The 1,039,850-nt window shown below is 45.3% G+C and overlaps 6 protein-coding genes and 5 long non-coding RNA genes across 35 annotated transcripts; 8 read left to right on the top strand and 3 right to left on the bottom strand.

Moving 5' to 3' along the window:
* The first annotated feature begins 32,615 nt into the window (after window positions 1-32,615).
* Window positions 32,616-60,967, top strand: LOC142829207 (uncharacterized). Its single transcript, XR_012903622.1, has 3 exons — window positions 32,616-33,364; window positions 60,131-60,272; window positions 60,363-60,967. It is a non-coding gene; the product is annotated as an uncharacterized LOC142829207 (long non-coding RNA).
* A 38,456-nt stretch (window positions 60,968-99,423) lies between these two features.
* Window positions 99,424-751,072, bottom strand: SBF2 (SET binding factor 2). Of its 10 annotated transcripts, XM_006129312.4 has the most exons (42): window positions 750,868-751,071; window positions 642,951-643,036; window positions 513,659-513,796; window positions 463,860-463,976; window positions 459,742-459,852; window positions 435,824-435,929; window positions 391,062-391,194; window positions 388,960-389,068; window positions 386,640-386,753; window positions 383,081-383,158; window positions 378,807-378,920; window positions 378,027-378,155; window positions 376,989-377,087; window positions 370,060-370,264; window positions 363,664-363,773; window positions 360,983-361,132; window positions 303,148-303,216; window positions 267,874-268,035; window positions 265,256-265,518; window positions 250,978-251,150; window positions 250,609-250,682; window positions 250,046-250,241; window positions 246,990-247,117; window positions 243,895-244,070; window positions 230,743-230,888; window positions 210,338-210,536; window positions 208,488-208,684; window positions 205,656-205,712; window positions 199,639-199,776; window positions 198,029-198,124; window positions 172,896-173,080; window positions 166,388-166,564; window positions 152,992-153,093; window positions 150,575-150,760; window positions 136,991-137,117; window positions 131,776-131,903; window positions 123,073-123,300; window positions 113,649-113,753; window positions 108,995-109,188; window positions 106,141-106,228; window positions 101,699-101,830; window positions 99,424-101,230 (listed from the first exon to the last, which is right to left on the bottom strand). In XM_006129312.4, the coding sequence occupies exons 1-42, from the start codon at window positions 750,920-750,922 to the stop codon at window positions 101,132-101,134; spliced, it is 5,679 nt and encodes a 1,892-aa protein (XP_006129374.1). In that variant the 5' UTR covers window positions 750,923-751,071; the 3' UTR covers window positions 99,424-101,131. The 10 variants fall into 10 exon arrangements, with proteins under 10 accessions (XP_006129374.1, XP_006129377.1, XP_006129376.1 ...); XM_006129315.4 differs by lacking the exon at window positions 463,860-463,976 and having other exon boundaries at window positions 750,868-751,072; XM_006129314.4 differs by lacking the exon at window positions 198,029-198,124.
* LOC142829206 (uncharacterized) lies at window positions 106,677-138,507 on the top strand. Its single transcript, XR_012903621.1, has 4 exons — window positions 106,677-106,805; window positions 109,959-109,991; window positions 124,767-124,927; window positions 138,372-138,507. It is a non-coding gene; the product is annotated as an uncharacterized LOC142829206 (long non-coding RNA).
* Window positions 329,263-346,212, top strand: LOC142829205 (uncharacterized). Its single transcript, XR_012903620.1, has 3 exons — window positions 329,263-329,401; window positions 343,508-343,657; window positions 346,078-346,212. It is a non-coding gene; the product is annotated as an uncharacterized LOC142829205 (long non-coding RNA).
* LOC142829030 (elongation factor 1-gamma-like) lies at window positions 616,416-617,083 on the top strand. The gene is given in 2 exon segments (XM_075926096.1): window positions 616,416-616,596; window positions 616,599-617,083. Coding segments are annotated over 2 exon segments (666 nt in total).
* Window positions 698,618-701,372, top strand: LOC112546857 (uncharacterized). The gene is made up of 3 exons (XR_012903617.1): window positions 698,618-698,739; window positions 699,941-700,023; window positions 701,234-701,372. It is a non-coding gene; the product is annotated as an uncharacterized LOC112546857 (long non-coding RNA).
* Window positions 751,073-758,022: 6,950 nt separating the features above from the next.
* LOC102458218 (pro-adrenomedullin) lies at window positions 758,023-760,615 on the top strand. The gene is made up of 4 exons (XM_075927945.1): window positions 758,023-758,170; window positions 758,689-758,799; window positions 759,031-759,171; window positions 759,541-760,615. The coding sequence occupies exons 2-4, from the start codon at window positions 758,702-758,704 to the stop codon at window positions 759,851-759,853; spliced, it is 552 nt and encodes a 183-aa protein (XP_075784060.1). The 5' UTR covers window positions 758,023-758,170; window positions 758,689-758,701; the 3' UTR covers window positions 759,854-760,615.
* A 109,585-nt stretch (window positions 760,616-870,200) lies between these two features.
* AMPD3 (adenosine monophosphate deaminase 3) lies at window positions 870,201-997,797 on the top strand. Of its 12 annotated transcripts, none has more exons than XM_075927936.1 (16): window positions 870,201-870,405; window positions 895,216-895,438; window positions 896,155-896,203; window positions 901,014-901,209; window positions 902,997-903,162; window positions 910,134-910,353; window positions 914,188-914,317; window positions 943,402-943,596; window positions 943,930-944,061; window positions 945,026-945,189; window positions 946,428-946,554; window positions 947,348-947,511; window positions 984,707-984,827; window positions 987,599-987,772; window positions 988,690-988,800; window positions 996,626-997,797. In XM_075927936.1, exons 2-16 carry the CDS (start codon window positions 895,324-895,326, stop codon window positions 996,836-996,838), a joined length of 2,277 nt encoding a protein of 758 aa, XP_075784051.1. In that variant the 5' UTR covers window positions 870,201-870,405; window positions 895,216-895,323; the 3' UTR covers window positions 996,839-997,797. The 12 variants fall into 12 exon arrangements, with proteins under 12 accessions (XP_075784051.1, XP_075784050.1, XP_075784052.1 ...); XM_075927935.1 differs by having other exon boundaries at window positions 895,213-895,438; XM_075927937.1 differs by having other exon boundaries at window positions 870,201-870,409.
* Window positions 955,917-961,518, bottom strand: LOC142829203 (uncharacterized). The gene is made up of 3 exons (XR_012903616.1): window positions 961,442-961,518; window positions 956,491-956,527; window positions 955,917-956,046 (listed from the first exon to the last, which is right to left on the bottom strand). It is a non-coding gene; the product is annotated as an uncharacterized LOC142829203 (long non-coding RNA).
* A 745-nt stretch (window positions 997,798-998,542) lies between the features above and the next one.
* On the bottom strand, window positions 998,543-1,018,217 carry RNF141 (ring finger protein 141). Of its 5 annotated transcripts, none has more exons than XM_006113850.4 (6): window positions 1,018,079-1,018,217; window positions 1,013,840-1,014,045; window positions 1,012,629-1,012,737; window positions 1,009,611-1,009,792; window positions 1,003,847-1,003,954; window positions 998,543-1,001,397 (listed from the first exon to the last, which is right to left on the bottom strand). In XM_006113850.4, the coding sequence occupies exons 2-6, from the start codon at window positions 1,013,980-1,013,982 to the stop codon at window positions 1,001,247-1,001,249; spliced, it is 693 nt and encodes a 230-aa protein (XP_006113912.1). In that variant the 5' UTR covers window positions 1,013,983-1,014,045; window positions 1,018,079-1,018,217; the 3' UTR covers window positions 998,543-1,001,246. The 5 variants fall into 5 exon arrangements, with proteins under 5 accessions (XP_006113912.1, XP_006113913.1, XP_075784059.1 ...); XM_006113851.4 differs by having other exon boundaries at window positions 1,013,840-1,014,042; window positions 1,018,079-1,018,207; XM_075927944.1 differs by lacking the exon at window positions 1,018,079-1,018,217 and adding an exon at window positions 1,017,904-1,018,015 and having other exon boundaries at window positions 1,013,840-1,014,042.
* Window positions 1,018,172-1,026,484, top strand: LOC142829202 (uncharacterized). The gene is made up of 2 exons (XM_075927941.1): window positions 1,018,172-1,021,420; window positions 1,022,548-1,026,484. The coding sequence occupies exons 1-2, from the start codon at window positions 1,021,187-1,021,189 to the stop codon at window positions 1,023,241-1,023,243; spliced, it is 930 nt and encodes a 309-aa protein (XP_075784056.1). The 5' UTR covers window positions 1,018,172-1,021,186; the 3' UTR covers window positions 1,023,244-1,026,484.
* The last annotated feature ends 13,366 nt before the right edge of the window (window positions 1,026,485-1,039,850 follow it).

The raw sequence follows: 1,039,850 nt of genomic DNA, 5'->3' as shown, positions 1-1,039,850 counted from the left end.
CGCATCCTGTGGGGGGAGGGCGGGGCGGCCCGAGGGGCAGCGAGCTGGGAATGGAGGGCCCTGACCTGGGCGTGGCAGAGCGACCATCATGGAGGGTGCAATGCCAGCAGGACCCCCAAGCTGTCCCAGCACCAGAGTCAGGAGGATCGTCCGGGGAGGCCACACCAGGTAAGTGCCATCACTGTCCCCTACCCGGGGAAGGGGTGGGGAGGGAGACCAGGGACCACGTGCGTGGGCCTTGCCTACCACACATCACGCAGCAACCTGTGCACATGTGAGCCATGCCATGCCACCCTTAGGCAGGTGGCTCCAACTGTGTTACACCCAGGGGCCATGGCCCGATAGGCACACGCATGTGTGAAGAGACCTGACATGCTCCTGACCACGGGGCAGGTCACAGCTGGACACCCTCCCTTCACCTGCCCCCTCTACCCAGAGGCAGGGGACATCTCCCTCACACCTCGGCCGCACTATATACAGCACAGGGGCAGGGGTGCAGTCTTGGGGCACCTCTCACTGCCAGGGACAGCTGGACATTCCAAACATGGCCTCTGGGCAAGCACAACAGCTCTGATGGTGCAGGGCATGGTCATTCTCGCCTCACAGAGGGGGGGCTGAGCTTCACCCACTGTGTCCCCAGGGACAACTGACCACTTCTCTTCTTTCTCCACAGCCGCACCAGCTGCACGTGCAGGGTGCACCATCCCACCGGGGAAATGCTCCCGCACCCAAGGGGTCCGCAGGACCAATGCAGCACTGCAGGGGTACCACTAGCAGCACGTGGGGGCCCTGTGAGCCCAGACCCGCATCATGGAGCAGCAGGCGCAGGAAGAACGGGAGTTCCGGTGGGAGCTGCTTGCCCAGGGTCGTGCCATCTGTGCCCATCTGCAGACCCTGGTGCAGAGCATGCTGCCTTGTGCCACTCCCGCTCCGGCTGCCCCCCCCCAGCTACCGTTCCACCTCCCACTCCTTCTCCCCCTCCCGCCTTTCCCTCCTAAACCTCCAGACCCTCCTCCTCAATCTCCACACCCACCACCTCAATCTCCACACCTTCCTCCCTATCCCCTCAGGGACGCCGAGGCCCCCACACCCGCTGTGCTGGGAGACATGTAGCCCGGCGAAACCCCCACCCCTGAGCTTCCCCTCCCCTTTCTTCCTCCTTCCAGCTCCCTCCTCCCAGTTTTGCCCCTCCCCTCTCCCACGCTCTCTCCTGTCCTCTCCCACCTCCTTTCCCCAGTCTCCCCAGAGGTTCATTCCCCCCCCCCCCCAGTTGTGTTAAATAAAGAGAATTTCTATTTTAAAAAAGACGTGTATTTTATTTGACATTAGGAAGGGGGGCTAGGGAGGGGTAAGTGGAAGGATGTGAGGGAGGAATGAGGCACAAGCCCCCAGTGGGGCAGACCACAGAGACTGTTAGTGCTCCACGGGGCGGAAGCTCTCCTGCAGAGCCCCCTGAATACTGACAGTCCCCGATGGACCTTCTGGATGGCAGCCTGCAGCAAGTGCAGCCAGGCTGATGGCAACGCATCTACAAGACGCACCAGAGTGCCCAGGAGCAGCTTTGTCTCCATGTTGCAGAGTGGTAGGGTGTCCCGAGTGAGGGCAACCAGAGCACTCCGAGACACAAATGATTTGCTGCCCCTCATCAAGGTAGACAAGCAAGCAGAGACACCTGAGAACTGGCTGTCTGGGATGGGGGGTAGGGTCCCTTTAAGCACGGACCTCAGAAAGCCACAGGCAGCAGCCCCACACAAGAGGTCCTGACCTGGTGCCTTGCCGGAACTGGTTCCAGCCAGCCTTAACTCCGAGTCAGAGTCCACTCAGTGTGGATGCGCTATTTCGAAATAGCAAAATACTATTTCGAAATGCATTTTCTGTGTAGATGCATTAATTCGAATTAGCTTAATTCGAATTCACTATTTCAAATTAAGTTAATGCGAATTAACGCTGTAGTGTAGACATACCCTCCGTTCTATGAGTGAACTGCCTGGAAAATCATAGTAGGAATGGGCTGCAGATGGAGTTCTGTGGCTGGGGACGGGGGGCTGGGGATAGAGTTCTGTGGCTGGGGACAGGAGAGAGGGGAGAGGGAAAAGGGTGCCAGTGGGGGGAGAAAGTCCCCTGCCCCCGCCTCCTCCCAGGATTCTGCCCCCCCAAGGGAAGCTGGCACACGCCTCTCCTGGGGTGACTCCCCCACCCCGCAGTGCTGGGGAAGCCGGCGCCTGCCTCCCCTGGGACTGACCTGCTCCTCCGCAGTGTGGGGAATCCCTGCACGTCGCCTCCCACGGGGCCGACCCCCACTTCCATGGCCAGAGAACCTCCACATGTACCTCTCCTGGGGCCAACCCCCTCTCCCATTGCACAGGGGAAGCCGGCGCGTGCCTACCCTGGGGTTGACCCCTCTCCTCCCATGGCACGGGGCAATCCCTGTGTGCCTCCTCCCCCAGGGCTGATCCCCCCTCCTGCAGTGCAGGGAAGCCACCGCACTTCTCCTCCAGGGCCAAAGCCAGGTGTTAGGGGAAGGGGAAGGGAAATGGCAGGGAATTTGGTGCCTCATTTAATTCAGCACCCTAGGCGGAGGCCGAGTTTGCCTATAGGCACGGGCTGCTCCTGCCTCTAGTGCAGGTATCAAACTTGTAAATGAAATTAAGTTCTGTAGCTACTAACATGGCTACAGAAGGCAGTTAGTAGCAATTATGCTTGAAAGGGAAGCTGCAGAAATTAATTTAATGTACAAGTTTGATGCCTGCAATTCAGGTTTAAACAGAGACCTTAACTCGATTACCCACTACGTTCCCCGTCCTAATAACACAAAAAGCCAAGCACTGGGTACTTAAAAGTATTTAGAACCCACTCTATGAGCTTCATCTAGCATGGGCACTCTAATTGACAATTCGCCCCCTCCCCATTCTCACCCCTTCTCTTTCCCTTCCCAAACCCTCTCTTTCTCTGCTATTTATTTAGCAACATGGACCCCTTAACTCCAGTCATCTGAAGAAGTGGGTTGTGCTCACAAAAACTCATAATACCATCTACATGTTTTATTAGTTTCTAAGATGCTGCAGGACTATTCATTGTTTTTTAAGTTACAGACTAACATGGCTACCCCTCTGAAATTTCTGATACGGGTGATGTGTTTCCCCCTTTGTGAGGTACTGTGTTAATTGCTTTTTATGAGCTTCAGCTTTGAGACAATATAAAGACCCATTTATCACTTCATTGCACTTGAATGGCTCATCTCAGCTCTTATGAAAAAGCAAATACTAAAAATGACAGGAAATAAACCGTTTATCTTCTCACATCTGAGGCACTGCATTCCTAAAATCAGGCTATTGTCTGGAAAACATGATTCTAATAAGAAAGCTGTAGGATACAAAATCGCTCTCCAAGCAGATTAAGGACATGGACAGCCTCATGCTTGGAATAATTATCTTTAAATCCATTTGTGGGGTAGCATGGTTGTGAGCTCCTGGCAGAGAGAGGTAAGTGGAATTATGGGCTCCAGGGCTATGCTGCAGGACTATTCATTGTTTTTTAAGTTACAAACTAACATGGCTACCCCTCTGAAATTTCTGATAAGAGTGATGTGTTCATGACACTGTCAGGAAATGTCTTCTACTTCTTGATCCTTGTTATTTTTAAAGAGATACACCCTTTCATCTCCTGCCTGGGATGCTTACTTTGTCAAATAAGGAGAGAGACAGAGAAGTCTCATTTCAGGATATATGTCTCAAATGGAAGAATGTTCTGGTAGTCACTTATGAAAGCTCTTTAATTTACATTGTACAGTATACTCCATTTCTTTGTTTGAAGTCTTGTCAGATTAACTGCATTCTGACCAAGAAATGGTGTGATTTTAGCACAGGATGGATGGCACGTTCACATCAACATCCTAAAGGGTTAGCCAATGTGCTTACTAAGGAGAATGACAACATTTTCACCAAGTTAAAGGATCACTCGGGTCCTAATGGATCACGAGATTAGATGGAAGCTGAAGGATAAGAGAAAAAAAAGAGACAGCAGTAAAAACTCAGGATGAATAAAACAATTTAGATCACTTAGTGGTCTCTGTCTGTTACAGAGTGAATTCACAACTTCTCGGTATTTCATAGCATTCAAACTTGCTATGTGCAGCCAAGTTCCTCCTTTAGTTCATCTGGTTTGTTATTGTGTAAATTCCTTAATTTTTTTAAAAAACTGAGTGGTCATACACACACGTTGGACCTCTCTGGGTTGGCATAATTGGGATTTGATGAGTCTCGAAAAAGAAAATTTATCAAACCTGAGGAGGTCTCCTGCCACCAGCCCCCCAAGCCTGTCACCTGCTGCTGGCAGGCTTTCCCAGCAGGTAACCCTACCTTCTCCCTCCCTCAGCAGGCTATGCTGTTTGCCCAGCTACTGCTGGGCCCCTGGGCAACACAAGCTCTGGCTCCCGCCGTGGGCAGAGGCGTAGCGAAGGAAGTGGGGAGGGACAATTGTCCCCGGGCGCCACGCTAGGGGGGCGCCGGGCCGGGGTGAGAGCGAGCACATGCTGCTCAGGCTCACCTGGCACGGACGGCGAGTTCTATGGCCGGCCCCCCCCCGGCCCCGGGCCATCCCTGCCGTGCGCAGTGTTCAGTCGGCTCCCCCTTGCCTGCGCATACTGCTCGCGGGGGGAGGGACGGTCATAGAACTCGACGCCCATTCCAGCTCTGTCAGCTCTCCCTTGCCTGCGCACGCTGCGTAGCATTTCCAGGTGACCAGGGAGATGCCCGGGTGTGATGTGACGTCATGGCCCAGGACTTTAAAAGTGTTTGGTGCCGCGTGGTAGAGGCTTAGCTTCCGGTTCGGAGTCTGGGGACTTTTGGGGCCCTAGAGCAGACTCTGGCCCGGCAAAGTGGAAGGCAGAAGATAGGGAAGGGCAGGGGGAAAACTAGGGGGAAGGGGTGGGAGAGGAAGGGGCTTGTGTGGAGAGGGAGGGAAGATACAAATGGCAGGGGGCCCAAGTGCAGACAATGAGGAAAAGGGCAGAAGGGGAGGTGTCAGTGGGAGAGGGGACAGGGTGATGCTGGGAGAGGAGAGGGGAAGGGCATTAGGGTCTAGAGGGGGAGGTGGAGGTGCTGGGAGAAGGCTTGAAAGGATGGGTGGGCATGAAAAAGGTGGGGATGGAGCAAGTCATGTGAGAGGGCACAAGAGAATGGGAGCAGAGAGGGGGTGGGCATCAGGGTAAAAGGGGGCAGGGGCAGTGAGGGAAGGGGGAGGCACCAGGAAGGTGCAGGGCTAAGGGAAGGTGCAGGTGCCAGGGGATTCTGGGGGTGAAGCAGAAGGGCAGACACCTCAGGGGAGGGACCAGCACCAGAGGAGAAAGGCAGGACAGGTGTGTAGAGGGAGGTGTTAGAAGAGGAGATGAGGAGGGGTAGCTCACTTGATCAGAGTGGGGCTACTGGAGGAGTGGGCACAGGGAGGAGAGAAGGGCTGGTGGAGGCGGACAGGTCACAGGAGGGCTGAGGGCAGTGAGAAGGCAGGAGTCAGGATAGCAGAGGAGGGTGAGGAGTTGGGGGAGCAGCAGGCACCAGGGGAGATGATGGATCAAGGAGAGGAGACATGGAAGCAGAGAGAAAAGGTAAATGTTTAAAAATATGTATTAATAACTTGGTATGCTGCCCATGGCCAGTTTGTTTGCGCCCCGTGGTACAGTTTGGGTTTATGTGGGGATCAACACGTGGCTGGCGAGTGGGAGCCAAAACAAAAAAGTTGTCAGTGTAATGATCTTCTGTTGATATGTGTTTTAGTAGTTAAATTCTTGGACTGTCATTGCTTGTGAAAAGTGCTGTCACATGGGTAGAAATCGGGTAAATATTGCATTTTATTAATATCAGCAGAGCTGACTTAAATGGGGTCTGTGTGTTGTGTAGTCTTACCTTAATCTTTGTATTCGTGCCTATCAGTGTGAGAGAAGCTATTTGTATATATTTGCTTGCATATGCAACCATGCTTAAGTTGAGGCCCTCAGCATGTTCTGTAAGTATCTAGTGTGGCCCCTGGGGCTTCCAAAGTTGAGTTGCCCTAGCTCATCTCTGACAGATGTCTGTCTAACCTGGGTGTAAATATCTCCCAGTGATGGAGATTCCGCAATCTCCTTAGGCAATTTATTCCAGTGTTTAGGAAAAACTTCCTGACCACCAGGGTGGTTAGTGTCCAACCTAAACCTCCCTTGCTGCAATTTAAGCCCATTGCTTCTCATCCTAACCTAAGAGACCAAGCAGAACAATTTTTCTTCCTCCTCGTTATGATACTCTTTTAGGGTATGTCTACACTAGCCCCCTAGTTCGAACTAGGGTGGCAGTGTAGACATACCCTTAGATACTTGAAAGCTGCTCTCATGTCCCTTTTCAGACTTCTCTTTTCCAAGGTAAACAAGGCCAATTCCTTCAGCCTTGGCTCATATCTCATGTTCTCTAGAACGTTCATCATTTGTGTTGATCTTCTCTGGACTTTCTCCAGTTTCCTGAAATGTGGCACCCAGAACTGAACATGATACTCCAGCTGGGGCCTAATGTAGATGGCTCAGTCCCTGTCTAGGGGACGTGAGACTGGGCGGGTTAATTTCCAATTCTCGGCTACGTCTAGACTGGCATGATTTTCCGGAAATACTTTTAACGGAAAAGGTTTTCCGTTAAAATTATTTCCGCAAAAGAGCATCTAGATTGGTCCTGGAGTTATCGTTAGAACGATGCGCTTTTGTGCAAAAGCAGAAGCCCGGAATCATTTTGAAGAGGGCAAAAGGGCACCAGCCCTTTCCGGGGGCAGGGCTGAAGCTCCATTCAGACACGTGCTTAAAGGGGTCTCGCTAAACAGCCGTTTGTCTCCTGCTCCGTGCGTTAGGACCTCTTGCAGGGACAGCCAGCCATAGCAGGTTTGGTGGTTGCCCTCTGACTTTTGGGGACACCACCCTTTTGCCCCCTAGTGCTTTTTCCTGGCTTTGGTTTCTTGTGCCTTGCTTTGTCTGCCATGGAACCATGTATGTTTTTATTTACAAGGGAGAGGGCGAGAGGGAGGGGGAGAGGGAGGAGACCTTCAACTGGGAGGGGGAGGAGCTACTCCTGGGAGGGGTAGCCCCTGCGAGCGCTCCTGCAGGGGCAGACCTGGACATGCAGGGCAGGCCGCATCTGGGCAGGCTGCACAGGGAGGTGGGCAGAAGGGGCTATTGCAGGGGCAGCAGGAGGGGCTATTGCAGGAGGGGGCATTGTAGGGGCAGGAGGGGGCATGGGCAGTGCTAGGGGAGGGATGGCGGGGGCATGGGGTAAGGCCATGCCATAGTGGATGGCATAGAATATGTGGGGAGTGAGGGTGGTGATGGAGTCAGCCATCCGTGTGCACTAGGCCTGGAAGGTGGCCCAGGCCTCCTGGCACCACTGCAGGTCCCCCTTGACGCGCTGGCAAATCGATGCCTCGATGTGCTTGATGGCCTGCACATGCCGGCGAAGGAGCTGGTCCCGGTGGCGAAGCCTGTGCCTGCGTGGTGGGCAGCTGGGGGTGCCACTGCTGCCGGACTGGAGGGTCCCCGGCTTGTGCTTGGTCCTGCTGCAGGGAAGAGAAGAAAGGATGGGGCAGGCAGGCAGGCCAGCCACTGTCCCCACTCCTAGAATCATAGAATAATAGGACTGGAAGGAACCTCGAGAGGTCATCGAGTCCAGCCCCCCGCCCTCAAGGCAGGACCAAGCTCCGTCTACACCCTCCCTGACAGATGTCTATCTAACCTGTTCTTAAATATCTCCAGAGAGGGAGATTCCACCACCTCCCTTGGCAATTTATTCCAATATTTGACCACCCTGACAGTTAGGAATTTTTTCCTAATGTCCAATCTAAACCTCCCCTGCTGCACTTAAGCCCATTACTCCTTGTCCTGTCCTCAGTAACCAAGAGGAACAAATTTTCTCCTTCCTCCTTGTGACACCCTTTTAGATATTTGAAAACCGCTATCATGTCCCCCCTTAATCTTTTTTCCGAACTAAACAAGCCCAGTTCATGAAGCCTGGCTTCATAGGTCATGTTCTCTAGACCTTTAATCATTCTTGTCGCTCTTCTCTGTACCCTTTCCAATTTCTCCACATCTTTCTTGACCTCCACCCCTGAGCCCAGGTGACACCACAGTTGTGTGGCTTGGGCCCACTCGGTTCCCCTTCTGCCCCCATATTGTATGTTTGCAAGGAGGAGCGCCCCTGGAGTAGGGTCCTCCTCCATGTATTGTAACCACTGGTCTGTGTCCTGGCCCTGTGGAGGGTGCTTGTGTTGCATTAATCTTTGGAACTCCCTGCCAGTGGAGGCTGTGAGGCTTTGGGCTAATCACTGGTGTTTGACAGGGAGCAAGATGCATCCCCACACAGTGCCTGGGAGCACACCTGGCAGAAGTGGCCTGGGCTTTCAGATCCCCATCGTGTGGGATATCTCCTGGATGGAACCAGGAGAGTGACTGGGGGGGGGGGTGTCCCATCCTTGCAGCAAAACTCAGGCGGCCTTAAGGGTGGCCCGAACGCTTCCCTCCCCTTCTCCCTCCCACTATCCCTCACACACGTAGCCCAGGGACATGTGTGGCCGCAGTGGGGACTTACCTCGGGGAGCCAGCCAAGGCACCGGGAGCAGGTGAGGGGCTCAGTGGGGGCCACGTTCACAGGGCTGTGACGCTGCAGTTTACCCAGGAGCAGCTGGCTGTGCCTCACAGCCAGGCATGGGACAGTGTGCCGTTCTGTGTGCTGCACCCTTGCAGAGGTGCGGGCTCTGGGCTGAGTCCCTGGGGCCCTGGCTGGTTCCAGCCGGCATCCACCCTTCCCCCTGGTCCCACCGAATGTGTGTGAGCAGCACGGTCCCAGGCGTGCCCTGGCGCTGCCTGCCGCGGCCACATGCTGCTCGGTCACCAGGCTGCACGTGGTTGCACGTGCTGCTTGCTGCCTAATGCTACACAGCGTGCAGCTCATGTGGCCTGAGTGACATGCTCTATCCCTCCCCCCTCCGGGCGCCTGGGTCCCCTCCCGCCCCTCGCCTTTGTGAGTGCAAAGTGCAAGACTCACTGGTGGATCCTTCCCCGGCCTCGGAGGACGCACGGGAGACATCAGGGCTGCTGGAGGAGACCTGCTGGGTGGCAATGCTGGCCTCATCCTCCAATGCACTGCACTGCTGTCGTCTCCTTCCCCCGCCTCGGTGGCCCTGGTGACGGAGGGCTGGGGGGGCACACGCTGCTGTCCACAGGCACGTCTGGGGCTTGCGGTGCTGGTTGGCCCAGGATGGCATGGAGCCGGTCGTAATAGGGGCAGGTGTCTGCTCCTGCCCCCTGGCCCTTGCTGGCCTGCATATAGCCCAGGCGCAGCTCCTTGACTTTTGCCCGGACTTGTCGAGGGTCTGGGCTGGATGGCCTTGCTGGGCGAGCGCCTGGGTCATGCGGGTGAAGATGTCCACGTTGCGGCGCAGCGAATGGGTCTCGTTGAGGGCCTCCTCCTCCTGCCAGAGGTCGAGCAGGTTGTCCAGCTCCCCCGAGGACCAGGATGGGGCCCATCGTTTGTGGCCCCTGGGGGCCTCCTGCGCTGGGGGTGCAGGTGGCTGAGCGCCCAGAGCTGCCATGCTGGCTGCGATGTGGCTGCTGGGCATGGCAGGGGCACCGTGGCAGACCTCAGGCAAGTGGTCTGAAGCACACTCCTGCCACGTGCGCTCAGCAGCCTGCGTCTGCTTTAAGAGCTCAGGTTACCAGGAAGTCTGGGGCTCCTACGGGGTCTCCCAGTGTCCAAACCGCTTTTTTCCGTTTAGCCTGCTTTTGCGCAAGAGTCTTAGCTAGCTGTCTACACTAGCCCTTTTGCGCAACAGTTTTTTGCAAAAAGGACTTTTGCCTGAACGGGAGCGTCAAAGCTTTTCTGGAAAAACCACTGATTTTGGACAGTAGATAGTCAGTACTTTTGCGGAAAATCAAACGGCCAGTGTAGACAGCTGGCAAGTTTTTGCGCAAAAGCAATGCTTTTGCGGAAAAAGTGGCCAGTCTAGACACAGTCCTCCTGTTTATTCTTTACCAAAGCCAGGAGGGTACAGTTATTCTGATGGGGGCTCTGCAGATGTAAGCCCACACTGCTCCCTGCCTGAAACCTTGTGCAGGCGTTAAACAGCTGTCCAGCCCACTCTAGAGGTGACTGCATTTCAGCGTGCCTGAAGCAACACAGCACCAGCAATGGACAGGAGAATGGCTCCCGGGCATGGCTTGCTCATGACTCCTTCAGTCCCACTGGATGGGCCTCAGCCTCTTTTCTTCTCCTCCCCTGCTTTGCAATGGGGCTGTAGACTCTGTGGGGAGAGGAGTGGAGGCAGGCGGAGGTGTCTCCCTGCAGCAGATGTAGGCATGTCTCTGTATTAATCATTCTCTCATTGAAGTTTTTAGCTTTGTAGTGAGTCCTTTTACATGGAAACTTTGTATTACGTCTTGGTAGAATAGTCCCTAGGACAAGTGAGGCAGAGACTGTCCCTGTGGGGTGAATGAGGTGGGAATGGATAAGGCGGAAGGTGAGCACCTCTAGGCAGTTGCGAAGTTTGGAGAGGGGATGGAAGCCAGATCTAAGATCAATGAGCCCTGGGAAATGGGCCCATTGAAAGGAGACTGGACCTGTGGATGCCTTAGGGGTCTGCAGCAAGGGCCTGCTTTGGGAAGCCCCCTCTTTGGAGGTGAATGTGGCAGCATTGAGACACCACCCAGAAGTTGGTGTAGTAAGTTGAGGGTCAGTAACATGGAGTCAGCAGGCCTAAATAGAGGCCTGTAACATGAAAAGAGCAACAGGCCAGCAATCTAGTGAGCAAGACTTTGGTTCAGTAACACAGGAGCCAAGAAACACAGGAGCCAAGAAAGAGGCCCTATTGATAATTGTGTGATTGTGTAAGTTAGGTCGAGCATGGAAGGACACAGGGAGGCACTGGGTACAGACTGTAAGCCAAAGGGAGTAACGGACCATCTTAATAAGAAATGTCTTGGTACAAAGACTCCCTAAAAACTAATGCACATACCGACCTAGGTTCAGGACCAGGTCAGAATTGCCAGCATGAAGGATAGTAAGTAAGCCCCCCTTCCATAAGGTGAGGGGTGGTAACTAGGCAACAGAGGGTGGTAACCTGGTAAAGAAATGATGTAAGTTGTTTGTACCTGTCTATAAAAGCAAACCGCAGAGGGTGCTTTCCGGCCGACCGGGGGGGGGGAGGAGGAGGGAAGCGCACTAGGCACCTGAACGGCAGGTGTCATTGCCTGAACTTACAGAGTGCACAGTAGCTTAACTTTGACTAAGTGCTGTTAATATCTGTTATATGGCAATAGGCCTGCCCGGTGTTGGTACCTTGTCAACATGGGCCATAGTGCTCAGTGGTGTAACATTGTACTGATCTCTGTTACCAACTGGTAGAGCTTCGCATTTGACAATAAACCTGCTCGATTGATTTCAAACTTTGCCTGCATCTGTTGTTTCTGGGGCCTCTCAGAGATCTCCTGTTTTGACCAAGTGCACGGGCTCTAACACTCTAGATAAAGGGAGTACCGATTGTTATGCATGCAGCTGAAAGTTTATCATCACTGATGGAGTTGAGGTCCTGTCAGGAGCGCGCCAGGACTGCCCTGACCAGATGACGCTGACAGTTCAGACCACCGAAGGTACCGAGGTACGACAGCCGGCGCCACAGACACCAACTGCAGATTCGTGGGACGGCTCTCACAGATCTTGCACATGCATAAGATGATAGATCTACAGGAGGGGGGGCAGTGGCATAGTGAGGGGGCCGGAGGGGTCAGTTGCCCCTGGGCACCATGCTAGGGAGGCTTCCCCCGTTATCCCTTCAGCTCACGTGCTCCTACTCCGCCTGCCACCAGCACCTGGAGTCTCTTCCCTGCCTCTCTGCTCCGAGCCTGACCCTGCTCCAAGCCTGACCCTGCTCCAAGCCTGACTCTCCTCCATCTCCACTGGAGGGTTAGTGCATGTGGGAGCCTGGCCCCAAACTATAGGGAGTGGGGGAAGATGCAGTACAAGTTCCCCTCAGCTGTGCACCAGGTTCAGGGCCGTGTCACATGGCGTCGGGGCTCAAATTTTTCCTTTGCCCCTGGGTGCATAACATCCTTACTACACCTTTGGCCATGGGGCTCCATTCCTGAGCAGCTGTGGGGCTGGGGCTCCAGCTCTGGTCCTGTGCAACCCCAGCCCTAGCCCCATGCAACTGGGGAAAGCTGCAGGGCTCCAACCCTGGCCCCACACAGTGAGGGGAAGGCATGGTGCTTCAGCCCCAAGCTCCTGAGGTGGCAGGAGGGCTCCGGCTCCAGTCCCATGCTGTCCCCAGCCAGGCTGCTGACTCTGATGTCCCACTCAGTTGGCCCTCCTGGCGTTAGGCTCCTGGACTCTCTGCTCCAGGAGCACCCATGGTCTGGCAGGACCACAGATGTTGCCAAACCAGAGAGTCCTGGATTTTGGAGGTACAACCTGTAGCATTATGAGCTTTCATATAAAAGAAGCATGTTCCTTGTTATTCTAAAGTTTACATAAAGCTTTTAAACAGGCAGCTAAATGATGTTCCATGAGAGAAAGGCAAAGCTGAGTCTTGAACCGAAGAGATTTCAGGTGTCTCCAGATGACAGGTTAAGACTTTCTCTGTGCAGTTTCAGCAGCAGAAAGGGGACTTAGAGCTAGGTGAGTTGTTCGCTGAAAACTGCAATTTTGGTCAGCCTGAAACTGAATTTGAATAAAATAGAATCCTAGGGCTGGAGGAGACCTCAGGAGGTCAAGTCCAGCCCCCTGCCCAAAGCAGGACCAATCCCAATACTTAGGGCTCATTTTCCTCCCCTGAGACTTAGCACCTTTGGAGACAGTGTTGCTATCAGACTTATGACTTTTAGCTTAGTGGTTAGGGCTCATTCCTGGCGTGTGGGAGACCCAGGGTCAGTTCTCCCCCTCTGCCTGATGTGGCAAAAGAGGAGGAACTTTGATCTTCCACATTGTAGGAGAGTGCCCCCATCACTGGGCTATGGGATATTATCATCATGTGGGTCTCAGGCCAATTCTCCAGTTGAAGCTGTTCCACTTTGTATAAATACTTGAATAGTGACCGAGCCATAAAGAGAATGATTCTATAGCCTGGTGATTAGGACACTCATGGGAGATGAGATGCTTAGAGTATTATTTATACATATGTTTAATTTGTGTGCCCGGCCCCTCTAGGTATATGAGTTCATAGTCCCAGCCCCTCTAGGCTTGCTGTGTGAGTTATGAAAGTAAGAGAAAATTTCTTGAGCCCCATCACTTCTTTCATTACAAATTAAGTGATGAATTCAACAGAAGATACTTAGAGAGTCTCCCCTGTCTACCCTGCCCCCAAATAGCATTGGTGTTACCAAGGAGAACCCTAAGTTCCAATTCCATTGTCAGATCATGCCTCATTTACACACCCACATACCAAGTGAGTGCCCTAACAACTAGGCTACAAGTTATAGATGGTGGCACCATAACCACCCACCACGTTTTGTGAATCAAGCCCTTTGTTTCCTTTTTGTTCTACAGGTTTTTACAACAAAACTGCCAGTTGTAATTAACTGAAATTGCCTATGGGTTCAGTTATGCAAAACATTAACTCCTCTCAATGAGAAGGGAAGTCATCCAACATCTTGCAAGATCTAACCTTGTGTGAGTTAAATCCAGCAGCAAAAGGGTAGCGGGAATTGTAGGTGTGCAAGGAATACAGGGTTGGGTCATTAAGCCACATTACACTGAGGAAATTCTGCCATAGAGAATTGGTGCCCAGTTCTGACACACTTGCCCACATTGAACCTAATTCTGTATTCCAGGGGAGCCGAGCTCAGCACAGGAATGGAAGGGAAGTGACAAAGTAGCTTTAAGTCACTTCTGAACTTCTTGGATTCAGGGGCAGGTTAGGAATAGTCTTAGTCTCCAGTGTACATTAGAGCAGTCTCAGGACTGCTCTAGAGGCCCTTGCAGCAGAACAGATTAATCAGAGCAGAAGAGGCTATTGCCAAACCACCTTGCTTTCCAAACATACACATCGTTCCAGAAAATACCCTAGTACACCCAGTGCTGCAGGATAGTGCCCAGGCCCCTAGCCCTACTGGTGAATGTTTGTTATGCCGGGGATATCCCGGGGTGATAGTGTCAAGTAGCTGTGCAGTTTCCATATGCCACTATGCTGTTTCAGTGAGCTGACTCCCAGAATCAGGCACTATACATTGTGAGTGAGGAATTAATTGTGCCACCCTTAATGACTATGGATAAGTGGCCAACTCTCCCAAAAAATTCTCTATTTTGCCGTTGTTATAGCTTCATTTGTAATCGGAAAAAAGCGATCATGGTTTCAGAATGAAGTTCATCTTGATTGAATTATACTCCAAGAACAGTAAGGGAATTGCCAAAAAGTAGAATTGTTCAAATAATGTTTTCAAGCTAGGATACACAATCCAAATCCCCTCTTCACTGTCCTCCCTCTGATGAGAATAGTTAAATGCATCCCAGGCCGCTCACTCAAGAAAGAAACTGATTACAAGAGACACAAGGGAGTTGAGAGAATATCTTTTCTTGCACCAACTTTGGATGGTGAAAGAAACAAACTATTGCACTTCACAAAGGTTTTCAAGGCTAGTAAAAGTATTCAGTGTCACAGCCAAGCTTGTCATTGGAAACAGGTACCCCACAGATCAGGACCAGCAACTCAAAGCGGCACCAGATCCTTCCAGAACAGATGCAAAACCTGCAGACATATTTCCACTGTGTGATGATCAGTAACTCTCACAACACGCCTTTCAAGATCTCCTGGAGCTACACATCCCCATCACACCATGTGGCTTTAGGACCCTAAATGCCCCAACAACTATGTGGGTGGACATTGGACAATCACTACACACTTGAAGGAATTCTCAGAGAAATGATAAAAGACCAGAAGCCACTCTCTCCAGTGGTGAAGAGGTAGTAGTAGTGCAGTGGCCCTGGTGTGTAGGGAGGTCCTGAAATACAGTGCTCTTAGGGCTGCAAATGGGAGGAGAGCATAGGTCTGTTGGAAGGCCAAGCAGCATCTTCAGCATGTTTGTTTGCTGCTTGAGAGGGGCTAGCATGTCCTGCTGCACATCTTTCTCCTCTCCAGTCTAGCCCTGTACACAAGGGCTACGTCTAGATTGCATCCCTTTTTCGTAAAAGGGATGCAAATTAGACATATCGCAATTGTTAATGAAGTGGGGATTTAAATCTCCCCTGCTTCATTAGCATAAATATGTCTCCCTCTTTTTTTCGGCACGGAGATTTGCTGGAAAAAAGCGCCAGTCTATACCTGGATCTTTTGGAAAATAAAGCCTTTTCTGATAGATCCCTTATTTTAAGAGGGATAAGGGATCTTTTGGAAAAGGCTTTATTTTCTGAAAGATCCGCATCTAGACTGGTGCTTTTTTCCGGCAAAGCTCCGTGCCGAAAAAAAGCGGCTGCCATTTTTATGCTAATGAAGCGGGGGAGATTTAAATCCCTGTTTCATTAGCAATTGCGATATGTCTAATTTGCATCCCTTTTTTGTAAAAGAGATGCAATCTAGACGTAGCCAAGGATAATCTTTCATTCCCTGTGCATCCAAAACACTAGAGGCTTGCAGGATCTCTTTGAACATATCATCCCGGGTCCTCTTCCTTTTCCTCTTCCTCTTCCTCTGACATGGATAAGACCCTCAAGATCACATTTCCAGCAGCAAAAGATATAATAGTACCTCTGTGAATTGCATCACAAGATAAATGGAGGCTTGGTATATTGAACTCCCCTTTAGCCACACAAGGCACGAGTGTACAGTCTCACTTCTTGGGATTCATGGAGCATGACAGTCCCAGCTCTGGTGACTGCGGCAGGAGTGAGGGAGGGGGCAAGATGTTACAATAAGAAAGAGGGTAGCTCATGGTCATGAGCATGTGACTAGAGCAAACATTGCCTATACTACAGGGATGACATGTTTTCCACATCTTTATAGTAGGAAGAATATTTCCTAAGGTCTGAGGTCACATCCTCGCATGTAATTCAGTAAATATGGGATAAATTCAGCCGTTGTGTTTCTATTCTCCACTGTGGATTTCCATAATGTGAAACTTGAGAATGTGATAGTATCGACAGTGTAACAATCCACTCTACTGACCAGAGAATCAATAACTAACTTTAATAATTAAAGTTTGGAGGCATTTGGGCACAGAAAGAATGTTGGACACTTACATGATTCACTATTTGTTTGAATTCAAATTTTAGTACTCAGTGGAATGTTTGCTCTCTATTACTCATAGAATGCAGGTATGGATGAAAGTAGATGGAACCTGCTCTGCATACACCATGTCTACTTTTTAACTTTAAAATCTGGGGTGTAAAAAACAAACTTTGGAGCTGATAAAAGGATTGGTCTCCTCTTGATTCACAAGCCACTTGCAAAGTTGTGTGTTTAAAGATTAAATTCTCTTGCTGCTCTAAAGCAGCCTAAAACTCCTCCTTAAACCCAAGAATTACACAACCAAAACATATATAAATCATAGCTGTTAAAAACAAATATCTTGCATCTAATTTGTAGGTTTTAATGCCAAATTTCAGCCTTGACATAGATATAAAATAGCCAACTCACTCCTCCAAAATTGGAAATGTCAACAGACCCTTAACTGTAGCAATACTTAGCAGTAAAGTACAGACGTGTGTTATTTAGCTCCATAAAACAGATGTCATGGACTGCCACTATGGAATTATTTACACTACACAAGCCTACAGCAAGTCTAATGGAGAGGTCATTACAACCCCCATAATGCTGTGCACACCTGGCTGCTGTGCTATATTGGAATGCACAGTTGGACTGGATGGTTCAGTAGTGACGCACTGTGCTGCCATGCAGAGGATCTCTCTTTGAGCCTAAGACCTCAGGAAGAGCCTATTTCCCTGACCTCAGGAGCATGCTGGATGCTGTGCATACAGTGCCTGACAGTAGGGAATGCTGCTCACTGCTCTTGAGCAACTGCTTCTGAGCAAGCCAGGAGCTGAATCCAAATCAGCTTGGCTAGAAGAACGGGACGTCCCAACATGGGGCTTTTTTAAAGGGAAGAAGAGAACCCAGAGGACCAGACTCTTTCCAAAGAAAACAATATGAAGCAACAGTGTAAATTCCTTGTGGTAACGTACATGCTCTAAGATTGCAAGGCTCAGCTGTCCCATGCCAGTGTTAGCACTGTTGGGCTCAGCTCCTCCTCAGTGAGGCATTGTCACCCCTTAGTACCTGCATGACAGAGCCCTGGCTCAGACACTCACCTCCCGGATCTGATGGGATTGGATCCTTCTGAGAGAGGCTCATAGGTCTCCACTGCACTTTGCTGGATGCCGTTCCTCTGTCCTGATGCTTGGATCCTCAGGCGCGGGTTAGATCAGGCATGTCAAATTTGAAGCCTACTGAAGGCCACACAAATGAAAACTGAGAGCTCTCAGGGCCACCAAAGAAAATGTACTTCTATTGGAAAGTCGTCATTATTTATTATTATAGATTATGTTTTAGGTATATTTGATGATATTTTTCAGGTTTTGTTTGAATATAATACAATAATTTGATGTCTAAAATTGTTATTTGCTCATATATAATAATTTTTAATTTAAATATGACATTTGTGTTGGCTGCCTTATTCTGCATCCATGCCCCCCTGCTCTAAGTGACTATTTGTCCTCTGTTTTGCTGGGTATATAATGAATTTTTTAATAACTCCTGTATTTTGTTAACAAGTCCGCCAGAGTTGACCTATTTTTTTCCTCAGTGAGTGGCTATCAGTAGCAGAGCAACTACTAGCAAATAAGACTAATTCTTCATTTCCTTGCCTTTTGGCTGACTGATTAGCAATACAGCTGGTCCCCGACCTACGAATGAGTTACGTACCAAACACTTGGTCGTAACTCAAAGTGTTCATAGATCAGACCCCATTCATTTAAATGTGACTGCGCTGTTCATAAGTGTGGATTGCACGTTCGTAAGTCAGGGACCAGCTTACAAATGCTTAATGGGAGGTTTGGTCGTAAGTACAAACGGTTGTAAATTGACCATTCATAACTCGGGGACCGGCTGTATTGGTATGCCCCGGGTACCCTTGACTGGTTAGTACTTCTTAGATATAAAACAGAAGACGTTCCTTTTTCTTTTTTATCTTTAAAACAGATGTAATTTGAGCCAAATGGGTATCCTTCAGAAATTGGAAACCCATCCCAAGTTAAGTCTGTAGAACAGAAAATGAAATAAGGCTAGATAAAATGTAAGATAGATATCAGGTGTGCAAAGTGGGAATTGGTGAGCAAACGGCCAAACCACGACAAACATATTTGTTTCTAAGAAATAGGAAGTCTATGAGGGAAACCGTTGAGTCTACTAGACTACCAGAGAGTAAACAACATTAAAGGCGAATCAACCTAATGCCTCCCCCAGAGCCAGGCATTCCCAACCCTCCCACACCTCCCACTCTAGCCCAATGCCTGGGTCCCGGAGCTGCTGCCGCCATGAGCTTTTCTCTCCAGATGCTGTGACGCTGTGTGCAGAACGGCCGGCCATGAGCAGGCGCTGGGGCATGTGCACAGCATGGCTAGGAGGCTGCACTTATTTGCTCATATAAAATGTTGAGAGCCAATTTCCATGGTTATTTTCACTCTTGCCCTGGTCTCCCTTGAAATGCCTTGTGCAGGGAAAACCAGCTACACAACAGGGGGAGAGACTACACATAGACTTTCAACACCAACACCCCCAATTTCTGTTGCGATTATCTTAGGTTTTGTTCTCTGATGGTAGAGAGCGCACAGTTGGTAGGTGCTAGTGGAGTTCTTCAGCAGCCTCTTGAGTTAGCTGCTGCACAGATGAGCTGGACGGTGCTATGAAATGTGTTTAGGGTTCCAGGTGTCCGGTTTTGAACCAGACAACAAGTATTTGAGCTTTCTGTTCGGGAAACAAATTGCGAAAATATTTTCTAATTAAGTACATTTTATTATTATCATGAGTATCAGTATGTAGTTATGTACTGCCTGCTGTACGCAACTACACAGTAGAGAGGACGGGGGGCGGAGCTGGGGTAGTATGGAATCCCTGGGGCCAGACTTGCCCGTGTGCCCCGCTGAGACTGTGTGCGGGATGGGCAGCACCCTGGGATCTGCGTGCATCCGGGCCAGTCCCGCTCCCCGCTGGCTAGTTCCCCCCCCCTCACCTCAGCCAGCCCAGCTCCCTCCAGACCCCTCCAAGCCAGCCCTGCTCCCTGCTGGCCGGTTCCCCCCCCCCCCTCTGGCCAGCCCTGCTCCCCCCAACCCTCTCCTTGCCAGCCCTGCTTCCCACTGGCTGGTTCCCCCCCACCCGCATCCCTCCTGGCCAGCCCTGTTCCCCGCCAGCAGGTTCCCCCCCCCCGCCATCTGAGATCAAATGTGTCTGGTATTTTTCTGACACCACCCTGGATATGCGGATTGTACAACCCTGGGCTTACTCAAGGCCTTCTCCTTGCTCCCACCCCACACAGCTGGCACCAGGAAGCCATTTCCCTTGTCAGCCGCCTTTCATGTGGCCTCTTCCTCTCTCCCCTTCCCGCCAGCTCCAGTACACCGCCGCTCACAGCTGTGCCTCCGGCGCTTCCCCTCCCCCAAGACACGCTGCATCACACATCACTCGGCAACCTCAGGCTCACAAGGGAGCCAGTCTGGCCCCTTGGAAGCTGCAGCCCAACCCCCAGGAAGCCCCAGGCAGCTCCACCACTGCCCCCCACAGAAACGTGGCGGCGGGGCCATTTGTTTTCCACATGCTGGGAGCGGGGAGCGGAAGGGGGAGCAGTACCTCATGACTGCTCCTGCCCTCAGCACAATCCCATTGGCCGCTTCTGGTCAAGGGCAGCCATCTGTTTCAAGAACAGGCAGTGTGGCAACCACCAATCACCACTCCCCTCAGGTGCTTATAGCCAAGCAGCCTGTGGAGACGGGGCAGGCTCCTGCTGGAGAAATGGGCTGAGCTGCACATCTCAGTGCTCAGTGTCCCACCACAGCCTGTCTGGCACCCAGCCCTGCCCCCAGCCCTCTGCCCCTCCCACTGAATCCAACCCTCTCCCTACCCCAGACACTGCACCACAATCCAAACCCCAGCCAGGCACACAGCACCCTTCCCCCGTGGCCAGATACCCACCAGCCAGACACTTACTCCCTGTTTGCTCCTGCACCCTATCTCCAACCCAGATTCTACACCCTCATCACTATCCCACTCACTGGAAGCCCAGTCCTGCACACAGGGCCCTTCATTTTTGGCCCCACCTCAGAGCCTGGGGGGACACAAAATCCACTAACCCTGGAATCCCGAAAGAGTTAACGTGGCCTGAAACCTTGAACTTCAATCCTCCCTGCCCTTCTCCCTTCCTCCCCATGAGGCTGGAATATCAGGGGAGTGAGGCGTCTCCGTTGGGAGCCACATCAGTGAGAGTTGGGGGAGTTCTGGAGGAGTTGCTTTTTTGCTTCTTTTAGTTCCCCAACTGATTTTTTTTTAATGAGGCAATGACCCCATACCCAAAAGAGCTTCCCCACTCCTGCCATAAATAAAGACAGCGCTGAAACCTTTTGTGTTGGACATAATATTTTATTTTATTTTAAAAATGAAGCCTGGCCAACAAGCCCCGATCTGGCTGTAGCATCATAACACTCCTGTATGCCCCCCTGCCCACACACCAATCCTGAGCCCATCATATCCCTGAGTCCTCTGCCCTGAGCCCCTCTTACCCCCACATCCGCATACTCCTACACCCCCACATCCCCAGTTCCCTACTATAACACTTCTGTACCCCACATACCCCAGCGCTGTGCCCATAGCCCATCATACATCCAACTCCCCCCCCCCCCCCGCTCTGAGCCCCTCATTGTCAATTCCCAGGGCCCAACAGGGTTGTAGATTCACTTTAACACAGAGCCGATTAGGGATAGTATACTTTATTAAGCTTACTACTCCACTGCTACTACACTTCCCAGGGTACACTCTAGCAAGTGAAAGCACTACAGGACAATAGTTAAAGGAATAAAATGATCTTTGGACTGCTTATGTCCCTTCAGGTCTGCAGGGAGTCCCGTTCCGGTTACCTTGCACCCGGCCACAGTGGACGTGGCTCCAGCAGGGGGATCTCGGTCAGACCTTGAGGTTGGGGCCCCGGTTGAGACTTATCTAGGGGCGGGACTCCCAGTGATTTTATACATTAGGGCTATGTTTACACTGGCATGATTTTCCGGAAATGCTTTTAACGGAAAAGTTTTCTGTTAAAAGCATTTTCGGAAAAGCGCATCTAGATTGGCAGGACGCTTTTCTGCAAAAGCACTTTTTGCGGAAAAGCGTCCGTGACCAATCTAGATGCGCTTTTCCACAAAAAAGCCCTGATGGCCATTTTCGCGATCGGGGCTTTTTTTGCGGAAAACAAATCTCTGCTGTCTACACTGGCCCTTTTGTGCAAAAGCTTTTCGGAAAAAGACTTTTGCCAGAATGGGAGCAGCATAGTATTTCTGCAAAAGCACTGACAATCTTACATGAGATGGTCAGTGCTTTTGCGGAAATTCAAGGGGCCAGTGTAGACACCTGGCAAGTTTTTCCGCAAAAGCAGATGATTTTGTGGAAAAACTTGCCAGTCTAGACACAGCCCAGCTGTTTATTGAGTGCGTGCAAGTGGGGCCAATGCCACTTTTAACATTCCCACGGGGCTGAGAGCCGAGGTCATGTTACTTATCCCATAGTCAGCTCTCAGCTAGCAAGCATAGGGGGTTGTGGCCAATGAAGGATGTCTGATAGCAAACACTTGGGCTATGTCTACACTGGCAGCTTCTTGTGCAAGAACAGCCGTTCTTGTGCAAAAACTTGCCTGCTGTCTACACTGCACGAGTGTTCTTGCGCAATTAAATTTCATAGTACAGCGTTGTAAAATGTCTTCTTCCGGAAGAGTTATTTCTCTCCCCATGAAGAATAAGCCCTCTTGCGCAAGAGCTCTTCCACAAGAAGGCAGTGTAGACAGGCAACATGAATTTCTTGCGCAAGAAGCCCCTATGGTTAAAATGGCCATCAGAGCTTTCTTGCACAAGAGAGAGTCCACACTGCCATGGATGCTCTTCCGCAAAAGCACATGACAGTGTGGACGCACTTTTGTGGCAGATTTTTTGCACAAGAACTCTTCCGCAAAAGAGTCCTGGTGTTTGTGCTTGCAGGGTACATGAATATCAGGCTGTGATACAGCTAGGAAACTTCCATCCCTGCTCTATGAGGCCTGCAGGCAGGCCTTCTGGCATGCCTCATGACACTCATGCACCCCAATCCAAACTCCTGCACCTCACATCCCCAGATCCTGCCATAGGATTGACCGAAGACAGCCTGAATATGTTCATGATGCTGGATTTGACTAGTGATGACGTAAACTTCAAAAGAAATGTGCAAAAAGATGCAGCAGCAGAAGTCCCATTAAATAAAGTCTGTGAGGACAATGTTTCATTTAGGCTGGTATTAATCAGCATGTCAGTTATCAGTAGTATTAAGTTATATATTTTCAGTCATGCAAATGGGCATTTTTTTATGGCTCCTTGTTGACCACTTGTTCTGAGTTTTGGTTTTGTTTGGCTCTATGGTTTGAAAAGGTTGCTGACCCTGGTCTACATGATTATTGCCCCAACTCAAACTTTCCCTTTCTCCAAAAGTAAATTTGCATTTCTCCAAACAACTCTCATATGCAATATTATCTTTAATTGTGGGTGCTGACTCCATACGTGCTCTTGGGCTCCAGTGCCAAACAAAACAAGAAGTGAGGGGACGGGAAAGGTGTCACAGAACCTACAGGGTCAAATTAATCTTTTGTGGAACTCATGGTCCCGCCTGCACTTTGCATCACTTGCCCATCACTTGCACAGAGGGGGAGGAGATGGAGAGGAGCACCCACCAGCAAAAATGAAGATCAGCACGTGGGTCTTTAATCATTTTCAGACTTGATTTTATTATGGTCAGAACATGGAAATGGTTCTCCTTCATGGCCCACTTTCACTCCCTTTTTGTTCTACTTAACCTTTTGTCTCCTTCAACTCTGTTGACTACTCAGTCCTCCTGAACCACTGTCCTAGCTAGACAGATTTTCCCAGTTCTATCATGAATGGTCCTACTTCTACTTAACAAAGTGCTTTTAAGTTCCCAGATGGTGACAACTCCTGAAGGGCATTTCAAAAGTTCCTCAGTTTTTAGCCTCTTCTAGTTTGTCACCACATTATTCCATTTAATATTCATAGCTGCCACAGGGATAACTATAGCGGGGACCAAAGGAAGGGGCAACATTTCCATCCCAACTTTCAGCCTGTGGAGCAGGGGAAGCCAGTTCCAGCCCCAGAAATTCTTCTGCATACCACTTTGGTATGTCTCTTCCTTCCTCCATGGACTGTAATAGCAGAAAGGCAAAAGGAAGAGCCCCACCAGCAAGAGAAAAGGTAGCAACTGAGGCCACCAAAGGGAAGAGTGCTGATTCTTTTTGCCAGGTGAACACACTGCAGGCCCATATTCAGGAATTTCTGGGGGGAGGGGTGCTTTTTTTGTAAATGTGGACTGCAACTGTTTTAAATATAAAGGAGTTCAAAATATGCAATGAGTGTGCATAAGAAAGGTTAATGAAAAATTGGAGTGGATCCAGTGAAAGGTAAAATGATTTTGTTATAACATACTGTAAATGTACACAGTAATAAAGGGTTTCCAGACATTATCTTCTGGGATCATGGTGGGCAGCAGGGTCACAATGGCCCCCCACTCCCTTGGTCACCTCTGCCTGCTGCTGCTCTACCAGCTCGATGAGACCAGCGCTGGGTGAGTGCGGGTGGGGTTTCCAGCCAGCAGGGATGGAGATGGGCCTGGGCCTCTCCTCATGGGTGGAAAGAGCCATACCCCCAGCCCTGCCGAGCTGCCACCAGCCCTGCCCACCCATCCCCCCACAATGCAGCAGTTCTCAAACTTTTTGGCCCGGGGCCTTTCTGGCTCAACATAAACCTTTCCATGGACCACCAGTTGCTAATGAAAACTCGCTGTTAATTACATAATTATGCACAAGCCATTTCTCTAGTGCTGCAGTGAGGGGGAATGGTTTAATTTAACCCGTAAGGAAGGAAATATTAATTTAAATTATTAAACAGACTAAGTGCTTTATCTTTCTCATGTTAGTTTATCAAACTTCATTTTAAATAAGTAAATATTAATTGCATTTATGTCCAACACAAAAGGTCCCATTCTTTTCTTTATTTATGGCAGGGGGGGAACTTTTTTTGGGACGGGGCTGCTGACCCACAGAAAAATCAGTTGGGGACCACACAAGTGAGAAGTAAAAAAAAAAAAAACCAAACTCACACCCTCAAATCCCCAAATCCTCACTGATGTGGCCCTCAACTGAGACACCTCACCCCGCTCCCCTCATGCTCCAGCCCCATTTCAAAGGGAAGGTCCTTTTGTGGATTGATAACTGGTTAAAAGATAGGAAACAAAGGGTAGGAATAAATGGTCAGTTTTCCAAGTGGAGAGAGGTAACTAGTAGTGGGGTTCCCCAAGGGTCTGTCCTGGGACCAATCCTATTCAACCAGGATTTATAAATGATCTAGACCAGGGTTCTCCAACCTTTTTAAGCACCCGATCACTTTTTTAATACAAGCAGAGGCGGCCCATGAGCGTAGGCGAGCTAGGCAGTTGCCTAGGGCTCCACTGCCCCGGGCGCCTGATGTTGATGTCACGAGGTGCTGGGGGTGCCCCATGATGACATAATGGCCATTGACGGCCATGCAGGCAGGGGCGGCGATTATGCTGCCCCACCTAGGGCGCCAGCTTCTGCAGCTGGCCTCAGGCCACTCCTGAATACAAGTCAGTCCAGGATCTACCTCAAACCCAAATACTCCTGCCCTGCCCCTTCTCTGAGGCCCAGCCCCTGCACCACCCCTTTGCTGAGGCCCCACCCTCCTCACTCTGTGAAGATGGGGTACAGGAGAAGAGGACAGAGTGACATCAATGGCCCCCTGCCTCTGTCTTTCCCACCCTGCACAACAATCAGGAGGCTCCCAGGGGGCAGCTCTGAGGCTCTGGAAAGGAGCAGCAGGGCAGTGGAGGGAGGGGCAGCAGCTGAAGTGCCAGCACTTATCAGTCTTCCAGCCAAACCAGTCAGGATCACCTGTCAGAGGCTCCCAAGTTCTACTAGTAGAGCCTGATCTACTGGTTGGCGACCACTGATCTAGAGAAAGGAGTAAACAGTGAGATACCAGACTGCTCAAGATAGTTAAGACCAAAGCAGACTGTGATGAGCTTCAAAAAGATCTCACCAAACTAAGTGATTGGGCAACAAAATGGCAAATGAAATTTAATGTTGATAAATATAAAGTAATGCACATTGGGAAAAAATAATCCCAATACATCATGGCTGTGTCTAGACTGCACCCCTTTTGCGGAAAATGGATGCAGATTATACACATCACAATTGCAAATGAAGCGGGGATTTAAATCTTCCCCGCTTCGTTTGCATGAACATGGCTGCCGCTTTTTTCCGGCTCGGGGCTTTGTCAGCAAAAAGCGCCAGTCTAGATGGGGATCTTTTGGAAAATAAAGCCTTTTCCGAAAGATCCCTTATTCCTCTTAAAATCAGGAATAAGAGATCTTTCGGAAAAGGCTTTATTTTCCAAAAGATCCCCGTCTAGACTGGCGCTTTTTGCCGGCAAAGCCCCCAGCCGGAAAAAAGCGGCAGCCATGTTTATGCAAATGAAGCGGGGAAGATTTAAATCCCCGCTTCATTTGCAATTGTGCTGTCTAATCTGCATCCCTTTTCCGCAAAAGGGGTGCAGTCTAGACACAGCCACACAATATGATAGTATGTCTACACTACAAAGTTAATTCGAACTAACAGCCGTTAGTTCGAATTAACTTTAAAAGGAGCTACACAGACAAACCGCTAGTTCAAACTTAATTTGAACTAGCAGAGCGCTTAATTCGAACTAGGTAAACCTCATTCTATGAGGACTAATGCCTAGTTCGAATTAAGTAGTTTGAATTAAGGGCTGTGTAGCCACTTAATTCGAACTAGTGGGAGGCTAGCCCTCCCCAGTTTGCCCTGGTGGCCTCTCTGGGCACCGCCAGGGAAACTTGTCTGTCCCCCTCCCGGCCCCGGAGCCCTTAAACGGGCACGGTCTGGCTACGGTGCCCGTGCCAGGTGCCAGGTGCAAGCCTGCCAGCACCCAGCCAGCAGACCCTGCACCTGGCATGGCACGAGCCAGCCACCCGCTGTCACCCAGCCCTCCGCCTCTTCCCGGGACCAGGCTGGCGGCTCCCAAGAGCCTGCCCGGGGTCACAAGAGGCGGGCGCCCGCCTGGTCTAGTGCGGACATCGTGGACCTCATCCACGACCTCCGCACTAGGCACAGGAAAGTGGCCGTCTAGGGCAGGAGAGCTGCCAGCCTGGCCACCCAGGAGCAGGTGTGTATGAAAATCAAGGTGGTCCAGTGAGACCCCCGACCCTGAGCCCTGAGCTTAGAACATAAGAACGGCCGTACTGGGTCAGACCAAAGGTCCATCTAGCCCAGTAGCTGTCTGCCGACAGTGGCCAACACCAGGTACTCCATAGGGGATGGACCAAAGACAATGACCAAGCCATTTGTCTCGTGCCATCCATCTCCAGTCTGCCACAAACAGAGGCCAGGGACACCATTTCTACCCCCAGGCTAATAGCACTCCATGGACCCAACCTCCATGACTTTATCTAACTTCTCTTTAAACTCTGTTTAAACTCTGTTTGTTATAGTTCTAGCCTTCACAGCCTCCTGCATTAAGGAGTTCCACAGATTGACTATTTGCTTTGTGAAGAAGAACTTTCTGTTATTAGTTTGAAGCCTGCTACCCATTCATTTCATTTGGTGTCCTCTAGTCCTTCTATTATGGGAACTAATGAAGAACTTTTCTTTATGCACCCTCTCTACACCACTCATGATTTTATAGTCCTCTATCATATCCTCCGTCGGTCTACTCTTTTCTAAGCTGAAAAATCCCAGTCTCTTTAGCCTCTCTTCATATGGGACCTGTTCCAAACCCCTGATCATTTTAGTTGCCCTTTTCTGAACCTTTTCCAAGGCCAAAACATCTTTTCTGGGGTAAGGAGACCACATCTGTACACAGTACTGAAGATATGGCCTACCATAGTTTGATACTTTCCCTCCTCCTTCTTCCCCTGGCTTCCCCCTTCCAGCTCCCTCCTCCCAGGTATCCCCTTCCCCTCTCCCACCCTCTCTCTTCCCCTCTCCCATCTCCTTTTCCCAGTCTCCCCAGAGGTTAATCCCCCCCCTCCAGTTTTGTTAAATAAAGAGAGTTTCTATTTTTGAACACACGTGTCCTTTATTTTGTACATCAGAAATGGGGGTTAGGGAGGGGTAAGTGGAAGGAGGTGAGGGAGGAATGGGGTACGAGCCCCCAATGGGGAGGACTGGGGTGGCTCTGGGCTCCTTGGGGTGGAAGCTCTCCTGCAGCCCCCCGATTGATACCCCCTCCCGGATGGCAGCCTGCGGCAAGTGCAGCCAGGCTGATGGCCGAGTGCTGTGATGTGCCGAGTGTGGGCATTCAGGGCACTCCAAGCCAGGACTGCTTTGCTGTCCCTCATCGAGTTAGACAAGCGAGCGGGGAACCCTGAGAACTGTCTGTCCGGGAAGGGGGTCGGGTCCCTTTAAGCACAGCCCTCAGCTAGCCTGAGACAGCAGCTCCATGCTCTAAGTACTAATCTGATGCCCTGCCGACACTGCTTCCGGCCATCCTTAACCTCGGTTCAGGGTCCACTCAATGTGGACATACTAGTTCGCATTAGCAAAATGCTAATTTGAACTAGTTTTTCGGTCTAGATGCACTAGTTCGAATTAGCTTAGTTCGAATTAACTAATTCGAATTAAGTTAGTTCGAATTAGTGCTGTAGTGTAGACATACCCATAGGGACTTAATGTGGCTACAACTACTCAAGAAAGAGCTCTTGGAGTCATTGTGGCTAGTTATCTGAAAACATCCACTCAGTGTGCAGCGGCAGTCAAAAAAGCAAATAGAATGTTAGGAGTCATTAAAAAAGGCATAGAGAATAAGACAGAAAACATCTCATAGCCTCTGTATAAAACCATGGTACATCCACATCTTGAATACTGTGTACAGATGTGGTCACCTCATCTCAAAAAATATATAATTGCACTGGAAAAGATTCAGAAAAGGGCAACAAAAATGATTAGGGGTTTGGAATGAGTCCCATATGAAGAGAAATTAAAAAGACTTGGACTTTTCACCTTAGAAAAGAGGAGACTAAGGGGGATATGATAGAGGTCTATAAAATCAAGACTGGTGTGGAAAAAGTGAATGAGGATAAGTTATTTACTTATTCCCACAATATAAGAACTAGGGGTCACCAAATGAAATTAATAGGCAGCAGGTTTAAAACAAACAAAAGGAAGTTTTTCTTAACTCAGTGCATAGTCAACCTGTAGAACTCTTTGCCTGAGGAGGTTGTGAAGGCTAGGACTATAACAGGGTTTAAAAGAGAACTAGATAGATTCATGGAGGTTAGGTCCATCAATGGCTATTAGCCAGGATGGGTGGGAATGGTGTCCCTAGCCTCTGTTTCTCTGGAGGTGGGTGAAAGAGGAGGGATCACATGGGCTATGTCTAGACTGGCATGATTTTCCGCAAATGCTTTTAACGGAAAAGTTTTCCATTAAAAGCATTTGCGGAAAAGAGCGTCTAGATTGGTACGGACGCTTTTCCGCAAAAGCATTTTCGCGATCGGGGCTTTTTTGCGGAAAACAAATCTGAGCTGTTTACACTGGCCCTTTTGCGCAAAAGTTTTGCGTAAAAGTACTTTTGCCCGAATGGGAGCAACATAGTATTTCCGCAAAAGAACTGACAATCTTACATGAGATCGTCAGTGCTTTTGCGGAAATTCAAGTGGCCAGTGTAGACAGCTAGTCTAGACACAGCCCTGGTGATGAACTGTGGCGAGTGGTGCAATGAGACTTCAGGGGCTGCTCTCAATTTGCATAGACACACCCACCCTGTCTAGTATGTGCTCACAGCAGCCCAAATGGTCACTTTGGCCACTGTGGGATCCCCAGTCTCTCTGTTATTGAGGTAGGGGGGATAAAAGTGTTGTTACCCTGATTAGGCGAATCAAGGACAATGGAATGGTGGAATTGTTTATGACAGAGGGATTCGCCATAAACTAACTAGCACTCGCTACACAAGGGGCATGGGTTCCAAACCCAGTCAAATTGAGAGAGGCTGGGGACAGGTCTTTGTACTTGGTGGTGGGGTCTTGTCTGAGGGGTAGAGACTCTTAGGCTGTGTCTAGACTGGCCAGTTTTTCTGGAACATCAGCTGCTTTTCTGGAACAACTTGACAGCTATCTACACTGGCTGCTTGAATTTCCAGAAAAGCACTGACAATCTCATATAAGATTGTCAGCGTTCTTGCGGAAATGCTATGCTGTTCCCATTCAGGCAAAAGTATTTGTGTAGGCAGCTCAGATTTGTTTTCTGCAAAAAAGCCCCAATTGTGAAAATGGTGATTGGGGCTTTTTTGCAGAAAAGCGTGTCTGGATTGGCATGGACGCTCTTCCGCAAAAAGTACTTTTGTGGAAAAGTGTCCGTGCCAATCTAAACGCTCTGTTTCGCAAATGCTTTTAATGGAAAACTTTTCTGTTAAAAGAATTTACGGAAAATAATGCCAGTCTAGACGTAGCCTTGGGGTGTTGGACTTTTGGGACTTTGGGTGATTCGCGGCGGGGGGGGGGGGGGTCTTTGCTCATGTTTGGTCTATGAATCCGAGTTGTGGTGTTTTCCCAAGTTAATGCTTATGTCTGTTACCTCATGTTATTAAAGGTTTGCTGCTATACTGAGGCTCTGTGCTTGCGAGAGGGGAAGAATTGCCTCTTTGAGGCACCCGGAGGTGTATGTAAGATTTCCCAGGTCACTGGGTGGGGGCTCGAGCCGGTGTTGTATTACCTTGTCAGGAGGAGACCCCTAGTTACTGAACCCGGCCCTTGCTGCTATTAACTCGGCCTGGCAGAAGGGTTACACAGACATACCTACATGGCACAGATATGGGGCACTTTTTGAAGAAAGGAAATGGAGCTCGCCTATGGAACCAGCTGCTTTCACCCTTCTCTCCAATTTTTGGTTCAGAATGTTTCCCTAGTTAGCTACTGATATATGCCAGCAGCGGGAGCACAAATAAAAATTTTAGGGTACACAAAGTGGCCATTAGCTCATTGTTCTTTCTGGGAATGAGGTCACAACAGCTCTCAATTAGAATGACTGCCAATGTGCTACAGCTGGTGCAGAAAGAAGTTTGGATGGTCCTTAGGAAAGGTAGCCACCACCTCAGATTGTTCCTAATGGAAGTGAAGCTAAGCTGTTCTCAGGGAAACTGGTAGGTGTGTGGGGCTGTCTGGGAAAGCCGCTGTGCAGAACAAGTCGAGATGGGCAGGCAAGGAAGGACAGAGTGAAAGCAGGAAATGTGGGGTGGAGGGAAGACAGGCGCTTTGTGGGAGGCAGGAGTCTGCATAAACGGATACATACAAATATAGGGAGTTGGAAGCAGGAGTCTGAGGGGAACCAGAACGTGAGGAAAATGAGATTCAACATGGGGGAAGATGGAAGAGAGGAGAAAGTGGGTAAATATGAAAGTAGTGAGTCAGGCAGAAGTCTGGGTAGGAAAGCCTGAGCTGCTGTGCAACAATGTTTGTTCATTATTACACCTATTACATAATTCAGCATTGAACTTTTTAGTAGTTCTGTCACCTAAACCTGAAGATGGTAAAACAGAGCTGCTATGCATGCGCCCTTCTGTGGAGTCACACTCCAGATCTTCAGCTGCATCCACCCCACCAGCTGAGGGTAAACTTCATGCCTACCTCCTGGTTTCCCTTTCTCTTGGTATAGCTCCAGAAGCCCAGGGTGAGAACAGCCTACGGTACTTTAAACTGGAATTGATTCTCAATTTTGGCAAAGCATTTTTGTTATTGTTCACAACCCGGACAAGTCCATTCCATGCACACAGGAAGGGGGTTCTCAGGAAGAGTCCATACCATTTTCAAAGTCAGGTAAGTTTCGTGATGTAGCAGTTGATAGTTTTGCCCTCTGCTAGGGATGTATGCACATGAGGTTGGAAACATTGTTCTAACTGGCAAAGAACTAATTTTTAACGGAGGAGTTGCTGATTTTGAGACTTCTGCAGAAAACTCTTACCACCAACCCACACCTTTTTGATGGCTTATCTGAGTCTTCCTGCGTGTGCCTGTGACTTGCATGCCCTAGAACCACAAACAAAATACAGGACTATGTAGCACTTTAACAAGATGGTTTATTAGATCTGAGGAAGTGGGTCTGGCCCACGAAAGCTCATCATCTAATAAACCATCTTGTTAGTCTTTAAAGTGCTACATAGTCCTGTATTTTGTTTCAGCTACACCAGACTAACACGGCTACATCTCTATCACTAGAACCAGAGCAATACAAACGGCAAAATATCTCTTCCTGAGACTGAACTTTGTGCTTTGTTTTGAAACCTTGCCCTTTCACTTGCCTAATGTGGATCATGAAGTACAGTAATGCCTTTCTGCAGGGCAAAAGTATAGAAGGGGTCTGTGATATTTTGCCAGGATTTTAACATGGGAATCACTGGAAAATAGCCCAGACTAATGATCCTATTCTTACTTCTCAGAACATGCTTGGAGAGAACACCAGTGCCAGCCAACAGTCTTGCAGGCAGAATGACAATATGCACGTAGCTTGAAAACTTGCCTCTTTCACCAACGGAAATTGGCCCAATACAACATATTACCTGACCCACCTTGCCTCTCTGATATCTGGGAACAACACAGCTAGGTTGTGTCTACACTGGCAAGTTATTCCGGAAAATCAGCCGCTTTTCTGAAAAAACTTGCCAGCTGTCTACACTGGCCGCTTGAATTTCCGGAAAAGCACTGACGATCTAATGTAAAATCATCAGTGCTTTTCCAGAAAAACTATGCTGCTCCCGTTCGGGCAAAAGTCTTTTTCCGGAAAACTGTTCCGGAAAAGGGCCAGTGTAGACAGCACAGTAGTGTTTTCCGCAAAAAAGCCCCGATCGCGAAAATGACGATCGGGGCTTTTTTGCGGAAAAGCGCGTCTAGATTGGCCACAGACGCTTTTCCGGAAAAAGTGCTTTTCCGGAAAAGCATCCTGCCAATCTAGACACACTTTTCCGAAAATGCTTTTAATGGAAAACTTTTCCGTTAAAAGCATTTCCAGAAAATCATGCCAGTGTAGACGTAGCCCTACAGCACTGCCAACAATATCTATATAGCCCATTAGCCCAAGAGAGAAAAGGACACATTACTTGGTTATCCCTGAGTCCCTAATGATCTGCAAATAAGCATTGCTTGGCTCATATCAATACTTACCCGGTCAAGAAGTTAATTGTAGTAAGAAAGACTGACCATCATGTATTGATGTGAAACATTTTCATGCTCCATCTTAGTCTTTGCAAGTGAGGTAACTTGTTTGGTGCTATAAATAATCAAAGTAAAATTTCACTCATTTTTTTTTCTAGATTTGTGAAGATTGCGCCCCATTCAAGAAAATACTTAAGCACACCCTTACATGTTTGGTTATGCATGAGTTCCTGAATCATGAATACTTCCAGCTCTGCAGACAATAGCTTAGCTAACATCTCCCACCCAGACTCTCACCCTCTCCTACATCCCACCTCCTGCCTAGATCCTGCACCCCAGCCCTATCCCACTCACTGACAGTATCCCACACACTGAACCTCACATTTTTGTCCCCACTCCAGAGCATAAAGGGGTCCACAAAATCCACTGGAACCCCAGAAAAGTAAATCTGGCCTCTTGGAAGCCTTGAACTTCAGTCCTCCCCTCACCCCGTGGGGCAGGAATGCCAGAGGAGTGAGGTGTCCCAGTTGGGGGTCACATCAGTGAGGGCTGGGGGTATGTTGGAAGAGGTTTTTTGCTTCTCACATGTTTGGTCCCCAACTGATTTTTTTCTGTGGATCAGTGGCCCCCAGCCCCAAAAAAGGTTCTCCACCCCTCCCATAAATAAAACATTGAAACCTTTTGTGTTAGACATAATATTTTACTTTATTTCAAATAAGAACATTAAGACATTAAATCTGTTTAATAATTTACTTTAAATCATTCTCCCTAGCTACAGCTGGTTCAGAAAATAAGGTGCCCGTACCGAATCTGCCCTTGCCTTTTCTACCTCCTTCTTTCCCCAGCACCCAGTTCCATGAATAAGTTAAATCTCAGTGTGCCACTTCTGAATGGTTGCCGACCCCTGTACTTAAAGGTAAGATCAGCATCTTAATTTATTTATTAATGAAGCTGCTGTAAGTAGGACTATTATTGACTTTTAAAAGTATCATCGGCACTTGGACCCGTACACAGAGGTAAATAAGTCAAATCTTGGCACTCCACTTCTGAAAGGTTGTTGAGCCCTAGACTATATCTTTCAGTTGTTTTCTAAAATTCAAATTGTAGCATTAATATTTTTCATTCTCACAAGCTTTGGGAAAAGGGTTGCTGCTAGTAAATTTTATCTCTTGTCTTTTCTAAATTATTCCATAGACCAGCAGGTGTAAGTCTGGACTAGGGATGTAAAAAAGGTATAAAAATATTAACCATGTAACTGATCGGTTATCTGGGGGGCTGCTGGCTGCCAGTCCATGCAAAGTTTAATTGTTAACGATTATTGATAAACTGTTAACCAGCTACTTACATCCCTAGTCTGTAAAGACTGGGCCAAATTTTTACAGTGCTTCTTAGTCAGTACTCCTATCAGTAGAGTTTTTGCTTGAGTAAGGACTGCTGGTGTTTGTCATGATTTGCTTGGGAAAATCCACAATGTGTGATTGAGTTTGCAAGTGATGAAATTAAGTCAACTTGAAACCAGTCTTATCTGTGGATGTTGCAACAAAATACTTTGTGCATTACACATTTCCAAACTGCTGAAATTAGAGGTCAGAAACAATGAAAATCGAAAACCTCAGTCTGCATCAAATAGCTTCTGTGCCCTGGCAAACAGAAAAGAGGTGCGTGTTGTTACAGGAGTGGAGTGCAGCTCACTGCTAGTTCAATACCAAAGCTGTCCTTGGGAAGGCACTGAAGAAATCCTCACGTAGAGAATAGAAAGCTGACAAAGGAAGGTGAAGAAAATATAGTTGTGTATAGGAGAAAGGGAACAGTAAGGACTCCGTTAAACTCTGGGATTTCACATTACAATAACTCATTGCCAACTGGAGACAGATCTGACATGTTCTTAGCTAGGTGTTACGTATTATGTGTGCAGATTGGAAAGATCAGTGATCTCCCCCAGCTGTTCCAATCAGTCTCAGTCTGGTTAATCTGTCTGCACTTGCCAAGCCTCCAGCCCTCTCCTTTTCAAGATCTGAAAAACAAAAAATAAAACAACTTTTCTTCTTCATATTCCAAGACAAGACTTCAGCATATTGGAATATTCAGTGTGCATTCTTCAGTAAAAACAGACCGGACCATCAGCATCAGTTTGCATTTACACGGCAACTTTCACATAAAGATCTCAAAACACTTTAAAAATAAGCTTAACATTATCCCTATTTGGCAGGAAAGCGCTGGTATTATCTCCATTTCACAGACTGGTAAACAGTCACAGACATGGAGGAATTTCTGCCAAGGCGTCACCATCAGTAGTAGAGCAATGAGAAGAAAACTTCATGCTCCTTCATAGCTTGGATTTTCAGTTTAATACAAAGCTAGAACTCCAAGCTAACCTCAAGGTCTGTGATCCCAGGAGAAGTAAACAAACCAGTATCGTTTTACTAGCTCAGTGAAAAACTACCTAGTTAAGGATGTGTATGTTCCTAGTTCTGTCACAGACATAGTGTGACACCTTGGTAATTCACTTAGGGTGTGTCTACGCAGCAAAGTTATTTCAGAATAACGGCTGTTATTCCGTAATAGCTATGCAAGTGTCTACACAGCAATAGCGTGATTTCGAAATAACGGACAGCTTATTTCGGTGTTGGTAAACCTCATTCTAAGAGAAATAACAGCTCTTCTCAAAAAATGCGGAATATAGGATCTTTCAAAAAAGGGGTTTGTTTTGAAAGAACATTCTAGTCAGCAGTTTCACTCTCAAAAAGCCCTTTTTCAAAAGAATGTGCAGCTGCCATTATGCAAATGAAGCACGGGAAATTCAAATCCTGGCTTCCTTTGCAATTTCAATCTAATTTACATCCCTCTTTCAAAAGAGGGATGTAGTCTAGATGTGCCCTCAATGACCTCTTGAGGTCCCTGCCAGTTCTCATGTTCTATGAGGTGCAGTCAATGGAACATTGAATAAAGGAGCACAGCAAGCTGGAGAGAGGCAAAAGACGGACACTTGGGGTGAAAAAGACAGTTACCTGTCCTGTAATGGGTGTTCTTTGAGATGTGTTGCTCATGTCCATTCAGCACAGGTGTGTGTGCTCACAACTTGCACCAGTGCCAGAAAGTTTTCCCTAAACAGTGCCCACAAGAGCCTGGGTCTCAGCATCCCTGGAGTGGTGCACATATGCCACACTATATATGCTCTGGTGATTGAGTGGGTGATGCGGGACTGAATGGGAAATCCCCAGGGGTTCCAGGGGCATCACTGGGACTGCTAGCATGCCTGGGGCCAAAGCACGCCCTGCAATTGGCAGCTGCCATACCAACTGAGGTGGTTCCACTTGCAGTACTGAGGTCTGTGCCAGAGAAATGTTCCAGGCCCCAGGACAGACAGTGGCCTCACTGACTAAGAGGAATGGCCCGGTAGATGGGAATCAGGATGTGCAGGTGACCTGCTCCTAGTCTGAGGTGACCGGTGGTGGCATAACATCGAGCGGGACTGGTAAGACGTGTCGCAGATCTAGGATTCCTCAGTGCTATTGAGTAACTATGTGGTGAGCTGTGCCATGGTCATAGGGAAGCATCCCTTGAATGGCACAGCGTATAAAGGCATGGACTCTCCCTGCAGCACTGCTGTTGCCAGGGGTTGCATGCCTCCTTATGTCTGCGCTCTGACGCCAGTGATGCTGGAGACCCAGTGTCCCGCCCTGGTCTGTCCTTTACCAACCCTACTGCTCTCATCTCCAGTTGTGGGAGAGGGTGAGAAAGTGCAGTGCTTGGCTACCAAGGGGCAAATGGCATCTCCCCTTTATGCTGAGGTTCGAATGGTGCTGGCTGGGAGCACAGTACCAGCATGGCTAGAATGTTCTGGGCCCCCTGGAAAGTGTCTGGCATGGATGGTACTTAAGCATCTGGTGCTGGGGATGGTGACCAGGCCAGTGAGTCTGGTGTGGCTTTGGGGTGCCTTGGCCTGAGGCGCATATATATATATATATATAAAATGGAAAGTTTGAAATCAAAATAATTTGGAAATGTTTCAACATTCCCAAACCAAGACACTGACAGAAAATTCTCTACCATTCTATTTATAAACATGCAAAAACAAGACCATTTTTAAAAAAGACACATGGGAAGTAAAGCTAAGGGCTTTCAGCCTTACTTCTGGATCTCTTGACTCTTGCATGCTTCATTTCTCAATTGTAATTGTAATTCAAGGGTAGTTTTAAGCATGGAGCAGCTGTAATGTAACTTAAACCCACAAAAAGCCAAATAGCCATAGGTACAAAATAGAGTGAAATTCTCCCCACAGCCTAGGGCCTGCCAAGACTTTCAAGACCACCTATACCCCCACTATATTCTCAATATTGGCCTCAGATCATGGTTCTACTTATTACAATCACATTATGTGCTTCCAGGCTTATTGCATCTTAGTTGTTTCTTCTGCAGTTTGCAAGTAGCATTTTCCCCCCAAAATGCCAGCCCTGCAAAATCAGCCTAGGATTGAGAGTGAAGCTGAGTTCTTTCCTTCTGAGCATCATCTGATTTGGTAGGTCAAATTATGACCTTACTAATATGTTTGTGGCTTCAAATGATTTGCACAGGGAATTCAGTAATCACATCTATTGACAATTCACAGAGAGGAGGAGAATGCAGCTAACTTAGCATTGCAGAGCCAGCCTGGCTAACAGAACTGAGAAAAGCACACACTTATGTTTGTCACTAAATACACACAGGGAGCTCGGTAGGAAAGTGCCATTTTTAACATGGTGCAGTTCTACTCTGATCTCATATGGAATAAATAACGCTGCTCATATAGGGTGTGTTTAGATTGCAGGATTTTTCTGAAAAAACTTCACTTACATCCATACTGTTATTGCATCTTTTTGAAAGAAAATCAAAAGAATGCGGGGGGTTTTCTGACATTGGTAAACCTTATTCTACAAGGAAGAACACCTGTTTCGAAAAAGCTCTTTTGGAAAAAGGCATGTGTGGACGGGGAAGAGGGATTTTTTCTATAGAAGAGGTCTCCAGGAAAAAGCACAGGTGCCCTGGTGGCCACTTCATCCATTGAAATCAAGCTTAAATGCAAGATAGCATCCATTCAGCGTGAACACTATCTCTTGAAAAAGCAGATCACTTTTTCGATGCGCTTTTGCTGTGTAGACACTCTCTTTCGGAATACTTTTTTTGAAAGATCTCTTCCAAAAAAGCTTCTTCTGAAAGAAGCCTGCAGTCTAGACATTCCCCTAGGGTATGTCTACACTACAGAGTTAGTTCGAACTAACGGACGTTAGATCGAACTAACTTTCTTAGGCGCTACACTAGCGGAGCGCTTAGTTCGAACTAGGTAAACCTCATTTTACGAGGATTAAGCCTAGTTCGAACTAGCTAGTTCAAATTAAGGGGTGTGTAGACCCTTAATTTGAACTAGTGGGAGGCTAAGGCTTCCCAGGTTTCCCTGGTGGCCACTCTGGCCAACACCAGGGAAACTCTATGCCCCCCTCCCGGCCCCGGACCCCTGAAAGGGGCACGGGCTGGCTACGGTGCCCGTGACAGGTGCAAGCCTGCCAGCACCCAGCCAGCAGACCCTGCACCTGGCACGGATCGAGCTGCCCCCCAGCCCTCCCCCTCTTCCTGGGACTAGGCTGGCGGCTCCCGGGAGCTTGCCCGGGACCACAAGAGGCGGGCACCCGCCTGGGCTAGTGCGGACATCTTGGACCTCGTCCACGATCTCCGCACTAGGCACAGGAAGGTGGCCATCTAGGGAAGGAGAGCTACCAGCCTGGCCACCCAGGAGCAGGTGTGCATGAAAATCAAGGTGGTCCACTGAGACCCCCGACCCTGATCCCTGAGCTTACAATGGCCGTCCTGGGTCAGACCAAAGGTCCAACTAGCCCAGTAGCCTGTCTGCCGACAGCGGCCAACCCTAGGGACCCTGGAGGGGATGGACCGGAGACAGTGACCAAGCCATTTGTCTCATGCCATCCCTCTCCAGCCTTCCACAAACTTTGGGCAGGGACACCACTCCTACCCCCTGGCTAATACCACTCCATGGACCCAACCTCCATCACTTGATCTCATTTCCCTTTAAACTCTGTACTAGTTCTAGCCTTCACAGCCTCCTACAGCAAGGAGTTCCACAGGTTGACTCTTTGCTTTGTGAAGAACAACTTTCTCTTACTAGTTTGAAGCCTGCTACCCATTCCTTTCCTTTGGTGTCCTCTAGTCCTTCTTTATGGGAACTAATGAAGAACTTTTCTGTATGCACCCTCTCCACCCAACTCCTGCTTTTAGAGACCTCTATCCTGTCCCCCCTCCGTCTCCTCTTTTCTAAGCTGAGAAGTCCCAGTCTCTTTAGCCTCTCTTCATATGGGACCTGTTCCCAACCCCTGATCATTTTAGTTGCCCTCCCCTCTCCCAGCCTCTCTCTTCCCCTCTCCCACCTCCTTTTCCCAGTCTCCCCCAGTTTTGTTCAATAAAGACAGATTCCATTTTTGAACACAATTGTCCTTTATTTTGTACATCAAGAAAAGGGGATAGGGAAGGGTAAGTGGAAGGAGGTGAGGGAGGAATGGGGCACGAGCCCCCGATGGGGAGGACTGGGCTGGCTCTGTGGGCTTCTGGGGGTGGAAGCTCTCCTGCAGCCCCCCAATTGCCCCCTCTCCCCAGATGGCAGCCTGCAGCAAGTGCAGCCGGGCTGATGGCCGAGTGGTGTGATGTGCCCAGTGTGGGCACTCCGGGCACTCCAAGCCAGGACTGGTTTTCAAGCGGGGCACCCCTTAGAACTGTCTGTCCGGGGTGGGGGTCGGGTCCCTTTAAGCACAGCCCTCGGCTAGCCTGAGACAGCAGCTCCATGCTCTAAGTCCGCCTCTGATGCCCTGCCGGCACTGCTTCCGGCCATCCTTAAGCCCTGTTCAGGGTCCACTTAATGTGGACATGCTAGTTCGAATTAACTAATTCGAACTAAGTTAGTTCAAATTAGCGCTGTAGTGTAGACATACCCTATAGAGAGTTGATCCCTTTGGAATAGATTCACATCTGTGTCCCTCTCCAGTCTGATAATACTATTAGTGAAATTGACCCCACACAGGTGGCACTGTGTTTCTTCCCCACCCCCAAAGACAGAAAAACAACACTGCCATCCTGTGGTATGTAGGACAGGGCCTTTTGCATACTTAACCCTCTCTTTGCAACAACCACTCCATGGAATACCTGCTGCATTTGGACATCTCCTTTCCATGAACATTAAACAAAACTAACAGAAGTAAGCAAGAAAACCAAGTCAGCTAACAACAACATTTTTATAGACAGCCAACAGAGTACCTAGCACTGCACATAAATGTGATCTCTCATCAGTTCCTGAAGAACTTTACAAATGATAGTTTCTTACTCTACTGGGGTCCTACTTTCTACATTCTTTTGTACCTGGTGAACATGTACACAGGTTTCAGCTAAAAGCTATCATATAAAGTAGCAAACTCTGACCTTTGAGCTCAAGAGTTCCTCCCTCTCCACTCTGATTGAGACAGTGCGAATATACATAGGGACCAAATACAGGTTTGGTTTTCCTGGTTGCAAAATTTGTCAGAGACTGACCATTCCTTCCCCCCACGGGTCAAAAGGCAAAAGTTTGCCAATGTATGTATTTATACAGTTCTGTTTGCACACATTTTCTGAACTTGTTATTGAACAGTACATGAACTGAGCAACAGAAGAAAGAAAATACCCCAATCAAATCTTTATGGCATTTTACCATTTTAAAGAAAAGTTTAGAATTTTAAATATTTTTGTATAGAAGATTTAAATAGTGTCTTGGCTTTTCCAAGCAGCCTTTAAAAATATATGCACTATATATATATTTCCAGCAAATCTCTATCAGTTTTTAATTTCCATGCCAATTTTCAAGCAAAAGTCCCCCTGCTTAATTTTCCAAGTGTTACAGACTTTTGCTTTGTTTCAGTCTATTTTTATTTAATGAAGATCACATTTATTACCATCAGTAGAAAAAAAACCACTTTTGTCTCAGTTTATAGATTTTCAGAGGCAATATGATTAAATCATTTTGCAAATAACAATACATCATTCAAAAGTAGGTCTTTAGTTCTTCATACTAATTTGCAGTTTTGTTTCTCTATATGCTTGTCCTTATGCTTATCATCAGGTTGCATATCCTCAAAAAAAAAATAGGACATAACTCTAGTGCTTAATACTCATTTACTTAGAAACAGAATTAATTCAGTGCTGCTATTTCTTGTAAATATATGTCCCCACTTCTACATTTGATGCATCTCCCAATTTGGTTTAAAGTTTCAATTTGTATCAATCAGCTTACCATAATTCAAACATTTGCATTACAGGAAATTCCAACAAAGCACGCGGGGTCAGTCATCTGTTAACAAAAATGCAGTTTGCAATGGCACAATTTATAGAGGCATATATTTAGCATAGCTTCAGAGATGCAATACATGTGACTTTGCACTACTTGTAAGTAAAAACAAATACAGGACAATGTAGCACTTTAAAGACTAACAAGATGGTTTATTAGGTGATGCGCTTTTGTGGGCCAGACCCACTTCTCCTTCGAGTGGTCCCCGTGGGTGCTCCACTCTGGGTGCTGGTGCATCCTCGCGCCGGCGACCGGAGACTTTTTCTAGCAGTTTCTGCCACGCCGCACAGGCGCCGTAGCGCCCTCTAGTGCCGTTAGAACTGTTGGGCGCCTGTGCGGTGCGGCTCCTCAGTTCCTTCTCTACTGTCCTCGGTAGCAGATGGAGTCAACGGTTCTCCTATCTTCCTGTTTAAAAATAGATAAAACAACCTCGTTTATCCCATAGTTTCCTCATACTCCAAGTTTTTTAGCCCTCCTCTCCTTCCCTGTCAGTTTAAAAAAAAAAATTTTTTTCCTCGTTGTGCTGCCGCTTTTCTCCGACCCCTCATGCCCGGTTCCCCGGGCTTCAAGAGGTGTGAGTCATGTCAGGATGCCATGCCCACCTCGGACGGGCATTCCAAATGCATTAAGTGCTTAGGAGAGGCACATCAAACTCAAAAATGCCCCCACTGCTCAAAATTAACGGCGTGGGCATGTTGAGACTGAGCAAACAGACTGAAGACCGTGCTCTACGAGAAGTCTCTCCGCCCATCTCTGCAGGACTCTCCTACAACCTCGACATCAGCTCATCAGAGCAAGGGTATGGAGAAAAATCCTCCCTCTACCCATTCTGGACCCGCGTCCTCAAAAACGAGTCTAACCCTGAGCCCAGTACGGCCCTCGGCGCCGTTGACCGCACGGGCTACAACTGAGCCCAGGCCAGGAACCTCAGGAACAGCGCTGCCGAAACCATTGGCACCGTGCAAGAGAACACATTCCGACCTGGCACCGGTATCTGCGGCACCGACGGGTCCGGCACTGGAGACTTCCTCGGTGCCGACCACACCGGCGAGCGGCCTCAAAGATCGGCCAAAGCACTGTGCCAAGTCGGCACCGGGCCCAGTGTCGAAGAAGCACCGCACCAACATGCCACACCGGGCACTTCGGCACTTGACAAGCCCTCGGCACCGTCACCCTCACCATTGTCGGGGGCGACCCCGGCACAGCCTACTCCACACCGTGCGGCACTGACCGCAAAGCACGAACGGCACCGTTCTCTGACCTGGAGCTGCACATCCTCGGCACCGCCTTCTCCTGCTTCTTCTGTCCATTCACGGAGATCCTATCACTCTTCGGTTGTCTCTCGATCCCCCAGCGAGATCGGCACCGATTCAAGGAGCAGATTCTCCTCCCAGCATTCTAGCACAGAGCATAGAACCCCTCTTGGCAGCCTGCGGTGGTTCAGTATGCATACCCTCCCCCTCCACGCCATGGTATGCCCAACAATACACCTACCCACCATTACCATACGCCAACCAATGGCAACCCTGGGAGCAACGTTCAAAAAAGGGCCACCATCGAGCGCCTTCCACCATTTCTAGACCTCCACCTCCCGAGGTGCTTTCAGTAACCGAGCCAAACTCCCCAACCCCTTCGGAAGCACATAATTCGCTCTCTGAGGGAGAAACCAGATCGCCGCTTAACTTCTCGTCCTCATCACCGGATGAAGTGGTCACACCTGAAGCTCCGCCATCGGGGGATGACATTAGAAAATTTCAAGACCTTTTTAAAAGGGTGGCCATAGCTCAACAACGAGATCTCCAGGAAGTGCAGGAGAAACAATATTTCCTTCTTCACACACTACAACCCACAACTACCTCTATATTAGCTCTCCCCATGGATGAGGCTATTATGGATCCGGCTGATAACATCTGCAAACTCCAGCATCCATCACCCCAACAAACAAAAGGGTAGATCGCAAATATTTCATTGCTCCAAAAAATATGGACTTTCTCTTTACGCACCCACCCCCGAATTCCCTGGTGGTAGATTTGGTTCGCCACAAGGGCAAACAACCCAATCTCAGGTCCACTCCACAGGATAAGGACCAGAAAAAGGTGGACATTATGGGGCGTAAAGTCTATTCTTCAGCCACGTTACTCTTGAGAGTTGCGAATTACACAGCCATGCTAGCGGACTACGATCACACCAACTACTCGAAGTTACAGGATCTGCTTCAACACTTACCAGAGCATAAAAGACCAACCTTGCTTAACATCATGCAAGAGGGTCATAACATCGCTCGTACAGCCCTACAGTCCTCCATGGACATGGCGGACACGGCAGCTCGTGTGACAGCTTCTGCAGTGGTCCTCCGCAGAGCATCCTGGCTACAGGCATCGGGCGTACCCAGAGATCTGCAGCAAAAGGTTGAGGATCTACCTTTCGATCGAGCCAACCTTTTCGCTGCAAAGACGGATGAAGTACTCCACTCAATGAAGGACTCTCGCACAACTCTCAGAACACTGGGAATGTATACTCCCCCGTTCAAGAGAACGAGATACCAGCCATACCAGTGCCAGAGAGACACCTTCAGGCAGCAACCCAGAACCGACTTCCACCCGAGACAAAGACCGCAAAGGCGTAGACCCCAAAGGCAACAACAGCAACACATCACAACCTGCCCTCCAACAACCAAACAGCAGGTTTGAAGGTCAGGTCAAGAGCCACATAGCCAATCCACCTTTATCATCAACAGACACGGTTCAGTTCCATCAACCCCTCCGGACATTTTTCCACCAATGGTCTCTCATCACTTCAGACAAGTAGGTTTTGGAACTAATCCAATACGGTTATTCGATCCCATTTATCTCCATCCCTCCTACCCACCCTCCTACCCTGTCCCTTTTCAGGGACCCATCTCACGAAGCAGTTCTCCAACGGGAGGTGTCACGTCTTCTCCAACTCGGCACAGTAGAACAAGTACCTCCTCAATTCTACAGCCGGGGCTTTTATTCAACCTACTTCTTAACCCAGAAGAAGATGGGAGGATGGCGACCCATCTTAGACCTCAGACGCCTCAACAAGCACATGGCATACCACCGCTTCAAGATGGTAACTCTAGCAACGATCATCCCCGCTCTCGATCAAGGAGATTGGCTATCGGCTCTCGACCTCCAGGATGCCTACTTTCACATTATGATTCATCCTGCCCACAGACGTTTCCTACGGTTTACAGTAGGCGACCAACACTACCAATACCGGGTACTTCCGTTCGCCTATTAACTGCCCCCAGAGTTTTTTCAAAGACCTTGGCAGTGGTAATGGCGTCACTGCGCCGACAAGGGACCATAATATTCCCGTACCTGGATGACTGCCTTATAAAAAGCGCGTCTTTCCACGAAACCAAAACCATGACGGACAACACAGTAGCCCTTCAACTCAGTCTCGGGTTTCACATAAGCTATACAAAATCCACCTTACTCCCAACTCAGAGGCTAGAGTTTATAGGCGCTCTCATCAACACAACTATGGCGAGAGCTACCCTTCCTGACCACAGGTTTGCCACCATTCGGGAACTGATCTCATCAGTTCACTCAACTCCAACCGTGACGGTCAGACACTATCTCAAGATCCTCGGGCACATGGCCTCCACGACCTATGTCATCTTCTTGGCCAGGCTCCACATGAGAGCACGCCAGTCGTGGCTCGCTATGGTTTACAAGCCCTCCAGAGACCAACTTTCCAAGCTTGTTGCTATCCCACCACGTATCCTCAGTTCCTTGCTTTGGTGGACAATCCCACACAACATGCTGCAAGGCGTTCCTTTTCAGCGTCCTCCTCCCGCACTCAGAGTTGTAACAGATGCCTCGCTTATGGGTTGGGGGGCCCATTTAGGAAACATCACAGGCCAAGGGAAATGGTCTTTCATGGAGCAAACCTTCCATATCAACCTCCTCGAATTACGTGCGGTCAGATACGCATGCCAACACTTCAAACAGTATATAATGCACAAGTCTGTTACCATCATGACAGACAACACTACGTGCATGTACTATATAAACCGACAAGGGGGGGCCCGATCCCCGTCTCTCTGTTTGGAGGCAGTCAAGTTTTGGAATTGGTGTCTCATACACCAGGTCACTCCGTTGGCTGTTTACCTCCCGGGCATCCTCAACATCACAGCGGACGCTCTAAGTCGCTCATTCCAAGATCAACATGAGTGGGAGCTCGACAGGCATGCCCTGACTCCACTATTCTTCTGGGGGGCCAACAAGACATAGACCTCTTCGCCACGAGGAACAACAGGAAATGTCATCAGTACTGCTCCAGGGGAGCCCAGGGAAAACATTCCCTCGGAGATGCATTTTCCATCACATGGAACACCCCGCTCCTCTATGCGTTTCCTCCCTTCCCGCTCCTGCACAGAGTCCTGAACAAAATCAGGTCAGACCAGGCGCGGGTCATATTAGTGGCTCCTGCATGGCCCAGACAGACATGGTACCCTTACCTTCTCAAGATGATGCTGACAGACCCGTATCCCTTTCCTCTCTGCCATGATCTCCTGTCCCAGAATCACGGCAGGACTCTCCACCCGGACCTTCACAAGCTTCTCCTTCACGCTTGGCTCCTTCATGGCTCCAGAATGCTGAGATTACCTGTTCGGAACAGGTGAAGGACATACTGATTAACAGTAGGAGACACTCTACCAGAAGGGCTTACTCATACAAGTGGAAGCAATTTTCCCACTGGTATAGTCGACTACACGCAACCCCTCAACAGTCGGCCTCTATACCTACCTTGTTGGTCTATCTGTTAACCCTTAAGCAATCTGGCCTCGCATTCAGCAGCGTCAAGGTCCACGCTGCCGCTATAGCGGCGTTCCATCATCCTACGGACGGCAGGTCCTTCCTTGCTAATCCATTGACCAAACGCTTCTTTAAAGGCTTACAGAACACATTCCCGCCGGTCCACCCTCCGGTTCCTGTCTGGGACTTGAATCACGTTCTAAAAAGTCTGACAAAGCCACCATTCGAGCCGATGGCTACCAGTTCCTGGTCTCTCTTATCCATGAAAGTATCCTTCCTTGTCGCAATTACCTCCAGTAGGAGAGTGAGCGAATTGGCAGCCTTGATGGCAGACCCACCATATACCGTATTCACAAAGGACAGAGTAATACTTTGACCCCACCTGAAGTTCCTCCCTGAAGTACCTTCACCTTTACATGTGAATGAACCCATTCACTTAACCACCTTCTTTCCTAAGCCTCATGCTGACCCGACCCAGGCAGCATGGCACACTTTAGATGTTCGACGTGCTCTGGCGTTTTACGTCGATCACACAAAGCCGTGGAGGACCTCACCTAGGCTTTTCATCTCCTATGCCAATAAATCAAAGGGACAAGCGATCTCGTCTCAGAGAATCTCAAACTGGATTACTTCTTGCATCCGCACTTGTTATACCTTGCACAATAAACACTTACCGGACAACATCACGGCTCACTCTACCAGAGCCGTGCCTTCCACAACAGCTTTCCTTCGGAACGTTCCACTCCAAGATATCTGTAACGCCGCCACTTGGTCATCTGACCACACTTTTGCACGATACTATGCATTCTCTTCTTCTATAGTTTCTTCCACGGTGGTGGGACACGCAGTTTTGTCCACAGTGACTACTATACGGCTCCAAACCCTCCTCCACGAGCTGACAACTGCTCTGTAGTCACCCAGAGTGGAGCACCCACGGGGACCCATCTTGAAGAAGCACCGTTACTGCACCAAGGTGAGTAACTCTTCCTTCCTCAGATCAAATAGTGGAAGAAAATTGTCACAACCATATATACCAAAGGATACAATTTAAAAAAATGAACACATATGAAAAGGACAAATCAAATTTCAGAACAGAAGGGGAATGGGGGGGGGGGGGGAAGGTGAATGTCTGTGAGCTATTAGAGGTGGTAATTGGGGAAGCTATCTTTGTAATGGGTAAGGTAATTAGATTCCTTATTCAGACTCAGGCGTAAAGTGTTGAATTTAAGCATGAATAACAGTTCAGAGGATTCTCATTCAAGTGCAGTCTTAAAAGGCTTTTGAAGCAGGATGCAGGTAATTAAGTCGTTGAGACAATGTCCTTTCTGGTTGAAATGGCAAGAAACTGTTTTTTCTTTGTGATCCTGCCTAATATCTGTTTTGTGGGCATTGATCCTTTGGTGAAGTGTCTGAGACATTTTTCCAGTGTACATAGCAGATGGACACTTTCAGCACATGATAGCATAAATTATATTTCTGGATGTGCCGTAAGTGTCTGTCTGCTATGTACATTGGACAAACATTTGTCCTTTTCATATGTGTTCATTTTTTTAAATTGTATCCTTTGGTATATATGGTTGTGACAATTTTCTTTCACTATTTGATCTGAGGAAGTGGGTCTGGCCCACGAAAGCTCATCACCTAATAAACCATCTTGTTAGTCTTTAAAGTGCTACATAGTCCTGCATTTTGTTTCAGCTACACCAGACTAACACGGCTACATTTCTATCACGACTTGTAAGTAGTCTCAGTAAAGTCCCCTTAAGGTAAACCACAGTATTGCAAGCCTCACTTTATAGCAGTGCAGGAGACTAACATTCAGCACAGCAAAACAGCATGGCCAAAGAAAAATGTCATTAGTGCCCTGTCCCTGAAAGGTGTTTCTACAAAAAAGGGGAAAGTTAGGTAAAGTTCTCAAAGAATACTGCAATTCGCTTCCAATGCTTATTTTTAAAAATCGTTAGAGGTTTGAACTTCTGGTTATGAAATGCTTGGAAAGGTACAGAAGACAAACACGATGTAAACAAAGAAACAGCAGCTTCACAAGGGCAGAAAATATGCACTTTGGCATTCTATGTCTAAACAGCTTGAGACAAAAAAACAAGCCAACAACCACACAGTCACGGTCAACGTGATTTATAGCCTACAATAAACCCTTGAATAGATGAAGAACACAAAAACTACAAAAAGAACATTCTCTACGCGTCACCAGTTTTGCAAGCACTTTGAAGGGGGAGAGAAGAAGGACAACTGGCGAGAGAAGGGAAAAATCATGCTTGATTCCCTAGGGATCTGATCCAAAGCTCACTTAAGTTAATAAAAAGATGACCCAATGTGGCTTTTATGGCCTTTGGATCAGGTCCTAGAGGACAACCACAAAGCTTCTACACAAGGTAAATAAAAAATATTCAAAGAAAAATGTTTATCTGGAAGTAAAGTGTCTCCCACAAGGCCTGAAACATTAAATTTAGTGCATCCAGTCACCAGGACTCCACCATGAATTAAAGGAACATTACCTATAGAAAACATCACATTTTTATGCATGTGTTTTCATCTACTGTTACCTGTCACAGCTCAGATGACTGGAAAAGAGAAGTATGCTTTTTCCCCCCCAGATGGTTTATTTTGCAGTCACTGTGTCTAGTTACTTCTACGGTTTCATCTTCCCCCATGTTTGGGCGGGTCTTTCGCACAACAACTAGAGAAAAAAGATTTTTAAAAGAAATATGAAAAATGGCAAACTGACAGGGGGCTTCAGAAGCAGGTGTGATCTGTGAACTGTTCTTATTTTGTCAGTTACAGAAAGTTCGTTTTCAAGTTGCTGACCTTGTAAGCTTGAGTTTTTCTTGTATGAGTCTACATCTGTGAGCAAGTGTTTGCAGGATGGTACCCAGAATACAGTGTGAATGACTCTTATATTAACATTAATATTTGTTTTAGACAAACCATGAACATTTTTTTTCTCCAAATTGGAAGGGCCCAATCCAGTGAGATGTGCTGAACACCTCTAACTATAATTGCAATCAAAATCTTGCACTTGGAAGCATTGTTCTGCTTTCTAACACAAGAAGAGGTAGGAATTTGACCCATTAATTTGGGTGAATTAGTCATTCATTACTCACACATGGTAAGGTTTTTCTGCACAGGCCCTTATAAACACACCTTTTCATTATTGTTTCTTATTGGGTGTTTAACTCTTCAATGCACTTCACTGCCACCTTCTTTAGAAAAACAAAGTGGAGAGAAAGAAGTGAGAGGACACCAAGCACTTATCTTTTTCCTTTCTTCAAAAGACTCAGCATAATTAAACAAAAGAAATGGTATGTGGGACAGGGTGCAGTCACAGAAGTCTCATTGGGTATGTCTACACTACCTCACTAATTCGAACTAGCGGGGTAATGTAGGCATACCGCACTTGCAAATGAAGCCCGGGATTTGAATTTCCCGGGCTTCATTTGCATAAGCGGGGCTCCGCCATTTTTAAATCCCCGCTTGTTCGAACCCTGTGCCGCGCGGCTACACGCGGCACGAACTAGGTAGTTCAAACTAGGCTTCCTAGTTCGAACTACCTTTACTCCTCATGAGGAAGCCTAGTTCGAACTACCTAGTTTGTGCCGCGTGTAGCCGCGCGGCACAGGGTTCGAACGAGCGGGGATTTAAAAATGGCGGAGCCCTGCTTATGCAAATGAAGCCTGGGAAATTCAAATCCCGGGCTTCATTTGCAAGTGCGGTATGCCTACATTACCCTCCTAGTTCGAACTAGGAGGGTAGTGTAGACATACCCATTGGGATTGTTCGTGGGTGTGCTAATCATGCCTGTGACACCTGCTTTCTTACTCTCTAGGGCTATCTACCACCTTGTCCTGCTGATGCAGATCTTCCCATCTCCCTCCAGACAAGGCAGAGTTGGAGTTACCTCCCCTCCTCCCCATTTTGCAGAGTATGCACACTGAACCAGGATGTAGTATCCAGGAAACCAAACATCAAAAGGAATCAACCTCCTTCACTTAAAACAATTCATCTTTGTGTAAAAGCTCATCAGATAAGCTCTCTTTATCAATGAAAGAGAGGGATGCACAGTGGTTTCTCCCCCAGGTAACAATTATTTGCACTGGACCTGATAGTAAACAAAAGTGTTTTTATTAAGAACAAACAATAGGATTTAAGTGGTTGCAAATGAAAACAGAGAAACCAAAGTTAATTACTAAATTAAAATGAAAAGAAAACACATAACTAGTTTTAATTCACTGAGAAACTTCTTCCATGTGGATTCTTACCCTAAACAGCTGTTCTTATTGCAGGTATCAACTTCAAATCAGAGGGTATGTCTAAACTACATCCCTTTTTTGATAAAGGGATATAAATAAGACATGTAGGCTATGTCTACATTGGCATGAATTTCCGAAAATGCTTTTAACGGAAAAGTTTTCCGTTAAAAGCATTTTCGGAAAAGTGCGTCTAGATTGGCAGGATGCTTTTCCACAAAAGCACTTTTTGTGGAAAAGCGTCCATGCCAATCTAGGCACACTTTTCCGCAAAAAAGCCCCGATTGCCTTTTTCGTGATCGGGGCTTTTTTGCGGAAAACAGTACAATGCTGTCTACACTGGCTCTTTTGCGCAAAAGTCTTTCAGAAAAAGACTTTTGCCCGAACGGGAGCAGCATAGTTTTTCCGGAAAAGCACTGATGATTTTACATGAGATCGTCAGAGCTTTTCCGGAAATTCAAGCGGCCAGTGTAGACAGCTGGCAAGTTTTTCCGCAAAAGCAGATGATTTTGCGGAAAAACTTGCCAGTCTAGACACAGCCATTGGGTATATCTAGACTACATGGCTCCATCAATGGAGCCATGTAAACTTGTTTATCCAGTATAGTCAATGAAGCAGGGATTTAAATAATCCCCGCTTCATTAAAATGAACATGGCCACCGGGCTGTGCCAATGATCAGCTGATCCGGCAGAGTGTGGCAGTCTAGAAGCGGATCTGTCAGCTGGGGAAGCCTTTGCCGACTGATCCTTTATGCCTCATGAAACGAGATTTACAGGATCGGTCGGCAAAGGCTTCCCCAGCCAACAGATCCGCATCTAGACTACCGCGCTATACCAGATCAACTGATCATCGGCACAGCGCAGTGGCCATGTTTATTATTTAAATCCCCGCTTCACTGACTATACCGGGTAAACTAGTTTACATGGCTCCATCGACGGAGTCATGTAGTCTAGACATACCCATTGAAATTGTAAACGAAGCCGGGATTTGAATTTCCTGCACTTCATTTGCATAATGGTGGCTGCAGCTTTTTTTGAAAAGCCGCTTTTCGGGAAAAAAAACCATAGTCAAGACGGGGCTCCTTTGAAAGAAATGCCTTGTTTCAAAAGATCCTGTAACCCTCAAAAAATGGCACTCATAATGGGCCTCATTAACACAAACTACAAATAGACTCACACTTCATATAGAAGAATGACCCAGCAGCTTGTGACATTAAAATTGATAGGTTACAAGATGTGTAAAGCATCTTTGAGTAATGCATGTTCATATGCCTGACAAAATGCATCCTAGAATACTCAAGGAGCTGACAGAGGAAGTATCTGAGCCTTCAGCTGTCATCTTTGAAAAATCATAGAAGTTGGGAGAGATTCCCGAAGACTGGAAAAGGGCAAATCTAATGCCCATCTATAAAAAGGGAAATAAGAACAACCCAGAAAACTACAGACCAGTCAGTTTAACTTCTGTGCCAGGGAAGATAATGGAGCAAGTAATTTAGGAGTCCATCTGCAAACATCTGGAAGATAATGAGGTGATAGGATACAGCCAGCGTGGATTTGTAAAGAACAAATCATGTCAAACCAATCTGATAGGGGAAAGGAGTCCAGGAGAGCTGGCAATATTTTAAAGAAGCCTTATTGAAGGCACAGGAAGAAACCTTCCTGATGCGCAGTAAGAAAAACAAATATGGTAGGCAACCAGATTGGCTTACCAGGGACATCCATGGTGAGCTTAAACACAAAAAGGAAGTTTACAAGAAGTGGAAACTTGGACAGATGACTAGGGAGGAGTATAAATATATTGCTTGAGAATGCAGGGGAGTTATCAGGAAGGTGGAAGCACAATTGGAATTGCAGCTAGCAAGGGATGTGAAGAGTAACAAGAAAGGTTTTTATAGGCATGTTAGCAACAAGAGGGACATCAGAGAGGGAGTGGCACCCTTACTGGATGAGGGAGATAACCTAGGCAAAGGGATTAGGGTTGTAGGCAAAGGGAAATGAAGCGGCAATTTAAATAATCATCGCTTCATTTAAATTTAAATGGCTGCCGCGCTGAGCCGACAAACAGCTGATCAGATTTGAAAAGATTTGAGAGGGGGCATGATAACAGTTTTCAGGTATCTAAAAGGATATTAGAAGAGGAGGGAGAAAAATTGTTTTCCTTGGCCTCTGATGATGGGACAAGAAGCAATGGGTTTAAATTGTAGCAAGGCAGGCTTAGGTTGGACATTAGGAAAAACTTAGTGCCTGTCAGGGTGGTGAAACACTGGAATAAATTGCCTAGGGAGGTTGTGGAATCTCTTATCACTGGGTAAGGGCAGGTTAGACAGAAATCTCTCAGGGATGATCTAGATGGTGCTTAGTCCTGCCGTGAGGGCAGAGGACTGGACTTTATGATCTCTCAAGGTCCCTTCCAGTTCTAGTGTTCTATGACTCTATGATATGCTGATTTTCACAAAGCATGGTGGTGGTGGTGCACAACGGGCCAGAGTCTCCCTTTTCTTACATAGCATGATTTACAATGCTGTAGGTGAGGGCTCCATTGAGTCCTTCAATTGCAGTAACACCATGTGTAATTATGGATTTACAAACGTAAAACAGATTAACATCTCTGTCATTAAGCTGCATGCACATTCTTCATCTACTCAATTGCATCCTAGTGCTTCCTCAGTCAAACTTTGATCACATTGTTGTCTGACTTGTGAGTATACCTACAAATAAGCACTCAGCTTTTTCACTTTAGTTGCCCAAATGCAGAGGAATACAACATTCCCCCATACAGCCAATTAATAGAATGCAAGATCCTCGACGGAGCCAGAGATAGTCAATTAAAATAACTTACATTTTTGTTTTGTTGATGTGTTATTTTGCGGAAGAGAAACTTATCCCAAATTGTTTTCATTCTTTTTGGGGCTGGAGCATCCTGCCCCTTCTCTGACCCACCTCACTCTGCTTTTCTTTTCCCCAGATAGAAGTGATTTATTATTCCAATTTTTGCAATATATCTAGGACTTAAATTATCTTCTTCGTCATTTGCAACTCAGGTCATTCGTAGCATCAGAAAAGGTCAGACCACACGAATACTCACAACCTGCTTTTAGAAAGATTAACACTGATGGACAGAGGAACTGTCTATTCTTGAAAGCACTAATGGGGCAATGGCAGCTCCCCAGGTGGACATTCTTCATCTGAAAATTAACCAATCAACCGTCACTCTCCAAGAGGGAGGAGGTGCTAATTCTACACCAGGTGCAAAGGCTTTCTTAGATGATGCAATAGCCCCCTGATTCCAGTAGGGCCATGGTGGCACATTGTCTGTCTAGGGACCTGGAGGCCAAGATGGGGAAATATCACAAGGTGCAGTTATTCCTAGAAATGTTAGCATGAAATTTACAGGAGGCTCTTGATTCTTATCTGATTCAAAGGGTTCATCAGAAGAAAATCTGAAGTGATAGTCTGAGTATCCTTCCAGGTAGTTAGTCACTAGAGGAGAAAGAACACACAGCATGGAGGTCCTGCCTTCGCAAAGGCCCCATGATTCACTGTTATGAGCCATTACTAGTAAGGTAATGGATCCCAGTGTTTATGAAGCTGAAGTAGTTGGTGCTAGGGATGTTAAATTGCGAGTAATTGACTAATTGATTAGTCAATAGGGTGCCTCCACCGTTGAAATGTAGACACAGTCCTAGGGCGCCGGGTGGAGCCTGAAGTCAGCTGGGGACTCCTCCACTGATCCTGGGCTCTGTGCAGTGGTGCCACTTTGAAATGCTGTGTGCAGCCTGGGGACTCCCCAGCTGGCCCCAGGCTCCACATGGCACTGCCACTTTGAAGTACCCCCTCTTCCTCCTCTCTCTGCCTCTTTCTGATAGAAGCAGTAAGGGGGGAACAACTAGTCAACAAGTCTGACGACTATCCAATAAGCATTTGCGTATCAGATAATTGACTAGTCCTTTACATGCCTAGTTGGTGCCACTGCTGAAGTTTTCAGCACCGTGGATAGTAACAGACTCTAGCTCTGTTGTAATACAATGGTCTCCTGGTACAATGTCATATTGCAACACCAAGAAATATAATGTAAGGGGAGACTGTGCTGAGTTGCCAGTGCCAAGTAAACTGCTGAAGACCTACAGCAGCTTCATTAACAAATCAATTAAGATGCAGCTCATACTGTTTAGCGTGGTTCTTGGCCTTGCTTCACCTTGCTGAGGTCTCCGCTCTCAGGCTCGTAGTTTGATACATTAAGCAGCACACGAGCCTCTGAGTGTTCAGTCGTTAACTGGCTCTTGGAGGGACAAAGAACTGTCTTCATATGTGAAAATATCTGTTCACAGCAGTATGTAGATCCAAAGGCTGAGAGCCGTGAAAATTCCACTTTCTTCAAACAGTCAAATGTCACAGGCAGAGCATTGCAAGAGGCCATGATAGACTCAGTGATCTTTCTTGGCAGCCTCAAGTGTGCGCTGCAGATCTCTAAACTTTGAGGCCCATAAGTCTGAGCATTGTAATTCAATGAGCTGCATTTCAAAATCCTCAATGCCCATCCACTGAAACACTGTCAAGTTCATGTCGCTGTCAGCAAAGTTGTCTAGTTTGATTAGAAAGGAAAATATCAGGCCAAAATGTTGGAAATGTTGAAATCTGTCAGAAATATCTGATCTGAGTTTTTGCGTTTTAATCTCAGCAACACTGGGGACGCAATGTTTCAATAGTTCTGTAAGATGTTGGAAATAGTGGTAAGTTGAGGTGTCAACGTCCCAAGAAAAAACAGCAAGTTTCACAACAAATGCCTTCCATCTGTCAAAAAGACCCAGAATAGTTTGGCCTGCACCCTGCAGACAGAGGTTGAGTTCATTTAGATGTGTGGTGATGTCAGTTAGAAACATTAGTTGCGTGATCCATTTGTCATCATCCAGTTTGGGGTAGTTTTGACCTTTCTGACAAAAATATATTGATTGCATCAAGACAGTCCACAAAACATGTCAAAACCTTCTCACGGCTTAGCCAACGAACATTGCTGTAAAGTGGAAAGTCCTTGTATTCACTGTCCATCTCCTCAAGCAGGGCTTGGAACTGCCGATGTGTCAAGGCAGATGGAGCAACAAGAAAATTCACTATCTTCACTGCTGTAGTCATCACATTATGGAGCTCAGAGTTAGAAGTTTTGGCATAAGAGATTTCTTGGAGAATAATACAATGAAAATTTACCATCTTGTGGCCAATTTAATCCTCAATGAACTTTACAAATCCCTTCTGTTTTCCAACCATAGCAGGGGCACTGTCAGTTGTCACAGAAAATATTTTTTTGATGTCAATTCCTCTTTCCTCAAAATGGTTAACAAACATCCTCACAATATCTTCCCCTGTTATGCCATGTGTGTGTTTTAGCCAGCATATCTCTTCTCAAACGTTGTCTGAGGCACAGTATCTCACAAGAACTGCTAACCGTGGGACATCATTTAGGTCCACACACTCACCAAGTACAACACTAAATATCGCTAAATCTTTGAATGCCACTGTCTGTTGTTTATTAATGTTTTCTTCTATTTCACCTCGCCACTGACCTGGCAGACAAAGGCAACTCTTTTATTCTGGAGATGATTGTGTCTCTACTGGGCAAGCCATTGAACATAACATCTGAACAACTGAGAAAAACCTCTTTTATATAATCTCCTGTAAATGGCTTTAAATGTTTTGCAACATAATGTGCCATTTTGTAACTTCCCTCCGTCATTTATTTTTAATAACAGAAGTTATTGATGACACTGCTTTGCTTTTTGCACCTTGCAATGGCCCATTTGATTGACTCAGTCTTGTCTGCCTCATCCTCAAAGTGTTTCTCATGCTTTGTTTGAAAGTGTCATTGGACACTTGACGTGCAGCAAACAACACTCTCATGACATAGAGCATAAACAGCACCGTCTTTATGTTGAACAAATCTGTAGTCGTCTGTCCAAGAAGGCTGAAATGAGCGAATATCTAACTTTGCTTTCTTAGGAACCGCCATTAGTTGCTGAACTAATTTTTCCTGCTGCTAGGATCTCTGTATATTTGTTTAAAAAAAAATTACTATTTGGATGGCTTTTCATCTTCCCTCCCTCTGGCTTCAGATGCCTCAGAATAACACAAGGCTAGTGCTCATGGGAGAAGCTGGAAACTGTCAAAGAGCAATAGTTCTTCCTGTCAGTACTATGCATACGCAAAGAGCAATAGTTTTTTCAGGATACTCAATACCTTTTTGAGTTCCCAACCTTTTTGAGCTTATGGACCTCTTTTCAATCTATTAACATTTCTCAGACCCGTCTCCCTGAGGAAGAAAGGTAAAGAAAAAGAAAATCAAGGATCAGGCCTTTCCAAGCACCCCCTGCAGCACCATCACAGACCACCAGGGGTCCTCAGACCACAGGCTGGGAAACACTGCAATACATATCCAAACCCCAGCTTTAACCCCCAATGGCAGCAAGACATACAGCCACCTCGTGTTCTAGGCCCCAAATGCTGTCCGCAGCTGCCCCACAATGCAACCCCAGCCCCAGCCGTAGCACTGCCCCAACATGGTCTTGGCCACCTGTGGCTTCAACACTCTGGCCCTGCTTCCGAGTCTTCCCTCTTTCGGCTTCAACCACCTCTGCTTCCCAACCAGCCTGCAGCTTCATCACCCCCTGCTCCTCAACCCGCCCATTCTCCAATGCGGTCCTGTCCCCGTCCTTGCCCCTGCCAATGGGGTAGCCACAACACTCACCTTCCATGAGCAGGAGGAAAGTGAATGGTGCTGCGGAGGTGGGTGGGCTTCAAGGAGATTTTTTTTATGTCACTGCGTAGGCGCGCACGTTAAGGGAACACTGGTGCAAGCTCCCGGCTGCTGGGGGAGGAGGGATGGGGCTGAGCTCCTGCCTCATCTGCCAATGAAAATCGGCTTGTGTGCCACTTGTGGCACATGTGCCATAGGTTGCCAACCCCTGCTCTAGTTCCAGCACAATGTAGAATTCTCACACAAAAACCCAACAGCGGGCAGAATCGCTAAAGGTACGTATAGATACAAAAATACTTGCTGTGTTGAGAGGTAGACATTGCTGGTGTTTCATCTACCTGCCATAGCTGGTAAGAAGGACTTGAGGGTGGTTAGGCCACTCTGGTGATTGTACAGAGCACAAGGACACTTGGGGCAGTGCTCGCTGGCCAAAAGATTCTGATCTTGAGCACATGCATCTCATATATAGGCCCCTGAATCAAGTGATTGTCTTTCCAATTGCTGTCACAATGGATCACAGAGTCCGATAATTTGCAGCCTTGGCTTGAAATCCCCTGTACCATATTTTTCACAGGGATATTAATTCTGTGAGCATGCCCCAGTTTTCTTCCCAAGAAAGTCTCATCTGTGTACCTTTATCAAGAGAAATTTTGCTAGACTAGGCTATACTAGATCAGGCAGTATTCCACTGTGCACAGGGGAGAAGGCATCCAGAGAGGTAATTTCCTGCTGGATTCAGGCCTACAATCCTATCCCTTTGCAAAATTCCCTTCCAGAGAAATTCAGAGCTATTTTTACCACTGAGAACAGAAGCCACATTCTGGGCTACCTCAAAACCAACCACATTTCTTTTTTGACCAGGTGTCTGCTTTCTTGTCAAGAGTTTTCTGATGTAAATTCAGACATGAGCAAATTAGCAGATGATAAAGAGGTAGCAAACATAAGAGAATTGAACCAAAATAACCTAGAGAGAGTTTAGCACAGTAGGGGTGTTGCAGGGCGCCCCCATCCCGCACTGCTCAGCCCTGGAGTCAGGCAGTACACTCCCAGGCCCGAGTTCAGCCCAAACGCAGGCCCTGAGGCCTAGTCCAAGTTCAAAGCAGACCCTGAGGCCTAGTCCAGCACAAACGCAGGCCCTGAGGCCTAGTCCAAGGTCAAAGCAGGCTCTGAGACCTAGTTCATGCTCTGGGTGGATGGGGTAGGGAGGTCCGGGTTCTCCCTCTCCACCGGACCCCAACCCAGGGCCCTATTAGTGGTGGGTGGTTCCCACCACTGGCTCGGCGGGGAGTTCTCCCTGAAATGCACCGAGCCTACCAGGGGATTCCCTGCCCCTTGCCCTGGGTTGCTTCCTACCCCAGCCCTATGGCCGACGGAGACCCCACCTGTAGATGCTGGGCTGGCGGCAGCCGTGACGTTGGCAGGTCTGGCGTCTGGGGCAGCAGTGAAGGGGTTGTCCACCGCGGCGGGGCAGGTGGCCCCCCGGGGTCGGCGTTGCGGGCATGCTCAGCCCGGGGACGGTAGTGGCAACGGCGGCAGTCCTGGCGGCTCTTGCTACAGCGGCAGGTCCGGCTGTGGCTCTGGAGGTTGGACAGGAGCTCCTCTCTCCCCGAAGGCCAGCCGTAACTGAGCTGTTTCTCTGGCCTTTATACCTGGCCTGCAGTTGGAGCATGCCCAGCACTGCTGCGGGGGTGAGGCTAGCACAGCCCAGCAGGCCAGCTGGCTCCCCCCTTGGCCAGTACAGGGATGGACCTCTCCGTCACAAGGGGGAACAGGCAACAAGTCAAAATTCCATACTACTAAAATAGTCAGTCCAGCATCCAGAGAGGACACAGATACAAAATGTACTGAGGTAACCAAAGAGCCTGACTACTTGCATTAAAGCACATTTGTTTTCATATACTCTTTAAAATGCCCTTACTATTCCATGGGCACTTTAGTGACTTCAAGGTAAGGAACCTAGAGCCCTCAGAGTTGAGAGCAGAGTTTCCAAGATGCTCTCTCAGGCATTCCACTACCTGAGAATGTTTGAATCTTCAAGAGCTTAGCTGACAGAGAGGGTGACTTTTGCCATAGGCTGTTAGTCGTGACATGACCACCATTGCTGTTCCCTTACTAGGATCCCACACGTAGTAGTTGACCCATTCAATGGTTTTGGATTTAGTCAGCATGCAATTTCCAAATCAGAAACACTATGCAGCTAGAATCAGGCAGTCTCCATGGTCTATTGGAACTTTTGGTTGACTAAATTCCATCTCACTTGCTGATAGAATTCCAGAGAAGAGTAGAAGCTTTATTTTTAAATTGCCCTGGGAATAAATTTCACATCCTGCATGGAAGTGGTCAGTCCATCCACCAAAATTAACTTTTAGTCAGCCAGATCAGATGTGCATTTCCTGTTAAAATATATCTTGCATAATTAAGATTTCAGGCTTTAGGAATGTTCAGTTTTCCTTTTTATCACATGTGGGGCTTTAGGGACAAGCAAAATAAATGCTTAAAAACAAATGACAAACAGACTGCAATTGTTCACTCTGCCTTGAATTACAAAACAGCATTTTTCACATGATTAGAGTCTTAGGTCATTAAAAGTGTCAATTGAGAAAAATGTGTAGAGGAAAAGATGTAAAATGCTAGCGGTATGTCTGATGGAACCTGGCTTTAGGAATGACTGGGAGGAGAAAGGACTTTAATAATAAGCAAATGTATCCGATTTCTGAAAACACAGTGTTCGAGTCCATAGAGAAGCTGGCAGTGAGTTCTGTGACCTGCCTCTGAACCCTTCAAACTCATTTCCTGTCAAGCATCAGACCCAAGAGGACAAGCAATAGTGTTATTTTCTTGAAAAATCTTAGATTGGAATTCCAGTAATGGCTCAAATTCTACTTCAGTTGTATTGAACTGGCCACTTCCAGTTTCTAAGACTGGTGTGCACATGGCAGTACTCTGCTCTTCGGGGGAAAGAAGCAGAGAGCCGAGGTGAAAGGGGGAGATGGTTGCAGTTTCTCAAAACGTGAACAAGAGTGTCATTGACAAGACCATTTAAATACATCACAGAGACTTTCAGTTACAGATTAATTTTCTCCTTAAGGGTGGAGGTAAGCCTAATTGTAAGTGATTGTGTGGATGCCTCTGATCTCCGCCTACATCGGCGTGTTCCAAGATCAAGTGGCTGCTGGTGCATCTGAAAGTGGTGGGCAAAACTGATACACACGCAAACTCCGATACTCATTAACAAACGGGAAAAAACATCTTCTACCTCAACTCAGTGCAGGGCAAGCAAAGCCTTCTCTCACCACAATTTACATGCTTGTGTGAAGCTGATGCACGTCATATGAGAGTTATGAAAGTATAAATCTGGGTTGGAAATCCTGGAGGACCCGACTCATGAAATAAAAGGAAATTCCACTTTGGGTTTTTCCACTTTGGGTTTTTCCAATTTCCAGACAAAACCCCATCTGAATAATTCAGAACCACCTCAAAAAGTTGATTTAAGTTCTATTGTAGAAACTTGTTTTTCCTGTCTTAGTTCACCCACAGGATTCAAGTTCCTGGATGTAGAGTCAGGACCAATCCTCTCTTCTTAAACTTCTTCCCCTTTAATCCTCCCACCCCTTGAACGTTTGAATTTGGGACCAGACTGTGCAGGGCTGGATCATCTTTACAGACAGGTGAGTCATGAAGCCAGAAGTTCCCTTTCTCCTCCAATTTAAGATCCCTTAAGGGAATTTTATTTAAAGATTTCACTTTGTCTTTGTTAGGTTTCCTGTCAGCAACACATAGAAGGCTGCAAAATGGTCACTGAGCTCTATAAGAACAAAGAAGTGCACTGAAATGTGATGCTTCTGCCTTTCAAAGCTACAGAGCACTTGAGATCCAGGGACAAATTCAATAATGGCTATGATATTCTTTGTCAGTAACCTTCTTCTATTTCCTCTATAATTGTTTCTAACACTGGTTTTATCTTCATAAACATAGAACATTAGAACTAGAAACAGCAGTTTGTAAGTCTTCAAAAAAAGGAAAATGTCAGCGCAAACAAAAGGAGAAAATCTGCAGCAAATTAATCACAATACATTTCCTTTCAATGGGGATGAAAAGGTGCATAAATCATTATACACATGTTTGTGATTCTGTCTCTCTTACTTTTTATTATTCTATTATTCAGTGGTTTAAATTAACCCCAGCTCCTGATCCAAAATTCCAATAAAGCAGTCCTACAGCAGGTGTGTCAACTCGCATTCTATCAATAAGACCTTAAAGATGAAGATTCTGCCAAGCATGAAGTCAATTTCCTCTAGACACCCACTTCCCAGCTTCTAGTTATTGTCTGGTGACCCAAAGACTCCCAAGTCCATGCAGAGATCCCAATGGCCACCATTTAATCCTGAGACTGACTGGAGAACGTTTCAGTGGGATTTCCAAGTCAAATTAATGGAAGTTCCTGGTAACAAAAGAATGAATGGACAAACTAATGTTTTATTTTGGTTTAGTGACTCTTTGAACTGCCCATTGCAGCTGCAGGCTGACTCTCAGCCAATCCAAAAATACTGGGCTAAACTATGAACAAGCAAATAGGAAAAATACCACCCATAGAGTCTAAGGTTGGACTCATCTAGACTAACAATAATTTAATGAGAGAATCACCTGCCCAGTCAAAGGACATAGCCAAATTGTACTTCAAAATCACTATGCCCTGGAACTGTCACCTCGCTCTTGTGTGGGAAGACTACTAGACCTATTAGAGTACAAAAGATGGCAAACAACAGATGTGAAACCAGATTGGGTTTTCCAGTTTCCTTTTCTTTAAAGTAAACAGAGGGTCTTATTTCGAAGGACTAAAGAGAAATCTAACGGTATACACACAACAAGTAGAAGAAGGTAAAAATTTACTTCTCTTACATAGTCATTAATATTCAAATCCAAAAAAAGACTTCTACCAGGAAACAGTCCTGCATCATGGTATTTATTATAGCTCCTATGAGATGTGCCTGACCTTTTCAAAAGTTTGGATCTGGATCCGAACTTTGCAGCTGCCTCCTTTTGACAATGGTTCAAACTGAACAGTCCTGAACGTTGAAATAATTTGGGTCTAAATCTGGATCCAAAATTTGCAGCTCGGGTGTATTTTGAACATTCGTTGTAAGTAGCTTAGACACAGATTCAAATGTAATTATTATTTCTGTTGAAAAAGAAAATCTTTATAAAGCAGATGTCTCCCTTTATCATTTACTCCTCTCAGCATTACTGTAAACAATGCATACCAGAGGGTTATAAATCTTTATTTCTGGAAGGTGCCACACCAAGTATGTACTCTCTCAGTAAGAGAGGCATAAAACTTGTAAAAAAATGAAATCTGCCTTCACTTATCTGAGCTTTAACTGCTCAGATATGGGTTTTTAAAAACGTCCATAGTGATAACGGTTCTTGATACTGATACCAATTCAGGAAACATCTGTATTCAGAACAACACAAAGCATTAACTCCAATTGAAGTCACTGAGATTTAAGCAAAACGTTTGACTTCAAGTGCATGTTTAAGCACTGGTTTGAACAGGGAATGACTTATTGTGAAACAGGGTCATTATTAACAGGACTATTGGGAGATAAACAATTCCAAAAGCAGCCATTCAAAAATGGTCAAAACAATGACAGTGGAAAAGCAAAAACCACATTGACCCATGTTGTGATGTTAAGACATTTCTGTTTGATCATCTATAGGATGTTTTCCCAGCTCTTCCTAAGGGATGGAAGTCTCAATAAGTACAAGTTGGACCTCCCTGGTCTGGCACTCACAGGACTTGAGGGGTCCAAACCAGGAATTTGCCAGACCAGGGGAGGGCCATGCTCCCCTCTTGACTGCCCTAGGGCCTCCTATCCCTGGAGCTCCCAAGGCTGGGGCTTTCCCCTGTTGTCCACTTGCTGCCACCAAAGCTCCCCAGAATTCCAGCTAGGACTGCCTGGCCGCTGATGGTCATGCTGGAGGTTCCCCAGGGTTCCCCTGCCGGGCCACCTGGCTGCTGCCAGCTCCACTGCTGCTGGAGATTCACTGGGGCTCTCCAGCCAAGGCTTCACTGCTGCTGCCTGGTCCCACTCCCACCAGTGATTCTCAGGCTGGGGCTGTCTGGCCACCGCAGCCCCATTGCCATTAGGGATACCCCACATTCCCCAGCTGGGGCTCCCCGGAAGCCTGGCCCCACTGCTGCTGGGGGTCTCCAGTGGGCCACCCATCTGCCACTGGCCCCACTGCCGGGGCCAGTCCTGCTCCAGACGGTTCCCTGGCCCAGGACCAGCCAGCAGCTGCCTGTCCTGGACAGAGGCTCCCCGTTTGTTGCCTTACCTCACTGATACTGGGGAGGGGTTCCCCCGCTGGGGCAGGGCTCCCCACCCCTCAAGTCCTGCTGACACTGGGGATTCCTAGCCTGGCTAGGGCTCCACAGCTGCTGCCTGTCCCAGCCAGGACTCACCAGCCTTTCAAGCTCCCACTCCTGGTCTCCTGGGCACAGTGGTCCAGCAACATCTGTGCCCTTGCTGGACCACGGACGTTGGACCAGAGAGCTCTGGATATGGGAGGTACATCTTGTACTGAAAGACAGGTACCTGTGAGAATGGTGGCCTGTAACACAGAAATACTATTTGCAATCTGAAGCAAATATAAGTTCCTGAAAGCTGTTAGGCAAACAATCCAGAAATCCTAAGTGAGTGCTGTAGTCGTTTAATAGAAATATTGCTGACATGCTATTTTGGGGCTATTTTTATATTTGTCAGCAACAAAAATGAGGTTTCCTTATGTAGCAGATTCCCCTGGCCAGGATAACAGTAATTCATTATTATATTGTCAGAACCCCAAGGGGGTGAAACTGACTCATTGCCCCACATACTACTTATTCTGAAATCACAGTGCATCGATACTGAGTATTAATAGTGCTAGAAAGCCACTCTTTCCTTTATTTTATTAACAACAAAAAACACACCACCACAAAACTATATAGCAGTGGGAGACAGTACCTGTTGGTTGGAACAATTTTTAGTGAGATGCATTTGAGAACTATTGTACACACATTAACTGATTATCCTCACAACAGATTTGTGATGTCTGATAAACGTATCATTAACTGCACTTTGCAGACACTTAAACTGTGAGGCTTGAGTCCTCTGGGCCTCATTTTCAAATGATGGGCATCACCAAGTTTTTGGCTATGCAACTTGAAACCTATAGCTCTAATTTGCAGAGAGGCTGAGCATCTGCAGATAATAATGACTTCAAACTGAAGTTGAGGGACTCACCTCTAAAAATGAGGCCTTAACTGTTTCATATTGGGTAATTTAATAGGGAGGTACCCAGAACTAGTGGGCAGGGGCACACATTTTAAATTGTTGCTCCGCTGTTTGTTAAAGTCCCACAGGAAGCACTGGCACTTAAGGAGCAAAGGTCAGGAGTTCATGGCTTCCTACTTGGTACCAACATGCCTACCTTACTCCTTCCGAATTCTTAAAATCAAAAGGGATGATTTTCTATTTATCCCTATCAATTTACCACTCTGAGGCCTGGTCTACACTAGAGATGTAATAGTCTAGTCAATTAACCGATGAGCAAAAACGTATAGCTTAATGCTATAGAGTACGTGCATCTCTCCCCCCCCCCCCCCGCCCACACAGCCCTTGCCAGTACATTTTTTAGCAGGCTGGCCAGCAGCCCAGCTCAGTCCTGGCTTGTACTTGGTCCTGGACCTACCCCTGCTGTTGCTCTGCATTTAAAGTGGATTAGGAGCCAGGAGAGCAGGCAGCCTGGCTCAGTTACGGCTTGTGCTGGGTCTGGGAGCTCTGACCCCTCCAGACAGGGGCTGCCCGGGGACCATAGACTAGCTGACTAACCAATAAGAATTCATGAGGTTAATCAACTATTCAATTAACAGACATTTAACATCCCTAGTCTATATTAGACCAGGCAGGCAGAAGTAGGGTACCTTACCTTAAGTCGAGCCCTGGCAGTGTCCACACAGCTGGAGGCCAATGGGAGCACACAATCCTATCGGCTTCCCTTACTCCTCACAGAAGAAGGGATACCAGACACCAGCAGAGGCTGCCCTTAGCCTTCAACGCAAAGGTCAAAGTACACCTGCTAATTTGAATGCTAGAAGATTGACCTCTGGAGTGTCAATCATCTCTTAGGTGTAGACCTACCCTGAGTGGATGCAGATACCTTCTGATGCAAGAAGTGAGAATGTTGGCTTGGGTGATGCCTTCCTTATCTTTTTTTAAAAAGACAACTGTTTGCCCCAGAGTTCCTCACTAGTTTAAAGTGGCAATACACTTGAGCTGTCAAGGAGATGACAAAGCTAATGAAGATGTAGTGACCACAACACGGTTTTCCAGAGAAGAGGCACCTACTTAGAACAGAGATCCCCAAACTGTGGGACATACCTCATAGACTCATAGACTTTAAGGTCAGAAGGGACCAGTATGATCATCTAGTCTGACCCCCTGCACAATGCAGGCCACAGAATCTCACCCACCCCCTCCTAGAATAATCCTCTCACGTATATCTCAGACATTGAAGCCTTCAAATAGTTTAAAGACCCCAAGATGCAGAGAATCCTCCAGCTGTGATCTGTACCCCATGCTACAGAGAAAGGCGAAAAACCTCCAGGGCCTCTGCCAATCTACCCCGGAGGAAAATTCCTTCCCGACCCCAAATACGGCGATCAGCTAAATCCTGAGCATGTGGGCAAGACTCACCAGCCAGATACCCAGAAAGTTCTCTATAGTAACTCTTATCATCCCTCCATTGACCTATTTACCACTGATGATGGTCAATTAGTTACCAAGATCATGTTATTTCAAACCATCCCCTTCATAAACCCATCTAGTTTAATCTTGAAGCCAGATAGATCTTTTGCTCCCACTACTTCCCTTGGAAGGCTGTTCCAGAACTTCACTCCCCTAATTGTTAGAAACCTTCATCTAATCTCAAGTCTAAACTTCCTACTAGCCATCTTATATCCATTTGTTCTTGTGTCCACATTGGTATTAAGCTTAAATAATTCCTCTCCCTCCCTGGTATTTATCCTTCTAATATATTTAAAGAGTTCAATCATGTCCCCCCTCAGCCTTCTTTTGGTTAAGGTAAACAAGCCAAGCTCCTTGAGTCTCCTTTCATAAGACAGGTTTTCCATTCCTCGGATCATCCTAGTGGCCCTTCTTTGTACCTGTTCCAGTTTGAATTCATCCTTCTTAAACATGGGAAACCAGAACTGCACACAGTATTCCAAATGGGGTCTCACCAATGCCTTGTATAATGGCACTAACACCTCCTTATCCCTACTGGAAATACCTCGCCTAATGCATCCCAAGACCGTATTAGCCTTTTTCACGGCCATGTCACAGTGGCGGCTCATAGTCATCCTATAATCAACCAGGACTCGGAGGCCTTCTCCTCCTCCGTTACTTCCAACTGATGTGTCCCCAGCTTATAACTAAAATTCTTGTTATTAATCCCTAAATGCATAACCTTACACTTCTCACTATTAAATTTCATCCTATTGCTATCACTCCAATTTACAAGATCATCCAGATCTTCCTGTATGATATCCCGATCCTTTTCTGAATTGGCAATACCTTCCAACTTTGTGTCATCCGCAAATTTTATCAGGACACTTCCACTTTTTGTGCTAAGGTCAGCGATAAAAAGATTAAATAAAATTGGCCCCAAAACTGATCCCTGAGGAACTCCGCTAGTAACCTTCCTCCAACCTGACAGTTCACCTTTCAATATGACCCGCTGTAGTTTCCCCTTTAACCAGTTGCTTATTCACCTCTCAACTTTCATATTAATCCCTATCTTTTCCAATTTAACCAATAATTCCCCATGTGGTACTGTATCAAATGCCTTACTAAAGTCGAGGTAGATTGGATCCACTGCATTTCCTTTATCTGTTACTTTCTCAAAGAAGGAGATCAGGTTGGTTTGGCACGATCTACCTTTTGTAAAACCATGTTGTAATTTGTCCCAATTGCCATTAAACTCAATGTCTCTAACTACTTTCTCCTTCAAAATTTTTTCCAAGATCCTGCATACTACAGATGTCAATCTAACAGGCCTATTGTTACCCGGGTCGCTTTTTTTCCCTTTCTTAAAAATAGGAACTATATTAGCAATTCTCCAGTCAAATGGTACAACCCCTGAGTTTAGAGATTTATTAAAAATTTTTGCTAATGGACTTGCAATTTCATGTGCCAGTTCCTTTAATATTCTTGGATGAAGATTATCTGGGCCCCCCTGATTTACTCCCATTAAGCTGTTCAAGTTTGGCTTTTACCTCGGATCTGGTAATATCTACCTCCATATCCTTAGTCCCATTTGTTATGTTACCATTATCCCTAAGCTCTTCATTAGCCTCATTAAAGACTGAAGCAAAGTATTTGTTTAGATATTGGGCCATTCCTAGATCATCCTTAACCTCCACTCCATCCTTAGTAATTAGCGGTCCTACTTCTTCTTTTTGTTTTTTTGTTTTTTTCCTATTTATATGGCTATAAAACCTTTTACTATTGGTTTTAATTCCGTTTGCAAGGTCCAACTCTACCTGGGTTTGTCTACACTACAAAGTTAATTCGAACTAACAGATGTTAGTTCGAATTAACTTTGATAGGCGCTACACAAGCGCTCCGCTAGTTTGAACTTAATTCGAACTAGCGGAGCGCTTAGTTCGAACTAGGTAAACCTCATTCTACGAGGACTAAGCCAAGTTCGAACTTACTAGTTCGAATTAAGGGGTCTGTAGCCCCTTAATTCGAACTAGTGGGAGGCTAGCCCTCCCCAGCTTTCCTCACTCTGGCCAACACCAGGGAAAATCTATTGCCCCCCTCCTGGCCCCGGACCCCTGAAAGGGGCACGGGCTGGCTACGGTGCCCGTGACAGGTGCAAGCCTGCCAGCACCCAGCTAGCAGACCCTGCACCTGGCACGGCTCGATCCAGCCACCCGATGCCCCCCAGCCCTCCCCCTCTTCCCGGGACCAGGCTGGCGGCTCCCGGGAGCTTGCCCGGGACCGCAAGAGGCAGGCACCCACCTGGTCTAGTGCGGACATCGTGGACCTCGTCCACGATCTCCGCACTAGGCACAGGAAAGTGGCCATCTAGGGCAGGAGAGCTGCCAGCCTGGCCACCCAGGAGCAGGTGTGTATGAAAATCAAGGTGGTCCACTGAGACCCCCGACCCTGAGCCCTGAGCTTACAATGGCCATACTGGGTCAGACCAAAGCTCCATCTAGCCCAGTAGCCTGTCTGCCGACAGCGGCCAACCCTAGGGACCCTGGACGGGATGGACCGAAGACAGTGACCAAGCCATTTGTCTCGTGCCATCCCTCTCCAGCCTTCCACAAACTTTGGGCAGGGACACCACTCCTACCCCCTGGCTAATAGCACTCCATGGACCCAACCTCCATGACTTTATCTCACTTCTCTTTAAACTCTGTTCTAGTTGTAGCCTTCACAGCCTCCTGCAGCAAGGAGTTCCACAGGTTGACTCTTTGCTTTGTGAAGAACAACTTTCTGTTACTAGTTTGAAGCCTGCTACCCATTCCTTTCCTTTGGTGTCCTCTACTCCTTCTATTATGGGAACTAATGAAGAACTTTTCTATATGCACCCTCTCCACCCCACTCATGCTTTTATAGACCTCTATCCTATCCCCCCTCCGTCTCCTCTTTTCTAAGCTGAAAAGTCCCAGTCTCTTTAGCCTCTCTTCATATGGGACCTGTTCCAAACCCCTGATCATTTTAGTTGCTCTCCCCTCTCCCACCCTCTCTCTTCCCCTCTCCCACCTCCTTTTCCCAGTCTCCCCCAGTTTTGTTCAATAAAGACAGATTCTATTTTTGAACACACATTTTCTTTATTTTGTACATCCGGAAGGGGGGCTAGGGAAGGGTAAGTGGAAGGAGTTGAGGGAGGAATTGGGGTACGAGCTCCCGATGGGGAGGACTGGGCTGGCTCTGTGGGCTTCTGGGGGTGGAAGCTCTCCTGAAGCCCCCCAATTGCCCCCTCTCCCCAGATGGCAGCCTGCGGCAAGTGCAGCCGGTCTGATGGCCGAGTGGTGTGATGTGCCCAGTGTGGGTACTCCGGACAATCCAAGCCAGGACTGCTTTGCAAACGGGGCCCCCCTGAGAACTGTCTGTCCGGGATGGGGGTCGGGTCCCTTTAAGCACAGCCCTCGGCTAGCCTGGGACATCAGCTCCACGCTCTAAGTCCTCCTCTGATGCCCTGCCGGCACTGCTTCCGGCCATCCTTAATCCCGGCTAAGGGTCCACTTAATGTGGACATTCTAGTTCGAATTAGCAAAACGCTAATTCGAACTAGTTTTTTAGTCTGGATGCGTTAGTTCGAATTAGCTTAGTTCAAATTAACTAATTCGAACTAAGTTAGTTCAAATTAGCGCTGTAGTGTAGACATACCCCCTGACTTTTAGCCTGTCTCACTTTGTCCCTACATGCTCTAACCTCAAAAAGGTAGCTTTCTTTACTGATCCCTCCCATCTTCCACTCCTTATATGCTTTCTACTTTTTCTTAATCACCTCTCTGAGATGCTTGCTCATCCAGCTTGGTCTAACACACCTGCCTATAAATTTTTTCCCTTTTCTTGGGATACAGGCTTCTGACAGCTTCTGCAACTTTAACTTAAAATAATTCCAGGCCTCCTCCACCTCAAGATCCATAATTTCTTTAGTCCAATCAACTTCCCTAACTCTGGGTATGTCTACACTACCCCTCTAGTTCGAACTAGCGGGGGTAATGTAGTCATCCGCAATTGCAAATGAAGCCCGGGATTTGAATTTCCTGGGCTTCATTTGCATGAAGCCGGCCGGCGCCATTTTTAAATGCCGGCTAGTTCGGACCCCGTGCCGCGTGGCTACACGCGGCACGGACTAGCTAGTTTGGATTAGGCTTCTAATCCGAACTAGCTGTACTCCTCCTGATGTACAAATCCCGGGCTTCATTTGCAACTGCGGATGACTACATTACCCCCGCTAGTTCGAACTAGCGGGGTAGTGTAGACATACCCTAATTTCCTTAATTTATTAAAGCTAGCCCTTTTGAAATAAAAAACCCTAGTCTCAGATTTATTTTTGTTTATCCTTCCATTTAGCTTGAACTGAATTAGCTCATGATCACTCGAGCCATGGTTGTCCCCTACAACCATTTCATCTATGAGGTCCTCGCTACTCACCAAAATCAAATCTAAAATAGCATCCACCCCTTGTTGGTTCAGCAACTGCTTGATGAAGGAATTCATCAGCTATCACATCTAGGAAAATCTGAGCCCTATTATTATTACTAGCACTTGTTCTCCAGTCTATATCTGGAAAGTTGAAATCTCCCATGATTACGCAGTTTCCATGAGTATTTACTTCATTGCAAACATTAAAGAGGTCTCTATCCATATCCAAATTGGATCCTGGTGGTCTATAACACACCCCAAGCGGGCGGATCCCAGGGGCGGATCTGATAGTTTTGTTCCCCAATGTGATTTTTGCCCAAACAGACTCTGTCTTCTCCATTCCATCACTCTTTATTTCTTTACAATCTACCTCATCTTTGATATACGGCTCCACCACCTTTACCCTTATTTCTGTCTTTCCTAAATAGCACAGTCATACCTAGTATTCCACCATGTTTCTGTTATTCCTATAATATCTGGTTTCATTTCCTGGACCAATAGCTCTAGTTCCTCCATTTTGTTACCTAGGCTCCTCGCATTGGTGTACAAACATCTTAATTTTTGCTATTTGGCCTCACTCACATTCTTTACCCAATTTGGCACAGATGTTATACCTCCAATATGACCTATTAGACTAGTATCCACCCTACCCTTCCTCATGTACATTCTCCTACCCCCAGCTATATCCTTTCTTACTTCATTTTCCTCCCTTTCAGTGTTAAAATCCGGCGTAGAGATTACCTGGATATCTCCCAACCATCTCCGCCAAATTCCTAGTTTAAAGCCCTCTTAATCAGTTGAGCCAGCCTCCATCCTAGAAGTCCATTTCCCTCCCTACTTAGGTGAAGTCCATCCTGAGAGAACAGTCCTCTGTCCATAAATACCTCCCAGTGACCATACATCCCAAAGCCCTCCTTATAGCACCACTGCCTAAGCCATCTATTGATCATCATAATCCTGTCACATCTTAGTTGCCCTTCTCTGGGAAGAGGCAGAATCCCACTAAAGATCATCTGAGCCTCAATTTCCTTGAGCGTCCTCCCAAGACTAGCATAGTCTCCCTTAATTCGTTCCAGAGAGAATCTAGCTGTATCATTTGTTCCTACATGAAGGCTGATCAATGTAGGATCAATGTAGGATCCTTCCTGCTCCCTTAATAATCCTCTTCAACCTCAGTTCCACATCCCGTATATTAGCACCTGGCAGATAGCATACCCTTCTATTCTCTGGATCAGCTCTGGTTACAGGCCTATCTATTCTTCTCAATAAGAGTCCCCAATCACGTACACCTTCCTTTTCCTAGTGACAGTGCGATTCTCTGGTCTATCTCTTGCTTCCTCTGGCTGCAAGTCCTTGCCATTCCTGTTTTCCCTTGTAATCCTCTTTAACCCATCCTGTATCTTCCTGATGCTCATTATTGGTTTTGTCTCCATTAACTCTTCTCCTTTATCTATGGGACTAGCCACTCTTCTCTTCTTCCTTACCCTTCCATCTTCATTATCTATCTGCCGTATCCCTTCTTCAGGGTATGTCTACACTACAAAGTTAGTTCGAACTAACGGAAGTTAGTTCGAACTAACTTTAATAGGTGCTACACTAGCGCTCCGCTAGTTCGAATTTGAATCGAACTAGCGGAGCGCTTAGTTCGAACTAGGTAAACCTCATTTTATGAGGACTAACGCCTAGTTCGAACTAGCTAGTTCGAACTAAGGGCTGTGTAGCCCTTTAGTTCAAACTAGTGGGAGGCTAGCCCTCCCCAGTTTTCCCTGGTGGCCACTCTGGCCAACACCAGGGAAACTCTATGCCCCCCTCCCGGCCCCGGACTCCTTAAAGGGGCACGGGCTGGCTACGGTGCCCGTGCCAGGTACAAGCCTGCCAGCACCCAGCTAGCAGACCCTGCACCTGGCACGGCACAGAGCCACCCACCCGATGCCCCCCAGCCCACCCCCTCTTGCCGGGACCAGGCTGGCGGCTCCCGGGAGCTTGCCCTGGACCGCAAGAGGCGGGCACCCACCTGGGCTAGTGCGGACATCGTGGACCTCGTCCACGATCTCCGCACTAGGCACAGGAAAGTGGCCATCTAGGGCAGGAGAGCTGCCAGCCTAGCCACCCAGGAGCAGGTGTGCATGAAAATCAAGGGGGTCCACTGAGACCCCCGACACTGAGCCCTGAGCTTACAATGGCCGTCCTGAGTCAGACCAAAGGTCCATCTAGCCCAGTAGCCTGTCTGCCAACAGCGGCCAACCCTAGGGACCCTGGAGGGGATGGACCAAAGACAGTGACCAAGCCATTTGTCTCATGCCATCCCTCTCCAGCCTTCCACAAACTTTGGGCAGGGACACCACTCCTACCCCCTGGCTAATAGCACTCCATGGACCCAACCTCCATGACTTGATCTCACTTCCCTTTAAACTCTGTTCTAGTTGTAGCCTTCACAGCCTCCTGCAGCAAGGAGTTCCGCAGGTTAACTATTTGCTTTGTGAAGAACAACTTTCTGTTACTAGTTTGAAGCCTGCTACCCATTCCTTTCCTTTGGTGTCCTCTAGTCCTTCTTTATGGGAACTCAGGAAGAACTTTTCTGAATGCACCCTCTCCACCCAACCCCTGCTTTTAGAGACCTCTATCCTGTCCCCCCTCCGTCTCCTCTTTTCTAAGCTGAACAGTCCCAGTCTCTGTAGCCTCTCTTCATCTGGGACCTGTTCCCAACCCCTGATCATTTTAGTTGCCCTCCATTCTCCCAGCCTTTCTCTTCCCCTCTCCCACCTCCTTTTCCCAGTCTCCCCCAGTTTTTTTCAATAAAGACAGAGTCAATGTTGGAAGAAACGTTATCTTTATTTTGTACATCAATAAGAAGGGGGGCTAGGGAAGGGTAAGTGGAAGGAGGTGAGGGAGGAATGGGGTACGAGCCCCCGATGGGGAGGACTGGGCTGGCTCTGCGGGCTTCTGGGGGTGGAAGCTCTCCTGCAGCCCCCCCAATTACCCCCTCTCCCCAGATGGCAGCCTGCGGCAAGTGCAGCCGGGCTGATGGCCGAGTGGTGTGATGTGCCCAGTGTGGGTACTCCGGGCACTCCAAGCCAGAACTTCTTTGCAAGCGGGGCACCCCTTAGAACTGTGTGTCCGGGGTGGGGGTCGGGACCCTTTAAGCGCAGCCCTCGGCTAGCCTGAGACAGCATCTCCACGCTCTAAGTCCTCCTCTGATGCCCTGCCGGCACTGCTTCCGGCCATCCTTAAGCCCTGTTCAGAGTCCACTCAATGTGGACTTGCTAGTTCGAATTAGCAAAACGCTAATTCGAACTAGTTTTTAGTTCTAGACGCGTTAGTTCGAATTAGCTTAGTTCGAATTAACTAATTTGAACTAAGTTAGTTCGAACTAGCGCTGTAGTGTAGACATACCCTCATTCTCCAACTCCACATACCTGTTCTTGAGCTCTATTTTTCCTTCACTGACCCATCTTTTCCTCTGCCTGGTTCTCTTAGTCACATGCTTCCACTGTCCATTTTCTTCGCCCAGCAGTCCCTCTTCTGAGGATCTTGATCCTGCTTCCATCTGCATATCTAAACTTTCCCCTTCAGCCACGTCATGCCTTTGATCCATCATCTACTCAAACCCCCTTCTAAACTCGACCAGAGTTTCCACCTGCATCTCCAGTCCTCGGATCTTTTCTTCCATCAGTTCTATCAGCTCTTTGAGCTCCCCATGTCCACTGAGTGGAATCATGGCTCTCCAGGGCACTGAGAGCAACTGTCAGATTCTGAGGCGCTGGAATAGCTCCCCTCTCCAAGTCTGCAAAGACTTGCAGTGACTTTCTAACAGAGAACACTTCAGGCTTCCCTCGCTCACTTGCTGGGTGCACTTGGAGTAAGAATGACAGATGGAACATCACTCAGATAGGTCCTTCTCTCAGACAAAGCTGGCTCTTGTACTCTTAATGGGCATCCAAGTGTCACATTTGGGAAAGAGCTGAGTTAAGGCCCATCCCACTAGGTGTAAAACAAACTGAGCAACTTACACTCAAATCAAACACCTATTACATACAAGTAAAATCAGACAGCATCCAGAGCCAGCAGACTCTGTAGGAGTTGCATCTTGTTGGCACAGACTGTAAGGGAGAATTGAAGAATGGTTGGGTACCACTTAACCCTATATGCCCTCCATGGAGTGGGGTGGGAAGGCCATCCAGGGCCAAACCCTGGCCCCAACAGAGATGGAGTATTCCGGCTATCCAGTCTCATACATGGCATGTGTGTACCAAGAATGGACTCTGTATTACAACCATTCAAAGAGAAAGGAAACTCACTAAGTAGAGAATACTCTAGAGAGCTATAATGTTAATGGAACAAAGTGTACTGAAAGGAGGCAAAAAAAAAAGTGTGGGATTAGACCCTTGTGAAAATGAGGAATTATCTTCATATTTCAATGTTTGAAGAAATAATTCTGGTACAAATTGAAAACAAGAAATGGAATGGCACAAGGATTGTTTGTTCCCAACTAAACTGTGCCGGGAAACTTTCACAAGGCACTGTTACATAAGATACTACGGAGTTCAGATATTTACAGAACAGCCCATTGCATCTTTGGGGGAAAAATGGATGGTTTCATGAAATATGGAACTACCTCCCCAAAACCACAAAACCCATGCAAGTGCCTTTGCATGTGGTTAGAGGGTTAGACCAGCATTGTTTGGTCCAGATGAGAACTAGATTTACTAAATCAGAAAACCAGGAATTAAATCAGATCAGCAACTGAATACAGGAAAGTAAGGCATTTAAAAGAAAATGAGATTAGTGCATAAATCTAAACACTATAGACACTAAAATTATACCAACATTTAACTAGTGTTTCTGTTAATTGAAAAATCCAATATGAGAAGACAGTTATGATCACAAAGAACAGAAATTCTGGGAAATTCAGTTACTTAATTTGAGGAGCCCAAACAGTGTATATCTCAGACTAGGTTTTTGGAAGTTATAAAGTGATAAATCTGGAAATCTTTTAGTACTGGTGTCCAATAAACAGTATGCAGCATTAATTAACTTCCATGCTGTACCATAATTACTATTATTACTGGATATTTCACAATAGTGCATAAATGAAATTGCCTAAATTTGACCTACTTAAAAATATTATAATTGCTGGCAAATATCCTCTTAGTTTCCATGCTATTTAGAGAAGCCCTAAATCCAACCACACCCTTAAAGTTAACAAACAAAAAACCTATGAACATTTGTGAGATATAATACCAACAAAGTTTGAGCTGTAGGAACAAGATTCTACAGAAGTAAAACGAAACAAAAAGGAGAAAATCTTTCACATAAAGACCCTAAAATAGACACAGTTTCTTTAAAATGATTATAATCCAAGCCAAAACAGCATTCTGAACTCATGAAAACTAGGAAATGAAATTGATCAAAGAGGTGAAAGTGATCAGTGTCCAAACTTAAAGACAAACAACAACGAGAAACCCCACCCGCTAGATAAAGTGTTAAATATCTGGGTTGTCAAGTAACAAAGGCAAGGTAGTTTATTACACATAATTCTAAAATAAGTGGCCTTTTAAAGTTTAAGAAATTAAGGGTGTGTCTAGACTACAGGGTTTTGTCAACAAAAGTGGACTTTTGTCGACAAAACTATACCTGCATCTACACTACTGCCGAATTCTGGCAACATAATGTTGACAGAACTCGGCAGTTTTGTCGATGGCGGTAAACCTCATTCTACGAAGAATAACGCTTTTTGTCGACAGAGTTCTGTCGACCGAAGGCGTTATTGCATCTGCACTGTCCTTTGCGTCTACACTCTCATGTCAACAAAACGGCTTGCTTTGTCGACAGAATTAAACGGTCTTTGAGGCTCTGTCGACAAAAGCCTGTAGTCTAGACACACCCTAACAGTTTAAAAATAGTGGAAAAGTATCTGAGTGTACTAGATCCTTTGGGCTTATTCTGCTAGTTTCCATTTCTATTAATAAAATTACAGTATTTTGACCCTTTTGTATAGTAAAATCTCAGCTGAAATAATGAGCTCCCAAACAAAAATGTTTTAAAATGACCTGGTATGTTTTTACACACACAAGAAGCTAAACATGTTCAGTCTAGGAAAAAAATCCCAATACGCAATCATATTAAGAAAAAAAAGGCAAATATAAAGTCTCCTTAATAAAGAGAGCGAAGAGTAAGTCACTGTCTATGGCAGCTGCATTTTCAGCATTTGAAGTTGAAATAGACAAGAAGGACACGATCTTCATTCAGATGCAGTTGTGCACAATGCTCTCCCCTATTTTGATTTTATTATATGGGAGATTAGCAGGCCCATACCCAGCTCTGCCTGAAATATTGATGTAAAGTGAACTCTGAAAGTTATGGAAACATCTGTACATTGTGTGTAATCTGAAAAATCAGAGGGCTACAGGATATGTTTGCACATCAGTTAAATGGAGAACTTTACTGAGAAATGACCATCAAATGGATTACATGATTGTCCCTCAAAAACTGGAACATATAAAAATGGAAGGGGCATAAGATCCCAAATCATGAGGCAGTGATGAAGAATTTTTCTTCCAGAGGGACCATCCTACGTGCAAGATTAGTCATGTCAAAAGCATGGGTATCCACAGGCAACGCCTTCTTCCAGGTAAGTCAGGTCCTGGGATTATAGGGTTTCAGTCAGAGCAGCTGGGGCTTCTCAAACTGTAAGAATTATGTAATGTGGTTTGTTAGCTCAGGTTTCAAGTTATTTTGATTTGTATTTAATAGAAAGCGGAGGCTTTGTATACATCTCCTAACAAGGCATGTATCATCATACAAGCATGTCCTCCTCAGCACCCAATTTCCTACGGAGAACTGTGTGTGACAATGGACTGGAACATGTGTCATGTGTGGCAAATCCCGCTGATTTACAAGCAAGTACTATTGTGGTTTCAAATTCTTGGTATTTTAACTGGAGATACAGCTGTTGTTGGCAACAGTAACTGTGTACACATACTGAGAGAAAAAATTAACTTATGATAAAAGGTTAAGGATGCTTGACTATTTTGCATGCTCTGTTGTTTATGCCTGTTGATTTATAAGGTCTTTTCTTTAAACTGCAATATGGAGTATGTATTGTTTGCAAAACTCTATTTAAGGGTGAGTCAGCAATTCCAAGTTTACTTCCTGTTCAGGGAGTTAAATAAGCACATACTTTACAATTTTTTCCAAGCTGAATCTTGGCAGAGTTGTCCTCAGGCTAGAGCAAATGTTTTATAAAAGCCTGATGCTGTGTTGTGTTCCTGTATTCCTAATAAGTCTGGGCTTGGGGGAGGAGGGTTGTTTCTTTTTTTAACCCTTTAAAATTGACTCATGGTACTTTTGGGTACAAGTATTTGGAGTCAAGCACACAACAGCTGGTTTATTACTTCTAGAAGATTTAATTTTAATTGTGTATTAATTGTCTTTTTCCAAATCTTGTTTCCAGGCCTCCGAAAAGTGCATGGATTTATTCTCCTTTTGGAAAGCAGCTGGAGCTCTCAGATGCTAGCTGAAGGGGACAAGAGTCAGATGAGCAGTTCAGAATCACCAGTGGTTAGCGCACACAGAGGTTTTAGTGAAAATCTGGAAGAAGTACTGTCCTAAGGCTCAAAGATGTAAGATGCCAGAATAGTAATTCACATAACAATCTCCCCTACCCATAGTTGTGCCACAGCTGCTTGGCACTAACCCTCTAGCCCAGTGCTCCTCAAAGCGTTCTATGGCACAAGACACTTTGTTTACCTAAAGGGTCCATAGCCACAGAGCCTCACGGCTCCCATTGGCTCTCATTCACCATTTCCAGTCTGGGGGCACAGCGGGAAGCAGTGTGGCTTGGGCTGCTGCTTCCCATGGCTCCCATTGGCTGTGGTTTGCTGTTTCCAGCCAATGGGAGCTGTGAGGTTCTGTGGCTACTTAAAGGGTCTGTAAACAAAGTGGCACAGGCCCGCTAGCAGCATTCAAAAAATTTGCCTATGGCCCACTTTGAGAATAATTGTTCTAGCACAAAGCTCCCTTTAAGACCAGTCTAACCAGCTCCAGAGGATCACACATGCTACAGTGACACTTCAGAGTCAGAGGTTTCATGCCATCTTCCCTCGTCCCTGCCATCATGAGAGATATGGCCGAGGTACTGGGTCATGGCTGAGACTCTCTATACTTGACTGATCCTGGCTATGGCAGACTCCCCATTGGGGAATGCTAACTGCCTAAGATACTGCTAAGTTATATAAGCTATTTAAAGGCTGTTGTATCTCTAAGAGGTTTGCAAGTTCTTCCAATGTTTAAAAAACACCTGTTTCTCTTATATACAAGAATTTGTAATTTTATGAAAAACATGACTTCACATGCAAAAAATTCTTTCCATTGTGTAAGACCTCAAAACCACCAAGGACAGCTATTTCAACCTCAACCAAGCCTGGGTTAAATGCACTGGATTAAGTCATTCAGGAGGCGGTTTTATCATCTCTACAGAAGGAATATGGCTAGTCAAAAGGAAAAAAAGTGTAAGTTAAATACAAATCAGAAGCATAAAATATTAAAGCCGAGGATAGAGAAGCATTTTTGTGTTGTCTTCATCACCACAGCTTTATTTTGAAAGCAGATTTATGAAGACACTAGATTTTAAGTGGAACTGTAGCACTGACCAACATAAATCTAAAACAGCTACAGAATCGATCCAGAAGCCAGACTATAAGATTCCGTCTGTTTTTTCAGGATGAATTTAAGTTAGATATTGGCAAGTGTGACATGGGAAGTGTTATTTGCTGTTTTATTCCCACGCTAGACATGCCATTGGCAAACCACCTTGTCAAAGTCTGAATCAGGACATATATTGTACAGAATCTATCAAAACTTTGTAAGTACTAATTGGCTCACAATATTATTTTGAATACTTATTTTCTAAGGTAATGTATGTTTTATGGCACAAAAGCTTTCACTAGAATTAGGTCTGAACCAGAATCCCAGAGCTGAACTCCCCTGAATGGAATCCAAATTGCCCAACTGTCCCTTATCTCTAGACCTGTTTGAATCAAAAACATAGAGCTGAGCCCTTTCCCCTTACCAAACATGGTGAAGAATTCAGACCAAGAGCCCTATTCTGTGCCATGGGCCTATCTCTGGTTTTAACTAGTTCACAGATATTTAGATATCTTATTAGAAAATATACTTCCTTTGTGATACCAGTATTTGTAATGAAAATTTCAAGAGAGTAGAGCCCCGAAGGGCTGGAACACTTCCCTTCAGTGAGAGCTTAATCTATTCAGCTTATAAAAAAATAAAAATTCAGAGATGATTTGGCTACATTGTATATTTTACCTTAACTGGAAGAAGAATACCAGGTCTTAAATCTAGTGGACAAAGGCACAACAAGAATGAGATTCCACAACCCCCCTAGGCAATTTAATTCCAGTATTTAACGACACTTATAGGAAGTTTTTCCTAATGTTCAACCTAAACCTCCCTTGCTGAAGTTTAAGCCCATTGCTTCTTGTCCTATCCTCAGAGGCAAAGGAGAACAATTTTTCTCTTTCCTCCTAACACCCTTTTAGGGTATGTCTACACTACCCCGCTAGTTCGAACTAGCGGGGTAATGTATGCATACCGAACGTGCAAATGAAGCCCGGGATTTGAATTTCCCGGGCTTTATTTGCATAAGCCGGCCGGCGCCATTTTTAAATGCCAGCTTGTTCGAACCCCGTGCCGCGTGTAGCCGCACAGCACGGGGTTCGAACAAGCCGGCATTTAAAAATGGCGCAGGCCGGCTTATGCAAATAAAGCCCGGGAAATTCAAATCCCGGGCTTCATTTGCACGTTCGGTATGCATACATTACCCCGCTAGTTCGAACTAGCGGGGTAGTGTAGACATATCCTTAGATACTTGAAAACCGCTATCATGTCCCCTCTTAGTTTTCTCTTTTCTAAACTAAACAAGCCCAGTTCTTTCAGTCTTCCCTCATAGGTCATATTTTAATAATTTTTGTTGCTCTTTTCTGGACCTTCTCTAATTTTTCTACATTTTTCTTGAAATGTGGTGCCCAGAACCGGACACAATACTCCAGTTGAGGTCTAATCAGCACAAAGCAGAGGAGAAGAATGACTTCTCGTGTCTTAGAATCATAGAATCCTAGGGCTGGAAGAGACCTCAGGAGTCATCAAGTCCAGCCACCTGGCCAAAGTAGGACCAATCCCAACTAAATCCAGGTTGTCAAGCTGAGACTTAGAAACCTCTAGGGATGGAGACTCCACCACCTCCTTAGGTTACCCATTCCAGTGCTTCACCACCCTCCTAGGGACATAGTTTTTCCTAATATCCAACCTAGACATCCCCCACTGTAACTTGTTTGCTTTTTTTGCAACAGTGTCACACTGTTGATTCATATTAAGCTTGCACAGAGGTGTAGCAAGGGTGTTATGCGCCTGGGGGCAAAAGCAAAATTTGCGCCCCCACTCCAACCCTCTCGCCACTGCATGACAGGGCCCTGAACCTGGTGCACAGCTGAGCCCGACGGGGGGAGGGGAGCTTATCTTCGACCACCCTCTCCAATTTGGGACGGGCGCTATCCCATTGTTAAAGAAGGAGGAAGGTCAGGCTGGGGGTGCAGAGACAGGGAGGAGGCTTCAGCAGGCGGTGGTGGATGGAGGAGGAGCAGGCGAGCAGAGGTATGATAGGGGGAGGTATAATGGGGGAGCAGAAGGGCAATTACCTCCCCACACCTCCTTTGCTGCGTCAGTGAATGTAAGGGTATGTCTACACTACAGCGCTAGTTCGAACTAACTTAGTTCGAATTAGTTAATTCGAACTAAGCTAATTCGAACTAACGCATCTAGAACTAAAAACTAGTTCGAATTAGCGTTTTGCTAATTCGAACTAGCGCGTCCACACTGATTGGACGCAGGGGCGCATTTAAGGGCAGCTGAAACCAGTTCTGGCAGGGCATCAGGTCAGTAGTTGCTTTGTGTGGCTGCTGTCTGAGGCTATCTGAGGTTCGTGCTTAAAGGGACCCCCCGGACAGCCGGTTCTCAGCTTTTCCTGCTTGCTTGCCAACCTTGCCGAGGGACAGCAAAGCGTTGGTCTCTGTGCCCGTGTGTGTCGGTGCTTCCCTTCGGGGGGGCCGCCGCAGGTGGCAACATGGAGCCAGAGCTCGCCCTGCACCTTCTGGTGCACTTTCTGGACTTGCTGCTGCAAGCCTGCCAGCAATGGCTAGAGGCTGCCTGGCACCACCTGGTGCACGTCAGCCCCCTGCCTCTCCGCCTGGCCGCCCTGGGGGCCATGGAGGAGCGGCGGCGGCGCCCGGATGCCGGCGTGCCCTGCCGCGTCTGGCGTCTGGACACCAGCAGTGACTGGTGGGACCGCATCGTCCTGGAGCGCTGGGAAGACCGACAGTGGACCCAGAATTTCAGGATGAGGAGGGACACCTTCCTGGAGCTCTGCGAGTGGCTCGCCTCTGCCCTGCGCAGAAGGGACACTTGCATGAGGCCCGCCATCCCCCTCCAGAAGCGTGTGGCCATCGCCCTCTGGAATCTCTCCACGCCGGACAGCTACCAATCCGTCGGGAACCAGTTCGGCGTGGGGAGATCCACCATCGGAGCAGTGCTTATGCAGGTATGGCACTCATCGGCCACTGGACCGGGGGGGGAGGCGGGCTGCAAGGAGGGGATGGGCCGCCCCAGGGAAAAAGGGAGGGGGGAGGAGGCGAAAGTGCCCCGCACCGGTCTCTCCCGGCCATACTATATGCCGCCCGTGGGGGTTGCTTCCGGGAGTGGGGTACGGGGCACTGCCAGGGCATGAACACTCCCAGCCACCGGGCACCCCACTGATTCACGCTTTGCTGTGTCTCTCCGCAAGTGGTCAGGGCCATCAACCGGGTGCTGCTCCGCAGAGTGGTCCGCCTCACCAACCCGGACGCCGTCATCTGGGGCTTCGGCGCCCTGGGCTTCCCCAACGGTGGGGGGGCCATCGACGGGACGCACATCCCCATCTGTGCCCCGGAACACCAGGCCTCCCGGTACGTCAACCGCAAGGGGCACTTCTCCGTGATCCTGCAGGCTGTGTGTGACCACCGGGGACAGTTCACGGACATTAATGTGGGTCGGCCCCTGGCTGGCAGGCCCAGGAGTAGGACTGCCGCAAGTCCTTTATTTTGCAGCGGACCTGCTCCCTGCTGCGCTGGTGGCCCCTGGTGGCCAGGCTGGCAACCATGCGGCCGTAGACGGCCGCGTTCCTGTGGCTAGTGCGGAGATCGTGGACATTGGAGGTTTCCCCCCAAACCTGGATGAGGTCCACGATCTCCGCACTAGACCACGTGGGCGCCCTCCTCTTGCGGCCCCAGGCAGGCTCCTGGGAGCCACCAGCCTGGTCCCAGGAAGAGGGGGAGGGCTGGGGGGCATCAGGTGGCTGGTTCATGGGGTGTCAGGTGCAGGGTCTGCTGGCACGGTGCTGGCAGCCTTGCAACTGGCACAAACACTGTAGCCAGCCCGTGGCCCTTTAAGGGCTCCGGGGCCGGGAGGGGGGCAGACGAGTTTGCCTGGTGTTGGCCAGAGTTGCCACCAGGGCAAGCTGGGAAGGGCTAGCCTCCCACTAGTTCGAACTAAAGGGCTACACAGCCCTTAATTCGAACTAGTAAGTTCGAAGTAGGCGTTAGTCCTCGTGAAATGAGGTTTACCTAGTTCGAACTAAGCGCTCCGCTAGTTCGAATTAAGTTTGAACTAGCGGAGCGGTAGTGTAGCGCCTATCAAAGTTAATTTGAACTAACATCCATTAGTTCGAATTAACTTTGTAGTGTAGACATACCCTAAGAGATTAACTTACCTGTTAAAATAACACTCAGAAAAAACTTTTAAATAAAACTAACACACAACACAAGAATCGCCCTCGCTTTCTTGAAGCAATAAGTAGCCTAAGGCTGAAGATACACTGCAGGCGAGGCTTTCAGTCTGCCACAAGGACTTTTTCCTTCAGGCTGCTGTGAGATTATATCCTTAAGTAAAGGAGAGAAGTCTCTCTGAGCTGCTCTTCCAAATTTCACACAAGCCATTCAACTGAAGCCATAGATATCAAGATTCAAGGCCAGCCTTGCCTTTGGCAGACTGCCTCGCCAGATATTCACAATCACAACTTCTGAACATGTATAAGATTTTAGTTGAGAAAGCCATGTTAATCCCAGGTTTCTGCCATGACTGGGAAATGTGGGTGACCTATAGAAAACAACAGCATTTTCTTTGGAAAATCCACAATAAAATGTGGGAGGATTGATCACCTCAATAAGGCCAACTTCTTTAAAATTGAGGCCCAGATTCTCCAGCACCAGCTGAGGTAGAGCAGGCATTGCATGCACGTCTGATATATTTTTACCAAAACTGCTACCTGACCAACTTGTCAAAGGAGAAAGGAAACAGGGAGGCCAAAAGGAATGGCTTACAACAGTGTTTCTCAACATTTTTTTTTATTAAGTATCCCTTTAAAAAAAGGGACCCCCAGTACCTACAGTTTTCAGACACACAAAATTTTTTCTGCAATTGCAACGTTTGTTTAAACTACTTCCCCATCACTCCTTACAAGGTACATTGCCCATGGAGGTCAGTGAGGCTGGGCTATTTTATATGTAAAGGTACTGATAAACGTATATGTCAATACCAAGATGGCAATGTGTATATTAAGTAAATAATACCGAATAATAATTGCCAAATAAGACCACTTCCCAACCTAATACAATTTAATCTAAGATTGAGCCCAAAACAATCTGTTGATATGACCCAAAAAGATCCAGATAGCATTTAGTCACCCTTCAAACATATAAGGGACCAATCAGTAAAAGCCCCACTGCCTGGTAGAGGTGATCTTTGAAGAAAATTGGAGAGACTGAATTTACTTTTTCTGACAGCAGCACTTTCTCTCACTGAATGTGGGGTCTTCAGCACAGGTTACACTTTATGTGTCAGAATAACACAGAAATGCGTTGTCACAGCTAATTCAGGTCAAAGCAACGGGCACCCCAAAGACAGAACAAATCCCTTGAAGCTGGAAGTCAAAACATCTTACCTCTTCACAGAGCTCACAAAGGGTCTTGTTCACCCAGGGTACGTCTACACTACAACGTTAATTCGAACTAACTTAGTTCGAATTAGTTAATTCGAACTAACGGATCCAGACTAAAAAACATTTTGCAAATTCGAACTAGCATGTCCACATTAAGTGGACCCTGAACCAGGCTTAAGGATGGCCGGAAGCAGTGCCGGCAGGGCATCAGAGGAGGACTTAGAGCGTGGAGATGCTGTCTCAGGCTAGCCGAGGGCTGTGCTTAAAGGGACCCGACCCCCACCCCGGACAGACAGTTCTCAGGGGTGTCCCGCTTGCAAAGCAGTCCTGGCTTGGAGTGCCCGGACTACCCACACTGGGCACATCACAGCACTTGGCCATCAGCCCGGCTGCACTTGCCGCAGGCTGCCATCTGGGGAGAGGGGGCAATCGGGGGGCTGCAGGAGAGGTTCCACCCCCAGAAGCCCACAGAGCCAGCCCAGTCCTCCCCATCGGGGGCGCGTGCCCCATTCCTCCCTCACCTCCTTCCACTTACCCTTCCCTAGCCCCTCTTCTTGATGTACAAAATAAAGATAACGTGTCTTCCAAAATGGAATCTGTCTTTATTGAACACAAATGGGGGAGACTGGGAAAAGGAGGTGGGAGAGGGGAAGAGAGAGGTTGGGAGAGGGGAGGGCAACTAAAATGATCAGGGGTTGGGAACAGGTCCCATATGAAGAGAGGCTAAAGAGACTGGGACTTTTCAGCTTAGAAAAGAGGAGACGGAGGGGGGACAGGATAGAGGTCTCTAAAAGCAGGAGTTGGGTGGAGACGGTGCATACAGAAAAGTTCTTCATTAGTTCCCATAAAGAAGGACTAGAGGACACCAAAGGAAAGGAATGGGTAGCAGGCTTCAAAGTAGTAACAGAAAGTTGTTCTTCACAAAGCAAAGAGTCAACCTGTGGAACTCCTTGCTGCAGGAGGCTGTGAAGGCTAGAACTAGAACAGAGTTTAAAGGGAAGTGAGATCAAGTCATGGAGGTTGGGTCCATGGAGTGCTATTAGCCAGGGGGTAGGAGTGGAGTACCTGCCCAAGGTTTGTGGAAGGCTGGAGAGGGATGGCATGAGACAAATGGCTTGGTCACTGTCTTTGGTCCATCCCCTCCAGGGTCCCTAGGGTTGGCCACTGTCGGCAGACAGGCTACTGGGCTAGATGGACCTTTGGTCTGACCCAGTACGGCCATTGTAAGCTCAGGGCTCAGGGTCGGGGGTCTCAGTGGACCACCTGGATTTTCATGCAAACCTGCTCCTGGGTGGCCAGGCTGGCAGCTCTCCTGCCCTAGCCGGCCACTGTCCTGTGCCTAGTGCAGAGATCGTGGTCGAGGTCCACGATGTCTGCACTAGCCCAGGTGGGTGCCCGCCTCTTGCGGTCCCGGGCAAGCTCCTGGGAGCCGCCAGCCTGGTCCCGGGAAGAGGGGGAGGACTGGGGGGCATCGGGTGGGTGGCTCGATCCGTGCCAGGTGCAGGGTCTGCTGGCTGGGTGCTGGCAGGCTTGCACCTGGCACGGGCACCGTAGCCAGCCCGTGCCCCTTACCCCAGAGTGGCCACCAGGGAAACCTGGGGAGGGCTAGCCTCCCACTAGTTCGAATTAAGGGGCTACACACCCCTTAATTCGAACTAGCTAGTTCGAACTAGGCTTAATCCTCGTAAAATGAGGTTTTCCTAGTTCGAACTAAGCGCTCCGCTAGTTTGAATTAAATTCGAACTAGCGGAGCACTAGTGTAGCACCTATTAAAGTTAATTCGAACTAACTTTTTAGTATAGACATACCCCCAGAGACACATGTCATGACAACCCTCTCTGGAGAGACAATATGTCCTGCCTCTCTGTGGGTGCACCAAGTGTTTTCATGTGGCATCTTACCATGCTGTTTAAATCAACTGCTTGGATGAGGAAGACTCACAAAGAGTCTGTCTGTTATCTACACTGGAGTAACATGGTAATTTGCCTCCATGGTAACAGACCTGATCTCTCTATGGGCTCTTGTGGAGCAGCAGGGATCCTGCAGCGGTCTCTTGGGGGGAGAGGCCAGTGGTGCCTCTATTTCAGTGGTTCTCAAGCTTTTTGGTCTGTGGACCATGAGTCTCAATGTAAATGTTTCCGCAGACCTCCAGTTGCTAATGGAAACTCACCTTTAATTACACAATTATGCCCAAGCCATTTTGCTAGTGCTGCAGCTGGGGAGAATGGTTTAATTTCAATTATTAAACAGTTTAAATGTTAACTCTCATGTTAGTTTATTAAACTTAATTTTAAATAAAGTAAAATATTAATTTATGTCCAATACAAAAGGTTTCAATGATTTCTTTACTTATCGCAGGAGTAGGCAACCTTTTTTGGATCAGGGGCCACTAATTCACAGAAAAATCCGATGGGAACCACACAAGTGAGAAACAAAAACACTCCTCCCAAAACCCCAACCCTCACTTAGGTGGCCCCCACTGAGACACCTCACTCCTCTGGCATTCCAGCCCCAAGGGGCGAGGGGAAGGGACAGGAAGGACTGAGATTCAGGGCTTTCCTTAGGCTAGATTTGCTTTTCTGATGAATTTTATGGACCCCTTAGGTTCTAAAGTGGGGACTAATGTAGGTTCAGTGTGTGAGAGAGGGCTGCCCATGAGCGGGATAGGGATGAGGTGCAGGATCTGGGAGGGAGGTGGGGGGCAGAAGGGGGCAAGGTCTGGGTGGTAGGTAGGGTGCAGAAGCAGGCTGGATGTAGGGTGTCTGGCCAGGGGGAGGGAGCCAGGGCAGTTTGGGGGTAGGGTATCTGGCTAGGAGAGAAGATGCAAGGAGGGGACTTGGGTAGAACTTGGATCTCCCTGGTCTGGCACCCTCTGGACCTGACGGTACCAGATGAGGGATTTTTTGGACCAGGGGAGGTCATTTCAGGGCTCCTGGTTTCCCCACTCCTGGCACCTCTCTGCCCCCGCAGCCCAGCCTGGCGCCCCCCCTAGCGTGATGCCTGGGGGCAACTGCCTCCTCTGCTCCCCCCTCACTATGCCTCTAAGCTTGACCCCTAGATCTCTTTCTGCAGGACTCCTTCCTAGACAGTCACTTCCCATTCTGTATGTGTGAAACATACAGCAAATGCTCCTGCAAGAGTGCAGCAAAAGCTACACTCTGAATTTCCCAATAGTCTAGTTCTGTGAAACACCTGAACACCCTGTGCTCTGAGGGTGTGATCTCATTGGCATTGAAAGTGCCCTACTACACAGAGATATCAGATGAGAGGTGTCAAACGGTTGGGGCTCCAACTTTTGAAGTAGAGTTAAAATTAGAAATTAAATCACCTGTGGTAAAATCCTAGCTCTAGTGAAGTCAGTGGGTGTTTTGCTAATGACTTCATCCTGGTTCCTCATTCTGTGAGTTACCAAAAGATTATACTTCTGACCCTTTAGTTAATACCTGTAAAACTTCTGCATTGCTATAATTTTCAACTATGAATTGCTTTTATTTATTCCCTGTAGGCATGTGTGAGGGATAATGTATGCCAAACACAGGGCCTGATTCTCATGTACTCTAAAACCCCTTCCCACTACTCTGGCCATGTAAAGGGGACTTAAGGTGGGCGTTAATTACCTTCACATCAGCAATACAATGGGGTTTTTATGTAAATGAGAATGTGGCCCATTGCTTTGTTAAATGACACAAAGCACATTAATGCACTATTGTTAAAAACAAGCTAGCCAGTTTAATAAGGAAATAAATATGAGAAAATGGACCATGTTGACCACTGGCATAAGCAAGCACAACTTGGGTTCAACAAAATTACCCCCATTTATGCTTTTGGCTAAATATTTTTAAATTAAAACAAGACATATGTACACAATAAGTGGTATTACAACAGGGTTGCTGTTTTGAACGACAGTGCTGATACTTAAACCGGTTATTTTTCCAGAAGTAGTAATATGTAGAAATCTACAAACATAATGCTTATAGCCATCAAGACTCGTCAGTATGAAATGTATGCCCAGGTAACATTTAAGGAAGAATGTAACTGTACTGAAAGTATATTTTATGGTCTTGGAATAAAAGTCACAAGGGGATTTTGAGCATGTCTACATAGCAAAGAAAGCGCATGGCTGGCCCATGCTAATTGACAGGTTCAGGTTGTTGGGCTGTTTCTGCTGTGTACTCTTCTGGATTAGGCTGGAGTCTGAGCTCTGGGACTCTTCCACCCTGCATGGGCCTAGAACAGCATTTCTCAAATGTGGCCACAGGGGGTTTTTCGGCAGCCATGACAGTCTCTTAGGTGGGGGAGGGGAAAGGCCACAGGAGTGGCCCCTCCCTGCAGTGCCCAGAGGTTCCACCAAGGGCAGGTGTGACAGATTATGTCCGGGTGCGAGCTCTCACCCCCCGCCTCAGGGGTGAGGCCCAGTGAGTCCACCGTCTTCATGACCCGGGGTCTGGCGGCTAGACGGGCGTGAGCTCTCAACTCCCCCCCTCTCGGGTTGAGTAGGGCCCAGCAAGACCTCTGCCTGACTGCACCTCCCCATCTTCCTGCCAGGGCCGGAGCTGGCACCCTGCCAGTTTCAGTGCGGACCTCGGCTGGCCTGTCACAGCAGGCTTCAGCCCTCATCCCTGTCTGGCTTCCCCTGATGGGTTCTGGGAATGGACTTCAGTGCCCCTCTGCAACTCAGCTCTGGGGATGGGCTCCAGCCCCAGCCTTGGGGCTCTAGTGGTGGGCTTCGTGCTTCAGCCCCATGAGGTGGGTCCAGGTCCAGGCTTCTGTCTGCTTCTCGGCTCTAGCCAGGGGCCTCCAACAGGGTTATCCTTACTGAGTCAAGTGGCAAGGAGTGGGGTAAGCCTGGGGTAGGGCTCTGCAGAAGGGCAAGGGGGGCAGGGTAAAGCACCGGGGCCTGGAGATCTGTGGGAGGGCAGGAGAGACATCAGGGGCCAGAGGCTCCAAAATACAACTGCCAGAGGAGCCACCAGCAAAAGCTTGTATTGTAACTATTTGTTCCCATCTCTCTCTTTTCTCTTGGAGAATCTTTCTTACGTAAGCCTTCTTTAATTGTAAGTGCACACAATTGCTGTGTGATTTTAGGTACAACTAGTAAAACTGGGGTGCGCTGTTCCTTTAGGGGCAAGGGTATGGGATTTTTCAGGACAGCCAGCATCAGGGCCTGGATATTACAAGGAAATGCTAAAGAGACTCGGAGAGCATGAGTGGCAGCAGGCTGGCAGGGTAAGGGTACATCTATACAGCATGCTTACCTCAAAATAAGCTATTCTGACAAGTCCCTTAACCCTCATAGAATGAGGGTTACAGGGATGCTGGAATAGAGTGCCTGTTATTTTGAGATATATTTCGAAATAATGGGTGCATTTAAAGATGCAGAATTGCTGTTTTGGGATACTTCCGGTATCCCAAAATAGTCCTGCTGTCTAGACGTAATCTTAATGAGCTAGCACTCAGCCACCATGAGCAAGGCTTCTTCTCACTAGATGAGCTACAGTGGTCCCCAACGCGATGCCCACGGGCGCCATGGCACCCACCGTGGCATTTATGTGCACCTGTCGAGTGACTAGGGCCAGCCCAAGCCATTCTTGCATCCCGGACCCCGAGCACGTGGCGCATGTGCGGCCCCCGCCCCCGGCCGCACAGCATACTTGCAGTGCTGCTCCCGGGCGCCTGGCAGCCCCAAAAGGTTGGGGACCACTGGTAACAAGGTGACCACTGGAATGGTCACATCCATCTAGCCCAGTATCCCTGTTCTTGGTGATGGCCCATGCAAGCTAATGTGGAACAAAATTGCAAGAAAGCCCATTGTCAAACTGCGATTGGAGAAAGGCAATATCATTACTGTTAGACTTATTTTTAAACTGTCCATTATTCTGATATATGGGTTCAATTACGTATTACTAGCTGACCTACATTTTGAGAAAATGGAAGGGATATTTCTATAACAGACAAGTGGGTAGCAGCTTGGAAATTGTAGCTCCAAATTTGGAAATTAAAGTAGAAACTTGATTACTGGAAGCTAAAAATAATTTGGCTGGGTCTGATACAAAGAACAGTGATATTCAACTTGAAATACACTCAGAAATATCAGCAATGATATTTTCAGTGATCAGAGTTCAGCCTACTTTATGTATGTTTCATGTTAACCACTTTCCTCTATAGTATTACCTTAATTTCTACTAGGGGAAATATGTCAAACTCGGAGTGTTTGAAATCCAGCCTCAGACCAATTATACAAAAAAGCCTTTTATCCTTACTAATAGGCCAAATCAAAGCACAAACATCCCTGATCTTTGTGTTGTTTATTATTTGCAGCTTGAGCTGACCACTCATTTCACGGAACTTAAAAAACAAAGAAAAATATTTCCTTTTCAGCTTTTATGTCTGAGCATCTGAAAGTGTTTTAGGCACCTTGCAGAAACAAGGCAAGACAGTCCAAGAATTTAGCATCTAACGTCAGACATAAAACAAGTTAAGGTTATAGATAAAACAAGATGAAGACAAGAAAAAAGGGAAAGGATTATAGTAACAGGATAATAGGGTTATAGTAACAAAATAATATGATTACTCTGAGTGAAATATGTACACATGAAATTATCACCACCTACAAACCGGGTAAATTAAGGCTAACTGGGACTTAATTCCTCAAAAACGGCTAACCTCTTCACCCCAATCCACTTGTGCTCCAAGATAGGTGTCAGGGCGGATGGAGAAAAGTTATCTTTCTCCTTCTTGAGTCTTTGATCGTCTTCCCAAGAAATGAGCTAGCTGAAAACACTGGTTTGCTGTTCCGACACCTGCTTCATGCCAGTACTGACTCACTGTTCTGTTTGGGTGCAGATTATCAGGATCCAGACTTAATCTGTCAATGCCTACATGAATCTATCTGCCTTTGATCTCCATCGTTCACTTTCATTATCATTGATGGCAAGAAGAAAAAGAGACACAAAGTGAATTTAAACTCTGTTTCTAATATGGAACAATGAATCACCACTGTATGTGGGAACACAGCAAATTAAAGCACCACTACCCCACCAAATCCACATAGGACTCTGTTTGAAATTAGTAAAAAATCAGGAAGACTGTGTAAAAATCTGATAAATGGAATGATCATTGTTTGTCCTGCAGAAGCCTCAGTAGCTGGAAGAGAAACTGTCTGAGATGGATTATATGTATGTCATTTTTAAAAGTCTTCAAATATTCCTAGCATTGTATAATCAGATAAAGAGATGTTTTTCCTACCTCAAGGATCTTGTAAGTCTAATTGGGTATGTCTACACTAGCTCATTAATTTGAGCTAGGTAGGCAAATGAGGCGACCGGAGTTGCAAATGAAGCCCGGGATTTAAATATCCCAGGCTTTATTTACATGTTCCCGTCCGGTCCCCATTTTGAAATTTCACTAGCCCGAACTCACTGGAACTCGTGGAATGAGGAGTAACAGCTAATTCAAACTAAGGACTCAGTTCGAATTAACGTTTCACTGCTGCGTGTAGTCACGCGGCAGTGAGTTCGGGCTAGTGAAATTTCAAAATGGCGACCTGACGAGAACATTCAAATAAAGCCCGGGATATTTAAATCCCGGGCTTCATTTGCAACTCCGGTCGCCTCATTTGCTTACCTAACTCGAATTAATGAGCTAGTATAGACATACCCATTCAGACAGACAAAGCAATTCAGGCCTGTAGAACACTGGAAGACATTTCACCATGAAGGGCAGGAAGAAGAGGGGGAAGGGGGAAAAAGCAGAATGGCTTTGCAGAAGAATTGTGTTTTCAGGAAGCGTTTGAACAGCACAGGGAGAGCATATGATTGATGCCCTAGGACAGAGGAAGTGCATATTTTCAAACTGACTGCTTTCTGACAACAGTTAATAACGCTTTGTTTGTAGCCTACAGGCAACTTGGTAGAGTATTGACAATGTACATTGTCTTAATTGTTGTAGCAAAAATGGAAAACCCACTTACATGGTAAATCTGAGTACAGGCAGTCCCCGGGTTACGTACAAGATAGGGACTGTAGGTTTGTTCTTAAGTTGAATTTGTATGTAAGTCGGAACTGGTACATATTGTAGGGGAAACTCTGGCCAAACATTTCTCCAGAGCTCAGTTTTATTCTCCCACACCTCACTTCCCTCAGTCCTTTATTCTCAAGCTGAGGTGTCTGCTGAGAAAAGCCGCTCCGCGTCTCCCTAGTCTGCTGGGGGCGGCGCTAGCTTCGCGTCTCCCTGGTCTGCTGGGGGGGAAGTAGCTAGTGCGGGGTTGCCTCACCCCGTTTGTAAGTAGGGATCTGATGTAAGTCGGATCCATGTAACCCGGGGACTGCCTGTACATGTATTCTATGGATTAAAGTACATTAAATATCATAGGAAATAGCTGCAGCTTTTTTTTTTAAATTATGCCAACAGAAACTTATACCAATATGTGATCAGCCACAGACTAACTAACAGTAGAACTAGCCATTTATGTTGTCCAAAATTAAATTTTCCATGACAATCACAGCTTGGGTTTATGAAGAAAAAAATTTAACTAAATATTTCCATCAATGAGAGAGTGAACGGAAGGAAAAGTTATTTGAGGGTTAAATCAAATTTTTCACTACTGTAGCAACTGCGCATTACATTCTGAGATTGTTACATGACCTTTAGGCCATGTTGACATTGTTAATGTACATTACACCCACAGTGGTCAATGACATGACTTTTACATACCACAACTAACTCTTAAGTTTGTTCTTGGCGCTGGTTCATTATCTCTTGATGGGATATTTTCCAGATTTTCAGGCTTTGCTGCATACTCATACCACAAAAGGAGACAGACTGGAGGCTTTAATTTGAGTCAGGAGTCTGAAGTGGAAGATTAAAGTCAAGTTAATTCTGACAGATTTTATTAAACATTTAAGATAGGAAGGGAAGTCGGCTGCTTTCATGGTACTAAAACATAAGAGCTTTCCAACTTCTTTTTATTTTTAAAAATTGCAGTAACACCTGAGCTAAGAAGACACTAAATATGAGGTGGATGTTTTAAACAAAAGAAAAATTGAAGGGAATCTCATAAAGATTAAGATAGTCAAAAGAGCCTAAATGAGTTTGGTGCTCATATTTAATTGTAATTCTATAGGAGTCGGATACCTAACTTATTTAAGGTTCCCTTGAAAATCTTAGTGCTATTGTTTAAAAAATATTTTAAATATGAACTGTTGAATGCTTTCATTATAAAATAATTTAAATCCTGACATCCAATAGAAACAAATGTCAGGTGTGAACAATTGCTTGTGGCTGAAACATCAACCAGTTATTGTCTAGACAGAAGAGAAATAAAATTGGAACGTTTATTATATTTAACTGTGTTCTGGTGTTTGAGCATAAAAACAAAACAATATACAGAAGCCCAGAACCTCTTGTGAATAAACTATGGCCTGCTTCTGTAAATATTCAAATATGTGAATGATTTCACTTTAGTGAATACTCTATTAAATTCAGTTACATTCTATTAAATTCAGCCATGGATTTATGAAATTTCCCCTTGGAACTCATTATGACTACTGATGTAAATAAAGTTATTTAGGGTCTAATTTTTAGCTGGTATAAATTGACATAGCCTTCATTGATGTCAATTGAATTACACTTTTTTACACCAGCTAATGTGTGTGAATGCAGAATCAATATGCACAAACTGTATGTTGCCTATGGGCACTGAAATCTAAAACAATTCAGTCTTGCTATAAAGGTGTGATGCTGTATCTAGGGTAAATTCAGGTGTGGGATTTAATTGTGGTGGTGGTGGGGGATCTCTCAATACAGGGTCTGTAACAGTAAAAATGCTGGGGAATACTGTTGTGGCGATGATTTTAGGAAGGTAATAGCTTAGCAGAACAGGACTTTAAATTAAGGTTTTCCTGTGATAATACTGAGTTGAACAAGAAAGAGATCTGTTCAATAACAAAGCAGAATGCAGTAGAACCTCAGAGTTATGACCTCACTGCCAACCACACACCTTATTTGGAACTGGAAGTATGCAATCAGGAAGCAACAGGGAGAGACAGATGGAAAAAAATTGCAAATACCAGTTCAGTGATGTGTTAAATGTAAACTATTGAAAAAAGGGAAAATAAACTGCTTCTGTGCTTGTTTCATTTAAATTAAGATGATTAACAGCAGAATTTTCTTCTGCATTCTAAAGTTTCAATTGTAAACATTTGAAAGAAAACAATAACGTTTTGTTCCAAGTTATGAACAATCTCTCAGATAAGGTATTCATAACTCTGAGATTCTAGTGTAACAATATACAATCTAGAATCCAGTCTTGTCTTATATAAATCTTACTTTATTTTAGACTGTTCTCTCTGCTCTTTGGCTGGATAGGAAGGGGGAAACCAAGTACAAAGGTATACCATAAAAACTCATCTCTTGCCAAAATGATGCACTGTAGCCTTTTGATCACCATCCGTTTTTATCATGTCACTTCTTATTAAACCGATACAAGGAAAAACTGCAAACGTCTTCTGGAGGACACACAAACAGAAATATCAGCATCAAAGAGCAGACTCTGGAAAATAGCTCAAGGAACTTACCACCAAACATGACTTTAGATTAGAAATGCCCTGCAATTATTATATTAGAACACGGACCAAGCTGCCATCAGAGCAGTATTAAAGCAAAAGAGCATTTGTGAGACTAATGCAGTGGCTAGAAATGTGGCAAACATACAACACGGGGAAGAGGGGGGTAACCGAGTGGGCCCAAGCCACACTACTGTGGTGTCACCTGGGCTCAGGGGTGGAGGGCATGAGGCGTGGGGACAGTGGCCAGGCTGCCTGACTGACCCATCCTTTCTTCTGTTCCCTGCAGCAGGACCAAGCACAAGCTGGGGACCCTCTAGCCCTGCAGCAGTGGCACCCCCAGCTGCCCAACCACCAAGGTGGTGGCTCCACCATCGGGACCAGCTCCTTCGGCGCCACATGCAGGCCATCAAGCGCGTCAAGGCGGCCATCACTCGAAGTGTGGAGACGGACCTGCAGTGGCGCCAGGAAGCCTGGGGCTCGTTCCAGGCCCAGTGCGTCCGCCTGGCAGATTCCATTGCGACCCTCACCGCACACATTGGCCATGTTATCCATTATGGCATGACCTTGCCCATGCACCCGCCATCCCTCCCCTAGCACTGCCTCTGCCCCCTCCTGCAATGGCCCCTCCTGCTCCTGTCCCTCCTGCCCACCTCCCTGTGCAGCCTGCCCCGACATGGCCTGCCCCCCATGTGCAGGACTGCCCCCGCAGGAGTGGTAGCAGGGACCACCCCTCCCAGGAGTAGCTCCTTCCCCTCCCAGTTCAAGGTCTCCTCCCCCTCGCATCCTAGATCTCCCCTCTCCCCATTGTAAATTAAAAAAAGACAAGTTTTTGTGTTCAAGAAAAACTGTGTTTGGTATTTAAGGGGGGAGGGGAGGGAGGGTAGAGGATGGGAGGGAGTTGTAAAGGGAGACCGAGGTGACCCTATTATGGGGCCTGGGAGAACATGTCCGTTAGGGCCTCCCGGATGTGCACCCCATCCTGGTGCGCCTGGCGGATGGCAGCTCTGTGGGGCTGTTCATAGGCCTGGCCCTTGGCTGCCATCCATGTGGGAAGGAAGGCCTCCCTACTCTGCTCTACAACATTGTGGAGCATGCAGCACGCGGCCACTACCTCCATGACATTCTGCTCACCCATCTCGAGACAGGTGAGCAAACACCAGAAGTGGGCTTTCAAGTGGCCGAAGGAGCACTCCACTTGATTGTGGGCCCGGTTGAGGTGGTCGTTGAACCGGGCCTGGTTCTGGTCCGGCCGCCCCGTGTAGAGCCGCATTAGCCAGGGCAGCAGGGGGTAGGCCGCATCCCCAATGACACAGATGGGCATAGGCACATCCCCGACAGTAAACTCCCACCGGGGGAAGTAGGTGCCCACCTCCAGCCTGCAAAACAGGCCGGAGTTGCATAGTATGCGGGAGTCATGTGCCCTGCCGGACCAGCCCGCATAAACGTCCACGAAGTAGCCACAGTGGTCCATGAGGGCCTGGAGAACAATCGAGCAGTACCCCTTCCTGTTCATAAAATGGGCTGCTCGATGCTCCAGGGCCCGGACGGGGATGTGGGTTGCATCCAGGGCTTTCCCACAGTTGGGGAACCCGAGGGAAGCGAAGCCGGCCACCATAGCGTCCACATCGTGCAGGCGGATGACTCTCGGGAGCAGGATGTCATTGATGGCATGGACGACCTGCAGAAGGGTGCAGAGAAACACAGGGGAACACATCACATAAGGCAGTGTGAGTGTGTGCTCCCTTGGGCCCCCCCCATGATGCCCTCTGTGCTTACGCACACACACATACCAGTGCCCCCTCGCCACACGACCCTCCCCCCACCAGCAGGCCTGTGCAAGGGACGGCCCAAACCCCTGGGTGACCCAGCCTGGAGTTTTGGCTGCCCCTGGACATGGTGCGCAGTACCCTCCCCCCACCCCACTCCCCATGGGACTTACCTCGATCACGATGACACTGGATCTGCCCACCCTGAACTGGTGTGCCACTGATTGGTAGCTGTCAGGGGTGGCCAGCTTCCAGACTGCAATGGCAACCCTCTTGTTGACGGGGATGGGTGCCCGCAGCCGGGTGGTGGTTCTCTGGAGCACAGGGACGAGCCAGGCACATATCTCCAGGAACGTCTGCTTTCACATGCGAAAGTTCCGGAGCCATTGCTGGTCGTCCCATTGCCTCAGGACCAGCTGGTCCTACCAGTCCGTACTGGTGTCCAGTTTCCACAGTGGCCTCTCCACGCTGGGGTGGGGATGCCACAGGGACGCCATGGCCTCCCTGGTGAGGGAGTCCAAAGTGATCTGCACTGCCAGGTTCTGGAACAGGAGGGCACCAGCCTGGAGCACCAGCTGCAGTCATTCCAAAATGGCCGGAAGGGGCTAGAGAAGGCACATGGCCACCCCTGGCTCCATGGCAGAAAAAACAAGGGAGATGAAAAAAAAACAGGCAAAGGCACTAAGTGACAAAAGGCAGTGGTGACCAAAAAGGCAGAGGGCAACCACCAAAACTGCTACGGCTGTCAGTCCCTGGAAGAGGTCCTACAGCTCGCAGCAGGAGAGAAACGGCTGTCCATGGAGATCCCTTTAAGCACGTGTCTCAAAGGAGCTCCAGCCCCCGCTCCCGGAAAGGGCTGGTGCCCTTTTGCCCTCTTCAAAATGGTTCCGGGCTTCTGCTTTTGCGCAAAAGTGCATCTACATTGGAAAGACGCTTTTGCGCAAAAGTGCATCGTTATAACGATAATTCCGGGACCAATCTAGACGTGCTTTTGCGGAAATACTTTTAATGGAAAAACTTTTCCATTAAAAGTATTTCCGCAAAATCATGCCAGTCTAGACGCAGCCATAGGGATTAGGAAGAAGACACTGTTATTTTGGATTGTCTTCATTCAGCTGTTGAATTAAGGAAGAAATTCCAGCAAATGAACAGAATGATAATGTCGTGCTGCATGAGCACATGGACACCAAATTAGGTTCTGGCTCACACAGTAGCCAAAATTCTGAAAGTAACCGATATCATATAAGCTATAAGTCAGAAAGCAGGTGCAATAGTAATACTCAACATGAACTTTAGCATTACATGGGGGAAATGCTGCATCCATGTGAGCAGTCTGATTCTTGAAAGCAAGCTCAGGCTGATCATATTCAGCCAAATATTTGGATGATAATGGATGTGAAAAATGAAGGCTATGGCTCAGTTACTGACAAATAGTCCATGGACATTTTGAGAGAACCATATTTGTACAGGTTCACAAGATCTGGGTGTGTTGTAAAAGTATCCAATACAAACAATTCAAATGTAGAATGTGATGTCAGGGTTTGAATATCTGGCCCTGCATCTGATGCAGGTCTGTATTTTTACTGCACAAGAACTGATCCCATAGTTTGGGATTCCAAAATATCTTACTGATCATAATTCTGAAGTAGCAGAACATGGGACTCCTTTTTATTAACAAGGGTTTCTACCAACCTACCATCCAACCCCCATTGTGTTTGGGATGTGAAACAGAGGGGAGAAATACAAGAGACACAATATGGATGTGGTAATATTTTTATTGGAATGAAGTATGGCATTGGTAATATGACATTCACGTGTCAATGTTCACATATTCAATATCTCTTTTTTTTTTTAAAAGCAAGTCATCTTATTTGTTATGTGAGATGGTCTCAGTGGGGAAGTGAGGGCAAACGATCCCCTTTAAATATGACCCTTGATAATATGTCTCACTTCCCCAATGGACAGGGTATTTAGGGTTTGTAGCAGGGGAGTACAGACAGTGCATGGCAGAGGAAGTGTTCTTTCTTCAGTAAGCCCCCCCTGCAGGGTAGATTTCTCTGTGCTGGGAATTTCTTCAGAACAATCAGAGATTCCTTTAGCAAAGGGAAGTTTTGCCTAATTTGGAGAGAGGCTTCCAATAGTCTGTGTCACACTCTGGATCAACACTCCCTATTGCCTACCCATCTCTAGTGCTGCCCTCTACCAGCTCAATGCTTTCCAAACCACTCCTTCTGCACGGCTTCTACTAGCAACTAGAAGGAGTGCCTGCTGGGGCACGGCCTGTTGGACTCTGGCTGCGGCCAGTGGCTGCACTCCACCCCCCCCCCGCCATCTCTGCTTCCCACCCCTATTCCTCCGGGCTCCTCCTCCCGTCCAGCCCCGCCAGCCACCAATCCCCGCTTCCCACCCCCCCTTCCTCCTTGCCAGCCCTGTGGCCCCCAACCCCCCCACCAGCCCTGACCCCTTCCTCCTGGCCAACCCCACGATCCCTGACCCCCGCCAGTCCCACCTCCCGCCCCCTTCCTCTCAGCCAGCCCCGCGACCCCTGACCCCCCCACCAGCCCTGCCTCCCGCTCCCCTTCCTCCTGGCCAACCCCGCCCTCCTCCCGGCCGGTCCTTCCCTTCCCCCCCGATCAAGTGTGTCCGGAATTGTGGGGGGGTCTACCTGGTAACCCTACTAATTGGTCTCTGGGAAAGGTATGTAAACTAAGGCTTACGTCTACACTAGAGGGTTTTGCTGGCAGAGAGTATGCTAATGAAGCACTCGTTAGCATTTGTCACACTGTCATTAGCATATTCTCTATGCTAAAAACCCCCTCTTGCGCAAGATCCTTATGCCTCAAAAAAGGAGGTCTACAGATCTAGCACAAAAGGGAGTTTTTATGCAAAATGGATCTGTCTACACTGCTTGTTTTTGAACAAAAACCTCTTGTGCAAAAAGCCTCGAGAGGAGAATACGCTAATGAGAGCATAACAAATGCTAATGAGCGCTTCATTAGCATACTCTCTGCTGGCAAAACCCTCTAGTATAGATGTAGCCAGAGAATTTTCCCAGGTTATGGCATTTTTGCTGATGTGGATTTATTTTTTATATAAGACAATATACAAATATACACAAAACCCCAGTCATTTTAATATGAGATAATTTGGAAGCTTGAGTTAATTTTGTTTTTTCCGCCATGATCTTTATTCTGTGAGTATTATGCTATACCTGCATAATCTTTCACTGTAAAAGGCTGTTTTTAAAGAAGTGTGTTTATTACAAGATGGTTAGCATACATAAGTCATGTAACATACATAAAACAATTAAAATAACCTAGTTACAAAATAAGATGTTTTGTACATTTTCAAATAACCTTAAAAACAGTGGGATCAGTATTTTACAAAGTACATATAAAAGTACTTCATATACACAGAAAAATACAAATGTGCAAACACCATTTTCACAGGTAAAGACTTATCCATTGAAAATGCTAAAAAAAATCCTTCAGTCCTTTAAAAAAATCAATATGTATTAAAACAGCTGTATTTCCTATCCTGTGTGCAGTGTGAATTTTGAATATTGTTTAGTAAAAAAAAAGTGGTAAAAAAGAGGACAAACTATTTAATAAATTGAAATCCTATAAATGAAGTCAGTTATTAGATTAGTCTGATATTAACAATTACAAACAGAATATCTGGAAAATTAGAAAATACCAAATAATATATACAAACTCTTTGAAATATTAGTTGGATATTTACCATATGAACATTAAAAAAACCCACAATGGTTATTGTCGAAAGACTCCACTGCATGCCATCACAAGTTGTAGCAAATAAAACCTCTAGTAATTTTGGTCTATATATATATTAAAAAAACAACAACATTCCTCAAAGATTTTAAGATGAACAAACACAATGTTAACTAAATGTAAAAATTTAAAACAGTCTTCCAATGTATGTGCAAAAATTTTTTAAAGAATCAAATCACATCAAACCAAATTATGTACATATTTAGTATCTGTAAATGTTATGTAGCTAGCATTGGTCTGCTATAAATAACTTACCTTTGTCCCTCAAAATGTCTGCATCTCAATGATTTCAGTGCAAGTGCTTGCTTTATTATTTAGTGCATTTATCATTGTGTTTGTCATTTACAGTGAGCAGAACAGAACATAAATAAACATATACAACTTTTCAGACTCAGATTTTTCTCCTATGAAAGTTTTAATTTGTGACCAATTTCTTCATCTAGTTTCCAGCCAGTTTTCTTTCCATTATCCTATTATAATGGGCAAAAAGAATCCCCCAAAAGCATATTCTTTAGCTATTCATGAAAACGTGCTATTCATGAAAAGTTGCAGAAGCACTATTTAGAGCGATAGGCTACAAAGCAGCTAGTAGATTTAGAAACCTTTTTTTGAAAATTAAATATTAAGGTTTTTCTTTTTTGGTCTTTAACATATTAAGTGACTATGCATGTCATTGAATTCACAAACATAATTGTTTCTTAGAAATTGTAGAAATGTTCTTCTAGATACACAACTAGCTTGAAAATTTGGACCATTTTGTTTAAATACTAAAACCACATGAAAACAAGTTGAGGAAAAATGTCCACAATTTAAGCTAGACAGTTTTTCTGATGCAACTCTGTGATAAGAAAAACAGTATTAGATGGTAGCATATTTCAGTGTCTACAGGAAGGTCATTTAGCTAGGAATGCTATTGAAAAGTTATATTTCAGGCTCAACAGGTTACTAATTTGAAAAGTCCTCCTAATGGAGAAAAAGAATAGTAATAGTGGTTATGATACTTAAGCAGGGAAGATGCTTCAGCATATAATTAGTGTTTATGACTGAAATGAAAGGAAGGTTGCTTATTCTGTAATAGCAAAATGTATCTTCGTACAACATGAGGGACTGAAAGCATTTCTTGTCTGCAGTTGGAGGTTGTATAGTATTCTCTGTTATGCATCTGAAATACAGCTCTGGATCTTGTCCATCCATTGCTGTGCGCTCTGTGCATCTTGGGCACAGAAATTATATACACGTTTACTTGTCTTTAGCTGCAAAATGAAAATAAAAGTGTATCAGATAAAAAATAAATTTACACAACACAGCTCAGGAACTTGCAAACTTTCTTTTAAGCTATGATATCTGGAAGTGTTTCATTTTCCCTGAATATACTAATGCTCTGAATTTTCACTTTGAATTCAGAGTGAGGATCACTAGTTAATTGTGTAACTGCCCTAGAGAGTGAGTTAACTTGAAATCTCTCACGACTGTCCAGTAGAAATGGCAAACTTGCAAACTTTCTTTTAAGCTATGATATCTGGAAGTGTTTCATTTTCCCTGAATATACTAATGCTCTGAATTTTCACTTTGAATTCAGAGTGAGGATCACTAGTTAATTGTGTAACTGCCCTAGAGAGTGAGTTAACTTGAAATCTCTCACATGACTGTCCAGTAGAAATGGCTGTGATAGCAAGAAGGAAGAAAACTCTCTAGTGGAGGCCAGCAAATGATATACATACATCAAAAAATGCTTTTTCACTAGCATGCTTTGGGGCACCAATTGTTGGAGATGCAGGGATCACTGTTTCAACTTCTGCAAGATCAATGTGTCCCTTACAGCTTGTGTCCTCCCCAGAGTCATAGTATCTCAGCTGGAACACAAAAGAGAAAACAAATCAACCAAATGCAATGTATAAACCAATACACAGACAAATGCACTATTTGGGGCCAGATCCTTGTGCTCATTGTTTCTATGCCTGGCACAGAATTTCAGGTTTTGAGGGTGGGAAAAAGTGCCTTTAAGTCTCCTTTGTGTGCCCTCATTGTGGGGCACTTAACTTTGGGCTGGTTCTGAGGAGACACTTGCAAAAACCTGAGATCTGCAATAAACTGAACAAACTGCTTACAATGGCAAATGGACAGTCTAAGAGCTGGCATCCACAGGCAGTAGGCATGTCCAAGTAACACCTTGTACTGGGAATTTTGGAATTGACAAAGAAGCTCCTACAGTATCAGTATACCACCTTGTGGTCGGCCACACTGGGGAAATCTTCAAGTGGCCAGACTTGCTGCTTTTATAGCAGCTTTGCACTGTGGGACAAGTATGAAGCTACACCAGCATCTGGCCCTTTGAATCAAGGGAATAACTCTGCGTATGTCTACACTACAAAGTTAGTTTGAACTAGCGGAGTGCTTAGTTCGAACTAGATAATCTTCATTCCACGAGGATTAAGCCTAGTTCGAACTTACTAGGGCTGTGTAGCCCCTTAATTCGAACTAGTGGGAGGCTAGCCCTTCCCAGCTTTCCCTGGTGGCCACTCTAGCCAACACCAGGGAAACTCTACTGCCCCCCTCCTGGCCCCGGACCCCTTAAAGGGGCACGGGCTGGCTACGGTGCCCGTGCCAGGTGCAAGCCTGCCAGCACCCAGCCAGCAGACCCTGCACCTGGCACGGATCGAGCCACCCACCCGATGCCCCCCAGCCCTCCCCCTCTTCCCGGGACCAGGCTGGCGGCTCCCGGGAGCTTGCCCGGGACCGCAAGAGGCGGGCACCCGCCTGGGCTAGTGCGGACATCGTGGACCTCGTCCACGACCTCCGCACTAGGCACAGGAAAGTGGCCAGCTTGGGCAGGAGAGCTGCCAGCCTAGCCACCCAGAAGCAGGTGTGCATGAAAATCCAGGTGGTCCACTGAGACCCCCGACCCTGAGCCCTGAGCTTAGAATGGCCGTACTGGGTCAGACCAAAGGTCCATCTAGCCCAGTAGCCTGTCTGCCGACAGCGGCCAACCCTAGGGACCCTGGAGGGGATGGACTGAAGACAGTGACCAAGCCATTTGTCTCGTGCCAACCCTCTCCAGCCTTCCACAAACTTTGGGCAGGGACACCACTCTTACCCCCTGGCTAATAGCACTCCATGGACCCAACCTCCATGACTTGATCTCACTTCCCTTCAAACTCTGGTCTAGTTCTAGCCTTCATAGCCTCCTGCAGCAAGGAGTTCCACAGGTTGACTCTTTGCTTTTTGAAGAACAACTTTCTGTTACTAGTTTGAAGCCTGCTACCCATTCCTTTCCTTTGGTGTCCTCTAGTCCTTCTTTATGGGAACTAATGAAGAACTTTTCTGTATGCACCCTCTCCACCCAACTCCTGTTTTTAGAGACCTCTATCCTGTCCCCCCTCCGTCTCCTCTTTTCTAAGCTGAAAAGTCCCAGTCTCTTTAGCCTCTCTTCATATGGGACCTGTTCTCAACCCCTGATCATTTTAGTTGCCCTCCCCTCTTCCAGCCTCTCTCTTCCCCTCTCCCACCTCCTTTTCCCAGTCTCCCCCAGTTTTGTTCAATAAAGACAGATTCCATTTTTGAACACAATTGTCCTTTATTTTGTACATCAAGAAGAGGGGCTTGGGAAGGGTAAGTGGAAGGAGGTGAGGGAGGAATGGGGTACGCGCCCCTGATGAGGAGGACTGGGCTGGCTCTGCGGTCTTTTGGTGTGGAAGCTCTCCTGCAGCCCCCCAATTGCCCCCTCTCCCCAGATGGCGGCCTGCGGCAAGTGCAGCCGGGCTGATGGCCGAGTGGTGTGATGTGCCCAGTGTGGGTACTCTGGGCACTCCAAGCCAGGACTGCTTTGCAAGCGGGACACCCCTGAGAACTGTCTGTCCGGGGTGGGGGTCAGGACCCTTTAAGCACAGCCCTCGGCTAGCCTGAGACAGCATCTCCACGCTCTAAGTCCTCCTCTGATGCCCTGCCGGCACTGCTTCCGGCCATCCTTAAGCCCGGTTCAGGGTCCACTTAATGTGGACATGCTAGTTCGAATTAGCAAAACGCTAATTCAAACTAGTTTTTTAGTCTGGATCCGTTAGTTCGAATTAGCTTAGTTCGAATTAACTAATTCAAACTAAGTTAGTTCGAATTAACGTTGTAGTGTAGATGTACCCTCTGATGTGAGAATTCAGGCTTTTCTGACAATACTTCACTGGCCATTTTCTGGAAACTAATGAAGGATCATTCAACATGTGTTGAACCCAAGAGTTTGTATTTCCTGAACTTCAAAAAGAATTTGAAAGAGATGAGAAAAATTCAGATATAATGTAGGTAATTATAGACTACTTATAAAGTAGACATTTTCATAGTCTATAATTAGTGGTTTAATGAAGCTTTGCTACAAAGACATTGTGGATTCAATGATAACCACTCCACTAAATTATCCGCAGTATTCAAACTGTTCCACAAAAGAAAATCCAGTATTGATCTATTAAAAACACCAATTCACCCTTACACATTGAATGTAAAAAGTAAAGACAAAACCTTCTGACAAAGGAAAAGGAAAAAGGAGTTTTTCCAGATCAGATTTACTCTGTTGCCTGACCCATAGTACTTCTTCCATATTGACCCATGCCACTTCCCGCAGCTCCCACTGACTGTAAACAGTGAATCGTGGCCAATAGGAGCTGCAAGCTACTCTACCTGTGGCCATACAGGTAAATGCCACGCCAGCGGCCTACCGGGGGCTAACCCTGATTAAACTATGTCTAGCCTGCAGGCTGCCTATTGTCCATCTCTATATTACGGCAATCCTCATGTAGTTTAATTTACAATGTTTACTGGAGTCCAATTTATCTGCACAGGATAGGTTTCATGAAAATGAATATGAAGGGAAATGCTCAAAGAACGAATAAACGAGTCATAAAATGCAAGCTTGGAATGTATAATGACTACTGCAATTTGGAAAAGGGCTGATTGAAATAATTTTGCTCCCAGCTCCAAAATTACCCCTCAGATTTCTATCTGCATGCTGGGCAATGCTTTCTGGATTCTTGGACTCTTCATTTCAGAGAGTTTTTGGTTTCTTTGACTGCTTAAGAGTTAACACGGCTCACACAGAAAGGCATGGGTGTAACCCTAACCCTAACCCTAACCCTAACCCTAACCCTAACCCTAGCCCTTCCCAGACCGCCAGCCATGGCCTCACCCACACTCCACCCCCAGAACGCCTGCTGTAGCCATTCTGGGGGCAGAGTGTTGCTGCTCCCAGTGCCCGCCCTATGCTCCGGGATGGGGGCAGGAGGCTGTAGATGCTTGGCCTCCTCCCTCCCCAGTGCTTTGGAGACTGGGGAGGCAGAGGCTGTGCACTCTCCTCCCTCCTGGTGCTCTGGGGACCGAGGCGGCATGGACTATGCGTGTTTACTCTCTCCCCTTTTGTTCTCCTCCCTCTGGTGGAGGGGGAACGCATGGTTGGTGTTCTGCCTCATCTCCTCCTCTCACTGTGGTGGGGGGCTGGCCTCAGCAGAGGGGGCAGGGCTCTAGGTGGGGCTGGGAGTCCTGCCTCCCCCAGCTACAGCTGCACCGACTGCCCATACAAAAAGGCTAGCATAATGCCTGACACTGACCAATAATATGGCAAGTTTGCTTCTTTGTTGGCCAATATACTGCCATTTTCAACTGCAAACTGCTTGATGTAGGGATTTTTTCTGTAAAGTGTAAACCAGCAAACAGGGTTTGCACTCTGCAAATACTAGACTACTACCAGTTCATGGAGTTTCTTTATAAATATACACTAGATTGCTATCTCTGTTTTAAAACAAAACTGTTACCTTCACAGTGACTATAAAGTGTATCACACATGCTGTTATTGAAATGGTATGTACCGCTGCATTTGCAAATTATCATTACTAATCATTTCTACTAGGACAGGTAAGAACCGGAAAAGGTTACCAAGCGAGGTTATGAAATCCCTGTCACTGAAGGTTTTTAAGAGCAAGGCAGAGAAACACCAGTCCGAGATTATCTAGGTATATTTGTCCTGTATCACAACTGGGATATGGCTTTGATGACTGATTTCTTCCAGCCCTACCTTTCTAGTACAGTATGATTACTTGTACTATTTGTCAATCTATTTCTATATGCTTATTAAGGAAAACTGTTATAAGTTATAATATAAGAATTCAGTTTGCTAAAAACATTTTACCTGGTGTTTTGTCACATCCAGTACAAACCAACGGGGTTTCCAACCTTTTAACAAAGCTCCTCTTTTGTAAAGTGTACCTTCAAAAGACCTTGAACAGAAGATTATGCATATTACCAAAAAGGTTTAGTACTAGCATTTTGATTTCATAGCCTCAGTACTATGGAGAAATAAGGCATAGAATTGTCTGAAACTATACAGGAATCACCTAACTACAGTATTATAAATCAATGTTAAACACTTAAAACGTGTATTGCTCGGAGCTGCAGGCCCACTGATCAGCAGAGTAATTTCCCACTGTGTCCAGGTACTGAAATAGACTTAAAGATACCATGGTTGCCTCACATCAAAGGCTTTGTTTTGCTTTTCTGTATTAACAGTAACATTATTCTGACTCTGCACATTACAGATTATATTTTCTTAGTGGCCAAAAGCTAAACTATTCAATAACTGTCTAGGTATAGTCCAGACATGCCTGGACTTGCATTCTCCAAATACATGGACTAAGAGTATAAAACAAAACACAGAGACCCATCTTGGCTTTTTCTCCTCCCTTACGTGTGTTGCAAACAACAAGGATGCTCAGAAAACCAAAGACTCCAACAGAGGAGACTAGTCCAGATTTCAAGGGTGAAAGCTGTGTACCATAAGCTGCAATATCTAGTGAGGTGAGAAAAAATGCTTAATCTAGTTGTGGCCCAATCTAATAGGGTTGAGAGTTTCGACTGTGTGCTTATATTTTCTTTTCTTCTGACGAGCACTCTGACTTTTGCCTATCCACTTATAGTAACTTAAAATCTACCTTGTGTAGTCAATAAACTTGTTTTATTGTTTATCTTTACCAGTGAGTTTTCCTGAAGTGTTTGGTTAATTTGCTTAGGTTTATAAAGGCTGTTGTGTATCCACTTTCCCTTGATGAATTGGTGAACCAATTAATAACGTGCAAAATGTATACAGGCAGTCTCCGACTTACGTGGATCCGACTTATGTCGGATCCCTACATACGAACGGGGCTTTTCTTGCCCCGGAGGGGGGGGGGGGCGGGACCGCCCAGATGCACTGCGGTCCCGCCACCCGCGTCCTCCGCGGCGAGAAAAGCTGCTCCGTGTCTCCCTGGTCTGCTGGGGGGGGGGGGGGCAGCTAGTGCGGCCTCCCCACCCCCCACAGGAGACCAGGCTTTTCTCACCGCGGAGGACGCGGGCGGTCCTGCTGTCCGCATCCTCCGTGGCAAGAAAAGCCGCTCCTCATCTCCCTAGTCTGCTGGGGGGGGGGGGGCAGCAGACCAGGGAGACACGGAGCAAAGCCGCGGAGGACGCGGGCGGCAGGACCGGCGCGTCTCAGCGGTCCCGCCGCCCGCGTCTCCCTGGTCTGCTGGGGGGAGTGGGCAGAGCTAGTGCGCCCCCCCAGCAGACCAGGCTTTTCTCGCCGCGGAGGACACCGCCGCCCATGTCCTCTGCGGCGAGAAAAGCCGTTCCGCGTCTCCGTGGTCTGTTGAGGGGGCCTCCGCGGCTTTGCTCCCTGGCCCCCACAGCACACCAGGGAGACGCGGAGCGGCTTTTCTCGCCACGGAGGACGCGGGTGGCAGGACCGCCCGTGTCCTTTGCGGCGAGAAAAGCCTGGTCTGCTGGGGGGGGGGCGCAGTAGCTAGCTAGTGCCCCCCCCCCCCAGCAGACCAGGCTTTTCTTGCCGACGCCTGGGGTAGAGCAGCTGGGGCGCTGCCGGGTTGGTCCCGCAACGCCGCTACTGGGCGCTACTGGACTAACCCGGCAGCACCCCAGCTGCTCTACCCCAGGCGTCCCCAAGTCAGCCGCTGCTGAAACTGACCAGCGGCTGACTACAGGAAGCCCGAGGCAGAGCAGCTCTGCCTCGGGCTTCCTGTAGTCAGCCGCTGTTCAATTTCAGCAGGGCTGACTTGGGAACGCTTGGGGTAGAGCAGCTCGGGTGCTGCCGGGTTGGTCCCCGCAGCGCTGAGGTGCGGCGCTGGGGGCGCTGCGGGGACCTACCGGGCAGTGCCCCAGCTGCTCTGTCCCGGGCATCCAGATTCAGCCGCTGTTGAAACTGATCAGCAGCTCTGCCTCGGGCTTCCTGCAGTCAGCCGCTGGTCAGTTTCAACAGCAGCTGAATCTGGACACCAGTTCTGACTAACATACAAATTCAACTTAAGAACAAACCTACAGTCCCTATCTTGTACGCAACCCGGGGACTGCCTGTATTCCTGATGTACAACGCCGGGAGGGTTTTGGCTGATGCCTTTCTCCATGAAGTTGATATATTTATGCAATCTAGCTGGGTGCAGGATGCCACATATGGCTGCACTGAGTGGCAACAGCACCTAGGGGGTTTGCCGCTTATCACTAGCAAAGCATTGAGAAAGACAGCTCAGATTGGAGAGAGTTAAGGGTGCACAGCGGATCCAGAGTTCAAGGCTTCACCCCAACGATCCCATCACAATCTGCACTCAAGAAAAGCCCAGGATCTGAAGGTCAGGACTGAGATAGCAGACCTACAGGGGAAGCTTGTTTGATATCTTTCCCTTCATCCCTGAATCTCAGGAATATTATTAACTCCTCACTTGCATGAACACATAATTGACCCAAAATATTTTTTAATATAGAAGAAAGGGAAAAGCAATTGAGTAGAATAAAGACTTTGGAAGAACAGTAGAAAGGTAGCAGAGAATTCCATGTCTAGGAATATTCTACTTTTTACTATTAGGGCAGATATATTCACAATTCTATGCATTCACCGCTGTTCTATCACTCGTTTGACGCCCTGGATTATGACAAAAAACAGTTTTCTAAATCACTTTCCTACTTAAAACGAGGACTCAGCAATACCCAGAAATTAGTCAGTTTACCTATTCTCATCATTCTTGGATGTGAACTGATTGTACAGTGTGGTTGCTCGTCTGTCCACTCCATTAGAGGCAGAGATGCTGGCATTTTGTTCATCACCCAGACCACTGTCTGGTAGATGCAGCAAAGATCTCTTCTGATAGGAATGTGGATTAGGAGATGATATCCCTGAGGAGCCAGAAGCATGTCTTCGTGGCTAAAAAGGAAGATAAATGAGAACGTTTGAGAGAGAGGCTTAGCCAAGTTCAGAACTTAGAATTTTTCTAAAATGTGACTACCCGCTGAATTAATTAAGAGAACTGCTAAAATTAATACATTATAAATAATATTACAGCAAAAACAAACAAAAAGCCCTAAACCACAAAATTCACAACTATGTTGCTAACCCCCACAGTCCATAATTTGCATTTAATGTTTTAATAGTAGAGAACTGTAGTTTGTTTCAAAAGACTTCTGTATTTTTACTAAATATATTCAAGAACATACAGCATATTGTGAAATATTAAAAAACTATTAATATAAAATAAATTAAATTATATTTTATAATGCCACTGCCTTTTAAAAAATAGTGTTTGATCATAATTTGGCTAATTAGGAAAAATTGGTAATGAGCTTCCCAGTCATTAGTCCAAATTAGTGAGAAAACTATTGTTTATTCCTTCTAATTATTTTCCACAGTGTTAGCTGAAAAGTGCTTTGAACAGTTCAGAAGCTGATGTTTAAATTTTATTTGGGTAGAGCTAATTTTCAGGTTTTAACATGGTAAATTGTGTTGATTATGGCATCATTTTAGAAATATAACTTAGATTTACATAAATCTACATTTAAAGGTCATTGTACTCTGATATAATGGATCCTTAGGTTTTATTGGTGTGTTTTGATTAATTTTTAGATGGCACCGCTACTGCAGGTAGACAGTTGAGTACTTCAAAAATGATTTGTTAAAACATTTGTTTTTATTCCCAGGAATCCTGGTAAGGATAAAAATGACTGTAAAAGGTATGGATTATTTTTGTTTTAGATTTTTTTGAGCTCACATAAAACACAGCATATGTTTTAAAATAAATAATTTGCTCTCAGAGATTTGTCAACTTTCTAAGGGTATGTCTACACTACAGCGCTAATTCAAAATAACTTAGTTCGAATTAGTTAATTCGAACTAAGCTAATTCGAACTAACGCGTCTAGAACTAAAAACCAGTTCGAATTAGCGTTTTGCTAATTCAAACTAGCATGTCCACATTAAGTGGACCCTGAACAGGGCTTAAGGATGGCCGGAAGCAGTGCCGGCAGGGCATCAGAGGAGGACTTAGAACGTGGAGATGCTGTCTCAGGCTAGCCGAGGGCTGCGCTTAAAGGGTCCCATCCCCCACCCCGGACAGACAGTTCTCAGGGGTGCCCCGCTTGCAAAGCAGTCCTGGCTTGGAGTGCCCGGACTACCCACACTGGGCACATCACACCACTCGGCCATCAGCCCGGCTGCACTTGCTGCATGCTGCCATCTGGGGAGAGAGGGAAATTGGGGGGCTGCAGGAGAGCTTCGACCCCCAGAAGCCCACAGAGCCAGCCCAGTCCTCCCCATCGGGGGCTCGTACCCCATTCCTCCCTCACCTCCTTCCACTTACCCTTCCCTAGCCCCTTTTCTTGATGTACAAAATAAAGGACAATTATGTTCAAAAATGGAATCTGTCTTTATTGAACAAAACTGGGGGAGACTGGAAAAAGGAGGTGGGAGAGGGGAAGAGAGAGGCTGGGAGAGGGGAGGGCAACTAAAATGATCAGGGGTTGGGAACAGGTTCCATATGAAGAGAGGCTAAAGAGACTGGGACTTTTCAGCTTAGAAAAGAGGAGACAGAGGGGGGACAGGATAGAGGTCTCTAAAAGCAGGAGTTGGGTGGAGAGGGTGCATACAGAAAAGTTCTTCATTAGTTCCCATAAAGAAGGACTAGAGGACACCAAAGGAAAGGAATGGGTAGCAGGCTTCAAACTAGTAACAGAAAGTTGTTCTTCAAAAAGCAAAGAGTCAACCTGTGGAACTCCTTGCTGCAGGAGGCTGTGAAGACTAGAACTAGAACAGAGTTTAAAGGGAAGTGAGATCAAGTCATGGAGGTTGGGTCCATGGAGTGGTATTAGCCAGGGGGTAGAAGTGGTGTACCTGCCCAAGGTTTGTGGAAGGCTGGAGAGGGATGGCACGAGACAAATGGCTTGGTCACTGTCTTCAGTCCATCCCCTCCAGGGTCCCTAGGGTTGGCCACTGTCGGCAGATACGCTCCTGGGCTAGATGGACCTTTGGTCTGACCCAGGACGGCCATTGTAAGCTCAGGGATCAGGGTCGGGGGTCTCAGTGGACCCCCTTGATTCTCTTGCACACATGCTCCTGGGTGGCCAGGCTGGCAGCTCTCCTGCCCTAGACGGCCACTTTCCTGTGCCTAGTGCGGAGATCGTGGACGAGGTCCACAATGTCTGCACTAGCCCAGGCGGGTGCCCGCCTCTTGCGGTCCCAGGCAAGCTCCCGGGAGCCGCCAGCCTGGTCCCGAGAAGAGGGGTAGGGCTGGGGAGCATCGGGTGGGTGGCTCAATCCGTGCTAGGTGCAGGGTCTGCTGGCTGGGTGCTGGCAGGCTTGCACCTGGCACGGGCACCGTAGCCAGCCCGTGCCCCTTTAAGGGGTCCAGGGCCGGGAGGGGGGCAGACGAGTTTCCCTGGTGTTGGCCAGAGTGGCCACCAGGGAAACCTGGGGAGGGCTAGCCTCCCACTAGTTCGAATTAAGGGGCTACACACCCCTTAATTCGAACTAGCTAGTTCGAACTAAGCTTAATCCTCGTAAAATGAGGTTTACCTAGTTCGAACTAAGAGCTCCGCTATTTCGAATTAAGTTCGAACTAGCGGAACGCTAGTGTAGCGCCTATCAAAGTTAATTCGAACTAACGTCCGTTAGTTCGAATTAACTTTGTAGTGTAGACAGACCCTAAAAGAATTAATTGTTTTTGCTGAATCTCTAAGTAAATACTTCAAGAGACAAGAAAAAATGACTTATCCATAATTCAGCTTCTCGGATCTGACAGAATTTTTACTTTTGTGCCCTAGCTCCTTTGTGCATGACTGGCAGAATGCCAGCATTTCTTAAAAAATTGACTCCCTTGAGGGCAGTGGCAGTAGCAGAGTAGAGCATGAGGTAAGACCTCTACTAGGGTATGTCTACACTACCCCGCTAGTTCGAACTAGGAGGGTAATGTAGGCATACCGCACTTGCAAATGAAGCCCGGGATTTGAATTTCCCGGGCTTCATTTGCATAAGTGGGGCGCCGCCATTTTTAAAACCCCGCTGGTTCGAATCCCGGGCTTCATTTGCAAGTGCGGTATGCCTACATTACCCCGCTAGTTCGAACTAGCGGGGTAGTGTAGACATACCCCTAGATATTTTGTTTGGTCCCCTGAAGGGTATGAATGCTATCCTCCAAATATTACAGTCAGGGTGTAATGTGCTATGTCAAATAGGGGGCTTGGCTTATGCTCTGTTCTGTTCCAGCTACCCACAAGGAGGAAGGGGGAATGTTTTGGAAGCAGTGGGAGATCCCAAAGTCTAGAACCAAAGATCCAAGAATCAAAAACTGAGAACCTGGTGAATGGTACAAAGCTTTTGTAGTGTTATGCTAAAGACTCATTTTCAGAGTCAGTTATTCTCTTGAACAGAAGATACGCAATATTAAACATAAGCAATGATTGAAAGTAAATATAAGCCTATAGTAGATGAAATTGTGTATGGTGGATAAAGTGCTTAACTATGCACATTTTATAGTTATATTCAATACTCCCACCCAACTATTTAACATTTCCACCTAAAATATATTTGCCACTGTTTGACTTGGTTTTAATTAATTGCTAAACCCCAAAAATGTGTTCAGGAATCTATAATATGTAGAAGATCAGTTCCTCACCTGGTGTAATTAACCATCTGTTGTAAAATATATTGAAAGCCTGGATATTGAAAGGCTGATTATAATGTATGGAGTCAAAACCAAATGTATACATGTGAGTAATCCCATTGACATCCATGGAACTACTCCCATAAGCAAGTTACTCATATGTAAATGTTTGCAGGATCAGGCTCCAAGAAGCTTTATAAATATCTAATTGCTTTATAGTTATGTGCTTTCAACATACAGAAGTAGTAAATATGATACGAATACATATTTTCTGCATGCAGCAATACAAAGCCAGCAGCATGGGGAATACCACATTCTGTTTTTAGAAAGCAATATTTCAACAAATACAGTTATTTTGTCACTCCTCCAGATAGTCTTTATAGCTGAAATTGATTTATTATTAGACTCATAGATTTTAATGCCAGACTGGACCATCATGATCATGATTATCCAGTCCGACCTACTGCACATTGCAGGCCACAGAACCTCACTTATCCTCTCCTGTAATACATTAGACCCAGAATTTCTCACTGAGTAACTGAATTATTCAAATCAAGTTACGGAGCATCGACCATTTATACCAGTTTTAAATGCAAGTGACCTGTGCCCTATCCTGTGGAGGAAAATGAAAAACCTGCATGGTCTTTTCCAATCTGATTGGGGGGAAAATTCCTACCCAATATGGTGATAGATTGCACATGAGCACTTCAGCATTGGATGCTTCTACCACTTACATTGTCTTGTCTCGTGTCATCTTTACGATTCACGGTGAGCCTTTCCCACAAGAGCTGCCACCTTTCTGGGCTTTGATTTAATTTATTCTCCAGTCTTTCGATTTCCTGAAATCAACAAACAGTGTTTCCTGAGGATAAACATTTCAGGCTAAAATAAACACACAAATTCCATTTCCACTTGTCAGGACAGAAATACAACAATGCCAAGAACTGTATATAATTTATAAAACTATTTACAAAGTGCAAATCCAATGCTGTGATATTAGCATTGAGCATTGCCAAAATTAATGTAGCATGGTTTATAAGAAGTGATATCAAAATGTATAAAAAGAGAAACTGAAACAAAGACTTATTTGATTTAGATTCCAAACTGTAACAACATGTTCTTGTTGTGAAATTTAGGAATATAACTTTTCTTGGTAGCTTCCAGTTAAGAATATTTCCTGTTAATAAAATAATACATGAAAAATTAAGTAATTGGTTTATAGTTATTTGTGAAGCAGCCTAAATATAGCAGAGATACATATGCTCTCCCTATCATGGCACTTTTTCCTCCTATATTTTCATTGCTTTCAAAAGTAACACCCTCAGAAAACATGATTCCTAGTGAATCGTACTAAAGAAGTATCTCTGCTTGATTAAGAGATCTCAAGGCAACAGAAAATTGCTTTATGACAATGATCTTCAGCTTCTACATAAAAGCCTACTTAAACCCGAAGGCTGTGTCTAGACTAACAAGTTTTTCCGCAAAAGCAGCTGCTTTTGTGGAAAAACTTGCCAGCTGTCTACACTGGCCACTTCAATTTCCGCAAGAACACTGACTTCCTACTGTCTGAAATCAGTGCTTCTTGCGGAAATGCTATGCTGCTCCCGTTCGGGCAAAAGTCCTTTTGCGCAAAGCTTTTGCGCAAAAGGGCCAGTGTAGACAGCTCAGATTTGTTTTGCGCAAAAAAGTCCCGATCGCGAAAATAGCGACTGGGGCTTTTTTGTGCAAAAGCGCATCTAGATTGGCACGGACGCTTTTCCGCAAAAAGTGCTTTTGCGGAAAAGCATCCGTGCCAATCTAGATGCTCTTTTCCGCAAATGCTTTTAATGGAAAACTTTTCCGTTAAAAGCATTTGCAGAAAATCATGCCAGTCTAGATGTAACCCAAATGTTTATTTTCTAAGCAGGCTTTCTTTAAATATATTTCCATATAGTGAATTTCTATTTTACCATATGCTTAATATAGATTTAACCATATTCTCTAATGCTGTGGTGTCCAACCAGTTCTGAAGCAATAGCCACTATAGTAGCAAACTCATCATGGCCTCCATATGTCTCGAAAGATGGTGGGATGCAGCATTAAACTGGTCACTTTTTGCAATGTTTTGTGTGGCTCAATAGACCAATACGAGAAAGGCATGTTCGGCTGCAGTAGGTACAACTTCATGCTGTAGTAGTGTCAGCTGTTATCGTCTGCTCTTTCCTCTTCATTCTTTTCGGCTACGTCTACACTGGCCCCTTTTCTGGAAGGGGCATGTTAATTTCAGAAGCCGTAATAGGGAAATCCGCGGGGGATTTAAATATCCCCCGCGGCATTTAAATAAAAATGTCTGCCGCTTTTTTCCGGCTTTTAAAAAAGCCGGAAAAGAGCGTCTACACTGGCCCCGATCCTCCGGAAAAAAAGCCCTTTTCCGGAGGATCTTATTCTTACTTTGAAGTGGCCAGTGTAGACGTAGCCTTCTTGTTCTAGCAAACTATAGCAGTAGCAAATTAGCCACACTCAACCAGCCAAATAGCCACACTGTTAAAGACAAACAGCCACCCTCAACTGGCCAAATTGCCACTTGTGGCTAGTGGCTAGCATCTTGGACACCACAGCTCTAAGGGATATTGGTACATTAGAATGTTAGTTTTCCAGTAGATCATGAATACTGGAAGGAATCACAAATGACAACATTTTCTAAAGATAGAAAAAGATTTTGACCAGAAAATTAGCTAAACTGAGACAGACATGGCCTTCATAAATCAGCAGCTACCTCTGGTTTGGTAAAATTCATGAAGCAGTTGCTAAACTAAATTGTGAATGCTGAACCAAGAATTAAAAATATGTATTTCAATTAAATGTAAAAACACTGATAATGTCTAATAAGGTACAAACAATTTCTTCTAAATTCTCCTGAGAGAAGGGACACAAAAAAACTTGAAGGTATAGCCAACTCATTAAATGTGACCTACCTCTCTGAACCAAAATAGAAGATTATACACCAGAGTTGCATACACACACTAAAAGACAAATAAATTAATATAGGACTTTCTTCTTGCTGGCTTTTTTACTGGCATGGACTTTCTCATTCAGAGATACCAGAGGCAAGGCCAAACATTCAATGTGAGCCAAGCAGAGGCCTGGTCTGCAGGTAAAAGTTAGACTGACTTAGCTATATCACTCAGCATGGGAAAGATCAACAACCCGTAGCCATGCCAGGGCTGGTGACATCTTCCAGGTGTCTGGGTAAGGCCTGTTAGTTTGACATCTGTAGTATGCAAGGTCTTGGAAAAAATGTTGAAGGAGAAAGTAGTTAGAGACATTGAGGTTAATGGCAATTGGGACAAATTACAACATGGTTTTACAAAAGGCCAGAGCAAAGCCTCAGAAGCGCGGGACCCCGCCATGGCTGCGGGTTTGCTCGCGGTGACCCTGGTCTGCTGGGGACCGTCTCCAGCAGACCAGGGGCACCGCAAGCAAAGCGGGTCTAGCGCCAGAGCAAAGCCTCAGAGGCGAGGCACCCCGCCACTGCGGCTTTGCTCCCCGTGTCCCTGGTCTGCTGGGGAGGGGGGCGCAGCTAGTGTGCCCCCCCCAGCAGACCAGGCTTTTGTTGTGGACCCTGGGGCAGAGCAACTGGGGCGCTGCCGGTTGGTCCCGCAGCGCCGCTCTGGGTACTGCTGGACCAACCCGGCAGCACCCCAGCTGCTCTGCCCCAGGCGTCCTGATTCAGCCGCTGCTGGTCAGTTTCAGCAGCAGCTGAATCAGGACCCTGGGGCAGAGCAGCTGGGGTGCTGCTGGGTTGGTCCAGTAGCGCCAAGGAGCCGCGCTACTGGAGCAACCCAGCAGCACCCCAGCTGCTCTGCCCCAGGCGTCCCCAAGTCAGCCGCTGCTGAAACTGACCAGCGCTGACTACAGGAAGCCCGAGGCACAGTTGCTCTGCCCCGGGCTTCCTGGAATCAGCGGCTGATCAGTTTCAGCAGCAGCTGACTTGGGGTTCTTAAGTTGAATCTGTATGTAAGTCAGAACTGGCGGTCAGTTTCAGCAGCGGCTGAATCTGGACGCCAGTTCCGACTTACATACAGATTCAATTTAAGAACAAAGGGTATGTCTACACTACCCCGCTAGTTCGAACTAGCGGGGTAATGTATGCATACCGCACTTGCTAATGAAGCCCGGGATTTGAATTTCCCGGGCTTCATTAGCATAAGCGGGGAGCCGCCATTTTTAAATCCCCGCTGCTTCGAACCCCGTGTAGCGCGGCTACACGGGGCTCGAACTAGGTAGTTCGGACTAGGGTCCTATTCCGAACTACCGTTACTCCTCGTGAAACGAGGTGTACCGGTAGTTCGGAATAGGACCCTAGTCCGAACTACCTAGTTCGAGCCCCGTGTAGCCGCGCTACACGGGGTTCGAAGCAGCGGGGATTTAAAAATGGCGGCTCCCCGCTTATGCTAATGAAGCCCGGGAAATTCAAATCCCGGGCTTCATTAGCAAGTGCGGTATGCATACATTACCCTCCTAGTTCGAACTAGGAGGGTAGTGTAGACATACCCATACCTACTGTCCCTATCTTGTACGTAACCCGGGGACTGCCTGTACCTCGATTTCAGTAAGGCATTTGATACAGTACCTCATGGGAATTATTGGTTAAATTGGAAAAGATGGGGATCAAAATGAAAATTGAGAGGTGGATAAGGAACTGGTTAAAGGGGAGTTTACAGCAAGTCATACTGAAAGGTGAACTGTCAGGCTGGAGAGAAGTTACTAGCGGAGTTATTCAGGGATCAGTTCTGGGACCATTGTTATTTAATCTTTTTATTACTGACCTCGGCACTAAAAGTGGGAGTGTGATAATAAAGTTTGCGAATGACACAAAGTTGGAAGGTATTGCCAATTCAGAAAAGGATCGGGATATCATACAGGAAGATCTGGATGATCTTCTAAATTGGAGTAATAGTAATAGGATGAAATTTAATAGTGAGAAGTGTAAGGTTATGCATTTAGGGATTAATAACAAGAATATTAGTTATAAGCTGGGGACACATCACTTGGAACTAACAGAAGAGGAGAAGGACCTCGGAGTCCTGGTTGATCACAGGATGACTATGAGCCGCCAATGTGACATGGCCGTGAAAAAGGCTAATACGGTTTTGGGATGCATTAGGTGAGGTATTTACAGTAGACATAAGGGCTAGGTCTAGACTGGCCACAAATTCCGGAAAAGGGATGCAAATCAGGTAAGTCAGCATAGGGAAATCCGCGGGGGATTTAAATATCCCCTGTGGATTTAAATAAACATGTCCGCCGCTTTTTTTCTGGCTTGGGGAAAATCCGGAAAAAAAGCGTCTAGACTGGCGCGATCCTCCGGAATAAATCCTTTTCCGGAGGATCTCTTATTCCTACTTTCAAAAAAAAGCGGCGGACATGTTTATTTAAATCCGCGGGGGATATTTAAATCTCCCGCGGATTTCCCTATGCTGACTTACCTGATTTGCATCCCTTTTCCGGAATTTGTGGCAAGTCTAGACGTAGCCAAGGAGGTGTTAGCGTTGTTATATAAAGCATTGGTGAAACCTCATTTGGAATACTGTGTGCAGTTCTAGTCTCCCATGTTTAAGAAGGATGAATTCAAACTGGAACAGGTACAAAGAAGGGCCACTAGGATGATTTAAGGAATGGAAAACCTGTCTTATGAAAGGAGAATCAAGGAACTTGGCTTGTTTTCATTAACCAAAAGAAGGCTGAGGGGAGACATGATTGCACTCTTTAAATATATTAGAGGGATAAATGCCAGGGAGGGAGAGGAATTATTTAAGCTTAATACCAACGTGGACATAAGTACAAATGGATATAAACTGGCTATTAGGAACTTTAGACTCGAAATTAGGCGAAGGTTTCTAACCATCAGAGGAGTGAAGTTCTGGAACAGCCTTCCAAGGGAAGTAGTGGGGGCAAAAGACCTATCTGGCTTCAAGATTAAGCTAGATGGGATTATGAAGGGGATGGTTTGATGAGATAACATGATCTTGGCAATTAATTGACCTTTCACTATCAGTGGTAAATAGGCCAATGGTGGGAAGATAGGAGTTACTATAGAGAACTTTTTTCTGGGGGTATGTCTACACTACCCCGCTAGTTCGAACTAGGAGGGTAATGTAGGCATACCGCACTTGCAAATGAAGCCCGGGATTTGAATTTCCTGGGCTTCATTTGCATAAGTGGGGAGCCGCCATTTTTAAAACCCTGCTGGTTCGAACCTCGTGCAGCGCGGCTACACGGGGCTACACGGGGCTCGAACTAGGTAGTTCGGACTAGGCTTCCTATTCCGAACTACCGGTATACCTGAGGTGTTCGGAATAGGAAGCCTAGTCCGAACTACCTAGTTCGAGCCCCATGTAGCCGCACTGCACGGCGTTCGAACCAGCGGGGTTTTAAAAATGGCGGCTCCCCGCTTATGCAAATGAAGCCCGGGAAATTCAAATCCCGGGCTTCATTTGCAAGTGCGGTATGCCTACATTACCCCACTAGTTCGAACTAGCGGGGTAGTGTAGACATACACTGGGTGTCTGGGTGGTGAGTATTGCCCACATGCTCAGGGTTTAGCTGATCGCCATATTTAGGGTCGGGAAGGAATTTTCCTCCAGGGTAGATTGGCAGAGGCCCTGGAGGTTTTTTGTCTTCCTCTGTAGCATGGGGGACGGGTCACTTGTGGGAGGATTCTCTGCATCTTGGGGTCTTTAAACCAGCGTTTGAGGACTTCAATATCTGAGATATAGGTGAGTAGTGGGTGGGTGAGATCCTGTGGCCTGCACTGTGCAGGGGGTCAGACTAGATGATCATAATGGTCCCTTCTGACCTTAAAGTCTATGAGTCTATGTGTTAGTGGGGAGGGGGTCGGCATAAGGCCTTGTGGAAGATGCAGGGTCTCAGACTGAATGGAGATAAGGATGGGGACTAGCTTCCCACAATCAGCCTTAAGGGCTGCTTGGACTGTGCCACACAGAACTTCCGCAGTGCTTTAAAGGGCAGCTGCCCTCTTTACCTCCCTGCCCCACTCCCTCCTGGTGGCCCAGTGCTCTGCTAACCCAACTCTTGATGTAGGTGCAGCTAGATCGACGGAAGAATGTTTCTGCCAACCTACAACCACTGCTTGGGAATGTAGTGTTCCAACCCTAGTAGAAAAGCCCCTTCTACTGGTATCGGCCATGTCTAGGCTATGGGGTTATGCCAGCACATATAACACACAGAGCTATGCCAATATAGTATCTATAGTGTAGATGTGGCCGTAGTCTTCATTTGCTTATCCACTTTTACTTCCAGGCTGTTGATCACAAAAGGTACATCTACACAGTATTGAATGTCTACACTGCAAGCCATTATTTCGAAATAATGTTGAGCTGGAGGATTTCTTACTCCTGGGTAAACCTCATTTCATGAGGAGTAAGGGAAGTTGAAGGAAGAGTTTACTATTGACAGTTGAATTCAGCTAGAACACCATAACTTTGTGTAAGATTTTCGACTGACTTTCTGAACCCACATCTCTTGGGGTATGTCTACACTACAAAGTTAATTCGAACTAACAGCCGTTAGTTCGAATTAACTTTCATAGGTGCTACACAGACAAATCGCTAGTTTGAACTTAATTCGAACTAGCGGAGCGCTTAATTCGAACTAGGTAAACCTCATTCTACGAGGACTAACGCCTAGTTCGAATTAAGTAGTTCGAATTAAGGGCTGTGTAGCCACTTAATTTGAACTAGTGGGAAGCTAGCCCATCCCAGCTTGCCCTGGTGGCCACTCTGGGCCAAGCCAGGGAAACTCTTCTGCCCCCCTCCCGGCCCCGGAGCCCTTAAAGGGGCACGGGCTGGCTATGGTGCCTGTGCCAGGTGCAAGCCTGCCAGCACCCAGCCAGCAGACCCTGCACCTGGCACGGCATGAGCCAGCCACCCACTGCCACCCAGCCCTCCCCCTCTTCCCGGGACCAGGCTGGCGGCTCCCAGGAGCCTATCCGGGGCTGCAAGAGGCGGGCGCCCACCTGGTCTAGTGTGGACATCGTGGACCTCATCGAAGTTTGGGGGGAAGCCTCCAACGTCCACGACCTCCACACTAGGCACAGGAAAGTGGCCGTCTAGGGCAGGATAGCTGCCAGCCTGGCCACCCAGGAGCAGGTTTGCATGAAAATCAAGGTGGTCGAGTGAGACCCCGACCCTGAGCCCTGAGATTAGAACATAAAAACATAAGAATTGCCGTACTGGGTCAGACCAAAGGTCCATCTAGCCCAGTAGCCTGTCTGCCGACAGCAGCCAACACTGGGTACCCTGGAGGGGATGGACTGAAGACAATGACCAAGTCATTTGTCTCGTGCCATCCATCTCCAGCCTTCCACAAACAGAGGCCAGGGACACCATTTCTACCCCCTGACTAATAGCACTCCATGGACCCAATCTCTATGAATTTATCTCACTTCTCTTTAAACTCTGTTCTAGTTCTAGCCTTCACAGCCTCCTGCAGCAAGGAGTTCCACAGGTTGACTATTTGCTTTGTGAAGAAAAACTTTCTGTTATTAGTTTGAAGCCTGCTACCCATTCCTTTCCTTTGGTGTCCTCTAGTCCTTCTATTATGGGAACTAATGAAGAACTTTTCTTTATGCACCCTCTCCACACCACTCATGCTTTCATAGACCTCTATCATATCCCCCCTCAGGGTATGTCTACACTACCCCGCTAGTTCGAACTAGCGGGGTAATGTAGGCATACCGCACTTGCAAATGAAGCCCGGGATTTGAATTTCCCAGGCTTCATTTGCATAAACCGGGCGCCGCCATTTTTTAATCCCGGCTAGTTTGAACCCCGTGCCGCGCGGCTACACGCGGCACGGAGTAGCTAGTTTGTATTAGGCTTCCTAATCCGAACTAGCTGTACTCCTCATTCCACGAGGAGTACAACTAGTTCGGATTAGAAGCCTAATCGAACTAGCTACTCTGTGCCGCGTGTAGCTGCGCGGCACGGGGTTCGAACTAGCCGGGATTTAAAAATGGCGGCACCCGGCTTATGCAAATGAAGCCTGGGAAATTCAAATCCCGGGCTTCATTTGCAAGTGCGGTATGCCTACATTACCCCGCTAGTTTGAACTAGCGGGGTAGTGTAGACATACCCTCAGTCTCCTCTTTTCTAAGCTGAAAAGTCCCAGTCTCTTTAGCCTCTCTTCATATGGGACCTGTTCCAAACCCCTGATCATTTTAGTTGCCCTTTTCTGAACCTTTTCCAAGGCCAAAGTATCTTTTCTGGGGTGAGGAGATCACATCTGTACACAGTACTGAAGATATGGCGTACCATAGTTTGATACGTCCCCTCCTCTTTCTTCCCCTGGCTTCCCCCTTCCAGCTCCCTCCTCCCAGGTTTCCTCCTCCCCTCTTCTCTTTTCCCCTCTCCCACCTCCTTTTCCCAGTCTCCCCGAGTTTTGTTCAATAAAAAGAGTTTCTATTTTTGAACACACATGTCCTTTATTTTGTACATCCGGAAGGGGGGCTAGAGAGGGGTAAGTGTAAGGAGGTGAGGGAGGAATGGGGTACGAGGAATGGGGCTCCTCGGGGTGGATGCTCTCCTGCAGCCCCCCGATTGACCCCCCCCGGATAGCAGCCTGGGGCAAGTGCTGATGGCCGAGTGCTGATGGCCGAGTGCTGTGATGTGCCGAGTGTGGGCATTCAGGGCACTCCAAGCCAGGACTGCTTTGCTGTCCCTCATCGAGTTAGACAAGCGAGCGGGGAACCCCTGAGAACTGTCTGTCAGGGGTGGGGGTCGGGTCCCTTTAAGCACAGCCCTCGGCTAGCCTGAGACAACAGCTCCACGCTCTAAGTCCTAATTGGATACCCTGCCGGCACTGCTTCCGGCCATCCTTAACCTCGGTTCAGGGTCCACTCAATGTGGACATTTTGCTAATTTGAACTAGTTTTTAGGTCTAGATGCACTAGTTCGAATTAGCTTAGTTCGAATTAACTAATTCGAACTAAGTTAGTTCGAATTAGTGCTGTCGTGTAGACATACTGGAGACTAAACCAATTATTTTTTTACCCAATACTTGCTTTTACAGCACATCTACAAGGCAATGATTAGCATGGATATGAATTTGATAAGTAATAAACTGCAGCATTCTGTCTTTGTTAGCATCTATACTTACAATCAAGAGGCAGGTGATTGCATCAGGTTGCACTTTGCTAACAACATCGTAGCATGGCCACACTATTTTTCTCTTACTCTGGGGACCATCCTTTTGGTCAGCTTCGTCCGAAGTGTTGCATTTTGCAGTGACTATGGTCCAGTCATAGGAAGGACCTGTGGCCAAGGTCTCTTCCATATAGTAATCCCACTTTTTGAGGCTGGAGATATTTACACTTGGTTTTAATGCCTGTTTGGAATAAAGCCCAATAAACTAGTTTCACACGGAAATTCAGTTTCCAAGTTTTCATCAACACAAATCCAATACTTTGCATTTTACAGACTAATCTCCTGAATGTAACAAGGCATTGCAACTGGTGTGTGCTTGATCTGGATTTGCCATTTTCTGTACATGACTCTGGGATACAACTCAAAAGAAGATGTCAGACCAAGGGGAAAAAATAGTTACCTCACAGTAACTGTGCTTCTTCAAAATACACTGTCCATGTAATAAGCAGCTAGTGGAGTGCATGGACACCATACTCTTGAATTCAGATTCTTTTGGCCAGCAGTATCATTTGCAGGCAGGTCTGCACTGAGTGTCCTAGCACCACTCACCCAAGGGCATAAAGTGGGTGGTGAGCTAAATGCTCCTCAGTGCCTTTGCCAAAATACAATTTAGAACTCATAGGACAATACAGTGGCAGACTGGCTGTGGAATATGTGTGGACAACTCCTATCAACAAACCACAGTTACTGTAAGACATGTAATCATTTCTTCTTGCTTGTCCAAATATATATTCTACTATTGGTGATTAAAAAGCAGTGATCTCATCACAGGAGTCAGGTGTTAGGAATCTGCCTAAACAGTGATTGTTAGACAACCCTACGGAAATGGACATGTAAAGGGCTTTTGACGGTCATTATTTAGGTACCTAAAATAGATGACAGATCTAGATCCCTTAGTAATGCTGCATTAGCTCATTTACTAAACCCAAAGTAGCTGGCTTACATGGTTCTGTAAGAAGCTACTTGAGCTTTTGTGGAGCGAGTATGAGTTAGCTATTTCATGGTACAATTTCATGTATTCAGAAATGGAACTAGAAAGTTTCTGCATTGATATGGCCTGACCCATGGTCATAAATTACAAAGAATCTGGGGGATATCTGAAATGGCTTAGTCCTAGTCATATGCTCTGCATGCAAGGTGGGAAGGTAGCCTGCCCTTTCCATAAATAGGCAGATGTATTACTTGGTTCAGCTAGAAGTTGGGGAAGAATTTTGGGTTAGGTCTCAAGATGACTCCAACTTCATGAAAACTTGCAGATGGAGGTCTGGACATGAAAGCATGTAGCTCCTCTACCCTTTTAGCAAATATCACTGCAACATAAAAAGGAATAGACCTGCATAAGGACATTCATTAATCTAGCTATCATAGGGTATGAAAATGCCAAATGGAAGGTGGACTGCTGAGATGGCTGTGAAGTGGATCCTCCAGCAGATCATAAATAGCTCAGAGCTCTTTATGGGCAGAAGGTCAGATATCTGGGTGTTCAGTGGCAACAACTGGTATGTTGAGCTCAGACAAGTGAAGCTGTTTCCTTGCCTGAGCAGATCAGCCTCACAGAGTCCTTTTTACTTTGGATAAGATTATTTTGTATCTCAGTTGAACAGGTTTGCTCTACTTACGCTAACTGGCCAACATTCATGCCATTAGGTGCAAGAAAGAGGAATCTTAGTGGAGAACCTGTCCTCAGCTTTGGCATAGCACCTCTGGGTGCAGAGGTAACTGACTCAGAAGTTGAATGAGGAGATTCCTTAGGCCTGAGAACTGGAACTGCCTTTGCTATGCTCATATTATGAAGATGATCATGCTGGGTAAGTCTTGCCTGAATTTCCTGAGAACTCATAAGATCAATGAAACTAGAGGATAAACATATATAAGGCCTGAAAACCAGTGGACCAGGAATTCATTGGACAGAAATACTTGTCTTTGCTCTCCTTTGGACAAGAACTTGTGGCATTTTTTCTTTCAGTGGTGGCAAAGCTGTCTATAGTTGAATGACCCCACTTGATAAACATACCATACATAACAGTTTTCTTTACTAACCACTCATGGTCACATGCAACTGTCTCCTGGGGTGATCTGGGGTGCAATTCTGGTAGGTGTACAGCAAGTATTGTACTCCAAATATTGTAATTCCATCGATTTGCTATTTCTTGACATACAGCACATGTAAACCACCACATAAAGGCAGTGAAAAGACACACATCTCCCCTGAGTGACATGATTATCTTGACAGGTGAAGGCTCTTCCATTGGCATACATCTTCACCAGATGAGCTGCAGCAGTGCCAACGTAACACTGTCAAATAGACGTGCCCACAGAGAGATGGATCTTGCTTCCCCCTTGTTTGTTTATGTAATATATTACTATGCTTCAGCTGGGATGAGGTTTACCTGGGTGGTCGACAAATACCTTTGATGTCGCCATCCGCGCATCCAGACTATCAGCTGATCAGCTGTTTGTGGGCGCAGCGCGGCAGCCATGTAAATTTAAATGAAGCGGCGATTATTTAAATCGCCGCTTCATTTTCCTATGTCTGGTAGCCTAATCTACATGCCTCTGGCGACAGAGGCATGTAGTCTAGACGTACCCTATTACTGAAGTCTAGGTATATCACGTCCACTGCTTCTTCCTTATCCACAAGGCTTGTTATCCTATCAAAGAAAACTATCAGATTAGTTTGACATGATTTATTCTTTACATATCCATGGTGGCTGTTACCTATCACCATCTTATCTTCCAGATGTTTGCAGATGGATCCTTAATTACTTGCTCCATTATCTTCCCTGGCACAGAAGTTAAACTGACTGGTCTGTAGTTTCCTGGGTTGTTTTTATTCCCCTTTTTATAGATAGGCACTATATTTGCCCTTTTCCAGTCATCTGGAATCTCTCCCAACTTCCATGAGTTTTCAAAGATGATAGCTAAAGGCTCAGATACTTCCTCTATCAGCCCTTTGCGTATTCTAGGACGCATTCCATCAGGCCCTGGTGACTTGCAGACATCTAACATTTTAAAGTAATTTTTAACTTGTTCTTTTATTTTAACTTCTAAACCTACCCCATTTCCACAAGCATTCACTATGTTAGGCAACCCATCTCCATCCGTCTTCTTGACAAAAACTGAAACAAAGAAGTCATTAAGCACCTCTGCCATTTCCAAGATTTCTGTTACTGTATAGATGTCTTCCATCAGTGGAGGTATATGTCACAAAAGTATTTTATATTAATGATGGAGAGAGATCTATTACAGGAGTCCTGGAAGACCTGTGTCTCATACCCTGGTTATGGTTGTTGGGCTGACATAGGAAGATTGATCATCCTTACCTGCAATAAAGGTATAGTCTGGAATGCTGAATTAAAGATGTGCAGAAAGCCATGCGCCCTAGGAGTCTGAAACAAATTCTTACACAAATCTCATGTTGAGCAAACAAGTGCTTGGCCAGACTGCCTATGGCTTGGAATCTTTCTCAGGGCAGATAGGTCAACTGCCTCTTGAAATACTATTCTTTGAATAAGAACTATATGGATATCCTATTGTTTACTTTTAATCCTAAAGAGGCAAAAAGTTATGGAGTTTATTGTATGGAGTCAGGCACCTTCTCCTGGGACTTCTAAGTATGGATGAACCCAGACTCTTTGTTTCTTGAGATAAGCTGCCATTATCACTAGAATTTTGGCTCAGATTTCTAAATAAAGGTATTTAGGCACCACACTCTCAGTCTGACTTACAAACCTAAGTTTCAATTAAAAAAAAAAAGTTTCATCAGGCACTTAGGACCCTAAGTCTCATTGACAGTCAATGAGATTTAGGCTTATAATTCAGTTAGGGATTAAAATGCTGAGCAGACCAATGCCCAAATACTTTTAAAAATCAGACATATTCACAAGTCTGGCCACAGGCACTGGCTTCCTTATTGCCCTAGGAGTACTCATCCTCCACTTTGCCCAGGCCCTGCCTCTACTCCACCCTTTCACCGAAGACCCACCCCCATTCTACTTCTTCCTACCTCCGACTCTACTCCCTCACCCGAGGGCGCACTCCTTGCCCACCTCCTCTTCTAGCTTTGGAGTAGGTTGTTTCCTTCTTAGAGCTCATTGTCTGGGATAATAATAATGCGTTCTAGACTCCCTCTTTGAAACATATGGATCTGAATATCTAGATCCCAAGGACTGTAATGGTAATGACTCATTGTCATCGAAGCCTGGGAAAGAGCAGAAGCGCTCCTTTTGTGGGGTTCCAGCGGTTCCAGAGGGAATGCTGGGATTATCACTAGGCTGCACTCTGTCTGGTACAGCTGATATGCTCAGTAGCAGAATGAGCCTGGCAGTCGGTAATGGAAGAATAGTGATAGAAATGTAGCCGTGTTAGTCTGGGGTAGTTGAAGCAAAATGCAGGACAATGTAGCACTTTAAAGACTAACAAGATGGTTTATTAGATGATGAGCTTTCGTGGGCCAGACCCACTTCCTCAGATCAAATAGTGGAAGTAATGGAAGAAATACCTTCCCTATTGATAATAATGGGGAATCCAATATGGAAGAGACCAAAAGGTCCTTTGAGGATTGTAAGATTTTGGAGAAAAGTATGCTGTAGGCGTGAATAGGTATATGGTGTTGGTATTGGGGATATTGGTACTGGAGTAAACAGGGACAAGAGTTTGGTAACAGGCAGTTGTTGAAGTACAGAGGAATCTGATCTTGATGAACAGTGAGAGGTGCTTAGGGTACTGAGATACATTTTTCCAAGGCATTCCTGATTTCTCAAGGAAGGATCTGATAAAGAAGACTTGGACCACTTTCCTTTATGGGCTTGGTGCACCTTTCTCAGAGGGGTAGCTGTGTTAGTCTGTAACGTTAAAAAACCAAGTAGTCCTGTAGCACTTTAGAGACTAACAAACAAATATAATGTTTTCATGGGCAAAATCCTCTTCATCAGATGAGAGTGAAGAAAAAGGAGAATTCACCCAATATATAACAGAAAAAAAGGGAGGGGGGAGTAAAAACCCTGTAAATTGCAGTGTTGATGCTAATAAGGCTAATTGAATGGGCTGTAAGTGTCCCATACTTAAGTTTTTTATGTCATTTGGGTATTGAAAATAACGGCCATCCAATTCATGTCTTTGTTCAAGCCATGAGAGATAGTTTTAAATTTGCATATGGCCAGTTCTGCAGTCTCTCTCTGTAGTTGGTTTCTGAAATTCTTGTGTAGAAGAAAGGCTACTTTTAAATCCATTAATGAGTGCCAGGTAGGTTAAAATGTGCTCCTACTGTTTTTTGTGTATTACCATTTCTGATAGCTAACTTATGTCCATTTATTCTTTGTTGTAGAGACTGTCTGGTTTGGCCAGTATAGCAGGTCCCCGAGTTATGAACGGTCGATTTACAACTGTTCGTACTTATGACCAATCCTCCCATTAAGCGTTCATAAGCTAGTCCCCGACTTATGAATGCACGATCCACACTTATGAACAGTGTGGTCACATTTAAATGAATGCAGTCTGACTTACAAACACTTCGAGTTATGACCAAGTGTTTGGTATGTAACTCGTTCATAAGTCGGGGACTGGCTGTATACATAGTAGAGGGTCATTGCTGGAACTTGATGGCACATATTCACACTTGAGAATGTGCAGCTGTTTGAGCTTCTGATGTTGTGGGTTATGTGGGGCAGAAGTTGTTGAAATCCCGGCGGAATTCTTCAAGGGCCTCCTTCTTGTGGGTCCCTATGATGAAGATGTCTTCAATGTAGCGTAAAGGTGATAGGGGGCAAGAGCTGAGGAAACATTGTTCAAGGTCAGCCATAAAGATGTTGGCATATTGTGGGGACATGCGGGTGCCCACGGTTGTACCGCTGACTTGAAGAATTGTCCCTAAATTGGAAATAGTTGTGAGCGAGGACAAAGTCACAGAGCTCTGTAACCAGGTGTGCAGTGGCATCATCGGGGCTAGAGTTCCTGACAGCTAATAATCCATCATCACGTGGAATGAGGGTGTAAAGAGCTTCTACATCCATGGTGGCCAGGACGGTATAGATTGCACAGTGTGTGAGAAGTTTGGATTTAGCAAATTCCAACTTGTAGCCAAAGGTGGTGAGATGCCACAAACACTCAGAGAAGAAGTGGTAACTTACCTTACAATAACTACAGTTCTTCGAGATGTGTCGCCCATATGTATTCCATGATATGCCCTTCTTGATATTATGGAAATCTTTAAACATCTGTATATTTTATTGGTGAAGGATCTGACGGACAGCTAGGATCACCTTGCCATTTATATCTTAGGTGGCAGACATGAGGACATTTGGTATAAACGCCGCTCCAATATTCAAAAGAAGCTGAACTTGAGTGCATAGGACACATGCACACCAACAGTAGACTATACATGGAGAGGAATGAGCTATTCTTTTCTGACCATCTTTTCAGCTAACAAGATAATAAAAAGGAGGCTAATTGTGTGTTTGTGGGTGTGTATGTATGTGTGTGCACATTGTATTTACGTACTTAAGTACCGAAAATTCCTTCATTTCTCATCTGGAACCCTGAAAACCTCTCCCATTTTCCCTATTTTAAAAGCCATCTACAGTTCAGGTTCTGCATCATGACTAGGATTCATTTAGGTGAACAGGGGAAATCTCCCTTTGTCAATACTAACTGATTAGAGGTGCTACTTTTATAACAATAGTTCGAACACATGTAATGAAAATGAAACAAATATGGTTTCCCCAACTTAAATATTTATAAATGTTTTGTATATCAAAAATTAGACTAGTTTATAAATAGCATTTAATATGGAAAACAATGCGTCAATACCATTAATCTATGTGCTGGCATACATATCTTTAATATTTTACTCAATGTTTTAATTTAAAATAGACAAGTATTATTCATGATAGTACTTTATACTTAGAAAATAGTTCTAACTAGAAAGGATATGGGTTTTGGTGCATGACAAATATTGAAACTATAAAATTATTCGAGAAACAGCAAAACGTAATCAATATATTATCCTATCATGCCATAATATGACATGTAGTGCAATGTATGAGGATCCTATGAAACGTGTCTGGCTACCAACGGAATTTATATCTGCTTGTAATATGTTTCCGCATAATTTGTATTTAGATGTACTTTTTTAGGGTCATATGCAACTGTTAAAACTGCTCCTACAGTCATTACTTACCTAAGTAGCCTTCTTTCTGTCAGTGGGATACACATGCATAAGGAAATATTCTAGGACAGGCCTGCACAACATATGGCCCTAGAGCAGCAGGCGGCCCGCAAGGGCTCACTGTGCAGCCCGTGACAACTGCGGGCGGTGCGGCCCCATCCGATTTGCCTGCCGGGTGGGGGAGGGGAGCACCGCCGAGGAGAGGGAAGTGTGGTGATTCTCGCTGCTGGGCTGCCTGCGTGCAGCTCCAGCGCGAGGAGGCAGGACGCGAGCCAGGTGGCGAGAAAGGCAGAAGCCAGGTAGAGGAGGGGAAGGGGCTTTCATGATTATGAGGGTTAGCCAGCAGCCTGGGAATTAAGGGGTTAACTACACCTAGCCAGGTGGAGTGACCAGTAGGAATGTAGGTGGGACTTTCAAACTGGGACAAAGGAATTTGAGATTTTTCCTTTCTTCTTTTGTCTCTCGGGGTGTGTTCTCTGCAGCTACAGAGAGGGACAAGCATGTCTCTCTCTCTTTCTCCAAGACACCATTCTTCATTTTCTGTAAGTAGGGTAAAGTTTAGGTAGTTTCGTTAGGCTTTATTGTTTTAAGGGTTGGGTATGGGATCTGAGATCTGGCACTGTTTAAAAGATGTTTTGGCTTTTCTTTGTAACTAAGTTCTAGGCCCATGGAGTTTCTCCATGAGTATATTTTGTTACCTACCTATCTAGTCATTATGCTTGCAACAGGAATATTGTTGTAATAATAAAAGTTCTTTCTTTTCTTTTTATTAACCTGGCAGTGGTTAATTGTGTGCCTGATTTTTATTTTAGGGTTGGGATTTCCCAAATGATCTTTCCCCTGACTTCTTTATCAACATTTGGGTGGTGGCAGCGGAAGTTTTATTCCCAAGATCTAGGTTTTTAAGATTTTGGGGGAAGTTTTATACCAAGGCCTGGTAGATAAGGCTTTGGGGTACACTTGCTGGCCCCCACTTCTGCATTTATCATGCCAGAGTGGGGAAGGAGCCATGACAGGGGCTTGTGCTGAGGGAAGGGGGGCAGGACAGGAGAAAGGGGAAGACACCAAGGGGCAGGCTGAAGGAGAGACAAATGCCAGGGGGTCAAGCTGAGACGTGGTGGGTCTTTTTTGTTTTGTTTTTGCTCAACAAAAATTTCTAGTCATGTGCTTGGTATTTTTTGGGATAGCATCCCTACTTGCAGCTGTTTTCTTTGGAGTAATATGGCCGTCATTGCTTTCTGAGTTGTGCAAGCCTGTTCTAGGACTTGTCTCTTTATAAGTAACCAGTGTAAGACTTAAATATTTAGGATGACTAGTGATATAAAGTACTGAAACATTGCAATGATCTATTAATATTTCTTAACCTGTCTTCAGCAGTGTTAGTTAGCATAAAATATGTCTGAAAGTGGTCTAGGCCAATTCAACAAGTGACAAATTTTAATTAAAGAATCATTCAGAATAACAAACAACATAAAAGTTTCTGTGTCATACCTCTATTTCAACAGGTGCATATAGGTAATTGAAGAAAATTGGACTCCTTTTGTGCATTTTTTCAATACATTCCCAAATACAGATTCCCTTTTTGGCATGCCTGTCTCCTTTATCTTCAAACAATGTTCCTATCAGAAAAAAGGTAAAAGATGGATTTAGAGTGATATGTAACAAATGGTAAAGCATAATCAGGAGAATTTTGTTTTATGACATTTATTAAGAAATGAAAATATTGCAAAATGACCAGAACTTAAGATTGCAGTTTCACTTTCGAAATAGCATTTTTCAAAAAAAAGTAATGAAGCAATTATGCAAATGAAGCATTGGAAATTCAAATCCCGGCTTCATTTGCAATTTCGATATGTCTAATTTACATCCCTCTTTGGACGTGGAATGTATTGGATTGTGGATGTAACATTTTCCCATGGTTCTGGGAAAGAAGGTCACATTGGCACAGCAGTGGGTAAGATCGAATCTAGGTGGGTGCCTATAAATTCTGTGTCTTGGACTGGATGCAGCATTGATTTCTGTTAGTTGATTAGATTGCCTAGGTGACTGAGGAGGGCTCTGGTTGTGTTTATCATGGAGGTGGTCTCCTCACATGATACCCCTTTTATCAGGTAGTCGTCGAGGTATGGAAAGATGATGATGGGTTGTTGTCCGAGATATGTCGCAACGACTGCTAGTTCCTTTGAAAATACTTGGGGAGCTGATAAAAGGCCGAAAGGTAAGACTTTGTATTGAAAATGGTCTGGTCCAAGAGTGAAGAGTAGGTAACGCCTGTGTGCTGGATGGATGGTGAAATGAAAGTAAGTATCTTGCAGGTTGAGGACTGCGAACCAGTCCCCTTGATCTAATGCTGGAATAATTGTATTTAGCGTCACCATCTTGAATTGGTGTTTCTTCAGAAATTTGTTCAGTTTGCGGAGGTCAAGGATTGGCTTCCAACCCCCCATTTTATTCTCTGTCAAGAAGTAATTTGAGTAGAACCCCCTTCCGCGAAATTTCTTGGGTTCTCTCTCTATAGCCCCAATCATCAGGAGATGATTGATCTCGTGTTTTAGCAGGGCCTCATGAGAGAGGTTCCTGAAGAGGGACTGGGTAGGATGGGGGGGGGGGGGGGGATAGTAAAGGGGATAGTATATCTGATGAGAATTATTCCCAACACCCATTGGTCTGATCTTATAGACTTCCATTGCGTTAAGAAGAGGTGCAAATGATGGATAAAAAGATGGCTGTATTGCATTGGCATTAGATCATGAGGGAGATTTTGCAGACCCTCGACCACACCCTCAAATTTGCTATTTCGTGGTTTAGTTGGAAGGGCGGCCCTGGTTGAAGCATCTTCTTTGTGGCCACTGTCTGGACCTGGTGTCTTTGTAGGGTTTCTGTGGTGGTCGATTATATTGCCCGTATCTGTTGCGGTTTTGGGGGGGGGGAGTGTATCGTTTATGTCTATAGGGTGGAATGTATGTGCCCAGAGTTCAGAGTTTAGTTCTTGACTACTTTACTACTATGCAGGACCTCATCTGTTTTAGCTGTGAATAACTTTAGTTTGTCAAATGATAGGTCCTCGACTTTGGACCAAAGTTCCCAGCCTGTAACCGGGATGCCCTGCACATTACCACCACTGTGGCTGTTGCTCTAGCTGCAGTATCGGCAACATCCAGTGCTATTTGTAGGGCAGTGCAGAAAATCATGTGGCCCTCATGGACTATTGCCTTCAGGACAGGTCTCTGACTCAGGGAGGTGTCCCATGAGATCCCCCAATTTTGAATTATTATCAAAATCATGGTATGCCAAAAGAGCAGAGTAATTTGCAATTCTCAATTGCAATGCAGAAGAATAGACCTTTCTGCGGAAGCGATCTAATTTTTTGTGATCCCTGTCTTGATTGCCTGACCTATACTGCGGTAGTTTGCATCTCTGTTGGGCTGATTCCACCACCAAGGAGTTTGCCTGGGGGTGTGTGAACAGAAATTCCATGTCCTTTGGAAGAACAAGTATTTTCTGTCAGCCCTCTTGCTGGTAGGCTGAATAGATGCAGGCTTTTTCCATAACTCATCTGATGTTTCCATAATTGCCTCATCTACAGGTAAGGCAATCTCCCCGTGTAATGTGGGGTGCAGATTTTTTAACAGATGGTGTTGTTTTTCCTGTCCCTCTTGGAGAGAGACTTGTTGGCTTGTTGCCACTCTTTTAAAAAGCTCTTGAAATTGCTTAATGTCGTCTGTTGGGCACGTATCAGATGGTATTGATGGAGAATTGTCCGTTGGGAATGCATTGAATGTATGAGAGTCTGGGTTTCTGTCAGGCACTTGTCTGTCCTCTTCTGAGTCTTTTCTACGAGGGAGGGACCAGGTTGGAGGCAAGCCTCTTCTTGCTGGTGTGGCATGAATTGAGGACCGGTGTCTGTGTGAGTACCAATATTCCCAAGGCACCCACTGCAGTGGGTAAGGTGCGGGGGAAGAAGCCCTGTGTGGGTACCAGGGGTTTTGATGTGGTCCAAATTTATAATGGTGTGGGCGTGACCCTATCGGTGATGCATGTTGTGAGGAAAATGTGGTCACCTGGTCATCATCAGGTAAAGGACCATGGTGAGACCATTTTGGAGATTGTAGTATTTGAGGAGAGCAATGGGCTGAGGACATTGCAGGTGATAGAACTGCAGAAGGAGGGTACGAGTGCTGGTGCCTACTGGAATTATCAGCCGCTGATTATAGTGCCTCCTCTGCTTCCCACCTCAGTTGTGGGTCAGTGTGCACCGTTGGAACGGGCGTGAGAGCACACAGCACTGTCAGAGATGGTGCCACTTTAGCTGAGCGAGAAATAAATGCGGGAAATTACTAAAAAACTATTGAGTTAACTATTATAAACTTATTAAAAGTAACTATCTAACTGATAACTATGAAGCACTACGTGAGGTAATAGGCTGAGAGGGAGCTGTTGGCGCTCTGAGGGCACGTAGAGAGGAACTGAAAGGGAGGGGTTGAGCCGTGCGAGCTGTACACTCGGGCGGGAGCAGCGTGAGACGCCTCCTGTGTATGCGCAGCTCAAAAAGAGAAACTACTTTGCAAGGCTCCGATCTGAGGCCTCGGGCGACCTGTCACCTACAGTGAAGCATCCACGGGGACATCACGCAAAGAAGAACATACAGATTCATTTTGTTAGATATCGATGCATTTAACCGCATCAAATCTTAGCCCCTGGGATGGGGCAAGAAACCAGAGTGCTCCTGGCTCCACTCCCGGGGGCCACCTTCCACCCTGTGCTGCTGCCTCTGTATCAAAGGCAGCAGTGAGGGATGGCAGGTGGGAGCTGGTCCACCAGGGGAACTGGATTAAAAATCAGCCCCCCATGCAGAATGGCTCTCAACAGCTGCCCCAAATTGCTGCCTCTGAATATAGAAGCAGCAACATGGGGTGGTAGAAGCCCCTGTCTGTAGTGGGCCTGAGCTCCCCACAATCAGAGGTTGCACCGGCAGCACACGGAGCAGCCTCTGTCTGTGGCAAGTTTGGACCCACTGCAGACAGAGGCTGCTCTGTGGCAGCCTCCCCTGTCTCCCAGAGCTCTTGCCTAAAGAGGGGGCAGGTGGCTCCACGGAGCTGGCACATGCACACAGCCAGCTTAAAAGATGGCTCCCCCCCCGTGTATTGGCTCCCGCCTTCCACTCCCCCACCATGCTACTGTCTATGATAGAAAGGGAAGCGGCTCCGTGGAAGTTGATATGCGCGAGGAGCCACTTGAAAGTGGCTTCCAGTGTGTACCAGCTCCCACCTGCCCGTCATCCTCCCCAATGTTGCCTCTCTATCAGAGGCAGCAGTGTGCATATGTGTGTCTAAGGCAGTTCCATAGGATCCCCAAGCACTGGTTCCCACCTCCTCCCTTGCTGCCTCTCATACAGAGGCAGCAAGGGGGGGGGGGGCTGCATGTAGTTGATAGGATTAACCAATAATCCCAAGGTTATCGGTTAAATTACATAGTCGGCTACAGGTTGGCATCCCTAATACAAATCAATATTTTGTGCAGATAAAGAATGGTTGCTTGGTGCCTGCATTATTTTCATAGTTGTTTGGGACTTTAGAGGAAGCATTAAATAGACTGCTTGCCATGAAACATCTGATTTCTCTGTGACAACTTAATTTCAGAGTTTTCACTACCATTTTGCTTCTTGCACATGTTCAGAGGTAAGCCAGGGAAAGGTGGATGTGACTGAGTGAGCAATCTGTCAGAGACAGGGCTGAGAATTCAGAAGGCAGGTAAGGCCTTACATGAAGCCAGTTAGCCTGTTAGAAATAGAGGAATAAAGTAAAAGAAAACACAGGACTTCATGAAAAAGGGAGAAAAGGACTTTGTGGTAATGCCATACAATCTCATGAATCACAGGATCTTTTCTGTACTTAAAATACCAACCAACCAACCAAACCTTCCTCCCCCCAAAAAACAAAAAACAAAACCACAACAAAAACCAAAAGTCTTTTAGAGAACAGGCACACGGAAGGGGAAACTGTATTGAATGAGTGGATTGGAAAGAAAAGCAAGGCTCCGCCAATTATAACTATTCTTTCAATTTTTCTTCCCTTGTAGCATGGCTCAGGAACTACACATTCACAAAACAGAGCTGCCAATGCCTTAGTCCACAGAATTAATTCTAATACAGGCAGTCCCCGGGTTACGTACAAGATAGGGACTGTAGGTTTGTTTTTAAGTTGAATTTGTATGTGAGTCGGAACTGGTTCATATTGTAGGGGAAACTCTAGCCAAACATTTCTTCAGAGCTCAGTTTTATTCTCCCACACCTCACTTCCCTCAGTCCTTTATTCTCAAGCTAAGGTGTCTGCTGAGAAAAGCCGCTCCGCGTCTCCCTGGTCTGCTGGGGGGGGGGGGGGGGAGGGGCGCTAGCTTCGCGTCTCCCTGGTCTGCTGGGGGGAAGCAGCTAGTGCGGGGTTGCCTCACCCTGTTTGTGAGTAGGGATCCGATGTAAGTCGGATCCATGTAACCCGGGGACTGCCTGTATACCCATGGCACTTACGCAGCTTACGCTAAGTTTCTATGTTTCTAGTTTGCTGCAATGTAATCAGTAGTACAATGTTGTTGCAACATCTCACAATGAAAAGGCTCCTGTGAACTTAGTAATAAGGGCAAAAGCGTAAAATAACAGAGAAATGAAAGGAACAAAAAAGAATGAGCATCAACCACATTCAACTACACATACCGTGTTCTAGTCTTTCATAGTCTGAATCCAGAAGAAATGTTTTAAATCGATTTGAAATGTAGTGAAAAGCTAAGAACTTCAGGAAATACTGATTGAATTCAAACTCTGTAGGATACTGATTGTGAATCTACAAAATATATACAGAAGAGAAAAAAGACATTGACTATATTAAAACAAGAATGCTTAAAGGACACAAAGGTAAAACATAACACAAAGTAATAACCCAATGAATGCTAATAAATATGTAATTAAGGGTCACTGTCTTACCTACACTCTTCATGGATTCATGCAGGTATTTCCTGGTATTTTCATTGAAGACATTTTGCAGCTACGTTAAACCATGGAATGACTGCTTCATCAAGATGATGAATATAGATAGCATCATCCTAGTTTTCAATTTAAAAGCACAGCATTTTTTCCTACATACTAGTATAGCTTGCTTTGGCTGCTTTAACAGAGGCCACTTTCACAAAACCTATTTCATATTAGGCTTACAGCTTCCATTTTATAAAACATTTGCAAAGTTTTGCAACATTTTTTCTAACCTTAAATTTGGTTCACCTGCAGTGAGCATCTAGAATCCTATAGCCAGATATACTCATGTGAAGTCAAAGTTGAGCTGGAAGAATACGATGTTGCTTTATATTGGAATAATAAAAGCCATCTACAGTTCAGGTTCTGCATCATGACTAGGATTCATTTAGGTGAACAGGGGAAATCTCCCTTTGTCAATACTAACTGATTAGAGGGGCTACTTTTATAACAATAGTTTGAACACATGTAATGAAAATGAAACAAATATGGTTTCCCCAACTTAAATGTTTTATAAATGTTTTGTATATCAAAAATTAGACTAGTTTATAAATAGCATTTAATATGGAAAACAATGCGTCAATACCATTAATCTATGTGCTGGCATACATATCTTTAATATTTTACTCAATGTTTTAATTTAAAATAGACAAGTATTATTCATGATAGTACTTTATACTTAGAAAATAGTTCTAACTAGAAAGGATATGGGTTTTGGTGCATGACAAATATTGAAACTATAAAATTATTCGAGAAACAGCAAAACGTAATCAATATATTATCCTATCATGCCATAATATGACATGTAGTGCAATGTATGAGGATCCTATGAAACGTGTCTGGCTACCAACGGAATTTATATCTGCTTGTAATATGTTTCCGCATAATTTGTATTTAGATGTACTTTTTTAGGGTCATATGCAACTGTTAAAACTGCTCCTACAGTCATTACTTACCTAAGTAGCCTTCTTTCTGTCAGTGGGATACACATGGATAAGGAAAGATTCTTGCTTTATATTGGAATAATAGTAAGGTAAATAATGTCAGCTCAGCATTTTCACCCCTACAGGAAAATTATCTGGCTATGCTGAGTCTATGCTACCGGCATGATACACCACTGAAGAAACTACAGTGCATAATCAAGCTTCCTGAAAACACCATCCTGGCAACCATGGATGCAGAAACTGGCCGATGGGATTGTGTTGGGGGCGGGGTCAATGACTGAAGCTTTCCCCTGCCCTCCGGGATCACAGTTTTGAAAGAAAAATGGCTCTGCAGCCACTTTTCTGAGTGGTGTGCAGGGCTGTGAGGCAAGCACGGAGCCTGCCTGGGGGCTCCCTGCTGCGTCCGCGGTCTGGATTTGGTGGCTTGGTGGGCTGGATCTAGCCTGTGGGCCGTATTTTGCCCAGCCCCGCATTATGCCATACATAATGCATCTTTATTAAGATCAATATATTTTGTGTCTAGCAAAGTTATGACTTTAACCTACCAGTCTGTTTTTTTGAAGGTTGTATGTAGGCTTCATTTGAGGATAAGGACTGAGTGGTGAGATACATATTGTGAAAAGTGTTCATTCATCAGTGAGACCATATTTGTTTTGTATTGTTTTTCTGAGAGTTGATTTGGGAGCATAGCATCAGATGTGTTAGCTGAACAAATTTCTGAATCTGAATCCATCAAAAAGAAATTAGGTACCAATGTACAGCTGTGATAAATTGGAGTCATATAGGAAAAATCCCTATAGAACTAGATAGGCACATATACATTATTTCAGACAACGAATTCTCATTTGGATATTAACTAGTAGGCAGATATCTAAAATATTAAGTCACTTTAGGAACTTTTCCACTTCGTGCATAGTTGCTTATTGTGTCCTCTCTATTTTCATGATGTGGACTGCTAAACTGTCATAGATTTTTAACAATACAAAAGCATAAAACAATTTTCAGTAATGTAATTTTCTCCATAATAAAATTGTGGAAGACCAGGTTTATAAAGAGAAAAGGTTTTCTGGTTTTTTACAAAAAGGAGAAGAAAAAGACTGGCAGAACTGTAAATGGGATGATAATGTTTTCTTATGCTGCACAGATTTATAAGTGGTCAAATAATACAGTTTATTACATATGGCATTGCTATCCATAATTAATGTATTTAAAAATATGTACTCTATATGTAGTTCAGTACTTTCCCCCCATCTTAAGAACTTTTCAGTGAATTCCATAAGGGATGGATATTTTTATACAACAGATTAGCTGTTAGTCATGAATTTTACAGCATCCTAATTTCTGCCTTTGTGCCAATAAGCAATTTATGAAATTTAAAGGGCAATCAAAATAAACTGTTTTTCAAATCCTGGCAGGGATCTAGATGTTGAGAATGAAATTCTTTCACAACTAGATCCCTTTTCTGATGCTTCTGGAGCTAAAGTTACTGTAGAAATGATTGTAATGCAGTTTATGTTTGTTTTCCTGCAGAAGTAATCTAAAATACTTGTTGCGTGAGAGAACAAAGTTGAATGACATAGTTGCTATTATTGTGTGTGCGTTAACAATTGATTTCTGCATATTTGGAGACAGGGAAAGGTGTCAGAACTGGCTTAAGTGACCATTGTTCACTTTAGTTCTCCAGCTGCAGTACAATCTGCAAAGTTCAAATGAGTGGTAAGCTATTGGAGTCAAAACTCCCTCATAAAATGTAGCCCAGACAATTAGAAATGAGAGAATAGTATGCATTGCAAACCTAATATCATAGAAAGTAGCTGGGATTATTTAGCTGATTACAAATAAGCACAAAAAAGATGTCATTGGTCATTTCAGGTTATTTAACTATGTTTAATTTTTAAAAGAGCAACTAGATTTAGTTAGCATCTATAACCTTTTGAGTTCATTGCAATCAATGAATTTGAAAGGGATCAGATCCTAAGCATGACTAAAAGGTTGAAGTATGGCTTAACAATGATGCAATTTTCACATAAGCAACCCAAAAATGTAAAGTATCAGAGAGGTAGCTGTGTTAGTCTGAATCTGCAAAAGCCAAAATGTAAATCAGGAATTGTGTGTGTAGCAGCATTAGGCTCTTCTGAAAATCCCACCCTAAATACCTAAATTAGCTAAGTAAACATGCAGATATTTCTGCTATTGTAACTAAAATAAAGATTAAAATAAAGACTTGTGAAATTCCTGAATGTACTCTTCTCTTTTATAGATTTCCAATTCTATAATATCTTGTAGCTTTTTAATCCCAATGCAAATGAATATGTATTTGGTTTAAATAAATCAAAGAAATTCTGAAATAGCCTATAAACTAAATAATACTCACTAAAACTGTTATTACAAACACATTAACAGCTGAGTAACTTTACCCATGAGTATCCGCATGGTCCCACAGTACGCTAACATCTTTACGGCTGACTTAGAACAACGTTTCCGTATACTTCTACCCCTCCTTTACTTATGCTGCGTCGAAGACATCTTTATAATCTGGACCCATGGACAAGAAACACTGGACGCTTTCCACAGAGACTTTAACAACCTACATTCCACCATCAATCTCAGCCTGGACCATTCAACACGAGAGATCCATTTCCTGGCACTACAGTACAAATCACTAATGGAAAATTAAATACCACTCTCTACAGAAAACCCACTGACTGCTACACTTACCTACATGCCTCCAGCTTCCATCCAGGACACACCATACGATCCATTGTCTATAGTCAAGCCCTTAGGTATAATCGCATCTGCTCTAATCTCACTGACAGATACAAGAAACTTCAATATCTCTACCAAGCACTTGTAAATCTCAATTACCCACTGGGGGAAATAAAAAATCAAATTGAAAGAGCCAGATGAATACCCAGAAACTATCTACTTATAGACAGGCCCAAGAAAACCAACAATAGAACACCACTTGTCATCACCTACAGCCCTCAACTTAAACCCCACCAACGCATTATCAATAACCTACAACCTATACTGGAACAGGATACTATACTACACTCTGAGAGGCTCTGGGGGACAGAACTATAGTCTATCGACAACCACCTAACCTCAGGAAGATTCTTACCAACAACCACAGGACATACCACATTAATACCAACCCTGGAACTTTCCCTTGCAACAAATCCCATTGCCAGCTTTTCCACATATTTACTCTGGTGACACCATCACTGGACCTAACCATGTCAGTTATATGATCAAGAACACATATTCCTGTTCATCCAGAAATATAATTTATGCCATCATGTGCCAACAGTGTCCTTCTGATATGTGTATTGGACAGACTTCTCAGATACTTTGCCAAAAAATTAATGCCCACAAATCAGACATCTTCACAAGGAAAAACCAGTTGCTTTTCATTTCAGCCTACCTGGACATAGTCTTAACAACCTTACTAAATGCATTTTACTTCAAAGAGACTTTAACACCAGATTACAGAGAGAAATTTCAGAACTTTCTTTCATGCTTAAATTTGACACTTTATGAATGGGCCTAAACAAAGATGCTAATTACCTTAACCATTATAAAGATAGCTTTCCACTTATCACCCCTGATTAGCCATTCATTGACTCATAAATAGCTATTTCCTCCTTCCTTCCCCATCACCCCATCTTCTGTACTAAATCTGATTTGTCAGTTTTATAATGTGTTCACTTTTTTCATTGTATTCCTTTGGTATATATGGTCATATCAATTCTCTTCCAGAATATGATCTGAGGAAGTGAGTCTGGTCCACGAAAGCTCATCACCTATTAAACCATCTTGTTAGTCTTTAAAGTGCTACATAGTTTTTCTTTTTGTTTTCCCCATGGGAGTAGTTATATTGAACTCATGTTAGCATCTATTAGCTTTTGACCTCATTGCAGCCAGTGAATATGAAAAGGATGTAAATAAAGTATTTCACATGTGTAATTGTTTGTAGGACAGAATCCTAAAATTGATGGAGAATTTTATTTAAATTCTGGATCATCATTTGTTCACTATAAAATAGAAGTATATTTATCAAAATACCAAACAGATATAGCTGAAGTTTAAAATAAGGGGAGTTTCTTGTAATGACATCACTTTAATCAACTCCATCTTTTTAGAAGCAACACTATCTGCCAGATGTTGCTATTGAAAAACAATGATTTAGCATTAGTAATTCAGCTGACACCTGGAAATACTGGAATAAACAATGAGTTTTTCAAAGATGATGCAGTTCTAATTTAGGAATCACTGTTTCATATGTTTTTTGAAACTTTGGTTGAACAGCGGACAAATTTATGTATATTGGCTCTACTGTTTTATTGTACTCAAGATGTTAAAATTGAAATGAATGGTTAAAAGAGAGATTTAAAGAGAAACCAAATGTTTCTTCTCTGTGTTTATTTGTGGGACATTTGAATATCAGGTAACATATTACATTTCAGGATCAAATTCTAGCCTGATTATAATATATTATAATATTGTATCTAGTGGAACATAAACTAACATAGGGCAATACTCCCAGAGGGTCCTGCTGGGATGCCTAGGTAAGCATCTCCAGAGTCTGCACCTGATACTCCACACTCCCAAACCCCAACTTCTTGCACCAGGTCACAATCTAAACCCTGTCCACTTCCCTCCTGTACCCCTACCCTAGGTCCTAACCCAAACCCCAGAACCCCCTTCTGCACTCTGCCCATGGTCACAACCCCCTTCCAGACCATGCACCCCCTCCTGCATCCTAATCCCCTACCCCAAGTCACAACCCCTTCCTTCATCCAAACTCCCTTCCACACCCCACACTCCTGTATCCCAATCTCCTGCCCCAAGCTCCTTACTGCACCCAGCCTCTGTCCCAGACCCCACACCTCCTCCATAGAAAAGTGCATCCCTTGACCATTTACCAAAATCTTGGAGTGCCCCCCCATCAAAACAAAATGCAGGACTATGTAGCACTTTGAAGACTAACAAGATGGTTTATTAGATGATGAGCTTTCGTGGGCCAGACCCACTTCCTCAAATCAAATAGTGGAAGAAAATAGTCACAACCATATATACCAAAGGATACAATTAAAAAAATGAACACATATGAAAAGGACAAATCAAATTTCAGAACAGAAGGGAGATGCGGGAGGCGGGGGGAAGGTAAATGTCTGTGAGCTAATGATATTAACTTTCGGCACATGATAGCATTTATAAACCTCAACTACCCACCTGGAGAAATAAAAAAGCAAATTGAAAGAGCCAGACGAATACCTAGAAACCATCTACTTCAAAACAGACCCAAGACTACAATAGAACACCAACAATAGAAAACCAACAATAGAACACCACTTGTCATCACCTACAACCCCCAACTTAAATCTGTCCAACACATTATCAATAAACTACAGCCTATACTGGAACAGGATACTAAACTTCAAGAGGCTCTGGGAGACAGATCCATAGTCTCCTATAGACAACCACCTAACCTCAAGATGATTCTTACCAACAACCACAAGACATACCACACTAATACCAACCCCGGTACCTTCCCTTGCAACAAACCCCGTTGCCAGCTTTGTCCACATATTCACTCTGCTGATACCATTATTGGATCTAACCAAGGGTGTGTCTAGACTACATGCCTCCTTCGACGGAGGCATGTAGATTAGCCAGATCGGAAGAGGGAAATGAAGCCGCGATTAAAATAATCGCGGCTTCATTTAAATTTAAATGGCTGCCCCGATCTGCCGATCAGCTGTTTGTCGGCAGATCGGGGGAGTCTGGACGCGATGCCCCGACAAAGAAGGGCACAGGTAAGCCTCGTGAAACAAACAGCTGATCGGCAGATCGGGGCAGCCATTTAAATTTAAATGAAGCCGCGATTATTTTAATCGCGGCTTCATTTCCCTCTTCCGATCTGGCTAATCTACATGCCTCCGTCGAAGGAGGCATGTAGTCTAGACACACCCCAAGTGAGTTATAAGATCAAGTACACATATTCCTGTGCATCCAGAAATATAATTTATGCTATCATGTGCCAAAAGTGTCCGTCTGCTATGTACATTGGACAAATGTCTCAGACACTTCGCCAAAGGATCAATGCCCACAAAACAGATATTAGACAGGATCACAAAGAAAAAACAGTTTCTTGCCATTTCAAACAGAAAGGACTTAATTACCTGCATCCTGCTTCAAAAGCCTTTTAAAACTGCCCTTGAAAGAGAATCCTCTGAACTGTTATTCATGCTAAAATTTGACACTTTACGCCGGGGTCTTAACAAAGACTCTAGTTATCTTACCCATTACAAAGTTAGCTTCCCCAATTATCACCTCTAATATCATTAGCTCACAAACATTTACCTCCCCCCCCTTGCATCTCGCTTCTGTTCTGAAATTTGATTTGTCCTTTTCATATCTGTTCATTTTTTTAACTGTATCCTTTGGTATATATGGTTGTGACTATTTTCTTCCACTATTTGATCTGAGGAAGTGGGTCTGGCCCACGAAAACTCATCACCTAATAAACCATCTTGTTAGTCTTTAAAGTGCTACATATTCCTGTATTTTGTTTCAGTTACCCTAGACTAACATGGTTACATTTCTATCACTATCCCCCATCAAAAATAATTACTCACCCTTATACTATATCATATACTTAGTTTACAGCCTTTTGCTAAGCAGAGGGTACAAGGTGTAGAACACATAATGCACAGATTAAAAACTAATGTAAAAGACAAGAAACACAAACTACTGTGTAAAGAATATGTGTTCAAAATACTAATAACCTGTATCACTTCCTAAGCAAAAAATAGGGAAGAAAGAAATACACAGTACCATATATGGGAAGCTGCTACTGTATTTTAAAAATTTCTATATATTTCTTAGACATTTTTTTTCTAAATGATACTCACTAGCCAATGTAATAAACAGATAATTTATTTTTATATAAACATGAATTTTGGTAACTCAATGGCTTATCCTAGAAAAAATAATTGATTTTATAGAGAAATGTAGTTTGGAGTGTAATAGAAACACTTAAATTGGCCAAAAAGATGAGAGAAAAGGAGGGTTAGGTAGTATCTTTAATTAGAACAACCTCTATTGGTGAGAGAGACAAGCTTTATAGCTGAAGAAGAGCTCAGTGTGAGCTTGAAAGTTTTTCTCTCTCACCAACAGAAGCTGAAGATATGCCCCCCCCCCCCGTCTTTAATCTCCTTGGATCAACACTGCTACAACAATACTGCATTAAAAAAAATGAATAGGAAATGATCCATGTGTGGTGGCCCCCTTCAGATGCTTTATGAAAACTGGCTTTTGAATATAAGTATACACAGTGCTTTTTTTGTAAGAAAAAAGGTGCCGATACTCCAGGCTCAAAGTTGAGGGGAAAACAAAAAAGCTGTGCCAGGGCCAAATTGCAGCTGTGGCCCCTTTAAGAGCCACGTGTCCGCGGTGCACTTCCGTCAGGAGCCAAGCCACCCCAGGAAACAAGAAATAGATGCCAGTATGCCAGAGGGGAATCCCATTCAATTCAATTAAGATGGGAAAATAGGTGCCGGTACACCGTGCCGGGGTGTACCATGACAAAAAAAGCACTGAATATACATAACTCAGAGGTGCTTTGAATAAAATGCCTCACATAACCTGTCTATTACAATGTTACAATCTGCTGAATAGGTATCTCTTATTTTGGTGCATGCATCATTCTTGTACATGAAGTGGGAGACTGTTTACAGCCTCACACTGTTTACAGCATGCATCATTCTTGTACATATGAAGTATGAGACTGTTTATAATTTTAAATGTGCTAATGAGAGTCATCGCTGGTATCCCCCAAGCCATAACAACTTGGTGATCAACTTAAGAACTTGTAAATAGTCTTGTTTGTCCTTTAAGTCAAGAAGGTGGTTGGGCCTAAGAAAACATGTGACCATACCACCTGGTACTGGGATCCATTTTTGAACCTAGTAGTTTTTCACAGAAGGGGGGGTAGATGTTAAACAAAAGATACCCATCCTGGGCAGGTCATGCAGTGGCCTTTGTCTTTTACTAACCTGGAAACAGCAGGGCACAAAGGACAGAAAGAGGGCTGGGGGCCAAAGTCAAAGTAAAGAAGTTGTTTCTGACTTGAATATTATACCTGATATAAGAACAGCTCTTTAGGGTGAGACATTTCTCAGTGGATTAGAAGTAGCTATGTGTTTTCTATTCATTTAAATGTAGTAACTTACTTTCCCCTCTCTGTTTTTACTTGCAACCGCTATTGTTTGTACTTAATAAATACACTTTTGCTTTCTATCAGGCCTAGTGTAAAAATTGTCACTGGTGGGAACAACCATTGTGCATCTCTCTCTTTCATTGTTAAAGGGAGTTTACCTGATGAGCTTTCCATGTGTAAAACTTTTACACAGGGAAAGACAGATTTTTTTGGGGGGGAGGGGGAGGTTGGTGCCATTTGGAGATTGGTTTCCTGGGTGCTGTGCCCAAAACCGCATCCTCCCAGAACTGAAGTGGTTCAGTGGGGTCGGGAAGGAATTTTCCTCCAGGGTAGATTGGTAGAGACCCTGGAGGTTTTTTGCCTTCCTCTGTAGCATGGGGCACATATCACAGCTGGAGGATTCTCTGCATCTTGGGGCCTTCAATATCTGAGACATAAGTGAGAGGATTATTCTAAGAGGGGTGGGTGAGATTCTGTGGCCTAATCAGTGCAGGGGGTCAGACTAGATGATCATAATGGTCCCTTCTGACCTTAAAGTCTATGAGTCAATGTCTGTGTTGCTCTGCGGGATGGGAGGTGAGGGGGGAGGAGGAATTACCCCAACTCTGTGCCTTGTCTGGGGGACACCAGAGGATCTGCCTCAGCAAGACAGGATGGCAGGGAGCCCCAGAAAGTATGAAGGCAGGTGTCAGTGGCATGAGCAGCACACTGGGGAACAATCCCAAGGGGACGTTTATGAACGCACCCTATCATTCCATGCTTATCTAAAAATTTCCTTTTTGGAGTAATAATGTCCACAGACCTGGTACAATGGATACTTCAATGTTCTTGCAGCAGAACCAGACCTGTCAAGTCACTGGCAGCAGGGGAACATGCGACAACTCCAGGCCCTCCCACTCCTCTGGACCCCAGCCCCGGGCCATGTTAGTGGCTGTAACTCTAGCTCCTGAGTCAGCGGGGAAAAGCTTTGACTGAAAACATGCTGACTCCCTGGTGTCAGCTCACTCACCTTAGAATCATAGGATCTGTGGACTGGAAGAGGCCTCAGGAGGTCATAGAGTCCAGTTCCCTGCCCAAAGCAGGACCAATCCCAAATAAACCAGCCCAGCCAGGGCTTTGTCGTGACACTTAAAAACCTCTAGGAATGGAGATTCCACCACCTCCCTAGGTAACCCATTCCAGTGCTTCCCCACCCTCCTAGGGAAATAGTTTCTCCTAATATCCAACCTAAACCTCTCCCACTGTAACTTGAGACCATTGCTCCTCATTCTTCCATCCATCACTACTGTGAACAGCCTTTCTCCATCTTCTTTGGAACCTCCCTTCGGGAAGTTGAAGGCTGCTATCAAATCCCCCCTCACTCTTCTCTTCTGCAGACTGAACAAACCCAAATCCCTCAGTTTTTCCTGATAGGTTATGCGCTTCAGTCCCCTAATCATTTTGGTTGCCCTCCACTGGACCCTCTCCAATGCGTTCACATCCTTTCAAGAGTGGGGGGGCCTAGAACTGAACACAATACTCCAGATGTGGCCTCACCAGAGCCAAATAAAGGGGAATAATCACTTCTCTGGATCTGCTGGCAATGCTCCTCCTAATGCAACCTAATATGCCATTAGCCTTTTTGGCTACAAGGTCACACTGTTGACCCATATCCAGCTCCTCATCCACTGTAATTTCCAGGTCCTTTTCTGCAGAACTGCTACTTAGCCAGTCGGTCCCCAGCCTGTAACAATGCTTGGGATTCTTCCGTCCCAAGTGCAGGACTCTACACTTGTCTTTGTTGAACCTCATCAGATTTCTTTTGACCCAATCTTTTAATCTGTCCAGGTCGCTCTGGACCCTATCCCTGCCCTACAGCGTATCTACCTCTCTCCCTAGGTTAGTGTCATCTGCAAACTTGCTCAGAGTGCAATCCATCCCCTCATCCAGGTCATTAATAAAGATGTTGAACAAAACTGATCCTAGAACAGATCCTTGGGGCACTCTGCTAGAAACCGACCGCCAACCTGACATCGAGCCGTTAATCACTACCTGTTGGGCCTGACAGTCTAGCCAATTTTCTATCCATCTTACAGTCCATTTATCCAATCCATATTCCCTTAAGGTGTTGGCAAAGAATATTGTGGGAGACCGTATCAAAAGCTTTGCTAAAGTCAAGGTATCCCATATCCACAGGGCCAGTTACCTTATCATAGAAGCTAATCAGGTTGGTCAGGCACGACTTGCCCTTTGTGAATCCATGTTGACTATTCCTGATCACTTTCCCCTCTTCCAAGTGCTTCATGCCTACCACCTCCAGGCTGCAGACCTGCGAGAGGGACTGGGAGGCCCCCAAGGAGGCCACTGCAGAGGGCTGATCTGTGGATGGCCCTCTCTCTGCAGCAGGACCAGGCAAGGCTTTCCCTGGGGGAAGAGACTGCCCCAACATCAGGGAACAAGTCAATGGGGTCGCCAAGGGAGAGCGAACCGAGGGCCAGAGGGGGTATTTATTAACTGATATAGTAGTGCCACTACAGGAGGCTCCCCTGCTAGCCCAATGGGTACTGCTAAAGGAAAAACTTCCAATGACATGTGCATGCAGTGTGCACAGCTACATGGAATAAACATGACGAGCACTTGAAGAAGAACTTTGCTTCTCTTTGTTTTTGTATGTAGATTCACAATTCCAGTGGGAAAAGGCACCACTGTGATAATAAAGTCCAGTTGTTCTCAACAAGAGGTACATATACCCCTGGCGGTATATGTATAGAGATCTTTCAAGAGGTACATCAAATCAATTAGATATTTTCCTAGTTTTACAACAGGCTACATAAAAAGAAGTAGTGAAGTCAGTACCAACTAAAATGTCCTACAATGACTTGTTTAGACTCCTCAACATAGCCTGAAATGCAAGTACAATATTTATATGTCATTTTTATAGTTCTATGGTAAAAATAAGAAAATAAGCAATTTTTCAGTAATAGTGTGCCCTGACACTTTTTAAATGGCTGATTTCCGTAAGCAAATAGTTGTTAAATGAAGCCAGTTATCCACCCACCTTTTAGTAGCCCCATCTAGGTCGTATAGTAGCCCTTCACCATTTCAAAGCCATCTATAAAAGAGGATGCCAGTGCATGCCCCAGTGAACTCTGGTTTGAACCTGCCTTGGGGCACACAGTCTTACTTGGTGATAAGGAAACAGAAACAGAAGCTGTCTTTTTCTTAGAGGACATAGGGAGTAGTTTGCTCCTCTTTTAATGAGGAGTTTATCTTTGTCGTCCTCATGTCTCCGTTTAATGGAGTCCTTGTGTCTGCTAGAGGATTTCCAGCTTGAGAGCGCTGGTGCCAGCAGGATACTATCAGAAGGTTCATGTCAGTGAGTTGGGGATTGGGATAGGACAGGACCACACTGAGGTCTCAAGGACATCTCTATTAAATATTTGCCTAGTACAAGGAGATCCCACTTTTCAAAGGAATGTGGGATTCTGCAAGGCAATACAGGCAGTTCTAGCAAGGGTCCCTAATCAGAAAGAACCAGAGATAGGACAGACAGGGCTTGAAGTATGAAATCTTGGGCATAACAAATGGTGGGAGAACAAGGGGGAAGGAACCTACCAAACCCTAAACTAACTAGACTTAACTAAGCTAATGAAAACTATTGACAAAATGATGTAATTATTATATCACTTTCTGTTTCCAAAACCAATGGAGTGAATTGTCTCCTCAAGATTAACTGCAAAGCGAAGAGCTGGCAGCCGCATGTAGGACAGCTAGCATTTTCTTTATAGACAGTACATTCACTTTCTACATCAGTTAAGTAAACATGAACTCTTTCTTGTGATTTGAGGTCCTTCACGTACTATAGGAGGCTTGCCTCTAACTCACAGAGCTTCTATTTAAATCTCTATATAAATCACCTTACATGATACACAATACCAACTACCACTATTTAGAAAGAATAGTCTATGTTCTATCATTCTATCAATAACATCACTATGTTCCCTCTTTCCCCCCAAAAAGGGCACTCTCTCACAAGAGTGAAAGAGAAAGTCCCTATTTCTTCAGTGATAGCACCCACATTTCCATTTTCTAAACACTGAACAGGCATAGATTTGTTATGCTTACCTGATGCACACAGTCCAAGAACTGTAAGAAAACGGGAGCAAATCCACTGCCCTGACAATTGAGGGTCACACTGTTCCGCTGATTGAACTTGTGACCAAAAGAGAGCCATTCTTTTTCCACTAACATTCGGAAGCCTTCAAGTGTCCTGTAAAATGGGTCACTGAGTAATTGTGCAAGAGACACCACCTAAATCACAAAGCAGAGTGCACTGGCATTAACATTAGTTACATCATATTTAAAACTACAATTTTGTTCAACAAACTGAAATATTCTAAACCTGGGGAGTTACTAGATAATAAAGATGTTAAGTACTGAGTAAATGACTAATTGAGTACTCAATACAATTTGTATCAAGTACATGATTAGTTGATAAGGGGATCCGGCACACCGGGAGTTGGTCCGGGAAATGGCGCACTGGGAGTAGGTCCAGGACTCTGCTCACAGCGGGTCCTGCACTGTGCCTCTGCTTTTTAAACGTAGAGCCAAGTGTCTCTTACTACATTTAAAAGGCAGAGCTGCTTGCACTTGCTCCTGCTCCCCCACCCCGCTGCCTCCAATATACAGGCAGTAAAGGGGAGGGGGAAATGCGTAGTTGACTCGACTACCTGATAAGCCTAGGCTTATTGGGTAGTCAACTATTGGATTACTCTTTTACATCCCTACTAGATAAATGATTTACAATGGCAGAAATAATCCAAATTTGGATAAGAGAAAGTTTCATTTCAGAGCTTCAACTAAACTGAGGTTTTATTGAATAGGGAGTATATGGTGGGAGTGGCGGGTTGAGGAGAGGAGGGGCGCAAATCTGAGTGACTACAGATTTTGGAAGTCATTACAATATTTGCCAAATTTTAATTAATTTTTAATTTAAAACATACATTATCAGACAAGAATGACAAACATTTAGAAAACTGGTGCTGGCCATCTCAGCTGGCAAAGGATTGTAGAAGAGGACCTGGAAGGTGGGGGATTATTCCTTCTGATGCCATGTAGCTGTAGCCCTTCCTTTATCAGATACCAGGTAGTGGGGCTCTGAAAGGCTGCACTGAGCCAAAACGTCCCTCTTCCTGCTCTGTCTATACTTATACCCCCCCCCCCCCCGTTCCTCCTTGGTAATTTAAAACTGGTTACTTGGACATTGTTACATTTCATTTGTAGGGATGTAAAATCCAGTTTAATTAGTTAACCAGTTAAATGTTAAGTTTAAGTGGTTAATGGATTAACTGGGTTGGAGTGGTCCCCCTGCCTGCAGCAAGCCCCGTGGGGTTGGAGCAGCCTCCTGCCCGCCAAGGGCAATGGCTGCTCCAGATCTCACTAGCTTGCCAGTTAACCATTAACATCCCTATTCAGTTGTGCTTTTGTTTGTATGGCGCTATGAGTTAGGTTCTCAAATGATGTGATGGAATTATTGATTTGCTGTACGTACCATTTGGATTATAATGCATTTACGCAGGCACAATCTACTCATGCAACGAGCTCAGCTGCTGCTTTTCATATAATGTATGGTTTGTTTCACAAGATCTATACTTTGGTAATTTGCCCTGGGAGCAGATGTTACAAGGTCAGAACTGTATGGCTGTGTCTACACTGGCAAGTTATTCTGGAAAATCAGCCGCTTTTCCGGAAAAACTTGCCAGCTGTCTACACTGGCCACTTGAATTTCCGGAAAAGCACTGACGATCTAATGTAAAATCATCAGTGCTTTTCCAGAAAAACTATGCTGCTCCCGTTCGGGCAAAAGTCTTTTTCCGGAAAACTGTTCCGGAAAAGGGTCAGTGTAGACAGCAGAGTAGTGTTTTCCTCAAAAAAGCCCTGATCGCGAAAATGACGATCGGGGCTTTTTTGCGGAAAAGCGCGTCTAGATTGGCCACGGGCGCTTTTCCGGAAAAAGTGCTTTTCCGGAAAAGCGTCCTGCCAATCTAGACGCACTTTTCCGGAAATACTTTTAACGGAAAACCTTTTCCGTTAAAAGCATTTCCGGAAAATCATACCAGTGTAGACGTAGGCACTGTGTGTATATGGGAAAGAGTCTCTCAATCACACAGTGGTTGAGATAAGGGCATAATGTCCATCAACTCACCTTCTGTGCCAAAATGTGTTTCAACCACTAAGATAAGCAAAGTTCTCATGATGAATATTTGCTATTCATGTATTAGTCCACTCTTGGTTAGGCCCTTGAACTGTGTAGGGTTATCAGAACCACGAGTGCTTGTTTTGGATATTATTTTGAGTGCTTATTTTAGATTTGACAATCAAAATGGATGAAGAATCGTGACAGACCTAGGTACCTTCGCCTTTTCTTTGCTGCCAAGAGGGAGTTTGTTTAAAGTTATAATAAAATTATATCTACTTGGCCACAATCTAATGTTTGGTGTTTACCAGCTCCCACCATCCACATATTTGTAATAGCAGCTTACCTGTGCAGTAATATCCCAACCATCTTCCAAACAAACCATAACTGAAGAACCATTTTCAAGGAGCTCTGATATGACCACACCTAACTGCATTATCCTGTGAAGCTACATAATATAAAAAATAAGAAATATATTAGAGTGCAGAATTAAGCTGTTAATATTGTCAAATATTTAGTGTATCATTTTATACCATTCACAATATAAACTATGAATATTAAATATATATTATATATATTAATAAATATTGAATTATTTAGGAAATTTTAACAGGTTTACAAATCCTTATCAAGTAAATATCAGACATAAAACAATAATTATTACAATAGTGAAACATACTGCAATATAATAATCTTAATTTTCTATTTAATAAGATGTTACCATTTTATTGAGTAAGCATCCTTTATACTACCCGTGGGTATGTCTACACTAGCCCCCTAGTTCGAACTAGGGTGGCTAATGTAGGCATTTGAACTTGCAAATGAAGCCCAGGATTTAAATATCCCGGGCTTCATTTGCAAGTTCCTAGGCGGGCGCCATTTTTAAATCCCCTTAGTTCGAACTGACTACACGCAGCAGTCAGAAGTTAATCCGAACTAAGTCCTTAGTTTGGATTAACTGTTACTCCTCCTGGGCATGTCTACACTACAGCGTTATTTCGAATTAGCTTAACACAAAATCTAATTCAAAATAGCGTTTTTCTAATTCAAAATAGCACATCCACATTGAGTGGACCCTGAATCAAAGGTAAGGCTCGCCGGAACCAGTACCAGCAGGGCATCAGGGTTGGACTTAGTGTGTGGGGCTGCTACCTCAGGCTAGCAGAGGTCTGTGCTTAAAGGGACCCAACCCCCATCTTGGACATACAGTTCTCAAGTTTCTTTGCTTGCTGGTCTACCTCGCTGAGGGACAGCAAAGCATTTGTGTCTCGGCGTGCTCTGCTTGCCCTCACTAGGGGCACTATGGCACTGTGCAACATGGAACCAGACCTGCCCCTAGGGACTCTGCTGCGTCTCGTGGACACGTTGCTGGCAGCCTGGCTGCACTGTCTGCAGGCTGCCATCCAGGAGGACCATCAAGGGGCTGTCAGGATCCAGGGGGCCCTGCGGGAGAGCTTCCACCCTGAGGAGTGCTAACAGTCTCCCCGGTCTGCCCCACCGAGGTCTTGTGCCCCATTCCTCCCTTTCCTCCTTCCACTTACCCTTCCCTAGCCCCCCCTTCCTGATGTCAAATAAAATACACGTATTTTCAAAAATACTCTCTTTATTGAACACAACTGGGGAGGGGGAATGAAACTGTGGGGAGATGGGGAAAGGAGGTGGGAAAGGGCAGGAGAGAAGGTGGGAGAGGGGAGGGGGAAAACTGGGAGGACGGAGCTGGAAGGGGGAAGCAAGGGGAAAAAGGAGTAGGGGAAGCACAGGGCACCATGCTCTGCAGCAGGGCCAGTAGGTGACAGTTCCTCGCTCAGTCCTCCGCAAGCTGCTTCCAGCGGAGCTCAGGTCCTCCAGCATCCAGGCCTGGACGGTGCGGTGCAGGGCTTGCAGGGCCTCCAGGTGGTGGTCTCAGTACTCCTGCCACGTGGTGGTGGTCCAGAGCAGGCCACGAGTGCGGGCACATGTCCTGGGCGGGGTGGTGCATGAGCAGCTGGTGCAGCTGTAGAGAAAGAAGAGAAGTGGTCAGTTCTCCCTGGGGACACAGTGGATGATGCCTAGCCTCCCCCCCCGCAACATGAGGGCGACCATGCCCTGCACCGTCAAAGCTGCTGTGCTAGCACAGAGGCCATGGTCAGGATGTCTGGCTCTCCCCGGGACTGGGAGCTGCCCCAAGACTGCACCCATGCCCCTGTGCCGTGTATAGTGTGGCCAGGCAGGGGGGAGATGTCCCCTGCCTCTGTGTAGAGGGGGCATGTGAAGGGAGAGCGTCCTGCTGGGTCCTGCCCTGGGGTCAGGAGCATGTCAGGTCTCTTCACAAATGCATGTGTTTATTGGGCCATGGCCCCTGGGTGTCAGGCAGCTGGAGCCACCTGCCCAAGGGTGGCATGGCACGTGCTCGCATGTGCACAGGTGGCTGCGTGATCCGTGGGAGGCATGGCTCACACGTGTGGTCCCTGGTCTCTCTCCCTGCCTCCCCCCTGGGCAGGGGACAGTGCTGTCACTTACCCAGTATGGCCTCCCTGGACGACCCTGCCGACTCTGGTGCCAGAACAGTTGGTGGTGGCCCCCTCCGGTGTGCCCGGATCAGGGCCCTCCAGTCCTGGCTCGCTGCTTCCCAGGCTGGCATAGACCGCCCCGCCTCCCAGGAGTTGGTTGACGACAGAGAAGTAGGGGCAGGTGGCAGCCCCTGCTGCGGCGCTGCCCCTGGTGTACGCCTGCCACAGCTCTTTGACTTTCAGGTGCACCTGCTCCTGGATGCGCCTGTGTCCCTTTCGGGCCATGGTGGCCGCTATGTGGCCGTAGACGGCCATGTTCCTCCGCCTAGTGCGGAGATCATGGACGTTGGTGGCCTGCCCCCAAACCTCAATGAGGTCAATGACCTCCGCACTAATCCAGGAGGGTGCGCGCCATCTATGGCCCCTGGCTGGCCCCTGGGTGCTGGGGGACTGGGCGAGGGACAGCTGGCTGTCACTGGCTGCCTGGCTCATCCTGGCGTCACTAGGTCAGGGCAGAGATTACTGGCAGGCCTGGCTCTGGCAAGTGCCGTCTGGCCAGAGTCTACCCCTTTAAGGGCCCCGGGGCTGGGGGAGAAGAGAGGAGTTTTCCTGGTTTGGCCCAGAGTGGCCACCAGGGGGAACTGGGAAGGGCTGGAGGCCCCCTAATTTGAAGGGGAAACAAAGTGAAATTGAAAATAAAGACATTTTCAAAGGGATGGATGAGTGCCATTAAACAACCTCACAAAGTACATAAAGGCTTTTTGTTTTCTATAATAAGAGGATGCACTAAATGCAGAAAAATGTGCTCCAACCACTGACAGTAAGAAGGAACTGATGGAGATGGCCCATCTACAGCCTTAGCTCTGGGAACAAGGGAAGGAAGGTTTCATGCATGGCCGCCCCATTAAGTACTTCTGGGAAAAACCTCTCGACACAGTGCACATACCTACAGAGCAGGAGTAGGGAACCTTGTTTGGGCCAGGGTTACTGACCCACAGGAAAATCAGTGGGAGGCCATGCACAAGTGAGAAGCAAAACAAAAAAACCCTCAAACCCTCACTGAAGTGGCTCCCTGACTGAGAAGGAGAAAGACACTCAACATATCCCCCTCTCATACCAGAGCCTAAGGGGGCCGAGGCTAATAGAGTTTGTGTGCTCCAGGGCCACAAGGATACAGTGAGGATCAGTGCTGGAGCACTAGCACAGGATCCCCAATGCTGGGGGGAGCCCCAAGCCTCGGGGTCAGATTCTGGCAAGCTGGGGACTACCTCTGGCCCCTGAGCCTGAGTTTCCTGACCCCTGTTATGGAACAGAATAGAATAGAAGTGGAATAGAAGTACAGAATCACTCAAAGAGGTCTAAGAAGTACATTAATCCCCATTATGAATCCCCAACTTCTTTGATCGCTCACATATTCATTTAAGGATTTAGAAAATATTTCCAACTCATTTCCCTGTAACTTTAATAGATACAAATAACAAGCAGTAGGGTAGCACTCTAGAAGCCTACATTATCTTTCAAATACAAGAAGTCACGTGGCAAGCTGAAAACATTTAAATAAAAAGTACACTATTACTTTACATTTCTTAATTTGAATCTTTTTCACTTAATGCTACCATAATAAAATACTGTAGTACATTTCATTTTATCTATGTACTTCCATTTAAGTAAGCATTTAACCTTTTAAAACAATATTAAAATACAAACTATGTAATTCCATAGAATCCTAGGGCTGGAAGAGACCTCAGGAGGTCATGGAATTCAGCCCTCTGCCCAAAGCAAAGCCAACCCCAACTAAATCATTCCAGCCAGGGTTTTATCAAGCTGAGACTTAAAAACTTCCAAGGATGGAGATTCTATCACCTTCCTAGGTAACCCATTCCAGTGTTTCACTACTCTCCTGGGGTAAGTCTACACTGCATTCCTCTTTTGAGAGAGGAATGCAAATGCAGCCAAGCAAAATTGCAAATGAAGCACGGATTTGAATTTCCCACAGTCTAGATGGGGTTATTTTGAATAAAAACCCTTCTTTTGAAATAACCCTCAAACTTTATTTTTTGAGGAGTAAGGGTTATTTCAAAAGAAGGATTTTTTTTCTGAAATAACCCCATTTAGACCCTGTTTTTTTCAAAATAGGATACAGGCAGTCCCCGACTTACGCGGATCCGACTTACGTCGGATCCGCAGTTACGAACACGGACTGCGGGACCGCGCGGTCCCGCCGCCCGTGTACTCCCCGACAAGAAAAGCTGCAGCAGCGGGGCTGTCACCAGGACCCAGCAGCCCGGCTGTGGGCTCCTCCCAGCTCCGCCAGGTGGGGGCGCCTCTCCCGGGGGTGGGTTGGGGGAGGGGGAGCTGAAGCAGCGACCTCAGAGCCGGGCTTCCAGCCCTTTTCCCGGGGGCAGCCCCGCCCAGAGCACTGCAACAAGCGGAGCCGCTGCGGCCGCCTCCGCTCCTGGGTCCGCGCCGCGGGCAGCCCACCGGCCGGCAGCAGTTGCCTGCCTGCTCCCTCTCATGCGAGGCGCGCCGGGAGCAACAGCATGGCCGGCCCCCCGCAGAGTCCCGCCCGGAGCGAGGGGCGCGTCTGCCACGTGTAAGGCCCGGGGACCAGTGCCCCGAGAGCGCGAGGCAGCCTGGACAAGGGCAGCAGCCCCCTGCCCCGCGAGCCAGGTTGCTGGGACCAGCTGCTGCTGCTGGCGAAGAAGCGTTTTTAACACCCCCCCCCGCTTCCTCCCCCGCGCTTTGAGCACAGGGACACCAGCTCTGTCTCTCCGCCCTGCCCGCGTCTCCAGCTCTCGCCGGCGCTTACTGCATCTGAGTCTGCCCGCTCCCCCTCCACCCTTCCGCACAGGTCTGCCTTGCCCCTGTCCATTCTCCTCGCGGCACCATTGACTGGGGAATTTCCCTGCCCCTGTGCATAATGCCAGGAGCAGAGGTCCTTGGTCCTGCAGCAGTGCCTGGATACGAATCCTCGCAATTGAGAGCAAGTTTGACCGTGAGCCCCTACGCTTCCTTAATAGTTGTATGTGTGCAGATGTTTGCTTGCTAGGTAGTAATTACCTAGCACTTACCGCTGCCTTTTCCTCAGTTCCTCTCAAAACAGGTTTAAGGAAGGGTGTGTAGGAATGGTGTCCCTAACTCTGTCAGAGGCTGGGAATGGGTGACAAGGAAGGACTACCTCAGGGTTACCTGTTCTGTTCATTCCCTCTGGGACACGGCACCTGGCATTGGCCACTGTCAGAAGACAGGACACTGGGTTAGATAGACCTTTGGTGTGACCCAGTATGGCTTGTTCTTATATTCTTAATTAGAAATGCATTTGTTTGGGTAGGATTGGGAAGGAGTCATCCAAAGCCTCTCTACAGGATTTGAATAATTATTCAAAATTAGTAGGAACTCAGTACAGGCAGTCCCCGACTTACACGGATCCGACTTATGTCGGATCCGCAGTTACGAACGGGGCTGCCCCGGAGTACACGGACTGCGGGACCTCGCGGTCCTGCCACCCGTGTACTCTGGGGCTTTCTCCGCGTCTCCCTGGTCTGCAGACCAGGAAGACGCGGAGCAAAGCCGCGGAGGGGCTCGGGCAGCGGGGCAGCACAGGCGCTACTGGAGCAACCCAGCAGCACCCCAGCTGCTCTACCTCAGGCGTCCTGATTTAGCCGCTGCTGAAACTGACCAGCGCTGACTACAGGAAGCCCGAGGCAGAGCTGCTCTGCCCCGGGCTTCCTGGAATCAGCTGCTGATCAGTTTCAGCAGCAGCTGACTTGGGGACGCTTGGGGTTCTTAAGTTGATTCTGTATGTAAGTCAGAACTGGCAGTCAGTTTCAGCAGCGGCTGAATCTGGATGCCAGTTCCGACTTACATACAGATTCAACTTAAGAACAAACCTACAGTCCCTATCTTGTACGTAACCCGGGGACTGCCTGTATTTCAAAAAAGTGCCCGGATGCCATTATGCAAATGAAGAATGGGAAATTCAAATCCGCACTTCATTTGCAATTTTGCTTGGCTGCATTTGCATTCCTCTCTCAAAAAAGGAATGCACTGTAGACATACCCCTAATGAAATAGTTTTTCCTAATATCCAACCTAGACCTCCCGCACTGTAACTTGAGACCATTGCTCCTTGTTCTGCCATCTGTCACTACTGTGAACAGCCTTTCTCTATCCTCTTTGGAACCTCCCTTCATGAAGCTGAGGGCTGCTATTAAATCCCCCCTCACTCTTCTCTTCTGCAGACTAAATAAGCCTAAATCCCCCAGCTTCCCGTAGGTCAAATGTTTCAGACCTGTTTTGGTTGCCCTCTGCTGGACTTTCTCCAATTTATTTGTTTCTTCTACAGCAGAGGGAAATCCTGTATACTAAAAACAAATCTACAGGATGAAGATCTACGTTATCTCATAGACATGATAAAAAATGGCAAATTAAATATAAACTCATCTTGTCTTTCCAGTTTGTATTTATAATCATATTGTACAGGATTTGGGATTAGCACCATGAAAATGTCTTTGAATTTCATTAGGGCCAATGCGTGACATTATGATCTAGTTCAAAGAAAGGGAAGCTCATGGTTGCTGTGCTTCTAGAGCATTGTTTCTCAAACTTTTTGAGACCACAGTACACCAAACAATAATGTTTTTTTATGAGGAATATTTTTTAATATTTTCTTAAAAAAAAAACCTGTTGTCAGACAAAGGCATACCTGTGCCGATCAAGAAAGGCTTCTTTGTCGGCGCGTCGCGTCCAGACTGCCCCGATCTGCCGACAAACAGCTGATCGGCAGAGCGGGGCAGCCATTTAAATTTAAATGAAGCCGCGATCATTTCCCTCTGCCGATCTGGCTAATCTACATGCCTCCGTCGACGGAGGCATGTAGTCTAGACGTACCCCAAAAGTGCATTGAAAAAGCAATGTGCTTTTGTGCAAGAGAAAGCGTCCAGACTGCATGGATGCTCTCTCGAAAGAAAGTGCTGATTGCTATCCACAGAATTGCCACCAGGGCACCTATGCTTTTTCCTCTTTCCTGTTTTTGTGCAAAAAACCCCTCTTGCCCATCCACACACCTTTTTTTGCGCAAAAAGGAGTTATTCCTCGTAGAAGGAGAAATACCTACACCGCAAAAACCCCTCTGTTGTCATTTTACTTGTGCAAAAACGTACTTAAAGTGTGGACACTCTACGAGTTTTTGTGCAAAAACTCTGTAGTGTAGACCTAGCCTATGATACTGAGCATGATGGCTAGGTGGAGAAGGCAAAGCTCCATCCTTACCCCCATTCCCACATTCTCAGCCTTCTGAGCAAGGGGATGGACACAGCACATCTATGAAGCCTCCAGTCTTCCAGTGCATGGAAGATAAAGACCAGGCAGTAAGAAGGGAGAAGACATCCCCTGCACTGCAACACAGGACAGGCAAAAACTTGGTCCTTAGTGTGTAATTTCCGGAGTTATTATTTACTCTGTTTATTGCAAGTGTTCTCCTTAAGAGGCTATCATAACAAACAGGATGTTTTATTATATTCCTATGAGTATTTGTTAAACAATAGCTTCTCAACCAAACATCCAGTTGTCCAAAAATGCTCATATTTATTATGATTTACAAAGAGATAAATTGTTTACATTCCCCACTCACTTGAATCCTGCAAAACACATCCCTAATCATATTTTTATTTGGTTAATCTCTGTGTGAATGTGAGAGAGAGGAGGAAGAAAAGAGAAAGATTAGTAAATAACTTTTGAAAATATCAATTGCACTGAAATACATTTATTTGAGAACTTCCCCATGTTTGACTCAACAGCTTACAAAAGGCATGTCTACACTACAGAGCTATTTCAAAATAATGGGCTTGCTATAGTGAAATAGTAACCCCTTAGGGTGTGTCTAGACTACATGCCTCCTTCGACGGAGGCATGTAGATTAGCCAGATCGGAAGAGGGAAATGAAGCCGCGATTAAAATAATCGCGGCTTCATTTAAATTTAAATGGCTGCCCCGATCTGCCGATCAGCTGTTTGTCAGCAGATCGGGGCAGTCTGGACGCGATGCGCCGACAAAGAAGCCTTTCTTCATCGGCACAGGTAAGCCTCGTGAAACCAGGTTTACCTGTGCCGATGAAGAAAGGCTTCTTTGTCGGCGCATCGCGTCCAGACTGCCCCGATCTGCCGACAAACAGCTGATCGGCAGATCGGGGCAGCCATTTAAATTTAAATGAAACCGCGATTATTTTAATCGCGGCTTCATTTCCCTCTTCCGATCTGGCTAATCTACATGCCTCCGTCGAAGGAGGCATGTAGTCTAGACACACCCTTATTCTATAAGGAATAATGCTTATTTCGAAATAGGGTGAATATGGTCGCTCAGCTGTAATTATTTTGAAATAATTGGCCTCCAGGGCTTCTCACAGCTGCCCTGGTGGCCACTTTGTCCACACCCCTCAAAACTCTATAGCTTCCCATATCCTGCAGGGTTTAAAGCTGCAGACAGAAGGAAAAAGGCTTGTGGCATGACACGAGCCCTGCTAGCACCATGCCACCCTGCAGCATCCTGCTGCCATGAGTGAACCCAGCACTCCCTCTGGGCCTCACATGGCTATAAGCACGCCGGCAGCCATCTCTGAAATCCCTGGCCAAGGCAAAGAGCGCACCATCCTGGACTGGTGCAGAGATCCTGAATCTCATAGGTTTGGGGGCGAGGAGTAAAACCTCTAGGATCTCCACACCAGGTGCAGGAACACAGATGTCTACAGCTGGATGGCTGCAAGCCTGACCCAGAAGGGACACACCCGCACACTAGACCAGGTACGCATGAAAATCAAGGAACTGTGGCAAGCCTGCACCAAGGCCAGGGAACAGAATTCCTGCTCTGGAGTGGCACCCCAGACATACTGCAATTATGAGCAGCTGAATGGCATCCTGGGAGGAGGGTCGGTCACCTCCCCACCTTTGTCATGGACTCTAGCCTAGTCATGGCCATTGTCAGCTTCAAGGAGGGCAGGGCTGTGGACCAGGATGATGAGGACAAGGAGGATGACGAGGCCAGAAATGAAACCATGCCCGCCAGCCAGGAGGTAGTTATCACCCTGGAGTCAGCACCCCCATCCCAGGATGTCTCCCAGGGCTCGGACAAGGCCAGAGAAGGCATTTCAAGTGATTTCCATAACTTTCCCTATCTATGGGTGTGTCCAGACTACCTAGTTTTGTCGACAAAAGTGGACTTTTGTCGACAAAACTATACCGGCGTCTACACTACCGCTGAGTTCTGTCGACATAACGTCGACAGAACTCAGCAGTTTTGTCGACGCTGGTATACCTCATTTTACGAGGCATAACACCTTCTGTCGACAGAACTCTGTCGACAGAAGGTGTTATTGCCTGTAACATTGCGTCCAGACTACGGAGTTCTGTCGACAAAGCAGCTTGCTTTGTCGACAGAACTCAATGTGTCTGGACGCTATTTGTCGACGGAACTTTTGTCGACAGTATCTGTCGACAAAACTTCCGTCGACAAAACGCGGTAGTCTAGACGTACCCTACATGCAGGGGAGGCAACGGGCTGTGAAAGACTCCTCACTTGGCCTGGGGCTCGCACAGTAGCTCTGCACGTAGGAGCACATGAAGTGCCAGTCAGGAGTACTCAGCCATATGAGGAGGTCATGCAGGAACTGTTGCTCCTTCTTACAAGGATCCTGGACAAGTTGGCCTTGCTCCAGCCTCCATGGTGGGACACCTTCCCATGACAAGCCACCACTAAGGAGGCTGGGGACATGGAAACACACAACAGTGCCCCACAAAGCACAGGGTCATGCCCACACTCAGGCAGCTTCTGCTTCCAGTCAAGCGCAGCGAGGCAGAGGACAGTGATCCCTTGCATGGGAACCTGCTGGGGGGAGGAAGGGGAGAGGACCCCAGTTCCAGCCTCCCCAGCAAGTGGCCTCTTCTGCTCACACACACCTCCCTGAACACCCTCCTTCCTCTCCTCCAGCAGCCAGGAATAGAAGTTCTCTCTCTGCAGGATGCCACCACTGCTGGACCTGGAGTGTGTGTGGCACAGAGGGAAGGCAAGCCACCCCACTCCTCCCTCCCACCCCCAGGCACCCTTGCTTGCTTGTCCCTGGAACATGGGGGTAGCAAGACTCCCTTAGATTTCCGGGCCCCTGCAGGAAAGTGCCCACTGTATAGGCAACAGATGGCCTTGCTCAAAGCATACTGCCATCGTCTGAACCGAGACCTTCGGTGTCGGCTCAGAGATTAGGGTTAGGCTTCATGCACGCTGTCTCCTAGCAAGACTGCCCTTGTAACTTGTTTTCACAGCTGTTAGCATGGCGCATCCACCACCTCCCGCACCATCCTCCTGACTCCAGAAACCCGCAGGTGAGGGCAATCCCATGTTGACCTAGTGCAGGAACACCTCAAGTGCCTGCATATTCTCCAACACAGTTTTGAGCAGGAACAGAAGGGGCAGGCTGGCAATCTGGAGTAGTGTCGTGCTGACTGGAAGCTGTGGCACGCCATCTGGGACCAGCTGTCCTGGCAGCGCAAGACCATGTGCATGGCTTTTCACCACCACTGTGGAATGCCTGGTCACTGTCATTGAGTGGTCCAGCAGGCACCCACCACCTGTTCCCCCCAAAGTCCATCTAGCACCTGCATTTGCCCCGCCCCCGGACCCCCGAGGGCTGTGCATATGAGGCAGTGGGACCTTTCAGGCAGCCAAGCAATCCCAACACACCCAAGGCAGATGCCACTCCCAGACCCATCTCCCTCCCTGAGTGCTTCATCCCCCCCTTTCTGCCCCTCTTCCTCCCTCTCAGGTTCTTTCACCAGTCTCTCCCATTATATATTCCCCAAATAAAAATTACTGAGTTTATTGTTTCAAATAAAACGTCTGGTTTATTTTATCTGCAGGGGAGGTGGAAGGCGGGAAGGGAGGGCAGAGAGAGGAAAGGCATACGGGGCAATGCAGAAGCCCCTTGTGGGGAAGCCCATGGGAGAGTCTCACAGCTGGCCTTAGCTAAAACTCTCCCTCAGGGCCTCCTGGATGAGCACAGCCCCCGTGCACAGCTGCTCAAAAGCGCTGGTGAGCTGTTAAGCCTCTGCCCCCCACTGTGGCAGGAAAGTCCCCCCCCTTATTTTCAAAGAAGTTGTGGAGCACACAGCAAGGCACTACCACCTAGGGGATATTCCAGTCACCAATGTCTAGGCAGGTGAGGAGGATCCGAAACCTCCCCTTGAGGCAGCTGAAGGCACCCTCCACAATGATGCGGCACCTTTGGAGTCTGTTACTGAAGTGTTCTTTCATGGGGTCCAGGTGTCCCATGTAGGGCTTCATTAGCCAGGGGAGCAAGGCATAGGCTGTGTCATCCACAATGCAGATGGGCATGTCCACCTCCCGAACCCTGATTGGGGAAAAAAGTGCATTCTCTGGAAGAGGCTGGAGTTCCTGAATACATGGATTTTGTGTGCCTTCCGTGACCAACTGACGTAACTGTGAACTGGCCCTGGTGATCCACAAGGGCCTACAGGACCACGGAAAAGTACCCCTTCATATTGATGAAGTCTGAGGCCTAGTGGTCAGGGTCCAGGATGGGGATGTTGGTGCCATCAATGGCCCTCATAGTTGGGGAAGCCCATGCTGGCAAAGCTAGTGATTATAAGCTCCACATTGCCCAGGGTGATGATTCTGCACAGCAGGATGACATTGATGGCCTTCATCACCTGTAGAATCATAAAAACATGGAATCACAGGGTTGCTAGAACCCTCGGGAGTTCCCCGAGTCCAAGCCCCTCTCACAGCAGGATCAAACCCAACTAAACCATCTCCGCCATGGCTTTGTGAAGCTGTGACTGAAAAACTGCCAGGGAGGAAGATTCCCCCCCCTTCCCTCTGGAAACCAATCTAGTAGTTCACCACCCTCCTAGGACAATAGCAAGAGAGTCAAACCTGCATGTGCATGGCCCCAGTGATTGATCTCCTCATGCCGAACTGGTTCCCCTTGGAGCGGTAGCTGTCTGGCATGGCGAGCTTCCAAAGTGCAATGGCAACATGCTTCTGGAGGGGGATGGCACATCGCATATGGGTGTCCTGTCACCAGAGGGCAGGGGTGAGCCACTTGCAGAGCTCCAGGAAGGTGTTCTCCAGAAGTCCTGGAGCCACTACTGGTTGTCCCACTGCTCCGTTACGATCCAATCCCAGCAATCAGAACTGGTCACCTGGTGCCAAAAGCAGCAGTGCATGGTGTGCAGGAGAGGATGGAAGGGACTATGGGGCACAAGGAGCACCTGAGATGGGGTGAGGAGATGCCCCATTCTGAGCTGGTAATCGGGGTACCTGAAGTGCCATGAGGACAGCCTGCATAAATTCACCAGGAGTTGCAGCAGGAGGTCTGAGAGCAGTGACTGCTTTGCAGCATGTCCAGTTCCATAGTGGAAATGCTGTGGCATCCACAAGGGCAATCAGAGCCCACGGTATGAGTTTGCTGTCCCTCAATGAGGTAGGCAATGGAAAAGAGTCTGAGACAGGGCTGTAGAGGGGAGCCCCTTTAAGCATGAGCCACAGGAAGTGACTGCTCTCCTGATGCCCTGCCCAGAGTGCTTCCAGGGGGCCTTAAATGTGATTCAGGCTGCAATCAGTGTGGATGCGCAATTTCATATAAATCTGCGCTATTTCTATAAGGATTTGTAGTGTGGATGTGCTATTTTGAAATAGTTATTTTGGGAGTTATTATTTCAAAATACCTTATAGTGTAGACATAGCCATGTAGAGTAGCTTATTTATTAAATTAAAATATATATGAAAATACAGAGTTGGCACATAGTAGTGAAATGCCAAGAACTGTGTATGTATTTTAAATTAAAATTGTCAATTTATTATTCCCCTTGCATAGTTACTTAATTTTCTACTTTTACATTTTTATCTGCCTTTAATAGGAAACAGAAAAATTCATGTGTGCAAGCAAGGTCATAACAATCAATATAGATAATATTTTATTGCACATTATAAGGGAAAATGAATTACTCCATATGTCCAGTTGCCTAATATATTTCAGATCAGTAAATCCTAATGCTGTATTCAACTAATAGTTAGAGTCTGTATAATGATATAACTGATTTCATACAATGTAATTACATGGAACAAAGAGAAATGTTTGTGGATTAGAACAACACATATTTCTCTGTCAGCAAAAATCAGAATGTATTCTGGGTAAACAGTATTGCAAATATATTTTTAGAAGCAAATATATTTTCATATTAATTACCTGTGGGAACCACTCTGATTCATCCAGTGCCTTAAGGAATGTCATTTCAGAATCTGTAGGAATAGTACTGGGAACACAAGCCCTCATCAGTTTTTTAAAACTAGTTTTCACCTGTCGGATGTCACTGAACTCAACAGCAACAAATTCACAATTCAGAGCAAAATCAAGTTTGAAGCCCTGTGGATGAATAAAACCGACACATTAATCACTAGAGAAGCATACTCTTCATCCAAAGTATCCATTTGAAAAGAGATGCTTTCAAAAACACTTTAATGCTAAGAACTTCCAAATACATTTTATATTTCATTTTTGCATAATAATCTGCTTAGTATAAAATGATACTGACAACATCTTTCCAAATGATCCCCAAACATACTACCCTATCCACCATAAAAATGAATGTTAAATACTTCTATTTTACGTGGATAACAGAATAAAGTTGGCATTTAGTAGACCTTCCTAACTCTTTGGAAATGACACTGGACTTCTATGAACAGTTACAGTATCATTATTATTTGATAAATATGAACTCAAGAGCTTGATGCTTAATTCTTAAGTAATTGATCCAATCTGAGTGGGGAATATTTTTTATTTATTAAGTTCAGGAACTTTGAAGGTATTGACTTAAGTTAACAAAAACAAGGGAATTTAAAGTAGATGGTTGTCTGTTAGAAATGATATGTCTAGATATTCTAATGGATGGCATGTAAGATTATCTACTCTTAGACCTAAACTGTGGACTAATTAAGCATAGGGTTGGGGAGTGAAATATATTGGTAAGAAGTATGTCTTATTATTTATTTCCTCCAACATCAGCTATTTTGAAACAACCTTTTTAAACAAAAGATACAATTTCTCTTGTACTAAATCAAACCTCTTGAATAAAGTACGAAGAACTAAAAATGGATTCCGGGTGGGAGGGAGGGGGGAGGAATTAACAGAAAAGTTACAGGCAGCTAACACATCTAAATAGCCATTGCAAGATGAATCAGCTGCACCTATACAAAGCTTAACTCAACATACAGCAGAACTGAGAAAATATCTGATAGTCAGAATTGATACAAATTCAGAAGATATATGTGGCTTTTACAGAGTGATGTCTGGTATAAATTACACATACCATAGTTAGAAAAAACAATGAGGAATCCTGTGGCACCTTAAAGACTGTAAGCCCATGTCCACATAGCAAGCAGTTATTTCGACATAATGTTGACATGATGTCAAGCTGAAGGACTTTTTACTCCGTCTCCTGTAACCCTCATTGTACGAGGAGTAAGGGAAGTCAGAGGAAGAGTGCCCTTCCTTGGACTTCCTGCTGTGTAGACAGCGCCAAAGCTGAAGAAAGCAATTTCAACTTAAGCTACGCAATTGATGTAGCCCAAGTTGTGTAGCTTATTTCGGCTTTAGCCCTACTGTGTAGACGTGCCCTAACAGATTTATTTGGGCATAAACTTTCACGGGTAAAAAACACTTCAGATGCAAATGACAAAGTGGTTTTTACCCATGAAAGTTTATGCCCAAATAAATGTTAGTCTTCATGGTGCCTGGTTTGTGTAAGCAGGGGATGATGTAAGCAGGGGCTGAACTGCTGCTTGCTATAAGCCAGCTAAAAGGAGGAGTGGGTGTGCCCATTACAATTGTTTAGCTCTGCAAGGTAATTAACTGTTAACTGTTGATATGTAAATACAGCTCAGGAGAGAATACGAGGTGTGGCTATGTAAATCCCATTCAGCCAGGACTGATGGAGGAACAGTGTTGGAATGGAATGTGGAGAATTGTATATAATTTGGGACTGTTGTGGGGATCACTAATCATGCTACCCCTAAATGCGGGAACTGTAAAACATGCCACCAGTGCTTGTAGGAAAGACATCACCATCGTGGTAAGAGGTCTCGAAAGAACAAGCCTCCCCCCTTCCAGAATTGAGTGGACTGAGCTTGGGGAAAGGGTTAAAGGGCTTGAGTCAGCCTACTTCACACCTGGCTATAAGACTGGCCCAGCCTGGACCTTTCCTCCTTTGTTTTAAGGACAGACCTAAATCAGATTTCCTGAGGAGTCTTTTCTGGGGAATCCGTCAAATCCTGGGGGTTTGGGTGGTCCCTGTCCCCCGACTGTCTTGTGACTGATTCTCAGCTTTCCATAAACTAAACTGGGGTTTTCCTCACTTCGGCAACGTGCAGCCCTGTGCTCATTTTGACCACACCGATAGCAGAACGATCCTCTTCTCCTTCGGCTGGGTGGGATGGCAGCTCCAGGCGCTGACTTCTGCATCACCACAGCCTGAGGTTCCTCATCCCTGCAAATCCTTGCTTGGTCAATGGCTCTCTGCAACTCAGCAATCCATTCTGTCAGGACTTTAATTTATTGGGCAAAGTCTCCTCTGGTGTTCACCATCAGCACTGTTTGTTGGGGTGCAGTGCTGGTTGGCTTAGTCATCTGGGCCTCCCAAAGCCCACTGGCAGCCTGCCCTTCTTCCTCCTCTCTGACCTCCTTTATCAGTTGGAAGTATGTAGGGGGGTGTTCCTGTCGTTCTCTTAGCTGGAGGTGTAGTAGAATCAGGCTGTAATATGGAGTTCCTCTTACAATTTGAGCCAATCTGGTTTGGTCCATCTGCTCATCAGTCACTACTCCCCTAATGACAGCTCTCTGTAGCAGCCTCTCCAACCTCTGTATATAGGCTGAGACCTTCTCTCCCCAGTGCTGCTTAGCATTGAGAAAGTTACAGAAACTGTCTTCAGGACCCTCCATGCTCCCAAAGGTGTGAGTGAGGGCCTCTAGGCAGTCCTTTACACTGACCTCAGGGTTAGTGAGCTTCAAGGTGTGAATCACATCTAAAGCTGGGCCCCGGAGACTGTCTACTAAACATCTTCGTTTTTCTCTGTCTGGCACAGCCCACTGCTCTAACATTTCAGTGGTGTGTTCTAGCCAGGGTTCAAACTCCTCTTCCCCAGGGAATAATCTTAACTTACAATAGGAGCTTGCCATAGCATGGGATAGCACACATTTCTCTAAGATTTGCCCCAGGACTTTTGCCCAATCATCTGCTGAGGTGGCTGCCTCTGAGCTACAGGCTTCTGAGCCAGGACCCAACAAACCTGACAGACAAGCCATGATACAAACAGTAATTTCCTCAAATACAAATCACAATTATTTCCCACAACTGCAAGTCACTCAACATGTGCTTGCGAGGGGTACTGACCCAGTGTATCCCGGACGAGCCCCCAAAATGTAACCCTTCTGCCGGGTAGGCCTGGCAGTAACCAGGGCTGGGTTCAATATCTTGGGGTCCATCTCACATAGAACCAGCTCAAGCCCCCACCCAGTAATCTGGGAAATTCACGCACCCCAGGGCGCCTCTGAGAGGCAATGCTTCCCCACTCGCAAGCACTGAGTCTGTGTGTAGGAAAGAAACATTTAATGAAACGGAGAGAGAAGTCATACGGCATTAACTTGGGGAAAACACCACAAACAGAGTTCATAACCCAAACATGAGCCAAGCCCTCCCCCCCAGCCAAGAATTGCCCGAAGTCCAAAGAGTCCGACACCCCAAAAGTCTCTGTTCCTGGTCCATGCCACCCAGAGTCCCAAAGTTGACCCGCAGGGTTTCACCTCCTAACCTGGGTAGAAATGGGGGTGGTGGGATAGATAGGGGGCACCTTATGAGAAACTCCACCACGCTCCACCAGCTGTCCCGTCCCACGCCACTAGATGCTCCATTGGGCATCTGCCGCCGCTCCACGCCACACCACTGGTGGCCGCTCCTCACCTGCCACCACTCCATGCCACACCACACTGCTGGTGGCCGCTCCTCGCCTGCCGCCACTCCATGCCACACCACACCGCTGGTGGCTGCTCCTCGCCTGCCGCCGCTCCACGCCGCTGGTTGCCACCACTTCACTGGCTGCAATAGGTCTGGCTTTCAGCCAAACCAGTGATTTCAGGTCTCAGTGATTTCAACTCTTTAGCCACCAGCTGGACTGGCAAATGAATCCAGCTTTCACTGGACTCGCAAAAGAAAAGACTCCTCAGGGAGTCTGCTTTAAGTCTGTCCTTAAAACAAAGGGGGAAATGTGCAGGCTGGGCCAGTCTTATAGCTCACACCTGGCAGGTGTGAAGCAGGCTGATTCAAGCCCTTTAACCCTTTCCCCCAGCTCAGTCCACTCAACTCTGGAAGGGGGGAGGCTTGTTCTTCCGAGACCTCTTACCATGATGGTGGTGTCTCTGCTGCAAGCACTGGTGGCATGTTTTACAGTTCCCACATTTAGGGGTAGCATGATTAGTGACCCCCACAACAGTCCCAAATTATACACAACTCTCCACATTCCATTCCAGTACTGATCCTCCATCAGCCCTGGCTGAATGGGATTTACATAGCCACACCTCGTATTCTCTCCTGAGCTGTATTTACATATAAACAGTTAACAGTTAATTACCTTGCAGAGCTAAACAATTGTAATGGGCACACCCACCCCTTCTTTTAGCTGGCTTATAGCAAGCAGCAGTTCAGCCCCTGCTTACATTTGTTTTTGCAGATACAGACTAACACAGCTCCCCCTCTGAGACATAGCTAGAAAGTAAATTAGCAAAAAGTAGTACTGAAACTACTGATTTTATGCATAAAATTATCTCACTAAAAACAGATTGGAGAATTATGAAGGGAAGCCTGACAACCTGGAAAATACAACTAAAAGAAATGCCTTTTATCTAACAAGCATTACTTTAGGCCTTGAACAGAAAAGTCTGATTAATTTTCTTTAGACACTACTCTTACATACTTAAAATAGGGCCTGCAACTCTCTATGCTTGATATGTAGAGAGGTCTTACAGAGGTCTGGCTGAAAAAGCTGGGAAAAAACAAAACCCAGATCCATTAAGCTAGCTCCTCAAATTGGTAAATTGGTAAAACTCCACAGTAAAGTCAATGGAGCATAGCTTATTTACACCATCTGAGACTCTGTCTTGTCTTTATGTTTCTAAAATGTAAAATATAATGAAGCTAAAGGGAAACCAGTGAAAATGAGACACACTGGCCAGGTTTTTTTTTTCTAATTTTTCTGCTAATCTAATCAAAATAATGCTGTGTTTAATGGAATAAAGCAGATTATCTAGGGAACAAACATCAGAAATGGCATTAAGTTCTCTGTTAACTTTACTACGGACCTGCCAGCTTCTATAATATTTTGCAAGTGACCAGAAAAAGCCAATAGCTCTCTACTCACAGAATGACAGTTGGCTAAACTCAAAACTCCGGTCATCTGAAGAAGTGGGCTGTGTCCACGAAAGCTCATGATACCATCTACGTGTTTTGTTACTCTATAAAGTGATACCAGACCATTTGTTGTTTTTTCTGTACAGACTAACTCGGCGACCCCCTGAAGCTCATAATCTATTAATCAGTTTTCGACATTTAAAATCAGGACCATTTCTATGAGCTTCAATATTAAAAAAACATGCATGAATGTCTTAAAGATCCAAAATCTGAAGAATAATATGATTCATGTCATAGAATCTTTTAGATTGAGTGATTTTATATACCATAGGATGTACTTTAGTTCTCCTCAGATTTACGTTTATTTTATGCTATATTATATCGATTTATGTATAGTGTGTCATCACTGATTGCTGTGGTCAATAGTCAATGTATAATTTTCAAGATTTTGTATGCTTTAAAATGTATTTTTTTTAAAAGAAAACACAAATATTTAAAATCTCAATATCAGAACAGAAAACATTTTTCCAAAGCTTAACAAAAAGGCCTTCCTCAATAGCACTATTATTTTTAGCTCTGGACTGCATGCTGGTACACAAGTTAGATGAATGGAAACAGGGACAATGTTAAGACAAAGTGAATTGCCATCAAGGCAAAGGAGATGTAGAGTGGCAAACCATACCAGTATGTGTTTAAGCAAGAGTGCCTGAGTTATTTTCATGATGAAATGTGGATGAAAAACCATAGTAGCTATCATAAAGGCACTACCTAGAATCTTCCAAACATTACTATCTGCCTCAGATGTCTGGGGGTGGTAGAGGAATTTTCTGCTTTTTCATACAAAGCTTTCCATTCCTCCAACACTGTGCAAACTCCCAAAGTAGGCTCTATTGAAATAAGAGCAAATTTATCAACTTTTCTCTCTGTCAGTTTTACTTCGTATTTTAAAATCCTGTCAGCATTTATGTCCGACACTTAATGGTTTTAAAATATAAATGAACATGTTACTCTGTGGGTACATTATATCGGTGGCAATAGATGTTGGATTACTGTATTTTATATTGGGTTACATTGTATTTAAATATTAACAGATTGTACACAACAACCTAGTACATAAGAGGATAATAAAATGTGGAGATGTATCTGCATAGCGGATACTCTTAGAATCTCTGAGAAAGTTTACATGTTAAGAAAAGTTACCCATCTGCTGTACCTAGGACATTCTTTTATAATTTATCTATAAAAAATTAAATCTCATCAAACAAAAATTCTTGTAATGAATAAGAAATGAATAATTACCCTTAACTGAGATTTTTCTCCGAATATGTAGAAGGCAGCTTGGCGTTTCAGCAGTTGATTTTGCAAAAATGAACTATTACTGTATGATGCTGTGTTATCTTTCCCTGCTAATCTTGCACCAACATCAATGAATGGTGTTTGAGTGCTGATAAATCGATTGCTAGATCGAAGACTTGCCCATACACCTTCACAAAGATTAAAAATGTTATAAAACAATTTCTTTCACATACAAATGAGTTTTGTAGAATACACACATTGTAGCATGCATACATATGTATATTTTTGAAAGTAAGATATTTACACATGTCATTTAGATCTTTTATATCATACACTGGAAAGAAATAATCCCAAACTGGAATAATTCCACAACTAAAATTCTCCAAATTAAACTACAGTACAGTAATACAATGTGAGACACTGGTCAAAATTAGTTGAACATGTAATAGTTTACAAACTGAGAAACATTGTATGTATTAATAGTGTTTGCTATAAAAGCCACACATGCTTCCGATATGAATAACAATTAGCAAATAAATTAATATGCATTTAGCTATATGGAAATGAAAGTGCTAAGTGAACACATTTTCTATAGCTTTCTTTGCTTCAGGCCTGTTGTTTTGGGAGCTTATCTACTAGGAATAACAGATAAGATTTTTTCCTCATCAAATGAAAGTACCTGTTATTTCACATGACGTAACACATTGCCCCATTATTTCTTACTGTAATTAAAACTGATATCATCTTAAGCAATCCAAATACTAAACTTCATGATGGTACTCCATATTTGAGTTTGAATAATAATTACAATATTTAAACCCACAATCATGGATTATCTTATGAAACTTGTAATTTAAATATTCCTGCCTACATTGATTTTAAGCATATTCCTTATTTTGGGCATATGGCCCACAATTACATTTTTGACAGACGTGCTAATGGTCTAGTTGTTAGAGCAAAGGTGCTGGTAGTGCCTAAAAGATCCTGGGATCATATTTCAGTTCTCTCTCTAGTTCACTATGGAGCCTTCAATCAGCCATATGACCTCCATCTAAGATAAAGCAGCAATAAATACACAGTAGAGATCAGTCTTGCACTGACAGAGAGATGGACTAGATAATAAATATTTTCTCTCACTCTGTGAGTCTGTGCCTCAACCAAACAAGCTAGAAATGCGGCACATGATTAAAAACAAAACAAAACAAAACACATTAGTAATTCTGAATGCCATCCTGAAGCAACTTAAAGGCATTTAATCTTCAGAGGTCAGTAACTCAGCACTTCTGAATATCCAATCTCCTTGAAGTGTCTCAAGTTTAGTGTTTAAGTTACTGGGTGAATAATATGGCCTGTGTTATGCAGTCGTTCAGATTAGATAATGATAATGGCCCCTTCTTGCTCATACATCTATGAAGCATCTAAAAACTGAGGAACCAAAGATATCTAGTTATTTTAGAAAATCATGTCCCTGAGACATAACAAGGAATAAAAAAGTAAAAAAGTGCTCACTAAAACCCAATAGTAAGTAGTAGCTAAGGCTCTTGTATAAATAAATGATAAAATAAGATTCTACTGAGATATCTGAAACTAGTCAGAGTTTGTTTCTTTTTTTAAATAGCACAGTAGTTCTACTCAAACAATAATACCGTAGAGAAATCTCAGACAGGGACTTGCCTGTTTGTACAGCATAGCCTGTCTGCTTGTCTGGTTCATAGCTTTAGATGTGAACAAACAGGTAAGAACAAATGAGAAGGGTTTGTTAGGAACTTAAAAGTTTATAATGATCACCCTTTACATAACACCTCCTGCATAAAAACTAATTGTATGAAACATGTCACTTACATAAAAATTATCTTTAATGTTAGCTTTTGTTCCATATCTGATGTCACTGAAGCTATAATAATGAAGTTTTCATTAATTAAGAAAGAATACAGCAGTCATTTAATAACAGAAATAAACTGTTCAGTTTTTGTATAAAAGGTTGTATATTCCCACAAAGAAGATGGACACAGAGACTATGTACACTACTAGAAAAATCTCTTAGGATATCAGTCCTATTTTGCATGTTATACAGGCTATGATTATAGCGTGTTGCACATCACAAGCCACAGAGCCAATTACAAATACATGCAGACTAGTATGTTTACCAGTGATGGGTAACAGTGATTAAAACAACCAAGTTAATTACCTTCTATTCTATTTAGTGTTTAAGTTTTTGTACGGTTTTTATAATTTGTAGCAGAATCTTAAGATAGGGCTTTCTTTGTTTAACATACATTATGATTGTATGTTTTTCTAGCTCAGCAGAAGCCCATTACCTCTCTGTTCACCAACATTACTGATGATGTTGGCAGGCAAGTTCAGAATGGATAACAGTATTTCTCAAGTTATTCTGCTACTGAGTAGTAAAAGTAGCAAATGATATTTTGGGGGATGATTTTCTGTTTCATTGTTTGGCAAAGACTAATAGATTTTTAAAAGGGATATTTAAAATCTGGAAGTTATTTTGTACTAGCTAGTAAAAATGTTAATGTAAAATTAATGTTGCTTATATTGTGAGAGAATTTTTGGGTCCGCTGTGAAGCCCCTGTTGTCTGGTACGTTCAAAATGTGATATGGAGGACACTGCCCTCTCACTTTCTTCTTGCCCAATTATTTCAACAAAGGTAAGGTGGGAGGGACGTGGAATGGACATGGGCAGCACATCTCAAAGAATAACAGTTATGAAAGGCAGGGAACAGTTTTTTTCTTTGTATAATTCATCACGTATATTCCAATAGATGAATCACCAGCAGTTTCCATGGGGGGGGGGGGGAAGGGGTCAGAGATCACCTGGCTGCTTACTGTAGGAGTGCCCTGCCAAAGTCCACATTCTCTCTTGCCTGCTGGATGATGACATAGTGTGACATGAAGGTGTGAATGGATGACCCACAGATTTCTGGGACAGGGACTTGCAAAAGGAATGCTGCTGAAGGAGCTTGGGTCCTCGTGGAATTAGGCTGTCAGGGGCAGCACCAGGTCCTTGGCCAGATCATAGCAAACCTTGATGCACGACACAATCCATGATGAAAGACACTGGGCCAAGATGGGAAGGTGCTTTATTCTTTCTGCTATCACCATAAAGCATTGTGTTGACTTACAGAATGGTCTCATGTAGTCAATGTAAAATGCCAGGGCACACCTAACATCTAGGGTTAGCCCTTTCCCTAACATTAGTATTGCGTTTTGGGAAGAACACCAGTAAACGGATATCCTGGTTTATATGAAAGTGCAAACCACCTTAGGTAGGAATGCTGGACAAGGGCACTGTTGCACTTTGTCCTTAAAAAAATAAAGTGTGGCCTCAGAGCTCAGAGACTTACCAGCTGAGGTTATGGCCACCAGTAAGGCCGCCATATGAGGTATGACAAAGGATAAGTTGTTAGCGGCTTGAACAGGGATCCATACATTTAGAAAGGACCAGGTTCATGACCCAGGTTCCGAAACTGGCTCTTCCTGGGGGTACAGTCTGTCTGGACCCTTGAGGAACTGCCCCACCATTGGGTTTCTGAAAACTGATTTACCCCTCCCATGGGTGAGACATGGAGATGGCTGCTAGGTGGACCCTGACAGATGAGATGGCCAGGCCCTGATGCTGTAGGTTCTGGAAGTAGTCTAGAATGACAGGGATAGGGACTTGTGGTGGGTTAACCTCCTGTTGAGCTATGCAAGAGAACCTCACAGACTGGGTCCGAGCACTGCTGTTCGGTCAGCCATGGAGCATCCATGCCAGGAGGTGGAGGCACTCCAGGATGGGATGCTGATGGTGGTCATGGTCTTGGGTAATCAGGTCTGGGAGTAGAAGCAATGAGCAGTCTGTCTACTGACAGGTTCAGTAGTGTTGTGAATCAGTACTGTCTGGGGCATGCTGGGGCCACCAGGATGAGGGACACCTGCTGAACCTAGAGGAGGACCCAGTTTATGAGAAGGAACACATACAGGAGGTGGCCTGTCCAGGACAGGTGAAATGCATCTGTTAGGAAGCCCTGGCTGTGATTTTGGGAGAAGCAGAAGCATGCCACTTGGGAATAACCTCCCTGCAGAAGAAAGACAAAGCGACGTCTGTCATGAGTGCTGAATGAATGGCTGAGGCAGTCCCTGAGGCTGGTCTGCAATCCCAGTATGCAGGTGGATGTGATGGCATATGCAGAAGTCCCACAGGAGAAGGGCATCTTGGTACAGGGGAGAGGAGCAAGCATCAACCTATTTATTTATATAAAACATCACTGCAGTAGTGTCTGTGCATCACTGAGACGCACTGGCCCAGCAGCTAGGTGCAGAATGCATGGCTTGTGAGGCATATCACTCAGAGCTTCCTGAAGATGTGTTGTGAATGTTCCAGAGCTTGTGCGAGAGGAATGCTGAGGAATGCCCCCCACCCTGTCTCCGAAGCATCTGTGGTGAGGGCGAGAATGGGCTGGGGCTTGCAGAATGGGCCCTGCTTGCACCACCTTAGGCTGCAACCACCAGGTTGGGAACTAGAGGAAGGGGTTCTGGGGGTTCAGCAGCAGGCACAGGCACAACCTGGAGTGCTGAACCACATAAATGCAAGCTACCATTATGGAGTCTAACACCCATTGTGGCCTCGATAAACTCTGTCCTCTGAGTTGGGACCAGGGTGGACTTGGACTCATTTAAGAGGAAGACTAGGTTGTTGACAATGGTTCTCACTAGTATGACATGAGCCAGAACCAGCTCTCTGGACTTGTTCTTGATGCGCCAGTCATCTAGATACTAGGAGATATGCACCCAAAACTTCCAGAGGAAGGCTTCCATGCATTTTGTGACCAGCTAAGGAGCTATGGAAAGGCTGAAAGAGAGCACTGTAAACTGATAATGGCAGTTGTTGACTACAAACCTGAGAACCCTTCTGTGAGCTGGGATAATAGATATGTGGAAGTACATGTCCTTAAAGCTGAGGATGGGATACCAATCCCCTCGACCCAGAGAGAGTATAACGATGGCTAGGGAATCCATCCAAACCTCTGACAAAGATGTTGAGATTCCACAGGTCCAGAATGGGCTTTAGCCTACCCTTTGGCCTTGGGGAATAAGGAAAAATCAGGAATAAGACCCACTGCCCCAGAACTTGTGGGCACCCAGTGAGAGGAGCACATAAACCTCCCACCTAAGACAATGTTCATGAAAAGGGTTTCTGAAAAGGGGTGGAAGGGAGAGAAACTGGAATTGGATAGCATATCCTGCCCGTGCTGTGCTCAGGACTTAGCAGTCTGAGGTAATCTGGGCCCAGGCATAGTAGAAATGGGATAATCAGTTGCCAGATGGGAGAGGATCTGGTATGGGAACACTCTCAGGCACAGATTCAAAAGTTGGGTTTTGACCCCAGAAATTTCTAAGCGGCCTCTTGATCCTGGCTCTGGCCAGAGGCAGAGTAGAGCAGATGTCTCCTTTGATTTCAGCCTGTGCACCTGGAAGAATTGTGTCTTGGTTGCCCAGAGTAGAAGCAGGCAGGAGTCTGGGGCTTGCAGGGAATAATATGGAAAGCGGGGGTGTAGATCGCCAGGGATTTAAGGTGGCCCTCAAGTTTTTCAGACTATGCAAGCAGGGTCTGTGTTCCCTGCAAACACTCCTGCACAGTCAAAAGCAGATCTATGATGATAGTTCGGACTTCTGAGTGGATGCCAGAGACCTGCAACCATGACTCCCTTCTCACAGTTGTAGCTATGACCATTGTATGGGTCACTGAGTCAGCAGATCCAGGGCCGCCAGCAGGAAAGTTCTGCCCTCATGTATAAGGGCCACAAATTCCTGACAGGAGTCAGCAGGAAGAAGATCCTGGAACTTAGTGAGGGTATCCCAGGAGTTAAAAGAATATTAGCTCAGCACTACCTGCTGGTTGGCCATCAGTAGTTGTAAGAGAATAAACCTTACACCCAAAGAGGTCAAGCTTTTTAACATCCTTAATTGGATGCAGAATCCCTTGCTCTGCCACTTTTGTGGTTCACTGCTTCTACCACCAGGAAGCCTGGCTGTGGGTGTGGCATGAGGTATCTCCTTTTAATGTCCTTGGCCATGGGAGGTATGAACGTGGGGGTTTGCCATAGCACCTCTGTGGTATTCTGGATTGTCTTTATCAGTAGCCATGCCACTCTTGAAGGGATCTTTGGAGCGAGGATGTCAATCCCATAGGATCAGTGCCCTTGATAATCTCTTATGCCTCCAAGTGCAGGTTTCGTGCCTTTTGCTGTAGGAGATAGTGGTGATCGTTTCTGACCATGGCAAGAAGTGTGGTGATGGAGGAGCCAGCTACTGCCTCATCCAGGGATAAGGATGAAGAGGCCTCTGGAAGAAAGACCTCTTGGTCTTCTTGTTCTGGTGGGTGCTGTGCATGCTCCCTTGGGGAATGGCATCGATCATAGAATCATAGAGCTGGAAGAGACCTCAGGAGGTCAAGTGCAGCCCCCTGGCCAAAGCAGGACCAATCCCAACTAAATCAACCCAGTCAGGGTTTTGTAAAGCCCAGATTTAAAAACTTCTAGGGAAGGAACCTGGAACCCCCCTTCAGGAAGTTGAAGGCTGCTATCAAATCCCCCTTCACTTTTGCCAACTAAATCCCTCAGCCTCTCCTCATAGTCATGTGCTCCAGCCCCCTAATCATTTTGGTTGCTCTCTGATGGACCCTCTCCAATGCATCCACATCCTTTCTAGAGTGGGGGCCCCGGAACTGGACACAATACTCCAGATGTGGCCTCACCAGAGCCGAATAAAGGGGAATAATCACTTTTCTAGATCTTCTGGAATTGCTCCTCCTAATGTGCCCAAATACACCATTAGCCTTCTTGGTTACAAGGGCACACTGTTGACTCATACCCAGTTTCTCATCCACTGCAATCCCGTCCTTTTCTGCAGAACTGCTACTTAGCCATTCGGTTCCCAGCCTGTAACTATGCTTGGGATTCTTCCATCCCAAGTGCAGGACTCTTCAGTTGTCCTTGTTGAACCTCATCAGATTTCTTTTGGTCCAATCCTCCAATCTGTCTAGGTAACTCTGGACCCTATCCCTGCCCTCCAGTGTATCTACCTCTCCCCCTAGCTTAGCGATTGGGGTAGCAGCAAGTGACGAAGTGCAGATACCACTAACATGGGTGACTCCTGGGCTTGGTTGTAAGTCCCCAGGGATCCAAAAGGGCCATAGGACTGGTGCTTGCCGATGTTGCTGCTGGGGGGCATGTGTGCTGGTACATCCCAAGGGTTGCGGTTCTGGGAGCAGTGCTAGGAACATGAATGGTACCGGCTTGGCTTAGATGCGAAGGACTCCTCACCCAAGTCCAACTAATATTTGAGTCCAACCATGGCAATACTGAGGCCGATGGTGCCGGGAAGCTAAATTGTGGCATCATATCACGGAGGGCATGCCGTGCTGCTGGTCTACCCATGCTGCAGATTGTGCTGTGGAGGCCACAGGGACGGGGACAACAGAAAAGGTGGTGCAGGGGCACTGCTGTTTGCTGCAGTGGTTCCGGGTCTTGCGTGGATGCTGAAGTTACCTGTACGTGCTGTGTCAGGGACTGCACCATGATGATAAGATGCCTACCAGCTTCAAAGGTGTTGGGAACAGAGGGAAGGTCCAACTCCTTTGCCAATTCCTCCCTGCCAGGGAAGATGACAAGCACTGGACTCCAACCTCTCGGCAGGGCTGTCACGTTACTGGGTTTTAAGGGGAGCAGCCAAGATCACTGCTGGGCCCATAGGGGAGTGTTTGCCCCAAAAGTGTATACAAAGTGGGCCATGTGAGGTGTCAAACAAAAGCTAACCTTCTACTGATTCTGTATATGCTATTCATGTAATTGTATAATGTCTGTATGTGGAGTTATAAACATGTACTCCGTATGGATGCTGGAAACTTCTCTGTCTGTGGTTGAGCAATGGGCAAGGAATATTCAGCCAATGGATATGCTAATGAGCGAGGCTCCAAGGACAATAGATCTCTAAGTGCCAGAGATACACCTGAAGGAATGCCTGGCCACTGACCATGTGACTCTCTCCAGCTTGGAAGAGACCAGGGATGGGTATAAAATGACATGTGGCAGACTCCATTTTGGTCTTCAGCTCAGCTCAGAGGCAGCATTGCAGGGAACCATGAACTGAAAAGAACTGTGGGCCTGTCCTGACATAGGATGTACACGAGAGACTTTTAAGCTAGCAGTTATAATATCTCTGCTAAGAGCCTGCAGACTAGGTGATTCGATGCATGTAATGTGTTATCCTTTAACAACCTTACTCTCATGCTTTTCTTTCTTTTAATAATAAACCTTTAGATTTTAGATTCTAAAGGATTGGCTCAGCATGATCTTGTGGGTGAGATCCAAAGTGTAAATTGACCTGGGAACTGTGGCTGGTTTCTTGGGACTGGAGAACCCATTTGGGTCAGGTGAAATTGGGTCCTATAACCCCTCACCTGTGTGTTAGGCCCGGAGCTGATTAGGGCATAGGAAGAGCTGGTGTGTCTAAGGGTTTTGCTCGTGAGGCTTCTGGCTTGCTTGGTAGGCAGCTGAAGCATTCTGTATGACTGATGTAGCCTATTTGGGAAGGGTCTCCAGTCAGGGGCTGTAAGGAGCCCTGAATTTGAGCAATTCTTCCTGAGTGGATGCCCTCAGCTGTGCCCAGACCCGGCCTGGTCTGTCATAAGGGCCAGGGCCTGCTGCCCCATCTTTGGTTGCTCTGCCTTATGGTGCATTCTACTGGTGTCCTTTTGAGGATGCTTGCCTGGGGACTGGCCTCTATCAGTCCTTTCATTCTTGTGTGGCACTGGGGAGTGGGAATAGAGCTGCATACTTGAACCTGCCTGTGGTGAGGAGTAATCCCAGGGATCCCTTGAGACATATTTACATAGGGTATGTCTACACTACCCCGCTAGTTCGAACTAGTGGGAGTAATGTAGTCATCCACAGTTACAAATGAAGCCCGGGATTTGAATTTCCCGGGCTTCATTTGCAAGAAGCCGGCCGGCGCCATTTTTAAATGGCTAGTTCAAACCCCGTGCCGCGCGGCTACACGCGGCATGGAGTAGCTAGTTCGGATTAGGCTTCATGGAACGAGGAGTACAGCTAGTTCGGATTAGAAGCCTAATCCAAACTAGCTACTCCGTGCCGCGTGTAGCCGCGTGGCACGGGGTTCGAACTAGCCGGCATTTAAAAATGGCGCCGGCCGGCTTCATGCAAATGAAGCCCGGGAAATTCAAATCCCGGGCTTCATTTGCAACTGCGGATGACTACATTACCCCCACTAGTTCAAACTAGCGGGGTAGTGTAGACATACCCATAGTGCTGAGGGGTCCAGTGTGGAGGTTGGTGCTCTGCTCACCACTGCAGCTAGTGCCGACTCTGCTGTAGGATGAGAACGGACAGCTGCCTACATAAGCAGGAACTTCAGGCGATAGTCTCGCTCTTTACTATTTAGTCTGGGTATGTCTACACTAGCTCCCTAGTTCAATCTAGGGAGGCTAACGAGGCTGACCGAAATAGCAAATGAAGCACGGGATTTAAATATTTAAATATCCTGTGCTTCATTAGCATGTTCCCGTCCGGTTACCATTTTAGAAATTGACTAGCCTGAAGTAACTGCCTGTGTCTACACGCGGCAGCGAAATGCGATTCCAAATTAAAGCCCTAAATCGAATTAGCTGGTAAACCTCATTGCAGGAGGAATAACAGCTAATTCAATTTAGGGCTTTAATTCAGAATCCCGTTTCACTGCCACGTGCAGACATGGGCAGTTACTTCGGGCTAGTTAATTTCTAAAATGGCGACCGGACGGGAACATGCTAATGAAGTGTGGGATATTTAAATCCCGCACTTCATTTGCAATTTCAGTTGCCCTCATTAGCCCCCCCAGATCGAACTAGGAGGCTAGTGTAGACATACCCTCTGAGGCCTAAAGCTCTGGCAAATAGGGTACTTAGCTGTTTGATGGTCCTCTCCAAGGCACTTAATGCAGGAAGAGTGTGGACTGTTGTTGGACATCACTTCCCACAGCTCTCACAAGATTTGAATCCCTGAGACAGTGGCATGCCCCAGTCAGGGGAACTGTAAACTGGAAGGGAACCACCTCCCAGGCTAACTAACTACAAACATGAGAAACTGAAAACTAACAGTGAAGAACTAAACAACGATGGATACCAAGAATGAGAGCAGAGCAGCAGGGAATTCCAATGACCAACACTGGTGGTAAGAAAGAACTGAGAGGTTGGGGGAGGGTCAGCAGTGTCCAATATACCACACTTTGAAGACACCACACCAGGAAGCTCCACAGCCAACTTGCTGGGGTACCACAAAGAAAAAATTCTCTGACGATCCTGCACGTGGCGCATGCACACACCTATTGGAATGTGTATGAGCAACTGCTCAAAGAACTTTATTAACATTGTCAACTTGAAAATATATGAAAACATAGCACTAACTCTGGAGATGTAGACTAGAATACACTGCCAGGATAGAGAATACAGTACCTTGATGGACTCTTCCCTTAGCTGTTGATTTGGAATTTGAGTGAGCGAGATATTTATCTCTGTACCCAAGCCCTGGTAGATAACAGTACAGACAGAAGGAGGAGGAATGGAATGCACATTGCAGCGAGACAGTCATAAGCAAATTGAATAGGAGAGAAGAAAAAGGTTACTTGTCAGTTTCCATTGATGTAAGTTTATATTTCAATAATATCCAAAGTATCAGAGAAGAGGTAGTGCATTTCTTAGTCATTACAAAACAACAGCAAACTAAAACGTGGAAAAGCAGTACTCACTCATCTAAATAATTTTCAAAGATATTGCAATAATCCCAAGCATGAAGCACAGTCATGAATGAAATAGAATTTAAGCCATTCACTCAGATTGCTGGACACCTGATTGAACATTACTATTAAAATGTTTTAGCATGTGAGAAGCAAGCTTAGCCATAGAACCACTGAATCGCTGTGCAAAATTGTATTTGTTCCCTTCTGACTGGCATAATGAAATAATTATTCTGTTCTCTGGGACAATCAGGATGCAGGACAGTAGTCCTGCCAATTTATAATTCTAAAGCACGGCATAAGCTATTTAGGAAAGTTAGCAGTTTAAACCATTAATATTCATCATAATTCATCATCTCAAGGGGCAAATTCTTCCTGCAAGTGCACACTCCTGACTTTCAGAGGGGAGTCATACATGTGCATCAAAAAGCAGGATTTGGCCCCAGGTACTTGCATCTACGCATCTACATAAACCATTTGGTTTTACATAAAAATTACAGTAGAAGATAATCACTTAACAACGTCTCCTGCTTGTTCCATGCATGTCTTGGCTTTGACTCCATATATATTTCCTATAACTTTATCATTAATCTGTGACAACGTTCTATCCCTCTGACACCACTTCTTAATGCAGAGGTGGGGAATGTCTGGTCTGTGCACTGGATCTGACATCTTGCTTAATTTGATCTGATCTACGGCAAGTCTCCATGCCGTGAGTTGGAAGCCCCAAGCCTCAGTGCCCTCTCGCAGGGCTAGACTGCAAGCGCTGGCATTTGGAGCCCATTCCCATTACAGGCATGGCTGGATTAAGAAAGGATCTTTACAGGCTGCTTCTCGGGGCCCTGGACTAAGGAGGGGCTCTACAAAAAGATCTCTGGGTTGCCAAAAGCCCAGTTCTTTTTGCAAGGCTCCCATCACCCAAGGCCCTGAGTTGCAGGCACTAAAGCTCCTGCATTCTGGCCCTGTCAGGCCTGTGGGAGGTGGATTTTACTGCTGTCCCTTCTGCTGGGCTGGAGCCACAGCGCCATGAGCACTGGGGAAAACTCTGCTCCCATGCTGCCATCACCTGCAGGCTCCGCCCCTGCAGCTCCCATTGAGTGGGATTCCCAGCCAATGGGAGCTGCAAGAGGCAATGCCTGCTGGCTAGCTCACGGAAGCATGGACCAAGCTGAGCCACCTGCTTGTCCCTCCATGAATGAGGAGCTACACCAGGTAAGCACCCACACCCCAAGGCCCTGCTCCACCGATGAGCCCCTTCCTGGGATCGCCCTGAACTCCCTCCTGCACTTTAACTCCCTAACTCCTTCCTAGACCCCACAGCCCAACCTTGAGCCCCAGCCCTCAGCCTATTCCAGTACCCTAACTCCTTCCCACATCCTGCACTCCCACCCTAAACTCCTGTCCTGAGACCCCTCCTGCACATCACACCTCTTAGTCCCAGTTGGAGCCTCCTGCTGTATTTCGAACTCCTCATTCCCAGCCCTGCCCCAGAGCCTGCACCCCCAGTTGGAGCCCTAACCCTCTCTTGCACCTACCTATCCTCCTGCCTCAACCTGCAGCCCCTTCTGCTCTCTGAACCTCATTTTTGGCCCCACCCCAGAATCTAGGGAACCTACAAAATCTAAAAGTCCAGAAGAGTTAATGTGACTCTGACTACAAATGAGCTGACAGAGGCTATCAAAATAAAAAACTCAATAATATCCTTACGTCACCTCGGGATGGGATGCAGAGATAAAATGCATTGAAACCTTAAATGACTGCTTCTTGGAGCAGCCGGTTCTGGCACCCAAAAAGGCACAGGCAATTCTTTATTTAGTCCTAAGAGGAGCACAGGATATGGTCCAAGGGATAAATATAACTGGACCACTTGGAAACAGTGACTATAATGTACTAAAATTTAACATCCCTGTGGTGGGAAACATACCTCAGCAGCCCAACACTATGGCATTTAATTTCATAAAGGGGAACTACACAAAAATGAGGAAGATAGTTAAACTTAGAAATTAAAAGGTACAGTGACAAAAGTAAAATCCCTGCAACCTGGAAACTTTTCAAAGACACCATAATAGAGGTCCAACTTAAATGCACACCCCAAATTAAAAAACAGTAAGAGAACCAAAAAAGTGCCACTGTGGCTTACCCAGTAAAAGAAGCAGTGAGAGATAAAAAGGCATTGTTTAAAAAGTGTAAGTTAAATCCTAGGCTGTGTCTAGACTACATGCCTCTGTTGTCAGAGGCATGTAGATTAGACACATAGGCAAAGTCAAATGAAGCCGCGATTTAAATGATTGCGGCTTCATTTAAATTTACATGGCTGCCGTGCTGAGCCGACAAACAGCTGATCGGCTGTTTGTCCGCTCAGTGCGCTAGTCTGGACGCTCCCCTGCCGACATCAAAGCCCTTTGTCGGCAGCCCCGTTATTCCTCGTGGGAATAAACTACCTAGTTCGTGCCCCGTGTAGCTGCGCGGCACGGGGTTCGAACCAGCGGGGTTTTAAAAATGGCGGCTCCCTGCTTATGCAAATGAAGCCCGGGAAATTCAAATCCCGGGTTTCATTTGCAAGTGCGGTATGCCTACATTACCCCACTAGCTCGAACTAGCGGGGTAGTGTAGACATACCCTGATTGGGCAACAAAGTGGCAAATGAAATTTAATGTTGATAAATGTAAAGTAATGTACATTGGAAAAAATAATCCCAACTATATATACACAATATGATGGGCACTAATTTAGCTACAACTATTCAAGTGAGAAATCTTGGAGTCACTGTGGATGAAAACATCCCCTCAATGTGCAGCGCAGTCAAAAAAACAAATGGAATGTTAGGAACCATTAAAAAAAGGGGTAGAGAATAAAACAAAGAATATCCTATTGCCTCTATATAAAACCATGGTACGTCCACATCTTGAATACTGTGTACAGATATGGTCGCCTCATCTAAAAAATGACATCTTGGCATTGGAAAAGGTTCAGAGAAGGGCAACAAAAATGATTAGGGGTTTGGAATGGGTCACATATGAAGAGAGATTAAAAAGACTTGGGGTACGTCTGATCAGCTGTTTGTCGGCTCAGCACGGCAGCCACGTAAATTTAAATGAAGCGGCGATTATTTAAATCGCTGCTTCATTTTACTATGTCTGGTAGCCTAATCTACATGCCTCTGGCGACAGAGGCATGTAGTCTAGACGTACCCTTGGACTTTTCAGCTTAGAAAAGAGGAGACTAAGGGGGGGATATAATAGAGGTCTATAAAATCATGACAGGTGTGGAAAAAGTGAATAAGGAAAAGTTATTTACTTGTTCCCACAACATAAGAACTAGGGGTCACCAAATGAAACTAATGGGCAGCAGGTTTAAAACAAACAAAAGGAATTTTTTCTTCATACAGCACATGGTCGGCCTGTGGAACTCCTTGCCAGAGGAGGTTGTGAAGACCAGAACTTTAATAGGGTTCAAGAAAGAACCAGATAAATTCGTGGAGGGTAGGTCCATCAATGGCTCTTAGCCAGGATTGTCAAAGGCTGTTTGTCAGAGGCTGGAAATGGATGACAGGAGAGGGATCACTTGATGATTTCCTGTTCTGTTCATTCCTTCGGGGGCACCTACTATTGGCCATTCTCAGCAGACAGGATACTGGGCTAGATGGACCTTTAGTCTGACTCAGTATGGCTGTTTTTATGTTTTTATGGGGTTTTTTTAAGCTTGTGTTTGGTCCCCAACTGATTCTTCTGTGGGTCAATGGCCCCTGAAAGAAAAAAGATTCCCCACCCTATCTTAACTGTTTAAATGTTTGGGGATAAAACCAGACTCTTCTATTTAACCAATTATGCACCACACCATATTTAAGCCAAAGACAATATGAAACACAAAGCACTGTACTTGGAGTGGTCTTACGTTTGTTCTGAAAGATACATAAAAAAGCCAAGAAAGCCCCAGGACTGAAAAGGTACAGCAAAACTTTACAACAGAAACACTCTGGCTTTTATCTAAACACTTTGCTATGATATTTCTAGAGCAGTGTTTCTCAACCTTTTTTTTTTTTTTTTAAATAAAGTAACCCCTCTTCCAAAATAAAAAAATTAAGTGCTTCCCAGGGGGCATGTAGATTAGGCTACCCGACAGAGTAAAATGAAGCGGCGATTTAAATAATCGCCGCTTCATTTAAATTTACATGGCTGCCGCGTTGAGCCGACAAACAGCTGATCAGCGCGATAGTCTGGACGCTCCCCTGCCGACATCAAAGGGAGTTGTCGACAACCCAGGTATGCCTCCTGGGATGAGGCATACCTGGGTTGTCGACAACTCCCTTTGATGTCGGCAGGGGAGCGTCCAGACTATCGCGCTGAGCCGACAAACAGCTGATCAGCTGTTTGTCGGCTCAACGCGGCAGCCATGTAAATTTAAATGAAGCGGCGATTATTTAAATCGCCGCTTCATTTTACTCTGTCGGGTAGCCTAATCTACATGCCTCTGGCGCCAGAGGCATGTAGTCTAGACGTACCCATACAGACAGGGGATGAGCATAACTCTGACTTGAATATACTCAAGAGGATCAGATATTCATATTCAGAAGTATTCTGTTTTCAAGAACTGTAGAATATTAGGCTATCCCTGGTATATTTATTTACTAGAAGATTTACCCAGTGTTGCTCCCTAACTCAAGCAAATTTTTTTATTTTTCTTCATTTAAATCATTGGCCTGGGGTGGGGCTGGAGATGAGGGAATGCAGGCTGCCCAGGGAGAGAAGACAACCCCAGCCCTCTCTCACTGCAGCGGCTTGGGGCCAGGTGAGAAGCGCCTGCCCATGTCTGCTGCAGTGGGCACAGCCATGGTAGGAGTGTACATCTCTTAGCTGGGGAAAAGACACTCTCTTTCTCTCTGAAATACACAGCAGATAAGCTGTCCTTTTCCCACCCCAGGTTCCTGCGGGTGCAATGGGTCACGCCCCATCTGCCCCCTGTGGTCATGCTGCAGGATAACTGTCCCTCCTGCTAGAACCCCTTTCAATTTTATGAGAAAATTCAATTCTAGGCACATCCCATTGTCCTGGTACAACCAACCCCTTATCTTGCTTTAAATTATGGTGGGCCTAGCTCTTACCGCTTACCAAACCCATAAGAACATAAAAACAGACATACTGAGTCAGACTAAAGGTCCATCTAGCCCAGAATCCTGTCTGCTGAGAATGGCCAATAGAAGGTGCCCCCGAAGGAATGAACAGAACAGGAAATCATCAAGTGATCCCTCTCCTGTCATCCATTTCCAGCCTCTGACAAACAGCCTTTGACAATCCTGGCTAAGAGCCATTGATGGACCTACCCTCCACGAATTTATCTGGTTCTTTCTTGAACCCTATTAAAGTTCTGGTCTTCACAACCTCCTCTGGCAAGGAGTTCCACAGGCCGACCATGTGCTGTATGAAGAAAAAATTCCTTTTGTTTGTTTTAAACCTGCTGCCCATTAGTTTCATTTGGTGACCCCTAGTTCTTATGTTGTGGGAACAAGTAAATAACTTTTCCTTATTCACTTTTTCCACACCTGTCATGATTTTATAGACCTCTATTATATCCCCCCTTAGTCTCCTCTTTTCTAAGCTGAAAAGTCCAAGGGTACACTTAGGAGGAGTTGGAACAAATGGACTCACAGACAGACGGACAGACAGAAGTACATTTCTAAAATATATAGTAAGATTTGTATTTAAATAATACAAAATATGCCAATACACTGTAAAATTACAAAATTAATATACAAAATATACAAAATTAATATCAGTTGGACTTCCCTGGTCTGGCACCAATGGGACCTGAGCAGTCCCAATCCAGGGAGTTTGCCAGGCTAGGGGAGGTCAATGCTGGCCATCAGCCCCACTAGCAGGCTCCGCTCCCGGCTGTCAGCCCTGGACACTGGCCTCCACTCCTGGCCCTGGCTGGGGCTGCCTGCCACTGGTCTGGGGGTTTCAGAGGTCCAAATGGTAAGTGTGCACATACACACAATGCACAGGAAATGTCATTTCCAGTGGGGTCATATCACAGCTAAACTCAACTTTTGGACCCCATTATGTGTGACGTCTAGGAAAAATAAGGAAATGGAAGAGGGGACCACGCACAGCAATGCTGGTAGTAACAGAAGTGCGTCTGCCTACAGTTCTGGATAAGGTGCTACATGATATTATTAGCTGGCTGTTGCATTGCTTGGGGCTGATGGCTGAGTCAGGCTATCTCATTGTTGACCCATTTACTGCCGGGTTACCCAGTGGAACATAAAGGAGAGGCAAAGGGATAGAAACATTTGCTAACATTTGCTTCAGTGGCTCTGGAGAGTCGTATGAATATTATGGCGAATCTTAGTTATATTTATTTTTAATTAAATGTCAGTTATTAGCGTCTCCAAAATAGCACCATTTTCAGGCTGCCTTCCTAAGACAGTCTGCTCTTTTTGTCAGCCAGAAGTCCATTGAATCTTACACTTTCTGCCTCGTGTGCTGCATTATGACATTGCTTTACAAAGGCGCAATGGTAACAAACCATGAAAGAACACAGAAATCTAGCAATAGCAAAATTACATATAAAAATCACTACTGAGATAACTTGGATGTCTGTGTTATCTTGTGGGAGCACAGTAGCCTGCTATCTGGAGTAATGGTGTTTACTCCCTTATTAGGAGATATTTCCTTTCTATCTCCAGAGCTTCCTTCCTTAACTGGGGCTGCCATCATTTTGTCACACTTCCTGTGTTTCAACTGGAATCCTGTGAATCTTCCACAACTGTGAGCAGACTGCAGATACTGGCCTACAGTTACACCTTGAGATCGCCTGGGGCAGCTGTTGTGAAATCAGATGGCCTCTCTGCCTCTTCCCTGGTCTAAAACTCAGCCAGAAAGGAGCAACAGAAAGTGGAGGTGTGACACAATAATGGCCCCCCTAATGGTTTGCATATCCCCATGGGCAGTGCTTCTCAAACTTTTTTTATAAAGTACCCCCCCTTTTTAAAAAAAAAAATTGTAAGTGCCCCCAGTACTTACAGTTTTCAGACACACAATTTTTTTTCTACCATTGCAACACATCTGTTTAAACAACTTAATTGTAGCTGGGAGGGTGATATAATTTTTGGGTGTAAAAAGTACAAAAATAATAAAGTGCTGTAAAACTTAAAAAAAAATCAGTTTTCTCCAAATTTCAGTTGTGTTGACGTACCCCCAGACTTCTCTCAAGTACCACCTAAGGATACTCATACCACTGGTTGAGAAACACTGCCCTAGAGAGCAACCCAGCCATGTGGCCCCTCTTCTACATACATCACCTAATAACTATCCTGTCCTCCTGGTTATATCAGCCACACACTCACCCCTCCCCATGCTTTCCATGCATCCCAGTACCTGCAGATAACTAGCGGACTCCTCTTCAGCTACCCCTGCAGTGCCATTCCCGACAGCTCAGTTTTCACCCCTTAAGAGTTCATGCAACCATCAACTAAGTCCCCCAACTAAACCAGTATCCCTTAATATACTTTGCGAACAGGTGAGCGCTAATAGGGATTTTAGAGAGGGAGTTCTCCAGGTAGAGGAGAAGCAGATACAGGAGTCTTGAGGGAAGTGTGTGTTGTGTTTGGGGCTTTCTTACTGTGTGCTGAGTTGTGTGTTTGTGAACTTCCCCTTTGCCCTCCCCACCCTTGATGGAGTGAGTGCTGTGATTGGCTATGATTGGTAGGTGCTGTGATTGGCAGGTGGAAACTGTTGGCTTCTAATTAAAGTTTGAATTCTAGAAGCCTCTGCTGATTGGCTGAGCCTTGGTAGGGGTAGGAACTTGCAGACACTTCAGAGCTTTATAAGGCAGTGGGCAAGTGACCAAGGAGCTTGTGAACAGGTGAGTGCTAACAGGGAGTTTAGAGAGGGAGTTTGAAAGGGGCGAGGGCGAGGGCGAGGTTCTCTTGCCTTTCTTTTTAAATCCCTTCTCCAGGACAGCAGCGATGGATGGTGAGAGGTTTGCTGTTGTTACCTGCACAGCGTGTGCCATGTTTGTCTTCTTCCCAGAAGAAAGAACAGATTTCATCTGCACGAAGTGCAAGCTGGTCGACATTTTGGAAGAGAAAATTAGAGGACTGGAGGCCCAAATGTCGACCCTACGCTCCATCAGAGAGGATGAAGACTTCCTCGATAGAAGGCAGCATTTAATCCTTCAAGCACGGCAGGCAGAGAAGCCAGTGAGGGCAGTACGTCACCAAGAAGAGAACTGGCAGCATGTAACTTCTAGAAGGGGAAAAAGGCCAGCATGGGAACCCGCCAATGCTATAGAGGTAAGTAATCTCTTTCAGGCTCTCTCCACAGGCTCTGCAGTGTTGAAAGCTTTGGAAGGGACCTCACAAGGAAGAAACCGGAAGGGAACACCATCTACTGGAAGGCATGGGACGCATAGTCCTAGGGATGGGGGTTCCACGGCCACCACCCCCAAAAGAAAAGGACGGGTGGTGGGAGACTCCCTCCTAAGAGGGACTTGAGCCATTCCTCTTCAGTCCGGACCTGGAATCTCGAGAGGTGTGCTGCTTACCGGGAGCTCGAATTCAGGATGTGACTGAGAGGCTTACCAAACTGATCAAACCTTCAGATCGCTACCCCTTCCTGCTTCTCCACGTGGGAATTAATGATATGGCCAAGAATGACCTTGAGCGGGTTACTGCGGATTATGTAGCGCTGGGAAAAAAGATCCAAGAATTCGGAGCGCAAGTGGTGTTCTCGTCCATCCTCCCAGTTGAAGGGAAAGGGCTGGGCAGGGATTGTCGAATTGAGGACATAAATGCGTGGTTGAGCAGGTGGTGTCACAGAGAGGGCTTTGGTTTCTTCGACCACGGGACTCTGTTCTGGGCACAAGGATTGTTAGGAAGAGATGGGATCCACCTAATGAAGAGAGGAAGGAGCATCTTCGTGGGTAGGCTTGCAAACCTGGTAAGGAGGGCTTTAAACTAGGTTCGTTGGGGGATGGTGACCAAAACCCTGAGGGGAGCGGGAAAGTCGGATACCGGGAAGAAATGCAGAGAGAAATGAGCAAGAAAGGAAGACCCCTGTTTCGAATGGAGAAGATAGGGCGCCCAACTGGTTACCTGAGGTGTTTGTACACTAATGCGAGAAGTCTGGGCAACAAACAGGAAGAACTGGAGGCCCTGGCCCAGTCCAAGAAATGTGATTTCACTGGGATAACAGAGACTTGGTGGGATGACTCGCATGACTGGAGCGCTGTCATGGAAGGGTATAGACTGTTCAGGAAGAACAGGCAGGGGAGAAAAGGAGGAGGAGTTGCACTATATGTAAGAGAGCACTGAGATTGCTCTGAACTCCAGTATAAAGAGGGAGAAAAACCTGTTGAGAGTCTATGGGTTAAGTTTAAAGGAGCAAACAACAGCAGTGATGTTGTGGTTGGTGTCTGCTACAGGCCCTGAATCAGGTGGATGAGGTAGATGAGGCTGTCTTCGGACAACTGAGCGAAGCTTCCAGATCGCAGGCCCTGGTTCTCGTGGGGGACTTTAATCACCCTGACATCTGTTGGGAAACCTATGCAGCAGTACACAGGCAATCCAGGAAGTTTTTGGAGAATGTTGGGGATAATTTCTTGACACAAGTGCTGAAGGATCCGACCAGGGGCCATGCACAGTTTGACCTTCTGCTCACAAACAGGGAGGAACTAATAGGGGAAGTATAGGTACGTGACAACCTGGGAAGCAGTGATCATAAGATGGTAGATTTCAGGATCCTGACTAAAAGAAGAAAAGAGAGTAGTAAAATACACACCTTGGACTTCTAAAGCAGATTTTGACTCCCTCAGATATCTGATGGGCAGAATCCCCTGGGATGCTAACATGAAGGGGAAAGGAGTCCAGGACAGCTGGCAGTATTTTAAAGAAGCCTTATTGAAGGTACAGAAAGAAACCATCCCGATGCGTAGCAAGAGAGGCAAACATGGTAGGAGACCGGATTGGCTTACAGGGGAAATCCTTGGTGAACTTAAGCACAAAAAGGAAGCTTACAAAAAGTGGAAACTTGGACAAATGACCAGGGAGGAGTTTAAATGTATAGTTTGAGAATGCTGGGGTGTTATCAGGAAGGCAAAAGCGCAAATGGAATTGCGACTGGCTAAGGATGTGAAGAATAACAAGAAAGGTTTCTACAGGCATTTTAACAAGAAGAAGATGATCAGAGAGGGTGTGGGGCCCCTAATGGATGAAGGAGGTAACCTAGTGACAGATGATGTGCGGAAAGCTCAAGTACTCAATGCTTTCTTTGCCTCTGTATTCACGGACAAGGTCTGCTCCTGGACTTGCGCGCTAAGTGACATAAGATGGGATGAAGATGGACAGCCCTTGGTGGGTAAAGAAGAGGTTAAGAATTATTTAGAAAAGCTAAATGTACACGAATTCATGGGTCCGGACTTAATGCATCCGAGGGTACTGAGGGAGTTGGCAAATGTCATTGAGGAGCCTTTGGCTATTATCTTTGAAAAGTCGTGGAGATAAGGAGAAATCCTGGATGATAGGAAAAAGGCAAATGTAGTGCCCATCTTCTAAAAAGGGAAAAAGGATGATCCAGGGAACTATAGGCCGGTCAGTCTTACTTCAGTTCCTGGAAAAATCATGGAAGGGATCCTTAAGGAATCCATTTTGAGGCACTTGGATGAGAGAAATGTGCTCAGGAATAGTCAGCATGGATTCACAAAGGGCAAGTCGTGTCTGACCAAACTGATTAGCTTCTATGATGAGGTAACTGGCTCTGTGGACATGGGAAAGTCAGTGGATGTTATATACCTTGACTTTAGCAAGGCTTTTGATACGGTCTCCCACAATATTCTTGCCAGCAAGTTAAGGGAATGTGGATTGGGTAAATGGACGGTAAGATGGATAGAAAGATGGCTAGAAGGCCGGGCTCAGGGGGTAGTGATCAACGGCTCGATGTCAGGATGGCGGTCGGTTTCTAGCGGAGTGCCACAAGGTTCAGTTCTAGGACCGGTTTTGTTCAATATCTTTATTAATGATCTGGATGAGGGGATTGATTGCACCCTCAGCAAGTTCGCGGATGACACTAAGCTAGGGGGAGAGGTAGATACGCTTGAGGACAGAGATAGGGTCCAGAGTAACTTAGACAAATTGGAGGATTGGGCCACAAGAAATCTGATGAGGTTCAACAAGGACAAGTGCAGAGTTCTGCACTTGGAACGGAAGAATCCCAAGCATAGTTACAAGCTGGGGACCAACCAGTTAAGTAGTAGTTCTGCAGAAAAGGACCTGGGGCATACAGTGGATATGAGTCAACAGTGTGCCCTTGCATTAAGGACGCATTGCATTAAGGACGCATTGCATTAAGAGGAGCATTGGCTGAGGGATTTGGACCTGGGGCATACAGTGGATGAGAAGCTGGATATGAGTCAACAGTGTGCCCTTGTAGCCAAGAAGGCTAATGGCATATTAGGTGGACCTGGGGCATACAGTGGATGAGAAGCTGGATATGAGTCAACAGTGTGCCCTTGTAGCCAAGAAGGCTAATGGCATATTAGGTTGGACGCATTGCATTAAGAGGAGCATTGGCTGAGGGAGTTGGACCTGGGGCATACAGTGGATGAGAAGCTGGATATGAGTCAACAGTGTGCCCTTGCATTAAGGACGCATTGCATTAAGGACGCATTGCATTAAGAGGAGCATTGCATTAAGAGGAGCATTGCATTAAGAGGAGCATTGGCTGAGGGAGTTGGACCTGGGGCATACAGTGGATGAGAAGCTGGATATGAGTCAACAGTGTGCCCTTGTAGCCAAGAAGGCTAATGGCATATTAGGTGGACGCATTGGAGAGGGCAACTAAAATGATTAGGGGGCTGGAGCATATGACTTATGAGGAGAGGCTGAGGGAGTTGGACCTGGGGCATACAGTGGATGAGAAGCTGGATATGAGTCAACAGTGTGCCCTTGTAGCCAAGAAGGCTAATGGCATATTAGGTTGCATTAAGAGGAGCATTGCATTAAGAGGAGCATTGCATTAAGAGGAGCATTGGCTGAGGGAGTTGGACCTGGGGCATACAGTGGATGAGAAGCTGGATATGTGTCAACAGTGTGCCCTTGTAGCCAAGAAGGCTAATGGCATATTAGGTTGCATTAAGAGGAGCATTGCCAGCAGATCCAGAGATGTCATTATTCCACTTTATTCGGCTCTGGTGAGGCCACATCTGGAGTATTGTGTCCAGTTCTGGGCCCCCCACTACAAAAAGGATGTGGACGCATTGGAGAGGGTCTAGCGGAGGGCAACTAAAATGATTAGGGGGCTGGAGCATATGACTTATGAGGGAGTCTGTTTAGTCTGCAGAAGCGAAGAGTGAGGGGGGATTTGATAGCAGCCTTCAACTTACTGAAGGGAGGTTCCAAAGAGGATGGAGAGAGGCTGTTCTCAGTAATGACAGATGGCAGAACAAGGAGCAATGGTCTGAAGTTGTGGTGGGACAGGTCCAGGTTGGATATTAGGAAAAACTATTTCACTAGGAGGGTAGTCAAGTACTGGAATGGGTTATCTAGTGAAGTTGTGGAGGTGTTTAAGTCTCAGCTTGACAAAGCCCTGGCCGGGTTGATTTAGTTGGGATTGGTCCTGCCTAGAGCAGGGGGCTGGACTTGATGACTTTCTGAGGTCTCTTCCAGCTCTATGGTTCTATGATTCTATTAATTTGAAGCTAGTGGAACTTCACCAGAAGCTGAAGTTTAATTTTATAGGAAAATCATTAGCAAACATGCACATTAGTTACATAAATATTTTGCTATAAATTGTCACATATTGAGCTGCACAAAACTTCCTCTTCCATGACATTTTCCCTAATTTTCCCTAATTTTTGCTCATCCTATAGCCCATGAGGTTTTTTCCCCTCATCTGTCCCTCTGCTTTTCTTTGCTGTGTCCATCATTTCACTTCCTCTTACACAGCTATGTGTTTCTTTTCCCCATGTAGATCTTTTCCATTTACCACACCTCCATGAGACTCCCTCTTCTATTCTCTTTCTCTACTGCTTCTGAGCATCTCTCTTTCACACAAAGTTATTTCCCTGTCCTGCACTCGTGAAGTTCTTTCCTCAACAACAGTCTGGTGCTTCCTCTCTCCTTTTCTCCTGCAAAGAGCGAGTTGGAGGAACTGCTGAGTGGCTGTTTCACAGTTGGGTGACTGGGTGGCTATGGGAACTGGTGGAAGCCATAAGTAAGGGTATGGCTAGTCTGCAGGGTTTTTTTGGGTACAGGAGGTATCCTGAAAAAACTGCCACGTCCCGGGAACGTGTTTGCTCTTCCACTTTTTTTTGCGGAAGAGCAAACGCACTCTTTCGGAGGCCTCTGTATTCCTCGTTCCACAAGGAAGAAGGGGGCTTTCGAATTTTTTTCCCTGAAATTTGGCTCAGTCTGACAAAAAGCCTCTTCTGACAAAAGTATCGGAAAAAAATCCTCACAGTCTAGATGTACCCTAAGAATGATACAAGAAAAACAATCTCTGGCTGCCAAGCAGCAATCTTCAGTGGCTACAGGTGGTGACTGCAACCCAAACACTTTCTCAGTACCAGATACTGGGTACAGAATTGGGATCACTAGCAAAAATCCTTGCTTCCTTACCCAAGTCTAAAAACATAAAATGCATTTCAGTACACAGATTTAGGCAGCCGTTGTTCAAAATAAATTCAGAATGATTAGCTCAAAGGAGAAAAGTCAAAAAACTCTGATTTCATTCCTCACAAATAAAAAACATTGTCTCTGCCTCTTAGCAGCAGCCCAAGGCCAACTCCCAGACATGTAGGCTCTCTAAGTACCAAATTAGTAAAGCTTTTTTATTGTATTAGTATTTTTTTAAACAAAACTTCATGTACACATCTCACAAAGTAAAAATGGCAGCTGGAAGTAACTTCAGACTCAGTAAGCTCATCCTCAATTGAAGCAGCCTATCTGTACAACCCATTCCAATACTGATTGTCCTAATCTGTCCTTAATTTTCCTCATGCAGATGCATCCATTTGTATATTCACAAGGTATCAAAGAATCTTTACCAACCATTATGTTGATCTGTAATGTTAGGGTTCTATAGAATTACTCATTTACAACTCTATGCAAGTCTGAGCTTGTTCAATTACTAACAATATTCTGTTAATTAATGATCATTTACTTAATTAGGCAATACAAGACACATGTTTTAACTCCATGTGTGGCTGATGAATTAAAGAATTCTAATATGTATTTTATTATTTTATAATGCAATTAATTAAAGTATAAACTAATTGTTTTTATTTCACTGCTAACATTTTATTATACGTTTCAGTTTACATTAATGCTTAGTCTTTGAGCTAGTCTTACTAACCTCCTCGAGCAAAGCTACTGGATAGATTTACATCCAAATTGCCTGGCACTACTTGTTTAACCACAGTGGACATTCTTGAAGCCCTCTTTTCAGTGCCTAAAGTTAGTCAAAAAGAATAGAGGATTAAAGAATATATTGTCATTCAGACTAACATTATTCAAATGACAAAAATGTTCTTTTTGTGGTTAACATATCTTAACTGCTGCCATTTTTGTAATTTCAGAGTGTCTTAAACTTGTTTTTAGAAATAATGTGTACATTTGCAACAATATGGAGGGTTAGATATGGCTAATGCAATCAAAGTGTTTAATGATAAATGAAGCAAAGCAGGCACAAATTTGGGACAATGTTACTTTGCAAAAAAAACTACACCATTATTTGGATACACTAAATCAATTCCACCAACTGATCAAAGCCAAGTAGACAAACTTGTTTCTAAGGGTGCATCTACATAGCAGGACTTAACTCAAAATAAGCTACGCAAATTGAGTTATGTCAATTGCATAGCTTATTTCAAAATTGGGAGCATCTACACAGCACTTATTTTGAAATAGAGCACTCTTCCTCCGACTTCCCTTACTCCTTGGACAATGAGGGTTAGAAGAGTCAGAGTAAGAAGTCCTCCAGCTTGACAGTATGTTGACATTATTTCAAAATAACTGCCTGCTGTGTAAAAATGTGGACTACGTTATTTCAAAATAACGCTAGTTATTTCAAAATGATGTTGCTGTGTAGACATACCCTAAGATGCTAATTGAGTTAGCTTTATATAAAACCTATCAGGTTATATCATATAACTGAAATAGAATATTGACAAACTTCATAGTGATTTTACTTGTTATATCTAAACTAGAGCGAACTGCAAGAATTTTCAATTTATTTAACCAAAATTATACCTAGAAAAAATTAAAATTCATTCTGACTGGGTAAAACAATGAAAGAACCATTGCTTGTGCACTTTCCACTACTTTTATAGATACATATAAATATATTCATGTAGGATCAACTTGTAACACATTTGCAAATTTTCATGCTATATAAAATAGAGCAGTGTTTCTCAACCTTTTCAGATTGGTGACCCCTCATTTGAAGCAAAAATTTTTTGCAACCTCCTTACATTTAATATTAAAAGACTAAAATATATTAAGGAGAATAATTATAAACTTATACTATACAATTACTATTACTACACTGGAGCTCACAAAATGTCAAGGTATTGGCTGCCCTGAAGTAATTTTGAAAATCTTATTTTCTTTGCTATAGAGTTATAACAACATTTTTAATACCTTGCAACTCTTTGGATTTCCTTTTGTAATCCCTCTGGTGCAACTCGTGGTTGAGATACAGTGAAATAATGTGCCAAATAATACAAAATTATGATCACCAAATTTAGCTACAAATTTGGCCTGACTGACATTGTTCTGAAGAATAATTTAACTTTCAACATTCTCAACACTATAGAAAACTCAGTTGCAAAAATTAGAGTGAATAAGATTTTCAGAAGCTGTAACATTAAAAAGTCATACTGAAGGAGTAAAAGAGTCTAACACAGAGACTACCACAGTGGTTTTACTTTTCTTCATTTTAGTTACAGAAAAGAACACTTTTACCTGGAGACAAAGCAATTGTTGGTCTGACGGTGAGAGTATTACTGCCGTTTATTTTACAGTGGATGGAAACTGCATTGAGTAAGGCTTGCAGATATTTCTCCTGTTCTATGCTGCTTGAAGATTCTAAATTAGGAGGCCCTAAAAGTACAAAATAGATTAAATTATTGCTGTATTATACATAGATTTAGATTAGCTTTACAGATATATCAGAAAATGAATGGTTATTACATTTACTGAAGGTAATTGAAGCAGATATTTATGAAGTCTTGAGAGGTAAGCTATCTCTAATTCAACAGGTTAATCATTAAGGGTATGTCTAGACAGCAAAGCTATTTTGGGATACCGTCTTTTACACGCATCTGTTATTTCAAAATAGATTTTGAAATAACGGGCGCACTATTCTGGTGTCCCTGTAACCCTCATTCCACACAGATTAAGGGATGTCTCAAAATAGAGCATTATTTTGCATTTGAAATAAGCTCCTCAAGTTGTGCTAATTATGAGATAAGGGTTCTGTCTAGATGCACCCTAACATCTGGATGATTTTCGCACCATCCTGTATTAGGAGAAGAACATCACCAGACAGACACTGAAAACTATTTTATTTAAATAAAACAGCAAAATCATGTACTCTGGATTTTTTCTTCAACAGCAAACATACAATATTTTAACAAAACAAGCATAAGAATTTTTTAATTTAGTTAAACGTTCAAGTTTTTTAAAATCAGGTTTGTTTTTATTACAATTGTTTTTAACTAACATAGTTAAATTAATTTTAAAAAAACCCAAAATTAAATTGACTACATCAGCCACGTCAACATGACAAACTTAAAATATTGTCTTCTGCCAATATTGCATCGCACACAGTCATTTTCACCTTCATTTTCCTGTTTGTTCATTATCTGGAAAAGCTTTCCTGCTTTTTTCAGGTCCCTAATGATTTTTCAAGTTGGAATGATTTAGTCCAAAGGAAGAAAAATATTCTTCCTACATCAGCAGAAAAAGTTACTTCTGTTAAAAGCTAGATTGTCACTTAAAGAGTCTCTGAATCCAAGTGCTTACATGATTTCCACCAGTTCCCTTGTGTGACTTTCTTTTAAACATCATCAGCAAACACATATTTCTTTAATGGTTCACCCTTAGTTTATTATAGTTGGAATTATGGAGGGATGATTGCTGGATACCCCTGACATAACCAACTCCTCTTCTTCAGCTGTTAAGGTTTGACCCTGTACCAAGTATTGAGAATATTTGCTAGAAAATAAGCTGTAGATAGTGCTTGTTCCATTCATTTTTAATGCTTATAATTTAACACTGTCTTTGCATATTTCTCTTTTTAAGATCTCACTCAATTCCTTCAAAGTTTCAATAGCATCACAATAAAACAGCCATATCTCTGCATTTTGTTCAAGCCTACAGAAATAGGCTTCAGGGTACTTTGCAAGTGTTCAACATTTCTCTTAAGCCCAACGTTGAGAATTTTGGCTGTGACAGTGCCATCTATTCTTTTCATGATTTTGTTCATCAACACTCATCAGATTAGGTCAGTTCTTGACATACTGCTCAAAACAGTCCACTACTGAGTTCCATTGCATGTCTTGTGGGAGAGAAAGCTTCATTCCTCTCACTTTTTTCAGAGCAGCTTCTGCCATGCGGTGGTTACGAAAGTATTCTGCAATTTCAACATTAGCCTTTGTTTCTGGAGCACTGACTGAAGTCTTTGGCTAGGAGATGCAGCAAATGAGCACTGCAAACATAAGTTATTAACTTGTGACTCTCTTAACTTTCTTCTAACTTTCTTCTCATATTGGATTCATTTGCAGCATTGTGTCCAAGCTGCATACTAGACATTGAATTTTTTTTCAAGCACTTGTTATACTTTATACTGCTACTTCTTGTGAGTATTCTGCAGTGTGCACATTTCCATTTCCTGGTGTATCAATTGTTTCTATAGGAAGACATTCCCTTCTTCTGTTGTCACACAAACACATGCAACAGGATCATTGTGGACACTGCTCCACTCATCGGGTATGTCTACACTACCCTCCTAGTTCGAACTAGGAGGGTAATGTAGGCATACCGCACTTGCAAATGAAGCCCGGGATTTGAATTTCCCGGGCTTCATTTGCATAAGCGGGGAGCCGCCATTTTTAAAACCCAGCTGGTTCGAACCCCGTGAGGAGTGAAATGAGGAGTAACGGTAGGAAGCCTAGTTCGAACTACCTAGTTCATGCCCCGTGTAGCCGTGCTGCACGGGGTTCGAACCAGCGGGGTTTTAAAAATGGCGGCTCCCCGCTTATGCAAATGAAGCCCGGGAAATTCAAATCCTGGGCTTCATTTGCAAGTGCGGTATGCCTACATTACCCCACTAGTTTGAACTAGCGGGGTAGTGTAGACATACCCATCAAGACTCAGGTTAACAGCTTTACCCCCTAGCAATCCAGCTATTTGCCTGTAACATCTGCTCTGTCGAGTGGACTGTATCTTGAACCATGTTAATGAAGCGTGGGTTCTCAATTATATGGAAAGGAGAGTTTGTTTCATAAACAGCTGGCAATCTTTTAATCAATTACCTCTTTTTGTAATCTGCCGGTTTTTACCACAAACATATCGATGGCTGTTTTTGGATTAAGGACTTTTTTCCCCCTTTTAACTACAGGTAATATACTGTGGTTTTGTAAAAAATGGTTACTTATTTTGTAACTGTTGTTCTTCAAGATGTGTTACTTATGTCCATTCCACCTTACCTTTAGCAGTACCTGTTGGGCCAGTCAGGGAGACCCATGCAGTGGTGCTGCTATACACGCACATATATGCCACTGCTGGCTCGCCACCGCCTCAGTTCCTTCTTGCCAGACTTTCTGATAAAGGGGAGGTGGGCGGGATTTGGAATAGACATGAGCAACACATCTCAAAGAATACGTTACAAGATGAGTAACCTTTTTTCTTCTTTGAGGGCTTGCTTATGTCCATTCCACCGAGGTGATTCCCAAGCTGAATCCCATGGAATTCAGAACCTAGTAGGAAATCAACTGCAACACCACTCAGCCAATGGCTGCATCCTCTCTAGCCTGCTGAGCGATTGCATAGTGGTTAGTAAAGGTATGGACTGATGACCAGGTAGCTACCCTACACATGTCTAATATCGGAACCTGTGCTAGGAACGCCTTAGAGGACTGTGCCCTGGTAGAATGGGCCCTGATAAAGAGGGGCCGGTTTCCCCATTAGGTCATAACATGCCTTAATACATGCCGTGATCCATGAGGACAGGCACAGGGCCGACTCCTGGCTGATGTGATCGCCACAAGGAAGGCCACCTTCCATGAAAGGTGGGACAGCGAACACATGGGCATTGGCTCAAATGGGGGTGGGAGGGCACACATGAGCCCCTTGAGCATGAGATTTAGGTCCCACTGGGGGACCAGCTCTCTAATCTGGGGATAGAGCCTGTCCAGACCCTTCCGGAAACACTTCACTACCATATTGGTGAACCCAGACCCTTTCCCATCCCCAGGGTGAAATGCTGTAATGGCAGCCAAATGTACCTGCACTGAGGAGATGGACAACCCTTGCTGCTTAAGCTCAAGGAGGTGGTCCAGAATCAGAGGGATATGATCCTGAAAGGGTTCTATTCCCTTCTGGGCTGCCCAGCCCGAGGACCTCTTCCATTTGGCCCTATAAGATGCCCTCGTGGAAAGCTTCCTACTTTCCAGCAGTACCCGTCTAACCTGGTCCGAACATAGAAGTTCCCCACTCCTCAACCACGGATCTTCCTGGCTGTGAGGTGGAGGGATTGCAGATTTGGGTGGCACAGGTGACCCTGATCCAGCTCCTGCATCAACAAGTCTGGCAGAAGCGGCAGGGAGATGAGGTCTTCCACTGACAGCGACACCAGAGTGGTATACCAGTGCTGCCTCAGCCACTTTAGGGCCACCAGAATCACCTGGCCTGTATCTCTGCACCCTCAGGAAGACCTCATGCATGAGTGAGAAAGGTGGGAATGCATACAGGGGGCCAGCCCATTAACATGACATCCTGCATTGACCCTGGGGAACTAGAGCAGGTAAGAGCACAATCAGCCACACTTCCTGTTGGTATCTGAGGTGAACAGGTCTAGGTGGGGAGTTCTCCACCTGCAGAAAAGATGGTGGGTCACATCATCCCCGAGGGACCATTTGTGGGCAGAAAATGTCCTGCTGAGACTGTCCGCCAGGGTGTTTAGAGTCCCCGGTAGTAGGAGGCCTGACGGTGGATCCCTTGTGTGATGCAGAGGTCCCAGAGGGACCTGACAGAGAGGAGAGGATTGAGCACCACCTTGTCAATTGAAATAAAACATCGCTGTTGTGTTGTCCATCGGGACTGAGACACAATTGCCCCTCAGCCAAGGCTGGAATGCCTGACATGCCAGATGAACTGTCCTCAGCTCCCAGACATTGATATGCAGTGACCGCTCTGCTTGGCACCACATACCCTGCATCTGTAGGTCAGCCAGGTGGGCTTCCTATCCCATGTCGGAGGTGTCTGTTGTAGTAAGTTGAGGGTCAGGAATATGGAGTCAGCAGGCCTAAATAGAGGCCTGTAACAAGAAAACAGCAACAGGCCTGCAATCTAGTGAGCAAGACTTTGGTTCAGTAACACAGGAGCGAAGAAAGAGGCCCTACTGATAACTGTGTAATTGTGGAAGTTAGGTCGAGCATGGAAGGACACAGGGAGGCACTGGGTACAAACTGTAAGCCAAAGGAGAGTAACAGAAAATCTTAATAAGAAATGTCTTGGTACAAAGACTCCCCAAAAACTAATGCACATACCAACCTAGGTTCAGGACCAGGTCAGAATTGCCAGCATGAAGGATAGTAAGCCCCCCTTCTGTAAGGTGAGGGGTGGTAACTAGGCAACAGAGGGTGGTAACCTGGTACGTAAAGAAGTGATGTAAGTTGTTTATACCTGTCTATAAAAGGATACCGCAAAGGGTGCTCTCTGGCTGACTTTTGGAGGGGGGTGCACTAGGTGCCTGAACGGCAGGTGTTTCTGCCTATACTTACAGAATGCACAGTAGCTTAACTTTGACTAACTGCTCTTAATATCTGTTATATGGCAATAGGCCTGCCCGGTGTTGGTACCTTGTCAACATGGGCCATAGTGCTCAGTGGTGTAACATTGTACTGATCTCTGTTATCAACTGGTAGAGCTTCGCATTTGACAATAAACTTGCTCGATTGATTTCAAACCTTGCCTGCATCTGTTGTTTCCGGGGCCTCTCAGAGATCTCCCGTGTTGACCAAAGTGCGTCCTAGATAAAGGGAGTACCGATTGTTACGCACGCAGCCGAAAGTTTGTCATGAACGACGGAGTAGAGGTCCTGGGCCAGACGACGCTGACACTGACAATTCAGACCACCAAAGGTACCAAGGTACAGAACACCAACTGCACCAAGGGCTGCTGCTGGCCAAAGGGGACTCCTCCACACACGTCCCTTTCCTGCAGCCAACAGTCCAGGGTAGACAGGACCTCTAGTGGGATGGTCACCAACATGTTGATGTGATCACAGGCTGGCCTGAAGTACCTCGCTAACCAGCCCTGAAATGAGCGCAGGTGTAGCCTGGTGTACTGAACTACATACGTGCAGGCTGCCATATGGCACAGAAGTCTCATGCAGTTTTTTGCTGTGGTCAGAGGTGCAGCCACAGAATGATATCCCTCATTGTCACAAACCTGGCACTTGGCAGGGATGCCCAACCTGTCATGGCATCCAGCCTTGCCCCTACAAACTCTATAACTTGCGTGGAGTCGAGGACTGACTTTTTCTCGTTCAGCATGAGTCCTAGGCGGGAAAAAGTTTCTTGGACCAGGGCTATGTGAGGCAACACAGGGCTATGTGAGGCAAAACTTCTGTCGACAGAAGCCTGTAGTCTAGACATACCCCAAATGTTTTCCTCAAAAATGAGAATTCAAGAATAGCCCAGAAGGAAGACAGGCAGTCCTTAACAGAGAAGTATGACATAAAAAAGTTTACCTACCTGAAGATCCTGCATGTTCAGACATGTTCCTTTCACTATTTTCAATGCATCTTCTTCCTGACAAGGAACACTTCTCATGATGTTGTTTCATTTAGGCAACCAGGCCTTGCATTTCTTTGTTGCACTGTTTGCATTTTGCACACATGCTTGTCTTATACACAGGTACAGGAACTTCATTAAAATATTCCCAAACTGGGTCTCTTTTATGGTTTACTGCCATTATAAGTTTTCTCTTCTAGTGAGAGAACGGTATGGTAGCTCTCAAATCAATGAAGGCTACTTAGAAAGACCTCAAGCACTCTGGCATATGCTGTTCAAACAGTTTCACTTTTGTTTCTATTGATTGTCGCTCGTTCTTACTTGACCTCCAAATTTCTCCTTGTCCCGATCTATTCCATTCCCAACAATTTTGTATTCATTGAACTTTTTGAAACTTTGCACTTTAGAGAGAGGTAAGGGTTTGATTCTGTGTACACAAATTTGCAGAAGCACAATAGGCTTGAGGTCCGCTAGGGTATGTCTACACTACAAAGTTAATTCGAACTAACGGACGTTAGTTCGAATTAACTTTGATAGGCACTACACTAGCACTCCGCTAGTTCGAACTTAATTCAAACTAGCGGAGCGCTTAGTTCGAACTAGGTAAACCTCATTCCACGAGGACTAAGCCTAGTTCGAACTTACTAGTTCGAATTAAGGGGTGTGTGGCCCCTTAATTCGAACTAGTGGGAGGCTAGCCCTCCCCAGCTTTCTCTGGTGGCCACTCTGGCCAACACCAGGGAAACTCTATTGCCCCCCTCCCGGCCCCGGAGCCCTTAAAAGGGCATGGGCTGGCTACGATGCCCGTGCCAGGTGCAAGCCTGCCAGCACCCAGCCAGCAGACCCTGCACCTGGCACGGCTTGAGCCAGCCACCTGATGCCCCCCAGCCCTCCCCCTCTTCCCGGGACCAGGCTGGCGGCTCCCAGGAGCTTGCCCAGGACCGCAAGAGGCAGGCACCTGCCTGGTCCAGTGCAGACATCGTGGACTTTGTCCACGACCTCCGCACTAGGCACAGGAAAGCAGCCGTCTAGGGCAGGAGAGTTGCCAGCCTGGCCACCCAGGAGCAGGTTTGCATGAAAATCAAGGTGGTCCACTGAGACCCCCAACCCTGAGCCCTGAGCTTACAATGGCTGTACTGGGTCAGACCAGAGGTCCATCTAGCCCAGTATCCTGTCTGCCGACAGCGGCCAACCCTAGGGACCTTGGAGGGGATGGACCAAAGACAGTGACCAAGCCATTTGTCTCGTGCCATCCCTCTCCAGCCTTCCACAAACTTCGGGCAGGGACACCACTCCTACCCCGTGGCTAATACCACTCCATGGACCCAACCTCCATGAATTGATCTCACTTCTCTTTAAACTCTGTTCTAGTTGTAGCCTTCACAGCCTCCTTCAGCAAGGAGTTCCACAGGTTGACTATTTGCTTTGTGAAGAACAACTTTCTGTTATTAGTTTGAAGCCTGCTACCCATTCCTTTCCTTTGGTGTCCTCTAGTCCTTCTATTATGGGAACTAATGACGAACTTTTCTGTATGCACCCTCTCCACCCCACTCATGCTTTTATAGACCTCTATCATATCCCCCCTCCATCTCCTCTTTTCTAAGCTGAAAAGTCCCAGTCTCTTTAGCCTCTCTTCATATGGGACCTGTTCCAAACCCCTGATCATTTTAGTTGCCCTCCCCTCTCCCACCCTCTCTCTTCCCCTCTCCCACCTCCTTTTCCTAGTCTCCCCCAGTTTTGTTCAATAAAGACAGATTCCATTTTTGAACACAATTGTCCTTTATTTTGTACATCAGGAAGGGGGGCTAGGGAGGGGTAAGTGGAAGGAGGTGAGGGAGGAATGGGGTACGAGCCCCCGATGGGGAGGACTGGGCTGGCTCTGCGCGCTTCTGGGGGTGGAAGCTCTCCTGCAGCCCCCCAATTGCCCCCTCTCCGCAGATGGCAGCCTGCGGCAAGTGCAGCCGGTCTGATGGCCGAGTGCAGTGATGTGCCCAGTGTGGGTACTCCGGGCACTCCAAGCCAGGACTGCTTTGCAAGCAGGGCATCCCTGAGAACTGTCTGTCCGGGGTGGGGGTCGGGTCCCTTTAAGCACAGCCCTCGGCTAGCCTGAGACAGCAGCTCCATGCTCTAAGTCCTCATCTGATGTGCTGCCGGCACTGCTTCCGGCCATCCTTAACCCCGGTTCAGGGTCCACTCTGTGTGGACATGCTAGTTCGAATTAGCAAAACGCTAATTCGAACTAGTTTTTTAGTCTGGATCCGTTAGTTCGAATTAGCGCTGTAGTGTAGACATACCCTTATTTCTCACCTCTCTATATTATTTATTTATTTAAAACATTTTTACTGTTAACAAGCATGTTATCTCTGGAGACATAAACCCACAATTTGAGAAATTCAAACCTAAGCATCTCTGATGTCATCCTGTAGAATGAGCATTGAGTACCATTGTGTAGGCAGAAAGATTAACCTAATCTGTACAGAAGCCTCTGGAACCCCATAAGATGGGGTCCCTAATCCATGAACTATTGGAACTCATTTACAAAATTTGTCTTAAATATTACATGGATATGTTGTCTCATATTATATAATTAGAATTTATAATCCCTATTCTATGATGAGATATCTTTGAGCTTTAATGTATCTTAATTAAAAACTATCCTTAGATAGGTTTATTCCTCAAAAAACATTTTATCAGAAAAAATCCGATTTAAATAAAAAATCTGATTTAAATAAAAAAAATGCTCCTATTAAAAAAATCACTGATTTTTATCCTCCTGCCAGCAATTCGGCTCACCTGCAGTATGTGTATTTTGAGGTTTGAAGAGGCCAACAACTCCCTTTCCATGGAAGCCCCCAGCTCTCAGCAGCAGAGTACTGATTTTTGAGTTTTTCCAGCAGACAACTGGCAGGCGATTATGACGATAACAACGAGCTACCCTGTGCAAACTGCTGTCCTGCACAGCCTGAGGTACTACCAAAAGTCCAGGATAGCTATATTAATCAATGGAGAGAAATTAAGAAGATAATTAGACTTCTTTTCAAAAGATTCTTCCTCTTCCCTGTTTCAAATCTGAAAACAATATCTATCTATCTATCTATCTATCTATCTATCTATCTATCTATCTATCTATCTATCTATCTATCTATCTATCTATCTATCTATCTATCTATCTATTCACATTTAACACTTTTTAAAGAAGAGCTAATTTTTCTAACAGATTGTAGTCCAGATTATTATTTTGGTAGGATGAAACACATTAGAATTTTTTAACAGAAGCTTTCATTGGAGAAAATTTATATGATTACTTCCTCCTTTTTTCATTTCATTTACAGTCTTATTTGTTGATAGTTCTCCTTGTTCCCCACTTATTCCTAAAATTTCTACCTCATCAGTCATTTGAACCATCAGATTTGTGAAAACAACATAAAAACAGATTGGACTCTTCAAAGGAAACAAATAATATTTCAATATTTGACATCAGTGATTGTATACAGATGCTGACATTTTAAAGGCAAGAAAGTTAGATGCTTTGAATTAAAACACTAAAACAAACAAAAGAAAACCTTCCCCATGACTTTGGCATTGGCCATGACAGGCTGATGTCAAAATGCATATAATATTTTAGTAAGAAACTGTCTTTGAATAGCACATTACAAATTGCTTGTTATATAATGTTTAAAAAAACAAAACAAAGACAGTTTGGGAATTTCTGTGACATAATAGTTTTCAAAACAAAATCATGCAACAATATTTTCTCTGGTCATATACATGGATGAAGGATTCAAGGAATTTGAACAATTTCGTCTACCTCCCACAAGAGGATTCAATTAATGTGTCAGTTTTATTTTGAGAGAAAACTGATTAAGGAAAGCACTTGGGAAATTTCACATTTTACTGAAGAACCCCTCTTCTTCTATAACACACAACATAGGAGTGTTTGTGCCACAATGTACGTGAATTAATGTGACATTTACAGAACTTTATCATTGGGGAATAAATAACTAAATCTGCTTTATGGTCCATTTGCTAAAACACAGTACCTGAGCCAAAACCACATGAAATTAATTAACCACTCATATCATAACCAATTGGATTCCTTTTCTCAAAACAGTGACAAAAAATCGAAGAGGTACTTTAGGGTAAGAATAAGGTATGAAACTTATTTTTAGAATATAGTGATTATAAGCAATTTAAAAGCATAACGCAGTGATTTCTTTGATTAAATTTAACTCATATTCACTAACAATAGAATAAAGGTATTGCTATCACATTGCTGTCTTGCATAAAAGACAGTCTGCCATAAAAGCATATGGCAATTTCATTTTTTCTTAATGAAAACAACTTTTAGCCTACCATATCTTTGTAGTATGTGAGTGCTCCAGTGAGGAAACTCCTGCAGATTTGCTTTTGTGTTTTTACAGCATTTTTACAGACACTGATTATAAATCTCAATGAATTTTCACAACAGAAAAAGTTCATGCGTTAATTTCATACTGCCATTCAGAGGTTCATATATAGCAGCCATGGGCATTTCCTCACAATGCTTTGGTCTTAAATTGATGTGTTATATGTAATGTATGTTGTCGACGATGTGTAATATGGCAGAGGCACACTTCTAAACATGAATGAACTAATTAACTCACCTTCTACAAAGTGAATACATCCTGTTCAATGCAGTTATTCGGAAGTATTCTGTTTTTGAGCGAGAAGAGCTACTACTGATAGTACCCAGTCCCAAACGCTGATAGTCTCTAAAACAGGCTCTTTCTATTAACTGTTCCATTGTCGACTTCTCTGAAGCTTTCAAAGTACCACTTGTGTGCAGTTCACTCTCATCTGAAACTGAAGTTAAAAAACTTTTATAGCTTAGTATTTACAAATTCCCTAATTACACAAAGGCGGCGAGGAGTCCTGTGGCACCTTATAGACGAACTGAAGTGTTGGAGCATAAGCTTTCGTAGGCAAAGACCCACTTCGTTGCATCTGATGAAGTGGGTCTTTGCCCACGAAAGCTTATGCTCCAACACTTCAGTTAGTCTATAAGGTGCCACATGACTCCTCGCCGCTTTTGCAGATTCGGACTAACACGGCTACACCTCTGATACTAATTACACAAAGTAGACTGAGATGCTTCATTCTGAGCAAAACATTTACCAAATCTAAATATTTACCAAAGCTAGCAATTGCTGATATCAGGGACTAATGAGAACTGACACCAATTTATGCAAATTAAAGCCATCTGTCTACAAATTTAATTAAAGTAATTTATAAAGGCGACAATCAACAAAGGGAGTGTGTGTGAAGTGGTAATACCCTAAAACTGCTACTAGCATCTTATTGCATGTAATAAGATCCATGATTTAAGTATTTAAAGGTAAATAAGAGCCCATATAATTCCAAACCTAGTAGTTTAGCATAATCTACTGGGGAAAGTTGATGTGGGATCTTCAGTTACTACTGTAGATCTAACTTCCAGGACACAAAGAAGTTGAAATTACGAACATTCTACATCCCACCCACCACAAAAATTCTCTCACTGGATCAGTACCTAGCCTGGTAAACGGTCTCCAAACATGGCCAGCACCAGATGTTGCAAAGAAAGGTATAAGCAGATACCTTATAAGCACCCACTATGCTTTCCAGCATAACAACACTCCATCTCATCTCTATCCCTCCTACCAATGACTGACACCCTGGAATGTCTCACCCCCAGACAGAAAGAATGATGGGGTGGGGGAGGAAAGGGAGGACCAGAGGCATGCACCGAGCTGCTGGCATAGGAAGAAGACAGTAATGGGCACACTGAATGCTTGGCACAGGACAGAAGGTGGAGATTGGGGATCCTAATAAGGAGGAGAGAAGAAGCACACAACCTCTGACATGGAGAGGAAGATGGGAATTAGGGCAGACAGATCTCCCCTGGCAGGAAGGTGCACAGCGGGACTCTCATTTTTGTATAGAAGAGAAAAACTCCAGCCATGGGTAGAATATTGGGGACTCTAGAATGGGTGGAGAGTATAAGGGGACACACACACACATTGCCTGATGAGAGGGAGCTGGGAGCACTGCTTTTGGGAGGAAGAGTGAGAAAGCATGGAACGGGATGCATCAAATCCTTGCCGTGGGGGGAATCAGGGTGCACACAGAGAAATTATATGGGTGGGAACGAGGAACCCTGGTATAGAAGGAGGAGTATGTGATGATTTAGCCACCCCTCCCTCCGTTTCATGTGATGACCCCCTGTCACAAAGTACACAGAGGGACACACAGAAAAGGATGCTTGCTGTCTATTTGAATAATTACTTGAAGAAGTGCTTTGCGAAAGGGGTTTTCAGTTACTGATGCCTTCACAGATGATTGAGGTGTAAATGTATGAAACCAATACCACAGCTGCTCAACAGATCTGAGAATGGTCACAGTATCTGCCTGGATTCTGATGGAGTGGACACTAATTTTAACTGGCAGATCTAAACTAGCTAGTTCAGCAACTGGAAATCCAGTTAGATATTCTAGGGACTGATACTGCCAGGCCCATCATCCTACAGGTGATCCTATAGGGTCATATTTCAAAATGATCAGAACAAACTGCAGAAATGTCCTCAGATAAATAGGATGATGTTCAATAAGAATAAATGCAAAATACTCCACATAGGGAGAAACAATGTTTCATGCATACAAAATGGGAAGTAACTATCGAGGAAGGAGTACTGTGGAAATGGATTGTCATGGGGTGAGCACGCCTGTTCCCTTCAGGAGGGGGTACTGGGCCTTGCTCTGTGGCCCCTCACTTGGATCTCATCCCTGCATGCATCCCACAGTTCAAATATACAGCTCCCTGAACACAGGGCAGTGGGGCCTAGCAGCCAGAGTCAATAATACAGCTCCCTTCACAGAGGACAGCGTGGCCTAGCATCCAGAGCCTCTAGTACTGGGATGGTTAAGAGTCCCTTGTGAGGTTGGTGGGGAAAGGATAGGGGGCCCTGCCCTCTCCACCGGGTCCCAGCCCAGGGCCCTGTCAGCGGTGGTGTGGATCTCCAATAGTTTGGCAAGGATTCCAGCCAAAACACACTGAGCATCTGGGTGGGATTCAACTCCTTCCCCTGGACTACTTCCTAACAGTTTCTCCCTCATAGTCTGCTCCATCTCTTTCCTCCTGTCTTGGACTTCCGCTGTAGTTCCCTGCTGACTGGTGACTGCATCTGGGTGTGCGTGTGCTTCTCCTTCAGGACCTCCAGCAGTACCTTCTTCCTTGTGGGTGGTCAGCCCAGACTGAGCTGCCTTTATAGCTGGCCTTCAGTAGAAGCATGCCCAGCAGAGCTGTGGGGACGGGGCCTTCTCAGCCAGGTAGCTAGGCTTAACCCTACACCCCATCACAGGCATCTAGGGGTCATAGTAGACCACATGCTAACTGTGAGTCAACAGTTTGACACTGTTGCAAAAAAAGCAAACACGATTCTTGGCTGCATTAACAGGAGTGTTGTGAGCAAGACACGAGAAGTCATTCTTCTACTCTGCTTTGCACTGATTAGGTCTCAGTTGGAGTATTGTGTCCAGTTCCATTTCAGGAAAGATGTAGAGAAATTAGAGAAAGTCCAGAGAAGAGCAACAAAAATGATTAAAGGTTTAAAAAACATGAGCTATGAGGGAAGACTGAAAGAATTGGGTTTGTTTAGTTTGGAAAGGAGAAGACTGAGAGGCGACGTGATAGTGGTTTTCAAGTACCTAAAAGGGTGTCACAAGGAGGAGGGAGAAAAATTGTTCTCCTTAACCTCTAATGACAGGACAAGAAGCAATGTGATTAAAATGCAGCAAGGGAGGTTTAGGTTGGACATTAGGAAAAGTTTCCTGCCTGTCAGGATGGTTAAACACTGGAATAAATTGCCTAGGGGGGTTATGGAATCTCCATCCCAGGAGATATTTAAGAGCACGTTAGACAGACACCTGTCAGGGATGATCTAGATCAGGGCTACTCAATACGTGGTGCCTTGAACTGCTTCCTGGGCTGTCTACTTGTCTCATTGCTGGGGCACCAGTGGCAGCGCCGAGCCGCGAGACAAGCCGCCTTTGCAGGAGATGCCGGCTGGTGGGGGGAGAGGCAGCGGCAGAGCATGCCTATCACGCCTGCCACAGTGGCAACACCTCCCTGAGCCAGGCCACATCGGCGCTTGCACAGGAGCTGCCGGAGGCAGCAAAAGGCAGTGGGGGAGCCAGGCAGTGAGGCACGTGGCAAGGCAGTGGCAGAGCTGGGAAGTGAGAGAGCGAGGCAGTGGCAGAGCCAGGCAGCGAGGCTGGGGTGAGAAAGGTCTGCGCTGGGGCTTGGGCAGAGTTACCATACATCCGGATTTTCCCAGACATGTCCTTGGTTTTCACATGTTAAATCACTGTCCGAACAGGTTTTTTAAAATGCAAAAAATGTCTGGGATTTTTTTGCCCTACAAAGGGGATTGGGGAGTGGGCGGCGGCACGTGCCTTCAGTGGAAAACGAAGTTACTCACCTTGATGCAGTAACTGTTGTCCTTCGAGATGGTGCCCGTGGGTGCTCCACTGTAGGTGCTGGGCTTGCCCCAGCACCACAGGGCAGAGATTTTTGCAGCAGTAGTCCTGCTGAACTGCACGTGCACGGGGAGCGTCTCATGGCTTTCGCGCCCTTTCGCGCTGCTTGATCTGGTCTGAGCCAATTCCTTGTACCTGGCTTAGTATTTGTAACACAAAACGGACACAGACTCCGAAGCGGGAAGGTGGGCGGGTAGTGGAGCACCCATGGGGACCATATCGAAGAACGACAGTTACTGCACCAAGGGGTATGTCTACACTACCACCCTAGTTCGAGCTAGGGTGGTAATGTAGGCAACCGGAGTTGCAAATGAAGCCCGGGATTTGAATTTCCCGGGCTTCATTTGCATAAAGCCTGGCGCCGCCATTTTTAAATGTCCTCCAGTGCGGACTCCGTGCCGCGCGGCTACACGCGGCACGGACTAGGTAGTTCGGACTAGGCTTCCTAGTCCGAACTACCTAGTCCGTGCCGCGTGTAGCCGCGCGGCACGGAGTCCGCACTGGAGGACATTTAAAAATGGCGGCGCCAGGCTTTATGCAAATGAAGCCCGGGAAATTCAAATCCCGGGCTTCATTTGCAACTCCGGTTGCCTACATTACCACCCTAGTTCGAACTAGGGTGGTAGTGTAGACATACCCAAGGTGAGTAACTTAGCTTTCTTCTTTGAGGAGTCCCCATGGGTGCTCCACTGTAGGGCTGTGTCTACATTGGCACCCTTTTCCGGAAAAGGGATGCTAATGAGACAAATCGGAATTGCAAATGCCGCAGGGGATTTAAATATCCCCCGCGGCATTTGCATGTATATGGCTGCTGCTTTTTTCCAGCTCGGGGCTTTGCCGGAGAAAAGCGCCAGTCTAGATGGGATCTTGCGGAAAATAAAGCCTTTTCCGGAAGATCCCTTATTCCTGATTTTAAGAGGAATAAGGGATCTTCCAGAAAAGACTTTATTTTCCGAAAGATCCCGTCTAGACTGGCGCTTTTCTCCAGCAAAGCCCTGAGCCGGAAAAAAGCGGCAGCCATGTTCATGCAAATGCCACGGGGGATATTTAAATCCCCCGCGGCATTTGCAATTCCGACTTGTCTCATTAGCATCCCTTTTCCGGAAAAGGGTGCCAATGTAGACACAGCCTAGGTGTCTGCACAGCAGTGTCCCACTCCCCATATATGACAAGGCAGGTGGGATCCGGAGCTTATCGATTGGCTGATGAAAAAACTGCGCTGTAGCAGATTTGTCCGGCAGCCATCTGTGCTGTACAGCATAATGCTCTACAAAGGTGCGGTAGGAGGCCCATGTGGCTGACCTACAGATATCTGCAAGGGGAATGCCTCTAAGAAAGGCAGTGGAAGTTGAAATGGCCCTAGTGGAGTGTGCTTTAGGGCATTTGAGGAGAGGTATCCCCCGAATAGAGTAACATTGAGATATGCATGACACAATTAAGTTAGCAACTCTTTGGGCAGAAATGGGCTCCCCTTTGGAGCATTCAGTTAGGGACAGGAGAAGTCTGTCTGTTTTTCTAAAGAGCCTAGTACGGTCAACGTAAAAGGTTAGTGCTCTATGCACATCTAACGTGTGGAGAGTGGCTTCCTTAGATGAAGCATGCGGCTTAGGGGAGAACACAGGCAATACTATAGGTTCATTGACATGATACTCCGAACAGACCTTAGGTATAAAGGCTGGTTGGTGTCTAAGGATGACACAGTCCCTCTGGAAGATGGTGTATGGGGGTATGGCCATCAACGCTGAGAGCTCACTGACCCTACGTGCTGAGGTGATCGCAAGCAGGAATACCAGTTTCCGGGTCAGGAGCTGTAGAGGTATCGTACTCAGTGATTCGAATGGTGGGGCCGTAAGGGTGCGCAGTACCAAGTATAAGTCTCAAAGCAGAAGTGGCATGCATAAGAGCGGGTGCAAATTTGTTAGGCCCTAGAGGAATCTCTTAGTGAGGGGATGTGCAAATACAGAAAACCCTTCTATCGGATGACGTAAAGCCATTATTGCTGCGAGATGTACTTTTAAAGATGGTATAGCAAGTCCCGCTTGGTGGAGGCCCATTATGTAATCAAGGACAGTATGGATAGGAGTAATTATTGGGTCAATGTGGTAACCTGAGCACCAGATTGCAAAGGAACGCGTCGCCCAGGGACCGGCGACCGAGACCTGCCCTGGACCAATACTGGGGGCACTTCTTGTTGTTGTATGTTGTGAATAGGTCTATAAGTGGCATGCCCCATTTGTGAAAGAGGAAGTGGAGGGGTTTGTGGTAAAGCTCTCATTCATGGTCTGGCGCAAAGTTCCTGCTGAGGGAATCCGCCGCTACGTTGTTTATGCCAGGTAAATATGATGCTGCAAGAGTGATGCCTTTGATGATGCACCAATTCCACAGTCTGATTGCCTCTGTACATAGGGATTGTGAGCGTGCTCTGCCTTGACGATTGATGTAGAACATTGTGGCCACATTGTCTGTCAGATTTTTTACCATGGAATTGCAAATGTGATCGCGAAAATGCTTGCAGGAATTGAAGACAGCCCTGGGCTCCAGCAGATTTATATGAAGCAGCGTCTCTCGGGGTGTCCAGCAGCCCTGCACCAACATGTGTGTGCCCCAGCCCAGGAGGTAAGCGTCTGTAGCAATCTGATGACTTGGTAGTTGCTGTTGCAAAGACACTTCGGATAGCAAATGCCTTTCCGTGGTCCACCAGCGAAGGGACATGATGACGTTGGGGGGAATTGTTACCATTCTGCATACATCTGGAGTGGTGTGATTGTGCACGGTGGCCAGCCAATGCTGAAGGGCGCAAAAGTGTAGTCTTGTGTTCGTGACCACGAAGGTAGTTGTGGCCATATGCCCCATAAGCTTGAGAGCCAAAAGAACCTGAATTCTGTAGTTGGATTGACAGGTATCTATTAGAGACTGTATGGCTTGGAATCTGGCTAGGGGGAGGAATGCCCTTGCCACTGCTGAGTCCAACCTCACCCCAATGAACTCTAGATTTGGAGTGGGGGATAATGTTGATTTGTCTTTGTTTACTAGTAGTCCTAGAGAGTGGAAAGTCCGCTCGATGATGGTCAACATCCTGGTGGACTGCGTAGACGACTGGCCCTTTATGAGGCAGTCGTCGAAGTAGGGGAATATGCTTACTCCGTTGTGCCGGAGATGAGCTGTGACCACAGAGAGCACTTTTGTGAACACAGGTGTCTTTTATATGGTGGAGTATACATCCCAAGAGTCCATAGTGTGGACCTGGTGTCTTTACTGGAATGCAACAAGTTGTCAGTTTTTTCTGCGAACAGATTATCTTTTTCAAAGGGCAAGTCCTCTACCTTTGATTGCAGGTCCTTAGGATCTGCTGCTGCCTGGAGGAATGAGGCTCTTCTCATGACTATTACCGTAGCAGTGGCCCTAGCTGCGGTGTCTGCCACATCCGCCGCTATTTGTAAGCTGGTTCTAGTGGAGGCATATCCTTCCTGCACCAGCACGTTCAGGATGGGCCTCTTTGACTCAGGCAGAGACTTCATAAGACTTGTAAATTTCAAATAGTTGTCAAAATTATGGTTGGATAGGTGAGCTAAATAGTTGGCTATCCGAAGGAGGAGTGTTGCAGATGTATACACTTTCCTTCCAAAGAGATCTAGTCTCTTAGGGTATGTCTACACTACCACCCTAGTTCAAACTAGGGTGGTTAATGTAGTCATACGAACTTGCAAATGAAGCCCAGGATTTGAATTTCCCGGGCTTCATTTGCATGTTGCCGGGCACCGCCATTTTTAAATGTCCGCTAGTTCGGACTCCGTGCCCACGGCTACACGCGGCACGAACTAGGTAGTTCGGACTAGGCTTCCTATTCCGAACTACCTGTACGCTTCATGGAACGAGGTATACAGATAGTTCGGAATAGGAAGCCTAGTCCGAACTATCTAGTTCGTGCCGCGTGTAGCCGAGGGCACGGAGTCCGAACTAGCAGACATTTAAAAATGGCGGCGCCCGGCAACATGCAAATGAAGCCCGGGAAATTCAAATCCTGGGCTTCATTTGCAAGTTCGTATGACTACATTAACCACCCTAGTTCGAAGTAGGGTGATAGTGTAGACATACCCTCAGAGTCCTTATCCGAGGCCTGGCTCCTGTACTGTATAGCACGTGCTCGTTGTCGCACTGCATCAACCACCAAGGAGTTGGGGAGCGGATGCGTAAACAGGAACTCTGACTCCTTGGGTGGCACAAAGTATTTCTTGTCGGCCTTTTTATTTGTAGGTTATGAGCCAATGAGCTGTGGGACCGATGCTGGGGTTGCCCACAGTGCATTGACGACCTCCAAAATGGCCTCACTGAGGGATATAGCCAGTTTAGAAGGTTGGGATGTGTCTAGGTTTCTGAATAGACAGTGGTGTTTACTCTGAAACTCAGTGAGCTGGATCTCCTGAGAGAGAGCGACCCTTTTAAAAGGCTCCTGGAATTGTCTAATATCATCCGGGGGCAAGATGTCTCTTGGTATCACTGCCTCGTCCAGTGAGGATGATGAAGAGTTTACAGGAGACTCCTGAGGTTGATGGGGTTGTTCGAAGCATTGCTCCTCCTCAGCGTGGGAGGGGGGAGGCGGTGGCAAACACGGACTATGTGCAGATGGAGGTGGGTCGATAGCCAGTGAGTAACGTAAAGATGAGTTGTACGACCTGGGCTTGATCGGTGATAGGCATGGTGATATGGTGAATGGGTTTTATAGAAGGTCCGTCTGTCATATGGGTCTCTATAATAGTATGAGGAGTGGTCGTAATGATGAGACCTTCTGTAGGATTTCCTGTAGGAGTAGCTAGGAGATCAAGGAGACAATGGAGGTAAGTAGAACCTTCAGCTCAAGGGAGAGGGAGAGACAGAAAAACGATGGTGCCGGGGGCACTGACCCGATTGGTACCAGTGCTCCCTTGGCAGTGTTAAGAAAGGCGATGGCAGGCACTCCGTGGAGGGGAACCTCCTAGGTGGTGACCTCCTCAGTGACTGGGGTGGAGGAGGTGAGGAGGGTTCTGGAGAAAACACTGGGGATGGACTCCGTTGCTGCTGCATTTTGGCCGTAGCCTTTCTAGGCTGTGCCCATGTTGGTGCCGATATCGGTACCGGATCGTCCGGTCCCTCGGGAGGTGTGGAGACCAGTGCCATCTGCAGTGCCGGCAACATTAGTGCCGCAGTCGGAGCGGGGTCTTCTGAGCACATTCGTGCCGCTTGGGGGTCAGAGGCGGTCAGTGCTGGTCTTGGGGTTGGTGCCGGCAGCATCAGCGCAGGTCGAGCTGAACTCACTGGTGTGGATGGTGCCAGTGTGATGTGCCTAGACATTGCTGGTGCCATGGGCCTCGGTGCCGGTGGATGACTCACTATCGGCACCAAGGGTCCAGATTTTGCTGCTTTAGACGGTGCAAGCCGCAGTTTGGACAGACCAGAAGTGCCAGGTTTGGAGCCAATGCTCAATCTGCCACGCGAAGTGGCAGGCAGAGTGTGGGTTGGAGACGGCTAGGACTATAAGAACTCTGCCAGGGAGCTCAGTGGGGGCCGAGCCTCTGAGGGAGACAGAGGCCTGTCCAGAGCTCCTGGCTGAGGAGGCTGGGACCTGGCCTGGGCCTCCCACAGCTGCCTCCCCTAAGGCCAGCAAAGACTTCCCTGCCAGAGCTGCTGAGGCCTGGCCAAGTCAGCCAGCAGAGCTACCCTCTGACTCAGAGGAACCCGGGGCTCTTCTGGTGCCTGGGGATACAGAGGACTGGCCTGGGCCTGAGGTCCTGCTCGAGCCCCAAGGCCTGCGGAAACTCCTGGAACCTGAGGGCTTGCTGGAGCCGGTGAACCGGCTGGAACCCCGAAGCCTGCCTGAACCCTGGGGCCTGATGAACCCGCTGGACCCTGCAGAGCTCCAACCCACTGAACCCTGGACTGGGCCACCTGGACCCTGCTGGGACGACACCACCCTCAACTCCCTGACTGACCTGCCGGAGACACAGGTACCTGTGAAGGGGGAGTTGAGGACTGGCCCAGGGGGTAGCATGGGCTGAGAGCAGCCCTAGGCCAGCACGTTGAGGGCTGGAGCCCCTGCTGAGCCAGTAGCAGCTGCACTGCTGCATCCAGGGCCCCTGGGTCAGGGCGCAGTAGAGTGGGTGGGCCTGCCCCTCCCCCTGCCACCCACCGACCAGGTGGCAGTCTCCTCCCTCGCCACTGCTGCAGGTGCGCTACCTGCCCTGCTCCTGAACCAGGAGCTCTCTCAAACCTGGGTGTTTGTTGCCCCGCCCTGCCCCAGGGCCAGGGCTTGCTTATTGTGTTTATTGCCCCACCCTAAGCTAGGCCAGGGCCACCATTTTGACTAGCTGCCCCGCCCTGCACCAGGGCCCGGGCTCAGCTACTGTGTTTGCCCTGCTGTGCTCAAGGGCCTGGGCTTGTTTAAACCTGTGTTTGGTACCCCGCCCTTCTCAAGGGCCCGGGCTTACATACTGCGCTTTGGAATCCGGCTGGGATCCGGGCCGGACCTTTTAAAGGGGCAGGTCTAGGACTGTTGCCCTGCCCAGAACTGTGAGCTGAGAGACGTGAGTAGACTTCTTCCCTGTGTCCCAGACCTGAAGCAAGGCTGGGCATGTGAACTATTACCTCTCACCCCAGACCTAAAGCAAGGCCGGGACCATGAACTACTGAACCCTTCTACCCGTCTGGGATAAGGCCTGGCTGTGGGACTAGAGACTTGGGGACAATTGACAAGGGCTGCGCAGTGGGACAGGCGTATCGCCCACTGACCCGGAGGTGGAGGAACCCCTCCAGGAGGCCAACCAGCCTACAACCCACCCCCGGAAGGGGGGAGCTCAGACTGTTGTGGGGCAGGGATCCCGCCACCTGCCATCTGAGCTAATTCCCAGGACCGACGCTGGTGGTGCTGTGGCAGTGAGTGTACCCCGTTACAGCAGTTTTTGTTTGATTTGTTAAAATTGTGGCGCCAAAACAAAAAAGTAGTCAATATAACGGTCTTCTATTGATATGTGTTTTAGTAGTTAAATTGCTGAACTATCACTGCTCATTAAAAGTACTGTCATATGGGTGGAAATCGGGTAATTATTGCATTTTATTAGTATTAGCAGAACTGACTTAAATGGGGCCTGTGTGCTGTGTAGTCTTGCCTTAATCTTTGTATTCATGCCCATCAGTATGAAATAAGCTATTTGCATATATATGCAACCACACTTAATTTGCGGCCCCCAGCATGTGCTCTGAGTATCATTGTGGCCCCCGGGGCTTTCAAAGTTAAGTAGCCATGATCTAGATGGTGCTTGGCCCTGCCATGAGTGCAAGTGACGAAGGAGCTAGCGAAAAGGTGTGTGCTAACAGGGAGTTTAAAGAGGGAGTTCTCCACGTAAAGGAGAAACAGATACAGGACTCTTGAGGGAAGTGTGTTGTGTTTGGGGCTTTCTTGCTGTGTGCTGAGCTTGTGTTTGAGAGTGAGGGTTGGTGTGTGTGGTTTTTTCCCGCCTGTGTTTGTGAGTGAGGCTTTTTTTTTTTCCACTTGCCCTTTCCCCTCCCCTTCATGGAGTGTGTGCTGTGACTGGCAGGTGGAAACTGTTGGCTACTAATTAAAGTTTGAATTCTAGAAGCCTCTGTTGGTTGGCTGAGCCTTGGTAGGGGGAGGGACTTTCAGGCAGTCCACGGTTTTATAAAGCACTGAGCAAGTGACCAAGGCACTTGCAAACAGATGAGTGCTAACAGGGAGTTTAGAGAGGGAGTTGGAAAGGGGAGAGGAAAGGGTGTGAGGTTCTCTTGCCTTTCTTTTAAATCCTTTTTCCAGAACAGCAGGTATAGATGGTGATAGGTCTCCTGTTGTTACCTGCATAGCAAGTGCATGTTAGTCTTGCTCCCAGAAGAAAGAACAGATTTCATCTGCATTAAGTGCAAGCTGGTCACCATTTTCGAAGAAAAAATGAGAGGACTGGAGGCCCAAGTGTCGATCCTACACTTGATCAGAGAGGATGAAGACTTCCTCGAGAGAAGGCAGTGTTTAATCCTGCAAGTACAGCAGACAGAAGAGCCAGAGAGGGCAGTATGGGACCGGGAAGAGAACTGGCAGCATGTAACTTCTAGAAGGGGAAAAAGGCCAGCACAGGAATCCCCCAATGCTATAGAGGTAAGTAATTGCTTTCAGGCTCTCTCCACAGGCTTTACAGTGCTGAATGCTTTGGAAGGGACCTCACAAGGAAGAAACTGTAAGGGAACACCATCTACTGGAAGGCATGGGACGCATAGTCCTAGGGATGGGGGGTCCACGACCCCCCCCAAAAGAAGATGACGGATGGTGGTGGTCAGGGACTCCCTCCTAAGAGGGACTGAGCCATCCATCTGCCGTCCGGATCTGGAATCTGGAGAGGTGTGCTGCTTACTGGGAGCTCGAATTCAGGATGTGACTAAGAGGCTTACAAAACTGATCAAACCTTTGGATCGCTATCCCGTCCTGCTTCTCCATGTGGGAACTAACGATATGGCCAAGAATGACTTTGAGTGGGTTACTGCAGATTATGCAGTGCCGGGAAGAAGGATCAAAGAATTCGGAGTGGAAGTGGTGTTCTCGTCCATCCTCTCTGTTGAAGGGAAAGGACTGGGCAGGGATCGTCGAATTGAGGAAGTCAATGCGTGGTTGTGCAGGTGGTGTCGCAGAGAGGGCTTTGGCTTCTTCAACCATGGGACTCTGTTCTGGGCACAAGGATTGTTAGGAAGAGATGGAATCTACCTAACCAAGAGAGGAAGGAGCATCTTCGCGGGCAGGCTTGCAAACCTAGTGAGGAGGGCTTTAAACTAGGTTCATTGGGGGACGGTGACCAAAACTCTGAAGGGAGTGGGAAAGTCAGATACCAGGAAGAAATGCAAAAAGGAACAAGCAAGAAAGCAGGACCCCTGATTCCAGTGGAGAAGATAGGGCAATCAACTGGTTATCTGAGGTGTTTGTACACTAATGCGAGAAACCTGGGCAAGAAACAGGAAGAACTGGAGGCCCTGGCCCAGTCCAAAAAATATGATTTAATTGGGATAACAAAGACTTGGTAGGATGATTCGCATGAGTGGAGCACTGTCATCGAACAGTATAAACTGTTCAGGAAGAACAGACAGGGGAGGAAAGGAGGAGGAGTTGCACTATATGTAAGAGAGCACTAAGATTGCTCAGAACTCCAGTATATAGAGGGAGAAAAACCCTTTGGGAGTCTATGGGTTAAGTTTAGAGGTGCAAACAACAGCAGTGATGTTGTGGTTGGGGTCTACTACAAGCCCTGAATCAGGTGGATGAGGTAGATGAGGCTTTCTTCGGACAACTGAACGAAGCTTCCAGATCGCAGGCCCTGGTTCTCATGGGGGACTTTAATCACCCTGACATCTGTTGGGAAACCAATACGGCAGTACACAGGCAATCCAGGAAGTTTTTGGAGAATGTTGAGGATAACGTCTTGACACAAGTGCTGAAGGATCCGACCAGGGGCCGTGCACAGCCTGACCTTCTGCTCACAAACAGGGAGGAACTAATAGGGGAAGTGGAGGTGGGTGACAATCTGGGAAGCAGTGATCATGAGATGGTAGATTTCAGGATCCTGACCAAAGGAAGAAAAGAGAGTAGTAAAATACACACCTTGGACTTAAGAAAAGAAGATTTGACTCCCTCAGATATCTGATGGGCAGAATCCCCTGGGATGCTAACATGAAGGGGAAAGGAGTCCAGAACAGCTGGCAGTATTTTAAAGAAGCCTTACTGAAGGCACAGAAAGAAACCATCCCGATGTGTAGCAAGAGAGGCAAACATAGTAGGAGACCGGATTGGCTTACAGGGGAAATCCTTGGTGAACTTAAGCACAAAAAGGAAGCTTACAAAAAGTGGAAACTTGGACAAATGACGAGGGAGGAGTTTAAACGTATAGCTCGAGAATGCTGGGGGGTTATCAGGAAGGCGAAAGCGCAAATGGAATTGCGACTGGCTAAGGATGTGAAGGATAACAAGAAAGGTTTCTACAGGCATTTTAACAAGAAGAAGGTGATCAGAGAGGGTGTGCGGACCCTAATGGATGAAGGAGGTAACATAGTGACAGATGATATGCGGAAAGCTGAAGTACTCAATGCTTTCTTTGCCTCTGTATTCACGGACAAGGTCGGCTCCTGGATTTGTGCACTATGTGATGGAATATGGGATGAAGATGGACAGCCCTTGGTGGGTAAAGAACAGGTTAGGAACTATTAGAAAAGCTAAACGTACACAAATCCATGGGTCTGGACTTAATGCATCTGAGGGTACTGAGGGAGTTGGAAAATATCATTGAGGAGCCTTTGGCTATTATCTTTGAAAAGTCGTGGAGATCAGGAGAAATCCCGGATGACTGGAAAAAGGCAAATGTAGTGTCCATCTTCAAAAAAGGGAGGAAGGACAATCCAGGGAACTATTGGCCAGTCAGTCTTACCTGGGTTCCTGGAAAAATCATGAAAGGGATCCTTAAGGAATCCATTTTGAGGCACTTGAAAGAGAGGAAATTGCTCAGGAATAGTCAGCATGGATTCACAAAGGGCAAGTCGTGCCTGACCAATCTGATTAGCTTCTATGATGAGGTAACTGGCTCTGTGGACATGGGAAAGTCAGTGAATGTGATATACCTTGACTTGAGCAAGGATTTTGATACGGTCTCCCACAACATTCTTGCCAGCAAGTTAAGGGAATGTTGATTGGATAAATAGACAGTAAGATGAATAGTAAGAGGGCTAGAAGGCCGGACCCAGTGGGTAGTGATCAACTGCTCAATGTCAGGATGGCGGTCGGTTTCTAGCGGAGTGCCACAAGGTTCAGTTCTAGGACTGCTTTTGTTCAATATCTTTATTAATGACCTGGATGAGGGGATGGATTGCACCCTCAGGAAGTTTTCAGATGACAGTAAGCTGGGGGGAGAGGTAGATACGCTTGAGGGTAGAGATAGGGTCCAGAGTGACTTAGACAAATTGGAGGATTGGGCCTCAAGAAATCTGATGAGGTTCAACAAGGAAAAGTGCAGAGTCTTGCACTTGGGATGGAAGAATCCCAAGCATTGTTACAGGCTGGGGACCAACCAGCTAAGTAGTAGTTCTGCAGAAATGGACAACAGTGTTCCCTTGTAGCCAAGAAGGCTAATGGCATATTAGGGTGCATTAGGAGGAGCATTGCCAGCAGATCCAGAGAACTGATTATTCCCTTTATTTGGCTCTGGTAAGACCCCATCTGGAGTATTATGTCCAGTTTTTATTTCTCTGGGTGGGTAGTTGAAGTTTATAAAAGCAAATTGAAAGAGCCAAATGAATACCTAGAAACCATCTACTACAAGACAGACCCAAGAAAACCAACAATAGAACACCACTTGTCATCACCTAGAGCTCCCAACTTAAACCTGTCCAACACATTATCAATAAATTACAGCCTATACTGGAACAGGACACTAAACTCCAAGAGGCTCTGGGAGACAGACACCATAGTCTCCTAGGGTATGTCTACATTACAAAGTTAGTTCGAACTAACGGACGTTAGTTCGAACTAACTTTAATAGGTGCTACACTAGCGCTCTGCTAGTTCGAATTTGAATCGAACTAGCGGAGCGCTTAGTTCGAACTAGGAAAACCTCATTTTACGAGGACTAACGCCTAGTTCGAACTAGCTAGTTCGAACTAAGGGCTGTGTAGCCCTTTAGTTCGAACTAGTGGGAGGCTAGCCCTCCCCAGGTTTCCCTGGTGGCCACTCTGGCCAACACCAGGGAAACTCTATGCCCCCCTCCCGGCCCCGGACCCCTTAAAGGGGCACGGGCTGGCTACGGTGCCCGTGCCAGGTGCAAGCCTGCCAGCACCCAGCTAGCAGACCCTGCACCTGGCACGGCACAGAGCCACCCACCCGATGCCCCCCAGCCCACCCCCTCTTGCCGGGACCAGGCTGGCGGCTCCCGGGAGCTTGCCCTGGACCGCAAGAGGCGGGCACCTTCCTGGGCTAGTGCGGACATCGTGGACCTCGTCCACGATCTCCGCACTAGGCACAGGAAAGTGGCCGTCTAGGGCAGGAGAGCTGCCAGCCTGGCCACCCAGGACCAGGTGTGCATGAAAATCAAGGGGGTCCACTGAGACCCCCGACACTGAGCCCTGAGCTTACAATGGCCGTACTGGGTCAGACCAAAGGTCCATCTAGCCCAGTAGCCTGTCTGCCGACAGAGGCCAACCCTAGGGACCCTGGAGGGGATGGACCGAAGACAATGACCAAGCCATTTGTCTCGTGCCATCCCTCTCCAGCCTTCCACAAACTTTGGGCAGGGACACCACTCCTACCCTCTGGCTAATAGGACTCCATGGACCCAACCTCCATCACTTTATCTCACTTCCCTTTAAACTCTGTTCTAGTTGTAGCCTTCACAGCCTCCTGCAGCAAGGAGTTCCACAGGTTAACTATTTGCTTTGTCAACAACAACAACAACTTTCTCTTACTAGTTTGAAGCCTGCTACCCATTCCTTTCCTTTGGTGTCCTCTAGTCCTTCTTTATGGGAACTCATGAAGAACTTTTATGAATGCACCCTCTCCACCCAACCCCTGCTTTTAGAGACCTCTATCCTGTCCCCCCTCCGTCTCCTCTTTTCTAAGCTGAACAGTCCCAGTCTCTGTAGCCTCTCTTCATCTGGGACCTGTTCCCAACCCCTGATCATGTTAGTTGCCCTCCCCTCTCCCAGCCTTTCTCTTCCCCTCTCCCACCTCCTTTTCCCAGTCTCCCCCAGTTTTTTTTCAATAAAGACAGAGTCAATGTTGGAAGAAACGTTATCTTTATTTTGTACATCAATAAGAAGGGGGGCTAAGGAAGGGTAAGTGGAAGGAGGTGAGGGAGGAATGGGGTATGAGCCCCCGATGGGGAGGACTGGGCTGGCTCTGCGGGCTTCTGGGGGTGGAAGCTCTCCTGCAGCCCCCCAATTACTCCCTCTCCCCAGATGGCAGCCTGCAGCAAGTGCAGCTGGGCTGATGGCCGAGTGGTGTGATGTGCCCAGTGTGGGCACTCAGGGCACTCCAAGCCAGAACTTCTTTGCAAGCGGGGCACCCCTTAGAACTGTGTGTCCGGGGTGGGGGTCGGGACCCTTTAAGCGCAGCCCTCGGCTAGCCTGAGACAGCATCTCCATGCTCTAAGTCCTCCTCTGATGCCCTGCCGGCACTGCTTCCGGCCATCCTTAAGCCCTGTTCAGAGTCCACTCAATGTGGACTTGCTAGTTCGAACTAGCAAAACGCTAATTCGAACTAGTTTTTAGTTCTAGACGCGTTAGTTCGAACTAGCTTAGTTCGAATTAACTAATTCGAACTAAGTTAGTTCGAACTAACTTTGTAGTGTAGACATACCCCCATAGACAACCACCTAACCTCAAGATGATTCTTACCAACAACCACAAGACATACCACACTAATACCAACCCTGGTACCTTCCCTTGCAACAAACCCCATTGCCAGCTTTGTCCACATATTCACTCTGCTGACACCATTATTGGGCCTAACCAAGTGAGTTATAAGATCAAGAATAAATATTATTGCGCATCCAGAAATATAATCTATGCTATCATGTGCTGAAAGTGTCCATCTGCTATGTACATTGGACAAACGTCTCAGACACTTCGCCAAAGAATCAAGGCCCACAAAACAGACATTAGACAGGATCACAATGAAAAAACAGTTTCTTGCCATTTCAACCAGAAAGGACACTGTCTCAATGACCTAATCACATGCATCCTACTTCAGAAGACATTCAAATCTGCACTTGAAAGGGAATCCTCTGAACTGGCATTCATGCTAAAATTCGACATTCTCCTCAGGGGGCTGAACAAAGACCCCAACTACCTTACCCATTACAAAGATAGCTTCCCCAATTATCACCTCTAATACCATTAACTCACAGACATCTCCCCTTCCCCACCTCTAATATCATTAACTCACAGGCATTTACCTTCCTCCCCCCCTCCCCCGCATCCCTCCTCTGTTCTGAAATGTGATTTGTCCTTTTCATATGTGTTCATTTTTTTTAATTGTATCCTTTGGTATATATGGTTGTGACTATTTTCTTCCACTATTTGATCTGAGGAAGTGGGTCTGGCCCACGAAAGCTCATCATCTAATAAACCATCTTGTTAGTCTTTAACGTGCTACATAGTCCTGTATTTTGTTTCAGCTACACCAGACTAACACGGCTACATTTCTATCACTAAATAATCTTGGGAAATTCCTGATAGGTACAGATAGTGCCCTAAACACATCCGGTGTCAACTATGTAAGGATAGGAGAGTCTTTACTACTGTGGAATAACAGATTTTGGATCTTTGCAGAGCAATTCTGCTCAATGCTGCCTTCATCTATGCTGTCAAATATAATGGCTCTGTGTCGGGATAGAGGATTTACTCCTCGTTCTGGAGATTGTGTGGAAAAATTAATCAGGTCTGAGAACCAGAACTGTCTTGGCCATGCCAGTACCAGCATGATAATTACAGTTGCAGGCTTCCATTGGAACCTATGCTGAAGAGTCCAAAGGTCTAGGACCTAGAGATGCTCTAGGTGAAATCCCAATTGAGTGTGGAATCCTTTATCACTAGTGTCTTAAATGGCAATGGTGAGGAAAAAGAGAGTCCTACCAACTGAATGAGAATAGGACTTCTAGGTGACTTTTATGGGAAGATATGAAGATTTTTAACCATGCAACTTAGGTGGAGTATGGCATACAATGTTATGTAAATGCAGGAGACTATGGGATCTAGACATCTGAGGTATACTTGTCCTTAGGTTTGAGAACGAGCCTGTAAATAGTTGATGAGAGCTATGATGATGTTTAGGCAAATAAACTTTGCTGCTTTAGACTATAAATTATAGCCTCTGGGTTGGTACTAATACTGACTTTTATATGCTGACTTTGTGACCTGGGGCAGTAAAATGCTAAAGCGTTTGATGAATGGAGCTGGTCACATGCTGTGTGATTTCTCCAGAATAAATCAATTGTTGAGGACTCTCTCAAGGCAATAGAAATGGTCATAGATTTTGTATTTGAGATACCTTCTCTCCACACTGGGCACTCAACTGGAGGGTGAGAATGGTGTGCCATCAGCTGACCTTCAGAGACTATCAAGTTACACTTGTTGCAATTTAAGGCAAGTCTTATTCAGCTTTTGTTTTCTTGAACAAGCTGAAATGTCCATTATTAAGTGGTAACCCCACATCACAAGAAAGGCAATTCTTAAAATCTGGAGACTTCAGTTCAGCCATAAAGGCAGGAACCTAGTACTAAGGAAGCCTCACAAGGTAAGGAATTAAAAAAAAATTAAAGGGCTGAGGAGGGGAGAAACTTGTGATAAACCCATTAACATTAAATGTGCTAAAACTTCCTGCATTTTATGCACTCTGGGAAGCAGGACAATAGGGTCCAAGTGCAACCCCAGTGGCCATTACTAGCCAAAGATTGTGAGCTTGAGCACAGGGAACATACATCACAAATGGAATAGATAGGAACAAGGATTAAAAAAAATCTGGATTTTCACCCAAGGAGTGTTATTTTTGACTAATGTGAGGACATTTTCCCCTCTGATTGCTTTTCCTTCTCCTTCTCCTTCAGATGAATGAAGAGCATCAGGTATTTCTGGACTTCTTTCTAGCAGATTTGGTTCATTCTTTCTGAGAGCAGAGAGATGCTGTGAACAATGAACCTAGCTTAATACTTCATTAGAAATGAGCTTCATATACATCCACGTAATTTGTTCCACTCACTTACCAACCATTTCTATAATGGTATTAATAAGAAGAATTTTACAAATAAAACAAAAGAAAGGGAGAGGAAATAGTAGTCTCCTTTTCCAATTGAAATCTTTCCCATAACTATCCAAAACCAGTGCTGTGATAAATAGGAAAAATTGGTGTTGTACAACGTTTTAAAGAAATAATTTTTGATACACGACATTATCTGAAATAGTAAATAAAATAAGTAAAGAATTGTGAGACAAAACAATACCTATGTAGGTATAGGAGAATCTGGTTCCCTCTAGTGGTATGTTTTATACTAGCATTAATTCAGATTAGGAAAAAATGCATGTGACAGCAGCTGTATGCAGTGATGTAGATATGTTGGGCCCAGGATATTAGAAAGACAAGATGGATGGGAATATATCTTTAACTAAATCAATTTATTTTGGTGAGAGAGACATGTTTTTCAACTGGTCTCCCTTAACAACAGAGGTTGGTTCAAAAAAATACATTACCTCACCCATCTTGTCTCAATAGTGACAGCTATGGATTTTAGAAACTGATATATTTAGAAAAAACAAACACACACTTTTTCCTTCAGCTCCAATATACTTTTCTGTGAAGTCTGGAAGTGTGGTATTTCCATGTGTAATACTTTCTGTACATTGAACAAATCACTTCATTTTATACTTTCACATCTGTTGATACGACCTACTGAATAGATGCATAAGTCCATCTAATAATATGAATATATTTTACCAGAGATATCATCATCTTCATTCCAACCTGGACGATTCCCTCTTTCTTCTACTATAGTGCCTGTCTTCTTTTTTAGTAAGTATTGACGACCAATCGTCATCTTCCCTGCACGCTTGGCTCCTTTCACAATTGTTTTTGAGAAGGTACTACAATTCAGAAATAAACAACAATACCTGATGTCAAAATGTAGGTAAAACACAATAGTTATCTTTAACTCTCACTAATATTCAGTGTCTATGTCAGTATACCAAAATACATTTTTAGGATGTATCTTTTCACCCACAAAAAGCATGTTTTATAATGTTTTCATTTAATTTAAAGAAAGGAAATGGATGTTAGGACCTCAGAAAATGGCTCCTAATATAATTTTAAATGGTTAGTCCTGAGATTTAAGAAAATGTGCTGTGGCAACACTATTCTAACTATATTCAATAGTAAAAAATAAGCAACTATCTCCTGTTTGTAGATGTTGAATTTTGTTGGCAAAACAGCAACAAAATCTTCCTCATTAACGGATTGAAGACAGGAAAAAAGATCTAAAAACCTCTTTATTTCAGAACTATGTTGGGATTCTAGCCCACTTACCAAAAAAGCACTAATTAATAGAGGAAGACATTAATTATTGTAACAGACTAATAATCTATCTTGTCTAGTAAACGGCCTAATAATAGCAAGTAACATTCATAAATTTCAAGGCCAGAAGGAACCATTGTGATAATCTAGTCTGAGCCCCTACATTTAATTTAAATAAAAAATCATCAGTGATGAAGAATCCACCAGGATCCTTGGTAAATTGTTACAGTGAGTAATTACTTACACTGTTAAAACCTTACATTATTTCCCATATGATTTGTTGAGCTTCAGCTTTCAGATGCTGGATTATGCTTTACCTTTCCCTCCTATTTTGAAGAGCCCATTATTAGATATTGCTTCTCCATGTAGCCACTTATAAATTTTGTTCAAGTCAGCTCTTAACCTTCTCTTTGTTAAGCAAAATAAATCCAATTACTTAAGTTTATCACTATTAAAGCATGTTTTCTAAGCCTTTAATCATTCTCTTGACTCTTCTTTGAACTCTTTTCAGTTTTTTCAGTATCCTTCTTGAACTACGGACACCAGAATTGGAACACCAGTGCCAAACAGAGATAAAATAATGTCTCTATTTCTACTTGACATTCCCCTGTTTATGCATCTAAGGATGGATTACATTAGCTCTTTAAGCAGCAGCATAACTGGGAGTTCCTACATGTATATGTTTATACTAGAAAACTCACTGAGCGTTACCCAGGGAGAGAATGTGGTGGTGGTGAATACAGGCCTCCTGGTGGTGCTCCCCGGGCCCGGCCTGAGTACAGGAGAAGGGCCGTGAAGACCTCTCACCAGTGTTCCCTGGGCCTGGCCTGTAGGGATTGGGAAGAAGGTCTGGAAGTGCTGGGGGAGGATTGGTGGGCTGTTGCTGCGCTGCACTGCCTGGCCCTGGCAGTGCCTCAGTGGTGTCAGGTAGAGATTTAGGGGTGGGAGCCACTTACCTGTGCTGGTGACAGGCAAGATGGTGAGCCCTGTGCCCAGTTGTCACTCCGTTGGTAGTGCAATATACTATTAGGTGGTGCAACGTAGGGAGGGGAAGGATAGCTCATTGGTTTGAGCATTAGCCTGCTAATCCCAGGGTTGTGAATTCAATCCTTGCAGAGACCATTTAGGGATTTGGGGCAAAAATTTGTCAGGGATGGTACTTGTTCCTACTGTGAAGGCAGGGGACTGGACTCAATGACCTTTCAAGGTCCCTTCTCTAGGAGATGGGCAATCTCCATTAATTTTTTTTTTGTTAATTTGCAATATAGTGCTCTCCTGTGCTCACTGCCCCCAGTGGTGACTGAATATAGCATCCCTCTACTCAGTCCCCTCCCTTTCCATGTTATGGAAAACAATCAAATTCCAGGCACATCCCAATTTCCTGACACAATCAAACACTGACCATGCTTTAAGTTATGGTAAGAGGAAGCTACATACCAAATATTGTGGTCCTAGCTCTTACCCTTTAGGAGGGGTTGTTGAACAGATGGACTCACAGACAGACCTAGAGACAGAATCACACATCTTTATACACACACACACACACACACACACACACACACACACACACACACACACACACACACACACACACACAAATGTATAGTATATGCTTGCATCCAGCTTGCCAAGTGATTCAGATTGTTCTATAATCAGTGATCTGTCTTCTTTACTTAATGCTCTCCCAATTGTTATGTTGCCTGCAATTTTCACCAGTGATAATTTTGTTTTTTCTAGTCATTAATAAAAATGTTATACAGAACAGGATCAAAACCTGATCCATGCGGAATGCCACTGGAAACATACATACTCAGGGACAATTTCCCATTGTTTGGCCATACCAAATTAAGGTAACAGTGTTTTATGGTTGGGGGAGGGAGTCTGGGAATCATGAAAACTGCTGAAAAAGGGGGGCAGTGGGTCGCTGACTCATCACCTGGAAATGCAGGGCTTGAAAAGAACACAGCTCAGCCTCCATTTTACACACACCAAGGTTGAGGCAGGACCCAAAATTCAGTCTTGATCTTGCATTAAGTTTCTGCAGGAGGGCTTCATCTTACAGCTTAACTCAACTCTTGTTGCAAAGGGCAATGAGCAGGGAGGATGGGGACAAACTCCCTACCACTGGGCTACGTCTACACTGGCCCCTCTTCCGGAAGGGGCATGTAAATTTCAGCAGTCGTCGTAGGGAAATCCGCGGGGGATTTAAATATCCCCCGCGGCATTTAAATAAAAATGTCCGCCGCTTTTTTCCGGCTTTTAAAAAAGCCGGAAAAGAGCGTCTAGACTGGCCCCGATCCTCCGGAAAAAGTGCCCTTTTCCGGAGGCTCTTATTCTTACTTCAAAGTAAGAATAAGAGCCTCCGGAAAAGGGCACTTTTTCCGGAGGATCGGGGCCAGTGTAGACGCTCTTTTCCGGCTTTTTTAAAAGCTGGAAAAAAGCGGCGGACATTTTTATTTAAATGCCGCGGGGGATATTTAAATCCCCCGCGGATTTCCCTACGACGACTGCTGAAATTTACATGCCCCTTCCGGAAGAGGGGCCAGTGTAGACGTAGCCCTGGAGTCTCAGAATATGGGTAGGAGCAGAAAGCTCCAGAGTCCAAGTTTACTGAGCTACATTCCCTGTGGAAGTGGAGAAAGAGCGGTGAGTGGGAAGGAGAAAGGAGAAAGCTCTCCATATACTTAGTCTCAGGCAGCATGACTCCTTAAAGACACATAGCAGGCAGGAGAAAAGATTCTCACAGCAGGGGGAGTTGAGTTTTCCTCTCCCTCCTAGTTACTGTTGCAGGAACAAGAAATTAGGGAGTAAGCAAACCCTGCCCAAGACAAACAGAGTGCTGTAATTTTGTCTGAAGGTAAGCCCAGAGCTGGATCCTTGCTCCAGGGACTGGGGAAGCACCTTTGATTACCAAGGACAGCCTACCAGATTTGGACAATGGGGGAGCTCAGGGTGAAGTACTCACCCAGGCAAGTGAGCCTGCTGTGTTTCCTGGTGGCATAGTCAACCAAGATTTGATACAAGTAATCAGGGTTCTTGTGTTTGAGGTCTACATGCTGCATAAGGTGTGTGTAAGGGGGTTGGATCAAAGACATTCAACTTAGGTCCATGGGCCCAGATTTAATACATCCGAGGGTACTGAGGGAGTTGGCAAATGTCATTGAAGAACCTTTGGCCATTATCTTTGAAAACTCGTGGAGATTGGGAGAGATCCTGGATGATTGGAAAAAGGCAAATGTAGTGCCCATCTTCAAAAAAGGGAAGAAGAGAATCCAAGGAACTAGATACCAGTCAGCCGTACATCAGTCCCCAGAAAAATCATGGAAAGGATCCTCAAGAAATCCATTTTGAAGCACTTGGAAGAGGGGAAAGTGGTCAAGAATAGTCAACATGGATGCACGAAGGGCAAGTCATGCCTGACCAATCTGATTAGCTTCTATGATGAGGTAACTGGCTCTGTGGATATGAGAAAGTCAGTGGATATGATATAGCTTGACTTAAGTAAAGCTTTTGATACGGTCTCCCACAATATTCTTGTCCGCAAGTTAAGGGAGTATGGATTGGATAAATGGACTGAAAGATTAATAGAACGCTGGCTAAACTGTCGGGCCCAACGAGCAGTGATCAATGGCTCGATGTCAGGTTGGCAGTCGGTTTCTAGCAGAGCGTCCCAAAGATCTGTTTTAGGACCGTTTTTGTTCAATATCTTTATTAATGACCTGGACGAGGGGATGGATTGCACCTTCAGCAAGTTCGCAGATGACACTAAGCTAGGGGGAGAGATAGATACACTGGAGGGCAGGGATAGGGTCCAGAGTGACCTCGGCAGATTAGAGGATTGGGCCAAAAGAAATCTCATGAGGTTCAACAAGGACAAGTGTAGAGTGCTGCACTTGGGATGGAAGAATCCCAAGCACTGTTACAAGCTGGGGACCGACAAGCGAAGTAGCAGTTCTGCAGAAAAGGACCTGGGGATTACAGTGGATGAGAAGCTGGATATGAGTTAACAGTGTGCCCTCGTAGCCAAGAAGGCTAATGGCATATTAAGGCGCATTAGGAGGAGCATTGCCAGCAGATCTAGAGAAGTGATTATTCCCTTTATTCGGCTTTGATGAGGCCACTTCTGGAGTATTGTGTCCAGTTCTGGGCCCCCCATTATAGAAAGAATGTGGATGCATTGGAGAGGGTCCAGCAGAGGGAGATCAAAATGATAAGGGGGCTGGAGCGTATGACCTATGAGGAGGGGCTGAGGGATTTAACATAAGAACATAACATAAGAACGGCTGTACTGGGTCAGACCAAAGGTCCATCTAGCCCAGTATCCTGTCTGCTGACAGTGGCCAGCACCAGGTGCCCCGGAGAGGGTGGATCAAAGACAATGATCAAGCGATTTGTCTCCTGCCATCCCTCTCCAGCCTCTGACAAACAGAGGCCAAGGACACCATTTTATCCCCTGGCTAATAGCCTTTTATGGACCTAACCTCCATGAAATTATCTAGCTTCTCTTTAAACTCTATTATAGTCCTAGCCTCCACAGCCTCCTCTGGCAAGGAGTTCCACACGCTGACTACACGCTGTGTGAAGAAGAACTTTCTTTTATTAGTTTTAAACCTGCTACCCATTAATTTCATTTGGTGTCCTCTAGTTCTTCTATTTAGGGAACTAATAAATAACTTTTCTTTATCGGCCCTCTCCACACTACTCATGATTTTATATACCTCTATCATATCCCCCCTCAGTCTCCTCTTTTCTAAACTGAAAAGTCCCAGTCGCTTTAACCTCTCCTCATACAGGACCTGTTCCAAACCCCTAATCATTTTAGTTGCCCTTTTCTGAACCCTTTCCAAGGCCAAAATATCTTTTTTGAGGAGAGGAGACCACATCTATACACAGTATTCAAGATGTGGGCGTACCATAGTTTTATACAGGGGCAGTAAGATATTCTGGGTCTTATTTTCTATCCCTTTCTTAATAATTCCTAGCATCCTATTTGCCTTTTTGACCGCCGCTGCACACTGCGTGGAAGTTTTCAGAGAACTGTCCACGATAACTCCAAGATCTCTTTCCTGATTTGTCGTAGCCAAATTAGCCCCCATCATACTGTACGTATAGTTGGGGTTATTTTTCCCGATGTGCATTACTTTACACTTATCCACATTAAATTTCATTTGCCATTTTGTTGCCCAATCACTCAGTTTGGTGAGATCTTCTTGGAGTCCCTCACAGTCTGCTTCTGTCTTGACTATCCTAAACAGTTTGGTATCATTTGCAAACTTTACTACCTCACTGCTTACCCCTTTCTCCAGATCATTTATGAATAAGTTGAAAAGGATTGGTCCCAGGACTGACCCTTGGGGTACACCACTAGTTACCCCTCTCCATTCTGAAAATTTACCATTTATTCCTACCCTTTGTTTCCTGTCTTTTAACCAGTTCTCAATCCAAGGAAGGACCTTCCCTCTTATCCCATGGCCATGTAATTTACACAAGAGCCTTTGGTGAGGGACCTTGTCAAAGGCTTTCTGAAAATCTAAGTATACTATATTTACTGGATCCCCCTTGTCCGCATGTTTGTTAACTCCTTCAAAGAACTCTAATAGATTAGTAAGACATGATTTCCCTTTACAGAAACCATGTTGACTTTTGTCCAACAAATTATGTTCTTCTACATGCTTCACAATTTTATTCTTTACTATTGTTTCGACTAATTTGCCCGGTACTGAAGTTAGACTTACCGGTCTGTAATTGCCAGGATCGCCTCTACAGCCCTTTTTAAATATTGGGGTCACATTGGCTACCTTCCAGTCATTAGGTACGGAAGCAGATTTAAGGGATAGGTTACAAACCACACATAATAGCTCAGCAATTTCCCATTTGAGTTCTTTTAGAACCCTTGGATGAATGCTATCCGGTCCTGGAGATTTGTTAACATTAAGTTTTTCTATTTGTTCCAAAACCTCCTCTAATGACACTTCAATCCGGGACAGTTCCTCAGATTCGTCACCCACAAAGGACGGTGCAAATTTGGGAATCTCCCCAACGTCCTCCGCCATGAAGACTGAAGCAAAGAAATCATTTAGTTTCTCTGCAATGGCTTTATCGTCCTTCATTGCTCCTTTTATATCTCGATCATCTAGGGGACCCACAGGTTTTTTAGCAGGCTTCCTGCGTTTAATGTACTTAAAAAACATTTTGTTATTTCTTTTTGAGTTTTTGGCTAGCTGTTCCTCAAAATCTTTTTTTGCTTTTCTTATTACATTTTTACACTTGATTTGACAGTGTTTATGTTCCTTTCTATTTATCTCACTAGGATTGGACTTCCACTTCTTAAAAGATACCTTTTTGTCCGTCACTGCTTCTTCTACATGGTGGTTAAGCCATGGTGACTCTTTTTTAGGTCTCTTGCTATGTTTTTTAATTTGGGGTATACATTTAAGTTGGGCCTCTATTATGGTGTCTTTAAAAAGTTTCCATGCAGCTTGCAGGGATTTGGCTCTAGTCACTGTTCCTTGTAATTTCTGTTTAACTAACCTCCTCATTTTTGCATAATTCCCCTTTTTAAAATTAAATGCCAGGGTGCTGGACTGCTGATGTGTACTTCCCACCACAGGAATGTTGAATGTTATTATATTATGGTCACTATTCCCAAGCGGTCCTGAACGGTTATTTCCTGGACCTGATCCTGCGCTCCACTCAGGACTAAATCGAGAATTGCCTCTCCCCTTGTGGGTTCCTGTACCAGCTGCTCCAAGAAGCAGTCATTTAAGCCATTGAGAAATTTTATCTCCGCTTCTCTTCCTGAAGTGACATGTATCCAGTCAATATGGGGGTAATTAAAATTCCCCATTATTATAGAGTTCTTTATTTTGGTAACCTCTCTAATCTCCCTCAGCATTTCAATGTCAGTATTGCTGTCCTGGTCAGGTGGTCGGTAATATATCCCTACTGCTAATTGCTTATTATTGGAGCATGGAATTACTATCCATAGCAATTCTATTGAACATGTTGATTCACTTAATATTTTTATTTAATTTGATTCTACATTATCTTTCACATACAGTGCCACTCCGCCACCCACCCGGCCTGCTCTATCCTTTCGATATATTTTATATCCTGGTATGATTGTGTTCCACAGATTTTCCTCATTCCACCAGGTTTCAGTGATGCCTATTATGTCAATCTCCTCATTTAATACGAGGTACTCTAGTTCACCCATCTTATTAGTCAGACTCCTAGCATTTCTGTACAAGCACTTTAAAAATTTGCCACTGCTTATTTGTCTGCCCTTCCCTGATGCATTGGATTCCTTTGTATGCGGTTGTTCATCTGCTCTGGCCCATGGTTTGCCCTCTTCCCTCCTCTCTTTCTGACTACAGCTTAGAGAATCTCTATCAATGGATTCTCCTCTAAGAGAAGTCTCCCTCCGATTTACGTGCATCTCCGCACCAATCGGCTTTCCCCCATCTCTTAGTTTAAAAACTGCTCTGCGGCCTTTTTAATGTTTCGTGCCAGCACTCTGGTTCCACCCTGGTTTAGGTGAAGCCCATCCTTCCTGTATAGGCTCCCCCTCTCCCAAAAGTGTCCCCAATTCCTAATAAATCCAAACCCCTCTTCCCTACGCCATCGTCTCATCCACACATTGAGACTCTGAAGCTCTGCCTGCCTACCTGGCCCTACGCGTAGAACTGGAAGCATTTCCGAGAATGCCAGCATAGAGGTCCTGGATTTCAGTCTCTTTCCTAGAAGCCTAAATTTGGCCTCCAGGACATCTCTCCTACCCTTTCCTATGTCATTGGTACCTACATGTAGCACGACCACCAGCTCCTCCCCAGCACTACACATAAGTCTATCTAGATGCCTCGAGAGATCCGCAACCTTCGCACCAGGCAGGCAAGTGACCATACGATTCTCCCGGTCTTCACAAACCCAACTATCTATGTTTCTAACGATTGGATCACCCACAACTAAGACCTGCCTCTTCCTAACTGGCTTTCCCTCTCCCTCAGAGGTATCCTCAGTGTGAGAGGATACCGCAACATCCTCTGGGAGGAGGGTCCCAACTACGGGATGGTTTCCCTCTGCTCCCATTGAATGCTCTGTTCCCTTGAGACTTTCATCCTCCTTAAGAGCACTGGGGCTCTTAGACTGAAGTTGGGACAGTACTACAGTGTCCCGGAAAGTCTCATCAACATAGCTCTCTACCTCCCTTAGCTCCTCCAGTTCAGCCACCCTGGGTTTGTTTTGGTTTGGGTTTGTTTAGTCTGCAGAAGAGAAGAGTGAGGGGTGATTTGATAGCAGGGGAGGGGAGGTTCCAAAGAGGATGGAGAAAGGCTGTTCACTGTACTGACAAATGGCAGAACAAGGAGCAATGGTCTCAAGTTACAGCGAGAGAGGTCTAGGTTGGATATTAGGAAAAACTACTTCCCTAGGCGGGTAGTGAAGCACTGGAATAGGTTTCCTAGGGAGGTGGTGGAATCTCCATCCTTAGAGGTTTTTAAGTCTTGGCTTGACAACGCGCTGGCTGGGTTGATTTAGTTGGGATTGATCCTGCCTTGGGGCTGGACTTGATGACCTCCTGAGGTCTCTTCCAGCTCTATGATTCTATGATTCTAGGTGATTGCAGGAGCGGAGGGAGATGCGAGAGGCAGGGGTGAGGTAAATCATCAACCAAGGAAGGCTCACAATTGCAAAGGTGTTTGGATCTGCTGGGGGAAAGGCTGCAAAAGGGAATTCAGGATGGGACAGGGATGGGGATAGGGAAATGCAGGCACTGGCACTAGTGATTCCCCTGAGGCGTTACACACAAACAAAAACGAAACAATAATAAACAACACCCTCAGTGCAGTGTCATGTGGGCTGGCCAGATACTGTCTTCAGTTTGTCAGGGGTACCCATATTGCACAGCTCCTACAGGCGAAATTACAGTTCTTCCAATGGCTATGGACCCTGACAGCAGCCCAGCATGGTTACATATATTAATATAATTGTGCGAACATTCTATACACCTCCGGGTGTACATATGATCAGAGCAGTTGCTTTGCAGCACCTGTACTTTCAGGAATGCATGCGAAAAGTGGCATTGAGTCATATACAGAACATTCCCACCACCATGGGGATGTACAAGAAGCAGGGTATGACAAGTGCTATCTGCAGGTAGGCCCGGCATAAATGGGGTGTGGGTGACAGAATGAAAGGATCACCAATGGGTCCAATTTCGGGACTGGATTTTTTAGCAGGGATTCATACCCCCCTTTTTCATGTGAAATATTAATAATAATTAAATCAAGTGTGCGGTTTGGCCTGTTGTCCTGATGATATTTCCACAAGAATGAATTTGGGGCACAGTCCCAAGGCCATCTAAACAGTGATCTGTGGACAACTGTCTCTGGACAATTTGGTTTTTATTCCTCCTCCCCCAAGGCTAGCATCAAGCAGGAATGGAATAGGCTAGGATCTCCTTGAGACTAACGCAGTCAATCAAATTGGTGGTCTGGGTTTATTGGGGGATTCTTGTCTCCACTATGTAATGCAGTAATTATTTTCAGTTTGGCCATGTGGTTAAGACAATCATTCTACAAGAATGAATTTTGGTGGATCTTGTGGTTTCAATCCCAAGGCTTTGCCCCCCAAAGGCCTCCAGGGAATTACTTTGTTTCATAACCTCTGGGTCTGACAAAAGATTAGCACATGACTTATATCATTTTCAGGTCCACAGAATTTGGGAACTGGCAGCTGGAGCCCGCCAGGAACACAGGCAAATGCTAATGGTGCTATGGAACCTTTGTGTACAATGGTAATCAGTGTGGTTGCTCTACACACATGGCCCAGCTGAGAGACGTTTCAATGTTTTGATGCAATTTCAGGAGCAGGAAGGCCTGTCATCAGTATAATCCATTACAGAGGACATCAGTTATCCCGCAATCTCAAATCGCCTTTCTGCCGTTACATTTGTCAGCAGACTATCCTGTGATCTTGATCCTTGCAGTGGTTTCTTTGTCTGATGGGTTTTGGCTGGGTGGTCACATTCCTGTGCTCCTAAGGTAGATTCCCATTGTTTTATCAAGTTTACATTCTCAGGGGGTATGTCTACACTACAATGTTAGTTCGAACTAACAGACGTTAGTTCGAACTAACATTCATAGCCGCTACACTAGCGCTCTGCTAGTTCGAATTTGAATCGAACTAGTGGAGCGCTTAGTTCGAACTAGGAAAACCTCATTTTACGAGGATTAAGCCTAGTTCGAACTAGCTAGTTCGAATTAAGGGGTGTGTAGCCCCTTAATTTGAACTAGTGGGAGGCTAGCCCTCCCCAGGTTTCCCTGGTGGCCACTCTGGCCAACACCAGGGAAACTCTATGCCCCCTTCCCGGCCCCGGACCCCTTAAAGGGGCAGGGGCTGGCTACGGTGCCCGTGCCAGGTGCAAGCCTGCCAGCACCCAGCCAGCAGACCCTGCACCTGGCACGGCACAGAGCCACCCACCCGATGTCCCCCAGCCCACCCCCTCTTCCCGGGACCAGGCTGGCGGCTCCCGGGAGCTTGCCCTGGACCGCAAGAGGCGGGCACCTTCCTGGGCTAGTGCAGACATCGTGGACCTCATCCACGATCTCCGCACTAGGCACAGGAAAGTGGCCGTCTAGGGCAGGAGAGCTGCCAGCCTGGCCACCCAGGAGCAGGTGTGCATGAAAATCAAGGGGGTCCACTGAGACCCCCAACCCTGAGCCCTGAGCTTACAATGGCCGTCCTGGGTCAGACCAAAGGTCCATCTAGCCCAGTAGCCTGTCTGCCGACAGCGGCCAACCCTAGGGACCCTGGAGGGGATGGACCGAAGACAGTGACCAAGCCATTTGTCTCGTGCCATCCCTCTCCAGCCTTCCACAAACTTTGGGCAGGGACACCACTCCTACCCCCTGGCTAAGACTACTCCATGGACCCAACCTCCATGACTTGATCTCACTTCCCTTTAAACTCTGTTCTAATTGTAGCCTTCACAGCCTCCTGCAGCAAGGAGTTCCACAGGTTAACTATTTGCTTTGGGAAGAACAACTTTCTCTTATAGTTTGAAGCCTGCTACCCATTCCTTTCCTTTGGTGTCCTCTAGTCCTTCTTTATGGGAACTCATGAAGAACTTTTATGAATGCACCCTCTCCACCCAACCCCTGCTTTTAGAGACCTCTATCCTGTCCCCGCTCCATCTCCTCTTTTCTAAGCTGAACAGTCCCAGTCTCTGTAGCCTCTCTTCATCTGGGTGCTCCCTCAAATCCAGGTCCCCCTCAAACACTCTGGCCCCGTCTCCTTCCTGCCCCTTCTCTGAGGCCCCGCCTCTGCTCACTCCATTTTCCCTCCCCCATCCTCATCCACTTTTATCAGGCTAGGGGCAGAGGGCTGGAGTGCAGGGGAGGGGGATGTAGAGACTGATATTGGGCTAAGGGATTCGGAGTGTGGGAGGGGTTCTGAGCTGAGCCTTGGGCAGGGAGTTGAGGTGCAGGAGCAGGTTCAGGGTGCTAGCTCTCAGAGAGAGTTTGGATGCAGGGGGACTCAGGGCTAGGGCAGGGGTTTGGAGTGCAGGAGGGGTTCAGAATGTGGGCTCCAGCTGGGCATTGCTTACCACAGGTGACTTCTGGGTGATGGTGCAAGGAACTAAGGCAGGCTCACCCCTCCCCTGGCCCTGCACCACTCCCAAAAGCAGCCAGCAAACTCTCTCCATCCCTGCCCCCTGCTGCTCTGTGGAGATGGGGCTCAGAGTGGAGGGAGGGGCACCCTGACAACAGCAACCCCTCCTCTTCTTCCTATGCCCTGCACAGCAAGCAGGAGGCTTCTCAGGTTAGTTTGACAAGATCTATCTTCCATAAACCCAAGGCATTAATTAGCCTTCTTTAATTCTTTATTAACTGGGTCACATATCAGGTGCTCCATTATCTTACCTGGGATCAATGTCAGACTGACAGGCTTATGATTATCTGGGTCATCCCTTCTATCTTTTTAAAATATTGGAACAACTTTTGGAAATGAATCGGTGTTCCAAGACTTATTGAAATGTAACATTAATCATCCAGTTTGTTCCTCAATCTCTCAAAACTCTTGAATGCAGGTTATCTGGACCTACTTCAAAGAGTGACTAAAAACCCCAAACTCTACATTATGGAGCACCAGAAAAACTGGACACGACCATCCTATGAGTGTAAATTTCTTTTTACCTTTATTGGTGATCAGCCCACACTCTGAAGTATGAGCATCCTCATTATACATTGCCATAAAATTAGTATAACTGTAGATATTCATATACTTGCCTAATTGTATGCTTTGAATCTTATTACAGTAAATACTTCCATAATTTCCTAAGGCAAGTAGTTCAACAAGTTTATTATACACTTATATTACTAATTCATATATTTTTTTGTTGCTTTTATTTGCCATACCGATGTAACATACTTGATAGAAACCAGACAATTCAGCTTTATTGAGGACTACCTCAATGTACTTGCAGTTTTGGAAAACCATAAAAATGATACATAGAATTTAATGCTAAACCAGAATATCAATAATAAATTTGTATGAAAGAAAAAATAGATTATACCTTACCGAAAAGAAGTGTTCTTTTCTTTTTGCTTTGGTAAAATAATCTGTGATGCAGTTTGACCAGCTGCAAAAGCAAAGGTGCTGAAGATTGACTGGGGATAACGGAACTTCATTAGCTGTTTCCTAAATATTTCTACCACTTCAGGACTTACTTCCTCATCAAATGCTACTTTAATTAACTGCAAATAAAAATACATAGCAGATTAGAGATTTTAAAAAATTTAATATGGCAACTTTTCAGATTAAAAAATGGAAGAGATCCCACAAGGGAAGTAAAATAATATATTGGTAAAATACAGAAATATGTGTATGTTATTGATTGTGGGAATTCATTGTATCTGTTTTTACTTTTTTAAATGTTATATTCTAATGCCAAAATATTTCTACTCTGCGGTGTCTGGAGTTCTCAAATTTAAGACAAAACATCAGAGCAAATCTATGAAGTAGCTTTCGCATTAACATTTATACATTAGTTAAAATGCCAGCTATATTTTCTTGCTACATGGAATGACAAGGCCTGGAAAGATTTTGGTGTCTCAAGCCCTTGAAATAGACAGGTCAAAACTAGTAAAAAGATTGGCACTCTACTTTCAAGACTCTCTCACTATGCCATATATTCACTCCTCACCTTGCAAAGCCTCAAAAACTGTGTTAGTAATAAAGCATGATAACCAAAAACGACCCTTAGAAAAGGAAGTGCTTTGTACTAGCCACCAATGATATCTCTGCTCCGTCAAAATATGGTGTTTATACAGCTTAAAAAGAGTCCTAACCTACAATTCTTAACCAGAGGGATGATGCCCAGCTCTTAAGTTTTGAGGATGAGCAATAAATGAGAGGGAAAATGAGGGTCTGTATAAACTTTACAAAGAATTTTCAAAATAAATATTTCTGAGGTATTTGTTATTTTATAAGGCTCAAGATGAAGTTACTTTTGATGTGTATTTTGTTTGCCAGACACAAGAATCATAGAGCTGGAAGAGACCTCAGGAGGTCATCAAGTCCAGCCTTCTGCCCGAGGCAGAACCAATCCCAACTAAATCAGCCCAGCCAGGGCTTTGTCAAGCCGAGACTTAAAAACCTCTAGAGATGGAGATTCCACCACCTCCCTAGGTAACCTATTCCAGTGCTTCACCACCCTCCTAGAGAAATAGTTTTTCCTAATTTCCAACCTAGACCTTCCCCACTGTAACTTGAAACCATTGCTCCTTGTTCTGCCATCCATCACTACTGTGAATAGCCCCTCTCCATCCTCTTTGGAACCTCCCTTCAGGAAGTTGAAGACTGCTATCAAATCCCCCCTCACTCTTCTCTTCTGCAGACTAAACAAACCCAAATCCCTCAATCTCTCCTCATAGGTCATGCGCTCCAGCCTCCTAATCATTTTGGTCTCCCTCTGCTGAACCCTCTCCAATTTGTCTACATCCTTTCTGTAGTGGGGGCCCCAGAACTGGACACAATACTCCAGATGTGGGTCTCACCAGAGCTGCATACCTTATCCTTTGTTTTCTCTCCAAACAGCTAATAATCCAATTGTTCTGGACTTCCTTGAAATGAAGTCTTGAATATATATGGGCCACCCCCAAAAGAAATTTTAAATACCTTAAAATAAGATAGCTGTAACCATTCTCCCTCAAAAGTCATAATTAATACACAAAGCAGAGGGGGTCTATTTCACGTAATACTGAACTCTGGCTGTAAGAAAAGGAACAGAATGTAAACTATTTGCTGTTTTGTTTTGTTTTTATAATTTCCGACAAAAAAGCAGAGATTATATTTGATTACAGTCCAGAACCAGAAATTGATTTGTATCTGTATTTAACATACAACTGAAGGATGTAAATTTTGTTACGGTTAGTCTCCAAAAAGAGTCTTGGAAAGGAAAAGGCCTCACAGTTACTGTTTTACTTGAAAGGCATAAAGGAGTGACTCCTTAAATTGTTAATTAAATCCATTCATTTGTATAAGATAATGCATATGAGAGAAAAATATATTACCAAGAGTCTATTCAAAACACTAACAAGAAGAAATTGATGACATACTCCTAAAAGACTTTCCCTTTCACCAAACTGTGATTTTTTTGATCCTCAACGAAGTAATGTAGTAGCAGCCAGATCTAGCTAACCATTTCATACTCTGAAACCCCGCATCATATAATTTTAATTGTAAGCAACAGAATTAGTGAAGATTTCTACCTTATATTCTTCTCTTCATTTAGGGTCTCATAAGAACAGCCATACTGGGTCAGACCCAGTATCTTGTCTGCCGACAGTGGCCAATACCAGATGCCCCAGAAGGAGGCATCACAAGAGGAAATCCTCACGTGATCCCTCCCCGACACCTACCTCCAGAGAAAAAGAGGCTAGGGAACCATTTCTACCCATCTTGGGTAATAGCCATTGATGGACCTAACATCCATGAATCTATCTAGCTCTTTTTTGAACCCTGTTAAAGTTCTAGCCTTCACTGCATCCTCTGGCAAGGAGTTCTATGGGTTGGCTGTGCGCTGAGTGAAGGAAAAACTTCCTTTTGTTTGTTTTAAACCTGCTGCCAATTAATTTCATTTGGTGACCCCCTAGTTCTTTTATTGTAGGAACAAGTAAATAACTTTTCCTTATTCACTTTTTCCATACCAATCATGATTTTATAGACCTCTATCATATTCCCCCTTAGTCTCCTCTAGTCTCAGCATAGATTAAATTACCTCAGACTAAATCTAAAGGAGAGGGCTCTGGAAGAAGAAAAATCTCAAGAGGATCCCCATCCCTACAAACTGTACTCTTCCTATTTGAAGAATAGGATGTGAGAGTGGTCCCTAAACTTGTAATCATCAGGAAGCTGTTCAGATCCTGTGGCTCCATCAATGATGAGAGAAACGGGCAGTGAAAACCATTAATGCTCTAGTCAGTATTGATTGTGTAGATGGGAAAGCAATGCAGAAGGGTTCTTTGAGATGCTGAGACCCTGCCAGTACCAGTAACTTCACGAAGAATTGAGAACACTCAGCTTTTTCCCAGGGGCCAAAGTGTTACTTGCAGCAGGTTATTCTGATGAGATAATTTCAGATGTTTAACAAAATATAAAGCACTCCATTCTACCTGAAAGGATGCCGAGGTGATCTGCAGTCCCTCCTGCATATTCTGTTGCAGCTGGTTCTGTAGAGTAATCTTCTTCTCCTTCATAATAGATGCAATGGGAAAGCTCCGTATCACTGTCTGTTCTCCAGCTAAGTACCATAGAATCATTTACAGATATATTAGGTCATGGAATCATATCTGATTTAATCATATTTTGCTTTGAATGGGTGTTAATGAATGGGAGCAAAGTAATAGGAAATAAGGCATAAGATTTTGGCCAGGAGGCCAACAACAATTCAGAATCCACTTTAGGCAAAAAGTTTTAAAGGAGGTGATAAATTCTCAGAATATGACATACATTCATTTTTCCTATTTGAAATTAATTAGGATGATTGGACATATATTTTTCCATTCTCTCTCTCCTAAATGGTGGAAATTACAGAAAAAAACTACTGTGGTATAGGTCCAAAAATCAGCCTTTAACTACTAGTGATTTGCCATATTACATTTTGAAGTTTATATATACTTGATATGCATCCGTTTTGTCATATAAAAACTATGAACTGTATGTTTTTACATTTTTGGTTGATAAAATGAATTAACTAAAGCAGAGAAACTAGAAAATCTGATCTTTAGAACTACCACATTTCCCATGACATAATTAAATACAATGCTTAATTAAGGAGTGATTGTTGAAGGTGAAAAAAAAAGGTAACTCCATCACACAGGATTTTCAATATGTCGAAGATAATTACTTTTACAAATTTCTGTCATTCCGAGTCATTTCTTAGTTTTTTGATTACTGCACTTTTACTATTCTGTGCTATTTTTAAAAATGTTTTAACATATGCGGGTCTTTGAGGTCAGGAATTTATCTCCCTCCCCCTGTTAAAGTTCTCAACTCAAGCCTCCATCCTTACATGGCTCATCAATTGACACATGAATCAATTATATCAGATTTCAATCTTTAGCGCTAATGACATTTTTGTACTTCTGTAGTACACAGTGTACTTCTGCATGTTTCACAAATTCTCCATAAAGTAACATTTTAGACTTGTCCAAACCATACAGCAAGTCTGTGGGAGTGCCAGGAATATACTAGAGAGTCCTGATTGCCAGTTTTCAGCTTTAACCACTACGTAACATTCCTTCACTCAGGTGATAACACTACTGAACTGCTTTCACTTGTGCAAATATGAACAGAAACCTCAAAATATATTTTTATTTTAAGTAAATAAGTGAAAACTCTCAAAGGACTATAATCAGCATGAATTAAATTAGCACTTAATTGAATTCTCAACCATTTTTTGTTGAAACAAAATACAGGACTATGTAGCACTTTAAAGACTAACAAAATGGTTTATTAGATGATGAGCTTTCGTGGGCCAGACCCACTTCCTCAGATCAAATAGTGGAAGAAAATAGTCACAACCACATATACCAAAGGATACAATTAAAAAAATGAACACATATGAAAAGGACAAATCACATTTCAGAACAGAAGGGGGATGCGGAGGGAGCGGGAGGTAAATGTCTGTGAGCTAATGGTATTAGAGGTGATAATTGGGGAAGCTATCTTTGTAATGGGTAAGATAGTTAGCGTCTTTGTTGAGACCGACGCGTAGAGTGTCGAATTTTAGCATAAATGACAGTTCAGAGGATTCCCTTTCAAGTGCAGATTTAAAAGGCTTCTGCAGCAGAATACAGGTAATTAAGTCATTGAGACAGTCATTAAGTCGTTGAGACACATTATCAATAAAATAGTCACAACCATATATACCAAAGGATACAATTAAAAAAATGAACACATATGAAAAGGACAAATCAAATTTCAGAACAGAAGGGAGATGCGGGAGGCGGGGGGAAGGTAAATGTCTGTGAGCTAATGATATTAACTTTCGGCACATGATAGCATTTATAAACCTCAACTACCCACCTGGAGAAATAAAAAAGCAAATTGAAAGAGCCAGACGAATACCTAGAAACCATCTACTTCAAAACAGACCCAAGACTACAATAGAACACCAACAATAGAAAACCAACAATAGAACACCACTTGTCATCACCTACAACCCCCAACTTAAATCTGTCCAACACATTATCAATAAACTACAGCCTATACTGGAACAGGATACTAAACACCAAGAGGCTCTGGGAGATAGACCCATAGTCTCCTATAGACAACCACATAACCTCAAGATGATTCTTACCAACAACCACAAGACATACCACACTAATACCAACCCTGGTACCTTCCCTTGCAACAAACCCCGTTGCCAGCTTTGTCCACATATTCATTCTGCTGATACCATTATTGGACCTCACCAAGTGAGTTATAAGATCAAGAATACATATTCCTGCGCATCCAGAAATATAATTTATGCTATCATGTGCCGAAAGTGTCCGTCTGCTTTGTACATTGGACAAACGTCTCAGACACTTCGCCAAAGGATCAATGCCCATAAAACAGATATTAGACAGGATCACAAAGAAAAAAGTTTCTTGCCATTTCAACCAGAAAGGACACTGTCTCAACGACTTAATTACCTGCATCCTGCTGCAGAAGCCTTTTAAATCTGCACTTGAAAGGGAATCCTCTGAACTGTCATTCATGCTAAAATTCGACACTCTACGTGTCGGTCTCAACAAAGACGCTAACTATCTTACCCATTACAAAGATAGCTTCCCCAATTATCACCTCTAATACCATTAGCTCACAGACATTTACCTTCCCCCCCTGTTCTGAAATGTGATTTGTCCTTTTCATATGTGTTCATTTTTTTAAATTGTATCCTTTGATATATATGGTTGTGACTATTTTCTTCCACTATTTGATCTGAGGAAGTGGGTCTGGCCCACGAAAGCTCATCATGTAATAAACCATCTTGTTAGTCTTTAAAGTGCTACATAGTCCTGTATTTTGTTTCAGCTACACCAGACTAACATGGCTACATTTCTATCACATTTTTTGTTGATTAGATAGGTTTTGATAGTTTTGTTAAACTGCCGGGCCAGTTCAAAGTCTTGTATATCTGCCAGAACATACATTATTTTGATCCTACTAAGAAAGACCATACCGAGTTGATCATGAGGAGTTCCTTTGAATATAATTCTGTATGTGGTAAGGAACAATGCTCCTTCTGCAGGGAGAATATGGGGACCTCCGAGCAATCCTCCTGTTGCTTCCTCTCTCCCGTCAGGATCCAGCAGCACACGGAGACCTTCACATACTAACTCTTCTCCTGGTAGCAAAGCTGGTCGCAGAATCTTAGGCTGAAGGTCAAATATAAGAATTTTATATGTAAATATCATGTACAGTATAAGACTGGAATCTACCAAACTGTTATTTGCCATGAAAACATTTAAATATAAAATTATGAGATTGACTCCGCAAGAGGTTGAGTTTGGATTCAACTCAGTATAATGGGTCTTTTATAAGTTATTGGCATGCAATTACTTCTTTATGCTTAGAGGCTCTGTTACTTTCACAAGTTCATGTTTCATGGGACCAAAGCCAAACAATTTATTTATCACTGGTGGAAAATTTCTTAATTATCCTGTTCAGTGATCAGATGTCTTTTCATAATACTAGAAAAAGGAAGGCTGAAACCACTTCAAATTGTGTATGATTCCAACCTACTTTCTGTATTGGTGGTAATCTTCTACTCTCTCGATGGACAGCCTCCAGAGTTTCAATGTGCATCGCTACAATGCCTGGGAATCAATGACATCATAATTTAAACTTCACACAGTATAAGAAAGAATAAAACAAATTAAATATAGCTCCACTGTTCTTGAAATCCTGAAGGAAATTCCTGTGAAGGAAAAGCAGAGTAGATACCATCAATGACTATTTGGAATTTATCAATTATTACTGTCTAGGAAACAAACCCTTAAACGGTACTGAAAATAACTGAGAGCAAAAATACACTTCTACCTGAAAATATCAGCTCCCAGAAAGAAGTGACAATTTTGTGAATCCACTTTTTTTTTGTATACTAGTTCTTACCTGGTATCATGCAATGAAGGCTCTTGATGTGATCCTGTGTAACTCCACTCTCTGTACACACTTTGTCTATAAACCTGGTGATGAAGCGCACAACTGCATTGGCAATATCATTGTTCTCAGAGTCCTCAAACCCACTTTCTGTGTCAAAGCTCTCTGCAACACTGCCTGCAATACTACAAAAGTAACAAAAAATTGCTAGTGTAAAAAAATCCAGTTAGCTAATCATAAACACAAAGAATAACTATCATATAGTTTTTGTTTCGTAAGTCTGCTATATTCAGTGTGCCTAAACATGTTGTCCACTTTTCCTCTACACTTCAGGCAGTTTCAGATACAACTGGTATAAAACACCAGCGTATGCTGACACGTCTACAATAATATTCCTACTGTTGGAGCTGCAATGATAATAAATAAAGAAGTAGAACATTTTTCTAAAAATTCTAGTGTAGACAGGAATGGTTTCTTAGAAGGGAAAATTCTTAAAGTCTGGTCCAATATCTCTTCTTCATTATATTTAGCAACATTCACACGATCTGTAATCCATGCTCAACAAATAGATTACTCGCCCTGTATAGTAACTGTGGTTCTTCAAGATATGTCTCCATGTGTGTGCTCCACTCTATGGGTGTGTCTAGACTGCATCTCTCTGCCGACAGAGAGATGCAGATTAGGCATATCAAAATTGCTAATGAAGCAGGGATTTAAATATCCCATGCTTCATTAGCATAAAAATGGCCACCGCTTTTTTCGGCACAGAGCTTTGTCAGAGCAAAGCGGCAATCTAGAGGCTGAGCTTTTAAAAAATAAAGCCTTTTTCAAAAGATCAGCCTCTAGACTGCAGCTTTTCTCCGACAAAGCTCCGTGCCAAAAAAAAAGTGGCTGCCATTTTTATGCTAATGAAGTGTGGGATATTTAAATCCTCACTTCCTTAGCAATTTCGATATGTTTAATTTACATCCCTTTTCCAAAAAAGGGATGTAGTCTAGACGTACCCTAGGTATCTACAGTAAATTTTCAGAATGAAGAGGGTTAACTAGAGGTGTTCCCCAAGGGTCAGTCCTAGGACCAATTCTACTTAACTTATTCATAAGTGATCCGGAGAAAGGGGTAAACAGTAAGGTGGCAAAGTTTGCAGACAATACTAAATTGCTCAAGATAGTTGAGACCAAAGCAGACTGTGAAGAACTTCAAAAAGATCTCACAAACTAAGTGATTGGGCAACAAAACGGCAAATTAAATTTAATGTGGAGAAATGTAAAGTAATGCACATTGGGAAAAAACAACCCCAATTATACACACAATATGATGGGGGCTAATTTAGCTACAACTAATGAGGAAAGAGATCTTGGAATCATCGTAGATAGTTCTCTGAAGATGTCCACGCAGTGTGCAGCGGCAATCAAAAAAGCCAACAGGATGTTAGGAGTCATTTAAAAAGGGACAGAGAATAAGTCGGAGAATATCTTATTGCCCTTATATAAATCTATGGTACACCAAGATCGTGAATACTACGTACAGATGTGGTCTCTTCATCTCAAAAAAGATATACTGGCATTAGAAAAGGTTCAGAAAAGGGTAACTAAAATGATTAGGGGTTTGGAACGGGTCCCATCATATGAGGAGAGATTTAAGAGACTAAGACTTTTCAGCTTGGAAAAGAGGAGACTAAGGGGGGATATAATAAGAGATCTGTAAAATCATGAGTGGTGTGGAGAAAGTGAATAAGGAAAAGTTATTTACTTGTTCCCATAATACAAGAACTAGGGGCCACGAAATGAAAATAATGGGCAGCAGGTTTAAAACAAATAAAAGGAAGTTCTTCTTCACACAGAGCACAGTCAACCTGTGGAACTCCTTGCCTGAGGAGGTTGTGAAGGCTAGGACTATAACAGGGTTTAAAAAAGAACTAGATAAATCCATGGGTGTTAAGTCCATGAATGGCTGTTATCCAGGATGGGTAAGGAATGGTGTCCCTAGCCTCTGTTTGTCAGAGGGTGGAGATGGATGGCAGGAGAGAGTTCACTTGATCATTATCTGTTTGGTTCACTCCTTCTGGAGCACCTGGCATTGGCCACTGTTGGTAGACAGGATACTGGGCTGGATGGACCTTTGGTCTGACCCAGTATGGCCATTCTTATGTATGCATCTCATGAACTCAGTTCAGAGATTTTAGGTAGCAGCGTCTGTTCAGCCTGCACATGCATCCATGCTTTGCCATGCTCTGCACCGTAGCCTTACAGGGCTGTGCAGGTGAACTGCTCTGCACTTCCTTCTCTACGGCTGCATTCCATCACAAAGAACTCTGAAGCAGAGGGGATGTGCACAGGCAGTGGAGCACCCATAGGGACAGTCTGACTCCTGAGTTTTTTATTTTGGCTGTGGTGAACAGGTCCTCTCCATGATGCCCCAACATCAAAATATGCAGTGGAACGTAATGGGCGTTATCTCCCAGTTGTGACCCAACAAAAAATATCTATTCAAAGAGTCTGCTGTGATGTTTTGCATGCCAGGAAACAAAGCTGCTGAGATCTTATTTCAAATGCATCAATTCCAAAGTCTCACTGCTCCAGAGTAGAAGGAAAATGACCTTTGTTTCTCTTGATGACTGATACAAAACATGCACAATATGTTATCTGACACGATTTTCATGTATTTACTCTGGAAGAAAATGGAGACAGGCATTTCTGACTGTTCAGAGTTGCAGTATGTTGTTGTGTGGCTTGGACTCAAGAGATGACCATCTGCTTTTAGCAGTGGGTGTTTAGATGGGTTTTGAATTCTAAAAGTTATGTGTCTGATATTGATGATACTAGAGATGAAAGGGGACTGAATGTGCAAAATTGTGAGAGTCCTTCCACTAGATAAGGGATTTTTTCCATGAGTGAGAGCATCAAGAGTAATTTGTTCAAACTCTGTTGGCTTGGCAAACAGTTCTGAGCTGCCCTGAAGATAACACGTGACTCATCACAAAGGTAGCAGCTGCCACGTCCCAAAAACTAGAGACAATCAGCAGATCTCTGGGGACTGATCTGGACTATAGTGACTAAATTGGCGAGGGCTATAAAACTGTGCGAAGGGAGGTATGCTTGGGCCTCTACCACATTAAGGTAAGCTTCTATGAACACTAAACTTTGCACTGGGGTTATTTTTTACTTTTGGATGTGTAATTGTGGTCCCTGTCTCAGAAATAGGTCTATAGGCCTTTCAGGCTACATCTAGACTGCAAGCCTCTTTCGAAAAAGAGCATCTAGACTACAATCAGTACTTTTGAAAAAGCAAACCGCTTTTTCGAAAGAGAGCACCCAGGCAATCTGGATGCTCTATTTTGAAAAATCACAGTTTGCATTACATAGCACCTTTTTTTGAAAGCGCACTTTCAAAAAAAGGTGTTATTCCTCGTCAAGCAAGGTTTTCCGCGGTCGAAAAAACTGCTGTGTTCTTTCGATTTACTTTCGAAAGAACATGGCAACAGTCTAGACACAGGGGAAGTTTTTTACGAAAAAAGGCCACTTTTTTCGAAAAAACCCTGTAGTCTAGACACACCCTCAGTGGCCAGCAAGAGTTTATTGAAGGACCATCCCTTGGGCAACCAATCATCAAAGTATGGGAAAATCAGAATTCCTTGTCTGTGAAGACAAGGAGCCATTACTGAGAGACATTTTGAGATCATTTTAGGTACAGAAAAACAAAGAATAGGAACTTTCTGTGAGAGAAGGTGAATCACTGTATGAAAGTAACTCTCCTATAGAACATAAGCTGTGAACCAATCCCCTTTGTCTAATGATGGAATTATTGCCTAAAGAATTAACATATTGATTTCAGAATCTTTGCAAAACTATTAAGTAATCTTAGACCCACAATAGGTTTTCAGCTGCAATTCTTTTTTGGAATGAGGAAATACTTGTAACAAAACTCCATGACTCATTGTTGCATAGGAACTGGTTCAATAGCACTCAAGTTCCAGAGGACACCTTTCAGTCATAAAAGGTACTTATGAGAGAGGGTCCCTGAAGAGGGTTGGGGAAGCAGGGTGGGATGGTGGGAAGGAAGTAAAGTGGATGGAGTTCTGTTAAAATGATCTCTAAAACACCCATGTCCATAGTTCAGCAGAAGTGAGAAAGATGGTCACCAAAGCGAAAGAGATGCTGATTATTTAAGCAGGTACGAGTGGGGAAGATAATTCAATACCTCAACCACTCTCTCACAACTGGTGTGTTAAAGCTGTGGGTTGTGAGGTCTTGTCTTCTGGAATTGTCATTTCTTATACTGGAGTCTGTAAGATATGTAGGAGGCAGGAAACAAAGCAGGACAAGATTTCTATGCTGTTTGGGATTTACTAAACTTTTTTTTGTATAAAAGGGTACAAATTCCCACAGAATGCAAGGTGCTCTTACTGTCTTTCAAGGTATGCAGGGACTGATCTGGTATTTTTTGCAAACAGCGTCAATCCATCAGAAGGGAGATCCTCAATTGTATTGTGCAGAGAGAATGAGCAGCTTTATCAATGGCATCCGGGGAGGACTGCAGTCATATTCTGGCCATCAGCTGATGCTCTCTAATGATTACTTGAAATGGTTCCCTTTGTTCTTGTAGAAGATGCCCGATTTAAACAATTTAAACTTGAAACAGTATTTCACTTGGTAGATGGTGATCTTAAACTGAAGAGTACCCCAGGAACTTGATTTATGGCCAAATAAATCAAGATGCTTTAGGTCTTTGTCATATAGGCTACGTCTAGACTGCAGCGCTTTTCCGAGATACCAGAGGTTTACCAGAAAAGCAATGCCAGGTCCAAGGAACATGTTTGCTTTTCCGAAAACTTTTTTGAAAAAGTGGATGCGCTCTTTCACCATCCCTGTAAACCTCATTCTATGAGGCATAAGGAATGTGTCAAAAGAGCAGGTTTTTCTGAAATTTCGTGCTGTGTAGATGCATCAAATTTTGGAAAAGCCTTTTTCGAAAGAACATGGGAAAAAGATACACAATTTGCGTACCACAAATTGCGTATCTTTTCCAATTTAACTCTGCAGTCTAGATATAGCCTTAGTGTGGATTGAGTGCAGTGCTGTTTTCCACATTTACAGTGTTGACAAGGTTGTCATGAGAAGGATGCAAAAAAAAAAAAAAAAAATTCAGAGTCCTTATGAAGAACATAATATTTTTTGTCTGCTCTCTTAAAGGTAGGAACTATTGTGGTGCAACGAAGTGGCACCTTCCACGAGGAGTAACGGTAGTTCGAACTAGGGAAGCCTAGTACGAACTACCTACTTCGTGCCGCATGTAGCCGCGCTGCACGGGGTTCGAACCAGCGGGGTTTTAAAAATGGCGGCGCCCCGCTTATGCAAATGAAGCCCGGGAAATTCAAATCCCGGGCTTCATTTGCAAGTGCGGTATGCCTACATTACCCTCCTAGTTCGAACTAGCGGGGTAGTGTAGACATACCCTTAGAGATTATTGTGCAGGGTGGGGACCTTGGGCTGGCGTCAGAAGCAGGTCACAGTGAACTCTCCATCACAAAGAGACATAATTTAGATTTCCACTTCTTTCTTCCTCTTAATTATAATGCCAAGCAAGAATAACATTTTTGGGGAATGTGTGACAGACCAAGGCAACAGACTTGCTGTGAGAGCCTGTCATTCATCAAAATCACCTTCCAGCATGAAAAACAGCACTTCCAACTGGAAGAACTGGGCATGTACTCACAGTGTTTAAGTTCACCCTGATAGGTTTTAAAAAGAAAGTGAAGGACAATGGTCTTTACTCATATAACTAACTCTCACTGCATAATTTCTACAACTAACTAATACAAAGCTAACCAACAAAAATGATTAGGGATTTGGAAAGGGTCACATATGAAGAGATTAAAAAGACTTGAACTTTTCAACTTAGAAAAGAGGAGACTAAGGGGGGATATGATAGAGGTATATAAAATAATGACTGGTGTGGAAAAAATGAATCAGGAAAAGTTATTTACTTTTTCCCCACAATAAAAGAACTAGAGGTCACCAAATGAAATTAATAGACAGCAAGTTTAAAACAAACAAAAGGAGCTCTTCTAAGGAGTTAATTTAGGAAGAAAAGGAAGATTTGGTTCAGGAGGGCGACAGACAAATAATGCCCATACACACAAGCCCAACCTTCCTTCAGGGCGAAGCAGTTAACACAAACAGTCAGTAGTCCCAAGGCCCTGGCTTTAGTTCAGGCAGGGTGGCAAAACAACCACAGCCAGTAAATAGTTCAAAGCACTGGTTCAGGGTGGGGTAAAAAAGAAACAGTTATCAGTCTTAGGGTATGTCTAAACTACATCCCTTTGTTGAAAGGGGGATGTACATTAGGCAAATCAAAAGTGCAAATGAAGCAGGGATTTAAATATTTGCATAATTGCATCTCGGTGGTCTTTTGAAAAAGAGTATTTCGAAAGTGAAACCACCATCCAGACACAGTTCTTTCGGAAAGATATTTTTGAGAGAGATTCTGTACTCCTCAAAAAATGAGTACAGGATCTTTCGAAAAAGGTTTTTTTTCCCAAAACAACCATGTCTAGACTGCGCTTTCACTTTTGAAAAACCCTTTTAAGAAAGACCACCGTGACATGATTATGCAAATGAAGCACAGGATATTTCAATCCCCATTTCATTTGCACTTTCGATTTGCCTAAGTTACATCCTTTTTTTGATAGAGGGATGTAGTTTAGACATATCTCTAGGGGCCCGGGCTTTGGTTCAGGCCGGGTAGACATATCTCTAGGGGCCTGGGCTTTGGTTCAGGCCAGGCAGCAAATACCCACAGTTAAACAGTAGGTAGTAGTTTGTCTCTTTGCTCAGGATGAGTGCAGGTTGCTCGCCTGCAGTGGTGGAGAAGGGGAGACTGCCACTTGGTAGGTGGGTGGCAGGGGGGACATAGGCCCACCCACTCCACTGCGTCCCAACCCAGGGCCCAAGTAGTAGTTGAGCGATTGGCTGCTGGATCAGCAGGGGCTTCGGCCCGAAACGTGCTGACCGGAGGTGCTTAACAGGCCTCACTATCTCCTGGGTCACTTCCGAACTCCCCCTCAACGTGTACCTGGGTGTCAGGTTGGTATCCCAGGGGTTCCAGGGTTGGTGGGCCCAGCTCAGGTGCAGGGGATCCAGGCCAGTCCTCGGCAGCTTGCAAGTCCAGCGGCTCCAGCTGCTTCTCAGGTGCAGGCTGGTGTATATGGGCAGGCCGGTCCTCTGGATCAGGTGCGGCTGGAGGCCCATGCCAGTCCTTGGCCTCTTGCAGGTCCAGTGGTCCTTGCCAGTCTCGGGGTGCAGGCTGGGGCAGGGGTGTAGGCCAGTCTTCTGGGTCAGGCCTGGTAGGAGGACCAGGCCAGGAATCCGTCTCAGCCTCCTAGGCTGGGAGTACTGAGCAGACCTCTGGTTCCTCCAGAGGCTGGGCTCTGACTGAGTCCTCAGGTTGGGCTTTTATAGTTCTGTCCCCCTTTCTCTCCCCCCCCCCCCCGATTTCCTGTTAGGTGGCTGGGCAGGGTCAGGGTCAGTCCAAAATGGCTGCTGGAGGGGTTCTTCCGCCTCTGGGTCAGTGGGCGGCCACTCTGCCCCACTACAGATGTATATTAAAAATGTAACTTTAATTGTGAGTTTCCACTGCAAGCAAAACTCTTCATTTTAGGAATGCTTTTCTGGCTTTGTTGTGGGCAAACTCATTTATAATTGAAGAAAAATCTAATTTACGTGCAACATCACTGTTAACATTAAGCACTGAGAGCCCATTCAAATGTTTTTGTCCTATTGTAGAACGATGATAGTTCTTTACTTCTTTTAACACGTTGAATGTGCAGTCACCTGAAGCCACTGAAGAAAGGAGACTGACAAAAATACAAATACAGTCCAAGATTTCTTGAAGCGGTTCTTTTGGCTTGCAGTGCGACTTAAAGTTGGTGGAATGTATACATTTCAGGAAAACAATCTCGTCACAACGGTCTCTTGAAATGTTGTTGTTATATCTTTGTTGAAACTGTTCAGCTGCCGAATATAGAACTTCATCACTTAGTTCTCTGAACTCCCAAAGGAATCCAAAAAGGGTACAAATTTGTTGTACACAGTGGTCTTTGTTGTACACAATGTAAGACAAATTCGGTCTTACACAGTGACTCAAATCAATGTGTAAGACCAAATTTGATGGCGCCAATGATAACAACAACAAAAAACATTGACTCAATAGTGCCTTTCAGCATCGGATTGAGATGCAAGGCTGCGATTGGTGGAAAACTCAGATGAAATGTCAATACCTTGTGCTACTGATTTGGACTCAAAAGATTTTGTCCCATTGATCACAAATCTTTTGAATATCTTCAAGAAGTCATTCAATATTATCCCTCTCATCATCTAATGTAGCACCGCACGCTTCAATAATATTGGTTTTGTGGATCATTTTTAGCAGCTTCATCCACACAGATGATATTAAAATGGATTCAAATTTGGATATATACTTCTGAATTGACAATCAAGGCTGTCTGTTCTTTATATGAACAGTCTGGAGTTAAATCAATAATAGTTGAAAAGTACTTTGCATGTTGTATCACTTCAAAAATTGTTGTTTGCACAAAAATCCACACAGCTCAATAAACTTGTTTTGTATTCTGGTAGACATTCTTTGTGATTAACATGACCTTATAAAAGTGAGCTAAGAAGCTCAAGTATACCAAGAAAGTTTTCGTTTCTAGGGTCACCGATACATTTACTAGAACCAAACAAATCCAATCCCCATTCAGAAGGAAAAAGAATGACATTCAATATGAGCTCAAGGAGTTTTTTTCCAGTTATTAGTTGCTGTGTTTATTTCACTCAGGAGTAAATTTTCAGTTGAACTGTCAGCTAGTGCTGCTCTACTAGCTGTTTTCCATGTAACATAGTTATCTTTATGTGATACTGAAGTTTCATGTGCAGGTATTTAGTCTTTCAACTTCCTCCAACCGGATGGATCAGACAGTACTGAAGCATTTGAAGTATTACTATTAAACCTACAACAGAGTCTGCTTTTCCATGCTCCAGAAGAGCCAGTCTCTTGTGTATCTCTTTCCATTTGGAAAAGTTTTTGTCAGCAGACGTATGGCAAAAACATGATTTTCAGCATCTTTTGGTATATTACTTGGAATCTGAAAACTACTAAATTTGAGAAACAACTGCATTTGAGCAACACTGTTCTCATCAAGAAGTCCAATATCAGGATCTGATGCCACTGTTGTCACACTGTCATGTGCTAGTCATAAGTTCTTGCTCTTGCTGCACAGCATCTTTGAGGGTCCTCATTTTCTGCCTGCAGAGTCTCTAAATCGAGTGTAGATTCTGCATTTATTGCTATTGCTGGCATTTCTGTGTCTTGATTAATGACTTCCTCATTTTGAGGCAGTGGCAATGAAATGTCATTTGTAGGTGCAGAGTTTTCATCAGAACTGGAAGTGTCACTGTCAGTATGGTCACCGTCTAATGGCTGAGGCGTATTTTCTATGAGAAATGATGTTATTGGCTTTAAACAGCAACAATGGAGGTAGTGCCGGCTTCCTGCGGGGTGGACGGAAGTCCTGCAGCTGCACGCCACTTCCGGTGGTTCCAGAAGTGTGCTAGCTGGTCCCTTCCCCCAGGTCTGTGGTGTGCTGGGAACTTGTGTGTGTGTGTGTGTGGGGGGGGGGGAGTAGTCATCCCCAGAGAAGGTAAGCGCTGGGGCTTCCCTGCTCTGCGGGAGGAGGGAGTCATCCCCGGAAGAGGCACCCGCTGGGGCTTCCGTGCTCTGTGGGAGGGGGGAGTCGGCCCCGGAGGATGCGTGCCTGGGGCTTCCATGTTCTGTGGGAGGGGGGATTCGGCCCTGGAGAAGATGCATGCTGGGACTTTCTTGCTCTGCGGGAGGAATGCTGGGTGGAGGCGGGTGCGTGGAACTCCCTGCCCCCTGCCCCAAGCAGCACCCTGTCTCCTATCCCCACTGGCACCTTGTCTCCTGCTGCAGAACCCTGTCCCCTCTCCCCCACTGGACCCCCACCCCGGCATACTGTCCCCTGCCCCAGCACCCACTAGCACCCTTCCCCAGTACGTCCCCTGCTCCCACCAGCACAGTTGGGGCCACATTAGTGAGGCTTGGGGGGTTTTTGAAGGAGTTATTCTTTTGTATCTCACTTGTGTGGCCCCCAACTGACTTTTCTGTGGGTCAGTGACCCCTGACTCAAAACAGGTTCCCTGCTCTTCTCATAAATAAAGACAATGCAGAAACATTTTGTGTTTGACATAGTATTTTATTTAAAAATGAAGTCTGGCCAACAAACCCCCAATTGGGGCCAAGCCCCCATCTGGCTGCAGCATCATAACACTACTGCACTCTCCACAGGCCCTAGATCTGAGCCTATCATACACTAGACCCCCGCTGCCCTGAGCGCCTTATGTACCCTGACTCAAATTCCTGCACCCTCACAGCCACAAACCTGTAGCTTGCTTAGTACTGCAACCCTCCATCTGACCCCAATACTCCCCAGCCTGGAGCCCCCTCCCTGAGCCAGCGTCCCCTTCTCCACTTCCTCCTGCATCCAAATCTCCTCCTAGAACTTGCACTTCTCACCCCTTCCCACACCCAAATCCCTCATTCCCACCCCAGAGCCTGTCTCAACCCAGTGAGGGTACGGCTAGACTGCAGGAGTTTTTCCAGGATTCCAGAGATATCCCGGAAAACCTCTTTTGCATCCAGGGATGCATTTCTTCTTCTGCTTTTTTTGTGGACGAGCAAACATGCTCTTTTGATAACTTCTGCATTCCTTGTTCTACGAGGGTTTCCTTATGGAAGAGGTGGATGAGGCTTTTTTTAAACAACTAACAAAATCATCCAAGCCCAAGATTTGCTGGTGATGGGGGACTTCAACTATCCAGAATTATGTTGGGAAAATAACACAGCGGGGCACAGACTATCCAATAAGTTCTTGGACTGCATTGGTGACAACTTTTTATTTAAGAAGGTTGAAAAAGCTACCAGGAGGAAGCTGTTCTAGATCTGATCCTAACAAATAGGGAGGAACTGGTTGAGAATTAGAAAGTGGAAGGCAGCTTGGGTGAAAGTGATCATGAAATCCTAGAGTTCACAATTCTAAGAAAGGGTAGAAGGGAGAACAGCAAAATAGAGACAATGAATTTCAGGAAGGTGGATTTTGGTAAGCTCAGAGAGCTGATAGGTTAGGTCCCATGGGAATCAAGACTGAGGAAAAAAACAACTGAGGAGAGTTCGCAGTTCTTCAAAGGGACATTGTTAAGGGCCCAAAAGCAAGCTATTCCACTGCACAGGAAAGATAAAAAGTATGGCAAAAGACCGCCTTGGCTTAACCATTAGATCTTGCATGATCTAAAAATAAAAAGAAGTCCTATAAAAATAAAACTAGGACAAATTACAAAGGATGAATATAGGCAAACAACACAGGAATGCAGGGGCAAGATTAGAAAGGCAAAGGTACAAAATGAGCTCAAACTAGCTATAGGAATAAAGGGAAACAAAAGAAGACTTTTTATAAATACATTAGAAGCAAGAGGAAGACCAAGGACAGGGTAGGCCCACTGCTCAGTGAGGAGGGAGAAACACTAACAGGAAACTTGGAAATGGCAGAGATGCTTAATGACTTCTTTGCTTTAGTCTTCACCAAGAAGTCTGATGAAGGAATGCCTAACATAGTGAATGCTAGTGGGAAGGGAGTAGGTTTAGAAGATAAAATAAAAGAACAAGTTAAAAATCACCTAGAAAAGTTAGATGCCTGCAAGTCAACAGGGCCTGATGAAATGCATCCTAGAATACTCAAGAAGCTGATAGAGGAGGTATCTGAGACTCTATCATCTTTGGAAAATCATGGGATACAGGAGAGATTCCAGAAGACTGGAAAAGGGCAAATATAGTGCCCATCTATAAAAAGGGAAATAAGAACAATCCAGGAAACTATAGACCCGTCAATTTAATTTCTGTGCCAGGAAAGATAATGGAGCAAGTAATTAAGGAAATCATCTGCAACACCTGGAAGATAATAAGGTGATAGGGAACAGCCAGCATGGATTTGTAAAGAACTAATCATGTCAAACCAATCTCATAGCTTTCTTTGATAGGATAACGAGTCTTGTGGATAAGGGAGCAGAGGTGGATGTGGTATACCTAAACTTAATAAGGCATTTGATATGGTCTCACATGATATTCTTATCAATAAACTAGGCAAATACAACTTAGATGGGGCTACTATAAGGTGGGTGCATAACTGTACTCAGAGAGTAGTTATTAATGGTTCTCAATACTGCTGGAAAGGTATAACAAGTGGGGTTCCGCAGGGGTCTGTTTTGGGACCGGCTTTCTTCAATATCTTCATCAACAGTTTAGATATTGGCATAGAAAGAACGCTTATTAAGTTTGCAGATGATACCAAGCTGGGAGGGGTTGCAACTGCTTTGGAGGTTAGGGTCATAATTCAAAATGATCTGGACAAATTGGAGAAATGGTCTGAGGTAAACTAGATGAAGTTTAATAAAGACATGCAAAGTGCTCCACTTAGGAAGGAACAATCAGTTTCACACATACAGAATGGGAAGCAACTCTCTAGGAAGGAGTACGGGAGAAAGGGATCTAGGGGTTATAGTGAACCACAAGCTAAATATGAGTCAACAGTGTGATGCTGTTGCAAAAAAAGCAAACATGATTCTGGGATGCATTAACAGGAGTGTTGTGAGCAAGACACGAGAAGTCTACTCTGAGCTGGTTAGGCCTCAATTGGAGTATTGTGTCCACTTCTGGGCACCGCATTTCAAAAAGACGTGGAGAAATTGGAGAGGGTCAGAGAAGAGTAACAAGAATGATTAAAGGTCTAGAGAACATGACCTATGAAGGAAGGCTAAAAGAATTGGGTTTGTTTAGTTTAGAAATGAGAAGACTGAGGGGGGACATGATAGCCGTTTTCAGGTATCTAAAAGGGTGTCATAAGGAGGAGGGAGAAAACTTGTTCATCTTGGCCTCTGAGGATAGAACACGAAGCAATGGGCTTAAACTGCAGCAAGGGAGGTTTAGGTTGGACATTAGGAAAAAGTTCCTAACTGTCAGGGTAGTCAAACACTGGAATAACTTGCTGAGGGAGGTTGTAGAATCCCCATCTTTAGAGATATTTAGATATTTAGAGTAGGTTAGAGAAATGTCTATCAGGGATGGTCTAGACAGTATTTGGTCCTGCCATGGGGGCAGGGGACTGGACTCTGTATAATAAATGGAAATGACTTGGTAGAACAATGTCAAGATTTGAGGCCACTTTGTCTTCTGAGGCCTGGGCCAAATGGCCCTCCTGCCCTACCCCTCCCATCCCAATAGTTCCTGATCCTGACCCCAAAATATATTATAGCTAAGTTGCTAATTGCTAATTGCTACTTCTCCACAGGATATGATTTCATGTTTCAACAGAAGGGTCTAAAGTGCTCAGGGAAGGAATTTTCTTCCCTATTCCTAAATACACATGAAAAAGTATCATGGTTCACAAGAAGGACCATGCTAAGCTTCTGACTTCCCTAATTTATTACTTTTGAACACGTTATTCCACACAGTGAAATCTCTCTGATGCTTCTGAGATTATTTCAAAACAATGTTTTAGGTACTTAGGAATGGGGCTGAATCTTGTTGAATCACTTTCCCTTTACATCTTGCAGTTTTTATACATTGAATGAACATTTACTATAATATGTTACACAACACGTGTTATTGGAAAGGTCATAAAATGCTTCACAAATATTGACAAGGAAGTTGCTCTGCACCAGGACTTTATGTATGTAGAGCAGTTTGCAGGATAAGAACTTTAATCAAATATACAAAATGCCCACCATGATCATGGTCCACCAGTGAAATGTCTTACAGCTTTAATTACTGCCAAGGAAATAGTGTCTTGGCTTGCATAACTATTTTAACAGCTCAATACTGAGACACAGTTTAGAAAAGAAAGGATTTCTGTGTATTGTGTCCAAGGAGAAAATGGTAATTTTTGGCTGGTATTAAAACACTTTGTTGATATTACTTGTATTATGAATACATAGCACACTGCAAACTGAACATTAGGTTAGAAAGAACACCAGCAGGAATTATAATTCCAAAGTCGCTTATTTTTACATTACTACAGAGGTTGTTAACACAGGACATGAACTATTATTATTGTAAATTGCTTCTGTGTTTACTTTTTATAATTAAAATTGTGTTTTTGCTAAAAAGGATAATGTTATTTGCCACAATTGCTTATTATCAAATCACGTCTTCATTTACGCACCTATTTGTGACAATGCTGTTGCTGCCACTCTCCCAGTCTCCTGTAGCTGATGTTCTCAATAGTTTGTTCTTACTTGTATCCAGAGGCACTAGCAGGTATACCATGAGGTTAGAAAAATGAATTGCCTGACTGAAAACTGTACTTTCCTCATTCTGTATTAGCTCCTGCTGTGTTTCTTTATTGAATGTTGGCCATAAACGCAACTGCTCAGCTGCCAGGTCCATGGCGGTTTTCTCCTGATTTAGACCTACGGAATTTTTCTCCTATAACAAATATTGCCAGATAAAAACAATAGATGACAGAGTTATATTACTAACATTAAGAAAAGAGATGTTAACATTAATTCCGAAGTGTTGAACTCTTCATTTCATTATTTAAAATGTAAAAATAATAAATCTAGCAGTTATAGCCACTGGTAATAGCACTTAAGGATTGCATCCCATAGTGAATGACAGTATTGTACTGAAATAATGCAAATAGCATATTGTAATCAATTTCAATATCATAGCTTGATTAAATTCTAACCCATACCATCATGTATTCTTTTACTGAGTTTGGTTTAACAGTCTATTATATAGCCTTTCTTTTCAGCTTGCAGTCTTAACTTGGGCAGGGATGAAGCTTGAATTGGATAGAGAAACAACATGCAGCTAACTGCCTTACATAGATATAAATAGTTTATATCACAGCTTAAATGTTCATGTTTTCACATGCTGGATTCCAATTTAAGCATTTGCTCTGTGTAAACTCGATAGGTGGCACATAGGCAAATTATATGGTAGCCTGAAGAAATTCAGACAAATGCATCTGGTAGCTGATATAAGGCACTCTCATTTAGCTAGTGATAAAGAATTAAAATAGTAGGGATCTGCTGAAGTGGAAGAAAATTTCCAAGTAATTTTCAGTAATATCAGACATTATTTTGAGTTGTGAATATGGGTGTCTGCCTGTGCCTCCTCTCCTACTGCACTTTCCTTCCCTCTGAAGCTTCTCCTACACCTCAAGAGGACAAGACACTTCATCATTCAACAACATTTCCCATCGCCTTCACAAACCACATGGCTGAGAGTGTCTTCTCTGTATCTCATTCTTCCCAAGCCCATATGGTTATGTGGAGCTATACTTGGCATCTCTCTCTCTCTTCTCATCATATGTCCTTGGCAGTACTTATCTCTCAAATCACATGACTAGGGATGGTGCTCCTGGAGAGTTCACATGACACAAGAGGATAGAGATGGCCCAGTAGATTACACCTGGCATGCCTATACACAATGTAGTGGTAATGTTCTTACTTTAGTATTTTCTGAATGCACATATCAAACATCCATTCTCGCAATCTGGGACAGTGAATTATGCTGTTTAGGAGCTATACATAATCTCAAGCTAAGATAGCCGAAAGCCGATCAGTCAAAAAGGCTAAAAGCTGGTTTCCTACTTAGCAACATATCTCTGGAATATAATATAAAGTTTGCATAAAATAAATTCACAAATAGGACATTTTTGTTTACGATATTAAAGGAAAGTATATTTTAATGGAATGTTAAAAATGAAAAAGCAATGAACTTCAGAACTTCATACTAGGACATAACTCCCTGTGATGGATACATTTGGGAATCAGGTGGTAATTTTTTTTATTTGTCATTAACCTGCATTAATCAAGGGCAATAAAATATGCCCACTGTAAAATATGCCCACAAGTTATCTTCACAACTTTTTTCCCCATAACTTAGTGTGACAAAGCATCTACGGAAACTTGGTGCGTTCTGCACTTCCTGGTGAATCTGCTTGCCTCAGAGGCTCACAGGTGCCCACAGTTTTTAGGCACCATGCCCAGGGCTTTAATTTGCTGTTTGTTGAGATCTTTTCATCATTGGCCAGAGCTTCATAAAATGGAGAATAAACTTCACAGTCCTTTTCCCTGAATGGAAAATAGGAGGTGGGTGTTGGGGGAGGAGGGGAACCCGGGCCCACCCTCTACTTTGGGTTCCAGCCCAGAGCCCTGTGATAATAGCTGCTTGTGTGAATCTCTGACACCTTCTATAAGACAGCGTCAAGACCCCTGGGCTATCTCCTCACACCTTCCCCAGAACCTTCCTTCTCTCAGGTCCATCCTCCTACTTGTTGTCTCCATTCCTTCTATTCCCAGTGGTTCTCTCCTCTTTCCTCCCAGCTTCTTTTATAGCCAGTCTGAACTGGTTTTCTTAATTACCCCCAGGTGTCCTAATTGGCCTAGGCTGGCCTGACTCTGCAGGCCTGGTCAATTAGCCCCAAGTGTTTCACTGCCCCTGATTGCCTCTGCTGGTTCTAAAGTGGCCCCTCCCTGTTACTTTGGGAGCAGAGATCTCCTCAGTCTGAGGCTTAGATCTTGCCCCTCCATTCCTTTTTATAGCCTTCTGATCTGACTCCTTCACATTAGGTACATTTGAGATGAAGATTATGGAACAAAATTAATAATCTCACATTTAATCTATAAATGGTAACAAGAAAACACTACATTGATACAAGTGGTGGGAGCCATAATTTACATCTTCATGACTTTATTTGCATGTAAAATGTCAGCCCTTATGCTGCAGTAACATACTTGTTTTGTACTTCATTTATTTTATATATTCTCTTACCTTTTTCTTCAAATGATAGTCTTCCTTAGCTGTGAGATAGAGAGAACGAACTTGATTTTGCACATCATTATAAAATGTAGTTTCCCAAAACTGTTGGTTAGCCCATATAGAGTGGTCTTGTACACAGGTGTAAGCAAATTGACTAACTCCAGGTGCCAGTCTCTGAAAGTACAGAGATAGGAATATCAGTTAAATCAATGTGTATTTTTACAACAATGGAATATGCAGGTTCAGTTCACTTAATCTATCTTAGGGTATGTCTACACTAGCCCCGTAGTTCGAACTAGGGAGGCTAATGTAGGCATTCGAAGTTGCAAATCAAGCCCAGGATTTAAATATCCCACCCTTGATTTGCATCTTCCCGGCTGGTTGCCATTTTTGAAATTTACAAATCCGGACTACACGCGGCAGGGACCTGATATTTCGAATTAAAGCCCTAAATCGAACTACCTGTTAAACCTCCTTGCAGGTTAAACCTCCTTGCAAAAAAGGCATAGTTTAAAAAGTGGAAATTAAAACCTAGTGAGGAAAGTAGAAAGAAGCATAAACTGTGTAAAAATATAATTTGGAAGGCCCAAAAGGCCAATTTGAAGAATAGCTAGCCAAAAACTCAAAAAGTAATAGCAAAATGTTTTTAAGTACATCGGAAGCAGGAAACCTGCTAAACAACCAGTGAGGGCACTGGACAATCAGGATGCTAAAGGAGCACTCAAGGATGATATGGTCTTTGCGTAGAAACAAAATGCATTCTTTGGATCAGTCCTTCATGGTTCAGGATGTGTGGGAGATTCCCAAAACTGAGCCATTTTTTTAGTTGACAAATCTGAGGAATTGTCCCAGTTTGAGGTGCCGTTAGAGGATATTTTGGAACAAACTGATAAACTAATCAGTAACAAGTCACCAGGACCAGATGGCATCATCCCAGAATTCTGAAAGAACTCAAATGTTGAAATTGCAGAAATATTAACTGTGGTTTGTAACACAACCTTTAAAATATTTTCTGTACCAAATGACTGGAAGATAGCAAATGTGACACCAATATTTAAAAAGGACTCTAGAGGTGATCCTGGCAACTACAAACTGTTAAGTCTAATGTCAGTACTGGGCAAATTAGTAGAAATTATAGTAAAGAATAGAATTGTCAGACACATAGATTAACATAATTTGTTGGGGGAAAGTCAACATGTTTTCTGTAAAGGAAAATCATGTCTTACTAATCTAATAGAGTTCTTTGGGGGGGGTGGGGTCAACAAACACGTGGGCAAGGGGGATGTAGTGGATACAGTGTACTTTAGATTTCCAGAAAGCCTTTGACAAGGTCCCTCACCACAGGCTCTTAATGTAAGTTGTCATGGGATAAGAGGGAAGGTCCTTTTATGGGTTGATAACTGATTAAAAGATAGGAAACAAAGGGTAGGAATAAACGGTCAGTTTTCAGAATGGAGAGAGGTAGCTAGTGGTGTCCTCCAACAGTCTGCCCTGAGACAAATCCTAATCAACATATTCATAAATGATCTGAAAAAGGGGTAATCAGTGAGCTGCAAAATTTTCAGATGTTACTAAATATCTTGAGCAGTTTAAGCCTAAAGCAGGCTATGAAGAGCTTCAAAAGGATCTCAGAAAAGAGGAAGTCACTCACCTTGGTGCAGTAATGACAGTTTTTTGAGATGTGTGTCCCTGTGGGTGCTCCATTGTAGGTGTCGGGTTTGTCCCGATGCCGCAGATCCGAGATTTGTCAGCAGTGGGCTGCCGGACCACATATGTGTGTTAGGCACCTCGTGCCACTCACACCGTTTCCTAGAGCGTGCAGTCCGGCTCCTGCCAGTTCCTCCTAATCGCTGAGTATATGAAAAACATAAAGAAGAAACTCCAAAGCGGGGAACAGATAATTTCCGAGTCTCTGAACCAACTAGGAACCACGCTGTGAGACTAGTGTGAGGGTGCACTAGTGTTCCCTGGTCCTGGGTCAACAGGTCGTGGCGTCTAGGTAGGTGATATGGTGGGCAAGGAAACACGCGAGAAAGATAAGGGAGCCATGTCTGACGCGGCCAAAAGGGGGCTATGAGAATTACTGTTGCATTGTCCCTGGTGATCTTTTCTAAGACTCTTGGTATCAGGAGAGTCGGAGGAAATGAGTAGAGGAGGTGAGCGCTCTAGTCGAGGAGAAAAGCATCTCCCAGGGATCTCGGTCCAATGGCCGCTCTGGAGCATTAGTACAGGCATTTCACATTTTGATATGTGGCAAATAGGTCTATAGTTGGGAAACCCCAGAGGCAGAAGACAACTTGTAGCACCCGATAATGTAGTTTCCATTCGTGGTTTGTGACAAAGTACCTGCTGAGTGCATTGGCAGTGGTGGTGTCTTTGCCAGGTAGGTACGATGCTAGAATCGTTACGTTGTGGTGGATTCACCACTGAGGGAGCACAACTGAGGTCCTCCCTGACGGTTTATGTAGAAAACCGTGGTCATGTTGTTGGTAAGCACCCTGATGGTGTGGCCCCAGATAAGAGTGACAAAGTGTTTGCATAGTAACAGAGAGGTACCTGTGTTAGTCTGATCTTGCTAAAACAAAAGGAAAAACTAAAGGAAGCTTGCTAGTGTTTGCACGCACCAAAAACTGCTCTTAATTCTAGGAGGTTAATATGGTGGGACGTTTCTTGTATGGAGCAGCGGTTTTGAATGCGATGGCCATTGAGATGTGCTCCCCAGCCTACCAAAGACGCGTTGGTCATAACTTGCATCATTGGTTTAGATTGGTGGAAGGGGACGCCTGCTAACGTGTTTGCGGGGGCGGTCCACCAACTCAAAGACCTTACCACTTTTGATGGTATTGCAATTCTCCTGTGAATGTCGTGTTTGCCAGGAACGTAGATCGAGACTATCCAGTGCTGAAGGCACCACAGGTGAAGGCTGGCATGCTCTATGACATATGTGATAGCTGCCATATGCCCCATGAGTTGAAGGCAGGTAAGTAGGGAAATCGTGGGGCCTGTGGAGAGGACCTATACGAGCGCCTGAATAATCTGAAATCTATTTAAAGGCAGGTAAGCTCGGTCAGTAGATGAGTCTAGGCATATGCCAATGAATTCCAAAGACTGTTGTGGTGTCATAGACGATTTTAGGAAATTGATTATAAAGCCAAGGGCTTCAAAGGCTGCCCTTATTGTGGTGGTAGACTGCACCGCATTATCGAAGGATGGGCCCTTGATCAAACAGTCATTGAGATAAGGGAAGATAATGATCCCGGCTTGATGAGACAGGCTGCTACAACCGCAAATGTCTTTGAAAACACTCTGGGTGCTGAAGACAGGCCATCTTTGGAATAGTCTTAGGTGATGATGGAATAACCGAGCCTCTTTGCATTGATGTCTAGACAGTGGAATGGCATGCAGACCCTCGACCATCACATCAAAATAGCTGCCAATTATTCTGCTGGTTGGACATCTTGTTGTTCTGTGAGCTTTGTTTTTGTGGGCGCTGTCTAGGACAGTGCTGGTCGATAGCCCTATATCGAAGTGCCAAGTAAGGGAAAGGTCTGCATCTCTGATATGGAGTGTAGTGTATGCATCTGTACGGTGGCATGTGCATGCCCAATGTTCTTAAAGTAGTTCTCGAGTCCTTATTGGTATGGAGGACCTCATCAGTTTTCTCCGCAAAGAGCTTCTGCCTATCAAAAGGGAGGTTCTCCACTTTCGACTGCAGTTCCTTGGGTACTCCCACAGATTGCAGCCAAGAAGCTCTGCGCATCACAACTGATGTTGCCGTGGATCGTGCAGCTGTGTCTGTGATGTCAAGAGCAATTTAAGAGCTGTGCGTGAAGCAGTGTACCCTTTCTGAACTATGCATTTTAGGATTTGGCATTTGTTGTTCTATCAGTGTGTTCAGTGTCGTGTAATTATCAAAATTATGGTTCACGAGGAGGATAGTTAGCCCTCCTTGGCATTAAGGTAGCTGAGAAATATGCTTTCCTACCAAAAAGATCTAATTTTGTACTCTCTTTGTCACTGGTACTGGTTCTATAATGTGGGTTCTTGGCCCTCAGCAGTGCTGCATCAACCAGAAGAGAGTTGGGTTTAGGATGAGTGAAGAGGAAATCCATTCCCTTGGCAGGCATGAAATATTTCTTATCGGCCTTCTTCTTTGTTGCTGGGACTGAGGCTGGAGTCTGCTGTATGTCGTCCACCATTTCTAAGATAGCCTTGTCAAGGGGCAAGGATACTTTGGCATTTTGGAAGGGCTGCAAATTTTTTAAAGGTGGTGCTGTTTTTGTTGTATTTCGGAGAGCTGGATCTCCTGAGTGTCTGCCACTCATTTAAAAAGGTCCTGGAATTGACGAAGATCATTGGTTGGTGATGAGTCCCCCAGAATTACTGCCTCGTCGGGTGAGGACGAGGATGGATCAGTTAGAGAAAGCTCTTGTAGTTGCTTGTGGTCTGAGAGCTGACCTTTCTCAGGCTCAGAAAGCTGAGGTAGTTCAGGCATGGTTTTGGGCGGAGGGTAGGCAGCCATGTGCCGGCCAGAGGAAGAGATTTGATCTGGCTCCGTCTGGCATCTGATCTGTAGCAGCAAGGTGACCAATGCCTGGAATAGCGCGGGGAAATGGAGTAGCATGATGGGCAGTGGTGTTCGTAGTAGGTGCGACCCTTGTAGCAGTCGTAGTAATGTCTTGCCGGCGAGGAGTATCTTGAGGAATATCTCAACCACTGCGGTCATCCTGACAGCGCGTGTATGCAGAAAGTGTGGGCGATCTGGGTGAATTGGATCTGTGCCCTGGTGATCTCGGAGATGTCGATAAACATTGCTGCCGATAATAGTGATGGGGCGATGGAGGAATGCGTATCGTTGGATTGTGGTGTTCCGACAGAGACTCCGGAGAAAAGGTGATAGACTCCGGACTGGGTGAAGGAGTAATAATCCTGCATGACATGCACTGGGCTTTAGTCGGTGACAACGGTTGTGGTAACTGCAGGCTCAGCTGAAGGCTGAGGAGCAGGATGCCTGCTCGGTGCCTCCCACGGTGCCAGTGTAGATTGTGGTGGGGAGAAAGGTGCCATGGTCACTGGCACCACTGGTGCTGGGTGCAGTGTCGGTGCTGGTTGTGACCATCTATACCGGTTCCGCTGCTGGCACTGTTATTGGTACCATGGATGGTGTAGGCGCCGGTGGAGGCGACCTCCATGCAAGACAGACCTGGTGCCAATACACTGTGGCTCAGTTTTGTTTTGTCTGGACAGCGTAAGGCAGCTGTGCCTGATGTGCCCGGCTTGTCCCCAATGCTGACACGGGTGATTGGTAAGGATCTTGTCGGAGAGGACCTGTTCTTTGCTGAAGCATGGGAGGCTGGCGAGGCCGCTCAGTGCTTATCCCTTCTAGTTGAGTCCAACATGGGCGGGGAAGGCGCTGTTTGAGAAGGCTGCAAAAAGAAGCATTCTGAGCCTCATTGCTCTATCTCTATGCGCTCGTGTCGTCAATTTAGAGCAATGAAGGCACTTCTGGGGAATGTGCCCTTCACCGAGATAGCTTATGCAATGGGAGTACCCATCCAATGCGGGCATGGGCTCCCGGCAGTCATCACATTTTCTGAAACTGGGAGATCCCGGCATGGTTGCCCCTTTTCTATTTATATCTGTATACAATTTTTAAAAAAAACAACTGTATAACTATTGACCTACTGATAAAGCTTAACTAACTAGAACTATTAAGAGAACAATAACTATCTGACGATTAACAACCAATTTAACATCTGACAGGATCTGAGGAGAAAGAGCTCACTCCGCCTGCGACTGAAGGATGGTTAGGAGGAACTGGTGGGAGCTGTGCTCTAAGAAACGGCACGAACAGCATGAGGCGCCTAACAAATCTCTGATCTGCAGCACTGGAACAAGCCCGACACCTACAGTAGAGCACCCATGGGAACACCACTTGAAGAAGAACAAGGTGACTGGGCACCAAAAGGGCAATGAATTTTAAATGTTGATAAATTGAAACCAATGCATATTGGAAAACGTAATCCCAACTATACATATAAAATGATGATGACTAAATTAGTTATTGCCACTCAAGAGAGAGATCAATGTGCAGCAGCAGTCAAAAAAAGCAAATAATGTTAGGAATCATTAAACAGGGGATAAAGACACAGAATATGGAACGAGGTATACAGATAGTTCAGAATAGGAAGCCTAGTCTGAGCTATCTAGTTCGTGCCGCGGCACGGAGTCCGCACTAGCAGACATTTAAAAATGGCGGCGCCCGGCAACATGCAAATGAAGCCCAGGAAATTCAAATCCCGGGCTTCATTTGCAAGTTCGTATGACTACATTAACCACCCTAGTTCGAACTGGGGTGGTAGTGTAGACATACCCTGGGAGACGGGCTTTTCCTTGGTATTAGAATTTCTCTGTTGAGGGTTGGGGAAGTTGTGACTCCAAGAGGATGAGGATATTATATGAAGTGGTTTAGGACACTGGCATCTTGGAAGGCTGCAGCTTGTTGTCTTGTGTCATTAGAGATGGTGTAATGGGACTCTTAGTAACTGGTGGTTCCTTCTGGGGCTGTGAAAGTACTGCCAGTGAAGGAGCTTCTGACGATGTGGTTACTGTTGGTTCTTCAGTTCCTAGTGTTTAGTCTTACTTGGTACCAGAATTGGTGTCAATGGTGAAGTATGGAGCAGTACTGAAGGACCCCTCCTTCTATACGTGCCTTCTGATGAATGCCATGAAACTTAGGAGGACCTAAATATTTGTGTCCTGCATGCAAGAACTTTCTCAATCTGTATGGTATGGAGAGTGATCCTTTTTCTTAGAAGATCTCACATTTTTATATAACTTAGATAAATTTCAGATGTCGATTACAGAACAAAATTAACATTTCTAACAAATCTTTTTATACTGATAAGAGTGCCCCTTACAGTAGTAAGTATGCTCAAAGGGTCCTTCACTCTTGTCATTCCCTCTGCTGATTCAGACACTGAGCTAGATGTACAGTTTCATGGCTGATATGCAAGGGGCTCTTGCTGGCTTGCATTTGATTGGAGCCTCCTGGTGTGTTCCATTAGGTGTTTCTGAAACTGCAATTCTCATGCCAACCACATTCGGTTGGGAAAGTAGCAGCACATGCTGCACTTAGTAGAAATATGAGCTTCTTTGAGGCAGCAGAGCTAGTATTGGCAGTAGTACATAAGAGCTCAAGAGTGAGGGGGAGGGACAGCTCAGTGGTTTGAGCATTGGCCTGCTAAACTGAGGGTTGTGAGTTCAATCCTTGCAGAGGCCATTTAGGGATTTGAGGCAAATATTTGTCAGGGATGGTACTTGGTCCTGCTGTGAAGATGACCTTTCAAGGTCCCTTCCAGTTCTAGGAGATAGGCAATCTCCATTTATAGATGAACATAATTTGTCAGGGGAAAGTCAACATGTTTTCTGTAAAAGAAAATCATGTCATACTAATCTAATAGAGTTCTTTGAAGGGGAGTGGGGGTCAACAAACACATGGGTAAGGGGGATGTAGTGGATACAGTGTACTTAGATTTCCAGAAAGCCTTTGACAAGGTCCCTCACCACAGGCTATTAATGTGTTTATCTATCTATCTCACATATATCTTTACTTGTGTTTATAGTTACAGTCTTCAGTCCTTTGGTGGGCTCTGTATAGATAAACACCTGTGCTCCTGAGGAACCCTGCTGAAGTAAATGTGAGTTCTCCCATCTGGAGTTCACTGTAGGATTGATGCTACAGATCTTTATACACATAAATGTAAATGGATATAGTGCACGAAAAAAGAACAGGCAGTGTTGGCTCACTGTTAGGAAAATTATTTATTTTTGCAGCTACTCTTGGATACAAAATGAAAATATAATATAAAATAAATAAATCTAAAAACTCAATAGTATTTAGATTTTTATTCTCTTTTAAATGGAAGTGGCACATTGAGCCCTTATCTTGATTGTTAACTGTAATTTATTTCACCATGAAAGCCAAAAAGAGATCCAGCATATATTAGTCAGCATTGCCAAATCACAGCTCTTTTCAGAGAGCCAGTAGAGGGCAATAGAAAACTGTAGAACTGGTATGTAATCCTAGGCAGAGATGTATTTATTGTGTACATTTTCTGGCAGAAGAAACTCGAGCATCTAAAGTATGTATTTTCTTTTGTCCCATATGATTGAAAAAAAGTGTACACTCAATTGTACATAATTTTCTGTACTGCAGTCAGGGGCGGATATAGGGCAGGGCGAACGGGGCGGCCGCCCCGGGCCCCGCACTTCAGAAAGCCCCACACATGTGCCGTGGTGCCACTGCCAAATGTCACTTTCCTCCCCGCCAAGAGAAATGTCACATATTAACAGCAATTACTTTCTGGCATGAAATTCAAGAAAGCATGCACAGTGACTGAATACATTTGTATTATCAGTGGTGGTCCGTCAAACCAGGCGACCTAGGTGGTCACCTAGGGCACCAAGAAAAATGGCCGTTGAGGGCTTTGGAGGTGAGGGCGCCAATCGTGTGTCTCGCCTAGGGCACCAATTGCCAGCAGCATGCCTAGGGCTACTCCTGTGTATTATATTATTAAAAATAACACATAGCACCATAAATTTACAGAATAATTTAAATCAGAGAGCAAGATACTACTCTGAGCAAAGAAACTGTCTTAATATTCATTTTTTACTGTACAAAATGATATAACGTATTAAATAATGCATACTAATGACAAATACAATCCATTCCTTCCACAAAGGGCCTGACCCTGCAATGTACTGAACACCTGAAATGAAAGATGAGGAGTCTCAGAATCTCAAATCAGCTGAGAAAGTTAGATAAGACAAATGCAAATCAAAACACAAGATAAGAGTTCAGGCAAGGGAGAGAATAGAGATTAGGGATGATAAAAACAGGGTAAGAAAGATGGTTTGAAGAAGTGGGCCAGAAACACAATGGTGTCTTACCTCTACAGACACAATGGTTTCTTACCTTTGCTTGATTACAAAAGGTAAACATGAACCCCCTCCTGTACCTGAAACTCCTATCCCAACCTGGAGTACCCTCCCACACCCAAACTCCCTCCTGGAGCCTGAACCCTCCCAGACCACCACTCTGGCCTGGAGCCCCATCTTGCACCCAAATCTCTCACCCCTGATCCCATCTTAGAGCCCATATCCCCAGCCAGAGCCTTCACCCACCTACACCCTCAGCCCCTGCCCTAGCCTGGGGCAATCTCTCACACCCTGAACTTCTCATTTCTGGTCCCACCTGTAGCCTTCATCCCAATCCAGAGTCCTCACTCCCCTCATCCCAACCCCGAACCCTCTCCTGCATCTTGAACCCCTCATCCGTGACTCTACCCCTCAGCCTGGACCCTCAGCCAGAGACCTAATCCAGAATGCCTCCTGCCCCAGCCTGGTGAGTGAGGGTAGGGGAGAGTGAGCAACGGAGGAAAGAATGGAGCACGCAGGGGACAGGGCCTTGGAGAAGGGGCGGGGCATGGGATGAAGGGGAGATGTTTAGTTTTGTGCGATTAGAACATTGGCAACCCTAGTCAGTTCCCTAACTCCACCAGCCTTTCACTCTCCTATGAGCTACGGAAGCCCTGACTTCATCTTGCAGGTTAACTATAAGTGCCTGGCACCTAAGAATCCCACCCCTGCCATATCCAGCCTGACAGGGGCTACTCTCAGAAATCCCAGAGTCTCTGACCCCAACAGAGTGGTACGCCTCAGTCTACAAGTCTGACCTTAAATCATTGCTTCTGCAAAATCACTGAGTACTTCTGAGCATTTATAATAAAGTAGGTTTACTTATGAAAGAACAGAGATTCTACTAGAAACAAGAAAGAGTGATGGAAACTAATGATTGTAATACAAAACAAAACTGTAAAATGCAAAGCTGAGTCTACACCAGTGATTCTCAAACTTTTTGGCCTGCGGTCCACCCTGCTCAACACAGATCTTTCTGTGAACCACCAGACAATCACTCATGATGACAAAATGGGTGCAGGATGGGGTAAGGGTGCGGAGTCTGGCTGGGAGGTTGGGTGCAGGAGTGGGCTGGGGGTGAAGGGTCTGGGCGTAAGAGGGATAGATGGGGCTTAGTAGGCTCCATGCCTCCTGTTGCTCCCAGGTACCTTCTCCGCCCCCCCGCCCCCCCGCTTCCATTGGCCTTTATTCCAGACAATGAGAGCAGTGGGGAAAGCCTCCAGAGGAGTGGTTTCCAATGCTGGCATTTCCTCAGCTGGGGGTGGGGTAGCAGCAGCACTTGGAGTTGCATCTTCTGCACAAGATGGATCTAGCCCACGAGGCTCACCTCCCCAGAGCGGGAAGCCAGCGCAGACACTCCAACCAAGCCCTGAGCGCACAGCCTACCTGCAAGACAGTTATGGACAGCACAGACCAAGCTTTGAGAACCACTGGTCTACACTTATTAACACTTAGCTTTCCTATATAACTAAGTAGTTTTTCCCGAGAATTTAGTCTGTTGCAGAGCTGGCTGGATTTCTATGAACACCTTACATGTTACTCTTTTTGAATAAATTTCCTGTAAGACAGGTGATTGGTGTTCTGGAGATCATTTCCATCTGTGTCAAACTCTGCTTGTCTCCACCAACCTCTTGTCTGTTTAGATTGTAAACGCTTCACAGCATGGACCATCTACTATTCTTTATGTTGGAACAATTCCCAGCACAATGGGGATTCACTCTTAGTGGGGCCTCAGACACTACTGTAATACATACAATAAATAATAATAATGATCCCTAATTGTAATTGAAATCATTATAACCTGTGCTGTGTTGTTTATGTTAAATCATGATAATCTCTGCCAAAAGACTTTGGGTTTGTGTAGTCTGCAGAAGAGAAGTGTGATGGGGGATTTGATAGCAGCCTTCAACTTCCTGAAGGAAAGTTCCAAAGAGGATGGAGAGAGGTTGTTCACAGTAGTGACAGATGGCAGAACAAGGAGCAATGGTCTCAAGTTACAGTGGGGGTGGTCTAGGTTGGACATTAGGAAAAACTAGGGGTGGTGAAACACAGATCACCTATGGAGGTGGTGGAATCTCCATCCCCAGAGGTTTTTAAGTCTCAGCTTAACAAAGCCCTGGCTGGGTTGATTTGGTTGGGGTTGGTCCTGCTTTGGGCAGGGGGCTGGACTTGATAACCTTCTGAGGTCTCTTCCAGCCCTAGGATTCTAGGATTACAACATTAGTTTAGATCAGGAAATGAAGAATGCCATACCAATTTACTGGGCATAATAAAGTGTTCCTTTAAAGTATTCATATACACATTTGCAGAAAACTGCATGTTTGGTGAAAATTCTTGGGGGTTGGGAAAGAATAGGAACGTAATAGGAATGCTTTGTCCTAGAATAAAATAATGTAAAGAGAACTTCCTTTCCTGTAATCCAATTCTATGGGAGTTAAAGTGAGATTTTCTATTTATCTAAACAAATAATTAAAATCTTATTTTCACAAACAGTGAAAATCAAAAACAGTGAAAATCTTATTGCCTTCTTATTTTTCAACCAAACATCTCTTCCCATAAACTTCTGAAGGCTGGAACAGCAGAATTCAGGCTTTTCTCAGTGTCTCTCATGATACCATCATTTTGGGAAATTGTACTATTTCAGAGAAAAATTATCACCATAATCCTTCTCCAAAGGTCCTTTTACAGACAGAAGTTAAAACAACCCTTCCTTTTCTCTCTCCTTCTGAACTGTGAAAACACACAGATGGCATCTTTACTGGGCCTTGATTCCTTTCATTTTAAAACACACAGCAATCAAAATGAAAAACTGATATTCTCCTCTAATGGTGTCACCCGTGCATGACCAAACCCCTCTTTTAAGCCCATATTGTTACGGTGATCTATTAGAACAGTGGTTTTTAAACTTTTTTTCCTCATGACCCAGCATAAAATTTGACTAGAGTATGGGTCTGGGGTGAGGCTGAGAACTTTGGGGTGTAGCATGAGGCTCCAGCTTTGGGGGAGGGAGTTCAGGGCTGAGAGGCAGCAGGGGCTTACCTTAAGCAGCTCCCCATTAGTGATTCAGCGGGTGTGCTAAAGCTGTCTTCCTGCCTCTCCTGGTACCCCAGACCATGCTGCACCCCAGAAGCAGCCAGCAGCAGGTTCCCACATAACAAGAGTGTAGAGCAAGTGCTCAGGGCAGGGGCAGTGCACAGAGACCTGTGCATTCCCCTCCCTTACCTAGGAGTCAGGCCTGCTGTGCAGTCTGCAGTGCCAGGACAGGCAGGTAGCTGTCTTAGAGCACCCACTGGTCACCTGATGCCCCTGCAGCAACGAGACCCAGTGCCCGACATTCCATAACTCAGTGCTGGGGCGTGACCCAGTTTGAAAACCACTGTATTAGAACAACCCGTGGCACTCAAGAATTATGTTAAAAGCAGAAGTGAGCTGTAGAGCACCTGCAAATTAAATGGAAACCAAGCTGGCATGCCCTGCACAGTGCATTCAAACACAAACTGGTGTTGGTAAACAGTGTTAAAGGGCAGACTGTCTTTTTGCTACCTGTTTTTCTGCACACTGGGGTCTGAGTGGGGCTTGCAGGTACCACCACAAACAACCAAAAACAGCAAAAGAATCTCACAAAAAACAAAACAACCCCGACTAGTACTATGGAGCAGCTGAGATTGGATTCCTAGTTTCATGCTCCAACCCCTAAACTACATCACCTTTCTATTTTTATGGCCATGGTATAAGCCCTTGAAATGATGCGGGGGAGGCGAGGGGCAACGGAAACACTGACAAAACTTCAACGATCACATATTATCATCTCTCATTCTGCCCCTCACTGTTTGGAGGGGTCTCAATAAATAACTTTAAAGTTACCTCTCATCACCTTCCTTCAAAACCTTCCTTATAGTTCCTTTTGTGATGTCTGCAAAAAAACTTGTGGGTTATAAGGCTGCTACTGAGACCACTGCTTATCATGCTGACCAAGATTGTTTCATTGCTTTCTTGTATTCCCCCATCAGTTGTTATTGTTTTATATTCTTTTTTCCACAGTGCTTATAAAAAAGATTGTTTAGGCCCTCAATATGGTCCGCATGCTAAATTGTGGTTTTAGTAATGCTGTATCACTATTGCCTTATGCTTTTCTGTCTGTACCCATCTGTCATCTCTTTTCTCATACCTAGTAAGTTTTTGGGGGCCTGGCCAGTCTTTTTGTTCCATGTTTGTACAGTGCCTAGCACATGAGGTCCTCCTGCAGGAGAAGGGTACTTAAACCCTGCAGCAATACAAACAAACAATATTTATTGTGACAAAGCTACAATGAAAACTCGGTGGGTCCTGCGCTTCCTGGCGGACTTGCTTGCCTCAGAGGCTCACAAAGGCCCACAGTTTTAGGCATCATGCCCAGAGCTTTAATTTACTTTTTGTCAAGCTCTTTTAATCATTGGCCAGTGTATGGTAAAATGGAGAATAAACTCCACAGTCTTTTTCCCCTAGTGGAAATGAGGAGGTGGGTGTTGGGAGGAACCTGGGCCCACCCTCTATTCTGGGTTCCAGCCCAGGGCCCTGTGATAGTAGCTGCTCATATGAATCCCCGAAACCTGCTATAAGACAGCACCAAGTCCCCTAGGCCGAGATCCCACACCTCCAGCTCCCTTACAGACCCTCTCAGCCAAGACCCCACACCCCCAGCTCCCTTATTCATCATCCTGCAGAGAACCTGCACTGCCAGCCCCCTCACTCATCCTTTCCACCGAGACCCCGCAATCCAGCCCATTCCTCTCCCCTTCCCCCTGGCCAGACACCTACCCCCAGCCCATTCCTCCCTCTTCCCAGATACCTGTCCCCAGCCTGCTCCCCCTTGGCTACACACCCTACTCCCAGCCTGCTTCTGCCAGTTCCCCCTTGGCCACATACCTTACCCTCAGCCCACTTCTACACCTCCCCTTGCTCCTGTGAAAGCTGCCAGAGAGAGAGGGATTGGTGAACGTAGCCCTTTAATACATTATTAATTCTTAAAAATATCTCTGTGGCATGAGACATGTTCAGAACTGAAAGTATGAAGATACAAAATCTTGGAGTAAACAAAGATACCACAAAGATGTCAAACCCATTTTAGCAGACATCTTTCATGATAGGGATGATGCTGATTTATGAATGTGAAAAGGTGTGCCTTAGCACTCTGAGCATAATGGACTTTGGACGTAAGTGATTTAAAGGTTACAGAAGAGGGAGTTGCAGTAATCAAACTTACCCTGGTATCTGCAAGAATAAATAAATCACCTCCATGTCAAATCTGTGGCAAATGTGAACTATAATGGAGAGGCGATCGTAGGTTGTCCTGCAGAGTATAGTTGAAATGAGGTATAAAACTCAGCAGAAAGTTGATGATGGACGCCATGAAAAAAGACATTACATGAGAACGGGGATGATTAGATGGTGACAAACAGAAGAATGGGTTTATTGGTTACAGTCAAGTAAAGAAAGAAAGATAGATGCTGACATGTCTATGGTCAGTAGGGCTCAAAGGAGAGGCTGAACATTAAAGTGGATGCTAAAATTAAATTATGAAATAATATACCAGTTTTGATTTTCCAAAATTACTATACTGGTAATTAATTCTATATAACTTGCCAGTGTCATAAAAATTCTACAAATGAAATACAGAATAGCTTTTAGTCATCTTCATATTAATAGACAATGTGTTGGGTCCAAATCCTTCACTCTTTTCTTGAGACTGATTCAGGCAAAACCCACCGACTCCAGCTGACAGTAACTGAAGTCACTTTGACTACTGCCTGAATAAGTCTTCTATAGGAGTACAAGCAACGAGGAGTCCTGTGGCACCTTATAGACTAACTGAAGTGTAGGAGCATAAGCTTTCGTGGGCAAAGACCCACTTCGTCAGATGCATGTAGTGGAAATTTCCAGAGGCAGGAATAAATATGCAGGCCAGGATCAGGCTGGAGATGACGAGGTGGATCCAATCAAGGAGGATGAGGCCCACTTCTAGCATCTGATCTGGAGGTGTGAATTCCAAGAGAGCAGAAGCTGCTTTTGTAGTTAGCAAGCCATTCACAGTCTTTGTTTAATCCAGAGTTGATTGTGTCAAACTTAAAGATGAACTGTAGCTCAGCAGTTTCTCTTTGAAGTCTGGTCCTGAAGTTTTTTTGCTGCAGGATGGCTACTTTTAGATCTGCAATTGTGTGTCCAGGAAGATTGAAGTGTTCCCCTACAGGTTTTTGTATGTTGCCATTCCTAATATCAGATTTGTGTCCATTGATTCTTTTACGTAGGGACTGTCCTGTTTGGCTGATGTATATAGCAGTGGGGCATTGTTGGCACATGATGGCATATATTACGTTGGTGGATGTGCAGGAGAATGTACCAGTGACAGTATGGCTGATCTGGTTAGGTCCTGTGATGGTGTTGCTGGTGTATATATGTGGGCAGAGTTGGCACCGAGGTTTGTTGCAAGGACTGGTTCCTGAGTTCGAGTTATTATGGTGCGGTGTGTAGTTGCTGGTGAGAATATGCTTCAGGTTGGTGGGTTGTCTGTGGGCAAGGACCGGCCTACCTCCCAAGGCCTGTGAAAGCGAAAGATCATTGTCCAGGATGGGTTGTAGATCACTAATGATGTGTTGGAGAGGTTTTAGCTGGGGACTGTAGGTGATGGCCAGTGGTGTTCTGTTGGTTTCTTTCTTGGGCTTGTCCCATAGCAGGAGGCTTCTGGGTACACGTCTGGCTCTGTCAATCTGTCTCCTCACTTCCTATCGCAGTTTACAGAATGCTTGTTGAAGATCTTGTAGGTGTTGGTCTCTGTCTGAGGGGTTGGAGCATATGCGGTTGTACCTCAGTGCTTGGCTGTAAACAATGGATCGTGTGGTGTGTCCGGGATGGAAACTGGAGGCATGCAGATAAGTATAGCGGTCGGTAGGTTTTCGGTATAGGATGGTATTGATATGACCGTCACTTATTTGTATCGTGGTGTCCAGGAAATGGACCTCCCGTGTAGATTGGTCCATGCTGAGGTTGATGGTGGGGTGGAAGCTGTTGAAATCATGGTGAAATTCTTTCAGAGTCTCCTTCCCATGGGTCCAGATGATGAAGATGTCATCGATGTAGCGTAGGTAGAGAAGGGGTGTAAGTGGACGAGAGCTGAGGAAAATGTTGGCGTATTGTGGGGCCATGCGGGTGCCCATAGCAGTGCCACTGGTCTGGAGGTATATGTTGTCACCAAATCTGAAATAGTTGTGTGTGAGGATATATTCACAGAGTTCAGCCACCAGTTGTGCTGTGGCATCATCAGGAATACTGTTCCTGACAGCTTGTACTCCATCTGCATGTGGGATGTTTGTGTAGAGAGCCTCTACATCCATGGTGGCTAGGATGGTGTTTTCTGGAAGATCACCTATGCACTGTAGTTTTCTCAGGAAATCTGTAGTGTCACGAAGGTAACTGAGAGTGCTGGTGGCGTAGGGTCTGAGTAGAGAGTCCACATAGCCAGACAGTCCTTCAGTAAGAGTACCAATGCCCGAGATAATGGGGCGTCCGGGATTTCCAGGTTTGTGGATCTTGGGTAATAGATAGAACAACCCTGGTCGGGGCTCTAAAAGTGTGTCGATTTGTTCCTGTGTTTGTTTAGGGAGTGTCCTGAGCAGATGGTGCAGTTTCTTAGTGTATTCCTTAGTGGGATCTGAGGAAAGTGGCCTGTAGAATTTGGTATTGGAGAGTTGTCTAGCAGCCTCCTTTAGGTAGTCAGGCCTGTTCATGATGACAATAGCACCTCCTTTGTCAGCCTCTTTGATTATAATGTCAGAGTTGTTCCGGAGGCTGTGGATGGCATTGCGTTCTGCACGACTGAGGTTACCAGGCAAACAATGCCGTTTTTCCACAATTTCTGCCTGTGCACGTCGGCGGAAGCATTCTATGTAGAGGTCCAGACTGCCATTTCGGCCCTCAGGAGGAGTCCATGTGGAGTTCTTCTTCTTGTGCTGTTGGTGGGATGGTATCTGTGTGTTAGTGCATTGTTCAGTGTCGTGTTGAAAGTATTCCTTGAGACGGAGACGGCAAAAGTAGGCTTCCAGATCACCGCAGAACTGTAGCATGTTAGTGGGGGTGGCGGGGCAAAAAGAGAGTCCCCGAGATAGAACAGATTCTTCTGCCGAGCTGAGTGTGTAGTTGGAGAGATTGACGATGTTGCTGGGTGAGTTGTGGCCCCATGTGGCAGGTAGGATTTTAGACAGCTTACAGTCCTTTTTCCTCTGTAGAGAAGTGAAGTGTGTAATGTAGATCTCCTGTCTTATTTTAGTAAAGTCCACTTGTGCAGAAGGTTGGTGTTTTATGAGAGACTCCAGATTGGAGAGCTCTTTTTTGATGTTTTCCTGTTTGCTGTACAGGATGCTGATCAGGTGGTTCCTCAGTTTTTTGGATAGTATATGGCATAATCTCTCACTGTAGTCTGTGCAGTACGTAGATAGCAATGGATTTTTCACCTTCAGTCCATTTGGTATAATGTCCATCCGTTTGCATTTGGAGAGAAAGATGATATCTGTTTGTACTTGTGCAAGTTTCTTCATGAGGTTGATAGATTTCCACTCCATACGGCTAAATGCAGTGCCTTGCATGGTGTCAAGATATAGGAGTACAGGATATGTCTCTTGTTTGTTATCAATTAACCTTCTATTCATCACAAGAATAGTCTAACATTCCATTCCATTCCATTAGAAATTTAGTCTTTCCACAACAGAGCTTTGGGCTTTTCAAACAGCAATTGATACAAATGAGTACTTCATCTTTTATTTAACAGATGTTATAAGAAAGAGATAACATAATATACGATTATATTCTGGTTCCTTGAATGACTTGGAACTGGGTCCCTCTTAGAGAAAGTGTCTAAGATGGCAATTCAGCCGGTCCCCAAGTTGCGAATGGTCAAGTTACAACCGTTTGCATTTACGACCAAAGCTCCCATGGAGCCGTTGTAAAGACGGTCCCCGAGTTATGAACGTGAACCGTGCTTATGAACAGCACAGTTGCTATGTAACTCAATGGGGTCCGAGTTATGAACAGATCGAGTTACGGCCACATATTTGGTCCGTAACTCATTTGTAATTGGGGAGAGGCTATATAGATGTGTATTTGGAATGTGATTGTGACAGGCCCAGCTTGCTGCTACTCACTAATGGAGGGAAGAAATGCTGGGGAGTGAGTGAACGGTTTTCTTTTCTCTGAGAATGCTGAGCCTAGTGCAGCATAATCAGGCAGATTCTGGGGCCAAATGGAGCATGCTGGAAGCTGCAACCTAATCAGACGGCTGCAGTCAATTAAAACCTGCGGGGCTGTTTTAAAAGGTTTCCCCCAGGCAAGGAAGGGGAAAGGAAAAGAATGGAAGACTGGGAGGAGGAAGTGTATTGCTAGAGAACTGTGTGTGAGCGCTGAGGACTGACTTGCCCAGATACAGAGGAGGGATCATTTGGGAAAGTGGCCCAGGGAAAAAGCTGCCAGACCGGGAGTAAAAGTAATCCTGTCTGTTGCTGCTGCCTTTGGGTCCCTGGGCTGGGACCTGGAGTACTGGGTAGGCCCAGGTTCCCCCAACCATCCCCCTGCCACTACAGAGTTTGCCTCTGAGAAGGGAGATCAGGACTATGAATGGGTTTTCACTACAAACTATGGACTAACCTATGATGGGCCTTGTTTCTAGAAAAAGAAGATGTTGTGTGGAGGGTCACAGTAAGTCTCTGAGGCAAATCATGTCCATCCTAGGGCATGATTGGACCTTTGCCACAGTGTTATAGAGCTTTGTCTGTCCTGAATGTTACAAATTTTGATCTTCATTGATATCCTATATTGTTATAACAAAAAGCTCCTCCCCGACATGTGAAAGGCTTCTAAAGTGAACTGGTTATTTATTAAGGTCCATAAAGGAACTAAACTTTGAAAATTGTTTCAAGCTGGAGGGACATTATGCCAAATAAATGCTGCGTATAAGTCCTTAGTGAAAGTTTTTAGTTAGGAAAAGTATGTTACCTCTTCTCTTTTGGTCTAACAGATCCGAAACTATAAAGAATATGGTCTCTATACTTTGAAAAAAATCACATCAATATAAAATGGTTACCTACCCTTTGTAACTGTTTGTTCTCAGAGATGTGTTGCTTATGTTCATTCCAATAGGTGTGCGCACGCACCACATGCAAGATCAATGGAAGGTTTTTCCTCTAGTGGTATCCATTGAGTTGACTGTGGAGCTCTCAGTAGTGGCACCTTCATAGATAGGTAGTATATAGTGCTCTGCTGGCCCCCAGCTGATTCAGTTCCTTCTTTCTGTAATATTCCAACAGAGGAGAGGCCCAGGGCTGGGGGAGGGGATTTTGAATGAAAATGAGCAACACATCTCGAACAACAGTAGTTACTACAGGTAGGTAACCATTTTTCTTTGCATGATTGTTCATGTGCATTCCAATATGTGACTCCCAAACAATTTACCTGAAGGAGGAGTCAAAAATAATGGACTTGCTGCCTGAAGAACTGCTCCACCATAATGCCATGTTTTTCCTTGACTGTTGGGTGACAGCACAGTGTAACGCCTAGCTGTGAACAGGTGACCACTTTGCTGCCCTGCAAATGTCCTGAATGGGAAGTTGCATGAGGAATGCTGCTGTGGATGCCTGTGCTCTCGTGAAGTTATTGGTGAATGTGGGATCTGGGAACCTGGCTAGGTCATAGCAGGTCCTGAAGCAGGAAATGATCCACAAAGAGAGGCAATGAGGCGAGATGGGGAGTCCATTCTTTCAGCTATTACAAAAAAGAGTAGTGATGACTTACAAAAGGGCTTTGTTTGTTCATTATTGTAGGCTAGTACATCTCTGAGCCTGATCTTTATAGTTGGTGTGGCGTTTGGGAAAGAAACTGGTAGGAAGACTTCCTGGTTTACACAGGAGTAGGAGACCACTGTAGGCAGAAACTCTAGGTGCGGGAGGAGTTGCCCTTTGTCTCTGTAAAAGACCATTTATGGGGGCGTGGAGGTAAGGACATGGAATTCAGGAACCCATTCTGTCTGAAATTATAGTGACTAGGAAGGCTGCCTTCCAAGACAGGTAGGACAGGGTATGAAGGGCTCATGAGGTGGACCCAGGAGTCTGGATAGAACCAGGTTAAGATGTCACTGTGGGATGGGGTATCTAACCTAGGGGTACAGCCTTTCTTAAATGCTTGAGAAAGCATCTCACCATGGGGCTGCAGAACAGGAAGCTGTCCCCCACCGCAGGTGGAAGGCAGATATGACCGCTAAGTGGACCTCAAGGGACGATAGAGCTAGTCCCTGGTGTTTCAGCTCCAAATGGTAGACAAGCTCCAATGGGATGACAGTTTCTTGTGGGTGAAATCCCATCTGCAAGGACCAAATCAAGAAATGCTTCCCCTTTGCTAGGTACACCACCCAGGTGCAAGGTTTTTTATTGCTCAACAGGCTCTTCCTAACAAAGTCCTAGCACTGGAGCTCTAATTGGTTTAACCAGGGTGTTTCCATGCCATGAGGTGGAGAGACTCCAGGTTGAGGTGCTGCAACTGTCTATAGTCCTATACGATGAGATCAGGATAGAGAGGGAAGGCTACTGGCCTATCTACCAATAAACTCAGTAGTGTACCAACATTGCCAGAGCCACACGGGTGCTATGAGGAGGAATGCTGCTTGGTCCTGATGGATCTTGAGGTGTACCTTATGTATTTACGGGAAGGGTGGTAACAGATACAGCTAGTGACAGGGCTGTGACTGTGGCTCCAAAAGGAGCAGAATTGGTGGCACTTCCTGTCATGCTCCTTACCATGAACAGGGATGACCCCATCTCTGGAAGATGGAGAGGGTGACATCTGCCCTAAGAGACCATCTGAAGGAGTGGCTGAGATGGTAGAGAATATAGTGGCACTGATGTGACCTGTTGCTCAATCGGTGCTTGCGCTTGGTGAATCTCATACCCCTTTTGGTGATCATAGGCGACTGATGTGGCCAAAGGCAACTGATGGCTAGAGGAGACCACTGATGCAGCTCTTGATGCTGAACCCTAGTCATGATGGTAAGCCAAAGGTGTCCAGAATGGCCATTGAATGGAGCCTGCCATTGTGAGGGCCAGGACATATGCGGTGTCATGGAATTTCACTGTTGATGCTGTGACCAGTGCCTGGATCGGAATCAGGCAATATAGTCTGCTGATGACTCTGCCTCAGATTCTGAAGTGTGGCTGGAGCCTGAGCAACGTGGAACAGTTCCCGATGGTGCATGTTACAGGTGCTGGGGTGATGGTGGGTTGTGTCTCAATGTGGCTGGTTTTCCATAGTGCCAAATGGATGTCGGTGCCTCTGAAGAGGGCTGTGTCATTCATTTCATGTCTCAACAAAGGATGTGCCATGCTGGGGTGGTTGCTGGGGCCTTATTGGTCCGCCTTTTTCCTCTTGTGCGGCACTGGAGATTATAAATGGTGCTGCACCAAAGAGATGATCTTCTGTTTCAGGGAACATTGTTGATGCTCCTTGTGGCCTTCCTTTCTTGGTGCTAAAGCATCCTGCACTGAGGCTCCTGCATTGGGGGGGGGGGGTCAGAGTTCTGACTCCCTAAACAGAAGTTTCAAATGGTGGTCTCTTTCTTTTGATTCTTGGTTTGAAACCTCTGCAGATACTGCACTTACCAAGTAAGTGTCCCTCACCTAAGCACTAGCAGCATGCGTGTCCCCTTTGTGCATAGGTTTGCCATAGGAGTTGCAATGCTTAAATCCCTAGGGCTGTGTCCAGACTCAAAGGTTTTTTCGAAAAAAGTAGCCTTTTTTCGAAAAAACTTCACCTGCGTCTAGACTACAGCCGCGTTCTTTCGAAATTAAATCGAAAGAACGCAGCTTTTCTTTCGACGGCAGAAAACCTCATTTCACGAGGAAGAACGCCTTTTTTTGAAAGTGCTCTTTCGAAAAAAGGCGTTCTTGAATGTAAACAGGGCTTTTTTGAAAGAGAGTATCCAGACTGCCTGGGTGCTTTCTTTCGAAAAAGTGGCTTGCTTTTTTGAAAGTACTGCTTGCAGTCTAGACGCTCTTTTTCGAAAGAGGCTTGCAGTCTAGACGTAGCCTAGGGTAGTCCCAAGGGAAAACTGAAAATAAAGGTAAAAAGGGGGGAACTTCCTATCTGAGGTAAGGACTAACTTGCACTCTAACATGAAAATGAACTCTATATGTATGTTTACACTAACCCGCTAGTTCGAACTAGGAGGGTAATGTAGGCATTCCGCACTTGCAAATGAAGCCCGGGATTTGAATTTCCCGAGCTTCATTTGCATAAGCGGGGAGCCGCCATTTTTAAAACCCCGCTGGTTCGAACCCCGTGCAGTGCGGCTACACGGGGCACGAACTAGGTAGTTCGAACTAGGCTTCCTATTCCGAACTACCAGTACTCCTCGTGAAATGAAACAAAACATGCTTCTTAATATCTTACTAGGGCTCCAAAAGGGAGCCACAATAGTTTGTGTTTTCATTTTCAGATTACTTAGTGTTGTGGGAGCAGGACTTGAAAGTGAAAAGTAATCAGAACTCTGTCAGTTAATTGTGTCCCTTTAAAGAACAGAGTCACTGCGTCTGTGGGCAGAGGAGGGAGAGAACTCAAACTGATCACCCTTCACTGTCCAGACAATTGCCCTATCCCCAGGCCAGTGTTCTCAACAAGTGGTATGTATACCGTTGGGGTACTCGAGAGAAGTCTGGGGGGGTACGTCAACAACTGAAATTTGGAGAAAACTGAATTTTTGTTTTAAGCTTTACAGCGCTTTATTATTTTTGTTCTTTTTACACCAAAACATTTCATTGCCCACCTGGCTACGATTAAATTGTTTAAACAAATGTGTTGCAATGGTAGAAAAAAATGTGTGTCTGAAAACTATAGGTACTGGGGGTACTTTTTTTTTAAAAGGGTACTTTATAAAAAAAAAAAAAGGTTGAGAAACACTGCCCTATGCCACTCCAGAGCCCACCCCCCTCCCTACCTTCAGGACATCCCTCATCCAGTCTTTCTAATACCAGAGCCTGCTCCATCCTTGGGGAAACTGGTGTTGGCTGTCTGCCTGCTCCAGGGGTGGGCAGGACTCCAGCTCACCACCCTGCGTTCCCCTGAGTAACTGATACTTTCTGGTTCGCTTTTGGATCCAAAGTTGTCTGTGTAAATGTAGATTGCCTGGCTAGTAGGGGAGGGCAAGAACTGCCCATAAGTGACAGCACAAAGGAGTAATGGATGGTTAATATACCTGGTCAACTAAGTCGGCTCATATTGTAACCCTCCAGAAGTGAAGGTAGCAGGAGTCAAACCTGAGAATAAGGGGAAGCAGGTTAACCTAAGTAGAGGAAAAAATGTGTTTGCACAGTGCTGAAATCTGAAAATAGGGATAAAGGGGGTCTGCTTATATGCATAATATCACTACCTTTTAAATCACCCAAAGCTCAGGATAAATTGAGGCCTATTTAAAGATTTCAGGAAGGTATTGAACACACTGCTCTCAAAGATAAATTGTCTAATAAAGGACATGGTAACATCCACATGTAAAAGATTTAATGATAATGTTACTGTTTAACCCTGGGATAAATTTAATGTTCATAAGTAATCCTGTAACAATGTATAATGCACGTGGTTTTCTTCTGATTATTTATTTAATTATATGTACAGAAACCAATATTGCATAAGGAGCATCAAATGGGACTTTCACTCACTCTCTGCATCTCCCTGCACCCTACAGGAATGGCACGCCTCTTTTATAGGGTCCCTTTTGGAATAAAGGGAAATGCACTCTAATTAAACCTCTTCCTCTCCTTACCCCTTCACCTCTGGCCAGATTGTTAGTTACACGCTTATCTGCATGGTGGTCCACCTTTATCCAAAGGGCTGTGGTTTTTAATGCATCAGCTTTGCAAATTATCTATGACCCTATTCCTCACTGACTGGTATCTTAATAACACATTTGCTAATTGTTTCCAGTTTGCCAAAGTAGGGGCAAAGATGCTGCTGTGGGCCATTAAGAATTCAGCTGATGGGAATACCCAAAGGTGGTGAGATCTTGCCAGCTATGTGTGGGAAGGATAGAACTCCCTGGAAGAAGCTGATTCCTGTACTTGAATCCCATGGCTGAAAAGTGCTCTGGGGTTACTAGATAGGAGAAGAGGGGGCTGTCACAGGGATCAGACCTTAGCTCCACTGATCATTTATTGGGGGATATCATTTAACCATGGGAAACACCACTGAGTCCCTCATAACTAACCTGGTACCTAGTGTAAAGACCACTCTTTGGGGGTATCTTAAAGTCTCTATACTGTGACCCCACTGAGATAGCTTAGGCAGACAGATGAGATTCACTTACTAACAAGGCCTAAATCCTCATGACTGAGGCATATCTGGGCTCTGAGTGTCAATACCCCAAAACAAGAAGCAACCAATGCTCCAACAAAATAAAGAAAAAAAACAAATAAAACTTAGACAAATCTAAACAATTAACATCTAGTAAGAACCAACTATTCACAGGAAGGTAGAATTAATTCCTTGTAAGTGGAGAAAATTTGCAGAAGCACATTGACATGCTGCAATTACAAACCATGGACAGTAAAAGGAAACTGTGAAGTGCACCAGGCAGGATGGGATGCATATACTACCCCAATGGGTACTGCTGAGGGAAAAAAAACCCTCTGTCTCGAGCACCCGAAGTGAAATAGACATGTGCAATGACTCAAAGAACAGCCATCATAATTATTTATAGGGTGTCCCAGTCTGAATTCTGTTTGCCCCATATTTAATAATCTATCTCTACCCCTTTTCTTCCATCTCTTGTTTTACTTCTCATATTATGATTGATTTGGGATTCTTAGAAATGTTTTCATTGAACTTTAATAGACTATCCTTCTTAATACAATTATGAGCCACCAATAAATCCTTTCCACAAATGCTTTGGAAAAAAGGGTACTTGACAACTAAATACATTTTTGTACATTTTTAAAAGATTGTATCAGTGTAACAGGACATCTGTTTTACCCAGTTTCATTACCAAAATGTTTTCTTTCAACTAAAGTAAGCAATGTCATGAAAAAATGCCTTGCATGTGGACACAATATAAAAATAAGAATGGGTGGATGTGGGTGTACAATGACTCCATCAAAGAATTAACCTGCTAATCCTCGCATCCATCTTTGCAAAATATTTTCCCAATGTTTCACGATGAGATTTACATTAAAAATTGTCATCAGTATCCAATTTAAATTTTATTGGAAACTGGATGGCTCACAAATGGAAAGAAACCCAACAAAACTTAAAGTGATACATTTGGATGAAAATCTTACAAATAAACCTGTAGCTCTGTTGGCCAAACAAACAATTGTTCAGCAGTGACACAATAGCTTGAACCACAAATTAGGTCAATTGCATAATTTAGTCATGCATTGCAATCTATGATGTAATTAGTCACTGAAGTATCTAAATGTATTACCTTAAATGGTATATGTTGATTTGTATGTAACATATCCAAGACATGAGATAGCTTACTACTTATCTCGTTTGCCAAAACAAGATAATCACTGACAAGTGCTTTAAATCATGACATTAAAAACATTAAATGGTTCAGAATTCTAGATGGTACACTTGGGATGCTGAATAGCAAGATGATTCTAGTAATCAACATTTAAAGGAATGCTCATTTCAATGGAAAACTTAAAGTCCTAAATTTTCTATACCAAACAGAAAAATTTGGCTTTCCAAGGGAAATGTTTTTCATTATGCTATTTTCTTTCATCATTCATGGATGAATTAAATATTCCCTTTGCTGAATAATAAAATTTGAACATTAGGTCAATAATCTGTAATGGATTGTCATTTTCCAATCACAGATGTAATTATACAGTTTACTGTATATCATTCAAGATTAAATTATTTGAATTTAGAAATCAAGCTTAAATAAAATTGAAGCTTCTATTCAAAAATTAAAGAAATCTGTTTTGTGGAAATCAGAAAATTCTTACTACCTTAGGATATTTACTGGCAGAATAGAATGTCAAAATGCCCCTTATACCCATTTCAGCAGAGGTCAGGGGTGAAGGGAGTAGGAGAAATGTTTGATTAGGTTGCCAGGATTTTTCTAGACAGAGGAACCCTAAGGTTTCTGAGAGAAAACGGGGGGGCGGGGGGGGGAGGGGAGAGGGAGAGGAAGAGGGGCAGGCTCAGCTGCTCTGGAGCCTTCCTTCCCCAACATCAACTACATGGAGATCGTTCTTGGGTGTGGAGGGGCAAAGGAGGAGAGGTTTTTCTGCCTATTCCTGTTGCCCATTGTCTAGGCTGAGGCAATGAGAAGGGGTTAACTGTCTCTCACTGAACATCCTTTTCTGTACATGAAACCATCAGGACATTCAGTGGCCATTTTGTTGCAAGTGCTGTCTTGCCCTATAAAAGAGATTCCCTTGATGTGTTTCACAGTTACTGTGTGTCTGACCAGTTGTCCTTTTTTGACCAGGATGGGATTTTTTCCCTTTGAGACAAAACAGGGAAGTTGTCTGTTGGATATTCCCCCTTGGATATACTGGAAGCCAAGTACAGATTAATAAAAACTAGAAATAGGCATTTAAAGTATGTACATTTATAAGTGGAATTCAGAAAATAACCAGTGGAGACTATTATTTCATAGGATACAGTGCAAAACAACAAATGTTCATTTTCATCATATGAATCAGATGCCTTTCCTTTTAGTGGTGCAGGCTCTATTGTTTCTGTGATGGGCTAGATCACAGAGGTTCTCTTGAGACTGTAAACCAGTGTGCTGATTGTAGCCAACTGGCACAGCCCCCTGCATTGGAGTGTGGCTAGCTGGACACAAACCCCTGTTCTTCCCCTCTTCTCCTGTATTTCTAGCTCTCTCAGCTACAATTTGACTAGTTCCTATTAAGCAAATGCAGTTTAGGCAGTTCCTGTTAGCTGTGCAAATGTAGTTTAAGTAGCATCATAATAATCATAATGGTCCCTTCTGACCTTAAAGTCTATGAGCATCCTATTATGTCAAAGCGATAATGCCAGACACCACATTGCTTAAATAGAATTAATTATATTCATGCTTATGAATATGTATGTGACCTATGGAATGAGTGAAGAAGTATGAATGAGAAACACCCAGTCATAAAGCAGTCCAACATCTGTAACCTTTTAAGGCAAGAAAGAACACTTTAAAGTGCATACATTAAACTGACAAGCGGCCAGGTGGAACTCTTCCCTCGGAAAGATGTAACAGCATGCTAAGCCTGGAAACAGAGCAGAAGTAGAGCCCTCCCGTGGATCTGACGGGATCTCCAGGGACCCTCATCGCTTTTGTGGCCGAATCTTAGGGGGGCTGTTGCCTGCTGAGGCCACCTACTTGCCCTATGAGATGTCCCACCATCTGTCCGGCTGGGCCAAATGCTCTGGTCTCCCATAGCAAAGGCATAGAGTTGGGGTAACAGCCCCCTGGCACAGCAACACAGATGCTGAAAACAGCTTAACTATGAGAAGGCTCAGCTACATGGACTTGTCAGCATCTAGATGTACAGCCCCAAATAGACAAATCCCTTTTATTGTCTATAAAAGTTCATACGTTCACCCTTGTTCTCAATGAAAAAGGGATATGGACAGCTGTTGTGCCCCCTCACTAAGCCTACGTCTAGACTGCAAGCCTCTTTCAAAAGAGGCTTTTTCGAAAGATACTTTCGAAAAAGCTTCTTTCAAAAAAGAGCATGTAGACTGCAACCTCTTCTTTTGAAAAAGTGAGCCGCTTTTTCGAAAGAGAGCACCCAGGCAGTCTGGATGCTCTCTTTCGAAAAAGCCCTGTTTGCATTCAAGAATGCCTTTTTTCGAAAGAGCACTTTCGAAAAACGGTGTTCTTCCTCGTGAAATGAGGAGTACTGCCGTCGAAAGAAAAGCCGCGTTCTTTCGATTTAATTTCAAAAGAACACAGCTGTAGTCTGGATGCAGGTGAAGTTTTTTCGAAAAAAGGCTACTTTTTTCGGAAAAACCCTGCAGTCTAGACACAGCCTAAGTTACTTACTCTGGATTTGATAATAAACAAAGTGTTTTTAGTAAGTATAAAAAGTAGGAATAAAGTGATTGCACGTGAAAACAGATAGATCAAACTAAATTACTATGCAAAATAAAACAAAACATGCCAGCTAAGCTTAATATTCTAAGAAACCAGTTACATGCAATTTCTTACTCTAAACAAAGTTTTAAACATCTCTCATATATAAACTAGGCAGCCTCCTAGTTTGAGCCTAATGCCCCCCTGTTCAGTCTTAGTTGTTTCCAGCGGTCATCATGTTTATAGGAGGTGTCTTGGGGTCTCCCAACTGCCAACTCCCCTACTGTCTGCTTCCCTGCCTATAAATAGATTTTTTCTCAAGGTGGGAATCATTTATGTACAACTTCAACCCGTTAGCACCCCCATGGAAAAGTACCACATTCAAAATGGGTTCCATACTCAGGTGATTTGGCTATGTGTCTTGGTGGGACCAAACACGGTCCAGGCTAACTGGAAAAACTTAACCATTTACATAATGTTGTCTTGATCTGCAAGTACCAGTAATGACCTTCCCTACCACATCTTGATATATAAACAGATGTGTACTTCATATTTTTAACTTCACATACATGAACAATGAGAACATAAGAATATAAGAACGGCCATACTGGGTCAGACCAAAGGTCCATCTAGCCCAGTATCCTGTCTTCCAACAGTGGCCAATGCCAGATGCCCCAGAGGGAGAGAAGAGAAACAGATAATCATCAAGTGAGCCCTCTCCTGTCATCCATTTCCAACCCCTGACAAACAGAAGCTAGGGACACCACTCCTACCCATTCTGACTAATGATACGCGCAGACAAATAGAATATATATATATTCAGGGTATTACAAACTCTTGAATGATAGGTCACTTGCCCCATTTTGGATAAAGCATATTCAAGTTATGCATATTTATATTCAAAGGCATATTTCCATAAAAATATTGGGACATAGCATGTCCGTTCCTGCACTGATGTGTTGCTCTTTTAAGACTTCTGAAAGCATGATCCATACTTTCTCTTGCTCAGATTTTGGCAGTCACTTCAGATTCTTAAACCTTGGGTTGAGTGCAGTGTTCCCTCTAATTTCCATGAGTGGAATAAACTTTATTATGTGCACAAAGGCACGTGTGGATGTGCACCAGCAATAGAAACACAGGCTGCTGACTGCAGGTGCTCTACTAATCAGCTGGGCGGTATTTGAATTTCTCCTGGGTGGCTTCCCAAACACTCAACTTATAGGGAACTCTGGATGAGTGCTGAAGCTATCTTTAGAAATCTCACATTGGTGCCTTCTGTGTGTTTTGTCAAACCTGCAGTGAAGGTGTGCTTAAAATGAAAAAAAAAAAAATGTGCTGAGTCATCATAGATTATAATAACATTAAATATATGCATGTAAAACAGAGCTGGAGATATTAAATTCTCCAGGGAGCACAGCCACAAATTTAATTAATGCACTTTTTTAAACAAGTTTCATCAGCATAGAAGCATAATCCTTTGGAATTGTGGCAGATGCATGAAGGGACATATGAATGCTTAAAATATATGGCATGTAAATACGAAATGCCAGCTACAAAAGTCCCATGCAAATGCCTATTCTCCCTTTCTGGTGACATTGTAAATAAGAATCGGTCATCATTTATGGGAGATAATGTAAAGAAATTTGTTTGTCTTACTGATTGGCTGAACAAGAAGTAGAACTAAGTGGACTTGAAGGCTGTAAAGCAGGGGTGGGGAACCGAAGGCCTTGGGGCTAAGTGCGCCCCCCATTTGCTTGGTTCCAGCCCCCAAGGCTTGGGGCTCTCCCCAGCATTGGGGAAGCCCACACTAGTGCTTCAGTCCCCCCACCATTTCCCCATGGAGCTGGAGTACATTCATGCTCTCATGTGTGAGTGGTCTGTGGGGAATGTGGGGAGTGTCTTTCTCTTTTTCAGTTGGGGGCCATGTCAATGAGGGGGTGGGCTTTTTGTTTTTTGGTTTTTTTTGCTTCTCACTTGTGTGCAGACCCCCAAATGATTTTTCTGTGGGTCGGCAGCTCCTAATACAAAAACAGATTCCCCACCTTTGCTCTAAAGATTTACATTCTTTTATTTTAGAGTGAAGTTATTTTTTGTACATAATTCTACATTTGTAAATTCAACTTTCATGATAAAAAGATTGTATGACAGTAAAATACTATTTTTTTACAGTGCAAATATTTCTAATAAAATAGTAATATAAAGTGAACACTGTTGTAATTGAAATCAATAATTTTGAAAATGTAGAAAAACATCCAAAATCCACTTTATATTTTAGAGAGTTTGCGTGTGTCTGTCCATCTGTCAGTCCATTTGTTAAAAAACTCCTCCTAAGTGATAGCAGCTAGGACCACCAAATTTGGTGTGCAGCTTCCTCTCGTCCTAACTTAAAGCAAGGTCAGGATCTGGTTGTGCCGGGAATATGGGATATGCATGGAATACGATTGTTTTGCATCAAATGGAAAGAGAGGGGAGGTGAGGTTCAACAAAGAAAAGTGCAGAGACCTGCACTTGGGACAGAAGAATCCCAAGCAGCATTATAGGCTGGAGACTGACTGGCTAAGCAGCAGTTCTGCAGAAAAGGACCTGGGGATTACAGTGGATGAGAAGCTGAATATGAGTCAACAGCGTATTGGGGTGCATTAGGAGGAGCAATCCCAGCAACTTCAGAGAAGTGATTATTCCCCTTTATTCAGCACTGGTGAGGTCACATCTGGAGTATTGTGTCCAGTTCTGGGCATGCCACTACAGAAAAGATGTGGACGCATTGAGTAGGGTCCAGCGGAAGGCAACCAAAATGATTAGGGGGCTGGAGCACATGACCTATGAGAAGAGGCTGAGGGATTTGGGCTTATTTAGCCTGCAGAAGAGAAGAGTGAGGGGGGGTTTGCTAGCAGCCTTCAACTTCCTGAAGGGAGGTTCCAAAGAGGATGGAGAGAGGCTGTTTTCAGTAGTGACAGATGGCAGAACAAGGAGCAATGGTCTCAAATTACAGTGGGGGAAGTATAGGTTGGATATTAGGAGAAACTATTTCACTAGGAGGGTGGTGAAGCACTGGAATGGGTTACCTAGGGAGGTGGTGGAATCTCCATCTCTAGAGGTTTTTAAATCCCGGCTTGAGAAAGCCCTGGCTGATGATTTAGTTGGGGTTGGTCCTGCCTTGGGCAGGGGGCTGGACTTGATGACCTCCTGAGGTTTCTTCCAGCCCATGGATTCTATGACAGTTATTCTCATCAATGACTACAGGGGGCAGCAATCAGAGGGGACAGTTATACTCACAAAGGAGCATGGGCAGAGGGGGTAACAAGAGAGCAATAGCTGCTGGAAGAAAGGGCCCTGCTGCCTCACACTGCCCCCCCGGGAGTAGCTGCTTACCATGCTGCACTTCTATATTTACAATTACTATTTTTCTTTTGTATAGTTTGTATTGTAGCATACAACTGGCTTGTGTTACACATTGAAGAGTATCCTCTTACGGTGGGGAAAGTAAGAGAGTTTCAAGATAGACTGAATCTGAGAAGTTGAGATGAAGTGAGCAAATCCAGAATATTGGCTATTTAGCATAAGGCTACTTAACATTGCAGTGTAGTCAAGTAAATGCATGGTATTTTGGGAGAGGTGAAGCACCTCCTTCATTAAAGTTAAAATCAATACAGTTCAATTCACAATGCATCCCCATAACTGTATTTCAATCCTGATCAGTATTTCTTGTTCACCTAAGTTCTTTTTTTTAGGCTTTAAATGAATAACTTCAGTATATGTGGGTGAAATTCACCCCTGTGCAGTGAAATTCACCGCAAATTACATACACCATTGAAGCACTATTTTGATTACTTACAGTAGATTTAAATGATACATAGAGCTTTTTTTGGTCCTCTACACAGGTGTAAATTTTGCCAACTGATATGATACATTAATTGATAGGAGACCTGAAAGTATACATTAAAACAGAATTTGGCCCCCAGAAATAATGAGCTCCAAATAAAACTCAGTACAAAGACAACCCCAAAACAGGACTCAGGTAACAATGAGACAAATATCGTCTTGAAATTTTAATTTTTTTCAATGCGAATGTTGTAAGATTTTAGAAAAATTAAAAATACTGAAATGTATAAAAGTTTTACTGTTTTGTGGGCTAGTTTACTACAATATCCAATTTATGTTTGTATTAGAGTTAGTTCAGAAAGGATGGTAAAAATTCAGAATATTGTGTGTTGTTACTCAAAGCAGTTTTGGGTTTCTGAGCCTCAGGTTCATTTAGGTCAGGTGAAGCTTTTTACCTTCACAAAAGGAAATTAGATTAATTAATTGTAGTGGCAAAAGTTAGTAGAAAAGCGTAAGAGTTGTCAGATTTGAAGAAAGCTGTTTACTAGCCTTCTTAATCAGAAAAGCTGAACTACAGTTTACATTTAGGAAGTAAAATTATAGGCCTCTGTGGAAAAGATTTTCACCCCATTGAACTTACTGTCACTTTGAAATAACCAAAGACAATATAATATTTGTCATGGAACTTCTTACAGTATTTATATTCCTAATTCATAGGAAGGAAAGCCCATAAAAAGAGGAAAAATATAACATAAATGAATTAATTAAAATAGTAATTAATTGAGGCTTCATTTGTCTTGATTTCTACGGTAGTTGTTTTGAACTTTTATGTTTGTGAAGAACTTTAAAAATTTAAGGTACCAGAAAATGTTAAGAAATGTTATGAAACATTTGTTATGACAAATGTTACGAAAAAGGAAAGGAAAATAACCCACATGCCGTAGCATTCTTCACAGAAGCCAGTTAAACGAAATACTTCATCTATCAACAAACATCTATAATTTTTGTTTTATACCTCCCTATACTAAAAAACAAATAAAGAACAAACAGAGGATGTCTGCTTATTTATCTATTTATATTGTTTAAAATGTAAACAAAATTCCGTAAGTATTACTAATGGTAAGTTAAAGCCCTTTCTGACCCAGAGGCAAAAGATTTTTTTGCTTACATGACATTACAGAACACAATAAAGACGACTGCTCGACTCGTAAGTCACACATTGTTAATAAGGTATGGTTATTACATTAAATGTTTTTCAAAAGTATTGAGATTTTTTCATAGAAAAAATGTAAAGCGTTTTCCAGCCTGAAAGTATGTATACTGTACTGACTTGTCTATGAAATTAATGCTGCCAACTATGAATTAGTATACTTCTGCAATTATATCGTGTACTATCAAGTTTCCCAGTACCCTAATCTCTGGGTACTAACTAGTTAAATTCTGGAATTTTACTGGACATCAGTGGTCCCTATAAGCTGAGCACTTGTGCGGGCACTTAGAAGAGACTTAAATGCTATCTAGCTGATTAGCAGAATGCCTACAGATAGGTTTTTGTGTGTCTACTGGTGGTGCACATTCACACATGCCTCGGTGCACATAAACATTTATTCTGCACATGGTTGGAAAAAAGTAGAGGGAACATTGCTGGACATCCCAAAAGCCAAAGCCATACTATGCTGCAAGCTAAAATTAGCTATCTTGCTATTTTAATTAAATACATATAGTAACCCCATAGAGTAAACTTCTCATGATTGGAGACATCAAGATATTGTAAAGAACTATTAGATCATTCTATTCACACAATGCCCGGGCAAATTTGTTCTCTACAATATATTTTTAATGATTTTTCAGTATACTGTTAAATGTCTCAGGGAATGGAAGTTTTACCACCTTCATTGGAAAACCATCCCATAGTCTAACGAACCACACCCATTAAGTATGTTTTCTTCCTAAGAAGAATTCCCCTATAGTGTTCTCTTGTCAAAGACCCAGGAAAGGCTGAGACCTATTTGTTCTAGTCCAGAATACATTTTGAAAGAGTCTAAAGAAGTTGAAATATGTTTTAAAAGGTCTATTAATTTTTCAACTCCAAATGGAATCCTTGTACGTACACCCTCCAAAAGTTCCCCTGCTGATTTCACATACTACGCATTTTTTTACAACTAAATTAACTCTTAATTTTGTATGAAAAATCTAACCCAAATAAAAACTGCTCTGCATTTTTGTCAAGGAATGTGGGTCTTATGAGGCATACAACAGGGACAGTCACTTAACCTAAGGGTTAGAACTGTGAATAACAAAATTCTTTTTCTATTATGCAGCAACATCTGGTTTGCGCAAGTGACAGTCAGATTTCTTAGTTTTCCAGTTCAGGTCAGAAACGTGGAAAATCATCATCTTTTCAACATCCATCGTCTCATAACACTTCCACTAGATAACTGTAGGCCTGGCCAATACATATGACGCTGACAGTAATAACAAATTTTTGAACAACGCAAAATAGTTTTTTCTGATTTGCTGACACACATTTTTAGAAATGAACTGAATTTTTTTTTGACATTTCAGCCCACTCTCCAAACTGAAAATCAATTATTTGCTCTGTTTTAGCCAGAACCTCCGGGCCAAATATCTCCCCCCTCATTCTGGGCTTGATATTCACTAAAAGACACTCTGAATTTAATTGGCTTCCTACTGTTTAGGTTTATGCCTGTCATTACTTCCATCCTTTTAGTGCCAGTCTTTTTTGGTACATCTACACAGCAGTGTGTACCTCAAAATAAGCTATGCAATTTGAGCTATGCAAATTGTGTAGCTTGTTTTGAAATTTGGCACTGTCTATACAACACTTATTTAGAAATAAATTGCTATTCCACTGATTTCCTTAATCCTCGTACAATGAGATTTAGAGGAAGTCAGAGTAAGAAGCCAGTTATTTTGAATTTATTTCAAAGTAACAGGCTTCTTGTGTAGACAGCACATAACTTTATTTTAGAATAGTCGACGTTATTCCAAAATAACTCTGCTGTGTAGATGTATCCTCAGTGATCTAAATCACTGGTTCTCAATTCTGACAATAAAAATTAATACATGGCCCCCTCAAATGGGACCAAAGCCTGAGCCCACACAAACCCCACTGTAACAGGGCAGGGGGCCAAAGCCAAAAGCCAAGGACTTCAGCCTGGGTGGGGGACCTGCAACCTGAGCCCTGCCGCCCAGTGCTGATGCTGAAACTTAAGCTCTGCCACACAGGGCTGAAATCATTGGGTTTAAGGTCTGACTCCAGGAAGTCATCTCTGGAACACCCATTAACATGGGACTCCAACCCACAGTTTGATCTAAATAAATGTAAACATATATAAGAAAACACTAATCAACATAAATTAACACCAGTAAAAACTTACTCTGTAGAATGCAGTTGTCAGGGGCAGTAATGCTGCAGCAATGTTGTATTCTTCTAAAGTTGAACAGTCCTTCAAGAAAAACATACATAGAAAATAAGCAAATTCACGAAGACTAGGTGAGGGCATGAATCTCATTTATACATAATAGATGGCTCTTTCCCTTTTTACTGGAGGTGGAGCAGGGAATTATCAGACTATTCTTTTACAATTATATAACTTTTGATCAATCTACTGAGCAGTAAGTAATTATTTTCACTTAATTTGAAGCTTTTTTGTTAGATGCCCCTTTCTGCTTTGTTCTAATAGTGAGACCATCACCAGCAGTTACAGGGTGAGCCAATTCTGCTCCATATATCATCAACAAGAATGTGTCCTGAGAGATGCGTAGTCCACACATCCTTTTCTTAGAGACAGAATATCATTCTTGTTACACACCCCAGAGTGATAACAAGGCCATTAACTGATCGGAAGCAAAGTTGCTAGGTTAATGCCAATGCTAAGTCCATAGCATAGTAGCATTAAGTTTCAACCACAACAGAAGTCTGGGGTTAGGGTTAGTATCTGAAAGCACACAGAAAAGCATTTCTATGAACTTTTAGCTTCAACTTAGCTTTATACATTTTACATACTACAAATACAATATACAAATGAATACGTACACGTAACACTATAATCCAGAATTTATCCAAGGAAATAAACAAATTGATTGTTCGTACTCACTTTTATGGAATGAAAGTATGAGTCTCTAGACAGGAGGTTATTAGTAGTCCATTGTAATTTAAGTATTTTTCACATGGCTGATGAAATGTTATTTCAAGAAACTGCTAACTGAGATAGCATTTAGTTAACATGCTGGGACTTACACCTATTATAGTATATACAAAATAATTCCACTAGCTTCAGTGGAGTTATACTTCATATACATCAGCATGAGAGATAAAAATAAGCCCTATCATATTTAAATCTATGACATTCAATTAACTATTATGACATGTCTACTGATAAATAGGTATATTTACAGTTACTTTTTTTTCTGTATAATTTGTTTTTGGTAATTTTTCAAGATGAACTTCTGCATATTCACATTTTTCAATGCCTTAATCTTACAAGTGGTCAAATATAGAGGTTTGTGAAGACAAAAATTTAAATTCTGAATTCTGAATAGATAAAATTAGAAATGAAGCTTCAAGGACACTTTGAGAGAAGCTTAAAACTACGGCAAAAATATCTCGTAGTATAAACAGTTAAAAACATAAGACAAGGGAATGTTGTAAAGGCCAAGACTATGACAGGGTTCTAAAAAAGAGCTAGATAAGTTTATGGAGCATCAATCCATCAATGGCTATTAGCCAGGATGGGCAGGGATGGTATTCCTAGCTTTCTGTTTGCCAGAACCTGGAAATAGACAAAGAGGATGGATTACCTGTTCTTTCTCCAGCCATAATTTTATAGACCTCTACCATATCCTCCATTAGTCTCTTTTCCAAACTGAAAAGTTCTATTCTTATTAATCTCCTTATACGGAATCCGTTTCACGCCTCTAATAATTTTTGTTGCCCTTTTCTGATTTCAAATGCATCTTTTTTGAGAAAGGATGACCACATCTGCAGTTCTGCATGCAGTACTCAAGATGTGGGCATAGCATGGATTTACATAAAGGCAATGTTATATTTTCTGTCTTAGTTGTTTCTGGTGGAGAAGAAATTCAAAACCTTTTGTTTTGTAATGGAGTTTGGATTTATTTCTTTTGTTACTACTAAGTTGTGGCAAAAGATGAAGACAATCCATCTGGATTGCATAGTGTTTTAATGAATGAACTATGTATATGATAAGGGAACATCATCTTTCACATGATAGGATCTTAGAACATGAATGAAACTACTGCAACGGATGGGGTGAAGGTGGGAAAAAGGGTTTTTAGAACTATCAGATCTAACTCTCTTTATTTACACATGGAGTACAAAGTGTAAGAGACTTCTTTATGAGATTAAGGTGATCAGAATTTGTTTCACTTTCCAAAACCTCTTAACTTTCAGTAGAAATTTATTATGGAATAGCAGTATCACCAAAGTTCTGCTCAATAGATTAAAAAAGGCAGTCAATTCTACTATATACTTTTGCACATGAAATGGCCACAAAACACTTAATGAATAGAACCTTCTGGTACAGAATATGATACCAAGTCTTATCCTTCACTATTCTTATGCCTGTGAATTGAAAAGGTCGGTAATCCTATTTTGTATAATATACAAAATACAATTACGTTATATTTAAACTCTTTATGTGAAACCATATAAGGGGATCTATTGAAGTGAATGGCAAAATTCACACTGACTTCATGTGAGCAAGACTCTGGACCAAGGAATTCTCTTTCATAAGCTATGTTTTAAGCTATACAAAAATTAACTTTAACCTATATGAAATTATCACCTCCTTGATCTTTCCAAAAGCTCTGAAATGGCCTATTGTTTGGAAAAACCCCCACTAACTGTATATAGCCTGAGAATGCTTAATTGAACAGTCATTCATGTCAATATGTCATTCATGTCTTTAAGGATAAAGCTAAAGATCTCATGCCAAAATAAATCAACCAATGAGTGGATTGAAGAAAATAATGATCTTGTTACGGAAATAATTAAAAAAAAAAAAAAACCTAGAATTGATAGGAAGTGCAAGGTATTTAAAAAAAAAAACTATTTAAGACTTTAAAAATCATTAAGTGAAAACACAATGTGAAAGCAGTCCAGGACACCCACCCAAGTACAATTTATCTCTGAAAGGCCCCTCTTTCTTTTATTTTAAATGAACTGGATATTTTTCATTAGTCCTTGCTACCAAGGCTGAAGAAACATGATAATGCAATATTTCTACAAGATAATGAATAGCATAAACATAACTTCCATTAGCACTATTTTTCTCAAACTCCTGTTTCATATTGACCTTCACTGTTGAGTACTTTCAATCCAACCCAAAGGCTTCAGATCTACGTATTCTTTATTAATCTCTGAAAAATTGCCTGAATCCAAAATTATTTTAGCTATTCCTCTTACAAAATTTTTATTTATGCCTTCATTCTGATAACACTCCCTACCAATTTTTTTCTCTCAAACTTTTTGCAATTTAATCTATACTACTAAACGTAGAATTTTAACTCTATCTGACCCCACAACAAGAAAAGCGTTTTCATCCCCAACAATCCCATTAACTTCATTGTGACTGCTCATGTGAATTGTTATGCAAAATAAATTGCATAACAAAATATCTGAAACATACACATGCCAAAAGAAGACCACTGGACACTCTTACAGTACATTATCTCACAGTTCTTCACATAAAAAGTGCCACTTAATCCCAATTTACTCAATTAGTGTTAAGAAGCACAGGACAGGGTCCAAAGTGATAAAACCAAAAAACTAATATCAAGCAGTTTTTTCTATTAGTTTAAAAAGTCCATGTAATTGTAATACTTTTTTCAAAGCAAATTCTTCTGTGCTCTGTTCTCAGTTCAGGTAGCCCAGCTCTCCTGAGTAGCATACTATTGCGTGTACTATTGTGCATGACAAAAAAGTGACAAAAGATTTAAGAGAGATTTTAAAGGAGGTGTATAAATGGATTCACACTTTTATGCTTACATTTCTGCTGTTACCCAGTTGTGCTTCTAAATGGACTCTTAGGGTACATCTAGACTGCGGCATTATTTCGGGATACTGGAAGTATTCCGAAATAGCAACACTGCATCTTTAAATGCATCAGGAAATAGCAGATGTGCTATTCCGGCGTCCCTGTAACCCTCATTCCACAAGGTCCAAGGGATTTGTTGGAATAGTGCCTTAGTTTGAAACCTGATGTTGTCTACATAGCACCAAATTAAACTCTTACAACCTAGAATCAGAATAAGCTAGCACAAATTGCCTAGCTTATTCCGACAGAAGGGTGCTGTCTAGACCCTCTCTGAATGTGAATGTTGCAACTGTCCTTGGAAACACATGTGTGTAAATATGTGCATTCTGCATGTGCACCACATACCAATGGAAAAGGTGATCATTAAAGTGCTGAAAAAGTGATGCTGAAAACAATGATGGATACTCTGATGCTTTGCATTATTGTGGTATGTGCCTGAGAACTAGGGTGACCAGGCATCATGTTTTTCAAGGAAGAGTCCTGTATTTAAGCCCTCCTGCTAGTGTTCCAACTTTTTCTTAAAAAGGGCAAATTGTCCCATATTTTCTGCCTCCCCCCATCAACATTAGCCAGTCCCGCTACTAGTGGGAAACCTGCTTACCAGACATCACCCCACCAGTGGTGAGGTTGTGGTCCAATAGCTGATGATGGGGATGGGTGTGCAAAGCTCGTGGCAGGGTAAAGCTGCAGCATGGGGGGGTTGGCCGCTGAGTGCTTGCTCTGGAATGGGAAGGGACAAGCTATTTCCTGCCATGGGGGTGGGGGATTAGGTGGAGGAGTGGGGGGAAAGGATGAGCTCTGCAAAGACATGTGCTTGGTTATCTCGACCTCCACCCCCATGGCTGGAAGCAGCTCCCATCCCTTATCTCTCACACAGTGTCAGAAGGCTGCTTCTGGACATGTTCCAGTGTGAACCCTGGCAGAAATCTGGGGGAGGCGTGTGACCACAGGTGCCTCCTTCGGCATTGTTTTGACACAGTTTATTCCAGGGCCCAGCCAGGCATGGAGGGCAGAGACCAGTGGGCAGGTTGGTCATTCCCATGTGAGAGAGGGGTATGAGTGTGTGTTTGTCACCTCTGCCCATGTGTGTAGGAGGGGAGCGGAGGGGTGTTTGGCATCTTCCCCAAATGAACTCTCAAGCTTTAAAGGTAAATAAAAAGCCTCCAGCTGTGTAGTATTTCTTTTTAAGGGGAGCTCAGTTAAGTTTAGGTTAATTTGAAGGTTTGTACTGCATAGTTCGGATTGACTGCTGTTGCACTCACTTGAATATGAGTAATTTTGCCAAGCAACCCATATTCAGCATAGGGAAACATGGTCACTCTACACAGTGTGCTCAATAGTTTGTAATATTATACTCTAATTCCACTCTTCCAGTATCTAGACATAATGGAGTACAGAAGGGGAAATCTTGCTTGCCTTTCATTCTCAAACTACGTTATTTGATATTCTATCATTGTCCACACATATAACTTTATCAGTAAGTTTTGTGGTTTTATACATATTTACGATATGGTAAGTATGTACAACACTTCGCATTTTTAACTTAAGTTCATGAGTCTACATTTAAAGTGAAATTGTATGTTTAAAATTCTCAATTATTATTGAAGAAATACTTATTTTGATTTTGTATATTTTGCGGATGTGTCTAGATGCAAAATGATCTATGCTGATTATTTTAAATAGTCCATTTAATCTTTCGGTTCAAGTTATTTTGCTGGAGTATTGGCTTTTACCCAAAATATACACAAAAGTATCTGTCTAAAACTGAACAATCTTAGAATCCTATCTACAGAACATTCAGTATTCCAAGAGCTAACATAGGTATGAAATTATATATACAGGCAGTCCCCGGGTTACGTACAAGATAGGGACTGTAGGTTTGTTCTTAAGTTGAATTTGTATGTAAGTCGGAACTGGTACATATTGTAGGGGAAACTCTAGCCAAACATTTCTCCAGAACTCACTTTTATTCTCCCACACCTCACTTCCCTCAGTCCTTTATTCTCAAGTTGAGGTGTCTGCTGAGAAAAGCCGCTCCGCGTCTCCCTGGTCTGCTGGGGGGGTGGGGGGGTGGGATGCTAGCTTCACGTCTCCTTGGTCTGCTGGGGGGAAGCAGCTAGTGCGGGGTTGCCTCACCCCGTTTGTAAGTAGGGATCCGATGTAAGTCAGATCCATGTAACCCGGGGACTGCCTGTATATCCATTCATAGCACAAACAACATATGGTGCTTTATTTTTGAATTTTTACTTGAAAATATGCAATCTCCACATTTGGTATGTCAGCAGTACATTCTCCACATCCAATGTAGTGGTATAGTCAGTATATATTTCCTTGTCCAGCACGTGATAGAAGCATTAGACACTAACAAGTAAAACAATCCCCTTCCAGAACAAATATCTCCCCAAGATGCTTTCCTAACAGTGCAGATACAAGTACAATAAAATCCATTAACTATTCACATGCTTTGAGCTCACTAAACTGCCACAATTAATGGAGATAAGTGGAAATTTTAGACACTCTTAGTTACTGACATTCAGATACTGTATATGCCACATAACTACTAATATTGTATGAAATGAATTCAGACTATCAGCAAAATATCTCCATGTGGTTTACCAGTGATAAAATATATAAAATGTTACCGATAATAGAATATAGCCCGTACACTATATAAGGGGCAAACATTCCAGATGAGATGTTGCAAAGAAATCAAATTTGCTTTCTTAATTACCATAACATGAAGATGAGTGAAACGGGTGAATCAAGAGTTATTCCTAGCACATCGTCTTCTTATAAATAATGGCAATGGATAATAAAATACCAGTTCATATAAAAACCTGGGTTGATTCCATGCCCAGTCCAGTAAGGACCAAAAGTGCACTTTGTGGACCAGAAATTTCTGAAGCTGTATCTTGGCAGGGGGCTAGATTAGACAATATTGGGTCCTTTCTAACCCAATAATTCTACAAAACAAACTGTAAATTCAATGGCAGCATAAAGCAGAGTTGGCCCCTCTGCTGCTGGCCTTAGCGCTCTCCTAGTGGTGGCCCCCCACACCCAGGCTCTCCTCCCTACCACCAGAAACCCTCACGCCCAGGTTTCCCTCTGGGCCGCCAGACCCCTGCTCCCAGCTACCAGTTCCTGCTCCCCTCCCAGCTGCTCACTCCACTCCCAGCCCAGGCTCCATGCCACCGAACTCCTGGCTGCCAGTCCAGCACCACTCCCAGACTCAGTCAGCCTCTCTTGCCACTAGTCTGGTTCCACTCCCGGCCCCAGCTGGGCTACTGGCCACTGGGCCCCTTGACACCAGCCCAGCTATACTCCTCGGCCCCTGCTCAGAGTTGGCCTAGCTCTGCTCCCGGATGCTAGCCCCGCTGCTGCTTGGTCCCATGCTCCCAGCTGCCAGGCCCCCTACCCCTGGCTGCCAGTACTCTCCCTTCCCCCCACTGCTGGTCCCCTGCTCCCGGCTGCTAGCCCTGTTGCTGCTGGCCCCCTGCTACCAGCTGCTATCCTCCCTCACCCACTCTGCTGCTGACTCCCTGCTCCCAGACCCCCTGCTCTCAGCTGCTCTCAGGATCTCAATGTGTAGTAAATATATTTATTAACACTATCTGTTTCATAGACTTTGTAGTGGGAAACTGGAGGTTTTGGCAGCTTGCTGCAGATAACTGGGGTTTCTGAATCTGGAAGAAGGAAGGAGATAGTTTTAGCTATTGGAACACAGTGGACATTTTATATTTTTGGAGATGGGACTTGGAGGCATCTCTTCTTTCCCTCGCCTTATAGCCAGAGTCAGAGTTGACCTGCATTTTTTGGGAAGCTGCAACTGCAACTTCCCCACTTCAACAACCATTGACAACAACCTGTTATGCTAATTCTGTTCCCAGTGGAGAACAGCTAATGAACAACCACATGAAATAAAGAGTTCTTGCTTGTGCTCAGGGGAAATATTCTCTGATTTTAAAAAATCCCACAAGCCTATGAATAATCTTACTGATTTCAACACCATTTCTCATATCCTTAAGTGCTTTCCAGAACTGGAGACATGGTAAGCAACAGTAAAATTTTAGAGATGTCAGTTCCCTTTGTAACAAAATTTAGGAGGGCTATCTTCCACTGATACTATTCCTGTCTTTTTAAAAGTCACTGTTTCTATGAAGTTTGTCATTATCCACCCAGCAATAAAAAGTGTGGTGTTTTTAATAAAATAGGAACATCTAAATCACATCGAGATTTTCTATCACTGAAGGCAACTTGAGTCGTACATAAATGTAAGCTGTACCTACCTCAGGGTATGTCTACACTACCACCCTAGTTTGAACTAGGGTGGTTAATGTAGGCAACCGGAGTTGCAAATGAAGCCCGGGATTTGAATTTCCCGGGCTTCATTTGCATATAGCCGGGCGCCGCCATTTTTAAATGTCCGCTAGTTCGGACTCCGTGCCCGCGGCTACACGCGGCACGAACTAGGTAGTTCGGATTAGGCTTCCTATTCCGCACTACCGGTACACCTCGTTCCACGAGGAGTAACGGTAGTTCAGAATAGGAAGCCTAATCCGAACTACCTAGTTCGTGCCGTGTGTTGCCGCGGGCATAGAGTCCGAACTAGCGGACATTTAAAAATGGCGGCGCCCGGCAATATGCAAATGAAGCCCGGGAAATTCAAATCCCGGGCTTCATTTGCAACTCCGGTTGCCTACATTAACCACCCTAGTTCGAACTAGGGTGGTAGTGTAGACATACCCTCAGATTGTAAGCTCTTTGAACAGGAACTGTATTTTCTACATGCTGTAGAGAGCTGGGACAATTTTGCTTAAAGTTCTGAAGCAGTTTAAATAAATGCATTTAGCTACAATCTATTGTACATTGTTATATAATAAACATAACATTTATAAATATGTCATAATAACAAGTTACATGGCAGTTGTATAGTGTGACAAAGCTCCAACCTACTTTTGAGGGGTTCTGTGCTTCCAAGTGAATTACACTTGCCTTTCGGACTCACTATGACCCTCGCCCCACTGCTCCCCTCTCTAGAAGTAGCAGTCAGTCTACTGAGCCATTTTTATCATAGACCAGCAAGGGGGATGGTGGGAGAATGCCCAAAGTTTCTATTGCCCCTTTGGGCTTAGTAGGAGCAGTTCAGCCTCCTTTTCCCAATGATTGTCTCTGAAATGAATTAGGGGCTGGAGGGAACCTAGGCCCACCCTCTAATCCACTTTCCAGCCCATGGAATCTAATGCAGCTCATTCAATTCGCGGGGCTTGTGCGCCCCATCCCCACCACCACCTCAATCAGTTTTACCATCCCTGTAGCTTATTGTGTTTGTACTTCTCAGTCCACTGGTAATATTTCCTCCCCTCTAGCTCCTCGGTGTTCCCTGACTCAGAAAGGGGGATCTTAAGTAGGTGTCTCAATTAACCTAATAATCTCAATTGATCTCATCCAAATTAATTTGCATATGGTGCCTTAATTAGCTTAATAGCCTGAAAAGAGTCAGTTCAGACCAACTAGCTAATTTCCTATTATTAAGATAATAATATACTTAAAAATAAAGCCTGAAATCTAATTTTTCATAAATTAGAGTGAAATCCTAGCCCCATTGAAATCATCAGCAAAACTCCAACTATGTCAATGATGACATGGTTTTCGTCCATTACATCTGTTAGTGAAAGCTAACTTCATGGTTACTTAATTTGTAACCATCAAATACAGATAGGTTTCACCTTATGAAGTCAGTACCAGACTGTGTTCCTCTATTCCACAATGGAGTAAGGAAGAAGGAATTCTGCCTCTATGTAACAGTAGTGTTCTATATTCATTCCACTGAGGATTCTTGGACAGATTACTTCTATGAGGCATGGGAAGACAATGATTGAAGAATCTACACAGAGGGCCTGTGCCCTCACCTCTCCAACTACAAAGCTGTCAAAGTAGCTGTGAAGCCTCCAAGGAACTGTTTTTTCTCACTGTTGTGGGAGAAATTGCCTTCCGTTTTTAAAACCTTTGAGTGTGGATACGAAACATACCCTTTTATATGGGTACATTATTCGAAATAAGTTTAAAACAATTCAAACAATTCAAAATCAGTTTTCATATAACAAATATATAATTAATTTATAATGTCTGTGTGCAGCACTGTATGTGTGCATTGCAATTTACCTGGGAAATAGAGTGGTTTTTGTTCTAGATTGGGCAGAAAAAAGACGTGATGCATGGATGGAATATATCAAAAGGGAAAAGGCAAAGATACACAAAATAAAGTTTCTTGATTTTGCACAGTAAACACCACAACCCTTGATCATACAAAAATACATCATATATTTTTACTAATGAGCTTCCATATTTGCATATCAGGACTTAAGTGAAATATGCATATTTGACATTTTGCCATTTTTACTTTATGTATGATATTTCTGATATTTCATGCCAGATTTTGGGTAATATGGCAAGGGAGTTTCCCTCCTCCCCCCGCACTATGGAAACTACTGCTTCTGCCTGCAGTCCTCCTTCAGTTTATCTTGAGTAACCATATGAGGCCCATGCTCTGTAAGTGAAAGCTCATCACTCCAAAATGTCTTATACTTTTATGAAAATGTCACGAAGAGAAATTTTACAAAGCGAAGGGGGACAATTCACCATGTCGTGTCCTCCAGAAGCTCCTTGAACATTTTGTAGTTACACCTCCTCAAGTGATCCACACCTTTAGTTAGTGTTCTGGCAGGACAACGCGCCATTTACAAAAAGTGAAGAGGTTATATTGTATTAGAACCTTTTGCAAGGAGGACCACTGCTTGGAAAGGTGCTATGGATTGAAGCTGCAGCTATTAATGTTTAGTACAGGACAAGATGAAGGGCAAAGCCTGTGTAACTTACAGATCTTATGGACAATTCAATGCAAGATGCAAATTAGATCAACTTCAGCTCTGCCCGAGATACACTAGTTGCAACACCCCATAGGGGATATTATACCATCTTGGGATCACTTGAACAAAAACATGCTTCAACCATGCCCCACAATAGGCATTCTGAGTGGGAATAAGCAGAGCTGTCTATCACCCCGGGGAAATCCCCACAGTTTGGTTGGTTGGTTGGCTGGCTGGCTTTCTGGCCCCTTTACATCAAAGCAGTGTAAAGGGGCCATGACTGGAACCAGGAACATTTCACTAGCCAATGAGAGAGTGCGGAAGTTTACCAAACAAATCTTTGGGGTGAGAGACTGCAGAATGCCATCCTGGACTGTAGGAAGTTCTGCCAAGAAAGTTTTAACTTTATAAACTTTATTCACACTTGGCTGTACTAGGTTCTAGTTTGTGTGGACATATTGAAGGAAAGTGCAGTGAAGAAAACGTCATGGATGCATGCAAGTGCCTAATTTTTTATTACGTTTTAAAAAGTTCAATTCAACTATATTCTGGATGATGAGTTAACACTGCAGAACTTTTCCACTTGTGGTCCCACAGCCCTTCTAGTTTATCTGTAAGCCAACACTACCAATAGTACTCTACCAGAAGGAGAGCTGCCAGGTACTTATCTCACAACGCATGCAATTTTCATAACATAAGGTTAAGATTTGTTGTTCTATCCTTTTAAAATAAATAAAATATTTAGGAAACAAGGAGACAACTCATACATGCAGAAGTAATAAATTCTCAGTATTTTGCAGTACTCCATTATAGCTCTTTTGTAATAAGTATAAAAGTTGTTTTTAATTTTTCTGCTTAAGACACTGATAAATTTAAGAATGCCATCCCTTGTGTCTGAGCACATCTGAGTTTCTTTAACAAAAAATGCCATGCATGTTTCTGAAAACTGTCATGAGGCCCATGGCAATAAAGTTCAACATACTCAGGCTGTAATCTTCTCCTAAGGAAATGGTTGGAATGCCAAGATGCCTTTTGACTTTTATTTCACAGCAGGGCTTCATTCGCAATGACTCTATCCAAGCCTTAAACTACACCAGCTGTGAAACAAAGTCCTGCACAATAATTTCTAAAAGTATTTGACAAATATTTTTTAAATTAAACCATGGGACACATTACAATTCATGACAAACTAGTGATCAATAGTCATTAAACACCCAGACAAGAAAGGTTAATTTACAAGATGTTTACATACTGCAGAGCTTGTCTAAAATCTGTGTTGCAGTAAAACATTGGTGAAGTGATTGCAAAACATAAATTCAAAATACTTCTTAAACCATTTTACAACCATTCTAGTTAATTGAATTAAGGAACAATGGAAAAATCCCTAGAATAATGGAAGGGCTATTAAAATAGCTGCAACATTCCAGGCCAATCCAGTTATCATGTATTAGGGAATCAGTTCATAAATACATGTGTATTGTACTATCTGTTGCTGTGCAGTAACATCTCTGTTCCCAACATCCCAAGGAATTTACTATACTTTAAAAGCATAAAAAGTATTTATTACGCAGTGAAGTGGACCTTAATTTCCTAACAATATTTCACACACTTCAATTTTTCTATTAGTATAGCACATCACAGTCACTATTAGAATCTCCTGTGTTCTTAAGAAAACCTGTCTCAGGATCATATTTTTCACAAAATTTAAAATGTCATTGTCTACTGTATCTTTTAGAGAGTTTGTGCATCTATTTGTCTGTGTGTCCACTGTCCATTTATGAGTGAGTTTGTTTGTCCAAAAACTCCTAAAGTCTTAGAACAGGACTATGTAGCACTTTAAAGACTAACAAGAGGGTTTATTAGGTCATGAGCTTTCGTGGGCCAGACCCACTTCCTCAGATCAAATAGTGGAAGAAAATTGTCACAACCATATATACCAAAGGATACAATTAAAAAAAATGAACACATATGAAAAGGACAAATCAAATTTCAGAACAGAAGGAGGATGGGAGGGGGGAGGGGGGGAAGGTAAATGTCTGTGAGCTAATGATATTAGAGGTGATAATTGGGGAAGCTATCTTTGTAATGGGTAAGGTAATTAGAGTCTTTGTTCAAACCTAAGCGTAAAGTGTTGAATTTGAGCATGAATGACAGTTCAGAGGATTCTCTTTCAAGTGTATTCTTAAAAGGCTTTTGAAGCAGGATGCAGGTAATTAAGTTGTTGAGACAATGTCCTTTCTGGTTGAAATGGCAAGAAACTGTTTTTTCTTTGTGATCCTGTCTAATATCTGTTTTGTGGGCATTGATCCTTTGGCGAAGTGTCTGAGACGTTTGTCCAATGTACATAGCAGACGGACACTTTTGGCACATGATAGCATAAATTACATTTCTGGATGTGCAGGAATATGTGCTCTTGGTCAACCTGTGGAACTCCTTGCTGCAGGAGGCTGTGAAGGCTACAACTAGAACAGAGTTTAAAGAGAAGTGAGATCAATTCATGGAGGTTGGGTCCATGGAGTGCTATTAGCCAGGGGGTAGGAGTGGTGTCCCTGCCCAAAGTTTGTGGAAGGCTGGAGAGGGATGGCACGAGACAAATGGCTTGGTCACTGTCTTCGGTCCATCCCCTCCAGGGTCCCTAGGGTTGGCCGCTGTCGGCAGACAGGCTACTGGGCTAGATGGACCTTTGGTCTGACCCAGGACGGCCATTGTAAGCTCAGGGCTCAGGGTTGGGGGTCTCAGTGGACCACCTTGATTTTCATGCACACTTGCTCCTGGGTGGCCAGGCTGGCAGCTCTCCTGCCCTAGACAGCCACTTTCCTGTGCCTAGTGCGGAGGTCGTGGACGAGGTCCACGATGTCCGCACTAGCCCAGGCGGGTGCCCGCCTCTTGCGGTCCCGGGCAAGCTCCCGGGAGCCGCCAGCCTGGTCCTGGGAAGAGAGGGAGGGCTGGGGGGCATCGGGTGGATGGCTCGAGCCGTGCCAGGTGCAGGGTCTGCTGACTGGGTGTTGGACTGGGTGTTGGGGGTGTTAAGGGCTCCGGGGCCGGGAGGGGGGCAGTAGAGTTTCCCTGGTGTTGGCCAGAGTGGCCATCAGGGAAAGCTGGGGAGGGCTAGCCTCCCACTAGTTCGAATTAAGGGGCTACACACCCCTTAATTCGAACTAGTAAGTTCGAACTAGGCTTAGTCCTCGTAGAATGAGGTTTACCTAGTTCGAACTAAGTGCTCCGCTAGTGCTCAACTTTGTAGTGTAGACATACCCATATACTCCAGCCCCCTAATCTTTTCCATTGCCCTCTGCTGGACCCTCTCCAATGTGACCACATCCTTTTTGTAGTGGGGGGCCCAGAACTGGACACAATACTCCAGATGTGGCCTCACCAGTGCTGAATAAAGGGGAATAATCACATCTCTGGATTTGCTGGCAATGCTTCTCTTAATGCAACCTAATATGCCATTAGCCTTCTTGGCTACAAGGGCACACTGTTGACTCATATCCATCTTCTCATCCACTGTAACCCTCAGGTCCTTTTCTGCAGAATTACTACTTAGCTGTTTGGTCCCCAGCCTGAAACAATGCTTGGAATTCTTCCGTCCCAAGTGCAGGACTCTGCACTTGTCCTTGTTGAACCTTATCAGATTTATGTGGCCCAATCCTCCAATTTGTCTAAGTCATTCTGGACCCTATCAGTGCCCTCAAGCGTATCTACCTCTCCCCCTAGTTTACTGTCATCTGCAAACTTGCTGAGGGTGCAATCCATCCACTCATCTAGGTCATATTGAACAAAACCGGTTCTAGAACCGAACCTTGGGGCACTCCGCTAGAAACCGACTGCCATCCTGACATCAAGCTGTTGATCACTACCTGCTGGGCCCGGCCTTCTAGCCAGTGTTCTATCTATCTTACCGTCCATTTATCCAATCCACATTCCCTTAACTTGCTGGCAGGAATATTGTGGGAGACCATATCAAAAGCCATGGGAAAGTCAAGGTATATCACATCCACTGACTTTCCCTTGTCCACAGAGCCAGTTACCTCATCATAGAAGCTAATCAGATTAGTCAGGCATGACTTGCCCTTTGTGAATCCATGCTGACTATTCCTGATCACTTTCCTCTTTTCCAAGTGCCTCAAAATGGATTCCTTAAGGATCCCTTCCATGATTTTTCCAAGAACTGAGGTAAGCCTATAGTTCCCAGGATCATCCTTCTTCCCTTTTTTGAAGATGGGCACTACATTTGCCTTTTTCCAATCATCCGGGACCTCTCCTGATCTTCACGACTTTTCAAAGATAATGGCCAAAGGCTCCTCAATGACATTTGCCAACTCCCTCAGTACCCTCGGATGTATTAAGTCCGGACCCATAGATTTGTGTACGTTTAGCTTTTCTAAATAGTTCCTAACCTGTTCTTTAGTCACCAAGGGCTGTCCATCTTCATCCCATCTTGCGTCACGTAGTGCATTAGTCTAGGAGCTGACCTTGTCCATGAAGACAGAGGCAAAGAAAGCATTAAGTACTTCAGCTTTCAACACATCATCTGTCACGAGGTTACCTCCTTCATCTAGTAGGGGCCCCACAGCCTCTCTGATCACCTTCTTCTTCTTAACATGCCCGTAGAAACCTTTCTTGGTTATCCTTCACATCCTTTGCCAGTCACAATTCCTATTGCGTTTTCGCCTTCCTGATACCCCCGCCAGCATTCTCGAGCTATACATTTATAACCCTCCCTGGTCATTTGTTCAAGTTTCCACTTTTTGTAAGCTTCCTTTTGGTGCTTAAGTTCACCAAGGATTTCCCCTGTAAGCCAATCTGGTCACCTACCATGTTTGCCTCTCTTGCTACGTATCAGGATGGTTTCTTTCTGCGCTTTCAATAAGGCTTCTTTAAAATACTGCCAGCTGTTCTGGACGCCTTTTCCCTTCATGTTAGCATCCCAGCAAATTCTGCCCATCAGGTCTCTGAGGGAGCTGAAGTCTGCTTTTCTAAAGTCCAAGGTGTGCATTTTACAACTCTCTTCTCTTCCTTTGGTCAGGATCCTGAAATCTACCATCTCATGATCACTGCTTCCGAGGTTGTCACCCACTTCTACTTCACATATTAGTTTCTCCCTGTTTGTGAGCAGAAGATCAACCTGCGCACAGCTCCTGGTCAGATCCTTCAGCACTTGTACCAAGAAGTTATCCCCAACATTCTCCAAAAACTTCCTGGATTGGCTGTGAACTGCCGTATTGGTCTCCCAACAGATGTCAGGGTAATTAAAGTCCCCCACGAGAACCAGGGTCTGCAATCTGGAAGCTTCTCTCAGTTCTCTCAGCCTCATCTACCTGATTTGGCAGCCTGTAATAAACACCAACCACAACATCACTGCTGTTGTATGCACCTCTAAACTTAACCCATAGACTTTCAACAGGTTTTTCTCCCTCTATATACTGGAGTTCTGAGCAATCATAGTGCTCTCTGACATATAGTGCAACTCCTCCTCCTTTTCTCTCCTGCCTGTTCTTCCTGAACAGTCTATACCATAGTGCTCCAGTCATGAGAGTCATCCCACCAAGTCTCTGTTATCCCAGTTAAATCATATTGATTGGTCTGGGCCAGGGCCTCCAGTTCTTCCTGTTTGTTGCCCAGGCTTCTCGCATTAGTGTACAAACACCTCAGATAACCAGTTGATTGCCCTATCTTCTCCATTCGAATCAGGGTCCTCTTTTCTTGCTCGTTCCTCTTTGCATTTCTTCCCGGTATCTGACTTTCCCACCCCTCTCAAGGTTTTGGTCACCGTCCCCCAGTGAATCAGACCATCACCTAAAGCTTATCACCTAATAAACCATCTTGTTAGTCTTTCAAGTGCTGCATAGTTGTCTTTTGTTACAGTAAAACCAGACTAACACAGCTACATCTCTATTACTATTCCTCATCTATAGTATGCTGAGTAAGTTTCAGTTGGGTTCTTTCACTCTGGATCATTATTCAAGAATCACCTGAAATGGTGAGCAGGGTTGATTTTAAGTGTGTGTTGATTTAATGTTTATTCCAACCTGACTTTTATTTTAGACGTTTGACAATACAGTCAATGGAATTCACATCTCGGTTCCACTGTGGTTAGTTATACAATCCTTTTATTGCTGAAACTGTTCCTTGTACTGAGAGCGATTATCAATGCTCTTTTCCCCAAAATGAGAGGGTGGATCTTACAACTGATCACAAACATAAAGCATGCCAATGAGCACACCTCATTCTTTAGAGAATCACTACTCTGTATGGTGTTGAGGCTACATGGGTAACATGTCATGATTAGGCAGAAAGTCAAAGTCTGCTTCATTAATAAATGAGAGGATGAAGAGCCTGCGTAACTATTTGCATTTACATAGTAAAGTTTCAGCTTGTGGCTTTTAAACTGAATCCCCTGTTGTCAGGATTTCAGTTGGCTGGCTTCCGAAATGGCACTAATCCTACACAAGTAACCATTAACAACAATATCCTTCTACTGTATATATGTGTTTTATGGAAAACAACTTACTTTTGTAAACACAATGGGCCCAATTCCAATGATGTCAGCAGAGCTACAATTTGTTGGCCTGAGAACTGTAAATTGCCCGATTTTTTAAATTGTGACCACAATTTTAATTTTAAGTCTGACATATATTTCCCCCTTATAATTAAAAAGCATTAATTGTTCTAAGTTCCAACAGCCAAAATGTTTTTGATTAATTATCAAAATGGTAATTTACTATTAACTGATTACTTGTCAGACCACAATGCATTTAAGTTAATTTGTTAATTTAAAATTGCATTAATTGAAATTTAAATCTACAAATGAAGGCATATCTACACTTCAGACAAAGCTAACAGGTTATAAATTAAACCATGGGTACACTTCATAATTAGAATACAGTGACTTCAGCCTGTTCTAAGCTCAAAAGGCTACACACTAGTGTCAAGCTGGCAGACTTTACAAATTAATTTAACTCTTGTCTAGATAATCACCCAATATTTTATCAAAACTCTCGAGGAACTTTTACATTTTGTAAATTAAGTTTTGCAGGCAAGAATCTAGAGGGACTTAATCTAACCTCTTTTAGAGTGGAAAAACTATTTATTCCAGTACTTCATTAAGCATAGGTCACAAAAACGAGACACTAACAATTTTTTCCTGATGACTATCGTGTCCCAGACTTGGACAGCTCATTGAGTGTAAATCTGAGGAATGTAAATTCTGGGATCTCTAGTGCAGTTTGCAAATAAGCAGTGATCAGCAATCAGAATTTACTCTTCTGATTGTATTTTTAAAGAACAAGGATGCTTCTGCCAGTGGGATTTAAAAGAAAAACTACCATTTTCCTCTGTCGCTTGGTCATGGCACTCAACAGAGTATGAAAATGAGTAGACTGAGTTTAACTGTAACTTTATCATAATATAGTAAATGGGGATTTAATATAGACATCCCAGGTTATGGTCTGAATTTAAGAGGACACACTTAAAAGAGACACTGGGAAGGCAGAGGTAAGGGTTCCAGGATGCTGAGGAAGTAGGCAGAAGGTGGTGGGGATCATGAAATGATTTCATAGTCTGTCTGTCTCTCTCTCTACTGATTTCAGACTATTCATCAAAGTAATTGTCCTCAGATTATTCAAGGTAATTATCCTCAGAATCTATATTGGGAGCAGGGAAGACACAGCATCTGCTGTGCAAGGCAATGATCTCTGGAACTAGATCCCTCAGTTGACTGAAAAGAAACAGAATTTACAGGGCATGCTGCATGGCTTATTTATTTACATACATCTTTTGGGAACAGGTAGGCTGAATAAGAATTATTTCTCTTCTTTTTCTTAGAGGATTTTGTTATTATTTTGGTGATTTTTTTTATTTTTGTCATCTTAATGCACCTAAACAAGTGTGATAAACATTATATTACACACTGGAAAAAGTCAGGGAAAAATACTAACAATAGTCTCTCAACTTTTCATAACTTTTTAAAATCTTGAATTTAGGATTTTCCTCTCCCCAACCCGTAGTGATAGTGTTCCAGACTCTGGAACAATGGCTATGATATCACTAAAAGACCATCCAGCTAGTAAGGTTGTGGCTACCCTAACCATATTCTATAATATCGACTTCCCTTCATCCATATATCTGGATACTGTGATAGAAAGGTAGTTGTATGCAACTTATTTTGGTAGGTGAGAGTGGGCCCAGTCTGTTGAGATGATGATGAGTGTGCCATCTACCGCTGAAAACAACAGGGGTGGAGGATGCTCAGCACCTCACAGGAATAAGCTCATAGAGGGAGGTTGCCCCATTACCTGTTCCAACATGGTTGTTCCTGTTCTTAAGGTTAAAGAAGACAAGGGGAAGCTATTTCTGTTTGAAGTTGTGAAGTCAGAAACACCATTCTGTGCTAGAGTCATATCACCCAAGATACTGCTGTTCAGACAAAACTCAATACCTAATAGCTGGGTACAGAAAAATCAGGAACTAGGTTCTTGATTTCTGTGTGATGTTCATTTCCAGCTACAAAGAGAGAATACAGAAGTATTAAATCAAGTTGCTCTTAAATGTAGCTAATGTAAGAAGTATTAAAGAACCTACCATTGTGATAAAGATTGTGAATAAGGTTGACAATACTACCAAATGAATCATTAATTTTGTGTACAAAGTGTTTCCCCCATGCATCCTAACAACCAATTCATATAACTCTGAATCTGAGTTGTAATAGCAAAAACGGATGCCAGAAATTCTATGAAATATTCACAACATATGCAGATTTTCAAGTGGAGGGTTGTTTACAATCTTATTTTCCACAATTTTTAATATAAAAGTTATACATCTTTTTCACTGCATTTTTTCAGTGAAAGCGCTTAATATGGATTTGACATTTTTATCAAGGTTATTCTTGGCTCATTACCTTACCATTTGTCTACCTTTATGTTTTTGTTCAGAGTCACACAAAATATTGACAAAACCCAGAGCCTGGGTGATTTTTATAGTATTTATCCTAAAACCACACTTTATTATCTTCAAAGACTATGTTGCCAAGATTTCAGAGGTTTGAAACAAAGGTTAACCAAATGTTACAGCAACCAACTAAGCAACCATGACTTTGTTTCAAGGCTCTTTACTGTTGTTTTATACATGACAGCAAGTGAAAGATTAATAAAATGCTTTATGTTCTTGTGGCTGTCCTACCACATCTTTCATGGAAACTCCCTGTGAAATAAAACATTCAAAACACGGAGTCAACATAATACATTTTCTATCTAAAGAAACAACAGTCCATGTTGCTATAAGGAGTGATTCCTTTGGCACACTGGCCAGTCATTCAATTATCATAAGACCAAACCCTGCCTTTACCTTCATGGTAGAAAAGTATTCCCAAAGCCAGGGGTGGGCAAAAGGGCCTCTGTGGGCTGAATCTGGACCAACAAGCAGGTTGATCTGGCCTGTGGAGGCCCTGCCACTCCTCCACCCCCAGGCCAATTATGGTCTGGGGGTGGGGGAATGCATGAAGCTTCTTCCTGCCCTGCCAGGAGCATGCGGCACTTTATAGTGCGATGTGCTGCTTGCGGGGTGGGAGGAGACGTCATGCACTCCCCTGCCCCCAGGCCCTGATTGGCCTGGGGAGCTACGTGAAGTTTCCTCGGCCCATCCCCTGCCCTGCGAGGAGCACGTGGCACTTCAAAGTGCCACCGGGGTCAGTTCACCGACATCTATGTCGGGTGGTCGGGGAAGGTGCACGACACCTGTCTTTAGGAACTCTACCATGTTTCAGAAGCTGCATGCTGAAACTTTTTTCCCCGACTGCACCATCAGGCTCAGAGACATTGACATGCCCATCTGCCTGCTGGGGGATGCTGCCTATCCCCTCTTGCCTTGGCTCATGAAGCCATGTACTGGCCACCTCGACCCCTCTCAAGAAGGGTACAATGCCAGGCCTAGCAGGGTCCACATGGTTGTTGAGGGAGCCTTCAGCTGTTTGGAGGCATGTTTCAGATGCCTCTTCTCCTGGCTGGACCTCGGAGAGCACAACATTCCACACGTAGTGGCTGTGTGTTGTGTATTCCACAATGTGTGTGAGTGGAAGAGGGAGGCCTTCCTACCAAGGCGGAGGGCGGAGGCTGACTGCATTGGCAGGGCCTTTGAAGAGTCGTACATGGCTGCCATCTGGCGGGACCATCAGGGGCCATGCACATCTGGGAGCCTCTGAGGTAGAGTTTCTCCCCTGGGGCCCAGAGACACACTCCACTGGGCTGCCCCACCAGGGGCTTCTACTTCACTCCTCACTGCCTTTCCTCCAGTAACCTCTCCCTTCCCCCTTTCCCTGCTAACACATTAGACCACAAATTTGTTTTTGAAAAACTGCAAACACTGAATGTTTTTATTTGGAGTCAAAGTAACTGGGGAGGGCCTGAGGAAAGAACCTGGGAGAAGGGGGGGATGAGGGAGCTGGAAGGGGGAGGAAGGGTGAGGAGAGCTCAGGGCTGGGACTGGGAGTGGCGCCTGGTTCTGCGGATCCCACCGCCACAGGTACAGGGGCTGCAGGATCCATGGGGGAGAGAAGCAGGAGTGGGAGTGGGAGTGGGAGGAGGAGCTCCAGTGACAGCAGGAGTGGGAGCAGAAGCTGGAGCAGGAGCAGGCATCATGCTGACAACGAGGGAGTGCACATCCACGCACATGGAGCAGCCCACTCACTGCAGCTGGATGTCCTCCTGGAGCTTGCGGTCAATGGTCTGCTCCAAGGATTGGAGTGCTGCGAGGTGCTGCCCCTGGAACTCATCCATGGGTCTGTGGTGCCTACGGATCCCCTCGGGTTCAGGAGGCTGTCCCGGGTGTTGTTGATGCCCTCTTTTGCAGCTGGTCCGGCTGCGGAGAATAAAGAAATATGGTCAGTCATCCCGGGGGAACTGTGCCTCAAGTCTAGCCCTCATCTGTGAGCTGAGAGTGACAGTTCTCACCTCAGTCAAAGGTGACATGATTGATCAAGGCCACGTGCGCTCTGGCCAATGGGCCTATCCCTATGGAGGCCCAGATGTCCCCAGCAGTGGGTGCTGCCCCGAGAGTGTGGGCATGCCCGTGTGCCATATGCAGGACTGCTTAGTGTGTGTGTGTCAATGTCCCCAGCCTCCTTCTACAGGTGGCTTATGGAGAGAGGATGTCCAGTCACAAGCATGGCAGGTCTCTTCAGACACCCTATGGTCAACAGCACAAGGATCTTCTGTGGCAGCCTCTTGGGGCTGTTTTGGCCGGGAGCAGCGTGACATGTGATCCCATGTGTACAGGCTGCTGTGTGATCCCCAAGCTGCAAGGGCCAAGAGAGGAGCACCCAGCTACCCTCGCCACCCACCCCCTCCAGCCCCTGTGTGTGTAGGGAAAGTGATAGCACTCACATGATGTTCCTTCCCTGGCCTCGGATGATGCCTGGGACACGTCCACAGTGAGGGGTGCTCCACGGTCAGGAGGGTGCTGATGCTGGCCTTCTCCGGCTCCTCCTGCTCCTCTGCCTCCTCATCTCTCCCCACCTCTGACCCCCATGAGGACAATGACAGGCATCTTGAGCCTGAAGTCCACAACCGTATGCAGGGGGAAGGCACTGCCTCACCCCCTAGAATGCAGTTCAGGTCTTTGAAGTAAGGGCAAGTGTGGGGTTTTGTCCCAGAGAGGGAGCTGCCCTCCTTGGCCCTGGCATATGCCTGGCGGAGCTCTTTGACTTTCATCTGCACCTACTCCTGGGTGCGGATATGTCCTTTTGTGGGCAGGCTCTCGGCCATGAGGCTATAGACATTGGCATTCTTGCGCCTGGTACGGAGATCCTGGAGGTTGGTCCCAAACCTCAATAAGGTCCAGGATCTCCACACTAGACCAGGAAGACGTGTGTCTTTTTCAGCCCCTAGCAGGCTCCTGGGAGCTGACTGCGTCCCTGGGAGCAGTGGCCCACTGGGTGGGAGCAGCAGACGGGTTCATTTTGGGGGAAAAGCAAGGCAGGGGCAGCTGCAGGGTGGCTATGGGCTGTCAGGGCCTCCTGTGTGCTACAAGCCCTTTCAGCTGAGGCTGCAGCTTTAAGGGCTCCAGAGTGGGGGGAGAGGAGGGAGAGGGAGGAGGGGAATAGAGTTTGGCTAAGTGTGGACAGAGCAGCCCAGCAGGGCAGCCTGGGAAAGGCTGGAGGTCCTTTATTTTGAAATAACAGCTGTTCCCTGTCTACACAAGGAACTATTCCGGAATAGGTGTTATTCTTCATAGAACGAGGTTTACAGAAACCGGAATAAGCCATCCTCTATTTCAAAAATAATTTTGAAATAACAGAATTGCTATTTAGACGCTCACATGGTTATTTCAGAATAATGTCTGGTATTCCAAAATAACTCTGCTGTGTGGACGCACCCTTCGTGTGGTTCTGCTGCCCAATAACAAGAGGGCAGGTTTGGCAGTAAATATCCAAGGGTAAAGAGCTTGGAAACATGCAAGGGGGAAGGACTGAGGTGAGAGAAAGGTTAATTCCCAGCTCAGATGGAGCTATGCACAGTTGCTAAAATCAAACAAATGCTCTAAAATTAGCAATCTAGCCCTGACTACACTAGCAACAGTGTGGGCTAGCAACCTGAGCACAACTCTGCCTGACCTCTAGATGTATATGTGGACAGCTCCCACACAGTGATTTTCAGACACTCTAGTGAGCAGAGCTCTATATGATGTCTACTCAATAAGGGAGTTGCACTTCCCAGTGACTGGCAGGCAAACCTTCAAAGGTGGGAAGCTCAGGCAAAAGCCGCATCAGTCACAATGGCTATTTCATTCACTAGATACAGTGTAGTGCAGTGCACCAATACCACAGATACAGTAGAATCACACACACAGTACCAACTGATTTGCCTTAATTAGCTTTTTGGTCCCCCTAAACCACAAAAGATCTTACATTTTGCTTTTCTTTTCCTTTTTATCAGTCATCTCAGTGCTTCCATGAATAAACTAGACAAGAGCAACTGCAGAGCAACATGACATGGCTCCTGAATCCAAGTTATTTTATTTACAGTTGTGACCAGCGTACATGCACATCTGCTTTTCATCAAAATGGCTAAAAACCCATAGTACAGACAGCTAATAGGAATGTTTGGCAACCACCACAATGACACAGTGAATGATAAAGACAGGCTATTCCACAAGTGACCCATGAAGCCCTATAATTTCAATAAGAGCTGTAGATACACACACAAAACACTATAGGCACGTCTAAACTACATCCTCTGTCGAAAGAGGAATGTAAATGTGGCAAATTGAAAGTGCAAACGAAGCGCTGATTTAAATAACCTGTGCTTCATTTGCATATTCGTGTCCAAGCGCTTTTTCAAAAAAGGGTTTTTTGAAAGTGAAAGCACAGTCTAGATGTGGTTCTTTTGGAAAAAGCCTCCTTTTTTGAAAGAACCCGTACTCCTCATTTTTTCAGAAGTAAGGGTTCTTTCGAAAAAGGGGAGGGTTTTTTTTTAAAGAACCATGTCTAGATTGTGCTTTCACTTAAAAAAAAAGACCCTTTTCCAAAAAAGTGCTCAGATGTGAATATGCAAATGAAGTGCAGGATATTTAAATCCGTGTTTCATTTGCACTTTTGATTTTCCTCATTTACATTCCTCTTTAGACAGAGGAATGTAGTCTAGACATAGCCTATGCGAACAACATTATGAAGGCATTATGTTTGTAAAGTTACAGACTAACACAGCTACCCCTCTGAGCTATATGAAGGATTGGACTGATGCAAAAAAGAAGGAAATTCAAAGTTAAGACAGTTCTTGTGCATAGAGGTTAATGTTTTAGTGAATCTAATATGTCTGTGCTAATCACAGTGCTTCCTCTTCTAGGCAATTTAATATACAACATGAATTAGATGTTTTGATGCTTTAATTCAGAGAGAGACAAACTACAGCCCATGGGCCACATCCCAGTCAGTCCGGCCCCAGAATGGGTGCTGGGGGAATATGGTACAGACAGCCTTCCCAGGAGGAATGAGCTCAACTCCTAGGCAGCACAGCAAGCATGGAAAACTAGCCCCCAACCCCTCCCCTTCTGCCCATCCTGCCTGTAAGCTCAGCTCTGCCAGAGTCTGGGCAGTGCAGTTGCTCTGGGCAGTGCAGTCAGGGGGCAGGGAATTCTGGGGACAGGAAGTGGGGAGAAGGCAGGTTGGATAGGAGGTGGGGATTGGGCCATTCATGGCTGTTTGAGGAGTCAACAATAAACAAGGGGAAAAGAAAAAAAAAGTCTCTTGTAGGCAGAGACATTTTTTTGTCACTGAAACTGAGTGTTTTCCCCAACCAAAGTTGCATTGCAGGGTATATGCTCTCAGCTTTTGGTGACAAAACTTGGTAGTGTAGACAAAGCCTTAGAAATTATCTTATTAGTTTGGTCCTGTAAGGTACATACCAACCCACTGAACTCAACTGGCATCCAAGTATGACTAGCCATCACTTACCTTCAAGGTTCCCTCTAAGCTGCGCAGTTGGCACAGCCCTTCAGCTGCTTAATGATCCCTGCTCAGCCAGAGGCTCAGGGCTCTGCACATAGAACTACCTGGTTGGGGGAGGGGCACTTCTCCCTCAGCTATAGCAGAAACTCCCTGAAGACAGAGCAACAAGTCTCTCCTAGCCAGTAGGGACATGTCCCCTCCCAACCGGCTGGGAGAGACTTGCTGCTCTGTCTCCAGCTCTGTGCGTAGAGCTCTGAGTCCCTGGCTGGGTGGGGCCCATTAAGCAGCTATGGGGTCATGCTACCACACAGCTTAGAGGGAACCTTGCCTATAATTCTGGGTGTCTGTATCCAGGGCAGCTGATGGGGCAAGGGAGGGTGCAAAAGGGGCAACTGCCCCATGGCCTAAGGGTCTCAGCTGCTTCGAATGCCATGGCCAGAACCCTAAGCAATTTAAAATAGCTGCCAAAGCCCCAGAGGGCACAAGCTGGGCAGTGCTGAATGGCTGGCTTGGGGAGGCTGTTCCCCAGTCCCACTGCTTCCACCCGAGGTTTCACCCCTTCTGGGCACCTAGAGCCAGCCCAGGGGCCCAGCAATTCTGTCTGCAGTTCTATTTGTGCCCTGTAATGTATTTTATTTTGAAAATACTTAATTTGTGGATATATTCAGGCTAAGATACTAATACAGCTTTAAGTACCTGCTGTGTGAAGACATTTTTGTTAAATTTTCTTACATGTTCCCTCTTAGTTTCAGTTCATTTATGCCTGATAACTGAAATAATTCAGATTTTATTCTATAAAAAATATAGGTGCCTGTGACAGGGTGCCTGCCCTGCACTGGCCCTTTAAGACCAGGACTCAGGTCCTGAGCCAGCGCTAGAAAGAAAGAGGCCAGCTGGAGCGGTTTAGGGCCAGTGAGAGCCCAGCTGGCAACTATCTAGGGCAGCACAATTGGCTTGTGGAAGCCAGCTGAACCCATTAGGGGAGTGAGAGCCCAGCTGGCCGGTATATATAGAGAAGCACAGGTTGCTTAGGGGAAGTCAGTGGAGGGCTGACTGCAGAAGAAGCAGGAGCTCCTTGGAGGGAGACAGCCGAAAGAGAAGGACTGGAGCAGGGAGCTCTCCCTCAGTGGTTGCCAGGGACTCCAGGAGAGGCCGGAGGAAGGCGGAGGCGAGTTGGTGCCAACCGGAGACTGCCTGCCGAGGGGACACCGGCCTGGAGATCGCAGCCAGCTGGGCAAGTCCAGGGGAAGGAAGCCCAGGGATCCAGGTAGGAAGTGGCCCAGGGCAGGAGCGGGAGCCGGCCTGAGAACCTCGGTGTGTTTCGGTTGGGTGGCCCCGCTGAGGGAGTGATCCGGTACATAGTCGCTCACAGGGCCCTGGGCTGGGACCCGGTGGAGTAGGGTGGGCCCGGGTCCCCCTACCTGGGGTACGCCCCGCTACAACAATAATCTGTTTCGTGGACTTGGCCTTGCTTAAAGGGCCAGTTATAAACTACTTTGTGCCTATGATGAGCAACCCAAACAGACTGTAACTTGCCCTGCGAGGGGCTATATGAGGACAGTCAGGGGCACTGAGGCACACTGGGGGCGTGCACCCCCTGACAGTGCCACAAACTATTCAAGGTAAGTCATGTTCCACCTTGACCTCTGCTTTTCTGATTATTACAAATCACATATTTCCAACCTCCATAAAAACTATAATCCCTGCAGATCCTTATCCTGTCATAATATTTACACATATTCCATCCATTCCATTATATTTTCACTATACCCTGTAGCACAATGTACCTTTGTCCACATCCTATATCCTATTATAATAATCTCTGTACAAAGTACATCTTTATCAGACGTCATTTAAACCCTCATAATTTGCTGATCGATATTATCCTGGAAAAATGCTCATAGCAGCATTATATCTGAAGTGATAAACAGAAGCTGAAATCGTGAGTAAAAGTATATTTTCCAGAGAAACCTGGGGACTATACAAAGTGGTTCCTCAGACACAAAGATCAACTGATGCCTTAGGTAGTTAATTAACAAGTCTGATGGACCATTATCTGCTAAGTCCGTGGTCACCAACAGGACGATCGCGATCTACTGGTCGATTGCGAGGCCTCGACCAGTCGCTTGCGAGGCGTCCTGTCTGCCCCGCCCCCATTTCCCTTCCACTCCCGAGAAGCCCCACTACCTACCTCCAGTGAAAATGGAGGTAGTGTCGGCTTCCCGGGGATGGCCAGAAGTCCCGCAGCTTAGCGCCACTTCTGGCGATTCAAGAAGTGCGCTAGCTGCTCTGCCGGTGTACTGCAGGAGGGAGCGTCGGCTCCCTGCACTGCACAGGAGGGGTGAGTCAGCCCCGTGGGAGGTGCACAGGGGGTTTCCCGACACGGAGGGGAGGGGTTGGCGCTGGAACAAGCACGCGCGGGGCTTCCCTGCGCGGGGGGGGGGAGGTTGGCACCGGGGCAAGCGCACGCGGGGTTTCCCTGCGCCGCGGGGTTGGCCCCCTGGGCAGGCACATGCAGGGCTTTCCTGCATGGGGGGTTGCCCCTGGGGCAGGCGCGCACAGCGTTTCCCTGCGTGGGTGGGGGAGTCGGCGCCCTGGGCAGGCACGTGTGCACAGGGCTTCCCTGAGCTGGGGGGGGGGGTCGGCCCTGGGGCAGGCGTGCGTGGGGCTTCCCTGCGCCTCGTGGGGTCAGCCCCGGGGCAGGCACATGCTGGTTTCCCTAGGGGGAGGGGGAGAATCCTGGGAGGAGGGAGATGCAGGGGACTCTCTGCCTCCACTGGCACCCCACTCCTCAACCCCCCACTCCTCAGCCACAGAATGCTGTCCCCACTCCCATCCCCACTCCCCTGTCCCTACCCACAGAACTGTCCCCATTCCTGTCCCCACTCCCCGAACTCCGTCCCCAGTCCCTTGTCCCCAGCTACAGAACTCTGTCCCCTCTCCCGTCCCCACTCCCCGAACTCTGTCCCCAGCCACAGAATTCTGTTCCCACTCCCCTGTTCCTAGCTACAGAACTCTGTCCCTATTCCTGTCCCCACTCGCACCCTGTCCGCAGCTGCAGAATCCTGTCCTCTGCCCTCCCAGCACCCTGTTCCCTCTCCTCTGCCCCCAGCTGCAGAACTCTGTTCCCACAAAATGTATAATTATAAATGCTTCATTTTAGATTTAAATAGCATGAATAAAAAACAGACCATTTATTTCATAACTATAAACATGTGATTTTAATGTTATGAATCGCATAATTTAAAAATAAACTGTTTATCAGAGTGTGTAAGTAAGGGCTGGGGATAGCAAGTGATGGACAGGAGGAGAATAGAGAGGGCAGGGGTTCAAGGAAGGGGCGGGGCGGTAGATCTTCGCCTGTTCTGAGATTTAAAAAGTGATCTTGGGTGTAAAAAGGTTGGAGACCACTGTGCTAAGTGATGTGACACAGAAGGTTAAAGGACTTGAGGGAAGGGGAGAGAGGCTGCTCTAGCAGAGGAAACAGCAGCAATCCTGGCTAAGTAGGGGCAGCTGAGAAGGGCGGCTGAAAATCAATTAAGGGCCAGGTGACGCTAACTGGGGCTGCCCCGGGGCCTCTTTAAAAACCCTCTGAGGGAGGGGGGGGGGGAGAGAGGAGGAGTATGGAGAGGGGCATAACAACCCAGCGTTAAGGAGACTCAGCATGGAGGAGCAGGAGGAACCACCAGCCCTGCTAAAAGCTACAGGGGGAGGTAAGGAGTTGAGCAGGGGGTGTTGGAGGGCTCCCTTACCCCCCACCCTTTCTGGTCAGCTGTGACTGGCCCAGGGCTTCAGCCCAATACAACATCCTTTATGCTAAGGGCCAGGAAGGCCCAGGGACAAAAACTCTGCACATCGCAGCATTCGGCCATCAGCTCGGCTGCACTTGCTGCAGGCTGCCATCCGGGGGGGGGGGGGGGGGGTGTCAATCGGGGGGGCTGTCAGGATCCAGGAGGCCCTGCAGGAGAGCTTCCCACCCTGAGGAGCCCGCAGAGCCACCCCAGTCCTCCCCATTTGGGGCTCGTACCCCATTCCTCCCTCACCTCCTTCCACTTACCCCTCCCTAGCCCCCCTTCCTGATGTAAAAAATAAAGGACACATGTGGTCAAAAATAGAAACTCTATCTAACAAAACTGGGTGGGGGGGGGGGGGGATTAACCTCTGGGGAGACTGGGAAAAGGAGGTGGGAGAGGGGAAGAGAGAAACTTGGGAGAAGGGAGCTGGAAGGGGGAACCCAGGGGAAGGAGGAGGACGGGAAGTATCAAACTATGGTATGCCATATCATCTGTACACAGTTATTTTGGCCTTGGAAAGGGTTCCAAAAAGGGCAACTAAAATGATTAGGGGTTTGGAACAGGTCCCATATGAAGAGAGGCTAAAAAGACTGGGACTTTTCAGCTTAGAAAAGAGACTGAGGGGGGATATGATAGAGGTCTATAAAATCATGAGTGGTGTGGAGAGGGTGCATAAAGAAAAGTTCTTCATTAGTTCCCATAATAGAAGGACTAGAGGACACCAGATGAAATGAATGGGTAGCAGGCTTCAAACTAATAAAAGAAAGTTCTTCTTCACAAAGCAAATAGTCAACCTGTGGAACTCTTTGCCACAGGAGGCTGTGAAGGCTAGAACTAGAACAGAGTTTAAAGAGAAGTTAGATAAAGTCATGGAGGTTGGGTCCATGGAGTGCTATTAGTCAGGAGGTAGGAACGGTGTCCCTGGCCTCTGTTTGTGGAAGGCTGGAGATGGATGGCACGAGACAAATGGCTTGGTCATTGTCTTCGGTCCATCCCCTCCGGGGTAGCTGGTGCTGGCCACTGTCGGCAGACAGGCTACTGGGCTAGGTGGACCTTTGGTGTGACCCAGTACGGCCGTTCTTATGTTCTAACCTCAGGGTTCAGGGTCGGGGGTCTCACTGGACCACCTTGATTTTCATGCAAACCTGCTCCTGGGTTCGCATGTGGCCTTTGGTGGCCAGGCTGGCAGCTATCCTGCCCTAGACGGCCACTTTCCTATGCCTAGTGTGGAGGTCGTGGATGTTGGAGGCCTCCCCCCAAACCTTGATGAGGTCCATGATATCTGCACTAGAGCAGGTGGGCGCCTGCCTCTTGTAGCCCCGGGCAGGCTCCTGGGAGCTGCCAGCCTGGTCCCGGGAAGAGGCGGAGGGCTGGGTGGCAGCGGGTGGCTGGCTCATGCCGTGCCAGGTGCAGGGTCTGCTGGCTGGGTGCTGGCAGGCTTGTACCTGGCACAAGTACCATAGCCAGACCGTGGCCCTTTAAGGGCTCTGGGGCCAGGGGGGGGAGGGGGCAGAAGAGTTTTCCTGGTTTGGCCCAGAGTAACCACCAGGGCAAGCTGGGAAGGGCTAGCCTCCCACTAGTTTGAATTAAGTGACTACACAGCCCTTAATTCGAACTACTTAATTCAAACTAGGCGTTAGTCCTCGTAGAAGGAGGTTTACCTAGTTCGAATTAAGCGCTCCGCTAGTCCGAATTAAGTTCAAACTAGTGGTTTGTATGTGTAGCGCCTATGAAAGTTAATTCAAACTAACGGCTGTTAGTTTGAATTAACTTTGTAGTGTAGACATACCCTAACTGTCATTCACTCAGGTCTTGCCCTGAGCATAGCCTGACTAGACTCATGGATCTAGTCCTCTTAGGGTGTGTCTAGACTACATGCCTCCTTCGACGGAGGCATGTAGATTAGCCAGATCGGAAGAGGGAAATGAAGCCGCGATTAAAATAATCGCGGCTTCATTTAAATTTAAATGGCTGCCCCGATCTGCCGATCAGCTGTTTGTCAGCAGATCGGGGCAGTCTGGACGCGATGCGCCGACAAAGAAGCCTTTCTTCATCGGCACAGGTAAGCCTCGTGAAACCAGGTTTACCTGTGCCGATGAAGAAAGGCTTCTTTGTCGGCGCATCGCGTCCAGACTGCCCCGATCTGCCGACAAACAGCTGATCGGCAGATCGGGGCAGCCATTTAAATTTAAATGAAGCCGCGATTATTTTAATCGCGGCTTCATTTCCCTCTTCCGATCTGGCTAATCTACATGCCTCCGTCGAAGGAGGCATGTAGTCTAGACACACCCTTAGTGAATAGTCCTCTTAGTGTAAGTGTAAGAGGACTGCAAAAGTGGCAGAGGTAGTCATGTTAGTATTTGTTAGTCATTAAGAAACCACTAGACTCCTCCTTGTTAATACTGTGAAATAAACCCAACATATGTACCACCAGTCTACTATCAGAACAGAAGAAAAATGCATCAGAAATAACTAAGCAAGAAATAAACAGACATGGAATAATAAATAGACTTATAGACGTTACAACATACATAGCTGTGAGCTAAACAGTCCAATTTCTAAAGAAAACAAGTTATAAAGAAATTATGGAAATTCAACAAAGTTTAACAAGTTAGCAAGTAAAATAAATAAGGAAAAATGCATTAAGTAACCATAACTTTCAAAACCTAAAATTAAACAAAAAACTAAGGACTTGATTTCACAGCTAGAAGTAAGACGATGTGAAGTGCTTTTCTCTGAAATAAACTCCAGAAAACAGCCAAAAACTAGTAATGGGCATTAAATCAATTTGTGCTGTAATATATAACAAAATGCCCACTCCTACAACCTTTGTATGCCAAAGTCCCACTGACATCAGAACGTGTGAAAGGAGTGCCTTGGAGCAGCAGTGGCGGCCAGGAGCACCGGGCCCCTTTGACTCTCCAGCCTACAGGGCAATTGCCTCTTTGGTTGCCTCCCTACCGCCACTGATGGGCTTGCCACTGTGTTCCTAGCACAGTGCAGAAGAAGAGCACTCCGATGATTTCCTCTCTCTTTGGTCACCAAACACCGCAGCTCATTCAGGATCATTCAGATACTTCCTGGTACTTTAAATGGGGAGGTGTGCACGCCTGCAGAGCAGCAAAGATCAAAACACCAGGCAGAGAGATCAGGGAATACATTGTGGGTATTGGTGGAAGCCTGTTTTGATTACAAAATAATCAGCGTGGTCTATACTGGCTCTTGGTAGACAAAAAAGGGAAGGGGAAAGAAACTGGTTTCTTGCAGGGGTGGAAGTTTTTTTTCACTAAAACTGGGCTCTTTTTCCTGACAAAGGTCGCATTGCGGTGTACACTGTTTTGTTGCCAGAAGGCAGTTTTTGGCAACAAAATGTGGTAGTATAGACATAGCCAAAATAAACCTGACAACACATCTAGCACTAGGTAAATGGAATTGCCCAACATTATAGTTGGTGAATACTGAGAAGGATAGGTGACCTTCCCTCAGGAATGCAGAGTGAGTAAATTGAAGAGTCAGTTTTAAAACTCATATGTTCCTGTCTTCCAAATCTCTGCTTCATCCATTAGACCATACTGCTTTAAGGGTCCTTATTAATGAAGTTGGAGTTGCAGTTTTTCATCACACTTCAAAACAGTTTTTTAGGCAGTGTTTTATTGTATGTATGTATATATAGAGACCCCACCCCAACTTCTGTGATTTGCCTAGCTAACATTTATCTCTCTCATACTGTACATTACATATACTGTATATTACATACAGTATTTTACATATACTGTAATATGTGAGCACCTTTCAATTTGTAATGTATTTATCCTCAAAACACCCCTGAGGTAGAGAGATACTATTATCTCCATTTTCCAAGATGGGGAATTGAGGCAGAAAGGACCAGAGTTACCATGATATTCATGAGTTGCTCTGCTCAATTTTACAAGCTATACAGCCCTGCAGTTTGGATTACAGCAATATGAATTGCAGCACGAAGTGCAGCACTAGAGAACTGCACTATCTGAATGGGAATGATGCATACATGAACTAAAAGTTAAATTGTTTCCATTAACATACTCCTCTGCAGTAAGCTAACATGAACCATGTTCCTTTTTGTGCTGGCAGCATCTAGTTCCCACAGCAATTCCCACTCCTGTTGTCTGACTGTGGGTCCATGCAGAGAAATCCTATGCCCCATTTTCAAAAATGAAAAGTCAATGGGACTTAAGTTCCTAAGGCCATGTCTTCACTAAGTGGAAGATTGACCCTGCTGCATTTGATCTGGAGTTTGGTTTAGTGGGTCTAGTTAAGACCCACTAAATCTAACTCCCAGGGCACCCCTGTTGGCAGCCAGTACTCCTGCTTCTGCAGGGAGTAATGAGAGCTGACGGGTGCATTTGCTGCCATCGGCCTCCCACTGTAGGGATGGTGTATTTTGATTCGACCTTCCTCTTTGACTTAGGCCAGGTCTACACTAATCAGGCACTGTAGTGATGAGCAGAGCAATGCCCAAATATTCTTAAAAATCTAGGCCAAAGAAACTAAATAACTTGACCACAGTTTGTGTAAGAGCAGAACATTGAACCTGGCTCTCTCAAGTCCCAAACACATGCTCTAAGCACTGGAACATACATTCTCTTACTCATATCATACCATGATCATATCTAATAGCATAAGTAATGCTATGAGAAATAATTCAAGACGTTGAAATGAGCATATTGCTCTGTGTAAGTGAGAAAAGTTACTCATCTTGTACAGTAACAATGGTTCTTCAAAATGTGTGTTCCTGTGGGTGCCCCACTGTAGGTGTTGAGTTTTCCTCATACCACAGGTCAGATTTTCTGGGCCACTCATGCATCATAGGCATCTTGAGGTGTTCGCACCTTAATGGATTGCATGTGCAACTCTGCAATCCTCTGTTCCTTCTCTGCTCTCGAAGGAAACATCTATACTGTCAAGTAGATGGGAGTTGGGTAGGTTGTGGAGCACCCATAGGGACACAGATCTTGAAGAACCATCGTTACAAGGTGAGTAACAACTTCTTCGAGTGCTGTCCTTGTCGGTGCTCCACTGTAGGTGATAATGAAGCAGTACCTGTGCTGATAGGCGAGATTCAGAGTCATTTGGTAGCAATGGATGCCTGCTAGGCCTACTCCTGTATCCAGAATGGGTCCCAGAATGACGGTATGTTTCCCAAAGGTGTTGTGATGTCCTTACAGCTGATCAACAGATGTCCTGCAGGGGATGTTGTGTAGGAACGTGGTGGAGGCCGTCATGGCATGGGTCGAGTGAGCCTTGCAACAGGTGGAAACTGGTTTATTGTGGACATTATTGTGGTTTATTGTGGCAAGTGTTTATGCTGGTATAACTCCAGTTGGACAAGCACAGTGAGGAGACTGCCATACCCTTTGAATGTTGCGCTATATGGAGACAAATAGTTGTTGTGATTTGTGAAAGGTCCTGGTTCTAGCTATAAAGAATTCTAAGGCAATGTAGAATATCTAAGGTATGTAGAAGTACCTCTTTTTTTAAATCTTTGTGATAGAACACTGGTAAAATAACAGACTGCTTAATGTGAAAGGCCCTAGCCACTCTTGGCAAGGCAGCAGGATGTGGATGCATGATGACCCCATCTTTGGTGAATATTGTGTATGGAGGGTCAACCATTAGTGCTCCCATCTCACTGACTCTTCTCTCTGAGATGACAGCCACAAGCAGTGCAACTTTCATAGACAAGTATAACAGAGCAGGTAGCTAGAGGTTTGAATGGTGGACGAGTAAGGGTTCTGAGGAAAAAGTTGAGATCCCATGTTGGTGTGGGCTGTAACTGGAGAGTAAAAATTTTGGATACCTTTGAGGAATCATTGAGTAATTGGGTGTAAGAGAGAGAAACTGTCAGGGGTGGGGAACCTTTTTTTGGGTTGGGGCTGCTGACCCAAAGAAAAATGAGTCGGGGCCGTACATAAGTGGAAAAAACAACAACCTTCACTGACATAGCCCCCAAGTGAGGAGAAAAACATTCCTCACATTCCCCTTGCACACTAGAGCCTAAGGGGGCCCAGTCTAATAGATTTTGTGTTCTCTAGCCATGCGAAGGGGAAGAGGAGAAGGAGGATGGAGCACCAATGAGGGCTCCCTAATACTGAGTGGGCCCTGTGCCTCAGGGGCTGGATTCAGGCAAACTGAGGGCTGCATCTGGCCCCTGGGGCCTGAGGTTCCCCAGCCCAGTCTATGTGGTCATGAAATGTTGAGATGGCAGCTAGGTGGACCTCAAGGTGTTGCTAGCCAGCTCCATTAACTACTCCAAGATCAGAGGAAGAGAAGCCTATGAAGTGTTGAGTAGTTTCTGGGCCCATCAAATAGAAAATCTTCTCCATTTCTGGAGATAGGAAGTACAGGTAGTTGGGCATCTGCTGTTTAAGAAGATGTGTTTTACAGATTCAGAACACATTATCAAGGATCTATGCCTGAAGGCAAATTTTCTTGGGATTGGGGTGAAAGATTCTGCCTTTTTTTCTGGAACATCAGGACAATATGGAAGGGAAAGAGGGGGTGCTATGGTGAGTTGAGAGAGAGAAAAAGGAACTATGTCTGCCTGGGCCATGTGGGGCAAAGAGAATCACATGTGCAAGAGCTGTGTAAAGTTTCTGGATGACTTTGAGAATTACTAGCACTGGTGGAAAAGTGTAGAGCAATTGTCTGGTCACAGGACTAGGAATGCATCTCCAAGTGAGTTGGGGGTTGTCTTGCATGAAAGCAAAAGAGGTGCAATTTCAGGTTCTTGTGGGAAGTGAGTAGGTCTAGCAGTGACTACCCCCATTTGCAGGATATGCGTATCATAACCTCTGGGTGTTGCTTCTACTCACGGTCATCTGAAAAATGGTGACTGAAGGCATCTGCTGTGGTGTTGTGTATGCCTGGGAGGTAGGATGCTGTGAAGGCAACATTCTGATGGATGCACTAATTCCAAAGTGAGCTGGCCTCCGTACATAATGAATGAGATTGGGATCTACCATGCCTGTTGACATTAAACATGCAGATCATATTGTCAGTGAGTATTCAAATAGTTTTGTTGCATATGAGGGAGTAAAAATGTTGGCGAGCCCTTCTTGCTGCTCAGACGGCCACCCCACTCCAGAAGTGGTAAAGTCCAGATGGAGGTAGATGCCAAAGAATATTTGCAGGGAAGATATCACGTTGGAAGAAACCATGACCCATTTGTTCAGGGAATATGTAGTAGGGGTATGTACTGTAGAGAAGTATCTCTGAAGGCTGCACATGTGGCGTCTGGTGTGTGTGACCATATAAGTGGTCACTGCCATATGTCTCAAGATTCGCAGGCAGGTCAAAACTGAAGTCTGAGGACTGACTGTAGCAATGATGACAAGATCAGTCCGGGGATGAAGCAGTCTTATGGCAGGAAGGCATGGGCCTGGGTAGAGTCTAGGGGTATGTCTACACTACGACCCTAGTTCGAACTAGGGTGGTTAATGTAGGCAACCGGAGTTGCAAATGAAGCCCGGGATTTGAATTTCCTGGGCTTCATTTGCATATTGCCGGGCGCCGCCATTTTTAAATGTCCGCTAGTTCGGACTCCGTGCCCGCGGCTACATGCGGTACGAACTAGGTAGTTGGGATTAGGCTTCCACGAGGAGTACCGGTAGTTCGGAATAGGAAGCCTAATCCGAACTTCCTAGTTCATGCCACGTGTAGCCGCGGGCACGGAGTCCGAACTAGCGGACATTTAAAAATGGCGGCGCCCGGCAATAGGCAAATGAAGCCCAGGAAATTCAAATCCCGGGCTTCATTTGCAACTCCGGTTGCCTACATTAACCACCCTAGTTCGAACTAGGGTGGTGGTGTAGACATACCCTCAGAGAGGCCCTGGAAGAGTTCTCTAGATTTGTGGACCATCTAAGTTGTCTTCACTTGTGCTGATTCATTTATTAATCCTTATTTGGATGATTGCCTCTTATGTCCCCTGACATTGCAAGTGTGCAGGGACAACTCCGAGAGTTTTGGAGAAGACCCTGGGGGCTGTAGAAAGTTTGAAGGGTGGAACCCTGTATTGGTAGTGTCTGTGAGCCACAGTGAACCTGAGGAATCACCTGTGGGCAGGGTATATGGCAGGGCTGGGCAAAATATGGCCCAGGAGCCAGATCCAGCCCGCAGACCACTCTGCCGGGACTCTCAGGCACACAGCTGCCATGGGTTTAAAGCGCAGTCTGGCAGCTCTCTACTCTGGAGGGAGAGGGAGGCTTTGTGGTATCTCTATCATCAGCTCCTATTGACCAGAAACAACTAGCTAATAGAAGCTGAGAGACTGACCTGGGGAATGGGGGCAGTGCAAGCCTCTTCCCCCACCGAGAGCCGAGAGCCACATGGAGGGAATAGTCTGAAGCTTTAATGTGATCTGGGGCTGCAGCAGGCAGGGAGCCCAGTCTATCTTGGGGGTATTGGCCAGGAGACACTTAAGTGCCTTCCAGCCTGCCTCTGACACTCCTGCCACTCCCATACCCCAACTCCCTCCCCCAGGTCACCATCCGAACCTTTTGCACCCTCTTGCCCCAGGTCACAACTCCCTCCCAGACCTTGTCACCCCTCTTGTACCCCTCCTCCAGGACAGAATCCTCTCCTGAACCCAAACACTCTCCTAGACCCTGCACCCCAATCTCCTGACCCAGGCCATAACCCTTCCTTCACCCAAATTCCTCCTCAGACCTCACACTGTCTCCTGCACCCCAGTCCCTTCAGCCTAGACCCCACATCTTCTCCACAGAAAAGTGCAGCCCTTCACCACTTTCCAAAAACTTGGAGCCCCACCAAAAATTATTGCCCACCCCTGGTGTATGGTCACGTGGAAGTAGGCATCTTGGAGGTCTAGGGCTGCAAACAGTCCCCATGATCTAGCACTGGGATGATAGGAGCTAGAGTCACCATTTCAAATCTTTGTTTCTGGACATATTTGTTCAACCTGCAAAAGTCTAGATAGATCTCCATCCCCTGCACTACTTCTCAGAGGGGAAATACTTGGAATAAAAGTCCTTACCACAGTATGGGCTGGGAATAGGTTCTACAGCATCTATATGTATGAGGTTATTGACTTCTTGCTGTAGAAGAAATTCCCTGAAGAGGGATGGGGGAAAGGGGTAGGGTGAGGGGGATGGAAAGGAAGGGTATGGCATATCCTGTTTGGATGATTAGCAGAACCCATTGATTTGTTGTTATGGCTGCCCATAGGTGGTAGGGTGGGTGCAAATGGTAGACAAAGATAGCCGGTGATTGAGCTAGCAGTCACGCAGACCCTCTACCAAAGACTCAAAACTGTTGCTTGGGTTCTTGAGTAGTAGAAGGCTAGCCCTATGGAGGTCATCTACACTGGGATATGGATTTGGATGCCTGTATTGGGGTTGGTTGAATGCAGTGTTCTGGGTCTCTTGGTTGGTGGTGTATACAAACCGAGTGTGCATAGGGTGGTTTAAGTGTCCTTCATTGAGTGTAAGACCTTGTCTGTTTTGATCGAGAAAAGCCTATTTTTACTGAAGAGCAAATCCTCTACTTTAATTTGGAGTTCCTTAGGGATGCCAGAGGATTTGTACAAAGATGCTTGTCTCATGACTATAGTGGTGGCTATGGCCTGAGCAGCTGAGTCCGCTACGTAAAATGTGGATTGTAAGGAAGCATGTGCAATCAGAACATCCTCCTGTACGACCGATTGCTGAATCAGACTCTTCTGCTTTGGGAGGGTTTCCAAAATTTCTTCTAGTTTGGAATACATAGAAAAATCATAGTTGGTCAATTAGGCAACCCTAAGTTGTAGGGTACCAAAGGAATAGAATCTTCATCCAAAGAAGTCCAATCTTTTGTGGTCCCTGTCATGTAGGACAGTCTTGAATTGAAGCTGTTTGTTGTGATGGTGGAGTATATCAAAGACGAGAGAACTGGGCTGAAGGTGGGAGAATAAAAAGTCCATATCTTTAGCAGGGACAAAATATTTTCTATCGGCCCACTTGTTGGTTGGTGTGATGGTCACTGGCGTCTGCCATATATCATCTGATGTGTCCATAATGGCCTTGTGTATAGGCAACTCAATTTTAGATGTTATGGTAGGCTGTAGAACCTGGAGGAGTTTATGCTGTTTCTCTTGGACAGGAATCCCCTTGATTGAAGCTACTGTCTTGAATAAAGGAAGGTTACACACCTGGTGCAGTAATTGGAGTTGTTTGAGATGGTTGTCCCTGTGGATACTCCACCTTGAGGTGTGCCAATGCTACTGCACCTCTAGTCGGAGACTTCTGACAGCCATGCCCCCCGGTCATCTGTGCACGTGGAATACCAGCGCACGACATTTGAAATGGCTATCCCACACGCATAGCCAACTGCCTCCTCAGTTCCTTCTCTGACCTGGATGGATCCAGAGCAGAGGGGAGGAGTGAGGGTGGTAGAGCACCCACAGGGACAACCATCTCAAAAAACTCCAGTTACTGCACCAAATGAGTAACCTTCCCTTCCTCTTCAAGAAGTGTCCCAGTGGGTGCTCCTCTTTGAGGTGACTACGAAGCAGTATTCCTGCTTGGTGATAGGTGCTTCAGTGAATTTGACTTGGTAATTGCAAGTATTCAGCCAACACATGTATCAGCATCCGCAAACGACTTATGGCATAGTGCTGCATGAATGTGTGTTTTGAACTCCATGTGGCAGTGTTGCAGATTTCTTCTGTTATGCCCTGGAAGAAAGCTGTTGTTGCTCCCATTGCTCTCATGGAGTGAGCCTCTGATGGCCAGAGCTAATTTTGGAATACATTGTAAGCTAGATGTACATAACCTGAGATCCATTTAGACACACTTTTTTAGATATGGGTAACCCTTTTGATTCCTCTGTAGATGACACAAAAAGTTGAGGAGATTTGCGAAAGTGTTCTGTATGTTGTAAGTAGAAGGCGAGTGCCCTACAGACATCGAGGGTATGTAGAGCTCTTTCTCTGGGGTCCATGTGAGGTTTGAGGAAGAAGATGGGTAAGTACATGGGTTTATTACAGTGGAATGAGGTAAGTACTTCTGAGAGAAATTTGGGGTGAGTACCAAGGGCCACTTTGTCCTTATGAAATACTGTGTACGGAGGGTCTGTCATTAGTGCTCCTAGCTTACCTACTCTTCTTGCAGAGGTATTTGCAACTAAAAAGGTAACCTTCATTGATGCAGAAGGGGACAGGTAGCTAATGGCTCAAAGGGCTTGTCTATGAGAGCCCTGAGGATGAGGCTAAGGTCCCATGTTGAAATTGGGTCTCTTTGTGGTAGAAACATATTGTGTAGGTCCTGGAGAAATCTTTTGATGGACGGGTAAGTGAAGACAGAAAAGCCCTGTATTGGCAGATGTACTGCTGCAATAGCAGTGAGATGTACTTTAATTGAACTTAGTGATTGTCATGATTTGTGTAGTTCTAGCAGGTAAGTAAGTACTTTCGACATCCCGGTGTCTACTGGAGTGTAGTTTTGTTTTGAGCACCAGACAGTGAAGCAACGCCATTTTTGTTTTATATGTTTTTCTGGTTGCATGCCTGTGACAGTTCATGAGGATTTGCTGCACTTCCTTAGGGTACTCCACTTCGCCAGGCATCAACCAGTTACCATCCAGGCGTGAATATGGGTGTGTGGACATCTGGGTGTGCATCTGCCTGTCCTGTTGTGTAAGCAGAGATCAGACTGGAGGAGGCAGTATGGTGGACATATACTCATCTGCACCAGGTAAGAATACCAGGTTTGCCTGGGCCAACTCAGGGCTATGAGTATGACTCTGGCTTTGTCCTGCTTGATTTTCAAGACAGCGTGATAGATGAGTGGAAATGGTGGGAATACATATAGGAGGTGTGTATTACATCTTTTGCTGAACATGTCCCCCAAGGATCGGGGAATCCATGCCTGCTCTGGAGCAGTAATACAGGCACCTTTTTGTTTTTGTGGGTGGCAAGGAGGTGCACAATCGGAAATCTCCACTCCTGAAACGGATAGTTCAATACTGTGGGGTTGATCTATCACTCATGCTTGTGTGCAAAGTTTTGCTGATAGTGTCTGCCAGGACGTTGTCCTTGCCTGGGAGGTTGGTTGTGGTCAGTACTATATTTCTTGGGATGCACTATTCCCACAGATTCACTGCTTCCCGACATAGGTGGTAAGATAGAGCTCCCCATTGCTGATTGATATAATATATTGTTGTGACATATCTGGACTGTTTTGTTCTGGATCCGTGGCAGAAAATGAATGTAAATGTCTCACACTACCCTGAGTTTCAGTAGATTTATGTGTTTGTTCACCTTCTTGTCCCATTGGACTAGGACAGTGTGTTTGCCCAAATGGGCTCCCCAGCCTGTTAACGAGGCATCCATCATGATTGTTAGTGTTACAGGTGGTTAGTGTTATAGGTGGCTGCATTAGGATGTAGTGTCCACCATGTGAGTGTGGACTTTATTTTGTTTGGCATGGAGAGGTGTCTGTTTATATGGTAAATGCGTGGCCTACAACTGTCTCATGTGCAGCCGGGTGTATGGCACCACATGGTCGCTGCCATATGTCCCAGTAGTTGTAGGCAATGATGTGCTGTTAGAGATAGTCTGGCTTGTGCCAGGGATAGCAGGTACTTGATCATTGCGAATCTGTGTTCTGGTAGCGATGCAAATGCTTTCTTGTAGTGCAAGTGAGCTCCTATGAATTCTAATGTCTGAGTAGGAATGAGGGCACACTTTGCCAGACTTATCAGTAGGCCCAGAATATTGAACAGTGTTCTGGTGGTTGCTACTGCCAAGAGAGTTCCTACTTGGTCAAGCTCCAGGGACCTGGCTAATTTTCCACTTATAATTTTCCAGCCCCTGAAGGATATGGAATTTCATATCAGTCCTCATTTAAAAGAACTGTTACTTACCTGTAACTCTTGTTCTTTGAGATGTGTTGCTTATGTCCATTTGAATCAAGTGTGCGCACTGTGTGCACCGCGTCTTCCGAAGTGTTTTCCCTAGCGGTACCCGTAGCGCCAGCAGAGCGCCCCCTGGAGTGGCACCGCTATGGCGGAGCATAAGTACCCCTGCTGGCGCTCCCCCTCCTCAATTCCTTCTCGCCGGACACTCTGACGAAAGGAAGATAGGGGAGGAATGGAATGGACATGAGCAACACATCTCAAAGAACAACAGTTACAGGTAAGTAATCATTCTTTTCTTCTTCGAATGGTTGCTCATGTCCATTCGAATCAGGTGACTTCCAAGCCAACCCCACTCCACGGAGGAGGGGTCGGAGCACCCAGAAAGAGAAGTCCAGGAAAGCTGAACAACGCAAAAACATATTTATTTAAGTAACAGAACACAGAGAACTGTTGAATAAAGTGCAATGTGGTACAGAGAAAAAAACCAACATATTTACAATACAGAACTGAGAACCGCAGAGCCCAACCCTGTGTCCTCCCTGGCCTTCTGTGTCAGTGCATAGTGCGCTGTAAAGGTATGCACTGACGACCACGTGGCCGACCTGCAGATTCCCGTAATTGGAACCTGTGCCCCCAAAAGCTACAGAGGATGCCTGTGCCCTGGTGGAATGTGCTGTAACCCAGGGCAGGACCTTCCCAGCCAGGACATAACACTCCCTGATACACTCCACGACCCAACTGGACAACCTCTGGGTCGAGATAGGGAGCCCTTTCATTCTGTCCATGAAAGCAACGAACAGTTGCGTGGACTTACGAAAGGGTTTCGTTCTATCAACATAAAAGGCTAATGCCTGCCTAGTGTCTAGGGAGTGAAGCACTTGCTCCCTAGGAGAGGCATGAGGCTTTGGAAAGAAAACCAGGAGGTAAATTTCCTGTGACAGATGGAACGGTGACACCACCTTGGGGAGAAAAGCCGGGTGAGGGCGGAGTCTCACATTATTGTCCAAGAACACTGGGTAGGGTGGGTTTATAGTTAATGCCCTCAGCTTGGAGACCCTGTGAGCCAACGTAATGGCCACAATGAACGCAACCTTCATAGAGAGGTGCTTCAAAGAACATGTGGCCAGCGGCTCAAAGGGGGGGGGGGGGGGCGACACAAGTCTAGACAACATGAGGTTAAGGTCCCAAGCGGGGAGAGGGGGTCTAACCGAGGGATATAACTTATCCAAACCCTTAAGGAATCTTTTGACTACAGGGTCAGAGAACAGAGAGACTCCCGCCGATACAACATGGAAGGCGGAGAGTGATGCCACATTTGATAGAAGAGGTAGAGAGCCCACCGGACCTGAGCTCAAAAAGGTAGTCCAGAATGGACGGGACAGGTACACAGGACAGGTGCACTCCCCTTCTGGATGCCCAAGACGAGAACCGCTGCCACTTGGCTGCGTAGGACCGCCTGGTGGATGGCTTCCTGCTACCTAGGAGCACCATCTGCACCTCCTGGGAACATTCCCTTTCTGGTTTGTACAGCCATGGATAAACCAGGCCATCAGGTGCAGAGGGCTGAGATTCAGGTGAACCATGAGCCCCCCCCCCCCCCCCCCCGTCCCAAGGTTGGGTGAGGAGATCCCGAACCAGCGGGAGCGTTATAGGCTCTTCAGTGAGCATATCCACCAGGATCGGGAACCAGAACTGCATGGGCCACCGAGGGGCTATCAGGATGACTGTGGACCTGAAGGTCTTGACCCTGGTCAGAACCCTGGGAATTAGGGGAAATGGAGGGAATGCATAGAGAATGCCCGCCGGCCACGGAACAGTCATGGCATCTCCCCTGGAGTGGTCCCCCAGGCCCAACAGGGAGCAGTAATTCTGGCACTTGGTATTGTGTGCTGAGGCAAACAAGTCTAGTAGGGAACAACCCCACCTGTGGAAGACCGGACGGAGGGCCGAATCCTTGAGGGACCATTCGTGGGCTCCAAAGGACCTGCTCAGAGCATCAGCCAGCAAGTTTTTGCATCCCGGCAGGTACTCTGCCTGCAAAGCTATATTGTGCGCTATGCACAAGTCCCACAGCCACAAAGCCTCATGGCAGAGGGGAGACAACCGGGCTCCCCCCTGCCTGTTAAGGTAAAAAATAGCTGCTGTGTTGTCCAGGTGCACCAGGATGGTGCGGCGGGACAGCTTTGACAGGAAGGTCTTGCAGGCTCTCCTAACCGCCCTGAGCTCCCAGACACTTATGTGCAGGGATCGCTCTGCAAGAGACCCCAAGCCCTGGGTCCTGTGACACCCCAGGTGCACTCCCCAACTCGGGTCCAAGGCGTCTGTCACCACAGTGATCGGGGGGGGGGGGAAGCACAGTAAACCGCACGCCCACTGGGAGCACGAAGATGGCGTCTCCAGTAATCCCCACGGGGGACCTGGGACTACGTTCTCCTCTACTGTCTGTAGGGAAGCTGACGTTGCTGAGGAGCCAGCATGTGGATCCCCAATGACTGGAGAGTAGACCTCGTGTCCTTGAGCGTATGGAGCCTCGAGTCCGTATGCGCCAAGAATAATGTCTTGCTGTCAAAAGGCAGATCCTGAAAGTAGTCTGGACATCAGGAGGTATTCCAGATACCATGGCGCATAACTACACCCGACGCCATGGTGTGGGCTGCAGTCTCAACAGCATCCAGGGAAGCCTGAAGAGCTGTACGGGCGATAGTCCTGCCCTCTGTGGTCATAGATGCAAACTCCTGATTCACCTTGGCATGAAACCTATCTTTAAACTTATCCATCACCTGCCATGTATTATAGACGTGTTGGCTCAGCATTGCCTGCTGGTTAGCAATGCGGAGCTGCATCCCACCAGAGGATTACACCTTATGCCCCATCAGGTCGAGGCGTTTGAGCTCTCTAGCCTTCGGGGATGGCCCCGGCTGTCAAGTCTCTCCTTCTGGGCCGTGGGTTGGACTATCAGGGACCCTGGGACAGGCTGGGAATATAGGTGCTCATGCCCTGACTGCGGGACATTATAGTGCCTCTCGACTCCCTTTAAGGTAGGGGTTAAAGAAGCCGGGGTCTGCCACAGGGCGTTAGTGATCTTAGCCACAGTTTTGTTGAGTGGCAAAGCCAAACGGGCCAGCACATCAGACAGGATGTCTATCACGGGATCCATGTCCTCCACTATTGGCTCCACTGGGACACCCAGGTTGGAAGCCAGATGCCGGAGCAGATCCTGATGCGACCAAACATCCATCGTTGGCATCGCCGGTGCGGGATCCGCTAAAGCTTCGTCAGGAGACTAGGATGACAATGACTCCTGGAGCGGCACCGGATCCAGCGTAGGGCCTGAAGGAGGTGGCAGCTGGGCAGGCAGCACCGCATGCGGAAGCGGGTCCAGCACCGAAGCCTGCGGATCTCTAGCGGCATCGATAGTAGCAGCCCTCTGGGGCAAGGGAGGGTCGTAACAGCGCGGACGGAGGTGCCCGGTGCCTGGAGACACATGACACCGCAGAGAGGGGCACGGGCCCTTGCCACTGGTGGTATGCCTACGGTGTCCAAAAACACCAAAGCGGCCAAGTCTGCTGCATATGCGAACGGTCACGCCAGTGTCAGGAACGGGATCTATGATGTGACACAGCTCCCGAGGACTCCGACCTGAAAGAGCCCACGTCAGAATCTGAAGAGTAGTCAGACTTAGGCCAGGGTGGTACTGATGACAAGTGCCCCACCACCAATGGAGGAGTGGCCATAGATTCTGGCTTGCGTGCGTGCAGTGAGGGCGTACCGGTACCAGTGCTGAGAAGACAGGCCCCTGTGCCGCATGCTGCGTCGATGTGGTGCATGTGGACTGTGGTGCCGAAGTTGGTGCCGGTTGCAGGCATGGAACTCCCAAGTCCAGTTGCCCCAAAGACCGCGCCCCCATCGTTGCCCCTGTGGACACCACAGCAGGCAGGATGGAAGGCACTGGAGCTGCAGTAGTTGCCCTCTAAGAGATCAATGTCATTGGCGTTGGTGGTACCGGCATGGCCCACGGGGCCGATGTCGGTACCTGCAGCAGTGCCGAAGAGCCCAGTGCCAAAGACTGAAGTGGCACCCCGGTCAAGAGGGTCGGTGCCAGTGCCGTTGACAGTGCTGTTGACGATGTCACAAGGCCTGAGTAATATGGCACCAGGGCAACCAAGACCAGTTCCGGGAGAGGTCCCAGCACCACGGGGGGTCAAGACCAGCTGGGCACCGTGTGAGGCCTGGCAGCCTGTGTCAAGGCTGGCACCGAGTTAGAGGCAAGGTACTGGTCCCGCTGCATATGTGACTGGTGCTGACTGATCCAATCGGTGCAGAGGAGAAGCTGGTGCCAACATGGCTCCTGGTGTCAAAGAACTCGATGTCTCTGCCTCAACCGACGATGTAGGTGAGGTAGTGAGGCTAATCAGGTCCTGTGCTGCCTCAAAAGTGTCCGGTGTCAAAGGACGATGCGAGGGTAGCTGACCTGGACTTGATGGTCATCCAGCTCTTTTACGCCGCACCACAGCACTCAAAGACGCCTGCACTGGGGATTTGAGGTGACGGTGTAGGCTGGACCTGGACTTCCAGCTCGGAAACCTACCCAGCGAAGACCTTGAAGTCTTCGGCACCGGGGAGTGAGAGCAGTGCCAAGGCCTCCGTACTGAAGTCTGCACACGGGATTGAGCGTCGCGCATCGATGCCGGCGCACTGTGCACCATGGAATGTCCAGTTGGTGCCGACTGTAAAGCCGCCTCCATGAGGAGAAGCTTCAAATGAGAGTCCCGCTCCCTCTTCATGCGCGGCTTAAACGACCTGCAGATCTTACAGGTGTCTGCTAGGTGACCCTCACCCAAACACTTTAAACAGCTATTATGAGGGTCTCCCTTGGGCATGAATTTAGCGCATACAGCGCAAGCCTTAAAGCCTTGCAGCCCAGACATTCCTCACCTCCGAAGGGGGAGAAGGAAAAAAACAAAAAACTGCCAACTATCTACAACACTAAGAGAAACGCGAACCATTAACTACTCTAACAGAGACACGCTCCAACAGCTGTCACAGGCGGTAAGAAGGAAGTGAGGAGGGGAAGCGCCGGTATGGGTACTTATGCTCCGCCATAGCGGCGCCACTCCAGGGGGTGCCCTGCCAGCACTACGGGTACCGCTAGGGAAAACGCTCCGGAAGACATGGTGCACACACCTGATTCTAATGAACATGAGCAACCACTCGAAGAAGCTACTTTCTTTTTCCTTGTAAAAACTATCCATAAATCCTAAATGAAAACTAACGACTAATGAGGACTGAACTAACAAGGACTTAATTTTTTAAATACTTAGTGTAGTGCTTCCCTGCTGAGAGCTCAACAGGCTTACTCAAAGTTTTAATTAGATAGTGTTCAGCTCCTACAACTTTAAAGAGAGCTAGAAATATTGCCCACACTATATATTGGAAGCAGAAAAAAAGCATCTCCTGCAAAACAGGATAAAGCATCATATTAGGAATGCCTATTTATTTTAAGTCAATATTTTATGCACTCAAGTTCGTACGAAATATGTCTCACAAACTAAAATGCTAATTATTCTAAATTATGATTAACCTAGATATTGTACGTGTATATAAGTATTTTTATAACTATTACCAATCTTTACTTTCAAGGCAGAGAAAAATGTTTCTTACAGAAATTAAAAGGCTAGTTAAAGAATGCCACCCAGAATTTTACTTAAGTTGAATGACTGTAAATGCTAATCAAGCAACCACAGCAGTAGAAAATAAACATAATTGAAACAGTGTCTAGATGACACTTGTACATGTAGCAGATTATAACACTGACCATATGGTCATATCATTTATACTAATACACAAAGTGTAATAAACTCTGAAGAATAATCTAAAGAGGAAGTTAGCTAATTAACCTAAGTTAAACAGATCATAATACTTCGATGCTTTGCTATAATAGGTACAAATTATAATACTTTCTCTACTTTATATACTTGGCACAATTTTAAATTCTCTTAAGAGAGACTCTTATTCAGGGAATGGAAAGAATGTTTTCAAGGACTATGGAGGAAAAGCATTCTTAAAGACCATTCCTAAAATGCATGATTATACTGGTAGATAGAGAAGTATTCTGAGGATATAGATGTAATATTACAACATATATGTCCTCCTATCAATATTTCCCACAATGGCCACTGCCTTTTGGATTGCCCGTTCTGAGTGGTGACCACAAATGCTTCTTTCATTTCTTTTTTAACAGATTATGCCATTACTTCTCAGATGTAGGAAAGGAAATCAGTTAAATGTCACAATAATATGTTAAGAAAAAAATTGTTCCAAAACTGTTTGTGGGTGGACAAAGGGAGAGACATTTAAATTATGAATCACTATTATTTTTTATTTGTGTTAGCACCGCACTTACAATTCGTAAGCACAGATCAGGATTCCACTTTGCTAAGTGTTGCAAAAAGATTGTCCCTGCCCCAAAGATGTATTTGGCCTGAAAAAACCTTAAGTTTTTCCCACACATGGAGGCACAAAAGTTATCAATTAAATCTGAGGGTATGTCTACGCTACAGTGTAGCAATTAAGCTAATTTGGATTAATGTGTCTATACACAAAATGCAGTTCGAATTAGAGTTTTGCTAATTCGAACTACCGTGTCCACACAGAGTGGACACTGAATCGGATTTAAGGCCAGCCAGAACCAAGTCAGGCAGGGCATCAGGTCAGGAGTGTCCTGACTGTTGCCTGACGCTTGTGTTTAAAGGGACATTCCCTCCTGCCCCGCCCCCGGGGGCAGCCGGTTCTCAGGTATCCCTGCTTGCTTGCCTGCCTCACTGCGGGACAGCTAAGCATTTCTGTCCTGGCACTCTGGCGCTTCTCTTGGATGTGTAGCAAGTGCAGCCAGGCTCGCAGTTCCAGGCTGCCATCAGGGAGGCCCATCAGGGGGCTGTCAGTATCCAGGAGGCCCTGTGGGAAAGCTTCCACCCTGAGGAGCATGCAGAGCCTCCCTGATCTTCCCCACTGGGGGCTTGAGCCTCATTCCTCCCTCACGTCCTTCCACTTACCCCTCCCTAGCCCTCCTTCCAGATGTAAAAAATAAAGGACACTTTTTTCAAAAATATAAACTGTGTTTATTTAACAAAACTGGGGGAGTATGAAACTCTGGGGAGACTGGAGAAAGGAGGCAGGATAGGGGAGGGGGAAACTGGGAGGAAGGAGCTGGAAGGGGGAGGCAAGGGGAAGGACGAGAAGCTCAAGGGTTGGGGTCTCGTCGGGCCAACTGACTCCCAGCACCATGTATGCGGCGGCCTCAGCATCCCCAGCGGGATGGGGAGAAGGGTATGGAGGTTGAGGTGGGGGGTGTGTAGATTGAGGAGGAGGGTGTGAAGGTTCAGGAGGGAGAGGCGGGATGCGGAGGAGGAGCGCTCACTCGGGAGGCAGCAGGTGCTGGGGCAGCACACTCTGCACCAGGGTCTGCACATGGTCGCAGAGAGCATGACCCTGGGCAAGCAGCTCCTGGCAGAACTCCCGGTCATCCTGCACTCACTGCTGCATGGTGCGGTGTATGGCTCACAGGGCCTCCAGGTGCTGCGGTCTGTACCCCTCGAGTCTGCTGGTGGTCCTGCTCAGCCCTCGGGTGCACAGGATGTCCCGGGCGGGGTGATGCACCCTGCACACACAGCTGGTGCAGGTATGGAGAAAGAAGAGAATTGGTCAGTTTTCCCTAGGGACACAGTGGGTGAAGCCCAGCCTCCCTCTGCGAGGTGAGGAAGACCGTGCCCTGCACCGTCAGACGCTGTGCTTGCACAGAGGCCATGGTCGGAATGTCCAGCTATTCCCAGGAGTGGGAGCTGCCCCGGGACTGCACCCATGCCCCTGTACTGTGTATAGTGCGGCCGAGGTGGGGGGGGGGGATGTCCCCTGCCTCTGTGTAGAGGGCGCTTGTGAAGGGAGGGCGTCCTGCTGTGTCCCCCCCAGGGGTCAGGAGCATGTCAGGTCTCTTCACACATGCGTGTGGCTATCAGGCCAAGGCCCCTGTGTGACAGGCAGCTGGAGTCACCTGCCCAGGGGTGGCACCGCATATGCTCACACGTGCACAGGTTGCTGCGTGATCCATGGTAAGCAAGGCCCACACGCATGATCCCTGGTCTCTCTTCCCCTCCCCCCCAGGAAGGGGACAGTGACGGCACTTACATAGTGTGGCCTCCCTGGATGACCCTGCAGGTGGGACTGCTCGGGGGTCCTGGCGGCGTGGTGGCTTCTGCTCCGCGCCCTGGTCAGGGCCCTCTGGTCCCGACTCGCTGCCCCCCGGGGTGGTACAGACCATCCCACCCCCCCCCCCCGGATCTGGTCCAGTGCCTCGAAGTTGGGGCATGTGTCTGCCCCTGCTGAGGAGCTGCCCCAAGTGGCCCTGGCGTACGCCTGCTGCAGCACCTTTATCTTCAGGCGCACCTGCTCTTGGGTGCGCCTGTGGCCTTTCTTGGCTATGGTGGCAGCTATGCGACCATAGACAGCTGCATTCCTCCATCTAGTGTGGAGATGATGGACATTGGGGGCCTGCCCCCAAACCTCAATGAGGTCCATGATCTCCGCAAGAGTCCACAAGGGTGCCCGCTGTCTACGGCCCCTGGCTGGCTCCTGGGTGCTGGGGGATTGGGTGGGGGACAGCTCGCTGCAACTGGCTGCTTGGCTCATGCTGTGGCCACTGATGAGGGTCTGGGACTGCTGGCAGGCCTGGCTCTGACACAGCAGTGTACCCCTTTAAGGGCTCCGGGCCTGGGGGAGAGGAGGAGTTTTCCTGGTTTGGCCCAGAGTGGCCATCGGGGGAACTGGGAAGGCTAGAGGCCCCCTATTTCGGACCAAGCATCTACATAGCGCTTATTCCGAATTAGCTAATTCGAGTTTGGCGTTACTCCACGTAGAATGAGGTTTACCAAACTTGAATTAAGCGCCCCGCTAGTTTGAATTTAATTCGAACTAGCGGTTTGCCTGTGTAGATGCTAGGAAAGTTAATTCGAAATAACGGCGGTTATTTCGATTTAACGTTGATGTGTAGACATACCCTAACTGTACAATGCCTGGAAAAGAATCAGAAAATCTTGCAAATTGGCAACGCTTGTTACTAAAAAATGTTTTAAGAAATTATGGAGTTACTCAGAAAAGTGAGTACAAGAATAGCACCTTCTTTACTCAATGCATCTTTTCCCATTCCATGTTCTAAGTTAGATGTGCTTACTTCAGTGAAAAGAGTAGTTACTTACATTACAGTAAGTGTGGTTCTTCAAGATGCTGCAGTACGTGTGGATCCCACTGTACATGTGCATGTGCTTCATGTAGTCAGGGTTGGAATTGTTTGCATAACTGTGCCCCTTAGGGCCATGCATGTACCCCTTGCTTCATGCTCCTATGCACAGTGCCAAAGGTGGGGTGTGAGACAGAGACTGGGACTTTGTGAGAGTGTGTTTGAAAGAGAGAGAAGCAGACAGAGATGTGCATTGCGTCTTTAAGTATGCTACCCCAACTTCAAATACACTTACCTCGTCAGGAGACCAGGACTTCCATACTCGAGAATCTGTAACTGGGCTATCCTGCTTTGTGGAGATGGGTTTAGAGTGGAGAAGCAGGGAGGACAACCTAACATCAACATCCCTTCTTTCCTCCCCTTCCCTCCTGGCACAGAAAGCAGGAGGCTCCCAGGTGCAGCTCCAAGGCAGAGGTTAGGAACAGCATAGCAGTGAGTGGAGAGGCAGCTGAACTGCAGCTTCCTACCAATGACAACTTGTGGCTTGACAGATTATTTGCTTAATCAATTTGTTTACTCCCAGAAGGCACAGAGCTTTTGGGGTTACATCATATAGGTGATACTGTTTCCCAACGCTTAAATTTCTCTTGACAGTGGGGAAAGAATGAATGCCAAAAACTAGTCCTGAGCCTGAAGAGATGGAACAATGGAGCAAATGTTAGCTTCCTGAACCTGAGACAGTGTACATATTTCTTCAGTCTCCTCACATATAGGATATGATGAAGGCCCCCTTTTTTTCTTCAGAATAAAGCAACACAAGGAGTATAAACCTCTGCCATCATTGTCCTATGAACCTTTTCTGAAAATCCTAGATGGAAGCCACTTCTTTTTGGAAGAGGCTTTTGTGAGAAATCTCCTTGAAGGGAAGGAGGCATTCAGGGGCCAGGAGAGGCATTGGATGGGATATCGATGGGCAAAAATGCCTTGTATGTATCTGTCAGCTGCACTCTCTGATCACACCCCATGGATAGGGTGCAGCTACTTCAAGATACTGTTTGTGGGTTTGGGTTTCAGTGTAGGTTCCAGTTGTTTTGTCTTTGGGAGGGAGACTGATTGCACAATGGATGAAAAGGATGACAGAGACCTAAAGTAAAGAGGATCACGTACTGGGATACTATTTGGGTGATGGCTGAGAATACAATAATCTTTTCTTCATAGGTGTGCTTTTATTTTGCTGGGGGGTGCTTGCCTCTCTCCGTTCCAGGCCCTGCCTCCACTCCACCTCTTCCTGCAAGCCCCCCACCTTGCCTCTTCCCATCCTTCTGCCACCTCCACCCTACCTCTTCCTCAGCTCCTCCCCTAAGTGCACCTCATCCCCACTCCTCCTGCTCCTTTCTGGAGCCTCGATGCCACTGGGCTCTAGAAGCACTGGAAAGGAGGGGGAGGAGTTAGTGTGCAAGAGGCATGGAGTTGGGGATTTTGGGGGGGACCTTGGTATCAGTGATTGTTCCACACCCACTAATTTTCCTCCATTCGTGCTCAAGCTCTGGAGCATCCCTAGAGTCAGAGTCTATGGTTGTCTGCCTCTGAGGTGACTGAAAGGAGAAAGGTTTATCATATGGGGCCAGAGTATAAATTCCAAGAACCTCAGCATCACTTCAGGATCCTCCAGTGAATCTTCAATAATCAGCTGGACATTTCTGGGAATCCCAAACATCTGCAACTAGGAGGCTCAGCACTCTCTGAGAGCCATGCCCAGAGATTGAAAGGGTAGATTTGTGCATTCACTGCATGTTGTAGATCTGTTTTGATTACCATTTGGCCTTCTTTGACAATGTCTGCAAGGTCCTGCCTTCATTACTGTAAGAATTTAGAAATGAAGGCTGGTTACCCTCTCCAACATCAGGAAGCTATATTCACAAATAAAACTTGCAATTCACAACTGGAGGGAAACCAGAAAGGTGTGCCTGGCTGGCTGGCACTTGTTGAGGATGTAGCTCTCTGGAGTTGGACAAAACCTTAATGAGCTGTTCAATGAGCTTAAACCTTGCACATCTTACTTTCTGTGCATAGGGCAAGAAAAAGCAGAAAAAGGAGTATTTGTTACTGATGGGCACTTCCTGGAAGCAAAACAGGCATCTGCTATGCCCATCTAACTGTGGCATCAGACAATCACAGAGGATTTTGAGTCTCATATTTCCTGTGGTTGGTTTGAAGCATGTTACTCCTTTCTTCTCATGCAACATAACGCTTCTACTACAGCTCTTCATGGAGTCTTTATGAAAAGAGGCAGAGCTGGAATCAGCACTGTGGAGTACTGTTGGGGGTGGCTAGTACAGACAAAAAGCAAAGGAAAGAATAATAGCATTTACACAGGGATTTAATGCTGTTAACTAACCTACTTCAAATGTACCCTTTAGTTAATTCAGATTTTCCCAAATATCCCTGTGTAGATTAAAACACAGAGGGGCAGCCATGTTAGTCTGTAACTTTAAAAACAAGTAGTCCTGTGGCACCATACAGACTAAAAAAATATATTTAGTATCATGAGCTTTCGTGGGCAAAACCCACTTCTTCAGATGAGCTTGAGTCTGTGTAGATTAACATTCACACTTGCTAAACCTTTACAGGGGTGTTATGAAGTTTAGCTAACTAGTTAGACGTTTCAAAAATCTTTAAAACTATTAGATCAAAGACTGTTTATAAGTGCTGTAACTATTATTAAATTATGCTAGTGGAAGAGATAAGTACATGAAGGCTAACTGAGGTTAACATTCACCAAAACTTTGCCTTCTCTTCCAAATTTAAGACAGACTTCCTAAAAGGCTGATCAGATAGCCTCATAGAATTTCTCTCCTTCTCAGCTTTCTGTGAAAAGAGCCTTCAATGACCCATACTCCTATTCCTGTCATCAGCTCAAATTGTTGTGCATTCTCATTTCTGTTCCAAGACAGACTGTATTTTTCTTACTTGATTTTGATCTCAAATGATGGATTTTAATCTACCTTTTGTTTAGAGAGTTTAAGGAGAGGGCATTTACAACAGCTATGTTCCTCTAGTCTCTTCTATTAAGTCCTACTCCAAGGACGCAAGGATCATGCACTTCCCCTTGCTAACAGAATATCAGCACCAAACTAAGAAGTCATGCAAAAACTGTCAAACTTGTCACTATGCTATTCTTAGAAGACTTTTGCAAACATTTTACATTCAAAGGCTGTACCTGAATGCCTAGTGTTTAACATCTATAGAATACATAGGATGAACTCAAAGGTAACAATACTTTGATTCCAATCAGAAAAGGTTTAAGAATGCTACTAAAATGACCAAAGTAGTTTCAAATGCTATTGCTACAGAATGTCAGATAAAAAAATACTAGCACAAATCAGTAGTGCAAAAAATAATTTGATTATTTACATAGCATGCCCATTTTTAAAAAATAGATTATTTAGTGGATGACTCTTGGAGCATTAACCCTTTGTTTCAGTCATTTCTGTACATTTTTACTAGTAGGTTTTGTATTCCTAGAACAGCTCATAGATAAGTGAATCAGGACTATTTCTGAAGGGCCAAACTCAAACAAAAGCTGAGTAAATTAATGTTGCAAGAAGGATGTACAGGGAGATATGGAAGGAAAAGGAAATCCTCATAACAGAGACAGGGCATGAACCAGTTTTGTAGTCTGTGGCAGCTGCTGAAGCCTCTGAGTCATAGTGGAGGTCACTACACACGAAGTTCCTTCTACATAAGCCACTGGCCCAGATCATTTGCATGGTTTGCCAAACCACTGGCTACACCTCTCTCCTTTCCTCAGCCAGGAACTTGTCACATGGATTCTCCTATGCAACATTCTACATCTTGTCCCCTTCATGAAGCAAAACCGCATTGGATTTGCCCCTGAGAACATATTTGCATTAGGTTAGGATGTCTAAAAATCCCTTATTTATATAAACAATGGGCATTCTTACTGCTCATATGCTAGTTTTAATAAAATCAGCATTACAGAAAAACAATTCTGCAAAGTAATCTATATAACATTTTATGTAAAACATGAATAAGCTCAGTCCTACACACATACCTGCCATTTGAAAAGACATCCCCTCACAACTACTTAAACAACGTCAATTTCTCCAAATTTGGAAAAAGTCATATTTCTCAAACACAGCTATTTTCATATAATTACTTCCATATTCCAAGAAAGTGGAACTATATAGACAAGTTTATGAGCTGATCTTGCTTTTGAGTGACAGAGAATTGCACAAGATGAGGGCTGTGTGTTTTGCCAACCACTTTTCATTGTGCAGGCATAAAAACTGATTGATAAAGAAAATAAATAGCCTAAATGTGGTAATCATAGTCTTATGCATATTGGGGAAAAAAAACTTGCCATCTTATGTATAGGAAACAGAACATCTCAAGGTTAGGGAAAACAATACTAATGATTTTTTTATACATTATTGATAAAATCACTATTAATATTTGGTTCATTCTGGCCAGTGGTGCTTTTTGAACTTTTAGTGCTTCAGTAAATATGTTCAGGCTGTTTAATTTAGACACTGAAAAGCACACAGTTGTGTGAAGAAATATAAATACAGGTTGACCCTCTAGTCCGGCACCTCAGGACCTGCCTGGTGCCAAAGCACAGGAGGTCAATTCTGTCTAGCAGCATTACCAACATGTTCATTGCTTATTGGTCTCTTAGAAGACATTTAGAGGTAAATAAGTGCACGGAACACTGAAAAGCAGGAGGTGTGGCTGTAAACAAACTTTATGGGACCACAGAAAACTTGGCCACACCCATGAGAAGTGGATATCTGACTAATTAAATTCATGCTGGACCACGGATATTGTCAGATCAGAGAGTTCTAGACTAGAGAGGTTCAACCTGTGTTAATAAGTCCCATGTTGACCATAAATAAATTTACAACTAGGTTATCATTCTTTGGGCCTATTTGTAACATTCAATATTAGCAGGAGTCTGAAAGAAAGTGAGTTTTTACTATAATAAACATACACATCTATGTCTACTTAATTTTATCATAAATTGAAGGGAGAAGCCATACCATGATTAGTGAAACAAATTGTGTAACATTGCAAAACAGTGTCATACCCTAAATGACGGGGCTTTGTTTTCTTTTGCTAGCATTATCTTTCTGGTTTTCTTCTTATTACATCATACTGTACAATATACACCACATATACACCATAAAAATCTAATATTAAACATTGACAAAATATCTTTAAAACAACTGGCCATATGAATTAAAATTGGCAAATTTGCTTGGTCCTTTGCTTTAAGAACTGAAATCAGTAAAAATGGATATTTCAAGATCTTTCTTTTACATATTGCAATGTAATTCTTAGAACTTTAGGGATATAAAGGAAAAAAGGGCTAGGAGATACAAATTACCCACAGCAAACATTATCATGCTCTAAACATGACAAATATTTTTAATATATTCAGATGTTAGGCTGAAATCCTGCAGACATTTAGATCAGACCTACAATTTCTGACAAGTACTTGCCAGTATATGTATTTAGAGAGACCAAATACAGGGACCTGACCGATGCTGAGCCAGAGAATTTGCCGAACCACAGAGGTCAATATTGTAGTGAGTGGGTCTCTATTTTTATTTCACTGAGGCGCTGCCTAATAATGTATGACTGTACTGATATATCCTATATAAGCTTATGCCTAGCCAAAGCTTATCAGTTCTCTTCATAACAAAGTGTGTTAGTGTTAGACAATTTTACTGTATTGGCACAAGGAAATAAATAGATAAAGTATAAAAAACATGCTTAGCTTAGCAGCATTACCAGCACTTCCGCTGCTTGCTGGTCTCTTAGAATACATTTAGAGGTAATTTAGAGCTAAATAGCAGACCTGGTGGCTGTAAACAAAATTTACAAGACCGTGGGAATCTTAGCCAAACCCATAATAAGCAAACCACCAACTAACGAAAATCATGCCAAACCACAGATGTTGCCAGAACAGTGTGTGCCAGCCTAGAGAGTCTCAACCTGTCATGTAAATGTAGGCCAAAATGACCTACATATTTTATTCTATTTTGGCTACAGAATACTTTTTTAAGAAAAATCATTTAGAATGATCTCAAAAGCAAGCTATCATTAGCTGTAGGGAGCATCTCCGCTACTAAAATCTTACTACTGACAAGCATAAATACCAGTTACCCAATCAATTTTACTAGTTAGATGACACCAAATTAAAGTTGTCATCTTTACAATGAAATCAGAATGTTCTCTTTAGCCAATAAGTAAGTTTTTGCTATGTTACATACAATATCATTAATTAGATAGAATAACCTCTTACTGTTAAAAGGTTCGAGACATGTAACACAAAGCCATTTCTGATGGACTATTGTGAAAGGCGATTCTGATTTTGTACCAATCAACTGGCACAAATTACCAGATAATGGATTATCTGTGCTTTTGTCCATATTGGGGGCACATCCCTGGACCACTGGATTTCACCAAAACATCACTAAAGAACACTCAAGCTAAGTTTCTCAACAGAAATAGCTTAAAATAGACAGATCCTGAGCTTCAAATCAACTGAAAGTTTTAAAAGGCAACTTCTTTAAGGATGGTAATATGCTTAATGGAATAATTACTATTTTTCAAAAAAATCACAAATTGAATGTCATATTAGTGTACGAATGGAAGGAGATTTCAAACTCTGGACTACATTCTAAATACAGAATAGGAATACGTGGCCAGAGCAATATGGATCTTGGCTTGTTATCTTTTCAACTCTAATGATCTCAGAACTCTATGGATGGTCATATTTGCTGAATGTATTATAATGCATTAGCTTGTGATCAAACTCTGTTTTGTTGCACCACCCCCATCATCAATGGTATTTTAAAATAACCAGGGAAGGATGGTAAAGGAAGCCAAAAGAAGCATTAAGTACCTGTAAGGTACAGTTCATCATCCGCACTATATAGTCAAACTGCTGGTGGTCCAGTATTGCTCGATTTTGCTGAACATGCAGGCTTAGCTCCTGTGTCAGGCATTGTCGAGCTGCCTTTCCTTTTAGCGCCCTCAATGCAGCAGGCAGGGTCTGCAGACAAGAAATGCTAACCTCATTACAATTATCTGAAATGCCACTGAAATACCGGCTGTCCTTAGTTCTTTGTCAAGGCACTGTAAATAAGAATAGTAAATTAAAAGTCAAATTAATCCCAAATAATTAATATTTCAAATTCTCATATCACATTCTCGTAACAACTGACTTCAAGCTAAAGCAAGAGTTGACTTTCAAGCTCTGACTGTTCTTTTTATATAAACCATTGTTAAACTGCAGACATTTTCTACTAAATTCCAAAGTGGGGGTGTGATGGGGCGTCTGCCCCGCACAGGCCCTTTAAGGGTTAAAACCCAGCCCTGGGAGAGAGCTGGAGCTGAAGGCCCAGCGGCTATAGAAGGTATTAGCCAATTAGGACTTAGCTATAGGCAGTATAAAGGCTCCTGGAGAGGAGGAGAGACTCTCACTCACTCTTGCTCTGGCTATGGAGCAGGAGAGACCTGGCTGCCAGGGAAGCTAGAGGCTTCCTGACAAAGAGCAGGGCTGGGGAAGCTCTGGCCAGGTAAGCTGCCAGGCTGCAGGGCCTGATACAAGGCCTGAGACTACTAGGGCTGCAAGGAGGCAACCATGGTAGCAGAAGGCAGCAGGTCCACACACCTTACCTATGATGAGTGGCCATTTCAGACTGCAGTTTGCCGTTGAGGCAAGGGCTAGATGAAGACTGGCAGTAGGGTCACTGAGGCAAGGTGGGCATAGGAGTTTGAGGGGTTCCCTGGATGGGAGGATCCCAGAGTGTGGGGGCACTGTGGTAGGGCAGTACCCAGATGGGAAAGCATCATGGTCTGGGAGGGACATGTGTCCTAACACAAAGTGGTGGGGAATAACAGCTAACAGCAGGCATGACACCAGCCAGAAGGGTGCGCTCCAGGGCTGAAGAGCTGACTCCTTGAGAGACTTACAGGAGGTGCTGTGGTGGTGAGTCACACCACATTACACGGGGAAAATAATAAACATAAGTAACAAAATGAATATGAAATCAGTCAGAAGATTATTGTGCACAAGAGACACTCTGTCAGAGACACAGCATATGAAGGGCCAGGTCCTGAGACTCTGTCCTGACATATAGTGAGTTATAAAGTTTTTCAGGAAGCAGTGGAACCATGAGTATACTATGCGGATCATCTCAATTAAGTGCCAATAAAAATCTTTGTACCATGCCATGATGTATTCTGAATAAAACTACACATTTTATGGAAAAACAATTTTAAACATATTGGAAAAATTTTATTGGGATTTCTTCATACCCCTCCATTAGTAAAGCCAAATGGCTTATTTACACAAACTCATATTTACAGGTCTCAAAGGAGAGCAAATTATTATCTACATTTTAGAAATCTACAAATTTCCGAAGGTAACTTTTCTAGACTTAATAGCTAGAAATCACTCCCAACTGATACCATTTTACCGTCTGGATGACTTCTGACATAGTTAACCCACATTCCTATTTCAGGACTTAACACTGTCTAGCATGAGCCACAGATCTGTGAAATCTGAAAGGCAACTTTCACCAGATACAATGAGTAAGGAAGAAAAAACATTTCTGGATCAACTCCATTCTCCCCCTCCATCCCTCTGCTTTAAATTGAGCTATTGGAAGTTGCTCAGAGGTTTGGAGTGTTAGAAATAGTCTAAAAAGAGGTAGATTTGTGTGCACAAAGCAGGTGAGAGACACTTAATTCAAATTATTGCATGGATATCATCACTATATATGTGATACGTGTAAAAAACTGAAAAAATAGTAAAATTAAGGCTCTCTCTCTAATTTGTTTCCTGGCTCAAGGTTACAATCCACTTGGATTTCTATACTGAGTTGTAAATAAAGAAATAAATGCTATGCTGTTGATTTAAAATTTGTGAAATTCCATGGATTGAATCCACAAAAGCTGGCTATATATGAAAGGCAGAAGTAATAAAACTATCAAGGAAAACTGTGATAAGTTACTCGTGAATATTACTAAAACGGAGCCAAACAGTTAAATATTGTCTTGTGTTCTATACATTACTCTAAATTCTGTTATCACTTTTAAAACAGAGAGGAATTAACTTAGTTGAAAAGTTCAATAGAGCACGCATCTGTTGGCAAATGATAAGATTAAATGACGATGCCTAAATTTAGTTTACTTTCCTCACAACTGGAACAATTAGGTCCAAATGCTCAATGATTTTTTTGTAAACCCAAATGGAAAATAATATGTGATGAATAATCTCTTGATGGCTAGCCACCTCCCCGTCCCGAAAAACAACAACAAGCACACCAAACATTAAAAACAGGTCCCCAGAGGGTGCAATTGGTAACTGTCATATAGTACTGTACTTAGATCATTTGGTGGTCATATTGCTTACCATTACCATTCATTTAAATGACCCAACAGATAGTGAATATTAAAAAACACAAGAAGAATTGTGACAGGGTTTGTCAGGTCATTCAGTCACTTACTATGTGCTAGTTTACCTCAGAGATAGTTTGTGTTTATTAGAAGAGTTAACTTCTTAAAAATTATTATTACCTTTTCAGTCTCCAAAATTTTATTCTCAAATATGAACGAGATGCAGTTTCTAACAACTTCCAGTCTTTGTGCACTGTTGAAAACTGTATTGGTCTTTTCCATTATGGAAACTAACAAAGAAAGATAAGTACACACAGATGTGAAACAGTTTCTATGTCAAAGCTACAAATAGTAATTAGACAGTACTAACACGGCTTCAAGTCTAAATTTTATTTTGCTAAATTGATTGTCATTATTAGGCTCATATGAGAAGGAATTTGCAAACTGTTAAGTAGCCTCTAAAAACAAGTTATTGCTCACAATCTTGCTTTTCTTACGTTACCATTATACAGGACAGCCCACGGTTGGTTTGATGGTGGTGCCTCTGAGTTTTAAGTGGAGTATTTATTTGCTTATTTTGTTTCATATAAACACCAGACTCCAATCCATAAAACTAAATTAGTAGTAGTAATATACTAATTGAGTCTGGATTTCAAGATGTGTACAGGTCTCGAAGGAAAGCAGATTTACATCTAAATTTTAGAAATATTTACCAATATGTCATGAAAAAAGTGAATTCATGATGCTATCATTTATTTTCCTTTTACTGTACAAGGATGGATATCACAAAGTTACATGAGGCACAACAGTTTAATTATTTCAAGTTGCACTTCTCTTTTTAAACCTTCTGCCCTTCCTGGCTTCTTGTCTTAATCTCTCTTCCTTGAATTGTCCATATACACAGATTATTTTGGAAGTATTACCAAGCCATTTAATAATGAATTTATGTAGAACTTTTCTTCAGCTCCACCTGAGCCATGTATTTTTTTACACTCACCACACTCAGTTATAAACACTTCAAATTCCTGCTTGTAACTTCCCTTTCCTAAAGTTATAATCTCTCTGACAACCTCACTGTTATGTATACTTTGCATTTTTTGCCTTGCTGCAAAAGAATACAACCATATCTATTATCACTCCTAAATTTTAAATCCAGCAAACTTCAGTAGTTAATTAAAACAGATCTTATTTTTGTGCCTGATGTAGGTTAAGCAACTGCATAATTCCATATTTGCCTGATTTTTAAATAAAAAATCATAAAGCATTTATTAAATACAATGACTGTTCATTATCCACTATTTCAGCCATCCTGTACATTGAAACAAGCGCAAAGCAGACACTCAAATCTTTCATGCAATCTGATGCTCATGTATTTCATCCTACTTAAACAAAGAGATATTCATCATTTTACAAGAGGATTCTTACACTCAAAAACAAGCAAATCAATGAACCCTGACAAATATGTGTTGTACTAAGATCCAACTCTTGATTACATGATTGAATAATATATGATTCCTTAAAGCAGGGGAAACTAAAGCTGTTTCAAAGAATTTATAAAACTGGATCACCCACAACAAAAATCCTAAGAAGAATCAAGAATCAGGTGGTGAAGTACTGGAATAGGTTTCCTAGGGAGGTGGTGGAATCTCCATCCCTAGAGGTTTTTAAGTCCTGGCTTGACAAAGCCCTGGCTGGGTTGGTTTAGTTGGGGTTTGTCCTGCTTTGGGCAGAGGGCTGGTCTCAATGACGCCCTGAGGTCTCTTCCAGCCCTCGGATTCTATGATTTAAAAGATTTTATCACTTGATATGCAAGTTTACAGCTCAGTTCTACCTAGATTACAATTTGTTGAATTCTGAAGATTCTTTAATAGATAATCCAACATTCCCTTGCTCTCCCCTCTTCCTCCATCATCCCCTCATCAAAAGTAAAGAGAATACCATAGACATGAGAGCAGAATGTGCCTCTCTCTCTCTCTTCCTCCAGTACCTATGGGTACATCTACACTACAGCATTATTTCGAAATAAAGTATCTACAAAGCAAATCCGTTATTTTGAAATAATTTTGAAATTATGGGCTTCTTACTCCAGAATAAGAAACTCTTGTTTCATGAGGAGTAATGCCTATTTCGAAATATGGTGTGTGTAGACAATGCAGCTGTGGTTATTTCAAGTAACTGGCCTCCCGGGCTTCTCACAGCTGTCCTGGTGGCTACTCTGTCCACACCCATCAGAACTCTATGATTCCCCTTCCCCTGCGGCCTTTAAAGGTGCAGCCACAGGGGAAAGGGCTTGTGGCACAAAGCAGACCCTGCCAGCCCTGTGCCACACTGGAGCACCCTGCTCTGTCTTCCCTGCTGCCACGGCAGACCCTCGTGCTCCCACTGAGCCCTCCATGGCTTCAAGTGAGCTGGCAGTTAGCTCCAAGCCCCTGCCAGGGGGTAAAAGAGGAGGGCACCATCCTGGTCTTGTGCAGAGATCTTAGACCCATTGAGGTCTGGGGAAAGGAGGCAAACCTCCAGAATCTCCATATCAAGTGCAGGAATGCTGATATTTACAGCCAGATGGCTGACAACCTGGGCCAGAAGGGCCACATGTGCACACAGGAGCAGGTGCACAAGAAAGTGAAAGAGCTCAGGCAGGCCTAAAGCAAAGCCAGAGGGCAAAGATCCCATGCAGGTGTAGCACCCCAATTGTGCCCGTATTATGAGGAGCTCCACTGTATCCTGGGAGGAGGGAGTTGGTCTCTTCCCCCCCTTGTTGTGGAATTTGGACTGGAGATGCCTCTCATCAGCCTTCCGGAGGGCAGGGCTGTGAACGAGGAGAACAAAGAGCAGGAGGAGGAAGATGATGATGCCAGCCAGGAGACGATGCCCACCAGCCAGGAGGTCAGCCTGTCTCTGGAGCCAGTACCTCCTTCCCAGAATGTCACCCAGGGCTTGGATGACACCAGGGAAGGTGAGCTCCATTACTTTCCATCATACATGTTGGGGGAGGTGGTGGACTGCAAGGGACTGCATACTTCTCGCATGGTCTTCTCAGCCTGGGGATCACACAGCAGCCTGTGCACGTGGTGCACCAGTCCAGAGCACACAACCGCATGGTGCTGCCATACAGGACCTTGTACTCCTGCTCACAGCATTTCTGAAGAGCCCTGCCTTACTAATGTCCCATGGTGGGACACCTTCCCACTACTAGCCACCAATAAGGAGGCTGGGGTCAGGGAAACACACAGCAGTGACACACACGGCACAGGCTCATGGCTGCACTCTTGGGCAGCGTCCACTTCTAGGCAAGCACATCAAGACAGTGGACACCGAGCCTCTGCATGGGAATCTGCCAGGGGAGGAAAAGAAGGGGACCCCACAGTAGCACCATTCCTGCCAAGCAGCATCTGCTGCTCACACCCCCAACTTCCTACCCCCCTCTCCTTCAGTGGCCAGGGATAGAAGTCCTCTCCGTGTGGGATGCTGCCACTGCCAGACCCATAATATGTGAGTCATGGAGGGAAGGAGAATTGCCCCATCACCCCCACCTCCCCACCCACAAGCTCCTGGCCTGGCCGGCATCTTCCCATGCCTACTTGTCTCCAGGGTGTGGAGGTAGCAAGATTCCCCTGGGACATATGTGCCCCTGCAGGAAAATGTTCACTGTCTAGGCAACAGATGGCCTTGCTCAAAGCACATTCCCTTCGTCTGAACAAAGACCTTTTGGTGTCAGCTCACACATTAGGGCTAGGATTCATGCACCCTGTCTTCTGGGATGACTGCCATTCTCTTTGTCACAGCTGGACCAGCTGTGAGTGAGATGCTTCCACTATCTCCTGCACCATCCTCATGACTCTGTGAGACCTGCAGTTGCCAGCAACCCCAGGAAGATCTAGAGAGAGAACACATTGACTGCCTGCATGACCTGCAGTGGTCTCTGGAGTGGCAGGACCACAGTTTGGATGCCAACCTGGAGTTGCAACCTGGAGCAGGCAGGAGTTGTTGCAGCAGGTCCAGAACATGTGCATGTGCCATCAACTGCCACATACCAGTGCCATCAACTGCCTGGTGGCTGACATTAAGCGGTCCAGCAGTCCACCCACCTCACTCCTGCTGCTGGTGCTCTGGCTCCTCCCCTGAGGACCTCTCCCATGGCTGCCGAGGGCCCTGTACATGAGGCAGGCACCACTGCCAGCCCCATTCCTGAGCCTCTTCTCCCCTCTCCTCCTCTCACCCAGGTTCTTTCCCCAGTCATATTTACACCAAATTAAAAAAATATATATTCTTTCAAAAAAAAGTGTTGTTTATTGTGTCTGGAGGGGTGGGGAAGGGGAGAATGGTGGGAAAGAAGGAGAGGGGGAGGAAAGTGGAAAGGGAGGGGAGGGTAAAGGCAGGGTGTGGGGGGAAAGGCATGGAGAGGCAATACAGAGGCCCCTTGTGGGTGGCCCAAGGAACAGTCTCACAGGTGTCCTTGTCTGAAACTCTCCCTCGGGGCCTCCCAGATGCCCACAGCCCCCTGATAGACCTGCTAGATGGCAGGGGTGCCTGGCTGCTCAAAGGCCCTTACAAGCTGCTTGGCCTCGGCTCCCCACCCTGGCAGGAACATCTTCCCCTTGTTCTCGCACAGGTTGTGCAGGACACAGCAGGTCAACACCAGTTGGGGGACGTTCTGCTCATTGAGGTCAAGTTGTGTGAGGAGGCAGTGGAATCTACCCTCCACCATGATGCAGACCCTGCTCATCCTGCCATTGAAATTTTCCTTCATGGGGTCCAGGTGTCCTGTGTAGGGGCTTCATCAGCCAGGGGATCAAAGGGCAGGCTGCATCCTCCACAATGCAGATGGGCATGTCCACGTCCCTGACCCTAATGGTGTGGTCAGGGAAAACAGTGCCGGCGTGCATCCTCTGGAGTAGGCTGGAGCTGTGGAATATATGTGGGCATTGTGCACCTTCCCTGACCACTCAATGTTGATGTTGATCAACTGGCCTCAGTGGTCCATGATGACCTTCAGGAGTACCCATAGTGGCAAAGCCAGTGACAATGGAGTCCATGTCCTCCAAGATGATGATCCCCAGCAGCAGGATAGTGCTGATGGCCCTCACTACCAGTAGGATACAAACAGAGAATCACAGGGTTGTCAGAGCTCTTGGGAATTCCATGAGCTCAATCCCCTTCCCACACCAGGCCCAACCCCAACTTAGCCCATCCCCAGCAGGGCTTTGTGAAGGCGGGACTAGAAAAACTTTTAGGGACAGAGATTCTCTCCCTTTCCCTTCCCTAGGGAATCCCATTCCAGTAGTTCACCACCCTCCAAGGGCAATAGCAAGAGAGTCATGTCTGTGTGAGCACATCCCATGAGATGGTTGATCTCCCAATGCCAAACTAGTTCCTGATAGAGCAGCAACTGTCCAGCGTGGCAAGCTTATGAAGTGCAATACTAACATGCTTCTGAAGGGGATGATGGATCTCATGTGGGTGTCTTGTCGCGGGAGGGCAAGAGCAAGCCACTTGCACAGCTTCATGAAGGCATCCTTCTGTATACAGAAGTTCTGGAGCCACTGCTGGTCATCCCACCACTCCATGATGATCTGGTCCCACCAGTCAGAAGTGGTGTTCAGTCACCAGAAGCGGTGGAGCATGGTGATCAGGCGAGAGCAGGAGGGGCTGTGCTGCATGTGCAGCATATGGAGAGAGGTGAGGAGGTGCCCTGCAGTGAGTTGCAGGTCCTGTTCCTGCAGTGCCATGTGGGCAGCATGTAGTAACTGCACCAGGAGGGCGGCATGAGGTCTAAGAGCCAGCCAGTGCTTTGCAGCAGCTTCATGGCTGGAATGCTGTGGTGTCCGCAAGGGCAACCAGAGTATGCAGTGAGATGAGTTTGCTGTCCCTCAAAGATGTAGGAAAAGATGAAGAGTCTGAGACAGGGCTGTAGAGGGGAGTCTGTTTAAGCATGAACCTCAGATAGCTTCAGGAAGTGACTGCTGTCCTGATGCCTTGCCCAGAGTGCTTCTGGAGGGCCTTAAATGTGATTCAACGTCTAATCAGTGTGCATGTCCTATTTTGATATAGATCTGCTCTATTTCGATAAGCATTTTAGTGTGGACGAGCTAGTTTGAAATAGTTATTTTGGGAATTAGTATTACAAAATAGCTTCCTTGAAATAAGCGTGTAGTATAGACGTACCCAATGGGTACTGATGTAGCCAACATGAGAAAGGGGAGTTAATATACAAAGCTGTTCAGTAGAAAATCTATAGTACAATCAGGCAAGTTCCTGATTTCTTTGGGAAACTCTCTCTGTATTTGTTCTAAGAAAGTTTATAGTAATGCCTAGCTCTTATAACACACTGATTGAAAAGACACATGGATTTTACATAAATTCTGAAACCAACCACTACGTAAGTGCTGAACTGGGAATAAGAAATTTGATACATTATTATACAGTATTTTCAATTTGTTGCATTATGAATTCTCTTCTTACCTTCCCCCATCTCTCAGTAAAACATTCAATTAAAACACATTGTAATGAAAATAGATGTTTCCACTGATGCTAATATAGATTCATAAATACATTGCGGATAAAAATACAGCATACCAACAGGAGGACCAGCAGGAACCACACACTTCTTTTCTACTCGAGTTGCAAGTGGTACACTTTGGTTCTTAAACAGGCCTTCTTGAATTAGTTCCTGAACCCGGCTGTCATTAATTTTGGGGAAGGGAAGGATATGAACTCGTAAATGGGATCCTTCAGTGGGCCGCAGAACTTTCTGGAATGCCATATGAGGATTTGGATTCTCCTGTAACCAAAAAAAGTAACATCTTACACTAAAATAGTTATTTTATATTAACTCTTCTTATAGAAGCATCAAAATATCTTACAACACAGACAAAGAGTAATCTCTGAGTAGTCACTCAGTAGGCGAAGTTGGCAGATGTTCCCTGCTACTGCAAAAGGCCCGAATCTTTTTAACAGTAACAGGACATTTTAGCATCACATTAATCTTTGCACAAGTACAAAAAACCTGCTACTTTTTGCAGGTATTGAATACTTGTCTTGTTGAAAAAGCATAAAGCTCAATTTCATTGACATTTTGGATGTCCCTTAAGCTTAAAGAATAAAAACTCTACATACTCCAAATGTCCTTAATACTATCAATTTAGGATTGAATAAGGATCTTAGTAGTTAAGACATTACAAAGCCTATTTTGCGTGTCTTAATATCTATGTTGCCATATCAACTGCTGTGAATGAGCCACTTCCACTCTGACTTGATTAGACTAATTTACACAAGTACTCTCTTTCTTTTTCCTTTCTATATATTTTCATACACACAGTGTAAACTCCACTTCAAATGACCTGATGAAGCAGGTTTTTACCCATGAAAGTTTATGACCTAATAAACCTGTTAGTTTCTAAGGTGCCATAGGACTTCTTGCTGTATTTGCAGATATAGACTAACAAGGCTACCCATCTGACACTATTGTTAAGTTCCAAATTCTCATCAGTCCAATCACCTTAACTGTACATTTTTTACGATTTTAAAGGATTTCATTAACTGTTTAATTCTGGGTCAGCTCACATGATGTTGAAACTCCAGAGAAATGTCACAGAATGCTCGTCAGCCACACAATTTTACAAAATAACTTTTTGTTGGCATTCAAAGCAACTCAGAGGAGAAAAGAAGAAACTGAACATGACAGCTTAAATTAAGCCAGATAAACGTACTTTCATGTTTAACCGACATTTAAATGGTAGGTAACCAAAACAGCCAACCCTTTCACTACTGGAAGGGTTAGAGGAGTGGTGTGATACGCAGCCATTTCACTATGTTGAGTATCCTAAATGACTCCAGGCTCATAAACATGAAATAGAACAGTTTCTTAATCCTAGAGTAAGAGTGCATAAAAACGTGTCCTTTCTATATTAATTACAAGATATATAACTTCTTAAATGAATACAATTAGAATTTCACCCTCAGTATAAGTTTCAGGTTTCCTCTGCCCTCTTGTAGCACAGGAGAACAGACACTGCATATTGAATCTTTTTGCAATTCCAAGAGATTTTCTGTTTTTCCACTCAAGTCTACATCATTATAGCAAGGGTACGTGTTGAGTGGTTACATATATGTGGTAAATAACTGACTTTCCTCCTCTGAGCAAGGTAAGAACAAGTGGAATCCTTGCTCATTCACTGAAATTTGAAGAGTAGTATCTTCTGCAGACAATATTAGAGAGCTAGAAAGAGGAGTGTTTCAGTAACATCAGTATGAGGACTTTGATGAAAGAGTTATTTTGGTCTGTGGTACAAAAATACCTGGTTTCTGCCCATTATGTTGCAGAAACTGGATTTTCCTTGCTGCTTTTATGCCCTTGCCCTGCAAAGTATCTCCATATTGTCAGCAGAAGGAGCATTTCAAGAGTACAATACATAAATATAAAATTAACAATGTGAAAATGCAATTTTGTGTAATATACTTTACCAGGTTTGTGTAACATACTTTACCAGTGAGCATGTCTCTAGCTACTAAACTCTTACCTGCATATAATCCAAGAGATTAGGACTTCCACTACTTCCTTTAGGAAGGCTATTTCACAGTGCAACAGATATTACTACAGGTTCCCAAACCAGAGAATTTGCCAAACCACAGGAGGTCAATGTTGTCTAGCAGATTTGCCAACACTTCCACTGCTTACTGGGCTCTCAGAAGACATTTAGAGGTAAATTAGAGCTAAATAACAGCACAGAACACGGACAGCCAGGACTGGTGGCTGTAAGAGAAGGTTACTCATCTTGTGCAGTAACTTAGGTTCTTCGAGATGGTTGTCCCTGTTGATGTTTGAGTGCTGCTGTGATTCTAGTCAGAGATTTAAGATAGCAGTGCCCTTGGTAGGCTGTGCACACGGAGCCATCGGCATTCGCCATTTGGAGTGGCTATACCACATGCGCATCTAAGCGACCCTTCAGTTCCTTCTCTGACCCCGAATGAGGTGTTCTGAAGCACAGAGGAGGGCGGGTGGTGGAGCACCCACAGGGACAACCATGTTGAAGAACTCCAGTTACTGCACCAGCTGAGTAGCCTTCCCTTCTTCTTTGAGGAGCTTTTCTGTGGGTATTCCATCTTAGGTGATTATTAAGCAGTAGACAAGCTTGGTGGAGGGAACTTTGGCATATCTACTTTAATCAAAGACAGAACAGTGTTTCTGAATTTGTGTAGGGGGCTGAGTAAATCTCTAAAATATAATATTTAGTGTTGGACAGGGAGATGTTCTTAAGGAAGGCTGTAGAAGCCATAGAGTGAGCCTGCACCATTGCTGAGAGATCTCCATTAAAAATGCAGTAAGAGAGGCGAATGCACTTGGAGAGCCACTTGGATAACCTCTGCTTATAAATAGCCAAGCCTGGGGGCCCAATTAAGCTAATTGAATGGCATGGGCATTGGAAGGGGTAACCATTGAGGGGATTGCTATTGAGGTGGCTGCTATGGTGGTCTCAGTGAGGAGTGGTTAGGGGTGTAGACTCAGAGAAGAGTCTTCTTCCTCGTTGCTTGAAAGCAGAGGTGCTGATCCCACTAGCGGGGCTGACAAGCTGACGTGGGAGGTATCTGGAGTGCAGTCGGTGCTGAACAGTGGTGTTCTTGGCACCAAGGTGACTAAGAGGTCCGCACAGGTAGTAAAAGTCTGTGGTACTGGGAGGTTTGGTGCCAGCATCAGTGCCGCAGTGGGTATATCTCCCAGACCCGGTGTGAGCTAGGACTGAGCTGGGCTTGCTCAGTCTCAGCTTCTGCTGGGTTCAGCAGCCCCTGTCAGAGGGGAGTCCCTTCATGGAAGCAGCCCCTGTCGGCAGTGGCCCGGGCTGCCTGAGAACACTGGCTGCTCCAGCAGCAGCCCCTGTCTGTGGGGGCTGCTCTGCGGGATGCGGAGTAGCCTCTGCTCACAGCAAGCCTGGGCCCGCAGCAGACAGAGGCTGCTTTGCGGGAGCCTCTCCAGACCCCACTCCTCTGCAGTGAGGGGAGGGAAGGCAGGTGGCACCACAGAGACGGTGCTGGGGGAAGCAACTTTTAAGCTGGCTCTCCCCAGCACCACCTACTACTTTCCCCACCTTGCTACCTGTGATAAAGAGGTGGGAGGGGGGGATGCAAGTAATCAATTAATCAACTTGACTACCTGATAAGCCTACTCTTAGTGGGTAGTCGACTACTCACTTACATCCCTACTCTGCACCTCACTACCCAAATTACTCTCTGAGCCTGGGTATTTACAAATACCAGTAAATGTCTACCACAGAATCTATAAGGAAAGCTTAAAAAAAATAGGTGCGAGAAAAGTAGAATGGCGGGGGGGGGGGGGGGACAGTTTTCAAATGTTATAAGGACTGTTATAAAGAGGATGACAATCAATTATTCTTCATGTCCACCAGAGGTAGGACAATATGCAGCAAGGGAGATTAGTTTAGAATTAGGAAATACTTTTTAACACAAGAATAGTGATAGAGATGCAGCCATGTTAGTCTGGTCTAGCTGAAACAAAAGACAGGACTATGCAGCATTTTAAAGACTAACAAGATGGCTTATTGGGTGATGAGCTTTCGTGGGCCAGACCCACTTTCACATATTGATCTGAGGAAGTGGGTCTGGCCCACAAAAGTTCATCACCTAATAAACCATCTTGTTAGTCTTTAAAGTGCTGTATAGTCCTGTTTTTAACACAAGAATAGTTAAGCTGTTGGAATAGATTACCAAAGGAAGTTACAGAATCTCATTATTACAGAGTTTTAAGAACAGAGTGCACAAACAATTGTCAAGGATTGACTAGGTTCCTGCCACGTCCTGCCTAAACATACAGGGATGGACTAAATGACCTCTAAAGGTTGCTTCCAGACCTACACTTCTAGGATTATATGTGCGCCTTATGCCTTAGTGGTCACCAAGTCAAGGGCCTAGAAAAGACATCAAATGTCAACTCCTTTTGAAATTGAGCGGATAAAGTGTACCAAGACCATTGAACAGCCCTTTAACCAATCAACTGCGATGAAATTAAATTTATTTTAAAGTATAACCTGTAATCAATTTAATAAAACATGCTTCAAAATAATATTATTCCAAAATTGTATTAGAACACTCTCATGGGGCCTTGCACACCTATCCGCAGTCAAATCTGACTCCCAGCCAGCGGGTAGAACAGAATGTTTATCAGTCGACAGGGACACAGGGAAAATAATAAAATTTAGTGTTTAGCTTTATGAAGACAAATTCTCAATGGAATCGAACAGGACTGGGCAGTCCTGATATCTCAAGACTATAAGGTAATAAGTGTTAACATGGAGCATATATACAGTGTGGATGTATTATAGCCAAATCCTAAAGTCTCAGATATTTCTATGGGAGGTTATTAATACTTACTATGTCAGCAGGAAAATCAGACAAATTATACCCCATACCTTTTTTTTCAGACGATGCCAGTGTATTTTATATTATATTGAAACAACATGTGTGTCATGTTATAACTCTGGTAATGGAATGTTAAAATAACAACATAATGAGGTCAGTCTTTAAAAATAGTAAATTTTCATTTTTCCAGCCAAATGTATCAAATTTGGCTGCATTGAAAGTACTGTTCCAGTGTAGTATGATTAGTCTTTAATTTCCATACCTTTTACTATTACCATAATAGAGGAGGTCCTGTTAAAAGCTGCAGCCAAAAGATAAAAAATCCCAACAACAAATAAATGGAAATGTTTCAGAGGCGTAGCCGTGTTAGTCTGTAACTGAAAATAGTTCTAAAGAGTCTAACAAAAAATGTAGGTGGTAGCATGATGATGGTATCATCTGAAGAAGTGGGTTGTGCCCACAAAAGCTCATGATACCATCTACATTTTTTGTTAGTCTCTAAGGTGCTACAAGACTATTTGCTCTTTTTTTAAGTGGAAGTGGATGGTTCTGAAGTTGGAAAGTGAGATACCTTGCTCGTATTTTTGCCTCTTAATCATTAGCTTTAAATCCATCCCAGATAAGTAGTAATCAAATGCCAACACAAGCTGATATCTGTTTATACTGTGAAGATTAGGACTTTAACAAGGCTCAAAAAAGAGCTATATAGATTAATGGAGGTTAGGTCCAAAGGAGATGGGAGCAGTAGAGGCGCTGGTTGGAAAAACCCCATGCTGGAGCCAGGGAAGACAACAAAAGATGTCATCTGGTGGGTGGTATGGGAGATCACAGAGTTACCTGGGGATGCTGGTGTCTAATGGAGAAGGGGATATTGGTAGTATTTGCCGGGAGGGTATAGGATTTACTAAGCCAGTCAGAAGCTTGGATTGTTAAGGCAGCAGCATGGAGGTGGAGTAAGGATTAGTCACTATCAGGGAGGCAGGAGGCAATGGAGGATGGTGTCCTGAAAAACACAAAATATGCATGGGACAGTTTGGGGTGGAGCTGGGAGTAAGAAATGGAGGAGATGAGACTTGGTTGTTGAACTGATTTGGGAAGCAGGGCTCCCCTGGGGAAGCATGCACAGGAAAGACAGATTGTGCTGAACTGGGGGTCACAGGGTTTGAAAGACAGAGATGCTGTGAGTAAGGATGATAAGGACTAGTTAACTATCCGATAAGCAAATGCTTATCGGATAGTCAGTAGACTAGTCGACTCCCCCTCCTTTCTGCCTCTATCAGAAGAGGGGGTACTTCAAAGAGAGAGAGGGTACTTCAAAGCGGCAGTGCTGTACAGCTGAGCCCGGGATCACGGGAGTCCCCAGCTGACTTTGGGTTCTGGGGAAATGCCGCACGGAGCCCAGGATCAGCTGGGGAGTCCCCTGATGACCCCGGGCTCTGCGTGGCATTTCAAATGGACAGCGCAGCATTGAGTCCTGGATCAGCAGGGGACTCTGAGTCCTCTGCTGACAAAGGGCTCCATGCAGGTGCTTAAGTTTTGAAATGCACAAGAGCCCACCCCCCCCCCTGCCCCCGGGACTCTTGTACATTTCAAAGCTGGCCCCCATGCAACCCAGAGTAAGCAGGACTTCCTCCTGGCCCTGAGCTGCACGCAGAGTTCCCCATTCCTCCTTTGAAATGTACAAGAGCCCCAGCAGGGGCTCTTGTACATTTCAAAGGAGGGATGTGAACGTGCCTATCAACTAGTTGAGTAGTTGCTGGAAATTCCATTGACTTCTCAACTAGAAAATTAACCACTAGTTAACATCCTTAGTTGGGAGGCAGTGAGATGGGGGAGATATGGGGAGGCTATACTGGAGTAACAAAAACATCTTAAAAACATTAAGTGATATATGTTAACTAAGAAGGGTGCTACAGTGCATGGCTGAAGGGAAAGTTAACAATAATATTAAGTTACTTCAGTTTTGCTGGTGGATAATACAATTTAACGTTTCAAAGGCTTTAGCCAAAATACAAAGATGACTGCCACACGGAGACATTTTTTTTCAGTTCTACAGACCATAAAATATGTTACTTTAGTGAAGAATTACTGAAAGATTCTATAGTACAGTATAGCTATGGATATAATACACTTACATTTTTGAACAGCTGTTCTGCAAGCTCTCTGATGTGCTTTATCATTTTTGGTGGATTGCCCTCCTCCGTTTTAATTCTTTCCACTTCAAAAGCCACCAACTTTAAAAAAATTGCAAAATATTTAAAAATCAACTTTGCTAACACACAAAATACATAATATTAATCTTAAACTGAAAGGTGCACAGAAAATTGGAAACAGAAAAATCTCTTATGTTTCTGGGAATCAGTGCTCCATTTCCGAGGTGAATTACAGGGATATTCAGTTTCCTCTGAAGCTTTAGGTATAAGGCAAATCACAGTTCCAGAGACAAGATACCAGACTTGCCGGAGCTAAAGACCAATATGGGGCAATAAACCCATGTTTCTGCAATATTCATTTAACATTTATAATGCAACATGCTGTGTTTCAAAACCTACCACATAAAAACAATACAGAGCCATATCAGTAATATGTAAAACATTTAAGTTTAAAGAGCACAGCTAGTCTGGATAAAAAATTTACTGTGTTTGGTCTTTGTAGTCATGAATTTAAAAACTGCAGCTCTCGCAGTGGCAACATTGACGATTCCACTGTGCCTTTTACAAGAGATGTTTTCCTCAGTTTCCTTTGCCAACTGTGTACTTAATTTATTAACATTTCTCAAAAATATTACTTCTGCAAGATTTTTTCTAAAAATACAATCCAATTATTCAAAATAATTTTGCATTTGCAGGTGGTATCAGTACATAGAGTTCCAGGAGGAACCATAACAACATTTGGTCAGAGCCCTGCAATGACTTACATACATGCTTACCCTGAGGTATGTGATTATCCTAATCACTTAATGTGTGTAAAGTTAAGAATATGTATGGCAGCAGGGCTTAAAAGATCATATGTTTTTAGACAATTTACAAAACATGTTTGTTGTAATTATATTAATTTAATACAATAAGCTTCAGAAGTTTATCAATTATCACTTTTCTTCATTCAGAAGCATTTATCTATGTTTTAGCTGTCTTTTCTAATATAACATATTTCCTAAAGAACAGAATTTTTACCTCATCAAAGAGATCACAGGATCTGTAGGGAGGACCCCTCTCTGACACAAAACCAGCAAATGCCATTCCATTGAGAATTTTGGTGAGAAAGTCATTTTCAATTAAGCCTCGCTGGCCCAAAAAGGCTGCCTGCAGTGAACATAAAGAGGAATTGATCACTATAATTTAAAAGTTATGGAAACAAACAAGACAATTTAATCAACTCCAGGTATATGAATAAGTTAAACCTTCTGCTGCTTACAATAAGTGTGACATGTTATAAGAGACAACTGCTGTAAGCTATCTTTATTCAATAAAAATAAAAGATATTGGGACTGGAACATTATCCCTCTCCACATGCATACTTTTAATAATCATTCAAAAATCTTTTAGCAAAAACCTCTTGGTAGGCAAAATACAAAATAATTTTAGTACATATTAAGTTATTTTTTTTAAAAACTATAGGTAAAAATTCATTACTTCCAAAATTGTTTTTTTACTTTATATATTAACATGCATTCATTGCTATGGATTTTATATTAGACAAATCTGTTTGTATAAATGCAACATTAAATGTGCCTGTTATACTGCACTGTACAGTACGTTCTCAATAATACTGTTAATCATATATATGAAGAAACTTTTATATGTCACACACACAATTAAATTCGTCACACATACAATTAAATTCCAAGATTGTATACTTGAAGCTGGTTCCAAAAACAAGTATATGAGACTGATATGAATTCAAATCATATGTGAAATATTCACTAAATACAGATAACCTTTTTTCTCTTTTACCTTGTGAAAATGTATGACTGGTTCAGCATGAATTCTGATCAGCTGAAGGCATGACCTGTATCCTTGGAAAAGTTGTGCAAACAATCTAAGGAAAATTGCTCGCACTTCTTTATCCTGTAAATGATGATCAGATAGGGTATAAAAAACTTTTCTAATACAACTCTCCACAACCATGAAGTATAAAACTATATCACAAACATTTGTAAAATGTAATAATCAGCTTTCTCAGACAATATCTGAAAGACTACAGCAGTGTAGCAGCCAATTGGAGAATGACTGTGTGTGTGTGTGTGTGTGCGCGTGCGAGTGAGAGAGAGCCATTTAGTTTGAGCATTATGCTCATTACCGCCAATCATTTTTTGTTATTTCAGATTACTATGATTTATCTCAGCTAAAACCAGACTCAGTACAATTACTCTTCTTGTACCTAACCTGCAGGTTGGTCTTGGATTTAATTTTACAATAAATCTCAAATGCACTTTAAAATATGACCTTTGATTAGAAAAATACAAGCACAAATGAATTCCATACCACAGTGAATCAAATTATTAATCTATGACATTACGATTTAATCCTTAAATGGATTGTTTTGAAAGCAGACCTTCATGTTTCACAAAAGATTCTATGAAGAACAACTATTTTTTTAGATGCTAGCTCTGAATTTCATTAAGAATGTGCTCAGTGTTGATCTCTCCACTTACAAATTAATTTAGGATTCAACAGAGGCTGCCTTTATTGGCAGATATACTATTTGTTTCACCACAGTTCACCCCAAGTAGTTTATAGTAACTTGTACAAAATATAAAAGTAATATATACAGGTGCCCAAGACAAAATATTATGTGTTTCTTATATAACATAAAAATTATACAGAATTAGATGCATTGACACTGTAATACGCACTACACTGATTTAAGACTGCACCCCAGCCAGTGAAATGACTTCAGGGTTGAAAAATGTATCTTTTAAGGTGAATCTAGAAAAACAGGAAAAGAGTACACCATTTGAGTGAAATTATGCCATTTTTATCTCTACTAACGATTTTCATTCTATGTCTTAGATTGCATTACATCCTCCTCTTTCCAAGTTTTTGTTCACCAGAGCCAAATGCCACCTTAAGAAGCTAGAATTATCTTTGTGGGATGTAAATATACCATGCATATGTACAAACATAAAATATACTTAGTTTACTGTGTTGTTATGAAATAAAGGGTCCCATCTCCCATTTTTTCAGTAAAAACAGTGCTGTAGCTGTTAGATAGCCTATGGGTATGTCTACATTACAGTGTTATTTCAAAATAGTTATTTTGAAATAATGCGTCTACACACAAAATGCATTTCAAAATAGCATTTTTCTATTTCGAAATAGCGCGTCCACACTGAGTGGACTCTAAATCGCATTTAAGGCTGGCCGGAACCAGTTCCGGCAGGGCACCAGGTCAGGACCTACTGTGTGGGGCTGCTGCCTGAGGCTATCTGAGGTCTATGCTTAAAGATCTATGGACAGCCAGTTCTCAGGTTTCCCTGCTTGCTTGTCTCCTTCTATGAGGGACAGCAAAGCATTTTGTCTCTGCGTGCTCAGGTTGCCTTCACTCAGGACACTACAGCACTCTGCAACATGGAGCCAGAGTTGCCCCTGGGCACTCTGGTGCTTCTCTTGGATGCGTTGCTGTGAACCTGGCTGCACTTTCTGCAGGATGCCATCTGGGAGATCCATAGGGGGGCTGTCAATATCCAGGAGGCCCTGCGGAAGAGCTTCCACCCTGAGGAGCACAAAGAGCCTCCCTGGTCTGCCCCACTGGGGGCTTGTGCCTCATTCCTCCCTCATGTCCTTCCACTTACCCCTCCCTAACCCCCCTTCCTGATGTCAAATAAAATACACATTTTATCATGAACTCAAACTCTCTTTATTTAACAAAACTGGGGGGGGGGGAGGGAATGTAACTCTGGTGAGTCTGGGGAAAGAAGGCAGGAAAGGGGAGAAAAGAAGGTGGGAGAGGGAAGGGGGAAACCTGGGAGGAGGGAGCTGGAAGGGGGAAGCAAGGGGAAGAAGGGGGAGGGGAAGCTCAGGGCTCAGGGTTGGAGGTCTCACCAGACCAACTTGATTGTCATGCAAACCTGCTCCTGGGTTTGCATGTGGCCTTTGGTGGCCAGGCTGGCAGCTATCCTGCCAAAGATGGCCACAGAGATCATGTACGTTGGGGGCATTCCTCTCCAAACCTGAATAAGGTCCATGATCTCCACCCTGGACCAGGAAGGTGCCCGCCTTCTCTGGACCCTGGCAGGCTCCTGGGAGCTAGCAGACTACTCCTGGGGAGCAGTGGAGGACTGGCTGCCAGTGGCTTGCTGGCTCATGTTTTGGGGCCACTGGGTCGGGGCAGTGACTGCTGGCTCTGGGCTGGCTGGCTTGGAGCTGGCACAGGCACTATGGCCAGAGTCTACCCCGTTAAGGGCTCCGGGGAAGGGGGAGGGAGAGGAGTGTTCTTGGTTGGAGCTGGAGTGGCCACCAAGGCACCCTGGGAAGGCTGGAGGCCCCCTATTTCGAAATAAGTGTCTACACAGCACTTATTTCGAAATAGCTATTTTGAATTTGGCATTATTCCTCATGGAATTAGGTTTACCAAATTCGAAATAAGCGCTCCGCTATTTCGAATTCATTTTGAAATAGTGGTTTGGCTGTGTAGACGCTAGGAAAGTTATTTCGAAATAAGGGCTGTTATTTTGAAATAACTTTGCTGTGTAGACATATCCTAGGGCATCACTTTTCCTTTTAGATAGAGAATGGCTTTCCTAAAAGAGATGGACTGACAATATTTTCCAAACGAAATAATCTTTTATTTACTCCTCTAATCCGGTTTTTGTCCTGCAGTAATAAGTTCCTGAATGCAAGTGTGCTGATTTCCAGGTTTACACCACCTTTTTCAGTCCATCACTGGAAGCTTGCATTCTGGAGTACTCTCAAAGCTTACTTCTCATTCACTTCCTACAGCACTGATTCTTCCTCTTCTTTCTTTATTGTTGTTTTTACTGTTAACTGCTGGTTTGGGGAAATCTCAGTGATGCACAGTAACTTCTGGATTGGCTTTCTCTCTCTAGTATTACACCAACTCCAGCTCAAGCTTCCACACCTGTGGTGAGTAGCTTATAGGGTGTGACGGGGTGGGGCCCGCCTACCCCCCCGGAACGGGCCCACCCCGCACTGACCCGGCGATTGCCCTCTCGTTGATGGGGGCCGCCCGACGAGGGCTGCGCGCATGCCGGCTATGTAGTGCGGCCGCGCGTCTGTTGAGCAGCGGGTCAGCAGACGTTGCTAGGCAACGTCAGACGCAGGGCCGCGGGGAAATGGCGGCCGGAAATGACGCCAGCGACGGAGGCGGACATAGGGGGGGCGAGAAGGAATAAACGCCGAGGAACAGGAGAGGCAGGGGAAGGAGGGTGAGGGAGCAGGTGGGAAGACGAGGGAAGAGTAGGAAGTCATAGGTGGGGTGGAAGTAGCCCAGGGCAGGGCGATGAGCCGGCGCACCGGCGGATTTAGGGGGTAGACCCCCCCCGGTGGGACAGATCCTGGCGACACTGTCCTTAGGGCCCTGGGCTGGGTTCTGAGAGTGAGGGTGGGCCCAGACCCCCCACCCCGCATACCCCAGCAGAACAAACTTTGTGTACTGTGGCCAACTGGTCACTTAGGAGCGTGTCAAGGTAGCATAGGGAAGAGGGGGCGGGACTGGATCCCCCACACGGCTATACAATGCCCTCTCACAAACATCTCACCCTCTCCTTGCTTACATTCCCTGGAATTTAAATTTTCATTAAAAAATTCCATCCTACAAAGTAACTATGTAACTGATAATTAGCTACTCTTTGCAGGTTTAACAAATTTCCACTAGAGGCTAAAATACTCGTTATCTCCTAAGCCTATATTTAAAGAGATCTGGTCTAGTTCAATTAATAGTAATAATAATACTTTGCACTTCTATAGTACCCTCTGCCTGGGCAACATGGATTTAGCACAGTAGATCATATCTCCTTTAATATACTGAACTAATGGAAATAATAAATCTCTAGACTACCTTCTAACTTCTACTTTCAGTCAATTCTGTTTAAGAGAAAGAACAGAATACTTAATAGTGTTTCCTAGCTAAAGAACTTGTTCCTCTTCATCTATACTATAGAAGAATAGAAAAAGGTATCTGCAGAAATCTAGTTTCTTAAAATAAGTTTATTCTAAAAGCTTAATATTTTTCTATTTATTACAAAGTCAGAAATAATATGTCTTACCAGCATTTTTGAGTGTGATAAAGCCGTTCGTGGTGGAGGGAATGCATAATCTGCTGTTTCCAAATCAGGGTGTAAAACCTAATTTTTTTTAATTAATGAAAATTATTGTTACAAAGTGAGTACAAATTAAATTGTTAACTTTTCCCCTGATCTTATACACTTTTGTTAATAATCATTGCATTGCAAACACTTTAAAAATGACGTACATACAATTAAATCCTAAATACTACAGAGATTAGAAATTAAAATGCCCTTGTTTGATTTTTGGAATACAGGGAGTGTTTATAATAGATTTTAGTAAGTGTTGAAAGCTAGACTTGCCATCCTAAGTGTCATAATCAGTACTGTTAAAGTTTATGTCATCACCATTATCTCTCTGGTTTGATTTGCAACTACTGTATTGCGGAGGCTTGTAACTACACAATTTAAATATCTTTGGGATGATATTTTTGAAAAAAATTCTAAACCCAGAATGGAATTTTTTGGAATAGTGTTTTAGGTTTTTATTCATTTTGCTTTTTTAAGTGGTAAATCCTAATTTAGCTGTTGTGCACAAAATTATCTTTTATAGAAGTCAATAGGAGTTTTATATAGATATTTGCTGGTAGGACCAGAAGAGAACTTAACTTACATTCATTTAAATTACTTTTGCACTTCTGTATCTAGAAAATGGACTACATTTTCAGTGAGATTTGTCAAATCAATAAATACATATTTTTATTGTTACAATAACAGTTACTTGTACTCCTTGAACATCTTTTGTCCAACCATCTCAAAGCATTTAATAAACATTAAGCAAGAGTCCAAAATCCTTGTGAAGTAGAGAAAAATTATTACCCTGATTTTACATTTGTGTTAGCTGAAGTAAGGAAAGTTATTTTCCTAAGGTCACAGCAGAAATCTGTGGCAATCAAGAACATAATTCATTTATCCTGCATCTCTAACTCAGCATGTCAGTAATAAACACAATAACTTTCTGCTGGAGAGTATGGTCCAGATTTTCAAATGTGACAAGTGATTTTGGGTGTTCAACCTGATACACATTAAAGGGATGGGGTTTTCAGACAATGATGAGCAGCCGTTCTAAGATGTTTTGAGTTAAGAGCCCCATAACCAAAGCAATATTATTAGTCACTTGAAAATCTTGGGCCTTTTGCATACTCTGTTTAAAATTACTGTGATGGGGAGTCAGCACTGCACTGGCAAAACAAGGGTTAAACCTAGACCTGGGAGAGGGCTGAGATTGTGGAGTCCGTGGCTGAGGCAGATAGCAGTCAATTAGGGCCCTGCTAGGATATTTTAAGTAAGGAGCTCCTGGAGTGGAAGAGAGACACTTCTGTTTCAGCTATGGAACAAGAGAGACATGGCTGCCAAGGAAGCTACGGAGGTTTCCTGAGTCAAGAGTAGTGTTGGGGAAAGGCAGGAAAAAACAGGGAGCTCTGGCCAAGCAAACTCCCAGGCTGAGGCATTGCTCTCAAGGACTAAGAGTGCCAGGGCTGCGGGGAGGCAGCTGGAGCAGAAGAAGGCAGCAGGTCCACCACACCCCTTGCCTGTGAGAGTGACCATTTCAGATTGCAGTTTGCTCCTGAGGCAGGAACTAGATGATGACTGGCAGTGGGTCACTGAGGCAAGGTAGACATAGGGTATTTGGGGTTCTCTAGGAGGAGAGGACCCCAGAGTGCAAGGGCACTGCCACAGAGCAGCACTTGGAGGGAAGAACACCATTGGCCAGGAGAAACTTGAGGCCTGAAGTAACTCAGAGGACAGGTAACTGAGGGCGAGACACTCATCGGCAGAGTGTGCTGCGAGGCTGAAGAGCTGATTCCATCAGTAACCAGCAGGAGGTAACAGGGCAGTGGGTCATGACTGGTTACATACTGACAATTAAAGGTATCTCCTCAGTTTAAATGCTGGTGCTAAGCTACTACATCAAAAACAAAATCTAATCTCACAACCACAATCTGTACCCCTACTCAATTTTCTGTCGATTATTTTCTTTTCTTATTAGAGTTAACATTTTTGCCTGAACCACACATCAAAGCATGCACATGAAATGACCATGGATGAGCTCCATTGTGGACAACCCTATAAAAGAGAAGTGGAAGGAAAGATGGAAGGAATGAGGAAAGAAAATAAAATCTCTGTCAGGAAATCAGTCACCATATGAGGTTGGCCCTATTGGTCAGACTGGAAATTTTGACACAGAGATTTCTAGTTTTTGATAATGAAAGCTAAAGGCAATTCCTCTGACAGGAAGCTTCTGGCTTGTGTAATGATAATCAAACATTTAAAAATATTTACTGCAACTGGTCACCTCTTCTTTTGCCAGGCATCATGGCAATTTAAAATTAAAAGGATTCTTGGAATTATCCATTCAATTGAAAGGTACTCAAAGTAAATTGTAATAATAATTACTGAAAATTAAGCTATTTTATTACAAGTTGGACCGCCCTGGTTCAGCACCCTTGCAATCTGACCAGTTCTGAATCAGGGGATTTTCCAGACCACAGGAGGTCCCTTGCCACTGGCCTCCCAGCCTGCCTCCACCCTCCTGACCCGTACCTGGTCAGCTGCCCCCAGGCTTGGATTTGTGCCCCAGCTGCCCCCTGTACCGGCTGGGCTGGGGCTTTCCGGCCATGCTACCCACATCCCCCTGTCATGGGGTTCCTGGCTGAGTCACCAGCCCCTATACTGCGCTCCCAGCCTCACCACAAGACCTCCATGTTCCTGGGCTTTGTGGTCCAGTAACATCAGCGGTCCTGTTGGACCATGGATATTGCCAGACCAGAGAGTGCCTGTTTAGGGAGAGACAACCAGTAGAACAAAATATTTAAACCAAGAGTGATTTCCAAATATACTATTAGGGAGAAAAAGATCATTCTCCCTATCTCAGATGTTAAGAAGTCACATGGTATAAATGAAAGAAATCTTAGGATATTAGTTACAAATCTTAACAAATCTTAGTGGAATTAGTTACAAATTAAGACAGATAACAGGTCTTTTAAAAAGAGTTTTGTTAATATAGCCCTGTGTGCAATTCTAGTCATAGGAAGGTGAAAGGCATTTTTTCTAAAAGGAGCACAGAGAAGGGCACTAAGGTTCATTTAAGGCCCGATCCAGCATCTACTATGTCAAAAACAGAGATCCCTTTGATTTTGCAGCACGGATCAAGTACTCAGGGACAAGTAGTAAAGACTCTTTATGAGAAAAGACTTAATGAAATGAATATACTGGGTTCAAACTTAATCCTGTCATAAGCTTCAATGGCTTCATCATAATTAAGCCCAATTGCACAAAGACAAGTTTCTATGTAAATCTAAATATTTAAGAGGAAAATATTTAAACATTCAATATCATGTCTGGATATATCTACATATAACAAAATTTGTAGTATAAAAAGTATTTACAATATTAACACACAATGCATTTAGGAATTAACTCATCTTGCTTTTAAATCTTCATTGGTCATTTTAAAAATATTTCATATATTCAATATTTTATTTCTTCTGTTTACATCTTTTAAAAGTGCTGAGCAAATGGATCAGGAAATGAGACATACTAGAGAAAGAGCTGTTTGAGTTTGATGTAGCAGTGGCTCTGGGAGCTGAGATAGATTAATACATTCAGGAATTTTAATTGTGCCTCCATCCAGGTCTGCTATGATTACATCCAACTGAAAAAGACAAATAAAAACTTCACATACAGTATGTTCTGTGATGAACACAGTTAAAACACCAACAAGGTTGTATTTCAGATTTTAGACAGGATTTTCCCTAAAATGAGTGAAGGCAATATTACTTCACAACTCATGAAGGAACTTGAGCACCAATAATATTAATGAATCATAGAAAGTGAGCGATTAAGGCCAAACTTTCAAGAGCGACCTCTAGCTCTGGGTACCTCCATTTTTAGATCTCCAACTTGAGATAATTTATGACTGAATTTCAAAAGTGCTGAGCATTAACAACTACAAAAATGGAGAACTGAAAAAAACCCACCTTCTTCAGTGGATTGTGCAATGAAAGCTCATGATACTATCTATATTTTTTGGTTAGTCTCTAAGGGTATGTCTACACTGCATTCCTCCTTTGAGAGAGGAATGCAAATGCAGCTGAGCAAAATTTCAAATGAAGTATGGATTTGAATTTCCTGTGCTTTATTTGAATAATTGCATCCGGAGCTATTTCGAAATACCTTATTTCGAGATAAAAAATGCCGTGTAGATGTGGTTATTTTGAAAGAAATACCTTCTTTCGAAATAACCATTAAACCATAAGTTTTTTTTTATCTCGAAATAGGGTATTTTGAAATAGCGGCCAGACGCAATTATGCAAATGAAGCGTGGGAAATTCAGATCAGCACTTTATTTGCAGTTTCACTCGGCTGCATTTGCATTCCTCTGTCAAAAGAGTATAGACATACCCTAAGTTGTTACAGGACTACTTGCTGTTTTTAAAGTTTTTTTTAGTTACAGACTAACATGCCTACCCCTCTGAGACTGCAAAAATCAAAAGATACTCTAGAAAAATTTTGGTCTAATTGAATTGCCCAATGTCACAACAGAATTCTGATGCAGAGTTAGAAATCTATTCCTGTCTCGACTTCACATCCTGCAACTTAATCTCAAAAACATTCTTCTGAATTTTTCTTTCCCTCACTCCATTTCCCTCTGACAGCTTGTAGATGAACTGACAACAGGTTAAATTAGTTGGTGTGCATGTGTAGGGGTTGTTTTTGTTTCTTTTTGCCCATTACTGATTGTCCTGTTTTATCTACTGGTACTTTGCATGGACACGAACAGCTTAAATTAATAATGCTTGAAGCACAAAAAATTCTCAACACAAGGAAAACATTTGACCAAGGCCATCTCTAGGCATACGCAACATATACAGTTGTATAGGGCACTGGAAAATTTGGGATATCAAATTTTCAGTTACCCCTACACAGATGCATATGCTGTATATGTAAGAGGTTGCTCTGAGGTGGTTGGCTGCATTCTCCCTGCCTCCTCACCACTCAGGCCACCTTTGGGGGCAGCCTCAGACTTTGCAGCTCTGCTGTGATCCCCTTGACACAGTTCCCATCTCCTCTCTGCACTCTTGGGTCCCTGTGAGTCCTGGAGCATGTGCAACTTCCTCCTGTCCTGTGCACTTGCCCCAGCTCCAGCACTATCTGAATGCAGAGGCTAGGGAGTGCGGGGGAGTGGGACCATGCTGGGAAGAAGGCAGTACCAACACCCTGATGGCGGCTGAACTGTGGGTGCTTCTTTTCCCCCTCAGCTCAGGCCCCAGGGAGCAGCTGGAGACCTAGTTCCCTAAATCCCATTCCCCCCATCAGTACTCCTGTGGAAGACTCACTTCTCTCTGCCCTGTTTTTCCCCCACTCCCACCAGCACAAGCACTTCTGGAAGAGCCTCTGTTCCCACTGGCCTGTTCTCCACCACCACCACCAGCACCCTGGGGAAACCTGGTTTCCTCTGCCCTATCTCTCCCCACCGGCACCCCTGGTCTAGGGAAGGATGTGGGTTGGGTCCAGTTCAGAGGGATGAATAATGACATTGTAAATAAACATATTAAAGTTTTTAATAATTTTGTTTTAGAAGTGTTGTAAACAGTTTTGAAATTTGCCCCAATTTCAAACAAAATTTTAATTCAAGCCCCGATAGTTCATATGAGGGGCTCTGTGTGGGGCAGACAAGTGGGTGGGTGGGTGGGTAGCAACCCTGCTTCTGAGTGGGTTCTGTCCAGGGACTATGTACCCTCAACACGCTGAGGTCAGTGGGGCACCAGGTTAATATCCCTGCATAGGGTCCCATAAATCCTAAGGACAGCCCTGAATTTCACATAATGAATGTATATATTCTTGTCAGGCATACTTACAAGCTCATGAATGTCAGCACAAAAGATGGAATGTATACCAATAATAAAAGGCGTTGGTGAACTGAGAACTTCTAGCAGCTGTGCAGGGAGAATTGGAATATATGGATAACTATGAAGAGAATTAATAAAAAGTTAATGCTTTTTGTCTTCCCCATTGCACAAGTCTTTCTTCATCTTCCTGACACTTATAACTACTTTAAAATTTGTGAGTTAAAATTCTGGGGCATTCAGTAAGTACATAAATTATTCAGTACGTGTTCAAAGTTATCAGGACATGAAAATGTAAAGTAGTCCATCGAAACCTCAGCTATTAACACAAGAGGCTTGCAATTCCTTTATAAAAATCTATCACAAATAGATAAACTGTTTTTGAATATGCATATAAACGATGAAGAAACAATGAAAAGAATATTCAAAGTAATCTGTCTATATAGGTTTCTTTATGGAGCCCATTAATGTGATAAATGTGCACAAAGAGATTATGATTGCACTAGAGACAGATCTGTTATGGAGTGTACACTAAGTTTTTAAAACATAATATGTTTGAAGTAAAGCATGCAGAATAATATACAATGCTAATTACTGCTTTTGTATAGTGTCACATATTAACAACATTTTGTAGAGCTGTGTGATGCAGTAGATGATGTAGAACTTTATGATATTTACTTAGGACTAAATTGAGAATGTTACTTGTGATCTGAGTCATATTTACACATGGATCAATATTAAAAAACATTTGTAACACCAGTGACACATATCTCTGAGTTTGATTTTCACATGGGAAATTCCACAATGATTTCAACATTAAGGAACGATATTTTACAATTAACTTTCAAATCTGTTATAAAGGTTTTCTAGTGTTGTATATTAATATTTGCCCCAATTTCAGACAAATATTTAATTCAAGTCCCGATAGTTCATATGAGGGGCTCCATCGGTTGAGTGGTGAGCAGTGTGGGCTGTCTGGAATATTTTGAAGAAATACAAGAACTCTGCATACTCAAAATTAGAAGTCTCTTTTGCAGACATTTAGATTAGAATTAATCTTTCGTTTGTGCAACGAAGGCTATATCTACATTACAACTGGAGGTGGACCTGCAGCTCAGGCAGGCACACACACACATTACTTTTGATCTCTCTAATCTAACTATAAAAATAGCAGTGAAAACACTGTGGCACAGACACCAGCATGGGCTAGCAATGTACATTATTTAAGGTTCCAAGGGAGCTTGTACAGCTTGTGCTGATGCGTCTTTGCTGCTGGGCTTAGCTCTGCTAAGTAGATTAAAGCTAGCACAGGTATGCATACTTCAGCTGTGATGACGCTGCTGACTGTTGCCATAGATTAACTTTTCATCTAAAAATCAGGGTTTGGATGTTACTTTTTTGTAGAAACTAATTTGTTGATTGCAGGGCAGCCCACAGTGGGCATTTGTCCACAAGAGGGCCAACAGCCTTGCTGGACTCCTGGGCAAGGTTGGGCATGGGGGCAGCTCCATGCTTTCAGAAGGGGTGGAGCCCTGGGCAGAATGGGAGGGACTAGGACAGCACATGGACCATGTAATGCTGCACTGCATTGCACCACCTGCACTGCCAGGTAGTCCTGAAAGCTTCCTGGAGTGCACTGCATGGGGCTCCAGTGGTGATTTAAAAGGCCCAGGTCTCCAGTCAGTTGCTGCTTCTATAGAATCTTCAGGCCCCAGGGCAACTGTCCACTTTGCACCTCCCCTGTCAACAGGATTATCTGTCTACATTACAAAACTATAGCATAAAGTAGCACAAGTGTCAGCTTCTGCTAGTGGATCATTAGTGTATTGGAAAAAGGGATTTACAATCAGGTAGCATTGTTGGCAAGATGTCTGCACTGTATTTTCATTAAATTACATACAATTTACGTTGAAATGGATTCAATAAGATTTTGACTGATGAAGTATACAAACTGTAAGACCAAATGTCTCTTCCCAAAAGCCTTTTCTCATGTGGGTAATTCTTATTAATGAAAACAGTTCATTAATTTCAATGGTGCAACTCATATGAGTGAAGGTAACTTCCATACAAACTAGTTTTCAACATCAAGTACAAAGTTGTGTAATAAAACTCACCTATATTTGAGAGGAAACATTAAGGACTCCAGTGCTCTACAGGCATCACTGAGCCGCTGAAAACTTGCAGAATGAAAGAGAACCTTATTTTCTGTAAGGACTGCACAGAACAAGCTCAGCACATTTTGGATTCCTTAAAAAAAAAAGTGTTTTACAAATTATTAACCCATAGCCAAAACAGAAAAATGAAAATGAAAAATTAAGAATTACTGGAGTCAGTGGAGGAAAATTTGTGATAAGTATGCAAATGCCTTAGCCTGTGATTTTTCTGCTTCTTAATTTTGTTTTCTATTTTTCAAGTTGGTATAACACCCACTGAATATTTTCCAGTAGTTAAAAAAGTTTCTATTTTACCACATTTTCTATCCTATTTCCAAGAATTTTCTCTTCTGAAAACAATCCTAACAGTGCCTAACAATGGCCTCAGTGCTTAACAGTACAGGTTGAACCTCTCTAGTCCAGCAACATCCGTGGTCTGGCATGATTTTAAAGTTATCCTGACAGCCACTTATCATGGTTGTAGCCAAGTTTTCTGCAGTTCTACAAAATTTGTTTACAGCTACCAGTCCTGGCTCTCAGTGTTCTATGCTGTTATTTAGCTCTAATTTACCTCTAAATGTCTTCTAAGAGCCCATTAAGCAGTGGAAGTGTTGATCATGCTGCTAGACAATATTGACCTCCAGCAGTTTGGCAAATTCTCTGGTTTGCTACTGGTCAGGTCCTGAAGGTGCCCGACTACAGAGGTTCAACCTGTATACAAAAGTAAACATGTATGTAGAGCCCATTATTAGTGGTTGAAACAGACTCAACTTTTGAATCTGTATGTGGGGTCTCAGTGACTACAGCTTTTTGCTGATTGTAGACAAAGAATTCATGAAGTTTGTCTGGTAAACATACTTTTATCTGTAAAAGAGTTTTCTGTGAGTCATTAGGTTAAACAAAGCGCAGTAAGGGCTGTTCATGTGATTGGACATTGGTAAAGAGGCACTGACAGTTTAACAATTTCTGCAAGATTGAGGACAATGCACATGAATCCGACTTAACTAGTTTTGGCAAAATACTGCTGACCAGTAATGCACTTTTTTGTGGAAGACCAAAAATGCATTTCCTTTATAGCAAAAAGGGTCCTTCCCTTTTAAATAGATGGACCTTTCAGATATGCTAGAAAAAAATTAAATTTCCTGAGAAATGCTGGAATTCATACAATTTCCTGAAGACATAAATGTCTTGTCATTACTGATGCAAGGTTTCTGGTTATCTTTCTAATAAAATTTACTGGCAATTTTCTGTAATTTTCTGTAACAGTATTTTTGCCTAACAATTTTTTATTTAATGCTTCTTTAAATCAATTTATATTTACTGCATCACCAGTAAAATCTGTTTCTTAAAAAAAAAAAAAAAATTTGTAGCCTGTTACATTGGCCACTGTTGTGTTTCTTGAGATGTATTTAGACACCACCCTTCTGTTGGAATAAGATATGGAATTTATACTACACACATTGCATAGCTTATTCTGAGTCTAGGTCTAAAGAGCTTATTTTGAAATTTGGTGCTATGTAGACAGTGCCAAATTTCAAAGGCACTATTCCGACAAATCCCTTAACTCTCGTGGAAGGAAGGTTACAGGGACACTGGATTAGCAGGAACGTTTAAAGACGTGGTGTTACTATTTCAGGATACTTTTGGTCTAGACATACCATTGGAGACAAAGAACGTCATTCTGATTTCTCAGAGGGCTGAGTCAAGAGTAACATGATTCGTGTTTACAAACTCCATCGACATAGTACTAATAAGGTACTGACACAGGAAATTTGGAAAAACTCAAGCAACCTGAAGGGTAGTAAGACTTGTTGTAAATATGAATGCAGAACATTTTATTTGAAAACATGGATGATGGCCTCCAATGTTTGTATCTAATGAGTGTACCAGCAAAGTCACTTTTATATTCTGAAGAGTTAGAGTTACTACTCTTCTTCCACCTACCTCCTGGAATTAATCTATTCTCCAACCTACTGACAGTTGATAGAAAATAAGATTAGAAATATGCCTAGGTTGGCTGGAATTTCATATTTTTCTAGTTGAAGAAGTAAGTTATGAATCTGCAAATCTTATTTATATGGTATATTAACTCTCCAAACGTGTTTTAGTTAGGTCTTCAAAATATTTTAATAATAATACCGCTGTAAAATAATATGAATCTATTCCTTAATGGTGCAGCACCTTTAATAAACCAGGAAATTATTAGCTCAAAAAAGTTCTGAATAAGCTACTTGAACCCATATTTCCTTTCAGGTAGTTTCACTTACATACATACAAGTTTGGACAACATTCTTTAGAAAAAGGAAAGACTAATATTCACACACTTCATAATTATAGGTATTCCATGTAAGAAATAAAGGATTGCAGTTTCTCAATATAAATCATATATATCTTTCCAGCTATTTACTAACAGGATTATTTTGGAAGATTTCCAGTCTGAGGCTAGTTTTATTGTCATTTGCAGGAAATTGCTTGAGTGATTAAAAGAACCAATGTTCAGTCCATCTTCACAACCAGGTAAGCATTTGTATGGATTACTTGTTCATAGCTAACACATGGGCTGTGTCTACACTGGGCCACTTATTCCGGAAAATCAGCCGCTTTTCCGGAATAAGCTGCGAGCTGTCTACACTGTCCCTTGAATTTCCGGAAAAGCAACGACACTTTACTGTACAAAATCAGCCGCTATTCCGGAAAAACTATTCTGCTCCCGCTCGGGCATAAGTCCTTATTCCAGAACACTGTTCTGGAAAAGGGCCAGTGTAGACAGCCCAGTAGTCTTTTCCAGAAAAAAGCCCCGATCGCGAAAATGGCGATCGGGGCTCTTTTCCAGAAAAGCGCGTCTACATTGGCCACAGACGCTTTTCCGGAAAAAGGGCTTTTCCAGAAAAGCAGCCTGCCAATGTAGACGCTCCTTTTCCGGAAAAACTGAAAACGGAATAGTATTCCATTTTAAGCATTTCTGGAAATTCATGCCAGTGTAGACACAGCCATGGGGTATGTTTACACATCAAAGTTAATTTGAAATAACAGCCGTTATTTCGAATTAATGTTCCTAGCGTTTACACAGGGAAACTGCAATTTCAAAATAAATTCAAAATAGCGGAGTACTTATTTTGAATTTGGTAAATCTCATTCTATGAGGAATAACGCCAAATTTGAAATGGCTAAATTGAAATAAGCGCTGTGTAGACACTTATTTCAAAATAGGGGGCCTCCAGCCCTTCCCAGGGTGCCATGGTGGCCACTCTTGGCCAAACCAGGAAAACTCCTCTGCTCCCCCCCAATCCCGGAGCCCTTAAAGGGGTAGACTCAGTTTGGCCACAGGGCCTATGCCAGCTCTAGGCCTGCCAGCCCAGAGCCTGCAGGCACTGCCTCTGACCAAGTTGCTAGCATGAGCCAGCCAGCCAGTGCCAGCCAGCCCTCCACCACTTCCCAGGAGCCTGCCAGGGGTCATAAAAGACAGATGCCTTCCTGGTCCAGTGCGGAGATCATGATCCCCGCACTAGATGGAGGAACGTGGCCGTCTACAGATGGATGGCTGACAGCCTGGTCACTAAAGGCCACATGTTCCACCAGGAGCAGGTGTGCATGAAAATTAAGGAGCTGAGGTAGGCCTATGCCAGGGCCACTGGGGGCAGCTCCCAACCAAGGGCAGACCCAGATCCCTTCCTCTACTTCGAGGCCCTGGACCACATCTTGGGGGGTCGGACGGTCCATGCCTCCCAGGTGGTCATTGTCCCTGCAGCAGAGGGCCCTGACCAGGGCACAGAGCAGTAGGAGGAGGAGGAGGACGATGCCGAGGAGTCGCAGGAGCCTGGAGGGAGCGTGGCACTCACCCTGGACACCCGAGGCATATCAGCAGCAATATCACCACTGTCTTCCGAGGCCGGGGAGGCCTCGACATGTGAGTGCCATCACTGTCCCCTTATGCGGGGCGGGGGGGGGGGGGGGGAGGCAGAGAGGGAGCCCAGGGACCACATGTGTGGGCCTTGCTGAGCACAGATCACGCAACAACTTGTGCATGTGCTGTGCCAGCTGGGGCATGTAGCCCCAGCTGGCTGCCACACAGGAGCCCTGGCCTGTTACCCACACACCTGTATGTATGAAGGCACATGACATGCTCTGTACCCCGGGGAGGCACATTGCACAATACCCTCCATCCACAAGCCTCCTTTACAGAGACAGGGCACATCCCCCCCCTCCCCACACACACACACACAGGGGCATGGGTACAGTCCTGGGCCAGCTCATACTCCTGGGGATAGCAGGACATGATGGTGCGGAGACCTGCTCTCCTCACCTTGCAGAGGGGGGCTGGGCTTCACCCACTGTGTCTCCAGGGATAACTCACCACCTCTCTAGCTTCTCCACAGCTGCACCAGCTGCGAGTGAAGGGCGCATCACCCCACCCAGGCCATCCTCCTGCATCCAGGCCAGCAGGCTCACCCAGAACCAGGAGAGATACCAGCGGCAGTACCTGGGATTGCTGCAAAGGCAGGTCCACAGACAGGAGCACTGGATGCAGGAAGACCTCCAGCTGTGGTGGGAGAGCTTGTAGGAGCTGTGTGACCAGGGCTGTGCCATCCGCGACCACCTGCAGACCATGGTGCAGAGATTGCTGCCTGCTGCCGCTCCAGCCCCTGCGGCCACCCCAGCTTTGGCTCCTCCTCCCACTCCTACTCCCGCTCCCGCTTCTTCCTTCTTCCCCCTTCCCCTCATACCCATTCTTCCCCCCCTCCTCCCAGGGCCACCGGGGCCCCCGCACCCGCAGTGCTGGGAGACAGGTGGGCTGGCAAGACCCCCAACCCTGAGCTTCTCCTCCCCCTTCATCCCCTTGCCTCCTCCTTCCAGCTCCCAGGTTTCCCCCTCCCCTCTCCCAACTTCATCCCCCCCCCCCCACCCCAGTTATGGTCAATAAAGAGAGGTGTTTTTTTGGCAACACGTGTTTTTATTTGACATTAGGGAGGGGAAAGTGGAAGGATGTGAGGGTGGAATAAGGCACAAGGCCCCAGTGGGGCACACCAGGGAGACTTCACTCCTCCTCCATCGGAGGCCCTGTGGGAGAGCTTCCAGGATACCGGTAGCCCCCTGATGGGCCTCCCACCTGTGGGGCTCCGCGTACAGGTCAGCCAAGTGGTCGGCCTATGCCATCCATCCTGGCAGGAAAGCCTCCCCCTTCCACTCACACAAATTGTGCAGCACACAGCATGCTGCCACCACGTGCGGAATATTCTTCTTGGAGAGGTTGAGGCGGGTGAGGAGGCCTCTAAATTGGACCTTAAGCCGGCCAAATGCCCCCTCCACAACAATCGGTCCCTGCTGAGCCTGGCATTAAAGGCCTGCTGGGAGGGGTTGAGGTGTCTTGTGTAGGACATCATGAGCCAGGGTTGTAGTAGGTAGGCAGCATCCCCCACCAGGCAGACAGGCATGTCCATGTCCCCGACCCTGATGTGGCAGTCGGGGAAGAAGGTCCCAGAGTGCAGCCTCTGGCACACGGAGGAATCACGGTAAACTAGTGCGTCATGTGCTTTGCCGGACCAGCCCACATTAACGTCCACGAACTGGCCCCGGTGGTCATACAGAGCTTGCAGGATGACCAAGTAGTATCCCTTCCGGCTGATGTACAGGGAGGCCTGGTGTTCCGGGGCATGGACGGGGATGTGTATCCTGTCGATTGCCCCCCTGCAGTTGGGGAAGCCCAGGGCGCCAAGCCCCTCGATGAGCGCATCCACATCAGTGAGGTAGATGACTATGCAGAGCAGCACTCTATTGATGGCCTTGACCACCTGTAGAGGGACACGCAAAACCACCGAGAGTAACTGGGGTGCCAGGGTGGCTGAGTGCGCTCCTTCCCTGCCACTGCCCCATGCCCCCTCCCCAGGAGCAACCCCCCCGTAATCCTGGGTACCACAGGCAGTCTGTAGTGCGGCTGGGACAGAACAAACCCTCCTGTGGAAGGGACTTGCACCCCCACTCCCTCTTTTCCCTAGGGCAGCCCATCCCCTCCTCGCACCACCCGCCCCCGCCACAGTGGCCGGAGACTGCCATACCTGCATGTGCTCTGCTCTGACGGTAGATTTCCCCACAGATCAGTAGCTATCCGGCTTGGAGAGCTTCCAGAGGGCAATGGCCACATGCTTGTGGAGGGGAATGGCGGGCCTCATGTGCATGTCCCGTCTCCGCAGAGCAGGGGTGAGCCTCACAGAGTTCGAGGAAAGTGTCCTTCTTCATCCTGAAGTTCTGAGTCCACTGTTGGTCTCCCCAGTGCTCCACGATGATGTGGTCCCACCAGTCGGTGCTGGTGTCCAGACGCCAGATGCGGCCACTGCTCCTCCATAGCCCCCAGGGGGATCCGGAAGATGACCTGGAGGTTGGGCTGCCACAGAAGCTGCCAGACAGTCTCCAGCACCTGCTGCCAGGCTTGCAGCAAGACATCCAAAATGAGCACCAGAGTGCCCAGAGGCAGTCTGGGTGCCAAGTGCTGTGGTGTCCCGAGCAACCAAAGCAATTAGAGAAAAAAATGCTTTGCTGTCCCTCAGTGAGGTAGGCAAGTAAGCAGGAAAACCTGAGAAGCAGCTGTCCAGGGGGGTCCCTTTAAGAACAAGCTTCAGATAGCCTCAGACAGCAGCCACACAAAGCAACTACTGACCGGATGCCCTGCTGGAAATGGTTTCAGCTGGCCTTAAATGCGATTCAGCGTCCAATCAGTGTGGATGCACTATTTTGAAATGCATTTTATGTGTAGACGCGTAATTTCAAAATAACATTTCAAATTAACTATTTTGAAATGAGATATTTTGAAATAACGCTGTAGTGTAGACATACTCTTAGGGACATTTATTTCCTCTGAAACATATTCATTTGTTTGTTAAATTATTTCTAAGTCTGGCAGGTCATTTTTATTACAAATTTACTTCATCTTTTCCCCTTCCAACCTTGAATCCTGCTAATCACAACTAGTATGTCTCCCACAACTTTATGAAAAAGATCAAGGTTCCAATTTAAAATGTATATTTTTACATATACACCCCTAACCTCCCACATGCATTTAATATATATACACAAACTACATAAAAGTTTTTTAACTTAATTTGTGCCATATACCATATTTGTAGATGTCTGAATATAAAAGTAGGTGCACAACCAAGCAGTGTATCTGCAGGCAGAACTCCAGATTTTTTGTTATTGGAATGCACTATTCTAAGTAAGCTGATAGAGGCTGTGTCTAGGCTGCATCCCTCTACCAACACAAGGACGCAAATCAAGCACTTCGGAAGTGCAAATGAGCCCAGGAATTAAATATCCTGGGATTAATTTACATACTCACGTTCCGACGCTATGCCGATCACGCTCAGTGTCGAAAGTGAAAGTAAAGTATAGCCGCGGTTCTGCCGCATTTCTGCCGACAGCGGGGGCTTTTTTGGCAGATCCGAGGAGTACAGGATCTGCCGAAAAAGCCCCTACTGTCGGCAGAAATGCGGTAGAACCGCGGCTACACTTTACTTTCACCTTCGACAGTGAGCCTGATCGGCACATCGTCGGAACGTGAGTATGCAAATTAAGCCAGGGATATTTAAATCCCGGGCTCATTTGCACTTTCGAAGTGCTTGATTTGCATCCCTCTGTCAGCAGAGGGATGCAGTCTAGACATAGCCTGAGACAGAAGCAGCTTGAGCATCCAATTTTAGTAACTGCTTACAAAGCAGTCATAAAAATGCTAGAACTCAAGTGTGAGGGAAACAACATAGTAGTGGGAACAAAGTAATTGTACAATATAATATTACACGGTGCCAGGACAAACACTAAGCTAGTATATTATTTTACAGTTGATAATCATAGCTTGCCAACAGCATAGAGCATTCAACCCACTTCTGATAGTTTATGATATCAGCTTAAAAATTACTTTTAATTTTATTCTTTTTGGTATTGGTCCCAGACTGACAAGAGGAAGTTTTGGACTTGGAGTCAGTATATTCTTCATTCCTTAAAGTTTTCAGTTAAACACTCCTAACTGTTAAGAATTCCACTTCATGTACAGTGCATTGGGAGCTAGATGGCCTATAGGGCTATGCTGAAGTTTAGATGAGTGAGCACTTTTCAATTTGTTGAAATTTGATCTTGGATGCAAACAAAAATGTCCCATAAGTTTTTCATTTGCAAAAAATCTCTCTGAAACAAATGGTAGAATAAGTGATTAGGCATTTGAATTCAGCTATGCTGCATCTGGAGGTTAATCAGTTCTGTCTTCATCGCTAAGTATTATCAAGGATGACAAAAATACTTTTAAAAAGGCTATATATAATAGCAGAAGGTGAAAAGATGAACATGTTAAATTCTGCATTTGCAACACTGTAAATTAAAGAATGGTTAAAATCTTTCAAATGCATACAGAAATATACATTTATATCTGATATTGTGGCAAAGCTCTGGCCGTGTCCTGAGGGTCCTGTGTTTCTCGGTGGTTATCGTATGCCTCAGAACTTGCTGTGACCCTCCACACAACCTCTTGTCCTTTACTAGAGGCAGGAGTCACAGCCTACAGAGACATCCTCATCATAAGCAAGGCCAAGGATTGGGGTGAAGTTCCTCCATAGTCTTTGTTTCCCCCATCTGGGGAAGACTCAATAGTGTATGGAGAGAATTGGGGGGAAGAGAGGAGAGAACCTGGGCCTGCCCACTATTCCAGGTTCTGGTCTAGGGCACCTGGCAGTTTTTCAGTCTTGTGGTCTTTCTGTGGACGACTTCACCAAACGCTCCCCCAGTACCTTCTCCCTGCTACCTTAGTAAGTCTCTCCTGCTCTTGCTCCTTCTCTCACTTAATACCTCAGCTCTCCAGTAGCACACCTCTTACTCTTAGCCGTTGGCTTTTCTGCTGCTTTTCCTTAGTGGAAGCCTTTTAAACTAGCCCCAGAAAGCCTTAATGGGCCATTAACCATTCTTTAATTTACAGTGTTGCAAATGCAGAATTTAACATGTTCATCTTTTCATCTTCTGCTATTATATATAGTCTTTTTAAAAGTATTTTTGTCATCCTTGATAATACTTAGAGATGAAGACAGAACTGATTAATCTCCAGATGATTGGCCTTCTACTTCAGGCAAGTTCTTAATTGGTCCCAGGTGCCTGCCTGCCTTGATTACATGGCCAATTCACTCAGGAAACAGAAAACTATTTACACAGTTCCCTGAATATTTGCCCTCCACCAAATTATTGAAGACAGTGGGACAAAGCTCCTATGAAATCTCGGTGGGTTCTGCACTTCCTGATGGATTTTGCTTGTGTCATAGTCTCACGGCAGCCCAAAGATTTTAGGCACCACACCCAGGGCTTTAGTATGCTGTTTGCTGAGCTCCTTTCATTATTGGCCAGCATATGGTAAAACAGAGAATAAACTCCACAGTTCTCTTCCCTGAGTGAAAATGAGGAGGTGGGTGTTGGGGAGGAACCTGGGCCCTGAATTCCAGCCCCAGGCTCTGTGATAGTAGCTGCTTGTGTGAATCCCCGACACCTGCTATAAGATAGGTCCAAGACCCCTGGGCTACTTCCCCACACCTTCCCCAGCATCTTCCTTCTCTCTGGGTTGTTCTCCTAGTGTTCAGTTGTGGTCTCCTTTCCTCCTACTCCCAATGGTGCCCTCTTCTGTTCTCTCAGCTGCATTCACTCTACAAGTACAGGCCAGCTTCTTTTATAGCCAGTCTGAACTGGTTTTCTTAATTACCCCCAGGTGTCCTAATTGGCCTAGGCTGGCCTGACTCTGCAGGCCTGGTCAATAGCCCCAGATGTTCTACTGCCCCTGAATGCCTCTGCTGGTTCTAAACCAGCCCCTCCCTGATACTCTGGGAACAGAGATCTCCTCAGTCTGAGGCTTATAGGTCTCCCCTCCACCGCTTTATAGCTTTCTGCTCTGACTCGGTCACACCAGATGTCATTGGTGTGTTGCTCATACATTTGTGTATTGCACTATGTAATATCTGACAACTGTCTCTTTACACTCATTTATATATTCAACTTTGACCTGGGTTTTTTAATGCTTGATCGATGCCAACTGAATTGTTTAAATTTTTAAAATCATTCAACTATTTTCTTGAGTTTTGAATATCAAATTATCATCGCTACTTCTCTTTTGAAAAAGAAAACCTGACCACATTTTTTGGCCAACCAACAGCACTAATAGATGAATGCAGTTTGAAACTTGTGCATAAACAGAGCTCAGCAATGTGTCTTCCGTGCTTTATTAAAATTGGAAAAAATTACATTAAAAAAGGCCTTAAATTGTACATTGTACCCTCTATGATATACTGGAAGGAGGACATGAGACACTGGATATGGCTTAATTAGGCTACAACTTTATTATTAACTCACTGGGAGTACTGGATATATAAAAGAGGTTTCTCATCTTGTGCAGTAACTGCGGTTCTTTGAGATGGTTATTCCTGTGGGTGCTTCTCCTTAGGTATTTGGGTGCCACTGTGTCTCTAGTCAGAGTATTATGATTAGCAGTGCCCTTGGAAGGCTGCACACGTGGGGCAGCTAGCACATACTAAAACTGCTACTCTGCATGCCCAGCTAACTGTCCCCTCTGTTCCTTCTCTGCCCCAGAAATGGAGGATTCCAAAGCAGATAGGAGGAAGGGTGGGAGGTAGAGCACCCACAGGCTACCTCCAGACTGCATCTCTCTGTCAGCAGAGGGATGCAAATCAAGCACTTCAAAAGTGCAAATGAGCCCAGGATTTAAATATCCCGGGCTTAATTTGCATACTCACATTTGGTCACTGTGCCAATCACGTGCCCTTTTGAAAGTGAAAGTAAAGTCTAGCCACGGCTCTGCCGATAGCAGGAAGCTTTTTCGGCAGATCCTGTACTCCTCAAAAAATGAGGAGACTTTACTTTCACTTTCAAAAGGGCAAGTGATTGGCACAGCCCCCAAACGTGAGTATGCAAATTAAGCCCGGGATATTTAAATCCTGGGCTCATTTGCACTTTTGAAAGTGCCTAATCTACATCCCTCTGTTGGCAGAAGGGTGTAGTTTAGACACACCCACAGAGACAACCATCTTGAAGAACCTCAGTTACTGCACAAGGTGAGTAATTTTCTCTTCTTGTTCAAGTAGCGTCCCTGTGGGTGCTCTAGCTTAGCTGACTACAAAGCAGTACTTGTGCTCGGAGGAGGGGACTTACATTTGTCAGTCTGTATCCTAGAAAGTATGGTGTGTCCAAAGTGTGTGCCAGACGCAAGTAATTCTTGGAGGTGTAATGCTTATAAAGGTGTGTGCAGAAGTCCAGGTTGCAGCTCTGCAAATATGAGATAGAGGCACATTCTTCAGGTAGACCATAGAGGCAGCCATTTCCCTCACAGAGTAAATGTGTACTACTGATGATGGTTCTTGATTAAAAGTGCAATAAAAGCTGATTGCATTCAGAAATCAATTTGAATAATCTTTGCTTAGAAAAAGTTGTGCTTTGGGATCTTTCTGTAGTTGAAACAAAGTCTTGAGGATTTGTGGAATGGCTTAGTTCTTTCTAAATAAAAGGCAATTGCCCTGGGGATGTCCAAGGTGTGCAGAATTGTTTTTCTGTTGTCTGCATGAGGTATTATGAAGAAGACAGGTAAATAGGAGGCTGGACTTGATGACCTCCTGAGGTCTCTTCCAGCCCTAGCATTCTATGAGTCTATATTGACTCATTCCAATGGAAGGAGGTAGTTACTTTCAGGAGAAACTTGGGATGTGGATGGAGAATGACTTTGTCCTAATACAACATCATGTGTGGAGGGGTGTCTGCCAGAAGGGCTCTGAGCTCACCCACCCTTCTTGCCAAAGTAATGGCCACTTAGGAAGGCCACTTTCATGAATAAGTATAATAGTATGCAGGTAGCCAGGAGTTGAAATGATCTGCCTGTTAGTGCCCTTAGTACTAAGTTGAGGTTTTATTAGCAGATGTGTATTCTGGATTCCCTTCATAAATCACTTGATGCTAGTATGACCAAAACCAGATTGGTCCTGTAAAGGGAGATGAAATGCTGTTATTACAGCCAAATGCACTGTTTAGGGAATAAAAAAAAGGGCAATACCCATGTTTTTGAGAGCTAAAAGACACTTGAGTATAGGGGAAAGTGGGACTGATGTGGGCAGAATATGCTGATTGTCACAGTGTCTAGAATATCTGTGCTATTTGTGTAAATATGTTTTTCTGGTAGATGGTCTACAGCAATTCAAGAGGATCTCCTGGACAGGAGCAGAGCAAGATGTTTCAACTGATGGCAGCCAGAAAGGAGCCACTCCCAGAGTTGCAGAGTCTGTATGTCCGAGTGACATGGTTGATCTTTGTTCTGAATGAAAAGACGAGGGACAGGTGGAAAGCACCATGGGATCGATGTTGTCATTTGAAGGAGGTAAGGCTACCAGGTCTATCTGGGCCAACTGGGTGCTACTAGAACTACTGTGGTTCTGTCCTGTTCTATCTTGAGGTGCACATGATGGAGAAATGGCGGAAAAACACATGAAGGGTGCATTCCACTTTGTTGTGAAGGTATTCCCTAAGGATTGAGAGTTGATGCCCACTTGTGAGCAGTACTGTGGGCATTTCGTATTGGTGCTGATTGCAAATAGGTTTATTGTCGGGTATCCCCAGCATCTGAATACCAGGGAAAGCATTTTGGGATTGAGTTCACACTTGTGATTTAAGGCAAAATGCCTGTTGAGTTTGTTCACTATAATATTGTCTTTGCCCAGCAAGCAGGTGGCTCTTGGAAGGATGCTGAGCAGAATGCACCACTTTCAAAGCTGAACCACTTCTGAGAACAATGGGTAAGATCGGGCCCCACCCTGATAGTGTGTATAGTATATTGTTGTTCGATTGTCCGTAAAAAATTGTACCATTCGGTTCAGAATTAAAGGAAGAAATCTCCTGAGTTCCAGGAGATTTATATAAAGCCTGGATTCCTCTGGAGACCAATGTGCTTGGACAGAATGGTGTTTGATATAGATGCCCCAGCATAGGAGAAAAGCATTTGTAATGATTATTACTGATGATGGTTCAGGATGAAAGGGAACACTGTTGCAAATGTTGGTTTGATTTGTCCACCAGGATAATGACTCCTTTATTCTGGCTAGAACAGATAGCTGCTTGTTGATGTGGTGAAAGTGTGGTCTGTATACTGTTCCTAACCTTTTCTGTAGAAGTCTCATGAATAGTCAAGTATGTTGGACCACGAATGTAGCTGTTGTCATGTGGCTTATAAGTTATAGAAGGAGTTTTGCTGTGACCTACAGGCTGTTCTATGCTGTCCGTACCATGTCTGCGAGCACTAGAAACCTCCGACAAGGAAGCAATGGTATGGCAGGCATACAATCTAAGTAAGAACTGATGAATTCCAACTGTTGCTTTGGGATTAATGTGCACTTTTAGAGATTGAGCTGTAGGCTAATCTGGTCAAAGAGGGCTCTGGTGGTGCTGACCTCTCATTCTGTGGTTGACCCTTTCAGAAGGCAATTGTCCAGGTATGGGAAAATATTTCCTAGTTTGTGGATGTGTGCTGTTACCATAGCCAGGACTTTGGAAAAGATGTGAGGAGCAGCTGAAAGGCCAAATGGAAGGACTCTGTACTGGAAAGGCTGTTGTGAACTGCAGGTATTTTCTATTTGACGGGTATATTGTGATATGAAAATATGCATCCTGTAGGTTGAGGGTCGACAGCCAGTCTCTCTTCTCCAAGGAAGGGATTATTGTGGCTATAGTCACCATCTTGAAATGTGGTGTGCAAATGAACCAGTTGAGGTTGTGTACATCAAGAATGGGTCTCTAACCACCCATTTTTTTATTGTAAAAAATAGTGGGAGTAGAACCCCTTTCTCCTGTGCTGTTGAGATACGTGTTCTATTGCTCCAAGCTGCAATAGGTGGCTCGGTTCTTGCATGTGAGCAACCATGTGAGATGGGTCCCTTAAAAGGGATGGATAGGGGTGGATAGGTGGGAGGGTAGATGAAGAGGAGGCAATAACCAGTTCTCACAGTTTCAAGCATCAACCTGTCCATAATGATTGTGCTCCAGGCAGGAGAGAAGGATGCAAGGCAGCTCCCAAATAGTGTAAAGATGTACAGATATTACTTTGGAGAATTTGGGGCTCTCTGGCCTTCAACCATCCCTTGAGAGTTGCAAAGTAGAAGACTGGTCTACAGGTTGCCTGCGTCTAGTTTGGTGTTGATTATGCCTAATGTTATAATGTCTTTGGGGCTGTGTGCAAGGAGGAGTCTTATACCCCTGATTAAAGAATCTCCCCATCTTCTCTTGGTTCCAGGTATGTGTATCCCGAGAATTTTGAGGGTACACTGGGAGTCCTTCAAAGTGTGAAGGGAGGCATTGGCCTCAGTGAAGAGCGTAGAACCTTCAAATGGCAGGTCTTCTACCATAGTCTGGACTTTCCTTGGATACCTTGTGCTTGCCGCACAACTACCATGGGAAAGATGGAACATGCCACAGTATCCTCTAAGTCAGTGGTCTCCAACCTTTTAAAGCATGAGATCACTTTTTGAATTTAAGTGCAATCAAAGATTTACCTCACACCCAAATACCCTTGCCCCGCCTCCTTTGTGCCCCTTCTCCGAGGCCCCACTCCTGCTCACTCCATCCTCCCTCCCTCCCCCACTTTTACCAGGCTGGGGCTGTAGGTTGGGGTGTAGACTCTGGTCTTGGATTAAGGGATCTGGAGTGTGAGAGGGGCTCTGAGCTGAGCTTGGGGCAGGCAGTTGGGGTGTTGGAGGGTATTCTAGGTGCAGGCTCTGAGAAGGTGTTGGGATGCAGGGGTGCTCAGAGCTAAGGCACGGGCTTGGGGTACTGGAAGGGGTTCATGACTGGGGCAGGGTTTCGGAATGTGGGCTCCGGCTGGGCCCTGCTGACCTCAGGTGGCTCCTAGGTGGTGGTACAATGGGGCTAAGGTAGGCTCACCCCTGCCCTGGCCCTGCATCACTCCCAAAAGCAGCCAGCAAACTCCCTCCATCCCAAGCCCTATTGTGTCCCTTCTCTGCTCTGTGGAGATGGGATACATAGTGGGGGGCACCCTGACATCAGCACCCTCCTCTCCCTCCCCCGCCCAGCAAGCAGAATGCTCTTGAGAGGACAGCTCCAAGCAGAAGGCAGGAGCTGCACAGCAGTGCAGGGAGAGGCAGCTAAAGTGCTGGCACTAGATAGCCTCCTGGCCAAACCTGTCAGGATCACCTGTCAGAGGCTCCAAGATCTACCAGTAGATCCCGATCTACTGGTTGGTGACCACTGCATTAAGTCTATGAAGCAGGTGCAGTGCAAGAAGTAAGTGTACCTTCACTAACATTTGCCTGGTTGTACTGTTCTTGTTTTTTGTCCCACAAGTACACAATAAATGATGGCATCTGTTTGAACAGATGTTCTGTGTACACTTGGCTAATAAAGCAGTATAATTTGTGATCCTGGGCTGGAGGGTGGATGATGAAAATGCTTTTCTCCCAAACAAATCTAAGTGTTTCCAATCCCTATCATTGTGAAAAGCTCAGAATTAAAGAAAGAAGGTGTTGGCATGCATTGTGCACTGCTCTGAATTCCAGAAGATTTGTATGAAGCCTGGATTCCTCTGGAGACCAAAGTTCAACTTGTCCCTTTGGTTTACTGCCTCCACAACTAAAGAATTTGGAGTGCTCCCTGAGGCGCCACATAATGTGCCACATAATACTTTTTATCAGACCTTTTAAAGACTGGAGGGATTGTGGCTGCAATCTGCCATGTAGTCTTAGCAGGGTCCATAAAAGCTGAGTTTATCATTAGTGCCATCTTAGCAGTAGGGGAAGCATGTGGGATATCTGTGAGCCTCTGTTAAGTTCACCAGAGAAATCTCTAAGAAATCTGCCACCCTTTGGTAAAATTCTTGAGAGAACCCGAAATCGTCTCCTGTAGTGGATGCTGGGGACATAAGGGTGTCATCAGGTGAAGAGGAGGATGTGTGTTGGTGAGTCAGCTATCAGTTCTTCTTCCATCACCTCAGGCTCCTCTTCCACTACAGACTGATTGAGTGATTGTGCTTAAGTAGTCTCTGGACTGTATGTGGAGCATCCTGAGTCTTTTGGGACCTATACATGGCCCCTGGGTCCCAGTATAGACAATTGGCTGAGATTGGCACCAGTGGAGGTAGCCACTGTGGAGGCTGCCATTGAAGAGGCTGTTCTGTTGGTCCTTGCAAAGAACGGCGAGGAATGGGGAGGCCCAAAGAATATTCTTCCTCCTCCTCACTACAGAGCAGGGGTGCTGATCTCGCTGGCATGGCTGATAAGCTTAAGCGAGATATGGTTGGAGTGCCATCGGAGACAAACAGCAGTGTTCCAGGCACTGAGGTAATCAAGAGGTCTGCATTTGTGGTAAAAGACTGCAGTACCAACAGAGTGGTACTGGTGAAGGCGCTGATATGGTCTGCTGCACCAGCGATGCCAAGTGCTGAGTCTGCTTTGACAGACTGGCAGAGGGCAGCATGGAGGCTCTCAGTGCAGAGGCGGAACGTGGTTTCTCCAGTGCCAAGGAAGTCTATATCAGTGCTGATGGTGCCAACTTAGGCTTTGCATTGGAAGGTGCCTAAGGGTATGTCTAAACTACATTTTTTTTGAAAGAGGATATGCAAATTCCATGCAAATTCTTCCAATCACTTTTTCAAAAGTGGGTCTTTCAAAAGTGAAAGTAGTCTGGACGTTTTTTTTTTAAAAAAAAAAAAAACCCTTTTTCGAAAAAACTGCTCTTCCTAAAAAAAGGAGGCTTACACGGTTTTTCGAAAAAAGGTTCCCCCCCCCAAAAAAAAGTATCAAGACTACTTTCACTTTCGAAAGACCCGCTTTCAAAAAAGTGATCGGAAGAAGATATACAAATTCCTGTGGAATCTGCATATACTCTTTCAAAACGCCCTCGTAGTTTAGACGTACCCTTAGAGCTGACCCATTTCAAGTCTCTAGCTCCTCGGGATGTCTCAGTGTCGGAGGTGCCTGGTACTTCATGGTCCAGTATCTTGGTGCCACTGCCATTTTCTTTGTCAAAGAGTACTTTCTTGCAGGGGAATAACCCTGGGATGAAGAAAGGAAGTGCTTCTTGGAGGACTGTGATGAAGCAGAGTCCTTGGAGCTTGGACCTGAGGGAGCTGGCTTCTCTGGCACTGCCATTGGAAATGTTGTGTTTGTGGTGTGTCATATGCTCTGGGTCAGAAGCTGGCTGCAGTGAATTCTCTAATGGCAGCAGTTTAAGTTGAAGCTCCCTAGCCTTCATTGTCCTTGCTGTGAGCTTTTTACAATGTGGGCACTTACTGGTTGAATGTGCCTGACCCAAGCACTGAACACACTTGGGTGTCCATCCAACACAGGGATTGAAAGTCCCCGTGTACAAAGCCTGCCAAGGGCACTGCTATCATAATTATCTGACTAGAGGTGCAATGGCACCCAAACACCTAAGATGGAGTACCCACAGGGACATTCCTCAAAAAAGCGTACAGTGTAAGTATATTCAGGATCATTTCAATATTTATCTGAGGAGATATTTCCCATCTCCTTTCCATCCTAGTGATTACCACTGTCATGATTATGAGGGTTAGCCAGCAGCCTGGGGATTAAGGGGTTAACTACACCTAGCCAGGTGGAGTGACCAGTAGGAATGTAGGTTTTTAAGATTTTGGGGGAAGTTGGGGCCAGCAAGTGTACCCCAAAGCCTTATCTACCAGGCTTTGGTATAAAACTTCCCCCAAAAACTACCTAAACTTTACCCTACTTACAGAAAATGAAGAATGGTGTCTGGGAGAGAGAAAGAGACATGCTTGTCCCTCTCTGTAGCTGCAGAGAACTCACCCAGAGAGACAAAAGGGACAAAGAAAAACCCAGATTCCTTTGTCCCAGTTTGAAAGTCCCACCTACATTCCTACTGGTCACACCACCTGGCTAGGTGTAGTTAACCCCTTAATCCCCAGGCTGCTGGCTAACCCTCATAATCATGACAACCACTAAGGTAATCAGTTACTGGTGGGACCTTACAACCCCCCTCCACTCTCAAATAAGGGTCACACTGCGATATAAAGTAGAGGGGGATTGGCTCCCTGCTGTGCTAGTCATAGGTGCCTCAGATATCCTGGGTTTCATTCCTTTATCAAATACCTCCTTGAAAAATAGTAAAAAAAGCAAATAATGTTAGGAATCATTAAGAAAAGGACAGAGAATATCTTACTGCCTCTCTATAAATACATGGTATGCTGGCATCTTGAATACTGCGTGAAGATGTGGTCACCTCATCTCAAACAAGATATCTTGGCATTGGAAAAAGTTCAGAAAAAGGCAACACAAATTATTACAGCTGCCATATGAGGAGAAATTAATAAAGCAGACTTTTCAGCATGGAAAAGAGATGATTAAGGGGGGAGATGATAGAGGTCTATGAACTCATGAGTAGTGTGGAAAAAATAAACCAACAAGAGTTATTTACTCCTTTACATAACACAAGAACTAGGGGTCACCAAATGAAATTATTAGGTAGCAGGTTTAAAACAGACAAAAGGAAAAACTTCTTCACACAACACACAATCTGTGGAACTCCTTGCTAGAGGATGTTGTGAAGTCCAAGACTATAGCAGAGTTCCAAACAGAGCTAAATAAATTCATGGAGGATAGGTCCATCAATGGCTATTAGCCAGAAGGGGTAGGCATGGTGTCCGTAGCTTTTGTTTGTCAGAAGCTGGGAATGGGCAACAGGGGATAGATCACATGATGATTTCTGGTTCTGTTTATTCAGGCTGGCATTGGCCACTGTCAGAAGACAAGGTATTGGACTAAATGGACTTTTGGTCTGACCCAGTATGGCCATTCTTATGTTCAAAAATCCTTTCCCAAACCATTTATCTGAGCACTGTATCACTTCCCTATGGAGTACCCATACAGAACATCTGCCCCACACTTACAATGAGTTGTGACATCGTAGCCTAATTCCTATTCTATGCTCATCTCAACTAAGCTCTACCTCTGAATGCTATGGGGAAAGCAACTCACCTTTTCCAGTCTGCCTTGTTCAGTCTGGCAGCAAAGGAAAAATTCCTTCCCTGCTCCCCAGTAAAGGAGTGGCTAGTGTAATGCTTGATGTAGGTCCTGACCAAAGCTGGTATTTTACCACTTTCAAGGATGGGCACTGCTCTGCTTGGTCCATGAGATAAAGGGTTTCTCTCACTCAGCTTGTACTTCCTCTTTCCAGTCACATGAGGGAGAGTGTCAGCATTCCTATGCTGACCTGCTCTGTATGTGCAGCAACATCTGTGTCTCTCTGCCCTTGAATTGGTATTTCTCTACCCCTAGAAGGCCATACAATGGTCCCTTCCTCCCTCGTCCACTTAAAGTGGGGTGCAGACAATCTGTGCATATCTTTTAAAAGCCAGTTAAAAGACAGAATCTCCCTAGCTCTCTCACTTTGCATTTCAGAATGAGACGTTTAGATTTTGAGAAATTTGAAAGCTATGCCTAGGGACAGGTTACTCAAACTTACCCAGGCTGGGAAGTTGGTTCCCAGACATGTCTTAGATCTTCCATTTTTTGATTAACGATAGTCTTGAAGAAATCTCATGGCCCAGTGAAAAACTGGTTCTTGATCTAAACTTGACTTTCTGAAAGAAGGTTGACCTACAACACGGCTACATCTCTATCACTGCTCTAGGTGGTGTGGCTGCCCCCAGTGGTCTCTTTGCAGTATAGCTCTCCCCTGCATGCTTGCTGCCCCCAATAGCCACTCTCAATATTGTGTCCCTTCTCTTTCTGCCCCTCCCCTTCCATGTTACAGAAAACAAGTCCCTTTCCCAGGGCTTCCAGTTCTCCTGGCACAACTAAACCCTGACCTTGCTTTAAGTTAGGACAAGCAGAAGCTGCCTATCAAATTTGATGGTCCTAGCTCTTGCCGTGTAGGAGGAATTCCTGAACAAATGGACTTGCAAACAACACTCAAATCTCTAAGGGTATGTCTACACTACCCTCCTAGTTCGAACTAGCGGGGTAATGTATGCATACCGCACTTGCTAATGAAGCCCGGGATTTGAATTTCCCGGGCTTCATTAGCATAAGCGGGGAGCCGCCATTTTTAAATCCTCGCTGCTTCGAACCCCGTGCAGCGCGGCTACACGGGGCTCGAACTAGGTAGTTCGGACTAGGGTGCCTATTCCGAACTACCGGTACACCTCATTTCACGAGGAGTAACGGTAGTTCGGAATAGGCACCCTAGTCTGAACTACCTAGTTCGAGCCCTGTGTAGCCGCGCTGCACGGGGTTCGAAGCAGCGGGGATTTAAAAATGGCGGCTCCCCGCTTATGCTAATGAAGCCCGGGAAATTCAAATCCCGGGCTTCATTAGCAAGTGCGGTATGCATACATTACCCCGCTAGTTCGAACTAGCGGGGTAGTGTAGACATACCCTAAGACAGATACACATTGCAGCAGATCTTTACAATATACTTTTTTAAGGATATCATAAGGTCAGAATTATGTATCTGAAATCAATCCATGTGATATCACACCACTATCTCTAAAATTTGTTTACTTACTTTTCTTCCTTTCTTAAACCATTTGACCAATTAGACAAACAACTAAAAAGTTATTTCAAGCCTGAGAGATATTACTGCAAACAAACACTATGGAGTTTTCAGTATTCCTCATACTATACAGCATAATCATACATGTTTGTAATCTTGAACTGCTTACAGACTTCAGGGTACATCTGATGTTAAACTGCCAAAGCACAGACAACATGAAAAACAAACAAGTTGATTTTTACAGAGCAATCTTCTAATAATTGTGACAGAGCTCCAGCCTTGCCTTAGGGGTTCTATGCTTCTGGGCAGAAAGTGTTTGCCTCATAGGTGAGCTGTGGCCCCCCCATGTAGCCTCTTGCCTTTCACTAGAGGTCACAATTGGATCCACTAGAGGTGGATCGGATAAATGGACAGTAAGATGGATAGAAGGATGGCTAGAAGGCCGGGCCCAGCGGGTAGTGATCAACGACTCCATGTCAGGATGGCAGTCAGTTTCTAGCGGAGTGCCCCAAGGTTCGGTTCTAGGACCGGTTTTGTTCAATATCTTTATTAATGACCTGGATGAGGGGATGGATTGCACCCTCAGCAAGTTTGCAGATGACACTAAGCTAGGGGGAGAGGTAGATATGGCTGAGGGCAGAGATAGGGTCCAGAGTGACTTAGATAAATTGGAGGATTGGGCCACAAGAAATCTGATGAGGTTCAACAAGGACAAGTGTAGAGTCCTGCACTTGGGACAGAAGAATCCCAAGCATTGTTAAAGGCTGGGACCAACCAGCTAAGTAGTAGTTCTACAGAAAAGGACCTGGGGCTTACAGTGGATGAGAAGCTAGATATGAGTCAATAGTGTGCCCTTGTAGCCAAGAAGGCTAATGGCATATTAGGTTGCATTAAGAGGAGCATTGCCAGCAGATCCAGAGATGTCATTATTCCCCTTTATTCGGCTCTGGTGAGGCCACATCTGGAGTATTGTATTCAGTTCTGGGCCCCCCCACTACAAAAAGGATGTGGATGCATTGGAGAGGGTCCAGCGGAGGGCAACCAAAATGATTAGGGGGCTGGAGCATATGACTTATGAGGAGAGGCTGAGGGAGTTGCGTCTGTTTAGTCTCCAGAAGCGAAGAGTGAGGGGGGATTTGATAGCAGCCTTCAACTTCCTGAAGGGAGGTTCCAAAGAGGATGGAGAAAGGCTGTTCTCAGTAGTGACAGATGGCAGAACAAGGAGCAATGGTCTCAAGTTGTGGTGGGAGAGGTCCAGGTTGGATATTAGGAAAAACTATTTCACTGGGAGGGTAGTGAAGCACTGGAATGGGTTACCTAGGGAAGTAGTGGAGTCTCCATCCCTAGAGGTGTTTTAAGTCTTGGCTTGATAAAGCCCTGGCCGGGTTGATTTAGTTGGGATTGGTCCTGCCTAGAACCGGGGGCTGGAATTCATGACCTTCTGAGGTCTTTTCCAGCTCTATGGTTCTATGATTCTATGACAGTCTACAGAGCCATCCTCATCAGAGACCAGTCAAACAGGTTTTGAGGTGAACCCCCTTTTCATTTCTAAACTCCCCCTTCAGGGGTGGCCTCTGTAGTGGTACAGGGAGTATTGTGGGGGAAACATGGGCCTGTCCTCTGCTCTGGGTTCCAGCCCAGGGACCTTAATGGCATCAGCAGCAGGTAGTAATTCCTCCACCACCAGATCTGCAACTCTTCCCTGAGCAACTTCCCCAACCAACTCCTCCCAGTACCTTTTTCCTGGTATCTGACCACATCCTTTGGCTCTTCCCCAGCACCTCTTTCCTCCCAGTCCTTTGCCTGCCAGCTCTCCTTGAAGGGAAGTCTTTTTAAACTAGCCCCATCAGGTCCTTCATGGGCTGCAGGTGTTCTGATTAGCTTGCTGTTCCTGGCAAGTTCTTAATTGGCCCCAGTTTCTTCCTGGTTATGCTGCAGCAGCTCTGGCCATCGTTACTCAGGGAAGAGAAAACTGTTCACTCAGAGACCAACATATCTACTTTCCATCAGACTATGAGAGCCAACTGGTCTGGGTCTGTCAGGCAATCCACAGTTAAACCTGTTGAACCTTATACATGTGCTGGAAATTTTTGAACAAGGCTTGCTGGCCTTCACTGTTTTCAGGGATATAAAGGATTTGTAATACAGTAATTCCTCATTTAACACGTGCCCGCTTAACATGTTTTTGTGATACTGTGATTTTTTTGGGGGAACGTTTTTTGAATTACACAACCGTCCCCAGAATAACACGATTTCCCCAGCCAGCCTATCACCAGCAGCTGCACAGGGCTTCCCCCGCCTCCCTGCAAAGCGGTGGAGCGTTTGCCACTCGCCACGCCATTTCCCGGCGACTCCCCCTTGCTGGACGCAGTGCAGGTCCAAGCAGACCCGTCACAGGGGCATACTCCCAACCCAATGCACCTCCCTTCTCCTCCCCTTCTCTTCCCCAGAGCCAAACACCTCTCCTCCCTGCTGTAACCCAGTCTCCTTTCTTCCCCACCCCGGTCCCAACAGACACCACCGCTTGAAAAGCAACCGCCACCTTTTCCATTATTTTCAATGGGAAAATGGACCCCGCATAACATGTTTTCACTTAACATGATCATTTTCTGAAACATATCTATAGTGTTAAATGAGAAATTACTGTATATTCTAACATATCCTACCTTAGCACATGAATTCATCTGTCTGCTTCCTGTTGTTCTACAATACCAATTTGAGCACTATGTGCATACATGGAATTTTTCAAATTGTTAAACAGCATTTCATGGCTAATTTTTGTTGAAGTTAAGCTTTAAACATAAGATGTGGAAATTTACTTGGCTCTACAGACTCAAACTGATATGCTACAACAGGTTTCTGGCTCTTAGAATAGTGAGCAACAAGGAAAAAGCTTATCTGAAGAAATAATCCACAATCCAGGAAATAGGTCTGAAGGGACCGAAAAGCTTCTGTAGAGAACACTGAAGGCTGACACTGCCTATTACAAAGGTTTTACAATTTGTACAATACAAAATCTCAAGGTGATGATGAAACAAAAGGAGATGAGAAAGACACAGAAAACCTTTTATTTTTATTTTTATGATTTTATAGAGACTATAACTACAGACACACTTTGCTGAAGGACTACTAATGAGAAGATAGACATGTCTGATTAATACATAAAATACAATTTTATTCAAATCAACTCTCAAAAAAGAAATCTTGCCAAATCTCATTTATTTTCTCTAACTTTAATAATAAAATATGGCTATTATCAATTTCTAGAAAAGTTTATAATAATAAACAATAAAACCGTCACCCAGTCCAGTAACAGTTCACACATGCGAAATTATAGTGCTTGCTTAGAAAGAAAATGAAACTGATCATCCCTAAAGGTTATTATTTGGCCTTTGCCAGACTAAAGGGTAGAGAAGCAAATTCTAAATTTCAGAGACTTCAACAGATGATCCTGACCAGTCCAGTATCTCTCAGGAATCAAGTGTCCCTGAGTATTTCAACTGCTGGGATTGAACACAGAAAAGTGTTGCATCTCAGGAAGAAGAAAAGATGGATCAAAATCAAAACTTTGAATTGGACATAGAAACTAACTTGAAGCCAGTTTAGTCTCTGAGGCATAGGTGCAATGAGTTTCCTGCAAGGAGCACCATGCAGTAAGACATTGCCTTTTGAACTAGATGAAGTTTCTGAGAGTGACCTTCAAGTGATAGTCCAACTAGTGTGGACTTAATTAGGGTTCCAATATAGAGGTGACAAATAGTATGCATCAGAACTTGAGTGTCCAACTGGACATGAGGTGTGAACATGAGACACCATAGAGGGCAAAGAACTCTATTTGAAGGGACAAATATCACCTCTATTTCCTACCGTTGTTTCTTCATAACCTATTAGCATTAACTACATCTATTTTTATCTAACCCACCACCCTGCACTCCTCCAGGTGGTTGCCCTATCCCCTAGGCCACTCCAGAATCCACCCAACCTCGATACCTTGAGGACATCCCTTATCCTGACTTCATAGAGGCTGATCCATCCCGGCAAGTAGTTCTCACCCAACTTCAGGGTTCTCTAGTCACTAAGAAACTGGATCAATCACAGTATATGACACAATCAGAGAGAGAGGGGGAGCAAGAGCTGACTCTAAACTTCACGCTGGTGTACTGCAACCCTAGTGATTTCATAAACCAGTTGAAAAGGAGTGAAAAAAAATGACCTCATCTCTTCTACTACATAAAAGCACCTTTGCAAGCACATCAGCAATTGCCCAGATAAACTATACTACTTTGTAGTCTCCGACAGAGAAGACCAAAGACTCTCAAGTACATCTCTGCCAAAGTCCCCAGGAAACGTCAACACAGCACTTTTCTCAGGCTCAGCAGGTTCAGCTAAAGACAACCAATAATAATCAGATAAATTGGTCTTCATGCATTGCTAGAAAGAGACCACTGATCATTGAGTCCAGTACAATCTCTATGTCATATTCAAATTTAAAACCAAGGTGAAGGTTAACTCGGGGTGTGAAGGAATACATCCAATGTTCACACCCTCCAGACTACTCTAATATATTTTTGTATAAGGTATGCCTTGTAAAATATTTGAAAGCTTGTAACTTTCTTGTCAGTGAAATTTATGTAGCAACATTTTGTGTAAAGTTACAAAATTCTCTTGTATAATATCATATCCCATGTTCAATAATCCCAGAAAGTCGTCATCAAACAAATCTGTTTCGAACAAAAGGAGCATTTGCTTGTCTTAATTTACATGTAAGCATTAAGCACAGTCTGCAAGCAGAAATGGGGAGGAAAGGAAAACAAAGGAAGCCCACACAGATGACCTTCCCCCATCCTTCCACACAGACACTATGTCATGGTTTTCTACTGGAAATGTTTCTCAAAGGTTTTCATGGTAATACAAGTTAACAGACAATGGGAGTAGGGCATTACAGAGAAATAATAGTGCAAGCCACCAAAACTACACTGAGTATTCACATGGAAAAAGTGTCATATGTATATTACCTTTAAGTATGCATATTGACCTTTTACTGGCAATTAAAGTTTTATACTGTAACAATTGTATGTTCTGCCCAACATGATATTTTAATATGCTTAGTACAATTTTAGTGTCAATTATATAAATTGTAAAAATACATGTTTTAAGGATGCTGCTTAAAAAGAACACTAGTTATTGTACTGTAAGAGCATTTTCCAAGACTTAATTTTTGTGAAGATTTTACTTTTAATCTCAGGATTATAAACTTGCTTTCATTTCCTTTGAAAAGACAATTGGACATAAAAGGAATTAGACTACAGTGAAGAATAAATTCCACAGGGACGTGAGGCAGGTAGGGCTGCATGTAAAATGTAAACCTCGAGATTTTGATTTTAGGAGGCAAAGACTTTTATTGTGATTAAGTTAGCATCTAAGACTGTTTCTACACTTGCAACTGACCAACAAAACTTTTGTCATTTACAGGTGCTTAAAAAAATCCCTACCAAACAAAAAGTTTTGCCACTGCAAATGCTGCTCTTCTGCCAACAAAGCCTATTCGCAGGGACTTGAAGTATTTTGTCAGGAAAAAAAAAGTTGACAAACAGCATTCACATGCACTAACTTTTAGAAACAGGGCCGTATCATCACAGTCTCATCATTAAAAGCTGCATACTGCAGACATACGCTAACCTTTCACTCAGCAATGGAGTTCAACCAAAATGTAAAATGGAAAGTAGTAAGTATGTGTCAATTTGTCCCTCTATCAGCACATCTGAATTAAGGTGAAATTACTATTTTTAAAAAAAAATTTAGTTCTAACATTCTGCTAGCCTTACATTTTTAAAATAATTTTTGAGTCAGGAGTTTTATAAAATGGTCGAGGTAATGTCTGTGGACATTAGTTAATGACTTCCGGACCTGTTGATAGACTGGATATACTGTTAAGTACATGGACTTTCTGAGTCTTAAATTATTAGAATGCTGAGATTCTGTTTTAGCATAAAAGTAACCTAACTTGGTCCCTCTGTGTGATCTAGGTGACTTCAGAAGGCGAGTGCTTTAGACATATTTGCCAAGGGAATGCTGAAGGAGAATCCTCAATGGGGTAGGAACAAACAAGGCCTTCCCACCTTCAAAAATTAAAGGAAAAGAAAACAACTTCAATTGTTGGCTTTCTGGCTTGATCTACATTGCCTGTCTGATGCTGTAGCCACTACCTTTCTGCTTCTAGCCATGCAACATTGTCATGCCTGGCCAAGAGGCCTGTACTCTCTCACTCTCCCATTAAGCCAGTGAGGGATAGGAGTTCAGCAACAAGCTAAATTTCAGATCAGACAACTACAAGTATGTAATTTTTAGTCAGCCCAACCAATAAGACCACCAGCTAATCTTTTCAATCCCATGCCAGCTTCCTGCAGCTGAATAAATTCCCAAAAGGCATGAGAATCTTCCTGCAGTGTGCCAGCATTTTTGTTTTGTTTTCTAATTTTTAATCAATAAATGGACATAGCTGTATTTGAACATTCTTCAGCTTTTTTTCCCCCCTTTTTAAGTCCTGAGGATAGCTGGGAGAGAGAGAGAGAGCAAGTGAGCACAGAACTCACAGACTCTGAAAATGATTCTTATGGAATAGCTCCTAAAATATGTTAAACAGCCCTAAATTAAACAATCAGCTATTTAAGAAATCACAGGTGCCTATAATTTTTGGGCTAGTAGTTATATGTTTAACCCTAGGTAATCATGCATTTTCACCTCAATTGTCATTTGAATATTAATAAATATAACAATGCATACCACTTTGAATTGTATTACAATATTTTAAGTAAACTAATATTGGGAGTAAGAGACTGGGAACTACTACCTAACTACTGATTATTTGGTATGCTGCCCTAATTCACATCAGAGCTGTAGTTTCTGCATTAGCTTCAACTGGGAGTGACTTGATCTTTCCTGTATCAGCCATTTGGTTAGAACATAAATATATCCTTTGGCACGGAGTTTGATAATACCCCATTATTTTTTGAGTTGATAGCTAAACAAGTCTACTGCCTTCCCAAATCATTACACAGAGCTTAAGGAATTGTGGGTCTTTCTGATATAGTTTAATCAACTGGTAATTAAACTAACTGTAATATGATTTGTGTGTGTGTACTTTATGATTTTGCTTAGCTCACTAGTTTAGTTAAGCTAATAAAATACTGTGACTTCAGAACACTACCATGTCAGATAGCAAAGGTCTCCTTTGCACATAATAATAAAACTCAGCATGCCTGACCATCTCAAAATACACACTGTTGTTATGACATTGATTCAGGTGTCATGCAATATACCATTCAAAAATAAGTAAAACACAGGTCATTAAAATCAATGTGAAGTGTTTGTAACAAAACTGTACATGAATTTATGGATGTTCTCTGATATTATGATTTGGAGACTCAACAGATACAGGATGCAAAACAGGTGTTTTTTTCCAGATAAAGGAACAAACACGTCTGTGTCACTAGCAAATGAAGCCAGGAATGACCAAAGATATGGAAAATGGACTATTCATTTGCATAGGAGGTTACAGGAAAATCATTTGCATTGTAAAGTCACAGAAGACTCCAAAATCAACATGCTGTCAATTTGTGGGGGAACACAGGTAGCAGAGCCAAGCTGAACTCCCAGGAGGGCTTTCTGACTTTGAAATCAAAGATAAACTTTGGGGATATACGGAAATGCTGAAATACTTTGGGGCATCCATCTTGAATGAGCAAAGAAACCAGCATTTTGATATTGTAAGAGTGGTTTCTGGCTGCAACAGGCAGGTGCACTAGAAAAGATGCAGTAAGTAGGAACAAGAACTATAGCTGATACATTTTACTCTTAGGCCAGCTCTTCACTCAAAAGTTAATTTGATCCAGCTAGATTGCTCATGGGTGTGAACCCATAGATAATCGTGTTGATAATGCTTGGCTGAAGGGAGAATTCTTCCTTTAACAAAGCAACTGCTTCTCAGGGTGGTGGCAGAATCCCTCCTGTTGCTGCAGTGTGTGTTGGGGCCATCTTTCAAGAAATAATGAAAGCTAGTGGACACCACAGTAGAGTTATTGTGCTGTAAGCACACTATTGACATCAGAGATCTTAATCAAGGTTGAACACTATAGATGCATCCAGGGTTGTATGGCAGGCAGTCCAACTCTTTACTGGTCTGGTTGAACCCCAAAGCATCACAAACATATAAAGTGGGAAGTATATGGGGTTTGGATGTGTTTTTCCCCAATGTCATGGTTTCAGACCTGAAGAGTCCTAAAGTACGTATTAGTTGTAACTTGGTGACCTACCTAGTGGTGATCCACAGAACAGAACTTCCTTAGAGCTCTCCTATGCCTGATGAAGAACATTTTTGGAGGGATAGTTGCCTTGTGTGTTGGATATTTCTTTCAATAAGGACTGTGAGATAACCAAAGACTTATCACTTCTCTGTAATAAAAGGAAGAGAATCTGTATTTAAAGATTTCCACATTTGAGGAAATATTGAATGCTTTGAGTTTCTTCTGTCACAAAAATGCCATTTTGAGCAGTGCAAAATTACTGATTTTGGCAAATATTTTGTCTTAGGTCTCAAAACTTCTGGAGAAATAGGCACATATCAAGAAAATGATTTATGATAAGTTTAATCAACCAAAACATTTCTTTATTCATTCTCATAGCAATTCTAAAATACTAACTTGATGTGAAGGAGAAATCTTAAGTGACTCGTGGCCTGTTCATACAATTTAAAAATAGACACTACAGTGTGCCAGCATGTAAAATACTTTCGCTTTAGCATGTTTGGCAGGCTTGAATCAGACAATAATTGATTTCTATCTGCCGAACAACTGATGTTTATAATTTTAGAAATGTCCTTTTACTTGCAATCAATAATATTTTTTACAGAAATAAAGCACTCAAACTCAGCGGATTAAGAATAGCACATGGAACATTAATCTGCCTTGGTCACAGTCTCAAATAAAGACTGGATTATCAAGTAGTGATATGAAGTAACTAGCTTGTGATCTGCTGGATATTAGTTTTGTGGACTCAAGTCTTGCTGCTAACATATAGGTATTCACATCACAAAAATGATCACCAAAGCTACAATCTCGTTGGCACTCTCAGCAGATGGACAAGGAAATGAATGAGCATAGAGATTACACAACCTGCACACTTACTGGTAGCCTTTTCCAGATCATAACTCAGGCAAGTTAACAATGGGATGAAGCTGGTATGGCATTTGCTTGTGTTGAACTTAAAACATGCACAAATACAAACTACAAGTCTGCAGAGGCCAGATTTTCCAAAGTTTTATCTAAAGATGTAGACTGGAGTTAGGCATTTATAGCCAAACCAGAGTGAATACATCCAATCTCACTGATAAATTGGAGTTTAGACAGCACTATGCCTGGTCAATACTTATGAGAAGCAAAGACACTGAAAAGGACTTGTGCATCATGGTGGATACTCAACTTATGGTCTCAGTGAAACATGTTGTCCAAGAAAGCAAACACTGTCTTTGGATGTATAAGCAGGGAATACTGAACAGGAGTAGGGTGGTTATACTACCTTTGTATTTAGGACTGATGGTGCCATTACTGGAATGCTGTGTCCCGTTCTGGTGTCTATAGTTCAAGAAGTATGTTTATAAGGAACAGAGGTTTCAGAGAAGAATCACAAGAATGATTAAAGGATTTCAACAAATGTCTAACAGAGAAAGGCTTAGGGAGCAAAATCTGGCTGGCTTAACAAAGAGAAGGTTAAGGGCTGACTTCATCACAGTCTGTAAGTACCTACAGTGGAAACAGAAATTTGATAATTGAGGCATCTTCAGCTTAACTGACAAAGATATAATGAAGACTCAATGGCTGGAAGTTGATGCTCCCCAAATTTACATTAGAAATAAGTAATTTGTTTAACAGTGAAACTAATTAATCTTTAGAGTAATTTACCAGGGATTGTGAGGTTTTTGTTTCACTGGCAGTTTTTAAATCAATACAAGATGTTTTTCTAAAAGATGGTCTCTAGTTCAAACAAATTAATTCAAGGAAATTGTATAGCCAATTTGTTGACTAGATAATGACCATCTGGCCTTAGAATCCACAAATTTATTAAAATGCTATTTGCATATTTAGGTGCCCAAATACCGTAATAAGCCTGTCTCTAATGTTACAACTCTAGCACTTTTCAATTGCAGAAAAGTCATACAAAAATTACTAGTTACTTTGGTGACTGATGTACTGCAGGTGATGTACAATGCAAAGTGGAGATGGGCAGGTCATGTAGTACACAGGCATGACAACATGTGGACACCCCATATTACTGATCACAAATGACCACTGGGCAGCCTGAAAATGAACTGGGCCAATCTCATGACAAAACCCTTTAGTTAGAAATGGAAAGAATGTGCTCTCAACAAAATGGGATGGGTTGGTGTTATCTTCTGTTCATGTGGGACCAAGGAGGACAAGCAGGCCAAAATCACTTTGGAAATAATGTGCCATATGCTCAGCCCTGTAAATTGTGACAGCTTGAATGACTTCAACAGAACAATACCAGTTACACCAGCTAAGGATATGGCTCAATAAGTGGATGAAATATTATGTGAGAGTACTTTTTCCATAGCTAAGAATTGAGGGTCAAGAGATATTTGGCAAAAAGCTCAGTAAAATATTTCACAACTTGTAAGCTAATGCTGACATGAACACAGAGTATATCAATGCCTGGAAGAGTTCCTGCATACCTTGTATTGTATGATAATTTGTTTGGGATGTCAAAAAGCCAAAAACATCTGATTGGTCCTTTTAGTAATAGAAACAAAGTCTGGAGATGTCCAAATACGAAGCTTCTTTTCTCCCACCATCAAATGCATCTTTGGGAAGTAAACTAGTAAAAGCTGACTGGTTTAGATAGAATTCTTAGACCAGCCTAGGGTTTAACATGAGGTATAGTTTCGCTGTCTTGTCTTTATAGAGGGATATGTAAAATGATCTGGCTGAAAGGTTTTGGGGTTCACTGGGTCTCTATGCTGAAGTAATGGGCATGAGAAAGACCATCTTAATAGTAAAGTATATTGAGCATTCTGATACAGGTTCAAAGAGAGCCCCATAAACCTTAAAAGGACAACTTTGAAGTTCCACATAGGAGTTGAGTCACTGGCTAGGGTCAAATATGAAGGAGTCCCTTGAGGAAATTTGAAACCATAGGGTGTGAAAAAAGGAGTATGAATATACTACTAGAGCACAACACACTAATATTGTGGCAAAGTAAACACTGTTTAAATTTCCTATACAAATTATTTCTAAATCGAATAAAGTGCAGTATTAAGAACAGATAATTCTTTTGATCTGTGTTGAAGACATTTGAATATTTTAGTCAGCAACCTGAAGCTATCTAACATACGACTGTGCAATGAATTTTACATAACGTTTCCCAGTACTACAATTATGCATATATAGATCATGATTTAAGTTGAACATCTTTTACCTTTAATACTGCAATTTAATATAGACTTTTGAATGCTTAGGAATTTGAATATTATAATTACCCTTCCATACTTAATTAAAGCAAAGAAAAAGAGAAATAATATATTACTAAACACATCCCCCAAAGTGTTAAATATTCTCAAGAGCAAATTAATTTAAAATATTTTTGCTTCTTCAGTGTTAACAGCTTGACTCTGCACATAGAGCTCAATGAGTCTACTTAGGCAAGCTCAGTTGTTTTAATTATACAACTCATTACACACAACTTTTGTAGTAACTTATTTTGAAATGTATTTTCCTACATATTTAACTAGTTCAACAAAGCAGGTTTCTTAGCAAATATGTAGGCCCGTACCAATATTTAACACTCAGGTCTCATAGCTGACACTAGTTCTTCAAGTTACACTTGCTCTAAAAGCTCTTAAACTATAGTTGGGGGAAACAGGTCCCTGAGCTTCTATACAAACCCCAAAATTCAAGGAAAGCTAAAGGGATTTTGAGATTTATCAATGAACCTGCCATGATTCACTTTGTATAGTTTCATGAACTAAAGCAATCACATTTGGCACAGCTCTAATGAGAATTTGTGTGTACAAACTGAATAGGTGGTAAAGAAATAGCTAGTCTTGTGATGCATCTTATAATACAATTTTCCCCTGAAATATAAACATGTATAAATTATAGTGCCTTTATTCACTTTCAGAAACTAGTGTTGCCATGCAAAAAAAGTAAATAGAAATGGGATATTTCTGCAGTATAGAAAAAGGAAGGTCTACCATCCTCAGAATCCTGAAAAATGTTTCCTGTGTTAAAGATGTTTAAATAATATTTTTTTGAACAAAGGCCCAGATATTTGGCTGGTCTAAATCAGCACAGTTCCATTGAGTTCCAATATTTTACATAGGCTTTGTATTGTTTCTAATGGCATTTTTTACAACGTCCAGATTTTTTTCAGTTCCGTTTTAGATCTATGTTCCAAAAACTCATCCACCCAGAATATCCTGCCTCCCTTCTCTAAACTTGAGAATACACAAATGCATAGGCAATAACAGCATCATAAAATATAGGACCAAAAGAAGGAGTTTATGGCATTTAAAGATGTATCTTTAGAAGGTCTTGTATATGATTTGTATTTCACAGTTCTAAGTTATTTATTCTATACAATTCTTCTGATGTTTTATAGGAAATAACTGAAAACAGAGTGACTAGAAATGGCAATATAATATAGAGAGCATTCTGTACACAAAGAAAAATGCTTTCAAAGTTTGCCAGGTGTCACACACAGAAGAATGCATGTGAACAATTAAAGAGTGCTAAGTTATTGCTTGTTAGTGAGAGCCCAGTCATTCAAAAAACAAAACAAAACAAACACAGAGAAAGCCCCTTTGTTTCTTCTTCAGTAAGTTACAAAATGTTCAAAATTTGTTCACAGTACACATAGAGAAGAGCAGAAAAGTTCAAAACAAGTTAATAGCTTATCTACACAAAAAGTTGCAACTATACCAGTATCAAGTGATACAACTGCCCTAAAATGGATGCTGTTATAGCAGAATAAACTCACTATATACCAGTATGGTTATGCCCACACAGGAAGGGGAGTTAAGTCATACCAGCATAATGCACTTTTATATCAATATAACGGCATCCCCACAAAGGAAGGTATTGGCACAACTAACTTGGTAAAAAAAAAAATCTGGTAAAAAATCCCCAAAATAGTTACATGGGTACAAAATCTGGGTGTAGACTAGGCCTAAGAATATTTATTGTAAATTTGTGTTAAAGTTAAATTCTTCTGGAAATCTGTATTATCTGCTCACTTTAAGTACACAATGTTATTAGGATATCTCCAGGAATGGAATGGAAAAAATACTTAATTAAAGTAATGTACAGTATCTGCAAATGAGACCTGAAAAGGATACAGATGCCACAAACACCTTGAAAGCCAAAGTAAAGAGGAAAATTAGATTGAATATTTGATTGACGTTAAATTAATAAGCTATAGAGACATAATACATACATTACATACTGCTATAATAAAAATGCTGCTGCTGCTAATAAATAATAACAATAATAAATTTATATGGTTACCAAGTCTTTAAGTGAGACATGTTTGTCAGTTTTTTCTAGATGCCAACAGCGTTTCAACACGACCTTTCATTTTTAGAAATGTCCTTAGAAATGCCAAATTGCTAGATATATCTTGTTTTGATCTTGGTGAAGAAGTGGTCTTTGAGGCCTTTTCTGCACTATAAGATAAGGTTGACTTTATTAAGGTCAATTTCTTATTACCCGATATTGTCCATGTCCCCACTGCATGCAAGAATTCAATGCAGTTCAAAGTAGCACATCCACAATAGGGATACTGCTTTCAACTTTGAGAGTGATGCACTGTGGGTAGTTATCCAATGGTGCATGCACCACCTTGGATTCTAGGTATTCTTCCAATGAATGCTGGGACCAAAACTGTGCAGTGGGTCGCTCTGGGTTCATGTTGCCAGCATCCCATAATGCACTCTTTTACTCCCTAACCCCCTGCCTGAGATCAATGGAAAAGAGTCTTTTCATACCCTATTTGGCCCTGGTTATCCATTCAGATGCCATAGCAGCACAAGCATGTTCCCCCCCTCCTCCTTCTCTCATGAATCCCGTTGTGCATCAAAACATTGTGATATTGATGTCTACCTTGGTGGGCCTAATGGTGGAGTATGTCTAGAGTGCATGCATGGCACTCCAGGAAGAGCACAAGGATGAATCTCAGGATGCCACGGGCATGTCATTAAGGCAAGTCCTTGAGTTGAGCAAATTGAAAATGCAGCCAACAATCAATCCTCTGGAAACAGTGGAACACCAGTTCTGGTGCTGTCAGACAAGCATAGATTTGTGGGACTGCTTCAGTGCTGCAGGTATGGGTTGATCAGCATTGGCTGCAAAACTTCAGAATGCACAAGGCCACTATCATGGAACTTTGTGAATGGCTTTCCCCCACCTACCTGAATGAGACCCACTCTGACAGTGGAGAAGCACATGGCAATTGTCCTGTGGAAGCTTGTAACACTGGACAGCTACTGGTCCATTGGGAATCAATTTAGATGGGGAAATCTACAGTGGGGGCTGCTGATATATAAGTAGCCAAAGCAATCAATACAATTCTGTGGGCAGTGATTCTGGGAAATGTGAATGCCATGGCAGCTATGGGATTCCCTAATTGCAGTGAGGCAACAGACAGAACACAAATCCCCATTTTGGTACCCGACAACCTTGCCAAGGAATACATAAACCACAAGGGGTACTTCTTATGGTACTACAGGTGTTCATGAATTAGAAGAGCTTTCACACCGACATTATTTGTGAAATGGTGAGGAAAATTGTATAATGCATGCATCTTAAGGAACTCCTGCTTCTTCAGAAAAGTGCAAGCTGTAACTTTTTTCCCAGAACAGAAAATTAGAATCAGAGAAGTGGAAATACCAATAGTGATTCTTGGTGACCCAGCCAACCCCTTGCTCCTGTGACTCATGATGCCATACATAGGCAGCCTGGACCACAGAAACGAATAGGCCAAATTCAGCATTACTTCTTATAAAATCAGGAGTACTGAAATCGATTTCATGGCCCTTAAAGTGGACAGAATGGTCTTTGTAGTGTTGATTCATTGTTTAGAAAATTGACCTTATGCAGCTAAATTTGACCTAAACTTCTACTATGCCAGGTCTGAGATAAAAAATCTGGATTTGGATTAAAGAAAAATGATAGATAGGATTCAGAAGCTTTTGAGCCATTGTAAAGCCTGTAGTGTGACTTTAATTTCCTCCTCGCTGATCTCCTAATGGTGGACACTTAAAGAAAGGTGTAAAGTAATCCTATTGGCAACTTGAGTGATAGGGCATCTATGCCTAGTGCTTCAGGTTCTCTGGTCTTTGCAAAATATTGGCAAGTATCACAGTTTGCTTAGGATTGAAAAACAAAAGGATTTGTTGTGAAGACTCCATTCAGCCTGATCGATTTTCCTTCTGCTCAAGTAGTCAAGCTTTGTATTGCTGGTGCCTTTGTCATGCAAGGCTCTGATAGACTGTAGATGGGCCTCTGCCCATAAATTATAGAGAACACCCCCTCATACTTCCAGATGTCCATCTGTTTTCATGACAAATCCTTGTGTTCTCCCATGTCCATCCCTTCCCAGAACCTCTCCGGATTTTTGAACATCTGAAGCACAGATGACAGCCCAAAAAGTAATGCTTTATTTTGCAAATTATCAGGCCTGTGAATAAATTGCAGAAATATCCTTTATGCCTAGAGAATTTGCAGATGAAATTAGACCTCCTTCAAGTGAACTGATATAAAGTAATCCCCTTGGCAGATGACCACTGCTGTGGACTTCAAGGTCTCCATATTGAATAAGGTCCTCCTGATGAACTTGTTCAAGTGTTTTACTTCCAAATATACTTTCTCGTCATTGGATTTCCTGGGTTCCAGAAACAAGAATGAGTAGCGGCTGGAAAACATCACTTTATCATGACAATTCTTAAAGAAGATCTATAGCCTCCTCATTATTTCACATCTTCTGGGGATTTGAGAAGAGTGGAGGAGAGAAAATGATTCTGAATATTTGAAAATTCTATGAAGTACCCTTAAACTGCATTCAGGAACTAACTACTCAATATTGAAAAAAGCCCTTAATCTTTGAAATTTTAGTAGCCTCCTCCCCAAGCTCTTGTCTATCGCATCTTTCTTGATCTCAATCAAGGGCTGTTTCTAGTGCTAGAATTTGCATTGCAGGATGACTGGTCTTTCCCCTTCTTGTGTTTCGATTTCTTCTATCTACTTTTGCTGTAGTCTTAGGGTACGTCTAGACTACATGCCTCTGTCGCCAGAGGCATGTAGATTAGGCTACCAGACATAGTAAAATGAAGCGGCGATTTAAATAATCGCCGCTTCATTTAAATTTACATGGCTGCCGCGCTGAGCCGACAAACAGCTGATCAGCTGTTTGTCGGCTCAGCGCGATAGTCTGGACGCGCGGGTGGCGACATCAAAGGTATTTGTCGACCACCCAGGTAAACCTCATCCCAGAGGCTTACCTGGGTGGTCGACAAATACCTTTGATGTCGCCACCCGTGCGTCCAGACTATCGCGCTGAGCCGACAAACAGCTAGTCAGCTGTTTGTTGGCTCAGCGCGGCAGCCATGTAAATTTAAATGAAGCGGCGATTATTTAAATCGCCGCTTCATTTTACTATGTCTGGTAGCCTAATCTACATGCCTCTGGCGACAGAGGCATGTAGTCTAGACGTACCCTTACATTCTACATTTAGGGTAACCACTGTTATTTTGAAATAACTTAGTCCGTGTCTACACAGCCAGCAGTTATGTTGAAATAACGTTGACATACTGTCAAGCTGGAGGACTTCTTACTCTGACTTCTGGAACCCACAGGCTACGTCTACACTGGCCAGTCTTGCACAAGAACATATGCAAATGAGGCACAGTGATAGACGTAGCCTCACTGTACAAGGAATAAGGGAAGTTGGAGGAAGAGTGCTCTATTTCGAAAAAAGTGCTTTGTAAATGCTCCCAATTTTGAAATAAGCTACACAATTGATGTATCTCAATTTGCATAGCTTATTTTGAGTTAAGCACTGCTGTGTAGACACACCTTTAGGAAGCAACCATTCCGTCCCTCCCTCCTCCCCCCTCCAAAAAAAATATACCTAGGCCTGTAATAAGGGTGGACATTCCTTTTCCCAGATTTGGAATAAGGAAGTCTCTGTAATGATTTTTATTATTTACCTGAGGATTCCACTACCACTTTGTCTAACAGCTCCCTTAATTGTAAGCCTGAATATTCTGAAGCTGATTACATTGGTTTTCTTGTCACTTAATGAGCCAGGTAGTATTATGCAACAGCTACATGAGAACAGTCTTCATGTCTTTGGACACCCTAGTAAGCCAAGCTGAGCAATACCAAGAACATGGCATAGCCTTTGTCTCATTGGAGTAGGTCATAGCTACATAATCACTGTATGGCATATCTACTTTTCAAGAGGCCCCTTTTTAGCGAGTCAGGCCATGCTATAGCTGCATGGCACTGCCCTTATAGTCTCACTGAAACCTAAAGTGGGTAAGGCAGGATTCCCTAAGGACAGACTTATATCTTGTTAAAGTGACCAGAGTACCTTTGTCAGAAATAAGTGGTAAGACAATAGGGTGCTTCCTCTTGCTCATTTCTCCACATCTGGGGGCTCTCTCTCTCTCTCAACCTTGCAGGGGTGGCTATTTGGCACATGGTCGACTCATAAAATATAGGGTTCCATTAGCCCAGCATGTGCGACATGGCTGATGGGCAGCCCAAGCAGGGTTCCATTAGTTCAACAGTTGTGCCAACTGCACTATAAATGGGGTATGATTAGCTGAGGCATTTTGGTCTGCTTTTCTGTCAACTCCTCAATTCCTTTGAGGTGTTCCACTAGTGAAACCTGCAGCCAGTAATCTCAGTACAGGTTGGACCCCCAGTCTGGCACCCTTGGGACCTGCGCTTTCCTGGACCAAAGAGTTTGCTGGACCAGGGGAAGTCAATGCTCCTCTGCTGTCTGCCCTACTCCCAAGCTCCTCTCACTGGGGCTACCTGCCCTGCCACTGGTCCCCCTAATACTGACCCAGCATGGCTCTCCACCCTGCTGCCTGCCCGCTGCCCCAGGGTTCACATTGAGGACTGCTTGATTGCTGCTGTCCTGCTGGGTGTTCTGCAGGTTCCTGGTTGGGGCCACCTAGCCTTCACTGGCCCTCCTGCTGCTTCTGCTGCTGGGGGGCCGCAGCTGGGACTGCCTAGCCACCCCACCCCTTTGTTGGATCTGCCCCGCTGCTGCTGGAGATTCTGGGCCTTCACCAGCCCCACTATAACCAAGGGTTTCCCGGGGTTCCTGGCCAGGCCCATCCCGACACAGGCAGCCAGAGTGCAGGCAGGAGTTCCCTGGCTAGAGCCAGGACTCCCCAGCCACATGGCACCGCTAATGCCAGGGTTCCCTGGCGTGGGGGAGAACTCCCTGGCTACCGCCTGGCCCCATTAATGCAGGGGGTTCTGGGCCAGAGCGGGGGCTCCCCAGATGTTGCCTCGCTCATCTGGGGCTCCACAGCCCGGGTATGCCTCCAGGGCTCTTTGGTCCAGCAACATCCCTGACCCTGCTGAGAGTCTCGGATTTGGGAGGTTCAGCCTATATCAGTTTACAGTAGTCCTGCTGCAGAAACCCTCACAAGGCTAAGTAACAGCCCAGGAATTCTGAGAGCCCCTTTGGTTGTTTTATATTCTTGTTGCTCTGAACAGGAGGTCTGGTAAAGCCTTCTAGCAGTTGCTGGAGAGGAGGTGGGAACCTGAGTTAGATGAGGAATCCTGTAAACTCATCTGCCAGCAGGCATCTTTTCCCCATTGTGTTTGTGAGAACAGACAGAATGCCTGTAGGTGAACATTGCAGTGACTACCTGGGATTTATAAGACGTCAGTGTCTGAGAAGAAGGTGTATTTGCACCAAATTCAGGAGCTCCCTAGACCAAGGGAGGATTTCTTCTTTAGAGGGAGGTTCCCTTCCTTTCCCAACTGAGCACAATTCCTGATTTACCCTGGGGCAAAGGCACGTAGCCCATCGGGGCTCGCAGAGGGGCTGTCCCCCTTTTCCAGGTGAGTGGGTGGCCACTCTGCCTCACTACAGGGATCAAGACTGAACTGCTCAACAAGGAAAAGTAGGAGTGATGGCGAGACCAGTGAGGTGGAAGGGCAATGAGTGTGCATGCCTGAAACAGTCTTATCAGCTCCTCCTTGCTCAATTTGTGGTGGTTTTCACTGGTCCTGCTTACAATTTCCCACATAGAATAACAGAATATTAGAGTTGGAGGAGACCTCAGGAGGTCATCAAGTCCAACTCTCTGCTAAAAGCAGGACCAATCCCAACTAAATTGTCCCAACCAGGGCTTTGTCAATCTGGGACTCTAGGGATGGAGATTCCACCACCTCCCTAGGTAACCCATTCCAGTGCTTCACCACTTTCAGAGTGAAATAATTTTCCCTAATATCCAACCTAGACCTCCCCCACTGTAACTTGAGACCATTCCTCCTCATTCTGCCATACGTCACCATTGAGAACAGCCTCTCTCCAGCCTCTTTGGACTCCCCCCTTTCTGGTAGTTAAAGGCTGCTAACAAATCCCCCCTCAGTTTCTCCTCATAATTCATGTGCTTCAGCCCCCTAATAATTTTTGTTGCCCTCTGCTGGACTCTCTCCAATGTGTCCACATCCTTTTTTTAATGGGAGTCCCCAGGATTTTGTATAATACTCCAGATGTGACCTCACACCAATGCTGAATACAGGGGAAATAAAGGGTAGATAGGTAACTCTCCTCCTTCAGCAGCCAAACAGCTCTCTATTTCTCCTGCTGACATTCTAGATAACAATCACCTGGATGTCAAACTCCCCCTCGCTGGTGGGGAGCTTCTGAGGAGCTGGCTCTTGGGTTGGAGAAGGGGGTCAAAGCAAATCCTTTCCAACTCAGTCATATGAACTGGAGTTCAGGCTCACTCGAGGTAGCACCAGGGAAGGGGACAGATGTGCCGTCCGCCATCTTTGCTGCCGAGCCAGGTGTGGCCTTGGACCTGGAGAGGCCCTCAGCTAAGGAGCTGGTGAGACTGCTGGTGGCTGAATAAACGAACGAGCTTGAAGAGCCAGAGCTGATGTCCAATTACCCTGAGAAGCCGGAAGAACCAGCATTAGGGGCACTACCAGTGGCTGAGTATCTGGCAGCCTTGCGGAGCTTGACCTGGAGCTGGGGTAGGAAGTAGCCCAGGTATTTTCGGCTGACAATCTGGTGCCTTAACAGAGGGTCAGTGTGTTGCAGGGAGGATATACGCTGACCTGGTAGCAAGATAACCCACCACTTTAATGGTCATGTGCTGGAATGCAGTGGAGTCAGATGGGGATACGTTTCACAATCCCCTGCCACTCTGCCTCCCCACTGTAGGTCTTGAGACCACTGCTAATTAATAGCACTTCTCTGCTTGAGGGTTAGCCCTACAGGCTGCTTGTCAGCACTCCTATGCCTAAGAGACAGTACTACGGATTGCTTACCAGCACCTCCCTGCTTGAGGACTAGCACTACAGACTGCCTGCTGGCACTCCCCTATTTAAGGGACAATGCTGTAAGACTGTTTACCAGCATTCTAAGAAACGGAGCTAGTTCCCAGGGTGACCAGCAGGAGACGCCACAGCAGTGACTCTGACACTGCTACAAACTCCTAGGGACACAGTGTACCTTAGTGACTTACACAGACCAAGAATCTGTAGACCTAACCCCAAGACTGAATATACAGTCTCATGAGATGCATTGAGTTGTCAGGTCTGCGTTAGAGTTCTTTAGTTTTTAAAAAGGCAGACCAATAGGAGCTAAGGGAGAGCTTCACTTTTCTTCAAAGGACATAAGATTGCCATCCTGACATCCTATGGAATAGATTCTCTCTTGCAGGGTAGAAGCAGTCTGTTACCTGAACAAGATGAGATCCAGATGGCAAGTAGGTAAGAAACCCTTTCCTGGAGGAGTGCAGAGCAATCTCCTATAGGGAAAAACTTCCTGATTTTCCTGGAACTTTTAAAACACTATTGTTCAATTTGAAGGACAGGCAAAGTTTGAGGTAACATACACATTCCTGTTATCAGTTATTGAAAACACAGTGCTAACATGTTAGTCATACAGACCAAACAATCAGTGTTCTGGTATGATGAGAAAAAAGGAAGTCTTCTAAGAAAAAATTGAATATAATGTAGGGTTTTTTCCCCCCGAGATAACATGAATCTCTTTGGTAACAGTCATAAGATATATCCTTTTTAAAAATACATCCTCCTTAAAATGCTTGTAAAATGCTGTTACAAAAGATTACACAAATAAACAAGATGAAAACCAGTAAAAGATGCAAATAAAAAATTAAAGTAGATAAAAACTCAATAGATGTTTACATTTATGGGCAAAAATGCCTATATTTTGATATCACCATTTATTTAACAAAGGTATGCAACAATCTGCTTCAGATTTGTTTAGATATAGGAAAATATTGATGTGTCATTCCTAGTGCTCCTAAGACTATGAAAATTCAATAACCAGAGCACCTACTTACATTTACTTGATGGTAAACATGGAAATATAAGAATGCATGAAAGTGCTCTGAAGTCAGTGAAATATATAAGTGACTATTTCAGAAACCAAACACAAGCAAGCGTGCCTATCAAAGGTGATATTATAAAGGAGGTGTAAAGTTTCACTCAAGGAACAGATCCTGGGGTTTATTTAGTGCAGCCATAAAAAGCTTACTTTGGTACTCTCCCAAACCAAGGGCTGCTGTGCATAGGGAGGATCCTGCAGCATACCTTCAGGCAGGGGTTTTCAAACTCTGGGTCATGGCTAGCCACAGGATGGCCATGAGACACTTTGTTTACCTGTACCTCCACACATATCGGCAATCGCACTTCTGTTGGTCGTGGCTCGCCATTCCCGGCCATTGGGAGCGGTGGGAAGCAGTGTGGACTAGGTATGTAAGGGAACTTCAGGCGGGTTTTGGGCTCTGCTGATCAACTTCTTTCCTTCCTCCCCATGCCTCCTGAGGCCTGCAGTCTAGGTCTAAGGCAGGCTCCCCACTTGCCCTTCTTCCAAGGGCACAGCCACCCTGCAGTAGCCCCTAGGGCTATGTCTAGATTACAGGGGGTTTTCAGGAAAAAAGTAGCCTTTTTTCGAAAAAACTTCACCTGCATCTAGACTGCCACCATGTTCTTTTGAAATTAAATGGAAAGAATGGGGCAGTTTTTTCGACAGCAGTAAACCTAATTTTACGAGGAAGAATGCCTTTTTTTCGAAAAAGCTCTTTAAAAAAAAAAGGCGTTCTTTACCACAAGCAGGGTTTTTTCAAAAGAGAGCATCCAGATTGCCTGGGTGCTCTCTTTCAAAAAAGCAGATCACTTTTTTGAAAGAGTTGTGGCTGTCTAGATGATCTCTTTCGAAAGACGCATGTGGTCTAGACGTATCCTAAGTGCAGGGATGACCAGGGAGTCTCCATGCATTGCTTTTCCCTGTGTGCTGGCTCTGTAACTCCCATTGGCCAGGAACCATGACCAATGGGAACTGCAGGAGCAGTGCTTGCTGGCACAAGGAGAGCACATAAAGCCTCCCTAGGGGCCACAGGGATCTGACGGCAGCTTCTGGGGGCCACAATAAGCGCTGCTGGGATCCTGCACACCACCCCTGCCTCAACTTGGAATCCTCTCCCACAAACTCACCCCAGAGCACTTGTACCCTCCTGCATGCCAACCAAGAGCCCCCTCATTCATGGGCCCACCCCTGGGCCCATCCCCCAGGCAAAGCCCTCTCCCGCACCCACACCCTAATTCTCTGCCTCAGTCTTGTGAAAGTAAGTGAGGGTGGGACAGAACGAGTGACAGAGAGAGGAGAGATGGAGTAAAGCGGGATCTGCACCTTGGAGAAGGGGCAGAAGGTCCTGAAACATTTTGAAACAAAATGGGGGTCCTCCTCAGATTGATGAAGTTTGAGAACAGCTGCTGTAGTGTACGTTTTTCAAGGTTACTAGTTAAGACTTTTTGTACTGGTGGATTTCCCATAAGACTCTCACTTAGACTATCCTTACACATATTTTTCCTTTCAGTGGCATATTCCAAAGGAGGGCAAGTGTCTCAGAATGATTTTTCCAAGTGCTCAGGCTCTTCTTTCTTCTCCTCCTCTTCAGTAACAATAATTCTATTTGTATCCATTTTCATTCTATGTTTAAAATGTGGTCTCACATCCCACATGTATCCCGAGGCCCTGTCGTTGTTGATGACATGCCCAGAGGCTCAGAAATTTAGAGAGCAGATTTACAGATTTCTTCTAGCTCCTAAACACACACCCAATTTAGGAATCTATTTGCAGTTGATATTTCTGTAGCAAAGGCGGGAGAAGCAAAATGGCTAGTGTCAGGAGTGGCCTGCTGACTGAGGTGGGATTCGTTTAAGATACTGTGCTCCTTCTCATCCAATTTGGAACCAAAGAAAAGCAAATTAGCCAGCAGTTCTTTGAATTTCCACTACATGCATCTGATGAAGTGGCTCTTTGCCCACGAAAGCTTACGCTCCAATAAATCTGTTAGTCTATAAGGTGCCAGAGGACTCCTCATTGTTTATGCAGCTCTTTGTGATTACTACTGTAACAAGCTAGAGGGACATTAGTAACAAGTTCTATTGAGTCTTGTCAACCTTTTAATGGGAATGTGAGGTGGCTTTTCAATTCATTTTAAGTATTACTAGTTTCAAAATTATCCTCTTTGGATATGAAGAGGACTGCTATGGTGGCCAGGAAGAAAATTCTTCATATAATACAGTTGTAATGAAACATAGCCAGGTTTAGTACAATCTACAGCAGGTTTGCAAGTATTGCATAATGCTAGAGAAAAATTCCAAAAATGGGATGTAGCAAAAGGAGGTTTATATAAAGTCAGAGTATAGTTACCAGATGTCCTACTTATAAGGACAGTCCCAATATTTGGGGCTTTGTCTTATATAGTATCATAGCATTAAGGCAATCTTTTTTGATCCCTTACCAAATATGACTGAATTAAATGAGAATATCTCATTTTGTAAAATATTATAACAAACTGAGAATAGACTTACCCAATTGCTGAAAAAGAAGGGCCACACTTGTATTGGTAACAGGAAGGCTATCATGTAAAGGGGTTTGTATCAGTTGTTTGTCTCCTGCTCCCAATGAAAACAATTTCTGTAGACAGAAATATTTTGGAACATACTTTAAACAATTTTATATATTTTTTATAGATTTACTATATATTTTAAACTCTTAATTAGGCCAAGCATATAGTAGAAAATGTTAAATTGTTATTTGTGTATTTTAATCTCAAAGATATTATTATCATTTCTTTTACAGACTGAAATTTTAATCTATATTGGAAATTGATGTCCTCTGTTGAGGTTGGCAGTGACTTTAATGGAACAGCAGTTAGATCTAGGGTTGTCAGGTGTCCAGTATTCACCCGGACAGTAGGTATTTTTGACTCCTGTCCAATAAAAAAATTCAGAGAATACCGGACACCTGAGATGTCTGGTATTTTCTGAAATTTTCCCTGGCCAGGAGGCGAAAATTCAGGGCACCTGGCAACCCTACAAACACTCAGTGCCCAGCCTCCCCCTCCCCCGAACTTCCCCCGGCCTCAAACACCCCCCGATCCCAGCCCCCATGCTTACCTGGTTCCGCAAGGCTGCCAGCACAAAATGGCTGCCAGCCAAAAGACCTAGGGGAAGCAATGCTTTCCGCTCCCCTGTTCCCTCACTCTTAAAGAGGACATGCTGTTTTATTTAAAATTTGTTTTTTGGCTTAATAAAGTTTGGAGTCCTTTTTCTTTTTTGCTCAATAACTTTGGTCCCCCTCCCCCTTTTTCCCTTCAACAGAATGGTGTTTTTCTGGGGGGAGGGGGAGGGGAGAGAGGTGGTTCGGTATTTTTGTTTCAAGCATCTGGCAACCCTAGTTAGATCATAAGCATCTCCAGACCAAGTACCACTCCACAATTCTAGCGTTTGACCAGCATTAGTCTCTTCATTCAAAGAAGATGATAATGGTTAACAATTATAATGGTATCCTTTGGATTAAATTATTTCAGCATTATTTAAACTTAAAAAAACCTTAATTTTTCATTTTAATACACTTTTAAAAACAATGTGGTAATCATGTAACTAAAAGATGTCTAAAAATGGAGAATTAAAATAAGGACAATGGAATGATAGTTTGAATGTGCAAGGTGACAACTTACACCCCATAAGAAAGATCCTAATTGAATTGTTCAAATATTATCAATTGGTTTCCAGGAAGATATGCAACACCATGAAAAACATTACAGAACAGGAAAGAACAGAGTAAAAATAGTTTAAAAAGTACTGGCAGCAGAACAACAGCAGTGGGCAATCTGCTTGCCACACACAGCCATTTGGGTAATCCACTGGCAAGCTGGGAGACATTTTGCTGACATTGATCATGTGCAGACACGGCTCCCCACAGCTCCCATGGGTCACGGTTCACCATTCCCGGCCAATGGGAACTGCCAGAAGAGGCACGGGTTGTGGAAACATGCTGGCCACCACGTTTCACAGGACCCATAGGCCAGGAAAAGTAAACTGTGGCCCATGTGAGAATTGCAAGAGACCATGCCTACGGACGGTCAAAGTCAGCAAACTGTCTCTCAGCTGGCCAGTAGATTACCCTGAAGGGCCACAGATTGCTCACCCCACTGGACTAAGATGTTTAGTTAATAACAAAGAAGTGAAATAACTCTGAAATTTGGATTACCAGGTCACAAAATTTGTGAAAATTATAAAATAAGGAAAGCTATAATCACAGATTACTTTATCATCTGTTTCAGAAACTATTTAAGGTCTGCTATTTACGAGTGTGTTTTAAAACTGAGATTCGTTTCCTTCAGTGGTTTAAATAAAAACAACAGAAAAACATCAGCTTGTTTATCATAATGACTCTACTAATCATATTTATTACCATTTCATACCATTCATCTTCCATGGGTTTTGATACAACCCCTGTGTTACAAAAATTGGCTCCATAGTAAGACATAACTTATGCCCAACATCCTTCCTACAGTAAAATTCACAGTTATAAGTGTCATTCAAAGTTCAATTGATACAAGCAATGCTTACACCTGAACTTCTGAAATGTCAGCTTTAGTCAGAAGTCAAAATAATAGACATCATCATATCAAGCTTCTTATATCAGACCGAGACAAAATACATCTGAAATACATTATCTACTCTTCTGTTAAAATTGGTAGTAATTATTCTCTTGGTATGCAAAGCAATTTATTGCTGGAATTCTACCTATGTTCCTGTCTACAATATTTAAAGCCTAGAAAAACAAATATAGCAAAGTGGAGTGAAGACATAATTCTGTCCTCAAAAGCTTAGCACAGCTTTTACTTTCCTAACTAAAAGCAGACTGCATTCACAACATACCATTTCAATGGTTCATATCATCAGCTATGATACAAAATTCATATGCTAACCTTTTTAATTTACATCTGAAGTGTAGTGCTCATTTGTTCAGTCTAATAATACAAGCGTTAAAGTCTTATGTACAGCTAAGTCCATCTTTCTAAATATTTTAATAGCCCTCTAACATTTAATGAGACTGTAGATAGTGGAAAAGATTTGATTTGCCTCCAAGTAAACTCGTAGCGAGTCAAACATATACATCTGAATTTTACTTATTCTGTGCTTGTGTTTAAAAAATAGAGAACTAAAGTGTAAATCCAAAAGTTTGTTTGAAACATAACATTACCATACATAATAGCAAGAGGAAAATTCCTATGGTAGATAATTTCTTGAGAATTTACAGCACAAACCTCATTACCTTTTCAATGGTTTCTAATTTGATATTGTTACTTCAAACTAATTGACATTTTACCTCTCCGAAGGAGTTAAAAATGGTTTCTTACCTGTTCTGTATATTTTCTTTGAGGTATGGTTCACATGTGTATTTCACTCAGGTGTGCATCTTGTAACCTGGAGCCAGAGCAGTACCTGTCAGGGTGGCACATGTGCCATACACTTCCTCTTAGCCCTTTCTAAGGCAATTTAAGAGCTGCACCACCACCATCTTTCACAGTTCTTTGGTACCAGACTATATAGTTTAATACCCCAGTGCAAAAGGAACAGAAAAGGAGCCAAGGACTATCTGTATAAACTACATCTTAAAGAAAAGAGGTACAGAAGTGGTAAATAACAGACTTTTTTTCTTTGAGTGGTTCATATCTGTATTCCACTCAGGTGACTCCCAAGCGGTTCAGGTCTATCTGAAGTCTATCTGAATAGCACAATAAAATTGTTTTTCCAAAGTTTGCATCAGCTCTGGAAATGGGCATGATGCTGAATCAAAGACAATGCAACAGATGTTATGACCAGAATAGAAAAGTCCTGTAAGATGGCCAAATAGATAGTTTGTGTTCTTGTGAAATGGGCAAGGAAGTCTTTCCATGTGGGAAAGTTCTGCTGCCCTGTAGGCTTTCAAAATGCATGCTATAATCAATGGGGGGGGGGGGGAGGGGAAACCTCAGATGCGGTCCCCTGCTGGCCTGGATACAGACCTCGAGGTTCAGGATCTATCTCCCTCTCCCCGGCATTGGAGAGTCTGTGCTGGTGCTCCAACCTTTGTGTTGCTCCGCTGCGGGGCTGGAAGCACACAAAAACTACTAGGCTGGGTCCTCTAGGCTCTGGTGTGGAAGGGGAATGTGAAGGGTGTCTCTCTCATCAGTGAGGGTGGGGTTGTTGTTTTTTTGCTTCTCACTTGTGTGTGAAGGCCAACTGATTCTTCTGTGGGTCAGTGGCTCCCGATTCATAAAAGGCTCCCAACTCCTGCTATAATCTATCAGAGATAACCTGTGCTGAAACTGCTTGATCTTTGATTCTATCATAAGAAGAAACAAACAGGCAAGGAGAGATGCTTGAAACAGCTTCATTCTATCTGAACAGAATGCTAGTGTTCATCTAATGTATGAAAACACTTTTAGCCTTGGTGGAGTGTGGCTCTGAAAAGATACAGATAAGTATATTATTTGTACTAGATAAAAGTATTGAAATTCTTCCATTTTTCTGGCTCTCATTGTTGCACTGAAAAAAGTTATTTTCTGAGGAAGTTGAACTAGAGAGCAATTAGCTAGAGACTCAAATGGAGGGCCCATAAAGGCTATTAGCACTATGTTTAAGTCCCACCTAGTAACTGCATTCTTTGTAGGGGGATAGAGAGGAATAATACCTTTGAGAAATCTGTCCCTTAGAGAACACTGGCTTTTTCTCAATTGGTGGATGAACTGCTTAAATCATAGCTAAGTAGAACCAAAGTGAATTATGCAAAAGACCCGAAGACTAGAGGTGCAATTAAAGAATGTCCAGAATCTTAGCGACCTATTGTTGTACACCTCTATCAGCTGACCAGATTGAAAAATATTTCCAGTTACCAAGGCAGTCAGACCTTTCTACTACTTGTGCATCATAGCAAATACAATTATTGATTGGGTGCCACCTCCGGGGATGAGCCTCAGCACTCTATTGTTCAGGGACAACTTGTGATTATAGAAAAAGATTATAGAAAAAGAACCTGCTGAGATAACGTGAACAGCCTCAGGGATGATGCTGGCCTTGAGGCAAAACTAACAGGTTCATCACTTTGAACGGAGTTCATTTATGCCAGGCTCTCCCCTGCCTATTCACACAATACATCACTGTCCATGAGACTCTGAACTGAAAGGTCTGTGATGTGGGGAAGGAATAACCAATGACCTATTGCTGTGTCCATAACTAGTAGACTCACAAGTTATGAGCCCCCAATCTGTTTTCAAAGCATCTGGAACTATGATCCTGATTGGAGGTGGATAAGCAAAGAGGAACACATATGCTGTTCTGACCCATTGTGACAGGGCGCTTGCCCTGCACTGGCCCTTTAAGGGCAAAAACCCAGCCCTGAGAGAGGGCTGAGTGTGAAGCCCCAGCTGAGGCAGTTCTGGCTAATCAGGGCCCATCTGGGGACTATATAGAGAAGGGCTCCTGGAGGGAGGAAGAAGCTCATTCTTGCTCTGGCTAGAGAGCAGGAGGGACCTGGCTGCCTGGGAAGCAGGAAACTTCCTGGAGGTAGAGCTGTGCTGGAGAAGGAAAGCAGGCTTGGGGAAGCTCTGGCCAAGCAAGCCCCCAGGCTGCAAGGCCTGAAGCTACAGGGGCTGTGAGGGGCAGCCATGGTAAGCAAAGGAAGCAGGTCCACACCCCTTTGCCAGTGATGAGTGGCCATTACAGACTGAGGTTTGTCCCTGAGGCAGGGGCTAGATGGAGACTGGCAATGGGTGACTGTGGCAAGGTGGGTACAGGGGAACTGGGTGTTCCCTGGGAGAAGAACTGGGTGCCCCTTGGGAGGGGGGGACCCTGGAGTGCACAGTTGGGTAAACAACACCCCCGGACGGGGTGCAGAGAGACTGGAGTGGGCACGGTTAGAGGGCAGTGTCCTGAAGAGGATGCCGTGGTCAAAGAGTGACTCGAGTCTGCACTTGAGGGAAGAGTGAGAACACGGGGAGACACCAGCTAGAGGGGGGCATCCAGTTAGCAGGCGAGCTAATTCCCAGGACTGCCGGCTAGAAGCACCATGGTGGTGGGTCTGCCCCGTGACACCCATCCACCAGTCTAGGGACTTGGGGGAAACTCTAGCCCTGGGGCCAGCAACCTATGGTTCACAAGCCAAATACCCTGAGCCCCCCATCCTCTGCCCCAAATTCAGCACTCCCACCCTCTGCCATGAGCCCCTCCTGTACTCCCCACACCGAAACCTCTGTCCTGACCCCTGCATTCTTCTATGGATCTTTGTTGACCACTTGTTCTGAATTTTGATTTAGTTTGGGTCTGGTATGAAAAGGTTGTCAACCCCTGTTCTAGCCCATCAGTTCAATGGGTGGAAATTTGGTCGGTAGATAGACTTTATCCTACTGTGACTGCATAGGCATGGCTTTGCATAGAAAAGTGTGTAAGCAGATCAAGACTACATGGACTAAAACAGATCTAAATCAGACACACAGATTTGGCAGATTACTTGAGACCTCCACAGGGAGAAAGGCCATCAGTTTTGTAGAACTGAGTAGTGCCCCAATAAACATGATTTTTGTGTTGAAAGCACCATGGACTTTCTCCTCTTCATCCGCAGGCCAAGACAATGAAAAAGACAGGTAACATGGACATGACCAAGAACTTGGCTTTCAGAGATGCCCTGTACTATTTGTCCAGGTAATGGAAGATATGAATCCCTTTCCACAAATGAGTGGCCACTACTGCCCTGCACTTGGAAAATTGCAAGGCACTGAGGATAGTGAGAAGAGAAGCACCCTTTGCTGATAAAGTGACTACCAACTACAAATCAGGATCTTCCTGTGGCTTAGTAATGCCAGAATGGGCATTGTCTCAATGACCTGATTACCGGCATCCTACTTCAAAGAGATTTTAACACAAGACTTCAAAGAGAAGCCTCTGAACTGTCATTCATGCTTAAATTTGACACTTTACTAATGGGCTTTAAAGATGCTAATTATCTTACTCATTACAAAAATTGCTTCCCCAATTATCACCTCTAATATCATTCTCTCAAACATTAACCTCACCCCTCACCCCCCGGCTACTCTACACTGGCCCCTTTTCCGGAAGAGGCATGTAAATTTCACCTATCGTAGTAGGGAAATCCGCGGGGGATTTAAATATCCCCCGCGGCATTTAAATAAAAATGTCGGCCGCTTTTTTCCGGCTTTTAAAAAAGCCGGAAAAGAGCGTCTACACTGGCCCCGATCCTCCGGAAAAAGCGCCCTTTTCCGGAGGCTCTTATTCCTACTTTGAAGTAGGAAAAAAGCGGCGGACATTTTTATTTAAATGCCGCGGGGGATATTTAAATCCCCCGCGGATTTCCCTACTACGATAGGTGAAATTTACATGCCCCTTCCGGAAAAGGGGCCAGTGTAGACATAGCCCCCCTGTTCTAAAATCTGATTTGTCTATTTTATATGTGTTCACTTTTTTTTATTGTATCCCTTTGGTATATATGGTCATTCCAATTTTCTTCCACAATTTGATCTGGGAAGTGGGTCTAGCCCACAAAAGCTCATCACCTAATAGACCATCTTCTTAGTCTTTAAAGTGCTGCATAGTCCTGTCTTTTGTTCCTGTGGCTTCATAGCATAGCCAAATGAAACTAGGTATCATGAAAACTGAGAACAGCACACTAGCTGTAACAATCTAGGGAGGGAAGGAGTGATTCCAAAGTAAAAGGAAGTTACTCCTTTGTGCAGTAAAGACTGTGCTTCGAGGTGTGTCCCTGTGGGTGCTCCACTGTTGGTAACAGGTCATCCCTGGAGCCACAGTTCAGAGTTTTTTCCCCAGCAGTTTACTGCTGGGCCATGCATATGCAGGAGGCAACTCACGCCATTGGCAGTTTGACAGCTGCCTTGTGCCCTTCAGTTCCTCCATTGTGCCTGAATATACGTAATTCTGAGCAAAGGTAAGGGAGGGTGGGTTGTGGAGCACCCACAAGGACACACACCTCGAAGAACAGTCATTACTGCACGAAGTGAGTAATTTCCTTTTCTTCTTCGGGTGATGTCCCCACTGTTGGTGACTACAAAGCAGTGCCCACTATGGATTGTGGGAATTGAAGTTACTGCCTAATGGCAGAGGATAAGACTGCTGTAGCCACTGCTGTATCACCTGCTAGTTGCGGCATGATGGCACAATGCCTGGCTAAGGTATATTCAGATGACCAGGTGGCTGCACATCAATGTCATTCCCTACGCTCTGACCTTACTCCTCCTCCACAGACTTAATCGTGGTGGGAATAGTGAGAGATGGTGAGGGTAGAGGGAGCCTTTTGAGGAGGTAGCCGGTTCTATGGCATGGCATCTACAGGGTGCCCACTGCTCCCATGGAGCTCAACAGGAAGGGTAGTGGGAGGGGGGCAGGAAGTGCCATTTGGGATACCACGGTGTGTGGCATGGTCTGTTGTTGTAGTGATAGTACTGTCAAGATGCAGTTGGGGGGACTGTTGTGAAGAGAAAAAAATCCTCTGATGATAACACTGAAACCCCTCATGCGGTGATGGAAATCTAGCATAGCCCCTGCATAAATGAAGGGAAGGGGCACCGAGGAAGGCTCCTTCAAAGGGGGGAAGTGTAAAGATACACCATTGGTCCCCCGTGTCGGTAAATTGGGGTTACTGGTGGCTAGGTCTATATTGTGCAGGCGCACTGATGGCTGCCCCCTTAATGGTGCCTCTGAGGCATGAGTGCCACGTGAGGATGATGGCCTGTCATTGGGTGGTGCTGGAGTCTTATGGGACCGCTTGGCAGGTGGCTCCCCGGCTCCTTCCCAGTGCCATGCTTATAAGTGCTGTTGGAGGCAGTGCCGATGTGTGGCGGCGCAGTTTTTCCGGTGCTGATAGTGAGCGTGCTGGCCCCACTTCCGTTCTAGGGATCACGGTCACTGTGCCTGTGGTGGGTGCTGGCACTACAGTCGTAGTGGTGTTCGGCACATCTCCTCTTGGGACACTGGGGGACAGCGTAGGAGGCAATGACCTTGAGGGGGAAGGCTTCCTGCCCCGACTTTTACTGAGGCTAACAGGCACCTCTGTCTCAGGATCTCCCATAGAGTGTGTCAACTGAGCTTTCTCTGAAGGCTGCAGTGCCTTTTCAAAGAGTATCATCCGGAGCTGCAGCTCCCGGTCCTTTCTGGCTCTGGCTGACAGGCTGCGGCAGTGGTCACATTTCTGAGGTGAGTGTGACTTACCCAGGCACTGTATGCAGAAGCTATGCCTGTCCCACATAGGCAAAGGCTCCTTACATTGTTGACACTTCTTAAAAGGTGTCATGCTGAGGAGATAGCAGAAGCTGCCTTGGGGGAGGGGGGGCGGAGCAACCGAAGGCTATAATTAGCTCCCCGCTGTTAACAGCTGATAAGCAGGAGCCTGTGTTCCCACCTGGCTTCTCCTTATCCTTTTTTCTTTTCTTTCATCTCTCTCTCTGTGCCTGGAAGAAGGGAGAGAGGGAGAGAAGGGCAGCTAGCTGAGGAGAAGTGGAGCAGCCACTTATGAAGCGTTCTAACTGGACCAAAAAGAAAAAAAAATCTAAATTTTTTTGGGGGGGTCAATTTTATCAGGACTAAAAAAGAGGGTAAATTCTGAGGCAAAAATTGAAAGAAACAAGCGCTATTCTAAGGGAATGTCTCTGAGGAAAGAGACAACTGAGGAGCTCCGTCTGCGACCAAGGGTGGCAAGAAATGAACTGAAGGGGAGGGGTCGGGCTGCACGCGAGGCAGCTGTCAAACCGCCAATGGAGTGAGCTGCCTCCTGCGCATGCGCAGCCCGACAGTAAACTGCTAGGGAAAAAGCTCCGAAATGCGGCTCCTGGGATGACCCGTCACCAACAGTGGAGCCCCCACGAGGACATCACCCGAAGAAGAACTAAGCAAAACCTCACATACTAGATAAGCTTATTGAGATTACAGAGATCCAGAATGGGTCTCTGACCCCCTTTTCCTTTGGGGAATCAAGAAAGCACCAAGTGTAAAATTTATTGTCTCTATGTTTTAGGGCAATTACCCCTATGGGCCCTGATCCAAGAAAAGTCTCAACTTCTCAGAGAACAGACTTGTAAGACTGGTCTCTGAAAAGGAATGGGTGATAGATATGAATAGGACAGAATATTCCAGACTCACTGGCTATGTCTACACTGGCATGATCTTATGCAAGAACTCTTTTGCGGAAGAGTTCTTGTGCAAAAAGTCTTCCAGAAGAGAGTGTCTACACTGGCATGTGCGTTTGCATAAGAGATGTGCTTTTGTGCAAGAGCATCCATGCCAGTGTAGACGCTCTCTTGCGCAAGAAAGCTCTGATGGCCATTTTAACCATAGGGCTTTCTTGCGCAAGAAATTCATGTCGCCTGTCTACTCTGGCCTTTTGCACAAGAACAGTTGTGTAAGAGGGCTTATGCCTGAGCGGTAGCATCAGAGTTCTTGCACAAGAAGCACTGATTTCATACATTAGAATGTCAGTTTACTTGCGCAAGAACTCGCGGCCAGTGTAGACAGGTAGCAAGTTTTTGCACAAAAGCGGACGCTTTTGCGCAAGATCGCACCAATGTAGACACAGCCACTATGCTTATTTATTGCTGGTTGTAGTGTCCCACACACTAAGAAAACAGGACAATCTGTCCCCATATAGAGGGGTCATGACTGGCAGACCACTCCAAACTGGATTGCCATCTTCAAGGGAAATGTCAAATAGTTTGTTTCCCTAGTAACAAATGACAAGAAGGTTAGTTGGCACTCAAATTGGAAGGCCTCCCCTCTGAGAATTACATCTCTCCTTAGAGAAATCATATTGCCCAGAAGGCTATGTGGGCTGCCTGTAGAAAAGCTTTCTGTACTGCTTTTGATGTTGTTGCTATGGTATGTACTGTCATGTTGTAGTGACTGGAGCATACGCCCCTAATGATCATAACATAGCACATCAGTCTTAAAGACAGGATGCCATCAGTCTTATGGGAAAAGAGGGAGTGACCATCAGAAGACAGGTCTTCTGTAGTTCCCTGAATATCTAGGATTATACCAGAGTTTTGCAATGAGGCATGTCTCATGGTTATGAGAGATGCTAAATGCTTCCTCCAAAGTGCTATGATATTGATGGCTGACTGCAATGACATTTCAAATAGTCTCACGAGTCCTTAAGGAGCTTATCAACTAATTTTGATGAATCCCAACTAAGAAAGTCACATTTCAATAGGAACATGTGCTGTTTAACTATGTACATCTATAATAACAAAATCAAATAAACCTTTCTCCCCAACTCACCAAGACTTATTTTTTTTCTCTGGGGTGTAGATTTGTATCTCCATGATGAGATCTTTTATTGGCAATAGTGACCACAAGGGAGCTGGAAGATGGGAAGGGAAAGAAATACAGCTGTTAATGAAAACATGGTAGTGTTTTTTTGTATGCTTAGTAGTGAGTGTTGTAGAAGCCAGTGTTCTCCACAAGACCGCGGTAAGTGTCAAAAAATGCCTTGTTCAAACCTCCCATGGTTGATGATTGCAAGATATCCAGAAATCGATACATGCAATTTTGACTCATTCAGCCTGAATGCCAAATACAGCTGCCATCTTGCTTTAAAAAATGGTCCTGGTCCAACACAACAATGGACTCTTTCTTTGACACAACTGAAACCTAGGCAAAGGGGAAGACAAAGAGGAGGATGATTCTGAGTCAGAATTGGAAGAAACCTCCAAAAACTGAGGGTAGTGGAGAAAGTATGCCTGGAGAGGCTATCAGGCATCCTAACAAGCTCACAGTCCAGAGGGAAACAGCAACATCATTACTGAGATTGGTAAAGTGATTGGTATCCAAGATGCACATTAAATGTGAGCCTCTCAAATTTTAGTGCCAGTAAATGGTCTTTTAAGTGGTGCCAGTGTCATAATAGATTAAAAATTTGGCACAGAAATTGGAGATGCATGAGAAAGCATAGACACAGATTTAAAAAACTATACTGACCTGGTTAAGAGCAATACTTAAGTCAGTGCTAGGGAAGCATCTTTATTCACAGAATCACAGAATCCTAGGGCTGGAAGAGACTTCAAGAGTCATCACGCCCTCTCCACATCAAAGCCAGTACTGGGACAATCCGTGGTTTCCATGCATATGGCATACACAGGACAGCTTAAGGCATATCTTCAGTTAAGAGTCTTATGCCATTGAGACAGAAAAGCTATGCAGGTCAGATGCTACTTGAAAAGCTTGCAGTGTTAATGGGTCTGTTGGCACTGCACTCAAGTCTGCTGGTACTGTTATGTTGCTGAAATTGATAATACAATAACAATACAATCTCATGTTGGTCCCAGGGAGAGAGAGGATAAAGGATTGTGCTCAAGATAAATCCCAGAGAAGTTTGGAGTCTTTTTTGGAGTTGGAATGGCTGTTTGTTTTATGGGTTCTTATTCACAGTGGGCTTCTAGAGGAAGATCGACCTCTTTTCATCTCTTGAGAAGAGTTTGAATTCAGAAACCAGTCTGAGACCAGTTACCTCAGTGGCCAGATCTGGGAATGGAGGAGTGGGCAAAACAGGTAACCTCATTTGTGCTGTTTGAGGCATAAGTCTCTAGAGATTTGTATTCTCTTTTCAAAAGAGCAAATACCAAATTTCACTTTGATGTGCCCCTCCTGTAGGCATAAGAGGCAGCCCATATGAGGACCGATGTTTGGGATAGCTAAGCCACATGAGGGACTATGTTTGAAGCCTGGTGGTAGCATGCCTCCAGACTTGATCCTAATCTAGTAAAACTATCTAAACTATTACTAACTGCTAGGTACCACTAGGTACTATTTCTAAACTACAACTAACTTCAGAAAATTAAAAACAAAAGCACATATTGGAAAAATTGCTAACTGTATAGTAACCATGATGTACACCACTCAGAGACTTCTGACTCTGTCCCAGGCAGTGAGAAGGAAGTGAGGAGGGTTCGGGTGGTGCTACCCTTAAACAGCCTGAGGAAGATACAGCATGGGAAACTTTCCAGCTCTGTTTGTGCTGGACATAAACACACTTGAGTAGAAAACTGGTATGAACCAGTCAAAGAACAATTCAGACTAGTAAATCTGAAAGACAAAAGGGTTTCTAGGCTTGAAGAAAGAAAATCGTAAGAAAGAAATCAGGACGGCAGTGTTGGTGGTGAGAAAATCCTCACAGATGCGGTTTGTTTTCTGTTTGAGCCAAAGTTAAAAGGGTTGTGATTAGGTACTGAAGAAAGAACACGGATCTCATGTCTTACTCCTTTTAAACTAAGGAAAGGCTCCCAAACCTTTTTTCCCATTGCAAGAGTTTAAAAAAAAAATAGTAAAATAAAGTAAATACACAAGAAATAGGTTAGCTCCTGCAACCTAGGCAGTGGTAGTTGGCTGAATTATCATGTAATAACTTAGGCTCCATGAAGATTCCTTAGTGCAGCAGAGGGCAAAATACAGTCGTCCAGGGGCCAGATCAACCCTGCCAAACCTTCAGATGTAGCCTGCCTCCATCCTGTAGCTCAGTGGGATCCTCAGGCAGGCTGCCTACCTGCACTGCACACCACTCAAAGCGGCTGGCTGTGGGGAGCATGTGTACCACGTGCCCAGGCCCACCAATAGGGAGGCAAAGGGGACAACTATCCTGGGACCAAGTCATTAAAAGGGGGCCCAGGGCTCCTGGCTACTGCTATTGCAGCAGTGGCAGCCAGAGTGCAGGGTGCTTTAAATCACTGCTGGAGGGTCACGCACCAGGCAGCTCTAAGGGCGGGGGCGGGGGACACTGTACTCCCGGTGGTGCTGAGGGCTGGCTACCTCCACCCCCACACCGTTCCTGAGCTCCACTCCCCTACCACAAGCTACTTTTTGCATCCAACCTCCATCCCAGACCCTGCACCTCCTCCACTAATATCACAGAAGAGTATGGCCAGTGACCACTTACCAAATTCTTTGAGTGGCCCCGTGTGATGGTTAAGAGAAGTGCTGGCCAGCACCCAGGTCTAAAGGGTTAAACTCAGGCAGCTAGCGGGCTGTTGGCAGAAAGCCAAGAGAGCCAATGGGAAAGATTGTTGAAATGTGAATTGCATATACATACCAATCTGTTCTTCCTTTGTGTGAGTTCTAAGCTAAGGGCTAGAGGGAGCAATATGCAATAATCAGGACTACCATGCCTCCAAGGAATTCAGGGCATGGAAGAGGACTGGACCGTGAAGGGATTGTGAGTAAAAAAGGGAAAAATGTCTATTTAGTTGTGATCAAGGTATTTTCTTTGTTTTGGTTGTTTGGTTAAACTTCTCTGTGTGAATTCCATGTGCCTTCCACTCACCATCTTTAAGCTACAGCGATTGTTCTTTGTGTTTTGAGCTGTTCTTTTCTTAGCTGCTCTGCAATACCTAGCACCCAAGTATGCTTTAACAAGTATACCTTTTTGTTTTGTTAATAAAATCCCTCTTTTAAGGTGATGATTTGATGATTGTGTCCTGAAAGATAACAGGACTGTGTGTGTCTGCCTAGCCCAAGGGAGATCAGCTATCAAAGACACAGTTTGTTTTCTGTTTTTTCATTGGTTTCTTTTTTCAAGCTCTCTTTTAGCAGAAGAGCTTGGGATACCTCTGGGAAAGGAATTCAAGAGTTGCTCCTTGATTTTTTCAAAGTTCTTTAAAAAAAATCACTTGAAGGGGGCAGCCTATCTTCTAGAGTCAGTGCATAAATGACTCTGTGGAGTGTTTTGTAAGGAGAGCCTATAGAGGCAAGGTATTTAAGGTCTTTTGCAGTACCCCACCTTCTGCACTCAGAGTGCCAGAGTGAGGAACAGCCCTGACACTCTGCATCAAAAATTATTCCCCACCCCTGGCTACCAAGAAAGGGCAAATCAGAGGGAGGGGCTATCAGGCAATCCAGGGCTTTATATAGCAGTGAGTCAGCGACCAGGGAACTTGCAAACAGGGCTGATAACAGGGAGTTTTGAGAGGGAGTTGGGAAGGGGGCACGATACACTTGCCATTTTTTGAAATCTTTCAATAAACTATTATCTAAACTTCCTCAGCTCTGGTGGCCTTCAGGGGTTGACTGCATCAGAGGCAAGTCTTTGAGCCGGGCCTAGCCTCAGTCTTCTAAAAAAAGGCATCCAGAGTGAACACAGAGAGCAGTGAACAGGGCAGCCGCCAACATGGGAGTTTGCCTGGGAATTCACTCTGGGAGACCCCCATAGTGTTTGGTGCTCTTTTCCTTGAAATTTTTTTGTTTCTTTTCTCTCTCCTGTCCTTCAAGGAGGCATTTAATAACATCTGAGGAATCTCTCAGAAGGAAGGCAGGTATGGATGGTGATAGGTCTGCTGTTGTTACAGCATGTGCCATGTTTGTCTTCCTTCCAGATGAAAGAACGGATTTCATCTGCACTAAGTGCAAACTGGTCACCATTTTGGAAGAAAAAATTAGAGGACCGGAGGCCCAAATATCAACCCTACGTTGCATCAGAGAGAATGAAGACTTCCTCAGTAGAAAGCAGCATTTAATCCTGCAGGCACAGCAGGCTGAAGAGCCAGTGAGGGCAGTAGAGAACAAGGAAGAGAACTGGAGGCATGTAACCTCTAGAAGAAGAAGAAGAAGGCCAGCTCAGGTATCCCCATGCACGAAGAGGTAAGAAACCGCTTTCAGGCTCTCTCCACCGGCACTGCAGGGGAGAATGCTTTGGCAGTGACCTCTCCGGAAAGAAATCAGCAGGGAACACCATGTACCGGAAGGTCTGGGATGCGTAGTCCTACGGATGGTGGTTTCACAACCACCACCCCCAAAAGAAGATGGATGGTGGTGGTCGGGGACTTCCTCCTATGGGGGACTGAGTTATCCATCTGCCGTCCAGACTTGCAATCTCGAAAAGTGTGCTGCTTCCAGGAGCTCACACTCAGGATGTGACTGAGAGCCTTCTAAAACTGATAAAACGTTCAGATTGCTACCCCTTCCTGCTTCTCCATGTAGGAACTAACGGTACAGACAAGAATGTCCTTGAGCAGGTCACTAAAGATTATGTAGCCCTGGGAAGAAGGATCAAGGAATTTGAAGCACAATTGGTGTTCTCGTCCATCCTTCCAAGTGAAGGAAAATGTACAGTTAGGGATCATCAAATTGAGGAAGTAAATGCATGGTTGTGCAGGTGGTGCCGGAGAGAGGACTTTGGTTTCTTTGACCATGGGACTCTGTTCCGGGCACAAGGATTGTTAGGAAGAGATGAGATCCACCTAACCAAGAGAGGAAAGAGCATCTTTGCAGGCAGGCTTGCAAACCTAGTGAGGAGGGCTTTAAACTAGATTTGTTGGGGGATGGTGATCAAAGCCCTGAGGTAAGTGAAGAAGTCAGTTACGGGGAAGAAACACAAGGAGGAACAAGCAACAGAGGAAGATAGAGACGGTAGGGCAATCAACTGGCTATCTAAGGTGTTTGAACATAAATGCAAGAAGCCTGGGAAACAAACAGGAAGAATTAGAAGCCCTGGCCCAGTCAAAGAACTATGATTTGATTGGAATAACCGAGACTTGGTGGGATGACTCGCATGACTAGAGCACTGTCATGGAAGGGTATAAACTGTTCAGGAAGAACAGGGGGAGAGAAAAGGAGGAGGAGTTCCATTGTATGTAAGAGAGCAGTATGATTGATCGGAGCTCCAGTATATAGAGGAAGAAAAGCATGTTGGGAGTCATTGGGTTAAGTTTAGAGGTGGAAGCAATAGGGCTGATGTTGTGGTTGGTGTCTGCTATAGACCACCGGACCAGGTGGAAGAGGTAGACGAGGCTTTCTTCAGCCAACTAAGAGAAGCTTCCAGATCACGGGTCCTGGTTCTCATGGGGGATTTTAATCACCCTGACATCTGTTGGGAGACCAATACAGCAGTACACAGACAATCCAGAAAGTTTTTGGAGGATGTTAGGGATAACTTCTTGGTACAAGTGCTGAAGGAACTTACCAGGGGCCATGCACAGCTTGACCTGCGGCTCACAAACAGGGAGGAACTCGTAGGGGAAGTAAAGGTGGGTGACAATCTGGGAAGCAGTGATCATGAGACGGGAGATTTCAGGATCCTGACCAAAGGAAGAAAGGAGAGAAGCAAAATACACGCCCTAGACTTCATAAAAGCAGACTTTGACTCCCTCAGAGAACTGATGGGCAGGATTTCCTGGGGTGCTTACATGAGGGGGAAAGGAGAACTGGCAGTATTTTTAAGAAGCCTTACTGAAGGCACAGGAAGAAACCATCCCGATGCGTAGCAAGAAAAGCAAATATGGTAGGCGACCACATTGGCTTACTGGGGACATTTTTGGTGAGCTTAAACACAAAAAGGAAGCTTAATAGAAGTAGAAACTTGGACAGATGACTAGGGAGGAGTATAAATATATTGCTCAAGAATGCAGGGGAGTTATTAGGAAGGCAAAAACGCAATTGGAATTGCAGCTAGTAAGGAATGTGAAGGGTAACAAGAAAGGTTTATACAGGCAAATTAGCAATAAGAGGATGATCAGAGAGAGTGTGGAGTCCCTACTGGATGAGGGAGGTAACCTAGTGACAGATGATGTGGGAAAAGCTGAAGTATTCAATGTTTTCTTTGCCTCTGTCTTCACGGACAAGGTCAGCTTCCAGACAAATGCACTAGACAACATAGTAGGGGAAGGAAGTAGACAGCCCTTGATGGAGAAAGAACAAGTTAGGGACTATTTAGAAAAGCTAGACATACACAAATCCATGGGTCCAGATTTAATGCATCTGAGGATACTGAGGGAGTTGGCAAATGTCACTGCAGAGCCATTATCTTTGAAAATGCATGGAGATCGGGAGAGATCCCGGATGATTGGAAAAAAGCAAATGTAGTGCACATCTTTAAAAAAGGGAAGAAGGACAATCCAGGGAACTACAGACCAGTCAGCCTTACCTCAGTCCCCGGAAAACTCATGGAGGGGATCTTCAAGGAATCCATTTTGAGGCACTTGGAAGAGGAAAAAGTGATCAGGAATAGTCAACATGGATTCACGAAGGGAAGTCGTGCCTGACCAATCTGTCAGATTCTATGATGAGGTAACTGGCTCTGTGGCCATGGGAAAGTCGGTGGATGTGATATACCTTGACTTTACCAAAGCTTTCAATGCAGTTTCCCACAATATTCTTGCCAGCAAGTTAAGGGAGTATGAATTTCATAAATGGACTGTAAGATGGATTGGAAGTGGGCTAGACTGTCGGGCCCAACGGGTAGTCCAGCGGGGGGCTGGACTCGATGACCTCTTGAGGCCCCTTCCAGTCCTATGATTCTATGATTCTATGAATGGGTAGTGATCAACAGCTTAATGTCAGGTTGGCAGTCGGTTTCTAGTGGAGTGCCCCAAGGATCTGTTCTAGGACTGATTTTGCTCAACATTTTTATTGATGACCTGGATGTGGGGATGAATTGTACCATCAGGAAGTCTGCAGATGACATTAAGCTAGGGTAAGAGGTATATACGTTGGAGGGCAGGGATGGGGTCCACAGTGATCTAGACAGATCAGAGGATTAGGCCACAAAAAATTTAATGAGGTTCAACAAGTACAAGTGCAGAGTCCTGCACTTGGGAAGAAAGAATTCCAAGTATTGTTACAGGCTGGGGACCAAATGGCTAAGGAGCAGTTCTGCAGAAAAGGACCTGGGGATTACAGTGGATGAGAAGCTGGATATGAGTCAACAGTGTGCCCTTGTAGCCAAGAAGACTAATGGCATATTAGGTTGCATTAAGAGGAGCATTCCCAGCAGATCTAGAGAAGTGATTATTCCCCTTTATTCGGCTCTGGTGAGGCCACCTCTGGCGTATTGTGTCCAGTTCTGGGCCCCCACTATAGAAAGGATGTGGAGAGGGTCCAGCAGAGGGCAACCAAAATGAATAGGGGGCTGGAGTGCATGACCTATGAGGAGAGACTGAGGGATTTCGGTTTGTTTAGTCTTCAGAAGAGAAGAGTGAGGGGGGATTTGATTGTAACCTTCAGTTTCCTGAAGGGAGGTTCCAAAGAGGATGGAGAGAAGCTGATCACAGTACTGACGGATGGCAGAAAAAGGAGCAATGGTCTCAAGTTCCAGTGGGGGAGGTCTAGGTTGGACTATTTCACTAGGAGAGTGGTGAAGTACTGGAATGGGTTACCTAGGGAGGTGGTGGAATCTCCATCCCTACAGGTCTTTAAGTGTCGGCTTGACAAAGCCCTGGCTGGGTTGATTTAGTTGGGATTGGTTGTGCATTTGGCAAGGGGCTGGACTTGATAACCTCCTGAGGTCTCTTCCAGCTCTATCAGGCTATGGTTATATGAAATGTAGATCCCTACTCTTTTGAATTAAAGAAGGGACAATCTTACATTAACAGTGATCCTTTCATCCAATTAAGGAGTGGCCTCGGCCGACTGATGAAATTCCCATTTAGTGGATGATGGCTACAAAGTTGGTCATGGAATCAAATGAGGAAAAAACTGGGAATCTATCCGGTTTCTTCAGAAAACTGAGGCCTACACGAGCTCAGAAAGTCAAAGTGTGCAGAATATGCATATTAACTTCAATTTAGCAATTCAGTACTACAATTTTATGATCCAGTTTTTCAAGGATGTCTCACTATTTAAGCGACTGTCCAGCCAACAAACACATATGTAGATAATAGCTTCTCCAATGTTTAAAAATGCTCCCCATTTCTGTATATTAGAGAAATGCAACATCAATATTGGAAGATCTCATTTTTTTAGATTTTATTTTTTGAGAGTGGTTTTGGTGCTGATGAAAGGCTAGGAACTATAAGCACTAACTGAGACAGGAAGAGTACAACTAGTATCAGTTGTAAGCTCCTCCATACTGTACTGGTGATGCATGTGAATTTTGACTTCTTATCTCAAATCTCTGGCTCTGGCAAATTGCAAACAAGTCACATTGTGTGGTTAAAAGTGTCCATTTGCAGAGATGAGGAAGTTACTCACCTTGAGCTATAACGATGGTTCTTCGAGATACATGTCCCTGTGGGTGCTCCACTAAGGTATCAGTGCGTCCTTGCGCGAGCCACCAGAGATTTTTAACCTTGCAGTGACTCCCGCACCACGCATGTATAGCTGTCGTCTCGCACTGTTTTTGTCTGTTTTGTCCCCCTCCATTCCTTTTCTACTGGAAATCTTTTAATGGACTCCAAAGTAGAGGGGGGAAAGGGAGGGTAGTGGAGCACCCTCAGGAACAAACATCTTGAAAAACCATTGTTACTGCACAAGGTGAATAACTTCCTCTTCTCCTTCGAGTGGTGTCCCTGTGGGTGCTTGGAAGCCGGCTGGTTTAGTCCTGGGCCCCGGATTTGTAAACCAAACCTATAATCCCCTGGCCCAGAGTACAGGATGGGCCTGGCAAACAAGTAGTAGTTCAACAGCTGGTAAACCCAGGCCCTGGTTCAGGAGAGGGCAGGTAAACAAACAATTCCACAGTTAGAAAGGCCCAGGCCCGGGTTCAGGGCAGGGAAGTGAAACAAATGTGGTTCAATAGTTAGTATGGCCCAAGCCTTATTTCAGGGTGGGGCAGCAAAACGAATACATTTCCCCAGGCAAGAGAGGTGTGGGGGAGACTTCCACTGAGTATATAGTGTGGCAGGGAGCCACAGTGGCAGTCCTGGCTGCCACTGGAGTCAGCAGGGATCTGGCCTGAAACATTCTGACACACTCTAAAATGTTATGAGATCAGCCTGATAGTTGTTGGCTTCCCCTGGGCCACTTCCTGACTCCCCCGTGGCATCTATCTGGCCCCACATGGGCTGCTGGCTCTCGGGGTCATCGCAGCTTGAACCCTCTGGTAAGGTAATGAAGGTCTCCACTTCAGAGCAGGGGCCCAGTAGTCTGGGCCAGTCCTCAGCCTCTGCAAGGTTCTCAGGGTCCTTCTGGCTCGGAAGCTCAGGGCAGGCCTCTGCTTCCTTTGGTGGCTGGGGCCTTACTTAGCTACTGGGCTATGGTTTTATACCCCCCGCCCTGCCTGTTGGCTTCTGGGGAGTTAAAGGGGTAGGGCTGGGTTCAGCCCACCAAGAGTTAGAGAAGAGTTCTTCCCCCTCAGGGTCAATGAGTGGCCATCCCTGTTAACTACAGTACTCCACTCAGGTGACTAAAAAGGAGTACCCGCAATGTGCGGAGGTGGGTCTTTGAAGTCATCCATGAAAAGAGGCAAGGAGAAGCACCCATCTTGCATCAAGGGTGTGCTTCTCTCAGGGAATCCTGTGGTTTTAGGGTATTAAGTGGGTAGGTTAACAGGTTCATTAACATGAAATGACTTTTGGCAAAAATTTAGGATGGGGTCTGAGAATGATCTTGCCCTTGGGGAAGAGTGTATAAGGGGGATCTGCCATGAGGGCTATGATTTTACCTACGTGTCATATGTATGTGATCGCAATGAGAAAGGACACTTTCATGGCCATGTGCTGCAGTGAGGTCATCGCTAATGGTTCAAAGGGCAGTATCTCGTTAGTGAGTCCAGTATGAGGTTGAGATCCCATGGTGGAACACGTGGGCATACATGAGAACATGCTTCGGATAGACCAGCTAAGAACTATTTGGTGATCAGAAAAGAGAACCCTGAGGCATTATTCAGTAGTTCATAAAAGGCCATGATGGTCAAAAGAAGAATTCTTATGGAATTGATGGAGAACCCTGCATCTCTGAAGTCTATCGAGTATTCCAGTATGGTGGTGTCATGGAGTTCCCTAGTCATGTCACCCAGCCCCCTTCTCTCCTTCTGTTTTCCTCCCATATGGCCAGCCTGCCCCACCGTATCGTGAGGTTCCACCACTCCCTGGTTGTCTAGGTGGTACCCCAAGCGGGGAGGTGAGGGGAGTCCAGGCCCTCCCTCTCTCCAGACCCCAGCCCAGGGCCCTAAGGTGGGGGAGAACATCCTCTCCCCCCTCACCTGGCAGATGGGGCTACGTACTGCAACTCATCAGCACGCGGGCTCCTGTTTTGCACCCGCCCTGGGCTACTTCCTCACCCCTGCTCACCAGGGTGCTTCGTGTGCTGCTTCCTTAGGCCCTGAGCCCCCTCATCCGGCACTCTGGCTGGCCTCCTCTGTCCGAGTACCTCTACTGCCTTTTATCGTGGAGGTCGCCGCCCCTCCCTTCTAGGACGCCTGCGCCAGTGTCCACCAGGGCGGCTCCTCCCCCCTTCCTGCTGACCCTGCCCCCAGCATCCTTCCCCATGCTGACATCGGTGTGCGTCAGTGCCTCCCCTGGGGTGTCAGCAGGGGCACCGGCTTCGCTGTTGTCAGGGCAGTGCATGCCTGCGGCCGCTACAGTCCCTCCCGGGGTGGGGGAAGCCTCCTCCGCTACGTCCGCGGGAGTGCCGGCCATGCTGCCAGTAGGGCAGCGCCCTCCTGCCACCCCCATTGCTGCTTCCCTTGCGGCGGGGAAAGCCGCTCCACACCTCTCCGCGCCCCGGGGGGGGGGCTCGGTTAGTGTGGGGTTGCGCCATCCCGTCACACACCTCCCCCTCTAAGTTGAGTCCTGGGGATTCCCCCAACCCACTCATGTTTTCCACACTTCGCGAAAGGAAGTCTGCATTCTGGTGAGCCGCCCCTGGGCGGTGTATCACCTGGAAATAGTATGGCTGGAGTGCCAAGTACCACCGCATTATTCGAGCGTTCATCCCTTTCATCGACTGGATCCAGTTCAATGGTGCATGGTCCGTAATCGGCAGGAACTGAGGGTATGTCTACACTACCCCCCTAGTTCGAACTAGGGGGGGTAATGTAGTCATACGGAGTTGCAAATGAAGCCCGGGATTTGAATTTCCCGGGCTTCATTTGCATAAAGCCGGCCGGCGCCATTTTTAAATGCCGGCTAGTTCGGACCCCGTGCCGCGCGGCTACACGCGGCACGGACTAGATAGTTCGGACTAGGCTTCCTAGTTTCACGAGGAGTAACGGTAATTCGGAATAGGAGGCCTAGTCCGAACTACCTAGTCCGTGCTGCGTGTAGCCGCGCGGCACGGAGTCCGCACTAGCGGACATTTAAAAATGGCGGCGCCAGGCGAGATGCAAATGAAGCCCGGGAAATTCAAATCCCGGGCTTCATTTGCAACTCCGGTTGACTACATTACCACCCTAGTTCGAACTAGGGTAGTAGTGTAGACATACCCTATCTGTTTGCTTTCTATTTATATCCTGCTGCTCGTGCCACTGAACTTCCAGGAGGTGGCTCAGGCAACAGGAGCCTATTTAAATGGCTCATGATCACTGTGGTACCCCAGCAGGGGCCAGAGCCACGAGACTTTAAAATAGTCACACCAATCCCAGGCAGCTGCCAGGCAATGTAGTAGCGGTGGGACAAAGAGCCACGAGCCCTTTAAATTGCTGCTATTTAAAGGGCTCTCAGCTCCTGCCCCAATGCTCCTGCATTGCCTGAGAGCCACCCAGTGTTGCTGCATCTATTTGAAGTGATCCTGGTCATGGGGCTACCCTGGCACTAGCTGGAGCCATGAACCCTTCAAATAGCCACAGCAACCTGGGAAGTTGCCAGGCAATGCGATAGTAACAGGGCCAGAAGCCACGAAACCTTTGCTATGTTTTTATTTCAAAGCCTCTGGCCCCAGACAACTCTGGGGAGAAGTCTAGTCTCCCACCCTGCCCCTTCCACCCCAGACCCTACCCCTTCTGGTGGGAGTTGGTGAGGAAGAGGAGCAGGCCCATGAGCAGAACTGAAATCATCAACCGGCCCCCCTGCAAAAATTATTGCCCATGCCTGTTTTAATTGGTTAGCCACTTAATCACTACATTTAATCAGTTAACCAATTAAACAGGATTTTATATTCCTCGTTTGAACGTTTTGTATAGGTAGTAACTTTTTTCTCTGTTCTTTAAGACTTCTGATGCTGAAGTAGATATACTGATGGACACACTTTTTTATTCATTAATTTTTAGCTGATGGAGTAGTTGCATTTTAGAAATAAGAATAAATACACTTACTTCACAATCATGTTTGTGCTTCATAAAAATGTCAAAATAATTAAATCTGAAGTAGCAATGGAATCTTAAACTACAACTCTCTCTCTCTCTCTCTCACACACACACACACACACACACACACACACACACACACACACACACACACACACAGTAAATGAAAAAGGAGGGCACTTGACAGAGCCCCAAAGGAAAAAAAAACGCATTAAGCAAAATTATTTCTGAACACATGCTATTAAAAAAGTTGAACTTATAATAAATTGATTCATTTGTTACTATGCCTTGTAAAAGGCAAATCCAGTAACAAAATTAACCCTTTGACCTTAACCTAGAATGGAATTTTTGCTGTCTTAGAAGGCAGGCTATGGGGACAACACTCAGTTGAACTATGATCCGTTTTTTCAATGAAAATATTTAAAGAATTTATTTTTTGTTTTCTTCATAAATTAAATTAACTGGAAAAATATTCTTTTTTCCCCCCATTTACCTGAGAGCCTCCGGCCGCAGGGACAAGGCATGAACAGAGATTTGCAATAAGACTCTCCAAGGACACACTCAAGCTGTCCACATGCACGGTATAGATCAAGCCAAGGCAAGCCTAAAAAGGTGAATAATAAATATATAAAATTGTTTTTGGGGAAAATAAACACTGATAATTGCTGCCAAATATACAATAAATTTACAACAAACAAGTCCTAGGACATTCTTAATATAGTAAAGTACATTCCAAAAAGAGAAAAACTAATTTTCTGCAAAAGAATTAATTCATTTGAAGAAGTGTCACACTAACTCTCTGAATTCCTGTTGAATTTCATAAGCACTACAAAGTGTACTTATACACATTTTTAAAAAAAATCTAATGCTTAATCTGAATTCCCTTGCTCAGGCATCTGAAAATAAAACTCTTTCTTTTCAAATGAAATTTATAAATTCCTACATTATCATAACATAATTTCACTGGTTTTTTTTCCAGTCTTCAGTCCTGATCTTGCTTTGATATCTCTTTCCACAAGTCACCATGTTTATAAAGTACCACTAAAGCAGTGGTCTCCAACCTTTTTACACCCAAGATCACTTTTTAAATGTCAGGACAAGCCAAGATCTACCCCATCCCTTCCCCAAGACCCCACCCCTTCCTTGAGGCCCCACCCTCTCTGTTCCCCTTCTCTCCATCACTTGTTAGCCCCGGTCCTTATACACTCCCAGGGTATGGCTACACTGCTACTTTTTTTTTATCCTTCTGTTGGAAGAGTTTTTTCCAATATTTGGCCCGTCTAGATGGGCCAAATGTCAGAAAAACTCCTTTTGGAAGCCCCCTTATTCCTCATGGAATGAGGAATACAGGGGCTGCCAAAATAGCGTTTTTGCCAAAAAATCTCCTGTAGTATAGCCATACTCTAACTGGGTCGGGACAGGAGGTGTGGGCTCTGGGGTGGGAATGAAGGATTTGGGTGTGGAAAAGGGTGAGAGGTGCAAGCTCTGGGAGTGAATTTGGATGCAGGAGGATGTGGAGAAGGGGATGCTGGCTCAGGGAGGGGGCTCCAGGCTGGGGAGTTTAGGGCTCAGGTGGAGGGTTGGGGTGCCGAGCAAGCCACAGGCTTGTGGATGTGAGGGTACAGAAATTTGGATTGGGGTGAGTGAGGGGCTCAGGGCAGGGAGGTTGTGAGTATGATGGGCTCAGGACACAGATTTGCAGTGTGTGGGTGGTGAAGGAGTGTTGTGGCAGAAGACTGAGGATGTAGGGGTGCAGGAGTTTGGGGATGCGAGAGGCTCAGGACAGGTAGTTCCAGTGTATGATAGGCTCAGATTTGGAGTCCGAGGGGGGGGGGTTACAGGAGTGTTATGATGCTGTGGACAGATGAGGGCTTGGCCCCAACTGGGGGCTTGTTAGCCAGGCTTCATTTTTAAATAAAATATTATGTCAAACACAAAAGGTTTCAGCATTGTCTTTATTATGAGAGGAGCGGGGAACCTGTTTGGAGTCTGGGGTCACTTACCCACAGAAAAGTCAGTTGGGGCCACACAAGTGAAATACAAAAACACAACCCTGCCAAAACCCCTCAAGCCTCACTAATGTGGCCCTAACTGTGCTGGTGGGGGCAGGGGCCAGGGTGCCAGTGGGTGCTGGGGCAGGGGACAGGGGTAGGGAATAGGGTGCTGGGGCAGAGTTCCAAGGCAGGGGACAGGGTGCCAGTGGATGCTGGGGCAGGGGACAGGGTGCTGGTAGGTGCTGAGGAAAGGGACGGGGGGCTGGGGTAGGGAACAGAGTGCTGGGGCAGGGGACAGGGTGCCGGGACAGGGTGCCAATGGGTGCCGGGGTAGGGGACAGGGTGCTGGTAGGTGCTGGGACAGGGAACAGGGTACTTGTGGGGGTCGGGGTCGGGGGTCGGAGACAAGGACCAGTACCTGGGGTCCCTGCAGCTACACGCCAAGGCCCAGGAAGTGCACGAGCTGCTCTCCCGTCCCCCAAACAGCCATCTCGGTACCTGAAATGCAAGAGACTTTCTTTCCCTGCTGCCTTCCTGAACAGGGGGAGTTGAAGTCCCAGACCGCACCAGCTCCAACTGCTTGGGCAGCGCATGCCTTGCTCCTTGGCTCCCCACAGCAGCGTGCACTGCCTGAGCAGTTGGAGCTGGCACAGTCTCCGACTCCCACTCCCGCCCCCTCCTCCCTCTCCTGTGCACAGGAAGGCAGCAGGGGAAGAAAATCCCCAGTGTGCAACAGACTAGCGCTTTAGGAACCTCACCAGCTGTTTGGGGAAGAGGGAAAGAGCAGCCTGCGCACTTCCGAGACCTGGCGCACAGCTGCAGAACTCCCCCCGCCGACCCCGCAGGAAGCCCGCACTACCTCCATTGTCGCTGGAGGTAGAGTCAGCACAGGGTTCTTCTTGGGGGTGGCAGGTAGTGAGGGGGGGCCCTGAAAGCCTCGCAATCAATGGGTTGGTGACCATGGCACTAAAGCATTAGGAATGAATGTCAATGCAAGTGTCCATACTTATAAAATCTGATTCAGGACTGATGCCGAACATTTTTACCACTATAGTACCAATATTTTTCTGAAGAGCAGTGATCTACATTTGTATGTCTTCTCTATTTGCCGTTTGTATTTTTGTTATTTCAATAAAAATAGTATTTTAAAATAAAAGGCATTGACATTTAGCATTACTATGTTTATTCTGCATCTCTTCACTTTTGAAGAAGGGTTATCATCATCACTGATAACGCTATTTGTTTGACAAAACTGATAAAGCTATTTGTTTAGCGCTAGATAATATAATTTTGGTTCCCAATAAGTTTTGGAGAAGGAAAGCAGATAATAAACAACACCGTTCATTAATGGCACTTTACCTTCTATTTTTAAGTGGTTATAACATTGAAAATTCTGAACATGGATTAATTTGTCAGGAGTTATCGTTATAAATACTTTCAACACTATGGCTGCAACTTACTTTTAAATTAATTATTCCTGCATCAGTAAGCTGAATTATTTTTGCTTCAATTAGTATAATACATTTTGAACCCCTGAAAGTGCTAGAGACTCTGACAAAAATTTCAGCTTTCTGTTTAATTCAAAAGCTTCAGAGGGGTAGCTGACTTAGTCTGTAAACTGGAAAAACTTAAAAAACAAAGAACAGTCTAGCAGCATCTTAAAGGCTAACAAAACATGTAGATGGGCTTTCGTGGGCAAAACACACATGTTCAGGTGACTGGAGTATTAGAAGTTCAGATCCAAGAATAAATTGGGGGGACAGAGGAGAAGCAGAAGGGAAAAAAGGAGAAAGACGACAGTGAGTAGATTGTTCAAGTTACAAGAGGCTAAGAACACGTAGTACTAATTAGTCTTTAAGGTGCTATTAGAATATTCTTTTTTAAAAGTTTTTTTGTTTAATTCAATTCAGTCACAATATCAGCTGAAGGAAAACTTAGATTCTAAATCTTTTTTATATGTTAAATTGATCTGGAAGAGTCACTAATTCAATCACTTTACAGGTAAAAGACATAATTGATATATTATAATCCTTGATACTTATCTAATTATTTATATTCTTAAACAAATGGTATCAGGTAAGATTAATTTTATCTATAAGAAGTGGTTGTGTCATGAAGGTATTTTCATTAGCCTTTAGCTGAACTCAGTAAGACTTTACGTTGTGGTCTATGCAAATTTAAGGATAGGCCTCTGTGAATAAAAGATTATAGGAGATCCCCGCTTTATGATGGCCTGATTTACGACCTGCCGCACTTATGACCTTTTCCGTAAGTGCGGAAGGAACCAAAATCCCCCAACTTATGTCCTTGGCCCCGCATTTACATGGACGTACGACACCTGTCGTAAATGTGGGCTCAAGTTACGACGCCCCGACTTACGACGCTATCCTCGGAGCCGAACACATCGCAAGTTGGGGGTAGGCTGTACTGCATTAACCCATGGGGCATTCAGTCTCCTAGACTGATTTTTATTTTGTACAATCTAATTCAGCTTGTGCTGGTAAATTCCCAATCCAATGCGGAGATGTTTTAAATCAAGACTACTTGTCACTGTTGCTCATTAAAAACAGATTTGTACACTGACAAATATTATAAATGGCAGCTGGGAGTTCTTTACCCTGAAAATTTCTGGATAATCTAGTCTGGATACCAGCACCAGGCTTTTGGGAGCAAATACTTCAGCAGGCTGAATTAAACCAGACTCCTCTTCTTCACCTTCAGTCTCTTTTGTTCCCTTGAAAACAGATACACTTCAGTTAATTATTTTCTAAATAAGGCTAGTCTGCCTTCAAAATAAATACTTTTAAAATGTTTAAGGACCAAGATCACTTAGAAAGAAAAAAAAATTATGTAGTGTATAGAATCTTTGAAAGAATCACGAATACATATTATTTTTAGTGACCTATAAGAAAATCTCAACAGTTTTATAGAGAACACTATATGCATAGTATCAGAGGGGTAGCTGTGTTAGTTCGAATCTGCAAAAGCAGCGAGGAGTCCTGTGGCACCTTATAGACTAACTGATATGTTGGAGCATAAGCTTTCGTGGACAAAGGCCCACTTCGTCAGATGCATGTAGTGGAAATCTATATGCATAGACACTCTTACTGAAACCCCTTATGTTTCCAAAAGTGTTTTGCTGTCTAATAGTGTAAAAATTAATAACTGTTTTCTGTTTAAAAGAAAAAAGTATGGACCTTAAACTATAAAAGTATACACCTCTGAACATATTACAGAGATCCTCTGAGCCACTTCCAGGAGCAAGGCTTATGTCTATTGAACATGGACAATTAGGATGCCAAACAAACTAACCATACATCCTCTCTTTTAGTCTCTCATAAAAATTTTGCTACAGCACTTTAAAGAGACTTACATAAAGGGTAAATATTTCATTACTATTACAAATATATAGTAGTCTCAGAGGAGTATCTGTGTTAGTCTGTAACTTAAAAAACAACTTTTAAAAACAATGGGCAGTTCTATGGCACCTTGGAGACTAACAAAAATATATGTTTTTTTAAAAATATATTTATTTTTGTTAGTCTCCAAGGTGCCACATGACTACTTCTTGTTTTTAAACATATATAGTAGGTATGTTTCACTCCTTCTAGTCTGTCAGAAGTCTGATGACACTCATCACAAAGTTTTCTTGAATTAACTGAGGATCTTGCAAAAATGGAGGGGATTACGTGTGGTTCAACTAATACCTTTCAGTGAGATTGCAGTTTTTGATAGGTGATTCGTATGTGCTCTGAGAGTCTCTCATACATCTATAAGTGGATGTAGTAACTTTTCATACTTACTTAGCTCAACTGTTCTCTAGAATTTGTACCTTGTTATTGTAAATCGTTTTTATGATGTCTAGATGAGAGTCCAACAATGCACTCTACATGGCATTACATCTGATGACCATTTGAAGCTACACTTACTGCTGAGCACTGTAAATCAACTACTTAATGAAGCTAGCCAAAGGGAGCTCATTATGTCAGTATCCAAACACTTCACCGGCTCACTACATGCCTGCAGGTGTAATTCAATGTGCTGGTTTTGATTCTGAAAAATGGGCAGCATGCCATTTGGATCTTAGTTACCTGAGAGACCATATCTGCCTCACTTTCCAAAATAACAGAGACAACTTAACAGAGCCTAGATTTAATTATCTGGAGTCACTTCTCCTCCATTGCTAGGGCCATGTTTACACTGGGAAATTATTTCAAAATTACTAAATTTGACTTATGAATTCCTGATTTAACAAATTCAAACTTGCATATCCTCACTACGGGGAAGCATCAAAATTATTTCAAAACAGTTTCACATATAACAGAGCCTGCCTCAGACTCCGGGAGCGCGCCGGGTGGCAGGATACTTCCTGTGACTGCTCGGTCCAGCAAACGGCAATGGTTACTTACGAAGGCTCCTTTCCACACCTGCATCTCACAAAGCACTCCTCCACTCCCTCCCCCCTCGCGGGACAGAAAAGGGATGCAGTGGGCACATACCTTCTCATGCTCTGGTTGCCCACATGGATGCTACAGCACTGCCACCATGGAGCCAGAGCTGCTGCAAAGCAGTGTCATGCTCATGGCTGTTGTGCTGCGCCTCATGATACAGTATGTCAAAAGCACCCATGTTGCTCCAGCAGGATCAGGATGAGGATGAGGCACATGAACCCCAGCATGGTCTGCAGACTCTACTCAGCCCAGTCCTGGTGCTCCTGCTGCTGTGCATACCTCTCAAACCCCTGGTCACAGTGGAATGCCGCTTCTGGCAGAGGGAGACATGCTTGGGCTGGTAGGACTGCATCTTCATGCAGGGATGGGACAATCAGCGGTGGCTGCAGAACTTCCACATGTGCAAGGCCATCTTCCTCAAACTCTGCAAGTGGCTTGCCCCTACCCTCAGGTGACAGGACACCTGACTGAGATATGACATCCTCATGCAGAAGTGTGTGGTCATTGCTCTCTGGAAGCTTGTCATGCCAGAAGCTTGTCAGTTGGAAACCAGTTCAAGGGGGGAGGAAGGGAATCCAGTCAGGGCTGTGCTTGTGCAAGTAGCCTAGCCCTCAGCCACATCCTGCTACAGAGGGTCGTCACTCTGGGCAATGTGGACACCATTGCTGATGGCTTTGCCAATATGGGCTTCCCCAACTGCGTGAGTGGAGGACGGGGTCATAGAAGACACACACATTCTCATCCTGGTTCCTGACCACCGGGCCTCAGAGTTCATCAATTGCAAAGGATACGTCTCCATGGTGCTGCAGGTGCTCATGGATCACAAGGGATGCTTCATCAACAATGACAGATGGTTGGGAAAGGTGCATGATGCCCTCATCTTTTAGAACTCCTGCCTCTTCCAAAAGATGCAAGTAAGCACTTTTTTCCCCCAGACTGCACAATCAGAGTTGTGGAGGTGGACATGCCCATTGTGATCCTGGGCATTGCAGCCTATCCCTTGTTCCCTTGACTCATGAAGCCCTACATGGGCAGCCTGGACCTCAGCAAGGAGGAGTTCAACACCAGAGTTGGCAGATGCAGAATGGTGGTGGAATGCAAGTTTGGGCATTTAAAGGGGAGGTTCAGGAGTCTAATCACCAGTCTGGAACTCAGCAAGCGCACCATCCCCTTTGTGGTGGCAGCGTGTTATATGCTTCACAACTTGTGTGAAAAGAAGGAGAGTTTTTGGTCAGAGAGGAGGGCTGAGGCAGAACACCTGGCCAGGGAGCAATAGCAACCAGATACCAGTGCAATAAGGAGAGCACAGCAAGGGGCAGTGTTCATCAGAGGGGCAATGAAGCACAGTTTTATGCAAGGCCAGTTCTGAGATTGCCCCTGTGGCTCTTCACCAGGGACCCCTGCATTCCCTGTGTATTCCTTTCATCCCCCACCGTTCCCTACCCTGCCCTCCCCTCCCCTTCCCTGCAGAGTAAATAATAAAGAGATCTGTCAAGGCTGTTCCCCACTCCGGCACGACAAATGCAGTATTTGGGGGCCTGCAAGAGCTCCCCAAAGCCTTGTCTCTACAGGCTTTGGTATTAAAAACTTCCCCCCAAAACCCTAATACCTGGACTTTGGGGACTATCCATTGCCACCACACAAGTATTTCAAAGAAACCAGGGAAGAGGTCACTTGGAAAACCTCCTCCCTAAAACCAAAGAGCTTGAAAAAGAAAAGAGAAAACAAGCTGCAGTCTGTGGTAGCTGACTCCTTAATCAGAGAAACAGACAGACCTCCCAGGACACAAAATGAACCAATACCAGTTAATAAGAAAAAGAAAACAAACTTTTATTATCAAAACCAAACTACCATTGCAAGCATAACTGAGGTGGCTAGAAGGTAACAGCCATCAACTGATATACTCAGAGAAAATTCCCTGAGTTAGAAAGCTTCATTACGAGAGAGAGAGAGAAAGAGAGAAAGAGAAACACTTTTAAGGAAAGAAAAACATTTTTAACAGCACAGACCTCAGTTCCAATTCCAAAACCAGAAAATAATAAAACCTGACGGACTAGCTAAACTTTTTCCTACTTACACCTTGAGTCCATCCTTGGAGAGAGACAGGCCTCCCATCTCCCTGTTACTTGGAAGAAACTGTTCTCCTCAGACAAAGGAGGGAAAAGTTAAAAATTCCTTTGTCTCAGTTTGAAATCCCTACCTGCATTGTTATTGGCTGACCAGATACCTGGCTAGGGACAGGAGATATAATTAACCTTTTAGTCACTAGGTTGCTGGTCAGCCCTCATGGTTATGACAAGATTGTTCTTGAAAAAACAGTAATCTTTATTCAGGAGACATACAAAAGGGGAGAAGACTGGGAAAAGAATCTGAAATGGGGAAGAGGAGCTCAAGAATGGGACTGGGATCAGCACCTGCCGTCAGGTGGTCTGCGGGCTCCAGTTACCCTTGGGGGCCCCCATGTTGTGGGGCCCCAGAGGCCCCATCAGGTGGGTGGGAAGGTGGCTCGCTCCATGCACGCCACCATGCATTCCTTAACTGAGGTGAGGGTGAGAACATGTCCTCATGCTGGCATGCCAGCTCTTCCTAGGAGGCCTTTCTCTCCTCCCCGTCAGCCTGGTCAGTCCGTCACTCCTCTCTTTCAGCAATTTTCTCCTGGTACTTTGCCTTGAGTCCTTGCACAAATGACTTTAGGCAGACCATCTGCTCCCTCATGAGCTTGTCCTGGGTTCTTTTCTGCCTGTGGATCCCACTCAGGTGGGTAGATACAGTGGGAGGTGGGGGATGCATCCAGCTTGCAGCTGTCCCAGCTGTGAAGAAAAGTGACAATGGCAGTCATCCCAGGAGACATTATGCATGAAGCCTAGTCCTAATCTTTGAGCTGACACCGAAGGCCTCAGTTCAGACGATGGTAATGTGTCTTGAGCAAGGCCATATGCTGCCTAGAAAGCAAGCATTTTCCAGTAGATGCACAGACATCCCAGGAGAGCATCGCTACACCCATAGCCCAGACACAAGTAAATATGGGAAGACGCAGGCCAGGCCAGGAGACTGTGGGTGAGAAGGGGGCATGGAATGGCTTAGCTTCCTACTGTGTACCACACACACCAGGTCCGGTACTTGCGGCATCCTGCAGGGAGAGAACTTCTATTCCTGCCTGCTTGAGGAGTAGGAGTGGGGAGTTGGGAGAGGTGTGTGTGAGCAGCAGACGCCACTTGCCAGAGAGAGTGCTAGTAGGATCTCCTCCTCTTCTTGTTCCTAGTAGGTTCCCATGCATGATATCAGTCTTCTCTTCATCACTACATTTGATAAGGAGCAAATGCTGTCAGAATATGGGCATGACACTGTGCCGTATGCAGCACTGCTGTGTGGCTGCATGACCCCACACTACTTACTGGTGGCTGGGTGTAGGATGGTGTCCTACCACAAAGTCCAGAGTAAGGCAGGCCTCTCCAGGAATCTTGTGAGAAGGATCAAGGGGTTCCTGTGTGAGAGCGTCATGGAGCTGAGTACTCCAGATTGGCACTCCATCTGCAGACCTGCAAACAAGCTGTTCTGCAATTCCCAGGCTGAATAGGCTTAGAGACGATCATGCAGCCCCTCACAGTCCAGCACCTGACCCCATTTGTAGATAGAGAAAGTTAGAGAACTCACCTGAAGTGCCCTCCCGGGGGTTGTCAGAAGGCCGAGAGAAGTAAGGCGGTTGGGGGCGGGGAGGGACACGACTGGCTCCAAAGTGAGGAGCAGCTCCTGGCTCTTGGGTATCGTTGCCTGGCTGGCCTCTTCCTCCACATCATCATCCTCTTTCGCCATCATGCCCTCCTGCAGGTTTATACCAGGCGCGTCTTGGCTGGACTCGATGACTAGGGTGGGGGAGGTGACCAACCCCGTGGCAGGTATGAGGTGCCACCCCAGAGCATTCGCTCTATTCCCTGGCCTTCTGGTAGGCCTGGCATAGCTCTTTAAATCTGAGCCTGCACTGCTCCAGGTTCCTGCTGTGGCCTCTCTCTGCTAGGCTGATGGCAATCCTGCTGTAGATGTTGGTGTGCCTCTTCTGAGTCCAGAGATCCTGGAGGTTAGACTCCTCCCCCCTCACCTTGATGAGGGCCACAATCTCTGTGCCAGTCCAGGCAGTGGAGGCCGTGGAAGCAGCAGAAGTGCTGGCAGCTGTAGGAAGGTCCAAAGGAGCGTTAGGGGCACTCATGTCTCACAGTGGTGCTTGCTTACATAAGTCTCGCGAAGCTAGGTATGTGGGACAGGCCCTTCTCCTTTTCCCGGGACATTTAGAACTCCATGGGAGGAAGAGAGAAGTGGAGACACCAGGTGTGGCCAGAGTGGTCAGAGCTGACAGCTGTGGGAGGCCTCTGAAAGCCAATTAGTGTGTGCACACTAACCTTATTTTGGACTTACAAGTTCAGAATTAGCATTATTCCTGATGAAAAGCAGTACAGAGTTCAAATTCTGCAGCCCATTATTCCGAAATAACAGGTTTGGTAGTGGTGAGGAGTCCTGTGGCACCTTATAGACTAACCGAAGTGTTGGAGCATAAGCTTTCGTGGGCAAAGACCCACTTGGTCAGGATTGGGAGTGTGGATGCACCGCTTACAAATTCAAATTTGGGGAAATAATTTCAGACTACGATACTAATGTCGACCAGGCCTAGAAGTTTGTGCTCTGACGGTCAAAAATGTAACTCCATTTTCTAAGACGTTTACCTCAATAGGTTAAAGCAGGTATTTAGTGTAATATAATGCATGTTTGATTGGCACTGATTAACTAATTTGGTTGCTTTTTTTAAACCGTACATGCACCCAGACACATGAGAAGTGGATGTATTTTTGTAAACCAGAAAAATAAATAAAACAACTTTTTTATTTTATGTAAAATACTATTTAAATAAGTTTCTACTGTTATAGGTAACATTTGACTTAGATGTAAAGGTATGCAGTCTGAGCCATTACACTCTATCAAAGTATTTAAAAAAAATCACTAAAAATATTTATAACCTTGAAATGTACTGTGCTTTATCAAATCACGTTGTCATAGTCATACATTTTAATAGAACAGTATTTCACATTAATGCTCCCTGTGTACATCTGTAAGACAGTCTAAACAAAATGGAGCTTTTAGAATCTGATAAAAATGGTTTATTAGTTAAAATAGCTTGGATTTTTTGTTTTTATATACTACTAAACCTCTTCTATATACAGCAATACTACTGTGTGTTGTAACTCATGCAATTTTTGCAGTCTTCTTCATATTGAAACAAAAATAGACGTATAATCTCAAAGTTTCAGTTCATTTTGCAGTTGAAAACCACATTGTTGTTCACTACTATCCCCAGAGTATCTAGGAACTATAGGAATTTCTTCACAAGAAAACCAGCTGGGATTTGCAAAAAAAGCTTTATTAATTTACAGAATGATGAATTTCTGTTGAAGAAATAGATCACTTAGGTAAACCTCATGACCAATTACTCAGCACATTTTACACATAACCACACTAAAAATAAAAAACCCGATGCAGTAAAAAATAATAAGTATTGTTAATTCACAAAGATTGGTTTTGATCGTGCCTATTATAACAAAAGACTTCATTCATTGCATTCTTCACATTCTTACACAAATTTGTTATCTGACATATTATAAACTGTAAAAAATGAACTGTCTTTCCAATTTTTCATGACCCCCCTCCAAATATTGTAATGGCTTTCTTTTGCCTTTGACATAACATTCTTCTATGAAGCAATCACAATATCTCCTTAATTATAGAAGGAGGGAGGCTACTTCCTTTAGCTCTAACAGCATGAAACAGCCGCTTTTCACTGCTGGCAAGTTTCTAAAAAATATAGATATCATCACCCTTGCAATGCATTCAGTTATCACTTTCCTACAAGGAAGGATTCTGGTTAGAAATTCCCTTAGATGGTAGGAATGCAATCACTTCCATTTTGTTACTTTAATTCATAATGTATGGCTTCTCTAAACTAAAGCCGACACCGAAATACAAACAGTAAATAACAATACCACTAAATCTCCTGGGCTAATTTTATAAATGCATTAATTGGAAAACAATTTTTTTCTTATTGAAGGGAGAGTTGCACAATTGGTAGAATTTATTTTGATTCAATATACAAGGACTGAACAAAAGACTGAAAACATAGAATCATAGAACTGGAAGAGACCTCAGAAGGTCATCAAGTCCAGCCCCCTGCTCTAGGCAGGACCAATTCCAACTAAATCAACCCAGCCAGGGCTTTGTCAAGCCGACACTTAAACACCCCTAGGGATGGAGACTCCACTACTTCCCTAGGTAACCCATTCCAGTGCTTCACCACCCTCCTAGTGAAATAGTTTTTCCTAATATCCAACCTGGACCTCTCCCACCACAACTTGAGACCATTGCTCCTTGTTCTGCCATCTGTCACTACTGAGAACAGCCTCTCTCCATCCTCTTTGGAACCTCCCTTCAGGAAGTTGAAGGCTGCTATCAAATCCCCCCTCACTCTTCGCTTCTGCAGACTAAACAGACCCAAGTCCCTCAGCCTCTCCTCATAAGTCATATGCTCCAGCCCCCTAATCATTTTGGTTGCCCTCTGCTGGACCCTCTCCAATGCGTCCACATCCTTTTTGTAGTGGGGGGCCCAGAACTGGACACGATACTCCAGACGCGGCCTAACCAAAACCGAATGAAGGGGAATGATGACATCTCTGGATCTGCTGGCAATGCTCCTCTTAATGTAACCTAATATGCCATTAGCCTTCCTGGCTACAAGGGCACACTGTTGACTCATATCTAGCTTCTCATCCACTGTAACCCCCAGGTCCTTTTCTGCAGAACTACTACTTAACCGGTTGGTCCCCAGCTTGTAACTATGCTTGGGATTCTTCCGTCCCAAGTGCAGGACTCTACACTTGTCCTTGTTGAACCTCATCAGATTTCTTGTGGCCCAATCCTCCAATTTGTCTAAGTCATTCTGTACCCTATCTCTGTCCTTAAGGGTATCTACCTCTCCCCCCAGCTTAGTGTCATCCGCAAACTTGCTGAGGGTGCAATCCATCCCCTCATCGAGATCATTAATAAAGATATTGAACAAAACCGGTCCTAGAACCGAACCTTGGGGCACTCCGCTAGAAACCGATCGCCATCCTGACATTGAGCCATTGATCACTACCTGGTGGGCCTGGCCTTCTAGCCATCTTTCTATCCATCTTCCCGTCCATTTATCCAATCCACAATCCCTTAACTTGCTGGCAAGAATATTGTGGGAGACCGTATCAAAAGCCTTGCTAAAGTCAAGGTATATAACATCCACTGACTTCCCCATGTCCACCGAGCCAGTTACCTCATCATAGAAGCTAATCAGATTGGTCAGGCACGACTTTCCCTTTGTGAATCCATGCTGACTATTCCTAATCACTTTCCTCTCATCCAAGTGCCTCAATATGGATTCCTTAAGGATCCCTTCCATGATTTTTCCAGGAACCGAGGTAAGACTGACTGGTCTCTAGTTCCCTGGATCATCCTTCTTCCCTTTTTTGAAGATGGGCACTACATTTGCCTTTTTCCAGTCATCCGGGATTTCTCCCGATCTCCACGACTTTTCAAAGATAATAGCCAAAGGCTCCACAATGACATTTGCCAACTCCCTCAGTACCCTCGGATGCATTAAGTCCGGACCCATGGATTTATGTACGTTTAGCTTTTCTAAATAGTTCCTAACCTGTTCTTTACCCACCACAGACTGTCCATCTTCATCCCATCTTGCGTCACTTAGCGCAGAAGTCCAGGAGCCGACCTTGTGCGTGAATACAGAGGCAAAGAAAGCATTGAGTACTTCAGCTTTCCCCACATCATCTGTCACTAGGTTACCTCCTTCACCCATTAGGGGCCGCACACCCTCTCTGATCACCTTCTTCTTGTTAACATGCCTGTAGAAACCTTTCTTGTTATCCTTCACATCCTTAGCCAGTCGCAATTCCATTTGTGCTTTCGCCTTCCTGATAACTCCCCGGCATTCTCGAGCTATACCTTTAAACTCCTCCCTGGTCATTTGTCCAAGTTTCCACTCTTTGTAAGCTTCCTTTTTGTGCTTAAGTTCACCAAGGATTTCCCCTGTAAGCCAGTCCGGTCTCCTACCATGTTTGCCTCTCTTGCTACGCGTCGGGATGGTTTCTTTCTTTGCCTTCAATAAGGCTTCTTTAAAATACTGCCAGCTGTCCTGGACTCCTTTCCCCTTCATGTTAACATCCCAGGGGATTCTGCCCCCTGTATGTGTACATGATTTATCACAGTTCAGATACCTTGGAACATCTTCTAAGAACCCTACACTTCCTCTTAATCAAAGTTAAAAATAATGTAGATGCTCATCGCAAACTCTAGGGCCAGTTTCTCTCTCTTTAGGAATCTCTATCCAGTAAGTAGAACCACTCTTCTAGAACTACTTAAGGTACAGTGCAGCCATTTTCTGGAGCAGTCAAGAGACTGGGAAGGGGAGAAGAATCTCCTTGCACAAATATTTCAGACCATTCATCTTATGAAGATACATTTTGAGAATTGATTATACCCTAAAGAACATTACAGATTATTTATAACAGATATATGTTTTGTCTCAGTGTTCAAAGATGGCTCATCTGGCAAGTAATGCCACGTTTGGACTAGTAAAAATGCTTTGAAGTAGTAGTCTCTCTTCAAAATTGCTATCTGTCCCATTTTTAAACAAAACCATGATCATCTTTTGTTGTTTACATTGCAGAAGTGTCTTATTCTTGATATGAAATGACACGATGGAAAACAAGTGATGACCATAAATGGAAACCAGCAGCTGTTGAACATGGATGTAATAAACAGGGGAAATCTCTGTACTTCAACAATCCTACTACTACTGAAATTTATAGGATTTTTGCCACTGTCCTCAATGAAACAAAAAATAAGAACCAAGAATTAATGCGTAGCTACAGAGAAGAAAAAACAATAGCAATTCTTTTTCCATACTAAAGCTGAAACAAATGATCAATTCTGGGTTTTTACAACAGAAGAACAATTTCTATTTCTGTCAGAAAAGATTCAAATTCCAAAAAAATATGCATTTCATATGCCAAATAGATTGGCCCTAGGGTACAAACACCTGCCATAGAAAAAAAACCTACTGCCATCTGCTGGACTGCAGCACACTGATTTAAGAAAGATGTAAGCAGTGCAGACATTTTTATCAGTCCACTTGTGCATCTTATATCAGAGTGTAAAAAGTAATGATCCACAACTTGACAAAAAGATATAATGCTACAATCTTTTCTTTCATCTCTGGTCACGCATTCCATAAAGGTAAACTCATTCTCACTTTGTATTCTTTTTACACCAACAATGGATGACAAATTTCAAGTGCAAGAGGACTTGTTTAAACATAGTTTGACAATTATGAATTAGTTTCTTTCAAATAAAAATGTATTCTAACAACTAATCTAACCAACCAAAACTAGTTTTAGTTTTCAGATCAAAAAATTCTGACCACCCTAAGAGGTGGTCTGCCACACAATTAGAAAAAAAGATAATTTACGTGTGTTTACCGTGACCTAATGGCAAAAGGGCATGGAAGCTTATATGGATTACCATGATTTCTAACCAAAAAAAATCAGGGGGCTGTTACTCTGAGGAAAGCAACACCGATGCGGAATTGAGTTTGTAATGTCTGGGCAAAGGGACCACTCATGGCCATGGAACCATTTGCTGAGATACCCCACCGGAACATAAGAACAGCCATACTAGGTCAGACCAAACGTCCACCTAGCCCTGTATCCTGTCTGACAACAGTGGCCAATGCCAGATGCCCTCAAGGGAGTGAACAGAACAGGGAATCATCAAGCAATCCCTCTCCCATCACCCATTCCCAGCTTCTGACAGAGGCTAGAGACACCATTCCAATCCATCCCGGCTAATAGACATTGATGGACCTAACCTCTGTGAATTTATCTAGTTCTTGTTTGAACCCTGATAAAGTGCCGGTCTTCACAACCTCCTCTGGCAAGGAATTCCATAGGACAATAGTGCACTGTGTGAAGAAAAACTTCCTTTTGTTTTAAACCTGCTACCTATTAATTTCATTTGGTGACCCTTAGTTCTTAGATTATAGGAACAAGTAAATAACTTTTCATTAGTCACTTATTCCACATCAGTCATGATTTTATAAACTTCTATCATATTCTCTCCCTCCCCCACTCCCTGCCTTAGTCTCCTCTTTTCTAAGATGAAAAGTCCAAGTCTTTTTAATCTCTCTTTATATGGGACACATTCCAAACCCCTAATGATGTTTGTTGCCCTTTTCTGAACCTTTTCAAATGCCAATATAACTTTTTTGAGATGAGGTGACCATATCTATACGCAGTATTCAAGATGCAGGCATACCATGGTTTGATATAGCGGCAATAAGATATTCTCCGTTTTATTCTCCATCCCTTTTTAAATGATTTCTAACATTGTTTGCTTTTTTGACTGTTGCTGCACATTGAGTGGATGTTTTCAGAGAACTAGCCACAATGACTCCAAGATCTCTCTCAAACTGTTATAGCTAAATTAGCCCCCATCGTATTGGGGTTAGGATTATTTTTTCCAATGTACATTACATTTAGCAACATTAAATTTCATTTGTCATTTTGTTGCCCAATCACTTAGTTTGGTGAGACCTTTTTGAAGCTCTTCACAGTCTGCTTTGGTCTTAACTATCTTGATCAGCTTAGTATCATTTGCAAATGTTCTTCCCTCACTGTTTACGCCCTTCTCCAGATCATTTATAAATATGTTGAATAGGATTAGTCTCAGTACAGACCCTTGGGGGACACCATTAGTTACCTATATTCATCTGAAAACTTACTATTTATTCCTACCCTTTTTTTCCTGTCTTTTAGTCACTTATCAATCCATGAGAGGACCTTCCCTTTTATCCCACGACAACTTATGTTACTTAAGAGCCTTGGTGAGGGACTTTGTCAAGGGCTTTCTGGAAATCTAAGTACACTATATCTACCGGATCCCACTTGTCCACATGCTTGTTGACTGTCTCAAAGAACTCTAATAAATTAGTAAGGCATGATTTCCCTTTATAGACACCATGCTGACTTTCCCCCAACAAATTATGTTCATCTATGTGTCTGACAATTTTATTCTTTGCTATAGTTTCAACTAATTTGCCCAGTACTGACATTAGACTTACTGATCTGTAATTGCCAGGATCACCTCTAGAGCCCTTTTAAAATATTGGCATCACATTAGCTATCTTCCAGTCATTAGCTACACTAATGAAAAAGATAACTAAGGGCTGGTGAAGGGGACCAGTGCACATAATATCTATGGGGTGAGTCACCAGAGCAAGGAGTCAAATACTGGACAAAACTGTGTCACGATCCTGTTCAAGCTGGCTGGTACTGGTCCGTACACTGAGCTAGCCATGACAGAAGAGGTCAAAGTCTAAGTCTAGAATGCTGTACTATGTAGGTACAAGCAGATATGTGTTCCATAAATTTCAGATAAATCCTTCCTGTTTTAATGAGGACCTGCCTGAGACCTTAAATGATGTCACCAAGGGCTTGAAATTTCAAAATTTCACTTCCAGGAGGAGTGTTGAGTTCCTACCCTCTCTATCCTCTGACCTGTGGCCAGTGTTGATTTCTCTTTATTCCACAGAAGGCCCAGTTTGTTGAAAGACACTCTTACAAAACAACTTAAATTTACACTTTCCTATTGGATTGGCCCTTTATCAGCCAGTCATCAAGATATGAGAACACCTCTACCTGCCACTTATGCAGGAGAGAAGCCACAACTGCCATGCATTTTGTGAACATTTGAATTGCTGCTAACTGGTCAAACAGGAGGACTAAAAACTGAAGTAGGTTTTGTTCCTCACAAACATGAGGTATTTTCTGTGGCACTGAGTTATTGATATGTGAAAGTATGCATCCTTCAAGTCGAGGGCAGTATATCACCATCCAAGGCAGCCTAGAGGGAAGCTCAGAAGACTAGCCTACCTTCTTCGACCAACCCAGTAAACTCAGCACAGAAATGTAGAGTGAACAACTCTGCAGACTTTGCCACTGTCACACAGGTGTTATGAGTACCTATTGGCAATTGACTCCTGGTTTGAAATCCCTAGCCTTAATCTACCTGTAGAAGAGACCTTTCTCCCAAAAAGGCCAAGTCTTTTTGGGCAAAGCCTCTCTATTTTGGGGGGAGGGCCTATGGAAGCCTTGCTGCTCCATGCTGGAGCTGGATGCCCCACCCACAGCTGTGGTAGTTTTGTGACTTGGGAAGGGGCCTCTCTGCAGCCCTGAGCCCTTGCACTAGGCTTACTAGGGTGACAATATAAGTATTTATAGCCCATAAAAGGCTCAATATAGCATTGCTGGTTACATTTGGAAGTGGATGACAACGAAGCTAGAGTCTGCCACAGGATCTTGTGGGTGTGCACAATCTTACATGCCGGAGACAGTGCTGCTGCTGATGCTCTCAATGTAGCAGAAGGTAGTTCTGTAGCTGGTCGCTTGTCCAAAGGCAGAATAAAGGTGACTGGAACTACTCAAGTTGCTTACAAGCAGGACCCCTGGCTGATTCTCTGGTTCTGGTGGAAGGCCCAGGGAATCCAGAAGAATTATTCTGAAGATTAGTCACTATGGTAGACATTCTGGTAAGCCCATCTCTCCCACTGCTACTTGGACCCCCCTGCTCTTATTGTATCAATAGGTATCAGACTCTGACTTTGATGTCTCCAAAAAGCAAGACCATCGGGCATTACTTTGGAGCATTGCCTCTTGTGAGCTTGGGGACCAATCGGGCTCTCTCTCCCATGATGTTGGTGCTAGAGGGTGCCTTGTAGAAGAAGAGTGTTTTGCTGGCTTCCCTATTTGCTGTATCTGAGGGCAAGCTGGTACCAACAGTGTTGGGGTCTCCTCCAATTGAGGGGATGAGAACAGTGCCGGAGCTGCAGCAGATCATGAGCCATCTCAAAGTCTCTGGGGTCCAGGGAAAGAGCAGCCACTGGCCCCTAGGGTCTAGCAAGTGTGGTGAGTCTGGACTCAACTGTTTTCCTAGACAAGAGTCGACACTGCCCTGCCAAAGGATCTGGTGCTGTGGTCCAACTGGGGTCTCACACTCATTAGCTCCTTGGCTTTGGTCATGGAAGAATGATCCCTCTCCAGCCTTTTTTTCCTCTGAGGCACCATTGAGACGAGTACCTATCCATCTATTTGCCTTGGGAGGATCTGGGCATTACCAAGCATCCTTTCTTGGCACTGTTTCCCAAAATAATAAAGCTGAGATGTTTTGTGCCACCAAGGATATACTGTTGTGGGGTCCTCTGACCATGGGTGTGATGGGGGAGAAGAGCTGCCTTCAAAAGGAGATTGTTTAGTCATTTTTCACTTTCTTTAAGAGTTTGGGGATGAAACTTGCAGTAGATTTTACAATGGTCCTTTTGGGGACCTTCCCTGGGCATCTTAAAGAAGAGTTGTGAGGATCACTCTTTGGCATGTACTTCATGCAGTCCCCACAGTTCTTAAACCCCAGGGACAGCGGCATACCAAAGCTCCAGGAAATTGGAATGTTAGGGTTACTAACTATAAACTACTATTAAGTAAATATAACTAACTAAAGATGGAGCTTCAGGGGGTAGCCGAGTTAGTCTGTTACAGAAAAAAACAGCAAGCAAATGGTCCGGTAGCACTTTATAGACCAGTGTTTCCCAAATGGTGTTCCGCGGAACCCCGGGGTTCCTCAAAGTAAAAATAAGGGTTCAGTGAGAAAATTCCATTACAATAACATTTTGTGATAAAAAATGATATTTAAGCATTTATTAATTTTATTGAAAACTATTTTCATTTGTGTTTGTCACAATAAGTGCTCCAGTGTAATGCCAGCTTAGCCAGAGAGTGGGGACAATGATGTCACTACTCAGCACTGATGTCCATATATAAGACTGTTATTAGGGGTTCCGCAAAATTCTTTCGAGTTTAAAAGGGTTCCGTGGCCAGATAAAATTGGGAAACACTGTTATAGACTAACAAAACATGTAGATGGTATATAATAATTTGTTTGTCTATAAAGTGCTACCAGACCATTTGCTTGCTTTTTTTTAACTAAAGATGAACTATATACAAATGACAAGATAGAGGCACTTACTGAAACAAGAGCTATGGGAAGTTGCAGATAACCATCACTGGTGGTAAGAAGGAACTGAGGAAGTGTCAAATTATCAGGACTCTATATTAAGTGCCATGAAGGCATGACTCTAGGGGTACCCAGGCCAATCCAATGGAAAAATCTAGCTATCATGCACGTGTGTGCACACACCTGATTGGGACTGACATGAAGAAGCACTCAAAGAACAACCACACATTTTTAACAATGAACATAATTAACTGTAGGAACTGATTATTCAAGGATGGGCAGGATTTTTTGCAACTTGTAGCAGAAATCAAGACTGAGTATCTTTCTCTATACATTATAGAACTATAATCAGGACAGAAGTAATGAGCTTGATGCTAAAATTGTTGGGTAAGATTCTATAGACTGTGTTCTTCATGCATTCAGATTAGATAGTAAGAGCCCCTTTTGGCCTTAAAAAAAAATCTATATATTTATGATGATATGCAAAGCCCACTATGCAGTGTTTACTGCGCTTAATTACAAAACAAGTATCTTAATGAGATACTAATACTGAATTTGGAGTTAGAGTAGAGAGGATTTCAGAAGAACAAACAACAAAAAGATACTTTTAACCCTTTCTATAGTTTATTTTTAACCAAGTAAGCATATTCTTATAGGTCAAGAGACTGGCATTTACAGTATAATGCAGGGTTCATACACAACCATATGGCAATGACATGTCTCCCCTTAGAAAATGTTAAGTCTGCTAATTCAACAAATGGACAGAATAAAATCATTCATACAGCACATAAACTTTAATGGGTGTGCCAAGCTATCTATGGTGACATTAAAGGGATTGTTTGCAAACACTGGAAATCTATAAATACATTCAGTACCTAGAGCCCCAGTTAAACAACTTGTGATGTGCAGCACTTCTAAGCTATGTTGCAACCCTCCATTGTGTATTCAGCATACCATATAAGCCAAGGAGTAACCTTGTGGTACAGACAGAAGGCTAAATACAGAAAATTCTGCAATGATCTTTTTCCTCTAATACAAGTTGTTTAGTTTAGAATATACATCTTGATCCACAGTAAAACGTCAATTTTAAATGCCAATTTACATGGCAAGAAAAGTAGAAATTATTGTTAATATCGCTGGTTTCCCAGAATGGTTATTTTTGGTTGTTTTTTTGTTTGCCAAAGTAATAGTGAGCAGAAACACTGCTAAATATCTGATTTCCACTGTATCTGGAGATCAAAAAGGAACCAATAGCTGAGAGGTTGTAATGTCCAGATAGCTTTCTTATTGCTCAGCTGTCACCTACCCCTCATATAAATATCATAGTAGGTTGCTGCTGAACCTAATAATCTTATACAGAAAAAAACCTGAAATGAATGAATGTATCCAATTAAATTAATTTTATTAGCAGTTTGTCTTCCAGTGCACCTAGGAAGATAATGGGAAATTGACTATGCTAACAAAAACATTTTACTGAACATATCTTACTATTGAAATAGCTTCACCAGGATATTTAGAGATCTTTCATTTGGTCAATGCCAGGTGCCCCCGAGGGAATGAACCAAACAGGTAATGATCAAGCAATTTCTTTCCTGCCATCCATCTCCACCCTTCTGACAAACAGAGGCGAAGGACACCATTCCTTACCCGTCCTAGCTAATAGCTATTAATGGACTTAACCTCCATGAATTGATCTAGTTTTCTTTAAACCCTGTTATAGTATAAGAACGATAAGTATATTATTTTTATAAATCTAAATACATAAAAATCAATCAATTTAATTTCATTTGAAGCTTGAGGTTGGGCTTCAACAATGAGGGCCTCTCTTAAAACTATGTAAAGTCTCCCGCTGCCAAAACTAATCTGAATAGAAAGAATGACAGATGAGTTGCTCATTTGGTAGATGATAGTAATGGAGTGTAAGCAACAGGTCAGATAGCCATGAAAATGTAACAGTGAAACACACAACATCTTAAACTCTCTCTCATCATCCAACACTAATTCATTCTAAGTTAGCCCTGGGATATAAAGCTTTGTTCTTTAATTGATATGTTCATTTGGAAGCACACTACCAACAAATTAGCTTGAGCAGTCAGCCAAGCTAATTAAATATTCTTTCTGCCATTAATCGCAAACGCCATGTCTTAACTACATTCCTCTTTCAAAAGAGGAATGTAAATGAAGCAAATCGAAAGTGCAAATGAAGCGTGGATTTAAATATCCCATGCTTTATTTACATATTCGCATCCAAGAGCTTTTTCAAAAAAGGGTTTCTCGAAAGTGAAAGCGCAGTCTAGATGGGGTTCTTTCGGGGGAAAAAAATCCTTTTTCGAAAGAACTCGTACTCATTTTTTCCGGAACACGGGTTCTTTCAAAAAAGGTTTTTTTTTCCCAAAAGAACCCTGTCTAGACTGCGCTTTCACTTTCAAAAAAACCTTTTTTGAAAAAGCGCTTGGACACGAATATGCAAATGAAGAATGGGATATTTAATCTGTGCTTCATTTGCTCTTTTGATTTGCTCCATTTACATTCCTCTTTTGAAAGAGGAATATAGTCTAGACATAGCCAAAATGTTATCAGCATAGCCAAAATCTTTAACGTTAGAAACTGAAGTCAATACTCAGTGTCATCTTAAAACATAGTCTAATTAGAAGAGCTACCCGGAGTTGCTCAGGTCCTTAATTCAATAATTTTTTGTTTTTCTTCATTTAAAAATCATTGCTCTAGGGTGGGGCTAAGGATGAGAGGTTCAGTATGTAGGCTTTCTCAGGGGGAGAGGACTACCCCAGCATCTCTGCACTGCTGCTCCAGCAGGCTCAGCCAGGGTAGTGTGTGCCCAGCTGAGGTACACACAGAGACATACAGAATCTTTCAAATATATAGTAGATAGCCATTATCCACCCTGCTGTCTCCGGTGGTCATTATGCAGTATAACTGTTCCGGCTTTCCATCCAATATCTCCTGCTGTCCCCATGTGGTCATTAAATAGCACAGCTCTCCCTTTGTGCTTTATGAGAACCAATCCCATTCCAGACACATCCCATTTTCCTGGCACAACCAAACCATTACCTTGCTTTAAGTCATGGTAAGAGGAAGCTGCATACCAAATTTGATGGTCCTAGCTCTTACCATTTAGGAGGAGTTCTTGAACAGTAATAATGACAGATACATCAACTATATATTTGAGAGTGTAAGTCAGTGATAGGCAAAGCAGGCAGAGTTAAAGAATTAAACAGCCCCACATAATAATAAGATATAGCAGAATCTGTTCAGTCTAAATTCAGTTGTATTTCATGGGACCATAATTTTTTACTCATACTAACAACTTGAAAAGTTTACTTGATGCCTAAGAATCCAATAACTAATCTAGTTTATCAGAATAAAATATATGTGATTTGCTACAGCCTTCCTGCAATTGAAACGAATAAAAAACAGTTGTTCAAATTAAGATCATACCTACAGCTTATGGGCAAAGAAAAATATGAAAGTATTTTAAATACTGTATTTGGTGTTGGAAGAAGTCCTCTTGCTATGGAAATTGGGAGTGAAAGGGAAAGGACAAAGAGAGGGGTCAGATACACAAAATGAAAAAACAAGGAAGACTCAGAGGATTTCACGCCTGCAGGAATTTAGAACAATATACTTTACTACTTCCTGATTTAAAACTTACCTCTTTAGTCTTGCCTTCTCACTAAGAAGAGCAAGCAAGGAAGCCTATAAACAAGAATGCATGCACATACCCACAACATATTATATACATACACACACACACACACACACATTTGAAAAAAAATACATATGAAACTAGTCTCTCTGTCAGGGAGGAAAGGAAGGGAAATCTCACATGGAGGCACTAGTATCCATGTTTACTATTCTTTACTCTGGAAAGTGCTCAAACACCATGAAAATGGCCATGACACAAAAATCTCAGTGGAATCCACTTGAATGAAAAGAGGAAGAGAAAGAGCAGTGGGGAAGAAAGAAAATCTGGAGCTTTTCATTGGTCTTGTTTCATTTAATGTTTGAACCCCAGATGACCCAAAGCTCCCCTGCTGATCTAGTTCAGGTTTTCAACCACTGATCTACTCCACATTTTTGCATTCCAATGCTAGCTCTTCAGACTGTGACAATCTGTACCCTTATATTCACCCCTTTTAGAGGATTATAATAAATCCTGTACAAAGTATGCCTTGTGAAGTGCCATTTAAAAACTCATGATTTGATTATCATTATTTTCCTGGTAACATATGTGTGGCAATATTGTATATATAAAGTTAGAAGATCCTCCTGAAAGATATTACAGGGACATGTTCCAACACCCTGTGGAAATCAGCTAAAAACCAGTTTCCCAGTGACAAAATTTAATCAATGCTTCAGTCACAGGTCAACAAGATCAAATAATTATTTATTTGCAAGCACACTAGCATCAAACTAGCTTGACCAGTTAGTCTTCCCGTTAGGTAGTCTTTTTTCCCCCCATTAACCACAACATGATATCAACATAGTCAAAATCTTCAACATTAGGAGCTAAAGTCAATGCTCAGACAACATAATCTCACAAATATAGTCTACTTTAAATCAAAGCAGGCAGAGTAAAGGCAATTAAACAGTGCTGTATCACAGTGAGGTGATGATTAAGTGTCCACTCTTTGGCAGAAGAGGTTCTTAGCAAAAATCTACTTCTTGAACAAAAACAGCTTAAGAATCTTCTTGTATAACAGAAAGAAGAATAAACACTTCAAATTATCTCTCCCTATCAACAACAACACACGAAGAAGCAAGCAAGCAGTATTGCACTGAGAGAAGATCCTGACTGAAGGATTCAGCCAGTATTACTGCAGGAACTTGTGTTCAGAAAGACCTGGCTTTGAATTCACTTAGCTTATTAGGTACCAGTTGAGTTATACCTTTTATTTCTTTGTAACTAATTCTGAGTGTTATGCTTCATTACCTGTGATCACTTAAAAAACATCTTTCTGGAATTAATACATTTGTTTTATCATTTCATTTAAACCTGTGTGTTTGCATTGAAGTGCTTGTGAAACTCCTTTAGGCATAGCAGGATTTGTGCATTATCATGCTGGTGTTGCCCTGCACTGTAATTCATAAGTGAATATAGCACTCACACAGTGAATTATTTAAATACGGGAGGAGTGGTTACTCTCACAGTGAAGCAGCGTAAAAGGAAATCCAGACTGAACAATTGAGGAGACACAGCTGTCCAGACACAGTTAAAAGTTTCCTTTGTTATTGTCATTACATGCTTTGGGGCACGAGGACAACATGGGTACACTTGAGTTTGGTTCTCCTCTCATTACACCCTTTTTACACCAAAACAATTCTACGAAAGTCAAAGTGGGGTTACATCTGACTGACACCAGTTTGGGGAGAAAAATCAGGCTCATTTATAAAAATTTATTTACGCTGAGCATAGAAAATTATTTAAAACAGTGAAATACCATATGGCTTTGCAGAACCAAAGGTGGACCCAAACACAACATATATGGAACAAGATCCTGCCCTGAATCACTGTAATGGGACACAATGTGCATCAAGAGAGTTCAAACATAGATGGGAAGTGAAACTTTAATTGCATTCAATTAAAAACATGTAATAAATGTAAATGTTGAAGAGAGAAAACATCCCTCATATAAAAACATCTTTGAACCGCACTGAATACTGTAAAGAAACTGTTCAAGAATGGTTTGTCTTTACATCAGCTTTTTGCCAAGGTTAGCAAGACCTTTGGTTATCTGCTAATTGCCATCAGAGGCAGATTTAGAATCTATACCTGACTTTTTATTTTAAAATAATGTATCTACATTTTGCCCCAAACTCATTCAAGGCAACTCTTTCTCTCCATGTTAATCTCTATTGGAGCAGAACACAGCTCAGTTTACACTGAAATGGATCATCAATCAAAAGCCAAGGAAATAGGCAGAAGTAATTCATTTTGTTTTTCACTTATAAAAAGAGAAAGTTACTCGCCGTGTGCAGTAACGACGGTTCTTCAAGATATGTGTCCCCATGGGTGCTCCACTGTAGGTGTCAGGTTTGTCCTGGCGACGCAGGTCAGAGACTCATCAGCCGTAGTTCAGCCAGACTGTGCGTGCACGGTGGGCGTCACGTGCCTTTTGTGCCATTTCTGAGTCTGCGCACAGTCCGGCTCCCGCCAGTTCCTCCTAATTGGATCACATCTGAAAGACATAAAGAATAGACTCAGAAGCAGGGAGGAGGGCGGGTCGTGGAGCACTCATGGGGACACACACCTCAAAGAACCGTCGTTACTGCACAAGGTGAGTAACTTCCTCTTTTTCTTCAGGTAGTGTTCCCGTGGGTGCTCTGCTGTAGGTGACTACAGAGCAGTAGCCTGGTCTACGGAGGTGGGAATCGGAATTATGATTTATCTGCTAGAGAGAGCACTGCAGAGGCAACTGCTGAGTCATGCACAAGATCGTCAATGACATAATGGTTTGCAAATGTTATGTCCGAGGACCAGGCTGCCGCGCGACAGATATCCTGTAAGGGGACTCTTTTGAGGAAGGCTGTTGACATGGCCATTGCTCTGGTAGAATAAGCCTTCATTGTATTTGGAAGGGGTCTGTTACGCAGTGAGTAGCAGCGTGAGATGCAGTTCAAAATCAGCTTGGAAATGCATTGTGACATCAAAGGTTGGCCCTTAGCTCGTTCATCTGTGCATAGTAGTAAAGGTTGTGATTGCCAGAAGGGATGTGTTCTCTCCAAGTAGAAAGCCAGAGCTCTACGTACGTCCAAAGTATGTAGTCGGGTTTCATGGTTGGAGGAGTGCAGCTTGGGATAAAATGTTGGAGTACTATAGGTTTGTTGACGTAGAACTCTGAGTTTACTTTCGGTAAGAAGTTTGAGTGGGGGGCACAGTATGACCTCATGACTAGTAGACAACGTATCTGGTGGTCTGGCCGAAAGGGCAGCCAACTCATCTACCTGGCATGCAGACGTAATTGCTAGTAAGAAAACAATTTTTATCGTAAGCATTGCCACGTCACAGGTGGCTAGCAGCTAAAATGGTGGATACGTCAGAGAGTCCAAGACGAGTTCTAGGTCCCATAGCACCAGGGGTTTTCTGTGCGGAGAGTATAGATTGGAGACACCTTTTCGGAATCGTTTGGTCATGGGATGGACAAATATTGAGTAACCTACCATTTGTCTAAAGGCAGAAATCACCGCAAGATTGGATGGTAACGCCAAGTCCGAATGTTGGAGGTGTAGTACGTACTCAAAGATACTATTGTCGAAGCAAACGCTATGAATCGGAATAGAGAATGAATCAAGATTAACAACAGCGCACCAGGTGTGGAAACGACGCCATTTATGCAGGTAAGTCGCTCGTGTGGAATCACGTCTATTGTGCATTAGCACATGCTTTAACTCCTGAGAACAGACAACTTCTCTGTTGGAACCAGCTAGGAGCCATGCTGTGAGGTGTAGTCGATCGATTTGCTGGTGCATCATGGCCAGCCCTGGCTGTGTCAGAAGATCAGGTCGTTCTGGCAGATGGTAAGGATGGCATAGAGACATTTGAAAGAGAAGCGGAATCCATGTCTGTCTGGGCCAAAATGGAGCTAAAAGTATGACTGTGGCTCCGTCTATTAATATCTTCTCCAGTACTTTTGGAAGAAGTGGAATTGGTGGAAAAGCGTAGAGTAGGTGGTGGCTCCAATCCAGTAGGAATGCATCCCTCAGGGACTTCAGTCCTATGCCCACGCTGGAGCAGTACTTGGAACACTTTGCTTGTGATGTGTTGCGACCAGGTCTATAGTGGGGTACCTCCATCGTTGGAAGAGATCATTGATTTCCCACTCGTGTCCAAGAAAGAAGTGTCTGCTGAGGGTATTGGCAATGGTACTCGTTTGAACAACTCCTGAAATTGGCTGAGGTTGTCAGTTGGTGATGCATCGACAGGTGATGATGACTGATCTGTAGGCGAGTGCCCCTGCAGCTCCTTATGCTCGGACAACTGCTGTTGTTGTGGCTCTGTGTGATGTGGAATGGTCGGGTCAATTCCCGTCGGAGTAGGTGGTCTTGTTGCAGGCAGTGTAGGTAAGCACATGAGGGGTGAGACTAATGAGGAGACAGTGATGACCATGTGTCCCGACAAGGAGAGTGTGAATGACGTCTATCGTAATGAGAATGCCTGGGAGAGCGGTCGTAATACTACGCCAGGTCCCCATATAGCATGAGGGATCTGCTCCTATGTGTCCCATGGTGTCCTGAATAGCTGGAGAGTGTAGGAGATCGTGATCTTCCCCTTGAGTGTGTGGAGGATGCCGGCGAGTGTCGGTGCTGATGATGGTAATATGGTGAGGCATATGGAGAATAATGACTTCGCCTTGTGGTATGATGTGCCGGTGAGTGCCTTGAAGAAAATGAACGAGCCAGAAATGGTGAAGTGGTTCCAGAGAAAAGTGAATTTGCTCTGGGTTTGGAGAAGGCGTTGGCAACTTGCGGGACTTTTGGCGAGCCTTAGTCGATGCTGGAGATTGCTCGAGTAAAGATGAACCTGTGGGTGAGATGTTCACAGCTGCAGGTTGCGCAGCATCGTGGAGGGGCAGTGCCGCTACCAACCGGTACGGCAGTGCTGAGTGTACTAGCAGTGCTGGCGTTGGATGGTGCAGTGGTTCCAGTTGTATGGCCGGTGCTGGCGCAGTCAGGGCTGGCGCCGAGGTGGTTGCTGGTGAAGGCGCCAAGATGGTTGGCGGTGCTGATGCCTCTATCGGTGCTGGTGCCGGTTCAGGACTCGGTGCCTCGATGGTGGCGGATTTGGCGCTGACGTGCTGTGGTCCTGCTTAGTCTTATCAGGTCCGCACGTGGAGAACGTACCCAAGTTGCCTGGCTTATCCCCCATGCTAATAGGCGCTTGGGGTAAGGAGTGTGAGGGAAAAGGCCTTTTCCTCATGTGTGAAGGCTTAGGCAACAAGGGCCGGCGCCTAATAGTTTTGGCCGGTTCCGTTGGGCAGGAGGAGTTGGTCTCTGGTGGCTGTAATGCCTTGTCAAACAAGAGCATTTTAAGCTACATCTATCTCTCCCATCTAGCTCACGCCGTGAGCTTAGAACAATGAGGACATTTCTGGGGAATATGTCCCTCGCCGAGGCACCGTATGCATAGAGTGTGCCTGTCTGAGGCAGGCATCAGTTCACAGCATGCACCATACTTTTTAAAACCGGGTGAGCACGGCATGATTTGTCAGTGTCTCTTGTCCTCTAAATAGCAGAGAGGACTAGGTTTTTCTTCAATTTTAACAATTAACATGCAGACTAAGAAACACTAACTATATATATATATTTTTAACTAATGGTATCAACTAGAATGGGTAAACTAAAGAGGACTAGGACTATGAGAACAACAATTATAACTAACTAACTAATTAATAACTATAACAATTTTGTCTCTCAATCCTGACAGGATTGCGACATGAGAGCGTTCACTCCATCCGCGGCCAAGGATGGTCAGGAGGAACTGGCAAGAGCCAGACCGTGCGTGCATAAATGGCGCGAAAGGCATGAGACGCGCATCGTGCATGCATGGTCCGGCGGACTACAGCTAGAAAAGATCTCAATCTGCGGCGCAGGACAAGCCCAACACCTACAGTTGAGCACCCACGGGGACAGTGCTCGAAGAAGAATCACCAGTTCCATAACTGCGTTGCCTCTGCACAGAGGGATTTGGACCGGGTTCCACCTTGACGGTTGATATAGTATACTAGTCATGTAGTCAGTAAGGATTTGAATAGCGTGACCACGAATGGTGGATAGGAACTGTTTGCAGGCATTGAATGTTGCCCGCAGCTTGAAAAAATTGATATGATGGAGAGATTCTTGTGCAGTCCATTGCCCCTGAACGTGAGATCCCGCAGTGAGCTCCTCAACCCAGGAGAGACGCGTTTGTCATAATCTGTAACATGGATTGTGGATAATGGAATGGAATGCCAGCGAGCATGTTGGCGGAAGAGGCCCACCATGCCGGGGGGGTCCCATACTATCGGGAGTATCGACACTGATCTGTGAATGTCGAGGTAGCCTGGGCGACAGATGGAAGCTATCCAGTGTTGGAGACATCTGAGATGCAGTCTCACGTGTTGCACTACGTAAGCTGTGGCTGCCATATGCCCCATGAGCTGCGAGCAGGTAAGTATGGGGACTTTGAGACTGATAAAAAGAGTGTGAAGGAGGTTTTGTATTGTGTGAAATCTGGCTAGAGGAAGATAAGCCCTGGCTGTTGTAGAATCTAATCGTGCCCCAATGAACTGGAGGGACCTTTGCAGCATGAAAGACGTCTTCGGAAGATTGATGAGTCCAAGAGTCTTGAATAGTTTCCTTGTAATTTCAGTGGAACATACTGCGTCATCGTAAGTAGGTGCCTTGATTAGGCAGTCATTTAGGTATGGAAATATCATGATGCCGTGATGTTGTAGATGCCCAGTAACTACTGATAGTGTCTTCGAGAAAACCCTTGGTGCTGATGAAAGGCCAAATGGGAGGACTCTGTATTAGAAGTGTTCCGTACCTGTGAGGAATCTGAAAACACGTGACACGTTACATGAAAATAATCGTCCTGTAAGTCGAAGGATGTAAACCAATCTCCTGTGTTGAGCGCTGGAATGATAGAAGCTAATGTCACTATCTTGAACCTGTGTTTTCGGAGGTATCAATTGAGCCATCAAAGGTCCAGGATAGGTTTCCATCCACCTGATTTTTTCTCAGTGAGAAAATAACTAGAATAAAATTCCTTGCCCTGAAATTGCTCAGGCACTCTCTTCACAGCGCCAATCTGTATAAGGCGCAGGGAATCTTGCATTAAGAGGGCCTTGTGAGAAGGGTCCCTGAAGAGGGATGGGGATGGGGGAGAGGTCAGGGGGAGAGAGAAAGAAGGGGAATCATATAGCTGGATGTTATTAGCTCTCTGACCCAACGGTCAGTGGTGATGGCAAACCACTGTGCTGATAGTCAGTGGTGGAATAACTTCTGTGACTCTGGATGATATTTCAGAGAATGGTCTGCAGTCCCTCGACCAGGCCATCAAACTGGCTGTCTATTATTCTGAGGGTTGGGCACCCTGCTGGTCTGTGGATGCCACTTTCGTTGACGTGGTTTTCCGCACTGTTGTGACTCATGCTGCCTGTATCTGGGTGTGGCATAAGAGAATGGTCTTTGTCTATAGTACAGTGTGTAACGTTTGCGGTGATAAGGTGGTATGTACATGCCGAGGGTCCTCAGGGTCGTCCTCGAATCTTTGCTTGAGTGCAGAACTTGGTCAGTCTTCTTGGCAAAAAGGCTCTGCCTGTCGAAAGGTAAGTCCTCAACCTTTGACTGCAGTTCCTGGGAAACTGAAGCCATCTGGAGCCAGGAAGATATTTGCATCACCACTGATATTGCTATGGTGCGAGCCACCATGTCTGTGATGTCAAGGGCTACCTGTAATGCTGCCCTTGAAGCAGTATAGCCTTCCTGTACTATTGATTTCAATATCTGATGCTTATCATCAGGTAGGTGATCTATTAGAGTCACTAGTTTTGTATAATTATCAAAATTATGATTAGACAGAAGGGCCGCATAGTTTGCCATCCTTAGAATTAATGTGGCGGATGAATAAACTTTCCTTCCAAACAAGTCTAAACACTTGCCCTCTTTGTCAGAGGAGAAGTTCTTATATTGGAGCATTTTGGCTCTCTGTTGGGCCGCATCCATAACTAAAGAGTTAGGTTGTGGATACGTGAATAAAAATTCCATCCCCTTCAAGGAGATGAAATACTTCTTATCTACCCTCTTATTTGTTGCTTGGGAGGAAGCCGGAGTTTGCTAAATTTCATTTGCGATCTTAAGGATCGTTTCATCTCGCGGTAGTGCTATTCTCGATTTCTGAGACAGTTGGAGGTTCTTCAGAAGTCAATGTTGCTTCTGTTGTACCTCAATGAGTTGCACCTCTTGTGTCTCTGCCACTCTTTAAACAGCTCATGGAATTGGCGAATATCGTCAGTTGGTGAAGAGTCGCCAGGGAAGACTGCATAGTTTGGGGAGAAGGAAGACTGATTAGTCGGAAACTCTGCCTGCAAATGGGTGCGCTCTGATGTTGGTAACTCCTCTGACTCAGTTTGACGAGCTGTTGAAGGTATGTCTCCTGAGAGGGTGGGTGACCTAGTGGTCGTTTCCAGAGATGTTGGTAGTCTAGCACTACTATGTGAATGTTGTCAGTGATAATACTGAGGAGACCTCAAGCAGGAGTGCTCTAATGAACAACGGTGTCGATGATAGTAACCATGACCGTGATAACAATCATATTAATGCCTCCTTGGAGAATACTTGGGGGAATACCTCCTCTCAGCCAAGTGATAATACCTGGAGTAAGACGATCGTGTAGGTGACCTGGGTGAATGAGACCTTGCTTTGTGAATATGTTGGAGAACGTGACCATCTGTGGTAGCACTGTGATGATGGTGAATATCGCGGGGAGTGGCTACGATGGTGCATGGTTGAAGTGGTGTGACTTGGGTGCTGCAATGGCACAGAGAATGCAGAGGCCGGAGACTGAGGCTCTGGAGAGAAACAAGCCGGTTCCAGGCTAGGAGAGGGCGTGATCACTCTCCTAGACTTGTGTCTAGCTTTCTCCGATGCTGGGGAGGGTTGTTGGCGATGCTCTGGTACGTTCTATACCGGTGCTGTATGTGCTGCCCGAGCCAACATTGATGTTTGTGGTACCGCAACTGTGGTGGGTGAGCACGGTGCCGTTGGGCTCGGTGCCGATCTCATAGGCGGTGCCTTTGGGCTCAGTGCCGAGCTTGTAGTTGTCAATGGCGGGCTCGCTGCTAGTGCTGTGGGCTGTCAGTGTTGGTACTGCATTGGGTACCAGTCTTATATGTGGTGCCAGTTCTGTCGGCGCCACCTCGGCTGGTGCCGTTTAAGTGTTTGTTTTCTTGGTGCTGGCACCGAATCAGCTCTCAGCACTGTGGAAGCTGCCAGTATCGGTTCCCTAGGAAGGGCTGAACTTGGCGCTGACGTACTTTGGCTTGACTCATGCCTTTCAGCGTGACAACTAAGGGCTGTTCCCAATGTCCCTGGCCTATCAGCCACACTTATCCGTCTGGATGATGAATGGCGGGGTGGTGATTTTCCCTTGCCGCGGTTGGGTCCACACGAGATTTTGCTCTCTCTGGGGATGCCGGAGATCTGGAAGGCTCCATCTCTGTAGGCTACAGGGCCTTACTGAACAGTAGTATTTTTAATCGCATCTCGCGATTGCGCCTGGCCTGCACCATCAGCTTAGAACAGTGCAGGCATTTCTGAGGTATGTGGCCCTTGCCCAAGCACTTTATGCAGCTTGTGTGGCCGTCCAATGTGGGCATTGGGTCGCAGCATGTCGTACATTTTTTGAAACCAGGGGACGCCAGCATTTTCAACAGATTGTCTAATTAAAACTATTTAAGTACTAATTAGAACTTTAAGCAACAAGATAGATAATTTTTTTTAAACTAACCAATGAACTAGAAGTATAACTATGAACGACTGACTAAACTATGACTAACAACTAACTTTCTAACTATTTTGGCACTCTTTTTCTCTCAGGCTTAAGGAGAAGCAGTTCATTCCATCTGCGACCATGAACAGTTAGAAGGAACTGGCAGGAGCCAGACCGCACGCAGACTCAGAAATGGCACGAAAGGCACACGACGCCCTCCGTACATGCTTGATCCGGATGAACTACAGCTGATGAATCTCCAACTTGCGGTACTGGGACAAGCCCGACACCTAGAGTGGAGCTCCCATCAGGACATTACCTGAAGAAGAATTCATGTAACCAAATCTAAATGCATACCCAAAAATTGAAAAACTAAAATGACTCCCTCCCACAAACAATTCTATAGCCTTCCAACAGCTGACAGTCTTTATTTTGCTTAGATAAAAAAGTGAGTAAACAGATGAGTTTATACTGTTTGTACACACACACAAATTAGACCACATTAGATATATGAGTAACTTTAACACAGTATAGCCTAGCCTAAAGAGTAGTGATTTTAGATATCATTTAACTGAATAATCATGTAACCACACCAAATCTCATTGGTTACACAATTATTCGATAGTTCCCAGTCAATGTGCTCCTGGCCCCATTCCCAGGGAGCACCCTGACACTCGGCGCTGCTACCTCTGATACATTGCCTGAAATACATTCTGTGTCTTGCTGTAATCCTTGCTCAATGACCTTTCTATGTGACCATGTAATCTGATTGTATCAAAATGCATATGCATGAGCCTCAAAGGGGCCAAATTAAAGTTGCATGAGCAAAGGAATGCTGAGTTTTATTTCTGACTATGGAGAGGGGTACGATTTAAAACCACAGACAGCAAAGACAAGTTCACAGATTTGTCATATTCATTCAGAAAGGCACCATCACTAAGTGGATGACAGTTAGCACTGTGATATTAAAAACCTGTATTATATTTCAAACTTTGTCAAAAGAAATCTTGTACAATTTTTCAGGGAAGTTATTCTTATAAACTTGTTCAATAAGGGCTGTGATGAGTACAGAATTACTATAAATCTGTGCTAGGAAGCAGACAGCCATGCTGGGCTGCTGGGTAAGGGGAGAGGGCAGCTCCACACTGCCAGAAGGGGCAAGCCCTAGGGAGGAAGGGGTGGGGGTGAGGGAAACTAGCCTTCAGCACTGTCCAGAGCATGCCATGCCCCGCCCAACCCTCAGCGCTATGCATCCCCCCAGCCCTTAGGGCAGCCTGGAGCATGGCGCATAGTGCTCCATCAGAGGTTTAAAGAGTCCAGGGCTTCCAGTGCCACTACTGTAACAGTAGCAGCAGTGGAGAGCCCTGGGCTCTTTAGAATTACAGGGCCTCAGGGCAGTTGACCCATTTGCTCCTCCTGTCAGCAAGCATGAGTCTGTAGAAGACCTGAGGCAAGGGATAAAAGAGCTTAATGACACAGGCAATTTGGTCCCATTTTTTAAAAGTGACTTAAAAATGTAAAAAGCTGATCTTGATGACTCTCAAAGAAACTGGCTCCTAAATGTCTAAGTGCTTAAATGTCAAAGACACTTCTGAAAATGAGATTTAGGCCACTTAGGCATTTGGAGGCAGATTTTTCAGGTACATTAGAACACAGAGTTACAAGAACCTCAGGAATGGAGGTTGCTCAGAACTCTGAAATGTTCGTAACTCTGAACAAAATATTATGGTTGTTCTTTCCAAAGTTTACAATTGAATAGTGGCTTAGTACAGCTATGAAACTTTTATTAAGCAGAAGAAAAATGCTGCTTTTAACCATTTGAATTTAAATGAATCAACCACAGAAAGTTTCCTTACCTTGTCAAAGTTTTTAAAACTTTCATTTATTTTCTAGTAGTTTTTGTTTAACACAGCACTGTACTGTAGTTGTTCTTTTTTGGGGGAGGAGCGGGGTCCATTCTGCTGCTTGACTGCATACTTCTGATTCTGAATGAGATTTGTAGATGACCTGTTAGTCTGTAAAAAGAAGTTACTCATTTTGCGCAGTAACGATTGTTCTTCGAGATGTGTGTCCCTGTAAGTGCTCCACAGTTGGTGTCAGGCTTGTCCTGGCACCACAGATCAGAGATTTTGACAACAGTGATCAGGCAGGCTGCTCATGCACGAGTGGAGAGACACACTCCCGCCTTTGAAGTAGCATGTTTCTTCTTAGACGCCTTCATGGGCTGCTATTATTGCCCAAAGAAGTGGAGAGGAGCATGGGTAGTACAGAATCTCTGATCTGTTCTTCTGCAGACATCTTGAAGAACAATCGTTACTACATGAAGTGAATAACTTCTCTTGCTTCTTCGAGTGATGTCTCTGTGGGTGCTTCACAGTTGGAGACTGTGTAGTAGTGCCCATTGAGATGGACGGTGGGCTTTGATCAGTTGTTACAGATTGTGGAGAGAACCATGTTGGCTACTGTGGTATCTGTTGTGGAGCATGGTGGAATAGCATAATGCTTTATGAAGGTGTGATTAGACGACCATGTCGCTGCTCTGCATATTTCCTGGAGTGAGACTCCCTTTAGGAAAGCAGATGATGTTACCACAGCTCTGGTAGAGTGGGCCTTTGGATTAACTGGTAATGCTCTATTCTGGAGCGAGTAGCATGTAATAATGCATGATGTTATGAGCTTTGATATGCATTGAGAAGATAGTGGTTTTCCTTTGGATCTTTCAGCCCAGGAAATCATCAATCTCTGGGATGATCAAAAGGACTGAGTCCTATCGAGGTAGAAGGCAATTGCCCTTCTGACGTCCATGGTGTGTAATATGACTTCTTCCCTGGAATGATGTAGTTTTGGGTAGATAGTGGGAAGGATTATTGGTTCATTCATATGGAATTCTGAATTCACTTTGGGTAAGAAGGATGCGTGTGCTCACGGGATGACCCTGTGCTTGTGAAAGGTGTATGGAGGCGAGGCTGTGAGAGCTGCGAGTGCTGCGAGTTTTCTGAACTGCGTTGCAGAAGTGATTGCCAGAAGGAAAAACATTTTCATTAGAAGAAAGGTAAATGGTGCGGTTGCCATTGGTTTGAGGGCTGGTTTTGTGAGTGAGTGAAGAACCAATTCTAAGTCCCATGTGGGGGGGAATGGGTTTTTGAGGTGGGTGAAGGTTCTGCAGACCCCTCCAGAATCTTTTTGAGATGGGATGTGCAAATCTGGAGAACCCATCAATGGGAGAATGGAAGGCTATAATGGCAGCCATGTGCACCCAGAGCGATGAAACTGACAAATTTTGTTGTTTTGGGTACATGATGTACTCTAGTACTTCATGGAGCAGCACCCTGGATGGTTCAGTGCCCCGTATGTGCACCACTGTGTAAACTGGTGCCACTTGTATAGGTAAGTCTTGCATGTTGTTTTGTCTCCTGCTATGCAGCAGAACATTTTTCACTTTTTGGGAGTACTGTTGCTCCACTTCCGAGAACCAGACAGGTACCATGCCGTCAGGTGCAGTGTTTGTGGTTGGGGGTGAAATACTGACCCGATTCTGGGAGAGCAGATCTGGGCGGTTCGGAAGCAGGTAGGGAGGTTGTAGAGACAGGTGATAAAGACACGTGAAGAAAGAGTTACTCACCTTGTGCAGTAACGGTAGTTCTTTGAGATGTGTATCCTTGTGGGTGCTCCACTCTGAGTGCTGGTGCGTCCTTGCGCCAGTGACCAGAGACTTTTCCAGCAGTTCCCACCGCGCTGCACACGCGCGCTGTGTCACCTCCTCGTGCCATTGGAGCCTGCTAGGCACGTGCGCAGCATGGCCCCTCTGTTCCTTCTCTACCCATTAGAGCATGGGGCTCCAAAGCAGGGGAAGGAGGGAAGGTAGTGGAGCACCCACGAGGATACATATCTCAAAGAACTACCATTACTGCACAAGGTAACTCTTTCTTCTCCTTTGAGTGGTGTCCCCATGGATGCTCCACTCTGGATGACTACACATAGGTTGTCGGCCTGTGGAGGTGGGTTTGGAGCCCTGTGTTAGTCACTGTGGATAGTACTACTTGTCCCACCGCACTGGAAGATGTGATTGAAGAGGAGAGATTGTAATTCTGTGCGAATGTATAGTCAGATGACCAGGTGGCAGCGTTACAAATGTCCTGGAGAGGAAAGTTGCTGAGAAAGGCGGTAGTGGAAGACATTGCCCTGGTGGAATGCGCTGTGATGGTTTCAGGTAAATTTTTATCATAGAGTATATAGCATGTCCGAATGCAGGAGGAGATCCATCTTGAGATCCTCTGAGATGAGTTTGCTTGTCCCTTGGATCATTCTGAATAGGACAGAAACAGTCTAAGGAACACTCTCCAGGCTCTGGAGCGGTCAATATAAAACACAAGTGCCCTGAGGACATCAAGACTGTGCCATGCAGCATGCACCGGACTGGTGTGCGGCTTAAGAAAAAAGACAGGTAAGTGTAAGGGTTCAATGACATGAAAGGTACTTCGGGGAGGAACTTCAGGTGGGGTCGAAGTATAACTCTGTCTTTGGTGAACACCATATACAGGGGTTCAGCCATCAATATAGCGAGCGAGCTCTCACTCCTACTGGAAGTTATTGCAACTAGGAAGGACGCCTTCATCGACAGATGTGACCAAGAGCAGGTCGCTAGTGGTTCAAAGGATGGTTTTGTCAAGCTCTTGAGTACGTGGTTCAGATCCCAGACTGGAACTGGTGGACGGACGGGTGGGAAAGTGTTCTGTAGACCCTTAAGGAACCTCTTGGTTATCGGGTTTGCGAGGAAGGAAACCCCTTGTTCGGTGCAATGAAACGCTGCTATGGCAGCCGCATGTACTTTAATGGTGCTAAGAGAAAGGCCTGACTATTTCAGGCATAAGAAGTAGTCCAACAGGATGAGGAGGGGAGAGGATTCCAGGGTTGTCATATGTGAGCGCTTGCACCAATGAGAAAATCTATTCCATTTATAGAGGTATGTTCTCCTGGTGGATTGTCTTCTACTGTTGATCAGTATTTCTTTCACCATTTCTGAACAGCTGTTTTCGGCATCCTGGAGCCATGAAGGAGCCAGGCATGGAAATGAAGCTTGTGGAGTTCTGGATGGAGACTCCTCCCGTGGTTCTGCAAAAAATGGTCGTGATAGAGTGGGAAGGCGTACGTATCTATCCTTGTCATCTTGTGAAGGTAAGAATACCAAGTCTGTCTGGGCCCTGCTGGTGCCACTAGTATGACTCGAGCCTGATCTGTCCTGATCTTATTGAGGAACTTGTGTAGGAGAGGAAAAGAAGGGAAAGCATAAAGGAGAGGAGCATCTCACCTGATAGAAAAGGCGTCCTTGAATGAGTGTTTTCCTAGGGCTGCTCTGGAGCAACAGAGGTGACAGTTGGAGTAATGGACACAGGAGTCTGCCAGATATTATCCACCAGGTCCATAATAGCTTCGTCCATGGGGAGTGCTATTCGGGAGGTAATGGAAGGCTATAGTGTGCGTAAGAGCCAGTATTGTTTCTCTTGTACCTCCTGTAGGTCTCGCTCTTGCAACAAGGCCACTCTTTGGAAGAGGTCTTGGAATTTCTTTGAGTCATCGCTGGATGGTGGGGGTTTCAGCCATAACCGCCTCAACGGGTGAGGATGAGGAGTTGTGTAAAGGGGATCTATCTTCCCCTTCTGAGAGGGAGTCCTGTATCTCGGAGTGAGCAGGAGAATAGGGCTCAGTTACCGAGGTGGTAATTGGAGGAGAAGCATGGGGTGGTCTGGAGACGGTGGAGAGGGCACGATGGTGGGTCTTCTTAGGGCATGAATCCCATGGCTGCCATTGAGTGGTATATGTCAGTGGTGGGTAGCCATACTGCTGTGCATACCATGGTGGTGAAGGAGGAGGGTATGCATATGCCACAGAGCCGGGTTGCCAAGAGGGAGGTCTGTGAGCAGGACTGGAGTGTTGGGAAGAGAATCTACTCCTTGATTCCGTGCACACCTTGCTCGGAGATCATGAGATGTTTAATGATCTGCGTGAGTGCACTGACTGGATGGAGGATCCCGGTGAGATTGTTGCCGTTGGCGTGCGGCTCCTTACTGGGGATCGATAGCACGCATGTTCTTGAGACGGTGCCGAGGTGTGTGGTTTACTCAGTGCTGATGTCAGCCCCGGTGCCGAGTGATCCGGTGGAGGCATGCTGGTGCGGGGCTTCTTTGGCATGGACATCGGTGCCGTTTGAGCCTGTTGTCTCGGTGCCGAGCGATCTCTATGTTGGCCAGCCGATGCAGCTGGTGCCATTGATGCAGGCGGTGCCAATGGTCTCTGTTTCGGCTCTGAGTGGGCTCTCATGTCTGGTGCTGGCGTCTTGGATGGTGCCATTCCAGATGTGTTGGGCCTACTGCGGTGCTGACCCTTGCAGTCATCAGTGCCGTGGGTACCAAACGGGCTGGAGAAAGACCCATTTTTGACACTGTAAGGCCAGAGGGGGCAGAGAGACAAGATTTATCCATACCCTTGCTCTGGGAGGCCAGTTTTGGAGCTGCTGGTGCATCCTCTGACAGTGGTCAAAACAACTTCTCGTAGAGGAGAGTTTTCAGTCTGTTCACTCTATCACAGCGCACTCTAGCCATGAGTTTCGAGCAGTGGGGACACTTGTGTCTGATGCAACTCCCCCAGGCACTTTATACACTTAGAATGCCCATCGGAAATGGGCATAACATCCCAGAACGTCTCGCACCTTTGAAAGCCGGGAGATCCCAGCATGAGGTGCAGGGGAAAGGTGGCAAGTTGCAACTAATTTTTTTTTAAACTTTTGATTGGGGCGGATTGGTAGGGGTAAAATAACTTGGATACTGAGGTAACTAATGGGATTAACTGGGTTTTTGATGGTTTTCTTTGACAGAGGTCGAGAGGAAAAGAGGCTCTGTCTGCTGCCAAGGACGGTAGAGAAGGAACCGAAGGGCTGCGCCGTGTGTGTGCCTAACAGACTCCAATGACACAGGGGGCAACACAGAGCGTACACGGCACAGTGGAAACTGCTGGAAAAGTCTCCGGTCGCCAGTGAGGATGCACTAGCACCCAGAGTGGAACACCCATGGGGACGTCACTCGACGGAGAACCATGTCTGTCGGGGCCAGGCTGGGGCTATCAAGATTACTCAGGCCCCATCCGTCTGTATCTTCTAGAAGACTCTGGGAATGAGAAGAATGGGTGGGAAGGCAAATAGTAGGTACACCTCTGGCCCCCAAAGTGAGAAGCATGACATTGCCCAGGGAGCCATGCCATATGCCTGCTCAGGAGCAGTACTGGGGGCATTTGGAGTTCTCGTGGTGGCAAAGAGATCTATCTGTGGTCGCCCCCATCGGTGGAACAGCTCTTGGGTGATCTGATCATATATTTCCCACTTGTGTTCTGTGAGGAAGTTGTGGCTGAGGGTATCTTCCATTATGTTCTTGTCTCCAGACAGGTATTCTGCCGAAATGATAATATTGTGGAGGATGCACCAATTCCAAATCCTGATCGCCTCTGCACATAACAACTGGGATCTTGCATTCCCTTGACAGTTGATGCAAAACATAGTTGTCACATTGTTAGTGAGGATCCGCATGGAAGAGCCTTGGATGTAAGGGAGGAAGCGCTTGCAAGCGTTGTAGACTGCACGAATCTCGAGCAGGTTTATGTGTGGTTTTGACTCATCTTTGGACCATTTCCCTTGTGCAAACTGTTGTTGGAAGTGTGCCCCCCCACCAATCCCATCAGTAAGGCATCTGTCATAATTTGTTTGGACGGCTGGTCCCGGTGGAAAGGCACCACACTGCAGAGGTTGCGTGCCTGTGTCCACCATTGTAGAGAGGTGAGGACTTTTGGGGGAGGCGAAATTTGCCAGTGGAACTGATGGCTTGCTGGTGTGTACACTGAAGAGATCCAGTGTTAGAAACAACGGAAGAGCAGCCTGGCATGTGGGACCATATGTGGTAGCCACCATGAGCCCCGTAAGTTTGAGGCACATTATGATAGGTACTGTTGGGCTTGACAACATGACAAGATTTCTTATATTGTCGAACCGGTGATTGGGGAGATAGGCTCAAGCTGTTGTGCAGTCTATACGTGCTCCTATGAACTCCAAAGATTGTGTGGGGCATAGTGTGGATTTCTGCTCATTGATAATGAAGCCCCGCGACTGAAGCGTGGTCTTCGTGAATGAGATCATATCTTTGATGATCCATTGTGAGGACCTCAGATAACACAATTGTCTAGATAGGGGAATATTTTGATCCTATTGCACCGTACGGGAATAGTGTGACCCTCCTTGATGACTGCCTTGAGCACAGGTCTTTTATTGTCTGCAAGATTGTGCATGAGTTCTGTTAATTTCATGTAATTGTCAAAATCATGATTTGCAAGCAGTGCTGTATAGTTCGCTATGAGTAGCTGGAGGGTTGATAAAGAGCACACTTTTCTCCCAAACACATCCAGGTGTTTCTGATCCTTATCCTGTGTATATTTTTGTTGTTGTGAGTTCTTGGATCTTTGATTGGCAGTGTCAATCACTAAGGAGATTGGTTGAGGGTGCAGGTCGAGCAAGTCCATGCTTTTAGATGGCACGAAATACTTCCTATCCGCCCTTTTATTGGTTGGAGGGGCCATGGCAGATGTTTGCCAGACTTCATCGGTTGCCTTAAGGATTACTTCATCTAGAGGTAATGCGATTTTGGACTTCGCGGAGGGCTGTAGATTCTTTAGGAGTTTGTGTTGTTTCTCCTGGACCTCTGATAAAACTACCTCCTGACTAGCAGCCACCCTTTTAAACAGATCTTGGAATTACTTGATATCATCAGTGGGTACTGCGTCATTTGGAATAACCGCTTCATCAGGAGAAGATGAAGAATTATCATTCGGATCAAATCGGTGGATGGTTGGGTCATCTTCGATCTGTCCTTCCTCTAGATCTGAGCCCTCAGAAGGGTTATGTGATGCACCTGAGTGCATGGAGTGCAGTGACATTTGTGTGGGTGTAGGTGGTTCAGTGGAGGTGTCATGGTGCCCAGCAATGATAGGAGGAACATAGGCTATGATGAGTATCATAGTAATGCAAATCAGTGTGCTATGGAGGATGTTGGTAATGAGATGGTCTGCATGCCCCATAATATGCATGTGCCCTATCTGGGAGGAGTGTTGCAAGGAGTACATGCTGCCTGTATCCCCATGGTTGACACTCAATTGTGATAAGGACAGTGACCATTGCAAGATCCTTGGTTGTAGTGAGGATCATGAACGGTGTCATGGTGAAGGCTCAAAAGGAGACAGGATGTTAGACCCCCTCCCCCCCCCCCCATCATGTTCTGGTGGCGCTTGTGTTTTGCGACCTGAGGAACGGCGATGGGATGCAGGCTTGCAACCCATTGCTGCACTGGTTGGCACTTGTGGTAATGACATGGGTGTAGCCGTGACCCTAGAAGATCTAGAGTTAGTGTAGGGCACCAAGGGGTGGCTGGAGCTAGCCCTATCATATCTCTGTGCCATAGGTGAATGTTGTGCCGTAGGTTGGCAATGTGCCCTAGGCAAGCCAGGTGCCCTTAATGCCAGTGGTGCCTCTGTCACCACAGGGCCCTTGCTAAGGTGCCCTTTTTGTGGTAGCTAATTTGAGGGCTGTTTCTAATGTGCCTTTGAACCTGTTATTGAGGAGGCTTGAGACTTTGCTGTGCCTGAAGTGCCTGGCTCATCTCCTTCGCTAATTCTTGAGGGGAGAGAGCGGGCTGTGAGGGTCTTGTTTCTGAGCGTGTTCTCTGAGGAAAAGGGCTTGGATGTTTGCCCTGAGGAGAAGTTGCATGCGAGCCCTCATTGCCCCCTTGATAATCATGGGAGTTCAGGGCTCTATCCATAGACTGCATGCACATTGTGAGCTCCCTTTCTTTGCGAGCTCCGGTTGTGAGGCTATGGCAATGGATGCATTTCTGAGGTACATGTGTCCCCCCCAACAGAGTGCATATTCGCTATGGGCATCAGAGGCTGGCATAAATTCTCAGCATTTGCCACATCTTTTCTTCTTAGGAGAGTATGGCATGTCTCCTAGAAGCTATCTATAGCTGTACAAGCAGCTGAGACCGCTTGTGGGTTGCTGGTTTCTGTTTCCTTTTGGTTGCTTGCTGCAGCTTGGTATTGCATGGCGATAAAAGCTGGCAGATGGCAGCTTTTTTTTTTCTTTGTAAAAGGAAGGTAAGTCTCGAGTGCCTCAGGACTACCTAAGCTGATAAGGTGGTTCTGCTTTGTCCTGCAGAGTGTGCTGAGAAGGAGAGAACTGAGCTCTGTCTATGGCCAAGGGCGGTAAAGAAGGAACTAAGGAGAAGTGCATGCTACTTCAATGGCGGGAGCGCTGCTCTCTGCTCGTGCATGCACAGCATTGCCCAATCACTGCACTCAAAATCTCCGATCTGTGGTGCCAGGATGAGCCGGACATGAACTGTGGAGCACACATGGGGACATCACTCGAAGAAGAACTCTAGTTTTCATAACAATGAGGTTCTGCTGTATTTAGATGACTCAGAATCAGATAGGTATATAAGTTTCATTGATGTTAATGGGAGTTAAGCAGCTATGTGCTTTTGAAAATCCTGTAGGGGCCTAATTGCATTTTTAGGCATGTAAATACCTTTACAAATCTGGCATGTTCTGTACAACTGATATGCAGCAACTTCATTGGGTGGGAAAATAGGAAGTTCTGGGGAGCTAGACACGCTCAATTCAGGATTCATCAAAAAATTTTAACAGCAATCCTCTAAAGCTCTAATGAGCATCTCAAAATGAGAGTTGTCAGAATTTTGCTTTAGAAATCTTGAATTGTCATGTAGGCAGCAAAAAGTCCCTGGCCTAGGATTATTGTCTTTTCACATTTCAATTCCTTATTCCAAAGCATGGAGATGCTAGAGCTGTTTAAAGAAATGGTTGGACCCAAAACAAGTTGCATGAATAGATGAACTTAAGAAATAAAGATTTTATTTCCCACACAAGCCATTAAGGGGGAGCAAAAATAGGACATACAAAATAAAAATTGTGTCAGACAATTTCATGCTCTATGAAATGGACTTATGGACATAAATATTCATAACTCAAAGGTAGTTTGAGCAAATTCTTTCATGTAACCTATCAATCGTCATGTCATAATCCGCTGGTTCCGTTTATTTTATTTTGGTGTATGTATCACTCTTGTGTGTAAACTTAGACATAATGAGAATTTTACGATATTTTATTATTTTAAATGTGTAAATGGAAAGACATCACGGGTAATTTACTGCTGGGAGGCCTCAATGTCTGAGCAATCATATGCAAATAGTCTTTTGTCCTTAAGTCTTAGCAGTGGTTGTTAGGGAGCAGCCAGATGAATCCCCATGCAATAAGGGAATTCTTTAAAAAGAATAGGAAGGTCTGAGTCTTTTGTATTTGGCTGGCTTGACACACCCTAAGGGTACGTCCAGACTACATGCCTCCGTCGACGGAGGCATGTAGATTAGCCAGATAGGCAGAGGGAAATGAAGCCGCGATTAAAATAATCGCGGCTTCATTTAAATTTAAATGGCTGCCCCGCTCTGCCGATCAGCTGTTTGTCGGCAGATCGGGGCAGTCTGGACGTTCCCCTGTCGCCAGAAAACCCTTTTGTCGACCGCCCCGTTATGCCTCATCCCACGAGGCATAACGGGGCGGTCGACAAAAGGGTTTTCTGGCGACAGGGGAACGTCCAGACTGCCCCGATCTGCCGACAAACAGCTGATCGGCAGAGCGGGGCAGCCATTTAAATTTAAATGAAGCCGCGATTATTTTAATCGCGGCTTCATTTCCCTCTGCCTATCTGGCTAATCTACATGCCTCCGTCGACGGAGGCATGTAGTCTGGACGTACCCTAAGAGGGTGAACCAGAGACACCAGGGGAAGAAAGATGACCCTGGTTTGAAGGTACAGCTGGAACAGAAACAGTTTTAGAGTGAGTTTATAAGTTTGTGCTGAGGATTTTAATGTTAGAATTAGCTAAGCATTTTTTATTACCTTTCATTTGTAATCTACTTTGCTCTGCCAATTATCACTTATTACCACTTAAATCCTACTGCTTGTACTTAATAAAATCACTTTTACTTACTATCAAGCCCAGCATAACCAATTATTACTTGGGGGAGCAATCAGCGTGCACATTCACCCTTTCATTCTTAGAGGGGCTCACCTAAATTCACTGGGTTTTTTTTATCCCATTTGGGGAGTGGTATCCCAGGAACTTGGGCCCTAAACTGCATTTTCTTTGGACCTGAAGAGGTTCAGTGTCTGCACTGTTTTTTTTGGGGGGGGGGGGGGGGCAGTGATCTCAGCTTGGTGCCATGACTGGGAAAGACCAGTGAAGCTCGCTCAGCAGGACCAAGTGGTGAGAAGCCGCAGAGAGCGAGAAGGTCCAGGAAGCCCCCACAGGGGTCTTCTGTGACCTCACCCAATCACAATTATGCATATGTAACAATATATTTAGATAGTGTTTTGCTAACATTTTTTCATAACACATAATCAGTGCTTTTAAAAAACTAATATTAAGTTCCTGCATGATAGGAAAACACTTCAAAAGTTTTGCAATAAAATGGAATATTGGAAACATTTATGGATGGAAAGTCAGTTATATGGTGCCTACTGCCAGGATTAAAGTCTCTCCCTGAATTTGCAATCTCGTACATCCTCTGGGTCAAGAAGGCCTGGGGACATTAGACTTATAGACTTTAAGATCAAAGGGACCATCAGGATCATGAAGTCTGACCTGCACATTGCAAGTCACAGAATCATACCACCCACTCCTGTAGTAAACCCATAACCTCTGTCAGTTATTGAAGTGCTCAAATCATGACTTAAAGACTTCACATTATGTAGGAATCACACAGCACTGGAATGACAGGAAAAGGAAAGCAGCAATTCCAGCTAGAAAATGGAATTGTTGAGACGTAACGATAGTCCTGGCCAATCTATATGGCTAGAAGGATGTTGGCTTCTATTATGAGAGACAGGGAAGAGGAAAGGAGCTAGGAAAAAAGAAGCAAATGTTCACAGTTCCAATAAAGATGCTGAATTCCCTCTGATTTCCTCAGAAGGGGGAACATTTTAAAGTATGCACTTATGTGGACATTCCAAAAGCATATATTGTCCAAGGCAATATGATCACATTATGCAAATAAAGAACTGAAAAGATTTAACCATAAATAAAAGAAGTTTCACTATTTCCTTCATTTTAAAAACTCAGTATCAATTTAAATAAAACTTTCTATTTCTGTTTTCTAACTTGTTTGCTATCTAGTGGCATCAATAATGGGGAAAATACTACTGGAACACCATTATTAGGAAAACAGTAATCTGTCTGGTTATTCTAAACTTAACCTTTTATGTGTGGTCTACAGCATACCTTCAGATTTATAATAAAAAGAAAAATTTCAGGAGCAAAGAATACTAACTATAAAATCTTCCACTTATATACAGAACTGTAACAGACATTACTTAATCACTGTATTACATGATATCTATTTTTCAGAATATTTAGAATGTGATGACAGAACACAGTAAACAACAGTCTTCCAATATCTCAGAGGGATAGCCATGTTAGTTTGTAACTAAAAAAACAAAAAACAAAAACAACCTTAAAACCAAAAATGGTCCTGTAGCACCTTAGAGACAGACTAACAAAAATAGCCCACAAAAGCTCATGATACTATTTATATATTTCTGTTATTCTCTAAGGTGCTATAGGACCATTGTTGTTTAAGTTTTTCATATGTTATAGACCAGGGGTTAGCAACCTTTTCAAACCAGAGCGCTAAACTACATCAAAATTCAGAAAAAAGTAGTCAACAAAGAGCTTGTATATAAGAATATCATTTGCATGACTGAAAATACACTTCTTAATATTATTGATAATTAACATGATGATTAATAAGAAATGAAACATTGTACTCAGACTTTATTTAATGGAACTTCTGCTGCTGCTGGGGATGTAGTATGTGGGAGTACAGGAGTCAGGGTTCAGGTGTATGAGGGGCTCAGAACAGGGGACTGGGGTGTGTAGGTGGTACAGGAGGCAGGGTAGGGCACTGGGAATTGGAAGTAGAGTGTGTGTGTGGGGCGGGGGTAGGGAGAAGAGATTCTGGAACTGGATTACCTTACCTGGCCAGGGCTGGGCTGCACCACTTGGGCAGCAGTAGCTGGGCAAGGGGCTAGGCCAGGATCACCACAGCCGGATTGTGGCCTCCCCTCCTACCTGTACTACACTGCTAGCCCTTCCTGTGGCCAGATGGGGGCTAGAGTGTGCCTGTCCCAGGATTGGGGCCAGAGACAGGACTCTGAAGCCAGATGGGTGCTAGGCACTTTTACTTTCTCATGTTAGTTTACCAAACTTCATTTTAAATAAAGTAAAATATTGTGTCCAACACAAAAGGTTTCAACATTGTCTTTATTTACGACAGGGTTGGGGAACTTTTTTTGGGTCGGGGACCACTGACCCTCAGATAAATCAGTTGGAAACCACACAAGAGAGAAGCAAAAAAACAACCCCTACAAAAAACCTCAGCCCTCACTGATGTGGCCCCCAACTAAGACACCTCACACCCCTAGCGCTCCAGCCCAGTGAGGGGCAGGGGGGCAGGGAGGACTGAGGTTCAAGGCTTCAGGCCAGATTAACTCTTCTGGGGTTCCAGAAGATTAACTCTTCTGGGGGGCCCTAAACTCTGGGGTAGGGCCAAAAATAAGAGCTCCAGTGTGCAGGACAGTGCTGCCAGTGAGTGGAATAGGGATGAAGGTACAAAGAAGGGCCACTAGGATGATCCGAGGAATGGAAAACCTATCTTATGAAAGGAGACTCAAGGAGCTTGGCTTGTTTACATTAACCAAAAGAAGGCTAAAGGGAGACATGATAGCTCTCTTTAAATATATTAGAGGGATAAATACCAGAAAGGGAGAGGAATTATTTAAGCTTAATACCAATGTGGACACAAGAACAAATGGAAATAAACTGGCTAGTAGGAAGTTTAGACTCAAAATTAGACAAAGGTTTCTAACCATTAGAGGACTGAAATTCTGGAACAGCCTTCCAAGGGAAGTAGTGGGGGCAAAAGACCTATCTGGCTTCAAGATTAAGCTAGATGGGTTTATGAAGAGGATGGTTTGATGGGATAACATGATTTTGGCAACTAATTGACCTTTCGGTATCAGTGGTAAATAGGCCAATGGTGGGATGATAGGAGTTATTATAGAGAACTTTTTCCTAGGGATATGTCTAGACTACATGCCTCTGGCGACAGAGGCATGTAGATTAGACTACCCGTCATAGGAAAATGAAGTGGCGATTTAAATAATCGCCGCTTCATTTAAATTTACATGGCTGCCGGGCCGAGCCGATCAGCTGTTTGTCGGCTCAGCGCGGTAGGCTGGACGTTCCGCGGTCGACATCAAAGGCATTTGTCGACCTCCCAGGTAAGTCTCATTGCAGGAGGCATACCTGGGAGGTCGACAAATGCCTTTGATGTCGACCGCGGAGCGTCCAGACTACCGCGCTGAGCCGACAAACAGCTGATCGGCTCGGCGCGGCAGCCATGTAAATTTAAATGAAGCGACGATTATTTAAATCGCCACTTCATTTTCCTATGACGGGTAGTCTAATCTACATGCCTCTGTCGCCAGAGGCATGTAGTCTAGACGTACCCTAAGAAAAACATTCTAACTTTAAGAACAGATAAACTCTTAAATTAGCTTCCAAGGGAGATTATAGAATCCCTACCATTGGAATCTTTGAAAAAGAAGTCGGACAATATGTTAGGGATCACCTAGGTTTACCTGGTTCTACTACAGTGCAGGGAGCTGGACTTGATGACTTGTTTAGGTCACATCCAGCCCTACATTTCTATGAATCTTCTGAATACTGCTCTTAGGGCTTATCAACACATTCCAGTGTCAGTGGCAAAAGAAATAATGAGTTGACTGTTTTTATTTTTCTCAGAGCCTCATAGAATTTAAGGTCGGAAGGGACCATTATGATCATATAGGCTGATATTCAATACACTGAAGCCGCAAAACCTCTTCCACACCTGAAATAGTCTCCTAATCTCTGGCTTAGTTACTGAACTCCTCAAATCATAATTTAAAGACTTCTAGTTAGAGAATTCACACTTTATGCCTCCAACTAACTTGTGCCCCTGGCTGCAAAGGAAGACAAAAAGAAAAACAAAAATCGGGGTGTCCACCAGCCTAGCCCAGGGACAAATTCCTTCTGAGCACCCAGTATGGCAATCAGTTAGACCCTGATTCCTAGTTTGAATACCTTGGGTACTCAAAATCTAAGTAGAAAGGACATATGTAGTCATTTGAAGAAGGACTAAATAATCTGGTGGATATATGCTATCTATAAATAGCCAAATAGTTAAAATGAAATCCATATTTTATATTCAATATATTCACACTGAGACACTGTCACAAGGCTAAAAGTGGACACTGGAAGCTTGCTTCACAATGTTAAATTCAAGACTCTCACTTAATTTATCTCAATATTTAGATGCAAGTTTGACAATTTTAAAGCCACTGAAAGGCTTACACAGAAGTGTGAATTTACTTAATATTAGGATCCTATTGGGTGTGTCTACACAGCAGGGCTTAACTTGAAATAATATAGGTCAAATTGTGTATGTCAATTGTGTAGCTTATTTTGAAATAGCTTATTTTGAAATTGGGAGCATCTACACAACACTTATTTCAAAATAAAGCACTGTTCCTCTGACTTCCCTTACTCCTCATATAGTGAGGGTTACATATAATGAGGAGTTAGATTCAGAAGTCCTCCAACTTGACAGTATTTCAACACTATTTTGAAATAGTCCACATCCTGACAGCAGGTAGTTATTTCGAAATAACCCTACTTATTTCAAAATAATGTTGCTGTGTAGATGTACTCATTGTGTTACACTTGGTAGGCTTTTAGGATATAATGTTTTGTTTGTACAAAGACATTTGTTGTTCAAGGTATTTAGAGAAATGACTTGTTACTGTTCTCTACCTTACAGGGAAACAATGTACCATGAAACAATACAATACAATACAGATTACTGCTTTAAATGTTAACATAATTATCTCATCAAATCAACTTTGGGGTCCATGTAGACCTGAAAAAATTATTTGCTTTTTGAAATACAGGCAGTCCCCGAGTTACGCGGATCCGACTTATGTTGGATCCGCAGTTATGAACGGGGTTTTTCTTGCCCTGGAGGACGGGAGCGGCGGGACGCCCAGATGCGCCGCGGTCCCGCCGCCCGCGTCCTCCGGGGCGAGAAAAGCTGCTCCGCGTCTCCCTGGTCTGCTGGGGGAGGGAACCCCCTCGCCCCCAGCAGACCAGGGAGATGCGGAGCAAAGCCGCAGAGCACGCGGGCAGTGGAACAGCCCAGACGCGCCGCGGCTGTCCCGCTGCCGGCGTCCTCCGAAGCTTTGCTCCCCGTCTCCCTGGTCTGCTGGTCTCCAGCAGACCAGCAGACCAGGGAAACAGGGAGCAAAGCCTCGGAGGACGCCGGCAGCGGGACAGCCGCGGCGCGTCTGGGCTGAACCGCTGCCCGCGTGCTCCGCGGCTTTGCTCCGCGTCTCCCTGGTCTGCTGGAGACCAGCAGACCAGGGAAACAGGGAGCAAAGCCACGGAGGACCCAGGCGGCGGGACCGTGGTGCGTCTCGGTCCGCCACCCGCGTCTCCCTGGTCTGCTGGGGGCGGGGGGCAGCGCAGCTAGTGCGCCTCTCCCCCCAGCAGACCAGGCTTTTCTCTGGACGCCTGTGGTAGAGCAGCTGGGGTGCTGTCGGTTGGTCCCGTAGCGCCGCTCTGGGCGCTACTGGACCAACCCGACAGCACCCCAGCTGCTCTGCCCCAGGCGTCCTGATTCAGCCGCTGCTGGTCAGTTTCAGCAGCGGCTGAATCAGGACGCCTGGGGCAGAGCAGCTTGGGTGCTGCTGGGTTGGTTCAGTAGCGCCGAGGAGCGGCACTACTGGAGCAACCCAGCAGCACCCCAGCTGCTCTGCCCCAGGCATCCCCAAGTCAGCCGCTGCTGAAACTGACCAGCACTGACTACAGGTAGCCCGAGGCAGAGTTGCTCTGCCCCAGGCTTCCTGGAATCAGCCACTGATCAGTTTCAGCAGCAGTTGACTTGGGGACACCAGAGGTTCTTAAGTTGAATCTGTATGTAAGAACTGGCGTCCAGATTCAGCCTGTTGGAACTGATCAGCGGCTGATTCCAGGAAGCCCGGGGCAGAGCAACTCTGCCTCGGGCTTTCTGTAGTCAGCCGCTGGTCAGTTTCAGCAGTGGCTGGATCTGGATGCCAGTTCCGACTTACATACAGATTCAACTTAAGAACAAACCTACAGTCCCTATCTTGTACGTAACCCGGGGACTGCCTGTAACTATTTTGGAAACTCAATCCTTTTAAAAGCTTTTTCCTGAGTTAGAATAGTAAATACAAATCTACACTGTTCTCAAGACTAAAAATTATTGTCCAGGATTTTATTGCTTAACATTTAGGTCCTGGACACAGAGGCTCAAAGTTTAGTTTGTTTAATGAGGCATACCATTTTTATTAAACTTCAGTGCTTCAACAAGATTATCTTTCATTAGAGTTGTATGTGTGTTAAATTCTTGTCTAATGACCCTGTAACATGGCACGTCCACTTATCTTTAGGCTTCATAAAGAAACAGGAAGTTTGGCTATAAACAATGCAGTCATGGAACAAGCTTCACCAAAGCAAGCTCATCTGAAAAATATGTACCTTCTGAAGATGGGCAAGAATGACATTTTATAGACCCAAAACCCTGCTACTTTTTGTGTGTGTCTAATTATTAGGCAATATTAAAAATAAAAAAAATGATTTTTGTTAATATGGGACCAAATTCTTTAATGAGTATTTCTTGCAATAAATTAATTATTTAAAAGCAACTGCTGGAAACTGCAGCCTCAATAATAACCTAATCAGAATATAGAGAATATAAAATGCACAATGATGAAGAAGAATGTGTGTGTGTAAGCTTTAATCAGACATGGATGAATTTCCACAGAAAATCTCTTTCCTCACTTTAAAACAAAGAATTTTCTTAGTTTAATCTATGAAAATATCAGTTGATCTTCAATGAACAGTACAGAAACAAAGTCTATCCAATTTTTTACTACATTTCTACAATTCAATTCCATTATTTTATTTCCCAGGAACTCATGTTAAAATACTGTACATTTAAAAGAAATTGAGTGCACCCAAGATTATTCCTGCTACTCTTAAAATTCTAATTGTTTCTAAAAGGTACAACATACATTTTCAGCTATTCAGCAATTATTCAGTGAACTTGTCAGTAGCAGTGTACAGTAATATTTCAAATCCAAGAATGTGGAAAACATACAAACAATATATTTTAAAAAGCTAATTGTGAAATAGCATTTTTTCAAATAAATCTCTCTCTTTTTATTAAGGAACAAACAATTATGGATCACAGTGTATTAGATAGGTAATTTTAGAAACACACTAGTCACAAACTCAATGTCAAAATTTACTTGTGATTATACAAAGTGATATTATATGTTGGAATTAAAATTTTCAGTAAGAAATACATTTCATGATTATGAATTGCATAAAGTTTGTTCTTGGTTTCTTCCTACTAAGGATTCATAATGAAATGTCACTGTAGAATATTTTAAGTAATTTACACCAAATGGGAAATAATGTGCCTTTTGAACTAAAACTGTTCAAAAATTAATAAGACTTTTTAAAAAAAGGATCACTGTTGAATAGTTACTACCCAAAAACTGACTTACCTAAAAAAAGTATAATATAGACTTTCACTTCTAAAACTTTATTGCTCCATTAGTTTTGCTAATTAATGTAATTAAACAAATGAGTACAACTGTGAAACGGTATCTAGAGTACACAGTTACACAACATTTAAGATTTAAAACAACATATAGAATTACAATATTTTGTTTTTAATCTGAAAGACACAGCCAGCAGAGGGAGTAAAAGTTAACCAACTCCATGGAGCAGAGTTGACATAATCACAAAGAAGTAAACCACCACCATCTGGTTTGCCCTGCATAAAAAATAAATGCGAAAAATAATTGCTAGACAGAAAAAAATATGGTGTAAACACTTTTCTTCTAATTCTTTTAAGAATTTTTTTAACATAGTAAAGGGTAAAAACAAAGGGATCCCAAAGAAGTTTGAGTTGTCTTTTGAATTAAACAAACACTCTATTATGAATATTTATTGTTTTCAAACTATCTCTATTGTTTATTGTTTTCAAAATGCCTCTTTCATACTCATTATTTTTGGTTCCAAGAGATTACCTGCAGATTGATCTCTGCTTCATAGAAAGTTAAGCATGAACAGTAGTGCCGTTCTGAGTCTATGTCAGTCAAAACCACCACAAAGAACGTAGGCTGCTTTCTCTCTCTAGACAACTGCCATCCTCCAGGCTGACAAAACTAAAGAAAACATGAAAAAAGCATTAAACAGCAATAATACTATTTTTAAAGCATCAAAAATAGTTTAACATAGCCAAAGTTTTCACGAAAAAAACATAAAAAATAAATAGTACAAATGAAAGTATCTGTGTTCAATAGTATGCAATGATACTCTTCAAAACAAAGAAAGCTACATACCAAGTCTCAGGTCTGATCATCAGCTGGTGTAGATAATCATGTTTCATAGATTTCAGTGGAATTATGACAATTTACACCAGCTGAGGATCTCCTCCCTTGAATCTGGTATTCTGGTCTTCCTAGGTGTATTGATCAAACACTGGTGGCAAAAGGACTTGTGGATGTATATGGAAAGAAAATATGACTCCAAATTCTGATGTAGACTTTACAAGGGAACTTGCACCTAAAGTTATTTCTATATTCTTTTACATAATCTCTTCAAATAAATTGAGACTGCAACAATATGAAAGATGAAAGATTCTGAAATTCTGGAAAAATACTCCAAACATTATGAGGACTGAAGCTTAATAATTTAATAGGATATGTGTTTCCAGCAGGTTCCCCTCCTGTTTCCTATTATGGAGCATGAAAGTAAATTTGAACATTATGTATCAAAAGAAATCCAAGCAGAGTATTCAAAACATTATGACAGTTGCATAATAAGGACAATTTTGGCTGCCTTTAACAGGTCCCAAGAACTTAGTGGTAAAGTACATTTATAACATGTAAATTGCTAAAACAGGAATTCTAATTGCTACTTTGACCAGAATTTTCTCTTTTAAAACATCCACAGTTTATGTCTGCTGATTGGCTGAGTCTTGGTAGGGGGAAGGACTTTCAGGCAGTCCAGGGCTTTATAAAGCAGTGAGCAAGTGACTAAGGAGCTTGTAAACAGGTGAGTGCTAACAGGGACTTTAGAGAGGGAGTTCTCCAGGTAAAGGAGAAGCAGATATAGGACTCTTGAGGGAAGTGGCTGTCTGCAGTGTGAGTTGTGTTTGGGGCTTTCTTGCTGTGTGCTGAACTTGTGTTTGTGAGTGAGGTTTTTTTTTCCTTCTGTGTTTGAGTGAGGTGGATTCTCCCCCCCTTCTTCCCCGCCGGGATGGGAGCAGGGACAGAGGGCAGCTGGATTGGCTGGGCCTTTGAGCAGCTGCACATGGCTGCTATCCGGTAGGCCCATTATGGGGCTGTGCATATCCATGAGTCCCTGAGGGAGAGTTTCACACAACGATACCAGTGACCCTCTCCTCTGGACCTCCCCACAAGGGGCCTCTGCATTGCCTCTCCTCCCACAACACCTCTCCCCCCTCACCTCACCTCCCCTGCACAGACAATAAAGTCCACATCTCTAAGCTGAGACCAAAAGGGCTCGGGTCAGACAAAGGCGATGTGCTTCAAGCAAGGCCACCTGAGGCCTAGACAGACGGCCCTTTCCTGCAGGGGCACGGATGTCCCAGGGGAGCCTCACTACTGCCATGTCCCGGGGACAAGCATACTTGGGAAGGTGACGGCCAGATTGGGAGCCTGCATGCGTGGGGGGAAGAGGGGGCGCACAGGGCGGCTAGGTGTCCCTCTGTACCACGCACACACCGGGTCCAGCAATGGCAACATCCCACAGGGAGAAAACTTGTATCCCTGGCTGCTAGAGGAGAGAGGGGCAAGGTTTTAGGGTGAGGTGTGTGAGTGGCAGATGCTCCTCTTTCTTGCTGTGCTGTCCCTGGGAGTGGATGCTTCCCCCAAAGTGTGGGCATGCCCATGTGGCACTCCTGAGTGAGTGTGTGTGTGTGTGTGTCTCCATGTCCCCAGCTTCCTTCTAGTGGTGGCTTGTGGTAGGAGGGTGTCTCACCCCAGTAAGGCAGGCCTCTTCAGACACCCTGTGAGCTGGAGCACAAGGGTCCTCTGTTGCTGCCTCCTGGGGCTGTGTGCCCTGGAATGGCACTCCACGTGCACCCACATGCACAGGCTGCTGTATGATCCCCAGGCCGAGAAGGCTAAGAGAGGAGCGCACAGCAACCCTTCACTCCCCACCATCTGCACCCGTGTGTGTCTAAGGCAGTGGTCGCCAATGAGTAGATCAGGATCTCCTGGTAGATCTTGGAGCCTCTGACAGGTGATCCTGACTGGTGTGGCTGGGAGGCTGTCAAGTGCTGGTACTTCAGCTGCCTTTCCCTGTACAGCCCTGCTGCTCCTACCCAGAGCCTCAAAGCTACCTCCTGGAAGCCTCCTGCTTGCTGTGCAGGCTTGGGAAGACAGAGGCAGGGAGGCGCTGATGTTACTCTGTCCTTTTCTCCTATACCCCATCTTCACAGAGTGAGAAGGGTGGAGCCTCAGCAAAGGGGTGGGGCAGGGGCAGGAGCAGGGCCTTGGAGAAGAGGTGGGGCAGGGGTATTTGGGTTTGAGGTAGATACTGTATTCAAATTCAAAAAGGAATCTGGTGCTTAAAAAGGTTCAAGATCACTGGTCCAGGGAATATAATGGCACTCATCTGAGGGGTCTTCCCTGGCTTTGGATGATGCCTGGGAGATATCCTTGGTGAGGGATACCAGCTGCAGGGTAAGCATGATGTTCTGGCTGGCAGGCATGGAGATGGTATTAGCCTCCTCTGGCTCTTCCTCCACCACCACCACACCCCTACAATGGAGGGGATGGGACTTCCCCTCTCCCAGGATGCAGTGGAGCTGGCTGTAGTAGGGGCAGGTCTGGAGTGCTGCCTCAAACCAGGAGCTTTGTGTAGGCCTGGTGCAGTTCTTTGGCCTTCATGTGCATCTGCTCCTGGGTGTGCACGTGGCCAAGGCTTTTGTCCATCTACCATAAATGTCCACATTCCTGCATCTGGTATGGAGATCCCACTGGTTCTCCTCCTCACCCCAGATCTCAGGAGATCAAGAATCTCCACACCAGATTAGGATGGTGCCCTCCTCTTTCGGATCCAGACAGAATCCTGGGAGCTGCCTGGGAAAGTGCTGGCAGCTATGGGGGGCTCGGCTGGAGCAGTGGGCTCGGCCATGGCAGCAGAGAAGGCTGTGCAGGGTCTTGCTGTGTGGCACAATGCAAGCAGGGCCTTCTTCATGCCACAAGCCCTTTCCCTTTGGCCTGGAGTTTTAAGGGCTGCAGGGAAAGGGAAGCTATAGAGTTCTGATTAGTGTGGACAGAGCGACCAGCAAGGCAACTTTGGGATTTCCTGGAGGCCACTTATTTCTAAATAACTCCTGCTGCCCTGTCTACACATGTCCCATTCTGAAATAGCTATTTTGGAATAGGGCTTATTCCTTGTAGAATGAGGGTTACAGAATCTAGAATAAGACTCCTGCTTGCTATGTAGACACTCGCAGAGTTATTTGGGAATAATGGCCATTATTTGGGAATAATGCTTCTGTGTAGATGTGCCCTAACATCATCAAAAGCTGACAAAAGGGGTGCTGTAATTATCATGAATAAGTCAGATTATAAAGAGGAGGCTGCCAGACAACTCACCAACACCACATTCTACAAGCCTATTTCCTCTGATCCCACTAAGGAATATCAAAGAAAATTACACCATCTGCTCAAGAGACTCCCTGTTTCAGTTTATGACCAAATCTATACAAACATACTTCCAGAGTCCCAACCAGGAGTATTCAATCTGCTACTCAAGATCCATAAACCTGGAAATCCCAGATGTCCCATCATCTTACACCTTACAGCAGGATTGTTCAGCTCTCCTCACACCCTATACCACCATTGCTCCTAGCTATGTTCAAAACATTATTGACTTCCCGAGGAAACTACAGAGCATTAGTAATCTTCCTGAAAATAACATCCGAGCCACCATGGATGTAGACACTCTTTACCCCAATATTCCACACAAGCATGGACTATAAGCTGCCAGGAACTATCCCTGATGATGCCACAGCACACCTGGTGGATGAGCTATGTGACTTTGTCCTCACCCACAACTATTTCCAATGTGGGGACAATTTATATCTTCAAGTCAGTGGCGCTGCTATGGGTACCCATATGGCCCCACAATATGCCAACATTTTTATGGATGACATCGAACAACATTTCCTCAGCTCTCGTCCCCTAACATCTTTCCTCTACTTATGCTATATTGATGACATCTTCATCACAGGGACCCAAGAGAAGGAGAATTTTGAAGAATTCCACAGGGATTTCAACAATTTTCATCCCACCATCAATCTCAGACTGGACCAGTCCACACAAGAAATCCACTTTCTTGATGCTACAATACAAATAAATGATGGATACATAAACCTACTGACCGCTATTCTTACCTCGATGCCTGTAGCTTCCATCTAGGACACATCACACAATCCATTGTTTACAGCCAAGCCCTAAGATACATCTAGATTTGCTCCAAATCTCACAGTCAGAGACAAACAGCTTCAAGATCTTTATTAGGCATTCTTAAAATTTAAATATCCACTTGGGGAAATGAGGAAACAGATTAGCAGAGCCAGACAAATACCCAGAAGTCAACTACACTTGTCATCACCTACAGCCCACAGTTTAAACGCCTCCAGCACATCATTGACAATCTACAACCTATTCTGGAAAATGATCCTTCGCTCTCACAGGACTTGAGAGACGGGCCAATCCATGCCTCTAGACAACCCCCCAACCTGAAGCAAATCCTTTCCAGATTTTCAGCCCAGATACACTCACTCAAGAACCTATACCTGCATCAAACTCGGTTGCCAGCTCTGTCCACACATCTATATAAGCAACGACACCACAGGATATAACCACATAAGCCACAATATCAGCGGCTCATGCAATAGCACATCCTCTAATGTGATATATGCCAGCAATGCCTCTCTGCCATGTATATTGGCAAAATCAGACAGTTTCTGTGACAAAGGATAAATAGACACAAATCAGACATCAGAAATGGTAATACACAATCCTTCAGGGGAACATTTTAACCTGACTATTCATTCAATCATGGATTAAAAGTAGCCATTCTTCAACAAAAAAATGTCACTAACCAGTTACAAGAGGGAGTCTGTAGAACTGGAATTCATCAACAGATTTGACACACTAACTGGTTGACGTATTACAAAGCCAATTTGTCCTGCCTTTAGCATCTGCATTTCCATATCAAAAGCTGTATGTGGGACACAGGCAGCCTACTTAATTAGCCTAATTAACACTGGTCCTACAATTGATAGATATTACTTCTGCTGTTATTTTTCAATATATCTCTATACATTGGTTTCTGTTATATGAAAGCTCATGATTCTATATATTTGGTTAATCTGTAAGGTATCTTAGTCTATGTGTTGTTTTTGAAGTGTTACGCTATATCAACAAAAATAATTATCAAGGCTTTATGTCAAGGTGAAAAATGCACAGTTAAAACAAAGCAGGTTCAGAATAGGGACTGGTGTCAAACAAGTATACTTTATTTCATCTGTATTTGGCATTGTAGATTTTGCAGGAAACATAACCTGACAGCTCAATCAACATTCAAGTAAAGATGAAAGCACTGTCCAGTATTGTAAAAATGATGGGGCTAATAATCAATTATGAAAAGAAAATCTAATGACAATCCCAGCAATTCTGAACTCAAGCATTAATTTAGAAGGTAAAGAAATACAAGAAGTGGCTCAGGAGAGTTTCAAATGCTGCCCAGATGATTAGCAGAGCTCCCACAGCTGGGTTTTGTTTTTACTGGTGCATCTTCGCACATGCCTCAATAAAACAATTTATTCTACACATGGATGGAAAAGGTTAAAGGGAACATTGAAAGTAATAGATATTAAATGGAATGAATTTACTGTAAATGCTGAGATCTCACAGACAATTCACTAATTCCTTATCTTTTAATTATCCAAAAAGGAAAAGGAAAATATGTCATGTTAAGGATGAAGTTAAAGTGTCTGACAGTAGATAGCAAGAGAAACTTGCAAAAGGAGCCAACTTAGGGTACAGCTAGACTGTGGGGAAATGTGTTTGCTCTTCCTCTTTTTTTTTTTCGCAGAAGAGCAAACATGCTTTTTTAGGAAGTCCCTATATTCCTCATTCCATTAGGAAGAAGGGATATTTCAAAAGTGGGGTTTTTCCCAAAATTTGGCCCAGTCTAGAGGGGCCAAATTTCGGAAAAGCTTCTTCCGACAAAAGTATCAGAAAAAAATACACAAAATGTCCTTGCAGTCTAGTTGTAACCTTAGGGACATAGCAACATAGAAGGAATGAAAACAGCAGGCCAGGATAGATAGGAATAATGGAGCCTTGTTCATGCCCTAAGTAACATCTGACATCACGGAGAGGATTCAGATTAAAAAACAAGCAACGAGGTTATAATTGAAATGAGCATTTTCATATTCACATTTTCTGATTATCCTCCTCATTTTGTCAGTCATAGGCTTTCTAGAGTAAATAATTTCCCAAATCAATAAAAGGAACTGAAAGGCATTTAATACTAACTCCCCATTTTCTACCTTAAGAATTATATAGAATTTGACAACTGGGTGGCTCAAGTGGACAGATTTTTCTAGGAGACTCCCTTAAGCTCATGGCACAGTTACCTTGACCCTACAATTTGCATCGTGAAGAACTCTGGTTACACCTCAGTAACCTTCATTGCCTAGCATTCTGGAACAGAAAAAATACATTTTAAATTAAATTCCTGTTATAATTACAAATATTTTTTCCTGGCCAATGATAATTTCACAAATAGCATAGTCATCCCACAAAATTAGCATACAGTATTTTGGAAATAGCTCTTCGTTTGTTCAAGGAAAGTGTGTGCATGCATGTGCATACATGCACACCAAGACACAATTTAAAAATCTTTTTGAACACAGCTCTTGCTGAAAGGCAAATATATAGGTTATTAGTTACAAGCAGAAAACTTAAAAATTCCATAAAAATTCTATGTACAGTATTTGCATTCATAAGTATGCCAGGAGCTTCACCCATTCCTCATGTTTACAGCTTCATAACATCAAGTTTTAGTATACTAATGAATATTACAGAAACTTTTTTAAGGTGGAAGTTTTCAGCTAAAAAAAAAGCTGTGCAAAATTCCTTTTTTCAATTAATAGTGAAATGTTGAAAGAATGTACTTATGGTGCTTGAGTGTGGAAGACAAGAGAGGGTGCTTGAATGCCTCATTTGGTGACCCCAATGTTGACTCTACATTTTCACAGTGACATTACTGAGCATCTACTGAAAAAGAAAAAAACAGAGGTTTAAAATAGTGTTCTGTTAAAAATGAGTCCAATGTTTGGCTCCTTTGAGAGCACTGAAGAGGTTCCTCAAAGGGATATAAAATATCATTGAATGTGCTTCACAAAAATACTCAACAATAAATACTGTTAAGGTGGAATTGTACTAACACATATTCAGTTGAATCTTTTTGGCAAAAGTTAGAGCAATGGTAGTGTTTAATTCCCTGTCTTTCCAGATCACTGTAGAAGGAGCAAAGCAACTACCTGCAACTTTATGATCGCCACAGAACTTAACTACAATTCAATGTTAATGCATCCCAGAATCATGTTAGAATGGGTGCTAAACCTAAGCAAAGATCAAAGTTAATAGACAGATGGCTAAGACAGGAAGGATACCACTCAGAAAGTAGTTAGCACGCTCAGTGGTAGAGGCCCCACCAACCTAAATCAAGATTCAGTCCATTAGCATATGAATTGAATTTGTGTATGTAATGTAATTCCAGGCTCTCTCTGTGAATTTGGCTTGAGGCGCAATCGACGGGACGCACATCCCCATCCATGCCCCAGAACACCAGGCCTCCCTGTATAACAACTGCAAGGGGTACTTCTATGTGATCCTGCAGACCGTGTCTGACCACCAGGGCCAGTTCAAGGACATCAATGTGGGCTGGTTTGGCAAGGCACATGACGCGCGGATGTACCGCAACTCCTCTACGTACCAGAGGCTGCACACTGGGACTTTCTTCCCCGACCGCCACATCAGGGTCAGGGACGTGGACATGCCCATCTGCCTGGTGGGGGATGAGGCCTGCACCCTACAGCCCTGGAAGATGAAGCTCTACACAGGACACCTGAACCCTTCCCAGCAGGCCTTCAATGCCAGGCTCAGCAGGGCCTGCATTGTGGTCGAGGGGGCCTTCGGTCGGCTGAAGGCCCGATTTAGATGTCTCCTCACCCGCCTCGACCTCTCCAAGCACAATATTCCGCATGTGGTGGCGGCATGCTGTGCACTCCACAATTTATGTGAGAGGACAGGAAAGGCTTTCCTGCCAGGCTGTATGGCAGAGGCTGATCGCCTGGCTTCCCAGTATGCATAGCCCCGCACAGCTGCCATCCTGGAGGCCCTCGCAACTTACATTCCACCCCTACCTCCTTCCCCTTTCCCCTCCCTAACCCCCCTTCCTGATGTAAAATAAAAACACCCATGTTGCCACAAAAAAATCTATTTAACATAACTGGGGAGGGGGGAGGGAGAGGGGAGGGGAGAAACCTGGGAGGAGGGAGCTGGAAGGGGGAAACAAGGGGAGGGGAAGCTCAGGGTTGGGGGTTTTGCCTGCCCTCCTTTCTCCCAGCACTGTGGGTGTGGGGGGCCTCGGAGTCCACGGGGAGGAGTGAGTAGGGAGGGTGAGGCAGGAGGGACAGGGGGTCCGGAAGAAGTGGGAGGGGGAACAGGGGTGGGAGGAGAAGCAAGACAAAGACGGCAAGTCTCCGCACCACTACGTCCTGCTATCCCCCGGAGTGTGAGCTGGCCTAGGACTGCACTCCAGCCCCTGGGCTGCCTATAGTGTGGTGTCTGGGGCCAGGGGGAGGAGAGATGTGCCCTGCCTCTGTGTAGAGGGGGTGTCTGGAGGGAGAGCAGTGTCTCTCCCCAGAGTCAGGAGCCTATCATGTGCCTTCATGCATAGACGTGTGTGGGGAACAGGCCAGGGCCCCTGCATGGCACCCAGCTGGGGCCACATGTCCCAGCTGGCATGGCAGATGCACAGGTTGCCGTCTGCTCTGTGGTCGGCAAGGCCCACGTGCACGGTCCCTGGGTCCCCTCTTCCCCCACCCCCGCCCCACATAAGGGGACCGTGATGGCACTCACATGTGGAGGCCTCCCCGGCCTCGGATGAAACTGCTGATGGGCTCTCTGGTACGTAGGGCATGCTCCCTGCAGGCTCCTGGCTGTCGTCCTCCTCCTCTTCCCCTGTGTCAGGGGCAGGGCCCTCTGCCCCAGGGTCAATGACCACCAGGAGGGCACAGATTGTCTGACCCCCCAGGATGCAGTCCAGAGCCTCGTAATGTGGGAAGGTGCCCGGGTCAGCCCCTGGTTAGGAGCCCCTGACATAGCCTGCCGCAGCTCCATAACTTTTGTTCGCACCTCCTCCTGGCTGCGCACGTGGTCTCTGGTGGCTGGGCTGGCAGCCATGCAGCTGTAAACGGCCGCATTCCTGTGCCTAGTGCAGAGATCATGGGCATTAGAGACCTCCCCCCAAACCTCAACGAGGTCCACAATCTCCGCACTAGACCAGACAGACGCCCGCATTTTGCGGCCCCTGGGAGCTGCCAGCATGGTCCTGGGGAGAGGTGGAGGGCTGGGTGGCAGCAGGTTGCTGGCTCATGCTGTGCCAGGTGCACAGTCTGCTGGCTGTGTGCTGGCAGGCTTGCAACTGGCACAGGCACTGTGGCCAGAGTCTGCCTCTTTAAGGGCTATGGGAGTGGGGCGGAGAGCAGACGAGTTTTCCTGGTTGCACCCAGAGTGGGTACCAGGGCTCCCTGGGAAGAGCTGGAGGCCCCCTATTTCGAATTAACTGTCTACACAGCACTTAATTCAAAATAGCTATTTTGAATTTGGCATTACTCCTCGTAGAATGAGGTTGATCAAATCTGAAATAAGCGCTCCGCTATTTTGAATTAAATTCGAAATAGCGATTTGCATGTATAGACGCCATTGAAGTTAATTCAAAATAATGGCTGTTATATCTAATTAACTTTGCAGTGTAGACACAGAATCATAGAATCACAGAACCATAGAACTGGAAGAGACCTCAGAAGGTCATCTAGTCCAGCACACTTCTCTAGGCAAGACCAATCCCAACTAAATCAACCCGGCCAGGGCTTTATCAAGCCGAGACTTAAATACCTCTAGGGATGGAGGCTCCACTACTTCCCTGGATAACCCATTCCAGTGCTTCACTACCCTCCCAGTGAAATAGTTTTTCCTAATATCGAACCTGGACCTCTCCCACCACAACTTGAGACCATTGCTCCTTGTTCTGCCATCTGTCACTACTGAGAATAGCCTTTCTCCATCCTCTTTGGAACCTCCCTTCAGGAAGTTGAAGGCTGCTATCAAATCCCCCCTCACTCTTCACTTCTGCAGACTAAACAGACGCAACTCCCTCAGCCTCTCCTCATAAGTCCAGCTCCAGCCCCCTAATCATTTTGGTTGCTCTCCCCTGGACCCTCTCCAATGCGTCCACATCCTTTTTGTAGTGGGGGGCCCAGAACTGGATACAATACTCCAGATGTGGCCTCACCAGAACCGTATAAAGGGGAATAATGACATCTCTGGATCTGCTGGCAATGCTCCTCTTAATGCAACCTAATATGCCATTAGCCTTCTTGGCTACAAGGGCACACTGTTGACTCATATCCAGCTTCTCATCCACTGTAAACCCCAGGTCCTTTTCTGAAGAACTACTACTTAGCTGGTTGGTCCCAGCCTGTAATAATGCTTGGGATTCTTCCGTCCCAAGTGCAGGACTCTACATTTGTCCTTGTTGAACCTCATCAGATTTCTTGTGGCCCAATCCTCCAATTTGTCTGTGTCACTCTGGACCCTATCTCTGCCCCTAGCTTAGTGTCATCCGCAAACTTGCTGAGGGTGCAGTCCATCCCCTCATTCAGGTCATTAATATAGATATTGAACATAACTGGTCCTAGAACCGAACCTTGGGGCACTCCACTAGAAACCGACCGCCATCCTGACATCGAGCCGTTGCTCACTACCCGCTGGGTCCGACCTTCTGGCCAGCTTTCTATCCCACTTACCATCCATTTATCCCATCCATATTCCCTTAACTTGCTGGCAAGAATATTGTGGCGGACTGTATCAAAACACTTGCTAAAGTCAAGGTATATCACATCAACTGACTTTCCCATGCCTACAGAGCCAGTTACCTCATCATAGAAGCTAATCAGATTGGTCAGGTACGACTTGCCTTTTGTGAATCCATGCTGGCTATTCCTAATCACTTTCCTCTCTTCCAAGTGCCTCAAAATGGATTCCTTAAGGATCCCTTCTATGATTTTTCCAGGAACCTAGGTAAGACTGACCGGCCTATAGTTCCCTGGATTGTCCTTCTTCCCTTTTTTGAAGATGGGCACTCACTTTGCCTTTTTCCAATCATCCAGGATCTCTCCCAATCTCCACGACTTTTCAAAGATAATGGCCAAAGGCTCCTAAATGACATTTGCCATCTTCCTCAGTACCCTCGGATGCATTAAGTCCAGACCCATGGATTTGTCTAGATTTAGGTTTTCTAAATAGTTCTTAACCTGTTCTTTACCCATCAAGGGCTGTCCATCTTCATTCCATCTTGCGTCACTTAGAACATTAGTCCGGGAGCCGATCTTGTCCGTGAATACAGAGGCAAAGAAAGCATTGAGTACTTCAGCTTTTTCCACATCATCTGTCACTAGGTTACCTCCTTCATCCAGTAGGGGCCGCACACCCTCTCTGATCACCTTCTTCTTGTTAACATGCCTGTAGAATCCTTTCTTGTTATCCTTCACATCCTTAGCCAGTCGCAATTCCATTTGCGCTGTCGCCTTCCTGATAACCCCCCAGAATTCTCAAGCTATACATTTAAACTTGGTCATTTGTCCAAGTTTCCACTTTTTGTAAGCTTTCTTTTTGTGCTTAAGTTCACCAAGGATTTCCCCTGTAAGCCAATCCGGTCTCCTACCATGTTTGCCTCTCTTGCTACGCATTGGGATGGTTTCTTTCTGTGCCCTCAATAAGGCTTCTTTAAAATACTGCCAGCTGGACTCCTTTCCCTTTCCTGTTAGCATCCCAGGGGATTCTGCCCAGGTCTCTGAGGGAGTCAAAATCTGCATTTTTGAAGTCCAAAGTGTGTATTTTACTACTCTCTTTTCTTCCTTTGGTCAGGATCCTGAAATCTACCATCTCATGATCACTGCTTCCCAGGTTGTCACCCAACTCTACTTCCCCTATTAGTTCCTCTCTGTTTATGAGCAGAAGTCAAGCTGCGCACGGCGCCTGGTCGAATCCTTCAGCACTTGTGTCAAGAAGTTATCCCCAACATTCTCCAAAAACTTCCTGGATTGCCTGTGTACTGCCGTATTGGTCTCCCAATAGATGTCAGAGTGATTAAAGTCCCCTACGAGAACCAGGGCCTGGGATCTGGAAGCTTCTCTCAGTTGTCCGAAGAAAACCTCATCTACCTCATCCATCTGATTCGGTGGCCTGTAGCTGACACGAACCACAACATCACTGCTATTGTTTGCACCTCTAAATTTAACCCATAGACTCTCAACAGGCTTTTCTCCCTCTATATACTGGAGTTCTGAGCAATCATAGTGCTCTTACATACAGTGCAACTCCTCCTCCTTTTCTCCCCTGCCTGTTCTTCCTGAACAGTTTATACTCTTCCATGACAGCGCTCCAGTCATGCGAGTCATCCCACCAAGTCTCTGTTATCCCAATTAAATCATATTTCTTGGACTGGGCAAGGGCCTCCGGTTCTTCCTGTTCGTTGCCCAGGCTTCTCGCATTAGTGTACAAACACCTCAGATAGCCAGTTGATCGCCCTATCTTCTCCATTCGAATCAGGGGTCCTCCTTTGTTGCTTGTTCCTCTTTGCATTTCTTCCTGGTAGCCGACTTTCCCACTCCCCTCAGGGTTTTGGAGGGGACATACTCTAATACAGTAATTCCTCATTAAACACTATAGATATGTTTTAGAAAATGATTGTGTTAAGTGGAAACGTGTTATACATGTTGTCCTCCAATAAGGAAAAATATCCTGTACTAGGCAAAACGACAACTGTTTTGAAACAATTCGATATGCCCAGAATAATTAACTATAACACATTAACCTTTATTTTATATCCAGTAAGAGGTATTGCAAAATGGAATATGAATTGCAAATTAAAGTCTGCAAGCAGAAATCCTGGATCACATCCTTTTGATTCTATTAGGTTCATGATCTGTCAACACTCACATGAGCTATCTATAATTATAGGGCCTGTTACATAGAGACAATTAATGAAATGCAGATCTAATAATGTACTGTCTGTGATTCAGTGCCAATGTTCTTAGTATGAAAGTCATCTTCAAATGTAATTCTAGAATTACAGAGAATTCAATCAAATTATCCCATATCCCTGAAAAATATCTAGTCATCACAGAATCTTAATAACATAAAGATACTCTCAAACAGAGAGTTAAGAGTATAAGTAAAAAAATATTTTCACCTTACCATAGCTATTTATCCAATGAACTTTGTATTAAAACACCATAGGCTTTTGTATTAAAATTATCATAGAGGGTTTGGGAGGAAGTGCAAAGATCAAACTTGATTTTAACTAGCATCCTGATTCATTTTTTTCATGAGGTATTCCAAATAATTACAAAAAGCTAAAATGTTCCTTAAGTTCACCAGCAATGTTTTTCAACTGAAAAATATCAAAATATGCTTTTATTACTATAGTGAACCTTTGTAACACTTCAAAGATCTTTCAAAGCTTACCACATTTCCAAATTAATTTTAAATCAGATTCCAAAAAGAAAAGCCAGTTATAGGCAGCAGTGTAAATTGGGACCAATTTCCATAACTCACATGAGAAGCAGGGACTGAAGAAGGGGAACTGGGACCTCATTAAACTTTTGATTTGACCATAGTTTGCACAGGACTCCTCTACATAAATTAGAAAGGGCCCTGCAGAGGAGTGTTTAGCACAACTCAAGAAGGGGTGCAAGTGGCTTTAATTAGCTTTTGAACTTCCTCAGCTGCTGCATGTCAGCCTAGTCTCTTGGCACCAAATGAAGCTCTGCTAATTTGTACTATATGCCTATCCAACCAAGGAACTGTACTTTTGAGCAGCAGGGACAAGCCATGTAAATTCACAAATTCTGAGATCAGAGCAGACCTGTGTGATCTTTTAGTCCAATGGTTCTTAACTCACCATATAATCAGCAGCACACATGACACACTACAAGGAATACAAGTATATATATTGCGTGAATGTGGATCACATAACAGAGAGCTGCATATGTGGCCCACAATCTATTATATATCTGAGAGAGTTTAAGAGTGAGTGAGTCTGTTAGTTCAAGAACTCCTCCTAAACAGGAAGTGCCAGGACCAGCAAATTCAGTATGCAGCTTCCTCTTATCAGAACTTAAAAGAAAGGGTTTGGTTGTGCCAGGAAAATGGGATGTGCTGAGAAAGGAATTGGCTCCTCATAAAATCATGCAGAAAAGAGACAGAATCACTAGGCAGGTAAAAGGGGTTGCCACCCCAAGGCACCCTTTAGAGACTAAAAGCTCTCCCCTCCTGATACATATGGGAAAATTGTTGGCTGTTCCTCTTCTTCAGGGAGCAAGTAGAAAGTGCACAATTTGCTGCATTCCTCACTCTGGCTGGGGAGTGCAGGGGCAGACAATTCTAAACCTGCTCCAGCAGAGAGATATGCACCCCTTTCCCTGCTGTGCCCTCTGGACTTGCAGTGGCCATGAAGACGTGCTTCTCACCTGGCCCCAAGCTGCTGCGGGGGTAGTCCTCTCACCCTAAAGGCATGTCTACAATGAGGAGTTATTTCAAAATAACAAGGCGAGCAGCCACACTACCAAGCCTGTTATTTTGAAATAATAATTCCTGCTTGTGAAGAGGAATAAGCTAATTTCAAAATAGTTATTTCAGGAGTTATTTCAAAATAACTTATTTTGAATGGCTGTCTACACTAACAGGTTAAGGCAGTCTGCATAGTGAATATCTCATCTCCAGAACCACAGCAGAGCAATTATTCAAATGAAGCATGTGCATTTTTATTTTATTTTAAAAAAACTACCAAAAAACAAAGAAAACCACCAAAAATCAATTGATTTAAGATCCTGAGCAATGCCTGGTAAATCTTCTAGTGATAATTTGAGGATCGCTGACCTTTTGTGCAACACTGGTTATAGAATCTGCACAGAATAATTTGAACTATAGCATATCTTTCAGAAAAACATCCAATCTTAGTATAAACAACCCAGAACCTGTTATGGAAACTCTAGAATACCTGGAGGTCTTCCTATGCTTGAGGGATCCTCATATAGTTAGCTGATCTGACTTTTGGGCAATTTTGGTAGAATGGTGCAAAGCAGCACTATAGCCCACTGGAAAATGTGACAATATTAAGAATATAGAGCCAGAGCATGCAACTAAGGTTATCATGACAATGAACAGATTAATGCCCATATTATTATTTATTAAATACAAATAATGGGCCTGCAACTCCCACACACCAAATCTCAACAACCGAAAGACACCCTGTAACAATTTCTGTTCTGTGATCTAATAGTAAAACAGATGGCAAACACACAACTTATATTTGGTGTTGCTGTCATTTCAGGGTTGTGTTCTACATTCCAGCATTCATTATTTAAAGGCTTTGAAGAAGATACATAATTTGAAAAAGGCGTAGCCTGTTTGGGTTAGTGGGAGAGGAAGATGATTCTAAGCAGAAGGACAACTAAGGACCATGTTCACATTTGTAACAAGGCCTTTTACCAGAATTTTAATATATATTGCATGAATATTAAAATCATCTCCTCAAAATGAATACAATTATACACAATCAGTGTTAAAAGTTAGGAAATGCCAGAATTAGGATTCATGTACAATCTTAATTTACTTCCCTGTGCATATGCATTATAATACACTCTTTTCACAGGACTCATGCTTCCTTTGCACACATGGGCCTACTCTGGAGATGAACCAAAGCACTCCACTGTAGGACTGACTGACTCATTTGTTACAGAAGTTAAGTGTGTAGTGAACAACGCACAGCATTTCAGGAAGAGAAAAATGGTCTCATTGTTCATGCAGTCAAATCTTTCCCCTGAAGAACTATAACTTTGGATACAAATATGATACATGCATACAAATAGGATAATCATATTCAGTGACTCATAACCTGTCCAATGATATGTCATAAGACATCTTAGTTATGCCACCTTCATATCATAACTATCTCTATGAAGAATAAAGGGTGTAGTGTGACAACCCCTTCTTCCTTTTCCCTCAAGCTTGGCTTCTCATCCCAGTCTCATTCTCCACTTTTCAGACATCCTATTCTCCCGCTCTAGATCCTATGTCTAAAGTCTCATTGTTCCCCATTCCCAGCTGTCTCAGAGCTTCTAGTCACTGTCTCTGCCCAGACAGTCTCCAGACATTCCTTCATGGCCAGTGGCTGGGAACCCCAGGACTGTAGCTGCAGCATCCAGTAACCCCAGGGCTCCAGTGGCACTTTGAAGGTCTCACAGCTCCCAGCTGCTTCCATGGCAGCTGGGATCCCCAACCACTTATAAATCATTGGGTTCCAGGGCAGTTACCCTTTCCCCCTGTGCCTCTCCATAAGCAGCCCTGCCAGTAGGGTGCAGCAGCACTTTAATATTACTGCCCCTTTTTGTCCTGGGCGGCTGTGGCATTGAAGCACTGTCGCAGCAGTACTGCCAGATCCTACCAATATGTAAGCAGGGGAATGATCCCGCTATTGTGGGGAACTTTCCTGGCTTCTATACACCCCGGTGAAATGAACCAGCGAAAGGATCTGAGTCCCCGCTCCCACTTCCTTTACCCCACGGCTCCCTGATCCTGAGGGCTCCCCCTCCACTCTCCTGAGTAGCAGAGTCCTCGAAACCCCAACAAGGCTGGGCCCAGGTTTCCTGGGGCTTAATCCCCGACCTTGTAGTCACTAGGGGCAGGAGTTAGGGTGTCCCCACTCCGAGGTGCTCTCTTTACACTGCAGGCCTTCTTGGCCCAGTGATCACTTCATAAGGTTCAAAGCAAATAGAATTTATTAAACAACAACTGATTAAAGAGAAAAGAATAAGAAAAAAATGAGAATGGTTAAATGAGAACACACAGCCCTGCTCTGTAGCACAGGGACATCAACACAGCAGTCTGCAGAGTGTAAGGACAGTCCACAGTCTCTTTCTTAAAGGCCTTGGATATGCTGCAGGGGGGGGCTACAGGCTGGACACGCTAGCTCTGGTAGTGACCACACAGTCTCAAACTCGAAGTGGCCAGACCCCTCTCCCAGTCCAGAGCCTTTCCCCACACTTTGCTGGTCCCAGGTGCTCACCACATCCAGCTGCAGGCCGTGCTGCTTGGCCAGTTCCAGCTCCTTGTGTTGCTTCTCTGTTCCTTTTGGCTCTCTGAGCATTGCCAGTCTGCTGCTCAACACAGGGTCTGCACTCCTTGCGCTGTGTATGCCTGGCTCTGCTGCTGCAAAAACTGCCCCTCAGCACAGCTTGCACTCCTCTTAGCAGTGTCTCAGCTCTCTGTTCCTTTTGCAGGACTTCTTCTGCACACAGCTTGCACTGCTCGGGCTGTCTGTGTCTGGTTCTGTTGCTGCAGGACTTCTTCACAGAGCTTGCACTACTCTTTCAGATCTCTGTTTGCTCAGAGAGAGCCAGAACAATCCCCGCTTACAACCTGTCAGTCAGGCTGAGCTGGAGTGTTGACTGCTTTCCATTGTCTCTGGGGTCTGTCAGTCTCATGAACCCTTCCCCTTCTGAAGCTGGAAGCTGGCAAACCAAAAAACTCCCACAGAGTTTTAGTAAGGGGTAACAGTCCCCTTACAAATAGGACACTCAATGGGAAGGGTGCGGGGGGGGCAAAATGTCAGATATGTGTGGCCCAATCCAGGAACAAATTTGTACTTGTGTGCTATACCAGCCCACTTTCACCTCTCCTCAATTCCCCTCTCTTGTCTGCTATATATCCTCTAATCTGGATGGCTGGAAGAAATGGGAGCTATAATTACAGTGAAAGGTCTTCTCATCCATTAGCTGGATTATATTCAGAGCAGATGGTATTTTTGGAGAATTAAACTCCAAAGCTCTAGTACGAACAAGTGCAAATTGTGAATTTTAAAGACTTGTAACTGGTCAAATTTGGACAGATTTTCACAGTGAAAGCACAAGGCACATCCCTGACGCAAAGGTTACACTCATGTCAAAATTCAAATTCCTTCTCCAAAATACTTTCACTCAACCACTAAACATAAATATCTATTCAACACTCCATTGTATATAATTATACCATTTCTATTGTTAGGATTATTGGTAATGGTAATTACCAAATTACCATGGTTACGATTATTTTGGTTCTTAGTGTATTTTAAAAGCTCATTCTTAATGTCCTTAATACTTCTGGGCATAGATATCGCCTTGTATCCCTTTGATTCTCTTATCAAATTTCTATAATTCCTAGCTTCTGATTGTGACATTATTGGAGCATTAATGTGAGCATTAAATAATAGTTGTTGTTGTAACTACTGATGTGTATTTGCTCCAAATTCTGTGCAAAGTGAGCTATGAGAGCTGTCTAATGAAAGTTTTTTCTATGCTCATCCTGGTTATGCTACTCATATGACATCATAAGGGTGATGCCATGCTAGGGGGGGTCTACTATAGATCACCAACCCAGAGGGAAGAGGCGGATGAAGCTTTTTTTAAATAACTAACAAAATCACCTAAAGCGCAGGATTTGGTGGTGATGGGGGACTTCAACTATCCAGACATATGTTGGAAAACTAACACAGTGGGGCACAGATTTATCCAGTAAGTTCTTGGACTGCAGTGAAGATAATTTTTTTTATTTCAAGAGTTGAAAAAACTATTAAAGGGGAAGCTGTTCTAGATTTGATTTTAAGAAATAGGGAGGAACTGCCTGAAAATTTGAAAGTGGAAGGCAGCTTGGGTGAAAGTGATCATGAAATCATAGAGCTCATGATTCTAAGGTATGGTAGAAGGGAGAACGGCGAATTAGAGACAGTGGATTTCAGGAAGGCAGATTTTGGTAAGCTCAGAGAGCTGATAGGTAAGGTCCCATGGGAAGCAAGACTGAGAGGAAAAACAACTGAAGAGAGCTGGCAGTTTTCCAAAGAGACATTATTAAGGGCCCAAATACAAGCTATTCCACTGTGTAACAAAGAAAGTATGGCAAAAGACCGCCTTGGCTTAACCAAGAGACCGTTAAACACTGGAATAAATTGCCTAGAGGGGGGTTGTAGAATCTCCATCCCTAGAGATATTTAAGAGCAGGTTAGACGGACATCTATCAAGGATGGTCCTAGACCGTGCTTGGTCCTGCTGTGAGGGCAGGAGATTGGCTCGGTGACTTCTCGAGGTCTCTTCCAGTTCTAGTGTTCTATGATTCTATGCATGTATGATTTTTGTATGTAAAGTTATGAATATTGGCTCTGAATATGTATCTTAAATGATTTCTGTTGGAAGACAAGCATCGGGTGTCGCCCACCTATTTTGAAGAGCATTTACTCAATAAATAGCTACTTCACATGGCCCCTAAGTGTTGCCAATATACACCTGAGGAATTCTACTGCAAACCAGCAGATACACCATGGCTCCTTGCCGAAAAAGAACATGGACAGGTTACTTGCTCTCTCCATTTTGGAAGATAACATAACATAGGAGAACAATGGATTTCCCTCTCCATGGGCAAGATTCCTCCATTTTGGTCTTCACTCCTGTTCTTCATTTCAGAAGCATCTTTGCTGTAAAAATAGAGGGCCGGAAAGGATCGTTGACCCATCCTAACAAAGGATGTACTCCTTTCACAGATGAGATACTTTTAAGATAGCAGAAATGTAATAAACTAAGAGCCTGCATCAAAAACTTGGTGATTGATGTATGTAATGTGCTTACTTTAAACAATTCTACTCTGAACATTTTCTTTCTTTTGTTAATAAACCTTTAGATTTTAATTTCTAAAGGACTGACACAGCATGTTCTTTTGGGTAAGATCTGAGGTATAAATTGACTTGGGACTGTGGCTGGTCCTTTGGGATAAGTAGAACCTGTTCAGAGTTGGTGAGATTGGTTTTCATAACCTCTCATCTGTGAAAGGATGCTGGTTGTGGCAGAGGTAAAGCTGAAATGTCTAAGGGGATTGCTTGTGTCCCCTATTGCTTGCAAGAATGGCAACTCAAGTACTCTTTGTGACTGGTTCAGTGCCCTAGAGAGGAGGACCCCAGTCTAGGGCTGTAAGTAGCCCTGGGTATGTCTACACTACCCCGCTAGTTCGAACTAGCGGGGTAATGTAGGCATACCGCACTTGCAAATGAAGCCCGGGATTTGAATTTCCCGGGCTTCATTTGCATAAGCCGGCCGGCGCCATTTTTAAATGCCGGCTTGTTCGAACCCCGTGCCGTGTGTAGCCGCGTGGCACGGGGTTCGAACAAGCCGGCATTTAAAAATGGCGCTGGCCGGCTTATGCAAATGAAGCCCGGGAAATTCAAATCCCGGGCTTCATTTGCAAGTGCGGTATGCCTACATTACCACCCTAGTTCGAACTAGGGTGGTAGTGTAGACATACCCTCTGGTTCTAAGCAATTTACCCTGATTTAGCATTCACACTGGTGCCCTCAGACAAACTGTTACATTACAGTGATTTGTGCTCAATATCAGTTCTGACAGTCAGAAAACTAGTGAAGTAACCTGGACAGTGAATTGCAGAAATATGGAACTCCCAGATTTCTGTCCTAATCACACTTACAAAAGTATATTAATTTTCTATGAAGAATAGTTTAATAATTTAATAGCTTCTATGAAGAATAGTTTAATAGTTTCTATGAAGAATAGTTTAACAGTTTTCCTTGAAGAAACAGACATGAAATGATAACCCAAGCATAAAGGCGTGTCAGTGAAGAAAAATTTTCCATTACAGTGCTTCTGAGGTGAGCCACCAAGTTGCCGAAGGCCCATGAGATTGTATGAGAGACCAAATAAGCCTCCTAAGACTTGCTTAAACTTCTTCCCCCCTGCACAAGTGAGGGTTTTTCTTGATAAACCACAGGATGTTTGTGCAACAGGGAAGGCAGCAAAGCTAGTGCTTTCCTCCCTTTCAATTTTTCTTTCTATATACTTAGACTAGGAATGTGAACAACTAGTCAACTAGTTGCTTCCCCCCTATCCCTGCTGCCTATATCAGAAAGAGGCAGCGGGGGGGGGGGGGGGGGGGGCAAGCAGTGGTGGTGTTTCTAAATAGCAGCACCACCACATGGAGCCTGGTGCCAGACCCAGGGCTCCATGGGGCACTGATGCTTTGAAATGCTGCATGGAGCCTGACTCTGCGCTCCCCGCTGCATTTCAAAGCAGCAGAACTGTATGGAACCCAGGGTCAGCTGGGGACTCTGAGTCTTTATGTTTTTGTATCTCCCTTTCTTTTCTAGCCACCACATCCCCTTTTCCACCTTGAGAGAGACCTATGATGTTCACTCAGGAGCAATTCAGCAGTGCAAGTGGAGAAGAATGAAGCACTAACACATCTTCACATAGCAAATCTACAGAGTAAAGAAATAATTGAATCCAAGGTCATTAAACTGGCTTGGCTATTCAGAGAGAGATCTTACAGTTTCAAGTCTAGTGACTGAGCATAATGCGGATGGAGTACTCCAAAGAAAGGCCATCAATTCTTTAATAACAATCACATGTAACAAACAAATCTCTTTAAATCTGTCTTTTAAACACTTAGGACTAGTAGTAAAAGTTCCACTTGAACTAAGCATTTAAATTCCCAGTCAACAAGCTGATGACAACTCAGTGAGTTCTTGTTGCAACCAAAGATGCTGAGGTCTGGAACAAATGCCAGTAACTATTTAAAGAGAAACAAGGTGGGGGAGATAATATCTTTTATTAGACCAATTCCTATTGGTGAGATAAACAAGCTTTCAGTCTTCCACAGAGCTCTTTTTCAGGTCTGTGATAATATATATACACCCCATGAGATTCCTGAGGCCCCATGGGGAAGTAAGAATAGGACCTCTGTACCCTTCCAAGCATATCATAAGAGGCGACTAAAGAAGGTTTGGCATGGGACTAGCAACCCCATCCTGTAAAAATTAACATATGCTATAAAAACATCAACAATTTCAACGTGAATAACAAGCCAGCCTCCAAGAGGGATTATGACACAGGGTAGCCAAATCCAAAAGGATACCGAACTGCCGATTCCCCTTCTTTCAGCAAGAAAAATTTCCAGAATAGGCACCTGGAATGTGCGAACAATGTGGGAGGTAGGTAAGACAGCCCGGGTAGTAAGAAAAATGAACAAGTACAAGCTAAACATCATGGGAATTAGTGAGACAAGATGGGTACAGTCAGGTAAGGTACAAGTTTCATCAGGGGAAACAGTGCTCTACTCAGGCTATGAAGAGGAAAATGCAGCACATACAGCGGGGATTGCACTCTTGCTGTCACCAGATACACATAAAGCTCTTATAGCATGGGAATCTGCAGGGCCAAGAAGTATCCTTGCAACATTCAGGACCATAAACAGGAAAATTAATATGCATGTCATTCAGTGTTATGCACCGACAAATGATAAAGATGAATCAATAAAAGAAGAATTTTATAACACACTACAGCATGTGCTTTACAAGACAAAACCAAGATATGTCATTGTAGTCATGGGCGATTTTAATGCCAAAGTAGGAGATGACAACACAGGATATAAAGAGACTATTGGGAAGCATGGGCTAGGAATTATGAATGAAAATGGGGAAATGTTTGCTAACTTTTGTGCAGTTAACCTTATTATAGGGAGAAGTTTTTTTTCCCCACACAAGCACATCTATAAATCAACATGCATATCCCCTGATCATCAAACACAGAATCAGATCGACCACTTCTGCATTAATTGATTTAGACGATCCTTACAGGATGTTAAAGTATACAGGGGAGCTGGTATGACCTCAGATCACCATCTACTGATGGCCAAACTGAATCTAAAATTACGAAAGAACAGGACAATACAAACCTATAGACCACATTATAATATAGGATTTTTAAAAGACCAGGAAAGAAAGAAAAATGTTCTGCATCATGTTTAGCAATAAATATCAAGCACTGGAACATCTAGATAAAAATTTTAAGCATTGACAGCCAGTGGCAACAAAGAAAAAATGCCTGGACCAGTACATGTGAAGAAGTCTTAGGCAAAAAGGAACGTCAGCACAGAGAGTGGATATCAGTGGAAATACTTAGGAGGATCGAAGAGAGGAGAGAGAAGAAAGTATGTTTATATAATAGTAAAACCAGAGCTGCCAAAATTATAGCACAAGAGAACTATAGAAATGCAAACAAGGGGGTTAAGAAGAGCATTAGAGCAGATGAGAAAAGTTACATTGACAACTTGTCAAATGAAGCTGAGGAAGCAGCAGTTACAGGAAATATGAAAGGTCTGTATGATTCAACCAAAAAACTCTCAGGAAAATATTTACAACATAACCGACCCATCAAGGATAAAATGGGGAGAAAGATTACAAATGTAGAAAACCAGATGGAAAGATGGGTAGAACATTTTAGTGAACTTCTAAACAGACTAGTTCCAGATGATCTCCAGAAATCCAGACACCTGAAGACAACCTCTTGGTCAACTATAGCAAGCCTAGTAAAGAAGAGATAAAGGAAGCAATTCGATTTTTTAGAAGTGGGAAAGTTGCAGGTCCTGATGGAATACCGGCAGAAGCTATAAAGGTGGACATAGATAAATCAACAGGTATACGCCACCGTTTTTTTGGTAACATTTGGGAAAAAGAAGAATTACGGAGAGACTGGAGGGAAGGATATTTAGTAAAATTTCCAAAGAAAGGTGACTCACACGAATGCATGAATTATAGAAGGATCATGTTTTTGTCAGTCCCAGGCAAAGTATTAAACAGGGTAATTCTAGAAAGACTCAAGAAAACCATAGATTCCCAAGCTAAGAGATGAACAAGGAGGCTTTCGTCAAAATAGATCCTGTATAGATCAGATAGTCACATTGTGCATAATTATTGAACAATGTTTAGAATGAAATGTTTCTTTGCATATCAACTTTGTGGACTATGAAAAAAGCGTTCGACAGCTTGGATGGGGAAACATTGTGGAAATTATTACAGCACTATCGGATCCCTCAGAAGCTCATAATTCTCATAAAAAAGTCCTATGAAGGTATGAGCTATATGGTCTTGCATGAGGGTCAACTTACAGAACCCTTCAGAATAAAGTCTGGTGTTTGGCAAGGTTGCCTGCTATCCCTCTTCCTCTTTTTTCTGGCTGTTGATTGGATCATGAGAGAAACAACAGCTAATGAGAGGAATGGAATCCAGTGGACCCTGTTTAAACATCTAGAAGACCTTGATTTTGCAGATGAACTAGCTCTTCTGTCACATAATCAATTTCAAATGCAAAATAAAACAGTGAAGCTGGACAAGATTTCATAGCTGATGGGACTGAAGATCCACGAGGGGAAGACCAAGATCATGAAAGTGAATGCAGCAAATAACAGCAGCTCAATTGACCTGAAAGGAACGACACTGGAGGAAGTTGATACAATACTACTTAAATAAGTGAAGGTAAGTAAAGTGGGAGGTACTGATGAAGATATTAAGACCAGAATACAGAAGGCAAGAGGTTCTTTTATTATTTTGAGGAACATATGGAATTCAAGAGAGATCAAACGACAGACCAAAATAAGGATCTTCAGCTCAAATGTAAAATCAGTACTTCTATATGGCTCGGAATCATGGCGAACAACAAGGACAAACATCAAAAGATTGCAGACTTTTATTAATAAATGCTTGTGTAAGATCATTGGCCTGAAGCGGTCTGACGAGGTTACAAACATTATTTTACAGGAATTATTTTATAGGAATTCCCATTATTTTATGGGAAAGAGCAGGGCAATGCCCAGTAGAGCAAGAGATTTTGAGAAGATGGCAATGAATTGGCCATGTACTGAGGAAGCCACCATCCAGCATTACCAGACAATCCCACAGGGAAAAAGGGGAAGAGGAAGGCCAAAGAATAGTTGGAGAAGAGACCTGGATGTGAATGTGAGGAAAACAGTCAAAAGCTGGAGAGAATTTAAAAAGATGGCACAAGACAGAGGCTTGGAAGGAAACTGGTGATGGCCTATGCTCCCATAGGAGCTAAGGACGAAGAGAGAGAGAGAGAGAATATATATCACAGCTCCATTCATGGTGGAACAAATTGTTTAGCACAGGGGTGGGCAATAATTTTTTATGAGGCGCCTCTCCAAGAATTTGGAAAGTGGTCAAGGGGTACATTCCTCCACAATATTAATGGAGAAGGTGTGGGGTCTGGGATGGAGGTTGGGTACAGAAGGCAGCTTGGGGCAAGGGATTGGGGCATAGAAAGAAGTGCAAGATCTGGGAGGGAGTTTGGGGGAAAGGGGACCATTGTAGCCTCAGGCAAAGGACCATGGAGCAGGTATTTGCATTGTGACCTTAGGCAGGAGGGGATTGTGACCTGGTGCAGGGGACTGGAGTATGGGGAGAGGGGACAGAGGGTTTGGGTTGTGTGTGGTAAGGGGGCAGAGAGTTGGGGTGCCAGAGGCAGGCTGGGAACTTACCTGGGCAACTCCCAGCCACAAGCCTAGCATGTTTCTCAAGTAGGCTCCCTGCCTTTCCCACCCCTGTATAGGATGCCGGGGCCATGCGTGTGTGTATGAATAATCACAAGCCTCAGGGGAATGAGGAAGGGGTGTTTCGTGCACTGCCCGTGCTTCAAATAGGCAGCTCACATTGGCCAGAAACTGGCCAATGGGAGTGTGCATGGCACAGGGGCAGCATTTGAAACCTATCCCCTACCCTCCCCCGCAGGCTCATAGCTCTTGAAAAAACAAACAACCTAGCAGTCGCTTTTCTGAACAACGTGAAGGGTCTAGGACGCAGGCAGGGAGGCTGCTGACGCTCCCCACTACATCCGCAGGACGGATCTGGCAGCTTGGCAAACCAGATTTGACCTGCAGGCTGTATTAGCGTAAGTAGTCAAGACACATTTCAAGGTTCCATTCAAGGTGAAGAGGAGAGTTAACACATCTTCAGTCATGGAGGGTGTGATGAATTGAAAGAGAGCACTGCCTGTAAAGGGTTAAACTCAGAGAAAATCAAGAAAGTGTTGTCAGGGAGCCAGGAGAACCAATGGGAAGAAAGTGTTAAGATAAGAACTGAAAAACAGGATGCCTGCTTCAGTCTCTTTTCTGTGTGAGAAGCAATAGGGGCTGTCATAGATGGAATGAGCCTGGGAGGCAGAAATTAAATTTACAGCAATAACCATGTCTAGAACAAAAAAAATCTTGAAGCAACAAATACAAGGAGACAGGGAATGGTTTTTTTGGGCTAGACACGAATAGGATATTTTCTTTGTTTTCTTCCTTGGTTAGATTCCTCTGTGCTAGGTCCATGTCCCTGTCCTGCCATTGTAACTAAAGCTGAATCCCAGGAAAGCAATTCTCTGTGCTTTGATCTGGTTTTTTTTCTTCACTTGCTCTAGAACAGTGTTTCTCAAACTGTGCTCCGCAGAGCCCCAGGGTTCCGCGAGACATCTCCAGGGGCCCCACAAGGTTGATGAACTGGAAACATTGATAGGTACAACACATACAATCAGTGGACCGCTGGGGCTCCGCATAAATTTTAAACACACGTAAAGGGCTCCGGAGCCCCAAAAGTTTGAGAACTGCTGCTCTAGAACACCTAGCAACCCAACCATGCTTTATCAAGTGGGGGGAGTTTGGAGGTTCATCTAATCACCTTTTTTAAGACTATGATCTGATTCTTGTGTCCTGAAAGATAATAGGAGGTCTGTGCCTGCATGCCTAAGAGTGAGAGGTCAGCTATCAGAGATTACAGTTGGTTTTCTTTTTTTCCCCCAAGCTCTCTTATAGTAAAAAAAAAAAAGCTTGGGATACCCTACTGGAAGACATTTCCAAGCAATTTTCTTCTGGGTTCAAGAAGAACTGGGTTCAGCATACCTCCCAAAGTCAGGGAATCTGTGACCCTGGGGAGTTTTAAAACAGAAGCCTCTAGAAGCAAAATGCAGGACAATGTAGCACTTTAAAGACTAACAAGATGGTTTATTAGATGATGAGCTTTCGTGGGCCAGACCCACTTCCTCAGATCAAATAGTGGAAGAAAGTAGTCACAACCATATATACCAAAGGATACAATTTAAAAAAAATGAACAAATATGAAAAGGACAAATCACATTGCAGAACAGAAGGAGGATGCGGGGGGGTGGGAAGGGGGAGGAAGGAAGGTAAGTGTCTGTGAATTGCTGATATTAAAGGTAGGGAGAGTGGGATGTTTGTGAGTTAATGGTATTACAGGTGATAATTGGGGAAACTGTCTTGATAATGGGTGAGAAAGTTCAAAGACTTGTTAAGTCCTTGTCGGTAAGTGTCGAATTTTAACATGAATGACAGTTCAGAGGATTCCCTTTCAAGTGCAGATGTAAAAGGTCTTTGTAGCAGAATGCAGGTGGCTAAGTCATTTAGAGAGTGTCCTTTCTGGTTAAAGTGGCAAGAAACTGTTTTCTCTTTGTGATCTTGTCTAATATCTGTTTTGTGGGCATTAATCCTTTGGCGAAGTGTCTGAGATGTTTGTCCAATGTACATAGCAGACGGACACTTTCGGCACATGATAGCGTAGATTATATTTCTGGATGCGCAGGAATATGTGTTCTTGATCTTATAACTCACTTGGTTAGGTCCAATAATGGTATCAGCAGAATGAATATGTGGACAAAGCTGGCAACGGGGTTTGTTGCAAGGGAAGGTACCAGGGGCAGAGTATTTTTAAGGTCTCTTGTAGGCCCTCACCTTCAACACTTGAAGTGACCAAGTAAGGAGCAGCCTTGACAGAGGAGGGGGGGGAAGAGGTGGGGACTGTGAAGGGGGTGCAGAAGGGGGGCTGTTTGTGGGTTGTAGATTGTTGCAATAAGCTATAAATCCAGAGTCTCTATTCAGTCTATCGTTTTTAGTGTGTAGAAAAGTTAGGAATTTATATTCCATGTTTTGGAGGTGTTGTGCAAGTTTCCTTTCAGGTTGAGAAGTCAGATGTACAGTATCATGTTGTGAAAAGTGTTCATCCACAGGTATTAGGTAAAGCCAGATAATCACTATGCTCTAAAATGAATTTACGCAGAAAATGATAAAAACAAAATCATATAACCTATGGGGAAACACTTCACAAAGCAATCACTTTATATATGACTATTCACTCATAATTCTCCAAAGAAATGTACACATCACTTTCAAAAGATGAGCTTGAGAGTATTTCCCTGGATTTGAAGGGTACTCGTATCCCAGCTTTTCATCAAACTGCAACATATTATGTGCATTCAGATAACATAATAAAATAGACCACCACCTAATTAAGGGAATAAGTAGAAATTCTGAAGGCAAAGTCAAGAACACTTGCAGGCTTCCAGTCTCTGGTAATCTGAATGGGAAGAATGGTGAAAAAGACTAAAGAATTTGAGGCCATGTCTTCACTCCGGGGAAGACTGGTGCTGCAGTGATTGATCTTCTGAAGTTTGATTTAGCTGTTCTAACAAAAACCCGCTAAATTGAACTCAGAGGGTGCCCCTGTTGGGTGGCTGGTACTCCTCCTGTGAGGAGTAATGGAAGCCAATGGGAGCATTTGCTCCCATCAGCCTCCTGATTTAGGGATAGCGGGGAATGTCAACTCCAGCTACATAATTAACGTAGCTAGAGTTGCATATCTTGATTTGACCTTCCCCATTAGCACACACCTGGCCTCAGACTGAAAGAAAATAAGTGGATGGGAACCCTGAGTTTTGGGCAACTTTCATGTATAAGCTTATCATGACTAAGACAGTTAGGACTGTTTGTTGATATGTCTTTTATTGAAGTTAAGAGAAAAGTGATGACCCAGTAGTGGGTCACTATGATTTATGTGTTTTGTAAAAGTTAATGTATTTGGGAGCAGTCCCCTGAAGCCAAACCAAGATATATATTTTCCTGAAATTTCACACCCTGGGAGGGAGGGGGAAGAGGTAGCAGCTGACCATTGCTGAACTGTCAAAAAATTATGAGTCTATTGCTTGTTTCTATTTTTGCTTAAATATAATAACTCATAGTTTTAGGTAGCACCATGATTACTTGTATTAATCTTTCATCACCTGGAGAAGTGTGTTCCCATTGATTTATTCCTGACTTCGCCTGCAGTGAAATAATTAAATTACCATTGCTGTGTGTTGTGAAAATCCTCGGTAACACGAGTAAAATCTATAACTTTCCTAGGAAGTACAAATTATGAACTGAACACAGACATTGGATTTATACCTTATTACAACAATCTATAAACCAACCCCTCTTTCTCTTTCTCTATGACTGAAAGACATGTCAGTGAGCCATTTTACCTTGAAATAGATCTTAAATACTTCTACTTTGTATTTATCTCTTACACTGAGTACACTTGCAAAACTGAAGAAAAGCTCTGTGTAAGCTCTAAATATTATCTCTCTCACAATAGAAGTCGGTCTAATAAAAGGTAGCAAAAGTATTACAAAAGAAGTCAGTGTTGTGATTATAAACCCATAAGATGTAAATTATTGTAATCTAAATACAAATAAATTCAGCCAAGAAGTTTTTATGTGTCAATTTGACTCTAATATCACTACATGATGACCAAAACTCATATGCTATATATTTATGTGTATGTGTCTGGGCATGAGTCTGTGTCATAGAATCATAGAACCATAGCGCTGGAAGAGAACTCAGAAGGCAATCAAGTCCAGTCACCTGCCAAAGTCAGGACCAATCCCAATTAAATCAACCCAGCCAGGGCTTTATCAAGCCAAGTCTTAAACACCTCTATGGATGGAGACTCCACTAGGTAATGCATTCAATGCTTCACCACCCTTCTAGTGAAATAGTTTTTTCTAACATCCAACCTGGACCTCTCCCACCACAACTTGAGACTATTGTTTCTTGTTCTGACATCCCTCACTACTGTGAACAGCCTTTCTCCATCCTCTTTGGAACCTCCCTTCAGGAAGTTAAAGGCTGCTATCAAATCTCCCCTCACTCTTCTCCTCTGGAGACTAAAACTCAAAACCCTCAGCCTCTCCTCGTAGGTCATATGTTCCAGCCCTCTAATCATTTTGGTCACCCTCCACTGGACCCTCTCCAAAGCAGCCACATCCTTCCTATATTTGGGGGCCCAGAACTGGACACAATACTTCAGATGTGGCCTCACCAGAGCCGAATAAACAGGAATAATCACATCTCTGGATTTACTTGCAATGCTCCTCTTAATGCAACCTAATATGCCATTAGCCTTCTTGGCTACAAGGGCACACTGTTGACTCATATCCAGCTTCTCATCCACTATAATCCCCAGGTCCTTTTCTGCAGAACTGCTACTTAGCTGGTTGGTCCCCAGCCTGTAACAATGCTTGGGATTCTTCCGTCCCAAATTCAGGACTCTACACTTGTCCTTGTTGAACCTCATCAGATTTCTTGTGGCCCAATCCTCCAATTTGTCTAAGTTACTCTGGACTCTGTTCCTGCCCTTCAGCATATATATCTCTCCCTCTAGCTCAGTGTCACTCGCAAACTTGGTGCAATCCATCCCCTCATCCAGGTCATTAATAAAGATGTTGAACAAAATAGGTCCCAGTACTGAACCTTGGGGCACTCCGCTAGAAACCCACTGTCCTCCTGACATCGAGCTGTTGATCACTACCCACTGGGCCCGACCTTCCAGCCAGTTTTCTATCCATCTTACCGTCCATTTATCCAATCCACATTCCCTTAACTTGCTGGCAAGAATATTGTGGGAGACCATATCAAAAGCCTTGCTAAAGTCAAGGTATATCACATCCACTGACTTCCTCATATCCACAGAGCCAGTTACCTCATCATAGAAGCTAACCAGATTGGTCAGGCACGACTTGCCCTTCATGAATCTATGCTGACTATTCTTGATCACCTTCCCCTCTTCCAAGTGCTTCAGAATGGATTCCTTGAGGATCCCCTCCATGATTTTTCCAGGGATTGAGGTAAGACTGACCAGCCTATAGTTCCCTGGATCATCATCCTTCCCTTTCTTAAAGACGGGCACTACATTTGCCTTTTTCCAGTCATCTGGGATCTCTCCCGATCTCCACGACTTTTCAAAGATAATGGCCAAAGGCTCCTCAATGACATTTGCCAACTCCCTTAGTACCCTCGGATCTATTAAGTCTGGGCTTTTAAAAATAGTTCCTAACCTGTTCTTTCCCCACTAAGGGCTGTCCACCTTTGTACCATATTGCATCTCTTAGCTGACCTTGTCCGTCAAGACAGAGGCAAAGAAAGCATTAAATACTTCAGCTTTCCCCACACCTTCTGTCACTAGGTTACCACCCTCATCCAGCAGGGGCCCCACACCTTCTCTGACCACCTTCTTCTTGCTAACATGCCAAGTTCACCAAGGATTTCACCGGTAAGCCAATACGGTCTCTTATCATGTTTGCTTCTCTTGCTACGCATTGGAATGGTTTCTTTCTGTGCCTTCAATAAAGCTTCTTTAAAATACTGCCAGCTCTCCTGGGCTCCTTTCCCCTTCATGTAAGCATCCCAGGGGATTCTGCCCATCAGGTCTCTGAGTGAGTCGATGTCTGCTTTTCTGAAGTCCAAAGTGTGTATTTTACTACTCTCTTTTTTTCTTTTGGTCAGGATCCTGAAATCTACCATCTCATGATCACTGCTTACGAGGCTGTCACCCACCTCTACTTCCCCTATGAGTTCCTCCCTGTTTGTGAGCAGCACGTCAAGCTGCACATGGCCCTGGTCGGATCCTTCAGCATTTGTACCAAGAAGCTATCCCCAACATTCTCCAAAAACTTCCTGGATTGTATGTGTACTGCCGTATTGGTTTCCCAAGAGATTTCAAGGTGATTAAAGTCCCCCATGAGAACCAGGGCCTGTAATCTGGAAACGTCTCTCAGTTGTCCAAAGAAGGCCTCATCTACCTCATCCACCTGATCCAGTGGTCTATAACAGACACCAACCATATCATCACCCCTGTTGCTTACACCTCTAAAATTGACCCATAGACTCTCAACAGGCTTTTCTCCCTCTATATACTGGAGTTCTGAGCAATCATAGTGCTCTCTTACATACCGTGCAACTCCTCCTCCTTTTCTCTCCTGCCTGTTCTTCCTGAACAGTCTATACCCTTCGATGACAGTGCTCCAGTCATGCGAATCATCCTACCAAGTCTCTGGTATCCAAATCAAATCGTAGTTCTTGGACTGGGCCAGGGCCTCCAATTCTTCCTGTTTGTTATCCAGGCTTCTCGCATTGATGTACAAATACCTTAGGTAACCAGTTGATCGCCGTACCCTCTCTATTCGAATCAGGGATCCTCCTTTGTTGCTCGTTCCTCTTTGCATTTCTTCCTGGTATCCGACTTCCCCACTCCCCTCGGTGTTTTGGTCACTGTCCCCCAACGAACCTAGTTTAAAGCCCTACTTACTAGATTTGCAAGCCTGCCCACAAAGATGCTTCTTCCTCTCTTTGTTAGGTGGATCCCATCTCTTCCTAACAATCCTTGTGCCTGGAACGAGTCCCATGGTTGAAGAAACTAAAGCCCTCTCTCTGACAACACCTGCGCAACCACGCATTTACTTCTTCAATTTGATGATACCTACCCAGTCCTTTCCCTTCCACAGGGAGAATGGATGAGAATGCAACTTGCGCTCTGAATTCTTTGATCCTTCTTCCCAACTCTACGTAATCCGCAGTAACCCGCTGAAGGTCATTCTTGGCTGTATCATTAGTTCCCACACGGAGAAGCAGGAAGGAGTAGCGATCCGAAGGTTTCATCAGTTTTGTAAGCCTCTCAGTAACATCCTGAATTCGAGCTCCCGGTAAGCAGCACACCTCTCGAGATTCCAGGTCCGGACGGCAGATGGATGGCTCAGTCCCTCTTAAGAGGGAGTTCCCGGACCACCACCACCCACCGCCTTCTTTTGGGGGTGGTGGTCATGGAACCCCCATCTCTAAGACTATGCATCCCATGCCTTCCAGTAGAAGTGGTTCCCTTCTGATTTCTTCTTTGTGAGGTCCCTTCCAAAACATTCACCATCGCAGAGCCTGTGGAGAGAGCCTGAAAGCGATTACTTACCTCTGTAGCAATGTGGGATTCCTCTGCTGGCCTTTTTTTCCTTCTAGAACTTACATGCTGCCAGTTCTCTTCCTCGTCCTGTACTGCCCTATCTGGCTCTTCTGCCTGCCTTGATTGCAGGATTAAACACTGACTGTCTGTTCAAGAACTCCTCCTAAATAGTAAGAATGAAGACCACTAAATTTGGTATGCCATTTCCTCTTCTCATGACTTAAAAAAGCAAGGTTCAGGTTTGGTTGTGCCAGGTGTAGAAGGTCAGGATTGCAGTAGGACAGGCCCTCATTTTACCTCACAAGGAACATTGGATGAGACTGGAATGTGATTGCTTCTCATAAAACCATACAAAAAAGAGTGAGAATCATCAGGGGCTGACTGGAGGTACCCTTCCCCCCATCTGGAACTGCCTAGCCCTGAGCCTCCCACCACCCAGATGCCCTTTAGGGAGAGCATGGCTGTATTTCTCCCCCCTCTTCCCCGCTCCCACCCCCCATTCATATGTGAACATGGCTGTTCCTATTGGGGAGTGAGGGGAAAGCCCACAGTTTCGTCACTCTACTGGGGAACACAGGAAGCAGGCAAACCTAGATCTTCCCCAGCTGAGAGACATGATCACTCCTCCGGCTGTGCATGCTGGAGCTACAGCAATCATGGAGAGGCACTTCTCACTTAGCCCCAAGCTGCTGTGGACAGCGAGGCATGGGGTATTCCTCTCTCCCAAGGGCAGACTTCATGCTGAACATCCCCAAACCCCAGCTCCATTTTATTTTCCAAAAAAACAAAAATTGAGTTAAGGACCTAAGCAACACCAGGTAAATCTTCTAGTAATTAGATGTTTGTGCCCAGCACCGTAAAAGACTCAAATAATGAAGCAGGACTATCACAAGATACTACCATTTAAGCTAGACATACAAAACGAATAGTACTGCAAAACCCAGAACAGGCATAGTTTGGATCAATTTAGCAAGTGGGGAAAATCTTTAGTATTTAAAATTAAAGGCATTAAAATTAAATTTGATTGGGACTAGAGGCATCCCAAAGAAGCAGGTACAGCAGACTTCCAATAATCCGGAACCTATGGGACCTAGGTGGTGCTGGTTTATCAGATATGACAGACTATCAGGAGGTACTATAAACTGGTTACATATATACTGTATACAAAGTGTTCTGAACCCTTTTTATTGTACATACTGTATACAGTATACTGTAATGTTTTAGGTTTTTAAGCCTTTTTTACCATTTTTGCTCAGTTCAGCTGCTGCCGCTGTTACCTTGTGACTTATTTTTTGCTGAAACTCACTCACTAGGCTCTTGCCATTTTGATGCTGGACTATCAGGAGTGCCGGACTATTGGATGTCGGACTATTGGAGTTTTACTGTATATAAAAAAAGATTTGCATGAGGCAAGGGAGAGGGGAAAAAAAAGATTAAAAAATGAGCCCAGAATATAATGCTAAACCTATAGGGATTTAAATGTTCTGCAATGTTGGATTTTTATAAACCTGCATCATTTTACATGAGCAAACTACATATAAATCATGTTATTTGCAGTTTGTGATTTAGCATTTAATGTAAGTGCAAAATAAGGGATTTGTAAAAGTTTGATAGCTCAAAATTGCTTGTCTTTCAAATGCCTTTTATTGGGCATGCAATTTTTTTTCTTTACCTCACCCAAGACACCTCTTTCACATCCTAATACTTTTCTAAACCATCGCTATATAAGAAATAAAGAGACAATAGTATTTTATATATGTAAAAACTTAAAAAATATAATTGTTCATATATATTAAGTACTGGAAATATAGTTATCAAAATTTGAAATTCCATTCTTAATAAGTAACATTTTGATAGATGAGATGATCTCAACTAACTTGGCAACCTCTTTCAGATGAGAACCTTCTGTTCTGAGGCACTCCAAAGGATGTTTTGTGTGTACTTCTACTATTTAAGCAAGAGCATTTTGAAATCCCAAGGTACAAAGTAAAGTATGAAATATATTTTAAAATTAGAACACAGAAAAAAACTTCCAAAATTAGGACTTGAACAAATACCTTTGAGACAACTGATTTGCCCACTGCTCCTAAACACAATACTTCGAATTCCAGTCAAAATCCTGAAAACCATAATGCTTACACTAGTCTTCACATTGAATTTGGAGTTTCTCCATGAAGGAAATCCGCCAACCAGATGTGATTCATTCTAACAGATTTATTTTGTGTTTTAGTTAAAAAAATAGAACTTTTCTTCCCTTGTAAACAGACTAAAACAGACTACACAGAAATCCTCTTCTTCATTCTGCTTATAAACATGATTACAAACAAACAAACTGATGGACAAAGACAAATCAATACACTATTCATGTATATTGATATACTCACTGTACATACATTCAAAAATTATTTTCAATGCTAGATTACTAATTTTATATTATTACCTCACCCATATAACTCTTCAAAGTGATGACAACATTAAATACAAATAGCTAAGCCCCCAACCAAGTACAATATTAAAGGTGCCAATCTGAAAACAGAAATCAGAAAAATATGGTTCTCATTTCATTATTAATGCATCCAGTTTTGTACATTCTCTAATAAAAAATTCCAGACTCTGTTAGAGTTCTATCTTTGGTACTTATAAGTTCTCGCCAAAGTAGCTTGACTCCTCAAACTTTAATGCATTTATCCTCACCCCTCTGAGTATTGTTACCTCCATTCTACAGAACTGAGACAGAGAAAAGCTCAAGGTCACACTTGGCCACAATCACCTAGGAAGTCTGTGGCAGATCATGCAATTGAACTCATACCCTAACCACTTGACAATCCTTGTATTCCATTATGATGTCTTGTCTTCTAACTCTTGAATTTTTTGAAACATTTACTTCAGTGAGTGAAATTTTCCAGGCTTGCTCTCTGTTCAATTATTTACAGCGAGAGACTTTAAAAACAAATTAAATTAAAAACACAAGGTAAAATTAACTGCTTTACTACAAATGTCGTGTCTTCACTAACAACTTAAAATTTTAACTTTAAAATCTGAACGTCTAACCAGGGTTGTTCTGTACTAACTACAAAGAGAACTGTATCAAATTCTAATGAATGAACTATATGCCTAAAACTAGCAATTAAGGGCTTGATCCTGCAAAGGGCAGAACATTCTGGCACCAATCTAAATAACCACTCAAGAACATGCTTAAATTTTAAGCACGATTAGTGCCATTGACTTAAATAGATGAAGCTGCACTGGTGATAAACCACTGATGTAGACGGGGTATACAGCACACTGTAAGCCATGGAGTAAGCGCCAATCCTACAAATAGTAGCCTTAAATGTCTACACTAACATTTTGCATCAGTTTACTGACATTCGCAGCTTGCCGCTGATGGCTGGAACTGGGGAGATTCCATAATTTTGTGTAGAAAAGAGGATGTAGGAGGCTGCAAGATTAGTCACTGAAAATGGAGGACATTTTTAATCAGGCCTTAAATTTTGTTTTTAACACTTATTTAACAGCAATCCTTAAAGCACAGTTAAGCATCAGAGTTAAATAAATCTTAACATATTACAATCAGTAATGGGACATGAGTGACTAAATGGGGGGGGATTAGCGTTTTGCATGGAGATTGAGTGTAAGAGAGAGAGAGTTTCCTTGAGTGCCAGGTGTTTAACATGGTGGTGGAAGAGGAAATTTGCTGTTGCCAAGTGACCACAGTAGTGGAAGACAGGGATTCTTGTTGCCTAGCAGCTGGGACCCTGGACAAAAGCCTGGAGATGGAGTACTCCATCAATTTGTGATCTAGTGACCAGGAGACCCTCCAGCTTGGAAGTCAATGGGCTTTGGCCAGTGGGAGGACAATGAGCTGAGGAAAGAGGACCCCAGAGTCCTGACCACCCAATAGTGAACAAAGGATGGAAGACAGGAGGCCCAGGCAGTCTGCTTACTTGGAACTGAAGACAAAGAATGGAGAAGGGATTTGAGGAAGGATGATCTAGGATAATCAGGCTCAACAGGTAGCGATCAATGGCTTGATGTCAGGTTGGCAGTCGATTTCAAGTGGAGTGTCCTAAAGGTCAGATCTGGGGCTGGTTTTGTTCATTGTTATTAATTACCAAGATGAGGGGATGGATTGTAGCCTCAACAAGCTTGCCGATGATACTAAGCTACAGGGAGAGCTAGATACATTGGAGGGCAGGGATAGGGTCCAGAGTGACCAAGACAAATTGAAGGATTGGGCCAAAAGAAATCTGATGAGGTTCAACAAAGTGCAGAGTCCTGCACTTGTGATGGGAGAATCTCAAGAACTGCTACAGGTTGGGGACCGACTGGCTAAACAGCAGTTCAGCAGAAAATGACCTGGGGATAACAGTGGATGAAAAGCTGGATATGAGTCAACAGTGTGCCCTTGTAGCCAAGAAGGCTAATGACATATTGGAAAGCATTAGTAGGAGCATTGCCAGTAGATCTAAAGAAGTGATTATTCCCCTTTATTCAGCACTGTGAGGCCACATCTGGAGTACTGTGCCCAATTCTGGGCCTCCCATAACAGAAAGGATATGGATACATTGGAGACAATCCAGCAGAGGGCAACAAATATATAGGAGGCTGGAACACATAACTTACTAGGAGAGGCTGAGGGATTTTGGCTTATTTAGTCTGCAGAAGAGAAGAATGAGGGGGGATTTAACAGCAGTATTCAACTAGCCGATAGGGAGTTGCAAAGAGGTTAGAGAGGAGCTGTTCTCAGTGGTGACAGATAACCCACAACAAGCAATGGTCTCAAGTTGCAGTGGGGGAGGACTAGATTAGATATTAGGAAAAACTGTCTTTAGAAGGGAGGTGAAGTACTTGAATGGGTTATCTGGGCAGGTGGTAGAATCTCTCTTCCTAGAGGTTTTTAAGTGTCAGCTTCAAAAAGCCCAGGCTGGGATGATCTGGTTGGGATTAATTCTGGTTTTAACAGGGGGCTGGACTCAACAACTTCCTGAGGTCTCTTCCAATCCTATGATTCCGTGATTTACTGGAAAGAAAAGGGTGGTGGACTGGGGAGAAACACAGCAGCCAGAATGCACCTGGATCCAAGAGAGACCTAGATATATGGTGCTAAGGGAAGAAAGGCCTGAGGGCCCTGAGAGCCTCCTATGCCAATTCAGATGCTCAATAAAACCTTCTACTTTATGCTGGCTGAGACATAAGCTGTTCTATAGTTGAGGGTTGCATTCTTCCCTCTGGGTATGTGGTGGGGGTCCAAAGAAAGTCGACTCCCTGAGGGGGGTCCATGGCAAGAGACAGGTCCACAAAAGGTCCAGAGATACAATCCCAGTAGGTAGAAGGGCTCAAGTGCCTAACCCCAGAGAAAGAGTGCACCTTCATGGAAAGCGGTCACACTGAAGGGGTTACACCGAACTGAGAAGCACAAGTCCTGTGAGTCTGACAATTTCTTATACATTATGAAGTCATCTTATTTTGTAACAGATTGCTACCCTGCATTCCTTATGTGTGTGTTTTTCCCCCTTTTGACTTTCAAGTGGCTTTAACGTAATGTGCATCCCCATTAGGGAGCTATCCGGAAGTGCCTGCTCCACGTTGCATTCTGTGTTATGCTCCCAGTGCATACTGGGACCAAAACTGTGCAGCGGGTGGTTCTGGATTCATGTTGTCAGGGTCCCATAATGTGCTTGTCTACTCCTTCCCTCCTTGATTGAGAGGTCAATGGGAAACAGTGTTTTTGCACCTTTTTTGGCCCTGGTTGCCTACATAAGATGTCATAGCAGTGTGAGCATGGATCCCGTTTTGCATCAAACCATTGTGATGGTGATGTCTACCATGGTGCGCCTAATGGCATGGTATTTTGAGAATGTAAATATGGCACACCAGGAAGAGAGGAGGAGGAAGAATCTACTCCATCTCAGGGTGCCACATACTCTATACTGGCAAGCCCTTGCATTCAGCGAAATGGAACCACAGCTGGCATTCAACTCTATTGACATAGTGGAATACCAGTTCTGATGCCATGAGACAAACACAGACTGGTGGGACTGCATAGTGCTGCAGGTGAGTGAAGATCAGCATTGGCTGCAAAACTTCGGGATGCACAAGGCAACTTTCTTAGAACTCTGTGAATGACTTTGCCATGCCCTGAACTGCAGAGACATCCAAATGAGACACATTTTGACCGTGGAGAAGTGTGTGGAAATAGACCTGTGGAAACTTATGCCACACAGCTACCGGTCATTTGAGAATCAGTTCAGAGTGGGGAAATGGACAGTGGGGGTTGTCCAAGGCAATCAATACCATTCTGCTGAAAATGGTAGTGACTCTGGGAAATATGGATGCTATAGTGCAGGGGTGGCCAACCCGTTAGAGACCAAGAGCCAAAATAGTGGTCAGTGTGCTTGAGTGCAAAGAGCCACGTATTATATATTTATTTTTATATATCTATATAGATAGACAGATATAGTAAACAAAATATAATGATAAAAATAACATTACAGGACATTTCAGACAAGAGCCACTCTTACTGAGTTGAAACAGGAGGTGCAGGCTCTGGGGTGGGAATGAAGGATTTGGGTGTAGGAAAGGGTGAGAGGTGCAAGCTCTGGGAGGGAATTTGGGTACAGGAGAAAGAAGAGAAGGGGATGCTATCACAGGGAGGGGTCTTCAGGCTAGAGAGGGTTGGGGTCAGCTGGAGGGTTGGGGTGCTGAGCAAGCCACAGGATTGTGGATGTGAAGGTGCAGGAGTGTGTGGGGGCTCAGGGCAGGGAGGCTGGAAGTATGATGGGCTCAGGACACAGATTTGCAGTGTGTGGATGGTGAAGGAGTATTGTGGCAGATGACTGGGGATGTGGGAGCGCAAGAGTTAAAATAAATAAATATATGGAGATATACATATCTCAAGGAACTGGAAGGCTTGAGAGGTCATTGAGTCCAGTCCCCTGCCCTCATGGCAGAATCAAATCCCATCCCTGACAGATTTGTCCCAGATCCCTAAATGCCTCCCCCCCCCCAAGGATTGAAATTGCAACCCTCGGTTTAGCAGGCCAATGCTCAAAGCACTGTGCTGCTTATCCCTTCCCACCCCTGTCCTGGGATGACAGGGGGTTCCAGTGTATGATAGGCTCAGGTGGGAGGCCAGGGGGAGAGGGAGCAGCATAAAGGAGTTTAATGAGGCTGCAGCCCGATGGGGGCTTGGCCCCAATTGGGGGTTTGCTGGCCAGACTTCATTTTTAAATAAACGTGTTTTGAGTCAGGGGTCACTGACCCACAGAAAAGTTAGTCAAGGCCACACAAGTGAGATGCAAAAAAAACCTCCTCTAAAACCCCCCAAGCATCATTAATGTGGCCCTAACTGTGCTGGTGGGGGCAAGGAGATGCTGGGGCAGGGTGCTGGGATAGGGTGCTAGTGGAGGCAGAGGCAGGGTGCTTAGGCAGGGGACAACAGGGTGCTGGTGGAGACAGGGGCAGTGTGCTTGAGCAGGGGACAGCAGGGTGCTGGTGGGGGCAGTGGATAAGGTGCTGGGACAGGGGGCAGGGTGCTGGTGTGTACTAGGGTGAGGATAGGGTGCTAGGGCAGGGTGCTGTGGTGGGAGGGTCCCGGGGCAGGGGTCAACAGGCTGCTGGTAGGTGCTGGGGCAGGGTGCTGGTGGCAGGGGACCAAGTGCTGGGGCAGGGGTGGGTAGAGGACAAGCTTCTGGGGCAGAGGACAGGGTGCTGGAGCAGAGGCTGCTGGTGGGTGCTGGGGGAGGGTGCTTATGAGGGCAGTGTGCTGGGGGCAAACAGCAGGGTGCTGGTGGGGGTTGGAGGCAAGGTGCTGGGGCAGAGAGCAGGGTGATGGGGTAGGGTGTTGGTGGGGGTAGGGTCAGGGTGCTGGGGCAGGGAGTGGGAGCAGGGGCAGGGTACTCGTGGGGGAGGGTCTGGCCAGGGGGAGGGAACAGGGATAGCTGGGGCCAGTACCTGGGGATCCTGCAACTGTGTGCCAGGTCTGGGGTCTCAGGAAGCACGTGCGCTGCTTCTCCCTCCCCCAAACAGCCAGTGCATTTCTTTAACAGCTGGGTCTGTTGCACACCGGTGACTTCCTTTCCCTGCTGCCTGCTGGGGAGGAGGGCAGTGGAAGTCATGGGATGTCAGCTCCAACTGCTCAGGAAGCATGCTCCCTGCTCCTCACTCCTTGCAAGAGCCTCATGCTTCCTGAGCAATTGGAGCTGGCATTGTCCCAGGACTCGCCCTCCTCCCCCCTCCGCAGGCAGGCAGCAGGGGAAGGAAGTTGCTGGCACACCACAGACCCGGATGTTCATGCAACAATGCCAGCTGCTTGGGGAGAGGAAGTGCAGCCTGCACAGTTCCTGAAACCTGGGATGTGGTGCGCAGCTGCAGGACTGTGCCTCCACAGCTGTGTGCCTGAGGCAAGTGCCTCATTCGCCTTGCCCTTGTTATGGCACTGCTCCCACCTCACTGCTATTCATCACATGGGCCTAAGCACTCCGGTCCCACCTCAGCCGTTCACCGCCCTAGCATGGCGCCTGGGGGCAACTCCATACTCACTATGCCTCTGAGGGTGCCGGCCAGGGCTGGGGCAGGGTACTCATGGGGGTCTGGCCAGGGGGAGGGGACAGCTATTGATCAGCCGGTACCTGGGGATCCCGGGGTCTCAGGAAGTATGCGGGTTGCTCCTCCCCTCCCCGAAACAGCTTGCGTGATTCCTGAAATGCCCAGACATTCCTTCCCCTTGCTGCCTGCCTGCCTGCAGAGGTGCGTGTCTGTGTTTAGAGGAGTCCCAGGATTGCACAACAGCGCCAACTTCTCAGGAACAGCATGCTCTTCCTCTGGTCTCCACAACAGCCGCGTGCTTCCTGAGAAGTTGGAGCTGGCAAACAGTCCTGGGATTCCTACCCCCACCCACGGCATAGGCAGGCAGCAGGGGGAAAGTCCCTGGTGGTGCTACAGACCCGGCATTTCAGGAAGCATGCTAGCTGTTTAGGAGAGAGGAAGAGCAACCCGCATGCTTCCTGAGACACAGGACTTGGCTCATAGCTGCGGGACTTCTTCCTGCCACATCGCAGGAAGCCGGCGTGCTACCTCCATTTTTGCTGGAGGTAGCGTCAGCATGGGCTTCTTCTTGAGGGTGGGAGGGAATTGGGGGGGGCCTGGTACGCCTCACGATCAACTGGTCATGCCCCTGCAATCAACCAGTTGATTGTGATTGACAGACTGGTGACCACTGCTCTAATCCAATCCCTCTCCCCTTCCCCAGAGCCAGGCACCCCTCCCCCCCGGTGTAACCCAAGCTCCTTCTCCTTCCCCAGAGCCAGGCACCCCCATCTAACCTAATGCCCAGGTCCCAGAGCTGGAGCCGCCTCTGCTACAGCCACACGCAACTCCCTCCAAGCGCTGGGGCATGTGCACTGAATGGCCAGCCTTGAGACATGCTGGCTGAGACGACGTGTGCACTCCCCTCTCCCCTGCTCTAATCCAATCCCTCTCCCCCCCACTCTAATCTAATGTCTGGGTGCCGGAGCTGCTGCCATGCATGTCTCCCTCCAGGCACTGGAGCACAGCCTGACTGGGGCACGTGCGCTGAGCGGCTGGCCATGAGGTCGCACTGGAATGCTGCACAGAGCGTCCCGGCCACGAGCAGGTGCTGGGCGCTTTGCACAGAGCATCCCAGCCGTGAGCATGCACTGGGGCATGTGCACAGAGCGTCCCAGACGGCTTGAGCAGTACCAGCAGGAGCCGCATTTTTTTTTAAATAAAAAAGCCGCAGTTTGCGAGCTGCAGGTTTGCCACCACTGCTATAGTGGATGGCTTTGCCATGATGGGGTTCCCTAACTGCGGTGAGGTGATAGATGGAACACACATCCCCATTTTGACCCAGACCACCTTGCCAAGGAGTACATAAACTGCAAGAGGTACTTCTTGATGGTGCTGCAGGCACTGGAGGATCACAAGAGCCATTTCACTGACATCAATGTGGGATGGTTGGGAAAGGTGCATGATACACACACCTTTAGGATCTCCTGCCTCTTCAGAAAGGTGCACACTTGAACTTTTTTCCCCAGACTGGAAAAATCAGAATCAGAGGTGGAAATGCTAATAGTGATCTTTGGCAACTCAGCCTATTCCTTGCTCCCGGGGCTCATGAAACCATACACAGGTAGGCTGGACCCCAGCAACTCCAGGTTCAACAGCAGGCTGAGCAAGTGCAAATGCCCTGCATACCTTGTAGGTACAGAGCATTCCACACATCCCTGGATCTCCCTGAAGTATCCTTTCTCCACCATGGTTTTTGCGATCTTCTCCTAGATATCAGCATTTCGGTTGTTGGTTTGGAGCTCAGAGAGAATGGATTCTTCTCCCCATGCCTCGATGAGGTCCAAGATCTCCTGCACACTCCTTGCTGGTGCTCTTTTGCACCACTGGGATCTGGAGCTTATTAAACTTGAAGTCATGGCCAAGTGTGCTGCCTGGTCCGAGGTGTGGTCTCAATGCTGGACACATGGGATATGAAATTCAAACTTTCCCAGGCCTTTTCCTATTCACTGGGAGAGCAGTAGAAGCACAAGTTATGGTCAGAGTGGGGCACTGCAGGATGCCTCCCAGAGGCCAAGAAACTCTGCTTTCTCTACGCTGGGTCTATACTACCATAAATTTAGGAACTGTGTTACTCATGAAATCAGGAGTACCCAACATCAACTTCAACAGCCCTTAAGGTCAAGAAGAGAGACTTGGCAATGCAGACATATTATTTAGAAAATTGACCTTATGTGACTAAATTTGGTCTAAACTCCTAGTGTAGACCAGACCTAAAGAGACACTTTGCCCAGGCAGAACACAGAATAACATTAGTGCATCCACTACCAAAGTTTGAATTTCTCCAATCTTTGTTGCCAAAGTGATTATGACTAAAATGGGTGTTTTCATAGACAAATTTATTAATGAACCCACTGAACTGAAGAGTGGGCTCATTACACCTGAAAGAAATACATAGAGATCCCACCCAGAAATTGTTTCTTTCATTAGTGGAAACAACTTGATGAGACTTTAACGTAGTCAGGTGAGAAAAACAGTGCGCCCATCTACTGAAAGCTCATATATAAAAATAGCAGCATAACTCTGAGCTAATGAAAATATTCAGATGCCTCAAAACAAGTACAGTTTGAAACAGAATAATGTATGCAAAGTGTCTTGCAGAACTGAATGCCATTGGAGACGCCAAGAAGGAAAACTTGTCAATTCTGCTAAATCTGTCTTTCAGAATCTTTTATACTGTTTAACAAAATATTTAGCACATAAAAGAAGCATGGCTTTTCTAAGTTCAACATCAACCCAACAGGCAGACTGAGATGATTGAACTTCAGTTTTGGATGAAGATCTAGGCATAGCACCCTCTCATGGGGGCAATACTTAAACCCAAAAGAGTGGGACGGACACTTTTGCCAGTACCAGGGAAAAAATACTGAATTTTCCAGTATGAGTGGGATTCCTGGTAAGGCAACTGCAGTCACTCAATTAGGTGGTGAACTGCAAAGAATAGAACAGCCACTCTCCAAACTTGGTGGATATTTCAATACTTAAGTTAACCAAGCCAGGACAAAACAGCTTCTATGACACCTTACTACTTAGACAGAGGCCAACACCACACTTCTCTTAAAGGAACACAGCCTTAGGCTTGCACCCAGACACGTAAATCAAATATGAAGAGGAGTACTGAAAAACTTATAATATAACCAAAGGATAGGATACATTACCTCCCAATCCAAACATACATGTATAGCTTATTCTTATTAACTAACCTAAAAATTATGTAAAAAATAATAGAAGTGTGTGTTTTGGTTAAAAGATCATTTATTTATTTATTTTACGTGTGTATGTCCATATTTGGGGTGAATCCATTTTAGGACTGGCAATCTCAACTCAAACTTCCTCTAATGAAGTTTAAGCAGATCTGAAATTTTAAAAAAGCATTGGGACCCAAGGAGTTTTTATTCTGTACCCGGCCTTCTCTTGATATGTTGGAACCCTCATGCAAACAATAGGCAATCATGGAGATTACCAAATACACCTATTTCCCAAGCATCATCAATAACTAGCAATACTGATTAACGCATGATAATAGCCCACTTTTCACCATTCACAGATAATTTGCTATACTCTTTAAAGTGAGGTAAATACAGTATAGATAGGAACCATTTGGTTACTTTGTTGACATCTACTTAAAACTATCCATTCTTCTACAAAGAAATTTCATAAGCTAATTTGACATGGTTTTATAATGGGACATCCAGTTAATGTCTTTGTTCAAGCCCTGGGAAACAATCTTTCCATACATTTAACATCTCATTTACATCAAAAGCTAAGTAGAGGACACTTCCAGGAACTCATTTAGCCTCATTAGCACCGGCACTACAATTGATAGACACTGTTTTCCCCTCTCTCTCCCTTCTTTTTCTGTTATAAATTCTGGGTTCTCCCTTTTTTTCCCCACTCCAGCTCATCTGAAATAGGTTTTGTCCACAAAAATTTGTGTGTATATATACATAAAACTAACACAGCTATCCCTCTGAGAACTGTTAACTTCTAACACAATATTTGTAAATATACAAAAACACAAATATTATCTACCAGTATCTCCCTGATGGTTGCATTTTGGTCATTAATCTTGCAGAATGCTTAACCGTTTCTAGCCATATGTCATACCTAGTAAAAATGAAATCTACACTTAAAAATTGTGTCAATATTTACAAATTTGAAAAAGTTCAACCAATTTTTAAACATACAGCAAGCTGCTCTGTCCTGAAGCCAGAAGGTAATGAGACCAATTGATTGACAGTTGGCCCATCCTGCCCTTTTCTGCTCTCAGTATGGGTCATAAAGACAAACAGGGTGCACATGGAGACACAACAGACATTGCCGTCCAAAAGAAACCGAACTTGGGCACATAGGGTTCATGAGGACCAAAATGTAATATGCATATGTATAATCACTTGACAGAGAACCTTGAACACTATCAAGTGTGCTACGAGCTCTACCAAAACATGTACATCTCACTTCTGTACAGGAATCTTGAATTATTTTTACACTGAAGGACAGGCCCTTGGAGTTTTTCTACTGGTAAATGTATATAAAATGGGTTCCTACTAGGTTATTGGTCTAAAATGACAGGTGCCCCATAAAACTTTGTGTTCTCAATTGCCACAAGAGGAGATTACTCACCTCAACAGTAACTGATGTTCTTCGAGATGAGTGTCCCTGTGAGTGCTCCACATTAGGTCGGTGCGCCACCGCCGAGCCTCAGAGCGGAGATTTCATAGCAGTGTCTGTGGGGCTGTGCAAGCATGCACCAGCAGCTGTGGGCTGTTAGGCTACAGGCATCACACATGTGCGAGCCCCCCCCCGCCACCCCACCCCACTCCTTCTCTACCCTGAAATGAGGACTTGAGAAGGCCAGGATTCTGAAGTAGAAGGGAGGAAGGGAGGATTGTGGAGCTTTCACAGGGACACTCATCTCGAAGAACATCAATTACTTTTTAGATGAGTAACCTCCTCTTTGAGAGAGAGATGTCTCCGTGGGTGCTCCTCATTAGGGGTGTGTCTAGACTACATGCCTCCTTCGACGGAGGCATGTAGATTAGCCAGATCGGAAGAGGGAAATGAAGCCGCGATTAAAATAATCGCGGCTTCATTTAAATTTAAATGGCTGCCCCGATCTGCCGATCAGCTGTTTGTCGGCAGATCGGGGGAGTCTGGACGCGATGCCCCGACAAAGAAGCCTTTCTTCATCGACACAGGTAAGCCTGGTTTGGCTTACCTGTGTCGATGAAGAAAGGCTTCTTTGTCGGGGCATCGCGTCCAGACTCCCCCGATCTGCCGACAAACAGCTGATCGGCAGATCGGGGCAGCCATTTAAATTTAAATGAAGCCGCGATTATTTTAATCGCGGCTTCATTTCCCTCTTCCGATCTGGCTAATCTACATGCCTCCGTCGAAGGAGGCATGTAGTCTAGACACACCCTAGGTGTCTACAAAGTTATTTCCCTTTAGGGAGGTAGGGACTTCAAATCTGGCAGAAAAGCGGTGGAAAGAACTGCCTGAGCTAGTTTCAGGTTGGAGAGAGGTCCCTGCATAAGTGCGTAGCACTTTGCAAATGTGTGGTCGAAGGACCACGTGGCAGCTGCGCAGATGTCTCATGGGTACTTTGCATAGGAATGCTATCGAGGTAGTTATGGCACCGGCTGAGTGTTCCCTTATGCTATCTGGAAGCGACACATCTGACTGTGCTTAGCAAAGCTTGATGCAATCTGAGATCCAGTGGGAGAGACTCTGTGATGAGACAGCCAGACCTTGTTGTGGTTTGCTATTCAAACAAATAGTCTGAGAGACACCTTGAATGGTTTTGTTTGCTGCTGGTAAAAAGAAAGCGCTCTGCGCAGGTCAAGGGTAAACATTTTCATCTTGAAAGAGTTGGTGTGTGGTTTGGGGAAGAAGGTGGGAAGGTGTATTGTCTGATTGATGTAGAAGGATGAGTGTACTTTGGGGAGGAATTTGGGATGGGTACATAAAGTAACCTGGCCTTTAAAAAAGGTGGTGTATGGGGGAATCTGCCATTAGGGCTGTGATCTTTCTTACCCGTCTGGCTGAGGTAATAGCTATGAGGAAAACAGTTTTCATGGATAAGTGTAATAATGAGGTCATTGCCATTGGTTCAAAAGGTGGTTTGCTTAGAGCATTCAATACTAAATACAGGTCTCATGGTTGCATTAGTGGATTGATATCTGGATAAAGTGCCTGCAGACTCTTTAAGAACCTCTTAGGGAGTGGTTTAGCAAATATGGATGAGTCATCTATCTTGGAGTGGAATGTAGTAATAGCAATAAGGTGAACTTTAATGGAGCTTATTGCAAGGCCCACTTATTTAAGATGCAGAGGATAGTTGAGGATGTTGAAGGAACCAATTGGTGATGTACACACCATGTTGAGAATCTTTTCCATTTCTGAAGGTAAATCTTGCAGGTGCTCTGTGCCCTAATGTGTAGAAGGACCATTTGTACATGTTGTGAGCAAGCCAACTCTAAGTCAGAGAACCATCCAGGAGCCACACCTTCAGGTATAGTGAGAGGAGGTTCGGTTGGCTGTCATGGGAGCCCGGGTGAAGAAGGAGATTCTTGATGCAAGATAGGTGGATTGGTGGGGTGTAAAAAGGGGAACCATGACTGGCGTGGCCATGCTGGAGCTATAAGTATAAGGTGGGCCTTGTCCCTCCTTATCTTGTGAACAACTCTGTTCTATAGGAGGGAAGGCGTAGGATATGTGGGACGACCATGCAATGAGGAAGGCGTCTCCCATTGATCCCTTGCCTATGTCTGCCCTGGAACAGAATAGGGGGCATTTCTTGTTGGATTGTGTGGCAAACAGATCTATGGTTGGATGACCCCACAGGCAGAATATGTTTGCCAATATGTGCGGATTCATTTGCCACTTGAGTTTGGTCAGAAGGTTTCTGCTGAGTGCATCTGCTGTTGTATTCAGGGCACCCGGAAGATGCACTGAGGTGATAATTGTGTTATATTTCAGGCACCAGTTCCAAAGTGCTATGGCCTCTGTGCAAAGTGCTTGAGATCGGGCTCCACCCTGATGATTTATGTAAAATACTGCTGCAACATTGTCTATGTACAATCTGACAAGGTTGTTGGCAATGAATGGAAGGAATTTGACACATGCATTCCTGACTGCATGCAGTTCTAGGACTTTTATGTGCAGTTCTTGTCAGTGCTGTACCACAGGCCCGGACAGGTATGTCGTCACAGGTGTCATCATAGAGACGGATGGTTCTGGTGGGTGGAAGAGGACTCCAGAACAAAGGTTCCATGGGCTTATCCACCAAAGTAAGGATTTCTTTACTATCCCTGGGAGGGCTAGGGATTTGGATAGCAGATAGACATTGGGTTTGGACACCTGTCCCATACAGCTCAGTAAACATCTCATTTGCAGGTGCACACTGTTGACTACAAAGTTGCATGCTGCCATGTGACCGAACAGCCAAAGGCATTTGAGTGCTGCTGTGAGGGGGCTAGACCGCAAGGTATTTACCAAGGCCACGATTTTTTGAAAACAGTCTTTAGATAGGGATGTGGTAGTAGGGAGAAGCATGCTCCCATGAACTGTATCTTTTCTGTAGGAGAGAGTGTCAATTTGGTTGTAAAGAGTCCAAATGGGAGCACCTTGTATTGGTAAGTGTTGAGAATCTACAACAAAATCAAGAAAATATCTGAGAGCAGGGTGGATGGCAATGTGAAAGTACGGATCTTGCAAGCCAGGGTACGAGAATCAATCCTCCTGTTCCAATGCTGGTAACATGATAGCAAACGTAATCATCTTGAATTTTTATTTCTGAATGAATTTATTGAAGGCTCGAATGTCTAAGATGGGCCTCCAACCTCCCAACCTGTTTTCAGTCAAGAAGTAATGGGAGTAGAACCCCTTGCCCCTAAATTGCGGTGGGGATGGGATCCATTGCCCCTGTGTGTAAGAGATGCTCTACTTCTTGTTGAAGGAGGATCTTGTGAGAGTGGTCCCTGTAAAGGGACAGGGAAGCGGGGTGGCGAGGGGGTATGGACACAAAGGGAATAAGGTAGCCTTTTTCACTTATCTGCAGCCCGGCTATCAGAGGTGATATATTGCCAGTTGTTGAAGAAGGCCAACAATTGGTGATGGAAGAGATTTGCTTGCGTCAATGGCATTGGAATAGGTGAGAAGCTCTCCAGACCCTCAACCCAATTATCATATTTGCTAGTTGGACTGCTGCAACTGTGGGGAGTTGGTAGAGGAAGGATGGCGCTGTTGGTTTCAGCCTCTGCCTCTGTTCTGTTGTTGTTGGTCCTGTTTATTGTAATGTTGTGCATATGGAGGGTATCGAGGTCTCGGGTAGGGCTGATACCTATATTGCCTTCTTTTAGGTACTTTGTTGTAGATTCCTAAAGTCGCTATGGAATCTTTCATAGACTGGAAAATTTTGTTGGTGTTAGCTGCAAACAACTTCTGACTGTTGGAAGGCAGGTCTTCCACTGTAGATTGAATCTCTCTGGGGATTGGAGAGGATCTAAACCACGATGCCCTTCACATTACTATTGCTGTAGAATATGTAGCCATATCAGCAGCATCTAAAGCAGCTTGAAATGCTATTCTAGCAATCATGTGACCCTCTAATACCAGTACTTTGTACTGTTGCCTCTTAGTCTTGGGAATATTTGCAACAAAATCATTCAGTTTGGTGTAATTTCTTTAGTTATATTTGCTCAAAGCTGTGTAGCTCGAAATGCAAAATTTTAAAGTGGAAGGTATCCACTTGCGCCTTTTGCTATCATGGTCCGATGGGGTAGACTGGTATTGTTGCTGCTTGGATTTTTGTTGTGCAGCTTCCACCACGAGAGAATTAGGTGCTAGGTGAGAAAAAAAATTCAGAAAACTTGGGTGGGACATAATATTTCTTATCAGTTCTCTTAGCCATAGAACAGATTGATGCTGGAGTTTGCCACACAATCATTGACGGTATTACTGGATTAATTGGCAATGCTATTTTTGATGGTATTGATAGAAATGTAGGCGTGTTAGTCTGGTGTAGCTGAAACAAAATACAGGACTATGTAGCACTTTAAAGACTAACAAGATGGTTTATTAGATGATGAGCTTTCGTGGGCCAGACCCACTTCCGCAGATCAAACAGTGGAAGAAAACAGTCACAACCATATATACTAAAGGATACAAATAAAAAAAATGAACACATATGAAAAGGACAAATCAAATTTCAGAACAGAAGGGGGATGCGGGGAGGAGGGGGGAAAGGTAAATTTACCTTGTGAGAGTACCTTTCCCCTCCTCATCCCCGCATCTCCCTTCTGTTCTGAAATTTGATTTGTCATTTTCATGTGTGTTCATTTTTTTTATTTGTATCCTTTGGTATATATGGTTGTGACTATTTTCTTCCACTATTTGATCTGAGGAAGTGGGTCTGGCCCACGAAAGCTCATCATCTAATAAACCATCTGGTTAGTCTTTAAAGGGCTACATAGTCCTGTATTTTATTTTTGATGGTGTTAGTGAGTGTACTATGTCTGTTAGCTCGTGCTGATTTTCTACAACCTCTTGAAGAGGAATGTTTAATTCAGCAGCCCCACATTTAAAAAGGTCTTGGAAATGTGCAGCATCATCTGAAGTAGTTGGAGCTGGGTCCAGCAGAGGGTGACCAAAATGATAAGGGGACTGGGGACATGACCTATGAGGCGAGACTGAGGATTTTGGGTTCGTTTAGTCTCCAGAAGAGATGAGTGAGGGGGATTTGATAGCAGCCTTCAACTTCCAGAAGGGAGATTCCAAAAAGGAAGGAGAGAGGCTGTTCACAGTAGTGACGGATGGCAGAACAAGGCACAATGTCACAAGTTACGGTGGGAGAGGTCTAGGTTGGATATTAGGAAAAACTATTTCAGTAGGAGGGTGGTGAAGAGCTGATATAGGTTACCTTGGGAGGTGGTAGAATCTCCATCCCTAGAGGTTTTTAAGTCTCAGCTTGACAAAGTCCTGGCTGAGTTGATTTAGTTGGGATTGGTCCTATCCTGGGCAGCGGGCTGGACTTGATACCTCCTGAGGTCTCTTCCAGCTCTATGATTCTATGATTAACTGGGAGAAAAAAGAAAACCCCTTATACTAATCTAGATTTTTTTAAACTAACAAACTAATTAACTAACCAACTATTTAAACTCACTAACTAATTAACTACTATAATGAATTTAACTGGTTTTGAAGAATATAATCATATAGATGTGAAGAAGCTAGGGAGCACTGCTGAGTCCGTCTGTAGCCGGAGGCAGTAGAGAAGGAACTTAGGAGCGGCAGAAGGGGAGCTCACGCATGTGTGATGCCTGCAGCCTAACAGCGTGCAGCTACTAGTGCACATGTGTATGGCCCCAGGAACACTGCTATGAAATCTCCGATCTGAGGCTCGGTGGCAGAGCACCAATCTAATGTGAAGCACTGATGGGGACATCTCTTGAAGAAGAACGATTGCTTCCAGTATGCATAACAGAATATTTCCTCCTTGTGTATCTTCAAGTCACAGTTCCTTACCTTAATGAAAAAGTTTGTATGTCCATTACTACTAAAAGAAAGAGAAGAGCTGTGAAAGACTAAAATTGACTGGATTATAACACATGCATATATCAATAATATTTTGCAAAGTTATGGCTTAGGACAATTAAAACTGGTGACAATATAAGAAGCAGAAAATACTTTAAAATTCCAGAAGGAGTTGCAGGATTAATAATTAAAAAAATAATCTGTGTTATAACCTAAGCAACTTTACATAGAAGTAATTTAGCTTCAGAATCGTAGCTTCAGAAATTATGGAATCTCTTGTTCTTTAAGAGCAGTTTAGTAAGTAGTGATAGGTTGCTTCTCATCAAAAGCTCTTTCTAGAATATGTTGTGAAATGTAAATGAAGGAATCTTGGCAATCAGCACTTGACTAGCAACGTGCAATTCTACATGTTACTGATGCTTGCTTATTCACTGACAACTGATTTTATTACAAAACTAAAAGAAACAAACAGAGCCGCCTGAAGTTCCTGTTTTTGTTCATTATTAGTATTCACCTTTCATTTCCTCTGTCCTCTCCACTGATTGCCAAGAGCTTGTCTTGTCATAAGACAGGAAAACAAGAGAAATGAAGAATTGCTAAGCTAAATTCAGTTATCCTTAGTCACTGAGGAATGATTATATTCCTATATAGGCATTTTTTTTAATTAACATTTAAGCATTTTCGGAAAGTCATACTGCATTCCATTTTACAACTGGGACTACAATATAACAAAGAGAAAAGTTCAAAAAGTCAAGCAATCTGACAGGCCAAGAGTTCCATCCGTAAGTATCTAAAACTGAGCTCAGGTCACATTTGCCCCACGCAAAACAAGGAAACCACAGTCTGAAAATCAATAATATTTTATATGGATTCCTAATTGACCCTCTTATACCTTGTTTTTGTCTACATCAGATTTACAACTTTTAAGATTTTGCTACTAAAATTATACCTGTCCTCCAAAACAATTCCTTTCAAATATCCACTTCACAATTGTTTTCTTCAGTCACTCTTTTCCTTGTCAGAAAGATCAAAACTTAATATTGACATGAAGAATATGCTCTAGGTGTCTAGATTTTATTTCTTCTTACAATAATTTTTTTGGTCTAGATTAAGTTTTGTATCTCTTTCCCAAAAATGAGAAACATCAAAATTAACCAAAATGTGAGAAAACAACATGCTTGTGGTGCCCAGAACTAGACACAATACTCCAATTGAGGCCTAATCAGCGCAGAGTAAAGCAGAAGAATGACTTATAGCATCTTGCTCACAACATACCTGTTAATGCATCCCAGAATCATGTTTGCTTTTTTTGCAACTGCGTCATACTGTTGACTCATATTTAGCTTGTGGTCCACTATAACCCCTGGATCCCTTTCTGCCATACTCCTTCCTAGACAGTCGCTTCCCTTTCTGTATGTGAGAAACTGATTGTTCCTTCCTAAGTGGAGCACTTTGCATTTGTTCTTATTAAACTTCCATCCTGTTTATCTGAGTCTATTTCTCTAATTTGTCCAGATCATTTTGAATGATGACTATCCTCCAAAGCACTTGCAACCCCTCCCAGCTTGGTATCATCTGCAAACTTAATAAGCATACTCTCTATTCTGATATCTAAACCGTTGATGAGGATATTGAACAGAACCGGTCCCAAAACAGACCCCTGCGGAATCCCACTGGTTATACCTTTCCAGCAGGATTGTGAACCGTCAATAACTACTCTCTGAGAACGGTTATCCAGCCAGTTATGCACCCACCTTATAGTAGCCCCATCTAAGTTGTATTTGCCTAGTTTATGGATAAGAATATCATGTGAGACCGTATCAAATGCCTTGCTAAAGTCTAGGTATACCACATCCACCACTTCTCCTTTATCCACAAGACTAGTTACCCTATCAAAGAAAGCTATCAGATTGGTTTGACATGATTTGTTCTTTACAAATCCATGCTGGCTGTTCCCTATCACCTTGCCACCTTCCAAGTGTTTACAGATGATTTCCTTAATTACTTGCTCCATTATCTTTCCTGGCACAGAAATTAAATTGACTGGTCTATAGTTTCCTGGATTGTTCTTATTTCACTTTTTATAGATGGGCACTATATTTGCCCTTTTCCAGTCCACTGGAATCTCTCCTGTCTTCCATGATTTTCCAAAGATGATAGCTAAAGGCTCAGATACCTCCTCTATCAGTTCCTTGAGTATTCTAGGATGCATTTCACCAGGGCCTGGTGACCTGCAGATATCTAACATTTAAGTGATTTTTAACTCGTTTTTTTATTTTATCTTCTAAACCTACCCCCTTCCCACTGACCTCCTCCTTTGTCTCCTAGCATTTAAAAATTAAATGTTTAGATTTTCACCCAAAATATATGTCTGAAAGGCAGATTATTATAATTTATTGTATCAAAGTGCTGCAAAAATGTAGAAATAAAATCCAAGACAGGACAGTTGAATTCAGAATTTGCTCAATATTTAAAAGATATGCACTTTGTTCCATTAAGTTCCTGCAGTAACTAAGTGTGTTTTCAGCATATCTAAGTTGGTCTTATTGAAAATGAGTGACAGGCTAGGTGTTGAAAAACAAATACTGGAAAACTGGAAAAACTGTATTGTAAACCAATGACAAATACTAACGTTTGTCGGGGTATTTTTGTTAATAAAGCAAGAACTCCATTAATCTTGTATTTAGTTCGTATTACAAACTACTGAGCTTATATTTGAAAATCTCTGTTTTTCTAATAGTGAGGCATAAAGAAGATTACAAAGTTAATCGTTGAACAGGTACTATGTGTTTCATTTCATAAGATCTTCGTTTCTTGGGCAGGCATGTCGAAGGGATGGAGGTGTCAGTATCTTTCTCCACGTTCTTCCCTACTAAAAAAGAAACCTGAGTTCTAATGAGCTGAGAAAAAATATTACAAACCTGAATGGACACTGGAGAACTGCCATACTGCCAAAAAGAATAAACATTTCCTAAATGAAGAGTTTTCCTTTTCTCTTCAAGTTACCTGCTGTGACAGAAGCAAGCAAAAAAAAAAAAATGACTTCCTTTCTCTAACAAGCATCTGAACAAGAAAAGGCTACTAAACAAAGAGCAGCCTATAGTTTCCAGTAAGCATTCTGTCCATTATATTTTTCATTGCTCTTGACAAAACAAAACAAACACACAAGTTAATAAACATAGTGAGTAAAATTAAAATTTAGGATTTGCCAGACCTTAAGAGAAGGGAGAGCAATAATTTTTGAAGCAGAGCCACTTCACAAATTTCTGAAGTGGCCCTGGGCCACCCAGGGAAGTGGAAGGCCTTCAGAGGAAGGGGTGGGGCCAGGACACTTCCCCTGCTCCCCCTCCCACAGATGCTGATTAACCTGGAGGTGGAGAGTGCATGAAGTCTTTGCCCCTCGCCCCCACCCTGTAAAAGGTACAAAGAACCTAGAGTGAACTGCCAGTTGTCTTGAACAGCTAGAAATTCACTCTAGGCGCTGCATGTTCCTGGTAGCAGGAAGAGACTTTGCACGCTCCCCATGCTCCTATGCCAATCAGGGGCAGGGGGCACGGGAGCACATGAAGTCTCTCGCCCCCTGTCCCCACACTACAAATCAGAAGAAAATGATCTTGAAAACTTATGAAACCATGTACAAAAATAAAAAGCAGAAGATGAGGCATTATTTGCTGGTGTCACCAAATCATGCTAGAAAACAAGATGACCAGCTCCTATGCATTTATCAATAATGTGTAGGAAATAAAAGCTTTGTGAGATCATGCTGATCAGTTGATCACGTTGCCAGTACTAAAACATTCTTAAATTTCCTAAACTTTAAAGATGACAGCTTCGTAACTCAAAAAAAAAAATGTTCCATTTAACATGGCGAAATTCTATATTGAGGCTCATCTAGACTACATTCTTCTGTCAAAAGAGGAATGCAAATGTGCCTGATTGAAAGTGAAATGAAGCGGAGATTTAAATATCCCGCACTTCATTTGCATATTCGCGTCCAATCGCTGTTTCAAAAAAGGGGTTTTCAAAAGTGAAGCCACAGTCTAGACGGGGTTCTTTTGACAAAAAAACAACCTTTTTTGAAAGAACCTATACTTCTGAAAAAACAACCTTTCCCAAAAGAACCCTGTCTAGACTACAGTTTCACTTTCGAAAACCCCTTTTTCAAAACAGCGATTGGATGCGAATATGTAAATGAAGCTCGGGATAGTTAAATCTCTGCTTCATTTGCCCTTTCAATCAGGCTCATTTACATTCCTCTTTCAATAGAGGAATGTAGTCTAGATGAGCCCTTGGTCATAAAGAGACACTCATCACAGAATTGAACACTAATGGTGAATTAAACACTTTGTAATGTGTAAAAAGAATAAAAGCCAGAGCAGTGATCTCACACACACAAGATTTAAAAGGACTACTTTCACTAAGCTGAAAACAATTATGAGAAATCAGCTGGGAGGAAGAATTTAATGAGAAAATTTTGGTTAGTTCTCTGAAAACATCTGCTCCTGATGCAGCAGCAGGCAAAAAAGCTGGCTGAATGTAAAGAACAATTAAGAAAGGGATAGATAAGACGAGAAAATATCACATCATAATAAAAATGCATGATGCACCCACTCCTGGAATACTATTTTTAGTTCTATTTGCCCTGTCTCTTTAAAAAATTGAAAAAGTACAGAGTAGGGCAACAAAATTAGAGGAATGCAAAGCTTTCATGTGAGGAGAGTCTAAAAAGACTGGAAATGTTTAGCTTAGGAAGGAGACGTCTAAAGGGAGTATAATAGAGGACTATAAAATCATTAATGGTTTGGAGAAAATGAGTAAGTGTTATTTACTCTTTCACATAGCACATGAAGTAGGGGTCCCCCAATTAAATTAACAAGCAGGAGATTTAAAACAAGCATCAGGAAATATTTATTCAAGCGTCAGTGTCAATTTGTAGAACTCATTCCCAGAGATATTGTGAAGGTCAAAAGCATTAGTGATTTTAAAAAATGAATTAGAGAAAATTATGGAGGACAGGCGGATCAATATCTATTGGCCAAGCTGGGCAGGGATACAATCTCATGCTCTAGGTATTCCTAAATCCCTGACTGCCAAAAGCTGGGACTGGAAGACTTGGGACAACTGCCCAATTATGTTCATTCCTTCTGAAGCATCTGGGTCTGGCCACTGTTGGAAGGCTAGATACTGGGCTAAATGGACAACTGATCTAAGCCAATATGACCATACTTACGGCCTTAAAAATTAAAGTGATAATTGGCAGTTGTTGAAGAATACTTTACTGGATGCCCCAAAAACCAGAATACAGATGTATTTCCAAAAAACAGCACCCTTTGGTCCGGCAACATCCGTCATCCGGCATGGCTGTTCCTGGACCAGAGCGCCCGGGAGCCAAAGGAGACCCACAGCACCCCTATGAAGGTTGGGGAAGGGGCCGGAACCCCACAGCTGGCCCTAGATACATGAAGCCATAGCCTTGCAGCAGGAGCCGGAGCCTGTGCTGCCAAGGGATCCAGCAGCAAGGAGTCCGGCCAGGTTGGGTGTGGGGAAGGTACCCTCTGGGATTTGGGGGCCAGTGGCAGGAGACCTCCCCTGGGTCAACAATTTCTCTCGTTCAGGACTGGTCAGGTCACAACATTGACAGACCAGCGAGGTCTAACCTGTTCAACTGAGAAAGGCAGTGGCACTAGTTAAAAAAACTGACTTGGTCCAAAGGATGAAGAGAAGGCAGTTATGAAAAAATAAAACAAATTGAAGGAGAAGAGGCTAAAAATTGTGAAAAATTGATATGGGAATCAAACGGACAAAAGGAGAAACCCATGGCCACTAGAGTTAAGGTAAATCATAGAATCATAGAACCATAGAGCTGGAAGAGACCTCAGAAGGTCATCAAGTCCAGCCTCCTGCTCTAGGCAGGACCAATCCCAACTAAATCAACCTGGCCAGAGCTTTATCAAGCTGAGACTTAAACACCTCTAGGGATGGAGACTCCATTATTTCCCTAGGTAACCCATTCCAGTGCTTCACTACCCTTCTAGTGAAATAGTTTTTCCTAATATCCAACCTGGACCTCTCCCACCACAACCTGAGACCATTCCTCCTTGTTCTGCCATCTGTCACTACTGAGATCAGCCTTCCTCCATCCTCTTTGGAACCTCCCTTCAGGAAGTTGAAGGCTGCTATCAAATCCCCCCTCACTCTTTGCTTCTGCAGACTAAACAGCCTCTCCTCATAAGTCATATGCTCCAGCCCCCTAATCATTTTGGTTGCCCTCCACTGGACCCTCTCCAATGCATCCACATCCTTTTTGTAGTGGGGGGCCCAGAACTGGACACAATACTCCAGATGTGGCCTCACCAGAGCCGAATAAAGGGGAATAATGACATCTCTGGATCTGCTGGCAATGCTCCTCTTAATGCAACCTAATATGCCATTAGCCTTCTTGGCTACAAGGGCACACTGTTGACTCATATCCAGCTTCTCATCCACTGTAACCCCCAGATCCTTTTCTGCAGAACTACTACTTAGCTGGTTGGTCCCCAGCCGGTAACAATGCTAAATAAGAAGGCTTTTAAAAGATATTAGAAACAAGAAGTATCCTAACAATGGTAGTAGTCAATTACTAGAGGAAAATGGTAGATATATTGACATATGCAGAAAACACAGAACAGAGTGACTGATATGGGACTCAAAGAATTAAAGCAGCCTCCTTTATTGAGACTCATAAATCGAGTCACTCTTATGTGTCTCATGCTAGTTTTATGTAATAAGATTAATGCTAATAAATATCAATTTATGAAAAATAGATCCTGTCAGACTAACTTGATTTTTATGAAATAAGTTTAGTTCATAAATATAATAGTGTTAATTTAATGTTTAAAGTTCTGTAAGTATTGAGTTAATACTGTTCAACATTTTGATTAAAAACCAGAATGACAAAATCAACAAGACACATTAAATGGATTAAAAGTTAGCTAACTGATAGGTCTCAAAACATCACTGTAAATGGAGAATAATAATTAAGCAGGTGTATTTCTACCAGGAAGCTGCAAGGATAAGTTCTTCGCCACACTCAAACATTTTTTTCCAATGAGCTGTAAGACAACATATCACCAATAAATTTTGCAGATGACACAAAGTAGGGATAAATAAAAAGGATCTGGATCACTTGGAAAGCTGGGCCCAAGTAAACAAATAATTTTAATAGGCTAAACATTAATGTATATGTAGAAAGAAATAAAACAGGCCATATCTGGAGGATAGTGAGTGACTAATGTGGGAAGCAGCATCGCTGAAAAAAACGTGAGTGTCATGGTGGATAATCAGCTGAACATGCTGTCCAAGTGTGACACTATGGCCAAAATGAATTATGCAGTCTTTGAATGCACATATTAGGGAATGTGAAACAAAAGTAGAGAGCTTATTTTACCTCTGCATTTAGCTCTAATGTGACCGCGCCTGGAATAGTGTGTGCAATTCCGATATCCCAAATCCAGATGTTGATAAAATGAAAAGGATTTAGAGAAGAGCCATGAGAATGATGAAAGGATTAAGTAACACAAGTTTCAGTGATCAGATAAAAAACTGAGTTCTTTGAGTCAAACAAAGCAAAAGTTAAGAGTTAACCTTAACTTCCTCTCAGTTACAATCTTTGCATGTTTACATACGATACCAATATTTAATAATGGACACTTCTGTCTAGAAAGAGAAGTTACTCACACTGTGCAGTAACGATATTTTTTTGAGATGTGTGTCCCCGTGAGTGCTCCACTGTTGGTGTCAGACTTGTCCTGGTGCCACAAATCGGAAATGTTTACAGTAGTGTGCAGACGAGCTACACATGTGTGAGAGGTGCATGGTGTTCCCACCTTTGAAGTTAGCGTGTGCAGCCTGACTCCTCTGTTTCTTCTTTGATGCCCTGCCTGGCAAGTTGTTAATGCCCAAAGAAGTGGGGAGGAGGTCAGGCAGTGGAGCACCAATGGAGGACACACATCTGGAAGAACCATCATTACTGCACAGAGTGAGTAACTTCTCTTTCTTCTTTGAATGATGTCCCCGTGGGTGCTCCACAGTTGGTGACTACGTAGCAGTGCCCAGTTGGTAGGTGGGCTTCGGCAAGGTGTTACAGGCTGTGGAGAGGACCACAGTAGCTATTTCAGGGTCCATCATCAAGCATGGTGGAATTGCATAGTGCTTGCGGTTAGACAACCATGTGACTGCTCGACATATTTTATGGAGCAAACCTCCCCTGAGGAAGGCAGTTGATGTTGCAATCGTTCTGGTGGAATGAGCTTTGAGAGTCATCGGTAATGCTCTATTCTGCAGTGAGTAACAAGTGGTAATTCAGGATATCATCAATTTTTCTGGGAAGAAAATGGCTTTCCCTTGGACCTTTTGGCTAGACACACGAGCAGTCTCTGTGACAGTTGAAAAGACTCCATCCTAATTAGAAGGCAATTGCCCTTCTCACATCTAGAGTATGCAATATGGCTTCTTTCCTGGAATGATGCAGTTTTGGGTAGAAAGCAGGAAGGACTATTGATTTATTCATATGAAATTCAGAACAAACTTTGGGTAAGGATGAGGGATGGATCTGTAGAAAAACTTTATATTTGTGAAAGGTCGTGTATGGAGACAAGGCCTTGAGAGCCACGAGTTCACTAACCCTCCTTCCACATGTGATTACCAGCAGAACAGTGTTTTCATGGTGAGAAAGGTAAGTGATGAAGTTGTCTTGGGCTCAAATGGTAGTTTTTAGAGTGGGTAGAAGGACAGTTCTAAATCCCATATGGGAACTACAGGTGTACATAGTAGGCCCTTCCAAAACCTCTTAGAGATGGGGTGGGCAAATATGGAGAATCCATCTATCACGGGTTGAAAGGCCATGATAGAAGCCAGGTGAACTCTGAGTGATGAAAGAGATACATTTTGGGTGCACCACTGTATAAATTGTTGCCATTTGTACAGGTTAAAGTAGTTTGTCTTCTGCAATGTAGCAGTACAGCTCTTACTTGTTCTGAGCACTGTTGCGCCACTTCCGAGAACCAGATAGGTACCAGGACATTGGGTGCAGTGTTTACGGCTGGGGATGAAGGATCATGCCCTTGCTCTGAGACAGGAGATCCGGGCAGGCCAGAAGTGGGCAGGGAGGTCATAGAGATAGTTCACAAAGACATGGAAACAATGTCTGCCAAGGCAAAGCTGGGGCTATTGGAATTATATGGGCTCCCATCTGTCTATATCTTCCGGAGAACTCTGGGAATCAGAGGGAGAGGAGGAAAGGCATATAACAGGTGAGTATTCCATGGGAAGAGCACTATGTCTCCCAAGTTGTGCACTATGCTCGCTCTCAAACAGCATTGGGGGCATTTGGAATTTTGGTTGGTTGCAAAGAGGTCTATGTGTGGTCAACCCCAACGATGGAAGAGATTGTTGGTGACCTGACTGTGCAGTTCCCATTTGTGCTCTGTGACAGGTGGTGGCTGAGGGTATCAGCCATGGTAGTCTTGTCTGGAGGTAGACCATAATCATTATGTTGTAGCAGATATACCAATTCCAGAGTCGAATAGCCTCTGCACATAGGGAAGGGGATGTGGCATCCCCTTAGCAGTTGACGTAGAACATTGTGGCCATATTGTCAGTGAGGCTATGCACCGAAGATCTCTGAATGTATGGGAGGAAATGTTTGCATGCACTGTGAACCGCTTGAAGCTCAAGCAGGTTGATATGGAGCTTGGAATCATTGTTGGACCACTTCCTTTGTGCATATTACTGCTGGAAGTGGGCACCCCAACCCAGAAGTGATTTGTTTGGATGGTTGATCTCGGTGGAAAGGCACCCTACTGCAAAGGTTCTATGCCTGGGTCCACCACTGTAAAGAGGTAAGGACTTTCGGAGGGGGTGAAACATGCCTGTGGACATGGTGTTTGGTTGGAGTATATACTGAGGCAATCCAGTGCTGGAAACATCGAAAGTACAATCTGGCATTTGGGACGACATATGTGGTAGCTGCCATACGCCCCATAAGTTTCAGACACGTTAGAATTAGAATGATTGTGACCAGGCTTTTTATAGTGTCGAAATGCTGATTGGGGAGATAGGCATGTGATGTCATAGAATCTATGTGAGCCCCTATAAACTAGGGATTGTGTAGGGGATACAGTGTATTTTTGCTCATTGATAATGAATCCTAGCGACTGAAGGAAGGCCTTTGTGAATCTGATCATGTCCCTTGTGGTCTGTTGGGAGGGACCTTGAATAAGACAATTATCCAAGTAAGGGAACATTGTGATGCTTTTTCATCTGAGATGCACCGCTGCAACTGCCAGAGTCTTGGAGAAGACTCTGGGGGCAGAGAAGAGTCTGAACAGAAGGACTCTGTATTGAAAATGGTCTGATGCTACTCTAAAGCGTAAAAATTGTCTGTGTGGGGGATGTATCATGATATGAATGTATGGATCTTGGAGGTTGAGGGCTGCAAAACAGTCCCCCCCCCCCCCCCCTTCCCAACTTCCAGTACGGGAATAATCATGGTGAGTGTAACCATTCTGAAACGCTGCTTGTGAAGATATCTGTTCAGTTGACAGAGGTCTAAGATAGGCCTCCAAACCCCTGTTCTCTTTTCGGTGAGAAAGTAGTTTGAGTAAAAACCTCACCCCTGGTATTGTTTGGGGACCTGTTGTGCAGCTATGTTGAAAAGGTGTTGGACTTCCTGGTGGAGCAAGGGTCCCTGAAAAGAGAGGGAGAGAGTGAAAAGGTTGGGAGGGGATCAATATGAAGGGACAGATTACCCACAACTGATGATTTCTAAAACCCACCGATCTGTGGTGATTGCTTCCCATTGGTTGTAAAAAAGGTGCATGGAACAGTGTGTGTCTAGAGCTCTTCTCCATTGGTTCCGTGCTCAGAAGTTGCTTTGGTAAAATGGTCAATGCTGCTGCTGTCTGCCAAAGTTGTGTCCCTATGTCGTCAGTAGGGTATTTACCACTTCCTTCAGTAGGGGGGAGTATGCATCCCCAATCTGCACAAGGTGATATGTGAGTCCTTGCTAGAATGCAAAGTTTCACCAGTCTTTGCTGCGAACAATTTGTCCTTATCAAATAGTAGGTCTACTACTTTGCCCTGGAGGTCTTTAGGAATTTCAGCTGCTTGAAGCCAGAATGAGCGTCTCATTGCTACAGACATTGCCATAGTTTTTGCCACAGTGTCAGCATCATTGAGGACCATCTGTAGCGGTGTATGAGATATAGTACACCCCTCTTTAATGATGGCTTTGAGGATAGGTATTTTATCTGGGTGATGTTGCATGTGCTCTGTTAGTTTTCCAGAGTTGTCAAAGTTGTGATTAGCGAGTAGGGCTGCGTAGTTAGCTATGCAAAGTTGAAAAGCTGAAGAGTACATTTTGCTCCCAAATAAGTCCAGGTGTTTGCGGTCTTTGTCTTGTACATTTGTTTGAAGACATTTGTCTTATACATATTGAGGATTTTTAGACTTTTGATTTGCAGCATCAACCACTAAGAAACTGGGTTGAAGATGTTAAGAATAAAAAATCCATACCTTTTGTGGTGCCCAATAATGATAGGGGGATCAGCAGCTATGATACTGCCAGTCGGGGTACCATAGGGGGGTACTCATAGTATTGTAGCCTGTGTGCCCTGTATGACGCATGTGTTCTCTCTGGGGGTGAGTGTTGTGAGAACACACTCCTTGCATACCCCTGGTAGGCACTGAGTTGCAACAAAGTAGCTGAGCGTGACAAGGGCAGAGAGCCTCTCATTGATAAGGGGGAGCGAGAGCGGTGTCATGGCGAGGACTCGCCCGGGGATCTGGTTCTCAATCTCTTGTCAGTTATTGATGGAGCATGTGTTTTGCTGCATGTTGGGAAACAGCAGCAGCTTGATGCTTTATGCCATGGTGCCTTTGTTGATTCGGGGTTCTTACTAGGTGCCCTTTTTGATGGTGTGGAGCCAGTTTCACAGACTGTTTAGAGCGCATCTTTGAGCCTGTTAAGTGAGGAGGCTCGAGATTTTTTCAATGCCTAAGGTGCCTGGTTCATCTCCCTTACTAATTCACGACAGGAGGGAGTGGGCTGATGAAGGCTTTGTTTTTCAACATGCTTTTTGTGGTGAAGGACTTGAGAGGCTCCTCTGAGGGGACATCACGGATGGGGATATAGGGCTTTATCAAATGACAGCATGTGCATTCTGAGCTCTCTATCTTTGTGAGCTCTCGCTGTCAGACTGCGACAACAAACACATTTTTGTAAAATACATCTCTCCCAAACAGCGTATGCATTCGCTGTAGCCATCAGAGGCTGGCATAGAATCCTGGCATTTCTCACATTTTTTGAATCTGGAAGAGCCTGGCATTTCATCAGGTGGTGGACTATGCTGCTTGCTTCTGACACTCTTATTTATGACTAAAAGTTCTCTCTCTTTCTTTCGGCAGTTTGTAGTTCACTACCACTTGCTGTTGCATGGCAATAAACTGTTATTCTGACTATCTATAAACCAACAAATAAGAACATAAGAACATGAGAACGGCCGTACTGGGTCAGACCAAAGGTCCTTCTAGCCCAGTATCCTGTCTACCGACAGTGGCCAGCACCAGGTGCCCCAGAGAGGTGGACCGAAGACAATGATCAAGCGATTTGTCTCCTGCCATCCCTCTTCAGCCGCTGACAAACAGAGGCCAAAGACACCATTTTATCCCCTGGCTAATAGCCTTTTATGGACCTAACCTCCATGAAATTATCTAGCTTCTCTTTAAACTCTATTATAGTCCTAGCCTTCACAGCCTCCTCTGGCAAGGAGTTCCACAGGTTGACTACACACTGTGTGAAGAAGAACTTTCTTTTATTAGTTTTAAACCTGCTACCCATTAATTTCATTTGGTGTCCTCTAGTTCTTCTATTTAGGGAACTAAATATAATATCGGCCCTCTCCACACCATTCATGATTTTATATACCTCTATCATATCCCCCTCAATCTCCTCTTTTCTAAACTGAAAAGTCCCAGTCGCTTTAACCTCTCCTCATATGGGACCCATTCCAAACCCCTAATCATTTTAGTTGCCCTTTTCTGAACGCTTTCCAAGGCCAAAATATCTTTTTTGAGGTGAGGAGACCACATCTGTACACAGTATTCAAGATGTGGGCGTACCATAGTTTTATACAGGGGCAGTAAGATATTCTGGGTCTTATTTTCTATTCCTTTCTTAACAATTCCTAGCATCCTATTTGCCTTTTTGACCGCCGCTGCACACTTTGTGGAAGTTTTCAGAGAACTGTCCATGATAACTCCAAGATCTCTTTCCTGATTTGTCGTAGCCAAATTAGCCCCCATCATACTGTACGTATAGTTGGGGTTATTTTTCCCGATGTGCATTACTTTACACTTATCCACATTAAATCCAAATTTCATTTGCCATTTTGTTGCCCAATCACTCAGTTTGGTGATCTTTTTGGAGTCCCTCACAGTCTGCTTCTGTCTTGACTATCCTAAACAGTTTAGTATCATCTGCAAACTTTACTACCTCACTGCTTACCCCTTTCTCCAGATCATTTATGAATAAGTTGAAAAGGATTGATCCCAGGACTGACCCTTGGGGTACACCACTAGTTACCCCTCTCCAATCTGAAAATTTACCATTTATTCCTACCCTTTGTTTCCTGTCTTTTAACCAGTTCTCAATCCAAGAAAGGACCTTCCCTCTTATCCCATGGCCATGTAATTTACACAAGAGCCTTTGGTGAGGGACCTTGTCAAAGGCTTTCTGAAAATCCAAGTATACTATATCTACTGGATCCCCCTTGTCCGCATGTTTGTTAACCCTTTCAAAGAACTCTAACAGATTATTAAGACAGGATTTCCCTTTACAGAAACCATGTTGACTTTTGTCCAATAAATTATGTTCTTCTACATGCTTCACAATTTTATTCTTTACTATTGTTTTGACTAATTTGCCCGATACTGAAGTTAGACTTACCGGTCTGTAATTGCCAGGATCGCCTCTAGAGCCCTTTTTAAATATTGGTGTCACGTTGGCTACCTTCCAGTCATCAGGTACGGAAGCCGATTTAAAGAATAGGTTACAAACCACAGATAATAGCTCAGCAATTTCCCATTTGAGTTCTTTTAGAACCCTTGGATGAATGCCATCCGGTCCCGGAGATTTGTTAACATTAAGTTTTTCTATTTGTTCCAAAACCTCCTCTAATGACACTTCAATCCGGGACAGTTCCTCAGATTCATCACCCAAAAAGGACGGTGCAGATTCAGGAATCTCCCCAACATCCTCAGCTGTGAAGACTGAAGCAAAGAAATCATTTAGTTTCTCCACAATGGCTTTATTGTCCTTGATTGCTCCTTTTATAGCTCGATCATCTAGGGGACCCACAGATTTTTTAGCAGGCTTCCTGCTTCTAATGTACTTAAAAAACATTTAGATGGTTAGTCTTTAAGGTGCTACTAGACTATTTGTTGTTTTTTAAGTTTTTCCTATTGCAGACTAACTCGGTTACCCCTCTGAAGCTTCTGACTAACTATATAGAAGCTGAACTAAAAGAACCGTTTTTTAAAACTGATTAACAAAAGAAAAATGAACAGGAACAGGTAAATCTATAATACCTATCTACATTTCTTTCTTTTTCTTCACAGAAGTGACAAGAGGAGGAAAGAGGTTGGAGTTCCGTCCATAGCTGAGGGCGGCGAAGAAGGACCTGAGAGGAGTCGGGCTGCGCGTGCTAACTTCAAAGGTGGGAACATCATGCGCCTCTCATGCATGCGCACCCGACTGGACACTGCTGTAAAAGTCTCCAGTCTGTGGTGCAGGGACGAGTCCAACACCAACAGTAGAGCTCCGCTGGGAATATCACTCAAAGAAGATAAAGATACAGGAAATTCAGACTGGAAATAAGGTGTAAATTTTTAACAGAAAGGGTAATTAACAGGAACATTTTACCAAACAGTTGTAATGGGTTCTCTCTATCACTCAATTTTAAAATCAACCTTGAGTGTTTTTCAGAGAGATATGCTCTAGGAGTTATCTTGGGAAAGCTATGGCTTGTGTTATACAGGACATCAGATTACATAATCATGATCATCCTTATTAGTCTTGGAATTATGAATCCAATAAGAAAACAATTTTCCTTCTAAAATTCTTAAGTGATTGCCAGAAAGACCCTAAACATTAAGTAATCCTTTGAAAAAGGGCACCTTTTCCATAGACATTATGGAAAGTCTAAAGACAGCTCACAAGAAATTCTGTATTTTTTAACCCCATCATATTCAATAGTCTTTACAGCAGCATGTAGAAAAAAGTAACTCATCCCTGGGAAAGAAAGAGGGGATTCAACTTAACTATATAGAAACTGGAAAGGAAAGAATGGTAACTTACCCTACGACAACTGCCAAGGCAGCGGCAACTTAAAAAGATAACATTGTCTTGGAGTACCTACCAAATCTACCCCCCCCCCCCCCAAAAAGGATGACACACTGAAGTATCTAATGCTGGAAAAAAAAGTTATAGAAACATTTTGGTTACCCAAATATCCACTAGGAAGCCAGAGAAATTAAATTTAAAGAAAACCCAAATACCTGAATGCAAATACATTTGGATGAAGTAACCCCATTCAATCTCCACAGTAACTCTAGCCTCCCATCTTCCTTAACTGTAGTACCTACTCCAAGGTATCTTCTGATCAAGCATTTTTTTAGGCATTAAGAAGTCCACAGCAAGATTACATTTTGTGATGCTGGCTAATATTTGGAATGCAATGTCTGTGATTTTTCTTGAAGATCTTGAATAGTTATTTTACAGACTAATAATTGAAACAAAAAACTTAACCAAATTTCAAAACAATCACACAGTGATTTTGTCCTTAAAGCTAAACATAGAAGAATGCAATTACAGAATAAATTTTCTGTCTGTTGAACTTTCCCAACGGATGCATCTGGTAAAAAAAGCTCCATTATAAGCCATTGTAAAATTAACCTTAAACACTTAATATTTTCTGTGACCAAAATATAATTCGTTTTATACTGAATTTTTGGGGGAAGGAAGAGGTCCTTGGATTGGTAATCTGGGTAAATCAGAAGTGTTTTCATCAAACAAACATGTAAGTACAGACTATGCTTCTTATGCTGCTTTAAGGAAATTATACTCAAGCAGGAGATTTCTAGTTCTGCAATGGAATTCACATGGGAAGATGTTTGTACCCAGGAAGAAACAAAATTTATCAATGAATGAAATCATTCCTACAGTAAGTAAGTTGTGGATCAAGAAAAATCTAGGACAAATTTTAGGAAGGGTTCTAATTTCTCATGGTGAGAGGGAAAAGGCAGAGTGGAGGAGGGAGGGAGAGAAGAATTTTAGGAAACACATCTCACAGAGAAATGGAAAACAGATGCTCTTTCACTGTGAACAGACAGTAAACTGGGCAATAGGTGATGTTACTGCACCATTCCAGAAGGGGGAGCTGAAAGTAAAACAAATAGGAATATAGTCAATCTTGTATCTTTCTATTAATGGGGAGAAGATAGGTCATTTTTTACATGTCTATTCTACCCTTGGCTTCTGTGGTGGATAGGCAGCTGCATCTTTGCTTGTGCTGTATGCATATATTGTAGTGTGCTGAGCAGTTGTAATATTTAGAGATGAAAAGCACTAAATTAAAACTATTTAATAGTACATGCATGTCTTCTATTGTGACAAATGTTAGCCATTGGAAGGTGAAGTTATTTCTCTCTTTTCCGGGGGAGGGGATGAAGGTATGTGTGGGGCTAGCTGGAGAAGGATATAGGCTATGGGAGTACACCTTTCAGCAGGACAAAAGTCCTCATGAACTCATTTGCCTATTGCTGTGCAAATATGTTTGCATGTAGATACAACAAAGCACAGATAATGTGTGAGAATGAACAGATTTTCAGGGCTTGCACAGAGGTGCTAAAGCTAGTGGGGAGAAGAGGGCTGGCTTTCCATCATATACAGCATTTATAGTTGTGTTCAGTGGCTTTCCACCCACACACACACCCTAGAAAAATTGCTCTGCCACTGGGCTTGTATGGTTCAGAAATCTATGAAGCATTTTTAATTCATAAAACCCACAATTTATTTCAGAACAAAAAGAAAACTAGTCATTTTGTGTATACTGATTTAAACTGGTTACTTGAGAAACATGCTTTTCCAAAGCAGCATTTTTTTAAAGAATTACTTTTTTGAAGATTATAGAGCATGTATGTGATTCTATACATATTAGATATTATGCTATACTACATATATTTTGCTACAAATAATGCATCCAACCCTCACTGTGCTTCTGATTTCTGACTGCTGCTTTTTAAAGTTAGTTTTACAAGGGTTATCCACCTGTCAAAATAAGCAATCCACAATACTGCCACAATGGTATTTTTGTGGTTCTGAAACAATGTTTAGATCTGTATTTAAACAAACATGTTTGTGCAATTTTGTCATAAATCCTGCCTTTTAAGTCACATAGACAGCTGCTATGCCCTCTAAGATCCAGAGGGAAATAGAACTCATTCAAACATCTTCATATTAACCATATCAGCAAAGTTCAGATGTAAAAACAAAACCTAAACCATTTATTTTTCTTTTGTTTTTAAACTACAAGTCAGCATCTCTCATATTATAAATGAGTTATTATTAAAATGTGCAAAAAGGTTAGCTACATGAAATAGAATGATTTTGTAGACAGTAATGTGAAATAGAATGGTTATTTATAGTGAGTTTTAAGCAGAAAAAATTCCAAATACGCTTGTTTGCATGCAGATCTCAACGTGTAATTGACTACATATTTAACCAATATGCCTGTTGACTACACACACTTTGTAGCCAGTGGTATCCCCTTTGCCCCCACACTGCTACCTCTCTACTTCCTGTCAGGGTAGTTAAGCAAGTTAAACAAACACTAGTCAGGGATGGTCTGGGTTAGAGATGCAAAGGGGTAATTTCACCTAACTTGGTGGTGCTTACCAGTAACCAGTTATCTGGTGGCCTGATCAGCAATACAGTCCTCACCCACAGAACCACAAGCTCACCTCAGCCTGGCTGGAGCCTGACCATGGTGCAGCACACCTGGCCAGACTGGAGCAGCTCTGGCCTGGCCAGGCCCACCACATCACACCACAGGGCTGCTCCACAGTTAATCATTAAACAGAGTATTTAACCAGTTAACTTTTTAAATAACAGTTTACATTCCTAGTCTGGATCAAGAGCAGTGTTCCCTCTAAGCTAAGTACATCTTCACAGGTGATTAATGAACCCCTCCTAGTCAGATGCTCAGGGCTTCCAGCACGGAGCTGATTGACTAGGCAGGGTTGATTAATCACCTGTGCAGCAGCCGTTTAGAGGGAACTCTAATCAGGAGTAGTCAATATTTTTGTCAAGATGCAAATTTCTTGTTTAAGGTATAGTCAAGGGTTGCCCCATGTCCAGGTTTTTTACCAGAATGTCTAATTAACAATGGGACCTGGTAGTGTCCAGTCAGACTTAATGACTGGAAACCCAAAGTGCAATTATCACTGGGCAGAGGGAGGCACCAGGTCATCAACCCATGCCAGCTCTGCTCAGCTCCAGGCTTTCACCTATCTACAGGCAGGCTCTTTGTCAGGCTGCTAAAACTCCCATTGCTGCCCTGAAGCAGAGGGAGCCCAGGTGGGGGAGGGGATATGTTCAGGGCCAGCCTGACCATGTAGGCAAAGTAGGCAGTCACCTAGGACACTAAGCTTTAAAGGACACCAAATTAGATGGGAGTGAATTTTCTCTCTAGTTAAAAGATATAATATGTTATCTATTATAAATGAAAGCATCAAATTTCATACTCATGAAACAGTGCATCTCTGCCATGTCAAAAGCTGAATTGTATTATTTCATATTGCCAAGTACAGCTGGGTGTGGAAATACAGTTAAAATGTGTCATAGCATAGTTTCAACAGAGAGCCACCTGGATTTGCTGGCTGGGAGCAGGGGCTGGCAGTTCAGTCACTCTCAGTAGCCCAGTGATAGCCACTTATACAGCTGAGTCAGTGTTACTTGCCACTTAGTGAAGGCCAGTCAGAGACCTGCAACAGCTATTCTGCTATGTTATGAGCCATTATCCTGAAGACGCTGAGCCCACAAAGAATTTGTATTGTGTTGAACATGAAAAAATTGGTGAGAGGTTTTAATTAGACTGTAAAAAGGGATAATTGACTTCCAATATGTCTTACACCTGAAGATATACTGAAGTTTATTTCTTAACACAGACATTCCCAATATCTTCATTGCTCTTCAAATTCTCAGGCTTTACAAACAATGAGTAGTCCTGCAGCTATTGGCTTGTAATAATATGGAAACTTTAAGATTCATTTAATGAGTGTCCAGGCAAGTTAAAATGTTCCCCAACATTATGAGTGTTCAGTGTACCCTGGAATAACATTAAACCAAATACTGACATTCAAAGAACATATAAAAAAACTGGAAAAGTGAAAACCGGTATTTGTGTATTTAAGAAACTGGCCAACACAAAATGGGAAGCTGACACAAAATCACTTAGGCTACATATAGACTACAAGTCTCTTTCGAAAGAAGCTTTTTCGAAAGATACTTTTGAAAAAGCCTCTTTCAAAAAAGAGCCTCTAGACTACAACCAGTACTTTCGAAAAAGCAAACCGCTTTTTCGAAAGAGAGCACCCAGGCAGTCTGTATGCCCTCCTGCGAAAAAGCACAGTTTGCATTATATAGCGCCTTTTTTTGAAAGAGCACTTTTGAAAAAAGGCATTATTCCTCTTAAAAAAAGGTTTTCCACAATCGAAAAACCTGCCGAGTTCTTTCGATTTACTTTCACTCATCAAAACTATCCCACATTTATTGAAGAACTGTTCTAACACTCCTCATTAGGTTCAGAGCAATGGAAAGCACTTGGAAAAGGCCAAAGTGATCAGGAATAGCCATCATGAACTCACCAAGGAAAAGCCATGCCTGACCAAGCTGATTAGCTTCTATGATGAGGAAACTGGCTCTGTGGACATGGGAAAGCCAGTGGATGTTATATACCTAGACTTCAGCAAAGCTTTTGATATGGTCTCCCACAATATTCTTGCCAGTAAGTTAAGGAAGTATGGATTGCATAAATGGACTGTAAGGTGGATAGAAAGCTGGCTACATTGTCCAGCCCAAAGGGTAGGGCTCTCATAGACTCATAGACTTTAAGGTCAGAAGGGACCATTATGATCATCTAGTCTGACCCCCTGCACAGTGCAGGCCACAGAATCTCACCCACCCATCTTAGAATAATCCTCTCACCTATGTCTCAGATATTGAAGCCTTCAAATACTTTGAAGGCCCCAAGATGCAGAGAATCCTCCAGCTGTGATCTGTGCCCCATGCTACAGAGGAAGGCAAAAAACCTCCAGGGTCTCTGCCAATCTACCCTGGAGGAAAATTCCTTCCCGACCCCAAATATGGCGATCAGCTAAACCCTGAACATGTGGGCAAGACTCACCAGCCAGACACCCAGAAAGTTCTCTATAGTAATTCCATAGACCTATTTCCCACTGATAATGAATGGTCAATTAGTTACCAAGATCATGTTCTCAAACCATCCCCTTATCATAGAACTGGAAGAGACATCAGAAGGTCATCAAGTCCAGCCTCCTGCCCTAGGCAGGACCAATCACATCTATATCAACCCAGCCAGGGCTTTGTCAAGCCGGGACTTAAACACCTCTAGGGATGGAGACTGCACTACTTCCCTAGGTAACCCTTTCCAGTGCTTCACCAACGTCCTAGTGAAATAGTTTTTCCTAATATCCAACCTGGACCTCTCCCACCATAAGTTGAGACCATTGCTCCTTGTTCTGCCATCTGTCACTACTGAGAACAACCTCTATCCATCCTCTTTGGAACCTCCCTTCAGGAAGAAGAAGGCTGCTATCCACTGTAACCCCCAGGTCCTTTTCTGCAGAACTACTACTTAGCTGGTTGGTCCCCAGCTTGTAACTATGCTTGGGATTCTTCTGTCCCAAGTGCAGGACTGTACACTTCTCCTTGTTGAACCTCATCAGATTTCTTGTGGCCCAATCCTCCAATTTGTCTGTGTCACTCTGGACCCTATCTCTGCCCTTAAGCGTATCTACCTCTCCCCCCAGCTTAGTGTCATCTGCAAACTTGCTGAGGGTGCAATCCATCCCCTCATCCAGATCATTAATAAAGATATTGAACAAAACCGGTCCTAGAACCGAACCTTGGGGCACTCCACTAGAAACCGACCGCCATCCTGACATCGAGCCATTGATCACTACCCGCTGGGCCCGGCCTTCTAGCCATCTTTCTATCCATCTTACCGTCCATTTATCCAATCCACATTCCCTTAACTTGCTGGCAAGAATATTGTGGGAGACCGTATCAAAAGCCTTGCTAAAGTCAAGGTATATCACATCCACTGACTTTCCCATGTCCACAGAGCCAGTTACCTCATCATAGAAGCTAATCAGATTGGTCAGGCACGACTTGCCCTTTGTGAATCCATGCTGACTATTCCTAATCACTTTCCTCTCATCCAAGTGCCTCAAAATGGATTCCATAAGGATCCCTTCCATGATTTTTCCAGGAACCGAGGTAAGACTGACTGGCCTATAGTTCCCTGGATCGTCCTTCTTCCATTTTTTAAAGATGGGCACTACATTTGCCTTTTTCCAATCATCCGGGATTTCTCCCGATCTCCACGACTTTTCAAAGATAATGGCCAAAGGCTCCTCAATGACATTTGCCAACTCCCTCAGTACCCTTGGGTACACTAAGTCCGGACCCATGGATTTATGTACGTTTAGCTTTTCTAAATAATTCCTAACCTGTTCTTTACCCACCACGGGCTGTCCATCTTCATCCCATCTTGCGTCTCTTAGCGCAGAAGTCCAGGAGCCGACCTTGTCCGGAATACAGAGGCAAAGAAAGCATTGAGTACTTCAGCTTTTCCCACATCATCTGTCACTAGGTTACCTCCTTCATCCATTAGGGTCCGCACTCCCTCTCTGATCACCTTCTTCTTGTTAACATGCCTGTAGAAACCTTTCTTGTTATCCTTCACATCCTTAGCCAGTCGCAATTCCATATGCGCTTTCTCCTTCCTGATAACCCCCCAGCATTCTCAAGCTGTACCTTTAAACTCTTCCCTGGTCATTTGTCCAAGTTTCCACTTTTTGTAAGCTTCCTTTTTGTACTTAAGGTCACCAAGGGTTTCCCCTGTAATCTCCTACCATGTTTGCCCCTCTTGCTACGCGTCGGGATGGTTTCTTTCTGTGCCTTCAATAAGGCTTCTTTAAAATACTGCCAGCTGTCTTGGACTCCTTTCCCCTTCATGTTAGCATCCCATGGTATTCTGCCCATCAGATCTCTGGGGGAGTCAAAATCTGCTTTTCTGAAGTCCAAGGTATGTATTTTACTACTCTGTTTTCTTCCTTTAGTCAGGGATCCTGAAATCTACCATCTCATGATCACTGCTTCCCAGGTTGTCACCTACCTCCACTTCCCCTATTAGTTCCTCCATGTTCGTGAGCAGAAGGTCAAGCTGCGCATGGCCCCTGGTCGGATCCTTCAGCACTTGTGTCAAGAAGTTATCCCCAACATTCTCCAAAACCTTCCTGGATTGCCTGTGTACTGCCATATTGGTTTCCCAACAGATGTCAGGGTGATTAAAGTCCCACACGAGAACCAGGGCCTGCGATCTGGCAGCTTCGCTCAGTTGTCCAAAGAAAACCTCATCCACCTGATTCGGTGGCCTATAGCAGACACCAACCACAACATCACTGCTGTTGTTTGCTCCTTTAAACTTAACCCATAGACTCTCAACAGGTTTTTCTCCCTCTTTATACTGGAGTTCAGAGCAAACGTAATGCTCTCTTACATATAGCGCAACTCTTCCTCCTTTTCTCTCCTGCCTGTTCTTCCTCAACAGTCTATACTGTTCGATGACAGCGCTCCAGTCATGCGAATCATCCCACCAAGTCTCTGTTATCCCAATTAAGTCATATTTATTGTACTAGGCCAGGGCCTCCAGTTCTTCCTGTTTGTTGCCCAGGCTTCTCGCATTAGTGTACAAACACTTCAAGTAACCAGTTGATTGCCCTATCTTCTCCATTCGAGACAGGGGTCCTCCTTTCTTGCTCCTTCCTCTCTGCATTTCTTCCCGGTATCCGACTTTCCCTCTCCCCTCAGGGTTTTGGTCACCGTCCCCCGACGAACCTAGTTTAAAGCATTCCTCACTAGGTTTGCAAGCCTTCCCGCGAATATGCTCCTTCCTCTCTTCGTTCAGTGTATCCCATCTCTTCCTAACAATCCTTGTGCCCGGAACAGAGTCCCATGGTCGAAGAAACCAAAGCCCTCTCTGCAACGCCACCTGCGCAACCACGCTTTTACATCCTCAACTCGACGATCCCTGCCCAGTCCTTCAATAGCTTGATGTCTGGTTGGCAGTGGGTTTTAAGTGGCGTTTCCCGAGGATGAGTTCTAAGACCAGTTTTCTTTAACATCTTTATTAATGACCTGGATAAGGGGATTAATTGCAACCTCAGCAAGTTTGTGGATGACGTTAAGCTAGAGGGAGAGGTAGATACGTTGGAGGGTAGGAATAGGGTCCAGAGTGACCTAGACATATTGGAGGATTGGGCCAAAAGAAATCTGAGGAGGTTCAACAAAGACAAGTGCAGAGTCCTACATTTGGAATGGAAGAATTCCAAGCATTGTTATAGGCTGGGGACAAAATGGTTAAGTAGCAGTTCTGCAGAAAAGGACCTGGGAATTACAGTGGATGAGAAGCTGGATTTGAGTCAACAGTGTGCTCTTATAGCCAAGAAGGCTAATTGATTGTGAGGTTGCACTAAGCGGAGCATTGCCAGCAGATCCAGAGAAGTTATTATTCCCCTTTATGCGGCATTGGGGAGGCCATACATGGAGTACTGCGTCCAGTTCTGGGCTACCCACTACAAAAAGGCTGTGGATAAACTGAAGAAATTCCAGCAGAGAGCAACTAAAATGATTAGGGGGCTGGAACACATGACATATGAGGAGAGGCTAAGAGGTTATTTAGTCTACAGAAGAGAAGAGTGAGGGGGGATTTGATAGCAGTCTTCAACTTCCTGAAGGGAGGTTTCAAAGAGGATAGAGAGAGAATCATCGAATCCTAGGGCTGAAAGAGACCTCAGGAGGTCATGGAGTCCAGCCCCCTGCTCAAAGCAGGACCAACCCCAACTAAATCATCCTAGCCAAAGCTCTGTCAAGCTAGGACTTAAAAACCTATATAGATGGAGATTCTACCACCTCCCTAGGTAATCTGTTCGGGTATGTCTACACTACAAAGTTAATTCGAACTAACAGCTGTTAGTTCGAATTAACTTTCATAGGCGCTACACATACAAACCACTAGTTTGAACTTAATTCGAACTAGATAAACCTCATTCTACGAGGACTAATGCCTAGTTCGAATTAAGTAGTTCGAATTAAGGGCTGTGTAGCCACTTAATTCGAACTAGTGGGAGGCTAGCCCATCCCAGCTTGCCCTGGTGGCCACTCAGGGCACAACCAGGGAAACTCTTCTGCCCCCCTCCTGGCCCGGAGCCCTTAAAGGGTCACGGGCTGGCTATGGTACTTGTGCCAGGTACAAGCCTGCCAGCACCCAGCCAGCAGACCCTGCACCTGGCATGGCACGAGCCAGCCACCTGCTGCCACCCAGCCGTCCGCCTCTTCCCAGGACCAGGCTGGCAGTTCCCAGGAGCCTGCCCGGGACTGCAAGAGGTGGGCGCCCGCTTGCTCTAGTGCGGAGATCGTGGACCTCAACGAGGTTTGGGGGGAGGCCTCCAACGTCCACGATCTCCACACTAGGCATAGGAAAGTGGCCATCTGGGGCAGGACAGCTGCCAGTCTGGCCACCAAAGGCCACATGCGAACCCAGGAGCAGGTTTGCATGAAAATCAAGGTGGTCCAGTGAGACCTCCGACCCTGAGCTTAGAACGTAAGAACATAAGAATGGCCGTACTGGGTCAGACCAAAGGTCCATCTAGCCCAGTAGTCTGTCTGCCGACAGTGGCCAACACCAGCTACCCCAGAGGGGATGGACCGAAGACAATGACCAAGCCATTTGTCTCGTGCCATCCATCTCCAGCCTTCCACAAACAGAGGCCAGGGACACCGTTTCTACCCCCTGGCTAATAGCACTCCATGGACCCAACCTCCATGACTTTATCTAACTTATCTTTAAACTCTGTTATAATTCTAGCCTTCACAGCCTCCTGTGGCAAAGAGTTCCACAGGTTGACTATTTGCTTTGTGAAGAAGAACTTTCTTTTATTAGTTTGAATCCTGCTACCCATTCATTTCATCTGGTGTCCTCTAGTCCTTCTATTATGGGAACTAATGAAGAACTTTTCTTTATGCACCCTCTCCACACCACTCATGCTTTTATAGACCGCTATCATATCACCCCTCAGTCTCCTCTTTTCTAAGCTGAAAAGTCCCAGTCTTTTTAGCCTCTCTTCTCGACATAAGTCGGATCCGCATATCTCGGGGACTGCCTGTATTGCTTGGACTCACAAACAAAGCCCACACAGAGACAAAATCACAACCATCATAAAAAAGGATTCATTTTTCTATATGCTGTCCCGTGCCTGCCTCATTCCCCTCCCCTGTCTCTTTCCCCTATCCTATATCATCCCTCTTCCTGGGTGGGCATTTAAGGTTTAAGAATGATTAATAAAGATCTTGTCGATGTATATCTCTATCTGTGGGTTTAGAGCAAATCTGGTTGCATCTTAAGGGTTGGTTGTAGACAATGTATCATGTGATGTGTCCTGGAATAAAGCTAGAGGCATGTAGATAAAAACAGCGGTTAGTAGGTTTCCAGAATACTGTGCTGTTTATGTGACCATTTATTTGTAGTGTAGTGTCAATGAAATGGACCTCTTGTATGGATTGGTCCAGGCTGAAACTGATAGTGGGATGGAAATTGTTGAAATCCTTGTGGGTCTCCTTCCCATGAGTCCATATGATGAAGAAGTCATCTATGTAGTGTAAGTTCAGGAAAGATGCAAGGGGACAGGAGCTAAAACAACATTCCAGATTAGACAAAAATTGTGGCATCTTGTCGGGCCATGTGGGTACCCACAGCAGTGCTGCTGACTTTAAGGTATATATTCTCCCCAAATTGGGAATAGATGTGGGTGAGGACAAAGTCATATAGCTTACCCATCTGGGGAAGTGAGGAAGCAGACTGACAGAGCCAGACAAGTACCCAGAAATCAACTACTTCAAGACAGGCCCAACAAGGAAAATAATAAACCACCACTGATCGTCACCTACTACCCTCAGCTGAAACCTCTCCAGTGTATCGTTGACAATCTACAATCTATCCTGGAAAACAACTTTCATAGGGAGTGTCTACATGGCACCGTAGTCAAAATAAGATACGCAATTTGAGCTATGCAAATTGTGTATCTTATTTCAATGTTATTTTGAAATAACTTATTTCAAAACTTGGTGCTATCTATACAGCACTTACTTACTCCTCATGGAATGAGGTGTACAGGGATGTCAGAATAGCGAACCCATTATAGTTCTCAAAAGATGCGGAATAGCTATTTCGGAATACTTCTGGTATACCAAAATAGTGCTGCAGTGTAAACTTAGCCTGAGACACAGGTCAATCCTCTCCTATAGACAACCTCTCTCCCCACCCCCACAAGTGAAGCAAATACTTTCCAGCAGCCACACACCACACCTTAGATACACTCACCCCAAGAACCTACTCTTGCAATAAACCCTGTTGCCAACTCTGTCCACATATCTATATAAGCAACACCATCACAGGACCTAAACACATAAGCCACAAGATCAGGGGTTCATACAATTACACATCCTCTAATGTGATATGTGCCACCAAGTGCCAGCAATACCGCTTTCCCATGTATACTGGCCAAACCGGACAGCCTCATTGACAAATGGACACAAATCAGACACCAGGAATGGTAACACACAAACCTCTAGAGGAACATTTTAACATACCTGGACACTCAAATAGGAATGTAAAAGTAGCCATTCTTCTGTAAAGGAATTTTACACAGACTGTAGAACTGGAATTCATTTACAAATTTGACAATGTCACCCTGGGCCTCAATAAAGATATTAACTGGTTAGCACACTACAAAGCCAATTTCTCTGCATTTTCACATCAAAAGCTATGAATGGGACACATCCAACCTATTTAATTAGCTTTATTAACACAGGTCCTACAATTGACAGATAACTGCTTTTGCTGTTATATATATCTTGGAGTCTGTAATTTCCACTCCAAATCATCTTATGAAGTGTATTTTACCCACAGAAGCTCATGATCCTCTATATTTTTGTTCATCTCTAAGTTGCCATAGCAATACTGGTTATTTTTAAATAGTCACAGGTTGGCCCAATGCTTACTCGACCAACTGCAATGGATGAACAATAACCACTTTTGAAAGCGTCACACTCACAACACATAGGAGGCAAAAAGACAACACTTTTTAAATGACTTTGTTCCAACTATTAGGTGCAAAAATAACAAGAAACCAGCTGACAATAAAAACCAACTAATACATACAAAAGAACTTCAATATGAGCTAGTCAGTGGAATGAGCCATGGGACAGAGTCAGAAAGGAAAGTCTTTCCTACTTTTTTCCCTGAATCTCTCGGTAGCTTTGAGAAAGCCACCAAACTTCAGTTTTTGCACTTGTATACTCAGGCCTAATTATCTCACAGATATCTTATAAGGAAAATGTAAACTGTTAACTTCTATTATAATTTGCAAAAAGAAACCCAAATTCCACTGTTTTAAGAGTTTAATTTCTGCTCTCAAAAACATGAAGAGTATTAGCTTGTAGTGAATTTATGTTTTAAGCACAAAATCTAGGATAATTTTTCTTCCTTTTGAACCAGCAGGATTTGAATAGAGAAGAGGCTAAAGCTTTAAATGTGTAGTCTTTACCATAGTTTTCCTTTTCCAAAAAGATAAGAAACATTAAATTTTATACCATGACTTACAAAAAAAAAAGTAGTGATTCAGTCTTATTTTGTTTCCTCATGTGTTATCCTGAATGTTCACTCAAAGGTGATCTATCAGAAACAATTTGCACTCGTTTTCAGAGTCATATGCTGATAAACTTTAGTCTTTTCTTAACAGCCTCATGAATAATGTTCTCGTGAACTTCAAGTTTGTGTTGCATTTCTATCAAATTCCTTTACATCATTTAAGAGACATAAGAGCAGACTTTACAATTTGTGTTCAGTGCAATAGAAACGGTGACCGCCTCCAATTTATGAAGTATTCGAAAAAGTAATTAAGTAAATTAAACCAACAGAAGGTTAAATATGATTTCCAATTTGGAATACCATTCTGGTTTGCACATGCTGTATATTATTTTTTTTCCTAATTAAAAAGCCTAATTTAAAACAATAAATAATATTTTAAAGGATAGTGAAATAGACCTGGTCTGCTCTCCATCTCATACACATGCCTAAGAAGTTTAAAAAAATTGAACTAGTTTAAATATGTATTTACACAGCCCTAAAGTCAGAACATCTACATTCTGCTGAAACCTGGAATAAAAATCACAGGCTTAAGAGAATGGGAAAATGCATTGTTTTAATATGAGATATTTTTGTTCTAGTCGTCTGAACATTGACTGGCTTCAAGGAAAACACTGTTTCATCATCCACTCATTCAAACTAGAGTAAATCAAGAATAATTTCCCTGAAGTCAATGATGTTAACCTGGTTGCATAGGGGTACTACACTAGAAATAAGGGAAGGAAATCAAGTTCATAATCTTTAAAAGACATATTACATGATTACAACTCAAATTCGGCACAGTTTTTTCACACTCCCTTTGGTGCATAAAATGAAAATTTGAGGTAACTGAGGAAATTTTATTTGCTGTTGAAATAAGGATGTTAAACAAGTAATTTACTAGTCAAGTAGCGGATGGAATTTCGATAGGCACATCCGCATTCCCCAATGGGGCTCTTGAACATTTCAAAGGAGGAATGGGGAACTCCGCATGCAGCCCGGGGCCAGCGGAAAGTCCTGCTGACTCAGGGCTGCATGCAGTGTGCCAGCTTTGAAATGTACAAGAGTCCCCAGCGGAGGCTCTTGTGCACTTCAAAGCACAAGTGCCCTCACGGAGCATGGGGTCAATGGGGGACCCTACTGGCCCCAGGATCCATGCTGCAAAGCTGCTTTGAAATGTCACATGGAGCCCAGGGTCAGCTGGTGACTCCCAGCTGACCCCTGGCTCCGCACAGTATTCCCTGAAACCCAGGATCAGCTGCAGAGTCCCCAGCTGACCCTGGGCTCTGTGTGCTTTGAAAAGCCACACTGAAGTCTGGGATCAGCTGGGGATTTCCGTGCGGCCTAGGGGATAGGGCACTCGCCTGTGGAGGACAGGGTCCCAGCTGACTCCAGGTTCCTCAGAAATGCCGCAGGAGTCCAGGGTCAGCTAAGGAGTTCCCAGCTGACCCCAGGCTCCACGTGTTACTGCCACTTTGAAACGCTGCAGTGGAGTTTCAAAGTGGCAGTGGCTCCCGGCAGTGCTGCTGCTTTGAAGTACCCTCTCTTCTCTTCTCTCCCTTTGCTGCCTCTGATAGAGGCAGCAGGGAGGGGGGGGGGGGCAATTGACTAGTCCTTAACATCCTTAGTTAGAAAGATAGATTTTTTTTTGTATACAGATTTTGAGAATCCACAACTGCACCCAGTCATTTCATAAGGCTGCAACAGCAGTGTAGCTTTTGTAACAACCAGTCAAGGAAAATATTGTTCACAATATTTGTTAATACAAATTACAAATCTTGCATACACTATGAGTGCTATATAATCTTTCCTTTTAAAGCATTATTTTAAAACAATACACTATATTTAAACAAAAAAACATAATAAGGTGTGCATATGGTATAATGATGACAAACCTTGGACGTTAATAATCCACAAGGAATGGAACTGGTGACTCATAATAAACATGCCAGAGTGTCTTATCAAAATATAAAATATTAAACAGGCAAGAAGTATGAGAAAATACTTTTAACGAGTATATGTTCAAAGACACACTTCAGCTATTACTAAGCCATGAGGCATATCTTTATAAGTCTGCAATACATACCTTTGAGTGTTCTTTCTGGATTAGAAAAATATATAATTTAATAAAGGAAAACAATATTTCTAAAATGAAGACATAATTTCCCTAATTAAGCAAAAGGTTGTGTCTAGGGAAGACTGTCTCAAATAGTTTAACAATTGGTCCTTGATCATGCAAACATTTCAGACATTTATCCGTGTGATTAACTTTTTAAAAATGGGGAGAAATCACCTCTCTTTTTCATTATTATTTAGAAGCACTTCTGTGAATTTATAGATGGCTTTTGGCAAATACTGTATGATAAATCTAAAAAACATCCCAGTGTAATTATAATCCAATGATGACCATTCATAATGACCAATTTACTTATTGGTTTAATTGTTCTCTCCTACTTATTTTATTATTTAAAAGGATAAAAAAAATGTGGACTTGAAAACCAATTATCCTCCCGCCCACTACATATAATCTTTTAATCCATTTATACAGGGAATGAAAAGTTAAATGATTTAAATTAAACCCTTGGATATCAGCACTACATTTTTCTCAGTCGAAGGCCAAAATCAATACAATATCTAAAGGGCTTTTGACAAAAACAAGATACATCATGTTATATTTGCCTTAATTGTATTACGGTTCATCTTCAAAATAGTTTAAACAATTGGAAAAAGCACAGAGGATAATTGACTTCAGTGTTGAAAACTGACACGCAAACCAATCATCTATCCTTCGTCACGTTACTAAACGAAAAGTATTTTAGTAATAGGCAAGATCTGAAAATTAAACACAAAAATACCTTCATTTCCTATATTCAAAACCAATACCATGTGCAGATTTATAGAGTATAGAATTTGTGTGATTTAATTTTGTGTTAAAAATACATTTATATTATTAGTCACTTTTGCAGCGTAATTGAAACAGGATGGTATTTTACTGTTTCCTCTCCTAAGGATGCAGATTATAGCGGTCTGATAATCCTAGAGAATGAACATTGCTGATCTCAGGACACCCAGCTTGAGCTGACAAGTTTTTGGCTAACTGATTGTCATCTTAAGATTTTCTTCTGACTTCTTCCAGTGCTTCAAAGTTTATATGAACATTCCAGCCATTTAGATTGTGACGGGGATGTTCAGTTTATGTGGGTGTTATTTGAGTTCCAAGTAGTTTCATAGTTCATGTTAGTTTTCGCGATTCCATTCCCAGGAAAACAGAAAATTCTAGATTTTATTAACTATTTTTATTACAATATGTTCTGGAAAAGTTTCCTTTTATACTATCCTGTAGTTAGCCCCCTTTAGTTGATGTTTATCCCCAAGCCAGATAACCATAAAATTATGAAAACCCATCATTTTAAATTGTTCCACTGCTGAAAGTGAAACGCTTACAAGAAAAGGAGAGATACATATTAATTTTCCAAGGATTATGTTCAGAAACATTAACATTAATGGTTTAACTGTAGTCAAACAAACGATTTTCAGACAAACATGTCTTCTTATTCATTATAAATGTGGCAACATACTTGAGTTATTCTACAGCTGCTTCTATAGAAAATTGTTCCTGTTAGAACACTGTCCCCATAAGGATGCCTAAAAGTGGGGCGGGGGGGGAGAGAGGAGTATGTACTACCCACTCCATTTCCTGAACCGTCTTGCCAATTCTACTATGGGATGAGGAGATCAAATTTAATACAAGGGTCATGCAACAGATATCAACAGAGCCCAACCTCAGAACTTAGAAACATACAAATGCCAGCAAGTCTCTGCAAGAACATTACTACAGCCAGAGTAAAGGGAAATCATTGTGAAATAAGATTTTCTGGAATGTAATTATAGCAAATAGTCCTGAGGTGATGCTGAGAACTAGACAAATATGGCATTTGGGGAATGTTAAAACAAACTCCAGAGGCCACAAACATGCTTTGTAACTCCAGTACCCATGTCTTGACCCATTAATTCTAATAGTGAGACTATGCTCCTGAAATCATTATCCCATTCTAAACTTCCATTCCAACATATTAGTAAATGTCTGTTTCCCCTTTCTATATAATACAGGTGTCAAAGACGAAAACATTGTAGAAAACTTCACTCTCCAAACACACCTTCACTCTGCACACATCTTTAACATAGATTTGTGGCAGAGCATGCTTCACATTTCTGATCTGCAAGAGAATTATGGACATATTACCATAAATGTATGGCTCCATTACCCATTCTCATCCTGAAACACTTCGTCTCAGAACTGACACGTGTTATACAAAACACTGTTTTGATGTGAGGGCAGGTTACATGCTTTTCAACCTGCAGCTCAATCAGCACACAGCTGTGTCTCATGTGCTATCCTCAGGGCCTTACAGGTAAGACATATATTATGTGGATATGGCAGTTGCATATGCAGTACACAATGACAAACAGGTTGAGACCCTCAGGATCAGGTGAATGAGAGATCCTGCTCAAGATGTATGTGTAGCATGTTCTCTTTTTTTTCTGGCATGAATGGGAGATGGCTTTATCTGAGAAGATTGAGAGACAGGTGAACTCCATGATAGAGTGAGATGGGCAAAGACGTTTCAAAATAGCCAGAAAAACAGAGGAAATTATCTTTAGAGATGGTAGATAGATAGCAGTGTGGGGGAGGAGAACACAGTTGCAAAGCAAGCCTGGGCTCAACACAGACAGACACTGTTCTGGGGCAGCTGCTCCTATCCGTGGTGGGTCTAAGCTCCCCATGGACAGGGGCTGCTACTATCTTGCACTGCTGCCTTTGTATCAGAGGCAGTAGCACAAGGTGTCTGGTCTTCTTGGGAAGCCAGTTTTTAAAATACAGAGATAGCAACACGGGGTGGCTGGGGCCTTCCCGGGAGTGGGGCCGGAGCACACTGGCTGCCTGCCCTGCCCCGCCCCAGGGGACTATTGAATAGTCGTGTAACCACTAAAATTTGATATGGTTACATGACTATTCAATTATACGGTAATATCCAGTGAGGTGAGAAAAACTGCTTAATTTGGTCGTTGCCCAATTAGTATGGGTCACTAACTCACTTTTTGGTAAATTTGTATATCCACTTTCCACAGATGAAGTGGTGAACTGAATACATTTGTACTGCTCATCTTGAGGACTGCATGTCAGTATATTCCTGGGATGAGTGCTGGGAGGGATTTAGCTGATGCCTTTCTCTGTGTGCATGAATGCTTCCAGAGTCACTCAGAAATCATTCTGGCTAGGCACAGGGCTCTATGTGCTGTTGTGCTAAGTGGTAACAGCTCCTTGGGGATGGGGGGGTGGGGTAGAGGAGGATTTGCTGCTTTTCACTAAATAAGTGCTTTTCACTTTTCATGTAATTTTATGTAATTTCCACTCAATGAAGCTGACGAAATATGATTCTGCCCATGAAAGCTTATGCCCAAATACATCTGTTAGTCTTTAAGATGCCACAGGACTCCTCATTGTTTCCACTTCAGTTATCTTCTGAAGTTGGTCTTAAACTTGCCTGCACCTCAAATTGCCAAAAATCTTTGGTTACATCTACACTACGGGGTTTTTCCAGGATGCCAGAGGTAACCCAGAAAAACTCCGCCATGACCAGGGAACGCATCTGCTCTTCTGCTTTTTTTTTTTTTTTTTTTTGCTCCTCGAGGAAGAAGGGCTCTTCTGAAAAAGGAGGCTTTTCCAAAATTTGGCCCAGCATAGACGGGCCAAATCTTAGAAAAGCCTCTTCCAACAAAACTATCCGATAGATCATTGATAACTAGAGAAGTTCCACCCTCTTTTGTGCTGGAAAATAGAGTGAAGAATAAGAATTCAGTAAATATGGTAAATTCAGAGGTTAATATTTTCTTTCAGTTCTTCTAATATGAGATGTTAGCTTGAGCAACAGTTGTATTGTGATCCTTAATGCCATTTAAATATGCACTCTCAAAGTATGAAATATCAACTGCCATAATGGTGCATAAGAAAGTGATTAACATGCTCTTCCAGTCTGTAGTGCATAATACAGAAAATATAATCTTTACAGGTTAATATGCTTCATAGGTTTTTTTATTTCATTGCCTGATTTGAAGCACAGAATCCTTGCCATTAAAGCAAAAGATTGAATATCAGCATTAGACAACAACTATACAGCTATTGTCTCGTTTAGAATATCATGTTGGTTACTTATACTACTATAATCTTGTATATCATTTCTAAAACTAATATCCTGGCTGATTTTGGAACCTTGTTTCTAGTGAATACATGCCATAAGTAGTAGGCAACCCATTAAGTAATGACAAGACTTTTTTTAGTTTCAAAGTTTTCTAGTTCATATTTCAAAGTTAAACAGAAGAAAAAAGGGAATACAATAGGAAATAAGATATGCCACAATTACACCTTAAAAACTCATTAATCCATACTTTGCTTAAGTGCACACTTTATAATATGTACAAAAACATTATTGTTTTTCCTCATCTTTTGGGAAAGGTCTAAAATAGGGGTTCTCAACATTTTCTTTGAGACTTCCTTCAACTTGTTATAAAAATTCCACAGCCCATCTGTGCCACAACTGTTTTTGTGCATTTCCAGTAGATTAAACGCCAGGGCTGGCATTAGGGGGCAGCAAGCAAAACAACTGTTCAAGCCCCTGTGAAGCTAGATTGCTCAGGCTTTGGCTTTCTGCCCTGGACTCAAGCGAGTCTATGGGCCGCCATTTGGACCATTTTCACAGATGCCCTGAAACCTGCTTGCAGCCCCTTAATGGGGCCTGGATTTTTGGTTGGGCTTGGGGGCTTGAACTGCTGGTCTAAAAGATGTAGTCATAAATGCTTTAGTATGCTTACTTTACACACTACATTTAACTGTACATTATAAAGTAAAAATAATTTAAACTAACCCACAATTGAGACAATTAGGGAAAATTTTGTGAAGCATTACTTTATAATTTATGATTTAGTCAAGTTTTGAGAAGTGCTAAGGACATGCAAAGCCTATTAAATTCAATGTAAATGTAAACTGTTTAGTGATGTTAAGATAGGCTCTCACTAATTTGCAAAATTCAGTCATTTACAATGGCCAGTGCAATCAGTGAGGTTCTAAAACCAGATCAGGAATGCCTTCTGACTCTTTACATTTTGTCTGTGTGTGAAACACACATTGGTAGGACTTTAGAAAAGCATCTAGGTCTAAAATGGACACCTAACAAGCAACTAAATACCTTAAATATTAATATTCATACAATATTGATAAAGCTGTAAAACAGAACAAATCAGCACCAGCAAACTATTTTTCCAAAAATACATTACATTCTCCAATGTGTATTTGTTTTATATATTACAGTAAAGCTAACAGGTAAAGCAGGGCATGACAATGGTTCTGATGGAATATTACCCAGGTAAACACAGAGCCAATCAGAACGTTTTTGAGGGGATGAGTATTTTTTCTACACATTGGCTTTCAAGACGTTGCATGCTTTTTATCCAAAAGAAAAGAGCTCTGAAGGCAAAAAGATGTTTCTCCCATGGCAAAAACTTCATGAAAGATATTAGAAAGATTACATGGTAAAAACCACAGAATTGGTAACCATCACTCTGGGTGCATACATTTTCAATTACTATACTAAACTAAAATAAAATGAATACAAAGTGAAAGTGTTAGACAGGGGCGAATGAGAGTTTTGAGGGGCCCAGGGCACGGGGTCTATTGAAGTGCTGGGCCCGGGGCAGCACAATTCCGTGCATGCGCCATGGCCACAGCCAACAGGTAGTAGTGCGTGCACGGGGCCTACTGAAGTGCGGGGCCCGGGGCAGACGCACCGCTCGCCCTCCCTATATCCGCCGCAGGTGTTACACACTAATAACTTTGCTACTACTAACATTATACTCTTGTTTTAAGCACTTACTTTACACAAAAGAATGTGAGAAATAGGTTAGAGAAAGAATCTAAAGCATTTAGAAGTACAGTCTGCACTCAAATTTAAAAGGGGTCACTAACACACTGAAAATATATGAAAAACTTTGTTAATGTGTCTAAAGGAAGGCCTGAAGATAGTACTAGGAGAAATAAAGAATGTTAAAATATGATTAGTCGATAAGCGCCTCTGCAGCACCACAGCAGGGGTGGCTCCAGATGAGGCAACTCGAGCTGGGAATGAGCAGTCCTGGCATGTGCTGGATCCAGAGCCACCCGTGCTGCGGTTCTGCATTGTAAATGTAGTAAAGAGCCGCTGAGCTCTTATCACATTTAAAATGCAGAGGTGCAGCAATCAGCATGAGCCGGGACTGCTCGATCCCGATTCACGCTGAATCATAGAATAATAGAGCTGGAAAAGACTTCAGGTGGTCATCAATTCCAGACCCCTACCCAAGGCAGGACCAATCCCAACTAAGTCAACCCAGCCAGGGCTTTGTCAAGCCGAAACATAAACACCTCTAGGGATGGAGATTCCACCACCTCCCTATATAACCTATTCCAGTGCTTCCCCACCCTCCTCGTGAAAAAGAACAGTTACTTACCTATAATTGTTGTTCTTCGAGAGGTGTTGCTCAAGTCCATTCGAATTAGATGTGCGTACCGTGCGCCCCACGTCTTCTGGAGTGTTTTCCCTAGTGGTACCCACAGCGCTGGCAGGGCGCCCCCTAGAGTGGCACCACCACCATAAGTACCCCTGCCGGCGCTCCCCTACCTCAGTTCCTTCTTGCCGGACACTCCAATGAAGGGGAGGTAGGGGAGGAATCGAATGGACATGAGCAACACATCTCGAAGAACAATAGTTACAGGTAAGTAACTGTCCTTTTCTTCTTAGAGTGGTTGCTCACGTCCATTCGAATTAGATGACTTCCAAGCCAATCCCACTTCAAGGAGGAGGGGTCAGCGCACTCAGAAAGAGAAGTCCATGAAAGTTGAACAATCCAAACAAATTTATTCAACAAAGCGAACACAGAAAAAACTGTAGAAAAGTGCAATGTGGTACAGATAAACAAACATATTTACAATACAGAGCTGAGGATCGCAGAGCCCAACCCTGCGTCCTCCCTAAACTACTGTGCCAGCGCGTAGTGTGCCGTAAAGGTATGGAGCGATGACCACGTGGCCGCCCTGTGGATTTCAGTAATTGGAACCTGCGCCCCAAAAGCTACAGAGGATGCCTGTGCCCTGGTGGAATGTGCTGTAACCCAGGACAGGACCTTCCTGACCAAGGCATAACATTCCCTGATATACCCTGCGACCAAATTGGACAGCCTCTGGGTCAATAAGGGGAGCCCTTTCATTCTGTCAGCGACAGCAATAAACAACTGTGTGAATTTGCGAAAGAGTTTAGTCCTATCAATATAAAAAGCTAGCGCACATCTAGTATCCAGGGAATGGAGCACTTGCTCCTTAGGGGAGGCATGGGGCTTTGGAAAGAAAACCGGGGGGTAAATTTCCTGGGACAAATGGAACGGTGACACCACCTTGGGGAGAAAGGCCAGATGAGGGCGGAGCCTCACATTATTGTCAGAAAACACTATGTAGGGCGAGTTTACAGTTAATGCCCTCAGCTCAGAGACCTTGCGAGCCAACATAATGGCCACAATGAACGCAACCTTCATAGAGAGGTGCTTCAAAGAACACATGACCAACAGCTCAAAGGGGGGCGACACAAGTCTAGACAACATGAGGTTAAGGTTCCAAGCGGGAAGTGGGACTCTAACCGAGGGGCACAACTTGTTCAAACCCTTAAGGAACCTTTTGACCACAGAGTCAGAAAATAGAGGGACTCCTGCTGAACCAGCATGGAAGGCAGAGAGAGATGCCACATGGACTCTGATCGAGGAGGTAGAGAGGCCACCGGACCTAAGCTCAAAAACGTAGTCCAGAATGGATGGGACAGGTGCACAGGATGGGTGCACTCCCCTTCTGGACGCCCAAGACGAGAACCGCCGCCACTTTGCTACGTAAGACCGCCTGGTAGATGGTTTCCTACTATTTAGGAGCACCATCTGTACCTCCTGGGAACATTCCCTTTCTGGCTGGGTAAGCCACGGATAAACCAGGCCGTCAGGTGGAGAGAGCTGAGATTCGGGCGAACCATGAGGCCCCCGTCCCAAGGTTGGGTCAGGAGATCCCAAACAGGTGGGAGTGTTATAGGCTCCTCACTGAGCATATCGACCAGAATAGGGAACCAGAACTGCCTGGGCCACGGAGGGGCTATGAGGATGACCGTGGACCTAAAGGTCTTGACCTTGGTCAGAAACCTGGGAATTACGGGAAACAGAGGGAAAGTATAGAGGGTGCCCGCCGGCCACAGCACGGTCATGGCATCCCCCCTGGGGTGTTCCCCCAGCCCCAACAGGGAGCAGTAACTCTGGCACTTGGTGTTGTGTGCCGAGGCAAACAGGTCTACTAGGAGATAACCCCACCTGTGGAAGACCTGACGAAGGGCCGAATGCTTGAGAGACCATTCGTGGGTTCCGAAGGACCTGCTCAGAGCATCGGCCAGCAAGTTTTTCTACCCGGCTGATACTCTGCCTGCAAAACTATGTCGTGCGCTACGCACAGGTCCCAGAGCCACAAAGCCTCGCGGCAGAGGGGAGGTGACTGGGCTCCCCCCTGCCTGTTGAGGTAAAACACAGCTGCCGTGTTGTCCAGGCGGACCAGGACAGAGCGGCAAGAGTGCTTCAACAGGAAGGTGTCTCAGGCTCTCCTGACTGCCCTGAGCTCCCAGACATTTATGTGCAGAGCCCGCTCTGTAGGGGACCACAAACCCTGGGTTCTGTGACACCCCAGGTGTGCTCCCCAATCCAGGTCCGAAGCATCTGTGACCAGTATAAGCAAGGGAGGAGGTGCAGTGACCGGAACCCCGCTGCACACCACCTTCTCCTGGGTTCACCATTGTAAGGAGGTTGTCACCTCCGGAGGCACTGTGAGAATCGTGTCCCAGAGACCCCTGGACTGGTTGAATGCCCTTGCCAACCAGGCTTGCAGAGGCCTGAGCCTCATTCGAGCATGGCGTACCACATATGTACATGCCGCCATGTGTCCCAGCAGCCTCGAGCAGACCCGGGTGGTCATGATGGGGAACCAGGTTAACTCGGAGTCCACAATGGACAGAAACCTGGTTCTGGGGAGGAGTGATCTCGACACCCCGGGTCCAGGAGGGCACCTACGAATTCGAGCGGGGAGGGAGTCAACGATGACTTTTCTTCATTTAGCATGAGTCCCAGCCTTACGAACAGGGCCCTTGTGAGGGAAACCTGGGCCTCCACTTGACTGTAGGAACGACCACGAATCAGCCAGTCGTCTAGGTACAGAAAGACGTGAACCCCTTTTTTGCGGAGGAACGCCGCTACGACCGCCATGCATTTTGTAAAGACCCTGGGTGCTGTTGAAAGGCCAAATGAGAGCACTGTAAATTGGAAGTGACATTGGGAAACAATAAAACAGAGAAACCTCCTGTGGCTGGGTCTTTTTGCCACATGGAAGTAAGCGTCCTTGAGATCAAGATTTGCGTATCAGTCTCCTAACTGTAAAACCGTGATAACCGAGGCCAGGGTTACCATTCTGAACTTGGTTTTCACCACAGTCTTGTTGAGGTCCCCGAGATCTAAGATGGGATGAACCTCACCCTTGGGTTTTGGGACAACGAAATCCTGGGAGTAAAACCCCTTGCCCTTCAGATGTGAAAAGACCCTCTCCATGGCTCCCTTTTGGAGGAGCGCTCACACCTCATGATGGAGGATGCCTTCATGAGAGGCGGGCGGGTTGGAAGGGGGTGAGCCCAGAAAGGGGATGGTATAGCCATTTCTGACTAGAACCCAGGCATTGGTGATGATTTCTGCCCAGGCATGGGCAAACCGGGATATCCTGGCCCCAAACGGAGGGCCAGGTGGGAGGCTGGTGCGTGACTCTTTAGAAGCCCATCAAAACTGGTGCTTGGGCTGCTGGAAGGAGCCTTGACCAACCCCACGGGTGTTGTCCCCTCTCGGGTGAGGTCGACAACCCCTTGCGCACGAGGGGCCCGCAGCCGCCCCCTGCACTCCCACTGGGGGCACGAGGACGGTGTCTCCTGTAATCCCCATGGGGGACCTGGGACTGCGTTCTCCCCTGCGGTCTGTAGGGCAGCTGACGATGCTACAGGGCCGACGTGTGAATCCCCAATGACCGGAGAGTAGATCTCGTGTCCTTAAGCATATGGAGCCTGGAGTCTGTGTGCTCTGAAAACAATGCTTCGCCGTCAAAAGGCAGGTCTTGGATTGTGGTTTGGACGTCCGGAGGTATTCCAGACACCTGCAGCCAGGAACAACAGCGCATAACTACACCTGATGCCATGGTCCAGGCTGCAGAGTCAACAGCGTCCAGGGAAACCTGAAGGGCCATGCGGGCGATGGTTCTGTCCTCTGAAGTCATAGCCGCAAATGCCTGACGGGCCTCGGCAGGGAGCTTATCCTTAAACTTATCCACCGCCTGCCACGTATTATAAGCATATCGACTCAGCAACGCTTGCTGGTTAGCAATGTGGAGTTGCACCCCACCAGTGGCATACATCTTACGGCCCATCAGGTCGAGGCGTTTGGGCTCCCTAGCCTTCGGGGACGGCCTCGGCTGAGGAAGCCTCTCCTTTTGAGCCACAGCTGGAACAACCAAAGACCCTGGAACAGGCTGGGAGTACAAGTGTTTGTGCCCCGACTAAGGAACGTAATAACGCCTCTCGACTCCCTTTAAGGAAGGGGTCAGGGACGCCGGGGTCTGCCACAGAGCATTAGTAATCTTGGCCATGGTTTTATTAAGTGGCAAAGCCAAGCAGGTGGGGGCATCGTCAGAGAGGATATCAATCATAGGGTCAGTGTCCTCCACTACTGGCTCCACTGGGACACCCAGATAGGAGGCCAAACGCCTAAGCAGATCCTGATGCGCTCGAGCATCCATAGTAGGCAATGTCGGTGCAGGATCCGCCAAGGATTCATCAGGAAATGAAGATGACGATGACTCCTGGATAGGTACCAGATCCAGCACAGGGCCCGGTTGAGGAGCTGGCTGGGCAGGCGGTACAATTTGTGGAAGCGGCTCCAGCACTGAGGCTTGTGGCTCAGCAGCAGCATCTGTAGTAACCGACCTCTGGGCGGAAGGAGGGGGTCGTAACAGCGACGACCACGGTTGTGCTTGGTGCCCCGAGACACCAGACACCACAGAGGAGGCCACAGGCCCCTGCCACTGATGGTAAGCCCATGGCGTCCAGAAGGGCCATTGTGATTGAGGCGTCCAAGTGCTGGGAACAGGATCTATGACTCAAGGAAGCTCCTGAGGACTCCAACCTGAACGAGACTGCATCAGAATACGACGAGTAGTCAGACTCAGGCCAGGGAGCCGCGGATGACGAATGCCCTGCCACCAAGTGGGGGGGAGGGCAAACCTGGCCATAGACTTAGGTTTGCCAGCGTGCATGCGATGAGGGCGTGCCGGTGCCGGGAAGACAGATCCTGGTGCTGGTTGCGGTGCCTGTTGCGGCACCGGGAGGACAGGTCCCGGTGCCAGGAGTGGAGCCGGTTGCGGCACCGGGAGGACAGGTCCCAGTGCCAGGAGTGGTGCCAACACGGTGCATGGCTCTGCTGTCAAAGTCGCTATTGGCTGCGAGACGAACCTCGAAGAGACCGCTGTTACCGGCGATGGCAGCACCGGCATGGCCCACAGGGTCAATGCCTGCAAAGGTGCCGAAACCTGCATCGGTGCCAAATAGGCTGATGCTGAAGGGCCCGGTGCCGAAGACTGGAGTGGCACCCCGGGAAAGCTGCTCAGTGGTGGTACTGATGATGGTGCCATAGACGGTGCCACAAGGCCCGGGTGATACGGCACCAATGCAGCCAAGACAGGGTCTGGAAGATGTCCCAGCACCAAGGGAGGTCGAGCCCAGTCGAGCACCAAGTGAAGCCTGGAGGCCTGCATCGAGGCCGACACCGATGTGAAGACAAGCGGTACTGGTTCCACAGGGGACAGTCCCACTGCATAAGTGACCGGTGCCATTCGGTCATGCCGGCACGAAGGCGAAGCCGGTGCTAGCACGGCCTCTGGCGTAGGTGACCTTGACCTCTCCGCCTCAACCGATGATGGAGGGGACGTAGTGAGGCTAATAAGATTATGTGCCGCCTCAAAAGTGTCCGGTGTGGAGGGGCGGTGCGAGGGTAACTGCCCTGGGCTGGATGGGCGTCCCGCTCACTTACACTGCACAGTGGTAGACAAGGACGTGCGCACCGGAGACTCGGCACTGCGGTGTAGGCCCGACTTGGACTTCTGGCTCGGAGACCTACCACGGGATGTTCTTGATCTCTTCAGTGACGGGAAGTGAGAACGGTGCTGAGCCCTCGATACCTAGGCCCGCTCTTGAGATGGAGCATCACGCGTGGACACCGGTGCACTGCACACCACAGAGTGCCCAGTTGGTGCTGGCTGTAAAACTTCTCCTCATGGAGGCGGCTTTAAACGACAGTCTCTCTCCCTCTTACTGCACGGGTTAAACGACTTGCAGATCTTACAGGAGTCTGTAAGGTGGCCCTAACCCAGACCCTTCAGACAACTTTGGGCATAAACTTCGCACAGACAGCACACGCCTTAAAGACTTGCGGCACTGGCATTCCTCACTCCCGAAAGGGGGAGAAGAAAAAACAAAGACAGTAACTATCTAACTAATTGAACTATTTAGAACTATTTACAACACTAAGAGAAACAGGAACCATTAACTGCTCTAACAGAGAGACACGCTCCAACGACCGTCACAGGCGGTAAGAAGGAACTGAGATGGGAGAACGCTGGCAGGTGTACTTATGCCTAACCATGGCGGCGCCACTCCAGGGGGCACCCTGCCGGCGCTATGGGTACTGCTAGGGAAAACGCTCCGGAAGACGCGGTGCACGTGGTGTGCACACCTAATTCGAATGGACATGAGCAACCACTCGAAGAAGAATAGCTTTTCTTAATATCCAACCTAGACCTCCCCCAATGTAACTTGAAACCATTGCTCCTTGTTCTGCCATCCGTCAGTACTGTGAACAGCCTTTCTCCATCCTCTTTGGAACCTCCCTTCAGGAAGTTGAAGGCTGCTATAAAATCCCCCTTCACTCTTCTCTTCTGCAGACTAAATAAGCCCAAATCCCTCAGCCTCTCCTTGTAGGTCATGTGCTCCAGCCCCCTAATCATTTTGGTCACCCTCCACTGAAACTTCTCCAATGTGTCCACATCCTTTCTATAGTGGGGGGGCCCAGATCTGGACAAAATATTCCAGATGTGGCCTCACCAGAACCGAATAAAGGGGAATAATCACTTCTCTGGATCTGCTGGCAAAGCTCCTCCTAATGCACCCTAATATGCCATTCGCCTTCTTGGCTACAAGGGCATACTGTTGACTCCTATCCAGCTTCTCATCCACTGTAATCCTCAGGTCCTTTTCTGCAGAACTGCTACTAAACCATTCGGTCCCCAGCCTGTAACAATACTTGGGATTCTTCCATCCCAAGTGCAGGACTCTACATTTGTCCTTGTTGAACCTCATCAGTTTTCTTTTGGCCCAATCCTCTAATCTGTCTAGGTCACTCTGGATCCTATCCCTGTCCTCCAGTGTATCTACCGCTCCCCCTAGCTTAGTGTCATCCGTCAACTTGCTGAGGGTGCAATCCATCCCCTCATCCAGGTCATTAATAAAGATACTGAACGAAATTGGTCCAAGAAGAGAACCATGGGGCACTCCGCTAGAAACTGACTGCCAACCTGACATTGAGCTGTTGATCACTACCCATTGGGCCCGACAGTTTAGCCAGCTTTCTGTCCACCTTACAGTCCATTTAACCAATCCATACTCCCTTAACTTTCTGGAAAGAATATTGTGGGAGACCATATCAAAAGCCTTGCTAAAGTCTAGGTATATCACATCCACTGACTTTCGCATATCCACAGAGCCAGATACCTCACCATAGAAGCTAATCAGTTTGGTCAGGCACGACTTGTCCTTGGTGAATCTATGTTGACTATTCCTGATCATTTTCCCCTCTTCCAAGTGCTTCAAAATGGATTCCTTGAGGATCCCCTCCATGATTTTTCTGGGGACTGAGGTTGGACTGACTGATCTGTAGTTCCCTGGATTGTCGTCGTCCTTTTTTTTTTTTTTTTTTTTTTTTTTAAAGACGGGCACTACATTTGCCTTTTTCCAATCATCCAGAATCTCTCCTGATCTCCACGAGTTTTCAAAGATAATGGCCAAAGGCTCTGCAATGACTTTTGCTAACTCCCTCAGTACCCTCGGATCCATTAAATCTGGGCCCATGGATTTGTGAATGTTTAGGTTTTCTAAATAGTTCCTAACATGTTCTTTCCCCACCAAGGGCTATCCACCTCCTTCCTATAATGCATTGCCTAGTGCATTTGTCTGGGAGCTGACCTTGTCCGTGAAGACAGAGGCAAAGAAAGCATTGAATACTTCAGCATTTCCCACATCATCTGTCACTAGGTTACCTCCCTCATCCAATAAGGGCCCCACAACCTCTCTGATCACCCTCTTTATGGCGGATTGGGCTGGTGTGGGCAGGGGCTGATCAAGCAGCAATCTCTGTCTGCGACCAGCCCGACTGCCATGAGCAGGCGCTGGTGCCGGAGCAGTCCCACTGGGACCCCTGCGGACAGGGGCTGCTTCACAGCAGCATCCCCTATCCTCCCTGCTGCCGCTGATGGAGACAGGAGAGGCAGGCAGCACCCTGGAGATAGTTCTGGAGGAACTGGCTTTTAAGCCATCTCCCTTCAGCACCAGTTCCTGTCCCTCCTTGCTGCCTCTCCTAGAGGCAGCGGTTAGGATGGGGAGGGGGTGAAATGCTGCAGAGAGCACGGGGAGAGTGGGGACTGAAGCACTTCTGCTTTTGAAATGTACAGGAGTGCCTGCAGAGGGAAGTGGCACGAGCGGGGACTGAAGCAGTCCTTGCTTTCACTGTTTCCAGCTGTGCTTCTGCCTCCCCTGCCTCCCACAGAGACAGTGCTGGGAGAAGTCAGCTTTACCAGTTCCCCCTAGCACTGGCTCCTGCTCCCCTCACTTGCTGCCTCTCTCTGATAGAGACAGTGGCGGGGAGGGAGGAAGGGAGGAGACTAGTCTCTTACATCCTTAGGAGAAATGCCTAGAAAACAGGCTTGCTATATAGATATATGTTGGAGGTCTTTATTTGATAGTAAATTCATTCATTTACTTCATTCACATTCATTTCTGGACAGCCGGAGACCATATGAATCATTACTACAGTATCACTTACGATTATAGTGCTGCATGGATACAACATTTTTATCTGCATCTGTATCTGCAAAAAATGAACTGGGGATATTTGCATCCACATCCGTGAATGCAGATACCCTTACATATATATTGCAATACCCACAAATCTGCAGTGTTCTAGATATAAAATTTGTATTCATATCTGTATCTTCATAAATGAGCTGCGGATATCCGCATCCACATCCCCATCCATGATTTGCAGGGCTCTGTTTATGGTTACAGTAACACAACTGGAAAATGGTCTTCCACTATTCTTAATAGGAAATAATACATTGCATAGCAGATTTCTTTCATATACCGCATAGCAGGAATGTTTTCCAATTACTTCATTCTTTGGATTTTATATACAGTGAAGCAGAAAATCAATACAAGCAATTTTTAAATTCATCTATAAAGAGAATAACCTAGCAAAATTAGCCAGCTGTTGAAAAATGGTAAACTACTATACTAAGGTAGGGGGTTTTGAAAACATCTAAGATGTTCAACTCCTATGTTTTCCCTATTGCTTTCCAGCTCGGCTTTCCCTTGATATATTTTTTACCCTCTGCCTTTTCTTGTTCCCTCCCCCTCCCAATTTTCCCTTCTTCCAGCTCCTCCGCCCCCTCCCCCCCCCCCCCCAGTCTCCCCTATTTATTTTGGTCCTAAACATCCAACACTCCGGCTATGCCCATGAAAGCTCATGATACCATCTACATGTTTTGTTAGTCTATAAAGTGCTACCAGACTATTTATTGTTTTTTCAGTTTACCTGTACAGACTAACTCAGCTGCCCCCTGAAACTTCCAATGAATTGGGTACTCCCTTATGTGCTTTTGAAAATCCCTTTCTAGGAAAAAGAGATACACAGTCAAGCGCCAAACCTGCAAAGAAGTTCATCCATAAGTCTACTCATATGAGTAGACCCATTGACTTTAATGGCAATGCTAACAGGTTAGCAGATTGATACCTGTTTGTTCTTGCATAATATATGACTCATATTGTCTTTTTTCCCCTCATTAACTTTTGCCATTATAAATTAAAGTAGGTCATATGTTTTTTATACTTTGCAAATAGGTTCACTATGAACAGAAAAATTTGAACATAGACAATTGCGTATTTGGCTTCTGAGTAACATGATACTGTGCACACAAGTCACATTGTGAACTCTTTCATATATACATTCCTAACTATACACTTAATGTGAAATGTATTAATGAAAAATCTAGTGAAATATTTATGAATCAAGGCTAAGACTGTTGATACAGACACACAGAGGGTATGTCTACACTACCCCGCTAGTTCGAACTAGCGGGGTAATGTAGGCATACCGCACTTGCAAATGAAGCCCGGGATTTGAATTTCCCGGGCTTCATTTGCATAAGCCGGGCGCCGCCATTTTTAAATCCCGGCTGGTTCGAACCCCGTGCCGCGCGGCTACACGCGGCACAAACTAGGTAGTTCGGACTAGGCTTCCTAGTTCGAACTACCGTTACTCCTCGTGGAGTTAGCTGTCTACACTGGCCCTCTTGCACAAAAACATTTCTGGAAAAGGGCTTTTGCCCGAACGGGAACGTCAAAGCATTTGCGCAAGAAGCACTGATTTCAGACAGTAGAACGTCAGTGCTATTGCGCAAAATCAAGTGGCCAGTGTAGACAGCTGGCAAGTTTTTGCGCAAAAGCAGTTGCTTTTGTGGAAAAACTTGCCAGTCTAGATGCAACCTATGAGTTTTCTTGGCAAAACCTATGCTAATGAGGGACCTTTTTCCGCAAGATCGAAGGGGTTTTTGCGCAAAAAGAAAATGTCCACACGGCTTGTTTTAGCACAAAAACCCCTAGCGCAAAAATGGATCTGCAGAAAATATGCAAATGAGATCACAAATCATGCAAATGAGTCCCTCACTAGCATATGTTTTGCCAAGAAAACTCGTAGGCTACGTCTACACTGAAAGGTTTTTGCACAAAAGCCTGCAGAGCATCCATACCTCAAATACGCTTTTGCGCCAGTAAATTAGCAGTAAAAGAGCAGAACAGAGGGCTTTTCTAAGTGTAGGTAAACCTCCTTCTATGAGGTATAAATCCTTTTTGAGCTACAGGAATTGCACAAAAAGTCAAGTGTGGACGCTCCAGAGGAAAAAAGCACAGGTGCTCCTATGGGAAAAAGCACCAGTACTCTGATGGCCATTCAGTGAATGGTCATTAGAGTTTTCTTGCACAAGAGAGTCCATGCAGGGTGGATGCTCTCTTGCGCAAAAGCACATTGCTTTTGCGATGTGCTTTTGAGGTGTGGACATGCTTTTGTGCAAGAAGACTGCAGTATAGCCGTAGTGTAGCCGTAGCGAGCGAGAAAGAATTTTAACATGTCAATAAGATTAACTAAAAGGTACAAAAGTTGGTCTGAATCCTGCAAACAATAATACTCACAAATAGTGCTACTAAGTGGATTAGTCATTTGCATGAAGTCACCCGTGTGCACATGTTTTGACCTATAATGGTAACGAAGTATTTATAAAAACTATCATTGTTATTTACGTGTTTTATATTAAATGGTGTTCTGGTGCAATTTATTCTATGTTTATTGTAGCCTCGAGAATATTCTGGGCAACTTTCCCTTTTCCCCTGGAGAGAGCAGAAGGAGAGACTCAGGGTTTTTTAATTTTAAGAAATTTAGGGCTTTGAAAATTTAAAAACAGACTGATGGAAAAAAGAACATATACCCCCCCAATCAAAATCTTTGCACCTAGCAAACAGCATAAACAATATACTGGATGCTCTGATTAGCCTATTATTTAGCTTCTTAAAAACATTACAGTTGCAAAAATGAACGATAAAGTCTATTACTCTTAAAACACTTCAACCCTTAACTGGATGAACTGCAGCTCAATTGTTTCTACACATATCTCAGTCAAAAGAACTAAGTAAAATTTTAGATGCTACAATTTCATCATATAATTTTTTTAAAAAGCTGCAAAAGAACACAGAGGTAGAAAAAAGTGACATGTTTAGCATATATAGGATAATGTTTGCAAGAATAACTAGTGATTTTGGGGAGCCCAATTTGAGCCACCATAATGAGCCAATTCTCTTTTGGAATATGATCTGAGGAAGTGGGTCTGGCCCACGAAAGCTCATCACCTAATAAACCATCTTGTTAATCTTTAAAGTGCTACATAGTTTTTCCTTTTGTTTTAGCAAGATCAGACTAACATGGCTACCTCTCTACTACTATTCATAATGAGCCTGTCATTCAAAAAATAATTAACACTCGGGGTACGTCTACACTGCTATACTATTTCGAAATAACTAGCAGTATTGCAAAATAACTTCGTCCGCGTCTACACAGCAGGGAGTTATTTCAAAATAGTGTCAAAATTCTGTCAAGCTGGAGGACTTCTTACTCCAACTCCTGTAACCCTCATTGTACAAGGAATAGAGAAGTCAGAGGAAGAGTGCTCTATTTCGAAATAAGTGCTCAGTATTTCAAAATAAGTGCTCGCTATTTCGAAATAAGATACACAATTGACATAGCTCAATTTGTGTAGCTTATTTCAAGTTAAGCCCTGCAGTAAGAGATGCACCCTTACTCTCTGAAAATCTGGCTCCTTTAACATTTTTCCAATTGGGAGGCAATGATCTCGATGCAAAATTGAGGACTAGGATTAGTAATTTCTTTCCCAACAGCATTTCTCTCACTATTGTGTAGCACTGACAATAATGCACACAATCCAAGGCAGGGCTTAGCAGAAATACAGAAAGGTTTTTAACATCACACCCCTCGTTTTACAGATCATTTGTAATCAACTTCGAATCTCCTCTTTCCAATGCAATCCACTTCCTGTTTCTAGCTGTGTAAGACTGGATTATGTTATTTTTAACACTGGAGCATGTAGTTTTTTAAAGTATATTCTGGTCTTGAGCAGGTGCAATTTGGTGGCTAAATGAAATATATGGTGGAGAAGAAAACATTTTCAAGCAAATGTTCAGGAGATGCAGAATGGTGCAATAAATTTCAAGGACACCGCTGGATTAAGGCAATAGGAACCACAGACCCATGCCAAGAGCCCTAAATTCTGAAGTGATATAGTTACACAATCTAGCTTTCTTTTTAAAAAGTTTCCAGCCACCACAGTTGAGAAGAAAAACAAGACAACTGAGAGCTGAGTAACTGATGCAGTGATGTCTGAGCTTAAAGAAACCTGCAATAACAGCTTTCAGAGTGTGTGAACTGCCTGATACATCTCCAAGAAATATTAACTTCAAGAACTCTTCACTGGAAAACTGCCAACATTGACCAGAGCAAATACTTACCAATTGTTGGGCAAGTATGAAAGGAAGAGGGAAGCACCTTGGATGCCATTCCTGTCCCTTTGAGAGGGACAGGGGAATTCTTCATCTGTAGGAGAAGACCCCTACTACTATACCTGAAGGGGGAAAGATGTGCAATGTTGTTTGCCCTGCTTCTCTAGGAGTGGAGGGGAAAATCATGATGTGCCTATAACCTAGGATTGCCTTGATCTGTTTTTTATTTTTATTTTTTAAGGAGATGGATTAGTGAACAGGGAGCATATGAGACAGTCAAAAGTTGCACAATAGGATACAGCACTTGTTTCAGAAATTTATCTTATGGATAGGACATTACATACATGATTTAGGGATGAAAAATCATGTTTCGTTGGTTAACCGGTTAAATATATCCTCTCTTGAGCTGGAGCTGCCCCTGTCTGTAGGGTGCCCAGGCCTGCCATGTATAGAGACTGTGGCAGGCCCCCACGGGACTGGAGAAGCCCCCTGCCTGTTGCAGGCAGGAAGCTGCTCCAGCCTCCACTAGGTAACCTTTTAAAGGTACAATTTTAACCTTTATCTTCTAAAGTTTTGTCCACAATTTAGTTGAAGCGATGTAACAGCAAATGTATCTTAAACATGCTTTTAAGGCAACAGAATCTTTGCTGTGACAGGTCTCTTCTCACATGGTTTTAAATTCAACAGAGAAGCTGAAGTCTGAGTGCAAGGAGGAGCTGGATGAGTGTGATCAGGCCCTAGCTGGGGAGCCAAAGTCCAAGGACCCCTTTGCTAACCTGCCCAAGAGCCCTTTTGTCATGGACAAGTTCAAGTGGAAATATTCCAATGAGGCCATACTGACGGTGGCACTACCTACTTCTGGGAACATTTTGACAAGGACAGTTGGCCCATCTGGTACTCGCAATGCTGCTTCCCCAAGGAGTTCAGCCAGATCTTCATGAGCTACAACCTTATTACAGACATGTTCCAGTGTCTGGACAAACTGTGGAAGAATGCTTTTGCCAGCATCATCCTCTTTGGCACCAACAATGACAGCACCATCTCCAGTGTCTGGGTTTTCTGCAGCCAGGAGCTGGTCTGCCTGCTGAGCCCTGTCTGGCAGGTGGATTACGAGTGCCATACCTGGAGGAAGCTGGATGCAGACAGTGAGGAGTGCAAGACACTGGTCAAGGAGTATTTCATGTGGGAGGGCGAATTCAGACACAATGGCAAACAGGGCTCTAGGCACCAGCAAATCAAGCATATTTCCATGGGCAGCACAATTCCAGGGGCAGCATTTCCAGGTAAGCAGCCACCCCTGGCAATGCCTGGCCCCACCCTGCCCCTTCGATTTTAAAGGTCTGCAGGAGCTCAGCTCCAGCCACATGTCCCTGGGAGCTGGCTGCGGAGTGGCCAAGCTCCGCCCTGCCCCACCGGCTCCAGTCCTGCTGCGGCCCCAGCTCCCTTCGCCGGCGAGAGACCACTCCCAGCCGGCCGCCTGGCTCACTGCTCCCGCCCCACACCCTCTGGCTCTGCGCCGCCTGTTCCCTGTCCCCGCACTCTGCTCCCCCTGTTCCCTGTGCCCCTCTGGCTTTGAGCCACCTGTTCCCTGTGCCACCCCTGCACCCTGGTCCCCGTGCCCCTCTGGCTCTGCGCCCCCTCTGCACCCTACAGCCCCTTTTCCCTGCGCCCTTCTGGGTCTGTGCCCCCCATTCCCTACACTGCCCCTGGGCCCTGAACCTTCTGCCCCTCCTGTTCCCCATGTCCCATTCCCCGTGCCTCCCCTGCACCCGCTTCCTCCAATCCCTGCGTCCCTCTGGCTTTGTGCCTCCCATTCCCCAAGCCATCCCTGTACCTCCCCCCCCCACTGTTCCCCATGCCCCTCTGGCTCTGTGCTGTCCCTGCACCCTGCTCCCCCTGTGGGTTTGGAAGTGAGGGGTAGTTGTCCATAGAGAGGGGCTGGACAGGGCAGGGAAAAGGCTGTTGTGACCCAGCAGCAAGTGAAAGGGAGGATATCACATCAGGATTCTTCCTAGCGTTGTAATATATTTCTGCTTTGCCTTTTAAGGCATTTATTAAACAATGATATCACCTAAATTATTGAACTTGTCTAGAAACATGCACATTTTTGTACTTGCACACACTTGCTCTAAATTAAAATTACGAGTCCATGACTATAGTATAGTTACACCCACACTTTTTTCTGTACAGCGCACATGTACACCTGACCTAATTTAAATTTAGCACAAGTATCTATTGCAATGTGCGACAGTCTTATTATATGAATTTTCATTCACTTCTCAAATATTAGTCACGCAAATGCCATGCAATGCAGCTGATTCAGCCCAAAGACAAAAATGAGTACACAGTATAACATTAGGCATCAAATCCTCCCCCTTTTATCCTTAAGGAGTGACACCATTTCGAAGGGTAAGCAGTAGAATTAAAATTTGCTTATAAGTGAAAAAGCTACGCAGAGATGAGTAAAGCTAACTTGGCCTACCTACACGGTCTCCTTTTTAAAAAATGTTCTACAAGCAAGAACAGGCAGTTGATTGTCCAATAACTTTCCTAATATGAAACATTTCGATGATCATTGATTTATTTAACAGATGCAAGTTCCACCGATTTAGAGGGTTCAATTTTAATTCCTCTGAAGATAACAGATTTACAAGAACGTAACAGCAGCATTTGATCAAAGATACCCAAAATAAATGTAAATAAGATTTTTGGGTTTTACACTGACCGATAGCATATGTTCAAATAATTTTTAAAGGAAAGAAACTGAATAATATAAATTATACAGAAAAGCCTAGTCACACCTCTTCATCACCCAGAAATAAAAAAAACTAAATTAAAGAAAACTCAGATTTTCTAACGTTATCTACTCTATAGATTTTTCTTCTGCAATAGAAATATTAAAATGCAATTTAGGGTTGCCAGATGGTTTCAACAAAAATACCAGACACACTTGACATTACATCACAATCTACATTACATCTTATTTAAAAAATACCGGACATTTATATTTTCTCATTTCTATTTTCTCAATTTGTTTCCCAAACAGAAAGCTCAAATACTGGACTGTCCGGGTCAAAACCGGACACCTGGCAACCCTAAACGAAATTTCATTTTAAAGTGTACAAAACAATATATTCCTTTGCAATGGCATAAAGGTCTCTGACTTGGGTGTATGTGAGTGCACACTACATGCTCCTTTTCAAAACTGGAGGCCCTGATTCAGCAAAACACTTAAGTATGCGCTTAAATACATCACAATTCAAAAAAGCAGCTGCATGTCTATAAAGCTTAAGCACATACTTAAGAACTTTGCTGAACTGAGTCCTTACCGAGTTTTGGTGTTTTAATATTAGTTCACAGTCCTTTTCCATTATATTTTATTTTAAAGCTTTAAAGTTTCCTAACACAGAATACAAACAAAACATGCATTTGTCAGAGCCAAAAGCAAACCACCTTGGAATTTTGCTAGGCAGTGCACTGATGATCTGCTGATGCTGAGGTGTTAAATAAAAAGCATTTACAACTTTACTGTATGAGCAGTCCAAGTGAGGTTCATGCAAACCAGAGATGACTGCTTCAATTTTTTATTATTTTACTGATCTTTGAAATAATTAAAATGGCAACTCAGATATACAACATTGGTGACTTTAATTCCGTACCATGTTTTAGTTAGGTCAAAACAAATAGCTTGCCAAATGGAGAAACCATCATGGTAGGAGTAGTGAATAATATTTTCAGTAAGTACACAGAACATATTATTCATCAAGGGACGGAGGGAGGTTTTCAAGAATTTTTCCAATCATTTTCAGGGAGTTCATATAATATACTTTTTGCATTCAACTACAGTGTCTATGGTTAAATTGCATGCACCACTTAACAGACGTATAAAAGGAAAATTTTCCCCTTTTTCTTATAAGAACCATGAGAGATTTCAAATGCATAACTGGAGTAGAATTTGGTCCAATGCATCTACAACTTAGATGGGACTACTATAAGGTGGGCGCATAACTGGCTGGATAACCGTACTCGGAGAGCAGTTATTAATGGTTCACAATCCTGCTGGAAAGGTATAACAAGTGGGATTCCACAGGGGTCTGTTTTGGGACCAGCTGTGTTCAATACCTTCATCAATGATTTAGATATTGGCATAGAAACTACGCTTATTAAGTTTGCAGATGATACCAAACTGGGAGAGGTTGAGACTAATCTGGAGGACAGGGTCATAATTCAAAATGACCTGGACAAATTGGAGAAATGGTCTGAGGTAAACAGGATGAAGTTTAATAAAGACAAATGCAAAATGCTCCACTTAGGAAGGAACAATCAGTTTCACACATACAGAATGGGAAGCGACTGTCTAGGAAGGAGTATGGCAGAAAGGGATCTAGGGGTTATAGTGGACCATAAGCTGAATATGAGTCAGCAGTGTGATGCTGTTGCAAAAAAAGCAAATATGATTCTGGGATGCATTAGCAGGTGTATTGTGAGCAAGACACGAGAAGTCATTCTTCCTCTCTACTCTGCATTGGTTAGGCCTCAGTTGGAGTATTGTGTCCAGTTCTGGGCACCGCATTTCAAGAAAGATGTGGAGAAATTGGAGAGGGTCTAGAGAAGAGCAACGAGAATGATTAAAGGTCTAGAGAACATGACCTATGAAGGAAGGCTGAAAGAATTGGGTTTGTTTAGTTTAGAAAAGAGAAGATTGAGGGGGGACATGAGAGCAGTTTTCAGATATCTAAAAGGGTGTCATAAGGAGGAGGGAGAAAATTTGTTCATCTTGGTTTCTGAGGATAGAACAAGAAGCAATGGGCTTAAACTGCAGCAAGAGAGGATTAGGTTGGACATTAGGAAGAAGTTCCTAACTGTCAGGGTAGTCAAACACTGGAATAAATTGCCCAGGGAGGATGTGGAATCCCCATCTCTGGAGATATTTAAGAGTAGGTTAGATAAATGTCTATCAGGGATGGTCTAGAAAGTATTTGGTCTTGCCATGAGGGCAGGGGACTGGACTCGACCTCTTGAGGTCCCTTCCAGTCCTAGTATTCTATGATTCTACTACATCTTAGTAGAGGTCTGTATTGTTCCTTCGTCTAAGAGTCTAAGGATTGAACAATACAAACCTCTATTAAGAGATTTCACACATTCTTTCATGCTTTTCCTGGTCCAGAAAACAATTTATAGTACAGATGGAGACAAATTCTGTTCTTAACTCAAACTCTTTTGACTTCACTCTTGGATTTCCACATAGTGCAAGTCCTGTTTGAGTTTGACTATATATATATATATACATATACAGAGAGAGAGAGAGAATATGCTATATAAATGTACTAAAATGTGCATTAAACAATACCAAAGTATACATAAGAGTAAGAAAAAATTTAATAAGCTTTCCGATCATATTTATATGTAATTCAATGTCATAATTACACTGTAGTAATAATATCCAAACTCTTTTAGCACAAACTAGTAAAATCTTTAAACAAGGGACATACTCCAGATTAGGGATGTTAACGGTGGTCGGCCAACCATTTAACTGATAAGTGATTAGCGCTCCTGGTGAACCAGAGCCCAACACTCCCCTATCCCCACATTTAAAACTCAGGCCAGCAGGCAGGCTCGGTCCTAGCCTGCCAGGCCAAGTTTTCAATGAAGAGAATCCGGGGGTGCTGCCTACTACCCTGTACTGCTGCCTCTGATAAAGGTTGCAGGGAACTCACCTGGCCCTGCTCCTGGGGGCATTGAGTAACCATGTAACCACTAAGAAATTGTGCAGTTACACAATTATTAAAATAACCACTTTCTAACATCCCTACTCCAAATGATGACACAGCTTCAATACTGGTGGACTAAGGGGTAGATAATGAACTAAAGCTAATTAAAGATACACTTTTAAACAAACAGATTTGTACCAATTAACAAAATTATGACTGCAAAAAATTCTGAAAATGCGAGCTAAATTAGTGTCAGCAACTTTCCTAAGTGAGTGGCTCTCCAAATGATCCTGGAATAATTTCTTTCCCTTCACTCAACATGGCTCTTAGCTCCTGGAACAGCCTACAGTTTAAAGTGATTTGAGGCTGTTGCAGGCAGGGACACTTAGGTAAGCACCTCCCAGACAGAGCCTACCTCTGGCACCCCAGCCCCTCCTGCACCCCAATTCCCTTCCCCAGGTCACCACCCAAGCTCTATGCACCCCACTGTCCCTGGTCACAACTCCCTCACAGACCTTGTACCGCCTCTTACACCTCTCCCCCAGGCCAGAATCCTATCCTGCATCCATGCCCCCTCCCTGACCCTACATCCCAATCTTTGCCACAGGTCACAACCCCCTCCTTCACCCAAACTCCCTCTCAGACCTCACACCATCTCTTGCACCCCAGTTTCTTACCCCATGCACCTTCTGCACACAACCTCCATCCAGGACCCTGCACCTCTTCCACATAAAATTTTGGAGTGGCCCCCCACCAAGAATTATTGCCCACCTCTGAATTTGACTGTTGGTCGGGGAAAGAATTATATCCACACGTCCCCTCCTGTCCGTTATGTTTCCTTATCTTTGTACTTTATTTTGCACATAAACTAAAATTAATTTTTTCTTGGCTATATTATAGCATTGTAACATACATGGACAATTTACAATTATAGAAAGTTAGAGACCATTCCAAAGTTGGGTTTATATATATAGTCTTTCATATACTGAAAATTGAAACTCATTAAACTGTGCCCAAAAAAAGGCACATAAAAGAGCAATCTGAAGTGGATTTCCTGCAGAAGATTTCTAGATTTAATTATTTCTGTACAAAAAGGAAATTGAAGATCTGAGTTAGGCTTCAAAATTCAGTGTTTTATATTCGATAATGTGGCCCCAAAATATATACTGCAGTGAATAATTTTGCTTTGGCCCGCCTACCCCAGGTCAATCTCCCAGCTCCTATTGGTTGGTTATTTCCAGCTAATAAGAGCTGAGAGGTTAGCTGGGATCAATTCCTATTGGCCAGTTGCTTCCAGCCTATAGGAGCCGAAGATTGGGCTGGGGGACAGGCAGATCACAAGAAGCTTCCCCCTACCTCTAGAGCAAAGAGCCACATGGAGCAGCCCTGCATTTAGATCAGCAGCTGCTGTGTGCCTAAGGGTCCCAGCAGGGTGTCTGTGGGCCTAATCCATGGTTTGGTGAGCTGGATACAGCCTGCGAGAGGTATCCTGCCCACCCCTGGTCTAATTCATACTATCTGCTAAAGATATAAAATAGAGTTATATCAAGTTTATAAAACTAGGTTATCATTTATCCCTTACTTCTAAGCACTTTTCCCATCTGTAGTCCTGTCCTTATCTTTTCCTCACATTCTCTCAGAATCTGGGATTGTGATAGCATTTTCTGCTGTATGGTTACTGACAATTTCTTCCAAGATAAATGCTCCCTTCAAGATAGTTACCAAAAGATGTTAAAAACATTGAAATCTTATCCTTCCCTTCAAAGAATTCTCAGTGTCGCCTCTTTGCTGCTGACAAGTTACATTAGCCCAAGAACTGAAAAAACAATATTGTTCCCAAACCTGAGTTTCTAGATGATTTACCAAAGAAATCACGTTTGTAACAGCTCAAACTCTTGACTCCTAATGAGTTTCATATTTTCAATTTACCTAGCTTGGACGGCAGTCAGAATTCAGCTGATCTTTAAAACTGTTTGAACTGTTGTCCTTACTTCAACCTCTGAATAAAATTTATTTTGGAAGTTCAAACTTTAAAATGTTAGAATTAATGGATCAGTTGGGAAAAAAAGAACATTCTGTTCAAGCACTACATAGGCTTTTCTCCAGAAAAATAACATCTGTAGCAGGAACATGTGAAGATACCTCAATTATTACTGTGCATATTAATTTCCAACTGTGTACAGTTATTAAGTAGAGAATTCCAGTGCGTCTTTAAATATGCTTATTGACAGTAATGGTTTAAATAAAATTCCAAATATAATTAGAAATCAGAGAGCTACATTGCTTTATCTGAATATTTACCTAAAAATAAGGACACTTATGGTGTGACAACCAAGCGTTATAATCTCCATTTCCTGTATCAAAATCTGATATAGTTCTTCTGTTTGGCTGAGTAACACAATAATTTGAGCTAGAAAGATTGTCTATTCCCTCCCTCTCCTCATTGTAAGGCAAGAGAAAGATTTAAGACAGGATTTGTTTAGGAATAATTAAGATATATCCAATGCAAAGGAATATATGACAAAGAATCCTTGTCATTTGTTCAGACAACAAAAATAAATAGAAAAGATACCACCTCCTCCAGTGTAATCATTCTAAATTAGTGCATGGATACACTAAGAAGAAACATCAACCACACACCTAAAGAGCACTGTAGAAATTCAAAATTCTTCCTTAATCATCATTAACCTCAAGACACTTGACTGAAGAAAGGCTGTATATTCTACATTTTCAATCAACTATCACAATTATCCCAAATTTGTATTGAGCAGGATGATTATTTTGTGGTTGCCATTTTTTATTAAATCAAATTTCTTCTGACGCTGCACTTGTAGTTATCAACCAGTAATCTGGCAGCTACCTTGAAACCTTCCTCTTTCAATTGCTTTTCTGAATTTAGTGCCTCTATAGAATACCAAGACCTGTGATTTTTTGATCAAAGCAATCATCCATCAATGTGCAGTGTTCAAGATAAAAAGACAGGAGAGACACTGATAAGCATATATACAAATGCATCTTTCTAAGAAGAAAACTGGCTGATTAAGTATTCTTTTTAATTTAGCTTACAGATGGTCACTACTGTTGGGTAGAGACAACAATGTTTCCAATTTCCAAGCAATTAATGATTTTGGAAGAGCAAAACACACTAGTACCACTTAACCAAATATTTAAAAGCTAAAACACACAATTTTCTTTAGTACCCTAACATTATAGTACACTATGAAAAACTGTTTTAACTTAAATATCTAGGCTAGTATTTCAGTGCATCATACAATAAGGATCAGAAAACTATACAGCATTACAGTGATTTGGGATTATTAAAAGTTACTCAAAGCAACCATTTGCAGAACAGTCACGGGAGGAAAAAAAATGAAAAAAAAAAATAAAACCAATGTATTCTTGTAAATACTGTGTGTCTGCAAAACTGTCCTACACCATAACATTTTAAAAATACAGTCTTGGTTATCTCCCACAATCGTGTTTTTTCAAAAAAAAATGTATTTATTTTCTCTTTCAATGAGTAGGTAACAACAGGAAAGAATATAATATAAATAAAAACAATGGGTTGATCAAAAGGAAAAAGTTACACTGTATTGCATTTATGCATCTCTGGGTTTATTACAATGTTACATTAAAGGCGGCCACAAAATCCCTTTGCAGTTTTATTCTTGTACTCCGTTCAGCTGTCTCTAAAATTAATTCTGATTAATTTCTGTGGCTGTTTGTACGTCTTTTACTGGCCTATTAGATTAAAAAAACTGACAAAAACAGCCATAATGAGTTTGAAGAAGAGTGACTATACAAAGCCTAGTTTATTTTTCCATTTTATTTATTTCTAAATACTGTCAACTGGGTTGTCCTTTGCTGAGCAACAGATATTTAAAGACAGAAACATATCTTGGTTTTACCCAGGTAAAAACAACAGAACCCAGTACACTCGTTAAGAAAAATATTACATAGAAATGCTTCTTTGTAAATAGAATGTTTGTAAGTAGAGCTCTTTAAATATCAACTAAACTTTCATTTAAACAATTAACAATATCAGCACATAGTTTACGAACACTAGTATGTTAAATTATAATACATACACTAAATTTGATGCTATTTATTGTTAATACCAATACATCAAAAGACTAGCCACAATATAACCTGTGTTGACTTAAGGCCAAATCCTGGTTTCACGATCAAATTAAAAAAAGATAAAGGAGCAATTTAGAGGACAGGATGGTAGGGAGGTGGGAAGCTTCCCTTACTCCAGCACATAAATAAAAGCAGGAGCACCTATATAGCTAGATCAAATATGAAGAGGTGCAACAAACACAGCTTTCTCCCTCCCTTTTATGTGGTATGATACTCTGAGACCCCTATATTCACTGCTGACATCTAATTAGAATATGTTGTGTAAGGCATTAATCTAAAAGTCCTGATGTTATTTTTGTATGTGAAGTGATGAAATTTGGCAATGTATGTGCCACTAAAACATACTGCGAGGCTGAAAAGACCCACAAGCTGCCTTTCAGATGTAACAGTAAAAAAGCTGAACAATGTTAATAGCTCTGGCTATGTCTAGACTGCAGGCTTCTTTCGAAAGAGGCTCTTTCGAAAGCATCTTTCGAAAGAGCCTCTTTCGAAAGATCGCGTCTAGACTGCAGGCGGATCTTTCGAAAGAGAAATCCGCTTTTTCGAAAGAGAGCACCCAGCGAGTCTGGATGCTCTCTTTCGAAGACGGCCTCTTCACATTGAAGAACGCCTTCCTTCGAAAGAGGAACTTTCGAAAGAAGGCGTTCTTCCTCGTGAAATGAGGTTTACCGCCATCGAAAGAAAAGCCACGTTCTTTCGAAATAATTTCGAAAGAACGCGGCTTGAGTCTGGACGCAGGGGAAGTTTTTTCGGGAAAAGGCTACTTTTCCGGAAAAAACCCCTGAGTCTGGACACGGCCTTATTGAGGAAATGCATACAAGAGCACAAGGACTAACCCAGGGAATTCTGCACAACAGAAACCACTCAACAATAGTATTAGACAGTGGAAACTGACCCAGATCACAGTAAAAAAGCTTTCCAGCAAGTGGAAAGAAGATATGAAAGGGAGACAATGACTTTCATGAGGGGGACCTCACTCCTTGCAACAACAGATCTGAAAACACATTAGGGGCAATGACTAAACTGAGAAAGTGATGATCTCAGGCAGGAAGGATTTTTACCCTGCACATAAAAACAGAGGAATGCCAAGGCAATCTGTGCCTTAAGAATCTGCCAGCCTATTTATCACCCAAGGTGAGAATTTGCTAATGTATATCCTGTCTACCTACAAAAGCGATGAGGAGTCCTGTGGCACCTTATGGACTAACAAGGCTACCCCTCAGATACCTATCTATCTAGTGTGTTAAGGATGGTTTGCAGGTTTTGTTTATTTAATAAGGCAATATGCTTTGATCTGTTTGCCATTACTTGTAATTGCTTAAAATGTACCTTTTGTAGTTAATACACTTATTCCTGTTTATACTATAATCCAGTTTGTGCAATACAAAATAGGAGAGGGGAAATGAGGGGCCAAGACCTGCGCATATCTCGTTCCACATTGTGAGAGGTAGTGAATTTCATGTGCTTGTGCTATATCAGGGTGGGGAACCTTAGGCCATGCCAGGCCTCCAGCCCAGCCATGACAGATGGGGGGGGGGGGCCTCCAGACCAGCACTTTATTCAGTTAATGGTTTAAATGTTACGTTATCTGGTTAACTAATTAAACAGGATTTTACATCCCTAATTGGAATTGGAGGTGGAGGTGGAGGTGGAGAAGGAGAAGGAGGAGAAGGAGGAGAAGGAGGAGAAGGAGGAGTAATGAAAAAGGGATCATTAACAAGGTGCACAGCTTAAGATGTTTATTTAGTATTAACCCTAAGCCTTTCTTTCAAAAAATGCAAAATGTTTCTTTTTAGTAATCCTGCTCTGAGACATCTGGATTTTCAAAATATGCCCTAACAATGGTATATCCTCAAATACTATGGCTAAAAACAAAAGGAAGAGAGGGTTACTCACCTTGTGCAGTAACAAGTTCTTCAAGATGGTTGTCCCTGTGAGTGCTTCACCTTAGGTGTCTTGGGCATCATTGTGTGCCTAATTAGAGATTTTTTATAACCGTGCTGTGCACACAAAGCAGATGGCACATGTGGTGCCTCTACCACGCATGCGCAGCAACCATCCCTTCAGTTCCTCCTCTGCCCTGGAAGGAGAATCTATCAGACTGAAGTAGAGGGGAGGAAGGGAAGGTCATGGAGCGCCCACAGGGACAACCATCTCGAAGAATCTCAGTTACTGGACAAGGTTGAGAAACCTTAGGTGACTATGAGCAGTACCCATGAAGAAGGTGGGTGCTTCAGTTAGGTGGCATTTTGTACTGTACAGAGTACAGTATGACCAAAACGAGTACCCCTAGAGGAGTGACTGTCCAGGGTGTAATGCCTTATGAATACGTGGGCAGAGGATCACATAGCCGCCCTACAAATGTCCACGAGGGGGATGCCATGCATGTAGGCCATGGTAGTTGAGATAGCCCTAGTTGAGTTGATTTGGAAAAGGGTGTAAGCTAGAGTAATGCATTCCACTATCCACCAAGATATCCTCTGAGTGGAGATCAGCATGCAGAGCAATCTCTCCGTGGTGGAGACGAATAGTCTGCTTCTTTTACAAAATTGTTTTGTTCTGTCTAAGTAGAAGGAAATCGCATGTCTTGCGTCAAGCGGGTGTAATACAGCCTCCCTGGCACTGGCATGAAGTTTTGGGAAAAACACAGGTAAGTTTATAGACTCGTTACAGTGGAAGTGTGAGGAAACTTTTGGGAGGAACTTCTGGTGGAGATGGAGAACTAATGGTGAACGGAGGGTCTGACATGAAAGCGCCGATTTCACTGACTCTCCTGGCTGTCAGTGCTATGAGCATGGTGACTTTCATGGAGAGATGGAACACGCTGCCAGAGGTTCAAATGGTTTCTCAGTGAGAGCCTGCAATACCAGGTTCAGGTCCCAGACCACAGTGGGGGGCCTATGAGGTGGGTAAGTATTTTGTATGTCTCTCAGAAATCATTTGGTCGTAGGGTAAGCAAAAACTGATTTATTGTCAATAGGTTGGTGAAGAGCAGTTACGGCAGTGAGATAAATGATAGCCCTGAGTCTTTCAGCTCTAGTATATATTGCAGAATGATGCTGAGAGGAACTGTGGTTGGTTCCAAGTTTCTGTGTTCCGTCCATGTGGCGAACCTGTGTCACTTATAAAGGTAGGATTTTCTGGTTGATGTTCTGCGATTCTTGAGTAAGATTTGTTGTACTTGTTCTGAGCATGTTGTCTCTAGCAAGGTGAGCCACTGAGGAACCAAGCGTGAAAATGGAGTGACTTGAGGTTGGGATCGTGTAGGGTCCCCTTCTCCTGGGTTAGGAGATGAGGAAGAAGTGGAAGACATCATGGTTGTTCCGTGGACATTTGAGTAAGGTAAGTGTACCAAGTCTGTCTTGGCCAGTCTGGGGCAATAAGGATCACCATGAGTTATTCCAGTATTATTTTGTTGACCACTCGGTGTATGAGTGGGATGGGTGGATAAGCATATGAGAGCGTTGAGTTCCATCGTACTGCAAACGTGTCCCCCAGGGAGTGCCTGCCAATGCCTGCACGTGAACAATAACATGGACACTTCTTGTTGGCATTGGTTGCAAACAGGCCCACGTCAGAAAACTCCCAGCACGTGAAGAGGCGATGTATGATCAATGGATCCATTTCCCATTCATGGTCGGATTTGAAGTTCCTGCTGAGGCTGTTGGCTGCAAGATTGTCTTTTCCTGGGAGGTCTGAGGCCAATAAATATATGTCGCGCGCTATGCACCATGTCCAAAGGTGGACAGTTTTTCTGCACAACAGGAAAAATCTGGCACCCCCTTGTCTGTTGACGTAAAAAGTCGTTGCTTGATTGTCTGTGAAAATCTGAACCGTGAAAATCTGTATTTGATGTAGGAAGTGTTGCCATGCGTAGAATACTGCCCTGAGCTCCGGAACATTTATGTGTAGGCTGGATTCCTGGATCAACCATTGGCCTTGGGTAGTGAGGTGGCTTTAATGAGCTCCCCACCCAAGGAGGGATGCATCTGTTATAATTGTCACGGACAGGGTACGTTTGCAAAAAGGGACACCAGTGCATACATTTCTTTGGTCAGTCCACCAGTGGAGGGAACAATTGACCCTGGTTGGGATGGACACCTCTTTGGTGATTGAGTTGCATCGTGGGTTATATACTGTCCCGAGCCAATGTCGCATTGATCGCACGTGCAACCTAGCATGCAGCACCACTGAGGTGGCTGAAGCCATATAATGTAATAGTTGTAAACAAGTTCTCACCATCGTGTTTCGAGTGTTCTGTATTATCATTATGAGGACCCTGATAGCATGGAATCTGTTGAGGGGTAAGGAGGCTATGGCCCTCATACAGTCGAAGTGGGGTCCAATGAATTCCATCGTTTGTGATGGTTGGAGTTTGCATTTGGCATGGTTTATCTGTAATCCCAGAGTGTGAAAAAGGGATCTGGTGAGGGACACTGCCTTCTGTGTATCCAAGCTTCTTAGTTGCTCTTATGAGACAATCGTCCCAATATGGGAATATAGAGACTCCTAGTCTGCGTAGTTGAGCATCAATGACTGCTGGTACCTTTGAGAATGTCCTTGGGGCTGCAGAAAGACCAAAGGGGAGGACCGTGTTCTGGTAATGCTTTCTGGCGACCGTAAACCTGAAGTATTTGCAATGTGCCAGATGGATGGAACGTCAAAATAAGCGTCCTGAAGGTCAAGAGTCAATAACCAATTGTCTTTGTTCAGGCCAAGGATTATTGTGAATAGAGTGACCATTTTGAATCATTGTACTCATATGTGTTTGTTTAGTCTCCTGAGGTCGCGAAAACAGGCAACCCCCACACTTACTACTTAATTGGTCCCTGGAGAATCGTCATAAGTCGAGCCATCATAACTCGAACCCTTATTGCCCATAGGGGCAATGTTATGAACAGGGGTACCGTTCCTGGCCCACTTTGCCTCCTGGGAGGTGTAGTCTCCTGGAGGCAGGGAGCTCTGCTGGGCAGTAGGCAGCCTTTTAGTGCAGCGTGAACAGCGCCCTGAGCTAGCTGGGAGCTGCACCAGCTAGCCGGGGGTTGGGCCCAGCAGTTGGCAGCTCCTCGGCGCAAACAGCACCTTGAGCCAGCCAGCTAGGTCAGGCGGTAGGCAGCCCCACAGTTCCCAGACCAGGGGGGCTATAAATGCGGGGGTCATAGGTCAGGAGGTCAGAAGTCAGGGGTTGCCTGTAGTTCTCCATCTCCCATACTTTTTTTTTGGTCAGGAAATAGTGGGAGTAGAATCCCTTTCCCTCGTATCGTCGTGGTACCTGTTCCACTGCCCTGAGATGAAGTAGGTGTTCGACCTCTTGTAGGACTATAGTCCCATGAGATGGGTCCCTGAAGAGGGATGGGAAAGGTGAGTGGGGTGGAAGGAGGGGTAGAGGAGAAAGGGATACGATACTCATTCTTGATAATGTCCAGGACCCATCTGTCAGTTGTGATGGTTGAAAGATACTAGATATTGCCAGAATAGGCAGAAAAGTTGCAGTTGCCTTGAACAAGGTGGTGTTACTGGACTCTCGACATAAGGCTCAAAAGGTTTGCCTCAAGGTAGTTGCTTGGTAAGTGGAGGGTTGGTCTGAGGTTTGTCTCCTCCTCATCTTTCACCTCATTCTTTTGTCGAACTGTCTCCGAGGCTTGAAGAATGGTGTTGGTCTATACTTTTGTGTGAAATTTCTGCCCTGCTTATGCTTTACTGCAGGAACATGGATGCCCAGCATTTTCAAGGTAGTACGGGAGTCCTAGAGAGAATGAAAGGAGGCATCTGTCATGTCAGCAAAGAGTTCTGACCCCTGAAAGGGAAGGTCTTCGACTATAGCCTGGACCTCACATGGGAAACTGGAGATGTAAGCAAGACGATCTCCTCATCACTACAGCAGTTGCTAGTGACCTGGAGGTGGTTTCAGAGGAATCTAATGCAGCTTGAAGGGCCATGTGTGCTGTCAACGTAGCCTCATTAATGATGGCTCTGAACGACTCTTTAGTCATCAGGTAACGCCTCGATAAATTGTGCCATATTTTTAAAAATGTGGTGCGTGTAGTTGGCGAGCATCGCTGTATAATTAGAGATGCGTAGATGCAGAGAAGTGGAGTACACCTTCCTTCCCATTAGGTCAAGGCGTTTCAGTTCTTTGTCATATGGCGTGGTCCTCATGGCAACATAATATTTTCAGTGTAACCTCTTGCAGACAGGTGGTATGGTAGCTGGGGTCTGCCAGAGGACTTTGGCTGTATCCATGAGAGCTGGGTCCATAGGGAGGGCCAGCTTAGCTGCAGGAGAGGCATGTAAGAAATTAGTTAGCTTGTGTCGAGCCTCAGGGAGGCTAACTAATGAAACTTCTAGGGTGTCACTACCCTGCTATACAGTTCCTGAAAGGATCTGAAGTCATCTTGAGGGTATCATCAAGAGAAGAAAAGGAAATATGCATTGGTGGATGAGAAGAACTGTGGACTCATCATCGGGGGGGGGGGGTCCTTGTCCTTTTGATAACGGGAGGTGTCCACTGATAGCAAGGAGCCCGTGCTTGGAGGCAGAGCTGTGGCTTATTGAGGCTACATGATCTGCGGTTGTTGGCTCCTATAAGCAGCCCAAGGGACCCAATATGGCCAATTTGGTGGCATGAGTGGAGGTAGTGGGAGCCACTGAAGCATCTGCCAACTGAGGTGCTGGTGGCTGCATCTGTTGGCACTGTAGCTGTTTAGGTGAAGAATGCCTCGGAGTATGGCTTCCACTGTCTGGTTCGTCATCCTCATCACTGGACTAAGGCAGTGCCAATAAGGTTGGAGTGGATAACATGAATATGCTGGATGGAGGTGTACCGTCAGTGCCAAACAGCAGCGTGGTCAGTACCAACGTGACCCTAGCCCTTTTCCACTGTCATTAGCAGAGGGGCAAATGATGCAGGCAACACCCATGGTAAGGAGGACGGTGGTACTGTGGCAATCTGCAGTGCTGGTGGCGCCAAGAGTGAAGCATGCCTTTGTACTATCGGTACCGGAGAGAGGCATCAGTATCAAAGGTGCAGCGGGTACCCTGGTGTGCTTCGGTGCTGACGGTGCCTGTCCATGGTGCATCTTTGACTTGGCCTTCTTGGGTGCCAAGTCAGTAGATGTCAGTGCAGCCAGTGCCGATTTTGATTTGGGCTTACTTGGTGCCCTGTCTGATGGCTTTGCCAGGTCCTTAGACCCTCGGGAGCCAAGTTCCGACAATGGTCCCGGTACCTCCCTGTCCTGAACCCTTGAATTGGTTAGTGCAAGGGGTATTTTTGGTACTGTCCCCCACTTTTTTGATGGGGAGACACCTCTTCCCATCGTGTCAGATCTCTTCCTACAAGGGTCTGAGGAAGAGTCTTGAGAAGACGTGGCAGACGGGGCCACCTTCTCTGACATGGCCGCTGGTGAGGGCTGCCACCGCAGTGTAGTGCTCCGGGTCCAAGGCTGGTCTTATGGTACTTTCCAGGGGGATTAACTTCAATTATTGCTCCCTGGCCTTCTGCATGAGTGCTGTTAACTGTTTGCAATGCTCACAGTGCGTTGTGGTGCGTGTCTGGCCTAAGCATTGAACACACTGGGAGTGCCCGTCAGAGATAGGAATTGAAAGCCTACATGACAGGCACCGTTTAAAACCTGGGGAACCCGGCATCCCAGGTAAAATATCTGTAGAGTTGCTAGAAAGACCTAACCCTAAGTAATCACAGAATTTAAAAAAAAAATTAAACTACAACTATCACTAACAATAAACTTGAACAATTTAACTGGGGAGTAAACAAATAACTAACTATCCTAAGCTAACAACGAAAAGACTAAGATGGAGAGCAGAGAGGTTCTGACCAACAACGCCAGCAGCAGAGAAGGGACAGTTGGTGTGCATGTGTGGTAGAGGCATCACGTATGTCTGCTTTGCATGCACAGCAAACTGGAGAGCACGGCTACCAAAAATCTCTGACACCTAAGGTGTCAAAGAAGAAATTGTGCTTTGAAGCTATATAGATCTCTGTACAGAACAAGACATATAATTTTGGCTTTACAATAGGGATGTAAATAGCCAATAAAATAGTTAAGCAGTTAAATGACTAATACTATACTGTTTAACCAGTTAACTTTTGGTGGGCTGCCAAACAGTAGCCAGGGCTGGGTCCCTCCATGTTCACTTGAGCTGCTCTAGCCCACCCAGACCAAGTCAAAGCAGCGGAGGCCCTGCCCGCTGATCCCAGGTGGCTGAGGTCCTGCCAGCACAACACAGGCATGACCCGGCCTGCCATCCCCACACAACCAGCAAGACTCAATCAGGGCTTCTCCAGTCTGGCATGGTTGCCCATCCAGTAAGCACTCCAGTAGGCCTAAAGCTTACTGGATTTCTGGTTAAACTTTACATTCCCAGTTTACACTCTAGAGAGTGTATAAAAGGTTGGGGCTTTGTCATGTGGTGTTGACTTGTACTGAGGCTGTTTATTCGGGTGATGGTCAACATCAATCACTAGGGAGTTTAGCTGAGGATGAGAGAAGAAGTCTATGTCTTTGGCTGGGATGAAGTATTTGCTGTCTGTACACTTACTTGTTGGGGCTACAGAGGCAGGTGTTTGCCAAATTGAATCAGACGCATTGTCAGATCAACTATTGGTAGTGCCATTTTGGAATCTATCGTAGTCTGAAAGATATGGAGTAGTTTGTGTTGTTTCTTTTGGACTGCCTGAAGAGGAATCTCCTGATTTGCAGCCACTCTCTCGAAGAGTGCCTGAAACTGATTCAGGTCATCCAAAGGTGATGGAGCCGTAGGAATCACGGATTCATCCAGGGACAGAGAGGAATTGTCAAGCAAGGAGATGTCAGGTGGTTGAGTCTCAAAGTTGTCGTCTTGGACCTGCAAGTCCTCTTCCTGAATCTCTGTGGTAGGAAGACTCAGAGGTGGAGGCAGGGATGATAAAGCTCTCCTAGCTGGGGCTGAAGGGGCTGTACAATGTCCCTATAATTTGCCAGGGATCCCATGGAGGGAACTGCATAAGATAAAGAAGTGGTGAGTAAGGCCACAGTTGACCATTCCAGGCTTCTTGTGATATGGCTGCCAACGCAGACATCTATGCGTGGGCAAAGAACATTGAGAGGAGAATCTGCTACCATGGTCTCTGCATCAAGGGTTGCTATGCACTGAGATTGCTGGTGACATCTGGAGACCATCAGACATTTGGCCTGGTGACTGATATATGGCAAAGAGAGGGGGATGTAGTGCTGAAAATATTGTTATGTCCCCCTGATCTAGACACTGGTATGGTGCCAGTTTTGGTAGGACTGGGGCAGTGATGCACTCTACTCTCTTCGGCATCATGATCAATGTGGGACTGGTTCTAACGACCAGTGCAACACGTTGAGTCAGAACCAGTGGCAATGACATTGCGGTTAGTACTGGTGCTGAGGTCCTTGCCAAAATGGATGGTGCCAAGGAAGGTGTGTGTTAGTGCAGTTTTGGGTTGGTGTCTGTGGAAGCTCGTCTCAGCACAGCGCCAGGTTTATCTCCCTTACTTAGCCTGGCTGTCAGCACCCATGGTAAGGATTTTGCCAGAGAGACTCTTCTTTTCAGAGTTTCCGGCTGGACGAGTGCTGACATGCTTCCTAGAAGTCTTGGAAGTCTGGGTTTTGTCTTTGCAGAGGACTGTGAGGGCTCCTGCTGCATTAGCTGGAATTGTTGAAAGGACTTCTCCACTAAAATCATCTTCAGGCAAAGTTCCGTCACACCACGCTCTGAGGTTGCTGCAGTGGGAGTACTTGTGAGTGATATGGGAATCTCCGAAACAGTGTACACAGACAGAATGTCCATAAGAGATAGGGACAGGGTCATGACAAGTGTCACATTTCTTGGTGTAGCCGATGATCTCCACCTCAGTCATGCCACTGTTTTTATTTTATTTTTTTTTAATTGCCAGTATGTTCTCTGACTTCCGCCCCCCCCCCCACACACACTTTTTTTTTTTTTTTTTTAAGAAAACCAACCTGTGGTAACTATATACAGAATTAGCTAAGAGGGAGTAGGCCTAATTCAAAGGGAAAGGCTGAGGGAACTTTTTTTTAGAAGAGGAAAATGGGACTCTGAAGAAGGGTGAATTTTACAAACTAATTTTATCTATCTACAGAGATGCAAACAGAAGGACACTGTGGAACTCCATCTACAGTGGAGGAGGGTAGAAAAGGAACTGAGGGGGGGGTCGGGCTGTGCACATGAGGCATTAGGGAGTGAACACCACAAGATGCCTACAACACGTGTGCAGCCAAAATGAATACTTCTGGAGAAATTTCAAATATGCGGCACCAGAGCGACCCAACACCTACAGTGGAGCACCCACAGGTACATCACTCAAAGAAGAAACAATTTTATTTCATCCTCAATACAATATTCCTAAACCTATAACTATCTACCTAATTCAAGCAGCTTACACTTTTCCTGCTATTGTCACAGTTCCAGAACTAAATGCATCCCTTGCATAGTCTACTTAGAGGTCTCTGCAGGAAACTGTGCTCCATTCTTCCAGACCAGGGATTTGGACCTGAAATTCACTATGACTATCCCATGATGCCTCATATGACCTGTGAAGACAGGTAAGGAGAAGAAGAGCAGAGTCCACCAGAGTCAACATATCCACATCAGGGACATCAACACTTTCTGAGCAGGGCAATAACGAAACAGCATAAACAAATTAAAAAAGACCCAAAGAGAAAGCAAAGATGAGGTGGGAGGAGAAATGGAAAGATTTCAGAAAGGAAGAAAGGGGAGAAAAAAGTGGGAAGAGGGGAAGAAAAGCTCTCCACCATTCCCCACTTCAGTACATCAGATGAGAAGGAAAGTGGCTTGTCGTCTTCAGAAGTTACCTTTAGGTATGTCTACACTACCACCCTACTTCAAACTAGGGTGGTTAATGTAGGCAACCAGAGTTGCAAATGAAGCCCGGGATTTGAATTTCCTGGGCTTCATTTGCATATTGCCGGGCGCCGCCATTTTTAAATGTCCACTAGATCAGACTTCGTGCCCGCGGCTACACGCGGCATGAACTAGGTAGTTCGGATTAGGCTTCCTATTCCGAACTACTGTTACTCCTCGTGGAACGAGGCTTCCTATTCCGAACTACTGTTACTCCTCGTGGAACGAGGTGTACCGGTAGTTCGGAATAGGAAGCCTAATCCGAACTACCTAGTTCGTGCCACGTGTAGCTGCGGGCACGGAATCCAAACTAGCAGACATTTAAAAATGGCGGCGCCCGGCAATATGCAAATGAAGCCTGGGAAATTCAAATCCTGGGCTTCGTTTGCAACTCCGGTGGCCTACATTAACCACCCTAGTTCGAACTAGGGTGGTAGTGTAGACATACCCTTAGAGAAGAGGAAGAGGAGGCTACTCATCTTGCACAGTAACTGACATTCTTCAAGATGAGTGTTCCTGTGGGTGCTCCAAAGTAGATGTCAGTTCACCCATCTACCGCTGATCAGAGTCTTTAGAGCAGTGTCCTCTTGGCCACATAGGTGTGGTGCCTTGGCCTCATGCCTTCAGGGCCCTGGTATCACACATGTGTGGATGCCACCTCAGTTCCTTTTCTACCCCAGAGAGCCCTCTAGGAAAACAACATCTGTGCCAGACGGTGCCATATTCTGTGAGGCAACTTGAAACCTGTAGCCTCAGCACGGTATCAATGCAAACTGGGTTTAGTAATGGTAAGGACTGTGCCAGAGATCATACATGCTGAGATGCAGCACAGCAGAAGGCATCGGCACCAAAGTGGTTAGAGAGTACCACTTCACCAGAGGCAAAAAACAGGACTATGTAGCACTTTAAAGACTAACAAGATGGTTTAATAGGTGATGAGCTTTTGTGGGCCAGACCCACTTCCTCAGATCAAACAGTGGAAGAAAATTGTCACAACCATATATACCAAAGGATACAATTTAAAAAAATGAACACATATGGAAAAGGACAAATCAAATTTCAGAACAGAAGGGGGATGGGGTGGAGAGGTAAATGTCTGTGAGCTAATGATATTAGAGGTGATAATTGGGGAAGCTATCTTTGTAATGGGTAAGATAATTAGAGTCTTTATTCAAACTTAAGTGCAAAGTGTCGAATTTAAGCATGAGGAGCTTTCTGTGGCACTAAAGAAGTGCGCTTCTTGGAAGATTTCTTTTCCCACATGAGCTGAGAGGTTTAAGGTTCAGGCTCTGGACTGGATGAAGGGATTGTTTCAAGTAATATGAGCATGAGACATAGTCTGTTCCTATGAGCTCGGGCTTTGAGCTTAGTGCAATGGTGATACTTGTGAGAGACATGGGACTCCCCCAGGCAACGGAAGCATTGAGAGTGCCTATCAAAGGTAGGGGTATCGTTGCTGCATGAAGAACAATGTTTAAATCTAATGAGCCAGGCATCCTATCTATCTAAGTGTGGGGGGTAGGAGGGAGGAAGAGGAGAAAAAGGGTTTTTTAAAGAAAAAAAGTGAATAACTATTAATGATCTAAGAACTTTTGAAAGAGAAAAAAAACAGAAATCTTTCTCTAAGTAGAATGTTAACGAGGGAACAAAGTTAATGAGGAACAGTTCAGAGCTCCATCTCTGTCCAGGGATGGTAGAGAAGGAACTGGGTGAGGGGGTTGGTGCATGTGCAATACCAGGCTACTGAAGGCACATAGCCTCAAGGAATGCTCTAAAGACTCCGACCAGTGGTTCAGGGGCACACCAACACCTGCTGTGGAACAGCCACAGGGAGAACCACCTCATGTTATCTCCCTGGCACACCAATGAAGTCCTCACCTCAAGAAGACAGCTACAGAAAGAGACAGAAAGTGGAAATAAGGCACTTTGTGAAGAATGCAGAGCCTCAAAAAACTCCCAAAACTTTCAAGAAGTTTTCAGACTTCCAGACATTTTTCCGAACGCTAAATAGATTTTCAGGTGCTAATTAGGTAAGTTATTCATATTAAAATAACCCCAAATCATCAGCAGCATGCATGACACTCAGGCAGATGACTACCTATTTAAATAATGGTGAATACAGATTAAAGAACTGTCCCTAGACAATTTTAAAATGTTGACAATTATAAAAATCTGAGTTACATGAACAGTTTTTCTTCACATGTACTGTGTTTGCAGACTTAACTATTTTTACTATATTGCATTCACATACAATACAACTTATGCTCCAGCAAAGTAATCATTACAATAAATTATTGGACCACATCTATGAAAAAAATTTATGACACTGTGACTTCTGTAAGACACAGAAAATAAATTATCAAAGAATATGCTCTATTATATTCAAACTCAAAGAGTTATACTTATGCCACTGAAAGATACTTAAAATTTGACACAATGAAGAACAGGCCATAGAGACTAACTGGTCTTAAATATCAACAATGAACCATGGAAAACATTTTCTTACTGTATGAACATGGTCTCAAAAATAGCATGTTACAATGGTGCTTGCTGTAGCTATATTGGTAAAATGGGATATGGTCAATGGTGGTACTTAAAAACCTGTGAATTGTCTTAGAAATATAAGTATTTGCAAAATTCAAGATATTTCCTATTGTAAAATACATGGAACTACTGCAGACATCAAAGTAACTGTTGCTCTCCATCATAGTTAAAATTAATACTGTTTCTGATAATGGAGAATTATACTGAAATGGAATCCAACCAGTAACCAGAAAGCAAGGATATATATGTTCAACTACCTTAGCTACACAATTTCCTGCATTGATTAGCCATGAGTCTTACTTGCATAATTGTTATTTCCCAGTATCAGTACAGTGATTATGCAAATCTCACTACCTTGACTGACTACAGTTCATCTGCTTTGCCACTCATACTCATAGATTTCAAGTTCTATATCAGTAAAAGAAATTCCCTACTTCGCTCGGCTAAAACAAGTTAATTCCTAAATTTATACGAGACTGAAGGGGGAAGGAGGAAGGAGGAGAAAAGTGAAGAATTTCTCTCACATTCAAAAAGAGAAAGATTGGGGAGGGAGCTTAACATATGTTTTTAATTTAGCCAACTACAAAATTATACAGCTAGGTCACACTTCCAGGATTGAGGACTGCACATTGAAAGCAAGGTGCTCTAAAAAGGACCCAGTGATCATGGTGAATAACCAGCTAACCATGAGCTCCCAGTACAATGCTTCAGCTAACAGCACGAACACAATCTTGGGATGTATAATCAGAGAAATATCAAATAGTGGTAGGGAGGTGGAAAAATATCTGTATAGACCATTGGTGAGACTGATTACTGAAATCCAATTCCAGCAGCCACATTTCTGAAGGAATGCTGATAAATCAGAACAGATTCAAGAACAACTTCAGATCTGGTAAATCTTTATATAGATTTGAGAAGCTCACACTATTTACCGTACCAAAAAGTTAAGAGGTGATCTGATCACTGTCATTTCCTTCATGCAAAGATTTCTGATAGAGTGATTGTTAGTCAAAAAATTCAGAAGATCTAGAGCTGGAAGCTAAGGCCAGACAAATTCAGGCACAATTTTTTAACAAGGAGGATAATTAGCTGTTAGAACAACTTACCTGGAGTTTTTATTTAAAGTCTTGATGTCCATTTGAAAGATATATTCTAGCTCAACAAAATGTTATAGAGTCAACGTAGGAATTACTGGGTAAGATTCAGATCTATGCTGAAAGAATTCAGACAAGTTGGTCATATTAACGCCAATTGATCTTAAAACCTGGGGGGGGGGGGAGGGGGATCTATTAAATAAAAAGGAAGGAGGAATAAGGGTATAAGGAGGAAGAAAGTGTAAAATATTTTAACTGTCCTGTATAAAAAATGGTTTAATCTTTTCACAATATTTTTGAAGTTTCTTTTGACATTTAAAATTTAGATGAACATGTTAATTAACATGGTCATTAACCATCATTAAGGATGATTCCTATGAACTTTCCTTGTCCTTCAGTCTCAGAGTTTATTCAGTACAGGATATAGTAATTACTTTATTTAGGAAACACACTCAAGTTTTAATTTAACCAAACTGAGTTAAATTTGGTTAAATTTACGGTTGTTTTTAACAGTGGAAAAAACAACATTTTTCAAAATGTTAATAGCTAAGAGAGAGTTAGAACAATATTAATGAATAGCAAATAGTCCTATGGTACCTTAGACACTAACCAAAATATATAGAATCATGAGTTTTCTTGGGTAAAAGATCATCAGATGAATTAGGGTGGAAATAACAGAAACCACGAGATATATATCACAGTAAAAGTAGTACCTGTGTTAACTGTAGGACCCATGTTAATGAGGCTAATTAAGTGGGCTGGATGTAACCCATAAATAGTTTTTGATTTGGAAATGCAGATGTTAAAGGTGGGAGGAACTGGCTTCAATAAGGTTCTATAGGACTACTCGTTTTTAAAAGAAATGATTTACTGCACTGTAATTTGCCATTGTAGACTTGTCCTAAGAGAAAGCGATTTAGGGGACATTTGGGGCTCCTAATAGAAAAGAGATTGTAGTCCAGAGAATCAGAGAAGAAATTGAAATTATACTACAGTACTTTAACAGTGAATTCAAAGAATATTTGGATTGCTTTACAGCAAAATTTTCAAAGCAATGAAAACAGCATAAAATATTAATTTTAGACATTTGTTTACATGACAAGATATTACAGTCCTGTTTTTTCTATAGATTGAATATTTTCATATCTATTTCATATGTGGTTAGAAAGTTCATAATTCAGCCCATAATTTATGCTCCTAAAATGTGTTATGATATAATATATTTTTTATTCTGCTAAAGAGAGCTAGGGAAGGAGAGGAAGACGAGAGGCTGTTTGCTTGGACCAATATATGTATTATTTTATTTCAAGCTACAGTTTATCTATTAAACTGCCCAAAGCACTATATAGTGCACAAGTCTTAAATATTACTGAGAGACCAATGTTTCCTACCATCATGACCATAAAACGTTTTTTTTCTTCCACAACAAAATTCAATGGATATCTTGCTCTCAACGTATATTCTAGCTCCAACAAAATCATGATGCATTTATTAAGTAATCTGACTCTCCATCTCCCCTTTCTTCCTGTCCCAAAAAATCCACACAAATACTTGTGTAATTGTCTATCTGTAGCTCTTAAAGCAATGCAGTATGTTTAACTCTGTTTGAATATACTGTATTTTAAATTAACCAATACCTTACAGAAAAAACATGTAAGTGTTAAAAAAAAATTATACAGATAAACACTATTACAAGACTATTGTGTTATACTAGATTCCTGCATGTCACATTTGTTGAAACATCATAGAAATGCAAATAAATACCTTAAGAATAAGTTACTGTTACGTTACATTATAGTAATAATTTACTAATAAGATCTCTCTGCTGAGGATGTTTATTATTATTTAAACTGTTAACAGATTAAATAGCAGGTTGAGCTGCTCCAGGTTTGGTCAGGCACACTGCGTTGCATCACGCCACAGGAAGGGGGCTGCTCCAGTTCAGCCTGGCTACAGCACCCCCGCAAATGGCTGGGCAGGGAGCTGTTCTAGCTCAGCTGGTCCACTGGTTAACTCATTACCCATAAGTATTACCTGATGGGGCGAAGCTTAGCAGGTAACAAGTTAACCCTGTACATCTCTACTCCCTGCACTGTTATACTATACAGGCAGTCCCCGGGTTACATGGATCTGACTTACATCGGATCCCTACTTACAAAAGGGGTGAGGCAACCCTGCACTAGCTGCTTCCCCCCCAGCAGACTAGGGAGACGCGAAGCTAGCGCCCCCCCCCTCCCCCAGCAGACCAGGGAGACGCGGAGCGGCTTTTCTCAGCAGACACCTCAGCTTGAGAATAAAGGATTGAGGGAAGTGAGGTGTGGGAGAATAAAAGTGAGCTCTGGAGAAATGTTTGGCTAGAGTTTCCTCTACAATATGAACCAGTTCCGACTTACATACAAATTCAACTTAAGAACAAACCTACAGTCCCTATCTTGTAAGTAACCTGGGGACTGCCTGTACATCCAAAATTTGAATTTTCATTACTCAAATTAACTTCTTTTCATAATTCTTTTTCATACATAAAGCCAACAATGTTCTGCAATAGTTAAAGATGAAAATGAAATTTTAAATTTTTCATATGTTCTTTTGCATATTAAGTACACATGAATTTTTAATAAGGACTGACATTTCTTACTGTATTTTTCCCTGCTAGCTAAAATGATTCCTGAAGATATTATCCACATCCCACTAACATGGTTTTGTTCAATACCATGTCAGCCTAGACAAATGCACTCAGTGAACTACATTTTCAAGCTACAGCTGTAAGAGGTATATAAAATACAGAAGGTTAATATGAACTTACCAACTCTATTCCCTGTGGAAATGGAGTATCATCCCAATCTTTCTGAGGAAACCTTTGAATTATTTTTCCCAAACCTTCTGCTGAGCCTGTATGAAAGCAAAAAAACAAGGCATGAAGCTTTCCCCTATTCAGCAAATTTACTAGTAACAACACCCGTAGCTTATGTTATAATAAATATCACAGTGTAAACTATTACATTTACCCATCAAGACAGACAAATCCTACAATGAGAGGCTTGAAGTGGCCTTCTATTTTTATTAAAATAAAATACAAGAGAGACCTGCCCTGCATATTATCTAGAGCTGATTTCTAAATTTGTCACAGACATGAAAATGATGTGGATTATAACTTTAAGTTTATTGCTCAATAGTTTACCTGATTTGAGTTAGAATAGCATATTTGTTTTACACAGGGCACAAATTTTGACTGTTCTCCTGTCTTTCTTGCCAGAACCCTTATTTAATTTCCTTGTATGCAAGCATGAGATTAGGGACCCTTTAGGAAGGAGTCTATGTATTTCTTAGACTTAGGAATAATCAAAATGAAATAGGAGTAGTTTAATAATATAGCTCTGTCCATGGCTTGCTTTCAATTCTAAAAATTGTTTTTGCCTGGTCATATTACTACACTCCACAAGCATCTTAACCACTAGAGAAATTCCATTCCCCAAACATTCTGTAAAACTGAAAAATGTCTCAATTGGAGAGTCCATTTACTTTCTTTCTTTGCCATTGTCGATGGAGTCTTAGTTTGGGATAGAAGGGGAACAAAGAATTAATGTTCATAAGTGGTAAATATTAGAATTGATTAAAAATAAGTTGTTCATTTAATTGTCTTAGTAAACCTTACACCATCACCTTAATTTGAATTCTTCCTGAGACTCTGGAAATGTAATTCAACCCCTTAGCCGTTGCAATCTACGGAACCTATTTGACTAAATTACCCCATTCCCTTGCATGCACTGATGTACTCTCCTGACACACACACTCTTGTCTTGGAGCAGCTGAAAAGTTTTCAACATGCCTAACCTTAAAGTTAAAAATATAATTTAGCCACTGTAGTTTTAAGTGCATTGTCAGTGACTCCAGGTAACACCCTCCCAATACATGAGAAGACAATGAAGCCAATATCTTGCCATCAGAAAAACAATAATCTGCAGTTTAAGCACAGGACTCGGATGAAAAAGTCTTGTCTGGATCTACTACGGTCTTACTTCTTTGGACAAGTCAGTTAGATCAAGGCTGCAATTTTCAAAGGGACCTAAAATAGTAAAATTCCATTTACATGGATATTGATCATGGACTTAATTTAGATCCTTTTGAAAATCCTAACCTTAACTCATCTGTGATTCGAATTCTTTAGTTGTAAAATTAGGATAATATTTTCCTACCTTGTAAAGGTATTAAGGTGCTTAATTTTTTTTATAAAGTGCACCGTATTTTCAGAAGCAAGATGCTGTAAGATTGCACAGAATTTAATATGCACATCAAAGATTTTTCCAACATTTTTAATATATTTGCAACAGGAAATGTAAACTCACTGGGGTCCAATAATGAAAATAATTTAAAATCTATATGATCTAAAACTCACTAGTCAGCTGTCCTGCACTTCTACAACGTACTATGGATACTTAACATACCCTGGAAACCATCTTACAATGTTAAAATCACGTTTGTGAGGACAGATTAAAGCAAAGTATATCCTTGTACAATTTTCAGAGAATCTATTTAAACATTAAGAAATACAAAGAAAGGTGTTAATATCAGAGAGATTTAAGAGTGATATTCTGTACCTGACTCTCTGAAGATATTCAAACAGGGACACAGAATAAATTACTATATTGTTTGTACTGCTACAAAAAAAACCATAATACAAAACAGCAAGATATCTAATAGTGAAAGTCAATTCACAATAATATTGTTTCAGTCTAAGCAGATCATAGAATACTAGGACTGAAAGGGACCTCGAGAGGTCATCAAGTCTAGTCCCCTACCCTCATGGCAGGACCAAATACGGTCTAGACCATCCCTGATAGACATCCATCTAACCTTCTCTCCAGAGATGGGGATTCCACAACCTCCCCGGGCAATTTATTCCAGTGTTTGACTACCCTGACAGTTAGGAACTTTTTCCTAATGTCCAACCTAAACCTCTCTTGCTGTAGTTTAAGCCCATGACTTCTTGTTCTATCCTCAGAAGCCAAGATGAACAAGTTTTCTCCCTCCTCCTTATGACACCCTTTTAGCTATCTGAAAACTGCTATCATGTCCCCCCTCAATCTTCTCTTTTCTAAACTAAACAAACCCAATTCCTTCAGTCTTCCCTCATAGGTCATGTTCTCTAGACCTTTAATCATTCTCGTTGCTCTTCTCTGGACCCTCTCCAATTTCTCCATATCTTTCTTGAAATGCGGTGCCCAGAACTGGACACAATACTCCCACTGAGGCCTAACCAACGCAGAGTAGAGCGGAAGAATGACTTCTCGTGTCTTGCTCACAACACACCTGTTAATGCATCCCAGAATCATGTTTGCCTTCTTTGCAACAGCATCACACTGCTGATTCATATTCAACTTTTGGTCCACTATAACCCCTAGATCCCTTTCTGCAGTACTCCTTCCTAGACAGTCGCTTCCCATTATGTATGTATGAAACTGATTGTTCCTTCCTAAGTGGAGCACTTTGCATTTGTCTTTATTAAACTTCATCCTGTTTACCTCAGACCATTTCTCCAATTTGTCCAGGTCATTTTGAATTATGACCCTGTCCTCCAGATTAGTTGCAACCCTTCCCAGCTTGGTATCATCTGCAAACTTAATAAGTGTACTTTCTATATCAATATCTAAATCGTTGATGAAGATATTGAACAGAGCCGGTGCCAGAACAGACCCCTGTGGAACCCTACTTGTTATGCCTTTCCAGCAGGATTGTGAACCATTAATAACTACTCTGAGTATGGTTATCCAGCCAGTTATGCACCCACCTTATAGTAGCCCCATCTAAGTTGTATTTACCTAGTTTATTGATAAGAATATCGTGCGAGACCGTATCAAATGCCTTACTAAAGTCTAGGTATACCACATCTACCACTTCTCCTTTATCCACCAGACTCGTTATCCTATCAAAGAAAGCTATCAGATTGGTTTGGCATGATTTGTTCTTTACAAATCCATGCTGGCTGATCCCTATCACCTTGCCACTTTCCAAGTGTTTACAGATGATTTCCTTAATTACTTGCTCCATTATCTTCCCTGGCACAGAAGTTAAACTAACTGGTCTGTAGTTTCCTGGGTTGTTTTTATTTCCCTTTTTATAGATGGGCACTATATTTGCCCTTTTCCAGTCCACTGGAATCTCTCCTGTCTTCCATGATTTTCCAAAGATGATAGCTAGAAGCTCAGATACCTCCTCAAACAGCTCCTTGAGTATTTTAGGATGCATTTCATCAGGCCCTGGTGACATGCAGGCATCTAACTTTTCTAGGTGATTTTTGACTTGTTCTTTTTTTATTTTACCTTCTAAAACTACCCCTTTCCCACTAGCATTCACTATGTTTGGCATTCCTTCAGACTTTTCAGTGAACACTGAAACAAAGAAGTCATTGAGCATCTCTGCCATTTCCAAGTTTCCTATTACTATTTCTCCCTCCTTATTGACCAGTGGGCCTGCCCTCTCCTCGGTCTTCCTCTTGCTTCTAATGTATTTATAAAAAATCTTCTTGTTTCCCTTTATTCCCTTAGCTAGTTTGAGCTCATTTTGTGCCTTTGTCTTTCTAATCTTGCCCCTGAATTCCTGTGCTGTTTGCCTATACTCATCCTTTGTAATTTGTCTTACTTTCCATTTTTTATATGACTCCTTTTTTATTTTTAGATCGTTCAAATTCTCGTGGTTAAGCTAAGGCGGTCTTTTGCCGTATTTTCTATCTTTCCAACACATCAGAATAGCTTGCTTTTGAGCCCTTAACAATGTCCCTTTGAAAAACTGCCAACTCTCCTCAGTTGTTTTTCCCCTCAGTCTCAGTTCCCATGGGATCTTACCTATCAGCTCTCTGAGCTTACCAAAATCCACCTTCCCGAAATCCATTGTCTCTATTTTGCTGTTCTCCCTTCTACCCTTCCTTAGAATTGTGAACTCTAGGATTTCATGATCACTTTCACCCAACCTGCCTTCCACTTTCTAATTCTCAACCAGTTCCTCCCTATTTGTTAGGATCAGATCTAGAACAGCTTCCTCCTGGTAGCTTTTTCAACCTTCTGAAATAAAAAGTTGTCTTCAATGCAGTCCAAGAACTTATTGGATAGTCTATGCCCTGCAGTATTATTTTCCCCAACATATATTTGGATAGTTGAAGTTCCCTATCTGTGTGCCCTTTAAACCAACACTGACTAATTTACAGTTTGAATTTGCCTTAGTCCTGTGAAATCCACAATAAAAGCAGCTAAAATTTGTTTTGAAGCAATCAGTATGGCAGATTAGTTTTTTCTAATGAGTCTATTTTAATATACTTACTCTCAAAATTAGTTCTACCATTGGCCTTCTGTGATCTGTAATAATTCTTGAAAATAGAATGGCAACACAGTAAGTTATAGTATAGCATTTATTCTTCCTTACGGAGAGCAGCCTTACCCCTAAAAAGTGCACACTGTAACTATTCCTAGCCCAAGTTTAATCAGTTTTCACATAAACAGGACTGGATATTGGAGAACTGCAATCAAAATAGGTCAGAACCAAGGAGGATCAATGGGATAAGAGATGTGGCCAATATGATGGCAAGTAACAGACCAGAGGAAACCCAGTTTACTGAGAAGCTGTAAGTGCACCTGTCTTTATTAGATAGGAACTGTATATCAGAAAGGGGGCGATAAGTGGCAGAAACTAAGAAGCAGATAGAGACAGTTGCATAATTGCAATTGTGTAAGGAAGAGAGCTCTAGATGCACTAATAAAAGTCAGAATTAAGAGGGGGCCTTCTACATATTTTATTTAAATTTCCCTTTCTTACATCACATGTTGCTTAATCAGCTCTTAAAGCAGAAATTTCTGTGTCAGGTTATAACAAGCAGTCCTGTGGCACCCTAGAGACTAAAAAATATATCATGAGCTTTCATCTGATGAAGTGGATTTTACCCACAAAAGCTCAGGATATAATATATATTTTTAGTTTCTAACGTGCCACAGAAAAACTGAGTTACTGACCTCATGCTGTAATGACTGTTCTGTAATGAAGTGGCGTACCCTTCGATTGTGGTGCGATGGAAATGAACAAGCAAGAAGATTTGCAAAATGATCACGGTCTGTCTATATAGAAGGCCAAAGCTCACCGTATATTGAGTGTGTGAAGCATGGCCTCCCTGGGGGCTGTGTGAGGCTTGGGAAAGAATGCTGGTAACACTATAGGTTCACTGATGTGGAAGGCCAGGCATGCCTTGGGTAAAAAAGTGGGATGTGGATGTAATGTGACCTTGTCCTTAGAGAAGATAGTACAGTAAACTTCCGATAATCCGGCACCTTTAGGACCCAGGGGGTGCCGGATTATCAGATATGCCAGACTATCAGAAGGGGGGGCTATGAGGGGATGACAACCCCAGACCCCTCATAGCCCCCCTTACAATAGTCAGGCTCTGCCCCAGGAGTCCCTGATTCAGCCGCTGCTGGTCAGTTTCAACAGCAGCTGAATCGGAGATGCCTGCAATAGAGCAGCTGGGGTGCTGCCGGGTTGGTCCCGCAACGCCGAGGGGTGGCGCTACGGCACCAACCCAGCAGCACCCCAGCTGCTCTTGGGGACGCCTGGGACAGAGCAGCTGGGGTACTGCCTGGTTGGTCCCGTAGCGCTGCCCCTTGGGGCTGCGGGACCAACCCGGCAGCACCCCAGCTGCTCTGCCCCAGGGGTCCCCAAGTCAGCCGCTGCTGAAACAGATCAGCTCTGCCCCGGGCTTCCTGGAATCAGCCGCTGATCTGTTTCAGCAGCGGCTGAATCGGGGACCCCTGGGGCAGAGCAGCTGGGGTCCTGCCGGGTTGGTCCTGCATCGCCATCCTTTGGCGCTGCGGGACCAACCCGGCAGCACTCCAGCTGCTTTGCCCCAGCTGTCCCCAAGAGCAGCTGGGGTGCTGCCAGGTTGGTCCCGCAGCCCCAAAGGGCAGCGCTACCAGACCAACCCGGCAGCACCCCAGCTGCTCTGCTCCGGGATTCCCCGATTCAGCTGCTGGTCAGTTTCAGCAGTAGCTGAATGGGGGAAGCCTGTCTGGCCGCCCCAGCACTTCCGGGTTCCTGATGGTGCCGGACCATCAGGAGTCCCGGAGCATTGGATGCCGGACTAATGGAGTTTTACTGTATAGGGCGGATCCGCCATGACAGCCCCTATTTCACTAACCATCCTCGCGGAAGTGATAGCTGTAAAGAACAACACTTTCATTAGCAGGAATTGCAGTGGACAAGGGTTCAAAGGGAGGCCTCATGAGAGAATCCAGGTCAAGGTTCAGATCCCACGTAGGAGGCGCCCTGACAGGAGGGTAATGATTCTGAAAACCCTTCAGAAATCTTCTCATAGTGGAGTGCACAAATACCGATGAGCCCTCTGTGCACTCATGCAGAGCTGATATTGCTGCAAGGTGTACCCTCACAGAAGAATTCGATTGACTCTCAGTTTTAAGACAATATAGGTAATTGAAAATTTGGTGAAGTGGTTCCACATGAGGATCCATGTGGGCCAGGTGACACCAAGCTGTGTCACCTGGGGGGGAGGGATAGCTCAGTGGTTTGGGCATTAGCCTGCTAAACCCAGGGTTGTGAGTTCAATCCTTGCAAAGGCCATTTAGGGATTTGGGGCAAAATTTTGTCAGGGATGGTACTTGGTCCTGCTGTGAAGGCAGGGGACTGGACTCAATGACCTTTCACGGTCCCTTCTAGTTCTAGGAGATAGGCAATCTCCATTAATTTAATTTAAATTAGCTGAAAATCTTTTCCATTTTTGCAGGTAGACAGCCCTGGTGGGTGGTCTTCTGCTCTGAAGGAGAATTTCCTTCATGCAGTCTGAGCATAGGGATTCCGTTCCCTGAAACCAGAGAGGAGCCACGCCGGTAGGTGGAGCATGTGAGGTTGGGGGGTGAAGCAATTTCCTCTGTCCTGAGATAGGATGTCGTGCCAGAACGGAACAGGATATGGCTCAGCTATAGACATCGCACATAGAAATGACAACCCAGTCTGTCTTGCCCAGGATGGTGCTATTAGTATAACCAGAGCCCCTTCCATCCGGATCTTGTGTAGCACTCAGGCTATGAGTGGGATGGGTGGGAAGGCATAGTGCTGTGGTTTGTCCCAATGGATGAGAAAGGTGTCACTGAGAGATCGTCTGCCTAGGCCAGCTCCCGAGCAAAACCAGGAACCACTTAGTGTTATCTGGAATCACGAAGAGATCTATCATCGGAACCCCCGCCCCCCTCAGTGAAAGATGAGTGAGTATGGCTGGACATAATTCCCATTCATGGTCGGAATTGAAATTTTGACTCAGGGCGTCCGCCCGAACATTGTTTATTCCGGGTAAGCATGAAGCCTTCAGGGTTATGCCATGCTGAATGCACCAATTCCAGAAGCGGACAGCTTCGACGCACAGTGACGGGGAGCAAGCTCCTCCCGACTGTTTATGTAAAACATGGTTGTCATGTTGTCAGTATGTATGTGAACGGTCTGGTTGGTAATGACCAGAAGAAAATGGTTGCAGGCATTCCTCATGGCCCTGAGCTCAAGGAGGTCGATATGCAGTGAGAATTCATGTACCGCCCACCTGCCCTGAACTGCGTGATGAAGTAGATGCGCCCCAGCCAATAAGGGAGGCATCTGTAGTAACCTGTTTGGATGGTTCAGGCTGGTGAAAAGGAACTCCCATTAGAAGATTTGAGAGAACTGTCCACCATGTGAACGAGTCCCACACCCTGTTGGGGAGCACGACCTGTTTGTGTAGGAAGTGGAGGCCTGGTCTGAAAACAGATGCTAACCAGTGCTGTAGAGCCTGGAAGTGAAGGCGAGCATGTCGTACTACATAGGTGGTCGCTGCCATGTGCCCCAATGCTTGTTGGCAGATGAAGGCCATAGTGGTAGAGGTAGTTTGCAACGTGGTAATGATGTCATACAATGCCGTCAAAGAATCAAGGTGGGTCCCAATAAAGGCTATGCCTTGAATGGGGAGCAGAGTCAATTTCTGTTCACTTATTAAGAGGCCGAGACAACTGAAAGTCTACTTGGTTTTGGTAATCATGTTGGCAGTTTCTGGCTGAGATCGGCCCTTTATGAGACAATCATCTAAATAAGGAAAAATTCTGATGCCCTGTTGACATAGATAGGCTGTAACCACAGCCTGAACCTTTGAAAATTCTCTGGGAGCCGAAGGTAGCCCGAAGGGAAATACTCTGTACTGGTAATGGTTGTGGCTGGTAGTAAATCGGAGATAGCGCCTGTGCAATGGGTATATGGCGATATGGAAGTATGGGTATATGGCGATATGGACGAGACAAAGGGGATGGTATATCCTGTGCGGATAATCTCTAAGATCCATTGATCTGATGTTATGGCATCCTATTGCTGGTAAAAGGGACAAAGGGGGTACTGGCTGGTTGGCAAAGGAAGAAGTGGGAGGTCAGGCAGGCTCTCGACCACACCCTCAAACCTGCTGTTTTGTTGCCTGGGAGCCCAAGGAGCGAGTTGGAGGTGTGCGTATCCTCTGATTGCATTGTTTAGGGCAGTTGTAATCATACTGACTCTGCTGGGTGCGGTTACATAAGAACATAAGAACGGCCATACTGGGTCAGACCAAAGGTCCATCTAGCACAGTATCCTGTCTGCCGACAGTGGCCAACACCAGGTGCCCCGGAGAGGGTGGACCAAAGACAATGATCAAGCGATTTGTCTCCTGCCATCCCTCTCCAGCCTCTGACAAACAGAGGCCAAGGACACCATTTTTATCCCTTGGCTAATAGCCTTTTATGGACCTAACCTCCATGAAATTATCTAGCTTCTCTTTATAGTAGCTATCCCTGGTCTGATTATTTGGGGAATAATGCCTCTGATGATAGGGCTGGGTATACATTCCAAGTATACGAAGGGTGGTGTGGGAGTCCTTCTTACTATGTAGGACTTCAATCATAGTAAGCATATTGGCTGTCTGGAGCATATAGGCGAGAGCTGTGGTCTGTCAGTTTCAACTGCTTCTTGTTGAGGCTGTATCGGAGCCTCCCTAGGGGGCAGCACAGAGTTTGAGGGGGATCAAGCTCGTCTCTCCACTCCTTTCCCTCCGAGTGGGCTGCGTGGCTGCGTGCGGCATGATTGTCAGTGCTGCATCTGGTGCCATCATCTGTGTTCGTGGGCACCTGGAACGCTGTCCAGTGCCAGGGCTGACCTTCCCAGCACCGAGGCTGAGCGCATCTTAGCGATTGTGGTGCCACATCTCGCACTTGGTTCCCCGGTGCAGGGGACGCTCTCCTTATCTACTCCCGACACTCGGGGGGATGGTGTTGGTGGCAGGGACTTTGCTGGGGATGGTTCCCTTTTTGCCCATGCCACTGGTGCTGGTGAGACAGCCCTTTTCCTGGCCGGTTGTAATGAGCCCCAAGAGCATGCAGGCTTCAATACTAAGTCTAGTAAAAGCATACAGAGGTGCAGCTCTCTGTCCTTTCTCGCTCTCGCTGTGAGAGAGTGGCAGAGCTCACACGTCTGGGAGACATGAGTCTCCCCAAGACAGTGGATACACTCTGTATGTCTATCAGAGACTGGCATGGGCTCCTGGCATGCATGACATTTTTTAAATCCGGAGGAGCCAGGCATTGTGGCTTTTAGCTCTTTACCAGCAGCATTCTGTAAGAGCTGCTGCTGTGACCGTTGCTGCTGTTAACATCCGAGCAGCAGCTTTGTTTATTTCTTTTTTCTCACTGTTATTTTCTGCCTTTTTTCTCTCTCTTTTTTATATATATTTTTTAAGAGGGAAAGAGAGAGAGCGAGGCTGACAGCAGGAGACAGTGAGATCAGCGGCCACCCACAAGTGGCCACCCGCTGAAGCCGGTACTTATGCAATGACAGGATTTTTTTTTTTTTTTTTTAAGTGAAGCCAAGTGAGGTGGCAGATGAGAGGAGATAGGGAGAGTTTCTCACTCCCCCCTACGGAAGAAACCAAGATGGTTTCTCACTTCCCCCCTAGGAGAAGCTGAGGCGGTTGAAGAACTCTGTCCAAGACCAGGGACAAGGGAAGAGGAACTGAAGGGAAGGGGCGAGCTACATGCATGAGGTGACAATCAAGGGACAGCGTGAGTTCCCCTCGCATATGTGCAGCTCACAGGCACTGTTAGTAAAAACTCCGCTCCGAGGCTCCAGGACGTCGCCACACCCGACGTGGAGCACCCACGGGGACATCACTCAAAGAAGAACTGCTCATTGTTTTTTAAACTTACAGACTAACACAGCTAGCCCCTTTTTGTCTCAGGTTATGTTTACACTGCAATCAAAAGATGCATTTGCACCACATGGAGACATACCTCAGGTATTTTTGATCTAGCTAAATCAGGGGTGGACAATAATTTTGATGAGGGGGGCACTCCAAGAATTGGTATGTGGTCAAGGGCCACACACTATGATATTAAAGGAGGTGTGGAATCTGGAATGGAGGTTGAGTGCAGAAGAAAGCTTAGGATCAGAGTGTATGAGGGGGTGTAGGGTCTGGGAATGAGTCTGGGAGAAGAAGGAGTTATGACCTGAAGCAGGGGATTGGAGTCTGGAAGAGAGTATGGAGTCCAGAAGGGGTTATAGAGGCTGGTAGTGGGCTGTGACCAGTGTTCCCTCTAAGATTTTCCATCCGTAAGCGGAGTGAGTTTTGTCTTGTGCACCAAAAGTCATCTATCGCTGGCTGCGTCTAGACTGGCATGATTTTCCGCAAATGCTTTTAACGGAAAAGTTTTCTGCAAATGCTTTTAACAGAAAAAGAGCGTCTAGATTGGCATGGATGCTTTTGCGTAAAAGCACTTTTTGCGGAAAAGCGTCCGTGCCAATCTAGACGCAGTTTTGTGCAAGAAAGCCCCGATCACCATTTTCGCCATTGGGGCTTTTTTGCACAAAACAGTTTTTAGCGGTCTACACTGGCCCTCTTGCGCAAATACATTTGCACAAGAGGGCTTTTTCCCCGAACGGGAGCAGCATAGTATTTGAGCAAGAACACTGACAATCTTATATTAGATCGTCAGTGTTCTTGTGCAAATTCAAGTGGCCAGTGTAGACAGCTGGCAAGTTCTGCTTTTGCGGAAAAACTTGCCAGTGTAGATGCAGTCTTAGAGTGGAAGGTAGTAATAACAATAAGATGAACTTTAATGGAACTTATTGCAAGGCCTGTTAGAGGAGAAGGAATGGGAACAGGGGGGAAGGAGCCAGGTCCCCAAAGGGCTGAGGGAAGTGAGAAGGGCAGGCACCAAGGGAGCAGATGGGGATGGGGAGGGTAGGAGACGTGGCGGCACAGGGAAAAGGGAGAGGTTTATAAGATATTCATTAATAACTTAGGGTGCCACAGTGGCACACATCTGTACAAGCATACATAAACTCAATACTGGTGCACAAGATAAAATTCATTCCATTCATGGGAAGAAAATCTTATAGGGAACACTGCCTTCAGCCTATCTGCAATGGAGACGAAGAGCTGCGTAGACCTGTGAAACGGTTTTATTCTGTCTAAATAAAATGCATGGGCTCTTCTTACATCTAGTGAGTATAGTGCCTGTTCCTTTCGGGCTGTATGTGGCTTAGGATAGAAGACTGGTAAGAAAACGTCCTGAGACATGTGGGATGGGGACCCCACCTGAGACAAAAAGGACAGCTGTGGGTGCAGCTTCACCTTTTCCTTGAAGAACATGGTGTATGGAGGATCTGACGTAAGGACTGTCAGTTCAGAGACCCTTCTGACTGATGTGATGCCCACAAGGAAGGCTACCCTGCAAGAGAGATGAGACCGAGAACAGGTGGCTGTAGGCTCGAATGGGAGCTGCATGACCCCAAGTATGAGACTCGGGTCCCACTGGGGAACGGGCAGTCTAATCTGGGGGAAGAGTCTGTCCAAACCTTTCAGGAAATGCTTAACGATAGTATTGACAAATATTGATCCTCTGCTATCACCGAGGTGAAAAGCCACAATAGCGACGAGGTGCACAACCCCTGCTGCTTAAGATCAAAGAAGGTAATCCAGGATCAGAGGGATAGGGACCGGGAGAGGTTCCACTCCCTTCTGAGCTACCCAGATCAAGAACCGCTTCCATTTGGCCCTATAGGTCACTCTGGTAAAGGGTTTCCTACTTTACATCAGTACCCACCTAACCAGATTCAAACAAAAAAGCTCACCCACCCCTCAACCATGGATCTTCCAGGCTGTAAGGTGGAGGAATTGCAGTTTTGGGTGGCACAGGTGAACCTGAGCCAGCTCCTGGGTAAACAGGTCTGGCAGGAACAGTAGAGTGATGGCGTCCTCTACTGACAGCGATAACAGGGTGGTATATCAGTGTTGTCGCAGCCATGCTGGAGCCACCAAAATCACTGATGCTCTGTACATCCATATTCTTGGGAAGACCTCAGGAATAAGTGGAAAAGGGGTGGGGAGAGGCATACAGGAGATAAGGGACCCACCACAATATCATGGCATCTCCCACTGACCCCGGGTTCTGGTTCAGGGAAGAACACAACTGGTTGCAGAGATCCAGGTTGGGAGTCCCGCACCTCCAGAAGAAAGGGTGCAAACAAGGCAGTGTCCAGGTACACAATCTCTAAGACAGTGGTCACCAACCAGTAGATCGGAATCTACTGGTAGATCTTGGCACCTCTGACAGGTAATCATGACTGGTTTGGCCAGGAAGCTATCAAGCGCTGGCACTTCAGTTGCCCCCCAATCCACTGTCCTGCTGCTCCAGCCCTCTGCATTGGAGATGCCTCCCCAGGAGCCCCCTGCTTGCTGTGCAAGGTGTGGGAAGGAAATAGGGGGGCTGATGTCAGGGAGTCCCTCTTCCCCCCACCCCTGAACCGCATCTCCACATGAGAGAAGAGGATGGAGGGAGCTTGGCTATGCAAATTTCTGCAACTCTCTCACACACTGTGTATATATGTCACTCACAAACACACGCTGTCCTCCTTCCTCAGCTCCCGGCCCAACACATATGTGGGGGGGGTTGTTGTTACTTCTGTTACAGCTTGCAAAGTGGGTTATTTTGGAGGGTTAACTGGTCTGTGCATTTCATAATTTTCATTTCTCTCTGGCACTTAAATTTAATTCTTTGAGTAGTGAGTTCTAGAATACCTAACCCATCGTGGCTGAAGTAATTATCCCTGTGGTAACTGCTGCTCCTGGAAGTGGCCGACCTGTCCCTGCAGCCCCTGGGAAAGGCAGAGCAGGGCATCTCCACAAGATGTCCTTGCCTGCAGACACCACTCCTACAGTGCCCATTGATCAGTAACAGGGAACCATGGTCAGCAGCTGTGGGCTCAGTGCATATAGATGAGGGGAAGCATGTGGTGCCATGGAGCCACTGCTAGACATACCAGCTGCTTTCAGGAGTGGTGCAGGGCCAGGTGAGGAGTAAGCCTGCCTTAACCCCACTGCTCCACCACCCGGAAGTCATTTCAGTTAAATGGTGCCCAGCCAGAGCCTGCTTCCTGAACCCCTGTCCAGCCCTCAATCGCCTCTTACACCCAACCGCCTGCCCCAGATGCGAGTCTCCCTACACTCCAACTCCTTCCCAGAGCTTGCACCCTGGAATCCCTCATGGACCCCAAACCTCCATCCTGGGTTAAACCCAGAGCCCCTCCCACATCCCAATCCCCTACCTCAGCCTGGTAAAAGTGAATGAGGATAGGGGAGGAAGAAGGAGGGAGTGAACAGTTGTGGGGCCTCAGAGAAGGGGCAGGAAGGAAGTGGGGCAAGGATATTTGGGTTTGAGGTATATTTTACATTGCACCTAAATTGAAAAAGTGATCTTGTGGTTAAAAAGGTTGGAGACCACTGCTCTAAGGTGCTACAGGACTACTCTTTCTTTACGTTTTTCTAAAAAACAGTTAAAGCCCATCAACATTGCAGAATATAACTGCTTTATAATCAGGTCAGGGACTAGCAAGGCAGTATCCAGGTACACAGACTCTGATTTGTAGTAAGCACCAAAAGCACATAGGATAAATTTTCAAACTAATGACTAACTGGATGTTTTGCCAGGGGCTGACTAACACCACACACCCTTGCAGATCACTATAGAAAAAGTTTGGAGTAAATTAAACAGAACAGAAATAGGAGAGATAATATAAAACCTGTCATCATAAAAAAAATCCTATATTTTTGAAGGTAACGTTTCTCTTATTTTAAGATTGTTCAATCTAGAGATGTTATTTGAGTGTAACTGCTAAATGTTTACACGTGGGGGGCGAGAGAGCGGGAGCCGGAGCTGGCAAGGAGTCGGCTTTTAAACTGGCTCCCAGCCAGCACTGGTTCCTGTTTCCCCTTCCCTCCATTCCCCCACTGATGCCTCTTAAGCTGGCTCCCCACATATACTGGCTCCCACCTCCTCTGCTATCTCTTTATCAGAGGCAGTGGGGACAGGAGGGAGGGGTGCGTGTAACTGAAAGGGTTAACTGATGAGCCCACACGCATCGGTTAACCATGTATTTCAGTATACCGGTACCTTACCATCCTTAATTCAATCACCTTCTTTAGTAGTAGAAATTGATCTTTAGCAAATGCATGATCACTCAATAGAACGGGGAGAGAAGAAACAAGATACAAAACTTTAGCTGCTTGTAGTTTTATACAAGCCAGTCAAGGAAGTTTCACTGAACTGAAAAAAGAAATAGATCCAATCAGCTTCCTGGTAAATCAGAGCTATTAGATTATGTACTCTCAATGTGGTGTTACACTATCTTTCTCTGTCAAGTTTTCCTGAGTACTCAGAGAATTTGGGCAACAAAAGTTCACATTTTTCCTAATATAATTAATTAAACTTGTTTTTTTTTCTAGTGGATTTTACTGCTAATCCTATAAAAAGGAAGTTACTCACCCTGTTCAGTAACAGCTGTTCATGGTGTGTCCCCCACGTGGGTTCTCTGCTGTTGGCGACGGGATGTCCCAAAGCCGCAGAGCAGAGCTTTTTTGAGCAGTTGTCAGCAAGCAATGCATGAGTAACTTCCTTTTCTTATTCTGGTGATGTCCCCCTGGGTGCTCCATCATTGGTGACTACACAGCAGTACTCAACGTGGATGGTGGGAATTGGAATCACTGCTTAGCGGCTGAAGATAGCACCGCAGTAGCCACCACCGTATCTGCTGCCAATTGTGGCTTTATGGCACAGTCTGGCAAAAGTGTGGTCTGATGACCAAGTGGTAGATCATGCAGATGAAGGGTGTGAGATTGGGGTGAAGCAGTTTGCCTCTGTCCTGGAAGAGGATATCGTGACGGGATGGGATAAGGCCTTGCTTAGGCCATTGTGTGTAGGTTTGGGAACCAGGTTTCTCTGGCCCAGGATGGATCTATCAAGATGACTAGAGCTCTGTCTGTCTGGATCTTGCGTAGGATTCTGGGAATGAGTGGGATGGGTGGGAAGGTGTAGTGTGGGGGCTCATCCCAGTGGATGAGGAACATATTGCCTTAGGATCTCTTGCCCAGTCCTGCTCATGAACAGAAGCAGGAGAACTTGGTGTTGCTGGGGGTCGCAAATAAATATATGGAAGGATATCCGTAATGGCGAAAGATGAAGTAAACACTGTTGGGTGTAGTTCCCACTCGTGGTCAATAGAAAAGTTGCAGCTCAGAGGATCCACCCAGACAGTGTTCACCCCAGATATGTATAACGCTTTGGGGGTTATCCTTTGATGGATGCACCAATTCTAAAGACAGATAGCTTTCACACAGAGCGATGGGGAGCAGGCCCCTCCCTGTCTGTTTATATAAAATATTGTGATCACGTTGTCTGTAAGTATATGTACAGTACAGCTGGCGATGATGGTGAAAAAGTGGTTGCAAGCTTTCATCACAGCCCTGAGTTCGAGGAGATTGATGTGCAGCCCAGATTCATGTGGCAACCATCTGCCCTGAACGACGCATTGGTGTAGGTGTACGCCCCAGCCCATGAGGGAGGCATCAAGGTAATCCATATCGATGGTTCAGATGAGTGGAAGGGTATTCCTGCTAGGAGGTTTCAGGGTAGTGTCCACCACCTAAGCGAGTCCAGGACCTTCTTGGGAATGATGACCTGCTTGTGCACAGGATGACAAGCAGGCTTGTAGACTGATGCTAGCCAGTGCTGCAGGGCTCGGAAATGGAGGTGTGCATATTGGATGATGTAAGTAGTGGTAGCCATATAGCTCATCAATTGGAAGCAGGTAAGTACTGTAGTGGAAGGACTTGTGGTTAATATAGTCACAAAATTGTATAGTGCCATGAAACAATGATGTAAGAGATATGCCCTGGCAGTCATTGAGTCGAGATGGGCCCCAATGAACTCTATTCCCTGTGCAGGCTCCAGAGATTATTTCTGTTTATCAGAAGGCCCAGACTATTGCACAAATGTCTGGTTCTTGAGACCATGATGGTAGTTTCTGCATAGGACCAGCCTTTTATAAGGCAGTCATCTAAGTATGGAAAGATCACGACCTGTGTTGCCGGAGGTAAGCTGTGACCGTAGCAAGGACCATTGAAAAGACAGAGGGAGGGGACATTCCAAAAGGTAGCTTTCTGTACTGGAAATAGTCGTTGCCCGCAGTGAATCAGAGATACCATCTCTGTGATGGGTATATGGCAATATGAAAATACTGTAGTTCAAGGGCTGCAAACCAGTTCCCTTTGTCCAATGCCAGTATAATTGAAGTCAGTGTTACCATCTTGAATCATTGTTTCCACATGAATTTGTTTAGCTTGTGGAGATCTAATATAGGTCTCCAGCCCCCTTCCCCTCCCCCGTGCACTTCTGAATCAAAGTATTTGGAGTAGAATCCTCTTTCCCAGAAAGCATCTGGGACCCTCTCTATTGCTCCTAAATGGAGGAAGTGATTGATTTCTTATTTGAGAAGAGCCTTGTGAGAGGGGTCCCTGAAGAAGAATAGGGAAGGGCGATGTGTAGGGGGAAGGGACACAAAGGGGATGACGTATCCTGTGTGGATAATTTCTAGCACCCACTGGTGTGAAGTTACAGCATCCCATTGGTGGTAAAAGGGATGAAGTCAGTTGCTGAACAGGTGGTAGTAGCTTGTTGGCAGAGGATGGAAGAGGTCAGGCAGACTCTTGACCAAATGTTCAAATTTTCTACTTAGTTGCTGGGAACTTAGTTTTCTGCTTAGTTGCTTAGTCGTTGTCGTATAGCTTTCGTTGTGCTCGGCTGCAATAGCAATCTATTTCTGTTGTATGCGGTATAATGCTTCTGGTGATACAGAGGCATGTACATGTCAACAGTTCGAAGCGTAGTGCGTTCCTGTTATGCAGGACATCATCCGTACTGCCACAAAGAGCTTATGTTTATCAAATGGAAGGTCCTCCACTTTCGACTGGAGTTCCTTAAGCACTCCAACTAATGGAAGCCATGAAGCCCTTCTCGTTACCACCGCCATGGCTGTTGCTCTGGCTGCTGTATCAGTTTAGTCTATTAAGGAGAGAAGGGCTGTCCATGCGATGGCATGCCCTTCAGAAATGATCAAATTGGATATGAGTCTGTTGGAGTCTGGCAGATGTTCCATGAGCTCAGCAAGTTTGGAGTAATTATTGAAATCATGGTTCACTAACCGTGGGGAGTAGCTAACAATTCTTAGCTGTAGTGTGGCCAAAGATATACCTTTCTTCTGAATAGGTCTAACTTTTTATGTTCCTTGTCATTAGATCCTGCTCTGGACTGCGGAATTTTGCACGATGATTAGCAGTGTCCATAAGCAGAGAATTTGGTTGCAGGTGTGAAAAAAGGAAATCTAAGTCCTTTGGAAGGACAGAATATTTCCTGTCGGCCTTCTTACATGTTGGTTGGATTGAATCAGGCAACTGCCAAATTTCACCAGAGACTTCCATGATGGCCTCATCGATGAGCAGTGCGATCCTCCCCTGCAAGGAGGGATGGATGTCCTTCAGGAGACAGTGTAGTTTCTCCTTGACTTCCTGCAGCTTGACATCTTGGCTTGCAGCTACTCTTTTGAAAAGCTCTTGGAACTGCTTCAAATTATCGGTCAGGTGATTATCTTCCAGTATTACAGCCTCATCGGGGATAATGAAGAATTATGGGCTGGGAAAAATTCCTTGGTCTTGGATTTCCATGTGTTCATCCAAGATTTGACCCTTCTCCTCATCAGAGTTGACAGTGGTTGGCATGGGATGGAATGGCATAGGTGGAGGAGGTTTCATCGCTGGTATAGATGGGGTTGTGGTTCAACTTCTACAGGAAACACAGTGATCCCATGGTAACCATGGAGGATATGGCCACTCCAAATACCAGGGTGAATGCCATGTTCTACCGTGGTAGTAGTAGACATGATGAGAAGTAGTGGGCGAGGAGTGTTGTGATGAGAAAATGCTCCTCTAATCATCATCATGAAACACAACATGCTCAGAAAGTATAGGAGAACCCACATAGCATGGGGAAGCATACGTTGAGAATGGTGGTGGAGAAGCGTTCCTGGCAGGGAGGGGTACCGTGTCTTGCTGCTTATGTTGGGCGCTGGCAAAGCACGTTGCTCCTCACTCCTATCATGGTTAGCAAAATGTTCCGGTATCTTTGTGGGGGATGGTATTGGCTCGGGTGCTAAAGAGCACGGGTTTGACTTGAGCCCCTTGTGTGTGGGTTGTTTGATGGTGCCGTTTTTGTTAGTGCTACATCTCTAAGTATTGCCAGCACCAGCGTGGACACGTACTCGTGAGAGCCATGTGCTGCTGATGCTGCAGGGTTGCAGTAGTGGTGCCAAATTGAGACTTAGGCTTAGCGGTACTGGAGGAACCCGGTGTGTCCCCTTTGGCCACCCTGGGACACAGGGTGGGAGACAATGATTTTGAGGGGGATAATCTCTTTCCCAAGCATTTATAGGTCAGCGGGGAAGAAACTCTTTTTGCAGGAGCCTGCCCCAGAGGCAAAGAGGATTGTGCGTCCTCAGCCGGTTCGATAGCTTTCTCAAACAAAATAGTCTCTCTTTTAATGAGGGGAGAGGGGGAAATCAGTATTTGGTTGCTTGAGGAAGCCAGAGGAGAATGCCGCCCTCAGTTATGGATGGAGCTCCTCAAAAGAAGACCTGAAGAGGGGAAGTTAGGCTGTGTACGCAGGGCAGGAGATGCTCCTTGCACATGTGTGGCCTGCTGACAACTGCTCAATAAAGCTCTGCTCTGTGGCTCCAGGATGTCCCATCACCAACAATGGAACACCCATGAGGACATCATCTGAAGAAGAATTTGATATGCTATTAGATCCTTCTCAATAACAATTTACCCTTTAATTTTACTCAACTATAAATAGGCTCAGTACAGCACATGATCAAGGGCAAAGGTCCCTTTATTAACATTTTGTTCTCTCATGTCTAATTTCATGTTCAAGCCTTTTTCTGTTTTAAGAGATACTACTTTGAAATGTAGTTTTGAAAAAGAAATGCTCTTCAATCTGCCTTCATTTCAAGTGGAACTGAACTAGGATATTAATAGAGATGTAGCTGTGTTAGTCTAGTCTAGCTGAAACAAAAAACAGGACTATATAGCACTTTAAAGACTAACAAGATGGTTTATTAGGTGATGAGCTTTCGTGGACCAGACCCACTTCCTCAGATCAAATTGTGGAAGAAAATAGGCATGACCATATATACCAAAGGGATACAATAAAAAAAAAAAAAGTGAACACATATAAAAAGGACAAATCAAATTTCAGAACAGAGGAGGGATGGGGGAGGAGGTAAATGTCTGTGAGATAATGATATGAGAGGTGATAATTGGGGAAGCTATCTTTGTAATTGGTAAGATAATTAGCGTCTTTGTAAAGACCCTGGCGTAAAGTGTCAAATTTAAGCATGAATGACAGTTCAGAGGTTTATCTTTCAAGTCTGGTGTTAAAATGCCTTTGAAGCAGTATGCAGGTAATCAAGTCGTTGAGACAATGCCCTTCCTGGTTGAAATGGCAAGAAATTTGAACAATGGGGCTAAGGCAGATTTCTTGTCCACCCGCACTCCGTGCTGCTTCTAGAAGCAGTTGGCACCATCTATGTCCCCCCTGGAAGGGGCTCTGAATGCTGTCCCCACCCTGAACGCTGACTATACAACTCCCATAGGCCAGGAACTTCAGCCAATGGGAGCTATGAAGGCAGTGCCTGCAGGCAGTGGCACATGGAAACACCCTGTATCCTCCCACCTAGGAGCCACCTTCACAAGGGTGTGCTAGGTGCATTGAAGAGCTGCCAAAGGCAAGTGCTGACTCCTAACTCCCTCCTGCACCCCACACCTATACCCCAATACCCTGTCCTAACCTGATAAAAATGAATGAGAATGGAGGAGAGTAAGTGAATGAGGTCAGGGGAGGGGAGGGGGGAAATGGACGCAGAAAAGGGAACAGAACATCACCTAGAGAAGGGACAGGGCAGGAGCATGGAAAATCTTTGAGTTTGTGCAATTCGATAGTTGGCAACCATACTGAGCTGGAATGTGGAACCTCTTGCCATGTCAAAAGAGCTTGCTGGACACCAACCAGTGCAGGTGCAACACTGCCCAACTGTAAGACAGATTACATCTACATGAGTGCAGCTTGTGCATGCTTCAGGGCCTGCTGACTGTTCTGCCCTGGGTCCTGCAATTGCTGTCAGTGGTCCTGGTTGTATCAAACAAAAAAACAGATTCAAACATGTCAAAAATGAGACATATTGATAATTCAAAAAAAATATTTAATAGAATCATAGGGTTGGAAGAGACCTCAGGAGGTCATCAAGTCCAACCCCCTGCCCAAAGCAGGACCAACCCTCAATTTTCCGAGCAAGGGCTTTGTCAAGCCAGGACTTTAAAAACTTCTGGGGATGGAGAAGGTAACCCATTCCAGTGCTTCACCACCCTCCTAGGGAAATAGCTTTTTCCTAATATACAACCTAGACCTCCCCATTCAATTTTTTTTAATAATTGAAAACTGAACTTTATCCCCGCACCATTTCACATTTGATGAATTGGCATAAAACAATCTTTTGGGAAAAATTCCCAACAAGTTGTATAAAGTGCTTATAAAGACGCAAAAGCAACTTGGTATGAGCACAATATGCTAAGATAAACATTTAACCTAATTCATATAAAATACTACCCAGAATTATAGCACTGTGTGCCAGGGGTGGGCAATAATTTTTGACGGGGGGGGGCCACTCCAAGATTTTGGAAAGTGGTCAAGGGCTGCATTCTTCCATGATATTAATGGAGAAGATGCCTAGTCTGGGATGAAGGTTAGCTGCAGAAGGGAGCTTGGGGTAAGGTATTGGGATGCAGGAGGGAGCGTGGAGTTTGGGATGGAGTTTGGATGAAGGAGGCAGTTGTGACCTAGGGCAGAAGACTGGGGTGCAGTGGTTTGTTTTGTAACCTAGGGGAGGGGACTGGAGTGCAGGGATTTGGGATGTCACCTAAAGTAGGACGGTATTGTGATGTGGGGCAGGAGATTGGGTGCCAGATCTGGGAGGGGGTATGGGTGCAGAAGGGGGGCAAAGGGTTTGGGTATGATGAGTGTGGGGGCAGAATGTTGGAGAAGGGAGGGGCTGGGATACCAGAGGCAAGCTCTGGCCAGGAGACTTACCAGCCTGCAAGCCTGCAGAGCTAAATGCTTGCAGAGCTTAAAACTTTTCTCAGCCAGCCAGCCTGCCTGCCCACCCTGCACCTGCACAGGCTGCAGGGCCATGAGCTTGTGTGAATAATTGAGCCGGAGGGGAGGGGGGCATGGTGCTTCTCATGCTGCCTGATATTCAAACAGGCAGCTCCCATTGGCCAGTTTCTGGCCAGAAATCAGCCAGTGGGATTATGGTGGGGGTGCAGGCAACACCTGAAGCCTTCCCCTCTACCCCTCAAGGATCACTGTTTTGAAAGAGAAACAGCACAGCAGCTGCTTTTCTGATAGTGTGCCGGGCTGCAGGGCAAGTGGGGAGCCTGCCTGGGGCTCCCCGCTGCATCCACGGGCCAGATCTGGTGGCTTGCTGGGCTGTATTTTGCCCAGGCCTTCTGTAAGCAAAGCAAAGCAATAAAATAAAAATGAGTAGTCCTATAAAACCTTAGAGACTATGTAATGTTATATGTAAGAATAGTTGGAATTACAAAAAGGGGAATTTCATATTTTAAAATGAAAAGCAATATGAATTTCTACATCACTAATTACCTCAGTGAACTTTCTAAGTGTAAGCTAATTTGAAATTTCACTATTTAAAATGTGCTTTGTAATAAATGTTTTAAAAATAAACCCAGTCTGAAAGTATCAATTTTGTTCCTATGTCCAGTTTCACTGTTTACAAGTTATCAGAGCACGCCAAGAAAACTCAAAAAACCTCTTTTATGAACAAGAACAATTTCTTGTGCACATTTTCACAAAAAGTTTATCCCATTTGTTGACCATCTCACAAGTGACAAAAATCATGGAAAACTGCTAGACCTTTGGAACATTATAGCACCAGACAACAAGGAAACATTCACTGTCACACTAATCTACAAAAATCCATCTTACTTGGCTTGGATCCCAAGCAGAAGCTGCTGCTTCAGGGAAATATGCATAGCTCATACACAATTTTGAAAATAAAGAGACTCTAGTGGCAGTGATCTAAAATTTTAGAAATGAAATCATAATGTTCTAACAGAAAGAAAACAATTGTTTTTAATTCTCTAAACCCAAACTAATGTGATTGATTTATTTACACGGGGTATAAATATGGAGTAACTCTGCTAAATCCATGAAGCAAAACAGGAGTAAAACCCAACAAAGGAGATTCAGGACCAATATCTGTGTTTCCATTAAAAAACAAAAACACAGTATATGAAGGGAAAAAACTTGAATGCAATGTACTTGCCAAATTCTTCTAATTCTTTGGTATAATTTCTAATAACCCTTGATTACTCTGCTTTCCCAGATCCATCTGGCCCTCTAACATTAAAACTGTAATAAAGCCCTCTAGTTTCCATACTTTATTGGGTTACTAACTCTAACTGTCTTCAACTGACGTTTATGAAGTCTTTCAATTGTCAGCAGATCTCTTGTATTTAGAAATATCAGATTATTCATCTTTACAATGTGATAGAGGTTAGAGGCTTTGTAAATGTCTATGTGATTTCACATTCCTAAACATGGCAGCTCTAAAGGTGTTAGCAGAAAACTTTTATTAAAAGCATATGAAAATAAGCAAAACTGGTTTCAAAAGATGCTGATGGCAACTCATGACAACATTCCTAAACTATCAAGAGGCCACATTCCTAACACTAACTCATTGTTGAATCAGTAGTGTGCACTCAGAATTGTTTATCTCAAGATTCAATAGTGTACTTTAATATAGTTTTAAAACTTTGATCTTTTAGTGATAAAACATTTCATAAACAAACCAAGTTTATCAAAATCAATTTATGATTCTAGCAAAACTGTGTTAAAAAAATCAGTCTTTTGTGACAAAAAAGATAATAAAAAGAACCCTATAAATTTTGGCTTCACCATAAACAAAAAATAAAATATTTCTTACAAAGATTCTATTCTCTCTCTAAAAACGTGGAAGCTCAATAGCAATGTTTCTGTACAGGTTCAATATGTTAAAAATAAACAACAAAACTATATGTTAAAATAATTTTTTACACCTTTACTATAAAGTTTTAGAAAGTGTAACTTTAAATGCTTGCAAAATACATGTGCTACTTTGTTGGGTCTTCAATAGAACATTTTATACTTTTATATTGGAATATACTATATTAAAATTTAAAAGGTATGCTAAAATGCTGTTATAACAATTACTACTGCTATTAAAAATAGGCTTACATAATATACAAATACAGATAATTCAGTTTCCTGGGGAGCTCAGCAACCCTATGTATTTACTCTTTATTTAAAAACTCTCATACTGGGTAAAACAATTGATATAAATCGTTTACTTAAGTAAGTATTTACTTAAGACGCAGAGTTTTAAAGAAGTCAACTGGATTAAAGAGTTTAAGGACTTAATATAGAGGAGATTTGGAATTTCTGTAAATCTATCTATACAAAAACTATCTGCACTTTGCATCCCAAGCCAGGGGAAAAAGTCTTGTAGCAACAGACTCCAGATCCAGCTGGCTGAATAACAAATCTCACAAAGGTTATTAGGAGTAAGCACAAAGCCTATAGGAAATAGAAAAGGGGATTGATCCCACATTGAGGAAGATCTGGTAGCATATAAAATGTAAAGGATTAGCAAAAAATCTAGTAGAAAAAAAACAAGTTTCATTATACTATATTAGAAAAAAAATGTGACCGCCTGTTGCCTAAATTCCCTGAGTACTTACATTTTCCTAACACAGAAAATTAGTTTGTTAAATTAGTATATCATAATCTAATAGCTCTGATTTACCAGGAAACTGATTGGATCTATTTGGGATCTCATCCTCAGTCTGTCTTGAGCCTCCCACCAAGCAGTCACCATTTAGGGAGGTGGGGGGCTGAAGCTCCCCTCACTCCTGATTTGTACAAGAACATTACTTACCCCCCAAGCAATTATAGATAGGAAGGGGGAGGGGATTAGCATGCAAGGTTTTGGAACAAACCATGAAGGAAATAATAATTAAATTAATGGAAGTAAACAGAAAGAAGGATGTAATGCAACATGGGTTTTCCCCAAGTTCTACTGTGCCCGACTAACCTAACTTCTTTTCTTAATGCCATAACTGATTTTGTAGAAAAGAGAAATTAAGTAGCTTTTATCATGGAATCCTAGAATACTAGAACAGGAAGGGACTGAGAGGTCATCAAGTCAGTTCCCTGCCCTCATGGCAGGACCAAGCACTGTCTAGATCATCCCTTTATATACTTGGGTTTCAGTAAAGCAGTTGACAGAGCACCATATAGGAAATGTATTACTGAAAATGAGGGTTAGTACAAGAATTGTAAAGTGGATAAAGAGCTTGCTAAAAGGGACAAGGCAACAGATTGTGCTGACAGGTGAACTACAGGACTGGAGGGAGGTCTCTAGAGATTTCCTCAAGGATAAGTAGTAGGACCAATCCTATTCAATGTTTTTCTTAATGACTATGGCATAAAAAGTAGGAGTGTGCTGATAAAAGTTGCTGATACTACGAAGGTGGGAGGTACTAGAATGTGGGTTCTCCTGTACTTTCTGAGCATGCTGTGTTTCACGATGATGAAACAGTTATGTGCCACAGGCAGAGAGCAGAAGAGATTGATGAGACCCCTGCAATAGCACAGAATTGATTAAGTTAGATATATCCAGTTAATCTGAGCACGTGATCCACATTTCATGCCTCACAGGAAGGTAAGAAACAACCTTGATGACTACCAGTCTGACCTAGGGGAAATTCCTTTCCAGTCTCATATGTATCAGTCAATTAAACTCTGAACATATGGCCAAAAACAAGTGAGCTAAACATGTGAGAGACAGCGAGGTCAGTGCTACTTCAGACACTGGCCCACTCCATCTACTGTTCCATATTCAGCTGTAGCCACATCCTACGACACATCTAGACTACTCTTGGCTTAGAATGATAGAATCATAGAGCTGGAAGAGACCTCAGGAGGTCATCAAGTCCAGCCCCTTGCCCAAGGCAGGACCAACCTCAAAAATGAAGTTTATAGGGTTTTCGAAAAAGGGGAGGTTGAGCGAAAAACCTCATCTAGACAGGTTTTTTCAAAAACACACTTCCCAAAAAGGGTTCAGAAGAAGATCTGCATATTTGCATCGAATTTGCATATCTTCTTTTGGAAGCCGAGGGTGGTCTTGACGTGCCCAGATGCATCAGAGGAAAAAGATGAAAATCCCATCACCTCCTGCCCCTGAATGCACTGGAGGTAAAATCCATCCCTGACACCTACAGGTGGCTGAAGTCCTGAAGCATGAGCTTTAGGACAATGGTCAACCAACCAATAGATCAGGATCTACAGGTAGATCGAGATCTACTGGTAAATCTTGGAGCCTCTGACAGGTGACTCTGACTCATTTGGCCAGGAAGCTATCAAGTGCTGGCACTTCAGTTGCCCCCCTCCCAAAACCCACTATCATGTTGCTCCAGCCCTCTGCCTTGGAGCTGTCCTCCAGGAACCTTCTGCTTGTTGTGCAAGGTGTGGGAGGGAGAAGAGTGGAGTGCGGATGTCTGGGTGTCCCCCCCTTCTCCCATTTCTGTACCCGATTTCCACACAGAGAGAAGGGGATGGAGGGAGCTTAGCTATGCAAATTTCTGCCACTATCTTACACACTGTGTGTGTCTGTCATTCTCACAAACACACACTGTCCTTCCCTCTCAGTTCCCAGCCCAACACATACATGGGGGGATGGTTGTTACTTCTGTTACGGCTTGCAAAGTGGGTTATTTTGGGGGGTTGACTGGTCTGTGCATTTCATAATTTTCATTTCTCTCTGGCACTTAAATTTAATTCTTTGAGTAGTGAGTTCTAGAATACCTAACCCATCGTGGCTGAAGTAATTATCCCTGTGGTAACTGCTGCTCCTGGAAGTGGCCGACCTATCCCTGCAGCCCCTGGGAAAGGCAGAGCAGGGCATCTCCACAAGATGTCCTTGCCTGCAGACACCGCTCCTGCAGCGCCCATTGATCAGTAAGAGGGAATCAAGGTCAGCAGCTGTGGGCTCAGTGACTACAGAAGAGGGGAAGCACGTGGTGCCATGGAGCCATTGCTGTACATACCAACTGCTTTCAGGAGTGGTGCAGGTCCAGGTCAGGAGTAAGCCTGCCTTAATCCCACTGCTCCACCACCCAGAAGCCATTTCAGTCAAACGGTGCTCAGCCAGAGCCTGCTTCCTGAACCCCTGTCCCAGCCCCTCAATCGCCTCCTACACCTAATCTGCTGCCCCAGATGTGAGTCCCCCTACACTCCAACTCCTTCCCAGAGCTTGCATCCTGAAACCCCTCATGGACCCCAATCCTCCATCCTGGGTTAAACCCAGAGCCCCTCCCACATCCCAATCCCCTACCTCAGCCTGGTGAAAGTGAGTGAGGATGGGGGAGGAAGAGGGATGGAGTAAGCAGGGTGAGGCCTTGGAGAAGGGGTGGAGCAGGGGCAGGGCCTCTAAAGAAGGAGCGGGAAGGAAGTGGGATGAGGGTATTTAGGTTTGAGGTAGATCTTACATTGTTCTTAAATTGAAAAAGTAATCTTGTGGTTAAAAAAAGTTGGAGACCACTGCTTTAGGATATAGGACAAACTCGAAGGGCTACGGAACATTTTTCCTCCATCACTGCAAGCAATTTGATCATGTATGTAAAGTCAAATTTGCCTAGTTCTCTTTTAGCCAACATTTTTCTTCTCAACTTTTATTGGTAGACTGCCCTAGAACTTCACCTCTCTGATGATTGGAAACCTTTTTCTAGTCTTCACCTGAACTTGTTCATGCCCAGTTTATACCCAAATGTACCTGTATCTAGTTTAAACTTAAAATAGCAGTTCACCATCCCTTATGTTTATAGCCATTTATACCCAAAAGGAAGGCTAAGTGTGTGTATGTGAGAGAGAGCGAGAGAACACCTTCTTTTTGCTAGGCTAAACAGGTCAAGCTCTTTCAATCTCCCTTTGTTCCCTATATCATCCTAATAGCTCTTTCCGATCCCTGTTCCAGTTGAATTCATTATTTCTTGAACATGGGTGAAGAGATAGTGCTTAGTATTGTAGATACTTTCACAATACTATTAATACCTTTCTAGCTTAACTGGGAAATCCTTGCCTAATATATCGGAGGATCACATTAGTGTCATTCTGTGATCAATCAACAGACCTTGGTTTCTTTTCTTCACTTCCAACTGAGTGTCCAGACTGTTGTAAAAATTCTTAGACCGTGTGTGTGTGTGTGAGTGTGTGCATGCGCGCGCGCACGCACGCACGCACACTACTGAGTTTCATCACTTTTCTGTTTCTCCATTCTTCAAAGTCATCTGGCTCTTCTGGCTCAAAGTCATATAACTTTCCAAACTCCTCATATTTCCCCACCCTTTAGTCATTTCTTTTCCTAGCTGAAAAGTCGCAGTCTCATTAATCTCTCCTCAGATGGAAGCTGTTCCTTACCCCTTAATCATTTCTGTTGCCCTTTCTGTACCTTTTCCGAATACAATATATCTCATTTAGATGGGGTGAGCAGATCTGCATACAGTATTCACGATGTGGGAGTACATGACTTTATATAGAGGCAATATGGTATTTTGTCTTATTTTCTATTCCCTTCCTAATGATTCCCAATATTCTATTAGCTGTTTAGTTTTTAGACTGCCACTGCACATTGAACAAATGTTTCAGGGAACTATCCACAATGATTCCAAGATCTCTTTCTTGAGTGGTAATAGCTATTTTAAACACCATCATTTTTGTATCTATGGTTAGGGTATTTTCCCATGTGCATTACTTTGCACTTATCAACATTGAATTCCATCTGCCCTTATGTTGCCCGCTCACCTTGTGTTGTGAGATCCCTTTGTAACTCTGTGCAGTCAGCTTTGGATTAGTCCCTGTTCACCTCTTTTTCAAGAACATTTATGAGAAGTTTAACAGCAACTGTCCAAATGCAGATGTATCAAATCTATCACAACACTCATTCCTACTCTTCCCCCCATCTCTTAAGTGGCAATGTTTCTATGATGATCTAACGACCCTTAAATTGCTTGAATGCTCAGCCTTGAGTTATTTTTTAATAACCCTGCCACTCTCTTTTTATAACAAACATCCTGCCCCAAAGGCAAAGCTGCAAGCAGCTCAAACTCTGGAGTTAGGACATGGGCTTTAAGCAGATCTCAAGTATGAAATCCAGGGGTTCAAACTCAGGAGGGGAGACTACTACTCCTACAGACTCCCATAAAACTCATAAGTAGTTACACTGTACATAGCAGTCTTTCTACAACTTATTTTTTCTCTATAAAGTGGAGAATCTATAAAGCATTAAGTGGTAAGAATGTGTACTACTTAAAACCACTGTTACAGTTATTATTCCTAACTTATCCACTAACATGCTGGGACATAGTGGGAACTCAAATGATCAATTACTGCCAAAAAAAACCCTCTCTTTAGCTTTAACAGTAACACATTTGTTTCTATGTCTATAAAGTCACACTAATTATCCACAAATGCAAGACTATTCTTATATTATGTATTTAAATCTAAAGTCTTCCGTACTCTTATTTTTCTGAAAGTACCCACACTAATTAATGTAAAAGTTTAATGTTATAAATAAAACTATTTTCTTACCCTGCTTATAAAAAACAGTCATTGAGAAAACAATTACTTCACACTTACGTCAGTGAAAAGACAATTACCCATTCTATAACTGATGTTCGAGATGTGTACTTCATGTCCATTTCATGACCCAACTTCCTTCCCCACTGGCAGAGTTTCTGCTAACAAGAAAATGAGGATTGGGGGCACTTCGTACACTGCACCATGCAGTCACTCTTCCAGAGGGCACCAGAGCCAGGTCCACCAGATACTGCTGAGGGAGAACTTCCAGTACCAATGCATGCGGCAAGCATACATCTCATGTGGAAAAGACATAAGCAAAGAAAAATCCCTATTTCCTTCCATTAAAACAAAAGTTCCTAAAATACTCAAGAGGTATATTTGCCTTTTGAATCTCTGTCTGCAAATAAGGAATAATGCATATATAAAGTAGATCATTTCTCCATTATTATTGTTGATTTTGTAAAGAAATGCCAATGGAGTTTTGTGACTCTACAATATATATACATATGTATTGCTGCTTCAGAGTTAATAATGATCGTATATTAGAATAATTTTGGAATCAACCATTTATATTTTAAGCAATCTAAAAGGAAGAATTCCACACACACCCTAAACAATCTCACAAACCTCTCTTTCTTCAAACAGTAAAAAACACACAGTACATTAAAAATCTAGCAAATTTACTAGTTTCTGAACCCTAGTTCCCTGAACTCCCTTCTTATATAAATCTTTCCCCATTAAAGGTCACATGCCATCTCGTTTGCCCTTTAAATTCCAGAAGTGAGCTGTTAATACAATTTACATTCCAAATTAATGAGAAATGTGATAAACTCTTGTCTTTTACTTGAAAACCACTAACAATAAGAAGCACATTTTAAATGTATTTTTAAGTCTGTGTGTTATACTTTGTGTACAAGTTGCTTGGCTATTTTTAAAGCAATCTAGTAAACAAAAGATTATATAAATAATGGTGTGCATTTAAAGAATGTACAGTGCAAATCACTGAATAGCAAGGAACTGCTGTAGCAATATCACAAATTTACACTTTAAGCTGCTGCATCAGCGAATCCTTTTTGGCTCAAGACATTATAACCATTTTAGAAAAACTGAAGTGGTGTTAGAAGGTGAAGGTTTTCTTTTTTCAGGGAAAATCTACAAGGAAGAACAGCAGGCTTTATCATTTTGGGGCATATCTAAATACATATTTGATTAAAAAATTATATAAAATACTTAATACTTCAAACTGGAGGTATTATTCAATCTTTTTAACACCTGTCCCATTTAATAAAAGCCACTGATCCATACATATTATTGTAACATACACATTTGTAGTTGAGTGCTCACATGGCCACAGGAACTCAAGTTTTCAGAATACATGAATGCATTAACGATGTGTAGCAGCCCATAGGATTAGAGGAATTTATATTTATAACAACTAAACTGGGTATCATTATAATGTTACAGCTAGTCAAAGCACAGGCTCTGTTAAAATCAAGCCTCATTTCATGACTATTGATTTAAAAGGTTCTTTCTCCAAGGCCTTAACTTAGCTATCTCTTGTTCCCTCCAAATAAACTATTCTCTTAATAGTCCCAATCTTTCACACTTCTCCGCCTATAGAAAGAAGTCTTGAAGTGCTTCTAATTTTCACTATGACAAAGGAGAACAGGTGAGATTCTGTCTTGAGTCCTATTAAAGATTTGAAAAAATTAGGTGGAGGTGAGGTGTCAAATTCTACAGTCTCCAGTTTCCAGCTCATCTGAAGAAGTGGGTTTTGCCCACTAAAGCTCATGATACGATATAGTTTTTGTTAGTCTCTAAGGTGCCACAGGACTACTCATTTTTAAAGTTACTGAATAACATGGTTATCCCCCGAGACAGTTCTCAAGACACAAAAAGTCTATGAGAAACTTCAAAGCAATACCTACATTACTTTAATGGGCAGCATAATGGCAGATGAGTTCATATACAAATACAAAATAGTGCACATTGGAAGGAATAATTTTTAACTATTCATATATATTGCTGGGTTCTATTTTAAATATATAAGAAAAAGACAAAATGACACTTACTGGAAACTTCTGTTCCAAAATACAGCAGTAATCAAAAAGCCAGCACGGTGTTATGTTATATAAAGAAAATGTTGGAAATAAAATAATGGTATTATATACCGATGGGCCACCCTTATGTTAAATATTGTGTTAGGTTGTGGACATTTTACCTTTTAAAAGTTAGAGCAAATATAGAGGGGTTCACTTGAGAGTAAGCAGAAAGAAAATGACCATTCTTACTCTTTGGTCACGTGTACACTAGACATACTTTGGTAGTATAGGCATATTCTACTAGCAAAATGCTCCTAATGAGGGTGCAATTTATATTAACAAAACTGTACTTTTGCTAGCATAATTAATATCACTCCTCCCTCACCCCAAGCAAAATAAACTATAAAAGCAAAATCCAGTTTTACTGATATAATTGCATCTACATTAGGGGCTTTTGCTCATTCAGGTATATTCCCCTTAAGATCACATCCCAAACCAACCTAGCAATGCCACCAAAATTTTTAACATACACATGGCCTTTGTTTTCTTTTTGCTAGTTGCCATCTCAAAATGCTGGTCCACACACAGATTTTCCCCAGTATTTACACAGATTTTCAGCACAATTATATCAATACACCCATAGGCGGTGTCTAGACTGGCAAGTTTTTCCGCAAAAGCAGCTGCTTTTGTGTGTGGGGGGGGGGGGGGGGTGCTTTTGCGGAAAAGCATCCATGCCAATCTAGGCACTCTTTTCCGCAAATGATTTTAACGGAAAAACTTTTCCATTAAAAGCATTTGCGGGAAATCATGCCAGTCTAGACATGTGTGAACACATGTGAACACAGTTATACTGGTATATTTAAAAGTGGTAAAATGTGTGTGTGTGGACAAGGCTTAACCCCGATAGTACTTCACCTCTTTTAAAAGTATTTAGTGACTTGATCTATAGTTGAAAGTTTTACCCGTATAACTAAGTCAGTTACAAATATGATTATTACTATGACCACCACTAGAAGACAGACTTAGGTTGATGAAAGTTACAGTGGCATAAATACACTGACATGTGGATATCATTTAGATACTTACATCCTTGGCGGCTTGCATAAATATGCTGTGTCAGTGCAAATTTCAGCGCTCCACTGTCTGCTGCAATGACTGTTGGGAATTTTTCCCAATGTGTTTTAAAATAAATATGACTTTCCCAGAACCTCTAGGGGCTAGCATTAAGCTCCAAGCATACAATTTTCTCCAACCCATAACATCATCCATCTCTGTGCTTTTTTTAAAATATCCCATCTAGCACTTTTCACTGCCTGACATCTTTGACGAAAGCACAGAGTTAGCAGAGCTCTGCACTATTTTCATTACCATTCAACGAGGGACATGACTATTTCTTCTGGGACATTTTGCTGAGTAACATCACAAAAAACAATTCAAGGGTGTTGGCAACATACACAGAGCAGCAGAAGCAACGAGCTTCTTCTGGGTGTAAGAAACAAGCAGTCAATGGTGGATTGCAGAGTCATGCACATTTAGGACAATGGGCTATGACTACAGGACTTTCAGATGTCAAAGGCCACGTTCCTACATTTGTGGGCTGTGTTCACCCTGGCCTTCCAATGCAGAGACATAAAAAGGAGAGTATTACTGATAACAGAGAAAAAAGATGCAATTGCACTATGGAAGCTTAGAATTCGGGATTGCTAGCAGTGGGTGGGAGACAGTTGTCATCTTTTCCTTCTCAGCAACGTGAAGGACATAGTGATGGATTTACTTCAATGGGATTCCCGAACTGCAGCCGGGTGACAGAGAATACACATGTCCCTATTTTGACAGCAGCCCACCTTTCCCCATAGTAAATCAATAGAAATGGCTATATATCTATGGTTATGCAAGTATTGGTGGATCAGTGGGGACACTTCAATGCTCAGGGAAGGTGCATGATTATTACATCTTTAAGAAAAAAGAGCTGTTCAGAAAGCAGAGTTATTCCATCCCAACCAACAGAAGTGCCAACAGTGATTCTGGAAGACCCAGCTTACACCTTGCACCCGTGGCCCATGAAACCATACAAAGGCTGCCTAACTGCATTAAAGAAAGATTCAGCTACCAGCTCTGCAGATGCAGATTGACTGCTGAATGAGCATTTTGTAGACCTCTGGGATGCTGGCAATGATTACTCACTAATTTGGAATATCCCAATGGTACTAGCCACTTCTTGCGTCCTGCATAATATCTGTGGGGCAAAGAGGGGAAAAAACTGAAGCTGGGGGGGAGGGAGGGGGAGGAAGAAGGTAGAATGGCTCTCTGTTGACTTTGAACAGAAGCCACTACAGAGCCCCAAAATGAAATTCAGTGGCTGAGGGAGCTTTGGAAGAGTACAAAAATGTCATCTACAAAAATGTGCTAGACTGTTCTCTAGATCTGCAGTGTTGCTTGCTGTTTGGAACTGTGTTGTGCTTTCTGAGCATTTATAAACATAACTGTGTGTTTTCCTAACCTATAAATTTTGTGGTGCTTGTCCTACATTCACAAGCATCATGTGCCTTGACTAACACTGTGAATTCTGCAATGTGCATTGGGAACTAAGACAGAAAAAGGTATTCTTCAGAGTAGAAATTTACTGAGTGGCAAAACCAGTGCAGAACTTCGCTGCCCAAAAGCAAAAGATTAAGTTAAATTAACAGAATGAAACTTATAAATAATCAGAACAGCAAATATTTCTGCCCATTTCAATAAAGAAATATAACCCCCTGTGGCTAAACATACAGAAGGCCGCTGACTTGTGACAATCCATTCCTGGGGAAGTGTCGCAAGCAGGGGATGTCATAACTTGAGCCCTCATTTACGATAGGTGCCATGCACTGTCGTAAATGCAGGCCAAAGACATAAGTCAGGAGTTTCCAGCCCCTTCCTCGCTTACAAAAATGGTCATAAGTGCAGGGGGTCAGAACTCGGGCAGTCACATGTCAGGGACCTCCTGTACACTACAGTTGATCCTTACAAGTATGCAAAGCTGCTGTTTTCTCTTCTTTTCTCCAGCATGGAGTAGTAAAGGTAAGGATATAGCCCATGAAGCTTCTGTGTTATTCTGTAAGGCACAGGAAGAGTTGTTACAATGGGATTTTCAAAGACTGCGAAGGGCAAGAAGTCCAGGATATTTTGTACTTGCATCCACAAGCCAACTAAGCCCTTTTGTTGCTAGCCATAAATGTTCACATTTTTATGGCTAATGAGTAGCCAAGGAGATTTCAATATCTACTGTCTACTCCAGACAGAGGCAGGCCTACAGCATGAAACCAGCATGATCAGTTGGGCAGTTGCACAAAATAAGCGACAGCTTCTAAAGGTGTTCTCCAAAGTGAACAATCAAGAAAAGAGCATTTCAAAAATATGACAGGAGAGTTTGTAATTGTAAGCAGAGCGTTCACTGTCACAGGGAATGATCTATTGTGGTATAACTTCTGGGAGAACTGTTAGGGTCAATGCAAGTCACACAGGCTGTGTCTAGACTACATGCCTCTGTCGGCAGAGGCACGTAGATTAGACAGATCAGCAAAGGCAAATGAAGCCGCGATTTAAATGATCGCGGCTTCATTTACATTTACATGGCTGCCACGCTGAGCCGACAAACAGCTGATCAGCTGTTTGTCGGCTCGCGCGCTAGTCTGGACGTTCCCCCTGTCGACATCAAAGCCCTTTGTCGGCAGCCCCGTTATTCCTCGTGGAATGAGGTTTACCGGGGCTGCCGACAAAGGGCTTTGATGTCGACGGGGAACGTCCAGACTAGCGCGCGAGCCGACAAAAAGCTGATCAGCTGTTTGTCGGCTCAGCGCGGCAGCCATGTAAATGTAAATGAAGCCGCGATCATTTAAATCGCGGCTTCATTTGCCTTTGCTGAACAAACAAATCTACATGCCTCTGCCGACAGAGGCATGTAGTTTAGACGTACCCCTAGTGTCTATATTCAAACTGTATCAATCTCAGTAAGTCAATCTCTGCTCCATGCCATTTGGGCACATGATTTTACAGCACTGACATAAGGAGGTACTTAGGTCAGCAGTCTAGATATATGCATAAATAGGTCAATGTGATGTAACTTAGATGGACCTAACTTTGGCCTCCTCTACACTAGGAGTTCAGATCGAGCTTAGCCATTTAAGGTCAATTTTCTAAAGTGTCCACACTACCACAGCCATTCTATCGACTGGAAAGGCCATTGAAATTGATTTCAGAACTACTGCTTTTCATGAGAAGTAACGCAAAATGCAACCTGGCATGGTTGAATTCATGGTAGCATAGTCTCAACAAAGTGAAAGTTGAGGTTCTTGGCCTCTGTGAGGCATCCCATAGTGCCCCACTCTCACTAGGACTTGTGGCTCTACTGCTCTCCAGGTGAACAGAAAAAGCCCTTAAGAAAGTTTGAATTTAATTTCCTGTGTGGCCAGCATTGAGAGTACACCTCGTAGCGGGCAGCACACCTGGTCAGTACATGTGGCCATGACTTTCATGAGTTCAAATCGCCAGGGATACAAAAGAGCACCAGCATGGAGTATGCAGAAGATCTTTGACCTCCATAGAGAAGTGGAGAGAGAAATCTATTCTCTCAGATCTCCAAAACCACAAAAGAAATGCCAATATTTATACAAAGATAACAAAGTGTACGGTGGAGAAAGAATACTACAGGGACCCTCAGCAATGCAGAGTTAAAATAAAGCTGAGGCAGTCCTAAGATAAAACAAAGGAGGAAAACAGATGGTCTGATGCATCACCACAAACATGCCACTTCTACATCACCAGCTGCATGTGATTCTAGGTGGGGACCCAATTAGCTTGCCAAACCAGACCATAGAGTCCACCCAAGACATTCCAGGCAGCAGCATAGAGGACAGCGTAGTCGTGGAGGGAGAAGAGGAGGAGAAGAATGGCCAGGCAGCAATCCATGAGAGCCAAGAACTTTTCACCATTTTGGAGCCAATCCCCTCCTCCCACAACATCTCACAGCTGAGCACTGATCCCAGGCAGGGCACGTCAGGTGAGTTCACAATTTTTTTCTGACTATCAGTGTATTAAGGCAATTTGATGTGATGTGTGGCATACTCTGTGCCTACACAGCATGGGTGGGGGAGGTCATAAAAGCATGTTAATGTGTCTGGAGATGGAGCGGGAAACCTCCCTGCACATCTCCATGAAGCTCTCAGATAGGAATTCTCTGATCTCTCTCACATGGAGTCTGAGGAGGCCAGCCTTATTTCGTCCTCAATGGTAGGACACCTTCTCATGCAAAGTCAGCAGTAAGTAGTCTGGCATCATTACAGGACCAGGTTTCTGGCCACATTCAGGCAGCAGCAGCTCCTTATCAGTCAGAGAAGATTTCTCTCTCGTATAGCAACCTGGGTGATGGAGGAGGGGATGCTATTAGCTGATGCCTCTGCCACTACTATTGCTTCAGCTTCTGGCACCCCGATATATCTCCTGTAATGTGTGTCTTTGTAACTTTTCATTACAATGGGAACAGCAGACATGTACTAGGAGCAAATGGAATGGAGAAATACACTCCTGGAAGTGATGCCGGAAGAGAGGGAGGAGAAGATGGCAGAACAGCAGGACAGGAAAGAGTGAAAGGAACTGCAAGAAGAATCTGTTTTCATCCCTGATAGCTGCGATGGAGTGCCTGGCAGAGGGCCTGGAGAGGTACCCCACACACACTGTGGAAATGGCTTAACTTATCATAGTTTAAAATTACATCTACCATGTCTTATTAAACCATTTGAATTATGTGTGTTATAGCATACAAAAACTACACCAGAAAACAAGCCAGATGTACTTTCCAATGGCACAGACCATGGAAAACTGTAATGCATTGTTCAAAGAAAAAATACAGTTTCTGTCCTATGATTCCTGAAAAAATGTGAACTAACCCTGCTGCACTCTGAGGAAAATGTTTTTATATATAAAGTCTATTAACTGATCACAGTATATGCTAACTATGCTACATGCATCAGCAGTTAAGAGTTCACACTCCTAAAAGAAAGACAGGACTTACCTAAATGAAAGTTAATTTATTTGAATATGCAAGAATTGTACGTTCTCTTTTTACTTCCTATCCCAGATTGGAAGAATCCATCCTACACACTCTATAGGCATCATGGGAACACTTACTAACATTGTTCTTTCTGAAGCAATCCCCCACCAGCACTCTCTAGCTCAGTGGTCCCCAACCATTTGGGGTTGCCGGGCACCAGGGGGCGTGGCCGTTCGCCCGCCGGGCGCCCGGGGGGCGGGGCGGGGCCCCCCCATAGCCGCATTCCCAGGGCCGGCGCTCTCCCCTCAAGCACCGCGCGCCCGGGGCCGGCGCTGGTGCTCTCTCTCCCCCCCTCAAGCGCCGCGCGCCCGGGGCCGGCGCTGGCGCTCTCTCCCCCCCCCCCATGCGCCGCGGGGAGTCAATCCGCGGCACCCCCGGGGCCGGCTCTCACCATGCGCCACACGCCCTGGGCCGGCTCCGGCACCGCGCATGCACCACGTGCCCGAGGCCAGACCAGCCCTGAGCACTTGGCGGGCACAGACAAATGCCCCCGTGGGCACCATGGCGCGTGTTGGGGACCACGGCTCTAGCTAATCTCTTTCTGTCTCACTATCACCAATACAAAGCAAAGAAATGATGGGCTTGGGTGTTTTTACCACTGTCAGCCAATATTGTGCAGGGAAGGTCTCAGAAAAATGGCTGTAAAAACACTTGAGCACTGTATACACTACCATTGCTACCAGTAATATTCCACTGTTACAATAAGTTGCTTCAAAAAGTTAAACAAGGTTAAAATTGGCTAAACCACTTTTGTTAAACTATGTTCAACCGAATATTAAGGGATTTGAATTGTTGCATTGAGCATACAACCTATGTTAGACACTTAAAACTAACTTTCCTTGATAGGATATAAAAGATTCAGAGTGGAAATGGTCCTTCAAACTATTTCATAAAATTACAGCACAGTAGAGACTAAGAAGTGGGCTTTCCATCTACAGTGCAACAGGTTATATATACCTAAAGAGTTCTTAATCTAACAGTCTTTACAGGACCAAAAAAGTACACAGTCCAACTATTACAATTTCCAAAAAAATGTTTAAAATAGTTTATTTTGGCATATTTATAAAAAAATGAGTTGACAGTCTAACCATTTACCATTTGTATTTCATTTTATAAGTCATTTATATAACTGGTAAGCTTCTAGCTCAGTTTATTTCAGTGGAGACAAAGACATACATGTAACAATCATGGGAATTTAAACTATAAAACTTCTGGAGGAATCTACCCACATTATTAAAGATACAACAAATAATAGAAAAATAAGAAGCATCCTTAAGCTGTTTTCTTTGTAAATAAGGAATATATTATTTATTCATTATTTCCATTTCCCAAATAAAGCATACATGCTAATTCTCATTAAATGTGTTTATACTTTTGGTTAGGGCTATCTATATTAGTTACTTACACAGCCCGAATTGCCATCATATTTTACTGCCACACAACCGTGACTGAATTTAGCTTCAGAACAGTCCTATAATATAAAGAGAAGTGCTATTTCTCTCATTTTATAGATGAAAAACAGAGGCTAAATGGCCTCAGATAATATAAGAAAAGCATGATGGAACAAGGATTTGGCCCACATCTCCCAGGTCCTAGGCCAGTGCCTTAACCTAACTAAACCATCTCTTTCTCCCCTATGACTATAGAAATTCTAATGTAGATCAGCACCACTATGACTGATGCAGTGATGTCTATTTAGTAGCTATAGTTAAGACCCATTAAAATAAATTGCAGGGGAATCTCTGGTCAAATCTCATACTCCAGCTCCCTGAGAAAAATAAGTAAAGTCAGCCTGAGACAATATCCCACTGACACAGCACAGTGTAGAAACCAGGGTAAGTCAACCTACACTATCTTTACTTCAGTTATGTTATTTAGGTAACAGTAGAAGCATAACTTAGATTGACTTACTGCAGCAGTGAAGACCACTCCCTAGTCAGCTATGATTTACAGTTTTCTTGGATAGCAGGAATACTGAACACCAGCATATTTATGCAAATATGGATCATTACCTAAAAGAAGATACAAGGGTAACCGAGGAAGGAGGATATGAAGAAAAGTAAGCAGTAGGAAAGTGTGTACACTATGAAAGGCACAAGAGGGGGGGAAAGTACACAGAAATCAGACCTATGGTCCATCTAGTCCAATACTTAGTCTCAGACGGGGGCAAGATTTAGGTGTAAGATATCCTGCATTAGGCAGACATGAGAAACGTGAGACTACACAAGGTTATTGCTGATCACTTCAGTTAGAGATGTAATTAAACTCAGAAGCATAAGATTCAGTAACATATCAATCAGGATGGTCACTATTGGCAAAACTATCTAACCCATTTTTTATCATGCTAAGCTTTTGGTATTAGTGACACCTTGTGTGGAAATCAGTTCCATATTTTAATGAATTACTGTATGCAAAATTTCCTTCTATCAGTTTTGAATTTGCCAACTTCTTAATTTCCTGAATAGCCCCTTGTACTTCTATTTTGAGACAGTAATCAAGAGACAGTATTAGAAATTGTTCCATACTCCTGAATAGTCTTGAGGCTAGGATAGCATCACTGAAGGCTAGGGTACCTCTTGAAGCTAACGTAACACCAAACATTACTGGGAAAGAACCTTTCAATTTCATCTTTTATCTTTCAATAGCCAAAAATCCAAATTTTAGAAGGTTGTATCTTGGTCAACTAAAGGTATGATGAATAGGCATGTAAAAGGTTAACCGGTAAGATTCACCCTTAATAGGTTCCCGTTAACTGGTAGGGGCTGGAGCAACTACCTGCCTGCCCCTGTCCAGCCCCAAAGAGTCCACCAGAGCAGCCCCTGTCCCTGGTGCACCCTGCCACTCTTCAGGACCACTCTATCCACCACAGATTACATGCTGGATCCCAGGGATGGAGCCCACAGTGAAGCTGCCTGCCCAGAAACAAGGTAAGCAGAAGTTAAAACTGTTTAAAAATTATCTTTTACATAATAGGAAATTACAAGTTTATATTCATATTTTTATTCTAAAACAGTATTTCAAATCCATCAGCAATGAAAAACCACATCAGCATTCACTGGGATAAAATGTACACTACAAAGACCACAATAAAATAAACTACTCCATAAATATAAGTTAGTAACTTCTTGTTTATGTTTTGTTTTTATAAAATCAACTTGTTTTATGGGGCTAGATCAAGTATTCAGCTAGTTAGAGGCAATTCTATTAGCAGCTGTAATTATGTATTCTAATTTTGCAGAACCAGAAGAAATGCTAATTATACTCTAAAAAGCAGCGTAGGGAACAATTTTACAAAGGCTTTCATACATTTAAAGAAAGAAGTCTGTTCATTTAACTGAAAATAGGTTTTGTCTGAAAAATCTTTGTAGGAGTAGTATATTTGAGGAAAAGTCCATGTTTCCATAATAATCCTCCTTATGCAAGTGTGCATTTTGGAACAATGATATTTTGTTTTGAAGTTTGTTTTGTTTTAAATTAAAATTCAAAACACCTTTTTGCCATTTGAGCACAAAGGCTACAGTTTTTAAACTGAAAATTTAGGATTCTGAAAGTCAAACACAGTAGTACTTCAAAATTCTTTTACTGGGAGGGAGGAAGGAAGGAGCAGATAGATGGGGGAAGTGCTCCTGGATTTGTTTATGAAGGGACTGCTATGCATATGCCTTAATTCTCCTTGCAAAAAATATTTGTAAAAGCTTTTTTTAAATTAAAAAAACCTATTACTCACACTTGGTCCAACAAATTATCAAAGCAAGAGACAGATGAAAGCTTATCTATGGACTAGAAGACATGGTGTAGCCCAGTTCCTTCAGAGAAGGGGGCTGATGATGTGGGAGGATGCAGGAGTCAGGGCTGGGCCTTGGGAATGTGGGGAGCTCAGGGCAGGAGGCCAGGGTATAAGAGATTCCAAGAGTGGATGTTGGGGGGGAGAGGTGGGGCTCAGGACAAGAGGTGGAGGTGATCACTGGCTTCTCCATAGGAGTGGCCCAGGACAGCAGGAATGGTGCTCTCTTCCTCTCCCCGACCCCTTCCAGATGGGGCCAGCAGAGGCTCTCTCTCCCTTCCCCCACCCCTTTCAGGTGGGGGCCGGCAGGGGCTCTCTTGCCAGGCAGAAGGGCCTCCACTTATCTTTTCTGGTGGCAGGCAAAATGGCTACTCCCTTGGTGGCACGGCTTCCCCCAGTGGACACTCTGCAGTACAACTCTCCCCTGTGGGCTTGCTGCCCCCGTGACCATGCTCATACTGTTTCTCCTGGAACAGCATGCCCCTCCCTTTGCATGTTATGGGGAACAGTCCTTTTCCCAGGACTTCTAGTTCTTTTGGCCCAACCAAACACTGACCTTCCTTTAGTTAGGAGAAGAGGAAGCTGCACGTCAAATTTGTGAGTTAACAGGTGAGTGCTAAAAAGGGAGTTTAGAGAGGGAGTTCTCCAGGTAAAGAAGCAGCAGATACAGGACTCTTGAGGGAAGTATGTGTTGTTACTGGGGCTTTCTTATTGTGTGCTGAGCTTGTGTTTGTGAGTGAGGGTTGGTGTGTGTTCTTTTTTTGTTTGGTTTGGTTTGGTGTTTTCCCCTGTGTTTGTGAATGAGGCTTTTTTTTTCCTCTACTTCCCTTTTGCCCTTCCCCTTTCCCCCTCCTCTTCATGGAGTGTTTGCTGTGATTCGCAGGTGGAAACTGTTGGCTTCTAATTAAAGTTTGAATTCTAGAAGCCTCTGCTGATTGGCTGAGCCTTGGTAGGGGGAGGGACTTTCAGTCACTCCAAGGCTTTATAAGGCCGTGGGCAAGTGACCAAGGAGCTTGCAAACAGGTGAGTGCCAACAGGGAGTTTAGAGAGGGAGTTGGGAAGGGCATGAGGTTATCTTGCCTTACTTTTTAAATCCCTTCTCCAGGACAGCAGCGATGGATGGTGATAGGTTTGCTGTTGTTACCTGCACAGCGTGTGCCATGTTTGTCTTCCTCCTGGAAGAAAGAACGGATTTCATCTAAACGAAGTGCAAGCTGGTCGACCTTTTGGAAGAAAAAATTAGAGGACTGGAGGCCCAAGTGTTGACCCTACACTCGATCAGAGAGGATGAAGATTTCCTCGATAGAAGGCAGCGTTTAATCCTTAAAGCACGGCAGGCAGAGGAACCAGAGAGGGCAGTACGTGACCAGGAACAGAACTGTCAGCATGTAATTTCTAGAAGGGGGAAAAGGCCAGCATGGGAATCCCCCAATGCTACAGAGATAAGTAATCGCTTTCAGGCTCTCTCCACAGGCTCTGCAGTGCTGAATGCTTTGGAAGGGACCTCACAAGGAAGAAACTGGAAGGGAACACCATCTACTGGAAGGCTTGGGATGCATAGTCCTAGAAACGGGGGTTCCACGGCGACCACCCCCAAAAGAAAACGACGGGTGGTGGTGGTCAGGGACTCCCTCCTAAGAGGGACTGAGCCATCCATCTGCCGTCCATACCTGGAATCTCAAGAGGTGTGCTGCTTACTGGGAGCTCGCATTCAGGATGTGACTGAGAGGCTTACCAAACTGAGCAAACCTTCGGATCGCTACCCGTTCCTGCTTTTCCACGTGGGAATTAACGATACGGCCAAGAATGACCTTGAGCGGGTTACTACAGATTATGTAGCACTGGGAAAAAGGATCCAAGAATTCAGAGCGCAAGGGGCGTTCTCATCCATCCTCCCTGTTGAAGGGAAAGGACTGGGCAGGGATCGTCGAATTGAGGATGTAAATGCGTGGTTGTGCAGATGGTGTCGCAGAGAGGGCTTTGGTTTCGTTGACCATGGGACTCTGTTCCGGGCACAAGGTTTGTTAGGAAGAGACGGGATCCACCAAACGAAGACAGGAAGGAGCATCTTCGCGGGCAGGCTTGCAAACCTAGGAAGGAGGGTTTTAAACTAGGTTCGTTGGGGGACGGTGACCAAAACCCTGAGGGAAAGTCAGATACTGGGAAGAAATGCAGAGAGGAACGAGCAAAAAAGGAGGATCCCTGATTCGAATGAAGACGATAGGATGATCAACTGCTTATCTGAGGTGTTTGTACACTAATGCAAGAAGCCTGGGCAACAAACAGGAAAAACTGGAGGCCCTGGCCCAGTCAAAGAAAAATGATTTAACTGGGATAACAGAGACTTAGTGGGATGACTCGCATGACTGGAGCGCTGTCATGGAAGGGTATAGACTGTACAGGAAGAACAGGCAGGGGAGAAAAGGAGGAGGAGTTTCACTATATGTAAGAGAGCACTACGATTGCTCTGAACTCCAGTATAAAGAGGGAGAAAAATTTGTTGAGAGTCTATGTCTTAAGTTAAAGGAGCAAACAACAGCAGTGATGTTGTGGTTGGTGTCTGCTACAGGCCACTGAATCAGGTAGATGAGGTAGATGAGGCTTTCTTCGGACAACTGAGAGAAGCTTCCAGATCGCAGGCCCTGGTTCTCATGGGGGACTTTAATCACCCTGACATCTTTTGGGAAACCAATACGGCAGTACACAGGCAATCCAGGAAGTTTTTAGAGAATGTTGGGGATAACTTCTTGACACAAGTGCTGAAGGATCCGACCAGGGGCTGTGCGCAGCTTGACCTTCTGCTCACAAACATGGAGGAAACATGGAGGGGAAGTAGAGGTGGATGACACCCTAGGAAGCACTGATCATGAGATGGTAGATTTCAGGATCCTGACCAGAGGAAGAAAACAGAGTAGTAAAATACACACCTTGGACTTCAAAAAAGCAGATTTTGACTCCCTCAGAGACCTGATGGGCAGAATCCCCTGGGATGCTAACATGAAGGGGAAAGGAGTCCAGGACAGCTGGCAGTATTTTAAAGAAGCCTTATTGAAGGCACAGAAAGAAACCATCTCATCACGTAGCAAGAGAGGCAAACATGGTAGGAGACCAGATTGGCTTACAGGGGAAATCCTTGGTGAACTTAAGCACAAAAAGGAAGCTTACAAAGGTAGAAACTTGGACAAATGACCAGAGAGGGGTTTAAATGTATAGCTCGAGAATGCCGGGGGGTTATCAGGAAGGCGAAAGCGCAAATGGAATTGCGACTGTCTAAGGATGTGAAGGATACAAAGAAAGGTTTCTACAGGCATGTTAACAAGAAGAAGGTGATCAGAGAAGGTGTGCGGCCCCTACTGGATGAAGGAGGTAACCTAGTGACAGATGATATGGGGAAAGCTGAAGTACTCAATGCTTTCTTTGCCTCTGTATTCACGGACAATGTGGGCTCCCGGACTAATGCACTAAGTGACGCAAGACCTTACCGGGTCCCAGCAGCCAAGAGAAGAAATTAAGGCCAAACTAAAAAGAATATTGGAGTTGGGAGCCATTAAGGAATGACGCAAGATGGGACACAAGATGGGATTAAGATGGACAGCCATTGGTGGTTAAAGAACAGGTTAGGAACTATTTAGAAAAGCTAAACTTACAAAAATCCATGGGTCCGGACTTAATGTATCCGAGGGTACTGAGGGAGTTGGCAAATGTCATTGAGGAGCCTTTGGCCATTATCTTTTTGAAAAGTCGTGGAGATAGGGAGAAATCCCGGATGATTGGAAAAAGGCAAATGTAGGGAAGAAGGACAATCCAGGGATCTATAGGCCGGTCACTCTTACCTCGGTTTCTGGAAAAATTATGGAACGGATCCTTAAGGAATCCATTTTGAGGCACTTGGAAGAGAGGAAAGTGATTAGGAAGAGTCAGCTTGGATTCACAAGGGGCAAGTCATGCCTGACCAATCTGATTAGCTTCTATGATGAGGTAACTGGCTCTATGGACATGGGAAAGTCAGTGGATGTGATATATCTTGACTTTCGCAAGGCTTTTGATACCGTCTCCCACAATATTCTTCCCAGCCAGTTAAGGGAATGTGGATTAGATAAATAGACAGTAAGATAGATAGAAAGATGGCTAGCAGGCTGGGCTCAGCGGGTAGTGATCAACGGCTCGATGTCAGGATGGTGGTCGGTTTCTAGCAGAGTGCCCCAAGGTTCGGTTCTAGGACCGGTTTTGTTCAATATCTTTATTAATGACCTGGATGAGGGGATGGATTGTACCCTCAGCAAATTTGTGGATGACACTAAGCTAGGGGGGGGGAGAGATACGCTTGAGGGCAGAGATAGGGTCCAGAGTGACTTAGACAAATTGGAGGATTGGGCCACAAGAAATCTGATGAGATTGAACAAGGACAAGTGCAGAGTCCTGCACTTGGGACGGAAGAATCCCAAGCATAGTTACAAGCTGGGGACCAACCAGTTAAGTAGTAGTTTTGCAGAAAAGGACCTGGGGGTTACAGTGGATGAGAAGCTGAATATGAGTCAACAGTATGCCTTTGTAGCCAAGAAGGCTAATGGCGTATTAGGTTGCATTAAGACGAGCATTGCCAGCAGATCCAGAGATGTCATTATTCCCCTTTATTCAGCTCTGGTGAGGCCACATCTGGAGTATTGTGTCCAGTTCTGGGCCCCCCACTGCAGAAAGGATGTGGATGCATTGGAGTATGTCCAATGGAGGGCAACCAAAATGATTAGTGGGCTGGAGCATATGACCTACAGCAGTAGTCTCCAACCTTTTTACACCCAAGATCACTTTTTAAATCTCAGAACAGGCGAAGATCTACAGCCCCGCCCCTTCCTTGAAGCCCCACCCCTTCCTTGAAGCCCCGCCCTCTCTATTCTCCTCCTGTCCATCACTTGCTATCCCCAGCCCTTACACACACACACTGATAAAGTTTATTTTTAAATTATGCGATATATAAAATTAAAATAACGTGTTTGTAGTTAATAAATGGTCTGTTTTTTAATCATGCTATTTAAATCTAAAACGAAGCATTTATAATTATACATTTTGTGGGGACAGAGTTCTGCGGCTCCAACTTATCTAGCTCTCCCTTATTTTTCACCCTCATTTGGAGGCTAGCAGAGGAACAGATCCTGAAGCCAATCTTTTCGAAACCTTTTCACCAAAACCTTTTCTGGGGACTTGCTGCTGTTTGCTTTTTTCCTGAGCAACTTGAACCACTAGAAAGATGGGAGTAGGTGCTGGAAAAAGTACTCTCATCCCTTGGAAGTGAACAAGTATTTTTTGTCTACTTTCCCAGGTAGTTGGAAGGGTGGTGGGAGTTTCTAGATCACCCTGACAAAGAGGATCCCTTTAATATACACTATGATTCTGTCCATCATTGCTATGTGGAAAATATCCAACACTCCTGAATAATCTTAGCAGGAATGTCAATGGTCTTTGTGATCCTCTTTAAAGCAGTCCCAGAACACTGGCTCTTTTTAAGACATTAAAATAATGGATTAATAGCTTTAGTGAGAGACAACAAGGAAGTCCCCTGATGGGTGGAGGTTCCTAAACTGGGGTGTTGGTCCTCCCTGCTAAAGTACTCCTCTTTCTCTACACACTGGGCTTAAAAAGGATGAGTGACTGACAGGTGGAGAATATAGATGCTTCCTCTTGGAAGTATATCTTGTGTAGTCTCAGTGGAAGTGAGTTCTCTTGACCAGAGATTTAAGATCCAGGAATATCAGTATGGCCAATGTTGGTAAACAAACTGGGATGGTAGACATCATAATGGATGCACCTTGAAATCTCCAAATCCTCTTGTATATTCCCCTAGGTATTCCTCACTGGATTCCCACTGAACCACTTAGAGGTGAGTGAGAGCAGGAGGGAGGAGATCCCTTGGTATGTTCCAGTGAGAACAACGAGGAGTAAGTCTTCCCTAGAGGGGAGGCAGTCCTGCCCAGGACATCAGCTTAGCACCATAGTGGATGGAACAGAGCCAAGGAAGTGGCTGCTTCGACATGACCTCTCTCAATGAATGCAGGAGAGGAGACCCTTGTACCATACTGATGAATATGGCCAGAACCATGAAGGGCTTTGGTGCTGGGAGCTTTGGTGCAGAGATATCCAGTGCCTAAGTGAAGGTTGGTGTTGAGGTGATATTTAATACCAGAAGCAATATGACAAAATGCAATCTTCTGATGAAGCACCAGAGCAGCCATTGCCTTAGGGATGAGGAATTCATCTGTGCCAGATGATTCTTCAGTGTTAGGGCACCAGGAAGAGGGTCTAGGAGGAACAAGTACCAGTGGATGCTAGCAGGAAGAGCCTGGGATAAGGAACGTGCTGCGGAAGGTGTGGGAAAATAGTACAGGGTATTACAGGATTCTGGGCTGGAACCCTGAGTAGAGGATGAGCCCAGGTTCCCCACAACACCCACTTCCTCATTTCCATTTGAGGAAAAGACTAGCTGTAGAAACAAAAGCGGTCTGTCAAGCCCTGTGTCATTTGGGGGTCCTCTGAGATGGTGGAGTTTGGTTTCACTCTATACCTTACAGGCCAGTGATGAGAGTAGCTCAAATGAACAGCAACCTGATGCCCTACATGTGGTGCCTAAATTGAGGGCTTCTGGTGAGCCTCTCCGGCAAGCAATCCACCTGAAAGCACAGGACCTACCAAGTTTAAGTAGGAGCTTTGTGACCATATACAACTTGGCTACGTCTAGATTGCATCCCTTTTTCGTAAAAGGGATGCAAATTAGACGTATCGCAATTGCTCATGAAGCGAGATTTAAATCTCCCCCGCTTCATTAGCATAAAAATGGCTGCCACTTTTTTTCAGCTTGGAGCTTTGCTGGAAAAAAGCGCCGGTCTAGACGCGGATCTTTCGGAAAATAAAGCCTTTTCCGAAAGATCCCTTATCCCTCTTAAAATAAGGGGGGAGAGGAGCTTCAGTTGGAGTTCCCTTGCCTTCAAGGACCTGGCTAACAGTTTTTTTACAATAATGGCAACTTTTAGGACAATTATTGTTGGCCATGCATCTGATACCCATTTTGGATGGACATGCCCAGTGTATGGATATCCTGCATGCCAGGCATCACTTGAAACCTGGTGAGCCAGGCACTTCTTCACTAACACTATAATAAGTAGAGACAGAAAATCTCTTTTAAAAAAAAACAACACAAAAACTAAACACTAACAGGTAACCATGAATAAATTACTTAAACTCTACGACTAATAACTAACAACTAACACTACTCTAATTGAAACATGGAGCGCTGCTGTGTACCGACCAAGCCATGAGTGGTTGAGAAGGAACTGAGAGGATGGTTGACGGCACATGCGTCAGCACACTCGCTACAATGCAAGCCACTGCAAGGGCAAGCTGGCACCCAAGGGGGATTACTGCTGATAAAAAGTTCCAGTTATAAGCACCTAGACTCTGACAGTGGAGCACCCACAGGGACTCTCCTCGAAGAAGAAATATATGTTTGCTGATGATGATGTTTTAAAGACAGTCACACTAGTGAACTGGTGGAAGTCACATAAGGGTTTTTAACGGAAGTAACTTCTTCTGGTGTAGAAAGAATATTTTCTTCCCTTGAACTAATTAATCTAAATTGAGAAATTTGGGGGATCTGAAAAAGCAGGAAAGTTACATTTCTTTTCCAGATTATGGACAAACAGAAAAATGAAGGTGAATACAACTGAATTAGCCAGATGCCAATATATTAAGTTTCTTATGTTGACCTGCCTGACAGTCTATTTAATTTTTGTGGGGTTTTTTTAATTCATTTAACTATTTTAGTTAAACAATGTTAAAGAAAACAATCTGATTTTAAAAAAAACTTGAATCTTTACATTAAAAAGTTCATATGCTTTTTATTAAAATATATGTTTGCTGTTGAAGAAAAAAATCCAGAATACATACTTTGTTTTAGTTAATACTTTTGTTTTGTCTGTCTGGTGATGTTCTCCCCCTAATACAGCCTGGGAAGAAAATCATCCAAATATTAATGATTAACCTATTGAATTGGAGATAGCTCACCACCCCCCCCCCCCCCCAAAGACTTCATAAATATCTGTTTCCATTTACCTTTGGTAAATGAAATAACCAAACAATAATTCATTTTCTGATAAAGCTATAAAACTCATCTGAAAAGTTTTCAAAATAAATCACTGTTTAAAAGTATCTACTGTGCACCTTCTAAAAATGAAACCTGTACCTCTGAGTTGTGAAGAATATGTATTAAGGTTATAACAACTAACAAGAATGCGCTTTTATACAGAAAACCATGATTAAATGGAATCTTCTTGACTAGTGATTTAAAGCATAATTTAAATCAAATTAAAGAACATAACAGCCATACTGGGTAAGACCAACAGTCTATCTAGCCCAGTCTATCTAGCCCAACAGTGGCCAATACCAGATGCCACAAAGGGAGGGAACACAACAGGTATCCTCACGTGATCCCTCTGTTGTCACTCATTTCCAGACAAACAAGATAGGGACACCATTCCTACCAATCCTGGCGAATAGCCACTGATGGATCTAACCTCCATGAATTTATCTAGCTCTTTTTTGAACCCTGTTAAAGTCCTAGCCTTTACCACATCCTCTGGCAAGGAATTCCAGAGGCTGACTATGCGCAGAATGAAGAAAAACTTCCTTTTGTTTGTTTTAAATCTGCTGCCTATTAATTTCATTTGGTGACCCCTAGTTCTGATATAGTGGGAATAAGTAAATAACTTTTCCTTATTCATTTTTTTCACGAGCCCTGATTTTATAGACCTCTATCATATCCTCCTTTAGTCTCCTCTTTTCTAAGATGAAAAGTCCAAGTCTTTTGGTTTTTTATTTAAATCAAATTCACCCTGGTGAAAACTGAGTTAATAAAAATCACTGAAAAGCTAAATGAGTTTTTTCAGGTTGTGGGGAGGAGGAGGCAGATCAAAGGCACCAATTAGAGAGATGTATCTAATTAGCAGGGAATGCAATATTGCACAAGAGTAAGCAAAACTCTTCCCAGGGCATGTTGATAAGTTCATCACAGGGCTCATCAACAACATATTAACATATACAGGCAGTCCCCGGGTTACGTGCAAGATAGGGACTGTAGGTTTGTTCTTAAGTTGAATCTGTATGTAAGTCGGAACTGGCGTCAGCCGCTGCTGAAACTGATCAGTTTCAACCGCGGCTGAATCTGGATGCCAGTTCTGACTTACATACAGATTCAACTTAAGAAACCCAGGCATCCCCAAGTCAGCTGCTGCTGAAACTGATCAGCTGCTGATTCCAGGAAGCCTGGGGCAGAGCAACTCTGCCTCGGGCTTCCTGTAGTCAGCCGCTGGTCAGTTTCAGCAGCGGCTGACTTGGGGACGCCTCGGGCAGAGCAGCTGGGGTGCTGCTGGGTTGCTCCAGTCGCGGGCAAACGAGCAAAGCCGCCCAGGCGGCGGCTTTGCTCGGGTGTCCGTGGTCTGCTGGGGGGGTCCAGCGGCTTTGCTGGACCCCCCCAGCAGACCAGGGAGACCGGGAGAAGCTTTTCTCGCCCCGGAGGACACGGGTGACGACCCGCCGCCCGTGAGCTCCGGGGCGAGAAAAGTCCCATTCATAAGTGCGGATCCGATGTAAGTCGGATCTGCGTAAGTCGGGGACTGCCTGTACATGATAATTATGCAAAAGTACATTTTTTGTGCTAGATATAGCATAAATCTTAGATATCTGGAGTATTGTGTCCAGTTCTGGGGCCCCCACTACAGAAAGGATGTGGATCCATTGGAGAGGAACCAGTGGAGGGTGACCAAAATGATAAGGGGGCTGGAGTGCATGACCTATGAGGAGAGGCTGAGGGATTTGGGTTTGTTTAGTCTGCAGAGGAGAAGAGCGAGGATGGGATTTGATAGCAGCCTTCAACTTCCTGAAGTGAGGTTCCAAAAAGGATGGAGACAGGCTGTTCACAGTAGTGACAGATGGCAGAACAAGGAGCAATGGTCTCAAGTTACAGTGGGAGAGGTCTAGCTTGGATATTAGGAAAAACTATTTCACTAGAAGGGTCGTGAAGAACTGGAATGGGTTACCTAGGGAGGTGGTGGACTCTCCATCCTTACAAGTTTTTAAGTCTCGGCTCGACAAGGCCCTGGGTGAGTTAATTTAGTTGGAATTGGTCTTGCCTTGGGCAGGGGGCTGGACTTGATGACTTCCTGAGGTCTCTTCCAGCTCTGTGATTCTAGGATTCTAATTCTGCACAAGTTTGCCACGTCACCAGGTGAAGAAAATACATTGGTGAAACAGGGCTCATCTACAGCAAACTTAAGAATACTCACCTGAAGTGCATGGTTTTAGGGTTGCCAGATAGTTTAACAAAAAATACCAAACACCCTCTCCCCCAAAATAATAAAAAAAACACCGGGAAAAAATTCTTTTGAGCAAAAAAAAAAAAAAAAAAAAAAAAAAAAAAACCAACTATCTATTGACTTTGATTTTCATCTGCTTAAGTTTAAGTACCCATTCTCCAGATACTTAATGATGCTCTCTCTCCCCTCCCCTTCCCCTCTCCTATTTATTTCAAGTTTTCATATCCCCAACTCATAACTCCGGTTATCTGAAGAAGTGGGCTGTGCCCACAAAAGCTCATGATACCATCTACATGTTTCGTTAGTCTATAAAGTGCTACCAGGCCATTTGTTGTTTTTTTCAGAAGCTATGATTGCATGAGCACAATTCACTGTTTTCCTCTAGCATCAAGGACTTCTGAAGTTTTTCTCATAGTACTGAGGCTATACACAAATCCTGTCTTGCTAGTGATCCCACAAGGATTCTCTTACATATGGCTGTTCTTGCCTGCCTTTGTTCCAGGGAGCATTTTTATGTAATGTGCTGCAATTTTAATTTACCTCCATGATCATGTACTTTTTTGGGTGCCTTCAAGAATCCTAATAATCAGATGATACCAGACTAAGTGAAGGAGATACTTGTTCATATATATTAAGTGCTATTTATCTCTTTTCTGCTTCTGACATACATATTCCGGCAAAATCTACTATGTACTTCTAAATGCAGAGGCCAGATCATTTTAGTCAAGAGAGCTGCCCATTTGCCAGTGACATGCTGTAATCACTGAACATACAGAACAGTTTTTAATAACTTTTAAACAGTCTAAGAAAGAAACCTAGCCAGCTCTCCACTCTGATGTCCCCAAAGACAAGGAAATCAGAACTATTTCCCATCTCAGAGTTTACAGACTATAATATAAGGTCCAAAAGAAATCAGCCATTCAAGATGCACACTGTGAAACACCTCAGGGAATGAATACCACCTTTGCTTCAGTGTTTAACTAAGATACTTTTTTAAAATCAAATTCTACATATTTCGCTTAAGCACATATAAGATGCCTGGATAAAGTTACAGAATTTATATGTAATAATTAAAGACAACAAAAACCAGGATTTTCTAGACTCTTGTGTACATGTTATCACAGTATGCACATTTCACAAGAGTTACAGAAGATGCCTGAAGAAAGATCCCAAATACCAAGCCTGCAGTCAATTTCCTTTGTTAAATCCATCCTCTCTACAACAGCAAAAACACAATAAATAACTTTCATGCCTATGAATATTCTCGTCCTAAAATTGTCATTAATATAACATTATTGCAATTCCAAGTACCACACTAGAACTGATTTTCTAGAATTGATTGCCTAGATTTTCAAGAAGAATTTTTTCGAATTAAGCATTTAAATAAGTAGCTTGATTGTCAAAGTGATCTGAGACCTCAGTACCTGCCAGTGGACTTGTGCTGCTTTGGAAAATCAAGTTACTTATTTAGGTGGTATATATGGACCTGAAACCCCAACTTAATTGCTGATGTAATTTGTAGTCCCAAATCATTTAGATGTCTAATGCCAAAAATCCCACCCAACTTCATCCCAAAAAAAAATCACAAAATAAAACAAAAATCAATTGTTGCTACTACTGCTAATAGGGGCAACCCAACATAAGAAACATCAAATCTCAGCTCTTTACCAAAGATTCTTTAAATGTCACTATTTGGTTGTTTCTGGAAAAAGGAGAATGATGTTTGGGAAGAACTACTGACTTTTGTACTAGAGCTGCATTTGTACCTCATTTCAGAGCCCCTTGTATGTTCTTATGAGCTAATTACTATATTAACCTTCAGTGCTTAACTGTAGTGCCAAAAATTGTTTAAATAAGCTAATCATACAGGATTTAATTGAAGCACATGACAAAACATACTGTGGCAAGATCCTCACCCAGGCCCCTCACCCTGGGATCCCTTCTTCAGCCACAAATCAACCAGGGACCCTTAAAATGAGGCTTATTGGGCATTTTAAAAGGCTTTATTTTCCGAAAGATCCCCGTCTAGACTGGCGCTTTTTTCCGGCAAAGCTACGAGCAGAAAAAACCGGCAGCCATGTTTATGCAAATGAAGCGGGGGGATTTAAATCCCCGCTTCATTTGCAATTGCGATGTGTCTAATTTGCATCCCTTTTACGGAAAAGGGATGCAGTCTAGACACAGCCGTAAAGAAATAATGATACTTAGGCAAGGTATTAGCAAAACAAATCAAACAACATTCCATCTCCTGGGAAAGCATATAACACTAGACAATACAATTCATTTGACCAAAACAGCATGTTCAGTCTTAAAAGAATTTTGCACTATTGCTTTCCTAGCTCTTTTTTTTGGAGGAGGGGGTAGAGATTTATCTTGTAATATCTAAACCTCACTGGACTGTGTCATAAACAACAATCCCAACACAAGCTAGCTATCTCTATGTAACTATACAAAGATTACAATCTTAACTATGCAAATGTGACTTGCCTGTGAAAATTCTGACATAATCCTACATAAATATGCCAAACCAAGGTTCTTTTTCCAAACTAAGCATCCACTGCACACAATACTATGATGAAATTTTAAATAGTGGAGCTATATAGTGAGGAACTAAAAATGTTTTATAGTTCAGACAGAACAGAAGGGTTTCTCTGTTGATGCTTCTAAACACTAGTACTTTATTTATATATGTTTTACACATGTTTGTGGTACACCGTAGGGATGTAAGCGAGTAGTCGACTGCCCAATAAGCCTAAATGTATTGGGTAATAGTCAACTACTTGCTCTTACTCCCTCCTCCCCCTCTGCCTTGCTGCCTCTAATTGGCCTAGGGGGAGGGGAGTGAGGGAAGTCTCCTCCCCTGCCAGGTGCCTGGGCTCCTTGGGGGGAACTTGGGGTGGGGGTAATGGCACTCCCTCACCTCCAGACCAATAATTGTCTGGGGGTGGGGAACCCGGAAAAATCTTGGCCCTGCCCCTTTCCCTCAATGCCACGCACATTCCTGTGTGGCCCAAGGCCACTTCAAAAATTTCCAAAGTGGCCCCCAGCAAAAAAATTATTGCCCACCTCTGCATCTTTTTTTTTTTAAACACATAATCTTAGCCCAACTGATTTTTAAACCATGTTCCCTGACACTTGTATAACCAAAACAACAGCAGTATGTTGGTCAGCTGATCACAAAGGATTATTGCCCTAAATACCAATGAGGACAGTCTTAGTATTTAGTGCCAAAACTGAATACCTAATGAAGACTTACTCGAACAGAACTACTATGCAGTTTAATCTTACAATCTAACATTGAACAAATGGCTAATTTGTTCCTGCAGCTGACATAGCAGGCACACAAATGAGCATGATTTTTATCTTGTAAATACTACCTCAATCTTTTTTAAGTAAGATGTACAGTCAGACTACAAAATTATGTGGTAACCGTGTCCTGTAGAGTAACCTACCAACAGTAGAAATGAAGCTGAATAAAAAGCTAATTTTATATTCTATTACAACATTCCTTATTAATACTTCTTCCAGATTTACAAACTCTTTAGTTTTTTGTAGAAATACAGATTTGTGCATGTTGAAAATTAAAAGGTATAAAAAACTTATCTAGCAATTAATAATAATGACCCCATACAAATACAAAAATATAAAGCTTTACTAACAATATCATAAGCAGGCCAAATCGAGAAAAACATTCCCTGGTAACAGTTGTCATGACTGTAGTTTGTTGATAGGTGGGGCCTTTGACAAGGCAATCGTCTAGGTAAGGGAAGATGATGACATTCTGTCTTCTGAGAAAGGCTGTGACTACGGCTAGCGTCTTCAAGGACACTTGTGGGGCCGTAGAGAGACCAAAGGGGAGGACTTTGTACTGGTAATGGTCTGGGCCTATGACAAATCTAAGAAATTTCCTGAGCGTCAGGTGGATGGTTACATAAAAATATGCATCTTGGAAGTTGAGGGCTGAGAACCAGTCCCCTTTGTCTAATGCAAGTAAAATGGTTGCCAGGGTCACCATCCTGAATTTTGTGTTGCGGATGAAGTTGAGTTTCCTGAGATCCAGGATTGGTCTCTATCCCCGTTTTTTTGGCTGTGAGGAAATAATTGGAGTAGAACCCTCTCCACCGGTATTCTTTGGGGATGTTTTCTATTGCCCCTAAGGTGAGTAGCTTTTGTACCTCCGCTTGTAATAGGGGCTCATGAGATGGGTAAAAGGGACAGGGTAGGAGGCTGCACAAGGGGCACAGATGTGAAGAGGATTGTATATAACCCGAATTGATAATTTCCAGGACCTATTTGTCTGTAGTAATTTGAGCCCATTGTTGGTAGAAGGGTCTCAGGCGGTGATGGAAAGTGGCATTGGAATGCACTGGAACTGTGGGGTGGTCACCCTGACCAAGACTTCAAATTTGTTGTTTGAGAGAGGTGGATTGAGTAGTGGAGGACTGGTTTTGCTGCATCCTCCACCTGTTAGGGCATTGCTTAGATCTGTTATCATATTGTCTTTGGTGTTGCCTATAATAATTGTAATTATAGTCCCTAGGCTTTTGGTAGGGGGTATATTTGTGTTTCTTATTAGGTGGAGTGTACATCCCCAGAGTGCAGAGTGTGGTGCAAGAGTCCTTCATAGAATGTAGGACTTCATCTGTGTTGTTGGCAAATAGCGGTCTTCTATCAAAGGGAAGGTCCTCCATCTTTAATTGCAGTTCTTTTGGGACCTCTGATGATTGCAGCCACAAGGCTCTATGCATTGCAATGGCTGTGGCCATGGCTCTAGCCGCATTGTCTGCGATATCCATAGAGGCCTGGAGAGCCGTTTTCGCTATGGATAAGCCCTCCTTAATGATGGACTGGAGCTGAGGTTGCTTCCTGTCAGGAAGGTCCTGTAACAGGTCTTGTAATTTGGCATAATTGGCATGATTGTAATTGGCCAGAAGGGCTGTATAATTTGATATGAGGAACTGCAGGGTGGCAGAAGAGTACTTGTGGCCAAAGGTGTCCAACCGCTTGTGCTCTTTATTGCGGGGCGTAGTGGGTTCTTAAATTGTGGGTTCTTAGCCTTGTGATTAACAGAATTTACCACCAGTGAGTTAGTCTGGGGCTGTGCAAAGAAAAAGTCCATATCTTTTGCCAGGACAAAATATTTTCTATCCACTTGACTGTTTTTAGGGGGAATAGAGGCTAGATTTTGCCATAGAGCATCTGACGTTTCAAAGATACTTTCATTAATGGCCAGAGCTATCTTCCAGGATACTGTGCGTTGTACTATTGCCAGTAATTTGTACTGTTTATTTTGTACCTTTTGAAGTGTAATGTCTTATGATTGGGCTACCCGCTTAAACAGTTCTTGAAATTGTTTCAGATCATCTGCCGGTGGGGAAGGCAATATCTCGAAGACTGCTTCATCCGGTCTAGTAGATCTGGGTTTGTGTGAGTCCGAGTGAGGTAGGTTATTGTGATCATTAGAACCTGTTTGAGATATTACTGAGGGTGGGTGAGCCAGTGAGGAATGTGTGGAAATTGTGGGGGAGTGCCTGAAAGTGTGCTGTTGTTGCAATGTAGAAGCTGTATGTCTTGAATGGTAGCATGGTGGGAGCATGTTCGGTACCCTTGCCATGTATCCCAGGGGACCCATTGAACTGCTGTGGGTAGTACATCTGCGGTAGATTGGGCCACAGGGGATGCTGTTGGAGGGAATGACCCCTATATGAATTCCAGGAAGCCAGTGATGGAGAAGGCGATGAATGGCATGATGAGAACCTACTCCTATGCCCACTATAATAGTCAGCTCTTGGGGAGAGTGGTGTTGGAGAGTGGAGAGCATCTTGTGACATATTAGTGTGCCCCTGGGAGTAAGACACTGCGATGGAGTACAGTGAGCAGACTCCTGCTCTTCTGTCTGGCTGAGGAGCTTTTTGTACGTGCTGTGTCTTGTGCAGCACTTTCTTATGCTGCAATGCTGAGGGGCAGTCAGGGTCATTCTGCCCAGTCTGTTCAGGGACTGAAGGAGAGCTTACAGGAGCTGATGGTTGGGGCATATACAGCTTCGTTGGTGCCGGTGACTCTGTAGTGCCAACCAGTGCAGCAAGTTTGGATTCTGCCTCAGCTCTCCTGGCTTGTGTTTCTCCATGATGCCGGAAACTGACAGCACTGGAAAACAAAAGGCTCTGGGAAACATTGATAGTGAGCATGCCAGGGAAGTTTGCGTGGCTTGAGAGCCTTTGCAGGGAGATGAAGCAGTCCTGTCAGCGGGCTTTTGCTGTCTCTGTGTGTCCTCTGATTTGTCCTGTGAGGGTAGTAGGGACTTCTCTCATAGGAGGGTTTTAAGCCACATTTTACAATCTTTTCTGGCCCTAGCTGTCATGTTCAAGCAGTGAGGGCACTTACGTGCTACATGAGAATCCCCCAGGCATTTAACACAGGAAGGATGGCCATCCGAGATAGGCATCGAGTCTCTGCATGAATAGCATCTTTTAAAGCTGGGGGAACCCGGCATGCTAAGGGAAAAAAAGCCGCCGCAGTTGACTTTTTTTTTTCTTTTTTTTTCCTTTGTTTTTCTTTTTAGTATAACGAATGTTGAAACTAGCGATAATTGACTAACCTATGAGATAAAAGTCTAAACTAACTCTAATAATCTTTTTTTTTTCTTTTCAAGAAGAAGAGCACTGCTCTGACTCTGTCTTCAGCTGAGGACGGTAGAAAAGGAACTGACGGGACTCGTGCCATGAGCACACTCCACAAACGGCGGGGGCACAAAACACTAGGTGCACATCCGCAGCGCAAGGGGCACTGCTCAGCAAAATTCTCCGATCCCAGGAGCAAGGATGCACCGAGATCTGAGTGGAGCACCCACAGGGACACCACTTGCTGAAGAACTCTACATTACAGAAAGGAAGAAAGAGAAACATTACTAAAATATTCATATCTTGATAAATTTCTCTTATCCTAAGCCAAATCTGTATTACAAGTATGACCTGCTCAAAGTTGTTCTTGAAGAGTCTCCCTCAAATGACAGATGCATTCCACTTTCCACATCCAAAAAGACACACTACAACATCACCACTCAGGATACTGTGGTACAATATCCAAAAAAAATCTCTATGCCATTTTAGATCAGAGAAGTGAAAATGAAAAAGTTTCAGCATTACAAACATGAAGGTAATACTGTAAAAACAGTAAAAGCAGAAGAAGAGTGAAAACAGTTAAATGCCTGAAAATAGTTACTAAATGAATGTGTTACCATATGCCATACAAAAAGTTTTCCAAGTAAAAGCATAACAAAAAAAAGTTAAGATGACAGATTTGCTCAATCTGACAAAGAATCTTAGAAATTAAATAGCATCTTATGTAAATGAATTGAGTGTTTATGCCCCATATCAACAATGAACACAGAAAATAATACTTAGGGAAGTTGTTCCAGTCCCAGAGTAGGGAAGTAGTGAAGGAAGAGATTTGCTACAAACCAGATGCTGCAACACATTCTAAAAAAACTGAAATAAAGACACACAAAACTCAGAAATTCATAAGAAATAAGGTTACACTTTTGCCCCCAACCAATTCATTTATTGTTTGAGAACAAGACAATCCTTGGCAGGCATTCATATATTTAGTTTACAAATTCTGCTGATGCCATTCCCACAGGATGTGAATTGGTGAGAATAGATGGCTCTGAGGACCAACAAGTAACAATCAGCAACACACGATTAAAAAGAAGCTTCAAAGTGTCACAAAGAAGCCAATACATAGATTATCCTCTACACTGTGGAAGGTATTTAGCAGTTCTACTAGTGACAATAATTCTCACATCTATTAATTTGGGGGTGACACAAGGATTATGAATGAATTAATCAACGGTTTGGAGGAAGGGGAGAAATATTCTTCTTAAATCAGCTTTTGCACATCCTCATCTTTGAAGATAAGCATGTCACAAGTACACAGTGTCCTTTGAAGCCACTCATCCTTCCTGCTTTCGGAGATCCAAGCACTTCAAATGGGGGAGGATCAATGTAACCGATGGTACAGAAATTTTGTGACCTTCATTTTTCCCTTTGTTTTTACCTATTTTTCCCTGCCATTTATGGTATAGTTTTGTTTCTACATCAGCTAGTCTTTTTGTACCTGACATAAGCAGAATTGATACCCAGTAACTAGTCCAAGTCAACTTAGTTTGTATCTGAGGAATTGGCCCAATTATCTGCAAGTAAGTGCTCACAAACATGGCTCTATGGCTGGTACAAAAGACACTGGGGACCTTGGACTCAATTCTGCCAATATGGGATCAAACATTCAGCATTACTGCGAAAAGTTACTTAGTTTGACTATGCCTAGCACACATGGCATCTAGGTCTCCAGCTTCACATGGGTGGCAAAGTTCAGTGCAAAGAGCTTTCAGTGCAAAAATACTGTTCACTAAAGGTAGTTCCACAGCTAGGTCTCCACTCTGTTCCTGGTAGAAAGATTCTGCAGGGTATGAAGCTCCACAAAGTGTACATGCTAGGTACTATTCGTCTACTCTTTAAGAATTTCTCCCAGGCTTACCTAAATTATGACAGACACCACTAGAGTGATGTAGTGCAACTACCATTGATGGATTTGGTCTCGCTTGCCGTGTCAAATCATATCCTCACCATCAGATTACTCCAATTACTTATTTTCGTGTAGATAAAGTATCAGAATTCTTTATTTATGGAACTTTTAACCTTGGTTTGCCCTTTGGTAGATTCAAGACTAATCTAAACTATGCAGATCTCAAAACAATTCTACATAGTAAGATTTCTTACTATCTTCCATGGACAAGAAGCTTAAATGGAAAATGGTTTGAAGAGAAGACCTGACAACAGTAGCCTGACAAATGCCTCTACGCAACTATGTAGACTATGAAAAAGGCTTCAATTTAATTTTCTGTCCTAAATTGTACAATATACCTAATCTTTTAGCAATGAAAAAAAGAACTGACATATAGACTTTCTTAAATGGCTAGATTTATAGTAATTATTTATTTTATAAACAAATGGGTAAAGTACATACACTCTTTTACTTTTACATATTTCATTATATACAGAGAAGAGCTGGTGCTATTTCCCAAAACACTGAAGACAGACTGCTCTTTAAAAACAGTTTCAGTCCAAATGACTGTAACTGTTTTCTTAAAGCCCACCCCGAGTCCAGGTGGTACACTGTCCTAAGTGGGAGCTCCGCTCCCCGTCTGGGCCTCTGGCCTTATGGCAGCACTTGCGCCGCCGGGGCGGATCGAGCCTATGTGTCTCCCCAGGGGGACCGGGAAGGGGGCTCGGGCCCTCCCTCACTCCGAGCCCCGACCCAGGGCCCTGAGAAAGGGGACATGCGTCCCCTGTCAGTGGAGGGGGTCAAGTTTCCCCCCAATCCTCCACTCGCGGGGTTTCGCGGCCCTGCCCTGGGTCCCTTCTTCCCGGTCAATGTTTTATGGATTCCCCCAGCGTGGGGACAAGCTTACCCTCCGTCCGCTTCAGATGCCTCCTGGCCGCCCGGACTCCTCAGGGTTGGGGTCCTTCCGCCGGTCCTGGGACTCCCCCCGGAGTCGGGTACTCTCCTCCTCCTCCCGGCTGAGGCCGGGGCCTTTTTGAATTCCCCGCTCCTTGGCGCCTTGGCCTGACGTCACCACCGCGTCCCGGTCCCCGCCCTGCTTGCTATCTTGGCCGGCGCCTTTGCTGACGTCATCCCCTAGCGCCGGCTCGGGCCGTCCATTATCGGCCGTGCCGGTGCTCGGCGCTACCGCCCCGCGCTCCGCGGCGCAATTCCCGTCACCCAATCTCCCCTCCCGGTCTCTGCCCCCCTCCTTGGGGCCTGTCTCAGTGCGGGGTCGGGTGGGGGGTCCGCCTACCCCGTCACAATGACACAAATTGATAATAATAAATTAAGATTACAAAAATGTAATGTCATGTCACAGATTTTGTAAGGCACTGACTTAGAACCACATGACATTTTGGTTAAAAAAAATTAGAAAGACAGAAAATGAATAAGTTCATTTACACTCATTAGATTGATTAATAACCAGCTAACAGAGATCTCAAAATGTAACTGCAACTGGGGAATCTTTAAGCAAATGCATCTCGACTGGAATATTGCATGAATTGGTTCTTGGTGCTCTGTTAGTTAACACTTTTATCAGTAGCCTGGAAGAAAAAGTCACTAGGAAAAATTCTGAAGATGACACCAGAATTGTAGTAAATAATGTTGGAAACAAGTCACGGTATAGAGTGACCTAGATTGCTTAATACACCGGGCACAAGTAAATTATAAGTATTTTAATACAACTAAATGTAAAGTTATACACCTAATAACAAACACCATAGTTACAAGATAGGGTACTCTATCCTAGGAAGCAATGACTGAAATAGATATGGGGATCAGGAACTGAGTTCCCAGTACAACATGGTGGCCAAAAGAACTAATGTGATTCTCAAGAGGCAGTTCTAGCAGCTGAAGATCAGCTAGGCATGTTAATACATTGTCCACGCCACCATGACAGCTCTCAAGTGTGCAAAGATTCCCTCAAAAACTAATATAATTTATACCATTATAGAACTACCAGGCACCAAAGAGGTACAATTTGCATTGCTGTTAAACAGCCTGAATACTTTTATTTTAAAGTTATAGAGATTTCTTTGGGGATGGTGGAACGGTTGCTATCCCACATGGGAAAAGTAACAAGCTATTGAAAATGATGTTCTCTATGCCATAGCTTAGTCTGATGTAAAATAAAAGATTGAATCCTAAACTATTCCTCTCCCACACTATCCTGTCACATACACACACACCAAAAATATCAGATTAACGACAATAACCCTATGAGATACCATTATAAACCTAGTTTTATCCATTAAGGAACACATTTTTCAAGCTAACCAATGAGAAAAATCTGCCACTGATTTCTAACACCATTATTGCCTCCATGGGTGTCAAGGCTGTTCCCCACTCTGGCACTTCAAGTGCAGAGGATGGGGGGGGGGGGGCACAAGAAACTTTAAAATACCCTTCTGCTTAAAAATTCCCCAGGGTCATAGATTCCCTGACCTTGGGTGATATGGCGGCAACACCCATTCTCTTTGAGAATCTAGAAGGACACACTTGGGAATTTCTTCCTGTGGGGTACCCTCAAGTTCTTTAACCGTCCATCTGGAGAGAGCTTGAAAACAAACTAACATCTTAATTGCAGACCTTTCAGTCCCAGGAACATGCACACAGAACCTCCTGTCTTCAAGGACACAGGAATCAGATCGTAGTCTTAAAAATGTAATTTTATTAACAAAACAAAGAAATCATATTTGGTAAAGCACATTTGTGCCTCTTGCGCCACTCATTTGAAGAAATGGGTTGTGCCCACGAAAGCTCATAATTAATACAGGTGACCCCCGACTTACGACCACCCTATTTACGAATCCCTGCATTTATGACTTTTTTTTAAGACAATCTTCTTGTATGTCTGTAATGGGAAGTAAGACTTTCCCCTCCTGCACATGCACCTTGCCCCTCCTGTACATGAGCCAGCTACAACTCCTGCAGCAGGCATGCTCTGCCACCTGGCTATTTCAATGAGGCAGGTGGCTCCCACAAGCTCTGGCTCCCAGAAGGCCGCCCAGCTTCTGTAGGCAGCCCTGCCTGCCTCTGTGCCGGGACGAGGGATAGCTCAGTGGTTTGAGCATTGGCCTGTTAAACCCAGGGTTGTGAGTTTAATCCTTGAGGAGGCCATTTAGGGATTTGAGGCAAAAATCTGTCAGGGATGGTACTTGGTCCTGCTGTGAAGGCAGGGTACTGGACTCAATGACCTTTCAAGGTCCCCTCCAGTTCTAGGAGAGGCAATCTCCATTCATACCTCCGGGGCACGGCCGGCACCTCCAGGGCATGTGCCCTCCCCCAGCAAGCTGGCGACAAGGCAGGCTGCCCCTACCACTTCCTACAAGTGGGTCTGCCTGTCTCTGTGCTGCATGGCTCCCAGCAGGCTGCTGCCTGCCAAATCAGCTTCCCAGCCCCTTTAGCTAGGCTGCTTCCCCCTCACCCCAACCCGCTCCCAGTGTCCCCTGCAAACAACCCCTGCCAGCTCCAGTTCTTGGCTCCCTCCCTGGGCAGGTTGCCAGCCCACATCCCGGCACCTCCTCCCCCCTGTGGCTCCTGGCAGCTTGCCCCCCCCCCCCCCCCATGGTCCAGGTCCAGGCTGTCCCTACCAGCCGTGGCAGAATTGAGTGCTAAGAGAGCAGAAGAGCTGCAAAAACCAAATGGCAAACAAGGAGAAACTGGTAGCATTTGAAACTATAGCTAATTCCATAGGGGACTGCAAATTCCTGGAAACAACTATTCTGCTTCCACTATGGCAAAATATATAACTCTGTTGAGATTAATCCCTGGCCCTATGAGTCTTCCCGTAGTTTTTTTTTTTTTTTTAAAGAAGTCTTTGCTTAAAGGCTTGGAATTGTCACTAGGTAAGGGTTTCTGTTAATATGTCTTAGCCACTGCTGAGACAAAGGAACACCACAAAGTTGCAAACATTAGGCAGTAGGAAATCTGTATCCTCCTCCATCTTTTCAGCCACTCTACTTAATTGTCTTATGCTTTTATTTTTCTTGGAAAGTATCAGGTCACTTGCAGAACACCCTGTCCCAGCTACCATAATCAGTGTATTTTTATATTGTTTCCTGTGTTTTTTTCCCCACTCCACTTTTTAAAAAAAGAAAAGCAGAAATCCCTCTATGTGCAGTCATAACAAGCCAATCCCACATGCTTTGTTAAAAAGTTGTTCAACACAGGACTTGCATATCCATACCACAGACTTGTGCCATATAAATGGTGCGAGTAACTGGTAGAAGTAGTGGTTCTATACATGGAACATACTGTGGCAGGGTGTTGCCCTGCCCTGGCCCTTTAGGGGCCAAGGAGCTGAAGGGAGGAGAGCTCAGCTGTAGGCAATTAGAGAGCTCAGCTGAGCCCATAAGGAGGGCCCAGCTGAGCACTATAAGAACAGCTCCTGGGAGGAGCAAGAGGTACCTGCCTACTGCTCTGGAGGAGAGGGCAGTTAAGACCTGATGGCCAGGGAAGAAGGAGGCTCCCTGGAGGGGTCAGGACTGGGTTGGCTCAGGCAGGAGGAACCCAGGCTACACAGCCTGAGGCCCAGTGCTGAATAGGAGGCAGTCATGAAGGGCCAGGACGAGCAATGGAGGCAGCCCTAATGGGCCGGGCTGCATAGGAGACAGCCACAACTAGCAAGGAGGCAGCTGCGGTAGTCAGGGGGAGGCTGAGCCAAGGAAGCCCCAGCCCATAAGTCCAGGAGGCAACCGGGCAGGCAGAGTAGGGGCCTAGAAATCCTGTGGCCTGCCCAGAGGGGCTGTTAAGGGGCTAGCAGGGGGCCTGAGGCCAGGACAGCGTGAGGGGAGTTAGGAGTCCCCAAGGAGGAAAAACTGGGGGTCCCCGAGGGTCAGGAGGACTCTAGAGGAGAAGTGGACCATAACAACATGGACTATCCTTCCCCCGGGGGGGGGGGGGGGAAGAGGGTGCGGAGCAACCGAGGAGTGGTCACTGTCAGAGGGCAGTGCCCTAAAGCTACCACCACACCCAAACAGGGCGCGTCTGAGCAGCCAGCTACTTTCCCCAACCAGACACCCTGGGGAGAAGAGCCGGGCAAAAAAGAAAAAAAAGTGAGTGAAACTGCTACAATACTTTGCCAATATGTTACAAAACCATTCCTGGACACTAATAGAGTATTGAGAAATCTTGGTCCCCCTGTTCTGTTCATAGGACACAGAGGAGAATATTGTTTATGGGTATGACCAACGTGGAGAGCCAATTACATGGATTTTGTGTTTTCACTGTGCTGAAATGGAGAAGACTTATTTCTGCCATATTGGTGATGCAGAAGTGAGCTTGTGCAACCTATTCATTAAACCATATGTAAAATAGGAGGTTTTATGCTAGCCCTGATTTACAAGCCAGGCAGATGCCTTGCTGAATGATAGGGTTTTGTAATGTAGCGAAATACTAACACAAGTTAGTAGAGATGTGACTTGAGCTTGTGGCTTCCTGTCTCCCAAACTGAGTACACCCTTCCTGGAGTAAAGTGCATACACTACTGTTTGCTGTGTTTGTTCCCCCTTGCTCCTGGGGAGCACTGCTCAAGCTGTGCAGCGGGAAAGAATGAGTTGAGTTCAATAAAATAGCAATATAATTAACTTTGATTAGTCCTTATTCTCTTTCATTTTATATTCATTCTACCTATCTTAGCTTGATTATCCTCAGTCTATTCATTCAATATAAAATATATTGACTGTATTTGGTAAGACTAGGAGCATTAGATTAAATCATTTATAATATGTGGACAGCTAGTTCAGTTTGAGGGCAGATAGCCAGTCTCTTAAAGCGTAATATTAGATTCTTGTGTCTCATACTGTTATAACACGATTAGTTTTATATATTAGAGTGCATCAGTCTGTCTGTGCATCTCTTTAAGAACATTAGAATGTCCATACTGGGTCACACCAAAGGTCCATCTAGCCCAGTAGCCTGTCTTCTGACAGTGACCAGTGCTAGATGCACCAGAGGGAGTGAACAGAAATAGGTAATCATCGAGTGATCAGTCTCCTGTCATCCATTTCCAGCCCCTGACAAACAGGAGTTAGCACACCATTCCTACCCATTCTGGCTAATAAGTATGGACAGACCTAACCTCCATGAATTTATCTAGTTCTTCTTTGAACCCTGTTAAAGTCCTGGTCTTCATAACCAGGGCTCGACAAATAATGTAATCTACTTGCCCGTGGCAAGTAGATTACAACCCGAAAGAGCCAGCGCAGAGTGCAGAACCACGCGGCTGGCGAGTGGGGCTCGCCATCGCTTGGTGAGCCCTGTTCATAACATCAGGAGATGTTTATCCATTTGTTCAAGAGCTCCTCCTAAACCGTAAGAGCTAGGACCTCCACATTTGGTATGTAGCTTCCTCTTGCCTGGTTTAAATTAGGGGTCAGGGTTTGGTTGTCTGGAAAACGTGAAGGGCTGGGAATGGGAGTGTTTTCGATCACATGGAAAGGGAGGGTGCAGAGGAGAGGGATGCAACGCTGAGTGTGGCTACTGGGAGCAGATGCAGCCCAAAGAAAGTGGCCAGCGGGGTTGGGGCTCTGCCATCTTGCCTGCATCCACACCGGATAATGATTCCCCCTTTCCCAAATCCAGAGCCTGCCCCTCCACAGAGAGCCTGTAGGATGTGTATTGGGGACCCACTGGGGGGGGGGACAACCCCCAGAACCTTGCCCCTCTCTGAACAGTCTACAGGACATTGGGAGATCTGCCAGAGCAGGGTGCAACCCCATGAGCCTTGCTCCCCACTTCAGACAACCTGCAGGGGGTGGGGGGAGAGAAGGGAAGGAGGGCCACTAGAGGTCAGGGCAGCTTCCCAAGCCTATCCTCAGAGGCCAAGGAGAATGAGTTTTCTCCCTCCTCCTTGTGACACCGGGTTAGATACCAGAAAACCGCTATCATGTCCCCCCTCAGTCTTCTACTTTCCAAACTAAACAAACCCAATTATTTCAGTCTTTCCTCAGAGGTCATGTTTTCTAGACCTTTAATTTCCTCTCCCTCCCCCCCCCCCCCTTCTCTGGGCCTTCTGCAGTTTCTCCACATCTTTCTTGAAATGTGGTACCCAGATCTGGACACAATACTCCAATTGAGGCCTAATCAGCGCAGAGTAGAGTGGAAGAATGACTTTTCGTATCTTGCTCACAACAGTCCTGTTAATGCAGCCTAGAATCATGTTTGCTTTTTTTGCAACAGTGTCACACTACTGACTCATTTAGCTTGTGCTCCACTATTACCTCTAGATCCCTTTCTGCAGTACTCCTTCCTAGATAGTCGCTTCCCATTCTGTATATGTGGGACTAATTTTTTCTTCCTAAGTGGAGTACTTTGCATTTGTCCTTATTAAACTTCATCCTATTTACCTCAGACCATTTCTCCAGTTTGTCCAGATCATTTTGAATTATGACCCTCTCCTCCAAAGCAGCTACAACCCCTCCCAGCTTGGTATCATCTGCAAACTTAATAAGTGTACTCTCTAAGCCATCATCTAAATTGTTGTTGAAGATATTGAACAGAACCAGTCCCAAAACAGACCCTAGCAGAACCCCTCGTTATGCCCTTCCAGCATGATTGTGAACTGTTAATAACTACTCTCTGAGAATGGTTATCCAGCCAGTTATGCACCCACCTTACAGTAGCCCCATCTAGGTTGTATTTAGCTAGTTTATTGATAAGGTGATTATGTGAGACCGTTATCAAATGCCTTACTGAAGTGTAGGTATAACGTCCACCACTTCTCCCTTATCCGCAAGGCTTGATATCCTATCAAAGAAAGCTATCAGACTGGTTTGACATGATTTGTTCTTTACAAATCCATGTTGGCTGTTACCCATCACCTTATTTTCATCCAGATGTTTGCAGATTAACTTCTGTGCCAGGGAAGATTATGGAGCAAGTAAATAAGGAATTAAACTAACTAGTCTGTAGTTTCCTGGGTTGTTCTTATTTCCCTTTTTATAGATGGCAGTAGTGTCTACATCTATGGTGCTCATAGTACGATCATGTGGCAGAAGAATGTCTAGAAGAGAAGATACTCCTTCGATCCTCATGAAAGGCAGCTTGTGCTGACAGCATAGGACATGTAGGGGATCTCAATGATCCTCTTGAGGAAAGAGGAGGAGTTGACACCTGTCAAGGTGGTAGAACTCAAGATAAGTGGTGCAGCATGGTAGAATGAGGGGAGACTGATCTGTAATGTCTTGTGTTGGTATGGCTGCTATGATGGACGTTTCACACAGGTGCCGGTGACAGCAAAGACAGTGAGGAAGAAATAGTTATCAGTTCTGTGCTAGAAGACCTACCTGGCTCCCTTTTAGTCTTTGAGCGGGTCTTAGATGGTGCTTGTGGTTTATTCAGTGCCTCCAGTGCTATCGTGGAAGGTTGTGCCTCCGGCTCCCGAGATCTTTTTGAGAATGGTGCCAGTGCCTGCATCAGTTCCGGTGCCAGCACAACAGCTGTAGCAGTAGACACCAGTGCACCACGCCATAGTTTAACTTATGAGTTCTAAGAGCGGGAGAAGCTGGATGTCCTAGGCTTATCCCCAGTGCTGACAAGTTGAGGGGGTTAGATGGTAAAGACACTTATCTTAGCTGAAAAGCCATGGGGAATTGGCTCAGCATTTTTTTTGCCTTAACAGGGTCCAAATGATATGTAGAAGGTGCCGGCTCTGCTGGTTGAAGTACCTTATCTAAGAGGAGCATGAGCAGACATCTCCCTGTCTTGCCGCTGCGCTCTAGATGTTAGTTTCAGGCAATGGGAGCACTTCTGTGGAATATGTACTTCCCCAAGGAATCTAATACATGCAGAGTGCCCATCTGAGGCTTACAACAAGTCTTACACTTCTTAAAACCAGGCAAACCTGGCATGGTGCATCCTGTCAATGAATTAATATTTCATCAAGCTTCTGTTTTCTGTTTGTTTAATTTGTCATCTTCTTTTCTCTTTTTTTTTTTTCTTTTTTTTTGCAGCTGCAGCACAAAGTTTGACAGTGGCAGGTTTTTTTAAAACGAGATGAACCAACAAACAGTCTAACTATAAACTAATTCTAATAAGCTACCTAATTAACTATGAACATTTTTTGAGTAGATTCTCTGAGGAGAGGAGCTTGCTCTGTCTGCGACCATGGGCAGCAACAAAGTAACTGGCAGGAGCTGGACTGTGCACTAACAGAAGGCACAAACAACACGGAGTGCCCGATGTGCACTCCAGCCAGCCACTGCCAGGGAAAACTCCCATGGTGGCATTGTGATAACCCGACACCAACAGTGTGTACCCATGAGTGCTCCACATCTTGAAGAATGCTGCCCTGGCTGGGGGGCAGGGCTGGAAGAGAGTTAGTGAGTTGCTGGCTGGAAGCATGGAGGAGACAGCCTAGGGAAAGGGACTGGAGTTTAGGGGCCCAGTCTCCCCCATCTCAAGGGGGCCTGAGGCATCCTAGCCCAGCTCTGTGACCAGATTACATCTGTGCTGTGCTGTATCCTGGAGAGGCAATAAACTTCCTCTATTCCACCGGCTGGTACAGTCTGTTTGTGCCATTTCGGGGTGCAGGAGACGGGGGACCCCCAACGCGCCATCACAGGCATTGGCTCTAGGAGGCAAGTCGTCCCATGGAGGCTGAAGAGATTTCTCCTACAGAAATATTTTCAGCCTTTTGGTGCAGTCGTATCATGCTCTAGCAGTGAGATGTGAGCAATGTGCGCACTTCTGCATCAGATGGGCCTCTATCACAACAAAACTACAGTTGATGTGGCTAGATAGGAACAGCCATAAAGATTCTCAGGGAACCCACTGGGTTAAAATTTAGAAAGACCAAACAAAGAAAGACCAAACACTTAACCTGCTCAGACATTAATTCCAAATTCCCAAACCAGGAAAACAACAAAATCTGACAGACTAGCTAAACTTCTCCCTACTTACACATTGTATGAAGTCCGCTCTTGGAGAGAGAAATGTCTTCCATCTCCCTTAATACCTGGGGGGGAAAAAACTACTCTAAATTCTCAAACAAAGAAACAGAGAAAAACACTCCTTTTTTCTAGTTTGAAATTCCTATCTGCATTGTTATTGGCTGACCACCTGATACCTGGCTAGGTACAGGAGACATAGTTAACTCCTTAGTCACCAGATGCTGGTTAGCACTCCTGATTATGACACCATCATAATCTAGTATTCAACATATCATAAAAGAAGAATATGTTGCCGGGGGGGGGGGGACAATGGGAAGTAATTCACAAGCTAAAAAACTTAAATAACTGCAATAAATGCTTTCCAATGTTTCATAATTAAAAATGAAAATGTCTTAGGAACTTTTTTTATATTTATAAAAATATACAGAATGTATTCTTGCTCTGGCTACAGCCTTTTTATACTATTATACTAAAAAGCTCTGTATCCCATCAAAAGAGAATTTCCCTGGCATATGAACTGAGTAAAGCCACGTTTGCAAGCCTTGTCATAGTGATGATAGCCATACAATGATTCTGGGTAGCACTGCCATGCACAGGCAGATTGGTTTTGACTATAACAAGGTTGCCTACATCACAGTGGAAGTCTTTTAGCCCCACTCTGCAGCCCAGAACTGGAAGAATGCCCATGATGCTTAAAGCCACTTTAGCCCTCCTTTCCCCTGGACTTCAAGTTTTGTGCTGACCCTCCACGAAGTGCAGTACAAAATCTCATTTTGTATTAATCATATGAACTTCTCTAAAAAAATTAATCTTTGCCTTTCTTACCCAAACTACTCCCACTCATCAAGCACAAACAGCATATTAGAAACATTCATTCCTCGTACTATGTGAGGATTTCTCTTTTTAAAGCCATACAAAAGTTATATTTCCTATATCTAATGTTTATTTCTAAAACTGGAAGCATCCACTGATCTCTGATGGGTTAATATGCTTCTGTTGCTATCAAATGAGTTATAGCCTAGGGTGGGGGAGAAAAAGAAAAATCAAAGAACTTCTTGCTTTCATTACAGACAGACTGAATTGGGATAGACCTCCTACACTTAACGAGACTACAATAAACCTGATAAAGTAACTACTTGTTGTGTCATTGAGGATGTGGACTGTGGTACCAGGATATGCACAAAAGAAAGAGCAGCCTGGGTTTGTTAATCAGGGTGTCCACCATTTGTCCTTTGTGGGTATGCTTATGTGAGGAGGAGACTCCAGGCCCAAGAAACGTGCTTATGGTTACGGTTCTCATGGAAGGCCCCTTACCAGTTAATCAGTTTATCCAACAACAGCTCAGGTTATGTGTCAGTTCACGATAGCTTGGTTGGAATCTCACTCACACACATGTGGTATGTTGCAACCAATCCTTTGGAGCTATCTGCTGGCCAATTAATTACTTTTAAAGGTCAAAAGTCATCATATTTACATTACCTATTCTCCCAGAATTTACCTGTGTCCCCTACGTACCACCACCTCAGACAGCTGGTGCCTTTGCTCCCCCTCCCAGCTGGCTTCTGTGCTGGTCCCCACTGTCTTTGGCCCCTTTGGTATGACCCCAGTACCTGTTTTGCCATTCTCCTGCCCAGGCTCCCATGTGGCTCGCAGCTCCCACCACAGCCCGCTGCCATGTGGCTCGCCACTCCTCCAGCCCAGCTGCCATAACCTCCCACCACGTGGCTCACATCTCCTCTGGCCCCAGCCACCACCGCAGCAGCTGCCTGCCACCCATCACATGGCTGTGCAGCTCTGTGTAGGAGGTGCATGGGGCAGAATTTTTTTCTGCACGCAACTTGGAGGGAACTCTGCCCAGGTCCCCCACTAATGCTGAAAAGGAGGGTTGACGGGCTCTTTACCCAGATTTGTGCACCTCCCTGGAAGTGATCAGCATGTCCCTGCAGCTCCTTGTGGGAGTGAAGGCCAGGGGGGCTCCGTGTACTGCATTGCAACCTAGTGTTTCATTTTAATTGTAGAAAAAAGCAGATTTTAGGCTTGGAGTTTTAATGTGAGAATTTTGGTTTTATCATCACAGTAAACTAGGATCCCTGACTATGACCTGCTAGAATACATTGCTACATGAAGAACTATTTGCAATCCCTGAAGTGGAAGTCAGTCTAGACCACTCAGATTATACCTGAAAAAGAAATAGAGCCTAGGGTTCTCAGGGTTGTCGTCGGGTTTTTTTGAGAGGTTTTTTTTTTTTCCCCCTTTTACAGTTCCAGCTATCTGGAAAGTAATAAATATGGCAAAAAGGCAGGCTAAGCTTTTACATGTGCACACGTGGAAGGAACTGGAAGAAATGCTGATTCAGCAATCAGGATCTCCTTGTTGCCCTAAAAGTCAACACATTCTAAGACTGAAAATCCCATTTATCTTGAGTTCTCTTTTCAAACTGCTGGGAACTTATTTGCAAGCTCTCTGTTGGACAGAATAATGAGTCTGAAGATGCTTTCTCAGGCTGTTTCTACACTGGCGCAATCTTGCGCAAAAGCGGCCACTCTTGTGCAAAAACTTGCTGCCTGTCTACACTGGCCGCATGTTCTTGCGCAAGTAAACTGATGTTCTAATGTATAAAATCAGGGCTTCTTGTGTAAGTTCTCTGATGCTCCCACTCAGGAATAAGCCCTCTTGCGCAAGAGCTCTTCCAGAAGAGGCCAGTGTAGACAGGCAATCAGAGAGAGTGAGAGTCAGACTGGTGTCAGAGCATCGTACTGCAACAATTCTGCAAAGGAACTCTGAAAAACAATATGATTCAGGTATTGCTTTATTAGGCATAATTCAAGCTAAATTATGCTACTCTAGCTACATGAATAACATAACTGATAATGTAGGCTAGGTCAACTCTCTACTGTGTCTTCACTGTGCTATATCAATGGGAGATGCTCTCCTGTCAACTTCCCTTACTCTTCTCAGGAAGCTGGAGTACTGGACTCAACTAGAAAGTGGTCTACCATCATATATACTGGGTCTTCATTAAACCAGCTTCATTGACTGCAGGACCGTGATAATGAAGACAAGCTCACTGTGTAAACTATCCTCAATCCTGTGAAAACATCCAGTCTAACAAAATAGGCATGACACACTTGACCACATACTCATCACAAGATCCCTGGCTCAGTTTGGAAATTGAAGATGAATCGAACAAATTCAGTGAAATGGTCTCAAGTATGGCTCTTATAAATATTCATTGAGATTTAATTACCACATTAGTATCTGTTTGTAAGGTATAGATGGTTAGCCACAGGAAGTGGGTTTTAGTTTACTAACATTTCCTCTGGTTTGTTGAGTCTTCACTTGTTCTCAAATAAACAACACTAAATTGAATCTATGATTATGTAGAGAGACATCTGCTTCTTAAACAACTACTGCATAATATTGGCATTTACATATTGTTTCAAAATGTGTCACAGACCTTCACACAAGCAGATAAATATTCCTGTAAAGAGTCACTGTCAGTCAATCCTAAGACCTGCATGGCTTTAGACCATGCAGATTATAATGAGGAGTCTCGTAGCACCTTAAAAACTAAAATTTATATGGGCGTCAGTGTTCCCTCTAACATTTTCTATCCTTGGAAGGTTTGAATTTTCTTTTGGGTAGGTTGAAATTTCTTATGTGCAACATGAGTATAGAGGCAGTGTGTAGATGTGAAGCACCAACACAAACAAAACACATATATAAATAAAACAATCCATATCCAAAAGGGATAGTTAACTAGGAGCAATGCTTGCAATATTAAATATGAAATCAAATTAATAAAATTAACACTATCCTTGGAGTACATGTATCATCATCCTTGCTAACAACTTAAGCTAGTACACACAGCAAAATGCATATTATCCACATGTAGCTCAGCTTTAAGATGCTAAACAAATCTATGAGTCAACTAGAAATAGTATTTGCAAGGAAAGCATCACTAATACAATATTCATTGACACTAGAAAGGACAGTAATAGGCATTCACTAAGGCTTATACAGTGTCTCTGGGGAATGTTTAGGATCCATGCCGCAAAAACAGATAAAAGCTCCTGGTTTGAAACTTTCGCCTTATGTCTGTCTCAAACTCAAAGAGTAGAAGCTCTAGAATAAATTAACACATGACTTTAGAATGTGTAGACAGATGCCTGTTTCAAAGAGCTTGCATATAAGGTTTCATCCTACAAAACTAGCATCACACCTAGTACTTGCTACTTCTGATTCTTAAAAGCCAAAACTCTACAACAAAGCAAAGATCTGGCCTTAAATGCATAACAATTTGCCATGTATTAATTAGTAACACAGGATTTTAAAAAATCATTATGTTCAGAGTTTTAGATATCTGCAACACTCCAAAAAAAACCTATTAAAAAGAATATTTTTCTTTCTTATCTTAAGCCATTAACACCTATGCAAACTGTATTTGGAATGTAATCATGCAAATGTCCTCTGGCAGCCTGCTTCCCCCCAAACCCAGACAGACAGAGTAGACTGCAATAAGTGGGTTAAGACACCCCAAACAAACTGCCTAATGCCTCCGCCTCACTTCACAGATGCCAGCATCCAGCCACCCTCTCTTTCACCCACCTACACCATGCAGTCAGTTCCTTACCTCCCCCTTCAACCTCAGGAGGGTTGAAAAGACTGCTGGGTTTCTGCCCCTTTCTCTCTCTCCCCTCAGGTAGACAGGACTCTCCAAACTCCCCTCCCTTCTGACTTTCCTCTAAGCCAGTGTTTCCCAATTTTATTTGGCTGAGGAACCCGTTTCAGCTTTTCAAAATTTCAAGGAACCCCTAGGTTTGTCAAGCAAAAAAAAAAAGGGGGGGGAGGGGTGGGGGGCGGGGGAGGAGAGAGGGACCCACCAATTCATGAAATTCACATTCCTTCCCCAAGACACCTCCCCCCCCCCATCTCCTTTCTGTGAGGCCTCATCCACTCTGTTCCCCTCCTCTCCATCACTTGCTATCCCCAGCCCTTATACTTGTCTCAACCTAGTGAGTGAGATGTGGGGTGGGAATGAGGGATTTGGGTGTGGGAAGGGGTGAGAAGTACAAGCTCTGGGAGGGAATTTGGATGCAGGAGAAAGGGCTGTTGACTCAGGGAGGGGGCTCTAGGTTGGGAGTGTTGGGTTCAGGTGGAAGGTTGGGGTGCTGAGCAAGCCAGGCTTGTGGATGTGAGGGTGCAGGAGTTTGGGCTGGATATGTGAGGGACTCAGGGCAAGAAGTTTGTGAGTATGATGGGCTCAGGACACAGATTTGTGATGTGTGGATGGTGGAGGACTGTTGTGGCAGAAGACTGAGGATGTGGAGATGCAGGAGTGTGGGGATGTAAGAGGCTCAGGACAGGGGGTTCCAGTGTATGATAGGCTCAGATTTGGGGTCAGGTGGTGCAGGAGTGTTATGATGTTTCAGTGAAATGGGGGTTTGGTCCCAATTGGGGGCTTGTTAGCTTGGCTTAATTTTTAAATACAATATTATGTCAAACTCAAAAGGTTTTAGCATTGTCTTTATATGTGAGAGGGGTGAGGAACCTGTTTTGAGTCAAAGGTCACTGACCCACAGAAAAGTCAGTTGGGGACACACAAGTGAGATGCAAAAAAAACAAAAAAAAAAGCTCCTCCAAAAACCCCCAAGCCTCACTAATATGGTCCCAAATGTGCTGGTGGGGGTAGGGGACAGAGTGCTAGTGGGTGCTGGGGCTGCGGAGAGGGTGCTGCTGGGTGGAAGGATGCTGGCTCAGGTGGCAGGGTGCTGGGGCAAGGTACTGGGACAGGCAGGTGGCAGGGTGCTGGGGTCAGGGACATGGTTCTGCTGGGCACTAGGGTGACTGGCAGGGTGCTGCTGGGTGCTAGCGTGGATGGAAGGGGGCTGGGGCTGGGGCTAGGGCGGTGCTGAGTCCTGGGGTGTGAGGCAAGGTGCTGGGGCCAGAGCGGTGCTAGGGTGGATGGCAGGGCTGCCAAGGAGCGGGATAGGGATGGGGTGCAGGATCTGGGAGGGAGCTGGGGGGTGGAAGGGGACAAGGTCTGGGTAGGGTGCAGACCAGATAGGTAGGGTGCAGAAGCAGGCTGGAGGGAGGGTGCGAGGAGGGGACTTGGGTAGGAGTTGGACCTCCCTGATCTGGCACCCTCTAGACCTGACTGGTCCCAGATGAGGGATTTTTGGTCCAGGGGAGGTCATTTCAGGGCTCCTGGTGTCCCCACCCCCCCTTTCCCACTAGGCTTCTTTGCACCTCTATCCCCTGCAACCGAACTAAGCTGCCCACCCCTGCTGGTTCCCTGCACTTCCCCCAAAACCATCCCTCACAATCCAAGGGAGTGCAGCACCAGTTCCCTGCGGCCCCTCACAGCCCAGCTGAGCTGCCCGTCTTTTCTGTATGCCCTCCCCCATCCACCTCAGCCCAGATGAGCCCTACACTGGTTCCCTGCATGCCTCCCCTACAGCACAGCTGATCCCCATTTCCCTGCACCTCCTCCAAGCCCCACAAAATTGCTGAGCCAAGAGTCAATTCCCTGTCCCTTCCTCCCCTTGAGTCTAGCCCCGGTTCCCGGCACCTCCCTCCTCCTGCAGTCAAACTGAGCTCTGAGCTCCACACACACACACACCCCACCCCACCCCACCACCCAGCTCCCCAGATCTCCCCACTCTGCAACCCAGCTGAGCTCAATTTCCCTGCACCTTCCCCCAAACCATGTAGACATGCTGAGCCAGTGCTGATTCCCTGCCCCTGCCTTCCTCCCTCCCTTTGGCTGTGTCCACACTGGAACGATCTTGTGCCAAAGCGGTTACTCTTGCGCAAAAATTTGCTGCCTGTCTACACTGGCCATGTGTTCTTGTGCAAGTACACTAACGTTCTCATGTATGAAATCAGGGCTTCTTGCACAAGAACTACGATGCTCCCACTAAGGAATAAGCTCTTTTGAGCAACTATTCTTGCGGAAGAGGCCAGTGTACATAGGCAACATGAACTTCTTGAGCAAGAAAGCCCAATGGCTAAAATGGCCATCGGCACTTTCTTGGACAAGAGAGTGTCCACACTGCCATAGATGCTCTTGTGCAAAAGCACAGTTCGCACATGGAAGAGTGGATGTGTTCTTGCACAAGAAACAACCAGTGTAGACACAGCCTAAGAGTTTCCTTACATGAGCAAAATGAATTTTGTGTTGTGCACCAGTATTGAGTTCATGTGGCTTGTTTGGATGTGCCACCCAAGTTATGAATAAATATTTTTAAACCTCTATCTTTTCCCTCTGCTGCCATGTCAGCTCCCCTGGTGCCTGCTGCCCCCCGACTCCTCACCCTTCTCTGCTGTCCTGACTCCTGCTCTTCTCTCTGTCCTCAGCCCTCCTGCAACCTGCCCCCCTCCACCAGCCCTTCTCTCCTCCCTGTGCCCACTCCTCCAGTAGCCCCACTCTGATCATGTGAGCTACCCCTCCTCATCCCCTCTTCTAACACCTCCCTCTACAAACCTGCCCTACGTCTCTCCTCTGATGGTGGTCCCTCCAGAATCCCCTGGCACCTGCACCTTCTCTTACCCCTGCACCCTCCTGGTGCCTCCCCCTTCCCTCACTTCCCCTGCCCCCTTTGCTCCATTTTTCCCTTATGCCCACCCCTCACCACCCTCTGCCCCCATTCCCCTCTTGCCCCTGTGCCCTCACACATTACTTGCTCCATCCCAGCCTTCCTCATGCCCACCCCTTCTTTCAAGCCTTCTCCCAGAACCTCCCCTCACCCCTCTAGCCCCCAATGCCCTTACCCTCTCCCCTCCCAGCATCACCCTGTGCCCCTCCCACTAATACCTCTCCTCCTGCCCTTTTCCTCATTGTCTGAGCTTGGCCCCCTGCCATTTGTCTCTCCTCCACCCCTGTCCCTTTCGCCTGCCGGGCACCAGAGGGCAGGGACTCTTGTGCACCCAGGGGCAGGGCCCCCCCAAGCACTGCACGCCCGGGGCTGGCGCCTCCCCCCCCCCCAAGTGCCGCGAGCCCAGAGCGCGGGCAGCCAATCTGCAGTGCTCCCGGGGTGCCTTCCCCTTTCCCTCTGCACAAGACCCTTCCCTTCCCTCCCCATCCCTTTCCCTCTCCCGTACCTTCTGCCTTCCACTTTGTGGGGCCGGAGTCTGTGCTCTGTCCCCGGACTCCGAAGCCGCAACTCAGCCATGCACTCATCACAACGCCCAGCACGTTTAAAATCCCGGGCTGTGACTTTATGTCACGTCCGGGAGTCTCTCCACCTGCTGGTTTGAGTGCGCTGCGCAGGGCAGCAGCAGCCAGCCAGGGGCAGCTCAGGGAAGGTCGCGCACGGCAGGGACGGGCTCTCTCTCTCTCTTTTTCAGAGGGGGCAGGGGAGCGCCGGCTCCTCGCGGAACCCCTCGTTGTGCTCTGCGGAACCCCAGGGTACCGCAGAGCACCAATTGGGAAACACTGCTCTAAGCCAATCAATTACTCACTCACTCACCCCAGCCACTTATTCCCTCCTTATCGTCTCTGTTTATCTGCTCTGGGATGTCTTCAGTTGAAGCATGTAGCAACTCCATTTTGCTGCTGCTTATCTAGACATCCCATTGTCTGCCAGGCAGCTAAGCTACCTGGTTAGGTAGGAGTTTTGAACCTCTGAGCAGGGCTCAGAAAATAGCTATATGGTCACGCAGCAATGCAACTTAGAGGGAACATAGATGGACATGAGTTTCTGTGGGTAAAAACCATTGCATCAGGACAATTCAATAAAGGAGGATATGGCTCATGCCCAGCAGTTGATAGGGAGATGTGAATACCAAGGGGGAAAATTGCTTTTCTAGTGAGATAACCAATTTAAGTCCTTATTCAGCCCTAATTTGATATTAAATTTGCAAATGAACTGCAGCTCCACTGTGTCTTTTTGTAGTCTGATTCTGAAGTTTTTTTTTGTAGAACTGGTATTCTCTAGAGATGCTAAAATGCATTTATTCAAATAAAGGCATAACCGCTGAAAATTTCAGCAATTAAACACAGGCGGGGGGCAGGCAACTCCCAGAGAGCCAGCTTTTAAGTTCACTCCACATGTGCATAGGCTCGCACTTGCCCTCCCTCACGCCGCTGCCTCTGATACAGAGGCAGTAGTGTGGGTGCTGCGTGTAATCATGCACATTAACTGATGAGCCCAGGCTCACTGGTTAATCATGTACACAGGTACACTTTCACATTCCTAGTATTTACCCCTCTCCATCAACTGCTAGGAGCAAGCCATATCCCTACACTGGGATAACACTGGCCTTACACTTGATAAATAACTCCCTTCTTTTGATGTTAGTGTATATTATACACACCCCCACCTCTGTAATTTATACTCCATACACCTAAGTGGTTTTTACCCAAGAAATCTTATGCTCAAATAAATCTGGTAACCTTTAAGTTGCACAGGAATTTTTGTAGTCACAGACTAACACAGCTGCCCCCCGAGAGACATGTAGATTATGTGTATGTTCATAAAAAAAATATTCTTAACTATGCACCAAGATCTATCAGCTCATCTCAAATGCACGTCTGTATGTAGGAATCCTATGCAGGAATGCAGGGCTGAGAAGGGATGGGGCAGAAAATAGGCTAGCATGACTCTCTCTACAAGGATTACCTAGTAAAGGTAGTATGACTATATCAAAATGTAGAACGGATTAAACTGGATTTTTACAAGATTCTGTTGCTGTTGACTTGGCTCAGAGCCAAGTCAAGCAGTGAAAGATGTTTAAATGTTTTTTTTTTAATCACATGACAATGAAAACAAGATTCATTAGCTGTTAATGGCGTAGTATGACTAAAATACAGCTGCAGTAGCTGGGTAATACAGACTAGTCAGATATAGCTATTTAAAAAAAAAACTCCAGGCAACATGGTTTTCCTCAGAACCTTAAGAGGATATATTACACATTCATAATTTAATGGATACCATTTTCAGAAGATTTTATGAAAATGCATTAGAAGGTAGAGAAAATATACCCAATATGAATTGTTCTCTCTTCTGAGAATACTTGTGGAATGAATCTCAGGAGGGAAACTCCAGGACAGTTGTTTCTCTCTATATCATCCAATGGAAGGAACAGGGTTTGCCTGAGCTGCAATTACAACAATTCTGCAGATCACCATCATGCTGAATTAGGAAAAAAAGCCATCTTTGCTCCCTGCCTGATTTCCTGGGAGGACAGCTTGCCCAGTGGTTGGGACCTGGAACTTGGGAGATCCAGGTTAAATTCTCTGATCTGCCACAGATTTCCTGGGTGGCCTGGGACAATTCACTTAGGCACTCTGTCTCATTTCCCCATCTATAAAATGAGGGTCCTGAAGAGCAGACAGATACCACTGGAATAAGAGCTGCCCATTAAAATGACATGACACCTTTAAAATAATGTCAGTCATAGGATACGTACAGATGTGCAAAAGGTCAGACAAGATGACCTTCTGGCTTTAAAAAAAAAAAATCTATGAGGCTACTGAAGCCATCATACCAGGGCCGCCTCTGGCTACATCTACATCCAGGATCCCACTCTTTTTAATGAGGGCTATCATCTAATGGAAATGGTTCAATGGAAAAAGGTAATTTTTGCACAGCATAAATTCCAGAGTCTTGAGTCATCTGCTGAGGAAGCTATGCCTCCTGGACATGCAAGCTCCCACTGAGAGAGACACTCATCACTCCCAATGAGCAAAGTTGTCAAAGGCAGCTGATGTCCAGACCTTTAAAGCTTTAACATGGGTGTCAAACTCTATTGACTCATGAATCAAGGTTATGGGAAACAAAAAACAAAAAACTGACTTAGCTGACTTTAGCACCTTCCCCTCAACTTTTATGCCTCCTACTTTAGTAATCTGCAAATTACCATGATCTGGAAAAAAGAAACAAACATGGCCAAAAATAGGTAATTATTTTTAAATTGGAGGATTTGAACTGTGGCAAATTCCGTGTTAGAAATGAAGATCCTATCTATGTGTATGTAGAATATCTGCCACCATACCATGATAGCATACTTTTATCTTCATATCCATCTGATTCGTTCATAACTACTATATTATATATGTTCTGAAGACATTAAAGAATGCTATCCTATCAAAATGGTTTTAACAAATCTTCATTAGTGATTTAGATGTCTAACTATATATTTAAAGCATCTGGATAATCCATTATTATTATTACGGAAACAAATATTAAGCATCACTTAATTTGTGCTTAGAAGGAAAAAATAAACATCACTAAACAAGATCATCGGGTTATTTGTTTCTTCGCTTTCCCGTATAAACAATATGATGCCCAATAACTGATTTGCAGACCTCAATTCCTGTCTGATACTTTGAAGAATAACCATGTACAGTAACACCCTGCTAATGCATTATGCTACAATGGTTTAGTCTCTATTTGGCAATACTACCCAGACTGATCCACACTAATCTTCTTGTTTTTCTTATATCACAAAATATAACTAAAATGGTTCTGCAAAGCTATTTAGCTACTTAGGCCTCAATCCTGAAACTAGTTCTACACAGACAGACTCCTACAGCTACATAGAGACAAGTGACTCCACTGGGCTACATGCAAGTGCAAGGTCCAGCCACACAGTATATGTTGCAAGAATGGGGATCGAGTCATCAAGCTCCTTTACAATAGAGCAAAACTGAATTTTTTTGCTTCAGTTCATTTACTGGCTAAGTGGCCAGTGCTTTGGGTCTAACTTGCCAAAATCTTCCCCTTTTTCTAATAAAGAGAACAGAACAAAAAGCCATATTGGAACGTCTCTTGGTGCAATGCTACATAAATTCTGATAACATTAAAAAATATCAGTAGTTCCTGATGATTTTATGGTACATTTACACTTTGCAATATCAGGTGAACAGCAGTCAACATCTAGTGTTGTACCATGTGGAGTCTGCCCAGCATCTTGTTAATGATTAAAAGTTCTTCAGTCCCTTCTCTCACACAGGGCTAACACTGCAGTTCATGTTCCAGAAATTATCTTGGATAGATTAGCTAAATATGGAGAAGACTCCTTATCGGATCCAAAGTGTCATGCAGGCCACATTCTCAGTTGCTCCATCATACCAGATAATAGCACCTTAGACTATTTAAAGGACTAGTTACCTAAGATTTTGATACCAGTGTAAGTACTTTATATTGTATGTTAACGGGATTGTTTCCATATACCTACATGACTATGAGAAGTTTGAAAGGCCTATCCTGTTTAGGTGATAAATTGAGATAATGACAAAGGCAAGTACCAAAATTTACACAATTATTTTGTTTAAAAAAATACTTTGAAGTATTATTTCCTGAAACCAAAGAAAGTGCATACTAAAATCAAAATTTGCTTGAGAGATGCAATTGTCCAGCTAAGAATCAATATCTCTGAATGTTAATTTATACTGGCCCCACTCACTCACTAACCACCCAAGTACCATAGCTACTTGTGAACTATGTCTCCGAACTGCGTTAAAAGTTAATGTTTCTACAAGACATAAAAGCAATTTGCAACACAAAAACAGGCCAGTTCATTTGAAACTTTCAATGGTCTTCTTGCAAACTTCATGCACTAGAGATAGTCAAACATCATCTGGCTCCATTCATTACTTCCTTTAATTCCACATCACCAGAACAATCACTTCCCTCTTCAAAACAGAAATCTCTTCAGCCACATCTCTTGCTCACGTATCTCCTCTCTCATCTTCAATATTTACAGACCTATGTCTGTAAACATGAAGTTCTTCCCATCTACAGAGCCCACTTTTGGTACTTGCACATTACAGTCTTCAAATCTGCATAAAACCTTTGCAGCACAACCTTCTCCCACTACTTTGACATTTGCTTTGCTAAATCACTTAGGGCATGTCTACACTGGGGAGTTACTTCTAAATAACTCCCCTTATTTTGAAATAAGGCAAGCGTCCACACAACAAACCAGTTATTTTTAAATTATTTCAAAATAATGCACTCATTATTTTGAAATAACAACCCCTGCTTTTAATAACAATTTTGAAATAGGCATTATTCCTTATTTAGAAATAGCATTAGTGTGAACACTCAGCTGCTGTGATTTCAAAATAATTGGCCTCCAAAGGCCTCTCACAGCTGCCCTGGTAGCCACGCTGGCCACACTCCTGACAACTGTAATGGTCCTCTTCCTGTGCACTCTTTAAAGCTGCAGGCAAAAGGGAAAGGGGCTGCGACATCACACCGACCCTGACAACACCATGCCACACAGCAACCTCCTTTTGTGGAACCATATATGACCCCAGCACTCCCTTTGAGCCCCACACAGCTGCAAGCACACCTGCAGCAACCTCCAAAGCCCCTAGCCGGGGTGAAAGAGAGCACCAGCCTGGACTGGTGTGGAGATCCTTGATCTCATTGAGGTCTGGGGTGAGGCGTCAAACCTCCAGGATCACCGCACCAGAGGACAAAATGCTGACATGTGTGACCAGATGGCCACCATACTGGACCAGGTGTGCATAAAAATAAAAGAATTGTGGCAGAGCTACACTAAGGCCAGGGAACAAAGTTCCCGCTCTGGGGCAGCAACAGTGATGTTCTGCTTTTATTAGTGGCTCATTCTAGGAAGGGGACCAGTCACATGCCCCACGTCATCCACTCTGGCCAAGACACACCTGTCATGAGCCTCCATGAGGGCAGGGCCATGGAGGAGGATGACGGCAACAAGGAGAAGGAGCAGAGTAGCCAGACACCATGCCCACCAGCCATGAGTTCAGCATTTGCCTGGAGCTGGTCCTGCCCTTGCAGGATGTCTCCCAGGGCTCAGATGAACCCAGAGAAGGCGGTTCAGGTGAGTTACATCACTGTCCCTATAAACATGCGGGGGTAGACAGCAAGCTGCAAAAGAAAGTGCTCCTTGCTTGGCCTTTTCAGCCTGTGGATCAGGCAGCAGCCTGTGCACATGGGTACACATGGAACACCAGTCCAGAACACTCAGCCTCAGGACGCTCTCACACAGGAACCCCTCACTCCTTCATGCACAGGCCTGACTTATTCCGGACTCCATGGTGGGACACCTTTCCAAAACAAACCACTATTAAGGAGGCTGGGGTCTTAGGAAAACAGAGCAGTGCCGCTCATGGCACAGGCTCATGCTCATGCCTGCATTCTTGGGCAGCATCCAATCCCAGTCAAGTGCAGTGATGCAAAGGAGACTGATCCCCTGCATGGGAACCTGCTGAGAGAAGGAAGAGAAGAGGACCCCAGTAGCAGTCTCCCCAGAAAGCAGCCTCTCCCATTCGCACACACCTCCCCCAACACCATCCCTCTTTCCTTTAGTGGACAAGGATAGAAGTTCTCCCTCTGCAGGATGCCACCACTGCCAGACCTAGCGTGTGGAACACAGAAGAAAGCTGAGCTGCCCTGTTCCACCCCCCTTCCTCCGCCACAGGCTCCTGGCCTGGCTGGCACCTACTCATGTCTGCTTGTCCCTAGGACGTGGGGGTAGCAAGGCTCCTCTAAGACATCTGTGCCCCTGCTGGAAAATGCCCACTGTGTAGGTAGCAGATGACCTTGCTCAAAGCAACTGCCATCGTCTAAACTGAGACTTTCGGTGTCAGCTCAGAGATTAGGGTTAGGCTTCATACATAGTGTCTCTTGAGGGGACTGCTCTTGTCACTTTTTTCCCCCCACAACTGGACCAGCTGCAAGCATGGTGCATCCACCACCTGCTGCACCATCCTCCTGACCTTGTGAGCCACAGGCAAAGGTGACCCCAGGAGGATCTGGTGCAGGAACACTTTGAGCACCTCTGGTCCCTGAAAAGGAACTTCGAGAAGGAACGCCAGGAGCGCCAGGCTGACTGGGAGCTCAGACAGATGATCTGGGAGTAGACGTCACACCAGCATGAGGCCATGTGCTCCTCGATCACCACTACCATGGAGCACCTGGTTGTGGCTATCAAGCAGTCTACCAGCCACACCCCTACACTCACCCCTCTCAACTCCCAGCACCCACACACCCCTACTTCCTGCTAAAGTCCCTGCATCCACCCTAACTCTCAGCACCCATATCTGCCCCCCTGCCTTCTCCTAGCCCTCCCCTCCCCAGATCTCTGGGGCCCACAAACACCTTGCAGTGGGACCACCTGGGCAGCTGAAGCATCCTGAGGTACCTGAGGCAAGCACCAGTCCCAGCCCCATCCCTGAGCCTCTCCTCCCTTTTCCTCCTCCTCCCCCCAGGTTCATTCTCCAGTCCCTCTCTTGTTGTGTATTCCCAAATAAAAATAACAGAATTTTGTTTTTAATCAAACAAGTCTTCTTTATTTGGTTTGCAGGAAAAGGGGAAGCGGGGTGTAGGAGGAAAGACACACAGGGGTAACGCAGAGGCCCCTTGTGGGGAGGCCCAGGAGACAGTCTCACAGCTGGCCTTGGCTGTAACGCTACCTCAGGGCATCCCAGATGATCATAGCCCCCTGATGCATTCACAGAATTGCAGCGGTATGTGGCTACTCAAAAGCCCTGGCCAGCTGCTTAGCCTCTACCCCCCACTCTGGCAGGGAAGTCTTCCCCTTGTTCTTACATATACTGTAGAGAACACAGCAGGCCAACACCACCTGGGGGATGTTCCAGTTGCCGAGGTCTAGATGGGTGAGGAGACTCCTTGAGGCAGCAGAAGGCACTCTCCACAACTATGTGGCACCTGCTAAGCCTGTAGCTGAACGTCTCTTTCATAGAGCCCAGGTTTACTGTGTAGGGCTTCATCAGCCAGGGGAGCAAGCTGCACTGCCCACAATGCACATGGGCACATCAACATCCCCAACATAGATGGTGTAGTCAAGGAAAAAAAGTGCCAACGTGCATCCTTTGGAAAAGGCTGGAGTTCCTCGAGACGGTGTTGTGCACCTTCCCCGACCATCCAACGAAAATGTCCATGAACCAGCCCTTGTGGTCCAGGAGGGCCTGCAGCATGATTGAAAAGTACCCCTTCCCACTGATATAATTGGAAACCAAGTGGTCCGAGACCAGGATGGGGATGTAGGTGTTGCCAATGGGCCCCCTGCAGTTGGGGAAGCCCATAGTGGCAAAGCCAGTGACGATGGGGGTTGATGTTGCCCAGGGTGATGACCCTCCACAGCAGGATGGCCTTGATCACCTATAGATTCATAGGAACATAGAATCACAGGGTTGCAAGAGCCCTCAGGAGGTCACCAACTCTAAGCCCCTTCCCAAATCAGGACCAACCCCAACTAAACCATTCCAGGCAGTACTTTGCCAAGCTGAGACTGAAAAACCTCTAGGGATGGAGATTCCACCACCTCCCCAGGTAACCCATTCCAGTGTTTCACCACCTTCATAGTAAAATAGTAAGAGAGTCAAACCTGCATGAGCATGGCCCCAACCGTTGATCTCCCTACACCAAACTCATTTCCAATAATGCGGTAGCTATCCAGCGTGGCAAGCTTCCACAATGCAATGGTGATGTGATTCTGGAGGGGGATGGCAACTTTCCTGCAAGTGTCCCGTCTCTGGAAGGCAGGTGTGAGCCACTCTCAGTGCTCCAAGGTAGTGGCCATCCACATGCGGAAGTTCTGGGCCACTGATGGTCATCCCACCATTGCAGGACGATGCAGTCCCACCACTCGGAATTGGTCTCCCACCACCAGAAGCAGCGTTGCAAGGTATGCAGGAGAGGATGGAAGGGAACATGGTGCGCAAGGAATGCAGAGCCTGGATGAGAAGGTCCCTCATTCCAGGCTGGTCATTGTGCTCCTAAAGTACCACATAGGCAGTCTACATGAACTGCGCCACGAAGTACAGCAGGAGGTTAAAAAGCCTGGCACTGCTTTACAACACCTCCAGCTCCATGCTGAAAGTGCAATAGCATCTGCAAGGGCAACCAGAGCATGCAGCATGAGTTTGCTCTCCCTCAAGGGGGTAGGCAGTGGAGAAGAGGAGTGTGAGACATGGCGCTAGACAGGAGCCCCTTTAAGCATAAGTCTCAGCTATCCTCAGGAAGCAGCTACAGGAAGTGACTGCTCTCCTGATGCCCTCCCTATAGTGCTTCTGGGGGGCTTTAAATGAGATTCAGGTTCCAATCAGTGTAGACGTGCTATTTCGATATAATTCTGTGCTATTTCGATGGTACCTTGTAGCATGGATGTGCTATTTCAAAATAGTTATTTCAGGAGTTATTATTTTGAAATAATCTCGTAGTGTAGACATAGCCTTATTTATTCACCCATGTCAATTCTCACCATACATTACTATAGCTTCATCGTGGCCTCCCAAAAAAGTCAACTACAGCTAGACTCTAGCCTACTCAAAATACTTCAGGCATGTTTTCATCACCCATAAGCAATATTTGTTCTGAAAAATGCTAGTTCCACCATATCCTCTGCAAAACCCTTTTTCTATCTTCCAGCCCTCTATGGCAACATCCCCATCCTTGAAGGATTTAATCCCTCTACGCTTCCATTTTCTCTCTCGGTATTGCCTATGTTCTCCAAGTCCCTCAATGCCGCCTACCCTCGGGGAAAAAGCATCCTTTCCTGTTGCTAAGTACTCTGTCAACTCTTCCTCTTGCTCACCTATATTAAAATGCCACCTATGTGATGTTTTTACAGATTGTAAGCATTTCTTGAATCAGAACTTCTAGTGATAGGAATTAAAATACGGCCTTGTTCAAGCTGACTGTGAAACACACATAGTCACCAACATAAAAGCTGTACCACCTCACTGTGAAAACGTATTATCAAGCTTTCTGATGAAACACTAATTAAATACTTGCAATCTTAGTCCTATTAGATATTTACCATACAAGAATGCTAAGAAGCAGTTACTACTAAAAAAAAGAGGGAAATTGATGAGCTCATGCAAACATTTTATGAAGAATGTAGTAACAGTTTCATTCACTCACTGGATGGCACACATTTGATGCAAATCTTGCACACTTGGTGCCAACCATACACTCTTCTCTATTTACCCCTCAATAAAAACAACTTTAAATCCAAGATAGTGACCTATTAAGTATTGCCCACTTATTGACTCAATAATTTATTTTACAAGTATAATGACTGGGTCAGCTTTTTCCTTACAGATGACATATGCTGATATAATGAGGATAACAATAAATACTTCTTTTTCTTCACAATTCCAGGATCAACAGAGAGTACACAATGAAAGAAAAAAATTTTCTCTGTTTTCCCAGAACTAAACAGCTGGGAAGAATTGTTATAAACATGCCATTGGTAGCCCATGTCTGATGATGAGCTGATGGCCACATGGGAGTTTCCCACCCTGTGTACTTCCTGTAGTGTGAATAAGATAAAACATTTCAATAATATTTTTATCTTAAAAAAATCTGATTTTTATACGACAGCTGTAAAAACTTACATTAACAGTAAACCTATGGCGAATACTTACCATTTCTTAGACACACAAAATATTTTCAGGATATAGGGAGATGATTAAAAAAAGTACAAAGAAGAATGATTCACATGTCTTGCTAGGACAAATATTTTGTCTGGACTGACTATACAGATTCAAAGACTAGCAAAACACCACAAAACAATATCACAAAAATTTTTCCACTAATTATGAGTGTTTCCTATGGTCCATATTTATTCAATAAAAACAATATGCCCTTTTACTAAACAAGTTCTATTAATACATAAAAACTTAGCTGTTCATTTCTATTTCAGAGCAGGATACCACCCAAAAGGCCAATACACATCTACAGAAATATACATTACAAAGTACCTTTATATGACAGAGTGTGTGTGTGTGTCTAAGAAATACACACACACACACACACACACACACACACACACACACAATATGCATAGGTCACTTTGAGGTATCATTCCACAAGATCAGGCCTGCCAATGGAGAGGGAAGTTGCCCTGGGGCCAGGGGCTCTGGCCACAGGAGCCCCAGATCCTTTAAGTCGCCCTGGAGCACCGGGCCACACATTCTGGGCAGCAAGCTGCACTTCAAGCAACAGAGTCAGCTGCATTCATCTTTGCTACTTCCACACTTTCTGGGAGCACGAAGCTGGGAGCCCCCCAAAGACACACACTGCCCAAAGGCCCCGGAGGCTACCGGTTCTCCTGTACAAGTATATATGCCTCCTGTACTGTACAACTTTTGGGTAACTTTAATACAGGGGTGGGCAAAAGGCCTCCACAGGCCAGATCCAGCTCACCAAGAGGGCTGATCCAGCCCGCAGTGGCCCTACCGCTCCACAGCCTCCAGGCCAATCAGGCCTTCTAAGCGCCATGCGCTCCTGGCAGGGTGGGAGGAAACTTTGCGTGCCTCCCTGCCCCCAAACCCTGATTGGCCTGGGGAGGGGGGGCGGGCATGAAGTTTCCTCCACCCTGCCACTGCCTTGCGAAGAGCATGCAGCACTTAGAAGCCCCACATGATCCTGGAAGGGCAGGAGGAAACTTCGCACACTCCCCCACCCCCAAGCCCTGATTGGCCTGGGGGAAGAAGGGGAAGCACACAAAGTCTGCTCCCACCGCCAGGAGCATAGGCTCCTGGGGGAATCTTAGGGAAGGAGGGCAAAAGCGCTCCCCCACTCCCAGACCAATCATGGTCTGGGGGTGGGGAAGCAGGGAAGCATCCTGGCCCCGCCCCTTCTGCTTGAGGTCCTGCTCCAGGGCCACTTCAAAAATTTCTGAAGTGGCCCCGGCAAAAAATTATTGCCCACCCCGCTTAAATATATTAAGCATGTCCTTTTCAATCATTTTGCATCAAAATCCCTTTTCCCTGCCCATGATTCTTAATTTGGTCTGAGATCCATTCTTTCTGGAGTTTCACAAAAACTAACTCTCTGCACTGTGCTCTTTAATGGGGCTCAGCAAAGTTTCTCTGATATAAAAACACTAGTAACATGACAGTGAATCAGGATTTTCATCTCTTTCCAAAACTCAAAAAAATGTCTCCCTTGTCTTATTTTCTCTCCTTCTCTTGTTAGCTCTGTGAGACTGACCCTCAGTTGTTTTAAAATTACCACAGCTACATTAAACTAATGGAACTACAAATATTCCTGTAATGGCAGCTGGTGCCAATTTAACTCAGGATCACTGTGAATAACAACATGAATGGAAAATGCTATATGAAATCTGGCATAATATATTTAAAGGGAATAAAGTCAATATAGCTTTCAGGAAGTCCAGCTGAAAGTGGGACAACTTTACACACAAGGTGTCTCTCTCTACTTTGGACATCAAGTTGTTTTCCTCACTAAATTTTCACCGAAAATGACTTTTTAATCAAAGAAAAATATTTATACAACGATTTCTTTTTTTGCATTTTTGTCTTGTCCAATGGTCAACTCCTTGAACCAAATGCTATAAAAGTTCCATCAGGGATTGAAGGAGTGAAGACTGTTTAATTTAGTGAGTCTAGTGAAGACCCACCAAATAGAGCACAGACCACTCTCCAGTCAACTCTGGTACTTTACGCCAGACAAGAAAAATTAGGTAAGTCGACGGAAGAGTGTCTCCCATAGACACCTAAGGTACATCATCTCCAGCTAAGTTATTCACATAGCTAGAGTTGTGTACCTTAAGTCAACTTACGGTGATAATGTAGATGTAGCCTAAACTTTTGTTATTTTGAGCTTTATTAAGGGGGACAATAAACAGACAGACAAAAAGAAAACTGATCTGGCACTAAAAGAGAGATACAGCCACTCCCCGAGTTACGAACAAGTAATGGACCAACACTTGGTCCGTAACTCAAAGTGTTCATAACTCAGATCCCATTGAGTTACATAGCGACCACGCTGTTCATAAGTGCGGATCGCCGTTCATAAGTGCGGATCGCCGTTCATAACTCGGATCCGCATTTACGACCGCTTTGGTCGTAAGTGCAGATGGTCGTAAGTTGGGAAGCGGCTGTATTTAACATAAATAAATTTGCTCTACCTCAACAATCTTACCACAAAAATTAAGTTGCATTTCCCTTAACCAAAGGATTGAGTGAAATACTATAAATAGGTTGTCAACATTTTTAAGTCCTCCAGGCCCATAAATCACATTTGTGAGGAGCTTTGCATATACAGTAAACGTCCGATAATTCGGCACCTTTAGGACCCAGGGGGTGCCGAATTACCAGATATGCCGGACTATCGGAAGGGGGGGCTATGAGGGACCTGGGGTGGGGGGGAATGTCACCCCAGACCCCTCAAAGCCCCCCTTTCCCGGCTCTGCCCCAGGCGTCCCTGATTCAGCCGCTGCTGGTCAGTTTCAGCTGAATCAGGACACCTGGGGCAGAGCAGCTGGGGGGCTGCTGGGTTGGTCCCACAGCGCCGAGGAGCAGCGCTACTGGACCAACCCGGCAGCACCCCAGATTCTCTACCTTAGCTGTCCTCAAGTCAGCCGCTGCTGATACTGATCAGCGGCTGACTCCAGGAAGCCTGAGGCAGAGCTGTTCTGCCCCGGGCTTCCTGGTGTCATCCGCTGGTCAGTTTCAACAGCAGCTGAATCGGGACGCCTGGGACAGAGCAGCTAGGGCACTGCCGGGTTGGTCCCCGCAGCGTCGCACCTCGGCGCTACTGGACCAACCCAGCAGCCCCCCAGCTGCTCTGTCCCAGGTGTACCCAAGTCAGCTGCTGCTGAAACTGATCAGGGGCTGATTCCAGGAAGCCGGAGCAGAGCTGCTCTGCCTCGGGCTTCCTGGAGTCAGCCGCTGGTCAGTTTCAGCAGCAGCTGAATCAGGGACAGCTGGGGTGCTGCCAGGTTGGTCCCACAGCCCCCAGGGGCAGCGCTACGGGACCTACCCGGCAGCACTCCAGCTGCTCTGCCCCCGGCCTCCCCGACTCAGCCGCTGGTCAGTTTTAGCAGTGACTGAATCAGGGAAGCTGGGGGCAGAGCAGCTCCAATGGTCGGGCTGCCCGGAGCACTTCCAGGTTCCTGATGGTGCCAGACCATCAGGAGTGCCGGACCATCAGATGCCGGACCATTGGAGTTTTAGTGGTGAATAGTTGCTGTAATAGTTGCAAAGAATTTAGTGGTGAATAGTTGCTGTAATTGTTCTTTCAAACTTCGTTATTCATTTAATCAAGAAAAAATTTTTGCATTCCTGTCTTCAAAAATTGTTAGGGAGGTATAGATTCAGATTGCCAGAAAAGTAAAATTCATTTCTGGGTGTGGTCATTAACCAAATAACCCAAATGCAAAATTCTGAATTATTTTATAAAGTTTCCTCCTCAGATCTCTCTCAGAAAATCCCAACAAGGACAAGGTCTATAAAAAAAAAAAAAAAAAAAAAAAAGTCAAGTTTCAAAGACATGGTGAAAGGTGCAATGCAGAGCAAAAATATATTGCGGTTATGTTCTTCATACCTCTTATGATATACTAGCATGTTTAAACCAGCATTGATCAGGTCCCTAACTCAATTAAGAACTTGGAGCGGTTTGTGGAAAATAAAAGGAAAATATACATGATTTATTTAAATGATTGTATTTTTCAACAGTACAGTGTTATCTTTAAGCTAATTTTTATTTCAGATTTCTTAAAGGAATTGTTATAATTTTTTAGCTTAATTTTTTAAAATAGTTTTTAATGGGAATTCCATCAAGTGTATTTTTCGTTCATCCCTATAAACACTTATTATTTGCTATGTTTTAAAAAACAAAAAGGTATAGTCAATATGGTTTGTAATAACAGTTCTTTCTAGATTTCAAACCTTAAGCATTCATTTATCTACAGCAGAGCAGATCAATACTCCAACTTTCCCCATTTTATCTCTTTTATGTAAGGTTTATTAGTAACAATCCAATTACAAGTTCAGCCTATATTTTTATTTTTGGGAATGTGGAAGGTGCAGAAGTCAGGATGGGGGATCAGGATGTGACCGAGTCTTCCAAAAGCGATTAAACCTTCGGATCACTACCCCTTCCTGCTTCTCCATGAAGGAACTAACGATACGGCCAAGAATGACCTTGAGCAGGTCACAGCAGATTATGTAGCGCTGGGAAGAAGGATCAAGGAATTTGAAGCATAAATGGTGTTCTAGTCCATCCTTCCAGGTGAAGGAAAAGGTCCAGGTAGGTACTGTTGAATTGAGGAAATAAATGTGTGGTTGTGCAGGTAGTGTCGGAGAGAAGGCTTTGGTTTCTTCGACCATGGGACTCTGTTCCGGACACAAGGATTGTTAGGAAGAGATGGTATCCACCTAACCAAGAGAGGAAAGAGCATCTTCGCGGGCAGGCTTGCAAACCCAGTGAAGAGGCCTTTAAACTAGGTTCACTGAGGGATGATGACCAAAGCCCTGAGGTAAGTGAGCAAGTCAGATACGGAGAAGAAACACAAGGAGGCACGAGCAACCAAGGAGGACCTCTGACTCGAATGGAGAAGGTAGGGTGATCAACTGGCTATCTAAAGTGTTTGTACACAAATGCAAGAAGCCTGAAAAACAAACAGGAAGAATTAGAAGCCTTGGCCCAGTCAAAGAACTATGATTTGATTGGAATAACGGAGACTTGGTGGGATGACCTGCATGATGGGAGCACTGTCATGGAAGGGTATAAACTGTTCAGGAAGAACAGGCAGGGGAGAAAATGAGGATGAGTTGCATTGTATTTAAGAGAGCAGCATGATTGCTCAGAGCTCCAGTATTTAGAGGGAGAAAACACTGTTGAGTGTCTATGGGTCAAGTTAAAAGGTGGAAGCAACAGGAGTGATGTTGTGGTTGGTGTCTGCTATAGACCACCGGATCAGGTGGATGAAGTAGATGAGGCTTTCTACGGACAACTGAGAGAAGCTTCCATATCACAGGCCCTGGTTCTCATGGGGGACTTAAATAACCCTGACATCTGTTGGGAGACCAATACAGCAGTACATAGACAATCCAGGAAGTTTTTGGAGAATGTTGGTAATAACTTCTTGGTACAAGTACTGAAGGAACTGACCAGAGGCCATATGCAGCTTGACCTGCTGCTCACAAACAGGGAGGAACTAATAGAGGAAGTAGAGGTGGGTGACAACCTGGGAAGCAGTGATCATGAGATGGTAGATTTCAGGATCCTGACCAAAGGAAGAAAGGAGAGTAGCAAAACACACACTCTGGACTTCAGAAAAGCAGACATTGACTCCCTCAGAGAACTGATGAGCATAGAACCATAGAGCTGGAAGAGACCTCAGAAGGTCATCAAGTCCAGCCCCCTGCCTTAGGCAGGACCAATCCCAACTAAATCAACCCAGCCAGGGCTTTGTCAAGCCGAGACTTAAAAATCTCTAGGGATGGAGACTCCACTACCTCCCTAGGTAACACATTCCAGTGCTTCACCACTCTCCTAGTGAAATAGTTTTTCCTAATATCTAACCTGGACCTCTCCCATTGCAACTTGAGACCACTGTTCCTTGTTCTGCCATCCATCACTACTGAGAACAGCCTCTCTCCAGTCTCTTTGGAACCTCCCTTCAGGAAGTTGAAGGATGCTATCAAATCCCCCCTCACTCTTCGCTTCTGCAGACTAAACTGACCCAACTCCCTTAGCCTCTCCTCGTAGGTCATATGCTCAGCCCCCTAATCATTTTGGTTGCCCTCCGCTGGACCCTCTCCAATGCGTTCACATCCTTTTTGTAGTGAAGGGTCCAGAACTGGACACGATACTCCAGATGTGGCTTCACAAGAGCCGAATAAAGGGGAATAATCACTTCTCTGGATCTGCTGGCAATGCTCCTCCTAATGCAACCTAATATGCCATTAGCCTTCTTGACTACAAGGGCACACTGTTGACTCATCCAGCTTCTCATCCACTGTAATCACCAGGTCCTTTTCTGCAGAACTACAACTTAGCTGGTTGGCCCCCAGCCTGTAACTATGCTTGGGATTCTTCCGTCCCAAGTGCAGGACTCTTCACTTGTCCTTGTTGAACCTCATCAGATTTCTTGTGGGGCCAATCCTCTAATTTGTCTAAGTCACTCTGGACCCTATCTCTGCCCTTGAGTGCATCTACCTCTCCCCCTAGTTTAGTGTCATCTGCAAACTTGCTGAGGGTGCAATCCATCCCCTCATTCAGGTCATTAATAAAGATATTGAACAAAAGCAGTCCTTTGAGCAGGATTCCCTGGGATGCTTACATGAAGGGGAAAGGAGTCCAGGAGATTTGGCAGTATTTTAAAGAAGCCTTATTAAAGGCACAGGAAGAAACCAATCCGATGCACAGCAAGAAAAGCAAATATGGTAGGCGACCAGATTGGCATACCGGGGACATCCTTAGCGAGCTTAAACACAAAAAGGAAGCTTACAAGAAGTGGAAACTTGGACGGATGGCTAGGGAGGAGTATAAGTATATTACTTGAGAATGCAGGGGACTTACCAGGAAGGCAAATGCGCAATTGGAATTGCAGCTAGCAAGGAATGTGAAGGATAACAAGAAAGGTTTCTACAGGCATGTTAGCAAGAAGAAGGTGATCAGAGAGGGTGTGGGACCCTTACTGGATGAGGGAGGTAACCTAGTGACAGATGATGTGGGAAAAGCTGAAGTAATTAATTCTTTTTTGCCTGTATCTTCAGACAACGTCAACTCCCAGACAAATGCACTAGGCAACGCAGTATGGGATAGAAGTGGACAGCCCTTGGTGGGGAAAGAACAGATTGTGCTAGAAGAGATGCATAATGTTATTATGAACTACAGGTAATAACATGAGCATCCCGTAAATGGGTTTATTTGCATTTTGAAGGATTGTGGAAAGTCAAGCATACTAGGACTGATTCAATGACAGCCTTGTTTTGTGTCGTCAGTTATTAGATAGTTAATAATTTGCAGTTGAGAGAGTTATGCCTGTTTACATTAGGGATGTTAAAAAGCTTTTTTGGGGGGTGAAGGGTAGGGGAGGTAAATGTGTTACTACTGTGTGGGGAGCCAGCTTTTAAAGTCAGCTCCCCATGAGCACTGAACACCTTAATCAAAGATAACTGTATAAGTCAATTTAATCACAACTTTAAAAAGTACAAAAATAAATGAATACGTAATAGTCCAATTTAGACTTAACTAGACAAATATCATACTATAATAGTTAAGAAACAACACAATCAATGTTTTTTTTAAATGTTCCCTCTTGTAACACTCTAGTTTGGGTTGCTTAAAACTTTGTCAAACTTTAACCATTTGGATAGAAGTTCTCTCTGCTTGGTGCCTGACTGAAGCTTTTATTTAATGTCAGCTTCAACAGATCAGTCATTGCTGAGAATAAGAACAGAGAAAAAAAATGATATGGTCTTCTACATACTTAAAAAAAAAAAAGTCTAGTGACCTTTTGTCTGAAGTGATCTACTGTCCCCATATGTTGAGGAAGAGATTGAAATGTGGATGGGGCACAGGGGAAAGTAACCCTTATGCAATTGATGTATCTTTTTCCATCCCCATGAATATCCACCCATATTTGGCCAGGTAATAACCCTTTGGAAGGGAAGTTACAATTCACATATGCTCACTAGAGACTTCTTTAATTGTAACAGCTACAATCTCCAAAACTCTACCCTTAATGACCACATTGGGGTCTCAAACCACTTAATCCCAATCAGACTGTGCACATACCATCCCCACAGAATATGCTCCATCCCCTAACAGCTCCTTTATGACTAGACTGTGCATGCCCTATCCTCATCAAGCAAATGAACAAGACCTCAGAAGATCATCCTTGTTGTCATGATTATGAGGGTTAGCCAGCAGCCTGGGGATTAAGGAGTTAACTACACCTACCCAGGTGGAGTGACCAGTAGGAATGTAGGTCTCAGATCCCATACCAAACCCTTAAAACAATAAAGCCTAACAAACTACCTAAACTTTACCCTACTTACAGAAAATGAAGAATGGTGTCTTGGAGAGAGAGAGACATGCTTGTCCCTCTCCATAGCTGCAGAGAACTCTCTCAGAGAGACAAAGGAGAAAAGAAAGAAAAAAATCCAAATTTCTTTGTCCCAGTTTGCAAGTCCCACCTACATTCCTACTAATCACTCCACCTGGCTAGGTGTAGTTAACTCCTTAATCCCCAGGCTGCTGGCTAACCCTCATAATCATGACACTTGTATCTGCTGCCCCAGACTAAACACAGGACCAGGCAATTTAATGGGAAGCCTGTCTCTCAAGGACACGGACACACACACACACACACACACCCCCACTGGCATTCAGGTAGTTTGGAGGATGTGTAGGTTTGAAAGCAAAAGGGGCAAAAAAACAAGACCAGGGATATGGGGAAATACTAGATTGGAGACTGGGACAGACAAAAAGACTGGGACTTGAATAAGAAGCCTGTGAAGTAGAGATGGGGTAGACAAGGCACTGGGACAAGGAGCTAGGAATGGAGAAAAGACAGAGGGGCTACGTCTACACTGGCATGTTCTCACACAAAGACTCTTTTGCGGAAGAGTTCTTCTGGAAGAGTTTTTGCAGAAGAGAGCCTCTACACTGCCATGTGCTTTTGCACAAGAGATGTACTTTTGTGCAACAGTATCCATGCCAGTGTAGACGCTCTCTTGCGCAAGAAAGCTGTGATGGCCATTTTAACCATAGGGCTTTCCTGTGCAAGAAATTCATGTTGCCTGTCTACACTGGCCTCTTCTGGAAGAGCTCTTGTGCAAAGGGGCTTCTTCCTGAGCGGGAGCATCAAAGTTCTCACGCAAGAAGCCCTGATTTTATACATTAGAACATCAGTTTACTTGCGCAAGAACATGCAGCCAGTGTAGACAGGCAGCAAGATTTTGCACTAGAGCGGCCGCTTTTGCGCGAGATCGCACCAGTGTAGACACAGCCCCCAGGTAGATGAGGATGGGAAAGAAGGTGTTAAGCTAGGCAAAATAGGCAAAGGACATGTCCCACCAAATGCTGGAATGGAGCCCCCAAGAGTTTTAAGTTTCCATTCCTCCCGGTCAGCAAATATCTGTGAAATGCACTGGCAAAATGTATCTCACCCCCTCCTTTGCTGTTGAAGACAACAACTGACAACTGCTATCAGTTACTTCATTAGCTCAAGTGGCAAAGGTCTGAAGAGTGGAACTGCTGTACCTGTAGAGGCACAAGTGAATGAAACACCTGATTGTGAACCACTTATTATGGTGATGCTAAATGTGCTGGGGAAAACTTCAGGGCAACTAGGGGAAGAGATCTTTGCCTGCAGATAGCGGCTGACTGTCTTCCAATTGTTTTGCAGTCTTTTGCCATGAAAGTTTATAAATATTTTCACATTTACACTGTTTGCATTGAAGAACTGAAAGACTTCTGCTGATTTGTCAACCTTGAGTATTTTAAATTGCTAGAGCAAGGCAGCACATCATTCCTTTCCCTTGGATCTGCACTAGGCAGCATTTTATTGATTTTTGACAGGCACAAGGCATATTGTGGGAAAATTAAGGAACAAGAATTTTACATGTTGAATTTTTATTCAGCATCTCTGGAGTAGTTGGAACATCGGGAACCTGCCTTTGAGTGCACAGAAAAGCTTGAGTGGGGGGTTTATTGGGGCCACCCATGGTGGCAAGAGCAGCACTGCTCCAGCTGCAGCTCCTCCTGGAGGGTGTGCGGGTACAGTGGCTCATCCCAGGTTTTCAATATCGAATCAGACCCCCTCCCTCTCCATGTTATGGAAAGCAATAGAAGTTCAGGCACAACTTGTTTTCCTGGTACAACCACACCCTCACCTTGCTTTAAGTTAGGATAAGAGGAAGCTGCATATCAAATTTAGTCATCCTAGCCAGGGATGTTAATTTGAATTTAATCAACTAGTCCATGTCAATTAGTCAATAAGCGGGGGAGCCGTAGCAGATGCACATTTCTAAAATATATAGACAGATAATAATGCAGTGTTTCTTTTACTGGATCTTTAGTCAACCATGTTATTTTGAACATTTGTACTTGCACAGTTCTGATTGACTGCTGTTGAACTCACTTAAATCAGAGAAATATTAGCAGGTGTCCCATATTTGGAATAGAGAAATATGGCCACCCTAATCATATTGGTATTTTAAATTCATGTAAATGAAGAACCAGAGAAGTATAATTATCTTCACTAATTTTATATGAAGACAGTAGCCTTATCATATTGTAGGAGTTAAAATGCAAATCACCATTGTTTCCTACTGAAAAACATGTTTGTTATTACAGAAGTCCCAGTGCTTTAACAGTTTTCAAACTTACACAATAAAATGAACTGGCCAAAAAGAGAAGAGGACAATGAGTCAAGGAGAAATATTTTGGTTAGATATAAAACTGCAATATGTTAATTCAAAACTTCCACAGAATAAAAGAAAGCAATTATTTCTCTTTTGCAATTTAGTCTTATAATATCCCTGAAGATATAAAACACTCAGTATCTTCACTATACTAAACAATTTCACTGTTTTTTCATTCCAGGACAAGTTAAACTAGTTTCTGGACATATATGCTCAATAAGCAGGATATGAAATTTTAAACTGAATAGAAACATTTCCCTGTTAAATAAATACATTCTTCTTGCTATTTTGAATATTAAAGGGAGATCCAGTGGATAGACTTTAAAAACCAAGTTTTGAAGAATGTCAGAACCTGAACATTGCAAGAAGTCATAATTTCACTTTCAGGATTGCAGCATTTTCTTTAATTATTAATTAGTGATTCAGAGCAACCACTTTAAACTACAAGGAACAGCTTTAAAAAGTTAAATATTGCTAGCAAATCTCCAAATATTAGTTTCCAGAGACTAGAGAAGGTCAACAGAAAAGAACACACACATTTCTGGTTTGCCTTAATGCTCTACATCAGTGGTTCCCAATCCTTTCAAGCACACACTTTTCAATCTATTAAGATTTTACAGACCCCTCCCCCCCAGACAATAGAGCTGTTTTCAAGCATTCCATTATTTGATAATCATTTGAAATGTATAATAGTTCATGTTATCTAAACAAATATAGTAGTATTGAGATACAGTATAGTATAGTAGATTATAGTAGTATAATACAGCGTGTCCACATCAAAATGTAACAACTTTGAGGTGCCATATATTTTTATTGAATAAAACTGCATTGGATCCACAGACCCATTTTTGCTAGTGGCCCAACTAAACCCTTTCCGCCACTAATAGCTTTTTAACAGGTACAGTGGGGGTGACATATTCAAAACAGAGAAAAAAATGGTAAAAAGTGACTGACCCATTGATAAGTGGACTTCAGAGAACAGTCGCAGCTTGTCAGCTTCAGTGTGGGCTAAGTGACATGCATACCGCAGGACATGGAGCTTCTCAGCTCCCATTGGCTGCCGTTTGCCTGTGCTACTTCCTCAGCTCCAGTACCCTCTGTCACCAGCAGCGAGGGGGCTCTCGTGGCCAAAGGGAGCTCTGGAGCTGCCAGCTCCTCAAGGATGGAATTTCAGGAGGGTAGGGGGCAAGGGCACAACTTCAGGAGCATGTGGCAGCAGCCATGCGCGCTGGGTCACGGCTTGTTTTTGATCCTGCTCCCCAGACACTAAGGGAGTGAGGGGAAAGTGCTTGCATCCCGTGCATGCCTCTCACACACCAGCCAGGTGTGAGAGGTATGTATGGCATGCAAGCACAGTCTCCTCACTCCCTTAGCTTCTGGAGAACGGGATCAAAAGCAATCTGTGTCCCGGTGTGTGCAGTTGCTGCTCTGCCTCCCATCATGCACTTCAGGAGTAGCAGGAAGAAGAAAAGTAAGGACCGCAGTGGGCCCAATCCTTAATTTTAAAAACTTTCTGTGGACCACAGGTTGAGAACCACTGCTCTACATAACAGCGGATTATATTTTAGCAAAGATTACACTACTCATGTGACAACTTCCTGCTACAAACTTCATTGTTCCTATACACCAAGTGACTGATAGCTATCATGTGTGATTACTAAAGTCTTATCCCAGGTATAATACTGAGTATCTGCATTCTGATTTAGCTCAGAGAGCAGATTTTGTGCTCAGATGAAGTACTAAAGCTCCTTGCCACAAAAAGGATAGATTTTATTTTGCTGTCATTTTCTTTGTTTTAAGGGTATTGTACTGTTGTGCTAGACATCAAGTAGTCATTCAGCTGTGGCACAAATGGGAGAGTTGGGTAACAGTCTGATTTCCTACACTCTTCCAACTTCAGTAAATTTCTGAGGAGGGATAGGTTTATTTAAAAGAGGGAAAAGTGACTTCCCTTGATTTGTGGGGCAGCACAACAGAATGTCTGTCCAGTAATCCATGTGATACTACTTTAAATATGAAAAAGATTACTTAGCACTAGGGATGTTAAAATGCACATCAGTAACTGTGTAACCACTGAAAATGTTAGTGTTCACATGGTTACACGGGGGCAGCAATAGGCTCCTCAGAAGCTGATGCACATGGGGAGCCAACATGAAGATTTACACATTCCAGGAGCCTGCATGTAATCATGAAAGTTAACCGATGAGCTAACTGTGTACACTATTACACTTTCAAAGTCCTACTTATCACTCATTTTGAAGTTATATATCAGTTACAATATTTGTAATGTTTTAACTGAATAGGACACAATATTATCCTTTTGTTTCTAGGCAAACTCTGACCATAGGAAAGTTAACAATCAAAACAAAAACATTACACCTTCAGAATTTCTTCTGTCTACTTCATTGCATGCTCTCTTATCTAGTATCATAATCTAACAAGATGTGAAGTTAGGTAAGAAAGTGGTCTCTATACAACAAACAAGATTAGATAATTTTGTAAGTGAAGGTGCAAGCTGACATAGTATGAACTATCACTTATCACATTATATTTTACTAATCATTGTAAAACTTAAAAATTAAGTATTCAATCCTTATTCCTTTCATTATAAACAGAACCACTGAACACAATGAGCAAGAGTAACGCAGACTAATGGATGCTTAGTTTTAGAAAAAATATTTACAAAAAAGGATTCTCTTTGTTTTGGCAGGTTTTAGAGTTTATTTTGTTGTATACATTACTGCATCTCAGTTATATGCACATTTTTATTCTAGTGTTTCAATTAAAGAGAAAAAATGGGGGGCATATGTGCAGATTACACATGCCTAATATTTAGTTTTCTTTCTTTTCTTTCTTTCTTTGACAATACCATTTTGTTTCTGCTTTGGGAAAGCAACAAAATCTTGGCTCACTCTCTCTTCTGAATAAGGCCATATGTAAATTCCAACAATCAATTTTCATTAGGATTCCAGTAAAAATTAAAACAAAACAAAAAAAAAGAAGATGCATGTTTTCTCATGCTCTTATGTGATCTTTGCAAACATCTGTGCACTTCCCCAAATCCCATCAACATTCCATTAGCAAACACATTATATGGGAATTCTTGTTACAAAACACATCAAACACTTCAAAACCCATGGAAAAAAGTCACAGAATGCACATGAAGTGGTGTTTTTTGATTCACAGGGCCTACATTTTCCAACTGCTACATTTTTTGCAACAACATCTCAACATATGCCACCTTTTAGACCATTTTGGTAGCAACTCCCCATTATACTGATGGGTTGGATAAAAAAAAAAATCTCCTCTGTCACAGTAAGAGCCCACAGAAGCCTTAGTTGCAATGGACCTCATCTTGCATTCCCTGTGCACTCAAAAAATTTTTGAAGTCACTGATAATTCTGGGTGTGTAGGGGATGCAGCAGTGCAAAGTGAAGTAAGCGTTTAATGTGACAAAAATGAGAGATTCAGATTTAATACATGTAGCTCTATGTTTGTTAGTAAGTAACTAACAATTATAGAACTAAATGCATTAAATCTGATTCCTTCTGTTTTGTCATTAAATGTTTGCTTATTTCACTTTCCCACAAGAGCTGCTGTTGCAGCATCCTGTCACACCTAAAATTATCAGTGACTTCAAAGGAAATTTTGAGGGTACAAGGAATGCAAGCTCAATTCCGTTGTACAAGGATTCCCATCTGGATATATGGGCTCTTAATATTCACACAGAGTACCACCAAGATAAGTAGGACTTGTCCGGAACACAAAGATGTATATGCATGAATTCAATTGTAGAAACGACAATATAGTAATCATAGGACAAGTCCACAAAAATAAGTTTCCTTCTTGAAATTTTCACCAATTACTAAGTGTGCACACACAGGAAGTCACATACTTACTAGTAGAGAAGTTGTAAGAGGTTCTATACAACACCTATAAAAATAATTCTGTTATTTAAGGCCGCTAGATTGTATAACTCAATATTATAAAGCATAAAGACATCCGTTAATAAGCAACTGTACAGACACTCTCTCCCACTAAAAGCCACAGCCCAATTCCATCTGATCAGACACTGGTACAATGACCTACTAATTTCAGCACGCATCTATCTAAAAGCGCACCTGTACTCAGTCAAATGTAGAATCAGGATCCAAACATTTCAATACTTGCCATGGATTTTTTAAACTGGTGCAGAATTAGATAGCATGTTATATCTGCCAATCTGTGTCAGTGAATATCTGCTATAGTTTCAACTAACAAAGGCTGAAAAATCAAATCAAAAGCAGCTAGCTTAATCTACCATGTGTGACAAACACTTATGGCAGCTCCAAATCAATCCTGGGCACACTATCAGGGTGACATAGGGAAGCTTATAATGTAACAGCTTTATCAATTTCATGAATCAACACAGGATTTAAAAATCAACAGGATTGTCAATACAGCATCTTTTTACCAGCATTAAAATCATTTTATAGTAAGTGTAAGGAAAATAAGTTATTATAGAAGCTACACTAATTTTAAATGAAACATTGCTTCTTTGGGGATTACAATGAAAATAAATCCTACGAGGAAGTAAAAACCAACAGTAAACTCCAAACGTCATTTGCCAGACACAGCCCTTAAATATTCAAATGTATAATTCTGAAACATCCAATAATAAATTAAATGGGAAAATTGTCAGCATGTGTTTGTTATGAATAAAGTGTCAGACAAAATAGATTTGTCTTTGTAACATGAAATATAGCCTTGCCATTAGGGGAAATTTCAGTTGATTTTTCTACTGTGGGTATATCCACTCATTTCTTCTTGCCTAAATTCACTTCCAGAGTTGGGATAACCCTTCCCCAATTCATCAGAGTGCTAGGAGGATAAATTGGTTAGTATCTGTGTGGCACTCAGACACTAAATTGGGGAGAGCTATGTAAAACAGAAACAATAATAAATAAAAAAACCTAATTTCTATTATGTGTGTGTGTGAGAGAGAGAGAGAGAGAGAGACCTGAAGCACCTTAGAGACTAACAAATGGCATTTTTCTCCTTTTTTTCAAAAGCATTTAAAAATATCTATTGGATCAGGTGTTGTAACACTGATGTTCAGAGTATTTTCTACCAATAGGAACTACAGAAATGGTTTCTTAAACTATATTAAATGTTTTTAATTATTTTTAAATTGTATAGTGAGTATTTAAAACCATTTAGATTAAGTAGCGTAAAAGGTTTTTTTCCATTTAAGTTAAATACAAACATTTTACACTTAAATTAGATTTTTAACCGATCAAAGCAAATGCCTTTTTAAAAGAGAAACTAACAAGAAAAATGTCTACACACAAGTTTATTTAAACCATCAAGGATAATTACAAGTTTCTTACAGAAATATTTTGGGCCTACCTATTTCATGTAGAAGGAAATGGAATAAATACACCAAAACAACTTCAGAATTTTACAAAAGAAAAAAACAGTCTGCATACTCTGCATATTATGAAATTGCATGTGGGGGTGAAGGAATTTAGAACACTGTGTTGCATAGTCTGCTGGAGAATGTTGTTTTCTCTCAAACATTTTGAACAGTAGGTGTTAAAACCGCAGCAAACCCTAACTTTTGATTACTCTGTCTAAACTATTTCAAGTATCAGAGGGGTAGCCGTGTTAGTCTGAATCTGCAAAAGCGACGAGGAGTCCTGTGGCACCTTATAGACTAACTGAAGTGTAGGAGCATAAGCTTTCGTGGGCAAAGACCCACTTCGTCAGATGCATGTAGAGGAAATTTCCAGAGGCAGGTATAAATATGCAGGCCAGGATCAGGCTGGAGATGACGAGGTGGATCCAATCAAGGAGGATGAGATGAGGCCCACTTCTAGCAGCTGATCTGGAGGTGTGAATTCCAAGAGAGCAGAAGCTGCTTTTGTAGTTAGCAAGCCATTCACAGTCTTTGTTTAATCCAGAGTTGATTGTGTTGACTGTCCTGTTTGGCCGATGTATATAGCAGTGGGGCATTGTTGGCACATGATGGCATATATTACGTTGGTGGATGTGCAGGACATTGTCACTGGTACATTCTCCTGCACATCCACCAACGTAATATATGCCATCATGTGCCAACAATGCCCCACTGCTATATACATCGGCCAAACAGGACAGTCCCTACGTAAAAGAATCAATGGATACAAATCTGATATTAGGAATGGCAACATACAAAAACCTGTAGGGGAACACTTCAGTCTTCCTGGACACACAATTGCAGATCTAAAAGTAGCCATCCTGCAGCAAAAAAACTTCAGGACCAGACTTCAAAGAGAAACTGCTGAGCTACAGTTCATCTTTAAGTTTGACACAATCAACTCTGGATTAAACAAAGACTGTGAATGGCTTGCTAACTACAAAAGCAGCTTCTGCTCTCTTGAAATTCACACCTCCAGATCAGCTGCTAGAAGTGGGCCTCATCTCATCCTCCTTGATTGGATCCACCTCGTCATCTCCAGCCTGATCCTGGCCTGCATATTTATACCTGCCTCTGGAAATTTCCTCTACATGCATCTGACGAAGTGGGTCTTTGCCCACGAAAGCTTATGCTCCTACACTTCAGTTAGTCTATAAGGTGCCACAGGACTCCTCGTCGCTTAAACTATTTCAGGAGACAAACTCTTCAGATTAAGGCCCCATCCTGGAAACGCTTATGCACATTTAGAACTTCACACAAGGTAGCAGTCCAGAAGTCAATAAGATGTGAACGGAATAATGCATATGCTTAAGTGTTTGAACACTCAGGTTTTACAGATATTTGTCCAAGTTTGATCAGTCAATTTACTTCATATAGCAAATATATCAAAGTTGACAGCATCCCTTTAGTAAAAAGCAATCTATATCTTGTATCTTCCACTCTATTGCCCTTTGCTTCTTGCACCCTATTTTCACTTCACAGTGCTTTGTAAATCTATAATTTCACATTGGGATTAGAAAAGACGATATATATGTTATAATGGAAGGACCCAATTATGGTGTGAATTCTAGAAAGGACACCAAATCTTTTATTGACAGATTTTTATATAAGCCTTTCAATCTTATACATATGATTAATAGATTTTATTTGTATGTTAAAGAAAAAAGATGCTAATCTCTTACTATGTATATTTTGAAAATACATAAAATAAACTATGGATTAAGTACTACCTTTAGAGAATCTATTAATACAGACTCAAATACAAGATTTAAATAGGGTTTGTTAGATGTGGCTTTGGGTATTTAAAAAAACACTTAATCATTTAAAATCCATCTTAATTACAATAGCTTATTAAATGATCGCCCTAAAGTATCCACTGAAAGGCAAGTCTGTATGTATTTGTGTACCAGTGGACAACTGAATTGAAAGTGTAAAATACTGCAGTATAAAAGTTGAAAGCTCCTTCAGCAATATCCATAAACAAGTGATGTCATGTCATTATTGACAAATATGATAGAGAGAAAAATATATATTTCATTTAATTAGCAAAATATGATTTTTCTTTGCCTGCAAGGTTGTACACAGAACATAACTAATGTTTCTCCCTGTCTTCTGACCAGAGGGAAGCAAAAACATCTTTGTTGTGACAATTCTATAACAGATGCAACCTAACAGAGTCTACAAAATTCCATATTGTCATCTGCACTATATCAGCAATGGCATTCCAGCAAGTGATAACTAACAATTGTTTGTCCCCAAACAAGGACAATAAACCCAGTCGTTTTCCGGGGAGATCCCTGTTGACTTAGCCAACTTTCTTTTAGTATTATCTTTACTATTCTGCTAAACAAAACATTTAACACACAACACACACACACACACACACACACGCGCACACACACACACACAGAGGTAGGAGAAAGGAACAATAAAAATATTATTCCTTACAGTGAATACACCTCATAAAATAACAAACAAGAATTCTATCTGGGGATTCAGGTTAAGCTAACATTTTTAATAAATGTTGTTAAAAATGGCTGTTTTAATAAACAAAAGCTAATATATTTGTTAGTCTCTAAGGTGCCAAAGGACTACACGTTTTTAAAGATACAGACTAACACAGCTACCCCTCTGATGGTTTATATGATGAAAATTATGAGCCATTTAAAGTCTCTTTTTCATAATTTCCCTCATCCAAATGATCAAGATGGCTTCTATATAGCACAAAAGCCTGCATCCACTATGTGAAATTAGTGCCGGGATCAGACCTCTTCCTAGTCCTGACAATGACCATTCCCCTGCGTCATTCATGATTAGCTCAGGATATGACAGGAGCTTGGGGGGGGGGGGGGGGTTACTGGTGTATTTCTATTTTCACTGACAGACTGCGATAGCCACTCCGCACGTGTCCGTGCTCTGGGAAGGTTCTGAGGCAAACCTGCCTGCCTGGCTCCGCCGGAGGAGAAGAATCCCCCATCCCGCCACTGGCAAGCCACGAACCCCCTTCATGAAAGCAACCGCCTGACTCCACCAACCACCTGCACAAAAACTGTAGCGTTGCCCGCCAGTTCGCCCCTCTCCCCCAACAGCCTCTGGCACGCGCGGCCCCACCGCCTCCTCTCCTGGGTGCCAGCGTGACAGCAGGGCTGGCAAGGGAGGCCAGCCCCGCGCGGGGCGGCAGCGTTACACACCGCCACACCTACCTGGCTTCTCGTGGCCATAGCCCACCACAATGAAATAGTCAGCCAGCCTAGCCATGGCCGAGCCGGGCCCGCCTCGGCCCCCGCCACTACTGAGGCTCTGTTGCCGCTCGGACGCTCAGCATCCTGCCCCCTGCTCCAACAAGAGCAGCACCTCAGCCATGTTGGACGCCCAGGCGCATTATGCGCCTGCGCGCTACCTCAGCCGCTGTGCTATGACCCGGCCTGGGCTGGGCGTGGGCTGCGGGGTTTACAGTTCGCACGCGGCGCGGTGCTGCGGGGCTCTGTTGAGGCTATTGTCAATTTCACACAGGCTGTGGCGGGGTGCAGCGGCTTCCCACCCTGTTTGCATTTGCGAGTACACGCGGCACGAGCAGACCAGTGCATATGTAAAGCTCTCTCCCAAAATAAACGTGCTTGGTCTCGGCGCTTGAACTTGAGCTTGGCTTCTTCCTATTTCAAAGGGTTGCAGGCAGGTAGTTTACCCGTGCACTTCTAGTGCATGCAAAACCAGTCATGTCTCTCTCCAAAATTCCCACCCAAAGATTATGCTCCATAATCTGATAAAGACTGCAACAAGACAACATTGTTCTTTCCTCCTATTTATATTTATTGACGCATTTTTAGTTTAGCTCATGAAAACTACAAAAAAGGTAGCTAAGGGTCTTTCTAAAATATCCTCCCTGACCGAATTCAACACCTAAATATGGGGTTCGGATTTTTTTCTGTTATGAAATGTGCAGTGAAGCACATCGTCCTCTTTGTTTTATATAATATTTTGCAGATGCATGTATAAATTCAGTCTATGCCAAATAAACGCCTTAATAGGAACTATCACAGTATTGCCTTAAAATAGCCTCCCTGAGTAGCTTCTCAAGAATGGAATTTATAGTGACTATGAATTTCCAGGAAGTTTCCTGTTTACATTTTCTTTTGGATGTTAGGAACATGCAACAGTGCGGCAGGAAGCAAGCTTTCCTTAACTGAGTGCAGTTATAATGGCACAGCATTCACCAAGACCTTTAAGTTTTTTCTAGTAACTATATGACTGTTATGCTTAAACTGACTTATCTCTAGCAATAAAGTCAGCAGGGAAATCTGGGAGAAAGTCTGTGTGTATAAGAGAGAAAGGCTATGTCTACACTGCAGAGTTTTTCCAGGATACCAAACTCTGCTGCGTCCAGGGAATGCATCTGCTTTTCCGAATTTTTTTTCGGAAGAGCACACACGCTTTTTTGGCATCCCTGTAAACTTTGTTTTATGAGGAAGAAGGGATGTTCCAAAAAGGGGGGGGGGGCTCTGACATTTGGCCCGGTGTAGATGGGCCAACTGTCAGAAAAGCCTCTTCCGAAAAAAGAAGTAGAAAAGTTTTTCTAGAAGAACAGTGCAGTATAGACATAGCCAGAGAGAGAGAGAGAGAGAGGGGAAGAGAGGGTACGTATACTCAGCAACATTATTTTGAAATAACAGTCCGTGTGTACACAACAGGCCGTTATTTCAAAATAATGGCCAAAATACTGTCAAGCTGGAGGACTTCTTACTCCAACTCCTGTAACCCTCATTCCACAAGGAGTAAGGGAAATCGTAGGAGGAGTGCTTTATTTCAGAATAAGTACTGTGTAGACACTCCCAATTTCGAGATAAGCTATTTCAAAATAAGCTACACAATTGATGTTGCTCAATTTGTGTAGCTTATTTGGAGTTAAACCCAGTTGTGTAGATGCTCCCAGAGAAAGAGAAAGAGAAAGAGAAAGAGAGAACAGGCTGCCTGACTAGGCCTGGCCTAAATGCTATTAACCATATTGGATTGAAATCTTGATGTACCCTGAAATCCTGTTTCCGTACATATTTATTAACAGGTTTTCCAACTGTGCTTTCCTCTCCCACATATGTCACTTTCCATGTGGAGTACAGCTTAGGCACTAGCACCCAAGGAGGAAAAAATCAAGTAGTTATCACTTTAAATCCTCATCAGGAAGGTGTGACTCATGGGCAGTATCTCTTTAATTTAATATTTTTGATCTTCTGCTTACCCATTTCTGTGACACCTTAGCAAAATGCTATTCTTCAAGAGCCTACAGAGCTCATTTACTGTTAAGTGGAAGATTCCAGGATGCTATTTATAGTGTGTAAGTAGGACTGACAACTTTTGATCTTACCCCAAAGCCTAATTGGCCTACTGGGTGATGCAAAGATTTTGCTGAAATGTAGTGTGTCTGACAAGACATTGCTTGATTAACTGGTTGAGTGTATGCCCAAAATAGGCATGTTCAACAGCAGGATAGTTGGATCTGCAGCAGTAAGTGATATGAATCATTGTTCAGTTCAGTTACGTTACCACTGGATTTATTTCTAATCACACCACCATAAATCAGAATATGGAATACAGTAACAAACATATTTTATTTATGAACTTTATTTTCATATGTCAGATATTGAATAACTACACTTTACATTCAGAAGAGGTATAATTAGAAGCAACACTTTTCTAATATAGAACACAATTGTATGGATGATTAAAATCCTCCTGCTTGTTTACTTTCCAGCAGAGGGCAGCAGCTTATATTATTTATGGCAATTAATCATTCCAATATCATGTAGCAAGATTTAGACTTAATAAAATGCAGTGTAAGTGTCAGTAAAAAAGACAACAGTATAAGACGAATCTGTAATATTACATAACTTCTTAGAGAAAAAGAACTTTTGGGGATCTGATTAGATTATTTTGCTTCTCCCTGAGCATTAGAGAAGCAAGAAAAAATTTAAATGATACATTTTAAAAGTAGCGTGCAAGATTTTAGCAGTATCGTCCTCATGGATTTTAATGACTGAAACCAAAAGAGCTGTTTAAAAAATGTAGGGATAAAAAGTCTTAAAATAGTATCCTTTTACTAGTTTGAGATCTTTGGAAGAAAAATATTGCTGAAATAGCAAAAAAGGTATGCTTTAGTTAATCAATCATCTGTGTGAATTGGGATCAATGAGTCCCCACTAAAGTGAAACACAGCAATTGTTTGACCATGCTCAACAAGAATACAGAGCAGCTTTCAACAGTGACAGAATAGTATTCTGTACAATTGAAACTGCAGGGGAAGCTCATACAGACAGAATATAATCACCAAGTTTGGAATTTGACTAGGAGTTTTGGATTAACATTTCTACTTTTACAAAAAAATGCCCTGGAATTATTTTATCAAAACAAATTTGGGAACCTCTACTTCTGCACTTCATTTGAGAGCACACCTCAAAGCAGGTCAGTGTTACATAGGACTTTACTGGGATAATTAATTCAGTGTGCACCTAAGAGAAAAAAATATACTGAGGATTTCACCAACACTGCTACTAACAGTACCTCACTATTTATGCCTCTCCCATCCAAACAGACAAAGCCAAACCTTGGTTAGCTTGCAAAATCTAGTGGGATCACAGCACAGAGTGGCATGACTTAAAAACAGTCAATCAAAAGAAAAAGCACATCTTAATTTTAACTCACCTTGAACTAAACTACCTGGATGGTCACCATCATCATAGTATCTGACCATCTCCCAAATATTTATGGAGTAACCCTCTGTATATCTGTATCATCCAGTAATAGTACCCACTGCAAATGAGGACAAGGGACTAGATAGATAAGATTAGATACTTGCCTGAGGTCATAGAGGAAATCTATAGGAGAGGGAAGAATTGAAACTAATTTTACTGACTCCCTGTCCAACTCCTCAATACTGAGATCATATTTCCTCCTTGGGAGGGAGAGAAACTCATCCTGTTCTTCCTGGATATGAAAAAGAGTTCTCAGGACATTGGGTGGACTTACATTATAGATGGGACATTCCAGATGTTGAATATTATGGAGAAGTCCCAGGCCCTACATTTTCAAAAGTCTCTAAAGATATTTGGGTGCCTCAATTTTTGGATTCTCACCACTTTGTGAAAACCAGATGCCATTATCTCTTGTTAGGCACCTAAAATTCAAGGCACCTACTATCACTAGTCACTTTTGAATATGTTTGCCTTGATTAACTGAAAAGCAATAAACCTAAAAATAAGAGTTCTTCACTTTGATTTTGGCTGGGATTTTACACACTACTTAGTATAGAATACGTACATTAATATCTTTAGTTCAACTTCAAAGCCACTTTAATATGTAATATAACAATTTGCATTTAAATTTAATCATAGTAACATCAAGCCATACTTAAGTGGCAGCTTCCATACTCCTTGCATCCACTGACTTTAAGGGGAAATTTTCTTGCATAAGTCATGTGGAATTTGGCCAAAACTCTATCTTCCCATTGATGCACAGAAATTTTAGAGAAAGTCTCAGGACAATAATGCTACTTAGCACTTTACCTATTCAAAGTGCTGTACGAACACACACTAATCCTCACTATCTCCCTGCAAAGAAGGCATATACTGTTAATCCAATTGTACATACAGGAAAACTGAGATACAGAGAAGTTGAAGTGAGTTGCCCAAGGTCAACAGCAAGTCAGTAACAGATTAAAACTGCATATGTCATAATATGCAGTCTAGAACTCCTTCCTCCAGACCAGCGAGTTTCCCAATTAACAATAGTACTTATGGGAGAATGGACATATCATAGGAAAAAATAATATTTTCTATTGTATTTAATTATGTTGCCTCCAAAATATATTATAAATAATACAGTACTTACAAGGAACTTCCTGTCTCTGTTTTTTATGACGTGCAAGTAACTTGTCTATTTAAGAAATCATTTTCAAAATAAAAAAGGCACTATCACTCTGTGTACAAACCCAGTGCTTACAGCTCACGTTTAAACTCTTTGTGTGTGTGTGTATACTTACTTTCATATCTTTAGTTCAACTTCTAAGTCACTTTAATAGGACACAAGCATGTGAATTCAGAAAACAAGCATATGAAATCAGAAAGTTTTCACGTTAGAACTAAAATCAGCTTTACCTGTCCCAGCCCTTTTCAGAAACTACCCAGATTGATAAAGTGAGTGCCGAGTTTCAATCCCAAGTTAGGCTGATTTATAAATGTGTATAAAATGATTTATACATTGCAGCACTGAAATGGTGTTTGTAAAGAACAGACTTTTAAGCATGACACTGCTGAGTGACACAGAGTGTGAGTGATTTATTACAAATCTTGTCTCCAGGTAGGACTCTTCTGTATAGTTTCTAAAATTATAAGAATGGAATTTCTCTTTGGCCAATAATTTTAATTAGAGATTTTCCACAATTGAGGAAATGTGTTATCTGACTGGAATTGCAGAAGATTATAATAATATGAAAACAAAGCAATACCCATTACAATAAATCCTGCCTTCTCAGAAAAAGAAACTTAATAATGTTTTATTGATGATTAAGGGAGGTTTTAAGCAAATGGGTAGGAGGCACTGGAGCTTTAACTGCATAAATGATCATTTGAAAGTATGTTAATTTGTCAGAGCAATTTTTAGTGATATGTTCCTTTCATTCCTTTTCTCTCTCATGTGCTTCTTAATTATTTCCTTCCTCTGCTGAGCCTTTAACTATCACTGCATTATTTAACTCTGGCTTGGGACAGTTTGGGTAAAAGGAAATGAAACTACTGAATGAAGTCACACAGATTCCTGAATGCTTGCAGGATTAAGCCCTGAAATTGTATTAAAATCCCAATATGGAAACTTTCCACTTTTTCTGGAGAAAGATCAAATGTGTTTGGAAGTGGACGACCTATCTGCCTTCACTGCAGTAGCTGCATTGCAACTTCAGGGAGAATAATTAACCCGGAAAATGCACCTGCAATGCCCTAACCACCTACCTTACTGGCAGTAGCCTAGCAGTCTATCCCCAAAGCAGTGGGGCTGCTGCGAGACATGAATGCTTGCTCTGGACGCTGCTGGCAAGGGAGGGATTACTTTAGACTGAGTAATCTGTGAAAAGCTCACATCCACATCCCTTTGCAAGTGTGATACATGCCACAGTTACCTAGAGAGACGGCATCACACACCTATACACACCTGATTTCCTAAATACAGTTTCTCTCGCCAGGACTGTGAATTAAGACTCTGGGGAGTCTCAATCCAGTTTCTAGTTTTCAATATTTCTCAATGGCAAAAGTGGCAAGAAACACCAAAGGGTCTTCTGGGAAAATGTCAATACTAGGCCTCACTTAATCAGCGGATAAATCTGGTTCCTTCTGGCACAGAGTAAAATATTTTATAGTAAAAAGAATCAGAAGGAAAAAGAGAAAAAAGAAATTAAAACCTCTGAAATGTTCACAGTAAAGTTATCACACACTATTGTAAAACAGCTATATTTTTCTGGCTATGGTGAAGGGTCCCGATCCGGCAAACATGCACGTGCTTAACTTTGCTACCCTGACTGAAGTTAAACACGTTTCAGTGTTTGTAGGATTAGGGTCAGCACATGACAACTCTTTCCTTATATAAACATATATTTAAAATGCATAGATTTTAGTATTTTAGATAGCCGTGTATCTAGTTCCATAGCAGTACAATTTGCTTTGTTTGAACCTTTGAATGTTTGTTCTTAACTTAATGTTTTAACAATATCCAAATGTCAGCTTACATTAAAACAATCAAAAAGAGAGAAACATGCTCTAGAGTGGGTAATAAATACAACTATTGGATGATGTATTCATTTACTTACTTATGTAACAAAGCCTGTTCTTCATTAAAACTATCCTTTGCATTTCACATTTTCCAAATATATATTTAAAATTTGACTGGCTGCACTTGCATGGATTTTGAACACTACTAGGTCTAGCTACAATACATCTATAAACGTCTATCTATAGTGTTTATTTTCTGTGATGGGAACTATATAGTATATACTATCCTATATAGGTACGGTGTTCCGAGTATAATGCAGAATCATCAATATAGCAGATACTGTAAATTGTAATGAACATTGCAGCATGCAATGACTAAGAACCCACACCTAAAAATTCCTTTGATAATTAGCACAACGCTAACAGCTTGTCCGGGATTTGTTTTGCTAATCTTCCTACTTTTGCCCTAGCATTGGTTGCCCCGATCCATACTCATTGCGGCAGTATGATTAATATTAGACGTGCATGGGTCGGAGAGGGATGGGGGCAGAAAGTGTCAGAGCAGTCATACGAAGCTCCTCCCCCTTCCCAGCGGCGTTGCTCTATATAAATGTGAAGTGGAGCGCAGGACAGTCAGTGGTTACTTCAGTGACGCGGAGGAGAGTTTCTAGAGGCAGCGAGGCTCGGGGGGGAGGGGAAACTATTACTTGGGGTCGGTATTATACAAAGACTTTTCTCAGTGGATTATCATTATCATCAGGTATGGAGCTTTGAAAAAGAGGAATTAAGTGTGGGTGCACAAGTAGTTACCAGATCTGGTTTACTTTTTAAAATGCATGAAGTTATGCTGATGAGTTTGCACTGGCTGTTGGTTTCATTTGTAGCTTGCAGAGTAAACGTAACATAGTTTTCTTTGCGAGTTAAGAAAGCTGAGCTGTCAAGGGTTACAAGCAAATGCAATTAAATATAGCGTGGTAGGGGAATTTGTTGCATGCTTTAAAATAAGTAGAAAGCTTTTTCTAATGACATCCTAATTTAGGGTATTTTGACAACAATTTTCTGCCTTCGGCTACGTGCTCAAGTAAAGTGTCTGACAAAAGCAAACTTTGGAGGTTCGCTTGTTTACTCTCCGATAAACTGCTCAGCAAATATTAGTTTAGCGCGCCCGCCCCAAGTCCCCGGCGACTGGGGACCATCCAGAGGCGTAGAGTCCCTGTAACTGAATACAGCTAGTGTCAGTATGGCCCGGTGACACCTTTCTTGTATCCTCGCCACCAGGATTTCAGCCAGAATGAGATTTGTTCACGTAACCCTCTTCTGTCTCGGATCTGTGACCTTCCTTGGGGCGGATGCTACGAGGCTAGACGTCGCTTCGCAATTCAAAAGAAAGTAAGTTTCTCGTCCGAAGTGTTCCTCCGGCCAGGCTGCGAAATGGCTCCAACGCGAGCCAAGCGGGCTGCATCCTAGAGCCGGAGGTGTAAACTCCTCTGCGACTAGCACGGTGCCTAAGCCAGACAACACCCCTTCGGCGCTGGCAGACCCGTTAGCCCCCAGCTTGTGCTTAGTCTGGCTCGGCTGTGGGCTCACGCTACCCCCCCCCCCCTTTGCTGCTTCTTGCAGATGGACCAAATGGGCCCTGAGCCGGGCCAAGCGCGATGCCAACCCGGCCGGCACGTTCAGCGAGCTAGCGGTAGCAGCTGACGGGCAGCCTCTCATCCGGCCGCAGGACGTGAAAGAGGATCCCCGAGTATCGCCTCCCAGGTAACTCCTCGCAAGTCCGCCTGAGTCCCAGATCTCCCCCCTTGGGGGCGGTAAAATCCCCTGGGATCCGGCATCGGCCTCGCCCGCTTTCAGCTGGCGGGAGGCGAGCAAGTGTGCGGTGGGAAGCCGCACAGAGCCGGGAACCTGAGCCCCGGGTACGCTGGAATAGCAGCATCCCTCAGACCGCGCGGTCACCTCCGCCGGGCGCTCGGGGCGGTAGCCAGGCGTGCACTGCTTACCCCCCTCCCCGGCGGGCGCGGTTGAGCCCTAGCTTCCCGCGCCCCGGAGCCGGCTCCCTCCGCTTGGAGTCCCGCTGTCCCTTTGCAACCCCTGCTCCTCTCACGCCTCCTTTCTCTCTGTGCCCCGCAGCGGCCCGGCGGACGCCCGCATCCGAGTGAAGCGCTACCGGCCCAGCACCAGCAGCTTCCCCCACTTCCAGGCGCTACGGCTGGGCTGCAGGTTCGGCACCTGCACCATCCAGCAGCTGGCCCATCAGATCTACCAGCTGACGGACAAGGACAAGGACGGCGCGGCCCCCCCGGGCAAGATCAGCCCGCAGGGCTACGGCCGCAGGCGGCGCTCTGTGCCAGCCCCTCGCCGGACGCGAGCCCCGGGCGCCGCAAGCCCTGGCCAGCCAGGCTGGGTACCGCCGCAGCCCCGCGCCCCCGCCCGCATGACTTAGAACTGCAGCCCAGCACCGCGCTGGCCCGCCGCGGAGAGCGGATTCGGCATCAGGGAACCCCCGGGGCAGAGGCCTCGGAGACCGAGCGGGGAAGCAGGACGCTCACCCGCTGGGCCTTGGACTGACCCTCCCAGAGGCGGCAGCTGCCTCCCCCCGCCAGAGGCGCTCGGCACCTGCCGGGCCGGACCCGCCAGCGGCGCCGAGCCCCTCAGAAGGTGTGTGGCGCTACGGGAGAGCTCACGGCTGGCCCCTTCTCTCTGGCCATGCCACATCACACGGCGCTGCGGCTGCTTCGGCTGCCACTGACGTTGCAAACCCTGGATCTCGGACACACGGGGACTTGTCCCTGCCTGCCCTGGCCGCTGGGCTGCGGGACTAGCTCCCTCTGGTTGTCTGCAGCCGGCAGGGAATCTGACACTCAAGTCCCCGCGGGGACTGCCTTATACTTGAATGTAACTCAGAGGAAAAGTGCAATCGTGCCTGGTCTAATTATAAGTGCTGTGTGTAGAATAAGATAAATATCAATATTTAAGATTTTTACTGTTTCCCATCGTTTTTGCATAATTGAAGAGTTATTTTTATACGGTTTTTTGCATAAGGGCATTGTATTCCCCTTGTTTTCCATAGCGTGAATGTAAAATCTTGGTGTTTAACTCTGAGTTTCTTATCTTGCATTCTGGACTGGTGACAGATGTAGAGAATGTATTTGCTATTCTCCATGGGTAACGTGTGAAATAAACACTATTACATAAAACAACACTGTTATGGTCCCTCTCTGGGAAAGGGGGACAAGATCAAAATTAGTTATTTCTTACCCTGTTCTCTCCTATAGTAACCAATTTGACAGGGCTGTGCAATAACAGGCTACCAGGCCATTAATCACGGGCAGTTTATAGCAGCCAATGTAGGACCAAAAGCTTCTAGCAAGTAAATGTAACCTACCCTTTAAAGTCTCGGAGCAGGGCTATTTAGAAGTCTCCAAGGCTTTTCCTGAGCCCGTGATTCAACCCAGGCTGAAATGTCTCACAGGCTCGATCGTGCGAGTTTATTTTTGCCATAATTAATCAGAGGAAACAATGCAAACTTCCAACATTGCACAACAAAGTAATAGATTTATTGAGGCATTCTGTTCCCAAAATGCTCATGGCAGTTTACAAGTTACTTATAGTGAAGGATTTTCTGGGCCACAGTTCAGGTTAAAGTTGCCGACTGGATCAATGTGGGCAGGACATCTTAGCATTACTTAAAAAAAAAAACCCCAAACCAGAAAACAAATTCGAGATACTATGGAGTTTATTAACAGAGCTACAGCACCATCTAACGGTGTTGTTCATCACCAATGCGCCAAAGATCAGCTCAGGCTCAGAGTGAATGCTTTCAACCACCCACGTAGGTGGGGGTCCTCACCACTTCACATTTTTCATTGCATTTAGAACTTTTGTAGAGTTTATGGGAGGCATCGTTTTTCAAAGAGGGGGCGGGGAGGAAACAATTAGTTTCTTCTTAGCTGAGCTACCTCTGCAAAAGGTGGAAGTGACCCCCTCCACCTATTTGAACAAAAGTTGTAGCTGTGTGCATGAGTTGGTTGTGATTGAGGCACCCACAAGTTTTTATAGGCACATTTTATAGAGGCTTGAGTGTTAACCACTTTCCCCCAATTTTTTTCAACTAAGACTTCTATAGTCTAGAGCTATGGGGTTTTTATATAGTTAGGTTTCTGGTTGAGGTTTTTATTTTTACAAACTAGCACTTATATCTGTAACAAACAGGTGACAAGTAAAACCACAAGAAAGATTTATCCCTTTCCTGGTGCTGACATTTCTGATCTAGATTTGTGGAAAGCAACGATAGGATGGGTGAAAATAACATTTTCAAAAGCACATATGTAAAACATTGTCCTTTATATGTTGATCAGGCTTCCATTCCCCCCAGAAACATTGTCTCCTGCAAATTTCAGCAGGTGGCTGCCAACTGCAAATCCAGCAAGTAGCTACTGTAAAAATCATTACAGATATAAAGATTATGAAGTAAGTCTGGCTTCTGCAGTCAAACAAAAAGTAGTGTTATAGAGAAAGATACCCCAGGATTTCATCTTTTGTATGTCCAGACAGCGGAGCTATTTTGGAATACTGGAGGTATCCCAGAAGAGCTGTTCCACATTTTTAGTGCCATTCTGGGATTCCTTGTTTCATGAGGGTTAAAGGATGTCTTGAAATAGGCTATTTCAAAATAAGCTGCACAAATTGTGTAGCTTATTCCAAGATAAGGTTGCTGTCTAGACACACCCTGGCCCCACTGAAGTCATCTTAACTACTCATAGGGCACATCTACACAGCAGGGCTAAAACCCAAATTAGCTAAACAATTTGAGCTATGTCAATTGTGTAGCTGAAGTAGAAATAGCTTATTTCAGCTTTTGGCACTGTCTACACAGCAGGAAGTCCGAGAGAGCACTCTTCCTCCAACTTCCCTTACTGTTTGTAAAATGAGGGTTACAGAAGTCAGAAGTCCTCCCACTTGATATTATTTCCACATTATATTGATATAACTGTTTGTATTGTAGACACAGACTACGTTATTTTGGAGTAATGCCAGTTATCCTGAAATAATACTGCTGTCCATACAGATTCCAGAAGGGCTAGGACACTGCCCATATTCTCCTTCTGTGGGACCAATGACTTATGGAAGGCACTTTCTGCAGTTACATAATTGTGCACCTGGGTGACTCCAAAAGTTGTAAGGTAAGGCTGAACCAGATGGCAGGTTTGATGTTTACTTTAGTGAATAAAAATCTAAAAAGCATGGCACAGTCCAGCTACTGTTTTTTTTTTTCTGTATATTGCCAAAAATAATCCCTTGTTTAAAAGGGCATACTTTGTTTGGTTTTTTTCCACAGAGACATACCAAAGCTGAAACCTGCAACATTCATGGCTTACTTGGGGATGATTGAAGCCAGCAAACTGCTGCTGTGTGGGGTGGCACTATGTTGATCTCCTAAGAGTTTAAAAAATAGGCTTCAACTGAGAAGGATCAAGAGTGCCATCTGCTGCAGCAGAAGGGAGCAGCAAAGCCCTATAGCTGTAACAAGGATGGTCACACAGTACAGACTGAACAGGAATTAAAGTACAAATCTGTTTTTCCTCTATATTAGTTTTTGAAAAGAAGGGGGGGGGGGGGCATGTTATGTGCAAAGAGAAACGTTGCTGAGCCCTGAATGCCAGAAGATGATGGAACGACCCTTTGCTAGAGAACAGATGTTGTTATTTGGGTGTGAGGAAAAAGGGATGTATCCGAAAATGCCAAAGACATTTGAGGCAAAGACATTTACTATATGACTTTATTTAGAGTCTACCATCAGGGTTCATGAAATGATAGATGCATGTAGACACTACAGTCATATTCAGCATTAAAACTGAGTACTAAGATTGGCTCCCCACTTCCAGCCAGGGTAAATTTGCCTCAGACTTCTGAGGCAAATAGAGCTCTTCTGTAAGCCTCTTTAGGGCCATGAAACTAATTTTAGGGGATACAGGGAAGGAAACATGACATGTGAAGGGCAGCTATAGTCTGCCATACATATTAATAATAATTAAGTAGTAATAACAAAGGCTTAGAGTATTTCATTTTATGGGAGAGAATGGAGGGGCTGGAGATCCATTAACAAGCATTGTCTGCAGTTCCCACTTAATTACCCTCTCAGATGGAAAGGATGTTGGGTACCTGTGAGGCAATACGGAAATACTATGCTGCTCCCATCCGGGCAAAAGTCCCTTTTGTGCAAAATGGCCAGTGTAGACAGCTGAGATTTGTTTTGCGCAAAAGCGCCCCGATCGCAAAAATGGCAATCGGGGCTTTTTTGCGCAAAAGCGTGTCTAGATTGGCCACGGACGCTTTTCTGCAAAGGTGCTTTTGCGGAAAAGTGTCCATGACAATCTAGACGCTCTTTTCTGAAAATGCTTTTAATGGAAAACTTTTCCGTTAAAAGCATTTCTGGAAAATTATGCCAGTCTAGATGTAGCCACGGAGCGTCCACACCTCAAGTGTGTTTTTGTGCAAGTAAATTGACAGAACAGAGGGGGGTTTGTAGTGTAGGTATTTCTCCTTCTACAAGGAATAACTCCTTTTTGCGCAAAAGTTCATGTACAAAAAGGTGTGTGTGGACGGGCAACAGGGGGTTTTGTGCAAGAAATGGCCTCCGGGGGGGAGAGGGAGGGGAAAACATAGGTCATGTGCCAAGTCTCCCCTCTCCACAGTGTTCCAACAGTCCCATGGCGCTGCCCGCTGCGGCTCCGGTCCCCTCAGTCTCACCGTTTACAGCCTATGTTTGTGTCCACTCTCACACTTCTGCCATCTGGACTGATGGTCAAATGCCCTGTGGCTTAGCCCCTGGCGGGGTTTTCGAGTCACCTCAGCGATGGGCCCACCCTCTCTCCAAGCCCCAACCCAGGGCCCTAAGGCAGGGAGTTTTATCCCTGCACAGCGGCGGGGGCAGTAGCCCCTAAACCCCTCCACTCACGGGTTCCACAGCTCTGCCCTGGGCCACTTCTTCCCCTGTCCCCAGATCTAGCTCTGGCTCGCTGCCTTGGGGCAGGACTCACCGCTGCCGTCCCCTGGTCCGAGCCCTCTAGACGGGCCTTCCTCTCCAACATCTCCTCTTCAGGCTCCCCACACCCTCTTAAATTGCCCACCGGTGCATGTAGAGACGCCATCCCCCTTACGTCTCCACCCCCCCCGCCTCTTGGCATTCCCAGCGTGACGCTGCAGGTGACGTCATCTGCGGATGCCTCTGGCGTCGGGCACACTGCATCTCCCACTCTGCTTCCCTTTCTTGCCCGAGCTGCTTCCCAACTGGGGCCTTCCTTCTCTTCCCGGACCCTCCCCCCCCTTGCTCTTCAGCTCGCGGCTTCCCCAAATGCGGGGCAGAGGCGCCCCATCACAGGTGGCCTCGTGGCCACTCCAACCAAGGTAATCAGAATGCTATAGTTCCTGTCTGCTGGCCCCTCAAAGCAGCAGGCACCCAGGACAAACCTTGTGGCAGGAAGTTGCAGAGAGCAGGTCCTTGCACCACCCAGCTCTGTCTCATCCAGAAATGGCTGAGCAGCAAGCTCCCCAAGACCTTCCAGGGAACAGCCCTGGGGTCCCAGGATCCCTTCCCCCCAGGGGGACAAAAAGGCACACTCTGCATGCTCTGGCCCGGAGATAGCGACCCTCCTGGAGTTGTGGGGCAAGGAGTTGCTGCTCCAGTATCCCTGGGCCAAGCGTCAGAACCCTGAGATTTTTTCTCCCATGACCATATCCCTGATGGAACGAGGTCACTCTGTCCAGACCATGGAAAAGGAACTCCATCAGGGGTACATCAGGACCACTGAGTGCTGCACGTGCTATAGGACAGGACCCCACATCTGCTCCTACTATCAGGAGCTCCACCACATCTTGGGGGGGTGACTTCTTTCCCCCCACCATCATGGTGGACTTTGGCTTCAACACCCCAGTTGTCGTCCACCCAGAGGTTGCCCCTGAGAATGAGCCAGAGGGCTAGGGCCAGGGCCAGCCCCAGCTGGAAGAGGAGCAGGAGCCAGGGACTGTGACCCTGTCCCTGGAGCCAGTGAGCACCAGCCAGGCCTGGGAGGGATCTTCAGGTGAGTTGTCAATGTCTCTCTCTCTCTCTCTCTCACTCACACACACACACACACACACGGTGAGTGTCACTCTGATTGCTCTGGCAGCATATAGTGCTGCAGTCTGTGCACATGCAACCTCGTGGAGCGGAAGGGTGCGGCACGTGGACACAGCAGGCAGCCCCAGAACATGCCTGGGATCCTGCTGCCAGGCTCAGGAGATGGTGCACCTAGTTAGAAGCAAACTAGCCACAAGGGTACAGGCATGACCCCACACACACCGAGGACCGCTGCACACAGCACACAGGAATGCCTGCACGTGCAAGGCAGCAGTCGGTCCCACAGACAATACAGCCAGCAAACCCATGAGGCGATCCCACTGTGGCCAGACACTTCCTGCCTGCGGTTGGCAAGGTCAAGCCCCACAAGCACTCGTAGGTGTGCTCCCTCCCCATCCCCTTGGACTTGCCCCCCTCCTCCACCCCTGCTTGCCCCCCTCCTCCACTCCTGCTTGCCCCATCCTACCTTAGCAGCCTGCCCTGCCCTACTAGCCCAGTTTGGTTTCCCCTTCCTTCCTAAGGTTCCTTACCCACCACACCAGCCCCAGAGCTTCTTACCTGCCACGCCCTCATCAAGCTAGCCTGTGGTATGTGCCCTGCCCCTCCCAGTTGTAGCCTGCCTCTTCCTGTCCCTAGCTTCCTCAGTGTCTCTATCCTCCCCCAGCCTCCCAAAAGTCCCCTGCTGTTGCCCCGAGTACCCAGGTTCCCCCCCGAGCGCTTGTCCCCCCCTTTTTAGTTAGCCCTCCCCACCTAGTACACTGCACCCTTCTCATTGACCTATAGTCCCCTCAGTATCCCAGTGCAGCCGGAGGAGCCGGCCCCCGCCCTGCACATATTGCCTTGCTCCCTGCCTGCCCTGCCAGCACCCTCCTCCTCTTTCTCCAACCTTAAAGGGAGGAGTGGTCGCTGGGCCCTCGGTGTCCCGTTTTCAGCCCGCCTTTCTTGGTGCCCTCCCTCCCTGCAATAGTCAGCGGGAGGGAGTGGTTGCCTTCCCCTACCTCCCCAATCGCGCCCCCCCTCTTTTCCCACGTCCTTCCCCCGCGATAGCGCCCTCCTCTTCTGCCACAGCCTCAGCAGGGAGGAGTGGTTGCTGGCCCCTCGGTTCCCTGTTCATATCCACCACTGGTAGAACCCTCCCTCCCTGCAATCAGTCAGCGGGAGGGAGTGGTTGCCCCCCCTCCTTTTTTTCCCTCCCTCCCCAATTGCAAACCCCCTTCCCTCGCATGTCCCTCCCCCTACAACAGCACCCTCCTCCTCTGCCACAGCCTCAGCAGGGAGGAGAGGCTGCTAAACCCCCACCCCTTCCTCAGTTGTCCCTTCCTGAAACCTGTACCCTTCCTTTCTCCCCCTCACTGACGCCCTCCTCTCCTGCCCGTTGTTCGGTGGGGAGGAGCGGTTGACTCCTACTCCTACTCACCCCCCTTCTGCCATCTGTGACTCCTCCCTCCTTTCACGATGAAGGAAGCTCCTGCCCCTGTCGATCCCCCGATGCCCCCGTTGCCACCGGGCCCAAAGAATGCTGCGGTTGACCTCCCAACCCCCAGCCCAAGCTCTGCCACTGCCACGGCCGACGCTCCCCCAGGACTGGGAGCAGCCTCCACCTCGGCCGGAAAAAAGGGACGTGGGGAGGGGGGGGGGGGAAGAAGGGCAAAAGCCCGGCCCCGAAGGCCAAACCTCCCACGGCCAAGACTGCCCTGCCTACTGTGGCCCCAACATCCGCCGCAGCCTCTCCTTCCCCTGCTGTTCCCCCCACCAGCTCCAGGGGCGAACCGACCACAGCTCCCAGAGCATATGCCTAGGTGGCCGCTGCCGCCCCCCCGCGTGCCGTGTCATCCGCCCCGACTGCTGCCTCCAGTTCCATCCTGGGTGGCCGGGGCCCCTTCCCCACCATGACCAGGAAGCACGGCGTCCGCTGCCTCCTGGTCGCCGCCTTGCCCTGCATCGAAACTTACGTGCGGGTGTTGGCAAGGGTGGTGGGGGCCTGGCCGTGGTGGCGGCCTCCAAAATGTACGGCAAGGTGGTGTTCTTCCTTGCCTTGGAGGCCGCTGCCCAGGAGGCGGTGGAGAGGGGCCTGGCAGTGGGGGGCGTGCACGTGCCCCTCGAGCCACTGGAGGACCTGCTGTGATGCCCCCGCCCCTTCTCTCGGGGAGGAGGGGCCATTATGCTCCACTTCCTCACTCCTTAATGGTCCTCCGGTAACCGACCGGGGCGGAGGGGGACCTGGGCCCACCCCCTCTCCAAGTCCCAGCCCAGGACCCTAAGGGAGTGCGTCCAAGACGCGTTGCCCGACCAGGGGGGCTACGGCCACAACTCACCTGTCCCCGGGGTTTCTGACCCCGTCCTGGGCTGCTTCCTCCGACCCTTTCGGGTCCGTATGGCTCAGTCTGGTTCGGTGGGGTGCCAGGGGTGACTCACCCACTCTGGCCGTGGGGGCTCTCGGTTGCTCGTCCTGAGTCCGCCATCGGTCCTGGCACCGCGCCGCAGTCCTCGGCGGCTGTCTGTCCGCGGCACCTCCGGAGCTCTGTCCCCTCTTGGTGCCCTGGCCGCCCGGCTTTTAAAACTGGCGCCCTTGGTCAGGGACACCGGCGCATGCCTCCTGGAGAGGGTCCGGGCGTGTGCGTGGGCGGCCCGTTGGGGAGGCTCCTGCGCCTGCGCTGGCAGCCGCCACTGGGCCGGCGTGGTAGAGCCACTCGGGCGTCCCAGCGGCAGTTTCCCGCGGCGCCCCTGGTGCGGGGTTGGGGCTTGTGCTCCCCGCCGCCCTGCCCCCGCCTGCGCCGGCCGCCGCCGCAGAGCAGGCGTGGCAGAGCCGCTCAGGCGTCTCGGTGCCTGTTCCCCGCGGTGCCCCAGTGCGGGGTGCAGGGTTGGCGCTCGCTATCCCTGCTGCCCCGTCACACCCCCCCCTTAGGTCTCTTGCCTTTCTTCCTTCGCCGTCGCCCTTGGGTTCGTCCTTTCGGGAAAAGAATTCGGCGCTGTGGTGCTTCCGTCCCGGGCGGTGCGCCACCTCAAACTGTAGGGTTGTAATGTTAAATACCACCTCGTTATTCGGGGGTTTGTCTCTTTCATCGAATGCAACCACTTAAGGGGGGCGTGGTCCATTATTAGTTTGAACGACCCCCCGAGTAAGTAGTATCGGAGGGATTCAATCACCCACTTTACCGCTAATGCTTCTTTTTCAATAGTGGCGTAGGCCTTCTCCCATGGAAACAGTTTTCGGCTAATGTATAAAATGGGGTGTTCCTCCCGTTCCATTCCTGACTCAAGACGGATCCCAAGCTCACTGCGGAGGCGTCCGTCTGGACTATAAACTCTTTTGAGAAATCTGGCTAGAAGGACTGTTGCGTAAGTCGTTGCAAGGTCTTTTCCTGGCCTAAGTGCCCAGCCCAGGGGTTCGCGTGGGCGAGTTCTAGCACCCTATTGCGGTAGCGGCCGGGTACCAGCAGCTGTCGAACCCACCCTGGTCCCTCAGCCTCCCGGGTTACCCGGTACAGGCGGTCCCCCCCGTACCTCAAAGTGGGTCTCCTGCTGGTTAGTCTCATCGTCCGCTTTGCCCCCCCTTGCCTGTTCCCAGGCCCGTACCAGGGATGGGTCATTCCGTTGTTCCTCAAGGAAGTCATGAGCGGTGACTCAGTCGGGTTCGACTTCGGTCCCTTCCATTTTGTCTGCCTGTTGGCTGGCATCCGACGGGTTCCATGCCTGCAAAATTTGCCAGAAGCCAGGCCAGTCCCGCCCCAGGACCACCGGGTAAGCTAGCTGCGGGACCAGGGCTACCTGACAAATGCCTTCTTCTCCCTGGCACTTTAACCTCACCCAGGCCGTGGGGTAGGGCCGGATATCCCCGTGGATGCACCACACCCAAATTGTGGAGCCGGCAGGCGTGGGGCTCAGGACTAATTCTGGGCGGACCATCGTCTGCCCGCACCCTGAGTCCACCAAAGCCTGTCTCGGTACCCCTTCCACCAGCACCTGGGTGGTTACTCTAGCTCTATGGTCGGGACAAGGAGGCGCCCCCAAGGAGACCCCTTGCCCGAATGAGCAGTCCATGAATGGGCATTCGCGCTTGAAGTGCCCCTCCTGTCCACACTCATAACACCGGGGACGGGGGTTGTCGCTTCCACCACCCCTCCCCCAACTCCCTCCGGTCGCTGTACCCCTACTCCTATATTTTCTGGGGGTCCTTCTTTTCCTACCTCCGGCCCTCGCCTGGCCACCCCTCGGCCTAGGCCCCAGCGTGCCTCAACTCTTTCGGGATGCACTCGGCCCCTCAGTGGTCGGTCCGCCCGGCCCTCTCTGTCCCCTCTCCCGGGGTCTCCGGGCGTCTCTGCCGCCATGTAATTCTCCATTAGGGTGACCGCATCCATCAGGGCCTGGGGACAATGCCTGCATACCCATTTCTGGGCCCCCGGGGGAAGAATCTGCAAGAATTGTTCTAGCGTTACCACGTCCGCTAGCTGGGCGCTATCTCGCCTATCCGGCTCCAGCCACCGCCAGGCCAGTTCCTTCAACTTCTGCGCCACGGCTCGTGGCCATGTCCCCTGGGGGTATCACTCCACCCTTATCCTCTGTCTGTAGGTTTCGGGTGTGACCCCTATCTGGTCTAATATGGCCTCCTTGACCTTGTAATATTTCAAGGCGTCCTGGGGGCTTAAACTCCTGTAGGCCAATTGCGCCGGTCCCGTAAGATAGGGGGCCAAAAGCGTGGCCCAATGGTCTTCGGGCCAGCGGGCAGCTAATGCCACCATCTCAAAAGTTACCAAGTACGCTTCGGGGTCGTCCAGTGGTCCCATCTTGGTCAGCCTGATAGGCAGCTGGGCCGCTCCCCCGAGTCCCTCATCCCTGTCTCCGACCGGCCCAGCCGCGATTCCCTGGCCTACCCCTTGCTACAAACATCTCTCCTGCTGTTGAGTCATTTCCCTCACTAGTTGGCGCTGCTGTTCTTGGCCCTGGGCGGCCAGGTGCTGTAGCAACTGCACCTGGTGCTGTTGCTGTAGCGCCTGCTGCTCCTTGAGCCATTCAAAAATTTGTGCCGGGTCCATGGCGGCGGCTCTCCTCCACTTATCCCGCGGGAGGCGCCCTCTACCCCTCGTGGGATTCCCTGCCGTCTTGAACCCAGGTTGTGGGTTTTTTGGGGGGGGGGAATCACCCCTTCTAGTCTAGGTGTTTAATGCCCACGTTCTCCACCATTTGTGACGCCCCCGCCCCCTCTCTCGGGGAGGAGGGGCCGTTATGCTCCACTTCCTCGCTCCTTAATGGTCCTCCGGTAACTGACCGGGGCGGAGGGGGACCTAGGCCCGCCCCCTCTCCAGGTCCCAGCCCAGGACCCTAAGGGAGTGCGTCTGAGATGCGCTGCCTGACCAGGGGTGCTACGGCCGCAACTCATCGGTCCCCGGTGTTTCCGACCCCGTCCTGGGCTGCTTCCTCCAACCCTTTCGGGTCCGTATGGCTCAGTCTAGTTCGGTGGGGTGCCAGGGGTGACTCACCCACTCTGGCCGCGGGGGCTCTCGGTTGCTCGTCCTGAGTCCGCTGTCGGTCCTGCCACCGTGCCGCAGTCCTCGGCGGTTGTCCGTCTGCGGCACCTCCAAAGCTCCGTCTCCTTTTGGTGCCCTGGCAGCCCGGCTTTTAAAAATGGCGCCCTTGGTCAGGGACGCTGGCGCATGCCTCCTGGAGAGGGTCCAGGCGTGTGCGTGGGTGGCCCGTTGGGGAGGCTGCTGCTCCTGCACCGGCAGCCGCCGCGGGGCCGGTGCGGTAGAGCCACTCGGGCATCCCTGTGGCCGTTTCCCGCGGCGCCCCAGGTGCGGGGCGTGGGGTTGGGGCTTGTGCTCCCCACCGCCCTACCCCCGCCTGTGCCGGCCGCCAACACAGAGCAGGCGTGGCAGAGCCGCTCAGGCGTCTCGGTGCCTGTTCCCCGTGGCGCCCCAGTGCGGGGTGCAGGGTTGGCGCTCGCTATCCCCACCGACCCGTCACATCAGCGTACAGGTGGTTCTCACCTCTGTCCCATCCTTCCTCCCCAATGCCACCCTGTTGCCTTCCCTCTCCACCCTGGGAAAGCCCATCTCCATCATCAGCCCTCTCCCGTTGGGTTGTAAGGATCCCGCCCTCCGCCACGTGTTATCATTCCACTGGCATGTGGAACTACAAATGCACCTGCGGCATGTGGCGGTGTGGCGCTAGAGGGGTCCTTTATGGTGCCCTACCAGGGGGCCCTCTACCGGGTCCACTACTCAATGGGTGAGGCCCGGTGCTTCCTCTGCCGGGCGATGGGGCACGTTCGGAGGGACTGCCCCTTGGCCCGGTCAGGGGAGGTGTTGGGGCCCCCCAGGACCCGGGAGGGCGCCGGCCCTACCACCACCGCCCCCCCCGGTAGTTGGCCTCCGCGGCTGCCCCTCCTCCAAACGATGGCTAGGCTCGAGCGAGCAGGCAGGCCCCGCTTCCACTCCATCCAGCACTGCGGGGCCCGAGGAGGAGAGGGTGGCACGGTCGCTGATGAGCGAGGGAGAGGACCCCCCCCCAGGTGGAGGTTTCCCTACCCTCCTCTCTCCCTCCCCTGCCTCAAAGCCCTCCCCAAAAATCAACTGCGCCCCCTGGCCTTGCCCCTGCTGACCAGCCTTCCACCTCCACCTCGGAGGGCTGGACGCTTGTCCGGGGGAAGCACAGAGCCCACCGTTCATGAGCTCAAACTCCCTCCTCCGATGAGGAAGGTGGGAAGGCCCCCCTCCAAAAAATCTTGAGGCGGGCTAGCGCTGCTGAGAACGCCCCCGGCGAGCACCAACAGTAGGTGCTGGCCGAGGATGCCGTGGCAGCAAGGGGGGACGGTATCGTCCCCCCCGCGGAGTCCCTTCCTGAGGAGGCTTCCGGTGGAGCTCTCTCGGCCCCGATACCAGCTGAGCCCCCCACCCTCTATGAACTGATCTCCAGCCCCGAGTCCTCCTCCGTCCCCAACTCCCTTCCTATCCCTATCGATCCTCCTCTCTCTAACCCCGCCCTACCGTCCGTCCTAGAGCCCACCCTCCCAACCCTGTCATGATGTCTGCTTCCCCACCACCGTCCCCCCATCCCCTCCTCACCCCAGTCCCTGATGCAAAACTCATCCCGCTCCCATTGTCCTCCCACACCACAATTGTTGCCACCCCCACAGGGGCTGTCTCATTTCCGTTAGCTGTGGGCGGCCTTCAGGGGGTGGTATTCATATCCCCGGTCCCCAATCCCTTAGGGGCTGCCCTGTTCCCTCCTCCGCCCCTCTCCTTACCAGGGTTGGGGACGGGCAGCGCGGTGCCGTCTCTGTCGGCGCCGCGCAGGGGATCGGATCCCTGCTTACCTGTCTCCGTGGCCCGTAAGCTCCACCTGGGGGCCCGGACAGAGGAGAACTTTAGTGCCCCTCCGGCGCTGAGGGTCGAGCTGCGCCAGTTCCTCGTAGATAACTGCGGGACCAAGGGCAAGGTGCAGCTTGCCCTTCAGCGCTGGGGGGACTTTTATGACATTCTTCAGGCCACCAGAGCCCTTTTGCAGGAGGGGGGAGGGACCAATAGGCAGGGCCGCACGGCCTACAGATTCTGAGACGCTCTCCTGACCTTCGGGTCGGAGAGCAGTCTACTGCAGGGGGCCACCAATTCACCTGCCCACGAGGATCCACCCCAACCCTCAGCGCGGGCGACTGAGACCAGCTGGAGATGCCTCCATCTCATGCCCAACAATAAAAACCCGGGCATGGACGAGTTGACCGTGGAGTTCTACCGCGTGTCTGGGATGTCTTTGGCCCAGACCTCGTTACCGTCTTGGCTGAGTCCTTGGAGAGCAGGGTCCTCCTCCGTCGTGCAGGCGAGCGGTGCTCGCCCTGTTGCCAAAGATGTGGAACCTCTGCAACCTACGTCCCGTCTCGCTCCTCAGCACAGACTACAAAGTCATAGCAAAGGCCATCTCACTGCGACTGCGGCCGTGCTGGTGGACGTTATCCATCCATCCAGACCAGACCTACACCGTCCTGGGCCGTAGCATCTTTGATAATTTGTATTTGGTCCGGGATCTCTTGGAGCTTGGGTGTAGGGACGGCTTGTCTTCACCCTCCTGTCCCTGGACCAGGAGAAGGTGTTCGACAGGATAGATCACGGGTATCTCCTGGGCACCCTGCAGGCCTTCGGCTTCGGGCCCCATTTTGTGGGTTTTCTCTGGGTGCTGTACGCCCTCGCGGAGTGTTTGGTCAGGCTCAACTGGACCCTGACTGAGCCGGTCAGCTTTGGGCGGGGAGTACGTCAGGGGTGTCCACTGTCAGGCCAACTGTACGCTCTGGCGATTGAGCCCTTTCTCCGACTCCTCCCTAGGAAGTTGATGGGGTTGGTGCTCCGAGAGCCGGAGCTGTGGCTGGTCCTGTTGGCGTACGCCGATGACGTGCTCCTCATGGTCCAGGACCCGGACGACCTGGCGAGGGTGGAGGTTTGCCAAGCCGTCTACTCGGCAGCCTCCTCCGCCCGGGTCAACTGGGTCAAGAGCTCTGGCCTGGTGGTCGGGGACGGGTGGTGGGCTGGCTCCCTCCCACCCGCACTTCAGGCCATAAGGTGGAGTGTGGGTCCGCTGCTCTATCTGGGCGTTTATTTATCCGCCACGCATCCTTCTCCACTGGAAAACTGGCATGGTTTGGATGCCAGGGTGGGTGAGCGGTTGCGGAGATGGACAGGACTGCTCCGGTGTCTCTCCCTTTGCGGGAGAGCGCTGGTACTAAATCAGCCGGTCCTGTCCATGCTCTGGCACCGGCTCAACACCCTGCACCTGGCCCCCGGCCCCGAAGGTCCTGGCCAAGCTCCAGAGGACAGCTTTGGAGTTCTTTTGGCCAGGACTGCACTGGGTCTCTGCAGGGGTCTTGTCTCTCCCCCTGGAGGAGGGGGGCCAGGGCCTGGTCTGCGTGCGCAGCCAGGTCTGGACCTTCCGCCTCCAGGCCCTGCAGAGACTCCTCTTTAGTGCAGGTAGTCCGGCATGGAGCACCTTGGCCCACGCCTTCCTCCACCGCCTCCAAGGGCTCCGATACAACCGGCAGCTCTTTTTTATCCACCCGAGGGGTCTTCCGCGAGACCTCTCAGAGCTGCCAAAATTCTACCAGGACCTCCTCCAGACCTGGAAGCTGCTTTTGGCAACCAGGTCCGTTGTGGCTGCCAAGGGAGCAGACCTCCTCACGGAGCCCTTGCTCCACAATCCAGCCTTGTGCGTGCAGGTGGCAGAGTCTCCCTTGGTACACCGGAGGTTGGTACTGGCAGAAGCCACCAAGGTCGGAGACCTACTGGACTACGACAGGAGGGATTGGGTGGATCCCCGAGTGCTCACTCAGCCCATGAGGCTCTCCACCCCCCCGATCCTCTCTGCGCCTACTCCAGGAGGTGAAGGCAGCCTTGCCGCGGCCCACTCTGAATTTCCTGTAGTGGTCCATTTGAGAGGGTATACCCCGCCCCTCCCTTCCTGCAAACCCTCCGTCCCTTTTTATCGGACCCCTGTTCCACGGGCCCCCCCAGTCTTCCCATCCGTATACTCCCAGTCGGCTGCAAAAGCTGCAGCCAGTCTGTTTTTGAACCGCGCCCAGGGAACATCTGTACACGCTCGTACTCCACACTCAGCATTTCCCCACTCTCGTGTCCCACCCCGATACCAAGTGGCAGGACTACCTAAGACCCATTGAGGGTGGGGAACCCCGATGGGCCAGCGTATATTCCACCTTAATCCCACGGCCCATTGGGGACATCAATTGGCTGTGAGCACGGGCATGTACCTGGCGCCGTTCACCCCCATCCCAGATACCTGCCCTTTTTGTGGTGTGAGGGAAAACCTGACATACATCTACCTCGAATGCGCCAGGTTGTAGCCCCTATTCTGGCTCCTCCAGAACCTCTTATTGAGGTTCTGACTGCACTTTTCCCCCCCCACCTTTTCATCGATGCACATCCTATCCGTGGCCCCACAAAGTCGCGGGACCTCCTCTTCAACCTCCTCTTGGCCTTAGCTAAAACGGCCATCTATAACACCAGGGAGAGGATGTTAGGTGAGGAGGTTCCCTGCGACCGTGGGGCCTATTTTCGTTCCTCCCTAGAATCATGTATCCGGGCAGAGTTCCTCTGGGTGGCGTCCGCTGGCTCCCTTGACAGCTTTGAGGAGCAGTGGGCGCTGTCCGGGGTTCTCTGCTCGGTATCCCCATCCAGTTCCCTCATTTTGACCCTGTGACCCGCACCCCCCGACAGTGTTTTTCATTATTTGACCCAGGCATTTAGTTCAACCCCAGGTCCAGTCGTCCCTCCTTCAAGGCTGGGGGAGGGACTTTCTGGGTTTCAAATAGTGCACCGCACTCCATTCCAGAGAAGGAGGTGAGGCATCAGGGTGCAGGGGCTGCTCTCTTCCTTCTTCTCCCCCTTGCCCCCCCGTTCCTGTTCCTGCCTCTGCACCAGCCGGATCCCTCCCCACCCAGCCACCTGCCTGCTGAGGCCTCACTCCAGCCGCTGCTCCTCACCACCGCCACCAGCAGCTGCTGCTGCCTGAGGAGAGGGGGGGCTTGCCGGCTGCCCCCCCTCCCTTCTTCTGCTCCAGAGAAGAAGGACCCCACCAACACCACCACCCAGAGGCCTTTTCCACCTGGCTGCTGCCCGTGCACTGCTGCCGCTGTACCACCTGCACCCCACCGAGGCAGACAAGGATCGTCAGTTGGACTGTGGAGGGGGTTTGTTTTCAGGACTGAGCCTCCTATCTGCTCTTGGGGTGGTGGTGGACAGAGTATCGTAGCAGCAGCCGGCAGCGCGCGCTGACAAGGGGGAGGCAGACTTAAAGTTGTGCACTTCAGGGCCGGGCTGGGAGTGGAGGGGACGCTCTGAGGCTGTGGTGGGAGGATGCATGAGGGGGGGGGGGGGGCTGGGGCCGGCTCCAGGCAGGGCCAGGGGAGATACCCAGCTCCACATATTGGTGGAGTAGGGGCCCTGGCTCTGCTGCCCATGCTTCTGGGTTCAGGGCATGGGGCCCCTTTAGGTGCAGGGCACCATTTGGGGGAATCGGAGGAATCGGCCTAAGGCCGGCCCTGGGCCAGTGGTGCCTCTATTTCAGTGGTGCTCAAGCTTTTTGGCCTGTGGACCACAAGTCTCAGTGTAAACCTATCTGCAGGCAGCCAGTTGCAAATGGAAACTCACCTTTAATTACACGATTATGCCCAAGCCATTTTGCTAGTTCTGCAGCTGAGGAGAATGGTTTAATTTCAATTATTAAACAGTTTAAATATTAACTCTCATGTTGGTTTATCAAACTTCATTTTAAATTAAGTAAATTATTAATTTATGTCCAATACAAAAGGTTTCAGTGATTTCTTTACTTATGCAGGGGTAGAGAACCTTTTTAGGATCAGGGGCCACTGATCCACAAAAAAAAAAAAAAAAAAAAAAAATCAGATGGGGATCACACAAGTGAGAAACAAACACTCTTCCCAAAACCCCAACTGAGATACTTCACTCCTCTGGCCTTCCATCCCCAAGGGGTGAGGGGAAGGGACAGGAAGGACTGAGATTCAGGGCTTTCCAGAGGCTAGAATTGCTTTTCTGAGGAATTTTATGGACCCCTTAAGTTGTAAAGTGGGGACAAAAATAAGCGGTTCAGTGTGTGAGAGGGCTGCCCATAAGGGTATGTCTACACTACAAAGTTAATTCAAAATAACAGCAGTTATTTCGAATTAACATTAATAGCATCTACACAGGCAAATCGCTATTTTGAAATAAATTCGAAATAGTGGAGCCCTTATTTTGAATTTGGTAAACATTCTACAAGGAGTAATGCCAAATTCAAATAGCTATTTCAAATTAAGTGCTGTGTAGACACTTAATTGGAAATAGGGGGCCTCCAGCCCTTCCCAGAGAGCCCTGGTGGCTACTCTGGGCACAACCAGGAAAGCTTACTCTCCTCTCCCCCAGCCCCAGAGACACTAAAGGGGTAGACCCTGGCCACAGTGCCTGTGCCAGCTCCAAGCCTGCCAGCCCAGAGCCAGCAGTGGGCACCGGGGCTCCTGACCCAGTGGCCCCAAAACATGAGCCAGCAAGCCCCTGGCAGCCAGCCCTCCACCACTCCCCAGGAGCAGTTTGCCAGCTCCCAGGAGCCTGACAGGGGCTGGAGAAGGCGGGTGCCTTCCTGGTCCAGGGTAGAGATCATGGACCTCAGGTTTGTCAGGGAGCCACCAACTTCCATGATCTCAGCTCTAGATGGAGGAACATGGCTGTCTATGGTAGGATAGCTGCCAGCCTGGCCACCAAAGGCCACATGCAAACCCAGGAGCAGGTTTGCATGAAAGTCAGGTTGGTCCAGTAAGACCCCCAACCCTGAGCTTCCCCTCCCCCTTCCTCCCCTTGCTTCCCCCTTCCAACTCCCTCCTCCCAGGTTTCCGTTTCCCCCTCCTCTCTCTCCCACTTCCTTTTCCCAGTCTCCCCAGAGGTCCATCCCCCCCCCCCAGTTTTGTTCAATAAACCCAATTTCTATTTTTTAACATATGTGTCTTTTATTTGACAACAGGAAGGGGGGCTAGGGAGAGGTAGGTGGAAGGATGTGAGGGAGGAATGGGGCACGAGCCCCCGGTGGGGAGGACCAGGGAGGCTTCTCGGGGTGGACGCTCTCCCTCAGGGCCTCCTGGATCCTGACAGCCCCCCGATGGATCTCTGGACGGCAGCCTTCAGCAAGTGCAGCTGATCTGATGGCAACAACCCCACGAGACGCACCGGTGTGCCCAGGGGCAGGTCTGGCTCCATGTGGCTTATTGCTGTGGTGTCCCGAGTGTGGCCACTCATGGCACTCCAAGACAGGACTGCTTTGCTGTCCCTCATCGAGGTAGACAAGCAAGCGGGGAACCCTGAGAACTGTCTGTCTGGGGTGGGGGTAGGGTCCCTTTAAGCACGGAGCTCAGTTACCCTCTGACAGCAGCCCTACACACTAAGTCCCAACCTGATGCGCTGCCGGCACTGGTTCTGGCCAGCCTTAACTTCAGTTCAGGGTCAGCTCAGTGTGGACGCGCTATTTCGAAAGAGTTTGTGTATAGATGCGTTATTTCGAATTAGCTTTATTTGAATTAACTATTTCGAATTAACTTAATTTGAAATAGTGCTGTAGTGCAGACATACCCTGAGTGGGATAGGGATGGAGTGCAGGATCTGGGAGGGAGGTGGGGGGCAGAAGGGGGAGAGGTTGAGAGTCTGGGTGGTAGGTAGTGTGCAGAAGCATGCTGGATGTAGGGGTGTCTGGCCAGGAGGAGGGAGCAGGAACAGATTGGGGGTAGGGTGTCTGGCTAGGAGGGAGGGTGCCAGGAGGGGATTTGGGTAGGAGTTAGACCTCCCTGGTCTGGCACCCTTGGGACCTGACTGGTCCCAGATGAGGGATTTTTGGACCAGGAGAGGTAATTTCAGGGCTCCTGGTGCTGCCCCCTCCCCACTAAGCTTCTTTGCACCTCCATCCCCTACAACCTAGCTGAGCTGCCCACCCCCATTGGTTCCTTGCATCTCCCCCAAAGCCATACCACACACTCCAAGGGAGCACAGCACCACTTCCCTGCACCCCTTTGCAGACCAGCTGAACTGCCCATCTGTTCCCTATGCCTCCCCCCATCCACCTCAGCCCAGTTGAGCCCCACACTGGTTCCCTGAATGCCTCCCCCACAGCACAGCTGAGCCCTGCTTCCCTGCACCTCTCCCCAAACCACGCAGACCTGCTGAGCCCAGTGCTGATTTCCTGCCCCTTCCTCCTCCTGAGTCTAGCCCCAGGTTCCCAGCACCTCCCTTCTCCTGCAGCCAATCTGAGCTCTGTACCTCCCCACTCCTGCAGCCCAATGCCCTGCACCTCCCCCCAGCATAGTGCCTGGGGACAACTGCCCCCCCTCGCTATACCTCTGGCATCCCCAAAAAGAACAGGGCAACCATAGCAGGGACTGCTGAAGCTCTGCTGTCCCTCAAGAGAGATCTGCAAGCAGGCACCAGAAACAGAGAAGCGTCTGTCCGGGCAAGGGGGGAGGGGTCCCTTTAAACACATGTCTCTCCAGGGCTCAAGCAACAGCACATGAGAGCAACTGATTACCTAAAGCCCGGCTGGATCCGGTTGTGGGGGGGGGGGGGGGGGGGGCTTTATATGCGAAAGAGCATCCAATAGCATGGACACTCTTCCACAAAAAGCTTATTGTGCAAGAAGCCTGCAGTGTAGACATAGCCTGAGAGTGAGGGGAAGTGGTGAGACAAGGTTGCATACAGAGAACTTGAGATAATGGTGCTGCTGCCTGCTGCCTCTGGAGGATAAGGGTAGATGGAAAAGCCAAGCATGCTAGCAACTTCTTTCCTGTATGCCCCAGAGTCCATCTCCCAAAATATTATGTAACTGGACACCCAGGTCAGGTGGAGGGCTTTTGCAGGGGGTAAAGCCATGAAGGTAGCACTCCATCCTCCCCTACTTTTTTGCATCTCTCCCTTGATGAGATCAACCCCACTAGGATCCCCTCTGCCTGTTGAAGTGGGGGGCATGACTGGGTGCTTATTGCTAAAGCACATCATGGCCATTCTAGGTACACATACAGGCCATACAGAAAAATATCAGGTGCAAATAACAGTAAAACCAAGCAGATGCCAACTGAAACTGATCCACAGGCTAGGCCAAAGTGCAGAGAAATACAAAGGCTTTAAAGCTCTGTCTAGGAGATCAGTTCTGTGATCCTCCTAAAGTCCAATAATGAGAGCATTATAACTCTCTGGCTGCAGCTGCAAACACACAAGCCAGATCTTCCTCTACTAGCTCTGACTTGCTCCAAGTCATCTGGCCCAAGGAAGATGATACATAAGGTACCAGAAAGTCAATAAGGGTATGTCTACACTACAGCGCTAATTCGAACTAACTTAGTTCGAATTAGTTAATTCGAACTAAGCTAATTCGAACTAATGCATCAGACTAAAAACCTAGTTCGAATTAGCATTTTGCTAATTCGAACTATCATGTCCACACAGAGTGGACCCTGAACCGGGGTTAAGGCTGGCTGGAAGCAGTGCCGGCAGGGCATCAGAATAGGACTTAGAGCGTGGAGCTGCTGTCTCAGGCTAGCCGAGGGCTGTGTTTAAAGGGACCCGACCCCCACCCCGGACAGACAGTTCTCAGGGGTGCCCCGCTTGCTAAGCAGTCCTGGCTTGGAGTGTCCGGAGTACCCACACTGGGCACATCACAGCACTCGGCCATCAGACCGGCTGCACTTGCCGCAGGCTGCCATCTGGGGAGAGGGAGCAATTGGGGGGCTGCAGGAGAGGTTCCAACCCCAGAAGCCTGCAGTGCCAGCCCAGTCCTCTCCTTCGGGGACTCGTACCCCATTCCTCCCTCAACTCCTTCCACTTACCCCTCCCTAGCCCCCCTTCCTGATGTACAAAATAAAGGACAATTGTGTTCAAAAATAGAATCTGTCTTTATTGAACAAAACTGGGGGAGACTGGGAAAAGGAGGTGGGAGAAGGGAAGAGAGAGGGTGGGAGAGGGGAGGGCAACTACAATGATGAGGGGTTTGGAACAGGTCCCATATGAAGAGAGGCTAAAGAGACTGGGATTGTTCAGCTTAGAAAAGAGGAGATGGAGCGGGGACAGGATAGAGGTCTCTAAAAGCAGGGGTTGGGTGGAGAGGGTGCATACAGAAAAGTTCTTCATTAGTTCCCATAATAGAAGGACTAGAGGACACCAAAGGAAAGGAATGGGGTAGCAGGCTTCAAACGAATAACAGAAAGTTCTTCTTCACAAAGCAAATAGTCAACCTGTGGAACTCCTTGCTGCAGGAGGCTGTGAAGGCTACAACTAGAACAGAGTTTAAAGAGAAGTGAGATCAATTCATGGAGGTTGGGTCCATGGAGTGGTATTAGCCAGGGGGTAGGAGTGGTGTCCCTGCCCAAGGTTTGTGGAAGGCTGGAGAGGGATGGCACGAGACAAATGGCTTGGTCACTGTCTTCGGTCCATCCCCTCCAGGGTCCCTAGGGTTGGCCGCCATCGGCAGACAGGCTACTGGGCTAGATGGACCTTTGGTCTGACCCAGTACGGCCATTGTAAGCTCAGGGCTCAGGGTCGGGGGTCTCAGTGGACCCCCTTGATTTTCATGCACACCTGCTCCTGGGTGGCCAGGCTGGCAGCTCTCCTGCCCTAGACGACCACTTTTCTGTGCCTAGTGCAGAGGTCATGGACGAGGTCCACGATGTCTGCACTGGACCAGGCGGGTGCCTGCCTCTTGCAGTCCCGGGCAAGCTCCTGGGAGCCGCCAGCCTGGTCCCGGGAAGAGGGGGAGGTCATCGGGTGGCTGGCTCGAGCCGTGCCAGGTGCAGGGTCTGCTGGCTGGGTGCTGGCAGGCTTGCACCTGGCACGGGCACCGTAGCCAGCCCGTGACCCTTTAATGGGTCCGGGGCCGGGAGGGGGGCAATAGAGTTTCCCTGGTGTTGGCCAGAGTGGCCACCAGGGAAAGCTGGGGAGGGCTAGCCTCCCACTAGTTCGAATTAAGTGGCTACACAGCCCTAGTAAGTTCGAACTAGGCGTTAGTCCTCGTGGAATGAGGTTTACCTAGTTCGAACTAAGCGCTCCGTTAGTTCGAATTAAGTTCGAACTAGTGGAGCGCTAGTGTAGCGCCTATCAAAGTTAATTCGAACTAACGTCTGTTAGTTCAAATTAACTTTGTAGTGTAGACATACCCTAAGAGTGTTGTGCACAGATCAAGAACAGCATGTAGTGCAGTGCAAGACGTGACCAGTAAAAGATTCCTCCAAAATCAGCAGCAGTGTTTACACAGAGCTTCACTTAAAATTGAAATATCAGTTTCAAGGGAGAGTGTGGAGCCTACTAGGCCAGCACTGCATAGGAAGCTAAACACTATTACAAGTTCCATATAGACAAGGGCCAAAGTTCAAAATTATTTTTGTGATGGGAACTATGTATTGGAATATGAGGTCATCCTTGCCCACCATCCAGCCCAAGAATGTATGCCAAAAAGTGATCATCTTTCTCAACAGAATCTGAGCTGTGAGGGGTCAGGAAACTGCTGCTTTCATTCATGGGATCTCCTTTCAGAACTGTTACATAAATACATTTATTTCAACAAATTAAAATTGAGGCTCCATTATTACTGCTTTATGGGCTAGCAAAATAGAGATATTCTAGTGCGGGGCTGGGCAAAATATGGGCCATGAGGTCAAATCCAGTGTGCCAAGTCACCAGACCCAGCCCGTGGATGCAGCGGGGAGCCTCAAGAAGGCTCCCTGTCTGCCCCCTTACACACCACTCAGAAAAAAGGCTGCCAGGCCATTTGTCTTTCAATAGCTGCAAGCTTGGTGGTAGGGGGGAAAAGGCTTCATCCACTGCCCCTGCCCCCAGCACAATCCCACTGGCTGGTTTCTGGCAAACAGGAGCTGCCTGTTTGAAGCACAGGCAGTGCTCAAAGTACGTGTCCACCCCTCTCCTCAGGCTCATGGCTATTCACACACACACATAGCCCCTGCAGCCTGTGCAAAGGTGGGGCAGACAGAGATTTTGCTTGAGAAACATGCTGGGCTACTGGCCAGCAGTCACCCAGGTAAGTCTCCCAGCCAGAGCCTGCCTCTGCTACTCCAACCCTAGCCCTCCCATTTCTGTCCCCCTATGCCCACAACCCAAATCTTCTGCCCCCAATACCCTCTCCCAGAACCTGTACCCCAGTCTCCTGCCCTATGTCACAACTGCTTCCTTCATCCAAACTCCCTTCCAGATCCTGCACCTTCTTCTGCACCCCAGTTTCTTATCCCCAGTTCCTTTTTGCACACAATCTCAGACCCCGCACCTCCTCCATTAATATCATGGAAGAGTGTGGCCTTGACCACATTCCAAATTCTTGGAGTGGCTCCCCATCAAAAATTATTGCCCACCCCTGTCCTAGTGCCTTACACATAAAAACCTCAGAGCACCACTTTTCCCATGGGAGAGAAGCTAGCAGCTTGTGTCTTTCCAGCTGGGTAGCATATAAACATAGTTCTAGCAGCTATGTCACTTGGGGTAAGTCTGCACAACAGAGCTAAAGTCAAATTAAGCTACGCAACTTCAGCTATGTCAATAGCGTAGCTTAAGTTAAAGTAGTTTAACTCGGCTTTTGGCACTGTCTACATAGCAGGAAGTCAAAGGAAGAACACACTTTGTTCTACTTCCCTTACTCCTCGTGAAATGAGGGTTGCAGGAGTTGGAGTAAGAAGTTCTTCAGCTTGACATTATTTCGAAATAAAGGCTTGTAGTGTAGATGCGCTCTCTTATTTCAGAATAAAGTCAGTATTCTGAAATAAAGCTGCTGTGTAGACTACCCCCAGAGCACTAAAAAAGTATTCTTAGTTCACATAATGGAAAAAGATAAAGGCTATGTCTACACTACAGAGTTTTTCTGGGATACTGGAGGTATCCCAGAAAAACTCCACCACGTCCAGGGAACTGTCTGCTCTTCCAAATTTTTTTTTTCAAGAAGAGCAGACACATTCTTTCGGAAGATCTGTCTTTCTCCTTCCACAAGGAAGGTGGCCTCTTCCAAAAGAGGAGGTTCTTCTGAAATTTGACAGGCCAAACTTCAGAAACGCCTCTTCTGAAAAAAGAATTGGAAAAAGGTACACAAAATTGCAGAGTGCAATTTGCGTACATTTTTCCGAAAAAGAAGAGTAGCGTAGACATAGCCAAAGTGTGTTTTACTTTAATCAGGTGATTATTAAATCACCTGTACATATACGTTATTCCCAGAAGTGTTCTCAAACTAATGTTCATATAAATCTGTGAATCATCTAAGTCTCCACTAATAAGAACTGCAATATGAAGCCATAAATAACTTCCTTGAAGAACAATGACAGAGAAGGGAATACTAATGAATATTTTGGCACATGTTGAATGTTCTGGCTCATTCAGTACCCAAAAGACAGAAGATCATAATTAAGGCCAATAATGGCAACTCTAGACAACTGTCCAAATATTTTTCTTGTGTGGTCAATATACCATTTTATATTATCTTAACTATAATGTAAGTAGTGCAGAGCGCACATGCATCAAGAGAAAAATAAATTCCAACAGCAATGAGTGCAGCTAGTAACAAAAAAGAACCAAAAAAAATTTAAACTGGACTTTGTGTATTATGTTCAAAGAGTTTATAGGTTGCTTTTATTACCAAAATATTTTTAAAGAACTATTTATTTCACCAAATAACTTTTCAGCTTTGAAGTTTTAAACTTTTAAACAGTTGCTCTTTGGAACAAAGTCATATTTCCTGTGGTGGGGAAAAATAACATTTTGTTCATGAGATGAAGACCTTTGTTATGTAAAAGGCCTCTTAATACACTCAATACCACTCAAAGAGTCAAGCATTCTGAACAGTTTATGATGACATGCTGCTGGTGTAAAAAAGATCATTCTTATGATTAAATACTGGCAAAATTGCTTGGCTTTTTTCTTCCTTCTCCTTACATTTCACTCTGAAATTCCAGAAATATCACCGAATAGGCTTGAAATGTGAATATTTCTCTCCCATTCTCACTGCATTTAGCAAATTCAGTATCACTTCTCAAATCTGCCACCTTGCAAAGTGTGTATAATTTTTTCAGCAACTATATTTAAAAAAAAATTTTTTCCCATAACATTTTCCTAAGATGGTAAAAAACATGTGATGGTGTTTTAGTCTTGGGCTGTGTCTACACTGGCACCCTTTTCCGTAAAAGGGATGCTAATGAGACACTTCAGAATTGCAAATTCTGCAGGGGATTTAAATATCCCCCACGGCATTTGCATGAACATGGCTGCCACTTTTTTCCGGCTCAGGGTTTTGCCGGAGAAAAGCGCCAGTCTAGACGGGATCTTGAAAAGGGCTTATTTTCCGCAAGATCCCGTCTAGACTGGCGCTTTTCTCCGGCAAAACCCCGAGCCGAAAAAAAGTGGCAGCCATGTTCAAGCAAATGCCGCGGGGGATATTTAAATCCCCCGCGGAATTTGCAATTCCAAAGTGTCTCATTAGCATCCCTTTTACGGAAAAGGGTGCCAGTGTAGACACAGCCTTGCTGACCAGTAGTATAACAGAGAAGACAAGAATAAAGAAGAAGAACATTATCTCAGAATCATAGAACTGGAAGGGACCTCGACAGGTCATCAAATCCAGTCCCCTGCTCTCGTGGCAGGACCAAGCACTGTCTATCATCCCTGACAGATGTCTGTCTAACCTGCTCTTAAATATCTCCAGTGATGGAGATTCCACAACCTCCCTAGGCAATTTATTCCAGTGTTTAACCATCCTGACAGGCAGGAAGTTTTTCCTAATGTTCAATCTAAACCTCCTTGCTGCAGTTTAAGCCCATTGCTTCTTGTCCTATCCTCAGAGGCCAAAGAGAATAATTTTCTCCCTCCTCTTTGTGACACCCTTTTAGATACCTGAAAACTGCTATCATGTCCCCTCTCTGGGTATGTCTACACTACAGCACTAATTCGAACTAACTTAATTCAAATTTTTTACATTAGTTAATTCGAACTAGTGCATCTAGACCTAAAAACTAGCTCAAATTAGCATTTTGCTAATTTGAACTAGCATTGAGTGGACCCTGAACCGAAGTTAAGGCTGGCCGGAAGCAGTGCCGGCAGAGCATCAGTTTAGGACTTAGAACTGCTGTCTCAGGCTAGTCGAGGGCTGTGCTTAAAGGGACCCGACCCCCACCCCGGACAGACAGTTCTCAGGGTTCCCCGCTTGCTTGTCTACCTCGATGAGGGACAGCAAAGCAGTCCTGGCTTGGAGTGCCCTGAGTGCCCACACTCTGCACATCACAGCTTCAACCATCAGCCCGGCTGCACTTGCCGCACGCTGCCATCTGGGGTGGGGGGGAAGAGTCAGTCAGGGGGCTGCAGGAAAGCTTCCACCCAGAGGAGCCTGCAGAGCCACTCAAGTCCTCCATTGGGGTGCTTGTACCCCATTCCTCCCTCACCTCCTTCCACTTACCCCTCCCTAGCCCCCCTTCCTGATGTAAAAAATAAAGGACACGTGTGGTCAAAAATAGAAACTCTATTTAACAAAACTGGGCGGGGGGGGGGGGAAGGGATTAACCTCTGGGGAGTCTGGGAAAAGGAGGTGGGAGAAGGGAGGGGGAAACCTGGGAGGAGGGAGCTGGAAGGGAGAAACCAGGAGAAGGAGGAGAGGAAGTATCAAACTATGGTACGCCATATCTTCAGTACTGTGTACAGATGTGATCTCCTCACCCCAGAAATGATGTTTTGGCCTTGGAAAGGGTTCCGAACTAAAATGATGAGGGGTTTGGAACAGGTCCCATATGAAGAGAGGCTAAAGAGACTGGGACTTTTCAGCTTAGAAAAGAGGAGACTGAGGGGGAGATATGATAGAGGTCTATAAAATCATGAGTGGTGTGGAGAGGGTGCATAAAGAAAAGTTCATTAGTTCCCATAATAGAAGGGCTAGAGGACACCAAATGAAATGAATGGGTAGCAGGCTTCAAACTAATAAAAGAAAGTTCTTCTTCACAAAGCAAATAGTCAACCTGTGGGACTCCTAGCCTTCACAGCCTCCTGTGGCAAGAACTATAACAGAGTTTAAAGAGAAGTTAGATAAAGTCATGGAGGTTGGGTCCATGGAGTGCTATTAGCCAGGGGGTAGGATCAGTGTCCCTGGCCTCGGTTTGTAGAAGGCTAGAGATGGATGGCACGAGACAAATGGCTTGGTCATTGTCTTCGGTCCATCCCCTCCAAGGTACCTACTGTTGGCTGCTGTCAGCAGACAGGTTACTGGGCTAGATGGACCTTTCGTCTGACCCAGTACGGCCGTTCTTATTTTCTAAGCTCAGGGTCGGGGGTCTCACTGGACCACCTTTATTTTCATGTGAACCTGCTCCTGGGTTTGCATGTGGCCTTTGGTGGCCAGGCTGGCAGCTATCCTGCCCTAGACGGCCACTTTCCTGTGCCTAGTGCGGAGGTCGTGGACGTTGGAGGCCTCCCCCCAAACCTGGATGAGGTCCACAATCTCCGCACTAGACCAGGTGGGCTCCTGCCTCTTGCGGCCCCGGGCAGGCTCCTGGGAGCCGCCAGCCTGGTCCAGGGTCTGCTGGCTGGGTGCTGCTCACTGGGTGCTGGCAGGGTCTTCTGGCTGGGTGCTGGCAGGCTTGCACCTGGCACAGGCACCGTAGCCAGCCCGTGCCCCTTTAAGGGCTCCAGGGCCAGGAGGGGGGCAGTAGAGTTTCCCTGGTTGTGCCCTGAGTGGCCACCAGGGAAAGCTGGGGAGGGCTAGCCTCCCACTACTTCGAATTAAGTGGCTACACAGCCCTTAATTTGAACTAGGCATTAGTCCCCGTAGAATGAGGTTTACCTAGTTCGAATTAAGCACTCCGCTAGTTCGAATTAAGTTTGAACTAGCAGTTTGTATGTGTAGCGCCTATTTACAAAGTTAATTCCAATTTACAGCCGTTAGTTCGAATTAACTTTGTAGTGTAGACATACCCTCAGTCTTCTCTTTTCCAAACTAAACAAGCCCAATTCTTTCAGTGTTCCTTCATATGTCATGTTTTCTAGACCTTTAATCATTCTTGTTGCTCTTCTCTGGACCTTCTCCAATTTCTCCACAGCTTTCTTGAAATGTGGTGCCCAGAACTGGATACAATACTCCAATTGAGGCCTGATCAAACTCAGTAGAGCAGAAGAATGACTTCCCTGAATACCGGAAGTATCCCAAAATAGCTACCCTGCATCTACACATGCCACCTGTTATTTCAAAAAATATTTTGAAATAATGGGCACGCTATTTCACCATTTCAGTAAATCTTGCTGCTTGAGGGATAAGGAATGACATGAAACAGAGCATTATTTCAAAATTTGGCACTGTGAAGTTGTTCCAAATTTCAAAATACATTTTGAAATAGATTCTAAATGAGATATACACAATTTGCACTGTGTGGAGAATGAGGCGTAACAGTTAACTCGAACTAAGGACTTAGTTCGAGTTAACGTTTGACTGCCATGTGTAGCCGTGGGCAGTTAGTTCAGACTAGGGGGATTCAGACTAGGGGGATTTAAAAATGGCACCTGGACGGGAAGATGCAAATAAAGCCCAGGATATTTAAATCCTGGGCTTCATTTCCAACTTCGAATGCCTACATTAGCCTTCCTAGTTCGAACTAGAGGGCTAGTGTAGACATACCCTCAGGAACCAGTGAAGAATTGGTGGTTTTAAGAGACATCTTTCCTTGTCCTTAGATGTTCCTGGGACAATGCAACTATGCACTGCTCCTTATATAGCTACAAATTTATAGTCTGTCACTTTGATGATAAATACAATTAAAAAACATGCAACAGGATATGATCATTGTCACCCACTTTACATAGGTATGAGCCCAAGAATTTACAGGAGAAGGTGATGGTAATATGATGAACTGAATATTAATCTGTCAATCTGGGGCGTAAGCCTGTTCCTACTTAAGTTAATGAAAAAACCCCTTCCCTCGACTTCACTAGAGAAAATATGGGGAACCTGGACTCTTGAAAATTTATAAAGCTATCTCTACAGTGAAAGAGTACATGATGGCTATGTCTAGACTGCATCCCTTTTCCATAAAAGGGGTGCAAATTAGAGATATTGCAATTGCAAATGAAGCAGGGTTTTAACCCCTCCCCTGCTTTATTAGCATAAAAATGGCTGCCGCTTTTTTCCGGCTCAGAGCTTTGCCGGAAAAAAGCGCCAGTCTAGATGCGGATCTTTTGGAATATAAAGCCTTTTCCGAAAGATCCCTTATCCCTCTTAAAATAAGGGATAAGGGATTTTTCGGAAAAGGCTTTATTTTCCAAAAGATCCGCATCTAGACTGGCGCTTTTTTCCGGCAAAGCTCTGAGCCGGAAAAAAACGGCTGCCATTTTATGCTAATGAAGCGGGGGGATTTAAATCCCAGCTTCATCTGCAATTGAGATACGTCTAATTTACATCCCTTTTACGGAAAAGGTATGCAGTCTAGACACAGCCAATCAGTTTCACTCTCCACCACACTCACCCTTGAGATCATAATCCTGCTGCTTCGTGTGTTTTCCAGTTAAAGCTTGTTTCTGAAAACAAAATGAGTTACCAATAATTGGAAAAGTGGACAATTACTCTATCAGAAGAAGGTGACATCTAAACCCTGGGATTGAATCCAAGTAGGGACTCTGATGTAGGATTACTGTTGCTCCTACTCTATAATTATAGTTCAAGTTATAGGGGCACTATGGCTGGCAACCCTCGCTGTAAAAACATCTGAATGGGAAATTGTGAGCCGGTGGGACTCAGACGGGGCACCTCCTCCTTGGGGTCAGTGGGCAGCCACTCCAACCCACTACACACTATTTAGTTTTTAGGGAATTGACAGTGGCTTGCTCAGGGCAGGGCAGCCAAATAAACACTTCAGGGCCTGGCTTTGGTTCAGGGAGGGGTGGCAAGCAAACAGTTCAAAACAAGTCAATAGTTTTAAGGTGTTCCCCCAGCTAGATCCCCTTGCTCAGGTGGGGGTCCAGTCAATGCAGGCTGCAATTTGGGCACAGTCAAGGGGGGACACTATCAACTGAACATGCGGTAGAGGGGAGGGGGAGGACGCAGGCCTATCCACTCCACTGTGTCTCAGCCCAAAGCCCTGGTAGCGGCAGAGCAGTCTGCTGCTGGGTCAGCAGGGATCCTCTCCGCAATGTGCTGAGCTGGCTTGGCCAAAAGGCAGTTGGCTTTCCCTGGGTTCCTTCCACACTCCCTCTTGTGCTATACCTGGGTCCAGGGCCAATCCTCAGGGCTCCATTGCTCCAGAAGCTCTAGCATGGTAAACAGGCCATCAGGCAGTCTATGAGCCCAATGGCCCAGGCCAGTCCTTAGCTTCTCCTAGGTCCAGCACCTTCATTGGGTGCCCAGAGGAAGCTGATAGCACCTTCAACCTCTGAGGCTTCACTGGCCTCTCTGGCCAGCCTTTTATATCTCTGGCCCCACCTCCTGGTTTTTGGCCAGGTGGGTTGTTACGACCAGGTGCTGCCCACCAAGGCTCAGGGAGGGCACCTCCTTCTCTGAGTCAGTGGGCGGTTCCTCACCACCCAGCTCCAGGAGAAGGAGGAGGGTAGCTGCTCCTTCCCCTTCTGTGCTCTGGAGTACTCTTTCCCTTCTCCTGTCCCTCCCTGCTTGCCTGTTGCTGGCCTCTTCCTCCAAGGACTACAACCGCTGCTACCACCCAAACCTTGCTGCTGTCTGGGGGAGGGCCTGCAGGCCAGTTTTCCCCCACCCTTCCTGGAGGGAGAGGTGAAGAGGACCCACCAGCACCAACATCCAGAGGCCTTTCCCTGGTTGGCTGCTACCTGCCCACTGCTGTACCACTTGCAACCCCATTGAGGAGGAGGAAGAGGAGGACCATCACTTGGACTGGTGGAGGGGAGTTTGTTTGTTGGGGCTGAGCCTTAACACCTGTGCTCCTGGGATGGTAAGAAACTGAGTTGCTGTGAGGGGGAACAAAGGAGAGGCATGGAACCTCCCCCGCTAGTCCTGCTGCACCCCATCTTTCTATTGCCACCACCCCCACTATCTCCTCCCCCACCCTCGGTTAACACTCTTTGCCTTTTTATTACTTCCTTAGTGCTGGGGCTCAAAGCAATAGCAAACTGATGCTGGCACACCTGGACTTGCTCTTTGCCCCTCCAAGGGGCTAGCCGCTGCTCCCTTTTTTATCTGGGACTGTTTGTGGAGCAGCAGGCAAGAGACTGAGCCCCATAAGCGCTTGTGGGCATGCTCCCCTCTCCCTCCTTGGACGTAACCCCCCTCCCTCAGCTACATTTGGCTGGGGGGCCTCTCTTACCCCTTAGGCCCCCTTGCTCCCTGACCACAGCAGCTGGCCTCCCTATTGCCTGCCCTGTCCTAGCAGCCCAGTTTGTTTTTCCTTCTCTCCCTGCTACAGCCCTCCCTGATACTTAGTTTGTTGCCTGTCCTGCCCAGCCCCTGAAAGTTTGTTTGTTTGCCTGCCCTGCCCCGATCCCCATACAGTTCCCTACTCTGCCCCCCTCCCCCACTGGTCAGTTTGCTGTGGCGATTAACCTGCCCCCCAGCCATTTTCCTCTTTCGAGTCCCACCAGACCCAGCCTCCCAGTGCCCCTGTTTGCTTCCTCCCCCCAGCCACCCATTAGCCTACTGCCCAGTGTGCCCTGAGTGCTTGTGTCCCCTCCCTCCCTTCTTAGTTGGTACTCCCCCTGTTCACTGCACCCTCCTTTTTTAGATCTCCCCTTTCCCAGTGCAGCCAAAGGAGCCAGTCCCCCAGCCCTGCACCTGTAGCCTTGCCCCTGTCCTGTCGTGCCAGTGCCCTCCTCTTCTGCCTCTAGCCTTGCAGGAAGGAGTTGCTGCCAGTCCCCCTTTCCTCGGTTTCCCATTCACTCCCTTCCCCCGCTAGCACCCTCTCTCCCTATAACAATCCGATAGGAGGGAGTGGTTGCTTTCCCTATCCTATGCTTCCCCAATCATGACCCCTCCCCTCCCCCACTTCCCAGAACCCTTCTCCTCTGATGAGTTAAGCAGGGAGAAGTGGTTGCTGATCCCTTCCCTCAGTTGTCTCCCACCCATACTCTGTACCTCCTCCCCAGCCTCCAATCTAGCAGGGAGGAGTGGTTGCTGTCCCTGCTCCTCTTGGTCCCCCACCACAACTCAATACCCTCCTCCTGAGCTTCTGCTCAAATAGGGAGGAGTGGTCAACCCATCCCTCTCTCCTTCCACCCTTTCCCTTCCATTGACACCCTCCTCCCCTGCCTACTACTTGGTGGGGAAGAGTGGTTGATCCTTGTCCCCATTCCTCTGTGCCTCCTCCAACCCCTGCCCTTACAATGGCAGAGGCCCTTGCCCCTGTCCCTGATCTCATCAACCTCGCAGTCCCCCTATTGTCACTGGCCCTGAAAATCACTGCAGCTGACCTCCGACCTCTGGTCCAGGCTCCGCCACTGCCATGGCCGACGCCCCCTCTGACTCTGGAGAGGTTTCCACCTCGGCTGGCAAAAAGGGCCAGGAGGAAAAGAAGGTCAAAGCTCCCGCAGCCAAGTCTGCCCTGCTCACTGTGGCCCCACCATCTGCTACAACCCTTCCTTCCCCTGCCATTCCTCCCTCCAGCTCTGGGGGCATTCCACCTGCAACCTCCACAGCATATACCCAGGTGACTGCTGCTGCCCCCGCATGTGCCACCACAACTTTTGCCCCATCTGTTACCTTCAGCTCCAACCCTGGTGGCCGAGGTCCCTTCCCCACCCAGACCACGAAGCACGGCGTCCACTGCCTCCTGGTCACCACCTTGCCCCACAAGGAAATGTACATGCGGGTGTTGGCGAGGGTGGTGGGGTTCTTGGCTGCGGTGATGGCCTCCAAAATGTATGGAAAGGTCATGTTCTTCCTTTCCTCACAGGCCACGGCTCAGGAGGCAGTGGAGAGGGGCCTGGCGGTGGGGGGCGTGCACGTGCCCCTTAAACTGCTGGAGGACCTGGGCATATGGGTGGTCCTAACCTCTGTCCTGCCCTTCCTCCCAAATGCCGCCCTACTGCCTGCCCTCTCCACCCTGGGGAAACCTATCTCTACCATCAGCCCTCTCCCACTGGGCTGTAAGGACCCCGCCCTCCGCCACATCCAGTCCTTCTGCCGGCAGGTGCAACTTCAAATGCCACCAGTGGCACGTGGTAGAAAGGGACTGCAGGGGTCCTTTCTGGTGCCCTACTAGGGAGCCCTTTACCAAGTCTATTATTCAATGGGGGACACCCAGTGCTTCCTCTGCTGAGTGACAGGGCATGTCCGGAGAGACTGCCCTCTGGCCCCATATGAGGAGGTGTCCGGACCTCCGGGAGCCCAAGAGGGCATGGCCCCAACACCGCTGGACCCCCTGGTAGTCCAGCCTCCACGGTGGCCCCTTCTCCCACTGCCAACGGTTCTGATCGGGAGCCAAAAGCACCCCCTACGCTGCCATGATGCAATTATGCAAATGAAGCACAGGATATTTAAATCCGCACTTCATTTGCAATTTTGAAGTGTCTAATTTACATCCCTCTGTTGAAAGAGGGATGTAGTCTAGACACAGCCCTAGCTTTAACTGTGCCAGACTCAAATATTTGTATCAAGCTGCTCACCAGTTGCTGATAGAAGCCAGTTCTGTCTAGCCACTGAGCTCAGTTGCTTTTTTGTACATTCTAACACACTTCTGGTAAATAAATCCAGGTGAATGATGATATCCGATGGTCATATGGCTTGCCACATATGAAGCCATTTAAGTTAGAAATTGCTCTAGTTAGTTAATATAGCTCCAGTTTGGCTTCTGAAGAGTGAGAACAATTACTGAAAACCTAAAATGATACTGTAGGTAACAGTGCCATGCAGCATACAGGAAAACAGAAATACATTGTCCCGACCAAAGTGCTAGAAGTTTACAAACTGACTTAAGCTTATTTCTCTATTTGCATTGAAACACAATGACAAAAAAACCTTAAATCTATGCTGATGGGTTATGGTGGAAATGTAAGCTGTTGACCAAGACATCTTGCAGTTATTTAAAACCCATGATTTTATAGTTCTCACTTACATCAGAATTGAAAAATGCCATGTTTGCCAGAAAAAGGAAAATAATATAATTAAAACTAGATGGTAGAGGCGTTAAAAGGTAGCACATTTCTGTACTGCTGCTAAATAATACACCTCAGCCAACTGATCTATAATTATTTACTTCTCTAGGAACTTGACAAGTCCAAAATTAGTGTGTCTCTTTCTTAGAAAGATGCTCTGTGGTAAATAGAAATCTTATTTGATCAAGCTTAGTATATTTTATTAACTAAAAGATTTACACAGAATCGTTTGGGTCCATAACTCAATTAATTCTGTTTTTCTTCATTTAAATCATTGCTCTGGGGTGGGGCTGGGGTTGAGGAGTTCAGTATGTCCGCTTTTCTAGGGAGAGAGGACAGTCTCGGCCCTCTCTCAACACAGCAGCTTGGAGGCAGGTGAAAAGTGCCTCTCCATAGCAGCTGCAGTTCCGGTGCACACAGCCAGGAGAGGGGTGCATATTTCCCAGCTGGAGCAGGTCCAGGTTCATCTGGCCCATGCACTCCATAGCCAGAGTGAGGACTGCAGCAAACTGTGCACTTCCCCTTCACTCCCTGACAAAGGGGAAGAGCCAGCAATGTTCCTGTGTGAATCAGAGGGGGCGGGGGGTGCCGAAAGAGCACTTGGGGTGGGTGGCTCAGGGCTGCGGGAGTCCCAGATTGGGGAGGGAGAGGGATGGTATACCCCCAGCCAGCCCCTTTCACCTGCTTGGTGATTATCTCTGCTGTATGGTTTTATGAGTCCCTGTACGAATTGGGAAGTGGGAGGGGGAAGCTTCAGGCCCTCCCTCCACACAATCAAACCTTCACCTTGCTTTGTTATGCTACGAGGAAGCTGCACACCAAACTTGGCTTGGGACAGAGGGGCCACTTACATGGGCTGCTGGCTGGAAAGATGGAGGGCTCTGGTCACAGTTCGCCACTCTCTTCCTGGTGTGGCTTCCCTTCCGTGGTCACTCTGTGGTGTAATTGTCTCCCACGCTCTTTGCCCTGGTGGTCACTCCACAGTGTAACTATCCCTCCTGTCAGACCCCCTTCCATGTTAGGAAACAGTTGCTTTCTGGACACAGCCCATTGTCCTGGCCCAGCCAAACCCTGAGCGTGCTTTCAGTTCTACTAAGAGGAAGCTGAATGACAATTTTGGTAGTCCTAGCTCTTAGTGGTTAGGAGGAGTATTTGATCAAATGGACTCATGGATGGATGGACAGACAGATACACAAACTTTCAAAAATATATAGAGAGAATATTCAAAAATCTCTCTCTCTCTAGGTAGGTATATCAATTTAAGTGTTATAACCTGACATAATTGAACTCTCATGAAGCCACAAATATAATAACATGATTCTTCTATCTTTGTCAGCCTCTTTATAGCAGAACTATTTACGTTGGTGGTCACCAACCAGACAATCAGGATCTACTGGTAGATCTTGGAGCCTCTGACAGGTGATCCTTATTGCTTTGACTAGGAGGCTATCAAATGCAGGCACTTCAGCTGCCCCTCTCCCCACTAGGATGCTTCTCTTGCATTCTGCCTTAGAGTTGCTCCCTGGGAGCCTCCTGCTTGTGTGTGCAGTGGGGAGGGGGGGAGAGGGCAGAGGAGAAGGGGGCTGGCGTTAGGGTGTCCTCAGGCGTCATGTCCCCTCTCTCAACATACAGGAGGGACACAACAGAGCTTGCAATTGAGGGAGCTTGCAGGCAGCTGCTCCTATGTCTGAATATGCTCAACATTGTTAAAGGGACAATGCGAATCTCCATCACTCACTGTGTGTGTGTCTGTCACTCAGTGGAAGCCTGTCATGACAGGCGACCTAGGCAGTCATCTAGGGCACCAAGATAAATGGCCGTTGAGGGCTTTGGAGGCTGGGGTGCCGATCGCACGCCGATCACGCGTTTTGCCTAGGGCGCCAGTTGCCGACAGCTCGTCTAGGGCTGCTTCTGCTGTCACCTGGTCTTTCACTTTCATCTCCTGACTCATACTTGTGTTGTTACTACTTTTATTTCTTTCAAAATGTATTATTTTTGATTTGTGATTTGTCTGTGCATTTCATAAATTTCAGTTCTTTTTACACTTAAATGTAATTCTCTGAGTAGTGAATTCTCAAATGCCTAATCTGTCATGGACCGAATAATGATCCCTTTGGTAATTTCTTAAAAATGCATCTTACATTGAGGTGTTTGGTTCCCATGGAGATGCGCATCACTTCAGTATTAGTGCACGGAACACAGTTCATTCCCTCTCATGTTTTCCCATCCATTTGTGGAACACTGTCTGTGAGTCTCCTGCGATCAGGCTCGATCTCCTGAAGGCTCCTGCAGCCAGAGTGGTAGATTCAGTCTACCACTAACAGTCCAACCACACAGTGGAGCTAAAACTCCTCTACTGGCCCTGTGCCTCTCCTGAAAGTAACTGGCACACCCTTGCAGCCCCTGAGAGAGGCGGGGTATGGTGTTTCCATGTGCTGCCCTTGCCTCCCAACACTGCTCCCACAGCTTCCATTGGCCAGAATCAAGGAACCATGGCCAAGGGGCAGTGTGGGAGTGGTGTCAGGGGCAGAGCACTGAGCCACCTGTCCTTCCTGTTAGGAGCCACTGACAAACTTGCCAACTGTTTTCCTGAGTGGTGCAGGGCTGGGGTGGGGGTGAACCTACCTTAGCCCCACTGCACCAACATTCAGGAGCTGGCTGAAGTAAATGGTGCCCAGCTGAAGCCCACATCCTGAACCCTTACCCCAGCACTGTACCCCAACTCTCTCCCCCTACCCTGAGCCCCTCCTGCATCCAAACTCCCTCCCAGAGCCTGTGCTCTGAACCCCCTCTGTCGAGGAGCAGCCCCCGTTCTAGGGTGTGCCGCCCAGGTCCCGAGCATACTTTAGACCTCCCGGGCCGGGTCCCAAAGTAGAATGTCCTTGTCTTAGGGGAAACACGGCCCACTGGCAAAGCCTTAAAGTACAATGCCCCAGTTGTAGGGGAAATACGGCCCGCTGGTCTAGTCCCAAAGTACAAAGCCCTTATCTTAGGGGGTCAGCCCCAACTGAGCAGTTCTGCAGCCCTTTATACCTGGGCTGCACTGACAGCATGCCCAGCAGGTTTGTGGGGGTGGGGCCCTCTCAGCCATCTGGGCCAGGTGAATTCCCTGGGCTTGAGTGTGGGCTGGTGCCGCCCTGTCACACCCTCTTACATGCCAACCCATTGCCCCAGATTCCAACCACATTTCAAACCCCTTAGCCCAAGACTAGAGCTTGCACCCCCTGCACCTCAAATTCCTACCCCAGCCTGGTGAAAATGACTGAGGTTGGGAGAAGGAGAGAGGATGGAGTGGGCAAGACAGGGTTTCAGAAAAGGGATGGGTAGGGGCGGGGCCTAAGAAGAAGCTGGGAAGGAGACAGGGAAAGGGTATTTGGGTCAGAGGTGGATCCTGGATTTCACTTGAATTCAGTAAGTGATTTTGTGCTTAAAAAGTTTGGAGACCACTGATTTACATAAAAATGACAGAAATATTGCATAACATAATCCTGGGATATTTCTTTTATGAGATTTTGAAGTTGTCCTCTTAGTTGCCGACAGAAACTTAGGTCTATACATTCAATTTTATGTAAGTGAAACCATAATGTCTTTCAACTACAAGATGTCCTCTTAAAAAGCTATTTAGTTATAGTTTACTTCAAGGTAATAAAATATTATGAATATATGTACTGACAAACATAGATTATAATACAAAGGGGTGACATTGTTTGGAAGGCCGTAACTATATAACCCGGCATTTCTCAACCTTTTTTTATACCCCTTTTACATATATAAATACCCCCAGTAGCTACAGGTTTCAGACACACAATTTTTTTTCTACCATTGCAACACATTTGTTTAAACAACTTAATTGTAGCTGGGCGGGCAATGAAATATTTGGGTGTAAAAAGTACAAACTTGCTGTAAAACTTAAAACAAAACATTCAGTTTTCTCCAAATTTTAGTTGTGTTGACGTACCCCCCAGACTTCTCTTACTGGTTGAGAAACATGGATATAACCCTTGTGCTATTGCTTTGCCTAATGTTAGAAAGTAATCAGAGAGACAAAGTAATTGAGAGAATCTCTTTAGCTATGTCTTGACTTCATCCCTTTTCTCAAAAAAGGGATGTAAATTGGACACTTCAAAATTGCAAATGAAGCCGAGATTTAAATTTCCTGCTCTTCATTTGCATAATGGTGGCTGCGATTTTTTCGAAATGGGGCTTTGATAGAAAAATGACTGTTTAGACAGGGATCTTTTGAAAATAAAACCCTTTTTCAGAAGATACTGTACTCCTCAAAAAATGAGGTTTACAGGATCTTTTGAAAAAGGGTTTTATTTTCAAAAGATCCCTGTCTAAACTGTAATTTTTCTATCGAGAAGCCCCATTTTAAAAAAAACTTTGGCTGCCATTATGCAAATGAAGCGTGGGAAATTTAAATCCTGGCTTCATTTGCAATTTTGAAGTGTCTAATTTACATCCCTTTTTCAAGAAAAGGGATGTAGTCTAGACACAGCCTTTTATGATACCAGTTTCTGTTGGTGGAAGAGACAAGTTCAAGCTACACAGAGATCTTCAGGTCTAGGAAAGATAGTCAGAGCTGGAAAGAGTTGGGACAGTCAAACAAGTGGGCTGCATCTAGACTGGCAAGTTTTTCCGCAAAAGCAGGTGCTTTTGCGGAAAAAACTTGCCAGCTGTCTAAACTGGCCACTTGAATTTCTGCAAGAACACTGACTTCCTACTGTCTGAAATCAGTGCTTCTTGCAGAAATGCTATACTGCTCCCATTCAGGCGAAAGCCCTCTTGTGCAAATACTTTTGCGCAAGAGGGCCAATGTAGACAACACGGTATTGTTTTGTGCAAAAAAGCCCCAATCACGAAAATGGCAATCGGGGCTTTCTTGCGCAAAACCACGTCTAGATTTGCGGAAAAGCGTCCGTGCCAATCTAGACGCTGTTTTCCACAAATGCTTTTAATGGAAAACTTTTCCGTTAAAAGCATTTGTGGAAAATCATGCCAGTCTAGATGTAGCCGTGCAGTGTGAAATGGTGCTAAGGCGTCCATAGTTGGAATAGTTACCTCATATTCCATACAACCCAATTTGGTGCTGGTGGCAATGTGCTATTAGAAGTTCTGTCTTTTCCACTTGTCATTAATAAGGCTGTAAGACAACTGTGGGCCAAAATTGTATTGCAGAAACTGCAATTTTTAATACTCATAACAACTTAAATACACATGTTAAAAAATTTTCAGTGCTATTCACACAGATTTGGACCAGACTTCCACAACATTACTGAGGGGTGGCTGAGCCAAATCTGAGTGAGTGATGTTGCAATCTGGCACACATGGTGGAGGTGGTGGTAGAAGTACATGAGTAGGATAAGTCCAAGCATTTCACTTTCTGTGGCTGCCTCGTTGTCCCAGGGCATGGACTCAGAAAGGTCCCAGTGAGTGGAGCTGACCGGGGCTGAGGCATGTGTCTCCCATTGGGACAGGGAGCTCTGGCAGTGCTAGAACCTTATCAGTCCCCCAATGTCTTTGAGCTGGGGACAGTTTTATGGTGCACCCCTTGCTCAGCTCTGGAGATTGGAGAATGGGAGAGGGAAGCTGAGTTGTCCACAGAAAAGCAGGCTTTTTCCCATGATAGGAGAAAGCAGGGAGCAGGCAACAGAAAACTGCATGGCACCACATGAATTTTTATGTTCTTTTCATTGCAGTAGCTGAAAATTAGCTACTGAATTAATCAAAGATTGACTTTTAGCAGAGGACAGCTGGATGTCTCTAAGAATGTAACCGTGAATTACACCCTGTTCCTCCCTCCCTGGGGCCTGGAGGAATTGTTTGTGAGTGTGTGTAGTAATCCAAATATTGTTGGAGGGTAAAGAATCTTTTTGTCAATTCTGTCATGAAGCCTCCCTTACTCTACAGTCCCATCACACCTCTGCTTTGATGGCATTTCTAGGGCCCCAACTGGGCCAAATTTGGGTGGTTCTGCAGATGATAATGCCATTCAATTAATTTGGCTAGAGCTTATGTGTGGGTGTGCATCCAACATTGACACTCCTTATGGGGCATGTAGAAATTATCTTTATTCCTCCTGTCTATTTTTTATGATACCTGAACTGCAACTTAAACTGTGTCTGCAACTTTCTGGAACTTTAACAAGCTGTGGCTGTAACTTTTGGACCCAATCCCCATAACTTTTTTACAGCCTTAGTCATGAAAAGAGCCCATAGGACTTTTTGTATGAAGACATTCATCTGATGAAGTGGGTCTTTGCCCATGAAAGCTTATGCTCCAATACATCTGTTAATCTAGAAGGTGTCACAGGATTTCTTGTTGTTTATGAAGATTCAGACCCGTGGTCCCCAACACGGTGCCCACGGGCGCCATGGCGCCCGCAGGGGCATTTCAATGCGCCCGCCAGGTGCTCGGGGCTGGCCTGGTCCCGGGCACATGGCGCACGGGGCTTGCGGGGAGAGCGCGCTTGGCAGGGGGAGCACCGGGCGCGCAGCACTCGGCGGGAGACGGCGGGGGGGAACGCCAGCCCCGGGCGCGCAGCGCTCAGCTGGGGGAGCGCTGGCCCCGGGCACGCGGCCCTTGGAGGGGGCCCTGCCCCTGGGCGCGCAGCTATGGGGGGCCCCGCCCCTGGGCGCGCAGCTATGGGGGGGGGCGCCCTCGGTCCCCGCCCCCTGGTGCCCGGCGGGCAAACGGCCACGCCCCCGGCGCCCGGCAACCTAAAAAGGTTGGGGACCACTGATTCAGACTAACATGGCTACTCCTCTGATACTTTGTATGAGAACAGTCCTTGTCAAACTCCATTTGAATAATGACATTCTACTTCATTTGTTTCTTACTGCTATTTCAGTAGATGGCATTTCTCACTTCCTGTCTCTCTTCCTGGTGTTCCTGTTAAAGAGCTGCTGCATTTCAGTGGTACAGGAAGTGCCCTCTGTCTGTACAAAGATGGTAAAAAGCTTTGGGTGCCTGTATTGTTGGTTGTGAAGTCTGTTACTATTATCTAGTGGCTTGAGAGTCTCTTCCCTCAATAACTGGGTTGCTGGTGTGTATTTGAGAAGATGAGGAAATGGAAAGTGTTTTGGGAACTGAAGCCCTCTGTTTTTGGCTCTGGGGGATACAGACATTGGTGTACGAAGACCCTGCTTCCAGTCAAATTTCTGCTTGACTTTTGAAAATAATCTTGCCTCATTTGTGCAGAAACTGCTGATGCCTCACTTTTTTTTCACAAACATACCGTGAGAAAGTTATTTCTAATTTATTTTAAAGTTACCGTAAGAGATCAATGAATGTCAGCATGTAGTTACAGCAGTCCCAAATATATAGCAATAGACATACAACAGACACACCATGTTACAAAATGATGACAGAGGAACGTGAACATAGTGTTTTAGCTCACAGAATAGATGGCAACAGGAGCTGGGAAAGAATTCATTGTTCTCATCATAAATAAATACAGACAATCGGCCAATTTTTTAAATTTCTCTCAAACACCAGGTACTAAGACACTACCAAAGACAGAATATTGGGGTAGGTAGTTCATTAGTTGTTCCAGTACACTACATCCATTGTTCCCATAAACTAGAGATTCATGGAACCAAATTAAAACCTTAGAGATAAGCAAATCAGAATTTGGGAAAGCTTTCATCTCAATCCAAAGTTTTTAATACTACAAATCCCTCTTTCATGGACCGTGTAAGTAATCCTTTGTTATATTTTTGTTTGGAACCTGCATTGTGTACCAGATTTCAATCTACAGCAATTTTAAAGATGTTTTATAGGCAATAGTCCATGCTGGCTAACTTTTCATACCCCTAAAACACAGAGCCCAGTTCGAAAGTCATAGCCTCAATAGCTCCTTTTCCAGTTTTTCTGATACAGCCAACTGATAACTGGTGGCAGCAGTATGAATCACAGACTGGGTTTAACCCTTCCTTGTATGACACTTCATATCTCAGTGTTACCAAGTGCGTTTATTGTCTCTTATACCCCCCCCTCTTTCTTTTAGTCTTGATTCATGAGTCTATGAGCCTGGCTCATATTTTGCTTGACCCACCCTACCGACTCTTATAGACTCATAGACTTTAAGGTCAGAAGGGACCATTATGATCATTTAGTCTGACCCCCCTGCACAGTACAGGCCACAGAATCTCACCCACCCCCTCCTAGAATAATCCTCTCACCTATATCTCAGATATTGAAGCCTTCAAATACTTTGAAGACCCCAAGATGTAGAGAATCCTCCAGCAGTGCCCCATGCTACAAAGGAAGGTGAAAAACCTCCAGAGCCTCTGCCAATCTACCCTGGAGGAAAATTCCTTCCCAACCCCAAATATGGCGATCAGCTAACCTGAGCATGTGGGCAAGACTCACCAGCCAGACACCCAGAAAGTTCCCTATAGCAACTCCTATCATCCCTCCATTGACCTATTTACCACTGATAATGAATGGTCAATTAGTTACCAAGATCATGTTATCTCATCAAACCATCCCCTTCATAAACCCATCTAGTTTAATCTTGAAACCAGATAGATCTTTTGCCCCCACTACTTCCCTTGGAAGGCCGTTCCAGAACCTCACTCCTCTAATGGTTAGAAACCTTCATCTAATCTCAAGTCTAAACTTCCTACTAGCCAGCTTATATCCATTTGTTCTTGTGTCCACACTGGTATTATACTTAAATAATTCCTCTCCCTCCCTGGTATTTATCCCTCATATATTTAAAGAGTGCAATCATGTCCCCCCTCAGCCTTCTTTTGGTTAAGGTAAACAAGCCAAGCTCCTTGAGTCTCCTTTCATAAGACAGGTTTTCCATTCCTCGGATCATCCTAGCGGCCCTTCTTTGTACCTGTTCCAGTTTGAATTCATCCTTCTTAAACATGGGAGACCAGAACCGCACACAGTATTCCAAATGGGGTCTCACCAATGCCTTGTATAACGGCACTAACACCTCCTTATCCCTACTGGAAATACCTCACCTAAGACATCCCAAGACCGTATTAGCCTTTTTCACGGCCATGTCACAATGGCGGCTTGTGACAGCCTTGCCCCCTCTCCTGCCCTGGAGGAAGGGGGATGGGAAGATGTGAGTCCGTCATGACCAGACCTGCCCATGTCGTTCCCATCTGGGGACGTCAGGTCTTCCATACACGAGGCTCTCTAGCCCCTCACCGTTGAGTACTCCTCGTCTGTCACGTTCCCCCATGCGGAACGGGGGGAAAGGGGGACCCGGGCCCTCCCTCACTCCCAGGGCCCTAAGGACTCAGACTGCCTGCCAGTCTGGGTCCGGCTAACAGGGGTGTGCCCCTAAACGCGTCAGCCCACGGGCTTCCTCACCGCCCTGCCTTGGGCTACTTCCTTTTCCCCCTTCCGTGGTCCTTACCCCGGCGGCGGCGGGTCTCAGCAGGGCAATGCCTCGGAGTATGTCAGTGTCCCTCCTGGTGGGTCCAGTCTCTCCATCCAGCTGCTCCCCCTTTCCTGCGTTGTCCGGACATATTTGAAGCCCCCGCTGTGCCGGTACACCGGCGCTCGTCCCGCCCCCTGCATGGTCCGTGCCATTGATTGGCCCCCCCCGCCCGTCAGGGCTAGCCCAGCGCCTCTCCGGAGGCGTCTTTGCGCTCGCCCATCTGAGCTGCGCTTTCGCTCAGCTGAGCCACAGCGCTGCCCCGCCAAGCTGCGCCTCCTCTCAGCTGAGCCATGGTGTCCCTGCTGAGCCGCGGCTTGGGAGCAGCCGGCGCACAGCCGATATCTGCTCCGCGGCTTCTCAGCCAGGGCGCAGAGCTCCTAGCTCTCAGTGCAGAGTCTTGATGCCCCGTCACACGGCTCAGTCATCCTATAATCAACCAGGACTCCGAGGTCCTTCTACTCCTCCGTTACTTCCAACTGATGTGTCCCCAGCTTATAACTAAAATTCCTGTTATTAATCCCTAAATGAATAACCGTACACTTCTCACTATTAAATTTCATCCTATTGCTATCACTCCAATTTACAAGGTCATCCAGATCTTCCTGTATGATATCCCAATCCTTTTCTGAATTGGCAAGAAATTCCCAACTTTGTGTCAGCCACAAATTTTATCAGGACACTTCCATTTTTAGTGCCAAGGTCAGCGATAAAAAGATTAAATAAAATTGGCCCCAAAACTGATCCCTGAGGAACTCCACTAGTAACCTTCCTCCAACCTGATAGTTCACCTTTCAGTATGACCCACTGTAGTCTCCTCTTTAATCAGTTGCTTATCCACCTCTCAACTTTCATATTAATCCCTATCTTTTCCAATTTAACCAATAATTCCCCATGTGGTACTGTATCAAATGCCTAACTAAAGTCGAGGTAGATTAGATCCACTGCATTTCCTTTATCTAAAAAATCTGTTACTTTCTCAAAAAAGGAGATCAGGTTGTTTTGGCATGATCTACCTTTTGTAAAACCATGTTGTAATTTGTCCCAATTGCCATTAGCCTCAATGCCTCTAACTACTTTCTCCTTCAAAAATTTGTCCAAGATCCTGCATACTACAGATGTCAAACTATAGTTACCCAGGTCGCTTTTTTCCCCTTTCTTAAAAATAGGAACTATATTAGCAATTCTGCAGTCAAATGGTACAATCCCTGAGTTTAGAGATTTATTTAAAAATTTTGCTAATGGACTTGCAATTTCATGTGCCAGTTCCTTTAATATTCTTGGATGAAGATTATCTGGACCCCCCGATTTACTCCCATTAAGCTGTTCAAGTTTGGCTTTTACCTCAGATATGGTAATATCTACCTCCATATCCTTAGTCCCATTTGTTATGTTACCATTATCCCTAAGCTCTTCATTAGCCTCATTAAAGACTGAAGCAAAGTGTTTGTTTAGATATTGGGCCATTCCTAGATTATTCTTAACCTCCACTCCATCCTTAGTAATTAGCAGTTCTACTTCTTCTGGTTTTTTTTTTCCTATTTATATGGCTGTCAGGGGGTTCACACCCCAGTGCCCCCTGACTGTCTTCATATAGCCCATCTCAGGGCAGAATACAGTCTGTATGGGTTGCTCATCATAGGCATTTGGGCTTATCTCCCCGCCCCACTTACCTAAGCCAGGCTGTAACCTGTCTCCAAGCCCGGGCCTTTCCTCCGGCCCCTCATCAGGGTAGCCTTAGCTGGCCTTCTCCCAGCTCTAGCTGGCTAGCCCCAGCGGGTCTCCTTCCTGGGAGCTCCTGCTTCCTCCACAGCCAGCCCCTTACTGGCCTCTCTCCTGAGCAACCTGGGCTTCTCTATATATACGTGCCAGCTGTGCTCATATTCGCCCTAATGGGTTCAGCTGGCTTCTACCAGCCATTCGTGCAGTCCTGGGTCTTTGCCAGCTGGGCCCTCTCTAGCCCTAACTAGCTCCCGCTGGTCTCCTTTCTGCTAGCCCCGGCTCCGGGCCGGAGTCCTGGTATTAAAGGGCCAGTGCAGGGCAGGCGCCCTGTCACAATGGCTATAAAACCTTTTACAATTGGTTTTAATTCCCTTTGCAAGGTCCAACTCTACCTGACTTCTAGCCTTTCTCACTTTATCCCTACATGCTCTAACCTCAATAAGGTAGCTTTCTTTACTGATTCCTCCCATCCTCCACTCCTTATATGCTTTCTGCTTTTTCTTAATCACCTCTCTGAGATGCTTGCTCATCCAGCTTGGTCTAACACACCTGCCTATAAATTTTTTCCCTTTTCTTGGGATACAGGCTTCTGACAGCTTCTACAACTTTAACTTAAAATAATTCCAAGCCTCCTCTGCCTTTAGATCCATAATTTCTGTAGTCCAATCCACTTCCCTAACTAATTTCCTTAGTTTATTAAAGTTAGCCCTTTTGAAATCAAAAACCCTAGTCTCACATTTATTTTTGTTTATCCTTCCATTTAGTTTGAACTGAATTAGCTCATGATCACTCGAGCCCAGGTTGTCCCCTACAACCATTTCATCTATGAGGTCCTCGCTACTCACCAAAACCAAATCTAAAATAGCATCCCCCGTTGTTGGTTCAGCAACTACTTGATGAAGGAATTCATCAGCTATCACATCTAGGAAAATCTCAGCCCTATTATTATTACTAGCACTTGTTCTCCAGTCTATATCTGGAAAGTTGAAATCTCCCATGATTACGCAGTTTCCATGAGTATTTACTTCATTGCAAACATTAAAGAGGTCTCTATCCATATCCAAATTGGATCCTGGTGGTCTGTAACACACCCCAAGCACTATTCAAGGGGAGGATCTGATAGTTTTCTTTCCCAATGTTATTTTTGCCCAAACAGACTCTGTCTTCTCCATTCCATCACTTTTTATTTCTTTACAATCTACCTCATCTTTGATACACAATGCGACTCCACCACCTTTACCCTTATTTCTGTCTTTCCTAAACAGCACATACCCTTCAGTACCTGTACTCCAGTCATGCCTCATATTCCACCATGTTTCTGTTATTCCTATAATATCTGGTTTCACTTCCTGGACCAATAGCTCCATTTTGTTACCTAGGCTCCTCGCATTGGTGTACAAACATCTTAATTTTTGCTGTTTGGCCTCACTCACATTCTTTACACAATTTGGCACGGACGTTGTACCTCTTGTCGCACTACATATGCCTATGCTTGAGATAGCCAGTTGGTAGCGTGTCCGGGGTCCGCACCCACCCTTTTTCATGGACCCCAGCCCAGGGTCCTAAGGACAGGGACCAACTAAGGTCCTGTCCAGCTGGCGGGGCTCCCCGCCAAAACATGCCAGCACGCAGGCTTCAATTACATGCCCTGCCCTGGGCTGCTTCCTGTCCCCTTTTGTTCCTGACTGCGTATCACCTTTCGGGAGGCATCTCCCTTCCCGTGGCATTCCACTGCTCGTGAATCTCTCTCCCCAGTTTCCCAATACCTGCCACCCCTACCTCACGCCCCATGCACTCCCTTCTTGTGTTCTTCCTCCCCTTTCTGCCTGTCACTCCCCTTTTTAAATCCCCCACTTTCTGTCCCCACCCTTGACATCATCTCTATGCTGCCCCTTATGCCCCGCCCCCTCCCCTTCGTCACTACTGCTGTGGCCATGCCGGGGCTGCGACTCACAGTCAGAGCGGTGGAGTTGGTTCGCAGCATGGGAGCACCCCACGCACGCCACATACCTAGTTCCCCGCACTGCGTACATAGCTGCCTTCCGACAGCTCAGAGTGTGAGGCATCGGTGCCCCATCAAATTCAGGTTACATCTATACTGGCATGATTTTGCACAAATACTTTTAACACAGAGTTTTTGCATTAAAAGTATTTGCGCAAGAAAGTGTCTACACTGGCATGTGCTTTTGCACAAGAGATGTGCTTTTGCGCAAAAGCATCCATGCCAGTGTAGATGCTCTCTTGCGCAAGAAAGCTCTGATGGCCATTTTAGCCATAGGGCTTTCTTGCACAAGAAATTAACATTGCTTGTCTACACTGGCCTCTTGTGCAAGAACAGTTGCGTAAGAGGGCTTATTCCTGAGCGGGAGTGTCAGAGTATTTGCGCAAGAAGCACTGATTTTATACATTAGAACGTCAGTATTCTTGCGCAAGTACTCACTGCCAATGTAGACAGGTGGCAAGATTTTGCGCAAAATCTTGCCAATTTAGAGACAGCCTCAGACTTACCACCAACTTCGAAAGTCTATGAGTTGGTATGCTGAGTGGGTACAGCCTACCAGTGCTATTCTGAGGTAGATGCAGTTAGGTCTTCAGGCATACACAATCAAGATCCTTCAACCTGTACAGTGTTCATTCCCCTACAGCACTGTGGCTTCTGTTCTTTCAGCAATCAATAGGAGAACATTAGCACTTCTGCAAATTTTGGGTGTTCATTAGGCCAGGTCTACTTTCATTAGCATGCTCAATTACAATCAATTTATTGTCCTGCAGATTAGGCCAATATGGAGAACTGCCTTGCTAAACTGGATGCATTTACAAGGCATCTGCTTTTCCAAGCTGTGCCCAGGTTCTAACCACTTCCCTTAATTTCTGCAACTACCTGGCAAACTGTTCCTTGTCATTTGTGAATTGAAAAGGCCATTCTTAAGACTCAGGTCTGTCAGCTACACGTTTTTTTCTGCTATTCCAATAATGGTGAAAACAGTCAATGGATTTAATTATAGCTTTCCCTGCCTAGGAATCCAGTAATTTTTTTCTTTCTCTCTATGGCATTTATACTTCTGCCACAATATGCTACCACCCATTCCTGGGCTAAAAGTTCTCCCAAACCCTATTTTCATCTGAGTCTAACATGAAAGGATTTTGAAACATTAGCCAGATAAAAATGAAGCTGTCAAAAGTGCCCATTTAACTCTGCAAATGCCAAATCACAAAGTCCTGTCTTTTGTTTCACACTAAAGGGGGTCTTTCTTTTTTACCCAACCTACAACACTTTCTGGCTGCATAAATAAACCTTTAATAGTAGCAGAACCCCACATTACTCTGTATATCCATCAGTATCTGTGAATGTAGACTCTAACCTGCTACAGTTTTCCTTGAATCTGTAGAATTTCCTTCCTCTCCTGGTTGCTTTCCCTTGGGTTTAATTGCAAGTTGAAATTCCTGACCTTTGGTATGTAAAGTGATTTAGGGCCAGTAAGGCTATGTCTACATAGCAGCGTTATTTTGGAAAAACATCAGTTATTCCGAAATAATGTAGTGTGCATCTACTCAGGAAGCCCATTATTTTGAAATACATTCAAAATAACAAGCTTCTTACTCTGACTTCTGTAAACTTAATTTCAGGAGGCGCACGGGAAGTCAGGGGAAGAGTGCTCTGTTTCAAAATAACTGCTGTATAAACCTCGCCAAATGTTGAAATAAGCTATTTTGACATAAACTACTCAATTAGTGAAGCTCAAGTTGCTAATTTTGAATTTAGCCCAGCTGTGTAGATGTGCCCAATTGACCAATATGAACATATTTTAAAAAACACAAATGATCAGTCTATTAAACAGGAATAAGCACCTGCTCTGCTTTGAAGTAGGAATAAGACCCTCCGGAAAAGGGCACTTTTTCCGGAGGATCGGGGCCAGTGTAGACGCTCTTTTCCGGCTTTTTTAAAAGCCGGAAAAAAGCGGCGGACATTTTTATTTAAATGCCGCGGGGGATATTTAAATCCCCCGCGGATTTCCCTACGACGACTGGTGAAATTTACATGCCCCTTCCGGAAAAGGGGCCAGTGTAGACGTAGCCTTTGTGTTACACATTACTGAAAGAGCAGAGAGTCCTCTTCAAAGTGCACCAGGGCAGGGACTCTGTTTGTTATGTTAATAATGCCATGTCTAGCATGGGATCCTAATCTCAATTATTATTTGTATTTTGGCAATACCAAAAGGTCCCATATGGGATTAGGACCTCATGCTGTTGTGAATGACTTTACTCAACTTAATATTTGAACAAATTAAATATAAACTGATTTAAGCATGACAATAAAGGTTTTGCATCAGTTGAAATAAACTTCCAACCACATAAAAACAATTCTAGTTAAGACAGAATATAATGCAGCTCGTGTTCTCTTGTGATATTTGACATGTCTTTATAGAAGTCCAAGAGTGAAGTGATTTAGCAGATTCCATTTTATTTCACAATCCTTTTTATAACTGAATACAGGCAGTCCCCGGGTTACGTACAAGATAGGGACTGTAGGTTTGTTCTTAAGTTGAATCTGTATGTAAGTCGGAACTGGCCAGTTCTGACTTACATACAGAATCAACTTAAGAACCCCAGGCGTCCCCAAGTCAGCTGCTGCTGAAACTGATCAGCAGCTGATTCCAGGAAGCCCGGGGCAGAGCAACTCTGCCTGGGGCTTCCTGTAGTCAGCGCTGGTCAGTTTCAGCAGAAGCTGACTTGGGGACGCCTGGGGCAGAGCAGCTGGGGTGCTACTGGACCAACCCAGCAGCACCCCATCTGCTCTGCCCCAGACGTCCTGATTCAGCCGCTGCTGAAACTGACCAGCAGCGGCTGAATCAGGACCTGGGGCAGAGCAGCTGGGGTGCTGCCGGGTTGGTCCAGTAGTGCCCACGGGCGCTGCAGGACCAATCGGCAGCGCCCCAGCTGCTCTGCCCCAGAGTCCAAAACAAAAGCCTGGTCTGCTGGGGGGGGGGGGAGCACACTAGCTGCGCCCCCTCCCCCCAGCAGACCAGGGACACGGGGAGCAGAGCCGCAGCGGCAGCGGGGTGCCGCGCCTCTGAGGCTTTGCTCTGGCAAAGCCTCTGAGGCGCGGGACCCCCCCGCGGCTGCGGCTTCAGTCAGGGTGCCTGTGGTCTGCTGGGGACCGTCCCCAGCAGACCACAGGCACCAGGACCCAAGCGGCAGCAGCGGGCGGGTTCCTGCGCTTCTGAGGCTTTGCTAGAGCAAAGCCTCAGAAGCGCGGGAACCCCTGCTGCTGCCGCATGAGACCCGGTGCCTGTGGTCTGCTGGGGATGGTCCCCAGCAGACCACAGGCACCCTGACTGAAGCCGCAGCCGCGGGGGGGTCCCGCGCCTCTGAGGCTTTGCCAGCGCAAAGCCTCAGAGGCACGGGGAACCGCCGCTGCTGCCGCTTCAGTCAAAGCGGCAGCAGCGGCGGTTCCCCGCGCCTCTGAGGCTTTGCGCTGGCAAAGCCTCAGAGCCGCGGGACCCCCCCCACGGCTGCGGCTTCAGTCCGGGTGCCTGTGGTCTGCTGGGGACCATCCCCAGCAGACCACAGGCACCGGGTCTCATGCGGCAGCAGCGGGGGTTCCCGCGCTTCTGAGGCTTTGCTCTAGCAAAGCCTCAGAAGCGCAGGAACCCGCCCGCTGCTGCCGCTTGGGTCCCGGTGCCTGTGGTCTGCTGGGGACGGTCCCCAGCAGACCACAGGCACCGGCACCCAAGTGGCAGCAGCAGCAGTTCCCGCGCTTCTGAGGCTTTGCCCTGGCAAAGCCTCAGAAGCGCGGGAACCCGCCCGGTGCCCCTGGTCTGCTGGAGACGGTCTCCAGCAGACCAGGGGCACCGGAGCAGCTTACGAACGGGGCTTTCTCGCCCCGACTTCCGGGGCGAGAAAGCTCCGTTCGTAAGTGCGGATCCGACATAAGTCGGATCCGCGTAAGTCGGGGACTGCCTGTAGTCTATATTTCTGAAGTGAAGAAATAAGATTGAAGTTATTTTCTTCTGCAGTAAGAAGTATAAATCCCATAAGCTGTCTTTCCATGAGCAGTCCTGTTGGTTTCATTGGCACTAGTGGTATAAGTAAGGCATATAGGATTTAGTCCAAAAGGGCCTTCCTTTGCTAGAATAGTGATAGAGCTGCAGCTGTGTTAGTCTGGTCTAGCTGAAACATCACCTAATAAACCATCTTGCTAGTCTTTAAAGTGCTGCATAGTCCTGTCTTTTGTTCCTTTGCTAGAGTAAGGGATGTTAAATATCAGTTAATGGACTAGCCGATTAACCTCGTGAAATCTTATCGGTTACTTGACTGTTCTGTAGTCCCTGCAGGAGGGGCCGACAGCCTGCAGGCTCCAGCTCCGCTCCTGAGGAGCCTCCTGCCACTCTGGCAGCAGCGTGGGGTGCCAGGCAGGAGATGGTCTGTGAAGGGAGTAAAGTTTAAAAAACAGCTCCCCTCATGAACCTGCTGAACTCCCAGACCCGGCATGAGCTGTAACTGAGCCAGGCTGCCTGTCCGTCTGGCTTCTAATACACTTTAAATGCAGAGCTGCAGCTGCCCCTGTCTGGGGGTTGGGCTGAACTCCCAGACCCAGCATGAAACAGGACTGAGCCAGGCTGCTGGCCAGCCTGCTAAAAAATTTACGAAGGGGGTGTGGAGTGGGGAATGCGTGTAGTCTATACCATTAACCTATAAGATTTTGCTTGTCGGTTAATTGGTTAATCAACTATACTATTACATCCCTGTTAGTCTCTGTTTTTAAAAAATTGTGAAGCTTATAAATTATAAAGGCATAGGAAAGGTGTAAAGAGGGGCAATTTTAGGTTGCATGTCAGAAAAAAATTACAGTAAAACACCAATAGTCCAGCATCCAATTGTACAGCACTCCCAATAGTCCAGCATCAAAGTGGCACGAGCCTAGTGAGTGAGCTTTGGCAAAAAACAAGTCACAAGGCAGCAGCAGCAGCTGAACCAAGCAAAATGGTAAAAAAGGGTTAAAAAAACTAAAACATTACAGTATACTGTATTCAGTATGTACAAAAAAAGGGTTTAAAACACTTTATATACTGTATATTGTAGGTATAAAACCAGCCTATTGTATCTCCTGATAGTCCAGCCTATCCGATAATCTGGCACCACCTAGGTCCCAATGATTCCGAATTATCAGAAGTGTACTGTACTATGAAATTGGTTAGGTTGTGGAATCACTTCCCAGGGGAATGAGTGGAAGTTCTATTGCTGCAGACACTTAAAAGTAGACTGATCATCTTGATCACATAATATAGGGAGTATTTGATCACATAATATAGGGACCAAAGTATTTCCTATGCTGGCTGGTAGATTACATGCTGTTGGTACGTCTCTTTTGGCTCTAATTTTGTTTAAAAAACCTTAATTTCATTAACACATGTCTAACTAATGTACTGTTGAATGAAAATAATTGTAGTTGCTGCGGAGGTGTTGTATGATGACAAATCAAAGGAAACGTGGACTGCACAATGATGAATAGCAGGGATAGTGGTTTCTGAGTCATTCCATTCAGCTATGATTTACATTATGAAAAAGCGTGAGGATTCCTAGATTGTGAGACCAAAAAAGCCTATCCTATTTTTAATTTCTATGATTCAATTGTGGTAGCCATGCCTTCCCCCACAAATAGCTATTGCACTAGACTTGAACCCATATTTAACATCCTAATTCTCTTCTCATTTACACAGGCATAAATTAGAAGAGCTGTTCCCCATTAATCAGTGGGATAAGACTGGTGTAAAACCAATTTTAAGAAGAGGAGAATCAGGCCACAGGACTTTAGGCTAGGATTTTTAAGGAACCTAAGAGAGTAAATGGCCAACTCCTGTTGAAATTCAATGGGAATTAAGTCGCAGTCTTTAACCCTCCCGTTCTGTTTTCCACTATTTCATCTAACTATTTTGCCTTTGCTCTCATGTGGCTGGATTGCTTTCTTCTTGACAGTTCTATATAGCTGGCTCTCAGATTTGTTAACTCTAATTTTAATCTTTTGTGGTTTTAAATTTACTGTGAAAAATTTCCCATGTGTTTCACATTTGTTTTAACTACAGTAATGCACCTTCTGTCTAATAGTACTGATTGTTTTTATACATGTTATTGCACTTAGTATTTTTATTACAAAACATTTTGGGCACATCTAAACTACATTCCTCTTCTGAAAGAGGAATGTAAATGAGCCCAATCGAAAATGCAAATGAAGTGAGGATTTACAAATCTCGCTCTTTATTTGCATATTTGCGAGAGAGCGCTTTTTTGAAAAAGGGTTTCTCAAAAAAGAAATCTCAGTCTAGATGGGGTTCTTTCGAAAAAAACCCTCCTTTTTTGAAAGAACCCGTACACCTCATTTTTTCAGGATTACAGGTACTTTCGAAAAAGGAGGGGGGTTTTCCGAAAGAACTCCATCTAGACTGCGGTTTCTTTTTCGAAATACCCTTTTTCAAAAAAGCACTCTGATGCAATTATGCAAATGAAGTACGAGATTTGTAAATCCGCGCTTCATTTGCATTTTCAATTGGGCTCATTTACATTCCTCTTTTGGAAGAGTAATGTAGTTTAGACATAGCTTTTGAGACAATACATCTGGAAGATAAAGTATATATCAGTGAATCAATATAAATTTCAGTATTGTCACCTTGATCATCCTTTCCTCCAAAGATACCCATCGGTGTGTGTGTGTGTGTGTGTGTGTGTGTGTATGTGTGTAAAATCCTCTGATATGAGTTTCCCCCACTAATTAATTAGAGGGCAGCACAAGCTGCAATTCCACCCACCTCACCTGTAGATATGCAAGGAACCACAAGAAGCTTGGGGGATACACAGACTAGAGTCTTCTGTGTGTGAGGCTTTTGCTTCTGCACTAGCTCTGGACTCTTGCTGGCAATACAACTATGTTGCTAGGGATGCCTGCACCTGCTGCCTAAGGCCTTCCTTTAACAGAGATTTCCCCAGAACTGAGAAGGCTGTAGGAAGTGCACTAAATCGGTGCTACATTTGCTGCAGGAGTCGGAGAACCTATGTATCTCCCACTGAGCCCTATCCCTGGCCCTCCCTCAGGCAATGTCTGCACTAGATTATTTCAAATTTACCAAGTTTGAATTTGTAATATCAGGTGCCCAGAAGTCAAAGTTCCATGGCCTTGCTATGCGGAAGCATCAAAATTAGTCCAAGGCAAGCTACCTCAGACTCAGAGCCACAGGGAGCGCTCTGGGAACTGTGGGAGGCCTCCCAGAGGCCAATTAGTTCGAATTAGCAGCACCGGAGAGTCCACCCGAATGTTATTTCAGACTTACAAGTTCGGGACTAGTGTTATTCCTCATGACAAGCAGGACTACAGAGTTTGAATTCTGCGGTCCCTTGTTCTGGAATAATGGGCTTGGTAGTGTGGACGCATTGCTTACCAAAACTGGCATTGGGGGGTCTAATTTTGGACTAAGGTCCTAGTGTAGACCAGGCCTTATTGTACAGATTGCTAGCCCCACAGGAGGGTCCAAGCTCAGGGTGGTGCCACAGAAATGACCCCTCCTGAAGGAAGGGAACTTCCAAGTGCAGGGGCTCTTCTGTCTTACTTCTATGGGTCAGATAAGTTGAGCCCAGGTGACAAACTCTGATTTTCTGCCTCCTTTGAGAGGATTTTCCTCTTCTGATTCCTTCCAAATGATTGTTTTCCCCTTCAAGGACTAAATCATTACACTCTGTCCCTATGTCCTTGTTCAAACTTCAGTTAGATAAAAAGCCTTTGCTTAAGAAAATAATATCATGGGACAGGCCATGGTAGCACAAACAGTTAGTTTGCCAGAACATATTTATACTGGATGGGTGGATAGTTCAGATGGCCATGAACACTTAATAAAATACATTTTTCTAGGAAATCCCTATGGCCCATTATTCTTCTTTACTGGTAAAGAGAGAGACTTTTATGATAGGGCAGTGGTTCCCAAACTTTTTGGCATCATGTTCCCTTTTTGAGAAACCCTCACACACATCCCCAATAGTAGCAAAACTTGTTAAGCAAAAAAAAACCCCTGACCAGGTCCGAAAAACAAAAATAGCAGCGAAACTTGGGGGTGGGGGGGAGATTGACGGGGGGTGGGGGCTGGGTCGCCTTGCGCCCCCCCCCTGGAATTTCTTCATGCCCCCCAGTTTGGGAACCCATGTGCTAGAGGAAGCTTCCAGATTTAAACCAAATGTATTTTTTTATATTTTTTTCATTGTTGATCTACGGAAGGTATTTATGTTTAAACAAGGGTTTACTCATTTCTAGCCCTTCAGTCATCATTTTTAGACTTCAATTTATATAAAAAATTCTAACAGTAATCTGTAACATATTTACATTCTTGTCTATGTTTTGCTGGGTACAGAGTATGCTTTCCTTTCTTTTGAAAACATAGTTATATTTTTTTCTTCCACATTTTGACAAACAGAAATATTTTCAGACTGTAGTTAATGCTTTAAAAAATTCTCCATTCAGGGCATGCAATTAAAAACAGAAGAAGAAAAAACAAATGCAGAAGTAAAAAGAAGTTTGGAATAAAGGTCGAGAATTTGTTTGACTAAAGCATATCTTCCAAAAAGGCATCCTGTCCTGCTGTAAAAGGCATCAAGAAATGGACTCCATCATATCCCCAGAGAATTTATGCCAATGGTTAATCACCCTCACTGTTAAAAATCAATTTTAATTTTTAGGTCTTCAGCTTCCAGCCATTGGTCCTTTTATGCCCTTCTCTTTTGGACTGAAAATCTCTACTACTCAGCATTTTCTGCCCTCATAGGTACTCAAGTTATGGTTCAGGCTTTCATTTTTCATAAACTAAATAGACTGAGATCTTTAAGTGTACGTCTACACAACAGTGTTATTTCAGAATATCTGACATTATTCTGAAATAACATAGTGCACATCTACACTAAAAAACTTAATTTCGAAATAATGTCTAGCTGGAGGACTTTTTACTCCAACTCCTGTAACCCTCATTTCACGAGAAATAAGGGTATGTCTACACTACAAAGTTAATTCGAACCAACAGCCATTAGTTCGAATTAACTTTAATAGCGTCTATACATACAAACTGCTAGTTTGAATTTAATTTAATTCAAACTAGCGGAGCACTTAATTCGAACTAGGTAAACCTCATTCTACACGGAGTAACGCCTAGTTTGAATTAAGTAGTTCGAATTAAGGGCTGTGTAGCCACTTAATTCAAACTAGTTGGAGGCTAGCCCTTCCCAGCTTGCCCTGGTGGCCACTCTGGCCAACACCAGGGAAACTCGTCTGCCCCCCTCCCGGCCCTGGAGCCCTTAAAGGGCCACGGTCTGGCTACGGTGCTTGTGCCAGTTGCAAGCCTGCCAGCACCCAGCCAGCAGACCCTGCACCTGGCAAGGCATGAGTCAGCCACCCGCTGCCACCCAGGCCTCTGCCTCTTCCCGGGACCAGGCAGATGGCTCACAGGAGCTTGCCCGGGGCTGCAAGAGGCGGGTGCCCGCCTGGTCTAGTGCAGAGATCGTGAACCTCATCGAAGTTTGGGGGGAAGCCTCCAACGTCCACAATCTCCGCACTAGCCACAGGAACACAGCCGTCTACAGCCGTCTCTGCTCCTCCAGCACCTCCAAGCTCTGCTGCTGCAGCCGCAGGTCCTCCCAGACCCAGTGGTCCTGGATGCGGACCTGGTGTTCCAGTAGCCACAGGTGCCACTGCTGGTAGTCCTCCAGGATCCTGGTGTGCCTGCTGGCCCGGGTGCGGGTGGCTGTTGCAGGCAGGGTGATGCGTCCTGCAGTTCCAGGTGCTGCGGCTGTGGTGAAACAAGAGCAGTGCTCAGTTCTCCCTGGGGACATGGTGGGTGAAACCCAGCCCCCCTTTGCAAGGCGAGGTCGGTGTGTGGGGAACGGGCCAGGGCCCCTTGATGACACCCAGCTGCTGCTCCATGGTGGGCAAGGCACAGGCGCATGGTCCCTGGGCTCCCTCTCTCCCCACATCCCCCATACACATAAGGGAGCATGATGGCACTCACATGTGGAGCCCTCCCTGGCCTCAGACGACACAGCCGATGTGCTCTGTGGGGTGCCTCAGGGGTCCTGGGTTCTGGGCAGGCTCCCTACAGGCTCCTGGCTCTCAGCGTCCTCCTCCTCCTCCTCCTCTGTGTCAGGGATGGGTCCCTCTGCCCCAGGGTCAATCACCACTCAGGGGGCATGGACTGCGTGAGCCCCCAGGATGCGGTCCAGGGCCTCAAAGTGAGGGCATGCCTCCAGGTCAGCCCCTGGCTGGGAGGCCCTGGAGCAGGCCTGCCGCAGGTCCTTAATTTTGCAGTGGACCTGCTCCCGGGTCTGCATGTGGCCTCTGGTGGTCACCTCCAGACCCTGGTGGACAGGTTCCTGCCTCTTCCTGCTCCAGCCCCTGCGGCCGCCCCAGCTCTCACTCCTCCTCCCACCCTTTTTCCCCCCCATCCCTCCTGCCCCACCCTCCACACCCACTCCCCCGCCGATGCCCCCACACCTGCAGTGCTGTGAGACGGGAGAGCTATCAGGACCCCCAACCCTGAGCTTTCCCTTCCCTTCCTCCCCTTCCACCCCCTGCCAGCACCCTCCTCCCAGGTTTCCCCCTCCCCTCTCTCACCCTCACTCCTCCCTCCCACACCCCAGTTATGTACAATAAAGAGAGATTTTTGTTGGCAAAATAGGTGTGTTTATTTTACATTAGGAAGGGGGGTTAGGGATGGGAAAGGGGAAGGAGGGAAGCGTGGAAGAAGGTCCCAGTAGGGCATGCAGGGAGAGTTGAGTCCTCCTCCACCTGGAAGCTCTTCCGCAGGGCTTCCCGGAGCTGAATGTCCCCCCCCCCCCCCCCCGCTGGACATCCTGGTTGGTGGCGGTACGGGGCTGCACATACTAGCCAGCCATGAGCTCAGCCTCAGCCATCCAGGCTGGCAGGAAAGCCTCCCCTTTCTGCTCACATAAATTGTGCAGCACAGAACATGCTGCCACCACGGGAGGAATATTGTGCTCGGTGAGGTCGAGGCAGGTGAGGAGACATCAAAATCGGGCTTTCAGGCATCCGAAGACCCCCTCGACCACGATGCGGGCCCTGGTGAGCCTGCTGGGAAGGGTTGAGGTGCCCCGTGTACGGCTTCATCAGCCAGGGCTGTAGGGGGTAGGCTGCATCCCCCACCAGGCAGACGGGCATGTCCACGTTCCCAACCCTGATGTGGCGGTCGGGGAAGAAGGTCCCGGCCTGCAGCCTCTAGTACACAGAGGAGTTCCAGAACACCTTGGCATCATGTGCCTTGCCAGCCCAGCCCACATTAATGTCCGTGAACTGGCCCCGGTGGTCAAACACGGCCAGCAGGATCACCGAGAAGTACCCCTTGTAGTTGATGTACTGGGAAGCCTGGTGTTCCAGGGCCCGGATGGGGATGGGCATCCCGTAGATGGCCCCTCCGCAGTTGGGGAAGCCAATGGTGCCGAATCCACGGATGACCGCCTCTGGGTCGGTGAGGTGGACCACTCTGCAGAGCAGCACCTGGTTGATGTCCTTGACCACCTGCAGAGAGAGACAGCAAACCGCGAATCACTGGGGTGCCCGGGTGGCTGGGAGTGTTTGTTCCCTGGCAGTGCCCCGTGCCCCATTCCCGGAAGCAACCCCCATGGGCAGCGTGTAGTACGGCCGGGACAGACCAAACCCACCTGTGCGAGGCACTTTCGCCTCCTCCCACCCCATTTTCCCTGGGGCGGCCCATCCCCTCCTTGCAGCCCCCTTCCCCTCCGGGCCAGTGGGTGCCGTACCTGCCTGAGCACTGCTCCGACGGTGGAGCTCCCCATACCGAACTGGTTCTCGATGGATCAGTAGCTGTCCGGCATGGAGAGCTTCCACAGGGCGATGGCCACATGCTTGTGGAGGGGGATGGCGGGCCTCATGTGAGTGTCCCGTCGCTGCAGAGCAGGGGCGAGCCACTCGCAGAGCTCCAGGAAGGTGTCCCCCTCATCCTGAAGTTCTCGGTCCACTGTTGGTCTCCCCAGCGCTCCAGGATGATGCGGTCCCACCAGTGGCTGCTGGTGTCCAGACGCCAGATGCGGCGGGGCACGCTGGCGTCCAGGCGCTGCTGCCACTCCTCCACGACCAGGCCAGAGGGAGAGGAAGCGGGCTGACGTGCACCAGATGGTGCAAGGCAGCCTTTACCCATTGCTGGCAGGCTTGCAGCAGCAAATCCAAAAACTGGAGCGGCATGCCCAGGGTGAGCTCTGGCTCCATGGTGTCAACTGCGGTGGCGTCCCCAATGGGAAGCACTGACACAGGCAGGCGGAGAGAAAAACGCTTTGCTCTCCCTCAGCAAGGTAGGCAAGCAAGTGGAAAATCTGAGAACCAGCTGTCCAGGGGGGGTTCCTTTAAGCATGAGCCTCAGATAGCCTCAGACAGCAGCCACACAAAACAACTACTGACCTGATGCCCTGCCGGAACTAGTTTCAGCTGCCCTTAAATGCGTCCAATCAGTGTGAACGCGCTACTTCGAATTAGCAAAACGCTAATTAGAATTAGTTTTTGGGTCTAGATGCGCTAATTCGAATTAGCTTAGTTTGAATTAACTAATTCGAATTAAGTTAGTTTGAATTAGTGCTGTAGTGTAGATAATACCCTAAGGGAAGTAGAAGGAAGAGTGTTCTTCCTTTGACTTCCTGTTGTATAGACAGCACCTAAAGCTGAATTAAGCTATTTTGACTTCAGCTATGCAATTGATGTAGCTGAAGTTGCGTAGCTTAATTGACGTTAGCCTTGCTGCATAGACATGCCCTAAGTCGATTGCTTTGCATCTATGAAATCCCCTTCCTTGTAGACCCCACTAGAAACATCTCTATTCAAAAAATGAGGAGTACAGGATCTGTCGGAAAAGCCCTCACTGTCAGCAGAAACGCGGCAGAACCGTGGCTACGATTTACTTTCACTTTCAACACTGAGCCTGATCGGCACAGCGTTGGAACGTGACTATGCAAATGAAGCCCGGGATATTTAAATCCTGGGCTCATTTGCACTTCCGAAGTGCTTGATTTGCATCCCTCTGTCAGCAGGAGATCTCAGTCTAGACGAGGATCTTTTGGAAAATAAAGCCTTTTCCGAAAGATCCTTTATTCCTTTTTTTAAGAGGAATAAGGGATCTTTTGGAAAAGGCTTTATTTTCCGAAAGATCCCCGTCTAGACTGGCGCTTTTTTCCGGCAAAGCTCTGAGCCGGAAAAAAGTGGCAGCCATGTTTATGCAAATGAAGCGGGGGGATTTAAATCCCCGCTTCATTTGCAATTGCGATGTGTCTAATTTGCATCCCTTTTACGGAAAAGGGATGCAGTCTAGACACAGCCCCAGACTATCATCTTTTACTGAGTCTCACTTGTTGGAGTCAAGTTATCTTTATCAACCAAACTTAGTCTCAAAGAATGAAATCAGGTTTGTGTGTCAAGATCTACTTTCCATAAAACCATGTTGTGTTTGACATTACATACATTCCTATCCTTCCTTTACCAATTGAATTCTAGATCAACTTTTCCATTATTTTGCTTGGGACTGTCGTCAGACTACCCAGCCCATATAACCTACTTATATTTTTTGAAAGTTGGCATAACATTAACACTCTTCTAGTCTTCTAGAATGTCCAGGGTACTTCAATACATATTAAAGATTAACATCCGTGGGCAGGAGACCTCAGCCCACTTTTGGATATAAGTTACCTGAGCTTGCTTATTTAAAAATATTTGTCTCTAGCAGATGTTAAACACCCTCCCAGTTACTACGGGATGGGAAAGTACTTTATCATTCTCATGTGCTATGAGTACATCATGCTAACTCTTTCTAAACACAGAACAGGAAAATTTATTCAGAGCCTTCCCATCATTATTAGCAATTTTACCATCTACATCCAGCAAAGGGCCTATTATCATTCCTAGATTTTCTTTTTTCCCCTATGTAAAGGGTCCCATGTCAGCAGGTGGGGCACTGCTGACTCCCTAGAGGGCCCAGAAATCCGTGAGGCATGCCTTGGCGTTGGCTGAGCAACAGTTTGTGAGGCTCATCCCGGGATCGGTGGGGGGGGGGGGGGGGGGAGAGGACAGACAAGGGGTTAACACAAATAGTCAACAGTTCCCAATTTAAGGTGCAGCACTGAGTCAGGGCAACAAGTGTCTATCACCAGTTGTTCAGCAGTAAAGGCTCTAGCTGAATCCCAGCCAGGCAGGGGGTAGGGTCTCCTCACTCCAGGAGTGCCAACAAGTGCAAGGACTTTTGCCCCATGGGGGGAACCTGCCACCCAAAGGGAGAGTGGCGGGGGGGACGCAGGCCCTTCCTGATCCACCACATCCCAGCTCAGGGCCCTGGCAGTGGTGGCCTTGCAGCCACTAGGTCGGCAGGGATCCAGGCCGTTACACGCTGATGAGGTCGAAGGTCAGTGGGGGTCCAGGCCGCAACGTGCTGCCCACCCAACCTCCATGTCCTCAGCCAGCCCGAGGTCGGCTATCCCTGGGCTGCTTTCCAACACCCCCTGCGGGCCAACCCAATTCTAGTGCTGTTCTGGTGGGTCCTTGGGTGACAGCGGGACTGGCAGGTTGTCCATGGGCTCCAGTTCAGGCAGGGCTCCAGATGGACCAGCCCAAACATCTGTGCTCAACGAGGGTCCCAGCAGGTTTGGTGTGGGTTCAGGGTGTGGCCAGTGTCTCAGCAGTCCAGGCCAGGGCTCCAGGATTGGCAGGGGTCCAGGCAGCCCAACCCAGTTCTCGGGCCGGGGGCAGGGTGGCCAAGGCCTTCACTGTGGGATCCAGGGCCAGGCGTCAGCTAAGCTTGGCTGCCTGGCTCTGACTGAGTCCGTGGTTCTTATAGTCCCAGACCCGCCCTCTGACTTCCTGTGGGTATGGCTAGGTATAGCTGGACCCACCCACCAAGGGATCATAGAGGGCATCTTCTCTTCTGGGTCAGCGGGCCGTCATGTTGCTGTCCCAGGCTCATTACACCCTAATATAACTAAACTCTTTCTTGTTGTCCATAGCCTTGTCAGCCATGGATTTTCCCCTGATATTTTTAGCGCTTCTTATAAATGTTCTGCATTTCATAACTAATTTGTCTCAATTGCTCTCTACTTTTCCTTTTTTCCTTTTGTTATCCATTGTTTTTTAATTTTTTAAATTTCTAATCTCTAATTGCTGCCTTAACTTTGCCACTGGACTAGCCTGGTCTGTTCCCTTAAGGTGTCATCTTTTGTGGTTGTGGAATAGTGCTTTTTGATTATCTATTAAGAAACTCTTCTTACAGAAATCCCAATTTTCATTCACATTTTATTGTCTCAATTTTTATTCCTGATCTTTCTCTCTGCACATTATGTACTCACACGCATTGTCTGTCTGTCCACACTTCTTTTGTTCATATTGAATATAATCAGTTCATGATCACTGGTCCCTAGGCAACTGAGGGCCAACATAGTTACTTCATGTTAGATGGCTACCTTTTGTGTTAGAAAATCATCATCTATTATTTTTAGAAACTATTTTGATGATTTTACTACTGCATGAAAGTGTCACCATATATCCCACAAATGGAAGTCCCTCATGTCAGTTTTTCTTTCCACACAATACATATAAGTATTTAAGAAGCAACTCATCCTCTGGTTTGATTTGGTTGTCAGACAGTTGGTGATCTCCAACTCCTGGGCTGTGTCAACTAGCACAGGGAACCCTGTGAATTCAAGATCCTGTGGTTCTGAATAAGAAAATGGCACCTTTAATGTAGAGTGCTCCAGTCCCCACCCACCCTCGGAGCAGCCGGACAGACGAAACAGGCTGTCCCAGGGATGGACTTGGCTCTCCAGTGCGGAGCAGGATAAGGGATGCCATGAAGTTAGAGAGGTGGGGTGGGTTCTGGAGTGGCCTAGAGGATAGGGAATTCACCTGGGGAGCCCCAGGTGGTGGGATTAGCTTCTATGATGAAGTAACTGGCTCTGTGGATATGGAAAAGTCAATGGATGTGATATACCTTGACTTTAGCAAAGCTTTTGATATGGTCTCCCACAATATTCTTGCCAGCAAGTTAAGGAAATATGAACTGGATAAATGGACTGTAAGGTGGAAAGAAAACTGGCTAGATTGTCAGGCACAATGGGTAGTGATTAACGGCTCAATGTCAGGTTGGCGGTCGGTTTCTAGCGGAGTGCCCCAAGGATCAGTTCTAGGTCTGGTTTTGTTCAACATCTTTATTAATGACCTGGGTGAGGGGATGGATTGCACCCTCAGCAAGTTTGTGGATGGCGCTAAGCTGGGGGAGAGGTAGATATGTTAGAGGGCAGGGAGAGGGTCCAGAGTGACTTAGACAAATTGGAGGATTGGGTGAAAAGAAATCTAATGAGGTTCAACAAGGATAAGTGCAGAGCTCTCCACTTGGGACGGAAGAATCTCAAGTATTGTTACAGGCTGGGGACTGACTGGCTAAGTAGCAGTTGGGCAGAAAAGGACCTGGGAATTACAGTGGATGAGAAGCTGGATGTGAGTCAACAGTGTGCCCTTGTAGCCAAGAAGGCGAATGGCATATTAGGATGCATTAGGAGGAGCATTGCCAGCAGATCTAGAGAAGTGATTATTCCCCTTTATTCGGCATTAGTGAGGCCACATCTGGAGTATTGAGTCCAGTTCTGGGTCCCCCACTATAGAAAGGATGTGGACACATTGAATAGGGTTAGGGCTGGCCCACAACATTTTGGTACCTGAGGTGGGGAGTTCAAATGACACCCCCTGCCCTCTTGCTTGGGTCAAAACTTTGAAAGGTCTCAATTCTGCCTTCTTCCTGTTCTACTTCTCTCATGGTACTACTCTGCTACCTACATATGCACCAACAGCAGACACAATTTTCCACACTCTGGGTCCTAGTGGCGCCTTCTCCCTCCCACTCCCCAACCCCCACCCCCAGTCTGGCACCTGAGGCGGTTGCCTCAGTTCACTTCATGGTAGGGCCAGCCCTGAATAGGGTCCTGTGGAGGGCAATGGAAATGATTAGGGGGCTGGAGCACATAACCTACGAGGAGCGGCTGAGGGATTTGGGCTTATTTAGTCTACAGAATTGAAGAGTGAGGAGGGATTTGATAGCAGCCTTCAGCTTTCTGAAGGGAGGTTCCAAAGAGGATAGAGGGAGAATCATAGAATCCTAGGGCTGGAAGAGACCTCAGAAGGTCATCGAGTCCAGCCCCCTGCCCAAAGCTGGACCAACCTCAACTAAATCATCCCAGCCAGGGCTTTGTCAAGCCAGGACTTAAAAACCTCTAGAGATGGAGATTCCACCACCTCCCTCGGTAACCCATTCCAGTGCTTCACCACCCTCTTAGGGAAATAGTTTTTCCTCAGTATAAGTTTCCAAAGAGGATGGAGAGAGGCTGTTCTTAGTAGTGACAGATGGCAGAACAAGGAGCAATGGTCTCAAGTTGTGGTGGGAGAGGTCCAGGTTGGATATTAGGAAAAACTATTTCACTGGGAGGATGGTGAAGCACTGGAATGAGTTACCTAGGGAGGGGTGGAATCTTCATTCCTAGAGGCTTTTAAGTCTCGGCTTGACAAAGCCCTGGCTGGGATGATTTAATTGGGATTGGTCCTGCCTTGGGCAGGGGGCTGGACTCAATGACCTCCTGAGGTCTCTTCAAGCCCTAGGATTCTAAGTTATTGCATATGCCAAAAATCTGCTCATGAACCACCTCAAAACAGATTAAAATGGAACCACCAACTTACTATTTAGTGGAAGATAGTGATTTGCAACTTGGATAGTAGTAGAAATGGACTAATCTGCTTCAGAGAATTATTCCCTAGAGTCTTTGTTCATTCCATTTATTTTAGTAGATTTCAGTAGTTTTATTACAAAGGCCTCCGCTTAGAACAAAAAAAAATTTCTGGAGCTCTGCCAAGGACAAGATCAAAGGTGAAGCTATTTATAAAATTGGAGCTGTTGTTTTTCTCAACACCCAAATGTTAACCATATCTCTCCCATGAAATATGCCTTATTTCACTCCATAAGCTCCCTCTTTGTTACCCAAAGCACTTTGAGCAGCAATGCTGCCTTCTGCCCAATGAATCCACATGGAGAGTGAGGTCCCCATCCTGCTCCTGTGTTCCCCAACATCATCAGAGCAACTGGCTCACCAGCCATGCTGCCAACAGTGGACTAGCCATACCTGTGCATTTGCTCCTACACAGTTGTAGTGCGGGAAATGAGATTCTGTGAAGCAATATTTGGTGAAAAATTTACTGATTCACTAGGAGCAATGCCACAAACTGTAGTGTGGTTTTCACCAGCTTCTCCATTATAATTATCTCCAGGAAATCATTTAGACGCTGATCCTGCAGTCATGTGCAACCACCACCAAGGGCTTCAGAAAGGTTTGGTGTGGGCGCAGATTACAGGTTTGGAGTCTGAGCATCCCAGATATCATTTTGGTGTAGAGATAAGTACACTGTAGGCTCCGCTCCGATCTTCTGCGCTGATGGGCTAAATTTGTTTGATATTTGTGCTCATTCATTTAATCTTTTTCACACCATGCAATGTATGTAAAGGTGGAAACAAAATACTTTTCCTTCACTCTGTCCCCATCAATAGTGCTTAATCCTGAGAGATATTAAAATGTACACTTGTCTGCTATTTTGACTGAAACAAGCAACACCTGGCCTCATGCCTCAGTCAAGCAGAAAGAATATTACAGCCCTTTCAGAACCATTCAGACTGAGGTGTCCTAGTATTTGACTTTGATCTGGTTTGAATAACTAAAATATCAAGTTACAATTTTGACTGATCAAACAATTATATGTACTGGGAAGAATACTACTCTGTAATCAATATATGGAGCATGTGACTCTCTAGAGATTTGCAAAGTCACTCTGCAGAGAAGGACAAATTCCATTTTTGATGACTGTCCATCTAAATTTAGGTCTATGTAGTTCTCTAAATCTAGTTGGATGATTATAAACAGTGATATATTGAGCCTTGGAAGATATTGCTGCAAGGATTGATGTCAAGAACTATCTTAAGGCTCTGATTCTGCAAACATTTGTACACATGCTTGGCTTTAAGCACACAGATAGTCCCCTTGACTTCAATGGAACTGCTTGTGTTAACAGTCAAGTGTGCATGTTCACACCCACCCCACCTTGGGGCTTTATTTAACCTCTTTATTAGTGAACTGTAAGAGGGAGTATTAAGCAATGTTAATGCCATTTTCAAAGGATGCTGAATTTACAGTTAAGTAAGAAAGAGAATGCTCATCTTTTGCACCCTTTTAGTGCCTTTCATCAGATTTCCATGCACTTTGAAAACAACAGTTTAGCTTCACAACATTCCTATAGGGTAGATAAATATCAGTTCAGTTTTACCAAGAAGGAAACTGATGCAGAGAAGTCAAGTGCCTGGCTTAAGATCACGTAGGAAAGAGCTATTGCAGAGATAGGAGTAGAGCAGTGGTTCTCAACCTTCTTTATACCGCAGATCGGCAAACTCATTCACAAAGTTTTGGTGGACCAGTAACATTTTATTTACATATTCATTATGGTGATTAATGTTAAGATGTCACTTATCATTTTACATTGCATCTGTATGCACACAATACATGCAGTTGTAGCGGATTAGAGTTTGCAGATATCTATAACACTAAAAAAATTCTGTTAAAAAGAATCCTTTCCTTTCTTATCTTGAGCCATTAACACCTATGTAAACTTTGAAATGTAATCATACAAATGTCATGAGCTAGACCTTTTGTTCTGCCTGCAACCCAGAGGGGAAACAAGTTAGACACCCCACACTCCCCTCTGTCACCACCTCACTGCACTAGTCCCCACTCCTGGAGGGAGGCAGACACGCACAGCTAGGCCCCTGTCATGTGTCTGGGATATTAGATGCAGAAGGAGCCAAGGATAAACTATATCTCTTACTTGATTACATACAGAATAGTAACGGAAAGTGATGCAGAGTTACATAAATCCATTCCAATCAATGGGCTAGGTAGCACAGGCAATATAGTAACACCCACACCTAGGACAATACACAAGATAGTTCACTTTAAGGATATAAGCAGGCATGCACTTATTTCTATACATCACATGCAGCTTCACTGTTACCAACTTACAATTGTCAGATGGAAGGTCATGGCCTCTTTCCTTCCCCACGCACAGAGGAATTCACAATGCATTTGCAGCTAGGAACAGGCACCAACTTCTTAATTGCAGTGAGAAAAGTGATTTATGTATATTTATACTCGACTTGGTCATTTTAATCATTGCTACCAATCGATTACATATTGTGCAAGGAATCTATTATCCTCATTTTGGGATACATCCTGCTACTCAGGAAGTTGCAAAATCTATATGCGGAGTTAACAGTTTTATGGCTGTATTCTGTATTTTTTGCTAGTCAGAAACAGAAATACCAGTACAAGGTTGCTTGTCGTGTTTTTGACACAGTCTTGCTGTACCAGGCTGAATCTGCATTGTTATGCAAAACATTCCTGCCTCTCAAAGCTTCCCCAGCCTTGCCTGTGTGCTTATGTGCACCAGACTTGTGACAGGCCTGTGTTTTGCTTGTTAGAGATCCACACTGTGGTCAAGGCAGACATTATTGTCAAGCCAAGGCTGTCCAGGCTTCCCTACAGCCCCACATCTGCCCACCCCACTTGTAAAACAGGCAGAGTGGTTCCAACCTAGCTGATGCCCCTGGGACCAAATACCATCCCTGACAGATTTACCCAGATCCCTAAATGGCCCCCTCAAGGGCTGAGCTCACAGGCCTGGGTTTAGCAGACTAATGCTCAAACCACTGAATTATCCCATCCCCAGGCAGGATAAGCTATAGCATGAGAAGCCAGGATGTTCCCACCCACCTGCAGGTCTGGGGGACACACATGGGGCAGGCAGGAAGGTCACATCTCTGCAGGGGGCTTCTGTCAGCAGCCAGGGCCCTCTAGTGGTCCCTCCATTGCTCCTGCAGCAGCAGTTGGGTCTCTTCAGCCCTCGCCGCACCACTGCTTCATGCTAGGGAGAGGAGCCGGAGTAAACACTCAGCCACAGGGGCAGAGCTGTGGCAGCTAGTGCTGTGCAGGGCAGATGAGGCACTGTGAGCCAGCCTCCTGCTTGCTCCCCCTGGCAGCCCCTGCCCCCGATGAGCTGGGCAAAGGGAGGAAAGTGGCCAAGGGGCTGGTACCCCCCATTAAGCTGCGGGAGAGACCAGCACAGGGATCATGGGGCGATGCATTTGCATGCTTCACACCCCCTTGTGTGAGGGCCTGTCAAGGCATGGGCGTGGCTTGGCAGTGTGCAGCGGTTCATGGACTGGCACCCATCTGTGGACTGGCAGTTGGGAACCACTGGAGTAGAGCAAAGCCTACTTGACTACAAGCTCACCTTTTCTTCACCTGGCAGAACAGGAAGAAAATATTTAACTTGTGGAAAATTATACAAAAACTGTCATAAGCAGATACTCAAAAGCAGTAATACTGAAAGGGCTCACTGGTGACAACAGCCCAGAAAATAGTGTGCAATGCAGTGTGTGTGGGGGGGGGGGGTAGGGCCATTTAACTGTGGGCTACACATGGGCAAGCACCATATTAAAGAGCAGGGAGACAATAGCTATTGAAGTGGTAGAGAAATGTTGCATTTCAATTTTTTTATATAAAATATGAGAACACATTTTTTGTTAAAGTGTTTTCTATATTCTGCCCACATACTCTAGTCATTTTCTCTCCAGTGCTGATGTGACCAGCCCAAGAATATTGCATTCATCTCTGCACTGGACTGCCAGAAAGATAGTGACAAAGAGCAGGAGATTCACAGAATAGTGGCAAAATCATTTGTGGATTATTAGAACTTACTTTGAAGGGAAAAACTAAATATGTATAGCTTGTTTAAACATCAAGCAAGGATGGAAATTAGCATTGGTCAGCTATGTAAAGGGTTTAAATTAAATACAAAGAATGGAGAGAAGATGATAATTTGGTTTGAGAAGCAAATATAGAGTCTCAAGAGAAATGGTAGAAACCCCATCAGATGTAATATTTAAAATTGATCTAAATCACTTATAAATGCATAATCTGGAGCTATCTTGAATTGTCAGGGAGTTGGACCAGAGGACTGAATAGATTTCTCCTCTAACTTGTATGATTCCATTATGAGCACTTTCATGGTATTTTTAAATAAAGCATCATAATTCTATGTGTTTTGGTTTCTCTAAGGTGCCACAGGACCACTCATTGTTTTTAATGAAGTAGGACAATAGATGGCTCTGCAGGATTTCTTACCACATGAACAATTCTCCCAAGGCTGGCTAAACTGGCTTGTGCTGGTTGATGGGTGCAACACAGCCCTAATGCAGGACAGAATCTGACCCATGTTGTCTAGCAGCAAAATTAACTACCTTATAACCACTGTGACAGACTGATGGCTAATAGGGTTGCCAGATGGTCTCCCCCCCCCAAAAAAAACCCCACCCACATAGAACATGCATCCTATTTTTAATACTTAACTTTATTATAAACAATCAACAGTCTACATCCTACATCATATATTTTGCATTAGATTGTACAGCTTTTATTAATTTCTTATTTTTTCAAAAACTCTTCTTTGACTTCCAAACAAGTAAAAGGTATATTAAAAACCCCCACTTCTTACTGAATCAGCACTCAATCTATTCCATTCATCAGTCCATAGATTACCCAGGACACTAAAAATCCTTTCCACACTGGCATTCGACACAGGAATTGAAACAGAATATTGAACTAGTTTTAACAAATTTGGAGCAGCAGGTTCTTTGTTGAAAAGTTATTTCCACTTATCAAGAGATGTTGTGCCCTCAAGAGAAGTGAACATCATGTCCAAGGCACCAAGTTTCTCATAAAGAGAATTTGGAGAGAGCTCTTTTTTCCAGGGTGACAACATCCAGATTTGAATTACTTCATCAAAGAAGGAGATTTCTCACAATTAGCCAAATTCAAAGCACTCAGAGCATGATATGGTGAATTTTCAAAAGGAAACCACTTCTCTGGATATTTTAGAGCTCTTGTGTACTCATTCAGTGCTTCAGAGGTAAATTTATTGACTACATGAACTGGTAATAGTCCTTTTGCAATGCAAATGTAACTTTCATACCGAAAAACTTATCAATTTTTTTTTCAAGGAATTCCGGAACTTTTCCATGATCAAATAAAGATCACAAGAAAGTGTTGATCTGTTTTCCAGTTTGAGCAATGTATCATGGAATTGTGACATGAAAAAGTGAGTGAAATAAAGATACAGCTCAGAAAAAGTTGGTTGTTCATCACTTGCCATTTCGTCTTCCTGGTCAGAAATAATATTCCATATTGCCGCATGGCAGTCGTCAGAGCCAAGTGACAGAAAATAAGCTTTTAGTGGTCACCAATTCAACAGCAATCACTCAACTGCATTAAACAAACTAAGCCATCGAGTTGGAATGCGCCTCAAGACTTCGTGGAACTCAACCTTGCAAAATTCAAAAAATTCTTTCAACTCTTCTAGGTTTTTAGCTGAGTTTGAAAATTCTGCAAAAACTTTTAAAACTAAATTTTCAGTGTCAAAAGATAGAAATCTGAAAGCATATTTGGCACAGTTATGCAAAATGTGATTAATACAGTGACTGCAATAATATTTTCATTCTCTTCCTTATCTAACATTCTCTTAAACTGAATTGTTTACGCAATACTTCACTGAAGTGTTGTCTGCTCCATATGCTAAAAGATTTATTCACAATAGTCCTTTTTCATTCAGCACACGACACAATTGATCTTTTATGGACTGTGAACCTTCAAAAACACATTCATAAAAATCTAAGATTTTGAAGCATAGTCCTCCTCAAGGTGTGAAATACGGTTCAGCCACAGGAAAGAATTTGCGGTTTCCTTTGTCAGATGCGTTGGTGGCAACCGAAAATGGCATGCAATTCTTTAAATCATTTAAAATCAGCTCTATTGAGAATCATAGAATCATAGAATACTAGGACTGGAAGGGACCTCGAGAGGTCATCGAGTCCAGTCCCCTGTCCTCATGGCAGGACCAAGTACTGTCTAGACCATTCCTAATGGACATTTATCTAACCTACTCTTAAATATCTCTATAGATGGGGATTCCACAACCTCCCTAGGCAATTTATTTCAGTGTTTGACCACCCTGACAGTTAGGAACTTTTTCCTAATGTCCAAAATAAACCACCCTTGCTGCAGTTTAAGCCCATTGATTCTTGTTCTATCCTCAGAGGCCAAGATGAACAAGTTTTCTCCCTCCTCCTTATAACATCCTTTTAGATATTTGAACTGCTATCATGTCCCCCCTCAATCTTCTGTTTTCTAAACTAAACAAACCCAATTCCTTCAGCCTTCCCTCATAGGTCATGTTCTCTAGACCTTTCATCATTCTCGTTGCTCTTCTCTAGACCCTCTCAAATTTTTCCACATCTTTCTTGAAATGCGGTGCCCAGAACTGGACACAATACGCCAATTGAGGCCTAACCAACGCAGAGTAGAGCAGAAGAATAACTTCTCATGTCTTGCTCACAACACACCTGTTAATACATCCCAGAATCATGTTTGCTTTCTTTGCAACAGCATCACACTGCTGACTCATATTTAATTTGTGGTCCACTATAACGCCTTGTCACGTTACTGGAATTTGAGGGAAGCAGCCAGATCATGGCTGCACCCATAGGTGAGGGTGCTGGCCCCAACAATGGTATAAAAGGGGGCCATGTGGGGTATTGAATGGGAGCTTATTATTTGCTGATCCTGTGTACGCTATTTATGTGAGTGTATAATGCCTGTGTGTGTAGGTAGGAATCTGTAATCTGTGTGGAAGCTGAATATTTCTCTGAATGTGGTTGAGCATTGCTATGGACAGGCTGATTAGCGAGGATCTGTGGGACAATGGCAGTCGATGGGCAAAGGACACACCTAAAGCATGAGGGCAGAGACCTAAGAGCTGCCAGCAGAGAGAGGCTGAGGGCCAGGTGACCGGCTGCATACAAGAAGAGGCCAAGAAGGAGGTATAAAGAGGCCATGTGGGAGATGCCATTTTGTCTTCAGCTCAGCACTTCATCCCAGAGGCAGCATTGCAGGGATTGAAGAGCCCGAAAGACCTGTGGACCCATCCTGATCGTAGGATGCGCAACAAGAACTTTTAAACAGCAGCTGTAACATCACTGCTAGAGCCTGCATCGAGAACTGGGAGATTTGGTGCATGTAACGTACTATTCTTTAACAACCTTACTTTCATGCTTTTCTTTCTTGTGATAATAAACCTTTAGTTGTTAGATGCTAAAGGAATGGCCCAGCGTGATTTGTGGGTAAGGTCCAAAGGGTAAATTGACCAGGGATCTGTGGCTGGTTTCTTGGAACCGGACAGAACTTGTTCGGGGTAGGTGGGATTGGGTGCTAGGACCCCCCACCTGTGTATAGGCCCGGGGCCATCTGAGGCACGGATATTGCTGGGGTGTTGGAGGGGTTTTGCTCGTGAGGCTTCAGGCAGGCTGCTGAAGCGCTCTGTGGGACTGGTTTGTGGCCTATTTGGAGAGGTCACCAGTCTGGGGGCTGTAAGGAGCCCCGGATTTGAGCAATTCACCCTGAGCGGACGCCCTCAGCTGTGCCCGGACACGTCCCGGTCCGTCACATGCCTAGATCCCTTTCTGCCGTACTCCTTCCCAGACCGTCGCTTCCCATTCTGTATGTGTGAAACTGATTGTTCCTTCCTAAGTGGAGCACTTTGCATTTGTCTTTATTAAACTTCATCCTATTTATCTCAGATCATTTCTCCAATTTGTCCAGGTCATTTTGAATTACGATCCTATCCTCCAGATTAGTTGCAATCCCTCCCACCTTGGTATCATCTGCAAACTTAATAAGCGTACTTTCTATACCAATATCTAAATCATTGATGAAGATATTGAACAGAGCCGGTCCCAAAACAGACCCCTGCCGAACCCCACTTGTTATGCCTTTCCAGCAGGATTGTGAACCATTAATAACTACTCTCTAAGTACGGTTATCCAGCCAGTTACTAAAGTCTAGGTATACCACATCCACCGCTTCTCCCTTATCAAGACTCGTTATCCTATTAAAGAAAGCTATCAAATTGGTTTGATATGATTTGTTCTTTACAAATCCATGCTGGCTGTTCCCTATTACCTTGCCACTTTCCAAGTGTTTACAGATGATTTCCTTAATTACTTGCTCCATTATCTTCCCTGGCACAGAAGTTAAACTTTTGTACACTACCACAAGCTCCCAGCGCTGATCACGGCCCCACCTCCCAGCCACTCCCCATGCCCCCACCAGGCTTCCGTCCAGTGCCCAGCCGGAAAAACAGAAAATACTGGACATTCCACATGTCTGGTATTTTCTGAATTTTTTTACCAGACAGAGGGCGCAAAAACTGGACTGTCTGGTAGAATACTGGACACCTGGCAACCCTACTTGTTAAGCCAGAGCTCTGCCATTTACAGCCAATTGAGCAAGCTCAGGCCTGAGGGGCTAATGGAAGCAGCTGTGGGCCTCATTAGCCAGCGGGCTAGATAAGTCAGCCAGAGAGGAAGTGAAAAGGAGGAGCCAGGGTATGGCTGAGTGTGTGCTCCAGCCAGATGGGGAGAGTGGCTGAATTAGCTGCTAGAAAACCAAAGCTCTGTAATTAGAAAGGGGGTGGGAAATTGGCATTGACAATAAAAGGCTCAGGCGACTGCATCAGAAAGGGTCTTCGTCCAGCTGATTTGTGGACATAGAATGAGGGGCCTGGGCAGGGTAACTGTTTTGTTTTTCTGATGCCATTGGGCATCTTCCCCTTATAGAATAATAACCCTAGAAAAATGCTATATTGCACCAACCTTCCTCCCGGTGGAAGATGACTGACTATGCCTCTGTCCACAGCCACTCTCTGGGAAGGTCTACACTAGTCCCCTAGTTCGAACTAGGGAGGCTAATGTAGGCATTCAAAGTTGCAAATGAAGCCCGGGATTTAAATATCCTGGGCTTTATTTGCAACTTCCCATCCAGGAGCCATTTTTAAATCCCCTTAGTCCGAACTAACTGCCCGCGGCTACACGCGGCAGTCAAACGTTAACTCTAACTAAGTCCTTAGTTCGAGTTAACTGTCACACCTCATTCCACGAGGTGTAACAATTAACTCGAATACCTCATTCCACGAGGTGTAACAGTTAACTCGAATACCTCATTCCACGAGGTGTAACAGTTAACTCGAATACCTCATTCCACGAGGTGTAACAGTTAACTCGAATACCTCATTACACGAGGTGTAACAGTTAACTCGAATACCTCATTCCACGAGGTGTAACAGTGGGGGGTCAGGCTCTGAGCTGTGGCCAGGAATGAGGGGCTCAGGATTGGGACACAGGGTTAGGATGCAAGGGCTGTGTGTGGGGGTGCCGACTCTAGAGTGAGGCTGGGACAGAAGGTGGGATGTAGAGGTTTGAGTGAGTGCTCACGTCCAGGCTGTGGCAGGGGGGTTCCACGGATAGGAGCTCTAGGGCAGGGGTGGGCAAAAGTCTCTCAGTGGCTGGATCCAGCCTGCCTAGGACTTTGATTCAGTCTGTGAGGCAGTTTCAGGCCCTGCCCCATAGCACAGGGGTTGGCAACCTACCACATGTGCTGATTTTCAGCAGCACAGGGGAGGGAGCTCAGGCCCGGCCCTCCTCCCCCACGCAGCCGCTGAAGCGCACTTTCTCCTCCCTGCAGCAGGTTAGGCTGTGGTGGAAGGAGGCAGCGCTGGGGTTGAGGCTCCTCAGCAGCGCCTTGGCTGGGACCGGAGACACCGTGGCCATGCTGCAATGAGGCATGAAGCCAGGCATGAAGCCAGGTAAGGTTCCCCATTATGCCCAGGTCCCCCACCCCAATCTCCTTATTTCCCTCCCCCCCCAAGACCCAGCACCCCAGCTTGCTCCGACACCCTCCCTTGTTCTTGAACCCTCTCTCTTGGCCACGCACTGCACCCTCCCTTGTTCCTGCTCCCTCCCCCTGGCCAGACACCCTACTCCAGCCTGCTTCTGCACCCTACCTCCCTCTCAGATCCTGCACCCCATCCCTATCCTTCTTGCTGGCAGCCCTGTGTCACGCATTGTACCCCTCATTTTTGTGCCTACCCCAGAGCCTAAGGAGGTCCATAAAATCCGCTAACCCTGGAACTCCAGAAAAGTAAATCTGGTCTGTGGGAAGTCCTGAACCTCAGTCCCCCCACTTCCCTTTCCTTCCCCTCACCCTATGAGACTGGAGTGCCAGAGGAGTGAGGTGTCTCAGTTGGGGCCACACCAGTGAGCACTGGGGGTTTGGGGAGGAGTTTTTTTGCTTCTCACTTGTGTGGTCCCCAACTGATTTTTCTGTGGGTCAGTGATCCCAATCCAGAAAGGGTTCCTCACCCTCCCATAAATAAAGGAAACATTGAAACCTTTTGTGTTGGACATAATATTTTACTTTATTTAAAATGAAGTTTGATAAACGAACGTGAGAATTAAAACGCTTCATCTGTTTCATAATTTAAATTAAACCATTCTCCCTTGCTGCAGCTGGTTCAGAAAAGGAGGTCACCATACCCAGCCTGCCCTTGCCTCCCTTCTCCCTCCTTCCCCCAGCACCCAGTTCCATAGATAGATTACATCTCAGTACACCACTTTTGAATGTTTGCTGACCCCTACACTTAAAGGTAAGATCAGCATCTTAATTTATTTGTTAATGAAGCAGCTGTAAGTAGAACTATTATTGACTTTAAAAAGTATCACCAGCACTTGGACCCGTACATAGAGGCAAATAAGTCAAATCTCGGCACTCCACCTCTGAAAGGTTGCTGACCCCTGCCCTAGCCTGTTGCCTGGGAGCCAGAGACGCGTGAACTCTTTTAACTGCTTCTATTCAAAGGGCTTGTGCCTGCTGGGCGGCTACCAGGCAACAGGTCAGCAGTGGGGCCAGAAGCTGCCAGCTGTGTTATGTGACTTCTAAGCTTCCTCCCCAAACAATCCTAGGAGAGGCTAGCTCCCACCCCCTTCCCATCTGCTCCAGGTCCTTTCCATTGGCCAGAAGTCAGGGTCCAGGGACCCCAGGCCAAGAAACGCTCCCAACAGGGTAGTTCTCACCCCGCCTCTCCCAGGTTGGCCCACAGCCACTTCCAAAATCTGTGAAGTGCCCACCCCCTTCCAAAATTACTACCCACCCCTGCTCTAGGGCCAGCCCACTCCAGCTGTATGAGGGAGGGGACTGGGCTTCCTGGGTCATGGAAGGGTGGGATCTGTGCTGCCCTTGTTGTGCAGGCTGCTCTGATCACAGCAGGGGGAGCTCTGGGAATGTGCTGTGGCAGGTGGGGGTCTGGAGCTGGGTTCCTCAAATCACAGTAGGGGGGCCCAGGGCCAAGCCATGGTTGACTTTAGGCTGGAGGAGCCTAGTTCAGACTGCCACTCCCTGGGCCACCAAGCCAGAGGCTAGGTTGTGGGTAGGGAGGCCTTCCTTTCTGCCTTGTGCAGGTGCCTCGAACATTGCAATTTCAGATTTAAATAGCAGAAATCACTATATTTGATTTTAAAAAATCCTATAACCATCAAATTGACGGAAACAGATTGTGGATTTGGTAGGGCCCTAATCATGTACCTGGATGGCTCCCGCATGCCAAAACATTATTTCAATCTCATCCCCTTCCAGAGCAGAAGGCAACTGACACTGACTCCATGGGTACTCTGGGGCTGGAGCATCCACGGGGAAAAATTAACAGGAGCTCAGCACTCACCAGCAGTTAAATTCCCTCCAGCATCTCCCCTGCTGATGGCCCCACTAAGCAACTTCTCCCCCTCCCTCCCAGTGCCTTCTGCTCTCCACAAACAGTTGTCTTGTGGCACTCAGGAAGTTCAGCAAGAGAGAGAGGAGCAAGGACGTGTTGTGCTTAGGAGAGAAGGCAGGGAAGAAGTAGGTCAAAACCAAGGGCTTGGGGGGAAGGGGAGGAAAAGGCAGAGTGGACGCTTGGGGAAAGGGGCAGGATGGGGGCAAGACCAGGGTTGGAAGAGGCAGCTGAAGACCAACCCCCCAGCTAAAGGACAAGTTGCTGCCTATGGCAACAGAGATCCCCAGTAGTGACCACTTACTCTTCTCTGAGGGTATGTCTACACTAGCCCCCTAGTTCGAACTAGGGAGGCTAATGTAGGCATTCGAAGTTGCAAATGAAGCCCGGGATTTAAATATCCCGGGCTTTATTTGCATCTTCCCGTCCGGGCACCATTTTTAAATCCGCTTAGTCCGAACTAACTGTGGCTACACGCGGCAGTCAAACGTTAACTCTAACTAAGTCCATGGAATGAGCTGTAACAGTTAACTCGAACTAACGAATTAGTTCGAGTTAACGTTTGACTGGATTTAAAAATGGCGCCCGGACGGGAAGATGCAAATAAAACCCGGGATATTTAAATCCCGGGCTTTATTTGCAACTTTGAATGCCTACATTAGCCTCTCTTGTTCAAACTAGGGGGCTAGTGTAGACATACCCTGAGTGACTTGGCCTTCTTAAAGACCAATGAACTTTGGGTTCTTTGTGCTCCAAGTTGATAGCAGGTCTTATCTTACGGTTCTTCTGAATGTACAATGCTGACACTTAGTGGCTAGAGGAAGCAGCGATAAATGTTCCAGGAGTTTCAAGAACCAAGTGCTTGTCAGAAGAAATTAATGCCTTAATAGGGTAAAGTACAGGTTTAAATTAAAACAGGGGATAAGGGCAGGAAGCAAGGATTAGAGGAAAAGGCAGATGAAAAAAAGGATTGATGAATAATTTATCAATCCCACAACCATAATAAAATATTTTACCCCCAAAACAGACTAAATCCTGTACAGCCAGTCCCTCCCCACAGCTGAATATAAAAGCAAGTGGCTGCAACTCCAGAACATACCCACCGGTCCTAACTGGTAAATACATACCCATTGCCCCTTGCCCTGTTCTAATGTTAGATTGCTGTATCTGGCCTGGCCATTACTTGCGCATGGTGTGGTGCTGAGAGCAGCAGTGAATATAGGGCAGGGTGAGTGGGGGCAGCTGTTTGGGCTCCGTGAGTGAGAGGCAGGAGGAAGAGGACTAAGGAGAAGAGAAAGAGAGACTGAGGCAGGAGGGGGAGGAGAAGAGAAAGAGAAAGTGGGGCAGGAGTGGAAGGATACTTAAATACAAATGAAAAGTTTTAATTATTAATACAGAATTTTGTTTAAGAATGACTGTGACAGACCGGGCCGTGTCCGGGCACAGCTGAGGGCATCCGCTCAGGGCGAATTGCTCAAATCCAGGGCTCCTTACAGCCCCCAGACTGGTGACCTCTCCACACAGGCCACAAACCAGTCCCACAGAGCGCTTCAGCAGCCTGCCTGAAGCCTCACGAGCAAAACCCCTCCGACACCCCAGCAATATCCGTGCCTCAGATGGCCCCGGGCCTATACACAGGTGGGGGGTCCTAGCACCCAATCCCACCTACCCCGAACAAGTTCTGTCCGGTTCCAAGAAACCAGCCACAGATCCCTGGTCAATTTACCCTCTGGATCTTACCCACAAATCACGCTGGGCCAATCCTTTAGAATCTATATCTAAAGGTTTATTATCACAAGAAAGAAAAGCCTGAGAGTAAGGTTATTAAAGTACAGTACGTTACATGCACCGAATCTCCCAGTTCTCGATGCAGGCTCTAGCAGAGATGTTACAGCTGCTGGTTTAAAAGTTCTTATTGCACATCCTATCATCAGGATGGGTTCACAGGTCTTCCAGGCTCTTCAATCCCTGCAATGCTGCCTCTGGGATGAAGAGCTGAGCTGAGAACAAAATGGCATCGACCACATGGCCTCTTTATACCCCCTTCCTGGCCTCTTCTGGTCTCAGCTGGTCACCTGGTCCTCAGCCTCTCTCTGCTGGCAGCTCTTAGGTCTCCGCCCTCATGCTTTAGGTGTGTCTTTGGTCCATCAAGTGCCATTGTTCTACAGGGCTTCGCTACTCAGCCTGTCCATAGCAATGCTTAACCACATTCAGAGAAATATTCAGCTTCCACACAGATTACAGATTCCTATCTACACACACAGACATTATATACTCACATAAACAGTGTACACAGGATCAGCAAACAACAAGCTCCCATTCAATACCCCACATGGCTCCCTTCTATATCATTGTTGGGGCCAGCACCCCCACCTATGGGTGCAGCAGCGATCTGGCTGCTTCCCTCCAATTCGGTAATGTGACAATGACGTACAATATAATTAAAATCAAAGTTATCCAACTAAATTAAGTGTCTATCAAATTTACCCAATTCACATTTAATATGAAAATAGCCTTCAATTTGTGCATTTGATGCCTTTTTTCTATTTTTTCTTCAAAGGGGAGCCCTGCAAAATTGTGCTTGCCCTGGGCCCCGCAAAACTCTCATCTGCCATTGCCTAGGAGCAGCTCTCGTCTGTAGTCCAGCCAGGGCCTCCTATTCCAGGAATCTGTAGCAAATGGCAGTATGTTAGGTGCTGCACAAACACAGGACAAAACGACAGACCCTGCCCCAGGGAACACACAGCAGTGAACGCACATTCAGATCACCCATGTGGTAGTTTGGGTGGAGCCTTGTAGCTTGTCACTAGTGCCTCTGGCAAAAGGTGACCGATAGATATCATCAGCTTTTTTTTTGCAAGAGCTCAAGGGTCAGGCTTGGTCATTATCTGGATGGGAGACCTTTAAAGAACACTCGGGCTGAAGGAATTATTATTACTTAATCCGGGATGGTGGAGGGGACTTCCTCCTCTGAGCCAGTCCTTATCCCAATGCAATGTCAGGGGCCACCGTGCAATAGGGAGCAGTGTGAGAGAATCTCCTTCTTCTAGTCAGCTCTGAATCCAGTGCCAATGTTGCTGTGCTGCTGGAGGTGCCGTCTTTTAGATGAGACATAAAATAGAAGCCCTGATCTCTTGTGGCTGTTACTTTCCCCTGGCACTTTCACAGTGTCAGATCACACTGCTAATTCCACACGATAAGGTCCATGAAGGCACCACATTCCTGCTTGTAGGTGAGGCTGCAGTCCTCCTAGATCCACAGGGCCTGATTTTCAGAAGGGTTGAGCATCCATCACTCCCATCGACTCCTACCTTCAGCTTCATGTTCCAGCACCTCTAAAATCAAGCCTGTTGTCACTGCAACCCTAGCATGTGGAGCTGAGATTCCCTCAAAATCCAGCAGTCTTACATGGTTTCCTTTCTTGAACAGGATTTAGCAAGGGGAATTTGTGGGCCAGAGCAACATGGAGGACATGCAGAGAGCAATGCTAGGATAGATAATGATGGCAGAGCCTTGTTCATGCCCCAAGTGATATCTGGTGGGGTAAGGAGGATTCAGAAATGATTCTGAAACTTCCTGGCTGCCATGAGGATTTGGAGCAGTCAGAATGTTTTTGCGACAGTAGGAATTTGACCAGGACCCAGAAGTTGAGTGGACCGGTGCTGGGAGGAATAATCTGAGATCTAAAGCGGTGTCTGGGATCTTGATTTATACATCTCATCATCCCTTAGTGCTGTGTGATCAGTGTTGATTCAGAAGGATAAATCACTGAACCTACTGAATCACTCACATTACTTTCTGCAGGATATAGGGTAGGGCGAGTGGGATGGCTGCCCTGGGCCCTGTCCCAAGCCACCATGCTTGAGCCGCTTGTGAGAGGCAGGAGGGGGAGGGCAGGAGGGGGAGGGCTAAGGAGACGAGAAAGAGAGAGAGTGAGGCAGGAGGGGAAGGAGAAGAAAAAGAGAGAGTGAGGCAGGAGAGGGAGGAGAAGAGAGAGTGAGAGAGAGAGAGAGAGAGAGAGAGAGAGAGAGAGAGAGAGAGAGGCAGGAGGAGAAGGAGAAGAGAAAAAGAGAGTGAGGCAGGAGGAGGAGGAGAAGAGAGAGAGAGAGAGAGAGTGAGGCAGGAAGGGGAGGAGAAAGAGAGAGAGAGAGAGAGAGAGGGCGTGAGGCAGGAGGAGGAGGAGAAAGAGAGAGAGAGAGAGAGAGTGAGGCAGAAGGAAGAGGAGGAGAAGAGAACGAGAGAGTGAGGCAGGAGGGGGAGGAGAAGAGAAAGAAAGAGTGAGGCATGAGGGGGAGGAGACTTAAATACAAATGAAAATTTATAATTATTAATGCAGAATTTTGTTTAAGAATGACTTACAATATAATTAAAATAAAAATTATCCAACTAAATTAAGTGTCTATCAATTTTACCCAGTTCACATTTAATATGAAAATAGCCTTCAATTTGCGCATTTGACACCTTTTTTCTATTTTTTCTCCAAAAGTGGGCCCTGCAAAATTGTGCTGCCCTGGGCCCCACAAAATTCTCATCTGCCCCTGGCTGAGAGAGCCTTACAATTGTGTGAAAGCACCAGAGACTTTACTCTAGGATTCTGTTCCTAGCTCTGTAAGTGTGAGATCCACTCTCTGGTAAGGTGTCCCAATGCCAGGTAACTGACCAGTCTCTAAGCTGCTCAAGCCTCTCGCCTTTCCTTGACTTCTGGTGCAAGGGAGGCCTAACAGGTGAGGACAGTGACTGGTCCTCCCCTAAACAGTAGCATCTGACGACTCCTTAGAATCATAGAATCATAGAGCTGGAAGAGACCTCAGAAGGTCATCAAGTCCAGCCCCCTGCTCTAGGCAGGACCAATCCCAACTAAATCAACCAAGCCAGGACTTTGTCAAGCAGAGACTTAAACACCTCTAGGGATGGAGACTCCACTAATTCCCTAGGTAATCCATTCCAGTGCTTCACCACTCTCCTAGTGAAATAGTTTTTCCTAATATCCAACCTGGACCTCTCCCACCGCAACTTGAGACCATTGCTCCTTGTTCTGCCATCTGTCATTACTGAGAACAGCCTTTCTCCATCCTCTTTGGAGCCTCCTTCTCTCCTCCCCCTTTGTCAGGGTCAGGCTGCCTGTCCCCTCTCTTGCTGGTTCTGGTTAGATGATACGGATTGCTTTGGTGAAAGTGCCTGGTTCCTCCCCTTGCTCAATGCCATTAGCAGCTGAGAGATTTTAGGGACAGCTAGCAGAGGGGGAGCTCCTGGTGAAGCTGAATGCTTCTGGGGTCCTGAACACTTTTGTCCAGAAACAAAAGGGAGCCCTTTCCCATCCTGCAGAGAGCAGTCTCTGTTGCTAGACCAGGTCTCCCTAAGAACATAGGATATGTCTACACTACCACCCTAGTTCGAACTAGGGTGGTTAATATAGTCAATCGAAGTTGCTAATGAAGCCCGGGATTTAAATATCCCGGGCTTCATTTGCATCTTGCCGGGCGCTGCCATTTTTAAATCCCCGGTACTTCGGACTCCGTGCCCGCGGGTACACGTGGCATGGAGTAGGTAGTTCGAATTAGGATTTCTAATCCGAAACTACCGTTACACCTCGTGAAAGCCTAATTCGAACTACCTACTCCGTGCCGCGTGTAGCTGCGGGCACGGAGTGAGTCTGAACTACCGGGGATTTAAAAATGGCGGCGCCTGGCAAGATGCAAATGAAGCCCGGGATATTTAAATCCCGAGCTTCATTTGCAACTTCGATTGACTACATTAAGCACCCTAGTTCGAACTAGGGTGGTAGTGTAGACATACCCATACATATTTGGGCAGGATGCATGTCTGGCTGGTGCCAGCCAGAGGCAGGTTATTCTGCTTGTATGGCCAGATCAGCAGGACCTCTGTCCCAGTAACTTCTCTCCCTTACCCTCCTTTAGTTACCTAGGTCGCAAACAGGAAAAATTAGGCAGGCCATTTTAGTTTCCCAAGAACTAGCTCTGTGCTTCTGACTGTGAGACTGCTCCTTTCACACCTCCTCCCTGCCCCCACAATAGCAAGAGAACTACACTACTGACACAATCCTTCCTCCTCTTCTTCCCCAGACCTCCATTTCTGTTTTCCCACTGGTACAATGTTTTCCTGTGGTCTCTGCCTTTCTGGCTCAGTCATACCTTGCTCAGACCCCAATCTTGCATCAGTTAACTATGCACACCCTCCATCCCACTCATTTATGCTCCAGACCCACATAAACTCTGCCCATATCTGTCCCTAGCTGCCCAGCACACCTCTGCTGCTCTCAGAAGGAGAGGGAGGGAATAAAAATAAAGAGCACAAGCAATGTAATACCTTCATCTGCTGCTGCAGAACCAGTCAGCAGCAGGAACATAAATAACAATCCTGTCTTCCAGATATACACAATCATTACAGAGAACAGTGAAGGTTGTTACAAAAAACATGGGGTTAGGAGCAGGAACAAGCCTGTGCATGTTTGAAATAAACAGATTGTTGCATTATAATTGCCAGACAATGGATATATATCATCAGATTTGTTCCACACAAAGCCCACATGTTCACACTCAAATGTATAGAGGATTTATCTATACACTTAATTCTAATATTTATGAAAAATGTTGGGTTTAAATGAGGTCTTTGACTGCAGAATGACTACAGCACAAGGAACAATGAGGCAAGTTTCCCCCTTGAAGTGACTTAACTTTGATTTGGAGAGACTGTTTCTGTAGCTCCAACAGTAAGCCATTCTGTCTGCATCTAACATTGGCTGGTCTCCTGAGACCTATAAAAAGGATATCAATGAGAATAGATACTTGTGCACTAGATAGAGGACTGATGTCATCAAGTTAGTTCACACAGGGCCCCCAACAAGAAGCTTTTGATGTCCAAACTGACCTGGGATGGATTTGAGTGGGCAAGCTAAAGGAAAAAGGCTGTGTCCTAGGCCAGAAGCAATCCTCTCAGCCAGCCAGTCCCTCTTGATACACAAGGTTTGTAAATATCACGGTCTTATTGGGTATGTCTACACTACCCCCCTAGTTTGAACTGGGGGGGGGGGGGGTAATGTAGTCATACGGAGTTGCAAATGAAGCCTGGGATTTGAATTTCCCGGGCTTCATTTGCATAAAGCCGGCCGGCGCCATTTTTAAATGCCGGCTAGGTCGGACTCCACAAGGAGTACAGCTAGTTCAGATAGGAAGCCTAATCCGAACTAGCTAGTCCGTGCCACGTGTAGCCGCGCGGCACGGGGTCCGACCTAGCTGGCATTTAAAAATGGCGCCAGACAGCTTTATGCAAATGAAGCCTGGGAAATTCAAATCCCGGGCTTCATTTGCAACTCTGTATGACTACATTACCCCCCCTAGTTCGAACTAGGGGGATAGTGTAGACATACCCATTCTCATCCACAGGATAGTCCCATTGATTTCAACAGGATTTTCTCTATTGGATTAAATTAACCCGTGCAGAAATCCAGTAAAACAACTATGCACCACTTAAGTCTCACTTACTCCTTCAAAAGAGGGTTTAAATGGTGTCTAGGCATTATGCTTCTCTCTTGCCATCCTGTGGGGGAGACTAGACCTACATGGAATTTAAAAAAAAAAAACAAAAAAAAACCATGATAGCAAAAAGCTCTTAGCCAGCTTTGCAGTTGGGATACATACCTCCAATAAAATGAAGAGTGCTCCCCCACATTATGTGGGACTTTGGTAGGAATAAAGAAAGCTCCAATAGCATTTAACTGTTATATCATATAAAATCTGCAAGGCACTGAGCAGAATTCATTGCTTGCATAGCTACTGTTTTCATAATATCAACAAGGTCACAAAGTACAAGGAGATACTAAAACAAATATAAGCAGTATGGACAGTAAATGGAGCAACAAAACCTTCAGTCATGACATAAGGAGCCTGCTGATAAAATAAATTGAATATCTGGCAAACTGGAAGCAATCCTGTTTGTGAATGCAGGTGGTGCATGCATTTTTAAAAATATTGAACTCAGTTCCGCCCCTCAGCCAGGAGTGTTCAGTATGTAAGACAGCATTTCCTTTATTTCCATTTTACATAATAGGAAATAATATGGAAAGAATTGACAGAATACAGCTCTCTTTCCAAATATTTTAGGGAAACTTTGAGGTAGTAATGCAGAATCTCATGTTCTTATTCTGCACCTAAGTATAGGGAAAGCGTTTCCCCCCAATCAGGCTACAGACAAAACAATATGTAGGCTCCCATTTACTATGGGAGTCTCTGACTTTTACTGGGAGGCAGGGCTGGCCTTATCATGCGGCAAACTGAAGCAGCTGCCTCAGGTGCCAGATTGTGGGGGCGAGGGCACCACTAGGATCCAGAGTGTAGAACATTGTGTCTGCTGCTGGTGCATATGTATTCCCTCTGCAATACCATGGGAGGAGTAGAACAGGAAGAAGGCAGAATTGAGACCTTTCAAAGTTTTGGCCCAAGCAAGGGGGCATGGAGGCGTCATTTGAGCTCCCCACCTCAGGTGCCAAAATGTTGTGGACCGGCTGTGCTGGGAAGATCATTGGTGCTGCAGTCTAACCCTAGAGACTACAATTCCCATGAACCCTTGGGAAAAAGTAGGGAATGGTGTCTCTTCCAGGCCAGGAGAGAGAGAGAGGGAGGGAGGCTCCATTTTGGGGAAAGGAGCCGATTGCTGGTGTGGGGCCTTTTCCTGGCCAGGAGGTGTTGTGTTGAAGCTAGAGCCTGCTGGGGCTTGATGTAGTAAGCTGCTTCATTGGCTGTTGGGATTGTCCCTGGTGGGGAGAGACCCTGGCTATGCCTGTGGCTGAGAAAGGCCTATATAACTACACTGACCATAAATCCCGATTTTTCTGGAACTGTCCCAAATTTAAATACTCTGTCCCAATGCCCCCATCAAGCAGTGAAATGTCCTGGAAAGGCCTGCCAGACATTTCACTACTTGATGGGGACACCGGTGTGGTGCAGCAGCCTCCTGCCCTTTCCCTGCTAACAGGGCGCATAGAGCAGCCACTTGGCTTCCAGTGGTGTGCAGCCCCTCCCTCTTCCCCTCCTCTCCCTTCCCCCATGGGACCACCTCTGTTGTGCAGGATCCTCGTCCGGTGGCATTGACACCGCCTCCTCCTCCTCCTCCTCTGGGCTGCCTTGGAGCTCTGGCTCGGGTGCAGCGAGGTGGGGTGCACTTGGCCTCGGCAGATGCTGGGGCTGGAGTGAAGGCCACCCACGGTGCTATTTTTAGTACTGCAGTTTGAGTCCTGATGGACGGCCTAGGCTCCAGCTGGAGTTAAGCGGCAGCCATATGAGGTACATTCCAGCTGAGGCAGCCTCACCGGAACAGGCCTCATGAAACTGCTGTTTGACTCCTGCTGGAGCCGGGCTGCCTGTGGGAACGGGGACCACTGTACTAAAAATAGCACCGCAGCCCAGCTCTAGCCCTGCAAACTGCTTTCCATGTCAAAGGCAGAAGGTGAGGGAAGGGGCAGGGGAAGAACTAAGGGGAAGGGGGGCAGAGAGAGAAAGGGGCTTGTGCTGAGGGACAGGGCAGGAGAAGAAAGAGGCAGGGTGGAGGAGAGACAATTGCTAGGGGGCCAAGAGGAGACAATGAGGAAAAGGGCAGGAGTGGGGAGGGGACTGGGTGATGATGGGAGCAGGGCCGGTTCTAGATTTTTTGGCTTCCCCCTCGCCCTTTTTTGTCCGGGGAGGGTGCGTGTGCAAATGCAACGTGTGCGGCTTCCTGGGGGATGGGGCACATGCTCCGGGGGGAGCCCAAACGCCAGAGCATTTTCATCTCCTAGGAGAGCACCAGAGACTCCCCACCTGAGGACAATGGGAGGGCAGGTTCATCCACAGCAAGTCAGTTAAAGACTTCCAAAGCATGCAGCTGTTCACATCACCTAGTGCTGGAGTCCTGGTCCCACTCCTCACTCTGCAAAGGGATTTTATTATTAGAAGGCTTATAATCACTCAGATGCCAACCCCAACACATGAGCTGTCCAACTCTTGGTGTCCACGGACAAGAATAAGCCTCACTATACAATGAGACAGTTCAAAGGGATTAAGAAAACTTTTGTTTCAACTCCCCAGCTCAACTGTCCAGAACAAGACAGGCACCAGACAACAAAATCCCACTTGCCTAAGACCTATTCCATGAGTGCAGCCCTATGCTTTCTCCTTCAGGGACGGACCAAACAGCCTCTGAAGCAGGGTGGAGTGATTTAAATAGCTTTGATTTAAATCTCTAATTTTTAATCATGATTTAAACTGGCAAGCAGAAAACCTTAGTTTAAATAAGCAATTAATCATTTAAATTATACTTTTAAAATATTTGTCCTAAAGGATGGCTGAGTCTTATTGATTAGCAACCTTTAAACATGTGGATTTGCAACTAAATATAACCTTTATGCCAAATTTGGTGCTTCTATTTACTAACCAGGAGAATACACTCAGTACAGCGATCAACTAAATAAATGCCCAAATAACTGTGTAACTTACATGTAATCAGATTCTTAATTTTTACATTTTTATTCTATTACAAAATGGTGTATAATAGGAACACTTAAGAGACAGGTTATACCCCATTTATTATTTGCTAACTGGTGGCTACTTTTTAAAAAACATACGATTTGCATCTACTTCTGCCTGGACAGAAATTCTATTTAAAATAAACAAAACCAGCATTTAATGCTGAAGGGCACATAACAAAAAAGTATCCAAACACATTTTGCATCTAAATTCATTTATTAAACAAAGGAAATATCCATAGTGAATTTAACAGATCGATTCTAGTCATCATGTTCTTCAAGATGTTAGAACACTCTCATTACCAGTTTTTTACTGAGAGAAGAGGAAAACAAGTTTTTCTGGTTCGTCAACTCTTGGTTTTGCAACGGTGAAGGAACTAATAATTGAATTGAAATAGCTGAATAAACCAAAGCGATAAAAACATTCTTTCTTCACCTGCAGAAGAAGCTACTGCTGATGTAAGCACTGGTTCTGGGTGCTTACACAGCAACTTACACTAGTGAACTGGTAGAATTTCTTTAAAAGTTGACAGGACACATGTTCTATTTAATTTTTAAATTTAATTCATACATTATTTAAATAGGTTATGATAAATTTAGGCCATAACCATTTTTAATTTAATTTTAAAGGTATATTATTTAAAACAAAACCTATTTAAAGGGGATCACAATTCCAATTTTAATAAAGCTCTCCTGCCCCAGACAGGAAGGGACGTGGGGACACAGGCACTGGGAACACCAGAGTTTCCCTTCCTCAGAGAAAGGGGGAGGGAGAATCACCTGGGTCCCAGGCAGGGGTGAGGTTGTCAGGACACAGCATAAGGGGACTGGGTTCTTGGGCAGATGTGTGCGTGGGGGAGGGTTCAGGGCCCCGAGAGTAGGGGGAGGGAGGATTGTTTAGAAAGCCAGACAGGAGATGGGGATCCAGGTGGGCGGCAGGGCAGCAGGGTGGAGTTGGGGTGGGGGGGGGGAGAAGAGGAGACGGGGTCCCATCAGGGTTGCAGTGGGCCACGAGGTGGGGGGCAGGGTTGTTGGGCAGAGACTGAGCCGGAGGAAGAGGGCGGGGGTTGTGGGACAGTGGGCAGGGGCACACAGGTGGGGGAGACAGCCAGGCACGGAGGGTTCACAGGCAGAGGAGTTTCAGGGGAGAGAAAAGAGGTGGGGGGTGACCAGTCAGTGGGTACACAGGTGGGGGTCCCACGGGCAGGAGGTGGGGCAGGGGGAGTTGTGGGGAGGTGCACAGGAGGGGAGATGGCCAGCTGGGGGGGAGCACATGGGCGGGAGGGGGCCACACTCGAAAGCAAAGAAGAGGCCTCCGGGCTCAGCATTACTAGCAGCAGCCGCGGCTGCTCCACGCCGCCCTCCAGGAAGCGCCCCAGCTGGAGCCGTGCCTCAGGGCTACCTGCACAGAGCTCCCAGTGCCCCGGGGCCAGGCGCAGGCTCTGAGCAGCCGGGCACGGGGCTCCCAGCTTGGAGCAGCCTCCACGGGGCTCCCCGCCTGCTCCTCCTGTGGGCCACAATGCCACCCCTGGCAATGTGCCACCCCAAGCACATGCTTCCTTTGCTGGTGCCTAGAGCCGACCCTGGTTGGGAGAGGAGCAGTGGGTGCTGGGAAAAGAGGGGTTGAAGGGAGGGATGGGCATGAGGAAGGCAGGGGATGGAGCAAATCATGTGTGAGGGAATAGAGGGATGTGAGGAGGGGTGTGGGGCAGAGGGTGGTGAGAGGGTGGGCATCAGGGAGAAAGAAGGAAGAGAGGCACCAGGAAGGTGCAGGTGCCTGAGGATTGTGGGGGGTTAAGCAGAAGGGAAGATCTATGGAGGGGAGGGATGGGCACCAGAGGAGAGAGGCTGGGCAGGTGACAGAGGGAGGTGTTAGAAGAGGAGATAGGGATAGGGGATAGGGAGGGGCAGCTACTGATTATCAGAGTTGGGCTAGGGGAGGGGTGGACAGGGGGAAGAGAAGGACTGCTTCAGGGGAGGGGGGCAGGTCCCCAAAGGGCTGAGGGGAGTGAGAAGGGCAGGAGTCAGGACAGCAGAGGAGGGAGGGGGGAAATCAGGCACCAGGGGAGCAGATGGGGAGAGGGGAAGGTGGGAGACATGGCAGCAGAGGGAAAAGGGAGACATTTATAAGCTATTTATTAATAACTTGGGTGCCACAGTGGCACACATCCGAACAACCGCACATGAACGCAATACTGGTGCACAAGACAAAACTCTCTCCACTCACGGGAGGAAAATCTTAGAGGGAACAATGTAATTGCAGGATAGTTGCATGGAGGGTTCTGCGGGGGAGGTGTTAGAAGGGCCACAAGACACCCTTTCCTTCTGGTCACGTGTCCATCTCCAGGGGTGGAACTTTTTCTGTCAGGAGGTGTGGTTAATGGGGGCCAGGAAGGGTGGCTAACATCCCTAATTTTGGTTCAAAAATATGGTCAACATATATATAACCCTGCACAGAACCCCGTGTGTAATGGTGTCAGTTTAGAAAGTGCTACCTGGAACGGAGCACAGAAGACAAACTGACTCTAAGTCCAAAGAGAGCCAGTGTCATCTGCCCAGTGAACCAGAGCTGCTGGCATTTGGTGGAGTCTGCTCCAATGCAGAGGGATTTTGCAGCTGGCTGCTCAGCTTGGACTAACACACACAGGACCTGAACAGGGCTATCTCCACTCCAGCTACAGACCTTCAAGTGTGCCCACACAAGTGTCTGAGATTCTGAATCCAGGGAAGTGCACACTCTGGGATGGGATACGTGGTGGCAGAGTAAATGTCAGATAAAGGGAACTCGTCTCTTTCTGTTAACTTTTTAATTGATTGTGTTCGCTTTTAATATGTTTAACCCTGCTTCTTTAAGTTGAGTAAAGGTGTTATGACCAGGCAGGTTAAAGGGCTGGATAGAAGGGGAGAGAGGCAGCTCTTAAACACCAACAGCCCTGGCTAATCAGGGGCAGATGAGACAGGGCTGCTTTAAATCAATTAAGAGCCAGATGAGCTGATTCAGGTGGCCACATGACATCTTTAAAAACCTTCCCTGTGCAGAAGGGTAGGAGAAAGTGGAGAAGGAGTTTGGAGAATGGAGAGTGATTTGGGAGAGGACCAAACAACTGATAAGGAGATTCAGAGAAGCTGAGCAGACACCACCAGCACTGCTGAAGGCTGCAGAGAGAGGTAAGGGGCTCTTATAGGGTGTGTTTGGAGGCTCCCTTCCTGTGCCCCCCAAGTGGCCAGAGGAGGACTGCTTACTCAGCCCCAACTGGCCAGGGGCATCAGCCCCAACACTCAGTTTTCATAGAATCTGAGGGCTGGCAGAGACCTCAGGAGGTCCATCAAGTCCAACCCCTTGCCCAAGGCAGGACCAACCCCAATTAAATCCTCCCAGCCAGGGCTTTGTCAAGCCAAGACTTAAAAACCTCTAGGGATAGAGATTCCACCACCTCCCTAGGTAACCCATTCCAGTGCTTCACCACCCTCCTAGTGAAATAGTTTTTCCTAACATCCAGCCTAGACCTCTCCCACTGTAACTTGAGACCATTGCTCCTTGTTCTGCCATCTGTCACTACTGAGAACAGCCTTTCTCCATCCTCTTTGGAACCTCCCTTCAGGAAGCTGAGGGCTGCTATCAAATCCCCACTCACTCTTCGCTTCTGCAGACTAAATAGACCCAACTCCCTCAGCCACTCCTTGTAGGTCATGTGCTCCAGCCCCCTGTGGAGGCAGGAAAAGGGAACAAGGGAATTTGTGTGCAGCCACCTTGGTCTTGTTAACAAGAGAGCAAGAGTCAGGCTAAGTCTGTGGCCTGACAACGCAAGATCTGTAATTAGACGCTGCCTTTGCCTCTCGCCTCCATATGGAGATAAGGATAGAATGCTGACTCTGGCAGGGACCTTGAGATAAGGAGCGTCTGGGTGGAACTAAAATAACTGTTAGCTATTGGTGTTTGTAATGGGAAGGAGACTAGCTGTTATATCTAATGGACAGTATAGAAACTGCTTCATAATTGCTTGTATTTGAAGATCTGCTGTCGGGGGGGCTCCCCCCCCCTCCCCCCCGTCTGAACCAGTTTTTCCCTTGCTGCAGCTCATAATAAAACTGCCTCTGGCTACTTGTTGCTTACAAACTCAGTGAGCACAATGTTTTCTTCCATACCCCTAATCATTTTGGTTGCCCTCCGCTGGACCCTTTCCAATGTATCCACATCCTTTCTGTAGTGGGGAGCCCAGAACTGGACAAAGTACCCCAGATGTGGTCTCACCAGAGCCGAATAAAGGGGAATAATCACTTCTCTGGATCTGTTGGCAACACTCCTCCTAATGCATCCTAATATGCCATTAGCCTTTTTGACTACAAGGACACACTGACTCATATCTGGCTTATCCACTGTAATCCCCAGGTCCTTTTCTGCAGAACTGCTACTTAGCCAGTCAGTCTCCAACCTGCAGGACTCTACACTTGTCCTTGTTGAACCTCATCAGATTTCTTTTGGCCCAATCCTCCAATTTGTCTAGGTCATTCTCAACCCTATCCTTGCTCTCCAGCATATCTACCTCTCCCCCTAGCTTAGTGTCATCTGTGAACTTGCTGAGGGTGCAGTCCATCCCCTCTAAGCAGTGCTGCCTGCCTCCTATCAGAGGCAGTGGAGAAGGGATAGGAGAGGCTGCTGCAAAAGCCTGCAGCCCCTGTTCACAGGCAGAGCTGAGCCCTCCCATGGACAGTGGCTGCTGCAACCATTCAGCCCCTGTTCACAGCTGCCAGGGCTGGCCACTGCTAACAGGGGCTGCTGGACTTGGCTCTAGCTGGGACCTAGCAGTCCTGGTTCATGCTGGTCTGGGATGCTGCACCTCTGCATTTTAAGTGTAGTTAGAGCCTGGCAGCTCTTACTACATTTAAAGTGCAGACCCAGAGTGCAGGTGGCTCCTGGAGTTGGTAGCTCCTGGAGCTACCCCCACTGCAACTCTGCTGAGCAGTCCTATCATGTAGTTAATACAATTGGTATCCACTACATGATCAGACAGAACCACAATTTAACATCCTTAGTCTGGCTAACTGAAGTAATGCCAGATGTCCACTTATCATGGGTGTGGCCAAGTTCCCGCAGTCCCATAGTTTGTTTACAGCCATCAGTCCTGGCTCTCAGTGTTCTGGGTTATTTAGCTCTAATTCACCCCAACTGTCTTAAGAGCCCAGTAAGCAGTGGAACTGTTGGCAATGCTGCTAGATAATACTGACCCCTTGAGGTCCGGCAAATTCTCTGGTTTGGCACCAGTCAGGTCTTGAGGGTGCTGAACTAGAAAGTTTCAACTGGTATCATCGTATTGCATACAATTGAGAACATTTGCGGTTTCATCAAGGGGATGTCTACACTACAGAGAAGATTGAAGCTGCCACTGTCGATCTTCCAGGGTTCAAATTAGTAGGTCTAGTGAAGATACACTAACTCAAATTGAGAGGGGCCACTAGTCCTGCTTCCATGAGGAGCAAGGGAAGTCGAAGGAAGAGTGTGCTTCCTTTGACTTCCTGCAGTGTGGGCGGCAACAGAAGTTGAGTTAAGGTACTTTGACTTCAGCTATGCAATTAACATAGCTGAAATTGCATATCTTAATTCATCCCTATCCCATAGTGTAGACATCACCCAAGGAACACTCTGGATTCCTTCATGATACTTCATGATACACGTTTTGCTAATTCGAACTAGCGTGTCCACATTAAGGATGGCTGGAAGCAGTGCCGGCAGGGCATCAGAGGAGGACTTAAAGCATGGAGATGCTGTCTCAGGCTAGCCGAGGGCTGTGCTTAAAGGGTCCTAACCCCTACCCCGGACAGACAGTTCTCAGGGGTGCCCTGCTTGCAAAGCAGTCCTGGCTTGGAGTGCCCTGAGTGCCCACACTGGGCACATCACAGCACTCGGCCATCAGCCTGGCTGCACTTGCCGCAAGCTACCATCTGGGGAGAGGGGGCAATGGGGGGGCTGCAGGAGAGCTTCCACCCCCAGAAGCCCGCAGAGCCAGCCCAGTCCTCCCCATCGGGGGCTCGTGCCCCATTCCTCCCTCACCTCCTTCCACTTACCCTTCTCCCTAGCTCCTCTTCTTGATGTACAAAATAAAGATAACGTGTCTTCCAAAATGGAATCTGTCTTTATTGAACAAAACTGGGGGAGGCTGGGAAAAGGAGGTGGGAGAGGGGAAGAGAGAGGCTGGGAGAGGGGAGAGCAACTAAAATGATCAGGGGTTGGGAACAGGTCCCATATGAAGAGAGGCTAAAGAGACTGGGACTTTTCAGATTAGAAAAGAGGAGATGGAGGGGGGGACAGGATAGAGGTCTCTAAAAGCAGGAGTTGGGTGGAGAGGGTGCATTCAGAAAAGTTCTTCATGAGTTCCCATAAAGAAGGACTAGAGGACACCAAAGGAAAGGAATGGGTAGCAGGCTTCAAACTAGTAACAAAGTTGTTCTTCACAAAGCAAAGAGTCAACCTGTGGAACTCCTTGCTGCAGGAGGCTGTGACTGCTAGAACTGGAACAGAGTTTAAAGAGAAGTGAGATCAAGTGATGGAGGTTGGGTCCATGGAGTGCTATTAGCCAGGGGGTAGGAGTGGTGTCCCTGCCCAAGGCTTGTGGAAGGCTGGAGAGGGATGGCACGAGACAAATGGCTTGGTCACTGTCTTCAGTCCATCCCCTCCAGGGTCCCTAGGGTTGGCCACTGTCGGCAGACTGGCTACTGGGCTAGATGGACCTTTGGTCTGACCCAGGATGGCCATTGTAAGCTCAGGGCTCAGGGTCGGGTGTCTCAGTGGACCCCCTTGATTCTCTTGCACACCTGCTCCTGGGTGGCCAGGCTGGCAGCTCTCCTGCCCTAGCCGGACACTTTCCTGTGCCTAGTGCGGAGATCGTGGATGAGGTCCATGATGTCCGCACTAGCCCAGGCGGGTACCCTCCTCTTGCGGTCCCGGGCAAGCTCCCGGGAGCCGCCAGCTTGGTCCCGGGAAGAGGGGGAAGGCTGGGGGGCATTGGGTGGGTGGCTCGATCCGTGCCAGGTGCAGGGTCTGCTGGCTGGCTGCTGGCAGGCTTGCACCTGGCATGGGCACCATAGCCAGCCCGTGCCCCTTTAAGGGGTCTGGGGCCAGGAGGGGGGCAGACGAGTTTCCCTGGTGTTGGCCAGAGTGGCCACCAGGGAAACCTGGGGAGGGCTAGCCTCTCACTAGTTCGAATTAAGGGGCTACACACCCCTTAATTTGAACTAGCTAGTTCGAACTAGGTGTCATGGCTCCTTCCCCACTCTGGCATGATAAATGCAGAAGTGGGGGCCAGCAAGTGTACCCCAAAGCCTTATCTACCAGGCTTTGGTATAAAACTTCCCCCAAGATCTTAAAAACCTAGATCTTGGAAATAAAACTTCCGCTGCCACCACCCAAATGTTGCTAAAGAAACCAGGGGAAAGATCATTTTGGAAATCTTCCCCCTAAAATAAAAATCAGGGCACACCATTAACCGATGCCAGGTTAATAAAAAGAAAAAGAACTTTTATTATTACAACAATATTCCTGTTGCAAACATAATGACTAGATAGGGAGGTAACAAAATATACTCATGGAGAAACTCCATGGGCCTAAAACTTAGTTACAAAGAAAAGCCAAAACATCTTTTAAGCAGTGCCAGATCTCAGATCCCATACGCAATCCTTAAAACAATAAAGCCTAACGAAACTACCTAAACTTTACCCTAATTACAGAAAATGAAGAATGGTGTCTTGGGGAGAGAGAGAGACATGCTTGTCCCTCTCTGTAGCTGCAGAGAACTCTCTGAGAGACAAAAGGGACAAGAGAAGAAAACCCAAATTCCTTTGTCCCAGTTTGAAAAGTCCCACCTACATTCTTATTGGTCACTCCACCTGGCTAGGTGTAGTTAACCCCTTAATCCCCAGGCTGCTGGCTAACCCTCATAATCATGACGCTAGGCTTAATCCTCGGGGAATGAGGATTACCTCATTCGAACTAAGCGCTCTGTTAGTTCGAATTAAATTTGAACTAGCGGAGTGCTAGTGTAGCGCCTATGAAAGTTAGTTCGAACTAACATCCATTAGTTCGAACTAACTTTGTAGTGTAGACATACCCATATAGACTTCCTTAAGGCCAGAAAGAGCTTATCTGAGAATTGCGGCTGGTATCTATAACAAACTGATCAGGTAGCTGAACTCAAAACAACCCTACTGTCTAAGTTGTGGTTATTGTGACAGATTACTCATTGCAGGTGCTGCCTTGTGGGCAGGCATGGGCCCAGTAGGTTCGCTCTTCTGTCTTGGCCCCATTGACAGCCACTACTGCCCCTCTTATGGCTCTGGTCTGGCTACGTCACAGGTGGGCAATAATTATTGAAGGGGGGCCACTTCACAAATTTCTGAAGTGGTCATGGGTTGCCCCAGAAGGGACAGGGTCTTGGGTGGAGGGGGCTTCCTGCACTCCTCTGCTCGCAGACCAATTGGTCTGGGATCAGGGGGAGCAATTGAAGTCTTTGCCCCACTCCTCCAGTGCCTAGAGAGAACCACCAGTTCCCCCAGCCCCAGGTCTCAATTGGTTGCAGACCAGATCAACTGGCTTAGTGGGTCAGATCTGGCCTGTGGAAGCTGTCTTGTCCATCCCTGAGGTAAGGGATTAGTGTGCAGGAGGCTCTGTGGTCTGGGAGGGAGTTTGGGTGGAGGCGGCAGCTGTGAGCTGGGGTTGTTACTAGAGGAGGAGGGGATTGTGATCTGGGGCAGAGGACTGAGGTGCAGGGTCTGAGGGGATATATGGGCTTAGATGGGGGCAGAAGGTTTGGGGTATGGGGTAGGGGAGCGAAGGAGGGCTGGTGTGCCAGAGGCAGGTTCTGGCTGGGAGACGTACCAGTGAGACTCCTGGCCAGCAGCCCAGCTAGTTTCTCAGGCAGGAGCCTGCCCCACCCCTGGCACAGGCTGCAGGGCCATGCAGTGTTTTCCCATGGAATTGAAATGAGGGTAGGTGTTTGAATTTACAGGGGGGGCGGGGGAGACCAGGGCTGATGAGGGGTGAGACTGTGAGGGTGAAGGTGGGCTGTATGGCACCATAGTAAAAACTGAAAAATGTTTCATGACCACTTTATTAGATTTAACTCATGTTTTAAAATCACACAAATTAAAGTTGGCTACTCAAGCCTTCTATGAAGCACTACATCTACATCTTTCTCGGTTCCTTGTTATAATTTTGCACAACTCTGTTAATGAACTTCTTGAATGCAATGCGTTCATCTTCAGTGGCTTCTCGTGTGTCCAGTACTTCCATTTCTTCAACTGATATACTCATTAGTTCATTCACATGATCAGGCAGAAGGAGACTTCTTTCAGAACACAATTCTATTCAATGATGAAAAAGAATGATCAACTGTAGCTGTTGTGACGGAGTAGCAAGAGATGAATTCCTACTTTCATCCCAGGAAACACAGCACAAAGGTCTGGTCGAGCCACTAGTGATGATAAAAAAGAAGTTGAAGTAAAATCTTCATTCATTCACCATGATATTCCGCTCTGTGCTCAAATTCTCTATTCTGTCCTGAGCACATGGCAGCCCCATTGCTGGTAGTGCCTCACTCTACTCAACTGTCAGTGCCTTATAGGAAAGGCATCTGTAAAAGCTATGTAGAGGTTGAATAGAATCTAGAAGTCGCTGTTGTAGATTTTTAAGAATCAAGTCTGTACTTTTTCAGTTGTCTTAAACACTTCTTGTCCTCTTCACTTAGGGATTCAATATAAATGCCTTCATTAGTCAACTTCTGGACTGAAATCTTTGCTTCTTCCAGTACTTTTTCAATGGATAGCTCTGATTGATCCAAATGTAGCTTTTATTGCTGGACAAAGATCTATTACTGTTATAGCAGTAGATTTACGAGAGAGAGAGAGAATGGCAATAGTCTTCTCTGAACATAGTAGCAAAAGTAATCCACCAGCCTCACTATTTAGATCCATCCCATCTTGGTAGATACTTTGCAAAGTCAATAATAATGGCTGGAATAATTTTAAGACAACAGCCAAGGATCGCTCATGAAAGAGCCAACGGGTTTTCCCAGGTTGGACTAATTTGAACTTCAGTCCCAGTGTATCGTCTATAGGTTTCCAAGATATTCAGACTTTTTGGACTCTTGCTGAAAAAAATATATTGAAGACATTAAATTTATAGCTTTTTTAACGTCTTTTGAAGATTCTGCAGCTCTTACTAGTGCAGGTTGTAGTAGATGGCCTCTGCAGTGTGTATAGGAGAGATTAAGGTTACACTTTTCTCTGAGCAAAGTTTGTACTCCACCATGTCTTCCAGAGAAGTTTGCAGCTGCTCAAATGCACAAGCAACCATCTGTTTGGGGTCCAATTTACAAGCATTTAACTAAGATGTGGGTTGTCACAGATGCAGCTGATGTGTTTTCTATAACTTGAACATCTAGAAATGCATCTACTGGCCTAACAAGATAATGTACACTATGACTTAATACTTGATGCCCATTTGCATCAATGCATTCATTAGCCACATATGCACTTTTTTAATGTGGTGAGAGTTCTTCACTTTTTCAACTGTTGAGTCTTTCACTGTTTCACCACATTCTTCTAGCCAGTCAATTGAGTTGCTTGCAGAAAGATAGTGAACATTTGCTGGTCTTGTTCGGAACCAGTGTTCAACTTCAGGATGAACAAGTGACAATACACTTACCACACACTACAAACTGGAGGACAATGTTATCTCTTGCTTACATGGCTGTGGCATTATACTTTCTATTTATGTTCGCATGAACTGTGTTGTGTCTCTAGCATTCTTAACAGACTCATTAAGTACTTCTAAAATTGGCTTTGAAAGTGGACTTATAAGGCTTTCTGCATGTTGATGCATTCCAGAGGCCTGGTGTTTTGCTGCCTTTTCATGTAATTTGTCAGCATTGGCTTTGCTGATCGGTCTGAAAACCAAGCTCCTCCACTTTTACCAGTTATAGCATTGGAAAGCTTTCCTTCTTCATAAGCTTTTTTGCAAGAGGTACACCAGTAGCCATCTTTTGTAACTTCAATAAAGGGGAACACTTTGATCAACAAATTGGGAACTGCCTTTAGGTTTTGGAGATACTGTTTCTTCAGTAGGTAGCTGTATTTGTGCTTCGGGCTGGTTGGATATAGACACACCACTTGACCCTTCAGATGACATGTTGATATATTCTTGGTTCTTGATGTGTTCTTCACCTTGGTTAGTTTTTGAGGCCTTTGAGTGGAAAAATTGTTGCATTGTTTTGTCTTTTCATTTTAACTGTGACCTGCAACGTATAAAGATATGAATAAATTAAATGATTTGTTAGGATAATGCAAAATACACCAAAACACATAACAGAAAATATCATATTGCCTCTATATAAATCCATGGTATGTGCACTCCTTGAAAACTGTGTGCAGATCTAGTCACCCCATCCCAAAAAAGATATATTGGAATTGGAAAAGGTACAGAGATGGGCAACTAAAATGATTAGGGGTATGAAATGGGGAGAGATTAAAATGACTGGGAATTTTCATCTTAGAAAAGGGACAACTAAAGGGGGATTATGATAGGGGGGTCTATAAAATCTTGACTGGTGTGAAGAAAGTGAATAAGGAAACAATATTTAATCCTTCACATAACACAAGAACTAGCAGTCACCCAATGAAATTAATAGGCAGCAGGTTTTAAAGAAACAAAAGGAAGCACTTCTTCACGCAACATAAAGTCAGCCCGTGGAATTCTTTGCCAGGGGATGCTGCGAGGACCAAAACAGGATTGAAAAAAAAAAAACTAGATACATTCCTGGAGAATAGGTCCATCAGTGGCTATTAGCCAGGATAGGGAGGGATGCAATACCATGCTCTGAGTGTCCCAAGCCTGTTTCCAGAAGCTGGGAATGGGCAACAGGGGATGGATCACTTGATTACCTGTTCTGTTCATTCCCTCTGAAGCACCTGGCCTTGACCACTGTCAGAAGACAAGATACTGGGCTATATGGACCACTGGTCTGACCCATATGACCATTCTTACGTAAAAATTAATTATAATAAAGTTTAGTATAGAAACTCCCCAGCATAATGACCTCTCAAGATAGCAATGATGTGAGATGATAACCTCACCCCTTGTTCTCACACCGTAGACATACCTCACACCAGGAACTGCAGCATTCTCACAGGCTTTGTCTACACTGCGATTTTAATTTTTTTTTGCTGCAGAAAATATGCAAATGAGGGACTCATTAGCAGGGCTCAACAAATAGTGTAATCTACTAACCCGTGGCAAGTAGATTACACCCCAGAGGAGCCAGCGCAGCGCGATCTGCGCATGCGCAGAACCATGCAGCTGGCGAGCGGGGCTCGCTGCTACTCGGTGAGCCCTGCTTGTTAGCATAAGCCACAATATCATTAGCATATTTTCTGCCATTTCTTTTTGCACAAGGGGTTTTTGCATAAAAAGCAGTGTAGCCACTTTTTGCACAAACTCCATTTTGCATGAGATCCTTATGCCTCTCTGGGACAGGCATAAGGATTTTGCACAAAATGGGAGACTATGGCTATGTCTAGACTGCAAGTCTCTTTCGAAAGAGTATGTCTAGACTACAATACGCGGATCGGAAAATCTATCTGCTTTTTCGAAAGAGCGTCCTGACTGCTGGACACTCTTTTGAAATTCAAAGCCACCCGGAACCGCTTCTGCCAGGGCATAGGGGCAGCATTTCCTTCCTGGTGCTGCTGCCTGCCCTTTGCAGAGACACGTGGTTAAAGGGACGCCCCTGAACACCCGTTGCTCTGCTTCTGCAGCTGCCTTTGCTGTCCCTCGAGGAGGTAAGCAAGGCATTGCAGTGCTGGTTTGGAGTGCTCAGCTTCCTGGGACACCCCAGCAGGTTTTTTGTGTGGAGGTTTTTCTGTTTTAGACCCATTTTTTTGGGTAGGCCCCACACCATCATACTGCAAGTGGTGCTGCATCTGCATGACAGTCATGAGGCTACTTCCCCATCTGGACCCAGACCAGAGGTACGAAGGGATCGTCCATCATGCAGCCGCACTGCCCTTGCCTGCAAACTTCTTTGTGGACAGGTGTTTTTGGAGGCTTGACACCAGCTCTGACTGGTGGGACCAGCTCGTGATGGAGATCTGGGATGACCAAGACTGGCTATGCAACTTCCGGATGCGACAGACCACTTTCCAGGAGCTGTGTACCTGGCTCGCCCCTGCTCTGCAACGGCAAGACACCCACCTGCAGCCCGCTATCCCCGTGGAAAAGAGGGTCGCCATTGCCCTCTGGAAGCTGGCAACCCCCGACATCTACCGCTCCGTGGGACACCAATTTGGAGTAGGCAGGTCTACTGTTGGATACATCCTGATGGAGGTAAGTCATTGTCTGGGGACAGTCACAGTTTGGGGTGGGGGGAAGGGAGACTGTCAGGAAGGGAAAAGTGGAGTGTGAGTGGGAGGGAGCTCCTCCACTCACCCTGAATTGTTGGGGGGGGGGTTCTGAGGAGGGGATTCCCGGGGTGTTTGAGAGGGAAGGTGGGTGGTGGGTTCTCCTCCTAAGAGATAAGGCACCCCTTCTAACATTTTGTTGTCTGTCTCGTTCTGCAGGTGGTGAGGGCCATCAATTCGGAGCTGCTCAACAGGCTCGTCTGGCTACCAGATCTGGACAGCGTCATGGCCGGCTTTGCTGCCCTTGGCTTCCCGAATTGTGGAGGAGCGCTCGACAGGACACACATTCCAATCCGTGCACTGCCCCATCGAGCAGCCCAATTCATTAACAGAAAGGGCTACTTTTCTATGGTCCTCCAGGCACTGGTCGACCATCGTGGCCAGTTTTCTGACATTTGTGTTGGGTGGTCAGGGCGGGCACACGATGCCCGCATCTTCAGGAACTCGTACCTCTACCGGAAGCTTCAGGCAGGAACATTTTTTCCCGCATCACAAGTTTGCAGTTGGGGATGTGCACATGCCGGTGTGCATAGTGGCTGATGCGGCCTACCCCCTGATGCTGTGGCTGATGAAGCCCTACACCGGCCACTTGGATGCGAGCAAGGAGCAGTTTAATGCTCACCTTAACCGGGCTCGCAACCAGGTGGAATGTGCGTTCGGACGTTTAAAAGGCAGATTCCGGTGCTTGCTCACACGCCTAGACATGGGGGAGAGCAACATCCCTGAGGTGGTGGCCGCGTGTTGCGTTCTCCATAACCTGGTGGAGAGGAAAGGGGAGGCCTTCCTACCAGGGTGGGGTACAGGTGCTGATGGTCAGGAGAGGCACTTTGCCCAGCCCCGGACAGCTGCCATCCGCCAGGCTCACCGGCCTGCTGTTTGCATACGGGAGGCCCTACGGAAGCAATTCTCAAGTGGAGGCCACTGACTCTACTGAGGGGCTTCTGCCTGGGGACTGGGCCCTGGCCCAAAAGAAGCTTCCCTCCACAACCCATCTCCTGACCCTGTTTGGAGAAATCATAAACACCAGTGTTTGTCTCAAAATAATTTCTGTTTTATTTTTTGAAATATCACTCACTGGAAAATAGTATAACTGTTGCAAATATAAAAAAGCTTTTGTTCATTTTTGATGTAGAAAATATACATTCATGCCAAACTATGTATAATAAACATTTTGTTGAACACTTTCCTTGTCATTTAACTGGGGTGATGGGGGTGCTTGAAACCTGGAGGGGGGGGGGGGGAAGGGGATCAGGTTGCATGGTGCTTGCCTGATCTCAGTCTCCTGCTTGGGCCTCGTGTTTGGGGTCCACCATGGCCACGGGATCGGGTGGTGCACCTGTCGGTTGGCTGGATAGGGTGCTCTTGGGACGGGGAGGGCTGGGGGAGAGGGAGGTCCAAGGGGGGGAAAGGGATGCTGTTGTGGAAGGGGGGTTTGGTGGGGCAGGGTCATGGGGTGCTGGAGGAGCAGGACCAGGCACAGGAGCAGGCAAGCTGCAGACCTCCTTGAGAGTGGCAGTCAGGGACGTGCGCTGCTGGACCAGCTCCTCCATCAGCTGGTCATGCCACCGATCCTCTGCCTCCGCCCTCTCTCACAGGATGGTGTTGAGCCTGCACGGCCTCCACATGCTGCCTCAGGATGTCTGCATACACATGCCTGTGTCTGCGGCTCCCATGTCCCCGAGATGGAGGTGGGGCTGGGGTGCTGCAGCCCTCTTGCACGGCTGGTCCGGCTGTGGAGGAAAAGAGGAAGACACAATCAGTCCTAAAAAACTGGACTCTGTAGCACTTAAAATACTAACAGGATGGTTTATTAGGGGGTGAGCTTTCGTGGGCCAGACCCACTTCCTCAGATCAGAGTAACACGGCTACATTTCTATCACAATCAGTCATGTGTGCAACAGCTGTCCAAAAGGGCATGCCCTCTCCCTGAGACAGGGGAATCAGACATTCTGAAGGTAACACACTGTGTGACCTGGGCATCAGCCTGAGCATGACAGGTTTCCCTTGTGCATCACCCACTGTGCACCCACCTTCCCCCCCTCCCCCCCGGGTGTTACACAACCTCACTGCACTCACCTGCTGCTTCATCTCCTGCATCAGATGACACCTGGGAGGCCTCTGGGGTCTGTGTGACTGGCTCCAGGGTGAGGGTCGCAGTCTCCTCACTGTCCTCCTCTGGCACCATGTCCCCGTCTCCTGACTGCTCTGGGTCCTGCTCTGGCACGTCCACCACAGGGTCCGCCAAGCCTGACTGCACGAGACGCCGTGGTGTGCGTGCTTCACCACCACCACCACCCAGGATCTGGTCCAGCTCACTATAGTAAGGGCAGGAGTGGAGGGTTGCCCCAGAACAGGAGCATGCTCCCTGGCCTTCACATACCCTTGGCGCAGCTCCTTAACTTTGGAGCACACCTGGTCCTGGGTGCGGGGGTAGTGTCCTTTCTGGGCCAGGGCCTCTGCCATGCGGCCATAAATGTCTGCATTTCGCCACCTGCTTTTTAGGGCTTGTAAGGCCTCCTCTTCTCCCCAGAGCTCGAGAAGGGTCTTGATCTCTGGCCCAGACCATGACGGTGCCTGGCGTTTGGAGCCCCTGGTTGGGTCCCCAGAAGGCTCTCTGGAAGGGCCAGGAGGGTCTTGGGGCTGGGGCATGCTGCACTTCACCAGCCGTGTGCTCTGGCTGCTTTGCTGCCACAAGTGGCTGTGAGGGTGCCTGTCCCTTTAAGAAATGGCTGCAGACAGGAACCAGAGACATGCAAGCCATGCCCCAGATTGTCCACCAGGGCTTCTTCCTGGAGGCCATTAGTTTCGAAAAAATGGCCTCCCCACGTCCCCACACACTTATTTTCGACGGATCTCCATCGAAAAAGGCATTCTTCCTCGTGCAATGAGGTTTACCGCCGTCGAAAGAAAAGCCGCGTTCTTTCGATTTAATTTCGAAAGAACGCGGCTGCAGTCTAGACGCAGGTGAAGTTTTTTTGAAAAAAGGCTACTTTTTTCAAAAAAAAAACTGAGTCTGGACACAGCCTAAGGGGGGTATGATAGAGGTCTATAAAATCATGACTGATGAGGAAAAAGTGAATAAGGAAAAGTTATTTACTTATTCCCACAATAAAAGAACTAGGGGGTCACCAAATGAAATTAATAGGCAGCAGGTTTAAAACAAACAAAAGGAAGTTTTTCCTTCACTCAGTGCACAGCCAACTCATGGAACTTCTTGCCAGAGGATGCAGTGAAGGCTAAAACTTTAACAGGGTTAAAAAAGAGCTAGATAGCCATTGATGGACCTAGCCTCCATGAATCTATTAGCCAGGATGGGTAGGAACGGTATCTCCATCCTCTGTTTTTCTGGAAATGGGAGACAGGAGGGAATCACATGAGGATTACCTGTTGTATAGCAAAAGATATAGAACTCACCTGAAGTGCCTTCACCAGGATTGTCCGATGCCTGGGAGACATCCTCCGGGAGGGTGGGGGGACTGGCTCCAGGGTAAAGAGTAGCTCTTGGCTTCCAGGCATGATTGCCTGTCTGGCCTGCTCCTCCTCCTCCTCCACAACCTCAGCCTCATGAAGGCTGACCCTGAGTGTGTTCTGATGGACCCTATGATGACAGGTGGGGTGTGAGCAGCCCCCCCCCCAGGATAGCATCAAGCTGCTCATAGTAGTGGCATGTGTGAGGAGATGCCCCACACCATCCACTCTGCTTCTTGGCCTTGTGGTAGGTCTGCCAGAGCTCCTTGATTTTCATCCAGACTTGGTTGAGGGTCCAAGTGTGATCTTTGTCAGCCAGGCTGGCAGCCATCTGGCCATAGACATCAGTGTTGCATTTTCTGGTGTGAAGTTCCTGGAGGTTGGTCTCCTCACTCTAGACCTCAGTCCTCACCCCAGGATCTCCACTACCAGTCCAGTGCTCTCCTGCATCCCTGACCTGTGGAAGCTGAGGGTGCTGTGGGAGTGCTGGTAGCTGTGTGGGGCTCAGAGGGAGCACTGGGGTCTGCCATGGCTCCTGTGATGATCCAGTGTGGCACAGGGCTTGCCAAGCTGACCACAGGGCACAATCATTTCTCCAGCAGCCCACTGTTTCAAGCTTTGCAGGAGAAGGGGAGCAGTGGAGCTGGCAGATGTGGCCAGAGCAGCCTCAAGTGCAGCTGTGGGAGGCCTCAGGAGGCTGCCAATTGCAAATTAGCAACTCTGGATTGTCCACATTAACATTATTTTGAAATAAGCATTATTCCCCAAGGAGTAGGTGTTGATCAGGTTTGGGGGATGAGAGAGATAGTTGGGTAAGGAAATAAAACCTTTATATATTAATTATAATTAGTGTGTGTGCTGTGTTACTCTCAGCATAGGTCAAAATTGTTATGGGAATGTCCAGAGGAAAAATGCTAGATGGCTCTTTTTCACATGAAGTGGTTAGAATACAGATTAGAAAACCATGTTTTCTTGCTTATATCTCAGACTTCAGTAAATGTTATACTCTAGATCCCATTTAAGCTCTCAGATATCATATGTAATTCTCAGTGATTACATTGACAGAGGCAAGTGTCACTTCATTCATTTTCTTTCAAGTGAAAATGAAATTTAGACCATAGTCTTATACTGGCAACACTTTTAGATGGTTCATCCCCAGTACAGGCAGTCCCCAGGTTACGTACAAGATAGGGACTGTAGGTTTGTTCTTAAGTTGAATTTGTATATAAGTCGGAACTGGTTCATATTGTAGGGGAAACTCTAGCCAAACATTTTTTTTAGTTTTGGATAGCATAGGGAAAGGTTAACTCCCCTCTAATGTTTGTTTTGCTGTCTGTTCCCCTGTTCAGAAGATTTCACATCTATTTCTGTCCCTGTGACAAACTCAGGACTAAAGGAGTAACTCATCAAATACCAAACAGCTCTGCACCATGCTTTGAGCTAATAGCTTTATTTCCACACACCACCCAGGGTTCTAGGAGGAGGGTCCTTTTTTTGCTAACACAATGAGGCCAGCACTTTGTTTGTTTTGGTGGAGTCTTTGTTTGCCCAGGGAGCCCAGCATGTATAGGGGGAGGAGGGGCGGAGAGGCTGCTTTTGTCTGCTGTTTGGCAGCCTGTTGCTCAGGGGAGGGGGCAGCCTGTTGCTGGCAGGGGGGGAGGGGGGAGGCGTGCAGGATGCGAGGCCGTGGGGGGGGGGGGCAGCGGGCGTGGGGAGGCACTTTTCCTCTGCCCGGCAGCTCTGCGGGATCCCTGTCCCTGTGGCCAGCTGCTGCAGGCAGAGGCCAGTTGGAGCCAGCTGAAGAGGAGGAGGAGAAGGTGGATTCTAGGACCCAGGTGAGCGAGCCCCGGGGACGCTGCTGTGCTCCGGGATCCCGGCATGTATTGAGGGGAGGAGGGGCAGAGAGGCTGCTTTTGTCTGTTCGGCAGCCTGTTGCTCAGGGGAGGGGGCAGCCTGTTGCTGGCAGGGGGGTGGGAGGGGCAGCGGGCGTGGGGAGGCACTTTTCCTCTGCTCGGCAGCTCTGCGGGACCCCAGTCGGAGCCGGCCCGAGGAGGAGGAGGATCCTAGGACCCAGGTGAGCGAGCCCCGGGAATGCTGCTGCGCATGTGCGGGAGTTGCCTCACCCCGTTCGTATCTAGGGATCCGACGTAAGTCGGGGACTGCCTGTATTTGAAATCATACTCTTTTTAGTCTTAGTGCTTTTGAGATTGCCACCCACAAAATTGACATGCAATTTGGCACAGAATCCATGAGCTAGACACTTCCTTGCATTACAATTAGACCTGGATTCTCATTTGTACTGTTCCTTCAGGTCTAGCCTTTTCAGAAGAATCTTGGGATATTTTTCTTGTGGTACACTACTATAAACTAAAATGAGTATTGCATAAATCAAATTGACAGTTATTGTATCTAGAAAATTAAAATTGATTTTAGAACCTCAGAAACCACACCAAGGTTCTGAGTGTTGAGTCACAACTTAAAAAATAAAAACAAAAAGGTATGTACTCAATCTCAGTATCAAATACCATAGTAATAGTTTACTTTCAAGTTTATGAATGGAAAAAACTAACACTTTAGTGCACCAGAAAGCTTTTAAAAGACAGATGAAAAACTTGGATCTCTGAGTCTTGAAAAATATCAGCTAGATATTTGGAAAGTCTTCTAGCCACCTGTCCACTCTCCAGATGAAATGTACCTGTAGAATTTGCTAGTGAAAATGCTTTTGTTACAGCAGCTCTTGTGAAATATTTTAAATCAGTTTATTTTAAATCTTTTGCGTTTGGGCCTTCAGGAAAGATCTGACCTTGTTGTACAAACCAATGTATCACTCATGTTTAGAGCAGAATCATTTTTTAATCTGATCAAACAGAGCAGGATTTTCTGAAGTCAAGTTCCACACTGTTGTAGTAAAATCTCAGAGCCATTTATAATCTTTAACCCATGCCTCCCAAATGTTGATAACCCAATCAGCCTTACTATAGCAGATATTTTATTTACCCAGCATACACATAAAAGAAAATACTTGGCAAGCAACTATCTGATAAGGTATACATTGTCAATACATGTTACATAAATGCAACAATGTAGTCCTATCCTAAGCCAATACTGAACAGCTAATAGTTTCTTTAGTATGGTAACTCCGCAAATGAAGCCTACAGACTGTAATGACTTTTGTCAAAACCTACAGAGAAGACACTTGTAACACTGAGAGGATCTGAGACTTTGTCTTTGATTTCAAAGTTATCTAATATTTATACTTTATCTGCTCGGAGAAAAGGGACTGATAGGAAGTGATCCAGGTAGGCAGCAGAAAAGGCATGTTTGGATGCAGGACTTAATGGTTACTCCAGGCTCTGGCCCAGAACTCAATTGAGAGGGTGGGTCTGGGCTCCCCTCCTAGCCCTTTGGAAGAGCAGAATGAAGAATGCCTCCAGGAACTTCACACCAGAAAATGGGGGTTTTGTGCAAAAAGTGGCTACACTGCTTCTTTTTGCGCAAAAAGAAATGGCAGAATATGCTAATAATATCATGACTTATGCTAATGAGTTCCTCATTTGCATAATTTCTGCAGCAAAAAAAAAAAAGTCGCAGTGTAGACAAAGCCTATAAGAATGCTGCAGTTCCTGGTGTGAGGTGTGTCTATAGTGTGAGAGAACAAGGGGTGAGGTACTACCTAAAGAGGGTGCACCAATTGACAGAGCTAATTCCCAGAATGGATAGCAGGTGGTGCCACTGTCCCCTTACGCTATCCTAAACAAAGTAAAGCAGCTTCAACAGTACAGACTGAGAAAAGACCCATCCCAGAATACCTTATAGCCCAGTACTGAGGAGGTTTCTGGTTTCAACTCTGCTCTAAATCAAGAAGTTGGGCGATTTGAACCTGGGTGTGTCACATTCTGGATGAATGTTCTAACCCTGGCCTACTGAGTTATAGCAATATCTTTCCATAAGAGCTGCAATAGATTTGAAAGGTACACTGCCCCAGCAGTCAAGTTCCTAATTTAACCTATCTGAAAAAAATAAGTGTTTCATGCTTTCCCTTGATGACAAAGACAACCTTCCTCAACCCCTCCTCCCAAACAAACAAAACAAAAATAGTCGGGGAAGGAACAACTAAAATCTCAGTTTCTGCACTATTTTACTTACCTTTATGCATGTTAATCAGTTACTCTGTTTTTTTGGCTCCATTCTTGAAAGAGACAAGACATAATCCTTCCCTTTTAATGCATGTACACACTGTGCCTGCAGAGAAACACAACACCAGATTTCACTCTTGTGTTTATCATCTCAAACCCTCTATCAAACAATTCCCTTGCTTTGTAACTCATTACAATTCTCTTCTATATTAATGTCCTAAAAAAAATTCTGCTGAATTGCATGCCTCTTCTAGTAGAGAGAATATAATGAATAATTTAACATTTATAAATATAATTCAATTATATGTGAAGAGGCTATCCAATGAAATTGAAAAATCAGATTCAAGACAAAAAGAAATGCATTTTTACACAATGCAAAATTAGCTTTTGGTAATTGCTCCCACAAGTTATCATGAAGGCCAAGAATTTAGCAGGTTTTAAAAAAGTATTAAACATTTATATTTAATAATGAGAATACTTACAGTGACATTAGATAGATTAAAATCATTTTAAAGAAATGAACTGTCACGTCATTGCATAAATCAACCACTAACTGACAGAACTGGCAAAAACCTTCCTTTATGAGAAATGTAATGAGTATGTAACACATAGGTGTGCTGCTTTTAAAAGGCTGAACTTTATGGCCTGATATCAGTCATCCAAAGCTTGCATAGAAAGCTTGATACTCCTGACACTTTGTAGTGCTCTGTAAATATAGACCACAGTCTTTCCCATAATTAGTGGTGTTTGGGGTTCTTGCAATTCCACCTTTTTGTCTCTAAGTGATTTGAGATTTATAAATTAAATGCTTTATTACAAACCAGTACATTCTGCTACTTTGTTGTATCATAGCTGAAAAAGACCATGTGTGGAGCCTGATAAGCTGCTTGCTGTAAAAATGTCCAGTTGCTTTCTGTTTGGGGAAAAAACTTTCCCCCTGCTTGCCCTCACATGTAGGGGATTGATCCTGCAGTTATTATACTCAACTACTTCCCTTAACTTCAGTGGAAGTTGTGCACGCATAGTAATTGCAGGACTGGGCTCACGGAGGTGTGGGCCAGTCTGTTAGAGGACAATTTGACCCATTTTACTCAGCCATAAAATCTGAACTCAAAATATAATGCAGACTTATTTAGGATATTAGGGGGGTTATTAATGCTGACCTATGGTTACTTTTGAGCTTCCAGTATCAGGAAGGGGATTTTCCTCTGTATTGGATTACACATTTAAAAAGCATCCGTTTTCCATAAATCGGCTAAGTTGCACATGAAATTCTGTGTCCCGCTATCATGGTGATATTCTGCAGGTGCTTGCATGGGTGTCTTTACATACATTAATGTGGCTAATATGTGACTACTTGTTATAACTGTTGACTCAGGAAGTTTTAACAAGTTTCCACCATCACTCAGCATGAACCAAAACGATGACTTCAGAACGTACGGCGAAACAAGATGCCTTTCTAGATAGGCACCATTCATACATGTGGCCAGCAAACGCCCTACTCGGGCGCGGGAAAGCTCAAGGAGACCTTCCCGGGGGCCTCAGCAGGCCCTAGAGCAAGCCCCGCCCCCCACTTCTTTCAAGCGCTCTCGCGAGGCGGGTCGCAGCGGGGAGCTGAGGTGCAGCAGCATTTCGTGGCGGCTGGGAAGGTGCCTCAGGCTGCGTGGAGCTCCTGCCCTCCTCCCGGCAGGCAGGCAGCTCGGGGCGAGCGAAGCAGCAGGGGAGACGCGGCCCTTCCTCCGCTCGAGCCCAGGGGCTGGGCAGACCCCTGGTAGGTGAGGCCACAACCAGCCCTGGCAGCCCGCAGGTGGGATCCACTGGGGAGCGGCGCGGCAGGGGCGGGGGCCGCCCGAGCAGCCCTGCCTCGCCCGCTGCGCAGGCACTGCGGGCTGTCCTCTGGCTGCAGCTGCCGCGGCCAGGACCGCGCCGCTCCTCCAGCTGCCGGAGGTAGGAAATGGGGCCCCCTCGCGCTCCACGCCCGGGCGCTGCGGCCGGACCCCGCGCACTGAGCCCAAGTGACCGCGGCGGGCCGTGCGGGGCAGCTAAATATAATCCGCGCCTCCCCGGGAGCGCGCGTCTGGGCCCCTGCTAGGGCGAGGCGGTGGGCTAGTCCCTGGCCAGGCAGCGCACGGAGGGAGCCGGCTCCATCCCAGCCTCGCCAGCGTCCTGCCGCCGCCGGCATGGCTTCTCCTGGGCCGCTAGGTGAGCCCCCCGGCAGGGAGACGGACCCCTGAGGCCGCTGCAGTGGGCATAGCAAATGCCGCGGTGACCCCTTCTTCTTCTCCCTCCCCCCATTGCGGTCCCTGCTCGCAGGGGCAGCGCTGGACTCCTCGTGGTGTCTGGGACAGAGCTGATTTAGGACGGGCGTGTGGAACAGTCAGGCCCTGGACCTTCCCGGAGCGCTGCGTCCCTTTCAGGCGTCTGAGTTGTGTTGCCTGGCCTCCACTTCACCTCCTTTCAAATTACTTACAAAAAAATCAGCCACAATACACAAAAAAAGTGTCACAGCACAGTGTAAAATAGCAGACTCTCATTTTTACCAGGTAATGACATTTCTGTCTATTACATAGAGCACTAAAAACAAGTTTTTGTCTATATGAAATTTGTCTGTACTGATTTTGCTAGTGCTTTTTAGGTAGTCTGTTGTAAAACTGTGCAACTACACAGCATCTGTACAGCAGAGCTTAACTCCGAAATAAGCCACTCAAATTGAGCTACATCAATTGCGTAGCTTACAGTATTTCAAAATAGGGAGCGTCTCCAAAGCAGTTATTTCAAAATAGTGATAGAAATGTAGCTGTGATAGTCTGGTGTAGCTGAAACAAAAAACAGGACTATGTAGCGCTTTAAAGACTAACAAGATGGTTTATTAGATGAGCTTTCGTGGGCCAGACCCACTTCCTCAGATCAAATAGTGTAAGATATATATGGTTGTGACAATTTTCTTCCACTATTTGATCTGAGGAAGTGGGTCCGGCCCACAAAAGCCCATCACTTAATAAACCAGCTTGTTAGTCTTTAAAGCGCTACATAGTCCTGTTTTTTGTTTCAAAATAGAGCACTCTTCCTCCAACTTCCCTTACTCCTCATACAATGAGAGTTACAGGAATTGGCATGAGAATGTATTTCGACATTATTTTGAAATAACTACCTGAGGCGTAGTCACAGACTGTTATTTTGAAATAACGCTAGTTATTTCAAAATAATGTTGCTGTGTAGACGTATCCTGAAGGAGCTGATGTACTGTCTGGAAGACCTCTGCATATCCCCTCTTCCCCCACTGTTTTTCTGATCAATCATTGTCTTTTAAATAATCACATTGTCAGGTAGTATCCAACACCGCTCTCAGTACTCCAACTTTAAGAGAAGTAATATGCCCATGCAGGTTAATGAAACCAATTGTAGTATATCAGAAAAAAGTATCAGGAAAGAAGAGAGGATTTTGTGAGTATTGCATGATATTCTGCCTCTCATTCCCTCGTCCTCAAATCATAACAGGGGTAAATCATTTTACTTTGGCACATTTGAAAACAGTTTAGCTGCTGCTATAGATGGGACAAACCCAATTTTCACTTCCATGTTCCACTAGGGACTAGAAGGGCCTTCCTTAGGCATATGCAGCATACATAGCTGCCCCACTGAGGCCCCCATCTTAGTGGTGCCCTATCCTGTATATGCCTAGGGCGAGTGACTGCCAGGAGGGGATATCAAGCAGGTAGAACCTGACTCCAGTGACCCCATCTCCTCGCCTCCATGAGCTGAACCCAACTGCTGCTGACCTACTCTGCATCAATGGGGCTGGGAGCAGAGCTATGTCTGCTGAAGTGGGGGACCCAGACAGGTTGGAGCAATAGCCCCAGGCCCAACCCATCTGAGAACGGAGCACTGGGAGGCAGCTGGATCCCTGGGCATCGGGCAGGCAGCAGGGCCCTGGACGCAACAACGAAGATACGACGTAAAATGTGGTGTGTTGCAGCACTCCTGCCCAGTTCCTGTGACTATGCTTAGTGCTCTGCTCCTCCTCCCACAGCCCCACCCTCTGCATAGTGGCTGTTCCCTCACCGCAGGCACCATAAATCTTAAGGACAGCTCTGAGGACTAGTCATACTATCTTTAATGGTGCCAATTTGATCCTACAATCACTAGCTGTGAATGGTTTCCAGTACCACAGCGGAGGCAGGCTCGAAGTTCCTGTTATTGACAACTATATCTGGGTCTGTAACTGTTGTCAGACATACAAGTTGGGTGAGGTAACATCTTTTGTTGGACCAACTTCTGCTGACGTGAGACAAGCCCTGTGTGGCTCAAAAGCGTGTCATTTTCTCCAAGATAAGTTGGTCCAATAAAAGATATTACCTCACCCACCTTGTATCTCTAATATCCTGGGATTGACACAGCAGCAACAACACAGTATGTAACTGCTGCTGATTTCTTTAGCTATGGAGGTCAATAGAAAGAGTCCTATGACTTTAATGAGACTTGAGTGATAAATTGAAATTAGAACCTCAGTGTGGATACCTCTGCTGCAGTCTATTGCCTTGTCACTGCATCAGTAGGCCAATCATGTATAGAAATTATTCTATGATTATACTCGATTTTGTGAGTTTAATATTTGGTGTTAGCATATTGTTGCTAAATAGAAAAGCTTAATAAGGGTCAGAACCAAAGTCAGTGGGAGTCTTTCCCTTAACTTCACTGGGCTTTGGATCAAGTGCTAAGAGAGAAGAAAAATATCCAGTAAATCACCATTACTTTCTGCATTTTTAAATAGAAAGTATTGAAATCCCTAAGGAGAGAGGCAATTCTTGATTTTAGGACTAAATGATGCTCAAGATCTGGTTCTGAATGACTTGGTAATAATGACCATAATGCAATTAAACACCCTTGTAAGGCGAGAGAGAGGAAATACCAATGAAAGCCAACATCCTAGCATTTAACTTCAAAAAGGAGAAGTACACAAAAATGAGGAGGCTAGTAATCCGAAATTAAAAGGAAAAGTCACAAGAGTGATATACCAGCAAAAATCTTTTACTATGATATTTTTAGAGGTGCAAGCTATATATATGCCCCTACCCCCAAACAAAGGAATAAGAGGACCCAAAATGCCACCATGGTTAAATGTAATAAAAGAGGAAGTTAGAAGCAAAGTAATCCTTTAAAGACTGGAAGTCGCATCCTGTTGTGGAAAATCAAAAGGAGCACAAACTGTCAAGCCAAGTATAAGACTACAGGCAAAATAAAAAAAAAACAGCTTTTTTTTTTTAAAAAGTACATCAGAAGTAGGAAGTCTGCCAAATAGTCAGTGGGACCACTGTACAATCCATGTGCTAAAGGAGTACTCAAGGAAAATAAGACTTAATGCATCCGAGAGTACTGAGGGAGTTGGCAAATATCTTTGAGGAGCCTTTGGCCTTTATCTTTAAAAAGTCATGGAGATCGGGAGAGATCCCGGATGATTGGAAAAGGGCAAATGTAGTGCCCATCTTCAAAAAAGGGAAGAAGGACGATCCAGAGAACTATAGGCCGGTCAGTCGTACCTCAGCCCCTGGAAAAATCATGAAAGGGATCCTCAAGGAATCCATTTTGAAGCACTTGGAAGAGGGGAATGTGATCAGGAATACAGGCAGTCCCCGGGTTACGTACAAGATAGGGACTGTAGGTTTGTTCTTAAGTTGAATCTGTATGTAAGTCGGAACTGGCATCCAGATTCAGCCGCTGCTGAAACTGATCAGTTTCAACAGCGGCTGAATCTGGACGCCAGTTCTGACTTACATACAGATTCAACTTAAGAACCCCAGGCATCCCCAAGTCAGCTGCTGCTGAAACTGATCAGGGGCTGATTCCAGGAAGCCCGGGGCAGGGGCTTCCTGTAGTCAGCCACTGGTCAGTTTCAGCAGCGGCTGACTTGGGGACGCCTGGGGCAGAGAAGCTGGGGTGCTGCTGGGTTGCTCCAGTAGCGCCGCCGCTCCTCGGCGCTACTGGACCAACCCAGCAGCACCCAAGCTGCTCTGCCCCAGGCGTCCTGATTCAGCCGCTGCTGAATCTGACCAGCAGTGGCTGAATCAGGACGCCTGGGGCAGAACAGCTGGGGTGCTGCCCGGTTGGTCCAGTAGCGCCCAGAGCGGAGCTACGGGACCAACTGGCAGCGCCCCAGCTGCTGTACCACAGGTGTCCGGAGCAAAGCTATGGAGCACGGGGGCAGCGGGACAGCCCAGACGCGTCGTGGCTGTCTTGCTGCCCTCGGGCTCCGTGGCTTTGCTCTGCTTTGCCCCCCCGTCCCCCTGGTCTGCAGACCGGGGGGGGGGGGGGGGGCAAAGCAGAGCCAAGCCGCGGAGTGCCCGGCCAGCTGACAGCCCAGACGCCCGGGGGGGGAGGCAAAGCAGAGCCAAGCCTCGGAGCGCGTGGGCAGCGGACAGCCCTGTCCGCTGCCCACATGTTCCGCCGCTTTGCTTCCTCTCCCTGGTCTGCTGGAGACCAGGGAGAGGAACGCCCCGTTCGTAACTGCGGACATAAGTCGGATCCGCGTAACTCGGGGACTGCCTGTAGTCAGCATTGATTCATGAAGGGCAAGTCGTGCCTGACCAGTCTGATTAGCTTCTATTATGAGGTAACTGGCTCTGGATATGGGAAAGTCCCGCTGTAATTTGAGACTAATGCTCTTTGTTCTGCCATCCGTCACCACTGAGAACAGCCTTTCTCTGTCCTCTTTGGAACCTCTCGAGGAAGTTGAAGGCTGCTATCAAATCCCCCCCTCATTCTTTTCTTCTGCAGACTAAACAAACTCAAATCCCTCAGTCTCTCCTCATAGGTCATGTGCTCTAGCCCCCTAATCATTTTGGTCACCCTCTGTTGGACCTTCTCCAATGCATCCACATCCTTTCTATAGCGGGGGAGAGGGCCCAGAACTGGACATAATACTCCAGATGTGGCCTCATCAGAGCTGAATTAAGGGGAATAATCACTTCTCTAGATCTGCTGGCAATGCTCCTTCTAATGCATCCTAATATGCCATTCACCTTCTTGGCTACAAGGATACAATGTTCACTCATATCCATCTTCTCATCCACTGTTATCCCCAGGTCCTTTTCTGCAGAACTGGTTCGTAGCCAGTTGGTCCCCAGCCTGCAACAATGCTTGGAATTCTTCCATCCCAAGTGCAGGACTCTGCACTTGTCCTTATTGAACCTTATCGGATTTCTTGTGGCCCAATCCTCCAGTTTGTCTAAATCACTCTGGACTCTGTTCCTGCATCTGCCTCTCCCCCTAGCTTAGTGTCATCTGCAACTTGCTGAGGGTGCAATCCATCCCCTCAGCCAGGTCATTAATAAAGATGTTGAAGAAAACAGGTCCCTGAACCGAACCTTGGGGCACTCCGCTAGAAACCGACTGCCATCCTGACATCAAGCTGTTGATCACTACCCGCTGGGCCCAACCTTCTATCCATCTTACCGTCCATTTATCCAATCCACATTCCCTTAACTTGCTGGCAAGAATACTGTGGAAGACCGTATCAAAAGCTTTGCTAGAGTCAAGTTATCCACTGACTTTCCCATATCCACAGAGCCAGTTACCTCATCATAGAAGCTAGTCAGATTGGTCAGGCACAACTTGCCCTTTGTGGGACTGAGGTAAGGCTGACTGTTCTGTACTTCCCTGGATTGTCCTTTTAAAGATGGGCACTACATTTGCCTTTTTCCAATCATCTGGGATCTCTCCCGATCTCCACAAGTTTTCAAAGTGTGGCACAGTCTGGGCTAAGCCCTGTGGGTCCTGCGGGTGCTTGTGGGCCTCAGAGGCTTGCAGTGTCCCTAATTACTGCCACAAAGGCAAGGGTACTCTGCTATCAGAGCCTCTTTCATCATTGTCCTTTCTCCAGTCCCTGCTGGCTCTTCCAACCAGAGGGGAGGATTGGGGGGAACCCAGTTCCACCTACTTGCTCCTGGTTCTGGCCCAGGTCTCTATAGGAGGAGGCAGCCCCAAGCAGGTCGTGTAGCTTGGCCCTTGCCCCTTGAGCAGCAGTCCTTCCCTGGGCCACTTCCCCAATTCCTTCTGCAGTACTTTGTTCCTGATATCACGGAGCAAACCTTCACGTTCGCTCATGCAGGTGTTTTTTCTTGATCTCAGCTGCTCCCTTCTTCTTGGGTTCTCCACTAGTCTGTCCCTGGGGAAGTGTTTTTTATAGTGCACACATCCACCTTAAGTGGCTGCAGGTGTTTCAATTACAGGCAGTCCCCGGGTTACGTACAATATAGGGACTGTAGGTTTGTTCTTAAGTTGAATCTGTATGTAAGTCGGAACTGGCGTCCAGATTCAGCCACTGCTGAAACTGACCACCAGTTCTGACTTACATACAGTATCAACTTAAGAACCCCAAGCGTCCCCAAGTCAGCTGCTGCTGAAACGGATCAGCGGCTGATTCCAGGAAGCCCGAGGCAGAGCAACTCTGCCTCGGGCTTCCTGTAGTCAGCGCTGGTCAGTTTCAGCAGCGGCTAAATTAGGACGCCTGGGGTAGAGCAGCTGGGGTGCTGCTGGGTTGCTCCAGTAGCGCCGCTCCTCGGCGCTACTGGACCAACCCAGCAGCACCCCAGCTGCTCTGCCCCAGGCTTCCTGATTCAGCCGCTGCTGAAACTGACCAGCAGCGGCTGAATCAGGACCAGAGCAGCTGGGGTGCTGCTGGGTTGGTCCAGTAGTGCCCAGAGCGGCGCTGCGGGACCAACCGGCAGCGCCCCAGCTGCTCTGCCACAGGCGTCTAGAGAAAAGCCTAGTCTGCTGGGGGGGGGGGGGGCGTACTAGCTGCAGACCAGGAAGACGCGGGCAGCGGACCGAGACGCCCCAGCAGACCACCCCAGAAGACCAGGAAGACGTGGGCGGCGGACCGAGACGCACCGCGGTCCCGCCGCCTGGGTCCTCCGCGGCTTTGCTCCCAGTCTCCCTGGCTTTGCAAAGCCTCGGGGAAGCCGGCAGCGGAGCAGCCCAGGTGCGCCTGGGTTGCCCCGCTGCCCGAGTCCCCCCCCCCCCCGCGGCTTTGCAAAGTCTGGGGAAGCCGGCAGCGGAGCAGCCCAGGCGCGCCTGGGCTGCGTCGCTGCCGGCTTCCCCGAGGCTTTGCAAAGCCGTGGGGGGTGGGGGGGGGGACTTGGGCAGCGGCTTTGCTCTGCGTCTTCCTGGTCTGCAGACCAGGGAGACGCAGAGCAGCTTTTCTCGCCCGGAGTACACGGGCGGCAGGACCGCAAGGTCCCGCAGTCCGTGTACTCCGGGGCAGCCCCGTTCGTAACTGCGGATCCGACATAAGTCGGATCCGTGTAAGTCGGGGACTGCCTGTAGTCCTCCCTTCAGGCTGGTGCCAGATAGGCTTCTGGTGTGGCTGGCTGGCTGGCCATAGTTTTAACAGCCCACTCAGGGAACATAAAGCCACGCACCCATCTTCCTGTATATTTACAGCACCCTACTCTCAGGGTGTTGTACTTTCTTCTACACCCTCCTTCCTTTTTGGGAGCAGGTGTCTGTGAAGGGGGGCTGCTTCTTTTGTGGTAGGAGGGCCCTGGCTACCAATACATTCTGGGCTGGGCTCCCTTTTTCTACCTGCCTTCTTGCTGGCAGGTTTCTCTCCCCACCCCCCTTTGCCTCAGCTAGTTGGTGAAGGGGGGGGGCTCTCGGCTGCTCTGCCTTTGGGTGGAGGGAGGCCCCTCCCATCTTCGGGGGGGGGCCTATTTTGGCCCCCCTTCTCTTCTTCATTTCTGCAGGCCTGAACGCCACCATTCCTGCTGCTGCTTTCTCTGAGGCAGAGGAGGTAAGGGAGCTGCTTTAGGGCAGCCCCTAGGGTTTCTTTCTCCCCACAGCTTGCCCTGTGTTGTGAGGGAGACTAAAGGGCTTTTATTAGGATCCCTAGATGGGGGCTGGTGTGGGTCTTCTGGGATGCTGGAGGCAATGGGTGGTTCACCTTCTCCTGGTTCCCTGCCCCTGCTTTCTACTGCTGCTCCCTCCCATACCTCAGTTTCTGTAGGGGACTCTTCCATTTTTGTCCCCATGGCTTGCCTCCCTGCCCCTCCTCTGCTCTGCTGAGCTCTGCAGCAGGTGTTGCTGGCCTGCTACTCAGGCACCTGTGGTCACACGGGTTCCCTTCCCCCAGCCATGTCTAGCTCCTCCCCGCTCCAAGCAGGTATCTCCTCACTTCCTGCCACTGTTCATCATAACCATCCTTCCACTGTTCATCATAACCATCCTTCCACTGTTCATCATAACCATCCTCTTGTATGCCCATGCCCCCCCTTCTTGTGTTTGGTGCCTGAGCTTCCTCCTCCTTTTAGTTACTCTTCTCTCACTCTCACACAGCTTCACTTGTCCCCATGTTCTTTTAATAATAATTTCCCCCTCATCTCCCCAGTGCAGCCGAAAGAGCCACTTTTTCCATCCTGTGCTGGGAGCTATATTCCTCACTCCTTTTCCCCTTTTTGAATTATCACCCTTCCAGCCGGGTGGGAGTGGGGGAGGGGAAGCGGTAAACCTTCTTCCTCCCCTTCCTTTCCCTCATTGTTCACTACCCCGGTGTTTTTGGTTCTCCCCTAATTGCTTGTTTTTGTCTTTCCCTCCCCACCCATGACCACAATGGAAGGGTTGTCCAGTGACGCCCCGCCTGACCCTTCCCTAAAAACAACAACCCTTCTGAGGCTGCTGGGCCCCTCGTCACTACAGTAAAGAGGGTGGACATGAATGAGGTCCCCGGGGCCTCGACCACTTCTGCTGCGGTGCCTCCAGTCACCACTGAAGAACCTCCCCTGAAGGGTAGGAAGAGCCTGGGGACCAAAAAGGGCACGAGCCCCGCCCGAAAGGCAAAACCTCCTGAGGCGAGGGCTCACTCCCTGGCCACAGCTCACATGCTGGCCACCATCCCCCCTCCACCTGCTGCCTCCCAAGCCGCCTCCTGGAATTCCATCCCTGGCAGCCGTGGCTCCTTTCCCACCCTGACCAGGAGGCACGGGGTCTGTTGTCTCCTGGTGGCCGCCTCGCCCCACGTGGAGACCTACATGCGGGCACGCTTGGTGGGGCCCACGACCATGGTGGCAGCCTCTTAAGATGTTTGGGAAGGTGGTATTCTTCCTGGCATCTGAGGCTGCCGCCCAGGAGGTGGTGGAAAGGGGTTTGGCAGTGGGGGGAGTCCATGTTCCTCTCGAGCCTTTGGAGGACCTGGGTGTATGGGTAGTTTTGTCCTCCCTTCCTCCCCGTTGCCAGCCTACTACCTTTCGTTTCCACCCCGGGGAGGCCTCTGTCAGTCCTGAGTCCCCTTCCTCTGGGCTGTAAAGACCCTACCCTCCGCCACGTCCTTTCCTTTTGCCGGCAGGTACAAATCTAACTACTGCTGGCGGGATGTGGCGGAGAAGCCCTAGAAGGGTCATTTCTAGTGCCCTATCAAAGGGCCTGGTAACAGGTGTACTACACCACGGGGAAGGCCCGGTGTCTTCCGTGTTGGGTGACGGCACATCTGAAGGGACTGTCCCCTGACCCAGTTTGGGGAGGCACCCAGGACCCCCGATGCTCAGGAGGACACCAGCCCCACTATTGCCGGTGGCCTGGATGGTCTGAACCATGGGGTCACCCCTCCTCCAACCATGACCGTCGTCAATCCCACTCTGGCTCTGCAGCGCCCAGATGAGTGTGCAGGTGCTGTTGCTGCCACTGCCAAAAGCAGTAAGGTGGAGAGAGCGGCGGGATCAATGACGGGACTCAGGCAGGACCTACCTCAGGGGGAGGTGTCCCTTTCCCCTGCTGCCCAGCCCCCGTCTTCCCTTGCCCTTCCACTGCTGCCCTTGTTCTCTGGCTCTTCTCCCATTCAGGCACAGCCCTCTTCCTCCAAGGGATGGAAGCTTTCCAGGGGGAGGCGTCGCAAGTGTGCCCGGTGATCCACCCCACCCACTGAGGGGGAGGACAACCTCCGTGCACCTATGGGGTGGACGCTGGAGCCGTTCCTCATTCTGAGTCCCTGGACACTTCACAGAGCCGTGGGGCAGTAGAGGTGACGATGGTGGTTGCGGGAGGGGTGAACACCTCCATCCGAGGGTCCATGCAAGAGGAGGTGTCCATGGAGGATGCTCCTACTGTTCCCACCTCCACTGAGGAGGTGGGTGCTGACCTTGTCACCGAGAAAGATTACCATCTGCTGGCGGGCTCGCCTTCCTCTCAGGAGGTGGAGGCTTTGTGGTTGACCCCGGCTGCTTCAGAGGGAGATCACCAAGTCTGGGAGGGACAACAATTGACCTCTCCTTCCCCTTCTGATCCACCGCTTTCCCTTCTCCCTGCCTCTGAGTTGCCCCAGGGTGCGACCATCTGCCTGGCCATCGGCAGCACTTCGGCTGTGGCCACCAAAACTCTAGAGGCTCTTAGAGGGCTGGAGCTCCCATCACTCCGTCACCCCTAGCACTGGGGTCTGTGGTGCTGGACTCTCTGTGGCACTCGAGCCCAGCGCTGGGGTGACTATGACTACCCCACCACTTCCCTGCCTTGCAAGGGGACACCGCATCCCGGCACCTCCTCCGCTGAGGCTTCTCACCCTGCTCTCTCTCCTAACCCCTGCCCTACTCCTGGTCTGTTCAACTCTCCTGATTGAACTCCCCCCCCCCTCCCTGCTCCCCCCCTTGTCTTTTCCCTAATCCTCCATCTCTTCCTCCCCCCTACTCCCCTTCCTCCTCTCCATCCTTTTCCATATCCCTTCACTGAACTCCTTTTCTCCCCTTACTCTATTACTGACACCCCTGGGGTTGCCATGTTTAGCCCAAACATTGGCCCCTGGGAGGCGGTTCTAGTTTCTCCTGCTCCCAGCACATTTGAGGTTCTCCTGCTCCCAGCACATCAGAGTCTCTGCATCCCCATTTTGATGGGTCATGAGGCTCACAGCGGGGTCTGGTCCCAAGGTGTTCAAGGGCCCGAGGCCCTGACACTAGATGCACTGAAGGGCGAGATGCATGCTTTCTTGGAAGACGTCTTTGGCTTCAAGAACAAAGTTGCTCTTGTCCTTCAGCACTGGGGACATTTTAATCTCGTCTCGTAAACAGTAAGGGCCCTCTTGGGGGAGGGTCGAGGGACCGGGCGGCGGGAGGCTATGGCCTACCAGCAGGTCCGCAGCTTCTGTGATGTCCTACTCACTTTTGGTTACAGTCACGGTTGCTGTGGGGCCCAATGGGGGCCGCTAGCACTCCTGCCGGCGGGGATCTTCCCCAGCCCTCTCAATGCTGCCGATCATCTTTACCACTCTGAACACCCAGGGCTGTGGGTTGGGTCACTGTAGGTGTTGGGTACTCTCCTTCCTCCAGGAGGGGGCGTACTCTGCTGTATTTCTACAGGACACCCCCACAGCTCCAGTCGCTGAGGCTAGCAGGCGGCTGGAGTGCGGGAACAGAGTTTATTTCAGCCATCTGCCGGCCCCTCAAGCCGGGGTGGCTACCCTGTTCTCCCTGAACCTGCAGCCTGAGGTACTGGGGACTGCCGAGGTCATGCAGGGTCACCTGCTGCATCTCCAGGTTTGGATGGAGGGGCTAACACTAAATCTTATCAACATCTATGCCCTGATGTCCATCCCAGAGAGACTCCGCTTCTATCAGCAGTTGTCTGCTCTCTGGATCCTCACGAGTGCCTGGTCCTGGGTGGGTCATCGGTCTTTCCACTCCCGGTTCAACCGCATTTATCTGTGTCGTCATCATCTCTTCCGAGCCCACGCCTCCATCATTTGGCCGGCCCCTTTCTCGGACCACCACTTCGTGGCCGTGACAGTCTCTCTTTCCGCAGAGAGGCCGGGGCCTGCCTACTGGCATTTCAGTAACAGTCTGCTGGAAGACGTGGGCTTCGTTGCATCCTTCCAGGAGTTCTGGCTGGCCTGGCGCAGGCGGCGGTGTGCCTTTCCCTCGGTGTGGCGGTGGTGGGATGTGAGGAAGGTGTGCACGTGGCTCTTCTGCTATGACTACACCTGGGGGGCTAGCTGGCGGAGGGATGCCGCGATAGAGCAGTTGGAACGGGACGTTTTAGAGCTAGAGAGGCGGCTGGCCACTAGCCCTGAGGATCCTCCCCTCTGCGGAGCATACCAGGAGAAGCGGGAGGAACTCCGGGCCTTAGAGGACCTTCGGGCCCGGGGTGCCTTTGTTGGTTCTCGCATCCATCTTCTTCGGGAGATGGATCGAGGCTCCCGCTTCCTTTATGCCATGGAGAAAGAGTGGTTAAAAAGCACATTGTCTGCCTTCTGACAGAGAATGGCACTCCCCCTCATGGATCCGGTAGAGATGCGTGAGAGGGCTAGTGCCTTCTACGCCTCTCTCTTCTCCTTAGATTTGATTGATATCAGCGCCCGCAGGGTTCTCTGGAATGAACTCCCGACGGTCAGCGCGGGTGACTAGGACCGGTTAGAGCTCCCTCTCTCTCTCTGGCTGAGTTCTCGGAAGCCCTCCGTCTCATGCCCAGCAATAAATCCCCAGGCATGGGCAGGCTGACCGTGGAGTTCTACCGCGTGTTCTGGGACGTCCTTGGCCTGGACCTTGCTAGCGTCTGGGCCAAGTCCTTGGAGAGTGGGGTTCTCCGTTTATCCTGCAGGCGAGCTGTGCTCGCCTTGCTGCCCAAGAAGGGGGACCTCCACGATCTGAGGAATTGGCGTCTCGTCTTGCTCCTCAGCACAGACTATAAATCTTCGCCCAAGCCATCTCCCTGAGGCTGAAGTCTGTGCTGTCAGCCATAGTCAATCCAGACCAGACCTATACCGTCCCGGGCCGAACCATCTTCGACAACCTTTTTCTGGTCCAGGATCTCTTAGAGCTCGGGTGTAAGGACGGTCTGTCTTTCTCCCTCCTGTCCTTGGATCAGGAGAAGGCATTCAACCAGATGGACCACAGGTATCTCCTGGGCACCCTGCGGGCCTTTGGCTTCGGGCCCCATTTTGTGGGGTTTCTGCAGGTGCTGTATGCCTCCACAGAGTGCTTGGTCAAGTTCAAATGGACTCTGACCGCACTGGTCAGCTTCGGGCGGGGAGTACGTCAAGGCTGTCCGCTGTCAGGCCAGCTCTACGCTCTGGCCATGGAGCCCTTCCTCTGTCTCTTTCGCAAGAGGTTGACAGGGTTGGTGCTCCATGAGCCGGAGACGAGGCTGGTCCTGTTGGCATATGCCGACGACGTGCTTCTCGTGGTCCAGGACCCGGGAGATCTGGCATGGGTGGAGGTTTGCCAAGCTATCTACTCGGCGGCCTCCTCTGCCCGGGTCTACTGGGTCAAGAGCTCTGGCCTGGTGGTAGGGGCTGGGTGGCAGGCGGGCTCCCTCCCACCCATGCTTCAGGCCATCAGGTAGAGCGTGGGTCCGCTGCCCTGTCTCGGCGTTTTTCTTTCTGCCACGCATCCCTCTCTGCTGGAGAACTGGCAAGGTTTAGAGTCCAGGGTGGTTGAGCGGTTGCAGAGATGGATGGGACTGCTCTGGTGTCTCTCCCTGTGTGGGAGGGCACTGGTACTTAAACAATTGATCCTGTCCATGCTCTGGCACTGTCTCAACACCCTGGTCCTTCCCCCGGCTTTCCTGGCCGTTATCCAGCAGATAATGCTGCGGTTCTTCTGGCCAGGACTGCATTGGGTCTCTGCAGGGGTTCTCTATCTCCCGCTGGAGGAGGGAGGGCAGGGCCTGATGTGTTTGCGCATGTGGGTTCACGTTTTCGGCCTCTGGGCCCTGCAGAGACTCCTATTTGATGCAGGTAGTCCGGTGCGGAGCATGCTTGCGCACACTTTCCTTCACCACTTCCGAGGGCTCCGACATGACCGGCAGCTCCTTTATCTGAGAGGTCTTACGCAAGACCTCTCTGGGCTGCCAGCCTTCTACCAGGACCTCCTCTGGACCTGGAAGCTGCTTGCGGTGACCAGCGCCTTGGGAGCCACCATGGGGGCAGACCTCCTCGCGGAGCCCCTGCTACACAATCCCCAGCTACGGATGCAGGTAGTGGAGTCCCTCTTGAAGCACCAGAGGTTGGTCCTGGCAGAAATCACCAGAGTCGGAGACCTCCTGGACTACGACTGGGGAGACTGGGTGGATCCTTGGGCACTCACTCAGTGAATGGGGCTTTCCACCCTACGTACTCCCCGGCGCATACTTCAGGAGGTGAGGGACGCTTTGCCACTCACTGCTCGGGTGTACCTAAACAGGGTCCTGCGAGAGGGTGCACCCACCCACCCTTCACCCCCGGTCCTCCCAATCTCTCCATTGGCCCCCAGCCCCGCGTACCTTTCCGACCACCTCACCCTTGTCACCCAAGCAAGCTGCATGCGTTTCAGCCGGTCCCCTTATGAACCTTGCCAAAGAATCACCTGTATGCGCTCGTGCTTCACACGCTCCACTTCTGCACCCTCGTGTCCCACCCAGACACCAAGTGGCAGGACCTCCTACCACCAATAGAGAGTGGGGAAACCTCGGTGGGCCAGCCTTTATTCGACCTTGATTGCACAGCCCCCCCAGGGTCATCAGTTGGAGAATCCTGCACGGCGCGGTGAGCACGGGTGTGTACTTGGCGCAATTCACCCCCATCCCCGATACTTGCCTCTTCTGTGCTGTGAGGGAGACCCTGGCGTACATCTGCCTCGAGTGCGCCAGGTTACAGCCCCTCTTTCGGCTCCTCCAGAATCTCCTATTGAGGTTCTGGCTGCAGTTGCCCCCCACTTGTTAATTGACACCCCATCTGTGGCCTCACAAAATCGTGGGACCTCCTGGTCAACCTCCTCCTGGCTATCGCCAAATTGGCAATCCTATAAAAGCAAGGAGAAGAGGTTGGCCAGAGGAGAGGCCTCTGACTGTGGGGCCTATTTCTGTTCCTGTATCCGCTCACGTATCCGGGCAGAGTTCCAATGGATAGCATCCTCTGGCTCTCTTGAGACCTTCGGGGGGGGGGGGGGGAGGGGGCACAGTGGGCACTGTCTGAGGTTCTCTGCTTGGTATCCCCATCCGGTTCCCTCATTTTAGCCCTTTGACTCTCTCACCCATCTCTGTTTTCTCATTATTTGTCCCAAGTGATTAGTTGGTTCTTCTGGGTGCTGTGGACCCTCTCTGCAGGCTGGGGGGGGAGGTCCTTATTTGTGAGTTCCTCACAGATACCAAATAGTATGAGGCTTCGGCAGCTCCCTGTTCTCAGGCTGCCACAAAAGATAATGGCCAAAGGCTCCGCAATAACATTTGTCAACTCCCTTGGATGCATTAAATCCAGGCCCATGGATTTGCGTATGTTTAGCTTTTCTAAATAACTTGTTCTTTCCCCACCAAGGATTGTCCACCTCCATCCCATACTGCATTGCCTAGGTCATTTCTCTGTCTTCACGGACAAGGTCAGCTCCCAAAGGCAAAGAAAGCTTTAAGTCCTTCAGCTTTTCCCAAATCACCTGTCACTAGGTTATCTTCCCCCTATCCAGTAAGGTCTCCACACCCTCTCTAATGACCCTCTTTTTGATAACATGCTTATAGAAACCTTTCTTGTTATCCTTCACATACCTTGCTAGCTGCAATTGCAAGTTTCCACTTCTTGTAAGCTTCCTTTTTGTGTTTGGCTTACTGGGGACATCCTTGGAGAGCTTAATCTGGTCACCTACCATATTTGCTTTTCTTGCTGCACATTGGGTTGGTTTTTTCCTGTGTCTTTAATAAGGTTTCGTTAAAATACCTCTAGCTCTCCTGGACTCCTTCCTCCTTCATGTAAGCATCCCAGGGAATCCTGCCCATCAGTTCTCTGAGAGAGTCAAAGTCTGCCTTTATGAAGTCCAGGGTGTGTATTTTGCAATTCTCCTTTCTTCCTTTGGTCAGGATCCTGAATCCTACCATCTCCTGATCACTGCTTCCCAGGTTGTCACCCACCTCTACTTCCCCTACCAGTTCCTCCCTGTTTGAGCAGCAGGTCAAGCTGCACATAGCCCCTGGTTGGTTCCTTCAGCACTTGTACCAAGAAGTTATTCCCAACATTCTCCAAAAACTTCCTGGATTGTCTGTGTGCTGCTGTATTGGTCTCCCAACAGATGTCAGGGTTATTTAAGTCCCCCATAAGAACCAGGGCCTGCGATCTGGAAGCTTCTCTCAGTTGTCCGAAGAAAGCCTTGTCTACCTCATCCACCTGCTCCGGTGGTCTATAGCAGATGCCAACCTCAACATCAGCCCTGTTGCTTTTACCTCTAAACTTAACCCATAGACTCTCAACAGTCTTTTCTCCCTCTAAATACTGGAGCTCTGAGCAGTCATATTGATCTGTTATATACAATGCAACTCCTCCTCCTTTTCTCCCCCTCCTGTTCTTTCTGAACAGTTTATACCCTTCCATGACAGTGCTCCAGTCATGAGTCATCCCGCCAAGTCTCCGCTATTCCAGTCAAATCATAGTTCTTTGACTGGGCCAGGGCTTCTAATTCTTCTTGTTTGTTTTCCAGGTTTCTTGCATTTGTGTACAAACACTTTAGCCAGTTGATTGCCCTACCTTCTCTACTTGAGTCAAGGGTCCTCCTTTGTTGCTCATTCCTTCTTGTATTCCTTCCCGGTATCCGACTTCCTCAGTTACCTCAGGGATTTGGTCACCGTCCCCCAACGAACCTAGTTTAAAGCCCTCCTCACTAGGTTTGCAAGCCTGCCCGCGAAGATTCTCTTTCCTCTCATGGTTAGGAGAGAGCCTGATAGCGGTTACTACAGGAATGGGGGATACCTGAGTTGGCCTTCTTCTTTTAGAGATTACATGCTGCCAATTTTCTTTCTTGTTCTGTAGTGCCCTGAATGGCTCCTCAGCCTGCTGTGCCTGCAGGATTGAATGCTGCCTTCTGTCGAGGAAGTCTTCATCCTCTCCTGGGCCTCCAGTCCTCTAATGTTTTCTTCCAAAAGGTGACCAGCTTGCACTTAGTGCAGATGAAATCCCTTCCTTCTTCTGGGAGGAAGAAAAACATGGCCCATGCTGAGCAGGTAACAAAAGCAGACCTATCAATATCCATACCTGCTTTCCTTCTGAGAGATTCCTCAGTTATTAAACTTTCTTGAAGGGCAGCAGTGTAGTGAAAGATTTTAAAGAATGGCAAGTGTATCTCACCCCTTTCCCACTTCCCTTCCTTCCTCCCTCTCAACTCCCTGTTAGCTGTCCCTTGTTCGCAAGCTCCCTGGTCACTGACTCACTCCTCTAAATGCAGTAGGTGACCTGCTACTTAAATACCAGATGACTGAAGAGTAGCTAAAGTAACGGCAATTTTTAAAAAAAGGCTCCAGGGGGATTCTTGGCAATACCAATGAGCCTAACTTCAGCACCAGGCAAATTGGTTGAATCAGAATTATTGGACAAAAATGAGCACAATATGTTGGAAGAGAGTCAGAATGGCTTTTACAAAGGGAAATCATGCCTTAGAATTATCTGACTGTGTCAGCAAACGTAAACAGAGGTGATACAGTTGATATAGTACACTTAAATTTTTAGAAAGCCTTTGACAAGGGCCTTATTCAAAGGCTCTTTAGCAAAAAACAAAACAAAAAAAAAAAAAACCACAGTCCTGGAATAAGAGGGAGGGTCCTGCAATAGATCAGTAAATAGTTAAGATAGGAAACAAAATAACAGTGAATAGTGGGATCCCCAAGGATCTATACTGTAACCAGTGCTGTTCACTATAGTTATAAATGTCTGTGGGAAAGGGTAAACAGTGAGGTGACTAAGTTTGCAGACATGAGTGGCTGATGGGGGAAGGCATTGCCTTCGCAAACAACCAGCCTGCCCAACTCAGAACGCCTACTGTAGGAGTACTGGGAGGGTGCAGTATTCCTGCCCCTGAGTGCCCACCCTCCCCTGTGTTACAGGGCTGAGGAGGTGGGGCTGCTTGCCTCCCTCCCCGAGCTATGGGGCCACATGCCACTCTTCCTCCTCATACTCCAGGGAAGCTGGGGCCACACTCCACCCACCCTCCCTGTGCTCCAGGCTGTGGAGGCTGCGGCAGTGCCCCTGCCCGCCCTGTGCTGGGGGCGCATGGTGAGGTTCACTACGCTGCCTCCCCATGTTGTGGGGGAAGAGCAGAGGAGGCGGCTTGACTCCCAAGAAAGGGGTGAGCTGGAGGGTGTGCCTTCCTGAGCCCTGCCTTCACCCCCACCCATGTTTGTAGACAATACAATATTACTTAAGAATTCAGTCCAAAGCCAACTACAGTACAAGTTACAAGGGAATCTAATAAATCAGGTGATGGGGCAACACAGTCCCAACTATACACATAGTATGTTGAAGTTGAAATAATTTGAAAGAGATCTTGAAGTAGTCATGGATATTCCTCTGAAAGCATCTGTCACTGCATACTGAGCAGTCAAAAAAAAAGCCATTAGGTAAAGGATAGACTGGAGAAGTCATAAGGCCTCTGTATAAATCCATGGTATGGTCACACTTGGAATATTGTGTGCAATTGTGGTTGCCGAAGGTGTATTCACATTGGGGAAAAAGTACAGAGAAGGGTAATAAAAATTATTGAGGTATGGAACAGCTTCCCTACGAAGAGAGATTAAAAAGACTGAGATTGTTCTGCTTGGAAAAGGGATGAGTGAGGGAGCACAGCACAGAGGGACTATATAAATCACAAAGGGGGTGGAGACTGTAAATAAGTAAGAGTTACTTACTCCTTCACATAAACACACTAACCAGGGATCACCTAATGAAGTTAATGGGAAGCAGGTTTAAAGCAAAAGGAAGTATTTCCCCTCACAATGCTCAGCAGGGCTATGTCTACATTGGCAAGATTTTGCGCAAATACTCTTTAACGCAAGAGTTTTTGCGTTAGTATTTGTGCAAAAAAGCGTCTATACTGGCATGTACCTTTGCGCAAAAGATGTGCTTTTGCGCAAGAGCATCCGTGCCAGTGTAGACACTCTCTTGTGCAAGAAAGCTCCGATGGGGTGGCTCAGAAAGCAGCAAGACCGAGCTGCTGGAACATAGCTTTTTAAAGGGCAGGTGCATAACTCCATGCTGAATTTCAGGTGCCCAAGTGATGCTCTAGTCTGCTGTGGCCATTTTAACCATCGGGCTTTCTTGCGCAAGAAATTAATGTTGCTTGTCTACACTGGCCTCTTGCGCAAGAACAGTTGTGTAAGAGGGCTTATTCTTGAGCAGGAGCATCATAGTTCTTGTGCAAGAAAGCCCTGATTTCACACATTAGAATGTCAGTGTTCTTGCGCAAGAACTCCCCGCCAGTGTAGACAGGCAGCAAGTTTTTGTGCAAAAGCAAACGCTGTTGGGCAAAATCATGCCAATGTAGACACAGCCCAGGGGTATAGCATACTTAGACCCACTCATGGCTGCAGTGCACTTACTTAGCATCCGCATCCTCCTCAGCCCCCACATCTGAACAGGGGTGAAGTACTGCCACAGCAGACTAGAGCATCACTTGGGCACCTGAAATTCAGCATGGAGTTATGCACCTGCCCTTTAGAAAGCTATGTTCCAGCAGCTCTGTCTTGCTGCTTTCTCAGCCACCCCATGCATGTGCCCAGCTTGGCAGGGAAAGCCCTGTGTCTGAGGACACCCACTGGACTAGGCACAGGGCATGGCCTTACGGAGAAGCTGAGTTAGCTCATCCATCTGAAGGGCCGGCTCCCTGCAAATTTGCACTCCTAGCTACAACACTGGTGTATAGTCAGCCTGTGCAGCTCATTGCCTGGGGATGTTGTGAAGGGCAGAAGTATAACTTGATTCCAAAAATAATTAGATAAGTTCATGGAGGATTGGTCAATTAATGGCTAATAGCCAGGGCAGGCAGGAACACAATCCTAGGCTCTGGATCTCCCTAAACTTCTACCCATTAGAAGCTGGGACCCTACTATAGGAAATGAATTGCTTGATAAATCTGTTAATTTCCTTTGAAGCATCTGGCACTATTGTTCAAAGTCAGGATACTGGGCAAGATGGTCCATTGTTCTGATCCAGTATGGCCGTTCTGACATTCTTATTTATAAATTCACTGTTTTCTCAACCAACAGCAGCTTTTTAGAATAAAAGCAAAAGTGGCTCTCAACTGTGGAAACCAGTGGACATTAAGAAGAATCTTTTAGGTTGAGAAAACAACAAGCAAACATATGAAATGGTTCATATTATCAACATTTGCAGTCTTCAGTCTTGTCATGACCCAGACTGGTTTTCAGTATAAGCCAAACAGTAACTGATCATGCATTTTAAAAAAAAAAATCTAACGAACGGTATGAAATGCAAAGGTCATGACGTTCCAGACTTTCCAAAGGTTTGGTGGTATTTGGATCAAGTTTTTTGGTTTACATTCACATCTATTTTTAAACCCAAATAAACATAATGGAATCAGACTCAAAATTTAGGTATTTAAAAATGCTTTTACAAATTAATGCTTCTGGATAGTTATTTGCCCATACTTTCCCCTGAATTGCTACTATATGTATCAGTTGATAGTATCGGTGAAGGAGTTCAAGAAACAAAACTGTGGTGTTGCTGAAGCCACTCTACAAGATCCTGATCTATAGCGGTGCAGCTATAATAAGGCTGAAGTATTTTTATGATGGAAGGATATTCAAATAGAAATACTAAATAGAAGAACAGCTTTAATTTTAAAAAAATAGAAACTATAGTCTATATCCTGCCTCCCTCTGACTCACAAATCAAAGGCAGGATATGAGCTGTTTGAAAACTAATTAAAGTCCAGGAGATCTGGCAATACTTTAAAGAAGCCTTATTAAAGGTGCAGAAAGAAACCATTCCCATGAGCAGTAAGAAAAGCAAATATGGTAGGTGACCAGACTGGCTTACCAGGTGAGCTTAAACACAAAAAATCCTTGGTGAGCTTAAACACAAAAAGAAAGCTTACAAGAAGTGGAAACTTGGGCAGATGACTAGGAAGGAGTATAAATATATTGCTCGAGAATGCAGGGGAGTTATCAGGAAGATGAAAGCTCAGTTGGAATTGCAGCTAGCAAGGGATGTGAAGGGTAATAAGGTTTCTTCAGGCATGTTAGCAATAAGAGGATGATCAGAAAAGGCGTGGGGCCCTTACTGGATGAGGAAGGTAACCTAGTGACAGATGATGTGAGAAAAGCTGAAGTACTCAATGCTTTCTTTGCCTCTGTCTTCACGGACAAGGTCAGCTCCTAGACTAATGCACTAGTCTATGCAGTTTGGGAAGGACGTGGACAGCCTTTGGTGGGGAAAGAACAGGTTAGGAACTATTTAGAAAAGCTAGACATACACAAATCCATGGGTGTGGGTTTAATGCATCTGAGGTTGCTGAGGGAGTTGGCAAATGTCAATGCAGAACCTGTGGCCATTATCTTTGAAAACTTGTGGAGATCGGGAAAGATCCCAGATGATTGGAAAAAGGCAAATGTAGTACCCATCTTTAAAAAAAAAAAAAAAAAAAAGGAAGAAGGACAATCCAGGGAGCTACATACTGGTCAGCCTTACCTCAGTCCCCGGAAAAATCAAGGAGGGGAACCTCAAGGAATCCATTTTCAAGCACTTAGAAGAGGGGAAAGTGATCAGAAATAGTCAACATGGATTCACCAAGGGTAAGTCATGCCTGACCAATCTGATTAGCTTCTATGATGAGGTAACTGATTCTGTGGATATGGGAAAGTCAGTGGATGTGTGATACCTTGACTTTAGCAAACCTTTTGATACGGACTCCCACAATATTTTTGCCAGCAAGTTAAAGGAATATGGATTGGATAAAAGGACTGTAAGATGGACAGAAAGCTGGCTAGAATGTCGGGCCCAATGGGTAGTGATCAACAGCTCAATGTCAGCTTGGTGGTTGATTTCTAGCGGAGTGCCCAAAGGATTGGTTTTCTTCAACGTCTTTATTAATGACCTGGATGAGGGGATGGATTGCACCCTCAGCAAGTTTGCAGGTGACGCTAAGCTAGGAGGAGAGGTAGACATGCTCGAGGACAGGGATAAGAGTCCAGAGTGATCTAGATAGATTAGAGGATTGGGCCAAAAGAAATCTGAGGAGATTCAACAAAGACAAGTGTAGAGTCCTGCACTTGGGACGAGAGAATTCCAAGCATTGTTACAGGCTGGGGAGCAAATGGCTAAGCAGCAGTTCACCAGAAAAGGACCTGGGGATTACAGTGGATGAGAAGCTGGATATGAGTCAATAGTGTGTCCTTGTAGCCAAGAAGACTAATGGCATATTAGGGTGCATTAGGAGGAGCATTGACAGCAGATCTAGAGTAGTGATTATTCCCCTCTATTTGGCTTTGGTGAGGCCACATCCTGGAGTATTATGTCCAGTTCTGGGCCACCTCACTATAGAAAGGAAGTGGATGCAGTGGAGAGGGTCCAGCGGAGGGCGACCAAAATGATTAGGAGGCTGGAGCACATGACCTATGAGGAGAGACTGAGGGATTTGGGTTTGTTTAGTCTGCAGAAGAGAAGAGTGAGGGGGGATTTGATAGCAGTGTTCAACTTCCTGAAGAGAGGTTCCAAAGAGGACAGAGAAAGGCTGTTCACAGTAGTGAGGGATGGCAGAAAAGGGAGCAGTGGTATCAAGTTACAATGGGGGAGGTCTAGGTTGGAAATTAGGAAAAACTATTTTACTAGGAGGGTAGTGAAGCACTGGAATGGGTTACCAAGGGAGGTGGGGGAATCTTTGTTCCTAGATGTTTTTAAGTCTCGGCTTGACAAAATCCTGGCAGGGTTGATTTAGTTGGAATTAGTCCTGCCTTGGGTATGGGGCTGGCCTTGATGACCTCCTGAGGTCTCTTCCAGCTCTATGAGTCTATGAAAAACCTTTGTGGAGAAAAACAGTATTTTTCAACTTCCATCACTTAGCTACCCTGAATTCATAAGAGCTCAATGACAAAAGATAAAGAGATGCAAATATGATTCTGAATTTAAAACCAGCTTTCAACTTGTCTGTGGTTATGGAATTGATTTAAAAACAATGGATAGATTGGGAGGCAGGAATCAGGAAAGGACTTTGCTACTGTGACTTCCCATTCTAGTATGGCTTCCCATTCACACAGAATGAATACTTGTAACTTTCTCCACTGAATATATATTGCACTACAGAATCTCATTGCTTGTGGAAATGCAGGGAATTCATATAATTTCTAGTGTCAAGTCTTAACAGGTTCACATGTACATGTGTCTTGGGAATGCCCCGTAATAAAAGAATTTTGATAACATTGTGATAGACTGACAATAGTCTCTAATATCCTGAACAAGACATATGGCATTTAGAGCCAGGCAGGTGGTCTGGAGGAGGTCAGGCCTCTGGGTTCTCCTGGGGCAGCAGCCAGGAGGGAAGCTCTTAGGGAGCTCGGACTCCTGACCTCTCCTGGTCTGGCAAATTCCCTTGTTTGGGATCATTCCGGTCCTGAGGTGCCAGACTAGGGAGGTTCAAACTGTACTTGCTTTTTTGTATCTTCACGTACAAGAAGATAAATACAAGAGTATCCTTCAGCTCAAGCAGTATTACTCATCAGTGGAAATCTTAACTGTTACAGAGAATGGCTGTTTGTTAATCTCATTCTGATCAACCGGCCTTAAGACAATGGTGTTTGTGTCTAAATCAATTTGTGCCTTAGAAATGTTGCTTTCTAATGGAAGTACTATTCAACCACTGAATCAGTTTAAAAAAAATCCCAATTTGCGAAATAAACCAAGCTCCAAAACAAACTTGCTCAAAGAATTCTCTTGTTTCTTATGACAGATTAGTTGTTTCCTTATATGCTATTGACTACTGTTAAGTCCCTTTATAGCTGGTGTGCTGTAAATTGTATGCATGCACACTATTTCTCTCACTTTCTAAACTCTTAAGCTGCGTCTAGACTGGCAAGTTTTTCCGCTAAAGCGGTTGCTTTTGCGGAAAAGCTTCCCAGCTGTCTACACTGGCCGCTTGAATTTGCATAAGAACACTGACGATCTAATGTAAGATTCAGTGTTCTTCCGCAAATGCTATGCTGCTCCTGTTCGGGAAAAAGCCCTCTTGTGCAAATGTATTTGCGCAAGAGGGCCAGTGTAGACAGCTAAAAACTGTTTTGCGCAAAAGAGCCCCGATGGCAAAAATGGCGATCGGGGCTTTCTTGCGCAAAACCGCATCTAGATTGGCACGGACGCTTTTCCGCAAAAAGTGCTTTTGCACAAAAGCATCCATGCCACTTTAGATGCTCTTTTCCGCAAATACTTTTAACGGAAAAACTTTTCTATTAAAAGCATTTGTGGAAAATCATGCCAGTCTAGACATAGTCCCAGGGTACATCTACACAGTGGTGTTATTTTGGAATAACTGCACTACAAGCAGTTATTTTCACATAATGTCAAAATAATGTCCAGCTGGAGGACTTCTTACTCTGACTCCTCACTTTATGGGGAGTAAGGGAAATTGAAGGAAGAGAGTTCTTCCTCAAACTTCCTGCTGTGTAGACAGCACCAAAAGCTGAAATAAGCTATTTCAATTTAAGCTATGCAATTGACATAGCTCAAATTGTGTAGCTTATTTTGGCTTTAGCCCTGCTGTGTTGTTCGTGCCCTTAGTTTTAGTAGAAATGCCATGAAAATTAATTACATTGTTTTACTTAAATTTTAGTTACAGTTCCATGATTTGGCTTGTTTTTTTTTTTTTCTTTCTAGCAGAGATGCCTAGGCAATTTCCAAAGCTGAACATTTCTGAAGTTGATGAGCAAGTGCGGCTTCTAGCAGAGAAGGTGTTCGCTAAAGTTCTACAAGAAGAAGACAGCAAAGATGCCTTGTCACTATTCACCGTGCCTGAAGATTGTCCCATTGGGCAGAAAGAGGCTAAAGAGAGGGAACTGCAGAAGGAGTTGGCAGAACAGCATTCTGTGGAAACAGCTAAGAGGTTTGTTCAATATCCATTATTTTAATAGAAAAATTGCTTAAAATGGGTTTTAGAATTACACAGAGGAATACACCACCTCTGGTATGATGCCCACACATGGTACTTGAACAGAGAAGCCATCAAGCTGTGCTATATGATTTAGAATGTGTTGCTTTATTGCATGTGTATCTGGACGTTGTAACACCAAATGCTTCTTTCCTCCATATTGTTTTTCAACTGATCATTAATTATGTGTTGCTCTAAAGCCCTGCACAGGCTCTAGTGGTGTCAGATTGTTAAGGGGACATAGAAATTGTGAAAATGCTATCAAGTGACCATTTTAAAGACTATTTATCATAAAAATATATATTACAGAACAGAAAGAAGTAGCACTGATATATACCAAGGTTCAAAAGATGGCAGCTGCTTTGCTTCGAATGCAGTGTTGAAAAAGAAACATGTTGCAAGTTTTAGAGTTTGATTGTATTGAGAATGTGATGAGCACTTCACACATCATCACCTCAAATATATTGCTATTGGACCAGATCCTGAGAGTTGCTCTTCACTGGCAATATTCTTTAAAATAAACCAGTGGAAAATTGCAGGTTCATAGCACCTGATCCAGTAAGGATGGGAATTATCTGCTGGGGATTGTTCATAGACACCAAGGTCAAGGAATTTATGCACATTAACAGGTTATCTACCCTTGAAATGCCCCTTTGTGGCTCTTGTTGCAGGTGACCTACGGGATAGCCTCCAATTGAGCTATGGAAGGATCTTGGCTTGGTGAGGTAATCCCTTGACATGAACTCCCAGTAATAAATTTGCATATTCCTCTGCTAACAACCAGCATTATTAGTGAGAGGCAAATATAAACTTTGAGATTCATTCACAGTAAATAATCCGCAACACACTTACGGAAGCTGTTTTTGGTTTTTGAAAACATGATTTTAAGTCTCACAATGTTGGGTTTTAACATCTAAAAATTTAGAGCAGTCGGCGTTAAATGTTTTTGTTTTAGCTCTATAAAAATAGATGATAGCAAACGTTTGGTGTTTATCAGTGAAGGAGAAACTGCAAAGTGTCATGGGATCAAGTGAGTTATTATTAGGGTCCCCTTAACTCAGAGATAAATGCCATATGAGATCTAGATCAGGGGTTCCCAAACTTTTTGACACAGGGACCAGTAAATCCATTCACGAACTTTTGGAGGACTGGTAATGTTCATTTGCATTTTTGCATATTCATTAATCAAATGATGAATATTCAAATAAGTTGTTTCTGGTCCTCCCAAAACCTCCAGTGCCAGCTTTAGCAAAGCTTTTGATATGGTCACCCACAATACTCTTGCCAGCAAGTTAAGGAATATGGATTGGATAAATGGACTAAGACAGACAGAAAGCTGGTTAGACCAGTGTTTCCCAAACTTTTTACTTTAGTTGGAACCCTTTTTTTCAATACTGCTTTTTGCAGCCCAAAAATATAAACACATAAAAAACAAATGGAGAAAATACCAGACATATAACATGTCTGGTGTTTTCTCATTAGGTAAGTTGTATTATTACTAGATGTATCCGTTTGTAGTTTCGAACTGCCTGGCTGGTAAATGTGCTCAGGTTGCATGAGTGTATCTACCAGCCAGACAGTTCGCAACTACTCGAGGGGTGTGTGTGGGGGGGGGTGGGGTGGGGGGGGATAGAATCCTCGGGCCGGACTAACTCATGCTTTGTGCTTTGCGGGGGAGAGAGGGGATCAGGGGCAGTGTCCCAAGATCTACATATGGCTGGGTCAGTCCCACTCCCCGCAGGCCGATTCATTCCTCTCTCCTGCGCCTCTGGCCAGCCCCACTTCCCCCAGCCTCCTCCCGGGCAGCCAGGTTCCCCCTGCTTCTCCTCCCAATCTCCCTTGGCCAGCCCCGCTGCCCGCATCCAGCCCACCTTCTGGCGGCCACTTCTTCTCCCCACCCCCATCTTCCCCGGCCAGCTCCCTGCCCCCAACCTCGCACCCCCGGCAGCCCTGCTTCCCAATCTCCTCAGCCTGCCCCGATTCCCCCATCCAGTGCTGCTTCCGGTGGCCAGCTCTCCTCTCCTCCTCATCCCAGAATCCCTGGCACCAGCACCTTCCCTTAGCCCTGCACCCTCCTGGTGCCTCCCCCTTCCCTTACTGCTCCTACCCCCTTTGGCCCTCTCTTTTCCTGATACCCACCCCCTCAGTACTCTCTTCCCCATCCCCTACTGCCCTCTGTGCCCTCACACCTGACTTGCTCCATCCCCACCTCTCTCATGCCCACCCCTTCTTTCAAGCCTTCTCCCAGCACCACCTCCTCCAGCCCCCAGTGCCCTTTCCCTCTCCTCTCCTAGCATCACCCTGTCACCCCTCCCACTGACGGCTCCCCTCCTGCCCTTTCCCTCATTGTCTGCACTTGGCCCTCTGGCATTTGTCTCTCTCTCCTGCACCCTGTCCCTTGGTGCCTTCCCCTTCCACTCCTCCCCCTCCGCGCAAGCCCGCCGCTGCTGCCACCACCGCCTCCGCCCAAGCCCTACCTTCCCTACCTTCTGCCTTCCACATTGCGGGACCAGAGGCTGCGCTCAGGCCCCGAAGGCAGCGTGGTGCTTCCACGTGCCTCCGAAGACTTTTAAATTCCCGGGCCATGACATCACGTCACACCTGGGCGTCCTCCCCGCCCACGTGCAACGCTGCACATGGGCAGCAGCAGGCAGTGAGGAGGAGCCGCGCACGGCGGGGACGCTCTGGGGGCGGAGTGGGAGGATGCGCAGGGGGCTCTGTAACTCGCCGGCACTTCCGAGTTCAGGGGTGCGGGGCCCGAGTCGGACTAAGGCCAGCCCTGCCAGCAGCCACCAGCCATGCTGAGGCCCGGTATTTTTTTCCCATGGTCTGGTAGCAGGCCCATAGTTTGGGAAACGCTGATCTAGATTATTGCCACATATTAAGAAAACATGATGTTTTAGAAATACACATTCATTTTATTTTCCTGTGAGAGAAAAGTTACTGCAATTACTTAAAATGTGGACAGTGGTTTTTTACTGTAAATGTAGCAGAGAAGCATGGCAAAAAGGTGATTTAATTCTGCTATCAAGATGATGATACTGGTGATATTTTGGAGGTGAATTACGAATGTTTAATTAGTGAGTTTCAGTAAATGATGTGGTCATAAAAATATTAAAAAATCTCTACCTTGTCTTTTAAACAACCATTTGCTACTTTTTTCCCATGTGGAATAACTTCTAACAGGATATTTAAATAAAACAGATTTGCATTTGTAATGTGGGAAAATGCCATATATACCAGCTTCAATCAAGCTATGTGTGTTTGTCTTCCTAAATATGAATATAGACCATATCCTGTTAAGTGGGATACTATATGCTGTTCACTAGTGGTGATGTGACTTGTAAACATCCTTGATCTTGATGACTGAAGAACACTTTATGGCCCAGTTCTGCCTTCCATTATACAAGTATAATTCCCACTGGCTTCAATTTGTATTGAACAAAATTTTAAGAGGAGTGTCAATATTGTCTTTGGGGTAGGGTGCGGGATTTACACTTGTGCAAGTGAAGGTAGAATTTAATTTTTATATCACAATTTGAGGATGTAAATAAAATGTCATAGAATTAATAAAAACCTCCACTGTTCTTGTTGTTAGTGGCACTTCTTGATATTGATTAGAGACGGACTCTTTAAAGGTTCTTGAAGTAGGAGCCAAGTTTTACCATTGGTCACTCTTACTAGGCAATGGTAGAAGGTGGCTCTGTATTTGTATTATGTTCAAGTTTTCCTGTAATGTCATTTTAAAGTTTTGGCACTTTGGCTATGACTACACCACAGCATTCCTTCAGAATAACTGACATTACTCCGAAATAACATAGTCTGTCTCTACACTACAAACAGTTATTTCAACATAATGTTGAAATCATGTCGAGCTGGAGGACTTCTTACTCTGACTTCTGTAAGCCTCATCATATGATGAGTAAGGGAAGTCGGAGGAAAAGTGCTCTTTCTCAGACTTCTTGCTGTGTAGACAGTGTCAAAAGTCAAAATAAGCTACAGGCAGTCCCTGGGTTACATGGATCCGACTTACATGGGATCCCTACTTACAAACGGGGTGAGGCAACCCCGCACTAGCTGCTTCCCCCCAGCAGACCAGGGAGATGCAAAGCTAGCCCCGCCCCCTCAGCAGACCTGGGAGACGCGGAGCGGCTTTTCTCAGCAGACACCTCAGCTTGAGAATAAAGGACTGAGGGAAGTGAGGTGTGGGAGAATAAAACTGAGCTCTGGAGAAATGTTTGGCTAGAGTTTCCCCTACAATATGTACCAGTTCCGACTTACATACAAATTCAACTTAAGAACAAACCTACAGTCCCTATCTTGTACGTAACCCGGGACTGCCTGTATTTCTACTTCAGCTACACAATTGACATGGCTCAAATTGCATAGCTTATTTTGGCTTTAGCCCTGTTGTGTTGACATGCCCTCAGTGTATAAAATTACGAAGTGGGAGAAGTTTACAGCACATAAGTCACAGGTAATTAATTATTTCAAATATATTTTAAATATGTTTAGAAAAATAAATTGCAAGTAAGCTTTATAAGGAAAATTTAATTTAACAGTATAAAATATATATCTTTTTTACAAGATTGCTTGCTAATCAGGGCATTATCCATAGCCATCATTCAGTTAAACAGGTAGGTCTCCAACAGTTTCCCTAAGAAGGTGAACTATACTTTTGTACTGGAAACCTCGTATGATATACTAATATGGCAGTTTAGAATAGGGTTTGATTTTGTTTTACAAGTCCATTCCTGCTCTCAGTGAAGCAAAAGGGCCAAATTCCCATTGACTTTAACAGGATTAGACTCTTTATAGTCAGTCAACTGAAGTGATTTTCCTCATATCGACAGAATATGCCTTTGCTACTTACAATACCTCACCTGAAATACCTGTGTTTCTAAATGAAACTTGTTATGCTTCTGAGCACTACAACTGTCACTATGAATTGGAAGCCAATGTGACTTTTGATGGTACATAACCACTTACCATCCCCAGAATACAGGCAGTCCCCGACTTACGCGGATCCGACTTACGTCGGATCCGCACTTACGAACGGGGCTTTCTCGCCCCGGAGGTCGAGGTAGCGGATTGCCCCGTTCGTAAGCTGCTCCGGTGCCCCTGGTCTGCAACACTAAATAACTGAAAACTTATGTGCAAATTTTATCTATTTGCTAAATAATTAGGGCATATTGTGTGTGATACATAAATTGTAGGGAGCATGCTACAATCGATCTCTTACTCATGAGAAGTGATGTTACTGCAACACTAAATAACTGAAAACTTATGTGCAAATTTTATCTATTTGCTAAATAATTAGGGCATATTGTGTGTGATACATAAATTGTAGGGAGCATGCTACAAGTGTCAGAAATATCACTGAACTAAACATTTCAAAACTCATTTTTATAAACCAACATTTTTAAATAATGTGAAATCTTTATCATGCTACAGAAAACCTTCTAGAATGAAATACTTCTTTGCTATATATACTGGTTTTTTATATTTTTCTTGTACTGTGAATTCCTAGGAAGAAAAGTTTTAAGATGATTCGATCCCAGTCCTTATCCTTACAAATTCCAGCACAGGAGTGGAAGACATCATCAATCAGTTCACTTCCTTCTCCTGCAACTCCAGTTCTTCCAGGTGTTGTTCAGCCAGTCCAAGTACCATATACAGTTCCAGAGTTTCAGAGAGTTACAATCAGTGGGGATTACTGTGCTGGGGTAAAAAAACTGTCGTTTTTTTTTCTTTTAGCATTCTGGGTGTGAAGTGGAGCAGGGGAGAGAACAAAGAGATATGATTCATGCAGCATGGAATAATTACTGATTATGGCCCTCTTGATATGTTTTGACTACTCACACTGAAGTCAGTGGGGTTGTACTGAAGTCAATGGGGGTGACAAGGCAGAATTTGCCCCAGATTATGTATAATTGTGTAGATTAATTGGCAAAAAGATGTAAAATATAATAAGGTATTAAATATGAGCATTAGCTTATAGATGAACCCCAGACGCACCAAGACTACTTGAGAGGGAGATTGAAATCAGCTCTATAGCCTTAGCCAACAGCCAGTTAGCTTTTAGCTCATGTGGTGGAGGCTCATGGTTTAGACCCAAAGGTACCAGGTTCAGTCCTGCCTGCCAACAACCCTGATCTGTCGGCTTACACAGAGATGGGGGGAGGAATTCTTTTGCAGTTAAGGTACTGGATTTGGATTTAAAATTTAGTTTTAACTTTTGGCTTGTTCACCAACTTCTCTGTGACCTCAGGCAAGGCACTTAAGCACATTTGTGGATTGGGGCATAAGTCTCAGACATAGGCACTTAATTCCCAGTTTTAGGCTTTATTGGTATACTGTGCATAAATACATGGGGGAGGGGGAAAAAGGAGAAGGAGAAGGGAGAGATGGAGGGAGAAAGAGAGGGGGAGAGAAAGAGAATGACTGTAGTCCAGTGGTTAAGGTGCAGAGGTGGGAGACCTGGGGTCCAGACCGCAGGTCCTTATTTTTCTACAGTGGCATATTCCATAGCCCAGTGGCTAGAGAAGCCTCCTGAGAAGTAAGAGACTGCTGTTCAAATCCTCTATTTCTGCAAGACAGAAGGGGGTATTGAACTGGAGTCTCCTATATGAGTGCTCTTTCTAACCACTGGACTAAAAGTGAGTGGATGGGCAGCAGCACGACCACCTCCTGCTGTTTTGTGTAGAGATAGTAACTTAGCCACTTGATTCCAGGTGGTGGGTTCCCATTCATGGATTATTAGCAGAGCTTGATGCCTCTCTGCAGCCTGGACCTAGGCTCCTATCTCCACCAGAGTAATAGGATTTAGGATACACTCCTCTCATAAGCATTGCCCTTTAGCTGGCTTAGACAGTTTCCCACATAACATGCTGTCTTTTGTGACTCACGTTTTGAGGCTCATGTAGAATAGTGGTAGATAGCTTCCCCAATTATCACCTCTAATATCATTAGCTCACAGACATTTACCTCCCTCCCCTTCCCCCCGCTCCATCTCCCTTCTGTTCTGAAATTTGATTTGTCCTTTTCATATGTGTTCATTTTTTTAATTGTATCCTTTGGTATATATGGTTGTGACAATTTTCTTCCACTATTTGATCTGAGGAAGTGGGTCTGGCCCACGAAAGCTCATCATCTAATAAACCATCTTGTTAGTCTTTAAAGTGCTACACAGTCCTGTTTTTTGTTTCATTTTGAGGCTCCTATCTCTTCCCATTCATTGTATGGGGAATGTAGGCAACTAACTTGACTTTATGTATCATAGTGTTATTTCCATGATTTTCTAGACACATAGAAGTAGGTGCCAAACTGCTGAGCATTGCAGTATCCAAGTGAATTTGTGGACCCAGGTCTTAGCCCAAATCCTACAAATACATGTAGTTCTGGAAATAAAAATCTTGTTATTGCCTAACTGGGTTCAAATAAGTGACTAAAACTGTCTTTATAGCTGCTTCTGTTTTCCTTCCATCGGTGATTATATGGCCTCTCTTTTCAGGTTACAGTTGATGATTACGAACAGGCTGCGAAGGGCCTGGTAAAAGCTCTGTTAATTCGAGAGAAGTATTCGCGCCTTGCTTACCATCGCTTTCCAAGAACAACAGCACAGTATTTATGTACTATGCAAGATGAAAAATGGAAAATGGAAGATGAAGTATGTCCAGGTATAATAGGTTTCCCTTTTTAAAAAGCAACAACAAAGGCACTATAATACCGTAGGCAACATCATTTGATTTCTGTGATTGTTTCTATTTAGTATAAAGGCTGTATTCTGAAATGCATTTTCCGGTCTGAATAAGCAAACAGCATACGGGGACTTGAGCTGCAGAGTTCATTCTGAATTTAAATTTTCCTGATGTTCAGGCAGGTTTGGACGTAGAGAAACTTCTAGTTTAAAAAAACACCCCTAAAAACACACTGGAATTCCTGACATTAATATTTGCAGCAAACAGAAACAAAGTAATGCAAATTACATTTTAATGACAATAACAAGAGAAAAATGCATAGATCATTTGTGGTGGAGTTGTGAAGAAGAAAGCCAGTCTTTTGGACCTGCCAAAACTGATTTTATGGACCCAATATTTATTTTACATCCCTGGAAATCTGTTCAACAGCCATTAATATATGAGAATATTAGTCTTTGTGGATTAGCCACATCCTCAGCCATAAATTTGGCTGGAAAAAAGACATTTAAATGGTTGTCCTCTCTACCGTGGCAGGAAGGAGAAAGTATATATATTCTCATGTAGGAAGTTTTATATAAAAAGCAATAGAGATGTAGCCGTGTTAGTCTGGTCCTGCTGAAACAAAAGGAAGGATTATGCAGCACTTTAAGGACTAACAAGATGGTTTATTAGGTGATGAGCTTTCATGGGCCAGACCCACTTCCTCAGATCAAATTGTGGAAGATAATTGGCATGACCATATGTACCAAAGGGATACAATCAAAAAAAGTGAACACATAAAATAGACAAATCAGATTTTAGAATAGAGAGGGAATGAGGGGAAGGTTAATGTCTATGAGATAATGTTATGAGAGGTGATAATTGGGGAAGCTGTCTTTGTAATGGGTAAGATAATTAGCATCTTTGTTAAGGCCCATTCGTAAAGTGTCAAATTTAAGCATGAATGACAGTTCAGAGGCTTCTCTTTGAAGTCTTGTGTTAAAATCTCTGATTACCAGCATCCTGCTTCAAAGAGATTTTAACACAAGACTTCAAAGAGAAGCCTCTGAACTGTCATTCATGCTTAAATTTAACACTTTACGAATGGGCCTTAACAAAGATGCTAATTATCTTACCCATTACAAAGATAGCTTCCCCAATTATCACCTCCAATATCATTATCTCATAGACATTAACCTCCCCCCCCTCATACCCCTCTGTTCTAAAATCTGATTTGTCTATTTTATGTGTGTTTTTTTTTTTGATTGTATCCCTTTGGTATATATGGTCATGCCAATTTTATGCTACAATTTGATCTGAGGAAATGGGTCTGGCCCACGAAAGCTCATCACCTAATATACCATTTTGTTAGTCTTTAAAGTGCTGCATAGTCCTGTTTTTATATAAAAAGGAATCTCTTCTGGGGAGAGTAGGAATATACTGAATATTCAAGAGAAAATAGATGATATCTGTGAGAATTTCTAGTGTAGCTGGTGAGACATTGCAGCTGTCTGGATGCTAGAGAGAAATCTTGTTTGAAAAGAAGTTCTTCTTCGAGTGCTTGCTCATGTCCATTCTGATTAGGTGTACGCGCGCCGCGTGCACGGATTCCGGAGCTTTTTTCCCTTATCAGTATCCATAGGGCCAGCAGGGAGCCCCCTGGAGTGGCGCCGGTATACCGGTGCATATTTACCCCTGCTGGCCCTCCCACCCCTCAGTTCCTTCTTACCGCCCGTGACGGTAGCTGGAGCGTGCTTCAGGCTATTGCCTATCTCTTAGCAGCTTATCTCTTATCCGTTGTATTATAGTTCGCAGTTGAAGTTTCTTATCTAGTTAAGTAGTTGTTAAGCACTGAAAATAATAGTTAGTCACCTTCCGACCCCACCTCCGGAGGGGGGACACGGCTAGGGACTCATCTAATCAGAATGGACATGAGCAAGCACTCGAAGAAGAAGAGGTTACTTACCTCGTAACTGTAGTTCTTCGAGATGTGTTGCTTATGTCCATTCTGCATCCCACCCACCTCCCCGTGTCGAAAGGAGCCGGCAAGAAGGAACTGAGGGGTGGGAGGGCCAGCAGGGGTATATATGCACCGGTGTATCGGCGCCACTCCAGGGGGCTCCCTGCTGGCCCTATGGATACTGCTAAGGGAAAAAAGCTCCGGAATCTGTGCACGCGGCGTGCGTACACCTAATCAGAATGGACATGAGCAACACATCTCGAAGAACTACAGTTACGAGGTAAGTAACCTCTTCTTTCTCATTGTCATTTCTACAATACAGGCAGTCCCCGAGTTACGCGGATCCGACTTATGTCGGATCCGCAGTTACGAACGGGGCTTTTCTCGCCCCGGAGGACTGGAGCGGCGGGACGCCCAGATGCACTGCAGTCCTGCCGCCCCCATCCTCCGGGGCGAGAAAAGCTGCTCCACGTCTCCCTGAGCCCCCCCCCTGCAGACCAGGGAGTAGGGAGCAAAGCCGAGGAGGATGCGGGCGGTCCTGCCACCCGCGTCTCCCTGGTCTGCTGGGGGGGAGGGGGGGGAGCTAGTGCCCTCCCTCCCCCCCCCCCCCCCCCCCAGCAGACCAGGCTTTTCTTGCCTACGCCTGGGGTAGAGCAGCTGGGGCGCTGCCAGGTTGGTCCCGCAGCGCCGCTCCTCGGCGCTACTGTACCAACCCAGCAGCACCCCAGCTGCTCTGCCCCAGGCGTCCCCAAGTCAGCCGCTGCTGAAACTGACCAGGGGCTGACTATAGGAAGCCCAAGGCAGAGTTGCTCTGCCCCAGGCTTCCTGGAATCAGCCGCTGATCAGTTTCAGCAGCAGCTGACTTGGGGACGCCTGGGTTTCTTAAGTTGAATCCGTATGTAAGTGAGAACTGGCGTCCAGATTCAGCCGCTGTTGAAACTGATCAGTTTCAGCAGCGGCTGATGCCAGTTCCGACTTACATACAGATTCAAATTAAGAACAAACCTACAGTCCCTATCTTGTACGTAACCCGGAGACTGCCTGTATTAGAAATTAAGTTAAAAAGATGATTTAAGGTTGTGATTTAAGTTGTCGGTGTCTCTTCAAAATAAAGCATTGTGTAAGTTGTGTCTAGATTGTTGTGAAGTTCAGTGCCTTTTTATGGTTGTGACACTTCTGGTATCCATTCACAACACACATCTTCTGGTGCTGTAGCTACAAAAAGGAATGGCAAAGAAGTGCTAACTTCCCTTTTTTACCTAGTCTATTAAAGTAAGACTGACTGCATGACCTTGTTTTAATTCAGACAGCTTAGTATTAAGTCCAGGCATAGTTTAATTGGTTTAGGATAGCTATAGCTGAGGCTTCAACACACTGTATGCTAGTTACCCATTAATAGGGTATGATCTAATCATTAACTAGTGATGTGCAAAAGCTTTTGAGGTTCATAGAATCATAGAGCTGGAAAAGACCTCAGAAGGTCATCAAGTCCAGTCCCCTGCTCTAGGCAGGACCAATCCCAACTAAATCAACCCAGTCAGGGCTTTGAAAAGCTGAGACTTAAACACCTCTAGGGATAGAGACTCAATTACTTCCCTAGGTAACCCATTCCAGTGCTTCAACACTCTCCTAGTGAAATAGTTTTTCCTAATATCCAACCTGGACCTCTCCCACCACAACTTGAGACCATTGCTCCTTGTTCTACCATCTGCCATTACAGAGAACAGCCTTTCTCCATCCTCCTTGAAAGTTCCCTTCAGGAAGTTGAAGGCTGCTATCAAATCCCCCCTCACTCTTCGCTTCTGCAGACTAAACAGACCCAAGTCCCTCAGCCACTCCTCATAGGTCGTATGCTCCAGCCCCCTAATCATTTTGGTTGCCCTTCTTTGGACCCTCTCCAATGCATCCACATCCTTTTTGTAGTAGGGGCCCCAGAACTGGACACAGTACTCCAGATGTGGCCTCCTCAGAGCCGAATAAAGGGGAATAATGACATCTCTGGATCTGCTGGCAATGCTCCTCTTAATGCAACCTAAGATGCCATTAGCCTTCTTGGCTACAAGGGCACACTGTTGACTCATATCCAGCTTCTCATCCACTGTAACCCCCAGGTCCTTTTCTGTAGAACTACTACTTAGCTGGTTGGTCCCCAGCCTGTAACAATGCTTGGGATTCTTCCGTTCCAAGTGCAGGACTCTGCACTTGTCCTTGTTGAACCTCATCAGATTTCTTGTGGCCCAATCCTCCAATTTGTCTAAGTCACTCTGGACCCTATCTCTGCCCTCAAGCATATCTACCTCTCCCCCTAGCTTAGTGTCATCTGCAGACTTGTTGAGGGTGCAATCCATCCGCTCATCCAGGTCATTAATAAAGATATTGAACAAAACCGGTCCTAGAACCGAACCTTGGGGCACTCCGCTAGAAACCGACCTCCATCCTGACATCGAGCCATTGATCACTACCCGCTGGGCTTGGCCTTCTACCCAGCTTTCTATCCATCTTTCTGTCCATTTATCCAATCCGTATTCCCTTAACTTGCTGGCAAGAATATTGTGGGAGACCGTATCAAAAGCCTTGCTAAAGTCAAGGTATATCACATCCACTGACTTCCCCATGTCCACCTAGCCAGTTACCTCATCATAGAAGCTAATCAGATTGGTCAGGCACGACTTGCTCTTTGTGAATCCATGCTGACTATTCCGGATCACTTTCCTCTCTTCCAAGTGCCTCAAAATGGATTCCTTAAGGATCCCTTCCATGATTTTTCCAGGAACCGAGGTAAGACTGATGGGCCTATAGTTCCCTGGATCATCCTTCTTCCCTTTTTTGAAGATGGGCACTACATTTGCCTTTTTTCAATCATCTGGGATCTCTCCTGATCTCCATGGGAGAGGTTGACTTTAAGTAAGCACCCAACAGTTAGTTTAGTGGATTGTATCCAAATTATTTAAACTGTGAAGAATAATCTCATTAAAACAGGTCTTCTCACTACATTTTTAGTAATTTCTGATTCTAGTTATACTGGAATAACTACAGTCCAGGGGAAAGTATTGTCACCTTGATCTCTGCATTTCATGGTTCTGACTAAAAGCAGAGAAGCACGAAAATAAGGAGTGTTTTATCGAAATAAAAGCAGTTTTATTTGAATATGCGGAAGAAGTTTGGTCTATGCCATAACGTTTAGGAAACTCTTTGAGTTTTGTTTATTGCCCACCATTGTTGAAAATGTAGCATATTCATCACTGGGTAAAAATTTATAGCACCTACTCCCTTATCTCACTGCATGACAGGTATAAGTATTGGAACTGCGGGTTCTCTGGTGGTGAAACATGTCCAAAGCCCCTGTAACAAGAAGGTGAAAGGAGACTAGTAGCAGTGGAGCCAACAGCCACTGAGGGCCCTTGGGCAAGGTGTGTGTGGGGGGGATGGAGGGGAGGGGTGACTGGCTCCGTGCCCTCAGAAGGGACAGGGTCTCAGGTGGAAGGGGTGGGCCTGGGGACAGCCAGCTCTCAGCGCCACCTGGACCACAGTGTTGGACTCTCTACCGCCCTCAGAGATGTGCAGAGTCTGCTCCTGCAGCAACTCAGAGGGGCCTGGTGCTCTGGCCACTGCAACTGTGGCAGTTGTGGCCAGAGCCCCGGGTTCCTTTGAATCACCCGACCTTGGGCCAACTGGCCCCTATATCCCTAACCCCTAAGTGGGCAGGCCTGACTAGTAGTCATGGAGTGGCAGTCAGTACTCCGAGATCTCAACTGTGCTTGCATTCCCAATCTTTTTGGAAATGGCTTCTGAAGTTGTATTGGGGCATAGGTATAGATTGAACTATAATACGGTGGCAGTAATGCATAGCATTTGAAGTTCAACTGTATATGGGATTAGAGGACTTAAAATAGTGTATTGGAATCATGATAGGAACATTAGTAGCTTATAAATAGGGGCCTACCAAATTCATGGCTGCAAAAAGCATGTCGCAAAATGTGATATCTGGTCTCCTCTGTGAAATCTGGCTATTGTAGGGAAGTAACATATTGTCCCTCATACGTCTGCATTACCTTCAGAGAAACATGGGTGTGAAGTCAGTTCCACTGCTGGTGGCATGGTATGGGGAGATTGTTGCTTTTGGGGATAGGGCCGGCTTTATGTGGCTGACATGAATAATCACCCGAGGTACTATGTGGAAAGGGGTATCATGGTCATTCCCCCCACTTCCACTGCCAGCCAATCCAAGGTTGGAGCCCAGAGCCAGAGAGGGGCTGGGGGAGGGAAGGTGCCTCAGCTGACTCCTGCTGTGCAATGGGCTCTAGTTGCTAGACCTGGGTGGGCAGGGGTGGGATGTAACTTTCTTTCCCAGCCCAGGCTGCTCAGGGTCTAGGTCAGACCCAGCTCTGGGAACCTCTCCTGACTGTAGGAAGCTTCGCAGCTGCTGGCTGAGGGCCCAGTTCTGGAGGCAGCACTGCCTTTAGCAACAGTGCAGAAGTCAAGGTGGCATGGTACAAGGTGGCATGGTACGATATTGCTACCCTGACTCCTGCGCTGAGGCTGGCAGTGTTGCTACCTTCAGAGCTGGGTGTCAGGCCTGTAGCCACCACTCTATGGCTGCCCAGTTCTGAAGGCAGAGCCGCAGCCACCAGCAATGCAGAAGTAATCCCTCACAAACCCCTTTGGGGTTGAGACTCTCAAGGTCACAACACCATGACATTTCATATTGAAGTATCTGAATCGGTGAAATTTCAGTCTTACAATCCAATGACTTTAAAATTTAACAAAATGTACTGTGAATTGGTAGGGCCTTACTTGTACAAATAAATACATACATGACATTAGAACTGCAGTCAATTGTAATGAAATTGGTCAGAAATGGCCCAGGGTTCTATGACTATTGGTCATTTCAAGCAACTACACCCTTTCTTTTTAAAGCAGAAAATAGATATCTTAATTTCTTTCTATAACTATTTTTCCTTTTAAAATGGGTTACTTCTCTGACAGTTCTGACATTAAGCTTGTTTCACAGAATTCCATCCACCCCCAGGAAAGCTAGAGGATCCTTACGACCTTGAGAATGCTCCAGGCAATTTGGAGTATGTTATCAAAATGAAAGGAGGCATTCCCTTTGTTTATGACAACAAGGAAATGATGGAACTCAATGAGCCACACAGTTTGCCATATCCTGATCTGGAGACCTACACACTTGACCTCAGCCATGTCCTTGCTCTCATTGCAGATGGTCCAACGTACGTATGTTTACTACTGTTTTTTTTCCCAAAGAGCTGGTAATACAGTTTAGTAACAATCTCTTTTATGAGACTGCTCATGTCCAGAGCATTTGCTTTCCATCAGTTCATGGGTGGGAAATACAGTGAAATGTTAATGCCTTACAACAAACAGAAAACCTAAAAAGTGAAAGCAGTAGACCTCTAAACTTTAAAGGTGTATCTGTAGCCTTTTGTTACTAGGCATAGTGATGGTTGAACTAGTTGACACAAAACATTCCGGGCCAAATCTGACTTGATCCTTTTGGAAGATAGGGACCAGAAATTGCAGGTCACCACTACTATATAATTAAAATATCAACTTTCTTGATGCATAATGAAGATGTGATGTATTTGCTGTAAAAAAAATTGAATGCAGTACTTAAGTCTTCTGTCAGGAGCTGTGTTCTCTCTCAACGTGTCTAAACTACACCCCTCTGCCGACAGAGGGATGCAGATTAGGAACATCGCTATTGCAAATGAAGCGGGGATTTAAATATCCCGTGCTTCATTTGAATAAAAATGGCCACCGCTTTTTGCCGCTGTGGCACTTTGCTGGCAAAAAGAGATAGTCTAGACAGGGATCGGTCGACAAGGAAAGCCTTTCCGACCGATCCTGTAAACCTCGTTGCACGAGGCATAAGGGATTGGTTGGAAAAGGCTTTCCTTGTCGACCGATCCCCATCTAGACTGCCGCTTTTTGCCGGCAAAGTGCCACGTCTGCAAAAAGTGATGGCCATTTTTATTCAAATGAAGCGCAGGATATTTAAATCCCCGCTTCATTTGCAATAGCGATGTGCCTAATCTATATCCCTTTGTTGGCAGAGGGGTATAGTTTAGACACATCCTAAGATGTGGGGCAGTCCAGCTTCACAGTAATTAATCAGCCCCGCCCAGTCAGTCAGCTCTGTGCAGGGGTCCCTGAGAACTCAAACTGGACAGGGCTGATTAATCACTGTGAAGCTGGGCTGCTGCACAGCTTAGTGAGAACCAGGGATTTGGAGCGGAGCCTGGAGCTGGAGCGCAGAGCAGTGGAGCTGCAGGTTTTTGCCCGAAGCTGGAGTGGAGCCTGAGCACAGAAAATCTTGACTGTTCCACTGCTCCAGTTTTTTTTTTTCCATTTTCAATCTAAAATGAATGATATTTTAGCAAGAAAGTCCTAAAGGTATCAAAAAGTTTCAGATTGTATAACAATTGATATTAACATCTACTTTACCACTTTACGTAATATGTCACAATTATTCTCACTTCGGCCAAAATCAAGATTTAAGGTACAGATACAAAATTACAAAATTTTTTGGAAATATGTTTTATTAAAGAATCAGATAATTATCAGACATCCGGCAACACTGCAGACTGCTCCCATCCTTGTGCCAAGGTTAGGTGAGTACATACTGGCATAGATTAGTTAGATTAGTATGTGTTTATTTGCAGCCTTTTAACGTGTAGCCTCATTAATTCCCAACAATTAATGTTGTAGAACAGCGATAGCACGTACTAACTCTATGGCATGTACCAAATTTCTTTGATATATCTATATTAAAGTGTTTTGAGATATTAATTAAAAACTTAGAAAATATTTTGAATATTTTTACCGCAAAATTTCATAAGAAAAACTAACTTGCAATTTATAAATAAAATTTGTATTAATTATGTATATTAAAATTAAATTTGTATAGTTAAAAATTAATTTGAGTTAGAGCGCGGAGTGGAGCTGGAGCAGTCATTATTGGTGCTGGAGTGGGGCATTTCAAAAATTTGATTGCTCCAAATCCCTGGGGGGAACACTGGTCAGAAGGCAGGATTAGGGTTGCCAGGTGTCCGGTTTTGAACCGGACAGTCCAGTATTTGAGCTTTCTCTTTGGGAACCTAATTGAGAAAATATAAATGTCCAGTATTTTCTAAATAAGATGCAATTTAGATTGTGATATAATATCAAGTGTGTCCCGTATTTTTGTTGAAACCATCTGGCAACCCTAGCAGGATAACCTCACATTAGGCTTACAGTGCTCCAATATTAAGTAAAGAAAGGGACTTCAGAGAATACTGCTTCCTGGAGGCTCAGACTTGGACCTGAAACAAAGCAGCAGTGTGGTTTATTTTACCAAGCCATTTGCTTTTTCACAGTCACCACATATCCTAGATCCTCTCCTTTTAAGGAAGGCCAAATTCTTTACAAGTCCTAAGCTAGCCTAGCTTCTCTTTGAGAGAAAATGCAAGATATTTGTGGAGTAGTAAAAATTAAAAATAAACCTAGTTATAAATTCTTCCTTCTGGTAGGGTACATGCTGTCACTTTAAGCAAGCCAGTGAAGCAAAAACAGTCCAGATCTTTTCTTTAGACTTTTAGAGTATGTTGAAAACCACATTTACCTGACTGAAATCAGGAACAAGTTCTCCAGAGCCTTTTCACTTCTTTAGACTAGCCTTTCCCATGCTAACAGCTGCCCCAGGGATGGGGAACCTAAGGTTTGGGGCCAGATGTGGCTCTGGCTTGCCTGGATCTGATCTCCAAGGCTCAGGGCTTTCGCCTAGCAATCGGGAGCCCACGCTGGTGCTCCAGCCCCTTTACCACCCGCCCAAAATCTACTAGCCTCCCAGGCTCTGGTTCGTGAGGGGAATGTGGAAAGTGTCTTTCTCCTTCTCACATCAGTAAGCGTTATCTAATCACGAAAAACAGGGTGAAATACAGGAAACCGAATTTATAAGCAAATAATTAAACTGTACATCAAACTTATATTCTTATACCAATACTAAAATGCGACATTTTTGCTACAATATTTTGAGGTGTAACTACTCTGGTAAAAAAAATAAACAGGTCGAACCTCTCTAGTATGGCACACTCTAGTCTGGCAACATTCATGGTCCAGCATGATTTTAGTTAGCCACATGTGCATGTACGGGTGTGGCCAAGTTTCCCACAGTCCCATAAAATTTGTTTACAGCCACCAGCCCTGGTTCTCAGTGTTCTGTGCTGTTATAAAGCTCTAATTTACCTCTAAATGTCTTCTAAGAGCCTAATTAGCTGTGGAAGTGTTGGTCATGCTGCTAGACAGTATTGACCTCCCGTGTTTCAGCAAATTCTCTGGTTCGACAGCAGTCAGGTCCCAAGGGTCCTTGGTTAGAGAGATTCAACCTGTAGTTTTGTTTACAGATTGCGTCTTTTGTTGAAGAATGTGGTTTATTCTGTGAGATCATGATATTTAGAATCTGAGTGGTAGCCTTTGTTAGCTTATCCATTGTACTTTTTTGTATTTTGCTAATCATGGACCAAAATTGAAAGAACTGGAAATTCCACCTGAGTACAGTACTGAGATAAAATATTACAAGAGAAAAATATAATATGCAAAAAGGGAATAAATCTTGGTCACTTCCGTAAGTGTCTTTGTAGTTCTCTTTGCTATATGAAAAAAGCTTCCCAGCACATTCTGTTAGGCTATGTCTACACTACGCATTTTGTCGGAGAGATTATGCAAATGAATCTCAGAAGAGATTATGCAAATGAAGTGCGAGAAAATGCTAATCAGTGCTTCATTTACATTGCCTATTCTGGCAAAATGTGTAGTGTAGACATAGCCTTAGTGTTTTATTAACTTGGTTCATATTTGGTATGAGGGCCTAATTGGTAACTACAAAAATCAAGATTTATAATCATCCCTAGCCCTTTTCATCCATAGCTCTCTGATAAATCACTTGCCTGGGACTTATTAAAATATGAATAAATCTAATAGCTGTTTCACTCAAAGTAATTTACACTCTTAAAAACTTAAATTCTGAGTACTTTGGTCATAATTAAAGCATTGTGTCTCTTCTGCAGAAAAACATATTGTCACAGACGACTTAATTTTTTAGAATCTAAATTCAGTTTACATGAGATGCTAAATGAAATGTCTGAATTTAAAGAACTGAAGAGTAATCCCCATCGAGACTTTTATAACGTGAGAAAGGTAAGTATGAAAGGGTTTATTAGTATGCTACTCACTTTGTGATAGACTTTCCAATTGTCTCCCTTTATCATGCACTAACATCTCTATGTGCAATATAGATAAAATAAATGGGATGCTGTGTAAATACCACACATGCTAAACATTTAAATTATGGCTTAATATTCCAGCAAAGCATTTTTTAAAAAAAGATGCTAAACACATTTATTTCTAAATCTAACCTTTTATTGCTGGCCAATTACAGTCTCAGATCAGAAAGCTTCTTGCCTTAGGGAAGTGATGTACTCAAAACCTTGGAGGTCAAACCAGTAACCTCCCCAAGAATTGAAATTAGGGGGGTGTCAGGGCCGATGAGGGGTGAGACTGTGAGGGTGAAGGTGGGCTATATGGCACCATAGTTCACAAAACTAAAATACTGGCAGAGGTTACTTTAATGCAGCCATTAAAAATAGAATAAGGTAATAATACTTGTTATATTTTTATTATAGTTTTCTAAATGCTGTGACCTCTGTTCACTGATCTAACTCTCATGTTAGGTCACTAGATTCATAATAGTTTAGTTTTAGCATTTTCCCCTAGGTCCTACTTTGGAACAGTGCCTTTAGTGAAACCTGTCTGCCACTTTGTGTAATTGGATGCATTCCAAAGATAAATGTTCTGTTCAGAAGTACATTTGTAAACAGAAATGGAGATGATCTCTGTCAGAGGCAAAGATCCTTTAAATTCAGAGATTGCCACTTGTATTTTTAGACATCCTGGAAGTATTTACAGAATAGCCCGTTTACTGAAGCGCAATCACAAAATATTTCAGATCTGTATAAAAATAAGAGTATCACGTTTTAAGTTAAGTACATAAGCGCAGTACTCAAATATATTCTGAGTATCCGAATACCTCACAATCTCTAGTGGATTTTATCCTCACAAGACCTGTGCCAGTGTGATGGGGTTTACAGACCCCTTCCTAAGGCTTAAAGGGCTGTGTCTACACTGGCGCGATCTTGCGCCAAAGCAGCCGCTCTTGCGCAAAAACTTGCTGCCTGTCTACACTGGCTGCCTATTCTTGTGCAAGTAAACTGACGTTCTAATGTATGAAATCAGGGCTTCTTGCGCCAGAACTCTGACGCTCCCGCTCAGGAATAAGCCCTTTTGCACAACTGTTCTTGCGCAAGAGACCAGTGTAGACAGGCAATATGAATTTCTTGCGCAAGAAAGCCCGATAGTTAAAATGGCCATCAGAGCTTTTTTGTGCAAGATAGCGTCTACACTGCCATGGATGCTCTTGCTCAAAAGCTCATCTCTTGCGCAAAAGCACATGCCAATGTAGACGCTCTCTTCTGGAAGAGTTTTTGCACAAGAACTCTTCCGCAAAAGAGTTCTTGCTCAAGAAGCTGCCAATGTAGAGGTAGCCAAGGAATAATGGAGTAGTATTGGGCCAAGAAGGCCCCGTCCCTCAGCAGCTACCGATCATGCTTCATATGGAGGGCATTTTTAAAATGAGATACTGACAGGTGTGCAGGGAAGTCTAGCTGCAGCTTCTAGGACAGAAGAAAGAAGAAAGGTTTAAGATTCAGCAGAGAGGTCCAGGGTCTGACCTTTTTCTCCTTCTCCTACAAACCCACTTTTGGCAAGGGGGAGTTAGAGAAGGCTGGAAAGTGAACTGGGAAGACCTAACTGACTCTTGGAACTGTTGAGATTGAGGGACTGATTCTCTGCTCAGTGGGAAGTCAAGTGCAGGGGCTCTGCCCCAAACTGAAAAGAGACCAGGGGGAGGTGGGAAGAGTCGAAGGGGAAGATGGTCTGTTACACCAACTAAAGGGAACTGAGACTCTCCTTGCCCTTTCCCCCTTCAGTCCTGGCCATAGTGGAGAGGGAGGCCTGGGTCCTCCTGTCCTTTTCCTACTCCTCAGCCCAGCCAGGGGAAACAGGCGACCACTAGGGGGATGGTGGCCTTTAACTTGGCTGCTAACCCTTCTGATTGCCTGGCAGGACCATCCTGAAATTGTTGAGCTGCAACCTGCTGGACCCAAGTGACCCCCAATGCTGTCAGCTAGGAAATAATATCTCTATTTTATGTATGGGAGCTAAGATTAAATAATTTTCCCAAAATCACATGAAGACTGTTGAAAGCCACAGATTGAACCCTGGTCTCCAGAGCAGTGCACTAGTAAGTAATTCTGTCTTCCATACTCCTAACAGATATATTCCTGAGAGTTTCTGCATGAGCTTTTGTTCAGCATGCCAAAGAGGCATTCCTTTACACCAGTGGTCACCAACCAGTAGGTTGGGATCTACCGGTAGATCTTTGAGCCCCTGAAAAGGGATCCTGACAGGTTTGGCCAAGAGGCTATTGAGGACTGGCACTTCAGCTGCCCCTTCCCCCACTATTGTGCATCTCCTGCCCTTTGTCTTGGAGTTGTCCCCTCAGTAGCCTCCTGCTTCTTCTTCGAGTGGCCCCGTGGGTGCTCCACTCTAGGTGTCGGGTCCGTCCCGGTGCCGCTGGTCGGAAGCTTTCAGAGCCGTCTTCGGCCAGTCTGCACATGCCCCCTACAGCGCGCGGCTTTCGCGCCTTTGATCATGAGCGCAGACCGGCCCCCCCGCCAGTTCCTCTCAGCCGCCCCAGGTTGCTGGTGGAGCTTCATGATCTCCTCAGAGCAGAATCCTGTCAGAGAGATATTGTAAATTAGTTAGTTCTTATTAGATAGTTAGTTACCTGTTAGTTAGTTTAAAAAAAAAAAGAAAAAAAAAGAAAAAGACGTTTTTCTAGTCAATTTCTGCCAGTGCGGCAGTTTGCCTAGGTAACTGAATCATGCCTGGGACACCAGGATTCAAAAGGTGCTCCCAGTGCAAAGAGGCTATGCCAGCCTCAGACGGACACACAATATGTGTCAGCTGTTTGGGGGAGTCCCATGTACCCCAAAAATGCGTCCATTGCCTGAAGTTAACCCCGCGGGCGCGCAGGGACAGGGATCTCCGGCTCAAGCTCCTTCTTTGCGACAAGGGTCTTCAGCCAGCACAAACTACACAGGAGCAAACAGCTGCTCCAAAGAGAAGGGCGCTATCCCCAGGGGTGCCTAAAACAAAAAAGAAAAAGGCGTCTCCCGCCCGCCCGCTCCCCGCTGTCCCCCTGCCATGGGTGAGCCAGGACAAGTCGGAGGCGAGACCGGCAGCAAAAACGCTTCCCCGGTCTGTGGCAGAACCAGCAAAGCCGCGCACAGCTTCGGCTTCTGAAGCAGCTGCCCCTACTCATAGGGAGCATGTATGGACCAGAACCCCTTCGGGGGATAAGCTGGCCATGCCGCTAATGCCACCAACGAATCCGCCTGACAGGGAACCGTCCCCGCAGCAGCAGGATGAGTCAGAAGTGGCAACGGGGTCGGGACTGCTGAGAGAGGCATCCCCGACCCCTCCACAGGAGCGAGCACTGGCCGCTCCAGAGAAGACACAGCAGCACCGGGAGACCATGGCTCACCGCGCAGTGCCGACAGGGCAGACGGCACCGCAAGAGAGAAATTCCCCCGGAGCACCCCCGGTGCCGTGTGAGAGCACTCGCTCCGTGCCGGGGGAAAGCATTAACACGGTGCCCTGTGAGAGCTCGGTGCCGTGCGAGAGCAATTGCTCCCTGCCTAGGGAAATCATTAACCCCGAGCCGAGAGCTGCTCAGTCCTCCCACCCCTGGGCACCGAGATTACAATCTCTGCCTTCAAGGCATTCTCAGCCGGTGTATGCTGAGCGTAACCTCGGCAACACAGCAGGAGACCTGACAGCTGCCCAGCAGTCCCGGGCAGCTGTTCCTACTAAGACAGCAAGGAAATCAGCACCTAGGTACCATTCCAGGTCACCTTCACTGTACTTCTCACCAGAGCCTTCCCCTCCTGCATGTCACTCAGACAGGGGGGCTTATTCCTCCACGTATAATAGCGATCATAGACGCTCCTGCTCGAATTACTCTTATAGACGGGGCTCTCCACATAGATCTCGCTCGCCGACCTACTCGCCTCCCAGATCATATCGGAGCAGGCACAACAGCAGGTATACATCAAGGAGATCATCTCCTGATTATGATTATCATACTCACAGGAGTTATCATGCCCCTATAAGGAAGGGCAGATCACACTCCAATTCCCACTCTTGCTGCTGCCACCAGCCGTATCATAGACGGGCTTCACCACATGCCCCTGAATATCAAAGACTTCATTCACCGAAACCGCCCCTTCCCACGGCACCCTCAACATCAGTCCTCTCTGACCCGGAGGAGGGTCAAATTTCGGATACAGGCGAGCACACGCCTGCAGCTTCCCCTGGGGATGTCCAATCACCCTCCCCAGATGATGCAGTTTTCGTGGGGGATCCATCACCACCGGGTGATGCCTGTGAATTCCAAGACCTATTCAAGAGGGTGGCGCAGTCACAGGAAGTTCAACTAACAGATGTGCAAGCGAAACAACATAAGTTGTGGAAGAACTTACACCCTAGGCATCAATCCAGAGCGGCCTTACCGCTAGACGAGGCAATTCTAGAGTCAGCTTCAGAGATCTGGAACACGCCGGCTTCAGTTACCCCATCATGTAAAAGGGCGGAGAAAAGATACTTCATAGCAGCCAAAGGGGCAGAGTTCCTGTTCACTCACCCCCAGCCAAATTCACTGGTGGTAGACGCAGCCTTGCAGAGAGCAAAGAACCCACAGGTCAGAAATTCAGCAGCTGACAAGGATGCAAAAAAGCTAGACATCTTTGGACGGAAGGTGTACTCTTCATCCACACTGCTCCTGTGTATCGCTAATTATGCGGCTCTCTTGTCCAACCATAGCTTCGATAACATTGCAAGATTGACGGAGATTGCACAACGAATCTCCGAGGCCGATAGGATTCTCCTCCGTGAGATAATTCAAGAGGGATATGCGTGTGCCAGAGCAGGTCTGCAAATTGCCAGTGACATGGCTGACACAGTGGCGCGAACAGTTGCTACTGCAGTATCCATGCGAAGGGCCTCATGGCTAGCAACGGCCGCAGTACCTAGAGAGTTACAATCCAAAGTGGAAGACCTTCCATTTGATAGGATTAAGCTCTTCGCGGAAAAAACGGATGACGTACTCCATACAGGGAAGGACTCGCGTACAACCTTGTGTACTCTCGGAATGTACGTCCCACCTTTCCGCCGCAGACAATATTTTCCGTTCCAAAAGCGGGATGACTATCAATTCCGCAGGCAATAAAACCGTCCTTATGATAAAGGTCATTCTAGGCAGAAACCACAGTGCAGACGTCCTCACCCGACTAGAGTGAACAATGCCGGGGCGCCCAAACAGCAGGTTTGACTCCCATGTCGAGGGCGTGCCGAACACTCCAATCGTTGCCAGAGATGCCAAGCCCATTTTTCATCACAGACTGCAACCCTATTATCATCAGTGGGCTGCTGTAACATCAGACAAATGGGTGTTGGAGGTGATAAGATCTGGTCGCACCATCCCATTCACATCCCTCCCTCCTACCACCCCACCATCCCCGTCCATTTTCAGGGACCCTTCTCACGAGGACCTCCTGCAGCAAGAGGCCTATCGCCTACTATCTATCGGGGCGATAGAGAAGGTCCCAGAGGACTTCAGAGGAAAAGGGTTCTATTCACGTTATTTCCTAACGCAAAAGAAAACGGGGGGATGGAGACCTATTCTGGATCTGCGCCAGTTGAATCGCTACCTCAGAAAACAGCGATTCAAAATGACGATGCTCACAACGATCATCCCAGCTCTGGACAACAACGATTGGTTTGCGGCCCTCGACCTACAGGATGCGTACTTTCATATAACGATACATCCCGCACACAGACGATTCCTGCGCTTCATCATAAAGGACGAGCATTTCCAATATCGTGTCCTCCCATTCGGTCTTGCTTCGGCTCCACGGGTATTCTCAAAGACCCTCGCAGTCGTTGCGACGCACCTCCGGCGAATGCGAGTCATCATATTCCCTTATCTGGACGACTGTTTGATAAAGGGCACATCACAGGAAGAAACATCCCTCATGGTCACAACAGTCAGACGAGTGTTCGACTCCCTAGGACTAATTGTGAACGAGTCGAAATCGACCCCCCCACTCCAACGCAGAATATACAGTTTATAGGGGCAGTTCTCGACTCAAAGGCGGCAAGAGCCTATTTACCGAAGGACAGATTCCAGGCGATAAAGGACCTGGTCACTCTACTAGGCAAGGGCCCAGTAGTCTCAGTACATACCTGTCTGCGTCTCCTGGGCCACATGGCTGCGGCCACGTTTGTCGTTCCCCATGCACGCCTCCACCTCAGAAACCTGCAACACTGGCTGGCAACGGTGTATGTGCCGGGAAGACACGACATTCACAAACAAGTTTCTCCTCCGCTCCACGTTCACGTGTCTCTGCGCTGGTGGACCAAGGCATCAAACATTCTCGTGGGAATGCCGTTCCACAGACCAACCCCATCGATACAGCTGACGTCGGGCGCCTCCCTCATAGGATGGGGTGCGCACATGGGCGACAAACGCATACAAGGTCGCTGGTCTCCCGCCGAGAGGCATCTACATATCAACAGACTGGAGTTGCGTGCAATATTCCTGGCATGCAAACACTTCCGTACTCACCTGAAGGGCAAGACAGTCAGAGTATTTACGGACAACATGGCAGCGATGTATTACCTAAACAGACAAGGCGGAGCGAGGTCACACTCCCTATGCACAGAAGCGATATGGTGCTGGAACTGGTGCATAAGGAACAATATCATCATAGCAGCATCCTACTTACCTGGCATAGCCAATGTCATTGCCGACTCCCTAAGCAGGCGCTTCCCCGTAGACCACGAGTGGGAAATGAGGCAAGATGTGATTCAGGATGTCTTCAACAGATGGGGCACGCCCCTGGTAGATCTGTTTGCGACGGCCTCCAACAAGAAGTGTCGCCTGTTCTGTTCCAGAACAGGGATCGGCAAGGGATCACTAGGCGATGCACTACTAACCAGCTGGAAGAAATCACTACTGTACGCGTTCCCTCCAATAGTTCTCATTCCCAGAACACTGGAAAAGATCAGAACAGAGGCAGCAACGGTGATTCTGATAGCACCGGCCTGACCCAGGCAAGCTTGGTATCCGTTCTTGCACAGGATGTCTCTACGGCCTCCGTGGCCTCTGCCTTTATACCAGAACCTTCTCTCCCAAGAACGGGGTTCTCTGCTACATCCCAAGCTGGAGATGCTACATCTGACAGCGTGGCTCCTGACTGGCTCGAACAAGATGAGAACCTTTGGTCACAGCAGGTCAAGTCCATTCTAATTCATAGTAGAAAGGATTCAACAAGACGCACTTACCTCGCTAAATGGTGCAGATACTCGACTTGGTGCCTTCAAAACAACGTCCAACCGCTGTCCGCTCCATTACACCAGGTCCTTGATTACATGCTGCACTTGCGGGATTCAAAACTCTCGCTGGCATCCCTCCGTGTTCATCTATCGGCCATCAGTGCGTTCCATTCCCCAATACAGGGGTTCTCATTGTTTTCACATCCAACCACCAAGCAATTCCTCAAGGGTCTAAATAATATAAGTCCACCTCGGAGACCTCCTCCACCGTCGTGGAATTTGGACTTAGTTCTTGAAACACTTATGTTTCCCCCATTTGAACCACTTGCATCCGTAGCACTGCAGATGCTATGAAGACGGCTTTCCTGCTCGCAATTACATCAGCGCGCAGAGTCAGTGAGTTAGGAGCGATGATGTCGACTCCCCCGTTCACATTGTTTTCAAAAGAATCAGTGACGCTACGGTTGCACCCGGCGTTCACCCCTAAGATCTCCTCGTCGTTCCACATCAACGAACCAATTGTTCTTTTTATCTGAAGCCACATGCCTCAAATAAGGAGGCCATGCTTCATACACTGGATGTCAGACGTGCCCTGGCCTTCTACATAGACAGAACCAGACAATGGCGCCAAACAGATAAGCTTTTGATATCAACAGCGCAGCGATCCAAAGGACAGCCGATTTCAACTCAACGCATAGCTAGGCTTATCTCCCTCTGCATAACCCGGTGTCACGCTATTCGTAACAGACCGTTGCCCTCCAATCCACGGGCACATTCAACTAGGGCAGTAGCAACCTCTACGGCTCTTTCCAGAGGAGTTCCCCTGGCAGATATCTGTACAGCCGCTACTTGGGCTTCAAGTACTTCCTTTATGAGACCTTATGCCATAGTACAACGATGGGCGTCAGACCACGCGGTGGCTTCTGCAGTACTGTCTTCTACAGGCAATAATTGATAGACCCGGAGCGCTGGTGTCCTGGTTACTGCTATACAGTCACCTAGAGTGGAGCACCCACGGGGCCACTCGAAGAAGAAGAACAAGTTACTCACCCTGTGTAGTAACGCTGGTTCTTCGAGATGTGCCCCGTGGGTGCTCCACGACCCGCCCTCCTCCCTGCTCCAGGTCTCTCCCTTTGATTTATCTTTCAGGGACCGAGCGGTGAGAGGAACTGGCGGGGAGGCCGGTCTGCGCTTGTGATCAAAGGCGCGAAAGCCGCGCGCTGCAGGGGGCATGCGCAGACCGGCCGAAGATGGCTCTGAAAGCTTCCGACCAGCGGCGCTGGGACAGACCCGACACCTAGAGTGGAGCACCTATGGGGCACATCTCGAAGAACCAGTGTTACTACACAGGGTGAGTAACTTGTTATTTCTGGGAGGGAGAAAAGGGGTGCTCATGTCAAGGTGCCCCCTCTCCCACTCTGTATCCTATTGCCACAGAGTAGAGACGGGACAAAACAGGACTTGGATGGTGTTTCCTGGCTGTTTTTGGGAGTAGTGCAGGGCCAGGATAGGGGTGAGCCACTGCACCACCACCCAGCAGCCACCTGAGGTAATCGGTGCCCAGCTAGAGCCCACATCCCAAAATCCTACCCCAGGTGTGACGGCGCGTTGGGGGTCCCCCGTCTCCTGCACCCCGAAATGGCACAGACTGCACCAGCCGGTGGAATAGAGGAAGTTTATTGCCCCTCCAGGATACAGTACAGCACAGATGTAATCTGGTCACAGAGCTGGGCTAGGATGCCTCAGGCCCCCTTGAGATGGGGGAGACTGGGCCCCTAAACTCCAGCCCCTTTCCCTAGGCTGTCTCCTCCATGCTCCCAGACAGCAACTAAGCAACACTCTTCCAGCCCTGCCCCCCAGCCAGGGCAGCATTCCACCTTCCTTTGTTCCTCTCCATGGGGGGTGTCTAGCCAAACCGGTTGAGAGATCCCTTTGCATAGTGACTCATCCTGTTTTGCTGGGTCATGGTACCCACGGCAGCAGTGGGGGTTACCCCAGAGCCAGCAGCATAGAAACCAGCCACGTTCCCTCACTACGTCACAGTTCTCCCCCCTCCGAGAGCGAACTGAGCAGGGTCACTCCGCTCGTGACCTAGGGAAGTTCGGGTCCTCTGCGTGGGAACCTGCCCTGGGGACATGCGTGCTCCCCTTGACTCGGGCCGGCCGTGGCGAGGCCCCACATGAGCTGGCTTCCCTCTCTCCACTCGCTGCACCGCTCCAGGGCGACTGGCACAGGCCTGTCCTCAGGGGTCACGCCCACCCTTCCGCTGGCCTAGATCTCTGGCCAGGGTCTCTCGGGCCGGGGCCATGAGCCCAGCGAGCCTTCTCTGGATAGCCAGGGTGGCTTCCACCCCCGACGCTCCATCCAGGGAGGCCTTCCCCTCCCATAACTCTCTCAGCGAGCCCAGAGGGTCCTCTATATGGTGTAGGGACCCCCCAAGCCGCTTTCCTCCTGTCTTGGGCCTTCCCGCCCCTCTGGCAGGAGTCACAGGACCGGCAGTACCGCTGTACGGCTGTAAAGATTCCCGGCCAATAGAAGTGTTGGAGCACGCCTCAGCCGGGTGCTCCGGATCCCCTGGTGGCCTGCAACAGGGACGTCGTGGGCCAAATACAACAGCTTGAGGCGATACTTTTGGGGGACGACCAGCTGCTGCTGGACCCCCCATGCCTTCACCTTCCTGGGGGGAAGCCATTCCCGGAACAGGAATCCCTGCTCCCACAGGAATCTCTCCTGGCCACCTCTCCCCAGGGGCTGAACTGCACGGAGGCCAGCCTGGTCCCTCAGCCTCTGCAAGGAAGGGTCTGCCTGCACCTCAGCCTGGAATTCAGCTGCTGAGGCAGGGATCGGGACCTGTCCCCCACCTTTGCCTCGGTCCGGAGTCCCAGCCTGGCTGGACCCTGTGTCCACTGGGATGGGATCCTGAGGACTCTGCTGGGAGCCCTTCCCTGGACCCAGGTTGCCAGCCCCTCGCTGGCTCTGGCTCCGGGTGGTGACTAGAGCCCGCTGGGATTCCTGGGGCCACTCCTCTAGGTCATTCCCCATCAGCACCTCGGTGGGCAAGTGCGGGTGCACCCCCACTTCCTTAAGACCTTCCTTGGCCCCCCATTTCAGATGCACCCGGGCTACAGGCACCTTAAACGGGGACCCATCTATGCCCTTCAGGGTCAGCTGCGTGTGGGGTAGTATCCGGTCTGGGGCCACTATATCGGATCGGGCCAGCGTCACCTCCGCCCCTGTGTCCCAGAAGCCTGTCACCTTCCTACCATCCACCTCCAGGGGTATGAGGCACTCGCTCCTCAGGGGCTGTCCTGCCCCCACCCGGTACACGGAGAAATCCGCCTCCTGAGAATCAGACCTCCCAGGGGAGGTGCACTGAGCATCCTTCCCCCCACTCTGAGCTGAGGTTTGCCTGCCAGCCCCTGCCTCTGGGGCAGCCTGCCCTTCCTCCCGCCCCAGCCAGTTAACCCTGGAAAGTCCCCGGTCCTGGGACCTGGTGCACTGAGCCCTCTTGTGGCCTTTTTGCCCACAGCGATGGCAAGTTAGGCTTTGGGCTGTCTCTGTCCAGGCCCTGGCTGGTTCTCTGGGGCACAGACGACCTGTTCCTTGGGCTCGCCTCGTAGTTGACTCCCTCCATCGCTCAGCCGAGATCCGGTCTCTGCGCGATTCCCTTTCTCTCCGGGACTCCTGTTCACACCCGGACCGGCTTTCCGTGAACTCATCCGCCAGCCTCCCGGCCTCCTGGGGGTTCTCTGGTCTCCGGTCCTTGAGCCACAGCCTCAGTTTGGGTGAGCATGCTTCATAGAACTGCTCCATCATGACCAGCTTGAGCAGCTCCTCTGCGGTCTGGGCTCCGACTCCAGACACCCACTTGCAGCCGTATTGTGACAGGCGGGAGGCCAGATCCATATAGGTCTCCCGTGGCCCTTTCTGTACCCCCCGGAACTTCTTCCTGTACATCTCGGGGGTCAGCCCGAACTTGTGCAGCAGGGCGTCCTTGACTCGGTTGTAATCCCCTGGCTGTAGGTCCTCCAGCTGACTGAGCACTCCGGCCGCCTCCTGGTTCAGTGCGGGGATGAGCTCCTGCAGCCAGTCAGCTTGGGGAACCCATTGCAGTCCACAGGCCCTCTCAAAGGAGCTGAGGAACCTGTCTATGTCGCCCATGTCCTTCAATTGGGCCACCACGAGCCTCTCCAAGCGTCTGGCAGTCCCGGGACCCTGGGGCCCATCCGCACTTGGCGCAGCCGGTGCCCCGCCAGTTCTCCGCTCTGCCATGGCCAGCTCATGCTGTCGCTGCCTCTCTCAGTCCTGGCGATCCCTTTCTCGATCTTGGCGCTCCTTCTCTCGGTCCTGGCGGTCCCTCTCTCAGTCCTCTACTTCCAATTCCTTGATCCGCAGCTGGATCTCCAGCCGCCGCAGCTCCACTGGGCTGGCCCCTGCCCTAGATGGGCTACAGCTTGCAGGCCTCCTGGGAGATGCTGTCTCATCTCTCCAGTGGGTTCCAGCGCTCCTCCCCCTCTCTGAGCCTGACACACTCTCAGGGGGGGTCTGGCTGCTTCCCCTGGGGACAAGATCCTGGCCCTGTGGCTGGTCATTCTCTTCCAGCTGGGCAATCAGCTGGGCCTTGGCTGCTTTCCGCACAGGCAAGCCCCTCTCTCTGCAGAGCCCCACCAGCTCTGCCTTCAAGAGTCGGGCGTAGGCCATCTGCCCGCTGGTCCCCTCGGTGCAGACTCACCAGTCTAGTGCTGTAGCGCCCCATGATTCCCAGGAACCGCTTCGCTCTGTCTCCAGCATGCTTGGCTCCAGGGCTCTTGCTTCTACGGCGCCTTGTCGCTCGCCGCTGGAAGCTCCATCCATGGGGTGCAGTGCATCCCACTTCTGACACCAGTGTGACGGCGCGTTGGGGGTCCCCCGTCTCCTGCACCCCGAAATGGCACAGACTGCACCAGCCGGTGGAATAGAGGAAGTTTATTGCCCCTCCAGGATACAGCACAGCACAGATGTAATCTGGTCACAGAGCTGGGCTAGGATGCCTCAGGCCCCCTTGAGATGGGGGAGACTGGGCCCCTAAACTCCAGCCCCTTTTCCTAGGCTGTCTCCTCCATGCTCCCAGACAGCAACTAAGCAACCTCTTCCAGCCCTGCCCCCCAGCCAGGGCAGCATTCCACCTTCCTTTGTTCCTCTCCATGGGGGGTGTCTGGCCAAACCGGTTGAGAGATCCCTTTGCATAGTGACTCATCCTGTTTTGCTGGGTCATGGTACCTACGGCAGCAGTGGGGGTTACCCCAGAGCCGGCAGCATAGAAGCCAGCCAGGTTCCCTCACTACGTCAACCCCCTCCTGTACCCCAAGCTCCTACCCTAGCCCTGAGTACCCTGTATCCAAATGCCCTCCCAGAACCTGCACCTAGAACCCCCTCTTGTATCCCAACTGCCTGCCCCAGGCTCAGCTCAGAGTCCCTCTCACACTCCAAATTCCTTACTCCAAGACCAGAGCCTGCACCCTCTGCCCCAGCCTGGTGAAAGGAAGGAAGAATGGGGAAGGGAGGAAGGTCGGAGTGAGCAGGGGTGGGGCCTCTGAGAAGGGGCACAAAGGAGGCGGGGCAGGGGTATTTGGGTGTGAGAGAGATCTTGGATTGCACTTAAATTCAAAAAGTAGTCTCATGCTTAAAAAGATTGGAGACCACTGCTATACATGGTAAGTCTGCTATTGTACCTGAAATTGTCATGAGCAAGGTGTGGACGTGGCAAACGTTTTATTTTAAAGGGTTCCCCTGTAAATTGTCCACTCTGTCTTCTGTGGTGTAACATTCAGCAGCAGGAGAGGAGTATTGTATATAGACAATAATAAATGTTCATCACCAGTTAAGCTGTTAGGATGACTGTTTTTTCCTATGGTTATTGGTTGCTATAGTTAAAACAGTCTACACATCCACTACAATACTGACTTCAATAAAATGTCCTTGGGGAGAAATGCACCTATATTTCTACAAAATTGTGTGTGTCACTGTATACATAGTACTGTTCTCCCAGGGTGCCTGTCTACTTCATTTTTCATGTCCAGTAAGAGCATTGTACTTGACAAGACTGCTAGCATGCAAGCAGAATAATATTTCTGTAAACTTCTATATAGTGACTGCTAATCTAGAGCAATAGCACCCTGGAGCAAAGTCTTATTGGCTCTTTGGCACACGGGTGATCCAAAACCAAAGCAAACAGTGCTGAGTTTAACAGAAAACTTTCAGTATTCTTTTTAAAAACATAGAACAAGGGCTAGATCCTGTAGTCCACTCAATCCACTTTAAGTCCACTTTGCATTTCTGAGGTGGTACAAAGTGGTTGTAGATAACCAACAGAGAATCCTTCTCTGTTGGTTAACTCTTTGCTGACATAAAGCTTCCAGAGAAGTCATAGCTATCTTCTGCAAAACCAGCCCAAGGAAAGGGTGTGTATGTGCATGTCAGATACTACTCCCCAGCATACCTGATCCTTTGCTGGAATAAGTTAGAGTTGCTGCCCTATGCTCTGCTATTTTCTGGGCTTTGGCATTGGCTGCTTAAGATCAGGGCACAAAAACTGATCCCTTGCTCCTCTCTCCCATGCCTAAATGTCTCAGTGGAACTCAAAAGCAGTTGAAAATCTGGCTCAGAGATTCATAAATCCTCTAGATTTCCCTTAGCATTCTTGAAAACAGAATCTTTTTGCTAGGTGCCACCCTCATCAACATGTTTATTTTTCTGGAGCCAGACATAAAGCAGTCCTGATCAGCTTTGCAGACAGTTTTCCCCCACTTTATGCACTTTATGCAAAAAAAAAGTAGTCCTTCGAGAAAATGGAATGTAAATATATTTTTATATGGGGGGGAAATGGGCAAAGGAAAACTGAAAACCAAGTATGTGTTCTTGTAAGAAACTGAACAACCCAAATCAGTGCAGCAGGAATGCAGTCACTGCTCCACGACCCATGAGCCATCATTGGTAGCAAGTGCCCAGAACAAGATCTTACTGCAAACCATTCAGCAGAAAACACAAGTTGCAGGTTGAGTTTATCTCAGTGGTACCCAAGGGACAGCTGGGTATGACTCTCCATTATTGGTCTGCTGCAATCTGGAAAGAAGTGTTCTGGCTGGTCCTGATCCCAATATTCAGCTACTTGGCTCATACAAATTTCAACTTTCCTTTCACCAGCTCAGGAAGGTCCCAGATTGCTATGAATTCAGTTTAGCGCTGCTGTTATTAGGAGACGAGTTTCACACTGGGTTCAGCTCAGCACTGCCACCACCAATCCACTCGGGTTTTACTTAGAAATCTGCATCTGCTTCTCTAAACCTGGAGAAGCTCCCAGTGTAGTGAACAGAACAGGACTGTTGCAGACAGTTTCTGCTTCCTGGGACAGAGACAAAGTCCTTTCACTTTTTTTCTTTGCTGGGCCAGACCTTTGTTATCCCATCAAAGTCCATTATTCAGATTCAGGGTGATCTCCCTCCCACGATATACCCTGCTAATCTTTTGCCTTTTAATGAGTACAATAATATTAAAATAATCGATGTATAGAAAGGTAGAACTGGAAAGGACCTGGAGAGGTCCACATATCCAACCTCCTGCTCTGAGGCAGGATGAAATAGACCTAGCCAATCCTTGATAGTGGTTCATTGAACCTGTTCTTAAAAATCTTCAGTCATGGAGATTCCACAGTCTTCCTTGGACCTATGGCAGAACATATGTACACTTATAGCTATGTATGATATATGCACATTAGTCTCTGTATACACCTTGTCATGAGGTACTGGCCTCTAGCATAGCTCCATAATATCATTGCACTCTTGGCTCCCTCATATTCTTTCATTCAGTTACACTAATTTGGTATGAGTAAGACATGTACCCTCGTGTGGTGTCTGGGATTGTTAAAAGCCTTTCAACTAAATGTAACTTGCTGTTTTAGTTGCCCAGGTCATTCTACTCTGGGTCCATGTTAAAGTCCTGGTCAGGAGCTTCCAGCTCTCTGCCTGGAACAGCATAAACTTCAGTTAAACAGTCTGTCTCTCTCCTTAAGGTAGCAACTATGACCCTCCTGATAGAGCTGGATAATTCAAGCAATTATTAATTCTCTCTTTAAGCCAGGAGTCCCCAGCTCTGCTCTTTGGGGCAGGACTGTAATATAGCCAGTGATATGGCCTTTGCCAGCTACTTCTTATGTGGCTCTTCCCTGCTGTTAGTCCTTAGGCTTGGAGGGTTGGTTTGACTAACAGACACAGACCTCTCCCACAGGTGCCTGCCCTGCTATGAGGAAGGAGGCAATATTTATGCTCGTCCCTTTTCCCAGGCTCATTCCAAGTTGATTGGATGAGAGGGAGCCTCCCCCAGACTCTTAAAGGCAAAGTGCTCGGATTTCCTTCCAAGCACTGCTTATTTCAGTGTTGCTTCCAGTTCATATCTTTCAAAATCTTAAAGAACAATGTCACTTATAGCTGTGGGCTGACCATGGCCCTACAACTGCCTCCTCACATTCTACTTTTATTATTGACATAGAAGGTGTTCAGACAGATTCAAGTTGAAGAGTGTAGGGAAAAGTTAATTATGAAAAGAAATAGTTAATTCCTTCATTGCTAACATTTTTAAAATTCAGGAGAGGGGAGAGTAGGATGGAAATTGATGGAATATGCCAGACTAGTGAGGGGGACTAAGTGTCTAGTGTGTCTGCTGAAGACATGCTTTGCTGAGACAGGTATATGGGAGGGTCTACGTGATTGGGGACTCCTTATTGAGAAGAATAGACAGGCCTGTAACTAGAGCTGATCCAGAGAATAGAAGGGTGTGCTGTCTGCCAGGTGCTAAGATACGGGATGTGGAAGTGAGGTTGGAGAGGATACTAAAGGGAGCGGGAAAGAATCCATTGGTCATCCTTCATGTAGGAACAAATGATATCTCTAGGTTCTCGCTGGAATGAATCAAGGGAGACTATGCCAGGCTGGGGAAGACGCTTAAGGAAATCGAGGCTCAGGTGATCTTTAGTGGGATTCTGCCTGTTCCTAGAGAAGGGCAACTAAGATGTGACAGAATTATGTTGCTCAATAGATGGCTCAGACAGTGGTGCTATAAGGAGGGCTTTGGGATGTATGGCCAGTGGGAGGCATTCATGGACATATGACTGTTCTCTCAGGATGGACTTCACCTAAGTAGGGAGGGAAATAGACTTCTAGGATGGAGGCTGGCACAACTGATTAAGAGAGCTTTAAACTAGGAATTTGGGGGAGACGGTTGGGAGATGTTCAGGTAATCTCTACGCCGGATTTTAGCATTGAGAGGGAAGAAAAAGAAGTAAGAAAGGATATAAAGGATATAGCTGGGGATAGGAGAATAGACACAAGGATGAAGGGTAGTGTGGATACTAGTCTAATAGGTCATATTGAAGGTACGATGTCCGGGTCAAATTGGGTAAAGAATGTGAGTGAGGCCAAACAGCAAAAATTAAGATGTTTGTACACCAATGCGAGGAGCCTAGGTAACAAAATGGAGCTATTGGTCCAGGAAGTGAAACCAGATATTATAGGAATAACAGAAACATGGTGGAATACTAGGCATGACTGGAGTACAGGTGTTGAAGGGTATGTGCTGTTTAGGAAAGACAGAAATAAAGGTAAAGATGGTGGAGTCGCATTGTATATCAAAGATAAGGTAGATTGTAAAGAAGTAAAAAGTGATGGAATGGAGAAGACAGAGTCTGTCTGGGCATTGGAGAAGAAAACTATTAGATCCTCCCCAGGGATAGTGCTTGGGGTGTACTGTAGACCACCGGGATCTAATTTGGATATGGATAGAGACCTCTTTAATGTTTTAATGAAGTAAATACTCATGGAAACTGCGTAATCATGGGAGATTTCAACTTTCCAGATATAGACTGGAGAACAAGTGCTAGTAATAATAATAGGGCTCAGATTTTCTTAGATGTGATAGCTGATGAATTCCTTCATCAATTAGTTGCTGAACCAACAAGGGGGGGATGCCATTTTAGATTTGGTTTTGATGAGTAGCGAGGATCTCATAGATGAAATGGTTGTAGGGGACAACCATGGCTCGAGCAATCATGAGCTAATTCAGTTCAAACTAAATGGAAGGATAAACAAAAATAAACCTGAGACTAGCGTTTTTTATTTCAAAAGGGCTAACTTTAATAAACTAAGGAAATTAGTTAGGGAAGTGGATTGGACTACAGAAATTATGGATCTAAAGGCAGAGGAGGCCTGGGATTATTTTAAGTTACAATCGCAGAAGCTATCAGAAGCCTGTATCCCAAGAAAGGGGAAAAAATGTATAGGCAGGTGTTTTAGACCAAGCTGGATGAGCAAGCATTTCAGAGAGGTGATTAAGAAAAAGCAGAAAGCATATAAGGAATGGAAGATGGGAAGGACCAGCAAAGAAAGCTACCTTATTGAGGTTAGAGCATGTAGGGACAAAGTGAGAAAGGCTAGAATTCATGTAGAGTTGGACCTTGCAAAGGGAATTAAAACCAATTGTAAAAGGTTTTATAGCCATATAAATATGAAAAAACCAAAAAAAGAAGAAGTGGGACTGCTAATCACTGAGGATGGAGTGGAGGTTAAGGATAATCTAGGCATGGCCCAATATCTAAACAAATACTTTTCTTCAATCTTTAATGAGGCTAATGAAGAGCTTAGGGATAATGGCAGCATAACAAATGGGAATAAGGATGTGGAGGTAGATATTACCATATTGGAGGTAAAAGCCAAACTCGAACAGCTTAATGGGAGTAAATTGGGGAGCCCAGATAATCTTCATCCAAGAATATTAAAGGAACTGGCACATGAAATTGCAAGTCCATTAGCAAATATTTTTAAATAAATCTCTAAACTCAGGGGTTGTACCTGAGAATTGCTAATATAGTTCCTATTTTTAGGAAAAGGAAAAAAAGTGACCCGGGTTACTACAGGCCTGTTAGTTTCACTGTCTTGGAAAAATTGTTGAAGGAGAAAGTAGTTAGGGACATTGAGGTTAATGGCAATTGGAACAAATTATAACATGGTTTTAAAAAAGGTAGATCGTGCCAAACCAATCTGATCTCCTTCTTTGAGAAAGTAACAGATTTGTTAGATAAAGGAAATGCAGTGGATCCAATCTACCTCGATTTCAGTAAGGCATTTGATACAGTACCACATCGGGAATTATTGGTTACTTTGGAAAAGATGGGGATCAGTATGAAAAATGAGAGGTGGATAAGCAACTGGTTAAAGGGGAGACTACAGGGGGTCATACTGAAAGGTGAACTGTCAGGCTGGAGGGAGGTTACTAGCGGAGTTCCTCAGGGATCAGTTTTGGAACCAATCTTATTTAATCTTTTTATTACTGACCTTGGCACCAGAACTGGGAGTGTGGTAATAAAGTTTGCAGATAACACAAAGTTGGGAGGTGTTACCAATTCAGAAAAGGATCGGGATATCATACAGGAAGATCTGGATGATCTTGTAAATTGGAGTGATAGCAATAGGATGAAATTTAATAGTGAGAAGTGTAAGGTTATGCATATAGGGTTTAATAACAGGAATTTTATTTATAAGCTGGGGATACATCAGTTGGAAGTAATGGAAGAGGAGAAGGACCTCGGAGTCCTGGTTGATCACAGGATGACTATAAGCCGCTATTGTGACATGGCCGTGAAAAAGACTAATACGGTCTTGGGATCCATTAGGCGAGGTATTTCCAGTAGAAATAAGGAGGTGTAAGTGCTGTTATACAAGGCATTGGTGAGACCTCATTTGGAATACTGTGTGTAGTTCTGGTCTCCCATGTTTAAGAAGGATGACTTCAAACTGGAACAGGTACAAAGAAGGGCCACTAGGATAATCCGAGGAATGGAAAACCTATCTTATGAAAGGAGACTCAAGGAGCTTGGTTTGTTTTCATTAACCAAAAGAAGGCAGAGGGGAAACATGATAGCTCTCTTTAAATATATAAGAGGGATAAATACCAGGGAGGGAGAGGAATTATTTAAGCTTAATACCAATGTGGACACAAGAACAAATGGATATAAGCTGGCTAGTAGGAAGTTTAGACTTGAAATTAGACAAAGGTTTCAAACCATTAGAGGACTGAAGTTCTGGAACAGCCTTCCAAGGGAAGTAGTGGGGGCAAAAGACCTATCTGGCTTCTAGATTAAGCTAGATGGGTTTATGAAGGGAATGGTTTGATGGGCTAACATGATCTTGGCAACTAATTGACCTTTCACTATCAGTGGTAAATAGGCCAATGGTGGGATAATAGGAGTTACTATAGAGAACTTTTTCCTAGGTGTCTGGCTGGTGAGTCTTGTCCATATGCTCAGGCTTCAGCTGATCGCCATATTTGGGGTCGGGAAGGAATTTTCCTCCAGGGTAGATTGGCAGAGGCCCTGGAGGTTTTTTGCCTTCCTCTATAGCATGGGGCACAGATCACTTGCTGGAGGATTCTCTGCATCTTGGGGTCCTTAAACCATTTGAGGACTTCAATATCTGAGATATAGGTGAGAGGATGGGTGAGATTCTGTGGCCTGCATTGTGCAGGGGGTCAGACTAGATGATCATAATGGTCCCTTCTGACCTTAAAGTCTATGAGTCTATGAGTGTAGGGAAAAGTTAATTATGAAAAGAAACAGTTAATCCCTTCATTGCTAACGTTTTTAAAATTCAGGAGTGTCAGCCGATGGTCAGGGCAGTGTGGGTGTGTATATGTTTCTGAGAAAAGGTTTAATGTCTGTGTCTTTACTGCTAGGACCGGGGTCCCGTCGCAGAGGGTGGCCAGCAGGCCAACAGACGCCCTGTTATATAGGAAGAGCTTATTACACCTTAGATTTTAGCTGCTAGAACACAGGGGTTCCTTCGCAGCGGGCAGCCTAGGAAAGGCTGAAAAGGTGCCCCAACGGATCTTGTCACCTGGAAGTGACACAGATCCAAACGCCCAAGCTCTCCCTATCTCTGTCCCTTTATGACCGGCTGAAGTTCTTTTAAATTGTGCTTGGTTCTATTACAGCAACTGAAGGAGTCAGGTTAAAGCTTAAACAGTTACAGGTTTATTAAAGAAGCTTATAAATCATATGGTTACAATGGCTATTGCTCTATTTCTTAAATGCTAGCAAATATATAGGTCTTAAAAATGATTACAGGAAAAAGGTAAAGATAGAAAATAGAAATAATGGTACCAAGTGACAGCTTAATCTTTAAAGAGCTCTAACACTGTGTGTATATATATACTTAAACAAAGGACCACATCCAGGTACAATTTTTACCCCTTTCTGTGCCTCTCGACTCCAGCGTGTCAGGCCAGGGCCGGTCTTTTAATTCCTAGGAAAGATGAATACGAGGTGGGCGTCCCCTCTGGAACCTCGGGAGATCAAACACCTAACCCGACCAGCAGATAGATGGTAGATTGACACTCAGAGAAAATGTGCTGCTGGACCCATCTATATACCCCTGGGGGCCCGTATCCTCTTTCTTATCTAAGATGCTGAATTGTACTGGTCCGTTTTGTGGCGCCAGTTCTTACAAGCAAGTTTCAAGTTAATTTACACTTGCAAGAGAGATAACTAAATTGTGCGTGCTAGACTTTTTTTACTGGGCGAGAGATTCCTCCCCCCACGGACGGCTGTGTGTTCGTATCAATATGGGTTAAGTCAAGGACACTCCTTGTCAGCCTCTTGGTCAGCAATTGGCATATCTCTGTTTACAGCCATTCACGGTCACACAGCCTGGGCCTTCTGCTCTGTGTGCCCTGTATGCTCCAGGCAAGCAAAAATGGATGTTACGAGGGGGGTTCCTGTCTGGCTACAAGGAGAGGGGAGAGTAGGATGGAAATTGATGGAACATGCCAGGCTAGTGAGGAGGACTAAGTGTCTAGTGTGTCTGCTGAAGACGTGCTTTGCTGAGACAAGTATATGGGAGGGAGAGAAGAGGAGCAACAGGAGATGGGATGAGGGAAGTGGATGTGAGAGTTTAGGCATGAGAGGAGCAGGAGGATGTGGTACGCATGGGAATCTACTCAGAATGTAGACTATATACAACTACAGCTGTCCTATTTGTTCGTGGGAGGAACTGCAGTTTCATTCTTCCTGCTCGGCTGACAGAGGGTGGTCAAAAGTGTTCTGAGGCTGTCCTATGACAGCTGGAGAAGAGGTGGCCAGAGGGGGAAAACTTTCCGTACAAGTTCATTAGAGTTGGTTCTCTGACAGAAGGGGCTGCAGGGCAATGGGAGTGCTGCAGTTCTTTGAACAGTGGTGCACTGGAACTGGAAGGTTAGAGGGCTTCTTTAGGTGAGACAATTAGTTCATATGAGGTGAAGTCCTTGTTCAAACAGAAGCCTCCATAAATCATTCGGGTTATATTTGCTTATTTGAATAAAGTAGTGAGAGGTTAAAAAGACCATTGGCTACATGCTCCTCATGAAACAAACAATTAGGAAACTGCAATGGACATATTTCAGAGGGTTTTTTTACTCTTTTCAGCAAAAGGAAAATGTCTAGAAGATATCAAAGAAGACATGAAACAAGGTCTAGAGACCCAATGAGCAACTGACAAGAAACAGACCCAAAAAAGTTCAAATGGGAAAGTCTGGAAAATATGCAGGAAAAAATCCCTCCCGTCTTTTACTGCATATCTCACTCTGTCTGTTGTCTGTATGGGATCTAATAAAGGTAGAATGTATAAGGTCTTCGGGACAGGGACTTGTAAAATCTGTCTATAGAACCCTGAGCACGCTTTAGACACTGTATCGAGAACAATCCCCAAAAGGGACAGACACAGACCACTATCTGAGGAAAAAATGGGCTCCTATTTTTGAGCAAAAGTGCCTTTTGCAATAGAAAAGTAATGTACACACAATTACATTTTCATATACTTTAAATGTAAAAAATAGCCATTGTGAAATTTTATATAAAGCCACATTTGTAGAGGAGGGGTGGATGAGTTGATCATACCGCACTACAAAAGAGTTTTTTATGCTGCATTCAAAAACAAACTCTTGCACAACTCCAGTCAAAACCTTATACAGGCAGTCCCCGGGTTACGTACAAGATAGGGACTGTAGGTTTGTTCTTAAGTTGAATTTGTATGTAAGTCGGAACTGGTACATATTGTACCCCAGGTGTCCCCGATTCAGCCGCTGCTGAAACTGACCAGCGGCTGACTACAGGAAGCCCGAGGCAGAGCTGCTTTGCCCCGGGCTTCCTGGAATCAGCCGCTGATCAGTTTAAGCAGCATCTGACTTGGGGACACCTGGGGTAGAGCAGCTGGGGTGCTGCCAGGTTGGTCCCCACAGTGCCGAGGGGCGGCGCTGCGGGGACCAACTCGGCAGCGCCCCAGCTGCTCTGTCCCAGGCATCCAGATTCAGCTGCTGTTGAAATTGACCAGCAGCGGCTGAATTGGACACGCCTGGGGCAGAGCAGCTGGAGTGCTGCTGGGTTGGTCTGGTAGCGTCGACCCTTGGCGCGGCGGGACCAACCCAGCAGCACCTCAGCTGCTCTTGGGGACGCCTGGGGCAGAGCACCCCAGCTGCTCTACTCCAGGTGTCCCCAAGTCAGCCACTGCTGAAACTGATCAGCGGCTGATTCCAGGAAGCCCGGGGCAGAGCAGTTCTGCCTCGGGCTTCCTGTAGTCAGCCGCTGGTCAGTTTCAGCAGCGGCTGACTTGTGCATGCCTGGGGCAGAGCAGCTGGGGTGCTGCTGGGTTGGTCCAGTAGCGCCGCACCTTGGCGCTGTGGGACCAACCCGGCAGCCCCCCAGCTGCTCTACCCCAGGCGTCCTGATTTAGCTGCTGCTGAAACTGACCAGTGGCGAGAAAAGCCTGGTCTGCTGGGGGGGGTGGGGACGCACTAGCTGCGCCCCCCCCCCCCCCAGCAGAGCAGGCTTATGGAGGAAGGGGGTGGCGGGACCGCAGCGCGTCTCGGCGGTCCTGCTGCCCGCGTCCTTTGCAGCGAGAAAAGCCTAGTCAGCAGACCAGGGCGGCGGAACTGCCAAGACGTGCCGCGGTCCTGCCGCCCGCATCCTCCGCCGCTTTGCTCCCTGGTCTGCTGAGGGGAGAGGGCAAACCATGGGCCAGAGCAGACAAACAACCGCATACAAAGGAATCTAATGCATCAGGGAAGGGCAGACAAATAAGCAGTGGCAAATTTTTAAAGTGCTTGTACAGAAATGCTAGGAGTCTGACTAATAAGATGGGTGAAATAGAGTACCTCGTATTAAATGAGGAGGTTGACATAATAGGCATCACTGAAACCTGGTGGAATGAGAAAAATCTGTGGGACACAATCATACCGGGATATAAAAAATATCGAAGGGATAGAGTAGGCTGGGTGGGTGGTGGAGTGGCACTGTTTGTGAAAGATAATGTAGAATCAAATGAAATAAAAATATTAAGTGAATCAACATGTTCCATAGAATCGCTATGGATAGAAATTCCATGCTCCAATAATAAGAAATTAGCAGTAGGGATATATTACCGACCACCTGACAAGGACAGCAATACTGACATTGAAATGCTGAGGGAGATTAGGGAGGCTACCAAAATAAAGAACTCTATAATAATGGGGGATTTTAATTACCCCCATATTAACTGGATACATGTCACCTCAGGAAAAGGAGAGAGAAAATTTCTCAATGGCTTAAATGACTGCTTCTTGGAGCAGCTGGTACAGGAACCCACAAGGGGAGAGGCAATTCTCGATTTAGTCCTGAGTGGAGCGCAGGATCAGGTCCAGGAAATAACCGTTACAGGACCGCTTGGGAATAGTGACCATAATATAATAACATTCAACATTCCTGTGGTGGGAAGAACACCTCAGCAGTCCAGCACCCTGGCATTTAATTTCAAAAAGGGGAATTACACAAAAATGAGGAGGTTAGTTAAACAGAAGTTAAAAGGCACAGTGACTAGAGCCAAATCCCTGAAAGCTGCATGGAAACTTTTTAAAGACACCATAATAGAGGCCCAACTTAAATGTATACCCCAAATTAAAAAACATAGCAAGAGACCTAAAAAAGAGTCACCGTGGCTTAACCACCATGTAAAAGAAGCAGTGAGGGACAAAAAGGTATCTTTTAAGAAGTGGAAGTCCAATCCTAGTGAGATAAATAGAAAGGAACATAAACACTGTCAAATCAAGTGTAAACATGTAATAAGAAAAGCAAAAACAGATTTTGAGGAACAGCTAGCCAAAAACTCAAAAAGAAATAACAACATGTTTTTTAAGTACATTAGGAGCAGGAAGCATGCTAAAAAACCTGTGGTCCCCTAGATGTTTGAGCTATAAAAGGAGCAATCAAGGATGATAAAGCCATTGCGGAGAAACTAAATGATTTCTTTGCTTTAGTCTTCACGGCTGAAGACGTTGGGGAGATTCCTGAATTTGCACCATCCTTTGTGGGCGATGAATCTGAGGAACTGTCCCAGATTGAAGTGTCATTAGAGGAGGTTTTGGAACAAATAGAAAAACTTAATGTTAACAAATCTCTGGGACCGGATGTCATTCATCCAAGGATTCTAAAAGAACTCAAATGGGAAACTGCTGAGCTATTATCTGTGGTTTGTAACCTATCCTTTAAATCTGCTTCTGTATCTAATGACTGGAAGGTAGCCAACGTGACACCAATATTTAAAAAGGGCTCTAGAGGTGATCCTGGCAATTACAGACAGGTAAGTCTAACTTCAGTACCCGGGCAAATTAGTCGAAACAATAGTAAAGAATAAAATTGTGAAGCATGTAGAAGAACATAATTTGTTGGACAAAAGAATACATGGTTTCTGTAAAGGGAAATCCTGTCTTAATAATCTATTAGAGTTCTTCGAAGGGGTTAACAAACATGCAGACAAGGGGGATCCAGTAGATATAGTATACTTAGATTTTCAGAAAGCCTTTGACAAGGTCCCTCACCAAAGGCTCTTGTGTAAATTACATGGCCATGGGATAAGAGGGAAGATCCTTTTTTGGATTGAGAACTGGTTAAAAGACAGGAAACAAAGGGTAGGAATAAATGGTAAATTTTCAGATTGGAGAGGGTAACTAGTGGTGTCCCCCAAGGGTCAGTCCTGGGACCAATCCTTTTCAACTTATTCATAAATGATCTGGAGAAAGGGGTAAGCAGTGAGGTAGTAAAGTTTGCAGATGATACTAAACTGTTTAGGATAGTCAAGACAGAAGCAGATTGTGAGGGACTCCAAGAAGATCTCACCAAACTGAGTGATTGGGCAACAAAATGGCAATGAAATTTAATGTGGATAAGTGTAAAGTAATGCACATCGGGAAAAATAACCCCAACTATACGTACAGTATGATGGGGGCTAATTTGGCTACGACAAATCAGGAAAGAGATCTTGGAGTTATCGTGGACAGTTCTCTGAAAACTTCCACGCAGTGTGCAGCGGCGGTCAAAAAGGCAACTAGGATGCTAGGAATTATTAAGAAAGGGATAGAAAATAAGACCCAGAAAGGGTTCAGAAAAGGGCAACTAAAATGATTAGGGGTTTGGAACGGGTCCCATATGAGGAGAGGTTAAAGCGACTGGGACTTTTCAGTTTGGAAAAGAGGAGACTGAGCGGGGATATGATAGAGGTCTGTAAAATCATGAGTGGTGTGGAGAGGGCCGATAAAGAAAAGTTATTTATTAGTTCCCTAAATAGAAGAACTAGAGGACACCAAATGAAATTAATGGGTAGCAGGTTTAAAACTAATAAAAGAAAGTTCTTCTTCACACAGCGTGTAGTCAACCTGTGGAACTCCTTGCCAGAGGAGGCTGTGAAGGCTAGGACTATAATAGAGTTTAAAGAGAAGCTAGATAATTTAATGGAGGTTAGGTCCATAAAAGGCTATTAGCCAGGGGATAAAATGGTGTCCTTGGCCTCTGTTTGTCAGAGGCTGAAGAGGGATGGCAGGAGACAAATCACTTGATCATTGTCTTCAGTCCACCCTCTCTGGGGCACCTGGTGCTGGCCACTGTCGGCAGACAGGATACTGGGCTAGCTGGACCTTTGGTCTGACCCAGTACGGCTGTTCTTATGTTCTTATGAGTAAAGTGATTTTAAGAAGCTACAATTGCTGATCAGTCACTTGGTCTTTGTCAGCAAGTAAATAAACTTGCAATGTTTTCCTGCAACAAAAGTGTGTTTGTTTTGGGTTGAAAAGGAAGGAATGGTTGTCTACAAGGTGTATGAATTACAAGAGGTTGAATCCCTTCTAGTTCTATGGCATCTGGGAGTTGCATTCTACTGTCTACTCAGGTTTCCTTAAGTTTGGATTTTATGTTCACTAACTGTTTTTCTTGGAATTTAGGTCACAGACTGTATCTAACTGTACCTGGAGCTCTCAGTGAATCAGCCAAATCAACTAGTTTCTGTTGTTGTTTTTTTATTGGCCAAGAGAATGTTGACCATGAACATGGTGCCGATGTCCAGGATTGAACTCTTTCAGCCTCCTGAGCATCTGTCAGGACCAGACTGTACTATGAACTCATGTCCCTGAGAGAGAGACCTATCCTAGCCTGACAATTGTAGGGTCCCTGGACTAGAACCTAGAGTAGCAGGTGGAAAGTGGCATAGGATTGTTGGAGACAAGGCAGATAGCTAGTCCAGAGGGACTTTGATAATCCAGCAGCAGGAGCGGGGGAAAGTGGCTATACAGTGGTCTTGAGAGGAGGGCTGAATCATAAAGATCATCCTGAGTTCTGGAGAGCAAGAGGGGCTGCAGTGCAATGGAGCAACAGACAAGGATACTATACGGCATGAGGGCTGATCCCGAGAGTGAGTGAGTGAGCCCTCTGACAAGGCTCCAATTGCAATGTGTGTCTTCTTCAATTTTTCCAGTGTGAGCCATAGCACAAACCTATTAGTCTGGTCTTTCCCCCAGCTGCCTACAAATGCATAGTTTGTGCGTGAAGATGTGGGGGTTTTCACATGCAAATGGATATGCCAGGAAATAATAGAGCAACCAAAGAAAGAGGATTGCAGTTGGCCCTAAATATTCAAGATACTGATCAATGCTCAACTAACTAGTTGGTTCATGTGGCTAGTTGAGGTGATGCAGTGCACAGTGGAAGTTAGGTCCTATTCAGAGAGGTATTGCGCTGTAAACACTACTGTATTCAAAGCAGTAAAATATATTTGTTGCACATACCATTATGCTTGTCAGAGTATATGTGTAGACACTCAGCAGGTCTGCACTTAAAATAGGACATATCTACACTTACAGGTCTTCAGAGCCACTCTAGTGCAAATATTTCCTATGTTGAGACTGAGGAGGTATGTTTGCCCTCCCCAGGCTTTCATTCCCACAACTCTTCTGAGTAAATCTTCTGCTAGGGGTGTGATCCCAAGGCTTTGACTCCTTCTTGGGTTTCTTCTTCCCTCTCTCGCTCCCTGTGCCCAGAGAGCAACAAGACACACTCTGCAGCATCCTTCTGCACACAACCTCATGGCTTTATACAGGCCCAGCCTTCTCCTGACCAGCTGGGCTTTCCTATGTTAGTGCTTATCACACAAGCCTGACTCTCCCGCAGCTGTAGTCTGTAAGGTTAATTGACACCATCACCCCAACAGGGCTGGGATGGGGTTGACAACACCTCACAAGTCCCTGGGGGAAATTCTGGTTGATACAATGCAAATTCTCATGGATGGTCAGACCAAGCACAATCTGGAACAACAACTCTGCCATCTCATTAATGGGGTGTAGTTCTGCTGGTAGGTTCAATAGAGCTCTAACTCCACTTCTGCTCCATATCCTCCTTCCTCATCTGTTCTTCTGCACCAGCCCAGCCTCTGCTGTGTGTTTCATTTGTGGAATCCCTTCCCACAGTGCACAGGCCTGCTGGTTTCAGGAATCTTCATAGTCACAACAGAGCTTAGTAGAAAATGGGATTTGACCCAGCTACTATATATTTTAGAGAGTTTGTGAGTCTGTTTGCTCCTAAACAGTAAGAGAGCCGACCACCAAATTTGGTAGGCAACTTCCTCTTGTCATAACTTAAAGCAAGCTCTGGGCTTGATTATGCCAGGACGATGGAATGTGCATGGGATGCGATTGTTTCACATCAAATGGAAAGGGAGTGGTGTTATAGTAGGGACAGTTATTCTCACAAATGACCACAGGGTGACAATAAGTTTTCCAACCCCAGGGAGCAGTTGCTGGCAAGCAGTGCGGTCCCTGTTGCCCTGGGCCATCCTTGGGAAGCAGTTGCCCACTGGGCCATGCAGCCCCTGATGCTCCAGGCTGGCCCCAGGGAGCAGATGCCCACCATGTTTCATGGCCCCTGCCACTCTGGGCTGGCCCTGGAGAGAAGCCAGTGGGTGAGCAGTGTGGCTTCCACCACCTTAGGTCTGTCCCATGGATAAGCTGACAGGTGGGCTGTGCGGTTCCTGCTGCCGCAGGCCAGCCCCAGTCTATGCCAGGTAATTCTTCTAGTGATTGATATTAAGAAGATTGCCTCCTCTTTTGAGGACTCATATTTTGGTTTCTCTACCACCTCGTTATTGGATTCATTTGTGAATTACTGATGTCTTTGAGCAGACTACAAGGGTTGTTGTGGATATTTTCTGTGTTTAAGAGACTTACGGTCCTTAGGTGTTTGCAAATAGCTGATATGCTTCTTAATGACAAATATAACAGAGGCCCATATGAGCAAAAACACACATGCCAAACAGTTTATTCAGAACTACTCACTAGTAATTATTCTGTATGACACGGAGGTACTTGGATAGATAAATGGTCCATACTGTTGGCTAAACAAGAGCAATTTTTTTTTCCAGGTTGATACTCATATCCACGCGGCTGCCTGCATGAATCAGAAACATTTGCTGAAGTTTATTAAGCACACTTACAAAACAGAGTCAAATAGGATTGTTGCAGAGAAAAAAGGCAAGAAGATGACTTTACAGCAGGTGTTTGAGAGCCTTCACATGGATCCTTATGACCTTACCGTAGACTCTTTAGATGTCCATGCAGTACGTCTATTCCTTCAACAATTAAAAACAGAGGAAAATCATCATGCCATAGTGCAGACTATTTGGGGGAGGGGAAGGGAAGTGAAGGGAAAGGAAAGAGTGTTTTCTGCATCTATTGAATGATATTAAAAAATACACCAAAGAAAACCTGTACTTAAAATATTTGTCAGTCTGCTGTAAACAAGGAATTTCTTAGTCTGTTTCTTTCCTAAGCAGTTGTGAGGCTAAAGAACAACCTTAATTGAAAAATATATACACTTGGTCTATGACCTGATTAGCTAGTTCTTAACCACTGCTATTTGGTTGCCTCTACTGAGATGCTTTTTCCTCCAGGGTCGCCAAACGTTTCATCGGTTTGATAAATTTAACTCCAAGTACAATCCAGTTGGTGCTAGCGAGCTACGGGACTTGTACCTGAAAACTGAAAACTACCTTGGTGGTGAATACTTTGCTCGTATGGTCAAGGTAAATAAGATTTGTACCAGGGATGTTATTTCAGAAAAATTCAGAAGGGGAAAGAGGAAATTATGTAAGCCTATAGAAACATAAAGGATGATTGCATATCCTGTAAAATCTGATGTAGTGTGAGTGAGAGAGGAGGACATAATGGAGCATATCTACTATGAAAAGTTGCAGGGGAATGGAATTGCCTGCTGTGGCCTCTAGCAAGTGATGCCTTTCGTTGTTTATCTCGGGCTGTAATGGCACAGTGTTTTGCAGAAGTAATTAATTTGTCATGGAAAGTATGTTTACAGTAGCTAAAACCTTAGATACTGTCTTTGAGTTGCTGGGGGGGGGGGGGGTGTTTGAACCTCTCCTAGGCCCATCCCAACTACACCCACTCTGCTACATTCCAGTTCCTCCCCTGAGTGCGCTCCACCCTCATCACTTCCTCTTACTCCAGCACCTGCTGCACACCACTCACCCGCTGATCCATGGTGGGCAAGATGTGCTGGAAGGGCGAGAGAGCAGCACAGTAGTGGTGCTGCCAACAGGCCGGAGGCGCTGGGGGAAGGAAAAAGACTCTGATTCAGTGTGCTGAATACCCACTATTTTCCCCATGTGTGATCAGTGTGTGCAGTGGTTCCCAAAGGCTTCAGGCTCTTGTATCCACTTACCAGACAGACCGACCTCTGCTGAGCCAATCACTGCCTACTGTTTCCTGTGGAATTGAATATGCTCTAACCTGAAGGAGGCGTTGGGTTGTTTCAAGCCTCAGTTTTGTGCAGTTACAAATTAATGGAAAGCAGCCAGTGGTAGAACAGCATGGTTCAGGCCACAGACTTAGCATTTAGGAAGTGACAGGGAGCCCTCAGGACTAATAGTTAAAGTTTCTTTCTACATCTACACAGGGGTTCGACTAACACTAACTGTGCAAAGGCTGTTGCGCCCTTACATAAGCAAACACTAATGAATTCTTCTCCAATAGGAAGTAGCTCGTGAATTAGAAGAAAATAAATACCAGTATATGGAACCCCGGTTATCCATTTATGGACGGTCTCCAGATGAATGGCAGAACTTGGCAGTATGGTTTATTAAAAACAAAGTTTATTCACCCAACATACGCTGGATAATTCAGGTTCCCAGAATTTAGTAAGTAAGCAGGAGCTATTGGTAATGAGAATAGATTAAAATTTTGCAGAAGGACCAATTTTTTCTTCTCCTGTCCCCTTAATTGCTTTACTAGATGTCCTGGATGGTGGGGTTATTTTTTTGTAAATAAAAATGTCAGGGAGTTTTAGTTGTGACTAATTGCCTTGCTGCATCAATGCTGCAGGGGGACTAAAGTTTATTGTTCTTTAAGTCTTCCTCCAAAAGCATTTATAAGCATCAACATTGGAGTGATTTCCTTCAGAAATATTTATAAGCATCAACTCAAATTATTTTTTTCCACGTTAAAGCATTTTTCAAAAGCAGGCCAAAATACCATTTATACTTTTGATTACTGAAACAATCAGAATCTGATTCTAGAAATGCTGCATAAGGAGTGGGAAATGCTTTACAAACTTTTGGTGTCAGAGGGTTTTCTGCACAATTATGACAAATTGATTCAATTAACATGGTACTTCAACCTAAAGTATAAATTGCAAAATTATATCAATATCAGTTTTGACTCAGACTTTCAGGCATTACTATGCTAAGTGCTGTGTGCTGTAACTAATGAGAGCTACCCATAGAGATTTGTCATAGTAGATGGTGGCTGAACTGCATGCTTTGAATATAGGCAGCTAAAAAATTAGTATGAGGAAAATTATCGGCATAGCACAGCTGCCCTGGGGCATATTGCTTATTGGTCAGAGAGAGTTCTTCTCCTGTAATTTTCCTGCCCAGCATTATGAATCAGGGGATGACTATTACATTAGTAATACAAAAGAGAAACTTCAGTATTACAAAGTGAAAGAACATTTTACTTTCCTTTGCAATAGCTTCATAATGAAAAATGAATCATGTAATCAATTACCTCTCCTTTCCATTTTCAGTGCCTGGTTTCCTTTAAGGAAACAGGTCACTGTTCTCTGGATTGATTCATTTCTCAGGATTGATACATGGCACTAACATTTATTATTACTATTATTAATTGATACATTTATTATTTGTATTCCAATAGCACTTAGAACCTCATTGTGCTAGGTGCTGTACAGACATGGGGGAAAAAAAGGACAGCTCTCATTCCAAAATATATATTTATGTAGCTCCAACCATCTGATAGATGCTTTAGATTTGTGAATCCATATAGAATGTGATCCTAAAATATTCTTTGAGGATGTCAGGGAGGAAAAAAATTGGCTGACTAATGAAAACTAATAACAGTCGTTTATCTTCTTTTTCAGTGACATATTTAGGTCAAAAAATCTTCTGCCCAATTTTGGGAAAATGTTAGAGAATGTCTTCTTACCTCTGTTTGAGGCAACTATCAATCCCACAGGTCACAGAGAACTGCACCTTTTCCTCAAATATGTAAGTATGTATGGATTCTGTCTTCAATATATGGGGAGATGGTAAAAGCCACAGAAATTATTATTTAAAAGCCCTTCTGTAAAGATAGCTGCTAATGTTTTTTTAAACACTCATATACCTTAGTAAAAATATGGGTAAGACAATGTTGTCAATCAGTCACCATTTATTTACCCTGGTAGCAGCACAGGGCTCCTTCCATTAATCCTGCCTGTAGAAGAGAGCAGTGAATCTACTTTCATGCACTAGCAAGAAGCAAGAACAAGCTCTGGTGAACAACACAAATGCTTCTTTAGTCCATGCAGAATAAAGAGTTCTTTGAAAAAACTCAGTTCCTTAAACAATGAAGGTATCCATGGTGGTCCTTCAACAATCAAAAGTACTAATTGTGTTTGTTAATGTATCTCCATGTTGCCTCCTGCTGTTGATTTGTCCAGCTGGTTTCCTTTATGTTGAGAGAGGATTATTAAATTGGTGATTCATTGTTATGAAAGTACATACACAAAGTTAACATCAATTTGAGATTTATAAAGCTACATAATTATATTAGTTTAATTTTGAAAGCTGCAGCTGATCAATTCCAAAATTGCCAGCAAATGCTCTAGCTATGGAGTAGAATTGCCAATTCAGTTGCTACTAGTGACAGAGCTGCTTTCTGCACCCTGGACTTCTTAGAATGATGTTGTAGAACAGTGGAGTGGCAGGATTGCTGACTTAAAGAAGGGAAGTACTTACTGATGGAGGTGGATAATTTAAGAGCCACATAAAAATGGTTCCCATGAATCCCTTTTTCCAGGTGACTGGCTTTGACAGTGTTGATGATGAGTCCAAACATACCGACCACATGTTCTCTAACAGGAGTCCTAACCCTGACATCTGGACCAGTGAAAAGAATCCTCCGTATAGTTATTATTTGTATTATATGTACACCAACATCATGGTACTCAACAACCTTAGAAAGTAAGTAGCCATTTTCCTCCATACAATTCTGTGTTTACAAGTGTTTATCTTGAGGGAAAGATGAAGTAGAGAGGCATAATATAATCATCTTTGGCCCTGTCTAAATTTATGTCCAGTTTTAATTTTGTTATTTTAAAACTAAGAACATTTTAGGTCCAGTTTTGAAGTCAAATAAAGTATTCAGGATTGTGTCTGGAATTGCTTAGGTGGCAGATATGACACACACACACTTAGTTACCTCCACCAACAAAAAATGTATTTGCTTTGACCAAAAATGTGTATTTAAAATACAGTTGGCTCTCTGTGGCTCACAATAGTCTATTCAGGGAATATATCTGCATTTAGGGTATTCTCGACAGCTTCTCTGGGGAACAGTAGCACAAGTTTGTCACTCCTTTCTTCTTCTGTAGAATGGTTTTCTATGTATTTTACATTCTACCAATATTGTAAAAATATTACCATCAGTTATTTCAGGGTTGTGGTATTGTCGTATTAAAATAAAACATTGCAATATTGACTCAACAACAGCCCTTTATCAGAGATACAGGCAATCCTAATTGTTGATTGATTAATTGATTAAATATTCTTAATTATCCACATGTGTAGTCAAAGTACCAACTAATCAAATTTAGCCAAATTTGTTGTCTAAAGACAAAACCGTAAAATGAGACATCATTCCAGGAAGCAACCCTTACGTAGCAGCATTTTTGTCTTTCACAGAAGGTGTACTTTGAAGATACACCTAAAAAACTACCTGTGTGTGTATTATGGATGCCTAACAATTAATAAGTGCTTTATACATGACATAAGATATCACTCTCCAGTTCCTTAACTTCTTGTTCTGTAACTTTTCTTTCTATTTTGGGTACTATAGAAGTGCACAACAACATTCATGTACTTTGCCTTTGCCTGATTTCCTATTTTTTAATGCCAAAACTGACTTTAACTTTGCAGAATGTTGTGGGGCATGTGAAATGGATTAACAGGATTGTGAGAAGAGCATAATCCATTCAGTTAACAGCTTCCCAGCAATCATATACATAATGCACATTATACTGTGTATGTATCTATTAGTGAGGTGTATGTTTCACTTAACATGCATGTATTGGCCAACAGCCCCCATTTGGCACAGTGAAGTCAGGGGGCTCCTTTGTCTAATTGATGCACAAAGAGTTTTATATTGTTTTTGCAAAGTGCTAAGTTGCAATATATAATACAGTTAAAATAATTGCTACTGAAAGTGGAATAGGCATTAGCTGAGTTCAGCAGGTGTCACATGGTGGTCAGGACCCTAAAGTCAGTCATGAACCCATTTCAGTGATCATCAGGGTTGTCTTAAACTTGCAGGGACCCATGCCACACCTCCTGGGCCAAAGTTAAAGGTATCGGGCTTCAACCCTTGGGGACAGAGCTCAGATTACAGCTCCCTCCCTGGGACTGAAGCTTTTGGACTTTGGTTTTGTCCCATACACCTGGGGCTCAATTGCAATAGGGCTCAAGCAGACTCAGGTTGTGCCTTTCCTGGGGTTGTGCAATAATTTTTATTGTCAGAAGGAGTTATAAGAACAGCCATACTGGGTCAGACCAAAGGTCCATCTAGCCCAGTAACCTGTCTGCTGACAGTGGCCAATTCCAGATGCCCCAGAGGGAGGGATCACAACAGGTAATCCTCCCATGATCCCTCCCGTCACCCATTTCCAGAGAAACAGAGGTTAGGGACACCATTCCTACCCATCCTAGCTAATAACCATTGAAGGACCTAACCTCCATGAATCTATCTAGCTCTTTTTTTAACCCTGTTAACATTCTAGCCTTCACCACATCCTCTGGCAAGGCATTCCAGAGGTTGACAGTGTGCTGAGTGAAGAAAAACTTCCTTTTGTTTGTTTTAAACCTGCTACCTATTAACTTCATTTGGTGACAATGTAATGAAGTTTGAGAACCCCTGGTATAGTGTTACACTCAGTGTTATGCACAGGCACAGTAAGACAGAATTTTGGAATAGTAACATTACTAGTGAGGTTTATATACATAATTTTTATAGCTGATTGCTAAACAGTATTTGTCTATTCATATTGTAGGTCTGCTAATTGTGACCAGCTAGTAAACTTGTCAGGGCAGCAGACAGGAACAACTAGCTTTTTCTGTCTCGTTGTACTAATTGAGGCCATGTCTTCACTTACCGGAGGATGAGTACTCCTTGCTGTCACGAGAAATAAGGGAAGTTAATGGGAGTTATTCTCCTGCTGACCTACTGTTGTGCGGCTGGAAAATCGATGCAAGATGTGTCAACTTCAGCTACTCAATTAATGTGGCAGAAGTTGTATGTCTTGCATCAATTTTCTCCGCCTGTGTAGACTTGGCCTCGGTCGGTTGCGGACACACACTGGACTCTGAATGTCAAAAATGTCACATTGACATTTGTATTGATATATCTGCATGGAACAAGCAGCTGTGTGTCAAACTCTCCAGGTTTGTGTTGCTGAGTGATACATCAGTAGCTGAGGAAGATCTAGAAATTCCTTGAGGATGTTTTCTTCCAGATAAATTGGCTGTCCTCCATTCAGAAAGTTATCTAATATTGCAGTGTCAGGATCCAATATTGGCAAAGATACCATAGAAGAAATACACATGGAAGCCAACACTAAGCACGATGGTTCTGAACAACATACACTTCAAATAAGATGCAGTGTCACTCATCCCATGTTTCCTGATAAAATTGCTTATGAATTTCCAGTTAGGGTTGACAGGCCCTTTGTCCCAGTTGATCAGGCCCAGTATTCAATTAGTCTATGGGTGAGAACCCTGATGTGCACAGATGCAATAGTCGCACTATAGGAACTCTTATAAATTTGAAAATATAGTTTAAAACACCCCAATTTCATAAGATAAGGCTTATACATCTATATTTCCATACTGTATTCTCACACCACTCCTTCTAGAACAACTGGAGGTATTAGCCATCATCTTCCTCATCACCTACATCTTCCCCATCACCAATGGTCTTATTCTAGCACCTCCCACGGACTACATCTCCTTCTACCACCCACTGGGATGCTACTTTTATACTATTATGCGCTGACAGTGTTATGTTTGATGCATATTCATCAGAGGATGTTTCCTTTTCTCCATATTTGTATTTCCTCACCTTACTAATGGTGAAGTATCTTTTTCCAATAAGTCAGTTTATCACTGATCTCAACTTATCATATGCATCAATTCGTTACCATTTGGGCCTTTTGTGGTTGTCTATCACCTTTATTATTTCTGTCCCACTCAGTTATTCAGTCTGGTCTCCACCGGTTATTTTGGGTAATAAGTAATGATTTACCTGCTAAGTTTGAGGGTATTCTTGGAAGCCCCTATACCATGGAAAGTCAGTCTATCTTACCACCATCTATCTAGATGAAAGGTCCCAAACATATGTGAGTGAACTGTGCTATCTGGGTAAAAGGTCTCAGACAAAAATACTGTCTTTGCCTTAGCTCAAAATATAGGTCATGGCCTGTCTCTTGGGTTACAGCCATACTGCTAATATACACCTACCATTATTTATTATAACAAACATATAATCAAGACCATAAGGAACTAATAAATGTATATATCTATAGGGAAGCAATCAGACTAGCCCTATTGGCTACACGCCCCCCTTTGACCGGGTGATTTGTAAAATGAACCCTGTCACACAGGTATAGATGTCAATGGTCAGGCGTTTGTAGGGATGGTTTCAGCACACTCCCTCCTCCCCCGTGGCATATCATATATATATATAAAATATAAATTTGTATCCTAGAATAATGAAAACAATCTCAATAATCCCTGATCTATAACCCATAGTTTTAATCCTACATCCACGAGAGGAGTGGCTAAAGACCCATCACCTTCATTCATTAATAGGGTGATTGCCTCTTTGTCTTTATCCATATCATTAGTAATGTTGATGAGGTGTGTCTCTTTATGAACTAACAATGATTTTAACTGTAGTCCTAATGGGGGAATATAAACAAGAAATGTGGAATACTCTGGGTAGTTACATACTGGCCATCTGGATTACAGTGGAGAATGGTGACGTTTTCAAAAGTGGGAACAGGAAAACTGCTTGGTTCCCCATCAAAGTAGATACTTTGGAATAAAACAAATTTGGATCTGTAACAAGACACTTTAGGCAACCATATTGGTACCTCTTTTGATTGGTCATCACGCAAAATTGGCCATTTCTAGATAGGTCACCTCTCCATTGGAGTTTTCCATTTGGTCATTTGGCATGACACTGCTGCTGATTTATTCCATAACTCCTCTTCCTATAGTGCCTGAATCAAACACATTACATCTAAAGCTGTACTTCATCTCTATTTTCTGCTTCTCAATTTCTCGGACTTTTCCATTGGACTGTTAGTCTGTTCAAACCTATAGGCCTCAAGACTTATACTAACTTTCCAAAGCTAGTGTCTTACAGGATACAAGCCTGCAGGTTACTTGCATTACTGCCGAATCGAATGCAAAGCAGAGTAAAATGAAGCAGGAATAGAATTGCAGTAAATATAACAAAGGCAAACTAACTCACCACTTACACCCAAATTACAAGTTGCATTAAATGGAATTTCCCTAGAAGATGTAACACATTGCTAGTTTACAGCACTCTGTTATAAACTGAGGATACACCATTTTTGCTAATTGTTCATTATTAATAAAATTAGGCACTTTCCCGTTGTTGATATTCCCTGATGAACTTGTTCTGGTCATTAGTCTATAAGTGGTAAACACAATCAATTATTTTTTGTTAAGGTTTGTGTGGTTAATAGGTCAGTAATGTAATCTTTTCCAGCTATTAGCTTTCATGCATTTTCTTGAAAAGATGCTAGTTTATTACTTTAAAAGTTATACAATGTCAAAGTTAGACAGGACTCAACAGATTTGTCAGATCGCTCTGTTTATTCAGCAAAGCTGCTCTGCTAAATTAACCCAGAAAATGTGAGTACCATACAAGGTTCAAACCCCTTGATTTATACAGTCAAAAGAAAGTCAAGTTAACAGGATTAAAAGGAGGGGCAAAACTTCACATGATTAGTGTGAGATTTAGTCAAGTATCTTCATTTCAACATCAAGCACACAGCAATCTCCGGTCCATATCTCCCTGGTTATTTTAATTGCTTTCTGCTTAACACTTAATGTTCCTTTTCCTGTTAACTCAGGGCCACCTGGCTAGCACATTGATCTGCATACCTACAAACAACATTAACATACTTTTCTTCTTCCTGTTCAGAGACAAACAGTATTCCTTCAACTTATTCAATTATTACAGGACAATTCATCTTTCTCTTACATTATAATTCTTTCTACTTTCACAACAAGAATGGTATACTTACTTTTACACAATAATCAAGTGCAGTTCAGGAACATAAGTTAATTTTATGCTTATTAGTGCACTTGTCATAGAAATCTAGGCATGGAAGCAACCTTGATAGGTCATCTAGTTTAGTTTCCTTCATGGAGACTAGATTTATCTTATCTATTTCCAACTCTTTCTCCAGGTTGTCATGATCATTTTGAATTCTAATCCTTACCTTCCAAGCACTTGAAACCAGCCTGGTATAATTCACAAGCTTTATAAGTGCATTTTCTCTGCCATTATTCAAATCATTTGTGAAGATATCAAATAGAACTGGATCTGAGACAGAACCCTGTGGAGTCCCACCCAACAGGCCCTTTCTACTTGACTGTGAACCATTTATAACCACTCAAGTCTGATTTCCAACCAGTTGTCTCTAGAACTGGGCTGTGCCCATTAAAAACTCATGACACCATGTACATTTTTTGTTAGTCTCCAAGGTGCTGCAAGTCTACTTGTTGTTTTTTAAGTTTATTCAGTTAGGGTATGTCTACCCAGCAAAGTTATTTTGAATTAACAGCCGTTATTTCAAAATAACTTTACTAGCGTCTACACAGCCAAACCGCCATTTTGAAATAATTCGAAATAGCGGATCGCTTATTTTGAATTTGGTAAACCTCATTTGAACTAGCTATTTTGAAATAAGTGCTGTGTAGATACATATATTGAAATTGGGGGCCTCCAGCCTGTGACGGACCCGGCGAGGTCCGCACTAGCCTTGGGGGAAGGGTTACTCCCCCTGGCAAGGAAATGGCTGCCGCGACGAGCAGCGGCGGGGCCGGCTCCAACCGGCCGGAGCAAGGGTGCAGGGAAGCGTGGACAAGCCCACGCTGGGGGAGACGGGGACTGGCCCGAGCTGTGGGGAAGTGTCCCACCGGGGCGCAACAACCCGCCCAGGGGGGCGGGACCCCAGATACGCCAGGGAGAGCCCAGAGGGAAAGATGCAGGGGGGGCAGGGCTAACCTCCCTGACGCCACTCCCCGGGCACTTTAAAAGTGGCGGCCGGACTCCGAGGCAGGAGGAAGCGAGGAAGCAGCCACCCTGGCTTCCAGGGGTGCCAAGCCTCCCGCCCTCTGGGTGAAGAAGAAGGATGGCCCCGGCAGCCTGCGGACCGCAGTTGGACGGACATGGCAGCACCGACAGAGTGAGTGATCCAGTGGGCGTCCTGCCGAGGGAGCCAGAAGGTGGGGAGTGGAAGGAGCCCAGGGCGTGGCCTTTTTGGCGCCCGTGGGCAGACAAGATTAGGGCGGCGGCCCCGTCTGCCATGAAGAACGGCTTGCAGGTGCTGAACTCCACTTAGGGCCTCGGGCTGGGACCTGGAGGAGAGGGCGGGCCCGGGTCCCCCATTCCCCACAACCCGAAAGCACTCCTGAGTCACTGAGACCCATTGCGACGAGGGCCGGGTGAGGACAGGGGTTGTACCCCACTCCCTCGGATGCTGAAACACCCATCCTAGGGACGGGAATGGGGCGCAAGGACCCCGTGGCTCGTTGTTGAGCCCAAAAGGGCCCCCCGGTCCTGCGGAAGGGGGGGCGACGTGGTGGAGGGTCTGCTGAGCCCCCTCTGCCGGCTAGAGCAGAGGGGTGATCGCACCCATCAATCCCACCGACCATAGACCCTGGACAGGGATTCCCCCAATCAAACTCAAGGCAGTGGGTCCGCAGGGCCCCTCCGTCCCCTGCTGGGGCGCAGGGGGAGTGGTTCGCACCCGTAAACCCACTACACAGCCTTTCCAGGGTGTCCTTGTGGCCACTCCAGCCTCAACCAAGAAGACTCCTCTCCCTCCGCACTCCCTGGAGCCCTTAAAGGGGTTGACTGTGTCCACAGTGCCTGTGCCAGCTTCAAGCCTGCCAGCCCAGAGCCAGCAGTCACTGCCCCTGACCCTGTTGCCCCAAAACATGAGCCAGCAAGCCACTGGCAGCCAGCCCTCCACCGCTCCCCAGGAGTAGTCTGCTAGTTCCCAGGAACCTGCTGGGGCCCGGAGAATGTGAGCACCTTCCTGGTCCAGGGTGGAGATGATGGACCTTATTCAGGTTTGGGGGGTATGCACAATCCTGAGCCCTGAGCTCCCCCTTCTTCTCCTTGCTTCCCTCTTCCAGCTCCCTCCTCCCAGGTTTCCCCCTCCCCTCTCCTACCCTCTCCCGCCTCCTTTCCCCAGTCTCACCAGAGTTTCAACCCCTGTCCCCAGTATTGTTAAATAAAGAGAGTTTGTGTTCATGAAAATACATGTATTTTATTTGACATCAGGAAGGGGAGATAGGGAGGGGTAAGTAGAAGGAGATGAGGGAGGAATGAGGCATAAGCCCCCAGTGGGGCAGACCAGAGAGGCTCTTAGTGCTCCTTAGGGTGGAAGCTCTCCTGCAGGGCTTCTGGGATACTGACAGCACCCCGATAGACCTCCCAGATGGCAGCCTGCAGAAAGTGCAATCAGGCTCACAGCAATGGTCCAAGAGAAGCCCCAGACTGCCCAGGGGCAGCTCCGGCTCCATGTTGCAGAGTGCTGTGGTGTCCCAAGTGAGAGCAACCAGAGCACGCAGAGACAAAATGCTTTGTTGTCCCTCATCGAGATAGGCAAGCAAGCAGGAAAAGTTGAGAACCGGCTGCACAGGTCTCAGATACTTTCTGTGGCTGCTGCCTGAGGCTAACTCCTGACCTGATGCCCTGCTGGACCTGGTTCCGGCCGACCTTAAATGTGATTCAGCGTCCACTCAGTGTGGACGCACTATTTCAAAATAGCAAAACGCTATTTCGAAATGCATTTTGTGTGTAGATGTGTTATTTTGAAATGTATTTTGAATTAACTATTTCGAAATAAGATATTTCGAAATAATGCTGTAGTACAGACATACCCTTACAGACTAACACTGCTACCCCTCTGAAACTTTTGTCTATAGTCGGTTATTCTAGGCTATATTTCTTCTTTGTGTGATGTCCCCGTGGGTGCTCCACATTAGGTGCTGGGCTTGCCCCAGCGCCCCAGGACAGAGATGTTTAAAGCCGTAGTCAGCTGGAGTGCGAATGTGCGGGGAGTGAGGGGTGTCTCGCGGCGTTCGCGCTCTCCCGTGCTGCGCAATCTGGTCTCAACCATTTCCTTTTCAACCACCTCAGGCTGCAGACAGAGCAATCATCTCTCCTTCTCTTTCAACCTTTGAGAGGAAAAAACCTCCACTTTATCTTTCAGTTTTTGTTATAATAGTTTTTTGATAAGTTATAGTTCTTCTTCGAGTAGTGTCCCCGTGGGTGCTCCACTGTAGGTGAAGGGTTGCCCTGAGCCGCAGATCGGAGCTTTGTATAGCAGTTTCCCCTGTTGAGCCACGCATGCCCAGGAGGCGTCTCGAGCCCTTCCCGCCTCCTGAGGAGCGTGACTCAACCCCCTCCCTTTCAGTTCCTCTTCAACCGCCCTCGTCAGCGGACGGAGCAGTTAGGAGCTCCCTGTCAGATTATCTGACTGCTTTCCTTTTACTAATTTAGGCATAGTTTAGCTTCCCCTGTTATCCTAGTTACTCTTTCCCTGTTTCTTTATAAAAAAAAACTAGAAATAGGAAAAATAGATTAGTTAAATCCCCCCCTCAGGGGGGGCTTGAACTTACCTCAGACCGAGACTCTGCTGAACCAGCTTTCTCCCGCCTGTCAAACAAGAAACACATAAAGACTTTTTAAAAAAAAGAAGGACAAGAAGTAAACCACATAAACTATAACAATATAGTAATTTCAACACCGAGAGAGCCTGCAATGTCCGGCTCCTCAGGGTTTAAAAAGTGCGCTCAATGCCGGGACCCAATGCCGGCTTCAGACGGCCACTCAGACTGTATACGATGTTTGGGGGAGACTCACTCTCCCCACAACTGTACCCACTGCAATTCCCTGATGGCGAGAGCCAGAAAAGACCGTGAGCTCCGCCTCATGATGATTTTATTTGAAAAAGCGCTGCAGCCTGCGAGAGAACAATCCGCACCGCAGCAAGAGCCTCTGCAGCCTTCCAAAAATACCCCGAGACCCAGGGCATCCCGCTCTCTCCCAGCCTCTTCCTCTCCCAAACATACAGGAGAGACGCACCAGCATGGGAAGTCCCCTGCCACAAAGGCTTCGGGACGATCCTCCCACTCCGCGCCTGTATCGGGGCGCTCAACAGCTGAGCGGCCCCAGGAGCACTCCAAACAGCCGGCGCGGCATGAAAAGCCGCCGCCGCTTCAAACCGCGGTGCTGCTTGCAAGCGCGGCACCGCTTTCAGTCCCGGCACCGCTTCTAGCCTCTGCGGCACCCCGGGACCGTCCTCAGCAGCCGGCACGGCATGAGAAGCCGGCGCCGATTCAAACCGCGGTGCCGCTTGCAAGCCCGGCACCGCTTCCAGCCCCGGCGCTGCTCCAAGCCTCCGCAGCGCCGAAACCTACATCGCGCCTTAAAGCTGCAGTGCCTCTTAAAGCCACGGCACCGCAGCAAAACGATGGGCAGCCTACCAACCCTCTGTCAACAACAGATGTTCCACTGGTCCTCCCACAGCCTGACAAGCACCCAGATAAGGCTCCTAGGGATCAGTCCCAACAAGAGACTGATCCATACAGTGGACATCATTATCTGTGCCTGCCCTCTACTTCTTACTCTCCTGAGGGGTCTCCGTCAAGGCGATCCCCACCCAGATCGATGTCACCATCGTCTCTCCACGACGCTCCCCTTCCTGATGATGACCACCACACGGTCTATTCCTCACGACATCCATCACCTGGGAAGGCTCGTTCTCACCATTATAGGGCTCCGCCACAACATGGCCCATGGCACCCATACTGGCCTTACCCACCTCCACCTTATCCACCACAATGGGGACCGTGGGAACACTGGGAGCCATATGGACACCGCTCCCCACCTCGTTCCATTGCATCCCGGAGAAGTTTGCCTCGGCCACAACCCCTAACTCCAGCAAGTTTTTCGGAGGATGAGGTGGAACGAATCTCAAACGACTCAGATACTCAGTCAGTAAACATCACACACTCTGATGCCCTTGATGCACAACCAGAGGACGCCGTAGTACCATCAGACACTGGAACGATTGACGATCTGAAACAGTTCCAAGAACTATTCAAGAGAGTAGCGACAAGCCAGAATGTCTCCCTGCAAGAGGTGCAGAAGAAACAATATCAATTGTTAAAGAATCTACATCCGACACTACAGGGCAAGATTGCCCTACCTATAGACGAGGCAATCATGGAGACTTCAGAAGACCTCTGGAAGACCCCTGCATCTATCCAACCAACTAACAGGAAAATTGACAGAAAGTACTTTGTCCCCTCAAAAGACAACGATTTTCTCTTCACTCACCCACAACCTAATTCACTGGTCGTGGACTCAGTACAACAACGAGCGAAGTTTCCACAGTATAAGACGGGCAATGCAGACAAGGACCACAAAAAGTTGGACTCCTTTGGCAAGAAAGTATACTCCTCTTCAACCCTACAACTCAGAATATCAAATTACTCTGCTCTCTTAGCAAATCACAACTTTGACAACTATTCAAAACTGGGAGAACTAATGGCGCATCTCCCCGACTCCAAAAGACCCATCTTAAAATCAATAGTTCATGAGGGCCATATGATCGCCCGCGCCGCTCTCCAAATGGCAATGGATGTAGCTGACACTGCAGCCCGAGTCACAGCTACAGCGGTGGTGATGCGTAGAGCCTCTTGGCTCCAGTCATCTGGAGTCCCACGCGAACTCCAGCCCAAAGTGGAGGACTTGCCATTTGACAAACAAAAGCTATTTGCAGCTAGTACGGATGAAATACTCCATAACAGCAAAAATTCTAAGTCCACACTCCACACGCTAGGCATGGGCACGCCACCATATAAACGCAGACGATACACTCCATATAATTCATATAATCGATACCGATATGGACAATACAATCGACCACAAAGGCCTTATGAGGACAACAGACCAAGACAGCGAGGTCCCAGAAGGCGACCCAACCAAGCCCGCCCGCCAGCCAACCAACCATCTAAGCAGCAAATTTGAACATTTGGTCGAGGGTCTGCAAGACCTTCCACTCGATCTCGCACCTCAACATGGCCATCTATTCAACCACCGTTTGCTTGCCTTCCTCCCACAGTGGGAATCCATAACATCGGACCGCTGGGTCCTAGAGATAATTCGAGTGGGCTATACCATCCCTTTTATTTCTATTCCCCCTACCCTTCCCCCTACCCCGTCCCTTTTCAGGGACCACTCTCACGAGAACCTTCTAAAACAAGAGGTTAATCATTGCCATTGGGGCTATAGAAAGGGTACCTCGAGAGTTCCACGGGAGGGGGTTTTACGCGAATTATTTCCTGACCGAAAAAAGAACGGGGGGCTGGAGACCTATATTGGATCTCCGCAAACTGAACAAATTTCTCAAGAGACAGCGTTTCAAGATGGTCACTCTTTCTGCAATCATTCCTGCGCTAGATCGAGGGGACTGGTTCGCAGCCCTCAACCTCCAAGATGCCTATTTCCATGTAACCATCCACCCCGCCCACAGACGCTACCTACGCTTCACGTTGGGACTGGACCATTTCCAGTACAAGGTTCTTCCCCTCGGCCTCTCATCAGCCCCGAGGGTATTTTCCAAGGTACTGGCGGTCGTAACCGCGTATCTCAGATGCCAGAACGTCATCATATTTCCCTACCTGGATGATTGCCTTCTAAAAGGATCCTCATACACCGAAACTGCCGCTATGATACTTACGACCACGGCCCTCCTCAGTCATCTAGGTCTTCTAATCAACCAAGACAAATCGATTCTGTACCCGGTTCAAGATATAGAGCTCATTGGCGCACGCCTGAACTCACTTACAGCCCGAGCATACCTACCTCAACGGTTTGCAACCATGCAAAAAATTATAAACGGGATGCTCGCAGTTCCTACCACCACAATACTTACATGCCTCCAACTAATGGGACACATGGCTTCCACCACCTACGTAGTCCACCACGCTCGTCTGCACTTCCGATGTTTCCAGCTTTGGATTGCAGCCGTTTATGTCCCATCACGACACCCTCGAAACAAAACGGTTACTATCCTACCAGACGTGCTCGTATCCTTACGATGGTGGACAGTGCCAAACAATCTTCTGGCGGGGGTTCCGTTCCAACAAATCGAACCCACTATTCAAATCACCACAGACGCTTCCCTGCTCGGCTGGGGCGCACATATGGATGGCCACAAAGTTCAAGGCAGGTGGTCCCCAAACGAGACACTCTTACATATCAATCTCCTCGAATTGAGAGCAGTAAGAAATGCCTGTGCACACTTTGCCTCCGACATCGCCAATCACACAGTCCGCATCCTAACAGACAATATCTGTACGATGTTCTACATAAACAGGCAGGGTGGAGCCCGCTCCCGCTCGTTACGCACGGAGGCTATTCGCCTGTGGAATGCGTGTATCCGCAACCAAGTCACCCTTATAGCATCATACCTGCCCGGAGTGAACAATACCAAAGCGGACTCCCTCAGCCGAAACTTCACCAAGGACCACGAATGGGAGTTACATACGGAGCTGGCGAACTCAATTTTTCATCAATGGGGATGGCCATTGATAGACCTCTTCGCTTCTACCCAGAACACCAAATGTCCCCAATTCTGCTCGTGTGCGGGACTTGGCAAACACTCTCTGGGGGATGCCTTCCTAACCAAATGGACAGCCCCCCTACACTACGCCTTTCCTCCCATACCGCTCATCCCAAGAGTTCTGCGCAAGATCCTGAGAGACAAAGCCCTAGTCATCCTGATTGCACCATCATGGTCGCGCCAAACCTGGTACCCATACCTTCACAGGCTAGCGGTCCAGCCACCCCACCCACTACCATACCGGATGGACCTACTATCTCAGGACAATGGCAAGATACTGCATCCACAACTCAGTACTCTGCACCTTCACGCATGGCTTCTCTCTGGTTCTCGGAGGTAGAAGAGCGCTGCTCCCAGCGAGTAAAAGACATCCTCCTCCATAGCAGGAGACAGTCTACTCGGAAAACTTATCAACAGAAATGGACACGTTTCTGTCATTGGTGTCAGCGAGCCAAGGTGGAACCCTGTGCCTCACTACTAAATACCATCCTGGATTACACTCTGGAGCTTAAGGCATCAGGACTGTCAATCTCCTCTTTAAGAGTACACCTCGCTGCAATAGCAGCATTTCATACCTCAGTACACGGCTTCTCTATTTTTAACCATCCTATTACGAAGAGATTCCTCAAGGGACTCCAGAATGTGTACCCACCACATAAGGCCCCACCCCCTTTGTGGGACCTAAATCTTGTTTTGAACTGCCTCACCAGACCTCCCTTTGAGCCACTGGCAACAGTACCACTTCCCTTCCTTTTTATGAAAGTCTGCTTCCTATTAGCCATTACCTCCGTCAGGAGGGTGAGCGAACTCGGAGCACTAATGTCAGAACCTCCTTACACAGTTTTCACTAAGGATAGGGTAATACTGAGACCCTATCCCACGTTTTTGCCAAAGATATGTACAGAATTCCATCTCAACGAACCCATCGTATTACCTACCTTTTTCCCAAAACCGCATTCTTCACAGACAGACGCCAGCCTGCACACTCTGGACATCCGGAGGGCTCTGGCCTTCTTCCTAGAAAGAAGAAAACCATTTCGTAAATCCGAAAGACTTTTTATTTCCATTGCTGAACGATCCAAGGGAACACCAATATCATCGCAATGAATCTCAAAGTGGATATCGACATGTATAATCAAATGTCACTCTCTGGGCAATAGACCACTACAATGCCCACCACGAGAGCATTCTACTCGAGCCACGGCCGCTTCTACAGCCTTTCTGGGCAATGTCCCCTTAAGAGACATTTACCGAGCAGCAACATGGTCTTCAGACCATACTTTTGCTAAACACTACGCTATCCTTCCTCAGCTCAAGAGCGATTCAGCAGTTGCCACAGCAGTGCTCTCCACCACTGCTAAACAATGACTCCGGCTCCCTCCAGCCTTACATTGAATACTGCTTTGTAGTCACCTACAGTGGAGCACCCACGGGGACACTACTCGAAGAAGAAAAGGGAGTTACTCACCTTGTGCAGTAACGAGTGTTCTTCGAGATGTGTGTCCCCGTGGGTGCTCCACGACCCTCCCTACCTCCCCTCTGCTCGGAGTCAAAATTCTCGGGCGGAGACGAGGAACTGAAAGGGAGGGGGTTGAGTCACGCTCCTCAGGAGGCGGGAAGGGCTCGAGACGCCTCCTGGGCATGCGTGGCTCAACAGGGGAAACTGCTATACAAAGCTCCGATCTGCGGGTCAGGGCAACCCTTCACCTACAGTGGAGCACCCACGGGGACACACATCTCGAAGAACACTCGTTACTGCACAAGGTGAGTAACTCCCTTTTTACTAACCTACAAAAAAAACCCACAGCTGTTTTCTTCTTACCTTAGTCTGTTAGCTTTACATTCTCCCTTCACTGTTATATCTTGTACATAGTTAAAAAAGAGAGAGAGAGAGAGGGATGAGACACAACAGAAGAAACAAATGGAAAAGACTTCTGTAGCAGGCAGCGAGCACTGAAAACCATAATACCGGGCTCTCCCGGTTTTAAAAAAATTCTCTTCATATAAGGACCCCATGCCTGTCTCAGACGGCCATGCTGCGTGCATCCGTTGTCTCGGTGAGAGCCATGTACCGCAAAAATGCGGACAAATTGCTCAAAACTTACAGCAAGGGCCTGCCGAGACCATGAAATGAGGCTCCGGATGATCCTCTTTGATAAGGCGCTCCAGCCGCCTGCACTAGCCTCCCCAACTCGGCCTGTGCACCAGCCTCAAAAACGGAGTGCATCCTCCCCATCTAGGGCTCCTCCTAAGAGGCCCAGACCATCGCTGAACAGATAATTGCCTTTAACGTCTCAGAGCAGAGTTACCTCTAAATCTAAATTGGACACTGCGGTTTCAAGTGCTTTGAAACCGTCTAAGAGTGTGTCCTCGGTGTTTCATCATGCTGCGGGAAAATCACCCCCCGGCACTGAAGCCATGGGCACTGGCAATTCCAACGGCACCGCAGCTCTTGGTACCGCTACGTGCCGCATCCACCTCGTCTTCCTCTTCAGAGGACCCAATAACTCCGGCACAAGAGCAGGCGGCACCGGGCTCAGTGCATGACCGCTCAGCGCCCTCCCAAACTCAAGATGGAACACTGGCACCGGTTCGAGAAGCACCGGGCCGAGAGACACCGGCACCGACACAAGTACAGTGCCGGTAGACACAATGCTGGTACAGACCTATTCCCCCTTGCAAAGGTGCTATGATTATTTCCATCCCAGACAACATTGGCAACCACAACACTGCCAATTTGACCAACCTCGGCAAAATCATCAGCAGAGACTAATAAGGCGCCAAAACCAGAATCACCGTGCGTAAATGCAAGCAGGCAATAAACAGCACGTTTGATGCGTTGGTCGAGAGCAAGCATTCGGCCCCTCCGAGCCTCAGTCACATTTTTCACCATCGTCTGAGACCCTTTTACAACCATGGGCAAAGATCACTACAGACACTTGGGTCTTAGAAATTATCCGTTCCGGTTACATCATTCCATTTCATTCTCTCCCCCCCACAACTCCCCCATCCTTGTCCCTAATCAGGGACCCCTCTCATGAGGACCTACTTCGGGTCGAAATCTCTCATCTCCTCCACATAGGAGCAATAGAGAGAGTTCCATCTCAGTTTCAAGGGAGAGAATTTTATTCCCGTTATTTCCTCATGGAGAAAAAACCCGGCGGATGGACACCCATATTGGATCTTCGTCAGTTAAACAAACACATTCAGAAACAACATTTCAAGATGGTGACTTTAACTTCTATGCTGCTGGCTCCGGAGCGCAGTGATTGGTTTGCTGCTCTTGACGTCAAGGATGCCTACTTCCATGTCACAGTTCATCCTGCTCACAGGAAATTTCTCCGTTTCACAATCGGTGCAGATCACTACCAATATCGAGTACTTCCGTTCGGTCTCGCCACTGCACCAAGAGTCTTTATGAAAACATTCGTGGTTGTTGCTTCCCACCTTCGACACATGGCAATCACTATATATCCCTACCTGGACGATTGCCTGATAAAAGGACACTCGTGGTCAGAGACCTCAGATATGGTATGGGTGACTATGGACTGTCTCCTTTCATTAGGTCTCCTTCTCAACGAAGACAAATCCACCCTAATACCTACCCAGAACCTAGAGTTTATAGGTGCGCATCTCGATTCAGTCATTGCGAGGGCATACCTACCTCTACCCAGGTTTCGAGCATTACAGGACCTATTGGATCAACTTCTGTACTGACGCTCAGTACAAGTCGTGACGGTTCTCAAATTAATGGGTCATATGGTCTCCACGACTTACGTCGTTCCCCATGCCGGGCTGCACTTTCGGCCTCTACAACAGTGGCTGACCACAATATACGATCTCATTATGCACAGTGTATGCAGATGGATAACCGTCCCTCCCACGGTCAAGTCTTCCCTTCATTGGTGGATGGTCGATGACAGTTTACTTTTGGGCACTCCGTTTTGGCACCCACCACCTCATTTTCACATCACCACCAATGCCTCCCTCGTCGGTTGGGATGCTTACATGGGCAAGCTTTCTGTGCAAGGTCGTTGGTCCCCTCAGGAATCGAGTTGAGGGCCATTGCCAACGCCTGCAGGCATTTCTGCACACACCTCCGCAACTCCACAGTGGCCGTCTTCACAAACAACGTAGCCACCATGTTCTATATAAACCGTCTAGGAGGTGCATGATCCCGATCGCTATGTGCGGAAGCAAGCCGACCATGGAATTGGTGCATTGCCAATGCCATGACACTTGTGGTGTCCTATTTACCTGGCATCAACAACACGATAGCCAATTCCCTCAGCAGGAATTTTGCAACGCACCAGAATTGGGAAATCGATTGGCGCATCCTTCATTCCGTGCTTCGCCGTTGGGGTTTTCCACAAATAGACCTTTTTGCCATCACCAGCAACAGGAAATGTCACCGCTTCTGCTCCAGGGCAGGCTTAGGTCACCACTCCTTAGGGGACGCCTTTCTCCTCAGTTGGAACGGTCCCCTCATGTACGCTTTTCCCCCATCCCACTTATCTTCAGTCCTTCAGAAGATCGACTCCGACAAAGCCTTGGTCATCCTGATTGCACCGGAATGGCCTCGCCAGCATTGGTACCCAATTCTCATGCACCTGCCACAACATCCACCATATCACCTACCATTAATCGAGAACCTCCTGACCCAGAAGCGAGACTCTCCTTCATCCTCAACTACATGCGCTACACCTGTCAGCCTGGTACCTAGTTGGCTGAACGCTTCCGAGGTTCTCTGTTCTGATTGTGTTAAGAATGTTCTTATACACAGTAGAAAACAAAATACACGTGCCACTTACCTTTCCAAAAGGCGTTGTTTTACTTCTTGGTGCTCTGACCGCAACCTCGATCCTCAAATGGTCCCAATCTCCTTCATCTTGGATTATATGATGCATCTACAACAGAACAGACTAGCCTTAGTGACTATAAGAGTCCATCTCGCAGCACTGACTGCGTTTAGACAACCAATAGAGGGAACTTCGCTCATCCCCTCACGAAGAGGGTTCTTAAAGATTTAGTGAATCTAAACCCTCCTCTACATTCCCCCACTCCGTTGTGGAATTTGGACTTGGTACTCTCCATGTTGACAACACGTCCCTTCGAACCTCTAGCCACCATACCTCTCCAGACCCTCACCCAGAAACTGGTCTTCCTGATTGCCATCACGTCGGCGTGTCAAGCGAGTGAGATCTCCACACTAATGGCTTCACCTCCTTACACCGTCACAAAGATAGTGTTATCCTGAGTCATCACCTGGCCTTCATCCCTAAGGGCTGCTCTCCATTTCATCTTAACGAACCAATAGTCCTACCTGCTTTTCACCCAAAGCCTCATGCATCTCCTCTTGAGGCAAACCTTCATACGCTAGACGTACGCAGGGCCTTAGCATTCTACTTGCAGCATACTAAACCCTTCCAAAAAATGGATAGATTATTGGTTTCCCTGGCAGAGTGATCCAAAGGGCATCCCCTGTCATCTCAGAGAATTTCCAAATTAATTGTCTCCTATATAGCCCAATGCTATACTTTACGTAATGTTCCCCTTCCTCAATGCCTTAAAGCCCATTCCACTAGAGCAATAGCTACCTCTACTGCATTTCTTAAGGGCGTACCCCTTGCTGAGACCCCCCCTTCCCCCCCCATGCATGCGCGCTCCAGCTGACTACGGCTTTAAAACATCTCCGTCCTGCGGTGCCAGGGCAAGCCCAGCACCTAATGTGAAGCCCAGCACCTACACAAAGGTGAGTAACTTCGCTTTCCCTTATTTGTTTATGAGGAGGTCATGTGAGACAGTATCTAAGGCGATGTCTGCACTACAGTTATCTATTGGGAAAAGGTACTTTTTTCCCATAGTTTTGTCAGAAGAGGCTTTTCTGAAATTTGGCCCACTAACACTGAGCCAAATTTCAGAAAAGCCTCCTCTTTTGGAAGAGCCCTTCTTCCTCATGGGAGGAGGAAGACAGGGCTTCTGAAAGAGCACGTCTGCTCTTCTGCAAAAAAAAAAAAAAAAAAAAAAAAAAAAAGCAGCAATGGACATGGTGTTCCCTGGACGTGGCAGAGTTTTTCCGGGATACCTTCCAGTATCCCAGAAAACCCCCGTAGTGTAGACATAACCTAAAGGCTTATTAAAGTCAGCATATATCACATCTATTACTATTTCTCTTATACAAGTCTTGTTATTCTGTCAAAGGAGAATAATATTAGGTTGATTTGACATGATTTGTTCTTGACAAATGCATGTGGATTTTTACTTACTTTATTATCTTCTAGGTGCTTACAAATTGTTTGATTGTTTGCTCTATTCTTTCCAGGTACTAAAATTAAACTGATGGGTCTATAATTCCCTGGATTGTCCTTATTCTCCATTTTGGAGATAGGGAAATATAGTAACTTTCTTTTAGCTAATGATAGAGTGGTTAGATTTGGCCATACTATATTAGGGTATGTCTGCACTGCCACCCTAGTTCAAACTAGGCTGGCTAATGTAGGCATTCGAACTTGCAAATGAAGCCTGGGATTTAAATATCCCGGGCTTTTATTTGCATGTTCCCGGGCATGTTCCTCCTCATTGCAGGAGGAGTAACGGTAGTTTGAATTAGGAGCTTTAATTCAAACTACCTAGTCCATGCCGCGTGTAGCTGCGGGCAGGGAGTTCGAACTATGGGGCATTTAAAAATGGTGGCGCCCAGGAACATGCAAATAAAAGCCTGGGATATTTAAATCCCGGCCTTCAATTTGCAAGTTCGAATGCCTACATTAGCCACCCTAGTTCGAACTAGGGTGGCAGTTCAGACATACCTTTAGGGCCTAATTCAGGGATGGGCGATAATTTTTAATGGGGGGCATGCCAAGACTTTGGCAAGTGATCAAGGGCTGCACTTCTATGGGGGGGGGGGTCTGGGAGAGAGGTTGAGTGCAGAAGGGAGCTTGTGGTAGGGAGTTGGGGTGCAAGAAGGGATGTGGGGCCTGAGAGGGAGCTTGAGTGAAGGGAGAGGCTTGTGATCTGGGGTAGGATCTTGGGATGTAGGATCCAGGAAAGAGTTAGGGTATAGGAGAGAATTCTTGCAGCAGGGCATGCAGAGTCTGGGAGGAACTTGTGACCTGGAAGAAGGTGGTGCAGAGGGTTTGAGTGGTGATGGAGCAGGAGAATGGGGTGCAGGGTCAGGGATAGGATATGGGTGCAGGAGAGGATTCTGGCCTCGGGGAGGATTTAGAAGGGGGTGCAGGCTCTGGGAGGGAATTGTGACCTGGGAGAACACAGGAACATAAGAACGGCCATACTTGGTCAGACCATTTAACCCAGTAGTCTGTCTTCTGACAATGGCCCATGCTAGATGCCCCAGAGGGAGTGAACTGAAACAAGTAATCATCAAGTTATCCCTCTCCTGTCATCCATTTCCCCTACCCCTGACAAACAGAGGCTAGGGACACCATTCCTACCCATTCTGGCTAATAACTATTGGTGGACCTAACCTCCATGAGTTTATCTAAATCTTTTTTGAATCTTTTTTGAAGTGGACTTTTGTCGACAAAACTATACCTGAGTCCACACTGCCTTTGAGTTATGTCGACATAATGTCGACAAAACTCAGCAGTTTTGTCGACGTATGTAAACCTCATTTTACGAGGAATAACGCCTTTTGTCGACAGAGTTCTGTCGATAGAAGGCATTATTGCATCTACATTGTCCTTTGCGTCCACACTGTTATGTCGACAAAGCGGCATAGATCCAAATTCCATAAGGGTGAAGGAGGCCTCCGCGGGGGATGGAGATTCGAGAGCCCCTTCAGAAATCTTTTTGTAGTAGGGTGCGCGAACAAGGAAAAATCGCCATCCCTGTGGTGGAAGGCATTGATTGCTGCTAAGTGCACTCGTAGAGATGCAAGAGCCAGGCCATTTGTCATGTAGCTGCAAGAGGTATTCCAATATACAAGGTAGGGTTGCAAAACACGAGTCCACATTGTTGTCCGTACACCATGCTTGGAACTTCGACCACTTAGCCACATAAGTGGTTCGTGTGGATTCTTTTCGACTATGCATCAGCACTTGCTTGACTCGCTGAGAACATGATTGTTCGGAGTCGGTGAACCAGCAAGCATCCATGCAGTGAGGTGCAGAACTTCGGGTCTCGGGTGCCTGAGGGATCCGTTGCCCTGGGTCAACAGATTCGGAAGAGAAGGCTGAGGATACGGCGCTCTCACTGACATCTGGTGGAGCATTGAGAACCAAGGCTGACGAGCCCATGCCGGTGCTAGGAGGATTACCCGGGCCTCGTCTATGTTGATCTTTTCCAGAACCCTGGGAATTAACGCTACCGGGGGAAAGGCGTATAGTAACGACGTCCCCCAGTGGAGAAGAAAGGCATCCCCCAGGGAGTGGTGTCCTATTCCGGCTCTTGAACAATAAGTGGGACATTTCGAATTGAGTTCTGTTGTGAACAAATCTATTGTTGGAAATCCCCATCGAGCGAAAACACGAGTCAGCACGTCCGTGCGTACCTCCCATTTGTGGTCATGAGGAAAACGCCTGCTGAGAGAGTCTGCTATTAAGTTGTCGATGCCTGGAAGGTAGGATGCTGTGAGAACGGTGTTGTTGGCGATACACCAATTCCATAAACGAGTGCTCTCTGCGCAAAGAGAACGGGATCGGGCACCCCCTTGTTTGTTGATATAAAACATAGTTGCCATGTTGTCCGTTAGAATCCTGGTCGTTGTATTCTGAATGTGGACTTGGAAATGTTTGCAAGCATGTCGTACCGCTCTTAACTCGAGCACATTGATATAGTAGCATCTCTTGTGTCGACCAACGTCCCTGAACCGTGAGATTGCCCATGTGAGCTCCCCAACCTATAAGGGAGGCATCTGTAGTAATTTGTGTTGTGAGTTGTGGGCGATGAAATGGAATGCCCGTGAGAAGATTGGCCGGGTTGACCCACCACTGTAGGGAATCCCGGACATACTGTGGCACCACTACCGGCCTGTGGATGGTGTACTTTGACGGGAAGTAAACCGTGGCTAACCAATGCTGGAGGCAACGAAAATGTAACCTTGCGTTGCGCACTACAATGGTTGCGGCAGCCATGTGTCCCAACAGCTGTAGACAGACACGTGTGGGAATTGTTGGAGCATTCATCACAGTGTGTACCAGCTCTTTGATTGCCGTAAAACGTTCCACTGGTAAATATGCTCGCGCTGCAGTTGAATCGAGTCGCGCACCTATGAACATGAGGTTTTGGGAGGGAACTAACGATGACTTCTTTGAGTTTATGAGAAGGCCCAGAGCCGCAAATTCGTCAGATACTGTCCGGACCATGTGACATGTTTCCATATATGTCGTACCCTTGAGGAGACAATCGTCTAAGTAAGGAAATATTGTCACCCCCAGTCTGCGTAAATGGGCCGCGACCACCGCTAATGTTTTGGTGAAAACTCTGGGAGCACATGCTAGACCAAATGGTAGGACCTTGTACTGATAATGCTCGCTCCCCAACTGGAAACGAAGAAAACGCCTGTGCGCCATGTGAATCTCTACGTGGAAGTAGGCGTCCTGCAAGTCGAGAACTGCAAACCAATCCTTTTTATTCAACGACAGAATAATGGTTGATAAGGTTACCATCTTGAAACGGTGCTTTCGAAGGTACCGGTTTAGCTTTCGAAGGTCTAGAATGGGTCTCCAACCTCCCGACTTCTTTGGTGTGAGAAAATATCGGGAGTAAAACCCCTTTCCCCAGAACTGTTTGGGAACTCCCTCTATCGCTCCAACGGCGAGCAAGCGTTGAACTTCCTGTTTCAACAGTTTCTCGTGAGAGGGGTCCCTGAAAAGGGACGGGGTCGGTGGAGTGGTAGGGGGAATAGAGAGAAAGGGGATGGAGAGGCCAGACCGAACTACTTCTAGCACTCATCTGTCCATGGTGATTGCAGACCACTGGTGATAAAATGAGCGTAGACGATGGTGAAAAAGATGATGATTTTCCGTGTTGATTAAAGGCAGTTGGCTTGCATCCTCAACAAGCAAGTCAAATTTGCTGCTTAGTTGATGACTGATTAGCCGAACGGTTCTGTTGTGGCCGCTTGTGCTGAGGGCGCTCTCTAGGATGCTGGTTGTCGAAGGGACGTGTCTGTTGTCTAGAAAAATTGAAATCGTATCTCTGTTGGTAAGGGAAATAACGTCTCAGTTTGAGGGAAGGCGTGTACATCCCAAGCGTACGTAGAGTTGTACGTGAATCTTTCCCCGAATGTAGGATCTCATCAGTGTTTGCCGCAAAGAGTTTGTTTGTCAAACGGTAGATCCTCAACCTTATTTTGCAACTCCTTTGGAGCCCATGCGGATGAAAGTCAAGATGATCTCCTCATGGCTATACCTGTAGCAGCAGCTCAAGCTGCTGTGTCAGCCACATCCATGGCAATCTGTAGTGCAGTACTACATGATGCATACCCTTCTTGAACTATTGCTTTCAGGAGTGGCTTCTTGCTGTCTGGAAGATGGTGCAGCAGCTCTGTTAACTTTGAATAATTATCGAAATTATGATTCGATAGATGGGCTGAGTAGTTTGCAATTCGTAACAACAGCGTGGCTGAGGAGTAGACTTTCCTGCCAAAAATATCTAATTTTTTATTGTCCTTGTCTGGAAGGGTATTTCTGTACTGTGGCGCCTTACTCCTACGTTGAGCTGCGTCTACTACCAACGAGTTAGGTTGGGGGTGACTGAATAAAAAGTCCAAGCCTTTCGCCGGAACAAAATATTTCTTGTCAGCCTTTTTACTCGTAGGGGTAACCGATGTTGCCATATCTCATCCGCCACTTCCATTATCATCATATCATCATTATACATCGATTGGTAATGCGATCTTTGCACGTTGTTGTGGACGGAGGTTTTTCAAGAGTCGGTGTTTCTTAACCGGAACATCCGCCAGCTGTATTTCCTGCGTGCCTGCCACTCGTTTGAAGAGATCCTGAAAGTGTTTCAGATCATCCAGTGGGGAGATGTCAATCGGGCATATCGCGTCATCCAGGGAAGACGAGGAACAGTCTGCTGGAGGAGTCTCCGGCTTAGGGTCTTCTGTTTCAGACAACTGTCCCTCTTCTGGTTCAGACTGGTCTAGCTGGATCGTTGGACTCTTAGCCGGAGAAGGTGAATGTAATGGCTGTGATCGGTGAGGTAAGTATTTTGCTGTTGGTGATTGGCGGATGCAGGAAGATCACCTGTGTGATGATGGAGTATAGTCACGCTGGGGACGATCGTAATATGATCTATGATAGCGGTCATAATAGCGCTCGGACCGCGACAGGGAGGAGTGCCGAGAGGAGCGTGCACTACCATGATGGACATAATAGACGCGACATGGAGAGCGTCTAACAGACCCGTACCTCGAAAATCGGGAGGGTGAACAGGATCGTGAACGGGACCAATGTGTGTCTAAGTACACTGCATCCCTATAGTCATGCCGGCTGTGCATAACCCGTGAAGGAGACACATAAGCACGATAGCGATCATGTCTTCCTGGTGAAACAGCTGGAGAAAGGGACCTGTCCCTATAATGGGTCTTGGATAATGACTTTCTAGGTGTAGAAGTCCCATCCATCCCCAGACTCATGGGGGAGCCAGGCACCGAATGAAAGTGAAGCGATGCTGGAGAAGTCAGCTGTTGCGGTATGTCGTCCGGTGCCGAGGTTAACGACGGTGCCGCGCCTGAAGCATCCACACGTTCTGGTTCAGATGCTGGTGCTGGAAGGGGCAGTGCCGATGCCGGGGCAGGCAGGATAGGCACCGATGCATTAGGTGCCGCTGAAGCCGGTGTGGAGAGGCTGGTCAATTGCGGCACCGGCGTGTCTGTCAGTTTCAGGGAGCGTGCTGCTGAAGCCGGTGAAGACTTGCCGGCCAGCTGCGGCGTTGCTCCCGATTTCGGCACTGAAGCCGATCTCCCTCTGGGCGGTGGGGGTTCTCCCCTACCAGCCCCAGCAAGGTTACCAGACCCCCCGGGGGTCACCTTGGAAGCTCCTGCCGACGTTGTGGCTGCCGCAGGGAGAGAGCACGTCGGGGATGGCTTTGCTGTCTTGGAGAGAGCCGATCCCAGAGAAGCCGCTCTCCTCTTATGCCCCGAGGTTTTTGTGGTCGCAGGAGGGATCGGATCAGGCTGCAATGCCTTGTCAAACATTAACATTCTGGCTTTCATCTCCCGCTCCCTCCGGGCTCTTGAGGTTAATTTTCTACAATGGTTGCACTTGTCAGGGACATGAGTTTCCCCCAGGCACCTGATACAACTGTCATGGCCGTCAGCCGTTGGCATGGCTTCACGGCACTTTAAGCATTTTTTGAACCCAGTTGAGCCAGGCATTGTCACCACAGATAAGGAATGCCTGTGTAATCCCCATATGGGTAGTCAATTTCACCAGCTTAGGTGTGGCAGCTTTCACCGAAGTCTGAGAGAAAACTTTTTTTTTTTTAACAGAGAAACAAGAAAAAGGAACACAACTAACACAAAACTTTAACTAACTCTAACTATTTACAGTAGAGAATTATCTAAAACCATCAGTAAAGAGAGATCAGGGAGCTCCGACCGCGACCTGAGGCGGTTGAGAGGAACTGATGGTTGTCGGCTCGCGCGCGGCTGATCAAAGGCGCGAACGCTGTCCTGCTGAACCACGCATGCACGAGCCGGCGGAGCACGGCTATGAAAAGTCTCCGAGCCACGGTGCCAGGACGGGACCCGACACTTAGAGTGGAGCACCCACGGGGCCACTCGAAGAACTATTGAGTGAATACCATCTGGTCCCCATGACTTGTTACTGTTAAATTTATCAATTTGTTCCAAAACCTCCTCTAATGATACCTCAATCTGGGACAATTTCTCAGATTTGTCACCTAAAAAGAATGGTTCAGGTTTGGGAATCTCCCTAACATCCTCAGCTGTGAAGACCAAAGCAAAGAATTCATTTAGTTCCTCTGCAATTAAACCTATTGTCTTTGAGTACTCCTTTAGTATCTCAGTCGTCTTGTGGCTTCACTGGTTGTTTAACAGTCTTCCTGCTTCTGATGTATTTTTTAAAAAAATTGCTATTACTTTTTGAGTTTTGGGCTAGCTGTTTTTCAAACTCCTTTTTGTCTTTCCTTATTGTATTTTTACACTTAATTTGACAGAATTTATACTCCTTTCTATTTTCTGCACGAGGATTTAACTTCCACTTTTTAAATGATGCCCTTTTATCTCTCACTGCTATTTTTACTTGGCTGTTAACCCCCAGTGGCACTTTTTTTTTGGTTCTCTTGCTGTGTTTTTTAATTTGGGGGGTATATTTAAGTTGGGCCTCTATTATTATAGAATCATAGAGCTGTAAGAGACCTCAGGAGGTCATCAAGTCCAGCCACCTGCCCAAGGCAGGACCAATCTCAACTAAATCAACCCAGCCAGGACTTTATCAAGCCAAGACTTAAAAATCTCTAGGGATGGAGATTACACCACTTCCCTAGGTAACCCATTCCAGTGTTTCACCACCCTCCTAGTGAAATAGTTTTTCCTAGTATCCAACCTAGACCTAACTCACTGTGACTTGAGACCATTATTCCTTGTTCTGCCATCCATCACTACTGTGAACAGACTTTCTCCGTCCTCTTTGGAACCTCCCTTCAGGAAGTTGAAGGCTGCTATCAAATCCCCCCTCACTCTTCTCTTCTGCAGACTAAACAAACACAAATCCCTCAGTGTCTCCTCATAGGTCATGTGCTCCAGCCTGCTAATCATTTGGTTGCCCTCCACTGGACCCTCTCCAATGCGTCTACTTCCTCTCTATAGTGGGGGGCCCAGAACTGGACACATCAGAGCCAAATAAAGGGGACTAATCACTTCTCTAGATATGCTGGCAATACTCCTCCTAATGCCTAATGCCATTCGCCTTCTTGGCTACAAGGGCACACTGTTGACTCATATCCAGCTTCTCATCCACTGTAATCCCCAGGTCCTTTTCTGCAGAACTACTACTTAGCCATTCGGCCCCCAGCCTGTAACAATGCTTGGGATTCTTCCATCCCAAGTGCAGGACTCTGCGCTTGTCCTTGTTGAACCTCATGAGATTTCTTTTGGCCTAATCCTCTAATCTGTCTAGGTCACTCTGGACCCTATCTCTGCGCTCCAGCATATCTACCTCTCCCCCTAGCTTAGTGTCATCTCCAAACTTGCTGAGGGTGCAATCCATCCCCTGATCCAGGTCATTAATAAAGATGTAGAACAAAACTGGTCCTAGAACAGATCCTTGGGGCACTCTGCTAGAAACTGACTGCCATCCTGACATCGAGCTGTTGATCACTACCCATTGGACCTGACAGTCTAGCCAGCTTTCTATCCATCTTGCAGTCCATTTATCCAAACCATACTCCCTTAACTTGCTGACATGAATATTGTGGGAGACGTATCAAAAGCTTTGCTAAAGTCAAGGTATATCACATCCACTGACTTTCCTATATCCACAGAATCAGTTAACTCATCATAGAAGCTAATCAGATTGGTCAGGCATGACTTTCCCTTTGTGAATCCATGTTGACTATTCCTGATCACTTTCCCCTCTTCCAAATGCTTCAGAATAGATTCTTTGAGGATCCCCTCCATGATTTTTCAAGGGACTGAGATAAGGCTGACTGGTCTGTAGTTCTCTGAATTGTCTTTCTTCCCTTTTTAAAGATGGGCACTACATTTGCCTTTTTCCAATCATCTGGGATCTCTCCCGGTCTCCATGAGTTTTCAGTGGTAATGGCTAAAGGCTCTGCAATGACATTTGCCAATTCCCTCAGTACCCTTGGATGCATTAAATCTGGGCCCATGGATTTGTGTATGTGTAGCTTTTCTAAATAGTTCCTATCTTGTTCTTTCTGCACCAAGGGCTGTCTACCTCCATCCCATACTGCATTGCCTAGTGCATTTATCTGGGAGCTGACCTTATCTGTAAAGACAGAGGCAAAGAAAGCATTGAGTACTTCAGCTTTTCCCACATCATCTATCACTAGGTTACCTCCCGCATCCAGTAAGGGCCCCACACCCTCTCTGATCACCCGTTTATTGCTAACATGCCTATAGAAACCTTTCTTGTTATCCTTCACATCCCTTGCTAGCTGCAATTGCAATTGCGCTTTCGCCTTCCTGATAACTCCCCTGCATTCTCGAGCAATATATTTATACTCCTCCCTAGTCATCTGTCCCAAGTTTCCACTGCTTATAAGTTTCCTTTTTGTGTTTAAGCTCACCAAGGATGTCTCTGGTAAGCCAGTCTGGTCACCTACCATATTTGCTTTTCTTGCTGTGCATTGGGATGGTTTCTTCCTGTGTCTTTAATAAGTCTTCTTTAAAATACTGCCAGTTCTCCTGGACTCCTTCCTCTTTCATGTTAGCATCCCAGGGAATCCTGCCCATCAGTTCTCTGAGAGAGTCAAAGTCTGCTTTTATGAAGTCCAGGGTGTGTATTTTGCATCTCTCCTTTCTTTCTTTGGACAGGATCCTGAAATCTACCATCTCATAATCACTGCTTCCCAGGTTGTCTCCCACCTCTACTTCACCTTCTAGTTCCTCCCTGTTTGTGAGCAACAGGTCAAGCTGTGCATGGCCCCTGGTCGGTTCCTTCAGCACTTGTACCAGGAAGTTGTCCCCAACATTCTCCAAAAACTTTTTGGATTGTCTCTGTACTGCTGTATTGGTCTCCCAAAAGATGTCAGGGTTATTAAAGTCCCCTATGAGAACCAGGGCCTGTGATCTGGAAGCTTCTCTCAGTTGTCCGAAGAAAGCCTCATCTACCTTATCCACCTGATCCAGTGGTCTATAGCAGACACCAACCACAACATCAGCCCTGTTGCTTCCACCTCTAAACTTAACCCATAGACTCTCAACAGTCTTTTCTCCCTCTAAATACTAGAGCTCTGAGCAGTCATACTGCTCTCTTACATACAATGCACCTCCTCCTCCTTTTTTCCCCTGCCTGTTCTTCCTGAACAGTTTATACCCTTCCATGACAGTGCTCCAGTCATGTGAGTCATCCCACCAAGTCTCCATTATTCCAATCAAATCATAGTTCTTTGACTGGGCCAGGGCTTCTAATTTTTCCTATTTCTTTCCAAGGCTTCTTGCATTTGTGTACAAACACCTTAGATAGCCAGTTGATTGCCCTACCTTCTCCATTCGAGTCAGGGGTCCTCCTTGTTGCTCGTTCCTCCTTGTGTTCCCTTTCCAGAATCCGACTTTCTCACTTACCTCAGGGCTTTGGTCATCGTCCCCCAATGAATCTAGTTTAAAGCCCTCTTTACTAGTGGTGTCTTTGAAAAGTCTCCATGTGGTTTTCAGGGATTTTACTTTTGTCATTGTACCTTTTAATTTTTGTTTGACTAACCTCCTCATTTTTGTGTAGTTCCTCTTTCTGAAATTAAATGCCACAGTGTTGGACTTACGAGGTGTTTTTCCCACGACAGGGATGATACATTTTATCACATTATGGTCACTATTTCCAGGTGGTCCAGTTATATTTACCCCTTGGATCAGATTCCGTCCTCCACTTAGAACTAAATCAAGAATTGCCATTCTTCTTATAGGTTCCAGAACCAGCTGCTCCAAGAAGCAGTTGTTTAAGGCGTCTAGAAATTTTATCTCCGCATCCCATGCTGAGGTGATATGTACCCACTCAATGTGGGGATAGGTGAAATCCCCCACTATTATTTAGTTTTTAATTTGATAGCCACCCTAATCTCCCTTAGCATTTCATAATCACTATCCCTGTCCTGGCTAGGTGATCGGTAATATAACCCCACTGCTATATTCTTATTATTAAAGCATAGAATAACTATCCAGAGATTCTATGGAACATATTGGTTCAATTGAGATTTTTACTTCATTTGAGTCTACATTTTCTTTCATGTATAGTGTCACTACCCCAGCAGCACGACCTGTTCTGTCCTTCTGATCTATTTTGTACCTTGGTGTGACTGTGTCCCATTGATTGTCCTCATGTCACCAAGTTTCTGTGATGCCTATTATATCAATATTCTCGTTTAATATGAGGCACTCTAGTTCACCCATCTTATTTTTTAGACTTCTAGTGTTTGTGTATAAACACTTAAAAAAATGTCACTATGTAACTAGCTGCCATTTCCTAATGCGTTTGAATGCCACTCTTTTTCATTTCACTGTTTCTCATCTGATCTTACCCATACTGTATCATCTTCCATCCTCTACTCCTTACTAGAACATAGAGAATCTCTATTAATAGACCCTCCCCTAATAAATGTCTCTGTCCCATCCACGTGCTCCTCCATGCCTGTTGGCTTTCCTCCAGCCCTTAGTTTAAAAACTGCTCTACAACCTTTTTAATTTTAAGTATCAGCAGTCTGGTTGTAGAAGGAGTGCAGAAGCTTGTCATCTGGAACAGATAATTGAGGGGAAAGAGGAGGGTAGGGTGCCAGAGCAGGTTCTGGTTGGGAAGTGCTTACCTAGGCGGCTCCCAGCCAGCAGCCTTACAGAAACCTGAGGCAGGTTCTCTGCCTCTGCAGAAGTCTCAGCTGGCTGCTCCATGTGGATCTGTTCCATGCATGGAAGAGTGGGAGGTGGAGGAGGGAGGGAGGCTTCACACGCTGCCCCTGCCTCCAGCAAAATTTCTCAGTTACTATTGACCAGAAATTGGCAAATTGGAGCTGAGAGATTTTTCTAGAGGCTGGGAGCAGTGTGCGAAGCCTCCCACCCCTCTCTCCAACCATCCAGAGTGGAAAGTAGCAGCTGTTTAAAATGAGAACTGCTCTCTGAGTAAGAGTCTCAGCAAAGCAGTCATGGGCCAGATCCAGTCGCTTGGTGGGCTGGTTCTGGCCCACCTGCAGCCTTTTGCCCACCCCTGGCCTATGTCCTATTTATGCCTTTGAAAATCTTGTTTTATTTTTAAATTCAGGGAGGGGTGGGAGGAACAGAGACCGTTGCAGCTAAGGGCAATTATTTTAAATGTTTTTGGCCCTTTGTGTTTAAGGCTCATTCTACAGGTAAACGATTCGTGTGTGTCTCCCATGGGAGAAAAGAATACACAGAATTTTGTCCATAAAAGGGCACTGCATTCCTTAGCTAGTTCATATTGAGGTGCTCGCAGACTAATTTAGTTTGCCTGATAAACATAGTAAAATATACCGAGGCAAGTAATACACAGAGAATGAGGAGATCAGAGGTAAAATTCTGAGTCTACCAAAGTCAATGAGAATGTTGCCATTTCTTCAGTAGGGGCAGAAATTCATGCTTATATTGTATTCCTGACTCACTGTATGAGGTGGGGCAAGTTAATCACGGAGTAAATTTTATGCATTTGCAAAGGTGCCACTTAGATTTTTAAAGTGTAAATAAACTAATTTAAATTTTCCAAATAAGTGTTATTTCCAATATTAGAATGGAATCTAATAGACAACCCCCTTTTTACTGAGTTCAGGAAGCATCAGTTTAGTAATTTAGTGCTAGCTTCTTTTCAGATTAACTTTTCTCTTGGTCAATATTTCTTAAATCAAGATACTTGATTATTCTTAATCAACAGTTTATTCCCTCAAGACCACATCAGTATGCAATAGTTCATATATCAAGTATAGACACAACCAATGTTCTTGGTATGTACAGTATACATCAATACTATCCTGCTAGCATTTGTCATACACTGTAGTCGAGACTCAGCAGTCACACCAAGGAAACATGCAAATCACATTACTACTTATAATATTTCCTGATGATTTTCAGTCATCAATAATTTAATACCTAACAATTATTACACTTCCATTATTTCTCCAACCACTGCTATTTCAATGGTTTGGTGGGAAAGGGATTGCTTTAGGATATCAGAAGCAATTGCTTATTGTTTAAATTTTAGGCCAACTTGCTGGGACTTCTAAAGGTCATGCATGTAGCTAAGGATAGGTAGAATCTAGATATTGTTACATGAGGTCTTATTAAAGAGTGCAGACTCAGCAATATCATCTTCAATTCCCCTACAAGTGGTGTCACTATGGGTGCCCCAGTTAGATCTCAGTGCATCCTTACTCTGGGGATAGGAGATTTTTACCTAGCAGTTCCTTCCTACATCGCATATGTGTAATTGCTGTCTTGCCCTGTTTTTGTCCATTAGCTGTGTTAATCAGTTCTTTAAGGTTTAAAAAAAGTTTTCCCCATTTTTTTTCTTGTTAAGTTTTGGACCCTAAAGTTGTTCTACTCAAAATGTCAGGCTCTTCTGGTTGTAAAAAGTGTGCTGAGACTTGATGCTCGCGTCTGACAGGCATGCATCTTGCATAAACAAAAAACAGGACTATGCAGCACTTTAAAGACTAACAGGATGGTTTATTTGGTGATGAGCTTTCACGGGCCAGACCCACTTCTTCAGATCAAATTGTGGAAGAAAATTGGCCAATCAGATTTTAGAACAGAGCAGGGCTGGGGGGTGGGGGTGGGGGAGGTTAGTGTCTATGAGATAATGATATTAGGGGTGATAATTGGGGAAGCTATCTTTGTTGTGGGTAAGATAATTAGCATCTTTGTTAAGGCCCATTCGTAAAGTGTCAAATTTCCGGCACCATGGAGAAGCAGAAAATGGCACCTTACAAAGGGAGAGGAGTCAGTGCCAAAGAGAAAGTCTAACTCCTCCACCCCAACTGGTGCCACCTCTCGATTGGCACTGACAACATCTGATATGCCCACTGACCCCGGTGTGGATGGACGTCTTTTTTGAAGATGGGCACTACATTTGCCAAAGGCTCCTCAATGACATTTGCCAACTCCCTCAGTACCCTCAGATGCATTAAGTCCGGACCCATGGATTTGTGTACATTTAGCTTTTCTAAATAGTTCCTAACCTGTTCTTTACCCACCAAGGACTGTCCGTCTTCATCCCATCTTGTGTCACTTAGCGCATTAGTCCGGGAGCCGACCTTGTCCGTGAATCCAGAGGCAAAGAAAGCATTGAGTACTTCAGCTTTCCCCACATCATCTGTCACTAGGCAACCTCCTTCATCCAGTAGGGGCCGCAGACCCTCTCTGATCACCTTCTTCTTGTTAACATGCCTGTAGAAACCTTTCTTGTTATCCTTCACATCCTTTGCCAGTTGCAATTCCAATTGCAAATTTCGCCTTCCTGATAACCCCTCTGCAAATTATCAATATTTTGAGATTAATTTTTATATTTTCAAATCTATTATTTCAATTAGAATATGGAATACTAAGTTCACAGTGTTCATTTTTATTACAAATATTTACACTGTAAAAAACCTAAAAGAATTAACAAAGTTCAGTTCACCTCAGACAAATACTGTTGTGCTACCCTTTTATTATGAAAGTGCAACTTACAAATTTTATTTCTTTTATATAAGAAATCTCAGAAACAAAATAATGTAAAACTTTAGACCTACAAGTCCTACTTTTTGTTCAGTTTATGGTTGTTTACATTTATGGGAGATAATGCTGCCTGCTTTTTATTTACAGTGTCACCTGAAAGTGGTAAATAGTTTTGAGTTCACAGCACTTCAAGATGGTCATGTTAATAACAATGATTACAGCATTGGACCAAGGGGACTGATTCCCAGCCCTCAACCTACAAGATGTGTATTTCCACGTCGCCATACACCCAGCACACATGCATTACCTACCACTAGGAGCAGATCACTATCAGTACAGCGTCCTGCCTTTCAACCTTACTTTTGCCCCTCAAGTATTTCAGAGGTTTTCACCATAGCGATGGTGTGTCTACATCAACAACATGCAATCATCTTTCCATACCTCCATGACTGCCTCATAAAAGGATGGTCATGTAAGGAAACGACTTTCATGTTGTTGCAAGATCAAGAATTTATTTGGCCGTCTTGGCCTTCTTAACAACAAGCAAAAATCTGCAAGACATAGAGTTTATTGGCACTCACTTAGACTTGGTTTCAGCTTGGGCATACTTACCTTGGCAGTGCTTCAGAGCCATTCAAGATTTCATAGACATTCTGTCCATGAGCCCTTCTACTATGAACTCTCCTGCCTTCAGTTGATGGACCACATGGCCGCAACTGTCTGTGGCCTGATATGCCTGACTGCATTTCTAGCCCCTATAGCATTAGATGGCATCCATTTACATTCCATCGCATCCACAAGAGAGTCACTGTACCTCCAGATGTTCTCCTCTCTCTGATAGTGGACATCCTCCAACAACCTTCTCACAGGGTCCCCTTTCATCAGCCCCAGCTAATGGTGTAGATCACAACCCTCTTCGAGATATGTTTCCCTGTGAGTACCCCACAACCCTCCTTTTCTCCCCTCTACTCAGAGTCTTAGCTACTTGGGTATAGACAAGGAACTGAAGGAGTGTCAGGCCATGCACACGAGGCGCTAAGGCATGAATGCCATGAGGTTCCTTGCGTGCATGGCCCAATGGGGAAAACTGCTTTGCGACCCATCACCAACAGTGGAGCACCCACAGGGGGACACAACTTGAAGGGAGAAACTCCCCTTTTTTAAGTCCCAGCTTGACAAAGCCCTGGCTGGGATGATTTAGTTGGGTTGGTCATGCTTTGGGCAGGGAGCTAGATTTGATGACCTCCTGATTCTATACCAAGCAGCAGGGGGCTCTCTTGCTTATGTTTAGGAATCTTTACTCCTGAGAGTCCAGACAACATAAAGAGACCTAATACCTCCTTGTCAAGTATTTTTATCCTCTTCTCCATAGAGTTCATGCTGATAAACCAAACATGGATGTCTGACAGAAGTGGGGAGGGCAATCAGCAGTCTTTGTCCCTTTAATGTTTTATAATGGCACATTTGGTTTCAAAGGCCCACTTTTCTGCAGGAGCAACACTTTACACAAAATTAATGTGTCCAGAGCTGCCAATAGAATTGCCAGGCCCCTGGGCAAGATGGGAGAGGCCTGGTTCTGAGCCCCCTGAAGGGGTGGGGCTTTGGGCAGAAGGGGCAGGGGATGGAGACAAGCCTTCCATAAAGTCTAAATATTTCACACATTCTACTAACACCATGTGACGTAGTGGGGGGTACTTGCTGGGCTGTGGTGACCCCTGCTGTCTGGAGCAAGGCCCAGCAGGGAAAACCTCACTATGCAAAGGTAGTGCCAAACTTGTTGAACCAGTGGCCAGACACCCCCCATGGAGAGGAACAAAGGAAGGTGGAATGCTGCCCTGACTGGGGGGCAGGGCTGGAAGGGAATTGAGTTAGTTGCTCGCTGGAAGGCAAGGTATAAGGAGCTGGGGAGGGGGCTGGGACTCCCCTATCTCAAGGGGGGGCACTGAGGCCTCTTAGCCCCAGTTCCTGTAACCAGATTACATCTGTGCTGCGCTGGGCTGGAGGAGCAATAAACCACCCTCAATTCCACTGGCTGGTGCAGTCTGTTTGAGCCATTTCGGGGTGCAGGAGACGGGGAACCCCCAACGCGCCGTCACACACCAGTATCTGTTTTACTAACTTACAGGAAAGCCAGCTATGCATTTGTCAGTGTTCAGAGAGGCTCTGGGCCTGCGTATGAACTGGCACCTGGTCTGTCAGTATCACAGTTCATATTTAACATGTGAGACAAGGAATTTTCTGCACAGAAAAAAGGAATGCTAAAATGTGGGTAATTGGGTAATTATGTGACTGCTGAAAAACTCAGTGGTTACTCAGTTACATGCACCCACAGTGGCAGCTGGCTCCCTAGAAGCCGGTACATGGTGGAAACAAGCTTTTAAGCTGGCGCTCGGCCCATATCAACTTCTACCTGCTGGCCCTACTCCCGTCTGTTGGGATAGGCTAACCGACTCTCATTGTCCTGCTACAGTTTGGAATGCGCATAAAGGTGCTTTGCAGAAGATAATTAAAAGGGAAGAAAGAAATTGTCACCACTGTATTTTGGTGTATATGGACCTTACAGAAGTCTGCACTGGTGTAATAATATTTCCCCAGCTTAGAGACATGTTGTGAGATTTATTTCATTATCATTTATCAAGCGTTTGGGGATCCTGCCATGGCAGATGGCATAGACGAACAAAGCGTTAGCATCATTTTAATTTATCTTCTTCCAAGTATTTCCTAACATTCAAAACCGTGTTCCTCCTTTCCAGCCTCAGATGTTTCTTTTCTTCACTACCCCATATCATCAGTAAAACCAACAACAATGTAATCTAAAGTATCCTTGAACTTATGTCAAACATCTGGCTGCCTGCTTTAACTGCTTGTTGGTTGTCTGTTTGCTACACACAGTCTTCCCCCTCCACAATGAATTTAGAGGTATCTATTTCTCCCACAGTCAGCTATCTTGTTTCTTTTCAGGACTATTTCTCTTCAGAAATTACAAATAGAGAGAGAGAGAGAGAGAGAGTGTGTGTGTGTGTGTGTGTGTGTGTGTGCGCGTGCATATTGTACACTTCATCCTCGAATCTTTGAGATTTATTATGTTTCAGAAGACTGTGACTAGGTATATCTCCCAATCTACTCTGAACAAAATTCATAGATGATATAGATTCCAAAATAACTCTCTGGCTAGGGTTTCCTTTTATTACTACAGTAAATCACAAAAATACAATAAAGTTCAACTCAATCTTGCCTTGCTGTCACTGAATGTCTGCTCAGTTGCCATCCTAGAGCCACTCCCTCTAGTGAGTCAGACTGAATGTCCTGCAGGTATCTTATTGGGGAAGTAGGGTAATGACTCACCTGCTTCAGTGAGTCAACAGTAGCACTCTATTAACTGTGTCTCAGCAGGATCAATATATTTTGAATGGGTGGGGTGTTTGATGTAAACATTGGTACTCCATTGCAGAACCATTTCATGTTTTTGAGTAACCTGGTAGCATATGCACAGTCAGCAAAAAAGAAATATACCGATATGACTTGTAATTAAGATTCCATCCCAGAACTTCTTTATACTTAGCCAGTCAAAATATGTATGCTTTTAAACCATGCCTTGTTCTGAGCATCAACTAAGATTATCAGGTAATTTCAGTCTATGCAGGGCTTATTATGTTTTTATGGAATATTAGAAATGGTATCTGGTTAATACACAAGCAATTGTACTTTAAGCACATCTGAGCCTAGCAAAGTAAATAATAACTCTTAGATGTATTTTCCTAATGCACTATATAGTTATTTTCATGGATATTTTTCAATTGATATTAATGGGATTTATATGCAGAATGGGTGAAAAGACTCCAGTTATTTTTATGATAGAACTGACTTCTAATTTTTTCAGGGAAAGAGGCATGAGTACCTTCCTATTTCGCCCTCACTGTGGAGAAGCTGGGTCCATCACTCATCTGGTGTCAGCCTTTTTGACAGCTGACAACATTTCTCATGGATTACTCCTGAAGAAGGTATTACTTTTGTTGTTCATCTGTAATAGTCTTAATTTATTAAAAAGGACTCAAATACATCAAACCCTCAATTAATAACAATACTTCTACACCACTCCACATCTTCCAGAAGAATCTAGGCAAATAGTTCAGTGTGCCCAGAATTCTATAAGTGGAAAAATTCCCCCTGATTTCCATTGGGGCCAATCTCATCCAGTAAGAAAATCTTTGTGAAAATAATTGACCACAGGGTGGCAGATGTGTATCAAGTCAATAGTCATTCTGGTAAAAATACATCTTATTTTATAAATGGTGGTTTACTTAGGAAGACTGAAATAATAATCGCTCTACAGATAGTGTGTAAATTCTTTGATCAGACTAGACTAATTTTAATTCATTCTAAGATCAGGCAGAATTGCTTTGATCTCCCCACAAAATGGTTTCTTAAGCCTGGTTGAATATTTTCAAGTGAAATGGATTTTTGATGGAAAATTGAGTTTTTACACCAAAGTGTTTTGTCAAAGTGTAAACTTCCCATGGCTATTTCAACTTGTTGGAAAAAACCAATTTGAAAACATTCAACTTGGAAATGTTGCTGTAATGCTTCATGGTAGTTGTGCTGTGTATGCGTCAGGCCCCCAGGCTCTTTTGATAAAAGTTCCCAAGCCAAATCACATCTCCCATGATGCACAGCAGTTAACAGATTTCACTGATGCCCTGGAATGGCTCAGCAAGATGGAAGCCATAATGTATCACAGGAGAGAGAGTCCATCCAGGGAGCCTGGCCCATATTAAAGAACACAAGCATGAGGCGCTATGGTAGAATATTTGAATCAAAATTTTTGGTTTTGGCCAAAAAGTTTCTGTTTATAATTTTTAATGAAATATTGACATTTTGAATGGGAAATAATTTCTCCGCCACCTCCCAACCCTCAGTCTAGTTTTCCTGTAATTTGGCATCTGAAACAAATTATTTTAAAAAAATCAGAACACATTTGAAATCAGTAGGAACTGCTAGTGCTTAGATTTCCTGTGAAAATCAACTACTAACTTAGATGTCTAAATTTGGGTGTCTAATTTTAGGATTATCAGTCTCAATAAAGACTTAATAGCAATATGACTTCAGTTCACAATTTTCAGTTTTGGGTTCCTAATATTAGACTCAGGCAATGTGCTATCCTTTGTACATACCCACAACATTATGCTTGTTCTTTTCTTTAGCCAGTCAATTCTATTCTTGCATGACCAAGAATGGAATAAAGCTGGCAGAGCTGGTAAGTGTGGTGCAGGTTCATGTCATGTATAGTAGTGGGATTACAAGCCAAAAATAGTCATGGATACAGATAAGAATGCGAGTCTGAATACATTACATACGAACCCCTATTTATGCCCACAGTTAAATGAAAGCTCCTTTCTTCTGTTCTTTAACACCCACATTGAATACCACCATCACAAATGACCTATTCTGTGAAGTGTTTTGGATATAATCACTGTTCTTTAATGTACCTAAGCTGCATCGGAGTTTAAGCTCTTTTGGGTAGGAACTAGGAATGTTAATGGGTAACTGGTTAACAAGGGTGGGAAAGAAGTGGCTAGTGGACTGGATCTGGCTCACCTAACCGCTGTATCCAGCACCCAGCCACCGTGCTGGCACCCTTACTTCATAATAGCTCACACTTTAAATTGTGGCTGCTATTTGCTTGACACACTGGGGAGGGACGGGGAGGCTTTGCGTGCTGTCCCCGCTCCCTAGCAAAATCCCTCAGCTCCTGTTGGCCAGTTTCCAACCAATAGGAGCTGAGAAATTTTCCTGGAGGTAGAGCCAGTGAGCAAAGCCTCCTCCTTCCGTGTGCTAGAGCAGAACCATGTGTAGCAGCCAGCCCAGCAGACAGGTATGGAGCTTCTCTCAGGTTCCTGCACGGCTGTTGGCTGGGAGGCACCTAGATAAGTACCTCCAAGCCAGAGCCTACCTCTGGCGTTGCACTTCCTCTCTCCCTCCAACTACCTGCCCTAGGCCACCACCTCTTGCTGCCCCAGATCACCATCCAAGCTTTCTGTATCCCCTTCCCCACCTCCTCCAGGTCACAGCTCCCTCCTAGACCCTGCATTCCTTCCTATACTCTCCCCCAGGCCAGAAACCTCTACTGCACCTGTAACTCCTCCTGGGCACTGCACCCCAAGCCTCTGCCCCATGTCAGCTCTCTGCCCCACACCTCTAACCCAGATCATAACCCCCTCCTTCACCCAAACTCCCTCTTAGACCTCACACCCTCTCCTGCACCCTGGTCCTTTATCTCAACCTCTCTTCTACACCCCACCTGCTGTCCCAGACCCCCTGTCCTTGACAGTTTACCAAAATGGCCCGTGACAGATTACCAAAATCTTGGAGTGGCCTCCCCATTAAAAATTATTACCCACCCCTGGGTTAACTGGGTACCCAGAGTACAGCCCCAACCAATGGCCTGTCCTGGGAGGAGGGCTGTTCCAACCCCGCTAGGTTCCTGCGCAGGACTGCCAGCTCCCAGTCCACGGCGGGGAGAGGGTCTCAGTCCATCTAAAATGTGGACTATGTGTTGCATTTTAAAGAAGTGGCATTCAGAGTTGCATATAGAAAATATTGAAAAAAATCTGTGTAAACAGTCAGTCCACAAAAGACAGTTCAGTTTTTCTGGTCATAATTCTTCCACAATCACGTATAATGAGGCTGTTTCCATTTCCTTTGATTGAAAACCTCCTTTCCTGTTATCTCACAGCTCCATTAAATAACGAGTATCTGTATTGTTTTTGTACAGAGTCCAGTACTTCAGTATCTTTATTATCTTGCACAAATTCCCATTGCCATGTCTCCACTTAGCAACAATAGCCTATTCCTTGAATATTCAAAAAATCCACTAAAGGAATTTCTACATAAGGGACTTCACATTTCTCTCTCTACAGACGATCCTATGCAATTCCATTATACAAAGGTAAGCACAACTGAAAACTTCTCTTAAAAGTGAATGTTAACAAAGCCAAAGTGACCTTAAACACTTCATTTCTCATTGCACAATATGTGATACCTCATCTATTGACTCGCCTTTCAATGTCCCCTGTATTCCCACTCCTCTGAAAACAGATTTCATGGGAAAATGACTAATAGCCAAATTAAATTTTGTTTGTACTTCTGCCTCTGGCTCCTCGAGAACAGAGGAAGAAGAGGATGGAGAGCTCCCGTGTTAGTGTTTTGATAAGCAATATTGTAGAGGTCGAATGCCGGGGAAGACTTGTTTCCTTTCTAATGAATGTGGGTGAAGCTTACTGAAAAAAATGTCATTTAAGATCTCTGAAGATAAACTGCAAACTGTTCATTCAATGCACTGCACTTGATGTTCTCCTGCCTTCAAGTTTCACCCAGCGTAGAAGAGAAGGGAGAGCCTGAAAACCTTTATTCTGTGGGTTGGTTCTACGCTGACAGCAGCCCCTGTGTGAGCTGGAAAAGCTTATAGGCAGCTCTAACTTGTGCTATCTGAGATTCAGCAATGCTTTAGTCTGCTCCACTCTGCCCCTCCCATCCACAGTAGCGAGCAGTTTGCTCCAGAACGTGCTGCATAGACTTCCCATCAGTCGAGAGCTACCCACTCCTTGAGGAATTTTCAGATGGCTAGTTTCTGTATCTTTTGTGTGTTCAGAAGTGATTAACTAATTTTTCTCAGGGATCTTGAAATAGACAAATGTTTTCAGGCTCCAGTGATTGAGTTTAAAAGCCTAAAATCTTGAAAATTGTGACCATCTAACAAAATTGTTTAACGAGCATCAGATAATTTCCCTAACTGGAAATGATTACCTATCAAACACAATTACTAAATAGGATATAGCTTAACACAGTATATTTTTGATGGTACAGGAAGCACTTATGGAGGAATATGCCATAGCAGCTCAAGTGTGGAAACTGAGCACATGTGACTCATGTGAACTAGCAAGAAACAGCGTAATACAAAGTGGATTATCAGATAAGGTAAACTTGGCTTGTTGCAAGAAACACATCGTCATTGCATATAAAATACGTAAGGATTAAATGCAAATTTTTTTGTACCATGAAATGACTGGTGTGTGAGAGACCTCTGGTTTCGGTGAGCATCAAGAATGTGAGATGTATCTTCTGAAGTTACTTTTTTGAGCATATCATCTCATATCATCTCTTGGATTTCTCAGGGGATTGATCCTGAGAAACAAAGACTTTAATGTAATAGATAGTCACTGATTTGACTTTTGGTCTCTACTAATCTTTGCTGAGTCCATTACAATCTGAATTGATGAGTAGTGTATGTAAAATACATTTGTGATTTCAGTCCAGGTCTTCATGAAGTGGCTGAACATCACAGGGTTCCCTGGACGGGTTGGGGTTAGAGGCAGCCAGCCCTCAGGGCCACTCAGACTGCAGCACACCTCAGCTTTTCCCAGGCCACACTATGTGGGGCTCTGGTGATATAAAGGGCCTGGGACTCTGGTCGCAGTAAGGGTGGTAGCATCCTGGAGCTTTTTAAAATTGTTGGGCCCCAGGGCAATTCCCTCCTTTGCCCCTGAACAAACTGCAGAAATCAGTGTTGTGCTAAAATTTGCACATCTTGTTGGTAATTTGGTGAATGTACGAGTACTGAGCTCTTCAGAAAATGTGAGAGAGCTGGGCTCTTGCAAATCTAAATTTAAAACAGTCCTACACCATTCCTATTTAGTTCTTTAAAAATGTATCAGGGATATATATATATAAAAAAAACATATAAAAAAGTATGTCGTCTAAATTTAAATGAACAGTAACAGGTGGACCATTGACTTAACCTATAGACATGACATTCTTCAGTTTGTACTTGAAGGAAGTTCTTGTTGCAAAAATATAACAGTTTTATCATGATTTGTGTGTTGAAGAAACAAATCCAAACATTTCAGACAGGAATAATCAGGGCTCGACAAACTGCAGCAAGAGCTACTCACCAGCCCCGCCCCGCGCATGCGCCAGTGCTGGTGAATGGAGCGCACGGCTGAAATCTTCTGCCACGGGCGAGTAGAAAGAACGGTTACTTACCTCATAACTGTGATTCTTCGAGATGTGTTGCTCATGTCCATTCCAATATAGGTGTGTGTGTGTGCAGCATGCACACGTCGTCGGAAGATTTTCCCTCAGCAGTACCCTTAGAGCCAGCAGGGAGCCCCCTGCAGTGGCGCCAGTATATCAAGGCATATATCCTGCTCGCTGTCTCCCCAGCCTCTTCCTTCTTACCAGTACACTGCTGGCAGATAAGGAGGGTGGATGGGGATTTGGAATGGACATGAGCAACGCATCTTGAAGAATCACAGTTACAAGGTAAGTAACCGTTCTTTCTTCGAGTGATTGCTCATGTGCATTCCAATATAGGTGTTTCCAAAGCATGATCTAACTAACGTGGGAGGCCAGAGGAAGAAAAGGCCCCTGAATTAAGGACCGCCTGCCCTAGGGCGGTGTCTCCCCTGGCCTGTTGAGGAAGGGCATAATGGTTAGTAAACAGACCGAAGACCATGTGGCAGCCCTACAAATGTCTGAAATGGGGACCTGTGTGGCAAAAGTGGTAGACGTTGCCATTGCCCTTGTGGAGTGTGCCCTGAGGGGTGGGGCTGGCGTGCCCGCAAGGGAGTAGCACCCTTTAATACAAGTAGTTATCCAAGAAGTAATCCTCTGAGTGGATACAGGTTGGCCCCTCATATATTCAGAAGTGGATACAAAGAGCTGCTGTGACTTACGGAAGGGTTTAGTCTGGTCTAAATAAAAGGCTAGCACCCTTCTAACATCTAATGTGTGCAGGACCTGATCTTTCCCCGAAGCGTGTGGTTTGGGGTAGAAAACGGTGAGGAAAATATCTTGGGAAGCGTGGAATGAGGAAACCATCTTTGGCAGGAATGCCGGGTGGAGGCGCAGTCTGACTTTGTCTTTGAAAAATACCATGTACGGGGGATCGCAAGTTAGAGCCCTAAGTTCAGATACTCGTCTCACGGACGTGATTGCTACCGGGAGAGAGAACTTATATGATTGCTGGAGGAGCGAACATGTAGCCATCGGCTCAAAGGGAGGGCCTATAAGTTTAGTGAGGACCAGGTTTAGATCCCACTGTGAGACGGGAAGTCTTACATGTGGGTAGAGCCTATCAAAGCCCTTTAAAATCTATTAACCGTCAGGTTGGCGAACAGTGTTTTACCCCCTTCCCCTGGATGGAAGGCCGATATGGCTGCCAAATGAACCTTAATGGATGATGAGGACAGGTGTTGAAGCCTAAGATCCAGTAAGTAGTCTAGAATTCTGGGGACCGGTACCCATCTTGGGTGTACCCCCTGTTCGATGCCCAGGAGCAGAAGCGTTTTCATTTGGCCAGGTAAGTGGATCTCGTGGATGGTTTCCTGCTTCCTAGCAGGACCTCCTGGACCTGTTGGGAACACTGGAGCTCCTGTGCCGTTAGCCACGGAGCTTCCATGTCGTCAAATGCAGGGACCGCAGGTCCGGGTGGTGCAGCCTGCCCAAGTCCTGCGATATGAGGTCCGGGACTAACGGTAGGGTTACTGGCCTCTCGCATGAGAGGCTTAGTAGCATCGAGTACCAATGCTGTCGCAGCCATGCTGGGGCGATTAGGATTAGCACTGATCTGAATTCCCGCATCTTCAGCAAAACCCTGCTGACCAGAGGGAATGGTGGGAAAGCATAAAGCAGTCCCCAGGGCCAAGGAAACAGGAGTGCATCCCCTAGGGAACACTGCCCCTGTCCCAGGAGGGAGCAATAACGGGGACACTTGGCGTTCTGGGGCGTGGCAAAGAGGTCTAGGTAGGGAAACCCCCACGCACGGAAAACAGACTGGGCTATGTCCCAGCAGAGGGACCACTTGTGACTCGCGAAAGACCTTGCCCCTCAAGTGGGGAAGGAAAACCGCACAGGCGAGACAGACTGCTCTGAACTCTCTGACATTGATATGTAGAGAGGCTTCGTGTGGGGACCTTGAGCATGCAGTTCTCCAAAATGGGCTCCCCAACCCGTGTCCAACGCATCCAACCCGTGTCCGACGCATCCATCACAAGCCAGAGTGACGGGGCTGGTCTGGAGAATGGGACTCTGAAGCGGACCTCCTCCTGGCAAGTCCACCACTGCAGCGTGAGGAGGACACTCGTAGGGATGGTTAGGACCCTGTCCCAGGAGTGAGCGATCGGTCTGTGCACCCGTATGAGCAGAGGGTGCATGCGTAATCTGGCATATTGCACTACATATGTGCAAGTGGCCATGAGACCAAGCAGGCACATGCAGGTCCGGGCGGTTTTCATTGGGAAGGTCTGGAGCGATGCAACCTCTGCCTTCAGCATGAGAAACCGAGAGTCGGGTAGGTAGGATCTCTGGGATCAGGAGTCCAGGGTGGCACCCATGAACTCTGTCGTTTGAGTGGGGGCTAGGGTGGACTTGTCCATGTTTAGCAGGAGCCCTAGATCCTGAAAATGTTTCGTACCACGGCGATATGATTCTTCACGTGATCGTTGGACCCTCGGCGGAGAAACCAATTGTTCAAGTATGGGAACACTTGGACGCCCCTTCTCCTGAGTTCTGCGGCCACTACCGCCATGCATTTGGTAAAAACCTGAGGGGCTGTAGAGATACCAAAAGGGAGGGCTGTAAATTGATAGTGGTCCTGATCCACTGTGAAACGCAGGAACCTGCAGTGGGAGGGGGCAATCGAGAAGAGAAAATATGCGTCCTTTAGATCGAGGGCAGCATACCTGTCTCCGGGTGCTAGTGATGGGATGATAGATGCCAGGGTAACCATTTTGAACTTCCTTTTCACGAAGAAGGATTTCAGGGCCGTGAGGTCTAGGATTGGGTGAAGGCCCCCTTTTGCCTTGGTGACTAGGAAGTACCGTGACTAGAAACCCCTGCCCAGGTGTTCGTGGAGAATGGGTTCCACAGCCCCCAGTTCGAGCAGATGATTCACTTCTTCCCATAGGAGGGATTCGTGAGAAGGGTCCCTGAAAAGGGACGGGATAGGGGGATGGGTGGGAGGGGGCAATAGGCAGGTGATGGAGTAGCCCAATTCCACTGTCTCTAGGACCCAGCGGTCTGATGTGATTGACCTCCAGGCCTGGAGAAAGGGGGACAAACGGTACCAGAAGGGGAATGGGGAGACTGGTATGAGGCTCTCGATGGTCCCGTCAATACCCCTGGCAGGGCCCGGGGGGTTTGTTGGAGGGCCCCTGGTTGGAGTCAGAGGGTGGGCAGGATCGATGGAAGTTGTGCCTGCTATTATTGCCCCTGCGGCATGAGAAGGTGCTCTGGTGGTGCTCCTACCCAAAAAGGAACGCTTCTGCGTGGCCAGTGTGTGCAGTCCTAAAGACTTAAGCGTGGTCCTAGTGTCCTTCAGCCGGTGTAGGCACTGGTTGTTTGCTCTGAGAAGAGTGAGGTACCCCTGAAAGGGAGGTCCTGTAGGGTAGTTTGGACCTCAGGAGGCACCCCGGAACCCTGTAACCAGGAGCTGCATCGCAGTATGACCCCTGCTTGCAGGGCCACCCAAGAGATGGTCCATCCATCTTCTTGCAGGGCTTTAAATTCTGCCCTGGACTCTCGGGGAAAAAGTCAGCAAACTTGGCCATCGACACCCAGGTATTAAAGCCGTACTGGGAGAGGAGGACTTGCTGGTTAGCAATCCGGTACTAGATTCCCACGGAGGCATAAACCTTCCTCCCCAGTAAGTCAGCCTTTCTGTCATCCTTACTCTTGGGGGTCGCCACTGGTTGCCCCTGCCTCTCCCTCTGGTTGACCGCTTGGACCATCATGAAGCTGGGGGGGGAGGGTGAGAGAAGAGGTATTCGTTACCCTCTGGTGGGACAAAGTATCTGCACTCAGCTCGCTTATCAGTGGGCAGGATGGAAGCCGGCGTTTGCCAGAGGGTGGAGGAGATTTTGGCAACAGTCTTATTTATGGACAGTGCCACTCTGAAAGAAGTGTCAGCCTGCAGAATGTCAACTGTCAGGTCGAAGTCCTCGACAACCTTGTCAGCCTGAACCCCCAGATTTTGGGCCAGGTGACAGAGGAGGTCCTGGTGTGCACTGGCATCCATAGAGGGCTTGGGGGAGGGGAGGGGTTGCACCCATAAACACTTCATTTAGGGAAGAGGATGCCTTCGCAATGTCCCCCATAGGGATGTCTGTGTGTTCCTGACTCCAGAGGTGGTTACGAGGGAGGGGAGGGGAGGAGGAGGAGGACCTGGCTGGCTTGGCTGTCCCGAACTCTCTGCTGGACCCAGGGATGGCTGGCCCGGGGGCAGGGAACGTGTTGAAGTGGGAGACCAGACCAATGGGGTCACCAATGGGGAAGCCTGAGGCCCTGACACCGAGGAAGCCGATCAAGGAGGCATGGAGGCCTGGCTCTGGTGGTAGGCCCAGGGAGTCCAGAAAGGCCACTGCCCCGACACTTGAGAAGGTTTGCTGCAATATCGGCACCGACATCGGTTGCCCCTATTGCTGCTGGTTTGGAGGAGACTGGTGCTGGAAATGGTACAGTGATCGGGAATGGTGCCATGATCTGGACTGGCACCACCTGGACCCCCTAAACCACCACACTGAGGCCGCATTGGAGTCAGAGGAATAATCCGACGCGGGTCACGGCGGCGCCGACGATGGGTGCGGCGGGGCATGACGGGACATAGCCTCAGATTTGCCGCGGTGCTGGGGAGGAGGAGGAGGCAGCAGCGGAGGCATGGCCATAGGCTGGTTCCTCAGGCAGGGCAGGCGCTGTGGTGCAGGACTCAGCTGCTGCTGGTACCGAGGGCGGTGCTGCCTGTGGCCCAAGGCTGTGCACCTCATGCTGCTGCTCACGGGGCATCCGCAGCAAGTGGTGCCAGGAGTCCCCATACCATATAGACAGTGTCACAGCAGGGGGAGGCGAGGGGGATGACTCAATAAGCACCCTGGCTGCCTCCCGTGACTCTGGCATGGATGGGTCAGGGAGGTCCTCTGGGGAGCTATCATCCCTCCGCTGGGTTGGGTAATCGCCTGGCCTCAAAGGCCCAGGGAGTGGGCTGTCTGGCGCCATGTGCCCCACTGAGGGGCGTATGGAGGGCACGTGCCCAAGCAGGGACTGGTCCCTGTCCGGCCGCCTCTTCCTGGATGGTGCTGGTGAGTGGGAGCGGCGCTGGGGAAGGGCAGCACAGTGATGCCTCCTTCACCAAGGCCAGTGCACTGCCCGTGCTCGGTGCCAGGCAGAGAGCTGACTCCATTAAGAGTGCCTGGAGACGGGACTCATGCTCTCGCTTAGTCCTGGGTTTAAAGGCTTTGCAGATTAAACAAGATGAGTGTGGATCGCTGCAGGGAATAGGCTTGCTGCACTCCTTGCAGGCTTTGAAGCTCTTATGGCTAGGCATGCCCTGCTGTGGTGAAAGGGTCAAACACAAAGAAGAGTCTTGTAAGTTCACAAGTACTTAACTGAAGCACAGAGGTAAACAATCAAGGGATTAGCAGTTGAAAACAACTCAGGGAGCTGAGGTTGTTCCAAGGACCATCAGGAGAGGTAAGAAGGAATTGGCTGGGGAGAGAGCCAGCAAGGGTGTATATGCCTTGATATACTGGCTCCCTGCTGGCTCTAAGGGTACTGCTGAGGGAAAATCTTCCGACGACGTGTGCATGCTGCACACACACACACACCTATAGTGGAATGGACATGAGCAATCATTTGAAGAAGAAACAGCGGTTTGTCGAGCCCTGGGAATAACTATCACCATACGTAATAGGATACATGATGACCATGGAGCAATCTTATTAGAATGGACATTGAGTTTGATTTACTATAATATTAACCCTATTTTCTGTTCTATTAACAAAAGCAGTAACTAGCAAGTTATTTGCAGAACTGGATAGTAACTATCCCCAGCCAGATACCTGTCTTAATGTGAACTAAATAATTGATTCCGGAGGGGATTGTCTCTCTAAATCAAGACTGGATTCCTTTCTGGACGACTTACTTTAATCAATTAAACTTATTGGGGTCAATTGTAAGTGTGTGAAATTCAATGCCCATTGTGATACAGGAAGTCAGACTAGATGATCTAATGGTTCCTTGAAATGTTAAAATTCATGAATTTCTCTTAAGAGCTTTTTTGGAGAAGCTACTTCATTTTTAAGAAGGAATCTTTATCTCCTTAGAGACTATTACTTTGAGAAGCTAGCACAGGAATGTCTTTCTGGTGCATATGCTACTGCCCTCTAGCTTGCTTCCGCTGGTGGTCTGATGTGACCACCATCATCCACTCTTTCCCCAAGAAATAAAGGAATAGCAGCTTACCAAGGATATCTAAATCTACCTTCTCAAAGTCTTGAACTCATGAGGTGGTAAGTTCCTGATTCAAAGCCCAGCAAAAGCAGTTGGTCTTCCCATTACCTTCAGTGGTTTTTGGATCAGGCAGCTTTACTATTACAGCTAATAGAAAAAACAATACATATAGGAACGCACCATGCATTCTGTTCCGATAGAAAGCTGTGGGGCAAGCCAGCTCATATATGCCCAAACAGCTTTTAAATGAGTCTAACAACTAGGGAGAAATGGAAAAAACAGAATATTTTGATTGAACCAACCAGCATTGATCTGCATTTGCAAAGTAACTTAATAAAAGCATGCTGCCTACATAAAAAGAAGGGGAATAGCTAAACATCATTAACTACATGGATAGCTCTTTGTGGTCTTTTCATTTATCTTCAGTGCCATTCCCATAAAAAGATGCTTGCAGTGGGGGGAAAAAAAGAGTAATTTAAAACTGACTTATTTGTAATGCTTAATTTTATTTTGCCCACAGGAAAAACGAAAATTCTTAGGGATAAATTATTATAAAGAAGGGCCTGAAGGAAATGACATTCGAAAGACAAACGTAGCACAGATCCGAATGGCTTTCAGGTATGAGACACTGTGTAATGAGCTCAGCTTTCTATCTGATGCAATGAAATCAGAAGAGATTACTGCTCTGTCAAAAGAGTCACAGCACCAAGAAATAAGCCAGTCTTCCTTCTAAAAATGTGCATTTACTGTTTTGCTTTTTAATTATTAATTTTCTGTGACTGACAGCTGCCTGGATACAATCGTTTGAACACTGAGGAAAAAATGAAATTATTTATAAAAAATGGAGTTACTGTGTGAATTTACCTTCCACTTCATTACATTCTTTAAAGTCAGTTTGTACATACATTAGGCTATATAAGACTGCAGTAAATATCAAACGTCTGATCAGAACTGTGCATCATTTATGTTGTATACTGCATTTTAACCGTGCTTTGCACTGCAATTTAAGAGTCATAATGCTTGCATCTATAATATTCTAATGCAAACAAGATGTATGTAGTGCAGATGATAGCAGTACACATGTCTTATTGGACAGTAATACACATTGACTGTTACTGCATGGGATAGCCTAAATTTTACACCCAACTTTGTTTCCAGTGGCAGTTATAGAAAACATACTTTTTAAATTTAGCCTTTGGTTTATTAGCAGATTTTATGATGAACACAATTTTAGTAGCATTCACTTTCATTTTAGAAAATTTTGGAGACACTTTCCAATCTGTCCATGATGATCTTAGGAAAAAAAAAATATGTTGCCAGATATTGCATATCTTATTGATGATCATGAATTGGCTTAAATGACTCTACCATGTCATTCTTATCACCCAGTATTTGGGGACGAGTCTGATAAACAGAAATTATATCTTTTTGCTAATGAAAATAGAAAAGTGTGAAAATGATTACTGTGTATCTTAAATGCAATAAAATGACTTTAAAAAAGTGTGCCTATCCATTAGTGGGAGAAGTTCATGTCTCATCTTTGACCACATTTTGTGTTAATAGTCAGTAATAATACCAACTGTATACATATTTTATAGGAATTATCCCATTTAGTGATCACAATTTTTTAGTATATGTTAATAACTTTATGAAAGGTGGATTAGTAAAATATAATTACTGTAGTATTTGTGATTTCTCTTCTAATCAGTTTGCTTTTTATGGCATAGCTAACTGAGAAGATTAAACAGCTCACACTGTGTAAAACTGCGTGTGGTTTCATACAGGAAAAAAATGAAAATTTGCAGTTTGAGGGCCATATGTTGCTCAACTAAAACTCCTATTGGTAGCATTATTACTAAAGTAACAAACAAACCTGATACTATGTGCAAATTACATATCAAACATTCAGAGACTTACATTCCCTGCACCCTCATTCATTTATTGCATGTAAATTCACTTATTACACATATCTCTTGACATTCCTGCCCTTTAGTGGCAGTGCACTTGTTTTTTTCTTAATATTTCTCTCCTCCCCATCTTCTTGCTATACAAAAGGCACAAATCAACACAAACTAAGAGACTAGAGAGGGAAACCAGAACAGTGAATAATGCATGCAAATGCTGTTTAACACATCAGACCTAACTGAACACGGAGGAAAAATATTTTAACCTCTTCAGTATAGTAGTTTTAAGTGTTACTTTTGTAATACCAGTAGCTAAGCTTTCTGAAAGGTCTGATTTTTAAATTGACCATATTCCTTTAACAAAGGGCTTTTCAAATCCCTTTGATGCAAGAAACTTCAACTGCAGTTTCTTTTGTGGATGGGGGTTGGGATATAAGCAACAGACATGAGGGGTAACTTGCTTATTCACGTCACACTTTTAAACTTTAAACAACAGCCTACTCATAAATAACATATGTTCCTGTATGATGGAATTCAGTTGAAATTAAAGCTTTATTTTTCCAATAAATCATTTTTGAGAAGCTAGGAAATGCCTTAAATTTAGAATTCCTTTAACATTGTGTATTTATTGTACAATTCATACACAAATTACAATACCTTGAAATGCCTTTAGCTATCAATACAATCAATAGTGTGCAAATCTGTACCCTCGTATCAAACCTTTTAAGAAATAATCACTTCCGTGCTAGAGTACAGAGCACGAAACAGCAATTTCATATCCTCTCATGCTATTTACACTAATTCACATTCAAACAGACTTTTGAAATCCACTACCACCTACAAGTAACTTCTTGAGCGTCTTCCTTTTCAAGTATTCATCTAAATGTATTACTGAAGTATGAAATATTGCTACTACTGAACTATATTTCAGTGATCACATCCTTTTACAGTACTTTCTTACAAGGCACACATTACAGTACCTACAGCACATTAGGGTGCACTAGAGGAGCTTAATTTAAAAAGTGTATCAAATATAAAGTTTATATTTTCACTTTTTAAATATACAGTTTTTGCTTTAGTTAGTGATGTAAATGTGTGTAACAATGTTGTAGTTAACAACCTGTCTGCATTATTTTAGGGTTCATCTACACAGTAACACTATTTCAAAATAACTAACATTATTTCAAAATAACGTAGTCCACGACTACATAACAGGCAGTTATTTTGAAATAATGTTGAAATACTGTCAATCTGGAAGATTTCTTACTCAGACTCCTGTAACCCTCATTGTATGAGGAGTCAGGGAAGTCAGAGGAAGAGTGCTCTATTTTGAACTAAGTGCTGTGTAGATGCTTCCAATTTTGAAATAAGCTATGCAATTGACATAGCTCAATTTGCATAGCTTATTTCAAGTTAAACTCTGCTGTATAGATGTACCCTTCATGAGTACATGTAAGCCCAAATCAAAGAATCAGCATTCAAAAAATAAGTTCATTTTTTTACTATTTCAAAAAAATAAACCCAACCTGAGAATTTAGTGATTTCAGATGCTTGATTGTGTCAAATATAAAATAACCTTTTAAAATTAAGTTATTTTTAATATCTTGAATGCTGGGTAGAAAGGAATATAAATTAAAATAGTTTGCGGTTAGAAATGTTACTATTTTAATAGGGATCAATAAAAACTTGTAATTCCAGCCCAGGTACTCATAGCATTTAGACCCCCCCTCTATGACAGAGTTTTAGCTTGAAACTGAGGCTTATTATGTATGGCAAATTCAACTACAATTTAATATAAGAATTTGTTGCCATTTTTATTCAATGGAGCATCTGCATGTAAGTGTATATATACAACTCTAAGTGTCAGTTCAATTTGTTAATTGCAAAAAAGAACAATTAAATTGATTCAAAGTGTCATTTTATGTATGACAGAATGCAAAGCTTGTACCTTGTGCACTTGCATGTTATTTTTTTTTAATAGAGAAAAACTTATTTTGCTGCAAAAACACACACAAGTAGGTAGTGTTTTTACTGCTTTTTTCAGATTTTCAGAGCTGTACATTTGATTTGAAGCAAAATGAAGCTATTATTAAAGCAGAAGTTTCTCCTTGCTACAAAAAAGGCATATTGCACTTGTAGAAATTAAGTACAGCACCAATTTAGCTTATCACTTTTTTTTTTTTAAAGAAGTATGCATAATGTTGTAACTTTGAAAACTCAGGAAAAATGAAGCAAAAGCATCAAGACTAAACAAAACCATGACAGATACTATACGAAGCCTTTCAGTAAAGTGACGAGGAGTCCTGTGGCACCTTATAGACTAACAGATTTATTGGAGCATAAGCTTTCATAGGCAAAGACCCACTTCATCAGATGCATGTGAGTTCTTTTCACATATGCTTAGTGCGCAAGACAATTTTTGATTGTCACGCAACAACAACAAAAAAGCTATGGAAATATATTGTTTTAACCTTTGGGTCTGTGTGGAAAGCTATTTAGTACAGCTTTGTTTTCTATGCAATTTTAGAATATCAGATAAAATAGCCTTCTAAAAAGTATACTGTGCTAGGAAAAAGGAAAGCACACACTCTGATAGGACTGGTTTCTGTGATCCCCAAGAATAGGTTACAAACAGTTTTCTATGCTAAACATTAACTCAATACATATAATTAATACATGGCAACAAATGACCAATGAGGGAAAGGGAAAAGATGCTTCTTAAATTTCAGATCTTCAGTTTAGTTATTGTGTAATCCTAACTCATGTTAGGAATCTTTATATCTGTGAGTCATCACACTGAACTGTGTGAACAAGGATTACTTATGAAGAAAAAGGATGCAAGGCAGGTCCTTCAGTAATAAAACACTGCATCTTCTATAATAAAGTTCCCCTGATAGTCTTCAAAAAGCTGGTACAGCAACACTCTTATGTTATAATTCAAATACTAATAAAAATATTCCAATAGCGCTTAATTTTGACAGAAAAGGCATTGTAAATGTAACCTTTACAAGCATTAAAGTGATCTAACAATTTAGATCATTTAATGAAGCTACATATTAAAAGTTAAGAATGCACCCAGAACTATTGGCTCATATATCCTGTGTTTTAAAGGAACAGTGTAGATTTAGGTTGCAGCAACCAAAGAGACATCTAAATGGCATGAAATATGGTTGAATCGGAAAAGCAAATGTTCATGATAATGAAACCTTCAAGCACTTTAATCAGTAGTCACCAATATCATGGTCTGTGAGGCTGGCCTGCTTCATCTACCATGTTGAGTATATAGCTAACAACATCATCTTCTGTAGGTGCATCTGACACTACCCAAGAATCATTTGTCCCAGTCACTTGTAGACGGCAAATAGGACAGTTCCTGTGGCGATCACTCCTGTTTAGAAAAAACAAATAGTTGGTTAAAAAAACCAAACAAATAACTCTGTGCACACTTCTGAGATGCAAATATTACATAGCATTTTGCTTTCACTGTCAGCCTTTGCCTATTCTGTACATTAAAGATTCTACACAAGTTATTTGGACCTGGTGACTACAAGCATAACTGAAAACCCAATCATTTGAATAGTGTCTTTGTATTCAAAGTTACACAATTCTGAATGCAACAATATTCTTAAATGATTAAAATAGTATAAAAGATTGTTTTAATGACTCTCAATTTCTCATGTTAATTTAAAAATTTTTCCAGCTCTAACCATATTGAGCCTGTTTTGGAATCTAGACATCAAACTTTATTTTGACTCATACTACTATAGAGATTATGCATCTGGAACCCAGTTAACAATTCTGTCAATCACTATTGTAGAAACTAACACATTCACACAGTAGAGATACCATGCTCTGCAATGCAAATAGGCATAAATTCCTAATAGCCCAAGGCAAGTAGAAAAGTCCGATTATACCTAGGGATCCAATTTTTCAGTAAGATTCATATTGCGCGAGTAGTGTTAAAGATCATGTCCTCATCAAGAGTTTGAAATAACCACAGAGAATTAAATGTAATAGACCAAAATTAGCCATAGAGTAAACGGCCAACTCCCATTATATTACTATGGAATGGGCCCAAGAAAAGCAGAGCTGAACTTGGCTCTCTGATTTTTCTCCATGATTCTAAAGACTAGCATGTTAATCAACAGCATGACCTCAGCTCTAACCTTTGAGCAAAGGAGGCGGCTTTATGGCAATTTGTTGCTGGTATCATGTCTCGTTTGATACTATATAGTAAAATAAAAGTTAGGCATACAGTTTAAAATACTATTTAGCAAAATTTCTCAATTTAAATGCCTAAAATTATCCTTTCTACAATGTTTATTCAAAAAAATTAATGGGCATTCCATTTTCCTTATGCTTGTAACACTCAGAAGATTGGACTTATTTTTAAAGAGAAACCGTGGGACTTCTGACCTGAACAGATCAAAAGGCCAGATTCAATGCATTTCTGCTTTTCCTCTCCTCGAACACTTCACGTGATGATCTACGACGTTTTACAAAAATAAAGAATAATATGGGCAGCACGCTACAAAAAGTTTAAGATATTTCTAGTTCTCTTGCATCAATTCAAAGTTAATAAATCCAGTTCCTCTAATTTTTAATTAACTTGCTTTAAATATAATTAGGCATTTATCATCAACTTTCACTGCTACTAGTGAATTCCCTGAATATTATAGAATATTTTTCATAACATTGCAATTGATGCTGATGTCACCTAAGGGGTAGATTAATCAATCTCTCCAAAATACTGCACTGCACTAGGGTGCTGAACAATGAGGGTTGCATTACAGAGAGAGTTTCCCTAGTGCCATGGTCACCAATGTGTTGATTGTGATCGACTGGTCGATCGGGGGGCCCGACCAGTCGATCATGAGGCGTTCGGGGCCCCTCCCATTTTCCCCCAGTCTTTTGCCGCAACACTTCTGCACCATCCACACATTGCAAATCTGTGTCCTGAGCCCATCAAGCTCCCAACCTCCCTGCCCTGAGCCCCTCACATACCCCAACCCAAAATCCTGCACCCTCACATCTACAAGCCTGTGGCTTGCTCAGTACCCCAACCCTCCACCTGACCCCAACACTCCTCAGCCTGGACCCTCCTCCCTAAGCCAGCATCCCTTCCTTCACCTCCTCCTGCATCCAAATTCCCTCCAAGAGCTTGCACCTCTCACTCCTTCCCACACCCAAATCCTTCATTCCCACCCCAGAGTCCGCATCTCCTGTCTCAACCCAGCGAGGGTACGACTAGACTGCAGGAGTTTTTTCTGGGGTACCAGAGGTATCTCAGAAAAACTCTTCTGTATCCAGGGATGTGTTTGTTCTTCCGCTTTTTTTAGCGGAAGAGCAAACACACTCTTTCAGCAACCTCTGTTCCCCCCATTCCGTGAGGAATAGGGGGGCTTCCGAAAGAAGGAGGTTTTTCTTGACATTTGGCCCAGTCTAGACAGGCCAAATGTTGGAAAATCCTGTTCCTACAGAAGAATCGGAAAAAAAAGCGGCAGTGTAGCCATACCTTGAGAGTGTATAAGGGTCAGGGATAGCAAGTGATAGAGAGGAGGAGAACAGAGAAGGCAGGGCTTCAAGGAAGTGGTGGAGTCTTGGGGGAAGGATGGGTAGATCTTGGCTTGTTCTGACATTTAAAAAGTAATCTTGGGCATAAAAAGCTTGAGACCACTGCCCTAGTGCATTAGTTATTAAGCCTTGGAGCTTTTTCTGGTTCAAGTTGTTAATCAAATGCTTGCAAATTCTGAAGTGACCCTTGCTTTGCTGCAATCCTGGAATTTGCTCAGGGTTCCTATATGTACATCACTCAAAATATATAAAAAGTGTTGTACCATTTATCAATGCACTTCTGACAAAAGCTGTGAGCACATGGAAGAATCAAATCAGCACGTCCATCCATGCAGATGCAACATTCCTCCTCCTCAGTCAGCTGTTTAACTCTGCAGTAGAAAAAAATTGTATTAGTCAGTGAAAACAAATTCAACACTATACTTCTACCTCAAAATATTCCTTCTCTGCACATACAGACTAGTCATATTCAATAGATATAAATGCTCAGATTAGTGATAAATAAGCAGAAGGAGCTTAAACAATTTCCAGTTAGTATTTTTTCTGTTTTGTGGGTGAGGTGATAAGATCATCATCCATTATGCAACAGGTCTACGGCAACATTTTTTGCCAAAAGTTATTGTCAAAAAATTAAAGGGAACTAGAGCTTCAACAGGATTACTTTTATTATTATTGTGCCATTTTACCTCTTTTGGTCTCACAAAGGATTATACTCATCACTTTCCATACTGACAATAGAAGTCTGCGTGTTGCATCTTTTGACCAAACAAGTGACATTAAGTTTTACAGTAAGGGCAGGGACAGATTCTGGTTTCAATGGCCAAAATGCCACTATAAAGCAGATACAGCTTTTAGATTAATTAAACTTTGACTTAAGGATAACATTTTGTTTACCATCTGGAATTGTTAACAGATATTTAAAGAAAGAATCCTGCCAACTAGTAGGATCACTGACAGAATGCCTTTTCCATAACACTGCAGCTGATGCTGATGTCAGAGAACAACAGTTTAAAGATTGCCCGGGGCTGGGGAGGGGCATAAATCAATCTGTATCTTCAAAATAAAGCACTAGGATGCTGGACAATGAAGGTAACATTATAGAGAGGGATTCCCCAGTGCATTATCTAGAGTAACTGTGCCCTGGTTTGTGACCATTTAGCAAAAATGAGAGACTAACTTGGATAGTCATTTGGTTAGACATTTTGTGAACTATTTTAATATAGTTACAGTTGGCATGCCAGCTAATGTAATGGCTAGCATTTTTTTTCTGGTCCTCAACAATTCTTTCAGGGCCAGGTATATGCCTGGAATTTCCTTTCCAAATGACTGATCATCTTATATTTGTAAAGAATGTCTTCATTATTGACAACAGCCAAAGAAAGCATTTGATTTCATTTAAAAAAATGACCATAGATCTTCTAAACAATATCCCCTCCAGAATATAGAATCATAGGACAAAGCCCTTGAAAACGCACACAGCTAATTTATAAATGAGCCAGAAAGTAGAGTACTGGATACAAATGACATGAGAAGATACAAGGTTAACTAGGTCACAAATAGAAAGCCTTAAATTTTAAGGATGATATAAGCATTCTCTTATTTTTCACTGATGTTAGAGAACAAAATTTACTTTCCCATTCAAAACACATTAGATGCAACACCAGTGTGGGAAACTGTTCAACTTAAAGAGCTTAAGATGAAATTAAAAATTAAGTAGATAATATCTGCTATTTTTATTCTGTGACTTGAGGAGCTAACAAACACCTGAAAGAATGTTAGCCAAGTGAGCATTTCACACACAAAAACAGATCACAAAGGTAGAACACTATTTGAAAGAGCTTCACTGTTTGTTTTTAGCATCTTTAGATATAGAATATAATATGATAAATTAGAAGATGCTATCTAAATTCACTCAAGCTTATTACAAATAGCATTTCAAACTCTTTACTTCCATTTGGTAGGCATATTGCCACAAGTAATTTATATCAAACATCTAATTTAAATGGACAGGAGTCCTGAGCTTTCCTTCTAAAAACATTTAAAAAAATATCAGAGGGGTAGCCGTGTTAGACGGGATCTGCAAAAGCAACAAGGAGTCCTGTAGTACCTTACAGACTAACAGACGTATTGGAGCATAAGCTTTCGTGGGAAAAGACCCACTTTGTCAGATACATGTCAATTTAAAACAATTTAAAAAATAGATTTATTTTTTCATATACTCCAGTCTTATCACTTCACAACTGAACACCAGCACAGTATATCAAGCTTCCAAAAAAGAGCCTCTTATGCCAGTTACACAAATGGGAACACATCAGTGTCCATCTGTCAGAGTGACTAAAAAAGCAGGAAAATATCTTTCCCAAATATGACAATATATTTGCTAGGCAGCGTTAGTGCATCAGTAAATCAGTACTGCCCAAAAACACAAGTCTGAGTGTTCCTAAGCAAAACAAACAGGAAATTAAACAAGAGAAAAAGTGTGGCTTGCAAAACTTTCCTATTCCAGTTTAGTTTATCACTTTTTGGAAGATGACATGAAATCCCTCCTGGACCCCAATTCCCCACACTGGGCTAAGCCTGGAGTCCCTCCCACACTCCAAACCCCCTAGCCTATCCTGGTGAAAGTGAGTGAGGATGGAGCAGGGGCAGTGCATTGAAGAAGGAGCAAGAAGGAAGTGGGGCAAAGATATTTGGGTTTGAGGTAGATCTTACTTTGCTCTTAAACTGAAAAAGTGATCTTGTGGTAAATCAGGATGGTCCCTTCTAATCCTAAGGTCTAAGTCTGACAAATATTTTCATATATCTTTAAAGCAGAGAAACAGATACTGTCCATCATTACATCCAAGTAACTCCAGTATTGCATGGCTCAGTGAACTGAGCTTCAGTGTTACTAAACGCTATCCTTCACAAAAGCATCCCACATGCTGTCATGTATAATCTTCATAATATTGACTTTATCATAGATTTAAAAATGTATTTTTCCTAGTAATGCTTTCTACAGCCACACCAAAAACCACAGAAGTTTTGCCATGAAAAATTATCTGCTTAAAACATTGAAGCAAACAGTGTACAACTCCAGAAGCTTCTTATCTAGTAGCCAGAACAACTATCACAGAATCCCAAAGCGCAAGCCATATGATTAAGTAGAATGTACTAAATTTAAGGAATGCAAACTACACTACAGGCAGTCCCCGGGTTACATGGATCCGACTTACATCGGATCCCTACTTACAAATGGGGTGAGGCAACCCCGCACTAGCTGCTTTCCCCCAGCAGACCAGGGAGACGCGAAGCTAGCGCCCCCCCCCCAGCAGACCAGGCAGACGCGGAGCGGCTTCTCAGCAGACACCTCAGCTTGAGAATAAAGGACTGAGGGAAGTGAGGTGTGGGAGAATAAAACTGAGCTCTGGAGAAATGTTTGGCTAGAGTTTCCCCTACAATATGTACCAGTTCCGACTTACATACAGATTCAACTTAAGAACAAACCTACAGTCCCTATCTTGTATGTAACCCGGGGACTGCCTGTAATGGAACCATACAATACCAACAGCTCAGAGAAAGGACCAAAATATCCCCATGCCAAGAAGTCAACAAGAGAATAAGGTAGTCTTTTCCAGGCACTGATATAGCTGCACTGGTGCAAGCCCAAGTGTAAATAGGCAAAGCCACTATTTATCCTATAGAAGGTTAATTTTTCTTGAAATCAGGTTACACTTCACTAACACAAAAGAAGTGCTTCCCTATCTACATCAGGATTTTCAGGTATCCCTGCCAGTGTTTGCTTTGGGAAAGTTCCTTGTTAACAGACAAAGTTCCAGCATCCCTGTTAAGTGGTATCTAGTGACTAAGCCTAAGCTTATCAGGTAGTAAAGTCACTACTCGACTAGTTGCTTCCCCCACCCCTTGCTGCCTCTATCAGGTGGTAGGGAGGAGCAGCACCATCTCTGCGGGGAGGGGAGAAGGCAGAGGTGCAGTAGGGGAAATGTTGCAAGTGCGGACCAGTCCCTGCTTGTGCTGGGACCCAAACCTGCTGCTCTTGCAACATTTCAAAGGCAGAGAGGCGCAGCAGTTGGGACCTGGCATGGAGCAGGGACTGCTTGAGTCCCCACTCGCTCTGGGTTCCCCACCTCACCTCTGCCTTTTAAATGTAGCAAAAGCCATGGGAAGCTCTTACTACATTTAAAAGGCAGAAGCACAGCAGGGATAATGCGCATCAACAGACTAATTGAGTAGTTGATGGAAATTCCATCGACGACTCAATTTAGCTGATTAATCAAAATTTAATATCCCTAGTGGTATCTAGGCAACATTTGTTCTCCCTTCTTAAAGCCAGAACAATGACTTTTTTTGAAAGTGCATGAGATAGTAAAATAATTTCCCATCTCATGCACTAGGAGGGTGGTTAAGCCCTGGAATGGCATTACTGAGAGAGGGAATGGAATCTCCATCCACAGAGGTTTTCAAGTCCCAGCTTGACAAACCCCTGGCTGGGCTGATTTAGTTGGGGTTTGTCCTGCTTTAGGCAGGGGGTTAGACTTGATGACCTCCTGAGGTCTCTTCCAACCCTATGATTCTATGAGGGGGTTTTTTCATACTAAATCAAGTTCTAGACAAATTTCTCCTAAATTGCTAAGCTACCACTTCTAAGTCAATTTTGAAACACTGTACTGTCTTTATTTGAAGTAATGTCCCTTTCTCTTACTCCCAAGAACTGGCATTTGCAGACTTTAAAGGTACTTAACAGGCTTAGTAACTTGTTTATAGCAAAGCTGGCAATCAGGAATTTTATAAATCATAGTTATTTCCTTGCCTGTTATTCAGAAACATGGCGTTATTTTACAGTGAATTATTCCATTTAGTAATCATTGTTTAAAACATCTCCCTACTTTACTTCAGCTTTCACATTTAACTTTAAAGGCAATACAAGCTTTACAATTAAAAAGAGTTATCAATAAGAACGTTTCAACATGAGGATAGGATGCAAGGATTCTTGCCACTACATTTACATGTTAACTATTTTGTAAATTTTAAACTAAAAGGTACTGCATGTGCTGATCTCAGTCTGTTGCTTTTCCTCCTACTTAATAAAGCAGCATGTCAACACCTATAAGCCAGTTCATATTTTTCCAGTCTTACAGGTTAAATTATGGTTAGAACTGATGACTTTCAAATGACAACAGATGGGTATTTCCACATGCCAAAATGTAAAAAGGGGAAAAGAAAATGTAAGTGGAACAAAAGCATTGTCTGTGTAAACAAACATTACTGAAAACAGTTTTGTAGACACAGCTGATTTCATTTCCTTCTGTTTCCTCACTCAGAAGATGCGACATATACTAGATTAATATTAAATATTCATTAAAAAGGCTTTCCAAACCTATTGGCTACGTCTACACTGGCCCCAAATTCCGGAAAAGGCATGCAAAGCAGGTAAGTCAGAATAGGGAAATCCGCGGGGGATTTAAATATCCCCCGCGGATTTAAATAAACACGTCCGCCGCTTTTTTTCCGGCTTGGGGGAAAGCCGGAAAAAAGCATCTAGACTGGCGCGATCCTCCGGAATGAAGCCCTTTTCCGGAGGATCTCTTATAAGAGATCCTCCGGAAAAGGGCTTCATTCCGGAGGATCGCGCCAGTCTAGATGCTTTTTTCCGGCTTTCCCCCAAGCCGGAAAAAAAGCGGAGGACGTGTTTATTTAAATCCGCGGGGGATATTTAAATCCCCCGCGGATTTCCCTATTCTGACTTACCTGCTTTGCATGCCTTTTCCGGAATTTGGGGCCAGTGTAGACGTAGCCATTGTGTACATGTACCATGGTAATTCAGAGTCCACTACATGGATTACAAGGATTTTCCAAAAATGGTGTGGTGTGGCATCCTCGCTGTTTGGCAGACAAAATCTGCTCTACCCACATTTATCAGTAAAATTTCAGGGTGTTGGATGGTAACAGTTCAGATTAAATATGATTTTGGAGGGTGTATATAACACACACATACACACACACACAAATATATATATATTGAACTACCTTCCCATCCATAAGCTGGCCTGGCAAGATGACAGAGATGATAGACTTGCAGCAGTCCCTTCAGAGGCACTGCTCTGTGCAAGAACTCCTGCTGCTTGACTTGTGATGTCTTTATAAAGCTGCATAAACTGATATAAGTTCATAATTCTTGAAGCTTCTACAATGCCACTTGTTTTGTTTATCTAAAGATAAAAGTTTATAAATAGATTTGTATTACGTAACAAATATGTACTTTATCTGCCATAATTTCTGAACATAGGTAGGCAAATATGATGAAATGCACTGGAAAATACAAGATTAAGTGTGAAATTTACACCAGACTAGACTAAGATACCATTAAAAGGGTTTATATCTAAAAACTTGAAGCATAAAAAAAATCTTGGACAGAAATCAATTGTTTCATTTTTAGGGCTTAGTTTAGGCTAGCCAGTATCTACGTTATACAATATAACGTATCATAACTACAATGATGGTTCTCTTGATGAAAGTCATCATGAAAATCTTGTTCTTCCTCTCACCACTCTCTATATATAAGCTAAAATTTTTTAAAAATAGCTTTATTAAAATTGTTAGCTCCAGAGAATAGTCTTGTGAGCTAGGCTAAATTAAGGAATTCAAGAGCTTTATTAAGATTCTGGATAGTGTCACAAGCTAAAGTATAAAAGAATTAAAAAACCCTAAGAATTATAAAGCATTACAAAATACGCACCATCAAGCGAGCTATATAAAAAAGCAGAACATGTAGTCTTTAAAGATACTTAAAATAATAGATTTTTATGGTCAACACAAGCTATAAGCTTTCAATCAGTGATTCCCATTTCAAAGCAAATAGCTTCTGGATGAACTAAGAACTGTTGCTCAGACTGAAGCCTGGGAACCTCAAGGGGCTCTTTATAATGTGTCCTGAAGCTCTTTGCAGCTCATGATATTAAAACACTGTGATTTAAATATTAAGCTATGTTATTATAACCAATGAGAGAGGGAGGGTCTCTCTCTCTCTCTCCAGATAATTAACACACACACACACACACACACACACACACACACACACACACACACACACACACACACACTGTTTTTTTGTTAACAAAAAAAAAAGTGCCGGTACTAGGGTTGCCAGATGGTTTCAAAAAAAATTCGGTAAAAATTTGAGGGGGGAAAAAAAGTTCCAGGGAGAACCAGGGAGATCGGGACCAAAATGTGGTCGCGGCCCCTTTAATTGCCACGTGTCCCAAGCGGGCTTCCATCGGGTACAGCGCAAGTGCTCCCAGGGCTGGCTGGGGGCTGTGCCGGGGGATAGCGGCAAGTGCTCCCAAAAAAAGGTGACAGTACTCACAAAAAAAGCAGAGAGAGAGAGAGAGAGAGAGAGAGAGAAAGCGCTTGTGTAGAATGCAGAATGCAATTAAAAACTTCTGCCTTATTTTAATTTGCAGAAATTCAATTTCTAGTCATTTGAATGTGTTATGCTTTTGGTTGCTAGATTAAATAGCCTTCCAATACCAGAATCTCTTCCTCAAGTAGTTTTGTATAAGCCACAATAAAGTCATCTCTTAACTGTCTCTATGATCAGATACATGGATTAGGTTCTTAAAGATCTTACTGTAAACTGGATTTTTAATAACTCAAATTATTTTTGTAATGTTTTCCTAAATCCTGATCAATTCTTCCAATGTCTTTAAGCACCGACAGAAGAACTGGACACAATATACAAATAACAGTCCCGCTAATGCAATATACAATGGTAATTCCACTCCCTAATCCTACTTGATATTCCCCTGGAGTAGATTAGCCCTTTTAGACTCACACCAACAAGCTGATCATTCATCATTGCCTTTTAATTTTTTTCTGAGTCATCTCTACCCAGGATAAAAGAGAAGGAAGTGTGTTACCTACATTTTTTGTTCCTACATGTACAATCTTGCATTTGACTATATTAAGATTGCATTGTTTGTGCCCTGTTTATCAGAGGAGCAAAAAATCACTATGTGTAACTGACCTGTCATTTATTTACCACTCCTCCAATTTATCTGACATATGCAAACTTTAAGATTAATTATTTTATTTTTCTTGCCAAATCACTGATCAATATTACACCAAGAACAGATCACTGCAGGATCCTCACTACAAAACACCTTGCTTCAGTAATACCTCCAGCAGCAAGAACAGTTACATTCATTTAACAGTTGCTATACTGATTTAGTATATTATTACCTTTTGAATTTCAATGTCAACTTCCAGTTTTGTGGGATGAATATCAACTGCAAAACTAACAAGTCAATATTCCAAAATAGCCCTATTTGCTTTCTTAGGACAAAGCATCGAACAAGTGAGTTCACTGAGTTTCAGTATGGCACAGAGCAGTCTCACAAGAAAAAAAATTAAATTGAAGTCATACACATTTATTGCTGCACATGTGACTGTAGCTGTAAATTATATATTTTTAACAGTGTCAAGGAAACCCCTATGTTGTTCCTAAAATTAACTGCTAGCTTAACTGTCACAATGAAGTTTGATCCTGTAAGATGTAGTCATAGTTGAACTGCTACAGTCATGTGACTGTCTAATAAAAGTGATTTACCTGAATGGTTCAGCTTGCAGAATCAGGCCTAAGGTAATACCATTAAAGGTCAATTTTTTTTAAATCACTTTAAGAGTGTAGGAATTAAATTACTCAGTGGGTTGACAATGAGTGTCCTTTACTAAAATGCAACTTCTGTCAAGCTTGGGACTATAAAACTAAACTAATTTATTTTTCAGTTTGTTTCATTTTCTGTTTCTTATACATTAGAAAGATGTTCCAATGACAGGATTGCAGATACTTTAAAATCAGTCATGGAAAGATCACTGTTGATACTGACATTTTAGGCCTAACTGTTAGGTATTCCTAACATCATAGGAATACCTCAAAATATTTTTCAAATATATAGTACTGAACAATGAGATTTTTACTGAAAACCTAATTGTTCTCAGTTACCAAAAGATTAAAAAATCCTGAGTTAAAGATTCTGATAATTTTACCTTAGTACAGAGAATCCGAACCACCATCTTCCAAAGAGCAGTGGAATCAGAACCTGGCTGCACTTCAAACAGCAGATGTTTGTCCTGGCCAGAAGCCAACTTTGTGGTGCTGAAATAGAGTCACATTAATGCGACATTATGTATTAGGCAGTGCTTGGTGAATCATTTTTAAAAGGAAATTTGGAGACTGGCATCATTTACCCACCTGCTTTTAAACCTGAACAGCAATTATATCAATGCCCCAGAAATCAACAGGGCTTCCTATCTGCTTAAAATTACTCTTGGGGCATATTTACAGACTAAGGATGCTAAAATGGGTTTATTTTTGTAAACATGTAACTGCTGAAATGTTCAGCAGTTGCAAGTTTACATGGGGGGGAGGGGATGAGTGAGGAAGATGGCTCCCCATGAGCACTGGCTCCCAATCCCTCCACCCTGTACTTATCAGAGGCAACATTATGGAGGCAGGTGGCTCCCTGCATGTGCCAGCTACCGCAGAGCTGCTTACTTTCTCTTCCAACCCATGCTGCTGCCTGACACTTGAAGGGAGTGAGCTTGAAAGCTGACTCCCCATGTGTACTAGCTCCTACCTGCCTCCACTCCTCCGCGCTGCCGCTGCTGTATCAAAAGCAGCAGCATGGGGGATGTAGGTGGCTCTGTGGGAGCAGATGCTTGTGCCTGTTGCCAGCCCCCACCCTTGCACTGCAGCACTGGGGGAAGGAGAGCTACATTGATACCCCACAAGCACCAGTTCCGGCCTCCCCCTGCTGCTGTCTCTGATATAGGCAGGGGGGCTGCGTATAACCATGCACGTGTTCACAATCCTACTAAGGACCATAATGAGTTATGTAATTGCTAAGGATTATATACACACACTTAAATATAAATAAATGAAACATCAATAGATAATCCTCCAATTTGAGACTAATAGTAAAAAACTTGAATCTTTAAATATTTAAAGACTTGCTTTAAAGCACACTTTTAAATTGTCTATGTTTAAGAAAATTATTTAAAAGACAAATGAGGACTAATGTGATATTAATAGATTTGGCTGATTCAATAAAAATAATTTAAATCTTTGTGTGGGCTTGGAGAATTTAAGGATATATATTTGAAAGTTTAATAGGCTTATTCATAATCTAAGATATTATTCTGTACATAGTTTCTGTCCAACATGATAATGGGAAAGAATAAAGGACATGCAGCCTTACACATCATTAAGTTCAGCTACTCTCCCCAGAAACTCTTCATAAGTCAGAAAGCCACTTTCTCGAACCAAAGATGCATGTTTTACTAATTTTTCTGGCAACTTGCTAATAACAGTGTGTGTGTGGTTTGAAATCTGTTGACCCATGATGAAGTTCTTCGGCTCAATGTTCAAGCAGAAAGGAGGCTTCAGTCATTTGTGGTGTTTCTGCTAAATACATTTTTAAAAGTTATATTAAAGGCAATAGTCACAGCTCCCTTTTGTCCCTTTCCTTTTAAGCACAGCAACCTACATACTAAGGAGTTTAGAAAAGTCACCCATTGATTACTATAGACACAGCCTTATACATTCATAATGTAACACAGGAACAAAACATAACACTTCTGTGGGTGTTAAGTTTTAAACTAGCAACTTATGAAAAGGCTTCTTGTGTTCATAAATTTTAAGAAATTGTTCCCGTTATATACAGAATTAGCACATTTACCAGGTCCTTAAGCGAGGCTCAGGGCAGAAAGATGTAGGAGGTGCAGGAGTCAGGGTTATAGAATCAGAGTGCTGGAAGAGACCTTAGGAAGTCATCAAGTCCAGCCCCCTGCCCAAGGCAGGACCAATCCCAACTAAATCAACCCTGCCAGGGCTTTGTCAAGCGGAGACTTAAAAATCTCTAGGGATGGAGATTACACCACCTCCCTAGGCAACCCATTCCAGTACTTCACCACCCTTCTAGTGAAATAGTTTTTCCTAATGTCCAACCTAGACCTCTCCCACTGTAACTTGAGACCACTGCTCCTTGTTCTGCCATCTGTCACTACTGTGAACAGCCTCTCTCCATCTTCTTTGGAACCTCCCTTCAGGAAATTGAACGCTGCTATCAAATCCCCCCTCACTCTTCTCTTCTGCAGACTAAACAAACCCAAATCCCTCAGTCTCTCCTCATAGGTCATGCACTCCGGCCCCCTAATAATTTTGGTTGCCCTCTGCTGGGCCCTCTCCAATGCATCCACATCCTTTCTGTACTGGGGGGGGGGGTCAGAACCGGACACAGTACTCCAGGTGTGGCCTCACCAGCGCTGAATAAAGGGGAATAATCACTTCTCTAGATCTGCTGGCAATGCTCCTCCTAATGTACCCTAAGATGCCATTAGCCTTCTTGGCTACAAGGGCACACTGTAGACTCATATCCAGCTTCTCATCCACTGTAATCCCCAGGTTCTTTTCTGCCAAACTACTACCTAGCCATTCAGTCCCCAGCCTGTAACAATGCTTGGGATTCTTCCATCCCAAGTGCAGGACTCTACACTTGTCCTTGTTGAAACTCATCAGATTTCTTGTGGCCCAATCCTCTAATCTGTCTAGGTCACTCTGGACCCTATCCGTGCCCTCCAGCATATCTACCTCTCCCCCTAGCTTAGTGTCATCTGTATACTTGCTGATGGTGCAATCCTCCCTTCATCTGGGTCATTAATAAAAATGTTGAACAAAACCGGTTCTAGAACAGATCCTTGGGGTACTCCGCTAGAAACCGTCTGCCAACCTGACATCGAGCCATTGACCACTGACCCTTGGGTTGAGGGGATAAAGGGATTCTGGGTGGGGAACTTTGTATGTTTGTGTGTGGTATGGGGGGGGAGGGGGAGGGACCCAAGAAGACCTAAGCTGCCTCCTACCGCCTTTTAAATTGCAGAGCTAGGTTTTGGTCCCAGCACAAGCCAGGACTGAGCTGGCTGTCTTCCCCTATAGACTAACAGATTAAAATTCTGTCAACTACCTGATTAGTAAAATAACCTAATTTAAATCCCTAATTCCAACTACATACAATTTTGAAGATAGTTGAAATGTGTTAGTTGAGAAAAGTACATTTTCTTTTCAGAGGTCTACTATGAGATATGCAGGTATATTATGCATTAAGGTAACAAAAATTTTAAATTAATTGTAAAATTCAGGCCAAGTTCTATTCTCAGGTTCTGTGAATTCTCCCCAAGAATTTTCACTAATATAACCTCCATTTCTCACATATAAATCTTTCCCTGCCTCCTCTATTCATTGTGTTTCCTTGTAAACCTGTTTAAATTATGAATCCTTGGGGCTGCTGCATCTCAATAGGGCTGCACAAATGGCAAAGATATGCCAATCTATTAGCATCTAATATCACAACAAAACAGTTTGGAAATTAAAGAGCTGGCATATGTGCAAAAAGTTGCCTTTTGAAACTGATTGCTTTTATATTTTCTGCATAAAGACAAAAGAACATAATCCACATTTGGTTAGAAAAATTTCAGCTGAAGAAGTTAACATATTGACTTAACAATGGTAAATTGCTTTTGAAACTACAGAACTTGGAGTGTTTCATAAGATAATTTAAAGGCCACGCTAAGACCACAAGTAATTTTCAAACTAGTCAATTTTACAACCAAGTTAAGCCATCCAGAAAATAAGGGTTTATAATGTAATTGCTGAAAGACCAAAATTATGGAGAATAGATTACTTAATAGGTATTTTCCCTCTTCAGTTACTCTGAAATTATATAGCTATGACAAGTAACAGCGTAATCAAGTCTAAGGCTTTGTCTATCAGCAGCACTTGAAAGCAGCAGTCTGGTCAAGGCGAGAGCACCGAAACAGAGCTCTCACAACACTCTAGGGCTTTGTCGACACTGCAGACAAAGTGGAAGAAATCTTTCCGTGGAAGAAATCTTGCGCAAAAGTGCATCCATACCTCAAAAGCACATCGCAAAAGCAATGTGCTTTTACTCAAGAAAGCGTCCACGCTGCATGGACACCCTTCCGCAAGAAAGTTCTGATGGCTTTTTGTGATAGGCTCTTTTTGCACAAGAAACCCCTGCTGAACTCTTGCGCAAAAAGGAGTTATGCTTTGTAGAAGGAGGTATACCTACACCGCAAAAAGCCGTCTGTTCTGTTGACTGACTGGAGACTTTCTTGTGCAAAAATGCGCTTGAGATGTGGCTGCTCCACTGGTTTTTGTGCAAAAATGTCTGTTTTTGCACAAAAACCCTGTAGTGTAGACATAGCCTAGGTCAGGGCCACTCAACTTTAGAAGCTCTGGGGGCCACAATGATACTCACAGCACATGCTGAGGGCCGCAACTTAAGCGTGGTTGCGTATATGCAAATAGCTTCTTTCACAGTGATGGGCATAAATACAAAAATTAAGGCAAGACTACACAACATACAGGCCCCATTTAAGTCAGTTCTGCTGATATTAATAAAATGCAATAATTACCCAATTTCCACCCATATGACAGCACTTTTCATGAACAATGACAGTCCAGGAATTTAATTACTAAATCACATATCAACAGAGGTCCATTATATTGCCTTTTTTGTTTTGGCTGTTGAGCCCCACATAAACCTAAACTATGTAGCCCATGGGCCATGTGTTGAGTAGCCCTGCTCTAGGTATAAGCCACCACCACAAGGGGAGTAGCTAACAGTGCCAAGAGCATGGCTCCCTGCATTGTAACTGTCCACACTGGTGCTTTACAGGGCTGTGACTTGTTGCACTTGGGTGAAGAGGGTTCTGAGCAAGAAAGTTACAGCACAGTAACTTGCCAGTATAGACAAGCCCTAAACCTATATCCTTGACTTTGCATTCCTGTTTTAAACACCCGTATTTTCTATTTGAACGGTCTGCATCAGTCACTATACAATTTAGCCCTAACACGACATTATTCAGCACTCAAGTCACGCAGGCACATCTATTCCGCTCTCCGGTTACTGACTGGAGAGTGCAAGACGAACGACCGCCGCACTTTCCGCTCTGGCACACCCAGACCTGCCCGGCCATGTTTACTGTGAGTTTGCGGTGCAAACCACGGACTGTCACGCACAAGCACCATCACGTCGCTGTGCTGCTACTGCGGCTCTGCACGCTTGTCAGAGCGCTGCCCTGCCGCGCGCGGGCGCTGCCCAGGCCTAGCCGGTACGCCTCGAAGGCACGTCTGCAGCTCGTGCCACCACGCGGCCTGCGCCCCAGTGACGTCCGACCGCGGGACCAGAGCGGCTCTCCTGGCAGCCCAAGCGGCGGGTGAGCGCCCGAGCGAGGCGCGTACCCGCTGGGGGCTAATCTGAGGTTGTAGAACTCGCGGAAGTGGCCCCCACTGACCGCTACCCGGACGCCGCCACGAGCGGCTGCCAGGACGAACGGCCCGAGGCGGGGAGGAGTTCGGTCCCCGTAGCCTTTTATCCGGGCCAGCCCGCCGCGTCCGGCCCTAGCGGCGGCCTCACCACAATCGCCCGGCATCCTGTCCCCGCCGGCGGGTTGGGGGGGAAGGGCTCCCCAACATCCAACCGCCAGAAATGGAACCCGGCGGCGCGCCTCGCTGACGTATTACGCGCCTTAGCAGCGGTTGCTAGGAGACCGAGAGGAAACCGCCCTTTGCCCCGCCCCCTTCTCGCCCCGCCCCTCACCTGGAGAGGAGAGGCCCCGGGCTAGTGGTGCGGTTGTCACGTGCCAGGCCTGCTCAGAGGCGGGCCCGTGGGGGCTGCACAGCAGGGGGTGTGAGGGTGACGGAAGGTGGCTCGCCTGCTCGGAGACGCTGCCGCGGCCTTTGGCCAGAGCAGGGCACGCACGGAGCGGGAGGCCTGGCGGGGCTTCTCTATCTCCGGCTTGTGCGCCCCTGCGGAGGGGCTGGGGAGAGGGATGTGGCTGGAGGGCTCTGGCATTAAAGAAGGTGGGGCTGGATGCTTTCTTCAGCACGTGCCTCACTTTGCCCTGCTTCCTGCTGTCTTGTCCCCGGCCTGCTGTACCTGTGGCATAGCATAGCTCACCTTCACCACGCCTCAGTGACACCCCCTTCAAGCCATGCTTGTAATCTGCCCCACATCATGGCTGGCAGCAGAGAAGGGATAAAGAAAGTTACTGATTGGTATGGCTCATGTGGGCTATAATTTGTTCCTCCCTATCCAAATAGTCAGGATTTCATGATGTAACATACTATTTCCTTTTCATCCTAATACTGTGAATTCCAGACCTGTGGCTTTTTTTAAGGGTTATGTAAAAAGGAAATGTCTTTCCAAAACATGGATTTCTGTATACCAGCTTCTGAGGCAGTTCTGATGTATAGGCAGTACCCCCTCTGTGTTCTGGCTGTTTAGTGCCACCCCACTGATGAATTTTGGTCATAAAGCTATTTTGGCTAGCTGTGTGAGGGTAGACAGAGTGAAGGGACATCCTCTGATAGAGAGAACAAAGAGGCTTGCTCCTATAAGATCCTTGAAATAAGGATTGTGGCTGAAGCAAGAATCGTGACTCCCTAGGTGCTGTAGTGGTTCCTTAGAACCATTTTCAACCAGTGTATTTAAGATTAAGTTTGTGGTCACCCTTGGGGAAGATTAGAAGTCACATTGAAACTCAGTGCTGAGCTAAATTGTGTCATCTTCAGCCATTGCAGAAGATCTGGGCCTGAATGTTGGTCATGTGTGGAAGATACTAAAAGATAACTCACACCAGGGATTAATTTTTACTATGAGAGAAAGAACAGTTACAGCAGGAAATTCCAGGTGTAAAGACATTATAGAGAATCCTACAACTTGCATTGTCATAGTCCGGAAAGCTTTCACAGCTAGTGTTCTTTACTTAACGGAGTTGCTCCACCCACTATAATAAATGCCATTAAAATTATAGAAAAGAAGACCCTGTATTCCAAATAAGATTTGGCTTAGACATGTAAAGTAATGCGTATTTCCTGCAGACAGTACACACACTTCCCTCCCTCTTTCTATAAGGTCAGCAAACATCTGGAGCCTAAGTATGGGAATCCAACCCATGTTACTTTTGAATGAATAATACAAATTATCTGTTGGATTGAACCAGTCATTCTTGTAGAAAGCTCAAGTTCACTGTTATTTCTGAGACTTCTGGAGATGGTGATTAACAAGGAGCAGTATGCAATGACTGAGCTTGACCATCTTCAGTTAGATAATAAAGTTCTGAGCCTGTGTTTGGGTTCAAAAAGTCAGGCACTGGATTAAGACCTAACCAGAAGTTCCTTAATCAGCCTACAATGGATGTAAAACCATCTGTTCCTTTCATCAGAAACTGTGGACCAGGTCTTTATTTCCCATCTAACTGTATTCGAGAGCTCAGGGGGAATAGGAAGAGAGCCGGTCATTTCTGTCAGAGTGTTCAAAGGCTGCAATTCTGCTTGACCTTTATATGGGATGCAGAAGGATGGTAAAAGTCTCTTTGGCTTTGTCTACACTGCAAGATTTTTGCGCAAGAAGCTTTTTGCGAAAGAGACCTTCCACAAAAACTTCTTGCGCAAAAGCGCATCCAGATTTCAAAAGCGATGTGCTTTTGCGCAAGAAAGCATGCACACTGCATGGATTCTCTTGTGCAATGGCCATCAGAACACCTGTGCTTTTCCTGATAACCTCTTTTTGCGCAAGAAACCCCTGTGGAACGTCCACACCTGCTTTTTTGCACAAGAGCTGTAGCGCAAAAAGGAGTTATTCCTTGTGGGGAGAGGAATAACTCTACTCTGTCCTGTTGATTTACTGGGTTTTGGAGGGTTTTTTTTGCCAAAAATGCACTTGAGGTGTGGACATTCCCATCAGTTTGTGCGCAAAAACAGCTGTTAGTGTAGACATAGCCTTTGTTCCTATCCTGCCACAGCAGATTTGTATATCAGCCAGGCAGAATCTTGTGTCAGGAGTTTAGGATTTGGCCCAAGGTTCTATTCTGTAGGGCTTTGTCTACACTGCAGGGTTTTTGCGCAAGAAGCCTTTTGTGCAAGAGTTCTTGCACAAAAGCTTCTTGCGCAAAAGCATGTCCACACCTCAAAGCACATCACTTTTGAGATATGCTTTTGCACAAGAGAGAGTCCACACTATTGGATGCTCTCCTGCATATATAGCCACTCAGAACCAGTTCTAGCCAGGCTAGAGGTCAACAGCCACTCTTGAGTGCTGTTGCCGGAGCCCTCCACAGATGCATGCTTAAAAGGGACCTCCCTGGACAACCACTTCTCTGTCTTTGCTTCCTGCTTGCTAGCCCCTTTAGCAAAGCTAAGCTTCAGCAGTGCCTGCTGTGTCTGCTCTGTACTTTTTTGGTGACCACACAGCTTTTGCCTATTGTGCCCTGTGCTATGGAGCAGGAGCTGCCCCATGGCATGCGGCAGACCCTAGGTCCATGCTGCACTACCTGCAGTGCCTGCCTCAAACAGCGGTCCTCTTCCAGCTGGAGGTGGACCCCAAGATATTGATCAGCCTCTGTCTGACTGCGGGTGCTCCACTCCAGCTGCCCCAGCCCACCATACCCAGAAGATTCTGGAGGCTGGAAACCAGCTCAGACTAGTGGGAACAGCTGGTTCTGGAGCAGTGGGATGACCGGTAATGGGTCCAGAACTTCTGCATGTGGAAGACCACCTTCCAGGAGCCTACTCCTGGCTCACCCCTGCCAGGAGTCTGGCTCACCCCGGCCCTCCAATGATGCAACACCCACCTGTGGCCCATCATCCCACTCCAGAAGTGAGTCGCCATCTCCCTCTGGAACCTGGCCACATTACTGCTTGGTGGCACCACCAGTTTGGAGTGGGGAAGTCCACCATTGGGGACATCCTGATGCAGGTAAGGAGATCACAGGCTACAGCCGCTTCACAGGTGGGGGAAGGGTGCTGTATAAGGGAGACTGTCAAGGCTGATTCCCCACTCTGGCACGATGAATGCAGAAGTGGGAGCCCACATAAGCAACCCCAAAACCTGATCTCTACAGGCGTTGGTACAAAAACTTCCCCCAAAATCCTAATACCCAGATTTTGGGGAATCCATTGCCACCATCAAGTGCTTTTGAACCCACAAACAGAGGTGGACACTTGAAATCAACCTCAGGGCACCCCAAGCTCTTTTCTTTAAAGAGATTGAAAAAGAGAAGAGAAAATACAAATTGCAATCTGTGATTGCTGTCCCCTCACCAGAGGCATGCAGATCCCACAGACTGATTTTCCAGGACACAGAAATGAACCAATACTAGGTTAATTAAAAAAAAAGAAAGAACTTTTATTATTAAAACAATAGTACCATTGCAAGCATAATGACTAGATGGGAAAAGTCACCAATTAATATACTCATGGGGGACCCCCACAGGCTCAGGGGGGTAATTCCCTTTTTGTAATTCCTTAATTACAAAAGAGAGGAAAACCCATTTCTAACAGCACAGACATCAGATCCAAATTCCCCAAACCAGAAAACAATACAACCTGATGGATTTATCTAGACTTTACCCTACTTACACATTATGAAGAGTCTTTTTCTTGGAGAGAAACATGTCTTCTGTCTCCCTCAGTACCTAGAGAGCAAAACTGGCTCAGACACAAAGAGGGAAAACCCCAAAATTCCTTTGTCTCAGTTTGAAATCCCTATCTGCATTTCTATTGGCTGAGCAGAGACCTGGCTAGGTACAGGGATATAGTTAACCCCTTAGTCCCCAGGCTGCTGGCCATCCCTCATGGTCATGACAGAGACCCTCAGGACAGGGGGGCTGGGGACTGTACATGGTGGACTGGAGGTGGGGGGAAAGCCCTGGCCCCGGGTTCTGGTGCCTTCTTGGCCTCACACTGGCTTGGGGAGGGGGAAGAGGGGTGGCGTGCATGGGCTCACAGGGGGGTTCCTCTAGAATGGGGGGGGGCCCACATCCCACTGGGAGCACACAACCCCTCTCTCATTCTCTGTATTGTGTGTTTCTCTCCTTCTGAAAGTCATCTGGGCCATCAACTCTCTCCTGCTCTGCAGAGTCATCAGCATCCACGACCTGGAGGGCACCATGGGGCCATTTTACAAACATTTATGTGGGGTGGTCAGGCAGGGCTCACAATGCCCAAGTATTTAGGAACTCAAGCCTGTGCACCCAGCTGGAAGTGGGCACCTTTTTTCCCCAACAGGAGTTTCTGGTGGGCAACCAGACTATGCCAGTGTGCATAGTGGGAGATGCAGCATACCCACTAATGCCCTGGCTAATGCGCCCCTACACCGGACAGCTGGATCACACCAAAGACATTTTTAACGCCCACCTCAACAGAGCCTGCCTCCAGGTGAAGTGCGCCTTCGGGTGTCTGAAGGGATGGTTCTGCTGCCTCCTCACCCACCTGGATGTTGGGGAGCACAATATCCCCAAGGTGGCGGCAGCCTGCTGTGTGCTCCACAACCTAGTGGAGTGCAAGGGAGAGGCCTTTCTCCGGGGGTGGGTGGCAGAGGCCACTCACGAGGGCTATGGCCATGGCTTTGAGAAGCTCTGGAAAGCTACAACTCGCCAGGCCCATCAGGCTGGGTGCACATACGGGAGGCCTTCAGGGAGAGGTTCTCTCAGGAACCACAGTGACTTTCCCAAGGGCTTCCATAACAGGGGCTTCACCCTTCCCCCTCACACCTGCTTGGTTTTCAAACAAAATGACTAATTATTTATTAAATAGAAACGAGGGTGGGCAGGGGGAGGGGAGCTGTCTGAACTGGGAGGGGGGATCAGTGAACTGGGAGGGGGATCAGTATTGGGAGGAGTGTTGGAGCAGTTTGCTGAGCATCCTTGGGTGTGGGGACGTCATTGGGCTTGGGCGTGTCTGGGGACCGCAATGGGGTGGGCTGAAGGGGCAGCTGGAGAGGGGCCAGGATTGGTGGGGGGCAGGAGGAGGGGCCATAAGAGGGGCCATAAGCATGATTGGGGGAGGAGGCATGGCCATGGGGAAGGGAGATAGCAGAGGCATGGCATGGGGAGGGAGGAGAGGCATGGCAGAGTGGGCAGACAGGTGGACCATGGGTATAGGTGACGGGGCAGGAGGGTGCAAGGGAGGAGCAGTGGCAGCAGGTGGCTGTTCCCCATGTGGGACAGGATGCCGCGCATGGTGTCGCAGCGCGCCATGAGGTTACTCCACACCTGCTGCCACCACTCAAGGTCGGCATTCAGCCTGCGTGATAAGGTGGCATGGATGTTGTGCATAAGCTCCTCCCCAGGCTTGGCTGCGGTGGCATGGCATGGCCTGGCCCTCTGTCCTGACTGGTCTGGCTGTGGAGAACACACAAGAGGGAGGGGCTGTTAGTCCTCCCTGCACACATGTTCCCTTGGCTGTGCCCTCCTCTGTGAGCAGTGACCGCAATAGTCTGCAGCCTGCAGGAGGGGGATGTCCTGGGTGCAAGGCCATGTGTGGCCTGTACAGCACACCCTGTGTCCCAGGGTCCCCAAGGTGGCCAGAGGACTGCACACACACACTGTGGCAAAGTGTAGCCAGACACAAAAACCCCATCTTGTTTTTCCACGAGCCCCATTTTGTTCCCCCCCCCCCAGAGAGCAAGAGAAAGGCAGTCAGCCTTTGATGCCCTGGGAACACAGGTTTGCTGCCTGTCCCTGACTCTACCATAAACAGAAACCAGACAGTAAATGGGCTAGCTGACGACCCGGGGCCTCCCGTCGCCCTGATGGCTAGTACCAGTAATTGACACGCCTGCACTGTCCCAGGAGAAGAATCTTCGCCCATCACATACCAGAGGTGCCCATTGTCTGCATTTTTCCCAGGTGTAAATTATGCTTTGCACCCTTCGTGGGAAACTTGGCATTCAAAGCCATTTTTCCTAATTGGCCACTTGAGACCAGGAAGAAGCCTACATGACCCAAGGGGTATAAAAGAGGTTCAGCAGCCCACCCGATTTGAGCTCCAATCATCTATACCTGCTGGCAGGTATTGATTGTCTCCCGAGGTCTGTGGGACGCCCAACCTCGCCCTACTTCTTCCCAAGGGATTGAGAGAAAGACGCTGGCCACGCCAAGTCTGGAACGCAGGGGTGAGAATATATACCTGCTATGTGTCTATTTTGCATGCATTTAATAAGAGCTCAGAGAACCAAAAAGGTTTCATGGTACCTGTAAGTGACTTATTAGTGTAATTTCTGTCCTGTCCTTTGTAGTGTCTGTGTTATCTGTAACACAGTAGTAGCATTTAACAACTAAGTTTACCCTGTAACAATAAAATAGTAACTGTTTAAGCTTTAACCTGACTCCTTCAGTTGCTGTAACAGAACCAAGCACAATTTAAAAGAACTTCAGCCGGTCATAAGGGACTTACTGCCCTGACCGTCGGCTGACACAAAGCAGGCAAGGGAAGTGTGTGGCCAGAGTGGGATTCCCTGATGAGTGGCAGCCTGCCCTTCCCTGGGGGGTGCACACACAGCTGCGGCTCGCTGTGGTGTGTGTGTGACTAGCTGCTTCCTTGCATGTGTAGGCATGCCCGTGTGCTATGTGCAGCACTCCAGAGCATGTCTGGGGTCGTGCCTGTGCCTTTGCGGCTAGTCTGCTTACAGCTGGCTGTGCTTCCCACCTCCCTGGGGGCAGGACTCATGTGGCCAGGCATGAGGCTGGCAGCAGGCTCCCAGGCATGTTGAGGTGCTGGCTGCTGTGGCTGTGTGCCGCACCCTCCCACTGCACATGGTTGCACGTGCCCAGACTGCAGCAGCATGTGCTGGCCGACCACCTCACGCGACACTGTGCCCCCTGCCTCCTGTGTGGCCACCTCCTCCACCCTGTGCGCATGCCAACATACCTGAAGATCCCTCCCAAGCCTCCTCAGAGGCCTGAAAGATGGCCAGGCTGGCAGGGACTGGCTCCAGGGACAGGGTGACGGTCCTGCTATCCTAGTCATCCTCCTCTTCCTCTGTTGGGGGCTGGACCTGCCCGTCTGTCTCCTCCGGGTCGGGGACAGGGTCTTCTCCAGCCCAGAGTCCACCATAATGGAGGGGGAAGAAGGTTCTCCTCCCCCCCCCCCCCGGATGTGGTGGAGCTCTTTGTAGTAGGGGTAGGTGTGGGGTACTGCCCCTGAGCACCCCCACCACTCTGTTGCCCTTACATATACCTGACGGAGCTCCTTCAACTTTGCCTGGACCTGTTGCATGGTCCAGGCAGGGTGACCTCTCTCCATCAGGGACGAGGCCATGTGGGAATAGATGGTGGCATTGTGCCTTTTTGCCTGAAGTTCCTGGAGCGACTTCTCCCTTCAAGGAGGTTCACTATTTCTGCCAATGACCAGGCTGGTATATGGCGCTTGCTGCCCCTGGGGGATGGGGGGGGGGGGGGTCCTGGGAGCCCTGTGGCTACTCCCTGGCAGGGCCAGGGGTGTCTCAGGCACCTGCTTCCTCAGCCATTTGTGCTGACAGAGAGCCACACGGCAAAGCAGCTGATTGTGGGCAAGCTTTCTGTCACAATGGCTGTGCAAGGTGCCTGTCCCTTTAAGAGGAGCCAGCAGACAGGATCAAGAGAGTTGTGATTGCCTGCTATGGAGCATCCAAGAGGCCACCTGTGTTTTTTCCTGGAGGCCAGTTCTTGTCCAAAAACCCCTCTGGAGTGTCTACACTTGCCTTTTTGTGCAAGAACTCTTGCACAAAATGGAGTTATTCCTCGTGGGGAGAGGAATAACTCTACACCAAAAAGCCTTCTCTTCTGCCAATTTACTTGTACAAAAACGCGTGTGAAGTGTGGACGCTCTGCTGGTTTTTGCACAAAAACCTTGTAGTGTAGACATAGCCTAGTTGTTCTTAGAATACCAGCAGTAGCAATATTATTTAACAATGGATAAAGGGAAGAGTACAGTAAGGATTTTATCCTTTTTTCATAACTTGGATTTTTTTCTCACCTGTTTCAGTAATTAATTTCTTATGAATAGAAAAAGTAGGACTATAAAAGAATAAAAATATTTACAAACTGCAGACAGCAGTGTAGTTTATATATTTTTTCGGTTAAATCATTTGTTGAGGGTTTGGTTTCAGAGATTAGCTTTACATCCTGATATTAATGCTTATTTTCCTGTTTGCTTTGTAATGGAAAAAAACAATTTAAAACAATGACCAAGAACATTTGCACATTTTATTACATTTTTCCATCACCATCATACTATTCTGATGAACAGTCTATCCATAGGCATGCGCAGCACATTTCATTAGGGTGTGCACCCAAAGAATTTTTTTTAAATGTACTCTTTGACCCCCATTAGCCATGCCTCTGGGGGTAATACTTTCGGGGCAATATGGATACATGACCAGAAATAAAAAGTTTCATGTGACCCCCCCCTCCAGGACTTTTCCCACCATCCTCTTACCAATAGGGATTAGTTTGGCCCTCATCAACCCCCCACCCATTCAACTATCCTGCAATTCCATTAACCCAATGTGTGTGACATTAACTCGGGGGGTGGAGAGGCTGGTGGAAGTGTCCCCTCTAAGAGTTTCCTCCCATGAGCACAATACATTTTGTGTTATGCACCAGTACTGAGTTTGTGGCTTGTTTGGATGTGGCACCCAAGCAGGGCTGGCCTTAGCCTGATTTGACCGATTTGGTCGAATCAGGCCCCGTGCCTAAGGGGACCCCGTGCCTCTGAACCCCAAAGTGCTGGCGAGTTACAGAGCCGCGGGCCCTGCTCCACCAATATGAGGAGCTGGGTCTCTCCCCTGGCTCTGCCTGGAGCGGGCCCCGGCCCCCCCCACCTACTCCTCCACGCGTCCTCCCACCCTACCCCCAGAGCGTCCCCCTCAGCCCTGGACCGTCTCTGCCATGCAAGGCTCCTCCTCACTGCCTGCTGCTGTCCATGTGCAGCGTTGCATGTGGGCGGGGAGGACGCCCGGGCGTGACGTAACATCACAGCCCAGGATTTTAAAACTCGTGGGAGGCACGTTGTGGGGTCTCGCCAGCTCCGAGTTCGGCCTTTGGGGCCTGAGCACAGACTCCAACCCTGCAATGTGGAAGGCAGAAAATAGGGAATGGGCTTGTGCGGCGGCAGCAGCGGCGGTGGAAAGGGAAGGGAAGGGGCTTGGGCGGGGGGAGGAGAGAAGGAGGAGGTGGGGGCGGGGGGAGGAAGGGAAGGGCTTGGGTGGAGGCGGGGGGGGCTTGGGCATGGGCGGAGGTGAGGGATAGGGGCAGGGTGGGGGGGAAGGGGCTTGGGCGGAGGCAGAGGGGTGGAGTGGGAGAGGTGGAAGGAGAAGGAGAAGGAGCTTGGGCTGGGGGAGGGGAAGACACCAAGAGACAGGGGTGCAGGAGACACAAATGCCAGGGGTCCAAGTGCAGACAAAGAGGGAAAGAGCAGGAGGGGAGGTGTCAGTGGGAGGGAGGGACAGGGTGATGCTGGGAGAGGAGAGAAGAAGGGCATTGGGGGCTAGAGGGGGAGGTACTGGGAGAAGGCTTGAAAGAGGGAGGTGGCATGAGAAAGGTGGGGATGGAGCAAGGCATATGTGAGGGCACAGAGGGGCAGGAGGGGAATGGGGCAGAGAGTGGTGAGGGGGTGGGTATCATGGAAAAAGAGGGCAAAGGGGGCAGGGGCAGTAAGGGAAGGGGGAGGCATCAGGAGGGTGAGGGGTAAAGGAAGGTGCAGGTGCCAGGGGATTCTGGGGTGAAGCAGAAGGGCAGACACCTGCAGGGGAGGGACCAGCACCAGAGGAGAGAGGCAGGGCAGGTGTGTAGATGGAGGTGTAGGAAGAGGGGATGAAGAAGGGTAGCTCACCTGATCAGAGTGGGGCTACTGGAGGAGTGGGCACATGGGGGAGAGAAGGGCTGGTGGAGGGGGGGCAGGTTGCAGGAGGGCTGAGGGCAGTGAGAAGGACAGGAGTCAGGACAGCAGAGGAGGGTGAGGAGTTGGGGGGCAGCAGGGGAGATGATGGAGCAAGGAAAGGAGACATGACAGCAGAGAGAAAAAGTAAAGGTTCATAAAATATTTATTAATGACTTGGTATGCTGCCCACAGCCAGTTTGTTTGTGCCTAGTGGTGCAGTGGTGCAGTTTGGGTTTATGTGGGGATCAACACGTGGCTGGCGAGTGGGAGCTGAAACAAAAAATTTGTCAGTGTAATGATCTTCTGTTGATGTGTTTTAGTAGTTAAATTCTTGGACTGTCATTGCTCATGAAAAGTGCTGTCACATGGGTAGAAATCGGGTAATTATTACATTTTATTAATATCAGCAGAACTGACTTAAATGGGGCCTGTGTGTTGTGTAGTTTTGCCTTTAATCTTTGTATTCATGCCTGACAGTGTGAGAGAAGCTATTTGTATATATTTGCTTGCATATGCAACCACACTTAAGTTGAGGCCCTCAGCATGTTTTGTAAGTATCAGTGTGGCCCCTGGAGCTTCCAAAATTGAGTTGCCCTAGCTCATCCCTGACAGGTGTCTGTCTAACCTGGTCTTAAATATCTCCAGTGATGGAGATTCTGCAATCTCACTAGGCAATTTATTCCAGTGTTTAACCACCCTGACAGGCAGGAAGTTTTTCCTAATGTCCAACCTAAACCTCCCTTGCTGCAATTTAAGCCCATTGCTTCTCTTCCTAACCTCAGAGGCCAAAGAGAACAATTTTTCTTCCTCCTCCTTATGATACTCTTTTAGATCCTTGAAAGCTGCTTCATGTCCCTTTTCAGTCTTCTCTTTTCCGAGGTAAACAAGGCCAATTTCTTCAGCCTTGCCTCATATCTCATGTTCTCTAGACCTTTCATCATTTGTGTTGATCTTCTCTGGACTTTCTCCAGTTTCTCCATGTTTCCTGAAATGTGGCGCCCAGAACTGGACATGATACTACAGCTGGGGCCTAATGTAGGTGGCTCATTCCCTGCCTAGGGGACGTGAGATTGGGTGGGTTAATTTCCAATCCTCCTGTTTATTCTTTTCCTAAGCCAGGAGGGCACGGTAGTTCTGATGGTGGATCTGCAGGAAGACAGCCTGCACTGCCCCCTTCCTGAAACCTTGTGCAGGTGTTAAACAGCTGTCCAGCCCACCCCAGAGGTGACTGCATTTCAGTGTGCCTGAAGCAACACAGCACCAGCAATGGACAGGAGAATTTTTCCCAGGCATGGCTTGCTCATGACTGCTTCAGTCCCATTGATGGGCCTCAGCCTCTTTCCTTCCACTCCCCCTCTTTGCAATGGGGCTGTAGACTCTGGGGGAGAGGGGTGGAGGCAGGCAGAGGTGTCTCCTTGCAGCAGATGTAGACACATCTCTGTATTGTCGAAGCAAAAAAATGCTCCTCTCTGTTTAGGCAGCTAACAAACAGCTTTATTAATTAATAAAGCACAGCATGAGCCAAACGTGATCCCAGCAGAGCCGGGCCCAGTAAGGTTGGCTAATACAATCAATCCTAGTATCTTTATACCCTTAGCCAAACAGTCTGACGTCAGGGCATCCAATTACAGAAATCCTCAATTAAACTTGGAAAAACAAAACCTTATCAACAAGATGGCGGACAGGTATGAGGGAGTACATCGCCTGTCCCAACCAGCCCAATTAACACATACCAATAGCCCATCCTGTAGGCTTCTTCTCACGGGGTGACAAAGTTCACTCTGGTCTACGTGCTTGAGAGAAAAGCTGAAATGGTTTCTGATATACAAGATGGCTTCTAGCTAAATATGAAAATGGTTTCTACAGCTTTTACAGTATTAATCATTCTCTTATTGAAGTTTTTAGCTTTGTAGTGAGTCCTTTTACATGGAAACTTTGTATTACATCTTGGTAGAATAGTCCCTAGGACAAGTGAAGCAGAGACTATGGGGTGAATGAGGTGGGAATGGATAAGGCAGAAGGTGAGCACCTCTGGGCAGTTGCAAAGGTTGGAGAGGAGATGGAAGCCAGATCCAAGATCAATGAGCCCTGGGAAGTGGGCCCATTGAAAGGAGACTGGACCTGTGGATGCCTTGGGGATCTGCAGCAAGGGCCTGCTTTGGGAAGCCCCCTCTTTGGAGGTGCATGTGGCAGCATTGAGACACCACCCAGAAGCAGGCGCCACAGACACTAACTGCAGATTCATGGGACGGCTGTCACAGATCTTGCACATGCATAAGATGATAGATGTGCAGGAAGGGGGGCAGTGGCGTAGTGAGGGGGCCAAAGGGGTCAGTTGCCCCTGGGAGAAAAATAATATAAAATTTAGTTAAAAATAGATGTCACATGTTTTTAAAAGAAATACCATATCTCCTGCCTTTTGTCTATTTTTGTCTCTTTAGGCCCCCAGTTAAAATTTTCAAAGTCTCTTGAGTGACTAAAGTCATTTTTAAAAATTGGACTTGGAAATCTAAGCTCAGATTTTCAAAGGTAATTAAGCTCCTAAAGAGACAGTTTCCAACTCGGATCTTCAAAGATAACTATCTGATCTTTACACACCTTTGAAAATCTGGTCATAAGTGTCCTAGTCAGTTCTGAACGTGAGATGTAGGAGCCCAGTCCTAATTCCTTTAGGCTTTTTTTTTAATTTGAACATTTATCTACACTAATTCCCCTCCTTTCTCTTTCACTATCCAATAAATGCATGGATCAAAAGGTGCTTTGTGAATATGCTGACTTGAGAATGGAAAGATTTCATATTGTCATGTATGGTTCCTGATAACCCATCTCAAATATGAAAAACTATGTTGATACCTGTTCATATCAGGAGCTGTTGAATTCAGTTCCTCATTTGCTGTATCTCATTAGGATGTGTAGTGGAGAAGACTCTGTGTTTGTTTGTTTGTTTGTTTGTTTTTATTTATACAGTGGGCAAAGCATAGGCTCACAAGAATTCCTCCATTGTTTTACCATGAGTCTCAAAACATTTGGTGTTTTTCTAAAGGCCTGGAGTCAATTGATTATTTGGAATCTCAGCTTTCATTTTAAAAAAGTTCTCTATACTTCTGGGCCTTACAGCTAAGGAGGAAAGCTTTAAAACATGAACCCTAAATACTCAAGAAACAAAAGGCCAATAAAAATCCAACATGTTTTATTTTTAAAAAATCTTATGATTTGTAGACCATTCTCATAACTTTGTGTAGGCGTTCCTTGTGATTTTGGGGTTGGCAATACTGCTCTTTGATTGGTGAATTTAGAGAGGTCTCTCCCTTCAGTTTCCCTTTCCACCCTCCTTTTTTGTCACAGGTCATCAGAGAATCATAGAGACAATGGAGAGTAGGGTGAGTCCATGACTATGATTAATGACTGGTCAGGGTGACTAACTATTATCAGCCAGTGGTCTGAATGCCATCTGTTAATCAACTGTAGGAAAAGGCTTCATGAGCAGACCTTATTTATATAGACAACCTACTTTGCCACCGAGATCAGTAGACACACTTGCTGTGTCAAAGTGATCAATTTTGGCTCTTTTGGGTTGAAATTCACTTAAGACTTGGAGCTGGAAGAATGAAATGTTGTTATCCATATTGTATGGTTAAAAGGTAAAAGACCTGAACTTAATATGACCTGGCTTAGGGTCCACCATGACTTGAACACTAAGCAGAGGATAGTGAGTCACATCTAACTGAAAGACACAGAAGATGGAAACAGGTTTTATTTATTTTACTGAGGGAGGAGTCCTCAATTATATCTGACACTTTACATCCAGTGTTTAAAGGCAGAGCTGACTAGAATCAATTGAGTCCTTGTATTGTCTCAGCGATAGCTTGAGCAAAAATCATTGATAACATTTTGAATAGACTGACCTTGGACTCAACATGCAGGCAATTTGTTGAAGGGCAGTGCAAAGGAGGCAATGGTGGTGAGGTATCATATTACCTAGTGAAATCATTGGTGCTGAAATCACTAAGGACTGGAATTTGACCACAGAACTGACACTTTCTTAACAAAGACTCCATTTTTGCTATTTAAAAAGTAAATCAATGTAACAGAAAACTGCAACGCTCTCTGGTAACCTTTTAAAAATCAAACTTTAAACTTTATTTAAAAAATTGGATAGTTTGCAATTGAAAATATTTGACCTACACTTAAGGCAACTGATTTAATTTTGTGTAAAATTTTGCATAATAAAGGATGGCACTTTTTCTTAAATGTTCAACTATATTGATATACATTTTGATCAGATCTACTTCTGATGTGATATTTGTGTGTGGTTGTGGTTTGTTGTGTGGGTGGGTTTCTTTGCTCAACAAAAAATCCTGGGTGGGTGGGGTGGGGTGGGGTGGGGGGCCCGCCAAAACGGTTCGAATTGGGCCCTGCACTTCCTAAAGCTGGTCCTGCACCCAAGTTATTAATAAGTATCTTATAAACCTCTACCTTTCCCCCCTGCTGCCCTGTCTCCTCCCCTTTCTCCATCAGCTCCCCTGGTGCCTGCTGCCCCACCCCCCCACAACCCCTCACCCACCTCTGCTGTCCTGACTCCTGCCCTTCTTAGGATATGTCTACACTATCCCGCTAGTTCAAACTAGCGGGGGTAATGTAGTCATCTGCAGTTGCAAATGAAGCCCGGGATTTGAATTTCCCGGGCTTCATTTACATGAAGCCAGCCGGTGCCATTTTTAAATGCCGGCTAGTTTGGACCCCGTGCTGCGCGGCTACACGCGGCACGGACTAGTTAGTTCGGATTAGGCCGAAGAAGCCCAATCCGAACTATCTAGTCCGTGCCGCGTGTAGCCGTGCGGCACGGGGTTCGAACTAGCTGGCATTTAAAAATGGCGCCGGCCGGCTTCATGCAAATGAAGCCCGGGAAATTCAAATCCCGGGCTTCATTTGCAACTGCAGATGACTACATTACCCCCTCTAGTTCGAACTAGCGGGGTAGTGTAGACATACCCTTACTGCCCTCAGCCTTCCTGAGACCTGCCCCCTCCACCAGCCCTTCTCTCCCCCCTGTGCCCACTCCTCCAGTAGCCCTTCTCTGATCATGTGAGCTACCTCTCTTCATCCCTTCTCCTAACACCTCCCTCTACACACCTGCCCTGCCTCTCTCCTCTGGTGATGGTCCCTCCCCTGCAGGTGTCTGCCCTTCTGCTTCACCCCCAGAATCTCCTGCCACCTGCACCTTCCCTTAGCCCTGCACCCTCCTGGTGCCTCCCCCTTCCCTCACTGCCCCTGCCCCCTTTGCCCTCTTTTTCCCTGATGCCCACCCCTTCACCACCCTCTGCCCCCATTCCCCTCATGCCCCTGTGCCATCAAACATGCCTTGCTCCATCCCTGCCTTCCTCATGCCCACCCCTTCTTTCAAGCCTTCTCCCAGCACCTCCCCTTCTCTCCTGTAGCCCCCAAAGTCCTCCCCCTCTCCTCTCCTACCATCATTCTGTCCCTCCTCTCACTGACACTTCCCCTCCTGCCCTGTTCCTCATTGTCTCCACTTGGCCTCCTGGCATTTGTCTCTCTCCTCCACTCTGTCCCTTGGTGCCTTCCTTTCTTCTCCTGACCTGCCCCCCTCCCCTCAAGCACAAGCCCCTTCCTTTCTGACCCTTTCCCCCTATTTTTCCCTACTCCTCCAGCAGCTGCCAGCTGGTCTGTAACAGGGTTGCCCTGACTGTTACCCTTCTGGTGCTCCCCCTACTCTGTCTTTCGTAGGTTTCTCAGCCCCCTTTTGGGCCTCAAACCCCCACCCCCTACTCTACAGTCTCTGGTTCCCAGAGTCTCCCCATCATTTATTGCCTGCACCGGGTCTGACTCCTAGGGTTGCCAGGTGTCTGGTTTTCTACTGGACAGTCTGGTTTTTGGACCCAGAAAATACCCGACACATGCAATGTCTGGTATTTCCTGGTTTTCTGGCTGGGCGCCAGACTGAAGCCTGGCGGTGGCAGAGGGAATGACTGGAAGGTGGGGCGTGATCAGCACTGGGAGCCTCTAGTGGGGAGGGGAGGGGGGCTGGCCAGAAAGAAGGGGTGACGGGAAGCAGAGCTTGCGGGGGTCAGGGGCCGCAGGGCTGGCTGGGTGGAAGGTGGTGCTGGGAGGAAGGAGGTGCAGGAAGCAGAGCTGGGGGCGGAGGTCGAGGAACGTGGGGTTGTCCAGGAGGAAGAGGGGGGCTGGGAGGAAGGGGGGATGGGAAGCAGTTCTGGGGAGGTGGGGGCCAGCTGTGCTGCCCCCGACCCCCCTCCCTGGATCATCTGTGCTGACCCCGATCCCTCCCCATCCCCAGGCCAGCTGCGTTGCCCCATCCCCAAGCCCCCCGACCCCGGGCCAGCCACGTTGCCCCTGACCCCGGGCCGAGCCCAGCCACACTGCTCCCGACCCAACCCCCTCACACACACACCAGCTGTGCTGCTCCCGAGCCGAGCCAAGCCAAGCCGACCCTGGGCCTAGCTGAGCTGCTCCCATCCCCTGCCCAGGGGCAGGCACCTCTCCCCCCTGCCTTCCTGTCCGGGGGCGGGCACCTGTCCCACCCCCCCACCTTCCCGCCTGGGGTTTAAACTTACCTCGCTTTCTGGGGAGGCAGGGTGATGATTCTGCTCCCTGCTGCCTGTTTCTGTGGGGTCCTAAGACCCACCAGTGTTATCCATGCATGCATGGCAAACCCTGCGCAGCATCCATTCCCCAGCACACCAGGGCAGCCCTTTGAAACATTAGGATGTGCCTGGGCACACCCAGCACACCCCATGCGCATGCCTATGATTCTATCTCATCATGGCAGAGCGAATCTCTCACTGCATAAAGAGCAAAATGCAGGACAATGTAGCACTTTAAAGACTAACAAGATGGTTTATTAGATGATGAGCTTTCGTGTGGCTTCTGTGTTTCTCAATGCTGGCATAATCTGGGTATAAAACCATTTGTAGACATGGCAACTCCATTAAAATCAGCTCTTTGGCTGTTCTAATAAAGCCCAAGGGAAAAACAGCCATGCACAGAGTGAAACTAGGACTTAGGGAAATGCTATGTGTTTTAAACCAGCTTTGTACATGTCTCTGATTTAAGGTTGCCTGATGGTTTAACCAAAAATACCAAACACTCCCTCCCCTCCAAAAAAAAACCACCAGGGAAAAAATTCTGTTGAGAAAAAAGAGGGGGAGACCAAAGTTGTTGAGGGGAAAAAAAAGGACCCCAAGAGTTAAGCAAAAAAAAAAAAAAAAAAAATACCCAATAAAAAAAATCAGCCTGGCCCCTTTAAGAAACGCTTTTGAGGCTTTTTGCCTCTATCAGGCTGCCAGTGGTCGCCCGCCATCTTGTATCCCTGCTCCTGGCCAGATAGCTCCCCTGCGGAACCCAGTAAGCACCCAGGATTTTCGCCTCCTGGCCAGGAAAAAATCAGAAAATACTGGACATTTTAGGTGTCCCATATTTTCTTAATTTTTTTACCAGACAGCAGGCGAAAATACTGGACTGTCTGGTTCAATACTGGACACCTTGCAACCCTACTCTCATTCATCCTTTTTGTGTTTTGTTGCACCTGCAAAATCAGTCCTCACATTACTTGGCTGTATTTCATATGGTAAACACAGAACTTTTGTTATTTGAGTTCTGATCATCATCCTAATATTCATGTATGCAGAGCGCACTGCTACCAGCTCTGCACTGTTCTCCCTTACCAGGACCCCACAGAGGGCTGGCCAGAATCTGTTCATAGAAAGGGCTGAGCTGAGAAGGATGGGCTTTGTCTTGCCACATGTGCAGCAGAAAGGTAACAGCCAGAGCGCTTTCTGGTAAAATGCTTCTTTCAAAGAAATGTTTATAAAGTGTTCTCATCCTGTCAGCCAAACTCAGTGCTTGTTTAGAGATTGAGAACGTCGGACATATGTCGCTTCTGGCTGCAAATTGCTTTATTTTAATGTTGCTATTTGTCATTCATTAAATATACTTAATCTGTAAAATAAACTATACTACAGGCAGGTACCAAGTAACACATTTGCAGAATTTGCAGCTATATATGTAACAGGCTGGTGTTTCTGACCCTGCATCAGTTCTCCCAATGCCACAGATATCTTTTTCTGTGTTTGGTTATCACCACAATAGGAAGCTAGCACAATCTCCTTCCCTGCTGTCCATAAAAAGGGTGGGGGAGGGGGCTACAAAGCAGGAGACAAAAACTTCTGATTGTCAGGACCATCCTTGTCAGTCTTTGAAGGTATGTACCAAAAGGAGAAAATGTGGTAACCAGGGCTGAGTCTATGAGTATCACAGGCAACAGGTAGAATTCCATCCTGCCTGGGATGCAAAGTGTGTGATTCAGATGAGGCTGCGGATAGAGGGTTTTGGCAGCAGTCATGGGGTGGAGGAATCTGATAAACTGCAGTTTATGGTTTGGACAGCATCTTTCCCAGGCTGTGATATGTACAGATCTGGGGGATTAAGTAGGGTTGCTACTTCAGGACAGTCCATCAAACTAGAAAGCTGGCAGACCGTGTGTATGGAACACTCTCAGATTTTCTGGGACAGCTACCTGAAAAAAGGGACCATCTTTGAAAACCCTAAACAGGTGATGGGTTTAGGCAGTCTAATTAGCTAGGTACGAGATGACAGAGGACCTCCCATGCTCCCCCTTTGCCTACATCATATCCTTAATTCCCATATGGCGTGCTAATATTAAAGCCCTTTCTCCCCTTACAGAGAGGCAGGAACAGTGACATGTGGTTCCCTCAGTACTTATGCCAATAGATAAGCTATATCTGCTTGGGTGAGTCAGATTGGTTGCACTCTTATTTTTCCTGCCACACATATTGAGCTCTGCTGAGGTAGTGTTGGTGGACTTATCTCTAGCATTAACCTTCTGAATGCTAGAGCTAGTTCCAGCTCTGGGGCAGCCTGGCTGTTTGGCTGCTCTCAAGATGGGTGGTGGAGTGAGACACAAACCCAACAACCTGTGGTCCCCAGGCAAATTTTTTCCCCAGTGCCTATCCCCTAAAACACTCCAGAACCCACCCCACCGATGTACCTTCCAGGTGTCCTTTATCCTGCCTTCCTAATGTGGTTGCCAGCTCCAGCTCTGCGTTTGCCAGCTCCAGTCAGCAGCCCAGCATGTTTGTCATGCAGGCTCCCTGCCTGGCCATAGCAGGGATCATGTGGATCTGTGAATAACTACGAACCTGAGGGGAGAAGGATGGGTACTTCATGTGCTGCTTGTTCTTCAAACAGGCAGCTCCCATTGGCCAGTTTTTGGCCAATGGGATTGTGCTGGGGATAGGGGCAGCATAAGAAGCCCCTCCTTCCTTCAGCAGGCTCACAGCTGTTCAAAGACAACCCTGCAGCCACATTTCTGAGCATTTGAAGAGGAGGGGAGGCAAGGCCTGAAGCTCCCCACTGCATCCACAGGCTATATTTGGGCTGCAGGCCACATTTAGCCCAGGGCCGACTCTAGGCACCAGAAAATCAAGCATTTGCTTGGGGTGGCACATTTCCAGGGGCAGCATTTCCAGGTAAGCAGCCGCCCCCGGCAATGCCCAGCTCTACCCCGCCCCGCCGATTTTAAAGGGCTGCGAGAGTTCGGCTCTGTCTGTGTGTCCCTGGGAGCCGGCTGTAGAGTGCAGCGTGGCCAGGCTCTGCCCCACCCCACTGGCTCCAGTCCTGCCATGGCCTCAGCCCCCTTTGCCAGCGAGAGACTGCTCCCTGCCAGCTGCCCCACACATCTCTTGCTCCGTGCCGCCCGTTCCCCGCGCCACCCCTTCCCCCCCCATTCCCTGTACCCTGGTTTCCCTACTTTCCCTGTTCTCTGTGCCACCCTTGCACACCGCTCCCTGATCCCCCCAATCCCTGCGTCCCTCTGGCTCTGCACCGCCCATTCCCTGCACTCCGGTCCCTGTGCCCCTCTGGGTCAGTGCCCCCCATTCCCCGCACTGCCCCGTACCCTTATCCCTCTGCCCCTCCTGTTCCCTGCGTCCCATTCCCCGTGCCTCTCCTGCTCCCCCCAATCCATGTGTCTCTCTAGCTCTGCACCTCCCGTTCCCCATGCCACCCCTGTACCTCCCCCCCACTGTTCCCTGGACTGCTCTGGCACTGCACTCCCCAGCACCCCAGTCCCTCTGCTTCCTCCATTCCCCGTGCCCCTCTGGCTCTGTGCCTCCCATACCATGAGGAATACCAGTAGTTCGAATTAGGATCTTTAATTCGATCTTCCTACTCCATGCCGCACGTAGTCGCGGGCACGGAGTTCGGACTAAGGGGGATTTAAAAATGGTGGTGCCTGGGATATTTAAATCCCGGGCTTCATTTGCAACTCCACTTGCCCTAATTACCCTACCTAGCTCGAACTAACGAGCTACTGCAGACATACCCTTAGAGAGTAACAAAACATAGATGTAATCTTGAATTTTCATGGGCAGAACCCACTTTTGCCCCATGGTTGTGTCCACAAAAGCTCACTATACCATCTACATGTTTTGTTAAGTCTTTAAGGTGCTACTAGACTATTTGTTGTTTTTTAAGTTGTCCCCATTAAGATCATGGAACACCTTGAAATTAGGAATGAATTAAATTAATTTGGATGACATTCAAGCTTGGGCCAAAAGCTAGCATAAAAACATATAGACCACTTAAACTAGGGATGTGAAAGGTGAACTGATTAATGGGCAAGGCCTACCAGTTCTGGTTAGCCAGCATGGGCTGGAAGTGGGAGAGGCAAGGAGCTGCTCCAGCCTCGCTGCAGCCAGGATAGGGGTGCTCCAGCTCAACTGAGCTGGAGCACCCCTCCGCCTAAATGGTTAACCAGGTAAATGTGAAGTTTAACCTGTTAACCAATTAAACGGAATTTTACATCCCTAATTTAAACCCAAATAGCTTAAGTGGAATTTAAGTGCTTGTGCTGGCACCCATGGGCGTCAGGTTTGTATATTTTTTGGTGGTGCCCCGTTAGCCATGCCCCTGGAGGTAACACGCTTGGTACAAGATGGACACATGACCAGAAGTAAACGGTGTCATGTCACCCCTCTTGAAGGGCTTTTCCCACCATCCTCCTACCAACAAGGATTAGTTTGGCCCCCCACCAAACCCCTCTCATGCAACTATTCTGCAGTTGCATTAACCCAATGGCTACATCTACACTGGCCCCAAATTCCGGAAATGGGATGCAAAGCAGGTAAGTCAGCATAGGGAAATCCGTGGGGGATTTAAATATCCCCCGCGGATTTAAATAAACATGTCCGCCGCTTTTTTTCCGGCTTGGGGAAAAGCCGGAAAAAAGCATCTAGACTGGCGCGATCTTCCTTCAGGTAGAAATAAGAGATCCTCCGGAAAAGGGCTTTATTCCGGAGGATCGCACCAGTCTAGATGCTTTTTTCTGGCTTTTCCCCAAGCCGGAAAAAAAGCGGCCGACATGTTTACTTAAATCCGCGGGGGATATTTAAATCCCCCGCGGATTTCCCTATTCTGACTTACCTGCTTTG

This window comes from Pelodiscus sinensis, chromosome 4 (assembly GCF_049634645.1).
Source record: "Pelodiscus sinensis isolate JC-2024 chromosome 4, ASM4963464v1, whole genome shotgun sequence".
NCBI lineage: Eukaryota > Metazoa > Chordata > Testudines > Trionychidae > Pelodiscus > Pelodiscus sinensis.
The sequence above is the reverse complement of the archived record's forward strand: the minus strand, read 5'-3'. Positions and strand labels throughout refer to the sequence as shown.

Coding starts and splice junctions, on each gene's coding strand:
- SBF2 (XM_006129312.4), bottom strand. CDS start 750,922: ATGGCTAGGCTGGCTGACTATTTCATTGTGGTGGGCTATGGCCACGAG. Junction 361,133..363,663: donor AAATTTTGGAGACTGAAAAG/GTAATAATAATT, acceptor TCTTGTCTGCAG/ACCCTGCCTGCTGCATTGAG. Junction 199,777..205,655: donor TGAACATGCAGGATCTTCAG/GTAGGTAAACTT, acceptor TTGTACTTTTAG/GGCCTCCTAATTTAGAATCT.
- LOC102458218 (XM_075927945.1), top strand. CDS start 758,702: ATGAGATTTGTTCACGTAACCCTCTTCTGTCTCGGATCTGTGACCTTC. Junction 758,800..759,030: donor GCTTCGCAATTCAAAAGAAA/GTAAGTTTCTCG, acceptor TGCTTCTTGCAG/ATGGACCAAATGGGCCCTGA. Junction 759,172..759,540: donor CCCCGAGTATCGCCTCCCAG/GTAACTCCTCGC, acceptor TGTGCCCCGCAG/CGGCCCGGCGGACGCCCGCA.
- AMPD3 (XM_075927931.1), top strand. CDS start 895,218: ATGCCTAGGCAATTTCCAAAGCTGAACATTTCTGAAGTTGATGAGCAA. Junction 945,190..946,427: donor ATTCAGGTTCCCAGAATTTA/GTAAGTAAGCAG, acceptor CTTCTTTTTCAG/TGACATATTTAGGTCAAAAA. Junction 984,828..987,598: donor ATGGATTACTCCTGAAGAAG/GTATTACTTTTG, acceptor GTTTTTGTACAG/AGTCCAGTACTTCAGTATCT.
- RNF141 (XM_075927942.1), bottom strand. CDS start 1,013,466: ATGGTCCTTAGTAGGATTGTGAACACGTGCATGGTTATACGCAGCCCC. Junction 1,009,793..1,012,628: donor TTCGGATTCTCTGTACTAAG/GTAAAATTATCA, acceptor TTTTATCTTTAG/ATAAACAAAACAAGTGGCAT. Junction 1,003,955..1,009,610: donor GCCAGCTTATGGATGGGAAG/GTAGTTCAATAT, acceptor TTTCTACTGCAG/AGTTAAACAGCTGACTGAGG.
- LOC142829202 (XM_075927941.1), top strand. CDS start 1,021,187: ATGGGTCCAGAACTTCTGCATGTGGAAGACCACCTTCCAGGAGCCTAC. Junction 1,021,421..1,022,547: donor TTGGGGACATCCTGATGCAG/GTAAGGAGATCA, acceptor TCCTTCTGAAAG/TCATCTGGGCCATCAACTCT.